Raw genomic sequence first — 1,153,433 nt, 5'->3', positions numbered from 1 at the left:
TAGTAACTCCAGATTTTCTCCCCAACCCACTCCCCAGCCTCTGGTAACTGCCATTCTACTTACTTTCTGTTTCTGTGGTTTGACTACTCTAAGTACCTCATATAAGTAGAATCAGACAGTATTTTTTTTTTGTGACTGGCTTATTTCACTTACCATAATGTCCTCAGGATTTATCAGTGATGTAGCATATGTCCTCACTGCACATTTGTAATGGGATATACCCTAAAGAAAAAAAGTCAATTGCAAAGAAATATTAAATTGTTTTAATTAGTCATTATTTTATTAGTAATAACATTTTACATATATGACAGAATAAAACAAATAAATCATTGTTATCAGAAACCAAGATGTTGATTATAAGAAAGATACAAATATAAAAGGAAAAAAGTTGGATAAAATCTCTGAAATCCTAAAATTTAATTGGAAGAAGCTAAACAATGACCAATCCAGCAGCAATAAGCATTCCAAAATTCTAACCATTCAAACTGTGGTCTCTAAATTTCATTTACTATTAAAATGAACCAAGACTTCTTAGAGAAGAAACATCAGATTCCAAATCTGGAGCAAGAAATAAACAAGATGAACCTGGAACATGTTACACTAGAAAGCAAGGAACTATCAAGGACTACTGGAATCATGTCAAAAGCACTTGCAAGCTAATCTGAAGGGACTTCCATAGTCCAAAGATGGGAAAATGTGTATTTCAAAATTATCAGTAACTGCAATGGACTGAAGCACACCAGATATGTTAAAATTTGTGGGTCCATACAGATACTAAAAACAAAAGACCTCATTAGTTATTTTTGCAGTATGCTAGAGAACCTCATTATTTAGAGAACTATTCTCTATTATGTAGAGAACCTCAACTCATTATTTTGAAAACTGGTTAAATCAGAGGGAAAGGATCAAGCATTTACCCTGCCTTTCCTTAGGTGATCAACTGTTTGATGAAGGGAAAGTTCTTATTTATAGGAGAATTCCAGCTTATTAATGAAAACTTTGTTAAAATTAGAATATCAACATTTTGCAGCCTGTAGTGAAATAATGCAGCTAGGTAATGATTACCAATGATTGCTAAACTTTCAAGTAACTAAGTAAACTAAGTAAACTAAGTAAACTAAGTAAAAATTAATTGTGACAATTACAACAGAACAAATTATAACAATCAATTGTAATAAAAGAAAAATACATATTCAACCAGATGTTGTATGTCTCCCAATGAGCTGCAATAGGCAGTATACAATATCCTTTATGATGTGTTCCTCCCAAAAAAGAAAAAAGGAACATAAATCTGACTGCCCATTTATAGGAAATAAAAAGGACAGAGAAATACAGTAAATGACAAGACAGGATGCAATAGAAAAATCCATAATGTTGGAAATTTCACAGAACCAATGACCTGGTTTCATCAACAAATAAATAAATTGCAGGATATTAAAAAGAGGAAAAATGTACATATTTAAGGAGACCTGAGATAAGTATCATCCAAATGTAATGTGTAAAGCTTGTTTGGAATTCTAAACAAGAAAAATAATGAGATGATTGGAGTAATTTGAACACTATGTATTTGATACCATTAAGAAATTACTGTTAATTTTCTTTGGGTGTGTTAATGATGTTATGTTTTTTTTAATGATAATTTTTTAAAATTTTAATTTACTTATTTTTAGAGAGGGAAGGGAGGGAGAAAGAGAGAGAGAGAGAAACATCAATGTGTGGTTGCTGGGGGCCATGGTCTGCAACCCAGGCATGTGCCCTGACTGGGAATTGAATCTGCGACACTTTGGCTCGCAGCCCGTGCTCAATCCACTGAGCTATGCCAGCCAGGGCTTGATGTTAAGTTTTAAAAATTCTCTGTATTTTAGAAACAAATACAACTATTTATAGGGGAAATTATATGATGTTTGGGATTTGCTTAGAAATAATCAGTTGAAGGGAAGTGGTTGGGAATGTGGATGAAACAAGATTGGGCATGTGTTGATAATTGTTGAAATTGGATGAGAATTAGATGGGCTATTTTTCTACTTTTTGAAAAAGAATTTCTTCAACCTTTGATTATAAGCAACAGGAAGGATACAATTGCCTTCGGCTGAGATGGCTCCAAATGGAGCAGGTTTGGTAGAAAAGATGAGTTCAATTTTCGGTATGTTGTATCTGAGATTTCAACTGGACATCCAAGTGTTTGCAGATAATAAATAGGCAGTTAGACATAAAAGTTTGGGATTTGATAGAGAGATTGCGCCTGGAGATACAAAGTTGGGAGTCATTAGCATATTTATGGTAGTTATAGCAATGAGACTGGATGAGATCAAGGAGGGAGCAAGAGTAAACAGCTTAGAACATAGTGCTCAATAAATAGTCATTATAACCACATGACTAAAATTCTTTTGATTTCTTTCTCTTTTGAACTTCTACAGCACTTTTACTATATCTTGAATTATAGTTCGTTGTGTACATGTTTCGTTTCCTCTATAAATTGTTCGGTTCCCTGATGATAAGAACTAGGTCTTAACCATTTTTATACCTAGTTCCTCTGTCCACCACCATGCAGCCAGAATGGTGCCTCGCACATAAGTGAATTGAAATTAAAAAATGAACTCAAGTTTGTCAAGAAATTTTGTGTTTGAGAGAGACCCAGGTTGAGAAGAGGGCCTACAGCTGATTGGCTGGCTGGAAAAATTAAGCTATCTGGAAGGGGTAGCTCCCTTGGTGGGGTTATGCTACCTTGCTTCTGGGGCCTTATATATATTTGGGTGTGGCAAAGTCATGGAGCTCTGTAAATGAATATTGGGTTAGAATGAATAAGGATGAGGAATATCATCCTTATTCATGATATTGGAATATATGCACGACATGGAATATATACATGCAACGGAATATTCTTCAGCCTTAAAGGGGAAGGAAATTGAGACAAATGCTATTAAAATTATAACATGCCACTTCCGGCAAGATGGAGGAATAGGTGGACGCACCATACCTCCTTGCACAACCAAGATTAGAACAACAATAATTTACAGATAGAATAACACCCAGAACTGACAGAGGATTTATCTGAATGGAAGTCAGACAGTCAAGAAGTTGAAGTAGACCCATACATCCAGACTGGTAGGAGAAGACAAGCTGGGCGGGCGCGGGGCTGGCGCCGGTTGGCCGCACGCGGAGGTCGGGGAAAATTTGGTGTGAAATCGGCGCGACAGCCATCTGGGGCGCAAGAACGCAGCGGTGATCCCTGAGTACGCAAGCTGTGGCTGGCGGACCCAGTGAGGCAGCGATTGTGGAGCAGGGCAGAGCTCGCAGCCCAGGATCCCAGAGAAGGGTCCGAGCCCAGGAGAACGGAACTACCGCCATTGTTCCCTCCGGTCCCCGCTCCCACCCCCGCCCCCACATATAACGTCACAATCTAGTGACTGGGGTGCCCAGCCCTGGTGAACACCTAAGGCTCCACCCCGCACCGTAACAAGAGCGACCAGACCGAGGAGAAAAAAAGGAGAGACAGGGAAAGATATGTTTCCAACAGAACAGATCAGTCCCCCAGGACTCATCCTTTTGAGCCACCAAGAAATAGCCAATCTATCAGATGCACAGTTCAAAACACTGGTGATCAGAAAGCTCATGGAATTGGTTGATTTTGGGCGCAAATTAGATGAAAAGATGCAGGTTACCATAAAAGAGATGCAGGAAGATACGTGGAGAAGAGCCAATAGTGAAAGGAAGGAATCTGAGTCTCAAAACAATACAGTGGACCAGAAGGAAGATAGAATCAACCAAGTAGGAGAGCACGATGAAATAAGAATTCAAAAAAACGAGGAGAAGCTTAAGAGCATCCAGGACACCTTTAAACGTTCCAACATCCGAATTATAGGGGTACCAGAAGGGGAAGGGGAAAAGCAACAAATTGAGCACGTATTTGAACAAATAATAAAGGAGAACTTCCCCAATCTGGCAAAAGAAATAGTCTTCCAAGAAATCCAGGAAGCTCAGAGAGCCCCAAAGAAGTTGGACCCAAGAAGAAACACACCAAGGCACATCATAATTACATTAGCCAAGGTAAAAACGAAGGAGAGAATCCTAGAAGCAGCAAGAGATAAGGGGACAGTAACCTACAAAGGAGTTCCCATCAGACTGTCAGCTGATTTCTCAAAAGAGACCTTACAGGCAAGAAGGGGCTGGAAAGAAATATTCCAAGTCATGAAAGACAAGGACCTACATCCCAGATTGCTCTATCCAGCAAAGCTCTCATTTAGAATGGAAGGGCAGATAAAGTGCTTCTCAGATTAGGTCAAGTTAAAGGAGTTCATCATCACCAAGCCCTTATTTTATGAAATGCTGAAGGGACTTATCTAAGGAAAGAAGATAAAGAAAAGACATGTATAGTGAAAGGACAGCAAACTCACAATTATTAACAACCACACCTAAAGCAAAACCAAAAGAAACTAAGTAAACAACTAGAACAGGAACAGAACCACAGAAATGGAGGGCACATGGAGGGTTAGCAGCAGGGGGGTGGGAGGAGGAGAGAGTGGGGAAAAGGTATAGAGAATAAGTAGCATAGAATGTAGGTTGAAAATAGACAGAGGGAGGGCAAGAATAGTACGGGAAATGTAGAAGCTAAAGAACTCATAAGTATGACACATGGACATGAAGTAAAGGGGGGGGGGAACGTGGGTGGGAGAGGGTATACAGGGTGGAGGGTAGAGAGAAGGGGGGAAATGGGACAACTGTAATAGCATAATCAATAAAATATATTTTAAAAAATTATAACATGGAAGCACATTGAGGACATTCTTCTAAGTATAATAAGCCAGATACAAAATAACTAATATTGTATGCTTCCATTTATATGAGTTACCTAGACGGAAGGTAGAATGGTGGTTACTAGGGGCTGGAGGGAGAAAGGAATGGGGAGTCATTATAGAATGGGAACAGAGTTTTGGTTGGGGAAGATGAAAAGTTCTGGAAATGGGTGATGGTGATGGTTGTAAAACAATGTGAACATATTTAATGCTGGTAAAGTCTACACTTAAAAATGATTAAAGTGTAATATTTTATGTTATGTATATTTTACCATGCATACAACAATTAATAGGAACAATGTAAAATGTTAATGTGTGGGGATAGGTGAAAGAGTCTATTAAAGATCACTATACTATTTTCCTAATTTTTAAAATTTATTCAGGGAGAGAGTGAGAGAGAGAGAGAAGGGGGGAGAGAGAGAGAGAGAGAGAGAGAGAGAGAGAGAGAGAGAGAAACATTGATTTGCTCCACTTACGCATTCATTGGTTGCTTCCTGTATGTGTCCTGACTGAAGATCAAGAGTTCAGACTTGGACTTGGCTGGTGTAGCTCAGTCGGTTGAGCACTGGCCCATGGACCAAAAAGTCCCAGTTCATTTCCCAGTCAGGGCACATGCCTGGGTTGTGGGCCAGGTCCCTGGTACCTTCAGTAATTTTCTTAACATTTTAATTATGTCATCACCTCTTTGTTGACTTAACATGTTCATAAGGAGGTGGAGTTAACAGCTGTGCAGTTTATCCTGTTTTCTTCATATTTATTTTAATTATTATGGATTCTTAGATCATTAGGGACACCCATAGTCAATATTCAAATAAAAATACATCCTAAACAAAAAAAAAAATGTTTGTATCAACTGCTTTGCCATTTCTTTGTCATTGCTCCTCCCCAATTATGAGTTTATAGAACCTCTGCAGTTAGACTGGATTCAGATTCTGACTCTCTTCCCTGCCAGCTCTGAGGCTTTGTAAAAATTACTTGATCTCTGTAAACCAACAATTTTCAACATTTTCATCGCATGACACACATAAAGTAATTACTGAAATTGTGTGGCCCACCATGAAATACAGTTTTTGCCAGTCTGCCAAAAAAAAAAAAAGGTATACAGTTTTGACTTACTCATAACAGATGGCTATTGTTGCATTGGCTGTCATATTTTTATTTGACAATCTAAGTAAAAAGAGGTCAGTGTCCCTGACTAAATAATCAGATATTGCATGTTTGAAAACATTCTTGTGGTGCAACAGTGTGTCTGCCGCAGCACAGTGGTTGAAAATCACTGCTCTAAACCTTAGTGTCCACATCTGTAACCCTTAAAGTGTTAATGAGGCTTTTTCATGAGTTATGAATGTACAACAGAGCACAATACCAAATGCCATATATGAGAAACCTACTACCAACATCATACTCAATGGGCAAAACTGAAAGGTTTCCTCCTAAGATCAGGAACAACACAAGTGTGTCCTTTCAGCCTATTATTCAAAATAGTATTGGAAGTTCTAGCCACAGTGATCAGACAAGGAAAAGAAATAAAAGACATCCAAATTGGAAAAGAGGAAGTAAAATTGTCATTATTTGAGGATGATGTGATAGTAAACATAGAAAATCCTATAGGCTCCACCAAAAAACTATTCATCCTAATAACAAATTAGGCAAAACAGCAGGATACAAAGTCAGCATTCAGAAATCGAAGGTGTTTCTGTATACAACAATGAAATATCTGAAACAGAAACTAGAAAAAAATCTCATTAACAAGCAACAAGCAACTATAGCAACAAGAAAAATAAAGTACCTAGGAATAAACTTAACCAAGGAGGTAAAGGACCTGTACTTGGAAAATTACAGAACACTGAAAAGAGAAATTAAGGAAGATACAAATAAATGGAAGCATATACCATATTCATGGATTGGAAGAATTAACATCGTTAAAATGTCCTTGCTACCCAAAGCAATCTATAGATTCAATGCAATCCCTATTAAAATACCAATGACATATTTCACAGATTTAGAACAAATATTTTAAAAATTTATATGGAACAAAAATGACCTCGGTTAGGCTCAGTAAACTTGAGAAAGAAGAACAAAGTAGGAGGGATCACAATACCTGATATCAAACGACAGAGTCCAGCACAAATAACACCCTTCTTTTTTTAAAAAAAAGATTTTTTGTATTTATTTTTAGAGAGGGAAGGGAGGAAGAAAGAGAGGGAGAGAAACATCAGCGTGTAGTTGCCTTTTGCATGCCCCCTACTGGAGACCTGGCCTGCAACCCAGGCATGTGCCTTGACTGGGAATCAAACCACAACCCTTTGGTTTACAGGCTGATGCTCAATCCATTGAGCCACACCAGCCAGGGAACAACCCTTTTTTATTACAAAATACTGTATCACAAAAATCATAAGCATGCAATTCTGTAACATAACAATATCACACTCAAGCACACCATATGACTTTTTAGGTAAAATGTTCAAATCGCTGTCCATCTTGTGCAAGATTCATGTACCCTACCAACCACACTCAAGCAGGCATTACTTCTGCCAGACCCTGTATATTATAAGGCCACTATAATCACAACAGTCTGGTACTGGCATGAGAGCAGACACATAGATCAATGGAACAGAATAGAGAACCCAGAAATAAACCCATGTCTCTGTGGTCAATTAATATTTGACAAAGGGGGCGGGAGCATAAAATGGAGTAAAAATAACCTCTTTGATAAATGGTATTGGGAGGTCTGGACAGGTACATGCAAAAAAATAAATGAAACTAGGACACCAACTAAATACCATACACCAGAATTAACTCAAGATGGATAAAAGACTTAAATATAAGCTTAGACACCATGAAAGTCCTAAAGGAAAATATGGGCAGTAAAATTTCAGATATCCCAAATAGCAACATTTTTACTGATATATCTCCTAGCGGAAGGGAAATAAAGGAAAGCATAAGCAACTTGAACTATATCAAATGAAAAAGCTTCTGCATGGCTAAAGAAAACATCATCAAAATGAAAGGGGAACTAACTGTATGGGTTGGTTCCTGCCAATGATACCTTGGACAAGGGTTTGAGCTCCAAAATATATAAAGAACTCATTTGACTCAACACCAGGAAGACAAACAATCCACTTAAAAAATGGGCAAAGGACCTGAACAGACACTTCTCCAAGGAGGACATACAGAGAGGGCCCATAGACATATGAAAGGATGTTCAACATCACTAGCCATCAGAGAGATGCAAATTAAAACCACAATGAGATACTACCTCACACTGGTCAGAATGGCCATCATAACATAAATCAACAAACAGCAAGTTCTGGCAAGGATGTGGAGAGAAGGGAACCCTAGTGCACTGTTGTGGCGGATACAGGCCAGCAGTATCCATCCCTGCTGTGGATGCCTCGCCGAAACATAAGAAAAACATACACAGAGACAACCAGGTCCTGTGGGGAAATAGAGATGAAAACGGCCACTCTCTCTAGTGGAGAGTGCCTCGTCTTTTCACCCAAGCAGGCTTTTATTCTTGAATATAAATACCATTTGCAAATTACAAGTAGTTAGCTTTGAAAGGTGCTGGCAGATCTCCTGCTGGGATCCTCAGCCAGAGATTTTTGGGTTTTACCATTTAAAAAGACTACAGGACTTAAAAACTTAGTTTTGTTTCCTCCCTGTGCCTTCATATTTTAATTAAAGAGCATCCTCCAGCAAGCAGATCTCACAGGGTCTTTCATATTCTATGTCTCAGGCCTGATTACCCTGGGGGACTGGACTGGTCTGGACTGCACCGTCCCTGTTATTTCCATAGGTCTGAGTCAGGCAGAGGAGACAAAGGCAGCTGGGAGACTTGGATTTCTCAAGGACTCAGGCTTTGGCAAAGCTGAGGGGGCAGGGGTCGACGTCGATCGTCCCATCATTTTTAAAACACCCCCGAGTCTCTTCCCTTAGGGCATTCCCACGTGATCGAGTCTGTCTTAGATTCATTCTCTTTCCTAGAGAATTGTTACCCGTCATTGACTGCTGATCATGCAAAGGGAGCCAGACATTAGAACAGGCAGCGTTCATGCCAGGGAAATAAGTTTTTTGTCTCCTTAGGGTCTCCTGGTACAGAGGCCTCTTACTCAGCCATCTTACAGATTCCTAAGACCAGGCAGGGTGGACCTCAACACACTATTAGTGGGAATGCAGACTGATGCAGCCACTGTGGAAAAGAGTATGGCGTTTCCTCAGAAAACTAAAAATGAAACTGCCTTTTGATCCAGCGATTCCAATGTTGGGATTATTCCCTAAGAATCCTGAATCACTAATTCAGAAGAACATATGCACCCCTATGTTCCTAGCAGTGTTATTTACAATAGCCAAGTGCTGGAAACAGCCTAAGTGCCCATCAGTAAATGAGTGGATCAAAAAACTGTGGTGCATTTATACAATGGAATACTATGCAACAGAAAGAATGGACTCCTACCTTTGGCGACAGCATGGATTGAACTGGAGAGTATTATGCTAAGTTAAATAAACTAGGCAATGAAAGACAAATACCATATGATCTCACCTATAAGAGGGACATAATAAACAAAATAAACAAAAGAGCAAAAATGAACCAGAGGAATGGAAATAAGGAACAGACTGACAGTGACCAGAGCGGGGGAGGGGGATAAGGGGGGGAATATGGGGAAGGGTCTTGTGAAGGAACATGTATAAATGACCCATGCATGTGGACAACAGGGTGGGGACTGACTGTTGGAGTGGTGGCAGGGTGGGCAAGGCAGTGCAGAGCAATGGGGGAAAAATTCGGACAACTGTAATAGACTGACAATAAAAAAAACTAAAGCAGAGCACGATGCCTATAACAAAACTTTAATACATGTCTTTAATTATATCATTGGTGTATGACTGGACATGATTGTATAGTTTCAAGTGCAAGAGGTCAGAATCAATTGTATGTTAAATATAAGTCAGTATGTAATATTTTAAAAAGGATATATAATAGCTTATTATTAAATTTAGTGCTTGTCATATCCTCAGTAACGTTCTCTGCCACTAAGTTCCTAAATTACCAGTTTCCAGAGGAAAACCATGAAGCAAATTTAAATGTTGATGAATAGTTTCTGTGAGGTAGAATTAAACTGTTTGCTTAGAGAAGTCTGTGAGGAGACCTCAGAAAATGAATAATTATACAGTATATATGTTTATTGTTTGATTGGTTGAACTACATTATAGTATTTTGACCAGATGCGATAATCCTAACCTTATGGGAATTAAAGACAATGTGAGAGAAAATGGCTTTAAGCTCTAGAATAAAGGTTTTAAGTTAGCTGATTAGAAGACAAATTTCTGGCAATGAGGTTTTTTAAACTTTAGAATGGGTTAACACAGGGTCTGATGGCATTTTCTTGTCTGGGAGTACTTCAGAGGTAGATTAGATTTCTTTGTCTGGGGTCTTAGATAAAGATGCACCTATATACATAGGTAGATGTGCTGATGGTTCTTTGTAGCCTTAAGAGTCAATCGAGTCCATTAGCTCATGTAACTGCAATCAGTTGCAACTCAATGGGCAACCATCTGGCTGCATTTTCTGATCTGTATGGGTAATTTAATGATTAATTAAATTGTCATACTACCTAATAAGCAATTCACAATTTTTCTTCACAGTTTTTTAAGGCTCTTGTTTTATTCGGTAATGGGGAATGGCTCAGGCTCATTTCTTTATTCATCTATTTATTTTTGTTTATTGAGGTTTAATTTATCGTTTTTAGTGTATTGTTTACAAGTTTTGACAAACACAGTTTTTTGTCAATTAATTAGGAAGGCCTATTTATTTATGCTTTGTTTGGGGAGGGGAAATGTAATAGTGGGACAGAGGAGAGCAAAAATATAATGACTTTTGAGGGTTTTTTATTCCCATAAAGGGGGAGGCCCATAATCAAGGTCAAGATTTGCCCCAAAACAGAAGCCAGTTGTTTGTGCCCTCTCAAATTGAGCAGATGAATTCACTTTGTCTGCCTAGAAAAGTTAGTTAATAGTACCCAGATCTGGTACTTTTAGGATTAGACTTATTTGGTCACTTATCTTATGCAGCATTAAGAGTGGAGGAAGAAGTGTCAATTATAAATTATAAATTTCAAGATGAGGAAGTGGCATGAGTCTCTGTGTGTTCCATTCCATTTTTGCTCCACTAATAAAACATTCCAGGGACCCTAAATATATTCTAGTTATTCTACAAATATATTCTAGGTTTTTCAGGAAAGTTTTATTTCAAAGAGTCTGTCTTTTGAAATGAATAACTATAACATTCAGGTGGCATCCTTTGATTTTTGGTTTGGCAAATATGATCACTAATTTATAACAGCAGGGAGAAGATTGGTTGGTAGGAAGTTCTACTTTAGCTTAGCTTATTTTGAATGCTGAATTGGACTTTATAGGATGGGAAAATCCTGGTTGCATGTGCTGTGCCTAACTCATTCTGGGCCTGGGGTAGAGAGAGAAAACTACTGCCTATTGAATGCATACTACGTATATGCTTAGCTGTGTGCTAGATGCTTTTCTTATTGACAACTGCTCTGGCTAGAAATCCATACCAGATCCAACCACTTAAAAAAAAAAAACAACCCAAAACCAACAAAAAACCCCCCATATTCCTCATGGGGCCTAGTTCATTAATACAAGTCACAGCTGCCACACCTTCTGTAAGACCCTGGCACCATAATTAGGATAATAGACTCTCAGGACTTGGAGGGATCTTTGAGGTCATCTAGTTAAAGGGGCAGCAGCTGTTCTCTTCACCAGTGTCTTGAGAGTCACTATGCTCAATTCTCTCGACGGAAGGTGCAAAAAATGTCTGGGGCTATAGTCTCCGTAGGCTACAATCCTATAAAAGATAGGGCAATGATAAACAAATGTGAAGCTTGAACTAAGTTCCAGACAAAAAAAGGGCAATGGAAAAAAAAAAAAGGTTACTGGGGTCCTCAGACAATGTAAAGGATGGGGTGGGGGGTGGGGGAGGAAGAACTGGCAGAGATGTAATGTGAGGTTCTTGAATTCAGGTAGAGGCCCAAAAAAGTGATCCTCAGTGACACAGGTAAACCCCCAAGAGTCTTCTCTCTCCAGTTGCATCAGCTCTAAAATCCTCACCTCCCCGGATCCTCCTCTTTGCCCTTTTATTAGAAAGCTGGGAAATCCTCTTCTTTTCCACTGAAGAGGGTGAGAGAAAGGGCATTAAGTGCATGAATGATTAAAAAACAAGCCTTTTTCCTTATCTGAGTAGTGGGGCAAGCAATTGTCCTGGAGGCTAGGGAATATATTTCACTCCCTCTCAAGGTCCCTTGGTCAAGGATACTGTCATTCTAGGGCTCTACAAGGGGGAGGGCCGGCAACGTCCATGCTGTCATGGAAACACGCCGCCGTGTTCCTTTTTCTTACGTGGGGCGGGGCACTGTGCCCATACACCAATTATCTACAGGATATTTTGAGTAGCAGGCAGCAGCAGCGAATGGGCGAGCCAATACTGCGTGACGCGCGGGAACAGGAGGAGTTCGAGGCCGGTGGCGGCGGTGGCGACAGTGTCCATCTGGGGATAGAGCTGGAGGGACCTGGGGAGCGTGCAGAGATCTCTAACTCAAGCGCGAGGGACCTCCCACCGGGATGCCTGGTACAATTTGGAGAAAAATGGGGGCGCGGTCAGCTCTGAAGGCTTGGGGTTTGGGTCTGAAGGAATGGCTGACCGGAGGGGGCGGGGTGGCAAGCATGGCGGCGGTAACTGGGAAAGGGTTGGAGGGCCCTGAGGAGGGGGTGGGGAAGCATTAGCTAGGAAGGCTGAGTGGTCGTGAGAAAGCGTGAAGTGCTGTGGGGGTTTTGGCAAACAGAGATTGCAAAGCAGCCTTTTGGGGTGGTGGAGTCACCAGAAGGACGAGAGTTGGGGGGGGTTGGAAAAGGGGCGGGAAGAGAAGAGGTTAGGAAGGAGGGGAAAGGGTGTCAACGGGAAGGTGATGGAAAAGGAAGGGGAGAGAAGGATAGGCAGGCTGATTGTAAATATTGAGGGATCCCGTCTTGGGAGGTATGGTAGGAAAGTGCTTTGCAAGATCATAAATATAGTAATGTTCTAATTGAAAGAGCACTAGAGTGGTCCTATTTCTCCAGTTCCTGTACTTCCCGCCCCATTATTTAAGCTCAAACTGCGTGAGGAAGCCTAGTAGGTTACACAGAACTGATCTTTTGTTATTCCATTCTAGGGGAGCAGATGGACCCTACTGGAAGTCAGTTGGATTCGGATTTCTCTCAGCAAGACACTCCTTGCCTGATAATTGAAGATTCTCAGCCTGAAAGCCAGGTTCTAGAAGATGATTCTGGTTCTCACTTCAGTATGCTCTCTCGACACCTCCCTAATTTACAGACACACAAAGAGAACCCCGTGTTGGTGAGTGATATCTTATTTGGAAATGATTGAACAAATTTTTTTGTTTTTTTCCTAATCTAGACCAACCAGCCAACATAAGTACTTAGGAGGTCACTGCCTGTTGGATACAGTTAGTTGGGAAAATGAAATCAACTGTGTTCACAAACACATATGTCTCATTCTGAATTATTTCATATATAGTAGGGATATTATGTATGTGTATTTTCTAGGATGTTGTGTCCAATCCTGAACAACCAACTGGAGAACAAGGAGACAGTAATAGTGGGTTCAATGAACATCTGAAAGAAAGCAAAGCTGCAGGTGAGCTGTTTAAAGCTATCAAGCCTTTTCCTCAAGTGTGCACTTGTTAGAGACGGATGGATTTAAACGTGTGGTTGTGAATGTGTGTAAGGAAGTCTATCACAGTATCTGGTACATAGTAGGCACTGAAAAGGTTGATTTTCTGTAATGTATCTGATTAGGTTTGCATAGTCTGCATTCCTGAATTTGTATTAAAGTTTAGTAAAATGCCTTTTGTGCTAATATCCATTGTATTTTTCAGACCCTATGGATTCTTCTCACCTGGATACATGTGGTTCCATCAGTCAGGTCATTGAACAGTTACCTCAGCCAAACAGGACAAGCAGGTAAACTAATATTTGAAGGACTTTATTTAAACTTATAAATGGATCAGTTCCTTTGCTTCTACCTTTGCCTCATCCCAAGGATAAGGGATTAATCTTAATTTTTTGAATTAGGGAGTGAGATTTGAAGTTTGTATTAGTATGGGTAGCTAGAATATCTTTTGTGCCAGTAATAACATTTTCTACACCTACATTATTCAAACTGTGATCTTTGTGCATGTGAAACAACATAAGCATTCCTCATTCTTAGCATAGATGTGATTTATTAGTGGGAAAAAATATCAAACAGTATTAGGTGTATCAGTCAAAGTACCAGTCAAAACTGGTAGGCATGCTTTCCACCAACCAAAATACTTCACTAGTTTTAGTCCCATAATGTTTAATTCATACCCTAAGCAGTACTCAGTTTTTACTTTGTCTTATCATTGTCCATTTATTGAATTTATTTTCTGTGTAGGCACTAGATTGGATGTTTATTGTGTTTTGAGAGTTTTTTTATATATTCTAGGTAGTCCTTTGTAGGATATGTAATTTGCAAATATTTTTCTTCCACTTCTGCAGCTTGTCTTTTCATCATTTTCAGAGGGTTTTCCACAGAGCAGGTTTTTTTTTTAAAAAATTTATTGATTTGAGAGAGAAAGAAGGTGAGAGAGAGACAGAGACATCGACAGTGATTTGTTGCCTCACTTCTTTATGCATTTATTGGTTGCTTCTTGTATGTGCCCTGACCAGAGATTGAACCTGCAGCCTTGTCATATTGGGACTGGCTCTAACCAACTGAGCTACCTGGCCAGCGCTCACAGAACAAATTTTTAATTTTGATGAGATCTGTTAAGTATTTTTAACAGAATAATACAAATACATAATTTATTTTAAAAAGAGCTTATACTGAAAGGTAAAAGAGTACTTTTCTATTCTTGGTCATCTTTCACAGAGGCAACCCTATTTAAGTGTTTGTGTTTTTACTTCTTTGGGAAGTTATCTTTCTGTCTCTTAATACTATTGTAAAGCTAAGTAATACCATTATACTGTCATTTCTTGTTTTATCAGATTAAGACAATTGAGTTCCGTAATCAAAGATGAGGATTTACTCACAATAGTATTCCCCAATTTTTGTGATAATTATTTTAATTCTTTTATTGGCTACTTTTGTACGTCATATAATATATTTAAACCTTTTTTTTTCTTCCATCAACTTTAGACAGTGGAGAAAAGTTTAACATCAGTACTATTTTTTGTCTATAATCAAGCCTCTTTGGATCCTTTTTAAATTTGTAATAAGTATTTTATTATGGAATAACTTTAGGTTTAAAAATTTTTTCAAGATAAAGCCTCTTTTGATTTACCCAATTGTTCTACAAATAGTTATTGAGTATTTCCTATATGTCAAGCACTATTGAATTTTGGGGATATAAAGTGATCAGAAGAGATAAAAATCCTAAACTACATTAAAATGTAGTTTACATTCTTGTTATGGGATATAGCAACACATGATAAGTAAAAGATACAGTATGTTAGACATTCATAGGACTGAAGAGAAAAATAAAACAAAAGAGGATAGGAAATGTCACATGAGTTACAAGTTTAGATAGCGTGACTTAGGGAATGCTTCACTGTCCTGACATTTGATTAAAAATCTTAAGTGAGTAATTGATCTCTGTTGTTTTTTGGGATAAGTGCAATTCATGCATAGAAAACAGCAAGTGGAAAGGCCCTAAGGCATGAGTGTCCTTGATATTTTTGAGCAGTGGCAAAGAGGAGTGGGAGGAGTCTGAGGTAAAGGCAACTAGAATATGTAAAGTCTTATGGGCACTGTGAGAAATTTGGCTGTTACTCTTAGTGAGATAGGAGGCATATGAGGATTTTGAGCAGAGGATTGACGTGATCTGAGTTGGATTTTAATAGGATCACTCTGGCTGCTGGATCAAGAATAGTCTGAAAGGTATACAAATTTTTTTTGTTGATTATACCTCAGTAAAGCTGGGAAAATGAAAATAAAATAAAAGAAGCTATTTAAATAGAATAATAGTAATAAAAAATAGACTGAAGGGGGAGCAAAGGCAGAAGCAGGAAGACCAACTAGGAGACTATTGAAATGATTTAGTCAAAATGTGACAGTAGTGAGACAGAATTGATGGGACAGTGAAATTCTAGGTTTTTGAAAGCAGGATTTAAAGACATTGAATATGAGAGTAAAGGAGTAACAGTGATCCTGTGTTTTTGGTTTGAGGAGTTGGAGAATGGAGTTGTTAATTGAGATGGACTGCAGGAGGAGGTCAGCTTTAAAATAAAGTTGAGCTGCCCCTCTGTCTCTCCCTCCCTTGCTCTCTCCCTCCCTCCCTCTCTCCCTCCCTCCCTCTCTCCCTCCCTCTCTCTCTTCCTTCCTCCTTCCCTTCCTTCCTTCCTTCCTCAAATTGAGGACATTTTTTTTTCATTGATTTTAGAGAGAGAGGGAGAGAGAAACATCGTTGTAACAGAGAAACATTGATCTGTTGCCTCTTGTAGGGTCCCTGACCAGGGATTAAACCCATAACTTAGCTAGGCATGTGCCCTGACTGGGAATTGAATCTGCAACTTTTCAGTGTATGGGATGACACTCCAACCTACTCGTCCACACTGGCCAGGGCAAGTTGCCTTTTCAATTGCCAGTTGGAGGCAGTTGGCGATATACAAGTCTGGAGCTCAGGGGGAAGGTTTAAGCTGGAGATTTAAATTGCAGAGTCATAAGCATATGGATAATATCCAGAGCCATGAATCTGAATACGATCATTAAGGAGGTGAGTGTAGATGGAGCAGAGAGGTCCAAAGACTCACTGGGTGTTAGCATTTAGAGGTCAGGGACATGAAGAAAAACCACCAAAAGAGACTGGTGAAGACCCAAGATGTGTGATTTGTGCTGTCTTTCATCGTTCTTCTATTTTTTTGTCATATTTACTCTTGTAGTTTCTTTTCCTATATTTCCCAGGGTCATGCATGCATCTGGTCCTCCTAGTTATATAGGTAATGTTCTATACTTGGCTCTTGAACAACACGGGTTTGAAATGTGTGTGTATGTCCACTTATATGCAGAGGTTTTTTTTTTCCAGTAAATATAGTCAGTTTTTCCTATCCTTCGGTTTCACATGTGCGGATTCAACCAACTGCAGGTGGAAAATAGTATTTTTGATCCATGATTGGCGATCCATGGATGCAAAGGGCTAACTCTATATATGTTTCTACACTATTTTATTTTTTATTTTAAGAATTTATTTGTTAGAGAGAGGGGGAGGGAGGGAGAAGGAGGGAGAGAAACATCCATCAGAGTTGCCTCTCATCTGCCTCTAACCGAGGACCTGGCCCACGACCCAGACGTGTCCTCACTGGAATCAAACAGGTGATCTCTCGGTTCGTGAGGTGACACCTGATTCACTGAGCCACACCAGTCAGAGCTACTTACTGATTTTAGAGAGAGAGGAAGAAACAGAGAGAGGAACATCGGTTTGTTGTTCCATTTATTTATGCATTCATTGGTTGACCTTTGTATGTGCCCTGATCAAGGATTGAACCTGCAACTGTGGCATATAGGGATGAGGCTCCAACTTACTGAGTTACTCTTATGTATAGGACCTTACTTTTGTTTATTATGTTTTTTGACCTGTGACATGATCTTTTAAAAAATACATAGGCCTCTTACCTGTATTTTATTCAGATACTCTGGTTCAGTGTTTCTGTTCTAAGATTTTTTGCTATAGTATTTTTGTGAACTGTGTTTGCTTTAATAGATGTATTTTTGAACCCCTGCCCTGCACATCTAATGCACACCTTCTTGTCACTTGTCAGTAATTCTCTTGAGTGCAAGATTTTTCTAGCCCTTCTCATATCTTTTCAGAGAAAGACAAAATTCAAGTGTTTTGTTCTTTTTCTCTGGTTAATTGTATTACCTAAATGTTGTACACTGTTTTTGAGTTGTTAACCTTTTTGGTGCTTGTCTGTAGAAAAGAAGCACTATTGGGGTGAGGTTTTTTACTTAGTCAGATTTGCTTAAAAGGTGGTTGGTGTGTGGGGAGTCACAATAAAATTCAGAGTGTTTTGAACAAAGTGTCCCAACCTATCTGGGAACACATGATTGTGTCTTTCTGCTATGTAGAGTTTTGGGACTGTCATTTGTGCCTGCTCCTCCTGAGGGGGAAGAGAATAAAGAAGAGGTAGAAGAGAAGGAGAAAGGAGAAAAGGAAGAAGATACTCCAGATAATGCCACACACTCCCTTGGTGCTGAAGGTAGCTCTATGCCTTTTTCAGAATAGTAGATTGTTCTAAGTCCCTTTAATGTGAGCATACAGATAGTACATTTCTTCTTTTTATCAGGTTATAGATTTGTCATTAAATTGAGCATACTCATTAAGAAATGTGCTAGTAGTCTAAGATATCTTACCTAATTTAGTGTTCAGAAATTAGTAGATCATATTGACTTTTCCTCCTAATCACTTGTTTGTGCACATGCATATCTTCTCTTCCTCCTTTTGTAATCAGATATTTTTTGGGATATATGCTTTGTGGGGTTGGAAGTACATTGAATTGTTGAGTGTGCGGGTATGGTTTATGTACACCTTCAGAAAGTAGACACAGTCTACCATATTCAGTGCTTGTGAGGTTTTACAATAGGCAATTTTTGCTTCATTACACATTTTTACCTTCCCTTTTAGTGCTTTATTCCTAATTCTATTTCGAAAAGTTTTGGGGGACAGGGCTTTGATGTGAAGCACTTAACCTGAGCTTGTTTTGCTAAAACAGCACCTTGCCTAGTGCATGATATTGTAGGATGATACTTAATTTCTTTGGTTTTGTTCCTAGATCCTGCCTCATCACAGTTGGGCTTTGGGGTTCTGGAACTCTCCCAGAGCCAGGATGTTGAGGAACACACTGTGCCATATGAAGTAGACAGAGAGCCTCTACAGTCAGCAATCACCAACCCCAGCTATCCTAGGCTATCTGGTGTGGATGCTAATATTGGTATGAAACATGTTTCCTGGCTTTAGGAGTTGTTTTCCTTCCATGCTAGACCTATTTTTCCCTCGATAATATTTTATAGTTAATATAATCTACATTGATATAGGAAGGTTGCATAGTTGTCTGGCAAATACTTGTTAGTTGATGGCTTGCAAATTAAGGTTTTTTTGTAAGTGGGTTATTGGTTGTTTTCCTTTTTTTGAAAATATGTATTTTTTCAAATTGGACTTCTTTCTATGAAAATCTTTACCTTTACAAAAGCTTCTACTACTTTGGAAAATTAAGTATCTTCTGTCTCCTTCTAAAACTTAAAGCAATTAAGCATGAAGAACAATCCAATGAAGATAGCTCCATGGCAGAACAGCCCAGCGAGGAATCCCCTACGGTGGCACAGCCCAATAAGGACATACATATGGTCGAAGAGCAAAATCCACCAGTGGCAAGGTAACCCATCCCATGTTCCTTCTAGAAAGTATTTTTAGGTTTCTGCTGTAGGGTTATACTCATTTCACTTGGCCAGGAGGAAACATTTAAAAAAAATTGTTGATTTCGAACTTCCCACTCCCATGCCATTCTGAGCATATTTATGGTCCAGTAGGAACATTGATTATTCATGAATTCTCTTCGTGCTCACCTTTAGGCACATTACAAAGCCATTTCATTGCTGCTGTAACTATAAGCATGACTCCTTCATCTTTGATTGCTCCTCCTCCTCTCTGATCTTTGTCTACAGAGGTACTGTCTCGCTGTGTGAGGTATTGTAGTCTCTCTCATGTTGTAAGGAGTCACATGGGTATTATATTTGAAAGTTGACTCTTTCTGTACTTGAGGAGTGCCCACATTGGGCCTTCAGGTGTCCTGCATTTGGTAGTTTATGTTACAAATGTAGGGAGGTATTATTTTCCCAAATCTTTTAGGCTCTAAGCTTGATAGGAATTGGGCAGTATATCTCTGTTCTGCCTGTCGTGATTGTTGTCTCCAAAAGAGCATTGCCTCTGGTTGACAGCTGAAGTTTGGATATGGCAGAGGAAAAGTGAGATGCTTCCAATTTGGAGCAGGATGACTAAGCATTCAGTATTATTTGCTACTTCCTTTTATAGAAACAGTAGGGAATGTGGCCCTGGGGTCCTGAATAAAGTGGAATATCAAGAGAAGTTCTCTTTCTAATGCAAAATATTCAACTTAACTGGGGCTGGCTTTTTAGGCTTTTCTTTAGGAAGTTGCACACTAGCTAGTTTTGCTATCCTGTTTGTTCCCAGGGGTGGTAGGGTAGATGAACTTCATAAATCTTTGGAAAGCAAGTCAGCATTGAGTGTCTTCCATGTATGAATAGTATGGGTGTGGAGTCTTGGTTTGGGCTTTGATTGAGTAGATGGAATGGAAAAAGGCCAGCAGAAGATAACGTGTGTGGCACTAGTATGGAGGTTAATTTACACGCAGGTCCTTTACTTGGAAAGTTATTGGTAGAACTGGCATTGTTGTGGTCTGGATCAGAATTCTTCATGCACGAATAGATAATAGCATATGTAACACAAATCCCTAAATCACTCATCAGTAATCTTGTGCAGCACAGCAGTGTGCAGGGTAGAAAAGAGGTATTGCTGTGTAAGAGACTGAGACAGGTTTTGAAATGGGCGGAGGCTTTGTATCTTTATCTAGTATCTTATTTCATGTTCAATAAGTAGTTATATGGACTAGAGCTACTGAAATTTTTGAAATTATTAAAACAGGGAAAGTTTCTCAGCTCAAAGATGAAAATATTTAACATAGCAACTTCTTCTGGTGATATGACTCTCCTAGGTCAGAGGACTTGCCTCTTAGCCCCAAAGTATCTGTTACTGCAGTGGAAACAAAAGAACAAACATCTGCTCCAGAACTTCTGAAAGATGGACTGCAGATTCAGAAGTCACCAGAGCCTGAGGCTTTGTCGACTCAGGAAGATTTGTTTGACCAGAGCAATAAAACAGGTATAAAGAGTAATTGGTTGTGGCCTTGGATGGGTACTCACTTGCGTAGAGTGTCGTCCCTATATGCCAAGGTTTCAGGTTTATCCCTGGTCAGGGCACATACAAGAATCAGCCAATTAATACATATATTTATGTGGATTATGTATTAATCCAAGTAAGTGGAGCAACAAATTGATGTTTCTTTCTCTGTCTCTCCCTCCCTTCTTCTCTCTCTCAAATAAAAAAAAACACACAAAAAATAAAGAGTAATTAGTTGCTGTATAGCTCTTCTTCAAAGTTATAAACTTTTTATTTCTGTTTTGAGACTACTGTTTAAGTTAGAAAACAATTTATGGTATGCAGACTTTGTTTTTTTAATTCTCACCTGAGGATATATTCACTGATTTGAGAGAGAGAGAGACATCGATGTGAGAGAGAGACATCGATGCGAGAGAAACATTGATTGGTTGCTTCCTGTGTGCACCCCAACAGGGGATTGAACCAGCAACCTAGGTAATGTGTCTTAACTAGGCATTGAACCTGCAACCTTTTGGTGTATGCAACGATGCTCCAACTAGTTGAGCCATCTGGACTGGGGCTGGTATGCAGACTTGTTTGGGGTATAGAAGGAAAGTATGTTTCTAGTTGATTCATGAGAAGGGCTTTTTGGGAATGATTGCTATTTAATATTTTAACATAATTTTCTCTCTCTTTTGGAAATGGAGATACTGAGGAATAATAGCTAATATAGTAAATTTAATAATTTTGGACGGACTAGCTATTTCTGCCATCATAGTTCTCCAAATCTTTAATATAACCAGGTGTAAGTTTTTCATATTCACCTGGCTTACAGTGAACTTACTCATCTGTTTGTTAGTTCATCTATCACAAATAGGAAGTTGTGGTTTAGCAGAAAGAAAGGTAAAACTTAGAAGACTAGAGTGGTATTTTTTTCACATATTGTTAACCCTCACAGTCCCCCATTCTGTCACCTTACAGTCAGAAAGCTTCAGTAATAACTAGTGAAAATATACATTAAGTCTTCAATGTTGATAGGTTCTATGATTTTAAGTGAAACAATGTATAACAAAACCAATTTTAGCATAGGCTAGTTGATATAAACAAGAGCTAAGTTCATAGGACATCTCAGCATTGTAGTAATGAAATAATGTTGAATGAAATGGTATTATTGGAGGACCTGCTCTAATATGTTGGTTGTAAGGAGGGGGGAAGAGAGGGTTCTGTTCCTTTACTAAGGTGTGATTGTGTGTAAGACATTCAAAGGGTCACTAAGAAATCTTTTTTGGTCCTCACTGAAACTATAAGATATTTAAGAAATCCCTTCATACTTGGGATTAATACAGCTGATCCTCCAACTATTGCTAAGTAGGGACCAACAGAAAACTCTTCATAATATAAATCAGTATTGGCTGTTCATACATCCTTTTACTAATGTGTTAGTATTTTTTGTCTCCTTTTTAAGAGGCTCAGGTTCTAATCATGAAGATTGCTGCATTCATGTGATCAGCTGTCATATGCATTGATTTGACTTCCCCCATTTCTATATTATGCCATGAGCTTACTTCACCTTAGGCAGACCTTGAAATAAAAGTCTCACTTGCTGTTCTGTAATAGAAGCTTCACCAGAAAGAAGAGTAGCCAAGCAGAGGTATCAGGATTCTGGCCTTTTCAAGCTTCAATCGTGACAGAAAGGACCAAGGAATTCTTTTTGTCAGTTTGTTATTATAGAAACCCATAGCTTAGTAGGGAGGGGGAGATTTAATGACCCCTCATGATTTGTGTCAGCATGGCATTCCATTAATTGTGCTACAGTTCGAAAACAGTTTCTGCCCTCTTGGAACATTGTTGGAAAAATGCCTGTTACTTTTTTTGCAGTACAGAGTATTTTTTGTTTTCTTGTTGTTTTTTTTTGACAGCTCAGTAATGTCAATCTGAGAAATAAGTGCAACTAGATTTTTTTTTTCAACAGCTTCTGATGATTGCTCTACTCCTTCAAAGGAAGAAGGTGGCTGTTCTCTGGCTTCCACACCTGCCACCACTCTGCATCTCCTGCACCTCTCTGGTCAGAGGTCCCTTGTTCAGGAGAGCCTGTCCTCGTACGTAAGCCTGAATTAGCTCTGCCAGGGAAATTTGCCTGCGGGTCTTAGGCTAGGGCTGAAAGAGCTAAAATTGTCCACTAATCCAGCATTCTTTTTGAAACCAAAAGGTAAACTCTGGGTTTTAGAATTTGGGGGGTAAGAACTTAGCGGAACTATTGAAGGTAGATAGGTCTGCTTTCCCATTATGAGATTTTATAACAGTAGGCCAAAGGTTTCACTAGGGAAGAAACTGCCCGGGTACATAGAGATTGCTAGGCATCTAAAACAAGTATCCTGCTCTTGTTTGACTAGCAGTTCTTCCCATTTAACAGGGGTGGAGAATGGGTTATACTAGAGTTGACAGTAGTTGGATTTTTTTTATCTCTATTAGGGCAAAGAGATTTGTTTTTTTAAATAAAAATGTACACAATCTTTGTAATAGATAAAAACATAGTAAATATTTTTTGTCTCAAATCTAGATGAGTTATTTTTATAGTACTTTCTCATCTGCTTTTCCATCATATCCTTGTGTCTGATCATTTACTTTCTCTTATATGGCCTAATTTTGGATATGTCTCCTGTGAGAAATAGTTATTACCATATTATTCATGGCTTTTCCACCTGCCTCAGGTAGTTTTTTTGAGAGAAATGCTAGTAAATATTTGTCTGAATGGCTTAGATATTTTTGTCATTAAAATGTAAATAAATGCAAAACTGTAGCTGTGGTAAAATAACATGTGATTTTCTCTTTATATAAAGGAATTCTTCAGATCTTGTTGCTCCTTCCCCTGATGCTTTCCGATCTACCCCATTTATTGTTCCTAGCAGTCCCACAGAGCAAGAAGTAAGGAAAGGTGAGTTCTCTTGATCTCTCTGTTGATCTTCGATTAGAAGAAGAGCAGCACTTCTGCCTTGCATAATTTTCTGTTTCCTTTATATGTTACTATACTGTGACCTAAACTGTTCCGTAAGACTCATGTCTGTTTTACTTTTAGGGATATGGCCTAGTGTAAAGTGCTCTCCTCAGTTCTTAGCTCTTCTTGCACTGACTCTTTTGAGCTTTCTGTACTGCTGGCTCTGTAAAAAGATCTTTTTTTTTAAATATATTTTATTGATTATGCTATATAGTTGTCCCATTTCCCCCCTTCTCTCTACCCTCCACCCTGTATTCCCTCTCCCACCCACATTCCCCCCCCCTTTACTTCATGTCCATGTGTCATACTTATGAGTTCTTTAGCTTCTACATTTCCCGTACTATTCTTGCCCTCCGTCTATTTTCAACCTACATTCTATGCTACTTATTCTCTATACCTTTTCCCCCTCTCTCCTCCTCCCACCCCCCTGCTGCTAACCCTCCATGTGCCCTCCATTTCTGTGGTTCTGTTCCTGTTCTAGTTGTTTACTTAGTTTCTTTTGGTTTTGCTTTAGGTGTGGTTGTTAATAATTGTGAGTTTGCTGTCCTTTTACTATACATGTCTTTTCTTTATCTTCTTTCCTGAGATAAGTCCCTTCAGCATTTCATAAAATAAGGGCTTGGTGATGATGAACTCCTTTAACTTGACCTAATCTGAGAAGCACTTTATCTGCCCTTCCATTCTAAATGAGAGCTTTGCTGGATAGAGCAATCTGGGATGTAGGTCCTTGTCTTTCATGACTTGGAATATTTCTTTCCAGCCCCTTCTTGCCTGTAAGGTCTCTTTGGAGAAATCAGCTGACAGTCTGATGGGAACTCCTTTGTAGGTTACTGTCCCCTTATCTCTTGCTGCTTCTAGGATTCTCTCCTTCGTTTTTACCTTGGCTAATGTAATGATGATGTGCCTTGGTGTGTTTCTTCTTGGGTCCAACTTCTTTGGGGCTCTCTGAGCTTCCTGGATTTCTTGGAAGACTATTTCTTTTGCCAGATTGGGGAAGTTCTCCTTTATTATTTGTTCAAATACGTGCTCAATTTGTTGCTTTTCCCCTTCCCCTTCTGGTACCCCTATAATTCGGATGTTGGAACGTTTAAAGATGTCCTGGATGCTCTTAAGTTTCTCCTCGTTTTTTTGAATTCTTATTTCATCGTGCTCTCCTACTTGGTTGATTCTATCTTCCTTCTGGTCCACTGTATTGTTTTGAGACTCAGATTCCTTCCTTTCACTATTGGCTCTTCTCCACGTATCTTCCTGCATCTCTTTTATGGTAACCTGCATCTTTTCATCTAATTTGCGCCCAAAATCAACCAGTTCCGTGAGCTTTCTGATCACCAGTGTTTTGAACTGTGCATCTGATAGATTGGCTATTTCTTGGTGGCTCAAAAGGATGAGTTCTGGGGCACTGATTTGTTCTTCTATTTGAGCCATCGCTCTCTCTTTTTTTTCCTCGGTCTGGTTGCACTTGTTACGGTGAGGGTCGGAGCCTTAGGTGTTCACCGGGGCTGGGCACCCCAGTCGCTAGATTGTGACGTTATATGTGTGGGTGGGGGCGGGGGTGGGAGTGGGGACGGGAGGGAACAATGGCGGCAGTTCCGCTCTCCCGGGATCTCAGTCCCTTCTCTGGGATCCTGGGCTGCGAGCTCTGCCCTGGTCCACAATCGCTGCCTCACTGGGTCCGCCAGCCGCAGCTTGTGTACTCAGGGACCACTGTTGCGTTCCTGCGTGCTGGATGGCTTTCAGGCTGATTTCGCTCCAAGTTTTCCCTGACCTCCGCGCACCGCTGACCTGCGCCTGCCCGGCTCGTCCTCTTCTACCAGTCTGGATGTACGGGTCTACTTCAACTTCTTGGCTGTCCGACTTCCATTCAGATAAATCCTCTGTTAGTTCTGAGTGTTATTCTGGCTGTAAATTGTTGTTGTTCTAACCTTGGTTGTGCGAGGAGGTACGGTGCGTCCACCTATTCCTCCATCTTGCCGGAAGTCCCTGTAAAAAGATATTTAAGGGAAAATTTTTAGGTTTTTAAACTTAAACTCAAATGACTTAGTATAGTGAAGAATTGGGTATATTACTAATGGCTAGTAGTTTCCAGCAACACGTTCACGTGTTATTGGTGAGAGGGAACCAAAAATTGTTTCTTTTGTTTTTTATAGCTTATTTTTGCTATTATCAAAGAAATTTTTGTGAAAGAGTGTCTAGGAGCAGGTGGTAGAAATTTTGACTTCATTCACTTCGAGGACCTAGTTTGTTCGTAAGAAAGTTTTTCTTTTTACTTATGTCATTATCTCAACCTCTTGCTCAGTTCTAGTCTCCTATCCAGTGGTTAAAGATATTTCTAAATTCCTATAAAGCCTTTCCAATAAATTCCATGATTTTCTCTCTTTCATACTAATAGTGGTACAATAGCTAATATTTATTGAATACTTAGTGTATGCTAGGCACTGTTCTATGACCTTTTTTGGTTCTAGGCGCTGCTTTTTGGTTTTTATCATGAAATCTTTGCAGCAATTTTAAGAGGTAGGTGTTACTTTCATTCTCATTTTATAGATGAGGAAATGGTGGCACAGAGAGATTTCACAACTAGTAAGTAATAAAGGCAGGATTTGAACTCAGGCAGCTGCCTCCACAGCTGTCAGGTATATACCTCCTATGATATTCTCCTGTCTCTGCTCTTAAGTGATACAAATATAGAAACATATTTAACTCTTTTTCAGATGTAATTTACCCATGGCAGAATTTAATCTTAGACTTTCTTCTGCCATAAACTTTGTATCTGGTTGTTTTCTCTTAAAATCAGTTGTAGGTTTTCAAATGGACTAATATTCTAAGCATAACATGATTAGTGATATCGTCACTAAAATAATAAAAGTGCATCTCTTCTACAAAAACTCCTGTTAGTGTAAGTTACATTTGATTTATATTTAGAACCATGTCTTCTATCTGTAGTGTGAACATACAAAAACAACTATATTAAAGTGCTTTCTCCCTGACAGTAAATGTAATTAAAACAGGCATACCTCAGAGATATGACAGGTTCACTTCCAGCCCACTGTAGTAAAGTGAATATTGCAGTAAAGTATCGTAATAAAGCAAGTTGTAGTCTTTCTGTTCGTGCGGGGTGTGCCTTCAATTTGTAAAATTGAAACCTCTGTGAAGCACAATGAAGCAAAGTGCAATAAAAGGAAGTGTGCCTGTACTCACTGCGGAAAGTTTGGAAAGCAGATAGGAGAGGAAGGAGAAGAAAATAAAAATCACTTGTGATACTGCATTCCAGATACAACTATAATTAATATTTGGATATATTTCCTTTCAGAGTATTTCTTTTTTTTTTTTTAAGATATTATTTATTTTTAGACAGAGGGGAAGGGAGGGAGAAAGAGAAGGAGAGAAACATCAGTGTGTGGTTGTCTCTCTCTCACCCCCCTACTGACAATTGGGCCTGCAACCCAGGCATGTGCCCTGATTGGAAATTGAATTGGGGACTCTTTGGCTCACAGGCCAGTGCTCAATCCACTGAGCTACGCCAGCCAGGGCAAAATAGGTATAATTTTGATTAAATTACCTACCCTTTTTGCTCCAAAGTGACTTTCTAAAATAACAGGTGCCTCCATTTGTGTATAAGGATTTCTGTTTCCATGAATTAACTGATCAGGTGTAACCTTATTATGCAGCATGACCAATAAAATGCAACTCGAATATATGACTGATACATTTATGGTTCAAGACAGGGCATTCACACTGATGGCTATTGTTGTATTGGCTGTTGTCATCTTTTTACTTGGCAGTCTAAGGGAAAAGAGGTCAGTGCCCCTGACTGAATAGCCAGGTATCGCATGTTTGAAAAATTCTTGTGACATACCTGTTGAAAATCACTGGTCTAGAGGAAGCCTGTTTGGGGTCAAGTTGTAAGACAGGGGGAAAAGGGTTGATGAATCAAATACCTAGTTAGCCAGGCTGGCTCTGAGGAAGATGCCGATGGCCTTCAGGTGGGTAATATACTGTGGGAAAACAGGTTTCGTGCATGTTTCCCTCCTAAGCAATGTCTCAAGGTTAGGGTCTTGTACTTAGTGTTTTGGTAAATCAGTGCTGAGTGGTATTGGTATATTTTTTTTTCTTCTGCTTTTTTTCCTGGCACCCATCTCTCTGTACTTAGCCATTGTTAGTGCAAATATAGTGATTTCATAAATGTATAGATACTTATGTAGAGTGGTGAACAAGTTCACTGGTCTGTGGCAGAATATGTGATGGTTAAATCAGGTACCATTAATTTGGGCTTTCCTATGCAGAATGTGAAAAACTGAATTATAATCAGGAAAGAGTCTCAGAGGAGCTAAGTGTTAACATTTCTTGTGGATGGGTGGTTATCCCCAGATGAATTCCATTTTAATCTGTAACTGACTTTTGGGAGTCTGCGGAAGAAAGTAAGTATTACTAGATTTGTAGGGCCTAGTCGATTAATCTGTCAACTTTTCTGAAAATTAAGTTAGTGTTTTTTAGGAATGGAAGTTTCTGTAATGTAACTTTTATTAGTGGTATTGGAACATGAGTAATGTTGATGAGCGCTTACTTCTAAATTTGTTCTTAATACTTTAAATCAGATGAACCAATGGACATGTCAGTGTTATCTGAAGGAGGAAGAGAATCTCTTCAGAAGAAACTCAAAGGTGATGAATCAGTGGAGACAGAAAACCTCCCTGTGCCCCCTGAGCCCGTGATGTCACCACAAGCCTCAACACCAGTGTCCCAGAGCACGCCAGTCTTCACTCCTGGGTCACTTCCTATCCCATCCCAGCCGGAGTTCTCTCATGTGAGTGTTGGAGAAAGATTTTTTCCTCCTAATATTTTTGAAAGACTAACCTTATTGAGGTATAATTTATAAACCATAAAACTGGCCCATTTTAAGTGTATAGTTTAGTGATGTTTTAGTAAATTTACAGAGTTGTATAACTAAGACAGCACAATCTAGTCTTAGAACATTTCCAGAGTCACTGGACAGCTTGGTGTTCTTTTTAATGTTTAAATCATGTACTATGTCTTTAAAATTTTTGGAAATGTTACTGAAAAGTTAAAAGGGGGCATTAATCATTTTTATACCTTAATACAACTGCTTGTCATTTTTATCTTTCTACATGCTTACATTTTATAAAAATGAAGTTGTCTGTAATGAACATATAACTCATTTTTTCTAGTTAACATTGTGTCATATTGATTTTTAAACGTTATGTCATTTTCATATTATCCTTCTAAAGCTTGCCTAATATTTCTTTGAGTGGATGTACCATAATTTAATTGTTCCTGTGCTGAGGTTACCAGGATGGTTTTTAGATTTCAAAGGAGAAGTTAGTTTTCTTCTAAAAGCAAGGAAAAACTGAAGTCTCATTTGTGTAATTTTATTTCTACTTATTTTCAAAAAGATTTTATTTATTTTTAGAGAGAGGGGAAAGGAGGGAGATAGAGAGGGAGAGAAATATCTATATGCAAGAGAATCATTGATTGGTTGCCTCTTGCATGCTCCCCAGCCAGAGACTTGGCTCACCACCTAGACATGTGCCGTGATTGGGCATCATGACTGCCAACCTTTCAGTTCTCAGGATGACACCCAACCCATTGAGCCACACCGGTCATTTGTATTATTTTAAATTTAAATATTTAAAAAGTGAAGTTTAAGTTTTATTTATAGTGAATTAAAGGTCTTTAACTAAATCTAAGTGGCTATATTATATATTCAGAGTAAATGCCCGTTATTATAAGATCTTAAGTGGGGGAATTATTTTAGTATTGGAAGAACTTTCATGCCTTTCAGTTTACAGGTGTTGTTATGAAAGTTTATTTTTAAAATGAATAGTGATTCACCATAAATTTGGTGAGGAAGAGACAGTAGGAAGAAAGAAATTGAATTGCCATCTAGAGTTTTAAAATGTTCATTTTGCTGAAAATTCTGTTTTATGAAAGTCATTAGAAGTGATTTGGTGGAGTGGTTAAGAACAGGACTCTAGAGTCAGAACTCGCTGGGCTTACTCCTGGCTCTGCCAGTACTATCTTTGTGACCCAATGAAACAGCTTCATTTTCCTTATCAGATCAAATGGGGATATTAATATTACCTAACAAGGTACTTGTGAAGGTTAAATGATGTAATATACTTTAATATATAAGGTATCCAGAATAGTGTCTTGCATGTGGAAAATACTCCATAAGGGTTAGTCATTGCTGGCAGTGAAAGGGTAAAGATAAGGTTACCTAATGATGAAGGGAATGGTCAATCATCAAATACTGTTTTCTTTACCTTTTGTTTTTCTATTACTGTTGTACACGATCATACATAGTTTGAAAGAGTCATTAGGATTTAGGGATGAGCTATAGGCAATGATGCATGGCATGGAGAATTTTTCAGAAAAGGTAGCTAATATTAGAGATCAGTTACCAGCTGATATTTGGTTACTGATATTTATCAGTAACCAAACAGAGCTTTTAAGGAAATGAAGGTCTTAGCTGCGGTATCACTACCTACAGAAGTGATTCCTGGCCACAAAGGGAAAACTGACTTTTTTGAAGAATAAGACGCTATTGAAGAAATTGCCCCATCTTCAACATTTACCAAAGACCTTCAGAGGCAGATATAAAACCAGCAATGAAAATTTGAGACAAATGAAGTGATGCTAAACATATTCAGAGGTCCCTGGAACTTAAGATAACTCTTGTCAGATTTCTTTAAGATTCTTTTGTTCCTTTAAAAAAATCTCTGAAGGGTACCTTTACAACATAGTTTTAATGTTCAGGGTTTGATTTTACAGTAAGCATTTGTAAAAAAGCCAAAAAGGAGTCAGATAGTTTAAACAAGCTGTCTTCCCACCCTGCTTAGAGACAACCACTTTCAATTATTTAGCTTTTTCTTGTTATTTATGTGTATAATTCTATATTTCTTGATTATATATTTCCATATATTTAGAGTTTTTAAAAACTACTTCCCCTTGTCTCCAGAATGTTATAATATTGTTTAAATCATTATTAATACTGTTTTATAGACTATTCACAGCAGTGCCTGTGGAATATTGTGATTATTTTTCCATGTTTGCATAATTTCTTTTCTCTGAAATTGACGATTATCTTTTTTTATTTGTTTGCACTTCTATCTGCTTCTCACTAAATTAACCCTAGGCTTTCTGCTAATTATCAAAATCTCCTTTCAGGCTGTTCAGAGCCTCAAACTTTGTCGTTTTCCAGAAACCTCTTTTGGAGCCTTCTGATTTCTAATCTGTATTATTGCCTTCTGTGATTGATGCATAACTGTCATCTCCCCTCCACTGTTGTCCTTACCTGTCTTTATATTGGATTCCTCTTGGGCTCTGTGTCTTGCATGGCTTTTCCCTCATTTGGGTGGAGGACATTCTTAGTAGCATGCTCTCTACTGTCGTGTGTGTATTCATAGTTTTTAGGAGTATTAGAATTGTTGGTTGAAGAAAATTTTCCTTTAAACTTTTTGAAAGAATTGCTCCACTATTTTCAGATTTCCAGTGTTGCTGTTGAGAAGTGAGCAGCTAGTTCAATTCTTATCTTTAATGTATGAGATCTTTTTTCCTTACTGGTATATTGTAGGATTATCTCTTTGTCCATAGTGTTCTGAAATTTCCAGACTCTTGGCATATAACTATTTTCATTCATTGTATTGGGGAAATGGTAAGCTCTGTCAGTGTAGAAACTCAGGTTCTTCAGTTCAGAGACTCAGGGTCAAACGTTTAATTCATTATTTCTTCCCCTTATTTTGTCTCTTTTTATCTCTCTTTTTTTTTTTTGTTCAACTTTCTGGGTGATTTCCTTAACTACCATTTTATTTTTAAACAGCTTTATTAAGATATAATACATGTATTACATTTTTCACCCCTTTAAAATACAATCCAGTGGCTTTTAGTACATTCACAAAGTTGTGCAGTTAATTCATTTTCAGTCTTCCCTCCCCTCTCTCCCCACAAGAGACCCCCATGGCCATAGCAGCCACTCTCATTTCTCCCACCCCTAGTCAACTAACTACTAATCTACTTTGTGTTTCTATGGATTTGCTTATTTTGGACATTTTGTATAAGAGGACTTATACAATACATAGTCTTCTGTCATTAGTATATTTCATTTAGCATAATTTTTTCATGGTTCATTCATGTTGTGGTATGTTAAAACCTCATTTCTTTTATTCTGAATTACTACACTATGTATATACCAAGTCTTATTCATCCATTTAACCGTTGCTGGACATTTGGGTTTCCCCTTTTTGGCTATTGTGAATAATTCTGCTATGCACATTTGTGCACAAGTTTTTGTGTTGACATATGTTTTTATTTTTCTTATATATACCTAGGGAGTGTGATTTGCTGGGTTCAGCAATCTCTTAACCTTTCTCTCAGTTTCTACTTTTTACTCTTAGGTTTTTAATTTCAAAACTTTTTCTCTGAATTTCCTTTCTCTCTCTCTTTAAAATAGCATTTTGTCCATTTTATGGTTATATTCATATTCATTTCTCTCTAAGATAGTAATAAACAGGTTTTTTGAAAAAATAGTTTTTTTCTCTTCCGTGGAATAGTTACTATTTCTTCAAATAAATTTTGATGTTTGATTTCTACCTTAGAGGCTTTCTTCAAGTATCTGCTAATCCTTGATTGTCCGCTTAAGAATGAAATACCAGAAAACTGATTAGAAATTCTGACCTGATACTTGGTTCTTGTTGTTTCTGGGATTCACTGTAGTGTGATCTGCCAGGCCATTTTGGGCGTCTCCTAGTGTCAGTATCTTAATTTGTCTCAGTTTGGTTAGGTCCCCCAGAAAAATGTTTAATCTCCTGTCTGTTGGCTGTCATTGTTCTAGAAGTCTGTTGATGGAAGAGGACTGGGGTGTTGGGAGGCAGGTACAGCTTCCATTTAATACATAAATTTTCATTTAGTCTGTTTTCAGTGTGGTACTTTCTGATAACTGTGCCTCTTGTCCTCCCATTTCAGGGACGCTTTATTTTACTCTCTCTAGGGTGGAGGTGGATCAGGGAGAGAGGATTGGGGAATTGAACTACTTCTTAAATGAATTTCCAACCAGACCTCCTGTTTTTAGCTTTACTCTTCCAGAGTTACCTAGTGCTGCTTCCAGAGTTACCTGGTGCTGCTGCCAAGTCCTGAATCTTTATTTGGACTTGGTGGTTCTATGGTGTGATTCTGGTTACTTCCTGGCTTTTTCTACTGCTGACCTAGGAATTCAGCTTTTACTAGTCTGCTAAATAGATGAATCCTCTTCCAGAATTTTGTTGCTGTTGTTTTTTTCTTCTGTTCTCTTTTTCTTAAAAAATTCATGCTTTAAAAACACTCCTTTACAATTGCTTAGTAGAGATTTGGAAAAGAGTTTCAATAAATGTGTGTGTTAAATCCATCATTTACGTTCCATACTTTTTTTCATTATGTCTCAAACTTCTTACATGTTATTTTTTAAGACTTTATTTATTCATTTTTAGAGGGGGAGAAAGGGAGAGAAGTATCAATGTGTGGTTTCCTGTCATGCGCCCCCTACTGGGAGCCTGGCCTGCAACCCAGGCATGTGCCCTGACTGGGAATTGAACCAGTGATCTTTTGCTTTTCAGGCTGGCACTCAATCCATTGAGCCACACCAGCCAGAGCTTTATATGTTCTTAATAGCTAACCTTTGCACATCTGTTATTTCTCCTTTACCTTGATTACTGGAGTCCAAATTTACATAATTTTGATGTAAATATTTATGTATTTATTTATTTTTAAAAAGATTTTGTTTGTTTTTAGCAAGCGGGGAAGGGAGGGAGAAAGACAGGGGGAGAAATATTGATGTGCAGGAGAAACATCAGTCAGTTAGGTCCCCAACTGGGAACCTGGCCTGCAACCCAGGCACATTCCCTGACTAGGAATCAAATGAGAGATCTTTTGATTTGTGGGATGATGCCCAACCCACTGAACCATACTAGCCAGGGCAGATCTAAATATTTATAATGAGATAATCACTAATCAAGAGAAAATTGGGATACAGCTAATCTTTCCTAATGTGTATGTTCATTTTAATTTACATTAAAATTTTTATTTTCAAGTACAGTTGACATATATTACATTAGTTTCAGGTATACAGCATAGTGATTAGATAGTTATATAACTTCTGAGGTGATCATGCCAGTAAGTCCAATACCCATCTGAAATAGTTATTACAATATTATTGACTATATTCCCTATGCTGTACTTCACATTCCCATGACTATTTTTATTTTTAATATTTAGAGAGAGGGCAAGGGAGGGAGAAAAACATAGATATCTGGTTGCCTCTCTTGTGCCCCCTACTGGGGACCTGACTTGCAACCCAGGCATGTGCCCTGACTGGGAATTGAACTGGCGACCCTTTGACTCACAGGCTGCCACTCAGTCCACTGAGCCACACCAGCCAGGGCCATGACTATTTTCATAACTGTCAATTTGTACTTCCTAATCTCTTTACCTTGTGACTCATCCTCCCATGTCCCATCCCATCTGGTGACCATCAATTTGCTCTCTGTGTCTATGAGTTTACTATCTTGTTTGTTCTTTAGATTCCCCATATGAGTGAAATCATGTGGTTTTTGCTTTTCTGACATATTTTACTTAGTATAATATCCTCTAGTGTTATCCATATTGTCACAAGTGGGAAAATTTCATTTTTTATGGCTGAGTAATATTCCATTGTATATAGATACCACATCTTTATCCATTTGTCTATTGATGGACCCTGGTTGCTTCCTTATCTTGGCTATTGTAAATAATGCTTCAGTGAACATAGGGGTGCATATATATTTTTGAATTGGTTTTGGATTTCATTGGATAAATATCTAGAAGTGAAATTGCTGCATTGTGTGATAGTTCTTTTTTAAAAAAATGAAAAAAATTTTGATTGATTGATTTTAGAGAGAGAGATTGATTTGTTGTCCCATTTATTTATGCATTCATTGGTTCATTCTTGTATGTGCCCTGACCGGGAGTCAAACCCACAAACTTGGCATATAGGGATGACGCTCTAACCAACTGAGCTACTCTGGCCAAGGCTTTTTAAAAAATTTTTTTAGGATGTTCTGACAAGTGTGGCTTGGTTGGGCATCGTCCTGCAAAGTATAGTGTCACCTGTTTGATCCCTAGTCAGGGCACTTGCCTGACTTGTGAGTTTGGTCCCTGTGGGGGCACGTATGACAAGGAACCAGTCGATATTTCTCTCCCTGTCTTTCTTCCTCCCTTTCCCTCTCTCTAAAAATGAATAAATAAAATATTCCAAAAAAATTTTTTGAGGAATCTCAGTACTGTTTTCCATAATAATTGGATCAATTTACAATCCCATCAGCAGTACATGAGGGTTCCCCTTTCTCCACATCCTCACCAACTCTTGTTTATTGATTTCTTGATGATAGCCATTCTGACAGGTGTGAGATGATATCTCATTGTGGTTTTAATTTGCATCTCTCTGATAACTAGTGATATTTAACATCTTCATGTATCTATTGGCGATTTGTATGTCTTCTTTGGAGAAGTGTGTATTCAGGTTCTCCGTCCACTTTTTAATTGGATTGTTTTTTTTTTTAAAGATTGTATTTTTAAAGATTTTATTTATTTATTTTTAGACAGAGGAGAATGGAAAGAGAAAGAGGGAGAGAAACATCAATGTGTGGTTGCCTTTTATGCATCCTCCACTGGGGACCTGGCCTACAACCCAGGGGCGTGCCCTGACTGAGATTGAACCTGTGACCCTTTGGTTCGCAGACCTGCGTTCCATCCACTGAGCTACACCAGCCAGGGCTGTTTTTTGCCTTTTGATGTTAAGTTCTATGGGTTTCTTATGTATTTTGGATATTAATCCATTATCAAATATATCATTGGCAATTCTCCTGCTTAGGAGATTGTCTTTTGTTTTGTTGACAGATTCCTTTACTGTGCAAAAACTTCTTAATTTGATGTAGTCTCCCATTTTATTTTTTCTTTGTTTTTCTTGCCCAGGAAGACATATACAAAAAATATATATTTTTAATGTCTTTGCCTGCTTTTGGAATCATAGTAATGCTTGCCTCATAAAATAAGCTTGGGAGCTTTCCCTCCTTTTCAGTTCTTTGTAGTAGTTTGAGAAGGATAGGTGTTAATTCTTCGAATGTTTCATAAAATTCACCTGTGAAACCATTTGTTCAGGACTTTTCTTTGTTGTGAGTTTTATGATTACTGATTCAATTTTGTTGGTAGTGATTAGTCTGCTTTAACTTTCTGTTTTTGATTTAATCTTGGAAGACATTGTGTATCTAGGAGTTTATCCTTTCTTCCAGATTGTCCAGTTTGATGACATAATTGTTCATAATATTTTCTTATAATCCTTGTATTTCTGTGGTGTCAGTAGTCACTTCTCCTACATTTCTGATTTTATTTACTTGGGTCCCCTCTCTTTTTTTTTATGAGCCTGGTTAAAGGTTTATCAGTCTTACTTACCTTTTCAAAGAACTGGCTCTTGCTTTCATTAATCTTTTACATTTTTTAAAACTCTATTTTGTTTTTTCTGCTCTGATCTTTATTGTTTCTTTGTTCTTACTCACTTTGGTCTTTATTTGTTGTTCTTTTTTGTAGTTTCTTAAGGTTGTAAGGAACTAGGTTTTTCTTGTTTCCTGAGGTAGACCTATATTGTTATGAATACACTGCTTTTGCTGTGTCCTATAGATTTTGGGTAATTGTGTTTTCATTTTTATTTGTCTCAAAGTATCTTTTAATTTCTTCCTTGATCTATTGTCAACCTAGTCATTGTTTAGTAGCATATTTGTGTATTTTTCAGTTTTCTTCTTGTAATTGAATTCCAGTTTCATACCATTTGTGGTTGGTGATGGTTGATATAATACCGATCTTATTAAATTTATTGAAATTTGTTTTGTGGCCTGACATGTAGTCTATCCTGGAAAATGTTTCATGTGCACTTGAAAAGTATGTGTACTCTGCTGCATTGGTGTGAAATGCTCTGAAAATGTCAATTAAATCCATCTGGTCTAGTGTGTCATTTAAGCCTGATGATTCTTTGTTGATTTTCGTCTGGAAGATCTATCCATTGATGTCAATTGGGTGTCAGAGTCCTCTACTGTGATTGACTGTATTACTGTCGATCTCTCCCTTTATGTTCATCACTATTTCCTCTACATATTTAAGTGGTCTTGTGTTGGGTGCATAAATGTTTTTAAGGGTTATATCCTCTTGTTGGATGATCCCTTTATCATTATCACGTAATGTCTTTGTTATTATAGTCTTTGTTTTAAACATTTCCATTTGCATGAAATATTTTTTCCATTTCTTTACTTTTAGTCTATGTGTGTCTTTGGATCTGAAGTGGTTTTCTTGTAGACAGCATATGTATGAGCCTTTGTTTTCTTGTCCATTCAGATACCCTGTATTTTTTAATTGGAGCATTTAATGCATTTACATTTAAAGTGATTATTGATAGATAAGTAGTTATTGCCATTTTATTATTCATATTATGTTGCTCTTTTCCCCCCTCCTATTTAAGGAAATCCCTTTGACATTTCTTGTAATACTGGTTTGGTGGTGGTGAACTTCTTCAGTCTCAGAGTCTGTCTTCCTTTAATTCTGAGTAGTAGCCTTGCTGGGTAGAGTAATTTCTGTTGTAGGTCTTTGCTTTTCATCACTTTGAATATTTTGTGCCGGTCTCTTCTTACATGCAAAGTTTCTGCTGAGAAATCACCTGACAGTCTAATGGAGTTTTTCTGTATGTAACTTAACTGCTTTTCTGTTGCTGTTTTTTAAGATTCTCTCTTTGTCTTTAATCTTTATCTTTGATCTTTAATTCTGTGTCTTGATGTGGTCCTATTAGGTTCATCTTGTTTATGACTTGCTGCACTTCTTGGACTTGTAAGTCTGTCCTTTTTCTTCAGGTTATGAAAATTTTCAGTCATTTCTTCAAATAGGTTTTTAATTCATTGCTCTCTTGTTTCCTCTCTCCTCCTTCTGGTGCACCTGTGATGCAAATGTTGGTATGCTTGATGTTGTTGTAAGAGCTCCTTATCCTAACCTTTTGTTTAAAATTCTTTTATTTTTGCTGTTCTGATTGGGTGTTTTCCTCTCCCTTGTCCTCCTGATTGCTGGTTCAGTCCTCTGCTTCATGTAATCACATGTTGATTACTTCTTCTTTTTTTTTAATTTTAAGATTTTATTTAGTTTAGAGAGAGAGGAAGGGAGGGAGAAAGAGAGGGGGAGAAACATCAATGTGTGGTTGCCTTGCGTGTACCCCCTACTGGGGACCTGCCAGCAATCTAGGCATGTGCCCTGACTGGGAATCGAACCAGCGACCTTTTGGTTCTTAGGCTGATTACTTCTAATATAGTCTTCATTTCAGTTATTGTATTTTTCATTTCTGACTGGTTCTTTTTTATGTTTCTAAGTCTCTATTTAAGTTCCTCTATTCTTCCCCCGCATTCATTGTTTATAACCAGTGTTTTGAAGTCTGTGTCTGGTAGATTGCCTGTCTTTATTTTGTTTAGTTTTTTTCCTGAAGTTTTGTTTTGTTCTTTCATTTAGGACATGTTTCTTTGTCTTCTCATTTTGGCTGACTCCCTGTATTTGTTTCTATCTATTAGGTGCATCTGCTGTGTCTTCCTGGCTTGGCAGAGTAGCCTTATGTAGTGGGTTCCATGCGGGGCCCAGTGGTGCTGTCACCTTGGTTCCTAGAGCTGTATGCTCCACGGGTGTCCCTTGTGTGGGTTGTGTGTTGTAGTTTAACCTTCATTGCTATTGGCATGCCTGTGGGTGCCGTTCTTTCTCAGTCTAACAGATGTGAGGGCTGTCTTTAACTACAGTGGATGAGCTATTTGTAGGGGATGATCCCTCAGAGCAGGGATCACTTTAGGGAGCTCTGGTGACAGCCAAGTCTGTCCTTGGGGTGCGTTGTGGAGTTAAAAAAAACACCACCTTGGGTGGTGCCGTGGTGTGGTATGAAGCTGGCCACCTGGTTTGTTGGTCCTGGTGCCTTTTGGGAAGGACTCTGGTAGAGGCCAAAGTCAGTGGCCACTTATACTGGGCTTGGGATACATGGTAGGAGCTACAGATTGATCTGTGGCTGATTGCATTTGTGCTGGACTTGGGAGCCTTTGGTGTGCACCACAGTGTGAGCTGATGTCAGCCACCACTTGTGCTGGGCTCGAGGCTGCTTAGTTACAGCTTTGTTCCAAGACAAGACTTGCCAGCACTGGTTACTCTGTTCTGTGGAAGGGAAGGACACTTAGAGGTACAGGGCATACCAAAGCCTGCTGTTGCTTGTTTAGTGTTTATGGGCCTTGGAGAGATTTTAGGTAACTCTGCATCAAAAGTTGAGGCAAACTCCTCCTGTGGAGGAGAAGCTGGAAGCTGCCTCTGAGTTGTGTGGCGTGGAGTCTCCAGGGCAGGGTGCATAGCGTTAGCCCGGTAAAAGGAGAGCTCAGATTTTGTGCCCACCTGCCTTCGCAGGGTGGTCGGGAGTTGAGTTTAACAAAGGAACAATGGCACTTGCTGTCACCTCCCTCGCAGGAGAGAGCTGCCCTGACTGCTACCCCTCCAGCTTTTGCCCCAACGCTAGTCAATTTAATTCCTCACTGCATGTCCCTGGTGCTTTTGGAGCTTCTGCCCCTGAACTGGGGCTTAGAGTGTGTGAGTTTTTGAGCCAGTTTGTGCATGAGCCCCTCAAAAGGAGCACCTTGGTCTCCAGCACCCTTCCATCTCATTGGACAGAGGCAATCCCTGCTAGCTTTCACAGGTAGATGTTATGGAGACTCCTCTTCCCAGCACTGGTGGCCCCAGGCTGTGATCCCTTGCTCCTTGGGGAGACCTCTGTAGTGGAGAGATCCCTCTCCATTCTTTTTCCATTCTTTTTTTTAAATCCTCATCCTATGATATGTTTATTGATTTTAGAGAGTAGAAGAGGAGGGAGAGAGCGAGAGAAACATCAATGTGCGAGAGAGATCAATTGGCTGCCTCTTGTATGTGCCCTGATGGGGGAATGGAATCTGGAGTCTTTTGGTGAATGGACGATGCTCCAACCAACTGAGCCACCTGGCCAGGGTCCTCTCTATTCTTAATTGCCATACCACGGGTGTGGGACCTGCCTGTTTTGAGTCTTGCCCTCCCTACAGTCTGGAGATGGCTGCTTCTTTATATCCTTAGCTGTAGGCCATCTGTTCAGTCAGTCTTCAGGTGGTTGTCAGTGATGATGTTTTTCTGTAGTATAGTTGTAAGTAATTCTGATGTGATCATGGGAGGAGGTGAACACAACGTTTACCTACCCCACCATCTGGACTGGAAGTATTATATTTGTTACTTGTAAAGCCTCTTTGACCTTTCACCAAGATATGAAGGATGGGGTGAGGATTAGTAGAACATGGTTTGATATTTAACACTTTTATCATTCTCAACATATGTATTAACATTGGGGATGAAAACAAGTCAGATTATAGATGATTATATGAATGGCTCTTATACTCTGTATAGGTGAAACCAGTTTTTGACTGGTTGGAAGCTATGGATTTATGTCTTTAGGTCGACTCATATCGAGTGTAGTCCTGACAGTTCTCCAGTTGGTCTTTTTTTTTTTAATCCTCATCTGAGAACAAGCTTATTGATTTTAGGAAGACAGGGGAAGGGAGAGAAACATAGATGCCTCATATGTGCCCTGATTGGGGACCAAACCTGCAGCTCAGGTATGCACCTTTACATAGCAGCCTTTTGGTTCTCAGGTTGGTGCTGAGTCCACTGAGCCACACCAGCCAGGTGTCTGTGGAGGTTTTATCCACTTAGCACTGGTAGCTCTGCTATTCTAACCAGACATGTGGGGAACCACAACACTGTGGATTATTATGGGCCAGACCTCTGGAGGCTATGTCCAGGCAGTCTTTTTTTAAAAATAATTTTTTTAGTCAGTCTTTAGAAACCTAGCTTGTTGATAGTCTGATTAGTCCTAAAATTTTACTCTGACTAATATTCTATATACTATGTTGAAAAAGACTTTGTAAAAAAAGAAATTCACATCAATATTTAGTTTGAAGATGCTAAAAAAGTGTTCATAATGGGGGGCAACTCCTGAATGGATATAGTGTGGGAATACCTTTTGGAGTGATGAAAATGTTTTGAGGTAGGTAGAGGTGTTGGTGACTGCACAATACTGTTCACTGTAAAGCAGCTAACTTCATTTTATGTGATTTTCACACTAAAAACGTGTTTATAATTTTATTAACAATGTTTTATTTATGAGCCTTCGTAAAGTGACTTATTTTTTGAAACAAAAATTAAGCATATTTGTTTTAGAACATGTATAATGTACAGAAAAATGAAAATAAGATCAGTTATCCTGTCTCAGAAATAACTACTCTTTATTTATGGTATATGTTTATTAACAAAAATACATGAAAATTATATAAAATGTATTAAAAGACTGCGATAAAATAAATACATATACATTTTTACTTAAATAAAAATTTTTCTATTTAATTTCATAGTCTGAATATTTTTCTATATATTTTAATATTCGTCAACAATTTTATGTAGATACAAAATATTCATCATGTGGGGGGTATCATAGTTTTTAAATGAATCTTCTATGAAACATTGAAGATTTCATATTGTTTCCTATTCTGAATAATAATAATTTAGCACTGAACAGTATTGTATCCAAATCTCAGTGTACTTCCATCAAATAATTTCCTTAAAATGAAATTTTGGGGCTAGGGATATATAATTTCAAGGCTGTCGTGCACTGCCAAATTGCCATTTAGAAATGTTGTACCAACATTTCAGTCATGCGAGGGAATAAATGAGTAGGCTCAAATTTATGACTATTTTTATAATTTGAAAGGATAAACAATAAAACCACACACTGAAATACCAGAAGTTAGGGAATATATAGAATGTTTGGCAACCTATCTTGTTTCCTCATTCTCTTAAGAATCATGTTTTATAGCATTTATTTCAGGAAAGTAACACACTAAATGTAGTTTTTACATAAAAACACATTAAGCTTTGGGTTATTTTCTTTTTAAAAATGCAGGTAGTATTATCATAAAATAAAAATGCCATTTTAAGTGTATAGTCTGATGAATTTTGGACATTGTATGCAAATACATTACCACAGTCAGCATCACAGCATAGAATAGTTTCCTCACCCTACAAAGTTTCTTCATAATCCTTTGCAGTTGAATCCTTCTCCCCACTCCCCTGATCCCCTCTGTCATCCCAAACAGCCATTCATCTGCCTTCTGTCAATCTAGTTTTGTGTTTTTGAGAATTTCATGTAATTGCCATCATAAAGTATGTATGGTCTTTTCTGTTTGAATTCTTTTTTTAAAAGTTAATTAAAAAATTAAATTTATTGGAAGGACTTCCGGCCAAGATGGAGGTGTAAATGGACACATTGTGTCTTCTTGCACAACCAAAATTAAGAACAACAAAAATTTAGAAACAACAACAAAAAAACCCAGAACAGACAGAAAATTGAACTGTATGGAAGTCCCAACAACTGTTCATCCAGACCAGCAAGTGGGGCAGAGTCCGCGGCTGGCAGAGAGGGGTCCTGGCAGAAAAAAGCAGTGGCTGGCAGACCTGGGCACGCAGGGTGCAGGCGGAAGCTAGCAGACCCCGGTGGCAGACCCTGGGCGCGGGCGCAGGCAGGCAACGAGCAAACCCAGGGAGGTGCACAACCAGGGTCCCAGCTCTGGGAAATAAAGCCTCAAACCACTGATTGAAAACACTTGTGGAGGTTGAGGTGCCGGGAGAGACTCCCAGCCTCATGGGAGAGTTCATTGGAAAGACCCACAGGGTCCTAGAATGCACACAAGCCCACCCACCTGGGAACTGGCACCAGAAGGGCCCAATTTGCTTGTGGGAATCAGCAGAGGGGACTAAAATCCCACAGAGAGAGGATCAAGTGTCATTGTTCCTTCCCTGACCCCTTCCCCACATAACAGTGTCACAACCCAGAGATGTGGATTGACCCGCCCAAGGTGAACACCTAAGGCTCTGCCCCTCACTACATAAGAGGTAGGACCAGACCGCCCCGCCCCACACACACAACACACACACACACAAAAAGGCTCAAATGGAAGAACACATCAAAGAGTCAGAGCGAATACTTTTAAGCAACCAAGAAATAGCCAACCTATGAGATGCATAGTTCAAAGCACTGGTGATCAGGATGCTCACAGAATTGGTTGATGTTGGTCACAAATTAGATGAACAAATGAAGGCTACACTAAGTGAAATGAAGAAAAATGCACAGGGAACCAATAATTACAGGAAGGAAACTGGAACTCAAACCAATGGAGTGGACCAGAAGGAAGAAAAAAACATACAATCAGAAAAGAATGAAGAAATAAGAATTCAAAAAAATGAGGAGAGACTTAGGAACCTCCAGGACATCTTTAAACATTCCAACATCCGAATTATAGGGGTACCAGAAGGAGAAGAGGAAGAGCAACAAGTGGAAAACTTATCTGAACAAATAATAAAGGAGAACTTCCCCAATCTGGCAAAGGAAATAGACTTCCAGGAAGTCCAGAGGCTCAGAGAGTCCCAAAGAAGTTGGGCCCAAGGAGGAACACACCAAGGCACATCATAATTACATTAGCCAAGGTTAAAATGAAGGAGAGAATCCTAGAAGCAGCAAGAGAAAAGGAGACAGTCACCTACAAAAGAGTTCCCATCAGACTATCAGCTGATTTCTCAAAAGAGACCTTGCAGGCAAGAAGGGGCTGGAAAGAAGTATTCCAAGTCATGAAAGGCAAGGACCTACATCCCAGATTGCTCTGTCCAGCAAAGCTATCCTTTAGAATGGAAGGGCAGATAAAGTGCTTCTCAGATAAGGTCAAGGTAAAGGAGTTCATCATCACCAAGCCCTTATTACATGAAATGTTAAAGGGACTTATTTAAGAAAAAGAAGATAAAAAATATGATCAGTAAAAACACAGCAAACTTAGTTATTAACAACCACACCTAAAACAAAAGCAATCTAAGCAAATAACTAGAACAGGAACAGAACCACAGAAATGGAGACCACATGGAGGGATAGCAACGGGAGTGGGAGGAGAAGAGAAGGGGAAAAGGTACAGAGAATAAGTAGCATAGATGGTAGGTAGAAAATAGACAGAGGGAGGGTGAGAATAGTATGGGAAATGTAGAAGCTAAAGAATTTATGACACATGGACATGAATTAGGGAGGAATGTGGGTAGGAGGGGGTGTGCAGGGTTGAGGGGAGTGAAGGGGGAAAATGGGACAACTGTAATAGCATAATCAAAATATATTAAAAAATAAAAACTAAAGTAAGTAAATATATAACCTAATGATAATAAATCAAACTTTTATGGAAAAAAATTAAATGTATTGGGAATCATTGGTTTTATAACATTATATAATATCAGATGTACAACTTTATAATATGACATCTGTATACTGTGTTTGCTTACCACCCAAAACTCTAGTCTTCTGTCACCATGTATTTGAATTCCTTGAGTTCTTTAGCTTAGCATATTTTTGAGATTCATATTCTTACAATGTTTTATTCCTTTTTATTGTTAGTAGTCTTTCATAATATGGACATCTACAGTATATTCACCAGTTGATGAGTATTTGGGTTGCTTCCAGTTTTTGGTTGTCATGAATAATACTGCCATGAACATTTGCATGTACATCTTTGTGTGGACATATGATTTTATTTCTCTTGCATAAAAACCCAGAAGTAGAATTTCTGGGTCATTAATAGTAATGTGTGTTTAGCTTTGTTAGATACTGCCATACCGTTTTTGAAAGTGGCTGTACCTTTTGCATTACTGCCAGCAGTGTATGAGAGATGCAGTTGTTCCACATCCTTACCAACAGGATGTAGTCTTTTTAACTTCAGCTGTCTTTGTTGGTATGTAGTAGTATGTGTTGACTAATGATATTATAACTTTTGGATTTTAACATCTGCTTAGTGAATGCTAGTATTATTTTGAAATAGTGGGAAGTGAAATAAGTATATATTCCTGCTTTGTGAGAACCAAAGTGGTGTTTGTGGTAATGTGTTCAAATGATCCCTGTGTAATTGTGGGCCCATCATACATATGTCATGATTTTAACAGTTTGGTGATATACAGCTAAATTTAGGTGTCTTCCTACCCTTAAGAGTGTAAGTTAAGCCCTGGCTGGTGTAGCTCAGTCAATTGAGTGTGGGCCTGTGAGCCAAAAGGTCGCCTGTTTGATTCCCAGTCGGGGCACAAGCCTGGGTTGTAGGCTAGGTCCCTGGTAGGGAGCGCATGAGAGGCAACCACACATTGATGTTTCTCTCCTTCTCCTTGCCTTCCCCTCTCTAAAAATAAATTTAAAAAACATTTTTAAACAGTGTAAGTTAATACTTCAAGTTTTTGTTTAGATTATGCTTGTTCTATGTCAATAACTCATAAAAGCATTAAAGTGACTTGTGTTGATGAAAGACTGGTGATTTTGAGCCTTGTATTTCTGAGAACATGGTCATAGAGTTCTTTAGTTCTTGAATAATTACTTTAGAAATTTTAGATGAATTCAGGGATTAGATTTAAAAGCAGTATGATTAAGAACAAATGAAGATTTGTCTCTTTTTTATCTTCCTTAGGATATTTTCTTTCCATCTCCAAGTTTGGAAGAACGATCAAATGATGGGAAGAAAGGTGGAGATTTGCATAGCTCATCTTTGATTGTCGAGTGTTCTAAAACTCCAGGGGTTGAACCAAAGAATTCCAGTGAGGATCTTGGGCTATCTTTGACAGGGGATTCTTGTAAGTTGATGCTTTCTACAAGTGAGTATAGTCAGTCCCCAAAGATGGAGAGCTTGAGTTCTCACAGGATTGATGAAGATGGAGAAAACACACAGATTGAGGATACTGAACCTGTGTCATCAGTTCTCAATTCTAAACTTGTTTCTGCTGAAAATGATAGTATCCTGATGAATCCAGTACAAGATGGCCAAGTAGAAGTGAATCAGAGTGCTGATGAAACAAAGGGGGATGACACAGAAACCAAGATGACGTTAGCATTTAGCTACTGATTGCAAAGGCAGAGAAGAGACTGTAGCAGAAGACATGTGTATGACCTCACTTGTGAGTCAGGGAGTCAGGCTGTTCCTTCTCCAGCAACCTCGATCTGAGGCACTCTCTAGCATGGTAGATCAGGAGGAAGCTATGGAAATTAAAGAACATCATCCAGAGGAGGGTCGTCAAGTTCTGAGGTGGAAGAAATTCCTGAGACTCCCTGTGAAAGTCAAGGAGAAGAGCTGAAAGAAGAAAATATGGAGAGTGTCTCATTACACCTTTCTCTGACTGAAACGCAATCCAAGCGTTGCGTCTTTCAAAGGAAATCTCAAAACAAGAATGTCAGGAAGCTATGGAAGTTGAAACCAGTGTTGATTCCCCCCAAAAGCTTCCAGTACTTGACCAAGAATTGGAACATAAGGATCAAGAAGCATGGGAAGAAGCTACTTCAGAGGACTCGAGTGTTGTCATTGTAGATGTGAAGGAACCATCTCCCAGAGTTGATGTTTCTTCTGAACCTTTAGAGGGAGTGGAGAAATGCTCAGATTCCCAGTTGTGGGAGATGATGCTCCAGAAATAGAACCATGTGCTGAGAATAGAGTTGATACCCAGGAAGAAAAGAGTGCTGAATGTGAAGATCTGAAATCAGTGACTACAGTAAAAGAACCTGTAGCGGCTGACTCTTTACCTCCCATGACTTCAGTAAGAGCAGACGATCCTCCAAAACCCGATCAGCAAGTGCAGCAGACCCAGCCTCAAAAGAAAGCAGATAACTTACTAACAGAAGACTCAAAAATGGCTAATACAAAGAAGCTGGCTCAGGTGTAGAAGCTCAGAAGCTGGAGAAGGCCTCTGCCCACACCTCGCAAAGCTTCTGTGAAAGCTCTAGTGGTGAGTGTGATTGTAAATTCTGTGTCTCCAACCAAATTACAATTTGGAATGGAAGGTAGGAAGAACTGCATGCTTATGTCAGGGCTGAAAATTAACTTGGATTTTTTTTTATGAATAGCTACTAATAATTGGGAAATTAAAAAATTTGGGTTGTATTCTTTTGTAGCTGTAATATATGAAATCAGAGATCATTTGATTTTTTTTTAGCTTCATAACTTAGGAGTAATCAACATGAATTTTATAAATATGTGGAAATTAATACCAGTCTGGTATTTCTACTAAGGTCCCAGTATTGGTCCAAATTTTTCTGTTTTGACAGTTGCCTTCAAGTACAAGGATCTTACGGTAAAGTCATATTCAGACCTCTATTAAAGACTGCGCCTGTATTGGTTATTTCCTCTTTATGGTTATTAAAGTTTTTAAATTTGGTTCAACATATATACATCTTAAACCTTAAACTGGAAAGATACTAGTATGTGCCCTTTATCTATTTTATGAAGTCCAGATGGGAATATAGATTACTTTCTGAAATATTTGTAGAGTATAATATATGATGTTGGCTGAAAAGAATTCAAACTTTCTAAATGCCCAGAGTTAGTGTAATTTAAAAACAAAACAAACTTAAAAAAAAAATAAAAACAAAACACAAACTTAAGAAAATAAGCCTCTAGGGTTATGGAAAGGAGAAACAGTATTTGGACACATCATAGCTATTAGTGTGAGTGATTATACCTTTTGGTGTTCCTGTAACAGTCCCACTTTATATACCTCTTGTGTAGGTGTGATTATTAGTAATGTTTATTTATTTATACCCTCAAAATTATCCCTATTTGTTAGGTTTATATTCAGGATTTTCTTTTCTCTTCAGGATGAGAAATGTTAGAACTGAAAAGGAGGTTAGGGGTTATTGGGTTCAGTCTCTTCTCCTAAAGTCATGTGGCTAATAAACGATTGAAGTGGGAGAAAACTCTAAGTCACCTGATTCTCAGTGCTGTGCTTTTTCTCCTGTGACACTGTATGGTTTCTCTGATTCTGATGAGTTATAGTAAGGACTATCTGAATGACCTAATATTTTGTATTATTGAATATTTTTGCAGTTTCATCCTATCTAAATACTGTTATTGACCTACCTAGTCTAAGGAAGTATCAGGGCATGTAGATTGTTTCAATTTGGTTCCTTAGGAGTACTTTTTAATTATCTTAGCAACTGTATGCTAAAGAAGCTTCTAAAACAGTGGGTTATTAGTTCTATTATGTTAATAGTATTCTTCTTCATGAATTCTTGTTATCCTATTTATTAATGGGAAGAGCCAGCTGTTTTTTATAATTGACATTGCCGAAGTAAAACTTATTTTACTAATATTTATGTAGATTATTGAGTCCTGGCCAAGTGGCTCTGTTGGTTGGAGCATTGCCCAGGCACCATCAGTTTGTGGAGTTCAATCGCTAGTCAAGGCACATACCTAGGTTGCCGGTTCTCTCTCTTGTAGGGGGTCTGGTGGGAGGCAGCTGGTTGACATTTCTCTTTCTCACACACACCCAGCACACACTTCCTACCTCTCTCAAAATCAGTAAATATATCCTTGGGTGAGGATAGAAAAATTAGATTATTGAAAATACTAGTAAGTTATATTCTGTTTACTTCAAGAATTAATTCTTGAGCAAACAACTAAAAGCAGTGAAGACAGTGGTTTGACTGTTAGAGGATTAAAGTAAATCATTGGGAAGAACATTGCTAGAACAAAATAATATGATTTTATACTTAAAATGTGGTTGTGTAGTTGCTAAACCTCAAGAGAGACTAATTTAAGTGAGAGGAACTTAAGAAGGTAATGGTTCTGGAAAGGTATGAATTGGTTGAGTCCCAGGGTTTTTTCATTAGATTTCTGTATGTTAAAGTTAGAAGGGTACTTTTTTTTTTTTTTTGGTTAAAAGCTTTACTGATTGAAACATGCTTAATTGTGGAAAATGGTCAACTAATAGAGGAAAGAGAGGAGGGTGGCCAGAGAGAATAGGGGGTGTAAGGCAGTAGAGGGAGAAAAGGAGAGAATCACTCTAAATGCTTCTATTTATAGATAACTTGTCACTGTTAATAATTGGAGACCTCTTTAGATATGTCTCTGAAGACCTATTCCTGAAATTTGAACAAAGCAAATTTTAAAAAATATATTTTATTGATCATGCTATTACAGTTGTCCCATTTTCCCCCTTCACTCCCCTCAACCCTGCACACCCTCTCCCACCTACATCCCCCACTTTAGTTCATGTCCATGTGTCATAAGTTCTTTAGCTTCTACATTTCTCATACTATTCTTCTTACCCTCCCTCAGTCTATTTTCTACCTACCATCTATGCTACTTATTCTCTGTACCTTTTCCCCTTCTCTTCTCCTCCCACTCCCGTTGCTATCCCTCCATGTGGTCTCCATTTCTGTGGTTCTGTTCCTGTTCTAGTTATTTGCTTAGATTGCTTTTGTTTTAGGTGTGGTTGTTAATAACTAAGTTTGCTGTGTTTTTACTGATCATATTTTTATCTTCTTTTTCTTAAATAAGTCCCTTTAACATTTCATGTAATAAGGGCTTGGTGATGATAAACTCCTTTAGCTTGACCTTATCTGAGAAGCACTTTATCTGCCCTTCCATTCTAAAGGATAGCTTTGCTGGACAGAGCAATCTGGGATGTAGGTCCTTGCCTTTCATGACTTGGAATACTTCTTTCCAGCCCCTTCTTGCCTGCAAGGTCTCTTTTGAGAAATCAGCTGATAGTCTGATGGGAACTCTTTTGTAGGTGACTGTCTCCTTTTCTCTTGCTGCTTCTAGGATTCTCTCCTTCATTTTAACCTTGGCTAATGTAATTATGATGTGCCTTGGTGTGTTCCTCCTTGGGCCCAACTTCTTTGGGACTCTCTGAGCCTCTGGACTTCCTGGAAGTCTATTTCCTTTGCCAGATTGGGGAAGTTCTCCTTTATTATTTGTTCAGATAAGTTTTCCACTTGTTGCTCTTCCTCTTCTCCTTCTGGTACCCCTATAATTCGGATGTTGGAATGTTTAAAGATGTCCTGGAGGTTCCTAAGTCTCTCCTCATTTTTTTGAATTCTTATTTCTTCATTCTTTTCTGATTGTATGTTTTTTTTCTTCCTTCTGGTCCACTCCATTGGTTTGAATCCCAGTTTCCTTCCTGTAATTATTGGTTCCCTGTGCATTTTTCTTCATTTCACTTAGTGTAGCCTTCATTTGTTCATCTAATTTGTGACCAACATCAACCAATTCTGTGAGCATCCTAATCACCAGTGCTTTGAACTATGCATCTCATAGGTTGGCTGTCTCTTTGTCCCTTAGTTGTATTTTTACTGGAGCTTTGATCTGTTCTTTGATTCGTACCGTTTTTTAATTTAACTTAATTTTTTGTCTTTACACGCCTGTTATGTAGTGAGAGCAGAGCCTTAGGTATTCACCCTGGGTGGGGCAGCCCACATCTCTGGGTTGTGACGCTGTACGTGGGGAAGGGGTCTGAGAGGGAACAATGGTGCTTGCTCTGCTCTTTTCTGGATTTCACTCACTTCTACCGCTTCCCTCAAGCAAACTGGGCCTTTCTGGTGCTGATTCCTAGGTGGGTGGGCTTGTGTACGTTTTAGGACCCTGTGGGTCTCTCCAACAGACTCTCCCGTGAGGCTGGGAGTCTCTTCCAGCACCTGAACTCCCACAGGTGTTTTCAATCAGTGGTTTGAGGGTTTATTTCCCAGCGCTGGGACCCTGGGTTGCATGGTCTGTCTCACTCCCCAGTTTCACCTAGTTTATCTGCATGCAAATGTGGGACTGCCTGGTCCTCCAGCCACCTTGTGTGCAGTGGACCTCCATAATCCGTCGCCTTGCTGGGTCCACCCGCTGCTGCCTTGCGTGCTTGAGGTCTGCCAGCCACCGCTTTTTTTTTTTTTTTGGCAGTGACCCCTCTCTGCCCGCCTCCACCCCTCCTCCTGGTCTAGAGAAATGTGTCTACTTTCACTCCTTGGTTGTCGGACTTCCATACAGTTCGATTTTCTGGCAGTTCTGGTGGTTTTTGTTTTTAAATTGTTGTCCTTCTTTTGGTTGTGCGAGGAGGCACAGTGTGTTTACCTACGCCTCCATCTTGGCTGGAAGCCTCGGAACAAAACAAATTTAAGAGGATGATACTTGGAAGGCCAACCTTATTCATTATAGAATAAATTTATGACGGTTTGATGATGTGAAAAATCACACGAAGTTTAATAAGTCTTTAATGAAGTCCACAAGTAGTGGTATGTGGTAAGTTAATAATAATCAGTGAAGCCAGACATGTCTTGTGCTGTAGCTCCAACACTTATTGGCCTACTTTATCGAATATCATCCTCATTGGCCATTATTGCCAGAGACAGACTCTTAGCGTAGACTGTGCATGGCGTCACCCAAATATAAATTCTATCTTTCGTATTTTTCTTCGTTATAGAAATTCTTACATATTTATGTAGAGGGCTCTAGATCAGTTGTGGAAGGTGACCAGGTCTTCTCTTGAGAACAAAAGAAAAGATGGGCTTTATGCTGTAACAGGAAGTTAGAAGTAAGAGAGACCTTACTGACGTTAAAGGTTTTAAATTTTGCTTTGGACTAATGAATATCTAAAGTCTTCAGTAATAAGTACAAACTCCCCACTTAGATGGTTTAACAATTGGTATTAAATTTCCTTTTGTTCATTCATATCTTTCTTAATGGGTGGGCATGCTGGCATACATTAGAATAAACCATGATAACCTGGGAAATCAAGAGGGGACTTAGGTAATTTAAATAATGTTGGCATGCTAAATCTTAGAAAATGAATTGAATATGGTTAAAGTTTCTGTAAATTTAAGGGGGTAAAATATTATTTTGCAGGATTCATTGCTAATTTGATTAGATTAGTATTGTGTTTCAGATGAGTGAACAAAAACAGAGAAATGGGAAAGCACTTGGAGGACATTGAATAGAGGCTTTATGAACATGAATGATAAATATAGACTAGAAATATCAGCTGCTACCAGTTAATTGAATGATGGCTAAAGAATTAGGAATTACCTGGTAGTAGCAACCACAGTTTTGACCAGGAGCTAATGTGTTCAAAGTCAAGTGTGCAGACAGTATTGGGGGTTGGGGGAGGGGGAGTCTTAAGGCAGAGAAAATAATTGATAGGCTGCTGTAATAATCCAGGAATTAGACATTGAAGACCAGGTAAATGTTGTGTTAGTGCTCCTGGTAAAAGACTCAGTTTTCCATTAGGCTGTAGTAATGCAGTTGTATCAATGGTGTTAAAATAACTTTCATACCAGTAAGTTTTTATGTAGTACTATGCAAAAGAAACAGGGAAATAATTTTAAATAATTTTTAATGCTTGTACATTAGACTTTCATATTATGGTTTGTTGCATAGAAGGAAATACTGAAAGATCACACAGATTTTAGAAAGTCTGTATAGTAGATCATACTGTGAGGGATAGTTCCTGTCAAGAGAGCAGTGTAGTGCAGATGACTGTTCCAGGAATGAAAAAATCTTTAAAATATATATTTGGAATGTATGATGCTTTGTGAGATTTTTTGGGATCATGTTTATGTTCTTTAGATTCTATCTTCTAAATTTTTCTTTATTAACCTAAAGGACTTGTGTCTTTTTATTTTCAGTCTTTTTCTAAGTATATTTTATTGATTACACTAATATAGTTTTTCCCATTTTTTTCTCCCCTTTGTACCTCTCCACCCTGCACCCACCATCCCTCCAGCATTCCCCCCACCCCTTAGTTCATGTCCATGGGTCGTACAGATAAGTTCTTTGGCTTCTGCATTTCCTATACTATTCTCAACCTCCCCCATCTATTTTGTGCCTACCAGTTATGCTTCTTATTCCCTGTACCCTTTCCCCCATTCTCTCCTCTCCCTCTCCCCACTGTAACCCACCATGCGATCTCCATTTCTGTGATTCTGTTCCTGTTCTGGTTGTTTGCTTTGTTTTTGTTTTTGTTTTTTAGGTTCAGTTGTTGATAGTTGTGACTTTGTTGTCATTTACCGTTCATAGTTTTGATCTTGTTCTTTTTTTTAGATAAGGCCCATTAACATTTCGTGTAATAAGGGCTTGGTAATGATGAACTCCTTTAACTTGACCTTATCTGGGAAGCACTTTTTCTGCCCTTCCATTCTAAATGACAGCTTTGCTGGATGGAGCAATCTTGGATGTAGGTCCTTGCCTTTCATGACTTGGAATACTTCTTGCATGCCCCTTCTTGCCTGCAAAGTTTCTTTTGAGCAATCAGCTGATAGTCTTGTGGGAACTCCCTTGTAGGTAACTCTCTCCTTTCCTCTTGCTGCTTTTAAGATTCTCTCCTTATCTTTAATCTTGGGTAATGTAATTATGCCTTGATGTGCCTTGGTGTGTGCTTCCTTGGGTCCAAATCCTTTGGGACTCTGAGCTTCCTGGACTTCCTGGAAGTCTATTTCCTTCACCAGATTGGGAAAGTTTCCTTCATTATGTTTTCAAATGAGTTTTCAAATATTTTGCTCTTCCTCTTCTCCTCCTGTCACCCCTGTGATTCAGATGTTGGAACGTTTAAAGCTGTCCTAGAGGTTCCTCAGCCTCTCCTCATTTTTTTGAATTCTTGTTTCTTCATTCTGTTTCAGTTGGGTGTTTAATTCTTCCTTCTGCTGCAAATTGTTGATTTGAGTCCCGGTTTCCTTCCCTTCACTGTTGGTTCCCTGTATATTTTCCTTTACTTCACTTTGCATGACCTTCATTTCTTCCTTTATTTTGCCAGCATACTCAATCGTTTCTGTGAGCATCCTGAGTACCAGTGTTTCGAACTCTGCATCTGATAGGTTGACCATCTCCTTGTTGCTTACTTCTTTTTCTGGAGCTTTGATCTGTTCTTTCATTTGGGCCCTATTTCTTTGTCTTGGTGCACCTGTCCCACTGTTTGGGGTGGAGCCTTAGGTGTTTGCTAGGGTGGGGCAACCCACTTTGCTGTGTTGTGGTGCTGCATGTGGGAGAGGCGTCAGAGAGAGAACGATGCCACTTGCTGGCTTACTCAGCTCTCACCCTGCTTTCAGTCACTTTCCTTGCTTCCCACAAATGTATTGGGCCCTTCTGGTGCCGATTCCTGGGTGTGTGGGCTTGTGCAGTTCTAGGATCCTGTGGGTCTCTCCAACCGACTCTCCTGTGAGACTGGGAGTTTCTCCCACCACCACAACCCCCACAGATTTTTACAGTCAGAAGTTTTGAGGCTTTATTTCCCCGTGCTCGAACCCTGGGTTGTGTGGGCTGTCTCTCTCCGCAGTTGTTCCTCTTGGCTTATCAGCCTGCCAATGTTGGACTGCCCAGTCTGCCAGCCATAGCCTTGTCGCTCGTCCTCTCTGCCTCGGCTTCCCATCTCCAACCGTCCTACCAGTCTGAATGAATGTTTCTTCTTTAACTCCTTGGTTGTCGGACTTCCATACAGTTCGATTTTCTGTCAGTTCTGGTTGCTTTTGTTTTAAAATTGGTTGTTGTCTTTCTTTTGGTTGTGTGAGGAAGCCAAGCGTGTGTACGTATACCTCCATCTTTGACAAAACTCAGAACTTGCTTTTTAAGAAGTTGCCAGAGAATGAATGCTTGTCTGCTGACCTATTTCTCTTACTCTATAGCTACGGTGGCATTCTTTGCTATTTAAATGTGATGTTGAAAATTTCCAGTTCTAGTCTTTACAGTTCCTTTTAGCCAAGCATGTATACTTTTCATCCTTTTTTTCTAAAGTCCATTTCATTTTCTTTTTTCATCCCTTCAGATCACTAATTTGTTTTTCTCTTACATGTAGGTGTAAGAGATATTTTGTTGTTGTTTTGTGATTTTGAAGGAAAAAAACAGTATAAAGTGCTTTATTGAAGGTAATGAAGGCTGTGAGTCGAGTGGGAAAAGATGGAAGAAGAAAATGTGGTATATTAAGAGATATATTTGCCTTCAGCTTCTTGTATAGAGCTCCTAAAGCATTGTAATTTTTCAGGTGAAAGGAATATCTTTTGTTATCCAGAATCTGCTTTTTTAGTCACACCTGGGTTTGTGCTAATTGGTGATTTAGGGTATATTCCTACATAGCCTCAGGATGGGGCTGTTCTCCGGAAAGACCAAGGTTGGAACTTTCAACCCTACCAATTGCTGCCTGTGAGGGGAGGGCTGGGGATGAATGCTCTAAAAAGCTCTTGAACAAGATAAGCTTCTTAGTTAGTAAATGATCCCGGATGGTGTCTCATCCTAGTTCTAATCTTCTGCTATCAGAACCCTCTGGACCTCACCCTGTGTACAGCAATACACCCTGTGTGTGGCTGTTAATCTGTGTCTTTATAATAAACTGGTAAATGTAAGTAAATGTTTCTCTGAGTACCCTGAGTGCCACTAGGAGATTAATTGAACCTGAAGAGGAGGTTATGGAATCTATAATATATAGCCAGTTGGTAACAAGGTATAGCACAGGTAACAACTTGGACTTGGCGATTGGCATCTGATATGGGGGCATTCTTGTGGGACTGAGCCTTTAACTTGTGGGATTTGGTGCTATCTCCAGGTAGAGTATCAGAATTGAGTTAAATTTTTAGGATACCCGTCAATATCCTGAGAATGTGAGAATTTCTTGGTGGTGTTGGAAAAGGTAATAAGCCAACTCTTTTCACAAGTAGTGACTGGTATGACAGATCATAGTTATTTTGAGCCACCCGGGATAAGTACAAATTTTCATATGTTAGGTTTAAGAGGAACAGTCTGCCACAATTCTTTTTTTCTCCCAAACTTAGTCATTTTATTAAAAGAGGTGAACAAGTAGAAAATCAGAAAATGTGATTTTGGCAATGTGCTAATTTTGCTTATTAAAAATTTGGAACTGTGACCTAATTAAAAAGTAATGTTAATCAAAAACCTTTGCAGTTGAGAGCTTTTCTGAAGGAAAGAGTTTATTAAGCCATATACTAGCCAGGAAAAGGATCAGGTCCCGGGACACGCTGTGAGGGAAGAAAGATGGTACGTTATTTTGAAAGAATTGGCTATTATAAGGACAGGAAAAGGTAAAGGGCAGTAAGAGTGGGGGGCAGTTATAGGATGGAGGCATAGTCCATAAAAAAGAAATATTTACTGCTTCTGAACTAGTTATGGGCAACATAAACATAAGCAGGATGCAGTGGTGTTTGGTGGTCAGATTGTTTTTTAGATAGCCACTTGAAAGTTGATTTAGAGTTTTAACATCTGGAATGTGAAGTGTTTTGTTGGTTTTAGTCTGAGGCTAAATTAACTGGTTAACCACTTACCTCTTCCTCCCACCCTGCAGTCTGTTGTAATTTAATTTAGGGCATCTCAGAATTTGTCTCTTGTCAAAGTTTTTTGGTATCTTGTCAAATGTTTTATGTTTATGCTAATTTTATAATGACTAAACAAAAATGTGTGTACTGGAATGCTCATATACGTGAGATTTGCAGTTGTGCAGAGATGTAGATATGAGTATTAGTACTGTGATCTAGAGTGAATGCTGGTCAGTACTGCTGAACCATGAAACCTATAGATTTTTTGTTAGAACCAAGGAGTATTTTAAAGTACTTTGGCCCTTGAGATCCTTTGTCACCTTTTCGAATAGACTATAAATTATAAGTATTACCATCAGACTTCAATCAGGGGGATCCTACAGATTGCTAAAGTTTATAAACGAACCTCTTGGATTAACATTGCACAAAATTAAAATGTATAGACTTGAACTCTCCAAATTTGTATCACTGAGTATTCCCAAATGTACTGTCTTGGAGCTTAGATGTTTCTACGTTCACTTGGACCCCATGTTCCACAGGGCCTCCAAACTTTGGGCTTCCTTTGTTTGCCCATCCTGTGGTTTGCCTGCTCTCTGTCAGTCTGGTTGATGGCTGAAAGGAAAGCAGAGAGGACAGTAGGAAATTGGTTGGGAGGCCTGGTGAAGGGGGCTTGGGAATGAGGCAGAATTTGGGAAAATAATAATTTAAATATTTCTTGCAGTTCTCCTCACTTTTGCTTTTTTATGCTTCTGTTTTGGTTTCCTTCTTGTTTACCTTTATTCTTTCTCTTCTAGAAACTCCATTTCATTTCACTTTGCCTAAAGAAGGTGATATTATCCCACCATTGACTGGCACGACTCCGCCTCTTATTGGGCACCTAAAATTGGAGCCCAGGAGACACAGTACTCCTATTGGTGAGTGACTAAAATGTAGTGTCATTTAAAGCAGAATTTTTTAGAGACTATTTTTATGCAAGGGATTTCTTTTAGATCTGAGGAGTTGGACCTTCCTCATAAGGTTGATTTTTGTCTTAGGAAGAATAAGCCTGTGATATCTGATTTCATGTTTACTCCCAGGAGATACTGAGTAGTGATGAAAGGAAAGAAAGTGTAGAAGGAAGAAAGAAAAAAATATATAAATATTTTATTCTGTTACTTGCAAGGTGATAGAATCTGAGTGCTAAGCAATGATATAGAGTTGTCATATAAGGAAGGGACAGCAGGTAGGGTAAAAGTACTATTAATTTAGTACCCTGGATGGTCAATTTACTGTTTGACAGGGTAAGAAAATGTAGATCCTCCTTCTCTGAAGCAGCCAGTAGTCTTCTACATTAACCTATTTGTTTTCTCTAGTCAGTGCTGGGAGGTAACAATCATGCCGTCTGGAGTCTCCTGCTACCTATGCCTGATGCTGGCAGATGTGGGTTGGCTGAGGGCTCATGCAGCATCCTTTGTCCAGATGCAGAAGTGGAACTGAATCCTGTTGCTCCTCTTAAGACCAGGTGTTAATACTAGTGTGTAGTTGTTGATACATGTGACAGGGTCTATCCTAGGAACCCCCTTCAATCCTGCAGAGCTGTGAGCCAAACAGGCAAATTGATGACCTTGAATTATTGTTTTTTGTTTGTATTTTAGTATTCTTTCTTTCTTTCTTTCTTCTTCCTCCTGCCTCCCTTCCAGATGTTAGCAACTATCCAGAAAGCACCACAGCAAACAGTGATGTCATGTCTGAAAGCATGGTGGAGACCAATGATCCTATACCTGGAATGAAAAAGGAGGTTCTGGGACTGTCCCAGAAACGGATGAAAAATTGTGTCTAAGAATGAAACTGGTCAGTCCTGAGACTGAGGCAAGCGAAGAGTCTTTGCAGTTTAGTCTAGAAAGTAAGTTTTATTTTTATGTTAATCTTGGGTAATTAGTAGCTCCATATCATCTGAGAAGTAATGATTATATTTCTTATAGTGATTGATACTTTATAATTATAAATACATTTGTAAAACTTACTCTCACAGATTTAATTCTTTGTTTTTGGCCTGTCACGTGTTGTGTTACTGAAGATGCTTCATTTTATAACCTTTATGGCTCTGGTTGTATCTCTATTTTAAACTGTGTTGATATTAAGTAATTGGTTTCCATATTCAGTAACAGTTCAGAAGAGGGTAGAAAATTTAAGATTGTGGATTCACATTGTAGGCTTATGTTGACTATTTCCCACATTAATTCCAAGTTGTTTGATATGACTAAAATAAGGGAAGATATAAGGAGTTGCTTCAAAGTAGAGTCCAGATTCTGAAAGGCATTTTATATCATGCTTAAAAGCTGTAAAATTGTAGTCAAGGGAGTAGTGTGATTAGATTTGATTTTTTAACAGGATCAGCCTAGTGTTTCAAAAGTTACATTTTTATGCATCATTCCTTGCCTTGCCCATTTCTTATTATTCTGCCTGGCTAACTCAGTCTTTAACTTCCTAGTTAAGACTGAGACTTCCTAGTTAAAGACTGGAAGTGGGGTGGGCATAGAGATGAGGGGTGAATTTGAGAGATTAATAGTAGAATAGGGACAACTTGGAACCATTTGTGAATATAAAAGAAAGGGGGAGGGAAAAATACAGGATGAGTCTACATCTATATTGTCATAATAACACTCCAAAGTAGATACCCTTATTTCCATTCTATTGATGACAAAACAGACAAAGAGAGGTTTCTAAGTTGTATATCTGTTGTCACAGTAATTGGTAGAAAGTAGAGCTGGAGTTTGAATCAGATCTGATTCCAAAGCTTATAATCTTTTTTTACTTAGTAGTTTGTAAATAGTGTTTAATGGAGTTAGAAGAGGAACAAGTCTTAAAAGAGATTGTAAAAGAACAGTCAGAGAAGAGGACTAGGAGAGTATAAAGCCATGCATGGAAGGTTATGGGGAGGAGAGTTGCTAGAAGAAAACAATGTCAGATGCAGAGGTGAGGTCTAGTAAGATATTTCTAAAAATGTACATTAGATTTGGCAATTAAGATCCATTTGGTGACTCTAGCAAGAACTATTTAAGTATAATGGTTTGGGTGGGAGCTATACTGAAGGTAATTCAGGAATAATGGGGAGAAGAGACAGCAGATGTATTCTACTTTTGAAAAGTTTTTGTTAACAGTATGATGAGTTAGAGGGAAATGCAGGATTAAAGGCGATTTTTCATTTTTAGGTTTAGAGATGCCTAAACAGGTTTATAGACTGAAAGGAAATCTTCAAAAGAGAGATGGATTAAAAATGAGGGAATATGGTTCCTAGCCTAGATGGAGGTATACGTACACACGCTTGGCTTCCTCACACAACCAAAAGAAAGACAACAACCAATTTTAAAACAAAAGCAACCAGAACTGACAGAAAATCGAACTGTATGGAAGTCCCGACAACCAAGGAGTTAAAGAAGAAACATTCATTCAGACTGGTAGGACGGTTGGAGATGGGAAGCCGAGGCAGAGAGGACGAGCGACAAGGCTATGGCTGGCAGACTGGGCAGTCCAACATTGGCAGGCTGATAAGCCAAGAGGAACAACTGCGGAGAGAGACAGCCCACACAACCCAGGGTTCGAGCACGGGGAAATAAAGCCTCAAAACTTCTGACTGTAAAAATCTGTGGGGGTTGTGGTGGTGGGAGAAACTCCCAGTCTCACAGGAGAGTCGGTTGGAGAGACCCACAGGATCCTAGAACTGCACAAGCCCACACACCCAGGAATCGGCACCAGAAGGGCCCAATACATTTGTGGGAAGCAAGGAAAGTGACTGAAAGCAGGGTGAGAGCTGAGTAAGCCAGCAAGTGGCATCGTTCTCTCTCTGACGCCTCTCCCACATGCAGCACCACAACACAGCAAAGTGGGTTGCCCCACCCTAGCAAACACCTAAGGCTCCACCCCAAACAGTGGGACAGGTGCACCAAGACAAAGAAATAGGGCCCAAATGAAAGAACAGATCAAAGCTCCAGAAAAAGAAGTAAGCAACAAGGAGATGGTCAACCTATCAGATGCAGAGTTCGAAACACTGGTACTCAGGATGCTCACAGAAACGATTGAGTATGCTGGCAAAATAAAGGAAGAAATGAAGGTCATGCAAAGTGAAGTAAAGGAAAATATACAGGGAACCAACAGTGAAGGGAAGGAAACCGGGACTCAAATCAACAATTTGCAGCAGAAGGAAGAATTAAACACCCAACTGAAACAGAATGAAGAAACAAGAATTCAAAAAAATGAGGAGAGGCTGAGGAACCTCTAGGACAGCTTTAAACGTTCCAACATCTGAATCACAGGGGTGACAGGAGGAGAAGAGGAAGAGCAAAATATTTGAAAACTCATTTGAAAACATAATGAAGGAAACTTTCCCAATCTGGTGAAGGAAATAGACTTCCAGGAAGTCCAGGAAGCTCAGAGTCCCAAAGGATTTGGACCCAAGGAAGCACACACCAAGGCACATCAAGGCATAATTACATTACCCAAGATTAAAGATAAGGAGAGAATCTTAAAAGCAGCAAGAGGAAAGGAGAGAGTTACCTACAAGGGAGTTCCCACAAGACTATCAGCTGATTGCTCAAAAGAAACTTTGCAGGCAAGAAGGGGCATGCAAGAAGTATTCCAAGTCATGAAAGGCAAGGACCTACATCCAAGATTGCTCCATCCAGCAAAGCTGTCATTTAGAATGGAAGGGCAGAAAAAGTGCTTCCCAGATAAGGTCAAGTTAAAGGAGTTCATCATTACCAAGCCCTTATTACACGAAATGTTAATGGGCCTTATCTAAAAAAAAGAACAAGATCAAAACTATGAACGGTAAAATGACAACAAAGTCACAACTATCAACAACTGAACCTAAAAAACAAAAACAAAAACAAAGCAAACAACCAGAACAGGAACAGAATCACAGAAATGGAGATCGCATGGTGGGTTACCAGTGGGGAGAGGGAGAGGAGAGAATGGGGGAAAGGGTACAGGGAATAAGAAGCATAACTGGTAGGCACAAAATAGATGGGGGAGGTTGAGAATAGTATAGGAAATGCAGAAGCCAAAGAACTTATCTGTACGACCCATGGACATGAACTAAGGGGTGGGGGGAATGCTGGAGGGATGGTGGGTGCAGGGTGGAGAGGTACAAAGGGGAGAAAAAAATGGGAAAACTATATTAGCGTAATCAATAAAGTATATTTAAAAATTAAAAAAATGAGACAGTATGGGAAATAGTTGATGGATTAGGGCCCTGAGAAAGTTGGGAGGGAAGACTTTCAAAGAATAGAGATAGAGTGGGTGGACTTGAATAAGAGGGACTTGTCATTCTCTGAGAACAAAGAAAAGACATTTTAGCTAATGTATTTTGAGTCCTTACTATATACCAAGCATTTTTACATGTACAGCTCATTAAATCTCGTAACAAACTTATGAAGTTTTATCTCTTTGTAAAGATCTTATTATCCTCATTTTACCGACGAGGAAACTGAGGCATACAGGTGGTAAATGCAGTAGCCTGAATTCAAAGTAGTTCCAAGAACTGGAAGTCCAGTTTCAAATTACAGTGCTATCCTGCTTCTCATTTCTTACTGATTGAAACTTTAGAACCTCAGTAGAAATTAAAATTTACATGTTTCCCTCCTTATTATTATCTTTTCTGAAATCAAATAGGGCTTATGGATAGAATATGTGGTAGCCTCAAATCTTCAGATTTGAAATTACAATTGGAAAGATCTTAAATAGAGCGAAATGTTAAGGTGGTAAATGTTAACACCTTTTCTGATAATAGGAGCATAGGATCAGGCACCATACTCGAAATTTTACTCATTTCATCCTCACAACAAACCTATGAGATTGGTCCTCTCGTATCTCTCTTACAGAAGAGAAAACCGAGCCAGAAGGTGAAGGCATGTACTCCCAGGTCGGACTACTAAGTGCAGGGCCAGGGCCTGTGCCCGGTTTCTGTTTCAGAGGCAGGGCTCTAACCACTAAACTTCCACTGGCTCCTCGATGGACTATTTAGGTTATGCTGGGCCATGAACTTTTAGAAACATTTAAGTATATTTGTTACTTTTTTCTGAGACTGGAATAAATTGTGAATGAATAAATTTTAATCCCTTGACATAGGACATTGCTTTGAAAATATGGGGTTCTTTTCAGTATCACCCTTAATTTCTGAAAATGTGTTTTGTTTTTCAGTAATCTGTTGTTAATTGGGAAGTACTCGAATACTTCTATGTGTGGGTTCTCATAAAACTTTACACTATTTAAAATTTGTGCATCAACTGAAGTCATTTTCCTACATAATTTATTAAAGGTTTCTTGTTTTGAATTTGTGATTTTTAACTTTAATAATTTTTTATTTTTAAAAAAATATTTTACTACATATATTTAAAATCCTTCTATGAGAAGATATGAGTTGAGATTAAGAAGTTGTTTTATTTTTATTTTTAAATGTTACTGCTTCATTGTATTTCTGGACAAACTGATTAGTCTTCTGTAGGAAGGTTGAAAAAAATTGACAGAAGTGAGAGAAACTTGTATCATTATCAGAAATCTTTTTATTTTCACTTATTATTCTTACCCATTTATTTGTTGGAAATGCTATTAGAACAAGTTTTTAGGCATGATACCAAATGAATTGTATTTCTCTTTTTCTTCCTTGCTTTTGTTTTTATTCAGAGCCTGCAATTGGTGAAATAAAAAATGGATCTACTGCTGCTGCTGAGGCTGTTGCCAGGTAACCAGAGCTGGTTGCTATTTAGAGGAATTCAATATACAAAGCCACTGTACTGAGGGGAAGATTTATCAAGAGAGGAAAAAACGTAAAATATAATTCCAACATAAAGAATTTAACAATGTACTGAATCTAACGTAGGCTTTCTTAAGAACTAAGATATGTAAAGGTGTTTACCTTTCTCCCTTTTATTCACGTGGGAGTGCCCTTTTTTACCTTTTTCTGTTGGTGAGACTGAGCTTGTTGTTGCTTTGGTGAAAAAATGGATGGTTTAACAAGCGATAGATAGCCTTAGACCTTGTTCCATAGACCTTGATCCCCTACTCAGTTGCAGCCTCAGGCCATTTTCTCTTGGCTTGCCAAATTAACTGCTGTGTTGAACGATTATTTTTGCTTTGTCATGAATGCTGGAATGCTTGAGGATGAGTATGACTCCATCTGAGGCTCTGGTGGTAAGCTTTGCCATCTGGTGGCTATGTGAGTAGAATTCTTTTATTAGTTTCTGGCATGAGTCATCCAGCATGAAAATACTAGCAGCAGCTGGTGAAATACAGGTGAGAATGTTTAAGTGAGGCTAGGCAGGTCCTATAAATAAGTAAAGCAGGCTAAGCGCAAGCCCTGGAAGTGTTGAGGATGACAGCCTTCTGAAGAACAGGCGGTGTGGGTAGTCCCTGTTCAACTCCAGCCTACTGTTAACATACAAGAATGCAAATAGGTTGCCAAACCTCTAATTTTTAAGGAGAAATCTGGGTTTTAAAAAATAAAATTTCATGCTTGGTGGGTCAAATAAGGACTTTTTGGACTAAATTTGACCTTCATTTTCAAGTTTCTAACCCTGATTCTATCTAAATCCTTTGATCTGTACTTAACTATATCTTATATTAGTTGTTCTCTGGACTGTTACATATTTAATCTGAAAAATAAGTACCTTAGGGTCCTTAGTCAGTTGAAGACTAATAATATGTAGTCTTACAACTTGAAAAATGGAGTTTATATTTGGTCTTTTTGGTTTTAACAGAGTTGTACATTAGATATATAACTTGTTATTAGTCTGTATATTGCCCATGAAGAGGGAACAGACGATGCTGCTGAAGCTTCCCAAGCCATTTGGGTGGAATGTAGGGTTGGAAAAATAAAGGAAATACTTGAAGCAGAGGGTTGGATTGGTGGATTATATATAGAATAAGATAAAATTCATTGGTATTGTTATAAAGCATATTTTGCATATGAGAATCTAGATTTTAATTTAAAGTAAGCTCTGTTAGGATATTTTATTTATTTAAATACTTTGCCTATTTATTTTTAGAGAGAGGCAAAGGGCGGGAGAAAAAGAGGGCGAGACACCATGTGGTCGCCTCTCGCTCACCCCCCACTGGAGACTTAGCCTGCAACTCAGGCATATGCCTCGACCAGGAATTGAACTGGTGACCCTTTGGTTTGCAGGCTGGCACTCGATCCACACCAGCCAGGGCTGTTAGAATATTTTAAATGTTCATTGCTTCCTCTGCATCTAGGTAAAGCCATACCTCTGTTTTTAAACAAAGTGTCATGTTACTGACTGAGCTCTGTTCAGATTATTTGCTGTCATCTTTCTCTCTCAGTCATTTCACTGTTGAAGGTTTCAAGCATATAAAGAGCAGAGAAACAGTATAATGAACCACCATGTATTCATCACCCAGTATCACAAATGACCAACTCTTAGCTAATCTTAATTTGTTTATAAATACATCCAGTATTCTCCTCCCTACTGGATTATTTTGAGGCTGATTCCAGCTTTATATAATTTTATCTGTAAATATTTCAATGCTATCTCTAAAAGATAAGAATTTCTCTTTGACTTTAAATACTATCATGCTTTTAAAGTTAGCAGTGATTCCTAATGTCGGAAAATGTTCAGTGTTCAGATTTTCTGGTTGCCTTACGTATTTTTTTTACAGTTTGAATCAAGATCTAAACAAGGTCACATTACGTTTCATTGAAATGTCTCTTAATTTAACTCTCTTAATCTGTAGGGGCCTCCTCCCTCTATTTTTTCCCCCTTCTAGCAATATATTTGTTGAAGAAATTGGGTTTTGTGTCTTAGAGTTTTTTTTACATTCTGGACTTTGCCGGTTGTGTTCTTACGGTATTTAGTACAGTGTGTCTACCTTATTTCCTGTGACTCTTTCTTGAGAGTTTTTAATTAAGCTAATTTGAAATAAGTACTGTAGGGAGGAATTTGCATTTTGGTGTAAGGCACTTTGGAGTTTTAGATGCAGAAAAATGATTTTATTCCCTCTGTGCCTAAAAGGATAATCTTCAGAGGTATGAGTTTCCTTTCAAAACTAACACAGTATATTGCTTTTTTATCTTAGTCCCCAGACGGCCATGTCTTTGCTTAGCTGTGTCTGTGAAGCCCGGCAAGAGGATGAAGCTCGGAATCAGGATCCCTGCTCCGCACCTACCAGGCGAGCATTATTTTTGAAGTATATTGTGGGTTATATTGACTCATGAAATGGTTGCTACCAAAATCTAGAATATAGTGCTATAATTTTGTGAACTTGAGCTTACTTTTTTATCTGAGGAATGGTGGCATATTCTAGATGGCATTAAGATGAGGTGTCATGAGACGTTTTATTAAATGTTTTATAGATGCAAAGTTTTGTCCTTATCTGCCAGTTCTGTCAATTTGAAATGATTGTCTTCATAAATTTATGAAACTGTCATTCTATATTTCTAAGATTTATTCCCTTTTTCCTAGTTTTGGGAATGTTTAACAGACCTTTTATTTCCCTTTAGTCACCCATAGGGCAAAACTGAGATAGATGCTCAACACCCCAATTTAAAGTGTCAGAACTGATGAAATTAAGATTTTATCATAATTTCTTTACTCCATAACCTCTTCGAACAGCTTTGAAGCATAAAACATTTTGTTTGAGTTACAAAGTATTCCTTTTCTATTTAAATAATAAAAAATGTTTGGAATATATGAGTATTATTTTTAGTATAGGGAAGGAAGTAATGACAATGGAAATAAGCTTGTATTTTTATTATGAGATGGCATCTGTCATCTCTAGAATTTAGTGAGTTTGTAATTAGAGCATGTGCTAACTAACGTTTGTCTGCAGGTATCTTAATAGTGTTACTTACAGCGTACTTTCTGTATTCTTTATTGAATACAGAAATAGAAATATTTAAGAGAAACATATTGGTGCTTTTATTGGGCGTTCTGATGATTAAATGTGAGCTTGTTGGTATTCTTGGGAATCCGCTAGCCCAACTTACGTCCCTCTACTATATCAAGAAACTTGTCGGGTGAAATGTCACTTTGTGTGGTTCCAAAATTGGTATGGTAGTGGTCTAGCAATTACCAAATTTATCAGGGGCATTGTATTGCTTTCCTATTTTATTAGAATATCTTAAACTAGAGGTGGCCAGCATGCCAGTGATCTTGTGTAACTTCGGCAGAACAAGGGCCAGTACACGTCCAGCTGGATTTGGCCTCATTTACTTCATAGACAGATCTACACTAAGAACAGAGTGGTTAGAAGTTTGTTAAATATGGAGATTTATTCTTCTTTGTTTCACTTAGGATTAATTTGTCCAGGCCTTTTTATGCTGGAATTTCTTTCTCTGCATCAGTTTCGAACCTGGCATAGAGTGACCAGAGTAGGACTGTGTAGCTGGAACTAATGAAGAGAGGTGTGGTCCTTCTTACAATATATCAGATTTCTCTTCTAATGCTCTTTGTTCTGGTGCTAAAGATTTCTTTGTTGTTTCTTGGGACATTAATACTCATATACATCTCTGTGGTAGATGTTTCTCGTTGCTTTATTTCTAAAAATGTATGAACTTGGCAGGGGTGGGCAGCACTTTCTGCAGTATGTGTTGCAGTGAGGCTTTGGGTTTCTGTCCGTTGTTCTGTGTTGGCCTTAGTCAGCAGTCTTGCCAGCCAAAACTATATGTATTTCATATGATCCTGGGTGGGAACTGATTATGATTTTAACATCATTTCATTTGACTGATGCTAATAGGAGAATGATAAATACCAAAATTCTGGTATTTGATAGGAATTTGCTAAACGTTACTTATACTGCAATGAGACACCTTTTGTCTTTAGAGAAGAATTGTTCTGATGAACTCTTTGGGGGGAAAAAAGCAATCTAACATCTATTGATTACGAATAAAAAGGTCCCAAAGAAAACAAAGCTTCGTTTTAGAAGGTAAAATCTATTCTGCAGTTCTACCCTAAATAGCTTCTGAAGAAAAATGTGTAGGCTTGTTTAAGCTTGGGGAACAATGGTCATTGAATTCTTGAAATGGTTAATCAAGTCATGTCCCTTATAGTTTTTTGACTCACTGTCATTGCTGTTTAGCTGTGGTATGTTAGATGTCTTAAAGATTCAAACATGAGTATTCAGTTTATGCAGAAAATGAAATGCATCTCCCCAATTGCTTTCTCTTATGCAACTGATACTGATTGAGTATCTGCTGTGTACCTAGTACCGTGCTAAGAAATTTTTATATAAGACCATTCTTACAAACTTCATCAGAGGTAGGTGTTACTCATCTGTCTCCTGGTGATCTTATTCTCATGTCTTCCTCATTGGATCATATATTTCACTCAGCTGAGGTTCCTGACACACAGGACATAAGATCTAACAACGAAATGTATACCAGCTCTTGGCTAGAACTCTATTCTAAGTCCCTTGTTGACTTCCTGTTTTGGTAGGCTGAGCTAAATAAGATAGAAACCTCAGAAACCTCTCCATTTCTCTTTCTTCTTCAAGATCCACAGCAGAGCAATCCCTAAGGGTGAGAGCTCCTCCCAAGTTGGAGACAGCTTTTTCTGTGTAGTAGATGAGCATCTCCATCTTTCTCTGGCTAAATGCTTAGAGCAACAGATGACATGGTTTCTAGACCCTTTATCATCCTGAATGTTAAATCTGGGGGCTTATCGGTTTATGCCTTGTAAAATACGACATCACAAAGTGAAAGAGATTCCAGATATGTTCTTAGGCTGGAATGGATCCTTTTATCTTTATTCTGGCTGTTATGCACTTAACGTAACCTAAAAATGCATTAGTTTGTTGTGGTTTATAGTATACTGGACTCATTTGAACTTGTAATTTACTAAAACATTCAGGGTTATGGGCATTTTCTATGTGTACTTGCTCATACAGTTAGCTTATTTAATCAGAGAGGATTCTTGCAGTTAATTGAGAGAACATGAATTCTTTTGTTTAAAGTACATTTATTGTGCACTTAACTTTATATTAATCCCTGTGGTTGTAGGTATTTTAGATATAAACTTGAATAAGACATCAATGTTAAGTTTCTGTGTAACTTGTTCACTTGGGCCTTTTTATTCTGGTGTATTGTTAAGGACGTTTGAGAAAGCCACCAGGCCCCTCATTGCTTCACGATATCTGGTTTGCAGGAGACAGTCATCAAATGCTTGTGAAGTAAATAAGTCACTGATAGCCAGATAGTAAGACTAATGAAGTACTGTGGGCTGTATCTTGAGAACTGTCTCTGAGGCACCGCGCCATTCTCAAGTGGTTAGTTGTAGATGTACCAGTATAGCTGGCAAAGCTAGAATCTTATCTACAACTCTGTCTTTTACAGGTCAGGTTTCTTTTGCTGAAATTGTTGTTTAGGGTTGAATATATCTAAAATGCTAGGTGGTATTTTTTAAAATACGTTATTTTACAGAGAGGAAGAGAGAGAAATATCAATTTGTTGTTTGACTTATTGGTGCATTCATTGGTTATTTCTCATTTGTGCCCTGACCATGGGTTTAAACCTGCAATCTTGGTGTATTGGGACAACGCTCCAACCAACTGAGCTACCCGGTCAGGGCTAGGTGTCATTTAAAGAATGTTAGAACCATTTATAAAGTCAAGAGTCCCCTTGATCTAACTGATCTTTTTAGAAGTAGATCCCTAAGCTGCCTTCATTGTCTATGACTTCAATAATGGCTTTATATCTTTTTGTTCAACTTATTTTCCTATGTCAGAGTTCATAGCTAGTGATGGGAAGAAATGTTACGACTATTTTACCATCGTGGTGGAATAGTCCTGTGTGCCATTGTTTTTCTACAGGAGTGAAATTGTGATGAGAAACCTCATAAGGTGATATTCTTGTTCATTTTATTTTCTCTCTCACATTTTTCATATTGTCAAATTATGGTTCTCCCCCCTTGCCAGTACACACACACACACGTGAACCAACACGTATATGCATGTGCGCTTACTTGACATGTTTTTTTTATGTGGTTGATTCTTAGGGGGAACTTACTCCATTTTCCAAGTACTCAAGATGAAGCAGAGAAGGGACAATTGGAAGGTGACCAAAGGACCAGGCAGCATCAACAAATGATAAAGCCCAGCAGTCCTGTCAAAGACTCTTCGTCTGCCTCCCAGCTGGTGGCCATACAGGGGCCAGCCAGTCTTCAAGGTGAAGCAATGGAGACAGATGTGCTGGAAGGCCAGAAAGAAGGGTGGAATACCAACCAGGAAAAACCTAGTAAGGCCTTGATTGAAAGGCCCAGCCAAAATAATGTAGGAATTCAGACCATAGAGTGTTCCCTACGGGTCCCAGAAACTGTTTCAGCAGCAACCCAGACTGTAAAGAATGTGTGTGAACAGGGGACCAGCACAGTGGACGAGAACTCTGGAAAACAAGATGCCACAGTTCAGACTGAGAAGGGGACTGGGGAGAAACCAGTCAGTGCTCCTGGGGATGATACAGAGTCCCTCCACAGCCAGGTGAGAGAGCTTACTGGGTACCCCAGGGGCCCTGATTTTAACTTTCTGGATTCCTGGAGAATTTCATTTGTGGTACTTTTACCTAATGGTAATTATTAACAATTTTGTACAGACCAGTGATTAAGAGACAAAAACAACTGAATTTCATTTCAGGGCAGAGAGAGGTTAGTGAAAATTATGGGTAGGTAGCTATAACCAATAAATCGTCTTTTAGGGAAAATGGAATGGTGCTAGAGTTTGTCAAGTAGGTCTTGACTAGAAAAGAAAGCCAGGAAGATAGTCTGGGTCCTATACTCTTTTTTCTTTTTTTTTTATTTTAAGATTTTATTTATTTATTTTTAGAGGGGAAGAGAATAAGAAAGGGGGAGGGACCACTGATCAGTTGCCTCTCACGCTCCTCCAGCCGGGGACCTGGCCTGCAACCCAGGCATGTGCCCTCACTGGGAATTGAATAGGCAACCCTTCAGGTTGTGGATGACTCCCAGCCCACCGAGTCAGGGCTGGGTCCTATACTCTTTCCGGTTGTTCAGTCTTTTCCCTTGGCTGTCATCTTTCATCCTCCTTTATGACTATGAGAATTAATTGCTTTTCTTCCGAGTCTGTTTTGCCATGGGTCTTTGGAACTGGGAGAGTAGACAGTAAAAGAGGAAGGAGTAGAAGTATGAAGGGTAGTGTGTCGCAGGATTAGAAACAAAGAATGGTAACAGGGATAGAGAGAGGCAGGGAAAAGCCTCCCTGGGACCAGGGGCTGCAGAAAGGCTTAATGGGAGAAAAGGATAGGTGCTGATTAAAGTGAGGCTGGAGGAAGAACAGGCTCTTAGGAATAGAGTAGGGAACTAGTTCCTGGTTATTGAACACCTACAGTGTGTCAGCATTGTGCTCAAGACAACCCGTGAGGTCGGTATTGTTATTCCCATTTCACAGGTTAAAGAATCCAAGCTGAAGAGAGGTTAAGTAACTTGCCCAAGATTTTGCCATCAGTAGGTGGCAGAACTGGAATTTGAACTCAGCATGTCCACTTCAGAATCGGTATTTTTTTTTTCATTATGCTATGTTACTTTTCTGTTTTTAAATCATGGCCTGTGTAGTCTTGATCTGTTTATCCATGCCTCTCCAAAAATTTATAGTAACACAGTCTGTGAGACCTAAGACCTTTTCAGTTCGTACAGATTCAAAATAGCAATAGCCTTTTGGATATAGGGGCAGTAGCATATCAGATCCTTTTATAAGTCTGTTTATTTTCACTTAATTTAAACTGTTTTCATTCTGCCACATAATTTTGGTTTCTCTGCCTTCATAAAAAGTTAAACTTGATCTTAAGATAGTAATCATGTGGGAGCCACTATTTTATATTTTCCTTTTCTTCCTTATATTCTCCCTCTGTAAAATAGGGAAATAATCCCTTCTCCTATCTCATCAGAGATAGGAGTGATGATAGGAACCAGTGAGCGGTGTGGTTAAGGCCCAGGCTTTGGAGTCAGAGCACTGCATCTGCGAATTGTGAGGGTAGAAGGGGTAAGGCATGCAAAGCCCTCAGCACTGAGCCTGGGGCACAGCGAGTAGTCTATAAATGTTGGCTGCTGCTACTACTTATTGATGATTATTATTTTAAATACTATTATTGCTGCTGTCACTACCACAACCACCACTGATACTGCTAGTAGAATACTCCCATGTCCTGCAGAGTAATGTAACACATTTAGGACCTAGTTGTTCCAGCTAAGAAAAGAAAGATGCTAGAAAAAGATAGATGGTGAATGGATAGAGTTTCAGTTGGGAAATATGAAAAAGTTCTGGAAGTGAATATGGTGATGTTTGCACAACAATGTAAATGAAAATGAGGTTTTCCAAATGTAAGAGCTTTTTTATTCTCTGCAGTCTGGGTAGGACTCAGGCCAGTGCTTGAAGAAGAGTGTAGGCAGTGTACCTTCGACATTTTTTAAATTTTTGAGTTGGTTTGGAGCCACGTTTTCTATGAAGGGAAAGTATGGATTCATTTTCCTTTTGTTATCTTCCTCTAATAATGGCAAGATTCTCAAGTTATCATTTTTTAAAAGATTTTATTTATTTTTAGAGAGAGGGGAAGGGAAAGAGAAAGGAGAGAAACATCAATGTGTGGTTGCCTCTCATGTGTCCCCTACTGGGGACCTGGCCTGCAACCCAGGCATGTGCCCTGACTGGGAATCGAATTGGAGACCCTTTGGTTCACAGCCCGCTCTCAATCCACTGAGCTACACCAGCCAGGGCAGATTCTCAAGTTATTTTATCTTTATAGAAATCACTGTTCAGAAGACTATTTAAAGAAAGAGTAAGCATAGCTATCTCTTTATCTGCCCTTTGTCATTTCCTTTCTTATTTTATCAGCTATGTTTAAGTGTCTCTCTTGAAACGACCATTTGTCTGGCTGTTGTAATGGAAGAATTACAGGGAGGGTTCTTGACCACATTTTGGAACTAAGTAAAGCACTAAAATCTTCTGGCCCTCTCTGATCCAGGGCCCAACAATGTGTGTGTTCAGGCCAGAGGTCCAGGCTGGCATGGCTCTGCTGTCGGGGCACCTTGATGATTCAGGTGTGACAGGCCAGTGCTCAGACCATTCATTACCTAGAGTTGTCTGTGTAGAAGTATTTTAAAGAATCGGGACTTCCGGCAAGATGGAGGAATAGGTGGACGCACCGTACCTCCTTGTACAACCAAGATTTAGAAAACCAATAATTTACAACAATAATTTACTGTCAGAATAACACCCAGATCCGGCAGAGGATTTATATGAATGGAAGTCGGGCAGCCAAGAAGTTGAAGTAGACGCGTTCATCCGGACTGGTAGGAGAAGACCAGCTGGGCGGGCGCGGGGCTGGCTCGGGTCGGCGGCGCGCGGAGGTCGGGGGAAGGTTTGGCGCGAAATCGGCGCAAAAGCCATCTGGCGTGCAAGAAGGCAGCGGTGATCCCTGAGTACGCGAGCTGCGGCTGGCAGACCCAGAGGTATAGCGATTGTGGACCAGGGCAGAACTCGCGGCCCAGAAGCCCAGATAAGGGTCTGAGTCCAGGGGAATGGAACTACCGCCATTGTTTTCTCCCGCCCCGCTCCCACCCCGCCCCCACATATAACGTCACAATCTAGCGACTGGGGTGCCCAGCCCCGGTGAGCACCTAAGGCTCCGCCCCCCACCGCAACAAGAGCAACCAGACTGGAAAAAAAAAGGAGAGGCGGGGAAAAAAAAAAATGTTTTCAACAGAGCAGATCAGTCCCCCAGGACTCATCCTTTTGAGCGACCAAGAATTAGCCAATCTATCAGATGCGCAGTTCAAAACACTGGTGATCAGAAAGCTCACGGAACTGGTGGATTTTGGACGAAATTTAGATGAAAGAATGAAGATTACCATAAAACAGATGCAGGAAGACACGCGGAGGAGAGCCAATAGTGAAAGGAAGGAATATGAGTCTCAAAACAATACAGTGGACCAGAAGGAAGATAGAATCAACCAAGCAGGAAAGCATGATGAAATAAGAATCCAAAAAATTGAGGAAAAGATTAAGAGCATCCAAGACACCTTTAAACGTTCCAATATCCGAATTATAGGGGTACCAGAATCGGAAGGGGAAAAGCAACAGATTGAGCACGTATTTGAACAAATAATAAAGGAGAACTTCCCCAATCTGGCAAAGGGAACAGTCTTCCAAGAAATCCAAGAAGCTCAGAGATCCCCAAAGAAGTTGGACCCAAGAAGAAACACACCAAGGCACATCATAATTACATTAGCCAAGGTAAAAACGAAGGAGAGAATCCTAGAAGCAGCAAGAGGTAAGGGGACAGTCACCTACAAAGGAGTTCCCATCAGACTGTCAGCTGATTTCTCCAAAGAGACCTTACAGGCAAGAAGGGGCTGGAAAGAAATATTCCAAGTCATGAAAGACAAGGACCTACATCCCAGATTGCTCTATCCAGCAAAGCTCTCATTTAGAATGGAAGGGCAGATAAAGTGCTTCTCAGATAAGGTCAAGTTAAAGGAGTTCATCATCACCAAGCCCTTATTTTATGAAATGCTGAAGGGACTTATCTCAGGAAAGAAGATAAAGAAAAGACATGTATAGTAAAAGGACGGCAAACTCACAAATATTAACAACCACACCTAAAGCAAAACCAAAAGAAACTAAGTAAACAATTAGAACAGGAACAGAACCACAGAAATGGAGGGCACATGGAGGGTTAGCAGCAGGGGGGTGGGAGGAGGAGAGGGGGGAAAAGGTATAGAGAATAAGTAGCATAGAATGTAGGTTGAAAATAGATAGGGGGAGAGCAAGAATAGTACGGGAAATGTAGAAACTAAAGAACTCATAAGTATGACACATGGACATGAACTAAAGGGGGAAATGTGGGTGGGAGGGGGTTACAGGGTGGAGGGGAGAGAAGGGGGGAAATGGGACAACTGTAATAGCATAATCAATAAAATATATTTTAAAAATTGGTTGAGCAACATTCCATGCTTTTTATTTCATTTTTATAATTTACATAATTTATATAGCTCCATTTTAGTATGTCTTTTACCTCTGAGATGGGGTTGGAGTAGGAATTATTCAGATAAATTATTGAAAGCTGTAAGTAAATCACAATTACATTGTCATGAAAAACGCAGACTCTCCATTGTTGTAGTGGTACATACAATTCTTTGAAAGGCTTGGATATGTTGACACTGACTACTGAAAGTAAAATTGGTCTACTATAGGGGCAGTAAGGGGGGAGAAAACATGTGCATTCCCTCCACCTCAGAATCACAGAGCCAGTGGGGGAGGGTGTGAATGTGGATAATGTGATATAGGTGCTGGGAGAAACATGTATGTAACAGTTGTCGTAAAAATGTAGGTCTTATTTAAACTATTTAACTGATTATTCTTTTTGGTATAACCAGGCACAAAATCCTAATTGCTAATGTGTCCTGTTTCTGGACACTAGTTCGGTTCTTTAGTTATAACCTACTATTTGGAATATTAAATATTTCATATTTAATTCTAGCATAAATCAACCTATCTTGTTCCAGATATAAATCAACTATAGTTTTCCCTACTAATGCAGGTAAAACAAACGGCACGGAGATGAACAGATTTTATACAATGTTCTAGAGAATGCATTCCTGTTATCTGAAGAGCTGTTTCAAGTATAAACTTGAAAGATCACAATCTAGAAATAATGTTTTACTTAAATATCTTAGATATAAGTGCTAGATGTTATGACTTATTTAGACAGAAATAGGTCATTTTCAGGGATACTGATACGAATTCTTCCTGGCCTCTGGCTATAGAGCTGATCCATCCCTGCTTTTATCTGTAGGTGAATGAATACAGAGCAAAGCAGCTGGAAAATTTCATCACACTAGATTCATGGAACCTCTGAACAGTGTTCACCCTGAAGAAGTTGATTTGTGATTCTGCCCATTAGCAGTGAGACCTATGCTTGTGTTCTGTATTTTCTGTCACAGGGAGAAGAAGAGCTTGATATGCCTCAGCCCCCACGTGGCCACGTCTTGCACCGGCACATGAGAACCATCCATGAGGTTCGCACGCTTGTCACTCGTGTCATCACAGATGTATATTATGTGGATGGAACGGAAGTAGAAAGAAAAGTTACTGAGGTAATATATACCCTGGGTCTATGTGGCAAATTTATTTCAGAAAAATTACCCTGGCACTTCACTGCCACCTCTCCCCCCTTTCCTGTGCCGCTGGCTACTAGCACTTCGTTTTCCTCCATCTTTGTGTTAGGGAGATGTGAGAACCAGCTTAGAAACGAGGAGTCTTGAACCTGGTGTCTTTTCCAACCATGGGTTTGCTGTTTGACCTCTGGCCACTTATTTAACCAGTCCCATCCTGCTTTCCATTTTTATAAAGAACAGATTGATAAATCTCTGTCATACACGAGAATAAATATAAAGACTTTATGCATCATTTTTAATCCTTGGAGATTCTAATGCATTTTAGAATTTCTTGATAGGCTGCATGTTTTCTCATTAGTTTTCATTCTCATGTGTCTTCATGTTTGTTCACATGTCCTTTCTCGGTCTCCATCCTGTGTGGTTATGGACCTGTTGGTGAGCAGTGCACCTTTATTCATCAGTAGGACTCATTCCCAATGTCAGCATAATATTGGCATTTATTGACTGTTATGCTGGACAGTGTTATATGCTGGCTTTGTTTACATCTAATACTGGCTGAAATTAGACAGATTTTCTGGATTAAAGATCTGGCACCTTTCTTGGTACATATGCTAACATTTGGGAAACATTGTATTAATTGATAAGAGGCACCGCTGTTTTCTGCCTTCACTCAGGCAGAAAACTTTACTGCCTTCACTTTAATTCTGCCAGCTAGTCCTGTAGGAAGCTGTACTCAGGAATAATGAAACTCTGGTATGCAGTTTTATTAAATGGAATATATTAATGCTGTAATTTATTAATGGGCCATTGTGGCCCTTGCGTGAGAAAGTGTCAAACTAATGCATTTGGCACTAGTGTGAGAAATTATTTGTATCCTTTATTTATTACACACCAAATAACAATAGTCCCAGAAATGTTTCTTGTAAAATGTTGATTCATCTTCAGTTATAAGTTTGTGTAATTTTTTCAGTGTTATTACTACTTTGTAAAATAGGTGAACTTAGCAGCTTTATAGAAACAGTTTGCTTTCATGAAACATTTTTGTGACTGTTAAGTCTACATTGAACTCTATGGCAGGTACTATGTCAAGTGTTATACATATTACTTAATGATGTTCTGTGGTGTTTTCTAAAGTATATTTTCTGGAAACAGCAGGCCTGCTAGATACTCTGAGGAGAAAATGAATTTCCATGGACATAAATATTTTTTAAAGTAATATTTACTTTATATTATTTACTTTATACTCCGATGGAGTATAGTTTGGGAAGCACTGTCATAATTAAATAAAGGAATGATAGCAACTAACATTTATTGAGCACTAACTATATGCCAGGTACCATTCTAAGGACTTTAAATGATTTAATTTATTTAAGCCTCATAGTTAAGCTTTGATATAGGTACTGTTTCTCCCATTTTGCAGAGGAAGAAGCTGAGGCACAGCAAGTTAACTGGCTTAAGGCTACATAGCTATAAATAGAGGAAATAGAATTCAACCTCGACAGTCTAGTTCTAGAGCCCACATTCCTAACCACTGCACTACACTGCCTTTTAAGAGTGAAAGTAATGTGTGCCAAGAGGAAAGTGTGTATAGTAGTTTAGAGGAGGAAGAAACTCATCTGAAGGGAAATTTAGATAAAATCTTTCTGGAATGGACCAGGAAGTATTTGAGTTGGACACAGAAGGTTTTAGATATTGGGAGATAAGGGGAAAGGGTATTCCATATGGAAGGCTTCCAAAAAGCAAAAGCACAGAAGCAGAAAGTATACAAAACACAGGTGGGAACAGTCTGCTCTAGTTGCTGTGCACACAGAGATGGGTAGTGGTGTTAAGGTGGACAGGCTGAGGTCAGAGGACTCTGGGAGCTTTCCTTGTCTCATCTCTTGCTGCCTTTGTTTAGCATCTTTTAAAGATTTTATTCATTTGTTAACCAGCAGATTCTTTTTACTATGATCCTAGCATGTTGGTAGGCACTGGGAGTGTGAAGATAAAAAGACAGTGTCCTGCCCTGGCTGGTGTGTCTCAGTGGATTGAGCACCAGCCTGTAAACTGAAAGGTCACTGGTTTGATTCCCAGTTAGGGCACATGCCTGGGTTTCAGGCCAGGTCCCCAGTTGGGGGCGTGAGAGAGGTAACCAGTTGATGTTTCTCTTCCTCCCTCCCTCACTTCCCTTCTCTCGGAAAATAAATAAATAAAATCTTAAAAAAAAAAAAAGACAGTGTCCCTGTTTTTTAGGAGCTTATACTTCACATGCAACTTGTTGGTTGCTGCAATGGAGGTGTGGAAAGATGTATTAGGAAGAAGAGATGGAGCCTATTAGCCTGCCTGGAGGTGGCTAAAAGGCCTCACAGAATATATAGCGCCCAAGAGTGGCAGATAACATTGAGAGGTGCGGGAGAAGGACATGGCTGGCAGAATGAAAAGTTGAGTAAATATGTAGATAGCATGGCATGCTTAATGAATATTTATAAACTCAGTATGATAAGAATGGTAGAGTGGAGAACAATGAGAAAGGATGCTGTTGAGGTTGGTAAGCGCCTAGAGCATAAAGGCTTTGTGTGCCATAGAAAAGAGTTTAGATTTTTGTCTTCTGTTTGATGGAGAGCCATCAAAGAATTTGGGGGAAAGGGAGTTTTGTGCTTAGATTTGAGATGGACACTTGAAGGTTTTAGATATGGGAGATAAGGGGAAAGGGTATTCTGTATAGAAGGCTTGGTGAGCAAAGGCACCCAGGTTATTAATTAATAACATTGCACATTGGGCAAGCAGAGGATGCCATCTCTAGATTTTCCAACAGTCATATTAACATTATGTTATTGTGGTTTCTTTTAGCTTTTGTATTTATTTCTTCCTTGCAGGAGACTGAAGAGCCAGTTGTAGAATGTCGGGAGTGTGAATCTGAAATTTCCCCTTCAAAGACTGGGGGCTCCTCAGGTGACCTGGGCGACATCAGCTCCTTTTCCTCCAAGGCATCCAGCTTACACCGCACATCAAGTGGAACGAGTCTCTCAGCCATTCACAGCAGTGGCAGCTCAGGGAGAGGAGCCGGACCACTCAAAGGGAAAACCAGCGGGACAGAACCCGCAGATTTTGCCTTGCCAAGCTCCCGAGGAAGCACAGGAAAACCGAGGTGCAGACAGGGTTTCCAGAGAGAGAGCCACGGCAAGGGCAGGGTTGTTGACATTTTAAATATCACAGGAAAAGGGGAGTAATGGGAACATCCCCCCCCCTTCCTCCATCTAGGAGAAACTAAGTCCTTTTCCTCCCCTTTTGTTCTTATTCTGTTTGAGATTTGCTCAGGAGGTAGGGTGCCGTCTGTGGGAGTTAGACTTCCTTAGAAAATGTGGAAAACAGGTGAGGGGACTTTGATGGTGCTGGCACATGTTCCTACCACCCCCTTTTTTTGCAGCCTACAGGTGTTTTGGTTGGAAATACAGAAAGTTTGGCAAGTGACCCCAACGTGACACATGCCCTAGCTCTTTGTTATCCTCTGCAGATGTCCAGAGCCTGAAGTAGAAGAGAACGTGTGCTGTTTTTGAGGGCAGCAGTAGGAAGCTTTGTCAGGAGGGAATAGACTTGCGTAGAGGAGGATGTCCTTGGTACCCTGCATTCCCACTCCCAGCTGACGTGTTGGTGGTGGGTGTGTGGACCAGCTTCCTGCTGCCCTGGAGGCCCAGCATATGTTGGCCTGACATGTAGTCTGAGGGCCAAGGGGAGACTTTGGGGAAAGGATTCAGTAGTAGGTGCTATCAGACTAACCTGTCTTCATTCTCTAGTCCTAGAAAAGGGGTCAGTCAGACAGGGGCGCCAGTGTGTGAGGAGGATGGTGATGCAGGCCTTGGCATCAGACAGGGAGGGAAGGCTCCAGTCACGCCTCGTGGGCGCGGGCGAAGGGGCCGCCCGCCTTCTCGGACCACTGGAAACAGGTACCCGGGTAGTGTGAGATATACTTAGTTTATGACTTGTTTAGGAAAAAAGGGCATAGAAAGAAGAGAGGGGATTAGAGAGTATGTGGGGTGTCAGGAGGGAGAAGAGGGGCCCATACTGACTGGGGAGTGGGCAGGGATCAGTGTGAGGCCACCGAGAGACCAGGCTTATGCCTGTGACGGGGTCATCAAAAAATGGGCTGAAGAGACCCATGGACAGAGGAGTGGGAAAATTGCTAGGTGTTTCTCTCTCTTCATTCTCACTGTTTTCTCCTCTCTCTTACTCTCTTTAGAGAAACAGCTGTGCCTGGCCCAGTGGGCATAGAGGACATTTCACCCAGCATGTCACCAGACGATAAATCCTTCACCCGCATCACACCGAGAATGCCAGACTCCACCAGACGAGGAGACATGGGTGCTGGTGCTTTGTGTCGAAGCAACTCCCCAGAGATCCCTTTCCAGGCGGCTGCTGGGTCTTCGGATGGCTTAGATGCTTCCTCTCCAGGGAACAGCTTTGTGGGGCTCCGTGTTGTTGCCAAGTGGTCATCTAATGGCTATTTTTACTCTGGGAAAATCACACAAGACGTCGGAGCTGGGAAGTATAAATTACTCTTTGATGACGGGTACGAGTGTGATGTGTTGGGCAAAGACATTCTGCTGTGTGACCCCATCCCACTGGATACGGAAGTGACAGCTCTCTCGGAGGACGAGTATTTCAGTGCAGGTAACGGGAAAAGCAGTCAGCAGAGATTCACTGCACTCCGGGCAGTCCTCTCTGTCAGAAATCCTATTCCGACCACCCTGCTTAGTCTCACCATGGGCTTTTTTGTTGTCGTCCTTTGCTTATTTCTGATAAATGTGTTATTTTGGAAAAACTCTGTACTTACAGAAAATATGCAAATTACAGGGCACTGATAGTAAAGAGAATTTCCATATATTTCTCACCCAGCTTTCCAGCTCTTCTATTGTTAACATCTTACATTAGCATTTGTCAGCACTAAGGAACCAGTGCTGGTCAGTGTAGCTCAGTTGGTTGGAGAGATTTTTCATAACTGAGAGGTTGTGGGTTCAGTTCCTGGTCAGAGCACATATGGGGCAGGGGAACCCCAAAAAAACCAGTTTCCCCTGCTCGGTGAGTGTTGTAGGAACCCGTCTGTATCGGTGTACCAGCTGGTGTGAGAGGCTGCGTTTGGCTTCAGTGGCTTTTTTTTTGAAGACTCGGCATGTTTGCCCATTTCATGATGGGTGATTTACAAGCTCACCTGTCCACACGGTGCTGAGTGTTCAGCAGTTTTTGACCAAAAACAGCACAACCCCATGCCCCACCCTCCCTGTTCACCTGATCTCGTCCCGATTGACTTTCTTTTGTTTTCCTGGATGAAAAAGTTCTCAAAGGGAAATGATTTTGCCAATGTGGAAGATGTGAAACAAAAAACAGCAGAATCACTAAAAGATATCAAAATCGATGAGTTCAAAAACTGCTCTGAGCAGTGGAAACATCCCCCTGTCTTCCCCCATCTGTTCCAGTTTTTTTTGGTGCCCCCTTGTGTCTAGGTTTTGGGACTGATCCCTGGTCTGGGTGTGTATGATCCCCCATTTGGGAACACATGGGAGGCAACCAATCTGTGCTTCTCTTTCTCATCAATGTTTCTCTCTCCCTCCCCCTCTCTCTCTCTCTCTAAAAGCAATGAAAACAAATATCCTTGGGTAGGGATTAAAAACCAACTTTGGTTTGTTACTATTAACTAAATTCTGGACTTTAGTTGGATCTCACCAGCTTCTCCACGCCTCTCTTCTGGTTGGGGACCCAATGCAGGATCACCACATTGCATTTAATCCCCTGGTGTTCTTTGATTGCCTCTCATTGGTGACAGTTTCTGAATCTTTCCTGGTTTCTCATGACCTTGACAGTTTTGGGGAGTGCTGTTCAGGTATTTTGTAGAATGTCCTTCAGTTTGGGTTTATCTTATGTTTTCTCCTGATTAGACTGGAGTATGGGTTTTTGAAAAGAACGCTGCAGAGGGGGAGTGTCCTCATCACATAGTATGGGGGAGGAGGGTATGTGACAGCCACAGGACAGCGCTGGCGATGTTAACCTTCATCACTAGGTGAAGGCCGTGTTTGCCAGGTTTCTCCCCTGTGCAGTTAGGGTTTTTCCCTTTCCGATCTCTGTTTTTTCACCACTAACTTTTAAACTTACTGCCTGCCTTGATGGGAACCTAGTAGGTGAGTGTGGCAGGTATACTGAGATATTTTTGCTGAGGAAGAAGTTGTTAGTGCTGTGTTTGTATGCCCACACACCTGCCATTTACTTTCTGGTTTGAAAAAATGGTACCTGTTTTGTTTTTTTTCCCCTAAGTGGCCAGTTTCCTGTACTGTGATGGTGAGGGATTTCTGATTGCAATGCCTATTTCATGTGCCAGTTCTTTGAATATATTGCCCCTTTTTTGTGCGCTGCATATTTGTATTGAGTTTGTCATTTAAAATGATCCTTTCTGGGGATTTTTTTGAACATGGATTAGGACATAGTGGGCAAAAATGCCTTCCTGTTGAAGTTTCTCCAGACTCTTTATGACTTGGACTCCTGAGTAGTTGATGTTTGTCCCTTGGTTTTAGTGTTAAATGGGCCACTTCATTTCTAGTTGTGGTTAAAACTTAGCTCTGTGTGACATCAGTTAGTAGGATATGGGTCAAGGTCTTTTATGACCCGTGACTTGCATAGTTCGTATCAAATGCATTTGTTCTTCCTTCAGGAGTAAAGCCACCCTTGGAGGTCCATGTTTGGCCCTCTTAAAACAAAGAAACAATTCTGTATCCAGAGTGAATTATGGCATCAAGAGTGGGATTCTGTGTCCCCATTTATTGAGGCTGTCCGCTAATGTCAGTGCTGGACCACTTCTGGTTCTAGCGGCTCTTCGTTAGTGGGACATGCACTGTTGGACTTGGGCTTCTTTTTGCTTTTGAGGGTCTTTGTGATTTATTTTAGTGATGGGAAATTTAGGCCAGGAGGTGAACACACAGGAGAGAGAGAGAGAGAGAGATTGATTGATTGATTGATTGTGTGGCGTACATAGGAGAGAACTTTGGCCTGCTTTCTCCCTTGTATTTTTTTTTCCCTTGGTGGCTTATGTTCTGGCTTTCTTTAAGCCCTTCATTCAAGCCTAGACTAATGGGAGAGAACAAGTAGACCCTTCTGTTTATGGGAATGAAAAAGTTTATATTAATGCCCTGGTTTTATGTATGTGGGGTGTGTGTGTGTGTGTGTGTGTGTGTGTGTGTACATTGTTTATTGCTTGATAGAGGGGAAGGAGTGTCATCTTTTTCATAGGATTGGAAACAGGTCTGGCCGCAGCTTGCTGGCGGTAGAATTAGGCCTATGTACAGGTCTTCTAATTCTAGCCCAGTGTCCTTTATACCCACATTCTGTTTTTTCTAACCTAAAGGCCCATCTTTAAGTTCCGAATCAGAGCAAGAACAGGAGAGTAGATAATAGGGGGGAAGATTAGGCAGGAGAGGCAGGATTTTTTTCCCTTTCTTTGCTCTATCTCAGCTTTTATTTTGCTACACAGAAATAAACACACAGACAAACGCATTCTCTCTTAGAATGCTGTCATCTTTCACCTACAGCTTAACTCAAGAATTACCACTCAGCCTCCAAAAAAGACAAGAATTAGTAAGTTATAACGGGATCATTAAGCCCTGACTGGGTAGCTCAGTTGGTTAGAGCATCATCCTGATAAGGCAGGGTTGTGGGTTTGATCCTCAGTCAGGGCACATATGAAAAACAAAGAACACATCAAAAAAGGGAAGAACAAATCAATGTTTCTCTTTCTCTCTCTTAAATCAATAAATAAAAATTTAAAAAATAATGGGATCATTAAGAGACCACGTACCATTTCACTTCAAGAACGATTTGAACCACCTACAATCCATAAAGCCTGGCTTTAGGTAGCTTTATTTTATAATAGTTTCTTCTGTTGAGGAACTTTCCCTGGCTTAAGGTCAGGGTAGTAACTATGTATATCCTAAGTGGTGGTGGTGTTTGGGATCACCAGCTGGGATTTTGATAAATCCTAACTTCAGCCCACTGTTGGATCAACTAATTCTGACCTAGCCTGTTCTGCAAAGCTTTGTGAGCGGATGCTGGGCAGTGAAACATCAAGCCGCTTTTATGTTTTCTTCACCCAGGAGTGGTGAAAGGTCATAGGAAGGAGTCCGGAGAGCTGTACTACAGCATCGAAAAGGAAGGCCAAAGGAAGTGGTATAAGCGAATGTCTGTCATCCTGTCCTTGGAGCAAGGCAACAGACTGAGAGAGCAGTATGGCCTTGGCCCGTATGAGGCAGTAACGCCCCTCACCAAGGCAGCAGATATCAGCTTAGGTAAGACCTTTGCCTCTTGAACAACTTCCTGTGGGCCCCTGCCCTCCCTGTGGTGGGAGGGATGCCTCCCTAAATCTTATTAGTCCTCTGTGGTTCACGAGATGGTGATGAGGTGTCATTTTCTGGAGCCACTGCCCAAGTCCTCAGATTGTTCTGGCCTCCCCAGTTCTGTAGGGGAACAAATACAGTTCAGAGATTGAAATAGAAAAACATGGTAGCCTTCAAAGAGGCTTCCTGCCCCTGTGGGGGCTGATGAAAGGCCACAGTGGTGTCTAAATCAGGCTCTGCCCAGCATTTTGGAGTTTGGGGCCTTGTGTCATAGGAGTTGACCAACCTTTGACTTACCCTGTCACAGACAATTTGGTGGAAGGGAAACGGAAACGGCGCAGTAACATCGGCTCCCCGGCCACGCCCACTGTGTCCAGCAGCAGCAGCACAACCCCCACCCGGAAGGTCACAGAAAGCCCTCGTGCCTCCACGGGAGTTCTCTCAGGCAAAAGAAAACTTACCACTTCTGAAGAAGAACGGTCCCCTGCCAAGAGAGGCCGGAAGTCCACCACTGTGAAACCTGGTAAGTGTTCCCTTTTGCCTCATTCTCTCTCAGACTGTGGCCAGATAAACCAGATGCAAGGTCAGCTGCTAGAGAGATGGAGCATGAGGCAGTGGCTGCTCTGTCCTGGCTACAAAGTTGCAGGCCCTCACGAGCCCACAGGTGCTAGGTCCTCAGACAGCTTTCTGAGTCCCCCTTCCCCATTTCCCAGCAGAATGCAGTGGGGGGAGATAGGCTGGTCTTGATGGGAAACATTCATTGACTTCTGTGTAGGTTCTAGGAAGGAAAGGAGAAGTGTTGAATTTTAAGCAGATTCAAAACAGGTGAAATTTGTTTTAGATCTCTTCCTTTGCCTGGCATCATCTTCTACCTCTGGAAGCTCTGCTCTCCTCTGGCACTTAGGACCTGCAGCTCCCCTTTCCCTACTGTCTCTCAAACAACGCCTTGCCAGTCCCTCATGCTTCATATTAACAGAGGAGTTCAGTCCTTCTGTTGTATACTGGTCTCTACTGTGGCTGAACCCAGTTGCTGTGGGTTGTGGAGATGCAGGGGTAAAGTCCCCAGTACCTGCCCTGAGGGAGCTCCCTTAGCCTAGCAAACTGGGGAAGTTTATTGGTGGTTACATTGTCCTGGCACCAGAGCTCCTTTTGCTTCCTGTGGATTTGAGTTGTGTCATCTCCGTATCTGCCCAACACCTCTGCTATGTTTTAGGGCATGTGAGTCATGGAACTCTGTGCTTCATACATACTACGTCATATAATCCCTATGAGCTGTAGGTGCTAGAATTTACTTTCAGTTAAAGAATCTGAAGCACAGAAAAGTTGGCTAAATTTCCCAAGGTAATCAGAATTCAAATGCAGGCAGTCTGACTTTGAAGTCCAGGCTTATGCATACTACGTCACACTGTTCTCTTGCAGCTGGTTTTATTTTAGGGAGGCATGACCTGTCCTCTTAGCCTCCTAATGAGCCTACGATTCCACTTCTCCAAGTCAGGTATTTTTTTTTTCTTCTCAAGGTCTTTACTGGGTGCACTCCTAACATGGGTGTTCTGGGAGTCATGGGCTGGCTGGTTCACTTCCCTACTCTGCCGGTGGTGGAGACCAGGACGGTTGAAGCAGGCTGTTGTGATGTGGCTCCATAAGATGCAAAAATACTTTTACTACCAAGTATTCTATACACCATTCTGGTGACGTCAGGGTTTGTCTGTTGGGAACATTTCTTGGTAATAAAAAAGCGTTGTGTGTTTTTTTTAAAGCCTGCTTCAAAATAACACATATCCTGGAGGAAAATCGGAGCACCAGGCAGGGAAACGGGCTGAAGACATCAGAGTATTTTCACAATTACCTAATCTTTGTATTAGAACTTCCTCTTTCCTCAGATGACCTTAGAAGTATTTGGTTTGGCTGTATAAGAGCAATACTAGTTGATTTTCATTTATGAAAACAAGCATACATTGTCCTGGAAGTGAAAAATGTAAATATGTGAAATTTCTTGGCACTGTTAGTTTTATCCTAGGTTGTTGGCCATAGGAATGGTCTTTGGGGGAAAGTTCATCAGGACCTTGCCTCCCCATCGTGCTGTGCCCAGGCCATGGTCTGCATCCCTCTGCTGACTGCCTCTGTCCTTCCAGGTGCGGTGGGGGCAGGAGAGTTTGTGAGCCCCTGTGAGAGTGGAGACAACATGGGTGAACCCTCCACCCTGGACGAGCAGAGAGGCCCTTTGCCACTCAACAAGACCTTGTTTCTAGGCTATGCCTTTCTCCTTACCATGGCCACAACAAGTGACAAGTTGGCCAGCCGTTCCAAACTGCCAGACGGTCCTTCAGGAAGCAGTGAGGAGGAGGAGGGTAAGGCCCTAGGGAGCCCTGGGGGTTTTGACATCTGTGCAATGTCTTCCTTTCTGTTCACTTTATGAGCCCGACACCGCCCCCACCCCCACCCCCCCAGCCATCTGTAGAGGAGGCAGGACAGTTAGCAACTGGGTCTTTCTTGGTCAGGGAAAATTTACGGTCTATTTTCACAAAATTCCTCTTAGTAAGTGGTTCCTCAAGACAATCCTGTTAGGCAGATGGGAGGTAGATCTTACCATCTGTTTTATGGATGAGGAAACAAGCTTGAAAAGGTTAAATAATTGCTCTTTGTCCACAGTAATGGTAGAACTGGGACTAGAACCCAGTGTCGATTGTACCCTACTACAGTCATCCAAATCAGTTAAGTTTCTGAATTCCCATCTGTATTGTAGGGGCAACTGCCAGAGAAAACCCACATGGGGTGAAGTTCATTCACTTGAGGTCTGTGTACGAGACTGGGGATATGGGGTTTCCAGGGCCCTATATTCCCAGGCCTTTTCAACTCTTGTACTGTTCTTTAAACTTAAGCTAACTCCATACATTGTATTTCTGTGTTATCCGTTACTTAGGATTTGAGTGAAGGCTGTGGTGCAGAGCGGTAAAATTATTTCAGCTGTCTAAAGTGTGATCTAGGAGAGAAAGTAGACAGATACAAGTGTATACACTTATATAAGTGACTGACAGCAGTATCCCAGATGTGTCTGTAAATGCTAAAGGTCCGAATGGAATGATATTTTCTACAAGTTTGAGTTCTGGCTAATGTTGAGTCTTGCAAGAAGGCATTGAATTAGGGAACGTGGTTATCATAAATAGCACCACTGCAGACTTGTGATGGTTGGCATTTCAGGTGTGTGGTTGACTCTTTTCTAATTAACCGAAAGCATCTCTTAGCAACTACAGTGATATGGGGATCTGTGCAGGGGCATGGGAAGGGTGGTGAGGGAGTGGCAGTTAAGGGTTACGCTCTCTGGAAGGTCCTTAAACAGAGCCATCAGTGTAGAGGCCCTAGGGTGTGGGAACAGGTGTGGCATGTGTAGGAGTTTTAAGGTTAAGTGTACACCAAGCCTGGTTTATCAGACAGAATTCAGGTAGGTGCATTGGGACATAAAGTACGTGAGGAATTTCCTAGCCAAGAATGTAGTTTTACTCTGATCATAAGTAATTGGGAGTCCCTTGAGGATTCTGGGAAGAGGTGTGTCATGGCATCAAAACAGTGTTCATGGTCTTGCTGTGTTTTGCTTTCATGGTATTATTGGACTCTAGTCTTTGTTCTCCAGCACACTCCTAACTCTTCCCTAGACAAGGGCTTCACAGGGCAGCTTTGTGGATGTTTTATTTGTTGGTTGGTATATCATGGTCAAGAAAAGCAGCTCTGGTATGAACTGCAGACTGTCTAATCCTTGAAAATCTGTGAGCCTGTGTGAGATCTTAAAAGCTTGACTTAAAACTTCCTTCCATTTTCCCTTGCTGATACAGTAAATGTATTTAATCTCATCCTATAAATGTGAGTGAGAGGAGGTAGGCCTTGTCTAAATGAGGAGGGATTTGGATCGTTTTTTAGAGGGATCTCTAGGTTTCTTGTGGAAAGTGTGGTTATGGTGAAGATATCTGCTTTATGTTGCTCTTTCATCCTTGGACGTTACCGCAGCACAACCAAAATCCTTGATACTTTTAGCATGAGAATGTTTAGAGGTTCCTCAATCTCAAGAAGGCTGAAGACATTTGTACTAAAACAGTCCTCTACAGAATTAGTTTTCAAGAAACTATGTGGTATGTTTTGCAGATAAATGGGAATTCCTTCGATGTCAGGGGATCAGTAAAATACTTGAATTTAACTTCAGATATTTTTACTAATGAGTTCAGAATTTTGCACCCAGTCTTGTTAGGGAGCACACCATCAGGGACCTATCAGCCACAGGGAGTGACTCTGGATTTAGTACCTGTACTAAAGTACTTTTTATCTTTGATTTAGGTTTATTTAGTATCTTTATCCTTGGTTTAAATGATGGGATTTAAAACATTCATTTTAGCCTCTGGTTGGGCAGAATCACTCGTAAGATAAAAGTAATTTACATTAAATCCAAACTAATTGAGAAAAATTAGAGAAATGGACTGCCTAGACCTAGGCAATATTTGATTACATAAATGCAAAGAAATGTAAATGGCAATTAAAATCTAAGTAGGTCAGAACTAGAAACAGTCCTGGATTAAGCAGACATAAAATAGAAGTCTTGAGAAAAATAAAGGACCTCAGCAGAGACTCGGCAGTGGATTGCTGGCACTGACAATTGTGACATGATATACTGAGATGGGTCAAAAAGATGTAGTGACAAAACTGAAAAATAGTCCTGCTATGTTCTGAGTTCCCAGTTTGCTTTCATTTTGAGAAAAAATGTGTAGAATGCTGAATCAAGAAAAGGGCAACCAAGGTAAATAGGCTGGGCAGTCAGAGCTGGGGCATCAGCACTGCCTGAGCAGCTCCAGCAGGCAGCAGAAGGGGCACCAAAGTGCGGAGCTGTCTCAGCAGGGGTCTGCTGTACCAGGGTTTACCACTGGCTGTGACAGGGAAGAGGAGTGGTCCTGGCGTAAACATTTATGCATTTGGTTGGGTTTTTTATTTGTGATCAATTCATTAGCACTTAATTTCACAGAGCCCCTAATAACTAAAATTGCTAATGTCTTGCTTTTTTTCTCTTTTTAAAATGTTATTTATATATAAGAGGAGCAGATAACAAGAAAACAAGCTCAAATTAGATATTTGGTCAAAAGAAGCAATTTCTAATTGCCTAGGGTCATTACAGCTTCTGCTTCATCTCATAACTTCTTCATCCTCAAGACTGTAGAGCAGTTATTGATATTCAGTGTCCTGAGGTACTTCAAGGTCATCAAAGGTAGATAGTTTTCAATAAAAAAGTTGAAACAGGATTTTCTGGCAAATTTTCACTTAATCCATTAAATTTGAAAACCCCTACTTTCTTTTGAGTGTTTTGGTTTATGAAAGTTTTAGTGCACAGAGGTAAAATGATAAAGGGAGAACTTGAAGGCTCTCGTATAGAAAGTATTAAATAGATTTGTCATCTCCACAGAAGGCAGAATTAGAGGAAATGGGCTTAGTTTGCAGGACAGATTCAGGGTGGACCTGAGGAAGAACTTGATGGTACGGGTTACTCAAGCTGGAATAAATTACTAGGGGCAGTGGTTGTGTCCATCCCCTGTGAAGAGTTCATTGATTCAGTCTTAGTGCAGAAATGTTTGATGTTTTTAGGTCTAGGGCCTACCTCTTTTTCTTGTCTTCCCTGCCCTACCTATTGTTGTCCCTTCTTTTGGCAGCACTTCATAGGCCTTTTTCTGAGCCACGGGGAAGCCCTTGAGCTGTCTTTGAGATATTGTGCTCTGGAGGTAGCTGGGGAGGGGAAAGGGGCCGTAAAAAACAGGCATAAAGTAGCAAATAAGCAACCAACCAATAGTAACTGATATCTTGGTTATCTGTTTTTTTTCTTTTAATATAGAATTTTTAGAAATTCCTCCTTTCAACAAGCAGTACACAGAATCCCAGCTTCGAGCAGGAGCTGGCTATATTCTCGAAGACTTCAATGAAGCTCAGGTGAGGAGTTTCTGTGTAGCCTCCCAGGAGGGCAGTAATGAAGAGTCCCCTTGCTATAGTGAGAAGGGGCCTGCGAGGACAAATAGCTAGAGATTCCAGGAACTGGGAAACTGCCAAAAGTTGTTGGGTGAAATAGGGTTTTTACTGTGTACAAGGAAGAGAAGTTAGAATCTGGGTTAGTTAATGACTTTGGGTCTTTTGCTAAGACAAAGCAGATTAAAATTTTTGTTTAATAGAAATCCCTGTTATAGTGTTTCTAATTCTTAGCCTAAAATGCTGGGTACATGGAATTCAGTTGTCCCTTGAAGATTTAGGCCCCCAGAAAGCTGCAGGTGAGGCAAGGAGAGATGCAGGGAAGCCACTGAGTCTGTCAGTGAGAAAAGAGACCTTGGGCAGAAGCACAGGCTCAATCACATTTTGGGTAGTACAGTTGACCCCTGAACAACATGGGGGTTACAGGGGGCTGACCTCTCGCACAGTCAAAACTTATGTATAACCAGTTGGCCCTTCCCATGCTGGATTCCTAGCAGTGGAGCTGACCCTTTGAACATGGGTTTGAACTGTGTGGGTGGATTGAAAAAATCTGTAAAGTAGACCAGTGCTGTTCAAACCCATGTCGTTCAAGGGTCATTTTAGAAGTATTCAAAACTGTTGTCAATGACTTGGGCTGTTCAGGGACTTTCCATAGACATCACCAGACCCACCAGTTCTGCTCCTTTTCTTCCAGTGTAACACGGCTTACCAGTGTCTCCTAATTGCGGATCAGCATTGTCGAACCCGGAAGTACTTCCTGTGCCTTGCCAGTGGGATTCCTTGTGTGTCTCATGTCTGGGTCCATGACAGTTGCCATGCCAACCAGCTACAGAATTACCGCAATTACCTGCTGCCAGCTGGTTACAGCCTTGAGGAGCAAAGAATTCTGGATTGGTGAGCATTTAAGAGCCCATCTAGAATGATAGGAAGACAGCAAGCCTCTGTAGGGGAAGAATCTAGAGTAACTTTCTAGAAACAAGAGTGATCACATAATAAATTACAAAATTTGAATAGATTTGAGCTTATTAGCAGTTTACCTAGTTTATTTCGCTAGGGTATACTGGTTAGGGACCTTTTGAAAATGTATGAGCATTTTTATGTAGGTTCAATATTCTCAACCTGTAAAGTTAGGGGACTAAGTTTTAAGCAAGGCATTTAAAAAAATGTAGACTCATTTTTTTTGATTGAGTCAAAAATGATTTTTGATAAGTCAAAAATGATTGGACTTATTTTTAGCCCCAGGACAAACATGGAAATCAGAAGGGGTGATTAGAAGGCCATGATCCCAGAGAATACACATCATTCACAGAAAGAGGAAGTGGGGGTGGTGCCTGCATGCAGGGGTTTTTAAAGTATCCCTGTGTATCTTAGCCCCTTTGTAGAAGAGCTGTTATTGGACAGTATCTGTCATGCTAAGGTCCCTTCTAATTCCAAGCTACTGTGTCTCTGACTCCTTCATAGGCAACCCCGTGAAAACCCTTTCCAGAATCTGAAGGTACTCTTGGTATCAGACCAACAACAGAACTTCCTGGAGCTCTGGTCTGAGATCCTTATGACCGGGGGGGCAGCCTCCGTGAAACAGCACCATTCAAGTGCCCATAACAAAGGTACCTGGAGAGTTTGTGTGTTGTTATTGCTGTAAGGATGTCCCTAGACCCACAGCTGTTAGGCCTTGTGGTTTAAGTCTCAGTCTGATGATAGAAACACAGATATGGTTAACCTAAGAGAAGAAAAGTACCATCTTCAAGAGGTGAGTCAACATGAGTGGAGCAATGGGCTGTTTATGCTTCTGTTGGTGTCCAGTGGTGTATTTGCTAAACATTTCATAAGGTCAGCATTTAGTGATGATAACTTCACATAAAGGGTTTTTAGTTTGGGCAGAGTGGGATATATTGGCACATCTGGCTTTTTAATGGAGGACTAAATTGAGTCTCCTTTCTTTGTTTACCTTCCCCTGCTTCCTGCAGATATTGCTTTAGGGATATTTGACGTGGTGGTGACGGACCCCTCATGCCCAGCCTCGGTGCTGAAGTGCGCTGAAGCATTGCAGCTGCCTGTGGTATCACAAGAGTGGGTGATCCAGTGCCTCATTGTTGGGGAAAGAATTGGATTCAAGCAGCATCCAAAATATAAACATGATTATATTTCTCACTAAGGATACTTGGTCTTACCAGTTTTATTCCCTGTTGTTGTGGAGACTGTGTTTTAACAAGGTTTTAAATGTGTCTTGTGTGTAATTGGATTCTTTGCATGGATCTTGTATATAGTTTTATTTGCTGGACTTTTATGATAAAATAAATGTTGAATCTCTTTGGTTGTAGTAACTGGGATTTCTTCATCCACTTCTTTGAGCTTAATCATAGCACAAGTAGTAAGACAAACAGTACCTTTTCTGTGGTTTTCAATAGCCTTGTTCACTCTAAGGGGACAGCTAGCTTAGGAAAATAACAAGGAGTGACTTTTAAAGTTTTCTGTGGTGTCACTGTCAAAAGGTTATCCTGGGATCTCTAAAATACTTCCTGAAAACCTGATTTTACAGTGGGCCCAGATTAATAATTGTGCCAAAAGCTGAGTGAAATTCAGCACAGCTCTGTTTCCTGTCAAAATTGAAAAGTAAATCTCCCTCCACAGAGTTGAACTCACTAAACTGACCTGTGGGTACTGTGCTGTCGGAGCTAAAAGGACCGATTGCTGTGAATGGGTAGTGACTGTAAACTTGATGGGATGATGTTCCGCAAGGATAAACATGAGAAAGTGATAACACTTGGAAATGTTAGAAGCTCTAGTCACAGACACAAAATTTTATTACTGTTGTCACAGATGCAGGTAGTTCTTCCTTCCCAACACCTAGCATCAGCCCTGTTGCTGTCCTTTCATTCTCTAAAACAGGGATCAGAAATATTTTTCTGCCAAGTAGTAAGTATTTAGGCTTTGTGGGTCACTTACTATGTCACAACTACTCATCTTTACCATGATGGCATGAAAGCAACCACAGACAACAGGTAAACGAACGAGAGTGACTGTGTTCCAGTGAGCCTTTATAAACACAGGTGGCAGGCGATGGTTTGCTAACCCCTGCTTCAGGGGCAGCCACGGAAGGGGTCATCTTTAGCTGACAGTTGCAGAGAACAAGGGTATAGAGTATGCAGTGGAAGATGAAGCAGTGAGGACCAGACCGAGCAGCTACAAACTGAAGCCATAATGCTGCATTCTTTTTTGGTTTAAAGGAAATTATTCAATGAACATTTATTTTCATTTACACTGACACGAGCATTAGTGGTTCCCAGTGATGGTTGGGCTAGAGTTTAGAGAACCTGTGGTTCTCCTAAAGTGGGAAAATTAGACCTGCGATTTTCAGTACTTTAAATCTCATAATTTGACCTCAATTTTTTAAAGGAGATTTTTTCTTTGTTAAAAAAATATTTTTAAACGCATTGTCAATAGCTAGAATTGCCCTTTTACCAGTCTGAAATAATTGGAAGTTATTGGTAAAATTCTTCAGATTCACAGTTTTGAAGCTCCTTAAGGATGGGACATTCTCAATTTCAGTTTTCAAAAGGAGGACAGAGGGTCTGTGGGGTGGGGGAAACCTATCTTACCTGGTGCACTTCTTGCTCAGTGGTAACATCCAGCAGTTGACCTATTTATAAACATAATTTCTTATTCACACAAGCCACAAAATATTTAACTTTCTGCTACATAGTACTTACTACTCTGTCTTTTGCAGCTTGAACAGTAACTATGTACATAGTAGGTGCTCAAAACATGAACTTATCTGACAAATGTTCTCAGTGTGATGGGTCAGCACAGGCAGAAATGATGCCACGTGTCCTTTGTGGGCAAGTTCTGATCTCCCCTCAGGTGGGGCAGACCCTTCCATGTGCGAACAAAGGGAAGGGTTTGTGTCCACGAATGTTCAGTAATTGCTTCTAGGATGAGAGTAGAGCTGCCTCAGTAGTTTGCAGACATTTGGTGAGTGTCTAGGGAATGGGATGTTGGTTTTGAGTCTTCTGTTCAAGATGCGAATGCAGTGGGATAGACTTGTTATTTCAGTTTGTGAACCAGAAATTTTCACATCCCAAAACTAGAAAAAAGGAAAAAAGAACTTCATCAAACAAAGGTTTTCTTCATAGAAAATATGAATCAGGGATACCTGTGATCTAAATAATGTCATCTTAAAACAATGTTTCTTTGACTGTTATACTAAAATTGCTTGAGAAAAATCTGCTCAAGGACATATCAGGGACAAAGGAAAACAATGACATGCTTTATAAAATGGGATAGACCTCTGAGAGAAGCCAACTACTGAATCTCAGTATTAGATTTAAAAAGTTCAGAGTTAGAAGGGGCTGTCCCCTCCTTTCACAGACACACAAGCTGTGGACCTGCCAGGCAGGGTGCCTAAGACTCTATAGCTAGTTAAGGTCCGAACTGGGAACTGAAGCCACGCTGCCTCCCTGCACAGCAAAACAACCTAGGGGAGAACCTAAAACCCATCTCAGCCTCAGGAATTTCGTATTTTACTATGATGATGGCTTTTACTGGAAAATAATCCATTAAAATTATTAAAGACGATCAGACATGGCCCTTTATCTCTCTGAGCCTTAGTTTCCTTGTTTATAAAATAAGGGTATATGGACTAAATGGCTGAAATCTGCTTCTAGCTTTGGAATTCTACAGCTCATTTTATGAAAGCCACACACACAGTCCAATGAGTTTCCCAAGGGTTGTTCCTACCTGCCCAGAGTTCCACCAGCCTGGGTGTAATATTTGTTATAATCTAGTCGTAACAGTAGCTGAGCCAAATCTGAGTTGATTTGATGATTCCGAACACTGGAGAGAATCTTGAATAGGAGTGAAGACTGGCGGCTAAAGCCCTGCAGAGAGAAGGACTCGAGCTGTCATTCCTCTTGACTCACCAACTATCCACATGGAGACGTTGGGAAGGGGGTGTTCCTTGGAAAAGCCTTGCTCAAAATTCTGTAGCACCACCTGGTCTTCCCACTTTCCCATTTCTACTGGCTCCTAAAATGACTTCTTAGTACTGAGTCCATAGAATGCAAGACTTCCTACGTGAAGTACTCTCATTCTCAGTAGGAATTTAGCAGCTGGTTTCAAATTAATACATTGTCATGTACTGGGTTTGGGGAGAGCCTGTGCATTTTTGTTACAGGAGATAATTGTAATCTCAGTGAGACAGGGTTAGTTTAAGGAAGTAAGCAGGCTGGATATGCGAAAGTGAGAGCAAAGCCAATTCATATTTGGTGGGTTGAATAAGCTATTCGAGGCTGAACTATATTTGAACACTGAGGCAACACATAATTATCTGCTTCAAAATCAACTGATACCAATATTTAAGTTTGTATCTTGTTACTTCTGTGTAAATACTGGGGAAATGTTTTATTACCTCAAAGGGAAAGATACAGTTTCCCCACTGGGAAAACCACCTCTACCCTTTGGGCAGGGCTGCACACTTCCGCTGGCCAGGCAGACTCACCTTCACCAGGATGCTCAGCTGGGCGGCCCCACGCTCATCCAGTGGGCCGAGGTTCTGACTGACCAACGAGCAAAAGCTGTGACAGAGATCCAGAATTTCATTCAGGCAGTGAAACACCTACCCAGGAAATAAGAGCTGGCATTAGGAAAAAGATCTGTGAAATTAAAGATTTGGGAAAATAAGAGCTAACTTATTCTCGTGCTCCCACATCTGACCTCAGGAGAGACAATGCCATGTGCAAGTCTTGCCAACCCCTCCAAATGCAACATGTATAAGACAAGCCCTCCCCTTCCTGGCAGAGATGCTGTTGTACGCTTAGTCACCCCTGCACAAAATCTCCACTCTAGCTGTATTACGCTGATCACCGTTTCTTGGACCCACTGTGTGCGCTCCTGCCTTGAGCTTTGCTTTCAGTGTTGTTCCCTGTGCCTGGGATACTCTCCTCCTAATACCAGGTTCCCTTCCCTTGTGCCACCATAGTCTTTAGTGACCTAATTGTTTCTCCTCTATATATTACCTATACTATTCACCCGGCATTTGTTCAGCCCACCTGTGTTGTTACTAACCTGTATATGTATGTATGTCCTGTTTCTCCAACTAGATTGTGAGCTCCTTAAGGGCAGAGCCATGACTTATACCTCTTTGTATCCCCAGTGCCTTGCATACAGTAAGCACTCTAATAAATATTTAGTGGTGACCACCTGCTCTGAGAGTCTGCTTTTCCCTAAGGATGCATTCATTCATGGCAAACATCCCCATCACAGTGGCTCTTGGTTGTTTTCAATTCACTGAACCCTTTGGAGTGTCGTTTATATAACTCACTTCTCCTTAGTGCAGCAAACATAACAGCCCAAATGCCAGAACAAAAGAGAAGTTTGTAGCACTTGTGCTGTGCACAGCTGCGGAATGACAGTCATTGCACATCACAGATGAAGTGTACCAGTAGAAACTACAAGGGCTCATTTTAATCTTCTCGTTTTTTTATCCTGGAATTAGAATCAGCTTGTGAGCTTGGAAAAATACTGGTACCTGGGTCCCACTCCAGGGACTCTCATTTAAGTGCTCTGGGTCCTAGATTTTTTACAGCTCCCAGATGATTTCCACGTGGATCCAGAGTTAAGAATAACTTCCCTGAAGGAGATACGCATACATACATATGTGTAATATATACACACACACACATGTTGAGAGGAGACACTATCCTAGTTGAAAATTGAAAGACCAACTTTCAAACAACTGGTTGAGCCTTATTCAAAACATTGCTAGGAAAGTAAGTTCCACATGCTTTTTGTTGGTCTTTCTATGGTGTGAGAAAGGTTTTTAAAATTTCTCGAAATCCTTCCTTCTGAGGGTTAAGCACATAATTCTTTCATCTATAGCTAGCTGCTCACCACATCCTATGATGTATTTCAGAAATTCAAAAACATTTATATTCCCTTTTGTTTTCATAAGTTGTTAAAAATGTCTCAAAACAGAGTGAACAATTACTTAATGATAGTTCCATATCCTGGCAACTCTAAGGGAACAGGCTAGAAGCAGTCTGAGGAAACCAACAAGTCCTACTTACAGGTTTCAACAAGATAAAGGACTGAGCCAGCAAATTGCTCAGGAAGTGGTCGTGAGCCAATCGTATGCTTTCAAAGTCTCGGGTAGAATTGATTTGATGAAGCAGCTGTGAGAACTGAGATTCCAGCACATCTACCTGATAGACAATTACACAAATAATTTTAGCACCTTGCACATTCTGAGCACTCAAGGACATAAGATGCCCGACAGGATGACATATTGTAGAAATTCTCTGCCTCCTATCCAAGCCACTTTATGGCTCACTAAAGATACCGCTATAGACCTAGCACTGTAGAAAGTTAGTTGCCTAATCCTTAACAGCCTCCAATGTCTTAGCAGATACCACATCCCACTGCCTGCCCTAAGTCAATCCCTTCATGCCACATCCCCTCCACTGACTGACTTAGTTAAGTCCTATAGGATTCCTGAAGCTACAGCAAACTATAAAAATGAGGGTCAAAGCCCTAGCTGGTAGCTAGGTTGGTTAGAGCATTGTCCCATTAGGCCAAGGTTGCAGGTTTGATTTCAGGTCATGGCACACACAAGAAACAACCAGTGAATGTACAAGTGGAACAAGAGTGATATTCCTCTCTCTCTTCCTCTCTCTCTAAAAATCAGTCAATAAAAAGTTATTTTAAAAAGGGTCAAGTCAACAATAATTAAATACTGTACTGCTGATAAGGACCCTAACCCCTCATTCTCCTTTATTTATTTTCACTCTCCTCTAAAATGTCCCCAAGAAACATGCCTAGTGATATAATCTGTGAATTTTCTCAAACCCCCAGTGTTTCACCAAATGCAGGATTGCAGGCCCTCTTCAATGACTCCTGCCTGGGTCCTCGACTTTCCTTCATACCCCTTCCTTCCACTCATCTGTCAGCACAGACCTGGAGATAGTACTGAAGATTATCCACCAAGAATGCCATGTGGTTTCTTAGGCGCCACTTGACTGCGTCTGTCTGGTTGGACTTGAGGTGTTTGCGTTGCATCTGGAGGGCCCAGCAGTGCTGCAGTTCGGCTTGTACGCGGCGCACACTCAGTAAGTACTTGAAAACAACATTGTACCTGGGACAGAAACATCAGGCTATGCAAGATAAAAATTTCACTCCCTGCTCCCATCCACTTGACAGATCCTAGGACTTTGTGCCACTAGCCCCTCCTTAAAAAGGCAGGAAGTTAGTAAGAATGGCTAGAGATGTAGACAGATAAAACTGGTTTATTTATATGATGGACTATTATATAGCTATCCATTTGACTTCAGCTGTACAACCCAACCAAACGACTCCCAGTAATATCATTTTGCATAAAAAAGATAAACCTCAAAAGATTACATACAGTCTCATAACCTTCTTATAGTGCTTAAAACAACTAAACAGAAAAAAGTATACTTTAGGGGAATATATAGACAGATGTTATAAAAATATCTATCTATAGCCCTGATTGGTGTGGCTCAGTGGATTGAGTGCCAGACTGGGAAGTAAAGGGGCACTGGTTCGATTCCCAGTCAGGGCACATGGCTGGGTTGTGGCCCAGGTCATCAGTGGCGTTGGGCACGTGATAGGCAACCACACATTGATGTTTCTCTCCCTCTCTTTCTCCTGCCCTTTCCGTCTCTAGAAATAAAATAAAGTCTTTATGTGTGTATGTATACATATATGGAATATATATGGAGGGAATATATAGAGATACACACACACACACACACACACACACACACACAAATATGAAATTTAGGAGAGTGGTCCCTTTGGGATGTGGGAGGCAAGGGGGCAGGACTGGGAAGGACCACATAGGTAGATGGACATTATTGTCACTGTTGTAGTTTTTGTGCTGGGAAGTGGTGTTATGGCACACGTGTGTGTGTGTGTGTGTGTGTGTGTGTGTGTTTAGAAGGAGAGTCTTGCAAGGACCCATAAGAAGAATTGTTAGGAACCAAGGATTTCTGTTAATCTGATTTTGTGTCCATGAAGCCCAAAGAGAAAATAAAATCGAGGGCTCCTTTTGCTGAGATCCCCTTGCAGGAAGCTCAGGGGGCAGTTGCCTAATGCTGAGCCCTGTACTGAAAAGGCACATGGGAAGTGCAGCTGATTCCTGGTAGTACAGCGTGTTTTTTAAAAATTTCCTATTTTTAAAAAAGATTTTATTTATGTATTTGTAGAGAGAAGGGAAGGGGAGGGAGAAAGAGAGGGAGAGAAACAGCAATTGGTTGCCTCTTGTATCCACCCAAACTGGGGACTGGCCCACAACCCAGGCATGTGCTTGGACAGGGAATTGAACCAACAACCTTCACTTTGTGGGACGATGCCCAACCACTTAGCCTCACAGGTCAGGGCTAAAAATTATTATTAATGGAACAACATACTGAAAATAGTATACCTTGTTTGGATTCTGACTTGAATAAACCCAACTATTTATTTGTTTATTTATTTCGATTAGAGAGAGAGAGAGAAACAGTGATTTGTTGCTCCACTTATTTATACATTCATTGGTTGATTCTTGTATGTGCCCTGACTGGGTATCGATTCTGCAACCTTGGTGTATTAGGATGACATTCTAACTGAGCTACACAGCCAGGGCAAAAAAAAGACTTTCAGATAACTAGGGAAATTTCAATATGGACTGGATATCAGATAATAAGGAATTATTAATTTTATTGGGCACAATGATGGCATTGTAGTTATGTTAAAAAAAAAAAGCCTTTTTGAATGACATAGTGATGGAGTGAAATGACATGTCTAGGGTTGCTTTATAGGCTCTAACAAATAGATTAATTAATTAATTAAGTAATAAAGCCAGTACTGTAATGTTGATGGTTACTGAAACAGGTTACTGAAACAGGATAGTACATACATGGAAATTCATTATAGTCCATACTTTTGTTTATATTTGGAAACTTTCATAATAGAAAGTTTTAAAAATACTTGAGTTTGATTTCTTTAAGGGTATTAAGAGCAGCACATCAAGTGAAGAGATGAGTGGACTGTTAGGGCTGTGGGCTCTGAACCTGCCACAGGATCTTCCCCCTGAAACAAGCCTTGTCTTCTCCAGTTTATGCCTAGTCTCTCATATCCTAAGCTTCTCTCCCCCGAAAAGTAAAGGGGGTTGGAACAGGAAGAGAGAGGATTAAGAGGAGCCCTTTGGCTTACTTGTTTCCCTCTTCTCAATTCCTCTAGCCTGAGCGTGACAGCTCCCGTCCGGGGGGGCCAGGCCGGGGGCCAGTGCCAGCACCTGTACAAGGACTTGGGACGTTCCTGAAATGGCTTGGGGATGGCTTTCGGAGGCTACTAGCAGCCAAGTATACTTCTGCCTCTTTTCTCTAGAGCTCTAGTTTTCCTCCCGTTTAGGGCTGTTAGGTCCCTATGGGGCTGAGCAACAGCACTTGGCAGGCTCCCAGGGTAAAGACCGAGGCTGATCCAAGAGTCTCAGCACACTGGTGTAATGCTCCTTCACTTCACCCTCCACCCAGCTTGGCTGCCCCCATTGCCTCTCCCTGGGGATAAGAAGGTGATCTTCTCCCCAGCAGCTAAAGTCCACAACAAACATTTGAGCTTGGAAAGTGTTCCCAAATATATAAAGAAAATTAGAAAAGTTAGGGAGAAACCTTGTCAGCCTGATAGAACTATGAAAGGCCAGGCTCAACGTGGTTCAGAGACTGCATGCCCCAGGGGTCACAAACTGGCAGCCTGTAAACTGCTTGTTATTTTGCCTTCAAAACAAAACAAAACAAAAAACCTCTCCTGCTTTTAAGGGTTTGAACCTCTCATTTATTCCAGTGTCCGCCACTCCCTACTGTCTCGCATCTGTGGCTTCACTTGTTAATTAATGTTTTCTGTCCAGCTCCTGAAGGCATTTGAGTTTCAAACCTCTGATTTACAGACTGTTGAAAAGCTATTCTGATGGCTGTTGTTTTCCCACCAATTCTGTTCCTGTTTTCTTCGCTGGGAAGTAAGGTGGGTCATATTTACTTGTGGAAGACTCAGAAATACTCACTTTTCCAGGACAGCAGGGGTGAAGAGAATGTGCAGTGGCCACTGCACTTTGTAAGAAAGACCTAGGGCTGCCCAACCTGAAGCAGGGGCTTCCCGAGGAGAAGTTTCCCGGGAAGGACATTCTCTGGCCTGAGTAGCATCTGTCAAGATGAGAAGGAAGGGTGTCTAGATTAGACTTTGCTAAACTAGAACCCGAGCTTCAGCAATTGAATAGCATTCATGAAATGAACACTCACTCAGCCTGCAGTGTCAGAAGCATAAAGGGACTGAAAGGAGATTTAGAGAGGCAAGGAAATGTCTGTGTGAAGTTCTCTTAAGAGGCCTTCTAGAGATTTTTTTTTCAACCTTAAAGTCTAGTGGCTTGACATAAACAGACAATTCCAGTGGCATGACAAAAACAAAAACCACAGCCTGGGCACCTCACTCAGCCTCTCTGGACTTCCTTCCCTTTTCTTCCATATAAAATTTGGGCTAGCTGGTTTCTAAGGTCCAAAATGATACGGTTTCAGTGGAGGTGGATGGAAGCAGAAATAGGAGAACAGAAGATGACCAATAGGAGCAGAAAGATGCAAGAAAGAAGACAAACCTTTATGCTCCTTTCCATGGTACTCAATTGTCAAGTGCAACAGAGGGAGAAGATTGTCATCATCTAGCAACACCTTGTGTGCTGACTGTTGGAAGGCCACATTCACATCTGCAAGAGGGAACACACAGGTTGACAAGAATGCTTAGCTACATAACAAACCCTGCTTTCCACCTCTCCCCAGCCTGCCTAACACAATAGGATGCAGTCGATGTTGGTTGCTTTTATCTGACTAGCATGTGCTCCTCCTTCATTTTCCCTGGAGAATCTCCCCTGCCCAGTACAATCCATGTAGTTGACAATACCTGGTCCTATAGGTTGGCAGGTGACTCAGGCATGATCAAATGGAACGTAATACTCTACCCTGAATTTTGTTTAGGGCTATGAACATGACCCAAGCCAGGCCAATTAAGAGGCTCTATTCAGACTGAAAAAGTACAGCTTTTTTATGTATGTATGTGAGAGAGGGATAAACAGGGACTTGGCAAATAGCATGTGAACTTTGTTGGAGGCCATCTTGCCACTGTATGGAACAGGCCTGGGAAGAAAGGCAGTGGTAAAGATGGAATGACACCAAGTCCTGAAGGTGTCATGGGAGCCACTGGATCAAACGCTGACCTTTTCAGTTATAAGAATCAATAACTTATTTTCCCCTTTGTTTAAGTGAGTTTGAAATGGGTTTTCTGATATTTGTAACCAAAAATGTCCTATGTAAGTATAGTAGATATCTGTTGTTTTCGTGTTCATAGTATCTCCCCTGCTGGGGAAGTATTACATCTATTGGTTTTATAGAGCCAGAAAAATAGTAATGCTGTCTTCACTCCCCTCCCCCCATTTCCTTTCTTTTTTTTTTTTACTCTCATCCTCACCCAGCTCCCATCACGTAGTCTCAGTGGAAATGGTGGTCATTCCCATTGGCCAAAGGTAAACACTTTATTGAAGCAGGCACACCTTACTGTCTTCCCTTTTTGATCCAAGGATAGGTAGATGATCTGGACTAGGCTAATCAAAACCCTTTCCTTGAAATCTTTTAATTTGCTACCAGGGAGACCAGGTATGGCTCCTCCAGTAGACACTGTGAGGCATGTTCCTAGGAGCAAGTGGCCATGTTTCCAGATGGGAATGAAAGGCTATCAAAGAGTATACAAGAGACACAGAAGAGATATGGTAAGACAGAATCCTAGCAGAATTCAAGCCCCTACCTCAGCTGTTCTGAGGCCCAGCTATTCCCCATCCCCCTAGAGTTAGAAATATAATAGCAAATATATTCCCTTTTCTATCCAGGTTAGTGCAGATGAGGCATCCATCATCACAACCTGAAGAATTTTAATACAGTAAGTGGCAATACATTCCAGTATGTCCCATAAAGACTCTATGGCTATAATCTGATGAGATGAAATACCTGGTTTGAAGGCCTGTACCAACTCTTCCAGGAAAGGTTAGCCAAGAGGCCACTCCCAGTGACCTCAGTGTGAAGCTGACCCGAAAGGCTTTCCTTCTTTGGAAACACTGCGCTGTAACTCACCAGCCTGCTACGATGTAGAGCAGGCCTAAGTGGTTCAGCAGCAGCCAAGAAACACCCTACACCTTCAGTAAGCGGGTAATTCTCAGGCTCACAGGCAATTACCATGTTCCGTTACTGCAGTGGGTGGTGTTTTTAACATGTGTTGAGCTGTGTCAATGAAGGCCTGAAACAGTTCTCCACGTCCCAGAAGGTAAAAGTCTTTAATGATCTGCAGAAAAAATTTCAATTTACAACTTGGTAATCCAGCAGGGCTATGAGCTTCTCACTGTCTTACTGGAATTATACATATAATTTCCAAATCTCATCAGTCTGAGCTAACCTACAAAAGGAAATAGGCTTTTGGCATTTCAAAGGGGCAAACTTAGCAATCCCTCACGGCAAGATGTCTGGTGTGTCTTTGTTATCATTTACTCAGTGAAAACACAGTTATATTACGCCAGAAGAATGTTAACACCTAAAGTTTCATACTGTAGTAAATCTGTAGGATTAGGTGGAGTTGGCACAGTTGGCTGAGGACATACCAGGTACTTAGAAATCTGGGTATAGGCAACCTGTTTTAGGAGAGGCTAGAGAATGAAGTCATTGCCCACCAGCGTCATTTTGATTACCTTCAGCTGACCCAGTAAATCTGACTCTTCCACCATCAGTTTCCAGAGATGCTGTGAAAAGAACCAACAAAAGAGAGACAAAATTTCATTACAATGAAAATTTCTGTAAAAATTGTTTTGTACAAATCCAGCAATGTATTGAAAAAAAGAATATAAGCCATGACCAAGTTGGGTTAAACCCAGGCATGAAAGGGTAGTTTAAAGTAAACATATATGAGATGGAAATATTCTGAAATTAAATAGTGGTGATGATTATGCAACATCGTGAATATACTAAAAATCACCATATACTATTTTTAAATGGCTCAAATGGTGTTATGTGAATTTTATCTAAAAAATTAAAAATTTAAATATAAGTGTAATTTAATAAAGATCAAAAAAAGAAAAACCATATGATCACTTCAATAGATGCAGAAAAATCATCTGATAAAAAGTCAACATCCATTCATGATTTTAGAAAAAAACAAATAGAGGAAATGTATTCTTAGAATGGGTATATACCAGAAACCCACAGCAGACAACCTATTTTATGGTGAAACATAAGAAATTCTTTTAAAGTCACTCAAAATTATACTAAATACTTCGCCAATGCAGTAAGATAAGGAAAAAATATGTATTGCTGGAAAGGAAGAAATAAAACTATTTTTATTAACAGATGATATCTCCATAGAAAGTCTAAGAGAACTGATACACAGATTATTAAAACTAGTAAGAGAATTCAGCACGGTGTTGAGGATTAATATACAGAAATCAACTGCCTAACTATTACCAGTATCAAAGGTAAAATCGTGACAAGAGTTTGTTCAGTGAAGTGATCAATACTGATTCAGGGTGTGCGGGATCCCCACCCTGGCACTCATCCCCTCCTCTCTCTCTTACTGGAACTGACATAGATTAAGAACTGGCTGTTGGCCCTTCTCTAATGCGCACTAATAGACATAGTAGCTGACATCTCCTGGGAAATATAAGCACACAGGTCAAAATAACCAGATGTGTGAAGAGTAAAAGAAATACAACAGACTAGGTAAGACACACCATGTGAAGTAGAAGTTTTACAACAGAGTGGATCCATAGTGTGTTACCCGTATCTCCCCTGTAAGACTGAGGTATTCATTACCCCAGTTATTGGGAGCATTGCCTGATGTTGGTCCTCCAGGAATTGCCTTTGGCTAAAGGGAGCTTCCTTACCAATGGTTCTTCTCCCTGAGGAGAGTCCACATCTAATATTTGATGCAGATGTACAATGGCATAGCACTCGATCCTCAATTTAGGACACCTCGGAAGGGCCATTCTAGCTTCAGAACTCAGCATAGGATTGGCCAAAGATTCTGTTGCAACTATATCACAGTTTACCTTCTCTCTCTGCTCAATCCCATTTCCCTTACTCCTTGCTACCAAATTTTAGTCTCAGAATCTGTTTCCTGGGAAATCTGACCCATGAAAAAGATAAAAAATTTTAAATATTTTTGATAAACAAACTTAAAGAGGTAAGGATAGTAGCAATATAAATACACAAAAGATAATAAAAAAAACAAGTTGCTAGAACAATTGGATATCCACATGGAAAAAATTAAAAGTTGATTCATACCTTACACCACGTACAAAAATTAAATCAAAATAATCACAAACCTAACAGTAAAACTGAAAACTATATACTTTTTAGAGGAAAACAAAGGAGAAAATCTTTGGGACTGCAATGGTTTCTTAGGTACAATGCCAAAAGCAAGAACCATAAAAGAATAAAAATTGATAAATTGTATTTAATAAAAGTTAACTTCTTTTGAAATACAGTTTTAAGAAAATGAAAAGTCTTCATAGACTGGGAGAAAATATCTGTAAGTCCCATATAAAGGGCTTATAATTAGAATACAGAATTCTTGAAACCCAACAGTAAGAAAACAAAACAGAAACAATAAAAATGGACAGAACATTTGAACAGACACTTTGCCAAAGAAGATATATGGATGGCAAATAAGCATATAAAAAAACACCATTAGTCATCAGGGGAATGAAAATTAAAACTACAATGAGGGAACAAACCAAATGTTTAGCAACATATGAAGAGAAAATACATTGGTATGAACAATGGGGTACTACTCAGCAACAAAAAGGAATAAACTACTGATAGATGAAAAATGGATTAATACCAATTACACTGAGTAAAAGAACAAACTTAACCATGGAAGTGGAAGATATGTACAACAAAACCCACAAGACATTGAAAGAAATCAAAGACGGCACAAACTGAAAGACATTCCATATTCATGGATCAGAAGAATTAATAGTCAAAATGTCCATACCACCTAAAGTCATCTATAGGTTAAATGCAATCCCTATCAAAATACCAAAGATATTCTTCAGAGAAATAGAAAAAACTATTATAAAATTTGTATGGAACCACAGAAGACCCCTAATAGCCAAAGCAATTCTGATAAAGAACAACATAGCCATAGGCAGCATACAGTTTTAATGTCAAACTATATTACAAAGCTACAGTAATTTAAAAAGTATGGTACTGGCATAAAAACAAACACAGAGACCAATGGAACAGAACAGAAAGCTCAGAATTAAATTCCCCTGCCTTGGCTGGTGTGACTCCGTGGATTGAGTGCTGGCCTAAAACTGAAAGACTGCCACTTCAACTTCCAGTTAGGGCACATGCAGGCCAGATCCCTAGTTGGGGTAGGAGAGGCAACCAATTGATGTTTCTCTCCCTCTCTTTCTCTCTCCCTTCCCATCTCGCTAAAAATAAATAAATAAATAAGTAAATCTCTTTAAAAAAATTAAGTGTCCACATAGATGGTCACTAATATTTGACAAGAGAACCAAGAACACCCAAAAAGGAAAGGATTGTCTTTTCAATAAATGGTGCTGTGAAAACTGGATAGACACATGCATAAAAATAAAATTGGACTCCTATCTTACACCATACACAATAATTAACTCAAAATGGATCAAAGACTTAAGCATAAGACCTACTATATAAAATTCCTAGAAAAAAGTGTAGGGAAGAAATTCCTTGACATTTGTCTTGATAATGATTTTTTAAAATATGACACCATAATCACAAACAACAAAGCAAAATACAAATGGAACTACACAAACTGAAAAGCTTCTGCACAGCAAAAGAAATAATCACGCTGGTTGGGTAACTCTGGTGGTTAGAACATCATCCTGATACACCAAGGCTATGGGTTTGATCCCTCATCAGGGAACACGCAAGAATCAACCAGTGACTGAATAAATAAGTGAAACAACAAATCCATGTTTCTCTCTCTCTCCCTCTCTCTAAAAATCAATAAAAAAAAGAAATAACAAAATGAAAAGGCTGAATGAGAGAAAATATATGCAAACCATATATTTGATAAGGGGTTAATATCCAAAATATATTAATAAAACTCATATAACTCAATAACAAAATAGCCTCAATCCAATTAACAAATGGGCAAAGGAACTAAGTAGACATTTTTCCAAAGACGAAATCCAAATGGGCAACAGGAACATGAAAAGATAGCTTAACATCACTAATCGTCAGGAAAATGCAAATCAAAACTAGAATGAGATATCAGCTCACACCTGTTAAAATGGCCATCATCCCAAACAAGATGAACCTAAAGGGGCCTGCACCAAGACACATCATAATTAACATGCCAAAGATTAAAGATAAAAGAGAATCTTAAAAGCAGCAAGAGAAAGGTAGTTAGTTACCCACAAGGGAGCTCCCATAAGATTCTCAGCTGATTTCTCAGAAAGTTTGCAGGCCAGAGGGATTGGCAAGAAATATTCAAAGTGATGAAAAGCAAGGAACCTACAACCAAGATTACTTTATCCAGCAAAGCTATTATTTAGAATCGAAGGACAGATAAAGTGCTTCCCAGACAAGAAAAAGATAAAGGAGTTCATCATCACCAGTATTACATGAATGTTTAAAGGGTCTGCTTTAAGAAGATCAAAAACATGAGCAATAAAATGGCAACAAATACATATCTATCAATAATTGAATCTAAAAAACAAAATAAATGAAACAAACAGAATCATCGATACAGAGAATATTTTGAAGGTTGCCAGATGGGAGGGGTGTTGGGGGAATGGGCAAAAATAGTGAAGGGATTAAGAAGTACAAATTGGTTGTTACAGAATAGTTTTGGGGATGTAAAGTAGCATAGGAAATAGAGTAGCCAAAAAATATATATGCATGACCCAGGCACATGGACAATGGTGTGGGGATTGCCTGAGGGAGTGGGGTGTTTTGGGAGGAGGGTGAAAAAGGAGGAATAATTAGGACAACTGGAATAGCATATACAATAAAATACAATTTGAATTAAAAAATAAAATGGCTATCATCAAGAAGAAATAATGTGTTGATGAGGATTTGGAGAAAAGAAAACCTTTGTATACTGTTGGTGGGAATGTAAGTTAGTTCAGCCACTATGGATAATAGTATGAAGTAAAGGTTCCTCAAAAAATTAAAAAATGAAGCCCTGGCTGGTGTAGCTCAGTGGATTGAGCATGGGCTGCAAACCAAAGTGTCGCAGGTTCAATTCCCAGTCAGGGTACATGCCTGGGTTGCAGGCCATGACACCAGCAACTGCACATTGATGTTTCTCTCTCTCTCTCTGTCTCCCTCCCTTCCCTCTCTAAAAATAAATAAAATCTTTAAAAAAAATTAAAAAATGGAACTACTATGTGACCCAGCAATTCCACTGCCAGGTATTTATCTGAAGAGATCCAAAACACTAATTCAAAAAGATATATGCATCCCTGTGTTCATTACAGCATTATTTACAATAGTCAAGATAGGGAAGCAACCTAAGTGCCCACTGACAGATAACAGAATATTACTCAGCCATAAAAAAGAATGAAACCTTGCCATTGTGACAACATGGATGAGAACATGTCTGAGGGTATTATGCTAAGTGAAATAAGTCAGACAGAGAAAGACAAATACAAGATGACTTCACTTATATGTGGAATCTAAAACACAAAAATGAACAAGCAAAACAGAAACAAACTAATAGATACAGAGGACAAATTCCTGATTGCCAGATGGAAGGGTAGTTGAAGGGATGGGTGAAAAAGGGAAGGGATTAAGATGTACTAATTGACAATTATAAAAACAGTTATGAGAAAATCCAGTGTACCATAGGGAACATAGTTAATATTGTAATAACTGCATGGTGCCTGATGGGTACTAGATTTATCAGGGGGATCGCTTCGTGAGTTATATAAGTGTCTAATCACTGTATTGCATATCTGAAACTATTATATTGTATGTCAACTGTAATTGAAAAATTTTTTAAAAGAATTGTATGCTTAAGATACTTAAAACATTTTTTTTTAATTTATAGATTTTAGAGACAGAGAAATGGAGCAAGAGAGAGAAACACCGATTTGTTTTTTCCACTTATTTATGCATTCATTGGTTAATTCTTTTACGTGCCTTGACCAGGAATTGAAATTGCAACTTTGGAATATGGGGACGATGCTCTAACCAACTGAGATACCTGGCCAGGACATGTGTAGTACAGTAGCATACTTTGAGAAGAGTGCTATATCAGGGGATGGATGTGATAGCTCTTCTATATTTAGAGAAGTATTTGAAATAACATGTATTAGTGATGTTCATATGAGTGTCCTGTGCAAGCTAGGGAAAAAAAAGGAAGAAACTATTGATACATGCAACATGGATTAATCTCAAAATAATTATGCTGAGTAAAAGAAGCCTGACCCACCTTTCACCATAAAAGAGTACATACTGTTTGACTTTATTTATATAAAACCTAGAAAATGCCCACTAATCTAAAGTGACAGGTTCTATAGATGACAGATCAGTGATTGCTTGGGAGAGGGAGGGAAAAGGGTGGGATTAAAGCCCATGGAAAAGTTGAAAATAAAGGATGGAAGAAGACATACCAGATAACCATGACCTGAAAGAAACATGGATAGTGATCTTAATAACTAATAAAATAGAACTGAAGTCAAAATATACTATGTACATATACAAATATATGTGATAGAGGACATTATATATACACAACAAAACAAATATATATTCCTAATAAATATGTACATATGTAACATATAACCTGAAAATGAGGAATTACAACATGCACAGAACTCTAGGCTCAGCATAGAATATACATTCTCTGGGCACATGGAAAGCAATTAAAAACAAAAAACAGACCTGCTAATAGTCCATTAAAAAGCCTCAATAAATCCCAAAGGACTTATAGTGTAATAAGACTAAAACTTAATAAATCCTTTGGGTTAAAAAGAAAATTAAAAATTTCTTAGAACAGAATGATAATGAAAACACTACCTAGGCCAAAAACTTGTGGGACAAAGTCAAAGCAATCAGACAAGTACCTACTCCCTCCTGACTTACAAGTCAGAAGCTGTGGAGGTAAGGACTTGGTGCAAGTACATTTTAAGATTTCCACAGGTGATTTTACAGCCAGAGTTGGAAACTACTAACATAGTTAACAGCACAGTTGACTAATTAAAGATGTCATTTCACGTTATCACACCCCTGTGAGCCAAATTTTATCATAAGCTACAGAACATATGCCCATTTGAAAAATTACTGATCACTACTCATATAAGAACACTGGACTAGGTAGAAGCCAAAAGACCTGTTTCTGATCTCATCTTTGTTACTTACTGTGCAACACCAGACAAGTTAGCTTTCTGAGTATTTTTTTTTTCATTTATAGGAATGGAAAAATTATACTTGTTTTGCCTTCCTCAGGAGTATCATATCCACAAATGACAGAATAATAAAGCCATTCTAAAATATAAGTAAGGCACTAAATTTAGTCAGAATCCATTGATCCCCTGGAGTTATTGCCAACTACTGTGTATCGACAACCTCAAAATGCTAACTATCTGAAATAAAACCAAGACCTCCCTTTATTCAACTGACTGCTTAACTAGCAAACTCCTGTTAGGTGTGACAATGCTAAAGTAGTTCTACCTCTATTACAAGAACAGAGAGAATGCTTTCATTTTTGTCTTGTCCCTCAACTCTCTCAAACATTTCCTTTCAAGCTAAGTTCTTACTACATTAAGGAGAAATAAAAGTCAAATTTCTGAGGAAATTAGTCCACTTTCTTCCTAAGAAAATATGCTATGAAAGACAAACCTCAGCCACAGTGCTACGAATACGATCTACCACCTGCTCAAAATCCACCAGGCTGAAGAGCGGCTGCTGCTTGAGACGATGCAGCTCCGCAGCGAAAGTGTCCTCCTGGTTTTTCAAAATGGATCCTGCAAAATAGGAGGGCACTGTTACAGGAAGACAGAGAGCAACTGGGGCAGGCAAGGATTCCCAACCACGGTGGTGCAGCTCCTTCACCTGCTTCAGGCAAACACATCATGGCTGTGCTGAAACGTCAGCACATAAACACTGCTAGCCACTCACTCTGACCAGGCATACTTCAGAGTCACAGAACGTCAAGAAGGGCCTGTGAGGCCCTGTCTGGTGTCGCTCAGTGGGTTGGGCTTCGTCCCAAACCAAAAGGTTGCTGGTCTGATTCCTGGTCAGGGCACATGCCTGGGTTGCAGGCCAGGTTCCTCAGTGGGGTCATGCAAGAGACAACAGATAGGTTTTCCCTCCTCCCTCTCTCTAAAAAATAGTCTTTTAAAAAAAAAGGAGAAGAAGAAGGGTCTTTGAGGATGGGGTACATTGTGCAAGGAGATTCCTACCTTTTCTAGTCAGGTTGACATTTTGATTCTCAAACATCTGAACAGATTCTCCAACAAACAGGATTTTTTCAGCAACCCTCACTGGAATGTAGGATGGCAGAATCTCCACTCGCAGGGAGAACTGCTTTAGAGATGGTGCCAGCATGTTCTCTTCCTCGATCAGGCGCTGGTCAAGGAAATAATCCGAATAAGAGATGATGTACGAAGAAAGGGAAAATAAGAAAACATCCTAACCCACAATTTATATTTTCTAGAAGCAGGAACTTTAAATCTGAAGTTGCATAATTCTTAAGTGACTAGTGTTAGAGATGTATTCCATTTTCAGGCAGCAGGAGGGCATGGTGGAAATAACAGTGTTTAACACTAGGGTTTTTGTCCATATTCTGGCTTTACTACTGTAGAAACTTGTGCAGTAGATCTGGAACTCACTTTCCTTATGTGTACCATGAAACAATCAGTCTGTACTTTTTCCAAGTCCACATGTCCATGATTTTATAATCTTGCGTACATGTCTGTTCTGCCCAGCTCTTACACCAGCCCTAAATCATCTAGCCCCGTGGTTCTCAAAGTGTGGTTCCTGGACCAGCAGCAGTAGCTTCACTTGGGAACTCGTTAGAAATGCAATTTTCAAGCCCCTTCCTCCAGAGCTACAGAAAAACTGGGCAATGAGGCCCAGCAATCCATGTTTTAACAAGCTCTCCAGGTGATTCTGATGAACACTGAAGTTTGAGAACCACTGATCTAGCCCAGAAAGCCACAGATGCCCATCACCTAATCACTCAGCACCCCACCCCCTGACTTGCTTTTAATTTGACCCTTATCTAGTTCCAACAGACTTCACAATCCTGACTTTGATCTCTGCTGTTTGCCCTCTTTGTTTTGGGTTTCAGAGGTGGTGGAGCTGGTGGCTCCAGGCACTATTCTGAACGATTATCCTTTTGCTCTCCACCCTCTTCATCCATAACAACATATTCTGTGGCTGAATTTCTCACCAGAACAGATATTTTGTCTTTTTACACCACAGAATTCTCCACAATTATAAAAGCTTCCAGACACACATACAAATATACATTTCGCAAAACCTCCTGAAGTCCCACGTGGACTCCAGATTAAATACATCTAATGCCGTTGACTCCTCAATCTTTACCTTTAAGCTAGACTGCTCTCATGAGCTCTAGCCTGAGCTCACTGGACATTTCCTGCAAGTACCTCAAACTCAACATGTCCAAAATCAGACCCATCTTCTTTCCTCCAATACCAACAATACACATTTCTTGTCATCACTATTTGCCTAGCTGCTGAACACAGACACTTAGGTACCATCCTTGATTCTTTCCTCTGGACTCATATCCAATCAATCACTAAGACCTACTTATTCCACTTCCTAAATCTCTCTCAAGACTCTACTCCACATTTACTATTAACACTCTTGATTTAGGCCATTGTTATTTTTCACCTAAGTGTCCTCAGCATTCTCCTAACTGACCTACCTACAGTGAATCTTGATTTTTTTTTAAATAAATGATTCCTCACATACCCAGAGTGATCTATCATAATGCCTGATTGTATTAACCTCTTGCCTAAAATTCTTCACTGGCTTCCAGCTCTTTTCAGATCCAAGTCTGAATTCCTTCCCATTGTTTACAAGGGCTTTAGTGATCTTACCTCTGCTTAACTCAATGGTTGCACTGACTGCCACTTCCCCAAGCCCCTCCACTGTCCCTTACATGATACTTCAGTCTTTACTTGACCATTTCAGTTGAATTACTAATAGTTCCCCAGATGAGCCATGTCCAGCATGGGCTCTGTACTTCACACACATCCTTCCCTGAAACACTTACACATGTGCCTGGAACATTTCTTGACCTCTCCTCCCATACTTTTCGCAATTTGGCCATATGTTCCATTGAAAAGCCTTCTCTAGTTACTCTAAGACCAAGTTCTGAGAACACTTGTACATACTCTTTCCAGAGCACTTAGCACACTGTAATGTTATTGTTTACTTATATCTTCCACTAAACTATAAGCTATTTAAGGACAAGGATTACTATATATTATGTCTATGTAGCTGTGGCACCTAGAACAGTGCCTGGTACATAACAGGCATTTGATAAAATGTTGTAGCAGGACAGATGAATGATGAATAAGGACAATAGAGGATTTTGGGAAGTTTAATGAAAACTCCATATTGCATTTAAATACTGCAAGGTAGCTATAAGACTACCTGAAGGAATAAGATTTATTATTAATCTCTTAAAAGCTTATATTAGGAAAAGGAGAAACAAACGGAATCTCACAAATGTACTTTCTGTTTTGTAGTCTCACATTAAGTTAGATATTTAGTTTAAGTATTAAGCTAAGATAAAAGACAAGTGTTTATATCTAAAGAGTTTATGGAAGGTGCCCAGCTATGATGAACTTGGAGCAGGGAGGGAGGATCACCAAAAGGACACTCATCTATAGTTTTTTCTGCTTCTTGACAGGAGTATGTTGGCTTCTCGCTACGCTCTCACCAAGTCCTGGAGTTCTCTCAGTTGTTTTCCTGTCAGTCCTCCAATACCCAGATCCTCCTCATCCTCTTCTGGCTGGGCACTGACATTCCCAGAAGATGGACCCTGTTTGATAAAGAACTCTTCGTGCTGGTCCAAGAGGAGTCCATGCAGCATCCAGGCTGAGAGCTGCTTATACATGACCCCATGACACACAGCCAGGATTCTGAGTGGGAAGAAAAGGCAAGAGCCTTAGAAGCCCACTTAAAGAACACTAACCCCCACAATAGCACAGAGGGTATGCTTTAAACTGCTACAGGATAAACAGAGACCTGAGAGGTTGATGAATCAGAAAGGAAATGACCAACTATAAGACAAAAATAATTGTGGTGTTTTAATTTAAATGTTTGTGGCTGGACTGATTAAATTTCCAAACTTGATGCCTACATACTGAAGTCTGAAATGTTCAGTTAATGTTCTGATAGTCTTTTAGGACAAGCACATTTTCTTTCCTCTTTTTGTGAAAAGTAAGTTTTAACATTGATTTTCCTATTAAAACTAAATAGACTTATAGGAGTCCCTCTTTGGCTAACAGAGCATTAAATTTGTTTTATTTTTGTTGGTATCACATAGGGAGAGTAGAGTCAATACATAACAGGCACACACACCTGCCTGTCATTATCCAACAAAATACAGAACGGTTGCTGGAGAATGGGATGTTCACATGGTCTGAAAGGATCACTCCCAGATAACATATTAATTACAAACGGGAAAGTGTCCCTCAATCAAATGAGCAAACTTATAACACCAGTAATGGGACAGACTTACTTTCTGTGCTTTATAAAATGATGCAATAGGGAATAATATGACTCATGTAGTATTACTGCAAAAAATGTTTAACCCAAATCTTATCATGAGGAGATAATCAGAAAAATCTAGTTTGTGAACATTCTTCAAGACAAGTACTCTTAAAATGTCAGTCATCAAAGATTTTTTTTAAAAAGCCTATGAAGGAGAGTATTCCAAATGAAAGGAGACTAAATAGACATGACAAGCGAATGCAGCCTATGAACACTAATTGGATCCTGGACTGCAAAAAAAAAAAAAAAAAAAACAGCTATAAAGAACTTCTGGAGGGAAACTGAGAAAATTCAGACATATTTTGGATATCATATCGTTGAGTTAACATTAAGTTTTGTGGGTATAATATGGTACTGAGGTTATATGAGAGAATGCCCTTTTTCTAAAGAGATATAAACTGACATAGTTAGGGGTTAAGTGTTTTGATATCTGTGACCACTTACAAATCATTCAGCAAAAACTGTGGTATGCATGCATGTGTGTGTGTTTATACATATATTTACATATATATTTCACAGTTTATATAGATGAGAAAGAAAAAGATAAATCAAATGTGGCAAAATGTTAGCTGGTGAAATTAAAGGCTATACAGGTATTTATTATATAATTCTTTCAACATTTTTGGAGATTTAAAATTTTTCAAAATAACTCGGAAAGAAAAAGAAACTAGAAGAGATGGAGCCTGCTATTTGTAGTATGCTAATTGAATGGAATTGCTCTTTAAAAAATCAAATGGAAAGGCAGTTAAATTTTGCATATTACAATATGTGGTCTGTAAAATGTGGTCCCTGAAAATATGTAATTTTTATTTGTGGTCCCTGTATATATCATATTATCTACGTAAGATTTTATACTAGTCTCCTATACTAGTCTCCTATATTATACTCATATAACTATGAGTATGTTTATGTAGAGAGAAACTGTAGATGATATACACCAAAAGTTGAATTGGATATCTCAAGAGGCTGTGATTACAGGTGATTTCTATTTCTTCTCTTTGCATATCCTCACTTTCTGTAATCAAAATTCATTTCTATGAGAAAAAAAAAAGCACAGTAATAGAGAATTAAGTCCCTAAAGCATATTCTGGAAAATGTCCTGCTCTTCTGAGGACTTACTTGTGCAGTAATTAAAGTTGAGATTGTTGAGTTGTGAGGGGCCTCAGAAATCATTGATTCCAATTTTGAAATCAATGTCACACCCTCTTTTTTTCACACCCTTCTTAAAAAAATGAGGAACAGGGAAATAGGAAGATCAAATGAGCAGTCTTTGATGAAACTCTATATACATTTAATATAGTTGTAACCATAAGACATATTTTGCATTCTTTTTTCAATTAGTATTATAAAAATATTTTTACATGTTGTTATAGTATTTACAACGTTAATGACATTGTAGTCTATCAAGTGAATATATCTTTATTCAACTTTCTTCTGCTGCTGGTAATTTTCTAATTTCTTGATATATTATACAACAGTGCAATGAATAATATTTGTACATATGGTTATTTTCTTCTTTTGAATCATTCTGTTACAGTGAAATTCCTAAGAGTGGCATTATGGGATTATAAAGTACAAAACTTTTTAAGGAACTCAATGTGAAAATACCATTGACTCAAAATATACAAGTTTAGACCTAGCTAGGCAATATCTGGCACATGTAATGGAAATTCTCCCAAGCTGACGAGATCCAAAAATTAAAAAAGACGCCTCAAAGGCATCTAGGCAATTAGATCCTAGCTTTGATACTCAACACTTTATAACCCTTTTTGTGCAATTTCTGAGCCATCATAAGGATTACATGGGCTCCTCTGCTCATGGATCTTTTCTATCCTGGTTATATCCTTTCCCAGAGGGAAACCTAAGATGACCTGAAAAAAAAAAACATGTGCATGGTCGAGTCACTTGGCCACCCACCTCCACCCCTAACCACCAATTGAGCCATGACTTACTTTTCTAGTGCACTTCGAACAGGAGGCAAACCTCCACGGCTGTGTTTGTATACTGTTTCCAGGATTTGACACCCATGAATCTGTGGAAAACACAGCATTTTCAAACTGGATTCCATTTTAATAGTACATGTAGCACAAACTCATATTCTATATTCAATCCAAAGGGCAAAATCCAGCAGAGAGTGAGGATAAACTTTCTTGTAAGATCTAGATATAGTTCCTATTCTGACTATGAGTCCAATGTGTATGGGATTTCCCCACACTACCAAGCAATTCTCAGACACCAGCTGGGGTGTCCTACATTTTGACCTAATTCTGACTGTATCCTGAGATAGCATCAGATTCCATAGGTTAAGGGCTTAGTCCCAAAAGACCATCCCCTATTTCAGATGCCATTCACAAGCTCCGGTTGTTTCTGTGCTTCTAACTAACTGGCTATATCTCAGGGGTTCCCACAATCCCCTCTTTGGGTTTGATTAATTTTCTAGAGTGGCTAACAGAGCTCAGGAAACAGTTATTCACTCAATTACAGGTTGTTTGGTTTTTTGAACAAGGATATCAAATGTTACAAATCAATAGCCAGATGAAGAAATGTGGAATCATTCTGGCTCACCAACCGGGAAGCTGTCCATACCTTGTCATTTTGGGTTTTTGGGAGGCTTCATTACATAGACACAGTTGATTAAATCACTAGATACTGGTGGCTGAACTCAATTTCCAGCCCTCCCCTACCCCTAGAGGTTGGGGGTGGGACTGAAAGATCCAACCCTCCAATCATAAGGTTGGTCCCCCTGGCAACCATTCCCATCCTTAAGTGCAGTCCAAAAGTCACCTCATTAACAACTCAAGTGTGGTTGACAGGGGTTTCGTATGAATATCAAGGCACCTTTATCACTCTTAACACTTAGGAAATCCCAAGGGTTTTAGGAGCTCTGTGCCAGAAACAATATGAAGACAAAAATATATTTATTAATATAAATCACAATATTGCAATAGTTATTCTCAAAGTATGAACTCTATAGCCTCCCTACCCCTCTCCATCCAGCCCTCCAACCCCACTTCTAGCAGCATCGCCTGGGAACTTATAAGAAATGTAAATTTTGGGGCTCCATTTTTCAATCCATTTGATGAAAGCTTGTGATGAGAATAGGCATATTTAACTAACAAACACCTAGGTTTTACACAATGGTATAATTCTCAGAACACTGCTAGCACCCTAACATAAAACGATTACCTTCTTTTTTTCTAAGGATTAACTTTTAGCTTTTCCTTCAGATACATTATCTAATACTCCCAATCCTTAGTGCAAAAAACTGTCATCTCCAAGTATCCATAGCATTTTTCTCTTACCTGACAGCTTTTTTGGGTGCATCTATCAACATTTCCCTCACCTTCTGGACCAAAAGTTGCTTAGAGGCAAGGTCACAATTTATTTTTGCATTCCTGACACTTAGCATAATACCAAGCAGATACTGTTGAATAAATAAATTAGTAAAAACTACTAAAATCTAGAGTCTTCAAAAAAGAATGTAAAGCAAAATTAATTTAAAATATTTCTTTGGTGCTTATCAGAGCAAAATGAAAAAGGACAGTTCTCACCTTCTGACTTTTAATCTGTTCTACTACAACCATCACAGAGGGGAAAAGGAGCTGAAACTGCAAAGAAGAGAATTAGGAGGGTCTATCAAATACAAGGAAAAAAATTACTTTAGGAAATGCTTTTATTTCAAAATAGTCCCACTTTACATAAAGATAGCAATACCACAGACCAGCCAAGATCCAATATCTTAAGGCAATTTGATATGGGGTTGGTGGCAGATAGAAAGAGAATGGCAGATAGAAGCAGTTTTTATTTCTGAGGCTAGCATAATCATTAATATTAAGGTCAATTTAAAGCAGTAACATCAGACATTAATTTTTAACTAAATTTGGAGCTTTTCAAACAGTTCTGATCTAGAAAAGCGTATAAAATATAAAATGCTGGGCTCTGAATCCAGAAGGAAAAGAGTTCTAAAAAAAATGTTATAAGTTAGATTATTCTAACAGTATCAGCAGATTCCAAGGCATTTTGTTATTTGAGCAGCATACCTGATCCAAGGAGTAATTGACATGTGATATGGAGAGATGGGGGTCAGCCAGGAACTGCAACAAAAATTGCTGTGATTAGGGCTCCATACAAAATATCTTGAATCTACTTGATCTATTAAAACTAGAAGGAAATATGAGAGTGAGCTTAGTGTTGTTAATTTTAGGCTATCAAGAATTTATGATTATGGAAGATTATTAATTCTGATTTTCAGTTGATAAAATCAAAGGTAGGGCTCTTATATACTCACTCAGGAACCTTTGCCATAATCTGCACACCACTTTGACCATGGCTTGGACAATCACAGAGAAAACATTGTAAACCGTACTTGCAGCCACACAGAAAATAGCTTATTCCTAACTGCCTGACTGTATCAAAGGGCATTTCAAATTAAAAAACGTGCCCTAATCTGCTGTCCCAGAGGTGTTGCTTCCATATCCCCCCCTTTACCTCTTGTTCCAAATCAAGCAGTGCTTGTCGATAAGGCTGCAAAATTGAGTCCAGTCCTGTGCAGAAGGCCCTTAGATAGATTCCATATAACCCACCTTGGCCCTGCTGAGATGGATGGTGATCCTGAAATCAAACAGAGAAATCATCTCTTGGTTCAGACCCTAAAGCCCGAGGAAGACGTTACCCTTTATTAGTGGCATTGTTTTTGGCTAAATAATTCCATATCAGAATAGTGCTTCAGTGAGAGGGAAACCCAACAGAAGAGACAGATTGTGAGTTTTGACCTTTTAAAATGTAATATATTTAAAAATTTTGTATTTGTTGATTTTAGAGGAAGAAGAGAAGGTGCATGTAGGTTGGTGGAGAGAGGGAGAGGGGAAGAGGGGGAGGGAGGGAGGGAAATATTGATTTGTTATTCTATTTATTTATGCAGTCATTGGTTGCATCTTGTGTGTGCCCTTACCAGGGATCAAACCCACAATCTTTAACTATCCTGCCAGGGCTAAAATGAGATATTTTAATTTTCCAAGGGGTTCAGAAGTTACAACCAGGTAGTACTCCATATTGTCAGTGGAGATTTTTCTGCAACTCAATTTTCATCTTATAACTTCTAGTTTAAATTCTTTTGGTGGCTTCCCCCTGCTCCAGGATAATATCTAAACTCCCCTCCAAGGCATGCAATGACTTCTGCATTCTGGCCCTTACTTCTCTTCAAAATTCTTTTATTGATTCCAACTTCACATCCTCACTTCCAAACTACCCACAGGTCACCAAACATGCCTTGGTTCTATTTCTCAGGCCCATGAATTTGGATGTGTTCTGCTTATAACTGTACATTCATCTTAGTGACAAATACCTACTCTCCCTGTAGGACCCACCTCAAGCATCTCTTCTTTGCAAAGCCCTTCCTAACTCTCCCCAGGGAATTAATAGCTTCCCCCTTAGCTGCTTTCACTGCATCTCAATTTAGTGCTAAAACTGTACTTAAGTCATGATATCCAAAGCTTCATGAAGCAAGGTCCCACATTTTACTCATCTTTGTATTTTAGTCCCTACCATAGTTCTCTAAACAGTGGGTAAGTGTTTATTGAATAAATACAATGACTTCAATCCTCATTCTAACATCCCTTCTCCTGCTGGGCATGGCAATTCATCTGAACACAAATCTGACAATGTGGGGATTTATGAAACTTTCACTAAGGAGGCTATTTACAAATATGGCTTGTCTTTCAGGAAACCTAACATTTTTTTGTAAGAGCTTCTTGTAGCTTTATATAGAGAACTGTGGTTAACAGTTAATGAGAGGTCACCATGACTAGCCTCTGGCTGTGTACTGATTTGGGTGATGGGGCTCTGGTAGTGGTAGATACAATGGCAGAATTCAGCAACAATTGTGATAGGAAGTTTGGGCTCAGGGTTTATAAGGCACAGTGTAGCCACAGATACTGCAAAGGATACTAGTAGTTCCTGGAGATAAATGTTCACAGCTACAAGAGGGGACCCCACAGCCCAGAATTTATTTATAAAAAATTATGTATTTATTCTTACATGTTTAAACCTCAGTCGCCTTCATAGTACTCTCCATCTGATGCAATACACCTATCAAGATGTTTTTCCCACTGCTCAAGAGTTTCTGAACCTGTCGATTTTGGTGCCTTTTAGTGCTTCTGACATTTTTTGTTGTACCTCTTCCACATAGGCAAAAAAGGTTTTCCCTTTGAGGTCTTTTTTTCACCCAGGGAAACAAAATGTCTCTTGAGGTGAGATTGGGTGAATAGGGAGGGTGGGGCTCAGGGGTCATGCTGTTTTTGGTCAAAAATGACTGAACACTCAGCGAGCTATGGGCAGGTGTGCTTATAAATCACCCATCATGAAGTGGGCAAATGCTTTGAAAGAGTGTTTAAAAAAAATTCACTGAAGTGGAACACAACCTCACAAAATGCCAGTTGGTACACTGATACAGATGGGTTCCTAGAACACTCAATTAGCTGGGGAAGCCTCTACTACAAGGGGCCTGCGTTCTAGAAGATAATTCCAGGTGGTTTTTGGTCTCCCCTTGTATAATAAGAACAGCATGGGCATATGGTGAAATAGACCAGGTCGGCTTACAAACAATCAATTCTGTTTTGATCTTGTGTCATTTCAGAGAACTGAATGTCTTCACTTATCACAAAATAAAAAAGAAAATGAGTATGCTTTTCACTTTTCCAAAAAAAGAGGTACTATGGATATCTTTAAAATTGGTAAAGTAGGAATTCACATATATAAGATAAAACCCATATAGTCATACAAATGTAGAGGTTTTTTTCTTCTAGGTGTTATATACCAAAATCAATATTAATATTATTAATATTAATAATTATATCTATATTATACTGATATACTATTATATATAACATTAATATGTTTACAATGTATTAATATAGGTGTAAAGTTCATCTATATTAATATAATGTGTAGATTTCAACTTTGATAATTAAGTGTTCTTTCTTAATATGATTTCATAGCAAACTGGCACTGATTAGGTATTTTGTTGTTGTTCAATTACAGTTGTTCCCATTTTCCCCCATTACTCTTTCCTGCCCTACCCACCCCACAATGATTAGATTTTAAGCTCATGTTTAGCTTATGTATTTTCTCTGCAATATAATCAGTTTAAGTGAACCAGAATCCCTGTCCCAGAGATGAAAACATAAGGCATTGTCCTCCAACTCCTTTGCCCCACAGATTATCACCTGTGAACCCTGAGAAAAAAAGGACACCTACTAAGAAAGGTTCCTGGTGGCTAACTGGGCTCAAATTTAAAACAAAAATGAAAATAAACAGTGTAGTGGTTGTTTCTGCACAGGGGTCTCTTATGCAAACTAAACTTCAAAGAAGCCTGAACTGCGCTGCCTGCCTCTGTACTGAACTGTCCTCCAGTAATGTATTTCTCCCATCTGAGCCAGCCCTTATAAAGATTTGCTGGAATCCTATTTTACCCAATAGAATTGAGGCTCTATTCTGACTAATCGGGGCAGTGATTTTTGGGCCAATCAAATTTTGAGGATTCAAAGTCTTCATCTACAGGAGGATGGACTCGTCAGGGATCAGGGACATGGGCTTCTGTCCACGTAAGCCAGCTCATTTCTGGCTCAGAGATCACCTTTTTCTCTTTCCAGTGAAGACTGCAGACTGCTTCTCCCTGGCTCAGCTGAAACATAGAAGATGTCTTGCCAGAGCACAGTAGAGCAGACCAGCGTAGTTCAAAGCAGATCATCAAGAAGCAGAATACAGCAGTCTAGCTGGAGAGAGGCCCGGCCCCAGGGCTGACTGGCCTCAGATCTGTTCTACAGCCATGCTGTTCTCACAGCTGTGCTGTATGACAATTGAGCTGTTGTGCACTGAATGAAGTGTTCTTCTTTACTGCACCCCAAATTGGAGATTCTTGTCATTGCACTGGCTGAAACAACCATCAGTCGATACACCAAAGGCCTGATAACAAATTTACCCTCTGGGTCCAGAGGGTATTGACTGCATCGAAGTCCTCACCTTTTCCCTAAATCAGAATCATTCTTTCAACTGGAAAAGAGTCATCACTGAATCAGTCATACAATTCAGCAGTCTTTCCTTACCACTGACAAGAATTACAGATGGTTAAAAATAAAGAGAACTGTAAAATATTTCTTTAAAAAATTTTGAGTGCTTACTATATACCAGGCATTCACATGAATTACTTTGTTCAATCTTTAAAACCCTATGAAATAGGTACTATCTATTATCCCCATTTTATAGATAACAAAACTGAGCCCTAGTTACTGAGAATTAGGTTACTGCTAAGCAGTCTATGGCCAGTGAGTGATGGAGCAGGACACAAATTCTTGACCTCTATACTGACTTCCAATTAATTGATAATAATGGGTAATATTTATCAAGTGCTTACTATGTGCCAAGTGCCTTCTCTGGTTTAACCCTTTTATTTACAAATTTTAAAAATGAAACCCAAAGATTCTAGTTGCTTGCCTCAATGTGACTAAAATAGTCAGAAGCAAAGTGGCAAAGGAATCTGAAATAATGCTTTATGTTTTCACTTCTGGAATTGGAACTATGGTCCAGTTCAAAATAATTTAATTCTGGCCCTCTAAAACTCAGGCAAAACAAATTTTCTCTCACACCAATCTGCCTAAATTAGTCCCTCTATATAGTTTCCCCTTATGTGAGATACAGACCTCTGGCCTTCATTTGAGTAATTCTAGTGATGAGAAATTCGTAACTTCTTGTGACTTATTTCACATGAATTACCAGCAGATTCACCAAAATCTTGACATAGCTCCTGCCCTCTGGAGGTGCACCTTCCCTGAGAACAGGAACCTACCTGCTGCTGCACATGGCCTGTGTACTGTTCAATGAACTCAGTGAAGCGAATATAGTCTGTGCCCAGGCGGCAGAGTCGATTGAGGACACTGGTTTCACTGGGATGGAGAAATGGAAAGTCCTGTGACACCTGCAGGAGAAGAAGCAGGCTGAAAACACTGGTGTCTGATTCACTACATGCTGGTCTTTCAGGTCCTTCAAATGTTCTGTACTATTTATCATTTCCTTTTTCAAAATGCCCATTTAATTTAAGATTGGTAAGTTCTGGGTAACAAAAGTATTTCCAAACCACTACAAAGGTGCTGTTCCCCATCCCTGACCTAATTAGTTTTTTATTGAAATAAGTGATAACACATGGTAAAACATTCAAACAATACAAAATGGTGTACAACCTCATCCTGGCCATGTAGTTCAGTTGGTTAGAGCATCATCCCCATATGCTGAGGTTCCAACTTCCATCCCAGGTCAGGGCACATACAAGAATCAACCAATGAACCCTGGCTGGGTAGCTCAGTTACTTAGAGTGTCGTCCTGATATGCCAAGGCTGTGGGTTCAATCTCCAGCCTGGGACATACAAGAAGCAACCAGTGAATATATAAATAAGTAGAACAACAAATCAATGTTTCTCTATCCCTCCCTCCCTAATATCAATTAAAAAAAATTTTTTTTAAATATTTTATTTATTTATTTTTTAGAGAGGGAAGGGAGGTAGGGAGAAAGAGAGAGAGAGAGAGAGAGAGAGAGAGAGATCAATGTGCGGTTGCTGGAGGTTATGGCCTGCAACCCAGGAATGTACCCTAGCTGGGAATCGAACCTGGGACACTTTGGTTCCCAGCCCGAGCTCAATCCACTGAGCTACGCCAGCCAGGGCCTAATTAAAAAAAAATTTTAAAGAATCAACCAATAAATAGATCAATGTTTCTCTCCCTCCCCCTCTCCAAAGTCAATAAATTTAAAAAATAATAAAAAAAATAAGTCAGCCTCCCCCCAGAGGCAGCTATTATACCTGTTTCTTTTTTTTAAAAAAAAATACATACATATTTTTTAAGATTTATTTATTTTTAGAGAGAGAGAAAGGAAGGGAGAAAGGGGGGAAGAAACATTAATGTATGATTGCGTCTTACATGCCGCCTATTGGGGACCTGGCCTGGATCCCAGGCATGTGCCCTGACTGGGAATCAAACCTGTGACCATTTGGTTCACAGGCCTGGGCTCAATCCACTGAGCTACACCAGCCAGGGCTAAAAAAATACATATATTTTTAAAATTTTACTTATTGATATGAGAGAGAGAGATCGATTTGTTGTTCCATTTATAAATGCATTCATTCTTGATTCTTACATGTACCTTGACTGGGATTGAATCCTCAACCTTGGCATATCATGACAATGCTCTAACCAACTGAGCGACCCAGCCAGGGCCTACCTGTTTCTTATGCAACATTTCAGGGATGTTCTTTAAAAATATGAGGTTTTGACCTGTTGAAAAAAGGTTGTCTTTAGCAATGTCTTCAGCAAACTTCAGGAGTTTCTCAAACATATTCTTAAAATAACTTCTCTATGAAATTTTAAACCTTGTTTTCATTTCAATAAAAATGTAAATAAATGTAGCATACTGTAACTTATAAAAGCACCTTATAACTGGACATATACATTTAGTGTCCATATTTTTATTTGTGTTTTTAATTTAAATAATAGCCAAATGATAGCCTAGTATGCTATATAAAAGTTACACAGCAGTTCACGTAGAAAAAAGTAGTGGGAGAATGTATCCATTCAACCGACTTTTCCAGAAAAACTGTGGCAAAATATACATATAAGCTACCATAGTAGCCATTTTTAAGTGTACAGTTCTTGGCATTAAGTGCATTCACATTGTTGTGCTGCCATCACCACCATTCATCCATCTCCAGATCGTTTTCATCTTCCCAAACCAAAACTTTGTACCCATTGTACAAAGACTCCCTGTTCTCCCTCTCCACAGCTCCTGACAACCACCCATCTATTTCCTGTCTTTATGAATTTGACCAAAGTACCTCAAATAAGTGGAAGCATACAATATTTGTGCTTTGTGACTGGCTTATTTCACTTAGTAGTAGCTCAAAGTTTCATTCACGTTGTAGCATTTGTCAGAATTTCTTTTAAGACTGAAAACTATTGCTCTGCAGAAGGTATGCAATATTTTCTGGTTTGGGTGGCCTCTTTTTACATAAGTATCTGAACACCTACTCTGGCAGAAACTGTGCCAGGTGCTCCTGGTACACCTATGAAGAAGACTACTGTGATCTTTGCTCCTATGGGCAATCTGTGAGAGAGGAAGTCTAGAAACAGGTAACAACAATAAATAATGTGAATTGTGCTAAATCCTATAAGGGAAATAAACAAGTTTCTGGGATAGCAAATAATGGCATAAGGGGAGGATACATTAAAAAAGATGGTCAGAAAAAGTTTTTCTGAGGAGGTGGCTTTAAAGCTGGGAACTTAAGCAAGAAAATCTCTGATTGGAACTTTTTTTATAAGGAAGAAAGGTAGCTCTCTTTCCTATACTATTATCTCTTTTTACTTCATGTCACAAAGTACCCACAAATACTTTCTGGACATTTTTCTCCTATATGCCTGGCATTGTGCTAGTTTTATAGAGGAAAAGGAATAATAAGAGGAATTGCTTTGATTTAAAGGTTTTATAGCCTAATAATGTTATTTTTCTGCTCTTCCCCAGGCTCTACTGCCAATTCTCATAGGAATAAGCATGGCCTTGTCACCAGAGAAAGCTATATGCAAATCTTGCTATTACCAGGACTAGCCACCATAAATTCTCTGAACTTCAGTTTGCTCATTTGTATGTAAACTGGAGCTAACAATATCTAGTTACTAACTTATTGAGATGATTAGATAACACTACTGGAAACAGAAGTAGAAAAGAGTAATTCAGATAGTGGATCCAGACAGACCTTCAAGATTAAACTTGCTAATTACCAGTTGCGAGTCACAGGGAGTTAACTTGTGATATGGAATTAGGTGGTTATGAAGACTAAATTAGATAATGCATATAGTACATAGCCCTTCCTCCTCATACATTCCTGGTTACATGATGGCCCCCTTCAGATTCTCCTAGTGCAGAATTTTCCTCAGAAAGGAGTCATGAGAGAGACACACTCATTCATTTTTTCATTCACCAAAATTGGCTGAGCCCTTATTGTATGTTAAACGCTACGTAGTTGGTCTAGTTTTCAAAACTCAATTTAAAACACAGTGCAAGTGTGAAAACGGGAGAAAGCGCCTTCCTCACTTTTACATTCAGTTAGCTCCCCCAAAACTGTCGCTTAACTTTAAGTAAGCCGTTCCGGGTCTCCCTCTCCCTCCCCGAAGGCGGAGCCCCTCTGGGTCTGCCCTCCTTTTCCCAGACTAGGCCCAACCCTCTCACTGTGTGCTTGTCTCCAGGAGGCCTCTCTAGTCACAGGTCCAGGGACACGCCTCCCGCCCCCAAAGCCCCCGCAGGCCCTGCCCTCTGAGTGCCTCAGACTCCTCCCCCAAGCACTGGCTCAGGTCTACCCATTCTGCGCTCGCTAGTTCCCGCCCTCTGAGCCGGACCATACCTGAAGGCCACTGCGCTTGTTCCAGGTGAAAATAGACCCTGGGTACCCGCTCAGAGCCAAGAGCAGTTCGTGGATCATTCCCACCGCGGACCTCGAGTCCCTCTATGCGTCACTCCTTCCTCCAGCGCCCTTCAAGGCGACCACAGAGTCCAGTGTCCCCTTCCCAACACACGTACAGGCCCCTGGAACTGACGGTTCTGGAATGTACCCGCCGAGACGATAGCTGCGGGAAGAGCAGACGGGAAGCAGGGAAAGCATCGGAGAGCCGCGTTCCGGAAGTAAGCGGCGCTGACTGGACTCACCCGCTGGCGGCAAACCGAGCTCCGATTGTAGAGTGCGGCAGCTGACTTTGCGCATGCGCCCTGGCGTTGGAGTCACCCGTTCGGACTTCCGGTTTGAGAGCTGGACAGGGCTAGAGAGCCTGGCTTGGGGCCGACCCGGGTGGCTGACGCTGGCCCGTGGGCAGAAATGCAAGTGGGTTGAGGGACAACCCGAGAAAGAGACACTTCCAGCGGTGGGCCGGAGGGTGCTCTCAGACCACTTAGCCGGGTCGGAGGTGTCTGGAGGGCACTGCACCACGGCTCCGAGAGTGACCTGGCCGGAGGGAGCGAAGACAAAGAGGCCGAACCCCACACCCGCGGCTCCTTGAGCTGAGTTCCGCGCCCGCGAATTCCACAGCACTCGGACCTCCTGGCCAACACCTGAGCTCGTCCTCAGGAGACCCATTACAACTGCCCCCTCGGATTCTCTCTCTCAACCAGCTCAGTGCGACTCTCCCCAAGCCCACCCGGTTCTCGCTTCAGGAGCCCAAACCAACTTCTCCCAGTCGCGAGGTTTCCCGTCACTAGTTTCCGAATATTTGTTGAGCGATTACTTCTGTTGTGAGGAAAAACAAAGTTTCAGTCTTTGAGTTTTGCCTGGGGTGGGACTTGGTAGGTGTGGAATCCGAGGGGGCAGGGAGGACGTAGAGGCCTGGGGAAGGACTACGGAGGTACTGGGGAAGATCAGCTGCGACCCGCTGGACAGAGGCTTTTTGTTGCCTTGAGCAGGATGGTGACTTGCCATTAAATCCTGAGCTCCAGGTCTCCCAGGTAGTTCGAACCCACTATGAAACATTGGTCAGAGCTAAATGGGACCCGATTTGGGGGAGGGGGAAGAGGAGCAGACTACTTTCTTTTCTCTGCTGTTTCTCCAGGCCGCCCTGGGAAATCGCCCAGAAATGCAGTTTTTGAAACTTTTCTCTCCATGCTCAGTTTTGGCTTTCTATTCTGAAGTTGGTGCTACCTCAGCTGGCCACATGGAGCATATATTTGGGAAGTCAGGCCAGCTATGGCAAGACATTAGACGTATGAATATATTCTTTCTGATAGTGCCATCTCTCTCTACCCTAGGCGGAGACTCTTACAGAGACACTCATCTGCAAGTGATTTTCCAAGGACATGGGAAGATAGGTGTAAGTTCTGGAACATAGACCCTTAAGTGGAGGAAAGCTGCTTTCTGCTGTGAATGATGGCCAAACCTACTCTGAGAGGGAATGGCACTAACTCTGAGACCTTCCGACAGCGCTTCAGGAAATTTCATTACCAGGAGGTAGCTGGTCCCCGGGAGGCTTTCAGCCAACTCTGGGAACTTTGCTGTCGGTGGCTGAGGCCAGAGGTGCACACCAAGGAGCAGATTGTCGAGTTGTTGGTGCTAGAGCAGTTCCTGGCCATCTTACCTGGAGAGACCCAGAAGTGGGTACAGGAACAATGTCCAGAAAATGGAGAGGAGGCTGTGGCTCTGGTGGAAGATTTAGAAAGACAGCCTGGAAGACCTGGACGTTCGGTAAGAAGGGAGGGGGAATTCAGAAATGTTTGGGCAGGGGCAAGGCCAAAGGGCCAAATGAAGGTACAGACATTTTTAAAGAAGGGTACAGTGTTCCTTGGTAATGCTTATACTGGTCCTGGAACAGGGAACTTTTTGGATACTTTTTCAGATAGCTTATCTGGAGATGCTACTTGGGTGTATCTTTGCTACCTTGTCGTCATGAGTTATTCATAGATTCATAGTTTTTTATTTAGTAAAGAAGAAAGGGGATTAATTTTTTAGCCTATAGTTGGGTTTACTATTTTGATCTTTTCCTATTGCTGTTCCAGCTGCTCTAAGCTAACAGTAATGGAATAAGAATGACTCTTGTTGGCTATTACCACTACCACCACCACCACCACTAGCCATATCCCAAAAGGATGGTGGTTTTTTTGGAGGGTATTAAATAATCTCCTCTGGGAATGCTCCTCATTATAACCTTGCAGTGACAATTGATGGGGGTTGTTTCTAGGTCACAGTCTCTGTGAAGGGGCAGGAAGTGCGCTTGGAGAAGATGACACCCATGAAATCATCACAAGAGTTATTAAGTGTTCGGCAGGAGTCAGTGGAACCCCAGTCCAGGGGTGTACCCAAGAAAGAGAGGGCAAGAAGCCCAGACCTGGGACCACAGGAGCAGATGAATCCAAAGGAGAAGCTCAGACCTTTTCAAAGGAGCGGTGAGGAGTAGATTCATATGGGAAGATAGGATTCCATTCTAAGGTGGGAAGTAGGGCTGGGAATAGTGAGTAGAAAAGGGATTTCAGAATGAGTGACAATTATAGAGTATGTGGTTGTTGGGGACTTCCTGAAGGCATATAGTTTAGCTCTCTGCTGCAGTGAGAATTCTTATATTTCCTCTTTTGATAAGTCTGCTAGAGGATGGTTCCCTAGTTTTTATCAGAATTTTGAGATATTTTATTTCCTCTTTGTAATGATGATACCAAGTCAGTATTTTCTAGATAAAAATTATTTTCTATACTTGAAAGTACATCTTTCTTTTAGTCATTTTCCTTCTTTGAAATGAACTATTTCTTTGTGCTTTCTTCCAGGAGCTCCATTATTCAAATGTATTAAGTGTTTTACTTTTTTAGAAGATTTTAATTTATTTTTAGAGAGAGGGAGAGAGGGAAAGGAGCATCAATGTGTGAGAGGAACATCGATTGGTTGCTTCTAGCATTGGTTGTCTCTTGCACACCTCCAGTGGGGGAGGGGGACTGGTCTGCAACCCAGGCATTTGCCCTGACCTGGAATCAAACCAGTTACCTTCCAGTTTGCCCATCGACGCCCAACCCACTGAGCCACACCAGCCAGGGCTCAGATGTACTAAGATTTTGTTACTGTCCCTTGGAAACTTTAAGTCTCCACATATGTGAATTGTGGAAAACTAAGTTATATGTATATATTATACCAGTGAGGGTCTGATAGGTTGAGGCAGAGTAAGAATTTTACTTCAGAATTTCACATTTTCTTTCAGTATAGCTCAACTAATTACTTGATGATTATTGTTCACTTGGTAATTCCCAGGACTCTCATAGCCTTCCCCATTGTCTTTGTGTCTAGTGCTTACTCTTATACATGATTTTGTAGAGCTTGTTTTTCTACTTTGTGCTCTGTTGAACTCCATATTGTATGTTTTTTCTTTGATCATTTCTTTAACTTATTGAGGTTGTTCTGAAATCTGATCTTACTGTCTAAGAGTCTAGCCTTCTCAGTCAGTTTGGTAATAGTCTCTGTTCTCTCAATGCCACACACAGGTTTGTAGAATGAATCAGCTTTTCAACACCTACCTACCATGCACTCAACACCTTGCAAGGTATTCTGCAATAAGAAAAGATGCCTATCCTTAAAGAGCTTATAATATGATTGAGAACATAATAGCAGACATAAAGATATGCTGAACTGAACTGTACTGAGACAATGCTAAACAACAACTTATTACTCATTTGTACAAGTACAGCAGGGGTTTGGCAGTGGAAGATGGGGGGGGCATTGGCAAATATTCTTCTTGAAGAATGGATTAAATGTGGACAGGAGGGTAGGAGTCTGATATGAATGGACAGTACATAGTAGGCACTCAGGTTAAGGTCCAGCAGTATAGCATGTGAGCTGAGAAAGCAAGAGCCTGGAGCTAGGTAGGACAGTGACTGCTGCAGTTATCTGGGTCATGAGAAGGTGAGGAGTCTAGACTTGGGTGGTGGCAGTAGGAACAGAGTACATACTAAGGGAAAAAACCTTTAGAACTTGGTGGCTGAGTGTGAAGGAAACAGAGGAGTTGAAGATGATTTCCCCTATGCTCCCTTCCCCCTTGAAATCTGAGTTTAATTTTTTAGCCCCAAGTGGAGAATTCTAAGAGACAGGAGGTGACTTCCCAGCAGTGCCATGATCTGCCTTCAAGTGGTCAGGGAGGCTAGGGAGCAATTTGGGACAGGATTATCTGCTCTAAGCTTACAACAGACCTTTTCCTCTCTTGTCACACCCTGCTCTGGACAATACAGTATTTCTCACTTTTTGATGTTTCATGTATTTTCACCATTTTCTTCAGCATATTGAACTTTTTGAAAAAATTTTCTTAGACACTGTTTATAAGCCTCTATAAAAAAGGCATGTCTGAACTCAGAGATTATTATCATTTTAATGATCATTCCAAACTATGATATCCTTTGTTTGCTTCCCTGCAAGCAGGATTTCCATTTCCTAAATCCGGTGTGGTCTCCAAGTTGGAGCAAGGAGAACCTTGGATCCCAGATCTGGGCTCCAAGGAAAAGGAACTCCCAAAAGGCAATCTCACAGGAGACAGACAAATGCATGCTGACATGTTACCATCCAGGAGAGAGAAAAGACGCTGGGTAGATCAGGATCACTGGGGCTTTGAGGATGAGAAGGTGGCAGGTGTGCATTGGGGCTATGAAGAGACCAGAACTCTCCTTGCAATTCTTAGTCAGACTGAATTTTATGAGGCCCTCCGAAACTGTCATCGAAACAGCCAAGTATATGGGGCTGTGGCTGAGCGGCTTCGCGAGTATGGCTTCCTCCGGACCCTGGAACAGTGTCGGACCAAGTTCAAAGGTCTTCAGAAGAACTATCGGAAAGTCAAGAATGGCCACCCACCTGAGACCTGCCCCTTCTTTGAAGAGATGGAAGCCCTGATGAGTGCTCAGGTCATTGCCCTGCCCAGTAATGGCATGGAAGAAGCAGCCTCTCACTCTGGCTTGGCAAGCAGTGATGCTGAGACTGAGGAGCCAGGGCCGGGGAGTTGGCAGCATGAGGATGGAGTAGAAGAGGCCATGGCTGAAGAGTCTGACAGTGATGAAATGGGCCAGAAGGCCAACCCCCAGGATGCCAACAACTCAACTGCACCTGTTCTTTTCCGAAGTCAAAGTGGTAAGCTTTTTTTCTTGGGGTTTTGGGATTAGACTTGAGGAGTTATGAGACTGGAATGTGGAGTCATGAAGCTTAATGTCACTTGCCAGCTTTGTCACTTAGAGAATAAAGAGGCACTTTGGTTTCACATGTATTTCATTCTGTGGGAAAGTCAGTGAGATAACAGGAAGTAGGGAATAATTTTAGGTATTTTAAAGAAATACACTCAGCAAATACAAGAGAGTCCTGAAAAGGAATATTAGTGCTTCCATTTCTTTATTAAAATGTTTTTTTCCTTGATTAAAAATCATTAAAGGCTGAAAAAAACTTGGCACTATTTTAAGAATATTTATCAAGTACCTTTTATGAATTGGTGTTTTATCTTTTACTCCCTCAAATCTCAAAAATTAGTTTATTATATGTTCCTTTTTATTTAGAATAGCATAGTGAAGGATTGCCTAAAGTTGGGAAAACAGTTTCTGAGTCTCTTCTATGAGATTTGTAACACACACTGGCATTTAAGGGGAATGAGAAATCTTGTTTAGTACTCTGTGTTGAAATATTATGTGCCTGTGGAACAGTTTTGCAAGTATCTTTTATTACCTTTGACGTAATTTCTACAACCATGTTGTTATGGAAAGGGCACCAAAGTACCAGTCAGGAGGCTTTGTTTCTAATCCCTACCACTAATCTGCTGAGTGCCCTTGGACAGTTATCTGACCATTTCAGTTTGTTTCCTGAACTGTAAAATGGGGAATGGCAGAAGGACAACATCTCTAAAGTTGTAGTTCCATTGTGAACAGTGATTTTTGCTTCCATTTTTAAATTAAATGTGATGTTATTTTAGTTCTATTATTCCTATCTTCTACTTTTTCCTTTCTCTTTATTATTTTTCGTTTTTTGTCACTGGAATAAATGTAGATAAATCACAAATGTGGCACATGTGGTGGCTGCTATAATTTTCATTCTTTTCACCCTTCTCCATGGCTTTTTGTCTTCCAATTCTTTCCCCTTCTTTACTTATGGAGAGTGGAAGATAATGGAAGCAATATAATCTCCATTACATTGAGAGCAGGCTCTCAAGTGGGAGGAAGACTCTTTGAATCTCCCTTACCTTTACCTTGGTTACCTTCAGGGAACAGAGTCTGTAATTGTCCTGATGAAGTACTGCCTGAGTAGGGCCTGCAGCACTAGCAGGTGTCCAGGCCAGGAGATGCTATCTGCTCTGCTTCCTTCCCCTTTCTGCTTCCTAATGATAAATTGCATAACTGTGAGGTCCTTTATCTTGTACCCTTTCAGGTCTTTGTTATTATTGGGCTTTTACCCACCCTGAGATTGTGGCAAGTGAAGAAGGGCCATAATAGGGATTAGGCAACAGTGTGATTTTAAAAGAGAGTGTTTGTTGGATTTCTGAGTCATTCTTTGAGAAACTTTCATGATACAGATCACAGGATTAAGGAATTGAGGCTTTAAAGACCTGGTGCTGACATTTCTCTTCTGGTGGCAGGTGTACACTGGGGCTATGAAGAGACAAAGACTTACCTTGCAATTCTTAGTGAGACTCAGTTTTATGAAGCCCTCCAGAACTGTCACCGCAATAGCCAGTTGTATGGGGCCGTGGCTGAGCGGTTATGGGAATATGGCTTCCTTAGGACACCAGAGCAATGTCGGACCAAGTTTAAAAGTCTACAAACAAGCTATCGGAAAGTCAAGAATGGCCAAGCACCAGAGACCTGTCCCTTTTTTGAAGAGATGGATGCTTTGGTGAGTGCCCGGGTTCCTGCCCCACTCAGTGATGGCCAGGAAGAAGACACAGCCTCTTTCCCCATCCAGGATACCAGTGAAGCAGAAGAGGCCACAGAAGATTCTGATGATGAAGACGATACTGAGCTACCTCCAGGGGCTGTTGTGACACGTGCTCCAGTCTTATTCCAGAGTCCTAGTGGTAAGAATATTTACTTCTTAAGGCCTAAGTAACAAAGGGGAGGCAGTGGGACTTAGGGAAAAAATAATCAGATTGAAACCTCTACACCCAGCTCTCATGGATTCTTCTTGTGACCACCTATCTTTTCCCCACATTCCCTGTCTATTAAAGCAGTTCAGTGACGGGATATAAATTACTCACTTGACTTCCCTCCTCCATATAGCATCAATCCAAAATGGTTTCGAATTTTGTGAATTTGCTATCATCTATGTGTGAGTTCCTATGTTTCTAGGCAGTTTACCTACCAGGAAATCTGAAAGCTAACATTTCCCATGTACCCATAATAGGATGAAGTTGATTTTAAAAGTTCATTCTCATTAGTTTGTTCTTCTAGTTTTAGCTTATACACTAGCTGTATGTTTGCTTTATACACATATTTGAAAACCTGGTTAACTCTTTCTTCAGACATACTTCTGCAAAAGTCTGAGATTTCTGAGTTATTGGACTCTTTGAATCTTAGCTGTTGTATAAGGAAGAAAATACTTCACTATGGTTTCCCTCCTTAAGGGAAGAATAATTCTGATTTTGGAGTCATACGTGTACAAGGGTGGGCAAAAGTAGGTTAAATTACCAGCCAGCATTACCTAACAGATAAATCATAAGTAAACCTATGAAATAATAAGGCAAATAATACAGTAATTAGTAAGTAATGATAAAAGAATAAACTGTTTTGGCATACTCACAACTATAAACCTATATATGTCCACCCCTGTGTATGTGTGTGAATCTGGATTCTGCTGTTTATAAGTTGAGAAACTTAGACCAAGTTATTTAACCCTGTAAGTTTATCTATGAAGACCTACCTCAAAAGGCTGATAGAAGTGAGGTTCCTCAGTGAAGCATCTAGTACCATGCTTGGGCACATAGTAAGTATTCAATAAATAGCAGTCTTCCAAAAGTTCTTTAGATGAATATTTTCAAGAGTGTTTTATAGATCATTAGTTTCATGGAGGTAATAATACATTCTACTAAAAAATGGATTTAGGAAATGGCTAAATACTCCACGAGAAGGATCACAAACATATATACATATTTAAGTTTCTGAGATTTCATTTACCCTGATGAACCTCTACTTCATGGGGCCTCTTTTCTAAGTAGAAATACTGCTTTAGAGGGCACATATACAGGCTGTCTTTTGCTTTTAAATCTAAAAGCAAAAGACACTCAGTGTTCTTTTGCTTTTAGATTTCGTCCAGGAAACTAGGGATCAAATGTTTACCTGAAATATCTGAAAATTCTATAAATTCAAACTAAAAATCTGCAAGTATCTGCAAATTCACATTAGCCTAGGCTTGGGGAGCCTGGCATTTGGTTCTTAGAAGAATAAAAACTTAGCTTGGGCATTAGAATAAATGCTTTTGGAACATTTAGTGATTATCTTTCCACAAGCAAGGAGAATGTTTTTAGTGAGGTACTTCCTAGCAAAGTTCTTCTCTCAGAAAGCCTTTTGTTCTTTGAAAGACACCAAGTATTTTTCTACCTTGTTTTTATTCTCAGCATGATTGGAATTTGAGCAGAAGAGGGCTCATATAACTCTTTTTGGATATACAGGTTTTCCAGGGCATTCCATTGTAATCCCTTTAGTTATTGGCACAAAATAAACTAGAATACCATTGTAGGCCTGAGATGAGACAAAAATACAACATTACCAAGTGTCTTTCCTGCATATAGATGTTGATACTTTTAAATCGAGTAGGTTTTTCTTGTTATACTGAGATTTTCTGAAGATCCTGGGAATCCAGGAAGAGTTAAAAAAATATACTGATTAGCCCTGTGTAGATGAGAAGCATGTGATAGGTTATCAAGTAGAAGAGGAAAACACTGGAATTTTAATGCATGGTAATTATTTGGGATCTAGAATTCACTAATTTTTATCTTTAATCATCTAATGTGATACTTATTTTACTTTAGCACATAATTGAGGAAATGGATAACTTTAAAAATTCTATTCTTTTATCAGGTTTTGAGGCTGGATTTAAGAATGAAGAGAATCTGAAACGGGATATTTCTGAGGAAGTACAACTACATAGGACATTACTTGCAAGGTCTGAAAGGAAAATTGTCCGGCATCTTAATCGGGACAAGGCAGTGAGAGTGGATGTAGATCAGGAAGACAGTGGGAAAGTACCCCAGGGGAAAGGAGAGGAAAACCCACACTTCCAGAGAGAAGTTTAAGTAAAGTTCTAAGTCATCAGAGACCTTACTTAGGAGAGAGACCCTATAAATATCTTAGATATGGCAAAAACTTTGGTCCAAACTCCCACCTCATGCATCAGATATCCCATCAAGTGGAAAATCCATATAAATGTGTTGACTGTGGGAAAAGCTTCAGTCGGAGTGCACGCCTCATTAGACACCGGAGAATCCACACTGGAGAGAAACCATATAAATGTCTTGACTGTGGGAAAAGTTTCCGTGACAGTTCAAATTTCATTACCCACAGGAGGATCCACACAGGAGAGAAACCATATCAATGCAGTGAGTGTGGAAAACGTTTCAATCAGAGCTCAAGCCTTATAATTCACCAGAGAACCCACACAGGAGAAAAGCCCTATCAATGTGAAGAGTGTGGAAAAAGCTTCAATAACAGTTCTCATTTTAGTGCACATCGGAGGATACACACAGGAGAGAGACCCCATGTGTGTCCTGATTGTGGAAAGAGTTTCAGTAAGAGTTCTGACTTACGGGCACATCACAGAACCCACACAGGAGAAAAACCCTATGGGTGTCATGATTGTGGCAAGTGCTTCAGTAAAAGCTCTGCTCTGAATAAGCACAGAGAAATCCATACACGAGAAAAACTTCTGACACAGTCAGTGCCTAAGCAGTAAGCCCCTGAGAATCTAGAAGAAAATAAAGAGCCTCAATAAATGTATTGAAATTGTTTGGAAAAGTCTTTCAATAGTGAGATCCATCTCCTATTCTGTGCCCAACTAGCTTAGGAAATACTCTAGAATTTACCTCACTGTTCCAGTTTCTCCTGGATCAAATTCCCATGGCAGTCATCTTAAGAATGAAATGAAGATTTCAATCCCTCTCCACGCTTGCATCTGAACTGACAGGTAACATCTTTCCTGTGTTCCCTTAATAGAAAGGTCATAGTAGTAGATCCTATGAGTCTGACATGTACCCTTCCTTTATTCATTCTGCTTATCAGCTGCATTTCAGGTGGAAAAACCCACCACAGCAGCATTTCAGGGAGAAGATGTGAGACTTTTCTTATTGAGTAGGTCTAGCTCTTTATACAGTAATGGAAATACAAAAAAGAATGACTCTTCCTGCTCACTTAAGCCTATGCTCAGAATGAAATACAGATGGTCCCCAACTTACAGGAGTTTGACTTTGTGATGGTGAGAATGCACTATGCATTCAGTAGAAACCATCTAGGCTATGATATTTGGTGGCTTTAAAGGCATTTTTGACTTACCATATGTTCCACTTATGACAGGCTTATCTGGACATAACCCCATAGTAAGTAGAGAAACATCTGTACTTGTCATGAACTGTTCATCTACTTTGAAGAAGGAGAGTTTAATGTCCATCTTGGTTTTGACCTATGAATCTTATCAAGAACCTAGGTGTTCTACATGGGGAAATAATGTAACCTTTATAAATATTGAGGTATAAACCTTGGATTTCTTAGTTTCTTCCAAGCCCTAGAAAATCTGGAATAGAAGCATACTGCATTTACAGTTCTAGTTTGATTTTTTTCTGTTTCATCTCATTTGAATTTCATATGTCCCTTGTGGTCCAGAAGCCCAAAGAGCAAGGTAGCTGGATGTGGTGATTGGGAAAGCAGTTAAAGCAGTTATAGACAGGGAACTGTCTATATTCCACACACTCCAAACACCTAGTATACTGTTAGATACCCTGTGGGTGTTCAGTACAATGAGCTGAAGCCACTGCCACATTCCTGTGGATGGGAAAATAGACCAATCCAACAACTCTTTACCCTAATGGCAAGGAGGACAGATTATCTTTGGTCAGTTCAGTGGCATACATGCACGTGCATATATTCAACTGTATCCATCTATTTTTAAAAGCAGGTCTTCACACCTAAGTGTAATGCTGATCTTTTATAATCAAATAGTTTTGCATTAATTACCCATATGTTCATAGTATGATGAGCCCTATATAGCACAAATTAAATAGTCCTTGTCCTTATACAATCTAAAATGACACTGGCATGGACAAATAATAAGTACATGTGTATAGCTGCAACAGTTTTAAAGCTAGCTAGTAACACTGCATAAATATTAAGATCTATTGCATTAGAGTTTGGAAAAATCTGGGAGGTATTTTCTTCTCTTTATTCAGGAAGGCTTTGTGAAGCAGGAAGTGTTCAAAGGAGAGAAGATTATTGGGTAAATTAGGGTGGGATGAACATTCCAAATGTGAGTGCTGAGTGGATGAGAAATGGGAATATTCGGGAGCAAGGTGTTTTGTGCAGATGGAGCAGAGGGCAAAGGAGAAACCATAAGGTTAGACAAAGCTTGGAGCAGCACAAAATTTGAGGAACAGTGTGATATGGGCTGTGCTGGAGGCAGAGAAAGAATCACCTTAGCTGAAACATGGAGTGCCAGAGGCAGATCAGGAGGTGATACTCCCCTTATCTATAGTAATTCATGTGCTATGTTGTACTTATTAATAAGGAAACAGCTGGCTGCTACTGGAGAAGAATGAACAGTTATAGCAGATTAGCTCCTATGGAAAACAAGGGTTTTCCTGCAGAAACTGCAGTATCTTGAGAAGATACTTCTTTGATGGGCAGGTCAGGAAAGAACATGAGTAGATGGCCAAGGCCTAGGATAAGTAGCTGTTTCACATTCACACTGAATCACAGTCCTATGGCTGGGATGAGATCTCAGAGAGGAGAGGGGAGATTGAATATTATGTAATTCACAGTTTACTGTTTTAGATGAGGGATTAATTAGGGTTCTGGTGTTGAGGGGTCCTAGTACAAAGATTCTAACATTTATTAGTAATTAAAGAGAGATTGTATTTCAATTATATTTCCTAAGCAGACAGGAAAATATAGGAAACACCAGTCTAAAGCAGTGCTTCAGGATCCGAGATGGTTTAGGAAGTGTACTATTGCTTTTTTTTTAAATGAGAGGATTCTACCTTTAGTATGTCTGTGCATAGTCTTGTGGGAAAGCAGTAGTTGGGGTATATCAACAGATATGAATTGTGGTTCCAGATGTCTTATGTGTAAGTCAACCTGCCTCCAATTCCCTTTCTGTAAAGCAGAATAATATTTATACCTTAATCTGCCTCTCAGGGATACCATGTTAATAAAAATTATATTTATAAAGTGCCCAGTGTTTCATCAGATATTTTTTAAAACATGTACGTGGAAGTTACTGCTTAACTAGTAGTGATTAACTTGTTGCTGGTGGGAAAAGATAAATCTTCACCTGCTTTTTTTGGCTCCCTGTGTGGGGTTACTAGAGGAATGTTTGTCTGAACCTTTATGTTCTGGGCTGAAAAACAGATTAGAATATGGCAAAAGAGGAATTAAAATGAAAATCCTTCCTTGGTATCTGTATCCATATCCATTAGGCTCCATCATTACTGAACATGGAGAGTATGTTTTAAAGTAAGTCAGTAAGTTTTAAAAGACCCAGGACTAGGACCAGCCCTCCAACCTCCAGATGAAGAGTGTGCAGAAGGAATAGGGCAAAGACAAAGTTTCTTACTGGGGGAAAAACCAGTTCACCTCAAACTTGCTCACAAATCATTATCTGTTACCCAATCTGCCATTCCTAAGGATGGAAGAAGTAAGAAATAATAGTTTTCAAACATTCTAAGAAAGAAAAGCCAACCAAGCCCATTGTTGGGGGAGTGAGGGAATCTATATACCCCATCCTTTTAACACCCACAAGACCTTTGTAGGAACAGACTGGGTGGCACATGCAGCAAAGGGAATAAGAATGTATTAGTAGGAGCTAGACTCGTATTAATCTCCATCAGTTATTTCCCTACTGCTGTTACTTTTTTGTTTATTTTCCCCTTGCCATCCTTCTTCCTTTTACTGCTTCTGCTCTATGGCCAAACCCATAGAACTTAACATAATAGTTTCTATGTTGCTGTCATTTTCCTTTTACTGTAATCTGAATGTTATGAACTCTGTACAGAACTGTTTTTATGCAGCATGTAGGGAAGATGAGATATGAACATAAAGATGGATCAGAATATAAAATGAAAATTTTATTCATATATACTCAAATAGCTATGAAGTGAAATACATATCTCAAAGTTTTGATGTACAGTGTTACTGAGCATTCTCTGACATCATGGTGCTTAAAATAACAGATGTTATATGGAGATAGTTTAGTTAGTTTAAATTCCTTCTACATCCCTCATGGGCTTTTTCAGAAACAAAACTTTGGAACTACTGGAAGTCAGATTAAAGGCTGGAAATAGGGAGTGGGGGTAGAGTGAGGTCAAGGGAAGGGGCGACAAAAAATAATCAAGGCTGGAAATAGAGGCCTAAAGTACCCTAGAGCTCAAGAAGCATCTGGCCAGCATAGCTCCATACGGTCAAAGTAAGAGAATAGAAAAGATAAGGTAGAAACATTTTAAAAACTGGAAAATTGATTCCAGAAGAATTAATCATAAGAAGGAGAAAGCCAGATCTCAGCAGCTAGCTGTATCTGTCACTCAAGTTTCCTAAAGTAGATGAACACTGACTACTGGATACTCACAAAAGCCCATGGCATGCAGTTTAGCCTTGAGTCAACAATTTTGGAGAATACTTAAGAGAGTCTGATTACAGTAAGCACAACAAAATACAGAACTGTTGTCAGAAGCTGGAAAGCCTGAAGGTTTTACAGGCAATCTGTTTTCCCCCTTTCCTCATCTTATTTAAACTAGTAATTCCAAAACTTTTCCTAATGAAAAACTACTTTGAATTTCCTCAAGTTTTATGATCACTAATGCAGAAGGGCAAGTAAAAATCAATGGTGGAATGGGGAATTTAGTTAGCAGCAACATTCATGTCCCTTCTAGTAAGCAGCATATAGATAAGCTACGTAAGACCTTGGAGACTGTTAGTCAACTTAAAACATATTTACTGAGCACCGGTACTGGTGACGGAGCCCATGCTGATTGGCTACTATTCTTCAAAGGGAGGGGTGAATAGTTTACTAAGAGGAATATGGCAAGAAGATCTTGGTTGCAACACATACTAAAAAGTAATTAACTTCATTACAGCTTAAAAATGTAACACTTTAGGCTTCAGGTGATTCCACTTGCTCTTCAGTTCAGACCTGGTACTCTCAGAAGCAAAGATGTAGTTGATGGATTCATAAGACAGATTCCATACCTGCGACGGGGTCAAATTAAATTTTTCAGCTGCCAGCTGGTACTCTTGGGAAAGGTGTGTTGCAAAAACACCCTTATCATCGGTCTGCCAATATAATAAAATTTCAAAATGAACCAGGAAATGATTTTTTAAAAAAACAACTTTTGACTGGATTGGGAGTAAAAAGGAGAAAACTGTATATGAACAATGATTAAAATAAAACAAAAAACAAAAAAACAACTTTTGTTTAGAGTCCACGTATTTTCCTATTCACTATGCTTCTTTTAAGAGTCTAAACAGGGGCCTATAAATATATCCATGTCTCTAAAACTAAATACGTTTGTTTACCTTTAAAACACACACACACTGTCTCTCTCTGAAGCAGTGCTCTAATCATGGCTGTGTATTAAAATCACCTAGGGAGCTTTTAAAATACATCTGGATGCTCCCCAGATCATATATAGCAGAATCTCAAGGGATGGGTGCCAGGCATCACTATTTTCCTTTTAATGTTTGGCTTTTAATAAAGCCAAACCAGAGTCACCCTGGCTCTTTACAGCTTCATATGCCCCAGTCCCCTCTCACTCTATTTGGGCCTTATTACCCTCAGGTATGCAAAGCAGAAAGCTAGGTATTGAATGTCTGAATTAATGCAACTCAGGGACTAAAAAAGAACAAAATACTTCACACAAAACACCTTACACAGATCACAGAAGGATGGGCAATGCTGTACCAGAATCCAAAATGATGCTGGTCGTAAGATGGAACTGTCTGACTTTTGATGTTTGAGGTCAAGCAGAATTCTAGATGAAAAGGGAGAAAAAGCCTTTTATTAAAAGCAGGTTAGTAGACTCATTCATCAAGCAGATACATAAGAAATCTTTCCAAACTATGGTAATAGTTCATTATTTTACAAAATTGACCTTTTCTTATGTGTGAAAATTTATAATTCAATGAGTGTGGTTGTGCAGGAAATGTGCAACTTATGGTAGCAACTGTGCCAGGCAGGGAATTAATATCCCCTTCATAGTCATGTGCTTCCCTCTTTCTTCTACAAAATGGAGAAAAAAGAGGAGTGTAAAAGACAGTCACACGAAGAAGCCAGGGGATTGATTGTGAGAGTTGCTACACTTCTACCTGGTCTTAAAGTGGAGACTAAAATAAAGGTAAGATAAAGGCAGCACTGCTTGAGGGTTACAGTATTATAAAAAGCCAGTAGGGGAAATTGACCTTTTCCATGGCTTCAAGGAAAACCCCTAACCTTCACTCAGACAACCATCAATCACTGCCTGCTGCAAGTCCATCTTAAGAATGACTTCCATTAGCAAATTCCTGCCTTGAAACACTGTCCCAGTCTCCCTAGGCAGAGTAAAATACTTCGCCAACCTGATGGACAGCATTTGCTCCCTTGGATAAGGCAGCCTTAACACAGGGCCACTCAGTCCGAGGAATGGCAAACCCAACCTGCCCCCTCACTCCGCTGGGAGCAGAGGTGAGCCATCACACCTCTCTATCACCATGTAAGATCTCTATCACCATGGTTTCTGTTTTCTCTAGTTTTGTTGATTTAAAAATTTCCTCAACAAAGAGAAAAAAAGCCTCACCCTTTATGAATTACTGAAAATTCTTTAAATAGTTTAATGGTGATGGAAGGTGACTTCACTTGGGGTGGTGAACATAATATAACAGATATAGATGATGTATTATAGGATTGTACTCCTGAAACCTAGACAATTTTATTAACCAGTGTTACCCAAAAAAATTCAATAAAAAGGTTAAAAAAAAGCATACCCACATAAGTGTTCTTGCAAATTGGTAAATTTGTAAATTCAATTATCATTCAGTCAATTGCTTCTTTCCCTCTCCAGAAAGGCCTTCCTCAACCATCCAACCAAAAGTGGTTATCTCATCATTGTATCAACCTGTTTAATTTTGTTCAAAGAACTTAACAATGATATTTTCTAATATATTTGTTTACTGACTCTTACCCATGCTAGAATAGGTTCCTTGAGAGAGAAAGCTTGTCTGTTTTGTTTACTGCTCTATTCCCAGCAATTTGAAGACTGACTGGAACAGAGCAGACACTTCATAAATATATGCTGTTAGACAAAAACAACTCCAGGAGACAAGTGTGTAGTTGTCAATGGACATATAAAAATATACTTTGAATTTTCCGTAATTCTTAATTTTTAAATAAATGTTACATTTTTATAACACATGAATTTGGTTAAAGTCATTTCAAAATACTAGATGCCCCTTATTAGTTCAGTATAAGACTAAGTTCCAGGAACTGGGGGATCCAACAGTGAACAAGACAGATAAGGGCCCTGCTTTCATGGAGCTTATAGTCTAATCGGAGCTAAAACTTCTGGTTACCCAAAGGAATGCTCAGAAAGCATATACACCATGCATCTTTTATTTTCTAAATGATGTTTATATATTTAGAACAAAACTCTACATACAGGTTGCAATCTAGGGGCTGGCGGTGGAAAGGACAGAGGATTATCTGGAGGACCTGAAGCCCTAAGCCTTACCCAGAGGTATCTGGTGTTGCCTTACAAAGTCCACCAGATCCAGGGATCCGCCCTCAGAGTTGTTGAGAAATGTTCCATGCCCAATTCTGTCAGGAAGCAAATCCAGGAGTACTTGTGTTTCTTTTGGGGGTTTGGAATCTCAAAAAAAGAGAGAGCGAGCATCAATAACCTCTTTCAGTGGTTCTTTTTTTTTAAAAAAATAATACCTTTATTTGTTCATGCAACACCTAGGACATGCTTACTGGTTTGGGAGAGAGGGAAAAAGAGAGAGGGAGAGAAACAGCAATGTGAGAGAAACATCGATTGGTTGCCTCATATGTTCACCAACTGGGAACTGAACCCACAACCTAGGTATGTGCCCTGATGGGGAATCGAACCCATGACCTTTCAGTTTACAGGACAATTCTCAGACCAACTGAGCCACACCAGCCAGGGGTTTCAGTGGTTCTTAAAAGTGCTTTTTTCTATAGCCAGATTGTTCGTCCCTAAGAAGGTAATGCAGACATTCTGGAAAGCTGAACTACTTAAACCTTCCCAGCTCTCTTTGCATTTTATCTTCCCATTCCTTTCCCAATATTCTAGATTCATTTCAATAATAATAACTATAGCCAATAATAATAATAAACAGTTATTAAGGACCTACTTTGTGCCTTTTGACATAAATTTTCCTTTAAACCTCAAGAATCTTACAAAGTAGTAACATGAATAAATTATAGCTCAGAAAAAGTAATTTTCAAAACCCAAATCCCGTAACTCCATATGTATATATATTTTGTGTTGTGTATGTGTGTTCATATATATGAGAAAAAGGTCTGGAAAAATATAAACACAAAACTGTTAACAAGATTGACTCGGAAGCACAACTGAAATGAGAAGGGGACCTTTTATGTTTTAATTTTTTTTCCTTCTACATTATAGTTCTCTACACTTGTATTTTCTTCAGATACATAGTTGTTGTAGTTAAAAATATAAAATATCTTAAACAAAAGTTGTCCAAGGTCATAGAGCTAGTGAATGACAGAATGGTGAAATATGGCTCCATCTGACTCCACAGCCCAGACTCCACACACAGTATACTCATGTTTTATTTTGACGAGGCTAGCTACATACATATCACAACCACCATGAAAATGTCTAGCTGAGCTGTTTATCTCCTAATAGTCTAAGAGGCAAATTACAGTAACATACTGAAATGAAATGTTTTAATACCAAGGATTAAACAAGAAAAGCAACATTCACTAAGGTAAAGAGCTTTGATGCTGTGCACAGACCAGAGATAACTGGTTACAGTGACACATGTTGGCTGTTTCATTATATGACCAGTTTTTTCAATCAGGTATCAGCTTGAGTCAAAGATCTTTTTGACCAGAGTGAAAACATGGAACCTAGATTTTAAGTTCTGCCACTAGATTACCAATTCTTTGCTTGTAGGCATGAAAACCACCAGCAATGACAAGAAGTTCCAATTTTCTCCTTAATCTTTAAATCATGCTATTCAGCCATCATATATTACCCCATCTAATACTCAAGATAACCCTATGAGGTAAGTAGACTAAGTACTATTTCCTGCATTTATGAAACAAATCCAAACTCATCTAATTGTATATATTATGTACAGTTTTTTGTATGTCTAAAGAAAAAAATAGGAAGAAGGTAAACCATCTGTAAAATGGGGGAAAGTGCAGTAGAGTCCCTTGGTTGCCTCACAGGGATGTGCTTAAGAAAGTGACTGTTCTCCAACCATTACCTGTACATTATATGTCACTTGTTCATGCTGCCAAGGACCTGGGGACTGATGAGCCTTTCCTGTTGAGCCTTATAAAATGATAATGAGCTACTTCTTTTCTTGCTAGTATATGTGATAGATACATTGAGGTCCCTTCCCCTATGAGAATAAGTGAGATGAACTGGTGCTTCTTTCAATGTCAGCTTGCCAATGACAAGATCGATGATGAAAATTCATGCATTTTCTCTAGCAAGATGTCATTAGGTTGTTTTTCAAGACATAGCTGTACCAGAAGTCAACAGCCATCCTCCCAGGAGCCACAAAAACAAAAACAGTAACACAAGGGACCAAGGCAAGCCATGCCTTTATCATTATAATTTATGTTAAAAAAATTCTATTTTCCCCTTCTAAAAATGTTTTTCCAAGCCAGGTATATTTTTAGCCATTTAAAGATGACTCTTATTTTCTATATAATCTACCCTCTCCTGCCTCATTTTACAATATTATTTACCTCTGAAAGATGCAATGCCAGCTTCAGACCTGCTTTTTTTGCTTCTAAAAGAGGTTCCAAGAAATCTTTTGCTTGTCCTGCCTTAAAGATAAAAGATCAAATGAGGATGCATGAGAACTTTGGGCAAACTGAAAACCTGAGTAATCTGTCCCAGGAAACAAATAAAATAATGGCAGAAAAAAATGGCACAATGATTCATTCGTATATATTGTTTATAAAGCATCTACAATGTGCTAGACACTGTGGGGAATGCAAAGCTGGCAAAGATACAGTCCCTGTCTTCAAGAATCTTAAGTAACAGTGATCTTGAGGCCAATTAGCCAAGCTAAATACAGCAGTCACCAAATTTTATTTCTGGAAGGTTACCTAGCACTAACAAACAGAATTCCCCACCCCCCAGGACATCTGACAATGTCTAGAAACATTAGGTGTCACAACTGGGAGGTGCTACTGGCATCTAGTGGATAGAGGCCAGAAATGCTCCTAAAGACCCTACAATGCACAGGATAGTCCCCATAACAGAATTATTTGGCCCAAAATGCCAATAGTGCCACAGGTGAGATACCTGCCTTGAATCTGACATTCAAGAAACTCTAGGCCAGCCTTTCTCAACTGGGGACTCTACGAGATAAGCTCTAGCTTTAGACATTCATTTTATATAATGAATTAACTTCTATGTAGAATAGAACTACCTTGTATACCATCTTTAAAAGAATGGAGAACATAATATTGTCATGTAAATCTTTTTTTTCCTTTTTATGGGGCTTAAATCTCATATAACCCTGGTTGAGAACAGTTGCTGTAGACATTCTGGTCATCCGAGAGTCTACTGGATCTCTGGAGAATGCAGGACGCTTCAAGTCAATCCTTATCCCACAAACTAACCCGACCTTTTAGAAATAAAATGTATTCAGGAAGAATAACTTACTGTAGGGTCTCCACTGAGGTCAAGGCCAAGAACTGTATCTTCAGTAGAAAGGAAGAATTCTTCAGCAAGTTTAACAGTCTCCTTAGCTACTGAAGGGCCACCTCTTCTGTCAACTGATATCAAATATCTTTAATATAAGAAACAGTTGAAAATGAATATGATAAAAAATACAGCTCTTGAGTATGGCCAGAGAGCAATGACACATACATCTTACTATAGGAAATACATAGCCTAACTGACATATCTTACTTTGCTAGAAAGAATGAGATGTAAATTCCTAAATAGCACCAAATATCTAATTAAGTGTTCAAATTTCTAACTGTCTGATGATTTTTTGTTCAATTATTTAACAGTTCATTCAGTTCTGTTAGTCGATGCATTTCAAGTGTCTTTTAATCTACAGCCATTCCCTTTACCCACCTTTCCCACACCTTTTCTTAAATTTATTTGTTGAAGAAACCAGGTCATTTTTCCTAGAAAGTTTCCCACAGTCTAGGTTTTGCTGATTGAATCTCTGTGTTACTAGCATGTTCTCCTGTCTCTTGTATTTCCTATAAACTGGAAATTGAATCTAATCTAGAGGCTTAATCAGATCAAATTTTTTGACAAGAGTATTTCATAGGTGGTATTGTGTTCTTTTATCAGGGGGCTTAGATCCATTATTTTATAAGGATGACAAAACTGGTAATATTCTAACATGTATCCAATAGCTGATACATATATTGGCTGGGATTCTACAAGGAATCTAATACTCAGAGAACTCCTGTTAATATTGTATAATTTTCCTCCAGCACTCATTAGATTATCTATTTACTTACAAAATAAAGAAATTTCTCCACCATTTATTTATTTACAGAATTTGGATCAACTATATATCAATTCCATGTTTTTTTTTTTTAACTTAGCAATTTTTCCTGCCATTAAATAATGTTACAAAACAATGTAAATCATATGAACATAACAATGTAATTGTGTTCTGATTGCTGGACATTTTAGGATCCTTTCTACCTTTTGTTATAAATAACACTACAATGAAGACTCTTACACAGAAATCAATCTATTTCCTTAGGATATATGTTTAGAAGATAATTACTGGGTCAGAGGGGAAAAATATTTTCATAGATCTTAATACATATTGCTCTTTGGAGAGGTTTTATTTATTATATATAATCACCAACAGTATAAGTTCACAAACACTGGTTATTACCCTCTTTTGTTGGGGAGGGTGTTGAAATGCTACTATAATATTTCTTTTTTAAATTATCTGATTATAATAGCCATTTGTATGTCTTATTTTCTCAATTTTTGTCTTTTGGGTGGTTTTTTAAATTGGGGTATTAGTCTAATTAAGATTAATTCTTAGAGATTTAATAGACAGAAATGCTACAGCTAGCATTCTTCCTTGGAGGACCTATTGAGACCTGCCAGTTCTATTTTAAGTACTGGATGTGTAGTGGTGAATCAAAAGACAAGGTTTGTGGCCTCACTGAATTTACACCCTAGTGGGTGAGCATATATACACAAATAAAACAAGATAGTTTCTGATCTGGTTAAAAAGAATTCCATAAAGGAAATAAGTGGGTGACTAGAGGATCTGGGGAGGGCATTTTAGATAAAGTGGTAATGGAAGGCCCTCTTGAGGAAGTGACAATTGAATTGAGACCTGAATAATGAGAAGATGCTAGCCATCCAAGGATACGGCTGGTGAAAGTGTGTTCTAGGCACATTACAGGAAATACAAAGGTGCTGAGGTGGGATAGTCTCAGACTATCTGGGGAACAGAGACACCAGTGCATAACAAGTGACAAGTGGTCCAGATGAGGCTGTTGAAGAGAGGCAGTCAGATCATGTGGGACCTTGGAGGCTGCAGTAAGAAGTCTAGATTTTAGCTGAAGAGCAATGGAAAGCCATCATAGCTCACTATGGCAGCAGTACTCAGAATTTTATTGCCATGTGAATAAATTCAGAACTGCACTCTCAACATTAAAGAACAGGGTTCTTGACTCTGTTTTTATGTATTATAAGATAAAAATCAGTTGGTTGATTTATAAAAGTCCATTATACCCATAGTCGAAGTAATAAAATTTTCACACATTCTGGATTTTTAAATGGTGACCACTAAAGTACAATGCTTCTTACCTAACATCAATGTCTACGTCTTGTTTAGACTGTTTTATACCCTCAAGTACAGATTCCACATAAGTTTTTTTAGTCATTCCTGAAAAGGACACAAAGAAAACATGTAAAGAGATCATCAACTATTTCTTTTTTTAATCATTGTTCAAATACAGTTTTCTCCTTTTTACTCCCAATCCAGTCCCCCCTCCTACCCTCCCCACTTCCCTCCCATTACCACCCTCCCCTTAGTTTATGACCATGTGTCCTTTAAGTTTGTTCCTGTGAACCCTTCCCACTGTAATCATCAACTATTTCATCCTTCAACATTAGTAGCATCCCTATGTGAACAATTACATTTTCACTTTGTGTTGAGACAAAAGCATAATAAAAGATAAATTAAATCATGGCCCTTACTGATATATTTTAGTAAATACTAATTGAACTTTAATAAGTTTGGAAAAAAATGAAGTACTACATAAAATTTTTAAAATACATACAAAATACAAGCCCATATAAAAATTATTCTTAGATTCAACAGACATAAAATTACTGTCACAAATTGTTGTGAAAATTTTTAAATGTTCTAACAAAACAACAAGTGCTATTCTAAAGCCTGTTCTTAAAAAAACAAAAAAAACAAAAAGTATATTTCTCTACTAGCAGAATGTTTTCCTGCTGGCCCAGAAAAAAATCTTGAGTTCCTTTCTCCTCAATTCTGCTCAGGTTCAGTATTTCTCATCTAGGCCACTAGAGACATTCTTAAATTTTGGGTGCTTAAATTCTCTTCTGGGGGACTCTGAAAGAGCACTCTCCAGAACAACCTCCTCTAAATACTCTCATATGCTTACTTTTGGTGGGAAGTCTCTAGTAAAGCTCAGGAAATTATAAAGAAGAAAAATTAAAATAACACATAATCCTACCACTCAAAGATAACCACTCTCTTTGGGTATATATGTGTGTATGTATACATATTTTTTTACTAGGTGGGATGCTACTAGGTATACATGTATTTTGTCCAGTCATTTAACACTATCTTCTGAGCATATCTCCATATCATTAGAGTGTTTCTGCAACTATTTTTAATGGTTGCCTAATATTCCACTAACCTCTTTAACAGTTCCCCTATTGTTACATACTTAGGTTAACACCTCCCTTTTGAATCTCTATTTAAAGAGCAAATGAGCTCTAATAATTGGCAGGTTTTTTCCATCCTTCTCTTTCACTACGCTCACCATCATAACTTGGAACTGATTCTGAAGTTTAAAAATGTGAGATAAAAATCTGCTGCTGCGCTGGCTGGTGTGGCTTACTGGATTGAGTGCTGACCTATGAACCAAAGGGTTGCAGGTTCCATTCCTGGTCAGGGCACATGCCTGGGTTTCAGGACAGGTCCCCAGTAGGGGGCTCGAGGGAGGTTGCCACACATTGATGTTTCTCTCCCTCTTTCTTTCTCCCTCCCCCTCCCTCTGGAAATGAATAAATGAAAATCTTTAAAAAATAAAAAAGAATCTTCTGCTTGTCCCAGTTGTAAAACACTGACTTTATTATATGAAGTTGCAAAAATTGTACCCCCTGAATGGTTACCAGGCTACATATGTCAGGGTGCAAGATGACAGGCAGGATCTCTTCAGGTCACAAAGTGCTAATAGGGACCTGAAGATCCTACATAATATCTCTTGATGCTACCCTTATGGAAAGAGGGTCCCAGGAAATTTCTCCAGACCACATCCAGATCTGCTTATCTCCATCCAGACAGGTTCCACCACATCATGGTTTGCTTCTGGCCTAAGATACTATTTGTCCTTGAGAAGTGACTGAATAACCTCATTTTAGTGACTGTCATAAAACATGATTCTACATCTACTCAGTGGCATTGTCTCGCAAGTGCTCTTGATACAGAGAGCAAGAGTTAGCCTATGTTTAAGACAATGCAACTATAAGGAATAAATGTCCTTTTCTCATAGTGAAAAAAAACAAACAAAAACAAATGAAAATTTTGCAAGCCTTTTTATTTTCCTTAAACAAATAATACCTGACTTAATGTTTTAAAGAATAACTTATTCATTTTTAAAAAATACTTTTTAAAGATGTTATTTATTTTTAGAGAGAGGGGAAGGGAGGGAGAAAGAGGGAGAGAAACATCTATGTGAAAGAAACATAAATTAGTTGCCTCTTGCACACATCCCAACTGGGAATTGAACCTGCAACCCAGGCATGTGCCCTGACCAGGAATCAAACCAACAGCCTTTTCCTTTGTAGGACGATGCCCAACTGAGCCACACCAGTCAGGGCAGAATAACTCGCTCATTAATAATGTACATCATAAGTGTACATCTTAAGATTTGGAAAGTTGATTCTATTTTTACAATAGAGTAAAAGTAAGTGCTTCGTATTCTCAACTTGTCAACACATGAATGACAGAGCACACAGAGAAGAATATATTGGCTGAGAAGAAATTATATTCTACCTGTAGTATTTTCTACTCTAGGCGTGCTCCTTAGTTCCAGGTACTTGACGCCATCATCTGCAAATTCTTTAATGACATCTTTTGTGACCTGAAAAATAAAAACAATGCACATAATACTGATAATATAGGTATAAGGGTGCCAATGAAAATGCCAAATGCTACAGCTTTATTTCATTCATTAAATTTGACTTGCAAGTTGTAATTAAGATTATTTGCTTTGTTACACTCCTGGTAGAAATCACAACATAAATGCAAAATTTCCAGTATCTTCCATCACCCCCTATCATTTCTACATTAAATTCAAATCTGCATATCATTTGCACTTTTTGTTTTTTCCCTCCTTTTAACCATTTTTCTATTTCCTAGTGTTCATAACAAATTGATAAAACAGAAATGAGGCAAAACTATAACCAGTTAAAACCATCTATGAGTGTGTAGTACTACATAGGCACATATGGAAATGAACACCTAATATTAGGCATTATTGATGTACCATTCAGAGTCATGACTTAAAGTTCTTACTCAAGTTATTTAGAAATAAGTTGTATTTTTCAACAAATTCTTTAGGCAGGGTTAAATTTTCCTTAGAGGTACTTAGGAAAATTCCTCGTAGGCAAAGAAAATAGGTAATAAATTTAAGTCAAACTGTACGTAGTTTAGCACAAATCTCAACAATCCAAAAATTAGTAATGACCAGGGTAAATTATATGTAAAGGCTGAAGGTATGTTTTCCTTCTCTGACATCAATCCTAAAAAAATATCAAATCTAAAAGAAAAAATACCAGGTTGGGGATACTGTGACAACATGCCCTATTTAGTCCTTACAGTTGGACTCCAAACCTTAACTGGCTTTGACTTCATGCCCATTGGCAGGTAAGTGAACAAGGGGTTGGCTGGTTGTGCACACAGTGCCTAATGGGGTGGTACTACCTTAGTGGATTCGCTGCAACCCAAGGTCTGAGTCTCATCTTTTTTTTTAATTAAAAGCAAAAAGGAATTTATAATAATATAAATATGATGGGTGGCTCGGATTCACCAGGAGACGTAGAGAATCACCCTCAGAGACCACACACCTTACAACAACACAACACTGCACCAAGAGATACCACTGCTTCCTCCACCACCGAACATAAGCCTGCACCTTCCACATACTAGACCAAACGGCAGTGCTTCTCTAGGAACTCTACACTGCTGCTTTTGCCACCATCAGATTGTGGGACTCATTTCTGCAGGTTGAGGAATTTGCATCTCGTCATTGCTTCAGAGACCCCAAATCATTCTACCCCAGCTGGCAGGAGACTAATGCAGAAGCCTATTTGTTAACATGTGCACTGACAAGGAGGGTATGAAGTGGCTGTTCTTCTCAGTAACTGCAGTGATCATATCTACTATTCTGGGCACCCCTCATCTTGGTGGTAAGATACCTGTGACACCAAATGAGTAACAGAAGGTTGCTGGCAAGTATGGAATGAGAGCAATGGACGATTTACCTAGGCCACAGTGAGGCCTGTGAAATGATCCTTACCCCATGTCCAAGAATACTTCCTTGGGGTCCACATCTGTGTATCTCAAATTCAGCTCTGCCTAAAAACTCAGGTGCAGGGACCATCAGTCTATCTTTATATCCCCCAGCCTCTTGCACTGGAATACTATGGGCACTCAGTCAACTTTTGCTGAACTAAACTTTTAGACTCAACTCTCCTCCAAAAGGTGATTTACTGTTTATTGTGAGGCTCAGTCTTGGCCAAGGAGGAAAATTCTGTCTTGACCAGTCGAAAGTTAGTTCTTTAGAAAAACAAGTTATACTTCTTACTTTGCATTTTTCTAATGATTAAGAACACTCTCAGGATTTTGTTTTTCTTCACTTATAAAGAGGACATTTTAAAATGCCATCCAAGTCAGATCAATGATACAGAAGCCAATCTTCCATACCATGGAGACTGTAGGCTCATGGAACTTCAGATATGAGAACACAGTGGTGTCTTTTAGTCCTTCATTCTCAGAGAAAGGAACTATTTCCCTAGAGAGTAGTAATTCAATTTCTAGGAACTTCTTGAACTTCCTCACTCTCTATAACATCCACCTAGGCAGCGAAAAATCTTCCAAGCAATAGGGATAAAACCTTATCAAAGTCATTTCTATCTGTGGTTAACTATTATGGAAAATAGGACCAGATTTTCTCCTCCATACTATCCTCCATCTAACAGAAGATACTCATCCAGTTCTATCCTCATATCTTTTAAAATGAAGAACATAGCGTTTTGATACTAGCTCTTATGCAAATGTCTTACATTAGTTTTGAAAAGAGTTGCCATAAAAAAGTAGAAAACATTTTTATCAGACTTGATGCAACAAGAGAAAAGCATAAATTACTTAATAATTTTTAACTTGTTTAAAAATTGCTTTGTTCCTTACCATTAAAATATCTTCAGGGCTAGTAGTAAGCTGATGAATAATCTGAAACATCTGGAAACATCTATAACATTAATGAAAAGCTTTAAAATACTCTAGTCATCAAAAGCTCAGGATGAACTCATTAAGTAATTAAATTTATAATAGATTTTAGGCTAGTAGTAATTATATATTTATTTAAAAGAACTACAGAACAACTTCTTGAAAATTACATTGATCTGGAAAGATAAATGGCTAAAAATAAAACATTACTGATATATATATTTTAAAGATTTTATTTATTTTTTTTTTTAGAGAGGGAAGGGAGGGAGAAAGAGAGAGAGAGAGAAACATCAATGTGAGGTTGCTGGGGGCTGTGGCCTGCAACCCAGGCATGTGCCCTGACTGGGAATCGAACCTGTGACACTTTGGTTCGCAGCCTACGCTCAATCCACTGAGCTACGCCAGCCAGGGCTACATTACTGATATTTTTAAGTGGGAAATACTAATTTCCTTTCTCTACCACATCAGCCCCCTCCCCACCCTCTGCTGGTAGGAACAAATAAAGAAAAAATCAGTAATCCTGTACTTTCAAGTCTAAAGAATATTTCAATACAGTATAACTTTACAAACAATATAAATCATTAAAAATATTGTCAACAGCTTGACAACTGGAAAAAATGATGTCAAGTTATACTCTCCATACTAGATGGATACCCTATTCTTTTAATTACTAAAATCTGAATTCTTACATACTATTTACAATGATAGAGAAAAAAAGTGTGTCCAGAATCTGCCCAAACTCACTCTTCTAAAGTTCTTTTCTTTCCCTTATCAATCATAGTCATCTGATCATGAATTTTAAGACCTGGTTTCTTAGCTATTAATTTCTTCATTGTATTAGAACTGATGGATCCATTCAAGTGGGCATGAAGTTCCTAAAAACAAAAGAATACAATCAGTGCAACATATCAAGATTCTACTAGATTCATAGTATTATACCAGGTACTTGATGTTTACAGTCTGTAGTAGGCAGGTTGCCTATTACATTTAGCTACATAACTTTTAAAGTTTACAAAGTATACCTATAAAATTTACTTTTCTTTTATGAAAAGAAACAACACAGAGGACATTATAACTGGCAACCACTCTAGAATTTTGTGGTTGAATTCTCACCACTTTAGGTAATTCTGAGTAAAAGGTTCTCTTCCATTGCTGCTGGTCTTCTGCCTCCAACATGATTTAGCAGAATAAAAAGGTCTTTCTCCAAACACTCTTATTATTGGTATGAACAATACAATATATTTCAGCCAGCAAATTTTTTGGTCTTGAATTTCCTTCAGATTGCTTTATTTCCACATATTTTTATAAGATTAGCTGTAAATGTTGCTCTGGGCTCAGCTTCACCTGTTCAAACAAATGTGAACATTTTCAGATGTTGACATAAAAGCAAAGAAACAGGATTTTGCTAATTTATTCCTTAAAAGACAAAAGCTCCTCCAAAGCTAATTTAAATTAGCTAATAATTTGAACTAGAAATAAAACATAAGAGGTGGATTACAATCTGAAATGTTGGGTGTAGTCCTCATTAATTAGCATTTTCTAGAAAACTATTTCTAAAACTAAGGCCTATAAAAAAGTTTACATTTTTAATTATTTAAAATATATAAAGGAAGAGCAGCAGCATTGGCTTCAGTGGACCTGTTAGTCCTTTTACTATTCTTGCAGTTAGTAGCCATGTGGCCTTTGTCACTTAACCTCACAGCTTCAGTTTCCTTATTTGTAAAAAATTGATAAAAATGCACGGTAGCTGTGATGATTGGTACAGTAATTTAAATTCCCCTCTTGTATGCTCCCATATAATCCAGTGACTACCTTTCACTCAATGCTTTATCATATTGTCTCTCAATCACTGATTTACTTGTCTTTCTCCTTCACCAGACTATAAGCTTTCTGAGGACAAGGACCATGTGTAATACCTAACACAGTGCCTAGCACATTACAGATGATAAATACATCCTAATTTTTCCTTTGCCTCAAAAGATGGCTTATACATTAAGATAAAATTTCAAATGAAATTTAGTGATTTTTCAAAGTGGTCACCTTGACTCTCTGGGTTGTCATATATTAATGATGATGTTGATAATAATAGCAGTTTCAATTCAGAGCCTATGGAATATGTGACAAGCACTTTTAATAATCTTTAATCTCACTGATAACCTTACAGAATAAATATTACATTTATTACATTATAAAGCAATAAATTTACACTGAGAGGGATTAAATAATTCACCAAGATGTTAAAATAGGCAATAAAGAAAATAGTTTGTAAGGACTAGACAGAACCATGAGATATCCACAGAAAGGCCAACTCAGTATAAGTTAAAAGTGGCATTTCAATGGAATACCACATTGTAAGTGCTTAGTAAATAGTAATGAATGAAAAATATGGAATGTTTAATCAATACATTTAATCTCTACTGAAGTACATAAAACATGTCATTAAAATGCAAAAACATACTTTATCTTACATAAGTCAAACTGAATTACAAAGTAAGTGTTAATCAAAATACTCTCAAAATTATTACTTAGAAATTGATTTTTAAAGTTCATGAAAGACTTAACTTGTAAAATTATCCAGAAAAATTCTGAACCTCAGAAGAGTAATACCTACAATGGTGAAGATCTGAGTAAAAGTTTTGGTATGAACAGAACTTGGTATGGTCTTTTTAGAAAGCAATTTGGCTACATTTATCAACATACACAAACCCACATATTTATTGACCCAGTAATTCTACTGTTAAGAATTTATCTTTTATAGGACATGTACAAATACATTTCTTGTAGTATTATTTATAATAGCAAAAAATTGGAAACAACCTAAATGCCCATTAGTGGGGTACTGGCTAAATTAATTATATGTATCCACCCAAATGACTATATGAAAAGACTTCTACAATATAATGTTACTTCCAAAAAGTAAGTTGCAAAATATATGATTCATAAAGATGACATAAGTAAAGCATGCATGTATGTATACATACAAATGCACTGTCTTATGTATTTATATCTTTAGTCCTAAAACACCTATGAAAGGGCACATAGAAAACTGTTACCACTAGAATGTGGGTTGGAAATGGCAAAGGTTGGGAGAGAATTTTTACTTTATGTCATATAGTTTTGTGCAATTTTAAGGTTTAACAACAAGCATATAATACCTGATTACTTTTGAAATAGTTTTAATAAATTAAAAATTTTAATAATAAATTTAGATAATTTACTTAATTTAATTAAATTTTAATAATTTAACAAATTAATCATTTATTGTAATTGTCTATAAAATCTTTAAAATCTTGCAAAACAGCTTTATTATTATGAATTGTAAGAGGAAAGAACTTTTATGGTTAGACAATAGAACGATAGCCTAAAAAAGCCAGTTAAGGCCCTGGCAAGGTAGCTCAGTTGGTTAGAGCATTGTCCTGATTATCAACAAGGTTGTGAGTTCTTGATTCCCAGTCAGGACACATAAGAATACACCAATGAATGCACAAATAAGTGGAACAACAAATCGATGTTTCTCTCTCCCTTCTCCTTCCTTTCTCTCTCAAAAATTAATAAATTTTTAAAGATTTTATTTACTTATTTTTAGAGAGGGAAGGGAGGGAGAGAGAAACATTAATGTGCAGTTGCTGGGGGCCGTGGCCTGCAACCCAGGCATGTGCCCTGACTGGGAATCAAACCTGTGATGCTTTGGTTTGCAGCCCAAGCTCAATCCACTGAGCTACACCAGCCAGGGCAATAAATTTTTTTTTTTAAAGATCTCTTAAGAGGCTGGTAACATCTTACTCTAGGATCCTGACCTTAATTTGGGCCAGATTCAAACCCTCTTCCAGCATTGGCTACAATGTTAACCTATGGAAATTTGAAAGCCACCAAAACAAGCACAGTCTTTGCACATTTTAAAATAATTGCTGTTTCACTGATCCTTGCCAAAGATACTATAGTACCACTCCTTGGCAAATCCAACTTTCCTAGGCTGGATTTCGAGTGGGCCAGAAGAAGCTGTGGTGAGAGTTGAGGAACTGATAAGCAACACACTGAGATAAGATCTTTCTACATTTGTACTAATAGTTTATCAAGTAGGAGAAGGATGAGAGCCAAGTCTCCTGTGTCAAGAGTACTTTTTTCATGACAGTAGGTAAAGGGGGTTCAGAATAATAAACATTATTTGTTAGTATTTATTAAACACTTCTATGAAACAAGCACTATGCTAAGTGTCTCTCTGAATCTTCACAACAACCCCTAAGGTAAGTATTACTCCCATTTTACATAAGAACAAACAGATTTAAAAAATAAGCAGAAAACCATCATAAGATAACCAAATCATAAATTTTGCTCTCTTCTTTCTTTTTGAATCACTTTTCTTGACTTCTGCTCTTTACCAGAAAATATTTCTAACGTATACATATATCATACACATTTTACTCACATCATTAAAATATCATTTCTATAGTGCTATATATTTTTTTCAAAATCCTACAACTCTTTTTTTCTCCTCTTTGGTCCTCAGTCAACTTGAGGCAACTCACAAAGCAGACTTAGTCCCCTCATTTTAGAGATGAGGATCCCTCAGCTCAGCATGCTCAGGGGAGTCCTTCTCCCATTCCCTTCAAAGGCAATTCCAAACTCTTCAAGGTTTCCCCTACACCCAAGTGCTTCACATTGAAGTGACAACCCAGACACCAGCTTTAGAGACAACAGGAGTCATCAGGCATGAATTCCCTCTATTTCTCTCTCCTCTCCCCCACACTTACACTTATCTTTATCTGTACCCCTTCTTCCCTCAGGAGACAGAAAAAGGATTCATTCTCTTGTCTCCCAGACTAATTTGGGCCCAGAACCCCATTCATTCCCATATATCCTAATTCATTACTCCACTAGTAAATCTCATTTTTCTGTTCCTCCAACCTCTCTCTCCACTGGCTTATTTTGCTCAGGGGACTAACATGCAAGTATAGTTAGTATTTGCTTCCACCTAAAAGAAAAATAACCCAAACTTTCTTTCACTCCACAATGCTTTTAACTACTTGCCCTTTCTCTCCTTTTCTTCTGAACTAAGGTCTTTGAAAGTGTAATTTAGAATGGCTGCCTCCATTTACCTATCTCCCATTCACTGTAACACAGCTTTGGCCCTTACTGCTTAATGGAAGTTGCTCTCCCTAAGATTATTAATAGGTCTTAAACATTAAACCTAAATGAAACTTTTCAACTAACAAAACTTTACCCTGACTCAAACTTTTGAGTTCCAGTATTCAAATTCAAACTGGCTGGACTTCAAAACTCATACTTTTAACCATTATGCTCTACTGCTTCTAGGTAGCCACAGCTGTAGTTATCCATCTCAGCCCTCAGTTTCCAAATCCTAATTAATAAATTATAAGTTTCCTTAACATCTCTGGAGGCAGTTCTCTACTGGTGATGACACCCAAACACCCAATTCAGAAATTTGACAGTTATTTTAACCCCCCCAAAAGATTCAAACCATATGAGGGAATCATCATCTCTCTTCCACGATTCCCTCACTACCCTAGAATCACAGAACTTTGAAAGGGGAGGGGGATGTCATTTTATAGCAGAGAAATGGGCTGAGTAGTTTACTTACTGTCAGCCTAGCACAGAGCCAGGAATACAGGAAATAGTACATATCTGTGGGGAAAAACGTATTGGGTGAATCACAACCTCTGTAAAGGTTTGTTCATTTTGCACCTGGCCTCACAGACTTGTTTCCAGACTCAAATGGGATCTCTTTGGTAACAATTGCAGGGGTGTCCAACCCTTGGCCCAGGATGGCTATGAATGCGGCACAACACAAAATTGTGAATTTACTTAAATCTCCTTTTTTGCTCATCAGTTTTCATTAGTGCCTTTGTATTTAATGTGTGGGCCAGAGACACCAAAAGGTTGGCCACCCCTGAATTAAAGCATTAAATTAGCACTAGTAGTTAGTATCCGAGGAACTACCCCATCTACTTGCCCACCAACGTCGGTGGTATAGATCTTTCCCTCCAAGTCCTGGCTGTCAGCCCCCACAGACTCACCTCTTAAAAATTTGTCAACAGTTCATTCAATTATGAGAACTTAGATAAAATTTTTCTTTCATACGGAAAAGCTTGTTGAAAACTGACAACACGTGCTTCCCTGACACAGTTAACCTGTCCACAATAAGCCGTAGCGAGCAGTCTTCCTGCGAAAATGCAGTCCCAGAGAATCAAATAGTTAACCACAAATTTTAGTATAAATTACACCCTCAATTCAGATTAGGGAGGCTCGCTCCTCCCGGAAGTGACGCATACTAATCACCGGAAAGGGAGTCACGGCGGAGGGGTGGTTTTTACGAATAAAAGTCCGCGAGGTGCGTAACTAGAACTGAAGAGCCCCTCACCGCCTTGAGGGACAGCGGCTCTTCTGTGTCTTCTGGCCATGGGCCCGAGGAGTCGCGGGCGTCGAGCTGGAGCAGTGCAGCACACCAACGATAGCAGCGCCCTCAGCAAAAGTTCCCTGGCAGCGTACGGGTACGTACAAGACACCTTTGCTGCGTTGCTAGTTCCGGGAACCGGGCGCCGCGCGCCGCTCATCCACCGCGGCTACTACGTCCGCGCACGCGCAGTAAAGCACTGCGTGCAGGTCTTCCTGGAACGGACGGGCGCTATCTCTGGTGGACTTCGCACCCAGATCCTGTCGCTGGGTGCCGGCTCAGACTCGCTTTATTTTCGCCTTAAAACTGAAGGCCGCCTGTCCTGGGCTGCTGTCTGGGAGGTAGATTTTCCTGACGTGGCGCGGCGCAAAGCGGAGAAGATTCGAGCAACGCCGGAATTGTGTGCGGTGACCGGGCCTATCCAGAGCGGGGACCCAGCGTCTGCGTTGTGCTTTGAGAGCTTGGACTACCGCATCCTTGGCTTGGACCTGAGGCAGGTCGAGCGATTGGACCAGGCCCTGGCTGCCGCAGGCCTTGATGCGGCAGCACCCACTTTGCTTCTGGCTGAGGCTGTGCTGACCTACCTGGAGCCGGATGATGCCGCGGCCCTCATATCCTGGGCAGCCCAGCGTTTTCCTGATGCTCTCTTCGTGGTCTACGAGCAGATGAGGCCACATGACGCCTTTGGTCAGTTCATGCAGCAGCATTTTCAGCAGCTAAATTCTCCTCTGCATGGCCTGGACCGTTTTCCCGATGTGGAGTCCCAGCAGCACCGCTTCCTTCAGGCTGGCTGGACTGCCTGCAGTGCCATGGACATGAATGAATTCTATCGCTGCTTTGTACCCTCAGAAGAACGCTGGCGCATGGAAAATCTTGAACCCTTTGACGAGTTTGAGGAGTGGCATCTGAAGTGTGCCCACTATTTCATTCTGGCCGCTTCTAAGGGAGACACTCTCTCCCAAACTTTGGTGTTTCCATCCTCAAAGGTGTTTCCTCGGGTAGACCCTGCTTCCCCTTCAGGGACCCTGTCCGCCAGTGTAGTCACTAGTGACAGCCAGGGTCCAGACTTTAAAAGATATGGCCATGCCTCTGTCCTTTTGAGCCCAGGCATTATTCTCAGTGCAGGTGGATTTGGAGAGCAGGAGGGGCGGCATTGCCGAATCAGCAAGTTTCACTTGCTCTCAAAATACTGTGACTTCGAATGGAAAGGCAAACAAATATGCAGTTGGGGAACTGGAACTCACTGGGATGGACGCCTTTATCACACCATGACAAAACTTTCAGATACTCAAGTTCTGGTTTTGGGAGGGAGACTGTCCCCAGTAACTCCAGCCTTGGGAATTCTCCAACTTCATTTTTTTAAAAGTGAGGATAATAGTACTGAGGATCTAAATGTAACAGTAACAAAGGCTGGCCCGGAAGAAGATTCTACTTTGTCATGTTGGCGACATTCAACAACAGAAGTGTCCTATAAGAATCAGAAATATTTGTTTGTGTATGGGGGTCGAAGTGTGGTGGAACATGTACTAAGTGACTGGCATTTTCTACATGTGGTGACAATGACTTGGGTCAGGATCCCAGTGGAGGGGGAGACACCTGCAGGTCGGCATTCTCACAGTGCCTGCAGCTGGCAAGGGGGAGCCCTTATTGCTGGAGGTCTAGGTGCTTCTGAGGAGCCATTGAGCTCTGTACTTTTCCTGAAACCAATCACTTGTGGATTCCTTTGGGAATCAGTAGACATCCAGCCTCCCATTACTCCAAGGTACTCCCACACAGCTCATGTGCTTAATGGGAATCTTCTGCTGGTTGGAGGGGTCTGGATTCATTCCCCCTCAGTTCCTGGGGTGACTGTTATCAATTTGACTACAGGATTGAGCTCTGAGTATCAGATTGACACAACATGTGTGCCATGGCCATTAATGTTACACAACCACACCAGCATACTCCTTTCTGAAGAGCAACAACTCCTGCTCCTTGGAGGTGGCGGGAACTGCTTTTCCTTTGGCACCTACTTCAACCCTCATGCAGTAACATTAGATTTTTCTTCCTTGAGTGCTGGGCAGTAAGGACTGGACTTTTGATATATTCAGGACCCATTATAATTGACAATAAAGGTTTCCACAAGTAGGATTTGACTTTGGCTGTAGCTCCAACCACACCCTCTATGCCCCATCTTTTTAAATTTTTTTTTATTAGCACTACTCTAGGGAAGTCTGAAAGGTTGTTAAAACACATACCATCTCCAGAGAGATAGTACAAAAATAAAATGTAAGTAAGCCTGTCTTAAGAGAGTGGTCATACAGTCCTAGAGTAGGAATTGGGCCTTTGGATCCCCATGTCTTCCTCCCATTCTCTAATCTATATTTATCCATTTATTGAGTTATAACAACCTTTAACCTAAGTCAAGTGAAAAATTTTCCACTCCAAGTCTGTGATTTGAGATGGTACCTTGGAAAAGGTTTCACACAGATTTTTGGTAAGAAACTAAGGTTGAATATAGTTCAAGGGTCATGGCACATTGACCTCATTTTTCATGAATGAAACCTAAAATGAACCCAGTTGCAGTTTGATTAAAGCATTGTCCCATTTTATGCAGCAGAGAACCTGGGATAGCTTTAACAATAATTGTAGGACTTTATTGAAAAATATGCCTTTGTTCCATTTTTGCCACTGGTTCCATATTTATTTAGGTTCATGAATGCTTATAAACCAAACAGTTGATGCTTCAATTCATTATGTGCATGGTATAATGCTTTGCTTCAGATCTATTCTCCACCCTTCACTATGGCCTGTACCGGAGGAGGCTGACTCAGGGAATACATCACGGAGTTTTCCTTATCTCTAGTTTGTGGTGAATTCAGCCAGTCAGAGGCACAAGAGGGAGCTGTAGGGCTGGAAGAGTGAGTTGTAATTCACAGTGTTCCTCCTACCGATCTACAAGTTGGCAAAGTCTGTATTCTATCAAAAGCCACAGCTCCTGTCATGTAATCCTCTTCTATAAGGTACTGCTCTGATTCTGCAACACCCCAGGTTCCAGTAATTGTTTCTCCCTACCTTTTCAGGCCTAGGAGTTGTATTAACTCTCTGTTAGGCCTCAGCTGCACTGTTCAATATAATAGCCATTAGCTGTGTGGCTATTTAAACTTAACAGAAATTAAATAAAACTAAGAATTCAGTGGCCTAGTTGCGTTAACTGCATTTTAAGTGCTCAATAGCCACATGTGGCTAATGGTTATGGTACTGGACAATATAAATATAGAATATTTCCCTCACTGCAGAAAGATCTAAACACTGCTGAAGGTACTTCACCATCTTGACTTGGCTTCCCTAAACTCTGTCCACCCCCTTTTAATTAGTATCTTAATTAAGCTCTCCTTACTTATCTTCTTTAAATGGACCGTCTTTCCTAGTGAGCCTTGTGAAATCAATGAATTACCTTAGGTATGGTATTCATCCTTAAAATTTAAGCCTTAATTTCTCATCTAAATTGTGTTTCAAAAGGTAGTGGCTTTGATGGTACTAAATGTACCACTATAGTATTTCTTGTTAGTCTTTGGTCCATGAAAGCTTAATAATATCCTCAGATTCTGTAAATACCTACATTCTGCAAGAACTATCAATGTTAACATCTTGATGGACTTAGTATGACACAGAATCCTCTTTCCCTAAATATTTTTATGAGAACTCCATATAAATGAATGTGAAAAGTGATTAATATAAAAACTGAGTAGCAAATACAACCCTAAGTGTATGGAGAGGACAGTGTTGGCTTTGTTAGATGAAAGCTCCCTGAGGAACACCATTGTTTAGCTTCAGCTTCATTGAGACTACAAGAGCACTTTCAAGGGAAGTTGTAAGTTATGGTCGTGAGTGCTAGGAAACAAGGCTTACTACAGCTAGACATCTGGCCAGACTACCAGTGGCTACTAGATAATGCAGGAATATGATCAGAAGGGGGAAAGGCTGCTTTGTATTTCCTTTTTCTAAGTTCACTACAGCCTACCTGTAACTCTGAAAAATGAAAGGAGCATATGAAAGCAGAACATTGATGAAATGAATGTTCTCAGCTGTGTAATGGTACCAGAATTCTAATCTAGAAATGACTCCGAAGCCCAGGGAATGACTTCTATAATGCTACCTTTTAGATGGTGCCATCAACCATTATTATTTCATTACTTTTGGGGGAAAAAAGAAGGTGGTGGTGGAATCATAAAGAGAATGTGAATGTGTGCAAGAGCCAAATTAGTGCAGTGGTGCCTGTTCTTTTGAGAACTGCCCAGTATGACACATTATGACTAATCAAACTTGTTTCCAGAGAAACGACCACCTTTTCTTTGATTACCAGATTAAGCATGCCCTTTACTTTTAACCCTACACGTGTATCATACTCAGTTAGGAATTAGTTATTTCTCAAGCTCTACTCATTACAGCACTTAGAAGTTTTGTCAGCAATGTTTCCTCTGCCTTTGGAACAGTGCTCTGTGTAGACTGGTGGAGGATCCCTGTTTCATAACAGTAATCTGCAGCAATTAGAGGTGTGGGCCAGCACCTCTAATTGAATTGAGAACTCAAGTTGGATAATAATTTTTGCTTCTCCATTTCACCTCTGAACATTTTTGTCCTAAAATTCTGGAATGGAGCTCTGGGGTAGTTATGAGAATTAATGAAAGGCCTTTTCCTTGTTTATTAAATGTAGTTCTTTTTAGACCAGAAAAACTAAGGAAAGGAGAGAAATTCTTACATTGAATCTCTACTGGTAGGGCCTCGCTAGTTTTATACTAGTGAAGATGTGAAAACAGGTTAAGAATAACTTCTGGAATATGTTCTTCAAAGGCTAGTGCTGCCATTTCCTTGTGTGTTTGTAGGATTTTACCACTGAATGTCCATTTTTCATCTTTCTACAGATTTAATCCTTCTTAGTGATATTAGGAAGTTAACATGTAACAGATGTGTTTCAGTGCCCAGGCATTGCCTTGGTATTCTCTTTCAGTGGTCTCAGATCTTGAAAATCTTGGGTTTATTCTGTATGCATTTTGTAATTCCAAATTTAACCTCAAACAACACATGCCTACCCTGAGACACCTACATGACATCTCCTGGAAAATACTCTCATGTGGCAGCCCCAAATGTAACCAACCACTCTCTGTGCTAGAGAAGCCTGTGTTCTTGGAGAGTCTGGTTAATAATAGTAGGACTAGTTACTAAGGTGAGTTCTTAAATCATAAGGACCACCCAGTAATGTCTAGTGTCATATTAAAACTAAACTAATCCTTCTGATTGCAGTATAAAATAGCTTTAGGCTGGCAAAGTAGGTCATGAATCCTGGATAATCACATTTGGACTTGCTGTTTAAAAAGAAAAGTATATGTAGAGCATAAATTATGAAAATCATAACCAACTTTAGGTTGAGATTTCCTTGGATATTAATTATGTAAACAGAGCTATGTCATTCCACAGTTTAGTTATAAGACTACTCACTTATTTTTGGACAGTGACATAAAGTGCTAATTTGGGAAGGGGCAGTTTCTTGACTGAGGGAAGGAATTGTGTCTGTTTAATTCATTTCTCTATCCTGATAATAGTAGATGCTCAATAAATACTTGGGTGGAGGTCCAATCTGACACTCAAATAAGTTATATTTGAATTCAAATACATTATATTTGAATTATATTACTACTGTGCCTACCATGTCAACATTAATTACTGTGTGTGAGGAGGGAACATTAAAGTTTTAAAGACCCCCTGTTTAAATGTTTTTAAAATGGAACTGCCTTGACCTGAGTAAAGGTGGCAGACTTCCTGGTGTTACTCCTGGTGTTACAGATTACACCTGAACCTTTTCCCTGATTGCAATTTCCAACTGATCCTTATCACCTTTTGCTCAACATTGGACCATGGTTACCCCATATCTTTCGGAAATAAAATGAGCTAACTTTGCCAAAAGCTTAATCTGAGGGAGTAGGAACATACAATTAAATGTGCTCATGAGAATATACACACAAGATCTTCCTAGGATGTAGTGATGCTTCATTGGGCATGACTCGGTGTGTAACTCTCAAAATAAGTTTAATAGAGGGAGAGGAAAGGCCTTGCCCTAATATTTACTTGAATAGTCATTTGCTACCCAATTGTTAGACTAAGGCTAGGGAATAAATTGTAATAAGAATGATTTTTAGGATATGACGCTGCATCCTGCTTTTCTCACTTCCCAGCCTTTGTCCACATTTTTCATTAGAAGCTTCAACTTCTGAATTATATTTAGACTATTTCAGAAAAAGTTAACAAAGATGATCTTTTTTATTTATAAATACATCAGCAACATAACCAATACTTATGAGGAAAAACTTTGCTATCACCACCCCTCCAAAAAACAATAAAAAAATCAGAGTCTATATAGATTGAGAAAGCAGACTAAAGGTTGCCAGAGGAAAGTGCAGTTGGGGAACTGGGTGAAAAAGGTAAAGGGATTAAGAAGTACAAATTGGTAGTTACAAAATAGTAATGAGGATGTAAAGTATAGCATAGGGAATATCATAAATAATATAACTATGTATGGTGCCAGGTGGGTACTGAAAATCTTAGGGGGAACATTTTGTAAAGTATATGATTGTCTAACCACTATTCTGTACACATGAAACTAATACAAAATAATACTGAATGTAAACTGGAAAATAAATTTAAATTAAAAAAATTTAATACACACACAGTAGAGTCTAGACCTCAATCCACTGAATTTATTTTTAGACAATTGAGTCTGGCCAGCATATTTTTATTTCCAGCACATGACACATAATTAAATGCTCAGAAAATGTCACATGAATGGCTATCTGTTTTAGTTAGGCTAAAATTAGTAATAGTGAATTGTAATAAGATCAGAGATTACCACCAGAAAAATAAAAATATAGTGTAATGTCATGGTAATTAAGAATAGTTTGAGACAAGGCTGAGCTATTTCGTATATGATTTGTGACCACCTGGCTAGTCATTTGTGACAAGTGATGTTTGCTCCCTACTTCTCACAAATCACAAGCCTAAATTCCAGATGAATTAAAGATCAGAGCTAAACTTAATAAGCAAAGCAAAACTGAATTCTATGAGTATCAGAACAAGTATAAAAGAACATGTTATAATCTTAGTGGTAGAAAAGACCTTAAAGAACACATATATACAAACGAAATTCAGAAAAAAATCATTATTCATTTAAAACTTAGGGACAAGAAACTATATTATAATGTTAAAAAATTAGTCTTTCCTCTACCCAAGGTCATGCCATAGGGAGACTTTTTTCCTTTTTCATTCAGTCCCTAAAATTAAGATACATGTAGCTGATTCCTCTGTTTCTCCATACTAGCTTCTGAGTTTAAGAAAGGGGAATTTGAATAATGTAAAGTGGAGTTTTCAATGGATAATATCCACTTATCTTTCATTCATTCATTTATTCATCCATCCATTCATTCATCCATTCATCCATTTGACCTTTGTTTTAAGCAGGATATATCAGTGAGCCAAATAATCGCTTATAGAATTTGCAGCCTAGAAGAGGGAGACAAGAAATTAAACAATAAAGATAATAAATACATTATATACTATATTAGAAGTGATAAGGACTGTGGAAAAAAGAAAAAGAGTAGGATAAGGAGGATCTGGAGTGTATGGGGATGGGGGTAGCAGATTTTAATATTAAATAGGGTGAACAGGGTCACTTTCATTGAGCAGTGAAATTTTAACAGAGTTAAGAAGGTGACAGAGTTAGCTAACTAAATTATTGGGAAAAGACTATTTCTGATGGAGGTAATGGCAAGAGCAAAGCTCCTAGAGCAATTCATTGTAAGAACTTTGGTTTTAATCTGGGTGAAAAAGGGTTTGGGGTGATATTATTTGACTTACATTTTTAAAGGATCCTTCTGGACTTTGTGAGAACAATAGATTACAGGAGGCCAATAGTTGAAGCAAGGAGACTTGTTGGAAGGCTGATACAGTAATCGAGATAAGAGATGATGTAGATTCAGCTGGGATGATGAAAAGTGGTTGGATTTGGGGCATATGAGTATTTTGAAGGAAGAGCCAAAAGAGTTTCCTAATGGACTGCGTATGGGATATGATAGAAACAGAAGAATGAAGGGTGCACATGAAGACTTCAGGCCTAGGTAAATGGAAAGTAGGAGTTGCTATCCACTGAGCTGAGACTGTGGATGGTGCAGATTTGTGAGCACAGATCAGAAGTTTCAGGTTGGATGTGTAGACTTTGGGATATCTGTTAGATACCCAAATGGAGAGCTGCTTAAACATCTATTTTATACCCCCCCTCCTCTTCTACATTCAGTCACTTTTTCCTTTTCCCCTCTTCTGTAAATAACCATACAAAATACAGGACTAGAACTGGCAAATAAAAATAGCTGAACTGGAAACACAAATTGTAGCTTGAAGAATAAGAGGAGCAAATCCTCTGTGAGATAGCCCAAGCCTGGCTGCTCCTGGCTCCCAGAGACCCTCCCAGAGTTACTTTTGTTCAGAACCATTGTCTTGTTGTTTTTTTTCTGATTCTTATGTCTTTCTTTATTAATATTTATTATACACACTGTGAATACACACTTCATTAGCAGCTTTTTCATAAAGCCAGAATGCCTCATCCCCTGACATACCTGCTCCCCTTACTTGATATTCCAGTTATATGAAACTATACCTAGGTCCTAAAGCACATAATATCATTTCATGCCTCCATGCCTTTAGATAGAGTGTCCTCCCAGTTGGGAATCTTGGGTGGGTGGAGGGGAAGGTGAGTAAACTTTTTTTATTGGAAAACAAATATACAACTTGGAATGGATTTGAGGCAAATTGTGCCACAAACAGATTTTCTTTAAGTGGCTAAACAAAGTTTAAAAAGCAAGTAACAAGAAAAGAAAATGTTTCTAGTACAGAGCCAGTAGTACAAAAAAAGAGTGTATGTATACCTGGATAATATACCCATTTTGCAATAGTGCAACTTTTAAGTACATATTGTTGACTGTCCATAATCCATGCAGAGTTACAGCTCCACACTTCAACAACAACATGCTGACAGTTCCTAAAGAAAACAGCTTTTAAAAAAGCCTAATCCATATGTTCCCTCATTGGACCAACTTCATCTAAGTTTAGATGTGCAGAAGGGCTTAGATATATCCAGAGTGAGCCACGTGTAACACGTTACTTGATCAATTTCCTAAAATAAGGCTTCGAGACAATGACAGTAAGATAAGGGAAGAAAACATGGAGCAATGAAGTTCTCATTGCTATACATGCATATTTTTATTGACAGTAGGGGAAACCTCTTGCAGATAAACTACAAATGGAGAAAAGGCAAATAAACAATTTCATACGAGAAATGTAACATTCTGTACAATGTCTTCTCTTTGCTGTCATCATTTATACAAATTCTTCATAATTTACTTGACCATCATCATGAACATCAGCTTCCCTGATCATTTCATCAACCTCTTCATCTGTTAACTTCTCTCCAAGGTTTGTCATCACATGGCGAAGCTCTACTATATTAAGATAGTCACTGCCATCCTTATCAAACACACTGAATGCTTCTCTAATTTTTTCTGCACTCCCTGTGTCTTTCATTTTACTTGCCTCATTGTCAGAAATTCTGAGAAGTCAGTTGTACCTTTACCCTCAGCATCCACTTCACTAATCATGTCCTATAATTCTGCTTCTCTGAGATTCTGCCAAATAGACCTCATTACATTTTGTTTGTTTTTTTTTAAATATTTTATTTATTTATTTTTTAGAGAGGGAAGGGAGGGAGATAGAGCGAGAGAGACAGACAGACAGACATCAATGTGCGGTTGCTGGGGGTTATGGCCTGCAACCCAAGAATGTACCCTGGCTGGGAATCGAACCTGGGACACTTTGGTTCCCAGCCCGCGCTCAATCCACTGAGCTACGCCAGCCAGGACATTTTGTTGTTATAGGTCCATCACCATCTTGTTAAATAGTGAAAATGCTTCTTTGAATTCTGCAATCTATTCCTCAGTCAGTTGGTCAGCCATGCTGTGAGCTCCACCAGTCTCCAAGACATGACCACACAACCAGTCAGCTTGCTCACTCCACTTGGACTCCCAGGTGGGACTCTTGACATTGTCCTTCTTATATTAGTCTCATGCCATCCCAACCTTTGTAATACAGCTCCTATTTGACTTTCAAAGCTTATCCACAGCCCCACCCCCTACCCCCCAGCCCTTTCATGCTGGGATGGGTTGCCCTTCTGTATTGCTATAACATCTTGTAAATATCATCCATTTTGCACTTACCATATTGTGTTATAACCTTTTTCTAGTCTGGCTTCTCACTCTGGATTGAAGCTTCTTAAAGGCAGGGATAGTATCTTGCTCATTGTTGTATTCCCAGCACCTGGCACTCTATAAACAAACTGAACAAGAATGTCTTGTCGTGGGTGTTTATCTTCTAGGAGTCAGTACTTTCTCACACCCTTCACTATAACAGATCCTGTTCCCTTATGCCATTTAGCCTTTAACTTTAGTCCATGACACTGAAGGACAAAATAAGGAAGTAAGAAATAAGAGAAGAACATAAGAGATGAAAAGGAAGCTGAAAGTTATCTGGTTCTGGAAGGGGGAGAAAAGAGAAAGTATGGCAAGACTTGAAGTATGGGTATCTTCTGTTTGCTCTTCACTCCAGGATATGTTTACTGATTTGAGAGAGAGAGATTTAAGAGAGAAATACTGATTGGTTGCCTCCTGAATGTACCCCAACCTGGGATTGAACCCTCAACCTAGGTATTTGCCCTCCTGGGAATTGAACCCACAAACTTTTTGGTGCACAGTACAATTTTCCAACCAACAAAGCCACACTAGCCAGGGAAAAGTATGTGTATTTTCTACTCTCACTTCCACTTCCTCAAAACTGAGAAGAGGAAGAATAAAGGGTGGAGAAACATTCACATGTACTCGGCAAATCTCAGGACAGGGTCTTCCTCTCAATTCTTAGGGAAAAGGATATAGGACATCCATAGTAAGACAGGAGCCAGAGATCTGTGCCCCTGTGCCTGTGAGGATATGTAAGCTCCCTCTGTGAGGATTTTGAACTGACTAAAGATACACAGTAACCTAAGGTTATACAGTTAGGAAATGGTGGCACACCAGAGTTTATGCCCTCGGTCACCTGGACAGACACTGAGCAGGGTAAATTCTTTACAGCCTTGGAAACTGCCCAGAAACTTGTAGATTAGAAGCCATAGGTATTAGGGAACCATTATGGATTCTGAACTCAAAGAGTTGCGTGGTACTTAAGGAAGACTACTCTGGCAGAGCTCTGCAGGTCAAGGTAAGTAGAGGGAAATCTGGAAGTGGGATAAAATTGAATATCAATATTTGTAACCTAGGCCAAAATTGATAAGACCTTAAAATGGAGCAGTTATAATAAAAATAGAGAGGAGGGAACACATCCTAGACTATTTGTAATAATAAAATTAGTAGCAGAACTGTATCAAGTAAGTACTTACTGTGTGTCAGCACAGTATCTCATTTAACTGTTACAGCAACTCTATTAGGAATTAATTGTTGTTTTTTTCTATTTTAAAGATGAAGCAATTAAGGCACAGGAAGGTTAAGTAACAGGCCTAATGTTGCACAGCCATAAGTGGTAAAGCCAGGTATCAAATCCAGGAGGGTCTTACCATGGAGCTCAGAATCTTAATTAGTCTACTTGACCCAGTGACTCTTGAACAGAGGAGAAAGGTGGTCAAAGAATCAGAAGTCACATCAAGATTTCTGTCAATCACAAAGCCATTGACAGAAATTGGTTGTTGGGAAGAAGAGGCAGTTTAAGGGGGAAAATGAATTGAGTTTGGGATATGTCGAGTACACCAATATGGCAAATACAGATTAGTTTCACAAGGGCTAGGATGGGATTTAATGGATCACCATCAGTTTTTTTGGTCCAATCTATAAATTTAAGCTTTTAGTTAATTGGGAGGAGATAGTGAAGTCAATCTTTGAGTTTAAAGACACACATTAGTTAACTTGAATCTTCTTTGTTGCATTTACACTACAATAAGTAATGTTTTTAAAAGCAACATTTTGGCCCTGACCGGGTAGCTCAGTTGGTATATCGAGTGTCATCTCAATATACCACGGTTGTGGGTTCAATCTCTGGTCAGGGCACATACAAGAAGCAACCAACAAATGCATAAATGGAATGACAAATCTATATTTCTCTCTCTCTCTTTATCTCTCTCAAATCAATAAATAAAAAAATAAATAAAAAGTAACATACTTTCTCTCCCTGGCATTGGGGACATTCACTCAGTCATGGGACAGGTGAATTTAGAAATCTAGAGAATGTAAGTTATCGTCATCGTTCTGCATTCAGCAGAAAACTTTTGTGGTAACTGAAGTCCTCTGCAAGGCTCAGCAGTTTAAGATGCTGGACCCAGCCTTGTGGTTCTCAACAAACACCTTCGTCTTTCCATTTTTATTATATCAAATAAGGTATCAATAACCCATAGTCCTGCCTCCTTTATTACCCCAAAACCTGAGTCATTTGCTGAGGTAATCACCATAGGTAAGCACATTAGGACAGTGAGTGAACTACTCAGAAATGAAATGGGATGACAAGTAATGAAGTTCATTACCAACTAGTCAGTCTGTTGTCCTAGCCAAGAGCACCTTCAGCAAAAATAAGGAAGGCCAAGAAAAGAGAAGGGCCCTACTTGAGCAGATATATACTTTTAAAGTAATTTAATCTTTCCTATTTATTGAGAGCTGCTGACTCTGTGCTCAGCACTAGGCCAGTTGCTTTCCAGCATTATCTCCTGAAATCCTCACAACTTGTAGAGATGTATTATTATTTTGTCCATTTGAAAATGAGGAAACTGAGACTTAGAGAAGGGATATAATGTGTTCATGGATACAGGCTAATTATAGAGGCAGGATTCAAACTCAGGTTTGAGAATCCTGTAGTAATCCAGTCTCAAGGAGGCTCCAAGGGTTGGACTGAATCCCATAACACTGCACTAATTTGCCTTGTAAGAACAACTAACTTCCATAACAAAATGCAACGTTTTATAGATGCAAACTGGAATGGTCAAACTGGCACTGAGGGAAGTACTTCTGAGAGTGTGCTGCTGGTCAGACTGGCCATACAGGCAGCCATGGACCTGCCCCTGAAATGCCAAAATTCCCTTCTCCATTCTGTCAGCCTAGCAACCTGAAACTCATTTCTGTTGACTTTGAGACCTAAACCTTGCATAACCCTTCTCTGTCTTTACTCCTTTTGCAGGACCGTGATTTCATGCTACATTGAAGGCACACAACGAAGGCATGGGGCAGCAGCTGAACACAAACCACTGAGGGAACCATTGTCTTTTTCTCCAGAATAACCAAACAAGCCTGAAACTATGATGAAAATGTATGGTACCTCCTGGGCTGATGTAGCACATGCAGCTGCCCCAGGTGCTCAGTCCAGGCATCCTAACTTGAAAACTAACTGGGATGACCAAGTTTTGGGACTAGTGCTGGGAAATGAGTTAACCTGGAAGTCACTTTCTTATCCAGAAATTCTGCTACTTATATATCAAGTGCCTTAGAAACCAGACTTTTTTTTAAGCTCCTCATTCCACATCTATAACCTCATTTCCATAGATCAGACATTAAGAGTGGGTACTAACTTTCAGATCCTGGGATAAATACCCACATAGAAGAAATAATGTCTGTGCTGATATCAGACCCCGCTGGGGGGCATCTTCTTGACTCCTTCACAAGATCACAAGTGTCATTCTTAGGGGACTGTGAGTAATTCTCTCCCACGAGTAGAAACAGCTGCTGTTTTGAACCTTGGAACTTTATTAATGGTTACACTCAGGACCTCCCTGCCCCAGCCCTGAGGTGTTGCTGAAGTCACAGGATACCTTGTCTCATTCTTAAACACTATCTAGATGCTGTCTTTCAGGATGCTGTGTTTACAAGGAAATGGGGCTTCCCATTACCAACCCCCCTATGAAAATCTTGAGTTGCTTCCTCCACAGGAGCTCTATTTTATTGATTAATTTGTAGATATTTTATGGGATCATATATAATAGGTTGGGAGAAAGGTGGGGGCTCAATAGAAGGAGACCAAGGTGTCTGTAAAAGTAGTGAAGCTCTTACTTGATCCCAAGCCAACGCCTCACAAGAGATGTTGCCATCTCTTAGTCAGGCATCCCGGTGAGAATTGAAACAATGACAGCCACATCACTGTCCTTAAATTTCAACCTGGCCCCTTGCCTGGATACATGGTTTCATCAGCCAAGGTTAGAGAACAGCCACACCTTACCTTAATGATTTTTGCCCAAAGTCTGTCCCAATTAATGAGAATCCAAACTGGAATAATCATTAACATCACCACAGACTGACTCAGAGTGATCTTAAGCTGATTTCCTGTCAGGTTCTAAATAAACCTTCCATCACTTAGCGTAATGGCTCTTCCTTGGGTTTAAAAGTTGTTCAGGGAGTTGCTTGTGTTCATTCCACATGTGAGTTGAGCCTTCCCCAAACCACAAGCACGTAATTCTCAGGTGTAGGTGGAGTCCTTGGCCTGTAACCCAGGTATAGGAGCCACCAGACACAAACCAGGGAAGGGTGCTCCTGCTCTGTACCCCTTCATCAGGAGATCAGGGCGGGGCTTTGAGACATGGCTGAAACCTAATCACAGAAACTCGGTGTGTAATGTACACAGCCAGCTAGAGAACGTCCAGCAACCAGAGAAAAGATCAGAGTGCCGTACTCCTTATAGGGACAGTTCATGCCCTTTTAGTAGAAGTGGAAAAGGGAATACCCTTCATGGGCAGTAACGTGGGCTATAGAAAGGGAACACAATTTAGAACCTGGATTCACCACTGGGTGATCTGTGGGAAGTCATAGTCTCTCTGGGACACAGTTTTCTCATCTGTAAAATGGGTTTGATAATAGTACCTACATCACAAGGTAGTTATGAGGATCAAAAGGAACAAGAGTCTTGTATGGTGTGTGGCAAATAAGACACACATAAAACAAATGCTGGTTTCCATCTCTCATTCTGCTTCGAGAAGTTCACGTTATCCCAGATCATTCCACCACCCTTAGATGTGGTTGAGTGAGGCTCTCAGAGGGCCCTGCATTTTGAAGTGCCATCCTCAAAGTTTTCTCAGTCCCTCTCCAGCAGGGACTAACACTGCTGTCCAGCCTGGACCTGATCCCACATGGGCCCTAATTCCCATTTTACCTCCTTGGGGACCTCTGACTTTCTATACCCTCTTCCTTCCCCTGGCCAATTTCTCCTCCTTACACATAGGGGTTGACCAGAAAGATGCCCTGAGGAGTTTCAGGACTCATATCTATGAGGTCATCCCTGGGCACTCTGGCCAGGATCAGGTTCCAGAAGGGCAGCCTGATGAGCAGATCACTCCCATTGGCCAATGTGATATGACTTTGAAAGACCTTAGAAAATCAAGCTGCCAAATGATGTTGACGTGCTGACTTTGGGTGACTTAAATGTTTATTTAGACAGAGGCCCTGCAAACTCTAAATGGGCCCTGCTTCTAGGAACCTGGAAATACTTGTCCCCACAGGTGGATGGATTTATGTGAGATTTACTAGAATAGTAATTATTAATATACTAGCTGTCAAAATTATCAAATGTTTGAGCTCTAAAAGTGGCAACAATTGAAGACTGTTTTTAAGTTAAAATATTGGCATCATCCTCATTTTTGCTCCCCTCTCCATTGGGTTCCTATCTCTCTCACACTGTCACCAAATGCAGTCTGTTCTAACTCTGCATGTTTCTCAAATCTAGCCCCTTCTTTCTATTCCTGCTGCTCTAGTCCAGATCTCCAAGTGACCCCTTTCTACCATGGCTATTGCAGTGACCTCACTACTTCCAAATTCTTTCCCACCATTCTATCTCCCAACTAACAGGGAAGGGGAAAAGCCAGTGTAAAAATGTGTTATCATTCACAGTAGCACTATCCACAATAGTCAAGGGTGGAAACACCTAAATGTTCATCGGCTGATGAATGGATGAACAAAACATAGTACATCCATACAATGGTATATTATTCTGCCATAAAAAGGAATGAAGTACTAATAAATTTTATTTTACTAAAAAAAGGAATGAGGTACTGATACATGCTTTAGCATGGATGAAATCTCAGAAACATATGCTAAGTAAACGAATCTAGTCAGAAAAGGACACATATTGTATGGGTGCATTTATATGAACTATGCAGAATAGAGATCTGTGGTTGCCAGGGTTTGGGTTAGGGAGAAATGAAGAGTGATGGCTACATGGGTATGAGGGTGTTTTTTTTGGGGGGGGGTATGATAAAAGTGTTCTGCAACTACAGTGGTGATGGTTTCACAACTAAATGTATTGAGTTATACACTGCAAAATTCTTAAAGTGGTACATCTCACTTAAAGTTGTAAAATTGTGCTATGTGTCAATACAATTTTTAAAAAGTATTATAAAGCTGGTCACAGTTATGGGTACCTGGGGCTCAGTCCTGCTAGGACCCTCTGGACAGCCAAGTGGAATGTACCTCAGAATTGTCCACCCTGAAAGAGATGAGAGGGAGCATTTATTTATCAGATCCTGGTCCCCAGTGGTCAAGGACTGGCCCCTGCCTACTGACTTTCTCCCTCCACTTCAGGTTCGCATATGAGTGAGTGCCCAGCAGGTCAGAGAAACACTGGGACAGAGCATGAGAGATTCCTGATGAAGTTGAGACACAATAGTGCTACAGGTCACACCTGTGGGAAGGTATATTGTCAGGTCACCCCTGGCTGTTACAAAAATAACTGGAGTTAAAAGGGGGCCAGGGGGATGTGATGTGGGGCATGAGATGTGTCCAGTACACCCTCAGCTTGAAATACTACAGATGCAGTCTTACACAAGTAGAAAGTAGGTGAGAAGGAAAGAGAAACAGGGAAGAGGTGTGGTGGATTCCCGTCACTCCCTGATCTTCACTTGAACTTCAGGGTGTTTGTCTCACCTCCTCTATTTAAAGTGATGATTAGCAGCTGTCTGTCCACAACCTAACTTTCCTCTCTCCATCATGACCTCCTATGGTTCAAGCTTGATGACTCAGTTTCTTCCACAGGAGCCCTCCTTCCACGATATCAGGATGTCTGGGTCATTGCTGTCTCTACTCCCTATGCACCCGTCAGCTTCCTCCTGCCCTCGTTTTTCTCCCAAAACTAGTATAGAACTTATCATTCATAATTTTAGTCACTCTCTTAAGACAGTTCTAGATTCTTGCTTCTTAGCACTTCTACACCATTTATCTGATAAAACTCCAGCTCCGGTGAAATCAATGAAATCAGCTTTCAGGTTTTTCCATGGCCGTATCCTGAGATGCCCTACTGGGGAGCAAAAAATACACGACAGAGCAGATCACTGTGGCGGACTACCAACTCCATACGCTAATACATAATTTTTAATAATAGCACCCTGATGTCTGGTTGGGCACATTGCTGCCAGGAATAAAAGACTGTGTTTCTTAGTGGCCTTTGTGTGCATGTGTGCTCACATGACTTCATCCCAGCAAATGAGGAAGAATGTCTGGTGGTTGGTGCAGGAAAGCTTCAAGACAGTTGATTCAGCAGAAGAGCTCCCCTTCTTGCCTTCTGTTGCGGTTGCTGCAGCCATCATGAACCATGAGGTGACCTTGAGGATGGACGCTGCAAGCCAAGATGCACAAGTAAAAAGTAGTAGTTTTGATACCTAATGAAATCATGTACCAGCCCTAGTTTTACCTTCATAATTCCTTTATATGAAAGAGAAGTAAAATTAGATTTTAAGCCACTGTTATTATTATTAACTAATTAATTTTATTATCACCAACATGAGAAGGGCCTGAAATACTACTTAACAATCTCATCATCTTTTTCTAGTTCACTCATTCTGCAGTTCTCCTCTGAGACTATAGAAGTCCATCACCATTCTTCTGAAATATCTGACTTTCCACTTCTCACCTCATAGTAAGCTGATGACTGGCCTCTTGCTTCACTGGAAAAATAGAAGTTATCAGATCAGAAACCCTCAAATTTCTGCCACAAACTTGCCTGCCTGCTTTCCCTTCTTTACTACCTTTCCTCCTGTTACCACACAGAGCATTACTCTCCTCCATCTGAAGCAAATCTCTCCAGTCTGGGGCCTGGGTCCCATTCCTCACATCTTTTCACAAACCTCATTTTCTCAATTATTCCAAAGGCTGTAGAACAATGTTTGTGGCCCACCGATATATCTTATGTCTGACTCACATAGGGTTTTTTTTCCTATTATTTTTATTCTACTTAACATAAGGAAAAATGGAAGGTAAAATCCATCTTTTTCAGTGTATAATTCTAACAGTTTTGACCAATACATACATTTCTGTGTATACTACCATCGCAATCAAGAACAGTTCTACCATCCCTCCCCAGAGCCTCAGGCCAACATATAGAAGGAAACTGTATTCTCTAGTCTCTCACAGTTCTTGCTGTTTTCTTTGTTCCTTATATCCCACTGTTTCATTCATTTAGGCTACCTACCTGGTTCCTTGGACACTTGAATTTGAGTTGCCTGGATTATTCATTCTCATTCCTGCGTCTTTTTAGCCAATCCTGTTCTACTCATTCTTTCCTATCAACACCTAAAAATGCTACCCTTCCCTCACAATCAAACTTCCTTAGTTGTTATTGGGGGATAACCTTGCTCAAATTCTCCATTTTTATCAAATTCTCCTGGTACTTACCAGAAAGGAAAGAAGTTTTTTTCTTTAAAAGTTTTTTTAAATTTATTTATTTATTTATTTTTAGAGAGACGGGAAAGAAGATAGAAAGAGAGGGAGAGAAACACCAGTGTGTGAGAGATACATTGATCGGTTATCTTTTGCACAAGCCCAGTTGGGGACCTGGCCCCACAACCCAGGCATGCGCCTTGACTGGGAATTGAACCGGCAACCTTTGGGTTCACAGGCTGGCACTCAATACACTGAGCCACACCAGCCAGGGTGGTGTTTTTTCTATTTTTGTTGGGGAAAAAAACCCAACAAACAAATAGCAAGTAAAATCTTTTGTATCTTTTTCAGATGATAAAGTTCTCACGTTGCTACAACGTAACATTGCTTTGGAATTTTGGTAAGAAATTTCTGTCCAAATTAATCCAACTTGCTCTTTCATGTTAAAAGTACAAATAGTGCAAGATATTCCCACCGACATGGCCGTGAATGAGGGAAAGAGTTTAGATCCAATATTATATCCACAGATAAGTTCTGCCTCCATTGTCTCTTTGAAGGAATCACTCAGTATAAGAAACCTTGTGTATCTTTTCTCCCAAAGTGAGAGATCCAGATCCACTTGGCCATTTTGGAAAGGAAAAAAAAAAACACATCTCATTCATGGAGGGTTGGGTAATATTTAAATATTATTGAATACTGTTTTGAGTAGAAAATAAAGAGAGTGAAAAAATTCCCTTCTACTGGCCTCTCTGCCTTTTTGGTGTTCTGAAATTCTCCCTTCATTTCCCCCCCCCCCCCCCCCTTCACTGATGTTTTTAAAAGAACAAGAATGAAGCCTGGCAAAAGGAAAGGAAGTCAATCCCAACTCTGTCCACATTTACTATGTCCAACTTCTCTCTTCCCCTGCAGTCCTCAACTCTCCCCAACACCTGTTCCTCTCCCACCTAAATCTCTCTTGCTAGGTCATTCAATACTTACAAAACGAAGGAAGGAAGGAATGGAAGTAGTAGCAGAAATTGTGACACAGTATTAATGAGGCCCTTAAGGTTGACCAAGTAGAATTTCTTTGATTAACCTGGATACTAATATTGTGGTTACTTTTGGAGAAACCTCTTTTCCCATTTAAGTCCCCAGGTGAAAATGGAAGGGTTGAAATAAATAAATAATTTTTGAGATGTAAAAGCTCATTTTTACAAGGCAAAAGTCATTACACAAGGCTATATTTTCAAATAGGATGGCAAATTGTTTTATATGGATGTTCTCCATTGAACAAGGTCTGTCTTTAAGAAGTAGTATGATTGTTGTAGTTATCTTTGCACAGACCCACCTTTTGCAATGATGTCCAGGATGCAGGCTCTGCTCCTGCTTGCCCTGGGCTTGCTTTTCTCTGGACCTGAGGCCCTCGCAAAGGTCTTAATGAAACAGTCATTCCAGCTGGATCAGTAGCTTTTCCTGGGAGAACCGTGATGAGTGGAAGGACCCTGTGCTGACCAAAAGCCTGAGTGTGGCGCTTAACCCCTCTGTGGGTCCTGGGACTGTGACTGTCAGTGCCGAGACCCAGACACATGTAACCCCATTCTACTCTGAAGGTGGAATTAACTGCAGAAGGAAATGGCTGGCTTGTGGGTCAAAGTCCCGCGTGTGGAACAAATTGACAGCTGTACCTGTGAAGACATCTGTGACATAGTTGACATTTTCCTTCCCCCTGGAGAGCCCTGCCCAGAACCCCTGCATACCTGTGGGCTTCCCTGCCACTGTCCCTTCAAAGAAGGCAAACACTCACTGCCCAAGAGTGTTTTCACCCTACCCCACCTGGACCTGTTGGGTCCAGGAAACTACCAAATCCAGAACATCCTAAGCAGCGGGGAGGAACGTCTGAGCTGTTTCAAGATCAGTGCCTCTGTAGAGGCCATATAATGTGACACCAGCTACAGCAGAATGAAGGGGTGTGAGGAATGTGTCTTTCTTCTTCTGTCTTGTGTTTGTCAAGGCCAAATTCTGATTTTTCTGTACCCCTTCCAGCCCTTTTCTACAGTGATGCCACTACTCTCACTGAAAATCACTGTGCCACTTACATTTCAGGCGTGGGCAAGCAGCCTAACCTAAGGTACAGAGAGCTTGGTGGTTCTTAAGAGCTCAGGACAGCTACGGGGCTGGCCACTTGGTTTCCCTCCTCACCGCTACGGCTTTCCATCTAAGAGCGTAACTCATTTTCTGGACAGTCAAGGAACAGGATGAATACGTTTTGTGACCCATGTTCAGACTGACCCAGTCTTGTTCTCCTGAGCAATTAAATTTTTTGGTCATTAACTTAAAAAAAAGATACAGTATGATTGTAACTACAGAAAAAAATGACCTCAGTATAGACAAAATAACAGGAAGGACATTTATCAAAGTGTATACTCCACTCTACCACTTATAAAAGTCTATGTTAAAAAATATTTTTAGCCCTGAATGGTGTGGCTCAGTGGATTGATTACTGGCTTGCAAACCACAGGGTCACTGGTTCAATTCCCAGTCAGGGCACATGCCTGGGTTTCAGGCCAGGTCCCCAGTAGGGGCCACACAAAAGGCAACCACACATTGATGTTTCTCCCCCTCTCTTTCTCCCTCCCTTCCTCTCTCTCTAAAAATAAATAAATAAAATCTTAATAAAAATATTCTTAATGTAAATTAGAAATTATGTTACAAAGAGCTGGTTTTTTTTAAAGATTTTATTCATTTATTTTTTTTAGAGAGGGAAGGGAGGGAGAAAGAGAGAGAGAGAGAAACATCAATGTGCAGTTGCTGGGGGTTATGGCCTGCAACCCAGGAATGTACCCTGGCTGGGAATCGAACCTGGGACACTTTGGTTCCCAGCCCGTGCTCAATCCACTGAGCTACACCAGCCAGGGCCTAAGAGCTGTTTTTTTTTTGTTTTTTTTTTTAAATTCTGTCTTCATAAAAAGGGCATCCATTTCTACTACTAGGGATTCTTGCACCAGTACTGAAAGGATAGAGCAGCTCTATTTGCTATCATGGCACCATTTGCTGAGCAGGCCTATGACCTTGTTAAACCTGACTGCCATTTTACTCTTCTGAGCTTCTGTCCCCAGGACTAGAAATTACTGGAAGCAAGAACAGAACAGCCACAGGCAGAGGATGACACTGGAACAAACTGCAGCCTCCTGTTACAACCCCCCAACAGCCCAAGGGCTACACAAGGGCAACCCCCCACCCATTTTTAATCCCATTATGAGCCAATAAAAGCTCAAAGCCCCCACCCTGCAATGCTGGCGTATCTCTCCACACCATGCCCCTCTCCTTCTTGGAGAGTGAATAAAAACTTTATTCTCTACACTTTCTTCACTCTGTGAATTCTTTCACAGTCTGCATCACCAACCACCCTAACAAGTACCCAAAATGTTATTTTTCTGAGGTAAGGTACAGTAATTTTGATAAACATAAAGCCCACAAGGTACTCAGTAAGCATTTAGTAATAAGTGAATTTAATGCATCCAACTGAGGACCATTTCCTAAATACATTCAACACATGAAAAGGCAGATGTGACAGAAAGCTTTGATTACAATGGGTGCAGACATTTTCTCTATGAGTCACACAAGGAATTAGGCACCTCTTACACACCTTTGACAATGAGCAGTAAATGTGTAAATAGCCTTATGTTTTCTCTGTAGCGCTATTCTTTTACTGATCTAAATTCTTCCAGGAGGGTTGACTGGATACTTCTGCTTCTGTCTTTAAACTGTGAATCTCATAACAGACACTTGTCCAGATCTCTAGCCACGGTCCTCCCTTTTCTCACTTTCTCTTAATAATATTTTTTTCCTCCCTGATTTTTTTCCTCTCCCAATGAAGATTTTTTTTTAGCTCAGAAAAGTTGAAATAAGGAAACCACAATCATTCACAATCTCACTGCTCTTAGAGAATCACACTTTATACTTTCTTCCATCTGTTAAAAATGGGTCTACCTATATAAATAACATTTTTTTCCACCTTGAGATAAGCTGCTCTGTTTCTGTATCCTGCTCCCTGACTCCCACCCCACCCGTTAATGTTATATCACAGGCATTTCTCCTTGTTACTGGAAACTTTACCAACTTCATCTGAATTATAATAATTCACCATTTCAATGCACTTAATTTTTCTTCAAGATGCAAAGGTCTCCGGGTCCTAATGGGCTGCCCACAGGTGTTTTCATGACCATTTGTGATAACCTTTCTGAGGGCAGTTCCCTGCCTTATTCCCATCTCGACTCCATGGAGGGATGCCCCACACCAGAATGAATCCAGTTTAGAGTGAATCCAGTCCCAGGCCCTGAAGTGACAGAGGTGCAAAGGAACAGCTCCAGACCAAGCTTTGCCTTCCATGTCACTTGAGTCTTCTCAGCTGAAAAAGGAAGCCACAGAAACAAATCCCTCAGCAATTTTTAAAAAGGCTTTAGAAACAGCTCTTTTCCTTAAGCTGTGATGCACACGGAACAGTGGGAAAGTTAAGAGCAGGAAGAATACTAGGAGGAGGAGGAAATGGCAGCCCCACCCGACTCAGGAGGGAAAGAAAGTTTCTGGTCAGATGACAGTAAATGCCCAGAGAGGCTATAAAGTCTAGAATCTTTATACAGATTAGTCGAAGGGCCCTGGCTGACAGAAGAAGGAGGAAGATGAATCAAGGTGAGTACTGGGAACGTAACTTTTCTGAGGTGCTAAATCAAGAGAGGAGAGATACACGGCGAGGGCAGAGGTGAACAGGAAAGGCAGGAGGGCCTAAGTTGATGTTGATAGTCCACTGTATAATGTGGCTTCTTTCTCCCATTTCTTTACCTTAACTCAGACTTCAGGGCACAAAACATACAGTCATTCTTTTTCTTATGAATGGATTCAGTTTGTACCTGAAGCAGTGGGCAATCTTTTCTTTAACGTCTAGGACTGGAATGACCTTGAAAAGTCTGAGGGGGCTCACAAGGACCTTGACTTTTACCCCTTGGTGCCCTTGGTGCTTGAGAGGCCACTTCTGTGGCTAACCCTGGACCTGTGGGAGCATCACTTCTCAGATCCCAGGCCTTTCTCCCGGCTCTCAGCTCCCCTTAGAATCACTGCTGCCCTGCTGCTGGGAGTGAGAAAAACAGGGAGGGCAGCCTGACAGACACATGGGGTCGGAGGGGAGAGGGCGCTAAACGTGGATTACAGGTTTTTTAAATTTGTGTTGTAAATTATACACCACAGAAAAACAAAATAAATGAACAAACAAAACAGAAACAAACTCCTAGGTATATGGAACAAACTGATGGGTTGCCAGATGGGAAGCGGGGTTGGGGGTTAAGTGAAAAAGGTGAAGGGATTGAGATGTACAAACTGGCAGTTGCAAAATGGCCACAGGGCTGCCAAGTACAGCACAAGGAATGCAGTGGGCAGTACTGTGATAACTGTGTGTGGTGTCAGATGGGCACTGGATTTATTGTGGGGATCACTTTGTAAGTTACATAAATTTCCAACCACTATGCAGTACACCTAAAAATAATACAATACTGAAGGTCAACTGTAGTTGAAAAATAAAAAAATATTTTAATAAAAAAATAAACTATATGTCATAGAAATTGTTAGAATTTGAGATGTACATTGTATTTCAATATAAGGCAGAGTTTGATAGAGAAGGCTTAGAAATTGTTAGAATTTGAGATGTACATTGTATTTCAATATAAGGCAGAGTTTGATAGAGAAGGCTAAAGAGGTTTGTTCATGTGCTAGATTCCAGAGTCTTTTTGTACTAAATTCTAGGGTATTTTTTTACTTCAGTTATCCCAAATTACAGTAAGCCTAAAATGTTATAGTACCTTCTAAAATACCATACTTTAATTAAATAAATAATATACAAAATACATGTTATAAAAAGTTAGAAGTTCATATATTAGGATTAAGAAAAAGCCCCAATCCCCCTTCACATACATATGTATTCCCAATCTGAGTTTTCCTCATAGGAAAGAACTGTTAACAATTTAGTTAACTGCTTCCAAATAACACTAGATTATATACAATTATTTGTTTTATATAATGAGATTATATAACACATATTGTCTGATGACTTGCTTTTAAAAAAACAAAATCTTGTATCTTGGAAATCTTTTTCTTATGGCAATTTTTAAAATTTATTTATTTATTTATTTTTAGAGAGAGGGAAAGAGAGAGAGGGAGAGAAACATCAGTGTGCTAGAGCAACATAAATTGGCTACCTCTCTCACACCCCCAATCAGGGACCTGGCCTACAACCCAGGCATGTGCCCTGTGAATCGAACCTTTCAGTTTGTAGGCTGGCACTCGATCCACTGAGCCACACCAGCCAAGGATGTCTTGGAAATCTTTCCATGCAATACGAAGATTTGAAATGAATTATAGTTTTCAATTTGGGGCAAACAAGCACAATGTATTTAATAAATTTATTAATTTAATTTATTTATTTGCTTTGTTCATGGACATTTAGATTGTTTTTAATATTTTGCCCTTATAAATAATGCTGCAATGAATGTCCCTGTTGATATAACTTTGCACATGTGTGCAAATGTTTTTTATCTGAAAGGTTTTTAAGAAAATTGTTGGATCAAAAACAATATTCACTGGGAGTTACAATGGATATTGTAGGGGAGGGAAAATTTAATTTTTCTTCCCACCAGTTACATTCATTGGCTAAGGACCTCCAAATTAGACTGCTAGGAGACTAACAAGGGAAAAACAAATGAAATTTATTAACATGCGTATTGCACATACACATGGGAGCACTCAGTGATGAGTAACTCAAAAGAGTGGTTAGAACTTGGCCTTATATAGCATCTTAACAAAGGATCAATGAATTTTTAGAGAACTGAAAGACAAAGGAAAAGGACTGAGTGTTTAGGGCAACAAATTGCAGAAAGGTAAACATTGGGGAAGCTAATGAAAGACAAAGGCTAGTTAATAGGTTGTTGTGTGGATTCTTCTGGTGCTTCTCTGGGCTGATGGGCCCCAGAGCTCTCTCCAGGCTCTATTAGAGAGGAGAGGGAGGACTTGTTTACAGATATATGTCCTGCTTTGAAGCCAATGGGGGGAGATCAAAAAGACTTTCTTTTATCTGCTTCTTTGCATGTGCCTTCAGCTCAAAATAATCTTTATGCCAAAGTGGCATATTTTGGGATGACATATTCTGCTACCCTTCGATATCAAACAATTTCTCTGAAAAGTCTGGGTGAATTTACACTCCCACCATATGAGACAGTCTATTTCCATATGCCCTCATAAAATAAGTTATGAGTATTCTTTTAAATGTTTTTGAATGAGTTAAAGATGGGATCTCATTGTTTTAGTTTTCATTTCTCTGATTACAGCAAGACTTAATATTTATAGAAACTTTAATATATTGTGGATCTTAATCCAGGGCTGTATTTCCTGCCAAAGACCTAATGATTTCACTTGTGCGGCCACCTAGAAACACAACAGCTGCTTCCTCTTGCCCACAGCCGTGTCTTGCCCGCAGCCGTTTGCTGAGTGTTGGGTGTATGCAAGCAAACAGTGTAGTTAACTATGTAGACACCATTAACTGAAAACAATGTTTCAAAGAAATAACATATCTGTTGGTGACAAATTGACAAAATTGACTTAATTGACAAATAAGTGGTTTAGAGTCTAAGAAATTGCAGTGCAGGGGGAGAGGCCAGGTAGATCCTGGAGCTGGTTCTGCCTGGACAGGCTGGTGTTTTAGGACAAGGTGGTGAAGATGGGACTGTGGTTTTCATTGCGTTCTTTGGAACTCTAGGGCTCTACAGAGAAACCGGGGGACCCCTCTCCAGTTCTTCCACCAGAGCAGCTCCTCTAAGGCCTGCCTATTACATTTTTGTTTTAATAAACCATGATATTCATTTACTTGGAAAGAAAGAGGCGGGGGGGGGGGTGCCTCAGAGTAGGCATACAGGCGAGAAGAGTCAGGTTCTGGAATTAAATTGTCCAGATATAAGTGACAATTTTGCCAAATACTAGGTAGGTGACGCTGGGAAATTTAGCCTCATTGATTCTCTGTCTGCTCATCTGTAATATGGAGTTAACACCTTCTTGGGTATTTGCAGGAATAAGAGATAATGCATATAAATCCTGGAGCTTAATAATACTTAGTAAATATTAGCTAGATATAAAACTATTGTAACAGGTGGTAAGATACCTCCATATTCTGAATTGTTTGGGAAGGATTTCATGGAGCAGGTAGATGCTGAGTTGTCCTTGAAGAATGGTTACAGTGGGGACACATAGAGATTGGGGAATGTCAGGGACCATCCAGAGGTAGAGCTGGGCATGATCTATTTGGAGGCGACAAGTGAAGCAGAGTTTATTTATGGCTATTGGGAGATAAGATGTTGGGATCACACTGTAGAGGGCTTTGAACACTTGCCGAAAGAATTTGGACTTGAACCTTTAGATAATAAAGCATTCTTACTCTTGTACACTTAAAGAGGCACAGAAATGCTGCAATATCTCATCACATAAGAACCTCCCTGTTCTCACACAGATGGGCCCTTTCACATTTTTTAAAAGGGAAGAAATGAAAAAAAAGGGAAAGTATTTATCAAAGTCCCAAACTGGCAATAATAATGAGTAGTAGAAAAAGAAAAGACATTGGCCAAGAAACTGGACAAATCTAGGGACAAAGTCAGGAAAAGAAAGGAGCTGAGTCCACCTGACCTTGGCAGCAGGCACGATCTCTCTTCACTGGCTGTGCCGGGTATAACTTACTCTCCACCATCTTCGACTGGAGGTTTCCAGTTCTTCTCCAGTAACCTGATTGCTCAGGACGTTGTTGGCAGTGGATTCTTTTAATCTGCCCCAGTCTTTTTCCAAACTAGCTGTTTGTTAGCCTGCCACATGCCCACGGACGCCAGTCCCTCACACACCTTTGTTTAAGTCCTCATTAGCCTTTTGTCTCAGATGATTGCAGCAGACGCTCACTGCCTTTCCCATGCTGATCTTTTTCACCCTCCAGTCTGGGCTACATACCACAGCCAGATTAATTCAGAAGGACAGCTTTGATCATGTCACTCCTGCTCAGAAATCTGCCTTTAATGAAAGTAACGCTTTCCCCTAAATACAAAAAGAGTACATGTTTAAACAGAAGCTTGGACAACCCCAAAAAACTCAAAGGAAAGATAAATTTCCCACAAATTTCACCATCTAAAGATAATCTGTAACTTACGGTGTTTTTATTTTTTTATGTTCCTTTTATTATTTCATGAATTATTTTCCCATATTCTTTGTCCTTTTTTAAAGTATATTTTATTGATTATGCTATTACAGTTTTCCCAATTTTCCCCCTTTTATCCCCCCTCCACTCTGTACCCCTCAACCCTCCAGCATTCCCCTCCCCCTTAGTTCATCTCCATAGGTTGTACATATAAGTTCTTTGAATTCTTTGTTTCCTATACCATTTTTGACCTCTCCCTGTCTATTCTATGCCTACCAATTATGCTTATTCCCTATACATTTCCCCCTGCCCCGATTTTTCCCTTCCCACTCCCCACTGAAAATCCTCCATATGAATGTCCATTTCTCTGATTCTGTTCCTGTTCTAGTTGTTTGCTTAGTTTTTGTTTTCATAGTTTTTCTTTTTTCTTTTTTTTGGGGGGGGTTCGGTTGTTGATAATTGTGAGTTTGTTGTCATTTTACTGTTCATAGTTTTTGATCTTCTTCAATTTCTTAGATAAGTTCCTTTAACATGTCATATAATAAGGGTTGGGTGATGATGAAATCCTTTAACTTGACCTTATCTGGGAAGCGCTTTATCTACTCTTCCATTCTAAATAATAGCTTTGCTGGGTAGAGTAATCTTGGATGTAGGTTCTTGCCTTTCATGACTTTGCATACTTCTTTTCAGCCCCTTCTTGACTGCAAGATTTCTTTTGAGAAATCAGCTGATAGTCTTATGGGCACTCCTTTGTAGGTAACTCTCTCCTTTCTTCTTGCTGCTTTTAAGATTCTTTATCTTTAATCCTGGGTAAGTTAATGTTGATGTGCCTTGGTGTGCTCCTCTTTTGGCCCAACTTCTATGGGACTCTCTGGGCTTCCTGGACTTCCTGGAAGTCTATTTCCTTTGCCAGATTGGGGAAGTTTTTCTTCATTATTTTTTTTCAAATAAGTTTTCAATTTCTTGCTGTTGTTCTTCTCTTTCTGGCACCCCTATGATTCAGATATTGGGACATTTAAAATTATCCCAGATGTTCCTAAGCCTTTCTTCATTTTTCTGAATTCTTGTTTCTTCATTCTGATCCAGTTGGATGCTTATTTCTTCTTTTTATTCCAAATTGTTGATTTGAGTCCTGGTTTCCTCTCTGTCACTGTTGGTTCCCTGAATATTTTGCTTTGTTTCATTTTGGGTATCCTTCATTTGTTCTTTCATTTTGTGACCAAGCTCAATCAGTTCTGTGAGCATTTTGATTATCAGGGCCTTGAACTCTCCATCAGATAGGTTGGTTATCTCCTCATCGCTTAGCTCTTTTTTCTGGAGTTTTGCTCTGTTCTTTCATTTGGGCCTGATTTCTTTGTCTTGGAGCACCTGTTAATTTGTAAGGGGTCAGGGCCTTAGGTATTCACCAGGGCAGGGCAGCCCTCCTTGCTGCACTAGGTGCTGTCTGTGGGAGAGGGGCCAGAGAGGGAACAATGCAGCTCACCTGCTTGGCTCTATGTCCACTTTCCAATGAACTCTCATGTGAGACTGGGAGTTTCTCCCACCGTGGCAACTGCCATAGCCCACAGTCAGCTCTGAGGTTCAGTTTCCTAATCAGCCTTGCCATGGTTCTCTCTGTCTGCCCATCTTACCAGTCTGTTTTTTCTGGTTGACTGTTTTGTAATTCTTTGGTTGTCAGAGTTCCATGCAGTTTGATATTTTTGGCACTTCTGGTTGTTATTGATTTTAGATTGGTTGTTATCCTCCTTTTGGTTGTGCGAGGAAGTGAAGGGTTTCTACCTACGCCTCCATCTTAGCTGGAATCCCTCTTTGTCCTTTTTTTGTTGATTACATCAAGATGAGAGGAATAAAGTTTGTGTATCCAACTCTTACTGTAAGATTATTTAGGTTGCACTGAATATCCTTATGCTTACATTTTCGTACACAAATTATGATTTTTTTATTCTCACCCGAGGACATTTTTCATTGCTTTTAGAGAGAGGGTAAGGGAGAGAGAAAGAGAGAGAAAGAGAAGCATTGATGTGAGAGAGAAACATCAATAGGTTGCCTTCTCATGTGCACCCTAGCAAGGGATTGAACCCGCTACATTTTGATCTACAGAATGACCAACTGAACCACAATGGCTAGGCCCAAATTATGATTTTTTTTAAAAAAGAAAAAGTTCCTGGAAGAGGAACTTATGACTCAAAGGTATCTGTGTTTTAAGGCTTTCTTTTATTTTGTAATAAATATTGATATATTGCCCTCAGAAAGGTATATAGCTTTTATTCTCCCATCAGGGATAGGTGTGCACATTACTACTGAAGCCAATAGCAGCAGCTTGGTGCTATTGCCCTCACAAGCTCTTCTCCTTCTGTGCCTCTACAGCCTTACTTCCCTCTGCCAGGCCATCTACCTCCTCCTTCATGCACATATGCACATATCCATTCAGCAAACATCTCTAGACACCCACAGGGGAGACAGAAGATTGTAAAGAGCTAGGGGACAGGTTCTGGGGCCAGTGTACCTGGATTTGAATCCCATCTCTGCTCTGCATGTCAGGAACAATACTAACACCTCTACAGATTGTGGTTGTGAGAATACAAATGATTTAAGTCATGTAAAACACTTCAGAGAGCGCCTGACATGTAGTAAGAATTAAGTAAGAACATTAATTATAATTATCAGTAATTAGGAACCAGGTTCCATCCTAAGCAGGTGTGAGAAGATAGCCAAAGATTCTGCTTTTGTGGAACTAATTCTAGATGTGATTAAGTGCTCTGCAGAAAATAAAGAGGGTGTTGAGATGGTAAGTGACCATAGGTAGGAGGTGGGGCATCATCTTCAAAGGTCAAAGAAAATCCCTGATCAGTGGTTACCTCTGAGCCAAGACTCAAAGGGAGAGATAAAACCTTCCACAAGACCTTTGATCTCTCAGAGAGCAAGAGCTTCCCATCTCAGAATTCACTGAAGGCAGAGAGGGCTGTTTTAACGTCTTCTTTTTTTTTTTTTTTCAAAGACTGGTAATACATGGGGATATATTTTGATCCTTTTTATATCCTTGCCTTTGTATTTAATCAAGCACCAGGAGTCATGTGGCTGGGGCTTACCTCTCCTCTTACTTGTTACTAACTCTGGTGGGCCAGTGGCCAAGTCAGGAAGGCCTTGTGGGCACTGACATGCTTTCACTAATTGATTCTGCTTGATTTCCTGCTTTGTTGAACCTCTTCCTGATCTCTTGGCTTTTATTCCTGCTCCTTTGAAGGCCCTCCCTTTGGTTCTCTGAAGTCATTGTCTCCCTGACATGAAAGGCACTTCAGTGGGCCAAAAGCATAATTATATTAAATGGAATTAAAAAAGAAAACCTGAGCCTCCAATGGAGAATGGGTTTACTCTGTGCACTGCAGCTTCGGGCGTGAAGAGGAAGACAGCTCTCTTCTTCCTCCTCCCTTTTTGCCCTAAACCAAGAGTCAGCCTGGGTCAAGGGAAAATGGAGTTGGCTGCCCATGGGGACTGTGCTTTGAGCTGTGAACAGCAGCCAGGAAAAGGCAAGGAAGGGCCCCCGGTACTAGCCCTTCCTGTGGAAGTGTGTTCTTCACGGCCTCTTCTGGGTATCTGATCATTCAGAGTGGAATGGCCATTGGGCACTATGTCTGGGGTGGAGGGACTTTCTGGGAAGGCTCAGTAGGTCTTGGAATGAAAATGTCAGGACCCTTAGGAACAAATGATATGCAACTAGTTTCCAACAGGATCTAGGCCAGTTTTTTTTTTTTTTCAAACTTTTTGACTGTGACCCACAGTTTACATCATGACTGGGAGCAAACTTGAGATTTTCCTACAGGATGCTGTTTGGCAGCATCCCCAGCTTCTACCCATTAGATGTCAGTAGCAGCCTTTTCCCTAGTTGTAACAACTGGAAATGTCTCCAGGCATTGCCTCATGTCTTCCAGGGGACAAACTTTCCCCAGCTGAGAACCACTGAGATAAATTAATGAACTGCTAGGGGGAAAAACCTAATAGATTTTTTGTTGACAGAAATACAATAAAAATCACCAGCAAAAACAGCAAAGCAAATGCAATCTGAGGCTGCATTATTATTAGTACTAAGAACAACTAATGAAGGCCCTTCCTTTGATGGAGTGCTTATTTTGTACCTGCTGCTATGCTAAGGTCTTTACCTGTGAATTCTCACTTAATGCCCACACCAACCCTGTGAGGTAGGATTAGCATTGTCTCCATTTTTCAGGCGAGGACACTGATGTCTAGGGACTTTAAATAACTCAAGGACTCACAGTTCAGGCAGTGAGAGCCTGCACTCTTACACACAGTGTTATGAGAATTCTTCCTTTTTAAATATATTTTATTGATTATGCTATTACAGTTCTCCCAATTTTCCCTCTTTTATCCCCCTTTGCCCTGCACCCCCCTCCCACCAGCAGTACCCCCCTCCTTAATTCATGTCTATGGGTCATACATATATGTTCTTTGGCTTCTCCATATCCTATGCTATTCTTAACTCCCTCCTGTCTATTTTATGCCTACCATTTATGTTTCTTATTCCCTGTACCTTTTTCCCCATTCTCCCCCCTCCCCTTCTCTGCTGATAACCTTCCATGTGATCTCCATTTCTGTGATTCTGTTCCTGTTCTAGGTGTTTGTTTAGTTTGTTTTTGTATTTTAGGTTCAGTTGTTGATAGTTGTGAGTTTGTTGTCATTTTACTGTTCATGGTTTTGATCTTCTTCTTTTTCTTAGGTAAGTCCCTTTAATATTTCATATAACAAGGTCTTGGTGATGATGAATTCCTTTAACTTGACCTTACCTGGAAAGCACTTTACCTGACCTTTCATCTTAAATGATAACTGTATTGGATAGAGTAATCTAGGTTGTAGGTCCTTGCCTTTCATGACTTTGAGCCCCTTCTTGCCTGTAAGGTTTCTTTTGAGAAATCAGCTGATAGCCTTATGGGCACTCCTTTGTGGGTAACTGTCTCCTTTGCTCTTGCTGCTTTTAAGATATTCTCTTTATCTTTAATTTTGGCTAATGTAATTATGATGTATCTTGGTGTGTTCCTCCTTAGCTCCAAATGAGAATTCTTAAACTGTATACTAGGTATACCCATACAGTAGCACCTCAGGAAGCAGTGGTAAGTGCCTTCATATACTGGCAACATGGTTGAGAAGCCAGAAATAACCTATAAGTAACCCTGAGGCTTCCACCTGCCTTGTATCCTAAAGTAGGAACTTGCCTATAGCTGAGGTCCCAGCCTCCAGTCAGCTCATTGACTTAATTCATACAAAATTCTTACTTGCTCTTTCTTTAATCAGCAGAATAATAGAGTAAGTTATAGAAAGAACATCAACACAAATGGTTAATGGTATGTGGTGGGGTAAGTTTCAGCTATCCAGAAATGATTTGCTTTCTGGGACCTTAATTCCCAAGCACTATGGCTCTGGGTCCAGGCCCAGAGGTCACTGGGGTCATTGTGCCCACACTCTCGGGCCAGGGCCTGCTGGATCACCCTGTGACACAGAGTCCTGCAACCAGGGAGTGGGTGGCAGAAGGCCTAAGGTCTGGAATCTCACCTAAGTCAGAGCCAGGTGCCACAGAAATGATTGACAATGTCAGGGGATGATGCTGAGCCCAGGGAACAATAGTGGGCAGTGACCTGTGCCCCCCTCTCTCCCAGTGGCAGCCTTAGAGCTCAGGTCTGTCAACCTGCAGAGCCCCAGGAACAACCAGGCTCATCACACGCAGGAGATGGGCCTCAAGCGGCTCATTGTGCGCCGGGGCCAGCCCTTCATGCTCCAGCTGCATTTCAACCGACCCTTCCACTGGGGGACTGACCGTATTACCTTCATAGCTGAGACTGGTGAGTTCACCCTCCCCATGGCAAAGTCAACCTGTAGGGCACCTACCTCTCTTTTCAGAGCTGCCCTTCCTGTCTTCTCCTTGGATTCCTCAGGAAGTTGTTAGTACCCTATTAGTGTTGTTAAGAAAGAATTTGGCAAACTCACAAAACTCAAGTTGTGATAATAACAACCAACATTTAAATATACTACAGGCACTGTTCTAAACTTCAGACCCATAAACTTGTTTAATCCTTGTGACAATACTTTCAGGTGGGTACTATTATGGTCCCATTTTACAGATTAAAAACTGAGGCCCAGAGATCTTAAGTGGCTTGCCCAAGGACACCCAGTGGCAGTAAAAACCTTAAACCAAGAGAATCGACAAGTGTTGGGAAAAGGTGAGGGTCATTCCAGGATGCCTGGAATCATGTCACGTAGATTTTTGAACCTCACTGTGGAGTCATTGTTTTCTACACAGGACCAGCACCCACGGAGCTGTCAGGAACCCGAGCCACCTTCTCACTCACCCAGACCCGACAAGGGAATGTCTGGAGTGCTTCTGACTTCACCATTGACTCCAACTTGCTCTGTGTCTCCCTCTTCACACCATCCAATGCAGTCATTGGCTCCTACACTCTGAAGATAGAGACCTCTCAAGGCCAGGGTTACAGCTCAACTCACTCCCTGGGGACTTTCTTCCTGCTTTTTAATCCTTGGAACGCAGGTACAGCTTGCTCACAGGTGGTAATGCCAACTTGATCCATTGGGAATGTTCTGTAAAATTCTACTCAGAAAGCCCAGGAGATAAAACATTGCACATCTATGTAATACATTGCCTTGTGCTCACCAAAAATCTTCTTTACAAGGAATTTTTAGTGGCACGATGAAACTGTTCATGATGTGATTTTCTTTTTTAATCTTATATCTCCCCAGGAAAACATAGCACTAGTCTGTTACATCCCATGGAGAACTTTAGCCTTAGGTCACCGCATTCAGAGCTCCACATTTTGGTTCCATACACTCTTTTGAAATGACTTATATGGTGTGAGATTAGGTGAAATAGATTAGGAGATGGAACATAATGTGATACGTAATATATTACATATATGTGCAGGGAAAAAAGAGAGTGGCCAGAATACACCAAAATGTGAGTGTCTCTGAAGAGTGGGAATCAGTGGTTTTCATTATCTTCTTTTTATCATCTATGTTTTCCAAATGTCTACAACAAGCTTGCTGCTTTTACAACCAACCAAAGATCATCATTATTTTTTTAAAGTATAGATTTTATGTCTGGCCTCTACAAAAATGTATAGTAGACTTCTAAGGGGTCCACTCTTGAGTTCTATTTTCATCACCTCATTGCTTCTCCTTTTTCCAGAAAGATAATTTTCATTATTGTTTTCATTTTTACTACTCTGTTTTTTTTGTTGTTGCTTTGTGTGTGGTTTTTTTTTTTTTGGTTTGGTGTTTTACCCTCTCCACTCCTCTTAACTGCTCAGAAGATGATGTCTATCTGCCAAGTGAAATACTGCTGCAGGAGTATGTCATGATGGACTACGGCTTTGTGTACAAGGGTCAGGAGAAATTCATCACCTCCTGGCCATGGAACTATGGGCAGGTAACACTATCTGGGAAGGTGGGCTCACAAACAGCCACTAACAAGTCCAGGTGTGCGGTGCTGGACCAATTTCCCATCCAGTGAGAGGGGCAAAGAAGGAAAGGGAGATGTCTTTCCTTTTTAGGGTTTTTTTAAAAAGATTTTATTTATTTATTTTTAGACAGAGGGGAAAAGTGGGAGAAAGAGAGGGAGAGAAACATCAGTGTGTGGTTGCTTCTCATGTGCTCCCTACTGGGGACCTGGCCTGCATCCCAGGCACGTGTCCTGGCTGGGAATTGAACCAGAGACCCTTTGGTTTGCAGGGCAATGCTCAGTCCACTGAGCCACATCAGCCAGGGCTCCTCTTTAGTGTTTAATATTTTATAGTGAAAAACTTAAAACCTAATCATAATAGACTGGCTACTACAGTGAACTTGTACGAACCTGTCTCAGCTTCAATAGTGATCAATTTATGGTAAGTCTTGTCTCACCTACACCAGGGGTTTGCACACGATAGCCCATGGGCCAAGCGTGGCCTCTCTGTTTTCACATGGCCCACAAACTAAGAATGACTTTCACACTTTTAAATTGTTGGAAAAAATATCAATAATATTTTGTGATGTGAGAATTATATAAAGTTCAAATTTCTGTGTTTATAAATACCATTTAAAAAATCCTCACCTGAGGAACCATTTATTTATTTCTTTAATAGAGGAAAGAAGGGAGAGAGAGAGAAAGGGAAGCATAGATTGGTTGCCTCCAGTATGTGCCCATGTGCCGCAACTGGGGACCAAACCTTCAACCTAGGTATGTGCCCTGACAGGGAATTGAACCCACAAGCTTTTGGTGCATGAGACAACATTTCAACCAACTGAGCCACCTGGCCAGGGCCATAAATACTATTGTGTTGGAACACAAGTGTGCTCATTCATTTAGGTATCACCTGTGGCTCTTTTCGTGCTATAGTGGCAGAGCTGAGTAGTTGAAACAGAATCTCTCTGGCCTGCAAAGCCTAAAACATTTACTATTTTTCCCTTTACAAAAAAAGTTTGCTGATCTCTAGTTTATATTCCTCCAGTCTTCCCTCACCACACCACCTGCTCCACCTCATCACTGGATTTTTTTGAAGCAAGTGATAGATACCATATTATTTAACCCAATAATACTTCAGAATATAGCTCTAAAAGGTGACGACCCTTTCTGAAAAACTGAATCACAATACATTATCAGAAGTGAAGAAAAGTGAACAGCAATTATTTAATAACATCAAATATCCACTTAGTATACAGGGTTAGGGGGCTAGATTTTCCACCCTCAACTACCAGTCATGGCTGGTGTAGTTTCTGTCTGTCCACACACCAGGAGGGAGGAATCAGGGGAAGCAGGAAGCCTTATTAAGGAAGATCAGCTTCCCTGGTCTCCAACTGTGACAGCTTGTGTGGTTATTTGAAGCTGACACAAATACCAGTGCATTTGGCAGCCAAAAGTGTTGCGACATGTCACAAATACATGTTGTAAACGAATGGCATGAGCCTCACTGGCTTCTGTGCTGACGTCAGTGCCGAATCCTCCACCTGGTTTTAAGGCTCTCCACTCTCTTCTCCCTCTCCACACATGCCTTAGCCTGTATTTCTTTTTCTCTGACTTTCTCCCACAAGTCCTCCAGAAATGAGGATCTCTAAGCCCCTGTCCTGGGTACCCACCATGCTCAAAGACATCACCCTCCTATCTCCTGTCTACCTCACCTTTCAAAGCCCACCAGCTCCAGTAGCCTTCTCTGATCGCTTCAGTCAATGAGGATCTTTCATCTCTCTGAATTCTCTTTGCATTTTCCATCAGAGCCACACAGGTCAGTTTTTCAGAATTCCCATTTTGATTTATAAGTCAGAACTTTGCTATTTAGCCCCATTCCTATACACACCTTCCCTAAAAGTCTGTTACTTACTTGAAGTTTCAGCATTCCAGACATTTTTATCCTCTTTTTTTTTCTCCCTTGCAATCACTTGGAAGTTTGAAGAGGACATCATAGATATCTGCTTTGAGATCCTGAACAAGAGCTTGTACTTCTTAAAGAACCCGTCCAAAGACTGCTCCCAGAGGAGTGATGTTGTATACATCTGCAGGGTGGTGAGCGCCATGGTGAGGACAGAGCTCCCATGCCCCTGTCGGAGGGCAGTCTGGACTTCCCGTAGGCACTGTGGAAACCCACCCATCTGTTCTTTGCAGATCAACAGCAATGATGACAATGGCGTGCTGCAGGGGAACTGGGGAGAGGACTACTCCTTGGGGGTCAGCCCGCTGGAGTGGAATGGCAGCGTGGCCATCCTGCGGCAGTGGTCAGCCAGGGGCGGGAAGCCTGTGAAGTATGGACAGTGCTGGGTTTTTGCGGGCGTTATGTGCACTGGTGAGTGAGGGGAGGTAGAAATGCAGAATCACTGATTTCACCTTAGTGGTAACCCTTTGAGGTTGGGTTCTGACATCTCCATTTTCACATGAGTTGACTGTGTGCCCACAGCTAAGGAGTTGTGAGCACTTGGCTCTTAACCAGCATGCTCTACGGTCTTGAGGAGTCCTGCACATTTAGCCAGCAGGGAGGTTGACCTGTTGCAATCACTCCACAGTCTCCTTGATGGAGCTTTTTTCTGCCACCTGCTCAGGCTTCTCAGTTCAAGGTGAGCCTGGAGTCAGGACAGGTTTGGGAAGCCTGAGGTGAAAGCAGATGGTCTGAGAGAGCGGATCTCACCTGTAGGCAGAGCTGGCAGCTCCCAAATGCTTTTCAGAGAGATTCTTGAGGAGTTACAATTAGAGATTTGCTACTTTGCTAACTACCCTTAAGGACCATTGCTGTTTTATGCATTATCAGTTATTTACAATTTAGTGCAAATTTGTTGATCAGATTGTCTGCAAATATGAGAGAAGATGGAAAGTATCTTCTGAGGGGTCCGCCCGTCTCCCCCAGCTCAAGGCAGAAGTCCCTGTCACAGTGCTACGCTCTACGCCGTGGGGCTTAGTGAATGTTGGCTGAACTCATGGGCTGACATTCACTGAGTTGGAGAATGAGGAAGCACAGAATCAGAAGGACAGAGACAGAGGACAAAGACAAAGTTCTAGATTTTTCTAAGAGGGGCAGCAGAACTTGGCTGTTATGTGTACCTGCTTCTGGCAGAGAAGATCTTTAAATCCGAGTGTTCAAATCAAGTGACCTCACATTACCCATCTGTTTTCAGTGGAAATGCTCAAGACAGTGTCAGCATTTAGTAGAGTCAAATTTACCCTTGGGGTGGCTAGGTAGACATTATGGAGGAAGGCTTGGGCTTTAGAGTTTGAGATGAGAAGGAGATCTAAGTCTGTGTCCCTGCTCCACCTCTGAGCCTGTCCCCACTCCCAGGCCCTGGAGTTCTGGGGCCATGGAGCGAGGTCAGAGCTGCTCCCATCAAGCTGCTTCTGGCCACTTGCAGCACTGGCCTAACTCTCGTCCTTGGGAAGGGTTTGTGAAAAGCTCAGGAGCTGTGCTGGGAGTGGATGGGTGATTGCAGGTAGGTGTAGCTCTTTGAGGCTCTTGAATGAATAGAAACAAAAAAGATTAATCAATCTCAATAGTCCTTTTACGTTTCAAAGCACTGTAATCCTCCCAGCAGAGCTGTAGGCACCATCTGCTCCCCCTCACCCCCCACAGGAGAGGGGTGGGATGACCTCCCTCTGAACTTGCCTTGGTCACATCTGGCTCTTGGGTTGATTTCATCTGACCCTGGGCAGGTGTGTGTGTGTGTGTGTGTGTGTGTGTGTGTGTGTGTGTGTATGAGTTGATGATCACCGTGGTGTAATGTCCACTTTGTGTGAGTAGATCTGTGAAATCTTAACTCAGCTTTCAAAAGCCTGTGTAGCACCATCTTCACAGCCACAAGAGGATGCTGTTGCTTTAACAAAGATGGTTATTGCCTCATTGTACTTGCATGTTCCCTTTGTAAGTCTATCTTGCTCCTCTGTTCACTTAGGATTTGTTTCTTACCTCTGCCAGACCCTTGTCTTTCAGTAGAATTACAGATCCAGAATTCCAGAACTGAGAATCACCTGGTTCGATTTCTCTTTTTGTTACATACAAAGAAACTAAGGCCCATACAAGTTAAGCCGCTTACCTAAGGTCACACATCTTCTCTTCTGAAACCGGCCACAGCAGAGGCCTAAATTCTTACATTTTCTTTCTAATTATAAAGTGTTTTATATCCTCTGGGTTTTTGTTTGCTTGTTTGTTTTAAAGATGTTTTTATTTATTTACTGTTAGAGAGAGGGAAAGGAAGGAGAAAGAGAGGGAAAGAAACATCAATGTGTGAAAGATACATTGATTGGTTGCTTCCCATGCTCCCCCAACTGGGGACCTAACCTGCAACCCAGGCATGTGCCCTGGCAGGGAATTGAACCAGTGACCTTTCAGTCTACAGGCTGGCATTCAACCACTGAGCCACACCAGCCAGGGCTAGATTCTTTGTTTTTAATTTGGAAAGCTGATGAATAGGAGAAACCCTAAATGATAAGTTGAGCTATTAAATGTTGTTTTAAGTGACCATCAAATGCTTTTTTTTTTGTCCTGATGGATGGAGACCATGAATAGGGCAGCAGGGTTTTGGGCCTGGGTGTGATGTTCTGAGAATGAAGGAGTTACAGGCATGGATCTGTGGGACTTTTGGCCTTCTTTTTCTCCTCCAGCAAGAAAGTTAGAAAATATGCCTAGGATATACCAGTGATTCAGCTTGAAATGAACTCAGTGATTCTCCATTCTTTTCTTCTCTTTAGTAATGAGATGTTTAGGTGTTCCAACCCGTATTGTTTCCAATTTCCGTTCTGCACACAATGTGGATGGGAATTTGACCTTAGATACCTACTATGATCGAAATGCAGAAATGCTGGCAACTCCGGAACGAGACAAAATATGGTAAGGGGCACTTGTCTTGAACACGTCTCTGCTCTATCCCAAGTTGGATAGGAAAATTCTGACCTAGTTCCCTCTTGCTGTGAGGCAGCATTACCCTGTGTGTTGTTGCTGTTGCTCAGAGAAAAAGTTCCCAACCCAGGAGACTGTTCTGGCCAATTAGATCATCACATCAAACTCATTTCAGAGATAGAAGACTATGGGATAACATTCTGAAGCCGCAAGCAGATGACTAGATTGTACCTCTGAATACTGACCTCAAAATCTGCATCGTCTTATTCCTCCTGTCTTGGGTCTTTCTGCTTGCACCATTCTGTTTCCCCTGTCAGGCCAAAGCCTAGGGGAGCTACCTCTGCATACTTGCTTCAGTCTCTCTTGACTTCTTCCCCTCCCTGCCTCACTCCCACTCTGATTGTGTGCGTGCATGTGTGCCTGTGTGTGCACGAGTGTCTGTGTATCTCTGTATGTCCCTTTATTTTCGGAATTCTAGTCTCTTTCCCTGGTTCCTTTCTCCTCTGCTCTAACCCAAATCTGACTTCCTGTTTTTCCCTTTCCAGCCAGTTTCCAGGTAAGACCCTTGAGCTGCATTGAGAACTAGCTGCTCTCTCTCTCTGAGCTCCTAGACAGCTGAAACTACTCAGATCCAAGAAGCACGGGTGGTCCTGCCCAGTGAGGCTCAGTCGGTTGGGCGTCATTTTGCATAGCAAAGGGTCACCAGTTTGATTCCTAGTCAGGGCATATGCCTGGGTTGCAGGTTCCGTCCCCGTTCCGAGCCTGCACACGAGGCAACCAATCGATGTTTCTCCCTCACAATGATGTTTCTCTTCCCTCTCTTTCTCCTTCTTCTCTCCTTTCTCTAAAAATAAATAAATAAAATCTCTTTTTTAAAAAAAGCAGGTGTGTATCTGAGAAGAATATATTGCTCATGTAGAATTCTGTGAATGCCTAACCTAAATCTAATAATGAGGAAACACCAGATAAGCCAAAAATGAGGACCACTCTGGTAAAACAAACAAACAAATGCTCTATTCAAATTTCAGTGTAATGAAACAAAGGCTGAGGAACTGTTCCAGAATGAGGAGACAAGGGATTCTGGACAACTAAATGCAAGCGTGGCTCTGGGCTGGGCAAGAAAGAATGCTATAATGCAGGGATGTCCAACCCGCTGCCCATGGGTCACGTGCAGCCCAGGATGGCTACGAATGTGGTCCAACACAGAACCATAAATTTACTTAAAACATTATGAGATTTTTTTTGTTTTCATTAGTGTTTATGTATTTAATGTGTGGCCCAAGACAACTCTTCTTCTTCCAGTGTGGCCCAGAGACGCCAAAAGATTGGACACCCTTGCAAGGATAACTATTAGGTCAATGGACAAAATTGAAATATAGACAGCAAATTAGATTTTTATTTTTACTAACTTTTTAATTTTTAATTTTTATTTATTTATTTTTAGAGAGAGGGGAAGGGAGGGAGAAAGATAGGGAGAGAAACATCAGTGTGTGGTTACCTCTCACATGGCCCCCACTGGGGACCTGGTCCACAACCCAGGCATGTGCCCTGACTGGGAACCAGCAACCCTTTGGTTTGCAGCCCACACTCAATCCATTGAGCTACGCCAGCCAGGGCAGCAAATTAGATTTTTAAATTATCGTATCAATATTAAATGTATGAGATTGATAACTGTATAAATTACATAAGGGACAATCCCTATTCCAGGGAAATATTCACTGAAGTAAAAAAGAAAAAAGAAAAGATATAATCTCCATATCCATATTGAAAGTAAGCCAATGATAAAGCAAATAGGGCAAAATGTTAACAGTCTATGAATTGGGTCTATGGGTGCTCTTTGTACTATTTTTTTAATATTGTGTAACTCTACTGTAAGCTTGAAATTACTTCCAAATTCAAAATTTTTTTTAAAAAGAAGAAGAAACAATGATATCAGCAAGCACTTAGTGTAGTGTCTCATGCCTGGCAAATTTGCTGCACCTGTGAGTCCTTGTCATCTCCCTCCTTTCTGTAGGAATTTCCATGTCTGGAATGAGTGCTGGATGATTCGAAAAGATCTCCCACCAGGATACAATGGGTGGCAGGTTCTGGATCCCACTCCCCAGGAAACCAGCAACGGTGAGTGAGGACCACCATGGGAGGGTCTGGGCTATGTGGGAAGGACGATCAGGGTGAAGCCATCTGAGTAAGAGGCCAAAAGGAAGTATTTTTCCTAACTTTTCCCCTTCCCAAAGTCAAAGCAGGGACCACTTTGGGTCAGGAGTCTGCCTTTGACCTTGACAGGCTAGGTGATCTCTCAGTTGTTTCCTCACTTTAAAGTGGAGGGTGATGCTAACTGTCGCTTCACAGGGTGGCTGTGGGAATCAGCTAAATTAATGGAAACTACAGGATGGCATTAGTGCCACTGACCCTCCCTGTCCCATCTCCCTACTTCCCACAACCATGACCAGCTGCCCTGGTCCCCATGTCAGCAACCATGTTAGCTGTCCACCACTCCTGTTCCCTGCGCAGGGCTCTTTTGCTGTGGCCCTGCTTCCGTGAGGGCCATCAAGGAAGGAGATGTTCACCTGCCCTATGACACCCCATTTGTGTATGCTGAGGTGAATGCCGATGAAGTCATTTGGCTCTTTGGGGATGGCCAGGCCCGGGAAATCCTGGCGCATAACACCCGTTCCATTGGGAACAACATCAGCACCAAGATGGTAGGATCAAACCAGCATCAGAACATCACCAGCTCCTACAAGTACCCAGAAGGTACCTGGGGCCTGGGGGTTTGGGGAGGGTGGTGGGTATAACCTCCTTTGCGTTGCCTCCCAGTGGGGCTAGGTCCCACATTAAAATCATCACCACATAAAAGCTTCCTCATGGCAAACTCCCAGGGTTTTCCTGAGCCCTGACTATGTGGCCCCAGGGCAGGGTTGCTGGATTTAGCAAATTAAAATAAAAGGTGCCCAGTTAAATTTGAATTCTAGATAAATTCAGACAAAAAAACTTTTTTTATTAGTACAAGTATGTCTCAAATACTGCATGTGATATTCTTATACTGAACATTATTTGTTGTTTATCTAAATTTCAAATGTAATTGAATGTCCTTGATTTTACCTGGCAACCCTATCCTAGGGTCACACCACAGACTCCTGTCATGGCGGTGGGGGTGGCAGCAAGGGCAGAGGAGGGTGCTCAGGGAAGGAAAGGGCTTCCAGGCCTGTGGAAGGGAGTAGACGTCCCGTGGAGAAGGCCAGGGTGGAGTCAGGCTGCCTGGGTACTAACAAGGGCTTGCTACGTTCTAGCTGTATAAGCCTGGACACATTCTTATCATCCCTGTGCCTCTAGTTTCTCATCTGTAAAATGGGTTAATGGTATCTCAGATGGTTGTTGTAAGGGTTTGATGAGTTAATACACGGAAACTACTTGGAGCAATGGCTCTGGTGCTCAGTAAATATTCTAGAGGGGTCTGCAGTTTGGAGTGAGTTGGGGTTAAGACTGAATGTTGAATAGCCCCTACCGGCAAGAGATGAAGCTCTATTTAAAAGGCTTGAGCATATATATATAGGGATATATATATATATATATATATATCCCTATATATTTTAAATGTTTTATTTATTTATTTTCAGAGGGAGGGGAAGGGAGAGAGAGTGAGAAACATGGATGATCATGAGAAACATCAGTCGGTTGCCTCTTGAAGGTCCATAACCAGGGACCTTGCCCCCAAGCCAGGCATGTGCTCTCGAACTGGTGATCTTTCAGTTCACAGGCCAGTGCTCAGTCCGCTGAGCCACACCAGCCAGGGCCTGGAGCATGTATTTTAGAAGTGAGGATGCTGGTGGGAGAGAGAAGCCTCTGGCATTGATGATGATGATAATGACAACAGTGGCAATATTGTTGACAAAGAACAACTCATTTAACCCCAATTTTGACAACCCTATGAGGCAAGGAGATAGCCCCAGGCTCTAGATGACAGCTGAGCTCTGAGAGATTAGAGGACTGTGAAAGAGGAAGGATTTAAATTCAGCACCAAGCAACACCACTCCCCATGTTCTCAGCCACAATGCTGCGTTGCCTCCTGACATAGCTATTCCTCTGGTTAGGGATTCAAAAGGGGAGCTGGGAGCTGCCAATGGCTAGTTTCCTAAAGACAGTCATTGGCCCCTTGACCACTCCCACTGAAGTTTTTCCTCTCTCCTTTCTGCCAGGATCCCCTGAGGAGCGGTCTGTTTTCATGAAGGCATCCAAGAAAATGCTGGGCTCCAGAAGGGCCTCTTCACCCTTGCTGGATCTGCTGAGGTCCAGGGATTCTCAGGATCAGCCAGCGCAGCTGCAGCTTCGCCTGGCCAGGACACCTGAGTGGGGCCAGGACCTGCTGCTGAAGCTGCATGCCAGGAGGGTGCCAAACAGAGCCCATCCCCGGGGTCCCATCAGGCTGCAGGTGCGTTTCTGCGCACAGGCCCTGCTACACAAGGGTGGCGCTCGGGAGCCCCTCTGGAGACAAATAGTGCACTTGAACCTGGACTTTGGGGAGGGTGAGTATGAGGCAGGCTTGGAAAGTTATCTACAGCGGGGGAGGGGGACCTTGGGGCCATGAAGAAAGCTGGGCTGGACCAGCCAGATCGCACAGAGACCCCCACATCTCCCCAGTGCACACACATGCACATATACTCACTGGGCAGTGAAGCTGCTGTTGGCAGGAGGTTGGATGCCAAGTATTGTACTTCTGATAACATCCCACCAGGTGAAACGTAGAGTCGACCTCTGGGTGCGACAGGGGCAGGGCAAGCCCGCTATCTCTCTCTTACACACACAAACACACATACACTTTCACACACCCATCTAGACTCACACTTATTCTTCCTCACACCCAAACTAATTTTTCCTCTCACACACACATTTCTTCCTATCCCCTCGCTTTCTGAGACCCATTCCCCAGACTCAAGATGTCTTTTATCTGTGCTCAGAGATACAGTGGCCGCTCTTGCTACCCTACATCAATTATAGAAACAAGCTGACGGATGAAAGGCTGATACGTGTGTCTGGCATCGCTGAGGTGGAGGGGACGGGGAGGTCCATACTGGTCCTAAAAGATATCTCTCTGGAACCTCCCCACTTATCTATTGAGGTAAGGCGTCTGCACACTGCTGGGACCCAGGCCAGGGCCCTCTGACTCATCCAATCCAGGGCTTGGGGGTACGGCAGCAAGAGACACGGTCTCTGTCCCAACACTGAGTGTCCACTCAGTGGACAAAGCACAATGTGGTGTGATCTTTTGTGCTCGGCACAAAACGCAGGACAGAGCATGTAGGCTTCCCAGAGGAGGTGACATTTATAGAAGATTCAAATGGAATGTAAATACAGGAAGACACTATACAGACATATGAGATAGAGATGAAGGCATTTTTTAAGTAAGGAAGTAGCTTTGCAGAGGCAGAGGCAAGAAAGACAACTGGGAGACGGAGTCGAGGAGGTTTGAGAGAGACACCACAAGTGAAATTCAAAATGTGACTGCTGATAAGATGGGGGTGACAAGGAAGAGGGAAACAAAGGAAAGGTGAGCCTGAGGTTTCGAGTTCAGACGCTTGAGCGGTTGGCAAGGCCATTGGATGAGGGAGGAATACAGGTGAAGGAAGGGTAAAGGAAAGCAGGCAGGATGTTCCCCATCTCCTGTTACCAGGGTTTCCTTCCCCAGAGGCTCCTTCCCCACTTTCCCCTCTCACTCTAAAAGACTTCCCCTGAGCCTAGTCACAACCTGGCTTTGCAGCTCGTGGCTTCCCAACAGCACACCCCATCCCCACCCAGAATGAGAATTGAGTGACTCCATGTCATAAACCACCTGGCCACCTGCTGGTTTTCACCTGGGCATGCTCTCAGGTGAAGTGATGCCAGGCAGCCTTCACCAACAGTGGGCAGAATCGCAAGCGGTCAGCCTGGTGCTGAGGTTGAGAGCCCTGCCCGCTACCTGAAGCCTGGTTCCAACAGGATCCGATGCAACACATCAGATGCCAACTAGGCTATTAATTGGTCCCCATCAGTAAGGGACCTGGGGATGATTTGTGTGACTATGTTAAATTCCAAAGTTATTTTTAACCATTCTATTTTGATGCCCTCATTGGAGTACAATGGATGTGCTTCTTTTTAACACAGCTTTCCTGTTAGATTGGAGCTGGCACTGAGATTGAGATCTAATTGCCATTCTGAACTGGATGATAGAGAGGGAAATAGAGTTCAACTTGGCGCCAATTTCCAATCAATGGTGGTTTCCTTCTAAGACAGCATGTGTGTTAACCTTGAATACTCTCAGCTCATATTCTTTTCTCCCAACTTCAGTGTTTTAGGTCTAAATAAACAGTCCCTGGTGGTCAACAGAGGGATGGGGGAATGAGGTTACTGGAGTGCAGAAATGAGGTCAGTTGCCCGCAACATCCCTGTCTTCTCCCCACACAGGTCTCTGAGAGGGCCGAGGTGGGCAAAGCACTGAGAGTGCACGTCACCTTCACCAACACCCGAACAGTGGCTCTCAGTCACTGTACGATGGTGTTGGAGGGAAGTGGCCTCATCCACGGGCAGTTATCAAATGAGTAAGTGCCATTGCCATTCACCAGTCTTATGCTGGTCTCTGACAGGTGGTTCCTTGTGGGGTCATGGGACAGTCTTCAGTCTCCTGGATGCTGCCTCTGTGTAGCCATCTTCCCACCCTCCTCAGGGAAGGTTAGCCCTGTGGTGTGGGGAGGTGGGAAATGCTTCCCAACCAAGGGGGAAAAACCAGATTACCCATCCCACCAGTTACCCCTCAGGGATCTAACGAGCTCCTTTTCACTTTCAGCCTTGGAACTCTGGTGGCCGGACACACCACCCAAATTCAGTTGGTCCTCTACCCCTTTAAAGCCGGACACCGCCAGCTGCAAGTCCTCATCAGCAGCAATGAAGTCAAGGAGATCAAGGGTTACAAGGACATCTTCGTAGCTGCAGCCAGGGCTTCTTGACCACCCCTCATCTCAGGCCCTCCCCTCCCCTGGCCCAATTTCCTTGTGCCCTCCAGTAGCCCCCTCCACCCCTCTGATGCCTCCCCTGACCTCTTGCAAGTGGTCCTTCCCCTGCACTTTAGTCCCCTGCCTGCCCCACTTTACTCCTGAAGGTGTAGTTGCTCCTTCTCTCTTCTCTTCCCTGCCTGCCTGGGGGTGAATGTAGCTCCATTAGAACACTGTGCATCTTGGGAAGAGATAATAAAGATGTATTTGATTGATCACTGGTGTTCTGTCTTACAAGGTACTTATCACTACCAGCCTGTCCTCTGGACTGCCTGCCATAAGCTGGGCCCTCCCTGCCCTTGTCCTCTCTCTCTTCCTTTAAGGGACCATGCAAAAAATAAGCCCAATATGATTCCTCTAAATCAGCCTCTCTGGAATCAAGGATCACAGTGTCTCCACTAAAATTGTGAGCCTGCAGGCAGAGGCTAGAGGGAGGTCTGGGGAGGACCATGACAGCAGTGCTATGGGGACTGGCCAGAAGCTGCCTGGCAGGGCTCCTCTGCTGCTGGCCTGAGAACATGGGGACAGCTGAGCAGGGTCCACTCAGGGTGGCCCCAGTATAACTGGGAAGCACTTGGTAGCTGGAGTGCAGTAAAGCAAGTTGTAATCTCTTTGCTGGTGGAAGGTCTTGCCTTCAATTTGTAAAAAATAGAACATCTGTGAAGCTCAGTCAAACAGAGCACAATAAAATGAGGCATGCCTGTATGTGGAACCTGAAAAAGCTGAACTTGTAGAAACAGAGTGTGGGTGGTTACCAGGAGCTGGGGATGGGGGACACGGGGAGATGCTGGCTAACAGATACAATCCTCTAGTTAGAAGAGCAAGTTCTGGAGATCTGGTGTACAGCATTGGCACTGTCTACACACCAGTTAACAATACTGCATCATACATGTACTTCAAAGTTACTAAGATAGCAGATCTTAAATGTTCTCATCCCAAAAAAGAAAGAATTATGTGATATGATGAGAGTGTATCTAATGGTGGTCATCATATTGCTGCGAGTGTATGAGATGAACATGTCGTATACCTAAAATTCACACAGTCCTATGTGCCAATTGTAACTCAATGAAAATAAAGCGATCATTACAGATTGACACCTCATCAGAGAGGAGCACATCCGCCTGTGGCTTCTTGGGTATGGCTTCTTCCTCCACTCCTCACTTGCTCAGTGACTCTGTAAGTTCACTTGGCTCCTCTCGCTGCCCTCTTCACTCCTCCTCCCCTCCTTCTGCTTTGGATTTATTTTGTGTTCACAGGCTGCTTCAGGCAGAAGGGCAGGCACCTGCACACCCACACTCCACCCTGAGTGCAGCTGCACCTGTCCCCATTAAGTGTCATGGGCATTTCTATGGGGATATGTTACTGTTTTGTCACTGCTGCGTTGCAGGTGGCTCCCTGCCCGCCCATGGAAGACCTGGAGCCTGGACTGGCTCCTATGGAAATCTGAAATCTTGCTCCATTTACAGAGTGGTGGGTCCTCTTTGGTTCAGTCCCTGCCCCTCCCACCTGGTGATGCAAAGCTCCTTGGCTGTGTCACTTGTGTCACTGTGGACTGGCTTTCTACTGGGCTCCTGGGGTCACGGGATATTAGCTATCTCTGCCTTCCAGGTGACCTTTCAAATATTTCCTCTCCCCAACTGAAAAGTGGCTTTAAAAATGTGCTCTTCTGTGTTTTCTTCTTTTCTTTTTTTCATGTAGGCAAGCCTGGCTGGCCTCACTTCTCCTCCTTGGTCAGAAGAGCTGGACAATCTCAGAGCTCCCTTCCAGCTCTGACATCCCAGGGCCTAGGACGCCAGGGTTTATGCCCACTGCCACCAAGCATCCTGCATTTAGGTTCCAAACAGGCTCTGCTTCATTGTTCTCGCCCTCCCCCCACATCTCAAAACAAACCCGTGCTGCTACCTCGCCAGGCAGTCGTGCCCAAAGACAAACTCTGGCAAAAGAAATTTGCAGGCTGTGGAGCCAGGAGGCACAAACCAGGCCAGCACTCTTGTCAAATGATTGCTGGTCTTTCCATCCCCTGTGGCATTCATGGAGACCTTGTCCTCATATCCTTTTGGCTGATAGTTTTGGGATCTCTCTGCTATTCAGTGTACAATGACAAAGCAAAGAGCTCTTGACAGAGTTCTGGCTCCCTCGTGGTGTGATGTGACCCTGGCTCCCACATTGCAAAATGATAACAATAAAAATAGCAGTGCCAGCCCTTCCTTCCCTCAGAGGACTGCGGTGAGGATCCAGTGAGAAAGTGTGTCCTGAAGAGCTTTGTAAACAGTGAAGTGCATTCATGTGCAGAGGCCCTCTGAGCGGTTTAATCACATTTCCTAGGTGATTGCCTCCACTTCGGAGGCTGGGAGGAGGAAGGAGACAAAGAATCTGCCTGGATCTTCCAATTCTGGCTTCCCTCTGCAATTGTCTGTGGGAAGCCTCCCCACCCTGTCCTCAGAATTGGCACCCATGGAGCCAAGGACCCTGATTCTACAGACAAGGAAGCTGGAACTGGCCTAATGGTACACCAGGCATTCATGGCAGGGTCAGGATTAGTGTCCTAGCCTCTCTGCATCTTATAAGGGTCTGGAGGCTCCCCACCCCCACCTGCCAGAGCGAGCCTGCCTCAGGGATGACAGGTGCCTCCACACCTTCCTCCTTGAATGTCCCAAGGTCTGCTCTGTGCCCCTTCCCTGTGAATCACAGCCTTGCTCTGTTCAGTCAGAAAGCTGCTCATCAACTCTGCTCAGCTTCTCTGCCTCCCTGACTCTGGACCGAGAGACAAGCTGCTCTGATCAGACCTGCCTCTGTCCCCCAGCACACCCCCTCCCACTCACTAATGGTTTGTAGGGATCAAATGACAGGCTGAACCTGTAAGTCAGCTCATTAGCCTCAAGCCGTGAAATAGGTACCTCTCCAGGCCTGCCCGTCTTAGCTGCACTCACTTCCTTCCTGTCTCCCCTCACAATTAAGCTCACCTGCCCCTGTCTCTTTCTCTTTTCCATCTCAGCTAGTGTGACAATGGGTTTGGGCCTTTACCCATTTGTTCATGCATGGGTCATTTTTTAATTTACTCACTCCATCAGTCAACAAACAGGAACTGGAGCATCAGCCATGCTTCAGGTACTGCATTGAGCACTTCCACAAGACTCTGGAGCCTGACCGTCTTTGTCCAAATTTGGCTCCACCAGTTCTTAGTGGGTGGCTTGGGAAAACTATTTAATGTCTTTAAGCCTTGACTTCCTCATTTGTAATATAGAAGCAATAATAGTACCTAACTCATAGGGATGGTGTAAAGATTAGGTGGGCTAATGCACATAAATAACTAAAACAGTGTCTGGAAGGTAAAAGCTATTACTAGTTCTACTGTTAGCTACTGTCATTATTAAGCACTGGGGATATATCGGTAAGCTACAGGCCATGCCATTTAGGAGGATTGGGGGAAAGACAGGTAAGTATTTACAATGTGGAGTATGAGTAAGCTGATAGGAAACACAAAAGGGGGAACCCCGAAAGCCTAGTGTGGAAGAGAGAGTCAGGAAGTCTTTCCCAGGGGGCGATGCTTGATCCCGGATACAAAAAAGTAGGCAAGTGAGAGGGGAACATTTCAAAAGGACAGAGACCAACCCAGGTGAGAAGGCAGAGGTGTGGGAGAGCAGGTCTCCATCGAATAACTGACGGAGTTTGCCTGACCGGACTCCAGGTGAGCAGGGAAAGATCCTAAAGGGCTTTGGGGCTGATGTTGACAAGTTTGGACTTTACCCAGCTGTTGGATCTTAAGCAGCCTGGCTGAACTGGCACTTCAGAAAAAACACTTCGGCGACTCATTTGGGAAAAGGATGGGTGGGAGGCTTATTAGGAGCTGTTGTCCAGGCAAGAGGAAGCTTCAGTGAAGGCAGGGCCAAGGGCATGGAGGGGAAGGGCCAGTTTTAGGAGAGAGTCGGGAGTTGGACTGGACAGGATCAGTGACTGATGGGCTAAGGGAAGTCAGGAAGATGGAGAAGAATGAGGTGGTACCCAGGTTTCTCCTAGAGTGACTGGGTGTGCACTATCCTCACTCACTAAGACCAGAGATCCAGGAAGAAGGAGAAAGGGAAGGAGTTTCATTTTGGATTGAGTGTGGGTGAGGGTGTGTTAGGCAGTGAACTCTATATTGCACATGCATAAACATATTTTAAAATACGATTGGGGACAGAGAGAGTCAAAAATACAGGAGAGAGGATAGAAGCTGGTGACTGAAGCTCTAGTGTGGAAGAGAGAGTCAGGTTCCTTGTCCTCTCTTCTCAGAGAAGAGAGGGGACGCAGGGAGAAGTGTCCCACGGGAGGGAACGAGAGGGTGGATGTGGGTGCAGGGTGCTTCCCAGTGTCCCACCCAGTCCCTGTGAAGAGCCCTCCTCCCTTTTGTCTCCGTTCTTTTCTTCCTTACACGCTCACTCCAAGGACTTGTATTTTTGTCACTAGAATCAAGGTTACTCACTGGCAGTTCCACTATTTCATCTGTTTCCAAAACTCTTCCATGAATCTTCCCAAGTTTTCTTCCTCTATTGCTTTTATTTGAGAGTCACCTGGGACTGGGCAGGTCTCACCCAAGACAATACCTCTGCTGAAAAGCAAATACCAAACAAATCATACCAAAGCGATCCAGAACGGGCTGTGCTGTGTTGGATGTCTTGGAAGTGACTCTTCAGGATTAAAGAGAGGGCCAGGTGCCAAGAAGAGTTCTAGGCTTGGGTTCCCGATACTCCTTCTTGCAGGAGTGCAGCTTCTCTCCATGACCCTAGAATCCCTATCAGCTTACCTCTCCCACCTGGCTCCCACAGCACAGCACCTGCCAGAGAATACCCCATCGCCCAGGAGCTAGTAAAGGCCCACAGAGCACAAGGCCCTGACAGATTATTGGCCATGACACTTTGTCTTAGCCAAGAACACTGCCAAGAAAAACCTGAGGGCAAGTGAGAAAACCAGTTGGGATCTGCCCAGTAAGCAAGTGGCTGTGTAACAGCCAGCCCCGCCTTCAGTGTCTCCTGGAGTGTTGGGGATGGAAGGGAAAGCAGACATTCCAGGACCAGTTTCCTGAAGCTCCAGGCCATCCTGCTATTGTGTGGGGAGCAGCCGGGGCACCAGAAGCAGCCACCATGGCACAAGGTAGGGCAGGCCCAAGGGGATGCTGGAGGTCAGGGACAAGGAAGATGAGAAACTGTAGCAAGATGAGAGACTCTATGAAGTCAAGAGAGGGTGGATTCGGAGGGAGAAAGGGGTAAATAAAGAACAGAGGCAGAAGGAGTAGAAACTCCAGGAACTCTAGAATTCATCAGTAGTAGCCCAAGAATCAGGAGACAGGTAGGTGGCAGCAGGTAAACACAGCTAGACAGCTGCATGCCAACATGCCAGCAATGCCAGGCTTTGCTTCCAAGGCCTGGTGGGATGGGGCAGGGCCAGGAATTAGGGGGTTGGGGTTTCTGCCCTTTTCTACTAGCTGACCCCTTGATATTGAGTAAGTCACTTCTCTAGTGCCCAGCCCCCATGCCTGAAAAATGAGGGGGTCGGACTAGACAATCTTGAAGCTGTCTTCCATCTCCAGAAGTCTCTGAATCTTCATCTTTTCTTGTTCTCCTATTTCAGAAGGTCTCTTCCTCATCTTAGCTAATTTTCCCACCACTACCCCTCTATCTGTATCAACTCCCTCTCTCTAGAAAGAGTGGTTATAAAGAATAAATGCTTGTTTGAAATCATAAGAATAAACTAAAAGCTCTACAAATGTACATAACACCCTTACCTTCATTTATTGTTTTGTATTAAATTTTTATAATTCTTAATTACACAAGAAATATATCAATACATAGTTGAAGCAAAATAAAGCAGTAATTACATTCCCTTACTTACACCCCACCCTCAGACAGATCTCCAGAAAAACCACTGTTACTGGTCTTTTGTTTATATATTTATATTCATATATATATTCTCGATGTAATACATAGTATTTAGCATGTGTGACTTCTTTTTTATATATCTATGGTGTAATCATATTGTACATATTTTTCTATAACTAGATTTTTTTTCACTCAACAGTATGTCCTGGAATTCTATCCATGCCACTCAGTCCCTGTAGGTTTTCAATTTTTTTACATTGCATTGTATTGTGTATTACGGGTATAAGTAACTTATTTATCCAGTCCCCTACTGATGGCTATTCACACTGATTCGCATTTTTCAGTTACACAAGCAATGTTACACTGCATAGTCCTCTCTGTGCCTCTTTGTGTTTGTGTGGGGGTATCTCTCTAGGATGGAGACTGACAATTATTTTAAAAGTTCTTCCTATAATTTTCTTTCTATTTTATTGATCATTTCACCCCATTCTCCTTGCACATCAAGAAGAACAAGTACACCCAAGGTTAGATGTACCTCCTGGTTGAATACCTGGTGTCTGAGCCGAAGATATTAACTTGACCCGGGATGTATCCAGAGGATGAGCTCTGGCCCCAGTGCTTGCTGTCAGGCAGCCGCTACCACTCCTGTTGAGTAGTTTGGGTCATGTGCCCAGCCTGAATTGGGGCCAGTTAGCACGCTCTGTCTAGTCAACTGGTCTCCAGAAGGAATGAGCATCTTTTCCACAACCAGCAAAAAGCCAGTTGCTTTCCCGACTGGCAGTGGGTTGTATGTCCTTTCTGAACACGAATGAAAGCCAGCAATGGGCGGCAGCTGTTGGGTAATGGAAAGAGTACAGGACTTGGGCCTGTAACATTAGGTTTTACCTTGAGCAAGACATTTAATTTGCCTAAACCTTGGTTTTCTCATGCCTCCACTGTTGTGGGGAGGATTCAGTAAGATAACTGTCCTAGGATACTGCACATCACAGAGTAAACAGGCCCGCAATAAGCTGTTTATTGAATCTGAAATTTGAAATAAGGACAGGGTAGTTATGCCAAAGACAGAAAACTTTGTTCAGTCTAGCAAACATTCTTTAATACCAACCATGTGCTGACCAATATGCTTATATTTCTATGATAAGAGATCCATACTTGTGCCCTGGCTGGTATAGCTCACTGGACTGAGTGCCGGCCTGCAAATCAAATAGTCAGCGGTTCAATTCCCAGTCAGGACACATGCCTGAGTTGCAGGCCAGGTCCCCAGCTGGGGGTGCGCAAGAGGCAACCACACCATTGGTGTTTCTCTCCCTCTCTCTCCCTCCCTTCTTCTTTCTCTAAAAATAAATAAATAAAATCTTCAAAGAAAAAAAGAAATCCATACTTGTTAGCAGTCATGCCTCATTTTCCCCTCCTCCCAGCCCCTGCTAAACCACAATCTACTTTCTGTCTGTATGAATTTGCCTAGACTGCACATTTCGTATAAATTGAATCATATCACTTGTAGCCTTTTTGCCTGGCTTCTTTCACTCTGCATAATGTTTTCAGCTTTGATCCATGTTACAGTACACAAGGTCTGTCCATCCTTGTGTATCCAAGGATACAAAAAAAAGTACCCATCCATTTATTATGCAAAGTAGACATTTATTGAAGAAGCTACTAAATACAAGAAACATTGTACATAGGACGATGACACTGTAGTCACCTTCAAAAGAGGCACCTTGGGACCTCACACAGTTCTCCCAATTGCCATCAGCTGCCCTGTCATATTTTCCTGAATTTCATCAATGGTCTGAAATCTCTTCCCTTTCAAAGGAGATTTTAATTTGGGAAAAGCCAGAAGTTGCAGGGTGCCAAATCTGGGCTGTAGGGGTGCTGAGTCACCTGGGTGATTTGATATTTCACCAAAAAACTGCAGGAGACGTGATGCATGAGTGGGCGTATTGTCATGATAAAGCTGCCAATCAACAGTTGTCCATTGCTGTGGCCTTCTGAACCACCTGAATACTTTCTGTGGAGGAATGTTCAAGCTTAACACAAAATTTGATGCAGATTTGTTGCTCTACTCATTTAGTCATTTTGAATGTAATGGCCACACAGTACACATGCTCACTCAATGGCACCTACTGCCCCTGCTCACTAGTACAATAAAGTCATCATTGTTCATACATGAACATTCCAGTCCACTCTCCTTGGCTACCAGCTTACATCGATGTCATGTAAGCCATTCTTGTTATGTTAACAATGGCTGGACTTTTTCTGGACAGACCTCATATTCAGCCTTCCTTTTTTTGGTTGAATAATATTCCATTGTATGGATATACAATATTTAATTAATTCATTAATCAGTTGATGGACATTTTGGGTTGTTTTTAGTTTTTGGCTGTTATAAACAATGCTGCTATCAATATTCATGTACAGATTCTATGTGAACATATGTTTTCAATATCTTGGATATAGGAGTAGAATTTCTAGTAGAATTACTGGGTCATATGGTAACTCTATTTTTTAACATTTGAGGCACTGCTGGACTCTTTCCCAAGCAGCTGCACCATTTTATAATCTCACCAGCAACGTATGAGGGTTTCGGTTTCTCCACATATTCACCAATACTTGTTATCTTCTCTCTTTCTTGTCATAGCCATCTAGTGAGACCTCCAGTATAATGCTGAATAGACGGGGTGAGAGTGGACATCCTATGTTGTTCTTTGTCTTTGAGGGGGAGCATCTAGTCTTTCACTATTAAGTATAGTGTCAGCTGTGGGTTTTTCACAAATACCTTTTACCAGGTTGAGGAAGTCTCTTCTCTTATTAGCTCATTGAGTATTTTTATTATGAAAGAATGTTAGATTTTTGTCAAATTCTTTGGTTCATATTTCTTAAAATTTAAATACAGATGAAACAAAAGAGCTAGGTGTCCATCCTCATAGGTTTAATCTAGTGGTGGAAAGACAGACAAAAAAGTAACTACAAAAATATCTGAAGATCTCATGCTGAGCCTCAAACTAGTAGTCTCTCAGTAAAAGTTTGTTGATGTAAGTGAACAAATGAGCATATTTCCTTGTCAATTAAGCAGATAAGGTTCCCTATGAGTGATGTGGTCATATATTACAGATCAGTCGAAGAAGGGAGGAAGGGTGGGCCAACTGGGACAGGATTCATGAAGAGGGTGGGTCTCAAACAGTTGTTGGAGGACAGGTGAAATTTGGTTCAATAGTTAAGGAGCACTCTGAGCTGGGGCCACAGCAGGATCAAAATACATGGCAGGTAAGGCCACCATTTGCTTGAAGACAGGCCGGATGCAGAGGATGACCTATGCTGAGAGTGGTGAGAAGTGAGAGTGTGAGTGTAAGTGAAGGCCACGTATGAAGGGTCATGAGTGTCAGGTTAAGGAGCTTGCCTTTTGTATGGTGGGCTGTAGGGTATCTTGGAGCTTTCAAAGCAAAAGAATGGGGTGATCAAATTGTCTTGGGGAAGTTAATCTGGCGATGTGTTAAGGGGTGGGTGGTGTATGACAGACAGAAAGCAAGAGACGTGATGGAGGCTGTTACAGTCACTAGGAGTGAGGAATTGTGTTAATGTGGAAAGGGACAGAGGGACACCACAGATATTTTAATTGAAGGATTGAAGGGATTTATGACATATGAATGGATAGACTGAGAAGATGGGTGAGCCAACTATGATTTAAAGTGTGATCTCAAGTGCCTGGGGACCATGATAGGACCATGGTCAAGCACGGAGAAGTCAGACACAGTTCCCTTCTGAGGGAGGTACTCTCAGAGGACGGTGAGGTCAGTCAGTGTCTCAGCAGGAGGTCTAGAAGGCTGGCAGTGGGCCTTTCTGTGACTGCCCTCAGCATCACAGCTCCCAAAGCACTGGGCACATGGCATCAGTGGTGGTCAGAGAGCCAGCAAATTGCTAAAAGCGCAGCAGCTAACTGAGGGACAGTTAACTCTGGAGCAGCTAACCCAGAGACTTTCTCCCAAACTTGGATGCTGGTACATGGGAAAGTGAAATTCAACTTGTGTTCAAGAAAGTGGATGCTGGCATGAATATGGGGACATACTAGGTTAAATGGAACAACCGAACTTGCCCAGTGCTCCAGAAGCAATTGGATAGAGAGAGAAAACCATGCACCTCCAGGAAGGTGGAAGGAAGGAAGGGATAGGGAATTAGAGAAGCAGAGAAGAAAGGGAGGAAAAACGTGAAAAAGAAGCACTTGTATGCACGGAGCCTCATTTAATCCTCATATCAACCCTGTAAGGCTGGTATTAAGGATTCTATTTTACTGACTTGGAGACTGAGGATCAGAGAGGCTAAGCTTCTTTCTCAAGTTTGCACAACTAGTAAGTGGTGGACAAGATTGGACCAAGCTCCCTAACCCTGCTCTTTTGTCTGCCCCCGCTGCCCCATCACAGGGCTGGAGCTATCCGTCACAGACTTCCAGAGCACCTGGAACAATGTGCAGCACCACACAGAGGAGATCAGATCTGACTACCTCATTGTTCGCCGGGGCCAGGCATTCAACATCATTCTGTACTTCAGGGGCCGGGGCTTCCAGCCAGGCCTGGACAACATCATCTTTGTGGCAGACACTGGTGAGGACCCTGCTGGCACACAGAAGTGTGTAGGTATTGGTGGGGGGATGGTTCTCTGGGGCTGGGAGGTTACCTCAGAGGGCCTCAGCTCTACTTCGCTTCCAGGACCGCTGCCAGACTTGGCCAAGGGGACTCGGGCTGTGTTCAGCCTGGCAGATCATCAGAGCCCCAGCCCCTGGATGGCCTCACTGGAGACCAACAGGGCCACGTCCCTGGAGGTGAGTCTGTGTGCCCCTCCCACAGCGGCTGTGGGTCGTTACCTCTTGAAGGTTCACATTGACTCCTTCGAAGGGTCTATCATGGCCTACCAGCTCGGGGAATTCATTCTGCTCTTCAATCCCTGGTGCCCAGGTAAGGCAGGGTGGCTGTGTGTGTGTGGTGGGGGAGTGGGAGATCCCTTGTCTCTGTCCTTTTGTCAATGCCACAGAAAGCCAGGATCAAGGATTTCTAAACCCCAGCTCCCTGGGAATCCGCAAACCTCCCTGGTCCCATGTACTCAGCATCCACTCCCAACCAGCAAAAAGCAGGGCAAGGAGAACTTGCTATTTATTTACTTACTTAGAGTTTTAAAATTATGAACCAAGTCATCTTTACTCAAAAGGAAAACTATTACAATTAATTTTGACCACTGTTAGAATTTATCTTTATCATACCTTTTTAGGTTAACTTGAGTTTTTCATTGCAAAATAAAGGACAAAACAAAAAAGAAGAAAGTAGAGGTGAAAAGTCAAACCTTATCCCAATCTCCAAATCTAGTTAGCATTATCTTGTGTAGCCTTACAAAAATGTTCTATGCTTAATCAAATATGTATTTATCAAATATATGTATATGAGTGTGGGATTATACAATACAAACCATAAATGGGATTATTTAATACAAAGAATGCTCTTTCTTTTTTTAAATTTTATTTTAATCATTGTTCAAGTACAGTTTTCTCCCTTTTACTCCCAATCCAGCCCCCCCAACCCTCCCCACTTCCCTCCCATTGCCACCCTCCCCCTAGTTTTTGTCCATGTGTCCTTTAAATTTGTTCCTGTAAACCCTTCCCATTCTCCCCTGAAATTCCCTCTTCTCTCCCCTGTGGTCACTGTCAGTCTGTCCTCTATTTCAGTGTCTTTGGTTATATTTTGCTTGTTTCTTTGTTTTGTTGTTTAGGTTCCTGTTAAAGGTGAGATCATATGGTATTTGTCTTTCACTGCCTGGCTTGTTTCGCTTAGCATAATGTTTTCCAGCTCCATCCAAGCTGTTGGGAAGGGTAGGAGCTCCTTCTTTCTTTCTGCTGCATAGAATTCCATTGTGTAAATGTACCATAGTTTTTTGATCTATTCATTTACTGATGGGCATCTTGGTTGCAGAATGCTCTTTTTTTCATTGAAGAATTCAACTCTGGACATATTTTCCTATTAATACATTCTTCTCAACAGCTACAATTACCCCATCATTTGGATGCATCAAATGTCTTTAACTGGTTCCTTATTTATGAACATTTGGGCTGTTTCTATTTGTTGTCTTAGACAAACAAAGCTACAGGGAATATCCCAGCACCACCTGTCCCACAATCCCTGTTCTCTAGATCTACCTGGAGGTTGTTACTTAGACCTACTACACGTTATGGGCAGAATGAAAGACAAGCCGGGAGAGAAGAGTAGGAAGAGTACAGGAAGAGTTAAGAGTAAAAATGGCTCCAGTGGGATTTGGGGCAGAGGCTAAATTCAGCAAATTCTCACTTCTGACTTAGAGGGTGTTCCTCTTCCTTCCTCCCTCTCATTCTACCTGCACCACCACCAACCTTATATCAAGGGGGCCTGCTGAGTTGTGTCAGAACCCAGAACACTGGCTAGGTTCTAATATCTCTAACCACCTCCCACCGCCCTATTGGCCCTCACACACGCGCACACACACACACACACACACACACACCCCTACCTCCTGACCTCCAAGACTGGGTTTCAGATTGTACTGAGGGCCCTCTGGGATGTGGGGAAGAAAATTATATTGGTGGATTTTTCTCTTTTAAATCTTGTGCCCTACAAAAGAAATGATGAGGTCAATGCCAACCCCTAAATTCTGGTTTGCTCTTTTCTAAGCAGGATTGAGTATGGCAGAAAGAGCACAGGGGATGGAGCCACTGCACTCATATTTCACCCTGTACTTATGTGTGATTTGGGCAAGTTATTTATCACTCTGAGACTGTTTTCTCAATCTTAAAATGGGGCTAGGTTGTAAATGTGCTTTGCAAACCAAGAAATTCAACCAAAGATAAATTTTTCCTCTTCCACCACATGCTGACATTGCACTTGTTGCCGGCATTGAGGAATGGTGGAGAGCAGGTCTTGTTTCCCCTCTTGGTGTCTGTCACCCAGTGCACTCCTCAGAGCTCAGTTTCCAAGCCTTCTGGGGAGGAGAATGGGGCGGGAAGGGCAAGATGACGTTTCTGCTTTGTGTTCTCCCATTTTGATTCCTAGAGGATGCTGTCTACTTGGAGAGTGAGCCCCAGAGGCAGGAGTATGTCATGAATGATTATGGCTTCATCTACCAAGGGAGCAAGAACTGGATCCGCCCCTGCCCCTGGAACTATGGACAGGTGAGTCTCAGCCCTACTCTTGGCCCATCCAAGGGTGAGGGGAGCAGGAGTGGGGGTGGGAGGGTGCCCCTCATGCAAGGTTCATCTAGAACTTCTGACAATTGGGACCTAATGGTACTAGGAAGATGTGAGATGTGACTCCAGGGAACTAGAGCAGCAGCTCTAGAGAGAGTTGGAAAGTGTTCTTTGCTGATCATGTCTAATTTGGGCAACACGGTTAGAAAGGGAAGGGCAGCTAAAGGCACCCTCCCAGGAACTCCACTGAGTTTGAGGTTGAGAATGAAGGGACAACAATGACATTGGCCATAATGGTGCCTGGTTTTTTATTTGTTAACTGTGTTTCCAGTGTGTGTTCCTCAATATTTTGTTTTCCACATATACTTGAAAACATGTGATTTTATTTGTAAAAATAGCATCATATTAATCTCAATGCTCTAAAACTCCTGTCTTGCTAAAAGCATGCCTGTAAAGCTCAGCCTACAGCAGGTGCTCCAGAAAGCCCAGAACCAGAAAGAGGGTTCTTGAGGCTGAACCCCAGCAGTGGAACCCTGTCTGAAGAAGACCAGCCCTGCCACCCAGAGGGGTGTTGCTTGGGAAATCCTGGGGGGTGCTTGTGGAGCCTTGTTTCAGTTTGATATGGCTTCCTATCCTGGACTTGTTAAGCATATGTGGCCTCAGGCACAGCCTAGTACCCCCAGGTGGGTTTGGTCAAGATGAAACATAGCAGCCTACACTGGCCCCAACTGACCTGCCCAACCCCTCACTTGGCATGGTCGCATGGGGATCCTAGAGAGTCCCCACACAGGAGTCCTGTCATCCATGAGAAACAGAAGTGAAGAGCTGCTGCTTTCTGAGCCCTGGGTCCTCCTCACTTCTCTCTTATTCAGTGAACAGGTTTTGAATGCCTGCTCAGTGCCAGGCAGGACTCTAGGTGCTAGAAATATAAAAATGAAAAATCACTGTCCCTGAGCCCACAGTGAAGTGAGGACTCAGTCAGTCAGCAGGTCAGTTATCATGCAACATGATATGTAAAGACTGCTGGACAGGCACAGGGTGTTCTGAGAGCCTGGAGCAAGAGCACTGGCTTGGCCATGGGGCTGCCAGGGAAGCTTCCTGGAAGTGGAGATGCTAGAACTAAGTTAACCAAGAGAAGGAAGGTGGGGGAAAATATCCCAGGTAGAGGGAAGGCGGAGCAAAGATGCCAAGGCAAGAAATGGTTTGGCTTGCTGCTGGGGTTATAAGGAATCTGGCGTTGCTGGAGGGAGAGAGCATTGAGAAGTAGAAGAAAGCCAGATGGATCACCGAGGGTCTTATATGTCTTGTAGGGGAGGTTAGAGCTCTGATTCTGTAGGCCATGGGGACCTTTGAACATTTTTAAGCAGAAGAGTCAACTGATGAAACTGTCCCTGGGGAAAGTGGATTAGAGAACCTCCTGGTCCTGTTTATTGCCCAGTGGCACATGGAAATCAATGTATTCACTGACTCTCATTCAACAAAGATGCTCAGAGTCCCTACTAGGTGCTGAGCACTGTGTCAGGTCTGAGGTGTAGACTTTCCAGAAAAACTGGAGAGAGACAGAGCATATCCTTAGGCAGGGACAACATCCTTGGCCACACCATTATAACTGAGCTTCTTGAGTAGAAATGTAGCCAGAGCTCTGAAGCTAAACTAAGACTGGGTGAGGGGAAGGCCTCAGAAAAAGTGGCATTCACACCAGGCCTGAAGGACAAGGAGCCAGCCTGCCTTGCGTGGCAAGTTTCCATAACTCACATGCTATCATCCAGACTGCAGCCCCACTGAATCACAGGGGCCACGGCCTTAGCAGTAACTGCCAATGCTGATCTGGATCAGCAGGTGGGGGTAGAAGACGAGGCAGTGTGGTTTTAGCAAGAACATTCCGTGAGATCCAAGAGTGTGGAAATTGAGGAGAGAAGAGAGAGAAACAGACTTTTCAGCCAGACATGTTAGAAGAAACTCCAGGGGTTTGACTTGCAGGGCATGCAACCTAGGGGAGTTCTGACCCCCGAGCTTTGAGAACCTGCGCCTGCCTGGGAGGCAGTTTGTGGTTGTGCTACTGGACCCAGTTACCTTCTAAATGGGTTTGTATTCCACAAACATACTCCACTGGAGAGTTAGCAGGGGTGGCTCATGTATTTCTTTCCATATCTACATGAGCCAAGCATGGGTGCCTTGCCTCTTTGCATCTTTCCTTGCAGTTTGAAGAGAATATCATAGACATCTGCCTGGAGTTGCTAGACAAGAACCTGAACTTCCAGACTGACCCAGCCACAGACTGTGCCCTTCGGGGAAGTCCTGTCTACATCAGCAGGGTGGTGTGTGCCATGGTGAGGCTGGGTCTGGGTTTGCCCACCCAGGGCGTGTCTAGAGAGGGAGGAAGCTGTACTGCTCACAGTTGCCCTCCCCAACCCTCAGTAATGGGAGAGTGAAGAGTTGAGAGGCACAGGCCCTCTTTCAAAGCCATTTTGGATGAGACTGATGAAAGAATATGGCTACAGGCTTTCTCAGATGAGCTCTGAAATAGCTGGGTGTGGGCCGTCATATCTATTAATTCCAAATTGTGTGTTTTAGGAAGACCTGAGTGTAGCTCTCATTTGTGAAATGCTGTTAATGTTTCTAAATTTTCTTTGCTCTGAAGTACTTTAAAAGCTATCAGAGCCAAGCTCTAGCTTTGCAGAGGATGGGGAGAAGAGAGGTAAGAGAGTATGCAGAAATAGAACAATAAACTAATTAATAGTGGGGCACAAGTCAGAATAGCCAGCTTCACATCCTGACCCCTTCCCCAGCTGGTCTAGAAGTTCCCAGGTACAATGAGACTAATGGCCCCTCTGCATCTCAGGCCTGTGGGCCTTACATCTTGTGTAGGAAAAGGATGCTCCTAATTCTTCTACTTGTGGCTTCTCTTCAGATCAATAGCAACGATGACAGTGGGGTGCTTAATGGAAAATGGAGTGAGAATTACTCAGATGGCACCAACCCTGCGGAGTGGACCGGCAGCGTGGCCATCCTGAAGCAGTGGCACGCCACGGGCTGCCAGCCAGTGCGCTACGGGCAGTGCTGGGTCTTTGCAGCTGTCATGTGCACAGGTAGGGAGTAGGCAGGTCCCGGTGAAATTATCAGAAAATGCAATGGCTCATGTACAAGCTCTCCAAATAATTGTTGTCCTCCTCACACAATTCTCACCAAGAGACATTTGGAAGGAAGCCTTTTCCAGCAAAAATGCCTCATCACTAACCTCAGGCTTCATATATCTGGGTTTATTTCAGAGGATGGTTTTGAGGTAGAAATCACACACTTCCGAGAACCTGGTGCCCTTCCCTTTTCTGAGCATAGGCAACCTAACAGAATATTCCTAAAAACCTGGCTGGAAATTGTCCAGTGCAAGATAGGAATGAGATGAGAGGCCGAGTAATTAAAAAACTTATAAACAGATGAGCACAAAGAATGGTCTTAATGAAGACGTTCCTATGAGAGTGAAATGTGCATCTTTAGCAGTGGTATGGGCCATGGGGCCAGAGCAAGATGGCAGCCAAAGTACAGTGACATTGACTTTGGAGTGGTCATAAGTTCTGAGGGCCTGGAGGCCTGGCTCAGGCCAGGGAGTTAGAGGATGAGGGAAATGGTAGGTCAACTTTTCAGACAGGGAGTAGATGTAGTATTAGTAGAAGAAAAGCTAAAAAACAGGTACATAGAACAGAAGGCAAATGGAATTTGTTTTCATGTGGCAAGAGGAGCAAGCAGAGGAAGTGAATTTTGAGGAAACGGACACCAGGAAAGAAGTCATACACTGCAGGTAGCAGGAGGGGGCTCTTCCACCTCAGCCAGGGTCAAACTCTTGCTCCTGGCCCTCATCCTCCCCCTGCTCTCCATGCCTATGACAGCTCTCAGCCTCTTGGCATGCCTACTGTGTACCTGACTTGGGTTGCAGTCAGGAAGTTATTTTTGTTACCTGGGGAGAGATGCCAAGTATGGCTTTCACTCACAGCAGTCTCTATGCAATCCAGGGAGGCCAGATTTCCCTGCAACTTGGTTTTATTGAGGACTGAGGCCTTTTGTGTAGAAATTCCCTATAAAATAAAGCCTGGTGCAGACTGTGTGCATGTGTGGTCTGGGCCTAGTTTCAGTATCTTGGAGGAAGCCTAGAGAACCCTGAGCTGCCCAACAAAAGCGAGGCCTCTGTCCAGGGACACAAGGAGGTTTCTGTCAACACCCACAGATGGTGACTTCACTCGGGTTGGTGAGGAGGAGATCCCGAGCTACTCCTCCCTGCAGCGGCACAGCCCTATCTTGAGTTGGATACTTTGATTGCTCAAAGGATCCCTGAGATTTATTTGTTTGTTTATTTTTAATAGTTCATTTTTATTGTATTTTTCATTACCATTTATCCCCCCTATACCCTCTCCCACCTGTACCTCCCATCCTCCCCCTGTCCCCCGACAATCAGCATACTCTTATCCAGGTCTTCGAGTTCTTTTCCTTTTTGGTTTGATCCCTCCACCCCCAGCCCTCCCCATCCCCAGCTGTCAGAAACCGGTAATTTGACAGCTTTGTTACCCAGAGTCATAGACATTTGGATAAACCGGAATGTTTGAATCACCCAGGGAGGAGGCACAAAACTGAGAGGCAGAGGACGGATCGATCTTGTTTGTGCACGATAGAGAGGGAGTCTTCCTGTGCGTGGAAAAACCCCGGAGTCCAATGGGCCAGGCGTATGTGCATGTACACGGAAAGGGCGAGGGGTTGAGGTGTGGCTGTCTAGAACTGAATGAAGACAGAGGTGGAGTCAGTGAATGGAGATTATGCAACAGAGCAGACCAATTAAAATGTTTATGAGAATAATGGCCCTCTAGTGACCTAGGAAGCAAAGGGTTGGGCAAAGTGGGTCAAATGTGGGCTGCAGTGGGTCCAACTGCTGTTCTGTCACCACCAGTCTTCCCCAAAAGGCTACCATGTCATATATCAATGAATTTATCAGTTTAAAAACTCATTCATTCATCCAACAATATTTATTTCATCCTTATTATATGCTAGGCACTTCAAATACTTTTAGATACAAAAACAGGTAAGACCTGGTCTCCATCCCAATAAAAGTAAGGGATTATCAAGTTTCTTAACCCGATTCAGCTGCCAAAGCATTATTCTTATTTCACAGTCACAATAGCTGATGATTATGGAAGACTTCTTTTGTGCCAGGACCTGAGCTAAAACTTTGACAGCATAATGGTGAGATATGTGAGTTCTGGAGGTAGACTGCTTGGGTTCAAATACCAGCACTACCATTATCTGACTGAGTAATCTTGGGCAAGTCACTGAACATGTGCCTCAGTTTCCTCAGACATATGATGGGGAAAGTAATAGTACCTACCTTGTAGGGCTATTGAAAGGACTGAGTGAGTTCAGACATGGAGAATTCTTAGACTAGAGCCTGGCTACAGGGAGTCTTCAGTATTAGCTAGGATAGTCTCATCCAGTCCTCCAAATGACCTTATGGAGTAGGCCCTAGCATCAATCTCAATTTCGCAGATGAGGAAATTGTGTGGTGGAGCTAAGCTCACGTCCAGGCCTGGCGTGCTCTAACCACCAGGCCACACAATGCACAGACATTCCTAGCAGCAGTCATTTATTCAGCATCCCTGTGCTTCAGGCACCTACTGAGCACTTTCACTCTTTCTCATCCCCCCAACCACATGCAAAGTAGCTCTCACTACCACCCCTTTAGAGGAAAAAAAACTGAGGCTGAGTAGTGACTCTTGTCTGACTCAGAAGTACATTCCGCCCAGCAGCTCCATCTCCCAGCACTGCCTTTCTAAATGTGAACGCACCAACTTCAAGTTCCTAAGGAAAATCACAGGAACAAGACTTTGGATGCATCAAGGATAGTGTTGTAATTTTTGGATGGCTTGTTTTCTTGACATCCGTTTAGCTGTCTGTTACCCTGAGAAGTTCAGAGAAATCCATGGCCTACCCTTCCTATGCTCAGGGCCAGCTGCCTGCAGCTCTCAGTCACTAGGTCTTTCCCGTCCTGGCCATCCACTCCTTGTGACAAGGCCAGGCCCCTCAGCCCTTGGCTGAGGTCTGTGGAACAGCCTGGAAGCCTTGTGCTGTGACAAAGGAACAGAGGGGACAACCATGTTCTATTGCCTGAAGATTCTCCCCAAAGCCAGGTGTCCAAAAGCTACCTGCTGCACAATTCCATATATGTGAAATGCCCAGAATAGGAAGATTCACAGAGACAGAGCGGATTAGTGATTGCTTGGGGCTGGGGGAGGGGAGAAAGGAAGTGACTGCTAGTGGGCATGGAGTTTCTTTTTGAAGCGATGAAATGGTCTGGGATTAGATAGTGGGATCTGTTGTACAATCTATGAATATACTACCAACCACTGGATTGTACGCTCTAAAAAGGGTGAATTCTATGGTATGTGAATTATTCAACAAAGCTTTTTTTTTGAGCCAGGCATCCTGGAAATGTGCCTGGGTTTGGTAGGCTCCTGCCCACAAGTGCATGGGGTAGAGGGGTGAGGGCAGAAGTGAGGGGTGAGGGCCGGAAGACTTGAACGTGTGACTGTGAGCAGGTTTATGTGGCATCATCCCCTCCTCTGTGAAGTAGGGCCCTAGGCCCCAAGCTACGGTGGAAACGGCGTGAAAATGAGGAGGCTGAGTGCTTGGGGCTGGACCTTCCTCTCTTCGCCTAAAACTAATCTAAGATTTCTTCTCACTGTGAAGTACCTTATGATCTTCGTTGCAATACAATGACTCTTCCTCATTGTTTTTACCAAGCCTTTTCCTCTCAAAGAAGGAATGTCAGCCAAGGCCCGGGCGTGTTATCTTGCCTCAACCTTTGACTTAAGCACAAATCTACCAGGGATAGTATGGAATGTTCCCTCACAGGGTTGTGGGTTAATATATGGCAAGCACTTAGGAAAATGCCTGGCATGTGTTTAGTTTTATGTAAGTGTCAGCCATTATAATTAGTCTCATAGTGTTTTCATCTCCGCCTCTCAGGCTCCAAAGGTCTGGTGGGCTCTTGTTTAAAAGATATTTCTGGCCATCCCCCAAACTCCAGTTCCCTATGTTCTCTGCCACTTTTTTAGTTTCTTTCCTTTGTTCCTTGGAGTGTTTAGGATTAAATTAATCATATTCCTCCTGTCATGGATTTGTCATAATAGGTCTGCTTCAGGCCTCTCATTTTAAAAAATATAACTAATTAATTGATTTCTCCCATTTATCTCATAATCCACTTCCATCACCTCCCCCCAGGATAGGGAAACATTTAGATGTATTTAATACGTAGCATTGTATTTGAAAGTGTGCTCGTGAAAAGTATATTATTATCTTTGTGCAATACTTTGTCCAGTATGTTATTTGTCTTATAGATTGTATTTTTCACCTTTATTTTTAAAAGATTTTATTTATTTACTTTTAGAGAGATGGGAAGAGAGGAAGAGGGTGGGGGGGAACAGCTGCTTCTCGCATGTCCCCAACTGGGAAACTGGCCCGCGACCCAGGCATGTTGGGAATCGAAACAGTGACCTTTTGGTTTGCCACGCCAGCCAGGGCATATTTTCCACCTTTACAAGTTCCACTGGGCCTTTTCTTTATCTTCCACTTTTCTTATTATATTCATGTTTTCCTTTACTTTCTCTTGAGCATATTTATAGTGTGTAAAATAGCTGTTTGAAAGTCCTTGTCAGCTCATTCCATTGTCTCTGTCATTTCTGGATCTAGTTCTATTGACTGAAATTTTTTCTGATTATGATATTTCCCTGGTTCTTTACATGCCCTGTAATTTTTAAAATAGGCTTTATTTTTTTAGAGCAGTTTTAGGTTTCATTGCCATCTCAGACAAGAGAAAATAGTTTAAATATGACCTTGTGATAACATATGTGAAAAACCAAGCCATCTTGTTATGGGGAACAGTTAAAGGCATGGGAGAAGGAGCAGGAAGCAGTACTTTTACCATTTGGAAGCTTAATACAACCAGGGAGAAATTAAAAGTTGTTTAAAAATTATCACATTTAAATGCAATTACTTTCAGTCTACTAGCTGGAGCTTTCACTCTGTTTTTCAGTGTGAGCTATGAAAGTGTGGTGGCAAAGTTAACCAAATGAATTTCAATGAATAAATAAATCAAACTCTAACTTTCCAGTAATTTCTCTTATAAAAATGGAGCAACCTTTCTCCATGGGGAGGCAGGGGAAGGGGTGGAGGGGCAGAACTGGGGACAGGCCTTCGTGGCCCGTCCTGAAACAGACTTCATGGTTTAACGTACCATAAGGACAGCGTCCACCACCAGTCAGAAGGAAGCCACCTCCTGGAGGGCGGGAATGTCTTCCATTTGTGTGTCGTCTGCATCTAACCCACTGCCGGGTTCACAGCAAGGGCCAACACTTGTCACCGAATACGTGCTCAGTGGCTGAGTGGAGAGCTATAGTAATTCATGCTGGGAGCGTGGTGTTCTGTGATACACCTTGGGAACTCTTCAGTTCTTTCCCGACTCTGAGATCTTGTCCACCTTTGTCCAAGTATCACAGTGTGAGTGTGTATGCCTGTGGGTGCACACACACAAACATACCCCCAATGGGTTTCTCTTTTACAAGGGACTCAGCTCCCACAAAATTATCAGTGAGTCACCCAAGTCTCATGCCAAACTGGGAATCCTCAGGAGTGATAGTCTGCAGAAACCTTGTTCGCAGGTTAAAGACAGCACACACCAACATGACTGAGCATCCGCTCTGTGCCCATCCAGCCACAGCAAGGAGCTGACACCAGCACTGACATTTCAAGTAGCTATTCATGAACTCGCCATCAGGGTGAGAATGGAGGCTTGCTCCCTGCTCTCCCTACCCACCTCTCCGTGGCACGTTCTCTTATTACCATAAGTGTTATCCACCCGTCTGCCTGTAATCTTAGCATAAGTCCTGGCCCACACAATGCTCCTGAGTCACTTGAACGCTCTTGCGTCACTCCTGTCTCACATTCCTTCAGCAACAGCTCTGCTAAACTTCACCCTCCCTGCTGAGGCTGTCCTGTGTCACCTCCACCTACAACTCGCTTGTCAGCTCTGCTCACTCCCTGCCCTTGTTCCTTGGCCCTGTGCAGACCTGTCACTCCAAGGAGAACTCCAGGTTCCCCTTCAGGCTTTCCTCCTCCCCGTCCTGGGCTACATCCAGGGGTGTGCCGACACCCTCGCCTGGGAGAGGCTTTGTGCCGAAGTATAAGGAGGAGCTCAAACTAAAATCTATAAGCAATTAAATGCTTAATATAAATAAGTATTTAAACTAAATATTATGAACACTTCTAAAAATGACAGTAGTATCTATGAAGATCCCTCAGAAATATCTATATTTTTACTCAGTCATTTTTACCTGCTGGAACCTGTCCCAAGGGAGGAAAATATATTGCTCTGTAAAGATGTTTATCACAGCATTATTTACAACGGGGAAAAAATGGAAACCAACAAAATATGTAGAAATAACCAGCAGTGGAAATCTTGGCAAATGTTTGATAACACAGGAAAGTGCTTGGGATGTGGGGTGATGTGAAAATGCTAGAACGCTGAACTGCGTGCACGGTACTGGAGGCTGGGCGCAGGACTGAGTGCAGGCATAGCAGTGGAACCAGGATCTGAGGGATGGCTTTGCTGCTTCCTGGCTGTGTGGCTTTGGTCGAGGCAAGCAAACTTTTCTTAGCCTCTAATTCTTCATCTGTAAAATGGGAATAATAACAGCAGCTTCTGTGTAGAGTTGCCCTGAGTGCAATATATGTAAAACAACACCGTGCCTGCTGGTAGACATTACAGTACGATTATGGTTATGGTTGAATTGGATGGGCTGTCACTGTTAGACTTATGGGACCAAGGATCCCCAGGGTATTTGGTGGTAGGATGGGCTAGGGGGACACTGCTGCTCTCAGAAGAGTGCAGAGTGGGAGAAATACAGCAGAGGACAAAGAAAAGAAGTTGGCTGGCAAAGGACAGGGCTGCTCCTACAGGAATGAAGACAATGTTCTACCTCTTATCCAGAATTTCTCCACCAGGTACAGACTCACCTTTCTAGGCTCCTGTTACAGTTTCCTTCCCTTCCTGGCTGAATCAGTGGTGTTTTCCTTGAGAAGCTGCCAATATGAAACAGTCATAGAAAAGGGGGAGTCCAAACCACGGGACTCTGTGCCTAAGGATCTGATGCCCTCAGCCAACAATCCTTACCACAGAAAGGAAAACGTTCCAGCTATTTGGTTTGCAGATGGAAATTTATGGTCAGGAGAAAAGTGAGACTGAGTCAGGCCACTGAGTCTTGCCAAAGGAGGCATGTCTGTCCCATCCTGCTGGCCCAGGCAGGGGGACCCATGATGAGCTAAACCTTCTGTTGGCACCGGCAGTGCTTGCCAAGCAATCCACAGCATTTGTGTGGAGTGTGCTCTGTGAGCACCGGGAAGAGGAGCTCAGCAAGGTGGGCAGTGTCACCAACCCAGTGCCCCAGACAGCTCCTGCCTGGTCCTTGAGTTGCCAAATGAATGATTTCCCTGGGCCCGGGGCCCTAAATCCAGGAATCCATAGATCTCCTGAATCCACAACCCCAAAAGGTTCTCTGCCTTCTTTGCAGTGATGAGGTGCCTGGGGATCCCCACCCGCGTGATCACCAACTTTGACTCTGGTCATGACACAGACGGAAACCTGATCATAGATGAGTATTATGACAGCACGGGCAGGATTCTGGAGAATAAGAAGGACACTGTCTGGTAGGAGACAACTTCTCAGTCTCTTTGTAGGGCAAACCCCACCAGCAGGAGTGTGCCCATGAAGCTGATGCCCTCTCATACCCCCTGTGCCCACTTTTACCAGCCCCAGGGTTTGGTATCCCCAAGCCAAGGACACAAAGACCATAACTGGCTCGTGAGTCAACAGGACACACAGGAAAGGGCCGCAGGGACCTTTCTGAGAGAGAGCGAGTGTTGGCTCTGAAGCCTTTGTTCTTCTCTCTTCACAAATAGAAGAAAGCCTTTTGCAGGGCAAATTGCAGCTCACCAGAAGAAGAGCTGTCACCACTCACCCACAGAGGTTGGAAGGCCTGGGGGTGCCAAGTCTGTCCTTCCATCTGGCAGTCCATCTGCTCGTCGTCCCCTGCCTTCCTCCAGAAGGAACACAAGCCCTGCAAACTCTCCCTTAGCTTATTTGACGCTGACTCCCTTGGCTTCTCCCTAAGGAACTTCCATGTCTGGAATGAGTGCTGGATGGCCCGAAAGGACCTCCCTCCTGGCTATGGAGGCTGGCAGGTGTTGGACGCCACACCTCAGGAGACCAGCAATGGTGAGGCTCTCCAGAAGAAAGGCAGAACCCACTCCCACAGAAACCGCCCCTGCCCCTGCCCGTCCCACTGCAATCACCCTGGCCCACCGTGGCTCTTCTGTTCTCCTTCAGGCCTGTACTGCTGCGGCCCTGCCTCGGTCAGAGCCATCAAGGAGGGAGATGTGGATCTGAGCTACGACACGGCCTTCGTCTTCTCCATGGTGAATGCCGACTGTGTGTCCTGGCTCATCCATGAAGGGAAGGAGCAGAGACTCCACCGGGACACAAATTCTGTTGGCAATTTTATCAGCACCAAGAGCATCCTCAGCGATGAGCGGGATGATGTCACAGAGAACTACAAGTACGAAGAAGGTATGTCTAAGTCAGCCCCCCTCAATGTCTAAATCCTGTGTGTACCACCCCCTACCCCAGGGAAACTCCCAGCCGGCTGGGACAGGCCTCTGGGGATCAGAGGGCGTCTGTGGGGCAGGACCCAGTCCACTGTCTCCTCAGCCCTTCCGTGTCAAGTTACCAGCTGAGGCGTCCCTACTACCTCACTTCCTCATGCCCACCATCCCCCACCTCCCACAGGCCATTGAGCGCCCTCCACAGATGTCCACGTTGACTAGAGGGCCATGGACAGGCAGGTCACCAACAGTATAAGAATTCCTCATTCCAGTCTTCTCTAAAATTCAGCCTCCCACTGAAGATGGTGGGGATTTAGTAAATGGTTTCTTATTAATTAATTTAATTAATTTTATTTAACTTATTGTTTAATTTACTGTGTTTTGTCAAGTGTTTGGAGGACAGGCCAGACCATCAGCCAGCACCAAGGCTAATATGAGGCCTACGTTCACTCTCACGCCCACCCCCTGCAGAGGATGGCGTGGAGAGGTGGGAGGCCTGGCAGGAGTTTCTTAGCCAAGCCAGAGGGGAAAGGGGGCAGCTAGGTTAATCTGCTGTGGACTAATTCCTGAAAATTGAGGAAGACCAACCACCAGATTTGATCACTAGGGAGCCAGACAAATATATTCAGTCCACAAGGGCCAGAAGCAGGGTAAGGGGCAAGATCTGAGCAGAGGCAGGTCAGGAATGTGTAGGGGTAGGGGAGGCGGGTAGCTGAGCAAACCACTGGGAATGCTGGCAAGTGGGTGTCTGTGCTTTGTCTGTGTGGACCTCTAGGGCCAACACAGAGACACTCCAGACACCAAGCCCAGTAAGGGGCTACGCAGCAAGAGACAGGCACTGAATACAGCCCAGAGGTACCATCCAGGCTCCCCACTCCCATCCACTCTGGAGTTAACTTGGTTGGGGTGCCCAGAAACAGATCCTGAGGCAAGAATTCAACTGCAAGTGGTTTATCTGTGAGGCAATCCAGGAACTCCTGGAAGGAAGGAGAGTAAGCAAGTGAGACAGGGAAGGGGATGAAGCTATGCCGGCTGTCTCATCAAGCCCATTAGCGCTGTGGGCAGCCAGAGCTCAGTCCCGCCAGGGAGCTCTGCCAGTGGTGTTGCCAGGGAAAGTACAGGATGAATCGTGCTTTAGTTTAACCATGTCCTGAATTATTTGTTGTTCACCTGAAATTTAACTTGAATGGCCCTCTATTTTTATTTGCTAAATCTGGCCCTCCTCTCAGGGATTCATTGTAAAGTGTAGAACAATACCCTAGATTCATCCCACCCAAGAGGCAAGGGGCTATTATTTATCTACCAACTGCTGTTGGTCAGGGGTTGAGGGCTGCTCCTGGGGGGTGTAAATTCCCTAGCACTTTTTCACTGCCCCATGCAAGGGCAGAGTCCACTCTGACGGCAGGGAAAACCTCAGGCAAATAGTAGCAGATGCTAGAATTTGAAATTGGGGCACGTGGGCACTGAAATGGCAAGTGCCAAGGTGGTGTGGGTAGGACATGGATTGCAACTGCTACAAGGTCCATGGGGTTCCCCTGTGAACTTGGAGGTTCTGAAGCTATATTCCTCAGTGTGATGCTCATCCAGGAAGTATTCTGTCTCCTCCCACCCAGCCTGACCAGGTCTGAGGGTGGAACAGACCACAGATGAACTAAATCTGATCCATACCTCCTTGAGTCCATGAAGCCAGTGACTCAAGCTCCTCTTCTGCCTGAAACAGAACTTAGAACAATCCTCAGAGCAAAGGGCCAAAAGCCGCCTCTGCCTGGAGAGGCTGTGGGAATGCACTAGAGGAGTGGAGTGGGCCCTGGAAACACCAAGTGCTCAGTGACTGCAGCTGCTGGTATTTTTAGGATAACACGTTAAGTGTTCCTGCAATTCCTGGCAAAATCGCCTCCCTAGGACTAAGGTCAGGGTGCTCTGGAAACTCAGCTTGCCTGAATTTCTTCTTTTTTCCTCCCGCTGGCTTCTTGGTCTCTTGGTTTCCAGGAATTAGTCTACACCTGACTGATAATTTGGTGCTGGAACAGGAAATCGCATCATGTTCTGTTGTCTTTAAAAGTCTCATTCTCCATATTTGTGGGCCTTTGTCTTTCCCATAGGGAAGGCACGATAGTCTTTTAGTCACAAGCGCAGTTTTGTTTTTTTTTCGAATTGGGCAGATTTGGTTTCCACCTGAACCCTGACGCTTGCAAGTTGTGTAACTTGGGCAACTGACCTTACCTCTCTAAGCCTTTTCCATGTCTGTATCTAGAATAATAATACATCCTTCTCATGGTTGACGTGAGGATGAAAGGAGTGATGTGCTCAGCAGAGCCTGATACTCAGAGAGCACCTGATGAATTGTAAGGAGTGTTTGTTGTTGGAAATGAAGATTTTAACAACCCTGCAGTGTTGGTGGGACTGCTGGGAAAGATGTCCAGCCATGGCTTAGCCCCCGGGTCAGCCTGGCCCACAGCTGGTGCTGTCTCCGCCCCCGCAGGGTCGCCCCAGGAGAGGCAAGTGTTTCTGAAGGCTCTTCAGAAGCTGAAGACTGGAGGGTCCCAAGGCCACTACCGAGCAGACTCGCAGCCTTCCAGGCCCATGCCCCTGAGCCAGGACAGTCCTCGGAGCCTGGATAGGTCTTCCCTTCGGCCCAGCGATGTTATCGAGGTCTCCCTGAAATTCCAGCTGCTTGACGTGCCCAACATGGGCCAGGACATAAGGTTTGTCCTGCTGGCCGTCAACATGTCGCTCCAGTTCAAGGACCTCAAGGTGAACCTGAGTGCTCAGTCCCTGCTGCACGATGGGAGTCCCCTACCCCCATTCTGGCAGGACACCGCCTTCATCAAGCTCTTTCCTGAAGAAGGTACGGGCTCTGGGTACAGACGCAGGGGACACTGTGCACACACAGTGGGGTCAAGTCAGCCAACAAGGGTTGTGGGGCAGACCCCTGTGATACCATCTTTCTGGTATCCCTTCCAGCACAGATTCCTCTTCTTCCCCCAACTCCTCCCCTCTGCCTCCTGTCTCCTCTTCTTCCTCCTACCCTTCCTTCACTACCCCAAGGAAAGTAGCCTGGCTTAGTGGGGGAAACGTGAGCGCTGGAGACATCCAAACTTTGGTTAGAATTTCAGCTCACCTATTTATCAGCAGGATAACATTGGGCAAGCCGTTTCACTTCTCAGTCTCTTCATCCGAACACCTGGTACCCACTTCACTGGGGCTCAGCACATGTGGGCTTCCTTCTCTCTGTAAAGGGGTCTCCATATCCACCAGGCCCAGCTGACTTCCCCAGCAGTCTCACCTCATCCTTGTGTTCTCTCCTAGCAAAGACCCATCCCTGCCAAATCCCCTATTCCCAGTACAGCCAGTACCTGTCAACAGACAAGCTGATTCGCATCAGTGCCCTGGGAGAAGAGAAGAGCAGTCCCGAGAAGATCCTGGTGGACAAGATCATCACCTTAGTGTATCCCACCATCGTGATTAATGTAGGCAAGAGCCGTGCAGGTGGCTTGGGGACTCCTTGAATCAGCTGCAGGAGGTGGAGCCCTCTGAGAGCCTGCCCAGGAGAGCAGCCCCTCCCTCCCTCTGCCTCTTCTGGTGCTCCCAGGCACCTCCCACCTGGGTCGGGAGGTCTGTCTGAAAACACTGGGTGACATCTCCATCCTCTTGCACCATTAGATGCCATGGGTGCAATTTAAGCAGCAGCCATGGGGAGTTCCTTCTCTTGTGCCACCTCCCACTGTTGGCCTTCCCCAAGGTCAACATGAACTCAAATGGGAGGGACCTAAGAAGGGGGAGAACACTGCCTGACTGTGCATCCTTGGACAAACCCCTGGGTCACTGCTTCTTGAACTGTGAATTGAGAGTATTACACTAGATGGCTTCTGAGGACACCTCCTGCTCTGACATTCTGTAGGTCCCTTCCTTCCAGTGCTGCCTCCCCACTGCCAAGCAGCCTCCCGGAGCCTGCCACAAGAGCCCATGGCGCCCTCTGCTGGCATGCACCGGGCAAGCCCAGCCCCAAGAGTCTGTTTTAGGGAGGGTTTCCAAAAGCGCCTTTAGGTTTGCTGAGGCTACTTCCTTATCTCTACAGCCCTGAATAAACTCTACACATGAAAGAAAAGAGCCAGTCATGATAAGAGAGAGGGAAGGGATAGTGTGGAATTGCAATAAGAAGAAAACAACAAAAACTGCCAAAGAATATTCTATCTACTCAAATTATGCACGAGCATTCTTTGGAAGCTCTTGATTACTTTACACTTCGAGATAATCCTTGGAACAGAGGAAACATCACTGGAGACTCCCAATTTATTGGGAGTCTCCCAATATGCAGGATTTCCCATATGCAGGATTTCCCATATGCAGGATTGAGTGATGTAAAATACTTTACAAACATTCATACATGTATAAATGAAGCAAAAGTGTCACATAACAGTATCTTGTGTGATGTACACTGATACTTTCTTCTCCTCTATTTCATTTTTTAATATTAATGACAAACCATCACATTGTTTTTTTCTCTCTTTTTTTTTTTAATCCTTACCCGAGGACATGCTTATTGACTTTAGAGAGAGGGGGAAAAGAGGGGGAGAGAGAGGGAGAGCAACATTGATGTGAAAAAGAAACATCAAACAGTTGCCTCTCTATGTGCCCAGACCGGGGACTGAACCTGCAACCTAGACATGTGCCCTGACTAGGAATCAAACCTGTGACATTTAGGTTTAGAGGACAATACTCCAACCAACTGAGCCACACTGGCCAGGGCCCATTAAGTTGGGTTTAACCCATAGTTGGAAAAACACAGGCCATGGAAGTCCAGTTCTTCAGGAAACAGATCTAGGGAACAGTGCTCTCCGTGAGAGTTTGGCGAATTGAAGAATGAGACTAGTTCCCTACTCCTTCCTCTCCTCTGGATTTCTCTATTTAGGTCCTAGGAGCAGCCATTGTGAACCAGCCACTCACCATCCAGGTGATATTTTCAAATCCTCTCTCGGAGCCGGTTGCAGACTGTGTGCTGACCGTGGAAGGAAGTGGTCTCTTCAAGAAACAGCAGAGAGTCTTGTGAGTGCTGGGGGTAATCAGCCTTCTCTTCTGTCTTATCCCACAGTCAGCGCTGACCTTTCTGGACATGGGCTCCCAGGCCAGGCTCTCAGAACACTGGGAAAAGGGAGACCAGCTTGCTAAGTGGAAAAGGGCTTCAGGGCGATTACAATGCCTACAGTTTTCTGACATTGTCCTTTCTCCACTGCAGGATTGGAGTCCTTAAACCCCAACACAGAGCCAGCATCACTCTAAAGACGGTCCCCTTCAAGAGTGGCCAAAGGCAGATCCAAGCTAATCTGAGGAGCAACAAGTTTAAGGATATCAAGGGTTACAAGAATGTCTATGTTGACTTGACATTATAAATTATAGGACAAGGAGATGAATGTGTGGATTTTGAGCTTGAGGAAAAGGAGCAAGTTCAAATGCAAGCTGTGCCATTCCCCACCACAACAGAGGCTGTGTAGGGCTCTGATGTGAGAAGCAGAGGAGATGTCAGTGATGGATAGTCCCTTGTGCCATTTGCACAGCTCCCCAGGATTCTGTTCAGGCCCCAGGGATTTCATGGTGTCCCACCCAGAACTGTGAGATGGCACAAAGGGCCAATGACACACTGGTTGGATTTGGCCATGACTAACTGCCCAGATGTCAAGAAAAGAAGAAGACTGGCTGAGCAGCTCACTGTCATTTTGTCACTGCAATGGCTAACCTCCTATTGCCAATAAACTTCAGTCTTATCCTCATCTCCTCTGCACCCATGTAATCATCCCTCTCCCTACAACAGCTGCCAGCTATTCCCTAGATGCTGGGAGTATCCCATTGTTTCAATGCCTTAGTCCATTCATTTTTTTCAAGAAATATCCCCTGGGTGCCCATCTGTGCCAGGCACTGTTCTGAGTGTAGGGGATAAAGCAGTGAACAAAGCAGAGTCCCTGCCCCCATGGAGCTTACATGGGGAGAGGGCACAGGCAATAAGCATGTCAACAAATAAGTAAGGTACTTAACATATGGTGTTAACATATGGTGTATCAGTCATGATCCAGTTAGGAAAACAAAAACCTTTGTAGGTATTTCTACATAGTACCTATCATCTTTGTGTCTTAGAAAAAAGTTTGGGAGATCTCTCACTTGGCCTTCCTTTGAATCCCTTCTCATATCACACCCAGGGGGTCCTTGAGTGCTAACAGTTCTAGCCTCTTGGCTCAAAGTCCACCAGTGCATTGTGGTCCTGGATGGACCTGGGGTGGCTGTGGTGCAGGGGGTAAAGCCAGCTGAGTAATGCAGTAGAGTAGATTTTTCATAGGGAATGAAGTACTCTCAGGCCTTTCAATTGGTTGCAGCCTTGTGTTTAATGGTCCTACTGAACACAAAAGAACTCCCACTGTTATCTCCTCTTAGAGGCACCTGCTTTCTCCTGGCACTGAGAGACGTTCTGCCTAGAGAAAGGCATGATGCACCTGCCCTCCAGGCACTGGCTACGTGACCGAGAGAGCTATTTAGGACATACATTAAATGTATTACATTAAAAAAGTTAAATACTTCTATTATATATAAACAAAAGGGTAAGTACATGTGATTAACCAGAGGCAGAGAAGAGGGTGTGGTGGAAATTATATAGTAGGTTGCTAGTCCTGTTAAAGAGTGGGCTGAGAACAAGGAAAACCCTGGTAGCAGCGAGCTGAAAGCAACCTATTCAGTAGTTTCCCCTTATCTATGGGGGAATACGTTCCAAGACCCGCAGTGGGTGACTGAAACTGCAGATTGTACCAAGCCTTATATATACTATGTTTTTCCCTATATGTGCATACCTATGATAACATTTCATGTATAAATTAGGAGCAATAGGTATTAAAAACAATAACTAATGATAAAATACAATTATAATAATATATAGTAATAAAATATATGTGATGTGGTCTCTCTCTCAAAATATGTTTTAATTATTTATTTCTGGACTTTTACATTTAATATATTTAAGCTGGGGTTGACCGTGAGTGACTGAAATTGCACAAAGCATGGCTGAGGAAAGGGATCTGGGACTGCTGTGATTATTTCATTTTGTAATTTTTGCCTAACAATGAAACATGGTTTAAATAATACATCATGGAGAGGAACATCTTGTAGTGGCAATAACCTCTGAACTACTTAGAATATTTCAGATACTGCACCCTTGGACTCTTTCATGAATCCTGATTTTAACTCCACATTCATTAACTCTTTCACTCAACAAATATTCTCTATGAGGGGCCAGACCCTCAGCTAGAAACCAAAGACACAAGAAGGACCAGGGCCTGCTCTCAGGGAGCTCAAGTCTAAGCATGTGGAGAATGAAAAGTAAACAGGAGGTTATAACACAGATTGGCAAGAACGACCACTGGAGTGAATGCAGGGTGTTGTGGGAGCATGAGGAGGGGCAACTAGTCTAGTCTTGGAATTGTGATCAAGGAAGGTTTCCTGGAGAGAGCAGCATTTAAGTGGAAAGATAAAGACTAGGAGTTAGACAAATAGACTCAGGGTCGAAGGGACAGGGATGGCGTAAAGCAGTCAAGAACTGCAAGTTATGCAGATGGCTAGAGATCAGAGCAGGAGAGAGCAAGTAGCAGAAAACAATGAGGCAAGAGCCAGTGGGTGAAAGGCTTAGATTGCAGTCTAAGGGGTCTGGACCATGATTATCTTTAGGCATCTGTTTTCTTTAAGTCTTGGATCATAGTCATTGCCTATAATGTCAGTGCTTCAAGTTGATTCTATTTTGCAGAACTGAGCAGACTACATGTGACTTGAGAAGCACTCAAAGGACAAATAGTTCCCCACCTTGGAAGCCACCTTGGGACTGCCACTTTTTCAGGTGTATAGACAAAAAGAATTTGATTGCAGAGTGCCTCCAGCTTGCTTTGCACCCCATGGATTGAGACTTGTCTTCAGGTTGTACAAGAAGAGCAAGGAGCTTCCTACCAGGAGGCCAGCCACGGGCTTGGCACAGAAAGAATGTTTAGGACATGTCTGAGCTGGGATCCTGTGTGCATCTGGGGAATGTGAGAAAGAGCTTTGTCTTCTCTCTTCACCAAGGTAGAGGGAGAAGGATCAAGATTAGAAACAGAGAAAATGAAAGACTGATTTTAGAAACACGTTGCTTACATTCCACTTGGGGATTTTCTAGTTATCTTATTGGTACTGATTTCTAGCCCAGATACAATGTGGTTCAAGAACTTACTCGGTCTGATTTTCATCCTTTGCAATCTGTTGAGACCTGAGTTGTGGCTAACATATGGTCCATTTTGAAACATGTTTCATGTGCTTTTGAGTGTATACTCTGCAGTTCCATAGCACATTGTTTTATATATGTCCATTACGTGAAGTTTATTAATCAGTTTCTCAAATCTGTATCCTTAGTAATTTTTCTGTTTGTTCCATGAGTTACCGAGTGACATATGTTAAAATCTTCCAGTATGATTGTGATTTTATCTATTTCTCCTTTTTTAAAGGTTTAATTTATTTATTTTTAGAGAGGAAAGGGAGGGAGAAAAAGAGAGAGAGAAACATCAATGTGCAGTTGCTGGGGGTCATGGCCTGCAACCCAGGCATGTACCCTGACTGGGAATCAAACCTGCGAAACTTTGGCTCACAGCCTGCGCTCAATCCGCTGAGCTACGCCAGCCAGGCCTTATTTCTCCTTTTAATTTTGTCTATGGGTGGGTATTTTGAGGAGAGGGGCTATATACATGGGGTGAGCAGGCGGTCTAGAACCACAGTAACTGTGGGGCACTTAGATCTCTAAGCCTGAAGAAGTGAGAGGAAGGAGAGATTGTTGGAAACAGGAGACAGAAAGAGCCATGTGAAAAGGACTGCCTGCCAAGAACTGACTTTTGATGCTGAATCAGGGAGGGAGTCAGAAGTATTAATACCTCAGTGCTTCTCTTCTCCCACCCTCTGATTTTATGTTGGTGCCCTCGTTAGGCAAAGAACACAACAGGGGGCCAGAGAGCAGGGAGCCCCTGTGTATGATCCACACTGGTCAGCCTCCAGGGCACAGGGCAGAGTGGAGAAGGGTATAGAGTAGATCTGAAGGGGCAGATGGGAAATATCCAATACAGGAAGTAACTAATCCAACCTCCTGGCTTTAAGCCCCACAAGAGGATAGGCCTGACCTGGAAAAAACAGTGGGTGAGATGCAGAGCTGGTCTGGGTGCCAGCCTACGCCTTTTTTTTTAAAGATTTTATTTATTAATTTTAGAGAGAGGGGAAGGGAGGGAGAAAGAGAGGAAGAAAAATATCAATGTGCAAGAGATACATTGATCAGTTGCCTCTCACATGCCCCCAAAAGGGGACCTGGCCCGCAACCCAGGCATGTGCCCTGACTGGGAATTGAACCAGTGACCTTTTGATTTTCAGGCCAGTGCTCAGTCCACTGAGCCACACCAGCCAGGACCATACTACCCCTTCTGATCAAAGATTCATCCTTTAAAAAAAATGTGACTCAAACCTTGAAAAAAATTGGTCTTCAAATAAGCTTCATATGACCTATTTCTTATTTATAGATGGCAGATTCTACAGCTCCTCCTCCATGGTACAGTCAGTACACCCAGAAACTGCCTTGTAAATGCTTTCATTGTCCATTACTTTGTGTTGCACACCAGGCAAGGGAGTCAAGGTTATCACAATTTAAAGGAGCTATATGTAGCTCAAGTAAAAATCTTGCAACAAGCACAGGTATGCAAACACAACTGAACTGCAGAGTATGTCTGCTGTTCTGCAGGGAAGCCCAGCTGCTCACGCACTTTCTCTGGGAGGTGTCCAGCTGTGGCACGATGAGGTAAAGGGAAGCACCCCCACCCAGAACCCCAGCTCAGCCCCTTGCCTTTAGTGAGCTGACAGATTATGCTCCCATCTTACTTAATGCAGAAATAGCTGAGCATTGACTCACAAGTTGCTCAGGTTGGAAAAATCCTCCAGGAAATTTTAAGTCACATGGTTTTTCAAGACCTTGTAAACTGGACTGCAGAACTGGCTGGCTAAGAACAGAGTGGCTCGCTGCAGTTGTTTTTTTGTAGGGTCTCAGACTAAAAAGGTCAGGGATTATGGTAATTGACTCTTTCCATATATATCTTTAAACTTTCCCCCCTTTTTGAAATAAGGAGAGCCATTCAATTCTATGGGTAATGGGCTTCCATCAAAACCATTAAAATGCTATAAATAATTAATCTTATGCAGATATTAGCATTGTCACTATGATTTAAAACTAAAAACTCTAGGGAATACTTATTCTTAATTTTTCATTCATACATTTAGTCAGTCTGTCCATAAATGTGCCTTGAGCCCCCATGTTTGCTGCCGTGGGCAGAAAAAAGGACAGCAAGGTACGTTTGTTGGTCTGGAAACACATGCCTTCATTTGTTGAAAGATAGTTTCTCATATACATAATTCGAGATTAGCTGTTTCATTCCTTAACACTTTTCAAGATATCATTTCATTTGTCTTTGGCTTCCATTGTTTTCTCTGAGATGTCATCTATTAACTTTATTTTGCTCCTTAAAAGTAATATGTGTTTTTCTCTGACTACAATTTTTTAAATCCTTACCTGAGGATATGTTTATTGACTTGAGAGAGAGAGGGATAGAGAGAGAGACATAGATGTGAGAGAGAAACATCAACTGGTTGCCTCCCTTATGTGCCCCAACCAGAGATTGAACCCGTAACCTAGACATGTGCCCTAACTGGGGATCAAACTTACAATCTCTTAATATACAGGAAAACACGTTAACCAACTAAACCACCCAACCAGGGTTTTCTGACAACTTTTAAGATTTAAAAATCCTGCTTAGAGTTCTTAGTACTTCTTGAATTGGTGGCTTTAGTTTTTGGAACATTTTTGGCATTCTCTCTCTAAATATTTCTTTTCTAAATTTTAATTATATTTTATTTTTTATGCTATTATAGTTCTCCTGATTTTTCCCTTTTTGCCCCCCTCCACCAAGCAGCCCCCACTTCCTCAGGCAATCCCCCCACCATTGTTCATGTCCTTGGGCCATGCATGTAAGTTCTTTGGCTGCTCCATTTCCTATACTGTACTTTACATCCCCATGGCTATTTTGTAGCTACATTTTTGTACTTATTAATCCCCTCACCTCTTCACCAATTCTCCCACCTGACAAGCATCAAAATGCTCTCTGTATCCACGATTCTGCTTCTGTTCTTCATTTGCTTAGTTTGTTTTTTAGGTTCAATTTTTGATAGATTTGTATTTTTTTGCCATTTTATTGTACTTTTTGTCTTCTTTTTCTTAAATAAGTCCCTTTAACATTTCATATAATAAGAGCTTGGTGATGATGAACTCCTTTAGTTTCTTCTTGTCTGGGAAGCTCTCTATCTGCCCTTTGATTCTAAATGATATCTTTGCTGGGTAGAGCAATCTTGGCTGTAGGTCCCTGCTTTTCATGGCTCTGGATAGTTCTTGCCTGTCTCTTCTAGCCAGCAAAGTTTTTCTTTTAAAAAAAATTTACTCAATTAATTTATTTTTAGACAGAGGGGAAAGGAGACAGAAATAGAGGGAGAGGAACATCAATGTGTGGTTCTCTCTTGTGCTCCCTATGGGGGCCTGGCCTACAGCCCAAGGCATGTGCCCTGACTGAGAATTGAATCATCAACTCTTTGGTTTGCAAACCAGCACTCAGTCCACTGAGCTACACCAGCCAGGGCCAAAGTTTTTTTGAGAAATAAGCTGACAGTCTTATTGGAAACTCCCCTGTAGGTAACTAACTTGTTTTCTCTTGCTGCTTGTAAGATTCTCTCTTTATCTTTAAGCTTTTAATTATGATGTGTCTTGGAGTGGGCCTCTTTGCATCCATCTTGTTTGGGATTCTCTGTGCTTCCAGGACTTCCATATCTATTTCCTTCACCAAATTAGGAAAATTTTCTTTCATTATTTTTTCAAATAGATTTCCAATTTCTTGCTGTTTCTCTTCTCTTTCTGGCACCCCTATGATGAAAATGTTGGACCTCTTGAAGTTGTCCCAGAGGCTGCTTATACTATCCTCATTTTTTCAGATTCTTTTTTCTTCTTGTTGTTCTGATTGATTGTTTTTTTTCCTTATGTTCCAAATCGTTGATTTGATTCTTGGCTTCATCCACTCTACTGTTGTTTCCCTGTAAATTTTCTTTATTTCAATTCGTGAATCATTTGTTTCCAACTGAATCTTTTTTATGCTGCTGAGGTCTTCACTGAGTTCCTTGAGCACCCCTATAACCAGTGTTTTGAACTCCACATCTGATAGATTGCTTATCTCCATTTCGTTTAGCTCTTTTTCTAGAGTTCTGATCTGTTTTTGCACTTGGGCCATATTTCTTTGTTTCCTCATTTTTGCAGCCTCCCTGTGTTTGTTTCTATGTATTAGGTAGAGCTGCTTTGACTCCATGTCTTGGTAGTGTGGCCTAATGTAGTAGGTGCCCTGTAGGGTCCAGTGGCACAGCCTCCAATATCACCCAACCTGGGTACTCGAGGTGCACTCAAGATTCATTTATTTGAACCTGGGAGTACAATATCCTTCTTTGTTCTCCATATTCATCCATTAGCGTGTCTTGCCAACTTAACCCCCTACATTTCTGTCAAATCTGTTTGCCTCTATCTTCACCAAAACTCCTCTCACCAGGCCGCCATCATCTCTCACTTAGACCATTATGATAGTCTCTTACTGGTCCTCTCTTACTTTTTTCCCCACTAAATAATTTTCCCTATTTTCCTCAGCTTGGTATTTCTAAACTACAAATCTGATTGTGTTACTATCTTGTTTAAAATACCATTCAATAGCTTCCCAGTGATACGAAGCAAAAAAAAATCAAAATCTTTAACTTGACTCTGCAAGATGTAGCCCTTGCCTTACCTCTCCCCCTCACAATCCGTGCTCAGTTCCAGGGACTTCCTTTCCGTGGCTCCCTGCCTTAGGGCCTTTGAACACGCTGTTCTCTCTCCTCCCACCCCACCCCACCCTTTGCCCCATTGCCTAACTAATGACTATTAATTCTTCCAGTTTCTCAGCCTTTCCTTACCTCCACACCTAGGTCCTAGAACTTGAAACCTCTCTTCTATAACAACTAAATAATTAATGGTGTGAGTATGTCATTCTGTCTGTTTCCCCTGCTGAAATATAAACTCCTTGTTGGCAGGGACACATTTATCTTATTTATCACTGCATTACCAGTGCCTAGTACAGTTCCTGATGCACAATAGTGTCATCAATGAGTAAATGAACCCTTCTTGGGTACACATCAGTTGACTGTTTTTCATTCAGAGCCTGTGGAATTAAAAAGTGTGGGTGCAGTAGGAAGCAGGACAGACTTTTAGGTCACTCCTCCCTCTATCCTCCTCACATTATGCACTCACCTTCCCCAGCCCAAACAAAACACAGCAGTATCTGCCTCATCATGGGCTCCCTCAAAAGTGCTCCAAGTGAAATACTGCTCGATCATGGGGTTTTGTGAAGCTCCGTGGGAACTGCATCAGGAAATAAGAGCTTCTCTTTGCTCGTACCAGAAGAACAAACCTGCGAAAGGAGAGCCAGCCCATTCATGAGCTCCCCAATTTCCTCCCAGGAGGAGCTCACAGTGGTGAAAACAGTTCTTCCAGCCAGCCTTTTCCTTCCTTTCCAAGCTTTCATTTTTGGTTTTTGTAAACATATATGCTTGTGATACAAAGATACACAAGGATATACAGAAAAAACAAAAGCTTTACCCCAGACACTAATTTCCCAGTCCAGAAGCAGTAACTTTCCAGAACTATTCTACATAAACACAAGTGAATTCAGATATATTATCCCACATGCACACCCTGTATACAAAGGTACCTTATTCCACTTGACAATGTAGCTTGGAGATTGTTCTGTATCAGTTTATATAGAGCTACTTCATTTTTTTTCATTCTTGTATTCTTTTGAATGCATGTGTCACAATTTATCTGTCTAGTACCTTATTGATGGACATTTAAACAGTTTCCAATATTTTGCTATTGTAACTACCAATACAATAGGTATACTTGTAAATATTTTATTTTATACACATCTAGTTACTTGCATGATAGAATGTCTAGAAGTGATTCAGATGTATAGACATTTAAAGTTTTGCTAGATATTACTTGGGTATTATTTGCCATATTTAATACATACTTAATGAGTACATTTGGTCTATGTACTTTCTCAATTACAATACCATTATATGTCTTATTATCTAGGAAACTTGGTCATACTACATTCCCCTTTTAGAGATTTCTTTTTGAACCTTAGAATCAACGTTTCTAGTGTCAGAGAAAAAAACTTGTTGGCATTTTTATTGAGAATGCATTAAACTTAAGATCAGTTTACTAGATTATCGTATCTTTTATAGTCATTTTTAATAGATCCATGTTTTCCAGGTAAACATAATAACATCATCAAATAAAGAAAAGTTTACCTCTTAATTTTGCATGAAGAATCTTTTTTGGGGTGTAAGAAGGCAGCAACTTCATTTCTAATATAATAAGATTCTTTAAATAGGTAATAGTTTAAAGTTTTAAAAGTATAAAAGGGCCAACATGTAGAAAAACCACCTTCTGACCCCCATCCCCTAGCTCCCCTCCCCACAAGCAACCAATGTCCTTTGTCTTTTCTTCTGTGTCCTTCTATAGATACCCCAGCACATGCAGGCCAGCACAGCTGCCCTGGGGGTGCTTCTGGTGACAGCCTCAGAAGCCCAATCAAAAGCTGGGTTTTAGAAGGTCAAAGACAGCCAAGTAGGAGATCCTCTCCTCTGTCTTATCTCCTCGGTGACTGGACAAGTAGAAATAGAAAACAGACACTCTGGGTCCCATGATCGTTCCAACCCTTCCCTGATAGAGTGTCCCAGAGCTGGGAGGCTTAGAAGAGCTTGGGCCCTGGCTTCTGCTCTTAGGACATTCACTTTTCACCAACAAAGTCTACCTCCTTATCTCTTTCACACAGATGAGTCCCAGGCACACATGTTCTCTCTCTGTATTATCAAAACAGCCCATGAACATCTAGCAACTTGTAGCCCATGATATGTGTAGGGCCTGAGATTTGGGGTTGGATGTGGGCCTCCTGTTTGTGGCGTCATCTCTTTCAAAGTCTTTCAAGTGTCATGCAGGTAACATCTCAGAAGGTCTCATGAGGCCACTGAAGCAACAGGCATAGGGGTTTCTTTGGGGCTTCTCCAGATGGCAGATCTTTTCCATTTCACCCCTGAATCCAGACTGCCAGGCATACCCCTGCCTGGGCTTCCTGGCATAAGAGATAAAATGAAAAATGGTAACTCCCAACAGCTGGCCCAGGAGATATTAGCAGGGAGGGAATAGGAGAGAAGCAACTTGTCAGGGAGCTCATAAGAGAAGAGGAAGAAACTCCACTATTTATAGATTCTTAAGCTAACAAAATTACCTTCATCAATTTCTGTCTGGAAGACAGATTCAGAGAGGGAGCCCTGAGCTACTGTTCAAGACAGGCACTTCCTGTGGGCTCCTGGATAAGAGCAACCTGCAGCCATGGGACAGGGTGAGCCAAGCCAGCCCTCCATGGGGCCTGCTGGGCTGTCACCAGCCCTTCCACCATTATGTGTTTTCATTAAAGGAAGCAGGATGGTGGCGGAGGTGATGTGACTATGGCGAGGAAGGGTAGTGGGTGCTGGTAGTGGTGGAGGTGATGGCGGTGGGGCCATGCAGTGGCAACAGGGTAGGTTTGGGAGGTAAGTGGTCATAGTTGTGATGATGGTGGTAAGATGATGATGGTGGTGGTTAACATGGGTTTATGTTCTTGTCCCAGGATCATCATAACATGACTGTTCTCCCTGGGTTGTGATACTTATAGGAGATGACCCTGGAAACACATGAGGTGTCATAGCTTTGAGGCTAAATGGAAAAGAAGGGAAAGTAGGGAGTCAGGGAATCCAACTAAAAGGGGCAAAGGCAGACATGGAGCAAGAGAACAGGCAGAGCCAGGTTAGGCAGAAACTTCAGGGGCCTCTGCACAGGCCTGTTAGCACACTGACAGGTCTCATTATAGACGGGGATTGTCTGTTACACTGTCTTAATACTCCCAGCCCCCCCTCCTTGTACAGTTCTTCTGGGCTGCGTGGTACCATAGATTTGGTGAGCCTTTAGGGGAAACAGCCAAGTATGATCTTGGGTGAGTTGGTTCTACTCTTTGGGCCTTACTCTTGTCAATTATAAAACAAGAGAATTGGATTTAGTGATTTCAAAACCAGCTCTTAAAATGATCTGATTTTGTTCTAAGAGAAAATGAGTAGGGGTGGGCAAAATTCTGGATTTTATTCACTACTTTTGGATTGGGACCAAAATAGGAGGTCAACGGTGAGAAAAAGCACTGCCTTATTATTAATAATAATAACAGTTTCATTTAATGGGACTTACATATCTGACCTTGTGTTAAGTGTATTACAGTAGTCCTCCCTTGTCCCTGTTTTCACTCTTCATGGTTTTGTTACCTGCGGCCAACCATGATCTAAAAATATGAAATGAAATATTCCAGTAGTAAGCAATTCATAAGTTTTAAGTTGCAGGCTGTTCTGAGTAGCATGATGAAATCTCACCCCATGTGCTTCCCGGGGTGGGAGCCAGCCTGTGTCCAGTGTGTCTGCGCTGTGCACACTGCTGCCCTTTAGTCGCTTCGTAGCCATCTCGGCTGTCAGACAGGCTTTCGAGGTATCGCAGTGCTTGCATTCAAGTAGCCCTTATCTTGCTTAATAAGGACCCCCCCAAACACTCACACAACTTTTATTACAGTACATCGTTATAGCTGTTCTATGTTATTAACCGTTACTGCTGTTAATTTCTAGCCGTACCAAATTTGTAAATTAAACTTTATCATAAATATGTATAGGAGAAAACATAGTAGATAGCAGTGATCTTCAACCCTTCCATCTCATGGCACACGTAAGCTCGTTACGTAAACTAAGATTCTGCAGCACACCAAAAATATATTTGTTGTTGATCTGACAAAAAATTGGTATGATTTTAATGCATTCACACCAGATGGCTATTGTGTTGGCTGTTGTCATATTGCTACTTGACAATCTAAGGGAAAAGAGGTCAGTGTCCCCAATTCAATAGTCAGGTATTGCAAATTTTAAAAATTCTGTGGCACACCTGTTGAAAATCACTAGTATGTAGCGTAGGGTTTGGCACTGTCTGCAGTTTCAGGCATCTACCAGGGTCTTGGCATGCATCCCCCAAGGGGAGAGGGTGGGGGAGGACTACTGTATATACATTACTTCATTTAATTTCCACAACCCTGCAGGGAGGAGTGATTATTCCAAGGAAAGAAAATTGAGGGTCAGAGTAGTTAAGTTACTTGCCTTAGGTGGCACAGCTAGGAAGTAAGTTGAGCCAAGGATTTTGAACAGCGGTCTCTCTGGCTGCAGGGTCTCTGCTTTTTCTTACTTGTCACATTTACTTCTGTCTCAGTGTTCTCTCTCTTTTCCACACAGCGCTGGGGATCAAGAGCTGTGACTTCCAGGCAGCAAGAAACAATGAGGAGCACCATACCAAGGACATCAGCTCCAGGCGCCTTGTCGTGAGAAGGGGACAGCCCTTCATCATCACACTGCACTTCCGGGCTCCAGTCCATGCATTTCTGCCCGCCCTGAAGAAGGTGGCCCTCATTGCACAAACTGGTAAGTGGGCAGGCCTAGGGCCCTTTTGTACCGGGACTGGAGGGTTCTTTCCCATCACCCTCCCCTTCCCAGGGAACTAAGGGGCAAATGGCTTACAGGGTACTGGGCCTCAAGAAGTTTTGCCCACCCAGCAGGGCTGTTGTGAGAAGATATTGTGCATAATAAGTATTGTTTATTATGGTTCAGAAGTGGCTCAACAGCAGCATCTCTAGGGGGTTTCTTTTGGTTGCAAATATAATACCAATTTTGTAGAAAAGCCTGAATAGGATGTAATCCAGGCTGGACCTCATATTTAATTGTTACTATTTATTGAATCTGTACTACATGTCAGATAATGGGCCAAGGTGTTTACCTGCCGTACCTCATGAAGACCTCACACTGACCCCACGAAGCAGGCATTATCTCAATGCCCATTTGTAGACTGTGAAGTCCCCAGACTCGGGTCCGTGGGCACCGAGATCCTGTGTGCTCCCGTCACACTGTATCGACTCCCGTTAATGGGTGGGCCCCTCATTCTCCTCCAAAACTAATTTTTTACCTACTCCAACTTTGTGATATTTGACTTCATTACTCAGTCGTGACCAGGAGGTCCAAATGACCAATACATCTGTGTGTGACTGCAGGAGAGCAGCCTTCCAAGGCCAACATGACCCAGGCCACATTCCCAATTTCCAGTCTGGGGGACCAGAAGTGGTGGAGTGCAGAGGTGGAGGAAAGAGATGCCCAGTCCTGGACCATCTCTGTGACCACTCCCTCGGACGCTCTCATCGGCCACTACTCACTCCTGCTGCAGGTCTTGCACAGGAAGCCACGCCTCCTGGGCCAGTTCACCTTACTCTTTAACCCCTGGGTTCAAGGTGAGTTTGGATTTGGGTCAGCCTGGGCTGCAAGGATACTCAGCACCCAGGTTCTGAATGCAGCCTGACAGCTTCCTCTAAAGGCAGCGCCAGTCCCAGCGCTGGCTCTTACGGTGTCTGCTCCCCAGACGAATGGCTTCTCCCACCCTGGCAGAAACAGCCTGGGGCTTCCCTGGGAAAGCAAAGGCTTATCTCACCACCAAACTCCAGTGTTGGCTCAGGCTATTTGGTCACAAGAGATAACAGTCCGAGAAGACCCTGGCAGAGCTACCCTTTATTGTGACAGTAGAGGGGGCAAGAACTAGAAAGTACTTCAGGAATAGAGGTGACCTAAGGGATTAGCTTCTCTGTTTCCTCCTTGGACTCCCATAGATTATCACCAGGTGACTCCAGGTTGTGTGGGACCTGAGGTTTATATAATTTGGGGAATCCTCTTAAAGAAAGAGAAGACAAAATTTTGAATTGCTAAGGCCCCTCACAAGTCCTGAAGGGGGTCTGCTGAGAGGCCCCCAAACTTCAGATTCATCGGCTTCACAGTAAATCTGTCCTGCTTCTCTCCACATGTTTGATCTGTTCTTACTACTGATGACTGAAGCTGCAAATTCCACCACAGGCCTCCTGTAGATCAGCAGGGAACTTTATAAAACGGGGGCTGTGCCTAAGCTGAGAAGAGGAGGATGGTGCCACCTGTGCTCTGATAATGTACTTCCCAGAGCCCTGCAGCACCTGGGCCAAATACCTCAGTTTGAAGTGACTGCCAAAGAAGCGATGTCTAGCTGGCTTCATAGAAAGTGCTCAGGATGGAGAGGCAAGAGTGTCCTTGATTTTAAAATCAGAGACAAGAGCTCTCTGATTTCAGGCCCCAGGTTTTTCAGGGCTTTCTGAGTTCTAATATCCTTTCCTGCTGTTGCTCTAAGCAACTTCATCCCAAACAGATGCCTGGGGGGATGGTTTGGTGTGGAGACCATTTCCTCCTTCTACTCCCCAGGTGCCAGCCTAACCATCCCCCACTCCACCCCTAGCACCAGGTGCAGAAAGAGAGGCACTTGACAAGCAGAGGAGGTCCCCCACCACTTCCAGCTTTCTATAGGGGGCCATGGACTCTTCAAAGCCCTCATCCACCTCCCCAGCCAAGCCCTTGGATGAGGACAGCAGGGCAGGCACCAGCAGGGGACCATGGGAGTCCCAGACCCACTTGGACACCACTGGAATGGAAAGTCAATACTTTGGCTTCCACTTCACCAGCCCCACTGCTCCTTCTGACCCTGTCTTGCCAAGTGCTACTCTTCCCTTCCTCTCACCCCTGTCCACCTATGTTGTACTGGTTTCTGTGAAACACTATGTTTTAGTCGAACTTATGAGAAAGACATGACAGGCCACCTGGGAAGCTCCCTGGGCAATTGCCATATTCTCGTGTGTTGGTAGCACCCTGACTGCACATGTCTTCTGGGACCCAGTCGGCTTTTTAAGGTTGGTTTGTTGCTGTCTGCCTGGCTGACCATGAAGGTCACCTTGACTGATGGAAAAGCTCTGGCCCCTTTCTCCAATCTCCACCAGAGAAGAAGTTGGGTGCCAGTGGGGGCAGTGAAAAGAGGAAGTTCTTCTTCAGTCCTCATTAGACCTACAGCTGAAGGGGAGACATGTAGCCAAAACTGACCTGGGCGGGGTGGGCAGAGGCCAGGATGTGAACAGCAGACCCAGCACCCCACAGGCCCTCATCCCTGCCTGCCTCTCACCAGAGGATGCTGTGTTCCTGGGGAATGAGGCGCAACGCTGGGAGTACTTGTTGAACCAGAACGGCCTCATCTACCTGGGTACAGCTGACTGCATCCAGGAAGAGCCCTGGGACTTTGGCCAGGTATGGGGGCCTCCAGGGAAGGTGAGGGGACAGTGAACCTTTAGTGTTCAGGCCAGACAGAGCTGGCAGGTCCAAAAACCTCTGGTCATGAGACAACATGTTTAAGAAATTTCTGCCATGTGGTACCGCTCTTTCCTCAGGGCCATGTCAGACCGTCCTGTACAGTTTCCCAAGTTATCTTCTAAAAGACCATACAAATTAAACTCCTCTGTTAAATCCCCACTGTCTATAGGATAACAACCAATGCCCTGGCACCATACACAGGCCCTTTACAGCCAAACCACTGCTTTCCTTTCCCCAAGAGCCACTCAGGCTCCAGTCCCTGGCCAGCCCATGGTTGTGCATGCTGAATGTCCCCTCCACCTAGAATAGCTTCCCTTCTTTATCACGTGGGAAGCTCCTATCCATCTTTTAAGATCTTCTGAAAGCCTTCCTCAGCCTCCAAAGGCAAAACGAATCCCTGCTGCACTCTCTGCCCTGGGTTGGCATCTCTGCTACAGCCCTGACCATGTGGCTGAGATCTGTAGTCTAAGTGGCTACGTGTCCCTCTCCACTCCTAAATGTGGGCTCTGCAAGAGCAGAAGCTGTCTTGATGTCCTCCACACGTGGGTCAGTGCTGGCAGGAGCAGTAGGAGTGCACTAAATGCATAAAGATAAAAATGAAAGGAAATAACAAGCCCTGGTCTTCAAGAGTTATACCTTATTGGGATTGGACTGCCAGACACCGGGACCAGGGGGCACTGGGAGACGACAAGGCAAGGGAAGGAGGAGGGAAGCCTGAGTCTGGGAAAAGGACAAGGTGACGGGGCTCAGTTGTGCGATGGGAACCCTTCATCACGGCTCTGTGTGGTCCTTACAGTTCGAGGGGGATGTCTTGGACCTCAGCCTGGACCTGCTGAGCGTGGACAAGCAGGTGGAGAAGTGGGGCAACCCTGTGCATGTGGCCTGCATCTTGGGCACCTTGGTGAGTGAGAAGAGGAAAAGGGGGAGCCCTCTGACAGAGCTTCCCCCCTCTATGGCCCTGGATGTCTTCAGGATGTGGGGGACAGTTCCTGGAGAAAGGCATGGAGAGGAGGGGAGGACAGCAGCATCCACGGGAGAGAGAAAAGCAAAGGGAGGCATCATTCCTCAAGACTCAAGCCAATGAGGACTAAAACTGGCCTGGACTTCCAGGAGTGCTTCCAGAGCACTCCTCTGTCACCTGCCTCCTCCCCGCAGGCCCCTGCAAGGGAGGGGGTAGGGTCCATCTTAGTCAGTGTTTGCAGCTAAGGTGGTCAAAGGGACTTGTTTTTACTTCTAAATTATTTCTAAGGATATGTAGACCATGAAGGTAGCTTGGTACTTTCCCATTGTTCCTAGAAGTCCTTCCCAGGAGTAATGTGTTCTCCATCTCCTCTTGTGCCACTGGACTCTCCTCTGAAGGGGTGGTGAGAGACAGAGCCAGCTCATGAGGAGGAGGGTTAGGATAAGTGGGGCCCCAGACCCCAGGTGCAAACACCCTCAAAGGAATTGGGACCAGGCAAGTGGAGGAGCAGAGAACCCAGCCCCCAGCAAGGGGCCACTCGCATGTTTCTCTTGTGGCTTTCTTGGCCAGTGTGGTCCACAAACCCCTGGCTTCTAGAGGACTTGTTTAAAAAGTGGATTCCTGGGCTCCCCCAGGCTCCCATGGGTTATAACCCAGTGAGCTAAAGTGGAGCTCTGGAACATGTAAGTTTAACATGGTCCAGGTAATCCTGATGCAGATGATCTGTTCACCATACTTGGAGAACTGTGATGAGCCCTCTCCCACCCCCAGCAACCTTCTTACCCCAGCTTACACCCTCATCCCCACCCCACCCCGAGAGCTGTCTCATCCTGGGACTCACATTATGTCCACGTGTTTCCCTAAACAGCTGCACGCCCTTAAGAAGAAGAGTGTCCTGCCCACCCCACAGCCCCAGGCTACCCAGGAAGGGGCCTTGCTGAACAAGCGCCGGGGCAGCGTGCCCATCCTGCGGCAGTGGCTCACAGGCCAAGGGCGACCTGTGTGTGAGAGTCAGGCCTGGGTGCTGGCTGCCGTTGCTTGCACAGGTACAGGGCAAGCTCACCTTGGCCACTGTAGTGTCTGCCTTTGGGGTGCCCTGCGGGAGAGACATCTCCAAAAGCAGGTACTGCCTCCACTCTACAGCATTTCCTTACCATCTGGTTCAGATGCACCATCTGGCAAGAAACCAGCTACTTGTTCAGGGCTGCTCCTCCTGACCAGCCTCTGCTCCTCTCCCCCCTCAGCAAAGCTGGGCCTCTCTGGCGAACTCTGCTCCCATCCCACTTTCACCCCGAAACTTCCCTGGCCCTTCACCCATAGACAGAGCAAGCCCCCAGTGCTCTGCCAGCCTGCCGTGGGCTCTGCCTGCTGCGTAACTTGTGTGGACTTCAGTTCATGACCTTTATACCTCCCGTGTGCCTGGTGTCAGTTCTAACTTCCTGGTGCCTATGCCCCTCCTCTTTCCATGGTGTCACCTGGCATTTCAGACAGTGCCTGCCCAGAGGGGAGACACTGGAAACACTAGCTGCATCCCGCACCCCTGGCCTCTCTGGGGCCCTCTGACTCGGTCCCTTCTACAACAGTGCTGCGGTGTCTGGGGATCCCTGCCCGCGTTGTTACCACGTTCAACTCAGCCCAGACCACCGGCGGAGGCCTGTTTGTGGAGGAGTGCTACGATGAGGAGGGGCTTCAGAATGGAAAAGTCCAGAGAGGCAAAATCTGGTGAGGAGCCAGAAGGGGATGGAGTCTCTGACTGGAAGGGCTCCAAACCCAGGTGGCAGAACCCCAAGGAAACCCACCACCCTGAGCAGCCCAGGCACTGAGAGAAGGCCTTCAGGACTCTTTGACGCTAGTGGTCAGTCGTGACACGCAAGCCCCTTCCTGGAGTGTCGCAGCCACCTGGACACATCACCCTCCCACACCCGAGGCAGCAACTGCTATTTCTAGCACCTCTTCAGGACTCCATTTCTCTGACATTTGAATTGTTCCTTTGCCACCTTCAGGATCTTCCAGACTTCCACGGAGTGCTGGATGGCCCGACCTGCTTTGCCCCAGGGTTATGGTGGATGGCAGATTCTGTACCCAAGTGCTTCTGAGGGAGGTGGAGGTAAAATCTGGGGGTGGGCTCAGGACCACCATGGGCTGGACAGAGCTGTGCAGGCTGAAGAAGTCCCTCGGAGAGGAAAGGGGAGCAGCAGGTGGTCCAAAGAGGGTCTGCATCCCCTAAAACAGGAAAAGTGGAAAGAATGATAGTGGCTGGCAGAATGCTGGCCTGATGCCAGTGGGCTCAAGGAGACAAGGGTGTTAGCCACCTCAGCCCAAGGCTGTGGGGAGACTGCCCCACCTCTGAGCAACAGGCATGACCGCTGAGCCTCTGGGAAAGGCAGAGGGGCTTAGGAGAGCTGGTAGTGGTGCTGGGTCAGGAGCTTGTAATGTGGGGCTTCTGAGATTCTGGATATGGATGAAGAGGGTATTAAAATAGGTTCATGCTCAGGGGAGTAGTCTTCAGGAGCCATGAAATATGGTTCTTTTTCCCCAAGAACAGACCAGCTACAGAGCCCGGCATATATAAGTGCTCAAAAAAGGGGACCTATTCCTATTATATCCAGAGCAAAGCTGGCTTAGAAACCCTGTGTACTGTGTTCCCCCAAGGTTCTACCTGTCCAGTTTCTGAGAAGGCTCCTGCCACAGGCCATTACCAAAATTATTGTCACTGAATGTTGTATTTCACTCTGTATACCCTTTTAGAAACCCCACTGAGTGCCCACCTCCGACCTTGATCCCCAGGGAGGGCAAATAGGGTCTAGGACAGGAACTGAGGTTATGGAGCTCTGACCTGAGCAGAGGTCTGGGTGTGGCTCCTCTTACTCACTGACCCTTCTGTCCCTCAGCCCTGAAGGCCTGTGATCTGGTCCCTGTCAGAGCAGTCAAGGAGGGGACCCTGGGGCTGACCCCTGCAGTGGCAGACCTTTTTGCCACAGTAAACGCCTCATGTGTGGTCTGGAAGTGCTGCGAGGACGGGACACTGGAGCTGACCAACTCCAACACTAAGTATGTCGGCAACAACATCAGCACCAAAGGTGTGGGCGGCGACCGCTGCGAGGACATCACTCAGAACTACAAGTACCCTAAAGGTACTGGGCAGGGGAGGGCCCCAGGCTTCTCAGCCCCTGAAATAGCAAAAGAAGGGAAGGGATGGGTAGACAGACGCAGGCTGCAGGGAGTTGTCATCCTGTCCCCACCATGTAAAACAGGGTCTCTCAACCTGCTTTGACACTCTCGACATTGGGGGCCAGGTGGCCTTGTTGTGGGGGTTGTGCACCACAGGACATTTAGCAGCGTTCCCAGCCCCTGTCCTCTAGATGCCAGCTCCCCTCTACCACTACCTCCACCGGTTGTGACAACCAAAAATGTCCCCAGACATTTCCAAATGTCTCCTGAAGGGCACAGTTGCCCCCATTTGAGAACTATGGATATAAAACAACACACGGAATACTAATTCCAGCTGCCAGAAATGTTCTTGCTCTCCCCCGCCTACCCAATCCCTCTCAATCTGTTCCTCCCTCCGTATTAGTTCATGGCACCACTGTCTACCTATTTGCTCCAAGTGTGAGGCTTGCACTGTCGTCCCTCCCCGCTTCGTCAGCCCACATCACTCTCACATCCATCTCCCCATTCCCTGTTGCCTGAGGGTGACCCAGGGCCGCATTTCTCTGGTCCCCAGTATTCCGATAGTCCCCTAACCGGGCCCCCGGCCTGCAGTCCCTCTGCCATTATTCCCATTCCAAACTTTGTTTCCTGAATGAGCTTTCTAAGTCACAAGTGTAATTACGTTACATCCCTCCTCCATAGTGTCCTTGGAATAAATTCAAACTCCTTCACTTAGAAAGATTCAACTCTCTAAACTGTCATCAGAGACAGTGTGACTTGTCCAAAAGGTTACTTTTCCAGCTGTTCAGGGGCAAATTCATAGCACTTGGAAAAGAACTTGGTCCTTGAGTGACTTGGAAGGGACACTCTGTCCCTTGGTGGTTGTGCTGAATACAAACCCCTTTTTCTCTTTTTAACCTAAATATGGCCTTAGAGGTTTGCAAAGCTTTTGTGACTTTGGCATTTGAGCAGCAGTGGGTAAATGAGTCTTATTTGTGGATAAGAGGCCTCTTTGTTTATCCATTCTTCAGGATCTCTTCAAGAAAAAGAGGTGTTGGCGAGAGTCCAGAACAAGAAACTGGAACATGGGGGATATGATGGCAACCATCCTCCCAGTCCTGAGACTGCCGATCCTCTGTACTTGTTCTTGGAAGCACCCACCTCCCTCCCCCTGGGAGGGGATGCCCAATTCTCTGTGACCTTGATTAACCCCAGTGACCAGGAGAAGAGTGTGCAGCTGGCAATTGGGGTGCAGGCAGTGTATTACAATGGCGTCCTTGCTGCTGAGCTCTGGAGGAAGAAGATGTTTCTGGAGCTCAGTGGCAACCTAGGTAACACTCTATGGCCCTGCCAGCTGCTCAAACACCCAGCTCCCACCCGGGGCAGATTGCAGCCATAAGGCTCCCCTGGCAGGTCTCAATAGATGGCTTCTAGCTTCTGGTGCATGCTCTCTCTCTCTCTCTCTCTCTCTCTCTCTCTCTCTCTCTCTCTCTCTCTCTGTCTCACTCAATATATATTTATCGTGCTTCACATAGAAGAAAAAACACGGATTATTCTGATGGCAGTAATATAACTAAACAGACTATAGCAGCAGTGTAAGAAGAGTTTGGCAAGTTAAACAGAATACAGTGGCAGAGGAGCATTGCATCCTGGCTGGAGCAGGCTGCCTCTGAGTAAATCAAACGGCACTGGGTCTTAAAGGATGAGCAGGACAGTGATGAACAGAAAAGTGAGGCATGGGCATTCCAGGCAAAAGGAAAGACATGTGCTCAGGTTCTTCCTCCTAGAAACTGTCTTTAATTGGTCTGGGATGGGGTCCAGGTGTTTCTCTTTGTGGGGGGGGGGGTGTTGTTGTTGTTTTTAAACTGCCTACATTATTTTGTGGTTGAAATTTCCTGGACAAGAGCAGATGTTTTCTAACTTTCCTGTAATCAGAATCACCTAGGAAAATTTGATGCTCAGCCTACACCCCAGACAAATTAAGTCAGAAATTCCATGGTTGGAGCAAGATAGAATCAGTGTGGAATAGATCTTGTCTATATTATTGCAACAGCCTCCTAGTCACCACCCTCCCTCCAGTCTCTCCACCATGTTTCCCTTCTGAGGGGGTGCTAGGTAGGGGAGCAGTGGGGGGAGTGGTACGGGAACTGGGCGAGGCCAGGACACGCAGGAACTTGTAGGTCATGCTAGCAGTTTGAGTTTTGTTCTCTGAGCAACAGGTAACTGGTAAAAGTTGTTACAGGGAGTCATTGTGATCAGAAATTCATTTTTTCAGGGGGGCTTTTTAGCCTCACCCAAGAACATGGTTAGTGATTTTAGAGAGAGAGGAAGAGGTGGGAGAGAAACATCAATGTGAAAGAGAAACACCAATTGGTTGCCTCTCATAGGCACCTGACCGGGGACCAAACCCACAACCTAGGCATGTGCCCTGACTGGGAGTCAAACCCGAGACCTCTTGGTTGACGGGATGACACTCCAACCAACTGAGATACACTGGCCAGGCAGAAATTCATTTTTAAAAAAGAACTTGGGAGAATGGAATGGAAGGGGTTCCACTAGAGTAGTGGTTCTCTACCTTGGCTGCACACTGAATCGCCTGGGAAACTTTAAAAATACTAATCACCACCCAAGCCTGATATAACTGACCTGAAGTATGGCCAGGCATTGGGATTGTTTTATAAAGCTCCCCATGTGGCTCTAATATGCATCCAATGTTGAGAACCACTGGATTAGAAGTTGAAAGTTTTTGTTATAATCAAGAAGTGAAGGAAAACTATCAGCACTTCAATTGAAGATACATTAAGACGGTTATAGACTGGACTTGTGAATATGTGTGTGGGGGTGGGGAGAGAGCTTCCAATTTGAGGGGGCCTCTAGAACAGGGAAAATGAGGAAGAAAAGGTTTGGAGAAAAGATGATGAGTTCTGTTAGAGATATTGGGTTTGAAAGCCCGTTTCTTAGGCAGTATGCAGCTGGAAACCTAAACCTAGTACTCAACATTAAGGCCTGGGTTAGAGACCAGATGTAAGAATCCCAGAAGAAAGGTGTGGCCAAGAGTCATGACGTCAAAGAGCTCAATGGAGCAAGGAGGACTGTGAGAAGAGAGGATGAGGAGGGAACACAGGTGACACCAGCATTTAAGGGGCAGTTAGGGAGAGAACAGAGGGTAAGGGAGATGGAGAAATCAAAGAGAGGAGGACCACCCAGCAAGGGCAACAGAGAGGCCATGAGAGGTCAAGGTGGAAAAGTATCCATTGGCAGAGTAGTCTTACTCAGAAGTGATGGTGAATGCCAGCTTCCTCGGGGTTAAATGGACTGAGAGCTGAGGAGGTGAGACAAGGTGTGCGGTTCTTTCTGGAAGAATGGATGAATAAAGAAGAGAAGCTGGGGGTTAGTCAGCCAGAGACACTGGGTAGATGGAGGGTGTTTGTTTTTCGTTTAAGATGAGAGAAAGTGAAATTTGCTTACATGTTGAAAAAAAACAATCAGCAGAGAAGGAAAGCCTGAAGCCTCAGGAGAGATTTTTTTAAAAGATTTTATTTACTTTTAGAGAGGGGCAGGAGAGAGAGAGAGAGAGAAAGAGAGAGAAACATCAATGTGTGGTTGCTGGAGGCCATGGCCTGCAACCTAGGCATATGCCCTGACTGGGAATCAAACCTGTGATGCCTGGTTTGCAGCCCAAGCTCAACCCACTGAGCTACACCAGCCAGGAGAGGAGAGATTTTTTTATCCTTTTTTAAAAATTGAATTTCTTGGGGTGACATTGGCTAACAAAATTGCATAGGTTTTGGGTAAACAGTTCTATAATACATCATCTGTACCTTGTATCGGGTGTCCACCATGCCAAGTCAAGTAGGAAATACAGGTTTTAATTGATGATGCAAACTTTGGGGGAAATGAGAGTCAACTAGAATAATTATAGCTCACATTTACTGAGAGCTTATTTGTGGCAAATGTGATGTTAAATGTTTTATGTGCATTGTCTCGTTTATCCTCACAACAACCCTATGAGGCAGGAACCATTATTATCCCCACTTTCCAGATGAGGAGACCAAGACATAGTTCACAGCTAGGCATTGGCAGGGTCAAAAAAGAGCACAGGTTTAAAAAACAGAGGACTAGACTCAAACAGGGGGGACACCTCATCCTCCTGCTGGGACAGTGACAGTGGGGGTAGATGTCAACGTCTGTAGGTTGGGAATGGGAACATGAACTTGGAGGATTCCTTAAGGATGAAGGATGGCCTTATTTTCTCTGACAAAGGGAAAGAGAAGAAACAGAGAATGGGAAGGAACTAGCATATATTCGGCAACAACTGTGTGGCAGGGTCTGAGATGTGCATTCTGTTTGCATACTTCATCCAACTCCAGCCAGGGGGTTGTTATTAGATAAGGAAACTGTGGCCAAGAAAGCTTGACTTGTTCTAGTTCAAAAAGGCTGTTCTGAAACCCCACTGAGGTGGCCTGCCAAGAGTGTTATGTTAGTGGAGGCGGGGATGGTGGTGAAGGATGGGTTCTTGAATGAGTTCAAGTTTGGAATTGCTATGAGGACTGAGGCATCTTTCTGGCTTCGGTGAGATCTTGACCTCTTTGCATTGTGCGTGTAACTACTGCTGGGTCAGGGGCACACATGCCAGCACTGACTCCTCCTGTCATGTGTCTCAGTGAAGAAAATCACCACCATCCTGTCCTACTCCTATTTTGAGCAAAGCCCACCCGAGAACAGCTTCCTCAGACTTACCGCGTTGGCAACGTACTCAGAGTCCAGCCTCAGCTGCTTTGCTCAGGAAGACATCGCCATTGGCAGGCCATGCCTCACCATTGAGGTAGGCACCAGTGTTCCCCCAAGTCACCCTCATTTGCTATTACTCAGGCCCCCATTTCAGAAAGAATCAGTGCCCATCACACTCCAGGGCAGGGGACTCTGCTGCAGGATTACTGGAAAATGGTAGGTTGAGAGCTCCTTGTCTTCACAGAGATGGTTTCTTGCATATGGTGTTCTGGTTTAAATCTTCCACCTTCTTTAGGTGGTTCAGTAAAGGTGTCTAAAGTTGGGCCTCCCCAGTTGCTGCCTCCATACTTACAGGGATGATAGCCTATGTCTATTTAGCACATTATACATAGGCCAATATATTTTCACCTCCTTCATGTCTTTTAATTCAAAAGCCCCATGAGGTGGAACTGTTTCCATTATTTAGATAAGGAAACTGTCCTAGAGAGTAACATGTACAAGATCATAAAAATGAGGCATTTTAGAGATTTATGGCTCTTGGTCTGGTCATCTTTCCACATGTCTACCTTGGCCAAAATAAATGTGATGTGGTTCATGCCCTCAAAGAGGTTATAGTTGGGTAAGAGAGACACAACTTTTGGTCTTACATGTAAGTGCTTTAATAGAGCCACAAAGTCACTATGGGATAAGTGAAGTAAAGGGGATTAAGTCCATCTGATCAGTTTGAGGAAGACTTCACGGAGGAGGTGGCATTTATACTGGACCTTGAAAAATGGGTAAGCTTCCAGTGCAGAGGTAGGGGAAGGCCACTGCAAACAGAAGGGGCCCAAAGGTAGGGAACCTGATGGATGTGCTGGGGATGGGAAAGTACCAGATGTGGCTTGGATGTCGTTTAGTCAAGGGAAGAACAAATGAAGTTGGAGAGGTGCGTTGGGGTGAGACCAGGAAGGGCTCTGAGTGCCAACTGAAGCTATATTCCCAAGACAATGGGAAACCCTCCAAGGTCTCGAAGTGGAGGAGAGGCACCTTCAGAGGCAGTCTGTGATGGGTCAAGGATGAGAGTAAATGTAGGAAGACCAGGTAGAGGGGTAAAGAAGTCAGCTGGGGGGTTGGGATTAGGATGCCAGAGATAGGAAGGTAATGGGGAGGGTACAGGGTGGGTACCCAGGAGAGGAAGGAGTGACTGTGGCTCTGTGTCTGTGGCCCCTGCTCCAGGTGTTGTCTCTTCCCGCAGATGCCAGAGGCGGCGGAGCAGTATCGACCTCTTACAGCCTCAGTCAGCATCCATAACTCTCTAGATGCTCCCATGAAGGACTGCATGATTTCCATCCTTGGAAGGGGGCTCATTCACAGAGAGAGGACCTACAAGTAAGAGAACACAAGTTTCCCATCCCTGTGACGTATCTCAGCTGGTCAGAAAGGCTGGGACCCAACATTAGTAACTAACTCGTTTTGCTGTGTCGATGGAGACAGTGCAAATATGCCCTGAAGTAAAACAAAGGGATTAGAGCCTGTCTCATCCCAGGGACCATGTGTGCAGGGACAGGAGTGAAGGAGGCTCTGTGCCCCTTAGGCACCCACCTGGCCCCTGGTTGCTGCCCTGATCATGCAGGAAGAACCTGATATTGGTGATGAATGCAGGGGAGAGGGTTGGAACTGGGTGCTGGAGAATATCACAGGGAGGGTAGGCTGCCTCTCAAAAGCTGCAATCTACTAATGCCCACCAAAAGAATAAATTGTTTATTTGAATATTCTTTTATTCTTATTCCCTACTTCCATTCCCACCACCCTTCATATCCTTTTGTTAGTATGTGTAAAATGTCCACTGTTGCTTCAAGAGCCTGTTTTTTTAACTTATATAAATGATGCTGTGTCTAATTCTTTTCCTTTTCACTCAGATCTACCCACATATATATAGTCCATTGTTTCCGCTATATAATACATAATGCACATCCCCTGCTTCCTACCACTCCCCTTCACAGTGATGGGCACCCAGAGGGCTTCTAACTTCCGGATGTCACAAATACTGCTGCAAAGAACATCCCCAAACATGTCCCCTTGTGTACTTGTTTGAAACTGGAGGGGGACGAAAGGAGATATATGCCCAGGAATGGACATGCTGAGTCATAGGATGTTTGCAGAGTGGCTGTCGGAGCCTCACTCCCTCCATGCAGCCCCTGACCGTTTGTTTCTACATTCCTACTCTCCCTCTGCTCACGCAATACCCAACTTTCTTTTTCCACCTAAAACAAATAAGATACTATCTCACTCTTGTTTTAATTTAATTCATGTGTTTATTAGCCTTTTTCATCTCTTCCCCTATAAAGTTTTTTGCCCACTTTTCTTTTGGTGTTCCTGCTTTTTTGCCTTGTTTATTTGCAGGAGTCCCCCATATAGATTAGGCATTAGTCCCTTGTTGGTTTTAAATGTTACAAGTGTCTTCTTTCATGATCTCGCCCCTCATTATGTCCACTGCGTCCTTTAGTGAATATAAACTATCCAGTTTCGAGTTTCTACTTGCACTGCCCCTGAGGTCCCTGACTGGTTGTCTGGTATTGAGCCACTGCTTCAGCCTCATGAAACTCAGTGAGACACTCTTGCCAGTAAGTTCAGAGAAGGGACTGCCAAGATTTAACCAGACACTTGTGATCTCCCAGATCAGCTGTGGGGCAAAGGTCCTCAAAGGATATCTGCACCATCCCCTCAGTCACCATAAGAAAGTCTCCAGGCAGGTGTAAAGGCTGCTGATGGGGCTCCGAACACTGCCTATTGACATACAGACATCTCAGTATACCCGCCACGCCCACTGCATTTAGCAGTGCAGTGTCCCGGAGCTAAAGCTTTTCCACACGTACCCCAATACTGTTACCAAGAGTGGAAACAGACTGAAGTCACAGGGGATAAAAGAAACAACACATGCAGCTTGGAAGCCCTTAGAATAGGGTTTCTCTTCTCAGCCATGAAATTGTTCACCATAGAGAGGCTCCTGTCTTCTACCCCCTTAAAACCTCCTGTGTCAACCTCTTCAAGTAGGGAAGGATCAGAATCCCTGGGACCAGCAAAGCAATGAACCTGGGATAGGTTCATTAACCCGCCTTTTCCTTTATTTCAGATTAGGTCCTGTACGGCCTGGAGACACCATGTGCACCCAATTCCGGTTCACACCGACGAAGGTGGGGCTCCAGCGGCTCACGGTAGAAATGGACTGCAACACGTTCCAGAACCTAACCAACTACAGAAGTGTCACTGTGGTAGCCCCTGAACTTGCAGCTTAAACGACCAGCTCCAGTATCACGTGCCCCAACCACCCCCTTGTATCTGTGACCTGAACTGAATGTGCCGGAAGGGAACGTCCATTCAGGGTGAGCAGAGAGTGACCAAGAACAGAATTAGATTCTCAGAAATCAATAGTAAAGATACTCATCTCTGTCACTCCAGCTTAAGGCAGCCACAAAGACTAGTCTTAGAATAGAAACTACTGGGCTTGAGTGATAAAACTTTTAGAAAGGTACTCAGATAAGTACATTCAGATTTTCTGGTTTAGGGTTTTCATAACCATTTTGGTGCTAATGCATTTATTAACTTATAGGTAAAGAACCTAACATTTAAATCATTCTTATATTTCTGATGAAGTGGGGCAATATTAACTAAAAATTGAAGTTTTAGGTAATCCTAAGATTATATTGATTGACGCTATCCCTGACCATTACCCTTAAATTTTCAAAGATAACTGAACAAGCCCTGGCTGGCGTAGCTCAGTGGATTGAGCACGGGCTGGGAACCAAAGTGTCCCAGGTTCGATTCCCAGCCAGGGTACATTCCTGGGTTGCAAGCCAGAACCCCCAGCAACCACACATTGATGTTTCTCTCTCTCTCTCTCCCCCCCTTCCCTCTCTAAAAATAAATAAATAAAATCTTTAAAAAATTAAAAAAAAAAAAAAGATAACTGAACAAGGTTATAAAATACAAAACATAAGGCCTGAGAGAAGGGTCTTCTAGATTCAGCTATAGAGAAGTTTCTGTGAGAGCTCTGTATGCATTAAGTATCCCACAATTAAAGTCTGATGTAGAGTGAATTTGGTCTACTAGAGAAATATGAAAATCATTAAGTATATAGGAAATAGGCCCTAAAAGAAAGAATAAAAGAACTGGACTCCTTTTTCTACAAAGTTATGATTTTTTTTGTTTACATTATTTTGTTGCTTTGACACTTCCTTAGTTTTAGTTCTTTTCCTTTATGATATTTGTAAAAATCCAGAATGGTACTTTATGAAGGTAAATTAAAACTCTTTTAAGAATTCCAACCCCAAGGATACACTAGTTGCTCAAAAGAACAGCTGCTGTTGCTGTTCATGCCTAAAGAGACCAGGGGAACACTGAGAGGGCAGATGTGATGCGTGACACACCACTGCACATGGAAAAGGGCCCTAGTCAAGTTACCAGACTCTACATTACTAGGGGTTTACCTTGTTTCCAATATATAATCTTCCAGACTGATGCAAAAATATAGTTAAGTGGTGATGGTTTTGCAAAAGGACTAAGTGAAGAGACTCTTAAAGTTATATAAACTCTTATACATTAAAATTTTTTTGATATATAAAAATTTTGTATTATCTGGGGACACATATAATATACAACAGAAACAATACAGGTATGTATCTAAAAAATCTGGTTCACTGTAGTAAACAAACCTAACAAATGAGTTCAATTACAGAAAATAACTTGAGAGACATGGATTGACCTGAAATAATATTCAGAAGGGTTTGGTAAGAATAAGGGTATGATATAACATGCTCAAGTACTAAGAGGGGCCTTGGAGTCACCTTCTTCACATTAAAGTCAAGTGTTCTGTTCTAAGTATACTTTTGATCAGATCAGATCTTTAGACCTATAAATCCAAAGGAAAGCAATGTTCGAGTTGCAACCTGAATTTCTGGTAAAAAGAAACTTTGGAAGGGTACTCAGTTAACCACTGGCCACTTTGCATTTTATTAAGACTGTCAACATCTATTACAAAGAAACAACACACTTTATTGCAAATAGGGAGTAAGGCAGCTTCCCCAGGAATCTCTGGGAGGTGATTCAGGAACACAAATTCATGCTATTATATTTGTATCTAGCACAGAAAAATATATCATACTCATATATTTTATAAATAATTGTCACTCTGGCTTCACCAACAATCTTTGGTAATAACATCTCTTGATAAGTATAGACAGAAACTCTCTTTCAAACCAGAAAGCATTCTAGCCCCATTTAAAAAGCAGACATCTGAGCCTGGCTCTGACAGTAAGAAACAGAGAGAAGAGAGGACAAAAGAGCCTGGAAACTCATAATTCCAGTTCATTCTGGGTCAGTTCCTTGATTCTATTCATGCAATGATCAACGGCATTAATGAGTAAAGGGATCCAACTGTCTTCTGCCTGTGGGGTCACATGACTCGATCTGTAAATGGAATGGAACACAGAGAAGTGAAATTTATTACACTGTCAAGGGAAAACCCATCCTCAACAGGAAGCACACAGGAAACTCTATTGAGAAAGGCAAGTTTCTCTGCAGAAACCCAGCTGCTCCGCAACTGAAGTTGAAAGCTCCATCCCCATTCCTTGAAATGGGAGCTGAGAATGGCTGGACAGGTTTATTCTCATAAATCTATTTGCGGAGAGGTCCTCATACTCACTTTGTAATTTCAAGTGCCTTCTTTATGACAGAAGCAAGTTTTGCAGACTAGAAAAAAAACAGGAAAGTTTTATTTTTATGGTAAGGGCTCACCTGATTTTGGATTCTTTTCTATTTAGCAAAACCTCTTTTAAAATATATTTCATTGATTATGCTATTACAGTTGTCCCAATTTGTCTCCCTTTGTCCCCCTCTACCCTGTATCCCTTTTGCCCCCAGCAATACCCCCCACTGTAGTTCATGCCCATGGGTGGTACATGTAAGTTCTTTGGCTTCTCCATTTACTATACTACTCTTAACCGCTCCGTTTATTTTGTGCCTACCAATTATGCTTCTTAATCCCTGCACTTTTTCCCCATTCTCCTCCTTCCCCTCCCAGCTGGTAACCTTCCAAATGTTCTCCATATCTATGATTCTGTTCCTGTTCTATTGTTTGTTAAGTTTGTTTTTTTAGATTCAGTTGTTGATCATTGTGAATTTGTTGCCATTTTAATGTTCATAGTTTTCATCTAGTTTTTTTAAAACTTCTTTTTAAAAAATAAGTCCCTTTAATATTTCATGTACTAATGGCTTCATGAAGATGAACTCCTTTAACTTTACCTTGTCTGGAAAGCACTTTATCTGCCCTTCCACTCTAAATGATAGCTTTGCTGGATAGAGTAATCTAGGCTATAGGTCCCTGCTTTTTTTTTTTTTTTTTTTAAGATTTTATTTATTTTTAGAGAGGGAAGGGCGGGAGAAAGAGAGAGAGAGAGAAACATCAATGTGCGGTTGCTAGGGGCCATGGCCTGCAACCCAGGCATGTGCCCTGACTGGGAATTGAATCTGCGACACTTTGGTTCACAGCCCGCACTCAATCCACTGAGCTACGCCAGCCAGGGCAGGTCCCTGCTTTTCATCATTTTGAATACTTCTTGCCAATAAAGTTTTTTTGTGGGGGCAGCTAATAGTCTCATGGGAAAGCCTTTGTAGGTAACTCTCTGCTTTCTCATGCTGCTTTTAAGATTCTCTCTTTATCTTTAACCTTCAGCATTTTAATTATGATGTGTCTTGGTGTGGTCCTCTTTGAGTCCAATTTGTTTGGGACTCTGGGCTTCCTGGACTTGTATGTCTATTTCCTTTGCCAGATTACGGGAGTTTTCTTTCATTATTTTTTCAAGTAAGTTTTCCATTTATTGCTCTTTCTCTTCTCCTTAAGGCATCCCTATGGTTTGGATGTTGGTACGTTTGGAGATGTCCCAGAGCTTTCTTATACTGTCCTCATTGTTTTTTGAATTCTTGTTTCTTCTTTCTGTTCTGGATGAATGCTTATTTCTTCCTTATGTTTCAAATCATTTATTTAAATCCCAGCTTCCTCCCCTTCACTGTTGGTTCCCTGTAGATTTTTCTTTATTTTACTTAATGTAACCTTAATTTCTTTCTTTATGTTGTTGCCGTACTCAGTGAATTCTTTGAGCATCCTGATCACCAGTGTTTTGAACCTTGCATATGATAGGTTAGTTTTCTCTGTTTCATTTAGTTCTTTTTCTGGGGTTTTGTTCTGTTCTTTCATTTGGGCCATATTTCGTCTTCTTGGTTTGGCAGCCTCCCTGTGTTTGCTTCTGTGTATTAGGTAGAGCTGCTTTGACTCCACCTTAGTAACATGGTGTGTTGTAGAAAAGGCATCTTTAAATTGTGTGAAGTGGAGCCTTAGGTAATCACTAGGTGGGGCAACCCACTTCACCATTTGGTGGCTCTGTGTGGGGGGAGGATTTGGAGAGAGGACAGTGCTACTACTGGCTTCTGGAGGTGTGCCCAGTACCTGCCCCATTTCCAGTCACTGTACCCACTCCGCATGTGTCACTAGTATCCTTCCAGTTGTTGCCCTGGTGCTGAATCCAGAGTGGATGGATTTGTATACATTCTAAGACCATGCAGGCCCTTTACACAGAGTATCCTGAAAATCTGGCAGTTTCTTCCACTGCCCCAACCCCCACTGGTTTTTATAGCCAGCAATTATGGAGATTTGTCTTTCTGGTACTAGAACCCTTGGCTGTGCAGTCAGGTCTGGGACTGGGATTGCTCGCTCCCAAGGTATCCTTCCTGATTTTCACCCACCACATGTGAATGAGGGACCGCCCATCCACTGCCACCTCTCCACCCTCACCTTATCTCCTCAACTCTCCACTCATCTCTATGTCTCCGCCCCTCCTACCCATTTGGATGAATATGGCTTCTTTAAATCTTTGGTTGTTGGACTTCCATACAAAGGTGAAGCATGTCTACTTCTGCCTCCATCTTGACCAGAAGTCCAACAAAATCTTATTAATATTGTTGCTATAATACTCTTCAAAGTTTTTTAATTTAAAATATTTTTAATTTAGAAAAGAGGCAAAAGGAAGAATATAACCTGAATTTATCTGAACTTCTGATAGTTTAGAGTATATGGTAGAAACAACTAATGTTTCTCTTTTTAAAAATCTGTGTAGTCCTGACTGGTGTGGCTCAGTGGATTGAGTGCCAGCCTGTGAAGCAAAGGGTCTCCAGTTCAGTCCCTGACCAGGTCACATGCCTGGGTTGCAGGCCAGGTCCCTGTTTAGGGGTGTGTGAGAGGTAACCAATGGATGTGTTCACTTCGATGTTTCTCTCCCTCTTTCTCTCTCCCTTCCCCTCTCTCTAAAGATGAATAAATAAAATCTTTTTTTAAAAAATCTAAAAAAAAAATGTATGTACTCCTGACCAGTGTGGCTCAGTTGGTTGAGCATCATCCCACAAAGCAAAAGGTTGCTAGTTCAATTCCTGGTCAGGGCAGATACCTGGGTTGGGTTGCAGGTTTGATTCCTGGTCAGGGTGCATAAGAGAGGCATCTGATCAATGCTTCTCCCTCACATATGTGTTTCTCTCCTGCTTTCTTCCTCCCTTCCCCCTCACTTATATATGTATGTATATATGTGTATATATACACACACACACACAAACACACATTTATATATAAATCAATCTACATAATTTTAAAAACACCAATAACAAGAAAATATGAGGATGTATGTATGTCACCAATGTCTAATTCATATTTTAAATTTTTGTTTGGGGCCACTGAGAAGGCATATTGCTGAAGATGTTTACTTCTTAGGAGGTCAATTTTTTAAAAGTGAATACAAATTTTAAAAGTTAATGCCCAAAAGGTTACTAAACTCCTTCAAATTGTTTATACATTATGAAGATACATTTGATGAATCTAATTTCCACTAATTTATTAAAAATTATTAGGATTGATACAATCTGATTGTAGAACATAAGCCATTTGGCAATTTTACTTTTTTTTCCCCAATAACATTAGAAATAAGAACTTGAGTTTATAAAAATAACAGAACACTCTCTAGCACAGAACCCAGGACTTGAAAGAATACAATGAAATCCGATTTTATAAAGAACTTGACTCTCCATGGTTAAATCATATAATGTGTTTATATTAGAATAGAGGTTTTCTCTGTAACATTTATTTCTGCCTGTAGTAGTAATTAGAAGCATGTGACTTCGGGATGAGAAAATCCAAAAGCACTGTAATAATGAAGACTTTCTTTTCAAAGCAGCATCTGCTAAGATCTTTGGGTTTGTCTAAATGATTACTCAAGTGGTTACAGAAGAAAGTACTACCAGAGTTCATGGCTTTTATAATTCAGCAAATATTTATCAAGCACAAATACCATCAGAACTATGTAAGAACTATGATATTACTCTTGTACTTATAACCAAGTGCAACACATATATTTCCTACAGCTTTTTCCTACAGGAAATACTAGTGATTAGTAAAATTCCACAGAATTTTACACATTCAGAATTTACTACAGAATTAGTAAAATTCTACTAATTAGTAAAATTAGTAAAATACTAGTGATTAGTAAAATTTCCTACAGGAAATACTAGTGATTAGTAAAATTCTACCAGTTAGGTCTACCAGTGTAGGTACTCACATTGATGCTCACAGTCCGATGGCACATAGGTGGATATATACTCAGAGCCAAATCGTCCACACTAAGGACAGAAAGCAAAAATAACCATTAACACAAAAAGAAACAAAGCACATTTAGGTGGCTTCCAGTACACAACTAAGGATGCAACTAGTAAGAAAACGACTATCACAGAAATGCCTATCAGTTCCTAAACTGGACAACCAATAAAGAATCAACAGATATTTACTAAACACATACATATACATCCTGTTTCACTAAGAGAAGACATGATTAATTCAGTTACAAATCTGAGGATCTAGCCCTGACCAAGGGCTAAGTTAGTTGGAGCATCTTTCCATACACCAAAGGGTCGCAGGTTCAATTCCTGGTCAGGGTAAATACCTAGGTTGTGGGTTTGATCTCCTGTTGGGGTGCATACAGGAAGAAACCGATAGATGTGTCTCTCACATCGATGTTCCCCTCCCTCTCTCTCCCTTTCCCCTCTCTAAAAATAAATAAAATCTTTTTTTTTAAAAAGCTACAAGAGACATTTTAGAGATAACTGGGGAAATGTGAATATTAGATAATATTAATTTGCTCAGTGTTAAATTTCTTAAATGTAATAAGATTAAAAAGCATTTAGAGCTGAAATGTCATTGATGTCTGCAACTTACTCTCAAATGGTTCAAGGAGAAAATGGCTCATTTATCTATAGAGAACTAAACCAATACACAAAATAATATGAATAAATGAATCTCGATGAAGGATGTATGGGTGCATTACTGCAATACTTTTCAACTTTTCTGTAGGTTTGAGGATTTTCAAAATAAAAAACTGGGGAAGAAACCCTGGGGTGACAGCATATGCTGAGATCAGAATGTTGCTGTTTGGATATTTCGAGTGAGGTTCCCACTTACCTCGGGCTGATCTCATCAGAAATGTCTACAATGTCATCCAGCTGGGCCACCTGGTCCTTCTTCCCATTCTCTGCCACTGCGACCTGGATTTTCGTCAGGCAGGCTTTGGATGCTCTCACCAGGGCAAGGCATGGGCTTATGAGCTCTTGATCTTCCTCTGACCAGTAGGAGTCCTGATTGTTTGGACACCCTAAAACATGATCCTGTTCAGAGTTCTCCTCCGCAATGTCATTCGAGAGGCCACAGTAAGGGTCACATTCTTCCACAGCCTAGGGCATATCATGATTTATGTGAATGCCAAAAAAAGTAAAGACTATTGTACTTTCAGCATCATGACTGAGTTGTTCCAAAACCTCTGCCAGTTACTTCACTCATGGTGGCAAAGTTGGATCACTGCATATACCCTCTCACTGTCCTACTCCTGCAATGGGCCAGAGAGGAGGAGTGGCACTAAATCACACACTAGCGTGGGATAGAGGTGGGAGATGGAGGGCAGGAGTGAGGGTGGAACTTATTTGGCTAATGCTCAGGACATATCTCCTTTTAAGCATTTCTCATCTACTAGTCAGAGTTGCCTTCCACTGACCAGCAAAGATGGAAGTCTTACCCGCTCCATTTCCTCATGTGCATCCTTCACTAAATCCACATTCTTCGTCAGCATTAAAAGGGCTGCAGCTTTGTTGTCTGTAAGTAAAAAATCAGAATCACTAGAATTAGAGACACCCGACAATTCTCTTAAGTCTGCAAAGGGGAATCAACAGTGTTCCCATTTGAAGGGAATGCCAAAGATCGTCAACAAGACCAGCAGTTTAATGTAAAACCCTCACACATCCTCTGGGTACTAACAGACAGGGGGCTAAAAAGCTTTCCGTCATTCACAAGAAGTAAAATGGTCACAAGTGTTTTTCTTCACGGTCCTCTTGCATGACCACAGCTTTTGGCCTAGCTATTTCTACCTCATAACTGCTTCTATGTGGCCCATAATACTGACCCTGGGACAGGACCAGGAGAACAAACCATATTTGTTGAACAAGAGACAGTCACAGCAAGAGGGGAGTTTGAATTTAGAAGTATGAGAACTAAAAAGACTGGCAGAAAGTATTAATACCTACCTTTTGATGTTGGCGATAAACTATATATATTCTGCTAAAATCTTTGTATGTTAAACTACATACATGGTACAAAACTGGCAGCTGGTACGAAAGGTCTGGCTGCTTTGGCCAGCAGAGTCAATGGCCCACTTCCCCTCTTACCCACCTCTTGGTATCCGAGGAACCTGCTGGCACACAAGCCAGACATTGTTGCAGGAAATAAGGTCATTGTTCTCAGTGCTGAGGAACGGAATCAATAAGGATATATCAATAAGCTAGTTTTCTGTCTCCTAAAGAGCTCCTTCCTGCTCTTTATTATTCTCCATTATCAATAACTTTGCTGTTGAAATGAGTTTTTCCCCTCCCTGAAATAAGGAACCCCATTAGCCAATAACCCAACTGTGGCATCACTACCTCTGGGCCGGAGTGATGGAAAGCACTTCCACAAGCTGAGCCATGCCATCCACGATGTCCAAAGTGGTGCTCCGAACCAGCTTTCTCAGGGTGATTCCTGTAGCCAAATCCAAAGACTCAGCAGTCTGGTCTTCTTTCCAGAAGTCACCATTTGCTTTCCTGAGAGAGGATGCACTACAGAACTTAAGGTAGATGTGCACCCACATGCTCTAACTGGAGTGCCCATACAAAACTCTGGTCTGACTTATATTCCCATGTCGTTTTCTTGCCCTTCCTACCTTTCCTGAGTGCTGTTCTCCATAAGAGACCTAGAACAAAACCTTTTGATGACATAATGTATTCATTCATTAAGGGCAGTGGTCCCTTGATACTTGTGCATAAAAACACTTAAAGTTTAAGCCATCTTTGAATAACCCGAAGATCCATGAGACATGTATTTATTTATCATTTTGGCATGGTTATAATCAAGGCATGGATCTATAGGCAAAACAGGAGACCATCTAATGTAGAAGGGAACTCAGAAACAGGGTGTGATATAATATGAGTGGAGTCTGGGGATAGCCTGGGCCCGGGTATGGGGCTGAGACCTAGTCAGCGTCTATGGTGGTATAGTGGTTTAGAGAGTGAGGAGTCAGTGAGAATTAAAAACTCTAGAGCCAGACAAGGCAGGGGAGATGGGCACACAGCATCTATTTCTAAAGGCTTATTTTTAGAGGTTACTTACATTATAAAGTTATCTTTGCATTTTATGAGAAAATGCTCAAACTGAGGAAAAGTTAAAGACATAACTGAGGAAAAGTTAAACTGAGGAAAAGTTAAAGACAAAAGCTATCATATTAGCAAAGATCTGCCCCATAAACTGAATGTTCCTGTGTGCACAGCAGCTTACCCTGATCCTTGGGGAGTGAGTAGTATACTGCAATAACAGCCTTGATAGCAGCATGGACTTGTTCACAGACCCTCTGGGTTTCCTGTGAGGAGGTGGACCAATTTCGGAATGAAAAAAGGAAATGGATTAGATCAAGGTGGCCCACCTTCCACTGTGGAAGACAACAGACATCTATACAGCATCACAAACACTTTCTGAAGCCCAATTATGAGTTGGACCTTGTGCTAGTCTCATCACATACCAGAGAGGAGTTAGCTGGACACCAGGTACTGGGCTGATAATTCAATAAGACATTAAGAAACAGCTGGAAAAACATATTCTTGATTTCTGCCATGAAATATTCACCCTATCTTAGGCAGGAAGTTGGCAAACTATAGCCCATGGGGAAAATCAGGTACACTGCCAGGTTTTTAAAATAGTGTTACCGGGACCCAGCCACGCCCTTTGTTTACATCTCTTCTACAGTTGTATGTGCACTGCAAGAGCAGAGATGGCCTGCAAAGCCAAAGTATTTACTCTCTGATCCTTTACAGAAAATGTTTACCAATCCTCTTAGCACATTACCCAGGTGACAGTCTCTGGTTCTCTAGCAGGACTGCAGTACTCCTACAGGTAATAATGGACTCTACAATGCTCAGTGTTGACTATTTTCCTTCTAAGCATTCACTGGCTTTCTCTTATTTTCCTTGTCCTCACTTTGCTGCTAAATTCTAAGCCAGTGCTATATAAAATGTACCCTACAGAATATCTACTTTACAGAGATATAAACTTTGTAGTACACTTAACTTTTATATCTTTTGAATTGTGTAGTGTATACATTATATTATGATTAAACATAAAAATTCAATATAAAAGGGATATGATGTAATATAACAAAAAAAGGTGGAGCTGACATCAGATCCTAATTTAAATTCTAATTCCACTGCTTATTTACCTTATTCATCTGTCAGATGGGGTGATATAGCCAAGTGCTATATCAAATAGCCAAGTGCTTTAAAAGAATTATCAGAAAGGAAATAAGCACAATGAACTTTAAATCGAACCAATACTATTTAGAAGACCAGCCTATTCCATGCTAAGTACTGCACTTGGCAATGTGGTCTTTCCAACAATCCTGTGAGATGAGAACAGCAGTCTTATTTGACAGATAAGAAGAATAATAAATCCCCTGGCTTGAGTGTAAAAGGTGGAAAGAAAATGAGAGGATTCCTAAGGAATAATGAGGCAGCACAAGGATTCCAGGAAATTAAAGCGCACCTGTGGGGATGGCAGTGGCAGTGGAAGTCGAGAGAAGACTTCGGTCAGAATCGTGGCTTCCCGTGACACTTTCACAGCTGCATCATCTGTGGGGGGTGGGAGGTGACAGGGGAGGAAGCAGGAGCCAACGTTAGAGCCAGAAGATAAGGCTGAAGCTGCGCCACAGACCTGAAAGATAGTGCCTTCCCTCCCTACTCTTACCAACTAACACATCTCAAAAACATCTCCAAAAATCAATGTTTTTATTTCAACCTCTGAGATGCCAAGGGTGGGTATGGTGAGGTACCCCCTCTGAGAGGATGTGGAGGCTGAAGGCGAGAGGGAAAGGGATCGGGTCACTGGAAGAAGAGAGGTGGGAGTACCCAACAGGAGAGGTACTCACTAAGTCTTATCCAAAATGTCTCCGGGTTGAACTCCTTGGTGGTCTCCTGGGCTTCACCGACTGCATGCGTGTAGCGCGCGCACCAGACAGTGGCAGAAGGAAGAGCAGAGGTAAGCGGGGCCACCTTCGGCCCCCACCTCCCATGCCCGGTCCCGTCCCCACCCCACCAGATCTTGGCCTCCTCCGGACCCAAAGTCCGCCCCAGGGGTTGCCCGTCCCAACAGCGTCATCTCACCCCGCACTCGGGGCAAGAGCAACCGCAGCTCCCCTGCCAAGTGCCGGAGCTGCTCCAAAGGCGGAGCCAGGGTGGGGCCTGCAGAGGCAGCTGCGCTGGCCATTTCTCACTAGATGGTCTGAGGGCCGCAGACAAAAGCCGCCACAGCAACTGCCAGTGCCGCAATGCAGTAGCAACTCCACTTCCGGGCGTCACAGGCCCGAGTTCCTTTCCGGCAACAACCCGCCCCACCCAGCCCCAGAGGCACGGACACGCCTCCTCCCGCCCAGCCACGCCCCCCCACATCCGGCCACACCTCCCCTCCCGCACCCTACTTCCGAGGCTTGAGGCCCAGCTCCAAACTTCAGGCCCAGTCGTTATGGTTTCTTATTCATCATTCATTTATTTGATTGGTTGAAAACACAACTAAGGAAGTAGAGCCCCTAACCCTGAGGGAAAAGGGGACGGAGAGTTAAGAGTGCAAGGGTAGCCAGAGTCCAGCCCAGTTCACACTGGTTCCCTGCCTCTAAGCGGCACCCTTTTCTGCTGAGTTCCAGACACTGTGCTAGGTACTTTACATGAGGTAGTCCTAAAAACACACTGGGCATCAGATACACCCATACACACCCAGTCCCTGTCCTGTGGGTCTAGATATAGGACTTTCTCTTCACAAAAGTAAATCAACCCTTTGCCTTCCTGAGGAAGGAAGGAATCATGGCATTATTGAGACTTTTCTGCAGTCCATTCTGCAGGAATCAGTAGTAGGTAATCCCCCCCAACTCCGGGGCAGCCAAGCAGCAGCAGCTTCTGAAGCTTGCTACCAATATTGGCCTTTCACCTGCTGCTGGGGCAGAGGCCTGGGCTGCCGAGGTGGATGGTGAGGCATGGCCTTCAGGAGCTCAGGTGGCTTTTTAACTGCGTTGTAAAGGTTCCAAGCTCCTTGGAGTTCAGTGTCCACACACGATAAATGAGAAGAGGTGTCAGCAGTGTCAACCAGGTCCGTAAAGGGGAGAAAAAAAAGGCCAGAGTGCCATATGTCATATGAAGAGAGTAGCAGGAATAAATCTGCCAGATGTACAGTAGTAACATAAGGAGGTGAACAGGTATAATTTTCAAATATTTTCCTTGATGGATATGAGACTTGAAGTTGTGACCAAAGCACCGCTGCAGCAAGCTCCAACACAGGTAAGTCATCAAGGGGATGTTAAAAAATGCCAGCTGGAAAGAGGAGCAGAACAGAACCATTAGCTTACTAGTAAGCCCTCAGCGGGGTCAGGACAGGTCTCACTAATGCATTAGATTATGTTACATTCTCTCTTGGGGATTAACACTCTGATTCTTTATGTTTCAATCACATTTGCTTCTAATACAACAGTTGATTTGTAGTTAGTTGTATATTTTGACCTGTATCCTTTTATTCATTTTAAAGGCAAGTATCATTTCATTTATATTGAAGCCCTCAATAATGTTTAAGGTGGAAATGAACTGAATATGTATACCTCTATATGCACACATACTATTTTGGATTAGTGGGGGAGGGAGAGAGGGACTTAGGTATCAATATTTTTTTTCTTATCTCTACTTTTATTTGAAGTGGCATGATGATTCCTGGAATGTAAATTAGAAGATTTAAGTTATAGTCCAAGTTTAGCTGCTCTATTGTTCATCCATTTATCACCCATTATGTGGGAGACACTGCTATGCTCTAGGCTTAGGACATACTGGTGAACAAGTCAGAAAAGATGCATCACAGAGCTTGTACTCTAACAGGGAGAAACCAAAAAAGAGAGATAATTACATATTTTGAAACATTCAATAAAGGAAATAACTGGGTCATCAGGGTAACTGGCAGATGAACTCTGAGGCCTGAAGCACAGGAATGAGTCAGTGGAGGGAAGTACATTCCAGGCAGAAGAATCAAATGAAAAGCCCAGAGGTGGGTGAGGTCTCGGCCTACTAAGGCCAATGGCCTAGAACATGATGAGCCAGGTAGAAACTGGGGCAGTCAGCAGGACCCAGATCATGTCACTGCTCTGCTTGAAAGGGTTTGAAGCTAAGAAGTAAGTAGGTTGATTAAGATTTTAAAAGCACCACAGTGGATACTCAGTGGCAAACTGACAGTAAGGAGGCAAATGCAGCAGTGAAAGACCAGTTAGGGGGTCTCTGCAGTAGCCCAGGCAAGAAATAATTCTGACTGAGACTAAGGTGGTGGTAATGAGATGGAGAGAAGTGGTGGATTCAAGATATAGATTGGAGGTAGAGCAAACAAAGTATTACTTGCTGATGAACTAGGTAGAACATGAGGGAAGGGGAAGACTTGAGGATACATCCTACAGAAACTGGGTGAATTGTGGAGCTATTTGTTAAAATTGAACAAACTAGAGAGGAACAAGTTTGGGGTTAGAAATTAAAGCATCCCATATACTATTGAGATGCTTGGTAGATATTTAAGAGAAGATACGAAATGGCAGTTGGTTATATAGGCACTTGAAGTACAGGGAAGAGATCTAGAAGAGAAGAGATGTAGATTTGGAAGTCATGAGCCTAGATAATAGGTAAGATGCATTATTACTGTACCATCTATTCAAAAATGAATATATAGCACCCTTCGGTAAGGCTCAGGTTTACCTGGTATAAGAGTGCTCCTGAGACACAACCTCCATTTACAACTGGACCCAGACCTACACACATATGAAATGCTGCTTTACAGAGAATGTTCTGGCCTATGGTCAGTATTTGCAGGGGTCTTCCCTGTTTATCTCTAACCCTGCTGGTCACATTTTATTACCCTGTTACGAGACTCTGAGCTCATTTTGAACAATGATTTTGGATCTCTTCGAAAACTTCAGGTCATCACCTCCAGATTTTAGTCCATTAGTCCCATTAAATGAGTAAAATAAATTGTTAAGTAAATACCTTTCAAACCTATTTATAAAGATTTACTATGAGTCAGAGTTTTGTTTGTGTGTTTGTTTGTTTTAAAGGTATCTCAGTCAAAACGTAAACCAAATGTATTAGTGTTTCCCAAAGAAGTGCACTACCAACAGAAAGCCCACACCTGGTTTTGCCCAGTGCAGCTCCCATTGGATAAATGATCCACTTTTCTTGTGTGTCCATTTTTCCTTTCCTCCTTTGGAAATATTTTCCTGCTTCATTATCATAATCAATTTTGGTTTACTCAGAAATCTATCATTTAGTCTACCATAAGTCTCTTATTTTATTTTCTTGTCAATGAAAAGCACCATGAAACAAACAACAAAAACCAAAACCTCTTTGCCTCTTATAAACCCTGCGTGACAAAAATTTATTTTAGATGTTTACAAGAGAATGGTGGAATAAAGAGCTTAGGAAGTACTCAAAAGGCAAACAAAACACCAGTTACTAAAGACCACCTGCCAGTAAATTAGAAAACATGATTTATGGTGTTTAATTTGGGATTTAAGATTTAATTCCTAAATGTTACACAATCCAAGTCAAGATTTAAAAACTTTTTTTTTTAATTTTTATTTTAATTGTTGTTCAAGTACAGTTTTCTGCCTTTTACTCCCATCCCAGCCCACCCCAAGATGTTCTTAAATTGCATTTCTGATTTCTTACCTGGAGAAGTCCAACTATAAACGTTATACTGCCTTGTAGGAAGTGCCCATCAACAAAGATCCCAAAGGAAAAGCAGCAACCTATTTTGCCTTCAGTAATTTCACCAAAGAACCATGGCCCTGAAGAGGCAGTGGAAAGGAAGGGGGATGATTAAATAACTGTGACTCTAATTACATACATCACAAGATGCAATTACAAGAATAACAAAAAAATATGAGACTAGTCATCTATACGCATTTTATTTGCATAGCTTTTCTTCTTTGCTAATCTCTATGTTGCACCGGATGTCTTAGCTAACCAACTATTTGCTCCTTTGCCGCATATTTCTCTGGATTATATAATCTGAGTGCATGCTGTACCTGGAATAGATATGTAGCTTGTAGATTCCAGAAACACACAGGAGTACATTCATAAATCTTAGGAGATTTGGTTGCAATAACCTCAATCTAATGGTTTAACATTTCCTTTAAGAAGCAAAGAGGTATTCCTCAGAAGTTAATTTTCCAAATAACTGAGGTTTACTCATTTAAGCTATAAAATTTCAACCACTTTAACCTCTCTAAAATGTACTTTTTCTCTTTATTATTAATATTAATGAATGTATTTTAACCTTTTCTTATTGATCCATAGGCATTGCTTTGTACATCAACTGCATACTCAGGGTGAACATGTACACAGTTTAACTTGCTGGTTTATTTTAATTTTTTACCTGTGATGCCAAGAATGACTTTTCTCTCCTCCCTACTCTTATTTACTGCCCCTTCTCAGTATGAGGGTGTCTGGAACCACTCGATTGTTGAGAGTGATTAAGGGACAGTCAGTCTTCCGTTCTCAAAATGCAAATAGCATCATTTGCTGGTAAGAATAGAGTTTATAGATAATTTTCCCAGATGTACCTCATATATTATATAAACTCCATTAGATAGATAGCAGTCTAAAAAAGTGTTTTCCCTTCAAGTTTCAACCTTTGAAAATGAAGCAACTTCTGCTCTCTTAAGGTTTTCTTTTATAGCCAGGAACCCAATCACTCACTTTCCTCCTAGTGTAAGATGAGTGTCCAGAACAGCTTCAACCTGTCTGCCGACAAGAAAACTGACTTTCAAAGGGGAGCTTGTTATATAGTGTGGTAAAGTGTCATATCTTTTATTTCAATACTTTTTGTTCTCTGGTGGGATTAGTAATGAGCAAAGAAAAGTCCAAAGGTGGGAAAAAAGTGTAAAACAAAGACCAAGCAACAAATAGCCTAATTAACTTTTAATCACCAATTGTATATTAGCAAAAGGCTTTAAAAAGGGACCTACAGCGCTTTCTGTTTCTATAAGTGGCTAAGTGACTTTGTAAGTATTGGGTATAACAGTTAAAAAACAGAGGAGTTCAGATATGCCTGAACTCACTGCTTGTCCCAGCTTCTCTCTTTCTTGAGTTGAGTTTCTAGGAGCCACACATTAATCAATTATTCACTGAACTACATACTAGGCATTGTGCTTTGTGCTGGGCATAGAGGTGAACAAGAGAGATAAGACATCAATGGATATTCTAGTGAGGGGAGAGATGGTGAACATAGATGATAACCATAAATTCTGATAAAGGAATGAAGGACATGTAAAGCATGACGAAATGGAGGATAAAACTTAAGGTAAGTCAGAGAAGGCTGCTTTGAGGAGATGGCAATTAAGCTGAACTACTATTAGGTTTCTACACAAATTCTGCTGTAGACTTCTCAGTACTCTTAAGTAAACTAAATGTCCTTTAAAAAAAGTTTAGTGATTTTAGAGAGAGAGGAAGGAAGAGAGAGAAAAAGAAACATCAATGTGAGAGAGACATTAAGTGGCTGCTCCCATATATGCCCTGACCGGGGATCGAACCTACAACCTTTTGATGTACAAGCTGACTCTCCAACTGAGCCGCCTGACCAGGGCCTAAATGTCCTTTAAACATGTTAAGAAAAAACTTTATTTCCCAGGACCATATGCCAGGAAATGACTTATGAAGGAATCATGTGCCATTCGTTATATTCTCAGAAGCCTAAATAACTCTATTGTCAAAATTTTCAATATATTCCTTGACAGATTTCTCTACAATCTCAGGTTTCTTAACTGACTTACCCAGCACTGTATATAGAGTCAGCAACAACACAGAATAGTAGAAGATGTTTATTTTGCTCAAGACATGAAGGGAAAATGAGGTCAAATTTAAAAATCCTGGAGGTCCTAAAGAGAATAAATTTGAAAAATCCAATGAACACATGCAAAGTTCAATTTCTTTATAACTTCTTCTAGAAGACTTCCATGGGCAATCCTATATGTCCAACAAATCTGTTGTTATATAGTAATTATACAGATAACACTACTTTAAATTCGTAAGTTGGCAGGAATCCTGATGAGTCAATTCACTTAGAATTGCAACGGGCAGGAAATTCAAAGCAATGGTGCAGTGGAGGAGCACATGCACTCACATGCATGCACACAAGTACTTAAAAAAAGATTTTATTCATTTTTATTTTTAGAGAGAGAGGGAGGGAGAGAGAAGAAGAGGGAGAGAAATATCAATGTGTGGCTGCCTCTCACTCACCCGCTACTGGGGACCTGGCCTACACCCCAGGCATGTGCCCTGACTGGGAATTGCACTGGCGACCCTTTGGTCCACAGGCTGCGCTCAATCCACTGAGCCACACCAGCCAGGGCTACTTTTTTAAATGACTGAAAACAATAGAGAAATACCTGCTAGAGGACCATACTATTTTATATTTATGTATGTTTGAAATATAATGCTCTACTCAAAGGATGATCAAGTCTTTGTTTTCTAGGGGATTTAGTATAAAAATGTATGGACTTCCCAAAGGAATATCAAAATATAACAAAGGCATGTCAAAATTTCTCCATTCTAATCTTAAGTATGAGTCTCTGGTCAAATATTCCTTTCCCATGTGATACAACTCTTACCTCCCAGCTATCCTCTTACTTCCCTCTTTGGATCCCTCTTGCTACCACTGAAAGGGATTCAAAACGCTCTCCAAATGAGCACCTCTTAAAAGAAAGTACCAAAAAGCCCAAGTGTAAGGTTTTCACACAGAGGAGTTCCATTCTTTGGCCACAGATTCTCAACCCCCACCAGCCATTTCACTCATGTAGGTGGCTGGTCATAAACCAGTCAGCAGAAGACATTGATAGAAAGCTTAGTACGCACTGAGCAATGCTAGATGTGAAAACTGTTTCAAGAACTGGTCCCAATGATAAGATAGCCTGATGTAAGTTAATTAGTATGTCTTTCTTCACAAGACAGAATATAACATTGCTCAACCTGCTGACAGTCATTTTCATACAAAGCCTGATAATGCGTGGCTTGTCCCACTCTGTGCATTACCTGCTTGCTACTCATTCCTCTCTCAACTTCTTTCTTGTTCTAGTTTTGTACTCCTCAAAGTATTAATCTACATATCCACCTATAGTAATTATTATTTATTGTAAATGAATAATTCTTTAACCTTAGAGGCAGCTATGCTTTAAACTTTAAGCAGCATATTACTCCTTTGGCTGTACACTAGAGTAAACTGGGGGAACTTTTAGAAAATATTCATGCCCAGGTCTCACCCTCCAGAGGTTCTGATTTAATTGGCCAGGGGAGAGGGGGAGTTTAGGCAGCAACCTGGGTGATTTTAAGGAATCACCTGACAGACACGTTGCTTCAGACAGAGCCATGCTTCTCAGCCTCAACTGCACATTGGAACCATCTCAGCCTTCACTGTACATTGGAACCTACTGAGGCTTAGGTCCTATCCCTATAGAGATTCGAATGTAATTGGTGCTATGTAGACACCGAGCCCCATGGGATTCCAAGTTGTAGTCAAAGTTGAGAAGTGTTGTTTAAAGAAAAGAACTGACCTGGGGTTGGAAGACTTGGGTTTTCAGTCTCTCCTCTGTCTCTTGCTAGCTATGAGACTTTGGACAACCTATATACCCTCCCCGGTCCTTAGTTTTCTAGTGTTGAAAACAGGAACAACGATACCTACCTCACAGGATTGTCATAAGGCTTGAGTAAGATAATGCAGGTAAAAATGTTGTAAATTTTAAATAAGCTCAGAACTACACAAAGATTTTGGCATCTGCACATAATGAGGGTGTGGCCCTCCCTCCAACATTTATTTATTTACATTATATGCAGGAAAAGTATGTGTGCAATAATGTTTCTTGAACTTTTTCATAGAAGTTTTAAAATACATATATACAAGCAGGAAAAAATTCAGTAGGATGTGTACCAAAAAGGGATAAGAAAAATTTAATTCAACAACTGTTTACTGTCTATTATGCACAAAGTCAGTGCTGGGTGCTGTGGCAAACAAACAAGAAGACAAAAGATCCTATAATGAGGAGCTTACAGTTTGGCTGAGGAGAAAATGTATATACATTTGAAGTGACTATGTAGAGCCAAGTGATTGGCTAATTATGTATCAATTAATTGTCAGTGAGGAAGGACTATAGAGACTCAGAGAAGCAAGCGCTAATTATGACCTGGAATGGTTGGAGGAAATGGTATGGAAAAAGTGGGTTTGAGGTGAGCCCTAAAGGAAGCTAAGATTTAAACAAGTTAAGAAAAATAATTTAAATTAGAGATGGTAACCTGGGTAAAAGCACAGACGTGGAAATGAGCATGGTCTGAACAGTGAAAAGTACCTGGGCTGAAATACAGGTAACTGGTTGAAAATGTGGCTAGTTAGATAAGACCAGATTGTGGGAGATTTTTAATGTCTGTCAGAGATATTTGGTCATTTTGAACTACATTGTGATCTTTTTCCCATTTTGGTTGAGTCTCATGAAGCAGCAAATGATTGAGAGTTTTGTTTTGTTTTGTTTTTAAGAGAGAGTACTGTGGAAGACTTACGATAGTTTGAGGATGCACCTCGCAGAGCTCAGGCAAAGATAATTTATATTCACATTTATTACTTGGTAATAGTGAGGACATTATGTGATACTTTAAAATAAAGTCTTCTAGGAATAAAAGGAAGCATGACTAACCTTTAAGCTCTAGGTATCCTCGATGCCTAAAAATAATGAGGATGGAGAGCTGGATCAACACAATCATCACAAAAAGGACTCGGGCCTATAAAGAAATAGATGTTAATGTGAACTAGATACATGGATACAGCTTTAGTTAAGGTTTTTAAAATGCTCTCATTAACAAAAATGGAAATGACATTAGCAGAAATGACTATGTAAGAAAAATACATGGTCAAACCCCCCCAAAAAAGAAAATTGTCAGTTGCTTTAGTATTACTCTTTCAGAATTTGGATACATACCAATGTTAAAACTAAGTAATTTTTTAAAATTTTTATTTATTTATTTTTAGAGAGAGGGGAAAGATGGAGAAAGAGAGGGAGAGAAACATCAGTATGTGGTTACCTCTCGAGCATCCCGCACTGGGGACCTGGCCTGCAACCCAGGGTTGTGCCCTGACAGGGAATCAAGCCGGCAACCCTTTGGTTTGCCGGCCAGCAGTCCATCCTCTGAGCCACACCAGCCAGGGTGAAACTAAGTAATTGTATACAGTTATATAACATGATCAAATTAAAATAGTCTACTTTTATTGTTCTAAGAGAAGCATAATTTATTCTGTCTTATTTAAAATTGCATAAGAGTGAAGAAAACCAGTATACAGTACACAGTCCACTGCAGCTCAGGGAACAGAGACCACATTTTCTTTTTGTTTTCTCCATCAAGAAATCATTCACTTGGAGACTAACTCACAATAAAGAGACATGTAATCTAGGCCCTTGTTTCTCAAAGTACGGTCCCCAAATTAACACTGGAATCACCTTGAGCTTGTTAGGATTGGAGAATGCCAGGCCTATCTCAGCCCTCCTGAATTAGAATATGGCTTTACGAATATTCCCAGATAATCCATAAGAACATCAAAGTTTCCAAAGCCTGATCTAAGTGGCTATTAAAAATCCTCCCCCTCCAAAATCAATGACATAACAGATTTCTAAAAATGAGATGCAAATAGCCATTAGTCATAATTTTAAAAACTCAATCATACAAGTAATAAAAGCAAATTAAAATAATAATCAATTTGCCCTGGCCAGTGTGACTCATACTGGTTAAGCATTGTCCCATAAACCAAAAGGTTGAGGTTCAATTCCTGGTCAGGGCACATGCCTAAGTTGTGGGATCAGTCCCTGGTCTGGTAAGTGTGAGAGGCAACCAATAGCTGTTTCTCTCTCACATTGATGTTTCTCTCCCGCCCCTCCCTTCTCTCTGAAAGTAGGTGGGCATGTCCTCAGGTGAGGATTAAAATTAGTGAATAAATAAATAAATAATAATAATAATAATAATTGATTCATATTTTAAGTCTGGGAGGATATGCACTAAAGCTATCTCTGGGAGGTGAAATTAAAGGAGGTTTAAATTTTCTTGTTAACATTATAGTATGTGTCTTTTGTATATTTTATGTTTAGAATAATGTGTCTACTTTTTCACCCAGCAATTCACTTCTAGGAATCCCCAAACTACTACATGCAAAAACTTAGTTACAAGTTGTATTTTTACAGTAGATGGAAAAACTGGAAACAAACACCAAACAATAGGGAAGTGTTTAAGGTGTATCTATGGCAATATAATACAGTCAATAAACATCATGTTATTAAATAATATAAATTGATATACAACAACAGTCAAAATAAATTCCTCCATGGGGAAAAAAATCAGACAGCAAAAGAAAATTAAAAGTATATTTACCATTTTATATTAAAAACTAATATATAAATGTGAGAGAAAAACAGAATATCATAGTGACAAATACAACGGTTATAATGGGCAGTGTGACAAAAGAATAACATGGGAATGGTTTCACTTTCTTTCTAAAATTTCCAGGTTTTCTACATTTAGTATGTACTATTTATGTAGAAATAAATATTATTTTAAAAATATCTATAATGCAACTTAGCACAGTTCCTATAATTCCCTAAGTTATCCTAGTTTTATAGCATTGGTTACAGCCAGATGCTAAACCAGGTATTACTTGTCCATGCCTTTGTTTCTTATAATTGCTTTTAATGCTTTTTAAAAGCATTTTATTCTTCTAGATGAATAACTAAACTTTTCATTTTATAAGGTTCAGCTTTCTCATCACATGATTGTTTATGACTCTGGACCTACCAAATCCAGGAAGAACACACATAACATTAAGTTGAATTTACTTACCACTGTGCAATGGTCAGTAAGAAGAACAAATGATGCCAGAAGGTCAAATCTGAGCTGATTATCCTCTTGAAGAGAAAATATGTGGTGAACACTCTTACTTCTTCCAGCAGAATCCTAGTTAGAGGCAGAGCAGAGAAGGAACTCTCATGCTACTTTTTCTTTTCACTTACTTTTGATTCTTTGTAAGCATTTTACATAAAACTTCATTAAAACCTTATAACTCTAGATTTAAATTGGAAATATCACCATATACTCACAATGTATTTTATCTGTTAAAAAAATCTATTATTTCCTTATGTTCACTGAAAAAGCCTAGAAATAACAACAAACCCAACAGCAGTGAGCTAGCTGGACTAGTGCCAACTGTGGTCTCAAAATACTATTTTTCACAGGAGCCAGTGGTCTTTAGAAAAATGGCTGATTCCAGTTCTTGAATAAGAAAAGCTTGCACAAGAAGAGCTTGGAATATCTCGTCATACCAGAAAGCAAGAAAACTAACAAAGATTACTAGGACTGTATCAAAGGACTTAGTGGTCTATTTGAGAGGCTCCCACTAGCCAAAGATGGAACAATTTGAGATAAAAATAAGAACAGTGGATTGAAACATAACACAATTTTTTTAAACATTGAGTTCAAAATGACACTAAGACTAGGAGATTCATTTGGTTACTTTTGGCAGATGCTAGAGAAGCGACTGAAAATTGGTTTAGAAAAGGAAGGGTGGAGAAAGAATTAAGAATGTGTCCTACCTTTCCTATATGAACTCTATATCTGGGTCCCAAATGCTTTTCTATAGGACTATTCTAATTAATAGTCACATAATAAGGAGTAGCACTTTGGATATCATCATTTTATAACTCTAATGAAATAATGGATCTAGGCAAAGATCATCAATAGCAGCTAGAAATCTTTGATGAAAAGTTGGTTGGGTACTTCCTAATGCATGGAGAGATAAGCCAGCAGTGTGCTGGAGCTGGCTTGACTGACTCACAAGGGCCAAGTGTTAAATTTTAAGTAATTGTACAAGCTTGCAAGCTGGTTGATGTTGTGTTGGTAGAGATATTTATACCATGGAAATTGGTATAAGTCAGGGAAAGGCTACAAAGCAGCCTCCACCCAAAACATAGTCCAAGTTGGTTGTTAAATATTTACCAGCACATCATTGGTAGGGTTAACAATACTTGAATACATTGATCAATCCTAACATTACTGAAAGAGAGACAAGCAGATATTATAGGCTTCTGGTGAAAGTATAAAACACCAAATACTTTTTTAGCAAGAAATATTGTTGCTAAAAAACAGACTCATATCAAACAGCAGAAGTCTAGAACACAGGAAACTCTACAGGATAAAATATCCAGTTTCCAAAGAAAGTTGCAAAGGGGAAAAATATAGGAAGTGTGAGAGGTGATCTATATTTTAAAAAAGACTGAAAAGACAAATCAACTAAATGCACTATCGGCCCTTGTTTGGATTCTGATTGGAACCAAGCAAATGCAGTGCATAGAGGGAGACATACACATATGACAAATTGGGAGAGCTGCACACTAGCCGGACAGTTTGATATTAAGGAATTAGTGTTAATTTTTCAAGTGTAATATGGTATTATGGTTACATTTAACAGTGCTTATCTTTCAGTGATTCATACTGATGTGTTTACATATAAAATGACATGACGCAGGGAGGAGAGATGTGAGTGGGGTATAGATGAAAAAAGACTGGTCATGAGGTGGTAACTGTTAGAGTTAGCTGATGGATACTAAGGAAATCATTATAGTATTATCTCTTTTATGTATCTTTAAAATTTCCCATCATGCAAAAGTTTTTAAACAATCAAAAGAACTTTTACTGCTATTTATCAAACTGTACTCAAAATATTCTTTAAATGATAAGTTCTTAAAGAGATATCAATTAAAGAGATTTTCTTTAATTTTGAGATATAGAAATTTCTAGTCTTTAAATTGGCAAAGTAGACACAACCATCAAGGTACTGGTTCTCAAACATTGGTGCACATTGAAGCTGCCTGAAGAGATTGACTGTTGAGAGATTGCTGGCTACCATCTCCAGAGTTTCTGATTCACAGGCTGCAGAAGGGAACTGAGTGTTAGCATCTCTAACAAGTTACCAGGTTGATGCTACTAGTCCAGGAACCACACTGACTATCGACCTGAGAATGTTTGCTAGTAGGCTGCCCAGAACCTGTATTCAATGAATATAGTAAGTAGATAAAATGCAAGATAATAAATTGATATCTTTCACAGATTTTTCTCTGTACATATGCCATATTTAAAAGGACATAATGTTCCCATTGATGAATGAGGGGACCAGGTTCCCTACTTAACATTCGGTAGACCAATTTTTTAAAGTTATACACATACAGACAGAAAACAGAGCATTTTTTTGCCTGGAACTGAAAGTGGAAAGAAAGGAGTTACAAAAGGGCACAAGAAACCTTTTGAAGGTGATGCATCATGTTGACTGTGGTGATGGTTTCAAGGATGTACATGTGTGTATGTCAGAACATACCAACTTGTATTCGTTAAATACAGAGTGTTTTGCATGTAAATTATACCTCAATAAAGTTGCAAGAAATGTTAAACATATAAAAAGTATATATGGTCTCACACTTCTACTAAGGATTCAAATAAATAGCCAGAAATGCCTCAAGGGATGTGAATAAGGTTTTTTTCCTCATAAAACTACAGAAGCTGAGATTCTGAAGCAATCCAAGGGTGTGGGAGTTCCCCATTCCTAAAGTGAGCAGATCTATGGTTGCTCCTACTTCTAACTCATGACTGCAAACACAGGGAGTATGAGGTGCACTTATACCTTAAACCTTTTTTAAATGACCAGCTTCTAATGTGAAACACAGTAAGATTTCATCTCCAGCCATCCCTCCTTCCATATCTTTTCTGTGTGTTTCTTCCTCCTCCTAAGCAGAACACCTCAAAGATGGTGGCATTGCAAAGTGACTTCTCTTGTTTCCTCTAGCTATTCACCATATAGGATTGTTATATAGATTAAATAAAATACTTAAGTGTCTGGAATCTCTTCAGGGGGAGCTCAGTAAAAATAAACAGCTCCTACCTGCTCAAAATATTTGTGACCAAAAAAAGTAATGAAAATAATTTCATGTGTTTTCTAAAGGATTAATTCATTTAAAAAAAAAAAGGATTACTTCATGTTTCAAACTGACTTAATATTAGAAGATTAAATAGTTCAAAACTATCATCAAATCATAAAGTTGTAGGAAATGAGATTTTTTTTTAGAAACTAATTTCTGAGCACAATCTATCCCTTAAAGCGTTTCATAATGTTCATGAAACTGCTCTATTTTAGTAATAATGTTCACTTTCTACTCTGGCAGGTGCTAGTGAATTAAATGCCCCCCAGGTTGAATCAGAGTAATGCCAGGCAGACTATTACTGCAACGCCATGAATGCATACTACTCAAACAAAAAAAAAAATCCTTTGATGCCTAGCAAATTCCGTCCTAGAGCTTTCAAAATAATGACACAATTTTCTTGTACTTGGAGATAGCAACCAAAGGCATGGATACATAAACACATGTTTCCTGACTTATTCTATTATCTTTCGGTATATTGGTGAATTTCCTCCCATATTAAAAGACACTGGCCAGCCCTGGCTGGCATAGCTCAATGGATTGAGCGCAGTCTGCAAACTAGGCATCGTAGGTTCAATTCCCAGTCAGGGCACATGCCTGGGTTTCAGGCCATGACACCCAGCAACCGCACATTGATGTATTGATGTTTCTCTCCCTCTCTCTCTCTCTCTCTCTCTCTCTCTCTCTCTCTCTCTCCCCCTTCCCTCTCCAAAAATAAATAAATAAAATCTAAAAAAAAAAAAAAGACACTGGCCAAAACTGAAACAAAACAAAACCAAAAGGATTATTTCCTGAGGTTAGAAAAATGTGGGAACTGTGGCCAGTAGCCATACGCTTCTTTTCCTCTGGTCAGTTTTTAGTCTAATAGTAGAATTACTCCTGAGTGCCCATTTTCAGAACATACTATGTCCAATGTATGCAATTTTTTAATTAAACTTAGTTTCATCTCTATCAACTGACTAGAAAAAAAACAAACACACCCAAGTCAGAGTTTGGTGTGGTTATAGCCTAATCATTTACATAGCAAACTGAAAATTACTAACTTACCCGGACAATTACTTCTATGTTATGTGTACCATCACTGTAGTTTCTTGGATTCCACTTCAGTGTGAAAATAGGACCAGATGAATGAACAGCTTGCCCTAAATGAACTCCATCAATCTCAACTGTGACAGAAGTAATGGAGGATAATGAAAAAGCCAAAATTCTAAAATGAGAACATATATAAATTATGGTTTTAGTATTTGTCATTGTTTTCATAAAGAAGAATAGCCCTATAATTACCTCAAAATGTGTCATCACATGGGGCAGCTGACAGGACCACTGTTCATATGATCAGGTTTCTTTCTGAATGGAGATTTTTGGAGCAAACCTGAACTGGTGAGATATTAGGAACTATTCTTTTACTTTTTCTAAGAAAGGAAAACCAATTTTCTTTTAATAAATCAAAGTGGAGTAGATTCAAAGTTTTTTCCTGAAGAAACTCCTGAAGTCCTGGTTTTTCCCATAGAAGGGAATATAGGTTAATTATCTCACTTTGTTAATCTAATGTAAAGTCTACCATCTACTCATTTGGTTCCCATCCACTCACTGGGCTCTTCTGTCTACCTGGAAGAAGCAATGTCACAAATAAGGTGAAAGCTACCAGACCGCACAGAATATAACATCTGATATCCAGCCCTGGCCGGTATGGCTCAGTGGATTGGGTGTAGGGCCTGCTAACCAGGGGTTGGGGGGTGTCCTTGGTTTGGTTTCTAGTCGGGGCACATGCCTGGGTTGTGGGCCAGGTCCTGGGTGGGGGTCACATGGTGGGGGTGGCCACACACTAATGTTTCTCTCTCTTTCTCCCTCCCTTCCCCTCTGTCTAAAAATAAATAAAATTTAAAAAAATAAATCTGATATCCAGCTCCTATCAAAAACCCTGACTGAGAGATACATATTTCACTTCACTAGTGGCCTGAAAATATACTAAAACAACTTGACACCATTTTTTCCAGATTAAGTAGTAAATAAATCTTTTTAAAAGTACAATATCAAGTAATGATAAGGGTGCTGTGAAATCAGCACTCATATTACCTGGTAACATATAAATTAGTATCTGTTTTAAAAAGTATTTGGGTACCTTAAACACTGGTGGTAGGATTGTAAAATGGTAAAGCCACCATGGAAAACAGTATGGTGGTTCCTCAGAAATGTAAATATATGATTACCACATGACCTGGCAATTCCACTTCTGGATATATCCCCAGAAGAATTAAGAGTTTTCAAAACAGTGACACAATTTTGAAGGCAGGAGTTTGAACAGGTATTTGTATGCCCATGTTCTTAGTGGCACTGTTCACAGTTGCTGAAGGGTGAAAGCACAAGTGACTTCTGACAGATGCATGGATAAGCAAAGTGTGGCACATCCATAAAGTGGAATATTACTCAGGACTTAAAAAGAGGGAAATTCTGACACAGTGCTACAACATGGATGAGCCTTGAGGACATTATGCTAAGTGAAATAAGACAGTTACAAAGGGACAAAGAAGTCCACTTAGATGAGGTAACCAGAGTAGTCAAAGACATAGAGACAGACAGTAGAATGTTGAGGCCAGGGACTGGGGGCAGGTGGGAAGAGGGGAGTTACTGCTGAAGGGGTGCAGGGTATCAGTTTTGAAAGATCTAAGCTCTGGTGATGGTGATGGTGGCACAATACAAATGCACTCAATGTCACTGAACCATACACCTAAAATGGTTCAAATTGTAAATTTTGTGTACGTGTATTTTACCACAATTTTTAAAAAAGGAATAATGATTTTATTGATAGTTACAAAAAAAGTAATTGGGCAATCTTTACCAACATTCATATAGGAATTCAAATTCTTTCCCTTAGAATACCACTTCTAGAATGGTATAAAGAGTAAAGGAATTACTCAAATTGAGGAAGATGTTATATGTATTAAATGCTTATCTCCAAATTAGAAAAAAATCTAAAAGTTCACAAAAAGATAGGAAAATGGTCAGATAAATTGTGTATTTCTCTGTTAAAAGAAAAAAAAGTAGGAATTCTAATAGACTGTGGCCTGATTACAACTATGTAAAAATATGCCTAAAAGAGAATGCCTGCTACCCTGACTGGTGTGGCTCAGTGGGCTGAGTGTCTGTCTTTCCACAAACTAAAAGGTCGCCAGTTCAATTCCAGGTCAGGGCACATGCCTGGGTTGTGGGCCTGGTCCCCAGTTGGAGGCATGCGGGAGGCAACCAATCAGGCTTCTGTTCTACATCGATGTTTCTCTACCTCTTTTTCCCTCCCTTCCTCTCTCTCTAAAAATAAATAAATAAAATCTTTTTAAAAGAGAGAAAGAGAAAGGAAAACTCAAAATCATTAATAATAGTTCTGTTGGGGGTTGGGAAGAATAGACTTATAACCCCACACCCTACTTCCCAAAAGTGGTGGTCATATTATTTTTCAAAATAAAATTTTAAAAAGTACAGAGTATACACAGGTACATTAAAAAGAGTGCCATTGTGTTTAAGAAAGGTTATTAAGTCCCTTTAATTTACATTGTCAAATTCGTATGACAACTGAATGTTCAATTCCATAAGGTTTATATAGCTTTTGCTCTTTTGGAAGGCTATGTAGCCAAATGAAAAAAATATATTTCTAGTATATAATATAAATATTTTAAGTAGGATACAAAAGAATAGGTATAGTATGATTATAGCAATATAACAACATGCAAATAAAAAGTTGGGATAAAACACACAAAAGTAATAATGGTAGGATTATAGGGTTCTGGATGGTTTTTAAACTGTCAGCAGCTTAAAATATATTTTTTTAATTGAACTGGAATGAAACAGCGATTTATCCTTACACAATGTCTAGAGTGTTCAGACAACTAAAGTGGACATCTCATAGCTGTTACATGGGATGCAGTTACAATGATTTATTCTCCATCAACATCAAACTGAAAGTAAATTCTGAAAAATTTTCACATACCTGATGTGTGTTGACTGAAGGAGTCTTTCTAGTGGTTCATGCTTAGGACAACTATAGAGGAGTGACTTAGGATTGGTGATAAGAACCACAGGCCACTCGCCAAAGATCAAATCTGCAAAGCTAAACAGGTCATGATCAAAAGCAAAGATGCGGTACCTGGAGACCAGAGGACAATGAAGCAATTTAGTCACTCCATCTGGGAAGATTATTTATAGAACAAATGTAAAAATATAAAAGTATAATTTTTGAGATCATGAGTTTGAATGCCAAGTAAGTAATATTGTTTCTCTGTCTTCTTCCCTTGCCCCTATCACTTTATACTTCACATCTGTCACAACTGGGAACAGACTAAGCAATGAATTTAATTGTGCCCTAGAGAGTACATAGCATGCACTCTTTAATTAAAAAAAAATGCTTGTTGAATTAACTCATTTAATTTCTATACTTTAAGACTATTTTGAACCTGAGATATTCATCAAAGCCTAACATCTGACATTCTTCATACCATCAACATTACATAAAATATTAAAATAAATACAATCAGAAAACTTTCACTTGTCTTTTAGATCTTTATTTCTATAATTTTAAAGAAATTAACCACAGCTAAGTTGTCTTGATTTTCTAAATGCACAATGAAAGGTATGAATCCAAAAAAAAAAGGAAAGGTATAAATACTTATTAAAGAATAACCAAAGTTTTATATTTTCTAACTTTTACAACTGAGAAATGATTAACTATGGCAGAAACAACAGTGCTCACCAAATACTCCACGTGCTCCCCTGCATTTCCCAGTCTCCCTGGTATTAGGTTGGGACCATGTGACTAGTTCTGGCCAATGGGCTGTGAACAGAAGTGACATGTATCACACTTCTGGTCCAAAGTACTTAAGAGTGTGTGTGAGTTCTCCACACTCTCTTCCCTGCCTTGGAATTGAGGTGTTGAAATAGTGGACTTTTAAGATGGAGGAAGTTTCAATCCCTGTCACCCTGAGGAAGAGAGTGGGCCTAACTCATAACAGCTTTACGTAAATGAAAATATAGACGTCTGTTGTGTTAAGCCATTGATATTTCTAGGTTTATTTGTATCCACAACAAAGCCTAGCCTAATATTACTAATATACTGTTTTTAAAAACTATTTTACTAATGTAACTTGAATGTTTAGTAAGGGCAGGTAAAGATTAGGCTCTTTCAGTAAACCTCCAGATAAAACCCAGGGTTGGAACACAGGGGAGCAGGCGGAAAGAGAGAGAAAAACAAGGGTTTCATAATTAATATCACTTAACTTGTAACTGTAGTATTTATAAGAAATAAAGAGGATGACCAAGGATTAAGAAGGCTATCTGGTAAAAGGCAATCCCAGCCCAGCCCACAGCCTCACAGTCAAGGACAGATAGGTCTCAGCTCAAAGTAATTACCGTAGCCAACTAATTTACAGGCTTCAAGCACAGCTCTTACACAGATTTTAGAAAAGCCAACTGAAATGAGTAAGTACCACCTACAATGTAAAGCTGCCTTTAAATTAATGGAGGTAGTTAAAAGTGGAAAGAAAACATATTCAGCTCAGCAAATATTTACTGGGTACCTAAATATCTCCAGAGCATTGAGTTTTAATAAATTAAACAGCAACAGGTAATAGTTAAACAATGAAATGATACTCATCTATACTTAAACTATTTCATTTAAATTGTTCTTTCAAAATATATATGACACTCATCTATACTTCAACTATTGTACTTAGTTATCACAATTATAATATATTTAGTTCTCTCTATGCATTTAATTATACTTTATGCTTTTGATAAGTTATATTTCTTCTGAGAAAGACTTTAACCTTAACAAAACCAACTATCATCTATTTGAAGAACTTAAATCACTAACATCTTATAGCAGTAACTAGAAAAGTAGATATAAAATTCAAGGGGGAAATAACATATTCCTAGTCTCAGTGTTTCTCAAAGTGTGGTCCATAGCACGCCTGGTGTGCTTTCAAAATACAGTTTCTTGGGTCCTAACCCAGACCAACATAATCAAAATCTCTAGATCTGATTAATTATCAAATTAAACAATTTGATAATTATTGATTTAATCAATAATTAAAATTATTAATAAAATATCTAGATTTTGATGAGAAATTTTTATTTTTAATAAAATCCTCCACAATTCTTATGCATGCTCGAGTTTGAGAACTATTTCCTAATGGTTATGTCTCAAAAATCTAATATAACATAGTGACAGCAAACATAACTGTTGCCACAAGGATTTCACATGTGACAAAGATTACCAGGTACATATATTACTTCAAAAACATAGAGATATCACAGGTTTTTCCTTGACTGGGATCACCCATGTCAGCAACGAGAAAACTATCATTTCTTTAGCATACATAACATGTATTAAGTTTTCCTCTGTGGAGTAGTTTCCCTTACCTTCTATTATTCTTCCAGTCTCCCACCTCAAGTTCCAAAGTGCCCTGGAAGTGACGAGCGTGCAAAACAGGCATCAGTCCACCAAGTGTATGGAGGTGCCCACAGAAATAGGCTGTAGCTGAACTAAACAATGAAAAATAAATAGAATAATGAACAAAGATAACTTGTAGTACCAAACTAATAAAAATATTTCCTCAGGAAAGCTGGATAGGTAGAGCAACATAAAATAATTAAAACCAATTAATTTTGATTTTGGAAGCCTGCATCACCTCATTATTGACCGAATTCCTGGTGACGGAGAAAGAATAGTGGATGTTGGATAGTGTCCAAACCAAATACTGTGATTGCTCCGACCACTTTCCTTTGCCAGTAATAAAAGCTCCTCCATCCGTTTCTGAAATGAAGAAAATAAAAGATCTTTAATTAGGGCTCAGGCTGAAATCTAATGTCAACAGATTACCCTTGAAGTATTATAAGAATAAGTATATTATGTTTCTGGCTGAAGCCCTGCTAATTAGTGACCTGTGCAGACCTTTGTAAGTTTCAAGCTATTTTCACATACAGTGTAATTTGTTTGATCCTAAAAATATCTCCTTGCTAAGGAGGGAAAGTATTGCAGTATTACTCCCCTTTGATAGATAAGGCAACAGAAATAATCTTTAACTTAACATAAAATTTTTATTTATTTATACATTTATTTATATAAATAAAGAATCACTAATCTTTTCAGCCCTGTATGCCACACTGCAATTAATAAAGAGGATAGTGATACTAAAACAAGATGTAAATATATCCACAGAAAGCCTTGTACCTGAATGTTTCTAACAGCTGTACTCATAACAGTCAAAAATTAGAGGACATCAACAAATTACATATATCCATACAATGGAATACTACTTATCAATAAAAAAGAAAGAACTAATGATATCTACAATAATATGGACCTCAGAAACATTATACTGAACAAAAGGAAGGCAGATACAAGATATATTCTGTATGATCTCATTAATATAAAATTCTAGAACAAACAAAACTAATCTGTGCTGACAGAAAACCAAACAGTTGTCCCCTGGGACTGGGGGTGGAGACTGACTTCACTCACGAGAGAACTTCCTGGGGTCATCGGAGGGTTCTGCCTTGACTGTGGTGAGAGTTACACCAGTACAGACACTTCTCAAAACTCTCTAAACAGTTGAAATGAGTGCATTTTATTGTATATAAATCACCCTTCAGGAAGTTGATTTCAAAAACAACTTGCACACATATAAATGCATATTAACATTATCTGTAAGGTGCTTGTAGCGATAAATTCCTGGGTCCCATCCTCAGGTTTGCTAATCTGATACATCTCAGAGAAAGCCTGGAAATCTTTGTTTTATAAGACTCCAGCTGATTTTTATGCAGATGATCCTTGAATTACACATTAAAAACATTATTCTAAGGAGTATTTTTTAAAATAACATGTTATCAACTTTAAGGACCCTGGTAGGTAGGAAACAAAATACACCCTCATTAAACAAAATGACTACTGTGACACAACACATCAGACAATATTCTGTTCCCTCCATTTCAAGCCCCTCTGAACCCGAACATCATTTTGAATCTCTCTCAGCATTTAGCAAATTCTGCCCTTTTTTATAGTTACTTCTGTTGGTCTTATGCTCGACCACTAGATTAAGTGTCTTAAGAGGCCAGGGACATGACCTTATCGCCTTTGTGTTCCTATACGCGGGCACATACATCTTGCATATGGGTACACGTTCACTAAACATTTAATGAGTTGACATTCGTTGTACCAAGGAGCAATGAGAGGTTCTCAGATGTGATTTTCCAGACAGTTTTATCCAGCAACAGTTTTCTCCTACATTACAAAAAAATACTTTAAAAGAAACTTACTTATTTCAATGGTTGTCTCTCTCTTAAAAAAATACAGACCTTTCGTTAAAAATGGCAATTGTAGGGTGTTAGGAATACAGCATACAAAACTTTATGCCCTGTACCTTGCTAAGTGTATCTTGCACTTAGCACATATTTAATAAATGTTTACTGAATAAATATAAAAAGTGAGGTACTTCTTTCCCAAATTTCGGGACAATAATAGGGATAGCAATAATAGTGCTGACACTTCAGTAATTTAGCCTGGCCATACCTGTGACCACAGTAAAATTTTTTCTCAAGCATTTCTAGATGAGGTCTTGTTTACCAAGGATAATTTTAAATGAGCTGCATGCATCTAAGGAAAATAGGTTAGCTACAAAAAGAAGTGAGATTTTTACTGTACCTCATCTAAAATTCCAAAGAAATTATAGGGTCTCTTCGGCCCTGGATGTAAGGTGGCATCCACAGAGATGAAAGAATAGTTGCCGAAAGGAGTACTGTGGACATGATGGAAAGAGCCATCCCTACGTATGGCAGAATACTTCCTAAAAAATACAACACAGAAAAGTTTTAGTAAAATCATAAAAGGGCAGAATAAGTTTAATATCACATTATATTTTGCCTCCTTTGAAAAGGAAATTTCCTGACATGAGAGAGAAGCAGACTAAACTAGATCTACAATGGATACATTTTAAAAGAAATGCAAAAAAATTTTTCCCATTGTCTCCAAGACAGGAACCAAAACATAAAGTCTCCAAGTAATGCAGAGAAGTAGGGGGGCGAGTTTAAGCAGTCCACTAAACATTCAAAAGGAGACTGTCAGAATCCAATGAAATGGTACTTACCAATCATTAAAAAATATAGTGAGGTTCTACTAAGTACCTAGTAGAATTCTCAGTGCAGTGAGATACAAACAGTGTTTGCAACAGGACTCTAGACACAATAAAACCTTGTAAAGAGTAATACAACCAAGAGAAAAATGACAGTGTAGGTATGGGTCGTAAATCTTTTCCAGTTCCTGAAAGTGCACTGATGACATACACCGGGTCCACATCCAGCAACGGACGTGCTCACCAGAGTCGGTGTCAGCAGTGTTCCAATGTCCATAAAGCAGGAGAGGGAAGAGTAGGGAGACAGGATGGGTAGGCACTCAAGTATTTGCTGAATAAATGTGAAGGAAAGTACAGGTTTCATTGGCATATACCTACATTATTCAAATGTTAGGACATTATAAGAAAATATCTAAGTGTCTTATATGACTTTTTACTTAAAAGCATATATGAAAACATACAAATAAACTCCTAAAATTTAATGTGCTATCAGGGAGCTATATTTAAGTCACAACAGCCATCAAATATATCATGAAATAAATATATTATCATAGGTATTACAATTAATAGTCAATTCTATTGCCTCTCTTCTTAGTATTTTTTAAACATCTACTTCAGGACTTTATCCTCATTAAAAAATCTATTTATATTTTCCTGTTTAATTTGTTTTCAGAGTTTTTCTTCAGGGTTTTATAATCCCCCATGTTGTTTCTATTCCTACATTTCTGACACATTAAAATCCAACTATCTAAAAATAAATCCAACTATTTAAAGGCAGAGGGTAAAATACATGATAGTTAATGACATTTTTTGAATTCTGGATTTTGACATTGTCTGGAGCATTCTTAAGCTCAAGATTTAACTTTAAGATTTTTTTCCCTTCTGGTTGATATTTCCATAATATCTATATATCTCTAGCAAAATGCCACTTGCTAAACTCAGGTTAGGCAGTTAGAAACAAAAATATAATGGTAAGACATTTTAAAGCAACTAACAACTTTACCTTCCCAATAACCAGTCAGATCCTAAGTCTTGCTAATTTTCTTTGAAAATGTTTCTTAATTCCATTTCCATAGTCACAGTCAAAAATACAAACAGTTAACAGGAAGTGAAAGATTTTCATCTCTGTCCTTTTCTTTTCTCACATTAACAAAAGAGGACTGACTACCTCCTCTTCCAAGTTACAGTGACTCTAATTATATGTTAACCAATTTTTTTTTAATTTTTACTTATATATTTTTAGGAGAAGGGAGGGAGAAAGAGAGGGAGAGAAACACCAAAGTGCAAGAGATATCTCAGAGATATATCGATCAGTTGCCTCTCACACACCCCCAACTAGGGACCTGCTCCACAACCCAAGCATGTGCCTTGTCTGGAAATCAAACCCATGACCCTTTGGTTCACAGGCTGGCACCCAATCCACTGAGACACGCCAGCCAGGGCTAATCATTTCTTTTTGACCTAGCATCTTCAAATTGATACCACCAGCCCCATATCCAGGAACTTTGTTCAGATCAGTTCATCTTCTATTCATTTCAGGCCTTTTCCATATTATTACCAGACTACTGCAGGACTCTCCTATTTGGTATCTATATAACTCTAATATCTCCCTATTTTTTGTTGTTGTGCAATTGTTTTTTATAAAATACTAGTCTCCTTAGAAAGCTACAATGGATTATGAACTATTTACTCATCACATCTATATCTCCATGGTTCTCACTTAAGACCTCCCTAAACTGGCCCCAAGCCACCAATGCCCTATCAGTCCTCATTATGAACCTTTTGGTGGTAACTAGTTGCCTTACTGCCCTCAAAAGTTCACTCTAACTTTTAAAGCCTAGGTTTTTGGCTTTTGGGTTTTTGCTTGTTTTTTTTTTGTGGGGGGGGGGGCCTAAAATATACCCCTCGAAGTGTCTTACTTTTCCAAATGCTATCCATCTTTTAAGACTGGACACAATTTTCATTTCTTTTATATAGGGAACCACTTTGCAAGGCATGGAAATGTAGCTCAGCACCCATGTGGAAAACCAGTGGGGAGGAGTCGGCAGCAGGACCACACCCTCAGAGAGGTTCTCCCATGAGAAATCAGGCCTGCATTATAACTAGGCTGCTTTGTGACTTGCTCTTACTAAAATTCCCTCCTCCTGAGTTCAGGCAGCAAGTGCTTACTGCATATCTTTAAAGTGAGTTCCTAAAGTCTATGCTAATTCTCCCAAGGACTGAAGTGTAACCAGACCTGTTACTCTCATCATTCCCTTGCATTTGCAATATTTTTTCCTTGTTAATCTGTAAGAAGTAATCAGTAACATCCCTTTTGTTGCTATCTGTAAAAAGTAATTACCTAAAGCAAACCTAAGTATAATGAAAATCTTCTTTGATGTATGCTTTTAGAAAGCCAATAAAAGCCTGTCAAGGCAAGGGTGAGCACCCTTTCCTCTTGAGAGAGTGGCCAGGCTGCTCCAAGGCACTCTTCCCTTGAGAAAGTAGCCATGCCATCCCTTTTTCTCTACAGGACTCAGGAGTCCATGTGAATTTGTCTCATCTCATCCATAACACCATGGACACTGTGGGCCAGTGTCCATGTCACTTTTATGCAGCCATCTCTAACTTGCAACTAGTAAACAAATAAGTTCTAGAAACTTAATGCACAGCATGTTTATTATAGTTAACAACACTCTATTATAACTTCAAAGATGAAAAGAGACTAGATCTTAATTTTCATCACAAAAAAGAAATGATAATTGTGTTATATGAGAGAGGTGTCAGCTATGGTGGTAATCATACTGAAATATATAGATGCAGCATATGCTGCATCATGCTGCCCACTTAAACATACACAATACTATGTGTCAATTATTGAATTTACAATTTATTTATTTATTTTATCTTTAGAGAGAGGGGAAGGAAAAGAGAAAGAGAGGGAGAGAAACATCAATGTGTGGTTGCCTTTCACATGCCCCCGCACTGGGGACCCAGCCTGAACCCAGGAATGTGCCTTGACTGGGAATAGAACCGGTGACCCTTTGGTTCACAGACCACACTCAATCCACTGAGCCACACCAGCCAAGGCAGACAATTTTAATATTTGCAAGACATACTGGAATGAAAGGACAAAGCAGCCAGGGAAGACTGCTTGGGGTTTTCAGCCACTCCAAAGGCTGAGAAAATCAGTCATCTCAGCATTCCTAAAACCTACAGTACTCTATTTCACAAGCTCTGATCAATATGACTCCTGCTATGCATCAATGGCAAAAAAAAAATGTCTCTGTGGAATATTAAAAAGAACTAAAGGGGAAAAACAATTAAAGGAAAGAAAAAGTTCCAAAACAAAAATAAAAAACAACCTGTCACACACATTGAAAAAAAAGTTCCCTTTTCTAAATTACCATACTTTGTGTAAATAGACATTTTATCTGTTAAAAAATGTTTTTACCCATTCATTGACTGTACCCTTCTTGTAACACATCATGTTGTCTTCTGTTCATTACAGTACCTGTAATAATTCTCGACACTCTCCAGACTTGGAAGGTTGAATGTATCTAATTAAAAAGAAAAGAGCAAACATCATCTATATTAAAAAGAGAAATGCAAACATGTTAAAGATTAAAGAAAACTAATTCTTTCAGTAATATTTTAAATGGCAGAATTCAATGAATTAGATTGATAATTTTTAAAATTTGAAAATAGAATTCAGATTATCTGGAAACTTATTTAATCTATCTAGTATACTGGAGAATAAGAAATACTTTAAATTATGGGAGTAAAAGGGAGAAAACTGTACTTGAACAATGATTAAAATAAAATTAAAAAAAAAGAAATACTTTGAATTATGTACTATTTAAAATATACATTGAGAATCCAAGATGGCAGAGGATCAAGTGGAAGTTACACTAACTTCCTCCCAGGACCAATCTAGAATTACAGTTAAATTATAGAGAAATCATCTGGAATAAGGAACTGAACACTCATTGGAGAGAAGCCTTATAACCACAACAGACAGAAGAAATCACTTCACTACAAGAAGACTGGTAGGGAGTGCCCAAGAGGCACAAGAGGGCTAGCTGGCCTCCCATGGGAGGCAGCTGAAGTGCCACAGGGATATTTCAGCAGTTGCAGGGTTACCCCTAAGAAGTGTGGGATCTAAATTCCAAGCTGGGCTCCCTAAACTACAGCACCAGAGCCAGAAAGGAACCCTGATAACACCCAACTGTGAGAAGCAGGGTTTCTGTCTATAGAGAGAGATGGCTGGAGACTCAGAGAGCCTCTTAAGGGGCCAATGCATAAAATTTCATTTGTAGCCTCTTACCCTGGGCTCCAGCAGAGGGAGGGCAGAGTGGACTAAAGATGCTGGAGGAGAGTCTGGGGTTGGTAGCTCCAGGGAGAGAACTGAAGCAACAGCCACCAGGACCCCTGTGCTGAATCATGCCCCATACTACAGAAGCCATCTTTCTCAAACAGAGCACTCCTCTCGGAGTGGCATGAACCTGAGGAGAAGCAATAACCCCACCTGCAGGAATTACTCTGCTCCATCCTGTGCAGCTTAAGCTGAGCTACTGACTATAGCTTCAAGCTATATCACTGATTACTTTAACGACTAAGGTGGACCTTTAGGAGCTCTATGAGACTTCAGCTGACCCTTCCAAGGGCCCAGTGCCTGGGTATACAGCCTGGTTCTTTCTGCACACAAACAGGTCCAGCAGAGGGAGCTAAAAGTGGTGGATCGATGATAGCGCCAAACAAGTTGACCAGGGCAAGTCACAGACAGTGTCTGACAAAGGCCTACACCAAAGTCTTTGCAGATATACCTAATATGCAAAAACAAATACAAAGAAGCAGCCAAAAAAAGAAGACAAAGAAAAAGATCCCAAATGAAAGAACAAGAGAATTCTCCAGAAAGAGCTAGATGAAATGGAGGCAAGCAATTTATCAGATAGAGAGTTTAGAGTAATGATTATAAGGATACTCAACAGCATGAAAAAAAGCCATAGAAACCATAAAAAAGGACCAGTCAGAAATAAAGAATGCAATATCTGAAATAAATAATACACTGGAAGGAATAAACAGTAGGTTAGATGAAGAAGAAGATCGAATCAATGATTTGGAAGACAAGGTAGAAAAAAACACCCAGGCAGAGCAGCAAAAAGAAAAAAGAATTTTAAAAAATGAGAAGAGTTTAAGAAACATTTTATGCAACATGAAGTGTAACATCTGCATCGTGGGAATAACCGGAAGGAGAAGAAAGCAAGCAAGTGATCAAGAACCTGTTTGAATAATTAATGACTGAAAACTTCCCTAATCTGGTAAAGGAAACAACACCCAAGTCCAGGAAGCTCTGAGTCCCAAACAAACTGGACCCAGAGAGGCTGACACTGAGAGACATCATAATTCAAATGACAAGGCTTAAAGACAAGGAAATAATCCTAAAAGCTGCAAGAGGAGCTTTGTTAACACCAAACCAGTACTGCAACAAATGTTAAAAGGCTTGCTTTAAGAAGAAGAAAAAAAGAAGAAGAAGAAAAAGCAGAGGAAAACAGTCTACTAATAAAATGGCACTAAATGCATATCTATCAATAATCACCTTTAAAATAAATGGCTTAAATGCTCCAACCAAAAGACATAGGGTAGCTGGATGGATAATAAAACAAGACCCATATATATGCTGCCTCCAAGAAACACATATCACAGATCAAAAGATATACACATAACACAGATCAAAAGATATACACAGGCTGAAAGTAAAGGGATGGGAAAAGATATTTCATGCAAATGGAAAGGGGGAAAAAAAAGCTGGGGTAGCAATACGTATATTCCACAAAACAGACTTGAAAACCAAGACTACAGTAAGAGACAAAGAAGGACACAAAGTAATGATAAAAGGAGCAATCCAACAAGAGGATATAACCCTAGAAATCTTTACATACCCAACATAGGAGCACCTAAGTATGAGAAGTAAATCTTGATGGACATAAAAGGAGAGATCAACAGAAAAACAGTCATAGACAGGGGTATTAACACCCTATTGACTTCAATGGAGAGATCTTCCAAACAAAAAATCAACAAGGAGACAGTAGCCTTAAATGACACACTAGGTCAAATGGATTTAATTGATACCTTCAGAGCATTTCACTCCCAAAGTAGCAGAATATACATACTTTTCAAGTGCACATAAAACTTTTCTAGGATAGATCACATGTTAGGGCACAAAACAAGTCTCAATAAATTATAGAAGATTGAAATCATATCAAGCATCTTGTCTGACCACAATGCAATGGAACTAGAAATCAATCACAAGAACACTAAAAAACACATGAAGACATGGAAGCTAAATAACATGTTATTAAACAATGAACAGGTCAACAAAGAGATCAAAGAAGAAGTCAAAAGATACTGTGAAACAAATGAAAAGGAGGCCACAACAATTCAAAATCTGTAGGATACTGAGAAAGCAAGCCTAAAAGGGTAATTCATAGCATTACAGGCCTATCTCAAAAACAAACAAACAAACAAACAAACAGGAAAGGCTCAAATAAATCATCTAAATTTACACCTAAAGGAGCTTGAAAAAGAACAACAAACAAAGCCCAAAGTAAGCAGAAGGAAGGAAAAAATAAGGACCAGAGCAGAAATATATGAAAGAATAAAAAAAAAGACACAAAAGATTAATAATCTCAGAGCTGGTTCTTGAAAAAAATAAAAAAGATTGACAAACCCTTAACCAGACTCATCAAAAAACAAAGAGAAAGGACCCAAATAAATAAAATCAGAAATGAAAGAGGAGAAATAACAACTGACACCAAAGAAATACAAAGGTTCTAACTGGATAACCTGGGTGAAATGGTTAAACTCCTAAACATACAGGCTTCCAAAACTAAATCAGAAAGATTTGGAGAATCTAAACAGACAGATTGCATCTAGTGAAATTGAAGCGGTAATCAAAAAACTTCCAACAAACAAAAGCCCTGGACCAGATGGCTTCACAGGTGAATTTTACCACACATTCTGAGAAGAACTAATACCTCTCCTTCTCAAACTATTTCATGAAATTCAAGAGTTGGGAAGGTTCCCAAACTCATTTTATGAGGCCAGCATGACCCTAATTCCAAAACCAGATAAAGACACTACAAAGAAAGAAAATTGTAGGCCAATATCCCTGATGAATATATGCTAAAATCCTCAACAAAATATTAGCAAACCTAATATGGCAATGCATCAGAAAGATCATATACACCATGATCAAGTGGAATTTATTCCAGGAGTGCAAGGTTGGTACAACACTCACAAATCAATAAATGTGATTCACCACATAAACAAAATGAAGGATAAAAACAACATGATCATATCAATATATGCAGAAAAAGCATTTGATAAAACCCAGCCCTATTTATGATCAAAACTCCCAGCAAGATGGGAATAAAGCAAACATAATAAAGGCCATATATGACAAACCCACTGCCAGCATCATACTCAACAGGCAAAAACTACAAGCGTTCCCCTTAAGACTGGGAACAAGACAAGGATATCTACTTTCACCTCTCTTATTTAACAAAGTATTAGAAGTCCTAGCCACAGCAATCAGACAAGAAGAAATAAAAGGCATACACATTGGAAAGGAAAAAGTAAAACCATCATTATTTGTAGACGACATGATACTGTAGATAGAGAACCCCAAAGATTTAACCATGAAACTACTAGAACTGATAAATGAATTCAGCAAAGTAGCAGGATACAAAATTAATATCCAGAAATCAGTTGCATTTATATATGCTGATAATGAACTAACAAGAAGGGAAATTAATAAAACTATCCATTCACAATTGCTACAAAAAAAATAAAATACCCAGGAATAAACCTAACTGACAATGTAAAAAACCTATATTCAAAAAATTATAAAACACTGAAGAAAGATATAGAAGATACAAATAAATGGAAGCACATACTGTACTCATGGATAGGAAAAATTAATATCACTAAAATGTCCATACTACCCCAAGCAATCTATAGATTCAACACAATTCCTATCAAGATTCCAATGATGTATTCCACAGAATTAGAACAAATATTTCAAAAATGTATATGGAACCACAAAAGGTCCCACATAGCAACAACGAACCTGAGAAAGAACTACGTTGGAGGAATCACACTACCTAATATCAAACTATACTATAAAGCCATAGTAATCAAAACAGCATAATACTGGCATAAAAACAGACATATAGATCAATGAAAGAGAACAGAAAGTCCAGAAATAAACCCACATATTTATAATCAATTAATATTTGACATAGGAAGCAAGCACATACGATGGGCTAAAGATAGTTTATTCAATAAATGGTGTTGAGAAAACTGGTCAGGTACGTGCAGGAACGTGAAACTAGACCACTTCCTTACACCACACACAAGAATAAATTCAAAATGGATCAAAGACTTAAATGTTCGACCCAAAACCATAAAAATCCTACAGGAAAACTGTGGAGGATGGTGAAGGCTGGCGTCATACAGCCGGAACCCACAGGGGTTAAGAAGGGGATAGTTAAATAGTTAACCACAAGCTTCAGCTGAATGCAACTGTAACTTTCGCAGAAGAAATATTTATCATTTAGATAGCCTGGGAATGGAGCAATTATGCCTGCAGTTTTTCCCTGAGCCTATGAGCTTTATTCAACTAACTCATAAAATAAACACGGAGACCATGTTCAGGGTCATTGTCTCTACATCAGAGGACGATGTCCCACCTGGTCCCCACTTTTCCTTAAACTGTCTGTGTTTGTGTCTTTCTTAATCTCCCACCACCCCGCTTCAGGGACCTCCTTCCCATGCAGGTCGCAGCAGAAAACATAGGCAATAAAATCTCAGACATTGCTCATAGCAGTATTTTATAAGATATATCTCCTCAAGCAAGGGAAACTAACTAACTAACTAAATAAATAAATAAATAAGACTACATCAAACTAAAAAGTTTTTGCACAGCAAAGGAAATCATCAACAAAATAAAAAGTTAACCCACAGAATGAAAGAACATATTCGCCAATACATCTGATAAGGGGTTAATATCCAAAATTTATAAAGAATTTACCAAACTCAACACCAAAAAAAACAAACACCCAAATTAAAAAATGGGCAAAGGATATGAATAGACACTTCTCTAAAGAGGAAACACAGATAGCCAATAGACATATGAATAGATGCTCAATGTCACTAATCATCAGGGAAATACAAATTAAAAACACGATGAGGTATATCCTTACACCAGTCAGAATGGCTATCATCAATACATCAACAAACAACAAGTGCTGGTAATGATGTAAAACAAGGGGAACCCTTTTGCACTGTTGGTGGGAATGCAAATTGGTACAACCACTACAAAAAGCAGTATGGAGATACCTCAAAAAACTAAAATTGGATCTGCCTTTTGACCCAGCTATCCCACTTCTGGAAATAGATCTGAAGGAACCCAAAACACTAATTCAAAAGGACATAAGCACTCCTGTGTTCATTGCAGTGTTATTTATAATCGCCAAGATATGGAAGCAGCCCAAATGTCCATCAGTAGGTGAGTGGATAAAATAACTATGGGGCATTTACACAGTGAAATACTACTCATAATAAAGAAGAAACTTTGCCCTGATTGGTGTGGCTCAGCAGGTTGAGCACCAGCCTGAAAACCATAGGGTCACCAGTTCAATTCCCAGTCAGGGCACATGCCTGGGTTGTAGGCCAGGTCTTCAGCATGGGGCGTGCGAGAGGCAACCACACATAGGTGTTTCTCTCCCTCTCTTTCTCCCTCTCTTCTCCTCTCTCTAAAAATAAATAAATAAACAATACGGATTGAATAAAAATAAATAAATGTGTGTGTGTATATATAATATATACACACATGCGCACACATCAATTGGAAGTTACAGTATTGGAAGGTTGTTGCTGCTTTTTTAATCACATGACTCTGGAAGCCAGCAAGGACTGGATTCATGCCTGATATATGGATCCATGCCAAGTGCCTCTAAACAGACTGAGAAAGGAGAGTAAGAAGATAGGAAAATTCTTGGGCAAGTGGAATGGGGAAACTGAAGCAAGAACAATAAACAAGAACAAACAGTCTGAGCAATTGACAGCCAGCTGGTAAATGGCAAGACCTTACCTCCCCTAACCAAGGACACTGGAGAGTTAAGTGGCTTATACCTGTCCTCCCTAACCAGAGAATACGGAACTTAGCTCTCCATAAACCACAGGTGTCCTGGGAAGACAGGCATTCTAACAGCAAGCAGAAAGATAACAGGGGAACAAAGGAGCCAGCTTGGGAAGAACTCCCCTTTCAGCTCCTCCTCCCCTTACTTGCAAGAGAAACAAAATGTCTGTGCTCCCCCTAGGGATTTCTCCCTCCCAAATTCCCATGTTTACACAATATAAACTTGCTTCTGAAAGCTCAAAGTAACGTGGATGTTAGGGTTTTTACTGGCCATCTACTCCGACTGCTGGCCTCTGACATTAATAAAAGTGTAATTATAATCTAACCCCTATCTCAGCTTTTTGGCTGAGTGGTGACAAACAACACGAGCCCCTGACTTGGTTGCCCTCCAGTTTCAATATGACTCTGGTAACATGACCAAAGCCCCTCTTGCCTTAAATCTTAAAGAAGATTCAGTAAGAAAGCAATTATATAATGGTAAAGGTTAAGGTTCAGGACATCATAGAACACTTATCTGGAAATAAGGTGCAAAGGCTAAAATTGTTTGACTTCCAGGAATCTACAACATTTCTAATAACCTTAGAAATTAAAATGTAAGTCCAATTAATGCCAAAGGAAATATTAATGTGTGTAATCCTCTTGCTAAGTAAGAGAAAAACTGTTATCGATTTTAGCAAAGATTAGTTTCTGCTCCTATCTTAGCACAACATGCAAGTACATATACCTATACCACGAGCATTTATGCCTGTGCAACTCCAATAGATTATTATGAATTCCAAAGGACTATCCAAATCATTTAAACAGAAGAGTCTGTTTATATATATTACGTGAAATAAGTCAACACCCTGACTTGGAAAACTTTTTGGAAAATACACACAGTTGTTATTTATTGCAAAAGCATTTGACGGGTACCACTAATTAGGATCAGGAAAAAAAGAAATATAAATATAATAGAGAAAGTTGTAAGCCAGATGTTCTATTTTCAATTTATAATTCCTAGTTGCTTTGTAGGAGGGAACTTTTTGGTCAAACCAGTATCTGTGTATTTCACCAGATAGACTTATCTGTTTAAAAAGGTAGGTTTTAAAAATATATATAAGTAGGTATTTATCAGAAATGAATAATCAAATGAACCAGACAAATGAAGTAACTAACCAATGAAAAAGTCAATCAAACAAACAAACAAACAAACAAATCTATGATAAAGATACTTTTGGAGTTCATTTCCTTACTAATACAACAATGATAATCTAAAAAACAGGAAGTGATTATCCATTTTCTCTCCCCATGCAGATAGGGGTTTATTTGCAATTTTAATTTTTAAATGTATATACAGTAAGATTCATTCTTTGTGATTTACAGTTCTATGGGTTTTGAGAAATGTATAGTCATGTATGTACTACAATCAACAGATAGAACAGTTCCATGACCCCCCAAATTCTCATGATGCCTCTTTATAATCAATCTCTCTCCCCATCCCCAACCTCTGGCAACTGCAATCTGTTATCTGTCTATAATTTTGCCTTTTATTGAATGTCATATAACTGGAATCATACAATATGTAGCCTGATGGGTTTGGCTTCTTTCATCTAGAAAAATGTGTATTTTTTAAAAAATCACCTGCATGGATTTTGCTAGAAGCTTTTCTTCCATGTAATAAAGGATGATACCAACTTTCCCCTCAAAGACCAACAGTGACATCTTAAGTTTTAATATCACATATTACAGTTGTATTTCAGAGTTGTGACCTTCAGTGCCTCTAAATCTATGTATAATGTCCCATTTTATAATTTTACAATGTAAATTGGAGAATTTAGACTCCTGGAAGAAATAAAAATATAGTTTTAATTAAATGTGTGTTTTGACTCTTACCATGATTTCCTTTGATATCAAGCCACTTGGTTTTTTCCATGACCCTCGTCTTCTTCAGAATACCGTGGTAAGTTTGCCATTCTACCTCCTGCTGCCTGGATCCCCACAGGTGCTTTGTTCTGGCATCTGTCAGGTCTCCTGTAAATTTATGTAAGAACTGAATCACAGTGCAAAATAAACCCAAGGAAGTTCAATTTATGTTAATGCACAATGCAAGGACAGATACTTAAAGCACTCAACATGTGTAAGCATAGCCACTTCTGAGTCCCTTTATGTCCAAAACAAGCCATCTAAATTTTCTCAGCAGGGGCTTTATTTGTTCCTTATAGGGTAGCAAGTGTCAATTTAATCTCCTATGATTTTAGAAATGGGTTGTGAACATATATCTTTAAAGAGGGCATGGGACTCTAATGTTAATGAAAACTGTTAAGACCAGCAATCTGAGAAGGTGCCTAATATCTATGGCAACCATTATAATCTGACTAAGTATTATTTTTATAGCAAGAAGCAACCTGGAAGGTGTAGCTTGGACAATGAAATCCCAAAATTTCTAGAAAACTAGACAGACACTTGAAATTCAAGTTTTCCATAAAATGAGGACTGCTATTCCAGCCAGTAGAGGTGTTCCAGTAAGGTGGGTGGGGTGAATCCCTAAGTAGACAGGTAGATGCCCCTTTTGCTTCTCCAACAGTTCAGGAGCAAATGGTTAGGGGTTTGAAGACCCTAGGAAACCCAAGTCACAGATGTACCAAAGGATGAGGAAAAAGTGTCCTGAGTCATGTAAGGCTCAAACAACTAACTGTACAAACAGGGGGAAAATTTTTTAAATAAAAGGTGACTTTTGATTTGTGGTTAAAGGGCTTTCCCTAATTCTCTCTCAAATTCAGGATTGCAACAACAAACACACACACAAATACAGCAGACTTTAAGATGAGAACACTGAGTCCTGCTTCTCCTGCTTTAACAAAACCTTGCCATGACAAATCTTTTGGCTTGGATCTTGACTTAGTTATCCATAGGCAAATGTAATTATAATGTGTTATCTCCTCTACAGGAGGAGGGCTCACCTGGGGCTGAGGCTATAATGTTCCCAATGTCCCCAAAGTGAAAAGCTGTAGCCCTGGCTAGCATTCTTTTGTACCTTCCTGACCACAGAACACCAGGACAGCACAGCAATCCTCCCTACCTGTTGCTAGGACGAGAGCTGGTTGAATGATGTCAACAGTTTCAGAACAAAACTTCTCTAAGTCTACAGCTCTGCTTGGATCCTGAAACCTGCTCAGGTGAATGTCGGATATCTGCCGAAAGCAGGTATTAAACAGAGATGTCTGAGTCAGGAAGAGGCAGCACGGACAGAGCGACCCACGGGCTCCCTCGGGGTAGGGGTTAAGACAAGTCAAAAATGCAGTGATCAAAGAATCCTCCAGGCAAAGACCGAAACCCACCCTCACCACCCCACCACCCCCAGCCCGTCGTTTGGGGCTCAAGCAAGCACTGGTCGTGCCCCGCGGAAACTGCCCGTGTCTCACCAAGTCGTGCCAGCTCTGCACCCAACCCCGCCAGGCTTCCCCTGCGTCACCTGCAGACCCCAGAAGATATTGGTGGCTCCAGGGCCAGGCGCGGGGTGAGGCCTCCGGGGAACGCGGGGCTGCGGCAGCTGCGAGGTCTGGCCCGCCAGGCCATAATGCTCCAGGAGCACAGCTGTCAACGCCGCGACCGCCAGGCCCGCAACCACCCTGAAAGCCAGCACTGAGGCCATACCGCACCGCGGCGGACAGTGTTCGTCCCGGGCGCGACCGGGCGGCGCACGCAGCCGCTGCTGCGGCGGCACTTCCGGCCTCGGTCGCGGAGCCTGCGGCGCCGCGGTGCACCGCGGCTGCCGGCACCAGCGCTTTCTCGGGCACCCGCCCCTCGCGGCCGCCCGCAGCTCCGGGTTCGGTTTGCTAAAGTAATGAAGGTGATGAAAAGCAAACCGAGACCCCCAACGCCAATCACGGCCACCGAGGGACGCCGAGGAAAGAGCAGGTTCCGGGAGGCGGAGTCTAGAATTCTGACCTTGGTCAGTCGGCTCCCTCACCAGTAATTACCGGCGTTAGTAATACCTCCCGGGCGCACTTCACAGGCTTGTTGTGAGACTCAAAGTATGCAAGAGGACGCCTTTTAAACTGCAGTACAGATGTGACAGCTGGCTTTCTCTGGCCCTCTCCTGATTATTAACAACGTGCTTCCATAGGTTTTTTTTGTGGGGGGGGGGGGGGTGTTTGTAGATGTAACATGGGTGTTTTGAGAGAGGGTTTGTTTTTTTTTCCCTAAACCCAATTACCCTAGGTTACATAATATTCCAATACACTATACACCATTCATTTAATACGTTTTAAATGCTTCCTATGGGCCAAGGACAGAAGAAGAATTAGACTCAGGCCGAGGAAAGGAGTGAAGAAATAAAACGAAGTCATTTTTGTGAAGCTGATAATTATAAAAATCAAGTAGGCTAAGGCAGAGGAAACACTTCTCTTCTTGCTTTAACTAGCCTGAGCACTAAAACTTCTGAATTTTTCAGTTGTGCGGCAGTGCCTGGAGGTGCCCAAATTTTACAGATAATCCCTGGCAGGTCTTAAGAATGTTCAAGTGCTGGAGATGTATATAACTCTTACAGGTAAACCCTTAGAATCCTTAAAAAAGAATGTTTCATTATCCAGACTACTGGATGTTTGGCACGATTACCATCGTGAACCAACATATGGACTAAGAATGCAGGACTCACTTTTCTTGGACTTGGACTTTTTACTGTGAAGAATCACTTTTTCTTTCTCCATCAGAACACTCTGGGTATTGCCTAGCTGTGTTGTGGATTTACAAACCCTAAATCCCTTGAATAAAACTTGGTCATTTTTAATTTCAGCAAAGCCTCCTAATTCATTTACTCTTATTCGACAGGGCCCTGTCATTAATTTATCTAACCATTCCCTTACCATTGAACTTTTAGATTGTTTATTATGTTTTAAAGTTCTGAATAAACATTTTTATACAAAGTGTACCCTTTTAAACCCCTCTTTGAGTTCTTTTCTTGGAGCTATAACAATTTCAATTCATTAAATAATATTTGAGTACCTTTGGAAGCAAGACATTGATCTAAGCAGAAAACATAAAGAAACATAATGATAAGTAGCTAAAGAGCCATGGTTCATTATCTTAGAAGTTTATTTAGGGGAGGGAAATATACAAATAAGTTTACTATAAGACGGAGTTTATATGTGGCTGTCTCATTTGCCACAAGAGAACCACATACAAAAGGCTAGAGGAAGGTTAGAAGTGGGAGAGATCACATCTTTGGAGAGAATCAGGAAACGTTTAATTCATAAAAGTTTCAAAGTGTAATATGCCATGGTGGCATATGAAGAATGTATAGTATTTTTGGGTGGCAGAGTTTGGGGGTGGGGTGGGGAGAAGTATTTTCTACCATGACCTAACAACGTGAGCTGGAGCATTAAGATGATAAAATGCAGGACATGATGAGGAGACAGTACTTCATTTGGCTGGACCTGGGTTATGCCTAGGGGAACTGTAATTAGACCAGATTCTTGGTTAGAGCCATATTATGGACGGCCTCTATAAACACCAAGAGTGAAGATAGATCTTGCAACAACATAGGAAACCAATTGGACAAAGGAGAGTTGTAACAGAGAATCCTGTTAGAAGGATATTGGAATAATCCAGTGCTGTGGTCAGAATGTATCCCCACAAAATCCATTATGTTGAAATCCCAATTTCCAAATGTGATGGTATGTAGAGGTAGGGTTTTTGAACCAGCCCTCATGAATGGGATGACTGCCCTTATAAAGAAACCCTAGAAAGATCCCTGCCCCTTCCACCTTTTGAGGACACTGACAAATCAGCAGTCTGCAATCTGGAAGAGTGCTTTGACCATGCTGCACCCTAATCTTAGACTTCCAGCTTCCAGAACTGTGAGAAATAAAATTCTGTTGTTTACAAGCGACCCAGTCTGTCACATTTTAACAGCCTGAACAAGCTAAGCTATCCAGGTAGTGAGAGGAAAATAGGAGGGAAAAGGAGGAAGAAGGAAGATGGGAGAATGTGACACAGATTAGAAGGGAAAAATCAGATGTAAAATTGTAAAGCCAGAAACTACAGAATTTGACACCTGATTGGATAGTTAGGGAAGGAAAAAAACTGGTAAACATTAGCATCAAAATTCAGAACGCTGGTGATGAAAAAATGAGGGGCTGTGTTAAGTGTGTGGAGAGCACTGTCCATATCAATAAAGTTTTTGGTTTTGTCTAACACTGCACCACTAGAAAACAGCTGGATAGATATTTTTAAACCAGATTTGGAAGATACCGTTGAGATGGTCTTGTTTAAAATACAGGCAATGTGGCATATTATAAAATACATTTGGAGAAGCTTTTGAGGAACCTCAAAGATAGGAGAATTATTTCCCAGAAATGGAGTGCCACATGAAGCTGTGTGATAGGTGATAGAAACAGACAAACCGGTGACCCTTTGCTTCTCAGGCCAGGGTTCAATCCACTGAGCCACACCAGTCAGGGCTAGAAAAACATGGTTTAAAGTCACACAGGCCAGCAGTCCAAATAGAAGACCTGAATTGTAACCAAGATGTTTCACTCACAGTGCTCAAAGTGAGTAGAAACAGGAATTTATTTATTTAAGGGGTGGTTAATGATTCTTAGGAAAATACTTTTGACCAGCTAATAACTACAAATCCACACAAAAAGTGGTTTTCAGTTCCTGACAAAAAAGAAAGGTAGATTTCTTGTTATCTCACAAAGAATGCAAGCAGCAATTCACCATGAAAGCAAAACTTCCTAGAAATAAAGCCAAGGGAGGATTTATTACTTGGACATTTCACAAAAAAGCACAGTGTCATAAATCATCACAAATTGAACTATGTTACTCTCATAAACACCAAATGTAGAAATTATCTTCAGATCACTATTTCTTATACTAGACTCATCCTAGGTACCTCATATAAGTGGAAACATACAATAGTTGTCCTTTTGTGTCTGGCTTACTTCACTTAACATAATGTTTCCCCAAACACTAATTCAAAAGAACATAAGCACCCCTATGTTCATTGCAGCATTATTTACAATTGCCAAGATATGGAAGCAGCCCAAGTGTTCATCAGTAGATGAGTGGATAAAACAACTATGGGACATTTACACAATGGAATACTACTCAGCTATAAAAAAGAACATTTTACCCACTGTGACAGCATGGGTACACTTGGAGAACATTATGATAAGTGAAATAAGCCAGTTAGAGAAAAACAAATACCATATGATTTCATTCATATGCAGAATCTGATGAACAAACTGAACAACAAGCAAAATAGAGACAGATTCATAGTAGAGAGCAGGATGACAGCTGGGGGCAGGGAGGTTAGAGGGTGAAGGGATTGAGTAAAAAGGAAAAAGGGCTCATGGACATGGACAGCAGTGTGGTGATTGCTGGGGGAAGGTCGTATAAAGGGTTAAATGGTAATGGAAAAATACAATAAAATTTTTTTTAAAAAACATAATGTTTCCAAGGTTCATCCATGTTGTAGCATGTGTCAAAATTGCCTTCCTTTTTAAGGCTTCCTTTTTAAGTATTTCATTATATAAATGTGCCACTTTTTAAAAAGATTTTATTTATTTATTTTTAGAGAGGGAAGGGAGGGGGAGAGAGAGAGAGAGAAATATCAATGTGTGGTTGCTGGGGGTCATGGCCCGCAACCCAGGCATGTACCCTGACTGGGAATCGAACCTGTGACACTTTGGTTCGCAGCCCGCGCTCAATCCACTGAGCTATGCCAGCCAGGGCTCTAAATGTGCCACTTTTTAAAAATTCATTTATCTCTTGATTGACATATGGGTTATTTCCACCTTTTGGCTATTGTGAATAATGCTTCTATGAACATCAATATGTATCAGACATTTTTTACAGCTTTTTAAGGAACACTCCTTTTACTCCTTAGGAAAACAGAAATTTGAGGAGAATTTCATGTAAGTAGTTAAGACTCTGCACTGTACAGGGCAACTGAAACACCTGCATAAGTAAGAAATCACTGATCAAGGAAATTCTGACACCTGTCACAATGTGGATGAACCTTGAGGACATTATATCAGTAAAATAAGCCAGGCACAAAAGGACAAATACTATATGTTTCACTAATATCAGGTACTGAGAGTAGTCAAATTCACAGAAACAGAAAGAAGAATGGTGGCTGCCAGGGTGAAATGAGGCATTAGTATTTAGTAGGTATAGATTTTCAGCTTTGTGCGATGAAAAACATCTAGAGATGGACCACTCTGCATATTCTGGTTTTGACCCTATTAACCTGCTTCATGAAGCCTCTTTCTTCAGTTACAGTCTACCCTGACATAGAGTTGACCTGGTCCACAGACTTCCTGAGAGGACAAATGGCCCCAGCCCCTTCCCTCAGCCCAGAAACTAGCACTCTTGGGGCAGGTCCTTGTGAGTGGCAGGAGTAGAAACTGAGAAGGAATTAGAGTCGGAAGGTGAGGCAGGGGTATTAGTCTATATTTTCTTTCTTTGTTGTTTGCCTCTTCTTTAAAATTTATATTTCCTTTAGTAAGCACAAAACTCAGGTTTATATTGCTTTGTTTTATAAACTAATCATAAAATTAGGAATGTCTCCCTTTCTGGAGAGTCGGGATTAACTTTTCCACCAAGCACCCCAAAACAAACATTCATCAAACCAATAAATGTTCTCCATGCTGTGTATACCTTTCCAACTCTGCAGAGGGAACACAGGACTCGTTTCTGGGTTCCATTTTTACCTCTGTTTTCCAACACTGCAACATTCAAGTTGCTGCCATTTTAAAGTCATACCCAAGGACTTTCCAATATCTACATACCCAACAGGCCCAAGATTAAGGGGAAACAAGTTTCTAATGTTGAAAAGAAAGGAAATATTTCTTTACAAAAAATATGCCAGGCCCAACTAAGACAGTCCAGGAACTCCAGTCAATAAGGACAAAAAAAAAAAAAAAAAAAAAAAGGCTATGAATTATCACACATGTAAAATGAAATACCAGGAAACTAGATGATTACTAGAATTGTAATAATATAACAGCTTTTACAAACGAAAAGCTTCAGTTCAACCTAGATGTTCATTTATACAAGTTTTGTCTGCACAGTTTTATTTTTCTCAACAGAATCTGAAATAATTTTTTTAAACAAAAAATATATTTTTCTCATGATGCAGGACAAATTCATCTTATCATCCAAGAATTTTGAATCTGGCCATGATTCTCTTTGGGGGACATTTAAGTCCTGACAGTCTATACTGTGGAGCCAGGAGATGCCCCTTCTTAAACAGGGGAAAACGTCAGGGCCTGGAGAGCCTAACTTGCCCACGGTGACAGCGGGAGTTCAAGCCAGAGGAGGGACACTAACCAGTGTTCAACAACTTGTTCTTGCGCTGCCTCATTTGTGAGCGCCTTGGCCCAAAAGGTCCCAGGGCTTCAGTGATATTTTGGGAGTGGGGCGGGGTGTCCGGTAATGAAACCCGCCCCTCCGCGGCTACGCCCCTCCCAAAGGTCCACCCAGTAGGTGCTGGGAGTGGTGGCCTCCACAGGTAAACAGTACTGTTTTCTTTTGTCCCTCTGTCGTATCCGTGATATGATGATACCCCCCGAGCACTGATGTCAGATTGTGAGGAGCCGGTGCCGGTGAGGTGGTGCTCGAGCAATAGGGTCTCAAGCTGGTGCCTCGGGTGGAAGTGGTCCTGGGTGGCCCACAGAGAGACGGAGTTCTGCATTGAATGACCTCAAGCCAAATATCGGGACACCAAGGACTGTTGGGATTGAACATTAATGCTCAGTTAAAGAGATGGGAGGTGAGTAGAGTGGACAGGGCAGAGCCAGGACTAACAGTAGAAGAACAAGGACCTGATTGGGATTCAGTAGAGGCCGAACATCTTCATATTGTCTCTATTCAGGTATGAATCAGGAGCTCTGGATAAATAACAGCCCCACCCCTAGCCCTACTCACCGGACTCAGGAGGTCTGTGGAGAGAGACTTGAGCTTTCCTGTCAGGAATACTGTTAATGGGACTAAAGCATCCAGTGTGAAGGGACTAAGAGGAAAAATTTCATCTACCTTCTTCAGTAAATGGGAAACTATGAATTTAATGGACAAAAAGCAGACTGACAAAGAGAAAAGGAAAATAAGTTTATCAGTATTTTTTACATGCACAGGAGTTCACAAAAAAGAAGTAACTAAAAAAAGCAATTAGGCCAATGAAATCATGTAACCTTAACAAAGGGGTTGGGTTTAAAGGCAGGTCAGTTGTGGGTTTGTTTACGCAGGTTCATTTTGGTGCTGGCTCTCTGACTCCCGTGATAAGACTCGTTCTCTCCATCCCGGCGCAGGAGGAGGAAGGAAATTTATGCCCTGCTTTAAGGCAGATAAGGACAGAGAACTCTTCCTGTATCTGCTGATTATTGCCCTCAGTTCAAAATACCATAATCTTTATGCCACGGTGGCATATTTCTGGGGTGGCATATCCTTATCGCCGTCATAGCTGTATTTTCTAATAACTTTTATTTTACTCAAGATTATACATGTACTCAATTTAAGGAAGCAGTATTTCAACATATTTGCCACTAAAAATGTTTCTGGGTAAAAATACCCAGAAAATGTTGGGTTCCGGGTGCACCCCATTCTACCTTTCAGAGGAGCCTTTCAATTCTAGAGCTCACTCCTTTGTTATTAACCTCCATATTTCTCTCAACATGCCCATGGTGATAGCTCAGAGCTTTCTGGGTTAAGCAATATCCTCCGACTCCCATTAGGGTACTAGCCCTTTTCTCACAACCACCACAAGAAAGGACCTCATAGACCTTCATTCATAGTTCAGGGCCCCATCCTCCCACAATTGTATCACAAGTGTGGTTAGGACAATATTCAGGGTTGATCTCAGTGTGACTATGTCATCTATGCAGAGTAGAGTTGTATTGTATTCTAGAATGTAGTAGACAAACCTTTTCTGTGAAGGGCCAGATAGTATACATTTCAGACTTTGTGGACCGTCTGGTCTCTGCAGCAAGTACACAGCTAAAAGCAGCTAGAGACAAATGACAGTATTCCAAAAAAAATATTTATGAACACTGAAATTTGAATTTCAAAAAACTTTCCCATTTTATAAAACATTGTTATTTACTTTTATTTTTCCAACTATTTACAACCATTCTTAGATTAGGTGGTACAAAAATTAGTATTGGACCAACCAGTTTGCTGACCTCTAGTGTAAGCTTTTAGCAAATTATTGCTTCAAATCTCTTTATCTTATCAAATTACTGTGAACCACCATGAAAAAAAAGGTATATTTTATTATGTGGAGGTAAAAATATTCTAAGATAAATTATTTTGAACTGCAAAACATAAAGCCCATATCTGAAATGCAGTATTTTGGGACCTAATTAGTATTCAAACACCATTAGATCCAATTAGGAAAAACCTACAGTGAACATAAAAGATGAAAAATAGTTAAGTTTATTATTATTTTTTAATCCTTTCCCGAACACATTTTTTCATTGCTTTTAGAGAGGAAGAGACAGAGAGAAACATCTGTTGGTTGATTCCCGTACATGGCAGGACCGGGGTTTGTATGTACCCAGACCAGAGATCAAACCCACAACCCCATAGATATGTGCCATGACTGGGAATGGGACCTGCAACCTTTCAGTTCTGGGACAACATTCCAACCCACTGAGCCACACTGGCCACAGCAACAGTTTACCCCTAATAGTTACTGTTAGGGTGGGTGGTGATACAGGCTGTGAAAGAATTCACAAAGAGAAGAAAGTGTAGAAAGCACAATTTTCATTCACTCTCCGAGAAAGAAGAGGGGCGTGGTGTGGAGAGATACACCAGCATTGCAGGGTGGGGGCTTTGACCTTTTATTGGATCATAATTGGGTTTTAAAAGTGTGAAGTGTTGCCCCTGAGCTGTTGGTGCATTGCAAGCAAGGCTGCAGTTTCTTCAAATGTTATTCTCTGCCTGTGGCTGTTCTGTTCTTGCTTTCAGTAATTTCCAGTCCTGGGGACAGAAGCTCAGAAGGGTAAAATGGCAGTCAGGTTTAACAAGGTTCTAGGCCTGCTAGGAAAATGGTGCCACAATAGCAAATGAGGCTGACTTTATCCTTTTAAAACCGGAAAAGACACCGGAGTTAGGGCTGCCTGTCACTACCAAACCCAATAAGCAGAGACAGGGATTGAATCTCTATGGGCATTTTATTCAGATGGCTGGCAATCTGAGAAAATGGCAGGTTCATACCCTAACAGACCATCTTGTCTTTTATTTCCAGGCCAAGGTTTTTGTAGCAGGGAATAAACAAGGTGTGGTTAGGGGTTTCGAAATTCAGGGAAATGTTAATAGGACTAAAAAACGACTTCAGCATTCTAGTCCTGGGCAACTTCAGCATTCTAGTCCTGGGCCGTGGTCTTAAGCTGTGTCCTGGGTGGTCGTCATCTCACCCTGGAGTACATTGGCTCAGATATCATCTTGAGTTGCTTGTAGTCCCTCTGAGAACGAAGGTGGAATTGCTTATGGTCTTCTGGAGTCAGGGTGGGTCATACCTTCAGTTCCTGGAACAAAAGCTTTTACATGTATTGATTACTAACCTTATTAGCTATTACTTAAACTAAAATTTTCCAACTCTTAAGTCCCCTATCACTTTCAGTTACTGAAAATGTTGGCAGAGGCAACCAATACAAAAACAAACAAAAAAATACCACCCACACAAAACAACTTTGATTTATGTTAATGAGGTATGGTATAAGACCATTATAATTTAAAACTAATTATCTTAATTTTAAAGCATTTTGTATCCTTAAAACAAGATTTTCATTTATATTGGTTTCTTAGGAAATTGGATGTCTAGAAAAAGACTGTATAAGTTAAATGACATGGTATAAAATAATTATTATAATACCCTTGCCTTTATGATTACCATAGGTTTGGGTGCATAGTTAGTTCCTGAGATTGTTAAACTATGTCACTTAATTTGTTTCAGTTTTGCTACCTTTTTATTAATGTGACAAAAAGTGTATATGTATATGTGTATTTATAAGAGGAATAAGACCTTTGAGTAAATTTTCCTAATTGCATCTTTTTTTTTAAGTCTGAAAATAAGTCAGGAATTTTACATTCCTTTTCTCTCTAGCTCAGCATGTTAAGAGCTTATCTTTTGTGACTTTTACTACTTTTCCTTTATCCTCTTCTTCCCTTCACTCTCATCTGCTCATTTCCCCTTTCCTTACTTTGTCTCTAGACTGGGAAGGGCATTAGACTCTCCTATGAACCAACTCCACTTGTTCACTGAGGCCACAAATCCTTGTTTTCTTCATGCCTTACCTCCATTTCTTTCCATAAGTTCTTCCTTTATTCTTTGTTCCTCTCCCAAAGTAACTATTGTGTTTTCACTTTTTCCATTCTTGTGACCTCTTTGACCCACTGTTATCTTACCGCTGAAATGGGGATTAGAAGTAGTAGTCTCTGCTTCACAAGATTGTTTCAAGGAGTAAAGGAGATAAAAACCTTATGGGTTAATGGATTTTCTCATGGGCTCACTGTGTAAGCCCTTTCAATCTCCTTCAGTTTGTATTTCTCATTCCCTACATCTCTGCCCTCCTCTTCCTGAACTTTCTTCTGTTCTGAGATCACCAGTTCCCACCTGAAGAAATTAGTGTAAAAGCTGAGAATTATTGATCTCCTTGGAACACGTTAACACAGAATAGCTCACGTATAATTCAAATACATTACAATTCCTCTGGCTCAAGAAGGTACTACCATGTGCACCTTTGGGGAAGAAGCTTACTACATCCAATATAGTAAAAAGTTTTTATTTTAAAGTAAAATAAATGTGACAGAGTAGTCATCTTAGCAGCCTCTTGGATCAATGAAGCACATCCAGCAAGAGCTAGATAGGAAACTATACAAAAGAGTTGTAATTGGTGATGCTTTGCACAGAGCAGTTAGAATCAGTGTGGAGAATTCTATTTCATCTTCCCTTACCACCACTGTGAAACAAGGACAAGAAAAGCCCAGTTTGGGCTCTAGCCAACGAGACAGCAGTTTTACTATTCCCACCACTACTACCTGTTACCTGATAGTTTCTGATTAGAAGAGTACCAGTTAACTTAATCAATAAATCAAGTATGGTAACAGCACCATATGGCAATTGATAACTGACAAAGAACTTTTCCATACATTTTCTTGTTTAATTCTTGCAACCACCTAATCAGGAAAATTTATCATCACAGTTATAGATGAGAAAATTAAGACTCAGAGACTCTATGTAGATTTACCTAATACATTGCAGTTAAGAAGTAGTGAAATTAGGGTTCAAATCCCAGGCATTTTGGGTTCCACAGTCTTTCCCCAATGTCACACAGCCTTCCAAGAGTATAGGCTAAACTAAAGAGGATAAGATTTGCCATTGGACTTTTTTAGCTGCCTTTTTTTCCTTTCTTTCTAACCATTCCTATGGTGGCAACTATTATGTGCTGTCCTGATTCCCTTTTGAGGATGAAGGACTTACTTCCCCAGCTGTTGGGAATGCAGCCAGCTGCACTGCCTCAGCAGGAATTGCCTCTTCTGAAGAGAGCTGCCTTGTTCAAGGTGACCCCTCTTGCCAGGGCTGCCCACATCTAATGACTTATCAATGTGAGTGTGTAAAGGCCTGCTCACCCTGGTCCCAACCTGAGGAACTAGTCCAGTGTAGAAATCGCAGTTGGTTGAGGCCTTCATTCAAATTGCAATGCAGCTCAACTTCTCCCTCAGCTCAATCATGTTTCCTTCCCTTTCTTTCCCCTCTGTAGGTATTGATCCCAAGGACTCTCCCCAACAAACCTGTATGCTAAACTCTGCTTCAGAGTCAGCTTCTTTTGAAACTCAGTGTACTGATACCATGTACAGTACCATGTATAATTCCAGCATCTGTTAAACTAATGCCACTGAAATGTAACCTGATAAGTTATCCTCCCCAAACACAACTTGTATTTTAATGTCTCAAGGTGAAAACTCTCTAGGAAGGGCTCTCTAACAATGAAATAAATGTAAGTGCTAGTTTCTAATGTGGCTTTGGAAATTATTTGGAGACCAATGCACATTTTGTGAGTTGATTTTTTAAGACTATTTTAAGAACCATTTACAAATTTCAATTACAGTAATTTGTATATATGTAGTATTTTAGTCTTTTGTGAGTTTTTTTTTAATATTGAACATCCATGGTCTAGTAGGCAGCCACATTGCTCTATGAGTACAAAGCTGTGACAGGATTCCTGCTCTCATGAAACTCACAGTCTAGCAGGTTCAACAGGCACCTATATAATTAAATGTGCAATGAAAGCACAGAGGGAGAAATTCTACCTATTGGAAAGTTAGAGAATCTGAAAACTCAGAGGGAGTCATGTATAAACTGATCTCCACACAATAAGCAGAGCCCTGGCAGGGTGGCTCAGTTGGTTGGAGCATGGTCCCATGCTCTAAAGGGTCGGGGGTTCAGTTCCTGCCTGGGGTGCCTACAGAAGGCAGCTAATGTTCCTCTCTCACATGGATGGTTCTCTCTCTCTCTCCCTCCCTCCTCTCCTCCCTCCCTTTTTTCCTCTCCATCTTCCTCTCTCTCAAACCAATAAACACTTTCTTGGGTGAGGATTTAAAAAAAATTAAAAATAAAGAATAAGCAGAAATCACCTTATAGAAAGAGGTGTGGTGGTGGGGGAAGGGGCACTCTATGCCAAGGGACTGACAAACCTATACAAAAGCACAGAAATATGGGACTGTATGGTGTGGGTGAGAGAAACAGTGTGGATAGTTTAAGATGAGGGGTGGCAAGGGACATTAGACCAGCAAAAATGGTTTCACACCAGATTGAGAAGGGCTATGAATGCCATACTTATGGGTTACATTTTTTCTTATAAAGCAGCCTAATACATTTAGGTAAGAGAGTCACATGACCAGATTTATGTTTAAGAACAATTCTGACAGGAGAACAGAGAATGAATACGAGCAAGAGAATGGAAATAGAGAAAGCAATAAAAAAAATTGCTTTTTCCTAATCTGAATGAGGAATATCAAGGATTTGTACCAGACAGGAGGAATGATGTAATGTCATATAAGAATATATCCCCAAAAAAGAGGTTGGATGAAATGGAATCAGTCACTGGTTCTCAACTCTTGATTATTTATTAGGATCCCTTGGGAGAGATTTTTTCTTTTAAAAAAAGTATACTCAGGTCATACCCCTTTCTAATCAAATCAGAACCACTAGAATGAGGCCTGGCACTGGAATTTTTAAAAAGTAGTCAGATGATCCTAATGTGTAATCAGGGTTGAAAACCTCCAGCACAACCCATAAATGAGGAATCTAAGGAAAACATAGTTCTGAGAGTGGCTGTCCCAATGGAGTGCGTCATCCTGGGGTGTCAAGAAAGCCAGTTAATGTATATCAGTTGTTGTTAATTCTTTAAATAGTAAATGGCACCTGCAAAGTGACCTTGTAGCACATTTACTCACAAAAGTTACTGTGAACTCGTGCTAATTAAAAACAGAAGTATGTCTTGCATAAGAATCAAACAAATTCATAATCCTTTTCTAAACCAGGCTTCCTCACACCTTGCTCTAAATCAGAAAAGAGCAATAATTCATAAATTTATATCTATTTTTTTTGGTTCATGACCCAAAAAATGTCTAATATAAATGTACTGGGATGTTAAATGTATGCCAGATACTTGAGGAATATTTTTTAAATTTAAAAATAGACATTTGTACTACAACATACACAGCAGTAAAAAAGACAAAAATTTTTTTATAGTTGGTAGGAGAGTGAAGTGGTTAAAGGCACAAATTTGGATGCTAGACAGACCTAGGTTTTGAACCTAGATTTTGTCACTTAGTAACTTCAATTCTTTGAACAAGCATCCTCACTTGTTCAAGCTATACTTTCCTTATCTATGCAATGATAATAGAAACTACATCACAGGATTGTTCTGAGAGTTATACTTTAAAATGCATCTAAAGTCCTTAACACAGTTAACATTTCTACATATATGTCTTGATTCTTGCACTCAAGAAACTAAGATAGGCCATGACAAACTGCAATATAAGGTAGTATGTTATATGAGGTCTTCCCAGAAGGTATCCAGCCATATAATATGAAAAATTTATAAAAGAAGACACAAGATACAAGAAACATTGTACATAGGACAATGGCACCTCAGTCCCCTTCAAAGTAGCTAGCTACCTTGGAACCTCACACAGTTGCCATCAGCTGCCCTGTCATATTTTCCTGAATCTCATCAACGTTCTGAAAATCTTCCCTTCTAAAGGTGATTTTAATTTTAGGAAATGCCAGAAGTTACAGAGCACCAAATCTGGTCTGAAGGGGGCTGAATCAACTGGGTGATTTGATGTCTCACCAAAAACCTCTGGACAAGACATGATGCCTGAACAAACTCATTGTGTGATGAAGCTGCCAATCACCCGTTGCCCATAGTTGAGGACTTCTAAATCGTTGGGATAGTTTCAGTTAAGGAATGTTCAAGCTTAACCCAAAATTTGATGCAGATTTGTTGCTCTACTTGCTCAGTCATTTTGAATGTGATGGCCACACAATACACATGCTCACACAACTGCATCTACCACCCCCACTGACTGATACAATGAAGTCATCATTGTCATGCACCCACATTCCAGTCCACTCTCCTTGGCTGCCAGGTTACATCAATGTTGTGCAAACCATTCTCATTATATTAACAATAGTTGGGCTTTTTCTGAACAGACCTCATAAATAACTTGATAGTGCCTCAACTAGGAATCTTTCAGCTTCAAAAAATAAAAACTGCCTCTTGCTATCTTAAGAAAAAGGATATCTATTAAAAGGATATCAGGGACTCATAGATTCCATAGGAGATTGGGGACAGGCTTAGAAGCCCAAGGACTGAAGATGACCAAGAAGCTGGAGGCAATTTTTTTTTTAAACAAAGAATAGGTTGAATAGACAATGCTGCCTGAGAATTCCAAGCAGGAATGAAATCTAACCACCTGTTTGGGACACTGTCTCTGGAAACATGACTTCCCCAACAGAAAGACCTCCTTCCTTCCCCACTTAATTAAGAAACTGCCACTGGATGCAGGACAGACAGAAAAAAAAAACCCAAAATTGTTCATCCTGAATATTAGCAGGCACTGTACTGAACAACACCAGGCATTTAGGACTTTAGGTGGTGTCTCATTAATCTTCACGACCATTCTATGAGGAAAATAGTCTTATTATCACATCTATTTTTTAGATGAGGAAATCAAATTTCAGTGAAGTTCATTCACCTAAGGTCACACAACCAACAAGTGGTAAAAAAGAAATTCAAATCCAGAAAGTTTGATTCCAGAGGATAGGTATATAGCTAATATTTCCTCTAAGAGAAGGAAAAGGTCACATCTGGCTAGATAAGAAATTAACAAATGGCTTTTTGAGCTGGATGGGTTGAGGGTATCAATGTATCTACCTAGGGGTGGGTATTTATTTATCTTTAAAAATATGGGTAGATTAAAAATGTTTTACACAAGAATAACTACTTATTGTAAGAGAAACTAGAAAATACAGGCCCTGGCTGGGTAGCTCAGTTGGTTAGCTCATTTGGTTAGAGCAGCATCCTAATACACCAAAGCTGTGGGTTTGGTCCCCAGTCAGGGCACATGCAAGAAGCAATAAATGAACACATAAGTAAATGGAACAACAAATTGATGTCTCTCTCTAAAACAAACAAACAAACTAGAAAATACAGTTAAGTAGAAAGTAGAAAAAAAATTCGATGATTTTGCAACCTCAGGGATAACTAAGTCACGTGTTGGTAATAAATATTCTTAGACTAGTCTTTGGAATTTTATCCTTTGGTCTATCATGTGTATTGCAGACACTTCTTTCCAGTTTCAGTTTACTTTTTACCTTTGTGCAGCTTATTTTTTAAAAACTAGGTGCATTTTTGTCTTTCAGAAATTGAACCATACTGTTTTAGTAACTTGCTTCTTCCACCCAACAACAATATATAGTGAGAATCTTCCCAAGTCATTAAGAATGCCTTTACAACAGTGGCTTTCAAACTGTGTGGTCTCAGGATCTTTTATACTCTTAAAAATTATGGGGGGCCTCAAAGATCTTCTGTTTATGTAGGTTTATCCATTGATAATTACTGTATTAGAAATTAAAGCTGATAATCTTAAATCTATCAGTCTAAAATAATAATAAAACCAATAGATGTTAACATAAATAATATGTTTTTTAAAATATTTTATTTTGTTTATTTTGAGAGAGAGAAGGGAGAGAGAAAGAGAGAGAGAGAGAAACATCAATGTACCATTGCTGGGGGTCATGGCTTGCAACTGAGGCATGTACCCTGACTGGGAATCGAACTTGCAACACTTTGGTTCCCAGCCCGAGCTCAATCCACTAAGCTACGCCAGCCAGGGCCATAAATGATATGTTTAAATAAAAATAACTAGTTTCTGAAAGAAAAAATTATTGAGGTGTGGCAATGTATTACATTTTTGCAAATCTCTTTAATGTCTGCCTTAACAGAAGACAGCTGGGTTGTCATACCTGCTTCTGCATTCAGTCTACTGTGTTATATTGTCTCAACTGTAGCATATGGAGAAAATCTGGCCTCACACAGATACATAATTTTCAGCTAACTATGAAGATTCTTCTTTGAAACTACACCCAAACTGGGCAAACAGTAAAATCATATAAAGTCAACGTGGAAGCTGAAGCCATACAATGAACTTTTTGTACTCCATTAACTCCATAAATTCTATTGGTCTGTTTAGCAATGTGAATGGGTCTTTTCCCCATGCTTGATTTTGTAACATCCTGCTTTTGTCATTTGGAAAATATTGGCTTACTGAGTTATATAGCTTTCCCAAGTGTCAATATATTTCATTATACAATATCCAAAAAAATCACATATCAATATCACAACCAATTTCATTGGGACCTTGTCAAATTCACAATGGCAGATACAAGTTCTCCACAAAATGTTCACTTGAAAGCTCAAATTCTACCACAGAAAAGAAAAACTATTGTTTTTCTTTAAGAGAAAAGCTTAGTGTTCATAGTTAGGAAAATTCTGCCAAACCTGTCTGAATAAACTTTGGGTATCTGTCAGTTGTTCTTTTAAGTAAAAATGGTCTTCCATGAGAAAAGTGGCTAGTTCAGCTAGCAACTCAATCACAGACATACTTCTCCTCAAGTTAAACATCACACACAGCAGAGAAGCTTTATGTGTGCTTCTCATTTCATCATACAGAATATTTAAGACTCATGGGTTGAGATTGAATAAAATTCTTAATTTTTACTGTTTCATCAAGGGCATTTTTAAGGAAAACTGGTTACCTTCCCAACCCCACCCTACACCACCGGCTTTTTAACTTCATGAGCATGGTGGTGAAGAAATTACTACTAGTTTTACGTTGGTGATTAGTTGGTTTGATGCTACTGCCTTGATTTTGTGCTAAGAGGCCAGTGGTTTCACCCTCCATGACTCCTGTACGATTCAGTATAAACACCAACATGTTTGTTTTTTTTAAGGGCACGTAACCACTTTGTATTACTATAAAAGTGTTTTACCTCACAGACTTCCTGGGTCTTGGGAACTCACAGGGGGTCTGAGAATCACTGTTATACCACATTTTTAATGACTGCAGAGTATTATATTGTATGAGTGACCATCGTTTATTTGGCCAGTGTTCTTTGTTGTTGAACATTTGAGTTGTTTCTAATTTTTCTCCCTTACTACAATATAGTTGAAACTTCACTTGCATCCTAAAGTATTTCTCCAGGATACATTCTTAAGAATGGAATTGCTAGGCCAAAGAAGATGCATTTTTAAAAAATCCTTCTGAATATTTGCTACATTGCCTCTCTGTAGGTTTACCAATTTACACTTGCATTTTACAAAACAGTAAGTATCCCCTTGGCTTACCAATGATGGTTATTTAAGAAAAACTTAACCAAATTTGCAGGCAGTAAACAATACCCAATTTTTGTTTGATTTGCATCTTTGCTAATTAAATTCTTTTTCCTGTATTTATAAAAATTGGTAAGTTGCATATTTATGTATTTTGTCCAGTTTTCTATGTGAATAATCTCCTTCGGGATTTTATCGTTTGGGATCTCATGCATATTGCAGGCATTTCTTCCCAATTTTTGTTTAATTTCATCTTCGTGTAGTTTTTTAGTTTTAATGAAATTTTATTATTAGTCCTTTAACATTATCAGCTTTGCCTCCCATAACCTAAAAAGCCTTCTCCATCGTAATATCGTACAAATATTTACTTTACTTTTTTAAGTTGTTAACGCTTAAATTCATTAAAATTATTTTAATATACGATTTGAAGATCTGACTTAATCTTTCCCCAATTAACTCATTTCCTAAGTGTTAGAAACTTTTAAAACATTATTTTTCTTTTTGTTAAAAAATACATTGTAAATGATGTTTTGTAACAATTTAAAAAGATACAGGTGAAGCTACAGTTGCTCTTGACCACCTTACTCTTTTCCCTGTTCTCGGAGCTATGTTCTCTTCCCTTTCAGTCTGTTTCCTGCACATTTAAATGTACATAAGCCTAAATATATAGTTCGCGGAAACTTGATGATCCTCCCCAACCCCTCACTTAATTTACCTGTATCTTTCCACATAGATCTATCTTGCTCTTTTTAAGAGCGAGGATTATCGTGTTTGTCTCCCCTCTGCAGATGAATGACTAGGTCTCCAATTTTTCGCTATTTCTTCACTACTACTCCCCCCAAAACTGGGGCCCGAGTTTTACTGCGCGCGCGTAGGGACCACAGGCTACATCCCAAAGAGGTAGTAGCTTCGAGTAGCTTTTTCATTCTGTAGACTCTGGGGAGTCACTGCAGGTACGTTGAGAGACAGAATACACCCAGACGTACAACACGCCGGAACGGGTTCGCACTTGAAGCCCCGGCAGTTTTTCTCCTTCCATAATGGACTCGGAATTTGTTTTTTACCTTGGAGATGCAACAGTTCCCTGCACCGAAAGCAGATATACGGCCGTCAGCCACCGAGCACTACGACTCAGAAATTAGGGAAGGAAAACCTTCCAGCCCCACCGCTACTGACGCTAGCTTCCGGGAAGGGAACCGGAAACCGCTGTTCGATCCTGCGTCAAATGCGAATTCAGAGGTCGTCGTAAAAGTGTCGTCCCTCGTCTCCAGGACAGGCCACAGGTTTCCGCTCGTCTCCGGCCGGGGGTCTGCCCCTGCAAGCGTCAGTTTCCCTCAAGATGGCGGAGAACGAGGCCGGGCCACCGGAGAGGATGGAAGTCAGCCCCGACTTGCACCAGACGCCGCAGCAACTGGCATCTGTAAGTCCTTGTGGGCAAGTTCCTCGTGTACCCTCCTGTCCTTCCCTACCGCGCTCAATAGGATGTGGGGCTTTTATGGCGGCTCTGGGAGGGAGAGTCTTATGGATTGGTCTGGAAGGAAGCCACCAAATAAAAAGTTAGTCATCACCCACATTCCTGCTGGCCAAGTCTACGGAATATAATGACTTTGTCATTTATTAGTGGTGACGAGTTCAAGCATGTCCCTATCCTGAAGTGGAAAGGACTGATGGTGTTGGTAGATGGTCTGGTGTGGGGGCTGAGGCGGGCAGAGCCATTTTCCCATAGAGGCAGCGTTAACCCCTCTTGACGACAGGAATCCTGGATGAAACACCTAGTGTTGCAGAGCAAAGCTGGCTGGGTGGGGTCCTGTAGTGTCAGGGTATGGTGCTACTGTCAGCTCATGTCAAGATATGGGGTATAGCAATTGCAGTCCTTCGTTCCAATATCTTGAGAACCCCAGACCTAATCCTCGATGGAGGAACCTGTCTTCTGTCACTGCTTTTTAAAGGTGGAAAGAGACTTCCAGACACCTCAAGTCAGAGCAATACCACTAATTAATATGGGAATCTTATGTTGAAAGAAGAAGAAAAGATAGTGAGCAAATTTGAGTCAATCGTCTGGCTACAGAAAGAAAGCTGAATGGGGAGGATGAGGTAGGGGGTGACACTAGGTAATGTTCTGGATGCCCAGTGGTATGTAAAGAAATATTCAAATATTGATCACTGCACAGTGTTGAGTTTTATCAGTTTGTCTTTTGGGATGTACACCTCTTTCTGAATTTTCTCTGGCTTGTAGTTTTAGTGAAAGCACTCTAGCACTATTTTAACACTGCAGACACTTGAGCGTTGTTTTATGAGAGAACAGGGTGAGCTCTAGAAATTAGAGTCCACCCCAGGGACTGCTGAGTCTGGCTGGGAGATAGAAACCAGGTAAGAAGGGAGTTGGAATAAGTCTTTGGCCACCAGCTATGGCAGTGCTTGCAGCTATCTTCTATCCCAGATAGGAATTAAATCTCACTTCACTGCTGGTATTGAAGAAGGAAACATGTATATGAGATGAGAAGAAATTAGAAGATAGGGAAAGTTTAGAAGCAGTGGAAACACCTGGATTTAATGGTAGCATGTGCTACCATCACACCTTAGAAGTGCTTAGAAGTAATGCGGAAATTGTGTGCTCTGGGTAGAAGGGTTACTATAATTTTGTATTGCTAAAGATGACTAGTATTTATTTAAAGCTTTGATATATTTATTCTTTCCAGGAGGTACAGTAAAGCCTCATCAATGTGAACTTATTTGGGATTGATGACAATGGTACAAGAATTGAGCTAGAATTATGTTGCAAACTCTACTTTAAGAAAGATTAGATTTCTCTAGGCAACGCTTTAGGTTTTCAAAGTAGTAGATAGATGCCAAGAGAAGTATAATAGCTTCAGGGAACTCATAGTCCAGTGACACAGATAAGACACGTGTTCAAATAATTTTAATACAAGATAGGGTGATGTTGGTGGATGAAGATCTGTGACTGTTAAGCTTCACGATTGCTTTTTTGGTTTGGATTTCTTTATCTACTTGAGGACCCTAGAAAGCATCCTACTTTCTTTTCTTTTTAGTTATCATCTTCAATTTTATCCTGACAATGGAGTAAGATTCTGGCTTTCCAGATTATTTCTTTGCTATTAAGCAAAACAAGTCAGAGATTTTTTTGACATTTGAATGATTTGTATTTTTAATCACCATTGGGAGGTAGGAAAAACCAAAATAATAAATATGGGACAGTTATAGAGGTTTAAGAATTCTTACCAACTCCATTATAGAGTCTTAGCCATGGTTATAGTTTCTGCTGTCCTTAAATAACACTACCTTCTTAGTCCCTAGGTCATTTTTCTGTCATATTGCTATAAACAAGTATGAAGGCTCTCAAATTTGTACCATCACCTAACATGATTCAAGTGGAATAATAGGTATGAGTTATGGGACATTTATAAATGCCATTGCTTAAGAAGAATGATTATTAGGGGAATTGATTCTGTAGGTCTGAGGTGAGGTCCAAGAATTTGCATTTTTCACAAGCATGCCCTGCTGATTCTGAAGTCTTGGTTTTGTGGACCACACGTTGAGCAAGACTTAGTTAGACATTTGGAAGTTCTCAGTACAGAGTTTACAGTTGACGTGGTATGGATAGATAAGAACTTTGAAGAGGAAAGTGTGTGTGTGTGTGTGTGTGTGTGTGGTTTGTCCAGAAAGTATCCAGTCATATAATCATGAAAAATAGAGACATTTATTGAAGAAAATACAAGATACAAGAAACATTGTATACAGGAGAATGATACCTCAGTCCCCTTCAAAGTAGGTGCCTTGGGACCTCAACGCAGTTCTCCCAGTTGTCACCAGCTGCCCTGTCATGTTTTCCTGAATCTCATCAGCAGTCTGAAATCTCTTCCCTTTCAAAGGTGATTTTAGTTTTGGGAAAAACCAGATTTCACAGGGTGCCAAATCTGGGCTGTAAGGGAGCTGAGTCACCTGGGTGATTTGATGTTTCACCAAAAAACTCTGGACGAGACATGATGCATGTGTGAACACATTGCATGATGAAGCTGCCAATCACCAGTTGCCCATAGCTGCAGTCTTCTGAATCATCTGAATAGTTTCTGTGAAGAAATGTTCAAGTTTAATGCAAAATTTGATGCAGATTAGTTGTTGTACTTGCTCAGTCATTTTGAATATGACAGCCACAGAGTGCACATGCTCACTCAGTGGCGTCTACCACCTCCATTGACCAGTACAGTGAAGTCATCATTGTTCACACATGCACATTCCAGTCTACTGTCTTTGGCTGCCAGGTTACACCAATGTTATGTAAACCCTTCTCATATTAACAATGGTTGGACTTTTTCTGGAGAGACCTGGTATATATGTAGAAGACACAGACACATGTGGAGAGAAAGAGGAGGAGAGGGAACAGGAATGATTGAGTTTCAGGAGCAGAAGATGGAGAAAAAACCAGGGAAGGACTTAGGAAGGGAGTAGCCAAGCAGTTATGTGTGCGGGGGAAGTAGTATAGTAAATAGAGTATAGTTTCTAGGAGAGGGTGGTTTATTGGGTCTAGGAAGAGGAGGACTGAGAAAAATTGGGAATTCAGAGAGTATATGGGATGGTCTGGCAGAACTTTTGCCTTTTGTTTGACTGAATTTTCTTTCTTATGTCTTTCTCAGAAGATTTTTCCTGGTATAGTATTAAGCTCTGTCATCCCCGCCCCGTCTAAACTTTCTGCCTATGTGATTTTATTCAGTCCTTTGGCTTTAAATAGTGTCTATATGCATTCAGTTCCCAAATCTAGGTCATCTTACTTCTGAGCTCCAGAATCAAAAATCCAACTGCCTACTTCACATATCCACTTGGACGTCTATCTGATAAGTGTTTCAAATAGGGGGGCCAATTAGGAAGCTACTGCAGTAGCTTACCAAGCCATAGTAGATGGTGGCTGGTACTAGAAAGATCACTGGATCTGAAGAGAAGAGGATGGATTTGAGACAGATTTTGGAAGTTTGGTAGAAACAAAAAGATTTGCTTGTGGATTAGGCATGAGGGAAAAGGAAAGAGACAGATGATATCTGGATCCCCAGTTTTTGGCTTACATATTCATGGCTGTGGTTGTGTCATATACTGAGAGGAAGGACCAGATTTTGGGAGGGGGAAAGAGGAAGGCAGATCAAGAGTTTTGTTATTCCTGTCTCAGTAGATGTCACTTCCATAATAGCTCTTGAACACAAACAACTCTCTGTCTCCATTCCACCTCTCTAGTCCTAGTCACCATCTGTTGCCTAGGAAACTGCAGTGGCCTCTTAACCCGTCTCTTTGCTTCCATTTTTGCTGCCTTGCAGGCCATTCTCCTCATAGCAACCAGAGTAAATCTTTTTAAAGACTAAATCATATTCATGACAATTTCCTGCCTATATTCTTCAGTGGTTTCTCATTGCACTTGGAATGAAATGTAAACTCTGTACAAGTCATTCAAGATTCTGCCTGATCTGGCCTCTGCATGTCCCCTAACTTCTTGTTACTTTCTCCTCTTTCAGTTTTAGCCATCATGTCCTGTTAATTTCTAAAATAGGCTCTTGCTGTATCTTGCTTCAGGGCCTGTGCCTTTGCCTGCTGTTTTTTTTTCTTCCTTAGAGTGTTTTTCTTCTGCTTTTTCTCCATACGTAGCCTGTCTAAAAGATATGTATCTCTTACTCTTTGTCAGAGCACTGTTTTTTCTTCCACTGCACTTATTGCACTCTAATTACTATAGTGTCTTTACTTACTTATTTAAATGTCTGTCTCTCCTACCAGAATGTAACCTCCATGAAGGCAAGGATCATATCTGACTTGTTCACTGATATATCCTAGCATACTATGTGCTTGATATAGTAGACATTTACATACTCTTAATGAATAAGTGGGGATCAACATTAATGATTTTTTTTAGCAAGATTGTTAGTGACTGGGGGATGGAGCTTATGGGTGAAGGAGGGAGGGAAGGGAGAAGAAGGAGGGAATGAGTAGGCATATTAAAGGTAATGGGTAGCCTTGAGTCCAGACTGAAGAGGGGACTAAGAAAAGCCAGGGGAATTGGTGGGATTTAAGGCATTAAAGTTATGATGTTAACATAAGTGGAAAGACTGAACATTATAGTCAGAAAGGGGAATTTAGGAGTTTAGAACATGGAGTTATATCAGGTGTTTCTGATGGTAGAGCCAGGTTAGATGTGCCTCTGTTCCTATACACCTTTTTCATATTCTTATTGTATATAGCATGTCTCAGGCTATACTCAGCATTGCCTGTTTACTGTCTATCTTTCCTTCTAGACAGTAAACTCCTTGATAGTATGAACTGTTTCCTGTTAATATCTGTATCTTCACTACCTAGCATATTGCTTCAAAATTTTTATTGAATACATGAATGAATGAATGAGGAAACATTAGCTGAGGTGAGTGGATGTGGTGGTAATAGGAGTTGAGGAGGTTAAGAGGTAATAAAGCTCAAAAGCTTAAAATTGAATAGGGAATATTTTTTTAAAAATCAACATTATTGAGATGTAATTTATGTGTGATAAAATCATCCTTTTAAAGCATTTGGTTAATTAGTTTTGACAGAGTATACACCCCTGTAACTACTACCAAATGAGGATTTAAAACATTTATTTCCATTACTCCCAAAAAGTTATCTCGTACCCAAATGGGGGGATTTTAGTTTTTTTAAAAAGTTTAATATTGTTATGTTTGTGCAAAGTTATGAAAATCAAGCAAAAAATTACGATTTCATCTGTAGGAGATCTTTAAAAAATAACAATCTTTTGATAGCTGACTTTGAAATATTAAGATAAAGAGAAAGGAGTGACAAATTACATGCCATTTTCAGTGGAGGTGATTTGCCTTATAATTTATAAGTTATAAATTCTAGTATATTATAAATTATAACTTATAAATTATATAATTTTAGGCCAGTGCACAGCTTTCTGCAGTAAGGACCCACTTAGAGTGAGAAAACTGGGGTGAAAACTAAGGTCTTGTGAGTCTTAACAAAAGTGCTTTGTCACCAGGTCATTGCAGGGCCTAGTGCCTGTTGTTTTTTACCTTATCACCTCCCAGTTTCTGTTGTGAATAGCTAGGGAAGATTCTGATTTTCAGTGCACTGTGCTCTGGGAAATGAACAATTTTCTTTAAGCTTCTATCCCATTGCCTCCAATGACTTAAGACAAAATATCAAGACCTCTTTAGTCCCAGGTGGTTTACTATGTGCTCTTCTAAGGTATTTTGAGTTAACATGCCTCTTACTGAAGAAACAATAGTTAATTTGATGAGTATGATTTTTTAAAGCATTTGGTACAGCCTTTTAAAAAACTGTTCTACTTTTAAATGTGAAGTTACACCCTTGTAATAAACTAAGTGCTTATGGGAATATGCTCCACCAAATAAAAGTTACTGAAAGATTCCAGAAGAGTTATACTTACCAAAGTGCCTACTTGCTGTCTGGGAATAACATAAGCCTCTTTCAAGTAGAGTTTACTTTCATCACAGTTAAATTTCACCTTACTACTTTCAATGCAACATCAGCCTAAAGAATTTTTTTTTTTATCCCTGCCAGCCTTGTATTTGTAAATATGATAAGAAAGTTTACTGTGTCTTCATGGCATTGATAAAATAGGCTGGGTCAAATACAGAGTCATCTGATAAACAAGGCCCCTTTCTCTTCTTTCCTGTTAAAATGTGTAAATATGCTGTCAGTGTTTGGCTTTCAGAACATATTGTCCTGCTTAAACCATTTTCTTCCTTTTTCTCCTCTGACCATAGGTTCATGTTCCAATTTTCTAAGCTTTCCTTGACATTTTTGGATGAGTGGAATCTGCTTTCCTAAGCTCTGGGGTACATGTCTCATATTCTCTCACTACAGTATTCAACATATATTTGCAACCTGACTGAAATCCTTTCTTAAATTACAAGGCAGAGTATAGAAACAAATGGATAAATTAATAGATTTTTCCTTCTGTGGCTAAAGTTATTTCTAGCTTACCCATGAATACCAAAAGTTCAAAAGCACTTTAAAAGGTAGTCCATAAAGGCACATTAAGTGGTTATAGCCCCACTCTTCCAAACAAGTCAAATAGACTTTGTTCTGAAGAATGGCATTAAGTAAACTGTTACAAGGTGAATTACTTTCAAGTAATTAACAGCAAATTTCGTCTTTCATCACAATTATAGGACTAGGTCTCTTATAAGTGATTGATCTACGGCATTTAGTTGTTTGCAAACTCACTTCAGTCATAATGCGATATGGCTGCCAAAAAAAGAACATGAACTTTTAAAGCAGTTTAGTGTTCTGGATAAGGAAGGTAATAAATAGTTCCACTCCTCTGCATGGAAGCATATTGTACATGTTCCATAAAAGAGTAATGAAGTGTGGTCTGGACACCGTGTCATTAGGGATGGCCAAATTTCTTCAGTTTTTGTGTTCCCAGTTTAGCCCCAGAATGAAGAGACTAATGAAAAGCATAACAGGTATTGTAATTTATTTGAAGGGCTGTTGGGTGAAGTAGCAGAGTAAATTGTGTTGGATTATTTTAGGCAGTATAGGCTAAAAGTTACAGGAAGGTAGATTTTACTTTAATTGTGAGCTGTAAGAATGGAAGGTGGCCAAGAGGAAGTGTTTTGACAGGCTTAAAGAGCTAACAGATAGGATGGGGCTTCCCTATGGGATAAGTAGTTGAACTATCAGGGTTGTTGTTGTTTTCTTAATTTTTAAACTTTATGAACCTGCCAAATGGTGTTACAAGAAAACTTTGTGTAATCAAAAGATTTCTTGGTGCCTAGAGATGTTCCAATTACTAATTCAGTACTTGCCACACAACCAATTCTAGAGCCTCCAAATTTTGTTACCACTTCAAAACAGAAGACTTAGAAAAAGAATTATACACTATACTTAAAAAAGTAAGTTTCTTTTTCAGAATGATGTTCTATAACAGGCATCCAAGTCCCTGGGGATGAGGGAAATGTTTGGAATGTTTGGGAATTTAAATATTGTGAGAATTTGCTATCAGTGAACAATTAAGACTTTTCTTAACTCCAAATGCTGAAGAAAAGTATTTTGTTTTTCTAGACATTGAAATTAAAAAAATTTAATTTTATTCTTGTATTAAATCGGAAAAAACTACTAAAAGCAGCCAAACAGAAGAAAAGCAATTCTATAATTCCTGAATATGTTACCCAGTGAACTACATCCTGTGTGGTTTTTCTTATCTGGAAAAAAAAAAGACATTTTAATTTAAAACATTTTTTCATAGTTGTGGCAGTCATTTAGGAAAAATCTTAGTAAAAGAGTATAATTTTATTTTATCTTTATAAGAATTCTATAAACAAAGTTTTAGAAGGCTTAATGCTGTCAAACATTTGCTTTGTTCTCTCTAGCTGGAAGTCTATAGCATTCAGCATTGATTGAGAATTTTTGTTATGTACTTGTGGTAGGCCTGTGGCACACAGGGGTTTGAAAGGCAGAGCTCCTGTCCTCAAGGAGCTGACGACTTGGTTGAAGTGGCTAGATGTATACATTTAAAGGCAACAAATGTTATCTGGCAGAAGTATAGGTACTTAATGAGTACCTTCCTCTGTAAGTGAAATATTGGAGTTACAGGGGAGAGAAATTTTTTAGGCTGATCAGTGAAATATTCAGGAGGTGGGTCTAGAGCTAAATGGACCTTGAGAAATAGCTAAGGTGGGATGGGGATGGAAGGATAGAGGGCCAGTGGTAAGATCAATGGAGAGGGCAATTAAGGCATCAACACCCAGACATTCTGCCCAAATCAGCCAACAATATAAAGATAACATTTCAAAATGTTAGTTCTTCACACTAAGACATGTGACAAAGATATACAATATTTAGTAGTATCCAGGAATGTTAGGCAGTTGTTAGCTAAGAACCTTCATTTAGAGGTAAAATTTAAAAGGAGGCAAAGCTCTGTTTTTTGTTTTGTTTTAGTAGTAGAGTGAGCAAATCTTAAGAGTAAGTTTAAAAGAAGTTTTATTTATACTTGGTTAAGGAGAATGAGCACTGAACTCTAGGAGTTAGTATACCTAAGTTCTGTTCCTGACTGATGTTAATTGCTTATTTGATCTTGGTAAAGCCACTTTACTTTTTTCCTGTGACTTGGTTTTCTGATCTGTACTTGAAGGACTTGAATCAGAAGATCCCTAAGGGTTTTAACTCTCTTCAGCTTTGACTCTCAAGTTTCTTGTGTTCTTGAAAATATTCTTGAAAAACTTAAACTGGTTTTATGCCTTCCATAATTAGGTGGGACATAATTTTTTTTGTTTTGTGTATAGCACTAAATATACAAAATTTTTTTCCATTTAATACTGTTTGAAGAAAAGAACTAGTTATAGTAATTGCCAGGCACATGGGGAAAACAAGTTGTTGGTCTGTGAGTACCCTGGAGAACTTGGAGTTAGAATACTGAAAGGTGTATTGTTTTAAAAAAGGTTTTAGCCCTGGCTGGCGTAGCTCAGTGGATTGAGCGCGGGCTGGGAACCAAAGTGTCCCAGGTTCGATTCCCAGCCAGGGTACATTCTTGGGTTGCAGGCCATAACCCCCAGCAACCGCACATTGATGTCTCCCTCTCTCTCTCTCTCTCTCTCTCTCTCTCTGTCTCTCCCTCTCTCCCCCTCTCCCTCTCCCTCTCTAAAAATAAATAAATAAAATCTTTAAAAAAAAAAGGTTTTAGTAAAATTTTATAATAAAAATTATCTCCTTAATATGAAATCACTGTAAGGATATTATTCATATTAGGTAAGCAACATACAAGCAGATTCCATGAAAATATTCTATAATCCCACTACCCATCACTGCTAACATTTTGGTATATATTCCTTCTGTCCCCCCACCCCCATATAAATATATATAATAAACAAAATGAGACTTGATACATAATACTTTGTAACCTACTTTACTGAACTGTATTTTATTCATGTCTTTTAATGTTAGTAAATAAACATCTTCATGATACTGAAGATTCAATTTCTTTTCTAACATTTTATTTTGAACGTATTTTAGATTTACAAAAAACTTGGAAAAATAGCACCAACAGTTCTTTTATATTCCTCACACCTATATCCACTAATGTTAACATCTTACATAACCTTATTACAATTATTAGGGACAGCAAGTTAATATTGATAAAACTAAACTATAGACCTTTTTGAATTTTGCCAGTTTTCCCACTAATGCCTTTTTTCTGTTCCAGGATCTTATTTAGGATCCCACATTGCATTTAGTTATTTTTCCTTTGTCTCTTCCGGTCTGTGCCTCAGGTTCTCTCTATAGTCTCTTTCAGTTTGTAACAGTGCCTTGATTTTTCCTTGTTTTTCATGACCTTGACACTTTTGAAGAATATTGCGCAGTTGTTTTGTACAGTGTTCTTCAGTTTGAGTTTGATGTTTTTTTATGATTGGAGTGATGCTTTATATTTTGGGGGAAATACCACAAAAATGGTACTGATTTTTGCTCAGTACATCATATTAATGGATTCTCAATATCAATATTTCTTATTATTAGAGATGTTTATCTTAATCATCTCTAATAATGAGATGTTACCTTGGTATTTGCAGGGTCTTTCTACTTTATACTTACTATCTTTTCCCTCTATTTAGTAAGTACATCAGGGAGATACTTTGAAACTATTTGGCATCATTTTAAATGGATGTATTATATCTTAGAGATTTTAAGAGTTTTTTTTTCTTAATTGCAAAAGTACTGCACTTGTTATATTGTCTAAGTCAAGCAATATAACATTGTTTAAAATAAAGTAGGAAAATTCCTAGACCCTCCTCCAGTTTCTTCTCTCCATGTAACCACTGTTAACAGTTTGATGTTTCTCCTTTCAGATCTTTATTCTGTGTTTAGGAAAGCATATGCATAGATGTACATGTATATATGTTGAAAACTAAAATTTGTAGAAAATTTGAAAGTATGTATAAATAATATAGACTTTTTAAAAGATTTTTTTAAAATTTATTTTTAAACAGGGGAAAAGAGGGAGAAAGCGAGGGAGAGAAACATCAGTGTGTGGTTGCCTCTTGCATGCCCCCTACTGGGGACCTGGCCTGCAAGCCAGGCATGTGCCCTGATTGGGAATCAAACTGGTGACCCTTTGGTTCGAAGGCTGGTTCTCAGTCCACTGAACCACACAAGCCAGGACCACAATGCCTAATTTTAACATAATATTTTACATAAAGTTTTATTAAGTTGAACTTACTTATGGAGGTATATTGAGTTTCAAGAGAGGAAACTCAGAAAGCTTTATATGTAAACAAGTATCTGTAACTTTCCTTAGTTATTTGTTATGGAACCTTGTAAATGCTTTTTGGTTTTTCTCCAGAGTTGCTCCTCTCCATAGAAATCTTTAGTAAAAGCCAAAAGATTTATACAATCTGAAGGGAAACCAGAGTATCTTATGTAAATTCTTAATTCTGTGTCATCTTATAAAACTCTCTGGACAAATTTTATGAATTTATCATAGCTAAATAGAAATCTAATTCCTTTTCTTTGCCCTGAAAATTATTTTTAACACTTCAAGGGACACCTGCTAATTTACTCTAAGATACAGTGAACAAATATCCGTTTACCTTATTAAAACTCTTTATATTTAATTAGTATATTTATTTAATAAATGTTAATTTTATAAGCTTTGTAGTTTTATAAGCATTATGTAGCCATTGTTTTTACAGACTGAAGAGTTCTTATTTTTCTTCCCTAATACTTCCTTCTCTTGATAACTTTTTGCCTAAGCAACACTTGGTCTAAACAGTCTCACAGCTTGGGACAAGGGTGTTCCTGTGCCAAAATGGCCAGTGCCTTAGTTACAAGATAGATTGTGGGTTGGTGCCCAGTGCACTATTGGCAAGATGGGTTAGTGTATGATTAAGTATACTTCTTAGTTGCCTCCTCTTTCTATGTAAATTCATAGAAAGGTGTATAGCTAGACAGGTTCAAGAAGTAGAGACATGTTCATTTGAAAATATATCTATTCCAAAAATTCATCTTCATTATTTGGTTATATGAAAAATTTGAAAACTGCATAAGGAGTAGCATGAAGAACATCTGGAAGTTTTAATTTTCATCAAATTCAGTTATCCTTTTTCTTTTTCATCCTTAGTGCTTTTTGTGTTCTGTTCAGGAAATCTTGGCTTGCTCCAAGGGTGTCAAAGAGTTTTCTTCTGTGTTTTCATCAAGAAGTGTCATAGTTTTAGCTTTTATATTTAGGTCTATGACCTATTTCAACTTAATCTTTGTGTATGGTGTGAAGTTTGAGTTAAAGTTCATTTATTTTCTCCATGAGGATACCTAATGGCTCCTGCACCAGTTTTTGAAAATACTGTCTTTTTGTCTTTGGTTTGTGTTGGCTCCTTTTCAAAAATCAGTTGAATATGTACAAGAGGAGACCCCCTCCAAAAAAAATAGGATTATCTTCTAGAGGGTGAGCCTTTGTAGTACAGGATTTCCCCACTAAGGGAGTGTTCTAGAAAACCATCGGTATCAGTGTACCAGCTGGTGGGGTTGTGAGAGGCTGTGTTCAGCTTCAGTGAATTTGGTTGGAAAACTTTTTCAGCATGTTTGCCCACTTCATGATAGGTGATTTATGGGTGTACCTGCCCACACCATGCTAATTGTTCAGGTTTTGACCAAAAATGGCATGACTCCCCATACCCCACCCTCCTCCCTATTTAACTACTTTTACCCTGAACCACTTTTTTTTTTGTTTTCCTGAATGAAAAATGTCCTCAGATGGAAATGTTTTGCCCATGTGAAAGAGGTAAAACAAAAAACAGCAAAGCACCAAAAGGCATCAAAATCGACAGTTCAAAAACTGTTTTTGAGCAGTGGAAAAAATGTCTCGATAGGTGAATTGTATCAAATGGAGAATACTTGGTAGATGATTGAAGTTTAAACATGTAAGAATAAATACACATTTTTTTATAAATAAACTCCGGAATTCTTTGGGGTTCCCCCTTATTTATGTAGATTAATTTTTGGACTCTTCTGTTTCATTGATAAATATGTTTATCTCAATGCTAATATCACTCTGTCTCAATTAGTATAGTTTTATAGAAAGTCCTGAAACCAGGTAGTATAAGTTTCTTCTAAGTCCTTTACATTTCCATATTCATTTTAGAATCAGTTTGTCAATTTCTATAAAAATCTTGTTAGGATTGTGTGGAACCTGTAGATTACTTTGGGAAGAGTAGACATCTTAATCATATTGAATCTTATGATGAGTGAATATGATATAAAGCTCTTCATTTATTTGGATGTTTTAGAAATTTCATGTTTTGTAGTATTCAGTGCAGCAGTCTTACACATCATTTATTAAGTTAATGCCCAAATATTTTGTTTTTTGATGCTGTTATAAATGCTATTTTTAAATTTTATTTTCCTTTTTTTTTGTTGCTAGTATATAGAAATACAGTTACTTTTTATATATTGATCCTATATATAGTGAGCTTGCTCAATTCACTTACAGGCTTTTTTCTTTTCTGAATTTTTAGAGAGAGAGAAACATTGATTTGTTGTTCCACTTATTTATGTATTCATTTATGTACCCTAACCGGAGGTCAAACCTGCAGCTTTAGCATATCAGGATGATGCTCTAACCAACTGAGCTACCTGGCCAGGGCTCACTTACAATTTTAATGTGCTTTTTAAAAAGTTAATTCCTTGAGCCCTGGCTGGCATGGCTCAGTAGATTGAGTGCTGGCCTGCAAAACAAAGGGTCACCAGTTTTATTCCCAGTCGGGGCACATGCCTGGGTTGCAGGCCAGGTCCTCAGTAGGGGGTGCAAGAGAGGCAACCACACATTGATGTTTCTCTCTCACTCTTTTCTCCCTCCCCCACCTTTAAAAATAAATAATAAAATCTTTAAAAAATACTTAAAAATGAATTCCTTGAGATTTTCTATGAAGATAATCATATCATTTGTAAATAGAGACAATTTTACTTCTTTCTTCCCAGTTGTCATACCTTTTATTATTTTTTTCTTGTCTTATTACACTAGCTAAGAACTTTATTACAATATTGAGAGACTTCTGGCCAAGATGGAGGTGTAGGTATATACACTTTGCCTTCTCACACAAGCAAAAGAAGGACAATAACAAATTTAAAAATATAACCAGAACTGCCATAAAATCAAACTGTATGGAAGCCCAACAACTAAGGATTAAAGAAGAAACATTTATCCAGATATGTAGGAGGGGCAGAGATGATGAGTTGGGACAGAGATTATGCACAGCAAGGCAGTGGCTGGAGGATAGGCAGCGGTTGGAAGACTGGGTGGTCCCACATTAACATGTGGATAAACCAGGAGGAACAACTGGGGAGCAAGACAGATCATGCAACCTAGGGTTCCAGAGCAGGAAAATAAAGCCTCAAAACCTCTGGCTATAAAAACCAGAAGATTGCAGTGGTGGGAGAAACTTCCATCCTCACAGGAGAGTTCACTGGAGAGACCCACAGGGTCCTAGAACATACATAGGCCCACCCACCCAGCACCAGAAGGGCCCAATTTGCTTGTAGGTAGCGGGGAAAGTGACTGAAAGCCAGCCAAGAGCCAAGCAAGAATCACTGTTCTCTTTTGGACCCCACCCCCACACAGCAAAGTGGCTTGCCCCGCCCTGGAGATTTTCTAAGGCTTTGACCCTTACAACATAACAGGCACTCTGAGGCAAAACAATATGGCCTAAATGAAAGAACAGATCAAAGTTTCAAAAATAGAACTAAGCAATAAGGAGATAGTCAACCTATCAGATGCAGAGTTCAAAACACTTGTAATCAGAATGCTCACAAAAATGGTTGAGTATGGTTGCAAAATAGAGGAAAAAGTGAAAGCTATGCAAAGTGAATAAAGCAAAATATACAGGGAACTAACAGTGAAGGAATGGAAACTGGTACTCAAATCAATGATTTGGAGCAGAAAGAAGAAATAAACATTCAACCAGAACAGAATGAAGAAACAATTCAAAAAATGGAGAGAGGCTTAGGAACCTCTGGGAAAACTGTAAACATCCCAACATTCAAATCATAGAGGTGCCAGAAGGAGAAGAGGAAGAGCAAGAAATAAAAACTTATTTCAAAAATAATGAAGGAGAAGTTCCCCAATCAGCAAAGGAAATAGATTTCCAGGAAGTCCAGGAAGCTCAGAGAGTCCCCAAGAAGTTGGACTTAAGGAAGCACATACCAAGGCACATCATGATTATATTCTCCAAGGTGAAAGATAAGGAGAGAATCTTAAAAGCAGCAAGAGAAAAGGAATCAGTTACCTACAAAGAAGTTCCGATAAGGCTATCAGCTGATTTCTCAAAAGAAACCTTACAGTCAAGAAGGGGCCGGAAGGAAGTATTTAAAGACATGAAAGGAAAGGACCTATATCCAAGATTACTCTATCCAGCAAAGCCATCATTTAGAATGGAAAGGCAGATAAAGTGCTTCCCAGATAAGGTCAAGTTAAAGGAGTTCATCATCACCAAGCCCTTGTTGTATGAAATGTTAAAGGGACTTACTAAGAAAAAGAAGATCATAACCATGAACAGTAAAATGACAACAAACCCAGAACTATCAACAACTGAACCCCCCCAAAAAAACAAAAAACAAGAACTAAGCAAACAAGTGGAACAGTAACAGAATCACAGAAATGGAGATCACATGAAGGGTTATCAGCAGCGGGGTGGGGAAGGGAGAAAATGTACAGGGAATAAGTAGCATAAATGGTAGGTACAAAATAGACAGAAGGAGGTTAAGTATAGTATAGGAAATGGAGAAGCCAAAGAACTTTATATGTACAACCCATGGACATGAACTAGGGGAGGGGAATGCTGGTGGGAGGGGGATACAGGGCAGAGGGGAACAAAAGTGAGAAAAAATGGGACAGCTGTATAGCATAATCAATAAACATTTAAAAAGCAATATTGAATAGGAGAGGATAGATATCCTTGCATTGTTCCTCTTTGTGGGGGAAAGTATTCAGATTATTATTGCAACTACAGTGTTTTCTCTCAGTGTTCTTCCTTTTCATCTTTTAATTTATGTCCTTTTTTATTTACTTTAAAAATTTACTTAAAGTGCCCTGGCCCAGAAACTCAGTTGGTTGGAGTGTCCTGCTCCATGCCAAAAAATGTTTTGAGTATGGTTCCTTATTGGGACACATTCCTGGGTTGTGGGTTTGATATGTGGTAATGAACAATATTAATTTAATTGTAATTAATTTAATTGCAGCTAAATTGCCAATGTTGGGTGATAGACAGTTATGCCCTTAATCCTCTTCTGTTTCCTTGCTTCATTTCACTTAAGCCTGCTGTTACTGAGTGGTATTACAAATGTTAGGCTGGTTGGATGTTTTGGGGTAATGAGACCTCATGTTTAAATTAAGCCCAGATTGCCAGTGAGTAACCCCTGAATGTCTTTCTCAATTGGGCATTGCTTGATATTTGGAAAGCTGTTTTGTTTGATTGAAGATAAGGATGGAATGGTGATGTTACTGAAATCTTGCAGATAATGTCAGTTAAACCCACCCACTTATTATGGAATCAGCTATTTTGCTCAGAAGCTGGCCTTTGTTAAATTCACATAGATGCTTTCAACACAAACTTCATCCCAACTGCTACGAGGCAGATATAGCCTTTCAAGTTTGACTTCTTTTGATGCATTTTTGATATTGCATGTATTGTATGCAATCTGATATTGCATTTATTCCTTTTATTACTGAGTAGTACTCCTTGCTTTGGATGTGTTGTAGTTTATATTTCATCATTTCTAGTTTAGTTTTTGGTAGATACCCAGGAGTTTGACTGCTGGATCATATAGTAAGTGTATGTTTAACTTTATAAGAAGCTGCTAAACTCTTTATGAAGTGGCTGTACCATTTTGAATTCCTACCACATTTTCCTTTTCCACTTTTCTGCATTGTTGTTGATACTTGGTATTGCCAGTTTTTATTTTATTTTATTTTTTGCCTACATTCTGATAGGTTGTGTAGGGTGATCTTATTGTCATTTTAATTTGAATTTTCTTAATGACTAATAATGTTGGGCATGTTTTCATGTGCAAATAAGCATGGCACATAAGCCATCCATAACAGTTTCTTTTGAAGAGCAGAAGGTTTTACTTTCCCTTTTTTTCTTTTATGGTTAGTGCTCTTTGTGTTCTAAAAACTCTTTGGCACTCATTCATCTTGCTCTCATTAAATACATGGTTCCCTAAAACAACCTAAGAGTATGGGAAGTGCTTTGTACAACCTTGAACTAATAGTAGAATCACCTTTACACACCAAAAGTTGGCCATTCCAGAAGGGAAGGCTCATTCTCATACACTAAGCTACTGTTCTTTATTCTAGATATCTATGGTATATGTGGGCAGTCACTTATTTGCAAAGCTTTTATTATTTTATTTATTTACTTTTAGAGAGAGGGGAAGGAAGGGAGAAGGAGAGGGAGAGAAACATCTATGTGTGAGAGATACATCGATCGGTTGCCTTTTTCACCCCACCAACTGGGGACCTGGCCACAACCCAGGCATGTGCCCTGACTGGGATTCGAACCAGCGACCTTTTGGTTCACAGGCTGGCACTCAGTTTGCTGAGCCACACTAGCAGGGCTCCAAGGCTTTTTTTTTATCGCCTTCTTTTTGTATTGCCAAGAATAAAATGAGAATAGATTAAAAATCTCTTTCTCTGAAATTACAGAACTGTGCCATTACTGGTGCCCCTAGATTTTTAAGAAGGAACTTATAAAAAAGTTTACTCTTTCCTTTTCTTTCAGTGGTGGGATCAGCAGCTTGACTTTGATACTGCTTTCTTGCACCATTTGGCCCAGTTGGTGCCTGAAATTTATTTGGCTGAAATGGACCCAGACTTGGAAAAGCAGGAGGAAAGTATACAAACATCAATATTCACTCCACTGGAATGGTGTTTATTTGGAGAAGATCCAGATATTTCTTTAGAGAAATTAAAACATAGTGGAGCATTTCAACTCTGTGGTAAGGTTTTCAAAAGTGGAGAGACAACATATTCTTGTAGGTAAGAATTAGAAATTTACAGGATTAAATTACAATCTTGATATTTTGTATTTGTTTCATGATTTAGAAGCTTTCTTTGTTTATTACATGTTTAATTCTACTTAACTTTTATTATGTACTGATAAGTCTGTTTTTGCTAGTATAGCTTGTTTTTGAGTATGACATAACTAAACAGTTCTCTCGTTTTTTTCTTCATGTTCTCCAAAAATGTGTGATAGATTTTTGACTTTTATGTAGTCCACATACCCTTATTTGAAACCCTTGGGGCCAGGTATATTTCAGAATTCGGAATACTTCTCTATTATAATCAAACACAGCATTTCTGTAAGAAATGTATGAATATTCACAGCAAATGGTATAAATAAAGTCTGTAGTCTAATGACATTTCAAGCCATTTTTTTGCCACCAAGTGAGATTTGGTGCCAAAAGATTATGGACCTATAGGAACAGTTAGAATTTTGTTGGGTAAGGGAGGCCAGTGGTATGAAAACTGGAAGCAGCTTTAGGCTTTTTGCCCTTTGTGAGGGCAGTTGATTTAAATGCCATGGTAACACAGAGAACTTTTTTACTCCCTACTTCGGCCTGAAATTTCCAACTTTTAGATCTTAGCAGCACTTTTAGTCCCCCCCACCCTTTATTAGAGATAGTTTAGGTTAGGAAGGTGACTTTTTAGACTTTATAAATACAGAGGATTGTTTTTTGCTGCACTATAATTCCAGGTTTGACTGGTTTATGTGTAGTTACTAGCTGTTTAGAATATACTATCTTATTATCCAAATCTTTTTTAAAAGATTTTATTTATTTATTTTTAGAGAGGGGAAGGGAGGAAGGAAGAGAGGGAGAGAAACATCAAAGTGTGGTTCCTTTCATGCATCCTTAACAGGGGACCTGGCCTGCAACCCAGGCATGTGCCCTGACTGGGAATCAAACCGATGACCCTTTGGTTCACAGGCCCATGCTCAATCCACTGAGCCATACCAGCCAGGGCTTATTACCTAGTTCTTTTCTTAGAAAAAAAGGCAGTTTATGTATTTTGTGTACTGCTTTGCTGTATAGCATGGGAAGATTCATTTATCTTATGTATTTTTAGCTGAAGCCCAATCAGTTTCAACTAAAGCATAGTAAACATTTGTAAACCTCATTTCTCCAAAAGTGTCATAGAGACATTTTTAATTGTCATAACTTTGGAAATGGTAGCAGTGGGTAGAGGCCAGGGTTGCTGCTTAAACATCCTACAATGCACAGGACAGTCTCCTCTATTCCTAAAAAATAACTGTCTGGTTCAAAATGTCATTACTGCTAAGGTTTAGAAATCCTGCTCTAAATAAGTCAGTAGATCATACATATATTAGAGAGTATTATTAGACAATCTTTATTTCCTACTAGCATTTTAAGATTCATTTTTAAAACTTCCCAATTCTCTCTCTTCAACCCTTCTCAATATTTTATTAATTTTTTATTTCACACTGATTTATAGCAGGCCCTCAAATAGTGTTTTGTTCAATGTTGTTTGTTATAACGTTGGTGAGATGCCATAGGAACTTAACTCTTGTTTATATAAGTTAGCTTATTGTAAAATTGGTTTTGTTATATGTTGTTTCACTTAAAGTCAAAGAACCTACAGATGACATTAAGTGAGGACTTACTGTATATTGATCTTAATGTTTCCAGAAAATGTTAAATAAACTAGTACATTTTAAAAGTAGTTATTAAGGAAGAGATTAAGAGAGATTAAATTTCATTCATTCAATAAGTATTAGTTGAATATCTACCATGTACCAGGCACTGTTCTAGGTGCTTGGGACATACCAACATATGAAATAAATAGAAATTCCTGCCCTTATGATACTTATATTCTAATGAATTTTGTCTTTGTCCAAGCTTCATTTACAGTGAATAGTGTTTGTTAATTATATTTAGAAATATAATAGGGTAAGATGATTGCAAATAATTTATAAAGCTGATCATTTTTCACAAAGCTAATTTTGAGTTGTAGCTTAACGGTTTGAAACCACTTGCAAGCTCAAAGTAATGAGGGTGAATTAAGAAACAAAACCAAATATCTAAATTTGGATAAATATAGCTAAAACGAGACCAAAATTATTTGGAATTTTGTTTTTGAAGCATTTTCACATTCAGTTTGTAGACAATATAACAGACTTACTCACATTACATTGTAGTCATACCATAAGCATCAGCATACCATAAGCATACCATTTTGGAATCTGTTTTTTAATCTTTTTCAGAGATTGTGCAATTGATCCAACATGTGTACTCTGTATGGACTGCTTCCAGAATAGTGTTCATAAAAATCATCGTTACAAGGTATGAAAATAGAGCCATAAAATATGTAGATCAGCAGGAATCTGTTGGGCCATCTAGTTCATATCCCTGACCAGTTCTTGAATTCCTGCTATTATAGTTTTGACATGTGAACCTTTAGTTCTGATGAAGCATATCATGTGATGGGACATTTGTCTTAAGAAGTAGCCCCATACAGTTTTTATGTAAGTATATCAAATTTACACAAGAGATTGTGTAATGGATATGAACAGCTTAAAGAATATAAAGCAAATACCCATGTAACCACTTTAGGCCAGGAGGTAAGACATTGCCAGCTCTCAGAAGCTTGCCATTTGTCCTCACTAGATCACACAGCCTTTCATCCCTTGCAACAAACTCTTTTGTGTTTTGTGATAATGATTTTCTTGATTTTCCTTTCAGCCTATCACTGAAATGATATTAGAAAGTTTTATCTGTTTTTGAACTTTATATATATAGGTGAAGTCATACTATATCTTTTTCTTGTTCAGTAACTTCTTCCACTCAGCATTATGAATGTAGCTGTAGTTTATACAGTGGCCTTATAATGCTCAGTAATCTATATTGTCTATTTATTGTGCTGTATGTGAATAATATAGATGGCTTCCAATTTGGGGCTATTATGAACAATTCTGCTATGACCATTCTTATTGTGTGTTTTAGTATACATGTACAGGAGTTTTTCTGGGCTGTATATCTGGAATAGAATTACTGAGTTCTAGAGCACAGGTGGCAAACACAAGGCCACTGGCTGAATCCAGCCCTCCACTTTGTTTCTACCCTGCGACAGCACTGAGCTCCTTGCCCCTGCTTAAGGAATAGTTACATTTATACAGTCCTAAAATTATATTCAGCCCTTTGAAGGCAACCTCGAGGCTGATGTGGCCCCCAGTGAAAATGAGTTTGACACCCATGTTCTAGAGTGTAAATCTTTAATCATAGTAGATAATGTCCGCCTGTTTTCCAAAGTGGATATACCAATTTATAGGTTCTCCAACAGTATTTGAGAGTTCTCAGTGCTCCACATTTTTGCGAGATTTGGTATCTTTTTCATTTTAGCCCATCTGGTGGTTATACAATAGTATCACATTGTGATCTTAATAATTTTCCTAATTACTATTGAAGTTGAGGGCTTTTTTCTTTCCTGTTACATTTTTAGACAACCTTGTTATTTTGAGCTGAAATGTATTTCTCAGATAATAGTATGGGTTTTGTACTCTGGGCTTAGACAGACATAATGACTGATGTTTCTTTTTGTATATATAGCATGCCTAAAGTTTTATGTAAATATAAATAATATCTTTGAGTTATGTAGACTGTGTTTTCCATAGAGTTGAAAGTGTTGAAAGCTTTATGGTTTTTTTTCAATTGATTTTAGAGAGAGTAGAGTAAGGAGAAAGAAATATCAACTTGTTGTTCCACCAATTTATGCACCCATTGATCAGTTCTTGTATGTGTCCTGACTGGGGATCAAACCCACAACCTTGGGGCATGGGGTTGACACTCTAACCAACTGAGCTACCTGGACAGGGCATGCTCTTTATGTTTTTAGACTAGCCTTGACATTATTGCTTTTAGCTCTGGATGTGATGGGCTATAAGTATAGGGTGATGGGGCTACTGGCCCACAGTGTCCTTGGCATTATGGATGAGGCAAGACAGATTCACATGGACCACCGAAGTCCTGTGGAGGAAAAGGGACAGCATGGCCATTCTCAAGGGGAGAGCGCCCCAACACTTGCCTTGACAGGCTTTTATTGGCTTAATTTGCCTGGGCATATATGAAAAGCTCATCAATCATTGTCAGGCAGTAATGATCAAACAATAGATAACATTCAGAGAACTCTGAGGGCTAATTCTGAGTCAAGGTCAGATAGTTAAAGGACCATAAAACTTTGGGGAACAAACTCACTTCATGCTTGGACCCTTATCATTTAAATTGAGGGCAATAGCAAAGCAGGTTTCACAGGATTTTATGCATTCTTTCTTAGGCCTGATCGCCCCAGGGGAACCCACCCTTTCCAGCACAGGGCCACATCCACCTCCAGCATTGTTTCAGGCTTAGATGGAGCAGGGGAAGTAAGGAAGCCTAGAGATTAGGAGACTTCTTGCAGACAGAATGAGGACTCAGGCTATGTCAAAGTCATGGGGTGACGGTGCATCATCCCCTTTCTCCATGGCCCCCCAAGTCCTTCCCTGAGGGCCCCCTCATGACCTTGCCTGTCTTGGGTCATCTCTCCCTTGAGGAATCTTACCCATCACTGGATAACCAGTCATGCACTGGGGGCCAGGCAGGGTGAAGTAAAGTGGTCAGAGGTGGCGCCCCAGCCAAGGAGATAAGTTTTGTCTCCTTAGTGGCTTAGGGTCTCAAGGTCTCTTACTCAGTCTTAGCCATGGGGGGTTACAGTTTCTGAAACCAGGCAGAGCGGTTCCCAATAATAGGGTATAGGTATTATTATATAGTGTACAAAGAAAAACAGATTGAGAAGCCTACGATACAGTGTGGTTAAAATGTTTTCCCAAGATTACTAAAGTAATCACTGATGGAATTTACATGTTCGATCATTGGTTATGTTCCTCATAACCAATTACAATTGTGACAAATGTTCCACACTAATGCAAGATCTTAGTAATATGCGAAACATTGTAGGGTCCAGGGAAGATGGGGTTTATATGAACTCTGTGTTTTCTGCTCAGATTTTCTTCAAACAAACTGCTATAAAAAAGTAAAGTCTTAATTTTTTTAAATGAACATTTAAAAGTCCTCAATACATTTTGCCAAATTGCTTTAGGAAAGAATTATACCAAATGTAGTACAAGTAGCAGTGCAGAAATCTGCAGAACCTGCAGAAACCTTTTTAAAGATTATTTATTTTTTAGAGAGAGGGTAAGGGAAAGGGAAAGAGAGAGAGAAACATCAGTGTGTAAGAGAAACATCAATCAGTTGCCCTTGTATGCCTCCAACCCAGGGACCTGGCCTGCTACCCAGTCCTGTGCCCTGACTGGGAATCAAACCAGCCACCTTTCAGTTTTCGGGATGATGCCCAGCCAGTCAGGGCATGCAGAAACCTTTTAATAGAAACTTTTTAACTGAACTGATTTTTAAAGTAATTTTATCATCACTACTAAAATGAAATTTTAAATTGTTCTTAATGTTGTTTCTCTTTTCTTATTTTAGAAAGGTGAATATGGAATAATGGTATACCCTTGCATTGCTACTTAACTTTGCTCTCTTCCTGAATAATGGGACCAAGGTCTTTGGTAGTTTATTTTGCAGTCATTCTTGCTGACAGGACAAAGGGGTTTTTGTTTGTTTGTTTGTTTGTTTTCCAGGGGAATGATTCATGCCCTGGCTGAGTATCTCAGCTGGTTGGAGTGTTGTCCTATATACCAAAAGGTTGCATGTTCAATCCTGGGTTGGGGCACGTGCAGGAGGCAACTGATTGGTGTTTCTCTCTCACATCTATGTTTTTTTTTTCTCTTCCTCTCTCTGAAAATCAATGAATATATCCTCTGGTGAGGATAAAAAAAGATTAATGCCCAACCATATATATAATATATATTGATTTGAGAGAGAGACAGATTTCTATTTGTTGTTCCATATACTGACGTATTATTCATTGGTTGCTTCTTGTATGTGCCTTGACTGGATATTGAGCTCACAACCTTGGCGTATCAAGATGATGTTGCAACCAACTGAACCACCTAGCCAGGACCATGTATATATTTTTTATTGTAAAATATTGCTTGCACTAAAAGGAAATTTAGTCCTGGCTGGTGTGGCTCAGTGGATTGAGTGCTGGCCTGTGAACCAGAGGGTCTTTGGTTTGATTCCCAGTCAGGGCACATGCCTAGGTTATGGGCCAGGTGCCCAGTAGGGGGTGCACGAGAGGCAACCACACACTGATGTTTCTCTCCCTCTCTTTTTCCTTTCCTTCCCTTCTCTCTAAAAATATAAATAAATAAAACATCTTAAATTAAAAAACATAAAAGAACGTTTAGAGAAAAATACCACAAACAGCCACCCACCTAAACATCATAAAATATCACAGTGAGAGCTGGGGATATGCATAGGTCCCTCCCACAGGTGTCTTCCTCCCATCCCCTGGGCATTAAGTGCCATCTGCCTGCTCCTGAAGGTCTATTGTCCAGCACGTGCTGCAGCCTCTGTCACACTTGATGGAATGTATTGAAGCCACCACTTCCGAGATGCTGGCCAATGTCTCCTGAGAGCCCCAGGGTAGGACAGGTTACTCCAGAGTTGCACTGTCTCCTGGGCCTTCTTGGTCAGTGGCTGGGTGGCCAGTGCCCATGGTGAGTGGGGAACGGGCAGATAGGTTGCTGGTTTCTCTCCTCGAACCCAGTCTGGGTGCCTGTAGGAGGCAACTGATCAATGTTTCTCTCATCCTCTCTCTCAGCTAATATGTTCTCCAGGTGGGTAAAAAAGAGGACTAAGGTTTTTGATTTGAAGAGTAGGTTAAATTCTAAAAAGCCAAGATCAGAGTAATATGGCTTTGATCGAATAGAACCGAAATAGTAGCCGTGTTCACCTAACTAGGGTCTTCTTGTGTCTTGGAAGCTGATACTGAAGACCAAACTGGCTTGTAACCTTGGTACTCTTTTTTTGGAACGCATCATAGAGTCAAAATAACTCTGGAGAAGAAAACAAAACTCACTAACAATGCTCTTTTTCTCTGTTCCATTCCTTTGCATATCTCTGTCTTTATTTACTAAATGGCAATGATATATTTATATTTGTGTTTTTTATCCCTACCTGACTATAAGCTTTCTCCAGGACAAGGTTCAGATCTCATATATTTTATACTTCCTACTGTCTGTTATAGCACCTGGGACATAGAGGCTTTCAACATTTGTTGAAATAAAGTGTTAGGGTCAAAAGCATTAAATCATAAGCAGAACTGATATCTAAGATTTAATTATAAAGATAAATTATCAATGTCTATTTTAACATCAGATTATTGTAATCTTACATGATGAGAATTCATATACATATATTGTCTTTGAAATATAAAAACATTAAAAAGTGTTTATTTGCCCTGGCTGGTTGGCCCAGTTGATTATAGCATCATCCTGTGCACCAAGTTTGTGGGTTTGATCCCCTATCGGGGCACATGCCTCAGTTGTGAGTTTGATCCCCAGTTGGTGCGCCGTATATGAGTGGCAACCAATGGATCTTTCTCTCTCTCTCTCTCAAATCAGTAAACATATCCTTGGGTGAGGATTAAATAAATAAAAAATGTTTATTTACTCAAACAATACAATAAAACTTACCTTTTAGAAATTCAAATAATACATAAAAGTCCTGGCAAGGAATGGCTCACTTGGTTGGAGTGTCGTCCCATAAACCGAAAGGTTGTGGGTTTGATTGCTGGTCAGGGCACATGCTGGGGTTGCAGGGGTCCCCAGTGAGGGCATGTGCAAGAAGGCAGCCAATCGATGTTTCTCTCCTCTCTCCCTCCCTCCCCCGTCTCTGAAATGAATATGCATGTTCTCAAGGTGAGGATAAAAATAATAATACAGAAGATTATAAATAAAAATTGTAATTGCTATTCTGGCCCATTGTACTTTCTTAACTAAGCACACTTTAACATATATCCTTACAGATCTTTTTTAAAATATATTTACAAATATGCACACAAACATACATATATTTATATATTTAGGAGAACTGTTTGTGTGTGTGTATAAATGGGTTCCTACTATATATTCCTTTTTTGCAGCTTATTTTTATCTTAACAGCATATCATGAGGATAATTCTATATTGATACATACAGTAATTCTTGCCTTATTTAATTGCTTCATGTTTTTTTTTGTGGGACTGTATTACCCTATATTTAATCCATCCTGTTTTTCTAGACAATTATATTGGTTCCAGTTTTTCCACTGATCAACAATATTGGAATATACATCTGTCTTTGTTTTCATATAATTCACTGTATACGTTCAAGAATACCTAAGGCTAGATTCTTAGAGGTAGATACTCTGTATTGAACAGTATGTGCATTTAAAATTTACATAGATTTTTTCCCTAGTGTGGTTCATCTCATTATTTTAATTTGCATTTCTGTTACCAGTAATTAACATCTTTTCATATTTTAATTATATGTTTAATTTCTTCAGTGTATTGCCTATTTCTACTTTTTTTTTATTTTTCTATTGTCTTTTCCTTCCTGCTGTGTCAGATACTTTACAGATACTCTCTTAGCATGTTTCTGTTTTAAAACTTTTATTTTTAAGTTATATTTATTGAGATATAATTTGCATACAATAAAACCTACCCTCAAGATACAAAACGTTTACGTTATCCCCAAAAGTTCTCTGGTTTTCCTTTGTGGTTCTTTTTCTCCCTACCCCCAGCTTCTGGCAGTCACTGATCTTTTTTCTGTCTGTGTATGTAGTTTTGCATTTTCAGAATGTCATATAAATGAAAGCATATAGTATGGAGTAACTAGTTTCTTTTCACTTAGCATAGTGCCTTTGAGATCCTCTCATGTATCAGCAGTTTGTTCCTTTTATCTGTATGCCATTATATGGGTGTGCAACAGTTTACCTATTCAGCAGTTGATGAACATTTGGGTTGTTACTAGCTTTTAAATAAAGCTGCTATGAGCATTCCAATCCAATTCTTTGTGTGGGTGTGTTTCATTTCTCTTGAGTAACCTAGGAGTGGGATAGCTGGACTATAAGTTAAGTGTATGTTTGGTTTTATAAGATATGTTTCTGCCTTTTTAACTTGATTTATGCTATCATTTATCTTATTGATGTTCTAAATTTGTATATTATTAAATTTGCCATTTAAAAAATGTTTCTGAATTTTGTGCCTCACTTCTGTGGCGTTCCCATATATTAAGATTGTATTTTACCTTCTTTAGATATAGCTTTATTTTTAGTAACTGTGGATGGTCTAGCATCTTTCAGCTTACTATGTATATAAAGGAAGAAATATTGATTTGTGTATGCTAATTTTTTGGTACTTTTGTTCTAGCAGTTACCTCTATATAATAATGTTATACTACCCATAGTTTCTTTTTATCTCTTTTCTTACTTTTTATTGTCAAGTCAGTCGGTTTTAATGGTATCTTTGATTCCCTTCTATTACGTGTAACCTGTATAGTAATTGATCATCTTATGTTACCTTTTCTTTCCCTTCTCTCATTTCTTAGTTATAGTCTTTCTGTTTGTGAGATTATATGTTTACATTTTCTGTCCATGTCCTCACTTTTGATTTGTTCTTAGCCCTACAATTAAATATATAAAATTCTTCATCTCTCTGTTTTCTGAAGTTTCCGCAGTCACCTCTTTGTCCCATAGGAGTTGATAAACTTCAGTTTGTAGTTCAAATCTGGCTCACTGCCTATTTTTGTATGGTCTGAATGCTAAGCATGGATTTTACATTTTTAGATGGTTGGGATAAAAGACAGAAAAATCGTATTTTATGATGCATTAAAATTATATACCTGGCTGGTGTGGCTCAGTGGGTTGAACACCAGCCTGCGAACCAAAGGGTCTCTGGTTCGATTCCCAGTCAGGGCACATGGCTGAGTTGCAGGCCAGGTCCCCAGTAGGGGGCGCGTGAGAGGCAACCACACATTGATGTTTCTTTTCCTCCCTCCTTTCCCCCCCTTCTGTCTAAAAATAAATAAATAAAATCTTTAAAAATATTATATGAAAATAAAATTTCAGTGCCCATAAATAAAGTTTAATTGGAACTTAGCCATGCTCATTTGTTTATTGTTTATGGCTACTTCTCTACTACAACAGAATTGAGTAGTTCAGTAGAGATTTATGACCTGTAAAGCCGAAAATATTTATTGTCCTTTCATACAGAAAGTTTGCTGATCTATGCTCAGTTGGATTTTTTAGGAAGGGGTCATGTATACATGTTTTTCCTAAGTTCTGACATGTTCAGAATTGTATTTTTATAGCTTGGCTGGAGATAATAACTTTAGCTTACATTTTCTGTTTTGGAAAATGCTGCCTCTGCTATTGTCTTGTTTTATGTGTTATTGAGAAGTCCAATGTCGGTCTAATTTTCTTGCTGTTATGTTATTTCATCTTTTCGCCTGAAGGCCCTAGGGCTTTTATCTTTAAAGTCTAATTCTTTTTGTAGGATATATTTTGGAGTTAATTATACTGGGTGAGTTTTTTCCAGTTACTCATGGGCTCTTTTAATGTGTATATTTAGGTCCTTTTTTTTTTCCCCTTGGAAGCTTTATTAAATTACAGATTTAAATATGTGCTCTGTTGCATCGTTTTGATTTTCTTTTTGGAGACTCCGGTTATATTGGCTTTCTTAAGCCTGTATTTTATTTCAACCACTTTTTCTCTGACCCTGTATTTCTTTACTTCATCATATTTTAATTCTCTTGTTTTCCTGCTGTGTTTCAATGCTATTTATTAACTTTCATTGAGTCTATTATCTTGGACACCTTGTAATTTAGAATTGATTTCTGATAGGCTTTTCTTTCTAATTTTTTCCCCCGAGTTCCATCAAATCTCATTTTATTTAACCTTTTTTCTTTTGGGGGGATGCACTCTCTTCTTAGTTTCTCTATTTCTGATAAAAGGTATTTTAATCTGACTAAGGATTTTCATATCCCCAAATGCCTGTTTAAGGCTATGTAATTTAGTTTGGAGAATTATGTTACAGTTTCCTTTAGCTTCATGATTAGGTTTTGGCTCTTAGTTGCATTTTTTGCCCTTTTTTTGTAGCAGTTTTGTGTGGATGTGGTGTACTTTTTCTATTTTTTTACTTCATGGACAGGACTCACAAATGCTCTCTTCTGTCATTTGCCCTCTTCTGTGAACTTTCTTTTAAAGATGCTGGTGGTGGTAGTGGTGAGGGGAGGAGACATTTGGGCATGTGTTGTTTTTCTCACTTCCGTAGGATCCTCAATTTTCTTTTTTTTTTTTTTTTTTTCTTTTCTATTTTTATTTCAATCATTGTTCAAGTACAGTTTTCTCCCCCCTACTCCCGTTCCAGCCCCTCCACCCAACCCTCCCCCCTTCCCCCCATTACCCCCCACCCCTAGTTTTTGTCCATGTGTCCTCCAAATTTGTTCCTGTAATCCCTACCCATTCCCCCCTGAAATTCCCTCTTCTCTCCCCTCTGGCCACTGTCAGACTATCCCCTATTTCAGTGTCTTTGGTTATATTTTGCTAGTTTTTTGTTTTGTTTGTTTTGTTGTTTAGATTCCTGTTAAAGGTGATATCATGTGGTATTTGTCTTTCACTGCCTGGCTTGTTTCACTTAGCATAATGCTTTCCAGCTCCATCCATGCTGTTGCAAAGGGTAGGAGCTCCTTCTTTCTTTCTGCTGCATAGAATTCCATTGTGTAAATGTACCATAGTTTTTTGATCCATTCATTTACTGATGGGCATCTAGGTTGCTTCCAGCACCTAGCTATTGTAAATTGTGCTGCTGTGAACATCGGGGTGCAAAGGTTCTTTTGTATTGGTGTTTTAGTGTTCTTAGGATAGAGTCCCAGCAATGGAATTGCTGGGTCAAAAGGCAGATCCATTTTTAGTTTTCTGAGGAAGTTCCAAACTGCTTTCCATAATGGTTGTAAGGATCCTCAATTTTCCCTTCTTACTTCCTTACCCCATCATTAAGGACTTACCTCTGTTATAAATGTGTTTGATTTTCTCCCAAAAGCAATGCTCCTCTGAGGTTGCCACTTCTAGTCTCTTGCTTGCTTTCATGCTCTTTCTCTGCAAACCACTAAGTCCAAACCTGTGTTCAGTATATATTCCTTAGCATTGGGCTTTCTCTTTTCGGGTATGATTTTGTCGGTGCTTTATCTAAGTTATCTGTACTTCTCTGCTCTCTTTAATGGAGTCTCTTAAACTTCCCTCTCTTGTCTGCATCCATAGGCTTGAAGTGATAGGCAATGGGAACTCTGATAGAATGTTACCTGAAAGTTGAAGTGTTTGTTTTTTGTTTCCTTGTTTTATTGCTTCCCTTGTTCATTGTATGTTTTAGAGGGGGAAGTTCTGGGGAAAATTCAGAATCAGGGCATTGTCATCATTTTCTGTCTGGCTTAGTATATTTTAGATGTTTTTTTGCAACAATCCTCACAGGAAAAATGTAAATAATTTTAGTTGCTGTAGGACACTGAATAGATGAAACTACTTTATACATTTCTTAAGTATAATATGGGTATCATTATAATACTTTTAAAATTTCGGTTTAATTAGAAAATCTCATCACTCAAGCATTCTGGGTATTATATAGATAGAATCTTTTGCACACTGTACAGTCTGTTCTTCTCTATTAGTATACAATTCTAAAAACTACTATTTAGGCCCTCCCTGCTTCCTCTCTCTAAAATCAGTAAGTGTTAAAAATACTATTTAAAAATTAGAGTATGTTTCAAAAATTTATCAATTTTGATGGTCCATTTCTGTTGTGGTTAATATTTAGATTTTGATATATCTAGTTTCCATTAAATTAAATGCAACTCAGGTTGAAATGTTAGGGAACATTTATTATTTGAATCATCTGTATCATTCTTCCTTGCTTTGTAATATGTTTTGAAATCAAGACACTCATTTTTCATTTATTAGATGCATACTTCTACTGGAGGAGGGTTTTGTGACTGTGGAGACACAGAGGCCTGGAAAACTGGCCCTTTTTGTGTAAGTCATGAACCTGGAACAGCAGGTACTACAAAAGAGGTAAGAATATTAGTATTCTTTAATGCTAACTACTTTAAGCTTGGTGAAATTAGATAGAAATGAATGTTGTGTGTGTGGGTTAAACTGAATTTCATTGAGAATCCTGATAATGAATTCATATTGAAAAGATAACTCAGAATATTTTTTGTTAAGCAGTTTCATAAGTAAGAGTAAATAATACCTATTTAAGCATAAAAGAGCAAATGGAAGTAATTATTGACAGAAGCCAAATGTAATATATTAGAAGACAGTAGAACTGACACATAAACTTAATAATTACTTTTCTTTAAAAAAAGTCAACAAATTGATTATCCACTGTATATCCTAATCAAGGAAAAATAATTAAGCAGCTCAGCTATCTATAATTAGAAAGGAGAATGAGGAAATAGAACCACAGAAGATATTAAAAAGATTATAAAAGACTCTCATATGACTCTATAGATACATTTGAAAGTGGATTATTTCATTAAACACTGTAAAGTGCCATAGTTTACTCAAACACAGAACACTTGAACGATTTATAACCATTGGAGAAATTCAGAAAATTGCCATGAGACAATACTTTCTAAAAAATGCCATGTTCAAATAGTTTCACAGAGGAATTCTTTTCAAAACTTGAAGAACAGATTTCATACTCTTTAAACTGTTTATCCTTAGCAGTGAACATCCCTAGAGTTCAAATTTTAATCTCTTTCTGAATTGCTCCCCACTAAATGAAATCAGGAATTGCTTGAGAATACTAGATTCCAGGTCTGAGGGAATAGGTAAGCTTGTCAGAATGAGTTTATATAAAAAGAACCTAGGACCCAGCTGGATAGGTCTCTCATTGACCTGAGTTAAACAATTGGAGCTTAAAAAAATAATAACAAATAACCACTATAATTGACTGACTCATACTAAATATATAAAAATCCATGAGTTCTGTCTTGGCTAGGTGGCTCAGTTGGTTGGATGATCGTCCTCCATACCAAAAGGTTGCGGGTTTGATCCCCAGCCGGGGTGTGTACGGGAGGCAACTGATTGATATTTCTCTCTCACATAGATGTTTCTCTCCTCCCCCCTTCCCCTCTGTCTAAAAATTAATACATATGTCCTTGGGTAGGAGTAAAAAAATCCCTGAGTTCCCAGTGATACTTGAATGAAAGCTAAAATAGATAGAAATTTGTCACCATGGTAGTGGTTATATCAATTCTTTATTCTAATAATTGGTAGGAATTGTGTTCCATGGTAAACAGCTGTTTCCAGTTGGTGAGGTAAAGCTCTTTCTTTATAGGTTAACACTAGCTAATAGAGAAGGGATAGTATAAGAAAAATTAACGTTTGGCAAGCCCTAAGGAAATATATGATAGATAATGATCATTAATGGATGCTTAAACCATTAAGACTTGAATGGATGAGGAACAATATTCACGTGGTTGTAAATTGTCATCTCATAGTTTACTTGCTAGTCACAGAGAAAAGAAATGAAACTTGACAATGGAGGTGTCTAGTGATGAATATTAGCATTATCACTAGTAGTAGGGTGATGTGGCATAATGAGCATTATCTGATGTAAAATGCAATACATAGTTTAATGTCTGAAAATCAGTTAATGTAGCAGACCGTATAAATAGAATAAAAACCAAACTACACGAAAACTACACAATCGTCCCAATAGACGCAACAAAAACATTTGACTAAATCCAACACACTTGCATGATAAAAAGACTTAACAAACTTAATAGAAGGGAACTTCCTTAACCTGCTCAAGTACATATATGAAAATTTCACAGCTGTAATTATACTGTATACTGTCTCCCAAACATCAGAAACAAGATAAAGATTCACCTCTTGCCACATTTATTCATTATTGTACTGGAGGTTCTAGCCAGGGCAGTTAGGCAAGAAAAAGAAATAAAAGGCATCCATGTTAGAAAGGAAGAAGTAAAACTAGCTCTATTTACAGATGACATGATTTGATACATAGAAAATCCTAAAGAATCCACTAAAAAATTATTAGAACTAATAAGTTCAGCAAGATTATAAGATACAAAGTAATTATACAAAAATTACATGTATTTCTATATACTCTAATGAATCATCTGAAGATGAAATTAATGAAAAATTCAATTTACTATAGTAGCAAAGAATAAAATATTTAGAAATAAATTTAGGAAGACATAAAATTTATATTCTGAAAACTGTAAAACACTATTGAAAGAAATTTTTAAAAGATCTAAATAAATGGAGAAACATGTCGTGTTTCTGGATCACAAGAGTTACTGTTTGTTAATATGGCAGCTCTTTGTGTTTTTTCCCAATACATCAAGGAATTAACTCAGTTCTTCAGCACCGACCAGGTGTCTCACAGATTTATACTGAATTTCTGTTAGATTTTTTTCTCTTAAATAGCTGCTATGATTTTTTCCCTGTTTAGTCCTCTGTTTAAATAGCTTATTGTGATATAATTTGCATACCATATAAGAAAATTCACCCATTTAAAGTGTATAGTGTTTATTAGTATATTCACAGAGTTGTGTAACTATCATCACAATTAATTATAGAACATTTTCATCACTCCCAAAGAACCCTATATTGATTAGCAGTCACTCTTTATTTCTTTCAAACTCCCCACACTTAGATACATAAATTGTCTCTAAAGATTTGCCTATTCTGGACATTTTATATAAATGGGATCATACAATATATGTTCTTTTGTAATTGGATTCTTTCACTTAGCATGTTTTCAAGGTTCATCTGTGTTGTAGCATGTACTTCGTTCCTCTTTATGACCAAGTAATAGTCCAGTGTATAGCTATATACCACATTATACTTATCCATTTATCAGTTGATGGATTTTGGGGTGTTTCTACTTTTTGGCTATTAGGAATAATGCTGCTATGAACATTTGTATAAGTTTTTGTGCAGACATAATGTTTTCACTTTTCTTGCATAGATAGCATGGAGTGGAATGGCTGAGTCATATGGTAACTGTGCTTAATGTTTTGAGCATCTGTTAGACTGTTTTCCAAATTGGCTGCCCCATTTTACATTTCTACCAGCAATGCATAAGGGTTCAAATTTTTCCACATCCTGGCCAACACTTATTTTCTGCCTTTTTGATTATAGTCACCCTGATAAGTGTGAAGAGGTATTTTATTGTGGTTTTGATTTGCATTTTTATAATGGTTAACGAAACAGAGCATTTGGATGCATTTTTTTAAGCTGATTGGTTTGACCAAACTTATTAAGGAGGCAATTTTCTGTAATGAACTGTTTTTTTATGGGAGTCAAAAGACCCAGGTTTTAGTCTTCCTTCTACTAGTTATAGGCTCTTTGACCTTGGATGGGGTACCCTTTAAGTGTCATTAATTCTCTGCCTTTCTTACAGAGTGGCTTTGAGGATCATTTGAAATAAATTATGACAAAGTTTTTTGTAAGCTATAAGAGATAACCAGTAGTTCTCTGATATTATCATAATGAGGCTACAAAGAAAGGCAGAGACATTCGTATGGGAGAGCATCATTAAAAGGGGGACATGGTTCTGCCTCCTTTCCTTTCTGTTATCTGTAGCACTAACCTGGCCACAGGGAGTTAAGCTAAACTAGTATGAATAGCAACTTGATTTCATTCCTGGAGGATGGTGTAATGAACTCATTAAAATAATTATTATAAATTAATAGCATTATCTTCCTCATCCATTTATTTGTATACAATGTTGGTAGTGTGGTTTTCTCTACTTTCTTACAGAACTTACGTGGTCCATTGAATGAAGAGGTAATTGCCCAAGCCAGGAAAATATTCCCTTCAGTTATAAAATACATTGTAGAAATGACTATATGGGAAGAAGAAAAAGAACTGCCTTCTGAACTCCAGATAAGGTGGGCAAATTTTTCAAAAGGTAGAAGTTTTAGTGATGGTTATTTATATTGCAAAATAAGTGTTAGAAAAATGTTTTTGTTATTTATTGCTTAATTTATTATCACTATGAAAATTTTATACAGAATTATGTCTTGGGAATACTTCCAAAATGTCCATTTATATGAGATGCTCTGCTAATCACTAACGGAAATTAAGCCAAAAAGAAGAGCATAGTCAGGAGCTTCTGGTTTTTACAAAAAAAAAAATGGGGGGGTCTTATTCTGAATGATTTATAAGTCTCTAGCAGCCACTTATTTCAGTAGGCAAGTACTAACTTGCCTAGTCTGATATTGGCCTGAACCAACCTCCAGGTTTCCCAGAGGTTTGTGAACAAAGGTAGGGACTTAAGCACTGTGTGTCTTCCTTTAGCCGGGCCTTTATGATCAAAAAACGTTTGATAACAGGATGAGGAGGTAGCCCTCTGCCCTGTGCGTTGGCATCTAGGATTATTTCAGTTGTAGATATTTAACATTTTTAAGCTCAAATCCAGCAATTCCTGACAGCCATAAATCTTTCAGTGACAATAATATTTGCTTTATAAATAAATAAATAATAATATTGATTTTTTTTATTTAGAGAGAAGCATTAATTTGTTCCCCCTATGCATTCATTGGTTGCTTCTTATATGTGCCCTGACTGGGGATCAGAATGATGCTCTAACCAACTGAGTTACCTGGCCAAGGCCAATAATATTTGCTCTTAACAAATGCAAAAGGGAATTCCAGACCAGATATAAGATATAATTTGGGCCTTGTGAGAATTTTTTTATCTGTGTAATCTTAGCAGGTTCACAAAATTACATCACAAATCTAAATACCATTTCTTCTTGGAGTTTACTAGGTTTTTTGATTGTTTTATTTTAGGAGAGAGAATTAAGAATTTCGGTTTATAAAGACAATAAACATATTGTTTTGACTCTTGGTGGGCTATAAACTGCTAGTGGAAGTAAAGGTCATTGGAAATTGTGTCCATAAAGTTTTTAATTTCAAATATGTGATAGCATCAATTAAACCCTTTAAGAAATTGTGTTGGTCAACATAATACTAGTTAGCAATTTGCCTGCCTAAAAAGGGAAAGTTGCTTGAGTGTGGGTGTGTTTGTAGGTGGCATCAGACTTCATATTCACAGATCTGAGTTGAGTTCTGGTCCTTCTCACTGCTTATTGGCATTGTAACTATGAAGAAGTCTTTTTGAGCTTCTGTAACCTAAGCTATGAGGCCAAGAAAATCTGCCTTTTCGAGTTACGAGAGTCAATAATTGAGTGTGTTTAAAAGCTTATTATAAACTGTTTAAAACTGATAACATCTAATTTTGTGTAGCCCATAATAAGTGTTTTCATGTATTTTATAAGATCTTCATAATATAGATCTTCATAACATATAGATCTTCATATTTTATAAGATCTTCATAATAAGATCTTCATAATACTCTCAAATATAAACATGATACTCTTCTTAGAGATGGAAGAGGCATTGTCATCTCAACAAAAGCTTAAGCTACACGTACTTGTATACGTGTCTATACAAGTCCCTCCATCAGTCAAATGATAGTGCTGGCATTTTAAATTTATACACTTAAAAAAAACCTTAAATGTTCTTTGGTTAGGTGGCTTAGTTAGTTGGAATGTCATCCTGTATACCAAAAGGTTGTGAGTTCAATCTCTAATCAGGGGTCAAGGGGTACATACAGGAGGCAGCTGATCAGTGTTTCTCTCTCTCTCTCTCTCTTTCTCTCTGTCTCTCTCTCTCCCCTCCCATGAAATCAATAAACATCCTCAAGTAAGGATTAAAAAATAAATAACTTAAATGTACTATAATACTAGAAATGTAAGATAAAACAAAAACTCAACAAAAACTAAATGCTAATACATCTTACTATTATTGCCTGCTTTAAGGTTTTGAGTCTGAGGCCTATCTCCCTTTGTAAGGAGGGGAGATGAGGAAGAGTTAAGAGTGGCATTAAATCCGTACTGCCACTAAACTAAGGGTAATAATTTATTGTATATCTGGAAGTGGTAAAAAAAATTGAAGGAAAAATATGGAAAAGGCAGTACTTTTATTACGGTTTTTAAAAATTCCACAGTACTATTCCATTTAAAATAATTTCCTATATCTGTAACACAGTGGTACTTTCTTATTTAAGAACTTACACAGTGCTGCTTCAGTATAGATGTCATATATTATTTTAGCCTGTTTTTCACATTTCTTTTGTTTATTTGTTGCAGTATCTCAATGTATATATATCTTTTTTTTTGAAACAGGGAGAAAAATGAAAGGTACTATTGTGTCCTTTTTAATGATGAACACCATTCATATGACCATGTCATATACAGTCTACAAAGAGCTCTCGACTGTGAGCTTGCAGAGGCCCAGTTGCACACCACTGCCATAGACAAAGAGGTTTGTGAGCTTCATTTGAATTATTGTGCTGTCCTACATCAGGTTCCCAGGAGTCAGGTGTTAACTGAGCCCTTGCCAAGTGCCTTGGTATGGTGTTAGATACAACTATTCTCTTCACCCATTCTCTATATCCTACATGAACTGTTTAAAACTTGATTTTTCTGTGTGTGTATCATAGTTGTAGATAACTATAACTTCCCCTTTTAATCTAAACAATTAGAAAACTGCTGAATGTATTTGGCAAAGAGTAGTTAAGCATGTCAGCTCACCTTCAGTTTCTTTCTGTAATTATTTATTGAATGAATGAATAAATGCACCGAATTTTGAAAAGATAATTTCTGAGATTTTAACATTTTTTTCAAACTACTTTTAGAATAATATTGATTTATGGCTCAACTTTTTTTTAAATATCCATCCAAAATAAATTGTATTCCTCAGATATATAGAATATTTAATATAATTCTCCCCTTGCCAGTGGAAGAAGAAGCATGGCATTAGTTATTAGTAATTAGAGTAGTGATTCTAGGGCTTGAGGAAACAATACCCTGGCCACCCCTCTGCTCTGCTAGTGGACCTTTAATATATTATGGGACAGATGCTGAGGAACTTTCAGTTCATTCATGAGAAGTATTTTTTTTAATTCTATTTTAATCATTGTTCAAGTACAGTTTTCTCCCTTTTACTCGCATTCCAGCCCACCCCACCCAGCCCTCCCTACTTCCCTCCCATTACCACCCTCCCCTAGTTTTTGTCCATGTGTCCTTTAAATTTGTTCCTGTAAACCCTACCCATTCCCCCCTGAAATTCCCTCTTCTCTCCCCTCTGGTCACTGTCAGTCTGTCCCCCATTTCAGTGTCTTTGGTTATATTTTGCTTGTTTCTTTGTTTTGTTCTTTAGGTTCCTGTTAAAGGTGAGATCATATGGTATTTGTCTTTCACTGCCTGGCTTGTTTCATGAGAAGTATTTTAAAATATAATGGGAGTTTAGTAAACCTAAGTTATTATTATCACATAGAAGTAGAGTATACTATAAAAACTAAAGAACTGACATTCTTGCTAAGCAGGAAATCCAAAATCCTAAAGTATAGAAATTCTCTACGAGTGGTATTAAAAGTTCTGAAGCTACATAAAGGTGTTAAAGATTTGTGTTTATCTTCCAGGATTTGCCCATCTTTTGACTTTTAGACAGTCAACAAATGATTACTAATTAAACTCTCATTAAGTTTTTAGGCTTAACATTACTTGCGCATTGGGATTGTCATCCTGCGGCTTAATTCTCATGTTTGTTTATTATTAGGGTCGACGGGCTGTTAAAGCTGGTACTTTTTGCTGCTTGCCAAGAAGCAAAAGAAGATATAAAGGTAATTTTCTGAATTAGGGACAAGCAGAATTCAAGAGGGATATACATTATAAGAACCCAGGTAAAAGAACAGTATTTTTCAAGTGGTGTGGCATACTAAGTAAAGGTAGGATTGGGGCATTTAAACCCAGAGATTTGGAACTACAAGGGTTATGTAATTTCTCCTTTTAAAGAATAGATTATTTAGTTAAAACAAAAACTTTTTAACTAGATTTTCTTCTTTTTTTTCAATATGCCTTTTACTTGTAGAGTCATTCAGAAAATGTCTCTCAGCATCCACTTCATGTAGAAGTATTACACTCTGAGGTTATGGCTCATCAGAAATTTGCTTTACGTCTTGGCTCCTGGATGAACAAAATTATGAGCTATTCAAGTAAGCATATGGTCCAATTCTGTTTTTTTTTTTTAAATAGCTATAAATTTTAAAGTATCATTGAGTATAAAATAAAATTTCCTTTTAAAATACCTTTTGATTAATTTTCAGGGATGCATTTTAAGTACTGTAAGTAACAGTTTATTAGCTCTGATTCTTTGATGTTGTCAGAATTGTGCTTTATATCAGGTGTGGGAAGATTAATGTTAATTTTTTCACATTATAAGAAACATACTATACTTTTGGGAGAAATATTATAAGAATAAAAATTATGTGACTTTTTTTTGTAGGTGATTTTAGACAGATCTTTTGCCAAGCATGCCTTAAAGAAGAACCCAGCTCTGAGAATCCCTGTCTCATAAGCAGGTTAATGCTTTGGGATGCAAAGCTTTATAAGGGTAGGTGGATCTTTGCTTATGCTGCTTGCCATGAGGCAAAGGAAGATTCTGACCTTACATTGGAGCTATGATCTTTTGTTTATTAATATCAGTGATCTTGGTTTATAAGATATTATACCTTAAAGTAAGGTTAACCAATCAATGTGTTCTTCCGTGTTAAAACCCGGGGATACTGCCTTTTAATTATAGTGCCTTTTTATTTAGTCAGGGCCAGTAAGAGCAGTATGAATATATATTCATGTACTAGTGACATTAATAAGCTGTGCTAATATTCATTTAAAAAATCTAAACAAAGAACAAAAATGGTTAGAGAGGCTAAAGGGAAGAAAAGGGAAGAATATAGAATAAGAGTCGTTTTGAGTGAAAAGAAATGGAAAGGATTGGAGAAAGTTTGGGAGAGGAAGAATGAAATAAGATAAGGTAGTGAAAAGAGTACAGAAAAAGGTAAAGGGCCATGTATGTATGTATTTTAACTTCATCTATTAAATATTAATATAATAAATGCTACTCATAGTTGAGTCCTTGAGGTCTACTAGCATGTGAAATATTTTTATAATATTCTGCCACTTCTAATAGCTGGATTTTTTTTTTTGCCTTGGTGATGCTCCCCAACTTCCCCCCAAAATGATCTATAGGTGCCCGTAAGATCCTTCACGAATTGATCTTCAGCAGTTTTTTTATGGAGATGGAATACAAAAAATTCTTTGCTATGGAATTTGTAAAGGTAATTGCTCTTTATAAATAGATATCAATAAATAGAAATAGAAAACCATTTTTGTAAATGAAGTAATAGAAACAAAGGGTATAATTATGACTCAAGAATTTAATTTTACTATTCATTTTTTTGTCAGTTGTTTTTTTAAATTTTCACATTTGGTAGTATGGAGAGTAGTCTTAGAGAATAGAAAGGTGGAAAATGACCTATTATTTGCCTGGCTAGAACGATAGGAACACATTCATTCATCCTTCCTAGTCATTTGCCTGTTAGTAAAATTATAAAAAGTAGAAATGACTAGTCAAAAGGCATAGCAGGGAAAAGGAACATATATGAACGCTAAAGGGAGGCAGAAATTAGATGGAGCAAGAATTATACTTAACTGTTTGAGGCTAAAATATAAAGACTAAATTTATAACTTTTTAATATTGTTTTATTGATCTATTGTATATCCCTTTCATTGTTACATATATTTTTTGTCAATCCCTAAAGTTAGATTGCAAGATAATACAGAACAGGGACTTCTTTGAATTTTCTACTTTGCCTTGTACAAGATATCCAATAAATACTTGTTGGTTTCCTCTGATTTTGAGTTGCAGGCAGTTCTACAGACAGGACAGAGGTAGGACCCAGGATAGAATTGGAAGCAGAGAAATAATGGTTGTCAAAGCAAATGATAATGTAGGGTAAGATCTCTCACTCCCTGGATTTTAGAAGCATATCATTAAAAGCAACTTAAGACATTTGGTAACTTAATTATAAAGGTAATTAAGACATTCTTGAAGGGTGATGACAACTCAGGTTGTCAATATTCTTGTAAAACTCCTTAGAGATATAATATTGGATCATATGTGTGATCCAAAACGAACTTTTCTTATACAAAATCAGTTCTCCTTACTAAGATGATAATTTTTGTATGCAATGGTTACCTAGAGAGCTTTGTGGAAATTCTGGTGGTTAAGATTAAGTAAGTAGATCAAGATTCTTAACATTGTGCTTGATTTATGACTGCATGTATTATTATTTTTGTTCTTCCAATATGTGAGGGTTTATTTTCAGCTGACATGCAACAATATGGATAAGAAGTTATGTACAGCCAGCACCCATTCTGTTTAAGACTGGATTGAATCTGATTGGTTAATTTTCTGGGTCATATTAGTTTATAAAAACTTGGAATGTAGCCCACATTCTTGGGGTAGAATTTGCTAATGATTGCCCCAGATTCTGTCTGGAGAAAGGATATACTGCACCATTGCAGTCCTCTGTGATTTTTTTCACCTGTGTTTGTGCATTTTTTAAAGATTTTATTTACTTATTTTTAGACAGAGGGGAAGGGAGGGAGAAAAAGAGGGAGAGAAACAACAGTGTGTGGTTGCCTCTCATGTGCCCCCTACTGGGGCCTTAGCCCACAACCTAGATATGTGCCCTGACTGGGAATGGAACTCACGACACTTTGGTTCACAGGCCAGCACTCAATCCACTGAGCCACACCAGCCAGGGCTTGCCTTTTTTTTTTTTTTTAAATAGTTCTCACTTTCAGCTCTGTTAGATTGGGCAGCTAAATTCATGTTTGGTCTTTTGTTTGTTGTTCTCTTTCTACTGTATTTTTGTTTATCATATTATCTCCTCTTAAGAAATAGGAATCATACATAATATGTGGCGTTTTATACATAGAAACAAATTTGCAGCAGCTGTTAAAATTGGGATTTTAGGTTTTTGGTAGTCATTTTTAATTGATTCTCCACTTATTATTTGTTATATCTTTCAGTATTATAAACAGCTGCAGAAAGAATATATCAGTGATGATCATGACAGAAGTATCTCTGTAACTGCACTTTCAGTTCAGATGTTTACAGTTCCTACTCTGGTATGTGTTATTAATTTGTTTGCAATATTTCTAAGTAAAACTTGTTTTTTAAGGATTTCACATATGTTAAAACAATGTTAGAATTACTATGTTGGGCTAATTTCATTTGAAAAATTGAATAATAATACATAAATGGTATCTGCACATAAATTTTACATTAATAAATATAAAGACTAGGTAACTTGTGAAGTGGGAATGATAGCACTACCTTTGTCCTAAAGTCCAGATACCTGCAGGGAAGTCCAGAGCTGTTTCTCAACTTCAAGAGTAACTTAGGAGCAGTGCGTTTTCAATACCAAACAAGTTTTTTTTTGTTTTTTCTGGAGGTTGGGTGGTTGTGGATAGATTAAGGTAAAGCAAGAGTTGAGTATGACTTCAGCATTGCCTGAGATACAGTGCTGCATAGACCTGAGAGGAGAGTGGAGGATTCTGCTTCCTTTTTTGTGCTGCTTCTTTTTCTGTTTCTTATGGACAGTTTGGTTGTTTCTACTTTCCCATTTCAAAATCCAGAGATAGAGAAGAGACATTGGATTGGGAGTTAGGGGGAGTTGCCACAATAAATAATGATGTTACACAGTATATCTGTGATTGTTGTACTTATACTCACTGTGTGATTATCGATGGAGAACATTATACAGATAACCTGAGTAATGGCTTGGGGTATCCAGGCAGGTGTTTTCCAGTTACTGTGGAGTAGGGAATTTTTACTTTTAGAAAATAACTTCTCTGAAATTGCTGTTCTGTGAGACTGAGGGCTGTGTTTGATACTTGGTAAACATATTAAAAAATTACTTACTGACCAACCAAGTGAGTTAATACTAAAGACATTATTCTTGAAATATTCTGCAGGCTCGACATCTTATTGAAGAGCAGAATGTTATTTCTGTGATTACTGAAACTCTGCTAGAAGTTTTGCCAGAGTACTTGGATAGGAACAACAAATTCAACTTCCAGGGTTATAGCCAGGACAAACTGGGAAGAGTGTATGCTGTAATATGTGATCTAAAGTAAGTTATTTGTCAGAAGGTGAGGCTGCTTATTAAACACAGTGAGCTTGTTTGTTCTGTCTTATAAATAAACCTCCCATGGTTATCTAAGATTTGCTTTATAAAGATGAGAAGTATAAAGAACTGTTACTGTCTCATGTCAGTAAATGTTTTCAGTGAAGGCACAGTACAGAGTTAAAACCAGGTTAATAAAGAAGATGCTGAGGAGGAGCCTGTCACAGGAACTTAGGGTCACTCAGTGCATCTCCGTGGTAATTACCCTGCCTTCCACTTCCACTCATGCACTTTGGTTCTGTCCCTCTTGTATGGTCTCTTTGGTCATAGTTTCAGATGATCTGGTTGATGTGAATTAACTCCCTTTTTCATACCTATAACCAAGTTATTGAAATTCATCAGTGGTTTCTTAAGTTTTCTCCCTGAAGAGAGTGGAGAGTTTTCCTTTTAAACTAAAGTGGGGGTCACATAATAGATCTTAGGATTGTTGCACCTAAAAAGGAAATTTATTTTATAAATAAATTTATAAGGTTTATAAGGTATGTGATATCAGCTATTCAGTAAATAATAACTCCAAAAAATTCTTTTCTTTTAAGAATATATTAATACAAAATATATTTCAGTTTTCTATTTAAAATAAAGGGCTCTAAGGTATAATTATTTCTAGTCCCTAGAGCAGAAAAACCAAATTTTGTTCACTTCTTTTAGTGACCATCTAGGGTATAGAGAGGTGGGAACCAATAGGCTTCCAAACCAACCTAGAAATAGCTTAATTTATTTAAAAAATACATTTGATAGATTTCTAGAAATATGCATTGGATCCTTGATATTACTGAGGAAAATGCTTCCCGACCTTTTCAGATTTCTCTAAGTATGATTATGACATAGAAATCTTTCTTTAAAGTTCAGTAAGTTATTATGTTATCATATCTTTAGTACAAGTGGAAATGGTGGAAGAATTCAGTAGTGAATTACCATTTAGCCGTTGTGATTCACAAATTATGTATGAATCATGTGTTATGCAAAACAAAAATACATAAACACTCTAATGGCAGTGCTTAAAGTTATCAGTGTTAAATCAGTGTATTCATCATTTTTTGGTCTGTACAGGGAAAAAATCGCTTTATTGAGTCTCATTATTGTGAAGTCCTCTCATAACTGAGTTATTTTTATATCCAGAGAAGTGAAGTGATACATAATCATATCATTGTTTTTTCATATTATATGGAACTCTGACTACAGTGAATAATTTAGAGTCAGCATATCCCTAAATACTTACCCATATGGTAAAGCTTTAGAGATCCTGTTTGGAAGGTAACTTTAAAGTTTTCCTACTCTACTGATGCTTACAACTTCTCTCTAACATCCTTATCTAAATAGAAATATCTCTGATGACAAGAAGAAGGGAGAATGAACATATTTTGAGCACCTGTTCAACAAGTACTGTGTGAGGTTTCTCATGTAATTCATGCTCATGAGGATCCTGTTTCACTTTTTCAGTAACTGTTATGTGCTAAAGAGCTTAACTTATTTTACCTTATTTTATTCTTGCAAGGTTTTCATGAGGTAGGTGATATAATCTTTATTTATAGATTATAATTATTTGCCTAAGGTCACAAAGCTAGAACTTGGATTGAGCCTAGCACTATTTATCTGTAAAACCTGAGTTCTTTACATGGCATTATGTAGCCTCACAAAATAAACATCAGCAAAAGTTTCCCTGAAACCTAGCCTAAAACATCAGTCAGATATACCCTTCATTTAACAAATAATTATTGAGCCTCATTTTCCGTCATTTATGGTCGAAATTTTGCAGTCGTATCTTATTTTTACTCTTTCCCCGTATACTTATTTATTTACCACTTCTTCTTGAAACCCAGCTTTTAAATCTGTTAGAAATAACCACAGATACTTAACATCTTTAATTGTTTCCAGAATAAAGTCTGACTTCCAAAATTTGTAGCTCTCTGTAGTCTCACCTTATGTGCTGCTTACCTGACTGTAACTCAGCATTTAATAAGTTTGCTGGTACTAAGAGAAGCTCTGTTCAGTCTGTCTCGGGAAATTTTCATTCTCTCAAATCAGTGCATTCCAACCTTTGAGTAGCTGCTTCTAACTGCTAAAAGTTTATTTTATATTGAACTCTGCCTTTTTGTAGCTTTCATGCCATAATTCTGTTTCCTTTTGTCCATTTGGAACAACTCCAGTTCTCACTTAAGTTGAAAACAGCAGGTATACCTGCCAAATCTTCACTATGTGAAGTTGTATTAGTTTCTTTACCCATACTCATTTCACATTTAACGTTCCTTCTAAATCATTGTCCTTCTCTAGTGAACGTGTTTTAGTTGAATGTATACCACTTAAGGTAGATGTCAAGAAATGAACACAGTATTCTGAGGTCTGCCTAGTAGAAGGGTTTATTATATACCACAGTAAATTTAAATAATAAACCTCTATTAATTTAGTTTCATTTGTCACTCACTCTATGGAAGGTATCTGTTGGGATACCTTGTTTCTCAGTTGCTAATTCACTGTGCAAATGAAACTTAGAAAAGAGATGCAGTTGAAATTTCATTCTGTGAAGTGAATATCATCCTTTCGTTACTCCAGCCTCTTCCTACCTATTTCTGAAAGGGATAGCAGACTCTAAAACCAAATTGCCTCCTTACTCTCCCATCGTATCTTTGCCTTTCTTTTTCCTTCTACTGCTTTCGCCACCTGTTTTTATCTACAGACCCCTTTTCTTTTCTTCATTATTCTTTAAAAAAAATTTTTTTATTCAATTACAGTAGTCCTCCTTTTTCCCAGGTTACTCTCCCCTGCCCTCCCCAACCCCTCCCCACTGGTCACTGTTAGTTTGTTCTTTATTTCCATGTCTGGTTCTGTCTTGCTTATTTGTTTGTTTTGTTGATTAGGTTCCACTTATAGGTGACATTATATGGTATTTGTCTTTCACTGCGTGGCTTATTTCACTTAGCATAATACTCTCCAGTTCCATCCATGCTGTCAGGAAGGATAGGAGTTCCTTCTTTCTTCCTGCTGCGCAGTATTCCGTTGTGTAAATGTACCATAGTTTTTTGATCCACCCATTTACTGATGGGTACTTAGGCTATTTTCAGCACTTGGCTATTGTAAATAACACTGCTATGAACATTGAGGTGCATAGGTTCTTTTGAATTGGTGCTTCAGGATTCTTAGGGTATAATCCCAGCAGTGGAATTGCCGGGTCAAAAGGCAGTTCCATCTTTACTTTTTTGGGGCAGTTCCATACTGATTTTCACAGGGACTGTACCAGTTTGCATTCCCACCAAAAGTGCACTAGGGGTCCCTTTTCTCTACAACATTGTCAGCACTTTTTGTTTGTTGATTTATTTGTGATGGCCATTCTAACTAGTATGACGTGGTATCTCATTGTGGTTTTAATTTGCATCTCTCTGATGGCTAGTGATGCTGAACATCCTTTCATATATCTATGGGCCCTTTGTATGTCCTCCTTGGAGAAGTGTCTGTTCAGGTCCTTTCCCATTTTTTCATTGGATTGTTTGTCTTTCTGGTGTGGAGTTGTGTGAGTTCTTTATATATTTTGGAGATTGAATCCTTGTCCAAGGTATCACTGGCAAATATATTTTCCCATATAGTTGTTTCCCTTTTCATTTTGCTGATGTTTTCTTTCGCCATGCAGAAGCTTTTTAATTTGATGTAGTCCCATTTATTTATTTCCTTTATATCCCGTGCTTTAGGGGACATAGTGGTGAAAATATTGCTGCATGGAATATCTGAAAATTTCCTGACTATGTTCCTTTTTTCTATCTTATCCCTCACATCTTCTCTACTCACTAGGTCTGCTGCAGTGGTCAGGCATAAACTATGTGAGGTTACTTAAAACTAGAAATGTATATTCTCTAGAACAGTGCTTCTCAAATTTTACTTTGAATGCAAATAATTTGAGGAGTCTGTTAAAATGCAGATTATTTTTCAGTAGGTCTGACTAGATGCTGATGCTTCTCATTTCTGTACTATACTTTGAGTAGCAGTGCCCTAGAAAAGAGGCACCAGCAAACTTTAATTCCATTTGTTCATTGTGACAGATTTTAAACTTTAGTCTTTCTTGTTACTTTTACTTTAAAAGAAAGAGATAGAAAGGTAATTTAGTGTATTTTGAATTTATTTCTTTTATAAGGTCCCAATAGATTATATTTTAATGTACTTTCAACATATTAATGGATATCTAAAGAAAGGGAAAATTAAACTACATTCTTACTATCTTTATACAAATAAAATTTTTTTCTATCTTTGTCACTTTGTCTTTTATGTTCCTACATTACTTCCATTGTATTGTATTTTGTTTTGCTTTATTTTATGTTAGTGTTTAGCATTGGACTGCAGTGTCTGGTATATGTATCTGTTTTCCCCACTGCCCTTAAGATCTCAAGGACAGGGTGTCTTGTTCACGTTTTTGTTCCCAATGCCTGGTGTTTAACAGATTGATTTGGATTGACTAAGTGCAAAATAATTTGTAATTATTGTTAGATTTCTTCCTGAGAAGTCATTTCATGATAAACATTGTTCTCACTGGATATGAAACCAGTTCGAAATCTCCTGATCCCTTCCTGCCTCCCAATAGTAGTATATTTATTGTGCTGAAATCCGGTAGCAGGAATGACTGCTCTGGAGAATCAGTGTAGATGTTCACAAATTTCTAGTCATTACACACTGAGCAGCAACAACAAAGCTGTTAGACCAAACTATTCTGTTGTAAGTTTTCTATAATTCTCATGACTGCACATCTTTGGGGTGGAAAGTGTGTAATTTTAGTGCACAATAAGTGTTTTATAGTTTATAAAATATTTTGAAATAGTTTGCACAAACAGCATACATCCTCCTCCACATGAAGCTTTGACATGCATTTTGAGGCTAAATGTGATTTCTTTATTTTTAAAAAACTTTTATTGTATTTTTTCCATTATCATTTAGCCCCACTATACCCTGCCCTCCTTCCTAACCTGGAATCACCACAGTGTTATCCATGTCCATGAGTCCTTTTTCCTTTTTGCTGAATGTCTGTACCCTCTGGCACCACCCCCCAGCTGTCATCCTGCTGTCTATGTATGAGATTGCTTCTATTATGCTTACTAGTTCAGCTTGTTTATTAGATTCCACAGATGAGTGAAATCATATGGTATTTGTCTTTCTGACTGGCTTATTTCACTTAGCATAATGTTCTCCAGGTACATCCATACTGTCACAAATGGTAAAAATGTTCCTTTTTGTGGCTGAGTAATATTCCATTGTGTAAATGTCCCATCATTGTTTTATCCACTCACATACTGATGGACACTTGGGCTGTTTCCATATCTTGGCGATTGTAAATAATGCTGCAGTGAACATAGGGGTGCTTATGTTCTTTCAAGTTTTTTGGAGGGAAGGGATTCCTTCAGGTATATTCCCAGAAGCAGGATCTCTGGGTCAAAAGGCAGATCCATTTTTAATTTTCTGAGGTATCTCCATACTGGTTTCTGCAGTGGCTGCACCAATCTACATTCCTACCCACTGTGCAAAAGGGTTCCCATTTCACCACATCCTTGCCAGCACTTGTTTGTAGGTTTATTGATGATAGCCATTGTAATCAGTGTGAGGTGATATCTCATCATGGTTTTAATTTGCATTACTCTGATGATTAGTGATGTTGAGTATCCTTTCATATTTCTGTTGGCCATCTGTGTGTTCTCTTTGGAGAAGTGTCTATTCAGCTGCTTTGCCCATTTTTTAATTCGGTTGTGGGTTTTTTTTTTTTTTTTTGGTGTTGAGTTTGGCAAATTCTTTATAAATTTTGGATATTAACCCCTAATCAGGTATATTGGCATATATGTTCTCCATTACGTGGGTTGTCTTTTTATTGTGTTGATGGTTTCCTTAATGTGCAAAAATTTTTAGTTTGATGTAATCCCCTTTGTTTATTTTTTCTGAAGGCAGTTTCATCTGGCCTTTTGGGTGAAGGGTATAAATAGTCCTAGGAAATCTGTACTGTGGCTATGTGACAGTGATGGGCTAAGTTGCTCCTGGATTCATTTAATCAGAACTAACTTTTTTTTAAAGACTTTATTTATTTTTTTTTTAGAGAGAAGGGAAGGGAGGGAGAAAGAGAGGATAAGAAACATTGGTATGGGAGAGAAACATGAATTGGCTGCCTTCCCCAACTGGGAACCCTGCCTGTAACCCAGGCATCAACCCTGACTTGGAACCAAATCAGCAGCCTTTCCGTTCACAGGCTGGCGCCCAATCCATTGGGCCACACCAGCCAGGACAGAACTAATTTCTGAGTGAAGAAGTCAGGCTTAGCTTTGACATCTGCCCCTTGTGGAACATTCACACTTTTCTGGTATATTGCTAGCTCTGCCCAGAGCTTCTAATTATAAAAAATTAGAATACATAATTTTGATGCATCAGCACTGTTTATAGCCCTGAGTACATTAAACTGTCTCAAAATAGGGAAGTCAAATATTTCTTTGTCTCTTAAAATTATAGGTATATCCTAATCAGCAAGCCCACAATGTGGACAGAAAGATTAAAAATGCAATTCCTTAAAGGTTTTCGATCTTTTCTGAAGATTCTCACCTGTATGCAGGTATGGTATAGTTCTATACATTAGTAAGATAAATTTGTTTATTTTATTTTTTATTTTTTGATAAATTTATTTTTTAAAAATTCAATCCCAGTCTTTAAAAAATTTTGAACAAATTTTGGATTTTATTTGAGGTATAATATATCTAGCAAAGTAAAAATAAAACATAAACACTACCTCAATGATCGTGCTTTAATAGCTCTTTCCATATACCTTAGTTAACTACTGATGCTGCTGTTAATGCTATTGAATGCTCACCATGTGATACAGTAAAAGTACTTTACATGCATTATCTCTTTTGAGCCTCATAGCAATTTCTTGAGGTAGTTATCCCTTTATTTATCCCTTTATTTATATGTAAGAGAATTGAAGCTTAGAAGTAATTTGATATGGATCACACAGCTAGAAGGAGACAGAGCTGAGATTTGAACCCATGCATTCTGATGTAGTATAACAGCCTTGTTAAAAAGCTATGCATGTATGAATATGAATCCTGGCCATTTTATATTTTGCTAGTAGAGTAGCAAAAAAGAGGGCCCATATACATTTGTTAGCCACTCTTTTCTTTCAGGGAATGGAAGAAATCAGAAGACAGGTTGGACAACACATAGAAGTGGATCCTGACTGGGAGGCTGCCATTGCTATACAAATGCAATTGAAGAATATTTTACTCATGTTCCAAGAGTGGTGTGCTTGTGACGTAAGTGAAATTGTTAGTAGGAGCAGTGTCTTTTTAAGTGCTTTAGTGGCTATTAATAGTATAGTTTCATGCTGCAAGTTCTTTAATGTAAAGTTTTGTTATCTGAGTAGTTTTTTTTATGTGCAGTTTTAACTTTCTTTTTTTTAAAAGATTTTATTTATTTATTTTTAGAGAGGGAAGGGAGGCAGGGAGGCGGGGGGAGGGGAGAGAGAGAGAGAGAAAGAGAGAGAGAGAGAGAAACATCAATGTGAGGTTGTTGGGGGTTATGGCCTGCAACCCAGGAATGTACCCTGGCTGGGAATCGAACCTGGGACACTTTGGTTCGCAGCCCGTGCTCAATCCACTGAGCTATGCCAGCCAGGGCTAGTAGTTTCTTATATATTTGAATTTGTCTTTTTACTTTTAGGAGGAGAATTCAGTTTTTCACTCCTAATTAGAAAATGTTCTCCATGATAGTTTCATTTTCCTTAGGAATAGTGGGGTTTAAAAAATACAATATACATTTATTTATGTGTTTATTTCCTTGGACATGAATATAAATAATATGGAAATTGGGACCACATAACAGACTTTTTTTAAGATTTTAAAAATAATTTATTTATTTTTAAGTGAGGTGGAAGAGAGAGAGAAACATTGATTTGTTGTTCTACTTACTTATTTATTGGTTGATTCTTGTATATGCCTGGACTAGGAATCAAACCAACCACCTTTTGCTTTGCCCAACCAACTGAGTCATGCCTGCCAGGTCAATGTGCTAATTTCTAAGAGGGATAGTCTCAAAATTTATTTCACCATAGTATTTGTTTTTTAAGATAGAATCAGTATGAGAAACACTGTGTTTAAAAAGTGACCTTTGACTTGTCTCTCCCTGTCATACTCACCCAGATTTTAATCATCCTTTTCCTTAATTTATTTTATAATCCTAACTTATTTCTTATGGGTTCATTTTTTTGCCCTGACTTCTCCCACTGTAGCTAAGACCCTTATCACCTTATACTTACACTCTGTAGAAATCTTCCTGTTGTTTTCCTTGGTTCCTAACATACTTTCTCTACTCTGTTGACACACATTAATTCTTCTTGAATCAATGAGTTGACTATGTTATTGTCCTTCAGACACCATCAATGTATTTACATGCTGATGTCAAGGCATATTTTCAATTAAACAATTGCTTATTAATTTCATCCATAAATCCTTTGATTTATCTAGTTTTTATTTCTCTCTACTGCCTGAACAGGAAGTGTACTTCCCTTTATTTCTCTTTGTTTATTCTGTATCTCTGCTTACAATGCCACCTTTTTCTCATCTTTTCCCTGTACTTAAATTCTACATATTCTTTGGACCCCACTCAAAAGCTGCTTTCACAATATGTCTTCCCAGTTGTTTTTTATTCTTTTTTTTTGCCCTCTTACTGTAGTTAGTTTTTTCATTTGTGTGGTGCTTACAGTTTTTTACTTGATTGTAAGTGTGTGCATGTGCATGTGTGTGTGCTTCTTTCTTATATTTCTTCCTGGTCTGCTGATACTGGTTTGTGGGGGAAGCCCTAGTAATACAAAGAACAATTTTGTGCTTTTATTTAGTAAATGTTTATTGGATAATGTGGTGAAGTAGATAATTTGTCAATTTATTTGCATTTTTCTTTTAGGAAGAACTCTTACTAGTGGCTTATAAAGAATGTCACAAAGCTGTAATGAGGTGTAGTACAAGTTTTATGTCTAGCAGCAAGACAGTAGTACAATTGTGTGGTCATACTTTGGAAACTAAGTCCTACAGAGTATCTGAAGATCTTATCAGCATACATCTTCCACTCTCTAGGACTTTTGCTGGTGAGTGAGTGGGGGTTTGGGTTTTGTTTTTGGTTTTTTTTTTTTTTGCATGTTTCTATTAGCTTTATTTCCTAGATATTCAGAGTAGTAGAATCATTTGTTTTTTTGTTTTGTGCTCAGTATGTATAGACATACTTGGATCAGATGCAGCAGTTAGTATCTGTCACTGTCACTGTCTTTTAAAGAGCTGTCACCCAGCATCTAAGGATGCTTGTCTTCGTAGGCCTTCTGTGATCTTAGTCCTATAGTGTACAGTTAAGGACTAACTTGATAACTCATTTCCCACCTAGATTTCAATATAGGAAAATCTCATTGCTGGTTTTTAACCTTTTTTCTGCCTAATTGCACAAGTGTATTGTTGTTATCACTGTTTCTTTCACCACTAAAAGAAAAAGGTCATAGATTTTCTTTATTCCTTCTTTGATTTGCATTTACATGTAAACTGGCCCTGTCAGGTTTTTTAAAAACAACTTTATAGAGTATTTATATTTTAATTGTGATAAAATACACATAACATAAAATTTACCATTTTACCCATTTTAAGTGTTCAGTTCTGTGCCATTAAGTACACTGTTCTGTGTAGCATCACCAATATCCATCTCCGGAATTTTTTCTCTCTCCAAACTCAAATTCTGAATCCTTTCAGCACAACTCCTCATTCCCACTTTCTGCAGTCCCTGGCAACCACCATTTAACTTTCTCTCTATGATGCAACTACTCTAGGTACCTCATGTGAGTGAAGTCATACAAATATCTTTTTAAAACTGTTTTATTTCACTTAGCATAATATTCTCAAAGTTTATCTATGGGGTAGCATGTATCAGAATTTTCTTCCTTTCTAAAGCTGAGTAATGTTCTGTAATATGTGTATATCACATTTTGTTTATTCATTTATCCGTCAATAGATGTTCCTGTTATTTCCCACCTTTTGGCTTTGTGAATAATGTTGGTGTAAATGTGATGTACAAACACCTGAGTCCCATTTTCAATTCTTTGAGGTGTATACAGGGTCTAGCAGAAGTAATACCTGCTTGAGTGCGGTTGGTAGGGTACATGAATGTCTCCCACAAGATGGACAGCAGTTTGAACATTTCACCTAAAATGTCATGTGGTGTGCTTGAGTGTGATATTATTATGTTACAGAATTACATGCTTATGATTTTGTAATTAAAAAAAGGGGGCATTATTTGTGCTGGACCCTGTATCTGTAAGTGGAATTGCTGAAATGTAAGGTAATTCTCCTTTTTAATTTTTTGAGGAACTGCCATACTGTTTTTCATGGCAGCTGCACCATTTTACCTTCCTGTCAGTAGTGTACGAGGATTCCAGTTTCTCTACATCATCATCAACACTTATTTTCTGCTGTATGTTTTTTTTAAATAGCCATCATAATGAGTATGAAATGGTGTCTCATTGTGGTTGTGATTTCCATTTCTCTAGTGATTTGTGATATTGAGCATCTGTTCCTGTGCTTATTGGCCATGTGTGTATCTTCTTTGGAGAAATGTCTATTCAAGTTCTTGGTCTGTTTTTCAGTCAGATTTTTTTGTTGTTAATTGGGTTGCTGGAGTTCTTTATATATTCTGGATGTTAACTGCTTAATGGATACATGATTTGCAAATATTCCCTCCCATTCTGTGTGTTGCCTTTTCACTCTGTTGTTAGAGTCCTTTGATGTACAAAAGGTTTTAGTTCCAATAGTCTAATTTATTTTTCCTCTGGTTACCCGTGCTCTTGGTGTCATATCTAAGAAATTATTACTGAATCCAATATCATGAAGCCCTTCCCTATGTTTTCTTCTAAGAGTTTTATAATTTTAGCTTCTAAGTTTAAGGTCTTTGATTCACTTTTAGTTGACTTTTGTGTATTGTATAATTGATATGTCATTTTATGTCACTACTATTTTTATAAAAAGAAATGTGTAAGTTTTCATTTCTTTTGATGCATCATTAAGAACAAAATAAGCATGTTTTGAGAGGCAGCATGTAATTTTTATATAATGTATAAGCATACCTGGCACAGTGCAGGGTCTTAAATGTATTAGTAACACTGTTTCATAATTAGAAATCAAAAGTTTACATTCTCAGGTGTCATTTCTAATGGCAGTAAATGTATATTTAAATCTCACAAATTTCTAAAACTTGATGAGTTAACTAAGAAACAAGTTTAATTGGATTTATTGCTTTCTCATCTTCCTCCTTTTTTTAACCCTTAGGTCTTCACGTGCGTTTGAGCAGGCTGGGCGCTATTGCAAGACTGCATGAATTTGTGCCTTTTGTAAGTGACTGTATTAAGTGCTGATTTGTTTATATCCTATTCTAAACATCTCTTAGTTAATGAGTGGGAAGAAAAATAATATTTTGAAACTCAGCTGAATAATTTCCACTTAGTAATTTTATATCTATACGTAGTACATTGAAATCTGAATTATGGAGATTTAGAGTCATCTAGTTCAAGCCTTTCCTTTTTACAAATGAAAACACTGGGGAATATATACTGCCATAACTTCGAGATACATCCAAGCCTTCTGAGAAATAATGAAGTTGACTTCACTCTGTTTTAGGAGGACTTTCAAGTAGAAGTTTTAGTGGAATATCCATTGCGTTGTCTGGTATTGGTCGCCCAGGTTGTTGCTGAGATGTGGCGAAGAAATGGGCTCTCTCTCATTAGCCAGGTATGGCAAGGACAATTATTCACATTTATGAATGTGTTCATTTTCTAATTTTGTTTAAATACATAATTTTACCATGTCTTTGGATTTTGCTGAGTATTTGCTTTCTTTTTTCTCATATAAACTCAGAAGTGACAGTTGTAGTGACCATGTAAACATTTCTCCTTTTTTCCTATTGATTAGATAGGTTAGGTGAAAGCCAATAGTACCACTAGAAACTTTCCCATTAACACAGATCTTTTCTGAAGATTACCTTACTTGGGGACCTGTAGCCTTACCGTCTCCTGCCTTAATGGAAGGTCACCTTGTAATTGTCCCTTCTGTTTTAGAGCAAATAATGAGAAGTGCATTTCCTAAAAGGTGGGAAAGTAGAAATTATAAATATACCACTTGGGAGAAAATAGGTGTTCTGATTGATTGTAGAAATTGGTTTATTTTTCTTTTAAATGGGTGTTTTAAACTTAGGGGAGCCCTGGCTGGTGTGGCTCAGTGGATTGAGTGCCAGCCTGCAAACCAAAGGGTCGCCAGTTCAATTCCCAGTTAGGGCACATGCCTTGGGTTGTGGGCTAGGCCCCCAGTTGGAGGTGCATGAATGCGACCACACATCGATGTTTCTCTCCTTCTCTTTCTCTCCTCTTTCTCCTCTGTCTAAAAATAAGTAAATAAAATCTTTAAAAAAAACCTTAGGGGAAATAAATATTTTTACTATTCTTATTGAGAGTAATAACTAATATAGAACATTTTAACTGAAATATTTTCATGCCTCATTTTCTTACAAATTTATAACTAACTTTTTTTTTTTTTTGCCACTAAGGAGTTCTTAGAGTTTCTAGTTTAGAGGGAGTTTTAAGAATAGTTTCTGTTGAGGCTGACAGTGACCAGATGGAAGAGGGAATGGAATTTCAGGGGAAAAGGGGAAGGGTCTATAGGAACAAGTATAAAGGACACATGGACAAAAACTAGGGGGGTAGGAAATGGGAGAGAGGTGTGGAGGGCTGGGGGAGTTGGCTGGGATGGGAATAAAAGACAGAAAACTACTTGAACAAATTAAAAAAATAGTTTCTGTTGAAACTTCTGTTTGAAATAAAATCATTACTGTAGCTTCTATTCTACCTTTTATTTTATAGGTATTTTATTACCAAGATGTTAAGTGCAGAGAAGAAATGTATGATAAAGATATAATCATGCTTCAGGTACCTATTTAAATTACTTCTGATATTTATGTCTTAACTTTTCTTCTTAGATTCCTTGTAATAAAAGAAGATATTGTAATTATTTTTTATTTATTAAGTTTTTCTCACTGGTAAAATATGGTTATCATAAAAACATAAGGATCTACTACATTATCTTCTGCAGACTTACTTTATAATTTTTCTGACAGTATTATTGGAGACAAAAATGTTTCCCACTTAATACGTAAGAACTGTGATGCTGTGTGTCTTTCACAGATTGGGGCATCTTTAATGGACCCCAACAAGTTCTTATTACTGGTACTCCAGAGGTATGAACTTGCTGATGCTTTTAATAAGACCATATCCACAAAAGACCAGGTAAGCAACAGAAACTGAGAAGTGATTTAATTCCAAATAAAGTTTATTGTTAACAATTTTCATCATATTTAAGATTTTTATTCTTTATATGAACAAAAATCACACATACATTTAACATGCATATACATCTGCATATACATACACATACTTTTACACATATATACATATATATTTTTTACTCTAAACATTAAAATATATAAAGGGAGAAACATCACAAGAAACACTGCCTCCTAGAAATTGTCACTTTTAAAGTTTTGATTTCTTGTTTGTTTTTAAAGCAAAAATTGGATCTTTTCTATATGCTATTTTGTAATCTGCTTCATGTACTTAGTAAAATATTGTGATAGATTTTTTTTCACTAAATAGGTATACAACTGCATCAAGTTTTAATCATCATTTTTAATGGCTGTATACCATTGCACTTAATGAATACATTATACTTTAGTTTCTTATTGCTGAAGAGGTTTTTTTTAATTTTTGGTCTTATAAACATCTCTGTACCATAAGGTTTAAAGACTTGCCTAACTATTTTGTTGAGATAAATTCTTTGAAGTTGATTGCTGGAGGAAACAATGTGCTTTTTCTTAAGACTCTAAGATTCTTTAATAGAGAGTTCAGCACAAATAACACCCCTATTATTTTTTACAAAATCTTTTATTACAAAATCATAAGCATGTACTTCTGTAACATAACAATATCTCACTCAAGCACACCATATAACATTTTAGGTGAAATGTTCAAACTGTGGTCCATCTCATGCAAGACATTCACATACCCTACCAACCACACTCAAGCAGTCCTGCCTTCTGCCAGACCCTGTATATGCTGTCAGATTGCTCTCAGAAAAGTTACTCCAATGTAAGCTTTCTCTAGCAGTATATACAACTGTAATGGCACTGGTTTGTTTGTTTGCCTTCTAGATTGTGTTTATTGAAGTATTTATTTATTTACTTTTTAAATTCAATCTATTGGGATGACATTGGTTAATAAAAATATAGGTTCCAGGTGTACAGATCTATAATATATCATCTGTATATCATACTGTGTGTTTACCACCCTGAGTCAAGTCTGTTTCCATCATCATTTATCCCCCTAATCATCTTCTACAACCCCCCCAGCCCCTTTTCCATCTGGTAATCACCATACTGTTGTCTCAGTCTGTGAGTTTTCTTTTTTTTTTCCCCTTAATTCCTTCACCTTTTTTACTCGGTCTTGCAGTGCCCCTCCCTTCTGACAGCTGTCAATCTGTTCTCTATCTGGATGTCTGTTACTATTTTGTTTTTTAGTTTATTTTGTTTATTAGATTCCATATATGAGTGAAATCATATGGTCTTCTCTCTGTCTTGACTGGCTTATTTCATTTCACATAATATTCTCCAGATACATCATGCTGCCACAAAGAATAAGATTCTCCCCACTGTTTATGGCTGAGTAGTATTCCACTGTGTAAATGTACCACAGAGAGAGTGAGCTGTTGTCTCACTTATTTATGCATTCATTGGTTGCTTCTTATATGTGCTCTGACCAGGGATTGAACCCACACACGATCTTGGCATATTGGAATGACACTCTAACCAACTAAGCTACTTGGCCAAGGGCTTTACCACAGCATTTTTATCCACTCACCTACTGATGGGCACTTGGGCTGCTTTCAAATCTTGGCTATAGTAAATAATGCTGCAATAAATATAGTGGTGCATATGTTTTATTTGAATTAACATTTAGGGTTTCTTTGGATATATTCCATAAGTGGAATTGCTGTGTCATCAGGCAGTTCCATTTATAGTTTTTTGAGGTAACTCCATACTGCTTTCACAGTGGCTGTACCCATCTGCATTTCCACCAGCAGAGCAAAAACGTTCCCCTTTCTCCACATCCTCGCCAATACTTGTTTGTTGATTTATTGATGATAGCCATAGTGATAGGCATGAGGTGATATCTCATTGTGATTGTAATTTGCATTTTTTTGATGATTGGTGAAATGGAGCATCTTTACATATGTCTGATGGCCTCTCTGGAGAAGTGCCTCTTCAGATTGTGTGCTCATTTTTTAATTGGACTGTTTGGTTTTATTTTTGGGTTTTTCTGTGTGTGTATGTGTGTTGAGTTTGATAAATTACTTAAATTTTGAATATTAACCCCTTATCAGATGTATCATTAGTGAATATGTTCTTCCATTCATTGGGTGTCTTTTTATTTTGTTGATAGCTTCCTTTGCTATGCAAAAACTTTTTAGTTTGATGTAATCCCATTTGTTTACTTTTTCTTTTGTTTCCTTTGCCCAAGGTGATATATCAGAAAAAAATATTGCCATGTCTAAGAGTTTACTGCCTATGTTTTTTTCTAGGATTTTTATGGTTTCAAGTCTAACATTTAAGGTTTTTATCCATTTGAGTTTATTCTTTTGTATGGTGTAAGAAAGTAGTCTGGTTGGGGGTTTTTTGTTGTTGTTTTTTGCATGTATCTGCCCAATTTTCCCAACACTATTTATTGAATAGATTGTCTTTACTGCATTGTATGTTTTTGCCTCCTTTGTCAAATATTAATTGACCATCAAGGCATGAGTTTATTTATGGACTCCCTGTTCTTGTCCATTGATCCATATGTCTGTGTTTATGCCAGTACTATGCTGTTTTGATTGCTATGGTTTTGTAGTATAGTTTGATATCATGTAATGTGATTCCTCCAACTTTGGCTTTTTTTTTTTTTTTTCAGGATGGCTATTTAGGGTGTTTTGTGGTTTCATATAAATTTTTGGAATATTTGTTGTAGTTCTATGAAATACTTCATTGGTATCTTGATAGGAATTGCACTGAATCTATAGGTTGTTTTGGGTAGTAGGGATGTTTTCATCATGCTAATTATTTCTATTCATGAGCATAGTATATGCTTTCACTTATTTGTATCTTCAGTTTCTTTCTTTAGTGTCTTATAATTTTCTGAGTACAGATCTTTTATATCCTTGATTAAATTTATTTTAAGCAATTGTGAATGGGATTTTCTTAATTTCCCTTTCTGATAGTTTGTCATTGGTGTATGAAAATGCAACTGATTTCTGCATATTTTGTATTTTGCTACTTTACTGAATTCATTTATGAGTTTTAGTAGTTTTTTGGTGGAGTCTTTAGGATTCTCTCTATATAGTATCATATCATATGCAAATAATGACAGTTTTACTTCTTCCTTTCCAGTTGGATGCCTTTTATTTCTTCTTGTCTGACTGATGTTGCTAGGACTTCCAGTACTATGTTGAATAAGAGAGGTAAAAGTGGACATCTCTGTCTTGTTCCCGATCTTAAGGGGAACACTTGTAGTTTTTGCCCATTGAGTATTATGTTGCCAATGGGTTTATCATATATGGCCTTTATTGCATTGAGGTATGTTCCCACTTTTATTATGGCCTTTATTATTACAATGAAGTATGTTCCTGCTTTTCCCTAAGAGTTTTTACCAGAAATTGGTGCTGGATTTTATCAAGTGCTCTGTAGTGTCTTTATCTGGTTTTGGAATTCAGATAATGCTGGCCTTGTAAAATGAACTTGGGAGTCTTCCCTCCTCTTGAATTTCTTCTAATAGTTTGAGAAGGGTAAGTGGTCATTCTTTTTTGAATGTTTGGTAAAATTAACCTGTGAAGCCATCCATTCCAGGGCTTTTGTTTGTTGGAACTTTTTTCATTACTGCTTCAATTTTACTAGTTGTAATGTTTGTCGAGATTCTCTGAGTCACCTTGATTCAGTTTTGGAAAATTGTATGTTTCTAGGAATTTATCCATTTTTCCCAGATTGCCCAATTTGTTGGCATATAGTTGTTCATAATATTTTCTTACAGCCCTTTTTATATTTTTGGTGTCGATTGTTACTTCTCCTTTTTCATTTCTAATTTTATTTATTTGGATCCTCTCTCTTTTTTTTCTTTTTGAGTCTGGTTAAAGGTTTGTCAGACTTCCCTGTCCAGTGTGGCTTAGTTTGTTATGTGTTGTCCTGCAAACTGAAAGGTCCCTGGTTCAATTCCCAGTCAGGGCACATGCCTGGGTTGCTGGTTTGGTCCCAAGTTTTAGGACACATGTGGAAGGCAACTGGTCAATGTTTCTACTTCACATCAATATTTCTCTCCCTCTCTTTCTCCCTCCCATGTCTCTCTCTAAAAAATAAAATAAAATAAATAAAGGTTTGTCAATCTTATTTATCTTCTAAAAGAGACAGCTCTTGGTTGCATTGATCTTTCATATCTTTTTTAGATTCTTTCATTTATTTCTGCTGTGATCTTTATTACTTTTTTCCTTTTACTCACTTTGGACTTTGCTTTTTGTACCTTTTCTAGTTTTTTTAAGTGTCAAGTTAGATTGTTTACTTGGGATTTTTTTTTTATTTTTTGAGGTTGGCCTGTAATGCTATGAATTTGCCCTTAGGACCCCTTTTGCTGTGTCCCATAGATTTTGAGTTGTTATGTTCTCATTTTTCATTTGTTTCAAAGTACCTTTTGATTTCTTTCTTGATCCAATTGTTAACCCATTCATTGTTTAGTAACATGTTATTTAGCTACCATGTCTTTGTGTGTTTTTTACTTCTTTTTCTTGGGATTGATTTCTCGTTTCACACCAGTGTGGTTGGAGATGCTCGATGTGATTGCAGTCTTCTTAATTTTATTGGGAATTATTTTACATTGTAACTTGTGGGTTACTCTAGAAAATGTTTCATGAGACCTTGCACATAACGGATATTCTCCTGCTTTGGGGTGAAATGCTCTGAAGATATCAATTAAACCCATCTAATCTAGTGCATCATTTAAAGCTATTGTTTCCTTATTGATTTTCTGCCTGGAAGATCAATCCATTCATGTCCATGGGGTGTTAAAAATCTCCTATTATGACTGTATTATTGTCAAGTTGTCCCTTTATGTCCATCAAGATTTGCTTTACATATTAAAGTGCTCCTATGTTGGATGTGAAGCATTTATTTGTATGATATGAATTACCTTTTAATACCATGCTGCACGTAATTTGGCACCCACCAAAAACAAGCTGCCTAACAGCCTAAAAATTGGGCTTCCTTTGAAAATGAAAAATAATAACAACAATCAAAAAAGAGAAAACCTGTGTGTAGTGAGTAAATATGAATTTCAAAAATGATACCGCAAAATAGCATGCTTAAATTACATATAAAGTTAGAATTAGTGAAACAGTAATTGATCCTTCCTTTTTAGCAATAATACCAATTGACCTTTGTGGGCCAAGCAGCTAAATTGAATATAATAAGTAGTAGGTACTTGTGTAGCAAATAGTAAATAAATTTCTACAATTTTTATTAGTGAAATTAAAAATATAATAATAATTGAGTTCAAGTGTTTGTAATACAAGTCCACTAATAAAAAGAATTTTTTGTTGTCGTAAACATGTTACTTCATTGAGGCTTAATATTAGTGTTCCCTGTCATACAATTGATGAGATATGTTTTTCTGTAAAAACCATGCCTAGCTCCTAGGGCCGTACAAAACAGGCTTTTGGCTAGATTTTGCCCCCTGGCTATAAATTGCAGTTATCTGTGAGGTTGACCATGTTGTCATGATTATTGACCTTTCTTTTCCCCTTTTTGTTAGTGAATTATCTGATCCTGTCCTTTGCCCTTTTTCTGTTTTTCTAAATATTTCTTATTCAGTAAGGAAATTCTTCGTTTATTGTATTTGTTACACCCTTCACAGTTATAATTTGTCTCATGGAGTTTTGTCACATCTTCATTGTTTTAATATTTGATACCAGCTTATAAAGTAGCTCTTGACTACATCGAATTTATGAATCATGGTAATTCTTTCAAATAAGAAGTTACTTGTAAAGGGCTAAAGAGTATGATATAAAATACAAAGTTAATTTTTATTCATGTTTTATACTTAGTGAAAATAATATCTACTGTACAATAGTGTTTAGTGAGAGGTGTGTTAGGGAAGGGTGCTCTCACCATATATGTTTGGTATCTGTTTGAAGTCACTGCCTCACCTACCAGGTAAGAAGGAAGCCAGTAGTAGAGGAAAAGTTAAAGATTAGAAGTAGTTTGTTGAGTTAAAGCTCTGTGGGGAATAATTAACACAATAATAGTATTTAACAGTTGTCATTAAGTTCTTTTACATGTCAGGTATACAAGCCTTGTTTTAATTTTGATGTCCAAAGGGAATTATTCACCTCCTAATTTTCTGTTGTTGTGATCTGAAAGAAAATACTGGACTGGAGGAACCATGAGTCTGATCCAGAAATGTATGTTGTATGAAAGTTTCTGGTTCTTATGCAACTAATTTATTGTTTATCGATTCTATAGGATTTGATTAAACAATATAATACTTTAATAGAAGAAATGCTTCAAGTCCTCATCTATATTGTGGGTAAGATTAAAGCATGTTTTGAAGTAGGACATGGGTTACTTCTTAGAACATTGATAAGAGCTATAATTTACCATTTTACTCTTTTCTCAATATAGCATAGAATTTTTATTAATGTGACTAATGTGATAAATATTTAGAAATACATCTTTAAAAAAGCACAACTATTACATTTTTACTTTTCAAAATCTGACGTGCCATTGTTCGGACTTGTTTATAGAGGTCTGGAATATAATTATCATGGAAATGTGGATGAAAATACCTATACATTGAGTGCTAAAAATTTTTTGTATATATGAAATTTCAGTGTAACATAGGTCTAAATAAAATATATTTCATTGCGTCACTGTATTAAATTACTTCATGCAAATATTGGCCACACTTTTACTTTTGTATATCCCTTGTTATGATCTCTGTTGATTTACCAGCTAAGTAAAAGCCCTTGACTACTCATTTTGATTCTCATTTCTTACTTTTTCCAGCAAACTCTGCTTTATATTAATAGTTCTAATGAGCATTCTAGCCATTCGCTAAATCTGAAAACATGGGCTCATTTTACTTGTTTGTCAGAGTTAGGTGCTGGACTAGCTCCTTATCTCAGCTGGAAGTGTGGTATAAGCCTCATTGCTAAGTGAGATGTACATCTTCTTGTCCAGAATATTCCATAAGCAACTGATGACAAATATGGACAAATGAAAATTTGTAAAAATTTTTTAAAAGTTGGTGATAAACTTTATGAAGTTATAAAAACTTGAGGGGAATTTTTCTGTTTGTTCTTGGAATGTTTGATGAAAAAAATTCTAATCTGTAATTTTTTTGTTTTATATTTTTATTACTTTATTCTATTATTTTGCTTTTATTGTGTTTACTCATATTTTATTGGAATTTTTTTCTCCTATGTTATTTGAGTTTTAATTAATGCTTGTATATGCCTAAAATAATTTCAGGAGTCCACATTTTTTAAAAAATTTAAAAATAAAAATGTATGTAATCTCTGACTTTATAATGGAGAAAACATTAAAAAGTAGAAAAAGGTTCAGATTAGGAGTCAGATGATCTAGTCTTGACCTTACTATCAACTATCAAGAAAATGCCATTTACATTCTTTGGGTCTCACATTCCTGATTTGTAAAATGTGAAGGTAATCTATGTGATATCTATGATTCCTTCTAACACTATAGTTCTAAGGGATACTGTTTTGTTACAAAAAAAAAAAGAAAGGAAAGAAAGAAAATTACAAAGTGCTTTGCAAATATACAGAGAAATGAGTCTGTTGGAAATAAATTTGTTTCACAGAAAGCCATTCTCTGGCTAATATATAGAATTAATCAGGTCTGTTAGGCAAAGGATTACTGTCTTTGTAATAAACCATAGTAAACCTTTGTATATACTATAGGACTTTGTACATATGATGTTAGAGTATTGAAAAGTATAGTGGTTTATACGGCCAGGTATTCTAAGCCTTGAGGCAATGGGAATTAGATGCTATTAACATCAATGACATATTCATTAATTTATCTATTTTCTCTGTCCATTTGGTAGTTTACTGAGATGGAAAATGGAAATCTGATCATGTGGGCATTTTAGCAACACCAGTCATTCCTCATACATAAAGACATTTTTAAATTATTTTGTTTTTCCATTTTCACTTTGTTCTTTTTTAAATAGCAAGTTAAAATTGAGGAAGATCTTGAAAGAAAAGCTATTATTCAATGATGGCCACTGCTCATTCAGTGCCATCTGCCTTGTTTTCTGGATTAGAAACACATCCTAATTTAATTGAGGGGCCTTGTTTATAATGTATGAGTGTATGTGTGTGTGTGTGTGTGTGTGTGTGTGTGTGTGTAAAAGAAAGAGAAGGCCTGGGACTTTTAGATTTCTTCATTTTTCTTCTTCCTTTCTGCAAGTAGACATTTGCTCAGTTTTAGGAACATGTCCAATAATTTTTAGGCCCTCTTTCATAGGCTTAATTTAATGCAGTGTTCTGTGCATAATTGCTCCCACCAGGGGTGGAAAGAGATTTAAATAGAAAGCAATTAATCATTTTACCTTTTTTTCATTATTTGTATTAGGAGAGCGTTATGTACCTGGAGTGGGAAATGTGACCAAAGAAGAGGTCACAATGAGAGAAGTTATTCACTTGCTTTGTATTGAACCCATGCCACACAGTGCCATTGCCAAAAATTTACCTGAGAATGTAAGACCAGTTTTCTTTTTCACTCTATTCACTTCAAAGTGGGATAGTTTTTTTTTTTCTTCTTTTTTAATTGGAAGCTACTTTGAAGTTTTAGGAAAAGTTGTTTAGCAAATTATGCAGTGAAACTATCACCATTCATTCTATAGTGGTATAAACTTTAACTTGGGGCTTTTGGGCATTAGGAAACATTTTAAAGACATTCTGGCTATTTAGGAGACATATTAGAGCAAAATAACTATAATAAATTTCAGATAGTGGGCGCTATCCGAAATATTGAGATTATTTGGGTCTTCTGAGAAGCAGATACCAAGAAAAAACATTGAAGAATTTATTAGGAACAGTGCTTAGGAGAGGAAGGGGTGAGGAAGCTTCCAAAGGCTGGGGTATGCGGACCATCAGACTTTGATTTGAGTCTGATTCCAGGTGAAGGAAAGAGGTAAGGAAGGTTAGGTAGATGTGTCCTAGACTGCTGGAGAGTCTAAAGAAGGTTTTTTTGTTTTTGTTTTTAATTATATTTTATTGATTATGCTATTGTGGTTGTCCCAATATTTCCCCCTCTGCCCCCCTCCACCCAGTACCCCCAACTCTCTTAGGCAATCCCCACACCTTTGTCCATGTCCATGGGTCATGTGTGTAACCTCTTTGGCTACTCCATTTCTTATACTGTACTTGACATCCCCATGGCTATTCTGTAACTACCTATTTGTGCTTCTTAATCCCCTCACCTCTTCACCCATTCCCCCATACTCCACTCTCATTTTTTATCATCTTTTTGTTCTTAAATAAGTCATATAATAATGGTTTAGTGATGATGAACTCTGATAGTTTTTTTCTTCTCTGGGAAGCTCTTTAGATGCCTTCTGATGTCTCCCAGAGTGGGCCTAAAATAGTATCCCTTATTTCCTCTAATTGGAGATCTGTAGGGTACGTTTTCATGGCTGCCATGGATGATATTTATGTTTTTTGTATATACTGGTATTTAAATAATAGTTCTAAAGGCTACGAGTGTTATATTTTTTCCCTTGAAATTTAATTATGCATTAGAACAAGGATTTTTAAAAGGAAATTGAACTTGTCTGTACTATCAGGGCTATCCAGAGAAGTAGAATAGAGATAAGCTTTGACTGTTGGTCTTGTATCTGTTTCTAGCCTCATTTTAAAAAATTAATTTATTTTTCAGTTATTGGTGACATACAATATTATATTAGTTTCAGGTATACAACATAGTGCTTAGACATTTATATACCTTGCAAAGTGGTCACCCTGATAAGTCTAGTTCCAGTTTCATTGTTAACTAATTCTTAAACTGTAACCATTTGGCATATCACTTGTATAATTACTGCATATCCATTCACCAATTTTATAATTATGAAAACATTTTAAAATCAATTTAACCATATTTTGCTGTCTATAATGATCTCCCGTGTGTAATGTGCACCCACTGTTTTTGGCCCAGACTTTCAAAAAAAAATCTTTTGTTTTAATTTTTTAATTCGATTTATTTATTTATTTATATTTAGAAACAAAACCAATGATCATATTCCAGGGTATTATTTTACATATGGGTATTGTTATTGCTTTCTGGAGTTATACTTTTAACTCATAGGCATAAATAAGAGAATTAAAAACATTTATATAGATATGAAATTAGTGCTACCAATGTATAATGCGCATCCTTATTTTTCCCTCAAAAATTTAAGCAAAAAAGTGCACATTATACAGGGCAAAATATGGTACTTGCATTTTCCTTAGCATCCTTCTAAGCAATAATAGTAGTGAAATAGTAGGCTTGATGTTCTGAATTTTTTAAAAACATATATATTAAAATAAGTGAATATTTAAAATTTAAAAATATGTAACTGTAATTTCACATACTGCTAGTAATATACATGCCATACTATGTTAAAAAAAAGAAGCTTTAAGGTATACCTAACCTTTCACTGCTTACCCCAAGTGTGTGTGTACATGTGTGTATATATATATATTTTTAAAGATTTTATTCATTTATTTTTAGAGAGAAGGGAAAGGAGGAAGAAAGAGAGGGAGCAAAATATCAACGTGTGGTTACCTCTTGCATGCCCCCTACTGGGGACCTAGGCCACAACCCAGGCCTGGGAATCAAACCGGTGACCCTTTGGTTTGCAGGTTGGCTCTCAATCCACTGAGCCACACCAGCCAGAGCCCAAGTATATTGTTTTAATGGAGTCTTTCTTTCTTTCTTTTTTTTTTATCTTCACTTGAGGATATATTTATTGATTTTGGAGAGAAAAGTAGAGGGGGAAAGTGGGATGGAGGAAGAGAGACAGAAACACTGATGTGAGAGAGAAACATCTATCTGTTGTCTCTCATATGGGACTCAATCAGGGATCGAACCTGCAATATTTTGATATACAGGACAATGCCACCCAACCAGAGCTAAGGAGTCTTTCTTAATTTTTGAAAGACTGTAGGAATCTATAATCTTAGTTTAGTCTTGACTAGGTCCTTATCATGATTTTACAGTACTTCATTAAAAAATCCTTGTTCATTTTGGCCAAGATGGAGACATAGGTATATACACTTTGCCTCCTCACACAAACAAAAGAAGGACAACAACAAATTTAAAACCAAAAAACAACCACAACTGCCTGAAAATCGAACTGTATGGAAGTCCAACAACCAAGGAGTTAAAGAAGAAACATTCATCCAGACCAGTAGGATGAGTGGAGAGGGCAGCTGGGACAGAGAGGATATGCAGCAAGATGGCAGCTGGCAGTCCCACATTTGCATGTGGACAAACTGGTAGGATCAACTGTGGATCAAGATACACCACGTAATCAAGGGTTCCAACATGGGGGGAAAAGCCTATAAACTTCTGGCTGTAAAAATCTGTGGGGGGGTTGCAGTGGTGGGAGAAACTCCCAGCCTCACAGGAGAGTTTGTTGAAGAGACTCACAGGGTCCTAGAACATACATAATCCCACCCACCCAAGAATCAGCACCAGAAGGGCCCAGTTTGCTTGTGGGTTTTGGAGGAAGTGACTGAATGCTGGACAAGAGCAGAGCAAGTGGCATTGTTCCCTCTTGGATCCCTCTCCCAAATATAGTGCTATAACACAACAAAGTGGCTTGTCCCGCCCTGGCGAATACCTAAGCCTCTGCCCCTTATAACATAACAGGTGCCCCAAGACAAAGAAATATGGCCCAAATGAATGAACAGATCCAAGCTCCAGAAAAACAACTAAGGAACGAACAAATAGCCAACCTATTTATTAAATGCAGAGATCAAAACACTGGTAATCAGGGTGCTCACAGAAATGGTTGAGTATGGTTGCAAAATAGAGGAAAAAGTGAAGGCTATGCACAGTGAAATAAAGCAAAATATAACAAAAACCAACAGTGAAGGGAAGGAAACTTGGACTCAAATCAATGATTTGGACCAGAAGGAAGAAATAAGCATTCAACCAGAACAGAATGAAGAAACGAGAATTCAAAAAAATGAGGAGAGGTTTAGGAACTTCTGGGACAACTTTAAATGTTATAACATCAGAATCACAAGGTGCCAGAAGAAGAAAAGGAAGAACAAGAAATGGAAAACTTATTTGAAAAAATAATGAAGGAGAAGTTCCCTAATCTGGCAAAGGAAATAGACTTCTAGGATGTCCAGGAAGCTCATAGAGTCCCAAAGAAGTTGGACCTGAGGAAGCACACACCAAGGCAAATTGTAATTATATTACCCAAGATTAAAGACAAGGAGAGAATCTTAAAAGCATCAAGAAAAAAGGAGAGTTACCTACAAAGGAGTGCCCTATAAGACTGTCAGCTGATTTCTCAGAAGAAATCTTATAGGCAAGAAGGGACTCAAAAGAAGTATTTCAAGTCATGAAAGGCCAGGACCTACATCCAAGATTACTCTATCCAGCAGAGCTATCATTTAGAATGAAAGGGCAGATAAAGTTCTTCCTAGGTAAGGTCAAGTTAAAGGAGTTCATCATCACCATGCCTTTGTTATATGAAATGTTAAAGGGACTCTAAGAAAAAGAAGATAAAAAATATGAACAGTAAAATGACAACAAACTCACAGCCATCAATAACTGGACGTAAAAAACAAGAACTAAGGAAACAAGTGGAATAGGAACAGATTCACAGAATTGGAGATCACATGGAGGGTTATCGGTGGTGGGGGCGGAGAACAAGGGGGGAGGAATGGATAGGGAATAAGAAGCACAAACAGTAGGTACAAAATAGACGGGGGGAGGTTAAGACTGGTATAGGAAATGTAGAAGCCAAAGAATTTATATGTATGACCCATGGACATGAACTAAGGTAGGGAATGCTTGTGGTAGTGGGGTACAGGGCAGAGGGGAATAAAAGAAAGGGAAAAAATGGGACAACCTTAATTTCATAATCAATAAAATATAGTAAAAATGTTAAAAAATCTTTGTTCAAAGAAAAGCTCAAGCCAATTAGAAAAAATATATGTAATAAAATTGCAGAAGCCAGAGTACATTTGGTCATCTACATAAGTGTTTTGCTATAGACCCTATTTATTTTGTTATCTTGATTTTAGGAATTAGTACATCAAGGGCATGTGCTTAAATGGTTTGGGTTATGAGCATACCATGTAAAGAAAGGTTCTTAGCTTTGAACTATTGATTGTGTATGTGTACATACATTTAAAGGCCAACTTAGACAAGATTTCTAAGCAGTTTATATATGGCTCTTACCTCTGTTAAGAAATTGTTCCCTCCAAAGAAAGCTAATTTGGTTAGAACTAATTTTTAAAATTTTTTTATTTATTTATTTTTAGAGGGGAAGAGAGGGAGAGAAACATCAATGTGTGGTTGCCTCTTCCATGCCCCCTACTGGGACCAGGCCCACAACCCAGGCGTGTGCCCTGACTGGGAATCGGATCAGTGACCCTTTGTTTCACAGGCCAGTGCTCAATCCACTGACCCACACCAGCCAGGGCTAGAACTAATTTTTTATATTGGAAATTGATCTTTTATTTATTGTGTATGAAGTACTTCAGGAATATTACTGAAAATGTATTTTTGTTCACAGTAAGGAAAGAAAAAGTCATTACATGAAGGTAAAAATGACAAAAATATTGTTTCAACAGGAAAATAATGAAACTGGCTTAGAGAATGTCATAAACAAAGTGGCCACATTTAAGTAAGTACTTAATGGTTATACTTATTCTGAGAGTAGAGGAACTTTATTCTTGTACTTTGGATACTATGTAGAAGTTCTGAAGTTCTTGCCTGAACTCCCAAGAACAAGAATACAGATTAGAAGGAGAACAAGCGACAGACAGTAGGCACTTAGTACATATTTGTTGAAGAAGTGAGTATTTGGGGCAGGTGAATGAGAAATACCTGTATGTGTGATATTAAGTGACTTAGTACATCATAAAGAAACCTTTTCCCTAGTCTCTCCCCTCAACTAAGTCATGATTTACTTATTCTATAAATGCTTGTTTTTCTTTTTTTAAAATCCTCACTTGAGAATATTTTTTAATTGATTTTTTTTTTTTGAAGAGAGGAAGGGAGAGAGATATACATAGAGAGAAACATAAGTGTGAGAGAGAAACATTGATCGGTTGCCTCCCATATACACCCTGACTAGGGATCAATCCTGCCACCTAGGTATGTGCCCTGACCAGGAATTGAACCTGTAGCCTTTTGGCACACAGGATGAAGCTCCAACCAACTAACTGAGCCACCTGGCTGGGGCATAATTTATTTATTCTAGAAATTTATTATAGAAATTTTATTCTGTTAAATTTATTTTATAAATTTTCATTTTATGTATTAATTTTAGACTTTAGTAGGTTCATTTTTGTTTTGTTTTGTTTGTTTGTTTTTAAAAAGAGTTGTTAGTGAACCTGGAGCAGATTTGATACATAACCAGTTTTAAATTTACATATTTTAATTTAATTTGGAAATGTTGCCTCATACACATGTGCATGAACACCAAAAAATGGCATGCAGCAGTTGTCCTAAGGCAGCAATTTTCAACTGATATGCCACAGGAATTTGTTATGAGTTTTTATTTACTCATGTAGCAAGTGAGTGGGAAAGAGAAAAACATCGATTTGTTGTTTCACTTATTCATGCATTCATTGATTGATTCTTGTATTCTTCTATGTGCCCTGATTGAGGATCCAGCCTGCAGCCTTGGCATATAAGGATGATGCTCTACCCAACTGAGCTACCGCAGCCAGGGCCATCAAAAATGTCTAAAACATGCAATACCTGGTCACTTAGGGGCACTGATCTGTTTTCCCTGAGATTGTCAAAAAATAGGACACCAGCCAACACAACAACAGCCGTCTAGTGTGAAAAAGTCAAAATTATTCTATTTTTTAGTCAGATGGGCAAAAAAATGTATATTTTTTGATGTTCCACAGAATTTTATAATTAGTTCATGTGTGGTATGAAAGATGAAAAAGGTTGAAAATCTCTGTCCTTAAGGTAAAACACAGTCACCTTAAACTGTTGTATTTCCACCTAAGGTTGAAAAATTGTTTATCATGAAAACCCTTAGTGGGTTTCAAACAGTATTTTATTATCCTTCAGTTCTTCGAGATCTATAAAATGGAAATAAGATTTTAAGTGGGTAAATTTTTGAAATTTAAAAAAATCAAAACTGGTAGGGAACTTGTAGTTATTATAGTATTGTATTTATAGGTAAATTACTAGTTTCATATAACTTTGAAAATATGATATAGCTTTTTTAGTGCTCTAAATATGTTCAATGAAATATTTGAATTAAGAATTAGATAGAAATAAAATGCAGTTTAAATATGCAGAGGAAATATTGTGTACTCCTTTTGGCCTTGATGCTTTTCCTAGTGATGTATAGAGGATTCAGCACTCTATTTTTACCTACTGTTTGCTGAGGACATGATGTCTCACTACCATTTTAGATTTGATCTTAAGATAGTAAAATGTGCTTTAGTTGAACATACAACCTTTAGGCTTCAGAGGCTAAAGAAGAAGCCTTAGGGATTTATGAAGGGTATGGTGTAAGTTCTATGTAGTATAAAATAAACTTCCTCAGCTTTGTTTGAATTCTGTAATTATGAAACACAGCTTAGCTGTTGTCAGGACTTTGAGCATGCAGTGTGAGTTTTTAGTTTTACTGTTGGAACGAAATTTCTCATTTCAATTTAAGCAAGCGGAATGAGATATAATGACATTTTCTTCCTCTAGATTTTGACTTTTAGATTAATTTTTAGGTTCTTATTTTGTCTGTATTCTATACTTCAAGAACACTGCAGTTCATCTCTGTATTTTCTATTTATTTAGGAAACCAGGTGTATCAGGCCATGGAGTTTATGAACTGAAAGATGAATCATTGAAAGACTTCAATATGTACTTTTATCATTACACCAAAACACAGCATAGCAAGGTAGGAAGAGGTGTCCCCTTCAGAAAACAAACCGAAAATGCTTTATGCTCTCTGACTCCACAGAAAGATTTCTAGTTTTTCTGTAGCTTCCTACTGGTTCTCATTAATAGCAAGCATTATCTCACCCAAGAAATTAAAATTGAATCATTAATATCAAGAGTAGAGGCAATATTCAAATTTTCACGATTATGCCAGAAACAGACTCTAGGTGAATATTATTGACTGAAACAGTGGGCACTAATTCTTGAGGAGGGATATTACCCACCTATTTTGTAGTGGCCTTCCTTAGGACAGACATTTTGTTTCTAAAACAAGGTAGCATTTTGAATATACACTTCAGTATGTAAAATATTTTGGTAGGTTGATGGATCTTTCCTGCCTGCTTCACAGTATTCCATTTATTTCATGCTTGACAAGCAGTATATTTAAAGATAGACTTTTTTTTTAAATATATAGGCTGAACATATGCAGAAGAAAAAGAGAAAACAAGAAAACAAAGATGAAGGTAAAAAGTGAGATTCTGAATTGACTCATTTTGACTCTTTTCTGTGGTTTTGTTATCAGCCAAGTGTGTAGTGTTTTGTTGTTTATTTAGAGTGGGTAGTTAATGCAAGTGCGAAGAACCATTTGTTTCTTATTCACATACTAAGATATGGCTTACATCAGTGGTGATAGAATTTTAAATTTATAGCAAATGGAGTTTATTTTTGGATGATTTACATAGTGACTTTTTTTTGACATTGATGTTTTCAGTGCTTTACACATAACAAATCATGTGTTGTTTTTGCATGTAATGTATGATTTTGACATTTGTAATTTAGCATGTAGAATAACCCCAATGAAAATGTACCTGCTTATCTCTTCTTCCATCCATCTCCCACCCACTGTAGCATTACCACCACCACCACCTCCTGAATTCTGCCCTGCTTTCAGCAAAGTGGTTAACCTTCTAGATTGTGATATCATGATGTACATTCTCAGGACCATATTTGAGCGGGCATTAGACACAGATTCTAACTTGTGGACTGAAGGGATGCTCCAGATGGTATGTATATTCTGAAATATTTTCTCTACTTCAGCTGTTTTCTCTACTTTATAGAGTTCATGGTGGTCTGGAGAAGATTCCTGGTCTAACTTTCCAACTTGAGTCAGAACCTCAGCTAGTGCACCTGAGACTCAGAAGTCATCATAAACAGCTTAGGTGTGGCAGAGATTTTCTTAGTGACACATTCTTGTATTTTTAGCTTCCTTATTCTTGGGAACCATTTATATATTTTTTAAAAGCCTGCTTCTAATAATAAAGTGGTATGTGACTATTGTATCATAATTTTCTCTATTTTTTATTTCACTTGTTTTATGAAGAGACAGAATAACAGATTTGATGACACACAGGTCTAGGCTTGAATCTTCCATTATCCCATGTCCTGTTAGGAGGAATGGGTAATTTTCTCATTGGTAAAATAGGTATAAGTGTAGTTATTTCATAGAATTTTGAAAATTAGCTCATTAAATGAAAAGCAGGTATTTTTTTCTTGATGCTATTATAGACATATTACTTGATAATGTCACCTTTGGCAGCTGGAATTAGATATTTATTTTAGCACCTACCTAACTAAATTTTCTTTTGTCCTTGGCTGTTGTTGGTCTGGAGGCTCTAAATGCTGTCATACTATATGTGTATCTTAACTTTTGTAATAATAGTAAATAAATGCAGTAAAAAATTTTTTTATACTGTATGGCTATATTTGAAGTCAGAAGTTAAAATTTCTCTCCCTGCTTCTCAGTGCTCTACCTGGGAGATAAGCACTGTTAAAGGTTTGTATCTTCTGAAAATCATTCTACATTAATGTGTAGAGACCTATCTCAGTCTTAATAGCTGCATATTCCATTGTATGGGTATCTATAATGCCTTTAACCAGTCTCCTATTAATAGATATTTATGTTGCTTTTAGGTCTTTGTATAACAGAGAACACTAAAATGAGCATCCTTGTGCAAATATCTTTGTATAGTTAAATGAATGTATCTATCATACTGTTTCCTAGTACGGGATCTGTATCTTTACATTTTTGATAGATATTGTCAAATTGGCCTCCAAAAATGTTATACTAATTGACTCTCCCATCACCAGTGTGGTGAAAAATGCCTGCTTCTCAACACATTTGGTATCTTTTATTCTACTAAGTGCTAATTATTTTGCCACTCTATAGGTGAAAAATAGGAGATCATGCTTCAACTCACACTTCTTTAATGTTAAGTGAAGTTGAACATATTTCATATATGTATTATTTCTCTTTCTATAAACTGCTGGTTTGTAAACTTTACCTATTTTTTACCAACTGGATTGCTTATTTTTGTACCTTCATTTAAAATATATTTACTTGAAGAAGCACAATTTTAAAGATCTTTTCATATATTTCTCCTTTAGGCATTTCATATTCTGGCATTGGGCTTACTAGAAGAAAAACAACAGCTTCAAAAAGCCCCTGAAGAAGAAGTGACATTCGACTTTTACCATAAGGCTTCAAGTATGTTTTAGTCTGAGGAAATGATAATGTGTTCTTCTTGCACTGTCTTCAACATGGAAGAACAGGATAAGTTTAGATTACATTTTTATTAAATGCTACCGGATTAAGACAGTTTTCAGAGCACATTCCAGGGATATAGATTATAAGACCAAGAAGAGAAAAGCATCTTATTTCTGTTTACACACTGTATTTTTTAGATCCTTAAAGACATCATAAATCTATTCAGTTTATGGATATAATTGCTCCCACTTTCATATTTTTGGAGTTTTGGTTCTTATTTAAGTATCTTTTACTCGACAGCCATGTGGAAGACAGATGAAAGACAGATTACTATGAGTAGCTTTCACTTAGCAGTCCCAGTGGAAAATAAACAAACCTAAAGTAATTCAAGTTTTTAAGTTGTTTAATTCAATACTTAGTATGTCACGTAATTGCAGATTCTTCCATTAAAAACTTAATATAGTTAAGGGATTGATTGTAATCTTTGGTTATCAATGTGAATGACAGTAACTATAAATTATAGTTTATACATAATTATGGAGATATATATTGTGATATGTAATTTTTTATGTTTTAAAAAAGGATTAGGAAGTTCGGCCATGAATGCTCAGAACATACAAATGCTTTTGGAAAAACTCAAAGGAATTCCTCAGTTAGAAGGCCAGAAGGACATGATAACATGGATACTCCAGGTAAACCTGGAAAATAACTGATTATATCTTGGTTTGATTATTTGAGAATCCTCTGCTTTCCTCCAAAATTAAACCACTATGTTGTTGTGAGATCGTTTACTACTGATTTTTTATGATCACTCCTATGTTTTCATATTAGTTAATTATATTTTCACTATGTTTTAGTGAAGTGTTTTTCCTTTTTTTTTAAAGATGTTATTTATTTATTCTTAGAGAAGAAGGGAGGAAGAAAGAGGGGGAGAGAAACGTCAATGTGTGGTTGCCCCTCGTGTACCCCACACTGGGGACCTGGCCTGAAACCCAGGCATGTGCCCTGACTAGGAATTGAACCAGTGACCCTTTGGTTTGCAGGCCAGTGCTCAGTCCACTGAGTCACACCATCCAGGACTTAATGAAGTTTTTTTAAAAAATAAATCAAAATATGTCACTCAGTTAACATACATTGAACCTTACTCTGTGCTGTGCTCCTTTCTAGACTCTGAACGAGACAGATAAAGTGCTCGCTATCATGGAGCACACATACTAATTGAGACACAGACAATGAACAAGAAAATACCAGGATAATGCAGATGAGTAGATGGTAGCTTTAGATGGGTAATCAGAAAAGGTCTCTGTTAGGAGGTAACATTGGACCTTAATGACACGAAGCCAGTCTTATAAGAATCTGGAAGAGTACTCTAGAAAGAAAGAACAGTAAAGTAAAAGCTCTAAGGCGGCCAGAAAGGCCAGCATGACTGGCATACAAGGGGGAGAGGGAGAGCGACAAGGGGGAGCAACCATTGTAGGCAACAAGGTCAGGGGGCAGCCAGCAGCCAGGTCATACAGGACCTTACAGGTCAGGGTAAAGTGGTGGATTTTATTTTTGAGTACAGTGGGAAACCATTGAAGGATTTTAAGTGACAATATCTGGTCTATATTTTTACAAGATCACTGTCTGCTCTAGGGTAAATGGATTATAAGGGACAAGAGTAAAATCAGGGAAACCATTAGAAGACTATTGCAGTATTCCTGGTAGAAGTGAGCATGACCTAAGTTAGGATGCAGATGGCAAGAAGCTGAACTGATTTAGGTATAATTCGATGGTAGAATCTATAGAACTTGCTAACAGATTTGATGGGAGGGGATGAGGGAAATCAAGGAGTCAGAGATGACCCCTGGATCTGGAGCTTGAACTGTTGAGTAGATGGCAGTGCCCTTGGGGGGGAGGAGTGCATAAGGGGTAGGGAGACAGGCCAGGAGTGTTACTTTAATGGAAAATGCTCCATGTGAAAATGTGGAGTCAAGGTTATGGAGTTTCCCCTCACTGCATTTATTAAATATTCTGATGTTATCAGCTAGATAATTGTTCTGGTAATTAAGATATAGAATGGTTATTTTCCACCTTCATATCAGTGGAGATCTTTGTACTAATTTGTACTTCAAGAAGTCAGCTCTTTTTATTAATCAGCGACACTCCTTAAGCAAGCTTAATGTAATCAGATATGTAACTATGAAACAATATTATTAAGCCCTGGCTGGTGTAGCTCAGTGGATTGAGCACAGGTTTGCGAACCTAAGGGTCATTATTTGATTCCCAGTGAGGGCATATGCCTGGGTTGTAGGCCATGTCCCCAACTGGGGGCCTCCAAAAGGCAACCACACATTGATGTTTCTCTCCCTCTCTCCCTTTCCTTTCCTCTCTGTCTAAAAATACATAAATAAACTCTTTAAAAAATAAAGTAATATTATTAAGATTTCTCTTGAAATAGATTCTATGAGTATTTAGTATTAAATTTACCGACATTTAAAAATCATTTAAAAATATAAAAGCAAAACAAAAACAAAAGAAGTATTTGTTAACTACATCTACCTTTATTAAGAAAGTAAATTGAAGGCCCTGACCAGGTCTCTAGGTAAGTTGGTTAGAGTGTGGTCCTGATACAACACCATGGTTGCAGGTTTGATCCCTGGTGTGGGCACATACAAGAATCAACGAATGAGATAAGTAAGTGGAACAGTAAGTCAGTAGTGTGCACTCTCTCTCTCTCTCTCCCTCCCCCCCCCAAAAAAATCAATCAATCAATAAAAATTTCAAATAATAAAAAAAAGTAAACTGAACTGTCATTTAATTCAACATTTATATTCTACAGACAAGGCATTATAAACTGAAGATTTATTCCAAGTATCTGCTCTTACAAACATTAGGTATTTTATCCAAATGTTTAATATAAAGTTGTGTTGTAAGTTCCTTGTGGAAGAATTTTCCACATGAGGTTGAGGCTCCTTCAAAATATTAGTAAGTTTGTGGATATATCATCATAGTGCTGAAACCTTGATATTTGGTAAAAAGAATGAGGTAGCTGTTGTGGAAACACCTCCAAAGATAAATGATGAAGTGAAAATGGAACAGAGAAAACAGCAATCCTGTATATAGCAGGATTGCTTTTTATGAGACTATAGTTAAATATAAAGAATTAAATTTTTTTACTTTTCCTGGCAAAAGCAGAGGTGTGGTCACACCTAAAGACTAAATCAGTTGATTCTGCTACCTGCATTGCAACCTCCTTCTTAGCTGGATTACTAACAATTAGGGGAGGTGTCCGTCACTGTCAGGAGTCACTTTGTGCACATGGGCGTGTGTGTGTGTGCGCGTGCGCACAGCTTAGGTCAAAGACATTGGAGATTTGGTGGCAAAATCAGATTAGTGCATTTTTCTGTTCCTGGTTAATGTAACCAAATCTTTTAACACTTACTTTTCAGATGTTTGACACAGTGAAGCGATTAAGAGAAAAATCTTGCTTAATTGTAGCAACTACATCAGGATCAGAATCTATTAAGAATGATGAGGTAATAACATAATAATGGTGACATTTGTCTCTCTGTCTTTGAGCTTAGCTGATGTCAGGAAGCTGCTGCTTTTTGTTAGAAGGAACCTGTTTGTTGTAATGTATGTGAGATGTCCATCTTCTATCATTGAGCAATTAGTGGTGCTTGACATGTAGGTATCCAATATAACACATGTATCTTTACAAAGGCAGAGGAAATAGATGTGCCGTGGAGCTCTATTGGAAATACTTTATTAATTTAAACATTTTAATATCCAAAAGTGAGATATGCCTTACATTGCACAGCCCCTATAATTTAATCAGCAGCACTCTTAGTGGAGCATAAAATAATGATACAGCTTAGATTCAGTGAAATGTAATAATATTTAGTTATAAATTTCCTTAATATAATAAATTGAATTTTGATGACTTTAATCTTAAAATTATTAGAATATTATTACTTATAGTTATTTGCTATCCTTTATAAAAGGAATACACTGGGCTTAAGTTAGACTGCACAATAAAATAATGCCAGCACATCTTAGTAATATTGTTCAAGTTCTCAGTCTTAGCAACATGTCTAAGAATAACTGTTAAACATCATCAGATTGGCTTAAATTGATTAAATGTCAGTGACTAAGTGATTGACAGATGATTTCAAAATTTTGTTTTATTTAATATTTTTCTTAATTTACCTGCATTGAGTTAAAAAGCAGTTTATTAAGTATTTAAGGTAGTTCACCTTTATGTTAAATTATTGAAGTACCAAAGGAGCAATTAGTTGCATGATGCTATGGAGACTGTATGCTAATTTTGAGATATAAGATTGAACCTAGGCATAAGGGGTGCAGTAATCAATTTTATCAGACTCTCACTCTGGGAAATTTTGCCTGGCTGAATAGTATATGTAAATTGTAACAATAGGTCTTACCTAATTTTTGTGGTTTTGTCATACCCAGATTATTCATGATAAAGAAAAAGCAGAACGAAAAAGAAAAGCTGAAGCTGCTAGGCTGCATCGCCAGAAGATTATGGCTCAGATGTCTGCCTTACAGAAAAACTTCATTGAAACTCACAAACTCATGTATGATAATAGTGCATCAGAAATGTCTGGGAAAGAAGACTCCATCATGGAGGAAGAGAGGTAAAACAAAGCAAAACTAAAAATTAACAACTCAGTTTTTTAAGGAAATATTACATATTCACTTCATATGTTTTTCCAAAATAAATTTTATAGTAAGAGAAATTATACTTGGTTTGTATTTTCAGTTTGTGTTTTTAAGGTAGAAAAGGGATAGTGAAGACTTTAACTTCACTATGTATGTATTGAATATAACTTTTTAACTTATAACTTTTTTTGAGAAACAGTTTAAGTCCTCAGTAAAGTTTGTTGGGGATCTTTGCATAAAAATATACAAAGATGTGAACAGCAGAAATAGAACCTGCTATGTTATATACATGTGCTTTTTTAGATATACATTTATACATCAGTTCACATATTCCATATAATTTCTATGATTTCTGATAAAAATGACCACAGTTATTACAGATTTTAAAAAATTCTTCATGAAGAACTGGCTTATATTTTCTTTTTTTCTTAAAAAGAAGATAATGCATATAGTTATAGTCGTGGATAGCCAGCCCATTGGAATGGGAATTTGTAAATCTGCTTTTCTGAGTCCTGACTATGGTATACTCTTTGGAAAATTAGTTAGCTTTCCAAAAGCCATGGTTTGTGGGATGTTATATATACAACATAATGGTAGTTTGAAAAGCATTCCCATTTGAAATATTGAAAATACTTCCTATGCTTATTTTTTTTATATTTGGTTTCTTTTTAGAGAGAGGGGAAGGGAGGGAGGAAGAGAAACATTGAATCATTGCCCAACTGGGGACCTGGCCTGCAACCCAGGCATGTGCCCTGAGGCATCGAACCAATGACCTTTTGGTTTGTGGGATGACACCCAACCCACTGAGCCATACCAGTCAGGGCCCTATGCTTAGTTTTTAAAAATAAGCTTTCACTGCTCTTTAAAACTGTGTGTTGTAGATACTTTTAGTAAATAGTGGTTTTGTGGTAACGGTAGAAACTCTCCTATACATAATATGTCTGTAATCCTGAAGCTGAGTATGCTAACAAAAACTATAAAGAATGATAACTATATATTTTAAAGATATTTTACAAAAATATGAAGGTAAACTATCCTTGGCTGACTATGGTAATAAAACTAGAAATTAATACAAAACTTTAGACAATAAACAGAAAGTCCCAACCCTCTAGTTTCAGTAGTATGTATTAACAATGTCCTATTTATAAAGTGATGGAAAAGAGACTACTGTATCTTTATCCATACAAGAAAATGCAAGCAAAAGTATGCTCAGGGTTAATTAGTGGCTTTAATGCTTTCATTTATTTTTATTGCCTGATTGATTGTACATATAAAATTATGAATGTGTTCTCATTGAAAACAACTCAGATTAATATAGTAAGTCCCCTTTGACCATCCTCTATATTTCTGATCTTTCTCCACAGATAACCATTGGTATAAATAACTGTTGCTCTAGACCTCTTCCTATGCATTTGTAAACAGGTGTACATGAAATAATGAGTCTTTTTTTTTATTTTATCATACCTTTCTTTTTGCAACTTGCTTTTTCTTCACTCAATGTCTTACAGATTTTTCATGTCAATATATATAGATCTATAGTGTAGATTCTACATCATTCTTTATGAGTGTTGCATAGTTTCCCATAGTGTAGATGTATATCCAATATTTTATTGATTTTGGACATTTTCCTTTATTACAATGTGTGTGTGTGCTCCCTAATGCAATTGTGCAAGTTCTTCTCAGGAGTGGAATCCAATAAGTGAAAGGCTAAGTCATAATTATATAAGATTTGGATAGATCCTGCCACATTGCCTAAGTAATGTTACCATTTTGTATTTTCAGCAGTGTATGAGTGTCTATTTTCTTCATTCTTACCAATATTTATTACTATCAGTACTTGAAAATATTGGATATGATCAAAATTATAAATTGGTGTCAGTCTGAATTTCCCTGATTACTAGTTAGTACTAGGTTGAACATCTTTTCATATGATCATTCACTAGCCTTTTCCATTTTGTCTTCTGAGAATTGCCTGTTGTTATCCTTTGTCCATCTCTGTTGGGTGCTTTGCTTTTGTCTTACTGAATTGTAGAAGTCCTTGAAAATTATGGATGTTAAACTTTGTCACATATTTTTTATATCTATTTCTTTAACATGAATTACAAAGTTTAGCCATAGAGAAGTATTCAGTGTTGATAAAGACAGATTTATTAGTCTTTTTGAGTTTTAAGTTTTGTGTTATGTTTAAGAAGGCTCTTCTTACCCAGAGTCACAGATATATTCTTACATTTTCTAAATAAAATTTTAATTACACAGTTATATTAACTTACTTTTATTTAAAAAAATCAAATGTTAGATAAGCTAAAGTTCTATTTCAGCACTGACCCAAATCCTGGGCCCTTCTTCTGCCCTTTCTCAGAGATACAAATTTTATATAGATGCTGTCATAGGTTTTACTGTGTTATTACATACAAGTATATGTAGCCATAGGAATCATACAGTGTCGTTCAGCCTTTTGTTTTCTTTGCATAACTGATATGTACATGTTCTGCAACTTCACATTTTCACGTGATAATATGTCTTGGAAAATCTATGTGTTCTTACATATGGTAGAACGAGCTCAGTGTTTCTCAGTCTTGGCACTTGGGCAGCAGTTCTTTTTCATGCCCTGTGAGTTGCAGTACATTTATCATTTCTGGCCTCTCCTCCACTGAATTCTGGTAGTGTTCTCTAGTCCTCATGACAGTCAGAAAGTAAACCTTACCCACATATTGCTGGATGCCTCCTAGGAGGTAGTATCACACCTACCTGAGACCTACTTTTTAAAAACTGCATAGTGTTCTGTTTCATGTAATTCCATTTACATTGATGATGAACATTTAAGTTATTCCCAGTTTTTTGAATGATCTGTGACATTTCAGGGTGCTTCCTGCACAGATAGACAGGCAATATTGCAGAGTGGTTCAGAGTATGTCCTGGGAAGTCAGATTGCCTGGGTTAAATCCTTTCTCTGCTACTTCCTAGTGATAAGTCATTAGGTAAGTCTGTTACCATCTCAAACCTCAGTTTCTTCATCTGACAAATGGAGGTAACAATAGTACCTACCAGATAGGATTCTTGGAAGGATTAAATGAGTTAATATAATGTAAATAATTTGAAAGAGTGCCTCATGTTACAATTAGTGCTTTATAAATATTTACTACTATTTATTATTATTGTACACATTGACCCTAAGAATTGCTAAATCATTAAAGTGTAGCTTTTTATATTAATAGCTACCAAAATAGAATAGAAACTTAAATGCCTAATAAGAGAGAATGTATAAAATTATTATAGCACATATAATAAGAGTACTGTGTAGTCACTTAAAAATAATGTTTCTAAGTAAATTTTAATGACATGAGAAAACAACTAAAATACAAGTGAATAAAAGGATGCAAATTTGCATATGTAATATGGTCTTAATTATGTAAAAAATGTTATAAATAGAAAGTAGACTATAAAAACACAAGTGATTATCTCTAGGTTGTGAGAGTGTAATGCTTTTTATTTTCTTTATACTTTTCTAGATTTTCTAAAATTTCTTAATAAGCATGTGTTACTTTTCTAATCAGAAAAAAAAAGAGAGAGATAACCCAGCTCCTTGGTAGAATAAATTTAATATAATTATACATTCTACTTGGTGATGTGATTTTTTTGTGCACTTAGCAACACAAAATGTCTTTTCCAATAAGCAAATTAACTGATAAATGCCAAAAAAAATCAGGGGGGAAGATTTTAAGCTAATATTGCTAAATATAATTTTTATTTTGCTTTTTATTCTTTTGTGCCTGCCCTACAGTTATATAAAATCTACCAAAATACAAAAACAAGTGACCAAAATATGTGTCCTCATTTCTGGTCATTTCTCTTGGTAGCACCCCAGCAGTCAGTGACTACTGTAGAATTGCTTTGGGTCCTAAACGGGGTCCGTCTGTTACTGAAAAGGAGGTGCTGACATGCATCCTCTGCCAAGAAGAACAAGAGGTGAAAATAGAAAATAATGCCATGGTATTATCGGCCTGTGTCCAGAAATCCACCGCCTTAACCCAGCACAGGGGAAAACCCATAGAATTCTCAGGGGGTATGTATTGTTTAATAAGTATCCTTTTGAACATTTCTTTTCATACTTACATAACTAGAAAAAATACTATTGGAAAGAAGTTTGGGAGAGAGATTGTATTTAGCCTTATTTGGTCAAATCACAGTTTACCTATATGTAAAATGGACTCTTGGTTTTTTACATGCCATGTTGGCTCTTTTGTTTTATTTTTTGTTTTAATTTTTGTTAACACTTGGCTACATTGCTTATTCTCTTTCTCTCTCTCCCCCCCACCTCTCCTTCTCTGCCTCTCCTCCCCTATTCCCCCTCTTCCTCCTCCGTGTCCCCATTTCTCATTACTCTCCCATTTGAAAGTACTATGCAGGCTTCATAACATTTCATCCCTAAATTTTCCACATGCATTTTCTAAAACTAAAGTCAGTCTATTATTATATCTATCATTCCATTATAACATTTAAGAAAATAACATTTCAGTAATATCACCTAATATATTGATAAAATCTATATTTGAATTTCCCCAAATACCCTCAGAATGTCTAGTTAACTAGACTTTTTTATCATTTAGGATACAGACATGTTTCATGTGTTGCTTTAGTTGTGTCTCTTATAGTTGATTATAATTTAATCTGGAATGGTCCCTTGCCTTCTTTCTTTCTGTGATACCTTATTTTGAAGACTGCAAGCCACTAATTGTGTACAGTGTCTTACAGTGCGGGTGTGTCTGATTGTTGTCTCATGATTAGGTTCATGGTAAGCATTTTCTTGGCAAAATACTAAGTAGCTGATGTATTGCACTTCTTCACACCAGTAGTTTTAAAATTTATTTTTTAAATTTGATTTTTAAAATTTATTTTTAAAATACCCTTGGAGTTACAATATTGATTTTTTTAAAACTAACATTTATGAATACTTACCATATGTCAGGCACAGATCAAATCTTTCTGTGTATTTACTCACTTAATCCTTATAATAGCCCTATGAATTAGGTATCAATTTTGGCTCCATTTTATAGATGAAGTAACTGAGGTACAGAGAAGCAGCTTGCCCAAGGCCATGAGTTTTAGTGATGAAACCAGATTTTGAATCCTGTAGTCTGCTTTTATCCAGTAGACTTATAATGCCCCTAAATATCCTTTAAAATTACCCAGTCGAGTTACTTGTAAAATTACAAAAGTAAATTTTCTTGAATCATAGAAAATAACTTCAACAACCAAGATAGTCCAACTTAAATCTAATGTTCAAAATAAAGATGTAAATCAAGAGTAGAACTAGCCATTAATCCATGCTAATTTTAGAATCATACCTGGAAGTCTAGCTTTATATTTTTCTCTTTTTACTTACTATTAAGAATATGAATCTTGCTATCATTGATATTGCGACATTTTTCTTGGACATTCCTTAGAAAGTTGATGACTAGAATTTCAGACCTGAAAATCTCTTTTTTTTTCCTTTTTATGACTGTGGGAGAGATGAATATAATACCTCTTATTTTTGTTTTCCTATACCCAAAATTCCTAGACCCACTTTTCATGGATCCAGATTTGGCATATGGGACTTACACAGGAAGCTGTGGTCATGTAATGCATGCAGTGTGCTGGCAGAAGTAAGTTGTCCTTCTGACATGTTCTTGAAAGAAACTAGGAATATTGAAGTTCAGTAAAGGCCACAAAAAGGCATTTTTTCCCATGTCGTCTTTCCTTGTTATTTAAATAATTGAAGTAGTTTTCATTACTAATTTTGTTTGCATGATACTCATTACATCATCACCCTTAGAAACTGGTATATAAAGTTATGAACTTAAATTCTTCACTTAATTGATCATCCCTTTTACTTGCTCTTCACAAACGAATTATTTGCTTAATAGTTGTGTAAAAGAAGCAGTAATCTTTATAAAAATCTCATTCCCCTCAAAACATAGCATGAAAAGTACTTTAGAGATAGAATATGACAAGAAATTCTAGATCTACCTCTGGAAGAGATAGCAATTCAGAAATCTTATTCCTGGGAAATCTTTTGTATAGTGTTCACCCTTTTGGCATTGGAATAAAATGCATAATTTTTCTATAATAGCCAGTGGCTACTTCAGTCGATCATTGGAAACTGAAGGAAGTAGTGTCTGCGTTGTATCTCCATGTTGTTGAGGCAGGAGACAAGATTCAGTAAAATTATTTTTTTTAAGATTTTATTTATTTATTTATTTATTTATTTTTAGAGAGGGAAGGGAGGGAGGGAGGGAAAGAGGGAAAGAGAGAGAGAGAGAGAGAGAGAGAGAGAGAGAGAGAGAGAGAGAGAGAGAGAGAGACATCAATGTGGTTGCTGGGGGTTATGGCCTGCAACCCAGGAATGTACCCTGGCTGGGAATCGAACCTGGGACACTTTGGTTCCCAGCCCGAGCTCAATCCACTGAGCTACGCCAGCCAGGGCAAGATTCAGTAAAATTATTTAAAAAAAATTTTTTTTCTACCCTAATGAGTCTTCCAGTTTTACCCCAATAGAATGGGCATCCTATTTCTTCTGTAATTATAACTGGTGGATTTTTGCATGTATATTTAAAAGATGTTTATCGAGGCATAATTTTCAGATTTTTCTCACTTGGATTAGAACAAAGATATCTGTATCATTCTGACGGGACCTGTGTCTTGGAATTTTGCAGGTATTTTGAAGCTGTACAGCTGAGCTTTCAGCAGCGTATTCATGTTGACCTTTTTGACTTAGAAAGTGGAGAATACCTTTGCCCTCTCTGCAAGTCTCTGTGCAATACTGTGATCCCCATTATTCCTTTGCAGCCTCGAACGATAAACAGGTATATTTTAATTTATGTTTTGGTTAATTTTATAAAAATCTGTCTATTCTTTTCATTATGCCTGTTTCAGTTAGATTACTAACTGAAGATTTGCTTTATAAAATAATACTTTTTTATTTTATAACATTCTGCTTAAAACCGTGGTTAAAATTAGCTTCCAATCTTTAGTTTCTGAAACAACTGGACTATCAATTTACTCAAATCTATGTGTTTTGTGTAAATCTTCCAACTGCCATTAAAGCAATAGAACTTTAATCTCTAATTTAGCATTCACAGAAAAGATACAAAGAAGATTTATTCTTTTTATATAGTCCTTTGTCACCAGTAGAGGTGCGGTTTGGAGTTTGGTTTCTCTAAATGTCTTTGTAGTGTTAATTTTAATTCTGTTTTTCTGCAGATCTAAATGCTATAATTTTAGAGACATGGGCAAAATGTTAATTATAAAAGTAGATAAAAACATCAGAGTCATTGCATACCTTTGGATACTTTTTGAGCATTTAGACTAAGTTTATATTCTGACCATCTGTAAATGCAATTTAATAGAAAATTCATTAGTTTTTAATGGTGACCAGGATACTCAATTATGTATTTTTTTTATTTTCACTGTTCTACATGATGATAACAGTAATATTTGTTACTATTTCAATTTCTTTAAAATTCATTGAATTTGTAATAATGACCTAAGTTGGCTAAAGAAGATGATTTTGTTGATAAAATACTTTTAATGTCTTCCTTCAGCAAAAGGATTCAAAAGTGATAGGTTTAGCAAGTAAGGTCTATAAGTACTTGCTCTTTCTGTATCACTCAATGTCATCAGAAAACCCAGTTGGAAATTGTCTTCTACTCAACATACGAAACATAGAATGTCATCCTTTTGGAAGAAGGTAGCATCAGAAAGATTTATCTTTTTTTTTTTTTTGAGTAATTGTTATGTTCTAGGCACTCTGCTAAACACTTGCTTTGCTATTTTGTTAAATAATGAAGAAGGTAGTTTAAAGATAAGGAATTGAAAACTATGAATAGTTTTTACTTACTTCAAGAAAGACTCAGGATTTGAACCCAGACCTGACTCCAAAGCTGTATCTAACTATATATAGGATGACAAAAATAAACTAAATCATAATGACTTTCCAACTTGTTAGCCTGTACAAGCCCTTTTTACACAGTGTTTCCCCAAATAAGGATTATTAAACATGCAAATTATTCTCTAAAGAAATATTCAGCACCTCTTTTCTTGATGTCTTTAAGAATAGGATCCTTCAGGACAATCCTTTCTCAAGTTAAATTGATCCTTGCTACTGGTTCTCTTTGAGTTCTGTGATGTTTTTAATCTGTAGTAATAATTTTGTTACTTAGGATCTGAAATACATAAGCATACATAACATTTTTATTAGACACTTAAATATGTATTTAATTATATTTGCCACTTTAATTTTTGGAAAATCAACATCAGTGTAATCTAAGATATTAAAGTTATGAGCATATAAAAAGTTTATCAAAACTAAGAAGCTAGTATTTTTAAAGAAAATTGGTTATAATCACACAGTACACTTTTGTTTCTAAGAACTAAACAAATCCTTAGGTCAAGTTTGTGCCCAGATATGTGAATTTGGGCACAGTTAATTATATATTTTAATTTCACTCAAGACTCTTCTTTAAATAAGCAAATTTCTATTTTAAGTCCTTTTAATAACACCGTTTGTGGTCCCCCTTGGTTATTAATAGTTTAGATCAAGTCTCTGCCATTATGGAATTTACATTACAGAGAGGAGAGACAAGCAGTAAACATATATATATATATATATATATATATATATATATATATATACAAAGTGTTGAGTGAGAAATACGATGAAAAACTAAAGCAGCAGAGTAAAGGGCTAGAGACAGACCAGTGCATGAGACTATTTATAGGCAAAGTTGTTAGGGAGCTTCTTTCTGAGATGGTGGCAATTCAGTAGAGATGTGAGTGAAGTGAAGGACAAGCAGTGCTGCTACTCTCTGGGTGAAGAGAATTTCACACGCAGGCAGTATCAACAGCAAGGGCTCTGAGGTAGGAACACAATCACCGTGTTTGAGGCACAGCAAGAAGGCAGTGTGGGTGGAATGAAGCAAGCAAAGAGCCAGATCATAAAGGGGCTTATGAGTGTGATAAGATCAGGAGTTGGAATTATATTTTATGTGTGATGGGAAACCATTGAAATGTTTTGAATAGGGGAGTGATACGATTTGATTTACACTTTTAAAAGGTGCCTCAGTTTCTGCTGTATGATGAGGACATAGATAATAATGAAACCCTATTGTGGAAGCAGGATGAACAGTTAGTTTGCTGAACTAGTACAGGTGAGAGATGAGGTAAATTGGGTTAGGTTAATAATGGTGGAAGGAGAAAGATGTGATCAATTTAGGAGAAATTAACAAGGTAAAACTTGCAAGACTAGCTGGTAAATTAGAGGGAATTAGAGAAATCAGTGGCAACGCCTAGTTTTTGACTTGAGAAACGAGAATGGTGATTTTATTTACTGACATTAATTACTTAGAGTTGTAAGGAGTATGGATGGAATCTTAATCCTTGTACTTTCAAAATTCCCTCCCTCCTCAAACTACTTTTTTTAGACATGTGTGTTCTATGACCTAGGCAGTTAATCTAGAGGAAATTTTCATTCAGTCTTTTATCCAGGGAGTTTAGAAAAATCTCCACAAGTTAAGATTTTCAGTTTGACATTGTGGCAATGGCTTTAACAATTTTTAAATATAATTTTTCAGTGAGAATGCAGAAGCTCTTGCTCAACTTTTGACCCTGGCACGATGGATACCAACTGTTTTGGCCAGAATATCAGGTTATAATATAAAACATACTAAAGGTTTGCTTAAAATTATTTTTTTATTTGGTTCTGTGTGATTTAGTGTCAGAATCTTTAATTATTTTTAGAAAATGTACTTATTGCTCTGAAATATGGTTTGCAAATACATCTTTGTTAAATATCCAAAAATAGAGGATTTTGAAGCCCTGGCTAATTTTGGTTTGAATCACTTTACTTAAGTCAATAATTTTTTTATACTGGGAAGCAGTATACACAGTGATTAATCTGGAGTCACACTGCTTGGACTTAAATCTTATATCCATCACTTAATGTTTATGTGATCTTGGACCAGTTAAGCTCTCTGTGCTTCCTCTTATTTGTAAAGTGGGAATAATAGTAGTACCTATCTCCTTGACTAAAGGGTTGAGTTATCTTGTGTAAAGTAGCACCATGCGTGATACATAGCAAGTACTATGTGTTAGTCATTACTATTACTAATATGATTAATACATTGTCATTAATAGTAGTAACAAAGACAACACTTTTAAACTATTACCTCATGTGTGTATTTTTTACAATCGAGAGATAAGACTACCTAAAGACTCTGAGAAATAAACAATGGCAGGCAGATTAGGAAGGGAAATCAAAATTTAGAGATTTTTGTTCCAGAAGCTGACATAGGTTAACACAGCTTGCCTCCTGGCACAACCATGTCAAAATTACAACTAGCCCTGGCTGGTGTGGTTCAGTGGATTGAGTGCCAGACAGCGAAGCGAAGACTTAACGGGTTCAATTCCCAGTTAGGGCACATACCTGGGTTGTCGGCCAGGTCCACAGTAGGGGGCACATGAGAGGCAACCACACATTGATGTTTCTCTCCCTTTCTTTCTCCCTCCCTCCCCCTCTTTCTAAAAATAAATAAATAGAATATCTTTAAAAAATTACAATTAAACCACAGAACAACCATTATTCAGAACCACCAGAAATAGAGCTGAATGGAAGTCATACACTTATAAAATTAAAGAAGAAACCACATAGAGACTGGTAGGAGGGGTGGAGATGTGGAACAGTCTGGTACCACACCCACCTGTGGTGAATAAAAATCCGAAGCGTTATCTTGGGAGCAAGGGTTCCCAGCCCTATATCAGGCCACGCCAGCCCAGGGTTCCAGTGCCAGGAAGAAAAGTTGCCATATCTTCTGGCAGTAAAAACCAGCAGGGATTGAGGCTGTAGGAGACAAACTGCTGGAATCCCAGGCAATTGCTCTTAAAGGGGCTGCACAGAGACTTAGTCAGACTCACTCCCTCTGAGCTCCAGTTGGGGAGACAGTAGGTAAAGGCACCGGAAACATATGGGGTAGAACTGTAGCACCTGGCATCAGGGCAAGAGCTGAGGAGCAGCCTTCTCACAGACAGAAGAAGTGTAGGTAGAGTCCACTGTTCCTTTTCTGAGCCCTCTCCCAACAGAGCAGGCAGATGGGCACCATATCTGAGACTCTTATCAATCTGCCTCACACTGTTTGCCTCACCCTGGTGATTCCAAGGCTCTGCCCCACCAAAGCTGTTTCCAGTGGTTTTTCCATAGGAATGGCTGGTCTTGGCTGATGCTTCAGATTTCCCTAAACTCACTCAAATAGCATCTTTAAGTAGCATCTGGCCTCAATGTCCTCCCTGCCTAATGCTGAGTGTCTCCAGGCCCAGCACTAGCAGCAGCTGGCCTTGGTTCACAGCTTGGACTTGCTTAATCACCTCCAAGCCCAGCACAAGTACCAGCCAGCTGCAGATCACTTTGCAGCATATGCCAGGTGGCCCTGAACAGAACACTGGCAGTGACTTACTTTGGCCTGTACCTTCTGGGAGGCCCCAGCAACTGACACCCAGTTAACAGCTACAGACCATGTTGGAGCACCACCACCCAACCACCTCCACAAGCAACACACTCAAGGGGCAGATTCAGTGGGCACCAAAGCCTTGTGAAGTAAGTCCTGCTTTGTGGAGTGGGCCCCTGCACAGCTGATCCTCCACAGTGGCTGGAGGTTAGTGGTCAGTGGTCACATCCAGTTCTTGCAGCCGGTCAGCCTGAGTAAATCCCTCCCATTGACCTGCTGACAGCAATCAAGGCTCAATTACAAGAGTAGGGTGTATATAGCCCACACGTTGGGTACAACTCTAGTACCCAGCTTGGGTGATAGGGGAGGCTGTGCCACTGAACCCTACAAGACAATGGCTACATTAGGCCACTCTTCCAAGCCAGCAAGACATAGCAGCTCTACCCAAGCATAGAAACAAACACAGGGAGGCTGCCAAAATGAAGAGACAAAGAAACATGACCCAAATGAAAGAACAGAACAAAACTCCACAAAAAGAACTAAAAATAGAGATAGTCCACAGTTCAAAACACTGGTTATAAGGATGCTCTGTGAACTTAGTGAGAACTTCAAAAGCATAAAAAAAAAGGCTTGGAAACCATAAAAAATAACCAGTCAGAAATGAAGAATACACTAACTGAAATGAAGAACAATTTATAGGGAATCAATAAGAGTAGATGAAGCCAAGAATAAAATCAGAAATTTAGAATATAAGGAAGCTAAAAACATCTAAACAGAACAACGAGAAAAAAGAATCCAAAAAATGAGGATAGTGTAAGGAGCCTCTGGGACAACTTCAAACATATTAACATTCACAGCATGGGGGTACCAGAAGGAGGAGAGAGACCAAAAAACTGAAAACCTATTTGAAAAAATGTTAGAAAACTTCTCTAACTTGGTGAGGGAAATAGACATACAAGTCCAGGAAGTGCATAGAGTCCCAGACAAGACAAACCCAAAGAGGACCCCATGAAGACATATACTTAAAATGCCAAAGGTTAAAGACAAAGAGAGAATCTTAAAAGCAGCAAGAGAAAAGCAGTTAGTTACCTACAAGAGAGTGCCCATAACACTTCCAGATGATTTCTCAAAAGAAACATTTAAAGCTAAAAGGGATTGGCAAGATATAGTCAAAGTGAAGAAAAGCAAGGCCCTACAACCACAATTATTCCACCCAGCAAAGCTATCATTTAGAATCAAAGGACAGATGAAGAGCTTCCCAGATAAGAAAAAGCTAAGAGTTCGTCATCATTAAACCAGCATTATATGAAATGTTAAAGGGTCTTCTCAAAGACGAAGAAGAAAAATATGAACAATTAAATGGCAATAAATACATACATATCAATAACTAAATTAAAAAAAAAACAAAATAAACAAGCAAAACAGAAACAGAATTATAAATACAGAGAATTTTTTGATGGTTGCCAGATGGGAGGGGGCCTGGGGAATGGATGAAAAAGGTGAAGGGATTAAGAAGTATAAATTGCTTGTTACAGAATAGTCATGGGAATGTAAAGCACTGCATAGGGAATATAGTAGCCAAAGACTGTATTGATATATGCATGACCCATGGACATAGACAGAGGTATGGGGATGGCCTGAGGGAGGAGGGTCTAGGTGGATGGGTAAAGGGGAAAAAATTGGGACAACTGGAAAAGCTTACACAATAAAATACAATTTAAGTTAAAAAATAGAAAATAAAGGCTAAGAGAAAAAAGAAGTCACAATTTAAAGAATGATTGGTATAGGCACTGAGTATCTTGGGTTGTTGTTTTTTCCTCCTTTATTTCCTAGCTTTGACTTATGGTAACCTTAGTCACAGAACTGTGTAACAGGAACAACAGAATCTCCAAAAGAGGTGCTCTCTTTCTGGCTAGAGGACCAGGAAGAGGAAAAGAAACCCCTCAGAGCTGGAGAGTCTAAAGGGAATTCCTGTTGTGGTTTTTACCCCCTCTTCTGGCCCTCTCTGAAGCTAGCCCCCTCAAAGCTGTCATAGAGCTGCCTTGCTATGGTAGCCATGTAGACACCTAAAGTCACAAGAGAAAACTAATCTCTCCAGCCAGAAGAACTAGGAAAAGGGACCCCAGTCTTCCAAAGAAGGTGGAATGAATCCTTATTTATTTTTTTCTCGTTGCCTCACAGCTTCACATGTAAGGCTAGCTGATGACAGTGCAGGGAACTAAAACTGAGAGAAACTTGTCATTTTAACCAGAAGAACTAGGAGAAAGGGCTTCTTGGAGCTAGAAAGTAGAGGGGGAATTCCAAAGAGGAAAGAGTTATAGAAGGGTAATCTATTTTTGAGACCAACACAAGTTCTGGGCTCACTTTAAGCTCCACGTTGTGCAGGGCAGGGCCCGAGAAGCTTAGCAGCAGCTTTGAGATCAAAGTTTGATTAAATCACCAGTCAAGTCCCAGACTTACGCCTGAGTAGATTGTGTCCTGGCAGCTGCTGACAGCAAAGGCACTGAAAACCAACACTGGAACCACCCACAGTGAGACAGAACTTGTGGAACCTAATGCGGTTAATTGCCTAACAAAACATAGCACATTTTTCCAGAGACTTTTAATAGGTGCCAGAAGCTCACATGTAATATTCAAAATATTCAAGATACAATCCAAAATTATTTGATATACCTTGAACCAGGAGAATCGGACCAGCTCTCAAGGACAAAAAAACAATCAAATACCAACCCTGAAATACTGAAATGTTGAACTTTTCAGGCATAAAGTTTAAAGCAGGTATGTAATTATGAAACAAGATAGCCCTAGACAGATGGCTCGGCTGGTTTGAGCATCATCCCATACACACCATAAAAAGGTTGTGGGTTCAATCCCCAGTCAGGACACATACCTGGGGTACAGGTTCGATCCCTAGTCACATGCATACTGGAGGCAACTGATCGATGTTTCTCTCACATCAATTTCTCTCTCTCTCAAATCAATAAAGATATCCTCGGGTGAAGATTTTTTTTAAAAGTAAGGTAAAGGTGAACACTCTTGAAATAAGCGGAAATATAGGAGTTATCAGGAGGAAAAAATAGAACTATAAAAAAACTAAATAGAGATAATAGAATTGAAAAAATGCTACATGAAATAATTAATTGGATGATCTCAATAGTAAAGTGGAGATTGGGAAGTAAGAGTTAGTAAATTTGAAATTAGATCAGTGGAAATTATCCTACTTATAGAATAGACAGAAAAAGCCAAGGAGTAAAAAGAAACGGCTTTAAGAACAGATAGAATAATTTTTCCTTTAATTCAACATTTGTGCCATTGAAGTCCCAAAATGAAAAAGAATGGTAAAGAAAAAAAATATTTGAAGAAATAAATGGCTGGAAACCACTTAAGAAATTTGGTGAAAGACATTAAAAATACAGACATAAGAAGTTCAATAAACCTCAGATAAACTTAAAGATAACCACACCCAGATAGATCAAATGCAAACTGCCAAAACCAAGGATGAAGACAAAATCTTCAAGGCAACCAGAAAAAAAAACATTCATATAGGGCAACAATAATTCAAATTTGATGAGGAAATGGAGCCACAAAGAGTTTTAATATTTACTCATGGTCTTCATAACAGTTAATATCAGAGCTAGGATTCAAACCCAGACAGTTTGGCTACAAATCCTTTGCTGTTATTTACTGTATGATGCCTTACTATTAGAATGCTATATATCCATTAAAAATGAAAATAGAGATGCAGAGTTACTGATGTGGAAAGACATTTTCTGATCCATTGGTGAAAAAAACAAGAGACAGAACAGTATTATATATGTCCTTTTAAAAAAATCTCAAAGTGTCGCAGGTTCAATTCCCAGTCAGGACACATGCCTGGGTTGCAGGCCATGGCCCCCAGCAACCGCACATTGATGTTTCTCTCTCTCTTTCTCCCTCCGTTCCCTCTCTAAAAATAAATAAATAAAATATTTTTTAAAAATCTAATGCGTGAAACAGTCATAGGGAGAACAGAAGAATATCACATAATGTTATCTGTATGGAGAAATTTTGAATGATTGTTTATTGCTTATTATCATTTTCTGAATTTTTAAAAATAATCACATACAATTTTTATAAGCTGCAAAGGTGTGCATCAGACTAAACTTTCATGATTTTTCTTTTTCCTTTTAATTTATAAGGAGAAAACCCAGCAATTCCAGTCCTATTTGATCAAGGAATGGGTGATTCCACTTTTGAGTTCCATTCCATCCTGAGTTATGGAGTTGAGTCTTCGTAAGTATCTAAATTTTAAAATGGTTGTGAAAATACAGTGGAGAACAGTCCTTCCTTGCTTCCATACTTCCTTCCTGCTTTGTTTGTAAAATTGTTTCTTTTTCCCATTTTTATCTTTTTTCTTTTTCCCTGGAGTTTTATTTGTATTAATACAATTAAGTGATTTGAGATATTAGAGTAATATATGCTAGGGTAGACCACGCCTATCATTAAATATTTTTGAGCAACAAAAGTGCCATTTCTATTTAGTCCAACCTACAGAAAAGCAGAATTTAAGAGACCTCAGTTTAAGTCACATCTGTATTTGCTCTGTGACTCCCGAAAATCCTTAAGTCACCTTTCTCCCTCCCTAATTCATTATTCTTGTTTGTAAAATTGAGACAGTTCCTTCCTAACTTACCTCATAAGATTATTGGAAAGATATTTATGTGAAAACACATTGAAAAATAAATCTAAATCTGGTATTATTTAATACCTGTGGCAAACACAAGGCCCGTGGGCCAAATCTGGCCCTCCACCTTGTTTTGTCCGGCCCAGCACCTTGTTTCTACCTGGTGGCTTACCGAGTGCCTTGCCCCTAATTAAGGAGTAGTTACATTTATACAATCCTAAAATTCCATTTGGCCCTTTGAAGGCAACTGTGAGCCTGATGTGGCCCCCAGTGAAAATGAGTTTGACACCCTTGATTTGATGAGTATTATCTGAGGTAAATATTTCTAGTTGTGATCCTTATTTATATTATGTATCCCACTGCTACTGAAAATACATGTTAACTTATTACAGATGGAAGTTCAGGAAACCAGAAATTATCCCTCCAAATACAGGGTATTACTACCACCTGCTCCTGCCCCTCCCCACACACACCTTATTAACACAAAGGTACTTCTTGGTCCTTTTTCCAGACACTAAACTTGTTATGTCAGATCTTTTTCCTCTGAATTTTGTTCTTGCACTGTCTAGTCTGTCCCTTTATTTGGGCTGAAGCCTTTTCTGCTGTGATCATTTACTGCATCTTTCCTAGGAAGTGAAGTTATATGGGTCATTACCATTTTGTAAGGGAGATTTTTTTGGCTATAGGAAACACAGTTTGGCTTTTCCCATTTTTCTTTCTTTTTTTTTTTTTTTAATCCTTACCCAAGGACATGCTCATTAATTTTAGAGAGAGGGGAAGGGAGGGAATGAGGGAGAGAAACATCTATGTGAAAGAGAGACAGACATCCAATTGCTGCCTCCTGTACTCACCATGACTGGGGACTGAACCTGCAACCTAGGTTCAGTCTGTGACTCCTGAAAATCCTTAAGTCACCTTTCTGGGAATCCTTAAGTGCCCTGACTGGGAATCAAACCCATGACCTTTCGGTTTATGGGACAATGCTCCAACCAAGCCACACCAGCTAGGGCTCCAGTTTTTTCTTAATGAATAAATTTTCTGCTGAAGTTCTAATCTGTAACTTGATAAAGAACAGCTTACTTTATCAGCACCCTGGCTGGCGTAGCTCAGTGGATTGACCGCGGGCTGCGAACCAAAGTGTCGCAAGTTCGATTCCCAGTCAGGGTACATGCCTGGGTTGCAGGCCATGACCCCCAGCAACCACACATTAATGTCTCTGTCTCTGTCTGTCTCTGTCTGTCTCTCTCTCTCTCTCCCCCTCCCTTCCCTCTCTAAAAATAAATTAAAAAATCTTTAAAAAAATTTTTAAAAAACCAGCTTACTTTATCAAAAGGAGTTAAATTGTTTATTGCTTCAATGCCTAATTAGATTTCTCAGTAGGTAGTCCCTTTTACTAAATCATGTTATATGTTTTTCCTATTTTATTTTTAGGATAAAATATTCTAATAGCATCAAGGAAATGGTCATTCTCTTTGCCACAACAATTTATAGAATTGGACTGAAAGTGCCTCCTGATGAAACGGACCCTCGAATCCCTATGATGACCTGGAGCACATGTGCTTTCACTATTCAGGCAATTGGTACAGCCTATATGAGAACTGGTTGGGAGGTTTTATAGGAACAATGAACATTGACTGACTAAAAATTATCCCTTTTTTTCCCTGATGGCTTCGAATAGTTATTTGTTTGAACATACTGTTAGTATTTCAGTAGATTAGTGTAGCCTGATGCCATTTAGTCTGAGAATTTTTGTATTGATCTCTTTTTAACAACAATAATGTCCATATGCAACATAAGCAAAAAATATTTGAAATGGACATCATGAGGCAAGCTAGATTGAAAATATGGAAGATTTGCAGTGCTAGAAGGCCAAGAAGAAAAGGCTCAGAGGAAGAAGAACCACTACAGAAAGATTCAGTTAATTATTATTTCTTTTACATGTTAAGAGAAAAAGAAAGGGATCCCCTAAAGAATTTAGAAAGTCACTTAAAATTGGAAAGAAAGACTGACTGAGGTGGTCAGGAGAGACAGATTAGCAGGCAGAAGCTAACCAAATCTGAAAGGAAGCCTACTTTAAAGTTACCTGTTACATTAAAAGCTTTCTATAGAAAATGTAGCAATCAAAGCAGCATATTGTACACCCTAAATTTACATCAGTTTGGCCAAAATGTCTGTTAATGCTTTTTCTGTACAATGACTCTAGTAGTGCTTAGTTGTCTTTAACGTCATTTGAAACTATTTTGTTAGACTGTATTGTGACAGCTGTCAGTCATATCAGTGTGCATTTTTTAAAAACTTATCAAAATTGGTGAATTTTTGTGCAATCATTTAAATGTTGAAGATGAATGAAATCACAACATTTTTTTAACTTGAGAACATTTTACTATGAATGAGATTCTGTCATAACATTATAAAGGTACATTTAATACAAAGTGAAGTCTTAGAAACTTATTCTTTATGTACATAATTTTATATATTTTTCTTTTAAATATATTTTATTGATTATGCAATTGTAGTTGTCCCAATATTTTCCCCTTTGCCCTCCTCCCCCTGGTACCCCCATTCCCTCCAGCAGTCCCTTCCCTTAGTTCACATCCATGGGTCATGCATATCATTCTTTGGCTACTCTATTACATATACTGTTCATAACATCCCGTGTCTATTTTGTACTTACCAATTATGCTTCTTATTCCCTGTACTTTTCCCCCTATATTCCCCCTTCCCTCTCCCAAAGGATAACCCTCCAAATGAATTCTGTATCTGTGATTCTGTTTGTGTTCTGCCTGTTTGCTTAGTATATTATTTGGATTCTATTATTGATAGTTGTGAATTTATTGCCATGTTAATATTCATTGTTTTGATCTTCTTTTTCTTATAGAATTCCCTTTAGCACTTCATATAATAATGGCTTAGTGATGAACTTACTTAGTTTTACCTTGTCTGGGAAGCACTTGATGTGCCCTTCAATTCTAACTGATTGCTTTGCTGGATAGAGTAATCTTGGTTGTAGGTCCTTGCTTTTCATCAGTTTGAATACTTCTTGCCAGTCCCTTCTGGCAAGGGACTTCTTCTGCAAAGTTTCTTTTGAGAAATCAGCTGACAGTCTTATGGGAACTCCTTTGTAGGTTACTCTTTGCTTTTAAGGTTCTCTCTTTATCTTTAACATTTGGCATTTTCATTATGATATGTCCTGGTGTGGTCCTCTTTAGGTTCATTTTATTTGAGACTCTGTACTTCATGGACTTGGATATCTATTTTCATCACCAAATTTGGGAAGTTTTCTTTCCTTATTTTTTCAAATAACTTTTCAATTTGTTGCTCTTCCTCTTCTGGCACCCCTATGATTTGGATGTTCATATGTTTAAAGATTTCCCAGAGGTTCCTAAGCCTATCCTTGTTTTTTTAAATCCTTTTTTCTTCCTGCTGTTCTGATTGAGTGCATTTTCCTTTCTTGTGTTCCATATCATTGATGTGATTCTCAGCTTCATCCCCTCCACTGTTGGTCCATGTAGATTTTTCTTTATTTCACCTAATGCAGCCTTCATGTCTGTGTGGGTCTTTTTTATGCTGTTAAAGTACCCAGTGAGTTCCTGGAGCATCCTGATACCCAGTGTTTTGAACTGTGCATCTAATAGTTTGCTAACCTCCATTTCATTTAGTTCTTTTTCAGGAGTTTTGTTCTGTTTTTTCACTTGGGCCATATTTCTTTGTCTCCTCATTTTGGCAGCCTCCCTATATTTTTTTCTGTGTATTAGGTAGAGCTGTTTTGACTCCCTGGTGGGGTTTTTTTTTTTTTAAGATTTTATTTATTTATTTTTAGAGAGGGAAAGGAGGGAGAAAGAGAGAGAGAGAGAAACATCAATGTGCAGTTGCTGGGGGTCATGGCTGGCAACCCAGGCATGTACCCTGACTGGGAATCGAACCTGCGACACCGGTTTGCAGCCCACGCTCAATCCACTGATCTATGCCAGCCAGGGTGACTCCCTGTTTTAATAGTGTGGCCTACTGTAGAAAAGGCACCTGTAAACTGTGTGGGGTGGGGCCTCAGGTAATCACCAGGGTGGGGCAACCCACATCACCACTCTCTTGCTCTGTGTGGAGGAGGGCTTAAAGAGGGGATAATGTCACTGCCTGCACTCTGGAATTTTGCCCAGGAGGAAGATGTCTCCCGGCACTCCCACTTCACTTTCTTCCCATAGGCCTCCAGTGCCCTTCCAGCTGTTGCCCTGGTGCTGAATCCCAGAGGGTGGTGGGTCTTCGGGAGTCTTAAGTCCTTTGCAGGCCTTTTAAGAGGAGTCTCTTGAGAATCCCACTGTTTCCTCCGCAGCCCCAACCCTCACTGATTTTACAGCCATAAATTATGGGGACTTAACTTCCTGGCACTGGAACACTGGTCTGGGTGGTCTGGGCTGTGCCTGAGATCCCTTACTCCTGAGGTATCCCTCCCATTTTTTATCTACCACACGTGGATGTGGGTGTGCCCATTCCTGTCTTCTGTGCCTTTCCGTGTCTCCACCCCTCCTACAAGTCTGCGTGAATGTGACTTCTTTACATTGTCAGACTTCCACACAACTCAATTTTCTGACAATTCTGGTTGATATTTGTTTTGTAGTCTAGTTGTATTTTTTGCTTTAGTTGTGTGCAGAGGTGAGGCATGTTTACTTATGCCTCCATCTTGACTGGAAGTCCATAATTTTATATTTTTGTATAAATTGGACCAGTCAGTGTTGTTGTTACCCAGGCAAAGCAGCTGTTCCCAGTGGTGGCCAGCTGTCAAAATATCCACCCAAACACGTAACATTTTTTATATATTAATGCTTTATTATTTCAAGAAAGGTAAAAACACAATTGAAATGCAAAATATTTGTGAAGTGTGTGGAGAAGGTGCTGTGAATGATGAACTGTGTCAAAAGTGGTTTGCAGAAGTTTCTTAGTACTATTGACATTTTGACCAAAGAATTATTTGCTGTGGGGCTGTCTTATGCAGTGGAACATGTTTAGCAGCACCTCTGGCCTCTACTGACTAGAAGCTAATAGTGAGAAATAATTGACCTACTCCTAATATCCAAATCAATAAAGTTATTAGTAAAAATGAAAAATGTGTATTTTACAGAAAAACCTAAACAGACATTTTGCCCAACCCAATACAATGCTATAAATCAATTATACTTCATTAAAGGTGGTGGGGAGGGAGGAGAAAAGTATAACAATGAAGAATGACTTAGATTTTTTAAATTAGCATTGTTGCTCATTACAGTTATGAGATATGCAGTACTACATGAAAAAGAACAATAACTTATTCTTTCATAGCATCTTTACCCATCCAGTTTCTGTCTTTATTTCCAATATATATTTTTGGTGGTTGTTTTTAATGGGGTCTACCACATTTTGTTTGTTTAAATATATTTTTGTAACAAGACACTTTCATGATTTGACTTAAATAGCATGAAATCATTTCAACATCAGTCTCTGTGAACAAATTTCAGGAGTTACTTCCAAACCCGCCGAACTTGGGTCATGAGTAAAATATAATATACGGGTTTATATTTACAGGGGTTAAATAAAATGAGAAATAATAACAATAGGTTTAAATAGAACAAAAATCTAACTTTCTCTTGAAGACTTTCAGTGCAGTATAAGCATTAGGAATCAAGAATTTATATTTAGACACTAAACATAAAGAAAGTCAGTTTTGTCATAAAATAGATGAGAAATTCACTGGAGAACAAGACTAAATCTTTATATATGGTCTGTATCCTAGTTAATTGGACTCTGTTTGATTAATATGGTGTTACATTGTTTTCACTATAGTGCTTTTCCATCCAGTGGACATAATGCTTTACTTTATCCTAGTGCATAAGCTGTTAACTAACTTACCTCTTTCCCGGTGAGTGTGGAGAGACATGGACAAAATGTATTGTCATAGTTGAGAACATTCAAAGATGGAAACAAAAGAAATAAGCCTTCCCCATTCATAGATGTATCTGATGCTGAGAATCTGTGAAAAAAGAAGTAAAAAGTAATTTAGAAATAATACACTAGCCAACAAGGCAGAATATAGGGACCGGCACAAATAACATCTCTTTTTTATTATAAAATATTTTATCACAAAATCATAAGCATATAATTCTGTAACATAACAATATCACACTCAAGTACACCATATAATATTTTTGGTGAAATGTTCAAATTAAAATTATAAATTTTATACCCATATTATTGCCTACCAACCACACTCAAGCAGGCATTACTTCTGCTGGACCCTGTATATTTCTGAATTCTTTTTTTTGTTATTTTTATTTTCATCTTTTTCTCTATTAATCTTTTATAGTTCTTTTTAATACTACCTATAAGAGCAATAAAGTTATTTGCATCTACTTTGTGTATTATTTTTCAGCACAATAAATTGTTACTTATATGTTAACTATAATAAAAAATGGGTTGCAACTCTATTAAAAATTATTTTAAAATTTTTGCATAGAAGAGATGTTAAAAGTAGAAAAATGAACCAGGAAGCTTTGTTTTTCCCAAGTATTCTTTATAGATTGCTGCAGGGAACTTATTGTTTATATTAGCAATTTGTAAGTGATCTGTCTTTGGCTTCTATAATATTCCCTCACTCCAAAATTTAGAAATTTTGGCACAGACTTAAACATGAAACTTTGAATCTGATGAAAAATGTGATTAGTAAAAAGATATCCGATAGAAGGAAACCAAGTATTCAGGACTTATTATTTTTGTTTTTCTTACTCTTTGAGAAAACCTCTTGGGAGATGAAGGAAAACCTCTGTTTGGAGCACTTCAAAATCGACAGGTATGTATGTTTGTGCAGGGTACATGTGACTCATGGTAGGCTTTTTTAGGGAGTCCACAGTTGGTTTATCTTTTAAAAAATTCTTTATTCACTGCTTTTTCTGTAAAATTAGCAGAATTCTATGGTTGTTTTTTAAGGAGCCACTTTGGTCTCATAAAGAGTGAATGGCCACTGTACACTTTAGAGGTTACTCAGTCTTGGTGGTTCAGTGTAATTCAGAGAGATTTCAGATGATACTGGTTGGTTTTTCTCCCGTTCTCTGTTTATTGCCAAATTAGAAATCTACATTTTCCCTTCTCACTAACTTTGCATCATCATGTGACATTAATTATTAATGCTGGCTTAGCTCTAAATAAATCATCATACTGAATTCAGGAATAAAACTAAGCCATGCTTCCTTGATGGGCATATCCTGACACTACAGGACTAGGCTCAGGCCTAAGCCTCATAACGTATGGGCCCTCAAAACGACACTCAAGAATGTGCTCAGGAGCCCTGTGAGCACAGAATGGGTGACTAAGGATTTCTTAGACCAACCCCTTCCTACCCAATTACCCTCTTATTTTTCTGACAGCTGGCACAGGGACTTGTAATCCACAATGGGCTTCTGATGAGTTTTTTCTGTTCGGGAAATAGGAGCGCTGTTCCCTGAATTCAGGGTTTGTCATAATTTTAGAAGTTCTATTAATATATTTATTTGTACAGGCCTCAGTAGAATAAATTAGACCAGGCATTTAAGAAATTGACTCTGGAGAAAATGAATACTTAAGTGAGAATTGAAGTGATTATAGCTTTAATACCTCTTTTTCATGGGAAAGCTGTTAAAAATTTGGCAAGGTTATAAAACTTTTCAGAGTATTAATATTGAAATTTATTTGCAAGAATATTAAGTATATAATAAGTCTGCAACTAATTCTTACAGACTGGGATTTATTTTTACAGCGAATGACTTAGGTCTATTATTTTTCCCTTTTATATTCCTCTCTTTATAATCAGCATAATGGTCTGAAAGCATTAATGCAGTTTGCCATTGCACAGAGGAGCACCTGTCCTCAAGTCCTGATACAGAAACATCTGATTCGTCTCCTATCAGGTAGAGCCTACACTGAATTACTACTGCTACTGCTGCTACTACTACTATTATTATTTTATTATATATATGTCTTTTCCATCACATTTATGACAGTGTATTTTTTTAAAGATTTTATTTATTTATTTTTAAGAGGGAAGGAAGGGAGAAAGAGAGAGAAACATCAATGTGTAGTTGCTGGGGACCATGGCCTGCAACCCAGGCATGTGCCCTGACTGGGAATCGAACCTGCGACACTTTGGTTCGCAGCCCGAGCTCAATCCACTGAGCTATGCCAGCCCGGGTGACAGTGTATTTTGTTAGGAAACCACACACTGCACTCATTTTAAACCCTCACAAAAACAAAAAATAAAATAAAACATACAGTTGTTTCTTAATATCTGATTTTTTAAGTAGCAGATATTTTGCCCTGGCTTGTATAGCTCTGTGGATTGAGCGCAGGCCTGTGAAGCAAAGGGTCACAGGTTCAATTCCCAGCCAGGGCACATGCCTGGGTTGCAGGCCAGGTCCCCAGTTGGGGGCATGGGAGAGGCAAGTGATCAATGTTTCTCTCCTTCTCTTTCTGCTTTCCTTCCCCTCTCTCTAAAAATAAATTTTAAAATTTTTTAAAAATTATTTTTAAGCCCTGGCTGGCATAGCTCAGTGGATTGAGCACGGTCTGGGAACCAAAGTGTCCCAGGTTTGATTCCCAGCCAGGGTACATGCCTAGGTTGCAGGCCATAACCCCCAGCAACTGCACATTGATGTTTCTCTCTCTCTCTCCCTCTCTCTCTCTCTCTCCCCCTCCCTTCCCTCTCTAAAAGTAAATAAATAAATAAAATCTTTAAAAAAATTATTTTTAAAAAATAACAATGATTGAGAGATAGGGAAGTCCACAATAGAGCTGCTTTGTGTGAAAGCTAATGAAAAAAAAATTTTTAAAGATTTTATTTATTTATTTTTAGAGAGGGAAGGGAGGGAGATAGAGAGAGAGGGAGAGAAACATCAATGTGTGGTTGCTGGGGGTCATGGCCTGCAACCCAGGCATGTACCCTGACTGGGAATCGAACCTGCAACACTTTGGTTCGCAGCCCGTGCTCAATCCACTGAGCTACGCCAGCCAGAGAGTGAAAATTGTTCTTAATATATTGATTCTGCAGTAGCAATAGGACATACAATGCTCACAGCCAAGTACATGCTAGGCACCATACAAGGATCTTTTTATATAATCTTATTTCTTCATCCTTCAAAGAAATCATTATCCCCATTTACAGATGAGGAAACTAAGGCCCAGAGAAGTCATATGACTTTGATCAAGGTCATAAAACCAGTAAGGCTGAACAAATATTTGAACCCAACCCTGATTATAAAATCCCAAGCTTTTCCCACTATATCACATAAGCTTTGCTGAGGTTTTTGATTTACTAAAAAGAGAGAGCTTTACTATAGATAAAATGAAAATATGCATGCCAAAATTAACTTTTCATTTCAGAGGAATTTAAAAGTAATACATTCAGCAGCCAGGAAAAGGAATTTCACAATTGCCTGTAAGAAAAATTGATGGCAACCCTTACCCATGAAGCTCAGTTGTTTGGGCAGCCTCCCCTGAGGCAAGGGGTCTCCCATTTGATTCCTGGTCAGGTCACATGCCTGGGTTGCAGGTTTGGTCCCAACTGGGGCGTGTGCAGGAGGCAACCAATTGATATTTCTCTCTCATATCGATGTTTCTCTCCCTCTCTTTCTCCTTCTCTTCCCCCCCTCTAAAAAAAAATTTTTTTTAAAAAAAGAAAGAAAAATTGATGGCAGATAAAGTGGCAGAAAAGGTGATAGAATTCAGGAGGAATTAGGAGTTATTAAGATGTCCTGAGGCCCTGGCTGGTGTGGCTCAGTGGATTGAGCGCTAGCCTGTGAACCAGAAGGTTGCCGGTTCAATACCCAGTCAGGGCACATGCCTGGGTTGCAGGCCAGGTCCCAAGTTGGGGGCAGAGGCAACCACATATTGATGTTTCTCTCCTCTCTCTCCCTTCCCATTTCTCTAACAAACAGCTAATTAATGACAAAGCCCTGTGATCACTTTAGTTTGTTTTATAAAGCCAATATCAATAACATTTATTGAATGGTAACTATATGCCAGGCTTGAGATAAGTGTTATAAGTGCATATGTTAATTAATGAACCTCCCCAGAATTGTGTGTATACTGTAAATTTAGTTAAGTCCCTTGCCTATGACAAATAATTACAACCAGTACTGGAACCCATTCTGACTCCAACACCTATCTATGCTCTTAGCTTGAATGTTTTTGGTTTAAACTCTTGGACCTGGGATTAAGATATTGACCTAATGTGGAAAAAGTCTTCTCATCTTCCTTTGCAAAAATAATAGCTTTATTGAAATACAATTAATCTCTTCATTTTTATATGTACACAACCCTTACTGTTGTTTTAAATTCTTGATTTTATTTGCCTGTCCCTGTTTCCCTCACTCGTGAACTTAGACACTGACCAAATTAGAAAGACAGTATCTGCGTTTCCTTCCAGTCCTCAGTCCGTATAAACCGTTACTTCGTTCAGGAGGATCTTCTCCACCTCATTTCACTGACTCTACTACACTGCATGCTCTGTCTGCTTCCCACCTCAAATTTGTTCACATATTTTATCACAGAACATTTAGAAGTTTGTAGTTAAGGAGAAAAAAGTATTAGGGAACGTCGTATAAAACTAATTCTTATTCATTTAGCAAATATTTATTGAACAGTCTCTATTTGAGTTATCTTAATTTATTTACCTTTCCTCCTCTATCTTATTGTTTAATTCTTAAATTGAAACCAAGGCCTTCTAAGAGCCTGTTCTCAGTTTAGTTTATATTTAATTATGGTTTCCATATCTCAAAGGTGTAATGTACCATTGTATCAGTTTCTTTATTTTATGAACAATTTTTGTTTTAGATTTTCTATTTTGCTTTATATTTAACTACATTGCTATTTTACTGACTGAATTATAATCATTTATTTATTTTAGTTGTTCTTCCTAACCTAAAATCAGAAGATACACCTTGCCTTCTATCTGTAGATCTATTTCATGTATTGGTAAGTGTTCAATAAAATTTTATTAAAAGTCACTCAAGTTTATAATTTTATGTGTTTTCCTAATTCAAATTGATGCTCTTTGTTCAATATTATAAATTATTGGTGTTCAAACTATGAATTTGTCTCTTTTGTCCATTTTGTTTACAGATAGGTAGAGATTTCACTGAGAACATCAAAATCACTTTAAAAATGAAAGCATATTTATGCTTTACTTTATAATAGGTCCTACCACAGTTGATTATAATTAGCTGGTGTCTATATAAGCAAATTTCTTCTAATAGATAATGCTTTCCCTTTCCCCTTTTTCCTAATTTATTTATAAGAAGTGAATGACACCATTAGCTACCTTAAAACTATTAGTTATTTGGTGCTAGGACCAGCCATGGACACAGCTAGGCTTCCCCCAAACACCTGTGGAGGGGTGGCAACTGTTTTGTGAGTTTCTTGAATGTTTTTATCCCTGTAATGATTTCATTCCTTCAAAAAAACATCTCTAGGGAGAACAGTGGTGAGATTGGGAGCATGGAGTTTTTGTTAGCCAGTATCCTCATCCCTCATTTAGCCAGTATCCTCATCCCTCATTTTCCAGGCCTCTACCCATACAGTCACTAAAAGTGCTGGTAAACCGGGCCCTGACCCTTGAGAATTTGACTTGGTTGGACTGGGGTGAGGCCTGTGTATCAGTGTGACTCCCCAAGTGATCGTAATGTTGAATCTCCTGAATCCCAAAGGGTTTGAGACCACTACCTAGAACTAGAATAAGTAGACCCAGCAAAGGGATAACCTATTTGGTGATGATTTTTGTCCTTCATTTGTGGTACAATATATTATAAGGTATTCTGTTGAATAATTTGGAAAAATATGATGGTTATTTTAAAAAACCACACAAACACAGTGTAGCTTCTAATGTCCTTTACATTTAATTATGAATTAATTTGTATTGTTTTCTATTGTTGCGCACGTTGATATCCATTTTCTCTCATAGGTAGGTGCTGTGTTAGCATTCCCATCCTTGTATTGGGATGACACTGTTGATTTGCAGCCTTCATCAGTCAGTTCTTCCTATAACCACCTTTATCTCTTCCATTTGATAACCATGGCACACATGCTTCAGATACTTCTTACCATAGACACAGGTAAAGTTCTCATCATTTGTTAATTGTACATAACATTTGCCCATGATTTATTGGCAAAATTAATTGTGCTTGTGGTTAATCATATATTGCTAAGTTCTATATTATGTCTGTTGTTGAAGGATGATTCATTTCTTTATGGATGCTATTTAAATATATATAATTATAAATTCTTATGTAATTATGGTTTATGTAAACCATATGGTTTATGTAATAAATATGTAATAATACATATTTATTAAATATCCATGTTTCACAAGGCTGTGATTTCGCCCTATTTGTTTCTCCACGTAATATACTGATAAAGTTTACCTAATAGTTTTAATATCAGAATCAACTATTTAGATTGAGAATAAGTGAAAGAACCTCACTTAACTAGACATTATTTATTATCCTGAAACCACTAAATTGAGGTGTAATTTTAAATTGAATAGCCAGTTTATAGATTTATCTTTCAAAATTTCTTTTTCAGGCCTTCCCCTTGCTCAGGTTCAAGAAGACAGTGAAGAGGCTCATTCTGCATCTTCTTTTTTGGCAGAAGTTTCTCAGTATATAAGCGGGTGAGTAGCGGCAATCCATGCGTTTAATCTGCTTCAGTATTGTTTTGATAATTCCACGTCTTTGTTTAGTTGTTTGACAGTATAACTTTTGAACCATTTTAATTCCAATTTTAAAAAAGGACTTAGGGCTTTTGGAATAACAGCTAGCCATTTATTTGTTTCTAAGACTTGAAACAAGTTTTGGCACATCTTTACTCTTATAAACTGCTATGGGGATATAGGCCAAGGATGATAGAATTTTTAACAAATGACAGCATTTTGAATTTAAATAAAGGTAGAAAATAGAAAATAGGTTTTCCTTTTAAAGCAATTCATATAGTTGATGAACTTAACTAGAGGGGGTTTTTTAAGGCCATTATGAATGATATGTGAAATATATTGGTGATGCAGAAGTTAAAACAAAGTGCTATAGGAGTGATCTGCTGAGCTTCAGCTGTTGCCAAGGTCTCCTCCTCATTCTCCTCTTCCTCATAAGTCTTTTTTTTCCCCTTACTCTGGGTACCAAATGTTAATAGGCCATTTTTCAGAGCTGTTTTAGGTTTACCAAAAAATTAAACAGAAAGTATAGCATTCCCATTTATTTTCTCCCTCTACCAATTTCTCCTGTTATTAATGTCTTGCTTTAGTATTATACATTCGATAAAATGATAGTAATACGTTGTTATTAACTGAAGTCCATAGTTTACACTGGGGTTCACTCCATGTCACACCATTACAATATCATATAAAACAGTTTACTGCCCTACAAATCACCAGTTAATTTTAATACAGAAACCAGGAAGGTATTAATTATTTTTAGCTAATTTAGCTATTTTGGTTAGTTATGATAAATATATCTGCTGCACATTTCATCATAAAGATTAGGAAAAAGAAGAAAGTAGCTTTTGGTCTTAAAAATTTATATGCTAAGCTCTGGCCAGTGTGGCTCACTTGGTTGGAGCATCATCCTGTAGACCAAAAGGTTGTGGGTTCAATTCCTGGTGACAGTACATAACCCAGGTTGCACGGTCAGTGCCTGGTTGGAGTGCATAATGGGAGCAACCAGTCAGTGTTTCCCTCACATCGATGTCTGTCTGTCTGTCTCTCTGTCTTCCTTTCTCTCTCTCTCTTTCTCTCTCTCTTTCTCCTCCTCTCCCCAACCCCCTTCCTCTCTCTAAAAGCAATGGGAAAATGTCCTCAGGTGAGAATTAAAATAAAGTAAAAATCTACATGGTAAAAAATGCAAGATTTGTGGTTTTCTTTAGGAAACTATTAGGAGATTTAAAAACTGAAACTATAGCTAGTTAAATATTTTGTTTTAAATGTTTAAAAATTAAAAGGATAAAAAATTATTTAAATTATCAGGGTGTCTAACCTTTTGGTGTCTGGGCACACTGGAGGAAGAGTTGTCTTGGGCCACACATTAAATATATTGTAACATGTAATCACACACAAAAAAAATATCAATGTTTTAAGTAAATTTACGATTTTGTGTTGACTACATTCATAGCCATCCTGACCTGGGGCCGCAGGTTGGACACCCCTGATTTAAAATACTTAGCTATGTTTTTGGAAAGGTTTTTAAAATCTAGGGTTTTAGTCTCATTAGTATTCTCTTCTGTTGTGGAATTATTGCCTCTTAGCTGCATTGGGTGTGATATTCCTGGCTGGTATTTGTGGGTCTCATTGAAGAATGGCATCATCCCTTACCTTCGTTGTGCTGCATTGTTTTTCCACTATTTACTTGGAGTGACTCCACCTGAAGACCTATTTACCAGTAAGTAGAAAATGAGATCAGAGCAGTAAAGGGAAGACTTTTTTCCTTAAGTTCAGCCTCAAGAATACCAGATGAGAGCACGCAGTACCAGCCCTTCATGCCTTCACTCTGAACGTGTGTGCCCCTGCACCAGTGTAGGAAAGGCCAGGCCAAAACCCAGATTATAATCTATAAAACCTACTTGTGGCTCCTTTCTGTGTATAGTTAATGTGCTAAAATTTATAAAATGTCTGCATGTAGAATATAACTGATAGGGTGAGCTATACAAGAAATTGGACACATTGGTTGACCCTAAGGAGGAGAACTGTTTGACTAGGCTAAAGGAAACTTTGCTGTATACTCTGTTAAATATACAGGGCCTTGGTTTGATACTGCAGTCCTTTCCTGGGAGCATTTTAATTTTTTTAAAAATGACATGTTCAAAATTTAAATAACAGAGTCATTTTCTTTCTCCTTTAAATCTACATGAAAGTAGAGAAGGCTTCCTTGTGGCTTTGTATGGGTAAAAACCAAACACTCATGATTTTGGAAGAGTCACCAAAATTGCTCATAGATTCTTCCTTTTATCCTTTGAGATTACAATGACCAGGTCAGCTTTACTGGCTATCAGTTTTTTTAATCTTGAACTCAATTTAGTAGGGTTTATGGATCTAGGTTTGTCCTGATCCTATATAAAATAGGATGCTACTCTCCAAGTAGCTACTACCATTACAGATCTGTTGTTTGCAGTTTTAAAAAATCATGTATATATTTATATAGTTGCTGCTGTAATATGGCAGTTAAAGTTCTTTGTTGTATTCGGAGGAAACCAAATATAAACAGACAGATTAATAGGTATGTCAAATGGTGACAAGTGCTACAAAAAAAAAAATAAAGCAGATCATGAACATAGCGAATGCTGGAACCAGGGTGGATAATTCTTTTAGGTAGATAGTCCTAGAAGGATTTTTCTGTAAGGAGACATTGAAAAAAGAACTGGGTTGAACTGTGTAGGTTGATGGAAGAGTACTCCTAAGCAGAATGAACAATAAATGCAAAGGTTTGCTTTGATGAGTCAAAGAATAGGAAAGAGAAGAGTGTGGCCGAAGCATAATGAACAGGAGGGAGGGGGGTAGGAAAGGAGGCTCAGGAGGCATCTGGGGCCAGGTCATGTAGGGTGGGAGTGTCAAACTCATTTTCACTGGGGGCCACATCAGCCTCGCAATTGGCTTCAAAGGGCCAAAATAATGTTAGGACTGTATAAATGTAACTACTCCTTAACTGTTAAGGAGTTGAAATTACATTTGGCCCTCTGAAGGCAACCACAAGGCTGATGTGGCCCCTGGTAAAAATGAGTTCGACACCCCTGATGTAGGGTCTTTATGCCACAATAAGGACTTTGTATTTCATATCACGTGGTGTTTTCACATAGGAGACATCTCATCAGGAGAATGACTCAGCCAGATTTATGTTTTAAAAGGATCCCTTTGGTTTATTTGCCACCTATTGTTTTAGAGAATACAAGATATACTCTATAGAGAGCACAGAAATGAACATAAACAGTGAAGAAACTGTATTAACAGGTTAACCAGGTGAGAACAATGTGTTTATTAAATGTATGTTTATTCTGTTGCAGATTCTGCAGAAGGAGAGTACAGTGCGCTCTGTAGCTATCTTTCTTTACCCACAAATTTATTCCTACTTTTCCAGGAATATTGGCATACCGTAAAGCCCCTCCTCCAGAGGTATTGTGGGGACAAAATATCATTGTTGAGTTAATTATGCAGTTTGGAAATTTTAAATTAAAATTACTTGCCAGCTTTTAAATCGATTAGCGTTGATTGAAGGGGATGGCAAAAATATAGGAGATTCCCAATTCACCCTCTAAAGGAATTGGGGATAAGACTAACAACCATGGGCAGCTGGAATTTCTACTTGCTCCACCATGACTGACATTCATTGTACTTATTTTCCCCATAGCTACTGTCTCCTCATCTGTTTTAAATTGGCAAGGGGCCCGGGGATGTGTTGGAGGTCATGTTGTCAGCAGCCACAGTGTTAAATGAGTCCCGTTTGGGGCTATATCCAAAACTGTAGCACATCTCCCATGGTAGCACACATCTCAGGAGGGTGCCCGAGGAGGAAAACAGTGTCATTTGGTAGATCAAAGAGTGTCTGTTAAACTTCCCCTGGAGGAATGTGTCGTTCTTTCAGAAAATTTTTGTTTTACTCCGTTACTTACTGGCCTTCCTGGCCACTCCTCTTCACCCTCCAATCTCTAGTCTCCTCACCCTAATCTTTGTTGCCACCATTTTCAATCATTTTTATAATCAACCTTGTGTTACTCTTACTTTATTTCCTCCATGACTTTCTTTAGTCTCTTCAATTTGTCTGCCTTTTTCTTTAACCGCTGTTTTTTCCCCTTCCATGCCCAGGTCAGGATTTGTGTGAGTGTCCGCCTGTCTTCTGTCACCCTTCTCTGTGCCCTCGTCTCCTTGTTAGGTTCTTTTCTGTTTCCTCCTTTCTCCTGAGGTATTCTGATCTCTAGGCTGTTAAAAATGAATCAAAGTGAGTCAGAAAAATTAGTATCATGCTTTGTGTTGAGTATGATAATCACAGTAGGTTATACTAATTTTACTTTTATATTCTTGAAATTGATACATTTTGAACTTGCAATATCTAGTATAGTAAGTGATAAAAGTCTAAACTTTGAAACAGAAAGCCCTTGCCCTTTGTACCATTCCTGGCCCTGCTTGCCTCAAAACTTTCCCTCCTCATCCCATGCTCTGCGATGCAGGGGACTGACCCCGGCAGACCTTCCCAGTCTCCCTTCCCTTGTCAGTTGGCTTCTGCTGCGTTCAGTCAGTGGGAAGCACTGGCGGGATATGGGAAGCCAGGAGGGTGAGAGAAGCCTTGGACTGCCTCTCTCTGCCTTGTGGGGCATCTCTGGCAGTGGCTGTAGCTTTTCTCTGGCTCCATTGCCTACCAGACAAGGCTGCTGTGGTTCCAGCATCCATCGGTGACCCTAGCCCCTGGGCTTCGGCAATACCATTATTTCCTTTTTTTCCTCCAGCCTTGGAAAGGTGGGGGCCTCTGATTATTGGCTCATTTTTGAATCGCCTTGTCTTTTCATCTTCTGGTTGTCTTCTCAGCCCTTCTGTCACTTTTTATTACCAGTCCCTGTTATTAAAGTCCCTCTTGTTGAAGTACTTAGAATGTTTTTTATTTTTCTAGCAGGACCTTGATGGATAAACTCTTTTAAAAAGAAATGAATAAAAAGAGGGGGCAAATAAATAGGAAGATACAAAAAAAAGTAGAGGAGAAAAGGGGCAAGATATAAAATAAAAGAAGTCTAGAAGAAGGAACTCAGAAAGAAGGGACAGAAAGATTTTGAGAGAGTAGTGCGGTGATGAATTTTGTAGTAAAGTTGTGATGACCCATTTGCCTTTTCTCTTGGCTCCTCATACAGGTGGTGTGCAGATCCTGCCTTACTGAACTGTTTGAAGCAAAAAAGCACTGTAGTCAGGTTGGTTTTACTTTTCAGTTCCTTTCCCTGTATCAAGAAGTTGTGTTTCCAAAACTAGTTGGCTTTTTGAGCATGCTTTCTAGTTGTCTTCTTCATTCTCGCTCAGTACATTGTTTCCTCCATTTCTGTTATGTTAGTTAGGTCTTTGCCAGAAATCAGATTCTTCCTACATTTGTTCTTTCTTGGAGTGGCTGCCTATTTCCCAAGTAGTTTGATGCCACCAGGTCCTCTTCCTTAAGCTAGTACAAGCCTATTAAAAGGCAAAAGAAGAGATGTCATCTTGGAGCAGTTGGTATATTAAAATCAGAGGGTACTGACATTATTCCTGTAAAGTATTTTTTCCCTTTGAGAATACAGTAAGATATAAATAGAACTATTTCCCCTCCTCTTCCCTTCCTATCTATGTGCTTTAAGACTACCCAGCAAAACTTTTCTTCAGCCCTCCTATCTCCCTTAAGTTATGGCTTGGTCAAAATCCACTTCTTCAAGAACCAGTTTAAATATTAGCTCCTCCCAGAAGCCAGTCCTTGCATATTGTCCCCTCTGTGTGTTGACATGTGAGCATGTGTATCTGCCGACACCCTACATCACTAAGGGTAAACTCAACAAGGGCCAGAACTGCGTGCTTATTATCTTCTGTGTAATCTGTGTATGCCCTCCAGAGCCTGGCTTACATGATGTACAGTGTCTGATTTTTATTCAGACTGAATTGCATCAATAAACAAGCAGAGGAGTTAACCCCCCAGCCTTAAATACTCACACCAGTACCATTCTTCTATGGCTAACGCAAACATTGTGACACAGTCCATGTTTGCCAGCTTCTTTTCTTATCTTTTCTCACCCCTTGAACACGTTTACTGTCCCTGTAAGTGTGCATTTGCTACCCATCCTTTAACCCAGCGTCAGTGATTTAGAGATTATAGATCCAACTCCTGTGCTCAGATATAGTAATATTCACATCACCAAGAAAAGAAAGAACTTGGAGCAGAGAGAAAAGTTTAAAAGATGAGTACATATTTTAGGACTGTTAATGTCATACCATTTTCCTTTATTCCAATTCATTGTGTGCCTTTTAGAGGTCTGCTATTTCCCCAGTATGGTACTTAATACTCTGGGAGAGTTCAAAGACATAACACATAGAGTTTTTGGTGGTGGGTAGTTTACAAATGAATTATCTACATAAATTCGAGACATAAGATAAAGTATGATAATGCAGACGTTGGCAAAAAGTAGGTTTACAGTTGTGAGTATGTGAAACAATTTATTCTTTTATTTATGAATAAATTCTATTATTTGCATTATTTATCTTATTATTATTTTGTAGCCTTACTTATTATTTATCTTTTAGGTAAAGATGGCTGATAACAACCTACTTTTGCACACCCCTAGTTATGGAATATACTGTTAATACTATAGAAATTTAAAGAGTAAAAGATTCTTAATGATACAAAGTTAGTCTTAGAGGAGATAATTTTTAGCTGAACATAGAAGGCATTATAGAGTTTAAATTGCTTGAGGTTTTAGAAAAGAATTTTACATTATTCAGATGACTTTCCCCAAGGCATGCAAGCAAGGTTTTTGTTGTATCTACTGTGGTGACAGTGAATAATAACATTTGCAAATATTCATCAAGTACTGAGTATATTATGTTTCACTTCAGTTTCTTACTGAGCCTTCGGCGGCTCCTTGAGGTTCCTTGATATTCATATAAAATTTCTTAAATCATCATGAATCTGTTATGTCTCCCCCAAAATGTGTTATTAAATTAATAGTATGCCTTATGTTTAAGAAAGTATAATATATTAGTTCTCAGTTTCAGACCAGGAAATACAGGCTTAGGTGGCTTCTCAAGTGTTACAGAATTTAGGATTTGTAACTGAGACTGTCTGATTTCAAAGGTTGTGTTCTTAACCACTACTTTATGTTACCCTCCTTCAACAGTATAGAAATCTAGCTGGAACAATTTAGTCTTAAGAAATAGTGGAAGTTGAGTTGGGAAAGGAAGCTAGCTGATGAAGGGCTTGGAATTCTAGGCTGAGAAATTTGGGTTAATCTAGCCAATAGTGGGAATTACTGTGGATTGCAAGTGTAGATCCTTAAGACATTCTTTATTGGTCAATTTTCAATCTGGGCTTATTTCCTGATAAATAAAATTGCCTTTAAAATTACATTTTTAGGTACCCTAGAAAAAGAAATAGATTGATAGAGCTTCCTGATGACTATAGCTGCCTCCTAAATCAAGCTTCTCATTTCAGGTAAGAAGAAATATATATTTTAAATTTTTTGAGCTTGTAGTTGGTATACATCACCACTAGCAAACTTATTTTATTTTTTCCTTTAATTTTATTATTGATGCTATTACAGATGTCCCCATTTTCCTCCCCTTTGCCCACCTGCACCCAGCCCCTGCAATCCCTTCCCTCTGGCCATCACAACACTGTTGTCTGTGTCCATGGGTTATGCATATATGTTCTTTGGCTAAAGAACCCCTTCTTTCACAGAGTCCCTCCTCCCCCATCCTCTCTGACAGCTGTCAGTGCAAGGGTTTATCTGTACTCCACAGTTCCAAAATAGTTGCTTCAGACAGTTCTTGCCAGATCAATAGTTGTTTCAGGAGAGCAACTGATTCCTGAGTTCCCTACTCCACCATCTTCTGTGACATCCCTCCTCAATTTTTTTAAAGATTCAAGAACTTTCTCTCTTTCTCTAGCATTCTAAGAATGATTGTTTATTCATATATCTTTAAACACTGTTTTACATGCATTACAGTGTGGTGACCACATTCATTCACTGAAATAACACTGAACAGTCTTTTTTTTTCCAAACAAAATCTATATAGACTCCCATTATAACAGTAAAACAGCTCATAGCATTGTAACTCAGGTTCATGTCTGGATAATGGAAAGAGGGAGGACACCCCCTTGGCCTTTTTTGGTACCATGTCCCCTCTATTTCAATCAGTTTAAACACTACTATAAAGCAGTGTTTCTCAAACTGTCCTTTATCTTCCTCTTCCTTTTCACTGATCACTTTCAAATTTAAAAAAAAAACTGGATAATTGGGACTGATGAGAAGCAAAATAAACAAGTTGCATTCTGCTTGTTACTAATACCATGTGTGAATTACCTCTCAGTTACTTTTGTAAGAGAACAGCATGAGCTTAAACACATGATTCTCTATGATAAAATAATGCCCTGTAAAGTTAATGATAATTTTTTTATACTGTCTTGCTATAAGTTATTTGAGTAGCATAAATTAGTGTGCAGAACACCACCAGTGAAATGTCACTAAGTGAAGAGGTACAATCATACCTCACATCTGCTTTAGCCATTGGTATGTGAATACTTCATATTTGAATCACAATGTATCATGCCTTGAAAATAAAAAGTCAAAATTGCTGTTGATGCAATGATGTATCCTTGATACTCAGGTGGCATCACACTACCACCCATAGCAAACCAGATTGATAATGATGACATGAAACTAGCAGTGACTAATTAAAAGGCAAGAATCTCAGCAGCCTGAAAGCCGAAGCCCATTCAGCACTTTATTGATGATGTACTTGGTAACAGAGCTTCCTTTCCCCAAATTGCAGGAATTCCAAAGCTCAGTTAGGAGTTTTGTAATGCTGCAAAGCATTGTCTTGCAGCTAGACTTCTTTGTAAACTTAATTTAATTAGAAATCCCCCCCCAAACACAACTAACTCTTAAACTTTGTTTTGTTTTAAAGGTACCAATTAGTGTACAAGGTAACAATTAGTAGTCCTTAGTCATAGGTTAAATAACCTGCTTTCATTTGAAAGAGCCAAAGTAAGGGATTGCAGTTTAAAATCATTTTGAGGAAAAAATAAAATAAAATAAAATCATTTTGAGGGCTTGAAGAGGCTTTCTTTGGCCTACTTTGAGAATCTCTGCCCTACCCAAATGACTAAGGAGTGCTTTGAGCCATGTAGCCAAGGGGTTTAAATGGCCTAGTCAGGGCTTGGGCAGCTTATATCCCAGCCTCTGTTACCAGATAGAATTGATCTTGGTGTTGGCTCCTTGACACCTGTCTCATACAGAATTGAGATCAACCGGCTAAAGAAGTGGTTGAGTCACTTTATCTCTCAGCCCTCAAAAAATGACCTGGCTTATTTCACAGATTGCATCTAGCTCTGGGATCGGTGATTGTCCTAATCTTAGGGCTTCATTGCCACTGCTGAAGCCCAGTGAATAGGTGTTATCTCCCAAGCATTGAAAGGTGTCTATCATGCTGTTGGCTCTTAGGAGGATCTGAAAAGAGTGTTAGTCATTAATCACAGTGAAGATCCTCCCGGATGATATTACTACTTACTGGTTTCAAGTAAAAATGAAAATAAACCTTATGATCTCTTCCAGTTTTATTGTCACCACTGGTTTACATTAAGACTGCACCATCTCTAGTATAGGGTGGCCGCTCAGTTATTATACTTTAGGCATCACCCCCATTTTCCTCTGTAAGATGGCTAGTGACTCAGACTTAGCCACCCTCTGCTAAAGGTGAAAGAAGATGTTGGCTTTATTTTTTAAAAAAAGCTATAATTACATTCTGTAGCAACCCCCTGGAAGTGAAAACAGTCCACTCATCTACAGGAGACAGGAAGGGAATGCCTGTGCATAGAGTCCCTTTACTCCTCTGTAGACAATGGTGGTTTTCTTATCTTGCCTAAGAAACTGGGGGTCATAGAATAAATTGTTAATACTCTATTGGAGAATCTGATCTCACTGTGTGCCTTTCTGGATGTCCACTGTGGTTTCATTTACTTTTTACTGCCCAGATTAAGGAATTCTTGATATTTCCATTGTGTCCAATATGCAGCAGAGATAGGAGCATAGGAACCCCCTTTTTAATTTTTATTTTCTTTTAAAGATTTTATTATTTATTTTTAGAGAGAGGGGAAGTGGGGGAGAAAGAGGAAAAAAAAAACAGTGTGAGAGAAACATCAATTGGATGCCTCTTGCATACCTGCAGCTGGCGACCTGGTCTGCAACCCAGGCATGAGCCCTGACCAGGAATTGAACTGGCGACCTTTTGGTCTGCAGGATAAACCCACTGAGCCACACCTGTCAGGGTGGGAAGTTAAAAGAATAAACATTATCATTTTCATTCAGAGAGTGGTACCCCCTTTGGAGGGGCATTATAGCAATGCTGTACCATGCCATTATGGAAAATAGTTGGATCTCAATGTACTACTTGGTTCAAGTAAGTTACCTCTATCACTTATTCTTTCCTAAGAATTACTGTGTTTCCACATGGAAGGGACATCAACTCAAAGACTGCAGTCTCTCATTTAAACCCTAAAAATTTCAGTACCTCAAATAAATGGGGAAGAAATGTGTTTGAACTCTTACTGCAAATTGTGATTTTAAAAAAATGTACATCTATAGTTCCTCCAACACAGGACACAACCTTGACTGAATCAATCAAGACTAGGCAATTGACTATAAATTGGTCATGTGAGATGAAGACTGGGCTCTATAAATACATCTCAACCAAGGCATATTTCATTGCCAAACTTTATGAGAATTGTCAGGACACTATATCTAATAATACATTTTCTTACTATGGATTAATCAGAAGGTTTTTTTGTTAAGTCTTTCTAGGGGGGAGCATTAAAGAGGAATCATCCATTCAGTGTTTCCTTGTGTTTTAAGAGCTTTCTTTGCTACGAAGCATCCAGTGATGAAAATATGTTTCACTGCTAGCTGGATATATTATGCTTTTTTTGTTTCTCCATCATACTGAATGTTTTCTTCCCTTTTGAGATGCCCACGGTCTGCAGATGATGAGCGGAAGAACCCCGTTCTTTGCCTTTTCTGTGGGGCCATACTGTGTTCTCAGAACATTTGCTGCCAAGAAACCGTGAATGGGGAAGAGGTTGGAGCTTGCATTTTCCATGCACTTCACTGTGGAGCTGGAGTCTGCATCTTCCTAAAGTGAGTAGTGTGTGATCTGGAAGCCTCATACTAAATTGAAGAAATTTGGATTCAATATGGAGGACAGTGTGTTGGTAGCAAATGATACCAGAAGTTAAGAGACCAGTTGTTCACATGAGATTGCATTTGAGAAGATATCACAGAATAAGTAGTAAAAAATAAAAAATAAAGTAGGATTCTACTCACATTTTCATTATTTATGGAAAATCTTAAATATGATAAACTTTATATTGATTACTCTGATATTATATAATACTCAGATATAGTGAAAGAGCTTAGAGTCCTAAAACTTACATTTTAGAAGAACACAAACTCTGACTGGTATGGCTCAGTTGGTGGAGCCTCGTCTGTAAACAAAGTGTCATAGGCTCAGTACCTGGTCAAGACACATGCCTAGGTTGTGGTTCAGTCATCAGGTGGGCACATATTGGAGGCAACCTATTGATGTTTCTCTCTCACATCAGTGTTTCTATCCCCCCCTCCCTCCCTTCCCTTCTCTCCTCTCTAAAATCAGTAGGCGTGCCCTTTGGTGTGGATTAAAAATAATAAAATAAAAAATAAAAATGTATGTAAATGGTTACTGTAAGTTGTCCTTTGAATATTTTAATTTTCTTCATTTCCTGTATCAATCAACCATTGTTTTTCCTGGTCTCTCAGAGCAAAAGACTGAGAATAGAACAATAGTCACTTATTTTATGAAAGAAGAATACAGGTTGCTCTTGTGAGATAAAATTCAGAAGAATTCCTGTGCTTTTCTCCCCCTTCTGCCCATGTAATACACTTTCCGTTTACATAAGCACTGCTGCCCACCGCCTGTGGCGTAGGTAGTCACTGTTAGCGGGCATACTTTGGAATAACAAGGGGAATGACTACACGGAAGCCAAACCCCAACACCTGTTTTCTTTTTCTAGGGACCCTACAGCTAGTTCATCTGTTTATTTTATAGTTTCTCTCTTTAGTAATTACCACATCTGTACACAAGCATTTTTTTTAAGATTGTATTTATTTTTAGAGAGAGGGGAAGGTAGGAAGAGAGAGAAACAACATGAGAGAGAAACATCCATCGGTTGCCTCTCCTATGAGCCCACACTGGGCACCTGGCCTGCAACCTTTCACTTGTAAGGCAACACTCAACCTACTGAGCCATGCTGGTCGGGGCCACAAGCGTTATGTTTTTATGTGTACATTTATCTGCTGTAAGTTCCCAAATACCTTCAAAGTGGCAGTAGTTTTTTATAATCTATACTATCGGAGGCTGGTTCTAACCAGAAAGCCTTGCCACTTCGCTAGCTGACCTAGACAGGTTATCAGACTGGGAGATGTGGTTCTTCATTCAGTTGAACCCCTTTTCCTTTCTCTAGATTAACTCTGATGCAGTACCTATTATTTGCACACATGCACTTACTAATATTTCCCGTTGGTCTGTGCTTCAGAATCAGAGAATGCAGAGTGGTCCTAGTGGAAGGGAAAGCCAGAGGCTGTGCCTATCCAGCTCCTTACTTGGATGAATATGGAGAAACAGATCCTGGCCTGAAGTAAGTTTTGTGTTTTTTTTTTTTAACTTTAATCACATTATTATATGTAGATGGTAATAGTTCTTTAAACACAAAAGCTAATGCTAAATATTGAGAGAGATTTTTAAATAGCTGCAAATTAAAAATATCAAATATGTCATCCTAAACATAATATATAATTTTCAACAACTTTATGCTTCTCTAAAATTTTTAAAGATACCAACTATTCTAATGTGTTGCATGCTCTATTAGTTTAATCAACTGTTCTTCAGAATACTTAGGAGGTTTAATTGACACTGACATATGAAAGAAAGAAATCTGGAGTGTCCAGCAAGGGACTTCGGTTTAAAATTGGTATTCATTGCTTCTACTGCAGTACTTGAAATTTTTTATTGCCAAGCTATATCAGCCTTCTTAGTAGCTTTAGCAAGGCAAAATACTTATAATCTTTATCCTTCCTGATGTTGGGTACTGGATAACTACTTACTACTTCTGAGAAAGAGGTATTAAGGGACAATGATCCCAAAAGTACATATAGATAAAGATTAGATCTTCCTATCATAAACTATGGCTTTGTTTAACTGAAATTTTGTTCTTTTGAAATATTAATTGGAATAAATAGGCTTACTTGATGGGACTTGAAACCCCTGTGATCATACAGAGATTTGTTTTTATTGTGACAGCACTCGGCCGCCTTTGGAGATACTCTCTGAATTTAGGGAGAAATAATCTGAGTCACAAAAGTTGTTAATGACTAAAGATAAGAGGTCTGAGTTGTTCCAGAAAGGTATAAAGAAGCAGAATTTTAAAATTAATTAGGCAATTTAAAAATACCCAACTAACTGAGACACTTGAGTTCCTCTGTGTCGCAGAACAGACCCGCAGGTGGCAGGGGACAACGAATGAATGATACACTATTACCTAATGGACCCACCCTTGTGCTCCAGGGTCCCCACCCACTAGTAGGTTCACCTTGCCTGCTACCAGGGAAAGACGTCTCTCAATGCCAGAGATTGGTGGAAAGGAAAGGGATTATTTATTTTAAAAGTTATACAGACTTAGAGTAATGACGTAATGTCTTCATTAAAAATACTAAAGTCCTTTAGAATACCCACAAACACACAGTCCTTTCTTCTCCCTCTGCCCAGTCCGGGTACCTTATCTCAGGAAAAAAAGTAGAAGTCCATAGCTCAGGTTCCTGGCACCACCAGTTGTGTCGCTGCCACATTCTCCAGTTAATCCAAAACCATGTGGCACCTTCTCATGGCCCACCAGCAAGAGTCCTTTCACCCCTTTTCTTCCAGGCAAAGTCTCTCCTGCTTCCTAAGCCACGTGGCAAAAAGGAGCACCCCAAAGCCTCGTGGTCCCAACCTTCCTTCTTTTCTCTCTCATGCTGGCGGTGGCGCTATAACCAGGGGGAGTTGCCTCTCAGTTATATTCTGGGTTGAAGTCACTCCCATCCCCCCTGCTCAAAACATGGCCATAACTATGTAATATATCTATGAAACCAGTTAAAGGTCATAGATATATTCAATGACCATTCTAGAGGTTATCTGCAAAGCTGTTGTTGTACAACGCAGTTCTCATTGGCCCTGCTCCATGTGTCCCATCCCCCAGCTCAGACTTGTGGGAGTGAGGACATTCTATATATTTTTTTTTCTAATATTTCCTGGATACCCTGAGTTCTGTACCCCATTACAAATCCCCATTTGGGGCCCCCCCTTGGCTTTACCCTGTTACATCTGGAATGAGAATCTCGAAGTTCTCCATTATTACCAATAGCTAACCTTAGTCATTTTGGATTAGTTGTTACACAGTGTTGCAAACTGTGCAGCCTTAGAATTGTTGTGGAATAGTTTGATTGAAATATTTGCTAATCACCACCAAACTTGTGTGTCATAGTGTTACCAAACAAAAGTGAGGTTCAACTGCCCACTGCCAAGCACAGGTATAAAGCAGAGGTTGGCGGGGACAGAAAAAGGTCTGTATTAAGAGTTTCCACAATTTCTGGGACCAGGGAACTTCCTGACACCAGGCTCCTCTCTTCTGCAAAACACAGAAATCCCAAAAAGACTGAAACCCAAGACCAAACCCAAAAATCCCATTCCATCCTTACATGTCTGCCCTTCTGGAGCATGAGGCTGCTAAACGGAAAGCTATCTGGCTTCAGGTTCCCTCCTGGCAGTCTGCACATGTGGGGCCAATTGCCTTGCCGCAGTTTCCCACTCCAGGGCCCAGGGCCATTGCCAACTGCTGCTGCTGGACATGCAGGGGTTCCGTGTGGGGCCTGGCACCTGAGGCTGCCCCAGCACCCAGGGCCTACAAGTGCCTCAGCCTGTGCATCTGTGCACAGATCTCAGAGGAAGAGAAGGGGTGAGTTTTTGCCTTCCCTCCATTTAAGTCTCCAGGTCCAAAATTCTATTTGCTCCAGAAGTATCTGGTTTCCACAGGCAATCCCTCCCGCAGGTTAGACTGCACACTCCCCTGCTGCCATGTTAACCTTTTGGTACACCTGCCTCTCGGACCTCTAGTTTCCCCTTCAATCAGGAACTGGAACAGGATAGGAGGGCTAGCCTCTGTCAGTCACTCTGGCTAGTTGGGGCAAGGCTTCTCCTGCTGAGTCTCAGCTCCTAGTGGGAATCTGTCATCTTGTGCCATACTAGCTTTGTTGCCAGGGCAACATGAGCAGCCACACTGGCTTGTTTTACCTTTTACCTGGGGAATATAGCCTGTCATGTGCACTGCCTGGGGTTTTCCTGTGGCCCCTCCCTCACTCTGGGCACCACACCATGATTAATAATAAAACTATAACCAAGTATTTCTGAGGAACAGAATATAATTTGAGGGCTTAGTGTTGCATTTTAGATCTAACCTGTACTATGCAAATTCAGAAAGCAAAGCTAGGTAAACTATACGTAAACCCAAAAAGTCATTAAGAGCTCCACTCAGACTAACCACCCAGAAAAGAATAGAGCTGCTTCAAGTTATCGACCTCGATGGCCATTTAAATGAGGCCTCATAATGCTCATGGTATACTTGACCTATTTTCTGAGTAATCAAGGAGTAAATTTCTGCTACATTAGCTAAATAATTTATCAAGTTCTTAGTAATCAATGGTGAAGGGAAAATCTTCCTTTTAAAACCCTCTCCTGGTGATTCTTCTCAGTTCCAAGAACAACTCAGGAGTTCACGCTAACATGGGCAATAAAGTATGGCAGTTATTTGATCAAACTTACATGTTTTTTTTTTTTCCCTGAAGGAGGGGCAACCCCCTTCATTTATCTCATGAGAGGTATCGGAAGCTCCATTTGGTGTGGCAACAACACTGCATAATAGAAGAGATTGCTAGGAGCCAGGAAACTAATCAGATGTTGTTTGGATTCAACTGGCAGTCATTATGAGCACCAGCTCTGCCTTGGGACAATCACGAATGAAGACTATGTTGAAGACTGATTCAAAATTATGGAGACCTTTCTGAGGGCTGGGGAAGGGTTGGAGGGTGTTTTGCTCCTTGTCCAGTTGTTTATATTGATATAAATCAATAAAATATTCCTTAATGGAGTATTGCTTTCAATTAGTGAATATATCCTTAAAAGGAAAAAAGAACATAGACTAATTTATTTTATGTTCTAGAACACTAAAGAAATGCTTCTTTACCCCAAATGTCTGATTCTGCTAATATATGCAGAAAACTCATTTCCTTTCCTAATCTTTCCCACTTCATTTCATCTCCCTGATCGATGAAGTTACATCAGACAGTTGTGGACATTTTTATGTGTTAATTGGATCACCAATAAAATTCTAATAATTTGTGATTTACTTCCTTGCAGCTAAGAGAAATTGCAGAAACCATGCAGTATACTTTGAGAAAGTTCTGTAGCTGAGAAAATTTTCAAAAAAGTAAATGTTTCAATCATTTCTCTTAAGGAAGTACCCATAATGTGCCATTTATTATTTCAGTCAGAAATTAAACCAAATCTCTATATGGACAGAGTTGCCATTTCTGAGATAAATTTTTGCCAGCATAAAAAAGCTTTTTTCCCACTGTAGACCTCAGTAAGAGTTAGGATAGTACATTCATTATTCATTCCTCATGAGACAGAGTCTACCTACGATCCTCACCTCTGACCTCAAATAGCTTTGTGGAGTTTTGAAGTTACACTTTCCATTTTCCAAAGGCAAGTTTCCAAAATGAGTTCACTTATCTCATGATGTGGTACCATCCTATTTGGTTCTTAGAAACCTGATGCAGTTCTGATGTAAACTGTCTACAGAGTGAAGAAAATTCCCTCAGTGAATGGAGCATGACTGCTGTAAATTAGAACAATCAGATTTAAGCCAATTCTGCAACCTCCTGTCTTTGTACAAGACTGATTCTTCATTTGTTATCTGTGTACCTTTTCATAAACTCTGGTTTTTATGACTAGTACAAACTACGAAAAAAGCCATGTGATCAATAGTCTGTGTCCTGCTGTAACATGCTGTGGTTGAGCCATTTTGTTTATAAATAATCAGACTCTCCAAAATCTGTGCAATCTTTAACTTTTATCAAGAACGTGTGATATAAAACAGCAGACAGAAGATAAGGTGAAACCTTCCATTTTAGCTCCTGTTATCTCTGGGGTGACGTTAGGGGTTTGAAAGATGCAAAGACCGTCTTACTTTGCCTTTGGTGACTACTGTCGTGTGTGTGTAAATGTTTTCCTGCCTTCTTCGTGCTCAGCAAAGGCAAGAAAATAAAAATATGTTTGAAGTGACTGATGATGCACATTTGGGGTTAGTTTTTTTTTCCTATTACTACATAAAGTAAAAAAGAGGTGGATTTTGCAGTAAGGGATTGAATCACAGAATCACAGTCATGATCGAATCACAGAATCACAGTCATGATTTTCTACTTGAATAATTATTGAGACAGTATCAGGAAATAGATTCAACTGCACTGAACAATTTGTAACAATTGATGGGTGAGGATCAGGAAATTCAGTATTCAGTTTACCAAATTTGCCAATATGATTAAGTGATTAGAACATTTCCCTTTATTTCTTAAATAATTTTGTTGGATGGATTGGCTGACTAGGAAGCCTGAGCTAGAGTAGGCAACAGAAGACTCTGGCTTCTGCCCTAATTGATTGCCCCCATTTTAGCAAAGAAAAACTGACTTTTTTATTTCTAGTCTTTTTCTACTCACTTCATAAATTCTGGGGTTAAGCTCTCAAACTGCCAGAGGGACTATCCTGCAATGGCCAGTCAGACCTTTACTGCCAAAGAACCTATTTCATTCTGAGTTCCACTTGTTGAGATTGATTCAGATCTCTGCACTGTAAATGAGCATATGTCTCTGTGCTGCCCCCAGCCCAAGGGATTTCTAAGTATACTCAAATATCCTAGTGGTCTGCCTGCATCATTGCAAGCAACTTAATTATGCTTATGAAGTTTACTGACAGTGAGCAAAAAGTCACTTTACTTTCTTTAAGGTAGAATGTAGAGGAACTAGTTCAACAGGATGGCTCCAAAACTGTGTATTTTTAATGTTTGATAAGGAGCTGGCAGGAATTTTTATGATAGGGTGAAGAAAAACACATCTGTATAGTTAAATTATTATGTTGGTATATGGGCTGTGAGTTCACCTTTTAGTGGTTATTTGTCATTTCATAACAACTATGCATTTGGTTCACTGTGATGATGATCTATATTTAGTGACTGCAACATGTTTATACCACTGATTCAAGTTCCATCCATGATGAAATTATACAAATAATGCATATATTGATATCTTTTATTGCAAAATGTAAATTTTAAACTTGTATAATGTTCTTGTGCTTTTTGAAATAAAATATCTTATATGTGTATATTTAAAAAGATAAAAAGGAACTTCTCATGTTTGGGGATTGGGTTTTAAGTACTAAAAATCTATACCTAGAAAGGAGCTCTAAACTTCAAAAGTTATTGTCATCAGCCCAGACAAATATTTTTTAAAGGCTTTATTTTTAGAGAAAGGGGAAGGGAGGGAGAAAGAGAGGGGAAAAAACATCAATGTGTGGTTGTCTCTTGAGTGTCCCCTACTGGGGACCTGGTCCACAACCAGGTGTGTGCCCTGACTGGGACTCAAACTGGCAACACTTTGGTTCACAGGCCAGCACTCAATGCACTGAGCCACAGCAGCCAAGGCCAGACAAATTCTTTAAAAGACATAGGTATTTAGTGTAATTGTCTCCAAACTTTTTAACCATACAGTCTATCAGTAAATAATTTTTCAATGTGCATTATGTATTTCTATATTCATGGATTACTGCACAAATATATTAAGTACATTGCCCAAAAATGGAATTTTTTAAAAAATCAGTTGAAAAATAGAGTATTTCTGTTTAGATATTTTCCAAGTAAGTTTGTACATCCCTTTGGGTAGCACCCCATAAGTGGAGACAATTGTCTAAAGCAGCACTATATACAGAATAACTCTGCAGTGATGGAAATGTTTGCTGCATTGTGGCACTGTATGTGGGGGAGGGGTCCAAGAGGGAACAATGCCACTTGCTGAGCTCTCAAGCTGCTGCTGCATTCAGTCACTTGCATCGCTACCCTCAAACAAAGGCCCTTCTGGTGCTGATTCCCAGGCGGTGGGTTTGTGTACATTCTAGACCCTGTGGGTCTCTCCAACAAACTCTCCTGTGAGGCTGGGAGTTTCTCTCGCTGCCTCCTCAACCCCCACAGGTGTTTTCGATGAGAGGAAGGAACCCTGGAACCCTGGGTTGCACGGTCTGTCTTGCTCCGCAGTTGTTCCTCCTGGTTTATCCGAACACAGATGTAGGACCGCCCTCTCAGCCATCTGCTGCCTCACCCACCTGGTCCTCCAACTGCTGCCTTGACAGTGTCCTCTCCACCCTGACTGCCCATCTCTACCCCTCCTACCAGTCTGGGTGAATGTTTCTTCTTTAACTCCTTGGTTGTTGGACTTCTACAGTTCAATTTTCCAGCAGTTCTGGCTACTTTTTTGTTTTTAAGTTTGTTGTCCTTTTGATTGTGCTAGGAGGCAAAGTGTATCTACCTACACCTCTGTCTTGGCTGAGAGAAATAATAGTCCCCTTTTTAAAAAAATATATTTTATTGATCATGCTGTTATAATTTTCCCATTTTTTCCACTTTATCCCCACTCCACCCTGCATGCCCCAAACTACCAGCCTCCACCCCCCTTAGTTCATGTCCATGGGTTGTACATATAAGTTCTTTAATTTCTGTTTCCTATACCATTCTTAACCTCTCCCCATCTATTTTATGCCTACCAATTATGCATCTTGTTCCCTGTACCTTTCACCCCCCATTCTTCTCCTCCCCTTCCGCACTGAAATCCCTCCATGTGATGTCCATTTCTCTGATTCCATTCCTGTTCTAGTTGTTTGCTTAGTTTTTGTTTTTGTTTTCTCGATTTTTTTTTAGGTTCAGTTGTTGATAGTTGTGAGTTTGTTGTCATTTTTCTGTTCATAGTTTTTGATCTTCTTTTTCTTACATAAGTCCCTTTAACATTTCATATAATAAGGGCTTGGTAATGATGAACTCCTTTAACTTGACCTTATCTGGGAAGCACTTCATCTGCCCTTCCATTCTAAGTGATAGCTTTGCTGGATAGAGTAATCTAGGATGTAGTTCCTTGCCTTTCATGACTTCAAATATTTCTTTTAGCCTTTTCTTGCCTGTAAGTTTTCTTTTGATAAATCATCTTAAGGGATCTCCTTTGTAGGTAATTGTCTCCTTTCCTCTTGCTGCTTTTCAGATTCTTTATCTTTAGTCTTGGGTAACTTAATGATAATGTGCCTTGGTGTGTTTCTCTTTTGTCCAATTTCTTTGGGACTTGGAGCTTCCTGGACTTCCTTTCCTTCACCAGATTGGGGAAGTTTTCCTTCATTATTTTTTCAAATAAGTTTCCAACTTCTTGCTTTTCTTCTCCTTCTGGCACCCCTATGATACAGATATTGGAACGTTTCAAGTTGTCCTGAAGATTTCTAAGCCTCATTTTTTTAAAATTCTTGTTTCTTCATTCTGTTCTGGTTGGATGTTCATTTCTTCCTTTTGTTCCAGATAGTTGATTTGAGTCCCAGTTTCCTTCACTTCACTGTTGGTTCCCTGAATATTTCGCTTTACTTCACTTTGCATAGACTTCATTTGTTCCTTCATTTTGTGACCATACTTAATCATTTCTGTGAACATCCTGATTACCAGTGTTTTGAATTCTGCATTATATAGATTGGCTATCTCCTTATCACTTAGATCTTTTTCTGGAGTTTTGATCTGTTCTTTCATCTGGGCTGTATTTTTTTGTCTTGGTGTACCTGTTGTGTTGTGGGGGAGGGGCAGTGCTTAGGCATTCGCCAGGGTGAGACAACCCTCTTTGCTGCGTTGTGGCACTGTCTGTGGGGGAAGGGTGAGAGAGGGAACAATGTGGCTCGCTTGCTCAGCTCTAGCCCCACTTTCCAATGAATTCTGTAGTGTGTAAGCCTGGGAGTTTCTCCTGCTGTGGCCACCCCTACAGTAGTTTCCAGCTAGTTTGAGTCTTTAGTATCCTGTTCAGCCAGCCCCGCCTGGCTCACATGGTCTATCGCCTTGTGGATCGCCTTGCTGTGGGTCCTCTCTGTGTGCCCAGCTGCCTGTCCCCATCCCTCCTACCGGTTTGGTGAATGTTTCTTTAATTCCTTGGTTGTCAGGGTTTCATGCAGTTTAATTTTCTGGCACTTCTGGTGGTGTGTTGTTTTTAGATTGGTTGATATCCTCCTTTTGATTGTGTGAGGAAGCAAAGGGTTTCTACTTAGGCCTCCATCTTGGCTGGAACTCTTTCAATAAGTCTCTTTTTAAAAAGTCTTATTTCCACATGAGTATTACATAACATCAAAAAAGAATGAGGCAGGTCTTTATGAAGAAAATATTACTAGTGAAAAAAAAAAGGAAGTTGTGAAACTGCATTAAGTGCTGTTTGCTCTTGTGTAAAGATAAAAGGATCACCCAGGCTGGTGTGGCTCAATGGATGGAGTGCTGGCCTGTGAACTGAAAGGCTGTGGATTCGATTCCTGGTGAGGGCACATGCTTGGGTTGTGGGCTGGTCCCCTTCTGGGGGTGTATGGGAGGCAACTCATAGATTTTTCTCTCATGCATTGATGTTTTGGGAAGGAGGCTTACTCTTTACATTACACCTTTTTTGCATGTGCGTTATGTGCCATTGAGTTAGTTCCTGGAGACCCCATTTGGATGAATGATGTCCACAGTGTCCTGTCCTCAACAGCTCTGCCGAGCTTCTGTAGACTCATGCCTATAGCTTTTTTAAAGATGTCAATCCCTCTTACATTTGGTCTTTCTCTTTTCTGCGTTCTATTGTTCCCAGCATTATTGTCCCATCTAAGGAACCTTGTCTCCTCATGAAGTGACCGAAGTAGAACAGCTTCAGTTTTTTCATTTTTGCCTCTAGCAATGTTTCTGGCTTATTTTGCTCTAGGATCCTCTTGTTTGTCTTTCTGGTGGAGTCTGTAGAGCTCCCTGCCAATACCATATTTCAAGGGAATCAGTTTTTTTCTGTTGGAATCATTTTTAATATTTAAATGCAAAAGTGAGCACTGATTTTTTTTATTCTCTTAGATGCACACACAGGCCTAACAGCCAAAATGGGAAGAGAAGGTAAGCTCCTGCTCTGCCCTGCACAGCCCCCACCCTGTGGTTCAAGCTGCTGCCAGCCCTGCCTCCTTTCCAACATACAAAGAAATTCACAGTGGCTGCTCATACACTACAGTGGTGATACATTTTGTATTTCATATAGTATGAACATCAAAACAAAGCAGTCAATAATAGTCAGGGGTTCATCCCTCCCAATGGTGTGCACAATGAGATGCTGAGGAGATCTGGTCAAGAATCAATTTAGCAGAAGACATGGGATGTCCAGAGCAGGAGTAACAGTCTGCATTGTCGCACTCTGGTTTCAGTGAGGACAGAAGAGGTAAGTCACGATAGCTTGGAGGGCACAGTTGCAAAAAGGGAGTCTCTCTGTGAGACAACATGGGGAAAATTCTCCCAACCAGCTTTAGATAGGTCAATGTACTCAAGGTTTTGTGTTTTTTTTAAATCAGCAGTTCAAACACTATTGAATGTTCAAACTTCTGCCAAGACATATCAAATAGAGCAGTAACGATGTAGATCTTTCCAGGAAGTGAAGGTAGAGCCCCTGGCACTCCTCCTGACAGCCCTGTGTTAGGCCCCGGAAGTATCTGCCGCTGCTGCTGCTGTTGCTCCATTTGCAACTTCTCCGTCTCAAAAATAACAGGAATAACCAAGATCACAAGGCAGCCCTGGAAAACCTGTTCATTTTTTGAGCCATAACGAGGGAGAGATCAAAAGTGTCTTGGCTGTGGAATGGTTCCTCTCTGGAAACATCTCAATCAGACCCGAGTCTCTTTGACAGGGTTTCATCTAGTTCCTCGTCATCTTCCTCTTCCAGCTCCTCTTGGCATCACCTTCCCAGCAATTCATCCAGGGACAGGGGAGCCCTACGGCCACAGCAACACCGGTGGCCATGGCTCAGGAATTGATTTTGTTCTATCAGTCTTCTTGTTCAACTTACATTGGTGTGGATGGTATTTGATACCTTTTGAATATTGAACCATGTGAGTATATTCTCTATTAAACAAACAAACACACTCAGAAACAAACAAACAAATAAAATCAGAAATAAAAAAGATAGACTGCCAAATTATCTCTCTGACATTTTTAGTCAGAGTGGACAAGGGTTTTTTCTGTCAGGAAGGAATAGGCGAGGGGCAGCCAAGAACAAACCAAACTGTGCTGAGATGCTTTCAGGAGGAGCGTTGGGAGAGAAGCAAACAGCGCAGTGAGGGGCGTGGGATAGTGAGCCTGGAGCCTGGGTGGGAGCCCTTTCATACCCGTCAAGTTGCCCCATCCAGTGGTGTCTCCTGAATCTGTCCCACTATCTGCCTTTTAAATGTTCACTTTTTTCCAGGTTCCTGTCTTGCCCTATTGCTTTCTTGCTTTCTGTGTTCTTCTTTGTGGATTTGGAGTTACTAGAACTCAGTTTTATGGTCAGTGAGGGCTTAATACTTGGGTGAATTGGTATAGTTTAAGGTAGGGGACACCCACAATTATTTACTTCTGGATTCTTGTCATTTTCTCATTAATTATTGTGTATGCATGACTTTAGAGTAGGCACTATGAAAAGGGTAATAAGTTTACTCCTGCAGGGTAGGGCTTTATAATTTGCAAAAGGCCAACATAGTTACTGTCCAATGTATAAAATGGCATGAGGTCAAAGCAACAATTGAGGGAGCATCAAAATAAGCCTGATTTGATTTTTTAAATTTTCGGTTATAATTCTTAGCAAAGATTACACAAACTATAGGGATTCACAGCTATTTCTTGAAGGAATTCCTAACTTTTAACATAAAATTAAATAATTGATGCTACAAATTTAACAAAAGCAACTGCTGCTGGAACCTGAGTCTTGGCTTCTCGCCTTCCTCCCTGGACAGCACAAGCTTCAGTGCTCTCTCCAGCTTTTCCACAAACTACCAGACCCTGGGCTCTGTGCAGTTGTCCAGTCACCAAGTTCAGCCGGCCAGCAGTGTAGCCAGTGTTTATGCAGGTGCTGGGGCTTGGGATCCTGGATCTCCATGTCCCACTCCACCAGCATTTGGAGCAGCTGGGGATCCAGTGGTCTGACTGTGGAGATGGTCAAGGATCTGGTAGGCATAGGGGGCATCCAGAGTGAGGAGACTATGCAATGCCTGAATGACCCCTTGGCCTGTTCTCAGGAGAGGGTGAGAATTCTGGAGGCTCATAATAGGAGACTGGAGAGCAAAAGCAGGGAACACTTAGAGAAGAAGGGACCCCAGGTCAGAGACTGGGGGCATTATTTCAAGACCATCGAAGACCTGAGCACTCAGGTCTTTGCAAGTTCTGTGGACAATGCCTGCATCGTAATGCGGATTGGCAGTACCCAGATTGTTGCTGCTGACTCCAGGGTCAAGCATGAGACAAAGCTAGCCAAAACCAGTGTGTGGAAAGTGACATCAATGGGCTCTGAAAGGTCATTGATGACCCTCCAGCTGCTAATTAGGCAGCAGCTGGAGACAGAGATCAAGGCTTTTAAGGAGGAGCTGCTTTTCAGGGCCATGAAGAAGAAGTAAATGGTCTACAAAACCAGACTGCCAACTCTGGGTTGACTGTGGGGTTGGTTAGCTCCAAACCTTAGGTCTTTGGCAAGATCATGGCAGACATCGTGGCCCAGTATGATGAACTAGCTCAGAAGGAGCTATTATGTTGGCCAAAAAGTTGATTTGGTTTTCTATAAGCTGGCTCTAGTAACACTTAATTGTCTTTAACTTCATTTAAAACAATTTAGTTAGATTGTATTGTGACAGCTGTCATATCAGTGTGCATTTTTAAAAATCATCAAAATTGGTGAATTTTTTTAAAATTATATTTTATTGATTAAGTTATTACAGTTGTCCCAATTTTTTCCCCTTTGCCCTCCTCCTCCCCCCACAACCCCCATCCCTGAGGCAGTCCCCACACCATTGTTCATGCCCATGGGTCATGCACGTAAGGTCTTTGGCTTCTCCATTTCCTGTACTATACATTCCCATGACTATTCTGTAACTACCTTTGTACTTCTTTTTTTAAAAAATTATATTTTATTGATTATGCTATTACACTTGTCCTGATTTTTCACCTTTTTCCCCCCCTACCCAGCACCCCCCATGGCCTCAGGCAATCCTCACACCTCATTCACATCCATTGGTCATGGGTATAAGTTCTTTGGCTACTCCATTTCCTACACTGTGTTTTACATCCCCATGGCTATTCTGTAACTACCTATTTGTGCTTCTTAATCCCCTCACCTCTTCACCCATTCCTCCACATATCCTCCCATCTGGCAGTCATCAAAAAGATCTCCTTATCCATGATTCTGTCTCTGTTCTTGTTCGCTTAGTCTGTTTTTTTAGATTCAATTGTTGCTAGATACATATTTATTGCCATTTTATTGTTCATAGTTTTAATCTTCTTTTTCTTAAATAAATCTCTAACATTTCATATAATAATTAATAGTTTGGTGATGATGAGCTCTTAGTTTTTTCCTTGTCTGGGAAGCTCTTTATCTGCCCTTCAATGCTAATGATATCTTTTCTGGGTAGAGCAATCTTGGCTATAGGTTCCTGCTTTTCATGACTTTGAATATTTTTTGCTCATCCCTTCTAGCCTGCAAAGTTTCTTTTGAGAAATCAGCTGACAGTCTTGTGGGAACTCCCCTGTAGGTAACTAACTGCTTCTCCCTTGTTGCTTGGAAGATTCTCTCTTTATCTTTAAACTTTGGCATTTTAATTCTGATGTATCTCAGTATGGACCTCTTTGCATCCATCTTGTTTGGGAATCTCTGTGCTTCCTAGACTTGCTTGTCTATTTCCTTCACCAAATTAGGGAAGTTTTCTTTCATTATTTTTTTCAAACAGATTTTCAGTTTCTTGCTCTGTCTCTACTCCTTATGTCACTCCTATGATGCAAATGTTGGAATATTTGAAGTTGTCCCAGAGGCTGCTTACACTATCCTTGTTTTTTTGGATTTTTTTTCTGTTTGTTGTTCTGATTGGTTGTTTTATTTTTTATGTTCCAAATCATTGATTCAATTACTGGCTTCATCTGCTCTACTGTTGTTTCCCTGTAAATTGTTCATTTCAATTAGTGTGTCCTTCATTTCTGACTGGATCTTTTTTATGCTATGGAGGTCCTCACTAAGTCCCTTGAGCATTCTTATAACCAGTGTTTTGAACTCTACGTCTGATAGATTGTTTCTTTCCATTTTGTTTAGTAATTTTTCTGGAGTTTAAATCTGTTCTTGTATTTGGGCCATCTTTCTTTGTCTCCTCATTTTGACAGCCTCCTTGTGTTTGTCTCTATGTATTAGGTAGAGCTGCTATGACTCCCTGTCTTGGTCCATCGCCTCTGCTCCCTTTGCTGTCTGGAAGAAGGCTGTCCCCTAGCTTTTGCCTTGATGCCAGACACTTCAGTTTCTCCCTGTATGCCTCTGGTGCCTTTCAAGATGCTACCCCAGTGCTGGAGCTCAGAGGGAGTGAGTCTGGGTTAGTCTGTGTTTGGATTCTTTAAAAGGAACTGCTTGGAACTCCAGAGTTTTCTTCTACCAACTCAATACCACTGGTTTTTTAAGCCAGAAGTTATGGGGACTTACCTTCCTGTCACTGGAACCTTGGTAGGGGGTGGGACTCCTTGCTCCTGATATATCCTTCCTGAATTTTTTGTGTGTTTGACTTATTATTTTATTTTTGGTTGGGAGGTGTCTCAAAACATTCTTTTTTTCTCTATTTTTTTATTGTTAGTTCTGTTACAGTTGTCCTAATTTTTTCCTTTTTTCCACCCTCTACCCAGCCCACCCCTCTTGCTCTCAGTCAGTCCCCTCTCTGCTGTCCAGGTGCATGAGTCTTCATACATGTTCTTTGACTAATCCCTTCCCCTTCCTTTCACCATTCCACCCTTCCTCCAACCCACCTACAGCCATCAGTCTATTCCATGTTTCCATGTCTCTGGTTCTATTTTTCTCATTAGTTTATTTTGTTCATTAGATTCTAGTTATAAGTGAGGTAATATGGATTTGTCTTTTGTGGACTGTCCCTCCCAAATTTTTATCCACCACACATGGATGTGGAACCAACCTCTTCTGTGTCTGTGCCCCTCCTACCAGTCTGATGGATGTGGTTTCTTCAATTTCGTATTTATCAAACTTCCATTCAACTCTATTTTTGACAGTTCTAAGTGGTGGTGGTTCTATATTTTAGTTGTAATTTTTATGTCATTGTGTGAGGAGGTGAGCCATGTTACCTATGCCACCATCTTGAGAAGTCAAAATTGGTGAATTTTTGTGTAGCCATTTTAAAGGTGGAAGAAAATAAGTGGCATTTTCAGCATGTTATACTTTATTATTTCAAGAAAGGTAAAAATACAACTGAAATGCAAAAGAAGGTTTATGCAGTATATGGAGAAGGTGCTATGACTAATCAAATGTATCAAAAGTGGTTTGTGAAGTTTCACACTGGAGATTTCTCGCTGGACAATGCTGCACAGTCAGGTAGACCACTTGAAGTTGATATCAATCAAATTGAGACATTAATTGAGAATAATCAATATTATACCATGTGGGATATAGCCCATATACTCAAAATACTCAAACCAGTAAACTTATTGGTCAAAATGAAAAATGTGTCTTATATTTTATGGGAAAAAACCCATGAACTTTTTGCCAACCCAATAGACAAGGACTTGTCTCAGCAGAGCGAGGGACGAGTGGTCACCTCGCAGACCACTGTGATGGGAGCTGCTGAGATGACACTCACAGAGTTGAAATATACTGTCCAGTCCTTAGAGATAGACCTGGGCTCAACGAGAAACCTGAAGGCCAGTTTGGAGAAGAGCCTGAGGGAGGAGGAGACACACTGTGCCATGCATATGGAACAGCTTGATGGGATCCTGCTGCACCTGGAGTCAGCTGGCCCAGAGCTGGGCAGAGGGCCAGTGCTAGGCCCAGGAATATGAGGTCCTACTGAACATTCAGGTCAAGCTGGAGGCTGAGACCACCACCTACTACCATCTGTTGGAAGAAGGGGAGAACTTCAGTGTTGGTGATGCCTTTGACAACAACCACTCCATAAAATCTACTAAAAAACTCACCACCAGCAGGATTGTGGACTGAAATGTGGTGTCTGAGGACACCACCACCAAAGTTCAGCAGCATTAAAGGCAGTAGAAGTGTGGTACCCATTCAAGGGAGGGCAGGAGGCCAATAAAAAGTTCAGAGATCATTGAAAAAATTAATCAAAGCTAGAATATGTAGAATATGTAAATGAATAATATAATGAATGCAAATTAAAAGTTACAAGAAAATTTGAGAGTGAACTCGTTACTTTTTCTTGAAAGTTTTTCTTAACTCTCCCTGGTGGTGGTAGGCAGAATAATGTTCCCTTCCCTACACAAGATTTCCTTGTAACAACCTGGAACTTACAAATGTGTTACCTTACATGGCAAAAGAGACTTTGGAAATGTGATTAAGGGTGTGAACTTGGAGTTAGAGAGAGGATCCTGGAATACCCAGGTGGACCCAATCTAATATGAGTCCTTAAAAGTTGAAGAGGGGGGCCAAAGAGTGGGTCAGAGGACTTGGCCCACTGGTGCTGCTGCCTTGGAAAATGCAAAAAGAGGGACAAGAACCAAAGGATATTTATTGGCAGCCTTTAGAAAGTGGACAAACTCTTTTAAAGAGGTTTCTAATATATTCAAGATATTTGCTCTTTATCTGTGATATACATTCTAAATATTTTTGTTAGTCATTTTGACTTATTTATGGTGCTTCGTGCCATGAAAATATTTTTAAAGTTCTTGTAGTTGAGTTAAATTTTTATTTTTCATTACTTCTGAATTTTGGGTCAGAGTTAGAAGAAAGCCTCTTTTCACATCCAGGTTTAAAGGAATTCACCCATGTTTTCTCATAGTAATTGTATGGTTTCATTTTTTACATTTAGATCTCTGATCTATTTGGAATTATTTCTGCCTGTGGTCCAATTTTATATTTTTCAAATGACTTATTATTATCTGAACACAATTTCTATAAAGGAAGATTTATTTGAGATGCCACTTATATATTAAATGTATTTTAATCTATTTATAAACTTTCTACTCTAGTCAATGGGAATTAAAGGTTTTAAATTTTAGCTTTTTCAGCAATGGAAAAAGCAAACTCTCAGAAGACCCCACAGATTTGGCCTGCAGGGGCATTTGACCCCTATTCTAGGGTATCTATATATGTTACATAATATGCATATATTAAAGCAGTTATTGCATTGTATTATGATAGAATTTGCATGTTTGCTAATCTATTGTAAAACTCTTAGGCAAAGAGACTGACTTTATTCATATTTGTTTTCCCACTGTCCAGCAGAGTAGTGGCATTAATAGTTTCTAAATTTTTTTGTTTAGTAGATTAAGTAATATTTAAATAGAAACTGGTTAGATTGATAAAAGTTTGAAAAACAGGGCTGTTTGTTGGTTTGTGAAAGTGCTGGAGAAGCAGTTTACTATTGAGTTTCATGTTTCAAAAGACTGTGCAGTTTTTATACAGTTTTATTGATCTATAAGTTACCATACAATGCACCCATTTAAAATGTACAATTCTGAGATTTTTTATTAAGCTATAATTGACATATAACATATATCAGTTATAGGTGTACAACATGAGATTTTCTTTTCAAGAGTGAGATGGGAAGATCTAAAGATAGGTGGAGGAGGCCATAAATGGAAGATAAGGGAAAGAAGAAAGGGATTCTCCAGTGTGTTCTTTATTCAGTGCTAGGAGAAAAGCTTTTGAAAGCTTTTCTGTCCCATGTTAGAACTCAGTATAAATCTGAACTTTATATGTTCTAAGACTGATCCGAGATCAGAGTACTGCTCTTTCAGATTCAGTTATCCAGGGCACACATCTATAGACTTGAATCATTTCTCCCTTCATCCTCACTTTTTTTTGCAAATCTTACTCTATTATCAATTGCTGGATGACAAATTGCCCCCAAAAGTTAATGCTTAAAGCAACCGTACACATTTTTTATTGTCATATAGTTTCTGTCTGTCTGGATTTGGGGAGTGGCTTAGCTGGGTGATTCTGGCTTATGATATCTCTTACAAGGTGGCAGTTGGGATGCTAGTTGGGCCTGCAGTCATTTGAAGGCTTGGCCAGGGCCGGGGGATCTACTTCCAAGAATGGCTTACTAATATTGCTTGCAAGATGGTGTTGATTAATTGGTGTAATGACCAAGGTCCTTGCCAGGTGCCCACTGCAACTGGCTGCTTGAATGTCCTCATGTTATGGCAACTGGCCTCTAAGTCAGTGATCCAAGAGAGAATAAAGCAGAAACTGCAAAGTCTTTTATGACTTAGCTTTGGAATTTACACATCATAATTTGTGAAAGAACATACTGGATACACAAGTCAGCCCTGTCAGTCTGGGAAGGTCTATTGTGTACCAGGATGCATGAATCATTATGGGCCTTAGAGGCTGACTACCACATTTCTCTATTTTTAAATATATTTTAATTCTGATACCAACTCTTAAATAATATATTACCTTTCTATTTAGCCTAACTAAAAAAATTATCTATCTGTATCTATCTATCTATATCTATATCTATATCTATCTATCTCTATCTCTCTGTATGTCTATATCTATATCTATATCTGGGAGCACCAGAAAAAAAGAGAGGCCTGGGAAGCTGATTTCCTTGAGCAGTCCACCATCCCAAGATTCCTACCAATGTGGCATTAACTTTCACGGTATGTTCGTTCTTAAACTTCCCATCCTGCGATACACTGCAGCCCTATTCTCAAAATACTTATGTAGAACACTTCCCTCTTCACGGCACTTTTAAGACTTTTACATATAGCTACTGGACTGCTTTCTCACATACTCTATCTTATCCTTCGTGGATTTGCATATGGGAGTTGGTCATAAAATAATGATTATAATAATCATCTTTCCATCATTTAGAGTACCTACTGACTCATTTAAAATAAACAATAATGGTTCTGTGTGTAAATTAATTAAAACCCTTACCTATGATAACATATATTTGGATAGCTTGAAGAGGACACACTGTATTTGCTGAGTGAATGTAAAATATTCTTTTCAAGTAGAGAATAGCTATTTGAAATATTGCTGGATATTTACCCCTATAATCTTCTTTAGTTTAAGGAAAAGTATTTACAGAAACTCTAATCCTTTCCAATTCAAATTACTTGCCCAGACAATACTCTGAAGTGATCTATATTCTCTTAGACAAAGTAATGGAAAAAGCAACTGTGGTTTCAATCAGTGGAAAAGCAACAATTTGGCAACTTCTTTAAGCTGTATCAGCAACTGCATTTAATGTACATTTTGTCCTGCTTTTTATCCAAGGATCTAGACATGACAGACAGTAAAGGTGCCTGCTGTTGTTTTAAAGAATGTCAAGAGGCTGTGGCATTACTTTAACAAGAAACAGATTCTGTAACCATTCTGAGATTGAATATAGTATTCATATTTAACCCATATATATATGGGTTAAATATATAGTATTCATATATAGTATTCATATAGTATATATATAGTATAGTATATTCATATATAGTATAGAAATATACTATATTCATATAGTATTCATATAGTATAGTATATTCATATATAGTATAGAAATATATAGTATTCATATTTAACCCATATATATATGGGTTAATATATATATATATTTCAGTGCTAAATTTTATCTACATGCTCAAACCCGTTTATCTTCTTAATCGGTTTTAATTGTAATCTCATTTGAGTGAAGAAAATGATTTAAAATAAAACAAAGATCATAATTCATTGAATTCTTTCAGTCCATGGTAGACTCCAGGGAGTCATTGTGATAAAACAAACAAACAAACAAACAAACAAACAATTGGACACCAGAGGTTAAAGAGACCTGAGTTTTGGTTCTGCCACAAATTAGTTTTCTAGTCTTGGGAAAGTTTTTTAACCTCTTTTTTTTTCCCCCCTCCTGTAACTTGGTGGATAGGGATGGGAGAGGGGTTTCATTTTAGGGTTTCCTGTTCATACCAAACAGCTTAACACAACACCAGATTCAAATGTATCCCACGTAGTCTCATTGATTTGCCCTCTTCACTTTTCTTTGAAATTCTTCAAGGGACTCCCTCATTCTATAGCTTAGAATCCCATACCGGTCCCCAGGGGCTTGCTCATTGAAACTTTGGCAGGCGGTGTCTCAAAAAGGGAATTAAATCTCATTCTTCGTGGGTTGTGTAAACCGTAAGAATATTCCGGGGTCCAGGCTTTTAGGCCTTTCCCCAGCACCCACCAGCAATTAGCTTCGCGTGAGGCGGTTCTGGGCACAGCGCCAATTTGCCAGATCCTGGCAGCTCCGGTTCTGAAGAAGTCGCACGGTAGAGCCTCGCGATTTGGGGCCCTTCGCGACTGCCTTAGAGTATGTCAATTCGTACCGTGACAAAACATTACCGATTTCTAATCAAAACCCCAACCCTGCGGTCACAACCACACTTCTACAGAACAACCACGTAAGTTGTAAGACACCACTGTGCGCCAACCATTAGTTTCAGAAACCCTATTTCTCCCCTCTGGGCCGGTGCGTAGCTGCGGTTGTGGCTGGAACTACGAGGCCCAGAATGCCCGCGCGCATGAGCACAGCTATTGTGATGCTCCTTTCTCGGTAACTTGGCCTCTCAGGCAAACCTGAAGGTAGCGACGACTCTCCGGTGGGGGGCGGATACGCTGTCTGCCTGACTCTCCGCCCCCTTCCTGATAGGCAATGGGACCAGCCAAACGACGTGGCAGGCTTGTGCCCTGCTCTCCAATCAGCACCCGTGATGGAGAGGTGGGCGTGAGCACTGGCAGGCCTAGTGGCCTAGGTTGTGCTGGCTTGTGAAGGGGGAGAGTAACGTCGGGTCGGGTCAGCGGGCGCTGCAGTAGTCGCCGCAGCGGCGATGGGAGCGGTGGGGACGAGGCGGCGGCGGCGGCGGCAGAAGGAGGAGCGGGGGCTGGCGCAAGAGCAGCGGCGGAGGGTGGCCAGCAGCAACCGTACCAGCAGCAGCCGTCGCCGCCGCCGCCAGTAAACGCGGACGGTACCCGAGGGGACTGCCCGGACGGCCGGCCTTGAAGCCGCTCTCGGGTCCCGCCGCAGTTGGCGGCGGGGGATGGGCAGGCGGCGGCGGTCCCTCCTGCGGAGGGTTGATACCTGCGGCTCCCGGTCCTGAGCCGACGCCAGCCCTCCGCCCGAAACCCCTGCGTTCGTCCTGGCCCAGGTAGGACACACCCCCTGGAGCCCCTAGGGCGCTGCGGGTGGAGCCCAGGGCCCCGCCCTCCCCCAGTTCTGACCCCCTCCTCCGGCCGACTCCCTAGCTAAGGGACCGACCCTGGTGGGAAGGGAAAGGGGACGGGAGACTCCTCGGGCGCTGCCCACGCCCCGGACATGTGCCAGACCCAGGCACCTTGGAGATCGTCTGCTTCTCTCCCGTGTCCCCGAAGGCTTGCGTCCCGTTTCCCCAGAGGCTTTGATGTCTTCATTGAACTTGGAGGGTCATGAAGCTTCGTTTTGTTTGTCTCTCTGTGAGTGACCCACATATCACTTGTATTCTTGCTGCTTCTGGTACCAGGACTGAGCACAGGCTTCTCAAGCTATACTGAGCGCTTCTTTCCTACCCCGCCTCCCCAAATGTTACAAGAGGGGGCATGGGCCTGTAAAGTGTTTGCTGTGTAGTAGCGGCAACGAAGGCCCTGACTTTGTTACTTAGGGTGCTAAGTATTGACCTGAGGGATTTGCTTGCCATTTGCTTTGATTGACTACGATTATGTAGAACACCTTGAATTGCTGTGGGAGGGACCACATGCATACCAGAAAAGTAAATAGTCCATTGGGATGCCAGGATAAAGTATCCCACAGCGAAGTTAATTTTGTTCCAGTCGTGGCTGCATTAGAGGTAAAAATGACATTGAGTTGTACTTTGCTTTGAATTAAAGTTGATAGGTGGCAGCAGTCCCGGTGTTAACTCCTCTCATCGCTAGCTTTAGAAATTGTTCTTTCTTTGAACAGTAAAAGAGGGCAGTTTGATTGTAACCCGTGTATTATGTAAAGATGTTTTGGTATTAAGTAGAAATTGAGTTTTTGTATACATGTACGAGGATCACATTATTATGAATGGGCACATGTACACACACACACACGGAGGTTTCCATTCTGTGTTTTGTTAGTGTTTGGTTCTCAGCCATTAATAACAGTTGCATTGGTTTCTAAAACACTGATTTGCCAGGAGAGACCACAAAAATGTGTTTGCTGTTTTCTTTTGGCTAAATGTAATAGAATAACGTTCATTTGGAGGGGAGGGGAGATGGGAGGTTTATTTTAAACTATTGAGGTGATTGAGTGCTGTGTATTTTTTTTATAAAGAATCAGTAAGGATGACAAATATTACTTAATATGACTAATCTTGAATTCATCTTAACTCTAAAAAATTTTCAGATATTAAGTGCATATACTTGGATGGCCGTTTATGAGCTATTTAAATGGAAAACATAGTGAAAGGAATTTCCCTTAATTTAGAAGCTTATGTTTTCCTGTATGGTGCATTTTTATCAAGGCACCGAAAGGATGTTTGAGACATGGCTATAAATGAAAGTTTCTGTAACATTTTCCCTTTTTGATAGAATATTAGGAAACACCTTTTCTTCTTTCAGGAAAGGAGAAAGAAACTGAAGTCCCTAGCTGTCTATCAGATTGAAACAAATTTGATCTTCAGTAGAGGGCTAAGAATAATATCTCTTGCTCACTTACCTTGTACAATGGTTAATACATAATTTAGTGAATTTTCTATTGTATTATATGACTTAAGATTTTTGTGTCTTTTCACTTTCTTTTAAATACTGATAATTTTAATGCCTCAGGAAATCTTCACGAGATTAGGCTCATTTGCATTAGTGAATTGAACTCAATTATATAGGCCTTCAAATATCTTTAAGTGTAGTGTTAGAACTGAAGTGGTATAATTTAGACAACTTTTGAGGATATTTAACATAAAAAAATGCCCTAAAATGTGATGATTAGCAATAGAATGCTGGCTTTTCAAAGTAAATGAGTATTCTGGAGCCGAGTTTCCTGATCATGGAATTTAAATCTAACTTTGGTCAGGGGTCATGCAATTCATTTTAAGTTTTATAACTTTAAAAAGTAATGTATAGACATAACTACCCGATTACAGCTCTTGGGAGACTTTGAGCTGGAACCATCCAACTAAGACACTTATTGACCGTTATTGAATTAGTGGGGGCTGAATTGATTAGCAAAATAGAACGGCCTTTGAGAATTAATGGGGAATATAGTTCACTTCTTTCCCCACTTAAAAAAAAATCTTCTATAGCCCTAGCTGGTGTGGCTTAGTGAATTGAGCACTGGACTGCAAACTGAAAGATCGCTTGTTCAATTCCCAGTCAGGGCACATGCCTGGGTTGTCAGCCAGGTCCCCAGTTGGGGGTTTTTTGAGAGGCAACTGATTCATGTATCTCTCACCCATTGACGTTTTCTCTCCTTTTTCTGCCTCCCTTCCCCTCACTCTAAAAGGGAAAGTGAGAAACATTGAGAGAAACATCAGTGATGAAGAGAAGCACTGATGGGTTGCTTCCCCCAGACCTTGGGTCAAACCTGCACTATAGATATGTGCCCTGATCTGGATTTGAACCTGCAACCTCTTGGTTATGAAACGACACTCCAGCTAACTGAGCCGCATGTGCCAGGGCTCCAAAATGGTTTTAACAGCATTTTTCAATGACATATAAAGCATAGATGAGGGGGCATAAAGTAGGAAAAAACGAGTAACTAAAGAGAAAAATATGAGCCTTACCTCCCATGAAATTTGATTTGAAAAAATCATCTGGAGGCTAAATCACATGATAGATACAAGTAGATTAGGATTTTGTTTCTGCTCCTTGTCTAACATTTGAAAAAGTCAACAGGTCCAAGGCAAAAGTCAGCTGTCTTTTAATTTCTTTAATTCTATAAATGAAAATATCACTGTTCAATCAGTTATCTTACCTCAAAAATCTCATATCTTTATTTATTTTTTGGCTTTCTGCTCTTGGTTCTACAAACAGAAAATGTCTCCTTTTCATTTCCACTGCTGCCACCTTAACTTAGCCTTTCTGAACCAGATTATATCACTTTAGAACCATTGCAATAGACTCATCCATTTATTATTAATATTTGTTAAGCATCTGCCATGGTACTGTGCCAGGGGTTAGAGATTTAGCAGTGAGGAAGACAAATGATCTCACTTTTGGAGCTTATCAGACAGTGGGAGCAGACAGTTATAGAACAAGGAATTATAAGTGTTCTAAGTATTATGAAAACAAAATGCAGACTACCACATGAACATATTAACAGATAGACCTAATAGTCTGGGAGGGAGGTGGGTTTAGGGTGGGTCCCACTTCTGTTTTTATTAACCACAAAAACAGTATTTTTTTAATTTATTCTACCAGATTCAGAGGTTAGTGGATATAAGTAGTTAAATAATTTCAAATAAATATTTTTAAATAAAAATTTTTTAATAAAAATTAAATGTTCATGGAACTCCTGAAACAGTGTTAGACAGATCCTTTTAAAATGCCAGAACACTTTGAAAACTTTTGTCCTAAGCAGTCCACATCTCTCTCCTGTATGGGTCTCTTGGGTTCTCTCAGGCCTCATTGCTTGAGTCCTGACACAGTTCCTATGTTAGGTTTCATACTCTGTTTGAACCTCAGAAGTTAAGACTAGGCATTACCAGTAAGAGGGTATGTGTGGTTACAATAAAGGTCTTCCATGTATGAAGTTAGAGTCTCTGTAGCTTGAATCTGGCATCTTATAGGGGAGTAATTAAATGTAGAAGCAATTAGGATCTAATTTGAATATCTTTGTAAGTTTAAAAATCATAAATGCATTTGTAAATCAGAAAATGTATATCCCTTATATGCTGGCATATACTTTTTGGTTTAGAAAATGAGGTTAGTATAGCCACTAACCTCTTAATGTTTACTAAACAAATGAACATGAACTGTTTATTATGCATCAAGACGAGATTTGAATTTATTCTCATCTCTACTATAACATATGATCGGACCTTATTACTTAATCTGTCTTTGCCTCAGTTTTGCTGTTTTTTAAAAAGGGAAAATTAAATACTTTACATCCAGTTACAATGACTGTCATTACAGAGAAGGTTCTGTATTGATTTTTTTCTTTGTCTTAGTGGGAGGATCATAGATACATGCTTTGTTCGGTTAAACTGGCCACAGTAGATTTTACCCAAGGAAGGGTCTTATTTATTTAGTATTTTCCTTACAATCTAGACATGTAAATTATACTGTATTTTCTATAAGAGAAGAATTTGTTTATGTGTTGTTAGGGTGGTAGCCAGGCAAAGGAGAGCTAGGTTGTTTACACTTTTTTCTGTTGTCAGTAATTGTAACCATGCTGACTTATAAAGTTTCTTTGTAATTGCTATTTCACTTTCTTGAATATATTTACTGAGTTCAGAGATACCCTATGCTGATAGAGGTATACTTTATGTCCTGTGAAAGTTTAGAAGGAATAGTGGAAGTGTGAGTGATCACTAAATTTTCTCTCTCTTTTGCTATCAGCAACATAGAGTTATTCACAGATCTTCATCTCTTTTTACTAATTCTTTAGAGAAGCTCTTGCTAAAACCTATGGGTTAAAACAAAAACAAAATTCCACAGGGGTTTTTCTATTCTTACCCTTATTTCTGTTGTTTACGTTAGTATTATAATAGATATCTTGAAAAATTTAGCTGGAGTGTACTCTTTGTAAACATGTGTCTGCACCTCAGATTCTTTTATTTTAAATCATAATTTAAATAATTTTTATAATGTGAAAAATGTATTATTTTGACTTTTGAGATATATGAGATAGTCACTCTGCATCTAACTATATTTTAATCTAATTTTGGAATATGGTTCAGGTATCCCAAAGAATACTTATTTGCATAACAGACCATGGCGACTTTGAAAAGCAGCTGATCTTTTACTTTAATGATAGCAGGGTGGGGTGGTATTTGGATAGTATTTAAAATTTTCATCAAATTTGGAAAATTCAAGATATCTTTTTCTTCAGCACGGACTCTCTCTGGGTTCAGTAAGTGTTTCCAGAAATTAAAATGCGTATCTACTAGGAGTGGAGAGAAATTTTATATAACACAGCATGATTACAATAACTGACAACAAAATAAAAGGGTAAACATGTCTCCTTCTTCTGGAACTCCATGTTCATGTATATGTACATACACAAATATATGTCCGCTTTTTGATGTTGCCCCATAGCTCATTGATCCTGTTTAGTTTCTGCCTTTTTCTCTGTTTCATTTTGGATAGCCTTTTTCTGTATCTTTAAGTTCACTAATTCTCTTTTCCACTGGGGTTAATCTGGTATTAATCTCATACAATGTTTTTTTAATTTCAGAAATATACTGTTCATGTTTAGAAGTTAATTTTTAAGATATCTTCCATTCCTCTCCTTATGCTCATGCTTTTCTGTTTCTTTTTAAAAGATTTTATTTATTTATTTTAGAGAGAGGGGAAGGGAGGGAGAAAGAGAGGGAGAGAAATACCAATGTATGGTTTGCCTTTTGTGCACCCCCAAATGGGGGCCTGGCCCACAACCCAGGCATGTGCCCTGACTTGGAATTGAACCAGCAACCCTTTGGTTTGCAGGTGTTGCTCAATCCACTGAGCCATACTAGCCAGGGATGCTGTTGTTTTTTTTTTTTAAACTGTATTGAATATATTTATAACAGCTATTTAAAGTCCTTGTCTGCCAATTCTATCATCTGTACTATTTCTGGGTGTTTTTTTATTGAGTGATATATCACCTTGTTTGCAGCCCTGGTAATTTCTGTTTGGATGCTAGACATTGTGATGTTAAATTGCTGTGTGCTGAATATATTTGTTTGTTTTCCTTTAAATATTTTGGGGATTTGTTCTGGGATGCAGTTATTTTTTAAAAACCTTGATTCACTCAAGACTCAATTTTTTTAAAATACATATTTTTTAAAGATTTTATTTATTTATTTTTAGAGAGGGAAGGGAGAGAGAAAGAGAGAGAAACATCAGTGTGCGGTTGCTGGGGGTCATGTCCTGCAACCCAGGCATGTATCCTGACTGGGAATCGAACCTGCGACACTTTGGTTCACAGCCTGCGCTCAATCCACTGAGCTACGCCAGCCAGGGCAAAATAAATATTTTTTAATCTTCACCAGTGGATATGTTTATTGATTTTGGAGAGGAAGGGAGAAGGAAAGGAAGAGGGATAAAGGGAGGGGGGAAGAGAGAGAGAAAAAAAAACCCCAGAAACATTGATGTGAGAGAGAAATATTGACTGGTTGCCTTCCCTCTGCACCCTGACTGGGGATTGAACCTAGGTATGACCTAGGTATGTTCCCTGACCAGGAATCAAACTGGCAACATTGGTGCACAGGATGATGTCCAGCGAAGTGAGCCACCCAGCCAGGGATAGGCCCTTAAAATTTTGGAAGGTCTTATACTCTGGTGAGCATACAAATTATTCATGGCCCTATGTGAGCATCACAGATTTTCTGTCTGCTTGTTTCTAGTGGTCCTTTCCCTGGCCTTGATCATTTCCTCATACACGTGCACTGATAAGTACTCAGCCAAAACCTTAAGGGGAACTCTCTCTAGATATCTATAGCTCATTCTTTGTGCAGCTCTCCTTTCCAGTGTTCTGCCCTGCCTTGGTCTCCCCCAAAACTTTGAAATCTGTCTCCTAAACTCATGGAGATTCCAGGGCTCTGGGCTCCCGATTCCTGTGCTATGGCCTGGAAACTCTCTAGGGCCTAGAGTCTAGGCAGTGAGGTGGGGGCAATTACAAGGCTTAGCTCATTTATATCCCTTCCCTTAGGGATCTCTGTTCTGTACCTGCCTGTTGCCTCATGCCTAAAATCCATTGTTTCATTTCATATAATTTGTCTTTCTAGTTGTTTGAGGTAGGGGGTAAATCTTATCCCTGTTACACTGTGGAGGCCAGAAGCTGAAATGGTATTGTGGGTATATTAAAATCTCAAAGAGGAATCATATTTCACAGTTATGGTATCATTAGAAATCTCTATATTATTCTTATGTTCAAATATAGAGTAAAAAATATTTTCTTACCCTTTAGACACGTCATAAGCTTGTCTGATGATTAATTCTAGCACTGTTCCCATTGAGATTAAAATAAATTTTCTATTTTTCAGTTAAAGAGCAGAGTCTTACATAAACTATATGCAGCATTTATAAAGCCATGCTCTTATCTATTTAGTGAATTATCAAGCTTCCCCCCAAATGTAGGAGAATTTTGAATTTTATTGCTTCAGTCTGTCTAGATTATAGTAGTCCTAACTAGACTTCCTTTCCTCTTGCATTATGTCCTATCTTTGCTCTGAAGTCCTTCAGTGGCTCCCCCTTGTCTACTGAAATAGAATAAAATCCATCCTGTTCCTAGCCTGATTTTTAGTCTTAACTCAGTTTTCCTTTCAGGTCTATGTATTCTTTGTCCACAATCAGAACTGTTTTTCCATTTAGACTAATGTATACATTCATTTACCCACACACTTGTATGTTGTGCTCATTTCCTCTTCCGTGGCTTTCCTTACCTCCTCCATCAGTTAGCTTTTGCCTTGAAACAAACCATTCCAAAGTTCACAGGCTAGAAAATAATAATTTATCAACTATTCCATGGGTTGGCAGTTTGGGCTCAGCAGAATGGCGGTCTTGTCTGGGCTCACTCAAGTGAGGCAGCTTCGGTTTTTTCACAATCTGGGTCCCAAAACCAGCAAAAGAGGGCAAGTTTCCAGTGCATAAGTGCTTTTCAAGCTTCTGGGTCATGTTTGATGTCTTGTTGGGTAAAGCAAGTCACAGAGCCAACCCCAATTTTCAGGATGGAGAAAGAAACTCTCTCTCTTGATGGGATTGCAGCAAGATCACATTGTAAAGGGAAGTATACCAGGTCTGTTCAGAAGGTATCCAGTCATGTGATATGAAAAATAGAGACATTTATTGAAGAAAATACAATATATAAGAAACGTTGTACGTAGGACAGTGATGCCTCAGTCCCCGTCAAACGCATCTTGGGACCTCACACAGTTTTCCTAGTTGCCATCAACTACTCTGTTGTATTTTCCTGAATCTCATTAACAGTCTGAAATCTCTTCCTGTTCAAAGGTGATTTTATTTTGGGGAAAAGCCAGAAGTCACAGGGTGCCAAATCTGGGCTGTAGGGGGACTGAGTCACCTGGGTGATTTGATGTTTCCCCAAAAAACTCTGAATGAGATGTGATGCATATGCAGGCATGTTGTTTTGATGAAGCTGCCAATCACCAGTTGCCCATAGCTGAATCACTGGAATAGTTTCGGTTGAGGAATGTTCATACTTAATGCAAAATTCAGTGCAGATTTGTTGTTCTACTTGCTCAGTCATTTTGAATGCGACAGCCACACAGTACACATGGTCACTCAAGGGCATCTACTGCTCCCACTGACTAGTACAGTGAAGTCATCATTGTTCACGCATGCACATTCCAGCCCACTCTCCTTGGCTGCCAGGTTACATCATGTCACACAAACTGTTGTTGTTATATTAACAGTGGCTGGACTATTTCTAGACAGACCTGGTATAGAGGAATGGAGGGAATTTGTGGCTATTTTGCAATTTACCAAACCACTGTAAATCATGCCCACCTCTTCTGGGAAACTTTGTATGATCACCCTGTCCAATGCATTATACTTCTATTCTTTAATGTGTTCATAACATTTATTGAATGACTATATGTTGAATTTTCAAATTGATTCTCAATTATTTGCTCGAGGACTACTTAATTTCATTCAGTCATATAGGAGATGAAAGACATCTCATTCTTCCATTCATTAAAAATTTATTGGAGGTTGTTCTGTAATAAGTATTATGCTAGTACTAAGAATATGAAGATGAGTAGTGTTCTGCTCTTGAGCTAAAAAATTCATAGCCTAATAGGCAGACATTGTAAATTGTGTATGTGATTCTAAGCCTATTTCTTTACTCTCAGCCTAGATTTCTGCCTCATGCTCAAATCTCAGGTTAACTGGCTTTTCACCTTTACATAGGTGGGACAGTCTCCTGCTGTCTTGTCTCACTGCTAGGTGGTTGTTGCCTATTTGTATCTGCTTTCCCTACCTCTTGTTTATATGATTATGTTACTTGTTACTGTTTTTTTTGTATAAGATATATTACTCATAGAGTACATAAAACATATCTGAAAGAATAATTGTAAAGCCAAATTGTGAAGAAATTGAACATTACCAGCATCTTAGAAACCCCTTCCTCTGATATCATCCCCCTTTTTTACCCCCAAAGAATTCATTCTTGTGATTTTGTGAAATATCATGTTCTTGATTTTTTTAGGTAGACTTACTACTACCTATGTTTGTATCCCTATTTAACATAGTTTAGTTTTGCTTATTTTTTAACTTTATATAAAAGACTTATATGTATATTTTTGTTTTGCTTGATTTTGTTTTCAGTACCCTTTGTAAGAGTCATTCATGTAGTTCAGTGTAGCAGTAGTTTCTTCATTTTCAATTTAGTATATTTTTTGTGGTGGGTAGGGTAATGGTCCCCCAAAGATATTCATGTTCTTCCTGAAACCTGTGAGTACAGTACATCCTTATATGACAGAAGGGACTCTACAGGTGTGATTAAGGTAAGACTCTTGAGATGGGGATGTTATCTTTGATTATCCAGGTGAGTTTCTTTTGTTTTTTTCTTTTTTTTTTTTAATTTTAATCGTTGTTCAAGTACAGTTTTCTCCCTTTTACTCCCAATCCAGCCCACCCACCCAGCCCTCCAAACTTCCCTCCCATTACCACCCTCCCGCTAGTTTTTGTCCATTTGACCTTTAAATTTGTTCCTTTAGAGGTGAGTTTCATGTAATCACAAGGAACCTTATAAGAAGGAGGCATATATATTTTGTCAGAGAAAAATAAGATGTGATGATGGAAGGAAGCAGAGGTCAGAGAGAGATATTTGACGATGCTCCAATATTAGCTTGGAGATGGAGGATGGGGCCATGAGTTTAAGAATGCAGGCAGCTTCTAGAAGCTGGAAAAGGCCAGGAAAGGTAGTCTCCCCTAGAGCTTCCGCAACCTCGCTGACACATTGATTTTAGCCCTAGGGAAGCCTGGACTTCTGATATCAAAAGCTGCAAGATTATAAATTTGTGTTGCTTTGCCACTAAATTTATGGTAATTTGTGTGTCAGCAGTAGGAAACTAATACTTTTTTTTTTTTACTGTATGAATACACTTCAATTTATCCATTCTTCTCTTGCTGGACATTTTGGTTGGCATCTATGGACAGTATGGCTATGAACATTCTTGAATATGTTTTCTGGTACACAAGAGAAAGGAGTGTTGGTAGGATATATACCTAGGAAAAACGTTACTAGGTCACTGGGTGAACATATTTTCAGCTTTGCTTTATAATACAGAACTGTTTTCCAAAGTATGTTCCTACCAGCAGTATATGAGAGTCTAATTTTTTATTTTTAAAGAATTTCTTGCCTTGGTTGGTGTGGCTCAGTGGATTGAGTGCTGGCCTGCGAACCAAAGCATTGCTAGTTTGATTCCCAGTCAGGGCACATGCCTGGATTTCGAGCCAGCACTGGCGCCCAGTAGGGGCTCACAAGAGGCAACCACACATTATTGTATCTCTCCCTCTCTTTCTCCCTCCCCTTCTCTCTAAAAATAAATAAAATAAAACATTAAATATTTATTTGATGTTCACTATGGTAATGCTTCCTTCCTTTAGGTAGGCAGGTACTCAAATTTGCCTCAAGCCAAAACACATTTGGGATCTAATTTATACTTTTTCCAATCTAGAAATATAGTAGGTAGCATTGGTTTTTTATTCCCTTTTTGATCAGCTAATTTTCTCTTAACTTTAAAAGCAAAATTATAGTAATATAAATGCTATAACTTAATTTGATATCTCAGTTGTAATTTTTCTCTTGTTGACAGAAACACTTTTATATAAATTTGATAAATAGTAGCTATATAATAGGTTTAAATGCTAAGCCCCCAATCAAACATGGTAATTTCCTTTCATTAACATTCAGGCAATACAGGTACTGTTTTAGACAGTATTATGTCTGTAAATGTGACTGTTTTCCCTTCTGCTGGTTAATAAGCATGCAGAATGATGAACTACTATTTATTGAGCACAGTCAGTGTGCCAGGCACTGTGATAAACACTTTACAGATGTCATGTACTAGTATTCTCACTTTTAATCTATAGCCACTATAGATAAGGAATCTGAGGCACAGAGACAGTAAGTGATGGGCCCTCGGTTATACAGCCAGGATTTGAATCTAGGTAGTCAGGTCTCAGTCACTATTTCACAGAGAGGGCTGGCCCCTGAAGTTAGAAGACAGTAAACACACTGCAGTGTTATGTTAATTTCTCAAATAATATCATACAAGGGTTTCTCTCCATTAAGTGTAGCTTGGTCTGGTTTATGTTTTTGGAATGCTTATACAGTTTTTTATCCATTTGCTTTTTGTGCCTCTTATTATTTTCATTCTCTGTTTATTTCTCATTTTCCTTTCATCTTTTTATTATATTTTTGTATGCATATCTATATGACTTTTAAATTACATACAGTTTGATGTTTCATTCTCAGCTGATTAATTTACTTCATCAAATATCTATTGATAAAATGTAAAGTTTATAATTTTTATTTTGGCAGAGAATATAATGATTGTGATATAGTCTTCATCTTGATGGAGTTTGTAATCTAGGGGATTGTCAGTGCTTACTTATTAATTTGCCAGCCATTTTCTTCTCAATCTTTTTCTACCTAGCAAATGTTTCAAATGATTTTCACCACATGTTGTTTTACAAATTGAATCTCCATTTAGTATATTCTTTCCATATTTTGATTTTATTTGGGTCTGTTTTGGCAACACCTCCAGATTTAGCATCATTGTCTGAATTCATTAGCATGCTCTTTACTCCTTTATTTTAGGTCATTGAGGATATTGCCAAGGAAGAATTTATTTAGTTGCTCTCCTGTAGTATCTGGATTATTGTACCAAGAGTGATTAATTTTGTTATTAGCATTATTGGAAAAATAAATCCCAAATAATTATTTGACAGCATTGTTGCTGCAGCCAGTTACATCAATTTTTCAGATATACTGTAATTCATGATGTGGAATCAAAAAGAACCTATACTTTAGGTACAACTTTAAGATGCTGTTGCCCATACCAACAAAGCCTATTATATTATAATAGTTATCTATTGCTGCATAACAAATTACCCAAAACTTGTGTTTTAAAACAGCACTTACTGATTTCACAGTGTCTTTGGGCCAGAATTTTGGGTGTGACTCATCTAGGTATAGGTAGTCTGTTTCAGGGTTGGTCACAGGCTGAGATCAAGGTAGACTGTAGTCATCACAAGGCTTGACTGGAGAAGGATCCATTTCCAAGCTCACTCCTTGTGGGTGGTTGGACTGAGGGCTTGGGTTCCCTGCTAGATGTTGATACAACACCTATTGAAAGTGGAATCAGCACTGCCAGCAAAGGCTGCCTTCAGTTCTTTGCCATGTGGGCCTTGCCTTGGCCGCTCACTTCATCAGTGCGAGCAAGTAGGAAGAGTCAAAGAGAATGTGAGGAAGGTAGATGCTACAGTCTTCTATAATACATCTGGGAGGTGACAGCCTATCACTTTTGCTGTATTCTGTTCATTAGAGACAAGGCACTAAATCCACCCACACTCAAGAGAAGAGGATCAATAGCACAAGATGGGATTCATGGGGAGCCATTTCAGAAGCAGTCTAATATACCTTGGTAGCTTAAAGGATTCTGGGCTTTTCCCCTAGGGTTCATTTCCTAGTTGGAATAGGTGTATTCTTAGATTTACTTCAGTGTTCTGAAGGATTCTATGTAAGATACCACTTTGTTCCATGATCTTTTCACTGGTAATTTCAAATGAGGTAGATCGTGGAGTCTGTGGAGGCCTGTGGGAACAGGACTTGTATAACGAAAAATACCGTATGTCTGGAAGGCTGTGGTCCAAGGCCATTTTTGCTGGCTATGAGTAGGGTCTCTGGAACCAGAGGGAGCACATAGCTCTTCTTAAACTTGAAGATGTGTATGCTTGAGAAGAAACTGAATTCTTTCTATGCCAAGAGATGTGCTTATGTGTACAAAGCACAGAAAAACACAACAACTCCTAGCGGCACAAAACTGGAGTAATCTGGGGAAAGGTAACGCGTGCTCATAGTAACAGTGGCATGGCTCATGTTAAATCCCAAAAACCTTCTTGCTAAGGCCATTGGACACAGAATCTTTGTAATGTTGTTCCCCTCAAGGACTTAAAATTAATGAAAAGTAAATAAAATGGATTTGTTTCCTTAAGAAAAGAAAAAGAAATAGAGATAGTGACAGTTATTTGATATTGTACTTATATCTGAGGGGTACCTAGTAATTTTATTTAAAATTTAAATTTTTCTTTGTTAAAAATATACATATTTACCATTTTTAAGTGTATAATTTAGTGGCATTAAGTACATTTACATTGTTGTGCAGCCATCACCACCATCCATCTCCACAACTTGTTCATCTTCCCACAATGAAACACTGCACATATTAATCCCTAAATTAAATACTGTTCCCCGCTCCTTGCAGTTCCTGGCAACCGCAAGACAGAAACTGCTTTCTGTCCCTAAGAATTTGACTAATCTAGGTCCCCATTATAAATGAAATCATATATTTTACAATACTGTTTGTGACTGCCTTATTTCATTTAGCATTTGAACATCTTCAAAGTTCATTCATGTAGCATGTGTAAGAATTTCCTTTCTTTTTAAGATTGGATAATGTTCCATTGTACGTACTACCCTTTGTGTATCTATTGATCTGTCACTTGAATAGACATCTTGTATAATTGAAGAGCAATATATACTGAGACAAAAATTTAAAGATTTAGTAAAGAGTTAAATATCAAATAGATAACTTCTAAATTTCACTTTGTTACCCACACTGAGCTGTAATTGAACAATGGCTCTCTCTTCAGGAAGCCCTGTGCTGGAAATTCTGGAAAATGGTAAATTATATTTGGATGAGTTTACAGTTAATGATATTTTCCATATATTACCTAATGCTGCCTTAATATGAAGTCATATTTGGTCTGCTTCCAAGTAAAATTAACTATAAATTAATTTATTCTTCCAGGTTACAAAAATGCTCCCAGCATTTTGCTGATGCATGTAGATATGTCAGGATTAAACTACTGTTTAGAGAGTAAAGAGAACTAGAGCAGTAGTGGGAATCCCTTTGCTTTTAACCTAAAAATATTATTAATTTTGAAGTGAATTTATGGTAGAAATCATATTCATCTTGATAATCTTCTCTTCAGTGGTATGTTTAGGCCATTTCTATTTATTCACTTTTCATTGATTTTAATTTCTTAAATTGATCATTTTTAGAGAAAGAGGGGAAGAGGGCAGAGAGAGAAGGAAACATTGATTTGTTCTTCCACTTATTTATTCATTAATCGGTTGATTCTTGTATGGAACCTGTAACCTTGGTGTACGGGGATGACGTTCTAACTGACTGAGCTACCCAGCCAGGGCCTTTTTTTTTTTTTGTATTGATTTGAGAGAGAGAGACAGACAGACATCAATTTGTTGTTTCACTTATTTATATTTGCATGTGCCCTGTGTTCAGAGGTTGAACCCCCACAACCTTGGGATATTGGGATGATGCTCTAACCAACTGAGCTATCCGGCCTGGGACTTACTCATTTTTTATTAAAGTTGATACACAACATATTAGTTTCAGGTGTATAACACAGTAGCTTATCATCTATATACCTTACACAGTGATCACCATAAGTCCAGTGGCCGTTTGTTACTGTACAGTTATTACAGTGTCACTGCTCATATCCCCTTTGCTGTGCATTGCATTTTCGTGACTTATTTATTTTATAACTAGAACTTTGTACTTCTGAATATCCTTAATTTTTTTGTTTTTGCTCTTCCTTCTTACACCTTTCTCTCTGGCAACCATCAGTTTGTTCTCTGTGTCCACGAGTCTGTTTTTGTTTTGTTTCTTTTTTTATATTCCACATATAAGTGAAATAGCATATTATTTGTCTTCCTTGGTCAGACTTATTTAACTTAGTATAATACTCTCTAGGCCTATTCATGTTGTTGCAAATGGCAAGATTTCATTCTTTTTATGGCTTAGTAATATTCCATTATATATTATTTTAGTAACATTCCATTATATATATTTGAGTAATATTCTGTTATATATAATACTGGAATATTTTATATATGTAAAAGAATATTACTCAGCCATAAAAAGAATACACACATATCTCACATCTTCTTTATCCATTTATCTATCTGTTGCTTCTATATCTTGGCTATATTATATATAATGCTGCAGTGAACATAGGGATGCATATATCTTTTTTAATCAGTTTTTTTTGTTTTCTTGGGATAAATGTCCAAACGTGGAATCACTGAGTCATATGGTAGTTCTGTTTTTAACCATACTGGTTTCCGTAGTGGCTGCACCAGTACAACCCCACCAATAGCGCATGATGGTTCCCTTTTCTCAAAAACACTTGTTATTTCTTGTCTTTTGACAGTAGCCGTTTGGCAGATGTGAAATAATATCTCTTTGTGATTTATTTTGCATTCTCCTGAGATTAGTGATGTTAAATATCTTTTCATGTGTCCGTTGGCCATCTGTATGTCTTTAGAGAAATGTCTATTCAGATCCTCTGCCCATCTTTCAATCAAATGTTTGTGTTTTTTTGATGCTGAGTTACATGTGCTTCTTATATATTTGGATATGAATCCCTTATGGGTTATATCATTTGCAAATACCTCATATCTTCTCGCATTCAGTAGGTTGTCTTTTCATTTTGTTGATGGTTTCCTTCATTGTGCAAAAGCTTTTTAGTTTGATGTAGTTCTATTGGTTTATTTTAGCTTTTGTAGTTCTTGCCAAGGAGTCATATCCAAAAGTGTATTGCTATGACTGCTATCATAGATTTTACTTCCTATGGTTTATTGTAGGAGTTTTATATTTCAGGTATTACATTTAAGTTTTTAATCCATTTTGAATTTATTTTTGTATATGGTATAAGAAGATGATCTAGCTTTTTTTTTTTTGCATGTATCTCTCCAGTTTCCCTGACACCATTATTGAAAAGACCCTTTTCTCCATTGTCTACAACTATTCCTGCTTCCTTTGTCATAGAGTAAATTGGCCATATAACTGTGGATTGATTTCTGGGATTTCTATTTGGTTGATCTATGTTTCTGTTTTTGTGCAAGTACTATACTGTTTTGATTACTATAGCTTTGTAGTGCAGTTTGAAATCTGGTAGTATGCTACCTTCAGCTGTGTTGTTCTTTCTCAAGATTGCTTTGTCTATTTGGGGTCTTTTGTGTTTTCATATAAATTTTAGGATTATTCTAGTACTGTGAAAAATATCATTGGTATTTTGATAGGGACTGCATTGAATCTGTAGATTGCTTTAGGTAGAATGGACATCTTAACAATATTAAGCTCTCCAGTCCATGAGCACACTATATCTTTAATTGGGTTGGGGTTTTTTTGGTGTTGAGTTTTATAAGTTCTTTATAAATTTTGGATATTAACCCCTTATCAGTGTATTGGCAAATATGTTCTCCCATTCTGTGGATTGTCTTTATTTTGTTGATGATTTCCTTTGCTGTGCAAAAACTTTAGTGATATAGTCCCATCTGTTTGTTTTTTCTTTTGTTTCCCTTGCCTGAGGAGATATATCAGATAAATATTGCTGTGAGCAATGTCTGAGATTTTGTTGCCTATGTTTTCTTCTAGGATTTTTATGGTTTCAGGTCCAACAATTAAGTTCTAATTCATTTTGTTCTAATTTATTCTTGGGGTGTGGTGTAAGAAGGTGGTCTAGTTTCATTTTTTCTGCATTTATCTGTCCAATTTCCTATATTTTCTTATTTTTAGTTTTATAAACCATTAATAAAAAGGGTGATTACAGATATATTTGGATTTAGGTCAAACATTGTATTATTTTTTTTATATTTGTGCCCTCTGTTTTTATTTTTCTATTTCTCCTTTCCTACCTTCTTTTGGATTATTTTAACATGTTTTGGTGTTCTACTCTACCTCATCCGTTTTTGCTTTTCACTATGTCTTATTGAATAGTTGTATTTTAAGTGGTGGATGGAGGATTTGCAAAATACCTACCTAATTTTTCACACTCTACTAGAATTATTATATTACCATGCCAAGGGGAACGCAAAAACTTAATCACTATCATATAGGTCTCTTTAACATTCCACCTTTATGTTGTAGTGGTCTTATGAATTATATGCATGTACATTGAAAATCCTTTCAGGCATTGTTATAATTTTTGCTCCTAATTGGCAAGCATATTTTGAAGAATGTAAGAGGAGATTGGTCTAATATTTATGTAGGTTTCTGTTGTGCTCTTTCTTCATTCCTGTCATCCTGTCATTCTAAGTTTCCCTTTGTACCCTTTTCTCAAAATAAATTTCTTTGGTAATTCTTTCCCAGAAGCTCTGCTGAGATCATGTAATCTTAAATTTTCATTATCTGAGGATGTCCTTTGGGGATTATCCCTCAATACAGAATTCTGGGCTGACAGTGCTTTTTACTTTCAGTACTTTAAAAATGTTGTTCTCTTTCTCTCTAGGTGTTGCCATAGGTTGTCATATATCTTCTTTCTTGTGATGTGTAGTATAAGTATAAGCTCTTTTATTTTCTGTGCCATTTGTTGGAGAAACTGGGACTTCCTGTTCTTTAGGGCCGGGGTCCCCACCCCTAAGAACTGGCTGTGAAAGAAGCTCTTCTCTCCTCTGCACCCTCTCCCTTATCACCCCCATCCACAGAGATGCAGAGCACTGCTTTAGGATATTGAGCATTATGGATTTAGCTCATTGTATCCTTATGTTGATATTTAACGTATGATCCTAGTCCCCTTATTTTTATAACCTGATAATTAAATCTAGACGTTTGATTCGAGTTAGGTTCTTCTCTTTTTTTGGCAGGATATTTTATAGGTGGTACTGAGAATATTTTGTTGCATCATATCAGGAAGCACTTATCTTCCATTGTCCTGCTTTTTAGTGATGTTAAAATTGATCAATGGGTTCGACTTGATCCTTTTGTATTAAAGATCCCCAACTACCTTATTTACCATATGATTTTAGCAGTGGTTGATGGTTGTTGTGTAGATTCATTATTTAACCAGGGATTGGAATTCTTACCTCTAGGTGATTTCTAATTTTATAATTTCTTATGCATTTATTAGCCACAATTGAATAAGCTGCCCTAATCTATTTGTTTTTTTCCAGAAATACTGTTCATATCAGAAAGATAGGATAAATGCTTATTTCTACCTATTTTCTGATCTTCAGAATAGTTATTCCTTAGCAACCTTCAAAATTTACCAGAGAGGAATTTTTTTGAGTGTCATTATAAACTTATGGACATTTATATTTTTGATGTTTTCCAATCATTGTAATTACCTTTCTTGTATATGCTCAAATTGTTTCATGCTTGGCAAGTGAGAATTCTGTTAGTTGTCTCTGATTTCCTTTTGAGCTGTCTGTAGTAGTATTGTTAACATTTTTACTTTCTCATTTGACAAGATGTCCTGTATTTAAGGGCATCTTAAGCCATTTCTTTAGGGGACTAAGCCATTTCTTTAAGAAGCCTTGATTTGTTTTAGTGGGAAATGATGTTTAGAGTCTACAATCTAGAAGCAGGGGTGCTCATTGCTACTGGGTAATCATTGCTTTTGGGCCTTTTCAGGCTAATCCTCATTCCAAATCTTCTACCATAATTTCTTGATTGTCTGATACTTGTTGATTTCTAGGGGCATTTCCTGGGAACAATATTCTTTAAGTTTTGTGACTGCTTATTTCATTTAGTCTTGAAGGTTAGTTTGGTAGGATATAGCATCCTAGGCTCACATTTTATTTTCTTGGTATTTACATACATATACCATTGTCTACTAACATAAGCTGTGTGTACCAGTGCCTATTGTCAGTCTGATTTTCTTTCTGTTATAAGTAATTAGTACTTTCTGCATGATGCCCAGTGAGTTTCTTCCCCCTTTAAAATCTAGTTTTATTAAGCTGTGTCTTGGTGTTGAACTCCTGAGTTGTGTTCTGAGGTGCATGCTATACCACATTTCAACATGCATATTTAGCCTTTTTTATTTCTAGAACATTTTCTTGAATTACAATGGCTAATATTTGTTCTAATTTATAGCTTTGATTTTCTATTTTGGGGCCTTGTATAATATGTATTTTGTATTTACTTTGCCTTTTTAAAATTACTTTTAATGTTTAAATTTTTAAAAAATGTTTTTTCATTTTCTCCTTTCTCTTTTTCTCTACTATTTGTGTGGTGTCTCCTCTTATGTCTCTTCTAGTTGAGCCTTCATTTCTGATTCTTCTATGGGTTCACTCAGGTTTCCTTTTGTGTTTTCCTGTTGCCCAGCTCTCTCAGTTAAGAGCTGTTCTACTTATGATTTATGTTGCCTTTTTTCTTTTCTATTTAATTTTATTTATTAATTTTCTTATTGTTGTTCAATTAAAGTTGTTTGAAAGCCTTTGTTCCTTATGTTAGTTTGTTCCATAATATTAGGTCACAGTTTTTATCTCCTTTAGGCCATATTTTTCTGTTGTATCTTAATTTTCTGTAGGCTGGCTTTTTATGTTCTCTTTTTCTTACAAAACCATTGTATTGGGTTTGATCAACAGCCCTTTTCTATGGCTCATATTTATTTCCTATGCATTTTAAGTGTGCACTATGTAACATTTTAAAATTTCATTAGCTCTGATGATTATAAGCTCTGCCTTAAAACCTATTAAATTATAAGCTGTTATAAATTAGGCACTGTATCTTTTTCTTTAGCGGTATGTTGTACTCAGGATAGTGGTCTGTCTGGGTCAACTTCTGCTGACACTGTGGCTTTCCCTATAGGTTAGCAATCTCAGGTATTGTAAATTATATGTGTTATAATGTAATGTTTTATAATGTTTAGCTATGTTATTGGGTATCTGTAATGGAAAGGTAAGTACTTTTTAAAAATACGCACTAAACAGCTTTCGGAACTGAATTTATGGGTTCCCCCCTCCTTTCCAACAAAGCAACCTAATTAATGTACAGGATTAGTAGTGCTACTTGGTACTGGAATGTTTGTATTAATTAGGTAGCCCTGATATGCTGTTGCTGTTTCCTTCCTTTCTTCTAGGTTAAATGGAAACCACCCTTGGGAGCTGGATGCTTGTGTAGCCATTCTATCATATCAGTGAATTGCAATGAGTGGAGGAGGAGAGCAGCCGGATATTCTCAGTGTTGGAATTCTGGTCAAAGAAAGATGGAAAGTGGTGAGTGTACATATCAGAGGTTGGGGAGAGCGCATTTGGGGGGTAATTTTTAGTGTCTTGATTAAAAATAACATTTCATTGTGGAATAATACATACATTGCTTTCTAAAGCAGTTATTTTCAGTTCTTTTTTAACCTATGATTAAGTTTGGTTTATGTTTTAATTCTTATTCTTGCTTTATATAGTAGTAAATTTTTCTAACCTCTGATACCTAATACTGAGTAATGTAAATAATAGTACACTTAGGAAAAGAACAAATTTTTTAAAATATAGTACAATGAACTGCTTTTTCTTTTTAAACCTTTTATTAAGGAAAATTGTAAGTATACATAAAAATAGTGACAACTGATATAGTGAGCCTCTTATGAACTCATGCTGCAGCTTAAACAGCTATCAATTTATGGTCAATCTTGTTTTATCTTTTTATCCCTCTCAGAATATTTTTAAGCATATCTTTTCCCTTAGCCTTTTTCTATATGTACTTCAGTAGGTATCTCTATTGATTTGAGAGATAGACAGACATTGATTTGTTGTTCCACGTATTTATGCATTCATTATTTGATTCCTATATATTCCCTGACTGGGGATCAAACCCACAACCATGGCCTATTGGGACAGTGCTCTAACCAACTGAGCTACTGGGCCAGGGCCCAGTGTATATCTCTAAAACGTAAAGATTTCTTTTTAAAATATAATCATAATATTATTATTAGTATACCTAAAAAAGTAATAATGTTTTAATAGCATTAAGTATCTTTCTAGCTTTCACATTCCCGATTGTTTTCTTTTAAGATTTTATTTAGAGAGAGGGCAAGGTAGAGAGGGAGGGAGGGAGAGCAACATCGATGTGAGAGAGAAACATCAGTTAGTTGTTTTTCATATGCACCCCAACTGGGGACCTAACCCACAACCTAGGCATGTGCCCCTGACTGGGAATCAAACCAGTGACCTTTGCTTTGCGGGTTAATGCCCAGCCAGCTGACCACACTGGTCTGGGATGCCTTGATTGTTTTGTAAATTATTATTGTTTTAAATTGACTGCGTTAGGCTGACATTGCAAGGTAAAATTATATAGGTTTCAGGTGTACAATTCTATAATACATCATCTGTATGTTGTGTTATGCATTTATTGTCCCAAGTCAAGTGTCCTTCCATCACCATTTATTCCCCCTTACCCTCTTCTACCTGCCTGTAGCCCCTTTCCCTTCTGATAATTACTATGCTGTTGTTTGTGTCTATACTGTTGTCTGTCTTTTTGTTTTGCTTAATCCCTTCACCTTTTCCACTCAGCCCTGCAACTCTCCTCCCCTCTGACAGCTCAGTCTGTTCTCTGTATCTATAAGTGTTTCCATTTGTTTGTTTATTTTGTTCATTAGATTCTACATGAGTGAAATCATATGGTACTTGTTTTTCTCTGACTAGCTTATTTCACTTAGCATAATGCTGTCCAGATCCATCCAAGCTGTTACAAAGGGAAGATTTCCTTCATTTTTACTTCTGAGTAGTATTCCATTATGTAAATATTCCATAGCTTTTTTATCCATTTGTTTACTGATGGCCACTTGTGCTATTCCAAATCTTGGCTATTGTAAATAATGCTGCTATGAACATAGGGGTACATACATTCTTACAAATTAATTATTCTGGTTTCTTTGGATATATTTCTAGAAGTGGTATTACTGGGTCTTATGGCAGTTCAATTTTTAATATTTTTGAGGTCACTCCAAACTGATTTAAACAATGGCTGCACGAGTCTGTGTTCTTACTTACAATGCATGAGGGTTCCTTTTTTTCCTCATCCTTCACAACACTTGTTGTTTATTGATTTATTGATGATAGCCTTTCTGACAGGTGTGAAGTGATAGCTCATTGTGGTTTTAATTTGCATCTCTCTGATGATTGATGGTGTTGAGCACTTACCATATGTGTATTGGTCATCTGTAAGTCCTTTCAGGAGAAGTGTCTATTCAGGCTGGTCCTTTGCTCATTTTAATTGGATTGTTTGTTTTTTTTGGTGTTGAGTTTTACAGATTCTTTATAAATTTTGGATATTAACCCCTGATCAGATGTGTATCAGTGAATATGTTCTTCCATTCAATGTGTTTTCTTTTCATTTTGTTGATGGTTTTCCTTTTGTGCAAAAACATTTTAGTTTGATATAGTCCCATTTGTTGATTTTGTTTTTTGTTTCCCTTGCCCAAGATGATTTATTGGAAAAAGTTTTTAATGATTTGAATCAAATTAACAAATGTTTGGATTTTGCAGTTGGTGATATATCACTTAGGGTTTTTTAATTTTTAGGGTTTTTTCATTTTACTTACAATTTATTAGTTGGAGAAACGAGACCATTTGCCTGTACAATTTCCCATGAGTTGGATTTTTCTGATTGCTTCCATGTGGTGTTAACGTGTTTCTCTGTTATGTGGTTTATGTAAATTGTTAATTATATATAGAGGCTTGATTAAATCTGAGATCAGATCTAATCTGAGGTGGCAGTTTTTCAGAAAAGGTATTGTAAACTTTCAAAAGGAGGCACATAATGTTCGATTGCCCATCATTTTGTGGTGTTAATGCAATGGATCATCATTGTGTAGGTCTGTCAGTTCATTAGAAATTGCAGATTGGTGATACTCTAGCATTCTTTCATTTATTAAAGTACATTTATAAAATACATGATGATAAACATTTCTCATCATCAACTATTTGATTACTTGAGTTACAATTTGATTAGGAAAACAGAATAAGTGCTTGATTCTTTTTATTAACTTACCAATTTTCAAAATAATGAATTGGGCCCAGGTTGGTGTGTCTCATTTAGTTAGAACATTGATGGTCCCATAAACTGAAAGGTAGCGGGTTCGATTCTCAGTCAGAGCACATGCCTAGGTTGTGAATTTGGTCACTGGCCAGAGCATGTGTGAGAGGCAACTGACCAATGTTTCTCTCCCTCCTTTCCCCTCTTCTTAAAAAAAGGAAATCAATAAGCATGACCTTGGGTGAGGATAAAAATATATATAATGAATTGGTTCTCTAGTGTCGTCTGAAAATGACCAACAAGATTTTTAAAAATATAATTAAGAATCATGGATTTCAGCCCTGGCTGGCGTAGATCAGTGGATTGAGTGCTGGCTGCGAACCAAAGCATCACAGGTTCCATTCTCAGTCAGGGCACACATGCTTGGGTTGCACGCCACATCCCCAGTGGGGGCCATGTGAGAGGCAACGACACATTGATGTTTCTCTCTCTCTCTTTCTCCCTCCCTTCCCCTCTCTAAAAATAAATAAATAAAATCTTAAAGAAAAAAAAAGAATCATGGATTTAAAACAAATTTAATGTGTTCTAGTTCATTGTATTTATTATCCTTATTGTTTGCTCAAATTGTCTCATTTAACTAAGGGGGCACTCTTCAAGCTGTCTTCTGAGTTCTCTTAACATGATCCCAACAGTCTTTTGATGGCTTTTTTTACCCTAGTCTTGGAAACCAAAGTTTTCTTCCATTAGCAGGTCTAGCAAAGCTATTTTAATTGTTTCCTTAATCTAACAGACTAGAAAAAGAAAATTCTTCCTTTAAAAATAAAAATTTTGTTTTTATGGTACAGTGTTTTGCTGATTGGCCAAATCAATAGGTTTTGAAAATTTACTTGATTAAGTATAAGTAAAGGACCATGTTATCATCATGGACTGGTGCAGAGAGAGTCCAAAAATTGGTAGTCTTTTATGTAAATCAGGAATGAGTATTGCTTAGGTGAGAGCTTTTAGTAAGTATTTACCATAAAATAGAAATAGCAAAATTATATATAATTTTCTAAATATCAAAGACTAATTAGTTTCCATTTAGAATTTTCTAGTAATTTTGTGTGTGTTTATTCTTATTTCCTATACAGTTGAGGAAGATTGGGGGTGGGGGCTTTGGAGAAATTTACGATGCCTTGGACATGCTTACCAGGGAAAATGTTGCATTGAAGGTGGAATCAGCTCAACAACCAAAACAAGTTCTGAAAATGGAGGTTGCTGTATTGAAAAAACTACAAGGTAAGTTGCTTTGTATGATATATCAAACAATTTATAATTTCTTGTTATCTTTCTGAACCTAAATTACATTCTTTAACTATTCATTAATATTCTGGTGCCAGATTGGAATAAACATGCTGAGTACTTTTTTCTTAGAAATGTTATCATTAACTAATGATAATAGAAATATTCATTATGTAGAATAATTGGACTTTGAGAATTCATTTTCATGGTAAGTAAGGATGAAAGAGAATGAGTTTCCTGAAACATTTTGTTTTAGAAAGTGTTTTCATAAGTCTGTTGTAGTAAAATATGCCTTAAAAAAACAACCAAACATAAATAACTCTGAGTTGTTTCTACTGGTACCTTTGGGTGTTAAACATGCTTTTGTCACACGAATAAAACTGCCTTCAAATCACATTGCAGAATGGAATGGAAATACTACTGTTTGTTACATGTTGAATTCATTAAATTCAGTTTCATAAAATAACTCTTTCTGGCACTGTCTTTATTTTTGAAGTCTGTTTTACTATTTGTGTTCCTATTTCTTTTTTATTAAAAAGATAAATAATTATTTTTCTGACATCAATTCAGTGATTTCAACCTTGAATATATTGCTAGTTTGTGTTTAACCTTTGTATTTTCAGTTTAATGACATGTGATATTTAAATGTTTTATCTGAATCAAAATTAAATAAAGGTGATTAGCACATTAAGTGATCTTGTTAAGCTCAAGAAGGACTGATATTGTTATGAGACTTTTATCAATATCTAAGAGAATTTAGTACTAACATATAGAGCAAAGGAAGTGGCTGTAATTGGTGGAAGTAACTGTAGATTGTAGAAATATCAAGGACAAAATACTATGTAGTCTAGACCCTCACATTCTTGTATAGTCTTTTGGGTGAATGTGTTCTCTTTGTGAATTCCTGATGTTTGGAATTTTAGTCAGTTAATTTCTATTAAGTTAATGAAATATGTATTATGTATTCTGGCAATGTCTCTTCTTTTAATTTTGCCCTTTGCCTTAAGCTCTCTGATTATCCTTGTTTTTCTATCAGTTGGCTCATTTAAGTAGAATGCAATGCTAATAAAATTATAGATTTAATAGTTATTTTTGGTGCAAACTTAGCTCTACTGAAAGATGGGAAATCAGAAAGACAGTGGATAGGCACCCATTATCACTACAAAAAAAAATAAAGGATAATTGGAGAAGGAAGAATAGGGAAAAAGATGGCATTCTCTTTTTCTCACCTTTTCTCCTTTCTATTTCTTTTGAGCTGTTCTCAGCTCAGTCACATAGAAACCACAAATGGGTACAGCTGGAGTTACCTCTTCCTGAGGTTACAGATCCTAGGAGATCTGCTTTACTCTCAGCCAAGCCCATGAAGGGTATGTCAGCATCAACTTGTCCTGGACAACTTCACCTGCCTTTCTCCTGCTTGACCCTTCCAGGTGAGGCAGGATAGCTTTGTAGCCCTTTCAGTAGGTTGTCTAGACTGTTTTGACCATGTTTTACTCAAGATTCTAAGTGATAAACCTTGAAGACCAGTTTAATACCTTTTAATAGATGAATTAGAGACCCTTGGATGCTAAGTTTCTCCTTTATATTTTATACTATTACCTAAAATATTTTTCCTGTCTGCTCATAACCGCATGACATCCTATTTCTCAGAACCCTGCACTTTCCAAAAATTAATAGGTTTTTAATCTGCTGGTATGTATTTCAGTGAGCAGCCCTTGACTTTCTGTTTGGCTTCCTAACTTATGCCTTCTGTGTACTTACATGCCTCAGCTTCTTTTTGTTGAGCATGCTTTGGAATCTAGACCCTTTTATGAACAATTTTATGGGCCTAAACTGCTTTTGTCTTTCAATGGGTATAATTACTTCTTACTCAGTGACCCCAAGAAAAAGGCTAAGTATTTAAGGGAAGGGTGTGTATATATATATAAACCAGAGGCAAACCCTTTATAGCAGGGGTATCAAACTCATCTTCACCAGGGGCCACATCAGCCTCTCAGTTGCCTTCAAAGGGCTGAATGGAATTTTAGGACTGCATAAATGTAACTACTCCTTAACAGTTAAGCGAGAGCTAGGTGCTGCTGCTGGGTAGGAACAAGGTGTGGGTCCTTGTAAAACAAGGTGGAGGGCTGGATTCAGCCAGTGGGCCTTGTGTTCGCCACCTGTGCTTTATAGGATTGGTTGCTTTGAAATTGATACCAATTTTTGATAGCTGGCATAAGGATTTGTTTCTTTATAAGATAAAAAGATACTTTATGATCAATTTAGCCCTAACCCTAAATTTTGTTCCTTTTAATAAATCAATCCCCTTTTCCAAACTTCTCATAATGTCTTTTCCTGGATTCCCTCAGTTCTCAATTTTCTCTCTGTTTTTCCTGTACTTAATAGCTCTAGATTTCTTCAGGTCATACATAACTTTCATCACCAGTATGTTCGTTTCTCATTGGTCCTAAAGTGTGAAAGCCTTAGCATTCTACCCTATCTTGTCTTCTGAATGACCTTTCCTATGCTACTACATCAGATTATTCTCTTTTCAAAGCTCTCTGAGCTATTCTAGATGTATCTTACAATTCTCTATTGAATCAAGACAGAGATGTGTTTGAATGTTTTAGTCACTTATAAAAACTAAACCATTTGTCGATAGGCCTGTTAGGTAGTGCTTCTCCTGTACTCAGTTATCCTCTAAAGTATCTCTAGTAAATAAAACCATAAAAGTTATTAGTCTTTTCCTCTTATTAATATCATTGTTCATAGATACATTTGGTGTACCCATTTATTTGTGTTTCTTCCTTCTCTCCATTTGTGATTACCCTACCTTCAAACCTTTACTTTTCAATTTATTTGCTTTGAACTTTGTGTAAAGGGGAAGGCTAATTGCTTCCATAGTCTGATTCTTGACTCTCTCTTCTCTCCCATCTTAAACAAATGTTTTATAGTGACTTCTTATCTATCTTCTGCATTTTTACAATCTCTTGAGCTGTATGTCACCATACCACTTTAAAAAATACAGTTTTATGTGCGGTGCTGGTGTAAGAGGAAAAAATATTCTGTTCTATGATTTTAACTCTGATCACCAGTAATTGTGCAGTATGCCAGGAACCTAGTACCATCGATACTTTTAAAAAGTTAGATTTCCATTACAATCTTGATAAAATTTGATACATATTTAGAATCCTGCAAGTGAGATAGGCAAATTTTAAATTTTATTTTTCTCCTGATTTTTTAATTATGAAAAATTTCAAATATATCAAAAAATGAATTATATGATAAACATTCATATATTTACTACTCAGTGTCAGGTAAGTATCAGTATTTGACCAATCTTGTTGCATCCCTGTCCTACTCCTTTAACATTTCCCCCTACCTTGCCTAGAGTATTTAAAAAGTAATCCTAAACAAACACAATCTATAAATACTTCAGTATATACCTCTATCTAATAGTTAAGGGCTCCTTTTTTAAAAAAATGAAAATATTCTTTATAGAATTATCAGACAATTGTCTGAAGTATCAGACAATTAGGGAATTTGAGGGTTTCAGGTGGTGGGTGTTTGGAGACATATTAAAATTTGACAGATATAAAATTTGACAGCCTGTGAGAGCTTTATTGATGATTTTGTGGATTCATTAAATTTCATCTCTTGGAACATAGAAAGTCTTAGCCACTTACCCTCACACACACAAGAAATGGTTTGAGAATATATTAGATGTAGTTTATGTTATATTTTATTGGTTATGCTATTACATTTGTCCCATTTTCCCCGATTTATTCCCCTCTGCCCTGCACACCCCCTTCCACCCACATTCCCCCCCTTTAGTTCATGTCCATGGGTCATACATATAAGTTCCTTGGCTTCTCCATTTCCTATACTGTTCTTAACCTCCCCCTGTCTATTTTGTACCTACCATTTATGCTTCTTATTCCCTGTACCTTTTCCCTCCATTCCCCCACTCCCCCAATAGCCTTCCATGTGATCTCCATTTCTGTCATTCTGTTCCTGTTCTAGTTGTTTGCTTAGTTCATTTTTGTTTTTGTTCTTTTAGGTTCGGTGGTTGATGGCTGTGTATTTGTTGTCATTTTACTGTTCATATTTTTTATCTTCTTTTTCTTAGACAAGTCCCTTTAACATTTCATATAATAAGGGCTTGGTGATGATGAACTCCTTTAACTTGACCTTATCTGGGAAGCACTTTATCTGCCCTTCCATTCTAAATGATAGCTTTGCTGGATAGAGCAATCTGGGATGTAGGTCCCTGTCTTTCATGACTTGGAATATTTCTTTCCAGCCCCTTCTTGCCTGTAAGGTCTCTTTGGAGAAATCAGCTGACAGTCTGATGGGAACTCCTTTGTAGGTGACTGTCCCCTTATCTCTTGCTGCTTCTAGGATTCTCTCCTTCGTTTTTACTTTGGCTAATGTAATTATGATGTGCTGTGGTGTGTTCCTCCTTGTGTCCAACTTCTTTGAGAGTCTCTGAGGTTCTTGGACTTCCTGAACTCTATTTCCTTTGCCAGATTGGGGAAGTTCTCCTTCATTATTTTAAGTTTTCAATTTCTTGGTCTTCCTCTTCTCCTTCTGGTACTCCTATGATTTGGATGTTGGAACCTTTAGAGATGTCCTGGAGGTTCCTAATCCTCTCCTCATTTTTTCAAATTCTTGTTTCTTCATTCTGTTTTGGTTGAGTGTTTCTTCCTTCTGGTCCACACTGTTGATTTGAGTCTTGATTTCCTTCCCATCACTGTTGGTTCTCTGTACATTTTCCCTTATTTCACTTAGCATGGCCTTCATTTTTCTATCTAATTTGGGACCATATTCAAATAATTCTGTGAGCATCTTGATTACCAGTGTTTTGAACTGTGCATCTGATAGGTTAGCTATCTCTTTATCGCTTAGTTGTTTTTTTTTTCCTGGAAATTTGATCTGTTCTTTCATTTGGGCCTTTTTTTTTGGGGGGGGGGTCTTCGTGCCTATTGTGTAGAAGTGGGCAGAGCCTTAGGTATTCACCAGGGCAGGACAACTCTCATTGCTGCGTTGTGATGCCATTTGTGGGGGAGGGGTCTGAGAGGGTAGAATGCTGCTTGCTCCACTCTCTGCTGGTTTTCAGTCACTTCTGCAGCTACCCACAAGCAAATTGGGCCCTTCTGGTGCTGATTCCCTGGGTGGGTGGGTTTGTGTACATTCTAGGACCTTGTGGGTCTCTCCAATGAACTCTCTTGTGAGGCTGGAAGTTTCTCCCACTGCATCCTCAACCCCCACAGGTGTTTTGATCAGAAGTTTGAGGCTTTATTTCCCCATGCTGGAACCCTGGGTTGTGTGGTCTATCTTGCTCCCCAGTTGTTCCAAATGTGGGACTGCCCAGTCCGCAATTGGCTGCCTGACCAGGTCCACCACCCGCTGCCTTGCCCAGAGTCCTCTCCACTTTGCTGCCCACCTCCACCCCTCCTACCTGTCTGGATGGATGTTTCTTCTTTAACTTCTTGGTTGTTGGACTTCCATACAGTTCAGTTTTCTGTCAATTTTGGTTGTTTTTGTTTTTAAATTTGTTGTTGTCCTCCTTTTGGTTGTATGAGGAAGCAAAGTTTATCTACCTATGCCTCCATCGTGGCTGGAAGTCTTTAGAGGTAGTTTATGTTAAACTTTGGGAGAATTTGTAGGATCTGTATTATTTTTTAAATTATTGTTATTTTTTTTAATCCTCACCTGAGGATATTTTTACTGATTTTGGAGAGGGAGACAGACAGAAAGTGAAACAGAAACAGAGAGATAAACATTGATTGGTTGCCTCCTGTGTGCTCCCCAGCCAGGGATTGAACCCACAACCCTGACCAGGAATCTGACTGCAGCCTTTTGCTGTACAAGGTGATGCTTCAATCAGCTGTGCCACCTAGCCAGGGCAGGATATGTGTTGCTGAAAAAGTGAAGTAGCAAGGCTGTGGAAATGCCTCAGATGACCAATTTTAAGAATGGTTTATAGGGTCTCATTGGAGAGGAAGCCCGTGTTCCAGTTTTTCTTTAACTTTAGTTTTTAGAACTATATTAGGTTCACAGAAAAATTGAGCAAAAAGTACACAGTTCCCATATTAACCCCCTCACCTCCAGTTTTCCCTGTTATTAACATCTTGCATTAGTATGGTACATCTGTTATAATTGGTGAACCAATATTGATACATTGTTATTAACTAAGTCCATAGTTTACATTAAGGGACTCCTTTTTTAATAACAAACAGTAGTTTTAAACACCTAACAAAATTATTTTTTTTATTTTTTATTTAAGAAATTTTTTAAAAAGATTTTATTTATTTATTTTTAGAGAGGGAAGGGAGAGAGAAAGAGAGAGAGAAACATTAATGTGCAGTTGCTGGGGGCCGTGGCCTGCAACCCAGGCATGTGCCCTGACTGGGAATCAAACCTGCGATGCTTTGGTTCGCAGCCCGCACTCAATCCACTGAGCTACACCAACAAAATTATTTCTTAGTATCCTCTAAAATCTAGCCATTGTTTAATTTTTCACAATGTCTAAAAATTTTGTAATTGACTTGTTCAAATCAAGATTCACATACACATTAGGCACATTACATTTGATTGACAGATCTATTAAGCATCTCTTAATCTATAGTCTCCCTGTCTTTTATTTCTTCTTTGGAGGGGAGGGCAGGGAGCACTACTATTTAGTTGTTGAAGAAATTGTTGAAGTTCTTCCTCCCTGGGCCAATATGGCTCAGATGGTTGGAGCATTCTCCAGTAGACTGAAGGAAGGGTTGTGAATTCAGTCTGTGGTTGGGGCATGTATACAAGAAGGCAACTGATCAAGATTGATCCTCTCTCTCTCTGTCATTCTTTCAGCAATGAAACAATATTGTTGGGTGAGGATTAAAAAAAATTTTTTTTAGAAGGAGGAAATAGTTGAAGTTCTTAGTTTGATAGAATAGTCCAAATTCTGGATTTGGCCAATTGCATCCTTGTGGTGTCTTTTAGCATGTTCCTCTGTCCTCCTTGTTACCCGTGAACTGTGGTAGTCAGATTAGAGGCTTGATGAGATTCACATTATTTGTTGTCAAGACTACATTGCCTAGATCCATTGTTTCCATAGGATTTTTTAGGATTTTTAGGATTTTTTTTCATTCCTTCCAAATTTCAGAACTGGACTTAATTCCACAAAGTAGAACTTTATTTTGTAAGTTCTTTATTCCCTCTGAAATATAGTTACTATAGAAGGGCAAAATGAAGCCTTGATTTGTCTTCTGTATTATTTACCAATTTTCAGAATAATGAATTGTGTCCTTATGTGACCAGTGAGTTGTTTTTGTTTTGAGTATCATTATGAAGTCATGGATTTTTAAATATTTAATTTCAAATCATTGCAGTCATTATTGTTTTGATGCTCAAATTTTCATGTCTTGGGTTAGTGGAAGCCCTTTCAAGTTGGCTGCTGTATCCTTCTGACATAAATCCAGTGTTACTTGATATCATTCTTGTCTTCTGGCAAGAAATGATATCAGGTATTCACATGTTTCAGGTATTCTTTGAACTTTCAAAGTTGTAGTTGGGATCAGGATCCCTCTTCTAAGAATCCTGTTCCTTGTGTCGGGAGACAGTTGAGACCACAGTATGGGCACCAGAGCACTAATTGTTATTGGAGCAGCATACTTTTCTCAATAGGTCTTAATAAATTCTAGATTTTGTCTGGTTTATTCTTATGTGGACTTTTCATCTTCCTTGCATTGTTTATATTGCTTCATTTCATTTCATTTCATTTCTAATTAATTAATTTTCTCACTTCAGGATATTTTTATGGATTTTAGAAAGAGAGCAAGGGGTGGGGAAAGAGAGAGAGACACACATACACATTGATGTGAGAAAGAAACATTGATAGGTTGCTTCTCATATGCATGCCATTGAACCTGCAGCCTACGTATGTGCTCTGACTGGGAATGGAAGCCTTTTGGTGTACAGGACGATGCTCCAAACAACTGAGCCAGCCGTCTGGCCAGGGCTGTTTATTTTATTTTTTAAATACTTTCATGTTCTCCTTTAAATTGCAAGCCTCTTAAGGGCAGGAATTACATATGTATAAATTTGACTTTTATTTTATGCTCAGTGGCAAAATGATAGCACAAAGCACCTTTGTATTTACTGATAGTACACATTTGTAAATAGAGATGTGGGAGAATAGGATAACATAATTCTTCTATTTCTAATTATTTTTTCAAATGGTTCATTGTTTTTCTAAGAAAAAGAAATATTGAGTTTCTAGAGTAATCTATTAAAAATGCTATAAATACCGGTCACTTGTGGGTGACTAGGGCTTAGATTCTCAAAACTGTGTTATATAGATGTCAGCTCTTCATTTGTATAAATGATATCATTTGAATCTTCCAGAAAATGATTTCTATTTGGCTCAGAAGTTTTTAAATCTTTGCATATAGGTGGGTCTAATGTTTTGGGAATTCAGAATATTGTAAAATTACTATAATTTATACTTAATGTATCTTTTCATCAAAGGGAGTTGTTCTAGGATCTTTAAAAGTTTATATTTTGTTAACTTGCTTCTAATTGGTTTATAAATACATGCCTAAGCATAAAAAAATAGTTCTTTAAAAATGCTCTGTAGATCATATATCTCACTAATTCTTATGTGTGCTCTTTCCATAATGTGTTCAATCTAAAGAAGTCTATTGTATTTAAAAATCACTACTTTAAATCATTGAATGACTAGAAAGTTGTCCTGCCTTTCTGTTCTGTTTTAGCCCTCTGTGTCATGTTGTGAATGATCAGAATATCTTATCTCTTGTGTTCTTTCAAAGCACCAATTCTCAGTCAAAGTAGTTGGGAATTAATTTGTCTTGCCCCATATAAATGCAGAGAAAAACAACACAGCCCATAAAAAAAGTGATTTTGTTTTGACTTTTGAGGACTTTTATTTACTCTGAGTTGTTGGTCTTAGAGAGAGAGAGATGATTTTATTTTATTTTATTTATTTATTTTTATTTTATTGAAAAAAAATTTTTTTTTACTTGGAGACTGCAGAACACAAGCCCTCCTTGCTTGAAGTCTCCAGCTACTGCTGGGAAGTATGACTACTCCCTTTCCCTAGTATTAAGAATGTAAGAAATACGTAATTTCTTTCCAGTATAGAAGACTGTCTATGAAAGTTACTCCAAAGTTGCTTGCCTTTGTAAAGGCTCATTTGTTCCATCAAGATCCTTGATTACTCCTTTTGTGAGAGAGCCTAGTTGTCAAACTCTGGGACCTAAAAGGTTAGGGAGAAATCCTTAGCCCCTCCTTCATTGTATCCTTTAACCTATCATCTGCCCTTTTGCTTGCTTCATCCTGTGTTTTTATCCCCCAAGGTAATTTTGCTTGCCATAGTTAAGTTTCACCTGTTTTATTAAAGAGTGTTAGGAGATCTTTGAGAACTTTATTTGTTCAGTGTATTCATTTTTTAACATTTACCTAGCTGGGATATTTAACATTGTCTGCCAGCTTGGGGATTTATCTTTTCATTATTCTACTTGGGTTTAGAAAAATGACACATAGGAACCAGAATAGGTCTAGGTTATTTTAAGGAGCAGAGATTCATTTCCTTGAAATAAAATATAATGTATACATGTATCTTTGTGAGTACATATACACATACGTTTATATGGGCTTTATATACACAAAAAAGTATGGAATCATACAGAACTCAGGAAGCCATTGGGAATGGTTTTATTTGGGTATTGGAATTAGAGGTACCAGAAAAGGAAAGAATCTTTTACTTTCTTCTTTTATACTCTTGGGTGCTTAAATTGAAAAGAATAATGCAAACATTTTTATAGTAAAAATAAAATTATAAATATCTCAAAATTTATCCTTATTGTTTATCTTTTCTTTAAATTTCTGAATGTTTGAAAATACATGGTAAATTAGTGTAATGTAATCTAATTTAAAAGTTGTTTTGGGTTGTGAACATACTTTATAAATGATTGGAAATATTTATGGGAAGATCTATAGCAGTGTTTGCTTACTGTATACTAGGAACAGAGCTATTGAATGGTAAACTCATTCATTCCTGTTTTAATATCTTATATCTATCTTCTATTTAATGCATGTATAAGACTTCCCTCCATTTTGTTTACAACCTTTTTGAAGGCTATAAATGTTCACAGTAAAAATTTAAAAATAAGAAAATGAAAAATCAAACAGAAGAATAAGGTAAAAAATAAAAGTTTTCTTTCTTGCCCTGACTGGGGTAGCTCAGTGGATTGAGCATGGGCTATGAACCAAAGGGTCACCAGTTCAATTCCCAGTCAGGGCACATGCCTGGGTTGTGGGCCAGGACCCAAATAGGGACACACGAGAGGCAACCACATGTTGATGTTTCTCTCCCTCTCTTTCTCCTTCTGTTCTCTCTAAAAATAAATAAATAAATAAATCTTTTTAAAAAGGTTTTCTTTCTCTTAGCTCCTCACTCTCCTCCAAAATTAACCACTATTACTGGTTTCTTGTGTTTTTTTCCAGACACATTCAATGCATATTATAAACCTATTCATTTATTCATTTTGGAGAAAGAGGAGAAGGGAGGGAGGGGAAGAGAGAGACGTTCCACTTATTTATGCATTTGTTGGTTGATTCTTGTATGTTTCTTGACCAGGCATCAAACCTGCAACCTTGGTATATTGGGACAACACTCTAACCAATTGAACTACCCAGCCAGGGCTATTGTAAATCTGTTTATCCGCACGCACGTGTGTGTGTGTGTGTGTGTGTGTGTGCGCGCGTGTGTGTAAAATCTCCCTCCTTTACTTATATCCCCCAACAACATGTGGACTTGTACTTGTATATATACTGTTCTGCAACTTGATGTGACTCCTTAGATTCAGACAGACTCATTTTCTGTGCATCTTTATGTTCTGCAGTAGAACATATAATGATTGGATCATGTTACTCCCCCGACTTTGCTAAAATATTTCAGGGCCTTCCCTTTTCTCAGGTAAAGACTATCCACCTTAACATGGCATGTTTATTTTTAGTTTCTAAACAGTTTATCACCTCTTCAATCTGCTTCCTTTGTCTTATGCTTTGGATAACTCCTACTCTCTTTTTTCCTTTAAAAAATTTTATGACAGGCCTAGTATTTGTAAAAATCCACAGGAAAAATAAGATTTAAAGAAATGAAGCAAAATACGATTAAGAGCTTCACTTTTTTCCTAAGCATGCAATATCCAAAAATATATATGCTTAAAAAATGTGATTCCACTAGCTTGCCTATTCTCTTTTCCTAGATAAAGTTATTACAGGATTTACTTATTTTTATTTTTTAATTTATAATCAAAGTTATACAAATAGTTTAAATAGTCAGTCAGTTCTACAGGGTTTTTTATGAAAAACAGTAGTCCAGGTTCTGGTTCCAGATAAGATGGAGTAAGCATACTTCACCCTGTCTCTCCCACTGAATGCAGCTATAAAACCTGGACAGAATGCTTGGAGTGACTATTTGAGGACTCTGAAAAATAAATAGTAGGAGGCAGATTGAGGAAGAAGACCAGAATTCAAAGTACCAGTGAACCAGTGGTGAGTTTATAATTTTTTTTCTTCCAGTATGCCCTGCCTGAACTTAACGTATCCTGAAACTTGGAAATGAGCCTTGTTAACATGGACAGAAAAATCAACCGACGTCCTCTAGTTCTGACTCAAGGAGCAGGAAAGAGTTTTCCTAATGCTCAGAGAAAATGTGGCAATCCCACATCCTTTTCTTTTTTTCTTTTTTTCTTCCTTTTTTCCTTTTCTTGTTCTCTTGCATCCCAGGCCTCAAGCAACGCTTGGCAGTGGCTGTAGTGGCCTTAATGAGGGCAGTTAGGAGCCTGTTCTCGGAGGGAGGGGAACCTTCCTCTAAAATTGGAGGAGCTGTGGTCTCAAGAGAGTGGAACAAATTCCATTGCTTTTCTTCTCCCTCTGCTCTTCTGCTGATTAGTCCTTCCTTCTGACATAGTCCTGGGAAGTATACAGCAGAGTGTGGTTAATGAAGCCCACCTCTCTGTTGGAAGGCTGAAAAACGGGAGCCCCAGGGAACCGGAAGATTACAGGGAAACCACTTAAAGTTGATTATGGACTGCTGAGTGGACTTCCAAGTTGTGCTTGTGTGAGCCTGATTCTAAACAGCATAAATAACTGTTGAGGGCTGAATTATGGGATAGACCAACCCAGAGCCCCAGACTGGACACTACGTGGGACAGTTATGGAGCACAAAACTGAATTGAAATTGGAAACATAATCCACAGAAGACAGAACTTGAAATGTGAACCCAGGCCCAATTACTGGCTAAAATAAATATACAAACATTCTAAGATGCAAAGTCTCATACCATAGTATTCAAAATGTCCAGAATACAATCTAAAATTACTCAGCTTAAAAAGAATCAGAAAAATCTAACTCATATGGGAAAAAAACAACACAGATCCTAATGCCAAGATCACAGTGATGTTAAAATTATGGCAGAGACTTTTAAAATCGGCTATAATGACCATGTTTCAGTAATGAGCAGGAAATAAGTTTCAGCAAAGAAACAAAAGAACTAAATGTTCCAGGAATGAGTAAAAAGATTAAAAAAAACTCAGCAAAAAAAAAAAAATAGAAGGTATTAAGAACTAAATGGAAATTTTAGAACTGAGAAATACAATAATGGAAATAAAAAAACTAAGTAGCGGGCTCAGTAGCAGAGTGGACATGACAGATTAAAGAGTCAGTGAACTTGAAAATACATCAATAGAAATGATCTAGTTGAAACAATATAAAAAAAAGGTTAAAAGTAAGTAACTACCCTGGCTGGTGTGGCTCAGTGGATTGAGCACTGGCCTGCGAACCAAAGGATCTCTGGTTTAATTCCCAGTCAGGGCACATGCCTGGGTTCCGGGCCAGGCCCCAGTAGGGGGTGTGCAAGAGGCAACCACACATTGATGTTTCTCTTCCTGTCTTTTCTCTCCCTCCCCCCTCTCTAAAAAAATAAATGAATAAAACCTTAACAGGAAAACAAATAACTAGTCTTGTGGACTTATGAGACTATCAATAGTGTCTAACATTTGTGTCATCAGAGACCCAGAATGAGAAGAGACTGTGTGTGGTGTGGCATACAGATTCGAAAGGAAGAAATAAAACTGTCCCTATTCACAGATGGCATGATTGTCTACGTAGACAATCCCAAGGAATACCACAAAAAATTACTAGAATAAATGATTTTAGCAAGTGATTTAAGGTCAGCCCACAAAAGGCAATAATAATATTTCAACGTACTCATGATAAACAATTGAAAACTGAATTTAAAAAAAATTGACAATTGCACCCCCAAAATGTAATGTTTAGGTTTAAAGTTAATAAAATATGTATTTCTATGCTAAAAATTATAAAACCCTTATTAATAATAATCAAAGAAGATCTAAGTGGAGACATGTCATATTCATGAATTGGAAGATTCACTGTAGTAGTGATGTTCATTCTTCCCAAATTGATCTATAGATTTAAGATATTATCAAAAACATACCAACAGTACTGTTTGTAGTTACTGATAAACTGATTCTAAAATTTCTATAGAATGGCCAGCGATCTAGAATAACCAGATTTTGAAAAATAAAAGTGTTGGAAAAATCAAACTATGTGATTTTAAAAATCAGTACAAAGCTACCATAATCAAGATTGTTATATGTATTAACAAAGAGATAGACATAAGATTGATGATATAAAATAGGGGTTCCAGAAGTAGAACCACACCAATACGGCCAATAATATTTTCAAAGTTTCTTAGTGATATAGGAATAGTCTTACTAGTAAGTAGTTTTGTAACATTGGACAACTACATAGAAAAATAATGCATCTTGACTTAAACCACGTACATTATACAAAAATGAACTGAAAATCTTTCACACATCTATGTTTGAAATATAAGGAGGTATGGAAGAAAACAAAATTAAATGATGGCATTTCCTTTGATGGTTATCTAGAATGAAGAGTTTGGAAACTTGCATCTGCCTTTGGCTCCTGGTTGAGCTACTTAGAACCTAGGGGATTGTTAGATGGGCGTTCTCATGAGAGCTGGAAGGATCCTTTGTATTTTAGATTCCTTGGTGGAATTGTTTTTCTTGGGTGCTTTGTGTAGAGGTACTTTGTCTACTGTTCACCTCTTTTTGTATCACCATTAACTCAGTCAAGCTCCAAGCTCTATGATGCATTTTAATCCAACTAATCTATTGAGTTCTCTGTAATGCTTATTCTTTGTTCTTATGAGCTATCTGTAATGATTATTCTTTGTTCTTATGAGCTATCATTTTATCTTACATTGTCTATCATAGTCTTATAATATGTTCATTTCTTTCAACAAGGCTGTAAATTCTTTGAGAACAGGGCCTAGCTTTATTATGCTTTTCTGTCTCCCATGGTGTGTTGGTATTTCATGAGTTGTTGTTATTCGGGTGGGTGTGGTTTGTTTGTTTGTTTGTTTTTGGTGAGGAGTAGTTAAATATAAGGAGTCAAGGACAGATGGAAAAGGAAACTAACACTGGTTTTGTGGTGTCCTTATTAGGATAGTAGTCCATCTCTGCAGAATCTTAGTGTTTACTAATTTGTAAATGACCTGGAATTTGTTCTTTGAATTCTAGAGCATTCCTGTGAGTAGATTTGGGATTCTTTCAGCTCAGCTTTTCACTTTATTACTAAATGGCTTTATAATTGAAAACAGAAAATTATTGATACCCCTTTATGATTGTTTTACTTTCCTCTAGCAGCAAGTCATGTAAAATTACTTGCCTTGTGCATGATATTGTTACTCTTATTAATATTTAATGCTGGGAGGTAGACCACTGTACTCCCACCTGCCATAATTTTAAGTTCTTGATTTGAAAGCATTGAGAAGGGAACAGAAGAGTAGGCAGAAGCTCAGTTGTCAGAACCAAAGAATGAGGTCAAGACAAAACTAACAGTAAGGGTGAATGCATGATGGCATCCAGAATATTGTTCTGGATAGAGCTCCATAAATGGTTCCTGCTGAACATAAGGGAGAGAGGGAGGTGGGCTTGAATCTGTAGGTGACAATTAAGTGGTGCCAGTATTATGGAGAGGAAGAATATAGTGGCAAGGGAGTTAGTGAGGCCCTTAAAATATTTGTAGAACACAGAGACAAAGAATTCCAGTGAAACACTCTGTGAGATATCCTGGGTCTCGTGAGTGATGTCCTAGGTCAAGGTAGTCAGTCACAGGAGTGGACAAAGAAGGGGTAGGCAAAGGATAAGAACTAGTAATTCATAAAAAAAGGAAACCTAAATAATCAACTGATAAAAAGATGCTCATCATCACTGGTAATGAGAGAAATGCAAATTATAGCAAGACACCAATTCATACCCATCAGATTGGGGAAAAAAATTGACAGTATTAAGTGTTGAGAAATGCATAGAGAGATGAGAACACCCTTGTGTCCCAATAGTAGAAGTATAAATTAGTACAACCATTTTGGGAAGCAGTTTGTATCTATCATATAATGATGGTGTTAGCAACCATTTATTACTATGTATGTGCCAGGTATTGAGTTAAGTGTGGTTTTAAAAAATACTATTTAATTATGGTAAAAGTTACCATAACTTATACATCATTTTATAATGGAGGAAATTGAGCCTAAAAGTGTTAGTTTGTCCATAGTTAAAAAAAAAAAAAGTGAATAGTAGAGCCAGAATTTTTAGCTTAGATCTATCTCATTCCAAAATAGTGCTTATTACCACTAGTCTTTAATGGTAATAATATAGAGCATATATTGAACACTTCCTATATGCTAGACAGTATATTAAGTATTAGATGTACTTTGGCTGATTTCTCCTGTACAGTAGCCCTTTCAGTTAAGTGCTATAGTTACTCCTTGTTACTTGTAGAGCTTAAGTAACAAGCTAACAAGTAAAAAAAATTATTATTTAACTTAAGCAGTCTTTAGCACATATAGTTTCCTCCACACCAAACTGAAAGATCAAGAGGTAGATTAGGTTTTATGTATATTTTGATTTGGGTTCTGACTCTTTTCTTCTCAGTTTTATTGAGATACAGTTGACATATAACTCTATAGTTGTTAAGGTGTACGATGTAATGATTTGATATATTGCAAAGTGATTACCATAAATTTAGTTAATGTCCATCATCTCACATAGTTACAGTTTTTTCTCTTATGAGAACTTTTAAGATGCACTCTTTTAGCAGCTTTCAAATATATAACATAGAATTGTTAACTGTAGCCACCATACTGTATATTACATCCCCAGGACTTACACTTATTTTACAACGGGAAGTTTGTACCTTGTGACCACCTTCACCTATTTTCTCCCACTCCTCACCCCCCACTTTTGGCAACCACCAATCATGTTTTTGGGAGCTTATTTTTTTTAGAGTCTGTGTATACGTGAGCTCATACAGTATTTGTCATATCTGTCTTATTTTAGCATACCTTCAGGATCCATCCATGATGTCACAAATGGAAAGGTGTTATTATTTTTTATGGCTGTATAATATTGTGTATATATCACGTTTTTCTTTATTTATTCATCTGTCAGTGGACACGTAGGTTGTTTCCATGTCTTGGCTATTGTAAATAATGCTTCATTGAATGTGAGGTGCAGGTCTCTTTGAGATAGTGATTTCATTTCCTCAGGTCTCTACCAGGGGGTACCCCGAAATGGACTACATTTATATAAAATTGTGTATTTATTTTTACATGTTTAAACTTCAGTCACCTTCAAAGTACTCTCCATTTGATGCAATACACCTATCAAGACTTTTTTCGATGCTTAAAACAGTTTTTGAACTCATCGATTTTGATGCCTTTTAGTGCTGCTTTTGTTTTTTGTTTTACCTCTTCCACATTGGCAAAACATTTCCAATGTGATATGGGTTCCTAGAACACTCACAGAGTGTTTCACTGGAATTCTTTGAGGACTTTTTCATCCAGGGAAACAATAATGAAAAAAAGTTGTTTGGGGCAAGATCAGGTGAACACGGGAGGGTAGGGGTCGGAGGGTCATGTTGTTTTTGGTCAAAAACTGCTGAACGCTCAGCATGGTGGGGGCAGGTGTGCTCATAAATCACCCACATGAAATGGGCAAACATGTTGAAAGAGTCCTCCAAAAAATTCACTGAAGCCAAATGCAACCTCTCACAACAACACCAGCTGGCACACCGATACAGATGCGTTCCTAGAACACTCACCAAGTGGGGGAAGCCTGTACTACAAGGGGCCTGCCTCCAGTAGATAATTCTGTCTTTTTCTTTTTGGTCTCCCCTTGTATATACTCCAAAGGGTAATTGCTGGATCATATGTTAATTCTATTTTTAATTTTTAAAATTTTTTAAAAGATTTTATTTATTTATTTTTAGAGAAGGAAGGGAGGGAAAAAGAAAGAGAGAGAGAGAAACATCAATGTGTGGTTGCTGGGGGTCATGGCCTGCAACCCAGGCATGTACCCTGACTGGGAATCAAACCTGTGACACTTTGGTTCGTAGCCTGTGCTCAATCCACTGAGCCATGACAGCCAGGGCCCTATTTTTAATTTTTAAAGGAACCCTGATACTGTCTTCTGTAGTGGCTGCACCAATTTATTTTCCCACCAATAGTGCACAAGGGTTCCCTTTTCTCCACATCCTTCTAATACTTGTTATTCCTTGTCTTTTTTATATTAGCTGTTTTAACAGGTGTAAGTTGATAATCTCACTGTGGTTTTATTTGCATTTCCTTGATGATTAGTGGTGCTGAGCACCTTTTCATGTACCCATTGACCATTTGAAATCTTTAGAAAAATATGAGAGAGGATCCCAAAAAACCCCAGTATTACCAGTATCTTCTGGAGGGCAGGCCTGTTGTAGTACAGGTTTACCCCACTAGGTGAGTGTTCTAGGAACCCATCTATATCAGTGTACCATCTGGTGGTGTTGTGAGAGGCTGCGTTAGGCTTCAGTGAATTTTTTTTGGAAGACTCTTTAAATATGCTTACCCACTTCATGATGGGTGATTTACAGCTGCCCACATGGTGCTGAGTTTTCTGTAATTTTTGACCAAAAACATCGTGGCCCCTGTGCCCCCATCCTCCATATTCATCTGATCTTACCTGAGGAACTTTTTGTTTCCTGGTTAAAAAAAGTTCTCAAAGAGAAATGTTTTGTGTATGTGGAACAAGTGAAACAAAAAATGGCAGAAACACTAAAAAGCATGAAAATCAGTGAGTTCAAAAACTATTTTAAGCAGTGGAAAAAATGTTTTGATAGGTGTATTGCATCAAATGAAGAGTATTTTGAAGGTGACTGAAGTTTTAACATGTAAAAATAAATGCGCAGTTTTTATAAATCCACTTTTGGGGGATTTTTCCCCTTGTAACTATTCAGGTCCTCTGTTCACTTTTTTGGACTTTTTTCTTTTTTTTTTTGTTATTGAGTTGTGTGAGTTCTTTATATTTTTGGGTATTAACCTCTTATCACGTACATGATTTGCAAATATTTTCTTTCATTCAGTAGGTTGCCTTTCATTTTGTTGGTTTCCTTTGATATGTAGAAGCTTTCTAATTTATTGTAGTCCCACCTGTTTATTTTTGCTTTTGTCGTCTTTGCTTTTGGTGTCAAATGCAAAATGTCATCCTGAAGACCTATGTCAAGTTGCTTACCCCTTGTTTTCTTTTGAGTTTAATGGTTTCAGGTCTCTGTTTAAGTCTTTAGTCCATTTTGAGTTGATTTTTGTGTATGGTGTTAGATAGAGTACAGTTTTCATTCTTTCACATGTTGCTGCCCATGTGACTCTTTTTTTTCTGTAATTACCTTTTTTAAAATATTTTATTTATTTATTTTTAGAGAGGGAAGGGAGGGAGAAAGAGAGAGAGAGAAACATCAATGTGTGGTTGCTGGGGGTCATGGCCTGCAACCCAGGCACGTACCCTGGCTGGGAATCGAACCTGCGACACTTTGGTTCGCAGCCTGCGCTCAATCCACTGAGCTACGCCAGCCAGGGCTGTAATTACCTTTTCATATTGTAGACTTTATCCTCATGCTGGTTTTATTCATGGTTGAAAGGTGGTTGCTGGTAGCAACTAGAAAGGAGCTACATTCTTTTCATTTTTTAAAAATCTCATAATTATGGAAAGTATTGAGTTTTGTTCCGATTTGAACATTCCTGAAATATTTATACTTGTCAGAGTAATGTCATAACATTGATTGTCTTAGGTCTTAGGTCTTGAGTATCTTGTTTTCTTCCCATTATCAAACTGATCTTCGTGGCAAAAGAAAAATTTCTAGATTACTCTGATTGGTTTAGAGCAGTTAATGACCAACCTTGGGCTTGGTAGGGGATTGAGTCAATTGAGTCAGTAGATACATAGCTGAGGAAGATCATTCCTCAAGAGAAATTTAGGTGCTGTTAGTAAGGGAGAATGAATATTGAATAGTTGATCGAGTAAATACTTTGTAAATGTATTATCTCTTTTAATTTTTCCTAATAGCTCTTCTGACTAAACTGAAACTTACTCAAGGTCCCACAATTATTAAGTGGCAAAGTTGAGATTTAACACTAAGTCAGTGCTTTTTCCCCTTTCTATTGGGCTTGTGACTCCTTTAAAGAAAAACAGTAGGTTGTCCTGTACAGTGTATGACTTTAATGACCCTGCCTTTGAGATTCCAAAGTGATTTTCTGCAGATTCAAAAGTTATGGGTATAGCTTAAGCAGTGCTTAGAAGGAAATTTGTATCAGTAAGTGCTTATATTAAGAAGCTAGAAAGATCACCAATGAATAATCTAACTGTTCAATTTATGACACTAGAAAGTTAAGAGCAAATTAAACATAAGCAAGCAGAGGAAGAAAATAATAAAGATTGCAGAAAATTAATGAAATAAAAAATGGAAGAACAACGGGGAAGACAAAAACAAAAATTGGTCTTAAAAAAAAAACATTTAAATGGACAAACCTTTAGTTAGACCAAGAAAAAAAGAAGGCTCAAATTACTAAAATCAGGACTGAGATCATCAACATCCTGGTGGACTGAAAAGATTATCTTTTTATCTCATCTTAAATTTACAAGTCAGACATCTGTAATCCAACAAAGTTTCCTGTGTTTAACTCACAAACATGCCTGAGAAATCTATCAATCGCTACACCTGAAGATGAGTGTTTTTGAATGTGTAGAGGAGTGAAGGGGAAGGGGGCAGAAGGGGCCTCTGTGCCCTCGAATCCTGCTTCTTTAACCCCTCATATTGAGTCAGAACCCCATAGTAGCTGTAACACAGTGGTACTGGCAGCCATAAGGAACAAAGTAGTAGTGCTGAGGACTCACAAACCCAGCTCCTCCCCTCCCCCCCAACCAGAGTGATGATGCCCCAAGACTGAGAGGACTCGGATAGGGGAGACACCCACCACTCCCATCAGCCAGGCATCATTTTCCACCACTGAAGAGAACCCCCTCTTCCCCCCACAGAGGCACAAGTAGTGGAGGTAAAACAAAAACATGAGCTGTAGCACCACCTACTGGAAAACAAAAGAAAGACCTGTATCAACCTCCTGAATTGTTAAGATGAAAAGGCTATCTAAACAAGAAAAGAGTTTATTACCTCCAGTGCACAGGTGGAGAAACAGTCCATCAAGTACCATGAAACAACCAAAGTAACATGTAACACAGAAAGAAAAATGACAGGTTTCCAGTAACCAAAGTCATGGAAAACCGTGATTTAAGTGACAGAGAATTCAAGATTTTAGTCATGAAGAAATTCAATGAGTTATAAGAGAACTCAGAAAGGCAGTTCAGTGAGCTCAGGGAAAAAAAATAATGAATAAAAGGAATACTTCACCAAAGAGATTGAAATGATAAAAAAGAACCAAACAAATTCTGGAGCTGAAGGAATTAAAGAGGGGGCATTTCTACTGATCTTACATAAATAAAAAGTATTTTACTATAGAAATATTATGGACTACTTGGCGACAAATTAAATAACTTATATGAAATGGATAAACTCCTAGAAAGATGTAAACTATGGAAACTGACCTATGAGGAAATATAAAATCTGAATAGACATATAACAGGTTAAGAGATCAAATGTATAGTAATAATAAAAATTACCTACCCACTGTGGAAAGCCCAGGCCCAGAAGGCTTCACTGATGAATTCTAACAAACTTTTTTTAAAGGTTTTATGTATTTATTTTTAGAGAGGGGAAAGGAGGGGAAAAAAGGGGGAGAGAAACGTCAATGTGTGGTTGCCTCTCACACGCCCCCAACTGGGGACCTGGCCCAAAACCCAGGCATGTGCCCTGACTGGGAATCAAAATGGCAGCTCTTTGGTTTGCTGGCCGGTGTTCAATCCACTAAGCCGTTCCAGCCAGGGCCTAATAAACACTTAAAGGAGAATTAATACCAATTTTTTAAAGCAAACTCTTCCAAAAAAAAAGGAAGGAATATGTCCCAATTTATTCTGAGGCCAATATTGCTCTGATAGAGAATCCAGGTAAAGACGTTAGAAAACTACAACCCAATGTTTCTTACAAGTACAGATGCAAAAATCCTCAGCACAACACTAGCAAACAGAATTCAGCAACATACAATAAAAAGGACTATTATTCACTGTGACTAGATGGGATTTATCTTTAGAATTCCAAGTTGGCTCAAAATATGAAAATCAATTAATATAATACACTATATCAACAGAACAAACAATAAAAATCTTGTGATTACAGCAGTAGACAAGACCAATTTAACAAAATTCAGTACCCCTTCATAATAAAAATACCAAACTAAAAAAAGACAGAAACTTCCTCACCCTGAAAATGGGCATCTATTTAAAATAGACCGACAGCTAATGTGGTAAAAGACTTACTTTTCCTACCAAAGATAAGGAACATGACAAGAATTTCTCCTTTGCCACTTCTAGTCAAGTCAAGAAAATGAATTAAAACGCACCCCAATTGGAAGAAGTAAAATTATCTCTAGTTGCAGATAACATGATCTTATATACAGAAAATCCTAAATAATTATTAGAACTTATAATCAAGTTCAGGAAGATTGCAGGATACAAGATAAATATAAAAAAGTCACTTACATTACTAGACATTGACAGTGAATAATCCCAAAATGAAATTAATAACAATTCCATTTATAACAGCATCAAAAAATAAAATATGTAGGAATAAATTTAACAAAAGCAATGTAAAACTTATTTCCTGAAATTTATAAAATATAGTTGAAAAAATAAGGCCTAAATACATGGAAAGATTTGTTTGTAGATTGGAAGATAATATTGTTGAGATGGTAGTCCTCCTGAAATAGACCAGCAAATTGAACACAGCCCCTACCAAAACCCCAGCTAGCTTTTAATGGACAAGCTGATTTTAAAATTAATATGGAGGGGGCAGGGGGACATAAGGCGACTGAATGGTAATGGAAAAAATACAATAAAATATTGGAAAATGCTAAAAAAAATACATAGTCTAAATAGATACAACATATTCTAAATAAATTACAGGTTAGAAATAAAAAAAAAATAAAATTAATAAGGAATTGCAAGAGGCCCTAAATAATCAAAACAGGTTTGAAAAAGAACAACAAAATTAGAGTCTTATACCTCCTGATTTCAACACTTCTTATAAAGGGGCAGTAATGAAAACATGCTGGTATTGGCATAAGGATAGAATTATAAATGAAATAGAATTGAGAATCCAGAATTAGTTCTCACAAATGGTCAGTTGATTTTTAACAGGGTTGCCAAGTCAATTAAATGGGGGAGAAAAATCTTTTCAATAAATGGTGCTAAGACATCTGGATTGAGGATTATACAATAATAGAAAATATACATGCACAGTTTTGGCATAGAGCTCCTAAATTCCTTGAAATTTCCAGTGTTTTTTGTTTTAATGAAGCAACTGTCGGTGGCTTCCTGAATAGTTTCAGGTTGTTGGAAGATCACTAGACAGACAGAGTCATGATTAGAAGTTTGGAACTTTCAGCCCCACCCACTATCTCCTGAGAAGTGTACAGGGGTTGGAAGTTGATTTAATGATCGATCATGCCTATGAGATGAAGCTCCATTAAAGTAAAATAAATAAAACGAAAAAATCTTTTTCAGATGTATGGAGTTTGGAGTACCTCTAGAATATATAAAGATTCTATCTTTATATATAGTCTATAAAGTCTATAGTCTATATAGTCTATTCTAGACTTTATCTAGAATATATAAAGAACTCTTATAACTCAATATAAAGAGACAATCCAAGTGAAAAATCAGCAAAGGATTTGAATAGACATTTCTTCAAAGAAGATATACAAGTGGACAAATAAACTCATGAAAAGATGCTCAATATTATATAGATAATAAGAGTAAGTGAGAGTGGAGAGAAATTGGAATTCTCATATGTTTTGATTGATTGATTGATACTGCACATAGAAAACCTCAGAGACTCCACCAAGAAACTACTAAACTGGTAAATGAATTCAGCAAAGTAGCAGGACACAAAATTAATATCCAGAAATCAGTTGTATTTTATATGCCTATAATGAAATATCAGAAAGGAAAATTAAGGAAACAGTCTCATTCATGATTGCCTCAAAAGGTTAGAATACCTAGGAATAAATCTAACCAAGGATGTAAAAGACCTACACTTGGAAAATTACAAGACACTGAAGAAAAATTAAAGAAGATACAAATAAGTGGAAGCACATACCATGTTCATGGATAGAAAGAATTAACATTAAAATGCCCATGCTATCCAAAGCAATCTGTAGATTCAGTGCAAACCCTGTCAAGATTCCAATGACATAATTCAAGAACTAGAACAAATATACCAAACATTTATGTGGAACCATAAAAGGCCCCACAGAACAGAGTGATCCTGAGGAAGAACAAAGTTGGAGGAATCATGCTACCTAATATCAAACTATACTACAAGGCCATCATAATCAAAACAGCATAACACTGGCATAAAAACACACATAGATGAATAGAACAGAATAGAGAGCCCAGAAATAAACCCACACCTTTATAGTCAATCAATATTCAGCAGAGGAAGGAAACACATACAGTGGGCTAAAGACAGTTTATTCAGTAAATGGCATTGGGGAAATTGGACAGATAAGTGCAGAGAAATGAAACTAGACCAACTTTTCACATGGTGCACAAGAAGAAATTCAAAGTGAATTAAAGACTTAAATGTTAGACCCGAAACCATAAAAATCCTAGAAGAAAACATAGGCAGTAAAAACTAAGACATTGCTCATAGTAGTATTTTACCTGATGTATCTCCTCAGGCAAAGGAAACAAAAGGAAAAATAAGCAAATGGGACTACATCAAACTAAAAACTTTTTGCACAGCAAAGAAAATCATCAACAAAATAAAAGACAACTCTTGGAATGGGTGAACATATCTGCCAATTCATTTGATAAGGGGTTAATATCCAAAATTTATAAAGAACTTACCAGACTCAACAACAAAAAACCAAACAATCCAATTAAAAAATGGGCAAAGGACCTGAATAGGCACTTACCCAAAGAGGACATACAGATGGCCAGTAGACATATGAAAAGATACTCAATGTCACTAATCATCAGAGAAATGCAAATCAAACCACAGTAAGTTATCATCTCACACCAGTCAGAATGGCTATCATTCATAAATAGCAAACAAGTGCTAGTAAAGATGTGGAGAAAGGGGAACCCTTTTGCACTGTTGGTGGACATGCAGACAGATTGGTGCAGCCACTGTGGAAAGCACTATGGAGATGATACCTTAAAAAATTAAAAATGGATCTGCCTTTTGACCCAGCAGTCCTGCTCCTGGGAATACACCCAAAGAAACCTAAAACACTAATTCAAAAGAACATAAGCACCCCTGTGTTCATTGCAGCATTATTTACAATTGCCAAGATATGGAAGCAGCCCAAGTGTCCATCAGCAGATGAGTGGATAAAATAACTATGGGGCATTTACACAATGAAATACTACTCAGTCGTAGAAAACAAGAAAATTTTACCCTCTTTAATAGCATGGGTAGACCTGGAGAGCATTGTACTAAGTGAAATAAGCCAGTCAGAGAAAGACAAATACCATGTGATTTTGCTCATATGTGAAATATAATGAACAAACTGAACTAATAAGCAAAATAGAGACAGATGCATAGATAGAGAGCAGGATGACAGCTAGGGAGGCAGTTAGGGGGGTGGAGGGATCGAGCAAAAAAGGAAAAAGGACTCTTGGACATGGACAGCAGTGTGGTGATTGCAGGGGTAGGGGGGGTGCCAGGGAGCTAAATGGTAATGGGAAGTACAGTATAAATAAATAAATAAACTAAGAAAAGGTGAGAAGGGAGAGAAATTAGAGCCCTCATTTGTTTTGATGGATTGACTTGAGGGAGGGAGGGAGAAAGGGTAAGACAAAGAAAAACATCAATTTGTTCTACTTATTTTTCGCATTCATTGGTCACTTCTTATATGTGCCCTGACTGGAGATTGAACCCACAGCCTTGGCCTATTGGGATGGTGCTGTAACCAGCTGAGCTACCTGGCCATGGCAGAACCCTCATATGTTGCTGGTAGGAATATATAAGTTGTACAACTCCTTTAGAAAACACTCCTGAAGTTCCTATTGTTTGCTTAAGATTAAACATGAAGTTACCATATGACCCAGCAATTCTACTTTCAGTTTTGTAGCCAACAAATGAAAACATATGTCCACACAAAACTTGTACTTGAATATTTATAGAAGAATTATTCATTATAACCAAAAGTATAAACAATGCAAATGGCCAGTCAGCTGATCAACGGCTAAACAAAATGTGGTATATCTATACGATGAAATATTATCAACAATGAAAAAGAAATGAAACACTGAGACATGCTACAACATGGATGAGTTTTGAATACATTATGCTAAGTGAAAGGAGCCAGTCACAAAAGAGCACTTAATTGAATGGTTTCATTTATATGAAATGTCCAGAACAAGCAAACAGAATGTAAATTAGTGATTTCATAAGGCTGGGAGAGTGGGGTTGGGGGACAGGAAGAGACTACTAAGGTGTATGGGTTTTTTGGTGGAGTGGGGTAGTGCTGACGGAAATGCTCTAGTATTGATTGTCGTTGCAGAAGTTTGTGAATACACTAAACAACCATTGAATCTTATAATTTAAATGGGTTATTTTTTTGATATGTTAATAATGTTGCAATAAAGCTGTTTCAAAAACTTGAATTCAATCATCTGTTCATTTAGTATGTCCCCTGTGCAGAGCTGGGTACTAGAGTCCCTGCCCTTGAAGTACTTACAATCTAGGGGGTTAAACAAGCAAAACACACACAGCATAGGCTTAAGATGCTGAAATCAAGTTCATTTATCTGTTATATTCTGGTGCCTTTATATATAAGTATGAGAACCTATGGGCATTAAGCAGGTAGACATAAAATGAAGGTTGGCTTGGGTTTGACATCACTTCTGTGTAAGAGAGCCCTCCTCTAGAGTGCCATTGAGATTATTTAGGTGTCTCCTATAGTGAGAGTGACTAAAAGTTTATAAAATTGTTTACCCAAGGACTTTGAATTGTTTCTATAATACCTTTGGCCCTTTCCTACTAGGTCATGATCAGATCTAGTAATGCATAATGTAGGAGTGTTTACTTTTTGTTTGCTTACCAACCGGATAGGACTTAGTAGACTGCCTAATTTACCATAAAAGTTGCTATAGTTCTGGTATCTGGATTCTACCCAGGACTTTTACCTGGTTCTCTCTCTTTTTCTCCATAGCAGTTGTTTTGAATTTGTTAACATTCTCTTCAAGTATAACCTACCCTGCTTCCCTCATTTTTAGAGGTCATTTTGCTTAGTTCTTTACAGGAAATGTGGAAGTTGTGAGGTATAAAACTCCTTGGGCTCCACATATCCTTCTCAGTCTCCTTCATGGGTTCCCATTTTCCCCCAACATGTTGGTGTACTGGCATTGATCAATCCCGTTTTCTTATACTACTCATCTTCTGTGGGCAATCAGCCCTTATCTCAGACAATACACAGGTCTGTTACCTTCTATAGTGGACCTCTCTGTTAAACTCAACACCTACATTTCTTTCTTTTTTTTTTTTTAGATTTTATTTATTTATTTTTAGAGAGGGAAAGGAGGGAGATAGAGAAAAACATCAATATGCGGTTGCTGGGGGTCATGGCCTGCAACCCAGGCATGTACCCTGACTGGGAATCAAACCTGCGACACTTTGGTTCGCAGCCCGCGCTCAATCCACTGAGCTACGCCAGCCGGGGCAACACCTACATTTCTAACATAACTTTCATGTTCTGTAGATAAACCAGTGCAAAATCCCCAAAGTGGAAATTGTTATCCTCTCTCATTTACCACAATTTTTGTCTTTATGTATATTCACATGGTTTATCTTGTCAGTTTAGCTTCAGCTAAAAGTCTTCCTTCACTTTCCTCTCTCTTTCTCATAATCTATCTATTCTGTCTTTAAAAGCTTAATTTGAAATCTTTCCTTTTTTTTTAAATTCTCGCCTTCTTCGCCTTTTACCTGGAGTATTGTATTAACTTCCTAATTGATTTCTCTGCCTTTCATCTCCTCCACAAATTATCGTATAATGGTGAATACTGTTACCTTTCCAAAACACAGGCCAAATCGTGTAGCTCTCATGCTTGAAAACCTTTGAACTATCCCCCACCCCTGCCCATTATTTAATAATGAATCAGATGTGAACTCCATTTTGTGGCATACAAAACTTTAGTGTACTTTTTGTGTGGCCACCTTTGAACCCTTATTGAGCCCTCTAGCTTATTAACTCTTTAATCTTTTATATGTACTTGGCTCCTTCAGACTTTGTGGGTGTCCTCTTAAATGATCTTCTCACCTCATATTTTAAAATCTAGTGATTTAACTCTCATGAAAAGCCTCATAAACAAAATTTTCCAATCCTCTGTATATCCGTAGTACACAGAGCCCATGATACTGTATTATAGTTTTTTGTTTACGTATCTGAATTCCTTGAACGTGTGGACCGTACTTAATTTATCTTATATTTCTACTGCCTACTTTAGTGTTTGGCACATAGTAAGTCTTCTTGTCTGTGTTTTGTCATACCTGAAAATGTGTTTCAATTGTTTATATCATAATATTAAGAAAAAAGATTCTACAATCAAACTGCTCCATCATTTTCCAGCTGTGGGGCCTCAGGCAAAGTATTTAACCTTACTAAGCATCTATTTTTACATCTGAAAAATAGGAAAAATAATAACACTTACATTATTAGGTTGTGAGGGTTAAATGCATGTTAAAGCACTTAATATAATGCCTGGCACAGTACACTTGCCTATTATGCATGCTTTCTTGGCTATTATTATTTTCATGCACAAATAGGTGGAGCAATTCACTATTTGCCACATACTGTGGTAGGTACCAGAAGAGAGAGCTATGGTCCCTGTACATGTGGGGTGATACCAAGTTTGTACTAGTTATTACAAAAATTACTTTAACAATTGCTGTAAGTGGTGGTGAAGTTGCTGTTCCAATTAAATTGTAGTTTCTCCATGCTTCCCAAAATTTGTACATGTTTATTGAACTAACTATATTAAGTAGTTTAATTAATTGCATATATCTGAAATAGAAGAACAGTAGTACACTATGCCATGAAGTATGAGATAAGAACTCATTAAACTCTTACCTAAAGCAATGAAGGTGTATTGGTGATCCATCAAAAATTTGCTACTGTAGACTTTGTGTTCTGGTGACCCAGGAAATGGTTACAGTTTATTGGATGCTTTTTTTCTTTTTAAAAGTAGTGTGGTTTTAGTGTCAAGAGATAAATAGTATTTTAGTATAACTTTAAAGATATTTTTTAAAAGAGTATTCTAGGAGGAGTTAAATCTAGTGTGGCCTTTTGTTTTTAGATGGTTGAAATGTCTTTGTAGTAGAGATACTGCATTTAAATGTTACATGATAGGAAGGTAGAATCTTGAAGAATGGATAATAAGAGGAAGATATTTTTAAGTTGTTTACATGAAGCTGAGGAAAACAGTAAGTTGCTAATTGATTATTTTATCCTTTTATTCTTTTATAATTTATAGCTTTGCAAAATGTAAAATGTTGAACATGTATACATTGTGAATTATTATTCCCATTGCACCTATTCCTTCTTTTCAACAAAGCACAAAGAATGAGAGAACAATGCGATAACTTAGATGCAAAAGAGAAATGTGGAATTATTAATTAAAGTCTGCATTTCATTTATATTTTACCTCAGTGGACAAATTTTTTTTTTCTTGTTAAGATGTATTTCTCATCAATCTACCAAATCTTGCTCTGTAGCTATTGACCTGTGACTTCCTCAAGCTTTTTCAAAGGTTACCTCATTGTCTCACATGCCATTTACTCTTTAACCCATTACAGATTGGCTCCTGCCCCTTCCACTCACTAGTGACCTCCTAATGTTTTATGTTAATGAGCACTTTTCAGCCCTTTTATAGCTCTTGTGTAAGCCACTTTCACCTTAAAATCCTCTTCTCCTCTGGAACCTCTTTCTCATAATTTCTTCCTATGTCTCAAGCTATTACTCTGTTCCTTTCATGGGCAAATTTTATTTTTGCTCATACTTTAAATGATGCATTTTCTAGAATTCTGCTGTTAGGTTTCTTCTCATTCTGTATTCTTTCAACTTGGCAATCTTCCATCTATGTTTGTAGGTCCATGTATCTTCTATGAACTAATGGTTACCTAATGTTGTTTCTGGAGCTCAGTTTTTGGTTTCACTACTGGGCTTGAAATTATAATGTCGAGGGACTTCTGGCAAGATGGAGGCATAGGTGGATACACTGTACCTCCACGCACAACCAAGATTAAAATAACAATTTAGAGGTAGAATAACACCCAGAACTGGCAGAGAATTTATCTGAATGGAAGTCAGACAGCCAAGAAGTTGAAGTAGACCCGTTCATCCAGACCGGTAGGAGGGGTGGAGAGGAGCCGCCAGGCACAGGTCGTGGCACGGGTTGCGGCGCGGAGAGCAGAGAGCAGTGGGTGCATAAGGCAACTGGGAGTGCGTAAGGCATCTGGGGCGCACAAGATCACAGCGGGTGGACCCTGAGTTCGCAAGCGGCAGCTGGCAGACCCAGTGAGGCAGCGATTGTGGACCAGGGCAGAGCGCGCAACCCAGGATCCCAGAGAAGGGACTGAGGTCCCAGGAGAATGCGCTACCACCATTGTTCCCTCCCGCCCCCGCTCCTGCCCCCGCCCCCACATACAACGTCACAGTCTAGGGACTGGGGTGCCCAACCCCGGTGAATACCTAAGGCTCCGCCACTCACCATAACAGGAGTGATTGGACCAAATAAAAAAAGAGTGAGAGAGAGAGAGAGAGAGAGAGAGAGACATGTCTCAAATAGAAGAACAGATCAATGCCCCAGGACTCATCCTTTTGAGCGACCAAGAGATAGCCAATCTATCAGATGCACAGTTCAAAACACTGGTGATCAGAATGCTCACAGAATTGGTTGATTTTGGGCACAAATTAGATGAAAAATGCAGGTTACCATAAAAGAGATGCAGGAAGATACTCGGAGACCCAATAGTGATGGGAAGGAAACTGGGACTCAAGTCAATGGAGTGGACCAGAAGGAAGAAAAAAACAACCAAACAGGAAAGAATGGAGAAATAAGAATTCAAAAAAACGAGGAGAAGCTTAGGAACCTCCAGGACATCTTTAAACGTTCCAAAATCCAAATTATAGGGGTACCAGAAGGGGAAGAGGAAAAGCAACAGATTGAATACATATTTGAACAAATAATAAAGGAGAACTTCCCCATTCTGGCAAAGGAAATAGACTTCCAGGAAGGCCAGGAAGCTCAGAGAGCCCCAGAGAAGTTGGACTCAAGGAGGAACACACCAAGGCACATCATAATTACATTAGCCAAGGTAAAAACGAAGGAGAGAATCCTAGAAGCAGCAAGAGATAAGGGGACAGTCACCTACAAAGGAGTTCCCATCAGACTGTCAGCTGATTTCTCAAAAGAGACCTTACAGGCAAGAAGGGGCTGGAAAGAAATATTCCAAGTCATGAAAGACAAGGACCTACATCCCAGATTGCACTATCCAGCAAAGCTTTCATTTAGAATGGAAGGGCAGATAAAGTGCTTCTCAGATAAGGTCAAGTTAAAGGAGTTCATCATCACCAAGCCCTTATTATATGAAATGTTAAAGGGACTTATCTAAGAAAAGAAGATACAGAAAAAACATGTATAGTAAAAGGACAGCAAACTTACAATTATTAACAACCACACCTAAAGCAAAACCAAAAGAAACTAAGCAAACAACTAGAACAGGAACAGAACCACAGAAATGGAGATCACAATGGAGGGTTAGCAACAGGGGAGTGGGAGGAGGGGAGGGGGGAAAAAGTACAAAGAATAAGTAGTACAGATTGTAGGTTGAAAATAGATAGGGGGAAGGTAAGAATAGTATGGGAAATGTAGAAGCTAAAGAACTTATAAGTATGACACATGGACATGACTAAAGGGGGGATATAGGTGGGAGAGGGTGTACAGGGTGGAGGGGAGTGAAGGGGGAAAATGGGACAGCTGTAATAGCATAATCAATAAAATATATTGAAAAAAGAAATTATAATGTCTAGTGAATTCAGCTGGTTATCCTCAAACACCATATTCTAATATCCGTTAACTTATACTATACCACCTACTATATTCACTTATTTTGGTACAACTTTTTATTGTACCAATTTCTAGTCAAAACTACATCTTTGATATCTCTCAGATTTATCCTATTTTTTTCTGCCTCTACTGTGATACTTCAGATTCAAACCCTTATTCAGTCCTTTGGGATATTGTAATTATTCCCAGGGTGACCTTTCTGCCTCCTGAAATGACCTCTCTCTAGTCTGTCCTTTTTATTGCCACCATACCTATGTTCTAAAATGCAAAGTTTTAAGTACATTTTTCCTTATCTCAAAATTTTTTAGATGCTTCTCATTACTTAGCAGTAGTTTTCAAATATTCATTCATGGCCCACCTGCTTTTGGATCATTGAGAGGACTTTTGAGAAGCTCATGTTGTATATCTTCCCCCACAGATTCTGAGTCAGTACAGAGTTTAGGAATTTTTGAAAAGTTTTCCTGATTATTTTTAATAAGCAGCCAGGGTTGGAAAACATTGACCTATACATATGGCTCAGATTCTTTATCGTGGAGTCCAGGCCATTCAGGACCTGGTGTCTGCTTGCTTCTTCTGTGCCATCTCTTTTTGGTTCCCTTCTTCTACTCACTGTGCTCCAGCCAGATGCTGTCTTCTGGCTCTAGAACCCACCAGTCTTGATCCTCTTTTAAAAGCTTTGTTTGCTTTTGTTGAATCAAGGACATAACCCTAGATTTCTACCTGTTTCGCCTCTGCTTCCCTCAGCATCCTACGCCTAGGCAGCACCTCCTTGGATTTCACATGTGGAACTCAGGTTGAAAACCATTGTACTAATTCAGGTCATTGAGGCCCAGGCAGATTAAGTGACTCACTGAAGTCTTATAATGGTGAATGGCAGACCATATTAAAATTCAGGATTTATATTCCTAACAAAGTTCTTATTTATTGTTCTTCTGTGCTTTCATATGAATATGTATAATGAATGGGTTGCTTGATCTGAAATGACCTCTTAATTCTTTTCTTTCTAATTAAATTATCATTCATTTCTGTCCATTCATTTGCTTATTTATTCATTGAATAAACATTTATTTGACTACACAAGGAGCTGTAGGATCTGGGAGGAGGTGGATAAAAAATTTGAGTAATATAGATTTCCTGTTCTTAAGCTTCTTAAGACAGGTTCTTTCTATTCAATCATAAAATACTATACAAAAAACAAATTATTAATTTTTAGAAGAGAAACTATATATAACATTTTCCACTGTTGTTTTTTTTTTTTCAGGGAAAGATCATGTTTGTAGATTTATTGGCTGTGGGAGGAACGATCGCTTCAACTATGTGGTCATGCAATTGCAGGTAGGTTATCTTGAAAGTGTATCTTGAAATCTTTCAGGTTTGGTCAAAGTACCTAATTATAGTAGAAAATAATAACAATATCCTTAGTATCATCTCAGAATGTTTGATGTTAATATTATGCAGATGACAGTTTATTTAAACAGACTTGATACAGATATTTCCAAAGATGAAAGAGTTTTCACTGTCAGCTAATTTAGTTGATCCATATCTTCATTGATTGTCATCATTGCAAAGTTTTCAATCTCTGCATGGAATGCTGGATAATGTGAGTCTTGTCCTCTGCCTGTCCCCTCCCTCTCTACCCTTTGTTACCATAAGGACTGTAGTTTTCCATTTATGTGCTCAAGCACTAGCCTTAACTGCTTGAAAATTTAAGCACTAGTTGAAATAGAGGAGAAATGCTACCCTCTTTCTCTTTTCATCCTTTAACACTGCTCTTTCTGTTCCCTATCCTTTACATAGACAGTGGGTTGGAGCAACAAGAGAGGAATTCAGAAGGGGAATATTGGAATAATGACTCCAGTAGGGACGAGAGGGAAGCCATCCCACTCTCTCTGACACTGCCTCTTTCCCTGGACACTCACACACCCCTGTGACTGTAGTCACCCTCATGGACACTCACACACCCCTCTGACTGTAGTGACTTTCAAAGGGTAAAAGCATGGTTCACCCTGCTGCCTAACTTAGAGATCTCAAGCTTTTCTTTTATCTTTAAAAAAATCTGTCTGGGGTATTTGGTTCTTTTATTTTCTTCCAACTTAACTACATAGCAGGGATTTCACAGACTTAGATCCTGGCCTAAATGCTTCTTCTCCTCAAAAGGCTTTTCTTGTTTCCATCAACTCTCCTTCAGCATTCAGTTTAGGTTTAAAGATATTAATCTTTCTGTGGACTATATCCTTAAAGTCTGAGTCATATGTTTCATTATCTCTTGAGCCAGCACAATTTTATTTCTCGAAGCAGCTATTCCTAGACCTTTTTGGGTTATTAATATGGACCTTGCTTTCCCTCACTTTGGTCAATGATAATGTAATTTTTATATTTTAAACTATGATGTTAAAATTATAAACTCTGATAGTTTTATTTCAGATTTATAAACATTTTACTTGATTCTTACCATATCCCATGGAGAGGATAGGACAGCTTGCATCCCCATTTTGCAAATGAAAAGGTTGAAGCTCAAGGAGGTTTGTGGTTTGCCTGGGACTGGATACTGGATGGGCGTTAGGGATTAGGGGAAGCCTGAAGCCAGTGTTTTTGGCACAATTAGAGAAGACTCTTTAGTTTTATCCTCAGGTTGCTACTAACTGGACAATATGGACAGAAGTCTTTTCAGTCTGCAGAGTGTTTCTCAGTCTTAGAACATACTTGTTTTTATTTTAAATCACTGTAATTACCTAAATCTCACTTTCTGGAAATGAGAAGGCTCTTAGTCTGGGAAAACTAAGGAGACTGGTATATATCAGATAATGATGGCTTTTATGGCCTTTGGCAATGTCATATGAACCCATCCAAGCAGTTTTCCATGACTTCTTGCTATCTTTCTTTCTGTCATAAAATTAACCCAGCATTAACTACTTCCATCTCTACCCTTATGGTTGACTTGATTTGGGGACAAAGCTAAAGTTAGTATAACTACCTATAGCTAAAGGTAGTTTTTTTACATATTAAAGATAAATAGTAGGATTTTCCCATATACTTGAATTAAAATTTACATGCTCAGACCCAGCTTCTTACTGACATTCCTAATTTCTTCAAAAAACTCAAATTCATTATTTTTTAAAGATGTTCTTTATTTATTTTTAGAGAGAGGGGAAGGGAGGGGGAAAGAGAGAAAGAGAAACATCAATGTGCAGTTGCTGGGGGCCGTGGCCTGCAACCCAGGCATGTGCCCTGACTGGGAATTGAACCTGCGATGCTTTGGTTCGCAGCCCGCGCTCAATCCACTGAGCTATGCCAGCCAGGGCCTTATTCTTAGACATTTTAACTTTAGTCACCTTCCAAGTACTCTCCATTTGATGCAGTACACCTGTTGAGATGTTTTCCCACTACTTAAAACAGTTTTTGAACTAGTCAGTTTTGATATCTTTTAGTGTTTCTGCCATTTTTTTGTTTCACCTCTTTTACGTCAGCAAAATGTTTTCCTTTGAGGACTTGTTTCATTTGGGAAGAAAAAGCAGTCACTCGGGACAAGATCAGATGAATGGGGAGTGTGGGGCATGGGGGTCATGTCGTTTTTGGTCAAAAACTGCTGAACACTCAGCAGGGTGTGGGCAGGTGTGTTTGTAAATCACCCATCATGAAATGGGCAAATGCTTTGAAAGAGTCTTCCAAAAAAATTCACTGAAGCTGAATGCAGCCTCTCAACACCACCAGCTGGTACATTGGTACAGATGGTTTACTAGAACACTCACCTAGTGGGGGACCAGGTACTACAAGAGACCCACCCTCTAGAAGATAATTCTGGCTTTTTGGGTCCTCCCTTGCATCCTACAAAATTTGGAGAATAAAGAGATTAGGATATTTAAATGTCCTTGAGATATAGGGGCCAGTTTTCATTCTTTGGGAGGTAGAACTGCAGCATTGTAACCTGTTCTTCTTATCAGATTACTGGTTATTACCTAGGCAAGAAGGAACCTTCTGGATGGAACAGCACTGTGAAGTGGAAAAAGAACACTTTGGAGTCAGACAGACTTAGATTTGAAAGACAACTTTACCTTAATAGGTTAACGTTATTTAAACTCTCTGAGCCTCAGTTTCCTCATCTGAAAAGAGGAATAACAACTTCTATTTAGGGTGCTGTGATAATTAATGCAAACATGAATGTTTTTTATCTGGCACAGACTAGATCATTCATTGCTTTTATCTACTGTTAGAAGTAATTGAGTGTTTCATATAATTTTTGTTCACAATAACAGTAATCAGCATTTATTGAGCTACCTACTGTGTGCCAGACAGTATTCTAAACACTTTACATGGACCTTTTTTAGTCCTCACAAAATATTGGCCCCATTTGTAAGGAAACTGTGACACAGAAAAATTAAGTAGTTGTATGGAAATATATGTTAGGCAGTAATGAGGAAGTTGATATATAGGGTCCAGCAGAAGTAATGCCTGCCTGAGTGTGGTTGGTAGGTAATAATATGGGAGTAATAATTTATAGTTTTAATTTGAACATTTCACTTAAAATGTCATATAGTGTGCTTGAGTGTGATATTGTTGTTACAGGATTACATGATTATGATTTTGTAATAAAAGGGTGTTATTTATGCCAGACCCTGTACATATTTACATATAAAAATGTCTTTTTAAATAATCAAGACCATACTTTGTTATGACATCAGAAACAAAGGGAATTAGGACTTGAAAATAGTATGTTCAATAACTGGTTATTAAATTTGTCTGAAACATTAATGCATTATCTTAACAGAATCTCTTCTTTTTAGTGAGAGAACCATGATTTGGGTAAAATCCTTGCTATTTCATTCAAAACATTTTAAATAGTAAATGGATAGTTCCCCATCTTTTCTTGTAAAGTAGTTTTAGTACCATATTTGAAATTGTTTATTTGGTTTCCATAGGGTCGGAATCTGGCAGATCTACGCCGTAGCCAGTCCCGGGGCACGTTCACTATTAGCACTACTCTGCGCCTGGGTAGACAGATTCTGGAGTCTATTGAGAGCATCCATTCTGTGGGATTCTTGCACCGAGACATCAAACCGGTAGGGGGCCTTTTCCAGCCAGAGCACAGAATGAGTTTGCTTGGTATTCTTAATCTGAATATGGGACACTATAAATTACAAACGTAACTTTCTATATTTGCTTTGTATATTAAATACGGGTAATATTTTAATATCTGTAGCAAAAATGTAACTAGAAACAGAATGTAACTTGCCTCTGAATTTTTTAAAGTTGTTTTGATAGAGATAGAGAGAGAGAGAGATTGACATTGATTTGTTGTTCCACTTATTTATGCATTGATTGATTCTTGTAATTGCCCTGACCGGTGATTGAACCAGCAACCTTAGTGTATTGAGATGACGCTGTAACCAACTGAGTTTACCCTTCCAGGACACCTCTCTTAATTTTTTAAAAAATGGTAGTTACAAACTACAACTTATATTCAAGAGGTTTTCACATACAATGAAAATGTTGCTCAGCAGTCAAATTAAAAATGATTAATGCTAATGCTTAACATTATGTGTGTTAATACTGCTAATTACCTAATTGGTACTTATTCTTTAGGTTTCTTTTTCCTAATATTACTTAAAATATGTACATATGTTGCTTTAAGATGTTGGTGTGGTGTTCTTTGAACTATTTTTCAAGTGACAAATTATTCTGATAAACTCTCAATTTTGAAAGACTTATTTTTTCCTCGTGAGTGCTACAATGCACTATGTAGTATTTTTTCCTGTTGTTTTCCTTAGAAATTGCCCTTTCCATAACTGTGGAATACACCTTTTAAATTTTTTCTTCTCAGTTTTTTTTATTGTTCACAAGGAAAAATTGCTTAAATTGCTTGTTTCTCAAAGTTCACTAGATTTAGGCATTAATGGAACCCACAATGAAATTATGTATTAATTAAAGTAAACATCAATGACTATAATAGTATACTTGGGACATGTGTGTTATATAGAATTTAAGTAGAAGAATTAAAATATGGGAAAGATAAGATGTAAGGACTGGTTATCTATCATAAGAATATGTGTATTTTCTTTATTTTTCTAGTCAAACTTCGCCATGGGCCGCTTTCCTAGTACATGTAGGAAATGCTTCATGCTTGATTTTGGCTTGGCACGACAATTTACCAATTCCTGTGGTGACGTCAGACCAGTAAGATTTTTTATGTTATTAAACATTTGAGAATAAACCTATTATTCATTGTATTACTTTATTTAAAGAAATGCCAATTATGTATCAGAATGGATGTCATTCAAGAAGTAGCATATTGGTTTATGATTAAATCACAGAAATTAGTTAATTAATTTTATTACTGAAAGCTGTGGATTTAAAAAAAACCACATTGGATGTAGACTTAGAGTTATAAGAATACACATGAACTCTCTAGGATAAGGAGTCTTTTTTGCAGTCCAGGGATCTTTCCACATACTACAGTTCTTTTATTTCAATTATTGTACTTTTCATATCCATTTGATTCTTTAAAAATTTCTCTTTAGCCCTGACTGGTGTGGCTGAGTTGGTTTGGTGTCATCTCCCAAAGCAAAAGGTCACCAGTTCAATTTCTGGTCAGGGTACGTGGTTAGGTTGCAGGTTCGGTCTCCGCCCTTTCTACCTCCCTTCCCTTCTCTCTAAAAAATAAATAAATAAAATCTTTAAAAGATTATTTTTATTGATATTTTCTATTTGATATGATGTTGTAATTGTTTTCTTTTTATCAAGCATTCCTTTAGTTCTGTGAAGATATTTATAATGGCTCATTTTAAATCTTACTGTTAAATCCAATGTATAGTCCCCCTTACAGGCAGTTTCTCCTGTCTGCTTTTTTTTTTCTTTTTAAATTTATTTTTAGAGAGGGAAAGGGAGGGAGACATCAAGGTGTGGTTGCCTCTTGAGCACCTTCTACTTGGAACCTGGCCCACAACCCAGGCATATGCCCTGACTGGGAATCGAACCAGCGGCCTTTTGGTTCTTAGGCTGGCATTTAATCCACTGAGCCATACCAGCCAGGTTGCTTTTCTTTTTTAATGTATGGTTCATACTTCCTGTTTCTTTGTATGACTTATAATTTTTTCATTGGAAACGGGACATTTTAGATAGTATATTGTAGCAATTCTGGGTACTGGTCCTCCCTTCCAGTGCTTATTATTACGTGCTTGTTTAGTGACTGTATTATTTTCATGAAGTCTGTTTTTCCCTACCCCCAAAACACAGTGTTTATGTCCACTAATTGATTGCTTTATTGTTTACAAAAATGCCCTGGGACACAAATTCCTTTGACAAATTAATAAAATTATGCCTCCTCAAATGGAATAGTTTCTTTTTTATTGAATTTATTGAGGTGACATTGGTTAATGAAATTATATAGGTTTCAGGTGTACAGTTCTATCTATATACATCATCTGTATGGTATTATCTGGTCACCACCCTGTGTCAAGTCTCCTTTCCATCACCATTCACCAATCTACCCTCTTCTACCCGCCCGCTTTCCCTGTGGTAATCACTACACTGTTGTCTGTGTCTATGAGGGTTTGTTTTTGGATTTTTTTGCTTAATCTTTTCACCTTTTCCACTCAGCCCTGCAACCCCACTCCTGTCTGACAGCTGTCAGTCTCTTCTCTATCTATGAGTTTATTTCTGTTTGTTAGTTTATTTTGTTCATTAGATTCCACATATGAGTGAAATCATATGGTACTTGTCTTTCTCTGACTAGCTTATTTCATTTAGCATAATGATCTCCAAGTCACAAAGGGTAAGATTTCGTTTTTTACTGCCCAGTAGTATTTCATTATGTACATGTACCACTACTTTTTTTTATCCACTTATCTACTGATGGGCACTTGAGCCACCTCAAAATCTTGGCTATTGTAAGTAACACTGCGGTGAACACAGGGGTGCGTATATATTATTCTTTTGAATTAGTTAGTGTTTTGGGTTTCTTTGGATATATTCCCAGAAGTGGAATCACTGGGTCAGAAGGCAGTTCCATTTTTTTAAGGTTTTATTTATTTATTTTTAGAGAGGGGGAGGGAGGGAGAAAGAGAGAAACATCAATGTGTGTTTGTCTCTCACTTGGCCCCCACTGGGGACCTGGCCTGCAACCCAGGCATGTGCCCTGACTGGGAATCGAACTTGCGACCCTTTGGTTTACAGCCCGAGCTCAGTCCACTGAACTACACCAGCCAGGGCAGCAGTTCCATTTTTAATTTTCTCAGCTAGCTCCATAGTGCTTTCCACAGGGGCTGCCAAAATATGCATTCCCACCATCAGTGTACTAGGGTTCCCTTTTCTCCACATCGTCACGGGTGCTTGTTTGTTCATTTATTGATGATAGTCATTCTGACAGGTGCAAGGTGATATCTCATTGTGGTTTTAATCTGAGATCAGTGATTGGTATTTGTTCTGACCTCAGGAGAGCTTCTCTCATCTGTCTTACTTTCCTGGTTCTTCCCTGGAGAGCTTGTAGCCTAGGCTATGTCTTTATTAGATCCACCAGTCTCCTCCCAATTTCTTTTACTACATTCTTCACTATTCTTGGGAGGGGTCTTGTGTTTAAACTTAACTGTTAGAAATGAATTTCCTTTAGGAAGGGATTAAGAATTACCTCTTTTTTTCCCCGCTTTGGCCCACAGGCAAAATCTCTGAGCCAGGGCTCTGGATTTTTGGATGAGGGCTATTGCTAGCTCTTCTCCAAGTGACTTACTCACTTCAGGAGCTGAGCCTTTTGGTTGAGCTGGGGACAATAGTCTAAGGTTCCTTGGTGTGGAACCACTGCCTCATGAGGCAAGAGAAGGGCAGTTGGGGTCCCAGTATTATCAGCATGCCATGCCCAAGGTAGAGCTTCTGTTTCATAAGAGAGCACTGGGAGCCTCCACCTCTCTACCTGCAATCTTGCTGAGCAACAGACAGCTTGGAGAATATAAGAAATGCTGAAGTCCTGCTCTTACTGGAAAAAAGCCCTTTGTCTGGGGAGTGGGGAAGGAGGGAGCCCTGTGTTTTTGGCTGCAACAGTCTGGAGTGGAGCCACCCTCACTGATCCAGAAGAGAGAAGGGAAAGATCAGTTTTGGTTTAGATACCATAGACTCTAGCCTTTCTTACTAAAGAATTTCATAGGTTTCTTAAATAGATGTTTCTTCATTTGTTTGCCCTAAGGACCATTTCCAGAGGCTTTTGTGGTTATTGTTGTTTTTTAATTGTGTTTTTTTCCATTACTATTTAGCCCCCTTATACCTTCTTCCACCTCAAGCTATTTCCCTCCCTTTGTAGTTATTTAAAAATAATTTTCACCAGTTTAACAGGGGAGTGGATCTGGTGGAGCTCCTCATGGTGTCATACTGGATGGCATTTGGTGTCCCACTACAGTTCCTATACTTATGTCTACTTTTTACCTTTAGGTTTAGCTTGCTATGGATCATGACTTTCAATCCTAGCAAATTGGTTGCACAGAAGTTGAAATACTAGTTTTAAATGAGCTAACTGTACAATAATAGAGCTATATATAGAAATATAAATTATATTTAAAATATAGGCACATGAGAATTTAAGTACCTAGAAATTATGAGAGAACCTTCTTTGTTTTGGTGAAGGTCTTCCATTATTAATAGGTTGCAAGGTCGTGTTACTGGTCCAAAGTCTGTGTGCACTGTTTTTTGGTTTTTTTTTTTTTTTTGAAAGGCTGAGCTCAAAAGATTAGACTTTAGAGTAAGGAAAGGCTTATTGATCAAGAAGGTGCCAGCTGAGAAGATGGGAGACGTAGTGGTTCCTTAGGCTTCCTTTGTGTCAAGGGAAGGGGAAATGGCAGGGACATTTGAGGTGATTGACCACTGTAGATATCTGGACACCAGCAGGGGTCTGAGGAAGATGGTGCTAGTTGATTTGAGTCTGGTGACAAGGTTCCTGCAAATCTTTGATAAATAATACATACTTTCCTATCTCCTTAAGCCACAAGCAGAATTCCTCTAATGATTAGCATGTCTGTATCCAAAACTAAGCAGAAGTTGTTGGTCCTGAAGGCCATGGGAACAAAGCAGGCTTGATCGTGATTGTGCCAGAGAGACTGGGCATTTCACTGTTACAGAAGGTGATGAATTTAGTTTCTATTTAGCTTATTAGATTTGAATATTATTCTGGCATTCTATTTCTATTCCAAGTATCTTTTTTTTTAATTTACCAATATTTAAAGATTTTATTTATTCATTTTTAGAGAGAGGGAAAGAGAAGGAGAAAGAGGAGAGAAATATCACTGTGTGGTTGCCTCTCACATGCCCCATACTGGACACCTGGCCTGCAACCCAGGTGTGTGCCCTGACTGGGAATTGAACCTGCGACCCTTTGGTTCGCTGCAGCCCATGGTCAATCCACTCGGCTATACCAGCCAGGGCTCCAAGTATCTTTTTTTAATTTTTAGAATATTATCAGGTTATTTTTTTTCTCTCATATAACATACTTAATGAGGACATATTATGTGTGAGGCATGGATGTAGGTGCTGGGTCTACAGTGGTGAACAAAAAGACCAAAACAAGGCTTTCATGGAGATTATGTTTCAGTGGAGAAGATGGATAATACACAATTAATTTACAATGAAACACAGAGTACTGACATACAGAGTGATGGGAAGTGAGGACAAAAGACTATTTTAGAGGTATTAAGTAGGAAAGACTCTTTGAGGAAGTATTGAGAGGTGAATGAAGTATGAGAGCAAGTCACATGAGTATTTGTTAAGAAAGTGTCCCAGGCAAAGGAAACTGAGTGCAAAGGCTCTGAGGCAGAGTTAATTTAGTGTGTTCAAGAAGAAGTAGAGGGGCCACTGTGGCTATAGCATAGCATAGCTTAATAAGGGGGTTTGTGGAGAGAGACAAGGTTTAAGAGGTTGGTAGGCCCCTCAGGTTGTGTATAATTTTGCAAAGAGATAAATTTTATTTTAAGTGTAATTGGAAGCCTGGAAGCAAGTGTAATTGGAAGCCTGGAAGCCACTGGAAAATTTTGAGCAGGGTTGTCATATAATTACATGATCTGTCAATAAACTAACTATATAGTAGAGTTATATAAAGAAGTAGATTACATTTTTTAAAAAAGCCACATGAGATTTTAAGTGCCCAGAAATTGTGAGGAGACTGTCTTTGGCTTTATCAATGTTCTTGTGTTAATTGGTAGCCAGATAGGTAACAAATTCAGGTTCTATGTAGTTTATTGGATTTGAATATATTTCTAGAATTCCATTTCTATTCCAAGTAACAGTTTTTCAATTTTTAGAACATATTTTTTAAATATGTCACTCTGATTGTAAAGAAGAGACTATTGAGAGCAAGAGTGGAATCAGAAAGATAAGTTAGAAGGCTAACACCATGGTCCAGTGATCACTGATGGTGGCTGGGACATGGGGCATTAGGGTGGTACAATGAGGTTAGTAAGAAGTGACCATATTTTGCATTTATTTCAAATATAGATTTAATAGGACTTCCTTTAGAATTTGATATTGGAATGTGAAGAAAGAAGAAGAGTCAAAAGTGACTCTTCTACTAAATTTTCATCCTGAATGAATGGTCATGCTGTCCAACCATGATGGGGAAAGATGAAGAGCAGATAAGGGAAAAAAACCCACAAGTTTCATTATCTAGAAGTTAAGTTTGAGATGCCTGTTAGGTTCGAGATGAAAATAGCAAGAAAGTGATGTGATTTAGTAATCTAGTATTTGGTAGCTCAAAAAAATCAGGGCTGGGGATAATATAAATTTAAGAATCATTCATTCCCAATGTTTAAAACTAAATGGTAATTTTAAAAAGTGGAACTAGATTAGATCAGCTAGGGAGAAGGGGATAGCTAGGTAAGAAAAGAGGTTTTGAGTCTGAGCCATTGGGCGACTTTAGCAACTTGATGATGAAGAGAGAAAACTATGAGTTAGCCAAGAAGAGTGAGGTGGAGGATCAGTGAAGTAGAAGAATGTGGTATCTTGGAAATCAAGTGAAGAAAGTGCTCCAAGCATGTGGTGATGGTTGTCACATGAATCAGATACTACTGATACTGGTCAGGTAAGGTGGGAAATTAGAACTGGTCATCTGGATTACCTAATTGGAATAGATTAAAGAGTGAGTTGGGGAGAGGAAGTAAAGAAAGGAAGTGTAGACAGCTCTCTGGAGGAGTTTGCTTTGTTCTAAAAAGGAGTGGTAAAATGAGAGAGTGGTTGAAAGGTCAGTAAAATCCATCCTTCCTTCCCGAGTTAACAAAAATAAGGTAGTTATTATAGCATTCTTGTATACTAATGGCAATGCTCCAGGAGATGTGTGTGTGTGGGGGGGGGGGACCTGATAATGTAGGACAGAATAGGAACAATTATAGGAGCCAAGTTCTTGCATAGCTGACAGGGGAAGTAATCCTGGTGCAAATGGTGAGGTTAGTCCATTATATAAGAGCAATAACACTTTTTCATTGTAACTGAGAAAAAGCAGAATAAGTGTTCACAGATACAGGTAAACAATATTTTGATTTTTTTGTCTTGCTATATGTATTCCAAAAGAGTTTAAAAAACATATAAATTTTAAATAAGACTATTAGAAAACATCCATGGTCTCCATCTAGGTTAAGAAGTAGCTGATTACCACCTTAGAAACATGCTGTGGTCTTTTCCTAATGGCATCCCTTTTCCCTCCTTGAGCAGCACTGTCCAGTGGAACTTATCATGAAGATGGAAACATTCTGTATGTGCACTGATATTGTAGCTACTAACTACATGTCCCTAGTGAGCACTTGAATTGCGACCAGAGCAAACATGGAACTCAATTTCAAATTTCATTGAGTTTGAAGTTGCTATTATATTGGTCTTTACAGCCCTAGACAAACTCTATTCTTAATTTTGCATTAACCAGTCCCTTGCTTTTTCCTCTTATCTGTAGACCTAAGGGGAGTTGTTTTGGAGTATGGAACAGTTTCAGGGAGCTTTGTAAAATTGAGTTGAATTTCCATTTGCTTAAAGATCTCAATCTCCATGCTCTCCTGGTTTAAAGCATGCCCCAGTTTCCCTAGCCCTTCAGCTGGCATCTCACATTGGCCCTTTGTGTCTAAGCTCTTGGAATACCATGTTTTCTCCTTCTTGATCATTCAGCTGAAACTTCCAGTGCCTAGGGCTGTAGTGACCTAATTAAGAACAATATTAAAAGTCTTTTTCTCTGTTACCTTTCCAGAATTTCAACTACTTATTTCCACTGGAGGAAATAAGTTTTATTACAAAGTTATCTGTGCTGTTTTTTCCCCCTGGATCCCCTTCCTCTGATTAGCAGTAAATCAGGGCTCATGCCTAGAGTCCTTCCCTTCCCCTTCTAGATTTATTCTTCTAGGAGCTCATTCTATCTCTAACATCCATACCCTTTTTCTCAGTTACAATGAAAAAGTGTTTTTGCTCTTCACATTCATATTGCTTCTGTCTTTGTACAGATCTCCTGATTTCTTGTTTGGATTATTAAAGTAGTTACTCACTGGTCTCCCTACCTTCTCCTTCCAATCTAGCCTTTATACTTCCAGCAGAGTAAACATGTCAAGCACTTTCACAATCATATCACTTTACTACTAAAAGTTTTTTTGATGAATTCTATTTGACTGCATATTATAAACTAAACAACTTAATATTCCATTCAAGGCCATCTTTAATCTGATTTCAACCTATTTTTCCATTATTTTCTCTTACATTTACTTCAGTCATACCAAATTCTTTTGCCTAACATACTAATTTTCCCCCTTTTAGCCTTGTTCATTGTATTCTTTTTACTTAAAATACATTTCCTTCTTGTAATTCTGCCAGTTCTTCCAGGCCCAATATACTTTTTCAAAAGATAATACTGTATTTATATGTTGCAAAAATAAAAGAATTAAAAATTCATGAAAATTTAACACTTGTGCCCTGGACTAGATGGTTTCACGGGCAAATTATACCAAACATTTAAAGAAGAACTAACTCCTGTCTTTCTCAAACTATTCCAAAAAATTCAAAAAGAGGAAAAACTCCCAAACTCTTTTTACAAGGCTAGTATTATTGTAGTTCCAAAACCAGGTAAAGACACAACAAAGAAAGTAAACTACAGGCCAGTATCTCCAATGAACATAGATGTTAAAATTTTCAGCCAGATATTGGCAGTCTGGATCCAGTGATGTATCAAAAAGATCATACACCATTATCAAGTGGGATTCATCCCAGGGATGCAAGGATGGTATGATATTTGCAAATCAATAAACACAATACACCACATAAAATTGAGAGAAATCACATGATTATATTAATAGATGCTGAAAAAGCATTTGAGAAAATTCAGCACCAATTTATAATAAAAAAACACTCAGCAAAGTGGGAATAGAGGGAGCACCACTCAACATAATAAAGGCCATATATGAGAAACCTACTGCCAACATCATACTCAATGGGCAGAAACTGAAAGCTTTTACCTTAAGATTAGGAACAAGACAAGAATGTTGACTTTCACCACTCTGATTCAGCATAGTACTGGGAGTTCTAGACACAGTGATCAGACAAGAAGAAGAAGGAAAAGCCATCCAAATTGGAAGGAGGAAGTAAAACTCATTCTTTGCACATGATATGATAGTGTACATAGAGAACCTTATAGTCTCCACCAAAAAGCTACGTAACCTAATAAGTCAATTTAGCAAAATAGCAGATAAAAGTCAATATTCAGAAATTGATGGCACTTTAGTGCATTAACAGTGAACTATCAGAAAGAGGAACTAAGAAAAAAAGTCCCCATTTACTATAGCAACAAGAAAGATAAAGTACCTGGGAATAAATTTAACCAAGGAGGTAAAATACCTGTACTCAGAAGAGTATAGAACACTGAAGAAAGAAACTGAGGAAGATACAAATTAATGGAAGCATATACCATGTTCATGGATTGGAAGAATTAATATTTAAATGTCCAAACTACTCAAAGCAACCTATAGATTCAACACAATTCTTATTAAAATACCAATGGGACCTGGCCGGTGTAGCTCAGTGGATTGAGCGCAGGCATGGGAAGCAAAGGGCTGCTGGTTCGATTCCCAGTCAGGGAACATGCCTGGGTTGCAACCCAGGTCCTCAGTAGGGGACACAGGAGAGGCAGCCACACATTGATGTTTTTCTTCCTCTCTTTCTCTCTTCCCTTCTCTAAAAAATAAATAAATAAAATCTTAAAAAAAATACCAGTAGGGTGTTTCACATATCTAGAACAGATATTTCAAAAATGTATATGGAACAAAAAACGACCCTAAATATTCTCAGCAATCTTGAGAAAGAACAAAGTAGGAGGGATCACAATACCTGATACGAAATTACACTACAAGACCACTGTAATCAAAACATTCTGGTAGTTGGCATAAGAACAGACATATAAATCAATGGAACAGAATGGAGAGCTCAAAAATAAACCCATGTCTCTATGGTCAATTAATAATTTGAGGACTTCTGGCCAAGTTGGAGGCATAGGTAGATACACTGTGCCTCCATGCACAATCAAGATAGGGACAACAACAATAGAAACAGAATAACATCCAGAACTGACAGAAAATTGGTCTGAATGGAAGTCGGACAACCAAGAAGTTGAAATAGACCTGTTCATCCAGACCGGTAGGAGGGGCGGAGTCAGGTAGCCAGGTGCAGGTCAAGGAGAGAAGAACAGAGAGAGTTGTGACCGGGCACGTAAGGCATCCGGGGCGCGCAAGACCTCGGTGGCTGGACCCTGAGTGCACAAGTGGCAGCTGGCAGACCCTGTCAGAGGAGTGGCAACTGGCAGACCCAGTGAGGTGGTGATTGTAGAGCAAGGCGGCGATTGTAAAGCAAGGCAGTGTGCACAACCCAGGATTCCAGCGCTGGGAAATAGAGCCTTGGGACACTGATTGAGGACACCTGTGGGAGCTGAGGCACACGGAGAGATACCCCAGCCTCACAGGAGAGGTCCTTGGAGGGTCCCATAGCATGCAGAAGCCCACCCACATGGGAATTGGCACCAGAGGGGCCCAGTTTGCTCAGGGGAAGCAGCAGAAGGGACTGAGGTCCCACAGAGAACGGAGCAAGCGTCATTGTTCCCTCTCAACCCTGCCCCCACAAAAGAGGGATGGCTCAAACAGAAGAACAAATCAAAGCCCCAGAACCCATCCTTTTAAGTGACTAAGAGATAGCCAACTTATCAGATGCACAGTTAAAAACACTGGTGATCATGAAGCTCACAGAATTGGTTGATTTTGGTCACAAATTAGATTAATAAATGCAGGCTACAATAAGAGAAATGAAAGAAAATGCACAGGGAACCAATAGTGATAGGAAGGGAACTGGGACTCAAAACAATAGAAAGAAACAACCAAACAGAAAAGAGTGGAGAAATAAGAATTCAGAAAAATGAGGAGAAGCTTAGGAACTTCCAGGACATCTTTAAACATTCCAACATCCAAATTATAGGGGTACCAGAAGGGGAAGAGGAAAAGCAACAGATTGAAGACGTATTTGAACAAATAATAAAGGAGAACTTCCCCATTCTGGCAAAGGAAATAGACTTCCAGGAAGGCCAGGAAGCTCAGAGTCCCAAAGAAGTTGGACTCAAGGAGGAACACACCAAGGCACATCATAATTACATTAGGCAAGGTAAAAATGCAGGGGAGAATCCTAGGAGCAGCAAGAGATAAGGGGACAGTAACCTACAAAGGAGTTCCCATCAGACTGTCAGCTGATTTCTCAAAAGAGACCTTACAGGCAAGAAGGGGCTAGAAAGAGGTATTCCAAGTCATGAAAGGCAAGGACCTAGATCCAAGATTTCTCTGTCCAGCAAAGCTTTCATTTAGAATGGAAGGGCAGATAAGGTGCTTCTCAGATAAGGTCAAGTTAAAGGAGTTCATCATCACCAAGCCCTTATTTTATGAAATGTTGAAGGGACTTATCTAAGAAAAAGAAGATAAAAAACATGTATAGTAAAAGGACAGCAAACTCACAATTATTAACAACTACACCTAAAACAAAACCAAAAGACACTAAGCAAACAACCAGAACAGGAACAGAACCACAGAAATGGATATCACAGGGGAGTGGGAGGAGGAGAGAGGAGGAAAAGGTATGGAAAATAAGTAGCATAGATGGTCGGTAGGAAATAGATAGGGGGAGGGCAAGAATAGTATGGGAAATGTAGAAGCTAAAGAATTTATGACACATGGACATGAACTAAAGGGGGGGATGTGTGTGGGAGAGGGTGTACAGGGTGGAGAGGAGTGAATGGGGGAAATGGGACAACTGTAATAGCATAATCAATAAAACATATTAAAAAATAATTTTACACAGGAAGCATGAACATACAATGAAGTAAAAATAGCCTCTTCAATAAATGATGTTGAGAGAACTTGACTGGTACATGCCCCCCCCCCCCAAAAAAAGAAAGAAACTAGACCACAACTTACACCATACATCAGAATAAACTCAAAATGGATAAAATACTTAAATTTAAGTTGTGACACCATGAAAGTCCTAGAGGAAAACATAGGCAATAAAATATCAGATATCCCATGTAGCAATATGTTTGCCAGTATATCTCCTAGGCAAGGGAAATAAAGGAAGAAATAAACAAATGAGACTATGTCAAATTAAAAAACTTCTGCAAAGAAACCATCATCAAAATGAAAAAGGAACTGAGTGTACGGGAGAACATATTTGCCAATGATAAATCTGATAAGGATTTAATCTTGAAAATATATAAAGAAAGTGTACAGCTCAACACCAGGAAGACAATTCAATTAAAAAATGAGCAAAGGACCTGAATAGACACTTCACCAAGGACGACGTACAGATGACCCCTAAACATATGAAAAGATGCTCAATATCACTAGCCATCAGAGAGATGCAAATTAAAACCACACTGAGATAGCACCTCACACCTGTCAGAATGGACATCGTTGATAAATCAACAAACAACAAGTGCTGGCAAGGACATGTAGAAAAGGGAACCCTAGAGCACTGTTGGTGGGAATGCAGACTGTTGCAGCTACTGTGGAAAACAGTGTGGAATTTTCTCAAAAAATTAAAAATAGAACTGCCTTTTGACCCAGTGCTTTTGCTGCTGGGACCATACCTTTAGAGTCCTGAATCACCGACTCAAAATAACTTAAGCACCCCTATGTTCATAGCATTGCTATTTATAATTGCCAAGTGCTGGAAACAGCCTAAGTGTCCATCAGTAAATGAGTGTATCAAAAAAACTGATACATTTGTACAGTGGAATATTATGCAGCAGAAAGAAAGAAGGAGCTCCTACCATTTGCCATAGCATGGATGGAACTGGAGAGTATTGTGCTAAGTGAAATAAGCCAGTTGGATAAAGATAAATAGCATATGGTCTCACCTATAAGAGGAACCTAATGAACAGAATAATGAGCAAAATAGAACCAGAGGCATGGAAACATGGAACAGACTGAAAGCTGCCAGAGGGGAGTGGCAGAGGGGGATAATAATGGAAAGGGGAAGGGACTAGTCAAAGAACATTCATGAATTATTCATGGACATGGACCAACAGTGTTGGGATTGATTGTGGGAGTGGGGTGTGGGCTGGATGGAGGAGGGCAAAGGGGGGGAAATTGGGACAGTTGTAACATAATAAAAAATCTAAAAAAAATTAACACTTGCGCTCTTTGAAAGACACTGTTAAAAAATGGAAAATCAACTAACAGATTTTGAAAAATATTTGCAAAACACACATCTGATGAAGGACTATATCCAGAATCTATAAACAACTCTCACAACTCAATAATTTAAAAAAAAATGGAAATGAGCAAAAGTTTTGAATAGACATTTCATGAAAGAAGAGATGCTACAGAAGAGATAATACAAATAAGTGTATTAACAAATACTGAGCACCTTTAGTTATCAGGGAAAATGCAAATTAAAACCACAGTGAGGTACTACTACACAGAAATTAGAATGGTTAAACCTTTTTTTCTTTAAGATTTTATTTATTTTTAGAAAGAGGGGAAGGGAGAGAGAAAGAGGGAGAGAAACATCGATTAGTTGTTCTCACACACCCCTAACTAGGGACCTGACCCATAACCCAGGCATGTGCCCTGATCAGAAATTGAACCTGCAGCCTTCCAGTTCACAGGCTGTTGCTCAAACCACTGAACCACACCAGCCGGTGTGTAATAGTCTGTCTATATTTTGATTACAGAGGCAGCTAGCTACTTGACTATACAAGGTCTGTCCAGAATGTATCCAGACATGTGATATGAAAAATAGAGACATTTATTTAAGAAGATAGATGATACAAGAAACATTGTACATAGGATAGTGACGCCTCATTCCCCTTCAACGTAGGCACCTTGGGACCTCGCATTGTTCTCCCAGTCACCATCAGCTGCCCCATCATATTTTCCTGAATCTCATCAATGGTATGAAATCTCTTCCCTTTCAAAGGTGATTTTAGTTTTGGGAAAAGCCAGAAGTCACAGGGTGCCAAATCTGGGTTGTAAGGGAGCTGAGTCACCTGGGTGATTTGATGTTTCACCCAGAACTCCACATGAGATGTGATTCATGAGCAGTTGTGTTGTTGTGATGAAGCTGCCAATCACTAGTTGCCCATATCTGCTGCCTTTTGAATCATCTGAATAGTTTCCATGGAGGAATGTTCATGCTTAATGCAAAATTTGATGCAGATTCATTGCTTTACTTGCTCAGTCATTTTAAATGCAATGGCCACACAGTACCCATGCTCACTCAAGGGCATCTACTGTCCCCACTGACTAATACAGTGAAGTCATCATTGTTCACACATGCATTCCAGTCCACTCTCTTTGGCTATCAGGTTACATCAATGTCACACAAACCATTCTTGTTATATTAACAATGGCTGGAGTTTTTCCAGACAAACCTTGTATATCTTTGTGAAAACTCAGAGAACTGTGTATACCTAAGTGTGAATTTTACTGTATATAAAATTGTGCTTCAGTAAGCTTGACTTTAGAAAAATTAAAAGGTAAACAGTGAAACAAATCTCCATTTCACCTTTATTCCAAATTCCCTTTTTCCTGTCTGCCTTATCCCTCCCTTCTCCTTTAGGGAATTGTATTGTTATTAGTTTCTTAATGAATTCTTCCAGAATTTCTTTATGCATATACAATAAATACGAATGTATATTCTCATTTTTTTCCTTTTTGACTTAAAAGGTAGTATGATGTACATTCTTCACTTTTTATTCACTTATCAGTGTATCTACATCTTTCCATATCAGGATACAGAAATTCTTCCCTTTTTTTTGCAGCCATAAAGTATATTCCATTATATGAATGTACTGTAATTTATCCAATCAGTCCCCTGTTGATGAACATTTGGGTTACTTACAGTCTTTTGCTATCACAAACACTAATGCAGTGAATGAACTTGTACATTCATTATTTTTGTATATATACTATATCTGTAAGATAAATTTCTAGCAATGAAATTATCTAGCAGTGCGTCAAAAGGAATGTTATTTTGATAGCTATCAGCTGAAGTGCCATCAGTTAGGGAAGTTTCAAGAGAGCACCTATGTCAAGGCCCAGTTAAAAGTTGCCTGATTCTTAAAACTTTTCCTTTTTGCATAGAGCTTTTCCTTCTTCCTTTCCACCAAAATGGAACTAATCCTTACCTGTCCTAGGCTTTTGAAGCTCACTGTTCTTTGCTGATGATATTCAGTCTAATCTGTTTTGAATTACAGTTATTTGTGTATATAGCTGTTTTCCCCAGTTGGTTGAATCGTGTTTCAACTTTTTCAGTGGTAGAGGTAAGGTCAGAGCCAGGCCAGGGACGCTCCTAACTGGAAAGCCTCCTGGGCTTGTATTGGCTAGAACCCATCAGGGGAAAGTCTGGGTGCCCAATTTAATCATGGATTGGTTAATCAAGTAACCAATTTACTTGGATGCAGAGTGTGATAATAGGTCTGGGTATTTAGGTCTGGGTCTTTTCATCCAAACAGTTATTGGAATAAAAATACTTGGGCAGTATTACATGCTGCAGAAATATTATGTTACTGAAGACTCTTATTAACTAATGAATAAAAGTACAACTTCTGAAATGTTATTTAGTGAAAAGGGCTTTGACATATATCCTCTTACACACTTTTCTTCTAGAAAGAAATCTCCAACCTCAGAGTTCTGTCAATCAAAGTGAGAATATTAGCTATTCCTGTTAGTCATGGTGTTTTAAGAAAATATTGAGATCTATGATTTTCCATGAATGGCAGCTAAGAAAAGAAAGGGGATTTAAATAGATTGCAAAAACTTTTGATTATTGAGACTTGGCATTAAATACAAAAAAAATATTTTTGATACAGTTAAATCTTAAAACAAAAGTTAAAGGGGAAGAGAGAATTTTATGAAAGAAGAAATAGACAACTAATTGGAATAGATTAAACATGGATGAGCAAACAAAAAATATACAGAATATTTATCTTACATCATAGCATATGACCAAATAATTCTGGTAACTAAAGATTTTAAAAATATCATTTGTTATACACTTTTTCTGACTATAAAAGTGATGCATGTTAATTGAGGATAATTTAAAATTACTGAAAACAGGTAAATTCTACTAATGAAATTATCAACTGTGATCATTTTCAAATTTGTCAGTTTTCATATTAAGCTATTATTGTGCCATTGATGACTCTTTAGGTTAGTGACTTGGTCCTTGTGAAGCAGTACACTGGGAACAGTGTATGCTTTCCAAAAGACCTTGGTCGATGCCTGGTTTTATCATCTGCTAATTCTGTGTCCTCAGACAAGTTCACTTAGCTCTCAGAACTTGTTGCTATGTCCATAAAATGAGCACGACAAAGACCCTGCCATTACAGAGTATATATTCCAATGGAAGAAGATAGGCAGTGAACAAGTGAAAACATAAATAGAATTAATTTTAGGTAGTGAAAGCTGTTATGAGAAAAAATAAAACAGTAAAAGAATAAAGCGGCATCGCATGGGTGGGTAGTATTTTTCATAAGCATAAGTAAGGAATATTTCTCTGAAGAACTGACATTTGAGCAGAAGTGCTAGCAATTGGAGACAGTAATTGCACTTGGTAGTCTCTTCATTAGGATAAATCACAAATAAGTCCATTTTGGAATGAGGCCAGTGCCAGGTCATAGAATGTCTTCTAGGCCAAATAAAAGAAGTTTGTACTTTATTCTAAATTGATCTGAGAACTGAGATCATGTTTTTTCATGTTTGGATTATTCCCAGTACCTGGCACATAATAAATACTCATTAACTTGAATTTATGAATACATGAATTGAATATATAGGGAGGGATACTAGTTGTCACCATCTTTGAGTTGAATTTGAATGAAATAACTAAGACATAAAGAGGTTGGTATCTTAGATTACTTAGAGATTTCTCATGATCTTAATATACTTACTTGTAACCAGAGCCTGAATATTGGTGTATATACTGTGACGCCTGGTGTGATTCTGGGTATATGAAAGCATTTAATGATTTCTAATATACAGAGTTTGGTATAAATGCCACTTTATTTTAAAATGTAGATAGAACACTGGGACTCATTGATAACTAAAATGCTATTACTGTTTTAACATGCTCTCTGGTTTTCTTTTAATTTTAATTTAAAAATTAAATTTATTTTTTATTTATTGTTAATACTATTCAGATGTCCCCCATTTTTCCCCTTTGCCCCCCTCCCCCCACCTCCCAGTCTTCACCACATTGTTGTCTGCATCCATGGGCTGTTCATATATGTTCTTTGGCTATTCTCTTCCAGTCCTCCCTCCCGTACCCCACGCCCCTCTGAGATGTCATTCTGTTCCACATATCCATGATGTTGAATTTTTATAATTGCACAGTAAAAAGTTAGAATTTAAATAGTGTTTTATTGTGACAATCATGGACATTTCTCACATCTTTATGGGCTCAAGTATACTGAATCTTTTGCTATTTGAAGCTCATTTATTATTTCTTTCTTGTTTTTGTTGTAGCCTCGAGCTGTGGCAGGTTTTAGAGGGACAGTTCGTTATGCATCAATCAATGCTCATCGGAACAGAGTAGGTATCTGAACCAGAGTCATATCTATGTAAGCATGCTGATGGCTTGAATTAGGTTGACTTTTTAACATTAAAGTACAAAGATGTGGGAGATGTGGGAGATGCTCTGCCTTGGAGCAGAGGGAGAGCATTAATACTACGTGGTAAGATGGATAGTGGGGAACAGATGTGTGCAACTGCATAGAAAATAAAATTGGATTTGCCAGAAAAGAGAATAATGAAATATGTTTATGGGAATCTTGTGTCCTTAATAGGTGTAAATGTTAATGGATTTAATGTAGAATCTTGAAGAAATAAAACATTTGTATTCTATTTCTAGAGGTTATTTGGGGGTATCAGACTGTCAATACCCAATGAACTGTAGGGGTCATCAATTTGTGAATATTCATCTAATCTGTGATAACTCTTCTCCATCAAATCTTTTGTTTTCATGAATATCTGAAGTGCAGACAACTTTAAAATTTTAAAAACCCCCCTCCTTTTTTTAATTTGGTAATTTTGTTAGTTTCGTCCTTTTGTTCTACTGACTTTTTTTTCCCTTAACCTAAACCTTAATTATGAGTAGAAAAGATGAATATTTTATAGGTTCTCAGTCCTTGAATTTGTTTGGATGGAGTTGAGAAATTTAACAAGTGATTCCTTGATAAAATAAAGGTAAATCTTTTCTGATCTTTTGTTAGCTTATTTTTGTTTTGTGAAGCCAAAATTGCTTTAATGAAAATGTGACCAATGCTAAATGTATTAGGAAGAGTATGCTGAGGTCTTATATGCTATGCTCCAGTTAATTTGGTTTTTTATGATGTGATTGTAAGTTGAAAATAGGAAAAATATTTTTATCAGTGGGTAGCACTCTAGCAAGCATTTTAACTCATTTGGTTTGATTCAGTATAGCTTTTTTTATGGCAACTAACCTTGAAAAGAAAGTACTCTTATTTTCCAGATAGTCTTACAAAATTTTGTAAGTGTTAGGTTTTACAATTAAATCTATTCAAGGTTTATGTCAACTTCAGATCTTTGATATAGGACATTCTTTTTGAGATAACATAAACATGTTCAGAAGTCATATTAGCTGTGTAAGCATTTCCAAAGTTGCTAGTAGAGATTATAAATATATAAAATATATGAGATTATATATAAAAAATTATATATATATGTATTTTAATTTGAAGAGTAGAGATTTCTTCTAAAAGCATCTCCAGCACAGAGCATTCTGAAAGTTACTCTGTTAATTTGACTATTTGTTATCCATGTGATCTTGGAACCAAGAGGAATTTGGTAGTGTATAGCAGTGGTCCCTGCTATACACTATCTTTTCGGCTCCCAACTCACCAGGGGAGTAGAATGCTTAATACAACTTCACAATGATTGTCAGTTTATGTGATGGTACGGGAATGCAACTAGTGAAACTTTCACAGGTGCTTGTCTAATTTAAAAAGATTTCCCAGATAATTCTGGTATACTTCTTTGTTCCATACTCTGCAGTCCTGATTTGATAATTTCTAAGTATAATACACTTGATTTCTGGGTGGAGGTTGGTACCTTAAACTTTTAACATAAATAATTCCCAAACAAACAAGGACTCATTAGAACACTTGAACTCTGTTCATTTCATCTTACTGTTGTCCTATATTTTAATCCTTTGTTTGTACTTGTTTTATCTCAGTACATTGAAGAAATTACTTTACTTTTTTTCTGGTTTTCTGGTTGCTATTGAGAAGATAATTGTCCATTTAATTGTTATCTTGTATTTTTTACTTTTTGCCTACTTTTGATATTTACTTTTTGTCTTGGGTGTCCTGCAGTTACATTCAAATATGCCTAGGTGTGGACATGTTTATATTCTGTTTGGGAGTTGTTGTGCTTCTTAGGTCTGAACATTCATGTCTCAGTGATTCTGGAAAATTCTCAGACATTACTTTGTTAAATGCTGCCTTCCCCTTTCTCTCTTTCTTTCTCTTTTTGTATATTTTATTGATTATGCTATTACAGTTCCATTTTTTTCTCCCCTTTATCCTTTATCCTTTTCTGCCTTGCCGCTCCCCCCACCCTCTCACCTCTTAGTTCACGTCCATGGATTGTACATATAAGTTCTTTGGCTTCTCCATTTTCTGTACTGTTCTTAAACCTCTGCCTGTCTATTTTGTATCTACCATTTATGCTTCTTATTCCTTGTACCTTTTCCCCCATTCTCTCCCTCCCCACTGATAACCCTCCATGTGATCTCCATTTTGTGAATCTGTTCCTATTCTAGTTGTTTGCTTAGTTCGTTTTTGTGTTTGTTTTTTAGGTTTGTGGTTGATAGCTGCATATTTGTTGTCATTTTACTGTTCATATTTTTTATCTTCTTTTTCTTAGATAAGTCCCTTTAACATTTCATATAACAAGGGCTTGGTGATGATCAGCTCCTTTAATTTGATCTTATCTGGGAAGCCCTTTATCTGCCCTTCCATTCTAAATGAAAGCTTTGCTGGATAGAGTAATCTTGGATGTAGGTCCTTGTCTCTCATGACTTGGAATACCTCTTTCCAGCCCCTTTTGCCTGTAAGGTTTCTTTTGAGAAATCAACTGATAGTCTTATGGGCATTCCTTTGTAGGTAACTGTCTCCTTTTCTCTTGCTGCTTTTAAGATTCTCTCCTTATCTTTAATCTCAGGTAACTTAATTATGTTGTGTCTTGGTGTGTCTGGCTCTTTTTCGTATCTGCAGATTGACATATGTTAGACCTTTTTGTTCTGTCTGTCCTCCATGCCTCTTAAGTTCACTCTCAAATTTTCTAGCTCTTTATGTCTCTGTGTTGCATTCTAGATAATTTCTTTAGATCTGTCTTCCATTTCATCAGTTCTTTTTTCTGCTCTTTGATCAGCTTTTCAACCTGTCCATTGAGTTTTAATTTTTATAATTGTATTATTTATTTCTGGATTTGGGGGGTCTCTTTCCAAATCTAATTAGTCTTTTTGTTTATTTGGATAAAACATGGTTCCTTTGTCATGACAGTTTTGTTTTAACATTCTTATTTCATATTCTGTATCCTATAATTGTATCTCTGAAATTTTTGAGTATCTAATTCTGTTATTATAGTTTGCCTTGTCATTAACTTATGATAGCCTATTTTCTAATGTATTTTATAATTTCACATAATGAGCTTCTATTTACTGGGCCTCATAGAAGTCTTGAATTTAAGGGTATTTTTGTCTTGAGAGGATTTTCATTGGTATCTATCATCAGAATCACACAGAAAACACTTCATTCCTGGGATTGGTTGCCTAGACCACAAAAGTGATGTAAATTTAAACACCAAATCTGAGTGAGAGGCAGGCCTGCAGTAACAAATTCTTTTTTAACTACTCTCTTTATTCCTTGATAGTGTTTCAGTTCTACAGAAAGATATTGCAGTATAATGTAGATACCAAATGTTGCACTACAGATAGCCCTCTGAGGGTCTACCTGTATGGTGGTGGTAGGGAGACTTGCTCAGTTACAACTTCCGTCTTGTGTAAGCTCAGTGCTTTTATATTTGTCCCCTTCCTGATTGATAAAACTCGGGTTGATAAAGCCTATGACAGATAACTCTACTACAGCCAGACCTAAACTTTAGCATCATCTGGGTTTGTTTCTTTCCAGCTTTCCTTTAATTTTGGCTCTTACTATTTCCCTTACTTTTTGTTTAATTGTGGTAAAAATGCATAATATTAAACTTACCATCTTAACCATTTTAAGTGTGCAATATGTAGTATTAATTATATTCACATTTTTGTGCAACAAAGTTCTAGAACTTTTTCACTTTGCAACACTGTAACTTTGTGTGAACTAAATACTAATTTCCCACCTCCCTTCCCTCTGCCCTTAGCAGCTACCTTCTCTTACTTCTTACTGAATTCATTTATTAAATAATAGGCTATTAATTATATTTCCAGCATGTTTGGGTTTGGGGGTATTCTTTGTATCAGAAGGTTCTTCAGTATATCTGTTCTGCCATGTACATTGCTATATAGCTGTGTAGATATATAGTTATCAGATAATTTGTTGGAAATATATATAAATTGTAGGCCTTATTATAGGATGAAACATGATGGTTAGGCCTTAGTGTAATAAACGCACACGGAGTGGTAATACAATGTGATTGAATTTTGTTTTGCTTATGAAGGAAATGGGAAGACATGATGACCTTTGGTCCTTATTCTACATGCTGGTGGAGTTTGTGGTTGGTCAACTGCCATGGAGAAAAATAAAGGACAAGGTAATTTTGGAAATGGGAAAGTCAGTTTTGGGTAGGGGAAGGAATAAAAATTTCTCCTTGTTAGACACTTTTGTTGAAAATATATTTACATGTAAGAATTAAAGTTTACAAGCATTTTAACTATATCACAACCAATATATATAAGCTGTTAGGGATCTAATTAGTTTTTCTTTTTCTGTATATACAGAGAATAGATACTAATTTTAGTACAGTTATTACTTCTGATTTGATTTCTAGTCCTTCCTCTTAGTTTTTATTTTCACTAGTTCTCTTTCTCCTTTTTTATAAATCAATGAAAGTCTTAATTTTATTTGTCACATTATATTGTTTTATACAGAAAAATGGGTGTTTATAAAACTGTAAACACCTGGGTTGATCATGAACCGTAGACCAGATTTAAGATCAACTTTTTCTTTGGGGGATCTATCAATTTACTGATGTAGAACTCTGTGTCACTCTTTGACTCTGCATTACAGTCCCTCTCTTCTACCCTCCCCCCCAACTTGAAAGCAGTGTGCATTAAGCTATTAGTATGAACTCTGTTTTAGCCTTATACTTAATTATCCATGATCTCATTCCCCAGTACATACCCTTGAGACTGTTACTGAGAGGCTTTTAAGTGTAGCTGCCAAGAGAAATTGATTTTGGTTCTATTTCCCTTTTCTTCCCAGGAGCAAGTAGGCTCTATTAAGGAGAGGTATGACCACAGGCTTATGTTGAAACATCTCCCTCCAGAATTTAGCATCTTTCTGGACCACATCTCCTCTTTGGATTATTTTACAAAACCAGACTATCAGGTAATCATCTTTGTGAGTTCTGTGGGCTAATTATTCTCATTCATCACTTATTGTAGCTTTTGAGGGTGTTGTAAATGACTATGGGAGGTCCCTAGAATAATACTATTTTAATACATTCTGAGGAATGTGGTGAAATTAACTGACGATGATAGTGTCTGTGTGTGTGTTTCCTTCCTTCTGGATAAACATACTTCATTAGAGTTTTAGGTTTGTTCATCATATAACAGTTTTTATTGTTCTTACTGTGATTCACTTTATTGTTCCTGCTGGTATAGAACTGCTGATAGTTCAAATTATGTAAATCCTATAGCTAATGTTGACCAGAAGGAAATGTTCAACTAGGTAATGTATCTGCCTAGGGCTTGAGGGCTGCATATAATATATCAGTATGCTGTGGGACAACAGTCAGTAAAGATTGTTGGCTTTGTTTCTCTGTCGTCAGTGAATCATTTCCTTAGAGCATCAGTTAATGAGGCCATGTAAGGGTTGTCTAGGTTTACCACAAATTGCATTCCTAACCCAGCCAGCTATGTTTCAGAAGATTCTAGTGTATTGGACTCAGGGAAAACTTGGTCGAGTTTAATGCGAAATACTCACTACCACTGAAAACTTAAATGAAGCCACATATAGATGAAAAATAATAATAATAGTATATCATTTTTATCTACAAAGGGCAACACATAGACAGGACTGTATTGCCTGTTAATGGAAGTTTTATATTCTAAAGTGTCAGTGTTCCCTAGTCAGAATACTAAGACCACCCATAGCACAGTGACCCATTCATTTTCTAAAATGCAGAGAGTTCACATTACTTGCGATAAAATAATGAAATTATACCTGTAAACTAGATTCTGGAAGAACTGGAAAATGTTCCAAGTTTCCCATCTTGGGTGTTGATAATTGTTGTATTGACTAAGTTTGTCTAGCACTTTAAAAGTTTAGCATAGCACAGTTTTTTTTTACATTCTCCACTTATGTCTATAATCTTAAGAATGCTATCATATTCACCAGCTAAGCTTGAAACCTCGACCTATAATTAATTTAGTTTAAATTAACATTATTGTTCTCATTGTCCTTTGTTTGTATAATCACATAGTAACATAACGTACAGTGATACCTCAGTACTCATTGTTCGGAACTTGTAACGAGTGCCAAAACTGACAAGTACTAAGCAAGAGACAAGTGGTGAAGCATTTTCTCTTGCAGGATAGCGTCGTGACTCATATGTGTTCTAGGAAATGCAGTGGGTCCCAAACAAGTGCTGAGTGCTGAAACATTTTTTCTGGTCAAATGCAACAAGTATAGGGTTTGATGAGTTCTGAATCTGACGAGTACCGATGCATGACTGTATAGTGATTTTCCTGTTTTTGGAGGAGAGAGAGCAGGCATAACATTTTCTTTGTTTCAGAGATTCTGTAAATAATAATTCTTGCTCTTTGATCTTTCATAAGCAGTAAGTGAGAGCAGGGCCAGGTGGGTGGGAGAAGAATAATTGGAAAAAAGATGTTGGTGTGACTGTGTGTTCTGATGCCTATTAACAATTTGATATCAGGTTCCAAAAAGAGCTGAATTTTGTAGCTTCTGTCTCTTGCTTTCCTTACAGAGGTCTGGTTTGGTCTTCATTTTAAGTAAAATTACCCTACTTTGAATTTCACTGCTCTTAATGGAATTTATTTCTGAATTTGAGTTTAATTACTGTTTTTCAAAATTTTAAATTCCTCATTGGACAACCACTACAGTAAAAACGACAACACACATCCTCCAGCAACAAGCAAAAAAATATCAATATTTAGTTTGAGTGCTTCCTTAGTTACATCAAAGGGCAAATCATATTTCTCCAACTTTGCATTTTCTGAGCCAAAACCAAAGTGAATATATTTTATAATCAAAATGTTTATGATTCTGTTTTATAGAGTCACTTTCATTTGAATGTCTATATTTTATAAATCTTTTTAAAGTCATAGTTTCTTGCTAGAGAAAATTATCTTAAGTTGCGCACAGTCACTACACTACCTCATCCAGTAGCCTGCTGCTGCTCGCTGTGACAGCAGATGCAGACCTAGAGAGAAGAGCTGTTTTACTCTCTACCAGGAGTCTTTCATGCATGTCTCATATAGAACAAAGGCTGACACTTGCTTTTGGGAAATATTATGGTGTTTTGGGAAATTACATCCAACAAGCTTATCAATAAATATAGGGTGGTTTAAAACTAGGTTTACAGTTGTTTGTATGGAAAATAATAGAATAATTAATGGATAATATCACAAAAATAAACTGTTTCACATACAACTGTAAACCTACATTTGCCCCACTCTGTACTGTTATATGCTGTATACTATAAGTATTATTTTTTGTCTGTTAAACTAAAGGTGACAATATTAGAATTATGTTCAAGATTTTTTTTATATGTTCAAGATTAAAGAAGGTATCTTCTTAATACATATGGCTTTTATTATTAGATGATGAAAGAGTGTAGCGACTGTAAGAGACAAAAGGGGGCTAGGCCATGAATCTCCTTAGGTAGTAGCACTGCATAGATCTCTACACACACACACAGGAGTACATATAAAACTGGTAAAATTTAATAAGCTCTATGGATTGTACCAATGTCATTTTCCTGGTTTTGATATTGTACTCTACTTATTTAAGAGTGACCATTGGGGCTAACTGGGTGAAGGGGACTTTTCTGAATCTTTAATTATAAATTGACCCTTGAACAACATGGATTTGAACTCTCAGGTCCACTTATAAATGGTTAGCAATCAGCATATGCGAAAGGCTGACATAAATTACACATGTATTTTGACTCAGGGTTAGAGTCAGTGCATCTAACCTTGAGTTGTTCAAAGGCTTACTGAATTTCAAATTAAAAGTGAGAAAAGCGCTAAGCCAACAGTTTCAGAAATGTAGATAGTGATTGTGAAAGTGTGGCTACCATATAATTTAAATAAATCCTTTTAAGGTGCTTTAAGAAAGAAAAACATCTCTTAGGGCTGCCTAGGAAAATCTTTATCAACCTTAACTTCCACCACGGGACTCCATCTGTAGGTGTCACTGTTAATGGAAAACTAGTATAGCAGCGTCAGATTGCATAAAGAAGAGCCCCTGGTGCCTTTACACATTATTGTTACACACAGCAATGTCACAGTAATAATACCCGGGCAGTACTATTACCCCTGTCTTATGGAGACCTAATAACTGGGAAAACTAGTGGTGCTAAAAGTGATAATCTGAACCCATTTCTGACTTATTCAAAAAGGCCCAAGCTCTTTCCGGTTCGCCGTCTGCTTTCCTTGGAGGGGTGCCTGCAAATACAACAAGTACTATAAGGTAAATACTAACACGACAGGTTGAAAATACAGTGAAAGAACTAAAAAATTGTATGAAGAATTATCTGAAATTATTGTTGATAGGATCAAATAATTCTGATGTAAGAACACAAAAATAATCAGGAACAAGACAAGGCTGTCCACTTTCACCACTTCTATTCAATATAGTACTGGAAGTTTTAGCCACAGCGATCAGACAAGAAAAAGAAATAAAAGGCATCCAAATCGGAAAGGAGGAAACAAAACTGTCACTGTTTGCAGATGACATAATAGTGTACATAGAAAATCCTATAGATTCCACCAAAAAACTGCTTGACCTAATAAATGAATTTGGCAAAACAGCAGGGTACAAAGTCAGTATCCAGAAATCAAAGGCATTTCTGTACACCAACAATGAAACAAACAGCAGAAGCAGAAATCAAGAAAAATATCCCATTTAAAATAGCAAAAAGAAAAATAAAATACCGAGGAATAAACCTAACCAAAAAGGTAAAAGACCTGTATTCAGAAAACTACATAACACTGAGGAAAGAAATCAAATAAGACACAAACAAATGGAAACATATACTGTGTTCATGAATTGGAAGAATTAATATCATCAAAATGTCCATACTACCCAAAGCAATTTACACATTCAATGCAATACCTACTAAAGTACCAATGGCTTATTTCACAGACATAGAACAAACACTTCAAAAATTTATATGGAACCATAAATGACCCCGAATAGCTGCTGCAATTTTGAGAAAGAAGAGTAAAGTAGGAGGGATCACAATACTTGACACTAAACTATACTGCAAGGCCACTGTAATCAAACAGCCTGATACTGGCATAAAACAGGCACATAGACCAATGGAGCAGAACAGAGAGCTCAGAAATAAACCCAATTCTCTACAGTCAATTAATATTTGACAAAGGAAGCAGCAACATAAAATGGAATAAAAATAGCCTCTTCAACAAATGGTGTTGGGAGAACTGGACAGCTACATGCAAAAAAAAATGAAACTCGAGCACCAACTTACACCTTATACAAAAATAAATTCAAGGTGGATAAAAGACTTAAATATAAACTGTGACACCATTAAAGTCCTAGAAGAGAATGTAGGTAGGAAAATCTCAGATATTTCACGCAGAAACTTTTTTACTGACATGTCTTCTAGAGCAAGGGACATAAAGGAAAGAATAAACAAATGGGACCTCATCAAAATAAAAAGCTCTGCACAGCTAAAGAAAACAGTATCAAATAAAAAGAGAACCAAGTGTATGGGAAACATATTGCCAATGATACCTCAGACAAGGGTTTAATCTCCAAAATATATAAAGAACTTACACGACTCCACTCTAAGAAGACAAGTAACCCAATTAAAAAATGGGCATAGGACTTGAACAGACACTTCTTAAGGAGGACATACAGAAGATCCAAAGACACATGAAACGATGTTGAATATCGCTAGCTATCAGAGAGATGCAAATTGAAAACCACAATGAGATACCACTTCACGCTAGTCAGAATGGCCATCATAAACAAAGCAACAAACAACAAGCGTTGGAGAGGTTGTGGAGAAAAGGGGACCCTAGTGCACTGTTGGTGGGACTGCAGACTGGTACAACCACTATGGAAAGCAGTATGGAACTTCCTCAGAAACTAAAAATGGATCTGCCTTCTGACCCTGCAATTCCACTGCTGGGACTATATCCTAAGAACACTAAAAACACCAATACAAGAGAACGTTTGCACCCCGATGTTCATAGCAGCACAATTTACAATATCTAGGTGCTGGAAGCAACCTCGATGCCCATCAGTAAATGAATGGATCAAAAAGCTTTGGTACACTTACACAATGGAATTCTATGCAGCAGAAAGAAAGAAGGAGCTCCTACCCTTTGCAACAGCTTGGATGGAGCTGGAACGCATTATGCTAAGCTAAATAAGCCAGGCAGTGGAGACAAATACCTTATGATCTCACCTTTAACAGGAGCCTAAATAACAAAACAAAGAAACAAGCAAAATATAACCAAGACACTGAAATAGAAGACAGACTGACAGTGACCAGAGGGAAAGAAGAGGGAATTTCAGGGGAGAATGGGTAGGGTTTACAGGAACAAATTTAAAGGACACATGGACAAAAACTAGGGGGAGGGTGGTAATGGGAGGGAAGTGGGGAGGGTTGGGTGGGTGGGCTGGAATGGGAGTAAAAGGGAGAAACGGTACTTGAACAATGATTAAATAAAAAAAAATAGAAAAAACACAAAAATATCTTTTTAAATATATTTTATTGGTTATACTATTCCAGTTGTCTCATTGTTCCCCCCCTTTATTCTGCTCCACCCTGTACCCCCTCCCTTCCACCAGCATTCCTACCTTAGTTCATGTCCATGGGTCGCACATGTTAAGTTCTTTGGCTTCTCCACTTCCCATACTGCTCTTAACCTCTGCCTGTCTATTTTGTACCTACCATTTATGCTTATTTCTTGTACCTTTCCCCCTATTTTTCCTCCAACCCCTTCCCACTGATAATCCTCCATGTGATCTCCATTTCTGTGAATCTGTTCCTGTTCTAGTTGTTTGCTTATTAGTTCATTTTTGTTTTTGTTTTTTTTAGGTTCAGTGGTTGATAGCTGTGCATTTGTTTGTCATTTTACTGTTCATATTTTGTATCTTCTTTTTCTTAGATAAGTCCCTTCAACATTTTATATAACAAGGGCTTGGTGATGATGAACACCTTTGACTTGACCTTATCTGGGAAGCACTTTATCTGCCCTTCCATTCTAAATGAAAGCTTTGCTGGATAGAGCAATCTTGGATGTGGGTCCTTGCCTTTCATGACTTGGAATACTTTATTTCAGCCCCTCTTGCCTGTAAGGTTTCTTTTGAGAAATCAACTGATAGCCTTATGGGAACTCCTTTGCAGGTAACTGATTCCTTTTCTCTTGCTGCTTTTAAGATTCTTTCTTTATCTTTCATCTTGGAGAATATAATCATGATGTATCTTGGTGTGTTCCTCTTTGGGTCCAGCTTCTTTGGGACTCTCTGAGCTTCTTGGACTTCCTGGAAGTCTGTTTCCTTTGCCAGTTTGGGGAAGTTCTCCTTTATTATTTGTTCAATTAAGTTTTCAATCTGTTGTTCTACCTCTTCCCCTTCTGGTACCCCTATAATTCAGATATTGGAACGCTTAAAGATATCCTGGAGGTTCCTCAGCTTCTCCTCGTTTTTTTGAATTCTTATTTCTCCATTCTTTCTGTTTGGTTGTTTCTTTCTTCCTTCTGGTCCACTCTGTTTTGAGTCCCAGTTTCCTTTCTATCACTATTGGTTCCCTGTGCATTTTCTTTCATTTCTCTTATTTTAGCCTGCATTTATTAATCTAATTTGTGACCAAAATCAACCAATTCTGTGAGCATCCTGATTACCAGTGTTTTGAACTGTGCGTCTCTGATAAGTTGGCTCTCTCTTCATTGCTTAGTTTGTATTTTTTTTGGAGCTTTGATCTGTTCCTTTGTTTGGGCCATTTTTTTTTTTTCTCTCACATGCTGGTTACATGCCTATTACGTAGTGAAGATCAGAGCCTAAGGTGTTCACCAGGGCAGGGCAACCCACGTTGCGGGTTGTGATGCTGTATGTGGGGAAGGGATCCAAGAGGCAACAGTGCTGCTTGCTCCACTCTCTGCTCTGTTTCAGTCACTTCGCCCACTACCCACAAGCAGAGTGGGCTCTTATGATGCTGATTCCCGGTGGATGGGCTTATATATGTTCTAGGACCCTGTGGGTCTCTCCCATGAACTCTCTCACGAGGCCTGGAATTTCTCTCACTGCCTCAACCCCCACAGCTGTTTTCAGTCAGTGGTTTGAGGCTTTGTTTCCCCACCCTGAGGCCTTGGGTCATGCAGACCATCCTGCTCCTGAATTGTTTCTCCCGGTTTATCTGCACATAAATGTGGGACTTGCGCAGTCCTCAATCCGCTTGCTCTGCTGGGTCTGCCCATTGCTGCCTTGCCGGCCAGCCACCACTTTGCATGCTCTGCTCCACCACCTTGCATGCTCTGCTCCGCAACCCACCACCTTGCTGGGTCCGCCAGCGGCCGCCTTGCCTCCCCAGTCCTCTTGCCACGAGTCCTCTTTCCCTGGGCTGCCTGTCTCCTTCTGGTCTGGAATGTTTCTTCTTTAACTCCTTGGACTTCATACAATTCGTTTTTCTGGCAGTTAGTTCTGGTTGTTTTTTGTTTTTAAAGTGTTGTTGTCTTTCTTTTGGTTGTGTAAAGGAAGCACAGTGTGTCTATTCTATGCCTCCATCTTGGCCGGAAATCTGAAAATAATCTTTATTGGAGTATTCAGATTATGTTAAGCATTGTTTAGCAGGTTAAGACTAATGAAACCCATAAATATACACACCACTGGTGAGCCTGAAACTAAAATGTGTATATTAGCCAGTTCACATACTACCACAAAATTGCTAAAATCAGAGGATATGATAGAGAGGAAATCCAAAGCCAACCCCTCTTGCTTTGGGGACTAGCTTTTTGTAAAGCAAATAACAGTTTGAGCTAGAGACTGAAAATGAGAAGCTCCTATAAAATATAAGGTTAAGGAAGGTTGTTTTCTAAAGCTGCCATTTAAGCCAAGCCCTTTTAGCAAGACTGTGTTGGCCACATGAAGAGCAAAAATAAGAGGAAGAATGTTGTAAGCACAAAGAAAAATAATGTGTAGAAGTTCTAATTCAAGAAAGGAATGAAAAGAAGACACATGGCCAAGACATAGTAACTGAGGGGAGAAAGTGGTTTGTGATAAAACTAAAGAAAGGCCGAGACTAGATGATGCAGGGCCTTGTAGTCCTGGTTAAGGAATTTGGATTTTATTCTGTATAGCAGGAAGCTTTGGAAGTCTAACAAACACAGAGCATTGTGATCCAGTTTGTGTTTTAAGAGGATTATTTTTGCAGTTTTGTGCATTCAAATGAGGTAGAAGAGAAATAAGAGACTATTTAGGGAGATACTGAGAAAGCCTGACCTCTGCCTTGCAAAGAAAGAACTATAAAAGAATGTTAACATTACAGAGATTTATTTTGGGGCCACAAAGCAGTGTAGTTACTGGGTGGTTCTCTCCTAGGCAACTCTTAAATAGTAACTTGAACATCCAGGCTCCATTCATATTTTGACACTGCTGTATATAATCCATAGCCTTTACAGTCATCAGGAAGGGGAAGAGAGGGTGTGGATAATTGCTTAGGGGTTTCCTGACTAAGCATATACCCCTGTGGCTAGAACCCATTGACACTGGCCCAATTCTAAATCCAAGGGGGCTGGGAGATAGGGGCTTCCCTTGTGGGCAGGAACAATGATTATCTTGACTTGGATATAAGTAGTAGAGATGGAGAAAGATGGATGAATTCTTGCTCTATCCCCCTTTAATTTTCTGCTTTCATTTCCCATTGTACTTGTGTGATTTACCTGTATTCGACCCTAGATGCAGTCAAGTGGGACTACCAGTGCTTCTCCCAGCATGCCCTGCCTGGAATGCCTGCATTTCGTAAACCTGCTTGTCTTGTGAAATGGAAAGCCTGAGCCATGGTCTTACACATTTATTTCAGTTTCCTCAAGAAATTAGCACAATACTATAGGCATTTAATAAAACTTTGTCAAATTGAATTCTATCTAAATTTGGTTGTTGCTTCTATTGAATGCCGACTCTCTGAAGATAAGACTCTGTTCACTTTTACATCCTAGTAGGATAAGTAAAGTAGGATACATAAAGTAGGATAGTAGGCATTCAGTGCATGTTTGAACCAATGAATGGGTATTTGATAGAACTATAGAACAAGTAGTCGCAGAACCTCCTTGTTTATTTGACTTGCTTGAATTCAGCTGCATATTCAGGAAATAGAAAATCTTTAACATGTCTGTGTTTTTGCCTGCCTTTTGGCTCAGTTAGCCATGCCCTAGGATGAAGATGATGGTGATCTTGGTATTCCCTTGGTCTTTCACTCATTGACAGCAGCCCAGTTATCTAGAATCAGGCTGCACTGAGCATGATTCTAGTATTTAAAAGACTAGTAATTTGAGAGGTTCAATATAACCCCCAAATGCAACCAGCTTACTTCATTCACATTCATTTCAAGAAAGAGAAGTCTAAGCCTTGGCTGGCGTAGCTCAGTGGATTGAGCACGGGCTGCGAACCAAAGTGTCATAGGTTCAATTCCCAGCCAGGGTACATGCTTGGGTTGCAGGCCATAACCCCCAGCAACCGCACATTGATGTTTCTCTATCTCCATCTCCCTCCCTTCCCTCTCTAAAAATAAATAAAATCTTAAAAAAAAAAAAAAAAGAAAAGAAAAGAAAGAGAAGTCTATGCCGATGCTGGAGGAAAAACTAAATAAGTTGCACCTAGTGCAACTACTGTCTTGTACTTTATGGGCATTATAACAGGCTTTCCAGGATGATTCAACTATATGCTGTGTTTGCCTTGCCTGCTAACTAGCTCTGTCCTCTATAGTGGAAATAGCACTGCACTTAAAAGACCTGATTCATTTGTTGTTTTGCCTTTCACCATCTGTATGACCTTTCTTGTCTGTGAAATGGTAAAAAGAATACCTATCTACAACGTTGTTGCTGAGATTTTAATAACTGTAGGAATGTTTTGTAAATTGTAAAGCATTATATAAACTTAAGTGGTATTACATGTACCTCAGTAACACTACATTTGCTTATAATTATCTCACTTTTCTTCATTCTTGTGTTCTACTCAACATTATTTCTGTGATAATAGAACTTCTTTCTATTTTCTTTATGTTGTTTGTCCTATTAAGGCCAAAAGGGGTTGCTTACCTTTTCAAATGACCTAACTAGGAGGCATGGAGAAGCTTATTACAATGCAGTTTACTGTGGGGGCTGACAGCACATTAAAGAGGAGACATTGGTGTCAGGCAGCACTGTTGACTGAGCAACCATGCTGCATCACATTGCCTCAGGTCCTGGAGCCGCTGGCCAGGGCTACTCCTGAGTTCTTCTCTATATCTTTATATAGGTGGTGAAAATAGCTAAAACCTTGGGCTCCTTGAACTCATTCTCTTTATTTAATCTAATTTTCTGGTTCTGTTCTCCAAACTGTGGGTGCAATTCAATTTTTTTCTCCTCTACCTCTGCTGCTAAAAAGCCCTGGCATAGGAGAGTAGTCTAGACCATGTTAATTTCTTTTCCTCTAATGCATCTTCTTACCACTGAAGTGAGTCAGTTTCTTTTGCAGTAAATAATGTATCTTTGAATCAGCCAAGCCAGCATTGTCATTTTACTCTGCTGGTTAGTGTTTTATTGATCCATTAATTTACCACTTATTGACTGAGCATTTGGGTATCAGGATTCTTAGTGGGTCCTCATTATCATACTACAAATAATTCTTGTTTTTGTAAAGACTGAACTTAGTCTGCATTCTCTTTGAAAGGACAACTGGGATTTCATGGGGAAGTAAATATCATAAAGCTATTGGTTGCTTTTGTGTTAAGGATTAGAGAAGGGAGAGTTGGTGCTTCCCTAAGACATTAGGTCTGTGTCAGATGATCAATTGCTATAAGAATAAGGATATTTCATGTGGTGGGAGCTAGCACCAGGCATTTCTGTGGCGTACACATGCTTACATATACAGCTATTTTATTTAATTGTATTTTTGATGGTTATATTATTTCTCATTATTTAATAGTCATTATAAAAATTTGGAAGTTACAGAAAAGTAGAAGATCCAAATTATTAAAATCTCATCACTCAGACGTATGTACCTGATCTTTATGTGCTTCTTTTGTGTGTGTCTTTGAATAATTTGCATTAGAAAAATCATTTTATTGTGGACTACTTCTTTCTTATTCATGAATACAAGTAGAAGGGAAAGTGACACAGATAATCCACAACAGTACTAAATAAAAAATAATATTGCATTGTTGCCTGTTCACGCCTTCCTCGGGTTTTTCCTCCTCTTTTTTCCATTTCTACTCAGTCTTCTTCCCCATCCTCCTCCCCTTTTATACTTTCATTCAAGGAAGATTCACCTTCCTGATAATATTATGCGTCTACAGTTTCTCACACTAGTTCACCAGTCTCTCTTATTTCAGCAAAGTATGAGCATATATCTCAAGAGGCCTGGGAATAGTCTTGAAGTATCAGCCATAAATTCAAAATTTCTGTGCATTCTCCTGATTTATCTTAAAGGTTCATATGAATTTTGCTTTTTAACTTCATTTACTGTGTTATAAAATATATTAAATGTCTTACCTCTGAGTAAAATTCTTCAGGAAGCTATGCCACATTTATTAGGCGACTTGAAACCCTCTCTGACATATGGCTGCATCCCCTGGGAGTACCTGTTGCCCTAATTTGAGAAACCTAGATTCTTGAGATGAGTTTGTATTTCTAAGAATATATTATTAAATAAAGTAAGTGAGTTACATGTATACTAGATTCCCAGTGATTCTTAGTGGAGAGACATGGGACATGCCTTCCTAGAGGGGAAATGTCAGAATCATCTGGAAAGTTTTGTCAGATTTTGCTCTAATACCTTCTCAGTTTGAGAATTACTGCCACAGTAACCTCTTGTTCTGATTGGAAAGCACTTTCTCAATTATATTGGGGTTAAAAATAGATGACCACAAGTTTATATATATATATAATTTATAAGGTGACTAATTTATATTGTTCTCTATTCTATTTGAATAACTGAATGGGAGGGGTTTTGTTGTTGTTCTTTTATTATTTTTTTTAGCCAAAGATGATATAATGAATTCAGCTCCCTCCCTCTCCATTCCCCAAAGACTCCTTGACTTGTCCTATTTCTATATGTCAAACATTAGGATTTAGAACCACCCTGGTCCTGAATTAGAAAATTATTTTGCTACATTAGAAATGCTTTTTGGGTTGTTTTTTACTTTTATTGTGGACACTATTACAGATGTCCCCATTCTCCCTGACCCCCTTGCCCATCTCTACCCAGCTGCCAACCCTTCTTCCTTCTGGCCATCACCACACTGTTGTCTGTGAGTTATGCATATATACTCTTTGACTAATCCTTTCACCTTCTTTCATTCAGTTTATTTTGTTCATTAGATTCCACATATAAGTGAGATTATATGGCATTTATCTTTCTCTGACTGGTTTGTTTCACCTAGCATAATAATTTCCAGGTCCATCCATGCTGTCACAAAAGGTAAGATTTCCTTCTTTTTTTTTATGGCTGTGTAGTATTCTATTGTGTAAACATACCACATCTTTTTTATCTACTCATTTACTGATGGTCACTTGGGCTGTTCCCACATTTTGGCTATTGTAATTAATGCTGCTATGAAAATAGGGGTACATATAGTCTTTCAAATTGGTGTTTTGAGATTCTTAGGATATATTCCCAAAAGTGGAATGCTGGGTGAAAAGGCAGTTCCATTTTTAATTTTTTGAGCAAACCCCATACTGTTTTCCACAGCACCAATCTGCATTCCCATCAGCAGTACACTAGGGTTCCCTTTTCTCCACAACCTCAACAGTATATGTTGTTTTTTTGATTTATTGATGATAGACATTCTGATTAGTGTGAGGTCTATCTCATGGTAGTTTTAATTTGCATTTCTCTAATGATTAGTGACATTGAGCATCTTTTCATTTATCTTTTGGCTATCTGTATGTCCTCTTTGAAGTAGTATGTATTCAGTCTTTTGCCATTTTTTAAGTGGATTGTTTGTCTTTCTGGTGTTGTTTTATAAATTCTTTATATATTTTGGAAAGTAACCCTTTATCAGATGTATCATTGGTGAATATGTTCTCCCATACAGTATATTCTTTTTTATTTTGTTGATGGTTTCTTTTGCTGGCAGAAGCTTTTTAGTTTGATGTAGTCCCATTTGGTTTTTTCTCTTTGTTTTCCTTGCTCTAGGAGACATATTGGCAAAAATATTGCTACGAAAGATATCTGAGATTTTACTGCCTATGTTTTCTTCTAGGATTGTTATGGTTTTGCAACTTAAGTTTTTTCATCCATGTTGAGTTTATTCTTGTGTATGATGTAAGTTGGTGGTCTAGTGTCATTTTCTTTTGCATGTACCTGTCCACTTTCCCCAATGCCATTTATTGAAGAGACTGTCTTTACTCCATTGTAAGCTCTTGCCTCCTTTGTTAAATATTAATTGACTATATAGGCGTGGGTTGATTTCTGGGCTCTCTGTTCTGTTCCACTGATCTGTATGCCTGTTCTTACGCCAGTACCAGGCTGTTTTGATTACAATGGCCTTGTAATATAGTTTGATATCAGGTATTCTGATTCCTTCTACTTTGTTCTTTCTCACGATTGCTGAGGCTGTTCGGGTTCTTTTTTGGTTCCATATACATTTTTGGAATATTTATTCTAGATCTGTGAAGTATGCCATTGGTATTTTAATAGGAATTGCATTGAATCTGTAGATCGCTTTGGGTAGTATGCACATTTTAATGATATTAATTCTTTCAGTCCATGAACATGGTATATGCTTCTACTTACTTGTATCTTCCTCAAGTTCTTCAGTGTCCTATAGTTTTTTGAGTACAGGTCTTTTACTTCCTTGGTTAAATTTATTCTCAGGGACTTTATTTTTTTGTTGTTGCAATAGTAAATGGAATTGTCTGTAGTTTCTCTTTCTGATAGCTTGTTATTGGTGTATATAAATTCCACTTTTTTCTGAATATTAATTTTGTACCCTGCTATTAATATTTTGTCAAATTTGTTTATTAGATCTAGTAGCTTTTTGGTGGAGCCTTTAAGGTTTTTGATGTACAGTGTCACGTCATCTGCAGATAATGACAGTTTTACTTTCTCCTTTCCAATTTTGATGTCTTTTATTTCTTTTTCTTGTCTGATTGCTGTGGCTAGGACTTTCAGAAATGCTTTGTTCTTTAAAGTATTTACAGGGCTGTATCTAATATGACAATTTAGTGCCTCAGTGTTTTTAGCTTTCCTTCTTTTTCTTTTGTTCTGTGCCTTCTATCCTTCTGCCTCATGCTGGTCTTTCAGTATCACCATCTTAGTGAGAGACTGAGGCCCTTTGGCATATACTACATTCTTATTTGAGGCCCAATGGCATAAACTATATTTTCAAAGACATATAATACTATGACAACTATAAGAAAGTAATTCCATGATAAAAGAACATCTGACATAGCCCTGGCTGGTGTGGCTCAGTGGATTGAGTTCTGGCCTGTGAACCAAAGGATCGCCATTTCTGTTCCTAGTCAGGGCACATGCATGGGTTGCCGGCCAGGTCCCTAGTAAGGGCAACCTTACGAGAGGCAACCACACGTTGATGTTTCTCTCACTGTCTTTCCCCCTCCCTTCTCCTCTCTAAAAATAAATAAATAAAATATTTTAAAAAGTAAAAGGACATCTGGCATAAAAACTATTTAGGATTATTCCTATTGCAGCCAGGTTCATGCAGAGCATTTAGCAGGAGTGGTCTAAGTTCTCACACAACAACACAGTTGTTGCCTCATGTGTAGGAACTCCACTTTTAGGAAGCATACATCTCGCTCTTTGAGAGCCTGTGAGAACCTCGATTTCCAGAATCAGAAGAGAGGTCAAAGATCTGCCACTCAATTCCTATATGCTGAATCTCAATCTGTCTTCTTCCTCCTTTGTGTTTTCTACACCCTCTACCTCTGACATTTTGGGAAAGTCTAAGCTATAACATAGGTAAGTTAACAACAGTGCCCTGGCTGGTGTGGCTTAGTGGATTGAGTGTTGGCCTGTGAACCAAAAGGTCATTGGTCTGATTTCTAGTCAGAACACATGCTTGGGTTGCAGTCCAGATCTCCAGTTGGGAGTGTGTGAGAGGCAACTGATCAATGTATTGTGCAATGTATTTCTTGTACATCGATGTCTCTCTCCCTTCCCCCTCTCTAAAAATGAAAAAAATATTTTAAAAATTAACAAATATATGACCAAAATAAAAATTATCAGGTTTTATAATTATGTCTTTCCCAATTTCTTTTATCTTTTTAGTTTCCTTTTGTACATTTATTATTTTTTTTTCCTTTGGGACTAAATTAAAGGTAGGGTTATATGAATCTTTCAACAAATATTATTAGAAATAAACATTTATTCTTGAAATGTTTTTAGAGTAACTTAAGGATTCTGTGCCAACAATTCCAACATGGGTTGTTTTGGTTTGTTTTTCCATACCACCAAGCAATTCTCTGGTATCACCTGGGTATCCTACAATTCAAGTCAATTCTAACTCTGTCCATCTAGAGATAGATAATATCAGATTCCACAGATTAAGGACTCAGCCCTATTAAGACTGTCCTCCACTTCAGATGCAAGTTGCAAATCCTGGTTGTTACCTACTCTTCTGATTGACTGGCTGTAAGTCAGAGGTTCCCACAACCCCCTCCTTGGGTTCAGTTAATTTTCTAAAACAGTTCTAGGACTCAGGAAACCAATTTTATCACTAAATTACTGGTTAATTACAAAGGATATAGTTTGGGAACACCGGATGGACAGGATGCATAAGGAATGGGTGCAGAGCTTCCATGCCCTCTGTAAGGGCACCATTTGGTCAGCACTACCATATGTTTACCAACCCAGAAGCTCTGAGAACCCTGTCATTTTGGGGTTTTGTAGAAGCTTTGGTACATAGGCATGATGATTATATCATTGACCATTGGTGATTGATTCAACCTCTAGTCCTCTCTTTCCTTCAGGCCAGAGAGGTGAGACTGAAATTGTCAGATTTATAACTACGCCTTTGCCAATCTCTTGAATCACATTGTGGGTTCTTCTGGTGACCAGCACTCATCTTTCAGTGCTTTATAAAATTCACCTCATTAACATATAAACCCAGTTGTGTAGGAAGGGGGCTTGTTATGAATAAGACACTCGTTTCACCTTTATGGTCCTGAGGTAATTTCAGAAACTGAGGACCAGGCCAAATGTTAGACAAAAGATTCTCTTATTGCTCTTATCTCTCAGGAAATTCCAGTGGTTTGGGGGGCTGAAAGCCAGGAACTATGGACAAAAATCAAATATATATGAGTAATATATTTTGATTATCCAGGTGACCAAATATATGATATTCTTTCAGATACCAGTGTTACACTCATACATAAGGCATTCTGTTAGATATGATAATGAGCAAGGTCAGACATATACTGACCTATTGAGCTTACTGTGTGAATGAAGAGAGACAAATGAATTAAATAACCAGAGATAGTAAAAATTTACAGTTGATAGCATTTGACCCTTTTCTTGTTGAGACTGTTCAATTGGCATCTAGAACCCACACACTTGGTTTTTCCTACCTCACTCACTGGTCATTTTGTGCTTTCCTTGCCAAGTCCCTTTTCTCTTTTCATCTAATGTTAGAATGCCCTAGGCCTAGCACTTGGGCCTCTTTGCTACCTACTTCCTTAGGTTTATCATTCAGTCCTATAGCTTCAAATACTACCTGTTAATATCTATATGCTGATGACTGTCAACTTGTACCTGTATTCCTTATTCGTCCCTAAACTCCATAAAAATTTCAGTATCCCAATCCTCAAACTCACTACGTTTCATCTCAGTAAATGACACCACCATTTACTTAGTGGCTCAGGACAGAAATGTAAATTACACTTTTTGCTTTTTTTACCTTCGTAGTTTTCATCTAATCAATCAAGTTTTGTTGGCTGTACGCATTATATCCACATCCCACCACTTTTTTATCATCACCATGGGTACCTGGCTGGTTCACTTCAGTAACCTCATAACTGATCATCTGTTCCCAGCACCCTCATCCTCACCCCTTTTTTGGCATCTGTTGTCCACTTAGTAGGCAGAGTAATCTTTATAAAACCTAAAACATACCTTTACAAAATCCTTCAATGAGGAAATGCTGATTTCAGGTCTGGAGTGGGAAATGTATAAGATAAATCTCTGAGGTTAAGATAACAGAGTAGGAGAAATGGTGAAGAGACAATGAGGCCCTAATCATAAAATTGAAAATGGTTCATACTGTCAGAAACCATAAAGAAAGATCTTTATCAGATCTTTCTCAAGATCACATCAGACTTTTGGAATTTAAAGGCAAAAATAATTGAATTTATATATATTATCAAATAGTAGGGCATTTATCTTTTTGATAATTGTGTGTATACAAACACAGTTTAAGAATTTTTAAAACTCACAAAAAAAGTTGGTAAAAAGCATAGTGAACTGCTGTATATCCCTTAACCTAGACATACTAGCTATTAACACTGGTCACTTAAGTTGAACCATATAAAAATGCCAGTTTTGACAGAAAAATCACATTGATGGTGAAACTGAATACACACATATATATACAACATACATTTTTTGTTGCTAAACCATCTGCAAGTAGGTTTTATACATAATACTTCATTATGTATCTTTCTAGAACAAAGACATTCTACTACGTCACTACAGACCAGTGCCTCACTGAGAAAAATTAATATTAATTCAACATCATCATCTAAATATAGTCCTTATTCATATTCCCCTCTTCATATCATTAGGTTTTAAAAAACCTATAAAACTAATTTTAGTCTGGGGTGCTTTCTTTTAAAGAATAAAGTGACTTTGTTTACTGTTGGCTTACTCTAGTTTTTTTTCTTTGTGGTTTAGCTTCTTACATCCGTGTTTGACAACAGCATCAAAACCTTTGGAGTAATTGAGAGTGACCCTTTTGACTGGGAGAAGACCGGAACTGATGGCTCCCTGACAACCACCACTACTTCCACCACTCCTCAGTTGCACACCCGCTTGACCCCTGCGGCAATCGGGTATGTCCTCAGCAGCCCACTTAGCAGCCTTCCCTGGAGGCATTGTATTAGCAAAAATGTTTTCATTCAGATTCCCTCAGATGTAGGTGAAAGCCTATGGATTTTCTTGAATTAATATTGCTCTCATATATATATGCTTTTGTTCAGGTTTACTTTTCTTAGAAAGTGCTTACAGATCATCCTGTGAGATGGGAGCTTAGAGCTGTGTGGCTAGTTGATGTCAGATTTACAGTTTTCTCATCTTTAAAATAAGAAGGAGTATTTGTTGCATTTACTTCTAAAGAATATATGGGACCCTGGACAGAATGAGTCACAATTGTATGTAATTATATTGTGTTTAAGTTTAGTGGGAACAAAACATGTAGCTTGTTTCTCTTAAGAGAATGATTTAATTTTCAGAGTATTAGGAACAGGTTATGCTGTATTTTCACCTTCTTGGGTTTTTGTTTTATTTTCTCTACCTGCATAAATAGTTGCCTCTGGCGAGGCAGGTTGTCTGTTTTTCTGACCCTTTTTTAAATCTGCTTTGGTTACTTTTAAACTGTTTGGTTTAAAAAAAAATAGGAAAGATCCTCATACAGTGTGAACTCATAGGAACTTTTTATCACTAATTCATTGCTTTGATTTTATATTGAAAGATGGGATCACTAGAGCTTATTGAACAGAAAAACTTACATGGACTCATAACTGAACACGTCCTTGATTAGCTAGTCTAAGAGTTCTTAAATGTGAGACCCTGACTAGCTACATCAGAATCACCACAGATATTTGTTTAATATACCTATTCATAGGACTCTCCCTAGGCCTCCTGAGTCAGAATCTAGGGATGTGGCACAGAAGTCCATATATATAAGATATTTCTCATGCTTACCTGAGTTTGGGACCCCCAGCCACCCCATTTTATAAATGAGGGAAATAATCCTGATACTGAGTGAATCATCCAGCTTTGGATAAATGTTTCTATAGATCAAGTTACAGAGCCTGAGCTGTCTAGAAATTTTGATTCTTGTTTTAGTGCATTTGTCCTCCTTCTCCTTTAATTGTTGTTAGAAAATAGATAAGCTCCAACTTGGAAAAATCTGGTGATAGGACTTCAAGATAGCTGAAGTCCATGAAGACAGTATAAGTTCCCGTCTTCTAATGTTTTCTCCTAAAATAAGATAGAATAACACAAAAGAAAAAATAAAACTACACCAAAACCATGTCCTTAGCATAATTGGAAGACCAAGGATGACCAAACTTCAAAATAACTAAGTAAAAAGAGAAAAAATAAAACATTAAGTCCCTGTGTGGTATCTCTTGTGGTCCTTCCTTACCCAACCCTACCACAAGGCTTTATAAAGGCAGATCAATAAAAAACTGTGGGGAAGAGAATTAGCAATGGGACTTAAAGTTGATCTAAGACCAACACTAGACTACATCCATCCCAAGAACAGAAATACTAAAAAATGTCCAAGTAGGTCAGATCATGAACTAAAGGGAAATACAAATATGCATGATTCAAAACACATAGCTTTTGGGGAAGAAAAAAGACAAAAAGAAGGGAGAAGTGCCCTTTGTTAGTTGAGTTGTGAAAGAAAAAACGTGTATTAATTTTGGTTCAATCAGGAAAGAGAAACTAGCTAGTAATTTGAACACGGAAAGATAATATAAAGAATCATTACCTGTAACACAGAATTGGAGTAATTGGGATTGAGTAGTAAGAAATAGAGAGAACTGTAAAGAATACAGGAACAGCAAATATAAAGTGCAACTCCTACTCCTAGGGCTGAAACTAAACATCCAAACAAAGAGCTCCCAAGCTGAGGTACTGATCTTGTTGAAGAATGTATGTCTGTCCCTCTTTGAATGGCAAGGAAGTTGCTCAGATGCCACACTGGTAAAATATGCTGAAAATCTGCCCTCTGGAACTTGGTGGAAATCTGCCCTCTGGGGTAACATTTACTGGGGGTATTTCACTAGCCACACACTATACAAAATTTCTGAGTAGTGGGGATTGCTCGGGAAAGCCATTGGTTGCTGCTATCTGTGTGAGATAGGCCCTAAAGATACTGTGATGCAGCTGGAGCCTTGCACCAGGGAAAGCCACGCAGGCTGGAGAAGCTTGCCAAGCTATATTCACTGGAACCCAAAGCAGAGCACTTTTCTCCTGCAGTTTCTTCCCAGTGCTCTGTACTGACAAAGCTCCCTTGCCAGCAGGCAGAGGGGAATATTTAAAGGGCTCAGATGCACTTTCATGGAACAGGCAAAAAGGATTAATTTGGAGCTGAAAGGCAATAAATCAGTAATTGCAAAGGAGCAAAAGGAGGGGAAAAAAGTAGCTATATACAAGAAACAAGAACTATACAGAGGATACATATCTACCCTGACCACAAAAACGAATAAAAATCCACTTGCATGTTTGGATTCTGCTATATTAACATAAGTGGGCACTAATTAAACTATGAATCTTATAAAACACTCCAGTAACACAAAAAATGAACAAGAAACAGATTTTAAAGTTCCTTAAAGTATTATAGTAAAAAAATCAGAAAAGAGAATCTAATACATATTAACTATGGAAATTTCCTCTCAAATAGACAACCAAGAAGAAGAAAACTATAAACGAAAACAAAAAAGAAAATGATAAGACAAAACCCAAAATGGAATTAAATATGTTTATTCATATGAAGATATGGATAATAACCTTAAATCAGAAATTTAAAAACTAAGAATAGAAATAGGAACCCCCTCTCTGGGATGGGTGGAAAAGGTGAAAGCGTTTAATAAATTGCTAGTTATAAGAAATAGTCACGAGGATGTAAAGTACAACATAGAGAATAAGTCGATGATCCTGTGATAACTGTATGATGTCAGATGGGTCATTGAATTATTGGGAAAATCACTTTGTAAGGTCTATAAATGTCTAATCACTATGTTGTATACCCAAAACTAATATAATATTGTATGTCAACTGTAATTGAAAAATAAATTTAAAAATATTTTTTAAAAGAAAGAAATAGACCACAAATCGGGGTGGGGGAGGGAGAGAAAAGGAAAAGGAAAACAGGGGAAGAAATGAAATGAGAATTGTTCGAAGTCAGGAAAAAATGGAAGAAAAGGGTATCTCAGAATTGAATAAATTCAATTAAAATGTGCCCAAAGAAGAGTAGACAAGTGAATAATAAAAGACATTGCATAAAATTAGAGGAAAAGCTTTAAAAGAAAAAAAATACAAAAATCATTTAAAAGAGCTAGAGAAAAGGGTAGTGCAAATGGGAGGCAGACAGAGGAGGACTAGGATTCCTAGTGTAAAAGTTTCTGGAGAAGAAAAACAAAACAATACCAATTAAAACTGAGAAACTCGTTAGCAAAAGGTTAAATAAGAAACAGGGACTAAGAGCATTTAAAAAGGTGTGTCCACAGGTGACTGTTAGAACAAAAAGGCAAACTTTCTAAAATACCGTAAGAAAATTGATATTTAACAAAATACACATAATTATAAAATACTATGACAATGTTGAGGCAAAGTATATCAGTCATAACAATAAATATACATAGATTTACCTCATCTATTAAAAAGATTTTCAGTTTGGTTTCCATAGCTGTAATTATGCTAATACAAGAGACACACCTAAAACTAAAAGTGGTTTAGAAAGGGATGGAAAAAGATATACCAGGAAAAAATGGAAACAGTAAGAAGAGAATAATGATCCTGATGTCAGACAATGTAGAATTCCAGACCAAGACCAAAAAGCATGAAAAGTTGTAAAGATGGAAAGGTACCTTTTAATGCTAAGTGTCAAAGTTCACAAGTGGGATATAGTATTTATTAATATTTAGTCACCAGAACTATAACAGTCACCTTTAGGGAGCAACAACTGTAGGAGATTCAAGGAGGCATAGATAGAAACACACTAGTAATGGGAGATTTTAATAGACAGTTGACTCAGTCTGAGACAGATCAAGTGAACAAATAAGAAATAGAAGACAAAGAGCATGGTCAATAAGGTAGATATAATGCATATTTTTTCAAACTACACCCTGATGATAGAGATTGTAACCATTTGCTCAAATACCCCAGGAACATTCACAAAAATTGATCTGTTATTAAGGCCTGGCCAGGTAGCTCACTTGGTTAGAGTGTTATCCCAGCACACCAAGGTTATGGGTTCAATCCCTGGTAGGAGCACATATAAGAATTAACCAATGAATGCATAAATAAGTGGAACAGCAAACTGACATTTCTCTCTTTCTCCCCTCACTTCTTCTCTCTCTATAATCAGTAAATTAGAAATTTGATCAGTTATTAAGTCATTTAGAAAAAATATCAGTTCCGTAATAAAGCAGAAATATTATACTATCTGATCACACTGCAACAGAACTAGAAATTACTGATAAAAATGGCAATGGCCCTTCCACCTGGAAACTTAAAAACCTGTTAAACTACTCGGGTGAAAGGGAAAATACAAACTGGAATTATAGGGAAAATAATGATAATTAATATACTATATCTGTGGGATGTATATTAATTGTCTGTGGGATACACTTAAAGCCAAGATCAGAGAAAAATTGATGACATTAAACATGGAGGTACATAATGTCCATGTGTCTTGTTATTGATAATATTAATGTTGATAATCTGGTTAAGGTCGTGGTAGCCAAATTTCCCCACTGTCAAGTTACCGTTTTCTCTTTGTAAGCAATAAATGTCTTGTGGGACAATACTTTCAAATTATTCATGATATCTTTCATGAATTTTTTTCATGATATTTTTGCCCACTTATTTATCTATCTGTGAATCATGCCTGCAAAGTATTAGGCCCATGCTGTTCAGTGCACAGGTGTTGTCTGGTGGGATATCCCTGTGAGCAGGAAGAGCAAGGAGACAGAGGCCGAGCTACAGCTGCTGGCCAGAGGCTGAGTAGGAACTTAATGATTGGGTGTTTAACTTGGTCTTATTTCCCCTGCTGGGCCCCTAGCATGGTATTTATAAGTTGAAGTGCCTTTAAAAAGGCAAACCGAGAATTGTATAATACATATTAGCCCACAGCTTAAAGATTGCATGGAATTTAAACCAGCTGAACTGGGGGCAAAAAGGCCCACAAGCCTACATTTTCTGCCTGTCCCTTTAAGAAAAAGTTTGCTGACCTCTGAATTCTCTAAATGATATGGGGGAATAACTGGAAAACCTTAGAGAATCAATGTTAAAAAAAAGTGATAATGTATGTTCCACAACTCTGAATTTCTTAGTAGGAGAAAGTAAGTCCAGGAGAAGGTAGGAGAATGCTTTCAATCAGGAGTCAGCAAACCTTATCTCTAAAGGGCCAGATAAGTATTTGTGGGCTCAGCTATCTCTGTCTCTGTTGTCACTGCTGTTGTAGTGCTGAAGCAGCCAGCCATACAGGGCAACAATTGAGTGTGGCTGTGTGCCATAACACTGTGTTAATGAAACATAGGTGAGTGGGCCAGATTTGGCTCACAAGCCCTAGTTTGCCAGCCCCTGACTTAGATTATGGGGAAGGGAATACAAAAAGGATGTCCATACTTACTACTTTTCTAGTTCTCCCATACACCTTACCTTTCTCCCTAATCTGCTTCTATAATTTATACCTTGCCTGCAAAAACAGGCCATGTGCTAAAAATACTCCCACATATACTTTCTCACTCATTCTTATTCCTTAACATAATTTATCTGGAAAGGAATTCTTTCTCAAAGTCCAGATTTGGATCAGAGTTTTAAAAGAAAATAATATCAGGAGTAAAAATGAGAAAATAAATGCAGAGATGAACCTGAGATATGTGGAAGACAGCGTGTGTGCTGAAGATGGAAGAATTCCATGAAGTGTGTGGTGTATGGAAGCACAAGAGATACAAGGGAAACAGTAAAAGTAAAAGCAGTTTCAAGGGTGGAGGTGTGGTTTGTCTCCTGAGGTGTGGAAGAAGAAAATGCCAAAGAATTGTGGTAGTTGTAAAGAAGCAGAGTGGTAGCTGGGCATAAGGAAAAAAGGATTTGGAAGAACACTGAGTGATTAAAATGGGGGGAAATGTGGGGCTGAGCTTTCTGAACGCAAATGTTTATCCTTTGGCCAGTCCCTCTCCTCAGGAATAGAGGGAATTCTTTCGATAAACATTTGGGCTACCACGTAACACATACATGTTAGTATCCATTGTAATTCCTTGCATCGATAAATAAAGAATTTACACCTGAAAAATCTTTTAATAGTCAACTTATTTCTGAACTTTATTTTTATAGTAAATCCTTTCATTTGAATGATTTTAGGCCAAACTACCTTCTAAAGATGTTCTTATAAGGTTCTACTTTACAAAGGCTTTAATTTTTTCTTCCTGGGAACCATGGTCAGTGCTTTTCTAGATTATGTACCTCTAATCTATTGATAAAGAGGTACATCTTCTAACCTTGACCTTGATAGGGAGAGGTGGTAGTGAAGGTGGTCATCAAGTCAGGTGAAACAAGTACCTGAAAAATGACTGAGGTTCTCACAGCATGACATTTTTATGCCACCTGGCCAGGACGTAACTGCTGCCAGTAGAGTGGTTCACTGAGGAGATGACCTGTTTCACCACTCATGATAATTGTGTCAGTGTAATCTACTGAAGATTGGTTTTTCTGCTTTTAAATGTTCCAGACCACTTTTAAGAAAAAGTTTCATTGTGTGCTAAATACTGAAATATTAAAAGAAATTGAGTATAGTGTAGAGTTCTGGAACATTAGAGCTGTCAGGGGCCTGATCATTTAGTGGGGTGATAACAGAACTAGAAAAGCCCTTCATGGGCCAGAAGTCTAAGGGAGAGATGACCAACCATGGTGTAAACAGGACATGAAGTTACTTGAAAGAAGTATATAGAGAAAGTGCCGATTTATATTTTCTGTATTGTTCCTGGTCAGTTCATGCAGAATGTACAAACTGGTGCAATTGTGAATTTTCTAGTTTCCCATAGAAGGCAAGAATTTCCTTTATCATCTTTATGTTCTTAGGGCCTTGCATGGATTAGTAAAAAGTCTAAATGAAAAAATAAATGCACATTTCACCCTATTAAAACATATAACTTATGATTCCTATTTATATCAGTATGATACTTAACACTTTCCTGTCTATAGTTTATGTTGTCCTCTAAGGAAATGGGTAAAGAGCCCTGGCTGGTGTGGCTCAGTGGATTGAGCACTGGCCTGCGAACCAAAGGGCTGCTGGTTCGATTCCCAGTCAGGACACATGCCTGGGTTGTGGGCCAGGTCCCCAGTAGGGGGCACATGAAAGGCAACCACAAACTGATGTTTCTCCTCCCTCTTTTCACTTTCCCTTCCCCTCTGTAAAAATAAATAAATGAAATATTTTAAAAAAGAAATGGGTAAAGATTGAGAAAGACTTGTTAGACAATAGACCAATATTTCTAACTTTTAAAGTAATTGTTAAATCAGTGAGTTATATATTAGAATTTTTGTTTTTAAATCAGGTTGAAATTCTGTTGATAAAAATGTAGAAGTTTTATTTTGTTAGAATTCTTCATGACCTGTTTCTAAGGTTTTTGTTTTTGTTTTTTGTGTTCTTTTATTCTCTTAATGATCTATAGACTTCATTGTTTTAATTTTAGAAACAAAATGTAAAATAGTCTCACAGTAATTTTGATTCTGATGTTTTTAATGTCTACCTTTTCTTCACCCCTCATTTTTAGAATTGCCAATGCCACTCCCATCCCAGGGGACTTGCTTAGAGAAAATACAGATGAAGTGTTTCCAGATGAACAGCTTAGTGATGGGGAGAATGGCATCCCTGTTGGTGTGTCACCAGATAAATTGCCTGGATCTCTGGGACACCCTCGTCCCCAGGAGAAGGATGTCTGGGAAGAGATGGATGCCAACAGGAACAAGATAAAGCTTGGGATCTGTAAGGTGTGTATTTCTTACATAGTAAGTGATAACTGTCTGTGTGCTTACTATTGCTCTCCTATTTCTTTAGCAAAGTATAATGATTCTCAGTTTGAATGAGGAGACAGAACATTATGTTGCTAGTTATTTTATATTTGTAATTGCAATATTTTAGCTAATTTTGTCCACAACATTGAAGACTGGACACCAAACATCAATCTTCATCTTGTATTTTGTGGACAAGATAAAGGCATTTAAAAAAAATAACCAGACGTTGAGACAAAAAGACGAGATCTCTGTAGCAGTTAATAGTCTTTCTAAATAATGTAACAAGACCCTGGGCTCCTCCTTTGGTGTGGATTGATGGAGCTTTGAGAACCCATTCAGAAACTGTTCTCAATGTGGAGGTGGGAAGTGAGGGTTGGAAGTTGGAAGCATCATACAAACTGTTTATAAATTGACAAAGTGGATGTTGAACAAATGACATGAGTTTTTCTTCATTAGGATTGCAAGTAGGTTCACCTGCAAGTGTGGAGAGAGAGAACAGACTTCTGAATTAAATGATTAATTTTTAGTAATCTGTGGGCAGATTTTTCCTAAATTTCTCTCTGATCTTACTGTTCCTTATCATTTCCATTTTCACACAGAAGATCACATGAAGATAAATAGTATAGAGGGACAACAAATTAGAAATCAGTTAGTGTTTTGGTGCTTCCTATGGTTTTATAAAGGCTTAGAGGCAAAGGAGGTTAAGTTTTTAGATGTGTAAACAAGACTTTGAGCTCATACCTGTTAACGTGATTGATAGAAGGTTGGCTAGTCATGCTTTAGGAATGGAGAATATATCTTGAAAAGAATCACTTCTGAGGAACTTGGCCCATTGATAATATATACTACATTATTAAACGGTATAACTAAAAAATTGACAGTGTATCCTTGCAGTCATGGGAGTCATTTGCAAAAGCATTCTCTGCATAGATGTGATAAGGTGCACTGTGGTCTGGCTATTGAAAAGCACTATTGGACTAATAGTAATCCAGGACTAACGAATGAAAACGTTGTCAGAAAGTCAGTGTCAGATTTTCGGAATGTCAGCTGTGCCATCTTTATGGCAGCAGGAGCAAACTGTCCTTATGGGGAAAAACGGTCTAGTTCGAGCCCTTATGGAGTCTGTGTGTGTGAGAGAATGGCATAGCACAGGCATAGATCTTAGTCACTAGTTCTCTTTCACCCATCATCACTATTTAATCTCTGTTAATTCTCTTCTGTTTTTTAATTCCTTCTTTTTAAAAAGGTACTCAGATTATTGGTGTTGTTGTTTTTTTCATACAAGTAATGTTACATGATTTAATAAAAATGTTTGCCATTTTCTTGCATTTTTGGAAGTCCTGGACTCATTTTTTTTTCTCAGATAGTTCCTTTAGAAGTTCTTTTAGTTGAGGTCTTTTGGCAGAGGACTCTTTGAACTTTTACTTAGAAGTGAATGTGTTTATTTTGGCTTTATTCTTCAAAGATAGTTTATGCTAGATTCAAAGTTTTTGATTGACATCCTCTTCATCTATTGGTCATATTTTTCCTCTTGCTTCCTCTATTGGTATCAGAAGTCTGCTGTTTTAATTTTTTTCTTTGTGAGGATCATTCCACCTTTCCTCCTTCCCCAACTACTTTTTAGCTTTTTTCCTTGTCTTTGGTGTTCTGCATTTGAACTACAATATGACTAGGCATATATTTCTTTTGTTTATTCTTCTTAGGATATCTTATGTTTTCTGAATCTTTGATTCATATTTTTTAATCAATTCTGGGAGATACACAGCCATTCTCAGGCTAAATATTGTCACGTCTTTATTCTTTCTGTTCTCTCTTTCTGGGATTCCAATGAAACATACATTATGCCTCTCTATTCTATCTGTCATATCTCTTAATATCTTTTTTCATATTTTTCTCACTTTGTTGCTGTGCTTCATTTTAGGTAATTTTTCTATGTCTTCTAATATATTAATAACTTTGGCCTTTATGCTAATTTGTTTAACTTGTTAGTTGAATATTTAATATTAAGTTCATCAGTTAATTCTAGATAATCCTTTGTGATCTTTGTGATAATGACCTTCATTTATTTAAACATTTTATGCATAGCTGTTCTATATTCTGTATTTGAGCAAGTTTGATAGCTGAAGTTTGGGGGCTATTTATATTTTAAAAAATTACCACTTCTGCTGACTCTTAGTCATGGTGGCATGCTTCTCATGTGTTTGTCTTTATTGTTTTACTCTTTAATTAATAATTGGTAGGAGTTCTATAGACCTAAATTGGGGGAGTGAAGAAACCTCCCTTTAGAGAAGATTGCCTTTTGCTTCTGCTGGTAGCCAAAGTGTACCCCTTCTTTAAGACCAGTTGGGCATCTTCTTCAGGGTCTTTTCTCAGAAAAGATGTCTCAGCTGCTGCCCTCTCTCATTCCACTAACTGGTGTGAGTCTTAATTTCCCTGATAATTGCACTGCTGTAGGCATCTGTGCTTAGGTGGTTCTACCCCTCTGCACTGCCTCATGCTTAGCAGCCCTCTGCTCTACACAGCTTCTTGTTGTTTTTTTAGAGAGGGAATGCAGCAGGGGATATTGAGGCTTGGCAACCTCTCCTACATCTTGTGAAACCACTTGTCTCAAAGAGAATGTCCTTTCCAAGTTTTAGTTTAGTGCATGGGGTCCTAGAAGCTTCTAGTTAGACATCATACAAAAGGCAAAGGTTGTTAAACATTTTTAGACTGTTTATCTTTGTACCAAAAATATAAAAAATAAAATAATACTGAAACTGGGAATAAATTAATAAAACTCAATAAAGAGTAAATAAACAAGTGTGTAATGACATAAACTAGCCAAATATCCCAGTCTTCTGAGAACACATCCTATGACTTGCTTATATTTTATTGAAAGACTCAAATGATTGCTACCATGTATAGTAACTGGAATGTTCTTCATGGTTTTCTTTCATATTTTGTCTAGGCCACTACCGAAGAGGAGAATAGCCATGGTCAAGCAAATGGTATTCTGAATGCTCCAAGCCTAGGTTCACCGATTCGTGTCCGCTCAGAGATTACTCAGGCAGATAGAGATGTTCCGTTGATGCGAAAGTTACGTTCTATCCACAGTTTTGAGCTGGAAAAACATCTGACACTGGAACCAAAGCCAGATACTGACAAGTTTCTTGAGACCTGGTATAAAATAGTTTTTCTTCTTTTTAAAAAAGTTACTGAGATATTATTATTATTTAAAATGTTTATTTATTTCTAATATGTGAAGTCTTTCAAGTAAGAAATTCTTGTATTTTTTGTAGCACTGATTTAAGTTCTCATCTTCACCCATGTTTTAATTATCATCCTGATTTTTATGTGAATTGTTTCCTAATATTGTTACAAGTTCTTTGGAAGCTGAGCAGTGGGAGCTGGTAACTTCATAATACTAGATACAAATCAAATGAACATTTTGAAGTGGTTTTGTTTGTAAGGTGATTGCTTTTATTTGGAATGGGGAAGGTGGAGTGTAGAGTTGGAGAAGGCATTAAGCAGGAAAGAGGCTATTCAATTCATTTTAATGGAGGCCTCCTGTGAATAAGTGCCATAGGAAAAATAGACATGAATAAGTTTATCTGTCTACCTAGAAAGGAAAGATACAGAGCTTCAGAGAGCTCACAATCTACTTGAGAGAAGGAAAGGTGGAATTTAGCAAGTCATACATGCTAATAATTGTTTGCAGTTCATGGTTATGAGGCCATTATCCTTAAATTTTGATAACAGAAGACAGACTAAACTTTTAAAATACTTCAGGATATATTTATGAGTTATAGAAGGCTTCAATAATATTAAGACCTGAGTGACTTTGATAATAGTCACACTCTTCAGTGTACATCCCTCGTGGCCACTGTTGACAACGTACTATTAGGTTAAAAAGGCTGTGTATTTGACACCGTGGTTGCTAGGTCCAAAGACAGTTCAGCTGCTCTGGTCAGGTTCAGTCTGGCTTCCATTTTAAACAGTCCTTCATATACGTGTGTTCTTCTCATGTCAATCATTCTGTCTCACAGCTGTGTGATGTAAGCTCATGCCTACGTGTTGATGTGCTCAAAAAGGTGGACCAGGGTTGGAGCAGTGTATAAACATTTTGAGTTGTGGCTAAGATTGGGAATAAACATAAAGGTGCAATAGGGATAAAAGCTTAGTTTGGTAAAGAATTAGTCTAACCAAAGAATGGGATTTTTTAAAAGAGAGTCCATGCTAAGGGAAGAGCTGAGAGATAAGACGGAGTTGAAAACAGAAATAACCCAAGAAAACGAACTCAAGCTAGAACCTAGAGTGGACATGGAATTGAAGTATGTAATTACAACTTAAGGAAAGGAAAGTGTATTGCTTAAACTGCTTCCCTACACATGAGAACAGTTCTGAGAAGCCAGTGCAGCCAAATACCACCAGTCACACTATGTTGCCTGCCCCTCAGGCAGCAGAGAAATTTGTATATACAATGTCAATTGCCTCTTAGTTCAACAAAACTGAAAATGCATCCTGAAGCTTATACCACCTTATACCACCCTTACCACCCCCACCACCATATATGGAGTTCTGGGGGCTTAGTGGGCTGGACGTGTGTGGTTGAAGCAGGTACAGCACCTTCTCTGCTTCAAAGCCTGCCTCTGAAAGAGTGTAATCGAATGAGTATACATTTACATACATCTCTAGACACAAACAACTTCATAAGTATTTTCCTTATTTCCACTAGCTTATTTACTTACCTCTTGTAGGGATTCAGATGAGGCAAAAGTCCCTTGAGTAAGTTGTTCTCAGTCGCTCAGAGAAAGCAGAGGGCAGTGTGATTCAGTTGACAAAGCAAACATGAAGTGAATCATATAAATCAACCCAGTTAGGCTGCTCTCCTGTCCTGCAGCCCAGCAGGGGAGCCATCTTCCTCCCATGGGTTCCATCTTCCAAAACAGGGCTAAGATGAGTGGAGAAGAGTATTACCAAGCTGTGAAACTTTCCTTGTGCTTTATCCATATTTTTCTTCTCTAATCTGTGTGTGAATATTAGTTCTGTATAGAGCTAATAGGGTATGCAGCAAGTATTACCTTTGAACAATTGAGTAACTTTTCTGTTTTCTTAAGCCTGGAGAAAATGCAGAAAGATTCCAGTGCAGGAAAGGAATCTGTTCTTCCCGCTCTGCTTCATAAGCCTTGTGTTCCTGCTGGGGCCCGTACTGACCACATCTGGAACTATGATGAAGAATATCTTCCAGATGCTTCTAAACCTGCCTCTGCCAACACCCCTGAGCAGGCAGATGGAGGTGGCAGCAATGGATTTATAGCTGTTAACTTGAGTTCTTGCAAACAGGAAGTTGATTCCAAAGAATGGGTGATTGTGGACAAGGAGCAGGATCTTCGGGATTTTAGGACAAATGAGGCTTTAGGCCATAAAACAACGGGGAGCCCTTCTGATGAAGAGCCTGAAGTACTTCAAGTCCTAGAGGAATCACCTCAAGATGAAAAGCTCCAGCTGAGTCCTTGGGCAGAAAATGTTCATTTAAAGAAGGAAACCTCAGGTGTGATCTTAGCACTTTCTGGGGAGTGCCCTGCCACTGCTGCTTTAGAACAATACACAGATAGGCTAGAACTCCAGGCTGGAGCTGCTGGTCAGTTTATTGCAGCAACACCCACAAGTCCAATGGAGGCACAAGCAGAAGGACCCCTTACAGCGGTAAGCGATTTGTTTCTGTCATTCATCTCTGCTGTGCACGTGAGGCGGTATTAGGAAAGGGCTAACAGTTGACCAGCTAAGGTTCTTCAGCAGAGGCCTAAGTAGGAAATGGGTATAGGGAGTCACGTCTGGACTAGTCGGTCTTCCAGGATGAAATTTGGAGGTTTCCTGTCAGGATACCAGCTCAATCTACAAAATGTCATTATAACGTAATTTCAGAATGACATTGATAATTAGGCCACAAGAACTATCTGTGTGCGTATGTAATATGATTTTTAAAAGACTTATAATTCTAGATATTTATATCTACATTAGAAATATGGTGAAAAAGGCATTTAGTTAATCATTCATGGGTTGTACTTTATACTGTTGCTAAGTCTAGTTCTTTTTTTCCCTTTCTCTTTTATAACCTCTACTTAGACATTTCTCATGTTTTACATTTCTCTTAAGCAGTTGTTTTACAGCTTTGCTGTCCATTGTTTAAAATACAGTGTCCCAGGCTAACTTCCAGAACTCCTGCTTCAGTAGTTCTGGGATAGAGCAAGCCCAGGAATCTGCATGTTAACGACCAGATGAAGGCCATTGTGGTACAGGTCTTCCGCAAGGGAACATTTTGAGGAAACTACTATTTACTCTCAGTTTGGGCATCTCTCTGGAGACTCCTGTTATACTGTTGTTTCTGGTAAAGCAGTGTGCCCCCTGTGAGTGTGTGAGTAGCAGGAGCTCCAGAAAGGCCAGATATGGAGACATAAAGGAACTGTACAGAAATCTTAGGCACCAGCAGGTACATGTGTCCTTACATGGGTGGAAATACCAAGTTTTCTTCCATTCCGTCATCATCTAGCAACCCCCTTTTTCACCTCACCAGAAATAACATTGTTCCCCAGGCTGAAATGTTTTCTTACTAGAACACAATTCCTCATACAGGTGTAAAACACTGAGAAGAGGTAACAAAATTTGATTTTGTGAATAGTTCTGTACAAATTTACCTGCACTACAAAATAGGAGAATAAATTCCTACCTCTTTTTTAAAAATCAGCTAGTTGGTCTTTCCTTCTTTCCCAAAACAACTTTGTATAGTTACACAAGTTGCTTACTGAATGCCTAGCCAAGGAAATAGGGTAGAAATTCAGCCCAAATTTTGTGAGCAAAACTGTGCATCTTTGTTTAGGGCTACGTTCTCTTGGAAGAGCATTCTTTTCCAAATTGTACAAGGGTACCCTGTGGGCTAGAGACAACCCTATCACGCTATATCCCTTTTCCACCCATCTTTCCTTTTCCATTCAGTCCCTCTTGCTACCTTCCCAGATTCAATTGCTTCTTTCCTTTGATTCTAGGTGCTACATGCTCACTGTTGTTCAGGTATTTTTCCAATAGCATTTGGATGTACTTCCCTTCAAAGGGCTTTCTAAAGCCATGGCTTCATTTCTTCTAGTATTTTTGGCTCCCTCCCATCAATGCTGTCCTGTCCACAGAAATTGTTCTCATGGTTCTCTTACACTATCTGCATCATTTTCTCTGTCAAGTTGTTGAAAGACTTGTATTTGTATATTTAATAAGTTTGACCTTAATATTTTTAAATAAAAATATTTTAAAATATTTTTTTAACTGAAGGTCTCTAAAGAAATGTCAGCTGCATCACTTTTTTACTTATGTCTAAGGTATTAAACTTACCACTTCCTTCATTTTGGGGGCTTGGTATAAAATATATTTATCTTGGTTCTCTTGTTCAGACTTAAATTCAGAGTTTATTTTTACAAAGCAGATTTACCACTTCCTTAACTTATCACAGGCACATTGGGTACTGCCAAGTAGTTTCTCCAGATCTCTTGCAGCTGAGTATATGCTCTAGGCTGGATGTTATGATAAACTATATTACCATTCTATATGAGTATTTTAAATTAAGATATCTTTTGATGGGAAATAGTTTGTTAGTCTGTGTCTTTTTCACTGAGGTTTGTTTCTTTTTTATGATATGAAGGAAAAATGTACTGATATCTTAAAACATGTAGGAACTATAAAATAGACAAAGAAGGCATATTAAACTAACTGATATGAACTTCAGCGCTCTCTCTCTTTTTTTTTAATCCTCACCCTGGGACACGCTTATTGATTTTAGAGAGAGGGGAAGGAAAGGAGAGAGAGAGTGGGAGAAAAACATCAATGTGAGAGAGGAACATTGATCAGTTGTCTCTCATATGCCCCAACTGGGGATGCATCCCAACTGGACACTGAACCCGTAGCCTAGGCATGTACCTTAACCAAGAGTGAGCCACACTGGCCAGGGTGAACGTGAGCACTCTTTAGTTCTCTATTTCTTAGTACTTATTTGTGATCCTTGTTTAGAACTTCTCTTATCCATATACATGAAATCACTAATTATCAAATAGCATCTATAAATTTTTAGAAAATATATTTTGAAAGATAAATTTGTTACATTGAAAAGAAATTGTTTTTTACAAATTAGATTTTCCCCAGGGTAAACAGTGATGAAATTGGCCCATTATCAGTCATTTCTAAAATGATGCTCATCAATATGGTAAAATAAGACCAAGTATTGGCTTATATTAAATTCTGTTTTCATTAGCTAATTGAGAGACCAAATCAGGCTGGCATAAATGAACAAGTACAAAGAAGAAAAAGTAACTTGAACTGCTTCCAAAAGAGATCTAGCCTCTGGTCCAGAACAGCAGGGACTAGAGGAAGAATGTGACCTGTTTTATGTGACATCGGTAATCACTCTTGGTAGGGAGAAGGTTGTACTTGAAGCAGTAATATAGAAATATCCTTACAGTGTATTATGGCAGATTGTACCACATGATCTCTTGGTTCTAGATAGTTCTTTAGAAAGACAATGTTTCATTTTACTATTACCTTTGAAAATAGTATAAATGTGATTGGGAAATAATAGCACCTTTGTTACCTACTGCTGTATAACAAATTATCTAAAATTTACCAGCTTTAGACCACAGTTATTATTTTCAGCCCTGTTTCTGAGGGTTGGGAATGCTGCAGTGACTTAATCTAATGGTTCTGGCTCAGGGTCTCTCATGAGTTTCCGGTCAAGCTGTCAGCCAGGGTTGAATTCCTTATAAGGTTTGACTGGGATGGGAAGATCCACTTCCAAGCCTATCACGACTGTTGTCAGACCGTAGTTTCCTATTAGGAAACTAGGGACCAGGCTTCAGTTCCTCAGCATATGGGCCTCTCCACAGTTAACATAGCAGCTGGCTTTCCCAGTGAGTGAGGAGAGAAAGAGACAGATGGGGGAGGGAGAGTTTGGTAGCGAGAACACACCTCCATCAAGGTAGAAGCTGCAGTGTCTTTTTTATAAGCTCATCTCAGATGAGGCATACTACCATCACTTTTCTCGTATTCTTTGGTCACATAGACCGGTATGGCCACGATGTGGAGAAAGGGACTGTAGAAGGGTATGAATACCAGGAGGCAGAAGTCATGGGGGCCATCTTAGGGGCTGGCCACTGTCTTATCTTACATTTATTCAGGGCTGGGCAAAAGTAGGTTTATAGTTGTGAGTACGTGAAACACAGAGTTTATTCTGGTTTGAATTGTATTATTGTCCATATAAACAACTGTAAACCTACTTTTGCCCAATGACGTATTTTACAGAGTACTTCCATATTTGATCCTAACTGCAACTCTTGTGGAGAAAACAGGGGGATATTTTTGTTCCTTTTTACACTGATGGCACCAGGCCTCAGGACAGTGAGATGATCTGTTAAGAGTCAGATGGCAGATAGATTTGACCCTGTTTTGTTCCTCACACCAGGGGATTGTCAACATACTGAAAGACTTTCCTCCTTGTCCTGTTTCTCAGACATTGAGAAGAAAGAGAGTGTAAAATAATACACAAAGAGAGAGCAGGGCAAAAAGAAAGTCAGGTAAATTTTTTTTTAATCTGTCTGTTAGCATCTATTAAGAAGATCCCTCTGACTACATTTATAGGAATACCAATACCAGTACTATAAAATTCATTTTAGCAGTTGATTGTGTTGCCTTAATGCTCTTCTTTTTATTCCTTCAGTTTTAAGTTTCTGCTAAGTTCCAGGCTGTGCTGTATCTCAGGGATACACTGTACCACAGGGATAAACAGTTGGCAGGAACCTGCCGGGTCGGCAGTGAAGGCCTACATCTAACAACGTGGAGTGGGTAGTAGTGGAGCTGTGTGCACAAACGAGGACACCGACGAATCCGCCTTGGACTGAGGAGTGCGATGTTGGGTGTTTTTATTTTCTAATCTTTTTTTTTTTTACCCACAGTGAAGATACATTACTTTCATAAGTGGGAAAGAAAGGAAAATTAAAATCTTTCTAGGATGGTTAAAGAGCACTTCAAAATAAGAGACCTTTGAAGGATAAGTAAATTTGCTGGAGGGAGATGCAGGGGTATGAATACAGCATATGCAAAAGCACAGAAGCTTGAAACACAAGAGTTCAGAGTATTTAAATAAATGGTCAGGAAGGTTAAGGCAAAGAAAAGATGCTGAAACAAGCCACAAAAAGTGAGGTTTGATAAAGGGCCTTGGCCTGCCATGCTGCCATGCTGAGGTGGGACAAGAACTGTGCTAAGACTGAAGGTGGAGAGTGACATGCTCTTTGGAAGCCCAGTAGGGGGGAATGGGCTGGGGCAGCAGCCAGTAAGGAGGCTTGATCATTAGTCCATGCAAATATGATGAGGACTTGAAGTGTGGCAGTTGCAGTGAAGACTTGAGAGCCATTTCAGTGACAGCTTACTTGAAATAGTAGTTTCATATGGCTTTTCCAGAGAGATGTGTTCCACTGAATATTTGGAGCCCTTATGTAGACAAAAATAACTGCATGAAAGCTCATGGAGTTACTCAGAGCCTCCCTTGAAAAAGGAATGATCCATGTCATGTATTAATAGATGTATGCTCTAATAATATGAAAAGGTGAATACTTTTTGGATTGATTTCCACCTAACTCCTTGAATTGGTTTTGGGGAGAGACTTGAATGCATGTATGTTGACAAGAGAGTGGTCAGCTGTCCTCTACCTGACCATGGTTTCTTACTTTTGATCTGGAAAATCTGTTCATTGTAATTATAGAAAAGTTTTGTTTCTCTGACATTACATCTCTGGAATTATATATGATAGTATAATTCAATCTGTGAACAGTGAGAAAAGACTGAGATTGAATGGACTGAGTTGGGAAGTGAAGAAAGCCCACTTACAAAGTGTTAAATAATAGATTGGACTGTCACTTGGGAGAGGCTTCATGGAAGGAACCCAACATCCAGTAGTTGATTCACTCAGGTATTCAACATTTACTGAGCATCTGCTCTGTGTAAAATGCTGTGCAAGGCATCAAGAATTCAAAGCCCAGTGCCTTCTCATTGCTTCCAAGGGTCTTCAGTCTAGTAAAGGAACAAATTTGTGTTACAGGTGCTGATAGAAATATATAGGTTGTGGAAGCTGGGGATAGTTGGACTAGATGTATGCCTAAAGCACCTTTGAGTGTGGCATAAAGGGGCTTGAAAACTATTAAATCCTGTAGCCATGTATATGACCTGTAATTACAGGGCAGCCAAGAAGTATTTTTATTTTAGTCTGTCTTTTTTGGGACTTAATCTTTTGGTGTGAGCTGTGGCTTGCTTATAATTTTTAGTACTCATACAAAATCTCTTAAATTAAATATACACTACAGTATTAATAGTGAATGGCTGTCTCTGAAGAGTGGGGTAACAGGGGAAGGAAAAAAGCAACTTTTACTTTTCAATTACTTAGGTCTTGAGGCTTTGGGTTTTCAGTTTTACCCACCTGTGTAGCAAAGACTGCTGCCCTCTCTATTCCTCATCCCCATAAGCCACCATATTAATACACATAAGCTAAACCACAATTTAATAATTTCTTCAGCAAAAGTAACCAACATAAATGCAGTCAGAGTAAGCAACAGGGATAAAGAGTGAGTGGAAAATTCTCTTAGCATGTTTGTCTCATTAATATTTAGATGGTACCGCTGCTGTGTATTTCTTTAGAAATAAAAATTTGTATGTGCTACATACAAATATGATTCAATAATATTTTAGTTTTATTTATAATTTTGAATACTTGTATAAAGTATTATATAAAGATGCTTGCAACAAAAGAAGTCTATAGTAGATTTGTAATGACCCAAAGAAATTTGAATAGTTAAAATTTAGTTTTTTAATAGGTCAGGGATTTGTTTCTATAACTCAGGTTTTCTTGGCTATAGTAGAAACCAGTAAATTATTCTACCTATCACTCTTCTAAATTATTTATTGAAAAAACAACTTGAGGTATAAGTATTTTACATACCACATACCTTTCATTTAGAAGAGAGATTATTATCCTGAATGAGAGAGAAGTAAATGGATTGCTATCCTTGAAAGAAATTATTACCCATGAATGAGAGGAAAGTAAGTGGATAATTTGTAAGTTCAAATGCAAATCATAGTTAGTTTGCAGTATACTATACTATCTCTTGCCACATGGCCAGTTCCAAACATGGAGTAACTATAAATGATGAGGCTGCTTTATATGAACTAAAAATAATGAGACTGTCCTGTCCAGTGTGGCTCAGTTGGTTGGCGTCGTCCTGCAAAGCAATAGGTCTCTGGTTTGATTCCTGGTCAGAGCACATGCCCAGATTGTGGGTTCCGTCACTGGTTGGGGCACATTCAGGGCACATTAATTCTTGGTGTCATTGGAGTAGAAATGGGCAGGAATGAACCTCGAGTGAGTCTGTGCTGTACAGTTCCTGAGTAGGGGAGCATGCGTGTCATGCATTTTATTCAGAACTGTTCGTTTCAGGTATGATTAGACAGACCTGGCCAACATCAGTGTTCCTCTTATAAATTAGAATTTGAGGTGTTAAAGCTCAAATCCCACATCTTCATTTATATTCTACATTACTGCATTTTAACTTTTTTTTTTATTCTCTGTCTTCAGATTACAATTCCTCGACCTTCTGTAGCATCTACACAGTCGACATCAGGAAGCTTTCACTATGGTCAGCAGCCAGAGAAGAAGGATCTTCAGCCCATGGAGCCCACTGTGGAACTTTATTCTCCAAGGGAGAACTACTCTGGCTTGGTTGTGACAGAGGGAGAACCTCCTAGCGGAGGAAGCAGAACCGACTTGGGGCTTCAGATAGATCATATTGGTCCTGACATGTTACCCAATATTGGAGAGTGTGACAAATCCCAAGATCTGGGACCAAAAGACCTTCCTGACCATAACAGACTGTCTGTGAGAGAATTTGAGAGTCTCCCTAGGGAAACTGAAGAGAAAAGCCTTCTAGGGTCAGATAATGAAGATGAGAAGTTGAGTAAAGGGCAGCATTATATTGAGATCTCCTCTCTTCCAGGAGACTTGGCAACTGTGGAAAGGGATCACTCAGCTACTACTGAACCTCTAGATATGACAAAGACACAGACTTTTAGTGTGGTGCCAAATCAAGACAAAAATCATGAGATAATGAAGCTTCTGGCAGTTGGAACTTCAGAAATTTCTCCCCAAGTCATTGACCCACATGTGGAAGGACAGATTGTCCAGGTGGCAACAATGCAAAAAAGTAAGATATCTAAGGATGATGAAATTAAGAGTGAAGACTTGCTGGATCATCAAGGCGACCTCTCTAATTTTTTGCACCAAGAGGGTAAGAAAGAGAAAATTGCCCCTAGAAATAGAGAACTGTTTCATTGTGTTTCAGAGAGTGAACATTGTCCCCCATCCCGGAAGGATGTAGTCAGGTCATCCTTCGTAACTAGACACAGCCGAATCCCTGTTTTAGCACAAGAGATAGACTCAGCTTTTGAATCATCCTCTCCAGTCTCTGCAAAAGAAAAGCTTCTCCAAAAGAAAGCTTATCAGCCAGACCTAGTCAAGCTTCTGGTGGAAAAAAGGCAACTCAAGTCTTTTCTTGGGGACCTCTCAAGTGCCTCTGATAAATTGCTGGAGGAGAGACTAGCCACAGTTCCCGTTCCCTTTTCTGAAGAGGAAGTCTTCACTCCTTTTTCAAGATTGGCCATAGACTCCCCCCTGAGCAGGTCAGCTGAAGATAGCTTTCTGTCACCCATCATCTCCCAGTCCCGAAAGAGCAAAATTCCAAGGCCAGTGTCATGGGTCAACACAGATCAAGTCAGTAGCTCAACTTCATCTCAGTTCTTGCCTCGGCCACCACCAGGAAAGCCACCCATGAGGCCTGGAGTAGAAGCCAGGTAATGCTGTGTGCTCTCCCTCTGTAAAGCGTGCAGCGCTTTCTGTGTCTGCTTGACTGTGATGTGTCGGTGGTTTCATTTCTTGTTGCCTGTTTCTGATTGTCTGCTTCCTTCCCTGCCTTTCCCAAGCCTTATGTAGGAGTGTAGTAGAAGGAGTCAGATCGATCCAGGTTGATTCTTAGCTTTCCTACTTTCTTGCAGCATGAACCTCAATTCCTTACCTATAGAATGGGTTGAGCATTTGCCTCATGGTTTTGGGAGAATGAAATAAGGGAGTGATGTCTAAAGCTTCTTGCAGTACTGATTAGCCTGCAACAAAAGTTACTTCTATTCCAGTCCATTCTAACTAATTTTCTGGCTTTGGCTAGTCAGAACCCTGCAATAACAGATGTCATTGTGATGCCAGATTCTAGTGAAGAATACTGCATCCATCATTTGATGACTGGACCCTGGTAGCACTGCTGTTTATCTGATTCTAATGAACTAAACAACACCCCCCCCCCCCAAAAAAATCCTATAGATTTCCCTAGTTGTCTGCTGATAGATAGCAACTATACATAATAAAGTTACTGCTTTAATATTTACTGAATGTATACTTGTTTATTGAATTTCTCATGTATAGTTGACCATCAAATGATTATATTTTGAAGAAGAGGAGAAAATATTAGGAGGTGATGAACCAGTTAAGTGTGCTGTCCTTGGAACCGTTGCTCACTTGCACAGAGTAGAATGGTCTGAACCCCTGGAGAAGAGGAAAAGGAATGTGTTTTAACAAAAATAAAGTGAAAGTTAGAGTACATTCACATGAAAATCATAGCCTGTTCTAGATAATACAACAATAGGCCTTCACCTGTTACAAGGATTTCTGAAGCATTAAAGTGAGACTCTATCTGTATCGTTGTCCAGCAGAAGTTGCTTACCCCTATCTAATAGTTTTGACTTGCCCTAGGGTTTCAGGTTCAAGGGTAACTAAACATTGGATTCAAAGTGCTAGTGGGACTAGACTTCCACAGGAGGAATTGTAATGAATAAACAGCAGTCATTTAACTGAGACTTTTAAAAGGTGACTCCGTGAACAATATTCACACATTCCCCTTTTTCTTCTGCTCGGCACCTGTGCGTAACAGAGATGGTGTGTCTGTGGCTTGAGCTACTCTGAACTGCAACAGACAAATCTTAATTATCATCGTGTGTTATTTAGCACTTTATGTGTCCCCTAAAATTAACACTTGGTAACTAAGCCAAGCCTGTGGCATTTTGCCAGATCTTAGAGCCAGCGAGCTTGGAACTCATCTGGAAGCTCAGAGGGAACTCAACTTTCCCACTTAGGTCCTGGAACAAAGGGATTATTTTTTCCATTTTTCAATTTTTACTATAAGATCCATGAGAGTAGACTTAACTTGAATGAGTTTCATGTCATTTTTCTGAATAAGTAGGTGGTAGGGACAGAGGAGGAGGGAAAATTCAGAGAAAAATCAGTGATTTGTTGCGGACCCATGGTAATGATGATGGCTGTTTACATCCCTGCGTCCTGCGGGTGCCAGTGCTACACTGAAGGCTCTTCTCCCACTTCCTCTGTAAGGGGGGGAGCATGTCAGCAGTTTGAGGTGTAAGTTCTTAAACTTAATGGATTTGGGGCTACAGTAGAAAGGCATTTAGGGCAAAGAAGACATTGCTATTCATATGAATACTATCTTCTTGATTTAGAATTCTCAGTTGCCAATCAAGAGGGGCAGTCAGTCCCCAGACTCAGTTTTCCTGAATCTTAGGCTGTTGTTTGGGCCTGAAACTGAGGTCCAGAGAAAGCAGTGACGACTTTTTTTAAAAAATCATTAAATGAAGCTGAAATATACTTTTATCTGTAGTCCCTGTTGTTGGTGAGTATAATTCATGTTGAAGACTTACATTGTGGGGTTTGACGTCTGCATATATGAATGCAGAATTCCTGTCCTAGGAGCCTTAATTAACATGTGCTGACATGCTAGAGACATTGTATTTTACACTAAAATCAGAAGAGTAAACATGCCATTGAAGGAAGGGGACTAACAACATTTAAGTGCTTCTGAATGGCAGGCATCCAACTAAGCACTTCACTTGGGTTATTGCACTTTAATAGATATCCGCATTAAAAGCTAGGAGAGATAAATCATTTGTCCAGGGTCATATAACTGGTATGTAAAAAAGTAACTCCATTTCCTTTGTTTCCTGATTTGACTTTGTGACATTATAGGCACACTTGAAGTGAATTAAAATAAAAGTAATTCTTCTTTGTATTTTTAAGACTCCGCAGATACAGAGTTCTAGGGAGCAGCAATTCCGACTCAGACCTTTTCTCCCGCCTGGCCCAAATTCTTCAAAATGGATCTCAGAAACCTCGGAGCACTACTCAGTGCAAGAGTCCAGGATCCCCCCACAATCCAAAAACACCACCCAAGAGTCCCGTCGTCCCTCGCAGGAGTCCCAGTGCCTCTCCTCGAAGCTCTTCTTTGCCTCGAACATCTAGTTCCTCACCATCCAGGGCTGGACGGCCCCACCATGACCAGAGGAGTTCATCCCCGCATCTGGGGAGAAGCAAGTCACCTCCCAGCCACTCGGGATCTTCTTCCTCCAGGAGGTCCTGCCAACAGGAGCATTGCAAACCCAGCAAGAATGGCCTGAAAGGATCCGGTAGCCTCCACCACCACTCGGCCAGCACTAAATCCCCCCCAGGGAAGAGTAAGTCAGCCAGTAAACTCAGCAGATAGGAGCGAGGCTGCATCTCTGTGAAAGGGTTAAGATCTTCCTCCTAAATCTGATGCATGTGTGTCCTTGTACTGTCAATTTAAAAAAAATCTGTGTTGATTTTTTTCTTGCAAAAGAAAGTAACATGATAAATTATTTATAAGGAGACAAATATATGATAAAGAATTAACCTAAGGCAGGCAGTAAGCAGATCAGGATTCAATGCCTTTGCATAGGAAGGGGCAAACTAGCAAATCCAAAAGGGAGAAATTGATTAAATGAACTCTCATTATTTTAGCTCTGAAACAAAAAAGAGTCAAAGGTGGGAGCTGGAATGGAATTTTAAAGGGTTCAGCCTACTTATTCTTGAAGGCTCTACTCAAACATACAGCAAAAGTGAAACTTCCTATTTTAATATTTTCACTCAAAACTTCCCAACCTTGGAGAGTCAGAGTTGCTCCAATATTTAAGTGTGTAAGAAGTCTGTGCCTGGGGAGCCAGTGCCGATATACGTATATTTGGCTTGTACGTGTGTCTGTATCGAGAGTTCACACCTTCACGCTGCCTCATTCCTAGTACCCTCTCCCTGGTTTCACATTTTTAGTTAGTGTTTCTCACCTGATCCAGCCTCTCTTCTTTTATTTTAACAATACATTCCAATATGCTTTTAGCAGCACACATTGAGAATTTCAAATACAATAACTTTTTTAGTCCTAATATATTTCTTTGGAGCACTATATTCTCAGTATATTTTTGTGAGAAATAACTGATGAAACTTAGGTAATGGAAGGACAAGTCTAAGAGCTAGAGCTAGCTTGCAGGCTTTAGTACTTTAGGGAGAGAGGGGCGGAATAGGGGGTTCATACCCTTCAAGTTAGAACTTTCTCCCCTGCCCTCCACACCCCTTTAGTTTCCTCTGTGTGGAAGGGAAACTGATCAGAGTAGACTTTGCTTCCTCAGTTCTTCTAGGTACCAACTATTTCCAATGTCAACCTCCAAGTTGATACCAAGGAAGTACAGTGCTGTGGAATATGACTTTATGCTTTTAGAGATTTAGAAAGAAAAATAGAAAGAAATTAGATACGTTGTTGAGACTTGTAATCCTCAGACTTTGTATTTATACATTTAGCCAATAAGGAATGAGTATCTGGGGAAATAAATTTAGGTTCAGTATTTATCTTTTAAAGTTTTATTACCTGCTTCTCCTGTGCTTTAGTTTGAACATTTGGGTTTCTTGACCTGATTTCCCTGTAATCTCAATTTATAAAGCTATAAAGAGGATTATATTTGTTCTAATCTTACTCCTCTGCTAACGGGAATCAGGCAAAATTAAATCATAGTAGACTCTGAAAATGGGCTCTTTTTTCTGGTGTTTTTGTGTTGTAAAGACCTTATCAAGGTCAGGTAAATTGGTCTGCTTGCTGTTGAAATTTGCCTTCTAGCAAACATCTGTGCTTTCTCTTTGACCTTGTGTTTGCTGCCAAACCTAATATGAATTGGAAAAAAAATATATTTTCTCACCAAGTGAACATATTCTAATGCTGCATCAAAGTTGCCCTGAAGCTGCACTGAACTATCTTGTTCTCTTTATCTGTGTTGAGCTTTAAAAACAATAAAACAAACAAACAAAAAAAAACCCTCAAAACACTATTGAGGCATATTTGGTCTCCCATAAAAAATGTAGCACAGTGTGGAGTTGATTTCTCTCTGGTTTTAAGCACTACAGAGGAATGCAACAGATAAGACATATTTACCATATACCTAAAGCAGCTGTAATATTGGAAGACCAGTCCTTCTGTATTATATTGTATAATAGTTGCTGTAACACTATTTGCATGTCTTCATGGTAAATTATATAAATATTTATAAATATATAGAGAAACATATGCTTATATGAACTCATTCTTCCTCATTCTCCATTTGTTTAAAGATCACAGATGGTGAAATTTTATTGTGTGCCTCGCGTACACTTGGGCCTTGCCTATCTTCATTTTCTGAAAATATGTTCTTGGCATGTGACACTTAAGATTCTTCTTGCCTTCCTTGTATATAATACGAGGGTTGGCAGTCTTTAAACAAGCCAAGATAGGTTATTTAATTTTCATTGTAAAAAGATTTTAATAGGGGAAAAATGACTAGGATGTGCTTGTAACACTGGTTAAAAGCTTTGTCCTGTCGATCATGTGATGCTGTCGGCGGAGTGAGAGTGGACAGACTGAGATGATAATCATGGGTCTGATGTAAACTGGTTTTTGAAAAAAATCTCTTAAAATTACCATTTTATTTTACTCTTTTAACCTCACCTTTTAAGGGGTGGTGGGAGAGTAATCTACAATTAAGAAATTATCTTTTTTTTCTGTTGTATTACCTAAATTGTGCTAAAAGTAGCCATCTTTAAATCCTGACCCCTTTAGTCAGAATGTGTTCATGGTAACCCACTGGAAAAGCTGATGAGGCTGCAGTTGTGCTGTGTGTGTTATTTTGTATCTTACTGGCATTTCTCTGCTAGCAGTCAAAACAGACAGTAATGGCAACATGGCAACTTACTGTTTTTTCTCTTTCTTCTTAGTTCCTTTCATTTTTCTCCCAACTTTTCCACTGTGTTGCTCCCTTTTCTTAATGGTACCAACAAACTCAAGATCCAGAAACAGCCTCATGTAAAAATATTTTATTTTGCATGTAGAGAAAAGAGTTAACCAAAGATTTTTCTGCTTGATACTTTCAAAAGAACACAGACTAATTATATCTTACGTATCAAGAGGTCCACTTAAAGGACTACTGTCTTATACAGGGTGGGAGACAAAGGTAGTTTTCCTTGTTCGTATGGAAATTAATACAATAATTAATACATAATAATATAAGAATAAACTCTGTAAGCCCACTTTTGCCCCACCCTCTGTAGAGATTTACTTTATGATTTTTAAATGCAGTTTGTGCTTTCAGGTGCTCCATGTCTCAAGCTGAAAAGAGAATTCACAGCCCTAAGCACAGCACTTTGGGCACAGGGATTTTCCTTTTATTTTTTTATTTTAAAGTATGTTAAAGTATGATACAGAGAACGAGTAGTGTTTTTGGTTCTCTCTCTCTCTCTCTTTTTTTTTTGTAAGTGATGATATGTTTCAGTGAAAAACATAGATTATCCAATTTTAAACCAGTTTGGTCATTCTACCTAAGATGAGGGACATGGCCATTAATTAACGTCAAGCCAAACTACACTAAAAGTATTTGGGGGCAGAAATTAAAATTAACTTTTGAAAATCAAGTGCCTCATCATTTCTCCTATCATAACAAAATGGCTGGTTATCTTGTCACTTGCTCTTACCTTCCCTTCTAATCTCTGGAGTATTTGGGTGGAATAGCAGATGGAGTTAGCGACAGTTTAGTCCCTTTTAGGTAGCATTTTCTAAATTATGTTGCCAAATCTCCAGGGCATACAGATGGGTTAAAAGATTTAAAAATTCCACATAGTAATCGTTTGCACAGCTTTTAACTTTAACGTATAGTTTAAAAATAAAAAGGGAAATTGGGTCATCAAATTTAACTTTAAAGCATGGTTTATAAACCTCTTTTAAGTGGTAAGTCTTAGGCAGGCACTGTCATTCTTGGTGTGCAGGCTGGTGGCATAGCTACATTTACTGTTTTTTAAGTTGCATGTTGTGAGGTAAAAGATGCCAAGTCCTAAATAAGTAGCAAAATGGTCATTGAGACCCACTGGTACTATCCACTTTATTTATTTATTTATTTATTTATTTTTGCTTTAAAATACTAAGCCGATTTCAGCTGCTTACTAACACAGTGGACTATCTCTTTCTGTTCAGCTCCTCCTAGCCACAGTGGGAACTTGAGGTTCTTTGGTAATCATCAGAGATTCCTTCTAAGCCACAGATTTTTAAATGAATGTTTTTATGGTTATATTCAACATATAAGGAAAAAGTGTACATTGGTGCATGTTTTATAAACCCAAACACAGATAGTTAAAACAATAATTAGTTTTTCTATGCCCAATAGCTTTGAATTAAAAACAGATGCCTTTTCTCCAACCTTGTTCTAGGAACCACATTGTGTATCTAACATAAGGAACTGGTGGTAGGAGAAACAAGATCGAGAATTCAGAATTTAGGGGGAAATGCATCATACTCTGTCTATTTGAAAATATATTTGTAGATAAGTCTAGATTTAATCTTGGACATCGAGGTTTTCACATTTTAAAACTTTTTCATTCCTTTACGTCAGTCAAAATGTGGCATATGTTAAGGGACCATTTCTCCTGTCATGTTCATGTATTTTGGAATTAAGTTGTTTACATTCATTCTCTTAACATCTGCCCATTTCTGCTTATGTGCATTTACCACAGATGTGTTGGGGCTTTGCCTAAAGGGAGATTTTAGCACCTGTTTTACTGAGGCGAAAGAATGATTGACAACTCCTCCATTGTTTAACCTTGAGTTTGGTTGTATACAGTTTATTTGCAGTTATGTATCTGTGTTTTAATACAAAAAGTCTATAGGATTAAGGCATGGTAGTCCTCACATGTCAGTATGTACCCAAGTTCAGAAACCATAGGTGCATACTCAAACTATAACTTAGAGAAGGGGATAAGATGGTTCTAGTCCTCAGACCACATGGAAGGATGTAGTACATTGCACACCTCAGGTAGTTGTAAGGACATCCTGCTTCCCTGTCTCATCCAGCAGAACTCTGGTGTGGACTTCAAGGATGTGTGAGTAGAACATTTGATTGAGATCTTGCCCCCTAGCAGTTGTCCTGAATTATGGCTCAAATAAACTCTTGAAAAAATTAGGGAAAAGGGATGTAGGAGTAGTGTGGAAACATCTAAGCATAGATATTCTTAGTATTTTGGCTGTCCCTTTAGAATTATGAGAAATTTAACCCAGATAGTTTTGAGAGCCTGAGGAATCTGTTGCCAACCTTGCCAGAGAGAACTACAGGAGGTATATGGGGAATTCCTTCTGTTCTTAGGTAGCTCCAGGACGTGGGATAAAGATCCCCATTCATGCAAAAGAGAACTTGGATGCTGCACACCTCAGTGCCTACATTTCCCTGGCTTGACATGTAATGAGGACATTCAAGTCTTGACCCATGAATACATTTTCTAACTCAGTTGTGATTATCAGCTCTGACATTTTAATTACTCCCCTTAAGCAAATCTGGGTCAGAAAATTAAAGTACATGACACAACCAAGATCATCTTTAGGTTATACACAATCTCAACACACTGAGTAGCCAGGAGTACCATTTCCTAAGTAATGATTTGAATATTTTGGCTGGATCCTTGATCTTAAAAGAAATGTAGCCGTTTCCTTCACTGTCCTGTAAAACTTGAACTGGGTCTGCCTCTTAATTGGAAGTGACAGGTACCGGGGATAATGTGTATTCCTGGTGATGCTGATGTCTCTCTCAGGTAACCTGGACCAAGAGTTCTTGGTTCCTGGACTAGAGAATAAGGTACACTGAGGCAGACTTTGAGCCCATGTGACTAGAATTTGCCGATGACATAATTTTACACACTAGTGATGGATGGGAATTTTATTTCTTTTCATTTAATATTTCATATTGTGTATAGAAGTGTTCACTCACACAGTTAAAAACATTAAGTAAATCACATTTTGTATAAACTGCTCTTGCCATGGCTTTCCCCCTGTAATATACAGTTTAAATCATTCAAGTTCCGTGTGCAGCACACTCGGCAGACCTGGAATCCATGTGGGTGTTCTCCACTCACCTCCAGGAGTAAACAAGGCTACCAAAGCTTGAATGTGATTATTTTAGGGAGCACCCCAGAGAGGGGATGCCCTTCGGACTTTTTCAAAACTATTTTATTTTTACGTTTTTCACACCAGATAGGTAAATCAGTTCACTAAGAGAAAAAGCATTCAGAAATACGAATAGGAAGATAAAGGAAATATAACAGTGTGCTACTTGGGGCTCTGAAGTCGGATCAGGTGAACCAAATCAAGAAGAGAACAGGTCTGATGACCCAGGCCTGAGCCTCCTCACCTCTCTCCCCCTGATACACAGCCCCTGGTCCTCCTCCTGACTCCTTTCCTAAAATAGCCAGTGCTGATTTAATTAGGCCATTTACTTACAAATTTACAACTTTTAGGAAAAAAGGGAAAAATACCTAGTTTTGCGTTAGATATAAATCTTGGAAGTTATGAATTTTTGGCAGCTGTTTAATCAAATTGAACCACAAACCAGAACGCACTCTCGTCGAGCAAGACCAATAAGTTAGCATAGAGGACTTTAATAATTCAAGTTTTCTCCCTTTCTTCTCCTCTTCATGAAATCAGAGTGTTGAGAAATTGCTCTTGGAAATGCCTCCAAAGGTATTGTGTCCCTTTGCCCTCCAAGCAGCCCTCTTTATGCATTTTTGCTCAGGCAACCAAGGACATAGAGTATTGGAAGAAATATGGAGTGCTTTTGTATAGGTCATCTGTACATAAAAGTGTAATTATTTATTTAATTTACCATTTGTATCATATTAAAGCTTTGTACAGTGTTTTAAGTTCTGTTTTAAAATATTTTGTATTTTATTTTTATAATCTAGTAATAAATATTCATTCCGCATGCAACTCTAGTTCTGTTTATATGATGGCTTGGATTTAAAAGTGGGAAATACTATTTTTCTAATTTTAATAACGTTATTAAATGCACAGAAGTTCCAAGATCAACAGGGCATAAAGTGTTATATAAACGTAGTAACCACATTTAGAAGGCTTAGAAAAGCGCTGGAATGAATACAAACTATCAGTGTCCCTGCAGATGAAAACCCAGGGTTCAGGGATATGAGATGGATTCCCATTGATAAAAGGGTTAAAAGCACCCTTTCAGTCCATCATCTATCTCTGGCTGGAAGTATTTTTCCTTCTGTGCAGGGACCACCCCTCATAGCACTGGAGTGATTCTTGCTCCCCACCACCCTCTCCTTTCCACTTGTAATCGTTTTTGAAGGAGAGGAACTCTTAGGAGACATTCACATGGGCCACTGCTTCACGTCTCCCGGTTTGGGTTGGCCTGGAGTGTTGGTGCCGTATGTCTTTCTCCCCTGGTTTTCTTCCTTGATTTCCCAGTGAGCAGCAACATCCCAAGTGCTGGCTCTCAGGTTTTCAAAGTAAGAGAAATTAAGAAATAACTCAAGCTCCCGAAAGCTAATCATGAATGTGACTATTACCATCTCAATTGCAAAGTAGTTGAAATACTAACCTGGTGTAAACCCATCATTATTACAACATGTAAGGGATGTAAAGATACAAACTAGCGATTCTGTGTGCAGGGGAGCCTGAGGCACTTCAAGGGTTATGGGTTGAGGATTGTAAAAGCCTCCCAGCAAGAACTCTGGCTCAAAGTCTTTAATGGTCAACCAGCTGAGTGCAGGAAAGCCTATAGGTTCTGCATGGGCCAAGGGGGATTGCAAACTTAGCCTCTGAAGAAGGTCAACGAGGTTAGGCCAACTTTGTCGTAACTTTTTTAGTGTGATGAGGGTCAATCTAGAAAACTTAAACTACTGGGAAAAAGAAAAAAAAAATGTGCTTATCGAGGAAGATATAGGCAGGCCCCTCCACGGCAGAATTGTTCACCTTTACCGTCTGGCCGGTCTCCGACCCTTCTGTCTTTCCTGCTTGCGTCACCGAATCCCGGCAGGGTCGGCCCCACCGGCAGGACACCCCGGCCCAGGGCTCACCCAGAGCGGTGCGGATGCACTTTGCAGACCGCAGGGCAAGTAGTCCGGGCCTGCCTGACCCAGCCGCAGCCCAGACTGGCGGCCAGAGCAAAGATTCATTTCGGGGAAGTCCCGCGGCCCAGCCCGGCCCGGCCCCTCCCCTCCACCCCATCTTCCCACCCCAAGGCCAACAGCCGCCTTTCGGCGCTAGCCCCGCCCCTCCCTGGCCGCCCGCGGCGCGCTAGCGGCCTGCGCAATCGCCTTGGAGCGCCCGGACCGGTATGGCGGCCGTTTTGGAGTCGCTGTTGCGGGAGGAGTTGTCGGTCGCAGCCGCCGTGCAGTGGATCGCGCGCGGCGCCGAGAGTTCGGAGGTAACAGTGTCGACACGCCCCAGACCTGACCAGAATCTGCTTCCGCGGGAGACACCAACCCTTAGGTCCCCTTTCTCTGGGTGACTGGCTGTCAGCCCGGGCCAGAGTGCGCTCCACCTGGGGCCGCTGTGCTGCTCGCGGCCACGGGCTGGCAGCTGACCCTTTCGCCGCCTTTCCCTCAGGATGACCCCGGAGAGGCGGCCGCGCTGAACTCACTCCTGCCCCTACGAAGAATCGTGCCGGTTCCTGCTGAACTTCCTGAGGGAGCAGAGCAGCCCGTGTTCCTCCCCGCAGGCCCCCAACCCCCGCTAAGGTCCAGGGCTCCACGGCAGCACTTGCCAGGGAGGCCTGGGGGCCCGCCGCGGGGAGGCCGCGGGGCGCGCAGCCAGCTCTTCCCATCCACCGAGACTTCGAGCGCCGCCGCCGCCGCCGCCTCCGCCGAGGCCTCTTCGGCCCGCCGTGCTGGGCAGGAGGCGGGGCCCGGGGCTAGCCCGCTGAGCGAGGTGGCGCTGCCCCGGGAGCCTAGAGGAGGGGGTCAGCGGGGAGAGCCTGTCCTGGGCAGGGGGGCCGGAGGCCTAGGGCCTGTGGCAGTCCCGGCAGCCCCAGCCTCTCGCGCTCTCATCCGCCAAACCTCAGCAACCTGGAGGCGTTCCCTCCAGTAGGCTCGGTTCCCACCGGCTCTGCAGGGTGAGAATCAGCCCTCTCATCTAGGAGATGGGTGGTGGGAAGACAGTGCTAGGGGAGTCAATAAATTAGGGCTGGGCGCTCCTCAGTAGAGCGTGAGACTAGCTAGAATGTTGGGGATAAGATAACTACAACGATGGGGGGGGGGTGTTGCAAGGGCTCCAGCTGTTGTGAGGATGTTTGATGATGGGAATTTTAGAAAACCTGTGGCTACTCTTAGCAGAACGAAGCCTTCACGCCGGATCAACCCAACTCCGGTGAGCGAAGAGCGGTCACTCTCCAAGCCCAGACCTGTTTCACTACACCGCCAATCAACTGTGTCCCCAGTTCCCAACCCTCAGTCCTGGACTCTAACCCTTGGGGCCATGGCCTTCCCCCAGGGTGCAGAAGTCTGCAAGAAGAGCGGGAGATGCTCAGGAAGGAGCGGTAGGGCCTTGCGGCTCCCTGGGATGTTAGCTTCCTTCCTGTGGGGGTTCTCCAAGGCTTTTCCCTGGGATTAATTGCCCTCTGGGAACCTTGGGTCTGTTCTGGGCTGCGGGTGCCCTCTCTGGAGGAACCTGAGTGTGGCTGTGGAGCGGAAGCCAGACTGACTGCTCATGACATCTCTTTATCTGCATTAGCTCTAAGCAGCTGCAGCAGTCACCTGCTTCCACCTGTCCCATCCAGAATTGGGGTCTTCGCTTCCACCAGGACAGGAAACCTCACAGCTGAACCTGCTGACCCTGCTAAAGTGTCTTCCCGCCAGCGCCTGGAACTGGTGGCCCTTGTCTACTCTTCATGCATTGCAGGTGAGTGACACCAAAGAGCACTGGAGTGGAGGGAAATACTTGTAAAACTATAGGGAAAGGGAATCGATAAGTCATGTAGAACTGAGTTTTGGTTCTGAATGGTGCCCAATGTGCTGTGGTTTCTTTTTATATCCAGAAAACCTGGTGCCAAATCTCTTCTTGGAGCTTTTCTTCGTTCTTCAGCTCCTTACTGCCCGGAGGATGGTGGCTGCCAAAGACAGTGAGCCTGAGCCTAGTCCAGGAACCCTTGGTCAGTGAGCAAGCCTCTTTTTGAGAAATGGGGTCTGGAGATAGAATAATTCTTACCTGACAACTTAATGTTATCCTTCTAGATTCCCTGGAAAGCCCACTATTCCAGAGTGTCCACGATTGTGTCTTCTTTGCAGTGCAGGTTTTGGAGCATCAGTTTCAGTGAGTTTCCTCAGCTGAGGCACATGAGCCTTATCCCCATTTTCCACTTGGTGCTCTGGCCATTTGGGGTATGGGCTTGTGCTTATCACAAGTGTGCAGTGACATGGACCTTTCCCTACATGTAACCTTTAATTTTGTGTCAGGCCTATAATTTAGCCCGTGAAAGGATCAGGCTGCCCACTGTGGTCTTGGTGACTGACCTTTGGGTTGATGTCCATGTTCCTGTCGTGCTCTCTTCCACTCTGCTCCGGAAGGTCTCATATCTTCTGCTTTTACCTCCATTACCTTTAATCCTTGGCCTGTGGTTTTGCCTTTCCTGCCGGCTCCATGCTCCATACTCTGTGTGGTATGCAGGTGCCACTTCTTATTTGAAGTGTGTGTCCCATTCTCAGTCAGATGTGCTCTTGACCCTGTAGAGTTCTCTCCTACCTGGACAAAGGGACCTTGAAGTTGTTAGCTGAGAATGAGCGACTGCTGTGCTTCTCACCAGCCCTGCAAGGCCGCCTTCGAGCTGCCTACGAGGGCAGTGCTGCCAAGGTACTGACCCCATCTTAGATGCCTACTGGCCCAGACCTGACCCTTCCCAGTCTCATAATTCAGGCAGCCCAGCTCATACCCCACTACTGTCCTGTGGTCTAAACTCTGGGCAAGAATATGGGGGTGAAGTTTTCTGAGTATGCAGGCTTCTCTCTTCCTAATGTCACTGCCATATTCTAGGTTTCTCTGGCGATGCCACCCTCTGTTCAAGCTGTCTCCTTTCAGCCAGGAAACTGACAATCGTGCAAACTTCTCCAGTGACCGAGCCTTTCATACTTTTAAAAAACAGAGGTGATAAGAAAAGGGAATTTGGAGGGTGGGGGGCAAGGGCACATTTTACTCTGTGATAGGCAACCTATGTCATTTTCATAGAAACCAGAAGTTTGATACTAACAGGTGTTTTATGCCCATAGACTTGAAACTCTGACCTTAGCAGCCTTCTCACAGGTGTTTGATCTTAGTCACAGGGTTCTCAGTCAGGAGAGAGCTGGATCAACTCCCAGACCCTGCAGAAGTACATCCAGCATATGGTGTGCTGCTTCTTGGTTATAGCATGATCATCCTATAGAGCACATTGGAGAACATAGGAACAGGCTATGGGAAGTCCTGTCCTCAGTTCTTCTGAGCTAGGAAAGGTGCTTGTGTGAATAAGTTAGGTCAGCTGGGAATGAGACCAGCTGTGCCTCAGTGCATCAGGCATTCTTGTGTGTCTGTCAGGGATGTGTTCTACGAGGTGCTTCGAGAGTGGGAAGATCGCCATGAAGAGCCTGGCTGGGATTTTGAGAAGGGCTTGGGCAGCAGGATCAGGTAGGTGCTCAAACGCTGGTCACCTTGTCCTGCTTCCAGCAGCGAGCAGCTCAGCGGTGCTTGTGTAGCTAATGGCAGGAACGCTTTTCTCCCACTGCTTCCACCCTGAAGTTATTATCTTCTTTCCTCCTTAATCTCTCCAGTTATTGCCAACTCTGCCTCTCCTTGAAGGGGTTGTCTTTCCAGCTCCTTCACCTCAGCGATGACTTAGAATTGTTCTGTGGTGGTGAATGCTTGGAAAAGTACAAAAGCCCTTGCTGTAGGTTGCTTGAGTTTTGGCCCAAGTTACTGTTTAGGCTCTTCCCGACCCCATTTTCTCCATCGTCTAGTTTGGAATTCTGATATCTTTGCATGGCTAGGTAATAGGATGCAGAAAGCATATCTTCTGGCCAGTGATCTTCCTCATGGGTCATGATGCTCACTGGCTGTCAGTGTGGACTGAAGATTAGAGGGGTGATATTGTTTCTTGTTTAGCTAAGTGCATGCATCTCTAGCCTTGAAGGGATTTCACTGCTGGGGAAAGTGTCCCTTATCATTTCCTGCATGCTTGTGCTGGCCAGCTGTGGCAGAGGTCTGCTCAAAGGGCCTGGGAAAGGTCTGCAAGGCCCAAGCAGCGGCTTGTTCTGTCAGATCTGCCCCCTGCCTCCTTCCTCACACTCCATTCCTGCCTCTTATTCCTCAGAGCATGATGGGTCAACTCTCTGCAGCTTGCAGCCACAGTCATTTTGTTCGGCTTTTCCAAAAACAACTTCTCCAGGTAATAGCCCCAGCAGGAGATTAATCTATAGTGACCAGTAGGCGTTATAGACAGCCAGGTAATGGCTGGTACTGTGGGATAGAGCAGGCAGCCAGGCAGGTCCTGGGCTGGAGTTTGAACAGGAGTTCTCCTTCTTGAGTGGTGGTTGAAACTCAGGCAGCCAGAGAGGAACCAGGGTGCTTTTTCCCACCCCCTGCACCCACACCTGCCTGGCCTCCTCTCATGCCATGTAGCTTCCTGCCTACCTTCAGCCTCTCACTACTTCCTTGCCCTTCTTTTCTGCGTGGTAGAAAGAATGTGGGCTTAAGACTCAGGGGGGTCTGGTTTCAGATCCTACTTCTATTGACCCTAGGCTGCAGGTGGCAAACACAAGGCCCGCGGGGCCGAATCCAGTCCTCTGCCTTGTTTCTACCCCGTGGCAGCACCAAGCTCTTGCTTAACTGTTAAGGAGTAGTTACATTTATACAGTCCTAAAAATTACATTTGGTCCCTTGAAGGCAACTGTGAGGCTGATGTGGCCCCCGGCGAAAATGAGTCTGCCAGCCCTGCCCTAGTCAGATGTTTAATCTTTTTTTTTAATATTTTATTTATTTATTTTTAGAAAGGGAAGGGAGGGAGAAACGAGGGAGAGAGAGAAACATCAATGTGCGGTTGCTGGGGGGCGTGGCCTGCAACCCAGGTATGTGACCTGACTGGGAATCGAACCTGCGACCCTTTGGTTCGCAGCCTGTGCTCAATCCACTGAGCTACGCCAGCCAGGGCTCAGATGTTTAATCTTGCAGTTTCATTTTCTTCACCTGTAAAATAAGGACATAATCCCTACCTCAAAAATGTATCTGTGGCACCTGATAGAGGGTTGGCATTCTATTAATGTTTATTACTTCTTATTTATTTTGTTCAGTCCTTCTTTCCAGAAAACCTTACTGGTATTTTTATTTCTTTTCTCCTCACTGCCCCAGATGTGTCAGAGTCCCGGTGGTGCTGGGGGCACTATCTTGGGTGAGGCTCCAGATGTGTTAAGTATGCTTGGAGCTGACAAGTTGGGCCGGTTGAGGCGCCTACAGGAACGGCTTGCAGCTCCTCAGAGCAGCGGGGGACCCTGTCCACCACCCTCCTTCCCAGGCTGTCAGGGATTCTTCAGGGACTTCATCCTGAGTGCTAGCAGGTAAAGGTCCTCTGTCTTACAGGGGGTGGGGCACAGGCCAGGAGAGGTTTGTCTTCCCAGAAGGGCAGACAGTTCTCTCTCCTTTGTCTGCAGTGTACAGAGTGGGACCAGGGGATATACAGGTTCCTTCTAGCTCTCACTTTCTGTCTCCGTTTTCCTTCTTATTCTTTTTTAAAATTAATTTTTATTTCTTTGTTTTTCAACTTTTACATTTGACATTACATATTAGATTAGTTTCAGGTATTCAGCATAGTGGTTAGAAATGTGTGTAACTTACAAAGTGATCACCTGGTTAAGTCTAGTGCCCACCTGAAGCCATACATAGTTATCACAATATTATTGACTGTGTTCCCTGTGCTTGTACTTTACATCCCTGTGACTATTTTATAACTGGCAATTTATACTTCCTAATTCCTTTACCTTTTTTCGCCCATATCCCAACACCCCTCCCATGTAGCAACCATCAATTTGCTTTTTGTATAAGTTCTTTTCTGTTTTATTTGTTTATGTTTGTCTGACTTCATTTAGTATAATACCCTCTAGCTACATCCATGTTGTCACAAATGGCAAGATTTCGTTCTTTTTTTATGACTAATATTCCATCTGTATATCTGTATATCTATCACATCTTCGTTTTATCCTCACCTGAGAGTATATTTATTGATTTTAGAGAGAGGAAGGGAAGAGAGAGAAATGTCTCTGTGAGAGAGAAACATTTATCAGTTGCCTCTTGCACACACCCTGGCCAGGAATTGAGCCCATGACCCTGGCATGTGTCCCAGCCAGGGACCAAACCCACGCCTTTCTGGTGTGTGGAACGACACTCCAGCCTGGGGCACCAGCTGGGGCTGCAGCGCATCTTTATCCGTTCTTCTATCATGGACACTTAGGTTGCTTTCATACTTGGCATTTGTAAATAATGCTGCAGTGTTTTGGATTTCTTTTTTAATTTTTTTAAGGAACCTCCATATTGTTTTACTTGATGGCTACACCAGTTTACAATCCCACAAAGCAGTGTATGAGTGTTCCCTTTTTGCATATCCTTGTCAACACTTGTTTGTGGATTTCATGTTGATAGCCATTCTGAAAGGTGTGAGGTGATATTTCATTTGGGCTTTAATTGCATTTCCCGCTATAAATGTGAGTTCCGGCTAAGGTAGAAAGAAACCCTTTGCTTCCTCGCATAACCAAAAGGAGGGTAACAACCAATCTAAAATCAATAGACAACCAGAAGTGCCAGAAAATCAAACTGCATGGAACTCCGACAACCAAGGAATTACAGAAAGTCAACCAGACCAACCAGACCAGTAAGATGGGTGGACTGAGAGAACCCGCCGCAAGGCAGTGGACTGTGTGGGCAGGGCTGGCTGCTGGGAGGCTATGGACCCCCGCCGGCAGGGCTGACTGAACAGAAAAGTGAGACTCAGACCTGGCTGTGGACTATGCAGGGGTTGCTGTGGTGGGAGAAACTCCCAGTCTCACATGAGATTGTTGGAAAGTGGGCTAGAGCCTAGCAGGCAAACTGCATTCTTCCCTCTCTGACCCCTCCCCCACAGACAGCCCCACAGCGAAACAAACAGGGTTGCCCTGCCCAGGTGAATACCTAAGGTTCCACCCCTTTACAATTTAACTGCTGTGCCAAGACAAAGAAATATGGCCCAAATGAAAGAACAGATCAAAATTCCAGAAAGAAAAGCTAAGTGATGAGGAGATGGCCAACCTATCTGATGGAGAGTTTAAAGCCCTGGTAATCAAAATGCTTACAGAACTGATTGAGCTTGGTCAAAAACAAAAGAACAAATGAAAGATACCCAAAGTAAATAAGCAAAATATTCAGGGAACAACAGTGACAGGAAGGAAACCAGGACTCAGATCAACTATTTGGAACAAAAGGAAGAATAAACATCCAATTGGAATAGAATGAAGAAAGAATTTTAAAAAATGAAGAGAAGCTTAGGAACCTCTGGGACAACTTTAAGTATTCCAATACCCAAATTATAGGGGTTCCAGAAGAAGAACAGCAGCAAGAAATCTGATGAAATAATGAAGGAAAACTTACCCAGTCTGGCAGAGGAAATAGACTTCCAGGAAGCGCAGAGAGTCCCAAAGAAGTTAGACCCAAAGAGGAACACACCAAGGCACATCATCACTAAGTTACCCAAGATTAAAGATAAGGAGAGAATCTTAAAAGCAGCAAGAGGAAAGGAGAGCATTACCTACCAAGGAGTACCCAAAGACTATCAGTTGATTTCTCAAAAGAAACCTTACAGGCAAGAAGGGGCTAGAAAGAAGTACTTGAAGTCATGAAACGCAAGGATCTACATCCAAGATTTCTCTGTCCAGCAAAGCTCTCATTTAGAATGGAAGGTCAGATAAAGTGTTTCCCAGATAAGGTCAAGTTAAAGGAGTTCATCATCACCCAAGCCCTTATTTTATGAAATGTTAAAGAGACTTATCTAAGAAATTGAAGATCAAAAACTTTGAACAGTAAAATGACAACAAACACAACTACCAACAAATGAACCTAAAAACAGAAAAACAACATAAACAAAAAACTAAGCAAATTACAAGAACAGGAACAGAATCAGAGAAAATGGACATCACATGAAGGGTTTTCGGTGGGGAGGGAGGAATGGGGGGGAAAGGTACAGGGAAGAAGAAGCATAATTGGTAGACATAAAATAGATGGGGAGAGGTAAAAAATGGTATAGGAAACAAAGAATTCAAAGAACTTATATGTACAACCCATGGCATGAACTAAGGGGAGGAATGCTGGAGGGTTGAGGGGTGCATGGCGGAGCGGGGCTAAAGGAGTACAAATTGGAAGAACTCTAATAGCATAGTCAATGAAATATACTTTAAAAAATTAAAATAAATAAATTGCATTTCCCTGATAATTAAGTTTGAACATCTTTTCTTGTGTCTATTGGCTGTATGTCCTCTTTGGAGAAAGACCTGATCAGGTCCTTGCCATTTTTTAATTGGGTTGTTTGGTTTTTTGGTGTTCAGTTGTATGAGTTCATTATATATTTCAGGTATTACCCTTTGTCAGGTGTGGTGTTGGTGAATGCCTTCTCCCTTTCAGTAGGTTGTCTTTCTGTTTTGCTAATGATTTTCTTCACTATGCAAAAAAACCTTTTAGTTTGATGTAGTTTAATTTTTTTTCTTTTGTTTCCTTTGCTCAAGGAGACATACCAAAAAAATTTGCTAAAAGTGTTGTCAAAGAGTTTATTGCCTATGTTTGTTATCTAGGGGTTTCCACAAACCCCTAGATTCAGGTCTTACATTTAAATCTTGAATCCATTTTGAGTTTATTTTGGTATATGGTGTAAGAATGTGATCCAGTTTCTCTTTTATTTATTTACTTGCATGGATCTGTCCAATTTTCTCAATACCATATATTGAAGAAACAGTCATTAACTCATTATGTATTCTTGCCTCTTTTGTCATAGATTAAATTGACCATAGATGCTTGGATTTAGTTCTGGGCTCTGTTCTGTTCCATTGATCCCATATGTTTGTTTTATGCTAGTACCAACCTGTTTTGACTACTGCAGCCTTGTAGTATAGTTTGATATCAGGTAACGTGATACCTCCAATTTAGTTCTTTCTCCGCATTACTGTGACTATTTGGGATCTTTTGTGGTTCCATATACATTTTAGAATTACTCTAGTTCTGTGGAACAATGCCATTGATATTTTGATAGGTATTGCATCGAATCTGTTAGATAGCCGTGGGTAGTATGGACACTTTAATGGTGTTAATCCTCCCTATCCATGAGCATGGTATATACTCCATTTATTTGTATGTTCAGTTTCTTTCTTCACTGTCTGAAACAGTTGTTAGAGTACAGGCAGGTCTCTTACCTCTTTGGTTAAATTTATTCCTAAGTTTCTTCTTCGTCTTTTTTTTTTTAAGAGGGGAAGGGAAGGAGAAAGAGGGAGAGAAACATCAATATGTGGTTGCCTCTCCCGTGTCGCCTACTAGAGACCTGGCCCACAACCCAGGCATGTGTTCGACTGGGAGTCAAACTGGTGACGCTTTGGTTTGCAGGCTGGCGCTCAGTCCACTGAGCCACACCAGCCAGAGCTGTTTTATTGTTTTCGATGCAATTATAAATGGGATTGTATTTTCAATTCTCTTTTTATATAGTTTGTTATTGGTGTATAAAAGTCAAACTGATGTCAACATTAATATTTGTATCCTGATACTTTACTGAGTTCATTTATTCTAATAATTCTTTGATGGAATCTTTAGGATTTTTTTATATGGAGTATCATGTCATCTGCAAAAAAATGACAGTTTTACCTCTTCCTTTCCTATTTGGATGCCTTTTATTTCTTTCTCTTGTCTCATTGCTGTGGCTAGGACTTCCAATACTGTGTTAAATAAAAGTGGTGAAAGTGGACATCCTTGTCTTTTTCCTGATGTTAAAGAAAGAGCTTTCAGATTTTCACTGTTGAGGACGATGTTAGTTGTGAGTTCATCATATATGGCCTTTATTATGTTGAGGTCTGTCCCCTTAATCTCACTTTTCTGAGAGTTTTTATCATAAGTGGATGGTGGATTTTCTCAAATGCTTTTCCTGTTGATATTGATAATACCATATGATTTCTATCCTGACTTTTGTTTATGTGGTGTATCAAATTAATTTATTTATAGATACTTAACTAACCTTGCTTCGAGGAATAACTCCCACTTGATAATGATGTATGATCTTTTTAAGTTATTGCTGAATTCGATTTGCTAATATTTGTTGAGGATTTTTGCATCCATGTGCATCAGAGCTATCGGCCTATGATTTTCGTTTTTTGTAGTGTCTTTGGTTTTGGTATCAGGATAATGCTGGCCTCACAAAATGAGTTTGGGACCTTCTCCCCTCTACCCCTCACACTCCCCCACCCTCCTGTTTGACTTTTTAGAATAGTTTGAGCATAGGCATTAATTCTTCTTTGAATGGTTGGTAAAATTCACCTGTGAAGCCATCTGGTCCAGGGCTTTTGTTTGTTGGAAGTTTCTTGATTACTGATTCGATATTGTTAGTAGTTCAATCTGTTCAAAATACCTGTTTCTTCCTGATTCAGCCTTGAAAGTTTGTGTGTTTCTAGAAATTCATCTGATTCTTCTAGGTAGTCCAATTTTTTCACACATGATTGTTTGCGGTATTTTCTGACAATCATTGGTATTTCTGTGGTGTTGGTCGTCGCTTTTATTTCTGCATTTATTTGACTCCTCCCATTGTTTTTGGTGGTCCAGCTAAAGGTTTATTGATTTTTTTTGTCTGTTTGTTTTGTTTTGTGTTTATCTTTTCAAAGAAATACCTCTTGGTTGATTTTTCTCAATAGTTTTGGAGATTCAATTTCACTTATTCTGTTATGATCTTTATTATTTCCTTCCTTCTACTTCCCTTTGGGTTTTGTTTGTTTTCTAGTTCTCCGTGTGTGAGGTTAGATTATTTCAGACTTTTCTTGTTTCATAATATAGACTTCTAACGCTTTGAATTTTCCCGTTAGAACTGCTTTGGCTGTGTCCCACAGATTTTTGAGTCATTTATGTTTTCATTTTCATTTGTAAAAAGGTGTATCTTTTGATTTCTTCCTTGATCTCATTTTTAACCCATTAATTTTTTAGTAGCTGTGATTAGCCTCCATGTGTTTGTGTGTTTTTTCAGTTTGGTCTTGTAATTAATTTATAGTTTCACACCATTGTGGCCAGAGAAGATCTTGGTATGCTTTCACTCTTCTTAAATTTACTGAGACTTGTTTTGTGGCCTGTAGTCTGTCCTGGAAAATGCTCCATGTACACTTGAAAAGGAAAATGTATATTCTGCTTTGGGGTTGAAATGCTCTGAAAATACCAATTAAATCCATCTGGCCTAGTATTTCAGTTAAGGCCACTTTTCTTGTTGATTTTCTGTCCAGAACATATATATCCATTGATGTCTATGGGGTGTTAAAATCCCCTACTATGACTGTATTACCATCAACACAGTCATATCCATCAATATTTGCTTTATATATTTAGGTGCTCCTACATTAGTTGCATAGATGTTTGCAGGGGTTATACCCTCTGATTGGATTGATCTGCTTATCATTATGAAATGATAAGCCCTTCTTTGTGTCTTGTTACAGCCCTTGTTTAAAAGTCTATTTTGTCTAAGTATTGCTACACCAGCTTTTTTCATTGCCATTTCCATGAAAACTTTTCCATCTCAGTTTGTGTATGTCTTTAAATCTGAAGTAGGTCTACTGTAGACAGCATATGTTCTGGTCTTAATTTTATATAGTTATCACAACATTTTATTGTTTTCTAATGGCCTTTGTAGTTATTCTCTGTTCCTTTTTTTAAAGATTTTATTTATTATTTTTAGAGGGGAAGGGAGGGAGAAAGTGAGGGCAAGAAACATCAAAGTGTGGTTGCCTCTCACAGTGCCCCCCAACTGGGAATCTGGCTTGTAACCCAGGCATGTGCCCTAACTGGGAATTGAACTGGCGACCCTTTGGTTCGTAGGCCAGCGCTCAGTCCATTGAGCCACACTAGCCAGGGCAGTTCCTTTCTTATTCTCTTCCTCTATTATATGTTGATGACTTCCTGTAGTGTTGTATATGGATTCCTTTCTTTTTATATCTTGTATATCTCTTACAGACTTTTGGATTTTGGTTAACATGTGCTTCATGTATACCAAATAGTGTTTATAGCAGTCTATTTTATGTTGATGGTCACTTAAGTTTAAACATACTCTAAAATCACCACTAAAATTTTTACTCACCCCATCCTTATCACATTTATGATTTTGTCATTACTTTTTTACTTCTTTTTGTATGTGTTTGTATATATTTTTTATTGTTGCAATTACACATGATCTTCCTACTTTTGCCTTTTAACCTTTGTACTAGACTTAGAGTTGGTTGATACACTGCTTTTTGTCTTTGTCAGTAAGAATTTTTTCTTTCCTGTTTTTTATTCATATTTTTATCTTTTCAGTTTTTCTTAAGTCTTTTTAACATTTCCTGTAATACTAGTTTAGTTGTGATGAATATTTTTTCTTTTTCTTGTCTAGGGAATTCTTTATCACTTGATTCTAAATGGTAGCCTTGCTGAGTAATATATTTTTAGGTCTTTGATTTTCTTCACTTTGCATATTTCTTGCCAATCTCTTCTGGCCTGCAAAGTTTCTGTTAAGAAATTAGCTGATAGTCTTTGGGGGCGCCCATTAAAAAATGACTAATTAACCATTTTTTTCTTGCTGTTTCTAAGATTCTGTCTTTATCTTTAACCCATGACATTTTAATTTTGATGTCTTGTGTTGGCCTCTTTGGGTTCATATCATTTGGGCCTCTCTGTGCTTCCTGCACTTTTATGTCTGTTTCCATCACCAGGTTAGGGGAATTTGCAATCATTATTTCTTCAACTGGATTTTTAATTCCTTGCTTGCTCTCTTATCCTTCTGGTACCCTCGTGATGTGAATGTTGGTACCCTTGTTGTTGTCCCAGATGTCCCTTAAACTAAAAAAAATTTCTTTATGTTTTCTGTTCTGAATGGGTGTTTTCTCTACCTTGTCTTCCAGATCACTGATTCAATCTTTGTTTCATTTAGTTGTCTGTTGATTCCCTTTAATATATTGTTTATTTCAGTTATTGTAGTTCTCATTGCTGACTGGCTCTTTTTTATAGTTCTTGTCTCTTTGTTGAGGTTCTCACTGAGTTCACCTGTTCTTCTCCAATGTTCATTGAGCATTGTTTTTGCTTGTTTCTTTCTTTTAAAACAGCCAGTCTCTGCTTGGCCTTCTCTGCTTGGCCTCCTCGGCCATGGCCCTCTTGCCGCATTGAGCTTTCCCATAACCAGTGTTTTGAACTCTGTATCTGGTAAACTGCTTCTCTGTTTTGTTTAGTTCTTTTTTTGTAGCTTTTTCCTGTTATTTCATTTGTTTCATTTGGGATATTTTTTTTTTTTGTCTCTTCATTTTGGCTACCTCCTTATGTTTGTTCTTATATATTAGGCAGATTTGCCATGTCTCCCTGTTTTGGCACAGAGGCCTTAATTACGCAGGATGCATCCTGTCAGGCCCAGAGGTGCAGTCTCCCCATTAACCTGAGCTGGGTGTTGCAGAGCTGTCCCTCGTGTGGGCTGTGTGTACCTTCCTGATGTAGTTGAGCCTTGATTGCTGTCGGCCCTTCAGTGGGTTGGGATCGACCCTCACTCTGCTGGCTGCTCGGGCTGGCCTTCACTACAATGAACAGCTTTTTTGCGAGAGTTGACCCTATGGAGCAAGAGTCACTTTAGCAGGACTCTGGTACCAGTCAAGTTCCCTTCAAGTGTGTTGTTTGTGGAGCTGGTTGGCCTGTGCTCTGTTGTAATCTGAAGCCAGCCACCTGGTGTGTTAGTTTTAGAACCTCTTAGAAGGGGCTTTGGTTCAGGCCAATGTCAGCTGCCCTTTGTGCTTGGCTTGGGGCTGCCTGGTTGGAGCTACAGAGTGATCTACATTTGGTTACTGCTTATGCTGGGCTTGGCAGTGCTTGGGGAGGCTATACTATGACCCAAGGTCAGCTGCCCCTAGGGCCCTTTGGTGGGCATCCCAGTGTGTGCTTAGGCTAGCCACCACTTGTTTTAAACTTTAGCCACTTTGGTGGAGCCATGCTTCAGTTTAAGACTGGCTGCTACCTGGTGAGAGATACAGCACAAGCTCAGACCAGTTGCCATTTGTGCCAGGCTTGGGATCACTTAGTGAGAGGTACAGGGCACACCAAGGCCAGCCTCTGCATGTTTGGGTTTTGTGGACCTTTGAGAGAGTTTAGGGAAGTTCACAGTGTAAGCCAAGGCAGACACTTGTGTGGAAAAACTGCTGGAAGTGGCTTGAGCCAGGTATGTGAGTAGGAGTGGGATGGGGTCTCAGGAATCACCAGGGTGGATGAGCAGTATTAGCCCGAATAATGGAGAGCACAGGTTTCTGGCTGGGTGGGATTGAGCTCAACAAAGGAGCAGTGGTGCCTGCCAGCATTTCCATCCCCGGACAGAGCTGACCAGACCCCCCCACTCTAGCCTTCGCCTTGAAGTTAGTAAAATTCAGTACCTCTCCGAATGCCCAGGAGCTTTGCTACCTGCTGCCCCTGCTCTGGAGCCAGAGCAGGTGAGTTTGTAAGTGAACACGTCTGTGCACTGGCTCCTAAGGAGGAGCACCTGGAACTCCAGTAGCCCTTTGTCTCACTGGGATACAATCCCTGCTAGTTTCCACAGCAGGGAGTTACGGGGACTCTTGCCGGCACTGGGAGCCTGGACTGGGGAGCCTGGTGTGGGCTGTGATCCCTTATTCCTCACAAGAGAACTCCACAACTGAGATATCCCTCCTGATTCTTTTTTTTCTTTTCTCTTTTGTCTTCTTTTCCTTTTTTAACTACTGGTAGTCAATTTATTTAAAAAGGTTGATTTAAGCATCTGCAGTGGTGACTTCACCCTCAACTCCTAGCTCAATACTGATGGAAGCGATCTGCTTACCAGTCTCAGAAGGGCTGTGCAGGTCAATGAGTCACTTGTGAGTCCTCATCTGAAATGGACCCTAAGTCTTAGAACCCTCCCTGCAGGGAGTTTTTCTTGTAGTGATCCTGAGAATCTTGTTAGGTATCCGAACTGGTCCTCTCACTTTGAGATTCTTTTCCTTTGTACCTCTGATCAAGTCAGCATACACCTTCTCCAAAGACTCCACGTTGCAGCTGGTTCGAGTAATTCTTATTCAGTGATTGTTTCCTCTGGTCCCATGGTCTTTCCAGTATCTATAAAAGCCATCGCTACAGCATAGCTTCCTGAGTCAGGAGCAAGAGCAGGCGGGATGGCCCTATACTGTAGCTGCAACTGCCTCTTCCTCAAAACGCCCTCCTGAGTCTTCATCACCACTCGATGGTGTGGAGTCTGCCCGTTCAGTGTCTCCACCCCTCCTGCCAGTCTCAAAGTGGCTTCTTCTTTACATCCTCAGTTACAGAGCTCTTGTTGAGCTAGTTTTCAGGTGGGTCTCAGTGATGGTTATTCTGTAATTTAGTTGTAATTTTGATGTGGTCATGGGAGGAGGCGTGCACAGTGTTTACCTGCCCCACCTTATGTGGTAGGAAAAGAAAGATCTCATTCTCATCCCTTCACCCGTGTGAGTAACCTCATTGCTCCTTGGCTTCCCCTCTCAACACCACTGAGCCTTTCTGTCTGGAGCATCTCTTATCTATTCTGGTTCTCCTTACACCTGTTCCAGTGCCATTTTTTTTTTCTTTTTTGCTCCCCTTCCTAGCTTCCAGTTTAATCAGCATCTCATGGATAGTCTGAGTTTGAAGATCCGGGAGCTCAACAGCCTTGTCCTGCCTCAGCCTGAGCCCAGTGATGAAGATGGGGAGTCGGATGTGGACTGGCAGGTTAGAAAGCAGAACAAGGAAGTTGAAGGGGTTCTTACCTAGGAGGGCAGGGGTATTTTCAAGAGAAACTTTGTAACAGATTTGGATTTTTTAAAGAAATCTTGGGCTTAGGACCTTTTACGTCTCTGATCCCCTTGCAGGGTGAGCGGAGGCAGTTTGCTGTGGTGCTGCTCAGCCTGAGGCTTCTGGCTAAGTTCCTGGGCTTTGTGGCTTTCCTTCCATACCGGGGACCTGAACCACCCCCAACCCGTGAGCTCCAGGACTCCATTGTGGCCCTGAGGAGCCAGGTGAATAGGGGCTCTGGTAAGGAGGGAGCTGGGAGGAGCCAGAAGACACCATAGATAGAGGGCACTTTTCAGCCCCTGGGGACCTGCCCACTGAGTGACGTCTGGCCCTGCCAGGTGCCCCCAGCCCTGGATGTACGAGCTCTGCTGCAGCAGGGGCTGCGGGCCCACCGAGCGGTGCTCACGGTGCCCTGGCTGGTGGAGTTCCTTTCACTGGCTGACCACATTGTTCCCATGCTGGACTATTACCGCAGCATCTTCATTCTCCTGCTGCACCTACATCGGTGAGTGGAGAAAGGGCACGGCTTAAGAACAGTGTGGGGAGAGTGTTGCTGAGGCTGCTGATTGTGAAGAGAGTTGAGCAGCCTGCGCTTCCTGTGTGGAACCACAGCCATAGTGGACCTCAGGGGAAAGGCTGGATTTGGGCCACAAAGAAAGACACTGGGTTGTCTTTTGCCCTTTTCTGTTCCCACTGTGGCCCAGCCAGGAGGGAGTGCAGATCTGGGAGGGGCATTGAGGAGACAGATCTGGTCACCTGGACGACAGCAGTCTCTTTTTGGTCTGCTTTTGAGAGATACCTTCTCAGCCACGGCTTTCTTTTACTCCATTCCATTTCTTTGCACAAATTCAGTTGATACCCTCACTGACCTTTTAGGAGCTTGCTTCTGTCGAAGGAAGGTAAAGGGGAGATGTGCTTCCTGAACAAGCTGTTGCTGCTTGCTGTCCTGGGCTGGCTTTTCCAGGTTGGTAGGGTGAGGGTCCAGGCTGGAAAAGGAAGGGAAAGGGGCAACTACTGTGGCCGGAGGTGGGGGAAGGGAGAATGTCTGAGTCTGATCAAGGTTGGGGACGGAAAATGAAGGTGCAGAGGCGGTCTGGGAATTACCACCATTTCCAAGGAAAGTTGCCTAAAGCCTGAACCACGAAGTAGAAGGTGTGATGAAGCTCTCGAGTGCTGACTGGAGCTTGTACTGCTCAATCTCGTCAGATTCCCACAGTTCCCGAGGACCTGTTCTTTCTGGAAGAGCATCAGTTGGATGCCTTTGAGCTGGATACAAGAACTTCAGAGCAGAGTTTGGTAAGTGCTGCGGTCCAGCCAGGGCCATGGGGTCCACAGGAACAAAGGAGGCAGGCTGTCTAAGGCCCCGGAGGAGACAAGCCAGGACAGAGACTGAACTCTTTATGGTTCTTGGACCGGACTGTCCCATTTCTGGCACACTGGGAGGGAAGAGAAGACTGCCTGCCTTCCCAGTTCTGGCCTGTTTCCTCCCCAGGATGGCATGCCTGTGGTGGACCAGCACCTGCTCTACATTTGCTGTCCCTACATTGGTGAGGATACTTGTGTCACCACCCACTCCCCACCAAACAGTCCTTAGTCCTTGACCTGTCCCTTCATGAGGACCCAAAAAGCACCCTATGGGCCTAACACCCTAATGTGGTGTTCTGTTGTCAGGCACTCCCCAGGTTTCTCAGCCTCTTTGCTCCACAAATGCTTCAAGTCCAACATGTGTGGTTGCGGGGTTAGGGGGGCGGGTTCTGGAACTAAGCACTTGGTCTTCCCTGATGCAGGAGAGCTCCGCAAACTGCTGGCTTCATGGGTATCAGGCAGCAGTGGGCGGAGTGGGGGCTTCGTGAGGAAAATCACCCCTACTACCACCACGGGCCTGGGAGCCCAGCCTCCTCGGACCACCCAGGGGCTGCAGGTGAGGGGCAGGGTGGAAGTAGGGGGCCACCCAGTGGGGAAAAGGGAGTCCTTCACTGCATTACTCCCTCCTCCCCATAGGCACAGCTGGCCCAAGCCTTCTTCCATAACCAGCCACCCTCGCTGCGCAGGACTGTGGAGTTTGTGGCAGAGAGGATTGGTTCTAACTGTGTCAAACATATCAAGTGAGTGTGGGTTGCGGGGTTTCTGAATGGAGGTGTTGAGGGTCCCTGTCTCATTCCCTTACCATTTTTTTCCCCTTTTAAGTCTTAATACTTTGTGCCAAACTGAGGAAAGTCAGTTGTGAGGGATTGGGGGGCAGGGCCCAGGGTGGTGTGGGAGGGGGGATGAAATTGCTAACTTTCTTTGAAGTTAGTTCTGACCAGATTTCCTTGAATTTGCAGCCCCTTTTTGATTCAACCCTTCCAACTACCTCCAAACATTGCTGTCCCTGCTACAGGGCCACGCTGGTGGCAGATCTGGTGCGCCAGGCAGAATCGCTTCTTCAGGAGCAGCTGGTGACGCAGGGACAGGAAGGGGGAGATCCAGCCCAGCTGTTGGAGATGTTGTGTTCCCAGCTGTGCCCCCACGGGGCCCAGGCATTGACCCAGGGGCGGGAGTAAGAGACACCAGTCTGTTTGGAGCCTCTCCTCTTAGCTTTTACACTCATGTCCCTTATTCCATATCTTCTCCCCGCTCTACTTTTTTATTCTTTGTCTCCTCTTTAAAATGTCTTTGGCTGTAGAATTTTTGGGAACCCAAAGTCCAAGTTATATCGGAAGAGCAGGTGGTTAGGGTTCCTATTCCTCCCAGCATCTGGGTGGGGCCAGAGGCCTAATAGTGTTCCCCCTGAGGCAGAGCCCTCCCACTCACGTGATTGGCACACTCAGGACACATCCTTCTGTGAGTCAGGCTGAACTAACTAGACATCACTGACCTCCTCTGTCTTCTTATAGGTTCTGCCAAAAAAAGAGCCCTGGTGCCATGCGGGCACTGCTCCCCGAGGAGACCCCGGCAGCCGTACGTAGGAGAAGGCCTGGAGCTAGCGGGCTGGGCAGTTGGTATGGGAGAGTTGTGCGCTTGTGAACGTGCACGTGCAGCTGCTGGCACTGGGAGGGTCAGTTGCAGCCTTGGGCATCGGTCATCGTCCTCAGCTGTCCCCTAGCCCCTGACTCTGCAGTCCTCTGTGTCACAGGTGCTAAGCAGTGCAGAGAACATTGCTGTGGGGCTTGCAACAGAGAAGGCCTGTACTTGGTTGTCAGCCAACATTACAGGTAAGGTCCAGGCAAGAGGAGTGGCTGGCCAGGTTTTTCAGAAGCGGACTGGCGTGAAGCTGGAAGACATCTGGGGGAGACAGGACTCAGAGCCTGCCGGAAACAGCGAAGGGTGTGCATGGGTGGGCATGGTGAACCCATGCAGGGCTGTTCTGGTGACCTCTTTTCTGTTCTCCCTCTGACCTCCAGCGCTGATCAGGAGAGAGGTGAAAGCAGCAGTGAGTCGCATGCTTCGAGCCCAGGGTCCTGAACCGGCTGCCCGGGGGGAGCGGAGGGGCTGCTCCCGTGCCTGTGAGCACCATGCTCCCCTCCCCTCCCACCTCATCTCCGAGATCAAAGTACACAGCTCCCTACTCCCTTCGGCTCCTCTCCCCCACTCCCTGCTCTTTTCCCGGCCTCTTCCTTTTTCACATCAGCTCCAGTTTGTGTCGCAGCTTTCTGTGTTGTCCAGCTAGCTCGAGTTCTGTTTGGCACTGAATGGGATGAGGTAGGACAGGGCTGAACTGATGGCTTTCCTAATGACTACTCTTCTTTGACTTTTGTGCTTGAATCACCTGAGAGGAAGAAAGGGCAGATACGAACATTTTTGACCAGATACTGTTCCACTGATGGCGATGGGGAGGGGTGCGGTTACAGAGTCTTTATGGGGCAGGTGCCTGGTATTGGCATGCGATTTCAGAAGTGTTCTTTGTGAGAGGTGAAACTTGTTTAGTTACAGGCAGTAAGAATAATCTATCAGTGCTTTTAACTTGATTTTTTTTAAATCAGACTGTCTAGATCCAAGGTCAGCAACAGCCCATAGGCCAAGTCCAACCTGCTCCTTGTTTTGTCAGTGAAGTGTTGTTGGAACACGGCCACCTTTGTTGGCTCACGAGCCGCCCAGGGCAGTGTTAGTGCCACAGAACAGAGTAGTTGGGACACAGACCTCACGGTCTGCTGAGCCTCGACTATTTACTCGTTTGCCCTGCTCTAGGACAATAGTGTAGGAGTGAAGAAGTGGACGAGGGACTGAAATCGAAGCGTATATAGGAGAGAGAAATAAAGGTGAAGTGGCCAGTAGCTACTGGTTTTCAAGATACAGAGAATTTCTGTACTGAAACCTCAACAAGCATGAAATATAGAAAATATTGTGTGTATGCAGTTGGGTGCTTCCCCTAAATTCTTTCAGAATAAGATGTTCTCTGGAAATTGGCTAGGTGTAGTTTTGTCCCCAAATGAATGGCATCTCGAACTCTGTGGCAGCATGTTCCTCAGCTTACCTGCTCCATCTGTTCCCTCTGTCGTCGTCCACTTGGTTGCTTCTCCCAGCCGTGCTGTCCTGCCCCAGCCCCCAGTCCAACGGCACCTCAGCCCGACCACTTTCCCCAGCGGTCCTGCCTTCCTTTTCCTTCTGCCTCTCCCCGCTGGCTGATCCCCACTCCAAGCCCCATTCTCTGTGGCCTCACTCTGCCCCTGCTTTCTCTAGGATGTGCTCTCTGTGGCCACGGGGCCCCGGGACCCTGAGGAGGGAGTGTCCCCAGAGCATCTTGAACAGCTCCTCAGCCATCTGGGCCAGACACTGCGGTGCCGCCAGGTAGGCAGTGGCAGGATGCTCTTGTGTCCTTGTCTGTGCCTGATAACCAGAGCAGCGTTGGCTCAGGGCTGCTACTCTAAGGATGGTGCTAATGTCCACGGTCTCCATGCTTTTTCCCCAGTTCCTGTGCCCACCTGCCGAGCAGCATCTGGCCAAGTGCTCTGTGGAGTTAGCATCCCTCCTTGGTATGTCTTCTGTCACCTCACTCTCTTGCCAGACCCCCAATCTTGGGGTTGGGTACAAGCAAGATGAGATCTTTTGCTCTTCTTCCTCCCAGGGGCTGGCCAGGTGACCCTGCCTCCATTTCTTTAAGTTTGGCTTTCCTCTCTCCCCATAGTTGCAGACCAAATTCCTGTCCTAGGACCCCCGGCACAGAACTGGCTGGAGAGAGGGCAGGCTCGAAGGCTCCTGCACATGCTGCTTTCCCTGTGGAAGGACGACTTTCAGGTGCCCGTCCCCCTGCAGCTGCTGTTGAGCCCAAGAAATGTGGGGCTTCTGGCAGACACTCGGCCGAGGGAGGTGAGTCAGAGGTGGTTGGATGGATGGATGGGGGCAGGCAGTCTTCTTAGCCCTCTGGGGTCTTGCTAGGGTCATGTTCTGACACGTACCACTCTCACCCCAAACATTATGAGCTCATTTCTTTTGTTTCCCCATTTTCCCTTCCATGCTGAAATGGACTCCTGTAGAGGCTAACCTTAGGTCTTTTCCCTCCTTGCAGCTCTGTCCTTTGTATCAGTCAGGGTCACTGTATAGTCCTCCCAGCCACCCTCACCTCCTGCATGTGTGTTGCAGTGGGACCTGCTGCTGTTCTTGCTCCGGGAGCTGGTAGAGAAAGGTCTGATGGGGCGGAGAGAGATAGAGGCCTGCCTGGACAGCCTCCGTGAGGCCCAGTGGCCAGAGGTAAGGAGTCCTCATCTCCCCTTACCTGGATAAAGAACAGGTATTATATGTCCCTTTTTTCCTGAAAGGGAGCAAGTGGTGGTGCCTGGCATTCTTAGCAGTTTCCCAAAGCTCAGTGGATTTTGTCAGGTGTCTCCAGGACCGCCCTAAAATGGAGTGGCTGTTCTGGTATGTGCCTTCTTCACACTTGAGCAGCTGCTGTATGAGGAGCCGTGTCAGTGGAAGAAGGGAAGATGGAAGGCGGGTATAGTGAGAGCAGCATGGCAGAGTGAGTGGGTTTTTAAAATCAATAACCTAAATTTCAGTCTCATCTAGTACTTAATGTTGTGATTTAGGGCAAATAATTCATCTCAGTTCAACCATAAAATGAGAAAAATTTATATATTCTAAGCTTTGTCAAGATGAAATAATGTGCATATTAAGTACTCAGGTGGTGATTAGTACTCAGCAGGTAGTTCTGAGCCTCTGGTCAGTTTTACTGTCCCTGCTGGAACTTGAGTTCCCTAGGGTACTTAATGGGGCAAGGTTTCAAGTCCTTTTCAGTGTAGAAGACATTAGGAAATACAAGTTATGGATACGAAGACATTTGGGATTTTTAGTAGAAAAGATGAACCACCCAGAATTACGTGTCTGCCTTTTCTGTTATCTGCTTGTTGCAGGACTTCTCTGAAGAATTGGCAACACTGTTCAGCCTGTTTCTAGCTGAGCCGCAGGTGCCAGAACCTCAGCTAAGAGCTTGTGAGCTGGTGCAGCCAAACCGGGGGACTGTGCTGGCCCAGAGCTAGGGCTGGGAAGGGGCTCTGCCCTGACGTCTCAGCAGAAGCCTGGAACCCTGCCTGACTCTGCCTCAGGCAGAGGCCCCAGAGCCTAGTGCCACCAAGTGCCCACTGCCGACCCTTGCTGGTGCAGGAGCAGCTGAATCTGTGACCAGACTTCGTGTGGCTGCGTGGCCTCTCACTGACTGCAGGCTTGGCACCCCGAGTCCTAGGAGGAGGAGGAGGGTTTGCCTGAGTCAGGATTATGGTGGCAAAGGCTAGAGACTCCAGTCCCGGAGCAGAAGAGTTGGCTTTTATTACTTGGACACTCGATGGAATGACGGGAGTGGGCTTGAGCCCCCCTTGCTGCATTCCAGCATCTCTCAAGACTGTGGTTTGGGAAATCATGACAGAGGCAGATGACTTTCGGCCTAACTTGTGAGTAAAGTTAAAACACGAATCTTGGGAGCCTACATTTTCTTACCACCAGCAGCTGGACTGCCGTCTCCTTAAAAGTGTGCAACAGATGAGGTGGGGTGCTCCCGACAGAAGCCCTCCACCTCCCTTCCTTTGGCCTTGGCAGGTAACCCTTGACCCTGGCTCCAGCCAGGGGAGGCCAAGCAAGGACCAGAACACTAGAGCTTTTTAAAATAAACTCCTCTTTACTGAGGGCGTCATGTCTTGTTGTTTTCACCCGGTTCTTCCCTGTAGAAGGCTGCAGCGTGTCAGGTGGGCTTGGAGGTGTGCTTGACAGGTTGGAGAGGTACTAGTGGCAAGTGTTCTGACATATGAGGCCCTGCAGGCTACAGAAGCCAACATACTGGACTCTGTGCAACTCCCTTGAAAGGTTTAGGGTAAGTTTTTACTCACTAGGTACTCCGTACTAACCTAGATGGTGGGGCTGGGGATAAGGGGGAACAATGATCCATTGACTTGACCAAGCCCGCACTGCCTTGACAATGTGCCAGAGATTCAGGCTTTTGGGGAAGAGGGTTCTCAGTGAGCCCTGTTGAAATGGCCTACAAAGTCTCTTCTGTGCCTACATGTATTTCTTGGGAAAAGGTAAGAGTCTTTGAGCCTAGAGGTGTCTGCTGTGTGACCTCAGTAAAGGAGGTGAGGAGAGTCACTCAGTCCATCACATGGTCTCTTAATGACCACTTTGTTCTCAGGCTTCTGCCCATGCCTGTGCCTTTCCCTTCCTCTTAGCTCATCCCAGGCACTCCTTTAACAGGTTTCTACATCTGACCCATTTTTCTTAACCTCTTCATTTTCAAAGTCCTTTATCTTTGTTCTTTAAATCCAGTTAATACTATAGAATTTCAGGAAGTTCTGAATGCTTGGGAACCAACTTTCTGCACCTTTACAGTGGCCGAACAAAAGCACTACCTCGGGAAGTGGAGCGCCCAGGGAAGCAGCAGCTGTCCCAGACGCCCAGCTCTGAGTGAGGTGAGGTCGGCAGGCAGGTGGAGGAGGAAGCCTGAGGGGCCACGGACGACGGGTTAAAGGCCACTCAGTTAACCTTAGCACAGGCACAGTTCAGGAAACTTTCCTTACTTAATGCTGAGGCCTGCTCAGCAGTAAGATAACACTGGAATTAGAGGCAGCTAATGAGCTGGTGAACTAATTAAGTTCCTTTCTATACATCTGTTCTCCATCAATTATTAGAAACAGTGGTTTTCAATGTGTGTCCTCAGACCAGCAGCCTCGGGCTCACCTGGAACATTCTAGAAATACAAATATGTAGGCTGCTCTCCAAGCTCACAGAATCAGAAACTCTGGGTGTGGGGCCCGGCCTGAGGTGTCAACAAATCCTTCGGGTGATTCTGGTGCACAATGGGTGTCTGTCAGTCACTCCTCTAAACCTAAATCTGACTTTATCATGGAAATGTAGGTCTGTGGATTATCTTTAATACTTTTGCATTTTGCTGAACTATCAGCCTCAGTTAATATTCTCTAGGTTGTTGACTTACAGGCCTGGGGTGTAGCTTCTCCAGTAAGGGGATAAGGTCCCCTCTGGGCTACTCACATGCTCAGGTGCGTGTTGCTGCCTCTGCCGAGGAAGTGCCAGAGGCGCACACTTGTTAAAGAGCTGCCCTCCAGGGGACTGCGGTCACTGTTAGGTGTGGTAGTTATAACTGTTCTGGACTCCTCTTTCGTTGGTATTTGGGCTGCAATTGGCCGTAATTGGGCATCTAATCTGGTTGCTATTTGTGTGCTTTAAAGCAAGTACTGAGCTCATGGAAAGCTCTCAGTCCATCTGTGGCAACTGTGTAACTTGAAACTTGGCCGTGAGTAGGTTTTGCCATCATTACCTCCAAGCTAATTCTGAGCTCAGGTGACACGCTCAGGCTATCCCAGGACAGTGGACAGTCTTCACTAATAAAAGTGCACACCGGGACTTCTCACATGCAAGTGCCCTGACTCGTCAGTCAGCAGTTTCAGTGAGAGATTTATAGGAAAAGAGATGAGAGTCCATAAACGGGGTGTTAAATATAAAAACTGTCACCAAACAGAAAAAAAAACCCAGGAGAATAAAAGTTTAAGGACAATTTTTAAAGTTTCATTCAATAATATATAAATAACTTAATTTGAGGTAAGAAGAAAAAATCCTGCAAACAAAATGCTTTTAGAAAAATAAATCTCTGCTGTAATCTACAGACATTTACCTATTTCCCACATCTTGATCCCCCATACGGTCACCTTCTTCCACCAAAGATTCTGAGCAGAAGGAAAGCTGGGAATCTCTGCTACCCCCTACCGCTTCCAGGTAACCGTACAGAATATTCAAAAGCTCAAGTTCAGCCAGGCTAAGACATGAGAAAACCCATCCTCCCTCCATCCTAGAATACGTGTGGCTGCAGCAGCGTGAAATGCTAGTGAGCCATCTGAGTGTGGTAAGAAATGGAGCTGAGCTTCCGCTTAACAAATCACTTACCTCCTCTAGGAGTTCAGTGTGTTCTCTCCCATCTTCAAGAGTTTTTTATCTCTTCAAAATTCCTCTTGTCTTGTCAGCAGCCAGCATCTGGCTACCCACCTCCTAACCGCCCCATCCTCCCTTAGAGAGCTAGGCCCCCACCTTGAGCCCAGATCTGTCCAACCTGCTTCTACAGTGGTCGTCTCATCCTACTGAGCTCTGGAGTGCGGCTCCGTGGCAGAGCACTGGTCAGCACTCCCAACTGAGGCAAAGACCCAAATGTCCTCTCTTGTGAGGAAAAGGAAGAAGAGGGAAAAGTAGAAATTAATAATAAAGCGCTTGGTCACAATTCAAGGAGAAACAATTCTGAATCACTGTTCTGGTTTGTGCAGCTGTTTTTTTAAACCAGTTTTCCATTTTGGCAACACTCCATCCATCCCGCCGTGGAACTGAATGCTGCAAGTTTCTGAGCAGTCCCAGCCAGTGGCTGCCTCCCTACCAGCTCAAGGGATGGGGCACACTAAAGAAGCACCATGTCAGAGACTGCTGCCTCTCAGCTCTGTTGGCTGTGTCCATTCCTGGTCTTTGCAGGGCCTGTCTGCCATAGGGTCCCAGAGACAAGAAAGAAAGGTGAAAAATCCAAGATGAGTTGAACTTCATTTGCTCTGGAAGGCCAGGAGCTCAGCTCCCCTTGGTCTGCCGAGGTGCCAGCTATGACCAAGGGCTGACTGGGCTTCGCTGGCAACTCGGGGCTGAGTGCCGTCTGCTCAGTTGGCCACAGCGAGTGGCCTTGCCTCCTCTTGCATCAGGGTACAGAGAGTAACAAGAGCTGCCCCAGCGTCCCTGGAGCATCCTGGGCCTGAATCTCAGCAGTATCTTGATGGTGAGATGCTAACTGCCAAGGAAGGAAGCCAGTCTGGCTATAACCAGTGGCTGCTGTTTGGTGAAGGAACGTAAGAGGTGAGGGGATAAACCTGGAGCACCAAGTTCTATCTGAAATAAAGCAGAAATGGAAGAGTCAAGGTACAAAAAGGCCCCTGTTGCTGTGGCTCAGTGGGTTGAGCATTGTCCTGCGGAGTGAAGTGTCACAGGTTGAGTTCCCCGTCAGGGCACACCACTGAGTTGTGGGCCAGGTCCCCAGTTGGGGGCACGTGAGAGGCAGCCAGTCATTTCTCTCACATGTGGATGTTTCCTTCTCTCCCTCCCCTCTAAAAATAAGTAAAATCTTTTTAAAAGGTACAGACAGACCTAGGAGTGTGCCAGGGCACACACTTAAGCCACAAGTAGCCCCACCAGCTGTTGTGAGAGAAGCTCCTCAGACGGCACTCCTGGGACTACAGGCCGAGCCCTGCTGTTCAGATCTAGGCGTCGGCTTCACCTCCCAATGACAACGGTCAAGTCAGGGCTGGGAGTAGAGAGCCGAATAGAATGGGCCGTGCCCTCTCTGCTCTGCTGAGGCTGCCGCCTTCGCCTCACAGTGACTCCTGTATCTCCTGAGGGCCTGGGACCAGCCAGAGGAGGTAGCCTGCTGGGCCTCTGGTACTAGCAGCTTCAGAGGAGGTCGATCTACTATTTTCATTCTTCTGATTCCCCACTGACTGCCCTTACTGTGACCCAAAAAGCCTGAGTCTTCACTCTCAGACCACAGAGCCTGAGCACTAAAGGATATTGAGCAGCTAAACAAAACTCCATGGGGCTGTGAGGCCGGCTGTGGCGGGGGTCGGGGGAGATTACCTGGGCCAAGTAGATGACTCTGGTGATCTCCTTTCCTTCCATGATGAGGGGCTGCAGGATCCAGGCACTGGGCAGGATCTCCCCTCGGACCATGCCTCTGCTGGGTCTCGGCATAGATGTGTCATATACAGACTGCGCTGCCATGATAGAAAGGTGGCCCTGGGGACAGAGAGCGGTGTGAGTCCTGCCTATGGGATGGGGATCAAACAGGGATGGACTCCAGTGCAGTCAGTACCGGGGAAGGCAGCCGGGGCCAGCCCGTCATCCCCTCCCCCACCCAAATCACCTTCCTTCCCCCAAAGGACCCAGGGCCCACGAAGATTGCCTCTCACAAGACTCCAGCCCAAGTTTTTCCCACAATATCTCTACCACCAGCAAGGCAGGCACCTCTCTGGCTTCCACGCAGACACAACAGAAATCCCGCGGCTGCTTCAGTGCACAGAGGGCAGGGTTGCACACCAAGTACACTGGAGAATCAGGGGTGGGGAGAGTCAGCAGGTGGGTAGGCAAGACCTACTCCTAAATCCTTCCTCATCCAGGGCCCCCAACACCCCATTATTCCACAGCCCACCACGCAGCTGGACCCAGCCTGAGTGATCTGGAGGTAGTCTGAGTGCCCGACCTGAAAGGGCTGCCTCCGACTGCTGCCTGTACCCTGGGCAGGGCCCACGGAAGCCTCCCTGGGCTTACCCAAGTTGATGCTGTTGGTTACCCGCTGATGCAGCCTCGCTGTCTGGATGGGCTTGTGGTACAGGGGCCACAGGGTGGGGTCGCTCACGGCTGCCCACACATGAGACAGCGGCTGCGACACCACACCAGCCCCCAGGAAGCCATGCCGAGTAGAGGAGAACGCCTTGTAGTAGAGCTGCACCTCCTGTTCCTCACCCTGATAGCTAGGGCACCAAGGATAGGGAGGAGGACGTGAAAACAGGCCCCAGTGTCAAGGAGGAGCTCAAGGTGGGGAAGGGAAAGGAGAGGGGTGAGCGGGACAACAGGGTCAGGACAAGACGCCACAAAAGAACTTACCTCCAGCCGGCGGCTGCCTGGCCACTGAAGAGGTTGTACAGATCGTCCGAGCAAGCCGCCATCACCTGGGAGCACAGCGACCACACCTCATCAGCAGGTGTGGTAGAAACCAGATGCGTGGCTTGGTCACCCAGGCCAGTGTTTACTGAAGTCCCCTTTTGTGAAGATGGATGGCCACCGGAGAACCCACATAAGCCTTGCTGGCTCCCAGCCTGCTCTTTCCCACCTTTTTCTTCCCCCCAGCCAAGATTTGTTAAAGGAACCGTGGAGACAAGTGAAGCAGTTCCTCACGTCAGCCATAGAGATGTCCACGATGTGCTTGGCCAGATCCTGGTAGGAGGAGGAGAAGGAGGTCCCCAGGCTGGACACACTGGATGAAGAACAGCAGCAACTGCCCAAAGAGGCTCTGCGACCTGCAGGGAAGAGGTGGAGGCTCTGACAGCGTGAGCCTCGGGGCCACCAGACGGCAACAGCCTCTGAGGGGCAGTGACTCCCTTGTACCCAGCTGACCTCAGCCCCCAGTACCCCCAAATCAGGCAGGTGAGACACCCCCACCACTCACTGTAGGCTACGCTCTTCCAGGCAGACCCGGCCAGATTCGGGTGACTGTTCCTCACTGCAGATCGACCTCGCATGTCCCCCATCCAAGAGTCTCCAGAATCAGGCAAGTTTGTGTCCCCCTACAGAAGGAAGACACTCAAGACCGGAGCAGAGGATGAGAGAACACAGGCTGCAGAAAGCCAGAGCAGAGGAGTCTCCTCCACCTCCGAAATACACCAGCAGTTTCCAGCATAGAGGCTGAATGAACAAGGCCTTCCCCATTGGGACTGCAGGACCCTGGATGCCCTGAGCTGTCAACAGCAATAGGAACCAGTCCTTAGACAATCTCCCACTCTTCGAGTCACAGGCTTGAATGCTGCCTGTAGGAAAGTTCCACAGGGATCAGAACAAACTGGGGCCTGAGAGGACCAAGTATCGGGTCAGTGGGTGGGCGACCCTCTGCACCACTGTGGCAACAGGAATGAGGCTGTGGCTGGAGCTGGGTTTAGCATGGGCAGCAAACAAATCCCAAGTGGGAGGTGGGATGGGAGAGAAAAGCAACAGGCTGGGGAAAGCTTGACCCTAGCCCCCGTCCCAGCCCCAGGCACAGGCAGCAGTTAAGGCTAAGGTCCTAATTTGGAAACAGAGAGGGATAATCCTCTGGATCTGAGATTCAGTCAACTCATCTTTAACCTCAGCCAGTTCCTCAGTGACATGACCCTTGACCTCTGATGGGTCTACAGGCACCCGCCACAGTACTCATACGTTCCTAACCTAGCACCACTTTAATAAGAGGTGAACAAAGACAGTTATCTCCTCGTCTCCCTTCTTCCTGCGGCAACATACAAGTGGCCTCTCCAACTTTAGGTAGAATGAGATCTTGTTCCCTTTCAGGAAACTTTCACTACTGACACTTCTTTCTTCCTCTCTCCTTCACTAGATTTATCATGTTAGCATGTAAGCATGCAAATAGTCTCCCACCTTTAAAAATGTTTCTCTATAGGTGTCTGCTCTCCTGCCTTTCACAGATAAAGTTCCTGAAAGGACTGTCACCATTTGCAGCCTCCCACCACTCACTCCCTTCTGAGCTGAATGGAGTCTGGCCTTCGCCTCACTGCTCCACCAAGCAGCAAGTGCCAAGTCTCCGTGCATTCCGTGTGGCCGGATCTAGTGAACAACTCTCAGGCCTCACCTCACTGAGCCTCTCGGCCTGCCTCTCCCTTTCACTTAAGATAATTATCACTTCCCAAGTCTCCAGGCTTCCCGCTTCCTATCTCTCTGCTCCTTCCCAGTTTTCTTTGCTGGCTCCTTCTCTTCAAACACAAGTTGATATTTGGGGATTTTTTCCAAGGCTCAGGTCTCGCCCCTCTTTTCTCACTCTATAATATACTACTAGGTGATCCTACCGACTCACAGTGCTGCATTAATAACTTCCAAAAATAAATCTCTGTTAATCAATAAATGTCGCTGAGTCAATGGAGTCACCATCTGCAGAAAAGGTTATATCCCAGACCCACTTCATACATCATGTCAAAACAAGTTTTTTATGCTTTGTGGCTCAATAAGGGGTAAAAAGTAATGACAAAAAAAATAAAAATTTTAAAATCTTATAGGGGGTAAATGATTTCCTAAACAGGGCACAGAATCCAGAAGTCATGAAAGAAAGGGTTGATTGAAAACTAGACCATGCAAAATCAAAATTTTCCATGTGGTAATAAATGTAAACAAACTAAAAATACACAAGTAGGAAAAGCACTGGCCTCTCAAATGACCCCCCCCCCAAAAAAAAGAATTGTCTTACTATAAAGAAGGGCCTCCAAAAACAAAAGGGGAACTGAGTAAAGAAACAGGTGCAGAACACCAGCTGTCAGAGCAAAAAGACCAAAGGGCTTTTAAACACCTGAAAAGGCACTTGATCTCAGACATGAGAAGAGAATTGCAAATTAAAACTAAAATGAAATACTATTTACACCTGTCAGATTGGCAAAGACTGAAGAAAAGCCTTCAGTCTTTCTTGATAGCATTCTGTGCAGCAGAGTGGCGTAAACAGGCACCGTAACACATGGTTATTGGATAATGTAAATTGGTGTATTTTGGATTTGAAATAGAGAACCTAGAGAACACAATGCCCTTGAGTCTTTCTTGAAGAACTTACGAGAGGGAGAATTGCTGGGATGGAAAAAAAGAATGTGCAGCAAAGAACTGTAAGCGAGCGGAGGCCATTTAAACCCAGCGCAAGAACGAAAATTCCAAATGCAAACATTATAAACTGTTGAAACACTGTAACAAATGGTAAAGAGAAAAACAGAAAATGGAAATACACTGATCTCCTAATGTTTTATAGGCAGGGTGAAAAGAAAACTGCTAAAAACCAGAAATAAGGATATTTAAAGACATACAAGTGATAAGAAAAGAATTTTAAACATAGGATCTCCAATTATAAGACACATATACACCCCCAAAACAAAGGAAACAGACCACATAATGAAGATAAAAACAATTTTAGATACCCATGGTGTATTCACGACCATGAACACTCTCAATATAAAAAATAGAAAAAAAAAAATAGAAATCATACTTTCCCTGAAATCATGCATCCTCTTTTCACAGAGCAACTAAACTAAAAATTAATCACAAAATCAGAAAACACAAGGGCCTTTCTACCAAAAACATTTTAAAAAAACTTTTTTAACATTGGATCAAGAAATGAGTACAAACTAAAATGCAAAACTATAAAGCAAAGATAATAAAAATATATATCGCAATGTATACAACTAAAGCAGTGCTCAGGGAAATTTTAACTATAAATAGTACATTGATGAAAAATAAAATTACTGCTATAAACAACCACATGCCAACAAATTAGATAACTTCGATGAAATTGACATATTCCTAGAAAGACACAACTACTGAAAATTGGCTCAAAAAGAAATAAAAAATCTGAGTAAACGAACAAAGATATTTAATTAATAATCAAAAAAATTCCAAGGAACATTTCAAGATAACTTCATTAGTGAAATCTACCAAGCACTGATAGAAGAATTAACACCAATTCTTCATAGTTTTTCAAAAAAATAAAAGAGGGAACACTTCCCAACTTATTCTATGAGGCCAGATCACCCCAATACAAAAACTAGACAAAAACATCACATGTAAACTACAGACCCACACCCCATATGCATATATACACAAAAGTCCTCAATGGTTTGATACTAGTAAACTGACCTGGAAACACATGAGGATGATACACTATGAGCAAGTGGGATGGACATAACCTAGGAACACAAAGTAAGTTCAACATACAAATATCAATCATGTAATACACCATAGTAGTAAAATTTTTCAAGATCCTACATTATCATCTCAATAGGTGTAGAAAAAGTATTTAACTAAATCCAGCACCTTTTCATTAATTCCTCAATAAGCTAGGACTGGAAAGAGATTTCCTCAACCTGATAAAGATTATCCACGAAAAATACACAGCTAACACGCTTAATGGTAAAAGGCTGGATGGCTTTCTCCGGAGGTCAGTAACAGGACAAGAACGTCTGCTCTTGGTGTTTCTGTGTGACACTGTGCTGGAGATTCTAACTGGGCAATGAGGCAAGAAGACTACAGCAACAAAGGCAGATGATATGGTCTTACATACAAAATATCCGAAAGAACCTACTAAAAAAGCCATTAGAACTAATATGTAAGTTAAGCAGGGGTACAGGAGACAAGGTCAATGTATAAAAATCAATTGTGCCCTGGCTGGTGTAGCTCAGTGGATTGAGTGCAGGCTGCAAACCAAAAAGTCCCCAGTTCGATTCCCAGTCAGGGCACACATGCCTGGGTTGCGGACCAGGTCCTCAGTGGAGGCCATGTGAGAGTCAACCACACATTGACATTTCTCTCCCTCTCTTTCTCCCTCCCTTCCACTCTCTCAAAAAAATAAAATCTTTAAAAACAATTTTTTTTAAAAAATCAAGTGCATTTCTGCATAGCAGCAACGAGCAAACTGAAAATAAAATTTAAGAGAACAAATCTATTTATAATAACATTGAAAGAAATAAAATAGTTAAGGACGAACTTAACAAAACAAATGCAAAACTTATACTCTAAAAATTACAAAAACATTGTTGAAAGTAAAGAAGACCTGAATAAGTGGCAGGAAATCCCATGCACGTGGATCAAAAAATTTAATAGTAAGATGGCAATCTTCCCCAAATTGAACTACAGGTTCAGTGCAATCCCAGCTCATTTCTTTGCAGAGATTGACAAGCTGATCTTAAAATTCATATGGAAGTTCAAGAGACCCAGGATGGCCAAAATACTCTTGAATAAGAACAAAGTTGCAGAACACACACTCAGATTTCAATGAGTGTGAGATTCAATGAGATTCACAAAAATACAATAAGGCAGCTGACAGTGATTCCAACAAAGGATTTTGTAGAGTGTTTTGAAAGGTAGAAGAGACTCGGAGAACTGTGTGCGGTCCCAAAGGGGTCTACTTTGAAGGGGACTGAAGTGTCACTGTCCTATGTACAATATTTTTTTTTATCTCAAGAAAAATTTTTTTACAGTTGTCCCACTCCCCCCCCTTTATTTCCCTCCACCCTGCTCACCCCCTCCTAGCTGCATTTCCCCCCTTTAGTTCATGTTCATGGGTCGTACATATAAGGTTTTTGGCTTCTACATTTCCTACACTATTCTTAACCTCCCCCTGTCTATTTTCCACCTACTATTTATGCTATTTATTTCCTATATCTTTTCTCCCATTCTCCCCACCCTTCCCGCTAATAACCCTCTGTGTGATCTCCATTTCTGTGATTCTGTTCCTGTTCTAGTTGTTTGCTTAGTTCGTTTTTTTGTTTTTGTTTTTGTTCCGGTTGTCTATAGTTATGAGCTTGTTGTCATTTATTGTTTATATTTTTTATCTTCTTTTTCTCAGATAAGTCCATTTAACATTTAATATAATAAGGGCTGGGTGATGATGAACTCCTTTAACTTGACCTTATCTGAGAAGCACTTTATCTGCCCTTCCATTCTAAATGAAAGCTTTGCTGGATAGAGAAATCCTGGATGTAGGTCCTTGCCTTTCATGACTTGGAACACTTCTTTCCAGCCCCTTCTTGCCTGTAAGGTCTCTTTTGAGAAATCAGCTGACAGTCTTGATGGGAACTCCTTTGCAGGTTACTGTCCCCTTATCTCTTGCTGCTTCTAGGATTCTCTCCTTCATTTTTACCTTGGCTAATGTAATTATGATGTGCCTTGGTGTGTTCCTCTTTGGGACCAACTTCTTTGGGACTCTTTGTTTTGAGCTTCCTGGACTTCGTGGAAGTCTATTTCCTTTGCCAGATTGGGGAAGTTCTCCTTTATTATTTGTTCAGATACGTTTTCAATTTCTTGGTCTTCCTCTTCCCCTTCTGGTGACCCTATAATTCAGATGTTGGAATGTTTCAAGATGTCCTGGAGGTTCCTAAGCCTCTCCTCATTTTTTTGAATTCTTGTTTTTTCATTCTGTTCTGGTTGAATAAACTTCCTTCCTTGTGCTCCAAAGCATTGATTTGAGTCCCAGTTTTCTTCCCGTCACTGTTGGTTCCCTGTAGATGTTTCATTTCACATAATACAACCTTCATTGCTACCTGGGTCTTTTTTATGCTGTTGAAGTACCCAGTGAGTTCCTGGAGCATCTTGATAACCAGTATTTTGAACTGCGCATATGACAGGTTGGCTATCTCTTTGTTGCTTAGTTGTATTTTTTCTGGAGCTTTGAACTACTCTTTAATTTGGGCCATTTTTTTTTTTTGTCTTGGCATGCTTGTTACGTAGTAAGGGGCAGACCCGCAGATGTTCACCAGGGCAGGGCAACCCACGTGGCTATGCTGTGACTCTGTATGTCGGGGAGGGATCCGAGAGGGAACGATGTCCCTTGCTCTGCTCTCTGCTGGTTTTCAGTTACTTCCCCCACTTCCCAGAATCAAATTGGGCCCTTGTAGTGATGATTCTGGGGTGTGTGGGCTTGTGTACATTCTAGGATCCTATGGGTTTCTCCCATGAACTGACCTGTGAAGCTGGGAGTTTCTCCTGCTGCCTCAACCCCCACAGGTATTTTCAGTCACAGGCTTTAGGCTTTATTTCCCATCACTGGAAACCTGGGTTACGCGGTCTGTCTTGCTCCGTGGTTGTTCCTCCCAGTTTATCTGCACGTGAATGTGGGACCACCCAGTCCGCAAGCTGCTGCCTTGCCACAAGTCCTCTCCACCTTGCTGCCCATCTCCGCCCCTCCTACGGGTCTGCATGAATGTTTCTTCTTTAACTCCTTGGTTGTTGGACTTCCATACAGTTCAATTTTCTGGCAGTTCTGGTTATTTTTTGTTTTTAAATTGTTGTTTTCCTTTTGGTTGTGCGAGGAGGCACAGTGTCTCTACCTACCCCTCCATCTCGGCCAGAAGTCCAGTGTTTCTTGTATCTTCAATAAATGTCTCTATTTTTCATATTACATAGCTGGATATATAATATACTTAATGTATTTGTGTTATACTATTAATTCCAGGACTATAAGAATAGTTCAATATTAGTTCCAAAATCAATCAAATGATCATCTCCAAAGACTCTGAATAAATATTCTCGATAAGAACACTCTATGAAAAAGGGATAGATGGATGCTTCCTTAATATTATGTAAGAGTATCTACCTTAGCTCAAAATTCAGTGTCCAGCTTAAATGGAGAAGCACTAGAAAGATCCCTATAAACCCTACAATTAAGACAAGGATAGGCCCTGGCTAGTGTGGCTCAGTGGACTGAATGTTGGCCTGCAAACCAAAAGGTTACTAGTTCAATTCCCAGTCAGGGCACATGTCTGGGTTGCAGGCTGGGTCCCCAGTAGGGGGCATGCAGGAGGCAACCACACACTGATGTTTCTTTCTCTCTCTTTCTCCTTCCTTTGCCCTCTCTGAAATGAATAAATAAAATCTTAAAAAGACAAGGATGCTCACTGCCATCACTATTATTTTATTTATGTTGGGGATACTATGTAATTTGATAAGAGGGAAAAAACAGTGGTTCAAAAATTGGGAAAAATGGTAAAATGATCACTTATTTGCAAATAATATGGTTGTACACCTAAAAAAAAAAAAAAAAGCAGAGCTGTACAATATGGTAGCCACTAGCAACATGTGGTATAGAGCATGTGAAATGTGGCTCATGTGACTTACAAACAAAAATTTTAGTTTTAATTAATTTAAATTATGATAGCTACCTCTATTAATGGCTACTGCCTTAGTGTATATCTAAAGAATTGACCAAAAACAATACAGACACAAAATAAATATACAGCAATCAATAGCTTTCATACATATAAAATAATAACCAGAATATATAAAGGAAAAGAAAACCTATTTACAAAATTAATAAAAAAAATAAAGCACTTAAGAATAAGTCTGACAATAAATTTGAGCAACATATGAAGGAAACTTAAACATAAAAAGAAGGCTTGAACCTACTATGTTCTTGGTTAGGAAATTCCACACGTAAGATATGATTTCTCAGTTGATTCATAAATTGAATATGATCTCATTAAAAATACTACCAAATAAGTTTTTATAGTTGAACTAGATAGACAAGCTGATCCTAAATTTCATATAAAAATAAACAAGAAGGAATTCTAGAAAAATGTCAAAAAAAAAAAAAAGAGCAATGGGCAGTAGAATGCCTTAGTACAGGAAAAGCTGACACCTTCATCTGGTGAGGCAGAGGCGAGCCGCCCAGAGGAACCACCTCACTAGCATTACAGGCTCAATGGAATAGCCACCCAAAAAGAATAGAGTTGGATCCACACCTCATACTATATAAACTTTCCAAATGGATCAAAAACTTAACTATGAAAAATAAAACCATACAAGTTCTAGAAGAAACCACAGGAGAAATTCAGAGTACAGAGTATGGGTTTTTAATTATGATTAAGAACACAGACACTAGACTTCCAGCCAAGATGGAGGCATAGGTAGACACATGTGCCTCTTTGCACAACCAAGATAGGGATAATAACAATTTAGAAACAGAATAACAACCAGAACTGACATAAAATTGAACTGTATGGAAGTTGGACAACCAAGAAGTTAAAATAGACATGTTCATCCAGACTGGTAGGAGGGGCGGAGTCGGGCAGCCAGGCAGAGAGGGGTTGCGGCACAAAGAGCTGTGGGGCCGGATGCATAAGGTATCCTGGGTGCGCAAGACCACAGCGGACAGACCCTGGGCGCGCAGGCGGCAGCTGGCAGACCCTGGCCAAAGGGTGGCAACCAGCAGACCCAGCGAGGTGGCGATTGTGAAGTAAGGCGCTGCTCACAACCCAGGATCCCAACGCTGGGAAATAGAGCCTTGGGGCACTGATTGAAAACACCTGTGGGTGTTGAGGTCCAGGGAGAGACTCCCAGCCTCACAGGAGAGTTCACTGGAGAGACCCACGGGGTCCTAGAACATGCACAAGCCCACCCACATGGGAATCAACACCAGAAAGGCCCAATTTGCTTGGGGGAAGCAGCTGAAGGGACTGAAGTCCGACAGAGAGCTGAACAAGCACCATTGTTCCCTCTCAGACCCCGCCCCCACATACAGCATCACAACCCAGAAACTGGGTTGCCCCACCCTGGTGAACACCTAAGGCTCTGCCCCTCATATGTAATCAGCATGACAAGACAAAAAAATGGCCCAAACGGAAGAACATATCAAAGCACCACAGCAAGTACAACTAGCGACCAAGAGATAGCCAACCTATCAGGTGCACAGTTCAAAGCACTGGTGATCAGAATGCTCACAGAATTGGTTGAAACTGGTTGCAAATTAGATGAAACAATGAAGGCTACAATAAGTGAAATGAAGGAAAATGCACAGGGAACCAATAGTGAAGGAAAGAAAACTGGGACTCAAATCAATGGAGTGGACCAGAAGGAAGAAACAACCAAACAGAAAAGAATGAAGAAACAAGAATTCAAAAAAAATGAGGAGAGGCTTAGGAACCTCCAGGACATCTTCAAACATTCCAACATCTGAATTATAGGGGTACCAGAAGGGGAAGAGGAAGAGCAACAAGTGGAAAAGTTATTTGAACAAATAATGAAGGAGAACTTCCCCAATCTGGCAAAGGAAAGAGACTTCCAGGAAGTCCAGGAAGCTCAGAGAGTCCCAAAGAAGTTGGACCCAAGGAGGAACACACCAAGGCACATCATAATTACATTAGCCAAGGTAAAAATGCAGGGGAGAATCCTAGAAGCAGCAAGAGATAAGGGGACAGTTACCTACAAAGGAGTTCCCATTAAGACTGTCAGCTGATTTCTCAAAAGAGACCTTACAGGCAAGAAGGGGCTGGAAAGAAGTATTCCAAGTCATGAAAGGCAAGGACCTAGATCCAAGATTTCTCTGTCCAGCAAAGCTCTCATTTAGAATGGAAGAGCAGGTAAAGTGCTTCTCAGATAAGGTCAAGTTAAAGGAGTTCATCATCACCAAGCCCTTATTTTATGAAATGTTGAAGGGACTTATCTAAGAAAAAGAAGATAAAAAACATGTATAGTAAAATGACAGCAAACTCACAATTATTAACAACCACACCTAAAACAAACTAAGCAAACAACTAGAACAGGAATAGAACCACAGAAATGGAGATCACATGGAGGGTTAGCAACAGGGGAATGGGAGGAGGGGAGAGGGGGAAAAGGTACAGAGAATAAGCAGCATAGGTGGTAGGTGGAAAATAGATGGGGAGGGTAAGAATAGTATGGGAAATGTAGAAGCTAAAGAACTTATGACACATGGACACAAACTAAAGGCGGGGAATGCATGTGGGAGAGGGTGTGCAGAGTGGAGGGGAATAAAGGGGGGGTAATGGGACAACTGTAATAGCATAATCAATAAAATATATTTTAAAAAAACACAGGCACTATAAAAGGAAAAGTGATAAATAAATAAAACTTCCTGAATGGTTCCAAACACAATTAAAGTCAAGAGAGAATGCAAGACTGGGAAAAAAACAATTGTAATTCACATCAGCCATAGGCACTACACCTTGCTAATACATAAAGAACTCCTGCAAACTAGTGAGAACAAACAGAGAAATGAGCAAAGGATATGAACAGATGGCTCAGCAACAGCCAAACATTTCATAACACAGTGGCGAGAATGTGGGAGGAAGGTGGACTCTCACTTGCTGCTGGTGGGAGTAAAAATCAGTGCGTCTGTGAGGGGATATTTGGTAGTATCTGTGGAAGTTTCAAATGCCTTTGCTTGTTGTCCACGTCCACATCTGGGAACAGGCCCCGCAGGTACATTTGCACATGTAAGGAATGATACACGCACAAAGCTATTCACTGCAGCATTGCTTATGACAGCAAAAGGTTGAAAGCAATCCCGGTTGGAGGATTCGTTAAATAAATTACAATGCATCCTTATAATGGAATGCTATGCAGCAATCAAAAAGAAAAAATGCTCTACATTCTCATGTAAAGATATACTGATTGGAAAAACTACAGAAAGTACAGAACAGTTGACATAATATACTTTATTTTATCTGCATAAAATAAACCTAAGAAGATCCCCCCCCCCCCAAAACCCACCACTGTTTCCTTGGGTTGAGTCAGGGCCATGGACAGGTCAGGTGGGGATCAGGATGGGCATTTCCCCATGTACCTTTCTATACGTACGTAATTTCACACTATCTATACAAATCATCACATTTAAGAACATGTAATTAAAGAATAAAATGGAAACACTATACAACTGTTAAAAAGAATGAGTCAGAACTAGATTTACTAATTATCTATGGGAAGCTTTTGGAAAGTAACATGACCAGATGGATTAGAAAGGGGCCAGAATTCTCAACGGAGTCTACACAATCTTGACCTTTCTGGTCCTTTTTTACGTCATTCTCCCATCTCACTCTTTACATTCCAACCGTGAGTCTTCTTTTAGTTCCTCAAACTCTTCCTCCCCTAGAGCCTCCCTTGCAAGGCCCCCTGGAAGGTTGTCCTCTTGCCCCCACATCCCTGGAGATGCCACCCGCACTGGGCTTTCACTGAGTTCATCATCTCCGCCCCTTACAGTCTCCATTTAAATGCACTTTCTTCAGAGCACCTCTACAGAGCTTCCAGACTAGGTCAGGTCCCCTGTTTATGCTGGTTTAGCATCCCTTCTTCATAGAACATAATGAAGCAATAATTAAATAATTATAAAATAAACTGCTTAATATTTACCCTTCTAATAGTCCGTGTAAGGACAAGAATAGTTTTGTTCATTGCTGTATCCCTAATGCCTAAAACACCTACAATATAACCACGTGCTGAATGAATGAACAGGGAGATAGAATGAATGAAAGACAGAACTAGAGGACAGACCAAAGGTCACAGGTCATCAGACGTCAGCAGTGGCCCCCAGGAGGAAGAACTTCCTGCCTTATACTTAGCATCTGCCTACTCACCACACTGCCTGGGGACAGGAGCTGGCCTGACAAGGCTGGGCTGCTGTTGTAGCCAGAGGTGACACCAGAGGAGAGGCTTCCATTGGAGCTGGTGCACAGGGAGCTAGAGGTGGCCAGGGTGTGCAGTTTTTCCTCTTCCTGGGAAGGACAGATCACCGTCAACCAGCTTCTGGTGCGCCCTCACTACCCTTGACCCCCTGCCCTGAAACTACCCCTTCTCACCTCCCCAGATCCTATCACCCCCCTGTTCCTCCCACCTCAGTCTCACAGCCTCACACCTTCCCACACTCCCACCCAACTATATACCAAAGCAGCCTCCTCCCAGACTCTGGCCCAGGGACAGGAGCTGGTCTGATGAAGATGACATGTAAAGAGAGAGTGAACACAGCTTTGACCTGGCGCCAGGGGTTCAATGGTCTCCTCCAAATGCTACATCCCAGGACTGACAGGCAGCCCCAGTGAAGACTGACTTAGTCTGAGGTCAGCCTCCAGGCCTACCCTGAAGTCAGAGGCTGGCCCTATTCCCCACCCTCAGCAGCTGGGAGATGATCTGCTGGCGGATTCTCAGCTTCTCCTGTTCCGTTCTCTCCCGTAGTCGGTCACGGGCCCGTGCAATCTCCACCCTGGCCTCCTCACGAGCCCGCTGGTATTCTCGTAGCATCAGCTCTATGTCAGAGGGTGGCTGAGCAGACCTCGATGCTGACCCTGGGCTCCTGGAAGGACCACAGGGACAGAGAAATGCCTTCTAACATGGGTGGGCAGTGGCCCTGGCCTGCTCACCCCAGGCCTGCTCAACACCACTTTTTTTTTTTTTTTACTTTACATAATTTTTTTTATTTTAAAATTATACTTGGCATACAATATATTAGTTTCTGGTGCACAACCCAGTGATTAGACATTTCTATAACTTACGAAGTGATCACCCTGATAAAGCTGGCACTCATGTGACACCGTACACAGTTACTACGATAGTACAGGCTGTGTCCCCTGTGCTGTACTCCACATCTCTGTGCTGCACTGTTTCATACTTCTTAATCCCTTCCCCTCTGGCAACTGTCAAAATGTCCTCTGTATCTAGGAGTTTGTTTCTATTCTGCTGCTTCTTTTGTTTTTCAGATTCCACATATAAGTGAAACCATATGGCATTTGTCTTTCTCTGACTTACTCCACTCAGCACAACACCCTCTAGGTCCATGCATGTCTTGCAGATGGCAAGATTTCATCCTTTTTTATGACTGAGTCAGATTCTATTGCACATATGCACCACTTCTTCTTTATCCACTCATCTACTGATGGACACTTAGGCTGCTTCCGCATCCGGCTGTTGTGAACAGCGCTGCTGTGAACACAGGGGTGCGTGTGTCTCTTTGATTTTATGTTTTGGATTTCTTTGGGTAAGTGCACAAAGCAGAACTGCTGGGTCCTCCTCTGACTCCTGTTACAGTCTCTGTGTTAAAGTCTGTTCTGTCTGGTATAAGCTGTGTGAGCCCAGCTTCTTTGTTTGTTTGCATTTTCATGAAATGCCTTTCTCCACCCCTTTACTTCATGTGCAACACGACTTTTTTTTTATCCTCACACAAGGACATGATTATTGATTTTAGAGAGAGCGGATGGAAGGGAAAGGGACAGAAACATCCATGTGAGTGAGAAACATCTTTCGGTTGCCTCTCTCATACGTGCCCTTGCCAGGGATGGAATCTGCAGCCTAGGTGTGTGTCCTCACCAGGAATTGAACCTGCAACCCTTTGGTTTACGGGATGACACTCCAACCAACTCAGCCACACCAGCCAGGGCTGTGCAACACCACTCTTCAATGACCCATCCTCTCTTTGCCTGCAGGGTCTTAAGTTTGGTTTTATATTCATCCTGATACTCAGACCCACAGTCCCATAGTATGTCCCAGCTGTCCTGTTCGTCCTCTCCCAGGACTTCTCTGTGTGCCCCGCCCCCTCCCGTTTGTTCCCTCTGCCCCAGTCTCCCGCAGCCGCCACCACTTGTCCTCAGGCACAGCGGACCCTTTCCTGGAGCCAGTCCTGTGGGAGGAAGCCACAGCCTCCAGTCTCCAGGACACTGAGATCCAAGCCCTGCTCCCCACCACCCTCCCGCCCCACACGGAGCCTACTTCCTGCAGGGTTCTGGGTCCACCCATACCTGGTGGTCTCCACAACATCCTTCCTCAGCTGCTGCAGGTATTCTCGGCGCCTGCTGGGTAAGTCAAGGTCACGGGTTGGGAGATCCCTGTTAGGCTGAAGGCTCAGTTGTTTCTGGGGGCTGAGGCTTCGCGCCCGGCGGAAGTTCTGAAGTCGCTCAGCCCGCTGTCTCCGGAGGGTCTCAATGGTTTGTTTTTGCCTGAGATAAAACGTGAATAATTCACTGAAACTGGCGCTGAGCACCCTTCTCCATCCTACGCTCTATCGCTGACACCCCAGAAGATCCCAGAACTGAGCAAGAGGAAAGAGAACGGCCAGCTTGTAGCCTTCCTCACTGCTCTTTCCTCCCAGGCCACCCCTTGCCCTCCCACTCCAGGCTGGGGGCCCTTACCGGGCGTAGATCTCCCCCCAGGTGGACGGTGTAGGGTCCTCGGCAGCGAGTGCTTCCCCCGTCCCGGTCTGCAGCACCCGGAGCAGGGCGTCCGACTCCCCAAAGCCTCGGTGCAGTTTCGCTTCTGTGAGTTCCACGCTGAGTGAGAGGTTCTGGGACCCAACTTGCAGGGGGATCTGCTCCCCCTGGGCCCGCTCAGGGTCCTGGCTCTGGTCGACGCGATGCTGGGAGGGGTTCTGTCCCCGCTCTCCACAGCCGAGATCCTGTCTGGACCCCAGCATCTCCACTACCCCTCGCTCCCCAGGAGAGCCCTCCTGAACCCCGCACCAGTTACTGAATTTGTTATGCACTGGGAGGTCCCTCAGGCTGTGATGCTGGGGCTCAGGTGTCACGCACTTCTGGGAACTGGGGCGCGGCAGCCCCAAAGGTTGGCAGGCCTCAGCTGGGCCTGAGGCAGAACCCTGGACAGTGCAGGGGCTGAGGTGCTGGGGGCCTCCCCACGAAGAGGGGCTGTCTCGGGCGGGCTGTGGCTCCCCTGGAGATGCTGAACTCTTATCCTCATTTTCTGTCCTCTGCCATTTTTTCAGCCCTGTGCTACTAAGTGGGCCACGCTCCAGGGAAGCCACGTCCTCTGGGACAAAGCTCGGAGCCGGCCTCTGACTCCTGACCTTGAGTGGCAGCAGCAGCATTCTGCTCTGGACCCAGGCAGTGGTCCGGGGCTGAAGCTGCTGATTCGGCCGCTCTAAGAAGTGAACTTGGATTTTCGAGCTGTGCTGTAGGCTGCCTGGGGAGCTTGCCTCAAGGATGGGCCTGCCCCCATTCCTTTCTAAGGAACTTCTGTCTTCTCCATACCGAAGCCCCACACTCTGGGCACCACCTGACTCATCAATGGTTTGAGAATAACTGTCCATCGGAGGCCTGGGGGCATCCAGGGGAAGGTCTGGGCTGGAGACTAGCTTCTGGTGACCAAGAGGGTGTGCTGAGGGGGCCGAGAGAGACAAAGAACCTAGGGGGAGCCCCAGCCCTTGAGTGCTAGCACTGAGTGTGAGGATTGGGGAGGAGGCCCTGTCCACCAACAAGGCACCCATGGGGCACAGCTCCTTCTGGGCCCTAGGCTCCCCAACAGACTCTGCAGCACTGGGGCTGGGTCCTGGGGAGTGAGAGTTGCTAAGGTTAGGGCTGCTGCCAGCCAGGATGGAGGGCTCCTCTGGCTGGGAGCCGGGAGGCAGAGAGGCATCAGGAGAAGCCTGAGGGCTCACAGAAGGGAGGTTCTGCCCAGAGGGAGCCTTCTGAAACCCCTGATGGCAGGAGGGTGCTGGAGGGCTCTGCAGCCTGCCATGGGTGCTTTCCTCACGAAGATCTGGGGGTCCTGCCGTTTCCCATGCTGTCTCCTCTGCCTCGCTCTTCTGAAGTGTCTCTGGGACATGTCCCTTTTCTCGAGACATAGTGGAGACATCTGAGCCCGGCATTTCAAGGACCACACCGACCTCTGGAGGGCTGACCTCTGGGGCCTGGAGGTGCAGAGGTGGGGAGGCCAGGTCAGTCTGGATGCCCTTGTCCATGGTGGTCTGAGTACAGCCATCCATCATAAGGGTCTGGGGTGCCTCTTCTGGAGTCTCCCTCTGAGTGTTTCGCTCCATTTCAATCACACTTGGCTGGGAGAGACTCCCCAGCAGCTCTGAGGTGCTGTGCAGGAGCTGCGAGAGGTGGAGAGACAGGTTGTGCATACTGGTCCAAGAGGCCAGATCAGAGACTGGCGAGGAGCTGGCTTCTGAATGAGCGGAGATGTCAGTGTGGCTGCAGGCCAGGGTCTGTGTGCCCTGCTCCAAGGTGTTCATCCTGGACTGTCCCACAGGGCTGCCCACCTCTGATGAGTACAGCAGCACAATCTCACCCACTGGACCTGTGGCACCTCCTTCAGCCCAGGGTGGATCACTCCTCACATAGCCTGCTTCAGCAGGGGTGCCCGGGAACAGGACTCTCTTGTTAGGACCCTTATCGGGGGCTGCTCCTTCAGGGTCCGTCAGGATATGAGGGTTCCCCAAGGCCAGTGAGGAGTCCCATACTTCCCAGGCCTCATGTGAACCTTGGGCATTTTCAGTGCTGCTACAACGGCTTGCCAGGCCCCGGGCATTGGCATAGATGCTGAGGTGGGAGTGGAACGAGTGCTGGTCCTCTAGGCCATGGTCCATGCTGGAGCACTGGGACATTGTTGATGGTACCAAGCCCTGGGATGTCTGGCTACAGGACACATCGACTGCACTGCCAAACACAGACTGCCTCCAGCCAATGCACGCAGGGCCCTCTGGATGGCAGCACAGAACATGGGGACTGATGTCACTGGAGCCAAAGCATGGTACTCCTGTGTCTGCCTCGGGGATCCGCTTCTCTGGCCTGGCCTGGCCACCCAGGCTCTCTGCCTTTCCCTGCCGGGCCTGCTCCTCTGTACCAGACATCCAATGGGTCATAAAATCGGGGGCTGGCACGCACGGGGGAGCTAAAGATGATGGGTAAGGAGGGCTGGCAGGTTGAAGGGGCCGGTAATCAACAGAGCTACCATCCAAGTTAGATGAGCCCTCAGCCTTCAGAGATGCTCCCACTGCTGACTTTTCTGAGGAGTGGTCCCTGGAGCGTGAGTTCCACAATTTGTTAGGCTCCTGGGTCTCTTCATCTGTGGGGGAAGGAGGCTCCACACTCAAGTTCAGCTCCTGAAGAGATAAGGAAGAGCTGACTACAGAGAAGTGTGGTCTTGGGGAGGACCTGGAGTGTCTGGGGCCAGAGACGATGGCAATCACAGGAAGCGAGGGCTTGTGGTGGGGAGCCGGCTGCTCCCTGCCCGAAGAGGACTGGCCAGGGCTCTGGGCCACAGGCCCCAAAGGGACACTGGCTGAGTCATTAAAGCCTGATGAGAATGTCTTGGACACAGGGGTCTTGGCCGCAGCCCCCTCCCCTCCACATGCATCTCTAATCCGACAGCCATCCAAGCCGCCTTCATTGGAACGTGAGGGATGCGTGCCCTGGGCGGGGTCTTCACCACCACCTGAAGCCTGCTCTCTCTCCTGCTTTTCCTCCTCCCAGGGACTGCCAACCTGGGGACTGGAGATGGGGTTTAACTTCACTCCAAACTTGTCTTGGGGATCCAAGCCACCGTGATCCTTGGACTCAGTGGAAAGTTGTGGCTTTTCTGGAAGGCATCTAACGGCATTTTCTAAATGTCCATGTTGTGGTTCCACCAGCAGCTCACTCTCAACAGGCTCTTCACTTAAATTCAGGGTGCGCTGTCCCCTGGTTGTTGTGGGTAGTTCTGGCTCGGTTTGAAACTCCTGTGCATTCTGGCCACCTACTGAGCTATCCTGAAACTTCCTCAGTGGCTCCGAGCATACACCTTTAAGAAAAGGGGCAGCCTTGGGCTCTGTACTGGCTTTCTTCTCAGCAACCTTTTTTTCAGGATCCCCCCCAGCAACTGAGTAGCTGAGGGAACTTGTCCTCATAGCAGGGGCAGAAGGGGAGCTGCAGCCTTGAGCCAGAGATAAAACAGCAGCAGCAGAGGGCTCCAGAGTGCTGCTGCCTGTTGGCCCAGCTTCCAAATGAAGGCCTTCGGGCTCAAGGCCATGAGCCAAGAACACATCAGGTTCGCTGCAATAGCTCTCTCCTCTCTCATCCATTCCACAGGCTCTGGAAGGCACTATGCAGGGTGGGTGGAGAGTCTGTGCTGCGGCCACAGACGGGGAGGAGCAGGCATGAGAGGCAACAGGTTGAGAGTTACACAGCTGTTGGCAAGGAAGAGTTCTGCTGTCTCCTTGCTCCCCAGATGGGCTGAGAGTCCTACCTTCAGTGATCCCTGAGAAGACAGCACAGTCTGAAGTTTCCTGTGGACACCTGCACAGTGCCTCCTCCCTAACTCCCCCAGGGTCTGGGCCAGGTCTTTGATCTGGCAGTGGAGTTGGACTGGGATGTTTGCTGCCAGGCCCAGAACCAACACTCCCCTTCCTCACACACTGCTGCGAGGGGGCTTCCAGGTCCACCCTTCTCAGGACTCCAGCCAGGACTGTACTTTGTTTGGGATTTGTGCTTCCTTTTTCTGAGACCTTGGAAGCCTCGAGGTCTTGGGCATGGTCTTGGTTAGGCCCCGGGAGACTGGCAGAGTTCTGAACATCACAGAGCACAAGCTGACTCTCAGAACAGGTTGCTTTTCTGCCCTGTGCAACCACCATGCAGTTACCTGAACCTCCTCCATAGGTGGGGTCCAGAGTTCTAGGTTCCCGGTGTGCCTGGCTGCTCTCCTGACTGCCAGGGGGCGCACCCTCTGCAGCCTCCCGGGGAACTGACTGACTTTGCCCTGGCCCAATCACTCCAGGACCTTCAGAAGGGTCCTGAAAAGATAAGGTAGCCATTACTTTCTCTGGTACTACCCTCCTGTCCTTCTCTAAAGCTGTTGAAGAAGGAAGACTGTCTGAGCCTACAGGATCAACAGAAGATATCCCAGTTGCTGCTTTCTTTTCCTCTGTGGTTTCGAAAGGGCCAGAGTAACAAATAAGCTGCTCGCCTGCACTCAGGAAATGTCTCGGTTCTCCAGAATGACGGCCTAGAGCAGGGTCAGCCGGGGGGAAAGCCTGTGAGGGCCGCCAGGGCCCTGCGTTAATGTCAGTGTTGGGCAGAGGCTGAAAGCTGTCTGCAGAGAGGGGTGTGGTCTTCAGGACCTTCTTCTCATCAGTCCACAGGTGTCCTGGTCCCACACAGGGAGATGCCCCATGAAGTCCCTGTGCTTTGCTGTCATTCCTGGTCCTGTCTGACACTGGCTGGTTCATTTGTTCACACCGAGGCCTGCTAGGGGCCCTTGAAGAACATTCAGGTTCTAATAAAGTCTCACAGTGAGGAAGGACTGTGCCCTCAGCCACCAAGTCAAGAAGCTGCTTTCCATGGGCCCCCATCTCTCTGATCTCCTCCAACACAGCTGGGCCCATGGACGTATGGGCACAGGGCTCCAGGTGCGGCCCGGGGGACACAGGTGCTAAGACAGTAGCACTGTTAGGACTAAGGTCCTCGGCCTTCTTCTCTGCCTTCTGCCTTACCTCCCAGCCTCGGTCGTTACCTTCCTCTAAGGGACAGGTGGCCCTCTTTTCAAGTGGGCTGGAGACCCTGTTTGGGAAACTGGCTCTTTCTGTTCCTTTTTGTACAGCTGCCTCGGCTTCAGCAGCAGAACCCACCCTGGCACTCAAGCCCATCGAGGTACTTCTGGGGCCCCATCCTTGGTCTTGGGGACTGGGGCTTGCTAATCTCCTGCCCTCAGCCCCCACCAAAATGCTCTCCCATGCACTGGAGTGATCCCAAGATCCCATGGCCGTGAAGCCTGCAGACCCACACCCAGCAGTGTGTGCCCTGGAGGGGTTCCCTCGGACGGTTCCCTGAGGGCTGCGGCTTCTGGGCTCGCCACACTGGCCCTGACACCCAGCTTCAGTTCCCCAGGGACTGCTAGGCATTTTCAACACTGTAGGATCCAGCACGTAGTCAACTGAAGAGATGCCTATAGCACCAGGTGCGTGAAGATAGCTTCTTGGCAGTCTTGGGGAATTTAAGGGCAAGGTATTACTCAGGTCTTGGTGAGAGGCTGTAGAGGAACATGGCCAGCTCAGCAATGGGCCGGTCTCCTGGCTGAAAAATGTGCCCATACAACGTTGGCTTGGACCAAGAAATTTCTCAGCTGGTGAGACCATTCTGTATTCCTCTCCTAGGCTCTCTCTTCTTTGCATAGTCATTTCTTTAACTCTTCCTTGAACTTTGGGCCCCTCTGGGTCAAAACTACTGATGTATTTGGCAAGTTGGCTTTCCTGAAAACCTTTCACAGTCTCTGACTCCTCCAGACTTTCCAAGTCACAGGGCTGCCCCCTGGGGCTTGCTGATGCATGCACCACCTCGCTTTCCTTTGCAGAAGACCACTCGGGCCTGGCTGGCAATGGTGCAGCTCTAGCCAATGCCTTCATTCTCCATGGACTAACAGAAGTTCTGGCGCACTCACTGTGAGTTGTGCATGTCCCTAAATACTCACAAGTGTCCCTGGCAGACGTGTCTGATGTAGCCAGGGGGCTGTGCTCTCTCACAAACCTCATGTCTTGCGCCCATTCTCTTGACTTGAAGGAACTCAGGGTGACTTTCTGAACCTGGGCATCTTCCCCACTGCTACTGTTAGCCTTCATCTCTCCGGCTTCCCCACCCCTAAGGATAGCATCATCTGTCTGTTTGGGAGAAGACGGCTGATCCTTGAAGGACAAGCGGTTTCTAGAGCTGCCTGGCCCCAGGACACGGTCAGCCATCTCCTGCTCCTGGAACACAAGGTCATTACTGACTCCCAGAGTGTGAGAAGCATATAGCTGCTTATTCTGCTTGGATTCGATTTCCAAGATATCATTTTCTAGCTGCATTACACTCTTTATTAGCCTCGCCATTTCATCGGCATTATTAACTCTTTCATTCCGTTTCTTTCCAGAAGGTGGTTCTTTGGGATTTGACTTTCCAGGGTCCTTGCATTCAGCGAGGTTTCTTTCCTGCGAGTATCTCACTGACTGGAATCTTTCACATGCAGATGCTGTCCATGGAAGCTCACGCTCTTCTGCATTGTCTTTGGGATGGAGAGAGGTGGTTTTATAGAGATCAGACCCGGCCCCAGAAGGGAACCACCTGCTCATATCGGAGGCCAAGGTCTGTCTGAGGATGGCATTCTGACCCCGCTCCTCTTCCCCACCTGCCTCAGATGCACCAACAGGAAGAGGCGCCCCAGACCCAGCGCTGTCTGAGGAGAGATTGCAATGGGACTGTATAGTGGCCTTCCCTTCCTCCTTGAGTGCTGGAAGACTGTATTTATTTACATTTCCAACTTGACTTTCATAATCACATAGTTTTGTGCTGGCAGATGTAAGAAAATGTCTGTTTTGAGCAACAAAAAAATACACCGAATTATGGCTTTTTTCTTTAACATTTCCAGGACATGTCCACATTTCTCCACTAACTTCCTTGGTGTTCAGGTCAGCTGGGCTCTCTACTGTGACCTGCTGAGACGAGATCATCTTGGAATGCTGTTTTTGAAATGGCACTGATAAATTATTCTTCAAATAAACATTCTGGAGGACCTGGTAGTCATGGCCAAAGCCCCAGGCTTCCCTGGGGGGTGGGGAAGGCAGTCTCCCTTCTCTGCAAGCTGGGATCTCTAAGGCAGTTTCTGTCAGGGCATCCCGGCTTTTGGTCACATAGAATGTCTCCAAGGGAGGCGGCTGCAGGGGAGATGGGAATGAGCTCCAAGGAGCGGAATGGAGGTGCGGCTCTGGACCCGATGGAAAGGCAAAGGAAAGGTTGGTGTGTCTTCCAACCTCCTCCTTGCAGCTCTCCTGGCAGTCTGCCTCCTCATCCTGTTGGGGCTGGTGGCTGTTGTGATTCAACTGGCCTGCCTGGCCTACACTGTTCTTCCTGAGAGGAGCCCAGCCATGGGGCCAATGGTCTTCTTTGGTGGCTCTGGTGACATTACTACAAGGGTTCTCCAGGAAGAACTGTTCATCGGAGGAAGTCCTCAATCCGGGCTTCCTCCCGCCACTCTGAGAGGACTCCTCCAAGCTGTTCTGTTCGACTGATCCTGCTTCTATTATGCAGTTTGCTCCCTTGTTTTCCACTGCAAAGACCTGTGCATTTGCAGTTCCAGAAGTCAGTGATTCTATGTCTGCTGAATAATTTCCGCTATAACTCACCTCTTTCTCACTAGCTGTACAGAAATCTGAAGTACCTTCCAACTCGACACTCAGACTGACAAGTTCTTTCTCTGACTTCAAATGCCTACTTTTGGATACAGGGATAGGAAAGCTGTGGAAATTCAAACTGCTAGGTACCCCAGAACCAACTGCCAATAGACTGTCTGCTCCTTTGCCAGAAGCTTGGGCCAGGGAAACAGCGTCTTCCTCAAGGGAGGTGAGAGCTGGCCTGGGCTGTCCTGTGGCCTCCAAAACAGGATGAGGTAGCTCAAGGAGGTACTTTTGCTGAACGGCAGCCCAGTCCCTCTCACAGCCACTGCCTACGTGAGTCAGTGAGACTGCAGAGGCAGCCAGCGCACTTGACACACGAGAGCTGTTGGATGTCTCAGAGTTGCCCTGCTGGGCTGTGCCAGGGACACCTGTGGTCTGAAAGGTGCCATCAGCTCCTGGCTGAAGCAGCCTGTAGGACCCCCAGAGTGATAGCCTGGATGTGTCAGAAGCAGGAATTGTGTACACAGCTCTTACACTGCAGGGCAGCTCAGCACCGCCTGGGGGCAGTGTGGAGGTGTAGGGCAGGACGGCTTCTGCCCCTGATGGCTCTAGTCCTTCCATCCTTGGCCAGCACCCAGGCCTCTCCCGACCACAGGCCTGAAATTCCTGGACATTGGGACTTGGACATAAAGAACCTACTATTCCTAAGGGGCTGCTGGGGTTGACCTTAGAGTCACAGGAAAACCAGGAATCCAGGGACAACAGCGGGCTCCCTCTTGAAACTTGCGTGCCCGGCAGAGTGTTGGCTTGCTCAGAGGAGCTTGCCTCAACCTTTGACTCAGGCCACTCACAGTGGGGCTGGGGCTGGGAATCAAGGCAAAAGGAACTGCTCATTGGCAGGATGGCATCCCGCCTGTCTCCTGCTCTCTGGGTGATGGGATCAGGCCTGCACACTGCCTCCTGGACCACTACGGGCAGGCTGGAGGTCTGCAGGTGCCAAAAAGTCTCTGTGGGCATCTCATCAGCTGAAGTGAAGAAACGCTCTTCTTGCCGATCTTCCTCCAGTTCTTCCTCAGTGTCAATCAGGCTGTCCAGCGAAAAGCGCCTGTGAGCCAGGGCCGATGGTCCACTGTCTGAGGATGTGGTGAAGCCCCTCACAGAGGCTGTAGCTCTGGCCCTGTGGTGGCCAAGGCCACCGGTGAGATAACTGCCCCCTGGGCTGTCCTGGGGGCTTTGGTGTCCCTCCTCAGCCAGAGAGTCCTCAGATATTTGGCTGTTGTCACTTTCAGTGTTCTCTGGCTCTGGGAGGTCCCGCTCCTTCCCCTGGCGGGGCCCTGGCTCCAGCGGCTCCAGTGGGGCTTTGGCATAGACACAGGAGAGAGAATCCACTGAGTAACTGCTGTCTGCATCCGACAAATCCCCATCTTTTTCTGTTGTGTGATCCGTTGCTGGTCTGGAATCAGTGAGTGAGGCCATGGAGTCTGGGTCACCTGCCCTGTGCTGCCTCTTCAAAGGGCTGCCACAGGGCAAACGAGAGGACTTTTTGATAATGTCTCTGACCCTGGCTGCTGGCACCCTCTGTTGCCCTTTTGATGCCCTACTTGGAGAAAGTGGTTTGGATTCTGCCCAAAAAGTCTTGGCTGCCTTTCCACGCCCAGCTACCTGTTCAGGTCCATGGGAATGCGAGGAACTGCAATTGGCTCCTTTAGCAGCCTTGTGGGTCTCAAGATCCCCTTCTTTTTGCCACCTTGCTGGTCCGTGGCCAGAGTCTGACAGTCCCTTAGCCCTCCTGGTCTGGGTGGAAGGGGTGAGGGCCTCTGGATCATCCCTTGGCTTCAGCTTGTGAGCCAGTGGGCCCACACATGCTAAGCCCTGGGGCACCATCCAGTGGGGCTGCTCACCCACTCTCTCCTGGGTGCTGGACGACCCAGAGCTCATTGTGAAGCCTGGTGCCGCGGCTCTCCTCCTGGCCCAGGCCTCCCTGGCTGTGCGGAGCTGTCCCTCACCTGAGGAACAGAGAACGTTCCTGCCGAACCGCCCTGTCCTTGGAGGGTAAGAAGCAGCCTGGGGCAAATACTCTTCTGACTGGGTCTTCTCTGATGTTTGATCGGTAGAGCCAGGCATAGGAGATAGTGTGGCGGAGGCATCCTGATTCAGGAAAACACTGTGGGGACAAGGAAAGCCATCTCAGAAAAGCAAGCAGCTCCTACTTCTTGCTGACAGAGGGACTAGAAAGTCCCACCTACCTGGTGTTGAAAGAGGACAAAAAGTGGGCAATGTCACTGTCCCCATAGTCTTTGGTGCTGGAGACAAGCTTTGTAGGTAAACCATGGACTGCAGTCGCCCTAGCTCTCAGAGAGGCCTCAGGCATACTGTTTCTCTCTCTTTTTTTTTTAATCTTATAAAGAGGTTGAGCTATCTGAATCTAATCAGGCCCTTAAAGAAAACTCCCAGTTAATGGGTAATATGAGGAAGATGGGAACAATTTAAGTGACATAAAGGAATCAAACAGACAAATCTAGAACATGGCACATTCTAAAGAACTGACTAACAAATCAATAATATGAAGAAATAAAAATAAAACAAAAAAACTGATTAAAAGAAGCTTAAAAGACAACCACATGCAGTGTGTGCATCCTATCTAGATTTTAATTTGAACAACTAATTATCAATGAAGCAATGAGAGAAATTTGAACATGGCCAAGGTTTAGACAATATCAAATAGTTAATGTTAATTTTGTTAGGTGTGACAATGACAATATGGTTATAAGAAGAGTCCTTATGCCCTAGAAGCATACACCTGATGTAGCTTTGACATGACCCGATGTCTCAAGTTGCTCTGAAATACTTCATTGGCAAAGGAAAAAGGAGAGATAAAGGAAGCATGGTAAATCTTGGTAATAGCTGGATGAGTGTTATTCCTTCTACTTTGTGTGTGCTTAAAATTTTTTCATAATAAAAAGTTTTTTTAAAGCTGCCTACTACTCTACAGACCAGAGAGGTGAGCAAACATAATACCAACAGACATTAATTGTGCACCTATTGTGGGCAAGGCCTGTGCTAGGCCCAGAGGATGCAAAGCGGTAGACACAACCCCTGTTCCAAACAGTCCGGGAGACAACACAGCCTCACCTTGACTGGTGGTGAGGAGTCAAAGAGAAAAGGAACCGGGACGACCCCAGATTGGACCTGGCAGTCAGAAAGACAGTGCTCCACTCACTCACCAGTTGGGAGGTGCGGTCAGGAAGCTCACCTGACGTGGCAGGTCAGGTGAGGGGGGGAATGTGTGGCAACAGTCTGAGCTGAGGCCAGATGCAGTGGAGGTGGGGCCAGAATACACAAGGAGAGGTAAGTGGATAGTTGGGGTGTAAAGACGAAATAAAGCTCACACAGAAGATGGCATGAAAGGAGCAAGAACTGCCACTCAAAGTGGGAGAAGGGACAAGCCTGAGTCTTAGGAGATGGTGACTACAGAGAAAGAGGAGGAGAGTCAGACGAGGGAAAAGGTGGCGAGGAGGAGAGGAGTAAACACCTCTTTCCGTTTCACAGACTGAGGAAGCTGAGGAAGCTGACGCACTGGGAAGGAAAGAGCCCGGCCTGGGCCATGAGGCCACAAACTCCCGCCAGTGCTCCCAGGGGCAACTGCTGGCTGTACCTGTGGAGCTGGGGCAAGTACCGGAGGCAGAGCCTTCGGAGGCTCAAAGAGCTGCAACTTGTCGATTTGCTTCCACATTGAGGGCCTGGGACCCTGGCATCAGAGCTGGGGGCCTGGTGTGGAGACTCCTGGGGACAGTCATCCTGGAGCCAGCACAATGCCTTGAGGTGCTCCAGTCTCCTGTGGGCCTCCAGCAGCTTCTGCTTCTTGATGATTCTCTCTAGCTGGAACCAGACCTTTTTTCGCCGGATATTCCGCTCCACTGCACGAAGAGCTGGTCTCCGCAGGAGCTGACGTGGCACCGCCCTCTTCTGGCTTCGGGCCAGAGGGGACGGTTGAGTCACGGGATCTGTCTGAAGCCAAGAATCAATTGGCAAAGAGGCCTCAAGTTCTTTCTCTGCCACACAGTCTTTCTGTTGCTGCTGCAGCGAGCTGGCCAGCCAGGTCTCTTCTCTGAGCTGCCACTGCTGGTCTGGAAACAAAAACACCCTGAGAGAAGGCCAGCTCCTCCCTCCCTGCCCGTGGCTGCCTGGACTCAGACACCTCCGGCCATGGCTGGGCCTGTGCAGAGCGAAAGGGCTGGCCAGGGTGACGCCCCCTTACCACAGGGCAAGGGAACGGAGCCCCAGGCCTCGGCACAGCAGTGCGCACGTGCTAGGGCAGGCAGCAAAGCACTGACAAATGGGCGCATGAGAAGCAGTGAGCAGAGGGCCATCACTGTGGGGGCCAATAGGAAGCTGCTTCCTTATTCTTGTTTCCAGGCCCTTGTAAGAGCCTCTGGTCTCTAAAAGAGAGGAGAGAACGCCTAATACCCAAGATTCCATCATATCACAAAGAAAACAAAGGAGAGAACACAGAAGACTGAGGAAGCAAGGAAATGAAGAGACGGGACAGTGAAGCAGAGGTTGTGAGCACATGGCACCTACTGTCTTTAATCTGCCAGGTGACGTGTGTCTGGTCGAATTCCAGGTCCCGCTTGGCTCTGATGTGTCCCGCTAGGATTTGCTGCCTCGAATCCCCCACGTAGCACTGCTGCTGCTGCTGCTGCTGCTGCTGCTGCTGCTGCTGCCGCCGCTGAGCCTTGGTCCCGGGCGGCGTCTCTCTGGTCCTGGGTAGCCGGTGGTCCTCGCCACTCTGCTCCCGCAGCTCTCTCCTGTCACAGAGGGGCCGAGGTGACCCAGGGGAAATGCAAACCCAGCTCAGTACAAACCAGTGGCCATCTAAGCCCCTCGGAGAGAGTCCCCGAATTAACAGGGCAGAGAGGGCTTTGGGCTTCTGGCAACTTGGGACACACAGGCATGGTGTCACAGGCAGCTCATGATGTCACAGTGCAGGAGCAGAGAACAGGCCAGAGACTGAATAGCACATTCTTAGACCGTGGGTTCAGCAGAAACACAAATGCATTTTGGTTAAAGAAAATAAAGGGGAAAGTAAAGCAGCTTTAAAAAGAACAAAAAAGAAACATTTGAACTAAATCAAGAAACTTTGTCCTTTAAAACAAAGGTATCTGCTGGAAACCAAGTAGAGCGGGAGCCCCAGGGACACTGCGGGGACGGGAAGTCTGGTAGGCGTGTGTTCACAGCTGCACCCCCCAGCCGCAGACGGAAACCCTCTGTGGGCCGGCCGGCTAGCAGTGGTCGGAGGTGCTGTCCAGAGGAGAGGGACTTGATATGCACCACAGCTGTGCAAACCAGCCCTGGACAGGGTTCAAGAGTTCTAGACTCTGGCATACCTTTCAGAGATACTTGCTGAAGCACTTTCTGGTGAAATTCCCTGGGGTTTGTTTAGATTCAGTGGGGAAAAGTAGGGGCAGGGAAGAGTGAGAGGGGATGAATGAAACAAGATTAGCTATGAGTTGATCACTTGTAGTATTCTTAGAAGTTTCCATAATACAAAGTTTAAAAAGAAATCTAGATTACTGTCATCCTTTATTCTGCCACCAGGTTCCTCCATGAGCATGGATGAGTGAGCCTTCCTCTGAAGATGGACAGCTTCCACCTGCATGCCACCCCCGCCCTGGGTCCCACATAGCCTCTTAGAGCGGGCCTCACATGCTGTTTCTGCAGTGCACTCCATCCCTGTCATTGCGGTCCCTAGAGGTGCTCCAGGGTGGTGGTGAGAGGGGTCATCGTTGGGAAGGGCTGGCACCCACCAGAGGCTCACAGAAAGCCTGAATGCAGCCTCCCTCAGCCCTGACTCCAGCCCAGCACGCAGCCACACCATTCGCTTATGCGTTGTCTAGGCTGCTTTTGCACCACACTGGCAAAGTTGAGTAGCTGCAGCAGAGACTGTTAGTCCTGAAACGCATAAAGTACTGTCTGGCTCTTTACAGGCCATTTGCTGCCTCTGTCTTAGAAAAAAATAGGACTTCTTAATATAGCTTCAGGAGGACAGTGAAGGACAGATGGGTGGGAGGGCGCACAGATGGATGGGGAGGTGCGTGGGTGGGAGCTGACACACAGTGGTGCCTTCTCTGAAGGACGCGGTGAGGTGACCCGATACGCAGTGGGTCCAAGGGCCAGGAGAGGCCCGGGTGCTCAAGCGAGCGCGCTCCGGGGAAGGCTGGCACTGAGTGCTGTGGGTGAAAGGCCAAACACGCACAGTGGAATGTACAGATAAGAGGAGAGACACTCTTTGACGCATGCGAGGCAAAAGGCTAGGGAGAGCAACTGGAATTAAAAAACAATGCCACACAAATAGAAAAGGCAGTTAATGCGAAACATTTTACACATGTGTGTTATGTCTGCAGTACTGCACCACAATCTGTCTGGCCACAGACATGGCTGAGGTATAAGCTGCCCATCTGAGGGCTTAGACCAACCCAGCGAAGCTCCAGACCATCAGGTGCTAGGGGGCGGGCAGGCGTCTTCATTCTGAATTCCCTGACAGTATTTACTGTAGCTTCCTCCTCTGCCACCTCAAACCCTCCTTCACAATCTCCGTAAACAGAGGAGAGCGCCCTCTAGCCTTCCTCCTGGAAAGTGGCAGCTGCCAGTCACTTTCTGAGACCCTGATACACTTCCCTTCACAGCAGCATCAACACCGGCAGGCGAGGAGAGGCAGTCTGGGAGGACTGCGGCAGACACCGCACCTTCACCCAAGGTGCCACCTGCTGTCTGATGGAAAAGGGCTCCTCTGCTAAGTACGTCAGCCAAGGCCCCAAAAAGCAAGTGAAAAAGAAAATACCAACCTTACGCTACATGTCTGGGTAGATTAGCAAGGGCGAGCCTTCGGGCACCTGCCAGCCAAGGACCTCTGTCTCTCTCAGATAGCTGCCCTCTTTCTTGGGTGGCTCCTGCCTCCCCCAGCTGCTGCCCGGTGCCCTCCTTGCCAGCACTCCATGGCCCCGTCCTGGCCGCCTCAGGGTCTGGCAGCTTCTGCAGCAGAATGCAGCAGTGTCTACTCACTAGGGCAGCAGGAGCGGTGGCGGCAATGACAGTGTCTCCCAGCCACTGGGCACTTAAGGCTAAGCTCCCAAAATTCCAAATGGGAAACTGCAAAGAATATGGGCAACAAATTCCAAAGACAAACTCCTCTCTGGTGCAGATCCCTGCTGCAAGAGGAAAGGGGGCAGACCAGCCAATTTTCCCTGGCTCTGGAGTCAGCTCCAGCTTTGCAGGCTCCCCACAAGTGCTCCTCCAGAGAGAAAAAGGAAGAGGAAAAAAGCCTCGGACAAGGAGAAGCTTGGGGGCAGCCCCACCTAAGAGCAGAGGAGAGACTCTCTTGGAGATAGAGCCACAAGCCAACTGGGAACCCAGCTGACAGCATGCAGCTTCCTCCACTCTCAGGGGACGGCTCTCCAGTCCCTCTGCCCAATCACAGGCTGGAGCCAGCACCACCCCACTTCCACCAAGCCTGGCACACGATGCTGGCTCAGGTCTGGGCAGGACCAGCCTAGCCCACAGGCTCCTAGAGCTGCTGCTGAAGAGTGGAGGCAGCGAGTGGGGGAGGCCTCGATTCTCTAATCCCTCCCTGTCTTCACTGAATGAAAGGGTGCATTCTCGGTCTTACTGAAAGGTCACATCAGTGCCCATGGGGCTAGAGAGCCCAAGAGAACCTTAGCAAGGCAGGAGACAGCACTCTCTGGACAGCGGGGGTGAGACGGAAGGACAGGAAGGGGAAAGGGAGGCTGCGTTCCTGGACAGTGCCCCACCCCCACCCACCCCGAGAGCCTCCCAGAAGCAGAGCTGTGGGCTGTCAGGTACTTGGCAAAGCACTCCACATGTTCTAGCTCCTTCAACCCGTATCACAAGGATCTGGGAGGGAGAGGGCAGTATCCTTCTTAGAGGGGAACAAACAGGCTCAGAGACTCAATAACTTGCCTAAGGTCACACAGTTTTTCTGTCATAGAGCTAGGAGGGGGAGCAGCTTTACCCAGCCCCATCATCCTCAGCTCTTTAAGCTGCAGAGCCATTCTCTGTACGCCTCTGACCTCTGGGAAAAACAGATCTTCACTGCGTCTTTCCATGGAAATCTGACCTAAGGCAAGACCTCCTTTCCCGGATTCACAACTAAAAGGGAGGGCCACGCCGGCAAGTCAAGAGCCCAAGCCTCAGTCCTGAGTCCATCTTGGCCTTTGTACACTTCACCCTGTGTCGCCTCTCCCACCTCACCTGTCACCCCCCGGCCCACTCAGTCTTCAACACCTGGGTCCGTCCACCCTGAAACTCGGGCGTACCGTCCTTTGGCCCTCAGCAGCCCTCCTGTGAGCACCACCTGCTGTCCGCACTCCCTGCACTAGAGCACCTGTGTGCCTGCGTCCAGCGCCCCTCACCACCAAGGTCAGACCCACAACTATCTCCAGCTGCCATTAAATTCTCCTGGTCTTTGGAAAGAGGAGCTGGATGCCTCTAAGGGACCAGGGGACCGAGAGCCATCACAAGCCTCCTGGAGCCCTGTGCTCCTGGCTCTGGCACCTGATCCCCAGAGGTCATTTTCTAAAGGAAGGCGTCAGGGCAGCGGCCACTTTGGCCACGGGAACGGGAGGAGACCAGCGTTCCCAGTACCAGACCCACAGGGATCTGGGTCTGGGAGGGAATTCTATGAAGCCATGGCTGAGGACTGACTGCGAAGAAGGAGATGCACGTGTCAAACTCGACTCCCTGCTTCATGGTCACTACACTGGTGAAGGGGGTGTGAGGGGGCAGAACCCCAAGATATTTTCATATTGTTCTTGGGGTTCTGGCCCTTGTTATGCATAGTTCTGGATGCTTGGTTTTAAGGCCGGGAAAGGACTGTCAGTTCCACACCATGTTTGAGAACTCAGAGAAGGCCAGAGTCCCGGGAGCCGGCTCACACACCGCGCGCTCACACACAGGCAGCACAGCATTCAAGGAGGAGACAGGAGGCGCCTTCGGGAGCTGTAGCGAAGCTACCTGCAAACGCACCACAGCTGAGTCTTGTTGACAGTGGCTGTAGGACAACAAACGCCAAACTTCTCGGCGTTGAAGAGAGTTGCAGTACTGAAGAGGAAATAAATGAGGGCTGAGACCACTTCTCTGCCAACCGTCAGCTGAGCAGCTGGCTCGGGGTCTTCAAGTCCCTCGCCAAGTGGGTTTGGACCGGCTTCATTCAAACCTTGGCTGCTATACTCACCTCCTCCTGGCTCTATGTTGTAATGGCCTAAGAAGAAAAACTAGCAGGTTCTACAGCAGAACGAGAAGCTGTTTCTCACCTTTTTTTCCAAAGCGAAGGGCAGAGACCCAACCTGGAGGCAGTGACATCTCCATCCAGGTTCAGCCACTCCAAAGAGCCACTGCCACCAACAGCCTCACCAACCTGGGAACCAGGGAAGGAGCACAGTGAGGCTGCAGTCGTCAGCCCTCCTTGCCCTCCCGAGAGAACCAGACCAAGCTCAAACTCCTCCCCCAGAAAGGAGAGCTCGGGCAGCCAGCATGCTGACCTGCCTTCTCTGCCGAAGGACAGCGGCCTCTGCTGGGTGGCTGAACCGGAACGTCTGTGCTTTCCCCAGGGTTATGACCGCTCCTGTGGCACAGAGACAGATGAGAATCCAGTCCCCAGGACCTGTTCTGGGTACACACTACATGCAGGGTGCTGTTCTGCGAGATGAAAGTCCTGCCCTCAACAAGTGGATAATTAGCTCAGTCAAAAAGATATGTATTCATTGGAGACTGCACAGAGTATGTCAAACTAACAAAATGAGCAGGAAGAGTCTGGCACCCCAAGGAGAAGCCAGATGGATTCCAGGTGGAGCAGTCAGGGAATACTTCAGCAGTCAGAGGGGGGATGTAAGCTCAGACTCAAAGGACAGACAGAATTGGGACAGATTAATACTAACAGTGACAGTGACAGTGCTGCCGACCATGAGTACTAACTAAGCACCAAGAACCCACTGAGAAGGACAGTACATGGTTAGCTCATGGAACCCTCACGTTTCCTGCTCTTCAATCCTATTATTATCCCTATTTTACAGATGGGGAAATTGAGGCTCAGAGACTTTCCCAAGCACATAGAACAAACACAGGTACAAATTTCAGAGTCATTTTCCATTCTGGGGGCCAGCAATTAGGGCTTCTTCGTTTATGGGAAGAAGATGGTTTTAGGAAACCTTCAGATCTCTGGGTGCAGGGGCTGGGTGTCCCATCTTTAAAGGCTGCTTCACTGAGCTCTCTGGGTCTGGCCCATGAGACAGGAGCTGGTCCCTCACTCATCCCGGCATAAACAGGGCTGTGGACAGTCCTACCTTGGGTCAGACGGCAGGAGGCAGTGACCTCCCGGCCGTTGACTGTGCAGCGGGCCCCCTGGGCAGGCCGCAGAACGACGACCCCACAGGCACTGGTGATGGTGCAGTGGTCTCTCTCAATCCACTGACCCTGTAAGACTAAGGAAAGGTGGGGGTCACCTGGGTGGAGACATGGACCAGCGAAACACCTCCTCCATTCTACCCATGAGATCAGAATCCACATCTAGAAGGTCTCATATCCTGACAAAAGAGGAAGAGCCACCAGCTGAAACCACCCAGACCTGGGTCCTCCCACGTGTGGGTCCCCTCCTATCGTGTCCCAGACAACAGCTGTAGTCCCCCAGCCTGGCAGCAAAGGGAACAGCCCCTCAGGACTCCAGAGATCCTTTCCTCTCAGAGCACCATCGGCTTCCTCTGAAAAAACCTGTCAGGCAGGAGTACCTGCCACAAAGTGCCAGACCACATGCTCGGTCACTCACCAATGTCCTGTTCCTGTTCTGAGTCAATCCTTCCTATTTTTGTTGTCCCCTCCTACAGGGAAAAACAAAGCCAATTAAATGAGCTTAAAAAGGGAGACTGCCCTGCCCCCAAAGGAGAGCCCGCCCAACTGAGTGTTACCACCGCGTCACCCCCCACCGGTCCCAGCTGGTCCACACAGCTTCTCCACTGTGGTCCAGGCTATTCTGACTGCGACGCCCACTCACTCTGCAGCCAGGAAGACCCTGAGAAGGTGGGGGCAAAAAATACGTGACAAAGCAGCACCAGATCTCTGCAAAGTCCAACAAGGGTGGGCAAACTCTTGCAGCCTGAAGCTAGGGAACGGCCACGGCCATCAGCCAGAGGTTCTTTGGTCTGAGGGAGCGGGCACACAGAATGGCTTTCTCCCAAGCACTAAGGTTCGTCTGGCCCAAGTTTGGTCCAGGCAGTCCCAGACACACGTGTTCTGTGGAGGTGTATGGGAGCTCAGGATTTTTACCTTCTTGGTCCGCAGATGAAGTTTAACAGACACCAGATTGTAAGAAGGGTAAAGCACGAATAGGAGAAAAGCACATCTAGAATCAAAAAGGACTGGAAGAGAGTATGAGACAAGAGGGGGAAATGGGAGTTAGTATAAATGAATCACAAGGTTAGTAGAAGACAAGGCCTTCTGGCCTTCGATTGCAACGTTTTGGACCACAGAGCCTTGCCTGGGGAGGTGGCAACAGAGACACTGGGTTCAGATGTGTGCTTACCACCCACTGAATAACCACTCCCTATGTCCCAGGCACTGCGCCGAGTGCTTTATAGACATCTCTTATTTAATCCTTAACAACCCAAAATGTAGGTGTTATTATCCTCCTTTTATAGACAAGGAATCTGAAGCTGACAGGGGACACGGCGCCCAGGGAACCCACAAATAAATAGGAGAGCTCTGCCTAGACATCAGGTGTTTCTGGGTCCTGAGCCTTGCTCTTCCAACGTGCACAGCACCTCCCCACCACCTGAGGTCCACAGGGTGACAGAGTTCCACACTAGGCTTCACTGTTAGCAGCCAGAGGGGTGATCTCTGTAGTGCCCCCAAAACTGCCTGTGAGAAGGAAGACTCCTAAAAGTGATGAATGAGGCTCTGTGCCCCCTGCGCACACGTACCCACAGACGGCCAGAGCCCAGCCTTTTCTGCTCAGCCAACAAGGGTCACACCAACCGATGGATACTGGCCTCCAGGCACCACCAGACAGGATCAAGGGAAAGGGGTCAAGACCCCTCATGTGGGTTCAGGGTCAGCCCTGATGAAGAGGCACATTCCTCCCCAAAGGATAAAGGCCACAGCCTATCACAACTTCTAGACCTGCAGTGCAGAAATGACCAAAAAAACATGATGGCATCTGTTTAACAGGGACTGAACAGATGCCTGTGGTTGCTGCCCCTCTGCCTCTTATGCAGGGAAGGTTAGCAGCACTGAGCACTCAGGAGGACCAAGTCCAGGATACCAGTAACCTGTGCTCTATGCATCCTTTCTCCTGGCCCCCTCCCTCCCAAGGTTCCTGCGGAGGTGGCCCAAGGGGAAACAGCTCCCAGCACATTGCCAGGGACTAGTTCCAGGTCTGTAATCAAGTCAGCAAACAAACAAACAAAACAGAATCTTGAGTATTACTGTTATACTACTACCCAAGCCAGGTGTAAACAAATAAAAAGAGGGAAATAGGTACAAAAATGGCAGGGTTAGCACCACCTGGAACCCCATGGCCCAGGTTCACTGGAAATGCGCCAAGCAGGGGGTGCCCTGCCGGGAGTGCACTGCATCAGCAAGGAAAGCCAGCACTTCTACATTCAAATGAGGCCGGCCGTGACCTTTCACCCTCTGCACTTACCCCAAGCTCTACCACTTGATTTCTAGCTTCATCCGCTCACTCCACATATAATCAATATATCACCTCAATTCTATTCAAATACTGACCATTTTAATCCACCTGGTCTCTTCCTGACTTCCAACCTTTCTCTGGTTCTGACAATCTGAAGGATCCACAGCCTTTGGTATTTAGATCTGTTGAGAAGGTAACAGCCCCTTCTGCCTAAGGCATTTTCACTGAGAGTTATACTCTGTGTATCAGAAAATAAGCTTCTTTACCTTTCTGTCTGAGAGGCTCAGTCTCTGACAGCTCCCTCAGGGCTTATCCTAAGAACAGAGACTTTCTTTTTTTTTTTTTAGATTTTATTTTTTATTTATTTCTAGAGAGAGGGGAAGGGAGGGATAAAGAGAGTGAGAGAAACATTAATGTGTGGTTGCCTCCTGGGTGCCCCCTGCTGGGGACCTGGCCCACAACCCAGGTATATGCCCTGACTGGGAATCGAACCAGCAACCCCTTGGTTTGCAGGCCCGCACTCAATCCACTGAGCTACACCAGCCAGGGTAAGACTTTCTAAACATGGTGGGCTTTTCTAAAATCTCACTACCACATGCACTACAGCACTAGGAGTCTAATTTCTCTAAGGATAATAGCAGCATTACATATCCCCCATAAATGCTGTTCCTTTTAAATGTCAGCAGGGGACAATTTTGAGAATGAGGACTGGATTTTCAGTGAGCATAGGGATTTTGGCCATGTAAAATATATTCTGTCATCTGTAGAGATTGTCCTTCCACAGCAGGACATTCTTGGGGAGGGCAGGATATAAGACTATCTACCATGAGTCACTAACTCTCAAACAGTTTCATTTAGAAGTGAGGACCTCGCCTCCAGATGATGAAGAGCCAAGGGAGACAGGTCTTTTGTGGAAGGCCTTAACTTCATTCTGTTTTTTCTAGGTGGCTGCAAGTCATGCTTTGTCCCCAATGCCCCCAGCCCCTCCAGCTCCTCGGACTCTCCCCCACGCTTTCTCTAGGCTTTCTTTACCTGCTTTCTCTCCTCCCTTCTTTCCCCAGTGAGCCTAGTCACAGACAATCCCCCCTTTAGCCATCTGTGAGCAGCCTGTATGGGCACGGCTCAGAGGTACCAATGGTGCTTTAAGGTTAGGATTTCACTTCCATGCCTGCATTCCTGTGTTTCGGGAAGCCAGAAAAGGAATACAAGCAGCATCATTATCATTTTAAAATGAGAAGATGAGGCTCAGAGAACAAAAGCAAATTATATAAGAGCAATGGTAGCTAAAGAAAAATGATTGTTCTGATTTCCAGTTTTCTGCGCTTCACACAAAAGCGAAACAGCTCACAACTGGTTGGCTGGCCCAGTTTCCTGGGGGCGACCTGAAGGTGGCATTGCAGCATCTGTCAAGTTCACTCAGGTGTAGCTGCTGCCCCTGGCTTTCCCCTCCTTGACCTCTGCGGTCAGTAGCTCAGCAAGAGAGGGAGTGCCCCTGCCTACTTACCTTGAGGTGATAGAGCACGACGCCTGTGCTGAGCACATCCTCCTCCAAGGCCATCAGGTGTGGCAGGCTGGAGTCAATGACAACGCCAGCCCTCCCCTTGTTGATGTCCACTCTGTAATGCTCCACCAGGGCCTTCCACTCATCCCACTTCTGGGCCCAGTCTTGGGTCAGCCAGTCTATCTGCAGAGAGGGAGGAGGCGCCCTCAGAGGCTCTGCACGAGAAGCCGACCAGACGTCCTCCTGGCTTGCTCCCTCCCTGCGCCCATATCACTTCCTTACCCTCCTCCTGTTACTGTTGAAAGCCCCACAGGGGCCCTTGCACCCCCTCTGTGAGATCCCTGTGTTTTTAAAGTTTTCTTCGAGAAGCAAGTATTACTTTCAAAACTAGAAACTCCCCCAGAAATATTATTTTCAAAGTTTTCTGCAACAAGCATGTATTGTTTTTTATTGGAAAAAAATGTCATAAATGTTATTTATTTATTTATTTATTTATTTATTTTAGAGAAGGGTAGAGAGAGAGAAACGGCAATGTGTGGTTGCCTCTCACGTGCCCCATACTGGGGACCTGGCCTGCAACGCAGGCATGTGCCCTGACTGGGAACTGAACCAGCGACGCTCCAGCCAGCCTAGTCTTCCTCCCACTGTGAGCTGCCCCATGGCCTCCCACACCAGTTCATTCTCTCAGTCCCATGCCTTCACTTATGCTTCCCTCTCTCGCCCTGAATTCCTTACCCCTTCCACATACCTAACAAGCTACTATCGTCAAGGTCTACTTCAAGATGTCTGACTTTCCGCTCCAGCAATATAATGCCTGCCCTGAAAATTCCAAGCCATCATGCTTTCTTCCTTCCTTCTCTAAGCTCTTCCATCTAACTCATACGGTTTATTGCATTTAACCATTCTCTAAATGTGTTTCCAACTCTACTGCAAGCTGCTTGCAGACAGGGACTACACTGTGTCTTTTGCAGCATCATGAGCTATCTGGTACTTCGTGAATGCATGTTGGTCAGTTGATTTACTGATTGGAAAGTACGTTTTAGTTTCTAAGCTATTGTCACTATCCAAAGGGAGTTACCATGAATTTCTGAGAAAACAGAATAATCAGAAGGCTGGTCAACAGCCTTCCAGACAAATGAATCCCCATTCGAGACTCAATGGTGGCAAAAACTGTCTCTAAATTGGACAGAACCCCTCTGTCCTGTCGAGGGAGCAGCCCTGGCCCGGGAATGACAGCGGGTGGTGTGAAGCACAGCTGGGCCCACCCCACATACCCACCTTTGATTCATTCTGGAGGACCAGCTCCTGCAGGTTTCTGTCCTTCTCCTCATTGAAGTTTCTCTGCACAAAGAGAGAGATGTACTCAGCGGGTCCCACCCTTACTCTTGTGAGGGAAGATAAGGCACAGACAAGGGAAAGTCTTTATCTTTAAAATCATAAACAAATCAGAAGTCTAAGTGTTTGGGCTCAGAGTGACACAAAGAAGGTGAATTCAAAGAACTTTTTCTGGAGGAGCCCATTCCCATATCTGCCCACACACGGAATAAGGGCCAGGCGGGCAAATGCCCTTTGGATGAGAGATAATGTAGTGAGGGGATGTCCACCCCACCTGAAGCTACACAGGAAATCAGAGTGATCCCTTCCTGCCTTTGCACCTGCCCCTGCTCCACCCGTGTCACTTCACTGAGAACACAGCAAAGCGGGGCTTAGAGTCTACGCAGGAGAAAAGGGGCTCGAACACACACTCGTTCTGGCTGCCTGCGTACCAGTTCGAAGCTCAGCAGCAAGGCTTTCAGTCTTCTAATCTCTTCCCTGAGCTCTCGGATCAACTTTACATTTGCATCCTGAAACACAGAGAACGCAGTCACCACTGACGGATAGCAGACTCCAAACAGCTATGAGATGCTACGTGCAATTAGCTTGGAAGAAGTAGATTACTCCTTTGGACTACCTTCTGGGGCAGTCTTCCTAAATGTGGCCTCAGGACTAACAACTTGTTAGAAATACAAGTTCTCACTTCCGGCAAGATGGAGGAATAGGTGGACGCACCGTATGTCCTCGTACAACCAAGATTAGAAAACCAATAATTTACAACAATAATTTACTATCAGAATAACACCGAGATCCGGCAGAGGATTTATCTGAATGGAAGTCGGGCAGCCAAGAAGCTGAAGTAGACGCGTTCATCCGGACTGGTAGGAGGAGACGAGCCGGGCGGGCACGGGGCTGGCTCGGGTCGGCGGAGTGCGGAGGTCGGGGGAAGGTTTGGCGCGAAATCGGCGTGACAGCCACCCGGGGCGCAAGAAGGCAGCGGTGATCCCTGAGTACGCAAGCTGCGGCTGGCAGACCCAAAGGGGTAGCGATTGTGGACCAGGGCAGAACTCACGGCCCAGAAGCCCAGACAAGGGTCTGAGTCCAGGGGAACGGAACTACCGCCATTGTTTTCTCCTGCCCCGCTCCCGCTCCCGCCCCGCCCCCACATATAACGTCACAATCTAGCGACTGGGGTGCCCAGCCCTGGTGAGCATCTAAGGCTCTGCCCCCCACCGTAACTAGAGCAACCAGACCGGAAAAAAAAAAAAGGAGAGACAGGGGGAAAAAAACAATATGTTTTCAACAGAGCAGATCAGTCCCCCAGGACTCATCCTTTTGAGCGACCAAGAATTAGCCAATCTATCAGATGCACAGTTCAAAACACTGGTGATCAGAAAGCTCACGGAACTGGTTGATTTTGGACGAAATTTAGATGAAAGAATGCAGATTACCATAAAACAGATGCAGGAAGACACACGGAGGAGAGCCAATAGTGAAAGGAAGGAATATGAGTCTCAAAACAATACAGTGGACCAGAAGGAAGATAGAATCAACCAAGCAGGAAAGCATGATGAAATAAGAATTCAAAAAATCGAGGAAAAGCTTAAGAGCATCGAGGACACCTTTAAACGTTCCAGTATCCGAATTATAGGGGTACCAGAATCGGAAGGAGAAAAGCAACAGATTGAGCACGTATTTGAACAAATAATAAAGGAGAACTTCCCCAATCTGGCAAAGGGAACAGTCTTCCAAGAAATCCAAGAAGCTCAGAGAGCCCCAAAGAAGTTGGACCCAAGAAGAAACACACCAAGGCACATCATAATTACATTAGCCAAGGTAAAAACGAAGGAGAGAATCCTAGAAGCAGCAAGAGGTAAGGGGACAGTAACCTACAAAGGAGTTCCCATCAGACTGTCAGCTGATTTCTCCAAAGAGACCTTACAGGCAAGAAGGGGCTGGAAAGAAATATTCCAAGTCATGAAAGACGAGGACCTACATCCCAGATTGCTCTATCCAGCAAAGCTCTCATTTAGAATGGAAGGGCAGATAAAGTGCTTCTCAGATAAGGTCAAGTTAAAGGAGTTCATCATCACCAAGCCCTTATTTTATGAAATGCTAAAGGGACTTATCTCAGGAAAGAAGATAAAGAAAAGACATGTATAGTAAAAGGACAGCAAACTCACAAATATTAACAACCACACCTAAAGCAAAACCAAAAGAAACTAAGTAAACAATTAGAACAGGAACAGAACCACAGAAATGGAGGGTTAGCAGCAGGGGGGTGGGTGGGAGGAAGAGAGAGGGGGAAAAGGTATAGAGAATAAGTAGCATAGAATGTAGGTTGAAAATAGATAGGGGGAGGGCAAGAATAGTACGGGAAATGTAGAAACTAAAGAACTCATAAGTATGACACATGGACATGAACTAAAGGGGGAAATGTGGGTGGGAGGGGGGTATAGGGTGGAGGGGAGAGAAGGGGGGAAATGGGACAACTGTAATAGCATAATCAATAAAATATATTAAAAAAAAAAAAAAAAGAAATACAAGTTCTGTCCCTACCCAGCACCTGCTGAATCAGAAACTCTTGAGGGCTGGGGCCCAGCTGTGGTTTAATGAACCTCCAGGAGGTTCAGACGCCCACTGAAGTCTGAGTCGCTGTCCTAGAGCAGGAGGGCAGGCAGGTGACACGAAGGCGGGGCATGCACAGACAGCAGGTGCTAACCTCTCGGTGTGGTCACTAAGCTTAGTGTCTAATTCCACTGCCTTTTAAAGTAGTCCGTAGATGGGCTAGACCTATCCAGCCACTGGTTTCAATCCCTGCTCTGCAACCAGTCACTGACATTACAAAGCAGGTAGGAATTTTTGGAATATTCTCATTATTACTGAGCATTCAAAACTAATGAATTTACTACATGCCTCTTATAGCCCAAAAGAGAGGCATAATGACAATTAGCATAGAAAAAAATATAAGCATACATCAACATAAACTCGGAATAAAATTAGTGAATACAGAAATTTTTAAATAATTTTGTCTTTGAGTGATAATAGTACACCAAGGATGTTAGAAGGAATGGTCTTAGAGAAATATCTAAAATAAATTATTCATAAAAGGTTATAAATGAAGTCGGTAGAGATATGAGAGAAGAGTATAACACTAGAAGAATTTCACTCCATTATCATTCAGAGAACAAGTTTGGCAAGTTGGGGCAAGTACAAAAAGAAAGACATCAATGAGGGGAATAAAACAGGGAGAGCTTTGTGTAAAGTATAACAGGTCAGGACTTTAGGTGAAGGTCTCACCTCATTTACCCGTGGCTTGTTGATGATGTTCTTGGCGTTGGAGGCATACCTCAGCGTGCTCATGGTCTCACTGTAGCTAGTGTGTGCAGGAGACACGGCTGAGGTACAAGGAGAAAGTTAAAAAACAAGCCAAGCCCTCTAAGAGACCCATGACGAAATGGGGGGCCACGGCCCTGTCTCTGAGGCACAGTACCAGTCCCAACACAGAACCAGCCCCAGCACAGCACTCACTGGCAACCATGATGGTTTTGGAGTTGCCTCCAAGGCTGTCCTTCAGCAGCCAGGTCAACACGGAGTCCCGGTATGGGATGTAAGACTGCCTCCGGGAGGGGCCCCCTCCACCACTGGTCCCAGGAGAGCCAGGGATCCCGCCATCACCACCGGTGCTGGTCACACTGTTGAGGCTCTGGCAGCTGCTGAAAACTTGAGAGTTCTGGGCTTAAAAGACAAAACATAATAAAAGTGGAAGAAAAAAGAAATTGACACAAATGCATGAAAAGAAAACAAGGGTTGGAAAGTAAAGACTGAAGTACCACACTCCTTAATCTGTTTCTGCATGTGACAGGATGCTTAAGCTTTGAGCCCTCAATTAGACTTTGGACTCAGGACATGGAATATTTGAGCCACACAATTTTTTAGTCTCCTTTCTCAAATGAGAGTACAGGGATGATGGCCAAGTTGTGTTATAAAACACAGATAAATATCCATTTTGATGCCCCAAACCAGAAGGTAACTATGTCACAAAGGACCTTGCATCTACCCCATTTCGACAAAAGGAAAATGCATGAGTTACTCTCCAAAGCCCCCTCCCTCTCTGATGACCCGTCACCAGCCAATTACCTAAGGTGGAGATGACGATTCCTAGAGTCACAAGGGACTTGTTGATATTGGCTCCTTCCGTAATCCGGTCCTTACAGTAACTGGGGTCGGCTCTTTCACTAAAACAGTCAGTAAACAGAAAAACAAAAGCAAACAAGGCAACACTATCCTTACGATATTGCACAAAGGTACTACCCACTAATGCTGCACATCGTGCATAATAAACCCCTTTCAGACTTGAACTCTTGTAATGAACTGTCATTCTTCTGCTTCTCAAGCATTAAAAATCAAACAATTCATTACACTTGTTTTTATTTTGGCTGCCAGAGTATTACGTGTAGTTCTTTCAGCTACATGTAATACTCATTTACAATAATTATATTAGCACAGCTTTATTTAATTTAATGTGCAGCTTAGGCATCAGGAATTTCAAAAGATCCTAGTGATTTTAATGAACAGCTAAGACTGAGAACCCCTGGCATGGAACTTTTGACTCCTAGAAGCTATAATTTCTTAATTTAGCATTCAAAGAATGTTTCTTTTGTAATTTCCTCAAGATTAATGAAATATGAAAAGGTTGGAACAGGTTTTGTTCCTATAAAATGCACAAGAACAAGGTCATTGCCAAGAAGTCATTCCCCCTTGGCTTTGAAATCCTAATTACCTGCCTGCTAGGTCCACAAGGTTGATCTTGCTGGAGATTTCAGAGGGGAGGTTGTTCTCCAGAACTGCCTAAGGTAGAAAATACATTTAAAGCTTACCAGTTGGAAGGACATAGTTTCTTTCCCCCTTAGACACCCTCCTAACCAAGGTGACATTTTGGATTTTTTAGCCAGCTCATTCAAAAAAATCTGTATTCGGATGTACCAGATGAGATCTCAATATCTGATACAATCAGTAAGTTCACGGTAGTTACTCCACTAAAAATATGAGCAAGGCTTCCACAGAAAAATGGAGCAAATCCCTGCAATGTCCTCTGAGCACAATTTTCAGGGCACAAAGAATTTCAATACAATTTAGCAGGCAAATCACCCAGTCCCCTCCAGGGGACTCTGACTCTCACAGCAGGCTGGGCCCCTGTGGAGGTTTGGCTTGTCTCTCGTTAACCTGAGTCACATCAGGCTAACTGGCTAGGGCAGCGATTCTCAAACTTTTTTGTGTCATGGGACACACAAACTAATTACTAAAATTCTGTGGCATACCAAAAAATATATATTTTTTGCCAATCTGACAAAAATATATAATTTTGATTTATTCACACTGAGTGGCTATTGTTGTGTTAGCTGTTGTCATTTTTTAAAAAAAATCTGACAATCTAAGGGAAAAGAGGTCAGTGCCCCTAAGCACTCAGGTACTGCATGTTTCAAGACTAATATACTAATATACTCTCTAATAGTGTATATCAAAGAACAGAAGTTTTAAATTTTGAACACTTCCAAATTTCAATTTGTTCTTTTGTTCAATTTGTAATGTTAGTGTCATATCTAAAAAAAAAACTTTGCCTAATCTAAGATCACGAAGGTTGTCCCATATTATCCTCTACAAGATTAATAGTTTGTTTTATATTTATGACTATGATGCAGTTTGAGTTAATTTTTAGGTAAGTACAAAGTATGGATCAAAATTGTCTTTAGTTTTTTTTTTACATATATGGATATTCAATTGTCCTACTGCTATTTGTTGAAAAGGCTAGACATTATTGAATTGTTTTTACCACTTTGTTAAAAGACAGTTGCTTATACGTGTGTGGGTCTGTTTTGGACTCCCTTCTGTCTGTTCCACTGACCTATTTATCTACCTTATTGTTAATGCCAGGCTAGCTTGATTGCTTAGCTTTGTGCTATGCATGGTTTATCCTAGAGAATGTTCTATGTGCACTAGGAAATGCATGTTCTATGGATGTTAAGTGGAGGAGTCTTTGCATGTAAGATCACATTGGTTGATAATGTTGCTCAAATCTATATCCTTACTGATTTTTTTCTAGTTGTTCTACCAATTTTCAAAGAGGATCATTGAAATCTCCAACTATTGTTATTGAATTGCCTGTTTATTTTCTTTTCAATTCTGTAAATTTTTCCTTTTGCACTTTGGGTCTCTAGTGTTTCTAGCATATACATTTAAAATTGCTGTATCTTCTTGATGTATAAACCCTTTATCATTATGAAATATCTCTCTCATATTTGTCTTAAAATCTATTTTTTTGTCTGATACTAATAACGTACTCTTGCTCTCTTATGACTATTATTTATATGGTGGATCGTTTTCCATCCTTTTACTTTCAACCTATTTGTATCTTTGAATCTAAGGAGTGTTTTGCAGACAGCATATACTTGGGTCTTGCTTTTAGTCGGATAATTTGTACCCTCATCCACTCACACTTAGTGTAATTATTTATGTGGTCAGAATCATATCTGTTGTTTTTCTCTTTATTTTCTATATGATTCATGATGTTTTGTCCTTGTGTTCTTTCTCTGCCTTCTGAGTGTTAAATAAGTATTTTTAGTGTACTATTTTAATTCCTGATTTTAAAATTACAATCTTGAACTACTTTCTTAGTGCTACTTTAGCTACTTTCCTGCTCTCCATATCAGAATATGCATCTTAACTTACCATGATTGACTTCAAAATAATACTAACTTATTTCTAACTAGAATATAGAAACTTTACTCCAATATATCTTCTTTTTCTGCTCACTACTTTATGCTGTTAGTCACAAGTAGGACAATGTGTGTGTGAGTATATATATATGATGTACAGTAACATAGCATTATATTATTGTTGTATACAATTTGATTATTTTAATGACATTAAAGGAAATGAGAAAGACTACATCACTTTTTTTCAGTCTGAAATATTTAATTTAGTGTTCTTGTAAGGTAGGGCTGCTCGCAATAATTCTGTCTTTTTTTTCTTTATTCAATGTAGGAATGTTCTTATTTCATCTCCACTTTTGAAAGCTAGTTTTGCTGCACATATAAATCTTGGTTGACAGCTTTACTTTTTTTTCATCAGTCTATTTTCTTGGGTCCAATGTTTCTGATGACAAGTCAGCCATTAATCACATAATTGTTCTCCTGTACATTGTGAGTCGTTTTTCTCCAGCTGCTCAAGAGTTTCCCTTTTTCATTCAAAAGTTTGTGATGAGTCTGGGCATGGCTCTTTCTTTGGGTTTATTTTACTTGCAGTTCTTAAGCATCTTAGATCTGTAAATTAATGATTTTGAACAAATTTGGGGATTTTTTTGTCCATTATATTTCAAAGTTCTCTTATGACCATTCCCTGTTCTCTCTCTCTGGAATTCCCGTTACACTGCTGTTGGCAGACCTGACTCTGTTCCCCAGGTCTGAGTGTCTCTGTTCATTCTTCTTCATATTTTACTTGTCTTCTTCAAATTCTTCTGCCATCTCAAATCTGCTGTTGAGTTCTACCATGAATTTTTCATTTCAATTATTGTACATTTGGATTCTAATCCTCATTTAAGAAAATAATTTATATCATTTTAGCAAAATCCCCTAAAGTCATTGTCATCATGCTTTCCTTTCATTCTTTTTGTTAAGATTTTATTTATTTACTTTAGAGGCGGGTGGAGGAGGGAGAAAGAGAAGGAGAGAAATGCTGATGTGAGAGAGAAACATCAATTGGTTGCTGCTTGCGTGCACCCCCACAGGGAAAGAATCCCAACCCAGGCATGTGCCCCAACTGGGAATTGAACCGGCAACATTTCTCTTTGCAGGACAATGCCCAACCCACTGAACCACATCAGTGAGGGGTTTCCTTTAATTATTTAAAATTGTTTCTTTCAGTTCTTTAAATGCATTTATATTAGCTGCTTTGGAGTTGTTGTATGCTAAATCCAACATCTGGGGCACTTAGAGCCTGTTTTTTATTGGCTGTTTTTTTTCTTAAGCATGGTTCACACTTTCATGTTTGCTTTTCTACGTCTAATCATTTTTGGTTGAATACTAAATATTTTAGATAATATACTGTAAAAACTCTGGATTCTGATTTTTTTCTTATTGAGGGTGGTAGTGTTGGTTGTTTTGTTTGGTAACTTGCCTGGACTAAATCTTTAAAATCTGTCTCTCCCACAGTATGCAGCCAAAGCAGTCTCTGCAGTTTTTTTCCATAGTCATTTTCAGTTGTAAGCTTGGCTTCTTAGGGGCCAACCTGTGTCTGCACAGCTTAGTGTCCAGCCAAAGATCGGTCAGAAGTTGTCACCAAATACCTTGAGCCAACAAGACTTCTTCTCTGTTGATGGATCTATGTGTGAGCTGGGGAATAAATGAAAAGTTCTAGCAGTTTTTAAGTTCACCCCATCATCCACTAGCCACAGGGCCCTCTTGCGTCTCCTCTGTACACATGTGTAGATTCTGCCAAGTCAGGGTTGCGTGGCTGGCTTGAGCCCGCTTAGTCTCTGCTGTGTGTGCACAGCTTTGGTTCCTCAGGGTATGAGAGGATCTCATCAAAAGCCCCTATGGCTGTGTCATCTCTCTGAACCCCTGTTAAATCCCCAGATAATCTGCCAGTTCATTTCTTGCCTGAAACAGACCCCAATCACAGGCTAACGGAGCCACTGGCCCTCCTCATTCACTTACCACTGAGATGACCACTTTAGCTGACAGTGCTCCAATCAGCACCTCTGGGAGTGGCAGCAATGAAACTGCTGGTTCGCACAACCTTCCCTCCCCTGATCGAACTGCCTCATTGACAGAGATTGGGGGTGAGGAGGGATGGGAGCAGTCCAAGACAATATACTATACATTTGAGCTGTTCTTACTTGCAATTCTGTAGTTTTCTTGAATATAGGCTTCTTAGTTCATTATATGGTTTCTTTGCACAGTTTTGTCCAGCTTTACAGCTACTTTTTGGGGACAGAATTTATTGACTTTTTACTCTATCATAATAGAAGTGAATCTTTTACTCATTCATTTTAATGCTTGTTTTAGTTCAATCTTGCTTTTTGTTTTAAATAGCCATACTGATCACATAGATATAAAAGTGCTTTGAAATGTTAAAAGTAAAATGTAAGTAGAAGATATTTTGATTAGTCTTATTAAATGCCTCTACCCTTTCTGGGTGCACAGCTTAATAGACCTGTGGATGGATGAAGTCAAAAGAGACAAGGAAAAGAAGAAATCTCACCAAGTATAAGAAGTAACCCACCTGAGTGTAGTGGATAGTGAAGATGGCATGGGATCTGCTGCTGGCCTCATGAACATGGGTGGCTGCTGTGATTCTGTGTATACAAGGCAAGAAAATCAGAATGAACATTGTTTATGCACGGCGAGTCTCTGAGGATCTAACACAAGAATGTTAGTGCTGAGGATCACAGATGAGAATCATGAAGCATCCGTATTTAGTCCAGTACACCTAGGAGAGCAGTCAATGGGGGCAGTAGCAGTGCTCTAGTTACTGATATCTGAGAGTAAAAGGTAATGTATCTTCATGTTAAACTACATTAGAACTTTTTTTAAGCAACAGAAACAAAAATCTCATTTGAAAAGGGGAATACTAAAGAACACTCAGCCTGGAAAGACAGACCCATTAAATAAGACAAAGGGAGGTAAAGAACTTGTTGTAGAAGAAGGCTCGAAGACAGAGAAAGCTGTGATTAAACATAGAATATTAATCTCATGGTCCCAGAAGACCTTTGAAATGAGATCTGGAATTATGTCAAGGTCAAGCTTAAGCCAGATGGAATTAACAGTCTCCCTTAGAAATTCATTCCAATGTGAAGTCAGGAGAGCCTTCCCTCCATCTAAATCTAAGTCAATAATTCTTTAGTTTAAGACCATCTCATTATTAGTGAGAAGATTCCTAAATCTTAAGTCAGTGCAGCTTACTGTGGGTACATCACTGGTCTGAGAAAAGCCTCCTGACTATGAACGCGGGGAGCTGCAGAGACAGGCACCGCACACATGCCAAAGAGGGAGGAGAACACAGGGCTGGAAAATGAGGCTGCAAAGAATGACAGGGACAAACAAATCTGTTACCTGTTTGCTATTCCCTCCTCCAAGAGTTGAATTACTTGCTTATAGTTGGTAACTACATGTTGAGATAAACCTATCAGATTTGTGAAGGAGAAAAAAATCAAATAAAATTTTTTGGTAAAGTTTAACCTTTTCCTGTAGGTCTTTAACTTTATCATTTCTATTTTATATTATTTAATAGATATGAGGAAACTTGCTAAATCATTCGGATAATAAATTAAATCAACAAATATTTATTGGAAGCCTACTGTTAGGCATTGTGATAGGCTCTGGGAACATGGGTCTCTGCCCTCACAGAGATCACAGTCTAAGACTAATTTATACAGCAGTTATGCCAACAAGTAAACAACAACAAAATCCCTTACAATTTTGCTATGTAGGTTATTAAAAAAGTTCTCATATATTACTTCATTTGGCCCTCACTAAATTCTTGAAGTATACAGGGGCTATCTCCCCACAACATGGCAGACTCAGTCTGTCATACAAAAATATAGCACACGTGACCCTGTCTTCCGCACAGGTTACAAGCATGAGAAGTGACACCATACATGACAGTCTGGCCACGTGCCACAGGAGCTGGGTAGTGAATCAGAGAGGTGGTCAGGGGAGGCTTCCTGGGGGAGGGTAGACTTGAATATGGTAGCTGCAGAATGGGGAAGATTTAGACAGGTGGAGACTTGCCTGAGGACATGAAAGCAAATTTTATGACTGCTCACTGACCAAATCAGAAAGTGTCTTCATAACTGCGCTGTAGAATCTCTATAGTAAACATTCAGGAGCAAAGTATCTATACAGGCTCATTGCTGAGTACAATTGCACTAAAAGGTAGCAAAGTAATTTGAACGTTGACTAACGTTGATTTTTTGTGTTAAAGAATTATTGTTATTATTTAAATGTTGATACTAGTTTTGTGGTTATGTTTTTTTTTAAAAGATTTTATTTATTTATTTTTAGAGAGGGAAGGGAGGGAGAAAGAGAGAGAGAGAAACATCAATGTGCAGTTGCTGGGGGCTGTGGCCTGCAACCCAGGCATGTGCCCTGACTGGGAATCGAACCTGCGACACTTTGGTTTGCAGCCCATGCTCAATCCACTGAGCTACGCCAGCCAGGGCTTGTGGTTATGTTTTATTTAAAAAAAAACACTCCTTATCTTTTAGGGCTACATACTAAAATACTTACAAATGAATTAGTGTGATATCTGAAATGTGCTTCACAATAATAGAGGATGGGGAGAGTGGACAGGAATGTATATGGAGCAGAACTGACAGAGGGTTGATGGTTATTGTAACTGCGTGGTGGATACACGGGGGTTCGTTACAGTAGTTTGTTTTGTGTATGTTCAAAACTCTCTATGTTGAAGCTGGACATGGGAATATATCCAAAGGAAATGAAAACACTAACTCAAAAAGATATCTCCACCCCCATGTTTAAAGTAGCATTATTCACAATAGCCAAGACATGGAAACAACCAAAGTATCCATCAAATGGATGAATGAATAAATAAGTTGTGATATACTGGGTCCTGCAGAAGTAAGGCCTGCTTGAGTGTGGTTGGTAGGACAATAATATGGGTGTAATAATTTATAGTTTTAATTTGAACATTTCACCTAAAATGTCATATAGTGTGCTTGAGTGTCATATTGTTATGTCATAGAATTACATGCTTTTGATTTTGTAATAAAAGATTTTGTGATTAAAACGGGCATTATTTGTGCCAGACCCTGTATATATCCCCCCAAAACAGAATTTCCTGGAAGGCAGGCCCCTTGTGGTACAGGCTTCCCCCTCTAGGTGAGTGTTTAGAAGCCCATCTGTATCACTGTACCAGCTGGCGTTGTGAGAGGCTGCATTCAGCTTCAGTGAAGTTTTTTGGAAGGCTCTTTCAATGCGTTTGCCCATTTCATGAGGGGTGATTTATGAGCACACCTGCCCAAACTGGGCTGAGTGTTCAGCAGTTGTAGATCAAAGAAGGTATGACCCCTGTGCCCTACCCTCCCTGTTCACCTGATCTTGCCCCAAGCAATGTTTCTTTTTTGTTTCCCCAGATGGAAAAAGTCCTCAAAGGGAAACATTTTGCTGATGCGAAAGAGGTGAAACAAAAAACTAAAAGCACTAAAAGGTATCAAAATTGATGAGTTCAAAAGCTGTTTTGATGAGAGGAGAAGATGGAGGCCAAGTAGGTGGAAGCTGAGTCCATGTGCTCTTATCCCCAAATTGGATTCTTGGCTGATCTTCTGAAAAAATTAATTGATCTTAGCTGAAAAGAAGTTTGGAAGCCAAGGAGTACAGAAGACGCTTCACAATGGGTGGTAAGGAGATTTTATAAGGTAAAGGGGAAATGCACCATGTGTGGCACCTGCAACCGTGGAGAGACTAGTCAGAAATCACAGCTTTGTGGATCCCTCCCCTCCCAGGACAGGGAATCCACAGACCTGGGCCAGAAGTGACCAGGAGGATATACAAAGTTGGGGAGATCCAGGCTACACACACATACGGGGAGCAGCATGTCCACAGCGGCAGCACCAAATGCCAACAGGGAGAGTGTCAGAGAGAGAGAGGGGGACTCTATCTCCCAAAAGGATCAGGGGCCGCACCTCGGTTGGGTGGAGAAAGACTGTGGCCAGCCATGACCATGAGAGACTTTTGGCTTTTTGGAGAGGTGGTGTGCATGGAAAACTAGACAGGGACTCACTACTGCAGTGGGACTGCCACAGAGAGACTAGTTAAAAGGAGCTGAAGCATTCGGGGCAGGGACCCCAGCGTAGCTGCCCTGCCAGCAATGGAACAAAATTGAAGCACAGTTTGCTCCCACTGAATACAGCTGGGCAGAGATCAGAAAGTTAGGCAGCCAAGGGGTTTCTGGGCCCAAGCCCAGTGTGGCTAGCAAGCCGGGGTCTGTGCAAAATGGAGAATTAGGTACTGTGTCTACTGCAAGGGCAGTGGGCTAGGAATTAGATGGGCAACATTTGAGCACCTGAGATTATTTATAGCCAGGCATAACCCTCTTCCCCTGCAGAATTCAAACCTCTGGGAAGGGAAGGAGTACCCAGCCCCCACCTCCTGCAGGACTGCAAGCACGGGATCCAATGGGGAAGCTCTGCAGAACAGGCAGGACAGGCTCAAGAACCCCCTGCAGGGTGCACATCCGCAGGAGAAAGGCAGGAAGAGAAACGTCACAAGGGTGCATTTTATACTGCTCTCAGGAAGACAAAATACACTAATTCCTAGGGTGCTATTCCGCTGAGGCCAGCAAGGCAGGGAGATCAGAAATCAGTGCAGCAATGGGGAATCAGGGCTTTGCCCAGCCTCAGCTGGCACACAGAGCTGCCATCACACCAAGTAGGATGGAGCTGACCCCCTTACACAGATTGGTCCCTCCCTTGAAATGGGCAGGTAGATCATCAGAAACTATACATTATTGGAATAAGCTGGGACAGACCAAGATGGGTGGTGCAAAGGCAGGGGGAACACATCCACAATTTCCCCAAAAGACTGAACAGCGCCTCCCATGACAAACTCAAGGGTCTCCTACTCCAGTTGCAATAGAAGCCCCCTCTAGAGGCAGGTAAAGGTGATACATGCAGTGCTGCCAGAAGCTGGATGACCTTTCAAGGTCCCCCTGGACCTTTAGCTGACAAAAAGCCAAAGGCAGACCCAGAAGGAGAAGACAGAAGGCAAACACCAAACTCTGTGAGACAAATTCCACCTCATTCTTCTTCAGATTTTGCATTATTTTTTCTCACATAGCCTTTTAACATTTCTTTTTCTTCAATTGTATTCCAACTAATTCACTATATTTTATTCTTATTTAGATTCTTATATATTTTATTTTTATTTCAAATCTCACATTGTACCCCTCCCTTGTCTTACTCCACTTTGTCTTCTTCCTGCTCTTTCTTATAGAAAAAGCCTTAAACTTTCCCCCTCCTTTCTACGCCTGGTGCCTGTTCTTTACTGTCACTGCTCCTTCTCCTGCTTATCCTCTCCAAATCACTTTTTCCTTCAGTCAGCTCACATTCTTTTCCCCTTTCTTATAATACTCTTATTGTCTTTCCACCTTTATTAACTGTTGCTTGTTTGGTGTGGATATTGTCGTTTTGCTGTTTTTCTTCAATTTTATTCTTATTTGTTCACTTTTTTTTTTTACTTCAAATCTCACAGATTACTCCCTCCCTGTCTTACTCCATTTTGCCTTCCTCCTGCCTTTGTTTATTTAAGTTTGGAATTTTATTTTTTTCCCTTCCTTAGCTTTGGATTCTATTCTTTACTCTTGTTAATTTTCCTCCCTCTAGCCTCTCAAAATCATTTTTCTTTACTGTAGACATCTCTTATTCTCTTTTTATCTCTTATAACATTCTTATTCTCTTTCCACCTTTATTAATCTTTGCTCAGCTGTCATTGTTATAGACCCTGTTGTGGTTTCTCTTCAATTTTGTTCCCATTGGTTCACTATTTTTTAAATTTTATTTCAGACCTCACGTTATATCTTCCCTTTTCTTACTCCATTTTGCCGTTGACCTTTCCTTTTCTACTTATGTTTTAAATTTTATTTTCTCCCTCTCTTCACCTTGTTTCTATCCCTACTCTTATAATTTCTCCTCTCTCTTTTCTCTCAAAATCATTTTTCTCCTTTAGTCATTTCATATTCCTTTTTCCTAACTTATACTACTCTTAATTTGTTTCCTTCATTACCTTTATTAATCTGCTCATTTGCTGTTGATATTTCTGATGTGGTACGGTATTTTTATTGGCATAGGTTTGGTTTTTAGGTAGTTTTGCTTTTTTCTGCCAATACCTGTACAACAGCATACAAGGCATGGTGGGGATTTTGACTCTCAGTCAGCCAAATGGGAGAACCCACCAATGAATGAGCCATCAACAATCAAAGCCCAAGTATAGCAAGAAAACCCATATAAACTGAATACATGGTAGCCCCAAGGCAACTAGATCAGGTGATCAAAAAGACTGTATCACTGAGTCCCACAGAACTTCACCCCATGAAGACAAGGCAGTCAAAGCAGAGCACTCTGAGAAGCAAAACAAACAAAAAGAATTACTTAAAATGGGGAGACAAAGAAATAACCCCCAATCAAGCTCTGGCTTATGTGGCTCAGCGGGCTGAGTGTTTACCTGTGAACCAAGGGGTCACCCATTTGATTCCCAGCCAAGGCACATGCCTGGGTCACCAGGCCAGGTCACCAGTGGGGGGCATGTGAGAGGCAACCGCACATTGATGTTTCTCTTCCTCTCTTTCTCTCTCCCTTACCTCTCTAAAATTAAATAAATTAACTCTTTAAAAAAAATCAGAAACAATCCCCAATTGAAAGGAAAGGAGGATTCCCCCCCAAAAAGCTAAGTGAAATTGAGACAAGCAATTTTTCAGACATAGAGTTCAAAATAATGGTTATAAGGATATTTAAGGAACTCAGTGAAAACTACAAGGAAATTTATGGGAGCTACAAGGAACTTAGTGGAAACTACAACAGCGTGAAAAGGACACAGACGCTATGAATAAGAGCCAGAAGGAAATGAAGAATACATTAGAAGAAATTAAAAGCAGTCTAGATGAAGCAGAGGACTGAACTAGTGAGCTGGAAGACAAGGTAGAAAAAAACACCCAGTCTGAGCAACAAAACAAAAAAAGTCAAAAGGAACAAGGACAGTTTAAGACAGCTTAAGGATAGCATGAAATGTAACAACATTTGCATCATAGGAATACCACAGGAAAAATAAAAGGAGCAAGGGATAGAAAAGCTATTTGAAAAAATAATGACAGAGGACTTCCCTAACTTGATGAGGGGAAAAGTCACACAAGTTCAGGAAGAACAGAGGGTCCCAATCAAGACGGGCCCAAAGAGGCCCACTCCAAGACATATTATAATTAAAATGGCAAATTTAAAGACACAAAGAGAATCTTAAAGGCAGCAAGGGAGAAACAGCCAGTAACATAAAAGGGAGCTCTAATAAGTCCATCAGCTGTTTTCTCAAAGAAACTCTATAAGCCTGAAGGGACTGGCACAAAATATTCCAGGTAATGAAAAGCATGGAACTGCAACCAAGACTACTCTATCCTGCAATGCTCTCATTTAAAATGGAAGGTGAAATAAAGAGATTTCCAGACAAAAGGCGGCTAAAAGGGTACACTTTCACCAAGCCAGCACTGCAAGAGATGCTAAAGGGACTGCTTTAAGAAGAAGAAAGAGAGAGAGGAAAAAAAGGGGGAAAATGTCAATGACCAAGTACCTATCAATAATAACCTTAAATTTAAATGGATTCAGTGCTCCAAGCAAAAAGCATAGGGTAGCTGAGTGGACAAGAAAGCATAACCTGCATATATGCTATCTACAAGAGATCCACCTCGGAACAAAAGATCTTCACAGCCTGGAAGTGAAGGGATGGAAAAAAATATTCCAAGAAAATGGACATGAAAAAAAAGCTGGGGTAGCAATACTTATATCAGACAAAATAGACTTCAAAACCAAGGCCATAACAAGAGACAAAGAAGGTCACTACACAGTGCTTAAGGGAGTGGTCCAACAAGAGAATATAACCTTGTAAACATATAAGCACCCAACATAGGAGCACCTAAATACATAAGGAAAATCTGGGAGGACTTTAAGAAATAGCTCAACAGCAATACAGTCATTGGAGGGGATTTTAACACCCCATTGTCAACAATGGATAGATCTTCCAAAGAATCAACAAGGATATTGTGGCACTGAACAACATTTTAGATCAAATAGCTTAATTAATATTTACTCACAAAGAAACAAAGTATACATCCTTTTAAAATACACATGGATCATTTTAAAGATAGGTCACATTGTAGGACAGAAAATAAACCTTAACAAATTCAAGAAAATTGAAATCATATAAAGCATCTTCTCAGATCACAATGGCTTGAAGCTAGAAACCAGCCTCAAGGAAAAAACTCAAAAACATTCAAATACATGGAGGTTGAATAACATGTTATTAAATAATGAAAGAGTTAACAATGAGATCAAGAAAGAAATAAAAACGTATCTGGAAACCAATGAAACTGAACATACAACAATCCAAAACCTATGGGACACAGTGAAGGCAGTCCTGAGAGGGAAGTTCAGAGCAATATAGGCCTACCTAAAGAAGACAGAAAGAATAGTAAATAAACAACCTAACCATATATCTACAAGAACTAGAGGAACAACAACAAACAAAGCCCAGAGTGAGTAGAAGGAAGAAAATAATCAAGATTAGAGTAGAATTAAATGACATAGAGACTAAAAAAACAATACAAAGAATCAATGAGTCCAGGAGCTGGTTCTTTGAAAAGATAGACAAAATTGACAAACTTTTAACCAGACTCATCAAGAAAAAAAAAAGGAGAGGACCCAAATGAATAAAATCAGAAATGAAAGAGAAGTAACAACCAAACAATACTACAGAAATACAAAGGACTGTAAGAAATTACTATGAACAACTATATGTCAAGAAACTGGATAACCTAGGCAAAATGGACAAATTTCTGTAAACATAACAATCTCCCAAAACTGAATCAAAGAGAAGCAGAAAGCCTGAACAGCCCGATAACAACTAGCAAAACTGAAACAGTAATCAAAAAACTCCCAGCACACAAAAGCCCTGGACCAGATGGCTTCACAAATGAATTTTCCCAAACATTCAAAGAAGAATTAACCCCTATCCTTCTCAAGCTATACCAAAAAATTCAAGAATAAGAAAGACTCCCAAACTCTTTTTACAAGACCAGCATTATTATAATTCTAAAACCAGGTAAAGACACAACAAAGAAAGAAAACTACAGGCCAATATCTCTGATGAACATAGATGCTAACATCCTCAACAAAACATTGGCAATCCAGATCCAGCAATACATTAAAAAGATCATACACCCATGATCAAGTGGGATTCATCCCAGGAATGCAAGGATGGTACAATATTCTCAGATCCATAAACATAACACAACGTAAACAAAATGAAAGACAAAAACCACATGATCATATCAATAGATGCGGAAAAAGCATTTGATGAGGTACAGCACCCATTTGTGATAAAAACACTCAGCAAAGTGGGAATATAGGGAGCATACCTCAACATAATAAAGGCCATACATGAGAAACCTACAGCCAACATTACTCAACGGGCAAAAACTAAAAGATTTCCCACTAAGATCAGGAATAAGACGAGGTGCTTTCACCACTTCTATTCAACATAGTACTGGAAGTTGCAGCCACAACGATTAGACAAGAAGAAGTAATAAAAGGCATCCATATGGGAAAGCAGGAAGTAAAACTGCCAATATTCACAGATGACATGCTAGTGTGCGTAGAAAACCCTACAGTCTCCACAAAAAAAATTACTCTATCTAATAAGTGAATTTGGCAAAGTAGCAGGATACAAAGTCAATATTCAGAAATGGATGGCACTCTTATACACCAAAAATGATTATGAGAAAGAGAAACTAAGAAAAAATTCCAATTAATATAGCAATGAGAAGAATAAAGTACCTAGGAATAAAGTTAACCAAGGAGGTAAAAGACCTGTACTTGGAAAACTTTAGAACACTGAACAAAGAAACTAAGGAAGATATAAAATAAATAGAAGCATATACTGTGTTCATGGACTGGAAGAATTAACATCATTAAAATGTGCATATTACCCAAAGCAATCTATAGATTCAATACAATTCCTATTAAAATACCAATGACATATTTCACAGATCTAAGACAAATATTCCAAAAATGTATATGGAGCCAAAAAAGACTCTGAATAGCCTCAGTAATCCTGAGAAAGAGGAACAAAGTTGGAGAGATCACAATACCTGACATCAAACTATTATAAGGCCACACTAATCAAGACAGTCTGGTGGTACTGGCATAAGGACACATAGATCAATGAAACAGTATAGAGAGCCCAGAAATAAACCTAAGTCTCTATGGTCAATTGATATTAAACAAAGGGGACATGAGCATAGAATGGAGTAAAACCAGCCTCTTCAATAAATGGTGTTGGGAGAACTAGACTGATACATGCAAAAAAAAAAAAAAAAAAAAATGAACCTAGACCACCAACTTACACCATATACCAGAATAAAATAAAAATGGATAAAGGACTTAAATAAAAGTTATTATACTATAAATGTCCTAGTGGAAAACATAGGCAGTAAAATTTCAGACATCTCACATAGCAATATTTTTGCTGATATATCTCCCAGAACAAGGGAAACAAAGGAAAAAAACAAATGGGGTAACATCAAATTAAAAAGTTTCTGCATGACTAAAGAAATAATCATCAAAATGAAAAGGGAACTGACTGTATGGGAGAACATATTTGCCAATGATACATTGGACCAGGGTTTAATCTCCAAGATACATAAAGAACTCATACAACTCAACACCAGGAAGACAAACAACCCAGTTTAAAAATAGGCAAGGGACCTGAATATGCATTTCTCCAAGAAGGACATACAGAGGGCCCAGAGACACATGAAAAGATGCTCAGCATCATTAGCCATCAGGGAGATGCAGATTAAAACCACAATGAGGTATCACCTCACACCTATCAGAATGGCCATCATTAATAAACCAACAAACAAGTGCTGGTGAAGATGTGGGGAAAAGAGAACCCTAGTGCACTGTTGGTGAGAATGCAGACTGGTATGGTCACTGTGAAAAACAGTATAGAATTTCCTCAAAAAATTAAAAATGGAACTGCATTATGACCCAGTGATTCCACTTCTGGGAATATACCCTAAGAATTCTGAAACACAAATTCAAATGAACTTATAAACCCCTATGTTCATAGCAGCACTATTTATAATAGCTAAGTGTTGGAAATAGTCCAAGGGCCCATCGCTAGATGAGTGGATTAAAAAACTGTGGTACATTTATGCAATGGAATACTACATGGCAGAAAGAAAGAACTCCTACCTTTTGTGCAGCATGACTGGAACTAGAGACTATTACGCTAAGTGAAATAAGCCAGTCAGTGAAAGACAAATACCATATGACATCACTTATAACTGGAATCTAATGAACAAAATAGACTAATGAGAAAAATAGAACCAGAGACATGGAAACATGGAACAGAATGATAGCTGTAGGAGGGTAGGAGGGAGGCAGGATGGTGGAAGGAAGGGGGAGGGACTAGTCAAAAAACATGTATGAAGACTCATGCACCTGGACAATGGAGAGGAGATTGACTGTGGGTGAGAGAGGGGTGGGCTGGGTGGAAGGGGTAAAGGGAGGAAAAATTGGATAACAGTAATAAATGATAAATAAAAATAGATCTGAAAGGGAAAAATGTTTTGAGCAGTAGAAAAACATCTTGATAGATGTATTGCATCAAATGGAGAGTACTCTAAGGTGAATGAATTTTAAACAGAAATATATATGTGTGGTGTGTGTATATATATGATGTATATACACATGTATATATACATACATACACACAATGGAATATTATTCAGCCATTAAAAATGAGGAAATCCTGCCACTTGCAACAATATGAATGGAACTTGAGGGCATTACACTAAGTGAAATAAGTCAGACAGAGAAAGACAAATACTGTACAATCTCACTTATATTTGAAATCTAAAAAAAAAAACCCTCACAGAAAGAGATCAGATGTGTAGTTTACCAGAGATGGGGTGGGGGGTGATTAAAGGAAGGTGGTCAAATGGTACAAACTTCCAGTTATGATTCAGTACCTGGGGTGTAACAATGTACAACATGATGACAACAGCTAACATTGCTGTGATATGTGTGAAAGTTAAGAGAATAAAACCTAAGAGCACTCATCACAAGGAGAAAATTTTTTTGCTCTTTTAAAAATTATACCTATATGAGATGATAGATATTAACTAAACTTACTGTGGTAATCATTTCACAATATGTGTAAGTCAAACCATTATGCTGTATACCTTAAATTTATATAATGATATATACCAATTGTATCTCAATAAAACTGGAAAAAATTAAAAAATAAAAGAGGGTCCTGAGACAAACAAAAGAGCTGGATGAAATAAAAAAGACATCAACTTGAAGGCAGAGTGATAAGCAGACAGTAAAAAAACTTCCAGGCCACATCCCGGGGGAAGTTGGAAGCCCAGAAAGATAAGGCCAGCATCCAGGGAAAAGGAAACTCCAACTGGCTCCCAACAAAGTAAATGGTGTGTTTGCTGTTTTCAAGCTGCCGTTTATGATGGAACATTTGGGAAAAGACACAAGTAGCAGAATCATGACAGGCACAGCCCCTGAGTCATCCATTAGCCCTGCCCTGTTCAAAGAAGAGACCAGCTCTTAACCTTTCATGTCCCTTACTTTGTCAGGATTTAAATGCATTGCTGGGGGAATAAGAGCATAAAATATATATGTTACTTCTTATGAGGATAAAACTTCTTCCATCAAAGAACCAAACTGTTCCTACTTAATAGCAAGACTGAGTTTAATGCAATAAGACTGATGGGCACTAAACAACAAATACCACGTATGATGAGGAAGCAGCTCAGACCCTGCCCCGTGTCTGACACCCCCATCTCCCTGTCACCACCACTGGGAGAGAAGGTACCCTGAAAGGAGACTGACTGGCCTGGGAACCAGTCTAGGCCCTGCTTGGTCCAGCAGCGCAGACCCAGCCTTCTGCCACTCTCCCCCTTATTCGCTCTGCTTTAGATGCACTGATGTCCTTGAAACCACCACACCCTCCTTTCAGGGATCCAGCTCACTCACGCTGCCCCCTGTACCTGAAGCACTATTCCCCTCATGACACCACTCTTCATGCGACTGGCTCCTGTATCCCTGCAGGGTTCAGCTTAAAATGCTACCTCCTCAGAGGAGCTTTTCCTGACGGCCCGTGCAGATGGGTCACCTACAGCACCCAATGTTCTTTCCCATCACTGAGTCTATTTATTTTTTTACAGCCAACCACACAATCTGTAATTGAGTGCTTGTTTTCTGACTCACCGCCCCCCCCCCCAAAATTAAGCTTGCCTATGTGGCAGGACTGTCTTTTCTAGTCATTAGTACATACCCAACATCCAGTACAGTAGCTGGTACAGAGTAAGTATTCATTATACATTGCTGAATGAATTAGTGAGCATTAGGAGAGCTTCCTTGGCTCTGATTCAGTCTCAGACCTCCAGGGCCACAGTGGCTCACCTTGTACATAGGGCCCCATCTCTGGGTGCTCCCTGACCCGCAGGGTATAAGACTTTTTTTGATCAGACTGCTTCAGCAGATCCCTCACTCGTTCGTTATAGATTTCCAGAAAACTAGAGACATGTGGGAAAAGGTACACAGTTAGATTTTGAAAAATGGGGACGTGTTTTCAAAATTAGATTTTGAAAGAAGGCAACATGATTAGATTTTCAAATAAGTGGGAAACACAGCAAACCGCCAATCAGAAGGTCCCAGGTCTTGTTCTAGTTCCATCTCTGACAGTCTCAGACCTTGATCACACCAGGGTTCCCCTTCGAGTCTCTTTCTACGTGTGTACAATACGGTTTCAGCATTGGCTATCAAAACTGCAGTTTCAGGGTTAGCACATTTTAGCACAGTGTCAGTACTGATTGAAGTTTCGCCTTCAAGAGGCTATTTCAGCATGGTTTTGGGGCATGCTGCGGCCAGCCTGTGCCGTGATCAGGCCGCCGCAGCACGGAGTCTACAAGCCTACTTGTTGAAGTGTTTTTCAAACATGATCTTTGGGCTTTCTTACTCTGTGAAGGCATCTCAAGGGCCACTGCGGAGCAACAAACGAAACTAAGTGACAAGGGTTTGGTCCCTACCCCTAACTGAAGTAGGACAATTCTCTCTTTGTCTGTTTTACATACTGGGATTCTGTTTAAGATATGCTACGTTGTATAGAAATCTACAGTATTTTATTCCTTTTAAAAATAATAACAGGCTTTAATTCATTATTAAAATCAGTAAATGGTGGGGGGTAAATGCAGACAACTGTACTTGAACAACAATAAAATAATTAAAATTTTAAAAAATCAGTAAAGATTTTGCAAAATAAGGAAATAGACCACCCACAGAAAGGACTTCCTCATCAGAACACGGATGCTTGCCTATGGAGTCAGCAGTCAGAGAAACAGGCTGCAGCGCAAAGCTGTCCTCCATGTGCACCCTCCCTACAGATGCTCTCTCCTCGCCCTTCTCGTGTCTGGACACAGGAACCCTAGATGTCTCTTGGAATAGTGGTTCTCAGATTTCATAGGCAATAAAACATTGAATACATATGTATACGTTTATACACACACACACACAAACACACAGGTTTGCACATTTTTACCTTGCAAACTTAAAAAATGTAAAAATATCATTCATAGTTATTTAATTTTAAAAAAGGACATTTACTCTTGGGATGATAAAACTGTTCTGGAATTAGATAGTAATGATGGCTGGACAACCTTGTAATTATCAGGAAAAATCACTAAACTATATTCTTTAAACCATAAATTTTATGGTTTATGAATTATAACTCAATTTTTTTTAAAAAAAGGACATTGAACACACACACAAAAGAGCACAGAGAATTAAGGGCATTTAATAACCTTTGGCCAACGTTTTCACTACAGACTGTTTAAAACTTCACCTTGGAGTAGCCACTGCCAGTCTGAGGACAGAGGAGCAGGGGCTGGTAGAGGAATTCTAAAAGCCAGTATGAGGCTGCACGGAGGGCGAAGGAAAGGAAACCAGGCAGGCAGGGCAAACTGGACAAAGGAGACACCTGCTTGCTAAGCTTGAGAGTGGGAATTACATTTTCTACAACCCAAAGACCTATGCTTCTCATCTCGCTACACTGCATGATATTGCTGCTATGGCTTTTCTCCATCCTTTTGGATGACTCTGGAAGCAAAGAGAGCACCTGAACATATTAGAATCTGAAGTGGAAATAGAAACATTTTAGGACCCAAAGCCTGGTTGTTCTTACCTTACTTTTATCCTACGGGAAGAAGGCAGTGGGGCATAGTCTTCCTCCCTGACAAAGAGACCCTGCATAGACCAGAGGGGTGGAATCTCAGTGGAGCATACAAAGGAGACCTACTTTGAGAGGATCCAGTCAAAACAGAATCTATACCTCACATATCCGCGGCGTCAGCCCAACAGAGGCCTGGAAGACAGAAGAAAGGAAAGCATTACTGTTCACTCACGGTGATGCTCTCACCTGGACACCCGGGAACTGTCCTCAGCAGGGGCACAGGCAGCCGGGCTCCTTGTGCCAGCCTCTCCACTGCAGGGAGTTTCACTGCTGGCATGCAGAAGACTCGATTCACAGACACTTACGGGAGGAGCGCACCGGAGGAGAGGCAGATCACCACCACAAGCCAGCAAACCCAGATGCTGGCTTTTGTGAATGAAGGCTTCATCCTTCTCGGATAAGCCCACTTTACCAGTGTGGTTCCTCCCAGAGCCCACCTCCTGTTTCTACACACACAGGAGTGTTAGAGTACCAGGGTGTTCAAAAGACACATTTAGAGGAAGTGGCTTAACTTTTTTATGTCAAATTCAGTGCTAACCTGGACTCAGGTTAAAAGCTTTATACCCCTGGTTTTATGGGCATTTTCTTCTTTTACTTTCAAGTATGTAAAAATCACACTAAACATGGGCACAGCAAGCAAAGAGCTGGGCCCCAGGCAGCAAGGACCATCCTTCAGGAGGAACAGTGTTCTAGAGAATGTCCCCGTGCAGTGTTGTTACCAGTTATCTCACCAGGAAACTTCTGACCCTAAAATCAAGAGGTTTCCTAAGGAACTCTGCCCTTCTAATTTTCCATGACAAAAGAAGATTCAGCAAGTCCTACACACTTTTGAAAGGTCCCATCCCAGCAGCTGGTTCTCCTGAGTCTTCCTAACTCTCAGGTCTAACACACAGCCTCATTTCTGCTCAGCCCTAGCCAGTGCTTAAGATTCAGTCTGAGTCTTATCAGTGATATGAGAAATTCAGAAGGACTGACAAGGTCTGCTTCATCAAGGGGAGTTGTAAAATTCTGCAGGGTTTAATAAAGAGAGCTAATTATTTAAAGTTTACCCTTCATTAAAGTGCTGAAAAACCTATTCTTAATACAGAAGAGGGCCCATTCAATCTTGTTAATGTTGACTGACTATGAAACTCACATTCTGTCTCTCGGTGGCAAGGACAAGGCAAGATTCAGGCTTGCTGTGGCACTGGAAAGACATCCCATTCCCATGCCCGTACTCACTGGGGTCCCCAGCATGGTGTATGTCTTCCCAGAGCCTGTCTGCCCATAGGCAAAAAGGCATATGTTATAGCCTTCAGCAGCTCCAGACAGTACTTCCGTCCCCAAATCCTGGAACACCTGGAACAACACAAGGAAAGAACTCGTCACTGTGCTCCTGTTGCCCAGAGTAGATCTGTTTTTAATCTACAATTTTTACAAAATGTTTCAAACACATGTGACTGTAAGTTCTTCACCATTTCACAAGAATCAATTCAATTTCAGAAAAAGGTTGCTAAGGAAAATTCATTCACTCAGTCAATCATTCAAATACTTTTTTTTTAAAAGATTTTATTTATTTATTTTTAGAGAGGGAAGAGAGAGAGAGAGACAGAGACAGAGAGAGATCAATGTGCGGTTGCTGGGGGTTCTAGCCTGTAACCCAGGAATGTACCCTGGCTGGGAATCGAACCTGGGACACTTTGGTTCCCAGCCCGCGCTCAATCCACTGAGCTACACCAGCCAGGGCTGCAAATACTTTTTAAAGTGCTGTGTGTTGGACACAATGCTAGATGCTGAAGGCACAAAATTGATGTGATCCCTAATATTAAGGCAAAAAAAGGACAAGACATGCAAGCAAACTACTGAAGAAAGACCATGAGCATTCATTTTCCTTCCCATTATAAGAAAGTGCTTCATGCAGTTAGTCAGGTAAAGCTATAATGGAATATTGCCCAGAACATACATAAGGTCAGGGTCACCACTGTGGGGAAGTTAAACCCAGGAGTTAGGGGGTATTTTCCCTGCAGATCTCTTTTCCACATGCTCCCTCCTTAGGGTGACCCTGAGGACCCTAACAGCTGGCTGGATCCGCTGGTCACTCATCTCTGTGGTGGTCAGTTTTAGTGAATCAGAAGCAGCCATAGGTCCTTACATGAAAACCCATAGAGAGTATTTCGTGTAGTGCCTGAGAGTTCTGTTGGACTCTATTAGGCAGACCCTGGTCTCAGGAAAAAAACAGCCTGGCTACAGGGAAGACACAGCTTCCCAGCTCGACCAGACCTCAGTAGAATGCCACACGGACAACTGGACCCCGCGGCTGTATGTGGGCATCCACTCTTTGTATTACTGTTGCTCAGCACCCAAATACCCTTCCTATTTGGGCGGAGTCTCTGGTTGTGTCAGTGTCGGTGGGAAGCAGGGCCCAGCCCTTCACAATAGAAGCCAGACAGGCCAGAGACTCCGCTCCACCTCCTGGCAGCAACAACACTAACGCGTGAAATAAGGCCCGCCAACTAGGTGCTCCAACTTGGATTCTAAGAGAATGACACAAAAACAAAGGAATAGTTGGTAAGTTCTCCATGGTGGCATCAAGAGCCCAATAGCACTGAGCAACCAGTGGTACAAGTGCCAACTGTGGTGACCAAATCAGACTAGTATGTGATATGCTGTCCCTGCTACCCAGGATCCCACGGTTTTCTACCCATTTTTCAACTTTCCCTTCAATTCTGTGAATGACCTGATATGGTTCCAAACTGGAATGTGGCTCTCATGCTTCATAGCGCATGATCTTGAGCAAGTTACTTTGTAAGCCTCGGTTCCCTTAGCTGCAAAGGGGATGTTTTATATCTCTATCACAGTCCTTATATCACAGGACTGTTATGAAGATTAAGTGAGATGATACACATAACTAGGGGCACCAGGACAAAGACAGAAGTTGCTGACTCAAGACTACACCACCCTGTTCTTTGTTTTAGCAGCTGCAGTTAGGCTTCTTGGCCAGTGAACTGTTTGTTTTGCTTGTTCGTTTTTTAATGCTTCTAATCAGAGGCAGGGCCAAAAGAACCCAGGGAGTGGTGAAAGACTGGGGCCTTGCATCGTTCTGCCCGCCCTCCTAGCTCTGGGCTTCTCCCTCCCCGTCTGTTCACTCCTACGTTAGCAAAGCCAAAAATCTGGCATGGCTCTCTTTGACTCCTGACATCTGTCTGGGTTAAGTTCCCAGGGACTGGAAGAGGGGTCATTTCTCTTCATCAGACCATTTGAGTTGGCTGTCATCCATTTACTAGCTGGAAAATGATCCACAAAACTCAACCTTTCTTTCTAGTGCCCTGGGAGGAAGAAGAGGGAACAGAGGTGCAGACGGAGCCGGGCCACATCTAGTCCAAATGCCGTTTCTTTCCACCGTTCACACACAGCTCAGCAGAGGGAACCAGTGGGTTGTGAAAGAAAACAACAAAATGTTACTCTGCTCATGTCTTTATCCAAATTCAAATAGTTGTGTGGAGGTTTTATGAAAACCATCCTTGAACATACCATTTTCATTGAACAGTAAAAGATGTCAACAGGCAAAACCAGTAGACTCCAAACCTGCAATCGGTGGGAACAGTTCAGATATAGCTACCATCCTTCAAGAACTGGGACGCTCAGCTGGTCCTAAGTTCCAGGAAGACGCACAGCCCTAGACAGAGTACAACAGGGCCAGATGATACCATGGTTCACTCTCACCATGATCATATAATGTTGCAATTCAATGTGAACACCAAAAAGAGTTTGGAAGCTAAAATAGGTCACCGAAAGGAATCTAAAGGAGGGTCCAGTTCAGGAGGAGAAATGAGCAGCGTGACTATTTTCTCTGGAGTTTAAGTAGACGAAAGTGTGAAATAGGCAGATTAAGCATATGTCATAGGGTACTACCAGTCTTCTTAAGTACTAACTAGAGAGGGCACAACCCCTTGAATGCTGTTGTATGGGGATTCCCAACACCTGAAGCCAAAACCAAAAGCCCTGCCGTTACCCATTTCCTAAGGGCATCTGAATCTAAGAATCAGAATTTTGTAAAAAATAAGTTCTCAAAAGAATGAGAAGACAAACCACATATTAGGAGAAAATATTGGCAAAAGATACAACTCATAAAGGACTTCTATCCAAAACATACAAAGAACTCTTAAAACTCAACAATAAGAAAACGAACAATCCAATTAAATATGTGCAAAAGATCTCAACATATATGTCACCCAAGAAGATACACAGATGGCAAATAAGTATATTAAAAGATGTTCAAAATCATACATTATTAGGGTTGCAAATTAAAACAAGGAGATACCACTGCGCATTTGTTAGAATGACCAAAATCCAACACACTAACACCACCAAATGTTGGCATGGATGTGGAGCGACAGGAACTCAAACGCATTGCTGGTGGGAATGGAACAGTTACTCTGAAAGGCAGTTTAGCAGTTTTTTTTACAAAACTAACCATACACTAATCATAAAATCCATCAATCACACTCAGTATTTACCTAAAGGAGCTGAAAACTAAATCCACACAAAAACCTGCACACAATGCTTATAGCAGTTTTATTTATAACTGCCAAAACTTGGAAGCAACCAAGCTGTTCTTCACCAGGTAAATGGATAAGTAAGTGGGGTTACATCCAGACAATGGAGTATTCATGCTAAAAAGAAGTGAGCTACCAAGCCATAAAACGACACGGAGTAACCTTGAATGCACATTACTATGTGAAAGAAGCCAATCTGAAAATGCTATATACTGTATGATTCCACATATGTGACATTCTGGAAAAGGCAAAACTATGGGGACAATAAAAAGATTAGTGATTGGTGGGGATATGTTGGGTGGAGCACAGAGGGATTTTTAGGGCACTGAAACTATTCCATATGATGCTATGTTGTATACATGTCATTATACACTTGTCAAACCTATAGAATGTACAAAACCAAGAACGAACCCTAATGTAAAGTATGGATGTTGGGCGATAGTGATGTGTCACCAGTGTAGGTTCATCAATTGTAACAAATGTAACACTTTAGTGTGTGATGGTGGTAGCTGGTGGGCAGAAGGTAAATGAGGTCTCTATACTTTGTACTCAGTTTTGTGGTGAATCTAAAACTGCTCTAACAAAATCTATTTTTGAAAAGTAAGATCAAAATAAAATAAATCTTAAGGGATAGACTTCCCCCATATCAGCAACATTATCAGACATACCCTTCTTAAAAACAGCTAGAATCAACCACATCACTGGAGATTTCATGATGTCTGTGTAAGGTCCAAGAATAATGGCTGCCCTGAATTTTCCTAAAGACATTTTTGACTGACAGGTTTTTTTTTTTTGGAACAAGAGCTGGAAATTGATGGGGGTACTAGTTTATCTGGAGGACAAAAGACAGAACACGAAGCTCAGGACTGGATTGAACAAACTCAGCACAGTCCATCAGATCCAGTTTAACATCATTTGCTGACAGACTTTTGTTGTTGTTTTCAATAGTTCTGAAGTTCTTTCTATTATGAATTATGTTCTGTAAACCCCAAGTAGACTCATAACAAAAAAATCTGTGACTTCAATTTATGACAAGAAATTTTTCAAAACAATGAAATAAAGACTGATTTCAAATACAGGTCTCAGAAATTGTCAAATGAATGAGAAGTAGGAGGGACATTTCAACTGCTGGAAACTATTCACACACGTTTTCACTAATGTTGTTACTTAGGAAAACCTCAAGTAACTCAGAGTTCTAATTACTTACACTTCTCATCACACAGAGGTGCTGAGGGGGTAAGGTTGATAATATTTGTAGATCTATTGACCCCTCCTCTCTCCAAACTTATGGTAGAATGTATAGAAAAGCAGGGTTCAGGATCCACAATTTGAAGAGAGAGCATTCATACAAAATATGTAACTTAATGGGGCCTGGAGTTGCATAAGGGCTTAGGATGATTTCTCTTCCTCTAAACAGCTACATATAGTTTAGAGGTTAAGAACACAGGCTTTAGAACTTTGTATGTTCAAAACCTGGCTCTTTAGGCAAGTAAACTTACCTCAGTTTTTACATCTATGAAATGGAGATTTTAAAAGCACCTAAAACTCAGAAGGATTTTTGAGAAGATTAACTGCACTAATACATGTAAGGCCTTTAGAACAATGTCTGGCACAAAGTAAGCATTAACTAAACGCAAGCTTTTATTGTAAATACATCGCCCCCTCCGCATTTTTCTATATAAGGACTACTCAAAAGAGTTACTATCCTCTTTACCCTCACATATTTTAAGGGGAACCATGTATAGTACTTATTTTGGAAAACAGATACCTGAATATGATAGGGGACTTAAGAGTTGGAAATTTTTTAGTTTAACGTAAATAGTTAATAAGCCTAATAGGTAATGCATATGTATTTTTCTTACTTTTTAAAAGATTTTACTTATTTTTAGAGAGAAAGGGGTGAGAAAGACAGAGAGAGAAACATCAATGTGAGAGAAAAACATTGATCAGTTGCAACACGCCCCAGCCAGGGCCAAACCTGCAACCCAGGCACATGCCCTAACCGAGAACTGGACAGGTAACCTTCACTCTGCCCAACCAACTGAGCCACACCAGTCAGCACCATCATATTAATTCTAGTTAACACATTTAAAAATATTATTTAAAATATAGTTCACATTTAAATTTCTCTAATTGCATCAAATATCTTTTTATGGTTGATTTGACATATTGTTTGTTTTATTTTAATCTAGACCAGTCTCACTTTTTTCACTTTTTACATATATTTTATTGATTATGCTATTACAGTTGTCCCATTTTTCCCCCTTTATCTCCTTCTACCCTGTACCTCCCCAGTCTCCAGCATTCTCCCACCTTAGTTCATATCCATGGGTCGTACATATAAGTTCTTTGGTTTCTCCATTTCCTACGTTAAAGCTATTATTTCAGGAAATGCAGGCATGTCTCACTGCTCCCTGGAGAGACAGCCAGTTTCCTGGGGCACAGCTAAAGACCACTGCCTGGGGACAGCTAATCACCCAGGGGGAGGATGATGCAGTTTTTAAATCTAATTTTCCCTGAATTTCAAAATTCCTCACCACACTTTGTTCTCTATTATAAAAAGGCTGGTTTGGAAGGAAATGTAAGATGGTCTGTTAGGGTACAAACCCACAGTGTTCTCAGATCCCCAGCCATCGCCCATGAAGATTCAATCCCTGTCTCTGCTTATTGGGTTTGGTATGTCACAGGCAGCATGAACACTGGCTTTTCCGATTTCAAATACAGATGCCATAGTTAATGTCCCAACTCTACACAGATACCTTTTGAACAACTCCTACCTTCTATCCCAGTGATTTTCAACCAGTGTGCTGTGGCAGGCACACTGGTGTGCTGCAAGAATTTTTAAAACAGGCAATACTGAACTATTTAGTCAGGAGCACTGACTTCTTTTCCTTTAGGTTATGAAATTAAAAACTGACCACAGACAACACAACAATAGCTACAAGGTGTGAATTAATAAAAATTAAACCTATTTTTTTGTCATATGAGCAAAAAATATATTTTGGTGTGCCACAGAATTTTAGTAATTAGTTTATATGTCCCATGAGATGAAAAAGGTTGAAAATCACTGTTCTATTGAAAATTTATCTCCAAAAAAACTTTCACAAACATTAATGTAAAATAATAGATTAAAATTTTTCATAGCTTAGAGAATTTCCTAGAGCCTAGGGATTATTCTTTTCCTTTTATAAATAAGAAAATCATGTCACTGAGAGGGAGGTTATCTATCCAAAAATATATATAATGTTCTTGGCCCTTAATACTTTCCCACAGAAAGGCTCCATACATTTCTTTTTTTTCCTAATAATTTTTTTTAAGATTTTATTTATTTATTTATAGAGAGAGGGGAAGGAAGGGAGAAAAAGAGGGAGAGAAACATTAATGTGAGACAGAAACATCAATCCTTTGCCTCTTGCATGCACCCAACTGGGGACTAGCCCTGCAACCCAGGCATGTGCCCCAACCAAGAATTGAACTGGAGACCTTTTGCTTTGCAGTACAATGCCCAACCAACTGACTATACTAGTCAGGACCATACATTTCTTTTTCTTTTCCTGGCTTTTTTTTTATAAAGAAGGTGAGGGCTTCCAGTCAAGATGGGAAGGTAGGCATGGCTCAGCTCTTTGTACAAACACATCAAAATTACAACTAAAATATAGAGCAACCATCCTCAGGAACATCAGAAATCAAGATGAATGGAAATTGACAATAATGAAATTGAAGAAACCACATCCATCTAGGCTGGTAGGAGGGCCACAGATACAGAACAGGCTAGCCCCACAACCACATGAATAAAAATTTGGGAAGGATATCTTGGGACCGAGGAGTCCCAGACCCACAACAGGCCCCCCAGCCCGGAGTTCCAGTGCCAGGAAGGTAAGTCCCCACAACTTTTGGCTGTGAAAACCAGTGGAGATTGAGTCATTAGAGGAGACTGCTGGAGCCCTACGCAGTTCCTCTTAGGGAAAACCACACATGGACTTACATACTCAGACTTGTTGCCTCTGAGCTCTAGCACCAGAGTGGCAGCATGAAGGGCACCAGTGGTATAAAGGAAGAGGTGAAGGCTATGCAAAGTGAAATAAAGAAAAATATACAGGGGACAAACACTGAAGGGAAGGAAACCGGGACTCAAATCAAAGATATGGAACAACAGGAAGAAATAAACATTCGACCAGAACAGAATGAAGAAACAAGAATTCAAAAAAAAAAAAAAAGAAAAAGAAAAAAAAAGAACAGAGGCTTAGGAACCACTGGAACAGCTTTATATGTTCCAACATCTGAATCATAGGGGTGCCAGGAGAAGAGGAAAACCAAGAAACTGAAAACTCATTTGAAAAAATAATGAAGGAAAACTTCCCCAATCTGGTGAAGGAAATAGACATAGAAGTCCAGGAAGCTCAGAGAGTCCCAAAGAAGTTGGGTACAAGGAGGAACACACCAAGAAACATCATAATTAGATTATCCAAGATTAAAGAGAAGGAGAGAATCTTAAAAGCAGCAAGAGAAAGGAGACAGTTCCCTACAAAGGAGTTCCCATAAGACTCTTAGCTGATGTCTCAAAAGAAACTTTACAGGCAAGAAGGGGCATGCAAAGAAGTATTCCAAGTCATGAAAGGCAAGGCCCTACATCCAAGATTGCTCTATCCAGCAAAGCTTTCATTTAGAATGGAAGATAAAGTGCTTCCCAGATAAGATCAAGTTAAAGGAGTTCATCATCACCAAACCCTTATTTGATGAAATGTTGAAGGGACTTATCTGAGAAAAAGAAGATCAAAACTATGAACAGTAAAATGACAACAACCTCACAACCATCAACAACTGAACCTAAAACAAAACAAAAACAAAAAAATGAACCAAGCAGACAACTAGAACAGGAACAGAATGACAGAAATGGAGGTCACATGGAGGGTTATCAATGTGGAGGGGTAGAAAAGAGAATGGGTGAAAATGTACAGGGAATAAGAAGCAAAAATGGTAGGTACAAAATAGATAAGGTGGGGTTAAGAATAGTATAGGAAATGAAAAAGCCAAAGAACTTATATGTACAACCCATGGACATGAACTAAGGGGGAGGAATGCTGTTGGGGTGAGGGGAGTGAAGGGGAGAAAAAAATGGGACAACTGTTATAGCATAATCAATAAAATACACTTTAAAAAAGGATATACCCAACAGTCCTTCCATACCTTTCTCCATATATGCAAGAATATGTAGTTCTTTGTTTGTGTTTGTTTTTTTATTCCCCCCCCCAATGTTTGTGTTTGTTTTAACTGAAAGACACATATAATATGTATCAACCTACAACTGCTTTTCATCACATAATATACCATGGAACATACAGGTTATTTGCCATAGATACAACTCTTCCCTTTTTCACGCATATACACACAGCCACAGATACACAAACACAATGTAAAATAAGTTTTAGGCTTACAGAAAAATTGAACAGAAAATACAGAGTTCCCACATACTCTCTCAGTCCCCTCTCCCCTCCCCAGTTTTCCCTATGAACATCTTGAATTATTATGGTACATTTGTTACGATTCATGAGCCAATATTGACACATTATGAACTAAAGTTTACATTGTGGTTCATCCTTTGTGCTTCAAGACTTAAGAAATTTGGGGCGAGAAATCAAGTCTTTATCATTCTAAGTAATCCCTAAACATGTGATTTCCCTGATTCTTCAACCTCTTGGCACAATGTGTTCCAAATGATTTCCCCCTATCCTGTAAAATACTAAAACTTCTCCCCATGAGGGTCACTCATCTGAGTTAGCTGTAACTTCACAGTGCCCCTTATTAAAATACATGTGATACGAGGGAGGATAAAAGGATACATTATTCTGAATGAAAAGGGACTAAAGAAGTTATGATGAGCTGAATCAGATCTTCATCAGGGATCAGAGAAGTTTAAAACAACAATAATAACAGTTGTCCCTTTGTAGTATTTATCAGCTAAGCACTATTCTACATGTTTTATATTTATTTATTCACTTATTCCTCACAACAACTCTAAAGTATGTATCATTATCATCCCCATTTTACAGATGAAATAACTGAAGCACCAAGACATAAAGGGACTCGCCTGGGATCAGTCAGTGTTGTGAATCTGAGAAACGAAACATATGTTTAATCACTGCACTTCACCTTTCACCTGAGGAGGAGATGGGCTGTCAAGGAGAATAGTCTAGGGACTCTCTGGTATCAGACCCTAAAAAACCCAGAAATCCACCCCAATAAATTCAATTAAAAATATATACAAGACACACACACACATACACACACATGGGTAGATATATATGTATATCTATATATATATATGGTTAATGTTAATTTCTGAATATGCTCATAAAAATATTAAAATATTGGGGGGGAACGTGGGTGGGAGAGGGGGTACAGGGTGGAGGGGAGTGAAGGGGGAAATGGGACAACTGTAATAGCATAATCAATAAAATATATTTAAAAAAAAATTAAAATATCAAAAAAATCCTGTCTGTCTCTAGGCAGCCCCTCAGTTCATTTGTCTAGGGTTTCTTTTTTTGAAAAATAGAAAAAGAGACAGAATCGTACAAAGCAGCAAGTACTTATATACAAGTTAACAGATACATGTACTTACTTATACAGGCATATATACATTTAAAAAAAAAAACCCATAAATTTGCATTCCCAGTTTAAGCACCAAATTCCTGAAGGAACCAGGAAAACTGAGCTTTGAGATCACCCTAACAGATATCTTTGTTTGTACAAGATTTTGCTATTGCTAACAATGCTTTTTTTGGTAAAGAATGTTTCCACAGACGACTGTCCAAGTGGCATGTGAGATCCGGTAGGTTCCATATGTGGCTGTCCTACTCTGGGGACACAAGCAAGGAATTCCTAAAACAGAGAGATGGGTATGTAGCCCGAATGTTTCCCTCCTTACAAAATTATGGATTCATTAGGCAGGATTCTGTGAGAAAAAAATGAAAGATGGCTTCATTAAAATAGAATCTAGAGACTCTAAGTTTTTGCCATTCCCATAGCCTCTTTTAAAAAGCTGAGCACAAGTGACTCCTTGATCATAACTTGCCATATTTTATGCCATTTGACCCTGCTTTCCAGCCCATCTTACTGAACTCCAAGCAAAAGGAAGCACATTCTATGTGTTAGGATGGGCATAAGAGAGACTGTCAGCCATTATATGACCCAAATAAGAGTGCTAGTAAGAGTGTGCCAAAAGGAAAAAGATTAGCTAACACAATCAACTCTCTTGGGGAGCTCTGACTAGAAAACAGAGCTGCATTGGCCTCCTGTAGCTCCCGTTGGATTCTGAGCAGTAATGAACAATGCTCCGGGGTCACGTGGCCTGGCTGGGTGCCTGCTGACAGTTTCCAGTTTCCTGTTTTACCCACACAGCCTTACATTCATGACCCTACATGTGAGATAACCTAATCATCTGGCTTCCACGCAGCCTGAAAAATCCCTATCACCATGGCAAATTCAACTGTCAACAGCGACAAACATAAAGCAGAATCGCTGAGCAGCAGTCAGTCACACAAGAAGTGGACTTGTTAGAAATTTGCCCCGCTGCTGGTCTGGACAAAGACAATGAGAGTGGCAATATGGAAGATGGTTTGAATATCAAGGTTGAGAAAGTCTTTGCTTTATCATAGGCAAAGTCTAAGAGGCGTGAGCTGTGTCACTGCCTTGAGGATAGTATATAAATAAGAGTACACTGGAGATCCAGGAGAAGGTCTCCATTCCATCAGGTAAAAGTTCTGGGAGCTAGTGTGTCTGCAACAGTTGAGGCAAATCACATGGGAATCTTTCCATTCCTAAGAATTAAGGACCCTACAGGACTGGGATCAGCAATTTTTTCCTATTATGGGCCAGATAGGAAATATATTAGGTTTTGTGGGCCATGTGGTCTTTGTTACAACTACTCAGCTCCACCTTTGAAGTACAAAAGGATCCATAAATATTATATAAACAAAGGGGCATGTCTACATTCCAATAAAACTTTACTAAAACAGGTGGTAGCCAGACTGGCCCACAGGCCATAGCTTGCTCACCCCTGCTGTAGGACAAAGTCCTTTTTAGAGCCAACTTTTTCAAAAAGAAGTGAGTTTGTAGGTTCCAAAAGGACAAGGGAACAAAGCAAGACTAAAGAGAGTCCTGCACATGTAAAAGGCATTCTAACCCTTAGAAATACATTAAAACCATTTGTCATAGAAAATAAAATGACAGTACATGTACAGACCACTCTGACCTATTTTCTTACAATGACTGATGTCATACCAAAGTTAAAGTCATTTAATAAGCTTTACATTGAATAGTCTATCAGTCAGGGAAGGCTAAGTTAGGTTACTATAGTAATCCCCCAAAGCACAGTAGCTTAAAACAACAAAAGTTTACTTATAGCTCATGCTACATATATGGGTCAGTAGGGAGCTGTGATGGCTGTAGCTCCTCTAGGACTCAACTGATGGAACCACCTCTCTCCAATGGTGCTGATCACAGTGCCAGGAGGAAAGAGGGCTCTGGAGCATCACAGCCCAGTGACAGAATGCTCAGACACACAAGACAGAACTAATCACATGGCCCACCTCACGCTACAGGGCCAGGAAGTGAAGTTCTGTCACACAGCAGAAAATGAAGAGTGATGATTACTCAATGAGCAGCGTGAATGATTATTACATAGTAACAGTTAAGCCACTTACCCAAATAATCACAAAATGAGACTCTTATTTAAAAAAAAAACCACAACCCATTTCTGGTTAATTGGTTAGCCAAAAACCACTGTCAACTTCACTTAAATTAAAACTTCAAATTATTTCATATATTTTTCCTTAGTGTCTAAGGATTTTGAAATCATGCATCATCATTATGAATATCAATTCTTAATGTCCGCATCGGTGGACACAGAGGATATAGGAGACTGAGTGTTTACTGAGCATAGGATATAACCAGAAACTCATGAGGAGCAGGGCTCTTCCAGAAACAGGACAGGACACACAGTGGGGTTTTGCCACATCCCACACTGGCACCAGCAGATATTTCACAACTCTTTGGTTCCCTACTGTAGTCCCCTACTGTGGATCGCCACTGATGGTGCAGCAGGTGCTGTCAGTGTTCCTTCACCATTTCATGCATACCAGGCAGCTGGTGTACTTTCACTCCCAAAAGCCAGCAACTGTGTCTCTTTTTTGGAGGACTGCCCTCAGGATACTGGAACGCCATTTGAGAGCCAGATGTCCTGGGAGGCAGCCTTAATTGATGACTGACTGATGCAACAAGACTCTGATTAGGAAATTCTTGATCAGGAAAACTCTACACACCATCTTCAAAGCAGCTCTGTGGAGTTGCTTGGCAGTCTTCCCTTGCTGGCCTCACCTCCCCACCTCACCACTTCTCTCCTGGCAATACTTCCTAATGACTTATTTTCACACAAGTCCTCATCACAGGGTCTGTTACTGAGGTGGCCAGCCGGGAAACAGCCCTCCCACCATCTGAGGATAGTGAGGCTACAAGGTGCTACAAGAAAGACCAGGATTTGGACTTGGAAGACTCCAAATGACAAAGTGCTAGCTCTACAACTTATTAGATAATGACAGTCTCTATCAGCACTTCCAAACTTAGAAATAATGGTACCTACCACAACACTTTAGTGACAAATACATGTGACTACGATAATATATGTGAAAGCATTTTGTAAGCTACAGAATGCTACACTATGAAGAAGTCAGTTCATTTAAAGACAGCTATTTCTCAACTTCAACCTGTAACTGTGACTATGTCCCACCTGTCCACAAGTAAAAAATTTGTAGAGTGGTAGTTCTCAGATTTCAGCATCACACTCACCTGGAGGGCTGTCAAAACAGTTTGAAAGTCTCCACCCCCAGAAGTTTTGATTCAGTAGGCCTGAGGTAGAGCCCAAGAATTTGCATTTCTAACAAGTTCCCAGTGACTACTGATGCTGCTGATCTGGAGACCTCACTTTGAGAGTCACTGTTGTGAGGAAAACTTTGACCACCTCTGCAGAGTGGAATCAATAAAAGCGTTTTACCTTTCTCTAGAAAGATTTTCCTAGGAGACAAATATAGGAGACCATTCTGCATGGCATGGGCCCAGCTCCCACTTGGAAGGCCAGTGAAAAGCGAGGTCCGATGCACAAGACCCACGCCCACAGACAGGTTCTTCCATGGGGAATCACGCCTGCGTTGTACCTAGGCCACTTTGAGACTTGCTTTTGTTAAAACTCTCTCACCCTGAATTGAGGCAGCAAATGTTTACTGCATATCTTTAAAGTAACTTCCTAAAATCTATGCTAAACCTTCCAAGGATGAGTGTAACCAGTTCAACCACTTTTCCCTTTGCATTTGCAAATACCCTTCTTCTGTGATGTGATTAGCGGCATCCTCTCCTTTGTTTTCTGTAAAAGGTAACCACCTAAAGCAAACCTGTGCATAGTGAATAAGAACCATCATGTAATGTGCCCAGAAAAGCAAGAAAAGCTTGTCAAGGCAAGGGTCAAGGCGCTCTCCCCTTGAGAAAGTGGCCCTGCCGTCCCTCTTCCTCCACAGGACTCAGTAGTCCATGTGAATTTGTCTCATATCTCATCCACAATGTCACGGACCCCACAAGCCGGGGTCTGCATCAGACAAAGACTAAGCTTTAAAGCACTTACGGTGAGATTTTGTCTCCCATGTTATGGATATCCTCATTTTATAAAATAAACATGTGCAGACAAAGTTGGCTATAAAGACATTTTCTCTAGAGGAAATGCTATATTTAATCTCAATCCCATAATAACTTTCATTTAGTAAAAAAGAGAGAGAGGTTCAGATAGTTGCCAGTCTGGTGTTATGAATGACAGATGTTAAAGTAACAAGAACAATAATTCGTTCACTACTGAAATGTACCAGGTAATGTTCAAAGCACTTTACATGCATTGATAATTGACTTATCACAATAACCCATGAAGCAGATAATATAATTATCATCTTCATTTTATAGATGAGGCAATAGAATCAGAGATCAAGAAAGCTGCCCAGAGTCATACAGTTGGGAAATGTCAGAACTGGGCCGCGGGCAGACTGCCACAGTCTGTGGCAGCCTCGCTGGTCCCCTGGAGGCAGGTGTTCACTTTCTCTCGGCTGCAGGATGATCAGCCAGAAGATGCTCTACTCCTTCTTCTCCTCGAGTCCTGCCAGGAAGCGATGTGTCTGCAGCCCTGAGCCAGGCAACCTGGGAAACCCGGGGACTGGTGTGGTGACCATAGCTGAGGAGAGCTGGGATGCACTAGGTGGCCCAGCCAAGAAGGCCCAAGTGGAGCAGGAGGAGCTGGGCACACTGCCCTCATCACCACCAAGTGCCTGAGCAGTTGGTCTGAGTCCAGAAGACCAAGGCTGTAGCCCTGGTGGCTCACAACAGGCCTGTGGGTTTCTGTGAAAGTTGGAACAAGCACCTCAGTGGACGGTTCTAAAAACCATACTTTATAAAGCTAATGGGATTTGTTGCAGAAGAAAAAAGATATCACACTGTTTATCCATCCCACACCAAATCTTCACATGGACTCAAGTGTGTGACATAAGAGACATGAAGGTTGTCATCCTGTGACAGGATCCACACCAGGGGCCCAGTCAAGCTCATGAGCTCTGCTTCAGTGCTCAAAGATCTGTTCTGCCTCCATCCAGCCTGGAAAACTTTTATAAAGAGCTGTCTGCAGACATAGATGGTTTTGTTCATCCTGGTCATGGAGATTTATCTGGGTGGGCCATGCAAGGTGTTCTACTCAACTCTATGCTCACCATCTGGGTGCATCAGGACAATTCTCATAAGGAGAAAGGTTGGGAGCAATTTACAGATACAGTTGTGTCCTGGCTAAATCAGAACTCAGGTGGTCCCATCTTCTTGCTCTGGGGTTCTTTTTTTTTTTTTTTTTTTTTTTTTAAAAGATTTTATTTATTTATTTTTAGAGAGGGAAGGGAGGGAGGGAGGGAGAAGGAGAGAAGAGAGAGAGAGAGAGAGAGAGAGAGGGAGGGAGGGAGGGAGGGAGAGAGGGAGGGAGGGAGGGAGAAACATCAATGTGCGGTTGCTGGGGGTTATGGCCTGCAACCCAGGAATGTACCCTGGCTGGGAATTGAACCTGGGACACTTTGGTTCCCAGTCCGCGCTCAATCCACTGAGCTACGCCAGCCAGGGCTGCTCTGGGGTTCTTATGCTCAGAAGAAGGGCAGCACCATGGACAGGAAGGGCCACCACATGCTGCAGACTGCCCACCCCTTCCTGCTGTCTGTGTATAAGGGGTCTTTGGATGCAGCCATTTCTCTAAAACAAATGAGCTTCTGTGGTAGTCTGGCAAGGAGCCCATCAACTGGAAGGATCTGTGACCCTGAACTGGGGAGGTGTGGTGGTCTCTGGACAGTTTCTAGAGTTTCTCAGTGACAAAGTCGAATTGAAAAAATAATTTCCCTAGTGATTCTTAAGCACTCTACATATTGGGCAGAAGGTTTCGGTAAAACGCTATGAGCCAGACTGCCCAGGAGTGGCAGCTTTGTCCAGCAAAGACTGTTCCCTGTGACCACATGTCTGTCTTTGCAATGTGGCTTTGGCCTAGAATGTGTGTCAAAGTTCTTGGAAGGGAGAGCAGGTCAAATACTTGACTCTCCTCCCCTCTGTTTGCTGTATGGTTAAAGATGGGGAGGTGCTCACCTTTTCAGTATATAAGTCTCTGCTACCCGTTTTTATCTGCAGGTCACACTTTAGGTTGTAAGGTGTTGGGTGTTTATATTTACAAAGGATCCCTTTGCACATCCTGGTGTTCCAGTCTGGGCCAGGTTCATCCTTGAAGAAAATAGGATTTTTTATTTTTTGCCAGTTCCCAGAAATTAGAGCTTAATTTCCTGATTGTAGCAGAGGTGAAAATTCTTTAAAAAAAACATATATTTTATTGATTATGCTATAACAGTTGTCCCATTTTTTTTCTCTCCTTTATTCCCTTCTGCCCTGCACTGCCCCCACCAGCATTCCCCCACCCCCTTAGTTCATGTCCATGGGTTGTACATATAAGTTCTTTGGCTTCTCCATTTCCTATACTATTCTTAACCTCCCCCTGACTATTTGGTTCTCCCTCCTACCCCTCCACACTGATAACCCTCCATGTGACCTCCATTTCTGTCATTCTGTTCCTGTTCTAGTTGTCTGCTTGGTTCATTTTTGTTTTTGTTTTGTTTTAGGTTCAGTTGTTGATGATTGTGAGGTTGTCATTTTACTGTTCATAGTTTTGATCTTCTTTTTCTCAGATAAGTCCCTTCAACATTTCATCAAATAAGGGCTTGGTGATGATGAGCTCTTTTAACTTGACTTTATCTGAGAAGCACTTTATCTGCCCTTCCATTCTAAATGAAAGCTTTACTGGATAGAGTAATCTTGAATGCAGGTCCTTGCCTTTCATGACTTGGAATACTTCTTTGCATGCCCCTTCTTGCCTGTAAAGTTTCTTTTGAGACATCAGCTAAGAGTCTTATGGGAACTCCTTTGTAGGGAACTGTCTCCTTTCTCTTGCTGCTTTTAAGATTCTCTCCTTCTCTTTAATCTTGGATAATCTAATTATGATGTTTCTTGGTGTGTTCCTCCTTGTACCCAACTTCTTTGGGACTCTCTGAGCTTCCTGGACTTCTATGTCTATTTCCTTCACCAGATTGGGGAAGTTTTCCTTCATTATTTTTTCAAATGAGTTTTTAATTTCTTGGTCTTCCTCTTCTCCTCATGGCACCCCTATGATTCAGATGTTGGAACATGTAAAGCTGTTCCAGTGGTTCCTAAGCCTCTGTTCATTTTTTTGAATTCTTGTTTCTTCATTCTATTCTGGTCAAATGTTTATTTCTTCCTGTTGTTCCAAATCTTTGATTTGAGTCCCGGTTTCCTTCCCTTCAGTGTTTGTTCCCTGTATACTTTTCTTTATTTCACTTTGCATAGCCTTCTCTTCTTCCTTTATTTTTCGACCATATTCAATCATATCTGTGAGCATCCTGACTACCAGTGTTTTGAACTCTGCATCTGATAAGTTAGCTATCCCTTCATCACTTAGTTCTATTTTTGGAGCTTTGATCTATTCTTTCATTTGAGCCATATTTCTTTGTCAGGGTACATCTGTTATGTTGTAAGGGGCAGAGCCTTAGGTATTCTCCAGGGCAGGGCAACCCACTTTGCTGTGTTGTGGTGCTGCATATGGGGAGGCATCAGAGAGGGAACAATGCCACTTGCCTGTCTCTCACTCTGCTTTCAGTCACTTCTTCCCACTTCCCACAAGCAAACTGGGCCCTTCTGGTGCTGATTCCCAGTGTGTGGGCCTATGTATGTTCTAGGACCCTGTGGGTCTCTCCAGTGAACTCTCCTGTGAGGCTGGGAGTCTCCCCCACTGCTGCCTCAACTCCCACAGGTTTTTACAGTCAGAGCTTTTGAGGCTTTATTTCCCCACACTGGAATCCTGAGTTGTGTGGTCTGTCTCGTTTCCCAGTTGTTCCTCCCAGTTTATCCACAAGTAAATGTGGGAGCTCCCAGTCTGCCAGCTACCACCTTGCCCACTGGTCCTCTAGCTGCCACCTTGCCATGCATCCTTTCCACTCTGGCTGCCCATCTGTACCCCTCATACCAGTCTGGGTGAATATTTCTTCTTCATCTCTTTGGTTGTCAGACTTCCATACAGTTGGATTTTCTGGCAGTTCTGGTTGTTTTTTGTTTTTAAATTTGTTGTTGTCCTTCTTTTGGTTATGCATGGATGTAAAGTGTATCTATCTACACCTCGATCTTGGTGGGAAGTCCAGAGATGAAAATTCTTAAAGAACAATCCTTGGTTAGCATTCAGACAGGCAGAGGCCAAAGGAGTGAGCTGGACCTTGTTTATACTGGTCTATGAGTGTTTCTAGGAATAAGCAATAGAAGTTGAACAGGAAGGAGGAGAAAGGGAAATTTTTTTTAAGAGGGAATAGTTTGCTTTTCTCCCAAGTGTATCCTCAGTTTGGTTTCTAAGGCAGCATAGTGCCAAATGCTGTTTTATATGGACTGAAATCACTTTGGGATATCTTCTGCAACACTGGAGAATTTTGCTTTTTAAAAAATACTCATGCAGATGTATTATATATTTTTTAATTATTTGGTTAAGAGATGATCTTTAGGTCTGCACCTCCATCCTAGATCCTGTTAGAGATGCTGTTTTGCTGTTAGCTGGGTTCAAAATTAAACCTGCTGGAGCTTGGTAATAAAAGGTTTTTGAAGTTTCAAAAGAAAAGAAAAACCCAGGCAGTGTAGCTCTACAGTCCACAGTCTTAATTGAAAGCAATATTGCATCATGGATGATTTTTTAAAAATTCTTCCCAGTTTACAAAATTTTAACTCTATAATCTCTCTTCTTGCTGGCTCCCCTTTCCATAGGCACCTTCCAGTCCTATGTGGGCCATGTGAGCAAGTGTGGAGCTACCCCAAAGCATAGACATGGATTCTAGGAAGCTCTAGGTGCTTTTCCTGCAGGCGAATAGTAACTCACAGTGCTGGGCTGTAATATAATCCTACAAACAACTACTAAGTATGGCATGCACTCAACATAAACAGTACCAAAACTGAGAAATAACTGAAGAATAAAAATAAATTTTTAAAAAAGGAAAAAAGAACCTGAGAAGTGGTGATAAACAGCAAACATAATAACATCACTGATCCACTCTATTTTATATTTTCTTTTATTTTATTGTTTACGTTATTACAGTTATCCCAATTTTACCCCTTTACTCCCCTCCACACATCCTGCCCCCCATTCCCACAGTCAATCCCTTCACTGTTGTCCATGTCCATGGGTCTTGCATATACGACGAGTATGTTCTTTGACTACTCCCTTCACCCACTTTCAGTCAGTCCCCATCTACCTCTGTCCCTCTTACAGCTGTCAGTCTGTTCCATGATTCCATACCTCTGGTTCTATTTTGGTCATTAGTGTGTTTTGTTCATTAGATTCCACTTATAACTGAGATCATATTGTATTTGTCTTTCATCGACTGGCTTATTTCACTTAGCATAATAGACTCCAGTTCTATCCATGCTGTCACAAAAGAATTCCTTTTTTCTACTGCATAGTATTCCCTTGTGTAGATGTACCACTGCTTTTTTTATTAACTCATCTACTGATGAGCACTTAGGCTGTTTCCAGATCTTGGCTCTTATAAATAACACTGCTATGAACATAAGGGAACATATTTTTTTTGAACCGGTGTTTCAAGATTCTTAGGATATATTCCCAGAAGTGGAATCACTGGGTTAAAAGGCAATTCCAGTTTTAATTTTTTGAGGAAATTCCACACTGTTTTCCACAGTGGCTGTACCAGTCTGCATTCCCACCAATAGTGCACTAGGGTTCTCTTTTCTCCATGACCTTACCAGCACTTGTTTGTTGATTTGTTAATGATGGCCATTTTTGGCAGATGTGAGGTGATATTTCATCATGGTTTTAATTTGCATCTCCCTGATGGCTAATGATGTTGAGCATCTTTTCATATATCAGTGGGCCACCTGTATGTCTTCCTTGGAGAAGTATCTATTCCAGTCCTTTGTCCATTTTTTAATTTGGTTGTTTGTCTTCCTGATGTTGAGTCATATGCATTCTTTATATATTTTGTATTAAACACTTGTCCAATGTTTAATAGGGTCTGAAGAAAGACAGAGACTATTCTCCATCATTTTTACAAAACTCCCTGCTGAGTCTACTGGAAAGCAGCATGATGAGTATCATTCTTAATCTGAGCTGAGAGACCCATTCACAAGCAGCTTACCTCTCAGCATTTTAGAGCATGCACTGGAAAAACATCCCAGGAAAGAGCTTTAAAATATATTTTAACAGCACATGTGGGGCTTCTGAGGTGTTAGTAATGTTCTGTTTCTTGATCTGGATGCTGATTACATGGGTATGCTCAGCTTGTGAAAATTCAAGTGGATAGAAAATTTGAGCTGTACACTTATGTGCATTTTTCTGTATATATATTTCAGTAAAATTTTTAAAAGTAGCTCCATTTTCTCTCTAGCAAAAATAATGACACATATCTGTTAAAGAATCTTTTGACCACATAGTTTCTTCTACTACAGAAGCTTGTTCATGGCATCAGTTGAGCTAGAGAAGAGATTGTGAACTTCAGCTGGAGCAACAGAGAATGCTTGGGCCATGTTTGCTGAGGGCTTCAGAAGCCTTCCTCAACACTGGTCTACTTAGGCAGAGTGACAATAACATGGGGAAGGAAGGAAAGAACAGCATTTCTTCTCTACCCTTTACCTTCCTGTTTGTCACCAGTCCCTGCTGCCAAAATGCCCAAACTCACCCTCATTAACCTCAGCCTCACGTCACACCAAAGAGCAGCAGTCCCAGGACTTGGGGCCTTAGGTCCAGGGATGCCCTGGGCTGCCACAAACAAACCTGAACATGTCCCTGTGGTACTAAAGAGGAAAGAGTATTACACATCTAAGGCTGCAGCTGGGACATGGCAGCCACACACAACACATAATACGCACTCAGGTAACACTGACTGAATAAAAGAATACATCATCTATGGGAGGATTCCAGAATATGCAAGTAAATGTGGGCTAAATAAAGTTAAACGATGGCAGTTCTCCATGTCTCCCTTAAGTTCTTCCTGCAATATGAACATCACCAGGTCAGCATCCTCCACATGGCACTGTTTTCCCAGTTTTGAATGTGCCCATGAGGGCTCGTTACCCGCTTTTGTAACGGGTCCCATCAGGTAGCACTCTGAGAGGCAGTCACACAGGACAAAGCTGCTTCAAGTTGTTTCAGTTGCTAACACTTTTATATGAGAAGAAAGCAAGCCTGGAGGATGAAGTTTCTGTTTTTAAATCTCATTTCTGCCTAAGTGGAAAAAGTTTTCCTGCGACCATGCTGCTAGGAGCAAATTTCCTGTTTTTAATATTGTTTAGTCTCAAAGGGTCTCTAGAGACCAATCTTAATGCTGGAGAAGCAAAACAGCTGAGCCCCCAAGAAAGTTCCGGTTTCATAGTTGGGCTCAGCTGGTCCAGCCGAAGCCCATAGCATTCTCAGTGTCCAAGGGCTAGGTAAAGAGATTAGTTTTGTGTTGATCTGAACAGCATACCTCTTGCATACTACTGGCAGGGGCCTTCCTCCCCAGAGTCACACTTCCCTCCTCCAACCCTGAAGACAAGTTTGCAGAAGAGAACTGCATGTGGGAATCTTAAAATCTCCACCCACACTGGTCTTGCAGCACTCTTGCACCTCAGCCCCTCACATCAACTCACTTCAACCAAATAGACAAAGTGTGACTCCAGTCTCAGCCAACTGCCCTTGAACAAAGTGCACGCAAAAGACAAAAAAATAAAATGATGGAAAAGAGACTTGACAGTGGTAAGCACTTAGATCAACAATTACCTGCTGGTGACACCCAGGAAATGTACCAACAAAACCTGGACAGTCACTCAGGAATTGGGACCGATTTTCAATGAGGCATAGTTAATAAGCCTCTAAAAATCCTAACAGAGCTGATAAATGCCTAAAAGAGTCATTCTCTCTGGTGTATAAATGCTTCTATGTGAAAGATACTGAGCAGATGGGGTTCATCTTCACTGAAAAATAAATACTTAGAAGTTAAAGCTGGTGGAATTTAGGATAAACCTAGAAAACAATGTAGGGTTTCATTTAATTAAAAAAACATATATTAAGATTTTTCTGGATTCAATCCAAAGGTCCTGCCCTCATTCTTTCCCTCCTCAACATGAACCTGGACACTGTAGGACACTTCACAGATGAAAAAGGACCTGCTGAGAAAAAGAGGTTCTGGGAAATGCCGAGTTGTGCTGGGAAAGACGCACACAGGCTGGAAGGGTGAGTGCACAGACCCCTGACTCTTTTCTGGGCATCTCTGCTTACATTTCACCACTTTTAAAATCCACTTCAACACCTGGCCCCTGGGTCAGAATAGATGAAATGAAGTATCCATTTACTATGAAGTATGAGTCTTGAGTCTCAGAGAGTGGCTGGGTCAATTAGGGCTATTCAGAGAATTCAGAACAAAACACCCTGACTGCACCTGTAGACAAGCATTTGCTTCAGGTACAAAACTAAAAACAGGTAACGTCCACCATGTCTCAGAGAGATGCATTAAGGGAGTCTTGGAAACACATGTTCCTTATTCATGACTCTGGTCCTTTCCTATAGTAAATGCAAAGCTTAACCATACAAATTCTTCCAATTGTCAGCTAATTTATATTCTACTTCAAATACTAGAGGCAAACACATAGGAGGAGTTAGCTCACATAGCAGGGAGTAGTGGAAAGAGCAAGGGCTTTGGAGGCAGCAGATCCGGGTTCCAGTCTAAGCTCCGCCTCTTAGTAGTGTGGCTGTGGACAAGTTACCTAACCTCTCTGAGCCCCAGTTTCCATGTGAGTACAGCAGAGAGGACAATAACCCACTTTACAGGGTTGTTGTGAAGGGTGAATAAGTCAGGTACTTAGTTCAGTACCCGGAACAGAGTACATTCTCAAAAAAACCCACTTAAGCAAGTAGGTCATGAGAACATTTTCCAAACCCTGAAATCAAATCTCTAAACTGGGAATGTTTCCAGACACTTATGAAGGAGGAAGTTGCTTCTATTTTCTTAAAACCTCTGCTGTGGGAGACAAGGAAAAACAATACCAGCAAGAGACCACTACATATTTGAATTTTAAACCACAAAACCACCACAAACAAGATGGGGTTATTTTAATGTGGGAAAAATAGTAAAGGGGAAAAAAGTAATTAAGGGTTTCCATTCCTGTCAGATCTCTTCTCATCCTAACAGAATCACTATGCCAACTGTGGGGGAGCTGTACGGATCCGCACATGTCCCCAGAACGCACTTGTAGTTTGTCTAATTGCCTAACTACAGAGACAAGAGTTGAGCAATGAAATGACTGACAAAGGAATAATCCTCCATTTCTAGAAAGAAAAGCAAGGAAGACAAGTTTGAGCACACTCTTCTCTTTACCTCTTCTACTTCTGGGGACCCAATATAAGATATTGGGTATACAAAAGATGATCTTATGAGAGAGTCCATCTGCTTCTGCTCTGTGACCGACTCCCCAGGGGCTCTGCCTTTTCCAGCTTCTACACACAAACTGAGGGGTGCCTAGGCACATCTGGCCACCATTTGATTTCAGGCTTCTATTGTGTTTGGTCTTTGCACGGGAGTGAGTTTATAAATAGCTCATGTTCCTCTGCCTCACACTTGAAAAATGAGAAGCCATCAACTCTGCCTTTCCTGCAGAGAGAAAAGAGGTTTTCACTGAATCCAGCTCCCTCCATAATGATCACACATCAAGTTAATGTGCTAAGTAGCCAGTCTCACTCAAATGATTCATATACCTATTTTATTATGACTAAATGGTACCTAGAATGAAACCTAAGAGGGAGCTCCAAGTTAAGATTAGTGAAGGATTTTATATGATGCTTTGAGAAGTCTCTGACCTTTTGGAAACTCCCAAGCTATGTGGTTAAATCTACTTATGCGAAGCACCACTTTTAAGTCGTAAGAAATGTCTTTCCTGCCCTTAGACAAGAACCACAGGCTTAAATCCTATTCAATCCTGAATAAAGCAATCATGTTGTGAACTAGATTTTGACAATTTCCTCTCCCCAGCCCCAACAAAAAAGGCCTAACTCCCTCTTCAAGTTTTTTAAAACACTTGACTAAACTATTTATTATAGTACTTGCCACACTGTGAAGTAATTATCTTTTTATGTCTATCTCCCTCAAGAGCTACGAGTTTTATATGGGCAAGTATGCACAAGGTAAAATAACCACATATTAAATGACCCTAATGAGCTTTCACAAATAAAAACCCCCCATCAAATTTAATGTTGATTTAAGGAAGAGGTGAGAAAAAGGGACCAACCAAGTAGAAGTAGACAGAAAAAAAAGATATAAACAGACAGTTTCCTTTTCATCTCCATACCTGTTCAGAATTCTGAAAAGGCTATTGTTGCTGAAAACTGACCATATGTAAATGTATGTACTTCAAAGAATAATTAGAGCCAGTATATAGTGTTGACCACCCCGACTTCAGGCCAAACTCCTGTCCCAAAAAACGTGGTTCTGAAAGAACAGCAAGCAGCAACAATGATGTAGAATAGCCAAGATCAACAACTTCAAATGCTCAAAAATGTTCCATAGCAAATTATCAATTTCTCATTTTGTTTGGCTTTAAAATATAAGGAAAAATCTCCCATCCATACTCCTGCCCATGGAAACCACAGCACACCGCATGCTGTTACTGTGCCTGGCAAAGGCTTGGCTTGCCTTGGTTTGGGAGACAACGCTAAGTTAAAATTAACCCTGCTAGCATCCCTAGAGTACATCACAAGCCAGTGTGGGTCATCTGCTGACACCAGACTTCATGCTATGTGGTTTTTGAGATATATATCAAATATAGTCTACATTTTGTAGTGTCCAAGCTATGTAGCTGAATTAGAATATACTAACAGTCAGAAGGAAAATGACACTAGATGGAAATATGGATCTACACAAAGAAATGAAGAGCATGAGAACTGGTAACTACATTGATAAATATATAAGATTTTTTTATTATTTAAAGTCTTTAAAATATAATTTACTGTATAAACAAAATTATTAATATTATGGAGTTTGTAATATATGTAGACATAAAATATATGACTTGATAGTACAAAGACTGAGAAAAGAGAAACAAAAATATTCTAGTGAATCTTAATTGATGTGGGAAGTAGTATATTATTACTTCCAGGTAGACTGTGATATGTTAGAAATGTATACTTTAAACTCTAACACAAACACTAACAAAACAAAGAGTGGTAACTAATAAAACAACAAAGATAAAATGAAATCATCAAAAATACTCAGAAGAAGGCAGAAAAATATTAAAAAGGGAACAAAGAACAGATGACACAAATAGAAAACAAATAGCAAAATGATTTTCATAACTATATCAGTAATTGCACTAAATATAAGTGGTCTAAATAACCCTAAATAAAAGGCAGAGATGGTCTGATTAGGAAAACAAAACAACACTCAACTACACGTATGATTTGAAATGTCTCCAAGACACATTATCTGAACAGGGAAAAATACAGAATAATATGTGTGCTGCCATTAAAAAATAAATATACAGCTGCATGCTTCTATTTGCATGAAATTCTCTAGGACTACATACAAGAAATTGATCACAATGTTTGCCTCAGCATAGGGGAAGGAGATGGGGATAGAAAGATTTAATTTTCACTGTATAATCCTTTTGTACTATTTTTCTGACATGTGCATATATTACTTATTTTTAATTAATAAGTTACAGTATTTCTAGACAAATATTTTTATTAAAGAATTAAGATACTTTCATTGGCAACATGAAGAACTCTGTGAAGATGTCTTTCTTAGTACAGAAACAACAGAGAATGTAATACAATAGTAATAATACCAATTGATATTTACTTAATATTTCTTTTTCCAAAGTTCTCTTTGAGCCTAATACTTCATTTTATTCTAACAACATTCCTGTGATGTTGGTAGGTGGAAAATGATCACTCCCTCTTGAAAGATAAGAAACCCAAGCTATTTAAACCATATAACAGAAAGCTCTTGGGGTTTGCCTGAGATAGCAGTTCTGTAAGTGGATGTGTCAGAGTCTAACTCGGCTTCTTTCTCCATCCAGTCAGACAGACACATCTGTCTGTCAATCAGGGAACAATGCACATCTTACAGCCAAAGCAAAAGCACAGTTAAGTGGGCCTTGGGAAAACCGTCTTAATTCTTCATCAAGGTGGAATCTATCATTTACTCCAGAATCTTATTACTAAAATGTGGTCCTCAGCCCAGCAGCATCTCAAGCTCTACCCCAGACCTCTTGGCTTGAATCTTCTTCACATGCACGTATTGCCTGGTGATCTTTTTAATAAGAAGGCTTTGATTCAGTACATTTGGATGGGGTCTGAAAGTGCACATTTGTAACAAGCTGTAGGCAATACCAAGGTCCACACTTTCAGAAGCCAGGCAGAACGACCCCAGGCTCCACCTCCGTGTTCCCAAAGAATAGGAAGCACATCCTCTTCCTTTCACCATAAGGGGGTTTCTGGACATGCGCAGACTTAGTAAAGTTCAATGAGCATGCACATATTGAGTTGGCCAAGAAGTTCACTTAGTTTTTTCCATACAATGGCTCTCCTAATGCTTAGTTGTGTTTTTTAAAATATATTTTATTGATTATGCTATTACAGTAGTCCCATTTCCCCACCCTTCATTCCCCACCACCCTGCACACCCTCTCCCATCCGCAAACTCCCCCTTTAGTTCATGTCCATGTGTCATAAGTTCTTTAGCTTCTATATTTCCCATATTATTCTTGCCCTCCCCCTGTCTATTTTCTACCTACCATCTATGCTACTTATTCTCTATACCTTTTCCCCCTCTCTCCTCCTCCCAGTCCCCTGTTGCTAACCCTCCATGTGATCTCCATTTCTGTGGTTCTGTTCCTGTTCTAGTTGTTTGCTTAGTTCATTTTTGTTTTTGTTTTTGTTTTTTTTAGGTTTGGTGGTTGATAGTTGTGCATTTGTTATCATTTTACTGTTCATATTTTTAATCTTCCTTTTCTTAAATAAGTCCCTTTAACATTTCATATAATAAGGGCTTGGTGATGATGAACTCCTTTAACATGACCTTATCTGGGAAGCACTTTATCTGCCCTTCCATTCTAAATGAGAGCCTTGCTGGATAGAGCAATCTTGGATGTAGGTCCTTGCCTTTCATGACTTGGAATACTTCTTTCCAGCCCCTTCTTGCCTGTAAGGTCTCTTTTGAGAAATCAGCTGACAGTCTGATGGGAACTCCTTTGTAGGTTACTGTCTTCTTATCTCTTGCTGCTCCTAGGATTCTCCCCTTCATTTTTACCTTGGCTAATGTAATTATGATGTGCCTTTGTGTGTTCCTCCTTGGGTCCAACTTCTTTGGGACTCTCTGAGCTTCCTGGCCTTCCTGGAAGTCTATTTCCTTTGTCAGAATGGGGAAGTTCTCCTTCATTATTTGTTCAGATAAGTTTTCAATTTCTTGGTCTTCCTCTTCCCCTTCTGGTAAAGGAAAGGGGAACTCCTATAACTCAGATGTTGGAATGTTTAAAGATGTCCTGGAGGTTCCTAAGCCTCTCCTCATTTTTTTTTTTAATTCTTGTTTCTTCTTTCTTTTCTGTATGATTACTTCTTTCTTCCTTCTGGTCCACTCCATTGATTTGAGTCCCAGTTTTCTTTCCTTCACTATTGGTTCCCTGTGCATTTTCCTTCATTTCACTTATTGTAGCCTTCATTTTTTCCATCTAATTTGCAACCAAATTCAACCAAATCTGTGAGCATTCTGATCACCAGTGTTTTGAACTGTGCATCTGATAGGTTGACTATCTCTTGGCCGCTAGTTGTATTTGCTGTGGAGCTTTGATCTGTTCTTCTGTTTGGGCCATTTTTTTTTAGTCTTGACGCGCCTATTATGTATGAGGGGCGGAGCCTTAGGTGTTCACCAGGGCGGGGCAACCCAGTTGCTGAGTTGTGATGCTGTATGTGGGGGCGGGGTCCAAGAGGGAACAATGGTGCTTGTTCAGCTCTCTGTCAGATTTCAGTCCCTTCTGCCACTTCCCCCAAGCAAACTGGGCCTTTCTGATGCTGATTCTCAGGTGGGTAAGCTTTTGTATGTTCTAGGACCCTGTGGGTCTCTCCAGTGAACTCTCCTGTAAGGCTGGGCATCTCTCCCTGCACCTCAACCCCCACAGGTGTTTTCAATCCATGTTTTGAGGCTTTATTTCCCTGTGCTGGGACCCCGGATTACGCAGTCTGTCTCATTCCCCAGTTTCACTTCGTTTATCTGCTAGCAAATGTGGGACCACCTGGTCAGCCAGCCGCCTTGCACACAGTGCCTCACTTCACAATTGCTGCCTTACTGGGTCTGCCCATTGCCACCCCACTCCTGGGGTCTGCCAGCCTCGGCCTGCAAGCCCAGGGTCCGCCTACTGCGGCCTTGCGTACCCTGGATGCCTTACTCGCCTGGTGCCACCACTTTTTGTGCTATGACCCCTCTCTACCCAGTTGCCTGACTCCGCCCTCCCTACGGGTCTGGATGAATGTGTCTTTTTTAACTCCTTGGTTGTCCCACTTCCATACAGTTCAATTTTCTGTCAGTTCTGGTTGTTATTTTATTTCTAAATTGTTGTTGCCCTTATTTTGGTTGTGCGAGGAGGCACAGTGTGTCTACCTACACCTCCATCTTGGCTGGAAGTTCGTGCTTAGTTGTCTTTAACTTCATTTGAAACAATTTTGTTAGATTATATTGTGACAGCTGTCATATCAGCATGAATTTTTTAAAAAATCAAAATTGGTGGATTTTTGTGCAGCCATTTTAATATTGCAGATGGAAGAAAATATACATTTTTGGTGTATTATGCTTTATTATCATTATTTCAAGAAAGGTAAAAATGCAACACAAATGAAAAAAAGATTTGTACAGTGTACAGAGAAGGTGCTGTAACTGACCAAACATGTCAAAGGTGGTTTGTGAAGTTTCTTGGTACTGTTGACATTTTGGCCAAATAATTCCTTGCTGTGGGGCTGTCTTTATGCATTGGAAGATGTTTAGCTGCACTAGAAGCCAATAGCTGGAGACAGCCAACGTACTCAAAATGTGAAAATGAAAAATATTTCATCTTAAGGAAAAAATTAAATGGACTTTTTGGCCAACCAACTACATAAGGAAAAGCCAGTAATGTGCACCTAAGGCTATTTTTCTACAAGAAAGTGGCTTAAATGTTAAAATAAGCACACTGCTACCATTTGCAACAAGAACAGATCTGTAAGATGGCCCATAGGCAGGCTCCTGAGAGAGTAGCAAAGATGAGGTACCATGGCTCCAAGCCCAGGGTCTGGAAACAGAAAGACAGTAATGTCCAACCAACAATGGCATGGACAGAAAGATGATACGGGCACTACAGACTATCAGAACCTCTAGAACAGAAGGAACCTTTTAAAGAGACATTAGATTTGCTTGAAATCTGGTCTGCAGAAAAGGAGATATATCAAGTGAGGTAAAGACACTGAGCAAAACTCTGTCATACATATGCATTCTCTCTCCCCCACCCCCGCTCTCTCTCTCTCTCTCTCTCTCTCTCTCACACACACACACACACACACACACACACACACAGTTTGATTACTCAGCACCTAGCATACTCCTGACATACAATAAGTATTGTTGAATGTGTAAATGCTGTTTTTATAACCCAGGATATCCTGCCTCTTGTGCTCAGGTTAAAAATCTTCATGGCTTCCAAAATTATCTAAAGTGAAAGTACCCATTTTCCTTTCCTTGCTTCTGGAATGGGAGTGATGATGTGCCTGTATCTGCTAGACTCAGCTAAGTATCAAGGATGCTCCTGAGGCCACTTTGCCACTGTGCCAGAGAAACTGTGTTTAGCTTTCATGTCCCCTAGGAACCTGGGCAGCTCAGAGATGGAATGTGGGAGTCTGGACTCCTGGAACAGTTGGAGAGGTGGACACTGTGACTCCATCCTCTTAACTTCAGCCTGGACTGGCACCACCTAACCCCTTGAAAACAGCTTATACATCCATGTCCTGGAATCTTTGCTTATGCCTTTCCCTCTGACTGAAATGGCATCCTTTAAATTCATTCAGTGTGATCTATGGATTCCTGAAGTACTTACTGTAGTTATTAATCATTTAACACTGGAATGCTTGGCATTGTCAATTATTTTATGTGCCTAAAGCCTGGTATTCACAGTAAGACTGTAAACTTTCTGAGGGCAGGGATCATATCTTAAGTTATTCTATATTCCCCACAGCATTCAGGCCCACTGTGTCGTTGATGGTGGTTGCTTCCTAAATGCTTACTGAATGAATGAAATGTCGCTGTGCTAGGGAATGGGGGCTATTCAAAGATGGATGAGGCCTAGTCTGCCTTCAAGGACCACTTAGTATAATAAAATAGGTAAGTCATTTACCCAAAGAGCAGTAATTTTAGTTAATACCCAGAAAGTGTCATCACAAGGGTGTAACAGATACTATGAGAATCTAAGGGTGACAACTTCAAGGAGGAAGTCTCATTTTAAATGACTCTTGAAGAATACCTTGAATGGCAGGAACTGGGGAGATGAGATATTTTAATATATTTTAGAAAGAGGAGCAGGCATGAGCAAAAGCAGGGAAGTGCATGGCATTTGGGGGAAGAGCGATGATCAAAATAACCAGGGCAGTCTAAGAAAGAAATGGAAAGAATTAATCCTGTCCAATAATAAAAAGCAGTGAAATAGTATGTACTTTTATGTATATTTGAAAACTTCTGAAACCATGGTTCTGGTGCAAGAATACAAATAGATCAATGGAACAAAGTGGAATTTTAAGAGTCCCCACTGGAATATAATACATGATAAAAGTGGCTTTTTACATCAGTGGAGAAAGGAAGGGTGTTCAATAAATGATAATGGGACAACTGGCTAACTATCTGGGGGAAAATAAAGCCCTGTATCATTTCAAATGGACCAAATATTTAAATATTAAAGAGATAAATCTGATATCATACCAGAAAGAAAAAACATGGTGAATACAAGGGGGGACCCCCTGCAAAAATCCTGGAATTACCTGCTGGATGACAGGCCTCTCATAGTACAGGCCTCCCCAACTAGGTAGGTGTTCTAGGAAACCATCTGTATCAGTGTACCAACTGGTATTGTTGTGAGAGACTGCATTCGGCTTCAGTGAATTTTGGGGGATTTGTTCAACACATTTGCCCATTTCATGATTTACAAGTGCACCTGCCCACACCACACTGAGTGTTTAGCAATTTTGACCAAAAATGGCATGACTCTTGTGTCCCACCCTCCCTATTCACCTGACCTCACTCTGAGAAATTATTTTTCTGTTTCCCCAGATGAAAAAAAAGTCCTTAAAGGGAAACACTTTGCCAATGTGGAAGAAGTGGAACAAAAAATGGCAGAAGCACTAAAAGGCAGCAGAATTGACAAGTTCAAAAACTGTTTTGAGCAGTGGAAAAAATGCCTCAATAGATTTATTGCATCAAATGGAGAGTACTTTGAAGGTGACTGAAATTTAAACATGTAAGAATAAATACACAGTTTTTTATAAATAAATTTCAGGATTTTTTGGGTCCTCCCTTGTGCTTTCATAATCTCAGAACAGGAGGCTTTTTAGGCTTCACACACCAGGAAGCCATAGAGAAAGGTTGATAAATTCAATTACATCTAAACACACACATGGTGGGGGGATTATCATAAAGAGAATAAAAACAAAAGCAAAAGCAGGGAAAATGTTTGCAGTATGTAAGACATATGGATCAAATTACTTAATGTGTTAATTTCTCTTAAAAATAAGAGAAAAAGATAAACAATACAGTAGAAAAATGGGGAAAATACATGAACACATAACTCACAGGAAAGAAAAGATACAAATGATGAAGAAACAAAAAAATGATCAATTTCAGTTATAATAAAAGAAAATGCAACAATAAGATAATATTTCTACATATCAGACAGGCAAAGACTAAAAAGTATGACCTAGTATTGACAAGGGATGTGGTAACATATTCTGATACATTACTGTTAAGGGTGTAAATTGGTACAATCTTTTTGTAAGGCAGACAAAATTTACTGAAATTTCGACTATACATATTCTTAGAATCTGAAGCTGTACTTCTAGCACTTTATCTTCCAGTTATACTTGTAAAAATGCAAAGATGTTCATGCCGGTATTATGTATGATAGCAGAAATCTGGAAATATCCTAACTGTTCATCACAGAAAACTAAACTGTTATACCTTCATACAGTGCAATTCTATGCGGTATTAAAACAGTGAGGTAGAACTACAGGTACCGCAAATGAATTAGGGTCAAGATAAGTAGAGTAGAATAAAGCGAGTTGAAAAACAGTATATGCTGTGTAAGGCCCTTTTTAAAAAAAAAGATATATACTATATGCTTACTTATCTTTAGAGAATGCCTGGAAGGGTATCAAAAAAATGTGTACAGTGGTTACCGCTAGAGCAACAGGTGGCAAACACAAGGCCTGTGGGCCGAATCCGGCCATCCACTTTGTTCTATCCAGACGGGTACCTTGTTTCCTAGTTAAGGAGTAGTTTCAGTTACACAGTCCTAAAACTACATTCAGCCCTTAGAAGGCTGAATGTGGCCCCCAGTGAAAATGAATTTGACACCCCTGCTCTAGAGAATGAGACTGGTGGGGAGGCACAGAAGAGGAAGGTTTTTTCACTCTATTTTTTATCAATTTTTTAATTAATGTTCAAATAGAGTTGCCTCCATTTTCCCACCACCACTTTCCTCCACCCCATCCACCCCTACCTCCCACCCTCAATCCTACCTACCTTAGGCTTTGTCCATGGGTCTTTTATATATGTTCTTTGATGACCCTCTCCCTCCTTTCCCCCATTATTTCCCACCCCCTTCTCTCTTACTGTCAATTTGTTCTTAATTTCCATGTCTCTGGTTATATTTTGCTTGCTTGTTTGTTTTGTTGATTAGGTTCCACTTATAGATGAGATCATATGGTATTTGTCCTTCACTGCCTGGCCTATTTCACTTAGCATAATGCTCTCCAATTCTATCCATGCTGTCACAAAGGGTAAGAGATCTTCCTTTCTGCTGCGTAGTATTTCATTGTGTAAATGTACCACAGTTTTTTGATCCACTTATTTACTGATGGGCTCCTGGGCTGCTTCCAGCACTTGGCTATTGTAAATTGTGCTGCTATGAACATTGGGGTGCATAGGTTCTTTTGAATTAGTGTTTCAGGGTTCTTAGGGTATAATCCCAGCAGTGGAATCACCAGGTCAAAAGGCAGTTCCAGTTTTAGTTTTTTTAGGAAATTCCATACTGTTTTCCACAGTGGCTGCACCAGTCTGCATTCCCACCAATAGTGTACTAGGGTTCCCTTTTTTCATATATATATATATATATATATATATAAAATATTTTACAATTAGTTTGTATTACCTCTATAGCAAAATATTTTAATAAACAAATTAATTTGCTGACACTCGTTGTGCAGTTATCCACTTTCTGCTGAGCACAGAACTACAGAGAAACAAGCCCCATTCCCCCCCACCCCAGTGTCTGAACCCTTTTCAGAACACTGCACTTAGAAGGGGCCTTTTGTTGGCCAGCTGGACTGGCTACCCCAAACACAGGACCATTGAAATGGTGCTGAGAGGGTACTTGGACACAGGCTTACTGTGCAACTATGTGGGAGAGAATTTAGCACCTAGAGAAGCAGACCAGGTGGCCTCCTCGGGACAGGCCTACTGTTATCAGTCAGTCAGCGCACAACTGTGGTGAACACAGACCTTTTGTTTAAAGAGCTGCTCTTCATTTTATATCCTCCTGCTTACGTGATTTTGCAAATCAGTTTTTCCAAAGACTCTCAAGGTTATCATCACCATTATCATACTTCTCTTCTTTAAGGAATTAATTGATAATTCTTTTAAACCCCAGGACAAATTCAAGTGTAAAAGGAATGGGAATACAGGAGAAGGTCTCAGCATTGCAGATGCAAGCAAGAGAACTGCTGGGCAATGTGAAGGACAACTGACTCAAGACTCAGGCTGCCCAAGTCTGCAACTGACTACCAAGCTTAGGGCTTGCCTCCCCTACAGACAATCTCTTTTTCACCTAGATCTCAAGGACTCCAGCTATTACCAGAAACTCCTATTACCCTTGTCTCACACAGGAAAAAAAAATCCAAACAAGCCTTTTTTGCATTTAAAAAGATTTCTCTAGTTTCTGCTATTCATTTTTGTATAGGCATCAAGCACCAGCAGCAAACAGTAAGTGTTAAGGCTCTCTGTTTTACAGATTTTTCTGAGTCTTTAAGGGTTCATAATCTATTTTCTAGAGAGGGGAAAAATTAGTTAGATGAAGCCAAAAAATGACCTTATTCCTTTAAAATCCGGCCCATGGACACGCTTATAGAGCTGAGCAGCTGTGGTGCTGGCAGAGGGACCACACCGAAATGGAATGCTCATGGTGCTCACCCTCCCCCTACTCATGCCTGCAGAGCCCCATCCAGTTATTGCACAAAAAGGCTTTTTCTTATAAAGTTTCTACTTCTGTCTCCATCTTGGTTGGGAAGAAATAGCACCAGCGATGGAATGTACACAGCTCTGCAAATATTCATGAGAAAATGCTTTGACGCCCACATGTTCTCCAGCTCCCTTGCACATACATGCATTAGGGAAAGGGGATGCACAGAACTGAGTCCATGGTTCTCTAACTTAGGCAAACTACAAGGCCCTCTCAAAACAAGCGGCAAGGTCAGGAAGGCAGAGTCCCAACTTGTCTCACTGAACCATAAGTTGAATCATTAATTCAATTAGCATTAATTTAAGATTTGTAGCACTGGAAATGCAGAAATAGAGCTGTGTGTGGCTCAGCATTTAAGAGCATGGACTTTGGAGTCACACAGTAAAAGGTTTGGATGCTTGTTTCATCACTCGATTGTGAAACCTTAAGGTGAGCTACTCCACCTAGATGAGCCTCTCCATAAAATGGAGATAATATTGATAATGTCTACTGTAAATAGTGATAGGATCCTAATAGCATCTTCCCCTCCGTGAACTCTCAAATTCCTTCTCACCTTCATTTCTTCCTTATGTTTCCCCCTCCTCAATTTTAGTAACTATTCTGATTTCTGTATTCTTTCCCTAAAGCCTTCATTCACACTCCAAATTCAGAAGAAGTGAAGGCATGAAAAGAAGTGAGGGTCATATTCCTTCTCTTCACCTCATCCTACTCACTTTCTGAGGCAAGAGGTAATAGAACATTTGTCTTCATCTTATAACGGGGTTGAGTCCCTGAACAGAAACTGCTCCTAATTGCAGCCTGCTCAAGTAATAATGATGATGATGATGATGATGATGATGTTCTAGAAAAAGTCTAGCCATAGTTAAAATATCAAGAAATGGTTTACACAACATCCATGTTACCTGGCAGCCAAGGAGACTGGGCTGGAATGCACTTGTATGAAGAATGACAACTTCACTGTACTAGTCAGTGGGGCTTGTAGATGCCATTGAGTGAGCATGTGTACTGTGTGGACATAGCAGTCAAAAATGACTAAGTGAGTAGGGCAACAAATCTGCATCAAGTTTTGTGTTCAGCTTAAACATTCCTCCAGAGAAACTGTTTGGATGATTCAGAAGGCTGCAGCTATAGGCAACTGGTGATTGGCAGCTTCATCACCACAGTGTGCCTGCATGTACATCACATGTCATGCAGAGTTTTTTGGCAAAACATCAAATCACGCAGGTGACTCAGCCCTGCTGCAGCCTAGATTTGGTGCCCTGCAAGTTCTGGCTTTTCTCAAAACTAAAACTACCTTAGAAAGGGGAGAGACTTCAGACCACTGATGAGATTTAGGAAAATACACTGGGGCAGCTGATGGTGACTGGGAGAACTGTGTGAGGTCCCAAGGTGCCTACTTTGAAGGGGACTGAGGCATCATTGTCCTATGTACAATGTTTCTTGCATCTTGTATCTTCTTCAATAAATGTCTCTATTTTTTATATTACTTGGCTGGATATCTTTGGACAGACCGTGTAGGCACTCAATCCTCCCCCATACTACTAGATGGCAATAGTACAATTGCCTCATCTGACTGAGTACAGGGCCAAGAAGAAGTCCAATCTAAAGAAAAAGAACTTTCCTTGTGATTCTGCTAAGCGGCACATTTCCTGCCGTGCAGGAACCTCCACAGTGCAGTTCATGGTCTCTGTCACTAGAATAAATAACAGGCATTTCCCTGCAACATAAAGCACAATTCTGGACTGGCCAAAAAGAAAAAGAAATCTGTAACTGTTATTTTTGTTTCTCTAGACTTGTGTCTTTAAAATAAGTGTCTTGAATGTTCTCTAGCATTTCTTCTAATGTCAACACTCTAGAATTCTAAAATCAAACTATTTAGAAACCATGTAACAGGAGTCAAAAATTCTGCACAAGTTACTTTTCATGTCCTAAAAATGTATCATCCTCTGCAGTTTAATTCAAAATATCAAAATCCTGTATTTTATCCTAATGGCAATGAGAACCAGCTGGTTCTAATGCTCCATAAACTACTAAAATCATCATGTTCTGTACCTGCAGAGTGTTATTATTGCTTCCCTATCTTCCTATCTCTGGACCAACATTAAATTATCCCATGTAGGATGCATATGGGTGTGCCACGCTGGTAGTGGTTTTCCTCTTGGTTCCTGTGGGGAGCCCTTTAATCATGTGGGGTGGGGGGTGCATTCCTCTGAAGCCTGTCCAAGTTCTTGACATCCTCAAGCTGAAGTTCGGAACTGGAGAAAATATTCACCAAAGAATCTGTCTCTCTCACACACACACACACACACACACACACACAGTCTCTCTCTCTCCCCCACTCCCAGCTCTTTGAGGGTAAACAATAGATATACTCTGTGTGCCATTTAATGCTCAGTGTATGTGGAGACTAAACATATTAAAACAACAAGCACAAGAATGGTATAAAAAAACAGAGAAGCTTAAGAACTTATATGTACCACCCATAGACATGGGGTGGGGATGGTTGGAGGGCTGGGGGAGTGCAGGGCAAAGGGGGACAAAGGGGAGAAAAAAAATGGGAAAACTAATAGAATAATCAATAAAATATACTTAAGAAACAACATGCATAATCACATCGCTGCTATACTTTCAGTTTTGTATTCATTGGTTGTGGGGAAGAAATCTGCTCACTCACATGACTTTTGTCTGGAAAAGCTACAAGTGTTTTAGGTGTCATGTTTTAGCTAAATAACAGACCATTTTAAAACAAAGATTCCCAGGAGAATAGGAGCAACTACTTTGCAGAAGGGGCTGGGTGGCTTTTTGTTCCTGGATGTGCTTGCTTTCTGTTGACTCAGTCTGCACTTGTTTTCACAGCCAGTTACAGTCCTTGGTGGGTAAAGCTGAGCTAATGGTCCTCATGGAAAGTTTTACAAACACACAATCACCCAAACACAATACACTTCAGCAGAGGACTCCGGCTCCAACAAATGTTCCTGACCCACAGGAAGGAAGGGAAGCTAATTTTCCAAGTAGAGCATGCTGATCTCAGAAGGGATCACAACCAGATTCAAAGAAGGGATTTTCAAATCTAGTTCAACTCTTAGAAGCATGGGCCTTGATTCTCTCATACTGTGATAGTGGTAATCACACTAGGGACCCAAGGCACAGCACTCACGTCACTGGTTCGATTCCTGGTCAGGGCACAAGCCCCGGTTCCCTGGCTGGGGAGCATGCAAAAGGCAACCGATTGATGTTCCTCACACTTTGATGTTTCTCTCCCTCCCTTCCCCTCTCTTTAAAAAGAATCAATAAAATCTTTAAAAAATAAAAACACAATTTAGACCAGTGACAACCTGCCTTAAGAATGAGAAGCTGATTACCATTTGCAACAGCATGGATGGACCTGGAGAGTATTATGCTAAGTGAAATAAGTCAGTCAGAGAAAGACAAATATATGATTGCACTTATGTGAAATCTAATGAAAAATATAAATAAATAAACAAAACAGGAAGAGAATAAGAAAGAAAAGACTGAAGTTTGCCAGAGGAAAACAGGGTTCAGGGACTGGGTGAAAAAGGTGAAGAAATTAAGAAGTACAAAATGGTCACACAAACATAAAGCATAGCATAGAGAATATAGTCAATAATATTGTAATAACTATGTATGGTGCCAGGAGGGTACTGGAAATATTGGGGGGAATGTTGTAAAGTGTATGATTATCCAACCACTATGCTGTACAGCTGAAACTAATACAAAATAATATCGAATGTAAACTATAATTGACATTTTTTAATTAAAAAAAAAAGAATGAAAGGCCAATGACCCCAGGGTCATGGGGTGATGGACAAGATAGTTGGCATGATTCTCTGCCAGTCCCCACCCACTACACTCTTTTCTCTCTCTCTCCCTTTGCCCTTCACCTTCTCTCCTTTCCCTCAGTTTACATTCCCTCCCTTTCCTATAACCCTCTTTTTCTCCCTTTTTATGCTGTAGTATAAAAAGAACATGAACTTTGTATACAGATGATCTTGTGTTCAAATCTAAGACCCATTTCTGACTTTGCGTGGATCATGTAACCTCTCTAAGCCTAAATCTCCTCAACTATAAAAGAAGGATAAAATCTTCTGCTTTTTAGGGTGTTGAAAAGATCAAATCAGATAATATTTCCAAAGAAATGGCCAGGTCACTAGTGGAGTAAATAGGATTTTTTTCACTTTGGGAGTCAGTGAGGCTTGGTGGCATGCAATTCCAAGTTGGACAGTCGTGGGTTTGAATCCCTGCACTGCCACTTACAGACCAAGTCTTGTGAGCATTCTGTGCCTCAGTTTCCTTATCTATAAAATGGAGAAAATAATACAGACTTAATAGATTTTGGGAGATGATCAAAAGAAAGGATAAATATCTAGAAGACACAGGTATTTAACAAATGAAGCCACCCCTCAGCAGGACCTGTGGTAGCTGCATGTCTCTGGAGGCCCGTGTGTGCTGGCGCCTGGTCTGTGTGCTCCAGTGCATCACCACTAAGGACAGGGAAGGGCTAACACACTAAGGAATCTTAATCTTGGATGTACCTTTTGAGGCTGTAAGACATAAAAGAGGGAGGTAGAATGGTACAATGCAATGCAAAGACCAACATAGGAAGCATGGGTCTAGTCCCACTTGTGAATTTACTGCTTGTATAACCCCCTGTAAGTCACATGGCTATTTCTAGAACATGAGGGGGTTGGCATAGATTGGTGGGAAGTGTCTGGAAATATTTTTGATTGTCATGACTGGGATTTCTACTGGTATTTAGTGGGTGGAGGCCAGGGACGCTACTATACATCCTACAGTGCACAGGCCAGATCCCCACAACAAAGAATTATCTGGCCAGAATATCAATAGTACTAATGACTGCTAAGTTCCCTTCGAGCTCTCACATTCTAAGAGACTATGATGAGGCAGCACTGATATCAAATAGGTGATGGTCTTGTCAATATCTATCAAGCAATGGCCTATAATGTTGCTCAAAATTCCTCTAAGGTCAATGGGGGAAATTCTTCCCTCAGATATTTGGCTATTTGGAAATCAATGTTGTATTTCTGAGGGTGATGACAGTCCTTCCTTTACAACAAGAGACTCAGACATGGAGGAGGCACAGACCTGCAGGGACTTAGTCCCTCTCTGCAGTTAGAATCAGTGCTTTCAAAGCCATGAGATTCCTTTTGGGCAAGAAGGTGATTTAAATAATTCAGAATCAAGGTCAGAATAAGACATGATATATACAACAGTTGAGATGACTCTTGTCTATATCATATTGAATGAGAAAAGCCAGACTCAAAAGGCTACATACCATTTTGTTATATTGATAGACATTCAGGAACAGACAAAACTGTAGGGACAGCAAACAGGTCAGTAGTCACCAGGGGTTAGGGGTTGGGAGAGTGGTTTGACTGCAAAGGACAGGAAGGAATTTTGGGGTGATGCACTGTTTTATATACTGATGGTAAACTGCACAACTGTGTTTGTCAAAACTCATAGAACTGTACACTATAAAGGTGAATTTTACTATATCTAAGTTGTACTTAACAAGACTGATCTCTTTCTCCACCGCCCCCCACCCTACATATGATCACAAATGCTGCAGAGAAGACAGCTATACTTTGGGAGAGGATAAACTGGGTGACCTCTAAATTCTTTCCCACCCCAAGTCCTATGCTTCTATGATAATCTGCTTCTCCTGCCCCTGGTGACCTCAGGGCTGTAGTCATTAGGATTACATCTGGGCTCCAGTTTCTGTGATACAGTAATCAGTCCCTCTGACCACATCATATGGATGTGAGTCCTGACACCATTCTGGGACCTCTGGCTCTACTCCAGCCTGTAACAAAGTTTCCTTTCCTTCTCTCTACTGTCCTGACTCCTCTTGGGACCAATGACAGCCTTAGACAATTAATAAACAAGCCAGAATCAACCTCAGGAGATTCTAGTTTTATCTCTCTGCACAGGCTTCCTGTCCAAATCCCATTTGATCTTTCCATTGAACTTCAAATCAGGCAGGAAGAATCATACTTATGAATTCTCCTCATCTATGGTCTTCTGGGCTTCTATCAGATTACTTTTATACACTTAAGCTACATAAATGCAAAATGTGACCCACACACCAAAAATCATATCCAAGCTTGTTGATATAGAGACAGACATGTGGTTTTGTTCTGTTTATACACACACACACACACCTCTCCCAGATTGTTGATCAAATGTTACACAAAATAGTTCCTTTTTCTTAGCTATAGAACAGCCAGCCCTAGGAGTGTGATGACCTGGGAGGACTGAAATAGCCATCAGTATGCTCACAATTTCCGTGAATAGAAAGAGCATTGCCTCCTACACCACAGATACGGTCCCAGCTACTGGAGATAACCCATCCTCTGATTTGAGAGTCAGTTTCTTTCCTGGCTCTTCTTGGAGGATCTCAGTAAAACAATTACAAACAACAGTAACCAGATACCTCAGAGATACTTGAGTGCTAGGGTAAAAATCAAGGGCCATAAGACAAGCCTGGACCTGCCAGTGCCCTTGAATTCCAAAGGACAGGGGAGGTTCAGGAGGGGTCATCCAGTGCCCACACTGCCTTTTCCTGCTGAGCATTTACAGCAAACGCAGTTTGATGACAAAGTAGGGCACTTGTATTATAACAGAAGGAGCCCTCAGAGACAACAAATCCCACAGTGGTCTAGGGTCCTGTTTCCACATGTTCCATGCAGAAGGGAAGAATGAGGGAATTCTAGCCCTCTATACTCAGCCTAGGAGCACAAGCCTAAGGCTCAAAGAAGGTACTAGCCTCTAGGATTCCTGGGCCCTTAGGTTGCATACAACCCAAGGCCAAATTTGAGATGAGGCCATTCACTTACCATAGCAGCAGAGCACTACCTAAACTAACTGGTACACACCTGGATCACACTGAGGCCCAAGCATAAATAAACAACTAGCCAACTCCCATGCCCTGAGCAAGCAGTCCTTTACTCTTTTTGCAAATTGATGCCTCTCACTACCACTTCTCACATCAAATATCATTGGTTTGTGATTAAACTACCATAAGTGAAAAATAGGCAGGGCCCAGATTCCATGTTAATTTCCCAATATGAGGTCTGTCCAGAAAAACTCCAGCCATTGTTAAAATATTGAGAAATGGTTTGTGCAACATCCATGTAACCCGGCAGCCAAGGAGAGTGGACTGGAATGCACAAGCATGAACAATGACAACTTCACTGTACTGGTCGGTGGGGGCAGTAGATACCGTTGAGTGAGCATGTGTGCTGTGTGGCTATCACATTCAAAATGAGCAAGTAGAGCAACAAATCTGCATCAGATTTTGTGTTCAGCTTAAACATTCCTCCACAGGAACTGTTTGGATGATTCAGAAGGCTGCAGCTATGGGCAACTGGTGATTGGCAGCTTCATCACCACAATGTGCCTGCATATGCATCACATCTCGTGCAGAGTTTTTTGGTGAAATATCATATCACCCAGGTGACTCAGCCACCCTACAGCCTAGATTTGGTACCCTGCAACTTCTGGCTTTTCCTAAAACTAAAATCACCTTAGAAAGGAAAGAGATTTCAGACCACTGATGAGATTCAGAAAAATACAATGGGGCAGTTGATGGTGATTGGGAGAACTGTGTGAGGTCCCAAGATGCCTGCTTTGAAAGGGACTGAGGCATAATCATCCTATGTACAATGTTTCTTGTTTCTTGTAACTTCTTCAATAAATGTCTCTATTTTTCATATTACCTGGCTGGACACCTTCTGGACAGACCTCATAATTATACAGTTATAAAAAACTGAGAAGAATGAAGGAAAAATGACATTACCACTTCCTGAGATGCATACTGGGGGTCCTCTGGGTTGACTGACCAGTAGCAGTAATCAAAGCCGAACGCCACAACCTTCTCCCGGGAGTCGCCAAAGCCATCTGATCGACTGTCCACCTAAAATCAAACATAGGATCTAGTGTCCTCTCTATTATAATATCAGAATCTAGCTAGTGGCATTTGATTCCTCTCTGCTGTAGCTAGAGAGACCTGGAATGGTCATGAGAATCTTTTTGATATCTATCTAAAAAAGAAAAAAATAAGCTCTCTCCTCATTTTGTTAGGTTCAATAAAGCCCCAGAGAATTAATTAAATGTTTCCATACTATCATATATCTACCTACATGTGAACCAACCAAATGAGGTGTAGGAAAACTTGAGAGAGAAAACCTTTACCACTTTGGGCATCTTCTTATCACTATCATTTTTTCTCTAAGCATTTCTGTAGCAGACACAGAAATGCATGAATACTTTAGTCCCTGGGCCTGACTGGCTCTACCAACCTACAGCTTTCACAGAGGTCCCTGGGGACCCACCCCAGTGAATCAGAAGCATATTGGACAGAAGAGCTAGGATTAACCCCAACTGTCCAAGGTAGATGAGGGCAGAGCCAGAGGCTGGAACTGCACTGACCTCCAGGTACTGTACTGGGGAGAATGGCATACTATTTAAAATTTAGACTCTGGAGAGGAAGAGACAACCCCTAGCACTAGGATCTCACAAACCACAGTAGAATGAGGCTATCAGAATAACTAAGAAATTCTTAGAAGGGAACTGACCTAAGGGAAGTGAGCAGCCAGCAAAGTGTGTGGGAGGCCTATTAGAGTTTGATCTGGGCCAGAAATTATTAAGAACCAAAAATATGATCTCTCAGAACAAAGCAGCTGAAGTGATTAGGCAAGAGACATAAGTAAGAGACAGCAAAGAATAAAAGGTCTTTTGTCCCCAGGGAGCTTCTGTTGACAGGTGGTGGTTCCTGTTCTCTACCCCAGGAGAGCTACTGACAAAAGGAAACAGATTGCATCACAGAAGTGACACGGGAGTGGGCATGGCTGGGAGGACGGGGGTACAGATAACCCTCACTCTGGAGGTCACCTGGCCAGCTCCCCTGTTTCCCTTGACTCCCCAAGGCCCAGAAAGAAAGAAACCCTTCCATTTCCGTTGGCCTGGTGAAGGAGGAATGTAATGGAGGAAATCAGCCCTAGGAGGGCTAGGGAAGGGATAGGGAAGGAAGTTCCCAGAGTTAGTCCAATTGTGACTCAAAGATCAGTGAATTCTGTGGAAGAGATTTTGTAGCAAGACCCAGACTAGTGACTGACTCCCTCCTGAGATAGGAAGATTCTTTCTTGGTCCTCACTGTGGCCAAAATGAATCCTGCATTAGCAAATGCACACTTCCCTAGACAAAGGGATAGCAAACAAGAGGCTCCGCACAAAGTCTGACTGGGCTCAGGTGAGTTAGGTATCCACAAGGGCTATCCCCAAAATGATTTAAGCTAGCCACGCCCCACCCACTCAGCCTTTGTGCTTACTTTCAAAGAAGCTACTGACTAGTTTCCCAAATAGCTACACCCTGTTTGATAGAACTTGAGCTGCAGCAGCAACATCCCCTGTACTTCTTTCCTGCTGTTTTATATTTGCTTAGTGGTTGGTGCAGCTCTTCCACTGCCCCTCTCTAAACACATTCACATACTTACCCCCACCCTAGAAGCCCCTGTAATAACCAGCTCCTCAGTGGAAAGAAAAAGGGAAACAATTTCAGGCTTACCTTTAAATTCCTGATTTTTGCCAGTTTGCCATCAACTTCCACAATAATTCTTCCTCCTTCTTTGGTTTCTCTAGAAACAAGACACAAAGCCATATGTGAAGAAACATTGCTTTTTTTTTTCTTTTTTCCTAATCAAGGAAAGAGAAGCTGAGAACAGTGCTATTGGGACAAAATGTGTCCCCACTCCTGTCTCCAAACCTGGGGTGTCTGAATCCATAAGTTGCTGAAAGCATCACATCAAACAGTCCCCCACCTAGAGTGTTTCTCTGGATCATTAGAATTTGGCTCTGGACAGCAAAGAGTCCACATTATTGGACTCCCTCTACATGCTGGACACTGTATTAGGTACAGTACCTATAGTACTTCATCTTATGCAACCCTCTTAACACACCCTCCTGAGATACCTTCCTAACATATCTTCATCTTTACAGACTAAAGGCTAAAGCTGAGAAAAATTATGTAAGTTGTCCAAGGTCATACAGCTAGCAGTGGCAGAGCTGGAATTTAAACTCAGATTGGTCTGACCACAAAGCCTGGGCTCTTAGCTATACCTTAGAAATCAAGCTTGGAAACCCTGGAGAGTATCGTTGGTTCAGCACACAACATGGCATCACCTCTTATTTTCTCTGGGATTTTAAACATGAAAAGGGCTTTGGGGTCCTCTCTACTGAGATCCTGAGAAAATACTTCCCCAATCCTTTCCTTTTATGAAGATGGGCACCAAGATCTTTAAGAATCTTCCTATGTTGCAGTTATGTGGTAACACTTAACACTTAACCAATCCCTAAATGTGCTTTAAGGGGCTTAAGCCAAGTGACTTGCACACCTGAAGCCTAAAATGAATGTAATATACTAAATATAAAATTCTTTCACAGTACATAAAAAACTTTAGCTAAAGTGCTCACAGCCAAAATGTTAATAGAAGAGAAATTCATTAGCACTTCCTCCAGTATAAGGAAAGTTAATTTAATTACTCCTAGCCTGGGACCTGAAAACTGAGAAAATATGTTCAGTTTCATTTTATCCTTCCTCTGAATTCCCAGGATGCGATCTTGAGGACTGGAGGAGGGTGACAGGTGGAGCTGGTTGGGGGTGGGGATGTCTTTAGATTTAAGATTTTTTTTTAACCTGTCAATGAAATAATGCCTGGATAGAAATCTTCTCTCTCCCAGGTAATGACATTTTTGTTAGTTAAATTTCCCCATGGCCCTGATATAGTTTCTTTCACATTTCATACTGATAATATTTAAATGAGCAGAGATATATTCTTTGTCTCCCAGGGTCATTGAACTGCACTCACCCTCCCCCTTCCCCACCCAACACAGCCCTCAGCTCTCCTAAAAAAAAAAAAAAAAATCTTTCATCTTTGGTGTTAACATTTTACAAGATATTTATAAGATTCTTTTCCTTTCTGAAGTTCAAAGTAAGTCTTATTATCCCTCCACTCACTATAAAAGTAATATACAGATTATACATTGTAAATTTGAACAATAAAGAAAATAAGAAAAAAAATCACACAATAACTGTGCCAAATCTATTATCTAGGACCCTTTGACATAAAGCAACCAAAAAAGAAAAAAACTTGACATCTTAGTAAACAAAATATAACAAACACTACAGGAGGGTGAGATGTTGCTTCTCCCTTACTATTGGTAACCTAGTGGTTCCAAACATTCTAGAACAAAATGAAGATGAATTAAGATTGGGCACAGCAGAAGGAAAGGGCACCAATCTCAGTGGGGTAGCTGGCAGCACATAGCCCCAAAAAGCGAACCGAGGAGCAACCTTACACACAGTAGAGGGGAGTACCTGCCACTCACCTCAGTGTTCTCAGTTCCACCACCAGGCACTCACTCCTTAGGGTTGAAGGGTTTGCAGGGAAAAGTCCTCACTTACACATTACTCCCAGAACAGTGTTTTTCAAGCAGTCCACGGGCCACTTTCATGAGAAACATGGGAGATGCTGGGGCTAGTTAATTCAAATTCCTGTTAAGAAGTTGCAGTGTAACAAGCTCCCCAGGTGGACTGTATGTATGCCTACCATAATTTCAGAATCACTGTTCTAGAGGAGAAAATAACCAAACCATTACCATTCATTTATTCATTTGTGAAACTTTTTTTAAAAAGACAGCTAGCTAAGTATAGGGAGAAATAAAAATAGTTGTTAAGAATTAGATAGCTAATACTCTATTTGGACACTTAAAATGAGCCAAGCTCTATTCTGTTCTATGTATTTTAAGCACATTCTTTTCCTTAATACTCATAAAACACGGAAGTAGTTATTCTACTTTACAGATTTTTTTAAAGCACAGAAAGGGAATATAGTATAGGAAAAGTAATTTTTGACAGGGCAGTGGGAAGTGTCCCAGGGCCTACAGTATTGGTGGACGAGAACGTGCTGTCTCAGTGATGAAGGATTTTAGATAGACAAGGGGCAGCACCTATCCTGAGACACTGACTTGCTGACATGGGAAACAACTATGAGGTAGAGATGAGGGCATCAAACCCATTTTCCATAGTATCATTTTACTGATGGATGGTTGCTCCTAGTGCCACTGAGCAAACAGGCATTTGATGGAGAAGTGCAACTTTTCTGTAATCTCAGGAAGGAACAGTTTAGTCTAGTTAATTGATTTTTGGTTCTACCTACTTTCAGGCCTTACATAAGACTATTTCTCACCTGGAAAATCAGAAAGAAAAAAAAATGGAAGCTTAGACTATATGACCTCTAAGATTTTGTCCCAAATACAACATCAGATCCAATGACTTATTGAAGTTTGGAATAAACTGTTGGGTTGCCCAAAAAGTCCATTATGTTTTTTTCATAAAATAAAAGACTCATTTTCATTTTCACCAATAACTCTATTGATTTGGAGATTTTGAGTATGTCAGCTATCTCCTGCTATTGGCTTCTAGTGGGTAGAGCTCAGGGGTGCTGCTAAACATCTTCCAATGCATAAGACAGCCCCACAGCAAATTTTTTGGCTAAAATGTCAGTAGTACCAAGAAACTTCATAAACCACTTTGACATGTTTGATCAGCCACAGCACCTTCTCCATGTACTGCACACACCTTTTTTTTGTGTTGTAGTTATGTTTTTACATTTCTTGAAATAGTACAGCATAATATGCCAAAAAATATTGTGCATTTTCTTCTATCTTCAATATAAAAATGGCTGCACAAAAATTCACCAATTTTGATAAGTTTTTTAAAACAATTGTCACAATACAATCTAACAAAGTTGATTTGAATGAAGTTAAAAGACAACTAAGCATTACTAGAGTCATGGTACAGAAAAAAATGTAATAGACTTTTTGGCTGACCCAATACATAATCAGCAGGTTCCCTATATTAAGCTGAGCCTCGGTGAAGAAGCTGGAAATTATAACAAACCTTGGCATATAGCTTCATCTCTGCAGGATTCTGTGAGAAGAGGGGAGTAGTCTCAACTTCTTAGTTGGGGCTACCCTGGGTTTCGCCATACCTTCTCCTGAATCTGTGCTCCTGAATCTTCAGCCTACAATAATCAACTAACACCTGGATATCTGCAGTCTTGGCATTCTACTGCTTGCTGCTCAAGGTTCTTCACATGAGCTCAGTAAATGCCTTTCTTTCCTCTTCACTTTTGTTTAATGAAGTCTTATTCTCTACTGTGGCTGCAAATAACAGCTCAATTTCAACAGTATTTTCTTAATCTAATGCATGCTATTGTAAATTCCTAGTTCCCAAGGAACAGAAAAGTTACTGTGAGGAGTGGTCAACGTTGTTATGCCAAGAACCCTTAACAGAATAGTTTTGCAGGTAAAGGGATTAGACAAAGAACATATGTGCATGGGCCCTAGACATGAATAACATTGTGGGGGTTGACTGTGAATGGGGGGTGGACTGGGTGGAAGAGGGCAAATGGAGAAAAATCAGGACAACTTTGATAGCACAAACAATAAAAAATAATTTTAAAAAATGGTTTTGCAAAAAGAGGTTCTGTCAGCGGCTACTCTCATGGTAATAGCTGCACCAATGAAAACATCCAACCTTGAGCCACTACACTTAGTAATACAGAAGCCAGATGCTATAATCCATCTACCAATCTAAATACAACAGTTCAAGCTACTTTCCTTTTTTCTTCGTTGTATCGCCTTTGCCTTTTTCCTACCTTCTTTTCTGTTTTTCTTGTTTCTTCCCCCATCTCATTCCTCTCCTCATCACTCTGTCAACTGCATGACTTTTCAAAGCCAATCACCTCTGTATCAGGACAAACATAATCCCTGATAGTACCAAATTTTATTATGGGACACAGTGCCTTTTTCGACGCTTTTCCCCAATTTTCAAGCCATCTTATGTCCTGGAAATTTTTAACTTCCCAAATAATTCCAAAATGTGCCAGTGGTCCCAAATCACACTCTCCACAGCTTTATGTCCCATCACTCACCTCCCTCCACCAAACAACCAAACAACCAACCAAACCCTCTCCCCAAACAACCAAAACTTATCTGTTTCCTAACAGCCTAAGTCCTTTGCTTTCAGTATTTTTACTACCAAGTGCTTTTTACATCTTCTCCACCTGTCAGCAAACTCGAATAGATCTTCAAAAAAAAAAAAAAAACAGTTCAAACACCAACCCTTCTGTGAAGCCTTCCCTGACTTTCCAAACCTGTGAGTGGAGAATTAGTGAAAAGGGGAAGAAATTATGTGGCTGGACACTGGAAGCCTTCAGAGCTGAGGGGTGCGGGATCAGATTTACCCATGAGGAAATGGGCACTGCGGACACAGAGGAGTTACAGTAACTTCCCCTATTTCACAGTTTGGCCGTCCAGACCAGGATGAAGCCACGATTTCTGTCTCCCGTGTCTTACACTCTGCCTTTCTCCACATCTTCGCAGAGAAACCCACGTGCACACACAATTCTGCTTCAGTCCTCACAGGTACTTTAGAGCCAGCAAGAAGGGAGAGGAGACTGACAATCCCTATCCCGGAGTAAAGATACTTTCCCAGCCCTTTTCTACGCATCCAGTGAGAAACGCCCTATGCGTACGTCAAGACTAGAGCCATGGACCCTCAAAACTCCCGCTGGCAGCACTCCAGGGACGCCGAAACAGGGCAGTCCACCCCTGAGGCCAACCAGAAACCGCTATTCCCCAAGGCACGACGCGAAAGCTCGACCCGAGTTCCCAACTTGCCAGGCCCTTAAGGTTTCCGGACCCTGGCCCTCTGGGCCACTTTGTGTCTGATTTCTCCACGCCGGAATCACTTGACGGGGAGGCGGGGACCTCGCCCTACTAACTCACTTGCCGCCTCAGGCGCCCCCTCCCGCCCAGACTCACCTCTTGCTGAGGGGCCGGACCCTCACGGCCACCCGCACGTTCGCCATCACTTGGCCTCCGCCCAAGCCTGACAAACCGGCCCAGCTGCAGCATCACCAGCCCCCAAACTCAGCCGCAGCCCTGGCGCAGCCCGGGGGCAGCCCCACCCGCCCCACGAGCCTCCCGTGGTGGCCCCGCCCATGCGCACGCCCCAGGCTGGCCGGGGTGGTGCCTGATGAGCTCCGACCAATCCTGAGCCCAGTTGGCGAGATGACGTCTGGACAGGCCCCACCCATCCAGCTTCGCCCCGCCCCACTTCGCCCCCCCACCCCCGCACCCCTGCCCCGCCAGCCGCGGGGGACCTCCTGAGACGTCCTGAGGCGAATGCTCGCCCGGGACAGGCCGGGGCGGTTCCGGTTTAGCCTAGGCCAATCCTGAGCCTGGTCCCCCACCCGCGAGGTAGTGGAGCGCAGCGTGGGGCAGCGTCTGGCCAGACCTGTCGCGACCCTCTTACTGGGAGCTGGCTTTTCTCCGCGGACTGCCTGACAATGCTTGTAGAGTCAAGCAGATCCGTTAAACTTGGGTGAATGCCGGCAGTTTACAAACTGACTTGATACATACTTTTATTCACCTCATTGGCCTGAGCTGTCAATGCTTTGGTTAAATTTTAAGGGCAGGAACGAAATGGGGAACACCGATGTTTTTTCAGTTCCCAGCAAAAAGCAGTGTCTTTCTTTGAGGAGCCATTTGGGGTGTGAAGGAATTGAGTGCTCACGGGCGAGCTCTCCATTGTGCTAGAAATATCATGAACCTCTGGCAGTATCGGTGGTCGCTGGAGGGAATGCTTTCGGTCAGAATTGTTTCACTAATTCACTGGAGAAATAACCATTGATTACCTACCAAGAGTTAACTGCTCTTCTAAGGTGTTAAGGCTACAGTCTCTGCTTTCCTGGAAATTGAAATCTACAGGGAAGCGAAAAGAAACAATAAATACCGTATTTGTCCGTGTATTATACGCACTTTTTAGCTCAAATTCTTGAGGGAAAAACTAAGGATGCGTATTATACATAGGTAATATTCCATAAATGTTTTTAATTATTTTATTTATGCTTAGGTGTTAAAAGTGTAATTGTAGAAAGCAATAATGATATCTGTATGCAAGATAATACCCTGGAATACAATATCAGTTTTGTTGAAGTTACTACGAACTTGCAAGGAAGCAGTTTTGGCCAAGTATTGTTATCTACTTGATAAGATAGGTGATGCCGACTTTATTACCGTAGGGTGAACAGTGTGACATTTCTCTTTGTACACTTTAGGCAGGAAAAATTACTGGAAATCCCTTGGAAAACATCGAAACTTTTTTTGTATACTGTATTTAGCTAAAAGTTATTAAATATGCTAAAAAAGCCCTGGCTGGTGTGGCTTAATGGCTTGAGCACTGGCCTGCGTGCGAACCAAAGGGTCACTGGTTCAATTCCAGTCAGGGCACATGCCTGGGTTGCAGTCCAGGTCCTCAATGCGGGGAGCTCCAGAGGTAACCACACATTGATGTTTCTCTCTCTCTCTTTTTCTCTTCCTTCCCCTCTCTCTAAAAATAAGTAAATAAAATCTTTAAAAAAAAACTGAACATTTAAAAAATTGCTAAAAAGCATGGCAACAGAGCTGCCAAGAGACACTTTAGACCTCCTCCTACAGAGAGTGTCATCAGATTACAGAGGCAACAGAAGAAAAGCTTCTTTAGACACCAAGACAGAAGAAGACAATGCAAGGGAAACCTCCAAAGTGGCTGGAGGTGGAGACCTGGATTCTGGAGCAGCGTCAGACTGGGATCTCTGTTTCGATGAAGATGATACAAGAAGAAGGTAAAAGGGCTGCATGATAGAAAAACATTGATGATTTCTCAGGGACACCGAAATGGTGCTTTAACTTTATGAAGAGAGAAGGTTTGAGAATGAGAACACAAAGGAAACTTTCCCAGAAACTTTCAGCAGCCTATGAGAATCAAGTTTTAGAATTTCATTCTTTAGTTATCAATCTTCAAAAGACTTACAACTTTGAGCTGTCCCAAACTGCCAATATGGAAGAGGTCCCACTCACATTTGATGTGCCATCCAACAGAACTGTGGACATCAAAGGAGCAAAGACAGTGGTTGTTAAAACTAGTGGTCATGAGAAAACACATTTCACTGTTGTTCTAGCCTGTTGTGCAGATGGGACAAAGCTACCACTTATGATCATCTTTACAAGAAAAACATTTCTGAAAGAAAAGGTTCTAAGTGGAGTTACTGTCCATGTGCATGAAAAAGGATGGATGAATAAAGAAGGCATGAAAATCTAGTTTAACAAAGTCTGGTCATGAGGGTTACTTAAAAAAACCAGCTTTGCTTGTTTTTGATCACTTCAGAAAAGCCCATGTTACACAAAGTGCAAAAGCAATTGCAACAAGCTTGAAAGCCCAAATTGTTGTGATACCTGGTAGGCTAACCAGCCAACTGTAACCTCTTGATTTGTCAGTAAACAAACCCTTTAAGGCCCTAATGAAGAGTGGACAATGGAGTCAGATGGTAATGATTTAACACCTACAGGCAGAATCAGAAAGCATCCATGGCTCAGGTTTGTGATTGGTTCCTAAGATCTTGGAATGGTGTCAAGAAGGAAGTGGTTGTGAGATCACTTAAAAAGTGTGGCATCAGCAATGCTACAGATGGAATTGAGGATGATGAAATTTACCAGGATGAGGAAAGTGACTCTTCAGAAGATACTGGTAATGTAGAAACTGAAGAAGATGATACTTTTGATGTTGACAGTAACGAAGAGTTCTTCTATGATGTATAAATATTTAAATTTGTTATTGGTACATAAAATATCTCCTACCTTGTATCTGTTCTTGTGTTTTGTAATTATTTGTTACATAAAATTTCTCGTACCATAATATGTCAAAAATAAATGCTAAAATTCCCTTATAATACAAAAAACAAGTATCTATAAATAAAAACATTGAATTCAAAAATTAAAACAAAAGATTTTTTTTCCTGAAAGTTTGGGCTAAAAACATGGGTGCACATTATACACAGCAAGATATGGTAAATAAATGTATACTATGTCAAGTGGTGCTAAGTGAAATTTTTTTTAAAGCAGGATAAGAAGATATAGTAATGATCTCTGTGTGTATGTAGGGGGAACATGCTATTTTATATTGGATCTTCAAGAAAGACCTCACTGAGAAGTGGTGCTTGACTAGATTTCAAGAAAAGAGGGAACCATGCAGGAACTCACTTATTTAACAACATTTGCTAAGTAAGTACCTATTATGACAAGCTTTGTTCCAAGCACAAGGGACAAAAGAGTGAAGTAAACGGGCAAACCTCTGATCTCACAGAGCTTGATGAGAGAGACTAACAAATAAGTACAACAATTTAAGTTAAATGTATATCAGATTAGCTAAGGAGAAAAAACAAATAATCCAGGAAAGGGGATAAGAAGTGAGAAGAGAGGATGTTGAAACTTTAGATGATATGACCAGGGAAAGTCTCACTGAGAATGTGACACTTGAGAAAAATCTGAAGGATGTAAAAGAAGAGTATGCAATTATCTAGAAGAAGGGCAATTCCAGACACAGGGAACAGACCATGTAAAGGACCTGAGCTCGGAGACAGCCTGGAATGTTAGTGGGGGTACCACGGAGTGACAGAGGGGAAGGGCCATAGAGGTAGCATGAGGCATGGTCATTTTTGGATTTCATTCTAGGTGAGCTGGAAAACCACGGGGAAGTCTTAAAGATAAAAATAAAATATGATTTATATTTTTAGAAGATTACTCTGGCTACTTGCTGTTTTGAGACTTGACTATTCTGATGATTGGGGAAGGGTGCAAACCCAAGAGAGACCCATCAGGAGGCGAGTTTCATGCCCCAGTGGTAGTACGAGAGGCAATGAGTCATGCCGGACATGTCCCAATAGCAGTTTACCTATCCAGTCTCCTCTCTCTCACCTATTTGAAAGTACCCTTCCCAGAATAAAGTACGGTGGCAGCCAGTTTACAATTCAAATGCACCTGGAATCCTAGTGTTCTGGATGGCTTCGCCACTCACTGTGCTTTGCAGTGAAAATAATCACCATATTAGGGAAAACAGTATGGAGTTTCCTCAAAAAATTTAAAAATAGAACTACCTAATGATCCAGCAATCTCACTTCTGAGTATTTAACTGAAGGAAATAAAATCACTTTCTCAAAAACATATCTGCACTTCCACGTTCACCGCAGCATCATTCACAATTAGCCAAGTCACAGGAACAGGGAACAAACTAAGTTTGCAGAAACAGGAATGAAGGCTGTACAGTGCATGTTTCTTATAAAGCACAATAATATCACAGGGTTGCAAGGTGATGATACTCTAATTTTATCATTGTTCATTTACGAGTTGAAATACTTCATTAGAAAGCAACTTTTCCTCATCAACTGATTGCCCTGAGGTACGGATCATGTGGCGAAGGCAGCACAAGTGCTTGTTTCAATGACCAGTTTTCAAAATAAGTTGGTTCCCTAGCACTTTCCAAAGGTGGTTAATGGATGTTGCTGTTTTAAATATTATAAACTGATAAATTTAAGCCTACAGTCAACTCTCCCCAACCCTTGGTTTCATATCCGCAGAGTTAGGCAACCATGGATCAAAAACACCAAAAAGAAAAAAGTTATGTTGTTGCTGATGTGTACTGTGTAGTCAGACCTACAATGGCTATGTCTTTGTTGAACTTCGCATAGGCTTTTTTTCTTGTCTTTATTCTCTAAACAATACAGTATAGCAAATATTTACATAGCATTTACATTGAATTAGGTATTATAAGTAACCTAGAGATGATTTAAAATACACAGGAGGATGTGAGGTAGATTGTGCTAGGTCATATGCAAATTCTATGCCATTTTCTAAAAAGTTTTATTTATTGAATTTAGGAGGAGAGACACAGAGAAGGAGAAACATCGATTTGTTGTTCCACTTATTTATGCATCCACTGGTTGATTCCTTATGTACCCTGACAAGGGGTTGACCCACAACCTTGGTGCATTAGGACAACACTCTAACCAACAGTGCTTCCCAACCAGGGCCAATACTATGTCATCTTATACGAGGGACTTGAGCATTACATAAAATGTGGGGAGACCAGTTACTCCACAGATACTGAGAGACAACTGTGTCTGATTTGCTTCAGTTCATTTAACTATTCTTTTGTTCACATGAGGAGCATTTTTTGAGGTTTAACATGAATTCATACAAAGAAAAATTGCATAAACACAAATCCACATTGAGTCACAGCACAGATAGCAAATGACAAAGTAAAAACAAAGAAAACTAATTGGTAGCTATATACACTTGGACACCATTGTGCCTTTTATACTGAAAAGTCTTACAAAGTAATCATCTTAGATCAACAGGAGACTGATCTTCAAGGTTGTCCTGAAGGTGGGTTACTTTAGCAGTCTCCTCCTGTTCTCTCCAGCATCTTCCTTTAGTGTGGCTGGCAGTTGTTCTGGTGATCGTCACCCTCAGAGATGCCTTGCCATAAGTACTCCGCTGGTCTGGGCCATGACCCCATCCACCAGCTGCAGCCCTTCTTCTTCCTGTATTGGTCATAACTGTTCCTGCCTATACACCTCTTTTAGTTGTGCACATTTGATTTCACACTTGCCAGAAACAGTCTGATAGTACCTGCTTTCTAACAATTTCTTCACTGGCTCTTCATCTGTATATGTGATAAAATAAAATCCTTGTCTTTCATTTGTGTTTGTATCCATAGGAAGTTCGATATTTTCAATCTCTCCCAAGTCTCCAAAATAGTCTTTCTTTTTAAAAGATTTTACTTTTTTTTTTTTTTCCCGAAAGAGGGGCAGGGAGGGAGAAACAGAGGGAGAGAAACATCAATCATTTGCCTGTTGCACGTTCCCAACTGAGAACCTGGCCTGCAACCCAGGCATGTGCCCTGACTGGAATCAAACCCATGATCTTTTGGTTTGCAGGCCAGAGCTCAATCCACTGAGCCACACCAGCCAGGGCCAAAATATTCTTTAATTTATTCTTCAGAAATATTTGAACTCTATCTAACCCTCAAAAAAACTTTTAATGGGGGTTCCTTCCCTTTTAAAACTTTGGCTCTGTGAAATTGAAAGACTGACTCAAATTTACAGGGAATATACAAAGAACCTAGAGTAGTTAAAACAGTTTTCTGTTTAGTAATTCTATGAATTGCTAAGAGTTAAGAAAAAAACAAGAAAAGGAAAAAAAAGAAAAAAAAATCTTTGGTCCATGGTGGATGGGGGCATATATCAATTTGCTATCCAGTTTGTGTTCTTTCAGTTCCAAAGCCTCATTAACACAAGTAGCATCTTTGAAAAGCACAAATTCAAATTCTCTTGCTCTTCCAGTGACTAGATCTGATTTAATTATGCAGTCTACAACTTCCCCAAATGGAGACAAATAGATCTTCCTTAGTGTACCCCAGGTCAAAACCTCCAAAAAACGTTTTCCTGTCATCCTGCAGATTCTTGCTGGCATTGATATTGGGTCCCTCAGCAATCCCTCTATGTTGCTGTACTGTCTCACACCCTCCATGGTGGGAAAGTGTGTGGTGCAAGGGTCCTGGCAGCAGCTGCGGTAGAGTGTTGTATGGCACTGGCTTTAAAATAGTGGTGGAGCTTTTCAGCCAGATCCACCACCTTCCAGTAATTCACCAAAATGACTAACACAAAGAAAATGAAGAGAGGTACCCACTATATGTTCTCTAGGCCTTTTAGAAAACATAGAGCTGTGCCCTGGCTGGGTAACTCATTTGGTTAGTGTGTTGTCCTGATGCGCCAAGGTCATGGGTTTGATCCCTGGTCAGGGCACATACAGGAATCAACTAATGAATGCACAAGTGTGAAAAAATAGAAGACCCTTGTACGGCTAAAAAATAAAATAGTGGTGGAAGAGCATTACTATTCTTATTGAGAGCCAAACCATCCCAACTTGGCCATTGACTTTGGACTCAGCTCCTGTTGTCTTTGCTAGCTTCCTGTATTTCAGATGTGACAATCAGTTCTCGGTTTACCTTGAACGTTTCCTGCTCCTTTTTTTTCCCCCAAGGATTTCTGGTTCCTTTTAGTATGGAAAGCTATTTAGAGATAATAGTCTTGGTGCTTATTGTTTTGGGGTTCTTCATTGGTTTTAGGCCATTGTAAAATTTGGATACTTTCAATTCAAATTCAGGACCACAGAGCGCCTACTTAGCCTCACTGAAATCTTATATCTGTATATACTGACTCCTATAACATACATACTGCTACCTTAACTACACCAACATAATTACCCATTTGCTTTATCCACAGTGTACTCTGTCTCAGAATAACAATATGAATGCTAACAACAATAGGAATACTGAAAATAGTAAGGATTGGTTTTTTTTTTGAGGTGATTTTGTTCAAAGAGAATATTCTAATAGGAATAGTCAAATTTCCTGACTTTTAAAGTCACTTGAAATAATTCCTGTTCGATTAGGCCACACAACTTGAAATGCAGTAATTTATTTTACTTCCAGTTTTAGGGATGCTTTATTTTAATTTTGGTTTATATTTACATGGTTCTAAAATCAAATTCACCAAATGAAATCTGTTCAGAAGTCCACCTTCTCCCCTGTTCCACTGTTGCCCCTCTTTCCCTATAAGTAACCATGATTTTTAGTTTTCTGATTGATTGATTGATTGATTTTAGAGAGAGGAAGAAGAAAGAGAGAGAAGAAAGAGAGAGACAGGGAGAGAGAGACATCAGTTTGTTGCTCCATTTATTCATGCATTCATTGGTTGATTCTTGTGTGTATGACCAGGGATCAACCTGCAAGCTTGGTGTATTGGGACAATCTAAACAACTGAGCTACCTGACCAGGGCCTTAGTTTTTTACATATATTTTATACCCCTTTACCCCCACCTTTCTTACATAAGCAGCAACATACCATACACACTATTCTGGCTTTGTGTTTTTACTTTACAGTGGATCCTGGAGATCACTCCATGTTAGTATAGGGAGCTACTCCCCATTCCTTTTGTACAACTGCATAGTACTCTACCATGTGGATGTTCATAGTTTATATTAGTCCCTTACTCATGACACATTTGGTTGTTTTTAAAAGTCTTTCAAGGGGGAGGAGAATATAAGGGGGATAAATGGAAATGGAAAAAATACAATAAAAAAAAGTCCTTTGCTATCTCGGATATCCCTGCTATGAGGAGCCAACATGCATACACTTTTCTCATTTTGCCAGTATATCTTTGCAATAGGTTCTTAGAAGTGGAATTGCTGAGTTAAAAAGCAAATACTTCACAATTAAGCCAAATATTCCCAAAGTCTCCCTGTAGGAGCCATATGATTGACTTTTGCATTCCCATCAGCAATGCTCAGTATGCTGCTTTTCCACAGCCTAATCAACACACTGTCTTGACAAACTTCTACATTTATGACAGGTGAGAAATGGCAACTCAGAAGTTTTAATTTGCATTTCTCTTGTTATAAGTTCTGTATTTTAACAAAGCTTATTTTCTTCCTTTCAACTCATTAGAATGACTTTAACATAATCCATATGGTAAAATTTCAGAGGGTACAGAAAGGCCTTTTTAAGTTCCACTATTATAGCCTTTTATTAATTTTATTTTTAATTCTTGGAATTTAGTGCTTGATGAAATAAAAGGAATAGCTTAGAATGAAAATTGTCAGGTACTAAAGTCATCTTTGCAACTTTTATCTAATAAGAGCAATGGCTTTCATTTATTAGGTACTAAAGCAGATGGTGTTTCATGTATTATCTTATTTAATCTTCCCAAGAATCCATGAAGTATTGTTATGTCCACTTCAGAGATGCAGAAATTGAGGCTGCTATTAAATAAGTTAGATAGAATACATAGCTAGTAAGTGGTGAAACCTGTATTCAAAAATCAGGTCTAACTCTAAAGCCTTTGCTATTAACCTTCATACTTTAGTAGCTAAAGACAAGCCCTGTCTCCTAAGTCTCCTGAACTTGTGGGGTGGAGATACAGAAATATAAGATTAGGATGAGCCTGAAGAAAAAGCCAATTCAAATTGCTAATATCCTGTTCCATGATCTCCACCTATCTGCAAGTATTCTATAGAAGTAGGTGGGGAATGCCAGGTATTTCAGGTATCCAGTAAAGATTTTTAAGTAAATCCTTGTTAACCAAGGTAAATTTTGGTGTCCAACAAAATCTGTCAAAGGTAAGATTCAGAAAGGACAAGTTACATAAATTTTTATTAGCATCTTCCCTGGCTAGTGTGGCTCAGAGGTTTGAGGGCTGGCCCATGAACCAGGTCTCTGGTTTGTTTGCCAGTCAGGGCACATGCCTGGGTTGTGGGCCAGGTCCCCAGTAGCGGGTGCACTAGAGGCAACTGCATATTGAAGTTTCTCTCCCTCTCTTTCTCCCTCCCTTCCCTTCTCTAAGAATAAATAAATAATTTTTATTAGCATCTACGGATCAAAGTAATGCATATGTTGCCATCTGGAAGTAAACTGATTCTGCTAAGTGTATTCAGATCCTTGAAATGTAATCCCACTTCAACTTTTAGAAAATAGCTTTCACTTTTACTAGCCTTCCACATAGAGAAAATTAAGCAGTTTAAAGTCTCGTAAGATATTTGACTCCTATTTTATCACCCTAGATTCTGGTATAGCAACATTAGTAGCCTATAAAGTTAGTGTCCCAGGAAAAGTTCACTGATAATGGGACTCTTGCTCTTAACCACACCCTAATGCAGGGGTGTCAAACTCATTTTCACTGGGGGCCACATCAGCCTCAAGGTTGCCTTCAAAGGGCTGAAATAATTTTAGAACTATATAAATATAACTACTGCTTAACAGTTAAGGAGTTGAAATTACATTCAAAGTAAGATTTCTTATTTTGAAAAAGACATTACATATATCACCCTTATTATATACTATGTATGTTTATACACAGTGTGGGGCAAAAGTAGGTTTACGATTGTACGTGAAAGTTTATTTTGTCATATTATTTTTCCATCTGATCAACTGTAAATCTACTTTTGCCCCACCCAGTATATAAACTATTATAGGAAATCACATGAAGAAACAGCATAGTAATATGTTTGAAACCAAGGCTAGACCTGAACAGATTTCTGATGAAATACAACTGGAAAGTTTGCCTAAGTGCTGGGCAATGTTTAATATGTATGACCACTGTTCTGTAACTCATTTGCAAAAGTCAGCAAAACAGGCTTCAAAATATCCCCCATTGTTTTTGTAGGGTACTTTTTGGCAACGATCCTGTCTCCTTTACGAACAATTACTTACTCATCCATTGTGCTGAGATTTTCCTGTGTTGAGTGCAAGGACCAGTGAACCCCAGTGATACAGACAATACAACAGTATAAAAATATGGATGTGCCCCGATCAGTGTGGCTCAGCTGGTTGGAGCATCAACCTGTAACCAAACAGTTGCAGGTTCAATTCCCGATCAAGGCACATATGAGTTTCAGGTTTGATCCTCAGTCTGGGTGCATACAGGAGGCAACCAACTGATGTTTATCTCTCTCCCCTTTCCTCTCTCTAAAAGCAATGAAAAAAAAGTCCTTGGGTGAGGATTAAAAAATAAAAATAAAAAAAATACTGATGCACACATTTTAAAGCAAGAGAGAACCAGAACCCCAAGTCTGAAAATAAGCCAGGAGTAATAATACTACTGATATAAATGAATACATTCTAAGGCTTAGTATTAGTAAGTTTTATGTGCACAATAATCTTAGATATGTAAAATATCTGAGCATTTTATAAGGTAAACCTCTAAAAGTTCTACCATAACGTGCCTTTTTCTTTGCCTATTTCTAAGGCTGCCAGTGACCACCCTCAGGAATTGCTGTGTGTCAGGGTTGCCAAGATTCACCCCACTCAGGTTTGATGACATGCTTGGAGGATTCACAGGACTCAGTGTGTGACTGTATTCATGGCTATGATTTATTACAGTAAAAACATAAACACGTAGAGCACAGGGAAAAGGTGCATGGGACAAAGTCTGTGACAAACCAGGCATAGCTTCCAGAGTCCTCTGCCAGTGCAGTCACACAGGATGTGCTTAATTCCACCAGCACCTGAATTGTGACGTGTGAAATGTCTACCATGAAAGGGATGCCATGTCCAGGGTTATTTCTGTATGCCAGTCACATAGGTACCTTCTACCTAGCATGAACCAAAATCTAGACTCCCAGACGAAAGGCAGGTATTCAGCAAAAACTGCAGTGTTCAAACAGCTTCATCACAGAGAACTCTTATCAGTGAGAGTGGAGGAAGCCTCTTGAAATATAAGTTCCCAGACAGCAACAAAGGACCGACCTTGCAAACAAACCCTTTAAAAGATAACGTTACTCTTTTTGCACAATTGGTGACAATCTCACAGGAATAATCAACATTCTTTCAGATTCAAGAAGACTCTTCTAATCCAGAAACAAGCATTAAAAAAAAAAGACATAGAGTCTGCTGCTTGAGATATGGAGACACTCCCATTAATATAATAGTTATACTTGATCTTCCTAAGTGTCATTGAAAAGTGGAATAAAAATACATGAAAAACAAAGCAGCCTTAGCCTGGTGGCTCAGCTGGCTGGAGTGCCATCCCACACACTAAGGGCTGCGGCCCAAGCCCCACTGGGCGCATACTGGGGGCACCAGGTTGATGTTTCTCTCTCACATGGTATTTCTCTCTCTCACTCTGAATAAACATATCCACGAGTGAGCATTTTAAAAAAGTAAATTTTGTTTGGTTTTAATGAACCTGGAATCTTAGTACTTCAATAGTGAGAGGGCTCTTTTAGTACTGCTAGCACCAAAGCCTACAAATAGCCACATTATCACTGACTAGAAATGGACTTAACAAGATTATATATAATTAAGCAAAAAAAAAAAAAAAAAAAAAAAAAAAGACTTATTTTTGCTTAATTGAATCAGCTGAATGATTTGGCATTAACATTCTAGACATGAACTTTAGAACTAAGAGGTAAAGGAGGCATTGTAACATCATGTTTGGGAGGAAAATTTTCTTCAGCTAATATTTTGGGGATACAAGAGGAAACTTCCTTTTGTTGTTCTCGCCACTTGAGTATATTCTCCGCCAGTTCTTCTGTCTTTGTCACCAAAATATCCATCTCAGCTAAAGCCTTGCTCTGTAACATTTGAAAGAAAGGGAAAATAGGAGAGAAATTATGCCTATCATCAACATACCATTATTATATCAGAAATGGTTACGATACCAAAAGTTAACACCTGATCTTTTCCAAACCCTTGAATACAAAAGTACCTTAAAAATTGCTCTCCCACTTTTTACAGACATGCTTTATCTTTGTGAGTTCACCTCTCCTTTGCCTTCAATTATCACCTCCATGCAGATGACCATCAATCTACAATGTCAAACCTAATCTCCTTCCTAAAATTCAGTCCCACATTTCAGTCTATTGGAAATCTCCACCTGGATGTACATTCGATATCTCAAACTCAATTTAACTGCAGTTCAACAAACAATAATTGAACATTTACTATTTTCTTTAATCTTTTGGTCCTACTCACCCTCAGGTCTGTGAGGCTAGAAACTTCATTACTTTGGACATGTTCCTTGTCCAAATAGTAGCCCTATTCTAGAAATCTGACCTTCAAGATCTAAAAACCTACACAATCTTTTGTATTCCTATGCTTTAAATCTTTTATCTGAATAAATATATTTATTCTCCAAGTTTCTTTGCCTTTGGTTCCCCTGCTTAGTCCTCTAACACACAACTAGCTTATCAAACTTTACAGTACATAGGAATCACCTGAGGAAGTTGTTAAAATGTAGATTCAGATTCTGAAGGTCTAAGGTGAATCAAACCTGCAATTCTGCATTTCTAACAAGCTTCCAGGTGATACATTGATTCTGCCCACACTAAGTGGCAAGGCTCCGTCTACTCTACCCAATATTTTTTCCATGATTAAAGTACAGTTCTGACAAAGTCATTCCTCTGTGCCTTTCTCTAAAAAACAACACAAAACAAAATTCAATGGTTCCCTAGTACTCAGACACTGAAGCCTCAACTTCTTAGTCTAGTTTTCAAGGGATTCCATAAAGTAACGCTGAGTTACTGGTAATCTCCCTCTCAACACCTTTAAGCATCACCTCAAATGGAACACCACTCTTCCCCCAAACTACTTGTGCTAACTTTCATATCTTTCCTCACACTGCTGCTCTTGGCTGAACTACTCTTTCTGAAGCATGTCCAAATCTCACTGGTTCAAGATTTAGCTCACTGCTGTCTCCTATACAAAACTTTCTTGAAGGTTCCTACCCCCCATCCTATTCCCAATCTCCCTAAAGTGGAAGTAATTCCTCCCTTTTCTACATTTAATAGACAGTATCTTCTTTAAAATTCTCTGCTGCATTCACTGTGCAAATATAAAATAAAGTAGAAAATATCTTATAGCTCTCTCACCAAACTTTGAGGGCATCTGAGGGCAGGCATTAGTCACATCTGTTTATCTCTCATGATACCTTGCGCAATGAAGGTAACATATTTATTAAATAGTGGAATAAAAGAATGTAAAATGACTTAAAAATAATATAAAAAAGAAACAGCATCTTGATTTAAAAAAATAATTTGCTCATATTAGCCATCAAAAAGTTAAACAAATAGGCCACACATTTGAGATCCTAGTATAAAAGAACTAAAGACAACTAAAAGTAATGTGAAAGTAATGAGTCGATGAAGCATGTAAAGCTATTGTTAACACTCACCATTTTTTTTTCACGTTCATCTAAGTGAGGAATATTTCTAATTGTTTCAAGATGGGTTTCTAATCTCTCAATGAAAGTCACTGCCAACTCCAGCAAATGTACCAAGTCACTGAAAGAGGAAGAAAAACAGCCAATCATTTTTTAAGTATAGTTATTCTGTGTTCTCTTTTTCCCCTTTTATTTCAAAAAAATTTTTTAGCTCTGGCTGGTGTGACTCAGTAGATTGAGAGCCAGCCTGCAAACCAAAGGGTTGCTGGTTCGATTCCCAGTCAGGGCACATGCCTGGGTTGCAGGCCAGGCCCCTGGTTGGGGGGCAGGCGAGAGGCAACCACACACTGATGTTTCTCTCCCTCTCTTTCTCCCTTCTTTCCCCTCTAAAAAACAAACAAACAAACAAACAAAATCTTTAAAAAAATTTTTTTAAATTCTTACCCAAGGATATGTTTCATTGATTTTTAAGGAGAGGGATGGGTGCAGGTGAGAGAGACAGAGAGAAACATGGATGAGAGAGAGGAACATTGATCAGTTCCCTCCTGTATGTACCCTGACCAGGGACCAAAACTGCAACCTACGTATATGCCCTGACTGGGAATCAAACTTGCAATCTCTTGGTACATGGGACTAGGCTCCAACTACCTGAGCCACCTGGCCAGGGCTCCCTTTCCCTTTTTAATTATGACTTTCAACATGAGATAAGAGAATTACAATCAACCTAATAAGTCAATAATCTTTCTGCATTCATGGAAATATCAGTGATAAAAAAGGTCCTTCTCTTTCAGTTAAAGCAGGAGTTAACTTGTCAAACAAAAAAACTGAAAGGGACAACATTATTATATCTGGAATCCAACCTAATGTTAGACAATAATTTTCTCATGTAAATAAAGGAACTCCCTTAGGTAAAACCTCATTCCAATTCAAACTAGTCATTCTTGGTGAAGAGTGAAGACAATAAGATAAGACTATAGATAAAACTACTTTGAATCTTTGTATTGACAAAATGTTTTAAAATCCTTACTTAGCTCTCCTGAGATATATATAAAATATACATTAATGAAATTTTACTGTACAGAATAGATACTGAATATATCTACAAGAATGGGACTTGTATATCTATTACATTACTAAGTGATAAAAAAATCTGACACTTAAGAGAAGATACTGATTTGCTCAGGGCCAGCTAGTGAGGCACTGGCAGAGGTTAGCAATCAGATTCCCAGATGCTTGCTTCTTTATTTTATTATTAATAACTACTTACATCTTCAGTTTGGTACTTGGAATATTCCTATGAAGACAAGAGCAATAAAAAGCATCTATGGATTGGGAAACTGAGGCAAGTTTAAACCATATGCCCAAGTCTTTGAGGCAGATAAACAATAGAGATGAGACCAGAACACAGTTTTTTTCCTCCTCTAGTTGACATTGTTTTTGTCTGTCCCTGCTTAAATTCCCCCAACAGGAATTTTACATACAGTTGTTCATATGGAAAATAATACAATAATTAGTAACAATACAATCAACTGTTTCACATACTCACAAAGTGATACCCCACCTTATATAGGCAACATGAATGCAACTATAGATTTACTTCATAGGAAACAGTCTATATTATACATAATAAACATGATTTTTACCCAATTAACTCTGTTGTGGATCTAATTTCTTTCATTAAAATCATTATTTATAATTCCCAAAGCACTATGGACAAAAGAAATGCCTTTCTTTTCACCATAGCAAAGGATTTTCTTCTGGTTTAATGTATCAGTATTAATAATAATGTTAATAGAGACAATCACTAATATATTATGTAATGAACTATGCTATGAAATGATAACTAGTCTAAACTACCTTCAGAAAACATGTGTAACTATTAATGTCTGTTTTAGTCTAACCTGTGATAACTGGCTTCAATAGGCAGGTGTTCCTGGCACATGGGTTTCAACAGTCTTTGTCTGAGGGACCTCTTCTCTTTCAGCACTGCTTCCAAATGGTTATTCATGCTTTGCAGAGTCTGACACTTCTGAGCTACACAAACCAGAAACAATAATTATAGTTAACAATAGGACAAATTTTGAAATCACTAGTAAGTTCTTCTTTGCTTTGGTTTGATACTACCAATGTCAAAAATTACCCCACCATTTTCCTCCTAAATATCTCCCCTTTGCTATTCCTAATACCCAACACCAATTTCGTTATCTTTTACTTTTCCTACTGACAACCAAACCCACTGCGAAATTCTTTGTTTTTCAACTCTACTCCTAGTTCAGTTTTTATAGCCAGATCTGTAAATAAAGTCCCCTTTCCCATCTCTCCCTCTAATATTCTACATAAACATTAAAAAACAAACATTTGTCTTATAAGCTATTTCTGATTATTTCAATATTTTCCCCAGAATTCAGTTAATAGCTGCCTCTTCTTTTAAATTTTTATGCTGAAAAATTTTCAAACTTACAGAAAAGTTTCAAGAGTAGTTTACTGAGCTCCCATACACATTTCACCTAGACTCACTAACTATTAATACTTAGCTACATTTTCTCTTTTTTCCTCTTTCTCTCCCTACCCTTACCTATATTTTTGCTGACCCACTTGTGATTAAGTTGCAGGTATCATGACCTTTTACTCCTTAAATGCCAGCATGTGTTTCCCAAGAATAGGAACATTCTCTTATATAACTACAAGTATCAAATTCAGAAAATTTAACATTGGCACAATACTACCAATATTTAATATAGTCCACGTTCAAATATCACCAGGGATAGTAATAATATACTTTATAGCAAAAATTTTTTCTAATCAAGTATTCAATCTATGATCACACTGTGCTTTAGCTGTCATGTCCCTTCAGTTGTCTTTAATCTGAAAAGTTGTTCAGCCTTTTATTTTATTTTTCTTCTTTTAAGCTCTCCTGATCTCGAGGAGCTCCTACCTTGGTCACCTTTTGCACTAATCAAGCCAACAGGACTTTTGTTTGAACACATTGATAGAAAACCTTGTTAGGTTTGAGGCAATACCTGGAAAAATAATGGTAAATTATAATGCCTGGTGTTTATTTAAGGTAATTCAAGAAAAAGTTGAAATTCCAATGATTACCCACCCATTTAACCAAACCACTTACCCAAAAAGGAAGGATGAACAATATCTGCTGTATCTTTTTCTAGTTTTAGAAGTTCAATTTCTAGGTTTTTCTGCATTAGAAGCAAAAATAATATTTAGCTCACTCAGAAAGTAGCCTAATGTAAAGAACAGTCTCTGGTAAAAATGGATGGGCTTCAAACCAGGCATATTTAAGGGGGATGAGAGGATGTTTGTTGTGAGAGCCTACAGGATTTACTGAAGCTTTTTATGTTGCTGTTGTGCTACTACTACCAACTACTATAATACTATTATTGTGCAACTACATTACTCCAAATTAACACCTTCCCAGCTATGTGCTAGACACTGTGCTAAGTGCAAGAGAATTGCTGTTGGAACCAATTAAGATTTTTCCTGTACTAGAAGTAGAAAGTACAAAGTTCAACATAACCAACCACCTGATTAATTTCAGCTTGCATATTTGTGATCTGCTGAAGCCTGGAGAAGTTCACAAAGCAAGGAGCCGATTTCTTAGATATATTTAACATCTCCTGTTGGAAAATAAACAGAGAAAGCAGCAGAATGTCACAAAAAGTTTCTATGTGCATTGGAAAATCATGCCCATGAGTCTAAAGTATAAGGATGTATTAAGTACATCCATCACTGCCCCTAAAAAATGAAATACAGAATACAACAGTAGCAATGTATATTTCTTGTTTTTAGAACTTCCCCTATCATGAATCATTTGCCGAAATAGTTAAAAAATATGAAAAACAGCCCTAACCAGTGTGGCCCAGATGGTTGGGCAACATCCCCCACCAAAGGAAAAGGTTGCCAGTTAAATTCCCAGTTAGGGCACATGCCTAGGTTGCAGGTTTGGTCCGAGTCAGGGCATGTATGAGAGTCAACCAATCAATGTTTCTCACTCACATGGATGTTCCTTACCCTCTCTTTCTCCCTTCCTTCTCCTCTCTCTATAAATAATAAAATCTTTTTAAAAATAAAAATAATTATTTTGTGACACATGCAAATTTTATGTATTACAAATTTTAGAGCCCCAAAATAAAGTTTTATTGGAACTCAACTTCTCTTATTTATTATCTCTGGCTGCTTTCACATTACAACAGCCTGGTTGCAACTATATGGACCAAAAGCCTCAAACACTTACTCTCTGGCCCTTCATAGCAAAAGTCTGCTGACTAATAATAATCAATTTTATAGACATTTACTGACATTGAAAATGGATGAGTCAAGAATGAATAAATGAGCTCTCTGCCATTAACAAGCTCATAATGATGGAAAGGAAAAAGTACTCTAGTTAGGAAAAAAAAAACATTGTAAGTGCTTGATAACTGTGTTAATACTAACATATGTGAGAAGGGGTAGATTAATCTGGAAACATGGTTTCCTGCATAATAATGAAAGATCTTTGGTAATTATGATGAGCAATCATAGGCAGAAATGACAGAAATTGAAATTCTTCTGGTAAAGAAGTAGTATGATCATATATAATACATATTATAGAAATTTAAGTGGGGGTGGTGTGAAAAATAAAACTAATGGGGCTGGGGGAAGAAGGAATGGGGAGTGACTGCTTAATGAGTATGGGATTTCCACTCTGAATGGTAAAAAAGTTTTGAAAATAGTTTCACAGCATTGTGACTGTATTTCATGCGACCAAGTTGTACACTTTAAGATGGGTAAATTGGTTAAGTTTTATGTTATGTGTATTTTACTGCACTAAAAGTCTCTGGTAACTAGCCAACAATATAAAGCAAAAAACAAACAAAAAAATTTAGTGGAGGGGTGGAGTGAAGGTTGGATATTTAGACAAGTGTCTGCTATAGTATTCCAGGTAAGAAGATGAGAATGTGGAATACGTTAGTAGAATTAAAAAGAAAAGAAAGCAAAGAAATGAATCCCTGGGAAGATGGAATTGGTAGGTCCTAGTTGATACAGGTAGTGAGGCATAAAGTCAGGTTAATATGTACTGACTCCAAGGACCTGCTTCAGGTAACTGAACAGATAGTTATGCCATTCACTGAGATAACACACGCTATTTTACTGATGACAAAATTGAAAATTGGGAAGGTTAAATGTTAGTCTAACTTCACACTACCAATGTGTATCAGGGCTGAAATAAGAACACATCTAATCTACCACATTATCATCATAGCCTCTTTTACTTTTTCTGTTCTCTTTTGTAAAAGTGAAAGTAAAACATCTCCCAGTTCTCATTGTAACCTACTCACTCTCTGGTATCTTTCTGTCTCTTCAAATGTATACATTAACCTTAGTTACACATTGGCAAACTGGTAAACTATTGGATTCAACAATAGGGCACGGAGCTTAACCAACTACCTGTGATAGAAACCAGAGGGGAAATAAAAATGTTCAAGAGGGAGAGCCAAAAAGGAGAGGGGAATGAAAGAGCAGCCCAATTAGTCTGGTAAACAGAATTTCGACTATTTGAGGATTGTGACAGCCCCAATATATATAGTAGATTCTGTGTGTTTTGTAGGTCCAGATCCTTATCTTCCACATCTCCAGTAGAAGGAGCTTTGATCAAGTTGCTACAACTCACTCAATCTTGCCTGAAAATTATCTAGAATGTAAGGCCACTAAAGCATAAAAGAAAGCAAACACCCCATATTATCCTACAGCCAACCCTACCTTTCTTTCACTAAATCATTCTCCAATGACACAGAACAAAGCTCAAACAAGCTACATTTTCTACAAGAGCTGTATCACATCAGTTTTAAGCATCACTCTTCATTTTTAACGCACATGGGATGGCGCGGTGCACTTAAGGAATGGCCTGTATGTCAGGAAAGGGAGAGCTCTAGTCTCTAATCCTATTTCACTAGTTAAATGACCTTGGACCACTTTCTTGGTCTCCTTAGGACTTAGTTTCTTCTACTGTTAGGTTGGCAGAATTCTCTAATGACTCTTCTAAGTATAAAAAGTTGTATATTTTCCATAAGTCTCCCATCACATTTATACGGCTAGTCTCTGCAGATGATTTTACCTATTTTTCTGTTTCCTTTTTTTTAGTGATATTCCTCAACGTTCTCATTATCTCAAAATGGCTTATTTCCCTCAATTCTACTTTCCTGATTCCCTTGTCACTTTTGCCAGGTGTATTCCATTATTCCCTCACATCTTCAATTTCTCCCTCTGTTACTGGCTTTTTCCCTTTGGTCCCTGAACATGCTCTTTTTGTCCAACCTAAAACTACCATCCCATAGGCTGATTCTCCTCAAAATTAATCCCTTCCTCCACTCATGTTACAAGGTCTTTCGGATCTTTTTCGCCAATACTTTCTTTGAGGGGGCTTTTAAGGACGCGCGCTTCCCCTAGCGCTCTCCGGTACCCAATGCCTCCCGCCCCCAAATACAGGTTTCGGCAAAAGTAGGTTTACAGTTGTTAGTATGGAAAATAATGTAACAACTAATAAGTGACAATACAAGAATAAACTGTTTCCCCTATTCACAACTATAAACTTACTTTGCCCCACCTTATACGCTTCAACACCTCACACAAACGAGCGTTGTTTGAAAAGGTATGTTTTAATCACCTGGACGTTTTCCCAACGCATCACCCATTACACTCTAAAAACGGTATCTACCACTGAATTGGAAACAAAACAAAACAAAACAAAAACGGGGGGAAATACCGGTCTTTATTGTCTCCCACGAACTGACCTGGGATAACTCGCCTGCAAACACCGCATACTGAAGTCACCATCTACTTAGAGCCCCGCTTTCGCAGAACCCACTGCGGAAAGGTACCTGCTGTTGCCCGGAAGGGGCTCCATCTGCTTCCACTCTAGTACAGACCCCAGCCAGTATCACCACTTCACTGTCGCCCTGTCGCCACTGTAAGCACCCCCTTAATGACGCCATCGCCTTCCACGTACCTGAGTGACTAACCCCGAAACTACGAAATGGCCCAGCAGTAGCCCAGCAGCGTTTGGCGCGGGCGCTGGGTCCCAAAGGTTCGCCGTAGCCATGACTGAGACCGTCCTCCGGGGTGGCGTTGAGAACTAGTAGAACGTCCAGCCAACGCGCCGCGCGGTCCGATGACGTCGCTGGGCGTGTCCTCTCGGGCGGAAGCCCGGGAAGCGCATCCCAGGAGAGCTTGTGTCCCAGATCTTGCTGTTCACAGCCGGTTGAGCTGGGGGGTAGGGGGCTAATCAGGGGTCCCCTAATCCTGCTTAGGCTCCTAGTGGCGTCTAGCTTCGGAACAGCAGCTAAACAGGCAGGGTCTGGTGCTCGGGTTGTCCGTTCTTCCCTTTCTTCCTCGCCACTCTTGAGCTGTCCTACAGGACCCAGGGATCTGCAGGAGGTGACGGTTGGGGCTAGATACCCAGCCGGGAGGCCCTCGGGGTGGCTGCGTGCCTGGACCGAGCGGTGACAGCTGCATTTACTTTTCCGCAGGGACCTGAGCCGCGGCGCGAGGATGGGAAACAGCGCCCTCCGCGCTCATGTGGAAACCGCGCAAAAAACCGGTGTCTTTCAACTTAAGGACCGCGGGCTGACTGAGGTGAAATTGGGAGGGACCCGAGCAAGGAATTTAATGGGAGAGGGGTGGCGGGGGCTGTGAAGTTAATCAGTGAGGGATTCTCTTCGCTGTGAACCCCTTTCTCCAGTTCCCTTCAGAGTTGCAGAAGCTGACGAGCAATCTCAGGACCATCGACTTATCCAACAACAAGATAGAGAGCCTACCGCCCATGATTATAGGGAAGTTCACTCTGCTGAAGAGCCTCTCCTTGAACAACAACAAACTGAGTATGGCATTTGCGTCTGGGAAGCTTTGCTACTGATGAGCTGTTAAGAAGGGTGGTGTTCTCTTACAAGCTGGTTTTTGTTGTTATGAAATTGTTCAGATTGCTCGAAACGCAGGAGAATACCAGAGTCCTTGAAATTTTCTCTTTTGTAATTACATCTACAAGCCTTCTCTGGTGGTATGATGATTGGTAATGGGATAATTTGAATGGCGGGAATGGAAGGGGAGGACTTTCCAAATCCTACAAAATTGCTGTCAGATTGTGCAGAGGTGCCTGTACACATAAATGCTTTCCTGCATTTTGATGGCCCTTTCACTTCTGAAAGCTGTTGGTAAAAATGCAACACGTAAAAAAATGGCACAACATGTGCCTGTGTATGTTAACAAGAGGCACAATAGGTTGCCATATAGTTTGTATAAAGTTTTTACATAGTTTTATAAAGTTTTTCATCTAAGCTTCATCTAAGGTTTTTTCTCAGCTGTATCAGATTCAGGTTTCTGTTTTTTTTTTTTTTGTCTTTGCCAGATATTCTCCCTGATGAGTTACACAATCTGAAAAAACTAGAGACACTAAGCTTAAACAACAATCACTTGAGAGAACTGCCCTCTACCTTTGGGCAACTGTCTGCCCTCAAGACCCTGAGCCTCTCTGGAAACCAGCTACGAGCACTACCACCCCAACTTTGTAGCCTGCGGCATCTGGATGTGGTGGATCTCTCCAAGAACCAGATTCGGAGCATACCTGACATAGTGGGGGAGCTGCAGGTCATCGAACTTAACCTCAACCAGAATCAGGTGTGGAGCTTAAGGGTTTTTTTTTTTCTTTATATATATTTACAGTCTCCTGAATAACTGGTTTTTCTCTAAACTGTAATCGGAGCTGGGCATCAGAAGCTAGATGAGAGGTATATTCTATGGGTTGGACTATTTTCAAAACCCACAGTCCCATGGAAGTAGTTGAAACACTTTTTGTTTGTTGTGTAGGTGATTTTTGGAGCGTGGGATGGGTGATGGGTGATAGTTTCAAAAGTTACTCTCTCACAAATCTTCAGATGCTCTTCAAACACGCCTCTAGTCATCTAGCAAGGAGCTATGTCAGGAAGGTAGTGTGGAAAAGGGACTTACCCTCACAGGTTCTCAGAACTGAACATTAGATATAATCAGATAATCAGATAAGTCTTTTTTTTCCCTTTTGACACTTTGTCAAGTGTGTGTCCTGCTTTTGCTGAGAAACCATCAGTGATAGGCTTTCTGGAGATAGCTCCTTTCACTGTTGGACAGCTTCTATTGTAATATTTGAAATTTGTTTCCATTACTTAGGAAGCTCTTTGGTTATTATGTGTCTGACTGGAGAAACAATCTTGGATTTAAACATAAGACACAAGATGAAACATTAAACATACTGAAACTAGGTGGTCTTTAGTTTTTTTAGTGTCTATGTTTCTAAACCTATTGTCTAGTACAGTAGCCCCTAGCTACATGTGGCTGTTAAAATTCATTCAAATTAAAAATTCAGCCCTGGCTGGTGTGGGTTGAGTGCAGGCCTGTGAACCAAAAGGTCACTGGTTCGGTTTCCAACCCAAGTCACATGCCTGGGTTGTGGGGCGGGTCCCCAGTTGGGGGCATGTGAGATACAACCAATAGATGTTTCTCTCGCACGATATTTTTCTCCCTTTCTCCCTCCCTTCCCCTCTCTCTAAAAAAGAAAATCTTAAAAAAAAATGTAGTTCCCCAGTTGCCACAAGCCTTATTTTAAGTGCTCAAAAACCACATGTAACAAATGACTTCCATATTGGACAGCACAGATAAACATTCCAATTATATAAAGTTTCATTGGGACAGATTATAGTCTCCTTAAAATTATGAAATTCAGTCTGTTTTTGAAGGTAGGTATTAGGCTCATCTTTTCCTTAAATGAATATTCTTTTGAGCTTTTTGGAAAAATTGTGAATATTTGGGGGGGTACTTGAAAAAAATTAAGCAACTAGTATTGGTTGAGAACTCACTCCACATTCACTCGTGCCAATGCCTTTATTAATGACGCTCAGATTTTAGTGTGCGTTGGAATGACTAGGAGAACTTGTGAAGAGAGACCACAGCGCCCACTCTGTGTTTGATTCAGGTCTGAGGTGGGAGTTGAGAGTTTGTATTTCTAAAAAGTTCCCAGTTGATAGTCTGAGATGATACCAAGCAGAGTAAATATAATTTGGTAGCTTGCAGCATTTAATGGACAAAAGAGGTGAATGAGTTTGATATTGCTTGGTACTGAGCTTGAGGGCCTAACGAAGGAGTAGTGCTGACTTGATTATGGTGGTACAAATGGAAATGTACTACAAATTGGAGACATAAGAGTGGAATAGAGGTGAGAAGTTTATATGTAGATACAGATTTCAAGGTCTTAACAGAAATGATGGCTTTAAGAATGGATGAGCTTTCTAGGGAAAAGTTTAGAAAGATGACCATAGGAACAAGAAGGGAAGCCAAAAATCAGGAATAATTCAAAAGTTAGGAAGAAAAACCCAGTACTTAAGATACAATAGGGAGTTTCAATGAAGGGATGGATAGTAAACTAACATACACACATAAAAGATTGGCAGTGAATGTGCCAAAATGTTTATGGTGGTGGATTGCAGGTAACTTTTCTAAAGTTTAAAATGTGATTCTCAAATTTTCTTTAACAAATAGTGCTTTTATAGTCAGAAAATGTTATTACCAAAAAGCCACTGGGAACCTTCAAAACATTTTTTCCCCTTGAAAAAGTGGAGGAGTAGGAACAGAAGCTGGATGACAGAGGCTTCTGGAATGAGTAGGTAGTGAGAAAATGGAGGCGGTAAAAGGAGAACTAGGACAAATAGTCAAGTAAAGGATTTTTGTTTGTTTTAATTTATTAATAAATAACCATTATGGTGCTTATGCATTTTCCTGTTATTTTTTGTTCACTAGATATCTCAGATTTCAGTAAAGATATCTTGCTGTCCTCGTCTTAAAGTTCTTCGTCTGGAAGAGAACTGCCTTGAACTCAGCATGCTTCCACAGAGCATCCTCAGTGATTCCCAGATCTGCCTGCTTGCTGTGGAAGGCAACCTTTTTGAAATAAAGAAGCTTCGAGAACTAGAAGGCTATGATAAGGTATATATTTGTGCACTTCTGCACTTCTCGTCACTGCTCTAGAGAAGAGAAGGGTGAAGTAACCCACATGAATGTCTGCAGCCACAGGCTGCACAGGTAATCCTGTTTGTCAGCAGGATTTGTTCCCCATTTCAGAGGCAGGTTCTAAGAATCAGCCAGATTCTCATACCAAGATGTACTGATACATATACTCTTGTACCAAGATGACTTTTTCTCTAGATGGTGTAAAGCATCTTTGTCTTTTGATAGGTTTCTTATTAAAATACCAAAGAAAAAGTTAAAGGATGCCCAAACCATGCGCTTTAGATTTGCATTAAGAATAGGTAGGTTTTGTAGGAAATGAGAAACCATATGTAATAAAAAACTAAATGAAAAAAAAAATCGCATGAAAACCTAAGTAACAAAAGGTTAGTATTTGCACATGCCAAAGTACCACATATATTCTTCTTTCATGATTTTTAGTATATGGAGAGGTTCACGGCCACCAAGAAGAAGTTTGCATGACGTTCTCCATAAGCATGGGAATCCTCGTAGAACATTTGGAACCTGTTGCAACTGGCTCAATCAAAGGCTCTTACTGTTGTCAAGGATATCTGCAGTAAGGAGCTGATACTTCAGGAGATTATGTTTTATTTGATCTTTTTTCCTTTCCAGGACTTATCTGAAATAAGCTAAAAGGAATCAACAGGAAATTTACCCTTTTGAGGCATGGATAGGGCAGTGGACAATGTTGATCTTCAAAATCATCATTAGTTTGGCTTTGAGAAGTCAATAGCTAGTTGCTATTTATACAGTGAGGAGGGGATGCTGCCTGCTAATAGCTCCAATACCACAGCTTGAAATTTCATGTTTAGTTTCAACGTGTGAGCTTTCACAAAATTAGCTGCCATCCCACTTCTGTTGACATTTCACGTTTTTATGAAATTCAAGTAACTTGTCAGAGGCTGCTATGGTAATCTAAGGATTTGTGTTTTATGCCAGTCCATCCGTTCAACTATAGTATTTATACTTTGACTTTAGGGTCTATATAAATATGTGAGTGTCTTGAGTAAAAGTGTACTTTGTCGGAGAAGCACCAATACAACACTAAGAGATGGATCCCAAGGCTGCAGTAGCAAATTCTTTACTATTGCAGGTGCCTTATTGGTAGAGGGCTTGGAGAGCTAAAACCATATATGCAAAATTTGTAAGATAAAAAAGAATTTAATAATCAAGATTTTCCTGAAGCTTTGTTAGAAATAATGTCTTATTTCTGGTAATCCTTTTCCTCTTTTTGTATTTATAAGTCTACTAATCAAATTATCAAAAAACTACTGCAATTATTTTAAAACAACCTATGTTTATCAAGTTTATTCTCTGAATGAGAGAATATACCAAATAAAGAATTTTTAATGAACTTTATGGCTGGAAGAAATGCTTATCCTTTAAAAGAAGACAGGAGAACTTGAACTGGTAAAGGCCTGTTCCCTAAAGTAAGCTGACCGGGAAGAAGTGGTTCGTGTTCAGGCTGCGTGAGTACTGCAGTGCCTTCACGCGACCAACAGACATTTTGTGGCAGTGGATCCGTGCTTATTAAGAGGAACTTAATAGAGGTACAAAGGTAGACGGTTTCAGATTGTTACTGACACGGACATTTAGAAGCTCCCACTCTGTCATTTTCTGAAGTTTTGTCTTAGTCAAGGAGCTATTATTTACCATGCATTGAGTTCTTGTTTTACAAACCTACTTTGACCTTTAAGTTAAGAGATCATAAGAGCCTAGTATTTAATCTATTAGAGGAAGTCTCTCTGACTTTAATTCTGGTCTAGGGATTCTATTTTCCCATGTTATCTTCTGTTTCTCAATTTGGAGAGGAATAGGAGTACCAGTTTATCATTACTGAGTTTTTTTTAAAATCAACTTTTATGCTTAACCTTATTGAATACTGACTGAACATTTTCTCTAAATATTTTGTAAGTACTTATCTAATAAATCAGAACTTACAAATTAAACTTAAATGTCCCCAGCCACTTAATTGCTAATTGGAATTTTTAAAATCCCCACCCCTATGACAGTTAATGACTACTACCTTTCACGACCTAGACCCAGCCTTATTTCCAGATACCCTTTCTTCACTCTCATTTGCCTGCCTAGTCATACCATATTATTCTGCTCCTTAAACCCACAGTGAAATGTCTCTCTTTTAACTGCCTTTACATTTTTGCTCAGTTAAAACAATTACTAATGTCCCCCTTACTAGCATGCTCCTTCCCTCTGTCTAAGCAAATTCATTGCTCCTCCATCTGTTACAATAGCACTTCGCACATTCTGTAGCCATCTGTCTCTCGTTAAACTGAACGACTTGAGGGCAGGAACTATCTAAAGTAATATGCCCAAAGTTATAGTACATAAGTATTTAGACAAATATGAGCTCACAAAGTACGTTGACTTGGGGTCTGGAAACCCACATTCTGGTGGCCACCAGCCCTAAGTCACTTACATTCTTTCAGAATCTGGTTGGAAGTCATTGTAGAATGACTGAGTAAGTCATTCTACAATGAGCCTAGTATTTAATCTATTAGAGGAAGTCTCTCTGACTTTAATTCTGGTCTAGGGATTCTATTTTCCCATGTTATCTTCTGTTTCTCAATTTGGAGAGGAATAGGAGTACCAGTTTATCATTACTGAGTTTTTTTTAAAATCAACTTTTATGCTTAACCTTATTGAATACTGACTGAACATTTTCTCTAAATATTTTGTAAGTACTTATCTAATAAATCAGAACTTACAAATTAAACTTAAATGTCCCCAGCCACTTAATGACTCAATGACTAGGAAGTCATTGTAGAATGACTGAGTAAGATCATAGCCCTCGGAGTCAGAAAGATCCTAGTTTGAATTCAAAGTCTATCATTTACTAGCTTTATGAATTAGAGCAATTTATTCTCATCTGTGATATGGGCAATACCTCCTACCTCTCACATATGTTAGGAGGATTGGTGAAAAGATACATAAAAAGGCATTTAGCACAGTGCCCACGACAGAGTAAACACTCAATAAATGGTGCCATTTATTTCATCTGTAAGGTATTAAAATAGAATTTAGCAAGCTTGCAGGGGTGTCCAGCCTACAGCTCACGGGCCACATGCAGCTCAGGATGGCTACGAATGCGGCCCACACAAAATTGTAAATTTACTTAAAACATTGTGAGATTTTTTTGTGATTACTTGTCGCAACATATTTAATGTGTGACCCAAGACAACTCTTCTTCTTCCAGTGTGGCCCAGAGACACCAAAAGGATGGACACCCCTGCTACAGAAATGGAAGGCTTTGATCAGACACCAAGTTAAAAAGGATAAGAACCAAATGGCTAGAGAATAAGGAACTTGGATATCAAGCTGAGAAATATAACTGACTACGAATGTAGTTGGGATAACTTAGAATTTTAGCAAGAGAGTGACCTAAAGAAACAAATTCTAAGTACAATTGGGTATAGGATATCTGGGAAGTAGAAATTTAAGTTAAAAGGATATTCACAACTCACACATGACATGAACATATCTAGAGTTGAAGTAGTAATAAAAGATAAATTAAAACGGAAGAAAAAGGCTGTGGCTGGTGTGGCTCAGGGGATTTAGCGCCAGCCTGTGAACCAAAGGGTCACTGGTTCAGTTCCCAGTCAGATCACATGCATGTGTTGCAGGCCGGGTCTTCAGTGGGTGGCATACAAGAGGAAACTACACATTGATGTTTCTCTCCCTCTCTTTCTCCTTCCCTTCCCCTCTCTAAAAATAAATAAAATCTTTTTAAAAAATAAAAAGCCATAACTAAAGGAGATAAAGATCATTTTCCATTATAAGATGAAGCTTGAAGAGGGAGGTTACTGTTAAAAATAAGTTCAGTAGGCAATACTCTTAACTCCTGATAGTACACTGGTAACCTCAGAACCATTTCTCTTAGCCATAACAGTGTTAAAGAATTTTCTTCTAAATGCTTTTAGAAAGAGCATTTAGGTACAGCATAATTCCTGGTGTTTTACACCTTTACTTTACACATGTACCATCACCTGCCAAGCTATTCTCTTTGGCATAGAGCATTTCTACTACAGAAGGCCTAAGTGAGTCTCACTTTAAATATTCTCCTCTTCAGCCTTTGGAAATTTCCATGTTAACTGTATTTTCTCAAATGGGTTGTAGTTCTCATAAACACTATCCTTTTAGTCCTAGTGTATTTAAACTCAAACAAATAAAAAACTAGTAATGGTTAAAATGAACCACATCACAGAAAGGAAAGCTTCTGTCAGTATTTCCAATAAAAACGGGAAAGATGCCTACAGGCAGCTTTTTGTTGGAGCGCTTCTTGATTTATGCACCTTCGCTTTACTCAGTTTGTTAAATAAGAGCCGATGAAGTGACTGCCCCCAACCCCAACTCAGAACAGTCACAGATACACACTTACCTATTTGAAAGAACAATTCTATTAGTTACAAAATTTAATTGTAAGGATCAAGCAGTGGTTATTGGTTAAACAAATCCACATTAACAGCTTTGAAGTGTGCAGGTACTAGCTTTTAAATAAAGGTGACAAATAGCGATGGGATTCTTGTAACACTGCTGAGGGCCTAAATAAGCATGATTCCTGAATAAACATGTGACTGAACATGAGTTCAATACACAAGGCTAAGAGATGGAGACTGCAATCATAAATAATCAAACCAAAGGCATAATTTTCCAAATCACTTTTAGTTAAACAATTCTAGCTTTTTAAGAGTCTAAATCTATATAAAACTCAAAGCAATCTAATAATTTTTCTACCTGAGATCAAAACAAGTTTATTTTCCCTATCTAAACATAATTCTTGGCATTGAGGTAAATCTGAAATCATGTGACATATTTTGTCAAATTTTCCCCCAAAATTTTAAGCCCTGCTTTAGAGAAAGTCTCCTGTTACACATACATATTTACATATTTTCCTTCAAAGACTAGTGACAAATTTATGAGGTTAATAGGCTTGAATTGCAAACATGATACTAATAATATGAAAATAAAAAGCCATTCATTTGTACAAACTGTTCCTGTATGGTACATATGAAATGTGATCACAGAATCTATGTACATATGAATCACCAAGAGTTCAGGAATTAAGCTCACTTTAAGAAAACTCAATCTATTCTTTTCTGAGGCAGAGGTTGCAAAGTTTGATGTATAACAAAAACATTGTATATAAAAGCTCACAAACCAAGTGTTCGCCTAAATTGGCAGTAACTGCAACTTAAAATCTAAACCCAACTAGATCTTCACTGTGGCTATGCAACTTTTTGCTTAACGGCCTGAAAGTTTTACTGAGGTAACAACCTTTTTTCTCTTATTTCTCCTTCTGGTACTCCCCCACCCCTACCTTCCTTTCTCATGGCTGTCTTTGGCAATGCTTCCAAATCTTGAAAGCAGAAGGGCCTGCTACAGTAAGTGTGGAGGGTGAAAAACAAAGCCATATGTCATGTATAAAAACCAAGCTAAGAGTATAAACCGAGAAAGGAAATACTGGAAGGAAGGTGGAGCAGCAGCCCTTCCTCCACATTATCTCTTGATTAGAAGAGTGTGGAACCAAAATTTCAGACTCTGAAAAGGCAATGACTCTGAGGGGAGAGCTAGGCAAGTGAATAAATGGTAACGAAGTGCAGCGGTACTTTAGCTGTCAATGAGTTTCTTTGCTCTGGCATTGGCAATATCAATCCGATCTTTGTTGGTGTCAGCCTGAAAAAAAGAAAAAGACATTGGCATTACTTCATAAGGTAAGTTGACCTAATAAAAGTTAAATTTCATATACTTGGAGTAACTGATACACTCAGAAAATTTAGCAAAGGATCAAAGTCACATTACAAAATTTATTTCACGTAAGAACTGACAGTATAAAATTCATTTGGAAAACTTGGGTGTATAAATATGACAAAGGTATATCAGAACTTCCTAATATTTCATGAATTCTACAACATTTTTTTCAGTTTAACATGTCTGAAACTGGGATACAGCTTATCATTAATGGCATTTTAGATGCAATGAAATATAAAAATGTTCTTTTCTGCTACAGGTCTGGACCTTGTGGGAGTCCCCGGAACTGAATCACAGAATCCCATCTGGTGCTATCATGGGTCTAACACAGGCTGCAATCACCTTCCCCAAGATCTTTAGAATAGTCTTATTACCACATCCAAATCAGTATCTGAATTACAATGTTGGGTAGTATATAGTCTAAATGAACACAACAGCATTGAAAGTATCATTGGCCTCAATGAAATCCATTTTAAGTGATTCCACAGAGTTAAGCATAAAAACTCCCCCATCCTTCAAAGTACACTGAGACTTTAATAAGGTAACAATGAATAAGAATGGCATTTAGATGTGACACATCCAAACACTGAACACAATTTCCCTTTCTGTGTCTTTTATATTATGCAAAGTGAAAACAGCATTCACCTGTTATTACTCACAGGACTATTCTGTCCTTTGGTCCATTCCACAAGAACCATTCTGAAGAATTGATTTTTACCTTACTTACAAGGTTTCAGGAACTTATTAATTTGTTATTTCACAAAATTTGAAACTCCAAAAGCTAACTCTCTCCTTTAGTGGGGAGCAGGGAGGAGACAGCCCACACAGATGTTAAGAGATACTAAGCCTCATGTGTGAAATTTTAAATAAAACCATTTCATTCCAAGGTCTTGGTTTCAAAATGAACCAAAGGCTATGAGCAAAGGAAGAATTTAGCTATTGTTTTTCAATGTGTTAAAACTGGCTGCCTCATCAAAACTCGAACACTGGCAAGGACAGGATCTTATCCTATCATTCTCCCGCTAAGTATCTGGCACAGACACCCATTACGAAAACAGTGTACTAGATGCCTCATTTTCCTATGGCTCTAAGAAGCTTTTACCTTTTCTGAGATCCGTTGTATTTGTTGATTTTGAGCCTCAATCTCATTGCCCATGTCCAAGGCCATGTTTTTCAGATTTCCTAGGATACTGCCCACTTGAGTCAGATTCTCTTCCATTTCATCTTCTCTGGCATCATTTGTTATGCTACCACAAAAAGATAGTTAATATTTTTTGGTGAATTCTAAATGGAATAAGTCCAGATTTAGTTTCCATGAAAATAATTGACTAAAATGACTCTCAGCAAGTGTTAGACCCAAGGGACATAGGTTACCATCATTAGAAACATTCCATAGTAAAAATGGAAAGACTAATCAAAGAGAGCACAATGTCTTAAAGCCATGTAAGAGATGATTAAGAAACAACTTGAGGACAGTGGTCCTTGAAGTGTGATTCCCAGCACCAACTGAGAACTTGGTAGACACAAAACATGCTAATTCTCATATACCATTCCAGATCTGAAACAATGGAAACAGATTCCAGTAATCTGTTTTAACAAACCTCCCTACAACAACAAATGTCAGTAGTTACAAGAGACTGCAAAGTCTGAAATATTTATTATCTGACTGTCTACAGCTATTATTGTAGAGATTTGGCCAACCCCTGCTCTAGAGAATATTTTACAACACATTTTCCTATTTACAGCTTACTCAGTAATTTGGAAAAGTACTGAAAAATATAAAGAAAAATCTATCATTGAAGGCCAATAACCACAGTCAACATTTAGTCAGAAAGCAGATTTTTAAATGCATTTTTAAAATGGAATAAATGCTATTTCTAACTGATAGTTAGAATTCATGTATAACTATATCCATCCTTCTCAGTGAGCCATTCACTTAGGAAAGGGGTAAAATATTGGGAGGGACTGGCATACCGTTTAATGTATCCACCACCTGCTGCTCCTGTGGTTGCTTGCTGAGGCTGACCATTTGTCACCCGGCCTGGCTGTTTAGATACTACGTTGCTAGAAGCGTTGTCTCCACCATCTCCCCACGTTGCCTTATAGGCCTTACCAGACTCAAAGTTCTTTGTCCTATATAAGAGTCAAGAGTGCACAGAAACATCGAAAAGCAGGAGAGAAGGAGAGAGGTAATTATTAGTGGCTTGTTACCTTGAAGAAGACCCTTGCACCCTTACCGTAATAGCTACATGCATACAGCTATATCTAGGTCTAGACCATCTGTACTCTGCTCCATCAGACTGTGGCACAGGAAAAAGATGCATTTTAATGTCCACTGACATTGAAATTTTTTTAAGGTTCAAATGCTTCCACCAAATCTTCATTAAGCAGGTAGCAAGGGGCAAAATGCATTTATTTGATTTTTTCAGTCTCCCTTAGCCTATGACATTCTGCAGAAAAGAGGTTAATGGAATCTAGGGAGTTTAAATTTAAATTCCATTAAGAAAATGTTCTGGGATGCCTTGAGAGGTCCCTTGGTTGCATCTCAGAGGTTGAGGAGGGAGGGGAGAGTATGAAGACTGAGTAGGCAGTACTTAGATCCCAGCTGCCCACTTACTTGAGCCAGAGTAGTGCCAGCTGATCAATTTTTTAAGGTATGAATTTCACATTAAAACTATAAAAAGGATTTAACAAACAAACATCACAAGGAAATGCATGAATTATTTCCAAATAGAACAACTAATGAATAACTAATGATCCTGGCCAAACTGGTGCCAGTTATAAATTCTTTGGTTTAGGGCTTTTTCATTTATGAGTTTACTTTTCCTTAAATAAATAAACAAATAAATGCATACTAAATCCAGGCCACTTAAAATAAATGTATATGCTTTAGATGTAGCTGATACAGCCCAAAATCAGCCAAAGCCAACATTTACCATGGTATTTACCATTCAAGCTGATACAAACAGCAAGAAAAAGCACTTAAGGACATTTGAATAGGCATTATAAAAAAAAACACAACTAAAACTTCTTACTGATTATCTGAATAGGCACAGTTTCACTCATAACTTTAGTTTTTTTCTGTATACAAAAACAAAGTACTGTACGGCTGCAATATGGCTTCCGATGTATTCCACATAATACATTAATGCAGAGAAGAGATTTTATAAAAACAGGGGCTCCTTCTTTAATAGACATGTGAGGATTCATTTTTTGGCAAACAGAATCAGATCTTACACTTTAATCATTAGTGCTGAAGAAAGGGTACTCCTACTGTTTTGGTAAGAGACAATGAAAAGGTAAAACAGTCTATGAGCACTGGAGAGCTAGCTCTCGAAGTGCCTTTCTTCGCTCCACTTTAAGGTTCTCACGATTAATTTCTAATTCATGCTGTTTTATTAACTCATTTATTAATAAGCCATGTTAAATTTTTCTGGAACAAGGTGGGATATACACTTTAAAAATAAATATTTACATATAATTATCTGTTAGTTTGGTGAAAACGATTTACACAGGTCTCAGGCAATAAGAGTTGGCGAACAAAATAAACATATTAGTTTAACAGAAAGTGAATAACCAGATGTATTAATAGAGGTAATGTAAGTGGGGCTTTTATCAGTACACTAGACTGCAGAGCAGGTCAAAGACTGGAGTTCCAAAGTCACTAAATATTAAGATTCTATGTTTCTAAGAGTCTTAATACAAAGAGTAGATTGGGATAGGACTTGCAGGCCCCTGGCCTGTTAAGGAATATGTACATGCTCCAATCTTCTCAATCTTAAGAGAAAATACTTAAAATTCCTTGAACTTTTGAGAATTCTTCTTTCCACAATTAGATATGGGGTGCATAAGATGTAAACATATCGTTTTAACATGATATTATAAATTAGGTTCAATTAAGCCACAGCCTATAAACAATCAGACTGGTTACTAAATCCTCCCTTTAAGAGGACTGGATCCCTTAGGATGCTCTTCTAATATCAACAGAAAATGATATAGAAGGCTAACTTTGAATTTTTTTATAGCTTTGCATTGGACTGTCATGTTTACTTTCAAATGCTCACACAAATTTGTGATAGATTTCAATCATTTTTTTCATGAATTACAACATGGCATCTTCATGTTTATAAAGAAGTGATTTTTATTATTTATTTATTTATTTTTAAAAATATTTTTAAATTTATTTTTAGAGAGGGGAAGGGAGGGAGAAAGAGAGAGAGAGAAACATCAATGTGTGGTTGCCTCTCACATGGCCCCCACTGGGGACGTGGCCTGCAACCCAGGCATGTGCCCTGACTGGGAATCGCCCACGTTCAATCCACTGAGCTACGCCAGCCAGGGCTATAAAGAAGTGATTTTTAAATGATGTTGATTTCCTATCTTCATCCTTGTGATAGCTCCATTTCTCTTTCAGCACCTCCATTCAGGGTGATGCCTCTGACTACTCAAGCCCCTGCCACTTGCCATTGCCCTGGAGCTTCTCCCACCAAGTTAGAACACCCTTTAAAGTTACCTATTTTTAAGGGCTTAAATTGTCAGGTAGCTGCCTAGCTAATAAAAATAATAATGGTTTTAATTTAATTTGTCTTCCTACAAAGGGTCTTAAATGTTTTACGGGTAATATTTCCCAAATTTGACGGAGTACCAGAGTGACCTGGATGCTTTGAACACACAGGTGCACAGGTTACACTCTGAAGATTCTGCTTCAACATGTATGAAGTAGAGCTTGGGAACCTTTTGTTGTTATTGTTTTAGGTCATTCAGCTACATGGGCAGGGAAGACAAACACTCTTCTAAAGGACTTCCAGTCTGATTTAGATGGAATATTTTAGATTACTCTAACAGTTTTTATATTTCTATATATTCAGACACTGAGGAATTGATCTGGAGGAAGCAAAGGTCCACACCAGGATTCTTTTTGAAAAGCTACAAGATGTATAGTAGATTGATCTGAATCCTAATTCTAGACCTGTCATTCAGTAGCTATAAAACCTTCAGCGAACTTTTCTCTCTTAGTTTTATAAAAAGCTAAGATAATAACAGCCCTGGACGGGAACCTCAGTCGGTTAAAGCATCATCCCAATACGCCAAGGTTGTGGGTTCTATCCCCAGTCAGGGCACATACAAGAACCAATTAATGAATGTGTGCACAAAAAAGTGTAACAACAAATTGATGTTTTTCTCTCCTTATTCTCTCTCTCAAATCCAATTAAAAAAAAACGAAGATAATCATAACACTTAATAGTTCACAGGGCTGTGAAAAGTTCTGTTAATAATGGATGCAAAATTGCTCTGTAGAGTATTAGACAAATACTTTTATTCTTTGGCTTCAACCTCAACCTGATCTTTAGTTTAACAGTTCATGCCTTCATGCCTTTAAGTGCTTGTTTACTCTTCTGGCCCATTAACATTCCCCAGCTTTGAGATCTACAGGTAGCTGAATACAGTTGGAATACATTCACATAAACAGACATCTAGGCCCAGGTTGTTTCTGGTCAAAAAGAATGGTTCTGATATGCAACAGAACTCTTCTGCACAGTAAAATTTATAGCCTCTCTCTCAAAAAAAAAATAGGTTTCATGATAAAATGCTTACACAGATTTATGATAGATTTCAATGCAATTAAGAACACTGCCTGGAAAGGTAAATTCACTTCTATCAGTTTTAAGAAGTCTAATAACCTTTAACCACTTTTTCCCCATATAAATCTCATTTAAAAGTGACAGTTTTGAAATAAAAATTTAAAATCTCTCAATTCAACAAGCTGCTATGAAAAGAGAAAACAACAAGTACCAAGATAATAACACAATAACTTGAATAGTTTCTCTTTCTAGTTTTGGTTGTCAACATTAGTACTAACTGAATAGCAAAAAGAAAACCAAATACTAGCCAAAATTCTTTCATATCAAGGAGAAAACAATCAAATAAATACCAATTGTAATGAGTACAAGTGTGTGTGTGTGTGTATTTTGAATGATGAGGTTATAGGAAAAAGAAGAGACCAAGAAAAAAGAGACCAAGAAAAAAGGGTAAAAATCAAATGCTTAATTTTCTAACAATTAACCACAGTCTTCATAGTTCCTTTAAACATCCAAAATGAAGGAGTCAAACATTACAGTAAATAGTAGTCTTACTACACGGTAAACTTTCATTTAAGAGAATAAGATCAGCTCTGGCTGGTGTGGCTCAGTGGATTGAGCACCGGCCTGCCAACTAAAGGGTTGCTGGTTTGATTCCCAGTCAGGGTACATGCCTGGGTTGCAGGCTAGGTCCCCAGTTGGGGGCACATGAGAGGCAACCACACATTGATGTTTCTCTCTCTCTCTGTATCCCTCCCTTCCTCTCTCTCTAAAAAATAAATAAAATCTTTAAAAAGATGAGTTAGTTCCACATGAATTTAACATGAAACCATAGAAAGTTAACACATACTGCCCAGAAAGCTAACACATACTGCCCTGACCAGTGTGGCTCAGTTTGCTGGGCATCATCCTGCAAAGCAAAGGGCTGCCGGTTCAATTCCCAGTCAAGGCACATGTCTGGGCTTCGGGTTGGGTCCCCGGTTGGGGTGCATATAAGAGGCAACCAATTGATGTTTGTCTCTCACATTGATGTTTCTCTCCCTCTCTTTATCCCTTCCTTCCTCTCTCTCTAAAAAAATAAACAAAATCTTTAAAAAAAAGAAAGTTAACACATGACATGTTAGGAATTATGAAACAGACTGTAACATATATAAAGAGGGGAAAGCCCTTATTTTAAAAAAGAAGATACTAGATACAGAAATATTTTAAATTCATATCCCACCTTGTTCCAAATGGCATTTAAGATGGCTGGATTAGACAATTAATTCCTCAATTTGGTAGTGACCTAAATTGTGGGGAATTCACATCATTACAAGCAACACTTTAATAGAGAAAATCTTGATTCTGGAACCAGAAAGGAGTAGGGAAACTTAATAAGATTAGGATGCTGAAATCAAAGTCCTATGGAGAGAGATGGATTTAGCCTAAATTCACTTACATTTGATCAAAACAGAACACAGCAACTCTCTACAAAGATCAAATGATTTAAAACTTCAACGATTTAAAACTTCTTTGGAAACTTCAGGGGTATTTTTATTTTTATAAAACCAAATGTTATTTAGCAAAATCTTAGTTATCAGAGCCATTAGTCAAAGGGTAGTGCTATAAATTAAGATCCTTTTTGTCAAGTCCATCTTTTGGCAGACAGCACCCATCAAGAACAAATTCACTTTACATTGCACACCACAGCACAGTGTCCAGGACAGTCTCCACCATTCACAAAACCCATGCACATGCACAGAAAAGCCATTTGAAGCATCACCTTCAGACAGCAGGTTAACAGCCCCAACTGCGCCATAAGACTGCATCTTAAAGTTCCCTTTGATCAGTTACTGAGCCCGGCTTCTGATGTTAAGTCTTCATTTTTAGTAAGCAGATTAGAAAGGAAAAGATTAGGTGAGAGAATGAAATGCAGAAAATAGTGAATGCCAGTCAAACAGAACAGAAGCAGGTTTAGAGTTTTCAAAACATAATGCATTTAAATTCCTGCCTGACTTGATAGAAACAATCAACATCTGAGAATCTAAATAAAAAGAAAAAAAAGGAAAACTATTTAAATCAGAGCATACTTCATTATTCCTAAGAATATCTAGATAACAATATTCTTTTCTAAAATTATGAAAATTAATGTGAAGAGAAGGCAAATATTAACAGAGAGGTTGTGAAACTTTCTCACTCTTGGTGATCACAGATTTCACTTAATTACTTCTATTATAATTTTGGGGGTATTTTAATTTTTAAAAGTCATTTTACACATCAACTCTACCATCAGGCAACAAGTTTCTCAAGGATGTTGAATCAACAAACATTTACTGCGCACGTACTATTTATCAGATACCACGTGACACACAAAAGCAGAGTGATGGTACACGAAACAGCACCAGAGCTACGCCTTACTCATCTGTGTATGTCTTCAGTGAGCAGGATGGAGGAAGCACTCAAGTGTTGACTAAAATATAATTCAATATTATTTCAACCAATCAGAGCTGAATATTTATAACATCTCCATATGAGACAGGACTGAAATAAGTATAAAACCTATAGTACCAGTTTTGAACTTCTCTACTAAGTGGTCTAGAAATACCAATTTGTCTTCAAACTATGTGTCATTATGTTTGACATTATAAGCACAGACTGAAGAGAAGCAAGTAAAAACAGAACACCTTGTCATCCGAGAATGGTTAAACTGGTACAGCAGGTGGTTTACTAGTCTGATACTTCCCATTTCCAGGCTGCCTCCTTTATGCTCTTATGAATTAGAATGACAACTTTTCAAAGTTATTGACAAAGATATGTTTTTTAATAAGGATATGTGCTATTTTGCTCTTAGGATTCAAATAGTAGCAAGCTAACATGATATTTATTCACAGTCTTAAAATTTAATTCTGGTAGCCTGTTTTTAAATTCTAGTAATCTTTCAAAAAAATAGCTCAAGTTAAAACTGCCTTCTAATACAGGGTTCTGTTTAAGTAAAGGTATTTCCATTACTTATTTTTTAAAAAGATCTGGTGACCCAGTTTCAGTGAATATTATTGAACAAAAAAGAAATCTCAAAGAACAAGCCTACTCAAGAGATTTTCTATATAGCAATATGAGTACATCTAACAATAGTTAACCAAAAAGTCCACTCTTTCTTTGCCAAAGTCAAGCAACATAGGGTATAGTTCAAAGCTAGGACTCTGCCTGGTTTTGAATCTCAGCTCTTCTGCTTGCTAGTGTAGCCTCTTTGGGCCTCTGTTCCTCCAAATGTAAGATGGTGGTAAGAAGAGAATCTGATACTAAAGTTACTGTTAAGATTAAATTTAAAGTAGTAAGAGCCTAAATTAACATATAGGCCCACAACTGTTGTCCAAACCCTTGGATGTGAAACATACTGAGCAGTGCCCCATAATCAAACACATCTATTATTCTGCCATGAAACAAAATGATACACACACTAAGTGTGGTTCAAGACAATGAAGAGCTTCAGTTCAGATTACACTTCGTGGCCTAATTAATAAACTGTGTTACCACATTAAGAAAAAAAAAGAAACCTTTGGCTTTCAGAATCTTTTAGATTTCTGAATTGTAGATAAGAGACTGTGAACCTGAACTGTTATTACTAATACTACCAGAATTAGTACTAGCATTATATGAAGAAGGCTAAGATCCTATATTGGTCTTTGAGAAGCCATTGTTATAGCCATTTATATGAAAAGCCTAATGGAAACCAGAAGCTGAGATTGGAAAGATCAAAACACTGTCCGAGATACAGCTAAAGACAAGAAATAACTATACAGTCCAAGGACTCCATAATATAAAGAAGAGATAGGTGGAAGGAAGGTAATTACAATCAGATATCTCTAACTCTCTCTGACTGTTACAGTAACCCCTTGATTCCATCTGTTAAGAAGTGCCTTCTCTTGACCCACTGAGAAAGAGTTCTGCTGAGGTTACAGGGGAAAGGCTGCTTCAGGACTGCACTCTACCTTGTCTTTTACAAGTGTCTAAGAAATCTTGCCTATGCTTGGCTGGGATACCCAAAGAGAATAAAATTTATACTTCTGTTGTTTCATTTCCCACTTTCTATGATAGCGGACATTTCAGGATTCACTGCTCTTCCTGTTCAATCCCTGACTCAGAACTGATTTTGCTGTAGGTTCCAGAGAGGACTTCTTCCTCCTTGCTCTTCTCTTCATATCTAATGGCAAGGAATTTCATTTACTTTTTCTCCTCTGCATTCTTCCAAGAGGGTACACAGAACACAGGAGAAAAGAAAAAATTTGCAAAACATAGTTAAGAGTTTAGATTTTAAAAATCTGTCCATTTCTAACTGGTTTGCTTACAGTAATTTGCTAAACTCTGACTGACAGTCATAGTTATTAAAATATGCACTTTTATAGAGTCATCCAAGGTCTAAAGAGGTCAACAGACTTGTTTTATATTAGGAAGCCAATGGACATACTAGACACAACACTGTCAAATCTTAACTTCTTGTGCCTAAAAAGAAAACACTAAAGTTGATCAGCAAGCATCTGAACTCTATTTTCTCTAGTAGAAATGACACAGAGAATGTTATCACATGAAAACACTTATGAAAAATTATAATAAAATAAAAGTTCCTCCATTCCTAATTCCTTTGGGGAGTAAAGATGCTGAGAGACTGTGAATTTCTGTATTCCATTCCTGATTTAACCCGCTGAGACAGCTACATGGAAGTACTAATGCTTATGAAGCTCTTTAAAAATGGACACTCTCAGCAGCAGTGGTAGTCATGCAATCTCAGGACACTGCCCTTTCAACTAAGGGTAAAGTTCAAAGCTGTTTTGTTTATTACTTTTTAAAACGAAGATGAGCTCCGTATAACAAAAGGCAAGATAATGATTAATTGTCTTATCTAGATTTGAATAATAAGTATCTGTCAATACCATGGAATTTAGTTTACCTGAGAATAAGTAGAGAATTCAAATATTCCAAAGGGAGTCACCAAGAAGAATGAATTCCTTTCTGTCGAGCATAATCTCATATACTATATGCAAATAGTTTGAAGGCTCCTCATGTAGTTTACTAGAGACCTCAAATCTTTGGAGTCTCCTTTGATTTTTTCCTTCCTCGTGTCTGACATACCATCAGCTGATTTAAAATGAATTCTGACTTACATTTTTCTCTCTCATCTCAATAATAAGCTTTTACTTCACAGGTCTAGATTATAAATGGTTTCTGACTAGTCTCCTGGTGGGTAGTAATATACTCCATTTCAAACCATCGACTCCTTAGTCTGGCATTCAGGTTACCCTACTGCCTACTTATTTTTCAGTCCTCATCTACATAAATCATACAGCTCAGTTAAGTCAAGTGTGTCTGAAATATTTGTCTAGATTAAATCTTCCATCAGAAATGGAAGCCCTCCCAGTTTTTCTATGACCATCCAAAGCCTTCTCATCACTCAGAGCCCAATTCAAGTCCCACCTCTCCTACAAAATGTTCTCCACATCAGCCTCTATCAGTTCTGTACTGTTAGCCTTAGTCGATGTCACTTGATCTAGCACTAGATTTATATGTTTTTACTTTTTGCTACTCTTCCTCATACATCCAAACACATGGTAAATCTTTTGAAGACAAGACCCAAACCCCTTCCTCCCCTGGCCATCCCTCATGTGTCTACCACAGAATATGTATTTTTTAATACCCCTCGTTTGAAAGAAAAACACACAAATTCCATCCTGCTCTGCATTATCTAGTGTGTACTTCCCAGCCTTTTCATGTATTACTATAAAATAAGATTGGGACTTGATCCAAGAATTAATTGAATTAAGACATGGTTTTCAGTGCATCTACCCATTTACATGAAAAGCTTGATCTGCCTGAAGGAGAAATAGCTTAAGTTTTTCTAAGAAAGTTCCTTTTTTAGGACTAGTCATACTTCATTACCTTACTAGGGATAGAAGGCGGGGAGTCTCTCACTTTAAATTTATCTTTAAAAGGTCCTGAGTTATCAACTCACCGATTACATGGGCAGACACAAAGGCCACAGCACTTGTTGAGTTCTGTTAAAGTCTTCTCTGCCTCTCTCATGTCTTTATTTATTTGGTCCATGCCTTCTTCTATGCGGTTTAGTTGTTCTAAGAATAAGTTGTGGAAATTACATTTTGTTTTACATTCACAGTGCTAACTATTATTATAAAACAGCAAACTTCAACCTTGAATCCAACACACCACACACAGTAACTGTATCAGCGCCGGGAGGCAGCACACACTGTACAACATAAAAATAATCTTTCACATACTGATGCTGAGGCACTTGTCCTCTTACTGAGGAAAAGAATGATTCTAAAGAAAGCTGTAGAGCAGGAGCGTCTAAGGGTTTGCTTAGGCATCACCATTGCAACCAAATTAAGTGCACCATGACCAGACCAAATCCCCAGTATTTCTATCTTTGAATGGGCTCAAAACCTGAGGGCTATCATAGGACTAGGAAACACCAGACCAGGTTACTGAAGCCAACTCAAATGCAATGTTTCCAAACTTGCCTGAATCTAGGCCTATTTAAGGATTGAACCTGATTTCTGAAAATGGTGCAAAAATATCACAATGTCTAATGTATGTATGGCCAATGCACATAATAAGTCCTACTGCCTAATAAACACCTGGCATATGATTGTTATGCCCTGGACATTGTTATCCCCATCTTCAATTGGCAATAAATGTAATTCAAATCAGAAGAAAATAAGTAAATATACCATTCTTATGTTACAAAGGACAGCCACTCCCAAAGGCTTAATTTTATAGGATATTTTTCATGGTTGATTTGAAAGGGCCTTCTGGCATCATAACTCAAATCTGCCCAATAACTTCAACTCACCCCCTTGTTCATCCAGCATAGTGATAGTCTTGATTCCTGCATCCTGAGACTAAAAGAAGGAAAAAAGCTGATAGCACAACAAAACATAGCAAAGGTAACAGAAAGAAAAACTGTAAGGCCTGATAAATAGCATGAATCATTGAGAAACCTAAGCTATTGAAGAAGCACAACTACTGAGAAAATTATTATACCCAAACCAACACATTTTAACGTACTACCTCCCGCCAAATAATTAAATCACAAGCTCACGGTGCATTATCTTCCCTGTCATTTTCCATTGTTGTCACTGGAGGAAAAATGTCCCGTTGGTGTATGGTTTGACCATTTCATTCATTGTAGGTTTCAAATAATAAAGCTTACTGATACAATGCCTTTCTGACTCTTAACACCAATTCTAGGTTGTGCTGTCAGTGTCCCTCCTACACAGTTTCTGTATTTAACTTGATAGTTAAACACTTTCTTACCTCGATGGCCAAACCCAGGATTCTTCTTGTACTTTCCAGAGACTAGGAAAAAACATGAGAATTTTAGCATTCTAAAACATGTAGAAAAAAAGTAAAATCTGCCGACAGGCGTGGCTCAGGGGGTTGGGTGTCCTCCTGCAAACTGAAAGGTCGCCACTTTGATTCCTGCTCAGGGCATATGCCTGAGCTGTAGGCCAGGTCCCCCCATTGGAGGCATGATCAATGTATATCAATGTTTCTCTCCCCCTTACCCTCTCTTTAAAAATAAATTTAAAAAAATAAATAAAAAGTAAAATGTGACCACAGGCTATGTTCATGATGCTGCTCTATTTGTAAAGACTGCCAGCACAGCCATGACTGGTGTGGCTCAGTGGGTTGGGTGTCATCCTTGCAAAGCAAAAGGTCCACTGGTTCAATTCCCAGTCAGGGCATATGCCTAGGTTGTGGGCTAGTCCCTGGTTTGGGGTGTGCAGAAGGCAACCATTACATGTTTCCCTCCCTTCCCCTCTCTCTAAAAATAATAAATTTTAAAGAATCTTTAAATATCTTAAAGATGAGATTACTAGCACATCAATTCCTCCCTTTAAAACAAACATACAAAAAAAAAAAGTTGATCACCATAATTTTAGTTTTCTTCCTACCAGGTGCTCCTTAAGAAAAAATCTGGAGGGTGAAGTTAATGGGATTTACAAAAATTTAATATAAGGAGAAATCTAGGTATATTACACAGATATTGGAAAGTTCTGTTAAAATTAAATGTCCAGAATTCCTCAAATCTAGAGTGTGTTTGTTGTTAAGGGTTGTAAATAGCTGTTAAGTAATGATTATCTAAAAAATCATACAAATTTGTTTTCACTTATTTAGTTTTTTGGTAAAATGAAAAAATAGACAGCAGTAATGGCACTCTAGGGCAAATGCATTCTTTGATATAAAGAGACTAGGAAGAGGCCAAAACAGTCTTCTAAGAAAGTCCTCTCATCCTTCCACTCTGAAAACTAAAAGAAAATTACTTATTACAGGTAAAACGTTTACCTCATCAGTAACCTGGTGAGCCCTCAACTGAATTTCTTCTGATGACAGATTATCCATGATGAGTTAAAACTCTTGACAGGCACACAAACTGAAATGTGGATATTCTGTAAGAATAAGGATACAAAAAATAAATTTGAGCAGAGGGTGAACTTCTAGAATTTAGGATATTTATCTGGAAAACAGGATAAAGGAGTCTATCATCCGTCCATCTCTCCCATGCATGCGTGTGCTCTCTCATTCGCGCTCTCTCTCTCTCTCTCCACCCCCACAGGTGAAGAAAGGAGACAAATGGATGCTTAAATGCTAGTTCAGACCAGAGGAGAACCTAAAACTCAGGTATCAGAGCTACTAGTAAAGTGCTGTTTCTAATAGGAAAGTGATCCCTGTACTTTGAGAAAGAAGGCATTACTAGAACACAAGCTTTAAGAGACTATTAAAATAAATTTAGTTGTGTAGTGTTCATTATACATTGCTTGAACATGGGAAAGCAGTAAGGTGAAGAAGTCTAGGTTAGGCGTGTTTCATTAGTAATATGACAAAATTCAAAGTCATGTACCTGAAAAACACAGAAAACATTTAAAAATGTGCCAGTTGTCCAGGCTACTCATTAGAGAACATAGAATATTTTCATCCTTAACAAGAGGGTAATCTTGATATAAAAGCCCAGAAAAGAATTATGGTTTTTATTAATAGTACATCCACCCTTTCCAATTACTGCTTTGTTGTTTTAGTGAAGCCATGAAAAAATGGAACAATTATTCTTATACACGCTAACTCAGAACGAGATCTCACAGCACGTAAACTAGACATAAATAGGTGTTATTCAATACTACTGTTTTGTATGAGGAACCCTGTGGAGTAATAAGCAATGTGTGACAGATCTGGGTTGTTTTCATTACATTTGCTTGCTTTGTATTTTTGAAAACCAATTTTACCAAAACTCTTTGTCAATGACACAGACAGCCTGGTTCTCATTCTGGATTTGCTCCAGGGGACATCTGGCAATGTCTGGAGACATTTTTGATTGTCACAGTTGGGGCAGGGGTAGTGTTATTGGCATCTAGTACATAAGAGGCCAGGGATGCCACTAAACTCCTATAATGCTCCTTGGACAGCACCCCACAACAAAAAATTATCTGGCCTAAAATATCAACATGCTGAGGTTGAAAAATCCTGCCACAGAGCACACTCACTAACAATCAGGGAACCTAGGTACCTGGCAATGTACTATACTGAACTCCTGTGTTTTATCTTTGTGTATCTAGCACCTGCCAGGATCTGAGAGTTGGTACTCAGGTAAATGTGGGCTGAAAGAACAAATAAAACAAGGTGTATTCTCAAAGTATTTAAGTGGATCTTAGAAACAAAACTACATGTAACAATAGCACAAAGCTTACAAACAACCACTAGAACCACACCAAAAACTCCCATAACATGTGTGTGATCTGGAATGGCCTGCTAGTCACATACAATCTTTTAGTTACATTCATAGCTAACCAACATTTTTTGTAGAGTAGTGTTTGACAAAACAAAAAGTGACAAAATTACATTCCCAGTATAGGAAGGCATTATCCTTAGAGCCCTGTTTAAAATTATTATAACTCTTCATTCATTGTTGTTGTTTTAAAAGATCAATTCTTTTTACTTATACTTTATTGATTATGCTATTATAGTTATCCCAATTTTTCATGCTTTGCTCCCCTCCACCCAGCACCCCCTATTCCCTCAGGCAAATCCTCACACCATTGTTCATGTCCATGGGTCATGACTTTAAGTTCTTTGGCTACTCCATTTCCTGTACTATACTTCACATCCCTCCCCAAGGCTATTCTGCAACTACCTACTAGTACTTAATTCCTTCACCTCTTCATTCATTTGCCCACACCCTTCACCCATCTGGCAACCATTAAAATATTCTCTCTATGATTCTGTCTCTTGTTTTTTTTTTTTTTTGTTTACTTAGTTTTTTTGATTCAATTAATAGTTACGTATTTATTGCCATTTTCTTATTTATAGTTTTGATCTTTTTCTTAAATAAGTCCCTTTAACATTTCACATAATGTTTTGGTGATGATTAACTCCTTTAGCTTTTTCTTACCTGGGAAGGTATCTGCCCTTCGATTCTAAATGGTATCTTTGCTGGGCAGAAAAATCTTGGCTGTAGGTCCCTGCTTTTCATGACTTTGAATATGTCTTGCCAATCCCTCCTGGCCTGCAAAGTTTCTATTGTGATATCAGCTGACAGTCTTATGGGAACTTCCCTGTAGGTAAGTGCTTTTGTCTTGCAGCTTTTAAGATTCTCTTTATCTTTAGCCTTTGGCATTTTTATGATGTGTCATACAGTGGGCCTCCTTGTATCCATCTCGTTTGGGACTCTCTGTGCTTCCTGGACTTCTATGTCAATTTTCCTTCACCAAATTAGAGAAGCTTTCTTTCATTATTTTTTCAAATAGATTTCCAATTTCTTGTTCTTTCTCTTCTCCTTCTGGTCCCCTATGATTCAAATGTTGGAACATCTGAATTTGTCCCAGAGACTGCTTTCACTATCCTCATTTTTTTTTTCATTCTTTTTTCTTGTTGTTCTGATTGGTTGTTTTTTGCTTCCCTATGTTCCGAGTCATTGATTTGAATCTTGGCTTCATCCACTCTACTCTTATGTCCCTTTAAGATGTTCTTTATTTCAATTAGCATATCCTTTGTTTCTGACTGAATCCTTTTTATACTGCCAATTTCTTCACTATGTTCTTTAGGCATCCTTTATAACCAGTGTTTTGAACTCTGCATGTGATAGGGTGCTTATCTGATCTCCACTTTGTTTGGTTCTTTTTCTGGAGTTTTGATTTGTTCTTTCATTTGGGCCGTGTTTCTTTGCTCATTTTTGGAGCCTCCCTGTGTTTGTTTCGATGTATTAGGTAGAGCTGCTATGACTGTCTTGGTAGTGTGGCCTAATGTAGTAGGTGTCCTGTAGGGTCCAGTGGCACAGCCTCCCCTATCCCCCAAGCTAGGTAATCAAGATGTGCCCTTCGTGTGGGCTGAGTATTCCCTCCTTTTGTAGTTGAGCATTGACTGCTGTTGGCAGGTCAATGGGAGGGATGTACCGAGGCTGGTCAGCTGCAAGGACTGGCTGTGACCACTGACCACCAACCTCCAGGCTCTGTGGACAATCACCTAGGCAGTGGGTGGTGGTGCTTTGATGTGGTCTGTAGCTTTCCACTGGGTGCACAGGCTCTGGCATTTCCTGGGTGATGCAGACCAAGGTCAGCCCCCACCTGTGTTTTGCCCATAGATGCCCTTCCTGAGCTGTAAAGCAATCTGACATGACTACTTGTGCTGGACTTGGAGATTCCCAGGCAAAGTTCAGCTGTTAATCTAGGCTGGTTACTCCTAGTGCCGGGTCTGGGGCCACCTAGCTGTGGGTTTATGAGACTGGCTGTTGTTTGTTTGATGGGATTTAGGAATCTGTGAAGCTTGAGTCAAGACCAGCCATTCATACGGAAAAGTCACAGTTACTAGTTTGGGTGGAATGGGGTCTTAGGGGTTCTTCTGGGTGGGGCAAACGGTGTTAGCCAGGTTGATGGAGTCTCAGATGTGGCACCTGCCTGCTGGATCTGTGGCTCTGTGCGGGCTGGGAGGGCCCAGAAAAGGGACAATGGCCTTTGCCAATCTTTTGCCTGGGAGAAAGTTGTTCCCTAGTTCCTGCCTTGAGTCCAGACATTGTAGTTCCTCTCTGTATGCCTCTGGTGCCTTTCAAGCTGCTACCCTGGTGCTGGAGCTCACAGGGAATGAGTCTGAGTATGTCTTTGTGTGGGTTCTTTAAGGGGAATTGCTTGGGACTCCAGAAGTTTCTACTACCAACTCAATCCCCACTGTTTTTTGCAGCCAAAAGTTATGGGGTCTTATCTTCCTTGTACTGGAACCCTGGGCTGGGGGGCCTTGTGTGGCACTGGGACTCCTCACTCCCAAGATATCCCCCCTGAATTTTTATCCCCCACATGTGGATGTGGGACCAATCTGTTCCGAATCTCTGCTCCCCCCACCTCACAATGGGTGTGGTTTCTTTAATTCCGTAGTTGTCACACTTCCATTTAACTCGATCTCTGACAGTTCTGAGTGATGGTTGTTCTCTATTTAGTTGTGATTTTGATGTGGTTGTGGGAGGAGGTGAGCTGTGTTTACCTGTACTGCCATCTTGACCTTAGGTCTACTTATTTATTTTTATTTACTCAGACAAAGAGAAGGGGTAGCAGGAGAGAGGGTAAAGGGGAAAGGTGGTGAGGGGATGAGGCGGCGGCAGGGAAGACAGAGACAGATGTTGATTTGTTGTTCTACTTATTTAAGCATTCATTGGTTGATTCTTATATGTGCACTGACCAGGGATGCAATCCTGGCATATAAGGACGATGCTCTAACCAACTGAGCTACCTGACCAGGGCACTTTTTGGTTTTTTAAAGTTTAATTAAGATTTTGAGTCTTGATTAAAGCTGTTAATCCTCACAAAAAGTAATAATATTAATTATCATTATTGCAAAAAGATGCAAATTTAATTTCATACCTTACTTACCATAGTAGGACTGTGGACCTGGCAAAAGGTTCATATTCTAAGATGTATAATCAAGACAGAAAGGCCTTTCTTGAATTAAGAACTGATCATTCATTAGATATAATCATAAATGGAACCATATGCTTTAGTACTTTGCTAACTATTTATGTCCCTTTGGCTTCAACACACACACATGTTCATGCTACAGTTTCTCTTTCATCCACCTCTTTTAGTTACAATTATGAAAAAGACAGTTGCTTTTGTACCTTCTCATCTCGATTTTTGTAACCTTTCCTTTCTGCAATACCCCCTTCTCCTGTCCAGGCAGGCTGTGCTTCTCCATCACTTCCCAGAGCCCCAACAAGATACCTTTCAAAGCCTGTACTTCCCAGGCAGTATGCTCCAAAGTTATCCATCTCTCAAATGCCAACAAAGCAGGAAGTGATAAGAAAAGTAAGACACATTAATCAATTAGTGCATGGGAAGGCCACCACTGGTCAGGTTTTCCAATATCCCATGGGTAGAAAGCCATTTTGGGAGTAAGTAAGCCCAGATCTTTCAAATTATATAAATTAGTGATTCTACTCCTAGAGGTGACTTTTGCCAATTAAAAGTCATTATTTGCTATCTGCCTATTAAAAGTGAGCAAAACTCCATGTAGGTTCAAAGATCGTCTTGAATGCAAAACTGGCCTCTGTCAAACTTGAAGATTCCAAGAGTCCTGCTTTCTAATTATCACAGGAAAAAAACAGCATATGCAGCTGAGAGGCGGATGTGAACTGTCACTACTGGCATGGCAACAGGATCATTTTGAAGGACATACCCTTTTGGTGAACTCAAAAGTGCTTCCCAGTACTTTTTCTCCTCCCTGAGCAGATGACACACTCGATAGGAAACAGACTTCTGTAAAGCTCTCACATGTTTGGCAGGCTGACATCAGGACACAGGCTTCCTAAGACTTCTGTACTCTGAATTCTTAAGGGTGTTGAGCACACGATTATAGTAAATGGGAATAAAAGAGACAAAGCAGAATTGTAAGAGGAAGGACAAAGAGACAAAGAATACTTTGTCTTTATTAGCCTCTACTAAACTGGTCATAAGTGTCAGGCAGGTTACAATCTAGAATTAGCTATATAGCTTTGCTGGCAGCGAGAACATACCAGGTGGAGTTGAGGTAGGACGGGTAAGAGGTTAGGAAAATTCCTGGGCAAGTGGAGTAGGGAAACAGAGGCAAGAAAACTAAACGAGGCCAAACAATTTGAACAACTTACAGCCAGTTAGTGAATCACAAGACCTCATCTTCCGTAACCAAGGACACTTAAGAGCAAACGGTTTATACATCTCCTTTCTAACCAGAGAATATATATCTTAAATCAACCTAGTCAGGGAAAACAGATACAGAGACCCAATTAGTGCCATTTATGCCAGGTAAACCTGAGGACAGATGAAGTCAGAAGAACAAATAACAAAAAACCCATCAAAGTCAGACAGACCCAAGATAAAAGTAAAATAGACCAAACAATAATCCCTAAATCCCCTATATGCTCATTTGGAAAGCTGATGAATATTCTGCTAAAACCCTCAAAACAAAGGATATCAGCGTGGGCCCTCCCCAGAGTTTGCCCTGCCCATACCCCTCTTCTTGGGCATAAACATTTTACTTCCTCTTAAACTCTAAGGGTAGCCACAAGACTTGCAACCAGGAAGGCAGTGGGTGGCAGCAGCTCCTCCCAGGCTTATCCCCTGATCTCCCAGGCCCCCTTTCTCTGACTTCCCCACGAGCTAACAGCTGGTGTGCCTTGGCTGACTTCTTTCTTACAAAGTTCCTAGGGAGCCAAAGCAGAGCACCACCTAAGCTCTCTGCTGTTGCTTCTTCTGCCCTAAGTCCTTCCTTTGTTTCACTGTTCCCAGTTTTAATAAATGTACTCTCAAAATCACCTGGACTCATGCTGTGAAATATTTCCTACACAAAGTTAAGAATCCACATACTACAGGCCAGCCTGAGGCAGACCTGCTTCGGGCTGGTCCCTATCGGATAAGAGTCAGACCGGACCTTGGTTCAGCAACCTCAGTACTTCAGTTCTGGCTAAGAAAGAATTCAGAGCTAAGACTCAAACTATAAAAGAAAGTTTATTTAGAAAGTCGAGAAGTAGAAGTGAGTAGTAGAAGAAATGGGCTCAGGAAACAAGTTACAGAAGCAAAAGAAGGGGCCCTTGGAGCTTAGGAGAAAGGTAAAAGTAACACAACTGAAGGAAAGAAAGGGGGATGCTTGGTCCTCTGTCCTAAACGCTTTCAAAAGTGGAGATTTTAGGGATGGTCCTAGGGGGATCCTAATAGAATATTCATCAATTTTCCAAGTGTGTCCCTTCAGGGTCCGGGTCTCCACATATCGGTTTGCACCGGGTGAGGGTCATTAGTCAGTGCACCTGGTTCTGAGGTCTGTCTTGGAGTTGCTTGTCTGGTTTTGCTGCTTTTCTCAGCCTGGAGCTAAAACACAACTGAGGCCTAGATGTATCTGATACAAGTCAAAACTTCATTGTCCTGCAGGGCTTAATGCTTAAGGGTTATTTCTCTGGCCCTCTCTTTCATTCCCCCTCTAAGGGGCTCTAATACACATGACCGGTAACATGCCTAGGAAGAAAAGGTCAGGGGAGGGTCTGAGCCACATGACTAGGGATATGAAAAGTAAGGCGGTCTAAACTGCATGACACATGACCAGTGAAATGCCAGGAGAGAAAAGGTCACCCTGGGGGGCCAGGTCCTTGTTTTCCCGGTTTTGCCTGTTACTAGGCATCTGGGGCTTTCCACCCTGGTGACCTTCTGTGCCCAGCCCTCCTTGTTCTGCTCATGTCCGCCTGACTGCCTACCACAGCTCAACTCTCATTTATTATAATCTCCAGTAGTTCTGCTCATGCAGTCAGGAAAGGGCTATCCAGAATGTTGGGAGTAAAGAGAATTAGGGGAATGAGAGGGGGAGGAAAACAAAGTATCACTTGACATGAAGATCCCATTAAACTCACTTTTCTCAGATACAAACTGATAGATTAAATATGTGTCATTTTCCAGTGTTCTGGGGACTTATACTATGCTAATCGTGTGCCTTTGAGAAGAAAATAATTTTCCTCGGAGCTTTTGTACCTTATTTCCTTTATTATGGTCCATTTGGGCTTACCAGAAGATTCCTAATATATTCTTAACTTCTTTTCTATTTTAAAATTTGCTGGGAGTGAAGAGGAAGAAATGTTCATTGAATACCTAGTTTATGTCATACACCCTACTAAATATTTATATAGCACATCATTATCTCTATTTTATAGATGGGAAACTAAGGCTCAGTTTAAGTAATTTTCCCAGAGTGACTGAGGTAGTAAAGAGCAGACTCAATATTCAAGTTTGAATCCATTCTGACACCAAGGATAGCTCATGGTCTTGTAAAGTTTTCCTGTTGGATGCACCTACCCTTAGCAAATATAAGATGATGTAAGAAGTGCTGAGCCCCGGCTGGGTGGTTCAGTTGGTTGTAGTATTGTCCTATACACCAAAAAGGTTGCGAGTTCGATTCTCAGTCAGGGCACATATATAGGTTATGGGTTCAATCCCTAGTCGGGCATGTATGGGAGACAATCGATCAACGTTTCTCTCTTGCATTGAGATTTCTCCTCTCTCCCCCTTCCCCTCTCTCTCTAAAAAGCAATAAACATATCCTCGGGTGAAGATTTAAAAAAAAGTAGGAAGTACTGGATATCAGAAAATAGGCTAAGCATCTTTCCTGATGCCTTCTTAATAAAACTGTGAGATGGAAGGAGACTTGATGGGGGTGGTGAACACACAATACAATATACATATGATGTATTACAGAATTGTATACCTGAAACCTATATAATTTTATTAACCAATATCAACCCAATAAATTCAACAACAAAAAAATAAAACCATGAAATCTGATGTCTTCCAGATGCAAAGGCAGTTAAATGGAGAACTGGAAAGACCAGAGTAATCAGTTTTCAGCTGTTTTATAATAATTTAGACCTGAGATTATCTACATTAATTTAGAAAATGAAAATATTATTGGGGAGAAGGAATATGAAGAAAAAAGACTTTAGAAATGAAATGAAAAAAGGACTTAGAACTTAAAATATATATGTATGAATCATTGATTGATTGATTGATTAAAGAGGATGGGTCCAATACATGACTTCCACTTGTCACTCCTTTTTTTTTAAATAAAGATTTTTATTTATTTATTTTTAGAGGGGGAAAAGAGGGAGGAAGAGAGAGAGAGAAACATCAGTGTATGATTGCCTCTCCCTTGCCCCTAAATGGGGATGTGGCCCACAACCTAGGCAATGTACCCTGTCTGGGAATCAAACCAGTGACCTTTGGTCCACAGGCCAGAACTCAATCCACTGAGCTACACCAGCCAGAGCAAAATATGTATACTTTCAAAACTCAAGGCCAAAAAATAACCTTTACCCATCTTAAATGAGATGAAATTAAAACATTTTTAAAAATTTTACAGATGATATTTATTTGCCTTACCTAATAATGTATTTTCTAAAGTTTCTATAAGAAGTGTTGAGAACCACCCTGCCTGGTTTCAGAAGCTGTAACCCCCCCCCCCCCCCCCAAGGCTAAGGCTGAGTGGGTGACCTTTGGACCATAAGCCACTAAAGAGACAAAGCTTATCTCCCTGGCAGGAGCACTGCTTCGGCTCCTTTTACTTCATCAACAACTGGCCCCCAATGCTTGGTTGGTTAGCCAATGAGGGGTAAGATTCCCCAGAGGGGGGATCGACCTAAGACAGGCACAACCACATGGGAGGCCCCCAAGGAAGGACTTGGGGGGCTACAGCAAAAGGGGGTGATAGACCTTCACCCTTTGGCTTTGACAAAGCCTGAGTTCTCATCCTGTCTGTGAGAAGTCTCCTAATCTCTTGACTGCCTTACTTCCCCTGCCTGACTTAAGCCTGAAACAATGACAGAGGGTGGTTCAGCCCTGTGCTGGAAAGGACGGGTTCCCTGGGCAATCAGGCCTAAGAAAGAATATGTAAAATCCTGTGAAATCTGCTTTGTTTAGATGCTCTCAATTAAATGATAAGGGTCCAAGCAAGAAGTAAGTTTGTTCCTCCAAGTTTTACAGCTCTTTAGCTATCTGACCTTGACTCAAAATAGGCCCTCAGGGTTCTTTATTATCTATTGTTTGATCCTTACTGCCTGACAATGATTAATGAGCTTTACCTGTATTCTTGTGCAAACGAACCCAATAAAAGCCCATTGAGGAAAAGGCTTTTGGCCCTTCTCCTTTGAGAGATCGGCCACCTTTTCTCCCCAAACAGATCCTGTCTTGGTAGACTTATTCTCCTCAGTGGCGGCCGGGGCAGTCCTGCGTGCAGAGCCCCCCCACGAAAAAAGAATTTTATTACCTTTAACATTAGAAAAGTTATAACATACACTGGTTTTGTAAACAGGTTTCAGAATACTCTTCAAGAGCAGCAAAAGTTATGCAATAACTACAAACCTTTGATTGATCATGAAAAATAGCCAGGAGTGCCAGTCAAAAAATTTTTTTTTCTGTTTAGACAAAAGAAAATTTGGACTCTTTTCCCTTTTAAAAATATGAAAAGGTGTGTTTTCAGAATTCCAAAAAGTTATTGTAAACACAGATTGTACTTAGATCTTTAAATAAAATTTTATTGATTTTAGAGAGAGGAATGGAGGAAGGGGGAGGGAGAGAAACATTAATTTGTTGTTTCACTTATTGATGCATTCATTGGTTGACTTTTATAAGTGCCCTAATAAGCGAGGATGGAACCAGCAACCCAGGCATATTGGATACAGTCTAACCAACTGAGCCACCTGGCCAGGGCTGTACTTGGATCTTAAAAGTTATCTTCCTGGAGAAGAAAGGAGATGAAAAACTCTAAAAGATAAAAAATGTTGCAATCTCCAAATGATACAATTAATATTGATATAAATATTATTTTTCTAGCCTCCAGGATGTCTGTGGGTATTTCAATTCTAACTCCTATAAAGTTTTCTTGACCATTACTTAATAAAATGCTAATTTTAAAAACAAAATGCTAATTTTAAAAAAACTTTCAAATTATAATGCAATATATAGAAGAAAATTTTAAATATTCCCACTCTGGCCATTTCCCACTTGGTAATCTACAGGAAAATCACTAATATAGACAAAAATGTTAGTCCCAGTATTATTTATAATGTTAAAAATATTGATGTGATCTAAATAACCAATGATAGGTGATTTGACTAATTTACCATATATATGACAGAATGTTATTCAGCCAGTAAAATTTAGTTTTGAAGATTTTATATTCTTCCATATTTAATTTTAACCAAATGAGAAAAAATAGTTCCACAATAGCAATAAATAGCACTTCCCCTGCCCTCCTTCCTGTCCCAAACCAATTCCTGCTCCCAGGACCCCAGAGGCAAATTTTTCAATAGTACTAGTTGTTTTAGTGTTCAACCCAACATTTTTAAATCATATACTTATAGCATTTCTATCTTGATATTTTTAATTATGGATATCATCCACTGACTTTCTACAATAAGGTATTTAGCTCTTATATCTCCCAACCTCCTAGTTTTTATTTTTCCTGACTAGATGGATAATTAAATTATTGGTAGGAAATCAGAAGTTCTGAAGTAGTGAAGGCATCTGTTTAACAGTGGCTGTCCCAGTCAAATGTAGAGGGCCATAAAATCCTTCCCTCCAAGAATGTTTTATTAATCCCAAAGCAACAGGATTCCATGGAACACTATTTAGAAAATACTAGTCTACAGAAATTTCTACTTAATTAACCAATCAATTATCTGGGAACAATGTCTCTATTTAATTCTCACCTCAGAGAATTGTCTCTGAAGAGAAATAAACCTTAGAGATCACCTAGCTCAACTTCTGTATGCTAAGAGAATAAAATGCAACTCCTCTGGCTTTTTCTGTAATACACAATCCTCACTGGTTGTGGGAAAGGGTGGGGGTTGGGGGCCTTCTTTGAACAGACTTGAATGATAGCTGAGGAATAGAAAGCAGTTGTTTGCAGAGGCCTGTGGTCTTAGGAAGGCGAGCCATACCAGAGCCCAAAAGAAGAGGAAAACTGCGGTACAGGCTGTTGGAAGTGAATGTGGTGAAAACTACCATCTAGCTATAATGATCTCTCTGAGAGACAGGTGAAACGTCATTTACACTGCTAGAGGAAGAGCAATGAGGAGTCAGTACCTGCCCAGTCTGTAGGCTTGGCAGAAAGAAACCCTACTCTTAGAGTATATATCCCTCTTAATTCATTCCAAACATTTTTCATGCACCTACTATCAAGTAAGGAAACATATTCTGATGTCAAGAAAACTACCCTTATTTCTTTTGAAATGTGTATTTTATGATACATTGTAATGTATCATAAATCTCAATTTGTACTCATTTAGGATACAAAAAACAAAGCACTGTTCCAATGCATCCAAATATATAGTTTTTCTTTTTCTTTTTTTCAGTTTTCTAGTTGTTTTATGAACATAATTCTGCCTTCTCTACCAGGCTAGTCTTCTTAGCCTAAGGCTAAGGCCATGTGAACTACTGTCAAGATCTAGTTGGGTTGAGTATGATTTCAGTTATCAATTTTCCTGTGACTAAGTTTGCTACTTCTGGATAAGGTGAGATCATTTAAAAAATAGTGTTGAGTGACCTTCATATAGTGGTTAATAACATAGACTCTGACAGACCTCAAATTCATCCCAGCTCTGACACCCAGGTAATTTACTTAACCTGTTCAAGTCTCAGTTTCCTCATTCATTAGGTTAATAGTTCTCCCTCCCAGGGTTGTTTCAGACATAAAATTAGTTAATATATAAAGTGCTTAGTACAGTGCCTAGCACAGAGTAAAGACTTATGAAAGGACAGTTATAATGATCATGAAATGACCATTATTAAGGAACTGAGCGTTTGTACTCATGTTATTTGTTATGTTCGTTATCGGCAGTGTCTAACTCCTGGTATCAGAATGTTTGAGAAGCTAATCAGAAAGCTTCTAGGTAAACTTAGAATCAGAGCCAAAATATTTGGATGAATATTTTGTTCAGGCAGGTGAAGCCTTGCCAAATCATGCCTACCTCACCTTTGCCTCTCATGCCGTGAGTTATGAGGTGCCATTCTAAGCACCCAATGACGTACAAGTATATGCACAATACACCTAAGCAGCTGTTTTCTGAAGACTCTAGAGATAAGTAATGAGAATGAATGGATGGAATGGAAGAAAGAATTATAGAAAACAAAAGAGAAATTCAGATATAGACCATTACTTACTGGGAAAAAGAATTTAGTTTCTTTTTAGAAATATATTTTTGCTCTTAGATTCACATATAAGGAAGAAAGAAAGGAAGGAAGGAAAGGAGGAAGGAAAAAGGGAAATATCTACATACATACTCAAAAAGTACAGGGGCACAGAATTCCAAAATATTCTAAATACTCTAGGTCAGGCCAAAAAGAATCCATACTCTGGTTAGGAAATTTAATTTTTCCTGAAGGCACTTCAATAAGAGTCCTGTTTATGTTAAGGCTAGTTTCCTCCTTTTACTTCCTCTTTCAAGTTTTCTTTCAACTTCCTTCTGCAGGAACAACTTTATCTATTCTTGTGTCAAGGCCCCCCAGACAATGCAAATGTAACTACACCACTAAACCATATCTATTAAACTTCTTGGTTTCAAAAAGCACTGAAGCACATGATTCAAGCACGAGTAAGAAAGTACCACCAAAAGTCATGAAACGAAAAGACCAAAATTACACTTCAGTTTTACAGAAGCACCTATTATAACTTAAAAACTAGGTGATGACCAACACCTAGTTTTCAAGTTCTGCTTAACCTTGCAACTTCCACAATTTTACTCTAAGTGAAGAGAATATAATCCTGAGAAGGCAGATCTAGATGTGATTATAATCAACTAAGCAATTACACTGACCCTGTCTAAAAGAAAGACTATGAGAACAGAAAAAGGATGCGCTATATAAAAAATAAGGAGGTTCCAGAATGCAGCGTTCCTTTTCCAGGGAAGAGAGGCACACTCTGGCAGACTAAGTATGATATCTGCCCAGGAGACACCATGTGTGAAGTGGAGATCACAGGCAAGGCTTCACCTTGCCAGAATAAAACACTCACCCACACCACTGAAAACTAGAAGCTTTCTGGTTAGGCTCTCAAATATTCTGATACCAGCAGTAAGATGCCACAGATAGAAAGCATAAGTACTCAGGTCCCTGGAAAAGGATATCCCCCCCACAGATTTAAAGAGTGGCATTCTTGTTTATATAAAAGGCAATACTGTGTAGTAGTTAAGTGCCCAATATTTAGACGCATAATGGTTTCAAATCCTCACTGTTTCTTAAATTCTCTGTGATTCAGTTTTCTCATTAAATGAGAATATAATGCTTCAAATGTTGTTCATGAAAAGCATTTAGCTGTCACAATGTCACATAGTGCTCAATAAAGCTATTATAATTTTTCATAATAATTATTATTATTTATTTGAAAGTGAAAAACCAAGCATGATCAACTCTAAAAAAATATGATTTTAGACTATCAAAGAAGTACCACAATGTAAGGCCTCAATAGTCATGCAAGAACTTAATGCACATACAAGTGGGGCATGATGGCTTTAAAAGGCAGGCAAAAGCCCAGTTATAAAGGGTTTTGTATTCTATACTAAGTTTGGATTTGATTTTATAAGCATCAAAGAGCCATCTAAAGGTAATCTCAACTGTAAAAACATTGTTAAAATAATTTTAAAACAAACTTTAAATCCAAGTTATAGAACTCACAAAATCAATAAGATGAGGGAGTTCCAGAAAAATATAGTGATCAGTGGATTTAAATATTTTAGTAGCAACACAACCTAAATTAAAATCAAAACCAAAATATCAGTGAATTTAAATGAGTGCACCACCTCCACCCTTAAAATTACACAGTACATGCTGTTTCCTGGCTTCACAACCCTCTTCCTCCAATTGTTGGAGGCACTAGATCCATTTGTTTCAAGCCACTACCCACCACAACAAAGAAAATACCAGTCGTTGTCATCTCCTGTCAGTCTACAGACTTGGAAACAAAATTATGGCACTGGAGTAAAAAAGTTCAGTACTCCTGGACTCAAACAACATCATGCGTTATAAACACTAACTTACACACATACATAATGTGGAGTACAAACACAGCTAAAAAATAGGTTTCCAGAATGTTTGTTTAAGACATAGGAACCACAGGAGGAAAAGAAATTGCCTTAATCAAAAGAAAACAACAACAAAAAGGCAGCTGATTTCACAAAAATCTCAAAGAGTAAATATCCTTTTCTCCTTTTGCTATTCCAATCTGTTTTCATCTGGTGAAACCAAATAGGCTGCCAGAACTGTGTCTATTTTAATCTATTAAAAGTGAATAGATTAGACCCCAAAGCAGTCTTTTCCAAAGTGCAGAGCAAGAACAGGCTATGGTTTTGTTGTCACATAAGCTAAAGTTGTGTATTTAATATTTACGTATTTACTAGAAAAGGTATAAAATAAATCTAATCTGTGATTTCCCAGGTTATCACTCTGAAAGAGGATAATTTTTTTCAAAGTCCATTAAAATATGAAGTGAAATAATAACACAGATATTCTTCTAAAAGACATTTTATGATGGTGCTCTGTGGTTCATGATAAATCAAGTACTGACAGCTGTCCCATGAGGAACAGGGCCTGTTTTCTCCGTTCATTTGTTTTCTTTCTTCCTTCTTGGTTCAATGTTGTGTTTTGAATGGTTAGAAAATATATGACCTTTACTTGAGTGAGCCTGTTACTATGCTTAAGTTCATTTAGAGTGAAATCAACAAACACTTAAGATGCATATAGAAATTCTATTGCTTATAGGAAAGAGTGTACTATAGTTAAGAAAACAATGGCACAATGTTATCCCTATTCTGAAACTAAGATAACAGCAATTTTCTAGTGCCTATCCACATACAAGCACCTAAAATAAAGAACACCCTAGAAACACTGATAAATATTCTTTTATTTACTTTCACATGATCCATCAAATGGGCATGGTAATGTGAAAAGAGGTGTTTCTTCCCATATTTGTAATATTTACATAAATGTGTTCTTTTTCCATTATCTCTTACCAAAAGAATGAATGACAAGTGATCACTGTATTGAAGCTTAGGCATCAGTTTTGCTGGTGACTAATTCAAATTCCATTAATTTGAATTCCATTAATTCAAAAAAATTTTAGTATAAGGTATCTGAAGATTAAATTTCAAAGAATTCTACCTAATAATGTCTCATGAACTTCAAATATGGTTATCCGGGCTAAACAAGAACTTAGGAGAACCACTTCCATCTGGCTACTTCTGCAGAATTTTACTGGAATATCTGAAAACCAGTCTTAAGGGCACCAGGACAGATGAAGTAATTAATAGCCTTCTTAATTCTCGAAATACCTGCTAGTAAGAAGCTACATTATTTTCACAAGTTTGAGGGAACACTGTCAGAAGCTGCCAGTATCCAAACTCTCCTCTCCCAATCGCCCCCCCAACAAAAGACATGACAAGTATTAAAGTAATATTCCCTTCTCATCTTCTTTTCCCAACTTGAGTGTCTTTCGCTTTCCTCTACCCTCACCCTTCCCTTCCTGACACTGTGGTGACTAATGACAATAAGAAGGGGGAGGTGAAAACAGTACTTTCCAGTATTTCGCCAGTCCTCCACTACTCCATCCCTAATGAAGAAATTCGGTTTACCGATCCTTTTTTCCGTATGTCTGGGGTAAACAGGCGAGGTAAGAATGGCTTTTCCGAGAGAGCATGGAATCTTTAATGCCACGAAACTCAAGAGACCTTCTTCAAACAACCGGTACAGAGTTTTCTGATCACTGTACTCACGGGAATGGTTGGTGAAGGAGTGGGAGCTTACATAGCCTGGTTCAAGGAAGGGGCCAAAGAACCACCATCCCACCACCTTCCTACGCCAGCCAGCCCCTTGACAGTCTCTTAGCGCCTCGCATCCTCGTTCCGGGCCCGACCTGCCCAGTCCGGGTCAGAAAGTCTCCTCTTCCCTTAAAGCCCGACACTGCCAACTTTTCAACCATCACGGTATACTTCTTCTTGGGACACGATCTCAATTTTCACCCAGTCAGCTCCCTCAGCCCCACTCCTGGAGACTCACCAAGCAATTCCGATCACTCCTCTCCAGCCACAGTAGCTCGGGCACTACCAGACTCAGATCTGCGCCCTTCCTGCGCCTGCGCGCGTCAGAGTCGCGCGCCTGCGCAATTTCTTGGCGCCGCAGGCGTGGACACACCCCTGTAGCTGTAGCCAATCACGATGCTGGGGGTTTAAATATCCCTGCCACGCTGGCGGAGAGCCTGGGGACTCACCCGTTAACGGGATAGTTGGACTTCTGCCGGAAGGTGGGAAGTGTTAGTGCAGCAAACGTTTAGTGAGGGCAAACCGTGTGCCAGGCACTGTGCGAGATGAACGCTGCGGAAAGAAGGCGAATGGAATGCCTCCCCTGCCCTCCAGGGTCTTTCGATCTATCTAGACTGGAGATGTATACAAACTACAGTGGATGGAATATAGTGTGTGGCATATAGAAAATCCGGGACACCGTTGACACACAATGAACAAAGCACCTTATTTTGAAGGGTGTCTGGAAGGGTTCCCAGAGGAAGTGACTTTTGAATCATGAAGGATAGAGTTTCTCAGGAAGTTGGGGAGGGAGGAAGACAGACTTTTGCGGACTGTTCATTGGGAACAGCTTATGCCAAGAAAAACATAGAGACTTCTGGAAATTCTTTGTAGTTCATCCTGGTTAGAGGCTTAGAGCTCATCATATATCTCTGGGTGAAGAGGGGAATACATTTTTAAAAGTTGGCTATGGCTATTTCGCTGGTCGGTGTGGCTCAGTTGGTGGCGTCCTCCTGGTTAGGGCACATACATACTTAGGTGGCAGGTTCTATCCCGGTCAGGGTGCATAGTGAGGTAACCAACCAATGTTTCTCTCTCACCTTGACGTTTCTCTCTCACATCTCTCTCTCCCTTCCTCTCTCTAAAAACAATGAAAAAAATGTCCTCAGGTAAGGATTAAAACAATTTTTTTTCCAAGTTGGCCATGGCTACATCTAGGAAGGTCTTGCATGTTTGGACTAATGAGCCTGTACTTTATACTATGACCACTGAGAACCATTGAAGGATTTTAAGCAGGTATAGGAATCCTTCCGAGCACCCCTAAGAATGAAGAACAGTGTTGGGAATTGTGAGAGGAAGAAGGGAGGGAGGGAAGGAGAGAGAGAGAGGTATTCAAAGGAGTAGTGTATTCCTAAGGGGTCAAAGAAGATGAAGCCTGAGAAATTATCTTTTAAAGGTCATTGGTGACCTTAACAATAGCTGTGTGGTAGAATGATGTAGTGGAACCATGAGGTTGAAAGATAGACTGCAGTAGTTTGAAGCGAGGAGATGCAGAAATGGGGGCAAGTTTGTCCTTGAGAGGAGGGGGGAAAGAGGATGACAAGAGGTCAAAGATTTTTGTTTATGTTTTTTTTTTTTAGTTTTGGTAGAATTAAAACAGAAAAAAACAAGTATGATAGGGAAGATACAAGTGAGAAAATATAGCTGAATAAAGAGAGTGACTAGGGGGAGGGGTGGAGGAGGAGGAAGAGGGTATAGGGGGATAGATGGTAATGGAAAAATACAATTAAAAAAGAAGAGAAGTAATAGTCAGTGATAAAGGATCTTGAAATGATGAGGGTAAAGGCAATCCAAAGCATTGCTGGGAAGAATGTCTTGGAAGACAGATACCTCCTCAATCATATAGGGAGGAAGTATTTGTGTGTAAGTTTGTAGATTTTGTAACAGGAAGTTAAAGAAGTTCTCATTTGGTGACCTCATTTGGTGTGTTCTCTGTGAAACTGGTGATAGAAAAAAGGTTGGGAGTTTTAAGGGAAGTGGAGAACATTTGGAATATTGTAGAAGGTGATAGAGCAAGTTGGTCATAGAAAAATAATAGGACTAGTAAACAGTGTTGAGGACCTGTATACAACCGGTAAAATGAACTTACTTGTTCTGCTCTCCTGTGTGGCTTTCTCAAGCAGTAATCACTTTTTTGAGGGTGGAATTGGAGAAAATGTATGGCTGAGTTTATTTAGGGTTGCAATGGTTACTGGTATAATGCTATGGTCCTTAACCAGGGACATTTTTGCCTTCTAGGGGACATTTGGCAATGTTTGGAGACATTTCTGATTGTTGAGATGATGGGGTGGGAGGGTGGGAGAAGATGTAGAGGGGGCACTAGAAACATCTAGTGCCTAGGAATGCAGCTAAATGTCCTGCAATTCATAATACAGCACTAGAATTATCTCCACATTGTCAGTAGTGCCAAGGTTGAGAAGTTGTGATTGAGGATTACCTTGATGTTCACCATCAGCTGACTGTGGTCTTCTATAAGCTTTTCCTTGGATTATGGCCTTGAGTTTGTAAGGCATAGCAGTTCTTCCACTGCGTGTCTTTAAAGGAGAGTAGGTTGAGCAGCATACCCTAGGCCTCAAATGGTTCAAGGACTTGTGATGTCACAAATACAGAATTGGAATAGTTGCTCAATCCTGTAGAAGCAAATCTGGATTTACACATAGCTGGAGGGAGCTGCTTACACTGAGGCATTGAAGGTCTTGTTAAACATAGATATAATTAGAGGCTCAATAATATAGGAGGAGTAACACTTCACACTATTATCAATCTTAATGTAATTTGGTTTATCTGACTAGTTTTAGTCACTAAAATAGTATTCTGTGGGAATGAATATAAGCTATGTTTAATAAAAAATATAAACAATAGATATTAATAAGAATATAATCATAGGTATTGGTGGATTGTCTACTCACCCAAAACTAGTAACACCCTGAGAAATAAGATAATTTTAATTTTAACTCTGAGGAAACTGAAGTTCCATGAGAACTTGTGAGTTTGTCCAAAGTCACAAATGAATGCCGAGGTCAACATCTGAACTCAGGTCTGTCTGTTCTACAGGTTTTTTAACTTCTGTTAAGCGACAGGAAGTTTTACAAGGAAGGAGTGGTTGGAAATTTAGCTGAAACTGTTGCCACTACCTAATGGGAATGGTGGAGATTTAGGAAAAGAGTAACAGCAAGAGGAAGGCCTAGAGATATTGATAGTAAAGAGAATGAAAAAGCCAGGGAGGCTGATCACAGGAGTGCCCGGTGCAGCGGGCTGTCCCGCAAGCCAGGGTGCCTTTGGGAGTCTTTCATTCTTATTAAAAAAATTTTGGTAATTTTTATTTGTTAATTTTTTTAAATTTATTGAGTTTTAGACAGAGAAGGGGGGAGAGAGAGATAGAGAAAGAGGGGGGGGGAGAGAGGGAGAGAGGGAGAAAGATTTTTTTGAGTAAAACCTTTTCCTTGTGTCCGTTGTTCACTATCGCGTGTTCAAATAAAGCTAGATTATTGAGAAAAGCGCAATGCAAAGGGGAGGGGTGGGGAGGGAAAGAGCGCGACGATCGCTTTGTGCGCCTGCGCGCTGGCGGGGGCGGGGGCGGTGGCCGCGGCGGCGCCCGGCGGGGAGCGGGAGGGGAGCGGGTCGGGAGCGGGCCGCCGACCCGAAACAGAGGGGGCATCGGGAAGCTCCCTCGCCCAGGCGTCGGCGGCCTGATGGAATAAGAGGGGTCGGCTGTGAGTGTGAGTATCCAGGGTCCGGGCTGCGTTGAGGCGTCTGGGAGCCCAAGGGTCCGGTGGTCTGCCCCTTAGGGAGGTTTGGTGCTGCAGGACGCGGCCGGTCTCGACTCCTGCGGGCTGCGCGCCGGGGCATCATGGTCTCTTCTTGAGCTTGCGCGGGTTTACTGGCCAGAGGTGCCTCTGGCTTCGGGGTACAGATTCTTGGGGGGGGGGGGGGTGCGTTCCTCTCTTGCTCCCCGCCCCGGCAGGAAACGTGGCTGCAGATCCCTGACCTTTAGGGAAGGCCGCTCACCTCCATAGGCCCCCGGCGCGGCCCGTACTCCATACACCCAAGTGCTTAAAGGCCTGTGTGTTTCAGGTCAGGGACATCTTTCGACCTCTCCTGACTGGCAGCCTCTGTTCTTCCTCCCGTCTTCTCTCCCCCTGTGGCATGCGTCTTAGTAATAGAATTATGGAGCGCTTACTATGTGTCAATTTAATATTTAGTCTGAATCTCGTGCATAATTATGGAGAGGATGCTTTGTATCCTACTATCCCTTCAGTCTGCTTTATTTAATCGTCTTTGAGAGTCAGAATCATATTTTGGAAGTCTGAGATTAAGTCATCTTGGGAAGTTGGATATACCATGTCTCTTAGCAACTTGGGACTGCCATATTAGTTAAGGGCAAGTTTTTCTGCTACCCAGCAAATGAGTGCGTTGTTCACTATAATAGTTTATATATAATTAACTCAAGCCAAAATAACTTTTCAGCACTTAGTAAGAGACTAGTACTGTTCTGAACTCCATGGGAAACCTTAAAATTTGTTTTGAGCCCTGTTCTCAAGTTTGGTAGTAAATGAAACAATGGAAGATAATATTAGATTCAACTTGAATTTATTTAGTACCTACTACATGTGCCAGATACACTTGGGTCTGTCAACATAACAGAAACGTCCACACCTGTAAGGATTTTTATGAGTTTATTTGAGGCAAACTGACGACAATTACCAGGAAGCAAAACATCTATGGATTGAGAAAATGCTCAGGAAAAATGGTAGTTTTGCACCTTATTTTATACATTACAATCAAAGGAGACGTAATGGGGTTACATGAAGTGCCCAGTCAGAGCACATGCGTGGGTTGCAGGCCGGTCCCCAGGAGAGGCAACTACACGTTGGTATTTCCCTTTATTCCTACCTTTCCCTCTCTCTAAAAATAACTAAAATCTAAAAAAACCCACAATGCATTGAAATGCCAGAAAACAGTTTTTAAGAAGAAAAATAAAAACTATGAATAATAAATGGCAGTACATACATATCTATCAGCAATTAATTTAAATAATGAAATCTTGCCATCTGCAACAAGGCTGAACCTAGAGGGTATTGTGTTAACTAAAACAAATAGAGGAAGACAAATGCCCCATGATTTCACTTATATGTGGAATCTAAAAAACAAAATAAACAAGCAAAATGAAAACATACTCCTAGATACGGAGAACATTTTGATGTTGCCAGATTAAAGGGGGTTGGGGGAATGGGTGCAAAGTGTGAAGGAATTAAGAAGTACAAATTGGTAGCCCTGATTTGTGTGTATCAGTAGGTTGGGCAGTGTCCCTGCGACCAAAAGGTTGCTAGTTCAGTTCCTGGTCAGGGCAAATGCCTGGGTGTTGGGCCCAGTCCCTAGTTGGGGACATTTAAGAGATGACCAATTGATGTTTCTCTTCCTCTCTTTCTTCCCCCCATGCCCTCTCTTTGAAAAAATTTTAAAAAATCTTTTTTAAAAGTATATATTATTGATTATGCTATTACAGTTGTCCCATTTTTCTCTTCCCTTTATTCCCCCTGTACCCTGTACCCCACTCCCTCCAGCATTCCTGCCTCTTAGTTCATGTTTATGGGTCATGCATATAAGTTCTTTGGCTTCTCCATTTTCTATAGTATTCTTACCTGCCCCTGTCTATTCTGTACGTACCATTTATGCTTCTTATTCCCTGTACCTTTTCTCCCATTCTTCCCATGTCTCCTCCCTGCTGATAACCCTCCATGTGATTTTCATTTCTGTGATTTTGTTCCTGTTCTACTTGTTTGCTTAGTTTCTTTTTGTTTTCATATTTTTTTTAATTCAGTTGTTGATAGTTGTGAGTTTGTTGTCACTTTACTGTTCATAGTTTTGATCATCTTTTTTTTTAGATAAGTCCCTTTAACATTTCATATAATAAAGGTTGGGTGAGGATGAACTCCTTTAACTTGACCTTATCTGGGAAGCACTTTATCTGACCTTCCATTCTAAATGATAGCTTTGCTGGATAGAGTAATCTTGGATGTAGATCCTTGCTTTTTATGACTTGGAATACTTCTTGCCAGTCCCTTCTTGCCTGTAAGGTTTGTTTTGAGAAATCAACTGATAGTCTTATGGGAACTCCTTTGTAGGTAACTGTCTCTTTTTCTCTTGCTGCTTTTAAGATTCTCTTTTATCTTTAATCTTGGGTAATTTAATTAAGATGTTTCTTGGTGTGTTCCTCCTTGGATCCAACTTCTTTGGGACTCTCTGAGCTTCCTGGATCCGCATGTCTACTTCCTTTGCCATATTGGGGAAGTTCTCCATTATTTTTTCAAATAAGCTTTCAATTTCTTGGTCTTCCTCTTCTCCTTCTAGCACCCCTGTGATTTGGATGTTGGAACATTTAAAGTTGTCCCAGAGGTTCCTAAGCCTCTCCTCATTTTTTTGAATTTTTCTTTCTTCATTCTGTTCTAGATGAAAATGTATCCCTTTTCTTCCAAATCTTTGATTTGAGCCCTAGTTTCCTTCCCTTCACTGTTGGTTGTCTGTATATTTTTCTTCATTTCACTTTGCATAGCCTTCAGTTTTTCCTCTGTTTTTCGACCATACTCAACCATTTCTGTGAGCATCCTGATTACCAGTGTTTTGAACTCTGCATCTGGTAAGTTGGCTATCTCCTCGTCACTTAGTTCTTTTTCTGGAGTTTTGATCTCTTATTTCATTTGAGCCATATTTGTTTGTCCTGGTGCACCTGTGACATTGTAAGGGGCAGAGCTTTAGGTATTGGCCAGGGCTGGGCAACCCACCTCTCTGCATTGTGGTGCTGTATGTGGGGGAGGGGTCAGAGAACAATGCTGCTTGCTCAGCTCTTGACCTATTTTTAGTCACTTCCCTCTATTTCCACAAGCAGATTGTGCCCTTTCAGGTGCTGAATCTTGGGTGGGTAGGCTGGTATATATTCTAGGACCCTGTGGCTCCTGCCAGTGGACTCTCCTGTGAGACTGGGAGTTTCTCTTGCTGCCACAACCCCCACAGGTTTTTACAGCCAGATGTATTGAGGCTTTAGTTTCCTGTGCTGGAACCCTGGATTGTGCAGTCACTCTTGCTCCCCAGTTGTTCATCCTGACCTTTGCACACTCAAATGTGGGTCCCTCCTGTCTGCCAGCCGCCGCCTCACCTGCTGGGTCAGTCCTCTCTGCTCCAGCTGCCTGTCCCGCCCCTCCTACTGCCCTGGATGAATGTTTCTTCTTTAACTCCTTGGTTGTTGGACTTCCATACAGTTCAATTTTCTGCCAGTTCTGGTTGGTTTTTGTTTTAAAATTAGTTGTTATCCTTTTTGGTTGAGCAAGGAAGCAAAGCATATCTGTCTATGCCTCCATCTTGGCCTGAAGCCCTAAATTTAAAAAATCTTAAAAAAAAAAAAAAGTTCAGCAGTAGAGTTGATGAAACAGAGTAGATGAAGTAAATCAGAGATTTGGAAGGTAAGGAAAAAGACAACACTCAATCAGAATAGCAACAAGAAAAAAGCATCCAAAAGTTTGAGGAGGAATAGTCATGGGGATGGAAAGTAGAGCTCAGAGAATATAGTTAATATACCATATGGTGTGAAGGGGTAGTAGATTTATTAGGGCGATCACTTAGTAAGTTATATGATGCATAATCATTGGGTTGTACACCTGAAACTAATATATTGTGTGCCAAATGTCATTGAAAAATAAAAATTATTTAAAGCCAATAAGATAAAATAAAAACAAACTAGAAGTAAAGAAAAAGTTATGACTCAAGCACCCTAAAATGATGTAGTTTGAGTGTGGGCTCTAAACCAGATTGCTGGATATAAATTCTGCTCTGCTGTTTACAAGGTCTGTGTTCTTGGGCACATCAGTCAACTATCCTGCACATTAGTTTCCTTATATATTAAATGAGCATAATAATAAGACTGGGTCTCCTAGGTTGAAAGAGTTGATTAAATGAGTTTATATACCTAAAGCTTTTAGAATAGTGTCTGATGAATGTGTTACCGAAGTATAGGCTATTATAATTTAAACCTTAAAAGAGCTTTTTCATTTAAAGTATCCATGGAAGTAACTGCAAAATAACTGTTATAACAATTCCTTTAAGAAATGTAGGGTGAGCCCTGGCTGGTGTAGCTCAGTGGATTGAGCGCAGGCTGTGAACCAAAGCATTGCAGGTTCGATTCCCAGTCAGGGCACATGCCTGGGTTGCAGGCCACGGCCCCCAGCAACCACACATTGTTGTTTCTCTCTCTACCTCTTTCTCCCTCCCTTCCCTCTCTAAAAATAAATAAATGAAATCTTAAAAAAAAAAAAGAAATGTAGGGTGATAAAACCAAACATTTTTTCTGGTTATTTGGCTCATAAAGGAACATGATTTAAAAAAAAAAGATGGGGCAGTTCTCTGTGTTTTAATAATGAGTGATCTCTAAGATATAGTAAGTGGGAAAATAAGTGCAAAAGAAGTTGTACAATTATTTGTGGTTCTGAAAAATAAATATGTATTTGCATGTATATGCATAGAATATTTCTGAAAGAATACATAAACTGTTAACAGTGGCTGGAGGTGGCTGGGAAACAGGAGTAGAAGGAGAATAATTTTTTTCTGTAAGCTTATGAAATTTTTTTTACTATGGAAACTAAACATTCAGTAAAGTGGAGGAAATACCATATTGAACCCCTGTAAATCGGTCACTCAGATTTTAAAATCTATTAATATTTTGTTTTCTTTGCCTTCATTGCTGACTGGGGTAAATGGAGTCAGTCAGGTTCCCTCACTGGGCCTGGTAAACAGCATTCCCATAACCATGGGAATGGGCCTGATAAGCAGTTTTGCCATAACCTTGGGAATGGGCCTGCATGCACAGAATCATGCTTTGTTGTATAATATCTTGGCACCTTGTGGGCTGTGTGCTTTCAGTGTATCAGGGAGTTGGGACTTCCCTTGGTGCAGCACTCGGATTACAGCACGAGTGGACCACCCCACCCCAGAATAAAGGCATGTCAGGCATTTCCACGGCTCCGTGTATGTTCTTCTGTCTGCCCAAATCCTGGGTGAACCTGTCTGGCCTTGAATGGTTGCAAGACACTGACATTTCACCTCAGATACTTTATATATGTATCTGATTAAAATAACATTTTCCTGCAAAACTCAATATCATAATCCCTGAATAATTCCTCTACATTACCTAATAGCCAACCCTTAAAATTTTTCAGTGTGTCCCTCTTTTTCAACCATTTTTTATTTGATTTCCAGTTAAATCTATGCATTGCACTTGGGTTGTCTCAAAGTCTTTTAAAGTCTAGAATAGTTACTTTTCTATCTCTTTTTCCCTTTCTCCTTTTTGCAACATGACTGGTTGAAGAGACCTGGTTAGTTATCTGTATTTATCTGATTGATTCCTAATTATATAATTTAATTTGTTAATATGAACTAGAATATAGAGCTAAATACTTAATTAGATTCAGGTCCAGCATTTTGGGGGCAATATCATAGGCCATGCTGCACACACTGGTTTTCCTCTAGTAGTGATGCTGCAATTGATTGTCGGGTTCAGGTGGGAAGTGAGTCCTCCATTAGAAAATTGCATTTCTCCCCTTGAAATCAGATGTAAACCATTTTGTACCTTCTAAATTTTGAAACAACTAGTATTACCAATCATACTAGTAAAAAGAGGTAACTGCAAGAAATTGCTACTGCTGCTTCTTTTTTTAAAAAACTTAAAGTGAATCCCTGAAAATGAGGTGGCAGTATTCTCATTTAACAATTTTTTTTTAGATTTTATTTATTTATTTTTAGAGAGAGGGCAAGGGAGGAAGAAAGAGAGGGAGAGAAACATTGATGTCCAAGGGAAACATCAATCGGTTGTGTCTGGTACACCCCCAACCGGGGACCTGGTCTGCATCCCGGGCATGTGCTCTGATTAGAATCGAACCAGTGACTTTTTGGTTTGCTGGGAGACACCCAGCCCACTGAGCCACACCAGCAGGACTATTTTCGTTTTACAGAAGAGGAGTTTGGTGTTTGGAGAGATTCAAATTAATTCAAGGTGGTAGACCTCTTAAATATTTTTGTTTAATTCCATTGTCATGCTTTTTTCCCACCATATTTATAAAATATACACTGGTATATAAATGTAAAATTGTTCTTTGTATCTTTTTTGACAGGTAATCAGTATCTAATGACGCCAGATTTTCTGGATTACCATTAAATCAGTGTAGATCTGTGTAGTGTGGTAGTCTGTAATAGGCCATTCTGAAAGTTGAGAATGAAAGCCAAACCTCTCGATGATTTCTGAAGCTCCAAAAAAGTTCCATACATGGAACCATATGTAGTCCTGGTTCTTGGGTGTAAAGCCTTCATTTAAAAAAAACATGATTAAAAAAATTAAAACATTAAAAAAAAGAATATATATGTATATAGCTTAAATTTTGGGAAGTACCGAAGGGTCTACAGTGAAAAGCAAATCCCTGAACGCCAGGCCCTCCGTTCCTTCCCCAGAGGCAGTGACTGTCAGCCTGGCTCTTGGGTGTGCTTCCACGCGCATGTGTGTCATAGGTGTAAATTCTGATGTTCCTGTATAGAAGTGTCTTAGTAGTATAACCTAACTGATGCCAATTGTGGTTACATTTTAGTTTTTATTGTTTACATTTCTGTTTCAAATGTCTTGCTAATTTGTATTTATTCATTCAACAAATATTGAATACCTCCTCTATACCAGAGGGTGTGCGGGTTGTAGGGATAAAATGACGAACAAGGCAGACGTTCCTGCTGGCTGTCTTGGAGCTTACACTCAATTGGGAGATGTAGTCATTAAGCAAATAATTATACTGATAACCAAACATAGCAAAGATTTAATACCTGCTCTGTGCAAAATACTTCATATGGATTTTCTAATTCCTCATTACAGCCCTATGACATTTATACTGGTATTATTTTTATTTTATAAATGTGGAAACTGAAGCACGGAAGATTAATTACTTGCTCAAGACACATAGCTAATGAATGGATAGAGCCAGGTTTTATACACAGGCTGTCTGGCTGCATGGATTTTGCTCTCTTCCTTTACTCTAATGCAGTAGTTTTCGATGAGTTTGGGATCATCCCCCAGGAAGGTTTGGGAATTTATGGGCATGTTTTTTGGTTTCAAGATAATTGGAAGGGTGACACAGACTTCAGTGGATGGAGATCAGGAATGTTAGACTTCCTGCAACGTAAGAACAGTCCTATATAGTAAAAAATTGTTCCACATCTTGCTCTACTTTCAAATGTCCTTGAGGACGTTCACATAGGTTAAAAAACAACAACAAAAATCCCTATTTATGATTATCTGAGCCTAGAACCAGATTCATTTTACATGTAAACACATGGTATTTTGGCAGAGAGCATAGTTATTGCATAAATCAAGAGACTACGCTTCCTTTATCTCAGAAAGTTTGTCAAGAGTTGGTCACTGTTTTGGAAAATCATATCATAGGAATGGTATTCATGGTATTTTTACCAACAGTGTGACACACTTGTATCAGCCTGTATTTGTAGTGGTCAGTCACGGTCATATCATCTAGTGGAGTCATACCCAAGCATTTATGTGGAGATACAGGTATTTTATGATAAATTGCTTTTCATTTTTGTTATAGTTAGCACATTATATTGACATTTAAAATTTTACATGTGGTTAGTTACAGTAGCCCTGAATTTCATTTCAGGAAGGTGAAGGAGTTATTACAAAATATTTATAATAAAAAGAAGGTACAAAAATATCTTTAAATAAAAAATTATGTGGTGACAGTTGGGGAAGCTGGCTGACGAGCACACTATGAATTGTTATAATAATCCCTCATTTATGTATAAATTCAGATTCCCATACTATTTTAAGAAAAGAGGGTATTAGGTTTGGTATGGTTAAGAACTGCTGCTCTACTGCCTACCTCAGAAATAGTCATCATTGTGGTAGGTGGTATAAAGAAGTTGCAAGATTTTAGGAGAGTAGTGTGCAGTGAGGGAATATGGTGTAGTCTGGTAGACCAGGGAGTCATTCCCTTGGCAACTGGCATTCGGATTGAGATCTTCGGGGTAAGCAATTATCTAGATGCAAAGGGGTAAGAGCATTCCAGGGGGAGGGGCAGTGTGTGAAAAGCCCTGTGAGGCTCACGGTTGGGGGGAAGAACTAAGAATGCCATTGTGTCTGGTGCACAGAGATGTGGGGGGACAGTAGCTCAACCCCATGCAGTGCACATTAGCAGGATGGTATCAACTAGGCCTTGTCGAATATTTTGGGTTTTATCTTAAATAATTGGATGTCATTGAAGGGCTTTAAAATTGAGGGACTGAGGTATAAAATGTAAAAATGTGTGGGAAATGTATGGGAAAAATGTGTTTTCAGTGTATAGTGTAGGGAATCATAAAAGCACACATTTCATTTTGTAGAAGGCTGAGCCATCTTGTTAAAGACAGCTGCCACTCAAGACTCACTCCAACCCCAGCAGACTTGTCACTCTACCTAGTCTTCCTTGAGCAGCCCACCTGCTTGAACATTACCTGGAGCTAGTCAGTCAGGCTGAAGACTCTCAGAAGTGTAAGCATGGAGTCCAGTTCTGGTCATGGCTGAGTAAGCTCCTACTGGCAGACCCTCCTGCAGAAAACAGCAATTAAATCTGGACAGGTGTACATAAAACGACTAAAGTCGCTTGAGAGTGACCAAAAGCAAGCAGATTCTGGAAAGGAATTGACACTTGAGGAATAGAACTACATGGGGTGACTTCTCATTTTCATAGCCTCAATCTGTGCCAGGTATAGAATAGTTAAAATCCCGTAGGAAACTTTCTGTGGCCTAAAGAACCAAAAGAAAAGCTCAAGGCAATCACAGCTGTTGGAAGGAAAGAGAAGATTCCTGGAAAATAGAGAAGCATCAAACTCTGTGAGTGAACTGTGCCCAGATCTTGGCAGACTGTTGAACTGTGCACATGTAGAGGAGACTTCAAGAAGCCCGGCTACAGATAAAAGAACTGGGTTGAGAGCTCATCTGCCTAAGAAAATGTTTGCAGTTTGAGCCAACCAATGTACATACCTAGTGAAATAAAAATCAGCCCTGGCTAGTGTGGCTCAGTGGATTGAGTGCCAGCTTGCAAACCAAAAGGTTGCAGGTTCGGTTCCCAGTTGGGGGCATGCAAGAAGCAATTGATTGATGTTTCTCCCTCTCTTCCCCTCTCTCTAAAAATTAAATAAAATCTTTTAAAAATAAAAATCAGCACATAAGAAGACTATAAAGGACCAGAGCCTCCACAATATAAAATTTACAATATCCAAAATTGCTCATATATAAAATATCAGGAAAATGTAACCTATTCTCAAGTTAAAAGAGATCTACAGAGCCCTGACTGGTGTGGCTCAGCGGGTTGGGCATCGTCCTCCCAAGTGAAAGGTCACCAGTTGTATTCCCAGTCAGGGCACTTGCCTGGGTTGTGGGCCAGGTCCCCTGCTGGGGGCTCACGAGAGGCAACCAATTGCTGTTTCTCTAGCACATCCATTTTTCTCTCTTTCTCCCTCCTGTTCCCTCTGTCTAAAAAACAATAAATGAAATCTTAAAAGGAGAGAGAATCTACAGAGACTGACCCTAAAATACTCAAATGGGATTAGCAGGAAAGGATTTTAAACTTTCATAACTATGTATTAGTAAAGGAAAAGGAAATGATGCAAAGGAAAATATTCTCATAAAGAATGAGTATGAAAGAATAACAAGGGAAAAAAAGAATGAGTATAAAATTAAGAAATTAGCAAATCAGTGTTTTAGGACTGAAAAATATGATATTGGAAATAAAATTAACTGGATGGGCTAAATAGCAGAATGTAGGTGACCAAGGAATGAATACATGAAATTAAATATAAGTAGAAACTATTCAATACGAGGAACAGGAAAAGGGTAGGAGGAAAAAAGGAGCAGATGTTCAAGGACCTGGATATAATATAAAAAAATCCAACACATGTAATTGGTGTCTCAGAAGGAGAGGAGAAAGAAGGGGGCAGGAAATATACTTGAAAGTGGTTGAAATTTCCCAGATTTCAAGAAAGGCATAAACTGACAGATTCAGTAGCTTGGCAAACCCCAAGAAAGATCAAGACAGGAAAACAATTCATACTTCAGATTTCCAAATGAAGAAAACCATAACCAGGTGGTTCGTGGTGAAACTGCTGAAAGCCAAAAATAAAAGGAAAATCTACAAAGTAGCCAAAGAAAACATGTTCTATATAGAAGAGTACTCATGGAGTCCAGAAAGCATAAAGAAAATCTTTAAAATGCTGAAAGAAAAAATGTGACAACCGTAACTCCAGATTTAGTAGAATAGCCTTCAAAAATGAAGGGAAATAAAATGTTGTCAGATACAAGAAAACCAAGAGAATTCATTGCCGGCAGATTTGGCGTATAAGAAATGCTGAAGGAAGTTCTTTACACTGAAGGGAAACAGCAACCAGATGAAAACTTAAATCTTCATAAATTAATGAAGAGCACCAGAAATGGTAAATATCTGGATAAATGTAAGTATTTTTTGTCATTTAATTTCTTGAAACTATATCTGACTGTTTAAAGACAAAAGAAGTATCTTGTGGAGTTCATCACATTTACATTTTAAAGAGGTTACGTATGCTGCAGTATAGAGAATTCTGAAAGCTCAGGATTACTGAATAGTTTGAGGGGGCAAACTATTAGCAGGCTAGTGTATAACTGTTTCCTATAGGTTGGTAATTTCAAGGTAAATTTGAGTCTGATATTTTTCAAGGTGTTGGAATGCTGAGCTTCTGAAGAGTAGCAGATTTTGTCTAAGCATGTTTTGTACTACATGTGTGCTGAGATGTTTGGATATGTCACTGCCACATATGTTATATGCATGTGGACTTTTAGTAAACATTAGACTTTTGACATTTACAAGATGTTAAGGATTCTTGCAAATCCCAAAATTTTGCAAACACCACTACTTTAGCAGCACATAAAATTTCCCCTAAAATCTAGTAAAATCTATGGTGACCTTTTCAGAAACAAGGTTTTTTAAAATATGGGCCAAAGGCATTTAGCAAACTGTTAACATCCATTAAACTGCTAAAATAAATGGTTTACTGTATCACACAATTACTGTGTTATAGTCAACCATGAACTTAAAAGATGAAGAAATAATGAAGATAATTGCTACTGTAGTCAGACTTGTATGAAGTAGATAAAGACTTGAACCTACCAGCAGGTTGCATGGAGAACGACAGAGGTGTTTGAGAAGAATATTGGGAGGTTAGGCTCACTCGTTAGCGTACAGTGATTAAAATTCATGTCATAGAATTTTTCATTGCTATGTGCCCTTTGGGGTTGCTTGGAAATATATGTAAATGATATGTTGAATACAGGAATGCAAACTTTTTAAATTGTTAAATAAATGCAGGGAGCTACCAGTAATACTTTTTTTGTTGTTTATTTTATTTTTAAAAATTATTTTATTGTTTTTCAATTATAGTTGTCTGCACTCACCCCCGACTCCTCCTACCCCAGCCAAACCCTTAAAAACATTGTTTGTACAAGCTATCTTTGGGCTTAGGACTTACTCTCTTATATTATGACAACTTTTGCTAATATATTTTTAAAGATTTTATTAATTTATTTTTAGAAAGAGGGAGAAAGAAAGTGAGAGAAACATCGATGTGAGAGAGAAACATCAGTTGATTGCCTCTTATGTGTCCCCTGACAGGGAACCTGAACTTGCAACCCAGTCACGGAATTGAACTGGTGACCCTTCACTTTGCAGGATGATGCCCAACCAACTGAGCCACACCAGTCAGGGCACTTTTGCTAATATTTTAATTATTTCATTAGGATTGGTGTTATCCCAGTGTTTTTTCTCATTTACTTTTTCCTCTAGGACATAATGCTTGCCCAACTTCACAGTTGAGTAGGGGATTGGAACCTGACAGTAGTTCTAATTCTGAGCTAAAATGTACTCTCTTCATTTCCTTGCTGATGATGAGCAATGTGGACAGCTTCATTTGCTTGAGGCTTTTTTATTAATTTCTTTTCCTGAGTTACAGTTTTAACTTCTATCTTTGTTTTAGCACTATGCTTAGTAATAAAGAGTGGTTGCTACATATACTTCTGCTAAATGTGGTGTTATGGCAGATAACATAAAAAGTAGGAATACAAGTGAGTAAAATGCTTATGAATGCAGGAAACCACCAATCACTTGCCTTGGGAAACAGAAGCCAGCCAGAACTTAGAACTAGCAAATAGGACAGTTACCCAGAATAAACCTTTGGAAGTTATGGTTATATGTCTTTGTGCCCCAAAACACTTCCTGACCTCTGTTGTCAACTTAGCTAGGAGCCTTGAAACTTTCTGGGAAGCCCACTCAGTAAATTGAGGGCCTCCCAGAAGTGCCAGTTATATCTTTGTTCCATACCTTTTGGGCAACCTGCAGTTAATGGCAAAGCTCGTTCTATCCCTGAATGCTGTCTTTCTGTTGCTCTGTCTTGCTCACTAGAAATCCATTAGTTTTCTGTCAGTGTGAAGGTGGAGGCGTGGAAAGTTATTTGTGAAATTCCAAAAAAAAAAGGGGGGTTCTAATCTGAGTACCCATGCATTGCCCCTGCCCCCAACAAATAAATGATTAAGCATTTTTTCTTCAGTGTTTTATCATGTATTACTGTTTTATAGTGTCTGAGCTGGCTTCATGTTAGAGTTTGAATATCTTAAGTACTGCTGGCTTTATTGTGATGAATGCTAGAATGCTAAGAGGTATGTGAAAAGACGGATCCCTTTCTCATGGGAAGGCTGGGGAGATCAGGTATACTTGCCTTCAAACAGTGGGTTCTTGCTTGTTTCTCTTGCTTGTTTCCAAGGTTGTTTAAGCAGTAAAATGGGAATGCAACAATGTTCCAAATAAAGTTCTTTGACACTAAAAGGTGATTTCCAGCGTTGAGTTACATAATAAACATTTGGAGAAATAGTCTGATGTTGACCTTTGAGGTGGGGCTACAGTGTTAATGAGACTGGTTATTTGGAAGGCGTTCTTGCTGACTAATTGAAGTCACGTTTGAGGAACTACTGTATGAGAATAGGGAGAGCATAAAGAAGTACAAAATGGAGTTTTTGGAGATTCTAATGCAATAGTTCTGCTCTGTCTGCACAACTGTATTTATTTATTAGTAAGTTAGGTGGGCAATTCTGATTCACTGCTGAGATTTAGAACTTGTTTAGATGTGGCAGCAGGAGTGAAGGTGGTGGGGTGAAGGGAGAGGAGCAGATCTGAGGCCGTGCAGGTTCCTCAGGCTGAGGAGCAGGTGGCAGTGAGAACCAGCAGCCCTTGGGACTTGGCGAGGAGATGTGGGAATCGGAAGGGAAGAAAAGCAGTGAGATGGGTTTGACTAAGGGAATGGTAGTTCTATTGAAAAAAATAGTGATTAGGATGTTAAGAAAAGGAACTTAATTATAAGATTTTTTGGCTGTTATGACTAAGGAATATCACAGATATTTCTCATAATTATTTGGAGAAAATTGGAAAGATTTCCCATCGGGTGTAGTTTAAAGGAGTGGGGAATGTAAGGTGGTTAAAGGAAGGACAGCAGGAGTCAAACTGTATGCACCAACTTGACATGTATGACGTAGCTTCTCAGGCACTTGGAGATCTCCAAGTTGGGAGGTTCCTGTGTGTGAGGCTGTGAGCTAATTTCCATAGTTCAGAAAGCTTAATGGAGGTCACATGTTTACCCATTTTTAAGGATGTACAAATGAAAGCTCCTTTGTTTTTGGCTGGAATCATATCAATTCAGAGTGTAAATACTACTTGATCTTCCTTATTAAATACTTTGCTATTATCCTTTTTTATTTATTCAACAGTGAAAATGAACTTATTTAATATATGCAGATTAGAAGCATGGAGCTTATGAAAGGAAAAAGTAAATAAAAGGAGGGAATATAGTTAAAAGGTTGATAGAGAATATTTTTACTGCATGATTTTATTTCTTTATCCATTTACTAGGAATTGATGTCTTCGGCTTTGTTACATAGAAATACGATTTATGTTTTAGTGCTTAGTTCTCAGTTGAATAAATAAATAAAAACTCCACAATGACTGCTACCGCCTGTGCCAAATAGTCTCATTTTCTTGTTGACTATTGCTTCTAAGTTTTTCGTTCCTGTTTTACTTTGATGGTTAAGAACTCGAAGTAGTATTAAAAGCATTTCTGGACATACTTTTTTTTACCACTATTTCCCCAACTTATTAAAAAAAATTTTAACCCCAGGTGGTGTGGCTCAGTGGATTGAATGCTGGCCTGCAAACCAGAGGGTCACTGGTTCGATTCCCACTCAAGGCACATGCCTGGGTTGCAGGCCAGGTCCGCAGTAGGGGGCGTGTGAGGGGCACCACACATTGATGTTTCCTTCTCTTTCTCCCTCCCTTCCCCCTCTCTAAAAATAAATACATAAAATCTTTAAAAAATTAAATATATATATAGATAGATAGATAGATTGATTTTAGAGAGAGAAGAAGGGAGGGAGGGAGACAGACAGACAGACATGGATTAGTTGCTTGCCACTTATGCCCTGACCAGGAATCAAACCCCCAACCTTTTGTTGTACGGGATGACACTCCAACAACTGAGCTACCTGGCCAGGGCTGTTTCCCCAACTTTTAGAACAGTGCTTGGTGTTGCATAAATGCTTGTTAAATGAAGTAAGAAAATACTGCATGTAAACAGTAAAGTTGAAGTAAATTTTAAGATAATAAGGGGGTTAAAAGAATAATTATGCTATGAGGCTTAGCCTCAGAGGAGATTATTAGCAATACCTGGAACATAGATAATACTTTACCTATCCATAAAGGTGTGTTGCTTTGTTTTAGTAGCTATTTTACATTCAGCTTTCCCAATTGTGCAAAATGTTACCCTATATTATCTTGGTGTTTTGTACTTTGTTGCTAAATAAAATTGTTTTGACCGTAAGTAGTGGTAGGAAGTGGGTTGCAGTGACAGTGAGATTGCTGAGATACCAGGGGAAGTAGAGAATCCTAGGACTCTTCTCACTGGTGCTTGTCCCATGTTGTCTAGGAGTTACCGATTAAATTAGGGTAGTTTATGACTTTGTTACCTGATGGTTTTAAGTCCCCTAAGGAATAAAGCCAGGCAAGGAAGCAGACATACGTGTGAGAGTCATGTGTGTGTGTTATTGGAAAACAGTGCTGCTTGAAGAGTGGCATTACATTCTCAGAGTATCTTTGCAGGCACTCAAGAGGAAAGTATGGGAGATTATAAAATAGAAAATCTCTGGTCTTAATCCAAACCCCAGTATTTACCCAGCTCTCTCTATCTCACATTTAGTAACCCGAGATAGTTTCAGATGGAACAATTTTACAGATATTTATGGAGTGCCTGCAACATGCCAGACTCTTCTAAGTGCTAGACCTGCACCAGTGAGCAAAATATACAAAGTCCCTGTTCTTGTGGCACTTTTTAAATGGGGTAAATAGAGAATAACAAATATATACTGTGTCAGGCAGTAGAAGATGCTTATTTCAGATATCTCTTGCTGTGTAACAAACTAGCCCAAAATTGCTGGTTTAAAACAGTGATTTTATTGTGTTTTACAATTCTGTGGGTTGAGGAGGGCTCATCTGCATGGTTCTTCAACTGGCCTCACCCGGGACCCCTCATTGGCAGATGGGTCTGGAACCCTTGACATGGCTTCACTCACCCCACGTTCTGGTTGGTGGTGGTTTTGGCGGCTCAGCTGAGGCGTTCACCTTTTTTCCTCTGGCCCCTCTGTATGGCTTGGGCTTCTCACAGTGTAGTGGCTGGTTCCAAGAGGGAGTGTTCAAGTGTGCAAAGGCAGAACCTGCAGCTTTTAAGGCACATCCTCAGAAATTGTCACTTTGACCACATTTTATTGGTCAAAACAGGTCACTGGGAGAAAAAATAGACTCACCTTTTGATGGATGGTGATGACAAGATCACACTGCAAAAGAGTACATGAAGTAGGAGATAATGTTGTGGCCACCTATGAAAAGAATCTACCACAGTGCTATTAAAAAATTAAAATTAAGTAGGTTAATGGGAATAGTGGAAATGGGGGTGAGAAAGTACAGTTTTTTTGTAGGAGGTCAAGGAAGACCTCTTGATAAGGCAGCATGAGGGAGAGAGCCATAGAACCATAAAGATGTTTTAGGGAATATTCCAGGCAGAGAGCACAGGAAATACAGAAGAAGCCCTGAGGTAGGAGAGTTCCTAGTGTGTGCGATCAAGGAACAGCAAGGAGGGCAGTGTGACTGGAGGAGGGGATGGGGTCAGAGGGAGTGTGTCAGGGCATGGAGTCCCAGGGTAGGTGAGAAACAGATTTTGTAGCTCATGACAAAGGACTGGATCTTCTGTGAGTGAGATGGGAGTCTACTGGGGGGATTTTGGTCAGAGGAGTTAAGTGATCTTACTTAAGTTTTAAAAGAATCTCATTCTGAGAATCTCTGGTTACTGTTTTGAGAATAGACTGTAGGAGGGTAAGAGTAGAACTAAGAAGTCAAGTCAGTAGGGTAGTGCCCTGTGGTGACATGCTCAGCAGTAAGGAATGGTCGGGGGCTGGATATGTATGTCAAGGTGGGACTGACAGGATGTGCCGATGACGGTGGATGTGGAGTGAGAAAGAAGGGACCAAGGATGATTCTTAAAGATTTTTCCCTGGAAAATTGGAATTTTCATTTATCAAGATGGGAAGACTGGGGGAGGAGCAGGGTGGAGGTGAGGGAGACGTAAGACTTGTATTTTTGGCCATGCTAAGAAGAATCTAAGAAGACATCTGGGGGGGAAAAGGTTACTAAATGTTACTTCCTCATTGCAGGTGTGACCGTTGAGTGCTTCAGATCTGGTCACTATGGTACGAGAACGAAAATGCATATTGTGCCACATTGTGTACAGCTCAAAAAAGGTAATAATAGAAGAGGGAGACCCTGAGGCTTTATGACTGGTCGTTTTTTTTAGAGACACCGTATGAAATTTGTAGATGGGTAAAAGCTTTCAGTGTTGTCTATTTTTGCTTCCTTCTTAAACCATAGTCTTATTCCACTGGTTTCTTTCTAAGTATGCCTCATAAACCCAGTAATTATATTATTAAACCTCTACCTGGAATTGAGGATACTCAGAAGTAGATAATAAAAAGAAATTTACTTAATGGCCAGTTATAGAGAAAATACCTTAAAGTGTAGGTAATTTGAGGTTATACTACTTTCTAATTAGCTAAGGATAGGTAAGGAGGTCCGGCATTATTTGCACGTGCGCTTTGTTTCTGCCTGTGTGCTCGAAGTGCCACACGAAGTGGTATTACCGCTTCTACCATAGATGCCCAACAAGGTGGGGATGTTGCAACACAAAAAACAGGCATTTTTTTGGTTTGTTTTTAATTCTTATTTATTTTTTCGAGAGAGGGGAAGGGAGGGAGAAAGAGAGGGGGAGAAGCATCAATATGTGGTTGCCTTTCATGTGGGCCCCCCACGGGGGACCGGGCCTGCAACTCAGGCATGTGCCTGACTGGGAATTGAATCCAGTGACCCTTTGGTTCTCAGTCTTTGCTCAATCCACTGAACTACATCAGCCAGGACGAAAACCGGCATTTTAAGACAAAAAGAAGTTACCAGTTGCCTTAGGGAAATTGGCTGCAAGTTGTCTACTTTTTTGCTTTTTTCTTGCCTTTATCCTTTGCTTTCAAAGTAGTGCTGATAGCTTAAATATTGAGGAATTTTTTTTCTTTATGCTTTTAAGGTGTTCTTTATTGTCATTGGAAATTCAGAGAACTGGGAGAGATTATTGTGGCTTTCATGAAAGATGTTTGGTAATTAGATGGTTTAAAAGAACTGGAGAAGAGATATTGTAGGTGGGAGAACATCATGTGCGAAGATACAAAGGTAGAAGAGTATGTAACAGTTTCTAGAGTCAGTATGAAGGCTCATCTGATTTAAAACATTTTCACCTGGGGAAGTAATAGTGAGACTGCAAATTTAATTTGTAATTTTTTTAAAGATTTTATTATATTAGTTTTAGAGAGGGGGGAAGGGGAGAGAGAAAGAGGGGAGAGAAACATCATTGTGTGGTTGCCCTTCATACGCTGCCCACCAGGGACCTGGCCTGCAACCCAGGCATGTGCCTGACTGGGAATCGAACCAGCAACCCTTTGCTTGACAATCTGGTGCTCAATCCATCTAGCCACACCAGTCACAGCTAATTTGTAACTTAAATGAAGACGGTTGATAAACAGCATTGAATGTAAGACTGAGGGGTTTGGAATATGATCCACCCAGTAGGCTGGGGTGAAGTTTTTTTTCCTGTATAGGATTTCGGTTAGTGATGGAAAAATTCGGTTAGATTTTAAAATGCTTAATAATATGCTTTCTGCTTTTACAAAAGAAAAAACAAACAAATAACTGCTCTTTTTAAAAATTTAGACTAGGTTTTATACAAGGTTGTTTTTTTTTAATGATCATTATGGCCTCAGTTTAGAGCAAGGCTCAGCAAACATTTTCTTTAAAGGGCCCAATGGGTTTTATTTTATTTTTTTACCCTCACCCAAGGACATGCTTATTAATTTTAGAGCAAGGAGAAGGGAGGGAGAGAAACATTGATATGCGAGAGTAACATTGATTGATTGCCTTTTGAACACACCCTGACTGAGGACCAGAACTGCAGCCCAGGCTTGTGCCCTGATCAAGAATCAAACCTGCAACCTTTAGGATTACGGGATGATGCTTTAACCAACTGAGCCCACACTGGCCAGGGCTATGCAAATTTTGAACAAATGAAAATTCCTTATAGCTACTGGCATATTGGAGGTATGGGCAATTGAGAAGGTATGAAAATGGACAGACAGACACTCCGTGGTATGGACTCAGACTTTGATGGCATAGTAGCCCTATCTTGTGATATTAATTTTGCCATTTTAAGTCCTTTTGACATTTCTTCTACTCTGATTTGAAACATGTTTTCATTTCTTCAACTTTTCCACTCCTACCTTTGGGAAAGCCAACTATTGTCTTTAAGCAAGGGAATGCATAATTTAAGTGTTAAGATTAATGTGGTCTGAGAAACTGGCAGATTGGGTTAATTGAAAGAGGTAATGCTGATACGTATTTTTAGAGAGAACAGGAACAACATGTGTTGAAGCAGTGTTCTCTCCTCTAGTTTCCCAAACTAGCATAACCTTGGTTCTTCCACATGCACTTTGGAGGAGAAAAGGATCTTAGGGTGACTTAAGTATGGGCTGTCTACTACATCCCTGAGTATCCTGATGGTTGTTAACTTACGAAAGACTGGGAGGCACTGGAGTTAAAATATTTTAATATTATTCCTTGTTTTCAGGTTTGTTCAACCATCAAGTTCTTTATTCCCCCTTCCTCCCCCCTTTTAAAAAAACAATACTGATTAACAGAAAAGGCACTAAGTAGAAGCTTGGTGACCGAGCAGGTTGTGCATCTGCTACTTTAGTCCTGTGCCTGCAGGTCTTCGCCAGGGACTGCGTGAGCTCAGTTGTGTGTCCATCTGCATTCATTCCTTGGAGCAAGATGGTAGAGAATTTCATCTGCAGATTTAGGGAAAGATTTGGGAAATGTTTTAGACAAACAGAAGTCACGTTAAAACTAGTTTTGAATGATAACATTTTTATAATCAAAATAGAATGTAGAATTGGTTTATATTCAGAGATAACTCATTTCGCTGAACACTGTTTGGGTCAGGAATGGTTTCATGGCAAGAAACAGACCCACTTAATTCCAGTTTAAGAAAAGGATTCGACATAAGCCAGTCTAATCCAAGGAAGAGTGGAACACTCGATAAGGATTTGGGCAGGTGTGCACTGCACTGTTCATGGATTTTTTTTTTTCATTTTATATTATGTCACTAACTTGACTCAGTGTTCCATTCCAACTGTTCATTCCAGTTAGTGGCTCATCAGTTGTGGTTAGAAGGGATCACATGGAAAGCTGTCCCCTCCAAATGTAGCATTTGTGGGGATAAGAAGGAAGTGATGGTCATTCTTCAGAAAATTGCCATTTTAGGGAGAGTTTTGAAAATCAGCCCCATTTGTCACATCATAGTAGATAATTGAATTAGGCTAGGCTGTTAGGTTGTATGCTTTTTATCAAACAAGCTATATATAGCAAAAATCTCAAGGCACAATGTAGCATGGTGTTTGAAACATTGGCTTTGGTATCAGACCTTCCAGGATGTGACCTAATTTGGCCACTTGATTACCTGTGACTCTGAGAGGGCAAAACTGGGATTTTCACACTGCTTCAATAATAATAATAAGCTCTGTACTTGATAATCAGCCCTTGGTAAATGTTTAGTGAACAATAAGTTAGTTTCTCAGCATGCTTGTATCCTTATGAAGTTAACGATCCTCCCGTCAGCAGTGTTTTGCAGTTCAAGTGAGAAAATGTTTGACGCACTCAAAGCATAGGACACAGTTAATAGTAATCTTACCAATTATAGAAGCCCTTTTATTATGTATGTTAGTAAGTGGAACCTAATCAACAAAACAAACAAGCAAAATATACAACCACAGACACTGAAATAAAGAACAAACGGGCAGTTACCAGACAGGACGGGGGAGGGGGTTAATAGAGGGGGGGCCAACAAGGAACATGTATGAAGGACCCATGGACAAAGCCAAAGCGGGTGGGGTTCGAGGGTGGGAAGCAGGCTGGGTGGGGCTGGGGGCGTGGTGGGGTGAAATGGAGACAATTGCACTTGAAACAACAATTTAAAAAGCCATTCTCTAATTGTGGCATGCTGGCTATATGTACTTGGGCATGACAAAGGGATGGACATTTACAGCTTTTTGAGTTTTTTGAGGTACATGCATATATGTGTGCATGTTTTAAAGTGGAAGTTCTCCCCAAAGATTTGATTTTCTTCCCATGAAGGGAGCAGGGAAAAAGGTAGGGGAGAAACCTAGCAAATTTTTAAACTTTTTTTAAAGATTTTATTTATTTATTTTTAGAGAGGGAAGGGAGGGAGGGGGGAGAGAGAGAAAGAAAGGGAGAGGGAGAGAAACAGAGAACATCAATGTGTGGTTGCTGGGGTTATGGCCTGCAATGCAGGAATGTACCCTGGCTGGGAATCAAACCTGGGACACTTTGGTTCCCAGCCCGCGCTCAATCCACTGAGCTACGCCAGCCAGGGAAATTTTTAAACTTTTCATCAGAACCAAATCAATTGGGGGCAGCAGGCAGTGAAGAGGAAGGCATGATTGAGCTGCTGTATTCAAAGTAGTTTTTAAAAACTTCATGACCAGCCATAGAGAAAAGTTCTGTTATATCCACAAGTTCAGTCTAGAATTGGTGTGTGTATCTGTTCATTCAGTGGGTATTAACACTATATGCCAGGCCCTGGCCAAGATATCAGTATGAATTGTACCTTACTTTTGAGAAACTCTCAGTTCAGTGGGAAAAGAGAGAGTATGTAGAAAAGCAGTTAAATAGTTGAGAAGTTAAGTGGTTTCAGAGATTTTTGTTTTTGTTTTTAAATAAATGAGTAAATTTCTTATATTGGACTTAAGTAGACTTTAGCCCACATAATTCATTCTTAAAGCTTTTGCCTTCTAAAAACAATATACCTTCTAACCTTTTAGAAAGCCACTTAAATAGGTCTTTCTTAAAAATTCCTTTATTTAAAAATGAAATATATCAGTAACATAGCTAAAGAGTTATTTACTACAGAACTGATTACAGTGTTGAATTGAGAAGAGAACCACAACAAACACCTTTGACACCGAAAGCTTGTGCCCCAGTTGTTGGTTGCACGGGAACAGAGGAGTGTTTTCCCCCAGAGCAATCCCCTTAGCTTAATCTGCTTTCTTTAATTTTGAAGGAGATGGACGAACACATGCGGAGCATGTTGCATCACAGGGAACTTGAGAACCTGAAGGGCAGGTATGGGAACTGCGTCTTCCGTGAACCTGTGTATGTGGGGGATCTGAGTGCTGATGAGACCTGTCGGCTCATTTTATAGTAACCTTTCACAAATGAATATTGTCTTGTGGCATAGAACTGTCTTTTACAATTAATAACAAATACAACAGATTCTTTTGTCATTCATAAAGAATAAATCCTTGTGAATCTCAAATGTGTAGAATTCACAAAGCCTCTAATCAGTAGATTACAACAAAGGTCTATTGGGGTGAGCTAGTTCTCTCATTAACAAGCTTTGTCATTCCTCCTACCAGCCCTGCAACTAAGACATTATATTATTGCCTCAGCTGTGTTACAAATTGTTGCATGCAATAAACCTTTAGTGTTGTTAGAGTAATCTGAGAAATCCTAAATCCACTAAATAGCACTGACTCTCCAGCGTAAATTTTAAAGTACAAACCATGAGTATTTAAGAATGCTGTTATGTAGTATAAGGCTTGAGATGTTTAAGGAAAGAAAATATAATAAGTAAGCACCTTTAAAAAACTGAATATAGCATATGTGTATATTCGGTGTCATTTTCTCCACGATTTATGGTTCCTTTTTTGATGTTTTGATTTCTATGAATTTGAAATTTGGAGACAACATGAAACAGAGAAACACTAGGAAACAGAGAAATACTAATTAATATCTTGTTCTATGCATAATAGTTACAAACTTTGATCAGGGTGTCAGCCTGCGTCATTTGGAGTTATATATTTTAAGTAATACAGTTTTGGATTGTGTGGGCTTATTACTGTTATTAAACTTTCAGCAAGTGTTAGCATATTAGTGGAATTTTCCCATGGTCTCAGTCCCTTACTGTGTGAACGTTAGGCCTTGGCAGCAACGTGAAAGAATCTTTCATTCACATTTAGAGTGAAGGGCCTTTGTAATACCTTCCATAACTCGTATATCACCTTTAACTCATTATCATTGGAAACCTGTGAAATACAGTCAGACTCTGACTATATGTGGAATATCTTAATTGCTTAATCCCATTTCCAACAAACTTCCTTCTGGAATCTTCTGGGCTGTTTGCCTGCTACCTGACTATATTGTAAAGTAAAACAAATGAGGTCAGTAAATCTAGTCATTAGGAGAGAAGCCTGTTTTATTTGAAGACTAAAGCCTATTGTATTCAAAGATCACTAATCAGCTATTTAAAACATTTAAAAAAACAAATTTTTTCACTTAGGATTTTTGTCAGAGTCAATACAGAATCATAAAAAGTAAAGAAAGTCACCCAACTGCTGCCCTCACAGACCCCACTCCCAACTCCTGCTCCCCTTTTGGAGGAAAGTCCACAGTTTGGTGTTTATTCCTATCTTAACCTCCTTCTCTGTGCTTGCATAGATTTATATTCAGCTGCACACACACACATTTTGTCTTTTTTAAGATTTTATTTATTTATTTTAGAGGGGGGAGGGAGAGGTAGAGAAACATCATTGTGTGGTTTCCTCTCATACACCTCCCACTGGGGACCTGGCCCATAACCCAGGCATATGTCCTGACTGGGAATCGAAACCAACAACCCTTTGGTTCTCAGGCCAGCACTCAATCCGCTGAGCCATACCAGCCAGAGCACATTTTGTCTTATTAACATAACTGAGTCACATGCTACGTGTGTATGACTCTGTGTAACTGTGTTTTCCCTCTCCTTCCACCCATCACCTTAATTGTGCCTGCAGATTTTCTACCATTTTCAATTATTTGGAGCATAGTCAAATAGTTAAAGAGAAGGCATTAGAAGCCTCTGGGCTGATAATATAAATGTCAGTGTTAACACCCAAATTCCTTTTATTTAAAGGAGAGCATTTAGTTCTTAGTTACTCATTTTTTAGATACAGTGCTAATAAGTTTTAATATGGTTTTGGCCTGTAACAAATTATAAGGGAGAAGGCAAGCAGTAGCAAGGAAAACAGCTGACAAAACTATAAAAAACAAACAAAATCTCAAATATTTACTCACATGGAGCATTTATTGTAGGGAAAACTCATTGTTAGTCTGAACCATAGGGACAAATAGTTATCAGTTATTATTTCTCCCCATCATTAATTTGTGATTTTTGTCCTCTGGATTTCATGTTTAAATATTGGCTTTCTGATGTTAAGGCTTTCTGTTTCTCTTATATTTGTAGCAGTATAATTTTTGTTGTGACCTGGTTAAAAATGTAAAGAGAATATTTTTTAGGTTTTGAATGCCAGCTTGTTTGAGAAGTAACTAACTTGTCTTATTTGGTTCACAATTATGGACATCTGGGGCATTTCCTTAATTTTTCCCTAATATACTTGTTCAGATGTGTGGCCTATAAGTAGTTTCTACAGATAGATGATGTTAAAAAAGGCACAAACCTTTATTTATCAGCCAGCTGTTGTTGTATAGTTAGAGCAAGCTTGACAGAGAAAAGCCTACGGGTAGAGTATCCGATGCCTCTGCCTGTCCTGCAGGAGAGGAAACTGCGTGGTGCCTGTGGAGCCAGTCTGGCCCCCCCCCCCCCCCCCCCCCCCCCCCCCCCCCCCCCCGCTGTCCCATGCCCTGAGGGGAGCGTTCGCCTTTGTTGGTCAGGAAGTAAAGCAGTACTTTTTTTCCCCACAATTACTTTACACATTTATACAAAATAGTGTTTTAATTGGTTATTGATAAAGAACTGAAAAGTATCATCATTGAGACATTATTTAATTTGCTGTTAACTTTTTAAGTATGTGCTTTCCCAAACACCGTCTGTGGAAGCATGAATGCATGTTGTGTGTAGAACATGCTTGTCTCCGGACAGAAATGTTTGAATTTGCAAGAGGTGCAGTTGACCTGGCTTGTTCTTTTCATAGATAAATACGGAGTCTCTGTTTCCCTGCAAAAGATTTTATTTATTTATTTATTTATCTGCTTATTTTTAGATAGAGGGGAAGGCAGGGAGAGAGGGAAAGAAGCACCAGTGTGTAACCACACATTGCCTTTTGCACGCCCCCAATTGGGCACCCAGCCTGCAAACCAGGCATGTGCTCTGACTGGGAATTGAACCAGCGACCCTTTGGTTTGCAGGCTGGTACTCAATCCACTGAGCCACATCAGCCAGGGTGGAGTCTCTTTTCTTTTATTGAAGTGCCTTATAAACTTTCTCTCTCTCTCTCTCTCTTTAAAACTAGGTTTCATTTATAAAAAAATGTTAGGGATTTATGTTCTTTGATAAATCTTTTTCAGTACTTTTATGTTGCCTGAACCCTTCTGGGCAGGATCTCTTGAGGTGTTTTTCTTTTTTTTTTTTTTTTTAATTATTATTATTTTTATTTGTTTGTTTGTTTGTTTATTTTTAGAGAGGGAAGGGAGGGAGAGAGAGAGAGAGAGAAACATCAATGTGCGGTTGCTGGGGGTCATGGCCTGCAACCCAGGCATGTGCCCTCACTGGGAATCGAACCTGCGACACTTTGGTTCGCAGCCCGAGCTCAATCCACTGAGCTACGCCAGCCAGGGCTCTTGAGGTGTTTTTCAATCCAATTCCTTTGGAACTACAAGGTCTGTCCAGAAAAACTCTAGCCATTGTTAACATAATGGAAACAGTTTGCACGACACCAGTGTAACATGGCAGCCAAGAGAGTGGACTGGAATGCATATGTGTGAACAATGACGACTTCACTGTACTAGTCAGTGGGGGAGGTAGATGTCCCTGAGTGAACATGTGTACTGTGTGGTCACATTATGACTGAGAGAGTAGAGCAGCGAATCTACATCAAATTTTGTATTAAGCTTGAACATACCTCCATGGAAACTATTTGGATGATTCAGAAGGCTGTAATTATGGGCAACTGGTGATTGGCAGCTTCATCATGACAAGGTACCCGCTCATGCATCACATCTCATGCAGAGTTTTTTGGTGAAACATCAAAGCACCCAGGTGACTGAGCCCCCTACAGCCCAGATTTCGTGCCCTGTGATTTCTGGCTTTTGCCAAAACTAAAACACCTTTGAAAGGGAAGAGATTTCAGACTGCCGATGAAATTCAGAAAAATATGATGGAGCAGCTGATGGCAATTGGGAGAACTGTGTGAGGTCCCAAGGTGCCTACTTTGAAGAGGGCTGAGACATCATTGTCCTATGTACACTGTTTCTCATACTTTATATCTTCAATAAATGTCTCTAATTTTATATTACATGGCTGGATACCTTCTGGACAGACCTCATATGGTTAATATTCATTTTTGCAAGAAAAGCTGATGTGTTTTAAAAATCTGCATTTAAGTGTTCGTTAAATATCCAGCATATGCTTGTGCTTTGGGGATTGCCAAGTATGTGGGTTTATGAATATGAATGTTTATTTTTAACAGTGTTTACACGGCATTCCTTAAAAGTCAGTGTGGCCTTCCAGTTATGTCTTTAAAGAGAGACCTTGATGATTTGAACATGGAAGAATTCGCTGCACTTTAGAAGTAGGGGTAAAATCAGGGATTTCACTGAAGAACACCTTGTAGAATGGTGTTCCTGGTACTGCCGTGTGCAAGTTGGCATTCTATAAGTTGTTAGGTAGAAAAGCAGACTAAAATATTTTCATAGTTTTAGAGAGTTTAAAGTCAAAAAGATTTTCTAACCAGAAAATTCAGCTGGTTAAAATTTTTATTATAGTATAAATTGTTTGTATTCTAGGTTAATTACAGTCCTTACAGTCTTCTGATGCTGCCCATTGGGGATAGATTTAGATTTATATATTTTAAACTTCCTTCAGTGTTAACTGAGAGAAAGGCTTGTTTTATGCTACAAGTTAACATTCACTTTGAATGAGCTACTGTAGTTTTAATTGCATGAGAGGAGAGTGAGTATGGCTATCCCTGATAAACTGGAGAAAGTTGAGGGTTATTATTTTTTTTAAAGATTTTATTTATTTTTAGAGAGGGAAGGGGGGGAGAGAGAGAGAGAGGCGAGAGAGAGAGAGGGAGAGGGGCAGGCATCAATGTGCGGTTGCTGGGGGTCATGGCCTGCAACCCAGGCATGTGCCCTGACTGGGAATTGAACCTGTGACATTTTGGTTCACAGCCCGTGCTCAATCCACTGAGCTATGCCAGCCAGGGCGAGGATTATTTTTTTAAGTACATAAATGTAGTAGAAAACTCTCAGTGAAAATAACGTATTAAAGTTCCTGGAGGATTAGAAAGAATTAGAATATTGGCATTCAGGGTAATCAAGTAATATTTCCAGGGAACCTGGTTAGAACTCATTAAATTGAATCTTAATGTTAAAGACTATATTGTATACAGAGTATTTAAGGTTACAAAGTCCAAAAACTTGATGAATTTTTTCCCATTTTTATGGGGTGTTTTTCATCATTCTTACAAAATGGAAAATAGTGTGTGTTTTTTTTTAATTTACTGGGCATACTGGGCATTTTTTGTTTATACTTTGTTACCCTAAACATCTGTAACCATCTACTTAGTACTGTGCCTGGAATTTAGTAGTTGCTCAGTAAGTTTATTTACTTATTTTTTAAACGACTGTTCAGGTGATCTGTAACTAGAAAATGAAGTACTCAGTTTTGAAGGTCTCTTCTGGTTAAATGATGTGGATTCTGCCATGTCTTGTAGATATACAGGGTCTGGCAGAAGTAAGGCCTGCTTGAGTGTGGTTGGTAGGGTCATAATAAGGGTGTAATAATTTATAGTTTTAATTTGAACATTTCACCTAAAATGTCATATGGTATGCTAGAGTGCGATAGTGTTATGTTACAGAATTGCATGCTTATGATTTTGTAATAAAAAGGGGGCATTGTTTGTGCTGGACCCCGTGTGTCCCGGGAAGGTGGGGTAGTGTTAAGTGTGTCTGTGTCTGTTTTGTCAAAGACAGCATGCCTTGTCTGTTGACTGTTTTTTTTAACAGATTGGCATAGGAAGTACAAAAGTATCACCAGTGTGACCACAAGGCAAACGATAAGAGTTAAACCAGTCTGGATCATGGAATGGATATTCCCGTCTGTTCATTTTGCCAGTGGTCATGGTGTTCAAATGTTTCTCATCAATGACACAGTCAGCTGAGCCAACCAAGGGATTTCAGGGCACTAAAAAAAGCAGTTAAATTACTCATCTACGGCAGCTTCCTAAACTGGCCAAGGGTGAGAGATTTACCATTAAGTGTGTCAAATAAAAGAAAGAAAGTCTGTTCAGTCATGTTCTTAACTAAGAACCTGATTTTGCTTCTCTCCAGACTGTAGCATTTTCTGAAACTTAAGAAAAACCACTTGCTTAGCACAGCTGTTGACTTCCTACAACTGAAATGCTTTCCATTCCCTTTAAAATAAGCCCTTCTGATACAGAATGTAGATCACATGTATCATTCAGACCAAAAAAGTTTGCTGAGACTACTCCGGTCACTTGCCCTGGGTCCAGAGTCTTCACATTCCAAGCAGAGCTCCAGCTGTTCGATTTAGTTACCGGGCTCGGATTGGCTGTGCTGCCCACTCTTTTCTCCGCCCCTTAATTTTCACTGGGAGAAAGTTCTTGAGCCAGAGATTAAATGTGAGCGCTGTCACCAGCCTTTCTGAGTGCAGTGGGCACCATGGGTGTGCTCCAGAGCAACCTGTGTCTGCTCTGAGCCCCCTCCCTGCCTCCCCTTTCACCATGTTTCCTCTGGCAAGATTTTAAGTACAGCAATTCAAGAAGATTTCTCCTCCCAAAAGTCATCATTCTGAAGTGTATTGCCTCTTGATTGCTGGAAAAGAATCTTAAATTCATTTCAAAAGTAACTTATGACAAAACTTATTACAAGGGGTGAAAGGACTGTTGGAATTGATTAGCACTAATTTTCCACTGTGCCAGAGTGTGCAGTGTCTTTCAGAGGAAACCATAGCAGATCTGGTGAGTGGGGCCATGCCGGTGGGGAGAATTGAATGTCCCTCATCTCCCTCTTTCCCTAGGGACAGTAGTCATGAGTGCCGGGTGTGCGGGGTCACAGAAGTGGGTCTTTCCGCATATGCAAAACACATTTCTGGCCAGTTGCACAAAGATAACGTTGATGCCCAAGAAAGAGAAGATGATGAAAAGGGAGAGGAAGAAGAAGAAGAGTATTTTGACAAGGAACTCGTTCAGTTAATAAAACAAAGGAAAGAACAAAGTCGGTGAGTAATGATTTTGATTTTTTAGAAAGCGTATCTGAAAAAATATAGTAGATAATACATTTTCCATTTCCATGCTTATCAGCCTGTAGAATTCAGCCTTATCTTAGTTATAAAGTGTAGCTTGAAGTTGCTGTCTTATGCATAAAAGAACAATGGAGTGCTTTCTTAAACTACCACACTATCTGCTTCAAAACTCACTCCGTGTTGCTCCTATGTAAAGGCTAGCTATCGCTGCCCCATACCTGACATTTTCACCATGTCAATAACTATGTTTAGAACTGTCTTTTTCAGTACCAAAGTTTTTGGATACCAGTGAATTATTTTTATAGGATATCCAAATTTTCTAGTGGAAAGCTATTAGTATATAAATTTTATATGAGTATTTTATATTCTTATTGCACCCCTAGGGAAAAATGTTTTGCCTAATGTGAATCAACATGGTGTGTCTACCAAATTTGATTTAGCCTTATATTAGCTGCTTTAGTAAGTATTTATTGAATAAAATTATATTTTAAATTTGACAATGTCAGGATCATTTCAGCAGTATAAGTTTTGCTACTTATACTGCATAATTTCACACCTACATCTGTAATTCATGTATTAGGCTGCTTGTTGCATTTTAACCTTATTGATTTGTGGTCTGCAGACTTTAATGAAGCAGAAATTTTAAGATCACTAAAAGAGATATAACCAATTGTGAGGAGGAGTAATTTTGCAAGTCCTAGGATGTGAGAAACATTTCAAGTTCAAAAGTAAAATTTTAAAGATTCTTGTTGCATACTAGTTATCTTGGATCTGCACTTCATTTTTAGTTAGAGATTTGACTAGAAGTAGAAAGTAATTTTCACTCTGTATGGTAAAAGCTTTTGAACAGGTCCTTGAAGGAGACTTTCTTAGTTTTAAAACGTTAGTGGCAACTTTGTTCTTAAGTTGTTCAGTCCTTCAACTGACATTCTCACTACTTTCAGTATAGCTGTAGTTTACTCTTCTTTTAAGGTTGTTGGAGCTTCTAAAAGACATAACTCTATTTTATTACACTCTTGTGCATGGCTAACTTATCTGTGTAAATAATTAAACATTAAGTCACAGGGTAAAGAAGCTTCTTAGTAAATTTATATTGCAGCTAACTATTCTTTGAGAATTCTAGTACGCTTTTTGGTGACCTGTTTATAAATTCATCTGTTTATTTCTTCATGGTTCCCCCCCACCCTTCATGAGGTTTTTAACTTAGATTGTTCTTTCTGGGCTGTAGGTTTAGCTGCGTGCTATTGTCCCCTCAATCTATCCATTTCACGATGATCTAGGAGTTCTACTTTGTAACTGGCGTATTACCTAATTCTCTCATTTCTGGATCACATTAGTATAGCTGAGTCAGTGATTTCCTTGGGTGTTGCAGACTGCTTAGAAATAAGAGTTAAAAGCAGTTTGGCTAATGGTGGTACAAGTATTCCACTAATGTGTGTGATAACAATTAGCTCCTGTTTAAAAATTATTATAATTCATAAAAAAGTGAATGTTTGAACTTTTAGGTAAATTAACGATTCATCTTCTGAAAAAGGAAGAAATTCTGATTGGTGTCCAAAATCTTATAGACACTAGAAACTTTTAAAGCCAAATAAGTCAGTACTGAGTTTAAGATTCCAGTCAAGTTCAGAGGTGGGAACCCAACTACAGAAACTTTGGTTTGGGATTTTCATTCCGTCAGGACCTAGTGGTCAAGAGTGTAGACTTTTGAGTGGGACTGCTAAGGCCCAAACCTCTGCCCTAGCACTTCCTGTGGAATTCTGGGCAAGTTTCTTAGCCTCTCTAATCCTCAGTTTCCTCAGCTAAGAAGTAGGAGTAACGAGCATACTTATTTCAGAATTGTGAAAAGTAAATGAGATCATGTATATAAATTGCTTAGCATTAAATGCCTAAGAATTAGTAGGTACTCAGTAAATTTTATCTAGTATCCCTCAATTTTTTTGAGCACTGACTGTATGCTATGTGTGGTGCTCAAACACCATAAGAAGTTTGTAGAGGAAAATAGTTTTGCACATATTCTTGTGATGTTTTCTTAAATTTATTCACATTTCTGTGGGCTCCTTGTCTAAAATGAATAGCTCAAACAGCTGTAGCTTCTTTATAAAAACCTCCAGCACATGGAGCTCCTTATAGCACTTACTGTGGTGGCTGCTTACTTGCATTGGGACATTTTACCCTTGTTCATGATCTTATTTTCCCAGCTAGCTTGGATGTCCTTCAGGAACAGGAATGATGCATAAAACTTTTCATTCACCACTAACAGTCATTGAATGTGTGCTTGATAAAGTATTTATTAATGAAAGTGATTATGCATAATAAAATCTTATCATTTGAAATGGGTTAAGAAACTGGGTTTTTCAGAAACAACCAATGACTGGAGAAATCCCAGTATTAAGAGCAGCTGAACTTAAGTTGTATTAACGTGATAGCCATAGCTATAAAATATAATGGTTTTTGTTTTCAAAAAGCTGTACAATGTAAAAATAATAATTGGATGATAGACAGAGACAGAAATCCCAGAACATGGCTAGAAAAACAGCAACAAGAAAAGGAGCGTTGTATAAATGTGTCAAATTTTTAATATTTCTGGGGTAATAGGAGAAACAAGAAAATGTTTAATTGATAAATTGATAAATTGTGACTATACGTTTAATAATATTTAAATATACGACAGCAACCACTATTAGAAATAAAAATGGACTCTATTACATATTCTGAGTATCAGGGGAGTGAGGTCGAGGGGGAGTTTGGTGGGTTTTGCCTTCAAAGGAAGTATAAGAATTCCTTTAAATCAGTAATGAAAAACTTTTTCTTCCAGACATGATGAACCTTCCAATAGCAGCCAAGAAATAAACTCTGATGACAAGCGTCTCCAGTGGAGACGAGAAGACAGAACCTCTTACCAAGACAGAGAGGGCTACGGTCAGCCCGTGTGGCATCATCGCGGACCTCCTCCACGCGACTGGAAGTGGGAGAAGGACGGCTTTGGTAACACCAGGAAGAGCAGCTTTGCACATTCTTTGAGGAACAGTGGTGGACCAAGAGGCTGTTCTGGGTGGCAGAAGGGCATTGGAGGAGGCTCCTCAACTTGGTTTCATAACCACAGTAATTCTGGAGGTGGTTGGCATTCAAATAATGGAACAGTAGCTTGGAATCACAATGGTTCAGGAAGGAATTCCAGCTGGCATTCTGAAGGAACAGGTGGCTTTTCCAGTTGGCATATGAACAGTAGTAACGGAAACTGGAAATCCAGTGTACGTGGTACAAATAGTTGGAATTATAGTAACCCAGGAGACAAATTTCAACCAGGCAGAAACAGAAATTCTAACTGTCAAATGGAAGACATGCCTATGCTGTGGAACAAGAAATCTAAGTCAAAAAAATACAGTCAAGAGAGATATAAATGGCAGCGGCAAGAAAATGACAAAATTGGTACAGTTGCCATGTATAGAGGTCCCTCTGAAGGATTTACAAGTGATAAGTTTTCATCACAAAACTTATTTGACTTCAATTTTGAGCAGGTGGAAAGCCAAACCACTAAACAGGCAGACACCATACCTTCCAAAATCGGAGGGAAAAACGGCAGTGCAGCAAGGGAGAAGTTCCGGCGCTGGACTCCTTACCCTTCCCAGAAGACTGTGGATTTACAGTCAGGAATGAAGGAAGTCACTGGTAACAAGGCAGAAATGACAGATAAGCCTTTCTTTGATTTTACCTTAAACACAGGAACACGAGAGCCCCAAGTTGATGAACCAAATAATTCCCCGACAGCGAAAACACAAAAAGAAACACACACTGGGTCTCTTCACCACAGAGCCCTGTCTGACTTCACGGCCTCCTGTGAGGTGGTGAGAGAATGTCCTACCACAGAAAAACCCGAGCAAGTGCATAGCTTCAACAAGATGCCGCCACTGAAATCCCCACTTCTTCCAACTCCAGCCACTAAACCAGTCCCTCAAAAGCAAGGTCCAAAGAATCCATCAAAAAACACCAAAGCAAATTCTTTTTTTTCTAGAGAACGCTCAAATTCCTCGAACAAACCCAAGGAAGAAGACAGTCACGATTCTTCTGGCATGTCCAAATTGCAGAGTTCACGTGTTTTAAAGGGGAATAAAAGTAAATTTGGCACTCAAAGGGAACCTAGTGAAAATTTAAGTGATACATTACAAAAAGCCCAAGAGGTGTTACAGTTTCATGAGTCATTGCAAAATCCACTTCTTAGCACTTCTAAAAGGACCAGGAATGGTGCAAAAGCAAGCAGGAATGTGGAAGAGTCTGAAAAAGGATCTTTGAAGATTGAGTTTCAAGTACGCTCATTAGAAGGTGAAAGTGATGGAGAGGTATCTGACACGGAAAGGCATGGAACAGAAATCGGAGCCTTGAGTTCTGCAACTACAGAAGTTTTATCCTGCAGCACTCACAATGCTGATGAGGAGGGGGAAGACCAAAACCTGAAACCATCCAGAAAACTACCCACTTCCCCGTGTGATTCAGTAGGTCACCAGAAAGAACCTGAGTTGGAAATGACGTCTGCAGCCAGTCCACACTCTGACTTACTGCTGGACTTGAAAACCTCTCTAGAAGATGTACAGGTTGATGACTCTGTGAAATCTCAGGTATCTTATGAAACAGAAGGCTTTGAGAGTACCGGCTTGGATGCAGAGCTTCAAAAGAGTGACATCGCTCAGCCCTCAGGCCTTCTCCTGCCGGAACTAAGTAAGCTTGGCTTTCCTGCCTCACTCCAAAGGGATCTCACTCGACACATTAGTTTGAAGAGCAAAACTGGAACACACCTTCCTGAACCAAACCTCAACAGTGCTCGCCGCATCCGCAATATTAATGGTCACCGAAAGAGTGAAACAGAGAAGGAATCTGGGCTCAAGCCGACCCTTCGGCAGATTCTAAATGCATCTCGGAGAAATGTTAATTGGGAACAGGTCATTCATCAAGTAACCAAGAAAAAGCAAGAGTTAGGCAAAGGCTTACCCAGGTATGTACCTCTTTTCAGTATCCATTTATCTTTCTTTCTTTTCAGCTTACTTCGACCTGGTTAAGAGAATTCTTGTTACATTTAATTAAATGCTTGCAAAAAATATGTGTTGTAGATGTCTGGTTTAAATATTAAAGAGATACTGCTCCTCCACAACAAACGGATTAAAGTGTTCCCCAGCAAGGAATTCAGTTGAAAAAGAAGCGCACTACTGAGCAGTGAGACGGGGACAAGGGAAAAAATCAGAAACACGGCACTGCAGCTCTGGGGCCAGAGAGTGGCAGCGTGTGAACCTGCGCCTTCCGTGCAGGACTTGAGCAGTGCAGCTTTGAAGCGTAACTGTTCCCGTTACCTTCTACTTATGACCTATGCATAGCCACCCTCCTGTGTTTACTCTCAGCATTATATTTGTGATCACAAAATATTTTTTCTTAATACTTGCATGATATTTTGCCTGACCATGTGATACTGAGGTACAAAACTTTTCCGAATGGTAAAGCAGCATTCAACATAGGTTTGCAACTTGAAAATCATTCAGTGGTATCATATATGTCCCTCCAGGCTTAAATTTCTATCTTTATTGAAATAACATTTGTTGTGCCCCCTTATCCTTTTCCATAACTTGTATTATTGGTGTTATAAAGTTCTTAGTATAGTGTCTGGTATTTGTGAATGGTTAATAGACATTTTATTTTGTTTGCTATTAAAATTATGTACTTATTGTTGGCTTCGAGCTCCATATCAAATAAAACCCTCAATTTTTACTCTCTCAAATGTATCTTCATAGTTGTATACTAATCTCTACTGGGTATTAATCTCTAATTGAGACGTAGGTCTAGATTTGTAGCCTCGGTGTTTAACAGACTCTGGCACATTAAGTGGTGCTTCTTTCTCTCTCCTTGTTTGATTTATGATTTTCTTCTTTCTTTCTTAAGGTTTGGTATAGAAATGGTGCCTCTAGTACAAAATGAACAAGAGGTCTTGGATTTGGATGGGGAACCTGATCTGGCCAATCTAGGATTCCAGTGGGAAGATGTTTCCATTTCTGCATCCCCTGGGTTGGCCAGGAAGCGAAGCCTCTCTGAGAGCAGCGTGATCATGGACAGGGCTCCTTCTGTGTACAGCTTCTTCAGTGAGGAAGGGACAGGCAAGGAAGACGAGCCCCAGCAGATGTTTTCACCTAGCAGCTCACTGAGGACCACGCAGAGACAGAAAACAACCATGGGCCTTAAGCAGGAAGTGATACCTCTGGCTGCCTCCCTGAGAACAGGTGAAAGGGCTGCAAATGTTGCTACTCGAAGACGACATAGTGCACAGTTACCCTCTGACTGTGCAATGTCTTTGATGCATTTGGCAAAAGACCTGAAAGGCCAGGAGAGTTCTGCACCACCTTCAGAGAGTCACAATGCCCAGGAGAGTAATGGAGAAGGAAACTCTGTATCATCAAATGCATCCTCAGCTCTTGCAGTCTCCAGTTTGGCAGATGTAGGCACAGACAGTAGCTGTACCTCTGGTGCTGAACAAAATGACGGCCAGAGCATCAGAAAAAAACGAAGAGCCACTGGAGTGAGTATGACTCCTGTGTCTTTTGTAGAATATTTTATGTGGTGACTTGAATGTTATAAGAAGGATTTAGCTGTTTATGTTTTCTTGCGTATCTAGGGTTATGGTTCTCCCTACTCTGGAATAGAAGACTTGTGAGGTTCTTACTCTTCCTTTCAGATTATTATACTTGTTTCTTTCACTGAGTAATTCTACAAAGTTAGATGTAATTGAATATGAATGTACAGTACTAGGAAAATATGAAGTCATCTCTAAAATTAGTCATCAAGGCAATGAAGTTTTGTATCACCTGACAAGGAGTAAGCCACATCTTCAGCTGTAACTTAATCTGTTTCCATGATGCATTCTCTACGGCTGCTGAAGAAAGGCATTCCAGGGTTGCCTGTGGAGGATATGTAGGCGTGTTGGACCCAGGAGTTTTAGGCTTAACACCAAGATAGTTTCCATAGTAATACAGTACATCCATATGAGCGTAGTCTCAGAAATATTTGTAGTCTCTGTTACTCTTATCTTTTGTACTTCGTTTATGCGGCCTGACCTTTCAGAATCCATTCCTTCACTGCCATCACTTCTATTCTGGCGTCTCTGTTGCCAGTATTGCTTAACCCTTTCAGGAACCCTTTATGGAAAGAAAAACTTGTGATGGTGATGCAGTCTGGAGTCTGGCACTGGGAGAAAACGGAGTGTGTCCTTAACGCTGAGGCGGTGTAGCCGAGTGGATAAGGGTCTGGGGCATAGACCCAGATTCCAGTTCCAACTCTGCCCCCAACCTCGAGCTGGGCACTGTAGTGGGTGGGTGTGGTTGGATAAGAGATTGTCCTGTGACAAAGCTAGTATCTTGGGGCTTATCTCAATAGATTCTTTAGCTTTTTGTTTTTAAAGTTTTATTGCTGAAATTTAGAGTAGAAATTGCTCCACAGTGAAATCAGATATGTGTGTCACTGGCTTTGTCCACACTTTTATATGTCTTGCTTTACCAAGGTTTGGAATGCTTTGCCTGTGCCCTGTGGGCCTTACCACCTCTAGAATGTTGGGAAGGTGCTTGACCTTAGGTTCTTCTTTAAAAACCATACACATTTATTCAACTGATACTCAGTTCATACCGTGTGTGTGAGAGTCCTACTGCTGTCCTGTTAGATATGGTAGAAATAATGAAGAATGTTATATGCCTATCTCAGAACTGATTTTTTTTTTTCCTCCCTGGATAATAGCCATTACACATTTAATATTATTCATTTTTCTGTATTTCCTCAGGATGGATCTTCTCCTGAAGTCCCAAGTCTTGAGAGAAAAAATAAAAGAAGGAAAATTAAAGGAAAGAAAGGTATAGTGAAGAATATTCGGGCAGAAAGAAATTATTCTTTTAGCAACTCAGCCTTTTTACAACCGGATACAGAATATAGCTTGTGGTTATCAAACACTGATTGCCCATTTATTATATTATTTTACCTTTTGTTGTCTTGCTTAATGGCTTAGAAAAGTTTGATTTTCCACTATATATGTAGTTGCAGCTATAGAAGAAATACCATGATGTCACATAGACCTGTAAGCTAAAGTTAATATGTATCTTGGACAAAATGAGTTCAATTTAAGCCTCATTGGGCCTTTTCTGGGAGGAAGGGGAACAGGCCTGTGGTAAATTTTTGTCCGTCTTTGTCATAGCCATGTCTTTTAGTCTCCATTTTTGAGGCATCTTTCTTGCTTTTCTCATATGAATTAAGGAGAGAAGTTGCTAATGTGGTTCCCTGACTAATGTGCTTCCACGGCGCTTGCTTGCCCCTGACTCTATCCCTGTGGAAAGTGATTGGATGAGCATTGGGAGATTGGAAGTGATGCATAAGGTAGGGGTCAAGTGTGACCCCAGCTTCTGGCTGAGGCAGCTGTGTGGACCAGAGGTGTCCAGCCCGCGGGCCGCATGTGACCCAGGATGGCTATGAATGTGACCCAACACAAAATTGTAAATTTACTTAAAACCATTTTGTTTTTGTTTTTTGCTTTTTGTTGTTGTTGTTTTTTGTTTTTTTGCTCATCAGCTTTTGTTAGTATTTGTGTATTTAATGTGTGGTCCAAGGCAACTCTTCTTCCAGTGTGGCTCAGAGACACCAAAAGGTTGGACACCCCTGGGTGGATGATGGTATCGTTTATAGAGCTAGAAAACTCCACGAGGGGAGCAGGTTGAGAGTAGAGAAAGATGACGCGTTACCTTTTGGATCCCTTGAGTTAAAGGGCCTTAGAGATACCTAGGTTGAGATGCTTAAGTTGGTAGCAGGATATGTGGGGTCTGGAGTTCAGGACCTGGAGTGTTGGATGGGAAACAGACAGACATAAAGATGACAAATCCATACACATAACATAGTAGAACTTATTTAAATAACTTACGAGAACTATTTCAAAGCTGTATCTCCTTCGGGAAGACTTCTCTAATAAAGATAACTATGTTAACTAACAGACTAGAAAAATAGGAATTAGGAGGAGAGTGTGAGCAGAACAGGTCTGGGGCTCCCTCTGAGCAAACATGCAGAGGGTGGTAGGTAAAGGAAGACAGGGCAGTGAGAACTGCAGCAGTTGGCTTGCTCTGGACGAAGATTCACTTGGAAGGGTAGTGGTGGGAAATGGCTGCTGGGTGAGACGGCGCCACGTGGCGGAACTCTTGAGCCTTTGCAGCACCTCCAGTCTTACCAGTTCTCAACTTTGGGTTCCTGGCTATTGACAGCCTCAGGCTTAACATATGGTTTGTGGGATCTAATGAGTCTCTCGTACCTATTGGGGAGAAAATAAAGGCTTGTCCTTGGTAACTGATGTAGTTCTATCTCCTGTGGAGCTGGATTATTAAAGAGGAGTCTCCAGTATTAAACTGAGGCTTATGGTTTCTTTTGGCAGAGCGTTCTCAGGTTGACCAGCTGCTGAATATCTCTTTAAGGGAGGAAGAACTAAGCAAATCGCTGCAGTGCATGGACAATAACCTTCTGCAAGCCCGTGCAGCCCTCCAGACGGCTTATGTTGAAGTTCAGAGGCTGCTGATGCTCAAACAGCAGGTAACAGCTGGCGGAACACTTAATGGAAACAGATCATCTCTGAAGTTGGATTTGAAAATTCTTAACACATTACTTTATTTTTAGATAACTGTGGAGATGAGTGCACTGAGGACCCATAGAATACAAATTCTACAGGGATTACAAGGTATTTGGAGAGAATGTGAGGGGTTGGGCCTTCCATAGCTTGTTGCTTCCTTTACCTCTGTAGATGGGAATTAAAGTCATTATTAAAAAGCCATATATTTATCTCATGTCTCTTTGGTTTCCTTCTTCTGTAGAAAGGCCTGTTAGACTCTATATCCCCAGAATGCTTAGCAGTGGAGACAGTATGTTACAGAAGGAGCCTTGGGTTAGGAATTAAAAGTCCTGGGTTCAAATCTTGTCTCTTCCATTAGTATCTATATGGCATTGGATAAGTCACTTAAAATCTGAAAAATAATGCCTGTTTTGTCTATATCCTTGGTAGTTGTATAGATATACGACAATCGATTTTGAAGAATTATGAGGGACTTTGAATTCTCTTATAATTTTTAAAAATACACATTATCTAAGAAACAATGACTTTTCAGAGAACATGTTTGAATTTATGTACGTGTGTATTTTCCATCCTAGAAACATACGAACCGTCTGACCGCACGTACCAGGGCCCCTGCAGCCTTCCACGAGAACAAAGGAGCAGTAGATCTCAAACATCTGCTGATGCCACGCTGCTGCCTGCCCCCTTTTTCCCACTTCTTCTGGAGTCTCCGTCTTCCCATGTGTCTCCGTCATCCACAGGAGTCCCTTTCCAAGTGACCACATCTCCTACTTTCCAAGCTCATGGCAGCGTTCCTGCTCCAGACTCGTCAGTTCAGATAAAACAAGAACCCATGTCTTCCGAACAAGACGAGTATTTGAATGCTATGTCACAAATCTCTCCTTGCAGTATGTCCAAGGAATTACTGCAAGGTAACAGTATGCAAACTTTCCTCTTAAGGGCAACCCTGTAGTGGGTCTAGGGCAATTTTATATCAGTGATGTAGAGTTATACTTGCCCATTAAACTGACGTTACTACAATTAATTTTTCTTGAGGTTTTCTCCACTTAGGAGGATTATTTAAATATCAGTAGCTTTTCCTTAATTTTTTCTAATATAGAATTATTAATTTGACTTTGAGTTAGTACCTAAAAAGTTCTATTTATGAGGATTGGTGCAGAATTATTTAGTTTTGGGAGATTCATGAGGTTGATGTTGTTCAGTAAATTTTCTAAATAAGATACATCCTCTGAATTTCTTAGCACTTAACTATCTTTATCATCTAAGGCAGCGGTCCCCAACCTTTTTGGCACTGGGGACTGGTTTTGTGGGAGACACTTTTTCCACAGACCTGGGGCGGGTGGGTTTCAGGATGATTCACGTGCATCATATTCAAGCTCACCTTCTGCTGTGCAGCCCGGTTTCAAACAGGCCGGGATGGGTACCGGTCTGTAGTCCAGAGGCTGGGGGCCCTTGGTCTGAAGAGCAGCCAGGGTTACTAGAAGCCTGAGAGGCAGGTGCCCGTGATGAAGGCAGAGAGGGCTCTGAGGCTTGGAATCATCTAATAGGAACTTGGGTGGTTTCAAGAGGCAGGTCAGGTGTTTAGTCTTTTCATGAGGTAACACCTGGTTACCATTTGAGAATAACTTCTGAACAATTTAAAATCTGATCTGAAGTTTGCGTAATCCCAATGGTGCTGTAATAATAATTAAGTAAAAAGTAATCAGACTGGCATTGTGTGATTTCTTGAGCCAAAATAAAGTTTGAAGATTTGGCTACCTGTTACAGCACTAATCTAGATATCTTTTATCAAAGGTATGCTGTCTTTTATATTGAATTTGTTACTTTTACATGGATAATATTATTTTTAAAAACTAGTAATGAAGCCATACAGAGACTTTTTAATAATTTTTTTCAAAAATAGCTTTTTCTGATTACAAAACTAATTCATGTTCAATGTTCATTGTAAAGAATTGAGAAACTAGAAATCTAGATATATATTATTTCAGTCTTTTCTTAAATCCTACATGTAGACTTTATTCTTTTCTTAAATCCTACATGTAAACTTTATACAAAGGACAAATCATAGACTGTTATAACTTGGCTTTTCTCCCTTAATATGTCATTTATTCTCTATATCATAAAAATAATCATCTAAAACATTTTATTTTACCAGTTGCATAATATTTGAGAAGTTGCACGATAGTCAGGATGTGCAATAATTTATATAATTTCCTTGGAATGTTTAGGTTTTTTCTCTTTTTTTAGTATTCTATATAACATGTTGTATGTGTCTTTAAGTATGTCTGATAATTTCATCAATTTAAATTTGTAGGCATGAAATAATTCGGTCAAAGAAAATAGACATTTTTAAGTCACTGGCTTTTTAACTACTAGTGTGTAGCTAAACTGGATGGTGTGAACAGGTGAAATACATAGTGAAAATTTAGAAGAGATAAAGGTGAATGCACTGCAGCCAAGTAGATGCCTGAGTGTCCGCTAAGGACAAAACACAGTGTTCAGTATGTGGACGTTTCAAATAAGGAAGAAAGACAAAAAGTTGATAAAAGCAATTCCCACCCATAAGGAGCTCTTGTAGGGTATAAGACATGTATGTTATTTGTGAGATTAGTGCAAGGCAAAGTACACTAAGTGCTGTAATAGAAATTTATGTAGGTTATGAGAAGTTGAGAAGTAAAGTAACAGCTTTAAAAGCCATGGTTTATTTAACTTACTGAAATAATTGGGGAAGTATCAACATTGAAATGTCATTATTTGTTAGAGATTCAATCAGCGACAAATAATTGCAGTTTATGACTAAGTAGCAGACAAAAAAGGTGCAATAACTTGCTTCTTCTCTACTTAGGAGAGAATGGTGACCATCGCCCAGTCTCCCCAGGCATCACCGCAACATTGTCCTCGTCAGAGCTGACAGAAGGTTTCCGTGAGCCTAGCCAGGAGCTGAAGTTTTCTGTGGAGCAAGGAAATACCAGAAACAGAGAAAATGCTCTCTATTCCCAATCAACTGACCTTCCTAGCATAAATAAAGAAGGCGAAGAGCCAGCCAAAGGCAACAGCGGGTCTGAAGCCGGCACCAATTCTTTTCCAAGATTGTCCTTCGCTTCAGAAACCCCTTTGGAGAAGGAGCCCCACTCTCCGGCTGAGCAGCCTGAACAACAGGCAGAGTCTACTCTGACATCAGCTGAAACCAGGGGTAACAAGAAAAAGAAGAAACTTAGGAAGAAGAAAACTCTGCGGGCCACCCATGTTCCTGAGAACAGCGACACCGAACAGGATGTATTTACTGCTAAACCTGTGAGGAAAGTGAAAACTGGAAAGTCAACTAAAGGAGGGAAGGTGGCCACCTCCACCTGGGAGGACAGCAGAACTGGCCCAGAGCAGGAGAGTGTCAGAGACGAGCCCGACAGCGACTCCTCCCTGGAAGTCCTGGAAGTTCCTAACCCTCAGCTGGAAGTGGTAGCCATTGATTCTTCCGAATCTGGGGAAGAGAAACCAGACAGCCCGTCTAAGAAGGACGTTTGGAACAGCTCAGAGCAAAACTCACTAGAAACTTCTCGTTCTGGCTGTGACGAAGTGAGCTCTACCAGTGAGATTGGCACTCGTTACAAAGATGGGATCCCCGTAAGGTAGGGATGGTGCACTGGTCCACTCAGAACAGCTTTCACTGTTCTTCTTTTCTTTAAAAAAGAGAGCTTTTTGTTATGACTCAGAATTTTTAAAAGAATCGAATTTGTAGAAAATCAGGCATTACAGACGTGGCAGGCTTAAACCTTGACAATGGAGATTTTCTGCTTTCTCATTTGTGTTGTGAATGTTTACTGTACTTTTATTTCCTTTCATATAGAAATTTCAGATGGAAAAATGACCTCAGATCATTGTTCCTTTGCCCATTGATTAGAGCAATCCTTTGAGTCAGGAAAATTTAAGTTTTACTACCTGTCCTGTTCACACAGATGCTAAGAAGACTTTTGCTATTGTTTTGTAGTGTGGCAGAAACTCAGACTGTGATCTCCTCCATAAAAGGATCAAAGAGCTCTTCAGGTATTTGGTGGTTCCATTTTATTTAAGTTAACCACAGAGAAAAAGGCTTATGAATGCGAGGGCTGGGGTTTCAATCTACTTAAATATGCTTATAGAAGAGGGGGCAGGAGTTATGGCCAAGAGGATTGCTTTGACCAGCAGGTACGATGTTCCTAGACCCTCAGATCCTGGCTTTGCAGTTTCTTACTCCCATCTCTCTCTTACTGGCTCTCGTATCTGTTTGATGAATTCGTTTTAAGGTTTCACTGACTCCAGGAGTTTTTGCTTTGAGAAGGACCTGCTTTAAGAATAATGCTTTATTGCTCTGGCTGGTGTGGCTGAGTGAATTGAGCACCGGCTAGTGAACCCAAAGGTCACTAGTTCAAATCCCAGTCAGGGCACATGCCCGGCCTGTGGGTCAGGTCCCCAGTTAGGGGCATGCGAGTGGCCACCACACAATGTTTCTCTAGCATAGCTTCTTTTCCGCTCTTTCTCCCTCCCTTTGAATCTTTCTAAAAATAAATAAACAAAATATTTTTTAAAAGAAGAATGCTTTATTCAACAAAATAACATGTGCCAGATATTTGATACCTTCCAGTTACCACTCAGAAACTCATTATTTCAATGTCATTTTCTTAAGCGAAAGACATTCCCTGCCTTCTCTTACTGGGAAATCTTCATAATAAAGATACTAATTGAAAATGTGGTATTTTGCAAGGGAACTAGGCTTTACGGAGAATCCAGGGACCAATATATTATTTAATAGTTTTAATTTTTGAGTATCTTTTCAGACACAGCAGATATGTCTCTGAAACATAGCCTTGTTTTCTAGAAATATCTTCAGAGCCAGGAGATGATAATGAGCCCACTGAAGGGAGTTTTGAGGGGCACCAAGCTGCAGTGAATGCAATTCAAATATTTGGGAATTTACTGTATACCTGTTCCGCAGATAAAACTGTGCGAGTTTATAATCTGGTGGTAAGTTGTTATAGCAATTTGAATGTTTTTGATAATTGCAGGTTTTAGAAAGTCCAGCTCAGAATAAAGGGGGGTTTTCTTTGTTGTCTAGAGATGGGGTGGGCTTTAGACTAATTTTAGGTACAGGTGACCCAGCTGCTCAGCTGAGTCACTGGGAACTTAGTTTTATTTGTTTCTCCACTCTGCCCCCTCTGTGTCACCTCTTCCTAAAGGTATTCTCCTCCGCTCACAAATAGATGCCAGGAGCCACTGGGGTTTCTTTTCTCTCCCACCACCAAATAAGGATCTCGGGCTTTATTCCCTGAACAATTAATCACTTGGCAAAGGAAGGTGGGATTACAACAATAGACTTGGGCTAGTCAGATCTCAACCCTCAGCTGGTGATGAGGTCAGTCACCTAGCTATTGTATAATAGAGAAGGGGCAAAATAAATAATTGGGGAAGTATTAGAGAAGCCATTCTCCTGGAAAGTTAATTATGCAAGTTATTAAGGAGAGCAACAGTCTTCCACTATATACACTTAGTATAATCTGATGCTCATTACTCTGGATTTTCGTAAAATGAACTTGAATTTGGTATGTGTGTATACACACACACACACACACACACACACACCTCAAACTATTTCCATTTATCAACAATGACAGTCAATAAACTTTAGAAACATCATTATCTTGTCCAAGCAAATTGCTAAAGTCCTTGAAAATCAAAAGAGTAGATGATGGACCAAGAAAATGTGTTTGCTGTAACCAGTTAGGTGTATAAATCCCTTTAGCCTAATAATGTGGGGGCAAAAGGGGTGACTGAAGGAAGGAAGCCAAGGTACCAGAAATGTGAGTATGAGATTTGGGGGGTCGGTTTGAACTCTAAATTGCAAAATAAGTGTATGTGGATCGGCATGTTCTAACTAGATCTCAGAGCTAACACAGATAGCTATTAAAATGTCCCCTTATGAAACCACACCTGGACCACTAGGACCTGTGATGACACCTGATATGTCTTGGAATATTATGGAGCCTTCTCACAAGCTACTGATCAAATGCAGGCACTTCTCTTAGTATTTAGTTAGTTTGGATTTACTAGATTTTTGGTCTGTGTGTTGGAGAGCTTTGCCCTAGGCATTAGTTAAAATTCTTCTTTTGGCATTAGTTAAAATTTTAGTCTACCATGTAGTGAATTGCCCTACGTATTTTTTGATATGACTCAGCCAACATAGTTGGAAGTACCTTGCCACATATCGCCAGGCACTTTTCTAGGCATTGAGGATACAACAATGAACTGTTCTGTTTTAGCATCTTTTTGTTGAGGAAATGCGTTAGGTGATCCTTCTATTTCTGCAAGTGCTAATCTGGTTTGTTCTGACTTTAGAGTCGGAAGTGCATTGGTGTCTTTGAGGGCCATACTTCCAAAGTGAACTGCCTCCTGGTCACTCAGATCTCCGGGAAGAATGCTGCCCTGTACACTGGTTCCAGCGATCACACCATTCGCTGCTACAATGTTAAGGTAAGTGGGTCCAGAGAAATCAGAAGTGATGATGTTGAACTGCTTTGGTGGTATTTACTGTGTAGAGTGGGGGCACTGCGACAGGTGCTTTGTTCTTCCCAGTTTCTCTTTTGCTTCTGTCATTAGAGTTAGTGCTTGAATTTCATCTAAGTAAACAGTACTGCATGTATTCTTTTGTGCCCAGCTGTAGCTCACGATAATATCTGAAGTTCATGTGCATTGTTTCATGTGCCAGTAATTCTTTTTTAATCATTGTATGGTATTCAGTGTCCTTTGTAAAAATACAAAATGATCTAATTTGGGTTAATTAGAAGCATCAGGAATCTTAACATTTGGGCATATTTGCTATCTTTTTATTTTACAATTTTGTATGTGGCATATATTTGTAATTTTATGGGGGAAACAAAAATTTAAAAGACTGACTCCTTTGGGTATGAAAGAAGATGAGGAGAGGAGAACAAGGGCTTTGACTTCCTACAGCTTTGGTCATTCTGCCCACAGCATGTCACATCCGATCACTCGTAACCATCTTCATTTTAGCATCTCCAGCCAAACCTGTTTTAAAAGCTTTGCTAGGGCAGTTAGTTGTATGCTGTCACTTAACAAATCTTGCGCACTTACTTACTGTGTTACTGGTCCTGTTCTAGGTTCCAGGTAATTAAATTTGCTGATATAACCCAGTGCCTGTTTAATCTGGATCTGCATTGGAATTACTAAGGAAAATTTTAAAAATACATATTTCAGAACCTGCTGAGTTATAATCTAGGCATTGGAGGTGAAGCTTGGGCTTCTGTATATTTTAAAGGCTTGGGTAGTTACAGATGGGCTACCCTGACACCGGTTGGAAGGAGACATTTGGGAGCCATTAGAATAGAGAATCAGTGGTAGGAAAGCACATATTTGGTTAGCACAATTGTGTATACAAATAGAATTTTTATTTTCCTTTTAGATGTCAAATGCAGCTTTAACTTTAGCTACTTGATTTAAGAGGCTAATACCCAATTCACAGTGCCCTTTAAAGAATTTCTACATTCCAAATTAGCAATATAGGTAACATTATTAGAACTGATACATGTTTTTGATATTACCTACAGCTTGAGAGTATTTGGCCACATATTTCAAAGGAGAAAAAAATCTAAGATGGTCTTCTATAAAATAGATGATGCTTTTTCGTCCTCATAAAATCATTTCATACTCTGCCTTCAGAAGGATTGGTTTCCCATTTTACTTGGAGCTAACCTCTGCTGATCAGGTGTTGCGCTTTTTCAGACGCGGGAGTGCGTGGAGCAGTTACAGCTGGAAGACCGGGTTCTTTGCCTTCACAGTAGATGGCGAGTCCTCTACGCGGGACTAGCGAATGGCACTGTGGTCACCTTCAACATAAAGGTTAGTGGTTGTGGGGAGAAGGCTGAATTCCCGTGCCACTTGAAAATACTGTGAGTGTGAGGGGAGAGAAGAGGAAGACTGTCAGGGAGAAGTGGAAGACAGACATTTTCATCTGTTTTCTTATGTGAGAAAGCAACAGCGTTAACCACTGTCCCAAAACTGTGATGTTCGGGTGTAAGTGACACAGGATCCTGTGTAATATCCGTATAGATGCAGTGTGCCAGGACTAAATGTAACTCCACTAAATTAAACCAAGCTGGCAATTTGGTGCCAAATAATGAGTCACAAGTTAAACTAGTCTGTCTCGTTTTTAGGAATGACACCATGAAAAGTGAGCTTAAATTTCTTTGAATATGACATGGATGTGGTTTGGAACTGATTCAGGGTTTCATGAAAGTAACCTGTTCTGTAAAGTGAACTAAGTCAAAAGTTTGCCTTCATGCCCACGTGGCCTCATTCTTTCCTAACCCAAAGGTAAAGTCATTTGTTGAGCAAACCTTTATTGAGCGTCTGTTATGTGCTAGGCCCCTGGATGAGGCTTAGGAAATGAGTAGGGAGCAGTTCTCGACGGCCCTGTGTGCTTTGAGAGACATGATCCAATTTGTATTTGAAAAAAAGTCACTCTGGAGTTGATGAGGTTGGGCAATGTTGGTAACAGTAGAGGCAAGGAGACGATTTAGCAGGCTTTCTAATGGAAGCTAACATGAATGATTAGACTACGGATGAAGAGAAGAGAATGGATAAGAGATATAGATAGTCTCAGAGGTGGAATTGATTACTAATCCGTTGTGGCACTATAGCTCAAGGTCATCTGGTCACCTTTTAACAGCATGTAGAGACGTATTAGAATGTTTACTATGTTGTACCCGGTTATAGTATCATTCATATGTTTAGTGCGTACCTACTTGCTGTTAACTATTGTGTTTTCAAGAGAGGCAATACAATATATCATGGTTTCTGTCTTTAAGAAGTAGTACAAAGGCCTGGCTGGCGTAGCTCAGTGGATTGAGCACGGGCTGCAAACCAAAGTGTTGCAGGTTCGATTCCTAGTCAGGGCACATGCCTGGGTTGCAGGCCATGACCCCCAGCAACCGCACATTGATATTTCTCTCTCTCTCTTTCTCCCTCCCTTCCCTCTCTAAAAATAAATAAATCAAATCTTTTAAAAAAAAGTAATATACTCAGGTGCCAATGTATTTGGTTCACTTGACAGGAACAGATTACAGAGGGGGAATTAGTGAAGATTTTTGCATTCCAGGTATGAAGTGTTAACAGCCTAGATTAGATTTGGTTAGGGCAGTAGAAATAAAGAAGAAAATAAATTTAAAATGTTCATATTTTATTGAATAAAATTTGATAGGTACCTAATTTTCTTTTCTTTTATGAGTTTAATGTTATCAAAGGTAGATAGAAGTTAGGAGCAAATGTTTAGGGACAAAATAATGGCAAGAAATAAGTCTTTTATTTTTAATAGTGTTTTTGCTTTAGCATTTTGAAATTTGTTTATCTTTTAAAGATTTTATTTATTTTTTAGAAAGGGGAAGGGAGGGAGAAAGGGAGAGAAACATCATTGTGTGTTTGCCTTTTGAATACTCCTACTGGGGACCTGGCCTGCAACCCAGACATGTACCCTGACTGGGAATCAAACTGGCAACCCTTTGGTTCACAGGCTGGCACTCAATCCACTGAGCCACACCAGCCAGGGCAAGAAATAACAGTCTTTGAATGGTTGAAAAACCTGAGAAGATGGACCTCGAGACAGAGCCTTGAGACTCTGCAGAGATAGGAATTTTGAAGCCTTGTTAGGGCCGGACCTTTTCTGATTTGCCCCTACCCCCCAGAATGCTGTGCTTCTGGGGTCTCAACAGAAAGCCAGGGCAGTTTATCAGGGCCTGTCCACCCGTGGGCCGAACCCCGTCAGTCTGTTTCCCTAGCACCTCATGATGGCTGAAGGTGATGCCTGGCTCTGTAGGCTCCCAGCTGCTGCTGTGCTGATTCAGTTTCTGGGAGTTTCACCCCATGCACACACCTAGAGGCTTGGGGAAGTGGGAGACTTTGTGAACAAGACTGGTGTGGGGATGAGGGAAGCAAGCCTGAAACCTGAGATGAGGGAGCGTTTGGGAATTGAGGGTGTGGCTGTGCCGCTCTGACTGATGAGGAGGCTCTGTATGCCGCTGGAAGATGTCGTGAAAGATGACATGGAGCCAGAAGTCGGGAGAGCATTAGTGTAACAGAAAGGTGGAGGGTGAGAGACTGTCATTGAAATTGTCTAAGAAAGTAGTTCTCAGTGGAGAAATTTGGAAATACCCTGACAAATAGATTGCACACGTTTTGGATGTCAAAAAAAATAGTGAAAGGGTTCCTGGGGCTATGGCATGACAGATGTATTAGAAAATGAAAATAAGGTTGGTCATTCATTATCATTAACTTAAGAGAGAGGGGGCAGAAAGAGAGAACCGGGGCCCAGCTGTGGTCAGGATAATGCAGGTTGTAGTTAGAAATGAGTTCCTAAGGTAAGAGTTCATCCCCGCTGCAATGGGGGAGGAGGGAGTCATGAACATAGAGAGAGCTGGCATGGGAATGGCAGCGTTTGGGAAGTTAAGGATGGCTGAGTGGGTGTGAGAACTTAAATACAGGTAATAGAGTGTAGTGTTTATAACAAGGTAGTTGATTTTGAGGTTTACCAGCTAAGTTGCTTTTACTTCATATAATGGTGACTGTTTTCTTCAGAACAACAGGCGACTGGAAATCTTTGAATGCCACTGCCCTCGGGCTGTTAGCTGCTTGGCCACAGCTCAGGAAGGTGCCCGGAAGCTGCTGGTTGTGGGATCTTATGACTGTACCATTAGTGTACGTGATGCACGGAATGGGCTCCTCCTCAGAAGCCTGGAGGGCCACAGCAAAACCATTCTGTGCATGAAGGCAAGTACAGTGCAGGAGACCAGGAACTAGTTCTGGCACAACTAGAATGGTATGAATGACATCTTTCGTGTTGTCTGATGCCTTACTTAGAACACAGTCATCTTGAAAAGAGGAAGGAGGTCACAGTCCTTTTCTTCAGGCCAGGGTCACCAAGGGATGCACTACGTTTTAATGTGTTAACTTAGAAACAGTGGAAGTGTATTTTACTGTAGAATGTAGATACACTCTAATATCCTTCTAGGCTACTTTCTAATCCTTCTGAAGAGGTAGCGAACGCAGCAATACACTGTCATTTCATGAGAGTGCCTGGTGGTAGGACATACGTTTCAGTTCAGAAAATTTGTCTGAAAAATTTATTCCATACCTACTTTACACTCATGCAGAATTAGAATTCCCCAATGTGCATTACAAGTTACAAAAGAAACCCAGAACCTTGTGCCACGTCTAACTCAATGAATTTTTCCCTTAAGGTGGTGAATGACCTCGTGTTCAGTGGCTCCAGTGACCAGTCGGTCCACGCCCACAACATTCACGTAAGCCCTGCCGGCGTAAAATCTTTAACAGAATGGTGGTTCAAGCTGGAAGGATCCATCAGATCTCTTACAATTTAAATTAAGCCCCTTTCCTAGTGAGAGGCTTAGTAATACTTTGCATGCATAAGCTCTTAAACGATAGTGAGCACCCTAGAAATTCTGACTTCGTCAAAGTGTTTCACAGGACAGGCTCAAAGTTTATGTAAGGTTTAGTTTGAGTGCCGCATTTAAACTTGAGATAAATTGAGCATCTGAGGTGCTAAGAAAGTGGATATGATACGTAGTTTAAAATAGAACAAATGAAAACAGCCGAGAGACTCTGCTCACGTCATAGAGGCCACTCTGGTGTGTGGGCCCTGGTCTGTGAACCCGGGGGGAGTCTGAGCCCTCGGGGACTTATCCAGACCCAAGGAAATGATAACAGTGAAAGTACAGTTGACCCTGAACCACACAGGTTTGTACTGCTTGGTTCCATATATATGTGGGGTTTGTTTGGTTTTTGTTTTTTGTTTTCAATAAATACCTGTGCTGTTTTTGCTCTGTGATGGTGAGTCAGTGGATGCAGAAGGCTGACTGCATGCGTTGTTCTGTACCATTTTATGTGGGCACCTTGAGCATCCTAGGATTTTGTTATATGCAGGGGATGGAGGTGTGGTCCTAGAACTATTCTTCCATGGGTACTGAGGGACAGCTTAAGTTTTGGGGGAGCCAGGAGTCATAGGCTGCTTTTCAAATGCATGTGGTCACCACTCCTACCCCCTGCATTGTTCCAAGGTCAGCTGTACTTCAAGAGCTGTGACGTACACACAGGCAGAACTGCGACCCTTCTCGTCCTGTGGCACCTAGTTTTCTCCATCAGGACACATGGTGTATATTTTGTGTAGGAAACAAGTGCTGGTGGGAGTGCTTCAGCTGTTGAAATCAGTACAGCTACGTGTGTGTACAGATAGCTTTAGAATTACAGAATCATAAATCTCAAAACAGCTGAGGAAAATAGGAAAGTAGGAAAATATCTTGCAAGTGTGGTGACTCTTCCCTCTCTCCTGACACAGACCGGCGAGCTTGTGCGGATCTACAAAGGCCACAGCCATGCAGTGACTGTGGTGACTATCCTGGGGAAGGTGATGGTGACCGCTTGCCTGGACAAATTTGTCCGTGTGTATGAGTTACAGGTAGGATTTAGATTCAGTATTTTGCTTGAATGATTTGGGGAGATTGTCTATTTGGGTTTGATGTTGACTTTTAGATAGTGTGGTGGGGTTGGGGCCCAGGAATCTGCATTCTTCACAAGCACGCTAGATAATTGTGCAGCGGCTGGTTCACGGACTGTACTTTCAGAAGCAGCGCAATGGGGTGATGGTCAGGCTCATGGTGTCAAAATTTAAATGGCTTCTGGACAGTAACTGCAGCCTGTAAAACGCATCTAGTTCTCCTTATGTGCAATTTCAGTTGGAGACTTCGAAGCTACACAGAAGTTGGTTGTATTATTTCCAATTAGCAGCTCCTTTCTTGAGGAGGACTTACTAGGAAGATTGCCATTAGAGTATATTTCTGTTAAAATGCTTCTGATGCTTCAGCTTAGTGCCTCGGGAATAGTTTTAAACCTACGAAGGGCCTGTGTTTATCAAACACAAGGTGTCAGTAACCTTAATAGTCTTTTTTTTTTTTTTCTTCCACCAAAGTCCCATGATCGACTGCAAGTTTATGGCGGACATAAAGACATGATTGTGTGTATGACCATCCATAAAAGTATGGTGAGTGTGGTTTCCCAGGTCACCTGTTTGCCTCTGAATGTATTTACTACAGATTCTGCAAACTGATGGTAATAATGTTACTGCTTGTCACTTCCAAAACTGACATCTGCTTCTGATGTGCCTCGTTACGATTGCCGTTCTGTCTCTCAGCATATTATCAGGATGTGACCCACTGATGTTACTGAATATTTTTCTATTAATAACTAAAATAATTATAATAAAAATCTAATACTGCCATTAAGTAGAAGATAAATTTAAAATGTTTAAAAAAATGAGTGGTGCTCTTTCCAGAGACATTATGATCTGCACAGAGCATTGAAATAAAGTCAGGAGGTTTGGCCAGTGTGGCACAGTTGTAGCAGACCTAAAAGTAGAAGCTAACTCACTTGAACCCACTAATCCTTGATTTGTTTTATTTTTAAATTATGAGGTTGAACCAGAAGGGATGGTTTTCAGACTCTGAGCAGTAGAACCCCATGTTCCAATGAAATCCAGATGCCTAATATGTAATGCCGAGGGGAAGCCAGAGCCACCGCAGTTAGAGTGCAGGTGGGCGCCTCGGAGCCCTGCCGTCCTGCCGTCAGCCGGGCGCCCACGAGTGGCTCTCCGAGGGGCCCAGCTTCACAGTGTCTAGAGCAGATTTCACGGGGGTGTCCAACCTTCGGCATCTCTGGGCCACACCGGAAGAAGAGTTGTCTTGGGCCACACATTAAATACACAAACACCAATGAAAACAGGAAAATCTCATCATATTTTAAGCAAAGTTACGATTTTGTGTTGGGCCGCATTCATAGCCACCCTGGGCTGCATGTGACTCGCAGGCCGCGGGGTGGACACCCCTGGACACTTGCCCATTGTTGTACCATGGGGCTGGGGTGGGTTTAGTTTTTGTGTTTTCTTAAGTTGCTACAGATAGCTTTTGACTCTTATTGTGAGGATGTTTTGTAGTTTTTTGGTGAGTGTGTTTTGGTCTGATGTGATAAACCTCTTCTTCCAGATCTATACGGGCTGTTATGACGGCAGTATTCAGGCTGTGAGGCTAAATCTGATGCAGAATTACCGCTGTTGGGTAAGGAGTGGAACTTCAGAGTTGCTTAATTCTAGGCTGATTTATAGACCTTCCTTGTCATCAATGGAACACTTTTCTGTTTGAGCATCCACTTTATGCCTTCCACTGTAGAACAAGGAAGCTTATTTTTAAAAACTACATATAAAATACTTCTCTATATTTCTTTTTAAAAAATATCTTATTTATTTTTAGAGAAAGGGGAAGGGAGGGAGAAAGAGAGAAACATCAGTGTGTGGTTGCCTCTCATGTGCCCCCTGCTAGGGACCTGGCCTGCAACCCAGGCATGTGCCCTGACTGGGAATTGAACTAGCGACTCTTTGCTTCTCAGTCCCGAGCTCAATCCACTAAGCCACATCAGCCAGGGCTTCTCTATATTTCTTTAATGAAAAGTCTATTTTAGGATTGGATATGAGGTATATTTAAATATTCTACACTCAGGTTATCCCCCTGGTGGTTTTTATTTTCTTATAAAATCAGTACATGCTTATAAAAATATCAACAGTGCATAAATACATGAAATTAAGAGTAGAAGTATTTATTTTTGTGACCTCCCCATCCTATACCCACTCCTCAAGGGTCATACACATTAATAGTTTGGTTTGTGTTCTTATTGGTTTGGGAGAGATGGACAAAAACAAATTTGTATTCTTGAAGTTTAAAACCTCAGATTTCAAGGCTAAATTTCAGGGGTTTTTTTAGTTGCATGCTAGTGATTAACCCTTAAACTTTTCACTTATTCCTTATAAGCTTTCATTTGTTTTATCAGTTCTAATATTAGTGACCAAAGAAACATTTATGACACTGATTGTTTTCCCCAAACCTCTTTCCAGATTGATGGAATGAGTTTTCCATTTTAACATTTGATGTTAGGCCTGTCCACAGTTGAATTACCTTTCAGCTTTTTATACGTTACTTTTTGCTTTTTAGTTTTGTCGTTGAAGAAAAGCAAATTCTAGTGTAACAGGATGCAGAGCATACAAATGAAGTGTGACTTTATCTAGAGAAATGGGGCCATCTGGTTATAAAACTGGAGAAAGAGAAACATCAATGTGTGGTTGCTTCTTGAGTGTCCCGTACTGGGGGGACCTGGTCTGCAACCCAGATATGTGCCCTGACTGGGGAACCCTTTGGTTCGCAGGCCGCACTCAGTCCACTGAGCCACAGCAGCCAGGGGAAACTCATTTTATGATGGCAAGATAAGGAATAAGTACAATTTAAACTGAATTTTATGGTAACTTGTCTATGAATATTTTAATTTTTCTTATGTCTAAAGATGTAATGGTTAGTTACCTTAGTGCTTTGCCTTCTTATAATACCGAAGTGTCAAAAGACTTCACAGTCTTTTCAAGGTTCCTCATCATATTGGTAATTAATTTGGTTGTCTCTGGCTTTGTTTTGCTAGCTAGAACAAATTAAATAGTAGAGGACTTTTCATTTCCACCAGATTTACGGCGTACAAGCAGGCATGTTCTGACTGCAGGTTTCTGGTGCCCTTGTTAACGTCTCTGTTCTGTTTCTCCCAGTGGCACGGCTGCTCTCTGATATTCGGCGTGGTGGATCATTTAAAGCAACACCTGCTGACTGACCACACAAACCCGAACTTTCAGACTCTGAAATGTCGCTGGAAGAACTGTGATGCTTTCTTCACTGCTAGGAAAGGATCCAAACAGGTACGTCAGTGGGGCTCGAGGTCGCCCTGAAGTCATTTCACCTGTGGGAGCAGGGTGCGGAAACCCTTTTTTGCCTAGTTAGAATGTTCAGAGTTGCAGTAGATAGGGAGAGTCTAGGGATTTTTCTTTTTGTTTTTATTCAGAGATTTGGGGGGTAGCTTAATGATGTTTCAAATGAAGAATGCCGGGTCCTAACTGCCTTTCGTGTGTGGGTTGTAGAATGTACCCATGAAGCTCTCCTTGTCTTGGATTTTCTCTTGCCCTTCTACCAACTTCTCTCTCATGGGCCCTTTTCCTTTGGTTCCTAGGATGCTGCAGGGCACATTGAACGACATGCCGAGGATGACAGCAAAGTCGATTCATGAAGTTTTTTGCCTCCCATGTTGGGAAGTCATTCATTGAACCAATTTCACATTGGCCCCTCACACGGGCCACTGTCTTCCCTCCCCCGGGGAAGTGGCGTGCGGGAAGTGATTCCCGGCCAGGCTTACCTGGAGCACAAGTCTGGGCAGCTCTGTGGGAAGATAGGTTACACTTCAAGTTCTTGCTGGAGGTTCATCAAATGTAAAGAGGTTTTAAGGAACCATAGTACTCTGGAACAGCATGGCATGTAGTAATTTATGCTACTAGTGTTCTCCAGAAGTTTATTAAAGATGCACACCTTAATTGGTTACCTAATTTGACCCTAATCATATTTTTATTGATTTCAGTTTATGATTGTTAGTTTATGTTCTTATGATGGTTTAAACCTGTAGTCAGGCTTTTACATAAGTACCAGTTTGTTCAGATGCTAGATTTTTAGGATCAGTTTTAATTTTTCTAGTTGTAATAATTAGGTATCTAAATTGGAAGCAAATGGTTTCCTTCTTAACAATTATGTTTAGTGTGTTTCGATATTCTCCTGCCTTGTAGGTGGACAGAGCTGGCTTTAAATGCTAAAGGGAGACCCAGGAGCTTTCTAGCAGCTGGCGTGACTGCTCTGCCGACTGTGTTGTAGGGACTTGGGCAGCTCCTTACAGACGGGACGGCTCTGCCTGGTGAACCTCCTGTGCGAGTTTCCCCGAAGTGCTTGGCTCGGGGCGGCACACAGACCCAGCATCCACCTTGCAGTGCGGCGGTCAGGCCCGACCTGGGTGCTCCTTGCTGCGGGGACTGAACTGGAAGTGTAGCCTTTATCTCCCTTTCTGGTTTCAGGCTCTCCCAGGCTGCCGAGGGTTTGAAACCTTTTAGTTTGCTCCATTGCCCACCCCATCTCTCCCATTCTCTAGATGGCAGCCAGCAGGTATTTTCCTGGGCTTACAGGATGGTTTCCACTCACCTGCAGCACCTGAGATGGGAGAGTTAGGGTAAAGCATCTGAATTCAGTTTCTAGGGCCTCAGCAGGCTTCTCAGAGACTGATTCTAAAACCTCTGTCCTGCCTTCGCCCCTCCACCAGCTGGGGAAGGAGAGTGGAACCTGGTGACGGTAGAGACTCTACCTGTCCACTGAGGGCAGCCGCATTAACAAAGCCTTAGTGAGACTGCTTTGTTTTTAGATTTTCTCTGGACTCTTAAGTAAAGCAATGGAAGTGTTGCTTTCCATTCTTTTGTTTCCAGATTCACAGAACTCTGAAAGATTCCCCAGAGATAAGAAGGAGGGAGGAGAGCCCAGGGCCACACAGCCAAACTTCGGGACGTGGCACCTACTGTTTCTTAGGATGGCAGAGCATCTGGGTTTCTCTCCACTCCTGTTAGTGAACACACGTCTGCTCACTTGTCCTCTTCACTCTGGCTCTAGGGCAGGGGAGCTTCTCTGGGAATTCACGGGTAGGTTTTGAGAGGGTATGGGAACCCCTGAAGTTGTATATAAGACAAAGTATGTGGTCTTTTCTCCAGGGAAGGCTGTAGTGGTTCTTACTGGATCCAAAACATTGAGAACTAATATAGGAGCTACTACTAGCTAATGAAGGCCCCCCAGCTATTTGCTTTTGTCTTTGTGAGTGGGTAAACCTCTGTTGACTACACTATCTGCTGAGATTTACAGGACACCAGAGAGATCAGAGAGGATGCTGTTGCATAAAGACTCTGTTCTGGTTCTCTGTGAGATCAGGAAGCCTCTCCCGCCTCTCACCCCCATTTCCCGGACAGGCGGCCAGAGGAGCTGGGCTGTTCTGTGGGTTTGGGAATAGTGATTCCCCAGGAAAGTATATTTGGATTCATTGCCAAACCTGGCATTTTTCTCTGGGCTGCAGTGAAGCAGCATTTACAGGTTGGCCGGGCAGTGTGCTAGGAAAGCCTCACGTGCTCTGTTGCATAGTGTCCTTCTGTCCTGCCTGAGGACGTGCCTGAAACGCAGAGACTGGGGGAGCCTTTGTGGGGCAGGTGTTGGGCAGTCACCCTGCAGTGGGAACCTCTGCAGGTAAAATCAGTAAGAACTGGTTTGGATTTCACTTTGGTGGAATTGTGCACAGTCTGCCTGCCTTTGTGTGTGAATGTTCCTTGTGTGTGTGCGTGCAGGGGCACCTGTGCTGTAACGCTTTTCCTCATTTCACAAAACTTGTCTTTGAAGCAGTGGCAATAATGTGTTTGTTTCAAGGATGCGTACAGTGTATTTAGCATCAGGTTAGTGTGTTACCCTAAATGCAATGCTCTAGTCCTCTGTTTAGCAATAAATGCACCACGAGCACCTCGGCTGCTTACATATGGTTGTGTGTTACTACTTTTAAGTGTCTTGAAAGTTATGCAGAATTTTGGTTGTTTTGATCTTCTACAATGTCTTGACTGGTTCTAGTCCTCTGTCCCCCCTCAGAGAAGAGCTGTGGCTCAGGGATTTGCTTATCTGCACATCTAGTACTTTAAGAAGATGGGAAACTTCCATGACCTGACAAAACCTGACTCATTTATTATAAGGAGTTGGCGGCCATTTTTTAGAATGTTGTTGAGAATTGCGTGTGCCTACTTTGAGCGGCTTGAAGCCAAGGAAACAGTAGTGTGAAACCTGTTGTGTGCTTATGGTAGTGTCTTAATGGCTGCGTGTTCTGATATGATATCAGTCACTTCAAGTTTTATCCTAAAGTTTTAATTAGGTTTAAAATGTATTTTAGCACAATCCTGTACTCAAGTTATAACAGCAATTAAACATGATGCAAACAAAACTCTAAGAACAAAGAATTATTTTGACCTCGTGTTACTTGAATTGAAGAGAACGTCATTGCCACTCCTCTCCTGCTTTTGTGGGGAGGATTTTTTTTCTGTCTCAGAAGAGCCAGCAGTTGAGTGTTTGACCTGCTTATAAGTTACAGGCAATATCATTGCTATTTAAGTAATTATTCGCCTCACAAAGGTTTCTGTTTGTTTGTTTGCTTGTTTTGGGGGGTAGATCATGCAGTGGACAACTTCAGTGGCGAGTATGTGGGTGGTTTGCTGGAAGCAGGTGTACAACACTCAGTGCGGGGGTGTGGTGTGTTTCATGGAAGAGAATTCATTGGAGGGGAGATCAGAGTACATTGTGAAGTGAGATTTGAATTGCACGTTCCCTCTGGTTTGTTCAAATAGCTACAGTTAACATGTGCTGGCTTACAGATTTTGTTTCTGTCACCTAAAGGAGAGCTTTTAGAACTGCTAGGAAGGCCATGCCTGCCACATGGATGAAACAGTGGTTTTGCTCCTGCCCCAGATCCTCAGGGCCCTCAGGATCGCAGAAGGGCCACCTGGTGGCCAGGAACAGAAGCTGTGGTGGGGCGCTGGGGGCTGTACTGGGCTCCCTGTGCAAGGGGGTGTGAGATTCAGGTGTGAACCTGAACTACTCCTTACCAGACAGTAACCTCTCACCTTACCTCCAACTCCCAGTACGTGGCCCCTGAAATTTCCCAGATTTGCTATAAATTCACAGTGGTAGCCCAGTTGGATTACGGGGGAGGAGAGTCAGGGAGGAAAGGCTGTACTGAAGGTCTTTCTGCTGCTTAAGAGGGATGCGTGCCGGGGAGCTGCTCTAGCACCCCTGGTATTCGAGCTGTTTCTATGGAATGTGGGTTAGAAGAATGAACTGAGATGACATTTGACTGCAAAAGTGTTTATAAGCAAATAGCTTATCCTTCTTACATTTTGGTATAAACCTGTGAACTTCATAACTTTGTAAAGCAAGGTATAAAGCAAATACAAGAGGAAAATAAAGTACTTTTACTAATTGTTTACTTTCATCACCTTATCTGCACATCCGTAGCCCACCTTTTCTTTCCCATGTTGGTATGAAGACCAAAGAAAATGGGTGAAAAACACAAGTGGTTTATAGGTGAGCCACACACCATGGACCAGACAAGTCTGGCAAACCGCTGCATTTGAGGACTTGTTCAAGGTCACATGCAGAGGTCAGTTAGTTAATGGAGGAGCTAGGATTAAAAACTATATTTTTGCCCCATTACACTTAGGTACGTGACCCTCCAGTTACTGGCGGCCCACTTATTCCTGTTCTGTATACCAACAGCTGTTCCCCCCCTTTCCTTAGGTATCCTGGACAGTGTCTGAGTGAGTTCTGTGCTCGAGAAACAGCAGTTGGCATGAGGAGAGCGGGACTTGGAGTTTATTTGTGTGTGTGTGTGTGTGTGTGTGTGTTCCCTTGTTGTGTTCTGAAACTCGGGCTCCCGCTACATGACCGGGGAGTGTGCGATTGGAAGCCCCTGAGCCCTGCCGTGGCCAACGTGCAAATGTGAGAGAAGAAAACACGGTGGAGCCAGCCATACACATGCCTTTATTTAGGTCAGTGTTTTCCAGAACGCAGCCAAACTTACGGGCCAGACAGCCGAAAGTGCCCAGCTCCCTTTTCTGAGCTTGTGTACCCCAGCGCGGGCCCATCCTGAAAGTCAGACCCAAGTGCTGCTTCGGTTGCTGTCCCACGGGTGGGACACGGAGAGCGGGGAGAGGGCTCTAACAGAGGAAGTACTGAGTGCCACTGGCAGACGCTCCTGTGAACAGCCTCGGGCGCACCAACGGGGGCACTGGCTTCAGAGCTGAGGCTTCTCACATTCCAAGCAAATCTCCCAGTTGGGCTACAGCTAGCTGAGGCAGGCAGACACTTGCCTGCACGCGCAAAGGGACAAAGGTCCTTCACAAAAGGGGCAGTGTGGGCATGACAGACGGACAGATGCCCTCAGGCCGAGTCAGGAGTGAAGTAGAAGAGGAACAAGACCAATGAGGCGTCTGGAGGCCTGTTGGGGGTGCAGCTACTGCGACCTTCGAGGCGAGTGGCTCTAGCCAAGATGGGTGAAGTTGAAATCCTGAGTGGTCCTGCCCGGCCCTGGCCAAGGCCCGCCTGGTTCAGGCGTACATGGTGAGCTGCAGCCACTGAAAGGAAAGCCGAAGATCAGGCTGCAGGCAAGAAAGGAGACCCCAGCCCTCGGGATCTGCCAGGGTAGGGGAGGCACAGGCCCCATATGCCTGGGAAGGCACGTGTTTTCCCGCATAAAGTCTCTTTAGGGACTGAGGACCTTTGGGAGGTACGTCCCTCACTGTGCTTCCCTTCGTGATCCTGTCCGATCCCACCCCTCCGTCGGTCGCTATTTGGAGGTGAAGAGCACACAGAGGGTCTAGTCTGCCTCATTGACTCCTTCAGTGAATAGGTCCAGGGGGAGTGTGCTGCTGCTTGCGGGCCTTACCTCTAGAACGTTGAGTTTGATGATACCGTCTCCGTCCTTGTCAAACGCATTAAAAGCTCCTGTGTGGGGGAATGAATACAGACGAGGCTACAGTCTCACTCCGCCTCCACTCCTGTAAATTTCTTAGGAGGACCATGTTCTGCCAGGCAGAGCATCACCAATAGCCCTCCCTCTACCCACCCATGCTGAGCCTGAAGAGGGCCTTTGCCTTTTTTGTTCACCCCAGAGCGAATAGGTTGGGGGATGATGCAGCTGAGATTCCCACTGCCACAGCTCTCACCGCGGGAGAGGGGCAGGGGAGCCCCACTTACTGAACATGCCCTCCATCCTGACGAAGCAGCAGATGAAACTGTCGAAGTCGATGTTCATGTACTTGTCTGCGTACCGCATGGTAATGATGTCGTAGAGCTGGCTGTTGAGGTGGAACCCTGTGGAGGGAGCACTTGAGAGGAGGAAGGAGAGCCACAGTCCTGAGGCCTGCCTGCTATTTCCCTGGCCTCTTGGGAAAGGCAAAGAGAAGCCCTTTCTCTGGGTGTGGGGCCCCTGGCCTTGTCCTCTCCCTTTCCGGCTCCCACCAGCTCCGGGCCACATCCCGGCCACGCCGCTTCTGCCTCACCTGCCTCATTGACTGCATTTCGCATTTCGTAGCTGTTGATGGTGCCAGATTGGTCTGTGTCGTAGTGTTTGAAAATTTTCTGGCAACAGAAAGTTTGAGGACAGCAGTTATACACTGAACCCTTGAATCAACCTCCTTCACACCCACGCTTGTCTCTCCCCACCTGCCAGGCTTTAATCTTCTTCCAGAGGTGATGGAACTCTTGCAGGTTCAGTCTCCCAGAGCCGTCTGTCTGGAGGGAGGTCAGGGCTACAGGGTGTGCACAGCAAAATCCCCCTGGGTCAGGAGGGCGTTTCTAGGGGCCTCTGCAGGGAAGGCAGCCCCACAGGAAGGCTCTGCCCAGGATACCCTATGCACTGTCCTGTACTTAACACCCTGTCCTAGTATTTAACCTTCCCCTCCATGCCTTCCCCAGCAGAGTTACAGTCTACCACTCAGATGGTGTCCCAAGGACCACTTCTGCTTGGGCAGGAAAGAGCAGGGGTCAGGACCTGGTACAACCCAATGGCCTTCCCAACTTGTACCTCCTCCTGTCACCACTTTCAGACCAGCAGCCAGGAGGTTCTGACTTAGGACCTCCTTAGGTCTTTCCTTGGGCGTGAATTTGGGCCCCTGCGCCTGGCTGGGCACCCCTCACTGTGGCTCTGGCCCCGGCCCTGGCCCCCAACAGGGGGTTGGAAAGGGCGGCAGAAAGGATACGTCCATGAGGGCGATCATGCTGCGGCAGGACTCCAGCGTGAAGCCTTGTGTCTTCAGGTCCTTGTCTGGGAGGCAGAGAGGAGTGAGGAACTGCACTGAGGTGACTGACACCCACACCCACACACAGTGGGAGCCACTCACGTTTGTTCACAACTGTGTTAAGGATGTTCTTGAGCTCATCAGCACAGATCTCCATGTCCTGAGGAGGAAGGGAGTAGAGTCACGGTTCAAGGGTATGGCAGCTGGCAGAGCCGAGGCTTAGCAAAGTGAATCCCAGCTGTCCGTGTTTGTAAAGTCCCCCCCGCCAGTGCTTTCCTGTCAGAGGGACGCTGGGGCTTTTCTGCAGAAGACAGACATTGTGCCTTCAGCTGCCCAGACTGCAGTGGGCGTCTCGGAGCAAGGAGGGCTCCACACCACCCAGAGGGGCGTCCGTCTAATTCAAGGGCTGGCCTTGTGGGTGTCTGCCACACACGTACGTTCTTTTCTGCCAGAAGCCACAATGGCCTCTACTGAACAAGGGTGAAATAACTGGCCGCTCAAGTAGTTTACAAGGGGAGGACATTTGGGAGTCAGGGCTGGAAGTACTCACATCACCCGCTATTTGCCTGAAAATGTTCTGGAAGTGTTGCTGTTCTTCACTCTCCTGGTCAGTGTTGCCCGGCCTCGGCTGTGGAAGCACAAGGAAAACTGGTTCACAGGGATCAGAGAGACAGGCGGACCCATGAGGAATGCTCCTTCTAGGCCGAAGGGGCCAGAACGCCTCACAGCAGCCCTCGGTGGCAGCAGGTGCCGGGGACGGGCAAGTGCCCTTCCTTCCCCGTCAGACCTGGTGCTCTGGAGTGGGAATGACCCAGGTGCCCACAGCCTCTCACACCGTACCTCCCCAGCCCTACGCTCTAGACAGAGATGCATCAGCCATGCAGGTGCGTTGGCAGCCCCTGTGGTCCCTTCCCCCATCCTCACCAGCTGGAGTCCCCTCCCCTGCCGTGAGCCTGACCATCCATCCCAACCAAATGCTTGCGCCCCAGCAGGACAAAGGAGGCCAGGCCATTCTGACACCCTGGCTGCCTCTGCTGTCAAGGCCAAGTCCTCAGAGGATCCCTCTCCCCCCTCCATTGCATGGGCATTCCAGGGGAGAGGGGGTAGCCCTGGGCTTGTCTGTGGGCTTTTGTCCCCTTGCCCTACCTCCACTAATTTTTATGTGACCACCTCTCTCCACTCCAATCTAACACTCTCCCGGAGCTCTGGAGGACTCCATTTCTGATGTTAGCCCCCTTTCCTGCTCCTGCTCTTTCTCCCTCATTGTTAAGAGCTGGAGGCCACCAGAAACAGGAGTTGCTCCTGTTCAGGCCCCTCCCTCCCCTCGTCCAGCAGGGAGGCTCAGCCTGTGCTTCCCAGGTGGGGGACTGCCCTGGTGGGACTGCCAATCCCCAAGGCGTTGACTCAAGCAGCATCCGAAATTTCAGGAGAACTTGATGAAAGAAAGGTCAGTGAGGTAAATCCAGACCTCTAGATGGTCAAGGGACACCCCACCCATGCAGCCCCTCCAGCCTGAGCACCCTAGGAGCATAGCATAGCTGGCCCCAGTGTGCTGGCCACCCCAATTCGTGCCACATGCTCAGAAACCTGCGGGGGTTTCTCTTGCTTATCAGGGCTCGTTTTGTCTTTGCCCTCTTCCGACTCCTGGTCCACACTCAGTTCCTTGTTGCTGTTTGCTCTGTCTGAGACGAAGATGATGGGCTGGGGAGAGGAGGGGAGGGGGGAGGGGGCAGGAAGGAAGCGAGAATTACAGGCTGAGCGGGAACTCTGGAGGCAGCCTCGCCCTAGAGATGCGGGTCCAGTGAAGAGGAAGGAGCAGGTAGGAGCTCTTGAACCTCAGTTCAAGCTCCGTTTCTGCCACCAACAAACTGCGGGGAAAGTGTCTCTGGACCTCAGTTCCTTATCTCCTCATGATAGAGTTATGAGGGTTAAACCAGCTAGTAAGCACGTGCGAAAATGCTAAGAATGCTAAAAGCAACATGATCTAGTGCAGTGGTTTTCAAATACTTTGTAGACTTTTTTTTTTTCTAATGGAAACCCAGTTCAAATTAAATTTCCCCAGAAGCCCAGTATATGTAAAGTCATTAAAATCAGAACTTCCCCGCTTGATGAACAGGGCAGAGCTCTATTCCTTCCGTGCCCCTACGTCGCCATGGCAGCTACTGAGGCACCTCCAGGGGCCTCTAGCACCCTGCAGAGGACAAATTGAAAACAGGACTCTGGTTAGTGGCATGGCCCATGGGTGAGAAGTCCCAACACGGGGCTGGAACCCCAGCCGGGCCATCACATATGAGAAACATCCTCTCTGGCTTCAGTTTACTCTCCATTAATGTGGACAGTTAAGTCCTGCTTTGCGCTCCTCATAGGGTTCTTGTGGGGGTCACCTGAGATAATGTAAAAGTGGACTGCAAACACACTTCAGAGGCCACACAGACAAACACAAGAGATGTTTCAAGACATGCACAGGCAAACGCAGATAGGAAAAGGTGGAAAGCAGTGGCCGTGCTGCCTCGGTCCTGGTCAGAGCCACGCGCCCTGCGGGGAAGGCAGAGAGAGGCTAGGCTGTAGGGGCCAGTGGTGTCAGTGCAGAGAGCAGTGGGGCAGCCACAGTCCCTCAGAGCAGAAGAGGAACCTGACTAGTCTGAGTCCCCAGCTGCCTTTCCGTGGTGCTCGTCTAGGACAGCAAGAATGGACAAACCTATGGAAACAGCACCCCCGCTTGGGCCCCTACCAGGCCCCCAAGTCCTGGCTTGCTGTGCCTTCCAAGCAAAGGGTCTTGCTCAAGCAACTGAAGCTTGTGGGATCCCAGAGCAATGGGGTCACAGTCCGAGGGGGACGCATGTCCATGCCCGACGCGTATCTGCGGGCCCCAGAGTGAGTCTGGACAGCACAGGCCTCGGAGTGCAAGGGGCCTGCACCGGAGACGGGAGGGCAAGAAACACGGGTCTGGGAGCAGACAGGCGTGGTGTCCAGCTCCGGTTCCCCCCACTCATTATTTGTGGGTCCTTGGGTAAGTCGCTTCACTTCTCTGGACCTTTATCCTCAACTATAAAAGCGGAATAATGACAGCACCTGCCTTCAGATACTGTTGTGATTGCAAATTGTTTTACCCCCAATAGTGCCTAATGTGTGGCAGGTGCTTGATGATCATCAGCTGTGGTCTGCACCAGCACCAGTACTTGGAGGACCCTCCGCTGAATCCTTCCAAATGCCGTCATCAATACTAACACCCAACACTGAAGGCCTGCAGCTGCTGCCCCGTGGGCTCAAGGATGTCCAAAGATCAGTCATTTCTGGATGGTGCGTGGGGCGGTCAACCCAAAATTCTGTAAGGGGTAACCACTATCGGAGACATTACTGCCCTGGAGACTGGAGGAGTCATGGGCAAATGGAGCAAGGATGGAGCAGGGGGAGTTTGAGTTGCTAAACAACTGTGATCTTAAGTTCCCAAAGCACGCAAAGGAAACAGGGTCTCGCGTCACAGAGAAAGCTTTAGCACACATGATCACCGTCAGCAATGGCAGCCTCACAGCAGCTGAATGTAACCCGGACAGCCAGGAGGGGCTATCTGAGGCCCTGGTGAATCAGGGTGACTCCCCAAGACCCCAAGAGAGCTGCCCAGGTGGCTCTCTTCCCTTTTCCCACCTTAAGCCAGTCAAGCTGAGCAGCCCCTCTGGGGCTGTGAGGGTGGAGTTTCTCTCTCCCTGTGCCCTTTGCCCTTTGCCATCAGCACCATAACTTTAGAGGGGCCTAGGGTCAGAGGGAGGGGTCATTGTCTAGAAGGGGGTTTGCAACAGGGTTCGCCTTGAATGAGACTGTGGCTTAGCAGTCTTCTTCAGTAACTTGGCCCCTCTAGATACCCTCTGCTGCCCCTTCCCCAGAAAGCTCAGGGAAAAAAGGAGTTGGGAGCAGAGAGGGAAAGGAGGTGGGGAGAAGGAGCAGTCCTGTTTACAGAGCAGGCAGCTGGCACCCAAGACCCTCACTCAACTATCTCGCTCCGTACCCTGATAAAAAGAACCAGTTGCCATTCCCCAAAGGGATCCAGCCTTGCTCAGCGTAGCCAGACCCATTCCTGAGAAAGATGGGCTGCTCCCTTTGGTTTTCGCAGGACCCCCCACACCAGGCCCATTCCCCCAGGTTGGCCATCCTCTCCCTCCCCCGTGTGAGAGGCAGGCCGGGTAGCAGTGGTGGTTCGGGGTGCAGACTGCACCCGGCTCCATGGGTTGGCTGGGCCACTTATTGGCTCTGTGGCCTTAGGTCAGTCCATCTGTCTGTACCTTTTCTTCCTCTGAAAATGGGAACAAGGACAGTACCAGTCCCACAGGGATGCAGAGAGTATTGGGTTAATCCACAGAAAGCACCTAGGGAGCGCCTGACCGCCGCCTTCACTCAGTAAGCGGGCGCTCTCCTTGTTCCGCACCCAGCGTCAGCAGGGCAGGGGGCGGGGCGGCAGGGGACGAGGCAGATCTGGTGCGCATGCGCTCACGCGGTGCACAAACCTCGGTGTTGTCTACCCACTCACCCTGTCACACCCACCTTGGGTTTTTTCTTTTTCTGCACAAGGAAAGGGAACAGTGAATATAGATTAAGTGAAAAGCAAGTTTCCAGAGAATCCACTGCCTTTGACTTCCCTGAGACCTGGTTCTCAGCTTTGGGTGGGTTCTGGGGGCTAGAAATCCAGGTCACCTGGAGCCAGAAGGGGCCCGGAGGGTGCAGGGAGAAGAGGATTCTCCAGTCCCGAGACTGGCAGCTGCTATGGCTTCGATTTTGGAGTTCACTCTGTTATTGGACACGGCTAAGGAAAGGGAGATTCTACCTGTTTTGAATTTTTTAATGAAGTTGGTGACTAAAACACTGAAAAAGTAGCTAGCCCAAACTGGCCCCAGCATGAATTTTGTCTCATATACAGAGTTTGGGTATATTTTGTTTGTTTGTTTGTTTGTTTGTTTTTGAGCAAATACTTAACACAGAGAAACTTAATGGAAATCTAGGTTTGGGGGCTGCTCTTGTACAACGAGGTCAGGCAGCCTGCACAGACAGCGCCCCCCTGTGGCCACAGGCCTGGCAGAGCGGCTGCTCTCTGCAGCTTGCAGCCTCCAGCTAGCCGTCACCACCCTGCAGTTGGCCCTCCGACACAGAAGCCAAGTGTCAGTTGAGGACTGCAGGCCACTGTAGGGACACCCAAATCCCTGCACCTGCCCGCTCTTCTCAGTTCGGTGACATGCCAGTTCCCATAAGCTTTCGGGTTTGCGGCTCCTGATGAATACTGTACCGACAACCGACATCCAGAAGATGAGAACAGCCCCAGGCACACCTTATACTAAAAATGCTGTCTGCGGTAATGCAGAAGGCACTTGGAGCTCTGGCACTGGTACAGGGCCAGGATTAGAACCGTGAGTGTCACTACCTAGGAGACAGTTCAGTGGGGCATTTGCCGTCCTCTTATTGGCCCAGGATGCACCCACAGAGCACAGGGGACTGTTTGCTAACCAGGACCCGAGGCCCCAAGACTCCTCAACACAGAGAGACCCCGATGGACATATGCCAGCTCTGTGCTGACGGCGGCCTCACAGCCCTGGGGACAGCTCTCAGCCTGGTGGTGGCGGAGAGAGCCGAGTCTGTGTTCAAAGAATCTGGCCCTGAGCTTGGCTTTGCTCACTGAAGGCCTCTGTGAACTTGCTGAACCTCCGCTTCCTTACTTTAAAACCGGGGGGTAATGGCCTCATGTCAGCTCAGAAACCTTGCCAGGATCAAGTGGGACAGCACATCGGAGACGCGCCTGGTGGGGTCTGGAACACACGAGCAGCAACCTGCGCTCGAGGGCCCGTGTGCGGCAGACAGTTCACTACATGACCTCGGTGTTCAGACCTCACAAATGCCTTGCAAGGCACGTGCTGTCCCCAACTTTAAAGAGGAGGAATCTGAATCAGAGGGTTGATGTAACTTGTCCAGGCCACCCCGCTCGCAGGTGTGGGACCTTGGTTTGATGCGGACTGCAGAGAGTGTGCACGTTTTCCTCTGTGTGAGCTTGTGCCTCATAATCCAGTGTTGGCCGCTGCCCTTATCATCCCTTCCTGTAGCCTCGATCCCTCTCTCTAATGGTTCAAGCTGCTTATCCCTTCTAGGACTCTCTTCCCAGCCCCTGGACTGACTAAAAGCCCCCAGACCATAAGGCCTGTCATTACTGCTGGTCATGCCAAACAGAAGTTGCCGTAAGGTGGTGTGATCGTTCTGCAAACCCCAGGTTCCCTTCTCCCTCCGCCGACACCCAGTCTCTCCTCCACCGCCTCGCTCACCCCAGCCCTTCTCACATGCAAGAGCTAAACCACTCACCACTGGCCGATCCACAGAGATTGTATTTTCAGCTTCCCTGTGAGGAACACACACATGAGGGGGCTCAGTGTCACCAGGAGCAAACAAGAAGCGCAGAGAGGACCTGCTCAGGTCACATGACTTCTCATAGTCAAGTCGGGATGACCTCAGGAGCAGCCCGGGAACTAACATCCCACACCCCAGGGACCAGCCCCATGTAGGCACCGCTGCCAGCATCCAAGTGCAGACACACGGGCTCTCGTTCGCTTTGCCCAGAGCTCCCCAGAGGTGTGACAAAGCCACTTACTCACAGACCTTATACTTCTTTCAGGGACAAAGATCGGAGTGGCAGAGCCTAGGAACTCATCTGTGGTGGCCAAGCAGGCAGGACGTGGTCCTGTTGGCTTCCTTAGCCACCCTACCTGAAAGTTCAATCACCCCTAGCACCTCCTATCCCTCACCCCTACTTATTTTTTCTCCCTATCACTCATCTAACTGTAACATATTATATATTGTCTTTTCCTATACAATGTTGTCTCATGCTAGGATGTTAATGTCTGTGAGGGCAGGATTTCTTTCTGCTTAATTCACTGCTCTAGCCTCCATAAGTATCTGTGGGATGACTGACTGACTGACTTACTGACTGACCGACTGATTGACTGATCTGACTGACTGACTGAATGAATGAATGAATAGGGAAGATGTGGCCGGTGGCTCAGAAGCGGAGGAAGAGGTGCCACCTGGTCAACATATCCCAGGACTTCTGGCAGCAACCATCCAGCTACCTCGTACTTCCAATCTCTGGAAAGGACCAGGCAGGCTCTTAGGGCCAGGGGGCGGGGGGCAGGGAAACGGCTGGGACTCACTCAGAGAGGTTCCTCTTTTCAGAGAAGACCCGGAGGATGAACTCTCCCTCCTGGTGGGGCTCGTAGGTGGAGGGCACGATGACGTACTCGCTGGGAGGCAGGCGGAAGCGCTCCGACACCTCCCGCATGTTGATGTAGGTCTTGCTCCTGGCCTTGGAGGCATTGTACAGGAAGAAGTCCTTCTGCAGGTGCTGCTTGTTCCCGTGCATCTGAAGCAGAGAAGAGCCTCAGGGGCCTGAGCCCCTCGGGAGGGACACCCTGTCTGCCCACAGTGCCCCCCACCCAGGGCTCCCTTCCCAGCTCCCGGCCACCCAGTTCACAGCGATGACCTGCCTACCTCTGATTCCCAAGGCCTCAAACAGCTCAATGTCCCTGGAGCTCCCTACCCCACTTCCTCTTCCTTTTTTGTTATGATTCAGAATTGAAAGTCAAGTCTATCATTCCTGCACTCGGGATCACTTACCCAAACTGCTGCCGGCCCACTCTGATCACCTCCAGGCTGGGGAAGGACCCCAGGGAGGCAGGAGGGCCCTTAGCTAGGGTCTGAGGGAGGCAATTCCTCCACCCCAAAAGCCAATGCCCCAATCCCCCTCAGAATGTGGGTCTGTGAATATGTGTGACTGTGTAATTGTGTGAGTGTGAATGTGTATAAGTGTAAGCAAGTGTGGGGGTGATTGTGAACGAATGAATATGAATGTATGAAAGCATGTGTGGGAGCCTGTGGTGGGAAGGGAGGGTGGGAGTCAGGGGGTCAGGCGCCTGCTCTGGGGTTAAGGGGCACAGGCGCAGCCTTCTCCTGCCATAGTCCTGCCCACAGTCCCCGCCGGGAAGCTTCCCGCTGTGCCAGACAGACACGGGAGCCCCAGGTAGTGCCGCAGGCAACCGCTGGCTGCTGCCACTTCTATACCTCTTTGGGAACCTTGGAGAGAAACAGAAAGAGAAGACACTCAGATTCTGTGGATCTCAGATCTGAACGGAGACAAAAAGCTTGTGGGAAGGGAGCGCCAGCAATCGCAGGGTGAACGCTTAGAAGTGGGACTCCCCATGTACGGAGACGGCATTCCCCGCCCCACTGTACTTCCCCCACCATGGTCTGTATCCACTCCTTACAGACATCTGAGATGAGCTGACACTGTGGGCCTGATTCCAGGGGTTCTGGGGGTCACTGGGTGTGAGGGAAGCTGGAGGTCCTCTCTGTAAGCCCCAAAAGCCTCCTCCCTGAGGAGATGTGTGTTTCTTGGGCTGAAGCTGGTCATACCTCGTAAATGGCAAAGCCAATGGTGAAGAGGTTGGCCCCCAGCTTCCGGTCCTTCCGCCGGTTCTTCTGCATCAGGGCCACCAGGAAGCTGCAGACCACCTCTGAGTCCTCGGGGTCATCGTCCTCCTCCAGGAGCTTCAGCCGGTACTGCGGGTTGGTCCAGAACGTGTCTGTGCCCCCCCCCCCCAAAAGAAAAGGTGCGTCAGGTCTGCCTCTCGGAGAGAGGGCGGGGAGGGAAACAAGACACAGCGAACCTATTCACTTTTGTCTCCCACATCTAGGTGCTCAGTAAATATGGGAGGAGGATTCAGGCATTGGTCTAATTATCTAGGGGGTAGGGGGCAGGCAGCCTATACTTTATACCCGATGGAGCTGTCCCGATCGACTTTGTGATTCTTCCTTCCTCTCCGAACTGCTGTTCCCAGTCTTTGCTGACGGCTTTGCTTCCTCACCTGTCCCTTTAATGTCGTTGACTCCTGGTATTTGGTCCTAGACCTGTTCCCTCACCCCACTGCCCACATTTGGATGATGCCTGAGCTACAGGTCCTGGCTTCCATCTCTCTTTCGACTTTCTCTCTCCTTTCCTTCCTATCTCCTTTTTTCTCTTCTTTTTTCTTCTTTTTCCCTCTCCCTCCCTCCTTCCTTCTTGTCCTTCCTTCCATCTTTTCCTTCCTTCCTTCCTTCCTTCCTTCCTTCCTTCCTTCCCTCCTCAAATACATACTGAATCCCAAATACTATTCCAATCTATGCCTTCAGCTCTCTGTTTCACACATCTTCACCCAGATTTTCCACAGGTGCCTCAGACTTTCCATGTTTCAAACTAAACTTTCTTCTCTACAAGCCCACAATCCACTCCACCAAAACCAAAATGACACATGGTGTTTTTCTCTTGTGTTTCTTACATTGTAACATTGACACCATCCATTCACACTCTCAGACTGGGAATCTTGAAGTCATTCTTCATTCTTCTCTCCCCGCATTACCCAGTTATCTTCTCCCCTACACCCTCCTCCCTCGACCTCTGCTGCTCCTGACTTGGCCTGGGAGTTCATCGTTTCTGGCTGGAACTCTGGCGGTAGCTGCTAACTCGGCCCTCCAGTCCCATTCTTAGCATTATGAACACAGTATTATCCCGACACAATGTCCTGTTTAAAAGTTGTTACCGGCTCCCTGTTGCAAACTCCTCAGCATGGCGGCTCCCTTCTCAGTAAAACAGGGAGGCTTTAAAGATAACTTATGTATGGGTCTTAGTAGGAACCCAGCAAGTGCTAGTTAATATCATTCTACCTGAAACTTGTTCTGCTTGGACCCTTCCCCCACGCCAAGCTTCTCCCACCTGGGAAGTTGCGGCAGCCTCCGGCAGAGCAGCCCCGCACCCAGCGGCCCTCGTTCACAGACACCGTCCAGGTCTGAAGCTTGTCGGACTCCAGAGCATCGGCTGTGAGGTTGCAGATCTCCAGCTTTGTGAAGTGGTAGATGAAATCGTCGTAGGACATCCTGAGAGGTTGGAAGAAGAGAGAGACCCATAGGGGAGCCTGGGAAAGGTAAGACTCTGGGGCTAACACAGCCCAGTAAGATAGTCCAGTGGAACTTGGTCACAGTCCCAGAAAGGAACCTGTCCTTCCTTTTTTAGGGTAGAAATGTGTTGGGGTCTGCCCTGCCTGGCCTCAGGAAGCTGTAACCCCCCATGGCTAAGGCTGAGTGAGAGACCTCCGGACCAGGAGCCACTAAGGAGACAAAACTTATTTCCCTGGCATGAACGCTGACTGTTCTGTGCCAGCCCCCAGTGCTTGATCAGTTAGCCAATGACAGGTAAGATTTCCCACGGGGGGAATCGCCTAAGACAGGCATGATCACGTGGAGGCCTCAGGGAAGGACTTGGGGGGCTGTGAAAATGAAGGGGTGATTGACATCGACCCCTGCCCCTTTGGCTTTGTCAAAGCCTGAGTCCTTGTTCTTAGATGTGACAAATCCAAGTCTCCCGGCTGCCTTTGTCTCCTCTGCCGGACTCAGGCCTGCGGAAATAACAGGGGCGGTACAGACCAGACCAGAGTCGGCAGACTCCTGGGGTAATCAGGCCTGGGACATAGAATATGCAAGATCCTGTGAGATCTGCTTGCTGGAGGATGCTCTTGAATTAGAATATGAAGGCCAGGCAGGAAAAGAAACTAGCTTTTTAGGTCCTGTAGTCTTTTTAAGTGATAAAACCCCAAATTCTGCCCAGAATCCCAGCGGGAGATTTACCAGCACCTTTGAAAGCTACCTATTCCTTTTGATCTTCCCTGCCAGACTGGAATCCACAAACTGTATCTGTATTCTTAATAAAAGCCTACTCAGGCGGGGGCTTGAGGCGCTCTCCACTAGAGAGAGGGGCTGTTTCGTCCCTATTTCCCCACAGGACTGGGTTGTCCCTGTGTATGTTTTTCTCGTGTTTCGACGAGCATCTGCAGTGATGGATACTGCTGGCCAGTATCCTCCACAGAAATGGTCAATTCTGGTCTGAGTCACCTCCTCCAATAATGACTCAGATTCATGTGTCCTTGATGGGAGAGCTCAGCAGCAATGCTGTTTCCCCAAAGTCACTGTGTGACCCTGCTCTGGGGCCCAGGCACCATGCTAGTTATAAGAGAGAGCTGGGGAAGGACAACTAAGCAAACAACTTCAAGGGTGACGAGTATGACAAATAAACAATTCCAGTCCTAGGGAAGACAAGGGGGATCTGAAGAAAGTCCCATTTAAAGCTGAGACTTGGAGGCTGAGTAGAAATGATCTGTGTGAGGATGACAGGGGCACTGGGCGAGCAGAGTAAGTGGAGCTTCCTTGGCTCAGAAGACGGCTCTGCGAAGGCTGGGGGGCAAGTGTCTGGAGCAGCATGTGTGGCGGAGGGCACAGGGGAGGTGGGGGCCGTGATGCTGGCAGGTTCCTGGCTCAGTCATCACCATGGGGCGCCTCTGAGCACCTCATCCTCATGGGGCCTCCAGCTGGAGAAGGGGAACAGAGCCCAGGTCTCCCAAGGGCTGGAATCTGACAGCCTCCATCTAGGAATTGAAGTTTGAGATTTCAGCCCCTGCCCCATACCTCACACTTTGGGCTCCTCCTTGGTCTTGGACTCACCAGAACTCTCCATCCTCCGTGACCTGGTGCTGCAGACGGGCCTTCTCATCTTTGTCCACAAAGCCCCAGTCCTTCCACCTGGAGGGGAAATTCAGGAATTATGGAAGGAGGGAGGGAAGGCCTGATGTGGGTTGGAGGGGATAGGAGGTATCGGAGAAATACAAAGAAGTTCCGAGAGTGACCCATCCATCTTCAAACTGTGGCCAGTGTGAACCATTGCAACACAAAATCTGATCTATCCCCTCATTGTAAAACCCAGGCGTTGCTTTCCACCAGTCTCAGGGTTAGAACCAAACTCCTTAGATGGGTTTATAACAGCTTGACACTTCTCTGGATGACTCTTTTTTACCCCTCCCACACTTTAGTTTAGGAGTTGGGCTCTGGAAATAAATAAACTGAGATTCCAATTTAATAATAACCAGTACCAACTATGGAACCATGGATAAGTCACTTAACCTCTCTTAGCTTCTGTTTTCTCAGCTGCAAAAGGGGAGTGACTGTATGTTACCTGCTCACAGGGCTGTGAGGGGCAGTACATGAAACAGTGCCTGCAAGACCTGTAGGACAGTGCCCATCATCTAATGAATGACTGTCTGGGGTTCTAAGAGAAAGCCCAGGCGAGCAAACATCTCCTTGCCCCTGCCAGCCTGGGAAACAGCCTAGCCTGTGTTTTTCAGGGCTGGGCAGTTTTACACACTCACCCTCCTGAAGAGTGAGGAAAGGGAGCACACTTGTGTCTCGGGCACACTGAGGAGAATGAAACTGGACTGGGTGGACCGTGGAAAGGTAAGGGATTGAGGTGCTTAGTCTCAGAGGCTGGAAGGGAAATGGAGAGTCCTGAGACCCAAAGGAGGGACACAGCAGGGAGGGGGGTCTCCCCTTGAGTGACCCGGGGCTGAGGCTCTCTTGTCAGCAGTTCCTGCAGCGGAGGCCTTGGCAGGAGGTGGGTTAAGGCTGGACACCAAGCTCTGAGGCTGGAGAACACAGCGAGGTCCCCAGGGGTCACTCAGGCCACTGGAGCAGACAACTGATGGGGCGCCGAGGTCCCAGAGCACACAGCCTCGTTCTAACGCCACTCCCTTTAGGCAACCTTTCCTGCCTTCCTGCCCTGCCCAAACTAGGGGAGGGGGTACCTCCTTGTGACCCTTACCGTTGGCACTTATCTCAATTGTTATTAGTGTTTGCCTGTCTTTCCACTGGGCCTTAAAGTCTACAGGGGTAGGGCCTGTGTCTCTGTGCTCATTTCCAAGTCCCTAGACAGTAGTCTGGGGCCTGGCGCCCGCTCATCACTGGGGAAGTGAGGCTCTGCCGAGTGGACAAGAGAAAGAAACCGCAGGAGACAAGGACCGGCACCTTATCACAGTCTCTTGAGGGAGGGATATCCCAGGTGCTCAGACCCGTGCCTGCTATTCGGTAGGTGCTCAGTACAGGGGTGGCTGAGTGAACCAGTAATTTGGTGCCCTGGGAAGAGAGGCATGTTGAGGTAACCCTGGAGCTGGGGGGGAGGTGGGAGGGCACACACAGCCTGGGTGTGTCCTGCTCAGCTGCTGAGCCCTGTTCTGCCCTCTTGGGAGTAACAGAGGCGCCTAAGGAGCTGCCCTCCATACTGTAAGGCAGTCAGGGTGGGACGGCAGGGCTTTGTACCTGTTCTGGAGCCTTTATCATAAGTTTCCTAGGCTTGGAATTTTTGCTGCCCCCAGTCTAGTGCTCTCAGTGATAAGCAGTGAAGTTCTCTGCAAGGGCCCGTGAGCCCTTCTGTGGGGACGGCCCGGGAGAGGAAATCTGAGCACTGGCTGAGCACTCTCCCAATGCGACCGAGTTTCCTCCTCCTAACAGCTCGCCAGGGAAGAGCTGATATTGTTCCCATTTTACAGGTGAGGTAACAGGGACCCCGAGAAGGGAAGTCACTTGTCTAGACCCCCTGCATTAACAGTCCCCTCCTACCTGGACCTAACTCATGCTTTCTAGAATCTTCCTTCCCAGCCAATGGCCATTAGCCAGCTCTCTGGCTCCCAGGCTCCACTGGCTCCTCGAGGCTCTTCACTGGAGCCCGCGCCCCCTCTTCTCTTCCAGGGGTCATTGGTTTTGGAGGTAATTTTAGCCCCAGCCCTTGTAGTGCTCTTGCGGCCTTGTGCCCAGCCCAGGCTCGCCCAGGCCCTGTCATCCCTGCTCCTGGAGTCCCCTCACCTACCCGTCACTCCAGGAGCCGTTCCACTCCACCTGGCCCCAGGGGTTCCGCAGCCGCACCAGCTTCACCTTCTCATCCTTGAACGTGGTCTTGGGCAAAAGAGAAAATGCGCTCACAGTCTGGAGCCTTTCTGGAAAGGGGGTCTTCTGTCTTGCCCTGAAAGCTGAGATGGGGATGGGGAGAAAACTCCGTACAGGGGGCCACCCTGCCTGGTCCTGCTGAAGGAAACTAATCAGAAGCGTCCTGTGGAATGGCAGAGTGAGGGGTCAGAACCTAAGAACTGAGTCCTCGCAAGTCAGGGCTTGGCCATTGCCTCACTGTCTTCTCAGAAGCGACTTCCCTAGTGAACATCCTGCTCCTACGAGCTTCGGGGGAGGAGGCAGGGCATGTACTGCAGGGCCCTGCTAGCGCATGAGCTGTCTGTGTGTGAATTAGGAAAAATGCCCCTGCTGGCTGGGGAACTGCAGACAGATGTGCCCTCTAGATGGGCCAATCAGGAGCCAGGTGCGCCTCCCTGCAGCCTGCTGTGCGCTGCTGCTCTGGATGGCTGCCCCCTCTGTCCACCCCCGAGTGCAGGGCACAGCCTCACTGAGTACGTGCTACTGCTACGGGGCTGACAAGGTTCCCGTCTCTGATGTGATGCAATAAAGGCAAATAAAGGCAAAAGAGCGAACTGTTTGGCACAAGAACCCATGAAATCAACTCCATAAATCCAAAGTGGCTTCCATGTGTTCCTTGGAAATGTTGGGGGGAAATGGTTGCCTTTAGCACTGAGAACGAAGATGAACTGGGCACCATCTGGTGGCAAGATCCTCTCCGGAGAGTCCCAGTGGCCCCTCTAACCCCAGGCCAGGCGTCTGGCCTGAGCCTCCAGGGATCACCTGATCAGAGGCACGCTCTTTAGCCACAAAGGGACACAGAGAGCTAAGTCCTGACCTCAGCTGCTTGATCCAAGGAGCTCCTCAAGTCCCACCCTGCCAAGCCTCGCCAGGCTCACCTCCTCCAGCCCGGTGACAGAGTAGGCGTGTCCTTTGACTAGCCCACAGGCCATTCTGGTCTCATACTGAACTGGAACAATGGTCTGTGGAGCGAAAACCAGACAGCCTGTCAGGGCTTGTGAAGCAAGAGCTCTGCCGCCTGAGACGAGATTCGCACTAGTTCATTTTCTGGGTTCTGCATGAATGAGGACCCCTCCCTGCCCTGAAAGCGTGCCCTGGCCAGCAGAAGGCTCTTACATGCTATAGGAGACACATTAGGAATATAATTCTTATTGGCACATTAAGAATATAAAGCTAACTGAAAAAAAAAAAAGCTGTGTTGCAAAGAGGTACATACAGCATGACAACATTAAAAATAAAGATTTAGATTAAGTATATGCATAGAAAAAATCTTGGGAGGACAATACTAAAAGTTAATGAACAGCTACTACCTTTAGATGGGGAAAGATGGGTGAGTTTTCTTCTGTTTTGCCATGTGGCTCAGCGCCCTCAGTGAGCTTGTACTACTTGTGAGAGTGCCAGAATATGGGCTCACTTTGTTCACTAGCTTAGTGAACAAAGAGGAGAGGATCTTTTTTTGGTTTGCTGGAATAGCTGGCACCTAGTGGGAGCTTCATGCATATGTGTTGAATGAGTAAATAAATGAATTAGAAGAGGAGAAACATTTTTAAATGAATGAAGCCCCCCTTGCCTCTCTTCCTGTTAATCCGTTATCAGAGAAGCAGCCCGGACCACGAAGCAGGGGCTCCCATAGAGATGTCCCCCAAGTCCTGTCTCTCCCACCCTCGGGAGCCTCGGACGGGACAAATTATCCCAACTCAGACCCGGGGAAGGCCTCGGGCGCAGGTCTGTGTGAGGCACTGGCTGCTGAAGGGAGCGCGGCGCCCACAGGGCTGGGGCATGCGCGGTGGAGGGGCAGGCGTTCCTGACACGCGGAGGCTACACACCCGGGTCGGTCTGTCATCTGAGCCTGTGGGGAGGAGGTCTGAGTCTCTGAGCAGCGAGTTATCCATATTTCTCACCATCCGCGCAATCAACTCCCCCATTTTCAGCCCGGAAGGAGAGGTTCCATAGGTCATGTTTGTGCCATCCTGGGGCCCAATGGGAGGGGCGGGGGGCAGTCAGGAGAAGGAGAGAGAACAAAGAAGGTGATACAAAGGGAAGAAGACCGAAGGAAGGGAGGGGTAGACAACAGAAAAGAGGAGAGAGAAACAGCATGAATGGAGAAAAGTGAGAAACGGTTCATCTATGGATGGTTAACGTCAGCTGGTCTTGCCAAGCTGTCCTGTCCACGGGAGCGCTGGGAGAGGAAGGAGCAGTCACTCAGCTTGAGAAAGTACCAAGTCACATTGAGCAGCCCCCAGGGCGGCCGTGTCTCCCGAAACTCATGAGGCCTGGACAGTCTGCAGTCTCTTCACCCTCAGCTCGGGTCTCAGTGCAAACCACACCGTTGCGCTGAGAGGAGACTGCAGGCCGAGCTTCTCCCAGAGAAGTCTCCCTGAGACTACACACAAGGCCCAGGCCTGCGTGTGAGATGCGGTCAAAGCCTGGTGACGGAGAGGCTTTCTTAGAGCACCATGGACTTGTGTCCACAGCCAGGTGTGTGGCCAGCTTCATGGGGGCATGCTGGGCCTGAGCAGCCCCAGCCACGGAGGCCCACACCACCACAGGCCCCTGGACCCACTCCTGGCATTCCAGGGCTTGTGTATCCTCATCCTCTCTCTATTGAAACCCCCCGGGAACTCTTCTACTTGAGACAGGCTCAGTGTTCAAAGTTGAGAGTAGTTCCTGCTTCCTAAAACAAAACGTTCACCCTGTCCCAGAGGAGAACCCTGCTCAGCTCATCACTGGGTAAGGCTTTCTGACATTTGGGGCTCCCTGCCCTGCACCCCATCCCCCAGACTTACGTCAATGGAGCAGCCCATGAGGGAGCCTCTCTCGATGGCTTTCTTCATGATCTTGTACATGTCCCTGGGAGCATCCTTGATCTCAAAAAACTCTGTCACCCCTCCTGTGAAGTCCTCCATGGCCTCTGTCGTGTTCCCACCTTTCAGAGCTTCGTAGGAACCGTGGAGCCTTGAAGAGAGGATGGAGACCAATCTGGGTCACAGGTTTCTGGGGAACATGACCCCCAGGCGCCACTGCCACCAGAGCTTTACTCTTCAGTCCTGTGCTGTTTTCCCACCAGTTCTCCAAATCCCCTGTAAGCCAACGGGCAGGTGCCAGGATTCCCTTTCTTCACAGAGGGGAAACTGAGCTCCAGAGGCAAAGGGACTCACCCCAGGCCACAGACTGCCTGAGCACTGGGACCGGAAACTAGCTATCCCTGCTCCCTGATAGTTCTCTTTCTGTTATACCCTGAACCCTGAGGTAGGGCCTCATGGAAGCCATCAGCAGCTTGGGCTGAGACACGCTATGGCTTTATTAATATACTGCAAGCTCACGAGGTTAGGCTGAGCAAGACCCTGGAAGCTGAGCTCCAGAGATATGATGCCTGGATCCAGGACTTGTAACACTACCACAAAGACAGAATTAAAGAGCTCACCCTGGGAAGCTAAAGCTAGAGTTGCCACACATGTCTTCATTTCTGTTCTTAAACATAGTGCTTTCAGTGAGAGCAGTTTCTGCCTAGACCTGATCTCTGACTTCGGGTCACAAAGGAACACACACACACACACACACACACACCTCTTCTCACGAGTGGTTTCTAGACTTGCCTCACATTTGAAAGTGTTGCCTTACTTAGCATACGCCTTCTCCAGCAGAGCGCTCCAGAACTCATTGCGGTGGTTGGATTTGGTGAAAACCAGCTGGTCATTGTAAGTCGGCAGGCAGTCATCAATGACCACGTCCACCCAGTCTCCATAGCGCCAGAACTGCACGGAAGAGTCATCCACAGGTTACCACTGGCCCATATTCCCACCCAGCGTTCCTTAGAGTCTCTTTGGCCACAGAGCAGTCCCATTTCCTCAGCTCTGCGTCTTGGTGCTTGTTCACACTCTTCTGGGTTGGAGATGTGTGAATGTTTCTCTGACTGGACTATGAGCTCCTTGAAGGCAGGAAGTGAGCTACAAACCACTTTGTCCCTTCCACAGGGTACAGCCCCAGACTAGGACAGTAGGTGCTCTGTGAATATCTGAAGACTTGGAATTTTCATTCTCCAGCTCAGTGAGTCTGGGGTGGGGCCTAGGTACCCAGTACCTTTAGGTATCTCAACTGATTCTAATATACAGCCAGGCTTGGGAACTACTGGTCTGGGTGGAGGTGATGTACTGTTCTGTGTATTTCTCATGACAAAACAAGGTAGAAATTGCTGCTGAACAAGGATTGGCATGGAAGATAAAGACCCCAGAACATACTCTGACCAAAGCAGGAAAATTGTTCAATAATTGCAAACCTGATGTTCTTTTCTGAACAACTCAGTTTTAACTGAAGAAAGCCAAACATGGTATAATTTTCTTCTAATGAATTTTTTCCTCCATATTGACACAAGGGCAAAAATCTGTCTGGTGTTTATATTTACATCCCTTTAGATATCAGACCCTTTAAACGCCAGAGGGGAATTAGCAGCTTGATGGCACAGGGGAGAAAAAAGTTCAGGGCCTGGCCGCCTTGCCCGTGCTCGGACAGACGGCAGCTGGGGCAAGCTAACCCTGACCCTGAAGAGGAGACCTTTCTGGGGCCTTCAGTCCCGAGGTACAGGATCAGCAGGTGCCTTAACCGACAGTTGGGTCAGTCCCAAGATATTCAGAGCCTCCTGGGCTAGAGACAGATGGACGCCGCAGAAGCCTGGAATCCGCTGGATCCCCCCACACAGAACTCACTTAGTTTGGGGCCAGCACGGGGATTTGGCTCTATGCCAGGACAAGCTGGCTCCAGGAAATGTGCAATGGCTGACTGATTCTGGAACTAAGACTCATTTCTGGGCCAAACCAGAAGCCTAGTTCCCAGAATAACCAGATTTTTCTTCCAGACTTTTCTTCCTGTGTTTCTTCCAGAACACAGAAGAGGTGAGTGAAAGACCTGCCTTACATGGAAACAAGTAAACAGGAGTCACAGTTGTAGATGGGGTTTTCTTCACAACCGAAAGGACCCTGTGGATTCCCAGGGCTGATATCCCAGGGACTGACGAGAGCAGAGCCTTGAGTAATAACAAAGCAGCCAGCCAGCTGGAGTGGCAAAAATAACCCCACAGGCCAGCAAACAGGATGTCTTCCTCCTTTTCTGGGGCATAGCCAAAGGTGTGTGGGGGGAGTGTGGGGGCAGAAATAAACAATTGCTTCCTCACAGGTTCGGGCCCTGAAGGGGGTCACCGCCCACAGCTACTGCAGGGAGGGTGTGTGGAACCTTTCTGGAGCCACGGGGAAGTCAAGCCCAGGAGACCAGTGGTGAGCGGGTGGCAGCTGGCCACTCCCGTGACCTCACCTGGAAGTGGAAGATCCCCGCATAGTTTTCAGTGAAAGTTTGATCGTGGGGTATGACTCGGAAAAGCAGGTGCTTGTTCAGGGTCAGACAAGCGATGGCTGCGAGAAACCAGCAGTCCCCTGCAGGCAAACACGGTGCACAGGTCAGAGGAAGGGCCTGTACTCCAGGCCAGAAAGGGACCCAATCCCAGGGCTGCTCCACTGCTCTGAAGAGCAGGGTTCAAGTGGTGCTCGCTGTCCTACTTCCAGATCTGACCTCTCGGAGGTGGCGACCAGGGGAGGGGTCTGACAGCAGTCCCCTGGCAATGTGGTCTGCTTAGCAGGGTTACTTACGCCTTCCGGAGTGGTTTTCCTGGAGGCTGTTGGCAATTCCTCCAGGAACTGCAACATAAACTCACTTCCTTCTTGGGCCTCAGTGGAGACAGAGTCACGATTATTTCCAACACCTATGGGAAATCTGCCCTGCCCTCTATTTGCAAGGTGAGTCCATCTCCCCTTCTGACCCCAGCGGAGACAGCATGTGTCATCAGCCTAGCAGGTTTGTAATGTAAGGAGTCTGGCTGCTGCTCTGGAACCAGTCTGCAGGGGGCGCTAAGACATTGCTGGTAATGGAATGAGACGGGAACATTTTCTTACTCAACTTCCTGGCAGAGTCCTGTATGTAGTGGGAGGTGACACTTTGCTCTGTGTGTGTGTGTGTGTGTGTGTGAGAGAGAGAGAGAGAGAGAGAGAGAGAGAGAGAGAGAGAGAGAGAAACACATGCCCAAGGGGCATGCCTGGTACCCTGACTGTCACAGAACTGCCTTCTAAGTTGAGGGGGGCTAGGTTACAGCATGTAAGCCCTTCATTTTGCTGTGTGGGCCGTGAGAGCAACTTTGAGACAGCCCCCTGTCTGCTGGTCTCCCTGGGCAGCCAGCCTGTCCTTTGAAATAGTGTATTGGTTAGAAAGTCCAGATTACTAGCTCGCTCAAGGCTCCGCAAGCTGCCACCCCTCAGGTGTGAAACCTAGATATCCAAAACCTCCTCAGCCTCTCCTTCAGGGACCAAATTAGTCATATTCCTTTCTTTTGGTAGGTGCCCTTTATTCTCAAGTTTTACATCATGTCTGTGGATATTCTCTCCAACTTGACTCCACAGAGCTTCCCTGCAGTCCACACCAAAGGCGGCAGGCATGTTCTGAACGAGAGGCAGAGAGAGAGGACGGTCCGAAGGGGCAGCCAGGCTGGCTAGCCAGATGCTTATCCACAAGCAAGTGTCGTCTCTATTGAAAGACTCTTCTAATATGGAGCTATTATTCTGGGGCAATTTAAATGGGAGTTTGAGTTACAGACACTCATTTTGGTAATGCGTTTTCTGGAAGATTGTGTGTATACATAGATTCTATGTGCCAAAGGGATGTGCTTGGTCCACAGGTTCAGAGCGGTCTGTAAGGAAGATGGGGACGGTCAGAAGCAGGGCGTTTGTCTTGCTGAGTGGGGTGTGGACTGCTCAAGAGTCCTGAGGGACAGCTGCAGAATGAGGTCTACTTCCTGTGACACATGGCAAACGAACTAATGACAAATGTGGGAGGAACAGAAAGTAAATGAAGCAATCACCAGCACACAAGGCAGCATCATAAAAACCTCCTCCCGAAAATTCATTAAAAACAAAAACAGATTATTGTCCCTTTACTTCCTGTAAAGGGATCACACCTGTTAACCACCCCGTGATTGTTCAGCTCGATGTGACCCAAGGAACATTCCTACCTAATTCTCCTTGACAGATGTCAGTTCTGTTGGCCCCACCAATGATAAATCGGGGATTCTCGCAAATTTCCTGCAGAACAAAAAGGAAAGAATAACAGCAGTTGTAGCTATTACTCACTGAGGTCCAATGTGTGGTGCTGGCATCATGTATCAGGAGTATTACACACACTGCTTGTTTAAGCCTCCAAAAACATCCTGTTAATTGGATACTATCATTCTCATTTTTCGGGTAAGGAAACCAAGGCTCAGAGAGGTTAAGAAACTTGCCCAAGGACACACAGCCAGTGAGAGGTACAAGCCAAAAGTATAGCTCCTTTCCCTGTTGTTCCACTCTGCTCCCTCACACTGACATGCTCTCTTACTAAGGATGCAACCCCAGAGCACAGCATCTTTACTGTCACAGCTTTGGCAAAGGGACAACAGAAGGCACGGCTTTTGTTTTTGTCTTTTCTTGTGACAGGAAAAGAGACCTAGGAGGGAAAATAAGCATCTGTCTTCCAAGATGTGGCAGCAGATATTTAGAGTCAGCGTGCATCCCAGGCCCACAGAACTGGAGAGCAGGGAGAGCAGAGAATGGATTCGGCGTGTGCCCTGCAGGCCTCCCTTTCTCTTGGAGGGAGCACTTCTTCACTTAAACTAGCTTGGTACCTCTGGCCCCAGCAGTTGTGTGAGGCCCCACAGAGGCTTTTGTTTGTGTTTGGATGTGTCTTATGTTTTGTATTTTAGCTTTTTAAATTTGAAATCATGTGTAGATTCTGTTTTTGACTTTAACACCATTCTTTGCAGCTCTGCGAAGCTTGTGCTCCCTGCCACACAGCCCTCTCTCCCTGCCGTTGCCGTCCCCCACCTTCCCTGTCCCCAGGCCCATCAAAACAACCCAATGCACCCAGCGAGCTGAGGCTCCCTCCTCTCATGGAGCTGTCCCTCCTACTAGATGGAAAATCTTGCCTAGACCATGCCACACACTCCTGTCATAGAAAACTGTTAATGCAACGGAAGGATAAACCAAAACCAATAATTTTTTAAAAGGTTACGTACAGAGGGGAGGAAGGGAAGAAAATGATGGGAAGTAAAACTGAATATAACTGTTTGAAAATAGTTTGACTTCTGAATCATGTACATTTTTACAGAATTAAAAGCCAAAAGTCAAGAAAAGATCATTTTAAAAAGCAGCTGAAAGCAGTTTGAAGCAAAAGAACCCAACCGCATATCAAGTTGATGACATGACCACACCCATGAAAAGAGTGAGCCCAAGGGACTTCAAATGTAACATTTTGACTGTTTACCATTTTTGGGTTATATCCTAAGGTAAAAATCCAAAACTATAATAATATAAACCATAAGAAATAGTAATAAAACCCTTTGCAACATCATGGATGGAACTGGAGAGCATTATGTTAAGTGAAACAAGCCAGGCAGTGAAGGACAAATACCCTATGATCTCATCTTCAACTGAAACATAATCAACAAAACAAACAAGCAAGCAAAATATAACCAGACACATTGAAATTAAGAACAATCTGACAGTAACCAGAGGGGAAGTGGGAGGGGATAATGGGGGGAAGGGTTTTCAGGAAACCAAGGGGGAGGGTGGAAGCAAGGGAGGGAGGTGGGGATGGCTGGGGTTGGGGGAAGTGGTGGGGAAAAATGCAGACAACTATAATTGGACAACAATAAAATAATTAAAATTTTTTTCATTTAGAACTAAAAAAAGAAAAATGAAATAATATTGTTCTTATTTCAAAACTTTGATATGTATATTATAGGATAAAGTAAATAAGAACTTATGTTAATGTCATTAGGAACCAACCTTGTTTTTATTGTAAAAAAGTATGTAAGATTATAAAATTGAATAATTTAAGTAACAACCCTGAAGTGTTAAGTTGAAATGAATATAAAACTTATGATTTATATTTGTCTCTTTAAAAAAATATTTCCTATCTCTATTCACTAAAAAAAAACAAATACAAAATAAAAAACAAGAAGCAATAACAATCTTGTGAACTTCCCATCAAGAAGGAAGCATGGGTGAACATGGTTCACCTCTTTGTACAACTACATCAAAATTACAACTAAACTATAGTACAACCATCATTCAGAACTGTCAGAAATTGAGCTGAATGGAAGTCCTACAACTATGGAATTAAAGAAGAAACCACATCGAGATGGTAGGAGGGGCAAAGATGCTGAATGGGTTTGTCCCACACCCATGAGTGGTGGATAAAAATCGGTAGGGACATCTCAGGAGTGAGGGGTCCCAGCCCCATGCCAGGCCTCACAGCCCAAGGTTCCAGTACCAAGGAAGATAAGTCTCTATAAGTTCTGGCTGTAAAAACCAGTGGGGACTGACGATATGGAAAACAAACTTCTGGAGTCCTAGGAAGTTCCTCTTAAAGGGCCCATGCACAGACTTACTTGGGCTTACTCCCTGTGAGCTCCAGAATGGGGGCAGCAGATTGGAGGGCATCAGAGACATATAAGGAGATGAGTTGTTTAGCCTCAGGGTGAGATCTGGGTAGCAGCTTTCTCCCAGACAGGGGTGCTGGTGGTGGCCATTGTTCCTTTTCTGAGTCCTCCCCCCCACAGAACCAGCAGGTGGGCACCATATCTGAAGCTCCATCAACCTGGCTCACACTGTTTGTCCCACCCTGATGATTCCCTGAGGCCCAAACCACCCAAATTTCAGGCCCACTCAATCTGTTTCCAGTGTTTTTTTCTAAATGAATGGCTTATCTTGACCACTGCTTCAGATTTTCCTAAATTTTCTCAAACAAGCAGCATCTGGCTTCAGCAATGCCCATACCTCATGCTAAGTTGCCCCAGCCCTGGCACTGGCAACAGCTGGTCTTATTTCACAGCTTGGCCTTGCCTGCACACCTCCAAGACCAGCACAAGTAGCAGCCATCCGCTGATTGCTTTGTAGCTTATGCTGTGTGACACCAGACAGACACAGATGGTGGCTGGCCTTGTACATGTCAACAGCAATCATGGCTCAACTACAATAGGAGGATGTACACATGCCACATGGTGGGCAAACCTTCAGTACCCAGCTGGGTAATAGGGGAAGGCTGTGCCACTGGACACAATAGGACATTTACTACATTAGTCCACTCTACCAAGCCAGGAAGATGTAGCAGCTCTACCCAATACACAGAAACAAACAGGGAGGCTGCCAAAATGAGGAGACAACGAAACATGGTCCAAATGAAAGAAAAGAACAAAACTCCAGAAAAAGAACTAAACAAAATGGAAATGAGCAAACTACCAGATGCAGAGTTCAAAACACTGGTTATAAAGATGCTCAATGAACTTAGTGAGGAACTCACAGCACACACACACAAAAAAATCCAATCAGAAATGAAGGATACACTAATTGAAATAAAGAACAATTTACGGAGAATCAATAGTAGAGTGGATGAAGCTGAGAATCAAATCACCAATTTGGAATATAAGGAAGCAAAAAACAACTAATCAGGGCAGCAAGAAGAAAACAGAATCTAAAAAATGAGGATGGTATAAGGAGCCTCTGGGACAACTTCAGGTGTATCAATATTTGTATTATGGCAGTGACAGAAGGAGAAGAAAGAGAATAAGAAATGAAGCAAGGGGAGGAGAGGAAATGATACTCCTATTAACTGAGCCACCTGACTGGGGCAAACTTTTTTTTAATACCTCCATCGTTAAAATATTTTAATTTTAGATATAGAGGGGAAGGGAGGAAGAGAGAGAGGGAGAGAAGCATCGATGTAAGAAAGAAACATCAGTTGGTTGCCTCTCATACATGTCCCAATTAGGGATCGAACCCATAACCCAGGCGTGTGCACTGACCAGAAATTGAACCCAGAACCTTTCTGTCCAAGGGGCAACACTTCAACCAACTGAGCTATACCAGCCAGGGCATCATTAAAATATTTTGAACATGCAAGTATTCTTATAAGTTATAAGTTATATTAATGTATATTATCCTAACATATAATGTACATTATAAAATAAACAAAAACATACATTTAAATGGATAGTCTACAACAGATATATGTAGCAGACTTCTGGTCAAGAACTTTCTAAAATTAATGACAGTTAGCAAACCACAGATCCACGACAAAGCATCAAGCAGAGTAAATACCAGTAAAACAAAACAAAACAAAACAAAATAAAGCAAAACTACATTTAGGCATATCATATTCAAACTTCAAATAATCAAATACAAAGAAAAAATCTTTAAAAAAGACAAGAGGGGAAAATAAAAACCTTTCCTTTTGAGAAACAAAGATAAAAATTACAGCAGACTTGTCTTCAGAAACTCTACAAACAAGGAAGATTGGATTGCTATATTTAAATTGGTGAAAAACAGCCCTGGCTGGTGTAGCTCAGTAGGTTGAGCATGGGCTGCAAACCAAAGGGTTACTGGTTCAGTTCCCAGTCAGGGCACATGCCTGGGTTGTGGGCCAGGTTCCCAGTGGGGGCATGTGAGAGGCAACTACACATTTATGTTTCTTCCCTCTCTTACTCCCTCCCTTCTTTCTAAAAATATATAAATAAAACCTTTTAGAACAAAAAGAAAGAAAATCTCACCAACTTAGAACTCTATATGCAGAGTGATTATCATTCGAAACCAAGGAGAATAAACTCCCAGACAAATAAAATCAGTGGCAATTCATTGCCAGCAGACTTGCCTTGCAAGAAATGTTTAAGTTCTTCCAGGAGAAAGAAAATGACGTAGGTCAGAAACCGAGACCTACATAAAGGAAGACATCAGAGAAGGAAAAAATTCAGGTAAAATAAAACTTTTATTTTTCTTATTCTTAATCTAAAGATAACTTTGTTTAAAGTAATAATAATAACAACAGTGAATTGAGTAATTATAGCATATAGATTAGTAAAATTAATGACAGTAATAGTATAAAGGAAGGAAGAGTAGAATGGGAATTTTCTATTAGAAGGTATTAGACTACATATATATAATGATGTAGTGTTATTTGAAGGTGGAATTAGATTAGTTTTAAGTGTGCATTGGAAACTCTGACCATTAACATTTTAAAACAAGAAGTATTATGATATACTTAAGAGAGGAGATAAAATGGAATTATATACAATACTCAATTAAAACCAGAGAAGGAAGGAAAGGAAGGAAACAGAACAACTGTAACAAATAGAAAGCAATGACCAACATGGTAGATATTCATCCAATTGCAGGATAATCACTTAAATGTTAATGGTCTAAATACATCAATTAAAAGATAACTATTGTGAGGATGAATTTTTTAAAAGCCCAGCTATATGTTGTCTATAAGAAATCACTTTAAATGCAAAGATGCAGATAGCTAGAGAAAGACATACTATGCTATCCCTAATCAAAAGAAAGCTGGAAAATTAATTTCAGACAAAGCAGATTTCATAACAAGGAAAATGACCAGAGATAAAGAGATGCACTACATAATGATAAAGGAGTCATTTCTCTAAGAAAACATACAGCCCCAAATGTGGGTGCACCTAACAGCAGAGTGTTGAAGGACATGAGGCAGAAAGTGACATTTCTGAAAGGAGAAATGGATGAATCTAGTGTTGTAGTTGGAGACTTTAACACCCTTCCCTCAGTAATTATAGATTAAACAGGCAGAAAGTCAGGAAGAATATAGTAGACCTGAGTGGCTCTATCAGTCAACGTGATCTGATTGACAGTTATCGAAAGCTCCATTCAATGGTAGCAGAATACACATTCTTCTCAAGATCATGTACAATAGACCACATTCTGGGCCATGAAACAAACCTCAATGAATCTGAAGAACAGGAATCATAATAAGTATATTTTCAGACCACAGTGAAATAAAACTAGAAATCAATAAGATAATTGGAAAATCTCAAACTATTTAGAAATTAAACAGCATACTTCTAAATGACACATGGATCAAAGAAGAAGGGTCAAGAAATTCCTTTGTCAGCTGAGATGAGCAATGGCAATGACATCCCAGAAGTGATGAGCACACCTACCACTCTGATCTTGGTTTCTAATAACTATTTTCCGATAACAGGTATCAGGGCTCCTTGGGAAAATGGTTGATTCTAGGACTGTGACAGGAAATACATAAAATGAGCCTGGAGCATCTTGTAGCATCAGAAAGTAAGAGAATACACAAAGCAGAGAAACCTCACTACAATAAGGATATGTCGAAGAGACAGAAGTCAACCAAAGGAACTTCCAATGGCTAAAGTTGAAACAATCAGAGCAAGAAATAAAGTAATGTTTGATTATAACACAAAATACAAAATAAATATCCATGAATCCATATTGAAATAAATGAGTGATTGAATGAATGAATAAATAAATAAACAAACAAACAAATGCAGAGAAAACACAAAGTTCCCATGCAGAATTCTCAATACTTTATGTAGACGAAGGGAGGTAGAACATAACTCCCACTTCTTTTTTTAAATTATATTTTATTGATTATACTATTACAGTTGTCCCATTTCCCCCTTCACTCCCCTCCACACTGTACACCCTCTCCCACCCACTTTCCCCCCTTTAGTTCATGTCCATGTGTCATACTTATAAGTTCTTTAGCTTCTACATTTCTCATACTATTATTACCCTCCCCCTGTCTATTTCCTACCTACAATCTATGCTACTTATTCTCTGTACCTTTTCCCCCTTTCTCCTCCTCCCACTCTCTTGTTGCTAACCCTCCATGTGATCTCCATTTCTGTGGTTCTGTTCCTGTTCTAGTTGTTTGCTTAGTTTCTTTTGGTTTTGCTTTAGGTGTGGTTGTTAATAATTGTGAGTTTGTTGTCCTTTTACTATACATGTTTTTTTTAATCTTCTTTTCTTAGATAAGTTCCTTTAGCATTTCATAAAATAAGGGCTTGGTGATGATGAATTCCTTTAATTTGACCTTATCTGAGAAGCACTTTATCTGCCCTTCCATTCTAAATGAAAGCTTTGCTGGATAGAGTAATCTGGGATATAGGTCCTTGTCTTTCTTGACTTGGAATACTTCTTTCCAGCCCCTTCTTTCCTGTAAGGTCTCTTTTGAGAAATCAGCTGACAGTCTGATGGGAACTCCTTTGTAGGTTACTGTCCCCTGATCTCTTGCTGCTTCTAGGATTCTCTCCTTCATTTTTACCTTGGCTAATGTAATTATGATGCGCCTTGGTGTGTTCCTTCTTGGGTCCAACTTCTTTGGGACTCTCTGAGCTTCCTGGACTTCCTGGAAGTCTTTTTCCTTTGCCAGAATGGGGAAGTTCTCCTTTATTATTTGTTCAAATACATTTTCAATCTGTTGCTCTACCTCTTCCCCTTCTGGTACCCCTATAATTTGGACATTGGAACGTTTAAAGATGTCCTGGAGGTTCCTAAGCTTCTCCTCGTTTTTTGAATTCTTATTTATCCATTCTTTCCTGTTTGGTTGTTTCTTTCTTCCTTCTGGTCCACTCTATTGTTTTGAGTCCACGTTTTCTTCCCATCACTATTGGTTCCCTGTGCATTTTCCTTCATTTCTTTTATGGTAGCCTGCATTTGTTCATCTAATTTGCGACCCAAATCAACCAATTCTGTGAGCTTCCTGATCACCAGTGTTTTGAACTGTGCATCTGATAGGTCAGCTATCTCTTAGTTGCTCAAAAGGAGGAGTTCTGGGGCACTGATTTGTTCTTCTGTTTGAGCCATCTCTCTGTCTCTCTCTCTTTCTCTCTTTTGGTCTGGTCACTCCTGTTATGGTGAGGGGCAGAGCCTTAGGTGTTCACCGGGCCTGGCACCCCAGTCGCTAAATTGTGATTTTGTATGTGAGGGCGGGGTTGAGAGGGAACACTGGCAGTAGCTTCCTTCTCCTTGGGACCTCAGTCCCTTCCCTGGGATCCTGGGTTGCGCGCTCTGCCCTGCTCCACAATCGCCGCCTCACTGGGTCTGCCAGCTGCTGCTTGCGTACTTCAGGGTCCACCCGCTGTGATTTTGCTTGCCCCAGATGCCTTACACACTCCCGGTTGTCTTATGCACCCAATCCTCCCTGTTCTCCACGCCTCGACCTGCGCCCGGCTTGCTCCTCTCTGCCCCTCCTACCAGTCTGGATGAACGGGTCTATTTCAACTTCTTGGCTGTCCGACTTCCATTCAGATAAATTCTCTGTCAGTTCTGGGTGTTATTCTGCCTCTAAATTGTTGTTGTTCCAATCTTGGTTGTGCGTGGAGGAACTGTGCGTCCACCTATGCCTCCATCTTGGCCAGAAGTTTCATAACTCCCACTTCTTATGTGTGGGCTTATGTGACATTCTTCCCAAGAGTACAGCATGGAAAAGGAAAAAATGTAACTTCATAGCAGAGAAAAATGATAAACACTGTTTCAGCCAGTTATCAAGGTGAATAGGGATAGACAGGTTGACAGTCTACACAATGGGATGCAAGTGGCACTTTACCTCTGTGGTCTTCTTCCCCCACACCTGTCAGCTCAGCCTGACCAGGAGAAAACCAGCAGAAATACACCAACTGAGGAATAGTATACAAAATACCTGACCAGTACTCAAAACTGTCAAGATCATCAAAACCAAGGAAAGTCTGGGAAACTGTCACAACCAAGAGGAGGCTAAGGAGACGTTACTACTAAATGCAATGTCATATCTTAGATGGAATCATGGAACAGAAAAGGGGTATTAGGTAAAAACAAAAGAAGTCTAAATAAAATATGGACATCAGGTAAGAATAATGTATCAGTTTTGATTAGTTCATTGTAACAAATGTACAAGAGTAATTTAAAATAATAATAGGAAAAAATGGATGCAAGGTACATAGGAACTCTCTGTACTAACTTCACCAGTTTTCTCTAAATCTAAAACCATTCTAAAATTGAAAGTTATTTAAAATACAACTGGTTCAAATACTTTTCCATCTGCTCCAGTTCATCAGCTTGCAGACCCACCAGGATGCACACACCCCACCCACCTTGAAGCCCACTGGTTTAGACAGCTCTGTGCCTGCTCTAAACACAGTGAACCTTTTGGGGGTTGTAAGTGCCTCTGTGCAGGGGGAGGCCCTGGTCCTGTACATCCCCAGGTACTTGGATCCATTCTTCTGGAAGCCATGGGCTCCTCAGTTACACAGTAAGGTGTCCTTGGGCAAACTGCTTCTCCCTGTAAGGAGTCTGGCTGGTCAGCAAGGACCTCTCTGTTTAAACAACAGTGACACATCGCTAAGGATCCAGCCTTTTGTGAAAGGTTAACAAGACAAGTCTCCAGCCTTCTGTAGCCTCCTATTTCTTAACTGTTCACTATCTTCCACAGAATTCTTGAAAATGTGAGCCTTGGTATATACTCAACCCCACTTTCTGAGAAGATAGTTGCTTCCAAGAAGAGACATGATAATCAATTATGCTTACTACTTTACTATAAATTTAAGCCAGTGCATTAGCTCTCTTGAAAATATTTAGTCTCAGGGACCTAAAAATATTATGATCATTTCTAGTTCAAGAATAGAAAATAACATCAGTTTCAGGAGCAAGCAGGAAGGCATTCTGAGGGCACATGGGTAAGAGAACCTTGATATGCCACCTGCTCAGAGTGGGGACCCACGGGAGTGGGGACCCACGGGCCCAGGCTCTGGAGCACTTGACCTCCCAACACCAGGAGCTGTCTCGAGAAGCCTCTCATCTCCCATCCCTACCTTTGGCCTTTTCCACGTGATAGCCTTCATCTTGGTTTTCTGGCTCAGCTCATGGGAGCCCAGGGCCTGCACACCGGCTGGGAACACACGGTCTTCAAAGAGGCACTTCTGAGCCAGACACTGTTGCTTGAGAATGACAAAATCCTGCCCCTCGAACTTAAGGGGCTGTGTGACAGTGCCCTCTCCGTTTCTCCTGTCCCTCTCACGAATCACACGGTCACAGAAGAATCCTGGCAGCATGTAGGGCATGGTGACTGCTCAGGAAGTGGAGCTGGGCCTTTACTGTGACATCTGTCCCACTGCACCCCAGTCCAGGCCTAATCCCCTGGTGAATGGGTCGGAGCCTATATAGCTCCTCCACCCTCAGCAACGCAATGCAAATGAACGCAGCCCAGAGAGAGGCCGTGGTCAGAGTCAGCAGCTTTGGCTGGAGGCCCCTGAGCCCACGGTCAAGGGGCAACACCATGCCAGTCAGAGAGGGAGTCAGTGAGGGTAGTGAAGGGCCAGAGACAGCCCCAGGACAGGCCACAATGGCCTTAGACCTTTAGGATACCTCCGTCAGCCTTGCTGGGATTCTTTCTTTAAAAAGCAAAAATATAATTACAGAGACGCTTGCCCTGCCTCAGCAAAAGACATGCATGCCTTTGACACTGGTGGCCAATGGGATATAGCATGGGGCCTTCAAAACATGCTGTATACACTAATCCTATACAGGCTGCTGAATGCATAGGAGGAATCTGCTCCAAGCCTTTGTCTGCGGTTAATGAAGCCTTCATTCTCCTGACGTCCCTGACCCCTCGCCCCAGTGGCCTTGACTAGCCATTTAGGGACTCTAAGCTGTTAGAGGGATCCAAAGGGTAGGTGACTCAACCTCAAATGAAAGTCCCCATCAGAGTGGGACCCAGTGACAGTGAACAGACAACCACAGTTGCAAATTCAGGGCTTATGAGGCAGAGAATGTGATGGGTGGGGAAGAAGGGTAAATGTGTGTCCAAATTATATTCACAAGAAAGCTCAGCTTTTTCGAAGTTTCACTGAGCATAAATGGGCAACTCTGGTGTGAGAGCAGGAAGCTGGTGCAGGTGGAACCTCGGTGCTGGCAGCCCACCCACCGGGAGGAGGCAGTCTCCCTCTCCACCCGTGGGCTCCTGTTGGCCTTTGTGTACTCTGTGCTTCTACAAGTGTGGTCGTTGGACGACCAACATCAGAATCACCTGGGACATCAGTGTAAAGTGCAGACTCCCAGGGCTGCTCCCAGACCCAAGGATTCAAATATTCTTGGTAGGAGTCTGGGACTTCACAATTTAAATAAGCCCACTCTTACCTCTTCTGGAGCTGGAAACCCTGTCTTTAGCGTCACAGGTTACCATGATGGCTCAAAATAATTTTTGAGGTCAGTCATTTTAAGAAACAGCACTATTTTTGTTCGGTTTATACATGAACAAAGTTTTTAAAAGTCAAAAATGCAAAAATACATAGAAGAATAGCAGTTTCTTGCCCTGTCAATCCCTCTCCTCAGAGATGTCCACTTTCAATTCTTTTAGCTCATACTTATGGTATTACTGCTATATTTTTAAATACAATAATATGCTTACATTATTACTTTTTAATTTGTTATTTTTAGAAAGTATCAATAGAGTTCCTATTTTGCTGAATAAGATTTAGGCCTCTCACATTATACCATCTTCTCCACATAGGTATGTCATAACTTTTGGTAAAATTGAAATTCAGTATTTACTTTAGTATGATTAGGAAAATATCATTCAGTTCTTAGCTAGGTGGTATCTTGTGCTACATTTTCTTTCTATATAAATGTTTCCTTTCTCATATTCTTTATAATTCTCTTATTTTTCTATGTATCTATCAATGCTTTTCCCCAGCAATAACTTTTCCAAAAACAAACTTATCAGATAACTTGTTCCCCCGCCAAGGCCTTCCCTGTAGCCCCTCCTGGTTCCCCTCCAGGCCTGGAGCAGGGGCCTGGCCCTGACCGTGCCCTGCACTTGGGTGGAACCTCATTTTTAGAATTCTAAGCCTTGTCTGATTTACTCCTTGATTTTATTGGCACACAACTGGCAGCTTCCTAAGAATGGGTGCATGAGAGGTAAACCACCTAAGTCCTTGTCTCTTTAAGTCCCTGTCTAGTCTGCCTTTGCACTTGATTGAGAATTTGGCTAGGTATTTTAGGTTAAAAACCAGTTTCCTTCAGAATTTGTAAGGCATTGCTTCATTGCTCCCAGATTCTGGTGTTGTTGAGAAATAGGGTATGATTTTAATGGACATTCCTTTGTGTGTGCCCTGTCTTGTCCCTCTGAAAGCTTTTAGGGTTTCCACCCTCCCTGCCAATTCCAAAGCCACATTTATGTGCCTTGGAGTTATTTTATTTTAAAATTCTTTGTGATGAGCACTCAGTGACTCCTTTTGATGTAGAAACCTTTGTCCTTCTTTCTGGGATATTCTTACATTGTCTTTGATATTTCTCTCCCTCTCAATTTTTTTGGAACTTCTAAATATTAGATGCTAAACTTCCTCTAATTTTATTGTATTTTCCTATATGTTCTGTTCTATATTCCAGATTTCTTTGATTTTATATTTTAACCCTGCTATTGAAACTTTAAATTTCAGCTATTAGTCTTCTAGCTTTTTGTTATGAAAATTTTCAAACTTACGAAACAGCTTAAAGAACAGGCCCCTATATATCCTACATCTAGATTCAACAACTGTTAACGTTTCGCCATCTTTCTTTTACCTATCTATATATATACATACAGATTTTTTTTTTGCTAAACCATTTGAAAGAATGTTGTAGGTATTATCATACCTCACACCTCAATACTTGGAGTTGACTTAGGATACAGCAGGTACCTCCTAAGGACAAGACCGCTCTGCAACTGACCATAATGCCATTATCACTAAGAAAGTTAACTATTGCCCTCTAATGTTATCCAAGATCCAATCCATATGCTAATTTCTTAATTTGTTCCCCAAATGTCTTTTATAGCTGCTTTTATTTTTGAACCAGAAATTGATGAAGGTTTACATATTAAAATTTAATAATTTAATAATTGGATTAGGTGACATTGAAGTGAGAATTAGTGAACTGGAAGCTAGATCAGAAGAAGTCACTTAGAATACCACACAGAGAATCAAGGAGATGAGAAATTTTAAAAAAGGAAATAAAAAGGAAGAGAAGAGATTAAGCTATGTGTGGGACAAAAGCAAGGCAATTCCAGCACATATCTAATTGGAGTTCTAGGAGAAGATAATAGAAAATACAGGGAGAATTAATATTGAAGAGATTTGCTGCAATTGTTCAATGAGTTCAACTCTCAGAATCAGGAATCCTAATGAATCCCAAGTAGTAAGAGTGTAAAGTACTATGTGTTTAGAGACAGCAGAGTGATATCACAGAATAAAACAGGCAGAAGATCGTAAAAGCAGAGGGAAAGGCATACAGCCTGTTAAGGGACAGCAGCTGTGAAAAATGACTGCTGACTTCAACCCCAGTGTAAAGTAGGAGACAGCACTGGAATCAGCCTAGGATTTATTACTCAGGAAAACTATTTCAAGAGTGGGAGAAAATTTCATACAAATAAACATTGGGAATGTATACTACAAACAGACCCTTACTAAAGGAACCTCTAAACAATGTACTTTAGGAAAAAGTAAAATTATTCTAGAAGGAAAAGCTGAAAACTCTGGAAGAAACAGTAACCAAAAAAAATGGTAAACATATGTAAATCTAAGCAAATATTGACTAAGTTAAACATTATATTATTTTCTAATTTTTGAGGTTGAAAACATTTTCTTTTAAAGATAGAGCTAAAGTTCTGGAAAAACAATGGCACATCAGTTAGGAGAGGAGTGCTTAGTGTTAAAGTGCTGTGTGGTTTTCATGCTGTTTATAAAGAAAACTATTGACTACCTCAGGCTGTATGAGGATAATAGTATGCTAACAATTTAGGGCAACTACTGAAAAAATGAATATTCAATAACTTCCAAACTAACAGGAATGAAAACAATTAGAGAAAATACTTTTTTTAGAGAAAATACTTTTAATCAATTTTTAAAAATGGAAACAAAGAGAAAAAAGGAACATTTAAAAAGCAATGCAAACAGAAAGTTTATGTTAGATGATAGAAATAAATTCAAAATATGTCAATACTCATAATCAATGTAATTAGACTAAAGTGTTCAGTTTAAAGGCAAAAGTTTTCAGATTGCCTTTAAAAAAAAGATTTATAAATAGTTTCTAATAAACATGCCAAAGACATCAAGGATGTAAAAATGTTGGAAGTAAAAGAATTAAAAAATAATCAAGCAAAAACTTGCCCCCAAAGCCTGTGTACCTACATTAATATCCAACAAGACTGACTTAAAAAAAAAAGAAAAAAGGCTTGTGTAGAGATAAAAGGAGGGTCACTACAAATTCTGAGAAAAATAAATAATACTACTGTATCAAAAAGCATTTCAAATGATCCCTTGGTTTTTGAAGAGGTTGCATCGGTGAATAAAAATCTTCTTTTGAGAAAACACTGGTAAAATTCTACCACATATTTAAGGAACAGGCAGTTTTCATCTCATACAACCTGTTCCATAGAACAGAAGAAGGAACATTCCCCACTCATTTTATGAGGCTAGTGTAACCTGCATAACAGAACAGAACAGCACAAGAAAGTAGAATAATAAGCCAATCTCACTAATCATATATGCAAAAACTTACATAAAAAGATTTGCAAAACAAAATTTAGCAATGTATAAAAAGATACATTCTAAGTATGGTTTATTCTAAGAATGCAAGGGGGTCGACATTGGAAAACTCTATTAATGTTAACTGTCTAAAGGAGGAAAATTACATGATTTTTTTCAAGTAATGCAGAAAAAGTATTTGATAAAGTTCAACGACCATTTATGATTTAAAAAAAAATTCTTAGCAAAGCTGTAATAGAGGGAGAACTTTTTAAAAAAAAGATTATATTTATTTATTTTTAGAGAGAGGGGAAGGGAGGGAGAGAAAGAGAAGGAGAGAAACATCAATGTGTGGTTGCCTCTCACACGCCTCCTACCGGGGATCTGGCCTGCAACCCAGGCATGTACCCTGACTGGGAATCGAACTGGCAATGCTCTGGTTTGCAGGCTGGCACTCAATCCATTGAGCCACACCAACCAGGGCAAGGGAGAACTTCTTAAAAGGTGTATCTACAGTAAATGAATTCAACAGTTAAACATTAAGAATAGTCCCTTTAAATTTGGAAACCAAAGATTCTTGTAAACTCCTTTATTATTAACAGAATGGTAGTACATTCTATTATGAACTAGCATTTAACTAGTACAGTAAGATAAGAGGGTTTAACTAGTACAATAAGATAAGAATTAGGCTGATGAATACCATTGTGCATAATGTACTGGGCAGATCACCTAATTATAGAAACATAGAGTTTACAGACCAATAACTTGGGATCTGCAATCAAATTATTAGAATTACTAAGAATTTATAATACATGAGTCAAATGAATGTTTATGCTTGATAAATCAAATGTAATTTTAAAGAGAGATGACATTTGTGAAACAACAACAACAGATGTCTAGGAATAAATCCTAGAAGGATATTCAAGACCTTGACGGTGAATTACCCTTTCTGTAACCTCAAGTATCTTTCCTATTTTTGCTTATGAGTTTTCTTCTTGCAGAGAGGAGAGGAAGAGTCTGCCATGCTAAGGGTTCGAATTTGGTAAGCACATTTGGTGAAATGGGCGCATAAAGTTGGAGGCAATTTTGTAGTAGCAACAAGACCTCACCTGAAGAATAAAATGATTTCCCTGCTAGTGTAATAGTCTTAGGAGAAGGGAGAAGCTGGGTCTGCCAGAACGGAGGCTGAGGACTCGGGAAGGGCAGGACACTGGAGCAGACAGACAGCAGCAAAACCCAGCAGGGATGGTGGGATCGTGCTAATAGGCAGCGTGGGAAAAAGAAATGGCTTGGGAAGAGGAGCGGAAAGGGGACAGCAGAACTGAGTTAAGTGGGGAGGGGGCCTTATTCATCTTACTTTTCCTTTCTAAGGCACCCCCCCTCACTCACCCCCACCACATTTTAGTATCTCTGAAATTGTGATGAGTCTTATGTTAGAAAGCTTCCTTTAATTGCAGGCAGCTGGGTCATGGTCGTGACCTTCTTTGGACACCTTCTGAAAAGATCCGGAAAGTAACAGCACCAAAATCTTCTAGATTTGGTAAAATACGGTTCATGATGAATTGCAACTTGGGAGATTTACCTAAACTCTATCCTTAAAAAGAATCTAATGCAAGAGATTTCCAGGTATGGGAACCACAGAGAATAAAGCCACCTGTCTGGAGTATAAAGGGGCGTCTGTCTGTCAGGGAGGTTTCCTGAGGTCCAGGTGTTGGCAGAGGGAAACCTTGGCCCACGTTTGCAGAAGAGCAGGGCCAAGGGCCGGGTTAGACCAGCTGGGCCAAGCACAGCTGTGCAGAGGTAGTAAAAGCAGGAAGAGCCTCTCATAGGGCATAGTCTGCTTCTCAGATGCTCAAGCCTGGCAAAGGTCACTGCATCTATGGAGTACATGGGAAAGTTATGTCTCCAAAAGTGCTTTCCACTTCAGAACGTTCTGAAGTCATTTCAGTTTCTCAATTTCAACCAGCTTGTGTGACTATTGATAAATCATTTACCCTCTCTGGACCTTAACCACTTCACCTGTACGTGAGGGGGCTGGACCACATCTCCAAGATTCATTCTGACTCTGACCATCTCTAATTCCATACCCTAATTTATGCTAATAAACCCAATAGGCAGTGTTCCCCCAATCTTTTTTTAATCCTCACCCAAGCATATTTTTCCCCCATTGCTTTTAGAGAAACAGGATGGGCACTGATGTAAGAGAGAAGCATCAGCTAGTTGTCCCTTGTGCCTGCACTGGGAATCGTCTGCGCCCAGACCACCAGGGACCAGACCCACAACCCAGGTATACGCCCCGACCCACAGGGAATTGAACCTGTGACCTCTCGGTTACCAGATAATGCTCCATCAACTGAGCCACACAGGCCAGGGCAGTCCCCCCAATCTTAACCTCAGGGGAAAGGGGCATTTTAACCAAGAGAGGGCTTTGCTATCCAGACCTTTAGCAACAGTGGAAAAATCAGGATTTTGGTGGTGTTGGGGGCACAGTTTGGGACAGACAGGTCTTTTGTTGTCCCTCATGTCACACCGATACTGACAATGTAAGTTTTAGGATTGAACGAGGGCTTAGAGCATAACAGAAACTTAAAACATTTTAATTAATATGTAAGCCTAGCTTTTAAACTAAAATCCAGCAATGATTTCACTATAAACAATATTTGTATGTTTCTTGGCTTTTTCTTGGCAGTAGTATTAGAAAAGGCTTTCAGGAACTCCCTGCCCTGGAAGGCAGGGCTGTCCTTATCTTTTGGTTGTAGACGCCTTCAGATGTGGGCGGGGCTTCCTCCACCAGCAGCAGCTGAGCAACTATGGGGGGCTTGGCCCTTTGCTGGGTAAGAGGACCCAAAGATGAACAGGAATGGTCCCCTGTCTCAGAAGATGGGCAACAGATGTAAGAAAGCTCGAAGGAAGTGACACCTGAACAGGGTTTTGGACAGAGGGTGAGGAGGAGCAAGTGAGATGAAGGTAAGTGCATTCCAGACAGGCAGGAAGAGCGAAGGCCTCCAGGTGTGGGAAGAGTAGCTGAATATGTCAGGGTCCAGGCGGAGAGGGTGAGGGTGGATGCACAGGTAGGCAGGGAAGCTTGAGAAGGGCCTGTATCTCAGCTAAGGGGTTTGGACTTATCCTGAAGGCATGGGGGGAGGGTGGACCAATGTCACTGAAGATATTTCAGCAGGGGAGGGACATCTCCCATTACCTTAGCAACAGGGCAGCAACTGGGTTAAAGAATAAAGTTCTTTCAAGTCCTCACTTCTGAACTGAGGGCCCTCGGGACAGTCATGAACCTTACCACACAACCGTCAGGAAAGGACAGGAGCCCTGTGCAGCACAGAGGGTGAGAGCCAGGGTGTTGGGTGTTTCATCTCAGCTTAAACAGAAAAACATGGCTAATGAATCACACTGGGCCTCAGCTTACCTTCATCAGACTAATCAATACCTTTGGCCTCAGAGTAAGTGATCTCCTCAGGGAGGGTTTGTCTCCCGGGACTAGGGGAGCTCTCCCCTGCCTTATTGTCCATCCACAGCACCCTGAACACTGTGTCCCGACAGTCAGTCAGTGGGTTTTCAGTGCCCGTCATCCCCTCAGGATGCTCCGCTCCAGGAGAGCAGGAGTTTTTGTCTTTCTTCTTCAGTGCTGTCTACCTGGTTGCTGACCCGGTGACTGGCTCCAGTAAGTGCCCAGTAAATATCTCTTGAATTAAGAACAAGAGTCACACAGAAGGTATGATCAGAGAAGGGAGCCAGGGGAATATGGTTTTCCTTCTGGTGGATCACGGTGGATGAAACACAGAGGCTGGGAGAGTCAGCTGAGAGAGGAAGGGCTGTCATGTGCTCACTGGCTATGTGCTTTGCTCTGGCCTTTATTTCCTCACTGGTGAGGCAAGGTAAATGGATAAAACAATTGCGAGGGCTTCTCCTTCTAATCCTAACCTTTTATGCATGAAAAAGTAGTCTTTGCCTGCTACTGCCCTCTCTCCAGGACTTCTGTGATCAGAAAGACATGGCTACAGGCAAAATGAAGTAAACATCGTGACTGTAGCCCGAGAAATTGAAGAGTTCTTATAAAGGTGCAAGAGATTTAACTAGAGAGGCAAGATCTGGACTGTTTGGAATATGTTCTAGGAAAGGAATATTTACTTTTATAGGATGCATTAAACTGAGTTCCAATTGCTTTTACAAAAAGCAAAATGTTGTTTGAGGAGAGAGAGAGAGAGAGGCAGGCAGCCCTGCCTTGCCCAGAAGACAGAGCCTGGAGGAGCTGCTGCCAGGACCCTTCCCCCCTGCGCCATGCGCACCGAGAAGCTGTGGGGAGGTGCTGAGTGGGAGGACTTACTTCTCTGAGGCAAAAAAACCCAACCATCCTGAGGGGATGACAGCAACCAGTAAGCTACTCACCGGAGGTCTCTTCCAGATGAATTGGATGGGGAACTTCTGGCTATAAAAGAGAGAGGTCTCATCTGGTGGGAACTCGGGATCCACGTAAAGAACCTTCTTTTCTAGACATTTCTTGTGAAGCTGCTCAAATGTCTTCTCTTTCACTCCGATAATAGGAAAATTGCGGCTGATGATGGCTGAATAGATGCCACTTGGGTTGCCGCCCCCTGCCGTGGTGGTCTTGCCCTGGGCCGGTGGGGGAATTGGCCCTGGGGACTTGGGCTCAGCCCCTGTCTGTGGGGCCACAGACGGGCTAATGACAGTCGGCATGGCAGGCAAATGTGGAAGGAACAGGTTTTTAAAGAAAACAAGATACAGCTACCTTCAAGGAAAGGAAGCGAGCACAAAAGGGAAGTTGGAGTGATTCTGTCTCCTGAGAGAAAAATGTCCACATCCAATTCAAAGTTTAAAGCCCATCAGAAAGTCGTCCGGCTTGTGTTCATCTTAAAAACTGGTCGGTGATCCCAAAGCCACGAGTTTCCCTGAGGAAGAAGCACCAAAGGGTTTAGGCCCCAGTTTTTACCTGGGGGGGCTCCCACCAGCAGCGTGCATGCCAGAGGGAGAGAAAGAGAGTGAGAGTTGTGTTTCAGTGGCCTGAGGAAGCTTGAGCCAGGAGAACTAAAAATAGACATGCAAGATCATGAGTAGGAGAGCAAAAGTGAGGCGAGCCTGCAGCTTGACTGCGCGCTCACGGAAGAAGGACCTGGCTAGGGGCATTTATGTGTCACTGTTAAGTGCTGGTGTCAGGGAATGAAGGGAAAATATCTGAGTAAGTTGAGCAGAGAAAACCACCAAAGAACTGCTGACGCGTTATTGAACTGGCCATTACCAGAGTATCAGATCGGTGGCCACAAAATTATGGCAAGACATTACTGAAAAAAAAAAAAGCTAAAAAGGGTGAGATACTGAATTGTAGGAGGATTCTAGGCATTTTTGAGAGTACGATTTTTACTTTCTAAAACTCTGGGATATCACATCATTTCAATGTGGATTTGGTATCTCTTCTAGAATGTTCTGGTGTCAGCGTTGAGTGGAACTGTCTGAGCGGAATATGCCGCTCAGCAGAGTCCTCGGTTGTCTCTTCTGGCCCACTTGACCTAGTCACCTCTCGTGTCTCCCTGCCCCCAGGATAAACACTGGGACCAAAACTATCACCAAAAGTGCCCCTGAATACCGATTCCCCAGGCACACCACGTTAGTCATCTGAGTCAGAGGTGGGATTGGCTACTGAACCAAGTTGGTGGTCAAGTCCCAGGATGTTGTTCCAAAGAAGCTGGCTTCCCAGCTTTGGGTGGGAGCCCAGTGGCGCTGGGGAGCGGAAGTTCCCGCCTGCCCTCCACCTTTTCTTCTACCCACAGTAGCTGCGACTCAGACTGAAGGGAAATGGCCACATTCCAAGTGTGGCTGAGTCAGTGCTTGTCCCAGACTGCAGCCCAGCCTGCTCCCAAGGTTAGAGGCTGTGAGAGAAGAGGGATGTGAGATAGGGAGTACTACCAGGCTCAGGACCCCTGTGGTTGCAGTTTTGAGGAGCCCTGTGTCTGGAGCTGCTCCTTGTAGAAGCCATCAGCCTGTCCTCCTGGCCCTCTGAGGAAAGGCCCAAAGGTTTTTACTGCTGCTCTTGGAAAGGCAGAGAGAAGGGCAGCCTCCGAAGGCTGACTGCCTCGCTTCAGAGTCTGGGCCTGCTGCTCACTGGCAGTGCCCATGTAACTTTCGGTGAGTTACTTCTTTCTTTTTTCCTGTGGCTCAGTTTTCTCACCTATAAAGTGGGTACAATGATAGTCATTCTGCTATGCAGTTATAAAAATTAAGCTTTGTAAAACATTTAAAATAATGCCAGGATTGCCTTAAACGCTCAATAAATAGAGCTGTTAGAGATGACCTGAATTTCCTATTACTTGGAGGTTAGATCAGGTTGAATGACAGTCACTCATTGGAGAAAATCAGCACTCACTCTGTGGCATGAACGTCTTCCGCGTGCACAGCCCCTGGACAGCTGTGATCTGCCCGGGATCATGTGGTCACAGTGCCTCCAATCAGAGGCCTGTCTGCCTGCCTGCATTAAAAGAGCCTCTGAAAAGAATGTCTCCCACCTTCAAGCTCACCAATGGCATGGAAAGCAAATGGGGGGAGGAATTTTCTTTCCTATCTTCATATGATTGAGTTCCAGCTCAGTGCTCTGTCCGTTCCACCTTGAAATTCCCAGCACTGACCCACGTTTTATTGTTTCTATTTACTGAGCTTCCTATTTGCCTGCAAGAGTAAGTTCTGTGAAGGTGGAACTGGGTCCCCATTCCACCTCCAGAGTTAGGCATCTATAGAAGGCTCCTAATAAAAATGTGTTGTATTTCTGCTGAGTAACATTTTCCTATGTGAGGAGAAATTTCTTACACTTCTTATTGCTTGGCCAATGCAATAAAAGTTTCTTGGCTGATTTGCCCCTGGGGGAGGAGCTGCCTCTGGGCCACACACATGTTGATCTTTCCTTTCTCAGCTGCCTAAGCCAGCTCCATCTGTTAGTAACTAAGACAAGTATGTGACAGAAATGGATCTCTAATCATAGAAGGATGGGAATATCAAACACACAGGGTGAGTGCTATTTATTTTGCTCTACCAGTTGCTGTGGATAAATTAACCCCCTCTCAGATTAGCAGGTCTAAACTCAGAGTTTATTCAGCTACCCAGCTGTAGAAATGCATGCTATCAGGGAAAAATCCAATCTGAGCTCATGAACAAAGGGCAGATAATGACCATATAACAGCTGCATGTTTCAATTCCAGAAGCTTCTTCTAGGATAAAGAACTAGTTAAAAAAATTTTTTTTTAAATCTATTGATTGATTTTAGAGAGAAGAAGGTGTGGGGAGCAAGAAATGTTGATTTGTTGTTCCACTTACTTTTCTTTTTTAGATTTTATTTATTTATTTTTAGAGAGAGGGGAAAGGAGGGAGAAAGAGGGAGAGAAACATCAAAGTGTGATTGCCTTTCCCGTACCCCCCCAGCTAGGAACCTGGTCTACAACCCAGACATGTGTTCTGACTGGGAGTCGAACTGGCAGCTCCTCGGTTCTCAGGCCAGCACTCTATCCACTGAGCCACACCATCCAGGGCTGTTGTTCCACTTATTTATGCATTCGTTGGCTGATTCTTGTATGTACTCTGACCAGGGATTGAACCCATAACCTTGGCATTTTGGGACAACACTCTAAACAACTGAGCTACCCAGCCAGGGAACTAGTTTTTATAAAATATTTTAGTCAAGGTTATGCAGTACCACTATGGCTGGAATGATATCTATTGCAACAAAAAGGCCAATTAATGGCTCTGTATCACTGTCTTTTCCACCAGTAAATACTGCTTTGATTCAACACTGTTGGAAGCCATGTATTTGCTTATGAGTATAATAATACCTAGCATTCAATAAGAACCTAGTAATAAGCCAGCTACATCACATGGTTTAAAAAATTTCTAATTTATCTAGCTTGTGTAGCTCAGTGGATTGAGCATGGGCTGTGAACCAAAGCACTGCAGGTTCGATTCCCAGTCAGGGCACATGCCTGGGTTGCAGGCCACAACCCCCAGCAATCGCACATTGATGTTTTTCTCTCTCTCTCTTTCTCCCTCCTTTCCCTCTCTAAAAATAAATAAATAAAATCTTTTAAAAATTCTAATTTAAAAGTAATTTTAGACTTACAAAAGTATTGAAAAGGTAGTACAGAGTTTCTGCATACACTTTACCCAGCTTCCCCTAGTGTTTACACCTTACCTAACCATGGTGCAATGATCAGAACTGAGAAATTCATGTTGGCGTAATTCTATTAACTAAACTATGAGACACATTTGGATTTCTTCAGTGCTTCCACTAATGTTATTTTTTTTCCTTCTGTTGCAGGATCCAAATTAGGACCCTGAATTGCATGTGTCAGAACTCCTTAGTGTTCTTCGATCTCTGACAGTTCCATAGCCTTTCTCCCTCATGACCTTGGCACTTCTGAAGTCATATTGTAGAATGTCCCCTGAGTTAAACCTGTCTGCTGCTTTCACATGATTAGGCTAAGGCTATGGATTTGGGGGAAGAATATTACAGGGGTCATGTGCCCTCCTCATTAAAGCATATCCAGAGGTCCATGATATTGATGTCTTTTATAACAGGTGATGTCAGCCTCGATTCCTCGGCTAAGATGGTGCCTATCAGATTTCTCCAAAGTCAAGTTACTATTTTTTCCTCTCTACACACATAGAAAATATTTAATTTGTACAGCAACCCTGCAGGTTTGATTAATTCCATTTTAGAACCAAGGAGGCTTGAGATATGGGCTGTATTTTACAGTTAAGTCATGGAAAACTCACAGAGTTGTGGAGATTATCTCTTTTGTTTAGCAAATGAGGAAACCAAGGCCTAGAGAGATTAAAATGACAAAGCAAAGACCACTCAGCTTGTTCACTGCAGAGCCAAACTAGGCCCCAGGCCTCCTGCTTTCTAGTGAAGGAGTAAATGCATGACCAAGACTCCAGTAACATGAATTAGGCAGATGATCCCTGGATACTTGCATATAGATCGCTGGGGCTTCCCTTTCCCTAGGTCTGACTGGAGAGGAACCTCACACCATCAGCCCTGCTGGAAACAACTGTCAAGTAGCTGCCTGGTTCTGGCTGGCCTTGCTGTGGTTCTCGTCTTTAGCAAGCCTGGTCACAGGACGGGCAGATCTGATATCAGATGCCAGTGTCTCCTCTATTTCTCCTAGAATGCCAGGTGTATGGCCTCATAGTCTGTGGTTAATGTGTGTTTCTGTTTTCAGTGGAGCTGCTGTTGTCTTTCTAGTCCCTGGGCTGAGAAATTATTTTAGTCTAGAGTGCCCCCACTGGTATCGTGCAGGACATTCCAAGGATTTGGTAGATGGAAACCTTAAAACCTGAGTGGAATGCCTGACATTGTCACCGGAATTCCATTACTAAGAAGGGTTTTAGATAGGATGGCCAATTATGAGCTAAAAACCATTAAGCTTCAGATATTTATGTGTTTTGATTATGTTTCTGCTGCCTATTATTATAATACCCTGGTACTGAAAGGAATGTGAAAAAGTAAAGGAATTCTGCACACAGACCAGACTTTAGAACTGCAGTCTCTCCTATGGCTTAAGTGGTCTGATTGGTGAGTTTTACTTAACCAGGACACAAGGCACAGCACAACTTTACAGCAAAACTATAGTGACAAGCTGTGCTTTCTGCTCTAGGGAGCATTTAGGTGCATGGCCCAATCCGGGCTTGGCTCTGATCGTGTTGATACGTGAGACTATGGCCATGGAGCTTACTTAGTTCTGCAGTGAGCTGTACCCCAGAATATAATTAATCCTATGGGTCAATCTTAAATGAAACCAGTCTCCTTGGGCAGGCAATGTCTTGGTACCTAGTCTAACTGGAACCCACATTCTGGTTTCACTTCTGTCAGGAACTGACCACCCGGGTACACCAGAGCCAGGATCTGATCTGTGGGATGATTTAGATCTGGGGCAAAAAGAAAGGTGGTCACACTGGCCTTCCAAATGTGTAAAGGACTTTCCCTGGCCACTCTCCAGGTATTTGCCCTAAATAAATGCCCGCCATAAACATGTATTCTATTCTATCTCCCAGTGTAAATACCATCCTGAAGGCCCCCTGGTCAGCTCCTGTGGTCAGACAAGACCTCTGTGGTGCAGGGTCAGGAGCTGCTGGCCTGGTGCTCAGAGGATGGTATGTGTATTCCCTGAAGTAGAGGATTTGGCTTGGCCCAGCATTTTTCAGGTGAAGAGCAGCTGCTCAGATGAAGATTACAAAGCAGCCTGCATTATCAGAAATTTTCTTGTACTGGAGTTCATAATTGACTCCATTTTTCATCCTGTTTACATACACAGCTTGTAAACCTTAAACCAAACTTTTTAAAAAGTGTATTGTATTGATTATGCTATTACAGTTGTCCCATTTTATTTTTCCTCTTTATCCCCCTCTGCCCTATATCCCCCTCCCTCCACCATTCCTCACCTCCCCCTTAGTTCATGTCCATGGGTCATACATATAAGTTCTTTCGATTCTCCATTTCCCATACTATTCTTAACCTCCCCTTGTCTATTTTGAACGTAGCAATTACGCTTCCTATTCCCTTACCTTTCCCCTCCTTCTGTCCCCCTCCCCACTGATAACCCTCCATGTGATCTCCATTTCTGTGATTCTGTTCCTGTTCTAGTAGTCTGCTTAGTTTGTTTTTGTTTTTGTTTTTTTTTTTAGGTTCAGTTGTTGATAGTTGTGAGTTTATTGTCATTTTACTGTTCATAGTTTTGATCATCTTCTTTTTCTTAGATAAATCCCTTTAACATTTCATATAATAAGGGCTTAGTGATGATGAACTCCTTTAACTTTACGTTACCTGGGAAGCACTTTATCCGCCTTTCCATTCTAAATGAAAGCTTTGCTGGATAGAGTAATCTTGAATGTAGGTCCTTGCCTTCATGGCTTCAAATACTTCTTTCCAGATGCTTCTTGCCTGGAAGGTTTCTTTTGAGAAACCAGCTGAGTCTTATGGGAACTCCTTTGTAGGGAACTGTCTCCTTTTCTTTTGCTGCTTTTAAAATTCTCTCCTTATCTTTAATCTTGGGTAAGTTAATTAAGATGTGTCTTAGTGTGTTCCTCCTAGGGTCCAGTTTCTTTGTCACTCTGTGAGCTTCCTGGATTTGCATGTCTATTTCCTGCATCAGATTGGGGAGGTTTTCCTTCATTATTTGTTCAAATAAGTTTTCAATTTCTTGCTCTTCTTCTTCTCCTTCTGGCACTCCTATATTCAGAGGTTGGAACTTTTAAAGTTGTCCCAGAAGCTCTTAAGCCTCTCATTTTTTGAATTCTTGTTTTTTCTTTCTGTTCTGGTTGAATATTTATTTCTTCCTGTTCCAAATCTTTGATTTGAGTCCCGGTTTCCTTCCCTTCACTGTTGGTTCCCTGTATACTTTCTTTCACTTTGCATAGCCTTCTCTTCTTCCTTTATTTTGCAACCATATTCAATTCTGTGAGCATCCTGATTTCCAGTGTTTTGAACTCTGCATCTGATAGGTTGGCTAGCTCCTTGTCACTTTATTATTTTTCTGGAGTTTTGATCCTTACTTTCATTTGGGCCATATTTCTTTGTCTCAGTGCACCTGTTATGTTGTAAGGGGCAGAGCCTTAGGTATTGGCCAGGACAGAGCAACACACTTCACTGTGTCGTGGTGCTGTATGTGGGGGAGGGGCCAGAGAGGGAACAGTGCCACTTGCTTGGATCTCACCCTGCTTTTAGTTACTTCCCCTACTACTCACAAGCAGACCAGGCTCTTCTGGTGCTGATTCGTGGGTGAGTGGGTTTGTGTACATTGTAGGATCTGTGGGTCCCTCCAGTGGACTCTCCTGTGAGACTGGCAGTTTCTCCTGCTGCCACAACCTCCACAGGTTTTTATAGCCAGAGGTTTTAAGGCTTTATTTCCCCACACCAGAGCCCTGGGTTGTGTAGTCTGTCTTGCTCCCCAGTTGTTCTTCCTGGTTTATCCACATGTGAATGTGTTACCACCCAGCCCTCTGCTGCCGCCTTGCTGTGTCCTCTCTGCCCCGGCTGCCTGTCTCCGCCCCTCCTACTGGTCTGGACGAATATTTCTTCTTTATCTCCTTGGCTGTCAGACTTCCATACAGTTTGATTATCTGATTGTTCTGGTTGTTTTTTGTGTTTAAATTGGTTATTGTCCTTCTTTTGGTTATGTGAGGAAGCAACATGTATCTACCTACACCTCCATCTTGGCTGGAAGCCCAAATTCGAAACTCAAACCAAACTTTTCAAAAGTACTAGATATTATAGAGCATGGCCCAGCACCATTTTTTGAAAAGTTTTGACTTTGAAATAATTTAAAACTTATAAGAAAGTTGAAAATATAGTATAGACAGTTCCTGTATATGCTTTGCCCAGATTCTTCAATTGTAACATTTTAACACATTTTGCCCATTTTCTCTCTTTGTCTCTATTTCTACCTTATAAGTTTTCTTCTGAGCCACATAGGAGTTAATTAGAAATATGATGGCCCATTACCATTTAATACTTCAGTATGTATTTCCTAAAAAAAGGGGAATTCTTCTATATAATCACAGTACTACCCTTCAAATTAAGAAAATTAGCAGGTCATCAAAAGGTCCCACTCAAATTTTGAGAGCTGTCCCAATAGTGTCCTTTCCTTACAGGCCCAGACGCCAGCCCAGGATCACACATCTGCTGGTGTGTTTCTTTGGTGCCCCTGTTCAATCTGGAACAGTTTCTCAGATGTGAGAAACTCAGATGTGAAGTTTTTGTAAACTTCACATCCCTCAAATTTGGTTTGTTCATTATAAGTTTTACTTAAAGGAGCCTTGGCTGGTGTGGCTCAGTGGATTGTGTGCTGGCCTGCAAACCAAAGGGTTGCAGGTTCGATTCTCAGTCAGGGCACATGACTGGGGTGCAGGCTAGGTCCCCAGTAGGGGGCACATGAGAGACAACCACACATTGATGTTTCTCTCCCTCTCTTTCACCCTCCTGCCCCCTCTCTAAAAATAAATAAAATCATTAAAAAAATTTACTTAAGGATCACTCAGTAAATATTTAATCAAAAACATTGCTCTGTATTGATATATATAGATTGTTATTATAATGGTCGCATAATATTCCACTGTGCGAAAGAACTATATTTAACCAATCCTTTGGTAAAGGACATTTAGCTTATTTCTAGTTTTCCACAGTATAAACTACAATGCAATTAGTAGCTATGAGTGATTTATCTCAAGTGGAATTACTGAGTTAGAGCATGCAAATTAAAATTTTTGATACAACTGCCAGATTGCCATACTGAAAGATCACACTTACTTCAGATTCTACCAGCAATTCACAGGAATGCCTCTGCCCCACACCAGTGCCAGCGCTGAACATTTTTACTCTTTTTAATGTTGGCCAATCAGGCAAAAAAATCATGTATTTAATTATTAATGAGACTGAGCATCTTTCATGCTTATGTCATCTATTTCATTTTTTGTGTTTGTGATTGCTTTTGTCCATATTTTTATAGAGCAGTTTCTGTTTTTAAACTGATTTGTCAAGTCATTCCTTGGCATTTAAGTCTTTTTTTAAAAAAAATATATTTTATTGATTATGTTATTCCAGTTGCCCCATTAACCCCTTCATTCCCCTCCACCCTGCACACCTTCTCCCACCCACATTCCCCCCCTTTAGTTCATGTCCATGTGTCATAAGTTCTTTAGCTTCTACATTTCTCATATTCTTGCCCTCTCCCTATTTTCTACCTACCTACCTACTTAGCATCGATAAGTATCGATGCTACTTATTCTCCGTACCTTTTCCCCCTCTCTCCTCCTCCCACTTCCCTGTTGCTAACCCTCCATGTGTTCTCCATTTCTGTGGGTCCGTTCCTGTTCTAGATGTTTGCTTAGTTTGTTTTTGTTTTAGTTGTGGCTGTTAATAATTGTGAGTTTGCTGTCATTTTACTATACATGTTTTTTATCTTCTTTTTCTTAGATAAGTCCCTTCAACATTCCGTATAATAAGGGTTTGGTGATGATGAACTCCTTTAACTTGACCTTATCTGAGAAGCACTTTATCTGCCCTTCCATTCTAAATGAAAGCTTGGCTAGATAGAGCAATCTGGGATGTAGGTCCTCCTCTTTCTTGACTTGGAATACTTCTTTCCAACCCCTTCTTGCCTGTAAGGTCTCTTTTGAGAAATCAGCTGACAGTCTGATGGGAACTCCTTTGTAGGTGACTGTCTCCTTATCTCTTGCTGCTTCTAGGATTCTCTCCTTCATTTTTACCTTGGCTAATGTAATTATGATGTGCCTTGGTCTGTTCCTTCTTGGGTCCAACTTCTTTGGGACTCTCTGAGCTTCCTGGACTTCCTGGAAGTCTTTTTCCTTTGCCAGAATGGGGAAGTTCTCCTTTATTATTTGTTCAAATAACTTTTCCACTTGTTGCTCTTCCTCTTCTTCTGGTATCCGTATAATTCGGATGTTGGAAAGTTTAAAGATGTCCTGGAGGTTCTTAAGCTTCTCCTCATTTTTTTGAATTCTTGTTTCTTCATTCTTTTCTGTTTGATTGTTTCTTTCTTCCTTCTGGTCCACTCTATTGTTTTGAGTCCATTTTCTTCCCATCACTATTGGTTCACTGTGCATTTTCCTTCATTTCTCTTATCATAGCCTGCATTTGTTCATCTAATTTGCGAGCAAAATCAACCAATTCTGTTAGCATCCTGATCACCAGTGTTTTGAACTGTGCATCTGATAGGTTGGCTATCTCTAGGTTGCTTTAAAAAACTGACTCTGGGGCTTTCAATTCTGTTTGAGCCATCTTTTTTTTTCCCTTCCTTTTGGTCTGGTAGTGCATGTTAGGTATGAGGGGCAGAGCCTTAGGTGTTCACCAGGGCAGGACACCCCAGTCGCTGAGTTGTGACTCTGTAAGGGGGGGTGGGGTCCAAGAGGGAACAATGGCACTTGCTCTGCTCTCCATCAGACCTTAGTCCCTTCTGCCGCTTCCTCCCAGCAAACTGGGCCCTTCTGGTGCCAACTCCTGTGTGGGTGGGCTTGTGCACTCCGTAGGACTTTCCAAGGACCTCTGTTGTGAGGCTGGGAGTATCTCCTTGTGCCCCAACCCCCACAGGTGTTTTCAATCAGTGTCCCGAGGCTCTATTTCCCAGCGCTGTGATCCTCGGTTGTGAGCAGTGCCTTGCTTCACAATTCCCACCTCACTGGGTCTGCTGGTTGCCACCCCTCAGCTGGGGTCTGCCAGCTGCCACTTGTGCGCTCAGGGTCCACCCACTGAGGTCTTACTCGCCCTGGAAGCCCTACACGCCTGGTCCCAAAGCTCTCTGCTTTCTGCACCATGACCTGTGCCTGGCTGCCTGACTCTGCCCCTCCTACCAGTCTGGATGAATGTGTCTGTTTTAACTTCTTGGTTGTCTGACTTCAATACAGTTCAATTTTCTGTCAGTTCTGGTTGTTATTCTGTTTCTAGATTGTTGTTGTCCCTATCTTGGTTGTGCAAGGAGGCACAGTATGTCTACCTATGCCTCCATCTTGGCCAGAAGCCAGGCATTTAAATCTTGAGGGAAAGATATATCATGTGTTTATTTTCGAGCTTTGTTTGAAGCTCTGTTGAAATGGTCCTAGTTTCTGACATAAAATCCAATTCCCTGAGAAAACACATCAAGAAATACAAGGTAACAACACCTGCAGGCCAGCTCAGCCCCGCACAACTCTCTGGCTTATAGCTTCAGAAATAGGAGGTGGGTACAATGTGAGAAGCAGTAAAGAGCAGAAAACAATTAAAAACACCCAGACTATCTTTCTCTCCACTCAGTGTCTCCAGTGAAATGTTTCGCTATAGCTCTGGGTCAAGACAGAGCTGTTCTTCACTAACTTACTCTACTAGTTCTTCATTCCTTCCTCCAAAAATATTTTAAACAGAAGAATAGACATGCAATAAATGTTGATGTGAATATAGGTCTTAATTACTCACTTTAAATGCTATTAAAGAACAATCATTTTTAGTAGGTAAGAGCACACAGTTTTCAGGTTAAGCCTACTGTAGGCTGGCAAGGGAAATTTGAAGCTGGGAAATACAACTTCAACTAATATAGGCTTCTTTCTCCTTAATTGCAAAACTTACAGAAATAGGAGCAAAAAATCTGCGTGTGTCTATGTGAGCTTATATATGGTGCTAAACTCCAATCTCAACTGATACAATGAAATGCGTACACAAGGAAATGCACTATGTTTACTACTTCTGGAGGAAAGAGTCCTATGTCAAAAAAGTAAATCAGAAACAAATATATTCAACTCTCACTTTTTAATCAACCAAATCCATGAGTTAACCAGTTATAGTCAATAGTTACTCAAAGCCAAGTATAATGGTGCTCTGGCAGCTATGAGACACTTATAACATGCTCTTGAGGAACATACAGTCTAGTAGAGGAACAAGGCAGACACACCTGAAACCTTAAGGCGTGATCCCTGAGAATGCTAAGTAAGAACACACGTTATAACTGGGGCAGGATTTCAGAGGGGGGGCTAATCACTGCTCATGGGTACAGGGGAATGGTGGGGGTGTTAAGGTAGTTGGAAAGGCTTAATGGGAAAGTCATATTTGAGTTCGGCCTTGACAGATGGTCAGATGTGTCTAGGCGGAGGGAAAAGAGTGGGGGTTGGGGACCAGGAAACAGAAGTCATAGAGGCAGCAGTTGGCAAGTTGCTAAGGGGGAAAAGCCTGATTAGAAACGTGTGTGTTGAAGAGCGCTGAGGACATGAGGCTCCCTGCAGATGCTGTAGCAGGCAGAAGGAAGTCACTGGGGCTTCAGAGCAGGGAGCATCCTGAGGAATGGGTATGTGGTGTTGTTCTGTCCCACAGTAAGGCATCCTGGAGCCAGAGGCAAAAGGAGAACTCAGTAATGCTGACCCTGTCTGTATTTAAAATTTCGATATCTTGTTCATCATGGATTTTTTACATTAATTTTGATTTTTAAAGATGTTGCATTTAAATATAATTCATTTTTGTTGCCATGTTTTTTGGTCATACTTGTTTTGTGCCCACGGCAAGTTTGCTGAAGTCACACATTCTATTTATGAGGTTCAGTGGTGGGGACATGCTATGTATTTTATTATTATTAATTATAGCTCATTCACGTTACAAATGTTTTTTGCTTGGTAGAAGTATTTAATAAAAACAATAAAGAAATTAGAATTTTAAGAAGATTAATTTGGAACTTTGGAGCCCAAAAGGCGTGATGGAGAAAGCAACACTTTGTACTCCCGCACCAGCCTCTAGGGGGAACGACTCCGCTGGCTGCAGTGGTGCAGTGCACGCAGGAAAGGGTTGTTCTGCCACATCTAAGGGGGAAGGTAATGGTGAGGGGTATGAGGCTGCTGTCCACTGGGAGATGGGCCTCGAGCACCTCAGCTGCTATAGGCAGAACGACTCTGCTGCACGGCCAGAGGCAAGCTTCCACATATGGGCCGCACTCCATGCACATCTCACGTGAAATAAACCCAGCCTGCTCCAAGGGAAGCCACTCAGCAGGACACAGAGCTTCCCACAGGGCCTGAGAAGCCATGGAAGATGCACAGACTCTGTAAGTGTCTCAGGGCTCCATGGGACGAGGAGAAGAGGTGGAATTTGACACAAGGAGTATTACTAATACATCTAAAAACATAAAATCTGAAATATGTTGTTCATTAGTAAACTGATTACTAATGAAAGATTATTTTGAGACAGAGAAGTCAGTAAGTGTGCGACACAAATCTTGAGAAAAAGCCAAGGGGAAGTTTGAAGGGTGCAGGCTGCTCCCCGCACTCGTCACCAGATGCACTTCTTTGTCACTTCACGTGGACCTCCCAGTCAGTTCCAATGTTCAGTGAGAGCTTCTCCAGGCTCAGGGTGGCCGTTGTGGCACAATATGTAAAAGCCACAGGCTGATCTTTACCATCTAAATATCAAGACAACAAAAGGGAAGATTTGATGAATATCTAAGAAAAAACCCCTTTTTCTTTGTATCTGAAATGTTTCTGTCATAAAACCTTGTATTAACTTAGGAGAATTTGATCTACCACTGTTACCCATGGGATTCCTTGAATTTTTTAAACATGATATACTCCATTGTTTTGAATGCAAGGTTGGTTGAAAATAAACTGTAAGGAACAAAGTTATCTGTCCAAGAAATTCAGTAGGTTAGAAATGATGTATCTCATCCTATGCCATTTAAGAAGCTCCATAAACTTGAGTAGGGCTTCAGGTACCTACAATTTAAAAAAATATTCAGAGAAGCCAAAATATTATTTCAAACCCAAACTAATTTCCCTCAGAAAAACATCAGCAGCTCACAGTGAGCAGAAAGACCAGCCGATGAAGAGAAGCGGGACGGCCTTGCTCCCTAGACACTCGTGCGCTTGGCCTCTACCAGAAAGTGCAGAGCGAGTGCCCTTGGCTAAGCACATTGTATCAGTTTCAGGGCTAATCACCTCTTCACCTCAGACGTTTCCATGTTTACAAAAACAAACCGGGTGTTTCCTTACCAGGTGAGTGGGTGGTCACGGAAGATGGCTGTTGCTTGAGGCCTAGGACAAAGATCTGCTCCACCACACACTCGCTGGGATAATGACCCCTCTCGTCTGCACAACTGAAATAAATGTAAAAGGCATTAGGAAAAGAAGAGAAAGGAGTCTGGACTGGTTACCAGGTCCAACACCCCAACCCTGTTAGTTCCCCTCCCTTCTTTTCCTGTGGAAGCTGGGACCAGATCGTGATCATGATCACCAGGATGAGGAGATGGAAACAGATAACTCTGTGTGCTGAGGGCTAAGTAACCAGCAGCCCAAACCATCTCTCTTTTTATTTATTTATTTATTATTTTTTAAACATTTTATTTATTTATTTTTTAGGGAGGGAGAGAGGGGGGAGAGAGAGAGAGAGAGAGAGGGGGGGGGGGGAGAGAGAGAAACATCAATGTGTGGTTGCTGGGGGTTATGACCTGCAACCCAGGAATGTACCCTAGCTGGGAATCGAACCTGGGACACTTTGGTTCCCAGCCCATGCTCAATCCACTGAGCTACGCCAGCCAGGGCTACATCTCTCTTTTTAAACAAGTCATTAGTAGAGAAATCACCTAAAGACATTGATGTCACAAGTGTGACTTGGACACGGCAATCAAATTTTAAGAAATCAGATCCTTAATGAATTGTTGAATGGATGCATAAATGGGATTAATGGGGACTTATACTGAATTCTTTTAAAAAAATTTTTCTAGAGAAAGAAGGAAGGAGAGATGGAGATAATAAGGAAGAGAAGTTCATGGAGTGACTGAAAAAAGCACTCCAGGGAACTCTAGACCAAGCTGGTGAATGTCCCTCTTCCCACAGAACCAAATGTAAAGCTACACACGGAGCAACTCCCTTTGAGAGAAACCCAGAGCCTAGCCGACCCCTACATGTGTGGTGGCTGAAAAAACCCACATCAAGACAGGTAGGAAAGGCTGAGACACTCTCTCCACAACCCCCACCCCCAGCACAGTGCCATACAATTGGGAGGGAACCCCAACTCCCAGCTTCTCCCTGAAGAGTGAAGGCTTTGGACCACACTTCTAGCACCCCAGCTTTTGAGACTCCTACCTGAGGAATAGGCCTCCAAATCACCTAACGCTGATAGCTAACAGGGTTTATGTTCACCAGTCCCACAGGATTATATACAGACACAGTTGTTGATGGGTGTGCTGTAGCTATCCCCCAGGGCTCAGCACAGAAGGAGCAGGCAAAAACACCCACTTCCCAGTTTCTCCCTGGAAGGGGTTTGACTGCAGACTTTTATAGCTGCTGCCTGGGTGTCCAGCTTCTAATTAGGTTGCACCTAGGTGCTGGCTGCACTCCCCCCGCTGGAACACTGATGGGTCTTTGTATATCCTCAACCACTGGCAGCCACTAACAAAGAAGGCAGCTTGGATAATCACAAAAGCTTGAAAAGCAACCAGGAGCTCAGGCAGGGCTGATTGATGAAGTTCATCTCCTACACAAAATCAGTCCATTAGGACTGGAAGAGGTAGATGTTTTATCTAATGTATAGCAACTAACACAGAGAGTCAGGAAAATGAAGAAACAAGAGAGTATCTTCCACATAAAAGAACATGATTAGTCTACAGAAACTGACCTTAATGAAACAGAGATAAGTTATTTACACAATAGAGAGTTCAAAATAATGGTGATAAAAATACCAAGGTCAGAAAGTAATGCATGAACAGAGTGAGAATTTCAACAAAGTGCTAGAAAATATTTAAAAAATGCCAAACAGAAACCAAAAGCTGAGGAATGCAGTAACCAAACTGAAAATTTCAATGAAGGGCTTCAATATTAGATTAGATCCAGTAAAAGAAAGGATCACTGAACTCAAATACAGGGCAGTAGAATTCATCCAATCAGAGGAGCAAAAAGGAAAAAGAGTAAAAAGAGTGAAGATAGCTTAAGAGACTTATGGGACACCACAAAGTGGACCAACATACACATTACAGCTGTCCCAGAAGGAGAGGAGAAGAGAAAAGCGCAGAAATTCTACTGAAAGAAACATGGTTGAAAACTTCCCTAACCTGGGAAAAGAAACAGACATCCAGATCCAGGAACCCCAGTGAGTTCCAAAACAAATGAATCTAAAGAACCCACAGACAGATACATTATAATTAAATTGTCAAATGTTTAAAACAGAGAGAATCTTAAAAGCAGCAAGAAAAAAGTTAACTTGTTAGGTACAAGGACACCTCATAAGACACTAAGCAATCTTTTGCTATAAACCTGTAGGTCAGAAAGGAGTGAGATGATATATTCAAGGAAAAAAAAACCCTGCCAACTAAGAATACACTAGCAAAGTTGTTCTTTAGAATCGAAGGAGAGAGAGTGTTTTCTAGACAAACAAAAACTAAAGGAATTCATTACCACTAGGCCAGCCTTGCAAGAAATGTTAAAGGGAGTTCATCAAGCTGAAAAGAAAGGATGCTAACTAGTAACATGAACATATATGAAAGTACTAAACTCACTAGTAAATATAAATATGTAGTTAAATCCAGAATACTCTAATGTTGTAATGGTTGTGGGTACATCACTTATAATGCTTGTATAAAGCTTAATACAAGTATTAAAAATAATTATGACTACAATAATTTCTTAATGAAAATACATTATAACAAGACATAAATGATGACATCTAAAACATAAAATGTGGGAGGAGAGTGTAAAAATGTAGAACTTTTGTATGTGTTCAAAATTAATTTATCAGCTTAAAAATAGACTGTTATAATTAAAAGATGTTTTATGTAAGCCTCACGGAAACCGAAAAACCTAAACCTACAGTAAATACACAAAAGATAAACAAAAAGGAAGCAAAGTATACCACTACAGAGACTCATCAAATTATAAAGGAAGAGAAAAAGAGAGGAAGAAGGAACAAATGAACTACAAAATCTAGAAAATAATGAACAAAACAGTAATAGTAAGTTTATAGCTATCAGTAATTATTTTAAATGTATTTGGACTAAAATCTCCAACCAAAAGACATAGAGTTGCTGGATAGCTTTAAAAAAAAGATTCAACTATATGCTGCCTTTAAGTGATTCATTTTAGCTTTAAAGACACACACAGAATGCAAGTGAAGGAATGGAAAAAGACATTTATGCAAATAAAAAACAAAAGAAAGCAGGGGTAGCTTTCTTTTTCCTGATATTTATACCAGGTAAAACAGAGTTTATGCCAAGACTGTAACAAGACAGAAGGGTCATTATATAATGATAAAAGGGTCAATTCATTAAGGGGATATAACATTTGTAAGTATTTATGCACCCAACATGAGAGTACCTAAAACATAACAGCAAATATTAATGTGAAAGGAGAAGTAGTTAGAAATACAATAATAGTAGAGGACTTCAATACCCCACTTTCAACAATGAAGAGGCCACCCAGACAGAAAACCAGTAAGGAAACATTGGACTTAGACAAGGTACTTTCTGACCTTGGTATTTTTATCACCATTATTTTGAACTCTCTGTTGAACATGTTAGACCAGAGGGACCTGACAGATAAAAAGCTTTCCATTCGACAGCCGGAAATAGGTACTCTTCTTCAGCACACATGGAACATCTCCTGGTCAGATCCTATGTTAGGCCACAAAACAAGTCTTAACAAATTTAAGAAGACTAAAGGTATATGAAGCATCTTTTCTGACCATAATTGTACGACAGTTATGAAAAAAAAACAACCCTGAAAATTTACAAATATGTGGAGATTAAATAACATGGTCCTGAATAACTAATGGGTTAAAGAAAAAATCAAAGGGAAATAAAATACCTTGAGAAAAATGAAAATAAAAATACAACATACCAATACTTTGGTTTCTAACAAAATAGTTCTAAGAAGGAAAGTTTATAGCAATAAATGTCTATACTAAGAAAAAAGAAGTATCTCAAATAAACAACTTAACTTTACACCTCAAGGAAACAGAAAAAGAAGAACAAGCTCAAACTTAGTAGAAGGAAGGAAATAATAAAAATCAGAGTAGATGTAAATGAAATAAAGACTTAAAAGACAATAGAAAAGAGAAATGTAAGTGAAAGCTGATTTTTGAAAAGATCAACAAGATACACAAACCTTTGGCTAGACTCACCAAGAAACAAGAGAGAAGATTCAAATAAAATCAGAAATGAGAGAGAAGACATTACATTTTATACCACAGAGATACAAAGGATTATAAGAAACTACTATGAACAATTACATGCCACCAAATTGGATACACTAAGAGAAGTGGATGAATTACTAGAAACATACAACCTATCAATACTGAATCATGAAGAAATAGAAAACCTGAACAGAGTAATTACTAGAAAGGGAATTAAATCAGTAATCAAAAACCTCCCAACAAAGAAAAGTCTAGGGCCAGATGGCTTCATTGGCAAATTCTACAAAATGCTAAAGAAATAACATAAATCCTTTGCAGACTCTTACCAAAAAAATACAATAGGAGGGAACACTTCCAAACTCATTGTATAAGGCCAGCATTACCTTGATACCAAAGCCAGCAAGGACATTACAAGAAAAGAAAATGACAGACCAATATCCTTGATGAACACAGATGTAAAAATCCTCAAAAAAAAAAATTAGCAAACTGAATTCAACAGTTCACTCCAGGGATTGTACACCACATCAAGTGGGGTTTATCTCTGGGATGCAGGGATGGTTCAATGTAACAAATCAACACTCGTAAATGTGATACACCACATTAATAAAGGAAGGATAAAAATCATATAATCTCATACACCTGAATTTATATATTATTAACCAATGTTACCTCAGTGCATTTAATTTAAAAAATCATGTGATGCAGAAAAAGCTTTTGACAAAATTCAATATCCTTTTATAATAAAAACCCTCAACAACCTGGGTATAGAAGGAACATATCTTAACATAATAAAGGCCCTATATGACAAGCCCACAACTGACATCATACTCAAAGGTGACAAGGATGCCCAATCTCACCACTTTTATTGAAATAGTGCTGGGCACCCTAGCCAGAGCAATTAGGTGGAAAAAGAAAGAAACAAAATAAAAGACATCCAAATTGGAAAAAGTAAAATTTCCTAGTGGTGACCACACAATACAGTGTACAGATGATGTGTTGTAGAATTATGCCCCTGAAATCTGTATAATTTTGTTAACCAGTGTCACCCCAATAAATTCAATAAAAATAGTATAATGGTACCCTGCCACTCGCCTAATAAAATGGCTGAAGTTAAAAAAACTGTCTGTTTGTGGGTGATATGATATTATATATAGAAAACCCTAAAGACTCTGCTAAAAAACTGTTAGAATAAACAAATTCAGTAAAGTTGAAGAATATAAAATCAATATACAAAAATCAGTTGTGTTTCTGTACATTAACAATAGCCCATTGGAAAGATAAATTAAGAAAACCATCATATTTATAATAGCATCAAAAAGAATACTCAGGAATAAATTCACTCTGGGAGGTGAAAAATCTGTATACTGAGAACCATAAGATATTGATGAAAGAAATTGAAGAAGACAAATAGAAAGATAGCCTATATTTGTGGTTGTAAAAATTAATATTGTTAAAACAGCTGTACTATCCAAGACAATCTACAGACTCATTGTAATCCCTATCAAAATTCCAATGGCATTTTCCACAGAAATTGAAAAAATAATCCTAAAGTTCCCACAGAATTACAAAAGACCACAAATAGCTAAAGCAATATTAAGAAAGAAGAACAAGGCTGGAGACATTACAATGCTTGATTTCAAACTATATTACAAAGCTATAGTAATCAAAACAGTATAGTATTAGCATAAAAACACACATCAATCATTGGAACAGAACAGAGACCCCAGAAATATAAAATGGGGAAAGAATAGTATCTTCAATAAATGGTTTTGGGAAAAATGGATATCTACATGCAAATAAATAAACAAATAAATAAATAAATTGGATCCCTATCTTATACCATAACAAAAATCAACTCAAAAAGGGTAAAGATTTGAATGTCAGACCTGGAACCATGAAACTCCTAGAAGAAAACATAGGGAGTAAGCTACTTGACATTGGTTTTGGTGGTGAATTTTGGGACTTGACACCAAAAGCAAAAATACACAAGTGACACTATATTAAACTAAAAAGCTTCCCCACAGCAAAGGAAACCACCAACAAAATGAAAAGGCAACCTATGGAATGGGAGAAAATATTTGTAAATCACATATACAATAAGGGTATGTCCAAATACATAATTAACATCCAAAATATTGTAGGAAGTCTTATAACTCAATAGCAAAAAATAAAATAAAATAACTCAATTAGAAATTGGCAAAGAGCCCTGGCTGGTGTTGCTCAGTGGATTGAGCACCAGCCTGCAAACCAAAGGGTCACCGGTTTGATTCCCAGTCAGGACACAGGCCTGGGTTGCAGCCCAGGTCCCCAGCAGGTGGTGCTCGAGAGGCAACCACACGCTGATGCTTCTTTCCCTCCCTACCCCTCTCTAAAAATAAATAAACAAAATCTTTTAAAAAATAAAAAAAATATGCTTAACTTCAATAGCAATTGGTAAACTGTAAAATAAAATAATTATAAGATGAAAAAAATTGGCAAAAGACTTGAATAGGTATTTTTCCAATGAAGACATATGAAAAGCCAACAGGTACATGAAAAGGTGCTCAACATCATCAATCATCAGGGAAGCAAATCAAAACCACAATGAGATGTCACCTCATACTTGTTAAGATGTCTAATTATCAAGCAGGCAAATGCCGGTAGAAATGTGGAGAAAACAGAACCCTGTACATTGTTGCTGGGAATGGAAACTGGTATGACCACTATGGAAAACAGTATGGGTGGGTGTTCACCTTACGATCCAGCAACCCTGCTTCTGGGTAGATCTCTGAAGGTAATGAAATAACTATCTTGAAAAGATATTTGTACCCCCGTGTTCACCTCAGCTTTGTTCACAGTAGCCAGGACATGGAAACAATCTAATTGTCTGTCAATGGATGAAAGTATAAAGGAGATGTGTACATACACATAATGCATTATTCAGCTTTAAAAAAGATGGCTATCCTGCCATTTGTGACAACATGGATAAACCTGGAAGGAATTATGCTAAGTGAAATATGTCAGATGGAGAAAGACAAATACTGCATGGTATCATTTATATGTGGAATGTTAAAAAAAACAGTCAAGTTCATAGAAACAGAGTAGAATGGTGGTTGCTGGGGGATGGGAGGTGGGGAAATAGGGAGGGGCTAGTAAAAGGGTATAAACTTTCAGTTGTAAGATGAATAAGGTCTGAGGATCTAATGTACAACATGATGACTATAGCTGATAATACTGTATTGTACAATTAAAATTTGCTAAGGGAGGAGAACTTTAGTGTTCTCATAAAAAAAGTAAATATGTGAGGTGACAGATGTATTAATTTTGTGGTAGGATCCTTTCACAATGCATATGTATATCATGCATCACAATGTACATTTTAAATATATTACAGTTTTATTTGTTAATTATACCAGAATTAAGCTGAAAAAAAAAGAAAAGTACAGCACAAATGGCCTTCATCATTAACTTCTTTAAATTGTATCTTAAAATATTAGTTATGTAATTGACAATAGCAAAAGGGTAGCATAATTTACCTCAGAGAACACACAGAGTTTTAGGTGTCATTACCTGTTGCTCAAAACACCTGAACAGAAACAAAACTTCCTGTGTAAGAATTGCTTCTGGTGGAGGTATTGGAATGAATGGCCATCGTCGAGATACAGTTCACCTACAGCAGAACCCTGGAGAGTGAATCAAGAAAGAGAACATGGTTATATAATAGCTTTCTAGGAAAAGAATGCCACCCACTAAAGGGAAATAACAGATTTAAAATTTGTGAAAAATTGTGTTGAACAAAAGCACAATATTCAAGCTGTACGAAGCAGACACACAAATATATACACCCAATACCCATTAATGAAATACTATAAATGAAGAAACCATCTAAGAGAGGCACAAAGAATTAGGCCTTGTTGAGTGAAACTTAAACTATGAAGTATGGTCAGCAGTATAGGTGGCTTCCCTGAAAATACCATCCTAGAATGTGACAACAGGTCACAGAAGTCCATAGAATGAAACTGAAGTTAAGAAAAAATTAGTACATAGTGGATGAGCGCAATTATGTTTAGAAGACCCTCTGTGTGGAGAATGGTATCTAGTTCCTACTTTTTTGAGGAGGAGGACTCCTTTCAAGTGTCAAACAGCGTCACAGCACTCCATGTGGCAGCGTACTGTCATGGACAATGCTTGGTGTGCTATGGACCTTGAGTCACTTGTATTATATTCTGTGGCCACTTTTGGGCCAGGGGCCCATAGTTTGGCCCAATAAAACATGCCTGAGTGAAACAGAAAAGAAAGATGTAAGAAAACAAAAGCTTAGTTATTTTATAATATTTGCATGAGTAAGAATTTGTGTTTGGTGCTATATTTGGGCAAAGGGATAAGGAGAGGAATCTGCCATAGGCCTCATTTGGCTCAAAAGAACAAATCAATTCTGGATCTTTCTGGGTTTTACCCAAGGAGATTTTAGTTGTCTGAGCCATCCAATGAGAAGGGAAGTCGTTGTGGGGGTGGTGTCCCGAAACATTGTGTAGATATGTTACAGGGTGCAGCCAAGAGGGGGGCCCCAAACAGGGATTTGGAAATGGGGTCCAGAACTCAAGGTGTCCAGGAAATATTAGGATGTCCTCATCCCTTCCGCCTACAGGTGTGAGTTGGGGGAAGGGACACATGGAGTGGGGCCACTGAGCTGTTTTGTACAGCCACAGCTTTGCAGCTAACCTCTGGCATAGTCATTTAACATATCTACAACCTCTAACTGGTTGCATAGCTACATTAAATAGCTGAGGCCATGCTTGGAGCCAGGGGGATGGAAGTGACTTCCACCCAAGATGTAACTGGGAGGCAGGTCCTCCAAGTTACAGCGCCTGCATGAGAGCTTGGAGAAGATTGGCTCCTCACCATGGGGCCACACCTGCCCAGACTCACGATGGCAGCTCAGTAAAGCTGGAAAAATATGGGAATGCTGGCAAATGTAGCCGATTGTGGGAGGAGTCAGAAATGGGGCTGCAGAGGAAGATTGGTGTGGGGATTTAAACCCAGACATCACAGCCATTGAGGAAAGAGGCATGCATTTTTGGCCACAGTGGTGACCACCCCCCTACCCTGCAGCTTTGCCGAGAAGAACCATGTAGTTTTGGCCAGAGTGGGGACCCCTGCAGCTTTGGTAGGAGAGGACCACGCGGCTGTGGGAGTGCAGAGAGAGAATCAGATGGCTGTGGCAATAAAAAGAGAGAGCCATGTGCTTCTGGCAGAGTGGGGACCCTGCAGCCATGGGAGAGAGATCCATGCAGTTTTGCCAGAGTGAAGACCCCTGCAGCTTTAGTGGAGAGAAGAACCATGCAGTTTTGACCAGGGTGGGGACCGCTGCAGCTCTGGTAGAAGACGACCACGCGGCCTTGGGGTGCTCCCTTTGGCCACGTGGCCTGGGAAGCAGGAGAGACTTTGCCTGGAAAATGGATACAAAGAACTCTTGCCAGTAGGCCATGAGAAGGTGCTACATGGCTTTGGATTAGAGATCCTGCTTGGATGGAGACACAGCTGATGGTGCCAGCAGCCAGAATCATGGACGTCTATTTCTTTTCCTGAGATACGGTACCCCGAATTAGGGCAGGGGGAGAAGGAAGCAACTGTGGGCATCTGTGGGTATCCAGAAAGGACTTTGATATTTTAATGAAGACGTTAGGTCACTACTTTAAGTCTGTATAGCATTAAATAAACATTTCCTTTCCTTTTCACAAATCTCTGGCATTGAGAGATGACTTTCCTAAGGCAGTGAACAATTGAACCTAGTGGGGGGTCCTTTCAGTAATAGCACATAGTAACCCCCCGGGGGCCTGTGTGTGTGTTCTGTAAGCAGTTTTTGGCGTCCCTGGGTTGGCCAGTGATTGTCCCCCCTACCCCCCTCACCGTCTATTCTGTGACAGATACAGACCCCCTCTCCCAGGAGACTGAGTTTCAGAGTTAATCCAGGTGGCAGGTGGCCTGGACCTCAATGACCCCCCCCAGTCCAGTGGTGATCAGTGCCAGACTGCAAAGCACCAAGGATCACAGTGCCGCAGAGGATGTTTCTGTCATTTCGAGTTCCCAGACCTCCTTTAAGAACACTTCTAGGCAAGTCCAACAAGCTAGACAATGATTCAGAAATGATTCAAAACTGATTTCTAGAGAAACATCTGAAGCACCTAGCCCATAGGAGGGGTTCACCACTTTTGCATAGTGTCACACAATCAAAAAGCTACCACTGTAAAGAGAGCAGCAACAAATGACATGCGTGAAGGTAACGTTTTCCAAATACCTTAGTGCTCAGAGCCACCCGGAGTCCATACAGGGCGTCAGCCATCCAGCCCGTGGACTTGCCTACAGTCGTCTTTACCGGCACGATGCTCCCGCCTCGCTGAAACACTGGTGTCTGTAACAGAGCGGCAGTCTCAGGGAAGGGGTGTTCATATCAGGCAACTGCATGGTAGAATTTTAAAGCATTTACTTGGACAAGACTCACTTTCTTCACAAGTATAGACTCAAAGGTAATATAAATTTGTGAGCACAGGATAGCAAATATGGGGGCCCTGGCATTAAAAGGAAAAGAGTTCAAACACTAAAAAAAAACCCCACCCTTCATCAATTTATTATCTATTCTATCTGTCCTATAAATAGACTTTCCTGTGTTGTATTTTTAATTTTTCTGTCACTATACTATGCATGTTTATTTCTAGGGCCCAGCTAAAGAGTGAATTTTTCTGCTGGTGTAGGCAGGCCCAGATATGTATGTGTACGTGTGTATGTACAAGATGGTAGTTTCTTTGTTTGGCGGAGATGACTTCTTTTCTTATCCACTGCCACCTACACTCACCTGGCTCCCTGGCTCCCTGGACCATCAGGATGAATGACTCAGTCCTGAGGGCAAATTTGTGAAACTTACATTATAGAAGCAACCAAGGGCATTTTCAGTGGCTGTCACAACAGGGTTATAGGCATGCCCCACATGCGAGTACTGAATGGCAGTCCCAACAGGGAAAGCCCAACAGGTTTCCCGGCTTCCCGAACAGTCAGTCCTCCGTGAGAAAGCTCCTGCCATCACAGGAGGGGCTGCACTTTGCTCTGAGTCAAGGACAAGCAGGGAGAAGAGTACAAGGATATAAATGAAGCTGGGAGAGAGTGCAGTAGGTAAGATGTCCACCCTCTCTTTGACTCACAGCAGCAACAAGCAAAGCACCTCTGTCTTCCCACCCTCATCAGCCAAACTCTTTTTCTTCCCCTCAAAGAAGGAGGCAGTTAGTATGAAATGGGGTCTGGTCTCAGCTCTGCTATAATCTAGCCACAACCCAGGACAAATAATTTCACCTCTGAACCTCAGTGTCTCTACCTGTAAGCATGACAGGGTGGAAATGAAAGTTAAGGTCTCTTCTAGACCTGAAGGTTGACATCTGAAATAATTTTCTTTGTAATGGAGTTTATATTGCTATTGATAATTTAAAAAATAACATGAATACTTATTTATTAGTCTTTGCACTATTTAGTGTTTGTGGTAGTGGTGGTGGTTCAGCTGCAGGTGCCAGCTTCCCTTCAGAGATTCAATCTGGACAGGCCACTTGGATTCTAACATCATAACCGACAGCATTCCCTTGCGCCTAAAGGTCCAGGGTTACAACAAAAAACATGCTTTCTGCCTTCATCCTACAGAAGGGCATTCAGCATGGCACACGTGATGACCACCACATTTGCTTTCTGTTTTCAGTAGTGTTATTTTTATTAGACATGCAATGTAAATGTATGGGGAAGTGTTGTTTGTCCTCGATGTTTCATCAGAGTATATGTTATTTTTATATTCTCTTCTCTTGCACTTTAACAGCTTTATTGATGTAATTCACATGCCATACAAGTCACCCATTTAAAGTGTACAGTTCAGTGATCTTTGGTACATTCAGAATCATGCAACCATCACCACAATTTTAAAGCATTTTATCACCCCAAAAAGAAGCCCAAACCCTGTCTCTCACCCAGTCCTAAACAACCACTAATCTACTTTGTCTCCATATGTATGTGTTGTTCTGCAGAACTCCTTGGTTCTTTCCATGTAGGCACCTGTTATGGACTGAATGTGTCTCTCCAAATTTGTATGTTGAAGCCCCAACCTCCAATGTGATTATATTCACAGATAGGACTTTAGCAGAAGTAATTAAGGTTAACTAAGGTCATAAGAGTGGGGCATAAGCCCCAATGAGCTTCTGCCATATGGGGACACAGCAAGACAGTGGCTGTCTATATGCCAGGAGAAGAGTTTTCATTAGGAACCAGAGTGGTTGGCATCTTAATCTAGTACTTCTAGCCTCTAGAACTAAGAAATAAATTTCTGTTGTTTAAGCCAACCAGTCTATGGTGTCTTGTTAAGGCAGTCTGAGCAGACTAATACAGCCCAATACGTAAAATAAAAGTCTGGAAATCACTTACGGTGTCCAAGCCTACTGGGATCTTCACAGTACATGCTCCTTCCCAAGGAGCAAATGTCTTAGAGTCATACCAGACCTGAAAAGGAACAGACCCCAATGAAAAAGAGCATATGAGCAACTCTGCTCACAATTTTATTACCCAGTAAAACACTCATTTGTCTTGATTTCAAATAACCAGAAAGCTAAAATAAGTATAATTTTAAAAAAATTTTTGAGTAGAAATGAGGAAGGACACACACTTTTAAGATCTCCCCAAACTAGCTTACTCTGTGACAGATTAATCTGACTAAAAGGTCACTCATTTGTCCATCCACCCATCCATCCATCCATCGGTCCATCCACCCAAAAGTTATCTATTAAACACCCTACCGTGTGCCTAGCACTGCTAGGTACACATGAGTGGACAAAAAGATGCAGTTCCTGATCTCACTGATTTTATAGTCCAGTTGGCTTATAAGAACTTAATGAGTCTATTAGTAAAAAAGATGATGGAAGGGAGAGAAGGAAACATCAAAGAAGGAAAGCACATTGCAAGCAAATAAATCACAGCTGAAGCAGGAGAAGAGGAAAGTGTCAGGGAAGGAAACAGATCTTGGAGACACAAATGGAAACCTGAGTTACTAGTATAGGATCATTTTTACAGAGCACAGTTCAGGGACAAGTCAAACTCTTATCTGGGCTCCCGTCATGTTGCTGAAGTATCAAAAAGGCCCTACAAAGTAATTTGACAAGATAAACCCTTAAGATACCATCACAAGTAATGCAAAAACAAAATCCACTTTTCTCTTTTCTAGTCCAGTATAATTTCTGGCAGCCACCAGTCTATTTCGCAAGTTCACCTCCTGGGACCACCACGTCCTTTATATAGCTGGGCAGTTGTGCCTGTCACTGTCCTGCTGTGAATGTGAGGGAGCTGTCACTTGGCTATGCTTATTAATTCCACAGGATCAGCCCCACCTCATCGTGATGTATTATTAGCCGTGGCTGGACTCAATTTGCTAGTGTTTTATCAAGTATTTGTGTCTGTATTTATGAGAGATACTGTCCTAGGTTTCTTTTCTTGTAATGTATTTATTTGGAGAATTTCAGTAGCTCTGGATAAAAAGCTGGTGGTATTAAAAGGTGAAAAAAAGCCTGATTCACACAAGACTTTAGGCTTACCCACCTACCATTTCTGGAACTCATCAGAATGAGAGGTGGAGGGTATGTGCTCTCGTGCCATATACATAGACTTCCAACCGAGAAAAGGTGTAACTGGTACAAAACACCATGTAGACCAGACCTCGAGCTCCCCGTCACCAAGCTCCTTACCCAGCAAGTATTTACTGAAAGCCTACTATGTGCCAAGTAACCATGTAGATGCTGAGGATACAGAAGTAAACATAACAGATAAAAATCAGCCTCCAAAAAGCTACCATTTTAATGGGAGAGACAAATAACAAAAAATGCACCTAAGTAAAAATATACAGAACGTTAGGAAGTGGCACTGTTCTGTGGAGAAAAGTAAAGGATGCAGGAGGGCTGAACAGGAGCAGCGGGGCTGGTTTGTGATCTTAAAGAGGTGGTCAGAGAAGGCCTCGCTGAGAAAGAGATATTCAAGAAGAGACTTGAAGGGAGGGAATGGACTGTACAGAAATATGGGGGGAAATGACGGCAAAGGACTGTAGATATCCTTCCTCCTCGCACAATGCAATGTGGTGCTGGCTAACCGGTGACACAAGGGGTCTGGCCAGGAGCGGCTTGGCTCCTCTGCCCAGGCTTTGGGAAGCTGTAAGCAAGAGAAACAATTACAGAGTGCTCTGGGAAGTGGTGTGGAGGGAATAGGCTACACAGTCACAGCATCGCTCGCAGTGATGACAGGCCATTAATAGGAATCTGTGGCTAAGTCAAAGGGTGCTAGTTCCTCTTCATGGGAGCTTATGTTTCGTTAGAAGCAACTTGAGCAACTCCCAGCAGAAGTGCTTGGCAGGACAATTTATTTAGCTGTTGTATTTAACCTTTTCCTGAAGTTTCTACTTGGCAAGGGAACCTCTGTAAAGAGCCCTCAGCTTCAGAATGGCATATTACTACAGACACCAAAGACAAAGACCATAATTCACAAACATTTTGTAGAAAAGCCTGATTCCTTTCTAATCGCTGGAAGGAGTGAATATTACCCTCTGTGGTAACAGATTTGACTCAGGTAAGGATCTTGAGATAAAGAGGTTATCTGGGATTGCCCAGTGGGCCCTAAATGTCATCACAGGCATCTCATGAGAGAGAAAGGAGACACAGCCACACAGCAGAGAAGGCACTGTGAAGACAGAGGCAGAGACTGAGGTAAGGCAGCTACAAGCCAAAGAGCACCGAGCCAGGGAAGCCACCAGACGCTGGAGGGAGCCATGGAACAGGTCTTCCTCAGAGCCTCCGGGAGGAACCAACCTGGCCGACACCTTCATTTTGGACTTAAGCCTCCAGTACTGTGAGAGAATAAAGTTTTGTCATTTTAAGCCACCAAGTTTGTGATAATTTTGTTTCCCATATCAGTTTAGTACCCTTTCTGGCTCTTCCCCTGTCTGCTGAGGCCTATGACAATGTTCTGGTGCTCAAGGACTCTCTCCAGGATCTATCTCCTTCCTGCTCTCCACTCCATACACTGTTTCCCTGGTCTGGTGCCCGAGTTTCAGCCCCATGTCTTTTGGTCCATCTCCGGAGGCCGTTGCTCTTGTTGCCCCTGGCTGGCTGGTTGCACTGCAGCTCTTCAACTTATACCCACCTTCCCCCTGGGCCCTGCCTGGGTTCAGTGCCCTGAGCGCCAACAGGTCCAGGATAATATTGTATACAGTGACAATAATCAATGACAATAACCAATACAAGAGCAGGAGAAGGCTGGAGGGGCAGACAGGGAAGTCACTGTTGTTACTTTTTATCCACCCTAGTGAATGTCTGGAGACCAGCTTTTGGTGCCAAAACTCAGGATTCAGATAGAGCTAGAACCAAAGAGCAAAGTCTTTTATAATCATTTGCCCAGAGTTTGATTCCTCACAGTGGACTGCAGATTCCTCCTGCCTAAAACCTCAATGTGTTTATAAGGAGCCATTCACACAAGTTGAAATGAGAAGATAAAGAACCATTCCGACCCTCCTTGCTGTCGTCACCTATTCATCTTTCTTCCTGCTCTCCCATTAAGTTTCTTGACCTCTGAGGACAGCGCTCATGACTTACAAGAATCTTGAGTTGCTACAGTCATTTGGGCTGTCTTTGCAACTGTGCGATGAAGAAATCTCCTTCCTAACAGGGGCTAATTCATCAGAATGTGGGACGAGATATGAGACATAGGATATGTGCCTGCATTTACTCTTACCTCACTTGATCCTGGCAGAAACACATCAACCAGGGTAACTTTTGGCTCTGTGACGGGATGAACCAATAAAGCACTTCCTGAAATATGGAGAAGAAATAAAATTAAATATTGTTATGAGGGGTCTGAAAACATCCTTCCTTTTGAATTGAGTGCTTTTGTGGCTTTAGGGACCACAGTCTAGAAGTTCACTACACTGTGAACTTCTTACTTAAAGGTAGAGATTTTGGTGAGTTGAATGAATGATTCATCAGAGAGATGCATTGCTAGAAAGAGGACAGGTGCTCACAGAGGTGACTGGATTATTGCCTATTATTAACCCTCTGATAGCATGCTGAGATTATAGGGAGGGACCCATAGCCTCTTTTTGTGCACAACTGCTAGTGTGTTGGTAGTCTGAAAGTGCTGTCGCACTTCTCCAAGTGCTTCATTGTTTGCTGTTAGTGACGTTGGTGATGGTGACCCCACAACTGGTATCCAGAAGTGTGGTACAAGCATGGATACTCAGATCTTTCCTGGGAAATTATCACTGGGAAGGCTAAAATTCTCCCACACACAACCTGAATTATTAATTTTGTTTTGACTTTGACATCAGATGTATGTAAAATTCATCCATTTAGGAATTCACTTTTTAATTCAACAAATATTATAGAGTGCCTACTGAGTGTTACGCACTGTGCTAAGCTCTGGGGCTGTAGTGGCAAATAAGGCATGCATGGTCCCTGCCCTCAAGGAGTTTACAGTCAGTGAAGACAGGATTGAGTAAGTAATTACAACTTAATTAGAATTCAGTCACATATCAAAAAGGCAAAGTACAAAATAAAATGAAAGTTATATAATAGAAGGGACTGACTTGGACTTAAGTAGGTGGAATTAGGTGTTAGAAAGCAATTTTGGTCAGGAAATTTTCTCCAAGGAAGTAGCTATTTCTTTCTTTTTTTTTTTTAATTTTTAAAAATATATTTTATTGATTATGCTATTACAGTTGTCCCACTACCCGCTTCATTCCCCTTCACACTGCACACCCTTTCCCACCCACATTCCCCCCTTTAGTTCATGTCCATGTGTCGTAAGTTTTTTAGCTTCTACATTTCCTATACTATTCTTGCCCTCCCCCTGTCTATGTTCTACCTACCATCTATGCTACTTATTCTCCATACCTTCCCCCCTCTCCCCCTCCCATTCCCCTGTTGCTAAACCTCCATGTGACCTCCATTTCTGTGGTTCTGTTCTTGTTCTGGTTGTTTGCTTAGTTTGTTTTGGTTTTAGGTGTGGTTGTTAATAATTGTGAGTTTGCTGTCATTTTACTATACATGTTTTTATCTTCTTTTTCTTAGATAAGTCCCCTTAACATTTCATAAAATAAGGGCTTGGTGATGATGAACTTCTTTAACTTGACCTTACCTGAGATGCACGTTATCTGCCCTTCCATTCTAAATGAAAGCTTTGCTGGATAGAGCAACCTTGGATGTAGGTCCTTGCCTTTCATGACTTGGAATACTTCTTTCTAGCCCCTTCTTGCCTGAAAAGTCTCTTTGGAGAAATCAGATGACAGTCTGATGGGAACTCCTTTGTAGGTTACTGTCTCCTTGTCTCTTGCTGCTTCTAGGATTCTCTCGTTCACTTTTACCTTGGGTAATGTAATTATGATGTGCTTTGGTGTGTTCCTCCTTGGGTCCAACTTCTTTGGGACTGTCTGAGCTTCCTGGACTTCCTGAAAGTCTATTTCCTTTGCCAGATTGGGGAAGCTCTTTTCTATTATTTGTTCAAATAAGTTTTCCACTTGTTGCTCTTCCTCTTCTCCTTCTGGTACCCCTATAATTCAGATGTTGGAATGTTTAATGATGTCCTGGAGGTTCCTAAGCCTCTCCTCATTATTTTGAATTCTTATGTCTTCATTCTTTTCTGATTGTATGTTGTTTTCTTCCTTCTGGTCCACTCCATTGATGGGAGACCCAGCTTTCTTTCCATCACTATTGGTTCCCTGTGCATTTTTCTTCATTTCACTTATTGTAGCCTTCATTTTTTCATGTAATTTGCGACCAAAGTCAACCAGTTCTGTGAGCATCCTGATCACCAGTGCTTTGAACTGTGCACCTGATAGGTTGGCTATCTCTTAGTCATTTAAAAGTGTTGATTCTGGGGCTTTCATTTGTTCTTCTGTTTGAGCCATCTTTTTCTTTTTGTCTTGTCCTGCTTGTTATATAGTGAGAGGTGGAGCCTTAGGTGTTCACCAGGGCGGGGTACCCCAGTAGCTGGGCTGTGAAGCCGTATGTGGGGGCAGGGTCTGAGAGGGAACAATGGCGCTTGCTCTGCTCTCTGTTGGACTTCAGTCCCTTCCACCATTTCTCCTAAGCAAACTGGACCTTTCTGGTGCTCATTCCTGTGTGGGTGGGCTTATGTACCCTGTGGGTCTTTCCAACTACCTCTCCTGTAGGCTGGGAGTCTATCCCTGCACCTCAAACCCCAAGGTGTTTTCTTTTTTTTTTCTTTTTTTTTTTTTTATTTCAATCATTGTTCAAGTACAGTTTTCTCCCCCCTACTCCCGTTCCAGCCCCTCCACCCAACCCTCCCCCCTTCCCCCCATTACCCCCCACCCCTAGTTTTTGTCCATGTGTCCTCCAAATTTGTTCCTGTAATCCCTACCCATTCCCCCCTGAAATTCCCTCTTCTCTCCCCTCTGGCCACTGTCAGACTATCCCCTATTTCAGTGTCTTTGGTTATATTTTGCTAGTTTTTTGTTTTGTTTTGTTTTGTTGTTTAGATTTCTGTTAAAGGTGATATCATGTGGTATTTGTCTTTCACTGCCTGGCTTGTTTCACTTAGCATAATGCTTTCCAGCTCCATCCATGCTGTTGCAAAGGGTATGAGCTCCTTCTTTCTTTCTGCTGCATAGAATTCCATTGTGTAAATGTACCATAGTTTTTTGATCCATTGATTTACGGATGGGCATCTAGGTTGCTTCCAGCACCTAGCTATTGTAAATTGTGCTGCTGGAAGTAGCTATTTCAACTGAGACACAAGGATGAGTGGAGACCTAAACAGCTAGGTATTTTACATTTTGGGGTTTCCACCCTCTAGAATTCCACCTTTTGGGTACTCTCTGTTGATCCTGGCTTTGTTTTCATTATTTAGAGAATACTTTATTATTTTCTGTAATCAAACCCATGTAGATTAAGACCTTCTGTATTTAATATAGTGTGTTATCCTTGTACAAATGGAAAAAATTATGTTGAACGTTTCTAGACCAATACAGCTGTTAATTTCTGTACAATGCCAGCCCAATACAGTACAACTGGGATGGTTTTTCCAAAGTAGACAGCACAGCTAACGTTTCCAAAAATTCCAAAATTTATTTATTTATTTATTTATTTATATAAAAAAGACCAATAGCTGTATGCTATACATCAATAGCAGCAACAGCTTTTCCAGAGCCTGGCTGTTTGAGCCATATTGCCAAGATGATAGACTTCCAAGTGCTGGATTTGGTGATTAATCCTAGTTTAAAAAGAGGCCACCCCCAATCCTATTTTGCACATGAAATAAGCTCTTTTGGGTTTATACTACAACCATCAAGTCTACTTTTTTCTACTTCCCTTCCCTCTAATGGTATCACAACACTCAGGATTGGACCCAGAATGAGAATCCCAATTGTATCCGCAAATAGAATGGATTTATTTACAGGTGATATTGTGAGAGGCGCTACAAACTTTTAGTGCTCTAACAATAGAAACTACAAAAACAAGAACATAATTATAGTATTGATTGTGATTATAATTAATCAAGAAATGCTCACCCAGCATGTATTCATCTTCCACACCAAAAGTCTCTAATTCATCAGGGAACTCTACCCACAACGGCCTGGGGAAAGAGGAAAAAAATCTTATTTCCACATCGTTAGACGTTTTATTACAATTCAATCACTTATACTCTCAGTTTTGTAACTATTCAAAAGGAATTGGAAAAAGCCAAAGAACCAAGATTCTTTACATATGATTCAAGATTTTTATGAGCAATTGCTATGATTACTTTTTTTCCTGATGTGAAAGAGCTTTCAATTAGCTTAAATGTTTCAGTGAAAAATGGAGAATTCTGGTACCTACAATTTTTCCTTCTGATTGTTGAACAATAAATAAAGATTACTCTAACAGGCAAAATCAGTTTTGCGCAAGTCTAAATGCCTAACTCATTTTGGTGCAAAAACAAATTAAATGTTTGCAAAACCATTTTATAATGATATAAAATGTGTGCCATTTTTTCATGCTTTTCATGCATCTTTAGTCATTGCTTATTTTTTTAAAGATTTTATTTATTTATTTTTAGAGAGAGGAGGAGAGAGGGAAACATCAATGTGTGATTGCCTCTCACATGCCCCCTACTGGGGACCTGGCCTGCAACCCAGGCAGGTGCCCTGACTAAGAATTGAACCTGCAATCCTGTGGTTTGCAGGGCAGCACTCAATCCACTGAGTCACACCAGCCAGGGCTACTTATTTAAATGAACTGTTTTTTCTTGTTTTCAAGCTGGCAACATTTTTGGAGGTTTGAGAAACTGTTGTGTGATTGTTATTTTATTATTACTGATGTATGCAATGATCTAGAAGGCATTTGGGCTTACAAAGACAACTTTCAATATCTATCTTTCTGAATATTAGCTAAATGGTTCTAATAATATTTTTCAATTCATGAGGAAAAGATATTTTTTAATCAGAGACTTATTTTCAGTTTATTCACCAGCCTTTGTACTAATGAATTCCCTTTCCTACTGAAAATGGCAACAAAGCAGTGATCTCTAAAGCTGGCTGATGTCTAGAATCACCAGGGAAGCTTCTCACAGATACAGACCCCTGGACCTACTGAAGGAGATTCCTACTAGAGGTGTGGCCTTGGAATCTGTGTTTTTAAAAGGCCCCCAGGTAACTCTGAACTGAGCGAGGCTTAGGAACTGCTGATCCAGAAATCTTGGTGCAGTTTATGTGTCTATGTGATTCCTCCTGTAACTTAGAAAGTTGGTTTTTTTCTCACATCTGCCTTCAAAATAGAATCAGAGTAGAATTTATATACTGGGAAAAATGTTTACCTCAGACTTGGAACGGCTTAGCCCTAGCGGTAAGATAGAGCTGATGACTGGCAGAATAAAGTGTTCTTCATGAGAGGATGCTTGTAGGTTAAACGGTCAATGAATTCAGCTATAAAGTCATTTCATTTTTCTTTGAAAAATCTCTATTTCTGTCTCACATCAAAGATTGACACTTGAATCACCAAGGGGTAGAAGATCTAGTTATCTTCTGCTACCTCACCTGCCAGCCCCTGCTCACAGCTGGTGCTCCATAGCTGAGCGACACTTGATTAAACATGGCTTTTCTTCACCTTTTCTCTCGCAACCACTGTAATCACTCCATTCCCCAGCGGTTGGTTAAAGTGGGTGCTGGACCTCTGGCTGGTGCAGCCCATTTACCTCATGATGGGCTCGGAAGCCACGTGCGCACGGTAGAACAGGGAATACCAATAGGGCAGGAGGGCGTAGCGCTGTCTGATGGCCTCTCGGATGAGCCGGGTGTGCTGCTCCCCGAAGAGCCAGGGTTCGCGCCGCTTGGTGTTGATGCTGGCGTGGCCGCGGAAGAAGGGCTGGTAGGCTCCAGCCTGGTACCAGCGCACTAGCAGCTCCGGCGAGGGATTCCCGACGAAGCCGCCTACGTCAGCTGATTTGTTATTCAAAGAAAGGCTTGTGAGACAACCAGACTTTAACAAACGAGGCACGCAAGTATCTAAGATAAGGCCTTGGAGACCGACAGGAGAAGGGTGCTGTGTGTGTGTGTGCACTCAAAATAACAGGAAAACCGGAGCCTCAGATTAGCAGAAAGTAAAAAACTCAGCCTGTTTGGGGGTCTGACAATGCGCTCTCTTTATGTTCTATTCTTGGTCAGAGGCTTTGCTGCAAGATTAATACTCAGGTACGTTCCTGAACCCACAGAACCCGGAAATCGCAAATGTCTACCTGATTCAGTAGTAAATCTGTATTTAGGGGTGGGGTGTGGATAGAGGTCTGGCAATTGATTTCTTTTCAAAGCAACAGTTAAAGAAAGATAAAAATTGTAGAAATAACTAAACAGAAACAGATAATGAGAATTAGAGGTTTAAGTAGAACTTCACGTTTAGTCCTTAAGCAGGACACACATTCCTTGCATGCAGACCAATGCCATAAAAACACACCCGTCAACGAGTGATGTTAGTCACTCCTGTTCCTGCAGAAAACAAGGAGCAGCTGGAACTGCAGCAACGCCGAGCACCTTCATGTTGAGATCTCCCATCCACAGAGAATTATTAGGATTGGGGAAGGCAACCCAGTAGAGAACCTCGTTTTATCTAAATTTATCTTCCCCAAGAGCATATCTTTTCAGTAACAATATGTCACAGAATTTTAAACTTGTCGAGCAAAAAGGATTTTCTGATCCTTAAGGCAGATTTCTGATTTGCAAAATTCTTTGTAGTTCTTTCCATTTTTCTTTCAAGAAGAAGAGGCATGTTTCAGGAAGATAAACTCAGTTATCAAGGGTCAAGAGCGGCTCAGGAGGAAGCAGTGAGAGAATGAGGGAAAGCAGCACTGTGGCTCCCCTCCTGACTTTGTGCCCTCCATGCAGAGAAGACACACCCTTCCCCTCTCTAATCGGCTCCTCTCCCCTGTCTTCATTTTCTCTTTTCCACGTTTATCCCTGCCCAAAACAGCCAATGAAAAGGGATTTGTGACCAGCTTTTATAAACACCCCTGCTATAATTTCCTGTCACTTCAAGCCCAAGGATACCATCTTACCTCCACAAAAGAGATCCCAGTGATGCTGAGAGTGAGTAACATGGGGATGGAAATTTTCAGGTAGCTCCAGTCTGCTTTGTTGTCACCTGTCCAAACTGCACCTTTGGACGCCAGTAACAAGGTATTTAAAAAAATCACAAATTAGCCTGTGACCTTGATTTCATATTTAGATTCTTTATTTGTAATAGGTAAATTAATGTAAAGGAAAACATTTCTTCCTTACCTTAAAATATACAGGTTCTGGTTTTCCACAATGAAAATATATTAATTTTCTAATGTGGAAAAGTTATTAAAATCAACAAAACAATTTGTGAAAATGTTCTGGAATCACTTATTTTTGAAGTTTAACTGAAGTCTGATTATATGAGGAACATTTTTAAAAATCAGCTTTACTAAGGTATAATTTTACATACAAAAATATACTATTTTAAGTGAAGAGTTTGATGAGTTTTAAAAATGCATATGCCATGTAAGCCCCAGCACAAGCAGGGTATGAAACATTACCATAACTGCAAAAGTTCACTTCTTTGCAGTCAATAACCCTCTACCTTACCCAACTATTGATTTGATTTCTATGACTATAAATTACTCTTTTCTAGAATTTCATACAAATGAAAATTTAATATTAGGTTGGCCAAAAATTTCATTTTTTCCCCATAAGATGGCTTGAGAAGTGCTTAGTTGTCTTTAACTTCATTTGAAACAATTTTGTTAGACTGTATTGTGACAGCTGTCATATCAGCGTGCATTTAAAAAAAACATCAAAATTGGTGAATTGGAGGGATTGAGCAAAAGAAAAAAGGACTCATGAACATAAACAACAGTGTGGTGATTGTGGGGGGAGGGGGGCATAAGGGGACTAAAAGGTAATGTAACAAAATACAATGAAATTTAGTGGATTGAGCACAGACTGTGAATCAAAGTGTTGCAGGTTCAATTCCCAGTCAGGGTACATGCCTGGGTTGCAGGCCATGACCCCCAGCAACCGCACATTGATGTTTCTCTCTCTCTTTCTCCCTCTCTTCCCTCTCTAAAAATAAATAAATAAAATATTTAAAAAAAATGTTTCACTAAAAAAACAAAATACAATGAAATTTTTAAAAATTGGTGGATTTTAATATTGAAGGTGGAAGAAATAAGCAACATTTTTGGCATATTATGCGTTATTATTTCAAGAAAGGTAAAACCACAAAAAAAGATCTGTGCAGTGTATGGAGAATGTGCTGTGACTGATTGCATGTGTCAAAAGTAGTTTGAGAAGTTTTGTGCTGGAGAGTTCTCGCTGGATGATGCTCCAGGGTCGGGTAGGCCAGTTGAAGTTGATAATGATCAGATTGGCACATTAATTGAGAACAATCAGTATTATCAATCAACCACATGGGAGATAGCCAACATATTCAAAATATCCAAACCAAAAAAGTTATTGGTGAAAATGAAAAATGTGTCTTTTATTTTACAGAAAAAACTAAATGCACTTTTGGGCTCCAGCTTTTTCACTCAGCATAGTATTGTAGTTTACTCCTTTTTGTTTGGTGAGTAGTATTCCATGGTTAGGCTATATCACATGCTGTTTACCCATTCACCTACTGATGAACATTTGAATTCATTCCAAATTTGAGCTGTTACGAATGAAGCCACTATACACATTTATATACAAATATCTGTGTGGCATATGTTTTCATTTCTCTTGGGTAAATAGCTCAGAGGGCAATTGCTGGGTCTACTTTATGCTCAGTATGTGATGACCAATTTAAGAATATTTCAAGTTATTTAGTAAAGTGGTAGTATCATTTTACATTTGCAATAAATGAGAGTTTCAGTTGCTCTACACCCTTCATCAACACTTGGTAGTGTTAGTCTTATTAATTCTAATTGTTCTAATGGGTGTGTAGTGGTGTCTCTCTGTGGTGTTAATTTATATTTTCCTAATGACTACTGATATTGAGCATCTTTTCAGGTGTGTATTGATCACTTATATGGCTTCTTTTGTAAAGTATCCAAATCTTCTGATCATTTTAAAAAGTAAACTTTTTAAATTATTTCATTGTAAAAGTTCTTTACGTATTCTGGATACAAGTCTGTTGACAGATACAGAAATATATTACAAATATTTTCTTTCAGTCTGTGGCTTAACTTTCCAGTTTCTTAACAGTATATATGTAAGGATAGTGGTTTCTAATTTTGATGGGTTTCAATCTGTCATGTTTTTCTTGTATGGTTCATGCTTTTTTGTATTCTATCCAAGTAATCTTTGCCTATCTCAGTCACAAAGATTTGCTCCTATGTTTCTTTTTAGAAGTTTTATGTTTGTTTGCTTTAGCTTTATAATTTAGGTCTATATTCCACTTTGAGTTACTTTTTGTGTGTGTGGTGTGAGGTAAGGGTTATCTAGTTGTTCCAGCACCATTTATGGGGAAAAAAAGTTTTCTCCGTTGAATTGCCTTGGTGACTATGTTACAAATTAATTGATCATATATATGTTGAACTCATCTGGATTTCTGTTTGTTCCATTGAACTACATACCTGTGCTCCCTCACCTTCCCCCACCCCCACAAAATACCCTCTGTAGTTTGAGAAGAGTGGTGCAGACCACACAGGGAGACAGTAACAACAGCAGTAACAACGATGAACGTTTATCCAGCCCTTGCTGAGGAACTTGGCTTATGTTATCTCCCTTAATCACCACCACCACCCTACCAGGTAAACACTATTATTAACTGCATTTTACAGGCGAGGGAAATATGGCAAACAGTGGGTGTTATTATCTGCCCAGGGTTACAGAGTTACCAGGTGGTAGAGGCAGGATTTGAGCCCAGGCAGTCTGACTCTAAAGTCAGACTGTGCATCTATTCACTGTATACTTGATAAGAGTTTATGAAGACAGATTATATATTACTAAAGATATCTATAAAAGAAAACAAGTCTTACTTTACTATATCTAGATTACTCCTGAAGCATTTTTGTCTATGTTCTACCAAAATAGTTTTGGTAGCTATTTTTGTTTTAATCTTCCATAGAAATTTCAGGTTGTCCTATGGCTAGCAAGAAAAAAAAATGAGGGACTGTTCTTTTTAAACAGTATGCCAATAACTTCTTTTTCAACTTCAAATAAAATATGTATATACCTACATAAAGATCTTGAAATCCACATGATGGCATTCTCATCAAGAAAGAAAGCTCATGTGAACACACACGTTTTCCTATCTCATATTGTTATTTAGTAAGAAGCCCTCTCTGGCTGTTGGTCACAGCTCCTGCCAACACAGCAGTGCCCTCTGTAGCGCCTCATTCGCTACTCTTCTGGGCAAAGCTGACAGCTTCACACAAAGTACTGAAGACTAGGCAGGGGGCCAACAGAGATTACTCAGTATGCACATTTTTTAATCTTAATTACTGCTTATAAATGCTCTCTTTAAAAAATATATTTTTTAGTGATTAAAAATGATTCTTATAGAGAATTTGGAAAAAGAAGAGAATTAAAATAATTTACAATCACCAAGGTACTATACTTATTTAGATTAATATATATTATAATCTATATTATATATAATACACATACATATGAGCATTTAGGCATTTTTCTTTTTTCATTATCTTGATGTCAAGCATTTTCTCATGCAATTAGGCTATTTTAAATAGCTTTATGATAATCAACATATAAATATACCATAGTTTTATAGTTACTCCCTTACATATTTGGATTTTCTTTCTTGTTTTTCTTTCTTTTTTTGTTTCAAGAACTAATGCTGTAGTCATCATCTCTGTATGTGAATCTTTGCCTGAGATGACAGTATTTTGGCCTTTTCTTGAGTACCACAGGGGCTGGTTTGTGGGGGTAGGGTAGGAAGCCTAATAAAGGCTGGATTTTTCAAACTAGGACCTACACTCCCAGTTATTTACACAAGGCCAGGGGACTTAAAATAGCCTTTGTACCACAGGGTGGTTAAGTTGAACTAGATCTGCATTAGCTAGTAAACTGGATCCAGTTATAGATGGACCTCATCATAAGCAACAGCCAGGTCTATTTTAAGCCATATTGCTAGGTAGAACAGATGGTTGAAGGAATGTGTTAGAAGTATATTTTCCCTGTTTTTTTTTTAATCCTCATCCAAGGACATGCTTTGCTTACTGATTTTAGAGAGAGAGGAGAAGGGAGGGGAAGAGAGAGAAGCATTGATGTGAGAGAGAAACATCAATTGGATGCCTCTTATTCACTCCCTGACTGGGGACTGACTGACCCTGCAACTCAGGCATGTGCCCTGACCAGGGATCAAATCTACAACCTTTTAGTTGGCAGGATAATGCTCTGACCAACTGAGTCACACGAGCCAGGGCTATTTTCTCTGATTTTGATAAATCAAAGAGACAGGATCAGAGATGCCCATCCCAGCACACTGAGATACTCTGAAGTCCCTCATCCAACAATAAAGTGGTCATTTCTTCAGAGGGAAATGAGTAACTAAGCTTTATTAAAACAGGTTTATTCTGCTCATAGGACAAAATACATACTTTAGGGCACATCTAAGGCTTGTCCAATGGCTAATGAAAAGGAAGGGATTAATAGCTCTCTATACCATAAATGGTCAAGAAAGACTAGTGTTTTGAAGTCTGCTATATGAACCACTCCTTACCATAATTTTGTGATCCAGCAAAGAAAGAACGTGTGAGCACAAAGGGTCTCTCCTTCCCCTGAGATCTCTGTATCAGTCCTTCTGCAGTAGCCTTTTGCTATAAAGTCAAAGGAGGAAAATTTCAAACAGATGATTAGATTAGGGCATTGGGTAGACATCCCCAATAAACTGCTTAACATGCAAAAAGTAAATAGAAGGTGGGAATGTAAAATAAAAAATACTAAAATAAAGCCATCAAGCAATTTTATGATGTAATAAAACTACATTCCCTTATTAAAAGAACATTAAAAGAAATGGAACATTTATTTTATTGAAATAGCAATGAAATAATAGTAAACAATATGCTGGCATTTTTTTGGTGCTTAGTAATTTTAGGCATTTTATAAATTTTCTCTTATAGTCGACACAATAACCTCTGACATAGTCTTCATTAATGAAAAAAACCCCTGAAATTCAGACAGGTTATGTGACTGGTCCTGGCCTACAGAAGGAAATTCTAAAGTAGGTTACTATTATTTTGAGAGGCTGTTGGAGAAGTGTAAACACATTCTACCTGGAAACCGTGCTGTACCTCGCCAGAGGCTCCCACTAGAAAAAAACAACTGATGGGAGAGCCATAAAAACACAGTTACATTCTGAAAATGACAGAGCCACAGGTATAAATTATGGAAGGTGACTTTCAAGTCTTCTAGATGTGATTGGCCAACGGAAGACATTTTTACCACTTTCTATTGAGAAGGCTAAGTATTTAAGGAAGTCTTTCTATATTTAAAAAGTAGACTTATTGAAATTATGTGTGTTCTAAATCTTGCTCATCTGGTATAAATGTAAGACTTGATGTATTTAGATATTTATGAAATTTTAAAACATTCATTTTCATTGCCTTTATGTATTTACACACTACTTCCTTCAATAAAAATTTTGAGGTAGTGTTCAATGCCATTTACTAATGGCTCCTGTCAAGGCAGATGTTTCTATGCTATCATTACTCTCACAATATCTGTAAATTCATCAAGTTCATTACAGAAGGAAAAGGTGCAACGGGAAACAGTAAGCCTTATACTGCCTACAACCTGATAAAAGTCATTGTGGTTGTCAGAAAAACACACAAAGAGAAAGGAGCAGTATATGATATGGCTACTACAAAGGAAATAACTTTCAGCCCAAAAGGCAGGGCACAATTGGCTTTTTCTTGGATGTTTTACCTGATAAAAACCATAGATATTATGAAGTTCCCTGTGCTCCCAGTTGCCATGATGAATGGCATTCTTCGGCATGGTTTGCTCTGGTCCTCTAAAGACAGAGGGCTCATTCATGTCATTCCATATGTAGAGGATGTCAGTAGATCCCTAGGAAGTAAATCTTGTTCAAGACAATACTTTACAGTGATGACACTAATATGATAGCTTCCCCTAATTCTCTTTCCTACTCTAATTGGTGTATTATTTATTATGTTTATGATCTGTGCTCTGGTCCACTGCCAGAATAAAAAGCTCCACTCAGCAGGGAGTTCACTGACCTAGATCCCAAAGACCTAGAACAGTATCTGGACCACAGAAGGTTCTCAATAAGTATTTGCTGATGAATGAAAGAATGCTTTGAAATACATATTGCCCAGCAAGTCTGCTCTGAGATCTACCTGAGAACCCCTACAGAAAAGGTCGTGAATGTTCACAATTAGGCTCTATATCATCCATCATCTGCTACAACTCTTAACTAAGGGAAGGGTAGCTGGAGTTGTATGTGGTAAAATTCTGCCTTCCCTCTAATATTTTGAAAAATTTGACAGGTAAGATGGCTGTTTGTTAGCATGATTTATAGTTTCTGTTCTATACAGAATCATTCAATTTAGAGTGGGAAGGGGCAGCTGAATCATCTAGTTAACATGGTCTTACAACCCCTTTATAGAAATCCTGGTCTTTCAGCATTTGATTCAATAGCTACAATGACAGGGAGTCCCTCAGGCAGCTCATTCCATTATTTTCTGAAGAATAATGATAGCATCTTCTCACAGGGCCTAGCTTGCCTTCTGAGCACCACCCACATGCTAGTCTTTCAAATGCCTGGAGGAGGCTTATGTATTTTCTTTTGACTCTTTGCCTTCAACTATTTCTAAACATGTGTAACTCTATGAACAAGGCTATATGATTTTCAAACATTTAACTACATTGACTGTTCTTCCTTAGCACCCTCTAGGACAAGGTTGGCAGTCTTCTTCTGGGAAGAGCCAGATTTTCAACTTTGCAGGCCACAAGTCCTCTTTTTTACTAACTCAACTCTGCTATAGTAGTGTGAAAGCCACAGACAATAGGAAGATGAATGAACTTTTGGTACAAGTGCTGTTCATCCTGCTGTAAGTACTTTTCTGTGTCCCAGTACATGATGCTCAGAAACTAGTGTTGAGTGGTTAAGAGCTGGGCTTGGGAGAAAAACAGAACTGACTTCAAATCTTGGGTCTACTACTTACTAGATGGGTAAACTTAGCAGGTTTTTAAATTTGTTCATGCCTCAATTTCCTCATCTGTGGGAGTAGAGTTAATTATAGTTTCAACTTCAGAGGGTTATTGTGAAGATAAAATGGTACACGAACAGAAACTGTTTAGCATAGTGCTTGACACATAGCAAATCCTCAATTTATATGAGGCATCATTATTGCCATCATCACAATTGGTTGAAAACATCTCTAGATGTGGCCTCTCTAGTTTTCTCTGTAGTTTTTATAAGGCTTATAGAATTAATTTTTAGAAATTTTCTTTTTAATATATTGTATTGATTATGCTATTACAGTTGTCCCAATTTTTAACCCTTTGCCCCCCTTCCACCTGGTATCCCCCATTCCCTTTGGCATTCCCCCTCTTAGTTCATGTCCATGGGTCATGCAAATAAGCTCTTTGGCTACTCCATTTCCTATACTGTTCTTAACATTGCCCTGTCCTTCTTAATCCCTGCACCTTTTCCCCCATTCTCTCCCTTCCCCTTCTCAAACCCTCTAAATGATCTCCATATCTATGATTCTGTTCCTGTTCTGCTTGCTTGCTTAGTTCGTTTTTTAGTTTCAATTTTAGTTGAGATAGAGATAGTTTAGTTGAGATAGTTGTGAATGTATTGTCATTTTAATGTTCATAGTTTTGATCTTCTACTTTTTCTTAAATAAGTCTCTTTAACCTTTCATATAATAATGGCCTGGCGATGATGAACTCCTTTAGCTTTACCTTGTTTGGGAAGCACTTTATCTGCACTTCCATTCTAAATAATAGCTTGCTGGATAGAGTAAGCTATTATTGCCTTGCCTTTCATCACTTGAATACTTCTTGCCAGGCCCTTCTAGCCTGCAAAGTTTATCTTGAAAAATCAGCTGACAGTCTTATGGGAACTCCTTTGTAAGTAACTATTTGCTTTTGTCTTGCTGCTTTAAGATTCTCTCTTTACCTTTAAACTTTGGCATTTTAATTATGATGTGTCTTGGTGTGGTCCTCTTCACATACATCTTGTTTGGGATTCTCTGTGACTCCTGGACCTGTACGTCTATTTCCTCCACCCAATTAGGGAAGTTTTCTTTCATTATTTTTTTCAAATAAGTTTTCAATTTTTTGTTCTTTCTCTTTACCTTCTAGCACCCCTATGATTTGAATGTTGGTATGTTTGAAGTTGTCCCTGAGACTCCTCAATCTATCTTCTTCTTTTCTTAATTCTTTTTTCTTCTTGCTTTTGACTGAATGACTTTTTTCTTCCTTATGTTCCAAATCATTGATTTGATTCTCAGCTTCATCCACTCCACTGCTGGTTCCCTGTAAATTTTTCTTTATTTCACTTAGTGTAATCTTCATTTCTGCCTGGGTCTTTTTTATGTTGTTGAAGTACCCAGTGAGTTCCTTGAGCATCCTAATAATCAGTGTTTTGATCTCTGCACAGGATAGATTGCTTGTCTCCATTTTGTTTAGTTCTTTTTCTGGAGTTTTGTTCTTTTCTTTCAATTAGGCCATATTTCTTTGTCTCCTCATTTTGGCAGCTTCCCTGTGTTTGTTTCTATATATTAGGTAGAGCTGCTTTGACTCCCTTTCTTAGTAGTGTGACCTATTGTAGAAAAGTGCACCACTAAGTTGAATAGGCTAGAGCCTTAGGTAATCATAAGGATGGAGCAACCCATGTGAACCAGGTTAATGAAGTTTCCCGTGTGATGTCGTCACTCTGTGGCTTTGTGTGGGGTAGTGCTCAGAAAGGGGAAAGTGCCACTGCCTGGCCTCTGGAGTTTTGTATGGGAGCAAGCTGCCCCCTGGAACTTGCCCTAATGCCAGACACTTCAATTTCTCCTTATTTGCCACTTGTACCCTTCCAGCTACTGCCCCAGTGCTGAAGCCCAGAGGAAGTGAGTCTGCCTAAGTCCTAAGTTTGTTGTGGGCCTTTTAAGAGGAGACTCCTGAGAATTCTGCAGTTTCTTCCCCCACCAAACCCCATTGGTTTTTACAGCCAGAAGTTATGGGGACTTATCTTCCTGGCACTGGAACTCTGGGCTGGGTGGTCTGATGTGGGGTAGGGATCCCTCGCTCCTGAGGTATCCCTTCCTTCACTCCAAGGTATCCCTCCCAATTTTTATCCACCACACATGGGTGTGCGACAGCCATTCTTTGTCTCCATGCCTCTCCATGTGTCTCTGTGTCTCCACCCTTCCTACTCATCTAGATAAATGTGATTTCTTCAGTTCCTTGGGTGTCAGACTTCCATACATCTCAATATTCTGACAATCTGGGTGATATTTTTTCTGAAGTCTAGTTGTACTTTTGCTATCGTTAAGTGAGGAGGCGAGCTGTGTTTACCTACTCCTCCATCTTGACCGGTATAACTTACTTTTAATGACAGGTTATATTTTGCAAGATATTTTCACACATATCATTATAACCTTTAAATAACAGTTACACAACACTATTTTACTACAAAAATGATTTAGTAATTTGAAAATATGATACATCTCTATTATTAATACTTTGATATATCATGGAGTCTATTATAATAGAAGTCAAAATCACAGTTTTTGTGCATTTGATAATATAGATGTCACCTCTCCCGGCACTACCAAAGTCTGTAAAGAGATTGCCACCCTTGCCTTTTCATACAAGCATTATTTATCAGCAGCTACTCAGTAAAGTAGAATAATTCTATTCAATCACTTTTTCCCCCTTCTTTCATCATTTCAAGTAACTAGGAAAGAGCACACAAATAAATACAAACCTGATAAACAGAGAAAGTAAAAAGACCTGAGTACCACTCTCTGACCTTGGGATTGGTGAAATCCAGGTAAGAGGAGAGACCTGTAGAGGCAGAAGAATAGACAGCATGTTAGAAACTGTGGTCCCCATGGTAAGATGTGTTCTAAGAAGGAATATCAGATGTAAAAACTAGATAATCAACGGGCATCAAATGTAAAAGAGAGCTGATACAGAGGCATGGTCTGATGAGAAGCGAATGAAGGCAATGCTGGACTCCAGTGACAATCTGCTACACCTCTCAATCCCAGAGGCCTAGGGGCACACCAATGAACAAGTTACAAGATGGGGCCTGTCCCTCATTGAGAGAGCCCAAATAAGGATGGCAGTGTCCAGTAGTGACCTCTCTATTCCTAAAGAGAACAGAGAAGTATTTATAACTGATAAAATGGGGGAAAGAAATGTATGGTGTTTCTCTACCATGCATGGATTTGTGATAGAGTGCTAAGATATGACAGAGGTTCCTTTTTGTCCTTGAGGAGTCTCTACCAGGCTTTAAACTAATAATTTCTCAAATAAAGAATCCAGAGTTGCCAGAGGCAGCTGAGGTTACTCATGAACGTCTGGGAAGTCAAAGAATGGGCTGACAGGGCAAAGAGGAATGGCAAGGAGAGACATTGTGGGCTCTTTTTCTTTGTCCCCCTCTCCATTCACTCCCTGGCTTTTCATTTTTATTTGCTTAGAGAAATAGCATATCACTGAGGTTTGCTTCCCTATGTTTCATTCACTCATTGACTGATAAATTATACAAAGTACACTGTATCAGGTGTTCTGAAAGATATAAAACAGCAATATCATCTCTTCCTTAAAGGTGCTTAAAATGTAGCAAGAGACATCTACAAGGAATAAGAACAATGGCTTTAAAACCTTCAATAATTGGAACTGAACAAGAGACCTAAGTATATATAATAACATCTTACCCGGCCAGCATATCCCTTCAAAGTCTCCTCCTTCATGATTCTTCACAAAGAAGCCCTGTTCTTTGGCCTTAGCATACACTGAGTAGTCAGGATCAATCTTGATGTGGGGGTCACTGATGACCACAAGCTGTCAGGAAGACAGAAAGCTTTGAAGATCTCATCAGTTTCATATGAGCCATTATGTTCATTGTATGTTTTTATCACAGTTCTTGGGTTCAAATTTTATTCACAAACCTCTACTAGTAGTATTGAAACATTTCATGTGCTTACAGAAATATAAATTGATGTCAAAACAGGCCAATGCTCCTTTATAGTTACTGCTGCCTAATGCAATACATGTTTTAAAAATAGTATTGGGTTGGCCAAAAAGCCCACTTAGTTTTTCCTGTAAAATAAGATACATTTTTCATTTTCACCAGTAACTTTATTGATCTGGATTATTTTGAGTATGTTGGCTATCTCCCACATGATAGAATGTTGATTGTTCTCAGTAATGTGTCAATTTGATCACTATCAACTTCAACTGGCCTACCACACCTTGGAGCATCATCCAGCAAGAAATCTCCAGCATAAAACTTCTCAAACCACTTGACATGTTCAATCAGTTATAGCACCTCCATATATTACATAGACTGTTTTTTGCATTTCCATTGTTTTTACATTTCTTGAAATAATAAAGCATAATATGCCAAAAATGTTGCATATTTTCTTCCATATTCAATATTAAAATGGCTACACAAAAATTCACCAATTTTGATAAGTTTTTAAAAAATGCATACTGATATGACAGCTGTCACAATACAATAACAAAATTGTTTCAAATGAAGTTAAAGACAACTAACTGCTACTAGAGCCATCTTATGGGAAAAAAAATGAACCAACTCTTTGGCCAACCAATATTTATTAACCTTCTATCTGTCTGCAGTGCTGGGTAGTATACATAAAGGGTTAAGTAGGCAAGGTCTCTGCTTCCTAGACATCTTGAGGCTAAGATAACACTGACAAAGCAAACATTAAAGAAAACCAAATAGCATGTTAAAAACAAACAAAAACCCCAAACCCCAAACTCAAATGAGGAAGAAGTTCTGAGAAAAGCTGTGATCACAGCTCTCTCTAGCATTGCTCCTGGCCTTTCTAACACCATTCTCTTTGCCTAGTTTAGGGCCCCAAAACCATTTCATTTGATTAGAACAATCTTCTAATTATCCGTCCTCATATTTATTCAAATCTATTCGGTGGAAACCATCCTGCCTGGTTTCAGAATCTGTAACCTCACCAACAGGTAAAAAGGCCCCACAGCTGGGAGACCTAGGGACCAAAAGCCACTAAAGAGACAAAACTTATCTTCCCGGCAGGGGCACAACCTCTGCCCCCTTTACTTGACCCTGCTTGGCCCCTGGAGGATGGCTGGATAGTCAATGACAGGTAAGATTTCTCAAGGGAGGAACAACCTAAGACAGACACAGTCACAAAGGGGCCATCAGGGAAGGATTTAGGGGATTGTGGAGGAGGGACAAAAGGCATCACCCCTCATCTTTATCATAGCCTGAGTCCTCAGTCTATCTGTAAGAAGTCTCCTAATCTCTAGGCTGCCTTACTTCCCCACCTGACTTAAGCCCAAAACAATGCTGGAGGTGGGCATGGCCCTGTGCTGGAGTGGGCATCCTGGCAGGGGCATTCAGGCCTATGAAAGAATGCATAAAGTCTTGTGAAACCTGCTTTGCTAAGAAGGTCCTCAATTTAAGTGTTAAGGGTCCAAGCACAAAATAAGTTTGTTTCCTAAGGTTTTACAGTTGACTGGCATTACCCTGTCTACCAGACTCTGACTCAAAAGGACCCCATGATCCCAGAAATGTTATCTGTAAACCATATCTCCTTTCTTTGATATGCATCCCTATGCAAGCTAACTCAATAAAAGCCCATTGAGAGAGAGGCAAAAGACCTTTCTCCTCTGAGAGACTGGTCAGTCTTTCCTCCCCAAGCAGATCATATCTCGGTAGACTTATTCTCATCTGCGGCAGCCAGGGGAACTCTGCTGGACAAAGACCCCCCACACTATTCTGCATACTAAAGTTTAATTTTCCATTGCTGAAAAATTTTTATTTTTAAATGTTTAATTGTTGTAAAGTGTACATTACATAAAATTTACCACCTTCATCCTTTTTAAGTGTACAGTTCAGTAGTGTTATATACATTCACGTTCTTGTACAGTTAATGTCCAGAAAAAAATCTTGCAAAACTGAAGCTCCAGACTCCTTAAAGAACATTCCCTTCTCCCCTCACTCCCTAGCAATCACCATTCTTCTATCTGTCTCTGATTTTGACTCCTCCAGGTTTTACAGATTAGTAAAATCACACAGTATTTCTCTTTTGTTGATTGGCATATTTAACTTAGCATAATGTCCTCATGGTCATTCATGGTGTAGCATGTGTAAGGAATGTCTTCCTTTTTAAGACTAAATGATATTCCTTTGTATGTATATGCCACATTTTATTTATCTATTCATGTGTTGATGGATATTTGGGTTGCTTCTACCTTTTGGCTATTGTCTGTGTATAATGCTAATATGAACACAGGTATAAAAATTTCTGCTCAGGACCCTGCTTTTGATTCTTTGGGTTTATACTCATGAGTAGGACTGAAGAATCATGCAGTAATTTTATTTTTAACTTTTTGATGAACTGCCATACTGTTTTCCATAGAGGATACACCTTTTACATTCCCACCATTGGTGCACAAGTATTCCAATTTCTGTATATCCTCACCAACACTTGTTATATTCTGTTGTTGTTGTTTTTTTGTAGTAGCCATCTTAATGGTATGAAGTAGTATCTCATTGTGGTTTTGACTGGCATTTCCCTAATGATTAGTGGTAATGAACATTTTTTTAATCCTCACCAGAGGATATGTTTATTGGTTTTTAGAGAGAGAGGAAGAGAAAGAAAAACATCGATTTATTGCCTCCCATATGCACCCAAGGATTGAACCAGCAACCTAGGTATGTGCCATGACCAGGAATCAAATTCACAACCCTTTGGTGTACAGGATGATGCTCCAACCTACCAAACCACCTGGCCAGGGCTGAACACCTTTTCATATGCTTCTTGGATTTGTACATCTTCTTTGAAGAAATATCAAGTCCTTTTTCTAATTTATAATTGGGTTGTTTGTTTTTTGGTTGTGGAGTTGTAGGAGTTCATACATACTGTATATTAATCCCTCATTCAGAAACTTTTAATGTCTTCAAATATATACAAACAGCCTATAACAAGGTCAGATTCCCCACTACTCAAACCTTGCCCATGCCTTGTTTTCCTGTCAAACCAGCCTGTGAACTGCTTTCCAAATGCCCCTGGGTTTCCAGCCTCTTGCTGCACCACCCTCTTTCCTCTCCCCCTCTTCTCCACTGGAGACTCATCCTTCAGGGCTTATCTAAAATGTGCACATCATTGCTCGAGGCCAGCAAGATGCAACCTTCTTTCTCTTGGCCCACCTACCATCCTGGCCTTTCTTTGGCCGTTATGTTACTGTCCAGTATTGCAGCTGTTATACACTTGCATTTCCCCCACTCACTGTAAGACCCCCCAAGGAGCTCATGTCCACATTCCCTTCATCTTCAGCACAGTATCTTGAACATTCAAGGACTTTGATAAATAACTGCTTATAAGGACATAGCTTCTGGAATCAGGCCAATCAGGGTGCAGATTCTTGCCTTGCTACTTAGTTCCATGTGTGCCTTTGTGCAAAATACAAAACCATCCTAAGCACCAGTTTCTTCTTCTGAAAGATGGGGTAACAAAACCTATCTTAAACTTTGTGATGACTGGATGGAATAGTGTGTTTTATCATACTCTTTGGGTCATAATCAGTGCTGGATAAATGGTAGTTATTCATTCATTGGGAGGTTAGGATTTAACAAGATTGGTTCTGGCCACTTGTGAAAGGTCTGGGGATTAAGGGAATGGATTGAAAAGGCAACTTTAATCCCAGGAAGAGGGAGTGCAGAGATCCACTTACATGATATGTACAGGGTCCCCCCTTTCTCTCCTTTCTTCATTTTCTTCTCTCTCTCCCTCTTTTCATCACTGCTGTTACCACCACCAACACCCTTGCATTACACACTTTCCAGTATATTTTCTCCTCCCTATCTTCTGCTTTAGTTCTTTCCATGGCCAGACTGACAGGTGGAATCCATCAGGGAAGCATGTGGGGGAAAATGGGGTAATGGGAAGTCAACTCTGGCCCTAGCCAGTGTGGCTCAGTTGGTTGGAATGTCATCCATAACCTAAAGGTCATGGGTTCAATTCCTGGTCAGGGCTCATATCTAGGTTGCAGGTTCAGTCCCTGGTCCAAGCACATATCAATCCTAGTCCATGCATGTATAGGAGGCAACCAATTGATGCTTCTCTCTCATTAATGTTTCTCTCTCTCCCTTCCTCTCTCTCTAAAAAGCAATTTAAAAATGCCCTTGGGCAAGGATAAAAATAATCCACTCTCTTTTTGCTGGACTGTTAAGAGCATTCAAGCCCAACCACTCCCCCTTACCTTTTCTTCCTACATCTGTGCATGTTGACAAAGAAAGCCCTAAGGCCCCCTCCTTTGATGCCAGCAGAAAGTTCAACCCACACAAGCCCTGGCACATGCACAGGAATCCACCCCAGTGGATTCTAACTCTAATCATGGTAAAAGCTGAGCCAGTGTCCTTTCCCAGCTCATATTATGTGATTAATTAATCTTGATACCAGTGTGATTTCATCAATATCGACACCAAAACCAAATTTTGCATGGGTTGGGGGGATCCATCACAATACTACAAGGTGCCACAACAAATGAGCCTGAATACTAGGCCCCTTCATCTCTATGGAGACCTAGACAGCTAAGGCAGGAACAGGTGGTGGCACCACCTTACCCCCCTGTTTTTCTGTTATCACAGTTTCGGTTACATTTGAAGGTACTATTTTCACGGAAATTTTAAAAATCAGATAAATCTCCAAAAATGTGCCAAAGCAAGTTTTAAAAAGTGATTGTAATTAAAAGGATCAGAAATGTTGGTTTATTTTACCTTACGTTTTTTGTTTTGGAGCAGCGCTTGCATCTTTTTGGGGTTTGGAAATCTTTTCTTGTCCCAGGTGAAATACCTTTTGCCCTCGGTGTGCTCTATGTCCAGCCACATGACATCATAGGGAATGTCATGTTTATCAAATCCTGCATCCACTGCCTTTACATCCTGCTCATCTTCATAGTTCCAGCGACACTGATGGTACCCCAAGGAAAAGAGTGGGGGCATGGCTTGTGTGCCTAAAAAAGGAGGACAGCAATGGGGCCAACTACCACCACAATGATAATTCTACATTTGATAAACACTTCCTAAGTGCCTACAGGGTCCAAGCTCCCAGCTTGGTACTTAGACTATCCAGGAGAAGAGAGCATAATGCCTACCCTCAAGAAAGTGACAAGTTGGCTGAAGAGGTGGGCATGTGAATGAACAGCTCTGCTCTGAGGTATAAGTGCTATGTTAAAGGTATCAGCCTAGTGCTGTGGAAATAAGAAAAGTTAATAAATTCAACCTGCGGCAAAATGTGGAGTCTTGAAAGGCCTCAAAGATGTAATAACACTTGGTTTGGACTTTGAAGAATAAGTAGGAGTACACCAGACAGGAAGAATGGATAGAGCTTTAGGCGCAGGAAATAGAAAAGACACAGAGCAGAGAAACATGATAAGCTTAGGAAAAAATAAATATTCCAAGGTGGTGAGAAGATGAAATTGGAGAGGACTGGTTTGTAAAGGGCCCTGTAGTTCAGGCTAGGAATTCTAAATCTTCTCTTATGGGAAGTTAGCTAAAGTTTGGCAAGTTGTAGCCTTAGCAGATACATGTTTTAGAAAAATTAGTAGGGAGCAGAGTTGAGACTGACTTGAAGGGAGAGAATGAAGACAGGAAGAACTGTCAGGAAATTATCAAAACATTTACTGATAACATGGAGAACTTCTGGTCAACCACTTACATGATCTTTTCCCCCTTCTAAGGTCCCACTAAAATCAGAAGGAAAAAAAAAAAAGAAAAAACAAAGCCACAAGAACAAAGAGAACAAAATTCTGGAAGGCAGCCAGCAGAAGTGTTGAGCAAAGCCAGGGATGTTCTCCCTGGAGTGCTCGTGAGGGGACCACTGATGAGAAGGCCTCATCCCTGCTGCCAGAATAGGTATAGACAGGAGAATTCTTCCCCCCATTCCCAACGCTAGTGTAAGACTCATCAGGCATGCAGAGCTTCCAGGGTACAGCCTTATTCTTATGGATATCCAAGGGTCACCCATCTGAGTAAAGCATCCAAAATTAGAAGGGACTCATATAAAGAAATAGAATAAAACAATTCTGAGAAAGGACAATATAAGGAACCAAAGGAAACATCAAAGCATTAACACTAGTATCTCCAGGGAGATGCCAAAAGACATGATACCCATGAAATAAAACTAAGATAGCATAGAACAAATATAAGATATTAGAAACAAGGAATGAAATCAGTTTGTTAGAAATTAGAAGTACGATAGCATAAGTGGAAGGCCTAGAAGATAAAATTGAGAAAATTGCTCAGAAAATAGACAAAAATGGGAAGGAAGCTTATTAAATCTGTAGAGTAGAAAGAGAAAATGGAAGAGAAGAATGTAGTAGGGCTGTCACTTGTCATCACGAAGCTGCCAATCACCAGTTGACCATTGCTGCAGCCTTCTGAATCATCTGAATAGCTTCTGCAGAGGAATGTTCAGGCTTAACGCAAAATCTGATGCAGATTCATTGCTCTACTCACTCTGTCATTTTCAATGTGACAGCTACACAGTACACATGCTCACTCAAGGGCATCTACCACCCCACTGACTAGTCCAGTGAAGTTATCACTGTTCACACATGAGCATTCCAGGCCACTCTCCTTGGCTGCCAGGTTACATCAATGTTGTGCAAACTATTCTTGTTATATTAACAATGGCTGGAATTTTTCCAGACAGACCTGAGAATGATTGGTTGGTTTTAAGGAACTGATTCATGTAATTGTGGCAGCTGGCAACTCTGAATTTTGGCGGGTTGGCTGATGGCTGGAGACCCAAGGAGGAACTAAAGTTGCAGCTTGGGTATGAAGGCAATCTGGATATTCCTTTAGGGTACCTCAGTCCTTTCCTCTTAAGACTTTTTTAAATGATTAGATGAAACACATCTACATTATGGCAAGTAACCTGTTTTACTCAAACTGATTTAACTGTTAATCTTATCTAAATATACCTTCATAGTGACATCTAGACTGTTGTTTAATCTGGGTACATGGCCTAGGCAAGTTGACACATAAAATTAACCATCACACTAGGTAATATGGTAATTCTATATTTAGCTTTTTGAGGAACTGCCAAATTATTTCTACAGCAGCTGAACAATTTTACATTCCTCCAGCAATGTATGAGGTTTTAACTTTTCCATATCCTATCAACACTTACTATTTTCCAGTTTTTGATAGAGCATAGGAAATGGTATAACATTACTTTTCATTTTCCTAATGACTAATGGTGTTGAGCGTCCTTTCACATGCTTGGTAATTCATTTCTGTATCTTCTTTGGAGGAATGTCTATTTAAGTCTTTGCCCATTTTAGAATTGGGTTGTCCTTTTGTTATTGAGCTGTAAGAGTTTTTTATATACTCTGGATACTAGATCCTTATCAAATATATGATTTGCAAATATTTCTCCAATTCCATAGGTTGCCTTTTCACTTCAAAATTTTTAAATTTCAACAAAGTCCAACTTATCCATTTTTTTCTTGTTTTGCTCATGATTTTATTGTCATATCTAAGAAGCTGTTGCCAAATCCAAGGTCAAGCCTATTTTCTTCTAAGAGTTTTATGTCATTAGCTCTTTTACTTATGTAGATCCATTTTGAGTTACTCTTTTGTGTATGGTGTGAGGTAAGGTTCCAACTTCATTCTTTTCCATGTGGATATCCAGTTGTTCCAATAGTATGTGTTTAAGAGATGATTTTTTTTCCTATTGAATGGTCAAGAACCTTTGTTGAAAATCAGTTGGCCAGAGATGTATGGGTTTACTCCTAGCCTTTAATCCTTTTCCACTGGACTATATGTCTATTCGTATGCCATACCATACTATTTGGATGACTTTAACATTGTAGTAATTTTCAAAAGTGGGACGTATGAGTCCTTGAACTTTTTTTTCTTTTTGGGGGGATTGTTTGGCTATTCAGGGTCCTTTGTAATTCCATGTGACTTTGAAGATCAGCTTTTCCATTTCTTTAAAAATGGCTGCTGAAATTTTGCTAGGGATTACAATGAATCTATAGATTGTTTTCAGTAGTATTGCCATATTAACACTATTAAGTCTTCCAATGCATGAACATGGGGTATATTTCCATTTATTTGGGACTTCTTTAATTCCTTTCAGGAATATTTTGTATTTTTCAGTATACAAGTCTTCCACCTCTTTGGTTAAATTTATTCCTAGGTATTTTATTCTTTTGGGTGGTATTGTAAATGAAATTATTTCTTCCATTTCTCTTTTAGATTGTTCATTGCTGGTGTATAAAAATGCAACAGATTTTGTGTGTTGATCTTGTACCCTGCAACTATGGTAAATTTATTTATTAGCTCTACTAGTTTTTATGTGGATTCTTTTGGATTTTCAAACATACAGGATCATACTATCTGCAAATAGAAATAATTGTATTTCTTTCTTTCCAATTTGGATGCCTTTTATTTCTTTTCTAGTGTAATTGCTCTGGCTGGAACTTCTGGTATAATGTTAAATAGCAGCGGTGAAAATGGGCAGTCTTGTCTTATTCCTGAAATTAGGGCATGCCTGCAGCCTTTCACCATTAAATAAAATGTTAGCTGTGGATTTTTCATAAATGCTTTTTGTCATGTTGAGAAAGTCTCCTTCTATTTTTAGTCTGAGTATTTTTATTATGAAATAGTATTCTATTTTGTCAAATGCTTTTTCTGCACCAACTGAGGTGCAGAAATGTCATACATTTTAAAGATAAAATGCTTTAGAGCTAAAGTCAGTGGTATATTTTAATAGCAAAGAGAACACAGAAAAGGCTGGGATACTGGTCCTCTGAGATAAAGGTAGAGAAAGCCTAGGGGTTAAAGGCTCCAAAGAAGGCAGAAAGCAAGTATACGGATGAGAGAATGGCAAGTTCTCACCAAGTTGGATGGAGTGAGGGTAAGAAAAGAAATGCTTGGTTCTTAAAAAGTTTGAGCAAGTTGTTTATGAATTCTATATGGTGTGCAATAAATATCAATTTACAGTTATGACACATGGGATAGTGGGCACTTCCACATGCAAGTACCTGTAAGGGACGAGTACTGTTTGAAGACATCCGAAGGTGTAGGCCCTGTCAGCAGAAAAACATCAATAATCCCACTCTCTGACATCCAACGTACATTGGTTCGAGAGCTGTCCTTTTGTTTGGCAGCAACTGGGCCCATCTGGGTCACTGTGTCCTGGAAAAGAAATAGAATGAATGTTTGAAAAACTTCCCTCTACTCTACAACAGCCATCCGTATGGGAGTAACAGTCTGTTCCTTGTGTACTATGTTATTAACATACACTGATTATACTGCAAAGACTGGTGGCAGAGAACTGCCACTACAAAGCCCAGAGCTATGACTACACCTTACTACTTCTGAGTCTTTTGTTAAGTGTGATACATAACCATGGTCCGTAGCTTACCTTTCCTGCAGGCTCTGTGTTGATCTCCACCAGTGTTTCTGAGGAATTCAGCCAAAAAATGCCAAAAGTCCTGCCCAGTTTGTGGGCCAAGAGATAAGGTATTGAACCATAAATGCCCATTTTGTTATGTATTTTATATCCATAGACATCCAGGTTATAAAGACGATAAGCATCCCCATCGCTGAAACACACAAGAAGGACTATCAATTCCTATCACAAATATATTTTTAATGAACAGTATTGCTCCATTCGCTCCTGCACTTGGATCCTATGCATCTTTCAAGGCTCAACTTTACCACTTTCCTAAAAGTTTCTGATCCAACCTGGGTGGTTAGGATCCTTCTCCTTTGATTCTTTTGCTCACCTCTCAATGGACAATTGACATACATGCTCTCATCTTTTCTGAATATTGCTTGTGAGGTTAAGATTGTTTCCTGTGGATCCTCTACAATAACATACACACAATATGTATCTTTGACAAATTTTGTGAGTGTTTATCTGTTGCTTAAACAAAATGATACTGTCTTAACATGCTGACACAGTGCTGAGTAGGGAAAAAATCAGGACCTGAATTGGGGAAGGGAGCACAGAGCTCAGGCTGGTGTGAGAACAGCACGGTCTCTGAGGCACTTGTCACTATGCTTCTGTCTTGTAAACAGCATCTGCACCTGGAAAATTCGATCAGACTCTGTTTCTTGTTGGTTTTGCTTCAAGGTAGTCCTATGTCTGTAGCATTTATTTGTCAGTAGTGTTAGTCTGAATGATCTCCCTGAGGGACTCAAGGGTGATATGAAATGCCACACTTTTCCACTATCTGGCTCACTGTCATTTTTGGTAAAAGCCTTTTTCTAGGTCAATGTTTTTCACAGTGCATTCTCCCAGGGTGTCACAGAAAGACCTTGAGAGGCGAAAGCAAAACCCAGGAAGCGGTGTAAAGAGAGTCTTCCCACCATTTCAGCCACAGCAGTTCTATATTTTTACTTCCTTTATATTTTTAGGTTCAGCACCACAGTTTTTTATAATTCTCTAACTTTTTATAATTATCTAACTTTTGCCAAAAATAAAATAAAAATTGAAAACCACTGCTTTGAGTGATCAAAGAAAATTCTTAAAGATCTATAGGCAATATCAAGGAGGAAGAGCCAGGCACATATTAGCTAGCACTGGTTCAGACATCTCACATATTTGCCTTTCCAATAAAAACTTTGGTTTTCACTTTACCCAGTATTTTTAAGTTGGTGTGATTCTGCATGTTGTGGGATTCCATAGAGATGCTCAAATCCATGCAAGGAGAAATCCAAACCAATGGAGGCAGGACCTGCAGGGACCAGGATACTGACTGAGTTTTGCTTCTCAGTGGACAATCAATGAAAGAAATTCAGTTAATTATGAGTGTAGCAAGATGACTAGAGATGTAGAGATCTGAGCTTTCCCTGATCAATCAGTAAATCCCGTGTGTGTCAGCATCTCTGTAAGATGCTATATTCAGGTACTGTGGGGCTACAAAAATGCAAAAGGCAAAGTTCTGGTCACTTATTATGTTCACCTAACTACGTGTGGAATCTCTCTTTGTCCTTATTTATTTATTTATTATTTTATTTATTTATTTTTAGAGTGGGGAAGCGAGGGAGAAAAACATCACTATGTGGTTGTCTCTCATGTGCCCTCTACTGAGGACCTGGCCCACAACCCAGGCATGTATCCTGACTGAGAATCAAACCAGCGACCCTTTGGTTTGCAGTCTGGCGCTCAATCTGCTGAGACACACCAGCCAGGGTTGTGTCCTCATTTATAGTAAATAGCTTTTCTATCGGTAAAATATGGCTACAAAGTTTTAGATTTTTTAAATCTAAACTTTTCTAAAATATATACTTTTTGTTTTAGGAAGCAAAGGGCATGAGCAATTTTAATTTTTGTCAGATGAAAGAGTAGGTGTCTTCTGCCTGATTGTTTATTTTTACTGTGTCCAGGGACTATACTATATTCTGGCTCCTCAAAATACCCTGTGATTGTAAACATATAAATTTCCTTTAATCAGACAAAGTCCTTTATTTAACAATTATTTTAGAGATATGGAAAAATGAAACCAACTGGAGAGATCACATAGCCTTAAACTCATACTTAGGTTAAAGTATTTGACCTCCAATGATTCTTATTTGAAGGAGTTTTTGGAATGAAGGTGCCATAGAAAAGATAAGGATTACATTACAGAAAGAAGTCTGAGGGTCCCCTTGCTTATAAATGTTGGGCACGCTGTCAGTTCTGATCCAATACTAAGCTATAGTTTTAGATGCTAGATGACGGATTCTCAAGGAATTAGGGAGGGTCTGTCATTCTATAGCGTAGGGAGGATGAAGGAAGAATGTATTTCTTCCAACTACATAAGCCCCAAGTATCTGAAAGGTACCTCATAAAGATACTAGCTCCACATACGTACACCCATCACTAAGCCCAAGGAGAAATGTCACAGATGGGCATGTGATACTCATGTGAATGATGGGGAGGCCCAGAAAAAGTTGAGAACCACTGGCTTGGAATGCTGGGGCTGATGAGCTCTAGAACTTGTTTTCTCATCACTTGATTCTCATAAAAACAGAATGTGGAATTTGCAGCTATCTGAAATACTGGATAGTGCAAACAGTGTGTTGATCTAGGCCCCTCTGTGAGGCTGATACTTCTTTTACACATCCCACAAAAGGCATATAATCATTATTTCTTGGTTGCAAGGCATTATTGAAAAATAGGGGACTTAAATCTGAGATTTCTGTTCATCTTACAGAAGTTACTTGTTTAGATACCAAAGATCCAGGGACTTTGGATAGAGATATTTAGTATTTTGGAAAGATCTGTTTTAGCACTACACCAGTTTCAACTTTACCATTAACTTTGACATCCACAAATTTTCTGAATTTCTCCTCCCACAGGCCCAGATTTTCCTGTTGGCACACACAGAAAAAGGGGGAGCAAATTAAGCTTATACATTGCAACAAATTTGATTACCATGATAGTACATTTTATTTGGATTAGTAAAAAATTAGGCTGAAAAAATGAGTTCATCTTTTAAGACCAGTTTGTAATGTCAGTATATTTAACAAATTAGATCTGTATCCTATATAAATGTCAGTAATCATCCTTAAGAACTTTAGCTGACAATGAATATATTTTTTATTGTGGTAAAATGCACATAATAAAACTTATCATTTTAACCACTTTAAGTAGCATTAAATATTCACATTGTTGTGCAACCATCATCACCATCCATCTCTAGTACTTTTATGTCTTTCCAAACTGAACCTCTGTACTCAGTAAGCAGTACCTCCCCATTCTTCCTGCCACCCCTCCACCCCCACCAAATCCTGGCAACTCCTATTCTATTTCCTGTCTCTATGAGTCCTACTACTCTAGATATTTCATGTAAGTGGAACAATACAGTATTTGTCCTTTTGTGTCTGGCTTATTTCATTTAGTATAATGCTTTCAAGATTCATTCATTTATAGTATGTGTCAGAATTTTCTTCCTTTTAAGGGTGAATAATATTCCACTGTATGTATGTACCACATATTGTGGATGCATTCACCTGTCAATGACACTCAGATTGCCAGACTGCTTCCACATTTTGGCTACTGTAAATAATGCTGCTATGAAGAACATATGCATACAGATATCTGTTTGAATGCTGACTTCCACTTCTGAATATATACTCATAAATGGAATTGCTGAATCATATTGTAATTCTATGATTAATTTTTTGAGGAACTACCACACCATTTGACATATCTTCACAGAAGCCAAAATGATGTGAAAGCACTTTGAAAAATGCAGTCTTTACATATGTAAGATATTTTTCTTGTAAATATGTGAGGCAAAACATTTAGAATCAATAACTGAGGACTGTTCTGGAGCCCAAGTAAAGATTTTGGTTGACAGGGGCATGTTCCCCCTGCCTCAATTAGCCCAGCTGTTAGCTATGTCCCTGTTGCTGGCTGGAGAAGTCCACTGGGATGGCAACCACTCAGGTTCACAATCTCTTGATCTAGAGTTATGAACTTTTTCAGCTTTACAAAAGTTTCCTATCCTCTAGTAGAGTGAAAAAGTTAAAAAAAATTGTGTGTGTGCAACTCCACTCCAGGAAGACAAAAACCCAATTAAAAAATGGGCAAAAGGCATGAACAGACACTTCTCCAAGGAGGACATACAGAGGGCCTGGAGACATTTGAAAAGATGCTCAGCATCACTAACCATCAGAGAGATGAAAATTAAAAACACAATGAGATACCACCTCACACTGGCCAGAATGCCCATCATAAACAAATCAACAAACAAGTGTTGGAGAGGTTGTGGAGAAAAGGGAACCCTAGTGCATTGCTGGTGGGATTGCAGACTGGTAAAACAACTGAAACCACTGTGGAAAACAGTATGGAATTTCCTCAGAAAACTAAAAATGGAACTGCCTTTTGACCCAGCAATTCCACTGCTGAGATTACATCCTAAGAGCCCTGAAACACCAATCCAAAGGACCTATGCACCCCAATGTTCACAGCAGCACAATCTATAATAGCCAAGTGCTGGAAGAAACCTAAGTGCCCATCAGCAAATAAGTGGATCAAACAACTATGGTACATTTACACAATGGAATTCTATGCAGCACAGAGAAAGAAGGAGCTCCTACCCTTTGCAACAGCATGGATGGAACTGGAGAGCATTATGCTAAGTGAAATAAGCCAGGTGATGAGGGACAAATACCGTATGATCTCACCTTTAACTGGAACATAATCAACAAAAGAAAGAAGCAAACAAAATATAACCAGAGACATTGAAATGAAGAACAATCTAACAATAGCCATAGAGGAGGGGGGAGGGGACACTGAGGAAAAGGGTTTTCAGGAACTACTATAAAGAACGCCTGGACAAAACCAAGGGGGAGGGTGGAACCAAGGGAGGGAGGTGGGCTTCTCTGGGGTTAGGGGCAGGGGTGGGGAGAAAATGCAGACAACTGTAATTGAACAACAATAAAGTAATTAAAAATTGTGTGTGTGAAATGCATATTTCTTTTTAAAAACTGAGCTCTTTGCCTCTTTTTTAAAAACTGAGACCTGAATTCTGTTTTTCTTGTGAATTCTCTTTTTACTCAGCATAATATTTTTCATTTATTTAGTTTTAAATAATGTTTTGTTTTTCAATTACAGTTGCATACAGTATTATGTTAGTTTTAGGTATATAACCCAGTGGTTGGACATTATATAACTTATTAAGCGATCACTCCAATAATCAAATACCCATACATAATTATTATAATATTATTGACTATATTCCCTTTGCTGCACTTTACATCCCCGTGACTATTCTGCAACTACCGATTTGTACTTCTTAATTGCTTCACCTTTTTCACCGATCCTCTCAACCCTCCTCTCATCTTTCAAAAACCCAGTCCCTGAAATCCCCACCCCTGTGGCAACCACCAGCTCTCTCTCTGTGTCTATAAGACTGTTTCAATTTTGCTTGTTTTATTTTGTTCTTTAGATTCCACATATCATTGACATCATATGGTATTTGTCTTTCTCTAATTTCACTGAACATAATACCCTCTAGTTTCATCCATGCTGTCCCAAAGAATATGATTTCATTCTTTTTAATGGCTGAGTAATAGTCCATGGTATACAACTATGTACCACAGCTTTTTTATCCACTGTCCTTTGATAGGCACTTGGGTTGCTTCTATAGCTTAACTATTGTAAATAACACTGCAATAAACACAGGGGTGTGTATATTCTTTTGAATTAGTGGGGTTTTTTTTGTATGAAGCCCCAGAAGTGGAATTGCTGGGTCATAAGGCAATCCACTTTTAATTTTTTGAGGACACTCCATACTGTTTTCCACAGTGGCTACACCAATCTGCATTCCCGCCAACGGTGCACAAGAGTTCCCTTTTCTCAGCATCCTTACCCGCACTTGTTTGTGGATTTACTGGTGATAGCCATTCTGACAGGTGTGAGGTAATACCTCATTGTGGTTTTAATTTGCATGTCTCTGACAATTAGTGATGTAGAGCACCTTTGCACGTCTATTGGCCATCTGTATGTCCTTTCTGGAGAAGTGTCTATTCAGATCCTCTGCCCATTTTTAATTGAATTGTTTGTTTTTAAGGGTGTTGAGTAGTATGAATTCTTTATAAATTTTGATATTAACCCCTTATTGGATGTATCATTGAAAGATATGTTCTCCCATTTTGTAGGCTGTCTCTTCATTTTTTTTATGGTTTTCTTTGTTGTGCAAAAACTTTTTAGTTTAGTGTAGTCCCATTTGTTTATTTTTTGTTTCCCTTGCCCGAGGAGATACATCACAAAAAAATATAGCTAAGAGAAATGGCAAACATTTTATTGCCTATGTTTTCTTCTAGAATTTTTATGGTTTTAAGTCTTCATTTAGGTCTTTAATCCATTTTGAATTTATTTCTGTATATGGTGGTCTAGTTTTATTTTTATTTTTTGCAACTATCTCTCCTATTTCCCCAGCACCATTTATTGACTAGTATGTCTTTACCCCACTTTATATTCTTGCTTCTTTGTCAAATATTAATTGACCCTATTGGGTGGGTTTATTTCTGGGCTCTCTCTCTTCTGTTCCATTGATTTATGTGTGAGTTTTTATGCCAGTATCATGCCGTTTTGGTTAGTATGGCCTTGTAGTATAGTTTGATATCAGATACTGGGATACCCCTGCCTTTGGTTTTCTTTTTCAATATTGCTGGGGCTATCTGGGGTGTTTTTTTTGTGGTTTCATATTAATATCTGTATTATTTGATCTAGTTCTGCAAAATATGCCAGTGGTATTCTGACAGGGATTGTGTTGACTCTATAGATTACTTTGGGTAACATGGACCTTTTTTTGGTTATCGGTGGTTTATTGATAATATTACAGCATAGCGGAAAGATTCAAATGGTTCCACATGGTATTTGAAATTCATCCCAACTGTAGGCTGAGTGACTTGCAGGTTGAACAGACTACCAAAAGTCCAAGAGCTTCAGCATTTCCTTGGCATCAGGATCAACTTCAATGATCTCTTGATCCAGGGCTGAGACCTAGGGACATAAATCTCTCTCCTTTTTCTCTCCTATTCCTGCAGTTTGATGGAGATAACTCTTCCAGGGTCCCTCTGAATCTACTTCATCAGATATGTAACATGGCCTGCTATATTGTTTCAGAGCTTCTTGCTGGGGATAATGGCAATCTCCTTGCACAAACATTCACTTGCTGTTGTGGGAGTCATTGCTCAGGTGCATGTAGTAGTTCTTGATGATGATTTGGGCTGCTCTCTTCATGGTCTTGGTGCAAAAGCTGCCTATCTTGGCAGGTCCTTGATGAAAGAGCAGTATGGACATTTTAATGAGGTTAATTCTTCCTATCCATAAACATGGTATATGGTTCCATTTATTTGTATCTTTGATTTTTTTCTTCAGTGTCTTATAATTTTTTGAGTACAGGTCTTTTACTTCTTGATTAAGTTTAGTCCTAGGTATTTTACCTAATTTTGGGGGTACAATTTAAATGGGTTTCTTAGTTTTCCTTTCTTCTAGTTCATTATTGGTACAGGGTAGTGCTAAAGAAGGTTTACATTTATGAGTACCTGAAACACAGAGTTTTTTCTTGTACTATTATTTATTAATTGTATTATTTTTCATATGAACAACTGTAAACCTACCTTTGCCCCCTGCTGTATATAAAAACGCACCCATTTCTGAATATTAATTTTGTATCCAGCTACTTTACTGAATAATTTTATTAATTCTAGTAGTTTTTTGGTGTGCGGTCTTTAGGGTTCTCTATAATTCAATATCATGTCCTCAGCAAGTAGTAACAGTTTTATGTTTTTCTATTCAATTCTGATGCCTTTATCTCTTCCTCTTGTCTGCTGTGCCTAGGACTTGCATTACTATGTTGAATAAGAGTGGTGATAGTGGACATCCCTTGTTTTTTTCCAGATCTTAAGAGAAATGCCTTTATTATGTTGAAGTATGCTCCCTGTATTCCCACTTTGCTGACTTTAAAAAAAATCATAAACAGGTGCTGAATTTTATCATATGCTTTTTCTGTGTCTATTGACCTGATCATGTGACTTTTATCCTTCATTTGGTTTATGTGGTGTATCATGTTAATTGATTTGCAGATATTGTACAACCTTGCATCCCAGGCATCAGTCCCACTTGATCATGGTGTATGATCTTTTTAATGCATTGCTAGATACAGTTTGCTAATATTTTGTTGAAGATTTTTGCATTTATGTTCATCAGGGCTAATGGCCTATAATTTTCTTTCTTTGTAGTGTTTTTATCTGGTTTTGGAATTAGGATAATGCTAACTTCACAAAAAGAGCTTGGATGTCTTCCCTCCTCTTGAATTTTTTTGTGAATAGTTTGAGAAGGAGAGGTGTTAGTTCTTCTTGGAATGTTTGGTAAAATGTTTGGAGGCAACCTGGTCTAGAACTTTTGTTTGCTGGGAGTTTTTTGATTACTGCTTCAATTTCATTGTAATTGGTCTGTTCAGATTTTCTGATTCCTGACCCAGTTTTGGAAGAGTATATGTTTCTAGGAATTTACTCATTTTGACCACATTGTCCAATTTGTTGGCATATAGTTGTTTGTAATATTTTCTTACAATCTCTGTATTTCTGTGATGTCAGTTATTTCTCCTCTTTCATTTCTGATTTTATTTATTTGGGTCCTTTCTCTTTTTCTCTTTATGAGTCTGGTTAAAGGTTTATCAATCTTGTTTATCTTTTCAAAGAACCAGCTCTTTGTTTCACTGATCTTTTTTATTGTTTTTTAGTCTCTATGTCTTTTTTTTCACTCTAACCTTTATTATTTCCTTCCTTCTGTTCACTTTGGGCTTTGTGGTTCTTTTTCTAGTTCCTTTAGATGTAAAGTTAGATTGTTTATTTGACCTTTTTCTTGTTTCTTGAGGCAGGCCTGTATTGCTATGAATTTCTCTGTTAGCACTACATTCGTTGTGTTCCATATGTTTTGGTTTATTGTGTGTTCATTTTCATTTGTCTCAAGGTATCTTTTGATTTCTTCTTTGATCTCATTGTTGACCCATTCACTGTTTAGTAACATATTATTTAGCCACACCAAAATTCTTAATAAAGGGATTACTATACTAGGGTCTATGGATGAGCTTTAGAGTTTGTGAACTCCCTCTAAGAGTATAGGAAAAATTTCTATAGAGATGACTCACAGCTTTCATCAGATTTCTTGCAAGGGGTTCTATGACTCAAAACCGCTATCTAGCCTATTTAGTTAGAGGTCTCCCAAAAGATGATTTGACATATTGTCACAAAACTGGGCAAAACTATGTCTTAGTTGTTTTTATCTTCTCTGTTTGAAGTGAGAAAGCATTCTCTGTCATACTCAGCAGTATGGATCAGTTCTTAAAAGGAAGAATTAGTCCTTATTGCACTGGAAAAAAATCTCATCATTCAGGGCCTCTTTAAAGGTACATGTGGCTTTGGATGAGGAGATTTCTAAAATGTCCTTTCTCCATAATCTGGCCAAAGTAATCTTATAAAAACAGAAATCAGAACATATATCTCTGCATCCTTAAACCTTTCCATAGTTTTCCTTTGCTTTTAGGTTAAAGTCCAAAAAGGTAAACATGACTTAAAAGAATGTAAGTAACTTGCATGATTATAGGGGAATTTGACTTGTTCAATGATATATCACCAATTATTTGCAAAGTGCCTGGCATAGAGCAGGCACTCAACAAATATTTATTCAATCAAAGAATTATTACAAGACTCTCCTCAGAAATGCCTCTGCCTATCTCTCTAGCCTTGTTACACAGCAACCTTTCCTTTGCTGTCCTTTCTCCTACTAAAAGTTATATGTATATATGTATTAAGTATATATTTATGTATGTTTGCATTCATGCATTTAATTTCTTCAAATATGCTTCTTTGTACCTAAAGGTCTTTGAATATGCAATTCCCTTTAGTTGGAATGTGCTTTTCCCAACTTTTTGACTAGCTACTGTATCCTCATACATCAATTTCAGCTTTAACATTATTTCCCTCAGGAGGTCCTTCCTGACCCTCATCTTGGTCAAGTTCATTGCTGCAGTCTCCTATAACAACACCCTTTTGTAACATTTCTTAGGCTTGCAATTGTTTAGTGTCTGTCTTTCCCAATAGATTCTAAGTTTCATGAAGACACAGGATTTGTTTATTTACTGCTGCCTCCCCTTGCCTAGTACTTTTTGTGTCTGTGGCTGGCACAAAGCAGTCACTCAAGAATTACCTGTTTTATAAAAAAACAAATAAATACATGAGTGAACAAATGAATGAAAGAATCAACAAGAAGATAAGATGAGCAATAGAGACAGGTGGTCCCATTTATACATAGTAGAGCATTTATCAAGTACCCATATGTAGAAGAAGAGAAGAACTGGACACATTATACACCATACAGTGGTGGTGAAGGGAAAAATGATTTAAAAAATACAAATTGCTCAATCTAGGTTACCTGAGAGGTGTTGACTGATGCATCCTCCTTTTCTCTGGTAGCTCTGTTTTAATATAAATAAAATTATTTCACACGTGGCAAGACTGACAGAATTTTGTTTGATGATAAAGATTTTCATACACAACTTTTGAGACTCTATAAACTACATCCTTTAATTAAAAATAACCTTAGTATAAAAATAAAAAATAAGCTTTTGAAATGGAACATTTATGATGAACATTAATCCAATAGCTTGATTTTTATACAAACATAGATATATTTGAATTTTCTTATTAACTTTTAAAAAATACCTCCATCAGCTTTTTATTATAAATGTAATACATGCTCACAGTATTTAAGCAAACATAAGCTAGAACACAGCTCCCCTCACCCAGTGTTAGCTACTGTAGTACAGGGCAGCAAGATGCACTGCCTTCCAAAATGACAGTGACAACTTACTCTTATCACCTATATAGTTGAGTGCTCATTTCTCCCTTATTCTTCACAGTACTGAACTTCATGGATTTCTTAAACCTTTGACAATCTAAACTTTTAGAAAAGATAATGTATTTCAATTTGAATTTCTATCATTAATAATGTAGACTACCTTTTTATATGTTAAATAGTATTTCTATTTCTTCTGTGAATTACCTATTCATTATACATTAATTTTTTCTTTAGTATAACATACAGCATGCATATAGAAGAGTATATAATGCATAAACAGACTTCAGAGAATATTACTGAAGGGAACAACTATGAACCCACCAGTAAGCATAAGCAACAGAAATGACTTGTTCCTTTGGAGTTCCTGTGTGCCTCTTTTCAAATGTATCTACCTCCATACCTCCCCTCAGAGGTAACCACTTTACTAGATTTTGTGTGCATCATTTTCTTGCTGTTTTTTATAGTATTGCCATGAGTGTATGAATCCTAAAACATATGTCACTTGGTTTTGCCTTTAAAAAATGCTTATATAATAGAGATGCACTGTATATATTCTCTTGTGGCATCACAAAATTTTTTAAACTCAATATCAAAATTTTGATATTCATCATATTATATAATATGCAGTACTACAGTTTGTATCACCATTTTTATTTGGTTGTTGTTTTTCTTATTGATTTGTATATATTCTTTCTGTATTATGCATGTTAGCTTTTGATTTCTTATATAGGTTAAAATTCTGTGGCGAAATTTAAAATAACTGATATGTTGCCTTTTAATTTTTTTTAATTAGTAAACTTTATTTTTAGAGCACTTTTAGGTTCACAGCAAATTGATCAGAAAGTGCACAGAGTTCCCACATACCTACCATTCCCACACTCCCACAGTCTCGCCCCTATCAATATCTTGCACCTGAGTGGTCCATATGTTACATTCACTGAACCTACACTGACATAACATTATCACCCAAGGTCCATAGTTTAATTAGGGTTCACTCTTGGTACTGTACATTCTGTGCATTTTGGGAAATGTATGATGACATGTACTTACCATTGTAGTATCATACTGTGTAGTTTCACTGCCCTAAAAATCTCCTTTACTCTAACCATCCCTCCTTCCTCCTTAACCCCTGGCAAGCACTAATCAATCTTTTTACTATTTCCATAGTTTTGCCTTTTTCAGAATTTTATATAGTTGAAACTAAAATGGCTGCATACATGTAGTCTTTTTCAGATTGGCTTCTTTTACTTAGGTTTCCTTTCTGTCTTTTCATGGCTTAGTAGTTCATTTCTTTTAGGTGCTAAATAATATCCCATTATCTGGATGTAACCGTTTATTTATTTATTGGCCTACTGAAGGATATCTTGGTCACTTCCAAGTTTTGGCAGTTATGAATAAGGCTGCCACAAGCATCATATGTGGGTTTTTGTGTGGACATAAGTTTTCAGCTCCCCTTTGGGTAAATACCAAGGAAAACATTGCTGGATTGTATCATGAAAGCATGGTTAGTTTTATAAGAAACAAACTATCTTCCAAAGTGACTGTCATTTTGCATTCCCACCAGCATGAATATGACTTCTTATTGTTCCACATCCTCACCAGCATTTTGTTGTCAAGTGTTTTGAATTTTGGCCATTCTAGTAGACTGTAGTGGTATCTTTTTTCATTTGTAATTCCCCAATGACATAAGATATTGAACATCTTTTCATATGCTTACTTGCCATGCATATACCTTCTTTGGTGAGGTGTCTGTTCAGGTCTTTTACTAATTTTTAAATTAAGTATCCAGTTTCTTATCACTGAATTTTAAAAGTTCTTTGTATATTTTGGATAGCGGTCCTTTATCAGCTGTGTCTTTTGCAAATATTCCCTCCCAGGCTGTGGCCTGTCCTCTCATTTTCTTGACATTGTTTTCCACTTAGCAATAGTTTTTAATTTTGATAAAGCCCAACTTATCATTTATTTCTTTCAGAGATCATGCCCTTGGTGATATATATATATATATATATAAATAAAATGTTGCCACACCCATGGTCATCTAGGTTTCCCCCTATGTTATCTTCTAGGGAGTTTATAGTTTTGCATTTTATGTTTAGATCTAATATCCATTTTGAGTTCACTTTTGTGAAAAATATAAGGTCTGTGTTTAGATTCATTTTTTTTGCATATGAATGTCCAGTCATTCCAGACTTTTTGTTGGAAAGGATATCTTTGCTCCATTGTATTGCCTTTGCTCCTCAGTAAAAAATCAGTTCTCTATATTTATGTGGGTCTATTTTTGGGCTCTCTATTTTGTTCCATTGATCTATTTGTCTGTTCACTCACTAATACCACACTGTCTTGATTACAATAGTTTTATATTAAGTCTTGAAGTAGCATAGTGTCAATCCTCCAACTTAGTTCTCTTTCAACAGTGATTTGGTATTCTGGGTCTTCTGCCTCTTCATATAAACCACAGAATTGGTTTGTCAACACCCACAAAATAATTTTCTGTGATTTTGACTGGGATTGAATTGAATCTCTAGACCAAATTGGGAAGAACTGACATTTGATAATATTGAGTCTCCATTGAGGACATGGAATATCTCCTCACTTATTTAGTTCTTCTTTGATTGCTTTCATTAGAATTTTGTAGTTTTTCTCATATAGATCTTGTACATATTTTGTTAGATGTATACCTAAATATTTCATTTTGGGGGTGCTAATATAAATGTGGAATTTTAATTTCAAATTCCACTTGATCATTACTGGTATATAGGAAAGCAACTGACTTTTATCTGTTAACTTTATACCCTGCAGCCTTGTTATAACTGTTTATTATAACAAGTTTTTTGTGTGTGTGCATGCCAGTTTTGGATTTTCCACATAAACAGTTGTGCCATCTGTGAACAAAAGGTTTTATCTCTTCCTCTCCATTGTATATAACTTTAATTTCCTTTTCTTGTCTTATTGCATTACCTAGTACTTCCAGTACAATACTGGAAAGTGGTGATGAAAGGGATATCTTTGCTTTGTTTCTAAACTTAGTGAAAAAGATTTGTCTTACCGTTAAGTATATAGTAGCTACAGGATTTGGGTAGATGTTCTTTACCAAAATGAAGAATTTACCTTCTATTCCTAGTTTGTTGAGTTTATATCATGCATGAATGTTGTATTTTGTCAAATGCTCTTGCTGCATCTATTGATATGATCATGTGATTTTTCTTCTTTAGGTTCTTGATGTGACCAATTACATCAGTTGATTTTTGAATGTTAAGCTTTTCATGCCTGGAGTAAATACAAGTTTGTTGTGGTATATGATTCTTTTTATAAATTGTTGGATTGAATTTGCTAATATTTTGTTGAATATTTTTGCATTTATGCTCATGAATTTTCTTGTAATGCTTTTTAGTATTTTTTTTTATATTAGATAATGGCCTCATAAATGAATAAGGAAGAATTCCCTTTTCATCTATTTTCTAGAAGAGATTTGGAGGAGTGGCCTAATATTTTCCATGTTTGGTAAAATTCACCAGTGAACCCATCTGGGCCTAGTACTTTCTTTTTTTGGAGGGTTGTTAATTATTGATTCAATTATAGGCCTATTCACATTGTCTATTTCTTATGAGAGTTTTAGCAGATTGTGTCTTTTAAGGTATTGGTCTGTTTCATCCAGGTCATCACATTTAAGGGCACAGAGTAGTCCATAAAATTCTTTTATTATCTTAATTCCAAAGGAAATATAGTGATATCCTTTCTTTCATTCTGACGTTAGTAATTTTTGTCTTCTCTCTCTGTTTCGTTGCCTGAGTAAAGGCTTATTGATTTTATTGATCTTTTCAAAGAAACACTTTTGGTTCTGTTTATGTTCTCTTCTGATTTCCTGTTTTCAATTTGATTTCTGCTTTAATTTTTAATATTATTTTCCTTCTAGTTATTTGTACTTAACATGTTCTTCTTTTTCTAATTTCCTAAAATGGGAGCTTAGATTATTGATTTTAGATTTTTTTTTCTTCTAATATATGCATTCAAAGCTAAAAATGCACTCTAGGCATTGCTTTTGCTACATCCCACACATTTTGATAAGTTTTATCTTCATTTAGTTCATAATATTTTTAAAAATTTTAGATTTCTTCTTTGACCTCTGTTATTTAGAAGTGTGTTGTTTAATCTTCAAGTATTTTGGAATTTTCCAGCTTCCTGCTATTTATTTCTAATTTAATTCCATTGTGGTCTGAGAGTCAGCACTGTATGATTTCTATATGTCAGGGTATATTTTATGACCCAAATATGGTCTATCTTGGTGAATGTTCCATGTGAGCTTGAGAAGAATGTATAATCTGCTGTCATTGAATGAAGAAATCTATAGATGTCAATTATATTCAGTTGATTGAGTTTGCTGTTGAATTCAATTATGTTCACACTAATTTTCTCTCTGTTGGACCTATACATTTCTGATGAATGGGTGTTAAGGTGTCTAATTATAATAATGGATTCATTCATTTCTTCTTGTAGTTCTATCAGTTTTGCCTCATGTATTTTGAGGTTCTATTGTTAGGCACAACAACATTAAGGACTAGTGTGTCTTCTAAAAGAATTGACCCCTTTATCATTATGTAATACTCTTCTTTATCCCTGATAATTTCCCTTGTTCTGAAGTTTGGTCATTCTGAGATTAATATAACTACTCTTACTTTGTCTTGACTAGTGTTAGCATGGTATATCTTCCTCCATTTCTTTACTTTTAATCATTTGTCTTTATATTTAACTTTTCTCAGACAAGTCTAGGGTAACTCATGTTATTATATGGGGTAAAGTGACATTCTCAAGACATGTTAGTTCACATTAACACTTATCAAGTTAACAGTATTTTTTAGAAGAGTGTGGAGGGGAGTTGTTGGGAGGAGGGAAAGGAAGAAGATGGATTGCTGGTTAAGATGGAGGTGTAGGTAAACATATTTCACCTCCTCAAACAACAACAGAAAGAATTACAACTAGACCTCAAAACAAATAACACCCAGAACCATCAGAAAATCAAATTGTATGGAAGTTTGACAAACAAGGATTTAAAGAAGCCACATGCATCCAGACAGATAGGAAGGGCAGAGATGCAGAGACAGGCAAAGATGGGCAGAGAAGTGTACGTGGATAAATGTGGGAAGGGGCCCTGACTGGTATGGCTCAGTGGATTGAGAACTGGCCTGCAAACTGCTGTTTTGATACCCAGTCAGGGCACATGCCTGAGTTGCGGGCCAGGTCCCCAGTTGAGGGTATGTGAGAGGTAACTGATTGATTTATCTCCTACACGTCGATGTTTCTCTCCCTTTCCTTCTCCCTCCTTTCCCCTCTCTCTAAAAATAAATAAATAAAATCTTTAAGAAATTCAGGAGGGATACCTTGGGAGTGAGTGATCCCAGCCCCAGGCCAGATGGGGGTTCCAGTACAAGGAAGATAAATCCCCATAACTTCTGGCTGCAAAAACCAGTGGGGGTTGGGGTGTTAGAAGAAACTTCTAGATTTTCAAGAGACTCGGATTAAAGAGCTGACACAGACTTAAAATGTACATAGGTCCACCCCCTCTGGAATTCAGTACCAGGGCAACAGCTGGAAGGGCCCCAGTCTCACAAGGTGAGTGCCAGGCAAACCTCCAGAAGGCAGGCAGTGGCACTGTTTCCTCTCCGAGTCTGTCTCTACCCCCCACCATACACACACAGAACTGTGAAGCAGTGAAGTGGGTTGCCCCACCCTGGCAATTATCTAAGGCTCTGCGCCACATAATTTACAGGTGTCTTTTCTACAATAGGCCAGGCTACTAAGACAGTGAGTCAAAGCAACTCTACCTAATACACAGAAACAAATATAGGGAGGCTGCCAAATTAAGGAGACAAAGAAATATGGCCCAAAGAAAACAACAGAATAAAACCCCACAAGAGGAACTACATGAAATGAAGATAACCAACCTATCAGATGTGGAATTCAAAACACTGGTGATCAGTATAATCAAAGAACTCATTCAGTATAGCAACAAAATAAAAAAGACCCAGGAAGAAATGAAGGTTACACTAAGTGAAATAAAGAAAAATCTACAGGAAACAAACAGTGGAAGGGATGAAGCTGGGATTCAAATCAACAGTTTGAAACATAAGGAAGAAATAATTATTTAACTAGAACAGCAAGAAGAAAAAATAATTAAAAACAAAAAACAAGGAGAGTATAAGGTGCCTCTGAGACATTTCCAAACATACCAACATCCAAATCATAGGGATGCCAGAAGAAAAGGAAGAGCAAGAAATTTGAAACTTATTTGAAAAAATAATGAAAGAAAACTTCCCTAATTTGGTTAAGGAAATGGACATACAAATATAGGAAGCACAGAGTCCCAAACAAGTTGGACCCAAAGAGGACCACAACAAGACACATCATAATTAAAATGCCAAAGTTTAAAGACAAAGAGAAAATCTTAAAAGCAGCAGGAGAAAATCAGCAAGTTACCTACAAAAGGGTTTCCATAAGACTGTCAGCTGATGTCTCAAAAGAAACCTTACAGGCTAGATGGGACTGGCAAGTAGTACTCAAAGTGAAGGAAAGTAAGGACCTAATCTAAAACTTAGATTACTCTATCCAGCAAAGCTATAATTTAGAATGGAAGAGCAGATAAAATGCTTCCCAGATGAGGTAAAGCTAAAGGAATTCATCATTACCAAACCATTATTACATGAAATGTTAAAAGGACTTATTTAAGAAAAAGGAGAAGATCAAAACTATGAACATTAAAATGGCAACAAATTCAGCTGGGAAGGGAAAGGGGAAGATTGGGGGGTAAAGTACAGGGATTAAGAAGTACATATTGGTAGGTACAAAATAGACAGGAGGATATTAAGAATAGTGTAGGAAGTGGAGAAGCCAGAGGATTTATACGCATGACCCATGGATATGAACTAAGGTGGAGGGATAGCTGGAGGGAAGGGGGGGCACTGGATGGAGGGGGGCAAAAGGGTAAAAATTGGGACAACTGTTACAGCATAATCAATAAAAATATATTTTAAAAAAAGAAGGGTGCAAAGGGTTGAGAATGACATCAGCAAACACACAGGATATGTTCAGAGTGTCACATTTGCGAAAGCATGGGAATCATTATTGTCATCAAGCCTGTATTCACCTGTATAGGTAATAGATGAAACTTCTCAGAACAGTATTGTCGACAAAATAAGGCAAAACAATTTTCTATGTTGATACATTATAGATTTAGGCAACTTGTATTCACAATCAGTTTTCTTAAATTCATTATGTGTCAAGTAATATACAAAATACCTTTGCTTGAGGGGAGGAATCTGCAGGTGCTCAAAGTACAATTGGCCCAGGGAGTTTATGCTGATCACAACCTCTTGTTCAGACACCAAGTCTACCTTGAATGGGTTTGCCGTGATATGACACTTCAGATCTCCTTTTCCATCTGCCAGTACCAGACTGCCTGCATCCCCTGAGCATGAAATCAGCCTAGAAAAAAGGCAGGAAGAGAAAAACAAATTTCTATAGGTTTACATGACTCAATTCAAGTCTCAATTCAAACTCATTAATTAGTAAATCAATATTCATGTGACATAGCATGGATAAGGCAATGGAGAGCCAAAACAGAGGCATGGGCTTTGGTGTCAGAGAGCCTGGATCGAACCTAGCTCCACCATGCACTAGGTGTATAACTTTGGACAAGTGAATCAATCTTCCTACTTTTCAATTTCCTAATCTGTAAAGTGGAAATAAGAAAAGCAAGAATAAACAGAATTTTTTGAGAGAATGAAATGAGATCATGCAGGGAAAGCACTTGGCACAGTGCCTGGCACATAGTAAGCACTAAATAATGTTAGCTATGGTTACCTTGGTCTAGATAGTTGAGTAACACTGGTGCATAGAATCTAAACACTTTGCTTTTCTTTCTCATTCCAACATGTACTCAGAAACTGAGGAAATAACACAGATTGGGTTATTGATCCCCTGAGTCCACTGTGAGACGGAGCCAGGTCAAACTTTTGTTTATCTATTTATTACCTGACTTCCCTCAGACCCTAATTTGAAGTGTAGACTGTTAAGATGTTTTGGATCACCAGAATCTATATAAACCCAGAGGCTGCATTTAAAATCCCTAGAAGGTTAATATTTCTTTCCTTCCTTTTTAAAAAGATTTTATTTGTTTGTTTTTAGAGAGAAGGGAAGGGAGGGAGAAAAAGAGAGAAACGCTGATCAATTGCCTCATGTGCATCCCCAACTGAGAACCTGGCCCAAAACCCAGGCATGTGCCCTGACTGGGAATCAAACCAATGACCTTGCAGTTTGCAGGTCAGCACTCAATCCACTGAGCCACACAAACCAAGGCAGGTATTTCTTTCTCTGGTGCATAGTCAACCCCAGTAAATAGTCATAGCCTCTTTAGGGAAGGTTAGGAGGGACAGCTTGTTCTTATTATATCCTTACAATATCCTTCTTCATGAATTCTAGGCCTCCCTTCAAGCAAGATGCTTGGGTTCTAGAAACTAACTCTATTTGGAATTGTTTGAGACACACTGTCCATCAAACATAAATAGAATGCTTTTAATTATTCCATCAAGTAGGACATCAGTCCATTTATTTCAGTTAAACATACCCTTGATATTATAGTTCACTGCCCTGAGGTTTTAACCATTAAAGCCCTACCACACATTATGAAAACATGTCCACCTTGTCTCTTACAACTAAATGCTGCTCTCTGCTATCTGGAGTTTCATCATCTCCACTGAAATTGCAGAGCCCATTTTTATGCCATTATTTCCCACCATTATCTCTAGCTTGAAAATATGTTCACACACTACAGTGTTTTCCAAGTGTCCTCTCACCAATGTATTTCTCTATGAAGGGGGTATCTTCTGGATCCTCTTGGAGAACAGAATTAGGGAATCAGGAGACTTCCGGCAAGATGGAGGAATAGGTGGACGCACCGTGCCTCCTCGCACAACCAAGATTAGAAAACCAATAATTTACAACAATAATTTACTATCAGAATAACACCCAGATCCGACAGAGGATTTATCTGAATGGAAGTCAGGCAGCCAAGAAGTTGAAGTAGACACGTTCATCCGGACTGGTAGGAGAAGACGAGCCGGCAGGCGCGGGGCTGGCTCGGGTCGGTGGCGCACGGAGGTCGGGGGAAGGTTTGGCGCGAAATCGGCGCAAAAGCCATCCGGCGCGCAAGAAGGCAGCGGTGATCCCTGAGTACGCAAGCTGCAGCTGGCAGACCCAGAGGGGCAGCGACCAGGGCAGAACCAGGGCAGAACTCGCAGCCCAGAAGCCCAGACAAGGGTCTGAGTCCAGGGGAACGGAACTACCGCCATTGTTTTCCCCCGCCCACCCCGCCCCCACATATAACGGCACAATCTAGCGACTGGGGTGCCCAGCCCCAGTGAGCACCTAAGGCTCCACCCCCCACTGTAACAAGAGCAACCAGACTGGAAAAAAAAAAAAGGAGAGACAGGGGGAAAAAACAAAAAACAAAAAACTATGTTTTCAACAGAGCAGATCAGTCCCCCAGGACTCATCCTTTTGAGCGACCAAGAACTAGCCAATCTATCAGATGCGCAGTTCAAAACACTGGTGATCAGAAAGCTCACGGAACTGGTTGATTTTGGACGAAATTTAGATGAAAGAATGCAGATTACCATAAAACAGATGCAGGAAGACACGCGGAGGAGAGCCAATAGTGAAAGGAAGGAATATGAGTCTCCAAACAATACAGTGGACCAGAAGGAAGATAGAATCAACCAAGCAGGAAAGCATGATGAAATAAGAATTCAAAAAATTGAGGAAAAGATTAAGAGCATTCAAGACACCTTTAAACGTTCCAATATCCGAATTATAGGGGTACCAGAATCGGAAGGGGAAAAGCAACAGATTGAACATGTATTTGAACAAATAATAAAGGAGAACTTCCCCAATCTGGCAAAGGGAACAGTCTTCCAAGAAATCCAAGAAGCTCAGAGAGCCCCAAAGAAGTTGGACCCAAGAAGAAACACACCAAGGCACATCATAATTACATTAGCCAAGGTAAAAACGAAGGAGAGAATCCTAGAAGCAGCAAGAGGTAAGGGGACAGTAACCTACAAAGGAGTTCCCATCAGACTGTCAGCTGATTTCTCCAAAGAGACCTTACAGGAAAGAAGGGGCTGGAAAGAAATATTCCAAGTCACGAAAGACAAGGACCTACATCCCAGATTGCTCTATCCAGCAAAGCTTTCATTTAGAATGGAAGGGCAGATAAAGTGCTTCTCAGATAAGGTCAAGTTAAAGGAGTTCATCATCACCAAGCCCTTATTTTATGAAATGCTAAAGGGACTTATCTAAGAAAAGAAGATAAAGAAAAAACATGTATAGTAAAAGGACAGCAAACTCACAAATATTAACAACCACACCTAAAGCAAAACCAAAAGAAACTAAGTAAACAATTAGAACAGGAACAGAACCACAGAAATGGAGGACACATGGAGGGTTAGCAGCAGGGGGGTGGGAGGAGGAGAGAGGGGGAAAAGGTATAGAGAATAAGTAGCATAGAATGTAGGTTGAAAATAGATAGGGGGAGGGCAAGAATAGTATGGGAAATGTAGAAACTAAAGAACTCATAAGTATGACACATGGACATGAACTAAAGGGGGAAATGTGGGTGGGAGGGGGGTACAGGGTGGAGGGGAGAGAAGGGGGGAAATGGGACAACTGTAATAGCATAATCAATAAAATATATAAAAAAATAAAGAACAGAATTAGGGGCTAGATGAGCTGTTTGCATATAATATGTCCACTTCAACATCTTTATATCACTAAGTTTTTGGATCATTTCTTATACAGTGCATCAGTTTCTGGTATCTCAGCTTCATTCTGTAGAGTTCAACATAGCTGGATACAGAATATGGGTAACCAAACAAGCAAATAATTAGAACCACTCCCAGCTAACATACCAAATCTAGATGTGACCATGTCAATAAATTTAGTGTGATGTTAAAATTATGTTCCTTCCTTTGGTCTAAGAATCCCTGAGAAATCATTGCCAATATTTTATATTTTGCCAATTTAAAGTCTTAAAATTTGTCCTGGCTGGTGTGGTTCAGTGGATTGAGTGCTGGCCTGCAAACCAAGGGGCTGCTGGTTTGATTCCCAGTCATGGCACAGGACTGGGTTGCAGGCCAGGTCCCCAGTTAGGGGTGCACAAGAGGCAACTGCACTTTGATGTTTCTCTCCCCCTCTTTCTGCCTCCTTTCTCCTCTCTCTAAAAATAAACAAATAAAAGATTTTTTAATTAAAAAAATATTTTTTTAAAGTATCAACACATAGAGAAGAGGTAGGAGATCCTTTGGATATGTCCCCTAGAGCAAGGGACATAAAGGAAAGATTAAACAAATGGGATCTCATCAAAATAAAAAGCTTCTGCATGGCTAAAGAAAACAGCATTAAAATGAAAAGCAAACCAACTGTATGGGAAAACATATTTGCCAATGATATCTTGGACAAGGGTTTGATCTCCAAAGTATAAAAAGAATGCACATGAGTCCACTCCAGGAAGACAAACAACCCAATTAAAAAATGGGCAAAAGACCTGAACAGACACTTCTCCAAGGAGGACGTACAGAGATGGCCCATAGACATATGAAAAGATTCTCAGCATTACTTGCCATCAGAGAGATGCAAATTAAAACCACAATGAGATGCAACTTCACACCGGTGAAAATGGCCATCATAAACCAATCAACAAACAAATGTTGGAGAGGATGTAGAGAAAAGGGAACCCTAGTGCACTGTTGGTGGGATTGAAGACTGGTGAAGCCACTGTGGAAAACAGTATGGCATTTGCTCTAAAGACTGAAAATGGAACTGCCTTTTGACCTGGCAATTGCACTGCTGGGATTATATCCTAAGAACCCTGAAACATCAATCCAAAAGAATCTATGCACCCCAATGGTCATAGCAGCACAATTTATAATAGCCAAATGCTGGAGGCAAGCTAAGTGTCTATCAGTAAGTGAGTGGATCAAAAAACTGTGGTACATTTATACTATGGAATACTATGCAGCAGAAAGAAAGGAGGAGCTCCTACCCTCTGCAACAGCATGAATGGAACTGGAGAGCATTACGCTAAGTAAAATAAGCCAAGTGGTGAAAGACAAACACCATATGATCTCACCTTTAAGTGGAACCTAATCAACAAAACAAGCAAGCGAGCAAAATATAGCCAAAGAACCATTGAAATTAGGAACAAACTGATAGTAACAAGAGGGGAGAGGATAACAGGGGGAAAAGGGGGAAGCGTTTTCAGGAACAACTGTAAAGGACACATGGACAAAACCAAAGGGGCAGAGTGGGATCAGGGGAGGGAGGTGGGATGACTGGGGTGGGGGAAGTGGTGGGGGAAAATGCAGACAACTGTACTTGAACAACAATAAAAACAATAAAAAATAAAATAAAAATTTAAAATTCTTTAGGTGAGGTGTATGAGCCTTCTCCTCCTGGAGTTGACTGTAATTGGCTCCCTAGGCATACTGGAGTCTGATAGGGGGTCTGGAAGCAGTGAAGGGTGGCGGGGGTGAGACGCCCTAACTGACTAGGGGGGTTGGAACCCCCTAGTATGGTATATCTTAGGTGAGGTCAACACAGAATGTCCAAGCAAGGGAGGATCATCTTTATCAGACAGAGAAGAGAGAGCTACTTCTGCCAAAGCGGGAGGCTCAGTGGCATTTTGAAGTTTGTATTCAGAGTTATCCAAATGTTGCTATTCAATTTTGAGGGGATTTACTTTTTCCCAGTTAATACCCTAAATTCACAGACCTGATGAGACTGTGAATTCAACTTTATGGTCTTTTACAGCAAATCATGGAATCAAAAACTGTATCTTATTTTCAACTACCAGCACTGTGTAGCTACAACAGATATGAGAGACTTTAGATTGTCATAGGAACCTATTAGGTTTCTGACAATGTTTTGAGCTAAGAATTTTAAGTCCTGAGACTGCTGTTTGCTTTCTTAAGTTCTTCATAGTAGCCAGGCCACCTGAGATTTTGAATTCTGTGTGACAATCATGCTATGTTATGGTCCCACCACTTGGTCTGCCAGGGTTGTACTTTTAATAGGCAATTTATTTCAGTTTACTACTGGTAGTAATTTAAGTAACTTAGCCATGGAATTATATGGTTTATTACTATAACAGTTTATTAGCTTGCTAGAGCTGCCATAACAAAATACCACAGACTGGGTGGCTTAAACAATGGAAATTCATTTTCTCACAATTCTGGAGGCTAGAAGTTTAAGATCAAAGGGTCAGCAGTTTTAGTTTCTTCTGAGACCTCTCTCCTTGATGCAGATGGCCATCTGCTTGCTTTGTCCTCACATGGTTATCCCTCTGTGTTAAACTCTGTCCTAATCTCCTCAAAGGACACTAGTCAATTAGATTGCAGCCACCCTCATGACCCAATTTTAACTTAATTGCCTCTTCAAAGGCCCTGTATCTAAATAAGTCACATTCTGAGATGCAAGGGGTTGGGGTTTTAACACATAAGTCAGTAGGGACGCAGTATTCAGCCCCTAGCACTAATATCTCACTCTCTAATGGTAATCAGGTCCTCACAGTCTTCAAATCCAACTAGATCAGCTAACCAACTTCCTATTCCATCACCGCCCCCCCATCCCTGATATCTTTTGCTTCTACTCACTGCTGATACCAATGCTTACATCAACCAAGACTCAACTGTAGATAACAGAATCAATTCTGGCTACTTTAAGCAGAAAGTAAATGACAATATGGGGGAATTAGGAGCTTACAACATCATGGAAAGGGTCGAGGAAGCAGGTCCCTGACTGGGCATTCAGTAATGACCCCCTAGAACAGTACCGCATGACTACATGGTCCATGGAACTTCCACCTCAGCTAGAATCAGGAAGTTGAGCAATCAGAAGTCACTGTTGGCACCTGCTGAGGCTCCAGAATCATGCCACCCTAGCTGCAATCCAGAGATCAGGAACCACTGCACTAACTAGTATAGCTTTAGAGCCATTCTATACCTGCCAAATCCATACCAGCAAAATGGGAAACTCGGGTCTGATTTCAAGATACCTGTAAATGCAACTGATTGGTTGAACCTGAGTGACATCAGAAACAAGCTACATGGGAATCTGGGAAATAGAGAGATGTAGTTTTTAGCTCTCTAGTTATTGCAATAATCAAGGGCCTTCTACAAAGGGATTGGAACAGAAGTAGAGTTAATATACCATATTTACTACACAAAGCTAGTATGACCCTGACTCCCAAGCATGGCAAAGATAGCTAAGAAAAAAAGAAAACTACAGCTCTAACAAGGGGTTACTATCCAAAATATATAAAGAATGCATACAACTCAACACCTAAACCAATTAAAAAATGGGCAGAGGACCTAAACAGACACTTCTCCCAAAAAGACATAAAAATGGTCAACAGATACATGAAAAAATGCTAGCTACTAGGGAAATGCAAATCAAAACTACAATGAACACCACCTCATACCTGTTAGGATGACTATTATCTCAATTAGACCAGTAATAACAAGTGTTGGAGAGATTGTGGAGAAAGAGGAACCCTCATTCACTGCTGGTGGGAATGTCAACTGGTGCAGCCATTATGGAAAACAGCATGGAGGTTCTTCAAAAATAATTAACAATAGAGTTACCATTGACCCAGCAACCCCACTTCTGGGTCTACCTGAAAAATTTGAATACATGTATTTACAAAGATATATGCACCTCTATGTTCATTGAAGCATTATTCACACTGGCCAGACATGGAAATAACTGAAGTGCCCTTTGATAGAGGACTGGATAAAGAAGATGTGGTACATATACAATGGAATACTACTCAACCATAGGAAAAGATGAAATACTGCCATTTGTGACATCAGTGGGGTGGGTCTTGAGAATGTCAAGGTAAGTGAAGTAAGTCAGACAGAAAAAGAACCATATGATTTCACTCATGTGGGATATAGAAGTGAAAGTAATAAACAAGACAAACAAAAACTTATAAACACAGACTATAGTATGGTGGTTACCAAGGCAGGGGTGAAAAGGGTAGTAAGGGTATAGGGGGTCAAATACATGGTGATGGAAGATCTGACTTCGGTGGTGGGCACACAATGAAATATACAGATGATGTATCATAAAAATTGTATACTTGAAATCTATATAATTTTATTAACCCTTATCACCCCAATAAATTTAATAAAAAAAAAGAAATGTCCCTGGCCAGATAGCTCAGTTGGTTGGAGCACTGTCCCAATATGCCAAGGTTGCAGGTTTGATCCCTAGTCAGGGCACATACAAGAAGCAATCAATGAATGCATAAATAAGTGGAACAACAAAGCAATGTTTCTCTCCCCCTCTCTCTCTGTCTCTGTTTCTCTCTCTCATTTTTCCTCTCTAAAAAAGATCAGTAAATAAAAAATTTTAAAAAGAAAATACACACACACACACACAAAGAAAACTACAGTCTAATCTTACTTATGAACACAGATGTAAAAATATTAAATGATCTACTAGTAAAGTGAATCCTCCAAGATAGTAAAAAGTAATATATTGTGACCAAGTGAGGATGCGTGTGTGTATTACATATACACTTATTTGCCAAACCGCAAAGCCTTGAAAACAGTTTTTTTTTAGCATATTATTTATTTTTAAAGATTTTATATATTTACTTTTGGAGAGAGGGGAAGGGAGTGAGAGAGGGAGAGAAACATATAAGAGAAACATCGATCAGTTGCCTCTCGCACGCCCCCAACTGGGGACCTGGCCCACAAGCCAGGCATGTTCCCTGAATGGGAATTGAACCAGCAACCTTTCAATGCTCAGGCCGATGTTCAATCCACTGATCCACACCAGCCAGGGTGAGAACAGTTTCTTTTTAATTCTTGTTTCCTAAATATTGGCATATACTAGTGGCCCAATGAATAGAAATATTTTAAATTTATGATGATTCTATCATAACTGAATAATTTCTCCTTCTAATCTATTGATCTTTTATCTTCATTGCAATAATAGAAATTATTTTTCATGGGAAAATGTACACAAAACTATAATAATGATGTAGTGAAAAATTAAAGCATTTGGCATAATCTTATACTCCTTTGGTGCAATAATATGGAAAAATAACAGAAATCAACAGGCAGAAACATGCTGAAATATCACTGGAAAGTGTGCTGAGAAGTGATAGAGATTCTGCAAGTACATGAAAATGCTTTAATCCCCAAAGATTTTTTCACTTAGACACTGATTATTAATTAATTAATCTCTTCCTCTAAGTCAAATTACATGTTAGACTTCTGAGACTTCCCTTAATTAAAAGTGAGTCAATCTAACTGTATAGAGTACTGCAAGCATGGGAGTTTGGCTAGTGTATTAGATCTCTGGAGCCCTGCTAATCTGAGTGAGTAAATTAAATAGCTCTTCTTCCACTTGCTCCCAGAAGTCCGGTTGACCAACTGTTTGCTTTGTGAGAAGGAGAACAGGCATCAAAAGCCCTGGCTCTAATAAGTGCTGATGAGCCAAATGGTGGGTGAAGAGAAAACAGAACGGATCACAAAATGGAAACTAACTCTGCAAATTACTATAGATTTGAATAGACAAAATGTGAGGTGCACACAAAATCTACTACTCAAGGTATGATACAATAATAAATTGAGGGTGTAGTCAAGATATCTTGATCCTTGGCTTACCTTACAGTATTTGGCTTGCTTGTGAGGACATCGGGAACTTCATACCTGGGCTTCAGGGGAGTTTCTTCATTGATTTTAAGCCTGAAAATATTTCCCTCTATACCAAAAACTTCAGCCAAAAGAGGAACCTGGATACAAACATATGAGATTGGTTTCCACATGGTACCCCAGTGATGGTCAGTTCTATAATCAAATAACAGTTAGAAAACCATGTTTAAATTATTCAGTCCAAACTGGAGAAAAATGGCAAGTTGAAGAAAAAAGCTCCCAAATCTATGTGTGTACTTGCTTGCCACTTGAATAGACTTATGGTAGAGACAAGAAACACCTTCTATGTTCTGTGGCTAGGCAAAAATACAATTGTTAGGACCAGGACCTTTAAAAGCGAAAGAGGTCTCTGGTAATAATTATACCAGATGACAGCTATAAACTGAAATTGCTCCTGCAAAACTGGGACATATGATCAATGTACCTCTGACAGATATCTTGAGAATAAGAGTTAGGTGTCAAAACTAGAGTAACTTGGTTACAGCTGAATGGAAGCTTAAGGGTAACATCCTCAGAGTAGAAAAGATTAGTGAACCCGTGGTTATTTGGGCTCTCTAGTGTAGACAAACGAGGCTTGTTGCACTAAAATCAAGGTACTTCCTGTGCACCTGGGCATATGGGAACTTTCTCAAGAGGCTGGGGAACTTGGGTAAAATTTTGCTTGCAGTGGAAGATGGAAGCAACATAAAATTATAAAGAGAATACAGAATTTGAAAAAACACAAAACAACAAAACCTGAGAGTACAAGGGGCTGGATTAAGGTTATAAAATGAGACATCTAGATTGGAGAAATATTTTAAGACTGTGGTTTTCAACTGGTGTGCCATGACACCCTGGTGGGTCGCAAATCCTTCAAGTGTGATGCCAAATTCTGGTTACAACTGGGGACATCTACTGTTACTGTAATGTCTGTGAAATGAAAGGCTAAGCTGGGTAGGCAGTGACATAGCACAGAGCAGGCACATGTGGTATAAGTAAGGCACAGGAAGTAGGAGAATATCAAAGCAGTACCAAAATCACGATGTTACTGGAACTTGCTTTTGGGAACGTAGTAGTCAGGGCACTTAAATGGTGACATGACACTGGAGAGTGACCAGGTAAATTAGTGCAGTGGCTGCTTTTACGGACATTTTTAAGATAGGGTTATGATATAATAGTGATCATACTGTAATTATTTTTCCCAGATTTACTGAAATGCCATTGGTATATAACACTATGTAGGTTTGTGTACATGTTGATTCAATACACTTACATATCGCAAAATGATTGCCACCATAGCCTTAGCTAACACCTGTGTCATGTCTCATATATCATTTCCTTTTTGTAGTAAGAACATTCAAGATCTAGTCTCTCAGCAACTTTTAAGTACAGAGTATTATTCACTATCATCACTATATTACTGTACATTAGATCTCCAGAAGTTACTCATCTTACATGTGGAAATCTGCAGTCTTTGATAAATTACCTCTCCTTTCCCCCCACCCCAATCATATTGTAATTACTGTTTACATTTAATGTCCTTTTGTATATTTGAATTATCAATACTTAAGTGTGTTATCAGAATTCTAAATTTGAAAATGTCCAAATATAAAGCTAAAATCATGTTAGATTACATATCACCTTCCAAATTAGATGTGTATTTCCACTGTTCTCTCAAATTCAATTCGGCTAACATTTATTTGGCATCTAATATTGTGATGTGCTATTTGTCATAAAGGAAGGCTATACTCTTAGGGGGATTGCAATTTAGGGAAGGCAAAACATACACAGTAAACATAAAGCATTTTGTGCTGATAGAAGGACAAGAACAGTGCTGTAGGAGAACAAGGTGGGGGAATATCAATGATGACTAGAAGGAGAGGGTTTGGGGACCTCTCTCTGGAGGAAGAGGGATTTGAGCAGGGCCTTCAGGGACTTTGGGTAGACAAAAAATAGGCAAAATCATGCTAAGCAAGGAGTATGTAGGTTGTCTGTCTATATATGATTAACAAATTGCATCTAGTTTATGTACTCAGAGATCCTCCCATTTTTGGTAAAATCACTTCCTTTAAAAATATTGTTTTTTAAAACCAATATTTACAGACTGGTCTGTATGTTCTTGAGGCTGCACCCCAGGAAAGCATCCTAATTGTATGAGAGGAGGCAGCAATAAGTCTGCTTTTAACGTAAGACCTTATGCAACCAAACATACGGAGCAGAGTCAAAATCCCCATTCTGTTGTCATTTTAACTTAATTAAGCAAGCTCATTTTTTCAGTTAGGTAATCCTTTTCAAGGTCAATATCTAGATTCATTATAATTTCATGTCACCAACATAGCTTCATGATCCAAGCACATAATTTTCTTAGACCTTAGTATACATTTGCTCCTATGACCTGGCTCATGCTGTTTTTAGTGGCTTAAAACTTTTTTTTTTTAAACAGCAGTGGACTCTCAGAAGTCCAATAAGTAAAGCTACTTGGGTTGAAGGTAGTGAGGAGTAGCTCACAGCCCCTGCCATTAAGCCCCCTCGGCTCCCTGCACTGAACCCGACACCTGCCTGGAATTTTCAGGGCTCTGTGGATGAATTTATAAAACACTTCCCTGGAGTTCTTAACTGCCAGCCATTGCCCAATTCATTCACCAGAACCTTGCTCTGTCAAAAAGTCTGGACATAAAAGTTATATTCTTCTATCTAAAACATTCAGAACTTCTAGGGATTCCTTTTCTCCTCTAGGGACCTGTTTGGACATTTATTAAATAATAATATACAAATAAGTTATTCATTCTCTTTCTCCTATTAGTGATGACTGGAAATGACAATGAAAGATTATGTTAAGAAGATAAGTTACAGAAGTTAGATCACTTAAACTAACAATTATTTAGTGTTAATACTTAGGTAATAGTAGCAGTTACACTCAAATTGCAGCAAGATGGATTTATGTAAAATATCTGAAGAAACATATAACTAAAACATTTTAAATGAGACACCATGGGTTTCATTACCTTAAAAATATTTAAGATGTGTAAATGTCTATCTATACTGAGAAGATGAGGCAAATCTTCAGAGAAAGGAATATATTTTGTAGGTTCTTTTTACTACCACAAGTCTCTACTTGGTTTTTCATAAACCTTTATTTAGAGGCTTATCTCTCATAGTTTGGGAAAGAGTATTAATTCCCTTTTCCTATCTTACTTCTCCCATACTCAATATGAAACCAGGTAGTTTGTCACCCATAAGTGTAATTTTTTTTGCCACATGGACAAAAATATCAGACAGGTTATAAAAATTATGGTGGTAAAAATAGAAACAGCCTTGTTTATGTATTCAAGTGGTAGCTTGATCACAATTCTAGAACAAAACTTTTTGTTCACCCAGAACTGGGAATCACAACTAGCAGAGTATGACTGAGATACCAAGTATCCCTAAAACACATATTTAAATGGCAGTGAGTATTAAGAAGGGAAATTATGACCCCATCAAATTCTCCTTGATGGATAGAGTTCTTGTTTTTCCTCTGGCACCAGGTCTCTCTACCATACTATGAGGAACAGTTATCTTAAAGGCCTAGAAGAGTGAGCAATAACCTATCTCAGCTGTTGATCAAGACCTCCCAGGATTCTTAGATGATTTAAGATTTCATTAAATTGCTGTAGGGCACCAGCTTCCCCTTCCACAGTTGCAACTAGTTGGTTTATTGTAAGCACTGATTCTCCATGGAGAATGTTAGCTAGTTCCCACCAGGTTAATGCCCATTCCCCAAGTACAATTAGCTTGTCCAGGTGTGCTTCTAATTGGCCAGTTTCCAAATCAGATGCCAGTTCCTGGCCATTTCTGCAGAAATAGTATCAGATAACAAGTGGTATTTGTGCCTCATTTGCTGAGAAGGTGGCTGGTTGGGCAAAGTCCCATTTTCATCAGGCTTAGATGAAGAGATAAGGGGTAACTTCATTGAGGTGCTCAGAGATATCCCTGCATCCTTGGAGAAGCTTCTAGAAGTGTAGTCTCTGTTGAAAATGTGCAAACAGGCTGCAAAAGAAAGTAAGCATGTCAGCAGAACGCATCAAAACTAACAATATGAAGTAGGTCAAAGACAGGTTTGTGGTTTTTTTAGCTAAAGTCAGAAGACAGCATACATTTCCCTGCTCTGATATCATAAGACTAGATCTTTCTCTGTTTTTCAATTCAGGTCAAATTTCTACTGAAGGTAAAAAATTGATAACAACAACAACAAAAGCAGTTTTAAAAAAGTAGTCAACACTCTCCTGGCAAGTCCTTTCTTTTTAGATTTTCTTCTGGAAGCTTCTTTATCAAATATCTACCTTATTATCCTGTCATCAGAAATAGGCAAGATACTATAATGGGACCCTATGTGAGAAAACTCATGCATTTGAACCTGCAACCAGTTTTTCTTCAAAGCCTAGGTGTCCTAGAGGCAACACACAGGGCAACACTTCAGCTTGTGTTGTAACATTACTGTGGACTGAACTGTGTCTCCCCCAAATTCACATGTTAAAGCTTGAGCCCTCAGTGTGATGGCACTTGGAGATGGGGCCTTTGGGAAGTGATTAGGTTTAGATGAGGTCATGGGGGTGGGGTCATGAAGGTGGCAATCTGTAAGCCAGGAATAGGTTCCTTGACAGACACTTAGATTTTGGACTTTCCAGACTCCAGATCTGTGAGAAATAGATGTCTGTTCTTTAAGTATGGCATTTTGTTAAGGCAGCCTGAGCTAAGACAATATTGAATGAAACCTCATTCTGTTTTCTGGTGTCTTATTAAGAGGAAGGTTGGGGGTAGGGGATTGGGAAGAAGGATTTCAAAAATTAACAACAGACCTCACTAACAAAGTTATTGCTTTAAGCTAGAGTTTTAATGATGTAGGGTTAGGCAAGCACTAAGAGTGCTGGATTTGTCAGAATCTGCCTCATCAGTGAAATCTGAGAACTATACCTATGAGCTGAACAGGATCCTCTTAGATGTTGGGCTCTGTCTCTCTGAACCTGAAATAAAAAGCTGTTATTCTGAATAAGTGAATGTATGCAGCTTTGAATCTCCAGACATACTCATACCATATTCTAATGTGAAATCACCCGTGGACTAGCAACCTCATCCCAGAAACAACCTCTAGTGGGGACTCCTTGACTATGCAGTGAGTGTGATGCAAGGTTCAGACAACTTTAGAGATTACTGTCTGGATTTTTTAGTCCCTATCAAACTGACGAGGGCATAAAATCTTAAATCCCTATTAGTCATCTCAAGTTCTAGAAACTACGAGGTCATTAAAATGGAGTTTGGTAGAGTTTCAGGGTGACCTCCCAAAACGTAAACATTTGCATGCATTTGCCTGAGATGAAAGCATGTAGATTCCCAGCATGTAGCCCTAATATTTCCAATACCTGATGATGAGGTCTGTTTCAAGGGGTCCTCCAGGTTCTCAGTCTTGGGAGCCATGTTGCTGACATCCTAGATAACTTGACCTTGCTTGTTGGACTCCTCAGTTTGACCCTTCTGAGTCACGTGCTTTCTTGTGCCGAGGTCCTACAGGTCGTCCTGGACTGTGGTTTCTTTTCTGCTGAAGGCATCCAGATCTGGTGGACTCTGGTTCGGGCATCTGATCTGAACAGCATTACCCCTCACATTTTCAGGATCCAAACAGAGGTGTGTGCAGATAAATTGATCTATAGCTTTCAAAGGTCGTATATGGGAATCTACCACTAACTGCACTAGTTAGTTGATATCAACCTGTGTTGAGAATCTGCATTTGGCACACATTGGTATTCAGGCTGCTTTTGCCTCATTTACTTTGCCTCAGCATGTGTTATCACGACACTGGATTGTTCAGGTGGTGCTCAATGTCTTAAGCCTCCCCAAGAATGGAAAGGGGTTCTTGCCTTGACTGTGAGATAGCTACAGCTCTCTAGGGTTAGATACATTGGAGACAAGAAGGAAAATGAACAAATAACAAGAAAAATAAAACGTTAGGAAAGGTACCCAATGTCTGGTAGCAGGCCTAATGACTCCTGGAAGGTCTCTGGTGGACTCCTTACATTTTATGGGGCCAAATGCCTCTGCTGACCCTGACTACAGGGGTTTGGCCAGATGTCAGGCTATTAGACCATGTGCAAATGGCAAGTGACTCTCCAGGAAAGAATTTAGTGCTGCCCCATGTTTTCCTATGAACAGCTATCAAACTAGGCTACGAAAGGATGTGTAGTTTGGGAGACTTTGATCAGCAGTAGAAGACCTATGACTTCAGGAGTACCATGAACTGAGAACACAAAGGGGATGAATTTCTCCAGGAAAAAATGGGTGGTAAAGGAAGCAGCACTGAATTTTAGAGAAAGGCTAACCATCCCATTTGTGTAGTTCAGTGAGATGAACTCAGTGCACCGCCGCCACAACTACATTCTTAAGTAACCACAAGCTGGGAACAGGGATAGAGAACACAGAACTGTGGACATGATTCTGGCCTCTATCTTGAATTTGGGCAAGAAGGTTATGTTAGAAAATTCCATATCTATGAAATAAGCTAAAATCTTTAAACCTTCATAAGGAAGGTAGCCTTCCTCACTGAGTAATTGCTCCTCCTGTCTGAGAATAAGTTGGGACCCTTTGCTAAATTAATGACCTTACAAGTGTTATAGAGAACCCCCTGATGTTCAGGGTAGTTTTTGTTCCATTTTCTCTGAGGAGATTCCTCGGCTTGGTACTGTAGGACCAGAACTATTGCAGTCACAAGGAGATCTGTCACAGCTTTGCAGTGAAAGTGGGGATTTTGTCTCAGTCTGCTTTCCAGAACTGGGCTTTGTTAGAGAATTGGTAGAGTTACTATCCAAGCTATTAAGGGCCTAGACCACATGGTTTTAACTGTCTTTCAGTTTCACAAGTTACCAATTAATCCAGATTGGTCTGAGAGGACTTAGAAGCTTAGGATGCCTTTCAAAGATGGGGAGGATCTGGAAATGAGGGTCAGATTGGGAGCACCGGGTTTTTGTGCATAGCCACACTTCCTCGCCCAGACCATAGCACTTCCTCTATGACTGGTGCGTCTGAAACAGTCTGGTGACTTGACAAGTGAGGACAAGAACTTAGGATATAGTACTACTCTAGTCTTTTCAGTATATAATAACTTTGGTGATCTGCTAGTAAAGCAGCTCAGGAAGTGGAACACTGTGACTTAGGTTTTTCAACTGCATAGTCCTCGTCCCCCCTGCCTACCCACACTTTGAGGTTTGGACATTCACTGACTCTGTACCATGCTCAGGCTGCACACTCAACTGTATGTTGTGTCACAGAGACAGAAAGAGCATGGCTGCTCGACAGAGTCCACAGGTGCAGGTGACAACTTTGGTTACTAGTCGTCACTAATAAAGATTCTGGTCACTAGCTATGACTTTGAGCAAGTGATTGTTTAGACTTCAATTTCCTTATCTGAAAATTGGGGATAATATGATGTGTCTTTTAGATGTATTATGAAAGAAAAAAAACATGTGTAAAACAACTAGGAAAGCATCTGATATACAGACAATCTATATATTGATATTCATATTACTTTTAGAGGAATATTAGCATAGATATGAAAGAGATTATAGTACTTGTCTAACAAAGTTTGTTTTTAAAACAGTTTTAATTAGCCTTTGTGGAAATTTCCTCCATTCAACACAAATATAGAAATAAATAATCCTCAGTAGAAAAATATTTGTATCTCACCTTAGTTGCTTCATTGATGATTCGGAACCTGGTGCTGTCTTTGCCTATCGTGACTGAATCAAGTAATGCCTGATAAGTGGACTTCTTGAAGAGCTGCTGTTTCTGACGCCTAGGGTATGGAGTACACAGATGCTTGAGAATTACTGTGATTGTCCGCACCCAACAGACTATATTACCATGATGAAGTCATTAATATTTACTGTGATAGTAAGTGAACTGGGCACAGACAGTATTAGTACTTCAATAAAGTATTAAGAGGAGTACTTTGTTATTATAGTGCTAATAAAATTAGTAGTAATAAGAAAAGTACTAATAAAATTGTTCCACATAATACTATTCAAGGATGGTATTTTGTCCCTTTTATTGAGAAGGTAGGGCAGTTTTCATGGATGACATTTATTAGCTTATTAATTTCACTCTTTCCATGCAAGGTATACTTTAATAGAAACTCAATAAATTCTAAAGGAAATTTAGTATAATTTAGTGGTTTAACAAGGTGACTAGGAGTTCACTATAGAGTTCCTTCTATAGTACTTGTTCAAATTAAAATGATATGATATTCTTCTTTTAGAGCAGGTGAATAAATTACAAAGTTATAATATATGATACAACTTTTGATGATTCCGATTTCGGGATCACATAAGGCTCTGGGGAAATAGGCAATCTTACAGAGTGGTGATAGAAGTACAAAACGATACAGTCCTTGTGGAGGGATATCTGGTAACAGCTACAATTTCAAATATATTTACTCTTTGACACAGTAAATCCATCCTGAGAAATTTGTCCTATTAATACACTTGCATATGAAGGAAATGACATATGTATAGCTTTTCAATGTGGCAGTGCTATTATAGTAAAACAACCCCCAAACCTAGCAATATGAGAACAACTGAATGAATTATAGTACCATCTACCCAAATGGAATATTATATAGCTCTAAAAAGAGAAGACAATCTCCATATACTCATGCAGAGCTCTTTAGAATAAATTATGAAGGAGAAAAAAAAGAGGTAGTAGTAGATATAAAAAACTACTTGGTATAGGAAGGGTGGTGATATGAGAATATATCCAGTCAACGAAAAGAAATGCTGCAAGGATAAATAAGAGGTTAATAAATCTGGTTAAAAGGACAAGATGTGGAATTGGGTGGAAGGGGACAGGAATGAAAATACTTTTCAATGTACATCTTTTCATTTATTTGATTTGTGAACCATGTAAAATGTATTATCTACTCAAAGACATAAAATTTTAACATCAGTTTATAAAAACACTGACTTTTAAAATAAACTGCCTGTTTACTAAAAAGTTTAGATACCACAGTAGTAAATATATAAAGTTAAAGGCAAATGTCTGATAAATTCCTTAATTATTGAATTTCTTAATTGGTCCTTTCCTTAGAAAGCCTATCAGTTCTCAAAAATTTACTACACATCAGTTTTGAAATATTGTCAGAAATGTTTTCATCTAAGTAATACATTTCCTCTCCTTACCTGTAGAAAGCAATCTTGCTGCAGTCTTTGAAAATGCTTTCATCCACAGCTTCATCTTCAACACTAAATAAACAGACATTTTAAAAAAGTTATTTTAGCACTAGTTGGTGTGGCTCTGTGGATTGAATGCCATACTAAGAACAGAAAGGTCTTCTGGTTCAATTCCCAGTCAGAGCACATGCCTGGGTTGCAGGTCAGGTCCCCACCTCAGGGTGTGTGAGAGGCAACCAATCCATGTATCTCTTGCACATTGATGTTCCTCTCCCTCTTTTTCTCCCTCCCTTCCCCACTCTCTAAAAGTAAATAAATAAAATCTTTTAAAAAAATGAAAGTTATTTTACATAAGATTTGTGAACCCAATTTTTGTACCTTCTCTAACTATAGTATAAGCAAGGGAAATAGCCCTGGTTGGGATGGCTCAGTGGATTCAGTGCTGGCCTGTGAACGGGAAAGTTACCAGTTCGATTCCCAATCAGGGCACATGTTTGAGTTGGGGCCAGGCCCCCAGCTGGGGGCTTGCAAGAGGCAACCTATGTTCTCTTGCACATGTTTCTCTCTCTCTCTTTCTCCCCACCTTCCCCTCTCTCTAAAACCAAACAAATAAAAATCTTTCTTTTTTCAGGGAAGCGCATGAATGCAGTCCCCCACTATCACAAATTATGCAGTCAAATTTCCCACATTGGGGAAATCACAGGGGCTGGTACACCTGAGTGCAATGGGTAAGCCTCGTCCAGGGAAAACCACCTTCATGATCATGGTATCTCCCCTGCCAGGTAAGTATAATAAGTAAAAATCTTAAAAAAAAAACATATGGGAAGTAAACCTCTGCAATGCAAAATTGTGCTGTGGCCACAACATAACACACTAACATGTGCTATAGAACAAGATCCTTTTTAAAGTCATCCAAGGTAAACAATAAAACATGACATTCTGGGATTACTCTGAAAGCAATAAAAAAGAGCACTGTTCCTTATGAGGAAGGATTCTTTCAAAATAATGAGTAAAAATGGTGATGGAAGATTTGGGGTGGTGAACACAAAATACAATACTCGTATAAACCAATGTCACCCCAATAAATTCAATTAAAAAAGTAAAATAATTGAAACAGGTGGAATAATATGTTTCCCAAAATTGCTCCATCAAGTCGAGCCCTGCCAGTACTATAGCAGTTATCAATAGGTAGTTCTAAAACAGTGGTCCAGGAACTACCCTCACTTCTTTTAAGTTTGTTTTTCAGATCTAAAGCCAAGTCACCAACCACAGAGACCAACTCAATACCTGATTGGGAAAGTCCCATCCCGCATCTCATGAGTGTTGCATAATCCCAGGTGATGCTTCGCTTTGCTGACATATACTCAGACATCAGTGTTCCAAAAAAGGAGAAGCCTGCTAACCAACTCTCTGGTTAACCCTACCAACTTCTGTGTATAAACACTGAGCCCCACAGCTGGTGCTTAGAACCTGGAACCTACCTCAGTGTTCTTGCCCTCTGCAGAGCCTCAATAAATCTGCCTGTGTGTTATTTTTTATTCTTTTAAAAAAGATTTTATTTAGTTACTTTTAGAGAGAGTGGAAAGGAGGGAGAAAGAAAGGGAGAGATACATGTATCAGTTGCCTCTCGTGTGCCCCCTACTGGGGACCTGGCCCACAACCCAGGCATGTGCTCTGACTGGGAATTGAACCAGGGACCTTTGCTTCATGGGAGGACACCCAGCCCACTGATCCACACCAGTCAGGGCCTGCCTGTGCTTTTATCAGTGTCCCTGGTCTAAATTCTTTTCTATCCGGCAATAAGAACTCAAATTCTTCACTAACATAATAAGCGAAGGCTATCACTACAGTAATAAAATCTGAAGGAACAAAAACAAACAAACAAAAAAAAACACCTAAATCAAACAAACAAAAACAATCTGTCCATTCATTTATTTAACAAAATATTTTCAGGACATTCTTACTGAATACTGAGCTCTGAGGAAGATATGAAGGGCTGTGTCCAAGATTTCTGTGAGAGCCTAGCCCACAATCACAGATCTACCTGGCATGCTACAGCAGAGCATGTGCAAAGGACAAGAACAGAAACACGTGTAGGAGAAAAATTATTCGGTTTTAATGATGATGCTGACCACCTAGGTGTCAGTGCTTTTTTCAGACCAAGTGTCCAGAGAGCTGTTTCTGGCATAGAACATGAACAAAAAGTATGGATAGTGCTAATGGAAATTATGTATTTAACATATACTCACTAAGACAACTACAGGATATAAGGGGGGTAGGAACCATTGGCTTTCATGCAGAGGTGTGGCTGAATGCAGTTTCAGTCAGCATGTCCATGATTAAAGCTATGACTGAATACCATTTTTAAAATATTATGAAAACAAGCCTGGGCAGATACATTTGGCCATACGAAAAAAATGGTTTATCAGTGTTTCTGTTTCTTTTAATCAAGTGTGCAAAGATTAAGAAATTTGCAATCTCCTCTTTCCAGCTTTGAAGAATGAGCTCTGGAGTAATACGGGAAGAGGTGAGTATAGCCATAGTTGATAAGCAACATGCTTGAAATTTCATGTTCTGATCACAGCTCTTCCAGTTTTGTTAACTATCCTGAAAGTATTTTAGGAGGGTCTAGCTATTAATATACACTAATTCCTGGGGAACTGAGAGAAAAAGATAAAGTACCCAAATATAGAGCATGCATATATAAGAAGTGGAATCGAACAACAAAACCTTCAAAGCCAGAATTTTGCTTTTAGGAACTTCCAGGTACTATCCCCTGCTTCCGTGGGCCCTGGAGTCTGTCCCTTCAGGATCACTGGGTCCTCACCTGATTTCCTCTTCTACGGATGGTTCCATGGCTTCCAAGTCACTTCACAGGCTCCCAGCACTTAGTCTGGTGATCTTTTCAAGCACGGAGATGTCTCTTTCGAAATTACCACCAGCACTTCTCCACCATCAAGTCTCTGGGAAATGGGAGTCCCCTCCAGGTCCTTAAGCAGAGACAACTCGACTCTTCCTCCTGGAACTTCCAGGACAAACGAGTATTTCTACAGGGAATTACTTTAGCAAATATTTCTTGGTAATGGGTGACTGATGAGAAACTGCTTTCGTTAGGAACCGGAAAGGTCTTTGCAGCAGAGGGGGTGTACTCAAAGAGTTCTAGAGGTTGAAAATTCCAGCCTGTGAATCATGAAGTACAGAGATGGTCTGCCTGATTGGGGCGAAGCTTCTGCAGGTCTATCTCAGGGCAGTCACGCCATTTATTGAAAACTGACCGACTTTCTCACTGTTTTTAATTTTGAGTGGGAATGCCAGCCAGGTCTTTGCTGGAGCTTTATGTTCTCCGCTCAAACTCTACAGCAGCATCATACTTTTCAGGGCTAGAAAGGACTTTTTAAAGAGGTTATCTATTACATAATCCAGTTTACTAATCGCTTATACTGCACCACCGCCAAATTTCAGTCTTTATTACTGCCAGAAACTGGGAACTCATGACTAGACCCCAAACAGGCAAACAGATTACTTTGGCTTTCCCAGACTTCTGGTCCCGAAGTCTGACTTTGACTTAAGCGGCATAAGGGGCAGCAGGAGAAAAGAGCCACACACTACACGGGATGCTTACCTGGTCCCCAAACCCGTTAAGGACTAGGAGAGAGAAGAGCCGGTTGAGGCGGAGAGGTTTTTGGAGATCATTCTAGCTCGCTAAGGTGACCAGGTTTTGACAGAACGACGCCTGCGCAACTTTTCCACGTGCTCCCACCAAATAGTGACGACTTCAGGAAGGAGGGGCCGCTGACTCGCCAAACAATGCTCGCGAGGTTTCGAGGATGCGGCTGCTCCGCCCCCCACCTTCCCCAGAGCAGAGCCGGAAGAGGGCGAGACGAACCGGAAGAAGGTGAAATGCTTTCGGTAGACGCTTCATGACTGGGAAGATGGCGGCGGCTGCGTGGCTTCAGTTGCTGCCTGTCATTCTTCTTCTTCTGGGGGCTCAGCCATCTCCACTGTCGCTTTTTGGTGTCGGACCGGTACTCGTCGCCGCTACTGACCGATCCAAGTGGCATATTCCAATACCATCGGTGAGTGTTCCGAGGCAACAGCCTGGGGGAGCGAGGGGTGGGGCTACGGCGGCCCAAGGGGTCCATGAAAGTTCTGCAGAAGTTGGCTTCCCAAGGGGTGGGATTGCCTGGAGCGTCCTTGTCTCTGGTAAACGGGGACCCCCCCCCCGCCACCTCCCTGGAGCGCAAAACCGGGAACCTCTATGCGTAGACTAGCAGGAATGTCAGCGCCACATCAGGAGTGCAGTGGTGGAACGGTTTCGTAGCAGAGACCTTTCAGTGCCTGACTTGAGACAGGTAAGCTGAAGTTTTACAGAATTCAGTGACCCCGCGTTGGATGAGAGGAATATGTACATAGGCGTCTTTCTTCCCTTCTGCACTTTTGTTGTTGCTGAATAGTTCTACTTACGAAGTTGTACGATTTAGTTTGAACTTTGAAATGGTTATTCTAAGCTTTGCCGTGCAATTAAGAAGCCCAGGCATAAAAAATATGTATTCTAGTACGAGAAGGCTAAACTGGAAGAAATAGTATTCTAAAATTTGATATGGTAAGGTTAACCTTTCGTTTGGACACTTAACTAGATAGGTTTACCTTTTCTGCCTCCTAACCCCTTTTGTACTTCATTTGAATAAGAGCTGTAGTCCAGTGAGCAAACAAAAATTAGATGCAGACAGGAAATGCCAAAAAATCATTATTAGTCGAGTTAAAACCATGGTGCCTTCTTGTTTCATTCTGTTCTCTTCACTGGTTGTAATGTCAAAATTTTATTTGAGCTTTTATATGACAAGCACTATAGCTTTTGTTCATTTGGTGAAGATCTTCGGGTTCCCAATTTTAGGTTTTGTTACTAAAATGAATTAAATCTGGCTATTTGCTCATAGAATAGTTTATTTGAAGAAATTACTGGTTATTCTGACCAATGATGAATGAGTAAAGAGGATGATGAATTGATTAAGGTGTACCTTCTATGAATATTTAAGTTGGGACTTCTAGCTGCCTGCCTTCCAGAGATCTTGCCTCTCTCATGGCCTGGTGGGGTGCGGGGTGTGGTGGGAATGACTGCACCAAGCTTCAGCATCCTGTGGTTTGGATATGGTGGAATTTTACTAAAAGGAAGGCTAGTGATTCCCTTTTTGTTAAAAAAAAAAAACCTAACTTGAACATTTTATAAATGTAGGTTTTTATGCCACTTATATTCTGCCTTGGGAATTAAAGTGATCTCATGCTAATTACCTTTCTCTCCTTTACCTTTGCAGGGGAAAAATTACTTTAGCTTTGGAAAGATCCTCTTCAAAAATACCACTATCTTCCTGAAATGTGAGTTTTTGTATTCTGTGAAGTTTTTGTTTGAGTTCTTGAGTCATTTTAAACTTTTAATTACCTATTTTCTACTTCTAATGACTTATTTTCAACATAAGTTCTGAAATTTAAAAGTCCAGCACTGTCTAGGCATAAGGATATGTGTATAACTGAGGTCCTTTCACTGAATAATCTTCAGAATACTTATTTGTATGAATTCTACTTTCTTCTCGTTTTTCTGGTGTTTATACAGTTGACCCTTGAAAAATGAGGAGATCAGGTCCTCCCATGCCCCGTGCAGTCAAAACATCCACATACAACTTTTGACTCTCTCAAAACTTAAGTTGTTCAGTATCTGTGGGAGTTAGATTGGTTCTAAGACCCCCTGCCTCAGATGCTCGTGTCCCCTACATAAAATGGTGTAGAACAATGCTTACAGTCAGCCCTCTGCCTCTGTGAGCTGCTGACTGTTGAAGAAAACAGTACAGTACAGGTATTTATTGAAAACATCTATGTATAAATGGACCCATGTAGTTCAAACCATCTTGCTCGAGGGTCAACTGTTGGGCTAGACAAGTTGTGTTGGTTGATTGCGGGCATGGTGTCTTGATCTGTTCTGAGTTACAGAGATACCACTGGTTTTGTCTTGGTGTGCCTGTTAGGTATTTACTGAGCCCATGACGTAGGTTTGTCAGGTCATTGGCTCTAAATGAATATGTTGAGTAAATCTTTTGTTTACAAAAGGAGTATTTTTACCACTTGGATCTTTGCAAGAGGAAACTCAAAGACATTATCAGGAAATAGGGATTATGTAGAACAAAACCAGTCTGTCCAGTTGAAAAACCACTGTCTCTGAATCCAGAATATCCCATTGTATATTAAAGAAAAGCTTCCTTTTATTTCTGAAACTGGCTTTATTGTAGAGAACAAATGATCATGGGCAGTTCCATTTTAAGATCAGGGATTAAAATCTTAAATCATCCATATGTGCTTCTATGCATATCTGTCTCTGTGAAAATGCAGAGTTGGAAGTCACAGTTTTATGATTTCACTCTTTTAATCATTTAGTAAATAGTTACTAAAAGCTATGTGCTAGGAGAGAAGAGATAGAAAAGGCTCTTGTTGAGTTTTAGTCTTCTGGGGGTGCAGGAGGCAGGTAGAATTCTATGAAGAATATACTGTGTCCATGACAATATAATCTCCTGATTGATGACTTAAATTTGACTTAAATCAAATGTACTCTGATACACTGGTTTTTCTTATGAGTTGCTTTACTAGGTAACAGTAGCTTTTAGGAGTAGAAGTATTTTGTCTTTTGTCTGACATCCTGTATTGCTATTCTTTCCTTTTATTATGTGTAGTCTTTTTTACCTATATTTTGATCTAATGATATTTTGCTAAGTTACACAAGCTACATATTTTGAACTGTCTGCATTTCATTGTTTTTGGAGGATTTGTGGCTCCCTAAAAGCTACATTATCTTTCACTTTGCTTGTGTGCTTTCTAATATTTACCTTGTCTCTGATCTTAAACTTTTGTGGGTTTGTTATATATAGCTTTCCATGAAATCAGCAGGAACTTTTTCATTATCTCTTAAAGCCATTTATTCAAAGTTCTTACTGGTGTCTTTTAATATTAATAGTAGTATTTTTGCAGCCAAGTTTCCCTGCAGACCTCTTGTTTGGGGGAACCTTTTACTGGATTTTACTTATCCCTGCTCTGTATGGTTCTTCTGAATAGTTCATAGCAAGATTGCAATATTCTTTTTATCAGTCCCATAAATTCTGTTTAACATCAGATTTTCGTGTTATTTTAATTGAGCCTTGTAAAAGTGTGTCATTTAAAAACTAGTTTGAGAAAACAATTTAAAACAGAAAAGGGAAAGGTTATAACTTGAGGTGTGCTTCTTTTGTTAAGAACCAAAAGTAGCTTCCTAGATGCAGTCATGTTTATCTTTGTTTTTTGCATAAAGTAGGTATCCTGGGTATATTTTCCCTTCTATGCAAGAATCAAAGAATGACTTTCCCTGGTGAAACAGCTAATCAGTCATATAGTCAGATTTACATTTCCAAGTCTTCAGACTAATACCTTGATCTACTAGAATATTGTGTTCCAGACTATGTTTAGTAAGTTATATGAGGCTTTTATGATTTCATAAAGTTCCTTGAGGCCTCTCATAAGGTGGGTTTTGAACACAATCTAATACTCTTTTATTTTTGCTTTTGCAGTTCCTACCTTCCTTGGCCAGGTTTGCTTTATATTCATAGTTTTTTCTATCCAATCTTAGTATCTGCAAAGATTTAGGCCATGAATTTTTTCCCCACTGTTTTAAATGTTGCCTTGTGGCATCTCTAATGTTGTTACTCCTTGTCTCTCCAACTAGAATGTATCCTTTTTAAGGGTCTTGGTAATTTGTTCCCTCCTATTCCTGTCTTTGGCCTAACAGCTTTATGTAACATAGTATTTAAGTGCTCTGTTTAACAAATATTTGAGTGATAATAGAAGACTGGTTTTAACTTAGGACTGCTTTATTTCCACGTTTTTCCCAACAGAGAACCAGAAATCAAGGTTTTAAAGCAAAAAATAGATACAGTTTCAAAGGTTAAAAACTGCTTAACTGTTTTTTTCTTTCTGTGGGTAACATATTTAATTTATTCAAAGACCGTCCAGTTCCTTCTGCATATTACTTCATTACCTTCTGTTTGGAAGAGGGATGGTCTTTGAGTATCTCATTTTGGCAGGAAATAAATGGAATGTGGGGTTTGGGAACCATCTTTGATTCACAAAGATTCTTATTTTATAGTTGATGGAGAACCTTGTGATGTACCTTTGAATATAACCTGGTATCTGAAAAGTGCTGATTGTTACAATGACATCTATACCTTCAAGGTAAGGAACATAAAATTACAGACTTTTCTTGGACTTTAGAGATCATGAGGTCCCAACCTGAGAGAAGGAGTGTCCTGTGAAGGAGAAAAACTGAAACTAGGATCCATGCTTCCCAAGTTACAGGCCTAGCTGCCAGCAAATCTCAAACTTTCTAGTCTTAGAACTCTTACATTTTTAAATATTATGCAGACTCCAAAAGCATTTGTTCATGGAGGTTGCTATATTAGAAATTAAAAGTGAGAAAATAGAGAAATATTTATTAATTCAAAATTAGTAATAAGCAATAATAAAAATAAATAATAATAAAAATTAGCAATAATAAACTTAGTGTATGTTATTATAAAATTTTTAATGAAAAATGACCATTTCTTTAAAAAAAAAAGACCAGAAAGTGGTATTATTTTGTATTTGTGCAAATTTAGTGACTGGTATAGTAGAAGCTAGATTCTTGTATCCTTTACTCAGTCTGTTGCAATAAGTTATTTTGGTTGAAGTATACGCACAAAATATGGCCTTACACAGATAGGTAGTTGGAAAAGAGAATGGTATTTTAAAATATTTTCAGATACTTGTGGATATTGTTCTTTGATTCCATACCAAAACTTAACAAGTGGAGTTTCTTAAAGGTTAGTTGTAATGTGGAATCTGAAAAGCATATCAGTGAACTTTCAAAAAAATCTGTTATAGTAAAATAAACTGGTATGTCACCCTGGCTGGGTGGCTCAGTTGGTTGGAACATTGTCCCATACATCAAAAAGGTTGTGGGGTCAATCCCCAGTCAGGATGCATACCTAGGTTGTGAGTTTGAATTCCTAGTGGGGGGCGCATAATGGAGACAGTTGATGGATATTTCTCATATCGGTGTTTCTTTGTCCCTTTCAATTTCTCTGTCTCTGTAAATCAAAAACATATCCACGGGTGAGGAATAAAAAAAGATAGATAAATAAATAAATAAATAGCTGTGTCTTGTACTTTGGTCTCTTACCCATGTTTGATTTTGTAGCATCATTCTTGGTCATTTAGAAAATACTAGTTGGTTGAATTATACAAACTTTCCAAATATTAACTCATTTTACAGTTAACTCAAAATTATATTTGTCAGTGTCACTCTTCAGTCTCATCAGAACCTCAGAGTACTAGAAGCTGTTAAAGCTCATAGTGAGGCAGATAACAAATTTTCCAAAATTCTAATTTTTGCTTAAGAATTCAAATTTTATCACTGGCAATGAATACCGTCCGTTGTTTTCCTTGAAGTGACAGCTTTCCTTTGCCCATTTGCAAGAAAATATCACCCAAATAACCAAGTATGAATAACTAGTTTGTCAGTTGTTCTTTCAAGTAAATGAAAAAAGACTATTTAGTTTATAAGTCAGGTCAGTTGCAGAGTGTTTATCTTGGCACATTTATAGTATTTTTGCATACTTCCCATTTTGTGTCATAGAATATTAAAAAGGCATGTACTTGCCCTGACCAGCTGGCTCATTTGGTTGGAGCATTGTCCTGTATACCAAAAGGTTGCAGGTTCAGTCCCTGGTTGGGTGTGTATGGGAGGCAACTGATTGATGTTTCTATATCCCCGTGACTTTCCTCTCTAAAATCAATATATCCTTGGGTGAGGATTAAAAAAAAGTAATCAGAGAAAATAAAAAGGCATGTACTTAAAGGTTCAGATTTAATAACCTTTACTGCTTCATCAAGGACATTCTTACATAAAACTTGTGTTTTTTTCCTTTTAACTGCAAGTTTGTGACTGTGAAGAATACCACGATGACTAGTACAGTTAGGTTTCATTGCCTTGGTTCCTGATAAGGGGCAGCAGTTTTACCCATCATTACTTTTACATCTATCAGTACAAGGCAAATAACATATGATGATGATGATGATGCAAATAACATGATGAAGAAGAAGAAGAAGAAAATAGTTTTCTTAGACCTCATGAAAGGGTCTGTGGACCACACTTTCAGAATTTCCATGGTACATTTTACCTGTTTGCTTGCTTGCTTTAATTTTTTAAAATATTTTATTTATTTATTTTTAGAGAGGAGAAGGGAGGGAGAAAGAAAGGGAGAAAAACATCAATGTGTGGTTGACTCTTTCATGCCCTCTACTGGGGACCTGACCCACAACCCAGGCATTGCCCTGACTGAGAATCAAACTGGTGACCCTTTGGTTCACAGGCCAGAGTTCAATCCATTGAGTCACACCAGCCAGGGCTAATCTTTTTTTAATGTATTACAGTCCCCCTACTATTCTTGAGGTTTCTTTTCAAAGATAATCTGACTGGTCTATTAAAAATTTCTACCATTCAGTCGGTTTTTTAAACCTTAAGCATTTTGAATTTCTACCTAGTATTAGGGTTTAAATTATCTTTTTTGTGGTGTTGGTAACTGTTTTTAGCATTTGTTATCCAACATTGGCTAGGATTAATAGGAGGAGGACTAAAAGGACTGAAGAATTTAGAAATGATAGTGTCAGAATATGGTTTGAAATATTGTTTGCTGATCTTTTTCTGCTAATTGATTACTAATTGAATTTACAGTTAAAAACTTTATGTATTTGAAACTTGTAATGAACTGGTTAATATCTAGTCTTCATAGGTAGTACAAGTCAAGAATTATTTTGGATTGCCATAGGACAAAATTCTGGAATTGACAGATAGATAGTTAGAGATGTGATATTGGACATTAGAAACAAAAGGGCAAGATTAGGCATGTAGGTATCAGAGAAGAATACACAGAACTGATCAATGAAGAAGCAGAAATGATAAATTTGTCCAGAGTATCAGCAGTAGGCTGTGAAGGGCTACAGCAATTATATACTCTATCTTAGCTTATGAGCACAAGTATATCTTTTCATTGGTATTGTTAATTTAGTCAAATAATTCTTATAAATATATTTTCTGTGAGAAAAAAGAAGCCCTCTAGAGTCTGACATTTTCCCAGTCTTGCTAGAATTTTTAGAGGAACTACCACTTGTGAAACATAGACTAAGACTTTAGAGTCTGGCACTGTTGGAGTCATGGGCACTAACATAGAGTCTTCATCTTGTGTTGTTAATTTTTAAAATACTAAGCCCTAAACTATATTTGTGTTACAGGCGGTGTATATCTTCTAAATATCTTACTTGCAAAAAGTAAGTTATTGTATTTTTTTCTGTTTTTCCAGGCAGATGATATGGAGACATATTTGGAAAAAAAGGAATTGTCTGGGAAATACCAAGCAGCATCCAAATTGTTCCAGAACTGCAGTGAACTCTTTAAGACACAAGTAATGTTTGGTGGTGGTTAGAGGGAAATAGAAGAGTTGAAAAATGTGATGCCTGTACTTTGATGATAATTATTTCCTACTCCCCAGTTCTTTCTTTTGACAAATAAGTTAGAAGCATGTTCTGATAGGTACATGGCCAGCCACCTACATATTTTCTCATCACAGAAGAGGATGTACTTTTCGTGTGTATAAGAATCAAACCCCTGTTTTATTCTTATTATAAATATACATAACAAAAAAACTTACTATTATAATCATTTTTTTTAGTGTCAAATACTGCCATTAAGTACATTTATGTTGTGCTCAAACTATCACCATTAGCCACTTCTAGAACTTTTTCATCATGAACTGACACTTCTTAACCATTAAACAATAACACCCCTCCCTGGCTGGTGTGGCTCAGTTGGTTGAAGAGGAGCATTGTCCTGTACACCAAAAAGTTGGGGGTTCGATTCCTGGTGAGGGCACACATGGGAGGCAGGCCTTCGATGTTTCCTCACCTGGATGTTTCTCTCTCTGTCTCTCTCCCCCCTTTCCTTTCTCTCTAAACAAAACAAAACACCCCCACACACGTTCTTCGAAATAGCTCTTCTACTTTCCATCTCCATGAATTTCACTGTTCTAGATATCTTACAGGAGTAGAATTGTACGATACTTGTTTGGCTTCTTTCACTTAACAGTGTTTTTGAGGGTCATCCATATAACATATCAGAACTTCATTCCTTTATATAAGGCTGAATAACACTTCCTTGTACATATATACCATGTTGTGTTTATCTGTTCATCCCCTGGTGGGCATTTGAAACCACCAATTTTTAAATCTCCTGTCACTTCATCAAATTTATATGTGTTGTTCCCCCCAAATTAGCATTTTTAGATTTTACTGCTACAGACCTGAAATCAAAGCATTGAATTTCTCACATATAAGTGGAGTTTATATTATACAATTCTCTTTTCTTAGAGGATTTGACACAGATTTTTAAAGAAAAATTTATAGGTGTTATAAATAGTTACTGTAATTACAGCCTTTGCTTCATGTTTACTGCATTTAAATATTGCTACACAATATTTAACAAATTGCCTTGAAGAAGCAAGGAGTTCACGGAAAGCTAGATTTTCTGTCTAGTTACTAGTAGTTTATAAGAAGGCTTTAAGTGAGTAATTAGTAATAAGCAAATGAAGTAATTAAACTATAAAGATTGAGTTCTTGTCATAGCTTAGATTTATGGACTTGGAAGAAGAAAAAAATATCTTTTAAATGGTGGAAGAATGGTCAAAAAAGAAAGCTAGGAACAATGTGATGTTAACTAGGAAGGTTTCTGTGGGTTCTCCAAATTTATCCTCAAGCCCAGAATTGGTTGACTTTTTCCAGATTTGATTGAGAAAGCTACTTATTGTATACTGTTGCCCAAGTACCTTTAGATCTGCTGTAATCTTTCTAGGGTCCTGTCATATACCCCTGTTGGTAAGGTTTTCCCTCCTCCAGTCTAATGTAACAGAATTGAAATACGTGCTCTAATTACTCAGGAAGGAGAATGCCTCATCTACTTGTAACTGGTAAGAAAAGTAAATATTAAAATTAGAGTAGGTTTTTTATAGCCATGCAGTGTATTGTGGTGGAAGGAGCAGTGTACCCAAGTTAGTAATCTTAGATTCAAATCCCATTTCTACATAAAGCTTTGAGCTTTAAGCCACATATTCCTTATCTGTAGAAGGGTAGGGAACTAGAAAAGATCCCTCCATCCTGAGCATATATCTTTTATCTAAGGTTTTGTCATTCTTAAATATCTATAATTCTTATAGAAGAATTGAGTGGCCAGTTTGCTTCGGTAGTAGTTTTAGTTCCCAGCAGAGTTTTATTTACTTCTTTGTGGTTAATTAAAAAGCTTTTGTCTGTCAATGCCATATTATTATATTTACTATTATAACATGTTTTGCTTTAACCATTCTTGTGGATTTTGATTTATACTTTACTATTATACATCTTTAATTTTAGTGTTATATTTCTTTCATAGAGCTTTTCTGGGGATTTCGTGCATCGATTGCCTCTTTTAGGAGAAAAACAAGAGGTAATTGTTTTCCTTGTTAAATATTTCTGAGAGTAAAGTTAAAAATTTGAATTAATTTTTTCCTCTTTTTTTAAATATTTAAGGCTAAGGAGAATGGAACAAATCTTACCACTACTGGAGAAAAAATTGTAAGTGGTGTAATGAATTTGGGGTATTAAACACTTATTTTGGTATTCTTATGTTTGTGTATTTTGAATTATCTTGGTATGCTGACATTTAAAAAGAAACTTAAGACTGGAAGCTGTGCACCGAAGTGTTAATAATGGTTGTTTTTGGGTGATGATATGAGTGATTTTTATTTTCTTCTTTATGTTTTCTGTGTTTTCCATATTTGCTACAATCATTCTGTATCATTTTTGTACTTATTACCTCTAAAATATGTCCACCTAAAAATAAAAAGCCAAGGTGAGAGGCAAAAGCATTTATTTGAGATCCAGGAAGAATGACAGTTCTGGAAATCACTGATTCTGGCAGAAACCCAAATAATGTTCTGATTAGGAGGCAAAGGCAAGGGGTATTTATGAAAAGGGGAAGGGGAAAAATGTGAATTGAAGGAAGGAATTTCTATTGAAGTTAATGAGTCAAGGAAGGAATTTCTCTAAGTGCAAGCTAAGATTTTTTTTTTTTTTTAAGCTCTACATGGTGGTACTAATTCTAAAGAATGTCTTTAATTTTCAGTCTGGTAGTCAGGCTGTCTGCCTTACCGTTAGTTTTGCAAACAGTTATGCAGAATACAGTGTTTCTCCGGCTCATTCCGAAGATTGGAGGAGTAATACATGCAAGGCAGTTCCTCTGGGGTGGCAGCTCCAGTTATGTTACATTTTACAAATATTACTTTTAGGTAGGAAGAAACATTTAAGAAAGAACCTTAAACCCCATGTAAAATTATTTGGGATAGAATATAACAGGAACAGAGTTTAGAAAATTGAGATAGGTTGAATACTATAAATGTGCTTTAAATTTGCATAATTCACTTTCTAATTCACAGTAATTCCTTAAAACTTTGCCAGTTTAAAATACAGAGAAAATAGGTAGTTATCTATGTTGGGTCATGCTTTTTACAAAACAGATTAAAGCTTTTAATTTTATAACAACTTCATTAAGACATAATATACATATCTTAGAATTTACCCTTTCAAAACATAAAATTCAGTGTGGGTTTTTTTTTGTAAATTTTAGCTTTTTTTTTTAGGTACCAGATATTCTTTTTTTAAAGATTTTTATTTATTTATTTTTAGAGAGGGAAGGGAGGGAGAAAGAAAGAGAGAGAAACATCAATGTGCGGTTGCTGGAGGCCGTGACCTGCAACCCAGGCATGTGCCCTTACTGGGAATCGAACCTGCAACACTTTGGTTCGCAGCCCGAGCTCAATGCTCAATCCACTGAGCTACGCCAGCCAGAGCAAAATTCAGTGTTTTTTAGTATATTTACAAATTATGCAACCACTAGTTGTTATCTAATTCCAGAACATTTTTCACCACCCCAAAAAGTCACAGCATAAACCATTAGCAGTCACTCCTCATTCCATCCTTCCCCCAGCCCTAGGCAAACACTGTTCTTCTGTCTCTAAGGATTTGCCTGTTCTGTTCATTTCATATAAATGGAATCATACAATTTGTGGCCTAATGTCTGGCTTCTGTCACAATTTAAAACTGTCTTAACTCTTACTTCCTTCTTGTGCAGAGCCTTAACATCAGCCAGAGGTGCGTGATGAGGGCATTCTCAGGCCTCTCCCAGTCACGTGTGCACAGTCTCACATACATGCACAGCCCTGCATGTACTCACAGCCTTCTAGATTTTCAGGAATATCTGGGAGCTCTTCAGAATGTCCTATGGACATCTTGTCCAGTTTTTCCTTTTTAAAGTTTTTAGTCAGCCTCTCGATGGCCCTACCTAGTAATGTTGACCAGGGCAGCTGTGATCTTCCACAGTTGCTGAGTGTTTTTGAGAGTGCTGTGAGTACAGGGTCCTTCACACTGAGTGAGCTCTGAGTCAGGCCATAAAAAAGTTAAGCCCTGGGAATGGACCTTCCAGAAAGTTCTGGCAGTTGGGCTTTAGGGGTTCTCCAAACTTGTTTTTTCCAGTGGTTGCCACACTTCCATTTTTCACAGATGTTATAGTTGCAAGTAATTTGGTCTCAAGGAGCTTGGAGCAAGGGCATGGGATTAGGGTGAACAAAAACACCACAAAGCTTGCTTTTACTATCAAAATTCAGCTGGTTTTCTTACTGAGATCCCTCTTCGGCTATTTTTCTTGAGGAAGTCGTTCTAGGACTGTTGCATGTCTTACCATAATTAATTTCCAGAGTTCCAAAAAGTTGATTTTGATATTTTTGCCTATATTGTTGCTGCTTTTAATGGGTGAGTGCATTTTCGGAGCTTCTTATTTTGCCATTCTGGAGGTGTCTCTACCTTCCCACCTTCCCTGCTCCAGTTATAGTTGTAAAGAATTTTAACCTAAAAATGATTTAGGTATGGCAGGCTTTATTATTATTTTTTTAACAGAGAACATCCATTGGGTCTTTCCTTATTGCTAATGTGTATATGTTTACTATAAAAAATACAGCAAATATACACAAATGAAAAGAAAATAATCATCTATAATACTACCACACACAGAGACTATAAATATATTTGTCTTCTAGTCTTTTGTCTTTGTGCATATTTATATTTAATTTATTTAAAACTGTGAATCTTAGCCCTGGCTGGATGGCTCAGTTGTTTGGAGCATCATCACGTACCAAAAAGTTGAAGGTTCGATCCCTGGTCAAGGCACATACCCAGGTTTTGTGCTCTATCTCTGGTCGGAGCATGTATGGAAGGGAACTGATCAATGTCTCTCTGTCTTTCTCCCTTCCTTTCCCTCTAAAGTCAGTAAAACATATCCTTGAGTGAGGATTAAAAATAAACAAATGAGAGTTTTATAATATGTATTATATTATAACATTTTTTAGAGTTTAGCAGTATAACATGGTCATTTGCAGTTCAGTAAATATTTATGGCATTATTATTTAAATGCCTGCATAGTATTTTATTATATGAATACATTACAGTTTGTTAACAGATTCTGTATCACTGAACATTTATGTTTCTTTATCTTGTCATTTTAAACAGCATTGCAGTAAATATATTTGTTTTTAGATCTTTATTTTCTGGTCTCAAAACAGTTCCATGTTGGTGAATATTTTGCTTTTATAACTTAAAAGTAAAAATCCTTTGTAATTCTGAAACAAAATTTCCATACTATATTATTAACATGCGTTCTTAATTCTTAAGACTTGAAGTTTTAATGCCTTTTTTTTTCTCTAGGTATTGCATGATCCATTGAAAACTTGGCAAGATGCACCATACATTTTTATTGTACATATTGGCATTTCATCTTCAAAGGAGTCATCAAAAGAAAATCTTTTTACTAGTAAGTACATTTTGTTTCTTTTTATATTTGTATTATGTAGTTGTGGCATGCATAGTGGGTCATGTGTAATTGCTTTAATGGAGGGAATAATTAAGAATATTTGTTCTGAAGTAGAAAAATTGAGGGAGAGAAATTAACGTTTTTTTCTGTACCTAAGATGTACCAGATAGTCTTAGGTAGTTCACATATGCTTTCTTATTATATATGATAGATACTAGATTTCATTTTCCTTCATCTGATCCTCCAGCTTTTAAAATTTTTAATTAGTATCATGTTCTTGGCATTCTGAAATAGACTTGTCAAAACTTAGTTACAAAGTCAAAACCTGGCAATTTAAAAATAATTTTACTATTAATAGACTTTGGTGATTTTTTTAATGTCTCAATATTTTTCTTTTTAAATTTATTTTTAAATTACAGTTTTGAGATACAAAATCGTATTCTTACTATGTTGTGCACCTGAAACTAACATATTTTGTATGTCAGTTGTCTCAATTTTTCTTGGTGTTCTTGTTTTTATTCTTGTTTCCCAGTTCATGGAGTCATCTCTTACCTGGAATTTTGGATAGCTTACTAACTGGCCTTAATTTCTTACAATTTTGTTTTGTTTCTTCCTTCTCCTCTGCATTCTCCTTTCCTCCTCTGCTTTCTCAAGGAGAATTTTGAATAGAAACAGTTGCCTTAGTCATCCTTATTTTACAATATTGGCACATGTTTACTGTAGATTTTTTCCAAAATATTTTTATTTGGTTAAGGCTATCCCTTTCTATACCAGTTTTACTAAGTGTATTTTTTTTAGTGTTAAGAATGAATACTTGGTTTTATCAGTTGCTTTGATTGTGTTGATTAAAATGATCATAAAGATTTCCTCATTTAATCTGTTCATGTGATGTAATTATATGACTGGTTTTCTAATGTTAAATGTTTCTTGAATTTCTGAGGTGCTACTATTTGGTCTTGATACACACACACACACACACACACACACACACACGGCTTCCAGCTTATGTTCTTTTTCTTTTTTGTTTTATCCATCTGTTAGGAGCTAAGAAGAAACTTTAAAGCGCAGACTACATCATGTGAAAATTTTCTCTTTAAAACAGTATTATCAGTTTTCTTCCCTTGATTAAAACTTTTGAAGCCTCCCTGCTGCCTATAAAATGTCTGCAGTATGCATAAAGGCTTATAAAACTACAACTTGTCCCAGTTTATGTTTTGCCTGCTTTGTGTTAAAAAACGCTACGATAGGTACTATGTGTAGTCTCAGACTACATGTTCTTTAAATATATCATGCAATTCTGCACCTGTCTTTGTTATTTCTTTAGCCTGGATGGCTTTTTACTTTATTCTGGAAAATACAGATTCATCCTTTTGTGTCTGGCTGAGAGGGACAGTTCTCTGGGTACATGCTTTTCAAGTAACTTCCTCTTCCCTCTAGATCACAGGTGGCAAACACAACCCAGCCCTCTACCTTGTTTAATCCAGCCTGTCCCCTTGTTTCTACCTGGCGGCAGTGCCAAGTTGTCGCTAAACTGTTAAGGAGTAGTTACAGTTATACAGTTCTAAAATTACATTCAGTCCTCTGAAGGCAACTGCAAGGCTGATGTGTCCTCCGGTGAAAATGAGTTTGACACCCCTGCTCTAGATGGTTGTCCGCTAGAATGGCAGAAAACATCTTATACATCTGACCATCCCCTATTTCCCATAGTGTGTGTGTATATAGTGAGTACTCGAGTTGTATTTTGGCATAGAGTAGGGGTTAGCCAGCTTTTTCTTAAAGGGCCAGATAGTAGATGTTTTCTCTCCTACAACTACCCAACTCTACCATTGTCTGAATGCAGCCATAGACAGTATGTGAGTGGGTGTGACTTTTTAATTAAAACTTTATATGTACAAAAAGTGAATGGTCACATTTGTTCCAAGTGCTATGTTTTGTTGACTTCTGGCATAGAGTAAGCAAAGAATGTGACAGATATTCACTAATTATTTGTTATTTTATTAAATTAAATAGATTTAATTAATACAGATTTAGCCCTGACTGATATGGCTAAATGGCTGGGTGTGGCCAGATGGTTGGGTGTCATCCCACAAACTGAAAGGTTGCGAGTTCTATTCCCACTCAGGGCACATGCCTGGGTTGCAGGTTTGGTCCTGGACAGGATGCACACGAAAGGCAACCAATTGATGTTGGTGATTGCTATTATGAGATACTTGTTTTGTTCATGAAAGTATTAAAACTGATTTATTTTTAATAATGGCATGTTTTCTGCCTGCTAAAAATTAGTGGGAAATTTCTTATAGAATAGGCTTTTATTAGTCTCTCTCTGGATATAGAAATCACTTCTCATATAAATCAGCTTTTATTTATTAATCAGACAAAGTTTATCCAAAAGTTTTATTCATAATAATTTAAAAAGTCATAGGTTTGTTCACAAAGTCAAATCTGTCTTTCGGCTTCTTGTCACTGTGATTTGTTCTGCTTCTTTAAACACTTTATTGTTATTAAGGCCCTTCTAAAAATGATACATTCATGCAGCAAAGTCACATAAAATCAAAGTAGGTAAAAAAAGTAGGAAAATAATAGGTAAGGGGAGAGAGAAGACAGGGAGTCAAAGGGAAGGAATGAAGTCCTGTACTTTTCAAAGTCCAGGGAAGTGTAGAATGTGTTGTAAGGAAAACTGTGTATGAAGTGTGTTTGGAGTTTAGAGCATGGGGCGGGGGGTGCAGTTGGACAGCTCGAAGAAGGCTTCATGGAGAAAGTACATTCAGTCTAGTCTTTAAAGAGTGTGAGGATGAAAACAAAGGGCTTCTCCACTTAAGACACTGACTGGAGCAGAGGAGTGGAGACCTGTGTGGGGCACACTGTGGACCATGAGGACACTCAGCAAATTTCAGTGTGCTCTACACATGCAATATTCACTGGGATTGAAGTGGTTAAAAGTAAATGACCCACTGGAATTTTAATTTATTTTGTCAAACCAATATCAGGTAATGTTTTTGTTTAATTCCTGCATCCTTTACATTAATTCTGAGGACTGTGTTTTGGCAGTGACTGTGGAAGTAAAAGGTCCCTATGAATACCTCACACTTGAAGAATATCCATTGATGATTGTAAGTGAACTTACATTTTTTTTAACCTCAGTATTAAATGAGTTTAGCTTGAAAGAGTATCCGTGTTTTGTGGCAATATTCTTTTTTGAAAGAACTGTTCCTGAACAGTTCACAAAATATTGCTTGTACTTTTGCACTTACTTTTTACTAGACTATGACCTTGGGAGTGTCAGTGAGCCCCTTTGAGCCTCATTTTCTCGTCTGTAAAATGAAGAGTTTGATGACTTGTGGAGTTGTAGAGGTGGAAAGCACCTCAGGGATTGCTTCACAGCTCACATTCTCTTGAGGCTCCAAAGCCGGGCACTTTTGACAACCCTGTAGTTTCTGGTCCTCAAAGTAACCAAGTAATGAGGCTTCATCCTTTTTAGTGTGTGGGTGTGTTTATGAGAATATCCTCAATGTATTTTCAGATTTTCTTTGTTCATGTTTTTGTTCTTCCTTTCCATTTTATAGTTTTCCCACTTTGTCATGTTTCATTGCCATCAGATATATTCAAACCTGACCATGCCCTTTTTTTTCCTTTAGTGTTCTCTTCAGTTATATAATTTTACACTGTGAGCTGCAAAAGTTCATTTAGTACAGATGAGTGAGCACTTGACGATAGACCGTTAGGTAGTCTCCCTCTGCTCAAGAGGAGACAACATTTTGTGTGTATTAGTATCAAAATCCAAAGAAATAAAGTAATTATTTTGTAAGTAGAAGGTATATGTGGTATTTTTTTATAGCTTGTTAAGACTTTGTATCAATTCTAAATGTCTCTTAGCCTTAATCCTTCTTTTTATCTCTGACCCACTGCCATGACAGTTTTTCATGGTGATGTGTATTGTGTATGTCCTGTTTGGTGTTCTGTGGCTGGCGTGGTCTGCCTGCTACTGGAGGGATCTCCTAAGAATTCAGTTTTGGATCGGTGCTGTCATCTTCCTGGGAATGCTTGAGAAAGCTGTCTTCTATGCAGAATTTCAGAACATCCGATACAAAGGAGAGTCTGGTATGTAACTGAAAAATGCCAGTTTGTGAGTGATCAGCAGGTGAGACGTGACAGTTTTCCTAAGATCAGCAACCATTAAATAGGTTTAAGTTTTTGATTACTTAATTATTAGAATAGCTTTGATTGTAACTTTTTAATCTTATAACTTGTGGGTTCAGTGATTTAAGACTAATTTTACTGAAATGTATTCATAAAAGTAGTGGCCATTTTGGGAAAGTCTGTTACCATTATTGAATCTCACTGCCATTGATTTTTGAGGCACCATTATTACATACATCTAAGAAAGAAAGTAAATACTGTCAATTTACTTTTAAGATACCGTTGATAATAAGACACTTTGATTTAAAAGATGTTAAAATGGGCATGGGGACATCTCTAAGAATTGGTGAAATACAGTAATACCCAGAAAATAAGAGGGTAAGAGGATGCTTGTGGTTTAGGAAGGTGAACAGATAATGACAAATTGTTTTATACTGAAGTTTTTTATGATAGCTTCAGTTCTCTCATCAGATCATTTAATTATTGATAATTATTGCTGCAAGGTATTCTAATTAAAATTTTTCCTGGTTTTTGAAAGGGCTTGAAAATAGTAATGTGAAAATGAATTCGTAACTGTGTGTGTGTTTTGTGCTTTTCTGTGGATAGCTGTATTTCAGTTTTTAACAGCAGGGACATTATTTCCTAGATGCTATAAACTGTCCAGGTAGGGTGAGATATTCTGCCAAGGTTTTAGTGGAGTGGGGGGTGGTGAGGGAAGGTAAACTGAACACTGCCGTATTGCTGTTCACGTTAGTAAGATTATATCAGCTTACATACTTGTAAAAACTGAGGAATCGAAGAAGTATTTCTTTGGTAGGACTAATACTAGTGCTTATTCTGAAGAGTGTTAGAGATCTACATTCTGGCTCTAGAATTGCACCCTTTGTCAGTCCTAGATTTACAGCATCCCTTCCCCCTTTCTTTTCTTATAGTCCAAGGTGCCCTGATCCTTGCAGAGCTACTTTCAGCAGTTAAACGTTCACTGGCTCGAACCCTGGTCATCATAGTCAGCCTGGGATATGGCATAGTCAAGTAAGTATTCACTGCCTATATGGAAGAGCAAGCTAAAACAGATGAAGTCGAAACAGTATTGCAGCTTCCTAGTGTAGTAATTCTGTAACAGTTGATGTAAAAAATAGTTCTGAAATAAGAAAAGGTATCTGTCATTTTGTAGATGTGGTAAAGTTAGAAAAATGTTAGGGTTTCATTTCACAACTGGGAATTCAGTTTTTCCTACAGATGTCAGTTGTACCAAATGACATTGAAACACCAAACTTGATAGAGTAAAATTATAGGGACTTTACTCTTTAAAGATATACTGCAAATCATATTTGTTAAATATGTATTTTTATTTAATCTTTATTGTATTTTTAATATTTATTGTATTTTAGTCCCATTATACATCACTCCCCGCCAAAAAACACACTGTAGTCCATGTGTGGGAGTCCCCCTCCCTGTTGCTCAATCCCTCCACCCTCTGACCTTCCCCACCACCAGCTCTCATCTGCTCTCCATCTATGAGTCTGTCTCTGTTCTGTTTATTCTTTCAGTTTGTTCGTTAGAGTCCACATATGAGTGAAATCATATGGTATTTCTCTTTCTCTGACTCGTTTATTTAGCATAAGGTTCTCCAGGTCCATCTATACTGTTGCAAAGGGTAAAATTTTCTTCCTTGTTATGGCTGAGTAATATTCCACTGTGTACATTTTCTCACAGTTGTTTTATCTACACATCTATTGATGGACACTTGGGCTGCTTCCATATCTTGGCAACTGTAAATAATAATGCAGTAAACATAGGGTTCTGTGTTCTTTCGAATTAGTGGTTTGGGTTCCTTCAGATATATTCCCAGAAGTGGGATTAATGGGTCAAAAGGCAGATCCATTTTTAATTTTTTGAGATATCTCCATACTGCTTTCCATAGTGGCTATACCAGACTGCATTTCCACCAACATTGCAAAAGGGTCTCTCTTTCTCCACATCCTTACCAGCACTGTTCTTTGTTAATGTATTGATGATAGCCACTCTGTCAGGTGTGAGGTGATACCTTATTGTGGTTTTAATTTGCATTTCTCTGATAATTAGTGACATTGAGCATCTTTTCATATGTCTATTGGCCATTTGTATGTCCTCTTTGGGGAAGTGTTTGTTAAGGTCCTTTGCTCATTTTTTTAATTGGGTTGTTTGTGTTTTTTTGGTGTTGCATTCTGTAACTTCTTTATAAATTTTGAATATTAACTCCTAATCGGATGTATTGGAAATATGTTCTCTCATTCTGTGGGTTGTCTTTTTGTTTTGTTGGTGATTTCCGTTGCTGTGTGAAAACTTTTTAGTTTGAAATAGTCCCATTTGCTTATTTTTTCTTTTGTTTCCCTTGCCTGGGGAGTTATATTTGATAAAATATTGCTATAAGCAATGTCTGAGATTTTGCTGCCTATATTTTCTTCCATTTTTATGGTTTTGGGTCTAACATTTAAGTCTGATCCATTTTAAATTTACTCTTGTATGTGGTATAAGAAGGTGGTCTAGTTTCATTTTTCTAAATGTACCTGTCCAATTTTCCCAACACCATTTATTGAGTAAACTATCTTCAGCCCATTGTATGTGCTTGCTTCCTCTTTCACATATTGACTGTAAAACGGTGTGAGTATTCATGGACTCCCTATTCTCTTCCATTGATCTGTGTGTCTTTTTTTATGCCAGTACCATGCTATTTGATAACTGTGGCCTTATAGTATAGTGTGATATTAGGAAGTATGATTCCTCCAACTTTATTCTTTGTTAGGATTGTTGTTGCTATGCAGGGCCTTTTGTGGTTCCATATAAGCTTTTGACATATTTGTTCTAGTTCTATGAAATATGTCATTGGAATCTTTTTACTTTGTTTTATTTATTTTTAGATAGAGGGAAATGTGTGGTTGCCTCTCGTATACCACCTACTAAGGACGTGGCATACAACCCAGGCATGTGCCCTGATCCGGGAATCAAACTTGCAACCCTTTGGTTCATAGGCGGGCACTCAGTCCACTGAGCCACACCAACCAGGGTGAAATAACATCATTGGAATCTTGATAAGAATTTCATTGAACTGATAGATTGCTTTGGGTAATACGAAGATTTTAATGATGTTAATTCTCCCTGTCCATGAACATGGTGTGTACTTCCACTTATTTGTATCTTCAGTTCCTTTTTTTTTGTTTTGTCAAAATGTCATTTTAGTCTTTATTTTTATAGGACATGTAGCATGTTTTCATAAATCAGCTTTATATGTGCTACTTTGTAACATCAGAAGAAATACATTTTTCATAAATTCCTCATCATTGCAAGTTCACTTTGAAATAAACAGTAACAGGGTAGAACAATGTATTTCCACATGGTGACCAATACAACACTGATAGTTATAAGTAAAGTATCTGGGAAGCTTGAAAATTAAGATTTACTAGAACAAGCAAATTTACTTCCATTTGTTAAAATTTTTTTAATTTGCAAATTACATATTTTATATGCAAGAAGAACTTTAAATCCTATGTCCATTGAAAATAAATGACAATAATAATAATTTTGAATAACTATGCCAAAACCCAAAAATATTAGAAAAAATAGTATGCCTTTTAAAATTGCCAAATAAAACCAAATGTCAGTTTTCTTGCTTCATCATGAATATTAGCACTGTTTATTCCATATCTGTATGTCAGTTTCTGTACATAAAAATTCCAATAAGACAACAATTAAAATTAAAAATGTGAGTAAAAGAAAATTATACTGCAACAACAATTAAAATAAAATTAAAAAAATAAAAACACATTTAAGGAAAATTCCAATAAGATTTTAGTGATTTGGGTCAGTTCATTTTTCTTTAAAAAACTCCTAACTTCTAGATTTTAAAAACTGCACTCTTGGATTTGTGTTTAGTATGAAATACAAGTATATTTCTTTACATCAGTGGCAACTGGTTAATAGGCATGTTATGATAGTTTCCAAAAAGTTTTGTAAATATTATCATTAAAAAAAATCCTATACAGAATCTAAGTGCCAACCTACATGTTCCTCGGTCTTTTGATACCAGTCTTTTACCACAAAAACTTTCTCGAAGGAGTTCACTAAGACATACCATCTAGGTAATTTGGGGTTTTAAAACCCATGGCTCTGGGCAGCAACAATTATAGTTAACAACACATCCATCCACAAAGATTCCTAAAATTTCCAGACTCAATGCACTGAATAAAACATTCTGGGGCAAGGGCTTTTTTGCACACTGACAGTACTTACAGAGCTCTGCCACAAGTGAAGGGAAGTGACATCTCTCAAAGGTACAGGGTAGTGGCTGAGTTTGAGATGACACACCCGCATACATTCTGTGGGGAAAACAAAGGCATTTACAGAGAACTAAATTATGTATTGAAGGATGAAAGGGTTTCTCTCTACACTCATCAACAGTGATAGTAGTCCCTAGTAATTAAAAAGCAAAAAGCATTTTCGTAAACACAACCAAAAGTGAAGGCACAACCTAGCAGAACACACACAGCAGGATCAGAGAAGTACTGGAAGCGTGTCAGCTACCGTTTCCTGGCATTAAAAGCATGACATATTTGGCATGATGGGTATTTTACAATTTCACATCGACTGTGACTACAATGAAGTGAGGCATTTCAATGATGAACAGCAAATGCAGTCTGGTCCTTCATGGCAGGAAGTATCTAGTTCAATGCTGTATGCAGTGTAGGCACCTAAAGTGTGCTGGTAACTGACAGATCTTTTTACTTAAGAAACCTACTAATTATACGTAACACTTATTGACTAAGTGCACTCAATAAATGTTTAGGAACATAACTTAAACACCTAATAAAGGTACATGGACATGAATTAAAATAGTTCAGAGTTAAGAAAACTTGTAAACATCTGGTGAATATCTAATTAATGATAGAACATATGAAATTGGCCAAAAAAAAAATTGCCCAGGAAACATATGGTATGGCCCTTCAGCATCCAAAGCCCCCAAAATATGTGAAAACATCCTTGCTAGAGAGAGGGATTTCAGTAGTCTGAAAAATTTCATACCTGAGTGGCTTAAATAGGTTCTCTCCTAAATTTTAAATAAATGCAAGGATTTTCTACACTCAGGAATTGCATAAATTATCTTTCCTCAAAGTAAAACATTGAATGATATAGAGGTAGCATAGCTTATTAAATTAACTTTAAAAAAAGAATAAAGCAAGGTTATTTTCAATAGTGTTAACAGAACTATTATAAGTATTTAAAATCTTCCTATCCGGGCTTTCTTCTACCTAGTTTTAGACATCTCATTATTCTTACTTCGTTTTCTACTATAAGGATATTGATGAGTCCAGGCACCCTTTGGCCCTGTGGCATCTATTACAACATCAATGACAGAATTTGGTGTCATCCACCTCAGGAAAGTGATAAAGAGAAAGTTAAATACAGCCAACAAAGCAAAAATGCAGCCTGTTACTGGGCCACAGTGAGAGACGAGTCTGTCTAGCCATTTGTCCATTGGTAGCACAGTCGTTTCTCCTGCCACGCAGTTGTACACTTGGTCAGTTCTCTCTGCAACATTCCTCCAACTGTAGAAGTCTTGACTGTGTAATGGATTTTGGGGGGTCAGCAATGCTCCAGACTTCAGTTAGGAAATAGTGTTTTCCAATCCCTCACACAAAGGTTTTATAGAAGGCTCACATAAAATAATAAGATTTTCTGGAAGTACTTCAGGAATTCCACCAACCCTGGTACTTACAACCTGTAAAGCACAACGGGCTGCTTCCACAGTTGCCATGCAGAATGCTTCAGTAAGGGAAATAGTAAGAAAAATATGTCCTTAAGCTAAGACGTTTCTAACATCCTTGTGTTCTAAGCCTCCCAAGGGACACACTCTGTCATGTAGCTGGTATCTTTTTCGTACTTCTTCCAGAATTATTCTCTTTGGTCCCTTTCACCCAGTTATGAAATTTAAATCTCAGTATTTCTGACAGAGTTCAGGTATTGATAGCACTAAGCAAATCAGTACCTGAACAGTGGCAGACTGTGAAAGAGGGTTGTGGCTGTAGATTGGTTGTACATAACTTTTAGGCAGGTATAGACTTTGAGGCCTTTAGTGAGGTAAAAAGGATGCCTTTTTGACTTCCATTAGCATGAGTGACGATTATGACCTTGTGTCCTCTTTCAGTCAGGCACCGAGAAAGCTGGTAAATAGGCGTTCCACGCTGCCCATATCTGAGTAGAAAAAGTCCTATGCTATGCATATATTATAGGTCTGAGTTCAACATGTGAAAAGATTTCCAGGCCTAATATGGTAGAGTGCAGCTGAGGGACCGTGACCATGCCCACCTCTTCATTGATAGGCCATGCTGAGACCATTAGGCATTAGTGCTTAGAGCAACTCAGTTAAGGTATGTGTCATCTAGTACCGGCAAGTCCTGTGGTCGCCAGTGTCCAGACCTCCCTCAGCAGCCTCTTCAATTTCTTTCTTCAGTGTCTTATAATTTTCCGTGTACAGGTTTTTTACATCCTTGATTAGGTTTATTCTTTTTGAAGCAATTGTGAATGGGATTGTTTTCTTAATTACCCTTTCTTTTAGTTTGTTATTGGCATATAAAAATGCAGCTGATTTCTGGATGTTAATTTTGTATCCTGCTACTTTGCTGAATTCACTTACCAGTTCTAGGAGTTTCCTGGTGGAATATTTAGGTTCTGTATGCACAATGTCATGTCATTTGCAAGTAAAGTCAGTTTTACTTCTTCCTTTCCAATTAGGTGCCTTTTATTTCTTCTTGTCTGATTACTGTGACTAGGACTTCCAGTACTATGTTGAATAAAAGAGGCAAAAGGGGACATCCTTGTCTTGTTCCCGATCTTAAAGGGAGTGCTTGTAGTTTTTGCCCATTGAGAGTGATGCTGGCAGTGGGTTTGTCATATATGGCCTTTAATATGTGTAGGCATGCTTGCTGTATTCCCACCTTGCTGAAACTTTTGATCATAAATGGGTGCTGGATTTTCTTTCTTAAAAGCTTTTTCTGCATTTATTGATATGATCATGTGGTTTTTAGCCTTCATTTTGTTTATGTAGTGAATCACATTTATTGATTTGCAAATGTACCAACCTTGCATTCCTGAAATAAATCCTACTTGATCATGGTGTATGATCTTTTTGATGCATTGCTATATTCCGTTTTCTAATATATATTTTTTAAAGGAAGTCTTGAAAATTTATTTGGTGTATATGGACTCAGACCAATAATGTATGCATGGTGTAGGACTTTTTCTACTCAGCCTTTTAAAAAACTTCTTTGTTTTATTTTCTATTTAAAATATATTTTATTGATATGCTATTATAGTCCCATTTTCCCCCCTTTATTTCCTTCCCCCCTGCACCCCACCCATATTCCTCCCCTCCTTAATTCATGTCCATAGGTTGTACATATAAGTTCTTTGGCTTCTCCACTTCCTATACAATTCTTAAACTTGGCCTGTCTATTTTGTACCTACCATTTATGCTTCTTATCCCATCTACCTTCACTTCCATCCTCCCCCCATCCCCTCCCCACTGATAACCCTCCAGGTGATCTCCACATTACTGTGATTCTGTTCCTGTTCTAGTTGTTTGCTCAGTTTTTCTTTGTTTTTGTTTTAGGTTCATTTGTTGGTAGTTGTGAGTTTGTTGTCATTCTACTGTTCATAGTTTTGATTATCTTCTTTTTCTCAGATAAGTCCCTTTAATGTTTCACATAATAAGGGCTTGGTGATGGTGAACTTCTTGAATTTTACCTTATATGGGAAGCACTTTATCTGCCCTTCCATTCTAAATGATAGCTTTGCTGGATAGAGCAATCTTGGATGTAGGTCCTTGCCTTTTGTGACTTGAAATACTTCTTTCCAGCCCCTTCTTGGCTGCAAGATTTCTTTTGAGAAATCAGCTGATAGTCTTATGGGAACTCCTTTGTAGGGAACTGTTGCCTTTTCTCTTGCTGCTTTTAAGATTCTGTCCTTATCTTTAATCTTTGGCAACGTAATTATGGTGTGCCTTGGTGTGTGCTTCCTTGGGTCCAACTTCTTTGGGATTTTCTGAGCTTCCTGGACTTCCTGGAAGTCTATCTCCTTCATCAGATTGAGAAAGTTCTCCATTATTTTTTCAAATAAGTTTGAGCAGATGAAGCAGGCAGAAGGTATAGAGAGACTGCTAGGCAGGAGGTGGAGCCTGTAATTGTAATAGGATGGTCAAGGAAGGTTTCACTTAGTGACATTTAAGCAAAGACCTCAAATTGTTAAGAGAACTATATGTACATCCAGGGGAAGAGATGCTAAGATGTGGTCAAATTTTGCATATATTTTGATGAACTTGTTGATGGATCAAATGTGTGATGTGAAAGAGAAGAGGAATCAAGGGTGATGCCAACTATTTTGGTGGGAGCAAATGGAAGGATACAGTTGACATTTACTGAATTCAGGAAGATCTTAGGTTGAATACATTGGAGTGGGAACAAGATTAGGCAGTTATCCTAATTCTAGTTATAATCCTAATTATCCTAGGATTCAGTTAGCTATCCAAATGAGGGTAACAAGGGAGGCAGATGAGGCCAGAGATGAACATTTGTCAGTTATCAGGATGTAAATATGTTATTTGATGCCGTGGGACTGGTTATGATCACCAAAGATGTGAATGTATATAAAGAAGAGGTTGAGGGACTAGACTGAGTCAAACATTTCCTATTTAGAAGTCAGCAAGACGAAGTAGAATTAAAGTAGGGGACATTGGGGAGGATGACCAGTGCTACAGGAGGCACCCGTGAAGACTCTTCCAAGGAAAGCGTGGTTAATTTTAACAAAGAGGATTGAGAATTGACCATTGGCTTTAACCACATGCACGATATTAGTGACCTAAGCAAGAGTAGTTTTGATGAAGTGGTAGGAGTTAGAGGGAGCTTGGTTGGAGTGAGTTCAAGGGAGAATAGTACAGGAATTGGAGCTAGCTGGGTATAGACAGTTTCCGAGTTTTGTTTTAAGTGGGCTAAAGAAATGGGAGATTTTCAGTTTTAACATTTATTCATGTAAATGAGTTTTGCTCTAAATGGGACTAGGGGAATGGGAGAGTTACATTTTTAAAGTTTATTTATTTATTTAGCAAATATTTCAATGCCTCTTGTGTGCCAAGAGATTTCTAAGTGTGGAGAAAAATCCTAGTCCCTGTGGAGCTTTTCTGGTGTGTAATGCACTAATAAATAACCTGGGGATCTTACTGAAACACAGATTCCGATTCAGCAGCAATTTAAATATCAAGGATCTAAAACCTTTTCTCCTTCAAGCAGCAGCTGCTTAAAATATTTTTTTGTCTTTTGTTGGATCTTGAGTTCTATGATGTACTATTTATCGAATGAGTTTCAGTAGCATATTTGATTATATTAAGAAATTGTTTAAATTTTTATATTTGAAAATTATTTTATTGTTAATGTTTTTAAATTCTTATCTGTTTAAAGACATACTGAAACATGCACAAATAAATGATACGATGTCTAGGATTTGTTTCAAAATAACATGGAGGATGGGAGTAGATGGGGTGTGCATGGAGCGGGTGAGCCATATGTTAATGGATATTAGGACTGGATGATGGGTATGTAGGGGTTCATTATATTGTTGAATATGTTTCAAAATTCTCTTTAATAATTATAATGTTTTTTATTGCTTTAACCTGGGGCCTGATCTAAAATTCTAGTATTCAGTATCTTGTTTTAAGAGCATATGTTCTTCTGAATATCTCTCAGGTGAATCCACCAAGTATGTCTGCCTTATCTCTATTAAGTTGTTGGCCTGTATTAATCAACATGAGCTTGTCTTTGGGTTTGTCGCAATTATACTCAACTATCTCTTTGCTTCCTCTTTAGGCCCCGCCTTGGAGTCACTCTTCACAAAGTTGTGGTAGCAGGAGCCCTTTACCTTTTGTTCTCCGGCATGGAAGGGGTCCTCAGAGTTACTGGGGTCAGTACAGCTTAATCTGTGATTTTGTGGTTAGTTCAGACACACTGTTTTTATCTTGAGAAGGTAAACTAGGAATGTTTATGGGCTTCTTTATGATTTTCTCTAAGTTATCTTTGGGCTCTGATTTTTAAAATGTATGTGTAATTAATTTTTTCTTTTTAATCTGTATTAGAGCTTTAAAATTTAATGTTAGGCCAAAATGAATGCTTTCTCACCAGTCCCCAAATTACTACTTACTCAGTTCTTCCTCCAGGACAGTGGATTCCATTCTTGTGTAAGTGGCAAACGTAATCGTGCACTTGCTGGTTAATCTAATTTCCATTTTAAAGTGACAGTGCTGTTTGCTTAACCAGCACTTGAGTTTCGAAGTCTTTCTTAAAATGTAACTAATTAAGTTTTACATAATTCATGAGAATTATATAATTATGCCCTTTTAGGGAAGGGAACCAAAGCAGCTTATGTTAGAGCTCCATTGATGTGAGAAAGTGGGCCTCCCCAGGTCATTGTAGTTATTTTCTTACTTATTTAAAAAACACTGCAATAACCTATTAGATTCAAGGTGGCAAATGTTATAAACTCCTTTTCCTTTAATTAAACTGAGCTCAATAAGTTTTGTAATAAATTGTATCTTAAATGAAACACTCTTGGGTACAAATTAGGTGTTCAAATCAGTGTACTCTATAATTTCCGTAGACTTTTAGCAACTTGAACCTCTGTCAATTGCATTTTCTTTCTTCTGCCGTAGTTCTTAGCTTATCCCTTGGCTTTGATAGTAAACCTGGCACTGTCAGCAATTGATGCCTGTATTATTTTATGGATATCCTTTCAATAATACCCTGATGATAGGATAATTATCGTCTTATATATGAATTTATGAAAACAGGCAGCATAGATTGGGGGACAGATACTTGTCTTAACATCTTATTTTGAGTTAAACTTTTGTAAAATTACATTATATTACACTTTAGGAGTTCAATAATTTTTAGTATGTTAATGATGCAATAATTTTAAATACGACAAGCGTCTTTCTTAGACTTAGACTTCTAGACAAAATCAAAATGATAGGAGACGGTAGGATGGGATGGACTCTTACACCACCAAAACTTTTTTGATGTGGTCACTTCTTAAAATGGATTTTAGCTTACTAGGAACTCTGTGGTGGTCAGCAGCTTGTTATATTGTATTGAGATTGTAATTTACAGTTTGCGTGAAATGCTTACAGATTTATATTCTACGTGATGGTTTGTCAGGAGGTGTTACTCCCTTTTATTTTGTTTCATTTCAAATGAAAAACCATTCCAGATGATTATATAAATGCAGAATTATGTGCTGGTTTCTTCTCTGTGCATCTATAGACATCTCTTTTTCACCACCTCTTTTTCTTTGTCTGCAGGCCCACCCTGATCTTGCTTCCTTGGCCTTTATCCCCTTGGCTTTCCTAGACACTGCCCTGTGCTGGTGGATATCCTTCTCATTGGCTTGTTTGATGGTGGTCCACCTTCTCCCCTTGGATATGGGTTTCCATCCATCTTTCTGCAGAGGGTTTTTACCAGTTTTGTTGATTACTTCTTAGTCTGGGGATTAGGGTGTTTTCAATCTAACAATCTTAGGGCTCAGGTAACCAGTTTCTTTTTTCTTTTTTTAATTTTAAAAATTATACCAGAAGCTTGTGACTGTGAATTAAACAAAAAGATAAAAGTTCTGCTTTTTTTTTTAATGAGCATTTTTGCCTCAACTTTGGACTGACTTACATACTCCACTTAGTGGTAAAATCACTGATATCTCTGCTCCAGCTCTTTTTTTCAGCTGCTACAAATTATTCAGTGCTTTGAAAATGATGAAAAGATTTTGAATCTTAAAATGTGGTCTCAGGAACTACATCAGATTGTTTCATTCTTAAAATTCTGCATAGAGTTAGCAGATTTTAACCCTTATACGGTGTTTTGTACCTTCATTCAAAAGCTGACGGGGAATTGTCTGAAGAATTGCATTCTGAAAGAAATGTTGATTCATTTACAGGCAAAGTTAGCCAGCAGGTAAACAAGTTTCTAGTTGAGGATTCTTTTTCTCTTTCTTAAAATTAAACATTTGTTTATTTAGGGACTTGACCCTGTTAAATAAAAGATTAAAGTTCTTGGACTTTCATATTTGGGGGGGTTTTAAAAACTTGTTTTGGTTTTTTGTTTTTAATCTCATGTGTAATTGAGCAATATTATTGCCTTGGTGGACTGTGACTGTTATTTAAAAAACTGAATGTAAACTAAATGATAATTTTGTGAATTTGAGTGGATTGTCACATATCAAAAATGTTTTAAATTGAAGTGTCTTGGTTCCGAATAGTCAAAGCTTTTCTAGGTCAGTATCTTTCAAGTGTGCTTTGTAAACCTCTGTGAGTATTGGCAAGAGTGGAGAGAAGGACTGGACCATACAGTAAGATAACCCAATGGTTAGGGAGCAGCCGAGTCTCTGTCACAGGGCAGACCAAGTTCCAACTCACTTATTGTAATATTGCCTGATTCTGAAAGTTGGACCTGAACGCACATACTGTCTTTAGTAGTAATCCCTTCCCCTCCTGTCTTTCTACAACAACTTCTACTTGGGAATAATGTTCTGAAAATGGAGTTTTGCCTTTGGAGCCTAACTAGTTGCCTGGGGTTTCCAGCCAAATAATTGTATGGTCTTTTTTTTTTTTTTTTTTTTTTTTTAAAGATTTTATTTATTTATTTTTAGAGAAGGAAGGGAGGGAGATAGAGAGAGAGAGAGAAACATCAATGTGCGGTTGCTGGGGGCTGTGGCCTGCAACCCAGGCATGTGCCCTGACTGGGAATCGAACCTGCGACACTTTGGTTCACAGCCCGTGCTCAATCCACTGAGCTATGCCAGCCAGGGCTGTATGGTCTTTTTAATTCAGAATCAGCCAGTCAGCTGATGGCAGGTTTTTTAACATGGCATGAGGGGACCAACTATAGAACTCTTGAGAGGTTGTAGGCCTGAGTGTATTTGTGACCCTCGGCTAGATTAGCTGGGACACAGATAGCTACCTGCTTTAAAGGAAGAGAGAAGATGATGCCAGTTGCTGTTTTGTGTCTGTTACTCATTTTCATTTCATTTTTTTCATTTGTCTTTTTCATCTTTGTATCTCTAGAAAGCTCCTTCCTGTCTTTCTTTTTTATATTGTTTCTAGTCTCTTTTTTGCATTTTTATTTTATTCTGGTTCTGTCTCCTCTGTAGTGTCATTAAAAATGAAGACTTTATTAGTAGTCATCGCGAGACTTCGGGTGTTTGTGAGATTGAGAATAAGAGAGCTGTAAGGCTCTGGGATCCATAGCTCTATCCTCAGATCCTCAAAGAAACTTGAGGATAAATTTACTATCTTATTGCTTTATCTGAATGTTGATTTCCTTGACCTGCAAACACATATTTATTAGCCTAACTCAAACAATGAAGCTATTAAAACTTCGGAGGAACATTGTAAAACTCTCTCTGTACCGACATTTCACCAACACGCTTATCTTGGCCGTGGCAGGTAAGTCGGGGACTTTCTTCTTGCTGTTAAATTCCCTCCTTTTAAAACAGATGAACCTGAGAATCTGGGGACGGGCTCTTTACAGTTACCTAGAAAGTTTTGTGCATTTCTCTTGAGGGAAAGAGTCTTTAGCTTTTGTCAAATTCTCAAAGGGATTTGTGGTCCAGAAAAGATTGAGAACCAATTACTATTTTAAGTAGCTAAAAATCAATTATTTATAATTTCAATTCTTAGTGTATCTTGCTCCTATCTTCATTTTCTGAGGCATTCTTTTTCTTGAGGCAAGTTAGCTTGAGTGCCAAATAGCATCTAGATTCCTTTGTATATTAGTACTGGCTTATTTGGCTTTATTAAATATCTATAGGGTTCATTGTTATTACATTGCTTTTACATATGTCATAAGCATGGATAAAACACAGACATTAGGTAGACCATAGCCAGAGTAGGCTGATTTGCCCGTCTCTTGCCCCTTATACAGGCATGAGAGGTCTGGCCTCTAATTGGAACCAACAACTCTGGTTTATCGTGCAGTCATTTTATCAACTTTTTTTCCCCATCTGACCAGCCAAAGAAAAGTTAGCATTACTATACCAAGGATAAAGGAAGGGGAGAAGTTATATTGTTGATAATGCAGGGAAAAGCCATATTTTCAATACCTTATTTTCCAATTAGGAGGATTACTGAAGTAGTCAGATGGTGGACAAAATGTTTAAGTGCAGAAAGGGTTGACAAGAGTATGGGCCTTGCTCATAGTAGTTGTGAAGTAAATTTGTATTGAATAGATTTCTTAAAATAACTTGATAAAAGAATAATTGTGATTTATTGGGTGTCAGTAATTGTGGAATTCCACTTACCCAGAAACAGAATGTAATTGAGGATATAAACCAATATTTATATTCTGACCAATTTTTCACTTCCTGTTAGCATCTATTGTATTTATCATCTGGACAACCATGAAGTTCAGGATGGTGACTTGTCAGTCGGTGAGTTATTAACACATGCATTTGTGAATTAGCGTACTGTTTTGTACACAGATAGTGGTGTTGATGCCAATGGTAAGGTTTGCACCTTACTGGCAATTAGGGCTAGAACTCTACTCTGAGGGCTAGAATGTATCCCTCCTCCTAAGTATTCTGTTACTGTGGTTCTAAATGTAGGGTTTTTGTTTTGTTTTGGGTGGTGGGAGATCTGATTATATATCCCAATAGTGGAAAAGAATTTTATAAGTGAGAACCACAGTCTGTCATAACCCAATCTTAACTAAAAATTCTTTAAAAACCTTGAGTCTCAAACATTGAATATGTACGAATAATACTCATTTGAGTAGCAGTCATGGCCCTAAGATCTGAGCACAAAGATTATGGCCAGTAGCATTTCTAGAGGTACCTACAGCTCCATTTTGGTTAAAAGATTAATTAATTAAAATGAAAATTATAAAACATAACGTTCTTATGTTACTTCCTCTTACCTTGTGTAGAAACCCTTCCCCAGAGGTTCTCGGAGCTGTAATCAAGGACCCTCAGGTGCTCTGTTCAGTCAGTTCCTTTTCTTTAACAACAGCAAACACCACAGAGGGAAAAGAGACTGTTTCTTCACTTTGTATCCCTGGCACTTAGCACAGAATCTAGCTCGTAGCAGGCTCTTAGTAAATATAAGTTGAATTAAGTGATTCTCATTCAGTGGCATAGGGCTTGTGAACAAAGGGATAAGATATAAAGTAATAAATGTACTTTTTCCCCTTTTGGTAGGATTGGCGGGAACTATGGGTGGATGATGCCATCTGGCGGTTGCTGTTCTCCATGATCCTCTTTGTCATCATGGTTCTCTGGCGACCATCTGCAAACAACCAGAGGTTCTTAGACACTCTTTATTGATGCTGTTAACCATTGAATGAGCATGTTATCAAATAAGGGTGGTTCAGTGAGGGTCAGTGTTAGGGCTATGGCGTAAGATGAAAGGAACACTCACTGGGTCTGGAGTCAGTACAGTTAGGTTCCTGTCTCAGCTCTCCTATTAATTTGCATTGTGATTTTTGTCATGGGCTTCTTTTCACCAATCTGGGCCTTAGTTTCTTTTCTGTATGAGAAGAAATTGAATCAATTGATAAGTCCCTTTCAGTTGTGACATCTGATAATGTAAGTATTTGAGAAAATAAGGGAAGGAGATAGATTTGACACTTTTAATGAGAGTTGCACCTGCCTAGTATCCAGAAGGAAAGAACAATTTCTGTAGTCAGTAGCCCAGCCCACTTTGTAACAATAGAGGGTAAATGAAAGCTTATGTGAATGACTTTGGAATTAAAAATCCATGTGTGAATTTGTTTTATCCAACTATAGGCAAATCTCAATTATTTAGGAATTGGCTGCCTTTATTTTTGCCTATCTATGCCTTTGTTTCCCATCTATTTTTTTTCTCCCTTCTGTGCGTTTAGACAGTTAAGAGCATACATTACACAACCACACCACCAAAGGAGGAAAAGGATGAGATGGTATAACTGAGCAGTTGATTTTGTAACCAGACATGTCAGTAAAAGACTTAGAAAGTAAATGATATTCTTTTGTCCCATGAAAATAACTGTTTTCGCGCTATGCATTTAACATTTGTGTTCCTTGTAAAAAAAATAGTTAAAAAAGTGATATGAAAGGAAATAAAAGATCGGAACTCGTGCTAGTCAGAAGGAACCTAGACACTCTGATGACCGTCCTTTACATTGATCTGTGCACTTGCTAGCTACATTTGTGTATGGAGTGGGCCAAAGTAGGTTTATGGTGTGAGTATGTGAAACACAGGAGTTTGTTCTTGTATTAGTATTTACTAATTATTATATATGTATTAAACTATAAACCTACTGTTGCCCACCCTGTATAAAATGTGTCCCTTTATTCAGTCTTCTAAAAAAATGTTTTGCTTTACCTCCCCTCTTTTCTCTTTCTTGTAACATTGTGCGCACTCCCCATAACTCCATGTTCCCAGCCTGATGTGATGTGTCTTTCCACAGTTTACTACCTGTTCAAATGTGGAATCTTCTGTTACTCAGTAGTTCATTATGGAAATGCCTTGCAAGACAACTGGTTTAAATTAAACCTAACCTGTTTTCACAGATGGCATAATTTTACATGGTACAGGTGTAGTACAATTAATTAATTTATTTCTGTATTGATGGGCATTTGGATTGTTTCCAGTTGGGGTGGTTCAGGGTCCCAAGACCACCCATATGTTTAGGAGAGCCTTTGGGACTCAGAATATAGTTGTACTTAGAGCAAAGGTTTTTACAGCAAAATGATATGATCAGCAAAGGGTCAAGACCAGGTGGAGTCTAGAAAAATCCGTATTTTTTCCCCTCCTCTGAGAAGTACATCAAGTACACTCTTTTCCCCAACAACAAAAAGTGCACTAGCAGTGTTTCTGCTCAGAGAAGCCCATTAAGAACTCAGCACTCAGGTTTTTATGGGGGCTTGACGTATAAGCACCCTCTACTTAATATGGGCCAAAATTCCAGATTCCCAGAAGGTAAGCAAAGTTTATTTTAGATTGTATTGTACAGAGGATCTAGGCACAGTGACCCACCCTTCTCAGTTAGGGAATAGGTCAAGTGCCAGGCTCCCAGTCTCTAGCCGTGGGACATCCTTGTCAGCGTGCCTGTCTAAAGGCCTGCTGTGTTACCTCTCATGCACAGGGGGCATTAAAAACAGGAATAGGTTACAATGATGTGTTAAGTGCCCTTGTACATGTCTGTTCTTATGCACTTGAGTAGTCCCTTGCTCCATTTTCCCCCCATCACACTTATTATCTGTAACTATTAACTGTACCCAGAATTTGTTGATTATCTTTGAACTTTTTGATGGTGTTCTTGGTCATAGAAAAATTTAAATATGGAGTCAACTTTGTCAATTTTTTCTTCATGAACTGTATATTTTCTGTCTTATTTAAGACATCCTCCCCAGTTCAAAGCAAAGTCATAGTGTTATTTTATAATATTTTAAAATTTTCAAAATTGAGATTCCATCGATGAAGAATTGACTACTGGTCAAAACAGAGGCATAGGTAGACTCGCTTCACCTCTTTGCACAGCCATAAGAAGGATTACAGCTAACCTCAGAACAAAAAATACCCAGAGCTCCCAGAAAATCGAACTGTATGGACATACAAGCAAGGATTTGAAGATGTATTCATCCAAACGGGTAGAAGGGGCGGAGATGGGGAGCCAGGGTGAGGAGGACATAATGTGGTGGAGGCGAGGTGGCCGGTGGGACAGGCAGGTGTGGTGGATAAAATAGGACAAGGTGTGTTAGGAGTGAGCCATCCCAGTCTCAGGCCAGACTGTGCAGCCCAGGGTTCTAGCGCTGAGAAGATAAAGACTCATAAATTCTGGTTGTAAAAACCTGTAGGGATTGGGGTGGCAGAAGAAACTGCTGGTCTCTCGGGAGAGGCTATTGAAAGGGCCCAGAAGGTCATAGAATGAACATAAACCCACCCACTTTGGGAACCAGCACTGGTGCAGCAGCTAGCGGGGTGTCAGTCACATATTGGAAAGAGATGAAATGGGGTGAATGCCAAACAAGCCTCAGTGGCATTCTCCCCTGTCCGACCCCTCCCCCACATACAGAGCCACAAATCAGAGAAGTGGGTTGCCCCATCCTGGCAAATACCTAAGACTCTGTCCCTATACAACTTAACAGGTGTGCTAAGACAGGGAGTCAAAGCAGCTCTACCTCATACACACAAACAAACACAAGGAGGCTGCCAAAGTGAGGAGACAGAGAAATATGGCCCAAATGAAAGAACAGACAAAACCCAGAAACAGGACTGAGCGAAATGGAGATAGCCAGCATATCAGGTGCAGAGTTCAAAACACTAGCAATGAGGATGTTGAGAGAAATCATTGACTGTGGTAAAATCATAAGGGAAGAAGTGAAAGCTACGCAGAGTAAAATAAAGAAAAATCCACAGGGAACCAAGAGTGAAGGGAAGGAAGCTGGGCTTCACATCAATGATTGGGAACATAAGGAATAAACAACCAGGACAGAATGAAGAAATAAGAATTTTTAAAAAATGAGAATATAAGAAGACTAGGACATCTCTAAACATACCAATATCTGAGTCATAGGGATGCCAGAAAGAGAAGAGGAAGAGCAAGAAATTGAAAACTTACTTGAAAAAATAATGAAAACACCCCTAATTTGGCAAAGGAAGTGGACATACAACTGCAAGACACACAGAGTGTCCCAAACAAGTGGGACGCAAAGAGGACCACTCCAAGACACATCATAATTAAAATGCCCAAGGTTAAAGATATAGAGAGAACCTTAAAAGCAGCAAGAGAAAAGCAGATAGTGTCCTACAAAGGAGTTTCCATAAGACTGTCATCTGACTTCTCAAAAGAAACTTTGCAGGCTAGAAAGGACTGGCAAGAAGTATTCAGGTGATGAAAGGCAAGGACCTACATCCAAGATTACTGTATCCAGCAAGCTATCATTTAGAATGAAAGGGCAGGTAAAGTGCTTCCCAGATAAGGTCACATAATGACAGTGTTACTCCTTTCCAACTAGTCTTGTTGCCTCATTTCTGAATATTGTATTGGCTAGGCTGTTGAATCAAGGCAGTGAGAGTGGACCTCCTCATCTTAATTCTCACTTTAAAATAAATGCTTCTCAATTGTCATCATTAACTTTGATATCTACTCTGAAATTTTGTTAGTTATGTTAACAAGTTGTAGGTATTTCCTATATTTGTAGCTTACAGAGTATTCTTTTTTAATCACAGAAGGGAGATTTATAAACTAGGTAGAATGAAAATAATAGGCAACAGTAAGTACAGAGCAAGTTCAAAGCTGAAGCATTCTAGGAATGACCTGTCTGCAGAGTCTCTTGGATTTAGTGAAGGAAAGGTATCTGAGATGTACCAGATTAGGCCTTCATCTTTCCAGTTCCCCACTTGGAAAGAGATTTTAAATTACCTAAAATACACACAATCAGGACTTCATCTCAACTACCAAATTGAAGGCTGAGATTTTAAATTGAGAATTTACTTCATCTGTGTGATACGTATGCTTGTAAATGAACATTTATTGAATGCTTACTGTGTGTCAGGTGTTACTCTAAGCACTGATTTTTAAAAAGATTTTATTTAGCCCTGGTGGGTGTAGCTCAGTGGATTGAGCGCGGACTGTGAACCAAAGCATCACAGGTTCGATTCCCAGTCAGGGCACATGCCTGGGTTGCAGGCCACGGCCCCCAGCAACCGCACATTGATGTTTCTCCCTCTCTCTCTCTCTCTCTCTCTCTCTCTCTCTCTCCCCCTTTCTCCCCCCCTCTCCCCCCTTCTCTTCCCTCTCTAAAAATAAATACATAAAAAAACCTTTAAAAAATAAATAAAATATTTTAAAAAATATTTTATTTATATTTAGGGAGAGAGGGAGGGAGGGAGAGAAAGAAACATTGGTGTGAGAGAGAAACATCAACTGGTTCCCTCGTACACACCCCTACCAGGAACCAAACAGGCAACCCGGGCATGTGCCTTGGCCAGGAATCAAACCGGCAACCCTTTGCCTTGTGGAGGGATGTCCACCAACTGAACCACACCAGTCAGGGCACTCTAAGCACTTTTTGAAATGACTCGCTTACTTTTTGCAGAGCACCTCTGTGAGTAATGTTCTGTAATCCCCATTTACAGATGGGAAAACTGGGGTACAGAGAATAAGTAACTTGTCTAAAGTCACAGGTGTTATATGGCTGAGCCTACTCTTACAAATATGGCACTGTCCTGCTTCTCCCTTGCTAATATAGGCAATTGAGAGGTTTCTGAAGGGGAAGAATTATTTTTTTATTCAGTAAACTAATTTTATGAATGACTATAACTGGGAGCTTCAGTAATCAGTCCTGTAAAATCCAGAGAGTGGGGCAGTGTCTGTAGTTTTCTAATTTTTTTCCTTAACATTTTCCCTTTGTTCTCTCAGGTTTGCCTTCTCACCATTGTCTGAGGAAGAGGAAGAGGATGAACAGAAGGAGCCTATGCTGAAAGAAAGCTTTGGTAGTGATAAAATATACCATTTATTTGTGCTTTAAATATTCTTTTTTGGTTTTTAGAAATAGAATAAAGTAAATACAGTTGACCCTGAACAATGTGGGGGTTGGGTTGCTGACTGACTCCCCATGCAATTGAACATTCATGTACAACTTTTGACTCTCCCCAAAACTTTACTACTAATAGCCAACTCTAGACTGGTAGGAAGCCTTACTGATAACATAAACAGTCACTTAACACATATTTTCTGTTATATGCTGTATTCTTACAATAAAGTAAGCTATGGAAAAGACAGTATTATTAAAATCATAAGATAAAAATATAGTTACTGTTTTTATTGAAAAAAAAAATCCTTGTGTAAGTGGACCCACACAGTTCAAACACATGTTGTTCAAGGGTTAACTACAACATTTTGAGTATGAAAATCAAGATACTTGGATATAATTGCATTGTTTATTATTCTATAACTGTGTATGGGGTGAAGTTAGGGAGAAGCAAAAGTAAGGGCATGAATCTTAAGACAAAGCTATGGTAAATCCTGCAAATAATTGAACATTAAGTGTCCAGGTTGCTTATTAGAGATGAGCTAAAAATGTGGCTTTGAACTTCCAGCATAAATCTAAAGGTGGAGAAACATCTGTTGTGTAATTCCATGTCCGTAAGCTTAAAATAAAGCTCTGAATCCATTTTTGCAATCACTGTTAGTATATTGACATTGTTAACCAGTCTCTTTTTTTTTCCCTCCTACAGAGGGAATGAAAATGAGGAGTACCAAACAAGAACCAAATGGAAATACTAAAGTAAACAAAGCAGTAAGTATGACTTTTCTTTCTTGTGTGTCCTATCCTCTAGCCCTTGGTGGAACTCAGCAGTTATGTACAGACCTTAATGACTTTCTTTACCTTTGCTGTTATTCAGCTTGCTTTATAAATCTTTTAATATATTACATTTACATTTTTAAAAACAAACAAGTGATTCCATCTAGGGCTTAGTAATCTTTAACTAGATGGTTTGCTTCTATGTTCTAAAAAGAGACCAGACCAGTCTTATGGTTTTGTGTAATGGTTTTCATCAATGAGATCATAGCCTCATTAATTAATAACAAAGTGTTTTTGTATTAAAGATCAGATATTTTAGTCAGCACCTTTTGGTTTTCTTTTTTTGTAGAATTGTGTATTTATTCTATTGGATTGGCCCAATAGTTGATTTAGTTTTTGCGTAAAATGAAAGACATTTTTCATTTTCACCCATAACTTCACTGATTTGGATATTTTGAGTAAGGGGGCTATCTCCCATGTGGTAGAATGTTGATTGTTCTCAATTAATGTCTCAGTTTGATCACTCTCAACTTCAGCTCATCTACCTGACTGTAGAGCATCATCTAGCAAGAAATCTCCAGCACAAAACTTTGCAAACCACTGTTGACATGTTCAATCAGTCACAGCACCTTCTCCATACACTGCACAAATCATTTTTTGTGTTTCAACTGTGTTTTTACCTTTTTTTAAAAAATAAAGTATAATATGCTGGAAATGTCACTTTCTTCCATCTTCAATATTAAAATGGCTACACAAAAATTTACCAATTTTGATGTTCTTTTTTAAATGCACACTGATATGACAGCTGTCATAATACAATCTAACAAAATTGTTTCAAATGAAGTTAAAGACAACTAAGGACTTAGTAGAGCCATCTTACAGGAAAAAAACAAACTTTTTGGCCAATCCAATACATGAAGCACTTTATTTCAGCTCCAAGGAGCAAAGCTTACATGCAGTGTACACTAAGGGTATTAGACCCTTGATCAGAAAACATTTAAGGGTGTAGGGCATCATTTCATATTTTGATTATATAGTTTTTTAAGTTATTTGACTTTGCTGTTAGCAACCCCATTTGTTATGAGAATGTACTATTTCATAGTGACAACAGATTAAAGATTTTGAGACCTCTTTAGATTCTTATTTGAGATCTATTATTTTATGCATTTTAATAACAACTGGTACTTGTATGTTCCCAGCAGGAAGATGATTTGAAGTGGGTAGAAGAAAATGTTCCTTCTTCTGTGACAGATGTGTAAGTTTTTGAACCATTGCTATAAGCGTACTATTTCAAAGTTAATATTACTTTTATGGTTTTAATGAGGGAGGGGCAGAGTAAAATAATGAGAATATTTGTAGGTAACATTGGACGTCAAAGACAAAAATACTCAAAAAATTAATTTAAAACATTAAAAAATGTTTAATAATAAAGATTATTGAATGATATACGAACAAAAGTAATTGATATTATTTGTTCAAGTGACATTTTTGCTTAGAAAGATTTTGGTATAGATCTTGCCAAAACCACTGGGATAATTCTTTTAGAATTAAAAAAAAATTTTTATTGCAGGTTTCTCGTATTATTCTGTATTAGTTTCATATGTATGGCACAGTGGTCAGACGAGAGTTATACTTCACACAGTGCTCCCCCTGATATTTCTGGTACCCACGTGGCACCATCCATCATCATTACACTATTATTGACTATATTCTTTAATGTGACACCGTAATGCAGCACTTTACACCCCTGTGACCACTTTGTAACTACCAATATGTACTTCAGTCCCTTCACCTTTTTCACTCAGACCCTCAACCTCCCTCCCTCTAGCAACCATCAGTCTGTTCTCTGTACCGGAGTCTGTTTCTGTTTTCTTTGTTTATTTTTGCGATTTTTGAGTTCCTTTCCATGGCTATAATTTTATTAAACATGGGTCCTATTACAATACAGAACATGTTTTTTTCCATATAATTTCAATAATTCTGATTCTTATTTTTAATTTGCTATCCCTCCCTGACCCCCGCTATGAACGGGCATTAATAAGATACAGATCTTAGTTACCCCAAAACTTTTAATTGCATTCATTATTCCAGTGTCCTTAATGAACCGCTTATGGCTTTATTTTACATTATTCAATTGGGTGTTTTTCTTTTTGCAGAGCACTTCCAGCCCTTCTGGATTCAGATGAGGTTAGTAATCAAATCATGCATAAAATGTGGGTCTGGTGACTTAATGGGGAGTCATAAGTTCTCTGTTCAGGGATATTTATTTGATGCAGTAACAGTATTATTGAAAAGGATGAGAATAGAAATAGTTTCATTAGAACTCAGATATTCAAAGGGTTTTGGCCAAGATGGATGTGTAGTTAGATACGTATGGTTTGCTTCCTCACACAACCAAAAGAAGGTTGACAACCAACTTAAAAACCAACCAGAACTGCCCCCAAACTGAAATGTATAGAAATCCAAAAACCAAGGAGTTAAAGAAGAAACATTCATCCAGACTAGTAGGAGGGGCAGAAATAGGCCAGGGCAGAGAGAACTTGAGGTGTGGAGGCTGCTGGTGGACCAGGCAGTCCCACAGTCGCTTGCGGATAAGCCAGAAGGAACTACTTGGGAGTGAGACAAACCTTGCAACCCAGGGTTCCAGTGCAGGGAGGTAAATCCTCAAAACCTCTGGCTGTAAAAACCTGGAGGAGTTGTAGTAGTGGAGAAACCCACAGTCTCACAGGGGAGTCCGTTGGAGGAACCCACAGAGTCCTAGAAGATACACAAGCCCACCTATTTGGGAATCAGCATCTGAAAGGGCACAATCCATTTGTGGGAAATGAGGGAAGTGACTGAAAGGGAGAGAGCTGAGCAGGTGGCATCATTCCCTCTTGGAATGTCCCTCTGCAACATACAGCACCACAGCCCATTGAAGTGGATTGCTTTGCCCTTGCGAATATCTAAAGCTCCACCCCTTACAACAGAACTGGTGTGCTGAGACAAAGAAAAATGGCCCAAATGAAAGAACAGATCAAAACTCCAGAAAAAGAACTAAGCAACAAGCAGATAGCCAACCTATCAGATGTAGAGTTCAAAAACACTGGTAATCAGGCTGCTCACAGAAATTATTTGAGTGTGGTCACAAAATAAAGGAATAAAGACTCTACAAAGTGAAAAAGAAAAATATACAGGGAACCAACAGTGACAGGAGGAAACTGGGACTCAAATTGACAACTTGGAACAAAAGGAAGAAATAAATATCCAAGCGGAACAGGATGAAGAAACAAGAATTCAAACAAATGAGAGGCTTAGGAATTTCTGGGACAATTTTAAATGTTCCAGCATCCAAACCATAGAGGGGACAGAAGGAGAAAAGGAAGAGTAAGAAATTGGAAACTTATTTGAACAAAAAATGAAGGAAAACTTCCCCAGTCTGGCAAAGGAACTAGACATGCTGATTTTTGATCTTTTTATATGCTTGCATACAGTTCATCTGGAAGGCTTCACGATGAAGTCTTATGTAGGAACTGCAGGCTGAGTACTGGGAAATAGTTTGGACATGTTCTGAATATTAGATTTCAGAAAGCCTTTTGAGCACACCAAAAAACTGTGGTCAGAAACACATAAAATGACCATCCTAAGGATTCTCAAGAGCTAAGTGTTAACTGTGTGCACTGTTGTGCAACAGGTCTCTAGAACTTCTTCATCAATGTAATTTTAATGAGTGTATAATATCTCATTATAAGGATATAGCATATTTGTTTACACAGTTCTGTTTTTGGACACAATTCTTTCTAATATTTTATTATAATTTTGAGTGTTGCAGTAGAAATACTTGTTTCTAAATCTGTACCCACATCCTTGACTATTCAAGTTAAATTCCTGAATCAGAGGAGGCACACATTTTTATTAGAGCTTAGTCTTAAGTAAATATTTGTTTAATCATCTTGATTAATTCTAAAACCTTTTGATTTGTTGTTTGATGTACAAGACTAGAGATTTTTCTTTACTTTTAGAGAGATGGGAGGGAGGGAGAAAGAGGGAGAAAAACATCGATATGCGAGAGAAACATTGACTGGTTGACTTTTGCACGCCCCCAACTGCATTCTTGCAGTGCAGGCATGTGCCCTGACCAGGAATTGAACCAGTGACATTTCAGTTCGTAGTCTGATGCTTAATCAACTGAGCCACACCAGCCAGGGAAGAACTAGAGATTTTGATTCAGTCAATCTTGGGTGGGGCCTGGACATGTCTGTCTTTCAAAACCTTCATAAACGTTTAGGAACCATCTCTCTAGGTGTTTAACGAACATAAACATGTACTTGCAGAAAATGTGCATGTGCATCATCTGTGTAAAAGATATTTGGAATGCAGACCATTTACAATTAACGTATTTTGAATAAACCTTTTTTTTTTTCTTCCCAAGGAACGAATGATCACGCACTTTGAAAGGTCCAAAATGGAGTAAAGTGGGAAGATGTGCAGTTGAAGATGGCCAGTATCTGGGAAGAGATCAGCTCCTGTCAGTCCTCTATACTGCCCCGTGGGGTTAAAGAAGGGAATGACATCCTGATCTGTTCCTTGATCTTTGTGTGTTGGACCTGGTCAGAGGTGTCAGGACTAGGAGAACATCTTACTGAAAACAAGTTCATAGGAAGAGAAAAATCTACAAGTTTCTTATTTTCAGCATTGATGCCCCATTCCCTCCTACACCCTGACATGGATGTTTATATGCAACTTATGTGTGTTGTTGTTCCTGAGCCTTCTATGATGTTTAAATTGTTTAATCTGTCAAACTAAAAAGTTTAACATCTTCTTGACGTCAACACCATAATATGTAATCTCCAGGAGCAACTGCCTATAATTTTTATTTATTTAAGGAGTTACATAGGTGATGGGGGAAATTGTTAATTATCTTGCCATTTCCTGGGAAGCCAGGGTTACAGCTTACAGAGGTAGTTTTGAGAAAAATATGCCCTGACTTAAGGAGCCATGGTTCTGTCAATGATTAAAAGGACGAAAAAACAGGGAGAGAAAGAAACTGTTACAATGTAATTTAGATCATTTAAAAAGCAAAATCAAGTGCAATTTTGTTTACAAAGGTGTATATTAAAGATTTTTCTATTTGAGATGTACTTTAGAGAGAAATATTAGGTTAACTCTTGACATCTTCTATTGTGACACATCCCATTGCTGGCAATGTGGTGCACGCTCCAAAACTTTCAACTACTGTTTTGTAAGCCTCCAAGGCAGCATTGCAGAGTCGGACACAATGCTTTGTTGGCCTTCCTGCCGTTCACTGGGTGTTGCACTAGAGGCAGAGAGGCACTCCATCCAAGTGCTTGTGAGTGAGCACCCCGAGTACTGTGTTTCTTCAGAAGCAGGAGCTAATACAAAGGAAACAGGTCCTTCCAGCTTAAAGTTTTCTTGCATGAGGTAGTATGGAGGCCCTGGACTGCTGCTCATTCTTTAGGAATCAACGGTTCTTGTATCTGGTGTTGGTTTAGAGACTGTTTAAAGAGACATCACAAGGTGATGGGATTCATTTGATACACTATGTTTCTGTTTAAATGGTTTGTCTACTTTTGCCTTCCCAAGAGTTTTGTTCTACATAGAAGTTCATGCCATTTTTTAATATAAAAAATTTTAACAAAATTACTATGTTTTTTGTCTTTTCTCAGATTTTCTCTTAAAGACCCTTCTTTCTCCCAAACTCTCTCAATGGGAATTTTCATTCCATGGTTGTTATTCTTCATCTTATCTGTTGGAACAAATAACCATACCACCATAGCCTTCACTCACTCCTATTATAGTGAAAGTGTTTACATTTATGTAACTTTTCTCTATAGCTGTTTGCTGTGGTGATTTTTTTTGTAAGTCAGTTTGGCAGTATCTCTAAGGATAATACCAGTATGAGGAACTGACAATATTCTCAGGTTAACCCATCAGCAGAGGGCTGTTGTAACTGTTGTATGCCTCTGTTCTTCCATAGTAAAACTCAGCAAGTGAGTAATAGTCATAATGCTGCAGGATGGTTGATCACATGTTTTTTGAAGTTGGTTAGATGTCAACTTGAGACCAAGGGGTGGGGGAGGGGAGGAAGCTATTATGTTAAGCGGGAGTTTATAGTATAAACTCGGTAGCTTGGGACTCATTAATTCTTTCTGCTTTTTCTTAAGGCTTGTTCTATTACTGTGATTGTATATAGTGTGTCATTTTTTAAAAACAGGTTCAGAAGGAATTTATACCATTACATTGACTTGTTACTTTATAGTTTTCATTACTTATTTTAGTCTTGGCCCTTCATCCTGGAGCTGCAACATGTTCTTAGGCCTTCTTCCAGCGCAGCAGCTGGCAATTCTAAATCTTCAAGATGTTTTCTCTCCCTGGTAAAAACTAGACATAATGTAAGATTCATTCTGCAATTTTTGTGTTTCTTACTACTTGAAAATACTTCATTTTATTATCAGAAACAGCATTTGGTAAAGATAGGACAATATTCCTAATTTATAGATGAAAAAACTGACATGGTGTAAAAAATTGTGATCAGGGCCATTTTTTTACTATCAGACTCACCCCATTTTTCTTTTACACTTTTGATTTAGACCAATATGCTTAATTTTATGGCATACCTGCAATTTTTTTGTAGGTAAATTGCCAGATAATACTGATCGTTCTTGCAGTGGTTCTCACTCAAGTGCATGGACTCACCTTGGGAATTTAGTAAAACAGGCTGCTGGAAAGAATTTTCTGATTGAGTAGAGCTGGAATGAGGCCTGAGACTTTGCTTTTCTAACAAGTGCCCAGGTGATGCTGATGCTGATGGTCTAGAGTCCACTCTTTGAGAACCACTGGCTTGGAACAACCTTTAAAATCTAAGAGCAAGGCTGTGATTATAATAGTAATACTGAAACTACCATTGATTGAGTGCTGAGTATGTCAGGCATTGCTGAGCGCTCACAATGCTAGGTCAGGTCGGTACCTGATACTGCCATCATTTTTCGGATAAGAGTAAATCCTAGGGAGATTAAATTTCTTAAATGCTACAGGTAAATTCCTGAATGGCAGCTCTCCATCCCAGGTCAGACGCCAAGGCCCGAATTCATTCACCACCACACCACAGTTCCTCAGACGGCTCTAAGATTAAGATCTTTTACCTTCCTTGTTAAACCCATGGCCACACCATGACGGAAAAGCTCTGGATCCAGGGCGAAATGGGAACCCAAGCATCATTGCATTCCTTGGAGATGCTCTAAGAGCCGGGCGGAAGGGGCGGGACTTTGTCTGCGGAAGGGGTGGGCTTAGGCCAGAAGGAAGTCTAGTGTTGATGATGGCTGTGTTGCTGAAAGGCCTGTAATTGGGGTCCCTGGCCAGATGCTGGTCGGCCCTTAATGTTCTCTTCTCGAGCCCGTCACGGCGCACTCAGGGTGAGACTGTCACAGCGACTCCCTGCTCGCCGCCATGCACGACGCCTTTGAACCGGTGCCGATCCTAGAAAAGCTGCCTCTGCAGATCGACTGTTTGGCTGCCTGGGGTGAGCCGAAAAACCGAGGGGCGGCGGTAGGGCCCGGGAGCGCAGGAGCTGCCCGGACCTATTGCAGGGCTGGGGAAGTGAACTAGCGTCTGGCCGACGCTAGTCGGGAACTGGGATAAAGGAGTGCAGAGTGTTGTAAATAGCGTTGGCTGTGGGGCTCTTTGGGCGATCCCAGGGACCCAAACATTTTAGGGACGTTTTACCTGCCCTTGTTCTTTGTGCAGAGTTGGAGGTTGAGCTTTCCTCATTAATTGTGCTCAGCTTTGACTTATTTCGATTACCAGGAAGTCTTTAGTTTGGAGGAACAAGGAGTGGGAAGTTTTCAGCCTGCCAGGGACTTGAACTTACCCAGAATAAGTGTTGTACTGGTTAGGTGGTGGGTAGGATTGGGATTTAACAAGTTAACAACATACACCTTTTTTCCTTAGCGATCGCTCATTGTTCGCTTGTCACCATTGTAGGAAACTCACGTTGTTACTCTAAACTCTTAATCTAGCCCAGCGATTTTCAGCTGGTGTGCTGCAAGAATTTCTAATATGCAATACCTACTTAGGGGCACTGACCTCTTATCCCTTAGACTGTTAAATAAAAAAAGAATGACAACAGCCAACACAATAGCCATCCTGTGTGAATGAATCAAAATTATGCCTATTTTTTGCCAGATTAGCAAAAAATACATTTTTTTTGCTGTGCCACAGAATTTTAGTAATTGGTTTTTATGTATCATGAGATGAAAAAGGTTGAAAGTCACTGACTAGTCAAATAGTTGTCTTACATTCAAGTGCCAAAGTTACCTAGCTTGGTAGGTAGAAGAACATCATTCCAGGCTGTCATGAAATGTAACTGGTAAAAACTTACATAATCTTCTTGAAAGTGGCTAGGGTCAGACATCTCTTATCTCTTGTATACTGTGGAATACAAAAAGGTTTGTTTTTATTTTAAGGTTTTATTTATTTATTTTTAGACAGAGGAGAAGGGAGAGAAACATCAATGTGCAGTTGCCCCTCACACAACCCCTACTAGGGACCTGGCCCGAAACCCAGACCTGCACCCTGACTGGGAATTGAACCTGCAACCCTTTGGTTCACGGACTGGCACTCAGTCCACTGAGTCACACCAGTCAGGTGTGACTGGTAGGCACAAAAGGTTCTACGGGTCTAAACTTTAACTCTTACCTATGAACATTATGATCTTATCTATGACTGGTTGTATCTAATAGCCACCAAAGACCAAACAAATAATTTCAATCTTTCCTGTTAATGTCCAGGTACTAGAAATCAAGGGCCATAAAAAAAGTGGCCCAGAACACTTAACCCAGATCTTATGCTGAGCTAAGTCCTTGTGATGGGTCTGGTGGAATCTTGGTGGTGGCTGACATCGTATGCATCATCTGTGGATAGTGCCATCCAGTCAGCCTTGCAGAGTTCTTTATAGCCTCTTCAGTAGGGTGCTTTCACTACAGATCTTCATGTTAATGTCTGCCCCTCCTGCCTTTAGCAGCCCTGAGCCTGTTTAAAATCATATCTCCATGTAAATCATATCTTACACCACTAGTAAGCTGTCCTAGTCCTTTTGGTTAAACAGAGAATCTGGCTTCCTTCAGCTATCTCAAGAAGGTCTCCATTTCCTATCATTAAATGCTCTCAGAATTAAAAATAGAGGAGAAAAAAACTTTTAAAAAGACCTGACACTATACAAAGGGAATCATTCTCATATTTCTTCATCAAATATGTATTAAGTGCCTACACAGATCAGTCTCTCTGCTAGGGACAGGAATGCAAGGATGAGTAAGACACAGTGCCAGTGCCTGTGCTTCTAGGACACACAGTGGGAGACAAAGGCATATAAACAGATTACGATACAAGATAAATGATACCAGAGACATATGCTGCCTATTAGGGAAACATGAGGAAGGGTACCCATCGGCCTAGGACATACGCTTGAGAAAAGGATGAGTGCAGCTGCTCACCACACTCCACTTACCCTGTCATGTCTCTTCACTCTGATGCCCTGTAGACCTAGTAGTACATATGTCTCAGCCTCTCGCACCAACTCCACTTTGTCTCAGTAAAGACTCCCTATACTTGTGCTTTTCAGGAAGACAGCTTTGTAATGCTCGGTAGGTTTTGACCTGCCTTGATCTCCCACCAAACAGGAGAAATGCCTGTTGCCTACTAGGATGCCGTGATAGGTATTGGGCTACAAGAGGCCATTTACCGTCTCCTGCCTCAAAACTACTTTATTTTCAGACTTAACCAGCAATGAATATTATTCTTTCTAGTGCTTACCCCTTTTACCTGACATTCATTCAGGAACCTCCAGGATCCAGCTCATGCAGGGCCAGACAGTATTGGAGCTGGAGGATGTCTTTGACACACCATAATCTGTTTCCTGGGAATGGAAGTGAGGAGGGTACTCATGATGATTTCTCCCTGAACTCCAGAGAATCCAGCTGCCTTTTAAGCATCTTTGTTTTGGGTGTCTAGCAACACGGCCAGAACAGTTTTTGATGATTATATTCTCCCAAAACATGCCTATCCCCCTGCATCCCATATCTCATCAAATGGCATTTCTGTTTACCCATTTGGCTAAGGTCAGAAGCCTTGGAATCATTCTTGACTTCTCTTTTTCTCCTATATACCTCATCCAGTCCGTCAGCAAATCTTATCTGTTCCACCTCCAGAAAAAGTCTACAGCCCAATCATTGCTTTCCATCTCCACTTTTCTACTCTTTTTTTTTAAAAGATTTTATTTATTTATTTTTAGAGAGGGAAGGGAGAGAGAGAGAGAAACATCAATGTGCAGTTGCTGGGGGTCATGGCCTGCAACCCAGGCATGTACCCTGACTGGCAATCGAACCTGCGACACTTTGGCTCGCAGCCCGTGCTCAATCCACTGAGCTACGCCAGCCAGGGCTGTTTTTTCTACTCTTGATGAGCTTACCATCCTCTCTCATCTGAATCACCACAGTGGTATTCTTACCGATCACCCTGTGTTTGCCACTGCTGTTTTCAGATTTTTTACTTACACAGGGGTGGAGTGAGCCTTCAAAAAATTAATCTGATCACATCTCTTTTCTGCTCAGAGCCCTCCAGTAGCTTTCCATCACAACGAGAAGTTCCAAAGTCCTTTCAATGGCTGGCTTCATCTGACATGATCAGGACTCTGGTTACTTCCCTGACTTTATCTCCTATGCTCTTACCCCTTGCATCTATCTGGTACTAGTCATACAGTCTTCCATGAAAACACAGTGCACATAGCCACCTCAGGGCCTTTGCACTCGCTGTTTCCTCTGCCTGGCACGCTCTTGCCTTAGATATTTCATGGATTGTTCCTCTCTCATTCAGATCTCTGCTGAAATGTCACGTAAATCAGCAATATCTTCCCTAACTATTCTCAGTCCCTGTTAGAACATAAATTTCTTCAGAGTAGGAACTTTGTTTTGTATATTGCTCTATTTGCAGTTCCTACAACAGTTCCAGAGTCCTAATGGGTATCCACTGAATATTAGTTTAATTAATGAATAATAACATTAATGGTAATAGCTTCCATTTATTGAGTGCTAATCATATTGAGCTTTTATAAAATAATAACCACATTTTGCAGAGGAAGAACATGAGAATTTAATTTTTCAAGATCATGTAAATTATGTCTGATTCTAGAGCCTGATTCCTAAACTTTAATGTATATTCAGATCATGTAAAAAAAAAGTGCAGATTTGTGTGTGTTATCTGTATGTGCATATACACAATCATATTTGCTTATATTATCCAAAGAAACAAAGGACAGATAAATCACAGACTACTAAAATGCTTACCTGTAACAGAAGGGAGAGAACAGGGTATGTGGACAAGGATGGAAGCTAGAGTTCTCAGTTTTAGCTTTGGAACTACATGAATGTCTCATGATTTTAAAACACATTTCAGGACACCACTGTAGAATCACTGACTCAGGATCTCTGGGAGCAGGGCTCAGAAATGTGCATTTTTAATTAGTCCAAGTGATTCTGATGTGGCTAATTGGGGACTTATACTTTGAGAAACACTGTTCTTTGCTCCTTGACCCAGTGAAGGGAAGTGACTACTAGCTTATTCCCTGCAGTGGCCAGCATTGGGCCAGGGATGGCATTTTTTATCATGTAAGGTTGGACCGGGTCGTACTGTTGGGCAGAGCTTCAGTAGGGTAATTATGAGCAAGAAGGGCCAGCCTCACTCACTTCCTAGGAGGGATCAAGTCCAACCTTGTGTCTCAGAGTTAGGCTGTCAGGAGCTAGCCGTCTAGGGCTGGCTCTCATTTGTTTATGTGTGTGCTGCTTATTTGTGCAGCGTGGTCCACTTCCTCAGGTGTGGTGTTGAGCCTCAGAAGGGACTGTTTACCCTGTGCTGCACCTGCTCTGCAGGCGTCTCATTCTCTGTGTTGTGCACATACAGCTGTGTTATATGACATGTTGTGGAATGTGAAGGCCGCCTGTGGCTCAGGCCCTCTGGCCACCTGAGCCCCCACTGATTCTGTCACCAAATCAAGCCTCTTCCAGGTTCTATGCTGTTACTACATTTTCATTATGACTTTGAAGGTTAGGAATGAGTATGTTGTGGTGCTTTTACTATTTAAAGGGAAGTTGTTACTTTGCATGTATGATAAAGGCATTTTTTTTCTCAGCACCTCCAAAGCCTGAAAAGGGTCAAATAAAATTTCAATTAAAATTTTAAAAAACAGCCCTGGCTGGCATAGCTCAGTGGATTGAGCACGGGCTGCAAACGAAAGTGACGCAGGTTCGATTCCCAGCCAGGGCACAGGCCTGGGTTGCAGGCCATAGCCCCCAGCAACCGCACATTGATGTTTCTCTATCTCTATCTCCCTCCCTTCCCTCTCTAAAAAATAAATAAATAAAGGATTTAAATAAATAAATAATAATCTTTTTTTAAAAATGTGAAATCCCATGGTTTTAGTACGTTCACAGAGTTGTGCAAGTATAGCCACAGTTGATTCTAAAACATTTTTGTCACCCTAAAAAAAACCCCGGAGCCCATTAGTATTCATCCCCCTTTTCCCCCCAGCCTACCAGCCCTAGCCAACCACTAATCTTTCTGTCTCTATAGATTTGCCCATTCGGGACATTTTGTGTAACTGGAATCATACATTATGCAGCTTTTTGTGTTTGGCTTCTTGCATTTAGCATAATGTCAGGATTCGTCCCTTCAAAACTTCAGTTTTTTAATAGCTGGCTAATATCCCATCGTACGGATATGCCACATTTTGTTTATCCATCAGTTGATGGACATTTGGGTTTCCACTTTTTGGCTGTCACAGATGATGCTTCTGTGAATGTTTGCGTACAAGCTTTTGTGCAGACATAAGTATATACACAGGGGTGGAATTGTTAGGCCAGGTAGTAACCCTGTGTTTAATCTTGAGGAACTGCCGGGCTGTTTCCCAAAGTGACTGTACTACTTTATATTCCTGCCGACTGTGTATGAGGGTTCCAGTTTATTCCCATCTTCATCAACACTTGCTATTATCCTTTAGACCATCTTTTGAGATAATGAATTCCATAAACTTAATACACTATTTTCCCAAAAGTTAAATCATTGACTTTCTGAGGTTGCCTTTTAGTTGTTATTCCTGAGATTAGATACCTAGTCTCATGTTTGCACTATCCGTTTTACAATTTTACATACTTCCATGATATTTTTTTGGTCAGTTTAATTTTGAAACAATGAAGCCAGGGACTTTTTAATTCTCTAATATGTTTAGTCTAGTAATTGTTGAATAAATGCATTGTTGATTAGTTGATTCCCAAATATTTCTTGACTATAAATATTCTTTAGCTTTGCAGAACACCTGCTATGAAAAAGAACTCACTTTCTTGACCTTGAGGTTCTGATTGAAACCCCGAGATAAAGAAAGCCGGTGTTCCTCACAGCTCTCTTCTTTTCCAGAGGAATGGCTTCTTGTTGGAACCAAACAAGGACACCTTCTTCTCTATAGGATTCGGAAGGACGTTGGTAAGTGGTGACTTTCCAAAACTGAGAAAGAAATGGCTTATTATCCATGCCCCAAAAAGGTTTTGATAGTCGGCTAGTATGCAGGTGTGAGATCAGTGACTTCTGGACCAGGAAGGAGTGACTGGGGGTCACGAGCAGCCCAGTGGGGAAGTGGGAAGGAGCATGTGAGAATCTCCAGGGTTTTGTTTTTCTTCCAGAGGATACGCCCATATGCCCATGAGGATGGGGTGGGGGGTGGCAGTTGTGGGGTACTGGATGTTCCTCCCCTCCTCATTTTTTGGAAACTCGCTGCCAGAAATAAGAAATGTTACTTATGGGAATAATATTTTTCTGCAAATAACGTGGTAGTAGAAAAAATTAGGAATCATTGATTTAAAAGACCTTACAAACTTAAGGGGTGTGGACCAGGAGGAAAAGACTGGGGTTTGAGTCCGGCTTCACTTCTCTCTGACCACTTGACGGAGCTGGTCCTTTCTAATCTCATTGTTCTCTCTCGTGAGCTATCTGTTTTCCTTACAAATTTGTTGGGGTCAGATGCAATAAAATGTTTGAAAGGACTTTAAAAACTAAAGTTCTAATCAATTGTGACTTTGTCAGTAAAAACATAGAATAGCAACTAAAAAGTATGTGAAACTCTATTTAAGTACCCTCTAACACAAAAAAACACCTCATTCTCTTTTCCTAATTTTATTTCTGTGCTTTCTTTGTGGAAAATTGATATGTTTGGATATGATGCCCTAGAGCTTCAAGTCTGTGAAAATCTGCTGTTAATGCCATAGTAGGTTGAACCATGTAAAATTGTCATTATTTGACCATATTAGAAAAAAATGTTCATAGCTTTCACCCTAATAAATAACTTTCTATAGTGAATAGCTTAAGGAAAAGTGGAAGCAGAGCCCTCTCCTTAGAACCTGGAGCAAAGAATGGTAACATTGGGAGGAAAGAATACCTTACCTGTGTAGGGAAGGAGAAAAATTATTTTTCCCTCTACTCATTTTAGGTTCATTGGCTAGGGATGTGTAAGTTAGACCGACGAAAGACAGATTAACAAGAGAAAAATGAGTAGGGGTTTATAACTTGAGCACTCAGGAATGATTAGAACTTGGGCCTCTGCATCCTCCTAATGAGCAAACTATAGATGTTTGGAGAAGTGACCAAAGGAAAAAGCCTTGTGTTTTTAGAGTGGCAAATCGTGGGAAGGCAAACATATGGGGGAGCTAATTGGAGACAAGTTTGTTATGCAGATTCCTCTGCTGCCATCTCTGGGCTGATAGGGGTCATCTAGTAACTGCAGGGAAGGAGAAAAATTCTGTCCTTCCTGTTAGAGAGGAGAGGACAGGCAGTTTCATACATTTATATCCTGCTTTTAGGCAAATAGGAGAGCAGAGAGAACTTTTCTTATATCTGCTTCTTCTTCAATTGCCTTCAGCTCAAAATAATTCTTAAGCCAAAGTGCAACAGGAAAAGGGAGACATCTGGCCAAGGTCTGTGGTAAGGTAACAAGAGAAACCAGAAGTTCAAAACAGAGCATTTATTTCATTTCTAAGTGTTTCTGAGTCTTTCCTTTAAATCGGGAATCAGCAAACTTGTTCCAAAAAGGACCAGCTAATAAATATTTTAGGCTTTGCGGGCCGTACGATCTCTGTTGGGATCACTCAGCTCCGCTGTTGCAGCCGAAGGGCAGCCAGACAATGTGAATGAAGGGGTGTGGCTGCGTGCCAATGAAACCTCAGTTACAGAAACATGTCGAGGCCTGGATTGGACCCACGGGCAGCACTTCGCTGTCCCTTGCTTTCAATTTCTGTTCTAAGAGCCAGGATATTTGCATCCTATGACATCCACCCAGTCTGCAGTCTAAAAATTAGCTTGCCCTGGATTTATTCAGCATTCAGCAGCTGTGTTTGACTATATACTTAGGGCTCAGATACTGTGCAGGACACAGATATAAGGTCCTGATATTCTTTTGATATTCCCTGATTAATAATCAGTTCTTTGTGCCATCAAATACTAAATAAATACTGTGATAAAGCAACTTGTTTGTGTACCATTTCTTTATAAGTGGTGAGAAATTGAAAATTAGACTGTAAAAGCAAATTGTTCAACCTAGTGTAGACTCACACTGATAGTGTTAGTGTTAATCTGACTGGGAACCCTGGTGGTGCCTGTTCCTTGGCCTGTGATCAGTCTACCACGTCACCTTTAACAAGTCAGTTAATCTTCCTGGGCCTCAGTTTCCCCATAGGCAACTCAAATACCGATAGTAACCTGCCTTAGACTATTAGGAAATCAAACCCTGATTAGAAACTTTACTTCTTCCCATATCCTTAGAGAGCAGTTCAATTCTGGCCCAGCTCTGGTCTGTTTATGGTCCCGAAATAGACCTGGGCCTCCGTGAATCAGCCATAGAACTAACTCGGGTTCTAAGTTTGAGATATTCCAAACTAGGCAGGTTTGCAACTAGCCTGTCTTTCTGAGGAAAGCGAGTGGGTAATAAGATCTCATGGAAAGACCAGGGTTAAGGGCACCCGGTCCTCATCTGACCTGAGCCATCTCCTGTGAGCTCGGAAAAGTCTCTCAGCCTCGCCCTGCTCCTGTCTGAAAGCAAAGGGGTTAGATTAGTTCACAGACGGTCTTTACGACTTTAGGTTGACCTTTCAGAGGATCCGCAAGGTAAAACCTAAGTTTATAGCAACACTAAAACATTACTTTTTTCTCACAATTATTGACATTTGCACCAAGGGTATAAAAGTAATGGCCGCTGAAACCGCTGGCCCCTCAGCACAAGGTCAAGATGATGGTCAGCAAATGCGTTAGCACCAGACTGTGCTGGCAGTTGTGTTCTCCAGCATGCACCACAGGTGGTTTTGGTTTTGTTAAAGCCAATTCACTTAAGAATGTTCTTTGTGAGGCAGTAAAAATTATTAATTTTATTATACCTTGACCTATGAGAACACATCTTTTTAATAATCTCTGATGTAATGGGAAGTTCACATAAAGCTCTTCTGCCAGGTGCCAAGCCATGGGGCACAGTACCTGCTCGGTTTGGAAAAGTGCTTGTGTGTCTGAGTTCTGAGCCGAACTGGCCACTCTTTTTTTCATGGAGCATTGTTCCTGCTTACAAGAACGACAGACAGGTAGACTGTGGTTTCTCAGACCACTTGGGTATTTGGTAGATATTGCTCATCAAAGATGAGCAAAGGGAGCCTGTCACTACAAAGAAGACAACTGGCAGTTTTTATTGCTAATGAAAAAGTCAGGGCTTTCGAGAGAAAATTAGAATTGTGGAAAACTCATATCCACCCCCATGAGCTTGACAGCTTCTTGATACTGAGGGTTTTTCTGATGGGACTGTGGAGGGGTGATGAGTGTGAGTTTGTTGCATATGCGTCTTGGAAAGAAGTGTGCCGGCACTGGGGGTCTGCATCGCTCAGGGAGCTACTGTTTTCCAGGGCACGACGTTTCTGAATCATGAGGGAAAGATCCATTCAAAGTGTAAGATAGACCAGTGGACTTTAGCAGAAAGGTTCATTAATAGGTTTCAGATTTCACATTGTAAGAAACTTCATTTGTCAAGTTTTGGTATAGTCTCGAAAAGATGATCTGCACTTTATCTGGAAAAGCTGTTAAACTATTCTTCCCTGTCCGACTCCATACCCGTGTGAGGACAGGCGTGTGTCCTGTGCTTCAGCCAAAACAGTGTGTCGAAACAGACTCAGTGCAGAAGCAAATGTGAGAGTCCAGCTGTCTTCTTTTAATCCAGACATGCAAAAATGTAAAACAGTGGATTTTTTTAACTTGGATAAACAGTTTTTTCCATTGAAACATGCTATTTATGCTAAATGTAATGGGTTTATTACTGTTATTTTTGAGTTGATAATATATGTTAAACAATTTTTAGTTTTAATTTCTAGTATGATAAGTATTGGTGGCTATAACCCACATAAAAGCTTTGGGGTTCTCAGTAATTTTTAAGATTGTGAAGGGTCCTAAGAACATTGAGAATCTTTGCCCTAGAACATTAAGCTTATAAAGAGAATCATTAGAAGTCATTTTTTTTTAAAAGAAGTAAGAATAAAGCCTTTTTCAAATAGAGAACTCTTTATCAAGCAGGAAGTGGCTGGATTATTTTTTTTCTTGTGAAATACAGTGGAGAAATACACAGCGTGTTTCTGAATCCCCCAAAACTTCAGGGCCCCTTTCTTTGTCTTCTCTGCTGAGTTCCATGTGGAGGAAGTATGAACAGCTTTGGTGGCATGGGCCCTGGGGGCTGCCTCAAAGACTCTCCACTGACTTTGAGTGGTCAGGAAACCACCTGGGTGTGGGGAGTGGCCGGGGTCAGCACTGTGAACAGTTTCTTCTCCTGCTGGGAGGTGTGGCCTCCTGCCCGGGGTTTCCAGGCAGCCCTAAGCATGCTTCTGGGCTGTCTTTTCACCTGGTTGCTGCCTAATTGCTTGACCCATCCGATGCCTCAGATGTAAAATTAGAATAGTAATACTACCTATTTCTTGGGGGGTAGCTGTGAGGTTACAGAAAACATTTTTAAACCCAATTAATGATAGCTCTGTTATTAACTATTTTCTGTTTTTACTTTCTGGTGACTTTTGAGGCTGAGCATTTTTGTCATCCCAGCAAGGCTGGCTGGCTTCATGCATTTTTATGGTATATAACTTCCCCCCCTTTTTTGCAACAGTGCCAGCAGACGTGGCAGCACCTGAAAGTGGCAGTAAGTGTAGATGCATTAAACCGCTTTAGCTCTGGGGAAGGTGTCGAGTGTGTTTGCTCTGTCCCAGGACCTCAGGTGGTGGCTGGGATTCAGTTGGGTCTGGATCTAAGGATGCTTTGGGCTGGATTTCATTGCTTGGGCTCTTACGTTTGATTGTTACTTTTTACACTCTTTTTTGTGAAATACTTTGCCAAGGTACTGTTTGGTAGGATAAGATCTTCAGACTCACAAGTACCTTGCAGCTTCAGTAAACTTCTGTTGTGTGATACTCTCTGCTAATGCCAAGTGCATGAAATCCTCTGTTCTAAACCTGGAGTTGAAAGCAACTTACTATATGCAATGGAGACAGCTGGCTCTCCTACATCTCCCGCTTCTAGTCCTTTAGGAATTTTTAAAGATTCATGTAGGAGAGCAGTATGGAGCGGCCTTTTTTTTTGTTGTGGTTATTTGTATTGTATCCCTGTGTTTGGAACTGTGAATGTTTCTCTTCCGTAGGCTGCAACAGGTTTGAAGTGACACTAGAGAAATCCAATAAGAACTTCTCCAAAAAGATTCAGCAGGTAGGCAGAGGTGGTGGTTGCTACATTTATATTTGACTTCTAAAAGACCCTGTCAAACCTAGAACTTGGGTAACATCATTTAACTCTGAGTCCTCTGCTCTGTCCTCCCAGTTTATGCAGGGATCTCTGTCCATCCATCATGTGCCTGAGATCCTTTCACAGGCAGAAGGTGTGATTGCTCATGAGTATAAGTCTGATCCCTGTCATTGGTATAGGCCCTTCGGTCTCTTTTTAGTACCGTGGTGACGTGAACGTCTGAGCTAAACCTTGCCGAGAATGTTTAACTGAGTCTAATGATTTGCTGTTTTTCAGATCCATGTGGTTTCCCAGTTTAAGATTCTAGTCAGCTTGTTAGGTAAGAAAAGGGGTTATGATTGTATTTCATGTGTGAAAAAATACAAGGTACAACCTAATTAATTCTCTCATGGTTAATTTGGTAGGCATTATTTAACCAGGAAACTGACATGTTCCAAACCAGTTATAACAGGGCACACGGGTCACTCAGGCGGCAACATCACCGATGAAATTGAACTCTGTTCTCCAGGGAGTGTCACTTCATTCACGCACTCATTCATTCATGCAGTAATCAAGCAAATATTCGTTGAGCCCCCCTCTAGGCACTGGCAATACCAAGTTGAATGAGACGGTTTTTATCCTGTGTTCTGATTGTGAAGACTGAAATGACAGAAAGTACCGTATTTTGCCATGTGTAATGCACTTTTTCTGCTCACATTTTTGAGGGAAAATTAAGGATGCACATTATACATAGGTATAATGAATACGTAATCCTGTGTATAGGAGTTCATGTATAATGCCCACTGAAAATGTGAGTGTGCATTATACATGGAAAAATACGGTAATCATGGACCGGTGCAGAAAGTTACAGTGGGAAGTGATAAAAAGTGCTGTGGGATATAGTAATGGGAGGGACAGCATTATCTAGTGGATGATCAGGATTTTGACAGAAAGAAAGAGGTAGGCAGAACATCATAGGCAGAGGGAACAGCTTCAGCAAAGGCCCTGGTCAGACTTGGGTTGTGTGGTGGAGAGTGACGAGAGACAGGTGAAACACAGATCAGGGCCAGGCCATTCAGGGCCTGTGTGAAAGCCAGTTTCGTGGAAGACAGCCAGTGAGGACTTTTCTTGACAAGCAGATGACTGGAAACTTGAGTACTGCACGCTCAGTACTGTCCAGCCCAGGGCCCAAATGGTAGAATCATTTTAAACTTAGGTTCTAGGTTGATAGAGGAACACTTAAAGTAACTAAATCTTAGGACAAAAGTTAGCTACAAGGCCCGAGTGAAATTAGTTTTCTTGCTTTACTAGAAAAGAAATCCTTGTGGTAGATTTGTACAAAATCCACAGGGGATTTCCTTTCTCTTATTAGAGCCTCCTAATGTAAGTAGCTTTGAAAACCACTTCTTGTACAAATATTACATCACAAATTTCCAGACTTGAGAAAGAGTATAAGAGTGCTTTTGAAGTGAAAGAGCTCTTTTATTCAAGCCAGCCCAAATTTAAAGGGACAGAATACCCAAGTTCAGAAGACTGGCCTCTGAAATGTTTTGCAGTATAATCTGGTGACAGACCAGAATAAACCATGTTAGTGAAACTAAAGGTACATCTTCAACTTTGCCATTTGGTTCTTGTGGTTGTTATAGTTATAATTATTTTTTGTCTTGAAGGTGGCTATACTAGAGAATTGTCATAATTTATTGTGATGTTTTACCTCCTTCTAAACAGAAAATAATATTTATGTCCATGACCTACTGACATTTCAACAAATCACTACGGTTTCAAAGGCGAAGGGAGCGTCTCTGTTCACGTGTGACCTCCAGGTAAGTGCGGGCAAGATGAAGTTTGACTTTGTGCTTTAATAAGGACAGTCTGACCTGTATCCTTTCTGCCATTAAATGGAAAGAATAACATTGATATCCAAACCCAGCAGGGACTTCAAATAGAGTATTTGATTTGGGTTGTATTAGAGCAGTTTCCCCCTGAGCATGTAATCTGAAGTTGAAACACTGCATTCCTGGTCTGTGCGTGCCCAATGTCTGCATGGCAGGAGGCAACTCACTCAGGATACAACACCTGTTGGGGACAATCCATGACTGGGAAGTCGAACCTGTGACCCTACCGTGAACATAACTATGAGACATTAGATTGACTCTTGTTCTAAGCATATCATCATGGTCTTTGTCTTTAGAGAGTTTTTGTTTTTCAGGAAAGACATTTCTCCATATTTTTGCCAGTTCATCACCACTACATTCTTCAAAATTTGCCTTACCTCCAGCTTTGAACACTTTTTAGCATTTATGGTCTGCATCGAAACTGCATTCTTTTACGTGTAGACCTTTTTTCCCCAAGTCTCCTTTAAAGGATCAAAAGTGGTCGTTGATGCATGCTGATCTCTGACCCAGCGTGTATTGCCAGCCATGAGTGAGAAACATTTAAGAAAAAAATGGAGGAAGCTGTTACGTATTGTAGGTGGTGAACCTCCACAAGGTGTGGGGGCCTTTGACCTGCAGCCCATGGGGAAGAAGTGCCCCACAGCCTGTTGTTTCTGAGTGCATCTTAGAGGATGGTGTTCTTCAGCTCAGCTTGTCTGGCAGCGGGACTTAGTATTTCAGGGGATTTCAGATTAGTACCATTTCAAGGTGGAAAATCTCTGATCTAGCTGTCATTCAGTCATACAGTCATTATGTGTGCATCCTCATTTGCTACGTGTGTGTCTTCCCAGCACTCGGAGACTGGCGAGGAGGTGTTACGGATGTGTGTAGCTGTGAAAAAGAAGCTGCAGCTCTATTTCTGGAAGGACAGGGAGTTTCATGAATTGCAGGTAAAGTCCGCTGTTCCCTGGACTTTCATGAATTGCAGGTCAAGCCCACTGTTACCTGGTCCATGGGTTCGGTGGGAGGTGCTGCTGTGGTTGACTCACAGCTTGAAAGGGTGGTGGTTTAGTTGTAGTGAAGGCCAGGAGCTCAGGCTTGCAGTTTTCGCCAGTTGGGCACTCTGCTGTGACTGCCTTGTGTGTACATGGGAGCGTGTTCATACCCACTTGGTCAAAGCCGAGTGGTCTTCAGAAGCGGCAGCAATACAATTGTTCAGTGTCTGTATAGATTGATTTATTTCAAAGTGGGTTTTCACCTTTTCCAAATACACGTTGTCCAGTACTTGGGTGACTTACAGTAAGTCCTCACTTAACATCAGTAGATTCTGCAACTTCAAGCAAAACAACATAGAACCAAATAGGCTAATTGATATAAACAAGAGTTAAATTCCTACACCATCTCGTCACATTATAACAAAACTATGTTGAAGGAAATGGTGTTGTTCAAGGTCTGACTATATTTTTATTATGGGTGGTTTCCTGGTCTTGTTCTTCTAGAATTGAATTCAGACGAGGATGAGGGTGATTCTGCAGAATAGGGGCAGAACAGCAGGAAGGTCATGGCTTTTTTCTTTTAACATTTTTCCAATTAAACTCTTGCTCTCTTTCTTTAGGGGGACTTTAGTGTACCAGATGTGCCCAAGTCCATGGCATGGTGTGAAAATTCTATCTGTGTGGGTTTCAAGAGAGACTACTACCTGATAAGGGTAAAAATGGTTTTTTTGCCAATATCATCAGTTGTCTTGGGGGAGATGACTGTGTGTTCCTGGAGTGTGAGTCGGGAGATGGCCTTGAGTAGGGTTTTCACATAACAGGTTTGTGTTCACATGTTTGCTCATTTTTCATGCTCTCAGCATCTTGCACAAGTAAGAAATCCGTGAATCTTAAGCCAGGCAGTCAACTCAGTTCTCTGCGCAATGAATCATCCAGACGCTGTATCTCATTATTGGAACAGATCGTTAGGGCCGCCTGCCTCTGTCCAAGAGCATTCTCGTGGACTGCTGTCTTCAGGCCTCATTGTAAACTAATTTTAGTATTCACTTACGTATGTTAAAGACTTTGAGATTTCTGCACCCCCTAAAAAATCTTTTAGTGTATTTGATTTAAAAATTATTTGCACTGTTTTTTTCTAAAGTCTAAAAGCCACATATGTTTATTATAGAAAATAAGAAAATATAGATAAGGAAAATGAAAGCGGTACAAATCCCACCCCCTCAAAAAATAATCACTGTCACCTCTTTGGTGAATGGGCTTCCACCCTATTTATAAAAATCCCATGTTATACATATATATGTATTATATATTATAACCTGCTTTTTCTTTTAACCTAAGCAGTAAATATCCACAACATTGGTCTTTTTTCTCCAAAATGCACACTATATGCGCACAACTATAGAAAAAGTTTGATATACCATTCATTTCATAGAATATTCCAAGTTTCTTTGCTTCATACCCCTCTCATAATCCAGACTTGGCATTCCAGAAGCCTTTCTTCCCTACTTCTCTGCCCCACACTGTGTTAGCCCTTTGTTGTTTATCTAGTTCATACATTTGTTCCCTATCTGTGTTGTTGGAATATCCTGATTTCACCAGCATCACAGCTGCAAACTCATAAAGGAGTCACTTGGCAGTTGACTGAGTAACATCAGGCGTAGTGGCGCTGAGAGAGCCCGCGAGGGCGGGCGACGGCCGGCGGGCGACCACCAGACATCGGAGCAGTCCCATGACCTGACAGCCTTGGGTGTTTCCCTCACCTTCCTGAGGGTCAAGTCATTTGGGGGTGGGAAATCTTGCAATGGGTCCAGGATATTCAAAAGTCATTCATTTATTTGCATACCATAGAATTCACTTTTTTCATAATACAGTTCTGAATTCTGACAAATTGCCTAGAGCTCTGTAACCACCACCACAATCAACAGCACAGATTCGTCACCCCCAGAATTCCCTCATGCTGCCCCTTTGAGGTCAACCCCTGCTTACCCACTCCAACCCTAATAATCTGTTCTTCGTCTCCTATAGTTTTGCTTTTGCCACAGTGTCATATAAGTAGAATCATATAGTAGGGAGCTTTTTGAGTCTGGCTTCTTTCACTTAGCATAATGCATGTGACATTCAAATGTGTTGTATATCAGTTAATTCTTTTTTATGGCTGAGCAGTAGTCTATGGTATGAAAGAACTACACTCTGTTTATTCATGCATCAGGTGATAGGCAGTTGTTTCCAGTTTTTAGCCATCTGATAAAGCTGCTATAAACGTTTGCCTGTAGGTTTTCTGTGTAATGAAATTAACTCTCCATTTCTTTTGGGCAAATGCCTAGTGATAAGATTGCTAGGTTGCATCTCAAGTGTATATGTACCTTTAAAAGAAACTAACAGAACAACTGTACCATTTTGCACTCTCACCAGCAGCGTGTGGGTCCCAGTTGCTCTGCATCCTGGCCAGCACTAGACATTGTCTCTGTGTTAGAGAAAAAGAGAGCTGGTTCTGCGTAGTGATGACAAAATGTTTCACAATAAATTCTATTTGTTATCTATTTCCTTATGCCACACAAGGACTGTTATTGGCTTCTGTAGGTTTTGAGTTTTATCTTGATTTTTCCAGACTATGTTCATGCCTCTGGCCAGAGAATGCTGGGCAACTCACTTTGTGTCTTCCTGTAGGTGGATGGAAAGGGGGCTATCAAAGAGCTCTTTCCAACAGGAAAACAGTTGGAGCCCTTGGTTGCACCCCTGGCAGACGGAAAAGTGGCCGTGGGCCAGGACGATCTCACCGTGGTGCTCAACGAGGAGGGGATCTGCACGCAGAAGTGTGCCCTGAACTGGACAGATATACCAGTGGCCATGGGTGAGACCAGCAGCGGCTGCTGTTGCCCCCTCCAGGCTGGGGTGGGAGCCACCTTCAAAGAAGGGAATCCCGTTCGTAGCTGTAGCAGACTGTGGTTTATGGCTGCAGTCACTCTTGGTTTCCCTTCTTATAAGTAGCTGGCTATTGTAGGGTTATGAAAAATAGGATTCTGTTTTTTGTAGGAAGCTGATTTTTTCTCTCCAAATGGGGAAAAATCTAAACAGAATTATGCATTTTAGAAGTACTGTAATTGTCTACCACTATTTTTACTTCTTAGTTCCTTTTTAATGTGTCCTCTGCCATATAGTGGAAATAAGGACTTCCTTATTTATCCCTGTAATGCATATAGCTCAGTATTAGAGGCATTTTATATGTGGTGATTATTGCCATTGTTTTTGTAGCTTAGAGGTGCAGACTGTGTTTATTCAGGTGTCTGTCTCCGCCCTCTGCACTAGGCGTTTCAGCCTTATACCTGCCTCAGGCTCCCAGTCCCTGTGAAGGCCTTGCTGTTGGAAGAATGAGTGTGTAGGTGATAGTCACTGCTGCGGAGTGGGGCATGTTGACTTTAAGGACTCTAAACCTGGAGATAAAAATTAACTTTTGGATAAAGAGAAAACGTGCTTAAGGCACTGCTTAAGATGTTAAATTGGATAAATTGAGATTCAGTAGTTCTGAAAGGGGGGATGTTCATTGCTCATTAGTCAGGAAGTAGCTTCATAACATCAGTAAGACTGGACTAGACCAGGCAGGGAGTTTAAGATCTGGCTTACAGAAGAATTACCTTTCACTCTAAGTAGACAGAATACTTGGAAAAATGAGGAGAAACCTAGAAGACATGCTGATTTGTGAGAGGGCATGACGGAGACTGCGCTGGCTAAACCAGGCGGTCTGAATTATGGAGCAATAAGGCTGGGGCCGGAGGCCCACGTGAAGGATGGAGAGGCCAGCAGATTCCCCGATGGTAGAATGTTTCATAAAAGCATCAAGTGCTAGGGGCAGTTATTCTGATGGTAGTTAGAGATTGGTAGACCAGAAGGAGGATCAATCAAAAGGACAGTATTTTACAAGACCCAAGATTGTGTGTGTTAATGAGTTTGAGGGGTTGAGAGCTTCACAAGAAGCTTCATGGTGTTCTAAGGGCCCTTGTTTTCCTTCCAGAATAACATCGGTAGATTAGATGAAGATGCGTGTAGTATACTCGAAGTATGTTTCTCGTTCCCCAGGGTGAGAGTTCCTGTGTTAAAGCCTTTGTCAGTGCCCAGTGTCTTCAGTGGTGTTTCTCAGAACTGTTTGTGTCCTTAACCTATTGAAGGAGAGGACACTCCTCCCAGGTAGGGTGGGAGAATCACCATCTGACAGGAGGAAGACAACTTCTTAGAATGGTGTCCACTTTAAACTTTATTTGTGTTTCTGCTCTCATCTTGACTGCTTCCGCCAGGCCCCAGCATTGTGGACCCCCGCTCACTGCCAGTGTCTGCACAGTTGCCTTCTCCTCTCTTCTCACCCAGCAGCGTGCTGCTGTGTGACAAGGCCCGGGTCAGGGACACTTCCTCTGTGGAGTCTTCTCCGAGCTGCAGGCAGGAGTAGTCACTTCCCTCTTGTTGCTTCAAGAGCCCTTTTAGGTTTCTGCCCGGCTCCCACACTGTCCCACTGCACTCACTAAGCCTTGTCTCTGCGAGTGTAGGAGCTCTGTGAGCTCTGGGTTCATGTCCTGACCCACTTTGGGTAGTGCTGAAGCTTGGCCTCTTGTGGACGCGACAAATCCCTGTCACTGTCAGCCAGGTGTCAGATGCCTGCTGCACTAGCCACTCGGCCAAGTTTTGAAGGTGCAACGAGACCCAGAGCATCTTTGTTTTTGAGAAACACCACTGAAGATTTGGGGACACTGAACAAATCAGATATGCAAGCCAACAGGGTTTCTATTAAAGATGACCTTTTTGAATAAAATCAGGCCTTTTTTAAGATTAAAGAGGAACAGAGAAATTTTACATATCTATGCAAATTAACACTAAGGAAAATCATACAAGCTTTTAAAAATGATGCCAGCATTAAAAGGAAATTTTAAAATCCAATACCAAACAACATTAAAAAATTGTTTTTAAAGATTTTTTTTATTTACTTATTTTTAGAGAGAGGGGAAGGGAGGGAGAAAGAGAGGGAGAGAAATATCAATGTGTGGTTGCCTCTTGCATGTCCCCCTCCAGGAATCTGGCCCAAAACCCGGGCATGTGCCCTGATTAGGAATTGAACCAGCAACCCTTTGGTTTGCAAGCTGGTGCTCAATCCACTGACCCACACCAGCCAGGGCCAAAACAACAGTTTTTTTATTTTATTTTATTTTTTTTTTGTTTGGTAAGATGAAACAACAGCATTCAAATTGTTAGGAATATTGCTTAGGCTTCACTTTGCTCATTTCTGAGTTCCCTCCTGGCCTTACATTTTTTTGTACTATTCATTTAGAGTATAACTTTCAAAAACAAAATGAAAAGCTTTTTATCAGAAAATAGATAATAAGGGAAATTAATTCATAGCAAGTTAGCCCACTAAGAAACTATTCTTGTGAATATATTATTTTTTAAGTTTTCTTTTTTGATAAATCATTTTTTATCGTTAGTTTATTAGAGTTGTCCCATTTTTTTCCCATTTGCCTTATCCTCTGCCCAGCCCACCCTCCAGCTCCCAGTCAATTCCCACACTGTCGTCCATGTCCGTGGGCCATTTGTACAGGTTCTTTGTCTAGTCCCTTCCCCTACTTTCCACCATTACCCCCTCCCCCACCCCTCTGGTCACTGTTGGCCTGTTTAAGTGCTTCCATGCCTGTGGTATATTCTTTAAGGTTAAATTTCTGTATGTCAAGTATGTCATCTTGTGGTTCATTTTTTGTTACTTTTTTAAATTTTATTTTTAATTGTAGTAAAAAAACAACGTAAAGTCTCCCTTATTAACCATTTATAAGTGTATAGTTAAGTAGTGTTAACATATATTCACATTGCCATGCAACAGTTTTCAGAACTTTTTCATCCTGCAAAACTGAAACTCTGCGCCCGTTAAGCAGCAACACGTTGGCCCCATCGCCTAGCCCTTGGCAACAGTCGTTCTACTTCCTGTCTATGAACTGGACACTCTAGACACCTCACGGAAGAAGTGGAAAACAGCTGGGCTGAGAGCACAGTCCAGCTGCCTTCTCTGAGCTGTTGAACATCAAGTGGAGTTTTGCATTTCTTCCCTGTGAAAATCTCAAGCAGAGACAACACTGGCCAGAAATGTGGAACTCTTTCTTTAGCATAATTTTAGGGAAAAAAGAAGTTGCCCTCCTCTTGCCTCGCTTTGTGACTGATGAGAAAGGAACAAGTGAAGTTTCCGCCCAGTTCTTTGGGGGAAATGGTAGGAGTGGGACCAGGCCACTCTCAGCAAAGCTGGGAGCATCCTTTTTGTGCAAGGGATTTCTCTTAGTGTCACTCAGGTGAACAATCTTTTTATCTTTGTGTATCACATTGTAGGGCCCTGGCTTGGTATTTGACCAGTGGGCTTTTGGGAGATCCCACTCAAATGCAGCTTAGAAATGGGCAGCCAACAGTCCAGAACCTAAACCCTTAGATCAGAACCACAGCTCAGGATGTTCTCCTTTGCACAGAGCACCAGCCTCCCTACATCATTGCAGTGTTGCCACGATACGTGGAAATCCGAACACTCGAGCCGAGGCTTCTGGTCCAGAGCATTGAATTGCAAAGGCCCCGTTTCATCACCTCAGGAGGGTAAGGAATTTCATTCTTTACTGCAGCTACCATATTATTGCAACGTTTGAAAGACACCTACATCCTCATAAAACCTGTGCTGTTTTGCTGATATTCTTACTCCTGCCTCCAGATCAAACATTATCTATGTGGCCAGCAATCACTTTGTTTGGAGACTTATTCCTGTCCCCATGGCAACCCAAATCCAACAGCTGCTCCAGGACAAACAGTTTGAATTGGCTCTGCAGCTTGCCGTAAGTCTTGTTTCTCAGATTTGGGTGTGAGCCTGCCTTTCTCATTGTTCTCCAAATAGGCAGTTCGGGTTTAGTTTGTCATATTTGGTTTCAAGTGGTAGAAAAGCACAGAGCCAAAAGTCTGAGGGCTTGGAATTCAGGGCCTGACTCCCGCCACTATGTATCCATGTAACTTTAAGTGATTTCACTCTTTCGGTTTGCACATCTAAGAAGGAATGTCGATTATAATTATAGTACCTCATAAAATGAATAGAATAAAATAATTTGATATGGTCTGGCCTTGAACAATCACAATGCAAACATTGGAGTAAAATAATAGTTGTAAACGTTAGTTGTAAATCTGGGTGCATGCAGCCACTAGAGAGCCTCCTGGCGTCCCTTTCAGCAGCGGGCTGCTGTTTGGAAAAGCAGGCCTGCCTTCGGTGCCCTGCTGCCACCTCAGGTTGCTGCATTCCACAAGGCAGCGCTTCTATGTTTACGACTGTCACCGTCCTTGAATGTTCGCATGGGACGATGTTCCCAGCAAGGTGATGACCACACTCTGGCTCCAGCCGGGCTCCCGTTGCCAGCTGACTTCTTGGACACTGACTTTCGAGGCTTGTCCGGTTCTTTTAAACATCACCAGAGGTGATTATTGTTACTTGTAGAGGGTGGGCTTGATTTTGGGAAACAACCATAGGTGATTCTGAACCTTGCCTAGCCATTAAACCAGGTGGTGGTAATTTGGCAAAAGAGGAGAAATATTTATGAAGACAGTAGTAGGAAAACTTAATTTCTAGACTGTCTTGTAAGTTATTTCTGAGAGGAAAGCAAAAGTCATAAATTGTGATGTACATGTGCTTATAGTCACATGGTGAATACTTTTGAATAGCAACATTATTTTGGATGTATGAGTTCTGTATTTGAAACAAAAAATCCAGTCTTAATAATTGGACCTGTTTAATATCCCATTATTTCTTTCTTGGGACATTTAATTTCAGCATCTTATTATCATTTTATTTTCTACTCCTGCATTGCCCTATATTTTTTATTTTATTTTTATGTTTAAATTAATGAATACCTATGAACCCACCATCCTACCCAAGAAGAACTTACAAAGAACTTTACACATGTGTATGTAAAAGATTAAACAAAGATTTACATGGATGCTAGAATATGTATTTAGTTTTGAATTAATGAAAAAGGGTATCACGCAGTACAGAGCTTCTTTAGTATCTATATTTTTCTTCACAAGAAGGAAGGTCTCCGATCTTTTCAGCGCCCTTCCTGACGCAGGTTTTCTGTGTAACCTTCGGTAGGGAAGGTAGAAATGGGCTCCCACTTTTCCTTCTCTCCCCTAGGCTTGTACTTACACGGTTGGTTGACAACATCTTAGCTCTTGAGGAAGCTCTTTTATTTAAGTAAGTCAAAGGATATATATGCGACTTTCAGAGGGCAATAATATACACACTTCAGTGTTGACAAAATGTGGAGCAAAATGTTAGAGAAGGGACGGTTTCTGAGGGCTGGAAAGGCATCTTAATGCCGGACCCTTGAAGGATCGGGAGCAGGGAACAGGGAACACTGAAGAGCCCAGGAAGTGAAAGCGGTGGGAACAAGTCTTCCCCCCGGGCTGTGGGGAGCCCGTCCCGACTGGAGTGGAGGGCACGGCCGCAATGTCTGGGAATAAGCCAGATGAGGAAGCCCCACCGGGTTCTGAGAGCCCTTCAGCGCCAGGCAGGAGAGCTGAGACCAGGGGCCGCCACACAATGATGGTCTGGACCAGGAGGAAGGCGAGAGAGAGAAAAGGAGAGCGAAGGAAGCGAAGAAATGGAAAGACATTTTGAAGGAAGAATTTAAATTTACTAAAGATTGGTTAAAAGGGAGATTAGTGGTGGGGGAAAGGTTGTGAGGAAGACACAGTGATAGTAAAATAATTGAGAACCAGACCTCGGCCTACTACGCCAGCTGTGTTAGGTGTCTTTTATTCCTTGAGCACAACGCCGGGTTCTCTCTCTGGCACCTTAGGGCCTTGCCCGCATGCCGTCCTCTACTTGGTGCACACTCGGTGCCTGCCATGCCGTCTGTCACCCGCCTGGCCTCGCCTGGCGAAGCCCAGCTCATTCTCTGTGCCTCCAGTTCATTCTCTCGAGAGCGCCTCTCAGACCCACTGCTCAGACTGAGTTGCATGCCCCGCTCAGGGGCTCACCATTCCTCTTACCCTGTTTTGTTTTTGTATTGATGGGGTTTTTTGTTTGTTTTTGTTTTTGTTTTGTTTTGTTTTTAAGACTTTATTTATTTTTAGAGTGGGAAGGGAGGGAGAAAGAGAGAGAGAGAAACATCAATGTGCGGTTGCTGGGGGTCATGGCCTGCAACCCAGGCATGTACCCTGACTGGGAATCGAACCTGCGACACTTTGGTTCGCAGCCCGCACTCAATCCGCGGAGCTATGCCAGCCAGGGTAGGTTTTTTGTTTTAAAACTAAACTTAGACTTTACTCATATTTTGCAAGTTTTTTTTTATTACTGTTCCTTTTTAAAATCTGCTCTAGGTTTAAATCCAGAAATCACATTGCATTTAGTTGTTACGTGTCCTTCGTGTCCTCTGATCTGTGACAGTTCTTTAGTCTTTCTCTGCATTTTGTGACTTCAGTAGTTTTTCATGGATACCGGTCGGGTACATTCTGTGGAGACCTTGGTGCATTTTAATTGCATAGTTGCTCATCAGTCTTACGGTCAGGCTGGAAAGGCAGTGTGAGGACAGATACCAGGTGGCTGTCTGTACATGCTGGCGCCTGTACCTCCTGGGACGTTGCTTAATAAGTAGTAGGTACTGAGTAAATATTTGTCAAGTGAGTGAGCTCTCACCTGTTCTACTCTTATTAGGAAATGAAAGATGATTCCGACAGCGAAAAGCAACAACAGATCCATCATATCAAGAACTTGTATGCCTTCAACCTCTTCTGCCAGAAGCGTTTTGATGAGTCCATGCAGGTCTTCGCTAAGCTTGGCACAGGTAACAGGCGGGTGCAGCCTGGGACGAGGAACTAAGGGAGGGAGAGGGAACTGGGAAGGGCGGGGGAAAATGACACCGGACTTCTGAGAAAGGGGAAAGTTTATGCTCAGCTAAGGGAACCCTCATACCTAACAGGTGTGGGGGGGACCATGGCGGTCACGTGTTTACAGTCCCGATCTTGTGAATCTGGCCTCACCCATAAATCCAGATAGACCCCCCAGTTTTCCGGGGTGATTTGCCCTGCCAGTAGAGAAAGGTAACAGAAAAGTCATTCCATTTCACAGGTGTCTGTTTGGTCACCTATTTGGTATTGAATGCTGTGCTGGGCAAAAGCCCCTGGCTTGAGCTCAGTAGACTGAACGGCAGGTCACCGTTGAGAGCCAGCGCAGGGCAGCGCTGCAAAGCCCTCCTTTCCCCAGTGTCTGCCATGGAGACACTGAACGGGGGGCGACAAGCCGGCGTGCTGGGGTCAGACTGCCTGGCCGAGGGCAGGGTTTTCTTCTCTGGACCTCTCTGGCCTTCAGTTTTCTTCTCTGCCAAATAGGGCAAATAATAATACTTAGAGTGTTGCAGTGAAAGTTATATAAAGTGCTCAGAACAGTGTGTGGTACTTAATAAGTGCCAATTAAGTGTCTGCTGTTACTCTTAAACTGTTCATTTTTGTTTTACTTCATTTTTTGCTTAGTTAGGATCAGTCTGTATGTACTTGGTGAGACTGTATGATATTATCCCTTTTTCCTCCCCTTTGTGTTGCCTTTTTCCACCCGCCCTCAGCCCTGGCCCATAATAGTCCATGCTAACTCCCTGTGTCAGTTAAGGTTCTTGGTTGTGAGCAGTGGAGACCAGTTCTGGATAATTTAAGCGGTGTCTGGATAAATTGAACATGGTTTATTGGATTACAATTGGAATGGCAAGTAGAGGGGCCCACAAAATTAAGGGGGAACCAGGCTCAGAAGTGACAGGAGCCAAGGGAACTCTGGAGGACCCCCCAGCAGGACTCAGGAGGCCGAACAGCAGTCCCGTGGTGGCGAGGACAGGATGGGCAGTCCTTGCCCGGCCCCAGCCACTTCCTTAGCTGTCACCACTGCCACCTCGCCTGTTGTTGCATCCTCAATAAAAACTGGCCCCTACCAGTTTATATTACTGCCTAATGCCATGTAACAAACCATCCCAAAACTTAGTGGCTTAAAATAACAAGTTGTCTGTTATCTTTCTTGGTATCTGTTGGTTAGGAATTTGGGAAAGGCTCAGCCCAGCAGTTCTTGCTCGGGGTTCTCTCACGTGTTTGCATTTGTATGTTGGCTGGCTAGAGGATCTGCCCAAGGTGGTTCACTGTTATAGCTGCCAAGTTGGTGCTGGCTGGGGCCAGAGGCCCCAGTTCTGATCCAAGTGGGCCTTTCCACAAGACTGCTTGAGTGTCCTCACGCAGGGTGACTGGCTCTTCCCAGAGTGAGCAATTCAGCAGGTCTAGGTGGAAGCCTTATTGCCCTCTATGACTGTCACTTCTGCCATATTGTATGGATCTGCAAAGGTCCTTCCAGACTGAAGGCAAGGGAACACACCCACCTCTCGATGGTGAGTGTGCACGTCACAAGAGGAGCACGTAGGATGGGGAGTATGTTGGTGTGTGCTACACTGCTGGTCCTTGAACTCCTTTCTCAAGATCCAGGGGGCCTGATTACCCAGGATTAGGGCATAGCCTCACTCCCTGTAACTACCGGGGTTGGGAAGAGAGTGTGTGGCGCTCCTCTGCTCCTGGAGGCAAAGGCAGGTTCCTAGAACTGCTCTCTCACCAAGGCTGCACCTGGTGTGAAAGAGGGGGCTTGCCACAAGGAAACCAGATGCTGCTAAGAGGGGTATGGAAGCTGGGCAACTAAAATCCATGAATATCTACTGCCCTTCCTCTGATTGAACTCAGCTGAGACATTTGTTTTCAGGGTGCCGTCAGCTCTGTGGAAGGGCACTGGAACAAGATAGTTCTAATCTGATTCTTTTTTCATATAACAGTGATACTTAAACCCTAATCCCAAAGGCTTAAATTCAATCCTAATGAAGCTTAGTACCTTTTCATTTATTCATCCCACAAATAGAGACTGAACTCCTAGAGTTCAGTGCACTCTGTTGGGCCCAAGTAGAAATGATCAGACAGGAAATCTGCTTTCAAAGAGCAGTCTAGCAGGAAAAGTAAAGCTCAAGTAAATCCTTTCCAGTGGCAGGAAGGTGTGTGTTGGTGGCAGTGTTGTTCGTCTCTGGGTCAGCTGGCTATTGACTGGATCTGTCGGGCAGCACCTCCATTGACTGACCTTGGTCTAAGGTCTGGCCCTCTGGTCCAGTGGTGGGTATTACTAATACTTGCTGAGATCATCATACTAACAGTGACAAGCTGACCCTGACCAAACCACATGAGACCAATATATTGGGTTGGTCAAAAACTTTTTTTCCGTAAGATGGCTCTCATAATATTTAATTGTTTTTAACTTCATTCAAAACAATTTTGTTAGATTGCATTGCAGTCTGTTAGATTGCATGTCATATCACTGTGCATTTTTTAAAAACTTATCAAAATTGGTGAACTTTTGTGTAGCCATTTTAATATTGAAGATGGAAGAAAATACACATTTTCAGCATATTATGCTTTATTATTTCAAGAGAGGTAAAAATGCAACTGAAATGCAAAAAAAGATTTGTGCAGTGTACGGAGAATGTGCTGTGACTGATGGAACATGTCAAAAGTGGCTTGCGAAGTTCTGTGCTGGAGATTTCTCACTGGATGATGCTCCATGGTCAGGTAGACAGTTGAAGTTGACGCAATCAAGTCAAGACATTAATTGAGACCAGTCAAAGTTCTACCACACGGGAGATAGCTGACATACTCAAAATACCCAAATCAATAAAGTTATTGGTTAAAATGAAAAATGTGTCTTTTATTTTACAGAAAAAACTAAATAGACTTTTTTGCCAATGCAGCATTAACAGAGTATTCCTTTACTTAAGTAGGAAGGCCAGACACCTTTCCAATGGCCAGATGTTCATGCAGAGCCCTTTTTTAATGTGTGCTGAGCTATAGGCATTTTTGCTATAATGCCTTACATATAGGCCTACAAAACCTTATATTCTATAACAAATATTGATGGAAAATAACAGGGTTTATGGGGAAAGTAAGGTTGTAACGGACCATTCTAAATCTAGGCAGCTTTATAAGTGGAACACTAATAAAAACAGCAGTCCTACTAAAATGACGTTTTCACTGGTGTTGGTACCGCACGATAGTCCTCTGCAGCCTTAAACCCTCGGGCATGCTTTTTCTCTGATACGCAGATCTTTAAGAACATTTGATTCTAATGGAAACTGTTTTCATCAAAGTAAAAAGTTAATTCTGGGTATAGACTTCTTTATGAGACTTCCAAAAATTGATATGGGGGAAACATCTTTGCTTCATTTTTCCCCCAGTTTCCCCAGATGGCTTAATAGAGAAGTAGTTTTTGAAGTCACTTACCAGCCACTACCTGCACTAAAAGAAGGTACTTCTGTGGGATTTTAAGCTCCTTTCTTTAAGTCTCCCTGTGACATTAAGGCTTTCTCTTTAATTGTGAGGATGCTTGCTCCGGTCACTTCAAAACGTCAACAAGCTGGGGGAAATTGCACACAAACCAACACAACTTTTGCCTCACACCGACGACGCCGTTCTCCCCCTTCCCAGCTGCACACGAGCTCATTCACACTAAAGAAACGCAGCTTGTAGTGAAACAGAAAGGACCTGGGGTGCCAAGTCAGAAGACTGCTTTGGGGGCATAGAAGTTCTGTGGAGGCATATTTCTCCTGAGCCAGAGAACAGTCTCAGATGGTTGGAACATTGTTCTGCCAGGCGCAGCGTCCCCTCCTCCCCCATGCAGGGTGGGCAGGGCCCAGTTTTGCTTCCTGCCCCTCCCTTGGCTGTGTCCCGCAGAGAGCCCTCTTAAGGGTGTCATGTTTCTACCCCTTGTGAACCAGGATGATGCTCTGTCTCCTCCTCTGGGAACTTTAGCAAGTCTGTGAACCACCCTAGACTCCATGTGACATTTTGTTCATATGTAGGTTTTTCTAGAGAGAGGATCAATACCTTTCATCAAATTCTCTAAGATGTCTAAGATCCTAAAAATGTTTAAGAATCACTAGAGCTATATCCTGTGGTAACCTACAACTTGTACATAAAAAGCCCTAATGCAAGGTAGAAAGGGAAGTGCCACAGGCGTTTGCAGGAGGGCTCGAAGAGAAGGCTCGCTGTGTCGAGGCCCTGGCATCCTCGGGTGTGGGTGGTCGAGTGTGATAGTGTGCAGCGGCTAGAGTGGGAGTGAGACAGTTCCTCTATTTCTTGAGACCTATATTTAGATCTTGAATTTTTTTCAAATACTGTGTGCTTTATTTACTCATTCTTTCACTCAACTAAAGTTTGACCAAGCTTCTACTGTAAGCGGAAAAGACACCGGTGTTCCAGCTGCCTATCACTACCAAATCCAATAAGCAGTGACAGCAATTGAATCTTTGGGTGCTTTATTCAGATGGCTGGCGATCCAAGAAGATAGCAGGTGCATACCCTAACAGACCATCTTGTCTTTTCTTTCTAGGCCAGACCTTTTTATAAGGTGGGGGTGGGTGGATAAACAAGGTGTGGTGAGGGCTTTGAAATTCAAGGGGAATTAGGTGAGCGAGGCTGCATCATTCCTGTTCTGGGCAATTAGTGTTCCCAGGAATGGCAGTCATCTGTATCTTCCTGGAGCACAAAAGGTCCGGATGTCCCCAGGCAGTAATCTTCTGTCAGTGCCCCAGGAGGCCAGCTGGGCTGTTTTCCCAGAAGCCAGGATGGGCCTTATCTGTAGTTTCTGAAACAAAGGCTTTAACATACACATTACTTGCTAGACTTACGGCTTTTTACCTTAAGCTAAAATTTTCCAGATCTTGAGTCCCCTATCACTACCACATGCTAAAAACTATACTAGGTGTCAAGTACATGGGCTTATATTCTGATGGGGAGGGGACAGGAAACAAAATAAATAAGCGAAAGTATAATATGTTGGGAAGTGATCAGTACTAAGAAAAGTAAAGCAGGGGGAAGGAGATGAGTACTGAGGATAGGAGTTAGGGTTGCAATTCAAGATAAAATAACTAGGAAAGGCATCTCTGGGAAGGAGGCGTTTCATTTATGACCCTAAGAAGACGATGTAAGGAGCCTTACAGAAGTCCAGGGGAGAGCATTCCAGGCAGAGGGAACAGCTAATGCACGTGCAGTGAGGTTGGAAGAATGCCGCAAATGTGCAAGCAACAGCCAGATCGTGTGGCCAGAGCAGAGTCGATCTGCGTCTTCTGTCCTGCATATGGGGCATCACTCCATTGTTAACTACCCGTGTGTTGAACTAGGGGTTCAGCTGGACTCAGAGGACATGCTGCCCCAAAGCCAGATCAGATAGGCATTGTCAGTGTGCCAGCTCTGCCTTCGTTCCTGGGCTTCAGGGATGAGGAAGACATGTTACGTGTCCACAAAGAGCCTATACGTGAAGCTGCTAAGTAAAACATTGGGGTAAGCGTGATGTTTCCCACACTTAGAGCAGAGAGACGTGAGGAGGGCTTCCCAGGAGGAAGGGGCAGAGCCAGGCCCTGGAGGGTGAGGAGGAGAAGTGGAGGACCCAGTGCAGTGTCTGAGGGCCTGTGGACCAGAGCCCAAAATGAGGTCGTGATGCTTGCTACATCACACTAGAGGGAGACATCGGGGCCAGGTTTTAGAGCACCTTGAATACTGCAGGGGAATTTGGACCTCGTTTAGTAGTCTCCGGATGATATCACAAGGTTTTAAGTTAGAATAATCACATTGTAGACACAAACCTTGGTGGCAGGATGTGGACGCAGCCTCAGCGAGGGCCATGCAGTCAGCCAGGCCCCCGGCAGCCGTCGTCCATCCTCAGGCTGTTCTCCCGTGGGGCTCACACGCAGAGCTGCCAGGAGTTCTGTTCCGTTGCCCCTTCCGGTGTCTTTTTCATGTCATCACATTTCTCTTACCTTGACGCACAGAGATTTCCTGGCTTGGCGGAAATACTGTGGCCAGTCACAGGTGACTTGGGGATGATGTGAATTCTGGGGGGTTCAAAGCAAGGCCGTGGAGCTTCTCTCTCCTGGTCGGTCAGCTTACGTAGGACACCGGTCCCTTGTGTAGGATGCTCCTGCAACATTATTTTTTAAATGAAAATAAAGTAATGCTAGTACAAAAAAGTTTATTAAAATGTGAAGGAAAAACTTTACCTCTGATCTTGACTCATTTATCTCTTCTTCCTCCAAGATCTTTTCATGTATATATTTTAACATAGTTATAATACATTTCCATAGCTTTTGTTACTTAGTATAGTGTTTTCCCATGTTGGTGCTTTTCATAATTTTCATTTGCAATGATTGCATAATATTCTATCAGTTGAATAAAAAATGCATTATTTTGCTGTTGAAGCAATTCTGCATTGTTTCCAAAATTGCATAGCCACAAATAATGCTTGCGGCATTACCTGTCCATACAGATGTTGCTTCCCCCATCTTTGTACTGTTTTTTAGGATTAATTCCTAGAAGTAGGGTTTGTGGCTATGAGTGCTTTTTTCCTTTAGAGGCGCTGATTTTCTGTGCCATACTACTGGAAGGGTGATTCAGTTTCACAACGTGACAAGCATTGGGTAGTATCATATAAAATACTCTTTATACTGATTAAATGAATATGAAAATGTCACCTGACATTTTTTTATTGTTTTACAATATTTCTATTGGTTTCAGCTTTATGGAAATATAATTGACAAATAAAAATCATAATATATTTAAAAATTACACCAGGATGTTTTGGTATACTTACACATTTTTAAAAGATTTCCACAATCAAGTTAATATATCACCTCACAAAATTAGTTTTTTTAAAAAATTTTTGAGACTGCTTAAATTTTAGTCTCTGAGGAAAGACAATACCCTGTGATTTCACTTATGAGTGGAACCTACAGAAACAGACTTATACATACAGAGGATAGAGGATCAGGATCAGGCTGCCGGAGGGGCGGGGTGTTGGGGTGGAAAAGGTGAGGGGATTAGAAGTACAAACTGGTGGTTACAGGACAGCCACGAGGCTGTAAAGTGAGCACAGGAACACAGTCAGCACCACTGTCACAACTATGTGTGGTGCGGGGGCAGGTGGGGGGCGGCGCGCTAGACCTTTCAGGGAGATGACTTCCTAAATCGTGTAAATGCCTAACAGTATGCTGTACACCTGAAACTAATTTAAAATAATATTGAATCATCTCACATTGTTAATGGGTACTGTTTTAATAATGTAGTAAATTTTCCCACTTACTTATATTTTTCTTTTATCAGTTACGTTTTATGCCCTTTTATCAAAGGAAATCTTATTTCTTTAACCAATTTGTGGGAATTTGTTTTAAGTAATTGACATATATGCTGCAAAATTTTAACCACAGGCTGTTGTCTGGTCTCTGTTTTAGTTACATTCCTTTTTTGACATATAGTTTTTTATTTTTCACTTTATTGATCTTCTCAATTTCAATGCCTTATATCAGTTTTCCCTTGAAAATTTTTTTCCTGTGCTTTTAGAGACTTAATAAATTTTCAGTTCTAATTCTGCATGCGTGTATGTATCTATGTCTTGGAATATAGAGTCATACCATTTTTGTAATGTTTTAGTGAAATATATATATATAAATAGTGCTCAGATTATAAGCGCATAGCTCACTAAGTCTTTATGAACTTAGTCATTCCTCAAAAACAAAATGCAATCTGGAACTTGGCCAAAAAGCCCGTCTACTTTTTCCGTAAAATAAACAACACATTTTTCCTTTACACCAGTAACTTTATTGATTTGGATGTTTTGAGTATGTTGGCTATTTCCTGCATTGCATAATGTTGATTGTTCTCAATTAATATCTCATTTGATTGCTCTCATCTTCAGCTGGTCTACCAACCATGGAGCATCATCCAGTGAAAACCCCCCAGCAAAACTTTGCAAACCACTTTTGACACATTCGATCAGTCCCAGCACCTTCTCCATACACTGCACAAATCTTTTTTTGCGTTTCAGTTGTGTTTTTACCTTTCTTGAAATAATAAAGCATAATATGCCTAAAATGTTGTATATTTTCTTCCATCTTCAGTATTAAAATGGCTACACAAAAGTTCACCAGTTTTTATGCTTTTTTTAAATGTACACTGATGTGACAGCTGTCACAATACAATCTAACAAAATTTTTTCAAATGAAGTTAAAGACAACTAAGTGCTACTAGACCCATCTAATGGGGGGAAAAAAAACTTTTTGGCCAACTCGGTACTTAATCCTTCAGTTGCTGTGCTGCTTTCTGGGGAATCATGTGTTTACCTTCTGTGTAGATCCTACCCATGTGATGGGCCTGTACCCAGACCTGCTGCCCACAGACTATAGGAAGCAGCTGCAGTATCCAAACCCCCTGCCCTCGCTCTCCGCGGCTGAATTGGAGAAGGCTCACTTAGCTCTGATTGACTACCTGACACAGGTAGGTGTAAGAGAGAAGTGTATATGAAAGAGTTGACTTGGGGGTCCAGTACCTGCTTCCTTATGGCAGGGAGTCGAGGGCCCTCTATAATGCCACAGGTGTTTCACAAATGAGCTCTGCAAAAGTCTGGGTGGACAGATTACCTTTGTGCCACTCCTTCCTGCTTGCTAGTACTGTTGAGGTGCTTTTTGCCAAATTCTGGTATAAGGAAACACACCTTATTTCCTGCTAAATTCACACTAAGTTGTTCAGGAACTAAAAAGAATAAATTTTATTTATTTTTATTTTTTAAGATTTTATTTTTTTTATTTTTAGAGGGGAAGGGAGGGAGAGAAGCATCAATGTATGATTGCCTCTTGTGCACCCCCTACTGGGGACCTGGTCCACAACCCAGGCATGTGCCATGGCTGGGAATCAAACCAGTGACCCTTGGTTCACAGGCTGTCGTCGCTCAGTCCACTGAGCCACACCAGCCAGGGCTAAAAAGAGTAAATTTTAGATGATAGAAAATAATACATTTTTTTAAACAAACTTCTTTGTCACATACGTAATTTTGGAAAAATACCTGCCCGATGCAGAAAACTTACAAAACACAGAAGAGTGTAAAGCAAAAATACAGATCACCTCTAATTCTACCTAGAACCCAGAGAAAAGTCACTAAGTTTTAGTGTTGTCCTTTAGACTTATATATGTATTTATGTATGTATTGCTTTATTTATTACAAAGGGACATAAAACTGCCTCAGTATATAGCTTACTTTTAAAAATTTAGGGCCTGGCCAGGTAGCTCAGTTCGCTGAACGTCGTCCTGATACGCCAAGGTTGCAGGTTCAATCCCCAGGTCAGGGCATGTACAAGAATCAACCAGTAGGTGTAATAACAAAGTAATGTTTCTCTTCTCTTTCAAATCAATTAAGAAAATTTAGCCATATAATGAGAAAGTCTGTCCTTGTCAATAAATAAATATATAATCTTCTATAACATGGTTTTTTTTAGGGGAAATATTTCTATTTAATTTTTTTTGATGTGTTATGGACAGATAAGTGAAACTTTAAAGTCAACACTAAAACTCACATCTTCACTGAAGCTTCTTAACCCGAAGTTCATTCCCACAAGGCTATCATTTATTTTTTTGTGCACCCACTCAGAGTCAGAGAACTTAGTGTATTTTCCCCCTACGTGTTCTGCAGGCCTGTGTAAAGGGTCCCTGGGTCGGCAGTGGGAAGTATTGCTAGAAAAACTGTAAGCCTCCCTCAGGTCTGATCGGGCCTGCATGGCCTTGGCACTTCCTTGGCACTGGGCCCCGGGCGTGCCCGGCTGTGGCTGGCAGCCGGCAGGGAGTACAGACTGGCACACTCTGTCTGCACGCCGCACGGCCCACATGCCCAGTCAGAAGAGCCCCTGGGGCAGAATGCCCCCCAAGCCTGTGGCTTTAGAGAAGGCCTTCGGTTTAGAGTCTCAGCTTCAGGGCCCCAGGCACATGTCAGTCTCTGGTCTTTTGCACTGGTGTTTGAGATGCGTGACGTTGGCTGACGCTAGTGTTGTGCCGGAGCGATGGCAGAGCATGTAAGACAACGGGCACTGCCAGGCACAAAATAGTGCCAACTGGGTGATTCCATCGTATAAAGTTCTAGAGTAGGTAAACCTAAACTCGAGCGAGAGAAATTGGATCAGAGAGGTTGGGGGGGGGTGTGGGATTGTTTGGGAAGGGACCTTTTTGGGGCGATGGAGGTCTGTTCCTTGATTAAGGTGGTGGTTACAATCATGTGTGTATCTGTCAGAATGCATCTGACAGTGCACTTAAAAGAGATACATTTTACTGTATGTAACTTACCTCATTGATATAAAAAAGTAAGTAAAAGAATGTGGGCTTTAGGATTAGACCCTAATTTGAAACCCACCTGTGCCACTTATGAAGTACCTCACATCTGCGCTGTGGGCTCTTCATTTGTCAGATGGGCACAGTAACACCTGCATTCGTGCTAGGTTTATATGGGGTCATATGTAAAGTGCTTGACACAGTGCTGGTGTGTAGTAAATACTCAACAAAGAATTCAAATAATTGTTACTGTATGTGGCACCTTGGCAGGCATCTGTTTTGATCCCTGATAGAAATGCTGTGCTGCCCCAGTGAGTCTGTTGGGGGTTAAAGGAGGACAATCTGTGTCGAGAAAAATCTTAGCCCCATATATGGTCCATCAAAAATGCTCTGGAGGTTTCAATTATTTTTAAAAAGCATTTTTTCAAAACAAAAAAAGAATTTAACATTGTTTCTTTTACTCCTTGAATTTTAATTTTTATTCCACTTTCTCCACTGACTTTTATCCCAATACATTTAGTATGTTTTGTGCTTGGAGATCTTTCATCAAGCGAATGCTTGATCTGTCATGTCTCTGTACAAAAATGCCACTTTAATTTTTTTAAATTTCCTGCAGCCAAATGTTTCTGTTTTAAAATGTCATCTGAGTTGAATTGCAACAATTACTATTAATGTACAATTGAGCAGTACATCATAAACATACTTAAGTTTTAAAGAACCATTAATTATTTAAACTTCTGAACAAAATTATATGCAGCTGTGAGATCAGGGCGTGGGCGGTTGTGGGCTGATGTGGAGGTGTCTGGGATCACCCAGCAGATAAATGAAAAAGGAAGGTTTAGTCACGGCCTTGATCCCACATTCTTGGCCTCTGCAGAAACGAAGCCAGTTGGTGAAGAAGCTGAATGACTCTGACCACCAGTCCAGCACGTCCCCGCTCATGGAGGGCACTCCCACCATCAAGTCCAAGAAGAAGCTGTTGCAAATCATCGACACCACCCTGCTCAAGTGCTACCTCCACGTGAGTTCTCTGAGCACTCGGGCACCCACAGTCCCCCGGGCTGCTGAAACTGGAAAAGTGCCACTTTGGGGTACCTGCTGTTAGTAACAGTGAAATCTTTGATGATGGATGGGAATGCCTAGATTTTGCCTGATACCTGTGAGCTTCTTGGAGTTAAAAGAGTTTAAGTCAAGACATTGGCCCAGAGTCTTACAGTGGGTTCGTCTTTGGTAAGATTGGGGTCAGTGATGCAATATGAACAGTTATTTCCTCAAGGAACTACTCCCTTTTTCCACTGCCTCTCCCTGCAAAAACCCCATTAAAACATGTGTAAAAGAGTGTATGCTATAAAAGCCACTACCTGTGGTCCTAAAAAAGCATTGTTTGTTTTAGCCCGGAGCAGGTGTGGCTGGGTAGGGGTGGGCCCCCAGGAAGCAGTCTCTGCTGAAGTCCTGCTTCCTCTGCAGACAAATGTGGCCCTGGTCGCCCCACTGCTGCGCCTGGAGAACAATCACTGCCACATCGAAGAGAGTGAGCACGTGCTGAAGAAGGCTCACAAGTACAGCGAGCTGATAATCCTGTACGAGAAGAAGGGGCTCCATGAGAAAGGTGACCAGAGGCGGGGAGGGGACACTGAGGTGTGATGAATCTGTGGGGATGAGCCTTCTGGAAGAGGCTCATGACCTCGTTCTTGGGCTTCGTGGCCAGCTCTGCAGGTGCTGGTGGACCAGTCCAAGAAAGCCAACTCCCCTCTGAAAGGCCATGAGAGGACGGTGCAGTATCTGCAGCATCTGGGTAAGTCCAGCTTCTGAACGGGGAGGCACAAAGGGGTTGCGTTCAAACAGACCTGCTGTCCCCCGTCTCTGATTCTGGCCGGTCAGTGCCCTCCCTCCTTGTTCCACCAGCTGGGGTCAAAGTCCCCCAGTGGGGGAACCATCACAGCCCCTTGGTATGTAGCCAGCCCAGGCCAAGCAGCCCTGAGTGACTCTTGCTTGGACAGAGCTATCTTCTCCAGAAAATAAATCCTGAGGCAGCCTGGGTGCCTGCCTTCCCAGACCTGTGGGCAATGTAGGCTTCACCTGCAGACAAGCCTTACTTTTCCTGTAGGCACAGAAAACCTGCATTTGATCTTCTCCTACTCGGTGTGGGTGCTGAGAGACTTCCCAGAGGATGGCCTGAAGGTAGGTCATGAGAGGTCCTTGGATTCACCCAGCACCACAGTGGGTCCTGATTCTACTCAGGAGACGGGTGGATAGCGTGGGAGGAAGGGTACATGCAGTGTCGCTGGTGTTCAAACGCAAGACGACAGTGCAGTGCAGGGGGAGGGCCTTACACAGGCGTCTGGACGCCTGCAGCCCCGTCCATTGCACACTAACTGGCTACAGAAGCCTTCCGCCCGTGTGCCTGTGCACGTGGCAGCTTCGCAGTGGGTGGTTCTGCGGCTGGAGCTCGGTTTGTTTTGACAGATATTTACCGAAGACCTCCCAGAGGTGGAGTCTCTGCCCCGAGACCGAGTGCTTGGCTTCTTAGTGGAGAATTTTAAGGGTCTGGCTATTCCTTATCTGGTAAGATACTGTTTGTTCTAAACTAAAGAATTTCAAATCCAGGATCCAGGGCCTCACGGGTTAGTTACTAGGTGGTCAGATTGGGGTTTGTGTCACTTGGGATTGTAGAAATGTAAGGAAGAGAGTTATTTCCATTTCAGCATGCTCAAAGTGATTCCAGTGGGCCAAGCTGGGAATGTCACTTTTTGTTGATAACCTTCTAAACCTAGGTAAAGTGCAGAGGGGTAGAAGAGAAGGATGTTCGAGAAAAACATTTCAGAGCCACAGCCGTGACCACAGGACAAGCAGATCGGTTTTAAGTACCAGAATATAAATGTTTACCCTTAATTACGTGGGCTGATTTGGCAGATTATGAGACAAAATTAATCAAGGAGCTTAGATGGAAATCAAGGAAAAAATTCCTGATGTTGCTGGGTTGTGTTGCAAAATTTCCCACAGTTTCAGAAGAGCTGTCCCTTGGTGATCTTTGTGGCTTAATTGGGGGAGAGTCTGGATGTGGCTTGTCGGGCCTTGCAAGCGTGAGGGACACAGGGTGCCTGGGCCAGGCCACAGCGTTGAGTGCACCAGGCAGACCTGTGTCTCACCTCAGGAACATGTCATCCACGTTTGGGAGGAGACGGGCTCCCGGTTCCACAACTGCCTGATCCAGCTGTACTGCGAGAAGGTTCAAGGGCTGATGAAGGCGTACCTCCTGTCCTTTCCCGCAGGTACCAGTTCTCGTAGAAAGTCATGTGGCCCCTGGCCTTAGAGACAAGCAGGGACCCGAGGGTGCTGTGTGTGGTGGAGGGAAGCAGGCCGCTCTGTGGTGGGCCCCAGGGGGGCAGGAAGTTCCCCCAAGGAGCCAGGGCAGCTCAGTGACCCAGAACTTGAGACTCAGCAGCTCGTCTGGATCCGGGTATCTCTAAGCATCTCTGGGTGTCAGCCCTGGGGTAGGGAAGGAACAGATCTGTCTTCAGGATAAGAAACAGGTTTGCCAACCAGAGCGTTTCTCTGTGCAGACTTTCATTTTTCTTGTTTACCTCGAGCTGACGTCTGGGGGCCGTGTAGGTAGAGGCCGTAAACTAAGAGAAGGCCACCGGCAACCACCCTGGAGACCCTTTCAGATGGTTGTGGTGACATCACCGAACCCCGGCCCACTCGTTTTCCTTGACGAGCCCACGGGCTGCCCGACAGAGTCCTTCCACAATGAGCCTTGTCTCTCTCAAAGGCAAACCTCCAGTTCCTGCCGGAGAGGAGGAGGGTGAGCTGGGAGAGTATCGACGGAAGCTCCTTATGTTCTTGGAAATTTCCAGCTACTATGACCCAGGCCGACTCATCTGCGATTTTCCTTTTGATGGTGAGTATTGGGGTTGGGGCAAAAGCCCCTTCCGCTGCTGCTAATGCAGAAATTGATCCAGCTCCCCAGCCTTCTGAAAAGCTGGGCCGGGAAAAAACACGTGTTTGAGGGGGGTGTTCCTCTCCGGTCCCCTCCGAGGACTCACTTCTGTGCTGTGACCGGGAGGCGTCTTGGGTATGAGCTGCATGCTAACTGATAGCCAGGTTGGAACCTGTTTGTTGCTTCAGTGCATGTTCTCAGCCACGTGCATCATCTAGTGACTTCTGTCTGGCATAATTTGCCTTGAAAAGACACATAACTGTTTGATGTGTAAGCTCAGGGAGGACACAGGCCAAGTGTTTACCTTGTTTGAAGTGCCTGGCCCAGTGCAGGCGCTTACTGTGTACCTGGCTGCCGAGTGAGTGCTCTCGCCCCATTTGTAAATGGTCTTGAAGAGATGGGATAAAACACCTCCTAAAATAGCGCTCTCCCCCCTTTTATAAATTTTAGTAATTTTCTCCTTGACTAAGTCCCAAGTCATAAAAATATTATTTCCCAGTTTATTTTGCTCCAGCACCCATTTCTCTAGTAGCTCAGCCCCTGGCCTGGTGGTGGGGGTGGTTACTTACATGCCTTTCCCCCCACAGGCCTCTTAGAAGAGCGCGCTCTCCTGCTGGGACGCATGGGGAAACACGAGCAGGCTCTCTTCATCTATGTCCACATCCTGAAGGACACGAAGATGGCCGAGGAGTACGTCGACCCTGCCCCCCCACCTCCCTCAGGGTCTGAAAGCAGGCCCCCAGAGAGATGAGAGGCGTGAGAGACTAAGAAAGCCACTGCGTGTCCCCTCTGCAGCCAGGGCAGGGGGGAGGGGGGCTCTCCTCTGCGCCAGCCTCTGGTGTGGGCTCGCGTTGGGCCGCTCGTGCAGGTGGCGTAGATGCTGTGTCTCTGGAGGTGGTCCCCCTGGCCTTGTCTAAGACTTTCTCCCTTGCAGGTACTGCCACAAGCATTACGACCAGAACAAAGATGGCAACAAAGATGTGAGTAGTGACCCTGGCTCCAGGGGGCATGCGTGCATTCCACTGTCTCTCTTGGCCTTGGCATGCCCACCCACCTCTGGTTTGGCCACAGGTGGCACCTGTGTGACTTGAAGACCAGACGGGGCACGGGTCAGCGCAGTGATTGACTCTGCCTGTGTGCAGTGGGGGAGGGGTGGGGCGGCCCCGTGTCCCAGTTTGCTTGGCAGAGTTCTGGTCTGCGTCTGTTATCATCCATGTGATTATGAGGAAGGGGCTGTGCTCCCTTCCTCTCAAACAGTCCTGACTCGTATTGTAATTATGTAGTCAGCCTGTCGAGAGGAGGAGCATCTAGTGGTTCTGGTAATGTGCACATTTGAGCTCTGTCCAGATCGAGCACAGATTTATCAGTATCTGGAGACGTCTTTCATTGCCGTGACCGGGGAGTGGGGTGCTCCTGGAACCTAGGAGGCAGAGGCCAGAGTTGCTCCTAAACAATGCACAGGGCAGTCCCAGCGAAGAACCATCTGGCCCAAAATGTTGGGTGCTCAGGTCGATATCCCTGTGGTTCTGGCACTGGTCGGAAATGCAGCCTCTCCTCTTGGCTTAATCCGTACCTGTTCAAGCAAGACAGGGTCTCAGGCTCCAGAGCCACAGGAAATGAGGGAGCGGAGTCGTTCACTCTGCAGGGCTGGCATTTTGCCGGTGGTTAGCAAATACACGGCATTTGGTTTTTTTCTCTTGAGGAAAGCACAACCCTTAATTTTTTATACCTTTAGTTGACTCTTTACCAAAATCTTTTAAAGGGTGAAAATGATGAGTGTTAAGTGCTCCATGGCAGCTGTTACTGTAGACCAGGGGTGTCCAGCCTGCGGCCCGTGCGCCGTGTGTGGCCAGGGTGGCTATGAATGTGGCCCAACACAAAACCATCAATGTTACGAGATTTTTTTTGTTTTTGTTAGTGTTTGTGTATTTAATGTGTGGCCCAAGACAACTCTTCTTCTAGTGTGGCCCAGAGGTGCCAAAGGTTGGACACCCCTGCTAGACCAACCTCGTTAACTTCAGGGGCGGTCATGCTGGGCATTCTGGGGGCGGGGAGGGGTTGCTACCCGCCTGATGTACATGGCTTGTACCTGTGAGGCAGGTGTATCTGTCCCTGCTCCGGATGTACCTGTCGCCCCCCAGCGTTCACTGCCTGGGGCCAATCAAGCTGGAACTGCTAGAGCCTCAAGCCAACCTCCAGGCGGCCCTGCAGGTCCTCGAGCTGCACCACAGCAAACTGGACACCACGAAGGTTAGCGCTTTCTGGGGAGACAGGGTGCTTGCAGGGGCGCTTGCAGGGGTGCTTGCAGGGGTGCTGAGTCGGGAGGGGGTGGAGGGAGGGCCGCCGTCCGGAGCTCGGGGGCTTCTGCCGTCTCCTCAGTCTCTCCTGCCCCACCTCACTCTGCTCCCATCTGGATCCCCATCCCTAGGCCCTCAACCTTCTGCCAGCAAACACTCAGATTAATGACATACGCATCTTCCTGGAAAAAGTCTTAGAGGAAAATGCGCAGAAGAAACGGTTCAACCAGGTGCTCAAGAACCTTCTCCATGCTGAGTTCCTGCGGGTATGAGCCTTGCAAACCCTAGGGTGGGCTAGTACTTTTCAGCACGAGACAGTTACACATAATCCTTTCGACAAAAGCAGACCTCGGTGTTCTTTTAACGCAGCTGGACGGTGTTCTTTTAACCAACTGGACATTTAGTTGCAAGTGTTTCAAGTGGAGGGAGCTCTGCCAGCTGGACCATGGGGTCTCCCTCTCCCCCAATCTCTCTGCCCTTCTAGGTCCAGGAAGAGCGGATTTTACACCAGCAGGTGAAATGCATCATCACGGAGGAGAAGGTGTGCATGGTGTGTAAGAAGAAGATTGGGAACAGGTGAGCCTGCTCCACACCTCTGAAGGGTCTGTCCCGGGGCAGGTCACGCTCAGGATGGACTCTGCCCTCCAACCCAAGGGGGAAGTCAGCAGCGCTGCTGACTGTCCTGGGCATGTTCAGTTCCTGAGGCCCGACAGGGCAGTGCGTGCTATTGGGGTGGGCTTTGGGGATTTAAAAACCTGAAGTGTGGCATGGGACTATTGACATCTCGCCCATAAGGTCTTTCCCTCCAGCACCTAGAAAGTGTGATACAGCCAGTGGGTACGGGAGGGTTCATATGTGGGGAGAAAGTCCTTAACCCCTAAGGTTGTACCTTTGAAGGAAGAATAAGATCTGTCAACCTGCTGCCTCACGATTCGAGTGTAATCCTGAGCCAGGATCATACTGTCTTAGGGCAAATACTCAGAATTTTTTTCTTTAGAAATACCCAAACCTTGGTCCTTTGTTAGAATGAGCCTGAAACTTGTTTTGAGGAGCACTGTTGGCGCTCAGTAAGCCGGTGCTGAGCCGGGCCGGCGTGCAGCCCTGTCTGCCTGTGTGTTTCGTGTTGATGACTTAGCAGGAAATATCCCTGAGCACATGGACCTCCCTCCTGCTGTGTGCGGTCACTGGGCAGAGATAATGGCTACGTAAATCCAGGGACCCTAGGCAGGGTGTCCAACCTTTTGGCATCTCTGGGCCACGCTGGAAGAAAAAGAGTTGTCTTGAGCCACACATTAAATACATCACAACATGTAATTACAAAAAAAACTTCATAATGTTTTAAGTAAATTTACAATTTTGTGTTGGGCCGAGTTCACAGCTGTCCTGGGCTGTGTGTGGCCCGTAGGGCTGCAGGTGGGACAGCCCTGCTCGGGGCAGGCTACTGTTTGTGGTGAGGGGGCTGCTGCTGCTGGATGGCACCCGGCTAAGATGCCTTTTCCAGGTAAGAAGCAGGCTTGAGAGGCAGTCTTCATTCCCAAGTCATTTGTCTTCTCTGCAGTGCATTTGCAAGATACCCCAATGGAGTGGTGGTGCACTACTTCTGTTCCAAAGAGGTGAACCCGGCAGACACCTGAGCCCAGCGTGCCCAGGACTCAGCAGATGGACAGCTTGGCCATCCCAGCGTGGGAAAGGAGCACCGGCCTTAGGACTCGGGGGCTGCTGCCACCAGCAAGGTCTCCACATTTGGACACTACTGGCTACCTGGTGCCCTGGAACATCTCTGAATTAATCTGACTCGTGGTCTGGTGTCGCCGGCTTTTTAATAGAAAAAGAGATTAGTTAATACTTTATATGCCGTTATGTTGCAGGCAGTTCCAGAGAATGTAATGCCTGCTTGAACTGGAGGAGGTGGCAGTGGGCGCGCCTTGCCTTTGCATACCCGTCACCTGAGTAAGGACCATGTGGAGCCTCTGTAGCCCCAGGCTTGTTACTCAGCTTTCTATAAGACGTGTGCAGGACTTCCCCGGGAGCCCTGGGCCTGGCTGCTGGAGCCCTAGAGAAGGGAGCAATTCCAGAGCTCCTCTAGCTGCAAAGGCTGAGTGTCGTCCTGTAGGAAATGACAGTCCTTGGCCCATGGGCACCGCACCCCGTGTGCCCCCAGGAGCCTCCCCACTCATCTCTTTACTTTTTGGTCTCCTTTTCTTTCTGTTTTCTCCCTTTATCTTTCCCCTCACTGTTCTACTCAGGCTTTCTTCCCCATTTTTCTGACATCGGGAGTAACTAATATTTAATTAAGGCAAAGAGAGAAGCAAGAGGAAGCCCATCTTCTAGTGGTACATTGATAACTGACTGTCAGGTGTCTTGTAAATAGGTCCCCCTGGGACCCTACGCTCTCCCTGGAACCTTAGGAAAGCATCGTTCTGGGCGGAGGACAGGCCTTGCGCACCTCCCTCAGGGCCGAGTGTGACAGCAGCTCTGAGGACGGACAGCACTGCACTCGGGGAGTGGCTGTCCCATCTTCAGGCTGTGGTCTGCAGAGGCCTGGGTCAGGTTGGGTTGGTCCTGCTGGGTGAGTGCTTTGTGCTTGGGACGCCTTTCTCTTTCCAGCCAGTGCCGTCCATGTACAGCTCCATTTGGCCAGGGCTGGGGGGCCGCACTAGGATGACATAGGTAGGTGGATCTCTGCGCACACAGGAATAATGAGATCCGGCAGTGACGGTGACATGATGCCGGCATACCCGTGAGAGTGCTGCGGCTGCAGGAGCAGCAGTGCGTGGGTTTGTACAATTCCTCACCGCCAAACCCGCTGAGCACTGACTGGTGTGTGGGGGCGGCCTCGTGGCGCACGGGAGTCAAGCACTGCCGACCGAGGACTGTGGGAGAGAGGCCCTACATCCCGTCTTCCTGGCGTTTTGCAGGCTTGCAGTCTTGGTGCCTCGATGTCGTTAACAGTAGTGAGGGCGCCCAACACTGACCCCGGTTAGTGGCCTGGCCTTGACATGCGGTGCCGTTCTGGGCGTGTGCTGTGGACGGACTTGCTGGTGTTGTGAACCAGGCTTCCCCTAGGCACATGCTCCCTGGAGGGTCTGGAGGGACAGCCAGTGCCGCCAACACTGGTTCTTGGAGACGGGATTCTGCTCAGGATCTGGGGGTCCGGCAGCATTCCACGAGAGCCACTGTCCCAACTGGCCACGCCCACCCACAGGAGCACTGCCGCCCTTGGCCCCGTGAGCACCACGAAACCAAGCTTCCTCCCGGAGCATCAGTGAAATCGTCGTGCCGTGGAAATTTTGGCCTGTCATGTTTGTGTCTTTCAGTCCCACTACCTGTGTGGCATGTGTGCTTGAAGCAGAACAAAGGATGTGTTTTCCTGCCCTTGTGGAACACACAAACGACCCAGCTTCCCAATGCAGCTTCCTTCCCTAGACTCGGCCCTCAGCAGTGGTATGGAGGAGGCTGGAGATGAAAGCCCTGTAGTGAGGACCGATGAAGGTCTCTCACAATAAACATAAAATAAGAAACCAAGCCTATTTGGGTCTCTTTTTCCCCCCCTTCCTGTGGAGTTTGATGTAAAGAAAGGATCTTAATGCCAAGACTTGAGAAGAGTAAGCCAGGTAGTGACCGTCATGTGTGTCTGCACGTGTGTGTGGACCTGCTGTCCAGCACAGCAGCGTGGCTGGTGTAGCAGCAGACAGAGGAAGAACGTTCCCTGCGCCGCAGGTGGAACTCGGGCTCATCCCAGGGCCTCGTGCCTCTCCCTGCAGCTCGTGATGGCAGGGGTCGAGAGAGCTATGGGCTGGTAGGACTGACGGACCCACTGATGTTTGAGAAGTAGAGGAATGTTGGGCCTTCTGTAGCCATCCTGAGTTTTCTCTGGGAATGAAAAACACCTGGAACAGAGGCATGGCCTCCCCGAGGCACGGCAGCCGACTTCCGGGGGCGAGTGGTGCGGCCCAGAGGGCACCCTGGTCAGTCAGGGCGTCCGTTTGCCAGGCCAGCTCACTCCGCGCCCTTCCTCAGGCTCCTCTGTGCGTCTGTGGGTTTTCACATGCTGCGTGTACAGGTCACCAAGGGGCTTGGGCTCGAGCATTTCTGAGACCCCAGCACAGGTCTTGGCTTCATGCTCCCAACTAAGTAGAAACAGGCCCTTCCCTTGGGGATTAGCCAGCGACATCATATCCTCTTGTTCTGGGAGTTTCTTGTCTGAACTTGCCTATAGGGTTTGTTTTGAAGTTGAATCACCTGGTTTTTAGATTTTTTTCCAGTTTCCACCTTGGGCCCTGGGGAGGAGTGTGGACGGGGCCTGGTCTTGGGTCAGGAACAGAAACGTGTCTTCCAACAGCACACTGCATGCCACCTGCAGCCTAAGGCTTACATGGGTCGGCAGGACTGGAAAGCCTTCATCTCTGGTAGCTTGAGGACTGGCAGACCTGCTTCCTGCCTGCCCTCATCGATATCGTTTGACCGTGTCTCTTCCTGTACGGTCACACTGCCCATGCACTTACACTGACCCAGGAAGGGGGCTTGGGCTGAAGCCACAGGTGTGGGGGGCCTCCGCCCACAGGGGCCCCGCACCCTCCTAGCTGCCATGGATAAGAAGAAGTCTACCAAGACATGATCTGCTTGGGGAGGAAAGGTAGCCGATTTCTCAAAGGAGAAGGGCCAGGAGCCTTTCCCTCAGTGGGTTTTTATTGGGTTCATTTTGCACAGGAATGCAGGTAAAGCTCATTAATCATTGTCAGGCAGTAAGGATCAAACAATAGATAACAAAGAACCCTGAGGGCCTATTTTGAGTCAAGGTCAGATAGCTAAAGAGCTGTAAAACTTGGAGGAACAAACTTACTTCTTGCTTGGACCCTTATTTAATTGAGAGCATTCTAAACAAAGCAGGTTTCACAGGATTTTATGTATTCTTTCTCAGGCCTGATTGCCTGGGGAACCTGCTCTTTCCAGCACAGGGCTGCACTGCCCTCTGTCATTGTTTCAGGCTAAAGTCAGGCAGGGGAAGTAAGACAGCCAAGAGATTAGGAGATGTCTCGCAGACAGAATGAGGACTCAGGCTTTGTCAAAGCTGAGAGGCAAGGGTCCATCACCCCTTTTTGCTATAGCCCCCAAGTCCTTCCCTGGGGCTCCCTGTGATTGTGCCTTTCTTAGGTCGTCCCTCCCTTGAGGAATCGTACTGTCTTTGGCTAACTGATCATGCACTGGGGACCAGTTATAGATGAAGTAAAAGGGCAGAGGAGGTGCTGCTTCTGCCAGGAAGATAAGCTTTGTTTTTTTAGTGGCTTCTGGTCTGAAGGTTGCTCACTCAGCCTTAGCCATGAGGGGGGGTTCCCAACACACAGGGAGCCATGAGGTTGGGAATTTTGAGGATGTAGATGGGCTCTCCTTACCTTTGGTTCCAGGCCCAGCGGTGCAAGTCCTGCACACAGCAGCCTCTCCTCAGGGAACGAATGAGGGAGGCGAGGAGAGATCAGGAACGCCTCTGAGTCCAAATCAGTCACCGAACCAGAGACTTCTGTGCTTTTTCTTCAGCGTTGTGGGGGAGGTGGGACTTGAAAGGTATTGGTTTTAGGCTTGTTTTGATGGCTGGAGGGGACTGTGCATCTGATGCAATACCTCCTGGCTGCTGCTCCCTGGGGCAGTCAACATCCCCTAGAAGGCTGAACACTTCGGTGGGCTCAGGTATGTTTTCCATAAACAGCCCAATGATAACCAGGGGCTGGGGTTGGGAACCAGAGTGTCCCCTGCCAGAGGCAATTGGGCTCCAGTGACTTCCCGGAGCCTGTCAAACCCCACCTCCAGCCACAGGGCCCTGAGTCCTCAGCAGTGCAGCCAGCTCCACCCTCCACCCCAGCACCACCCGTCAGACCTGAACGAGCAGTGAGTGTGTGCAGAAGAGAGCGAGGTGGTTCTGGAAAGCAGGCGGCTTTTTGCTGGGAAGTGGGCTGCCGGCCATGATCTGGGCACTCTGGCCCAAGTGGCCAGCAAGCAAGGGGCTGCCCCTCCTGGGCGTGGTGTGGCTGCGAAAGAGAGAGAACAGGGCACCTCAGTGGAGTCACTGGCGGGTAAAGTACCTGGTCTTCCCGGAAATGGGGACTGGAGGGGTCCTAGGAGCACAGCCCCCTGGGAAGCCTGAGGCCAGCCTGGGAATTGGGTTTTGATCTGGGGTGGGACCAATTTGTTTCAGACAACCTGAGGGAGTTTAAATTAGAGAGGCTGGCTAAGACCTTGGCTCTTGTAGATAATCCCCCCAGTTAGGAATGGAGGGCTAGATCTCATGGTCCTCAGCCGGCTGGGTTTGCCTGGAATGCCCCAGCCTGGCTGTTGGGTTTTGAGGAGATGGTTTCACCCTCAGGGGCCCACAGTCTGGGGTTATCTCTCCTGAGCTCAAGCTGCAGTCTCCGTAGCTACTCGTCTGACCAGTGCAAGCTGGGTGGTTCTTGGCTTCCCTTCAGCTGCCCTCGGCCTCCCAGACCATCTAGCCTCTGTCAGGGAGTGAGTAGGTGGGGTTGATCACACTTTTCTCTTCTAATATTTAGTCTCCTTAAGCATATCACTTCACCTCTCACGCTCCAGCAGTGCCCAGTGGTCTGCGGGGAGTGCCAAGTATGTGGTGCATGATAACCATAACTAGCGAAAATGGATACGTGTATTAAGTACTTAGGCCAATTACTTTATACAGCTTCTTATTGAAAACTTGCCGCCACCCTTTGAGAGCATCATCATAAGCCCTGTTTTGTGAACGAGAAAATGGGAGCATACAGAATCCAAGCAACTTGCCAAGGCCACTCCGCTAGTCCATGGTGGAGCTTAGATTTGAAGCCAGCCTGAGTGATTCTGAGGTCCAGGCTTGGCACCAACATGCTGAACTTCCAACACCTGCCCTGCCAAGGCCCCCCGGGTGCCAGACATTGCAACATTGGTGATCCTGGGCCAGGCTGCTGCTTCCTGACGGGATCAGGGAAACCCAAACTGGACATCACTGCGAGGAGATCAGGCCCCACACCTGGCTTCCTGGAACTGAGTCCCCGACTTATATTGTTTCAGCGGGAAACGCACCCATACTATGACCTCCAGGTGAAGGTGCTGAGGGCCAGAAATATCCGGGGCTCAGACCTGTGTGAGTGACCCCCAATTCCACACTTTCTCCCCTTTCCTGGAACGCTCGGCAGAGCTCGGCCGGGGCGGGCCTGAAGTGTGTGTGTTTGGAGTGGGGCCGAGGGGCTGGTGCTGCCCGTGGAGGGAGGCGAGGGAGCCCAGGCTGCAGCCCCAGGGCCCGCAGGCAGGAGCTGGAGGGGGCACTGTGCAGGCCCAACCCCTCCCTGAGGCATGCAAGCAGAGTGGTGACAGCCTGGGAGAGCCCCCTTGCTGCTGCCAGAAGTTGGCGCCCACCTTCCATGAACTCTCCATGCCAGTGCTCACACTGGGGGAGTCTGTCACCCAAATCAAGTCCTCGCTGGGAATTAGTTATGCGAGGGCCTGTGCTGCCACGTGACTTTTTCAACTGGCCACTGCAGGCTTTCCATTCAGTCGAATGGGAGGTGTGACTGGTGGAGATGGAGGCCAGGACAAGGGCTCTCCCTTCATCACCCCCCATCCCTGCGATGTGGGCAGCCTCCTCACCTCGTTCTGCACCTTCCCCTCCAACCCCAGCCTCCTGCAGGCATCCTTCTCAGCAATAAGAGCTTGAAGCCAGGATTTCTCCCTGTCCTACTCACAGTGTCCAAAGCCGACTGCTACGTGCAGCTGTGGCTGCCCACAGCCTCTCCCAGCCGCGCCCAGACCAGGGTGATAGCCAACTGCAGTGACCCTGAGTGGAACGAGACCTTCCACTACCAGATACATGGCGCTGTGAAGGTGAGGGCCGGCTAGGGGCCGGGGTGGAGGAGGGAGAGGGCTCCTTCAGGGTGCCTGCCCTGCCTCAGGCTCCCACTTCCTGCCTGCCGTCTCCAGAATGTCCTGGAGCTCACCCTCTATGACAAGGACATCGTGGGCAGTGATGAACTCTCCGTGCTGCTGTTTGACCTGAAGAGCCTCAAGCCTGGCCAACCCCACAGGCACACCTTCCCACTTAACCAGCAGGTGAGCTGCCCCATCCGCACCAGCAATGAGCCTAGCTCAAGCAGAGGGCGCCCAGCACGGGGCACTGAGAAGGACTCCCAGTCGGCAGACCAGGCCTCCAGGACAGACCCTCCGTCCCGCACCACTGACCCTACCGAGGGGTTCCTCACACACTTCTTCCCTGAGTAGAACCGACATGTGAGCTCCTGGAGGGCAGAACAGTTTGTCTGTCCTGATCATTGCTAAATCCTCAGTGCCCAGAACAGCATTTGCACCGTTCTAAATGGATGAAACTTCTCATGGAGATGCTGCTTCCCTTCCTGTGCCCAAAGAAGCCACAACAACAGTCTCCTCTTCTAGTCCCTGGAGCTGAGCAAGGCTGGGGGGCAGGGGTGACCCTTGAGGCTTCCTGAGCTCTTTGAAAATTGGTGCTTCCTTGCTCCTTCCATTAGGATTCACAAGACCTGCAGGTGGAGTTTCTTCTGGAGAAGAGGTGAGTCCCATTTACTCTGAAATCACGGACGGCTCCCAGCCACCAATCACCAGGCCCTGGGCTGGCCTGGCCTGAGAGGGGATGTCCTGGCCTTGACACCCATTTGAGTGTTGGCCAACTCCTACCCCTGCCACGTTCCCCAGGCTCTTCCAACTGCTCTGGTCACATTATTATAGTAATAGCCACCTTGAGGGGCCCAGGTATCCAATGAGCCCCTCCTCCTTCGCAGCCAGGTGCCTGCATCTGAAGTCATCACCAATGGCGTCCTGGTGGTAAGTGGGGAAGAGCCCCTCGTGAGGCTGCCCAGGGCTAGGGGGCATCAAGGAGTCCACGACTGAGCCCATCCCACCCACTTGCCTCTCTGAAGGACCCTCAACCCCTCCTCAGAGGGGAGGTGTGCTGGGTGGGCTTCTCCAGCAACAAGGGAAAAAGAAACTGCCTCCCGGCTGAGTGCACAGCCTTCTGCCCGGCGCGCAGCACACTGCTCCCATGGGGCCCGGGCCGAAGAGGCCACGGTCAGGGGCCCTCAACTCCTGCCCCTTTCCTGCCACGGCCACTTCTGAGTCCTAGGAGGGCAGGCTGCTATAGAAGACCCCTGCCTGCAAGGCACAGGCCCTGGGAAGATTGCTGTGTGGACACTGCCCCCGATACCTCTCCCTTTTACCTCCCCCACCCCAGCTCAGGCCTTGTGACTGCCTGGCTCCCATAGTCCTCTGCTTTCCTCAGGCTCAGCCCTGTCTGAGGGTCCAGGGTGCCCTCGGGGGAGAGGAGACCACTCCACATGGAGAGTATGGTGAGTCTGGCCAGCGGCCTTGGGTCTTTCCTGCTCTCCTAGGGTGTTCAGCCAGCTGCTGATTTCAAGAAGATGGGTCTGGGTAGAAAGTTTTTAACTTTTCACTGCCTAAAGCTGACCAAGGATGAAAAAGATTGTCCCTGGAAATATGCGAGCACAGAGGTCGTATCGGTCCAGCCACTGCTCCGCAGAAACACCCCAAACCTCAGTGGCAGACAGCAGGAAGCACTGACTTGGCTCACACACCGGGTGGTCAGCTGGGGCTGGGCCAGTCGAGGTTGGGTGGGTGGGAGTGACCTGGCTCTGTACCGCGTGTCCTTCGTCCACCTTTGTGACCAGTGCACCAGCTTAGGGCAGAGGCATCAGAGAGCAAGCCCAAGTGAGCAAGTGCTTTTCAAGCCTTTGGGTGATGGCCACCAACATTACGCTATCAAAACAAGTCCCAAGGCTGACGCTAAAGGTGGAGGGCAGGGAATTTAGTCAGTCTTTCCCCGGGAGGAAGTAAAGTCACATGGTGAAGAGTGAGCACTGCGGGAGACGTGAAGAGCTGGGCCAACACGCAGCTGCCGCGGAGGGCAGCGGCTCGAGAGGAGGGGCCAGGTGGCGAGTGGAGCGGAGGCTGTGAGACAGCCAAGGTCCCCTCGAACGCTGAGCGGCTCAGAGGCTGAGCCTGTAGGACGAGTCCCACCCAGGTGACATCACCCCATACTGTGAGTCAGACACTGAGCTAAGCATTTGATATGTGCTTTATCGTTTAATCCTCATAACAACCCTGCAAAGTAGGTACAGTCATTAACTGATGAGCCTGAGGCTCCATGAGGAAACTTGCTTAAGGTCACACAGCCAGTGAGTGCGGAGCCAGGGCGGGAGCCAGGGCGGGGGCCCTGCAGGGGCTGCCCTCCCCACCAGCACCGGTTCTTTCTCACTGTGACCAGCATGTGCATATCAGCCTCAAAACCATGGTGTGAGAAAACTATACTTTTCATATTTTCTCTAATTGCTCCCTACCCCGTCCGAGTTCATGTCAAGTCTCCGGGTCTCATTTAATGCCAAGGATTATGTGTGAGGAGAGGAATTCCACTTGGACCTCTCCTGAGGCGTTTTTGGCCCCCTCTGCCTTGGCACCATGCTCAGCCATTTTTCTCTGGGGTCTCCCCACCTCCCCAGAACACTCCTAGGAATAGCACGGGCCCTGCTGCTCCAGGGCTGCCGGCCTCTCATCGCCTCCTCCCTGCCTGGACTCATCTTCTAGCCTGGGGTGGCTGTCCCTGCTTCTCCCAGCCACCTGTTCTTTCTGTGCTCAGGAGCTCACATCTTCCTTTCACCTCCTCTGCCAGCTACCTGTATTCTCCCAAGATCTTACACGTTGGGAGCAAAGGGCTGAGATACTTGCAGTCTGGCCACAAACCTCCTCCAAGGTGATGAGCAATGATGCTGAATGGGCACAAGAGATAGGGGAACTACTAGTTGAAAACTGGTAATCAATGTAATAATTAACATGACAATTACAATACAATTTTTGTAAAATTGTATAGGTATTTTTAAAGATTTTATTTATTTATTTTTAGAGAGAGAGGGAGAGAAACATCAACGTATAGTTGCCTCTTGGGCGCCCCCTACTGGGGACCTGGCCCGCAACCCAGGCATGTGCCCTGACTGGGAATCAAACCAGCGAGTGACTCTTTGGTTCACAGGCCGGTGCTCAATCCACTGAGCCACACCAGCCAGGGCTAAAAAGAATAAATTTTAGATGATAGACAATAGTAAGTTTTTTAAAACAAACTTCTTTGTCACATACATAATTTTGGAAAAAATACCTGCCTGATGCAGAAAACACAGAAAAGTATAAGCAAAAATACAGATCACCTATAATTCTACCTGGAATCCAGAGAAAAGTAACTACATTTTAATGTTATATTTTTTTTTGTAAAATTACATTTTATATACGTAATATAATAATCTAAAAATCATTAGCCCCATTAGCTCTCCCTCCCTGCCTTTCCCCCTCTCCTAGACAGTGTGTGTTTCCCCCGCTGCCCGGGTTCCCAGCTCTGACCAGGGCACGTTATACGGCCCCGCGTGCCCTTCACGGTGCCTTTGCTATGGGCCACAGAGCCAGAGGGTGAGCAGGGTGATGAGCTGGTATTTCCAAGAGGAAGAAAACGGGAGTTGCTGCTGGGGGCGCTACCATCAATGAGACACACACCGCACTGCTGCTCTCACCCACTCACCCGGGCCCTCTGCTCCCAGGCTCTAGGCAGGTGCAGCTGGCAGTGCCCGGGGCCTACGAGAAACCACAGCTCCTGCCCCTGCAGCCTCCCGTGGAGGCAAGCCCCCCAGCCACCTTTACCTTCCATGTGAATCCGGTGCTTCGCTCCAGGCTGGATGTGGAGCTGGCGGAGAAGCTCACAATCCTGCAGGTGAGTGAGCCCAGAGCCTGGAGGAGGCGGATGATGGAATTAGTCCGCTTGAGCAGCGGGCCAGGGCTGCCACGTGGGCACAGACACGTTTCCTCCACCCTGGGGGCTCCATGGTGTTCGCTTCTCTGCAGAGTGGCCCGAGTGCTGAGCTGGAGGCGCAGAACAGCAACCTGGGGGAGGGGAGCATCCTGCTCTCCTCTCTGACCCTAGGTCAGGAGGAACAGCGCTTGGTGGCTCTGGGGGAGGTAAGGCTCAGACTGGGTATCTGAGGGACCCTGGCCTGCTTTGTGACCCCCAAAAGAGGCCTGGGGGAGGGTCCTGCGAGGGGGGTTAAGGTCAGACCAGCCATGGTTCCCATCTGGGCCAGAGTCACTGGAGCAAGAGTGGCTGCAGGTGGGAGAATCCCACCCAGTGTGCTTGCGGACGGCTGCCGTCTCTTTCAGGGCCGGGAGGTGGCTCTGAGTGTGGAGGCAGAAATGAGGTGAGAAGGGCTTGCTTCAGGAGGAAGGCTCTTGGACTGGGCTGGACGTGTCAGGGGCTCTCCCGCCTACTCTGCTCAGCTGGGGGTCAGGGGAGGGTTGGGCGTGTCTGATGCTGGTGGGATCTTCCTGAGGGGTTGGTTCCATGGAATGCGGGTCTGCTCCTATGAAAAAATGGCTGGGCCCGAGGCTCCCCTCCACCGAACAGTCATTCAGGACCCCAACCCCACCCCACCTGAGGCAGCTCTGGGGACCTTGACCTGCGCCTTGGCTTTGACCTCTGTGATGGGGAGCGAGAGTTTCTGGACAAGAGGAAGCAGATCGTGTCCAAGGCCCTGCAGCAGGTGCTGGGATTGAGCCAGGCTCCTGACAGCAGCCAGGTAAGGAATAGAGGAGACCCCAGTGTCCTAAGAACCAGTCTCTTCCCTTGAGAGGACTGTGTGGCTAAGACGTGACAGGAAGCCTAGAGGAAGAAGTGTGGGGAGCAGAGGAGGGAGAGGGCAGGCCTGTTCGCCAGAGCCAACTGGAAGAGTCGGGCCCCCATATGTTGTGAGGGCTGAATAGTCTGACCAAGGGAGGCGAGCTAGTCAGGTCCGCTGTCTGAACAGCGCACCACAGACTGGGCGGCTTAAACAATCATGCATATTCTCACCTGGAGGCCCCAAGTTCAGGATCAAGGTGCCATCAGGGCTGGTTTCTGGTGATGCCTTCCTCCTGACTTGTAGATGGGCACTCTCTTGCTGTGTCCTTACGAGGCCTTTCCTCCGCGCATGTGCAGGGGGTGGAGATCTCTCCCTCTCCCTCCCACTGGGACACCAGGGCTGTTAGATCAGGGCCCCCCCCCCCCCCCCCGGGGGAGCTCACAGTACCTCCTTACAGGCCCTTTCTCCAAATACACTGTCAGTGTAACCAAAAAGAGAAGGCCCTGGCTAGAAATACATGTAAGTGACAGAGATTATTCAAGGGTCTCAGAGTCTGCAAACTGGAAACATGACTAGAGCTAACCCTAGAAATGCTCTGAGGAACAAGGTGCAAAAATCATTTGTTTTTGTGATGTGACTGGATCACAAAAGAGAAAGTTGCCCTGTATTCTTAGCTACCTGATTAGTCCATCATGATATAGGAACTACCTGTGTCAGTAATTCTGATCACGGACTCCAGGTGGGCAGGTGGGGCGTCCGGCGGTCTGGCCACACGGGAGTTTTCTCTGGGGAGGTCGTGTGTCGGATTGGAGGCTGCACCCAGCGTGCTGTGCTGATGATAATCTGTACAATGTCTAACGCAGGACTGAGAGTTTTAGTCAAGTTGAAGAGTTTAATCGTCAAGGATGGATTTATTGTTTATCCTCAAGCTTCAGGTTCTGTGAATAATTTAGCCGTAAGGCTGAAAAGAGGCCCCATTAATTTTTCCTTTATATTTTCTTCAATAATCACATTGGGCTTCTACATCTGGATTGGGGTGGGGAGGTGGGGAAACGGCAGACAGAAGGAAGGCAGTGCTGAGGCTGAGGCCCACGGTGAATCAGGAACAAGCTGGTGGCCTTTTCCAGGCAGCGTGTGTTGTCAGGGTGGAGCCTGTGCCCACTGACAAGCCGAGCCAGCCTGGAGCGGCTGTGAGGGCGGCGCCCACTCCGTGCTCCGCTCCGCTCTGCAGGCCGGGGTGGGGGTGGGGGGGTCAGGACCTGGGCACAGACCCTGCCTGCAGGGAGCTCTTGTCTCCTCCAGTTCTCTGAAGCAGTGGTGCCTTGCTGTACAGTGGCCAGGGAACATTTTCCTTTTAGGAAAGGAGAATAAAGGGCAGAGAAAGGAACCAAAAATCTGGGTGAAATGAGTGACACCTTCGTGGAAAAGCTGAGCAACTAAAACACTCCTAGTCTGACCCCACAGGCACCTCTCCTGTAGGTGGAGGCCCAGGCTGCTTGGTGGTTTCTGTGACTTTAGCTTAGTGGTTCTCAACTGGGGGCAATTCAGCCCCCACTCCCACCCCACCTGGGGGACATTTGTCAGTATCTAGAGACATGTTTTATTGTGACAGCTGGGTGCGGGGGGAGGGATGATACTGGCATCTCCTGGGTAAAGGCCAGGGGTGCTGCTAAATAGCTATAACACAGAGGACAGACCCCCACAACAAAGAGTTATCTGGACCACAATTATCAGTGGTTCCAAGATTGAGGAACCCTGCTGTAGCTGTTTGGGGTGAGTCCGCTATAGCTTGCAGGTACATCCTTTCCCAGTGTGATGGTTCAGGGCCATCTCTGGAGCCACACTGCCCTGGATGGCTAGCCTGTCACTTACCAACTGCATGGCTGGGGGGCACATTCTCTCACCTTCCTGTGCCTCTCTGTTCCCTCCTCTGTAAAACCAGGGTCTCACTGGGCTGCTGGGAGGATTCGATGAGGTAATACATGTGAGGCACTTGGATCGAAGTCCGACATTCCGGGCAGTGCTGTGTGATGTGTGGCAGTGGTGGAAGACGTGGTTATCTCTGTTACTACCTGCCCAGGTGCCTGTGGTGGCCGTGCTGGGCTCTGGAGGCGGGACCCGTGCCATGTCTTCCCTGTACGGCAGCCTGGCAGCGCTGCAGGAGCTCAGCCTCCTGGACACTGTGACCTACCTGAGTGGGGTCTCTGGGTCCACCTGGTAAGTGAGGTAGGGGCAGGGCACAGAGTAAAAAAGAGCTCTGAAGGGGCAGGGGTGTGACCAGGTGATCTGGTGGAGTCCCAGGTGGGGGCTTCCCAAAGGGGGCCAGAGGGGGCAGGAAGAGACTGAGTCCCAGGGACCCCCTGAGTGGGTGATGCAGGGCAGTGGGTATAAGTGATGGGGAGGAGGGGTCACTCATAGACACTGGTCTCCCTCTCTCCCTTCGCTATGCTCCCCTGCCCCTAACTGCCCCAAATTCCCTTCACACCCAGGTGCATCTCCACACTGTACAAGGACCCAGCCTGGTCCCAGGTGGCCTTGCAGGGCCCCACTGAGCATGCCCGGGCCCGGGTCTGTAGCAGTAAGGCGGGCGCAGTGTCCACGGAGCGCCTACAATACTACGCTCAGGAACTACGGAACCTGGAAAGTAATGGTCACAGCGTTTCCTTCGTTGACGTCTGGGGCCTCCTCATTGAGTATTTCCTGTACGAGGAGGTAAGAGAAGAGCAGGTAACAAACATGGCTCCCCCCACCTCTGCCCCTCCAGCACCTAATGCTGCCTTAGCCACTAGGCTAAGATCTGAGATTTGCAAAGCTATCCCTTAGGTCTGAGCTCCCTGGGGGAAAAGGGTGAGATCCCTGGGCGGAGGGTGGAGTGGGGAGCAAGGGTTGACACCCCTTCATCTTCCTTGCTCCTAACCCCTGGGGAGGGAGAGGCTGATCTGCAGTTCTCAGGTCTGTCTGCATATTAGAAACACATGTGCAGCTTTTCAATAATGCCCCATGCCCGAGCCCCGCTTCCAGAGTCACTGATTTTCACTGGGCCTGGGGTGGAGCACTGGCACAAGTGTGTTTTGAAAGTGTTGCAAGGGATTCCAAAATGCCGGCTTAGGCAGACCACCTCTCTCACCCACTGGCCAAGAGACCTTGACTTCCGCCACCTGGTGGCTTCTCCTAGAACTGCAAGCCCTGAAGCCCTGGGGGATGAGCCATTCAGAGCCTGTGAGGGCTGAGCCTTGGGGGCCTGGCCCACAGCCTTGTGCCTATCCGTTGTGGATATGTATCACAGATTGTTTCTAACTTCTAAGAAAAGAATTGATGTTTTCTAGTGATTTTCTTCTTAAAGAAAGCAGGCTGGATTTTCAGTTATTCCTTTAAAAATGTCACCCTAATTCTCTGTGGTTTTGATATGCCTTCTTGAATGAGAAAGAAAGTGGAAGGGTGTTCCCAGTGCCTCTGGAACGTCACAAAACCCACAGTGGCCTTACCTCTGCTGCAGCCTAAAGCCTGTCCCTTAGAGAGCTGTCTCTGGAGCACGGGCAGCCACACCCTGCAGGGTGCTGGCCTCAGGCCGTGGGGATAGGAAAAGGGAACTCCCACAAAGCCCATCAGTTTCCCTTCTTTTCTGCCCAGGAAAACCCTGCCAAGCTCTCCGACCAGCAGGAGGCCGTGAGCCAGGGCCAGAACCCTTATCCCATCTATGCGGGTGTCAACGTCCGCAGCAACATGAGCGGGGAAAACTTTGCAGGTGCCTGGGTGTGCAGACGCAGGAAGCAGGTGGGGGGAGACGGCCGGTTGGTTGGAGGGCGTGAGAGGCCAGGCTCTGGGGGTACAGATGGGGGCCTTGGAGCACAGTCCGGGTGCTGCCTCCTGGTGCCGGCAAGGCAAAGCTTCTCACTGGGGCGTGAGGGCATGGGGGAATGCTGGCGTCCTGGTGGGAAGCCCCTGGTAACATTCCCTGTACTCTGGGTCCCCAGAGTGGTGTGAGTTCACCCCCTATGAGGTTGGCTTCCCCAAGTATGGGGCTTACATTCCCACCAAGCTCTTTGGCTCCGAGTTCTTCATGGGGCGACTGCTGAAGCTCTGGCCGGAGCCCCGGATCTGCTACCTGCAGGGTGAGTCCAAGCTGGAGGGTTGGGCACAGGGCAGGCGCCAGGCCAGGCCCAGATATGGGCGGAGGAGTCATGAGGGCCGGGCCCTGTCTGTCTCCTTAGGTATGTGGGGCAGCGCCTTTGCAGCCAGCCTGGATGAGATCTTCCAGAAGACCGCCGGCTCCAGCCTCGGCTTCCTGGACTGGTACCGAGGCTGTGTGAACATCACAGGTGAGGGTTCACACCTGACCCCCAATCCCCTTCATTCTTTCCAGCACCAGGGCCCTGGCAGAGGCATAGAGGGTGAGGGAGAGGATGGTGAAGGACTGGCTGTCCCACTGAGTTCAGAGGAGTCCTGAGGAAATGAGGTCACTGTGGATGCAGTGTGGGAGGGGCTGGGGGAGGGCGCAAGTCAGAAATCCCAGTGGGGGCTGTGAGTGTGTTATAATCAGGCAACACCTTTGAATTCTCTGCTTCGGCTCCAATGAGGTCAACTTGGTCCAGGATCTCTGGGCGCCTGGTCATGCTCTGTCCCTGCACGTCAGGGCTCCTCTTCGGCCCGCTCCTTGTGTGGCCTACGAGCTCCCCGCTTTGAGGAATGCCTTTCCCACCTTTCTCCCCTGGATACCTTTTGCCCAACTCTTAAGAGAGTCAGCTGAGACATCGTTTTTGTCAGGGAGTTTCTCTGCTCCACTCCATCCCTCCCGTCTGATGAGGGTATGGCCACCAAGGTCCCTGCAACGCTGCAAGCACAGCCCTCACTGCCCGCCCCCCAGGACCTTGTTAGGGCTCGTTTTCTCCATAGGACTCTCCCCTAAGTGGGTGTGAGCCCGGGGGGCCGGGCCCTGGTCACCTTTGCGTCCCTCCTGCCCAGCACAGTGCCCAGCAGGTAGCGACTGCTCAGTAGATGTTTGATGGATGAAATTCTGGTTAGAAGTTGTATATACAACTGTATTTCAAAAGGGTGGGAAATAAGTTATTATTTAATAAGTGCAATGTCACAGACAACTTTGAAAAACATGGGACACATAAAAGAAAAAGTCACTTAAAAGGGATTCTGGGCAGCAGCGTTCAGAGGCCCAGGGGGCCGGGCAGGGGAGGAGGAGGGATGTCAGGAGGAGGTGGAGGGGGGCCCCTGGAGCCATAAAGGCCACTGGACAAAGGATGGCACCACCCTCACTAGACGGCTACCAGAAGCTTCAGCGGCACGACCCCACGAGGCTGCAAACGAGGCTCTTCACCCCCCAGGGGCCCTTCTCCCAGGCGGTGCTAGGCATCTTCACCTGGCGCTTCACCTCTGCGGAGAACTTCAACTTCATCCGGGGCCTCTGCCTGCACAAGGACTATGTGGCCTGCAGGGAGTTCGTGGCCTGGAAAGGTGGGCGCTTCCCTGGGGGAGGGGCCTCTTGCCATCTGTGGCTCTGTCTCTGGCTCGCTGGGGCCAGCGCTGCCTTTGTTTGACCTGGAGTTGGGGTGTGGGCTCCTGCTGTCCAGAGGCTGATGGAGGAGGACTGTGCTGGGCTGGGACAGGCTGGGACACCTCAGAGCGGCGGTCAGGCAGAGGGCAGGGTCCGAGATCTCTATAGAGAGTGTGGTGCTCCCAGTGGTAAGAGAAGAGGGCTGCTAAGAAAAAGCGCATTTGTCCCTGTGCAGACACTCACCCGGATGCCTTCCCCAACTGGCTCACTCCCATGCGGGACTGCCTGTCGCTGGTGGACGGGGGCTTCGCCATCAACTCTCCCTTTCCACTGAGCCTGCTGCCGCAGAGAGCGGTGGACCTCATTGTGTCCTTCGACTACTCCCTGGATGAGCCTTTTAAGGTGCGGGTCGGTGTCTTCTATTCAGGTGGCCTGACTGGGTGTTTGGGGACGGCCCCTTGAGGAGGGCCTGGGTCCCCCCCATCTGCAGGGGACGCCCTATGCATGTTGTGCATGGCACTGGTGTCCCTGGTCAGAGGATGGCATTGCTGAGGTCCTGGGAGGGCATGGGAGCTGGGAGAGGAGGCCAAAGAGGGTCCTCGGGTATCTTCTCTCCTGGTGAAGAGAGGACCCCTGTTCTGAGCCCTGCCTGTTCCTGATGCCATTTCCTGCTCCCATCGGGGCTTGCTGTCCCTTTGTTACTATGACAACAGCAGAGCCATCAGGGTCCCCTCGGGGTGCCTCTCAAACCTTGTGTGGTGGTGGACAGGTTTTACCACCTGGGTGTGGGTTCCCACCATGCTGTGGGGCCAGCTTTCCCTCTTTGATCTCCCCTTCCTCCTCCTCCTCCTCCTCCTCCTCCTCTTGGGTCCAATGAGACCTCTGTAACTATCCAGTCTCAACTGTAAAAGTGGAGTCAGCCCCCTAAGAGGGAGCGGGGAGGGTCATTGAAGGGAATCAGTGGGGAGTCATAGGGAGGGATGACTGTGACCATGCTGGTGATTACCATCCACCTGCAAAACCACCCTGCTGGAGAGTGGTTCATACTTTCAGTTTATGAACAAAGAAATGGGCTCCAAAAGGTCATGTCACCTGCCTAAAGTCACTAGCCAGAAGGAGGCACAGCTGGCCTCGAAACCTGGACATGTGTGAGTCTGTCCAGGTGCGGGGTGGGCAGGGTCAGAAGCCTGCCTCCCCACACAGGTCTTACAGACCACAGAGAAGTACTGCCTGGACCGAGGCATCCCCTTCCCCAAAATCGAGGTACTCCCTGAGGACCTGGAGGAACCCCGTGAGTGCTACCTGTTTGCCACTGACGAGGACCCCCGCTCACCCATCGTGCTGCACTTCCCCCTGGTCAACCGCACCTTCCGCACACACCTGGCCCCAGGTAAGGAGAAGCCCTGGACCCGAGTCTGGCCCACAGAGCCCTGGGGTGGGGACAGGGTGCTGTTCTGAGAGCGGACCCCCTTGGTGAGGTAGCCAGGCGTGCTTCCTGGAGGGCCCGAGCTGGCCACGGCCACCCTCTGCGTGCTGGACCGCAGCACTGGCGCTGGCCCTGCTCCTCCCGATGGGCGAGAGAGCAGAGACGGCCCCAGCTGTCCTGGGGAAAGGGGCTCTGGGTCTGGCAGGTCCTAGCTGCAGAGTAGCCTCGCCTGGTCTCTCCTCCACTCCCCTCCCACAGGTGTGGAGCGACAAACAGCTGAGGAGAAGGCCTTTGGGGACTTTGACATCAACGGGCCAGATACCCCCTACGGCATGATGAACTTTACCTATGAGGCCGAGGAGTTTGATCGGCTGGTGGCCCTGAGCCGATACAACGTTCTGAACAACATAGAGACCATCAAGCAGGCCCTTCAACTGGCTCTGGACCGGCGGCGGGCAGGGGCCCGCACTGGAGGCTGACCCAGGCTGTGGCTGGAAGCCTGGGACCTGGGAGGGACTGTGGGGCTCCAGCCCAGGGCTTGGTAGAGGGAGGGGTGGGCTCCGAGGGGCCTCTGCTTCCCATCTTGCTGGGACCTGCCTTAAGGTGCCCCAGACCCCAGAAAGCTCTTGTAGAATTACAGCTTGAACTTGGGGCAGAGCCCTTCTCGTATGTGTTTCTGGGGTGAGAGGGGGCAGTATGTCTCCAGGGGCTCTTGGGCAGAAGCATACCATGCTCATCTTACAGTGGAGTGTATAGAGGGGATCAAGGTAACGGTTTAGCCCCACAGCCCACCTCACATGCTGAAGGACTTCAGACCCTCCCCGGAATGGGAGCTGCGAGAGCTGAGGAGGAGGTTACTCTGCTTAAACTGAGACCGAAAGCGAGGGTGCATCCACCCAAGCCACACTTGTGCACGTGGCCCAATTCCTGACACTCTCTCCTCACCGGCCCCAGCTCCTGGCTGCAACGTGAGTGCTATCGAGTGCTATGAAGGGGGACCACATGGGTTGCCAGTCTGGGTCACTGGCTCCATCGTGCTTTTTGTTAACCCTTCTTTGCCCTTCAGCCTCCCCCATCCCTCCCCGTGGTCCACCACCCTTCTCTGCTCAGCCTCCTGAAGGCTGTGGGATGATGACACACCCAGGCCAGGCTCCAGCTGTGGGGTGTGCACATTGTCAGCCTGCTGATCACTCACGCTGTACTCCTTAACTTGGGCTGCATTCCCTGGTCACGGGTCCAGCTCCCCCCTCACGCAGGTGGTCTCACCACTCCCAGCAGGGTGTGTCTGGAGTGTGTGTCCACTGATCAAGGGACAGAGTGAACTGCAAGTGTGGGCATGTTCCCAGTGAGGGCAGGCTGGGGAGCACCTGTCTGCTGGCCGGGGATGGGCAGTGGAGGAAGGAGCCTGGCTGGGAGCTCGGGCGCCTGGGTTCCTGCCCCTTTCACAGACACAGCCGATGATCCTGGCACTCTCTCTCCCCCTGTTCCTCATCTCTCCAGACCCACCTGGGACCCTCCAAATGCCTGGAGCCTCTCCAGCTTGGTAGATTTTAGGTCTCCAACCAGCCTTGGTCTGGGGGATCCCCAGGCCCGCTGCTTCTGGCCCTCGGCCTCTGCAGCCTCACAGGCCTGTTCTCAGCCCTGCCCCTTCCAGGGCCCAGCTGGTATGCTCGCTAGAACACTGGCCCCTTCCCCCCACCCCAACTGAGGGTGCACTCCTTAGCTGCAACCCCTGCCTCACTCCCACACACAAGCATGTTCTCCAGGACCAAAGTCATCCTTCCCTTTTCAACCAGGGACACCTCTCCAAGGAAGCCTCACACGTCCCGACTCTGGGAAGAAGACCCTAGTTTGGGCTTCCAGCTGAGAGGAAGGTGGCTCAGCCCCAGCCTGTGTCTCTGGCCTGGGACCCCCAAGCCTCTTGCCAGACATGAGCTGGGGGGCCTGGGGGAGCCGGGTCTCAAAAGGGCCAGTGCTGTTGGCTTGCGGGGGTGGGGTCTGCTTGGTTCCCTCCTGCCTCCTGACCATTGCTGCCCATGGCAGGCCGCCGACACCACAGCCTCTGGGGCTCAGCAGTAATGGGTTCCCTTTGGCACAGCCCCAGGCTAGTCCCTAAGCTCCTGTGATGACAACTGTCCTCACCGCTGCCCGGCATCATTGATAACTTCTTTGTTAGGACCTTCATAGACCTTGTAACTTAGACCTTCGTAGATTTCTTAGGACTGGAAACTCATGGAGTCCACAGAGTTCTTACACCTCCACAGAGGTCAAAACTTAGGATCTTTAGTCTGTTTTGTTTAATGTTTCATACAGTCTCAGGCTGTGTCTGATGCCTGAAAATAAACCCCCAAGGGAAGAAATCCTTGTCTGCTGCTGTATCCCCAGTGCTTAGAACGGTGGCTGGTGCAGAGAGGGTGCTCGGCGAGTGCTGGACACATAAATGAGTCTGACCCTACAGTCTGAAGAGATGGGTCATTGCCTACCAGCCAAGCAAAGGTGTCGAACATTCTGCCCCAGTGGTTCTTAACCCATGTGGATCATCTTGAAAAGCTTCTGAAACCTATGGACCTTCTCCTCCCCCACATGCAAATATTTATGAAAAGTCCCATACAACAAAGTCTCTGCCTCACTAGGCGATCGCCATCCCCAGGGTGGAGGGAGCCAGCGTCTGCCCTCCCAGGGCAGCAAGTGTTGTGAAGAAAGCGGGCGCGTGGGCTTGTGCAGAGCTGGCAGGCACCTTCGTTCTCTCAGAGGAACAGGAAAGGTCGCGGTGGCTCAGATTAGGTTTGGGAAGACACAATGAGACAAGCTGGGAGGGCAGGGAGGACGAGGCAGGTCCACTGCTCCAGCCAAGAAACTGGTCGGCAGCTGGAGAGGGATGAAACGTCTCCAGGATCGAAGGTGGGAGCCCATCGGTTGGAGTGAGGAGTGGGGGGGGGGGGGGGTCAAAGGTGACCTGGCGGTTTGGCTGCTGCTCCGAGGTGGGGAGGAGTTTGAGTCTACATCTACCCCATTTCTATTCCCATTTCCAGCACGTTCCCGTAATGGTGAACGTAAGTTTCAGGGTCCTGAAGGTGACTAGGTTGGAAGGACTTGGCCAGAAGAACACAGAGGTAAGCTTGGTGCCCTCTGAGGTGGGTAGGAACCCAAGAGTGGGGCATCATTCTTTCGCTGGTCGGGGTGTTTCATCATGCTGAGGGAGAAAAAGCATGGCCATCGAGGCTGCACAGGCTGTCCACGGCACAACTCCAAGGGTGCCACTCCCGTGAACTGACGATGTGACCTTGCCCCATGGAGCTGCTCCACACACCAGCCCTGGGATCCCAGACTTAGCTAAGGGAGGCGAGGACAGAGGCTGCCCCAAATACCAGCACCCCCTGACTTCTTCAGACATGTCTCCAGGCATTCATAAGTCTCCTGCAGAAAACAGAAAGGGGGGTGGCAGAGAGAAAGGTGGGAGGGAGGGAACGTAGGAAGGAATAAAGTGTACAAATTTATATACACTTCTAATCCTCACCACAATTAAGATATAGAACATTTCCATCCCAACCCCTCCAAATTCTCTTACACTCCATCCCAATCAATGTCCCATTCCTGGTCCTAGAGACCACCAACCTGCTTTCCATCCCTATAGTGCTATAGTGAGTACTCTTTGGTGTCTGGCTTCTTTCACTCAACATAACGCTTTTGAGATTCATCCATGTTGTGTGTGTTCGTTCCTTTTCACAGCTGAGTGGGAATTGTATGGGCACACCACAGTTTGTTTATCCATTCACCTGCTGATGGAAATTTAGTTATCTCCAGTTTAGGGCTCTTGTTTAGCTTTTAAAAGGTTCTTTTTTAAATTTGAAAGAGAGAGAGGGAGATAGAGAAACAGAGAAAGAGAGAGGGAGAGAGAAAGAGAAAGGAGAGAGAGAGGTCAATTTGTCGTTCTACTTATTTGTGCATTCATTGGTTGATTCTTGTATATCCCTGACTGGAATGATGCTCTAACCCACTGAGCTACCCAGCAAGGGCTCTCATTAAGCTTTTTAAAATATATATAGTTTATTGATTATGCTATTATAGTTGTTCCATTTTTTCTCCCCTTTATTCCTTTCTGCCCTGTAACCTCCTTCCACCAGCATGCCCGACCCCCTTAGTTCATGTCCATGGGTCATACATATAAGTTCTTTGGCTTTTCCATTTCCTATACTATTCTTAACCTCCCCCTGTCTATTTTGCACCTACCATTTATGCTTCTTATTCCCTGTACCTTCCCCCCTGCCACCCACATCTGCTGATAACCCTCTATGTGATCTCCATTTCTGTGAATCTGTTCCTATTCTAGTTGTTTGCTTACTTTGTTTTTGTTTTTGTTCTTTTAGGTTTGGTTGTGGATAGTTATGAGTTTGATATCGTTTCTCTGTTCATATTTTTTTGTTTTCTTAGATAAGTCCCTTTAACATTTTGTATAATAAGAGCTTTGTGATGATGAACTCCTTTAACTTAACCTTATCTGGGAAGCACTTTATCTGCCCTTCCATTCTTTTTTAAAAATATATTTTATTGATTATGCTATTACAGTTGTCCTATTTCTCCCCTTCATTCCCCTCCACCCTGCATACCCTCTCCCACCCACATTCCCCCCTTTAGTTCACGTCCATGTGTTATAAGTTCTCTAACTTCTACATTTCCCATACTATTCTTGCCCTCCCCCTGTCTATTTTCTACCTACCATCTATGCTACTTATTCTCCATACCTTTCCACCCTCTCTCCTCCTCCCACTCCCCTGTTGCTAACCTTCCATGTGATCTCCATTTCTGTGGTTCTGTTCCTGTTCTAGTTCTTTGCTTAGTTTGTTTTTGTTTTAGTTGTGGCTGTTAATAATTGTGAGTTTGCTGTCATTTTACTATACATGTTTTTTTATCTTCTTTTTCTTAGATAAGTCCCTTTAACATTTCATAAAATAAGGGCTTGGTGATGATGAACTCCTTTAACTTGAGCTTATCCGAGAAGCACTTTATCTGCCCTTCCATTGTAAATGAAAGCTTTGCTGGATAGAGCAATCTTGGATGTAGGTCCTTGCCTTTCATGACTTGGAATACTTCTTTCCAGCCCCTTCTTGCCTGTAAGGTCTCTTTTGAGAAATCAGCTGACAGTCTGATGGGCACTCCTTTGTAGGTTACTGTCTCCTTATCTCTTGCTGCTTCTAGGATTCTCTGCTTCATTTTTACCTTGGCTAATGTAATGATGATGTGCCTTGGTGTGTTCCTTCTTGGGTCCAACTTCTTTGGGACTCTCTGAGCTTCCTGGATCTTGGAAGTCTATTTCCTTTACCAGAATGGGGAAGGTCTCCTTTATTATTTTTTCAAATAAGTTTTCCACTGGTTGCTCTTCCTCTTCTCCTTCTGGTACCCCTATAATTCAGATGTTGGAACGTTTAAAGATGTCCTGGAGGTTCCTAAACCTCTCCTAATTTTTTTGACTTCTTATTTCTTAATTCTTTTCTGGTTGTTTGTTTTTTTCTTCCTTCAGGTCCACTTCATTGATGTGAGACCCCGCTTTCATTCCATCACTCTTTGTTCCCTGTGCATTTTTCTTCATTTCATTTATTGTAGCCTTAATTTGTTCATCTAATTTGTGACCAAAATCAACCAATTCTTTGAGAATCCTGATCACCAGTGCTTTGAACTGTGCATCTGATAGGTTGGCTATTTCTCGGTCGCTTAAAAAAACTGACTCTGGGGCTTTCAATTCTGTTTGAGCCATCTTTTTTTTCTTTTCCTTTGGTCTGGTTGCACCTGTTACGTAGGAGGGGCGGAGCCTTAGGTGTTCACCAGGGCGGGCCACCCCCCTCAACCCCCCCCCCCCCCGTCGCTGGGTTGTGACTCTATATGTGGGGGCGAGGTTCAAGAGGGAACAATGGCACTTGTTCTGCTCTCCGTGGGATCTCAGTCCCTTCTGCTGCTTCCCCCAAGCAAACTGGACCCCTCTGGTGCCAGTTCCTATGTGAGTGGGCTTGTGCACACTCTTGGACCCTCCAAGGACCTCTCCAGAGAGGCTGGGAGTCCAGAGGGACTCCCAGCCTCAATCCCCACAGTGTCTTCAATCAGTGCCCCAAGGCTCTGTTTCCCAGCGCTGGGATTCTGGGTTGCGCACAGTGCCTTGCTTCACAATCGCCGCCTTGCTCGGTGTGCAGTAGCCACCCCTCGGCTGGAGTCTGCCAGCTGCTGCTTGCGTGCTCAGGGCCCACCCACTTCAGTCTTGCACACCCCAGATGCCTCACGTGCCTGGTCCCAACGCTCTCTGCTCTGCGAACCACGACCTGAGCTTGGCTGCCCAACTCCACCCCTCCTACCGGTCTGGATGAATGTGTCTATTTTCTTGGTTGTCTGACTTCTATTTAGATCAATTTTCTGTCAGTTTTGGTTGTTATTCTGTTTCTAAATTGTTGTTGTCTCTATCTTGGTTGTACAAGGAGGCACAGTGTGTCTACCTATACCTCCATCTTGGCCGGAAGTCCTGCCCTTCCATTCTAAATGAAAGCTTTGCTGGATAGAGTAATCTTGGATGTAGGTCCTTGCCTTTCATGACTTTGAATACTTCTTTCCAGCCTCTTCTCTCCTGCAAGGTTTATTTTGAGAAATCAGACAGTCTTATGGGAACTCTTTTGTAGATAACTGTCTCCTTTTCTCTTGCGGCTTTTAAGATTCTGTCCCTCTCTTTAATCTTGGGTAACGTAATTATGATGTGCCTTGGTGTGTTCCTTCTTGGGTCCAACTTCTTTGGGACTCTCTGAGCTTCCTGGACTTCCTGGAAGTCTATTTCTTTTGCCAAATTGGGGAATTTCTCCTTCATTATTTTTTTCAAATAAGTTTTCAATTTCTTGGTCTTCCTCTTCTCTTTCTGGCACCCCTATAATTTGGATATTGTAATGTTTAAAGTTATCCCAGAGGTTCCTAAGCCTCTCTTCATTTTTCTGAATTCTTGTTTCTTCATCCTGTTCTCTCTGAATGTTTATTTTTCTTCTGCTCTAAACCGTTGATGTGAGTTCCAATTTCTTTCTGGTCACTATTAGTTCCCTGTACATTTTCCTTTACTTCACTTTGCATAGCCTCAACTTTTTCCTCTATTTTGCCACTATACTTAGCCATTTCTGTGAGCATCCTGATTACCAGTGTTTTGAACTTTGTATCTGATAGGCTGGCTAGCTCTTCATCGCTTAGTTGAATTTTTTCTGGAGCTTTGATCTTTTCTTTCATTTGGGTCTTTTTTTTTTTTGTCTCCATGTGCCTGTTATGTAGTAAGGGACCCTTCCATTCTAAATGACAGCTTTGCTGGATAGAGTAAGGTATTCACCTTAGGTATTCACCAGGATGGGGCAACCCGGGTTGTGGGGTTGTATGTGGGGGAGGGGTCAGAGAGTGAAATATGCTGCTGGCTCCTCTCTCTGCTGGTTTTCAGTCCCTTCTGCCACTTCCCACAAGCAAATTGGGCCCTTCTGGTGCTGATTCCCAGGTGGGTGGGTTTGTGTAGGTTCTAGGGTCCTGTGGGTCTCTCCAATGAACTCTCCTGTGAGGCTGGGAGTTTCTCCCACCACCTCAACCCCCACGAGTTTTTTCAGTCAGAGGCTTTGAGGCTATATTTCCCCACACTGAAACCCTGGGTTGCAAGGTCCGTTTCACTCCCAGTTGTTCCTCCTGCTTTATCCACACACAAATGTGGACCACCTGCTCCACCAGCTGCCACCTCACCCACCCTGGTCCTCCAGCCACTGCCTTGCCACAAGTCCTCTCTGCCCCAGCTGCCTATTTCCTCCCCTCCTACTGGTCTGGATGAATGTTTCTTATTTAACTTCTTGGTTGTCAGACTTCCATACAGTTTGATTTTCTGGCAGTTCTGGTTATTTTTTGTTTTTAAATTTGTTATTGTCCTTCTTTTGGTTTTGCGAGGAAGCAAAGTGTATCTACCTATGCCTCCATCTTGGCCAGAAGTCTCATTAAGCTTTTGATACTTGAACTTTTATTTTTTAAAAGTCAGGCAGTCTCCATTTTCTCTCCCAAATAAGACAGGAAACTTAGCATGCTAAAAAATTTTCTGCCTGACACTCCAATCTCCACCCACCCAAACTTTCCACTAACTACTTTTCAAACTTTCTACCTTGGGGCAATTACCTGGATTTTATTTCCAATGTATCACAAATTTCAAAATAGAAATATTTAATTTAGCTTTAGGATATATTTTACTGATTTATTTGCTCATCATTGCTTTGTGTAACTCCTCTTTAAGTTTATTTTTCTTTTTGTTGGGCTTCAAAATTAAGTAGTTTTTTAATGGAGGGTCCTTGAGTGGTAAAATTTCTGAGTTTTTATAGGTCTGGAATTGTCTTTTCTTGTCCTGACAACAATAAGAGTCTGAACGAATATACACTTTTTGGTTCAAACTTACATTTACTCAGATTTTAATGCCTTCTTGCATTTGATATTGCTGATGGCAATCTGATGTCAGTTGAATCCTTATTCCATTGTAGGTCATTTGTCTTTATGTAACATTTGGGACTTTCTCTTTGCCTTGAATTTGCAAAAGTTTCACTATGACTTTTTTAAGTGTGGCTTAAAAAACATCACTGAGCTCTTTCAATTTTTGGATTCATGTGTTTTTGAAGCTCAAAGAAATTATCCATCAATTTTATCTAAAAACTACTCTTCTTCATTCTCTGTTTCTGGAATTCCTATTAAATGGATTTAGAAATATCTGCATTAATTCCCTACATCCCTAAATTTTCCTTTTACACCTTCTATCTTTGCATTTCATGTTTCAGTTCATGAAAACAATCATCTGTGTCCCATCTGCCCCCTCCTGAGCTTTTGTGAGCTTTTGTTTCACTTTTGACTATTGCACTTTTCAGTTCAAAGTTCTCTATTAGGATCTTCCCAAACCACCCGTTTTCATTGCACAGATGTGTTTCACTTCCTTAACTCAGATTCTGTAAATACAGGCATTTATGGAATTTGCCTGATTGTCCTGTGAACTATTTCCTCTGGGTAGGTTCTTTAGTTGGTGCCCCTCTTTTGTGGACTTTGCCTTCTTTATCTCTTTGGTAATTCTTGGTTGCAGTCTCATCTTTAATACCTGCTCTGGGCTCTGACAGCTCCTGGCCTTGTCATTGGCCATGCAATGGCAACAGTGGCCATTAGGTGGTGGTGTGGGACTCAGGAAGGAGGCTGAAGTGCCGCAGTTGCAGTGACAGAGCCTACCAGGGATGGGGCAGGCCCTGGGTGACAGCACAGCAAAGGCGTGGATGGCGCCTTGCAGAGTGGCAGCCCAGCGTGCTGCTGAGGCTCCAACTTGCCTCCTTGTTTAGTGTTGCCTCAGTTTTTGATCTGTAAAGGGCTCCCTTTCTTGTTTTGAATCATGGGTTATGAATTTATGCATCGATATTTATATCTTTTTCACTGTTAGTCTGTTGGGTTGGTGTCGGGGGTATGCAAAATATTTTAAAGGAGAATTTCCAGTTTCAAGATAGAAGAGGACAGGCTAAGATCATCCCAAAATTAAAAAAAAATAATAACTGTTTTCAATTACACAGTACATTTTCTAAATTTGTCTAAGAAATAATTCTAGATTAAATGAACTGTTGTACATCCTAAATAATGAAGACATTTTAGGTATTATTGTTGCATAAAATTTTATTCTATTATCACTATCTGAGTTTTTTTTTTTCAATCCTCACTTGAGGATATGTTCATTGATTTTTCGAGAGAGAGGATGGGAGAAAAGGAAACATCGATGTAAGAGAGAAACATCAATTGGTTGCCTCCCATATGTGCCCCGACTAGGGATTGATCCTGCAACGTAGGTATGTGTCCTGACTAGGAATCAAACCTGCAACCTTTTGGTGTATGGGACCATGCTCCAACCAACTGAGCCACCCAGCCAGGGCAACATCTGAGTGTTTTGATCACCACTGTATTTTTCAGTTTCCAAACGCACCACCAATCTGAACTGACATCCATTTTTCTGCTGGACCAGCAGAACCTGACACATTCCAAGGAGAGGAGTCTCTTGGTCTGAGAACTGTCCTCCTCACTAAGCCTCTCCGAGGTCGAGGACAGGGTGCTATGTGGGTGGAACAAGACAAAGTGTGTGACACGCTGAGCACAGTGCATGGCGGTTACCCTTTTCCATGGGCACTCATTACTCTGGGCTGCCAAGAAGAAAGGGCATCTTGGCTGGTCCTAAATGATTGGGCCCCCACTGCTCCTGCACCCTGCCCAGTGCATTCAGAGCAGGCTGGCTCAGATCTGGACCACATGATGGGGGTCGGGAGTGGCTGGTGGTGCTGGCCAGAGTGACTGGACCTCAGGTCCAGCCCTCCCCTCAGCCAGGGTCAGACCTGGTCTTCTGGGAAAGTTCATAGAACTCTCTCCTCGTCTTTGCCCCCTAGATCTGCCTCATCTTCCTCCCTCCTCCTGGCCTGGGAGGAGGTGTTCCAGCTCGTGTGTCCTCGTGTGTGCACACATACGCTTTCTCTTTCTTCTATTAGCCATACCATAGGGTCCTATTGGTGCTGGTTGACCTCTAAGTGGTGAGGAAAAAGCTCTCGGCATGGGAACCCTCCTGAGGGAGGAGCCCTGACCTTCTTGCAGATCCCTGCCTTGCTAAGCTGGGCAGGTCTAAGGTCCCATCCCCTTGTGATTGCTGCTGTTATCTCTCAGGCAGCAGGTATCTTTGTCAAGAGCTGGACTTGGCGTGGAGCCAGAGTGGAAGGGACAGGGGGAGCTAGTAGCTGAGGGCAGGACTTCCAGCTACTGGCTACTGCCCCCAATATTCCTGAATGGAAGATCCTGAGCTCCTCAGCCCCTAAGGGGCTGGAAAGGCCCAGGGCCCTCTCTGTTTTTCTGTTCTAGCTTGCTCCCTGCAGACCAGCTCATTTTCCCTAGTGTGCCAAATCAGTGGCACCACTGTGTAGGAGTGCCATACGTGAAAGGTGCCGGGGTCCAACCTCGGCAGGTCTCAGGGTCCCCGAAGGAGAAATGGCTCAGTGAAGGAAACAGACACCAAGTGGGGTGCCGGAGGACTGCCAGGCTCTCTAGGCCTGACTGAGTCCCTGAGAAGAATCAGTCTTTATTTTCATAGAGGAGGTTATACAATACTCAATGGAGCAGGTGCATAGTGTGATTATTAAAACAGAAATGGTTACCATAGAAATAATTTCGAAAAGTACAGGAGGTTTTACAGATCAATCATGTTAAACAAAGGTTATTTTGACCAAGAGGGTTATTAATCAGATAGCCAACGAAGCCATATGAGCACAAACTTTCAGGCGCCAATTAATAACTAAATGTCTACTAAGACTCTATAGATTGGTCTAAATTAAAAGGGTGCAAGGGGTGATTTCAAAGTCAGCTATTGTTTATTGAGATTAGATTTTTTAAGTTAGATAAATGGTTTTTTGCCTAGGTCTATTGACTTATACATCTTGGGGGGACCATTTTTTGTATTCATTTCCATATATTGAGATTATTATATTTAATTAAAACTCCCTCCTTCTTTACCCATCTGGTCCCATCAATAAACATTCCCATCCAGGGTATGGAAGGGGTAGTGGCTCTAATAAATCTTGAGCTTTTAAGTGGTGACTCCTTAGGGGGCATTCCTAGCAACAGCTTCCTCCAGCGTTCTGGCAGCTGGTCTGCCCATAGTTTAACTTTGTCCTTAACTTCCCAGGTGGGGGGAGTAGGCAGCATTAGTGTTGTTAGGGACTTCTATTCTATGGTCAGCAATCACGCAGAATCAGAGGCATCATGAAGATTTTTTGTTATAAAGCACAGGTGTCCAAAGATCCCACCGCCTATTACTAGCAGGGACAGACATACAGGAAGAGATAGACAGGAGATCCGACCACAGTCGCCTCTGCTGTGCAGATGTGTCTCATCTGTCTTGACTGTGTCAAGGGTCAGCTGTTGGTTGGCTCCTGACAGAAAGGAGTGGAGAGGTATAAGCCTAAGGGACGACCTGGACATCCTCAGCCACAGCATTTAAAAATTACCTACTGGGCCCAATAGCTGAGGCCATAGTCATTACACCACCTCCCTTCACCACCCTCACCACGCTGGCACGTGGCTCCCAGATACATCTGCAGAGTCCTGTGCTCAGTAGAGCCTCCAGTGACTCTAGGCCCAGAGCTTCATGTCACCCCCACCCCCCATGCCTGATCTGTGCCTTCCTCTGAGCAAGAACTGCTGCAGGCAGCCTGCCCTGCTGTCCCAGGTACTGGCTACAGAGGAGGCCTAATGCGACCAGAACCAGTATCCCAAGGCTCCTTGTCTCATTTCCAGACTGTGCCTGGCTTCGGGAGCCTTGGCCCTGGAAGTCTAAGCCTGACCTGGGTCTAGACAAGCAGCTTCCAATTGGAACTCCTAGAGAAGGCTTGCTGTGGGTCAAGGTTGACCCTAGGGAATATGGAAATGAGAAGAATTTTGGAGCTCCAGGGCAAGAGATCCCCTTTCATGGAAGGACAATATAACCAGGCACTTGCCACTTTAGCTTATGTCTGAGGTCCTGGTGTTTTCAGCTGCCCCAGAGAACATGGTCAATTAGCAGGCGAAGTGTCTTTTAGGGGCTGGAGGAGCCCAAGTTTGCAGGAATGGTGTGGATGGGAAAAGCAGCAGCTAGAGAGCAGGCTGGACATCCATGACTATTCTGAAACCTGCTTGCTGGGTGGTGGTCTGATGCAGGGAGAAAGCTACTTCGCTGTGATGCAGGGCCTTAGCTCTGTCTGCAGTTCCACATCCTTTTTCTGACACCCCCACCCCAAACCTCTTCACCACTGCCCGGTCTTAGTTTACCAGCCAAGTGAACTTCTTCCTGCAGACGACCCCAAGTCACTATCATACTGGAGACCCCTTCCCTGCAACCTGAATGTCAATCAGCAAGTGGCCCTTGCAGGCCTGGTGGAGAAGCCACTGAGGAATCCCTTCCTGGCGAGCTCAGATGGCTAGGAGCAGAGGTGCAGGAGCCAGGGTAGAGAGCTGAGCTAGAGCTGGAACCAACCTCAGGGGCTCTCGGGTGGAGTCCTTCGTTTCAGGATGTGCAACGGCACTCCTCTTTCATCCTGGATTTGTTCATTTGTATTTTCTCTCTCCATGGTCAGTCGAGCTGGAGGTTTATCAATTTTATCATTCTCAAAGAGCTAACTTTTGCTCTTTATATTATATTTCATGTATTATTTTCCCATTTTCTATTTGAAAGAGTTCCACTCTTTACTGTTTCATTGGCTCTTTGTCTAGCCTCGTAAGGCAGAAACCTTTTCATCTTGGTTCTTTGGTAACATGTGTATCCGCTCTAAGTGCCACTTTAACAGGGCCCCACGGATGGTCTGGTGTGTTATTGGTAGAACTGGCCAATGCAATCAGAGGTGAGAAAATAATTAGAAGTTTAATTGGACAAGAAGCAAAACTATCTCTGTTTACGGACATTATGGTATACCTAAAAACCCCAAGAGAATCAATGGCAAAACTAATGCAACAATAAGAGAATTCAGTAAGGTGGCCAAATAAAAAATTAAGAGCCTTCATACAAACAATCAGAAGAGATTAGAAGTGAAAGTCTTATTTACAATAACAAAAGAAATACACTATTTTTAAAATAAAATTAATAAGAAATATGAAAACCTGTATAAAAAACTACAAGGAACCTTTGAAAGGCATTAAAAAGCCCACTTGAATAAATCAAAAGACATTTCTCCTTAAATAGAATAACTCATTGTCGTGAAGATGTCAAATTTCCCTAATATGATTCCATTAAAAATAATTTTTTCTCTTGAGCTAGATAAGTTGTCTGTAAAGTACACATGAAGAAATAAGCATGAGAAAGAAAAACAGTGTTTGTGCACATGAAGGGTGCAGGGGACTAGCCTCATCAAGTGTTAAATTGTAGTAAAGAATTCATTAAAACTATATGCTACCAGCACATAAGTAGATCAATAGAACATAAGGTACTGAAACGGATGGGAATATATATGGAAATTTAGTACATAATAAAGGTGATGAGTCACTGGAGAAAAGATAGACTTCTTTTAAAGTATATTTTATTGATTATGCTATTAAAAGTTATCCCATTTTATTCTCCCCTTTTTTTCCCCTGTACCCTCCTCCCACCAGCATTCCCTCACCTTAGTTCACGTCCATGGGTTGTACATATAAGTTCTTTGGCTTTTCCATTTCCTATACTATTCTTAACCTCCCCTTGTCTATTTTCTACCTACCAGTTATGCTACTTATTCCCTGTACATTTTCCCCCATCCTCCCCGCTCCACCTCCCCACTGATAACCCTCCATGTGATCTCCATTTCTGTGAATCTGTTCCTGTTCTAGTTGTTTGCTTAGTTTGCTTTTGTTTTGTTTCTTTTTTAGGTTCAGTGTTGATAGTTGTCAGTTTGTTGTCATGTTACTGTTCATAGTTTTGATCATCTTTTTCTTAGATAAGTCCCTTTAACATTTCATATAACAAGGGCTTAGTGATGACGAACTCCTTTAACTTGACCTTATCTGAGAAGCACTTTATCTGCCCTTCCATTGTAAATGAAAGCTTTGCTGGATAGAGCAATCTTGGATGTAGGTCCTTGCCTTTCATGACTTGGAATACTTCTTTCCAGCCCCTTCTTGCCTGTAAGGTCTCTTTTGAGAAATCAGCTGACAGTCTGATGGGCAGTCCTTTGTAGGTTACTGTCTCCTTATCTCTTGCTGCTTCTAGGATTCTCTGCTTCATTTTTACCTTGGCTAATGTAATTATGATGTGCCTTGGTGTGTTTCTTCTTGGGTCCAACTTCTTTGGGACTCTCTGAGCTTCCTGGACTTCCTGGAAGCCTATTTCCTTTGCCAAACTGGGGAATTTCTCCATTATTTTTTCAAATAAGTTTTCAATTTCTTGGTCTTCCTCTTCTCTTTCTGGCATCTCTATGATTTGGATGTTGGAATGTTTAAACTTGTCCTGGAGGTTCCTAAGCCTCACCTAATTTTTTAAAATTCTTGTTTCTTTGTTCTGTTCTGGTTGGATGTTTATTTCTTCCTGTTATTCAAAATTGTTGATTTGAATCCTGGTTTCCTTCCTTTCACTGCTAGTTCCCTGTACATTTTTCTTCATTTCACTTTGCATAGCCTTCACTTCTTCCTCTATTTTGTGACCATACTCGACCATTTCTATGAGCATCCTGATTATCAGTGTTTTGAACTCTGCATCTGATATGTTGGCTATCTCTTCACCATCACTTAGTTCTATTTTTGGAGCTTTGATATATTCTTTCATTTGGGCCATGGTTTTTTTTTTGTCTCTGAGTGCCTGTTAAGTAGTAAGGGGTGGAGCCTCAGGTATTCATCAGGACAGGGCAACCCATGTTGCTTTGTAGTGGCACTGTATGTGGGGGAGGTGTCAGAGAGGAAACAATGCCGCTTGCTTGGCTCTCACTCCACTTTCAGTCACTTCCTCTGTTACCCACAAGCAAATTGGGCCTTTTTGGTGCTGATTTGGGTGGTTTTGTGTGCATTCTAGGATCCTGTGGGTCTCTCCAATGAACTCTCCTGTGAGGCTGGGAGTTTTTCCAGCCACTGCAATTCTCACAGGTTTTTACAGTCAGAGGTTTTGTGGCTTTATTTCCCCATGCTGGAACCCTGTGTTGCGCAGTCTGATTTGCTCTTCAGTTTTTCCTCCTGGTTTATCCTCATGCAAATATGGGACTGCCCCGTCAGCTAGCTGCTGCCTCACCTGCCCCAGTCTTCCAGCTACCACCTGGCCAGGAGTCCTCTTCACCCCAGCTGCCCATCTCCGCCCCTCCTATCTGTCTAGATGAATGTTTCTTCTTTAACTCCTTGGTTGTTGGACTTCCATACCATTTTATTTTCTGCCAGTTATGGTTATTTTTTGTTTTTAAGTGTGTTGTTTTTCTTTTGGTTGTGTGAGGAAGCAAAGTGTATCTATCTATGCCACCATCTTGGCTAGAAGTGTATTATTCTCATTTAAATATGTAGAAGCTCAGGCACAGAGAAGTGTTGAGTTACCAAATAACACTAAGGTCAAAAGTGACAAAGCCGCGTCTTGAACTCAGGGTTTTTTATGAAGTCCAACACTCAAGCAATTAACCACCATACCACCCTATACCTTTGAGTGCTTACTTTGTAGCATGCTCTGTTTGGGGAATAGGTATGGAGAACATTATGAGGGGCCCAAGTTTAAAAAGAAGAAAGAAACAAAAGACTTTGCACATGGGAACCTTTCCATAAAGCCAGACACAGCCCCCTGAGTGGCCTGGGCTGAGCCTCAAGAACAACACGTGGTGTGTCTATCTGTCTCTCTGTCTGTCTGTCGCACACTGACCCAGCTGGCTGCTGCAACACCCAGCCCACCAGCAGCTCGAGGGCCCTGTCAGCCCCATCCTCACCTGTGTGAGGACTGTGGCGTGGGCAGCTGTCAAGCCCACATGCACAGGCTCCCCTGAGTATTGCACAAGGTACTTCCTGCAGCCTGTGGATCCCTCCAGGCCAGGCCCAGAGCCAGCTGGTAGAACTCCTGCTCAGACCTCATGACAGAAAAGTTCAGCAGGCTGTCAGAGTCACTGATATAGGCTCTTTCTGACCAATCTGCTGCACAACCTAACAACCGTCCCATCAAATGGCATCAGCTCTGGCCACCTCCATGACCAAAGTCTGGAGATGCAGCATCAGAGCTAGCTGGTGGAAAAGTTGAGAAGTCCTTCAACAGTTTTTGTGGGAAGACACTTGGTGCTCAGAACAGAGCTAGTGGCCGAGGGGGTGAACTGCCTGGTGCTGGCTGTGCATAAGAGGAGAGAGAGAGAAGAAAGGAGTTGGAGCATCCTGCATAAGACTTCTTGAAGGAAGGGGCTTAATCCATAACAAAGAACACTCAGAGGAGCGGGGAGAGGCCATCAGAGTGAGGGCAGAGCAGAACAGAGGGTGGGTCTGGCGTTGTCCTCCAGGGCACATGACAAGAGGAATTCCCTGTGGCTGTCAGGAGTGGGAAGGTCACTAGCTGTGCCAGAGAGAGCCAGGCAAGGGAGACCCTGCAAGTCAGCAGAAGGGTTTGGATTCAGTGAGACTGGCAAGTCAGAACTCATACGTTCTTGACTGAGGGTATGCATGTGTTACAAAGATGGAAAATAAAGGAGAAGCCATGGAGATGAAGAGAACAGAGACAAGGAAACCCCTTCAGAGTCCTGGAAAAGGGGAGTGAGGAATGAAAGCTCAAAAACAGGAGGAGAGAGTGGAGAGGGGAGCATGACTTAGGGACTTTTCAGAGGGAGAAGACATGAATTTACAACACATCAGACAGAGTCTACCAGAGGAAAATGAAAGATTCTCTTCAAGGTTGGCCTGAGACTCAAAGAGTGATGGTGTCAAGGACAGACCCGTGGTACCTGAAAAGTCACAGGTAATTTGTTCAGTTATCAATTTACTGCATCTCAGCTCCAAGTGCACCTTCGGTGTACATGCCCTGAGATAAACAGATTCCTGCAAGTATTTCTCCTTTGGGATGAGTACCATGTTCAGCTCCTCAGTAGGGCATACAGGGGGGACATGGCAGGAGGGAAGGATTCTCCTGATGTTTCTGGGGGCATGGGTGTGAGAACAACAGTGGAACCTGCCCAGGGCACAGGCCCAGACAAGGCCCCTCTACAACCTCATCTCAGTCTGGCAATAATTTTTCCACGGCCCTCCTGACAGGTAAATCAGAACCTCTGAGCACACAAATGCTCCTGCCCCCACTGGTGCCCAGCTCCTACCTCACACCCATGTCAGCAGTTGCTGACCAAGTGTTTCCCCGCCTGCACTGCAGAGAGTGACCCGAATGCCCTCCTACTGGAAAGGGCTCCTGCCCCCCCTCCATTCCCCCAACCTGGTGCCTGGACTCACCCTGCACACACATACCACCAGCAGCTGATGCCTGCTCCAGAGTGAGAGCTATTGCTTGCCCAGCAACTCCAGACCAGCTCTGGCCTGGCCAAACCAGCAAACTTCTCTGCCATCCAGGGGGCTGAATCCACCTTCTCCAACAGGGTCTGAACACTCTCCCTTGGGCTACAGTACCATATAAAGCTTCTTTCTATACTTGCTCTTTTACCATAGCTAATAATTCTTTATATTATATTGAACTTCCCATTTGACCTACTCTTGATTGGACGCAGACTGCTACCCTTTCCCTTTCTGGTTAATCAGAAGTTTATTTTTTTGATTAAAATGAGAAAGAGTTTATAAGATTCCATGGGACCCTCCCATTTTTGTCCCCTATCACATGGGCACACAGTGCCTTTGTGAAAAATTGCGTGAAGCACTCCCTGTGGGAAACACAGTGCAAAGCAGCTCCCTCCGTATAAAATTTTAGGTAAAGCTTGTCAAGTTTCATTGAAAACTGTTCTGGAATTTCATTTGGAATGGTATTAAATGTACAGATTAATTTTGGAAAGAGTTGACATATTTTTTAAAAGATTTTATTTATTTATTTTTAGAGAGAGGGGAAGGAAGGGAGAAAGAGAGGAAAAGAAACATAAATGTGTGGTTGCCTCTTGTGTGCCCCACTGGGGACCTGGCCCGCAACCCAGGCATGTGCCCTGACTGGGAATCAAACCGGTGACCTTTTGGTTCGCAGGCCTGCGCTCAGTCCACTGAGCCACACCAACCGGGCAAAATTGACATCTTTAGATGTGGTATCTTTCTATCTGGGAATATGGCATATATTTCCATTTTTTAGGTCTTCGTTAACCTTTCAATTTTTTGAATCCCTAGTGACTTTCCCATTAAAGTCTCTTTTATCCATATGTACACCAGTTTCCTTATGACCAGTGTTTCTCTGATCTTGTTTTCAGTGTACCCTTGAAAACAGCTGTAGGTGGTTTTTTAAAAACTCTAGACTGACAATCTCCTTTTTAAAAATGTTTCATTGCCCTGATCAGTGTGGCTCAGTGGATTGGTCATCATCCCGCAAAGCAAAAGGTCGCTGTTTGATTCTTGGTCAGGGCACATGGCTGGGTTGCAGGTTCAGTCCCAGGCCAGGGGGCGCGCGAGAGGCAGGTGTTTCCCTCCCCCATCGATGTTTGTTTCCCTCCTTCTCCCTCCCTCCCCTTCTCTCTAAAATAAATGAACTAATTTAAATTGTTTTATTATGATAAACTTTAATTATACAGAAAAGTAATTTTGTTTTAAGATTTTTGAATTTAGTCCACTAATATTTACTGTGATTATTGAAATATTTGGATTCATTACTACTCTCTTATTTTGTGACTTCTTGAGTTTTTTTCCTGAATTCTTTTTATTCCTTTTTTCCCCTTCATTGGGAATAAGATTTATCTGCTTTGCATTGAAATTTATCAGCTTTATTTCTATTCCTGTTGTAAATTCTCTAAATTTTAACCTGTTTACTTGTTAAATTAACAAACTGTAATTGATTTCTTTAATCTCCTCCAGCTCCTCAGAATACATGAGCTCTCTCACATTTTCCCGATTCACTTGTCATTGTTCTGTTTTACTTCCTTCTTTCTTTGTATTGCCAATATTAGTCATCATCATTATTTGTATAGTCAATATTTTGGTTTACCACATGTTTACTAACTTGCTTTCCCAATACTATCATTCAATCCTTTGTTCTGAGTTCTAGTTCCTTCTTCCTGCAGCAAACCTTTAGAAGTGGTCGGTGAGGATTGCTGGTAAACTTTCAGTTGTTGTTGATCTGGTAAGTTCTCATTTAATGCTCAGTCTTAGGTTTGGCTGAGTTTTAACTCTCATTTGGCTGTTTTTTTTTTTTTTCTCAGCATTTTGAAGATGTTTTATTTTCTTCTGTCTCTCTTATTGGTGTGGAGAATGCCTGCTGCAGCCTAGTTGTTGGTTCTCTGTAAGCAACTGTTCTCTTTTTCCTGAGGACTTTTAGTATTTTGTCCTTTATTTTGTTGTTCTGCAGTTATACTGCAGTATGTCCAGGGTGAATATTTTTATTAGTCCTCCAGATCTGTTGCAGTCCCTGGATAATAACTTACAATAATAGCTAATATCTATTAAGTGTTGGCTATGCACTTAACAGATATTGAAAGGCACTGTTCAGAGTCCCTTAAAGTGTTAACTCATCTCCTAGTCACAGCAACACCATTATAACCACTCTGGGGTGGGTGAAGGAAGTATCTTGTCCGAGTCACACAACGGTGAATGTTGAGGTAGGATCGGAACCCGGGCTTCTCCCCGGGCTTCCCCTGGACTTCGTGGACTCCATGTATTGCTTTTCTGTTTCAGCCAGTTGGAGTTTGGTTCTGGTCCTTGCACCTGAAAAAATTCTGACTAATCCATTGGGCAACTGAGTGGGTGTTGCTACTTACTGAAAAAGGAAACTCAGGAGGGACAAATTTCCCTTTTGAAAAGGCAGGCACAGTGTAGTATCTCCTTACCTAGGAACTGTCGAATGTCCTCCCAGATGTCCGGGAGTTTCAGAACCATCTCCGGAACTGGCTGTTGTAGCCCCAAGCTTCCCCTGCGCCTGTGGTCTCTCCTGGGACTGAGCCTCTGAAGGAAATGAACTGCCTCTGAGCTGTGGTTTGTAGCCTCGGGTCTGGAAGCACCGGGGAGTGACAATGACTTATGAGGTGTATTAGAAGTGCTTTATTGTTAATGACCATAAAGTGATCCATGCACTTAGTTTAAACAAATCAAATGGTTTTACAAGCTTATAATGAAAAACATTAACTCCCAGCCCCACTAGCAGCAACCGCTTTGAACTCTTTTAATTGGTATTTACCGTCATATTTCTAAACTGCTTATACTGTTATTCCTGATTTTTATTGACTTCCTACTGTGGAAGATGAAGGCTTAGTTCTTTTATCCTTCCCTCCCTCAACTCCCAATATTGTTATCCTTTTTTGGTCAACATTTATTACTTACATTGCTATGATTATGCAGTATATGATTACATTTCTTTTCTTCTGAACTTTTAGTTTTCCTTGGAGTTCATGCTTGCCTCATTTTTTCATTTGCTTAGTTTTCTATGTCACTGTTACTAAGTTGTCCTCAAACTCTCCCCCAGAGTGTAAGTTGACTCTCGATACGTCGGGCGATCATCAGTTTCATTATTTTCTCCTCTTTCACCTCCTTCTTCTCTTGGTACTTCCTTGATGTTCCAGTTTGGACTGGGTACCCTGTAGGGAATGTCCTGGGAATTCCCATCATCATCCTTCTGGATATTTCCTTTGACTTGCTTTCATGTTGGATCCTCAGTTTCTTGGACCTTATTCCTCTTTCTGGGTTTATTCTCTCACCTTGGTGGGACACAGCCTCTTGTACCTTACTTCCCAAAGTGTGTTCTTTGGACCAGCAGCACTGGCATCACTTGTTAGAAGTGATGACTCCCAGGCACAACCCCCAGACCCGCTGAATCAGAATCTGCACGTTAACCAGTTCCCCAGGTGATCGATGTGCTCTTTACGGTTTAGGGAGCTCTACTCTGACAGCTCCCGAGAAAGGGAAAAATGACTTAAGACCTTGAACTTTTTGTATTTACTGATATTCTACTTTCACTTTTGACTAATAGTTTAGGAATAAAATTCTAAGATGGAAGTCGTCTTCTGTCCGCATTTTTTAGACATTTTCCCATTGCCTCCTAACCTCTGGTGTTGCTGTGAAGTTCAATTCCACTGCGATTTCCACTCTTTTGTATACAGCCTTGCTGTTTCTTCTAGCCCCTTTTATTTCCAGGTTTCTGAAATTTCATAAGGATTCCTTTGGTGGGGGTCTTTTTGGAGTTGTGATTGTTCCATGTGCTCAGTGAACCCTTTTAATCTGGAGCCTCTTCTGGTTCTGCAATATTCTCTTGTTATTTCTTTGATAATCTCTCTGATCATTTCTTTATTATCTGTTCCTGGAACTCCTAATAGGAAGATATTTGAGTTCCTGGTATTCCTCCCTTATCTAAAATCTTTTATTTTCATTTCTTTGTATTTCAATTGGCTTCTAGGGAGATTTTCTCAACTTTATTGACTAATTTTTCTATTAATTTTATTTCCGTCATGTTTATAATGTATGAGAGTTCTTTATATTCTCTCAATGTTTCACTTTGTGGCACCCCATTTTTTCCTGTATAGAGGCATCATTTTTTTAAAATCTCACCAGAGATATTCATTACAGTTTTTTAAAAATGTTCTGCTTCCTGCATTATCTCTGCTTCCTCTGAGTCTCTTGGTTTTGTAGTTTTTATCTTCAGTTATCAGTAGATGACTTGGACGATTTCTCCAAATGCTTGGTGATCCTCGGCTATTTTCCCACATTTAAAAGCGCGGTACCATCATTGTCCGTGGAGCCCCTGTGCACACAGTCTGCCCTGGCAGGGTAGGGACCTCACTGCAGGTTGACCAGGCAGGGACCTACACCTGAGTAGTGCAGCCCTTACCTGTCAGCGTTGGAAGGGATTTTTCCTTCGTTGGTCAGTTTCCCTGGAAGGGACTCTGTTCCCTTGCCCGGCTGTGGTGGCAGTGGTGATGGCGGGGGCTGTCAGTCTGGCTGCCCACATTGCCTTCTCGGGGCTGAGTGGGGAAGGAAGGCTGCAGGCAGTGACTCACATCTCAGTGTGCGGACGCCCTCTCGGTCTGCCTGTTTGCTGCTGTGCCTGCTGTCCTTGAGCCTGTTTTCCCTGACTCTCCCTCCTCTCCAGACAGCAAACTTTACATCCTTTGCTGGGGTTGGGCAGGTGCTCTGTGGGACCAGGATATTCTTCCAGCTTCCATTCAGTCCTCCTGTTTTCAGGTTCCTCTGCACCTTTATCTTTAGAGAAATCTCAGCTTTTCTATGGTTTTGAACCATTAATTAGTTTCCTTTTTGGCTCTCTTCATTCACCCCAACTGCAAACTCCTCATTATATTTTTAAATTTTTAATCGAGTATAACGTATACAGTAAGGCACCAGATCATAGATGAATGTGCAGCTGGGTGCGTATTTACATACATGTACATCAGGAGTAACCACCACTCCGATCGAGATGTAGGATGTTTTCATCACATCTGAAGTTCTCTTGTGCCTCCTCCCAGGAAGTAATTCCAAGCAAAGGTAACCCGTGTTAACTTCTGTCAGTAGATTTTGTCTGTTCCAGGTCCTGGCGTACATGGACTCACGCGGCATACACTTCCCTGTGTTTGGCCTCTTTTTCTCAATGCTATGTCTGTGCAAGGACTTAGTTTTTAGTTGCTGGTCTTGGTTTCTGTTTCACCATCTTTTCATCTCATCGGCTCTGCAGCCACTCCCATCCCTCCTCACACCCCAGCGCCTGCCCAGCTCAGCCTCCTGAAGGCTGTGGGGTGATGGACCCATGCTGGCTTGGCTCCCACTTGTGGGTGTGCGCAGTCTCCTCCCTGATTAGCCACAGTCAGCTCTTTGAACTTGAGCCAGATGTACAGCTGCCACCCCGTGCAGACATGGGCTCATTGCTCTGGAACCTCTGTGTGTGTGTGTGTGTGTGTGTGTGTGTGTGTGTAACAGTATGCATGTGTATTCACATAAGAGAGCCTGGCCTGAGTTCCTGGCTCTTTCAGAGATGCTTGTTTTGATCTAAGACTACTTCTCCTCCCCCCTAGCCACTTTGGTCCACCAAATATTGAGGACTTCTCCAGAGTCAGCAGACTTTAGGTCAGTGGAAAAAACTGATTCTGACCCAACAGTCTCATCCCTTTCTGACCGGGCCCCCGCCCCTCGGTGCTGAGCCGCTGTGGTCAGTCTGCTGCCTGGCCTGGGCCCCTGCTCCTGCAGCTCTGTGCCTCTGCGTACATGAACGTTAACGTTTATGATCAGCATAGAAAGTAAATAGAAAATAATTGAATTAGAAAATTAAAGACCACATAAAAAGGTGACTAGTAATGAAAAACTAAAAAATAGTATTCTTTGATACTTTTTTAAAGTATGACCTTAAGAAACTATGTATATCAAAGGTGTTATCTTGGGGTTAAGGGCCAATAACCCCAAGCACTAGAAAAGCTCTTCCTGAATCTGTATAAGTAGGGGAATGGCAAAGAGCTAGTTGAAAGCTAATTTCAAACTTTCAAACTTCTGCCCTGGCCGGGTAGCTCATTTGGTTAGAGCATCATCCCAATATGTCAAGGTTGTGGGTTTGATCCCCAGTCAGGGGACATACAAGAATCAACCAATGAATGTATAAATAAGTGGAACAACAAGTTGATGTATCTCTCTCCCCCTTCCTCCCTCTCTCTAAAAAATCAATAATAATAAAAAAAAACTTTCGAACTTGCAATATTCCTCTGGGCCCTCTTCAGATAAGGCCACCCTGTATTTGATAACTTTGAGGACATCTTACTGAAAGTTTTTTAATATCTTTAAAACCTTTTAAAAAGATTTTATTTATTTATTTTTAGAGAGAGGGAAAGGGAGGGAGAAAGAAGGGAGAGAAACATCTATCAGTTGCCTCTCACACGCCCCCACCTGGGGACCAGGCCCACGGCCAGGCATGTGCCCTGACTGGGAATCCAACCAGCAGTCTTTTGGTTTGCAGTCGGTGCTCAACCCACTGAGCCACACCAGCCGGGGCTAATATCTCTTTGTAAAGATTTCAATCTTTTCACATCTAGCTATGTTTTATGTTCCAAAGAAACCATTTCCTGATTGTCTTAGTTTTTAGTTCCAACAAGGATAGACAGAATATTCTGTTCAGAGTTCTCTTTATGGATTTTAGTACTTTCACATTTATATTCCAGATGTTTGGGAAAATTTTTCACAAGAGTGTACATGATTCTTGCAACAGAAGCTTTGCCTGGTTGATTATAATTTCCTTCCTTTTCTGAAAAATTAAGGAGGTACAGAGAAATGTGTTCTTAGATCGTACCTTAGTTTGATAGAAAATGTTATGTACTGCCCCACTCTGTGCAGGGAAGGGTTGTGTTCAGTAAGTATTGTCAGAATAATGGAACAATAGAGTTGCTGACATTGGCCTTAAGATGTAAAGACTCTGATCTCCTAGCCAGGCTGACCCTACCACCTGTGACTTCATTGCTCTCCTGCCTGGATGTCCTCAGACGGGCAACCCCTGATGCAGCTGGCACCCTGCCTGTTGTCCGAGCTTTCTGGGAGTGGGGCTCCCTGGACTGCTGCTTCTGGGACACTCCTCTGCCCTGGCAGTGCCTCTGTTGGGTGCCTAACCCATGCCTAGTGGGAAGCATGTGCTTCAGAGGGCTCCTCTACTCAGCTTTTTTGGGAAGAGGGGGATGGGAAGGGCTGGCCAATACGATATGGGCAAGGATAGGGAGGTCGTAGGAGCTAAGTGATGGAGAGGGCTTCAGAGGGCCTACAATGAGAGGTCTGAGAACAGGTAGGTGGGGGGGGTGCGTAGGGGTTACAGACAGCCAACCAGGCTGAGCACAGCTGCTCAGCAGCCTCTGAAATAACATCTTACACCAATAAGAATATTGGTGCTCTACTTTTGTAGCACAGAATACAGTGCACTGGTGTAAGAATAATTAGTAAGTACCAACCCATCTTCCAAGTCTCTGCTTTAAGGAATGTCTCCTCTGTGAATCTTTTTCCACATGTCCCATTTAGATTTCTTTTCCCATTTCTATAACCTGTGTCATCTCGTTTTCAAGCTCTCAAGCCTCTGGATGGTTGTGTAAGGGGGAGGTTAGCAAGGACTGGGAGGAATTAAAATCTGCCACTAAATATAACTAATTTCAGCTTTACATTTGGGTAAATGCAACCTCTTTTAGGAAATGCACATTTTAGAGCCAATATGGCAGCTCGGCACAGGGGGAGCCTCAAACAGCCTTGGGGATAGGGGGTAGGAAATATAGGCGAGCATCTATTGGGAGTTTTCTGGAATCTTCCCTGGCCTTTGGACTCCTGCTTGCTGAAGTCACAGCTGGTGGAACAACTGTTCTCTTTTTCTGCACTGGTGAGGTCAGGGCCGCTGGCTGGCTTGGACACACCTCCAATCTTTTGGGGGCAGAAAATACTCTGTGCCTCACACAGACCCTGTCCAGCCTCTGGCTCAGGCTGGCCGCCCCACAGATCCTGTCACACCTCCCCCCTCTCCATGGCAGCTCCAAGCAGGCCTTTGCTCTCAGCTTAGTTACTTTCTATGCCCTCAGTGGGGGTTCAGGAGGGCTTCTGGGTCCCCTCTATACCACAAGGGGGCCTAGGAAGACTGGGGAACACCACTGCTGGCCCCTACCCTACCTAGACCCTTCCTCAACTATTTCTAACAACCACCATGGGCATTCCTGTGTCAGACAAGTACTTCTCTTAGGGGACGTGATTTTCCCATGATGCACCTATAGAGAAAGGACCAAGCCCACAGTTATGGAATTCATTTGTACATAATATTCCCTCAGGGTTTGGAGCTGGGGCAGGAGCTAAGACACATGAATCTCTGACCTTGAGTCCTTCCCTGGCCCTCCACCCTGGAAGTACAGAGGCTTTCTTCCTTCAGCTTACTATGTGGGATGAGCCGGTCCCCCAAGTGTACTCCTTCTAAACAGGACGCTGCTCATGGTATGTAAAAGGAAATGCTCGGAATTTAGAAACCCCTTTATTTTCCTCACAATGTTCAGCCTTCAGGCCTTGGAGAGGTGACTGTAAGATCTGAAGCAGGAGGGCCCCTTTGTTCCTCTCATCTCCAGCTTTGACGATTGGTGCCATTGGCCAAAGAGGGGAAGGTGAACGGGACTTAGGGTCAAAACATTAAAAGCACATTAACATAAATATTTAAAATCCTGTTACATGAGAGAAAATGTGTACTGTAGCTGTGGCTGGGGAGTGTGGTGAGGGTCTGGGCTTGAGCCTCAGTGTTCAGCTCCAACCCATCACTCACCATACCCCTTTGGAGCACAGAGGGAGGGAGGGGTCCTCAACTCTGGGAGGGGAGCTCCATGCAGCTTTCTTGGCTGCAGGAAGGGAATGGGTTAGCTGGGGCCCAGGCCTTGCAGGTGGCATAGGTGTAGGACACACCCCTCCTGAACCCAGGAAAGCTGATTGCCTTGTGGTCCTTGCCCTCAGGGGTTGCTGGTTTATGGGGTGTTTACGGAAAAGCTACCATATTTCAGACGAGTAAAAGATGAGTGAATAGAGAAGGGTAGATTTTACATGAAATCCTGGCAACAGAGCAGGACGCCTGAAACTCTGGACATGAGTTTGGCTGGGGTTCCCCTAGGACATTTGGTGTTACTGGGGGTGGTCACCACTGGAGTTTAGAGAAAGAATTTTTTTTCTATTGAGATAAACTAACCCACAAAAATAAAGATCATTAAAAGGACTTATTCATGCTTAAAACAACTAGTTTTGGTTTGTATTTTGAAAATGTATAAAAGCCTTAATGACTCTACTTTTAAAATTATGAGCTCAAATATAAAAGTTATAAACATACTTCTGGCCAAGGTGGAGGTGTAGGTAGATACGCTTTGCTTCCTCACACAACCCAAAGAAGGACAACAATCAATTTAAAAATAAAAAACAACCAGAACTGCCAGAAAATCTAACTGTATGGAAGTCTGACAACCAAGGAGTTAAAGAAGAAAGATTCATTCAGACAGGTAGGAGGGGCAGAGATAGGCAGCCAGGGTGCAAAGGATGAGTGACAAGGCAGTGGCTGGAAGGACTGGGTGGGTCAAGCTGCAGCTGGCTGACTGGCAGTACCACATTCTTTTGTGGATAAAGCAGGAGGAACAACTGGGGGGTGAAACAGACCACGCAACCCAGGGTTCCAGCATGGGGAAATAAAGCCTCAAGACCTCTGGCTGTAAAAAAACTGGGGGGGTTGCAGGGGCAGGAGAAATTCCTAGCCTCACAGGAGAATTCATTGGAAAGACCCATAGGGTCCTAAAATGTGCACAAACCCACTCACCCTGAAATCAGCACCGAAAGAGCCCAATTTGCTTGTGGGTAGCAGGGGAAGTGACTGAAACCCAGTGAGAGCCAAGCAGGCAGCACTGTTCCCTCTCTGACCCCTGCCCCCACCCATAGCTCCATAATGGAGCGAGGTGGGTTGCCCCACCCTGGTGAACACCTGAAGCTCCACTCCTTACAATGTAATGGGTGCACCAAGACAAAGAAATATGGCCCAAATGAAAGAACAGATCAAAACTCCAGAAAAAGAACTAAACAAAATTGAGATAAGCAACCTATCAGATGCAGAGTTCAAAACACTGGTAATCAGGATGCTCACAGAAATGAATGAATATGGATACAAAATAAAGGGATAAGTGAAAGTTATACAAAGTGAAATAAAGAAAAATACACAGGGAACCAACAGTGAAGGGAAGGAAACTGGGACTCAAATAAACAATTTAGAGCAAAAGGAAGAAATAAACACTAAACCAGAACAAAATGAAGAAACGAGAATTCAAAAAGTGAGGAGAGGCTTAGGGACCTCTGGGACAACTTTAAATGTTCCAATATCTGAATCATAGGGGTGCCAGAAGAAGAGGAAGAGCAAGAAATCAAAGACTTATGTGAACAAATAATGAAGGAAAACCTCACCAGTCTGATGAAGAAAATAGACATGCACATCCAGGAAGCTCAGAGAGTCCCAAAGAAGTTCCAGGCAAGAAGAAACACACCAAGACATATCATAATTACATTACCCAAGATTAAAGATAAAGGGAAAATCTTAAAAGCAACAAGAGAAAAGGAGACAGTAACCTACAAAGGAGTTCCCATCAGACTGTCAGCTGACTTCTCAAAAGAAACCTTACAGGCAAGAAGGGGCTGGAAAGAAGTATTCCAAGTCATGAAAGGCAAGGACCTACATCCAAGATTACTCTATCCAGCAAAGCTATCATTTAAAATGGAAAGGCAGATAAAGTGCTTTCCAGATAAGGTCAAGTTAAAGGAGTTCATCATCACCAAGCCCTTATTTTATGAAATGTTAAAGGAACTTATCTAAGAAAAAGAAGATAAAAAAATATGAACAGTAAAATGACAACAAACACAACCATCAACAACTGAACATAAAAAACAAAAACAAAAACAAACTAAGCAAACAACTAGAACAGGAACAGGATCACAGAAATAGAGACCACATGGAGGGTTATCAGTGGCGAGCAGGAGTGAGGAGAATGGGGAAAAAGGTGCAGGGAATAAGAAGCATAATGCGTAGGTACAAAATAGACAGGGGGAGGTTATGAATGGCATAGGAAATGGAGAAGCCAAAGAAGTTAAATGTATGACCCATGGACATGAACTAAAGGTAAAGGAAATGCTGGAAGGAGGAGGGTGCAGTGCGGAGGGGGATAAAAGGAAAGAATAAAATGGGAAAACTGTAATAGCATAATCAATAAAATATACTTAAAAATCTTATAAAAACAATAAATTTTAAATGCTCACACACGATGTCAATGTGTGGAAGATTTATGAAGAGAAGAGTCCGAGATGAAAAGATCCGTATGTCAGAGCGGGGGCAGAGAGAGCCCCAGGAGATGCAGAAGGCCAGATGGGGGAAGGCGGATGCCCTGAAGGGAGACTGGTCCAGGTACACCAGACATGCTCCTATTTCTTAACATTCTGCAGCTCACATACCTGCTACCTCTGCCTCCAGGCAAAGTCAATTCGCTATATAATATTTGTTTACAGCTCTTCCATAGCTCTTTACCTTGAAATTCCAGAGGCTCTATTCTCAGATACCTGCCCCCGCACTCAAGGCCTGCAGTGTAACATCCCAGGTTCTCAGACACTGGTGTGCTCCATGGACTGAGAGACATGGCGTGGAGGGAGGATTGTACACTGGTCAGAAGCCTCCTGGGGTGAAAATCAGGCCTGTGTTTATTTGCCTGGCCCTGTCTGGGACGTGGTAGACTCTCAACAAGTATTTGCTGGGTGAATGACTAGATTGGCTGAATGGTATCCTGCCCCTTGCTCAGAGCGAGGCTCAGCCTTTTCAGTAGCCCTAGAATGAGGACAGGGGCTGGTGCTTCTTTTTCTGGGTCCTGTGCAGTCATGAGCAGGAAATGGCCCCTCATCTCCTGTCATCCGAGTGAATAACCACTTCCTCGTGGAGCAAGAGCACAGATCATTTTTGTGTCTTGAACTTGACATGATAATTAATGCCAGATGCTGAAACAGGTGTCATCCTTGCCTCATGTAATATGTCTTGCCACCTGTCCCACCACCTGCTTTTGCCTGGAATCAGCTATGTGTCAACTCTGTCTCCTTCTCCACCCCGTCAGGTACTTCCCTTCCTTTGTGACAGTCACTGAGTGCTGTTCTAGGGAAGGCGAAGGACAGGGAGTGACTGAACCCTTCCTTCCTGGAGCTAAAGTGTGAGTTGGCCAAAAAGTCTTTTTAGCTTTCTCAAGAAAATAAAAGACACATTTTTCGCTTTTACCAATAACTTTGTTGATTTGGATATTTTGAGTATGTTGGCTATCTCCCACTATTGGCTTTTAGTAGGTAGAGGCCAGGGGTGCTGCTAAGCATCTTCCAATGCATAAGACAGCCCCAGGGCAAAGAATTCTTTGGCCAAAATGTCAATAGTGTCAAGAAACTTTGCAAACCACTTTTGACACGTTCAATCAGTCACAGCACCTTCTCTATATACTACACAAGTCTTTTTTGCATTTCAATTGTGTTCTTACCTTTCTTAAACTAATAAAGCATAAGATGCTGAAAATGTTGCTTATCCTCTTCCATCTTCAATAGTAAAATGGCTGCACAGAAATTCACCAATTTTGATGTTTTTTTAATGCACACTGATATGACAGCCATCACAATAAAATCTAACAAAGTTGTTTCGAAGAAGTTAAAGACAACTAAGCACTACTAGAGCAGTCATTCAGAAAAAACTAAACAAACTTTGTGGCCAACCCATAGATGGGGAAAGCCTGAGACCCCGATGAAAAGCCCAGAACTACATTTGCTTCTTCAGGCCAGACTTGACCCAGGGACTGTCCTGTGCTGCCTCTGGCCCGCACTCCTGCTGGGGAGAGACCCTGCCGCAGGCGGTGGTTCACAGCACAGCCTCTGGGATAGGTTTTGAGGTGGTCTGGGGGCAGTCCCCCAACTAATTCCTGCCCAGCTGTCTCATTTGTAAAGTGAGGATGATGGTGACTGCCTCCAGGGGTTTGGGGAATCAATAAATATGTTTCATGTATAAAGTGCTCTGAACAGTGTGACTCATAGGCTGGATGCATGTTCCATGGGGCTTGACGTTTACGTGACAAATTGGTGCAAGATTAGGTCAGAATATGCATATTTATCTAGAATGATGAAATCACACAGAAATACAAATTTTGAACAGTGGCAAGTGCCAAAACATCATAAAAACTTTTAAAATAACATGACACAAATAGTAATTAACCTCTATACGTTTTCTTTCATTGTTTGGATTACCTCTTTATTCAACAATTTTGTGATATTTTCTTTAGAGCAATGAGAAAGCAATCTTCCCTCCAGCCTACTCGATTGAGATTTTTAAAAAATATTGATAGTTAATAATAGTTAATTACTGATAGTTTCTTTCCATTTGGCAATGCCCTGTAAAACGTTGGAACTGTTGGCAGATCTGGGTAAACCTCAGATTTGGTCACTATGGCTACGTAGCAGACCACTCAAGCTTAGTGGCATAAAACAGCAGCCACTTTATTAGGCTCATACACTTTGTGAATTAGAAATTCAGAAAGGACTCAGGCTGGGGTGACCCAACAGCCGGGCTGGAGTCATCTGAAGGCTCATTCCTCTCTGCCTCTGGACCTGGGCTGGGAGGACTGGGAGCTGAGACTAGCAGGCTCGGACTTGGCCTCTCTGTGTGGCTGGGCTCCCTCACAGCACAGGGACCTCAGGGGACTTTGTTGTCTCACGTGGTGGCTGAAGCTGCATCACCTTTTAGGACTTAAACTCAGAGCAGAGCAGTGTCAAGTTCCTCACATCCTATTAGTTAGCAGGTGTCTCCAGCCCACCAGATTCGAGAGGAGGGAGGGGCAAGGTTCTGGAAGAGCACTGTGGATGAAAAAAGGGCTTCTGTGCAAAGTCATCTCACAGGGGCATCTGATCATAAAGTCTTAGCTGAGCAGGTCATGGTGGGGAGTCATATAAGTTTTTAGTAAATGGTTTATGTTTGCCTTTAGCAAGCCCTGTTCATTGTCTCTATGCATCTAGGTTAATGCACCTTTGAGATAAGTTTGAAACAGCCACCTGGAGAGAGCACATAGTCTTGTTAACAACTATCCTGCCGTCCAACGCCTGCCTTGCTTCTCCCACCTCCGTGTAATCTTCCTTAGTTCCCACCTCAATCTCAAATTTGTGAAAGAAGCTGCAAACTGTTATTCTGCAGAGCACTTGAGATCTTGCTCCCCAGCGTATATCATCAGTTTCGTTCCAATAAACTCTTGTAAAAAATTCTCTACAGATTTGGACATTTTTTACATCGACAGCATGAAGGACAGGACATATTATTGCAGACACTATTAGAAAAACAAAATTCACCACAACCTCTACCAAGTTTCTCCCATATCTGAGCTATTGCAGACATGCTAACTACTTGTCATACAGACATATGATAACTTCTATTTCTTGACTCCCATCAAAGGGAAAAAGGCATTTAAGACATGACTGAACCCATCTTTCAGGAAAACTTCTGTTTTGATCAGGTGGCTCTGGGAACTAAATCTTTCACTTAAAATTTCATGTGTCTGATTGGATGAATTTTCCACAGACTAATTTCTGGCTCTGTATATTTCAGACCTTGTTTCTCTTCCTCTGTCTTCCTCACACTGCGGTACACCTTCTGGCCTTGTGCATCTCTTTGTCACAACGCAGATGAGTTGGCACAGTGGGTGGCAGCAGTGTTTTTGGGTACGATTTCCAAACCAGAATGGCTGACGGTAACTTCACTATACATGAAACTGACTGCAAACCACATAATTATGTCCCACTAGACTGAAATGAAATACAACGCTGACTCAACTTCTCCTTAGTCAGATCCTAAAAATACCCACAGTCATATCCATGCTAACAGAGGAGGCAGAAGAACGGGAAGAAAATGGTCTTAACCAGTTGTAGTTAAAATAGCTTACTTCTGCCAACTTTGTGGGCACATGAATGATCACAAGAACCTACTGCCAGGTTCGCCAGTGCCTGGGAAGGGTGCGTGCAGGAGGAGAGCCCAGTGGAAGCAGCGTTAGCTTCACAGTAACCGCACCTCTTCCTGGTAATACATGCAGTATTATTTAAGTATTAACTATTAATATTGGCTCCATTTTCTGACAGGTCTTCTTTTTGTGGTGGCGAGATGGCTACACTCAGCAGCTCCAGCTTCATGCACCAGGATTTACTTTGCACCAGTTTGGGTCATGAGTCCAATGGGCCAATCACCTGGCCAGGCGATTCTACCTGTGGGGCCCCCAGCCTGGGCCATGTGCTGCATTATTGCAGCTGGAGGAGGTCGGGCTGAGGGTGGGTGGGAAGGATTCTTTCTGCAGAAGAAATCTGGGGGAGTTATAGGATCTATAAATGCCTAACAAAAAAGTAGGTGTTCATTTACTGTGAGTATAGCACAAACTTTGAGAAGAGACAGTGGAAGCAAGGGGGAAGGCCAGTATAGAGGTTTGGAACTAGTCACCCCAAGGTGTGCTTCTGTGGTGTTGGGATTGCTTTGAGCTAAGGGCATCTTCAGCTGTGGGCTCAGGAGAAACTTCTGCCCCTCCCTCGACTGCCTTGAATAGGGGCCTGGCCCTTAATGGGAGATTGTGGAAGTGAACCTCTTTTGACCTATAGGGCAGGACAAACTGGTATTTACTAAACATCTGCTCTTTTCATCATTCTGCAAAGATCTTTTGAAGCCCCTAAGGCACTTACCTCATCCCTAGTTCAGAATGTCTTGCATACCAATGTTCTCTTTCTGTCTCTGAACCTCTCCGGCTTGTGGGGGTCTTTGACTCTCTCAATGTATAGTGGGTTTCCATACACATGTATGTATTAAATGTGGTTATTTTCTCTCTTTTCTTAAAACTGTCACCCAAAAATATGTTCATTGACTTTAGAGTGAGAGGAGGGAGAGAAAGAGAGAGAAGGAAACATCATCGTGAGAGAGAAACATTGATTGGTTGCCTCCTGTACACGTCCTGACTGGGGATTGAAACCACAGCCTTTTGGTGTATGGGATGACGCTCCAACCAACTGAGCCACCTGGCCAGGGCAAATTTGGTTATTTTCTCTTGCTAATCAGTCTCATGACTATTTGATTATTAGAACAGCCCAAAGACCTTGAGTGTAGAAGAAAGTTTGTTTCTCCTTTACACCAGCCAGGGAGAGGGAGAGTGGAAAATGGAGGTGCTGAAGGCCTCCTCCTACAAGCATGTCGCTGCCTTGAGGACCCCATCGGCCAGGGGAAGCAATGTGCGGCCTCAG

General features: G+C 40.8%; 23 protein-coding genes, 4 long non-coding RNA genes, 3 other non-coding genes and 6 pseudogenes across 67 annotated transcripts; 17 read left to right on the top strand and 19 right to left on the bottom strand.

Moving 5' to 3' along the window:
• Positions 1-12,282: 12,282 nt before the first annotated feature.
• On the top strand, positions 12,283-95,629 carry TP53BP1 (tumor protein p53 binding protein 1). The gene is given in 36 exon segments (XM_036032358.1): positions 12,283-12,432; positions 13,013-13,197; positions 13,407-13,497; positions 13,739-13,823; positions 17,947-18,077; positions 18,651-18,809; positions 19,121-19,250; positions 20,607-20,773; positions 22,743-22,869; positions 23,611-23,705; positions 28,358-28,566; positions 45,389-45,807; positions 45,809-45,858; positions 45,861-45,910; positions 45,912-45,984; positions 45,987-46,100; positions 46,103-46,360; positions 46,363-46,617; positions 46,620-46,694; positions 56,778-56,897; positions 57,663-57,749; positions 57,752-57,865; positions 62,644-62,701; positions 65,053-65,145; positions 68,967-69,447; positions 74,922-75,074; positions 77,951-78,222; positions 78,869-79,018; positions 79,312-79,742; positions 83,207-83,398; positions 83,754-83,969; positions 85,579-85,794; positions 89,307-89,401; positions 90,129-90,328; positions 90,896-91,041; positions 91,402-95,629. Coding segments are annotated over 36 exon segments (5,892 nt in total). The 5' UTR covers positions 12,283-12,425; the 3' UTR covers positions 91,590-95,629.
• Positions 90,194-91,406, bottom strand: LOC118502021. The gene is made up of 2 exons (XR_004904698.1): positions 91,046-91,406; positions 90,194-90,348 (listed from the first exon to the last, which is right to left on the bottom strand). It is a non-coding gene; the product is annotated as an uncharacterized LOC118502021 (long non-coding RNA).
• TUBGCP4 (tubulin gamma complex associated protein 4) lies at positions 92,221-127,049 on the bottom strand. Of its 3 annotated transcripts, none has more exons than XM_028506988.2 (18): positions 126,693-127,049; positions 123,098-123,226; positions 118,744-118,866; positions 118,296-118,349; positions 117,807-117,863; positions 116,208-116,287; positions 113,420-113,621; positions 110,907-111,072; positions 110,344-110,468; positions 103,203-103,253; positions 102,697-102,802; positions 101,073-101,180; positions 100,488-100,626; positions 97,385-97,562; positions 96,499-96,633; positions 94,932-95,048; positions 94,172-94,311; positions 92,221-93,518 (listed from the first exon to the last, which is right to left on the bottom strand). In XM_028506988.2, the coding sequence occupies exons 1-18, from the start codon at positions 126,768-126,770 to the stop codon at positions 93,506-93,508; spliced, it is 2,001 nt and encodes a 666-aa protein (XP_028362789.1). In that variant the 5' UTR covers positions 126,771-127,049; the 3' UTR covers positions 92,221-93,505. The 3 variants fall into 3 exon arrangements, with proteins under 3 accessions (XP_028362789.1, XP_028362790.1, XP_035888411.1); XM_028506989.2 differs by having other exon boundaries at positions 92,460-93,518; positions 110,377-110,468; positions 126,693-127,025; XM_036032518.1 differs by having other exon boundaries at positions 92,647-93,518; positions 118,839-118,866; positions 126,693-127,004.
• Positions 127,050-127,408: 359 nt separating this feature from the next.
• ZSCAN29 (zinc finger and SCAN domain containing 29) lies at positions 127,409-139,198 on the top strand. Its single transcript, XM_028505392.2, is given in 7 exon segments — positions 127,409-127,525; positions 128,084-128,516; positions 129,010-129,214; positions 131,220-131,918; positions 133,405-133,842; positions 135,842-135,955; positions 135,958-139,198. Coding segments are annotated over 6 exon segments (2,529 nt in total). The 5' UTR covers positions 127,409-127,525; positions 128,084-128,198; the 3' UTR covers positions 136,713-139,198.
• Positions 139,199-140,070: 872 nt separating this feature from the next.
• Positions 140,071-160,370, bottom strand: ADAL (adenosine deaminase like). The gene is made up of 12 exons (XM_028507869.2): positions 159,961-160,370; positions 155,039-155,269; positions 154,670-154,800; positions 153,887-153,947; positions 151,472-151,559; positions 149,026-149,104; positions 146,887-147,013; positions 145,947-146,039; positions 145,560-145,566; positions 143,722-143,841; positions 141,890-141,990; positions 140,071-141,292 (listed from the first exon to the last, which is right to left on the bottom strand). Exons 2-12 carry the CDS (start codon positions 155,099-155,101, stop codon positions 141,098-141,100), a joined length of 1,065 nt encoding a protein of 354 aa, XP_028363670.1. The 5' UTR covers positions 155,102-155,269; positions 159,961-160,370; the 3' UTR covers positions 140,071-141,097.
• LCMT2 (leucine carboxyl methyltransferase 2) lies at positions 160,238-162,467 on the top strand. The gene has a single exon (XM_028507907.2). The coding sequence runs from the start codon at positions 160,343-160,345 to the stop codon at positions 162,401-162,403; it is 2,061 nt and encodes a 686-aa protein (XP_028363708.1). The 5' UTR covers positions 160,238-160,342; the 3' UTR covers positions 162,404-162,467.
• Positions 162,468-169,606: 7,139 nt separating this feature from the next.
• On the bottom strand, positions 169,607-170,062 carry LOC114492900 (annotated as a pseudogene).
• Positions 170,063-171,510: 1,448 nt separating this feature from the next.
• On the top strand, positions 171,511-178,054 carry LOC118502020. Its single transcript, XR_004904697.1, has 4 exons — positions 171,511-171,665; positions 173,622-173,794; positions 173,984-174,110; positions 177,005-178,054. It is a non-coding gene; the product is annotated as an uncharacterized LOC118502020 (long non-coding RNA).
• A 1,862-nt stretch (positions 178,055-179,916) lies between these two features.
• Positions 179,917-181,544, top strand: LOC114493321 (annotated as a pseudogene).
• Positions 181,545-193,329: 11,785 nt separating this feature from the next.
• On the top strand, positions 193,330-207,838 carry TGM7 (transglutaminase 7). 2 transcript variants are annotated; one of them, XM_036032338.1, is made up of 12 exons: positions 193,331-194,113; positions 194,572-194,817; positions 195,593-195,711; positions 197,701-197,829; positions 197,917-198,094; positions 200,482-200,620; positions 202,644-202,747; positions 203,141-203,383; positions 204,826-205,152; positions 205,585-205,745; positions 207,068-207,201; positions 207,447-207,838. In XM_036032338.1, exons 1-12 carry the CDS (start codon positions 194,002-194,004, stop codon positions 207,604-207,606), a joined length of 2,052 nt encoding a protein of 683 aa, XP_035888231.1. In that variant the 5' UTR covers positions 193,331-194,001; the 3' UTR covers positions 207,607-207,838. The 2 variants fall into 2 exon arrangements, with proteins under 2 accessions (XP_035888229.1, XP_035888231.1); XM_036032336.1 differs by having other exon boundaries at positions 193,330-194,113; positions 197,701-198,094.
• Positions 207,839-212,632: 4,794 nt separating this feature from the next.
• TGM5 (transglutaminase 5) lies at positions 212,633-238,163 on the top strand. Its single transcript, XM_028507724.2, has 13 exons — positions 212,633-212,781; positions 217,922-218,101; positions 218,207-218,452; positions 220,568-220,686; positions 222,903-223,031; positions 223,613-223,790; positions 231,306-231,441; positions 231,906-232,009; positions 232,121-232,360; positions 234,878-235,243; positions 235,705-235,865; positions 237,308-237,441; positions 237,632-238,163. Exons 1-13 carry the CDS (start codon positions 212,772-212,774, stop codon positions 237,783-237,785), a joined length of 2,157 nt encoding a protein of 718 aa, XP_028363525.1. The 5' UTR covers positions 212,633-212,771; the 3' UTR covers positions 237,786-238,163.
• A 9,595-nt stretch (positions 238,164-247,758) lies between these two features.
• Positions 247,759-265,209, top strand: EPB42 (erythrocyte membrane protein band 4.2). Of its 2 annotated transcripts, none has more exons than XM_028507157.2 (13): positions 247,759-247,949; positions 249,901-250,086; positions 250,710-250,943; positions 252,683-252,801; positions 253,661-253,765; positions 254,694-254,871; positions 255,409-255,547; positions 255,829-255,932; positions 256,717-256,959; positions 258,007-258,306; positions 261,640-261,800; positions 262,941-263,074; positions 264,819-265,209. In XM_028507157.2, exons 1-13 carry the CDS (start codon positions 247,940-247,942, stop codon positions 264,979-264,981), a joined length of 2,076 nt encoding a protein of 691 aa, XP_028362958.1. In that variant the 5' UTR covers positions 247,759-247,939; the 3' UTR covers positions 264,982-265,209. The 2 variants fall into 2 exon arrangements, with proteins under 2 accessions (XP_028362958.1, XP_035888208.1); XM_036032315.1 differs by lacking the exon at positions 247,759-247,949 and adding an exon at positions 247,972-248,139.
• Positions 265,210-266,667: 1,458 nt separating this feature from the next.
• On the bottom strand, positions 266,668-276,767 carry CCNDBP1 (cyclin D1 binding protein 1). The gene is made up of 11 exons (XM_028507427.2): positions 276,503-276,767; positions 276,268-276,327; positions 275,886-275,971; positions 274,629-274,710; positions 273,740-273,836; positions 273,492-273,565; positions 272,842-272,918; positions 272,235-272,503; positions 271,339-271,399; positions 267,387-267,433; positions 266,668-267,151 (listed from the first exon to the last, which is right to left on the bottom strand). The coding sequence occupies exons 1-11, from the start codon at positions 276,603-276,605 to the stop codon at positions 267,037-267,039; spliced, it is 1,071 nt and encodes a 356-aa protein (XP_028363228.1). The 5' UTR covers positions 276,606-276,767; the 3' UTR covers positions 266,668-267,036.
• A 94-nt stretch (positions 276,768-276,861) lies between these two features.
• Positions 276,862-313,660, bottom strand: TMEM62 (transmembrane protein 62). Of its 7 annotated transcripts, none has more exons than XM_028507172.2 (14): positions 313,151-313,635; positions 312,758-312,869; positions 311,572-311,709; positions 303,010-303,055; positions 299,090-299,231; positions 297,078-297,202; positions 296,809-296,931; positions 294,383-294,538; positions 291,448-291,607; positions 287,276-287,389; positions 285,091-285,175; positions 282,184-282,288; positions 280,079-280,197; positions 276,862-277,699 (listed from the first exon to the last, which is right to left on the bottom strand). In XM_028507172.2, the coding sequence occupies exons 1-14, from the start codon at positions 313,328-313,330 to the stop codon at positions 277,373-277,375; spliced, it is 1,932 nt and encodes a 643-aa protein (XP_028362973.1). In that variant the 5' UTR covers positions 313,331-313,635; the 3' UTR covers positions 276,862-277,372. The 7 variants fall into 7 exon arrangements, with proteins under 7 accessions (XP_028362973.1, XP_035888188.1, XP_028362974.1 ...); XM_036032295.1 differs by lacking the exon at positions 313,151-313,635 and adding an exon at positions 313,101-313,119; XM_028507173.2 differs by lacking the exon at positions 282,184-282,288 and having other exon boundaries at positions 313,151-313,639.
• Positions 313,661-331,820: 18,160 nt separating this feature from the next.
• Positions 331,821-458,137, top strand: UBR1 (ubiquitin protein ligase E3 component n-recognin 1). Its single transcript, XM_028507958.2, is given in 48 exon segments — positions 331,821-332,004; positions 349,358-349,614; positions 351,860-351,938; positions 362,523-362,633; positions 366,363-366,493; positions 368,794-368,932; positions 370,229-370,255; positions 370,257-370,292; positions 370,541-370,664; positions 370,955-371,062; positions 371,698-371,786; positions 373,546-373,644; positions 374,494-374,651; positions 381,171-381,270; positions 381,839-381,967; positions 383,613-383,793; positions 386,009-386,070; positions 386,357-386,467; positions 387,592-387,657; positions 387,913-388,014; positions 394,320-394,383; positions 396,453-396,577; positions 401,678-401,730; positions 403,869-403,971; positions 404,428-404,476; positions 404,862-405,016; positions 406,398-406,497; positions 407,080-407,189; positions 409,929-410,015; positions 410,953-411,137; positions 415,020-415,225; positions 416,714-416,807; positions 417,858-418,007; positions 420,774-420,871; positions 426,818-426,911; positions 428,734-428,882; positions 434,061-434,116; positions 435,113-435,209; positions 438,203-438,270; positions 439,256-439,406; positions 439,876-439,963; positions 441,586-441,719; positions 443,335-443,443; positions 445,168-445,224; positions 447,402-447,479; positions 451,009-451,179; positions 452,613-452,714; positions 455,953-458,137. Coding segments are annotated over 48 exon segments (5,265 nt in total). The 5' UTR covers positions 331,821-331,923; the 3' UTR covers positions 456,095-458,137.
• On the bottom strand, positions 342,883-343,001 carry LOC114493527. Its single transcript, XR_003684165.1, has one exon. It is a non-coding gene; the product is annotated as a U5 spliceosomal RNA (small nuclear RNA).
• A 15,063-nt stretch (positions 458,138-473,200) lies between the features above and the next one.
• Positions 473,201-606,802, top strand: TTBK2 (tau tubulin kinase 2). 3 transcript variants are annotated; one of them, XM_028505502.2, is made up of 15 exons: positions 473,201-473,585; positions 493,669-493,804; positions 497,690-497,837; positions 530,754-530,827; positions 534,409-534,549; positions 535,559-535,663; positions 552,478-552,543; positions 556,687-556,779; positions 557,451-557,576; positions 575,514-575,671; positions 583,346-583,562; positions 586,534-586,745; positions 588,683-589,271; positions 596,221-597,491; positions 599,773-606,802. In XM_028505502.2, exons 2-15 carry the CDS (start codon positions 493,736-493,738, stop codon positions 600,233-600,235), a joined length of 3,732 nt encoding a protein of 1,243 aa, XP_028361303.1. In that variant the 5' UTR covers positions 473,201-473,585; positions 493,669-493,735; the 3' UTR covers positions 600,236-606,802. The 3 variants fall into 3 exon arrangements, with proteins under 3 accessions (XP_028361303.1, XP_035888140.1, XP_035888147.1); XM_036032247.1 differs by lacking the exon at positions 473,201-473,585 and adding an exon at positions 477,535-477,912; XM_036032254.1 differs by lacking the exons at positions 473,201-473,585; positions 493,669-493,804 and adding an exon at positions 509,276-509,387 and having other exon boundaries at positions 497,701-497,837.
• Positions 606,803-608,142: 1,340 nt separating this feature from the next.
• CDAN1 (codanin 1) lies at positions 608,143-630,968 on the top strand. Its single transcript, XM_028506137.2, is given in 37 exon segments — positions 608,143-608,264; positions 608,447-608,506; positions 608,508-608,540; positions 608,542-608,598; positions 608,600-608,728; positions 608,730-608,816; positions 608,818-608,951; positions 609,172-609,233; positions 609,236-609,374; positions 609,569-609,606; positions 609,609-609,632; positions 609,635-609,736; positions 609,873-609,986; positions 610,069-610,147; positions 610,564-610,684; positions 610,865-610,912; positions 610,914-610,975; positions 611,402-611,495; positions 612,174-612,248; positions 613,208-613,413; positions 623,686-623,806; positions 623,947-624,093; positions 624,208-624,374; positions 624,746-624,833; positions 625,076-625,165; positions 625,362-625,416; positions 625,657-625,790; positions 625,871-625,974; positions 626,250-626,408; positions 626,746-626,809; positions 626,985-627,063; positions 627,253-627,401; positions 628,529-628,636; positions 628,758-628,821; positions 628,974-629,155; positions 629,429-629,536; positions 630,196-630,968. Coding segments are annotated over 37 exon segments (3,699 nt in total). The 5' UTR covers positions 608,143-608,174; the 3' UTR covers positions 630,322-630,968.
• Positions 622,615-623,195, bottom strand: LOC114491808 (annotated as a pseudogene).
• Positions 630,969-633,839: 2,871 nt separating the features above from the next.
• STARD9 (StAR related lipid transfer domain containing 9) lies at positions 633,840-748,562 on the bottom strand. The gene is made up of 33 exons (XM_028506373.2): positions 748,438-748,562; positions 743,117-743,186; positions 741,351-741,467; positions 699,049-699,165; positions 697,927-697,959; positions 697,780-697,841; positions 696,003-696,115; positions 683,851-683,920; positions 683,021-683,093; positions 678,522-678,589; positions 677,879-677,976; positions 677,270-677,476; positions 677,039-677,136; positions 674,191-674,268; positions 673,703-673,765; positions 672,428-672,607; positions 669,061-669,112; positions 668,582-668,719; positions 667,781-667,863; positions 667,553-667,656; positions 662,805-663,031; positions 661,879-662,350; positions 650,500-660,387; positions 650,110-650,307; positions 648,488-648,671; positions 647,959-648,096; positions 636,528-636,645; positions 636,257-636,378; positions 635,966-636,030; positions 635,630-635,832; positions 635,327-635,406; positions 634,940-635,098; positions 633,840-634,198 (listed from the first exon to the last, which is right to left on the bottom strand). The coding sequence occupies exons 1-33, from the start codon at positions 748,482-748,484 to the stop codon at positions 634,097-634,099; spliced, it is 13,827 nt and encodes a 4,608-aa protein (XP_028362174.1). The 5' UTR covers positions 748,485-748,562; the 3' UTR covers positions 633,840-634,096.
• Positions 685,444-691,003, bottom strand: LOC118501995. Its single transcript, XR_004904667.1, has 3 exons — positions 690,611-691,003; positions 687,203-687,205; positions 685,444-685,454 (listed from the first exon to the last, which is right to left on the bottom strand). It is a non-coding gene; the product is annotated as an uncharacterized LOC118501995 (long non-coding RNA).
• On the bottom strand, positions 703,213-703,290 carry LOC114493722. The gene has a single exon (XR_003684324.1). It is a non-coding gene; the product is annotated as a small nucleolar RNA SNORD69 (small nucleolar RNA).
• On the top strand, positions 713,009-715,292 carry LOC114492905 (annotated as a pseudogene).
• Positions 748,563-759,068: 10,506 nt separating the features above from the next.
• HAUS2 (HAUS augmin like complex subunit 2) lies at positions 759,069-769,360 on the bottom strand. Of its 2 annotated transcripts, XM_036032226.1 has the most exons (7): positions 769,211-769,360; positions 765,750-765,842; positions 765,335-765,404; positions 764,112-764,244; positions 762,223-762,331; positions 760,407-760,624; positions 759,069-760,345 (listed from the first exon to the last, which is right to left on the bottom strand). In XM_036032226.1, exons 1-6 carry the CDS (start codon positions 769,301-769,303, stop codon positions 760,433-760,435), a joined length of 690 nt encoding a protein of 229 aa, XP_035888119.1. In that variant the 5' UTR covers positions 769,304-769,360; the 3' UTR covers positions 759,069-760,345; positions 760,407-760,432. The 2 variants fall into 2 exon arrangements, with proteins under 2 accessions (XP_035888119.1, XP_035888123.1); XM_036032230.1 differs by lacking the exon at positions 765,335-765,404 and having other exon boundaries at positions 769,211-769,318.
• Positions 769,361-769,376: 16 nt separating this feature from the next.
• On the top strand, positions 769,377-774,604 carry LRRC57 (leucine rich repeat containing 57). Of its 4 annotated transcripts, none has more exons than XM_028506684.2 (6): positions 769,377-769,638; positions 769,731-769,836; positions 769,943-770,081; positions 770,606-770,874; positions 773,023-773,208; positions 773,671-774,604. In XM_028506684.2, the coding sequence occupies exons 2-6, from the start codon at positions 769,753-769,755 to the stop codon at positions 773,710-773,712; spliced, it is 720 nt and encodes a 239-aa protein (XP_028362485.1). In that variant the 5' UTR covers positions 769,377-769,638; positions 769,731-769,752; the 3' UTR covers positions 773,713-774,604. The 4 variants fall into 4 exon arrangements, with proteins under 4 accessions (XP_028362485.1, XP_028362486.1, XP_035888101.1 ...); XM_028506685.2 differs by having other exon boundaries at positions 769,409-769,474; XM_036032208.1 differs by having other exon boundaries at positions 769,434-769,551.
• Positions 774,605-777,645: 3,041 nt separating this feature from the next.
• On the bottom strand, positions 777,646-809,765 carry SNAP23 (synaptosome associated protein 23). Of its 2 annotated transcripts, XM_036032191.1 has the most exons (9): positions 809,678-809,765; positions 792,933-793,036; positions 791,901-791,942; positions 791,437-791,485; positions 790,579-790,696; positions 786,586-786,618; positions 780,991-781,149; positions 780,119-780,263; positions 777,646-778,941 (listed from the first exon to the last, which is right to left on the bottom strand). In XM_036032191.1, exons 2-9 carry the CDS (start codon positions 792,987-792,989, stop codon positions 778,876-778,878), a joined length of 669 nt encoding a protein of 222 aa, XP_035888084.1. In that variant the 5' UTR covers positions 792,990-793,036; positions 809,678-809,765; the 3' UTR covers positions 777,646-778,875. The 2 variants fall into 2 exon arrangements, with proteins under 2 accessions (XP_035888084.1, XP_028362508.1); XM_028506707.2 differs by lacking the exon at positions 786,586-786,618 and having other exon boundaries at positions 777,912-778,941.
• Positions 809,766-813,047: 3,282 nt separating this feature from the next.
• Positions 813,048-872,173, top strand: ZNF106 (zinc finger protein 106). Of its 9 annotated transcripts, none has more exons than XM_036032122.1 (22): positions 813,048-813,197; positions 830,324-830,410; positions 835,342-835,403; positions 842,317-842,517; positions 845,360-847,531; positions 848,467-849,097; positions 850,349-850,418; positions 851,975-852,129; positions 852,214-852,274; positions 852,742-853,083; positions 855,012-855,792; positions 856,152-856,207; positions 857,019-857,164; positions 858,533-858,667; positions 859,937-860,053; positions 862,784-862,975; positions 863,446-863,508; positions 864,561-864,680; positions 865,191-865,262; positions 866,260-866,331; positions 867,855-868,001; positions 868,310-872,173. In XM_036032122.1, the coding sequence occupies exons 2-22, from the start codon at positions 830,357-830,359 to the stop codon at positions 868,364-868,366; spliced, it is 5,706 nt and encodes a 1,901-aa protein (XP_035888015.1). In that variant the 5' UTR covers positions 813,048-813,197; positions 830,324-830,356; the 3' UTR covers positions 868,367-872,173. The 9 variants fall into 9 exon arrangements, with proteins under 9 accessions (XP_035888015.1, XP_035888038.1, XP_035888053.1 ...); XM_028507361.2 differs by having other exon boundaries at positions 813,051-813,197; positions 852,742-853,077; XM_036032126.1 differs by having other exon boundaries at positions 813,054-813,197; positions 855,015-855,792.
• On the bottom strand, positions 870,744-915,580 carry CAPN3 (calpain 3). 5 transcript variants are annotated; one of them, XM_028506443.2, is made up of 24 exons: positions 914,623-915,580; positions 895,891-895,960; positions 894,147-894,265; positions 892,464-892,597; positions 891,629-891,797; positions 890,669-890,812; positions 889,721-889,804; positions 888,727-888,812; positions 886,536-886,613; positions 884,758-884,918; positions 883,422-883,591; positions 883,071-883,082; positions 882,164-882,372; positions 881,319-881,355; positions 879,522-879,539; positions 876,573-876,686; positions 875,536-875,613; positions 875,088-875,145; positions 874,947-875,011; positions 874,411-874,479; positions 874,248-874,326; positions 873,943-874,059; positions 873,632-873,690; positions 870,744-873,320 (listed from the first exon to the last, which is right to left on the bottom strand). In XM_028506443.2, the coding sequence occupies exons 1-24, from the start codon at positions 914,929-914,931 to the stop codon at positions 873,294-873,296; spliced, it is 2,466 nt and encodes an 821-aa protein (XP_028362244.1). In that variant the 5' UTR covers positions 914,932-915,580; the 3' UTR covers positions 870,744-873,293. The 5 variants fall into 5 exon arrangements, with proteins under 5 accessions (XP_028362244.1, XP_028362245.1, XP_035888071.1 ...); XM_028506444.2 differs by lacking the exon at positions 879,522-879,539; XM_036032178.1 differs by lacking the exon at positions 890,669-890,812 and having other exon boundaries at positions 914,623-915,358.
• A 10,582-nt stretch (positions 915,581-926,162) lies between these two features.
• GANC (glucosidase alpha, neutral C) lies at positions 926,163-1,012,766 on the bottom strand. 2 transcript variants are annotated; one of them, XM_028507821.2, is made up of 26 exons: positions 1,012,495-1,012,733; positions 1,011,700-1,011,919; positions 1,008,882-1,008,944; positions 1,007,392-1,007,500; positions 999,652-999,779; positions 990,221-990,406; positions 982,505-982,547; positions 974,868-974,925; positions 973,211-973,307; positions 971,990-972,170; positions 971,607-971,760; positions 967,330-967,565; positions 962,267-962,393; positions 961,312-961,391; positions 957,291-957,434; positions 956,086-956,182; positions 951,461-951,555; positions 950,379-950,385; positions 950,102-950,345; positions 948,441-948,505; positions 944,648-944,724; positions 941,306-941,380; positions 939,153-939,266; positions 936,425-936,537; positions 928,744-928,847; positions 926,163-928,157 (listed from the first exon to the last, which is right to left on the bottom strand). In XM_028507821.2, exons 2-26 carry the CDS (start codon positions 1,011,726-1,011,728, stop codon positions 928,048-928,050), a joined length of 2,736 nt encoding a protein of 911 aa, XP_028363622.1. In that variant the 5' UTR covers positions 1,011,729-1,011,919; positions 1,012,495-1,012,733; the 3' UTR covers positions 926,163-928,047. The 2 variants fall into 2 exon arrangements, 1 of the variants encoding a protein (XP_028363622.1); XR_003684122.2 differs by lacking the exon at positions 950,379-950,385 and having other exon boundaries at positions 951,455-951,555; positions 1,011,700-1,011,897; positions 1,012,495-1,012,766.
• On the bottom strand, positions 978,878-979,979 carry LOC114491515 (annotated as a pseudogene).
• LOC114493753 lies at positions 1,009,501-1,009,662 on the bottom strand. The gene has a single exon (XR_003684351.1). It is a non-coding gene; the product is annotated as a U1 spliceosomal RNA (small nuclear RNA).
• On the top strand, positions 1,012,755-1,056,996 carry TMEM87A (transmembrane protein 87A). 5 transcript variants are annotated; one of them, XM_028507825.2, is made up of 20 exons: positions 1,012,755-1,012,948; positions 1,014,185-1,014,245; positions 1,017,031-1,017,116; positions 1,020,281-1,020,382; positions 1,022,398-1,022,451; positions 1,022,535-1,022,579; positions 1,025,760-1,025,865; positions 1,028,914-1,028,975; positions 1,029,780-1,029,963; positions 1,030,935-1,031,034; positions 1,039,893-1,039,986; positions 1,041,380-1,041,448; positions 1,043,404-1,043,512; positions 1,044,437-1,044,495; positions 1,045,261-1,045,364; positions 1,050,468-1,050,541; positions 1,051,286-1,051,347; positions 1,052,556-1,052,608; positions 1,053,510-1,053,540; positions 1,055,765-1,056,996. In XM_028507825.2, exons 1-20 carry the CDS (start codon positions 1,012,793-1,012,795, stop codon positions 1,055,804-1,055,806), a joined length of 1,653 nt encoding a protein of 550 aa, XP_028363626.1. In that variant the 5' UTR covers positions 1,012,755-1,012,792; the 3' UTR covers positions 1,055,807-1,056,996. The 5 variants fall into 5 exon arrangements, with proteins under 5 accessions (XP_028363626.1, XP_028363625.1, XP_035887982.1 ...); XM_028507824.2 differs by having other exon boundaries at positions 1,052,553-1,052,608; XM_036032089.1 differs by lacking the exon at positions 1,041,380-1,041,448 and adding an exon at positions 1,040,732-1,040,803.
• On the bottom strand, positions 1,035,284-1,037,539 carry LOC118502026 (annotated as a pseudogene).
• Positions 1,056,997-1,058,625: 1,629 nt separating the features above from the next.
• On the top strand, positions 1,058,626-1,101,953 carry VPS39 (VPS39 subunit of HOPS complex). Of its 4 annotated transcripts, XM_028506059.2 has the most exons (26): positions 1,058,642-1,058,872; positions 1,064,812-1,064,877; positions 1,069,568-1,069,600; positions 1,070,096-1,070,160; positions 1,070,473-1,070,515; positions 1,071,904-1,071,998; positions 1,072,901-1,072,999; positions 1,073,665-1,073,757; positions 1,075,712-1,075,895; positions 1,079,530-1,079,650; positions 1,079,763-1,079,883; positions 1,082,748-1,082,877; positions 1,091,274-1,091,416; positions 1,094,112-1,094,255; positions 1,094,702-1,094,843; positions 1,094,943-1,095,029; positions 1,095,342-1,095,415; positions 1,095,701-1,095,799; positions 1,096,389-1,096,506; positions 1,097,007-1,097,135; positions 1,097,762-1,097,864; positions 1,098,109-1,098,154; positions 1,099,275-1,099,424; positions 1,099,603-1,099,737; positions 1,099,956-1,100,047; positions 1,101,030-1,101,953. In XM_028506059.2, exons 1-26 carry the CDS (start codon positions 1,058,800-1,058,802, stop codon positions 1,101,103-1,101,105), a joined length of 2,661 nt encoding a protein of 886 aa, XP_028361860.1. In that variant the 5' UTR covers positions 1,058,642-1,058,799; the 3' UTR covers positions 1,101,106-1,101,953. The 4 variants fall into 4 exon arrangements, with proteins under 4 accessions (XP_028361862.1, XP_028361860.1, XP_028361863.1 ...); XM_028506061.2 differs by lacking the exon at positions 1,069,568-1,069,600 and having other exon boundaries at positions 1,058,626-1,058,872; XM_036032047.1 differs by lacking the exons at positions 1,069,568-1,069,600; positions 1,070,096-1,070,160 and having other exon boundaries at positions 1,058,832-1,058,872.
• Positions 1,085,926-1,104,136, bottom strand: LOC118501979. The gene is made up of 4 exons (XR_004904644.1): positions 1,104,011-1,104,136; positions 1,098,553-1,098,554; positions 1,087,829-1,087,837; positions 1,085,926-1,085,938 (listed from the first exon to the last, which is right to left on the bottom strand). It is a non-coding gene; the product is annotated as an uncharacterized LOC118501979 (long non-coding RNA).
• Positions 1,104,137-1,105,096: 960 nt separating this feature from the next.
• PLA2G4F (phospholipase A2 group IVF) lies at positions 1,105,097-1,119,732 on the top strand. Its single transcript, XM_028506835.2, has 20 exons — positions 1,105,097-1,105,539; positions 1,106,522-1,106,594; positions 1,107,195-1,107,331; positions 1,107,428-1,107,556; positions 1,107,988-1,108,028; positions 1,108,258-1,108,300; positions 1,108,755-1,108,821; positions 1,111,072-1,111,241; positions 1,111,373-1,111,486; positions 1,111,685-1,111,722; positions 1,111,965-1,112,100; positions 1,114,223-1,114,359; positions 1,114,632-1,114,854; positions 1,115,773-1,115,887; positions 1,116,117-1,116,254; positions 1,116,354-1,116,461; positions 1,117,414-1,117,608; positions 1,117,884-1,118,050; positions 1,118,852-1,119,038; positions 1,119,333-1,119,732. The coding sequence occupies exons 1-20, from the start codon at positions 1,105,429-1,105,431 to the stop codon at positions 1,119,551-1,119,553; spliced, it is 2,550 nt and encodes an 849-aa protein (XP_028362636.1). The 5' UTR covers positions 1,105,097-1,105,428; the 3' UTR covers positions 1,119,554-1,119,732.
• The last annotated feature ends 33,701 nt before the right edge of the window (positions 1,119,733-1,153,433 follow it).

Source organism: Phyllostomus discolor, chromosome 1 (assembly GCF_004126475.2).
Source record: "Phyllostomus discolor isolate MPI-MPIP mPhyDis1 chromosome 1, mPhyDis1.pri.v3, whole genome shotgun sequence".
NCBI lineage: Eukaryota > Metazoa > Chordata > Mammalia > Chiroptera > Phyllostomidae > Phyllostomus > Phyllostomus discolor.
Note: the sequence above shows the minus strand (reverse complement) of the source record. Positions and strands in the feature narration are given on the sequence as shown.

What these genes read in the sequence shown, in the direction of transcription:
- TUBGCP4 (XM_028506988.2), bottom strand. Translation starts at nt 126,770, where the DNA reads ATGATCCACGAACTGCTCTTGGCTCTGAGCGGGTACCCAGGGTCTATT. An exon ending in CAGGCCATGTGCAGCAGCAG is followed by an intron (nt 118,867 to 123,097) that starts GTAGGTTCCTGT and finishes GTTTGATTTCAG; the next exon opens with GATCACCATCCATCTCAGCA. An exon ending in ATTTACTGGGTCAGCTGAAG is followed by an intron (nt 102,803 to 103,202) that starts GTAATCAAAATG and finishes TTTTTTCTGCAG; the next exon opens with ATCATTAAAGACTTTTACCT.
- ADAL (XM_028507869.2), bottom strand. Translation starts at nt 155,101, where the DNA reads ATGTTGGAGGCAGAAGACCAGCAGCAATGGAAGAGAACCTTTTACTCA. An exon ending in GACGTAGACATTGATGTTAG is followed by an intron (nt 147,014 to 149,025) that starts GTAAGAAGCATT and finishes CTTATATTAAAG; the next exon opens with ATATTTGATATCAGTTGACA. An exon ending in GCAACACCAGATACCTCTGG is followed by an intron (nt 141,991 to 143,721) that starts GTAAGGCTTAGG and finishes CTTTTCATCTAG; the next exon opens with AATTCTGCTTGACCTCAAAC.
- LCMT2 (XM_028507907.2), top strand. Translation starts at nt 160,343, where the DNA reads ATGGGCCCGAGGAGTCGCGGGCGTCGAGCTGGAGCAGTGCAGCACACC.
- TGM7 (XM_036032336.1), top strand. Translation starts at nt 194,002, where the DNA reads ATGGGCCTCAAGCGGCTCATTGTGCGCCGGGGCCAGCCCTTCATGCTC. An exon ending in CTCCTACAAGTACCCAGAAG is followed by an intron (nt 203,384 to 204,825) that starts GTACCTGGGGCC and finishes CCTTTCTGCCAG; the next exon opens with GATCCCCTGAGGAGCGGTCT. An exon ending in CACGGGCAGTTATCAAATGA is followed by an intron (nt 207,202 to 207,446) that starts GTAAGTGCCATT and finishes TTTCACTTTCAG; the next exon opens with CCTTGGAACTCTGGTGGCCG.
- TGM5 (XM_028507724.2), top strand. An exon ending in GCCCCTGGAACTATGGACAG is followed by an intron (nt 220,687 to 222,902) that starts GTGAGTCTCAGC and finishes CTTTCCTTGCAG; the next exon opens with TTTGAAGAGAATATCATAGA. An exon ending in ACCTCAGGAGACCAGCAATG is followed by an intron (nt 232,010 to 232,120) that starts GTGAGGCTCTCC and finishes GTTCTCCTTCAG; the next exon opens with GCCTGTACTGCTGCGGCCCT.
- EPB42 (XM_036032315.1), top strand. Translation starts at nt 248,097, where the DNA reads ATGGCGGTGGGGCCATGCAGTGGCAACAGGGTAGGTTTGGGAG. An exon ending in CCTGCATCTTGGGCACCTTG is followed by an intron (nt 253,766 to 254,693) that starts GTGAGTGAGAAG and finishes TTCCCTAAACAG; the next exon opens with CTGCACGCCCTTAAGAAGAA. An exon ending in CACAGAGAGAGGACCTACAA is followed by an intron (nt 263,075 to 264,818) that starts GTAAGAGAACAC and finishes CCTTTATTTCAG; the next exon opens with ATTAGGTCCTGTACGGCCTG.
- CCNDBP1 (XM_028507427.2), bottom strand. Translation starts at nt 276,605, where the DNA reads ATGGCCAGCGCAGCTGCCTCTGCAGGCCCCACCCTGGCTCCGCCTTTG. An exon ending in TCTGATGAGATCAGCCCGAG is followed by an intron (nt 271,400 to 272,234) that starts GTAAGTGGGAAC and finishes TTCTGTCCTTAG; the next exon opens with TGTGGACGATTTGGCTCTGA. An exon ending in AAGGCACTTGAAATTACAAA is followed by an intron (nt 267,152 to 267,386) that starts GTGAGTATGAGG and finishes TTCCATTTACAG; the next exon opens with ATCGAGTCATGTGACCCCAC.
- TMEM62 (XM_028507172.2), bottom strand. Translation starts at nt 313,330, where the DNA reads ATGGCCTCAGTGCTGGCTTTCAGGGTGGTTGCGGGCCTGGCGGTCGCG. An exon ending in AGCTCTCGTCCTAGCAACAG is followed by an intron (nt 311,710 to 312,757) that starts GTAGGGAGGATT and finishes ATAAATTTACAG; the next exon opens with GAGACCTGACAGATGCCAGA. An exon ending in GGAATTCGGTCAATAATGAG is followed by an intron (nt 296,932 to 297,077) that starts GTGATGCAGGCT and finishes TTCATTGTTTAG; the next exon opens with TTCAGCTACAGCCTATTTCT.
- TTBK2 (XM_028505502.2), top strand. Translation starts at nt 493,736, where the DNA reads ATGAGTGGAGGAGGAGAGCAGCCGGATATTCTCAGTGTTGGAATTCTG. An exon ending in ATGTGGTCATGCAATTGCAG is followed by an intron (nt 530,828 to 534,408) that starts GTAGGTTATCTT and finishes TGGTTTCCATAG; the next exon opens with GGTCGGAATCTGGCAGATCT. An exon ending in TAAAGCTTGGGATCTGTAAG is followed by an intron (nt 583,563 to 586,533) that starts GTGTGTATTTCT and finishes TATTTTGTCTAG; the next exon opens with GCCACTACCGAAGAGGAGAA.
- STARD9 (XM_028506373.2), bottom strand. Translation starts at nt 748,484, where the DNA reads ATGGCGAACGTGCGGGTGGCCGTGAGGGTCCGGCCCCTCAGCAAGAG. An exon ending in TCCTTCGGCAGAGAAGGCAG is followed by an intron (nt 667,657 to 667,780) that starts GTCAGCATGCTG and finishes CCTGGTTCCCAG; the next exon opens with GTTGGTGAGGCTGTTGGTGG. An exon ending in CAGGCAGCCGCCGGCTGGAG is followed by an intron (nt 635,833 to 635,965) that starts GTAAGTTCTTTT and finishes TTGGTGCCCTAG; the next exon opens with CTATCAGGGTGAGGAACAGG.
- HAUS2 (XM_036032226.1), bottom strand. Translation starts at nt 769,303, where the DNA reads ATGGCTACGGCGAACCTTTGGGACCCAGCGCCCGCGCCAAACGCTGCT. An exon ending in TTTCGGGGTTAGTCACTCAG is followed by an intron (nt 765,843 to 769,210) that starts GTACGTGGAAGG and finishes ATTTTCCAACAG; the next exon opens with GAGATGTTAAATATATCTAA. An exon ending in TGCAAGCTGAAATTAATCAG is followed by an intron (nt 765,405 to 765,749) that starts GTGGTTGGTTAT and finishes CTTCTAATGCAG; the next exon opens with AAAAACCTAGAAATTGAACT.
- LRRC57 (XM_028506684.2), top strand. Translation starts at nt 769,753, where the DNA reads ATGGGAAACAGCGCCCTCCGCGCTCATGTGGAAACCGCGCAAAAAACC. An exon ending in CTTGAACAACAACAAACTGA is followed by an intron (nt 770,082 to 770,605) that starts GTATGGCATTTG and finishes TGTCTTTGCCAG; the next exon opens with ATATTCTCCCTGATGAGTTA. An exon ending in AACTAGAAGGCTATGATAAG is followed by an intron (nt 773,209 to 773,670) that starts GTATATATTTGT and finishes CATGATTTTTAG; the next exon opens with TATATGGAGAGGTTCACGGC.
- SNAP23 (XM_036032191.1), bottom strand. Translation starts at nt 792,989, where the DNA reads ATGGATAATCTGTCATCAGAAGAAATTCAGTTGAGGGCTCACCAGGTT. An exon ending in TCCTGGGTTTGGCCATCGAG is followed by an intron (nt 791,486 to 791,900) that starts GTAAGAAAGTGT and finishes TCCTTCTTTTAG; the next exon opens with TCTCAGGATGCAGGAATCAA. An exon ending in TGTGTCTGCCCATGTAATCG is followed by an intron (nt 786,619 to 790,578) that starts GTGAGTTGATAA and finishes CTTTTTATTTAG; the next exon opens with ATTCTCAGATGTTGATTGTT.
- ZNF106 (XM_036032122.1), top strand. Translation starts at nt 830,357, where the DNA reads ATGGTACGAGAACGAAAATGCATATTGTGCCACATTGTGTACAGCTCA. An exon ending in AAAAACGAAGAGCCACTGGA is followed by an intron (nt 849,098 to 850,348) that starts GTGAGTATGACT and finishes GTATTTCCTCAG; the next exon opens with GATGGATCTTCTCCTGAAGT. An exon ending in AATTCTACAGGGATTACAAG is followed by an intron (nt 852,275 to 852,741) that starts GTATTTGGAGAG and finishes TTTCCATCCTAG; the next exon opens with AAACATACGAACCGTCTGAC.
- CAPN3 (XM_028506443.2), bottom strand. Translation starts at nt 914,931, where the DNA reads ATGCCGACTGTCATTAGCCCGTCTGTGGCCCCACAGACAGGGGCTGAG. An exon ending in AACGGCTCCTGGAGTGACGG is followed by an intron (nt 886,614 to 888,726) that starts GTAGGTGAGGGG and finishes TTTCCCCTCCAG; the next exon opens with GTGGAAGGACTGGGGCTTTG. An exon ending in GAAAAGAGGAACCTCTCTGA is followed by an intron (nt 881,356 to 882,163) that starts GTGAGTCCCAGC and finishes TGTTCCTCACAG; the next exon opens with GGAAGCTGAAAATACAATCT.
- GANC (XM_028507821.2), bottom strand. Translation starts at nt 1,011,728, where the DNA reads ATGGAACCATCCGTAGAAGAGGAAATCAG. An exon ending in TGCTGGATCACAAAATTATG is followed by an intron (nt 951,556 to 956,085) that starts GTAAGGAGTGGT and finishes TGGCGTCCAAAG; the next exon opens with GTGCAGTTTGGACAGGTGAC. An exon ending in TCAGGTGTTTTGAGCAACAG is followed by an intron (nt 928,848 to 936,424) that starts GTAATGACACCT and finishes CATTTATTTCAG; the next exon opens with TTGTGCAGACGAGAGGGGTC.
- TMEM87A (XM_028507823.2), top strand. Translation starts at nt 1,012,793, where the DNA reads ATGACTGGGAAGATGGCGGCGGCTGCGTGGCTTCAGTTGCTGCCTGTC. An exon ending in GGCATATTCCAATACCATCG is followed by an intron (nt 1,012,949 to 1,014,184) that starts GTGAGTGTTCCG and finishes TTACCTTTGCAG; the next exon opens with GGGAAAAATTACTTTAGCTT. An exon ending in TATGCTGAAAGAAAGCTTTG is followed by an intron (nt 1,050,542 to 1,051,285) that starts GTAGTGATAAAA and finishes TCCCTCCTACAG; the next exon opens with AGGGAATGAAAATGAGGAGT.
- VPS39 (XM_028506059.2), top strand. Translation starts at nt 1,058,800, where the DNA reads ATGCACGACGCCTTTGAACCGGTGCCGATCCTAGAAAAGCTGCCTCTG. An exon ending in ACAAAGATGGCAACAAAGAT is followed by an intron (nt 1,098,155 to 1,099,274) that starts GTGAGTAGTGAC and finishes CCTGTGAGGCAG; the next exon opens with GTGTATCTGTCCCTGCTCCG. An exon ending in TCCATGCTGAGTTCCTGCGG is followed by an intron (nt 1,099,738 to 1,099,955) that starts GTATGAGCCTTG and finishes CTGCCCTTCTAG; the next exon opens with GTCCAGGAAGAGCGGATTTT.
- PLA2G4F (XM_028506835.2), top strand. Translation starts at nt 1,105,429, where the DNA reads ATGATCTGGGCACTCTGGCCCAAGTGGCCAGCAAGCAAGGGGCTGCCC. An exon ending in TATCCGGGGCTCAGACCTGT is followed by an intron (nt 1,106,595 to 1,107,194) that starts GTGAGTGACCCC and finishes TCCTACTCACAG; the next exon opens with TGTCCAAAGCCGACTGCTAC. An exon ending in TCACCAATGGCGTCCTGGTG is followed by an intron (nt 1,108,301 to 1,108,754) that starts GTAAGTGGGGAA and finishes TGCTTTCCTCAG; the next exon opens with GCTCAGCCCTGTCTGAGGGT.